This window comes from Pleurodeles waltl, chromosome 9, assembly GCF_031143425.1.
Source record: "Pleurodeles waltl isolate 20211129_DDA chromosome 9, aPleWal1.hap1.20221129, whole genome shotgun sequence".
Classification (NCBI taxonomy): domain Eukaryota; kingdom Metazoa; phylum Chordata; class Amphibia; order Caudata; family Salamandridae; genus Pleurodeles; species Pleurodeles waltl.
The window spans coordinates 416,223,333-417,376,765 of record NC_090448.1 but is presented as its reverse complement, the minus strand read 5'-3'; the positions used below and the strand labels follow the sequence as shown (position 1 = coordinate 417,376,765).

Below are 1,153,433 nucleotides of genomic sequence, written 5' to 3'. Positions count from 1 at the left end.
CGAACATAAGCAATACCCTGATCAACATAACACTTCACAATTAATCCAGAAAACATTTCGGCGAACCATGACCTTTCGGTCATGAATAACCACACCAGTTTATTCAAAGTTAATGAATTTATTTCCCTATATTAACAAAGCTAGCACGATATAAATGTGTCTCAACACCAAATGATATATGTAAATGAACATTAATAGCTGTCCATAACGGCGAAACAGATGCAATCTATGCAGCATTTGAATAACAGTGCATTCGATAATAGCAACGCAAACCACTAAAACTATAATCTGTAATGGGCTAATTGCATACATTAGTCAGCATAACAAGGTCTCAAATTGCATCGTGCATCAAATGAATCCTCATCTAACCTCAAATTAGCATCTGCATGTGGGTCTTCATGCAAAAACAATTTAGCAACATTAATTTGGAAAACTCCTAACTAGGGCTCTTATCAAAAATCAGCAGTTGGTTACCTAAAAAGAAACACAATGCAATTGTATATTTTCCTTTCATATTTACCAAATTCAATCAGCATTCAAGGAAGTCTTCGTCTCACAGGTACCGGTTTTCGATCAGCATGGACGGGGGCAAAGGGGCAGGGTGGACGGGGCAATTGCCTCACAGCGGCAAGATAAAAGGACAAAACTACTACTTCATGCAAAGGGGCAAATGAAAGTTAAAGTCTCTAGGGCGAGAATTACTTAAAGTCTCTAGAAGATGGCAAAATGACGAGGTCTGCAAGATGGGCCATAATGGCCGCAATGTCCTGCAAATGGCGGGTAATGGCCAATGTCCAATGGAAAATGTCTATAATGGCTGCAATGGCTAAAATGTCCGGGTAATGGCCGCTTTCTTCTTGTGCACCGGGTTTAAATAAACAACAGTTCAAATCCAGTAGGGTCTTCCATTGGAGGGTTCATAGGTTGGCTTCAAATTGTCCAATCAAAAACAACAGTTCACAAGCTTCTACCTAAGCATACATTATCCTTGGAGTCAGGAACGTAAGTTGCAACATATTTTACCAATTAACTCACTTTCAGAGCTTCCATTGTCCGCACCTGCAGATTGACCTTGGAGCAAAGAAGAAGATGCCAGGCTGGCACGAAACCTTAAAGATAAGCATGTGAACCGATCTCACTGGAAAAGTACAGCTTCAAGCAAGAATACACGTTTATTAGCACATTGGAAAAATACGAGCATCTAAACCGTGAGACAAGGCAACTAGGCCGAAGCCTCCACTAAAGTTATGCTAAGCTAAAACATTTCAAACAAGCAAATCATAGCACACGTTTACGGTTATGTCGGATTAATACAATTCTAATACATCACGTTATATAAAGCACACTTAAAAATGTTGGCGAACTACTCTGAGGGCACATTTGTCCCCGTACAATCTTTATTAGTTCGGTTAAAGTCACACTTGATTATTGCAGCACTACGTTTATGCGCTAATAAATGTAAAACCTTCATTTCTGCGTCATCAGCTGAAAGGGACAGCGGAGGTGGATATGGATACATGAGAGAGCCTAAACTAACACAGACTGGCCGGTGGGATGAAAGGCCTTATAGGAGTGCCGAAGAAGATACAACTCGGTGTTTATAGGAATTAGGTTCGTGGGTTTTGTATAGCACTTGTCATTATAATCATCAAAATCTGAGCACCAATCTTTCAAAAGTAACAATGGTCTTAGCTTTTGCCAGGTTAAGTAACTGGTTATGTGTCTCTGTTACTAATCACTGTTTATGGGCTTGCAGCATTGCCAAGTTTTCATTTAAAAAAGTGTCAATGGCCATTAATAACCAGCACTCATTGTCAAAATGTTAGTAATGTCACTTTCTGTGTTGTCATTGGAGTTATAGGGTGTGTGATTTTACTACCTCTACCCTTAAGATTTTGTTGAAATGATTTTAATGAAAAACATCTTGCCAAGTTTTAGTTTCTCAGGGCGACAGAGTAAAGTACTATGTTGCACTGAGGGATTATCCGCTTGCTGAACTTAGAGATGTCCACCGTCTCAGCGGTTATCTCTTGAATTGGCAGGATCCCCTGTCACAGAGGTTCCTGTCAATGCATTGAAAATTTCACGGATGGCTCCGTCAACATGATGGAGCTCTATGCCAAACCCTCAATATTTTTTATTATGTTCAATAACAACATTTCAAAGCAAGATTTGTTTTTTAATAAAAAAACAATGACCTCACTCACTATGGGAGATATCCACCTATGTCGACATGTTGGTATCTATGTTGCCCACCTCACGACCATCACTATCACTCGTTTGTGGGCTTGCCTTTCAAAAATCCTTTGATGACATTGGTGAATGCTTTACGTTTGTCCCTCCTTGAGGATGTTTTGGTAACGCATTGGGGCCGACCCTGTTACATGGATAATTGCACGTTTGCCAATATGTTTGACTGCGGGCAAACTACATTTTCTTTTTGTCTCTCTCCTTCGCGCTCACACTCATGGAGGCCGTGTCGCTTTGAATTGACTTGCTTATGTCAACTGTTTTACTCTACATTTTCAATTTATTCAATTTATGTGGCAAGAAAAGTCCAGTTAGGGATTTACAACGCTAATAGCTCTAAGTCGAGCAAACGCGAAACCCATTGCATTGCAAATGCAAATGCTTGTTTGTAAATCCCCAACACTGCTGGCTAAATCTATATAGAGATATAAAATCAGGGACGAAAAAGTACCTGAAGGCATTTTAAAATACTCCTTGCTTAAAAAAAAACACTTGGTGCTGTATCCAGACTTTGGACAATGCATGGTTTGTCATTCTTTTCAAGATTGAAAAAGAAAGGATGCAAGAATTAAAAAAGCTATTGATCATCAACCCATAATCTAGTGGGGGACATAGTGAGAGTGCAAGAGAAGAGATTGCTGTGGATAGTCTAATCTTGCTTACTTAATGATTCACATCTGATGTTGATCCATTTTAATGATTTTTTAAAAATCCATTTTAATAGTACTCATTCGGATGCAAAAGTAATAAGCATTGGCAAAGCTAAAAGGTCGGGCCTTTTATAGGTCTCGCCTCTAGACAGCTTTACTTATCTGTTGTTGAAGGCATCTTGTAAGACTATTAATACAATGGACTTAAGGTCAACCCCTTGCTCTTGATCGAATTATCAAATTACTTTTTCTGTATCTCTGCTTCCTATTTGATGGCTTTCCTCCCTATCCTTTGTCCCTCCCTCAGAGAATTTATTCTGTACCATTTTTGATTGGATGACTTGTGTCCTTCCACTGCTTACATTCAGAGAGCTGCTTTTTAGGTTGTGTCTGCAGACAGCTCTTTTTGTATCGAAGACCTATTCTCCCTAATGCATCGATACATATAATAATGAGCTTTGGGTCAACCTTTTGCTCTTTTGGATTGAATTGCTTTCTTGCCTTTCTCACTTACCTCCATCATATTTTCTTATTCATATTTTTAATTTAAGCAAATGATAAGTTCAGAAATGATTATATACTATACACAAATCTATTTGGTGAACAATGGCAGAGTGGTCACAACAGAGGAATAACAAAATTATCCATTCAAAATTTTGCCTAGACACAAAAGAGGAGTTAGGGCATAAAGTTGTGAGTTCTGTATAGTTTTTTCATAAAGGCTGTAAAACATTTTTTGACAGGACCCAAAAGTTTCATAAAATTATTATGAAGGCCCACTCCTTTGGCAAAAAATTCCTCAACTTCGTTATGTTCTTCATCGTTGAAGCCCTTGACCCCTGAATGGAGTTTCATCTAGCGGAAGTTAGGCAAGTAGTAAGCTGGAAAACCATATAGTTATTATAATGATTCGAAAAAATAGTTTCAGGGTCTTCATCCAAAGGTATTGACTGTCATCATCGTGAAGTCAATATTGTGATAGGCCACCTCCACCCAGAATCTATTATTCACAGGCAGTCCCTTACTATATTTAACCATGCGTCAATGATTAGCTTACATTTGAAACAAATATTACTGTAGTCAGGTGTGATTTTATGAAGCTGCTCAGGATGTAGTATAATTAGTAAAGAGAAAATCATCGAATTCATTGAAAATTTTAGCTAATAGGAAAATGGTGCATTTCCATTCAGGTTCAGATAATTCAAAATTCAACTCTGCCTGCGAGGGGTTTTTGAATCTATTAGGAGCGTTGATACAGAATAACTTACTTTGTACCCCAGAAAAACACCTTTCTATGGAAAGTGTCGGAATAACATATTAAACAAACATGAACACAAATTTTTTAGAAGCTGTAATTTGCTGAGTTGAAAATACTTAAACAATCTTGAAAATTAGAGTCATAGCTCCAGACATTTGTGAAAGCAAGAAAGCCCTCTGTAGTAAAGTCCCCTCTTTCTGGCATGGTAACCCCCACTTTTTGCCTGATGTCAGTGTGCTTAGGCCATTTTCACTGGGATCCTGCAAATCAGGACCCCAGTGATTGTGTTCTTTCCTTCAGATTCGGTTGTTTTGGTACTTCATACACCCCACAATTGGTGTACCCCTGTAAGTCTCTGGTACATGGTATTTAGCTTACCAGAGCCTTGTTACACCAGGGGTCCCCAATGGACTGCAGCATGTATTATGCCACCCATGGGAGCCTATGCAAACTGTGTCTGGGGGCCTGCCATTTGCAGCCTTTGTGAAAAGGTGCATGCACCCTTTCACTACTAGTCACTACACCAGGTCACTGTAAGTCTCCACTATGATAGGCCCTTTCAGTCAAAAGGGCAAGGTGCAGGTCCCTGTGTGTGTGGCCACCCCTGCATGAGCAGAGGTTCCCCTAAGAACCCAAGTTCTAATTCCCTGGACTTTGTAAGTGAGGGGAAGCCATTTTGTCGATGTACTGGCCACTAGTCACTACCTGTGGTCCAGCTACATAATGGTAACTCCGAACCTGGGCATGTTTGGTATTAAACATGTCAGAATCATACCCGAATACTGATTCCAGTATTGGTGGCATGATTTAATGCACTCAGGGGGTTCCGTAGAGGATCCCCAGTTCTGCTTGTACCAGTCTTCCATGGTCTGTGGGCATCCCGTGCTGCTGCAACCCCCTAGACATGATTTTACCCTCCTGCTGCTTTACCGGTTTAAGCAGGGGACAGCAGAATAAATGATTTACTTTTGGAGAGGGGTACAACCTCCTCTCCTTTGGGAATAGGTGTTACAAAGCTGGGAAGGTGTAGCCTCCCTACGCCACCGGCCTGCTTTGAAGGGCACATTTGGTGCCCTCCTTGCAAAATCTGGTTTGCACCAGTCCAGGGACCACTGGTCCCTCTCTTGTACAAAACACACAAAGGAAAGGTCAGTGACCGCTCCCCTTTCCAGCTCCACCCCTAGGGTGGTGCCCAGATTTCTTCCAGGTGGCCACTTGGTTCTGCCATCTTGGAAACAAGAGGTGCAGAGGCCTCTGGGAGCATCTGACTGGGTAGGCCAGGTAGCTGGCATCACTGACCCCTCTGATAGGTGGACACCCCAGTGAATGACCAAGCCGTTTTTGGGCTATTTAGGGACTTCCTTGAGGGTGGGTCCCCATATTCACCATGCAAGACTCCACCAGGACTTCTTCTGCTCCTGGCCTCTGGAACAGCTGCTGGGCTACACAGGAACCGAATAAGACTGTACCGCCTGAGAAGACTTATCCTTGCAACATTGTTTCTGCGGCTCCTGTCAGCATTCTGCAACATTTCTCCAGCTGTGGATCCTCTGGGATTGGCAAGACTTCAGCTGCACCAAAAAGTAGGAAGGAATCTCTCTTGGAGTGAAGGAGTCACTCCTCTTCATCTGCAGGCACCTAAGGAAATGACGTCCAGCTGGTGGGATCGTCTGTCCTTCAGATGTGTGAAGATTCTCCAACACAGGTGGTGGCTCTGAGGGATCCCCTGGGTCCTGTCTTCCTTCTTTCCAGTGTGGGAGACAGTCAGCCCTTGTCTCTGCCACTGGGACAGAATCCCTATGCACCATGACTGTTGCACCAATCAAGGATAGTTGACTCCTGCTCCAAGGGATCTTCAGACTCCAAGTAGCCACGGCCCCCAGCACTCCACCTCTGCAAGGACAGTCTTCTCTCTGATACTCCAGCGATGTGGGACTCCTCTTCAGGTGGGCTGACTGTGCCTCACTGCGACTTACTGTGCCTGCTGCCAGTGGGTTGCTTGTAGGGGCTCCAACTGCTTCTGTTGGCTTTCTTGCATCCTGAGGGTCAACCTGGACTCCCCTCCACGGTCAACTCCCCAAGACCTTGCTGGTCCTCCACAGCTCTGCAAAACCTCGTAAAGCTCCTTTTGCATTCACCTGTGCTTTTTTGTGGTCCTCCTGAACACTGACCCATCTGCAATCCGCCGACCGTCAAGGGACAGCTCTTAGGTGACTTCAGGGACTCATCTGCAGCTCCTGGACCCTGCAGCTGGACTTCATCCATCACCATTTATCCGGATCTTCAGCTACAGAAGGGTGGGCAGTGACTTCTGCCCTACCTGGACACTCCTGCATGGATCTGGACTCTGCCCCCTTCTTTTGCAGGTCCTCCACACCCGGAATCCTCCCTTGAGTTCCACCAGTCCAGTCCTGCATCTGCATTCTCCAACTGCGATGTCCCCATGTTAGCCTATGGGAAAACCAGCTACCTTACCTCTCTGCAATCGGCCACTGGGGATCTCTTAGGTACTTACCTTTTGGAGTTCCACTCTCCCCCAGCCCTTGTCTAACTACTCCATACATTCTGGTGGGGGATACCCTTTGGCATTCCATTTTTGTACTATATGGTATGGCCACCCCTATAGGGCCCTTGCTAATTTATGCTTTTCCTGAGTACTTACCTGTGTATATTTTGTGTGTACATACCTCCAGAGTGAGGTATTCCAAGGGTAGTTGTAGGAGGCTGGACTGGCTTGTAGTGAGTACCAAGGGGTACTTGCACCTTGCACCAGGCCCAGTTATCCCTTATTAGTGTTTAGGGTGTCTAGCAGCTTAGGCTGATAGATAATGGTATCTTAGCAGAGCAGCTTAGGCTGAACTAGGAGACGTGTGAAGCTACTACAGTACCACTTGGTGTCATATGCACAATATCATAAGAAAACACAATACACAGTTATACTAAAAATAAAGGTACTTTATTTTTATGACAATATGCCAAAGTATCTTAGAGTGTACCCTCAGTGAGAGGATATGAAATATACACAAGATATATATACACAATAGCAAAAATATGCAGTATAGTCTTAGAAAACAGTGCAAACAATGTATAGTTACAATAGGATGCAATGGGGAAACATAGGGATAGGGGCAACACAAACCATATACTCCAAAAGTGGAATGCGAACCACGAATGGACCCCAAACCTATGTGACCTTGTAGAGGGTCGCTGGGACTATTAGAAAATAGTGAGAGTTAGAAAAATAACCCTCCCCAAGACCCTGAAAAGTGAGTGCAAAGTGCACTAAAGTTCCCCTAAGGACAAAGAAGTCGTGTTAGAGGAATAATGCAGGAAAGACACAAACCAACAATACAACAACTGTGGATTTCCAATCTAGGGTACCTGTGGAACAAGGGGACCAAGTCCAAAAGTCACAAGCAAGTCGGAGATGGGCAGATGCCCAGGAAATGCCAGCTGCAGGTGCAAAGAAGCTTCTACTGGACAGAAGAAGCTGAGGTTTCTGCAGGAACGAAAAGGGCTAGAGACTTCCCCTTTGGTAGACGGATCCCTCTTGCTGTGGAGAGTCGTGCAGAAGTGTTTTCCCGCCGAAAGAACGCCAACAAGCCTTGCTAGCTACAAATCATGCGGTTAGCGTTTTGCTGTGGCCCTGGAGGAACCAGGTGGTCGCAAATTGGACCAGGAGAGAGAGGGGACGTCGAGCAAGACAAGGAGCCCTCTCAGCAGCAGTTAGCACCCGGAGAAGTGCCAGAAACAGGCACTACGAGGATGCATGAAACAGTGCTCACCCGAAGTTACACAAAGGAGTCCCACGTCGCCGGAGACCAACTTAGAAAGTCGTGCAATGCAGGTTAGAGTGCCGTGGACCCAGGCTTGGCTGTGCACAAAGGATTTCCGCCGGAAGTGCACAGGGGCCGGAGTAGCTGCAAAAGTCACGGTTCCCAGCAATGCAGTCTAGCGAGGTGAGGCAAGGACTTACCTCCACCAAACTTGGACTGAAGAGTCACTGGACTGTGGGAGTCACTTGGACAGAGTTGCTGGATTCGAGGGACCTCGCTCGTCGTGCTGATAGGAGACCCAAGGGACCGGTAATGCAGCTTTTTGGTGCCTGCGGTTGCAGGGGGAAGATTCCGTCGACCCACGGGAGATTTCTTCGGAGCTTCTAGTGCAGAGAGGAGGCAGACTACGCCCACAGCATGCACCACCAGGAAAACAGTCGAGAAGGCGGCAGGATCAGCGTTACAGAGTTGCAGTAGTCGTCTTAGCTACTATGTTGCAGTTTTGCAGGCTTCCAGCGCGGTCAGCAGTCGATTCCTTGGCAGAAGGTGAAGAGAGAGATGCAGAGGAACTCGGCTGAGCTCTTGCATTCGTTATCTAAAGTTTCCCCAGAGACAGAGACCCTAAATAGCCAGAAAAGAGGGTTTGGCTACCTAGGAGAGAGGATAGGCTAGCAACACCTGAAGGAGCCTATCACAAGGAGTCTCTGACGTCACCTGGTGGCACTGGCCACTCAGAGCAGTCCAGTGTGCCAGCAGCACCTCTGTTTCCAAGATGGCAGAGGTCTGGAGAACACTGGAGGAGCTCTGGACACCTCCCAGGGGAGGTGCAGGTCAGGGGAGTGGTCACTCCCCTTTCCTTTGTCCAGTTTCGCGCCAGAGCAGGGCTAAGGGGTCCCCTGAACCGGTGTAGACTGGCTTATGCAGAATTGGGCACATCTGTGCCCAACAAAGCATTTCCAGAGGCTGGGGGAGGCTACTCCTCCCCTGCCTTCACACCATTTTCCAAAGAGAGAGGGTGTCACACCCTCTCTCAGAGGAAGTTCTTTGTTCTGCCATCCTGGGCCAGGCCTGGCTGGACCCCAGGAGGGCAGATGCCTGTCTGAGGGGTTGGCAGCAGCAGCAGCTGCAGTGAAACCCCAGGAAGGGCAGTTTGACAGTACCAGTGTCTGTGCTACAGACCACTGGGATCATGGGATTGTGCCAACTATGCCAGGATGGCATAGAGGGGGCAATTCCATGATCATAGACATGTTACATGGCCATATTCGGAGTTACCATTGTGAAGCTACATATAGGTAGTGACCTATATGTAGTGCACGCGTGTAATGGTGTCCCCGCACTCACAAAGTTCAGGGAATTGGCTCTGAACAATGTGGGGGCACCTTGGCTAGTGCCAGGGTGCCCTCACACTAAGTAACTTTGGACCTAACCTTTACCAGGTAAAGGTTAGACATATAGGTGACTTATAAGTTACTTAAGTGCAGTGTAAAATGGCTGTGAAATAACGTGGATGTTATTTTACTCAGGCTGCAGTGGCAGGCCCGTGTAAGAATTGTCAGAGCTCCCTATGGGTGGCAAAAGAAATGCTGCAGCCCATAGGGATCTCCTGGAACCCCAATACCCTGGGTACCTCAGTACCATATACTAGGGACTTATAAGGGTGTTCCAGTAAGCCAATGTAAATTGGTAAAATGGTCACTAGCCTGTTAGTGACAATTTGGAAAGAAATGAGAGAGCATAACCACTGAGGTTCTGATTAGCAGAGCCTCAGTGAGACAGTTTGGGCCTGATTCTGACCCTGGCGGCCGGTGACCGCCAGGGTCACCGGCCACGGGAGCACCGCCGACAGGCTGGCGGTGCTCCGAAGGGCATTCTGACCGCGGCGGTTCAGCCGCGGTCAGAAAGGGTAAACCGGCGGTCACCCGCCGGTTTACCGCTGCCCTTCTGAATCCTCCATGGCGGCGGAGCGCGCTCCGCCGCCATGGGGATTCAGACACCCCCTACCGCCATCCTGTTCATGGCGGGAAACCCGCCATGAACAGGATGGCGGTAGGGGGTGCCACGGGGCCCCTGGGGGCCCCTGCAGTGCCCATGCCAATGGCATGGGCACTGCAGGGGCCCCCGTAAGAGGGCCCCGCAAAGTATTTCAGTGTCTGCTATGCAGACACTGAAATACGCGACGGGTGCCACTGCACCCTTCGCACCTTCCCACTACGCCGGCTCAATTCTGAGCCGGCGTCCTCGTGGGAAGGTTGATTTGCCCTGGGCTGGCGGGCGGCCTTTTGGCGGCCGCCCGCCAGCCCAGGGCAAATCTCAGAATCACCGCAGCGGTCTTTCGACCGCGGTGCGGTGTTCTGACGGGGTTACTTTGGCGGGCGGCCTCCGCCGCCCGCCAAAGTAAGAATAACCCCCTTAGTCACTACACAGGTAACACATTCAGGCACACTTATGAGCACTGGGGCCCTGGGTTACCAGGGTCCCAGTGACACATTCAACTAAAACAACATATATACAGTGAAAAATGGGGGTAACATGCCAGGCAAGATGGTACTTTCCTACACAACCCCCCCCCAAACAAAGGACAATAAGACTAGCCATGACCTGATGAGTCTTCATTGTCTAAGTGGAAATATCTGGAGAGTCCATCTGCATTGGAGTGGCTACTCCCAGGTCTATGTTCCACTGTATAGTCCATTCCCTGTAGGGATATGGACCACCTCAACAATTTAGGATTTTCACCTTTCATTTGTTTTAGCCAAAGTAGAGGTTTGTGGTCTGTCTGAACAATGAAGTGAGTGCCAAACAGGTATGGCCTCAACTTCTTCAGAGCCCAGACCACAGCAAAGGCCTCCCTCTCAATGGCAGACCAACGCTTTTCTCTAGGGGTCAACCTCCTACTAATAAAAGCAACAGGTTGATCCTGGCCCTCAGAATTAAGTTGTGATAGGACTGCCCCTACTCCTAATTCAGATGCATCAGTCTGGACATAGAATTTTTTAGAGTAACAAGGGCTTTTCAGGACAGGTGCAGAGCACATGGCCTGCTTCAGCTCCTCAAAAGCTTTCTGACAGTTTGCTGTCCATAATACCTTTTTAGGCATTTTCTTGGATGTGAGGTCATTAAGAGGGGCTGCAATGGAGCCATAGTTCTTAATGAACCTCCTGTAATACCCTGTGAGGCCTAGGAAGGCTCTCACCTGAGTCTGAGTGGTAGGGGGAATCCAATCAATAATTGTTTGGATTTTCCCCTGTAGTGGTGCAATCTGTTCCCCACCAACAAGGTGTCCCAGATAAACCACCTAACCCTGCCCTATCTGGCACTTTGAAGCCTTGATAGTGAGGCCTGCCTTTTGCAGGGCCACCAAAACTTTCCATAGGTGGACCAGGTGATCATCCCAGCTGGAGCTAAAGACAGCTATATCGTCCAAATATGCTGCACTGAAAGCTTCCAGCCCTTGCAGGACTGTGTTCACCAACCTCTGAAAAGTGGCAGGTGCATTTTTCAAACCAAAAGGCATTACAGTAAACTGGTAATGTCCTCCAATGGTTGAAAATGCAGTCTTAGGTTTAGCATCTTCTGACAATTTGATCTGCCAATACCCTGCAGTCAAATCAAAAGTGCTTAGATACTTGGCAGATGCCAGTGTATCTATGAGCTCATCTGCCCTGGGTATAGGGTGAGCATCAGTTTTGGTTACCAAGTTGAGACCTCTATAGTCTACACAAAACCGCATTTCCTTCTTTCCATCTTTGGAATGGGGTTTTGGTACAAGTACCACAGGAGAAGCCCATGGACTTTCAGAGTGCTCAACCACTCCTAGTTCTAACATTTTCTGGACCTCTTGCTTTATGCAGTCCCTGACATGGTCAGGCTGCCTATAGATCTTACTTTTGACAGGTAAACTGTCTCCAGTATCTATAGTGTGCTCACACCAAGAAGTGGTACCTGGCACAGTAGAGAAGAGTTCAGAGAATTGATCTAGGAGATTTATGCAATGGTCTTTCTGCTCAGCAGTAAGACAATCAGCCAAAACTACACCTTCCACAAGAGCATCTTATTCTGTGGAAGAGAAGAGATCAGGTAGAGGATCACTGTCTTCTTCCTGTCCCTCATCAGTTGCCATGAGCAGGGTGAGATCAGCCCTGTCAAAGTAGGGTTTCAGGCGGTTGACATGGAGCACCCTAAGGGGACTCCTGGCAGTGCCTAAGTCAACTAAATAGGTGACTTCTCCCTTCTTTTCAACAATTGTGTGGGGTCCACTCCATTTATCTTGGAGTGCTCTTGGGGCCACAGGCTCTAAGACCCACACTTTCTGCCCTGGTTGGTACTGAACCAAAACAGCCTTCTGGTCATGCCATTGCTTCTGGAGCTCTTGGCTGGCCTGAAGGTTTTTGCTGGCCTTTTTTATGTACTCAGCCATCCTTGATCTGAGGCCAAGTACATAATCCACAATATCCTGCTTAGGAGCTTTTAAAGGTTGTTCCCAACCCTCCTTTACAAGTGTGAGTGGACCCCTAACAGGGTGTCCAAAAAGAAGTTCAAAGGGGCTGAAGCCCACTCCTTTCTGGGGTACCTCCCTGTAGGCAAAAAGGAGGCATGGTAGAAGGATATCCCATCTCCTGCAGAGTTTTTCAGGGAGACCCATAATCATGCCTTTGAGAGTTTTATTAAATCTCTCCACCAGTCCATTTGTTTGTGGATGATAGGGTGTTGTGGACTTGTAAGTTACACCACACTCCTTCCACATGGCCTTTAAGTATGCAGACATGAAATTGCTTCCCCTGTCTGATACTACTTCCTTTGGGAAGCCCACCCTAGACAATATTCCCAGGAGGGCCTTTGCCACTGCAGGTGCTGTAGTGGTCCTTAAAGGAATTGCTTCAGGGGATCTTGTGGCATGGTCCACTACCACCAAGATAAACCTATTGCCTGAAGCAGTAGGAGGGTCAAGGGGGCCAACTATGTCAACCCCTACTCTTTCAAAGGGTACCCCAACCACAGGCAGTGGAATAAGGGGTGCCTTTGGAGTTCCACCTGTCTTGCCACTGGCTTGACAGGTTTCACAGGACTTACAAAATTCCTTTGTGTCCTCAGACATTCTAGGCCAATGAAACAGGGGAACAAGCCTGTCCCAAGTTTTCATTTGTCCTAGATGCCCAGCTAGGGGAATGTCATGTGCCAGGGTTAGGAGGAACTTTCTGTACTCCTGAGGAATCACTAATCTCCTGGCAGCTCCAGGTTTAGGATCCCTATGCTCAGTGTACAAGAGGTTGTCCTCCCAGTAAACTCTGTGAGAGTCACTGACATCCCCATTAGCCTGTTTGACAGCTTGCTGTCTGAGACCCTCTAATGTGAGACAGGTTTGCTGTGCCACACTCAGCTCCTCTCTGGCAGGCCCCCCTTCACCCAAAAGCTCAGCAGTGTCTGCTTCCAGCTCCTCTGGTGTAGGTTCTGCACAGGGAGGGAATTCTTCTTCTTCAGAAGTTGAATCCACTGTAGAGGGAGGGATAGTAGGAAGTGGTTTGCTTCTACTAGCCCTAGCTTTAGGGAGCACTTGGTCCATTGTTCCAGGATCCAAGCTTCCCTGTCCTTTTTGCTTTTTGGCCTGAGCCCTTGTCAAAGCAAAAATATGCCCTGGGATGCCCAGCATTGCTGCATGGGCCTCCAACTCCACATCTGACCAAGCTGATGTCTCCAAATCATTCCCTAATAGACAGTCTACAGGTAAATCTGAAGCTACCACAACTTTCTTTGGACCAGTAACCCCCCCCCAGTTGAGATTAACAACAGCCATGGGGTGGCTAAGTGTGTTGTTGTGAGCATCGGTTACTTGGTACTGGTGACCAAGTAGGTGTTGTTCAGGGTGGACCAGTTTCTCTATGACCATAGTCACACTGGCACCAGTGTCCCTGTAGGCCTGAACCTCAACACCATTTATTAGGGGTAGCTGCTTGTACTTATCCATATTAAGGGGACAAGCAACTAAGGTGGCTAAATCAATAGCCCCCTCAGAGACTAACACAGCCTCTGTGGCCTCCCTAACAAGGCAAACCCCAACTAAGTTACCAATAGTGAGCCCAGCTACTCCCTTGGATTGGCTATTAGTAGGTTTGCTCCCACCACCACTGCTATTAGTAGGGACACTAGGGGTAGCAGTAGGGGTTGTAGTGGTAGGAGCATTGGTGCTTTTCTTTGGACAACTGGGATCTGTTGTCCAATGGCCTTTTATTTTACATAAATAGCACCATGGTTTCTTTTCCTTGTTCTGATTAAAAGAGGATTTGGGCCCACCAACCCCACCAGAGTGTTTTTGTGGGCCTGATGAAGACTCATTTTTAGATTTGTCCCCACCCTTGTCAGAAGACTTACCATCCTTCTTTTTGTTGCCATCTTTGTCACCCCCTGTATGAACTTTTCTGTTCACCCTTGTTCTGACCCATTTGTCTGCCTTCTTTCCCAATTCTTGGGGAGAGGTCAGATCAGAGTCCACCAAGTACTGGTGCAACAAATCAGACACACAATTATTAAGAATATGCTCTCTCAGGATCAAGTTATACAGGCTGTCATAATCAGTAACTTTACTGCCATGTAACCACCCCTCCAAGGCCTTCACTGAATGGTCAATGAAATCAACCCAGTCTTGTGAAGACTCCTTTTTGGTCTCTCTGAACTTTATCCTGTATTGTTCAGTGGTTAAGCCATAACCATCCAGGAGTGCATTCTTAAGAACTTGGAAATTATTAGCATCATTTTCTTTCACAGTAAGGAGCCTATCCCTACCTTTTCCACTAAATGATAGCCATAGGATAGGAGCCCGCTGCCTTTAAGGGACATCCTGTACAACACAGGCCCTCTCAAGTGCAGCAAACCACTTGTTAATGTCATCCCCCTCCTTATAAGGGGGAACTATCTTGTGCAGATTCCTGGAATCATGCTCTTTTGCAGGATGACTATGGGGAATACTGCTGCTGCCACCATGGGTTTCTAAACCCAACTTCTGTCTTTCCTTCTCTAGTTCAAAAGACTGTCTATCCAAATCCAGCTGTTGCTTCTTAAGCTTCAGTCTGGTTTGTTCCACCCTCAACTTATTGAGTTCCCTCTCTAACATTCTGTCATCAGGGTTGGTGGGAGGGACATTCCTAGATACAGAGGTATGATGGGAATGAACAGAAGGAGACCTGTCCCTTACAGAAGCCACCCTAACAGCTTGGCTAACAGAAACATTACTACCAGTATGGTGAGAATAAATGCTTTTGCTATGATGTGAGACAACACTATTTGTATGGTGTGGCTCGTCATCATTACCAACTATGCTAGACTGTCTAGTAATGGGCAGGCTAGGAAGTTTCTTTCCTGAATCTTTTCCTGGGGGAGTCCCTGAATCAGATTGGGAACTATTAGGTACTTTTTCAACAGATGGGGCACCTATAGCCTTATCTTGTTCTCTAAGCATGTTAAGTAATAGTTCCAAGGAAGGATTCTTTCCTACACTCAAACCTCTCTCTATGCAGAGACTCCTTGCTCCTTTCCAGCTAAGGTGATCATATGCAAGTTTGGACAGATCAACATTTTGGCCTGTGCCAGACATTTTTAGAGAGAGTTAAAGTGATAGAAAAAGAGAAAAAAGTTTTCAGAACTTTTTAGAAAGACAGAAAAAAAACTTTTTAAACTTTTAAGAACTTTTTGAAAGTTTAGAAGTACTTTTCAGCACTTAGAAAAGAGTGAAAAGAGGAAATGCAAAACTTTTTGGCTATGTGTATATACACTGACCTTGTTTTGTATATTTTTCTCTTATGAAAAGTACAATGACAAGAGTGGTAAGTAGTCTCAAAGCACTTATCCCACCGCTGCACAACCAATGTAGGAGGCTGGACTGGCTTGTAGTGAGTACCAAGGGGTACTTGCACCTTGCACCAGGCCCAGTTATCCCTTATTAGTGTATAGGGTGTCTAGCAGCTTAGGCTGATAGATAATGGTAGCTTAGCAGAGCAGCTTAGGCTGAACTAGGAGACGTGTGAAGCTACTACAGTACCACTTAGTGTCATATGCACAATATCATAAGAAAACACAATACACAGTTATACTAAAAATAAAGGTACTTTATTTTTATGACAATATGCCAAAGTATCTTAGAGTGTACCCTCAGTGAGAGGATAGGAAATATACACAAGATATATATACACAATAGCAAAAATATGCAGTATAGTCTTAGAAAACAGTGCAAACAATGTATAGTTACAATAGGATGCAATGGGGAAACATAGGGATAGGGGCAACACAAACCATATACTCCAAAAGTGGAATGCGAACCACGAATGGACCCCAAACCTATGTGACCTTGTAGAGGGTCGCTGGGACTATTAGAAAATAGTGAGAGTTAGAAAAATAACCCTCCCCAAGACCCTGAAATGTGAGTGCAAAGTGCACTAAAGTTCCCCTAAGGACAAAGAAGTCGTGTTAGAGGAATAATGCAGGAAAGACACAAACCAACAATACAACAACTGTGGATTTCCAATCTAGGGTACCTGTGGAACAAGGGGACCAAGTCCAAAAGTCACAAGCAAGTCGGAGATGGGCAGATGCCCAGGAAATGCCAGCTGTGGGTGCAAAAAAGCTTCTACTGGACAGAAGAAGCTGAGGTTTCTGCAGGAACGAAAAAGGCTAGAGACTTCCCCTTTGGTGGACGGATCTCTCTCGCCGTGGAAAGTTGTGCAGAAGTGTTTTCCTGCCGAAAGAACGCCAACAAGCCTTGCTAGCTGCAAATCGTGCGGTTAGCGTTTTTGGACGCTGCTGTGGCCCTGGAGGGACCAGGAGGTCGCAAATTGGACCAGGAGAGAGAGGGGATGTGGAGCAAGACAAGGAGCCCTCTCAGCAGCAGGTAGCACCCGTAGAAGTGCCAGAAACAGGCACTACAAAGATGTGCTAAACAGTGCTCACCCGAAGTTACACAAAGGAGTCCCACGTCGCCGGAGACCAACTTAGAAAGTCGTGCAATGCAGGTTAGAGTGCCCTGGACCCAGGCTTGGCTGTGCACAAAGGATTTCCGCCGGAAGTGCACAGGGGCCGGAGTAGCTGCAAAAGTCACGGTTCCCAGCAATGCAGTCTAGCGAGGTGAGGCAAGGACTTACCTCCACCAAACTTGGACTGAAGAGTCACTGGACTGTGGGAGTCACTTGGACAGAGTTGCTGGATTCGAGGGACCTCGCTCGTCGTGCTGAGAGGAGACCCAAGGGACCGGTAATGCAGCTTTTTGGTGCCTGCGGTTGCAGGGGGAAGATTCCGTCGACCCACGGGAGATTTCTTCGGAGCTTCTAGTGCAGAGAGGAGGCAGACTACCCCCACAGCATGCACCACCAGGAAAACAGTCGAGAAGGCGGCAGGATCAGCGTTACAGAGTTGCAGTAGTCGTCTTAGCTACTATGTTGCAGTTTTGCAGGCTTCCAGCGCGGTCAGCAGTCGATTCCTTGGCAGAAGGTGAAGAGAGAGATGCAGAGGAACTCGGCTGAGCTCTTGCATTCGTTATCTAAAGTTTCCCCAGAGACAGAGACCCTAAATAGCCAGAAAAGAGGGTTTGGCTACCTAGGAGAGAGGATAGGCTAGCAACACCTGAAGGAGCCTATCACAAGGAGTCTCTGACGTCACCTGGTGGCACTGGCCACTCAGAGCAGTCCAGTGTGCCAGCAGCACCTCTGTTTCCAAGATGGCAGAGGTCTGGAGCACACTGGAGGAGCTCTGGACACCTCCCAGGGGAGGTGCAGGTCAGGGGAGTGGTCACTCCCCTTTCCTTTGTCCAGTTTCGCGCCAGAGCAGGGCTAAGGGGTCCCCTGAACCGGTGTAGACTGGCTTATGCAGAATTGGGCACATCTGTGCCCAACAAAGCATTTCCAGAGGCTGGGGGAGGCTACTCCTCCCCTGCCTTCACACCATTTTCCAAAGGGAGAGGGTGTCACACCCTCTCTCAGAGGAAGTTCTTTGTTCTGCCATCCTGTCTGAGGGGTTGGCAGCAGCAGCAGCTGCAGTGAAACCCCAGGAAGGGCAGTTTGGCAGTACCAGGGTCTGTGCTATAGACCACTGGGATCATGGGATTGTGCCAACTATGCCAGGATGGCATAGAGGGGGCAATTCCATGATCATAGACATGTTACATGGCCATATTCGGAGTTACCATTGTGAAGCTACATATAGGTAGTGACCTATATGTAGTGCACGCGTGTAATGGTGTCCCCGCACTCACAAAGTTCAGGGAATTGGCTCTGAACAATGTGTGGGCACCTTGGCTAGTGCCAGGGTGCCCTCACACTAAGTAACTTTGCACCTAACCTTTACCAGGTAAAGGTTAGACATATAGGTGACTTATAAGTTACTTAAGTGCATTGTAAAATGGCTGTGAAATAACGTGGACGTTATTTCACTCAGGCTGCAGTGGCAGGCCTGTGTAAGAATTGTCAGAGCTCCCTATGGGTGGCAAAAGAAATGCTGCAGCCCATAGGGATCTCCTGGAACCCCAATACCCTGGGTACCTCAGTACCATATACTAGGGACTTATAAGGGTGTTCCAGTAAGCCAATGTAAATTGGTAAAATGGTCACTAGCCTGTTAGTGACAATTTGGAAAGAAATGAGAGAGCATAACCACTGAGGTTCTGATTAGTAGAGCCTCAGTGAGACAGTTAGTCACTACACAGGTAACACATTCAGGCACACTTATGAGCACTGGGGCCCTGGGTTACCAGGGTCCCAGTGACACATACAACTAAAACAACATATATACAGTGAAAAATGGGGGTAACATGCCAGGCAAGATGGTACTTTCCTACAGTAGTCTAGTTTAGTGTGCCTATAATAAAGTACCTTTATTTTTGCAACATTGTGTTGTTCCTTTCAGGTGTGATAACTGGGTGACTATTGTGGTATTGCAGCTGCTTCACATGCCTTCTAGATAAGTCTTGGCTGCTCACCACAGCTACCTCTGGAGAGCCCTGGCTATCTAGACACTGTAACACCAACTAATTGAGCCTTACCTGGACCCAGTATAAGGTGAAACCCCATAGTTGTCCACCACACACTGGGCCAGCTTCCTACACTCTTTATTCAGCATTTGATCCAGCTCCCATAATGTCTTAGTGCCCTGTTCTGATACTTCCAAAGGTTTTTTCAGAGGGCCACACACTCAGTTACACCTGTATTTGTATTTTTTTTGTCCACTGATTATAGCCAGCACAAAGAACATGCTGGACCTTAAATCTCACATTGTTGGAGAATTTGGGGGCCAGATGTATCAAGCTCCCGGTTTGCATTTCTTAAATAGCGAATTTAAAAAAATCGCTATTTAATAAATGCAAAGTGGAATGTATGAAATTTGCGAGTCGGTAATAGCGATTTCTTAAAATTCGCAATCGATATTACCAAATCGCAATTAGGTAATGGGACTCCATTCGTACCTTTGGGCCTGTAGGTGAATTGTTTTGCATTTCCCAATTTGCAAATTCCAGTTAGAACTTCACAATTTAGGTAATGCAAACCCCAGGGTGCTGGGGGCCTAAGGCCCCCTCTGATGCACCCCAAAAAGAATTTGCGGACATATGCATTTATAATGCATTTTTAAAAAATTGCACATGCTTACCACCAAATTGGATTTGGTGGTAATTGCATTTCCTAAATGCCCAATTCGCATTAAGGAAATGCTTGATACATGTGCTTTGGAAATCACAAATAGGAATTCCCAGTTTGCGATTTCCTATTTAGAGAAGCGCAATTCTATAAATGGGGTCGCAATTTTAAGGAATCGCTATTTTTGTAATTCCTTAAAATTGCACAGCGAATGCCTTTCATACATCTTGAAAGGCATTTTTGCATTTGCAAACGGACGAATTTTCCAATGCACCGTTTGCGTATGCAAAATTGCTTAATAAATCTGGCCCTTGGTGCTTTGGAATTTGCGAGCAAAGCTAGTCAGCCAATGCTCCTGTGTCAAGTTGGCAGAAAAGAACGGGCTCCTGGCTAAGGGAGAAATCACATGCTGAAGGAAGAAAGCGAAAGCTGTTATGTAGTAAGGTCCCATTACTGATCGGGTTCATTCACTGTACGTACTGGAGCAGAGAATGTCCTTCTTCTCACTCCCCTGCTCATATAAATGATGAAATTAAGCTACTTGATTTTTTGCAAAAGGAGGGCTTTAGGACACAACGAAGACACTGAAAAAGAAAGGCACACTGTGCAAGGATAACCATTTTAACGAGCTAAATCCTACCAACTAAGGAAAGGGAAATGTGGCACTGTTTCGTAAAGTCCTGCTTTATATATATTTTTTTTACTCAGATCTCTTTATTGAAATTTCAAAGCAATGCAGCAAAATGCGACTGATCCACTACAAACATTGCAGGACGATGGGAAATCAATTGTCACATTGTAGGTGGATCGATCGCTTAGACTCAAACCAGCTGGGATCACAAAGAGCCGGTGGCAATTTGACATAGTTCAAGATCGTCTAGAGTGCAATGGGTCGCAATACAAGGAAGAGAAAAGAAGTAATGCAACCAAAACATAAGGTACCAATAACATGCCAAGACTATCCGTGTGCAGGATAAATTCTGACTTGGTGTTATGGTAGTGTGTAACGGTTGGGTTCCTTGTAGCAAGGTATTAGTAAACCAGGCAGAGAGGCAAAGCTCCAGAGGGGAGCCCAACCTAAGAGCGGTAGTGCTCTTAGTTTCAGCAGGGTGAACAAGTGAATTCTACACGGGTGAGATAGTGAATCAGCGGATGTCACACAGGTTGGAACCTGGCCTCTGTTCTAGTTAAGTTGTGGGAAAGCTGTTCCATCGTCATCACATGCCACTGGTAAGAGAACCACTGGGCCACGAAGGAAGGGGGTTGTCTGTTTTCATGTCAAGGCCACAAGTTGCTGTGCTGCCTGGAACATGAAACTAATAAGTGTCCAGTCAGCATTGGTCATCGCTTTGAAGGGCCAAAGGTCGGACACCAATGACAACCGTAATGGAGGAGGCAGAGGGGGAACCCCACAGTGGCTTAATGTGACCCAAGACCTACTTCCAGTAGGTGGTAATGAGGCTGCAGGATACGTGGTAGAAATCCCCTGATGCCAACCCGCATCGTCAGCAAAGGGAGGATGTATAACGGGATATGGTGGAGGGGCAGGCCTGTGTATAATACTACTGAAACATAAGCTTATATGCAGCTTCCTTGAGGGATATCCTGCGGTATGTTTTAGATACGTCCTCCACAGTTTTTCTCATGGTTTGGGTGATAGGCCCTCCGTGGTAGTGGTGTGCCATGCAGATATGAGTGGATCGAGTGGGTGTAGAGTGTTGGTGCCAGGGGCGGCTCCTCCATATGGGTGGAGGAGCATCACCCCTCCCCCCAGCCCTTTTCCAAAAAAACAATCATAAACTATGTTTATGATCGTTTTTTTGGGGGTAAATGGGCTGGGCCACGGGGGTGACAAGCAGTGTCTACGGCCAAACACACATGAACACATGGCTCTCTCCAGCCCTGCAACACAGTTGCTGGTCTGGAGAGGGCCTGCACAGGCTCCCAGTCTGCCTGGGAGCACCCTGACTGGGCGCTCCCAGCCAATCCTGACGCTGCTTGTTTCCTGCGTGCAGCAAGACTGGAGGAGGCAGAGGAGCGGCGCGGCACGGGACTGCAGGTAAGTGTTTTTTTAATTATTATTATTAATTTAATTTAATTCTTCTCCCCCTTCCCCCTGCATGCGCCTCCCCGCCCCTTTTAGTCAGCGAGAGCCACGACTGGTTGGAGCATGTGGTTTGTGTTGGAGATGAGCCTCCATGAACAGTCCTATGCCTGTATCGGTTTCTCAAAGGGTGTGTAGGGTCGAACAACCTCAGGGTACACAGAGGGTTGTAGCGCCCACTGCTTCAGCTGGTCCATATTGTAGCCTGCTGCCTCTGAAATGGTGTAGTCCTCCCAGCACTGCTCAAGCTCAAGAGACTTTATGGAGACCCAAGTGAAGAGATCACTCAGTGTTTTACAGTCACCCTCACTTCAGCTGCAGAAGGAGTGAGATTATATCACAGATGTAAAGTCAGGATTGAGGGCAATAGGCGTAGTGGGAGAGGGCAAGATAGTGAGCCCCCTCCTAATGGCCAGTTTATCCCATATGCCAGGTAACATCTTGGTAGTGGTAGTGATGAAGGCCCTGGGCGTCGGAGGTGTTTTAGCAACCAGGCTAAGTCCCACAAGAGTCTACAAGCTACTGCCCTGTCCATGTGGAACCATTGCTTCTCGCTCTCTCGTACTACCCATTCAGAAATGTATCACAGAAGAGCAGCCCAATAATACTCAATGAGATTGGGGCAATCAGAACCCCCTTGTCCTGGGGTTGCATTGTTAGAGCATTAGACATCCTAGATTGCTTTCCGTTCCAAATGAAAGAGTGAATTTTGTGTTGTAAGCGGATGATATTGTCCTGTGGGATCGGAATGGGTAGACTGTGGAATAAGTAAAGGGCCCATGGGAGCACATTCATTTTTATGACATTGACCTGGAGGCCAAGTTCAGGTATGGGAGGTCAGAGAGGGTGCCTCCAGTCCCCTGTGGTCCTGCACCTCCACAGACTGTGAGAGCAGAAGACAGGGCAGTTCCAGCAGTGGAATACAGGTGTACCAAGCTATTGAGGGGCTCTACAGGGAGCCTGGGCAGGAGGGAGCTGGAGAACTGCCCTTCCCCATGTTCCGAGATGTTCAATGAGGTTCTGCTAGGTCTCCTGGGACGATGCCTTGGTCTATTGTTTGTCCGGATGATGGGATTTCACTGCGATCCAGTCGGGTCTCAGCTCATCTCTGTGAGGTCCACGGGAAGGGGAAGCAACACTGTTCTGGGGGTCAGCTGCAAGCCCCAGCAACTGTTTCACCTCAGCAAAAGGAGCGCAGAGAGCCCTGATTGCCCACCCAGGTGAAAAGTAACTCAAAGAAGTGCCCCCATTGATATTGAATTTTCATCTCCTGCAGCTTGTCAGTAACTGCCTTGAAATCTTGCCGTCGGAGCAGGGTAACAGAGGAGACGTCCTGGTAGAGTCAAATCATGTGACCTCGGAACACCAGAGTTGTCTTGTAGGATAGCTTCTTTCTCTGTGAAGAAATGTACTTGTGTCAAAATGTCTGGGACCCAGTCTGGGTGCCCATGGGCAGAAGCCACTCTGTGAGCTCTATCTAGGACCGGTAGGAGGGCATCTCCATCTCCCCTAATCGTCTAGAGGAGTTCCACAGTAGATGTCATGATGTCTCTGCCCTTCACACCTCTAGGCATCCCCCTTATGTGTATGTTGTTCTGGCGGCACCTGTATTCAAGGTCCTCCTGTTTAGTTTGCTATTCAATTTAATGTTCTTCAAGTGCTTCTTTGCGCCACCACAACATCTCCTGATTCTCAGACGAGGAATCTACTGTTCACTCCAGGTCATCTACATGTCCCTCTATCTCAAAGACACCTGTTTTAATGTCCTGGATGCAGGTTTTGAAGTCTGCCTTAAGTGATCAGATTTTGAAGAGGATCTCCTGCAAGAAGTGATCCATGCAGTCCTAGGAGATAGGCACCGTATTTGGGTTTCCCACTGCTGGTTCTAGAGGGGAATCCATCTTGTTAGAGTCTGCAGGGACAGCTTGCTCTATAGGGAGGTAAATGAAGTGTTGATAGTAGGTTTAGAGCATGGCATGACAGCCAAGAGCACTAGGCCAGGTAAGAGGAAGTCAGGCCCGCAAAGTGCTGCTCCCCCACCTCACTACCGGGCAGACTGTCCGCTCTCCAGACGGGTGAAATGTTAGTCACCTCAGTGGAGCCCAGGTGGAGCAGCGGGCCAGAAGAGGGTGTGTGAGTCACAGCTAGGATGACTCTCCCACCATTGTGCACCCAGGGTGTGAGAGGGGAGAGACCTGGGGCTGGATATTGCACAGTGGAGACGGAGCTTGGCATGGTTACCAGGTTATTCAATGCAGTGTGTTAAGGCAATGGCATGGCACCCTCTCCCGGGTGGACGAGTTCACTGACTCCCAGAAGCAAGGGTTTAGAGGTCTGTGCTCTGTGTCTGCGTGTCCTTGAAGTAAACGTGGAGCGCCAGGCTCTTACCAGCTCTCCACGTCGCACTACAGCTACCTTCAGGTATTGGGAGGCAGGGTGAAGAAACCTACTTAGGTCTCCACAGGTATCTAATTGCAGGGGAGTCTGGCTCAGGAGTCAAATGGGGTGTCCCGCCCTCAATGCTTAGCAGACACAAGGAGAGTCACAATAGGCTGCAGCGCCTACAAACTATAGCAGGTCCTACCTAGGCTTGGGCGGAGTCCATGGAGTCCGACTCTGCGGAATTCCACGGAGTTGGAAAAAAACTCTGTGGAATTCCACAGAGGTGGAGTTCTGTGACCTGCGGAGTCCTGACCCGACCTTGCTAAGCGCTTCCAAGATTGGGCGCATTCAAGAAAGGACCATGCCAGTGAAAGCCAGTGCCCAAGAGGCCTGAATTGACAGCTTCAGTAGCCTAAGGCCTTGGAGTGAATTTAGGCCAGGGCTCTAGGCAGAGAAAGCTGCAGTTTCAGTCCTTTGAGCACCAATGTGCACAAACAACGAAAAAGAGATGGGGACTTACCTGGGTTTTCCAGGGGGTCCTCCTCTCCTCGTCATCTAATGGCGATGAGTCTGCAGTGGCTGCCTCCCTCTGGCCTATGCTCCAGTGCGCGCTGCAGTCCAGTTATGGGCTGCGCAGCTAGCAGAGTTTTTGGACTAACTGGGGTTTTGTGCTATATATGTGCTGTAGATGGCATTGGGAAACCTATGAGGGCCCGGAGAGCAAGTGAGACACAGCCTACACCATTCCCGGCTAAGCCACACCCCTATTTGTATTTTTATCTAGCAGAGCATAGTTCAACTGGTACATAAACAATGCCTTGCCCTGCTTCTTATTTGAAGGCTTTTCTTCCTCATATTTAGATGTTGTGCCTTTCTTCTTCTTTGTTATGTTCTTATTGTATGACTTGGGTTCTTCTTCTACTTTCATTCATAGAACTCGTTTTTACTTTTTTTATTTTTCTTTTAGAACTCCGTGGAAGCTTTTCGCCCCTGTGCTTTCCGTATTGCTTATCCCTTACCATTAAACCTATTCCACTGCTCACCCCATTTGCTTTTTTTAAGTTTTACTCCCACTCCTCTGTAGCGCCTCCTCACCTCCCACTCCAGTCTCCCTCCAAACTACTCTTCGTTGCTCCCCCACCCATTACAGTCACTTTCTTTTTTTAATATTTTATTTTTACTGTTTTTTTGGTGGACCTACAGCTGCTATTTGCTTCCTGCCACTCCTTTCATCGCACGAACATTCTCACACATTTTATTAAATGTATTTTCTTTTACCACTCAAAGATAGACATCTGCTATTTTGGAACAGTAAATACAATAAAGAAAATGGCAGCCGCATCATGCCTTAGGTGTGTTTGTGTCTGGTGACCCCTTATCACCCTGGACCACTGTAGCATCATGATCCATATGTGTGCATGGACAATGAAGCTTTTTTCCCTTTTACTGACACAGTTTTACTTGTGCATTACAGCATCTGCAAAAAAATAATTAGCAAAACCAAGAGGACCACATTGCTTTTACAAAGCAAAACTGAATCACTGTTCTGTGGCCCGCAACATGCTTCCTCTTATTTCTTTTACAAACACACACCCACACACCCACTGACATCTCCACAAAACAGTGTCAAATACACAATGCTTTTACATACTCAAATATAAAAGAAGGTGGTGGTGGTGGTAGTAGGAGTGGTAGGAGTGAAAGTAATGATGATAGTTATAGCTGTGGTCGCGATGGCGGCAGTAGTAGTGATTCTGGCGTCTATAGTGGTGCTGGCGGTGATAATTTATAACAGTGGTAATGATGGAGTTAGTAGTGGTAGTGATAGTGGTATTATTGGCAATAGGTTATGGTGGTTATGGTAATGGCAGTGGTGATTACGTGACTTGGTGGTGTTATAGATGGCGGTAATGTTAATGGAGGTAATGGTGTGGATGGAAGAGATAATTGAGGTGCTAGTGGCAATGGTGTTTGGTGGTAATGGTGGTAGTGTTGCTAACAGTGGTGTTGGTAATGGTGGTAAGGGTTATGATGGTGATGGTAATGGTTTAATGATGGCGATGGTAATGGTGCTGTTGGTAATGGTGCTGGTGCCAATGGTATTGATGGTAAGGGTGGTGGTGGTGACATTCTGTGCTAGGACAATTGACCTTGGTGCAGTCTTAGACTAATGTAAACAAGGATTTAGACTTAATGGGGCATACGTGCAAAGTCATTTCACGATCGCAAAACATGTGAATCACAAATTCATAGGATTTGCAATTGCAGAAAGGCTTTTTTCTATTTATTGGATCCATTTTGGGAGTCAGAAAACTCCTTTCTGATTTTCAAAATGGGATTTGCGATCCATTCTGGATCACAATTAGGAGGGGTCATAAAAGGGGCACCTCTTTCCAATTACGAGCCACAATTTTATTTACCAGTGGTTTGTGACTGCAATTCAACTTGCAAACCATTGATCAATTACTGACACCTCGGCAGAGGTGATAACTCAGTTACAAAGGGAATGATGTTCTCCAGTATATCTTTCCGTTTGTAAATCCTCTAGGCATTCTCGGGGGGGGGGGGGGGGTAGGCAGTGCTCCAGAGAGCCACTTCCTGCCTTCCTTGATGTTTTTCCAAACAGGAATCTAAAGCAGTAACTGTTTCTTTAAGGAACCAAGGTTTGCTTGGTAATCGCTGCTCCTGGTTGGAAATGGTGTTTATGAAAACTTTATTCGAGTGAGAAGGGACATGATGGAGTGATACTATACGTGGAATAGCCATATTCCAAGATTGACAGTCTAGTTCTGTCATGATGCTTCGCAGGTGAGACAGCATTGATCAGTGTAGTCACTGAAAGAGTCTCAGGCTATACCATCACACATCAGAAGCAAATACATTTAATCTGATAATCACCATATTCATCGGCCACGAGGCACTTATTTTTTAGTTTACATCAGGCTGGTGAGAAAGCTTAACCTGTTTCTAGGCCGGACCTAACAATGCCATGCCTCTGAAGAAGCATTTTGCTGCACTTAAGCATGCTTACTAAAGTGTACAGCAACCCGTAGCATAAACTAGACAACATTGGCATAATAAATGTAAATTGTAATTGTGCACTGAACGATTGTTTGCAGCCTGGCAGTATGCCACACACTGAAATAATTAATGCTAGCAAAGTGTCTGAATTCAGTTAGAGTGTTTGTGCTGGGAATTCTCTCTTTTTCAAGTTTTTTTGAAGAGATGTATGATGTTGTCAAGCGGAGTTATTTGGAAGAAACCCATTTTGTTTAAATTTGTTAGCTTCGAACGTCGTGACCAGCGGCGGCCGCTGCATAACTCAAGGGGAGGGACAGGAGGAGAGGGGGTGTTGGGTCGGAGACAAATAAAAAACATTTTTTTTAAATCACTTATCTTCCCTTCATCCATGCTGCCTTCTGCTGCCTCACGCTGCTCTTCTTCTTGTGTCCCAGCATTCACTGCTGGGACACCAGCACAGGCTCCCCAGCTATCCTGGCACTGCTTACATGCAAAACCCTGCATGAAAGCAGCGCCGGGATTGGTCTGAGCGGGAATGACTGCTGCTCAGACACAGACCTGGGGTCTGTGCAGTTACTCAAGCCCAGCTGTTAAACATAGCCGGGCTGGAGAAACCTAAGTGCGCATGTGTGTTTGGCCGGCCTCAGACAGCCGGCCAAACACACATGTGCACTGAGGTGCGCTCTTCCCTCCTCTCCACTCCCACTTCCTGAGGCCCAGTCCTGTCCCTGCCTGCGCTGCTGGAGTAACCAGAGTAATTTTGGTAATTCAGTGCTTCTCTTTGCTGTGGAATTACTGATTATTACACAATTACTCCTGCTTGTGTAATGAGGGGAAAAAATCCTACTGTGAGAACACATTTTGCAAGCAACAGTGGCTGCTCGCTGATCATGTTCTGCTGTAGTTAGCACTACTTCAAGTGCAAAAAAGGCATCCTTGTGGTCATTTTGGACACAAGGGTGCCTTTGTGTGCTAAGAAAATACATTTAAATGCCGGGAGTATGTTGGGGAAAAATCCTACTGCAAGAGAGCATTTATAGAACATGAGTGACCCCTCACTAATCCTGTTCTGCTGCATTTAGCGCTATTTCTTAGTGCATAAATGCATGCTTGTGTCCATTTTGGGTAGAAAACATATAGCACTAAATGAGAATTAGTATTCTTGTCTAATTTGTTGCAATCTTGCATAATTCCTAGGTGATTCTCTGTGATTACACTACATGGAATTACACAAGTTTCACTCACACCTAATTTTAATACCTTTAGACACTACGGGGGTCATTTTGACCTCGGCGGTCTTTTGCCAAGACCGCCGAGGGACCGCCGTGCTGAAGACCGCCAGTGGTGGCGGTTTTCCGCTCGGCGTATTATGACTGCTGGCAGCCCTCTGTCCTTTTTCGGACGGAGAGCCGCCAGCAGCCATACTGGCGGGCGGTGGGGAAGTGGAGGTTGCTCCACCTCCACCGCCACGTCAACAGAACACCGCCCACCGAATCACGTCCTGTGATTCGGTGTGGCGGTGTTCTGTTGACGGTGTGGTGGCAGCGGAGCAGCCCCCATGGTTCCCGTCCCCTCCCGGAGGATCAACGGACCAGTTAAGTTAGGGGAGGGGTGTGGGGGGGGTGTTGTGTGTTGTATGCGTGCATGGGGGTGTGCGTGTGTGTATGTAGAGGGGGTGTGTGAGTGCGTGTATGCATGCGGGGTGTTGTGTGTTTGGAAATGAGTGCGTGTCTGTCTGTATGTATGTCTGTATGGATGTGTGCGTGTATGCCTGAATGTGGGTGTGTGCGTATGACTGTGTGTGACTTGTGGCATGTATGTTGATGTGTGCGCGGGTATGTGTGTTGATGGTGCCTGCGTGCGTGTTGGGTGTGTATGTGTAAGGTAATGTTGGGGGTCGGGGTGGGGAGGGTGGTCCTGCCACCTTTGTGGGTGGCAGGGGTGGTGGGGGGTGTAGGGGAAGGACTCGGGGTGGGGGAGACCCCTATCAGTGCCAGGGAAGGAGTTCCCTGGCACTGATAGTGCTTACTGCCATGGATTTCATGGTGGTTTCAAACCCCATGAAATCCATGGCGTTCAGCCAGGTCATGATACCGCCAGCGGTATATTGACGGCCGCCGGGCTGGAGACCAAAGTCTCCAGCCCAGCGGTCATCTCCGCCCTGGCGGTCGGAACGGAGAAGTGGCAGATGACCATGGCGGTAACCGCCATGGTCATAATTCCAAAATTTTTACCCGCCAGCCTATTGGCGGTAAGACCGCCGCTTCTCCCCCGACCGCCAGGGTCGTAATGACCCCCTATATAATTATTTGATTGTTACCCATCAAGACGAACGGCTTTTAGACCAACCTCCACCAGTGACTGGTGTGAACATTTGTCTGTGTGCTTTGACAGTTTGAGCATTAATGCACTCATTGTAAAAAAATCCTCCTCAGCAGTTTGACACATCCAAAACTGAGTTGATTGAGCTCAGCCAAGTGGCTCTGTGTTACTTGGGCTGGTAAAGCAATTTTTCCTCTCCCTCTCTCTTTCCGCTGTACAAAATCCACCCATTCTCAGCCTTCAAAACAAAGAAGGTGGGGCAAAGAAAAATGAGGTCACTGGCTATTGCGCCACAATCGTGAGAACTATGGCCCTTATGACATTGGCGGTAAATCCCGCTTACCGCCATGCCGACTGCTGTCAACAGAAAGCCGCGGCGGCGGATAACCGCCAACCATATTAGGACACACACATACCAATCCGTCACTATACAGACACACACAAGTCCGCCAGCCCAAAGGTCAGTGATAAACTGGCGGTAGCAAAACCCACACTGTTACGCCAACAGATCTACGCCCACAGCATTATGACCCTAGAATCACCGCGGTGGACATTCAATGGTCGGCAAACCATCGGCGGTACATACCGCTGTGCTCAAAATACACACACTCAAACAAAACCACAGTACATTGGACAATTCAAACTACACACACCTGTCACACATACACACACCTCACCCACACACACACACCACTATAAAACACACACACACATTACCCACAACCCTTTACAACTACAAATCATTGGCAACAGAAAGAGAGCAAGAGCACACACACAACCAGAGCCACATAACATCATCACCTATACACCATCCACGCACCTTACATCACACATCACAACACATCACCCCACACACCCTCACCCACACCACTCACACTACACCCATGGCACCACAACAACACCTCAGGTTCTCAGAGGAGGAGCTAAGGGTCATGGTGGAGGAAATCATCCGGGTAGAGCCACAGCTATTTGGATCACAGGTGCAGCAGACATCCATTGCTAGGAAGATGGAGCTATGGCGGAGAATCATGGACAGGGTCAACGCCGTGGGACAGCACCCAAGAACAAGGGACGACATCAGGAAGAGGTGAAATGAACTACGGGGGAAGGTGCGTTCCACAGCAGCAAGACACCAACTAGCTGTACAGAGGACTGGCGGTGGACCCCCACCTCCTCCCCCACAACTAACAACATGGGAGGAGCAAGTCTTGGCAATCATGCATCCTGAGGGCCTGGCAGGAGTAGGAGGATGACTGGACTCTGGTAAGTCAAATCTCTATTACTATCACCCCCCACCTGCATGCCATCACAAACCCCCACCCTTACGCCCACTCCCATCACTTCACCACCTCCCACATACCCCACCATCACAAACCACACATCCCAATACCAAGCCCTGCATGTAACCCCAATGCATAGACACCCCTCACAGACCTGCATGGACACCTATCACCACTGCATGCACACTGGAGAGAATCACCTAGCCCACCAACTAGTAACTCACACAAAGGCAAATCTGCAAGGGTAACAACAACCATAGAGGCCAACCCAGACATGCACATGATGTCACACGCAGAAACAATAACACTGCATTTACATCCCCACAGGTCCCCCAGCCAATGTCACCGGAGAAGAGGTGCCAGCAACGTCCAGTCCCCCCACAGAAGAGGCCCACAGTGATGACAGCAGCTCTGCTCGCCTGCTCTGGATGACCAACCTGGCCCATCAGGGATCTCTGGACAGTTGGTTACCCAGGCACACTCTCACACCACCACAGAGCCTCCCCCCTCAGGAAACACCACCACAGCACCCACCCAGCGGGCCCATACCTCTGTCCCCAGGACACGTCAATCAGCAGTGTGTCCACCACTACAGGGACCCCAGGCCACCCCATACACACAGGACGATCAGGGACCTGGGGTCAGTGGCAGTGGGCAAACGGTTCATGGGTCAGAGGCACAGGACAACAGGGAAGCTGGGAGGACTGCTATGCGACAGGGGGAGGACCGGCCCAGGGAACCGACTCTCCAGGAGGTACTCACCACGATCTTGGGAGCATACAAACATTCCCAGGATACGCTGGGCCAGATACTGAACAAGTTGCAGGAGAACATACGGTTGAGATCAGGGAGGACTTGAAGGACATCAACACCACCCTGGCTCCATTGCAAGGGTGCTGGCAGACATGGCCAACACTATGAGGGAGGCAGTGGCACACCACCGGGCCCCTGACACTAGCCAAACCGATGAACAGCCCTCCACCTCCGCTGCCGCTAGTGGACAGGAGGCCCCACCACAGGACCAACAGGCCACCAGCACCCCTCCCCCTGCAGAAGGAGAACTATCCCGCAAACGTTCCCTGCGATCCAGGTAGAAGCCAGAGACATTTGTCAAGACCCCCGCCAGGAAATAAGACTTTCCTGATTGTCACCCTTGTGTCCCACTCTGTCACCCTGTCCACCTTAAACTGCCATTGCTCCCCTTCCTATGCCCCCTTGGACAATGCACCTGTGATACAAATAGACTGGACTCTAACCTGGACCTTCCTCTATCATCACCCAGCCCATTGCTCATCCCCCTCTACTTCTTAGCACTTAAATAAACACCCTTTGAAAAAATACAAGTATGGAGTATGCCAAATGATTTAAGTATGTATTCGTTTAACAAGGTTTAAACATTGAAAATCAAGGGGGTCATTCCGACTCCCGCCGGCCGCGGTAACCGCGGTGCCGGCGGGAGCCGCCAGAATACCGCTGCGCGGTCAGAAGACTGCCGCGGTTATTCTGTGTTTCCCGCTGGGCTGGCGGGCGACCGCCAGAAGGCCGCCCGCCAGCCCAGCGGGAAACCCCTTCCCACGAGGAAGCCGGCTCCGAATGGAGCCGGCGGAGTGGGAAGTGTGCGACGGGTGCAGTAGCACCCGTCGCGAATTTCAGTGTCTGCTATGCAGACACTGAAATTCTCAGTGGGGCCCTCTTACGGGGGCCCCTGCAGTGCCCATGCCATTGGCATGGGCACTGCAGGGGCCCCCAGGGGCCCCACGGCACCCCTCACCGCCATCCTGTTCCTGGCGGTCAAAACCGCCAGGAACAGGATGGCGGTGAGGGGGTCGGAATCCCCCATGGCGGCGCAGCAAGCTGCGCCGCCATGGGGGATTCCTCAGGGCAGCGGAAAACCGGCAGGAGACCGCCGGTTTTCCGTGTCTGACCGCGGCCAAACCGCCGCGGTCAGAATGCCCTTAGGAGCACCGCCAGCCTGTTGGCGGTGCTCCCGCCGACCCCGGCCCTGGCGGTCAAGGACCGCCAGGGTCGGAATGAGGCCCCAAGTGTACAGTAATGTATACATGGGAATATCTGCAAATAGAGATGCCAAAGGGTACAGTGAGTGGCCTTAGAAGTGGGAAAATCAGCCTTCCAGTTAGAACGTCAAACACAAAACAGTCATTTAAATGTGAAGTTACACTGTCTTACCCGTGTGTCATTGGCAGTATTGTTGAACTATTGCACTTCTGTTGTCCTCATCCTCATCCTCTGCCTCCTCATCTTCACTGTCCACAGAGTCAACTGCTGCCACACGGCCATCTCCAGCCTCATCCTCCTGCAGAAAAGGCACCTGGTGACGTAAGGCAAGGTTGTGCAACATACAGCATGCCAAGATGATCTGGCAGACCGTCTTGGGTGAGTAGTAGAGGGATCCACCAGTTAGATAGAGGCAACAAAACCTGGCCTTCAGGAGGCCAAAGCTCCTCTCTATAATTCTTCTTGTTCACCCATGTGCCTCATTGTAAAGGTCCTCTGCCCTTGTCGTGGGATTCCTCACAGGGGTGAGAGGTTGGGGTAACCAGAGTCACCTACAAATATCTAGGGACAACTGTTAGCCACACACCAACCCTTAGGGCCCACACCATACCCATACACCAACCTATACTGGGTGAGAACCAGGGCTCACCTATTAGCCACACCCTGTGCCTCTGGAGTTGAGCCATCACATATGGGATGCTGCTATTCCCCAGGATAAAGGAATCGTGCACAGACCCAGGATATTTTGCATTGACGTGGGAGATGTACTGGTCCGCCAGGCACACCATCTGCACATTCATGGAGTGAAAGCTCTTTCGATTTCTGAACACCTGTTCATTACCCCGAGGGGGCGAGGGGTGCAAAAGCAATATGTATATCATCAATTGCCCCAATAATGTTGGAGATATGTCCCAATGCATAGAAACCAGCTTTCACTGTGGCCAAATCCTCTACCTGGGGGAAAACAATGTAGCTGTGCATGTGTTTAATCAGGGCAGACAACACTCTGGTCAGCACTATTGAGAACATTGGCTGAGACTTTCCAGCTGCCAAGCCCACTGTCACTTGGAGGGGTCCGGGGTGTATATGTTATGTTACTGCATCTGGTTGTGTGTGTGGTGTTGGTGGTGGGGGTGTTGCGTGTTGCGTGTGTGTGTCACTCTCTTTTTCCTCCCCCCCTCCCCTGTGTGCTAGGCAGCAGTACTCACTGTGGTCGTCTTCGCCGGCGTTGGTGTTCGTAATGGAGCAGAAGGTAGAAGAGCATGGGGAAGACATGCAGCTCGGGCTCCATGGCTGCATGGCTCTTCCCTGAGTCTCCAGAGGTGAGTTGTTTCCCTTCTGTGCAGTGTTTCTGTCAAGCTTTTGATGTCATTGGTACTGCCCCGGAAAAGGTGGCGGATAGGTGTGTCATATTACTGTGGGCAGTACATTGTCTTCCGCCTGGCTGTTGGCGGTTACCGCTGTGGTGCCTGTTGGTTTCGCCCTGGCGGTCGGTGTGTTAAAGTGGCTGTCTGTCTGAGCGGTTTCCGCCGTGGTCATAATTTCATGTTTCTTACCACCGGCCTGTTGGTGTTATTACCACCGCTTTATCACCGACCGCCAGGATTCTAATGAGGGCCTATATTTCCATAATTCCATAATACTGCTGGCAGAGGTGCAATGATTCTTTGTCTTTCTACCTGGTAGCTTTTCAGTGCATAGAGAAAATGTATAAAAACATGAAAAATACCAAAGCTGAAAATTACCTTAACAAATCATCTAATGGTTCATCATTTCCAAGGGTGCTCCGGATGCATCAATCCACTACAGCCTTCTGAAAATATAATAACCCCATTAAAGTTGCTTTCTGCTACGTTTGGGTAATTTAAGGAATTGCTTCATTCTGAACTCAGAGCCACAGCACAAGAAATGCATGTGGTATATGTTGTACCAGTGGCATTAATAGCCATCAAAGTATTGTACTATTGTAAAATACAAACACAAAAGTACCAGTTGTCAGACAAGTACAGTCATCAGAGGTACAGTGTTCCCAGTTCTATAATGTTCCATAAATGCTGCATTTCACTGCAACACTATGCCTCAGTATTACATCAAAGAACTGTGCTTCTCTGAATACCTGCCAAGATGAAACACACAATGATTAAGTCAGAGAATGGGTTTAATTAAGCAGAGGTTTGTGTGGCATACAGTGTCAGCTGGTGACCTTTGAAAGTGGTGGGGCGTGATCCTTGGCTCGAATTCCAAAGAGCTTTTCCTTGAAGGATTTTCTCACACTTTCTTGCACTAAGTTTACTGTTGGACCTGGCCCTTTTTGCCTGGTTATTCCCAAACTTTTTTCTGACCTGTTTTTGTTGGCTTTTGGATTTTTATGCACTTTATGACTGCTAACCAGTGCTAAAGTGCATATGCTCTTTGTCCAAAATATATTGGTGATTTGTTTCTCCGTGACAGGCATATTTGATTTACTAGTACGTCCCTAGTATAGTGCACTGTGTGTGTCCAGGGCCTGTAAATCAAATGCTACTAGTGGGCATGCAGCACTGGTTGTGCCACCCACATGAGTAGCCCTGTAAACACGTCTCAGAACAGCCACTGCAGTGTCTGAGTGGGCAGTTTTAAATTGCCATTTTTCCCTGGCAAACGCACCCACTTGCCAGGCCCAAGCCTTCCCTTTGACTACATATAAGTCACCCCTAAGGTAGGCCCAAGCAACCCCCATGGGCAGCGTGCAGTGTATTTAAAAGGTAGGACATGTACTGGTGTGTATTACATGTCCTGATAGGGGGGTACTGCTAAAATGATTTCTCAGTATTGCATGGACTATCGCTCCTATAGAGTAAAATGGGGATTGCCTTGAAATATCTTTTAAGTGTAATTTCCCATTGGGAGCCGAAAAAAAAATGCGGTTTGGGGTCCCTGAACTCACAATTTAAAAATATATCTTTTGGTGAAGATGGTTTTTAAATTGTAGTTTTGAAAATGCCACTTTTAGAAAGTGGACATTTGTTTGCCGAACCATCTTGTCCCTCTGGCTGTCTGTGGCTTTTACATTTGGGCCAGGATGGCAGTTGAGCTGTTTGTGATTTCACTCTAGGCAGTCACACAAAGGGAGCTGAGGTGTGCCCTGCATATTGTGATGGGTCTTCCTGGGGAAGAGTGGTGGGAGGAACTGACACTTGCATCTGAATAGGGGTGTGCCTGTCCTTAGACAAAGGAGTCTGCAAGCCCCTGGAGTGTGTGGGGCCAGGGTTGGAGAGGCAAGGTTTTATGCACAATGAAGATTTTCTTTGACGTTTGCCTACTTCAAAGGCAGAAATGAGTATAAGTATTGGACCACAACTTTAGAACACTTCTGGACTGAGGACATTCTGCCAGGAAGAAGAGCTGGATGCTGTAGGATGGATTGCGCTCTGCCTTTTGCTTTGCTGTGCTTGCCTGCTGCTTGCTGCTTCTGTCCCAGTGGGAAAAGACTGAACTTTGCTTTCTACATCCTGCTTTCCAAGGTTCTCCAATGGCTTGCGCTAAGTTTGCCTCCTGTTACGAAGTCTCTTGAACATCAAAGATGTCATCTACCAGTGCCTGGGCTCTTCTGCTGAGAGTCCTGACTTGCCAAGTGGTGCTAAATCCAGTCCCTGTGCCCTTGGAAGTGGAAAAAGGTGTCCTGAGGAAGAAAATCCATGAATCACAGCGCTGCGGCTGTAAATAGATGCAATGCTTCTCTTGCGTTTGAAGAAATCGACTCAGTGGTTGTCTTGTGGTGAAAGAATGTATGCAGCACCTGTTGGACCGACCCAGTGCCTGTTTCACTGCAGCTCCATCACTGCAGCCTGTCTGGATTTTCCACGCATTGTTCCTGGGCATCACTTTGTCATTGACCCTGCACCGCAGTGAGGAACCAAGGCTGCATGACTGGGAACTGACGCATCATCCCTCCTGTGAGTAGAGAACCTGCATCTCCTCCCCTGCCAGTAAGGAACCGACACATCACCTCTAATGTGCAGTAAGGAACCAATGCATCACTTTGCTTTTCCGGCGCCTCACCTTCCCTGCGGCCCACATCATCTTTGTTTTTGATGCATCCCAGGTACCGTGCGTCAAAAGGATACAACCATTGATTCCTATGAATTAAGACTCATTTAAACCTTTAAAAAGTGATATCTATACTTGTGTATGTTGAATTCTTGTTCTTTTGGTCTTGTTTTACTCTGATAAATATTGGCTATGTTTCCAAACTGGTGTGGAGTACTTTTGTGGTGTTTTTACTGTGTTATTGTATGTGTATAAATACTTTACACATTGCCTCTGAAGTAAGCCTGGCTGTTTGAGCTAAGCTACCAAGGGGGTGAGCATGGGTTATCTGATGAGAGTGAGGGTCCCTAAATGGACAAGTTGCAAACTACTGCCAACTAGATACCCCATTTTTGACATTTACAGTCTCCCTCTGACTCACTCAGTCTCACTTGCTCTCACTAATTTACACAGTCTCACTCATTCTACTCTAGCCCACTCTGTCTCACTCAGTCCCACTCATTCTGAATTACTCAGTCCCACTATTACTCAGTCTCACACAGAGTAACACTCAGTTACACTCCCTGACATTCTCTCTCACTCACTCACATTCATTCTCATACATAGTTATCCTTACTGTCACTCATTCTCGCTCATTCTGACTCACCTCTTCACCGGCTCTCTCTCACTTTAACTCACACAGCATAGTCACACAGACATGCTCACGGTGCTTGGGTTCCACCAGCTCTGAACAGTATCTCTGATGGCTGGTGCAGGCACCTTCATGCACCTGTGTCAGCAATCAAACAATGTAATTAGCTGTCTCAGTTTGCTGCTGGACCTGAAGCGGGTTGCATTTTATTTTTATCATATCAAGAGTGAATAATTATTCACTCCTGATACAATAAAAATGGACCACAAAACAAGGAGGGTGTAATGTAGTTGTGGAGCCCATAAAGGAAAGCCGCCACTGGTCCAGGAACACCTAACCATCAAACCAATCCATCCCCTCAATCATCTGTCATTTCACGTATCCATCCCCCTTTCATCCATCCATTCAATCATCCATCCTTTTGCTCATCCATCCACCCTTTTGCTCCATCTATCCATCCTTTCACTCCATCCATCCATCATCCTTCCTTTGGCTCACCCATCTGTCCACCATTTCACTTAGTCATCCATCCATACACCCAGCCATTCACCCTTCATCCCATCCCTCTATCCATTCATATATCCTTCCATTTACCTTTTCACTCAGCTGTCGATCTTTTCACTAACTGATCCATCTATCCATCTATTCATCCATCCATCCATCCGTCAATTCACCCTTTCACTCATCTATCTACAGTGGCGGCTGGCAATTTTAGGATGGAGGGGGCATGCGGGAAGCACACTCACACTTTCACACATGCATGCACGCACGCACATCCATTAAAAACACTCAACATTCAAACATACATGCATGCACCAAACATTCATTTAAAAAGATCACACACTCACACACACACACACTTACCTTCAGCCTCAGAGGACCCAGGAGGGTTGGGACTGCTGCCTTCACAGCCAGTGAGGGAAGGCAGCAGTCTCCACTTTGTCACAGAGTGGGATGGGGTCAGTGAGACTGCTGACCCCACCCCACTCTGTGACGAGGTGTCACTGATTGACACTCGCCCTGGGCGCTTAAGGGCTTAAACCTGAAGTGCCCAGGTCGAAGTCAATGGGTGACACTTCCCTTGTCACCCGGGGGAGGGCCTCAAGGCACCTTTGCTGAGCCGGGGAGGTCAGGCCCACAGAAGCTGTGACTTCTTCAGCCCAGCAAAGTTCAGCTCAGGCAGCCAGGAGTCTGCGCAAATCGCGCATGTCTGCTCCTGGTTGCCTGACCTGAACATGAAGAGTGTCTTTCAAGCTGACCTTTGTTCAGCCTGACAGACGCTCACTCTGGTGGGGGGCGTGACCCCTCCGCCCTAAAGGACGGGCCGCGCCTGTCTATCTATCCATCCTTTAATCCAGACATTCATATATGCTGCCTTTCACTCATCTATTTATTGTTTTACTCATCCATTTTTACAGACATCCTTTCACTCATCCATCCTTCCAGTCATCCAGCCATACTGTCACTCCATCCATCCATCCACTCATCCATCCATTTACCCTTCCACTCATCCAGACATCCATTCACTCTTTCACTCACTCTACCATCCATCCATCCTTTCTCTCATCATCCATCAACCCATCCCATCCCTTCCATCTATCCATCCATCCATCCACCCTCCCTTTCACTTATACACCCCTGCCTTTCACTTTTCCATTCTTACGTCCATCCTTTCACTCATCCAGCCATCCATCCATCCATCCATCCATCCACCCATTCTTCCTTTCACTCACTCACCCTCCCAAGTTAATTGTGAGTCTTAGTTTGCTGAGCTGCAGACAGAAGAGGCTCATCAAGAACCCCATACCACTGCAGCAGCTAAAGTGGGCAGAGGGGGGGTAACATTGTCCCTGATGCAGGCAGAAGCTTAACTGCACACACACCTCTTAGTCCACTTGTGTAATTGTTGTCTGTATCTGGTCACTTTCCTCTCTTGGGCCCCTACGGTGGAGATAAGGAGCACTCTGTTGTGCTCAGCTCCATTATGTTTTTCCAAAGCAAAACCAAATGCAGCTCTAAACACGTGTTACTGCAAGGAGAGCAGCCCCCTGCACCCCTCCTACAGCCTGCCCCTCTGTGATGACAACAAATTGTTGCCACCCACGCCCTCCTTGTCTCATCGACCCCCAGCCATTGAAGTGGATGGAGGTTCGTACGTCCTCGGGCCACTGTTTATGCACCCCAAGAGCAACCTTATAACTTGCTTTCTAATTCAGCACGCCCTCTATATTAATGTCACTGCTAATTCTTGTAACTGCAAGTCCAAGAAAACCTCACTCAGCTGGCACTTGCGCAGTAGGACATCTGCAAAGTTCACTATAGTTCCCCCAAGAGATTCAGCACACTGTCTCAGAGTAGTGATTTATTTTCATCTGCTCTGTGTTTATTTCCCTGTTCTTGCCTCTCCCAGAGGGTTTCAGGCCAATACCCATTTTGCCCATGAACACCAGTCCTCCTTAGTGGCATATGGCATCTCATGCTTTCTCCCTTGATTTGCCAGATTGTGTCTTGTTAACAGGCCACCACAAAAAGGTACACACAAGAAAATTATCATTACGTCAAATTTTTTGCTTACCTTTTGCCATGAGAGATCATTATTTTGGCAGCTTTCATTTTGATTTTCTGTTGGTGCATTAGTCCTTGGTTAGCACACAGTTTTGGTCATGAATCTATTTAGGAGCTACTGCTCCTTAACTAAACTATGAAAATGAGTTTTTCAAGTACACACATCTTACTTTGCTTTGTGTCTTATACAGCAGTTTATGAGTATGATTCACGAAGAGAGGTGTAACCATATAGACAAAGTTCAGCAACACTGCCTGAATGTACTTCCAGATTTTTTTCAACTTTTTCTAGAGGTGTAATTAATTGCCTGGACACTTGCTATGTGCAGGTGTTCAGGTGTACTATTGCACCTGTCATGTGCATCCGAAGCTAGCCTGGCTGATGAAGGGTGAAACCCTGAAACCGGTCCCAGGATGCTTGTTTCCGGTCCAGTGGGGACCTGGCTTGGCAGTTCAGGCTAGACTGTTCCCATGAGGAACAGAGTCAAGAGTGATTTGCATATGGCTGGGTCCAAGCTGGGGTGGCATGGCGAGCAAAAGAACGATGGATTAAACCCAGATCTGTGACTGGGGGTGAGTGTTTGCATTGTTCAGCACTCCCTCCATCATCCTTTTGTGTTGCTAAAGTTGCCCTAAGTGGGAAGGGTATGCCCAGACGTGGGTCCCTTGCTTACTGTGCCACTGGATTCAAGCTAGCCTGGCTGATGAAGGGTGAAACTCTGAAACCGGTCCCAGGATGCTTGTTTCCGGTTCAGTGAAGACCTGTCTTGGCAGTTTGGGCTGGACTGTTCCCATGAGCAACAGAGTCAAGACTGATTTGCATATGGCTGGGTCCAAGCTGGGGTGGCATGGCGAGCAAAAGAACGATGGATTAAACCCAGATCTGTGACTGGGGGTGAGTGTTTGCATTGTTCAGCACTCCCTCCATCATCCTTTTGTGTTGCTAAAGTTGCCCTAAGTGGGAAGGGTATGCCCAGACGTGGGTCCCTTGCTTACTGTGCCACTGGATTCAAGCTAGCCTGGCTGATGAAGGGTGAAACTCTGAAACCGGTCCCAGGATGCTTGTTTCCGGTTCAGTGAAGACCTGTCTTGGCAGTTTGGGCTGGACTGTTCCCATGAGCAACAGAGTCAAGACTGATTTGCATATGGCTGGGTCCAGGCTGGGGTGGCATGGTGACAGCGGCTTGAGAACCTCACGGGTGAGTAGCACGCTCTATAATTTTTTTTGATTGATTGATTGATGTGACTTTGTTTTTGCTGCCTGCGCTGTGTGGAGCAATATTTAGATTACAATTCTGCACAGTGGGAAGGTCAGCTATATATGCAAAAACACTTTTCTTTCTTTCCTTTTTTCTTACAAAGGCAAAATATTTTTCCCATGGAGAAACACATCCTCTACACCCCAAGGAAATCTGGGGGTGATCCATTCTCCTTTTCGTCCTGAAAGTGAAGGGGCAGGATTTCAGTTAGCTTTTCGTAGGCATTCAATAAATTGCAATGCAAACCACTCCTTGTTCCTATCACTTCCCACCCTTTGCATTGGGATTTAACATATCAGATTTCTCCTGCCCTTGTGATGGAAAAATCTGCAGTAGTTGATCCTTTATATCTTTCAGGAATGCCCTTGTGAATTCCGGACAGACATAAATGAGGACTTCTGCTACTGTAAATGTAAAACTCCTTTGTGAGGTGTTTAATTACAAAAGTGTTGTCTTTGAAGCATAGATGAGCATCAGGGAACTTCCACTGGGTGTTTGTGAAAGCACATGCCTTATATTGAAAGTGCACATATGTTGGCAATTTCGATTTAGTAGAGCTGTACAAACAGAGGTCACCTACAATATTTGCACATCTGTATTTATGGTGTCAGAAGTTACACGGATGCAATTTCCAATAATAATTGCGCACTAGGGGGGTCATTACAACCCTGGCGGAAGGCGGAGAACCGGCGGTAAGACCGCCAACAGGCTGGCGGTCTTACTCTGTGGAATTATGACCATGGCGGTTACCGCCATGGTCATCTGCCGGTTCTCCGTTCCGCCTGCCGGGCTGGAGACCTGGGTCTCCAGCCCGGCGGCCGTCACTATACCACCGGCGGTATTTGGACCTGGCTTACCGCCATGGATTTCCAGCGGTTTGAACCGCCATGAAATCCATGGCGGTAAGCACTATCAGTGCTAGGGAATTCCTTCCCTGGCACTGATAGGGGTCTCCCCAACCCTCCAACCCCACCCAAACTCCCTCCCCTACCCCCCCACAACCCCTGCCACCCCCCAAAGGTGATCCCCGATCCCCAACATCACTTCACCCATACCCACACGACACGCACGCAGGCACCACCTACATACTTACACGCACACACGCCGACATACATGCCTACATCCACACACACAGTCATACACGCACACCCACATTCAAACATACACGCACACATCCATACAGACATACACGCACTCATTCCCATACACACAACACCCCCGCAGGCATACACGCACTCACACATCCCCTCTGCATACACACACGCACACCCCCATGCACCCACACAACACACAACACCCCCGCACCGCCCTCCCCTCACAGGCGATCGACTTACCTGGTCCGACGATCCTCCGGGAGGGGACGGGAGCCATGGGGGCAGCTCCGCCGACACCACACCGCCAACAGAACACCGCCACGGCGAATCACAGGATGTGATTAGCTGGGCGGTGTTCTGTTGGCGTGGCGGTGGAGGTGGAGCAACCTCCACTTCCCCGCCTCCCGCCAGTATGGCTGTTGGCGGCTCTCCGTCCGTAAAAGGACGGAGAGCTGCCAACGGTCATAATAGGCCGAGCGGCAAACTGCCACCAATGGTGGTCTTCCGCACGGCGGTCCCTCAGCGGTCTTGGAAAAAGACCGCCGAGGTCAAAACGACCCCCTATGTCTCAGTTGGTAATTTTCTTCACTATCAACTTACTACACGAACTGACAAAATAGTCACACTCTTAATTGTAATAACATGTATTTATTTTAAGACACACTTTGGTCAGTGTTGCTTCTGGGACATGCAGAGTAATACTTCGATATAGTACGGCAAATATTTTAAATCCATTTTGAAAATGTAAGTGTGTTCAATGTGTCTGTAGGCCAAGCTAATGATATTGCACATGTGGAAAATTGCTGTCTTGGACATAGCATAAACTGAGTAATGCAAAATGCACCTTTCACATAATAATTTCCAAATTGCAAACAGTGCACTAGAAGTGAGCTCGTCTTGCTGCAATTCTGTGACATTTTGACCATATGCATTCCATCGAATCAGTAATACTGCAATAAGCAACATTCAGAGATCGGAAGTACAGCAGGAAAAAGCAGATAACATGTCCCAACATACAATAAGCTAAAAGTCTTTTGAATGTCCGCATCTCAAAAGTAAAAGCAGCACATTGCTGTTCGTTTAAAGTACAGATCAAAAGCTCTAAATATGGTATGACTCAGTAAGTATGTTGGAAACAAAGCTGTTTTTGTTACTAGATCCAGAGCTGCTAATTGGTGGAATAACTCGCAGTAAAATGAGCCATAACCCACACTACTTCTGTATGCTGAGCACAATTTCCTCTTTGCAGTTACCACAAGTGTTTTGCTGGTTGCAATGGAGCACAGTTTTTATAAGGCACAAATCCTCTGAAACAGCAAAATGTAAACAGTTTCGGCGCTAAACATATTGCGCACAGACCGTGGTACCTTATAGAGTTTGGGGCCCTGGGCAATAAATATTTTGGGGGGGCCTGTTTGGAGCAACTTTTTGTTTTATGAGTCTTTTTTGCTAATTCAAGCCTCATGTTGCCTAACAATATTGAATAATTGAGGTTAAAATACAGAAATGAGTTAGATAGAAATTTTACTTTCCCAGGGGGTCTTCGGAAGGTGGAGGACCTGAGTAATTGCCCATCTTACCCATGTCCGAAAAGGTCTGTGTACAGATATATGTATGCATACGGAAATCCAGTTTCTCTACAGATTTACTGTTTGCAGAGCTTTATAATAGGTATCGAAATGCAAGAAGGAAGATAAATGGTATCACATCAGTTTAGTACATTGGACTTCCTGCACGTTATGTTACAGAGTACAATGTTTATGGGTTTGTAGTTCCATAATTGTTTAATGGAAACTGGACATATTTAAAAAAGAGAGATATAGCATCAAAATAGTTTTAAACTTTTAGACACCAAACAAATTAAATCTATTTTTGTTTGTTTAGATCCTACTAAACATTTACTCACATCACACTGCGTGATTGAGGGAAGCATGCCTCGTTTCTACTCCCCACGCTGCTGCTATATTTACATTTAAATTATATATAAACGTTATTTTGGGTACCAAGAACAAGTGTCGTGATTTGCATGTATGTTGGACCTTAATTATACTATGTCTCTGTTCACTCTCTCTTACACCAGATGATGTTACCAATGGAAAGATTCTCCATGTTAAAAGAAACACATATCAGTTGCTCTGATCTGTCCTGACCCTTGAAAGCCTATCTTTGAACAAACAGCAAATGCTCATGGCAAAAAACACACCTCAGGAACTTTTTATTGACAATTTTCCAGTTACCTTTAAAGTTTATGAGATGTGCTGCAGCAACTCATGCACCCCTACTTACTTCACCACTGATTTGTACCTTTCCAAGTTTAAATATAAAAGAAGAGAAGCTACTACGACCCCTTACACAGCAGGAAACTATTCTTGAATCTGCACACAATGGCAAGGAGCAGCAGATAGAGTGGTGCTGATTGTCCGCTGTCCTCAGAGAGACCCGCCACATCCAGCAGGTCCCTAACTCTGCTTTCCACTGCCCGTCCCCTGAGGGTGTAACTCCACCCTAATGCCATAGCCCAGTGGTCTTCAAACTTTTTAATGCCGCACCCCACCAAGTGAAAAAACGAAAAATCATTGGAACCCCCCTCCGAATTTTTCATCATTATTATATTAAATTGGCAACGCTTAACTGTGGACAGACTTATTTACACATTGCAATTAAGTTCTGATACTGTTTTAAAATGCAATCAAATATGTGATGCCAAACATACTATTCTGGTCAGGCAAGCATTACTAACATGTAAAAGTATCCACAGTGTGATTATTTGAGATGGGGTGGGGGTTTTGAAGAGTATTTGGAATCCCTTCCCTCTTGATTCATACTCCCAGCTTGGATATAAATGATAAAAAATGCTATTGATGGCCCATTCCAGGGTGGATTACTGCTGCACTTTTTTTCAGCTTAAAACAAAGACTTGTTAAAAGCATATTGCTTCTTTTGGCCAGAGTGTGGCACCCCCCTGGGATCACCTGAGTCCCCCCCGTAGGAGGGCCCACCCCCCAGCTTAAAGATACCTGCCATAGCCCCTTTGCTTTAGTGAGTCAATCAAGTAATCAGTGTTTGTAAAGCGCAGCTACTCACCTGTTAGGATCTCAAGGTGCTGGGGATGGGGGGAGTGTAGCGTGTACCAGTGAGGAGGATTAAAAAAGCTGTGTCTCCAGTTCCTTCGTGAAGCTGGGGAGGGAGGTGGTTTGTCTGATGTGGATGGGTAGGACGTTCCAGGCGGTGGCTGCGCGGTAGGCGGAGCGTCCTCCTGTTCTGGTTTTCCTGATTGTCTGCAGAGTTCCAGAATCTCACACCAATAACCCCATTCCATTGCCTGCTCCAGACCTGCAACTACAAATTGCACCAGGTGAGTAGTGATCAGGGGCTTGGAAGGAGCGGGTACCCATCCTGAGAAGTACTTAAGAGGCACTTTTGCCTTCTCTGTTGCTGGTGCAGCACAATGTCTCTCATAGCTGTGAATTCCTGAGGCTGGGAAACAATCAAGTTGTGCAGGCACACAGATGTGGAGACTTTGCATTGGTGAGGTGAGCAATGTTACAAAACTTCACTCGGCTTTGCTAATGTAAAGTTTCCAAATTAGTTACACTTTGCGGTTAGAGGTTTAATTTGCGCTTGCTTCTCGCAGGCTGAATCAGTGATGTTCCTTTGCCCATTATGACCCTGGGTGGAGATCAGGAGGGCCAAAGTTGAAACGTTTTATATATGGTGTCATGGTTTTTCCTTTAAATCCAGGTGGGGCGGAACAAAAACTTAAAATGTGCAAGACAATGTAGCCTGCTAGGCCCACAAAAGGCCTCGTGGGCCTTTGTGGGTCCCTATGCCCCAGCCCCTATGCTGGCACCATTATACCAATACAAGGGGCCCAGCTAACTCGAAGAAGGGTAAAATTATTGGGGATTACGTATGAAACTGTAGGATCCCCGAGAAATGAGAAATTACCAGTTTAATTTGTTGTTTCAGGTAAAATTCCCCCAAAGTTTCACCTTTGGCTGTTTTCTGCAGCCAGAGTCTTGGGGTGAAATGTACTGGGTCTGTGAATTTACCACTGAACTTGTAACTCCTGATGGGGCAGTTAACTCTGTTACTAGGCCCATCGGAAATTCTAGTAAACGCCCAACGTAGGTTGCCTAGGGCCAGATGTATCAAAGGGTTTTTCCCATTCTGTGTCAATGGGAAAATGTGTCCGTACATATGGCCCCTAATTCCTTACAACATTGGCAGAACGCAAAATGAGGGGGCCCACATGCAAAATGTGACGTGGGCCCCTAAGGCTCCCAATTCTCACATATATTCAATGGCCTTGTGCTGAGTACCCACCTCAAGGGCTGGGGTCACTGAAGGGATGTGCCCCTGCAACACAGCGGTGGTGGGGGCCTGCTTTATGCCTACGCTTTGCAAGTTTGAAAAATACAGAGGTCCTGTGTGCTCACCAGCTTTTTTCTTGTGCCTGGTTTATATTTCAGCCTCTAATTTCTCTTGTGGAACAGGATATGCTAACATGCAGAGAGTCTTTCGCCTCTGAATGGCTATTAGTGGTCGTTCCATGAATCCTCCGAGCCAGCACTGTATCGTTTCGTTATCCAAGGGAGGCTGAGGAGGTGACTGTATACATTCCCAGGTTAAATATTCAACTATTGTTTATAAGAAGACGTGTGATTCACACATGCCTCGCTCTGTTTTATGTACCATCACTTCACACTATCTCCATGTTCCTAGGTTGAGCACATCCCCTGGGGATAACTGGTCTCGTCTGTGCCAAGTTTTACATTTCTCCTTTCTTGGATTTTGAATAAATAGTGTTATTCAGAATTATGTTTTAAAAAGACTCTTGTCCACCCCTGAAAAGTACATGGAGGGGCCACTTTCCCTATTAGCTCAGGAGCTCCCAGGCCAGGGCACTATGCTGATGGGGCCCCCCTAGAACTCGAAGCACCCCCTTAAGCACCGCGGGTTCTGCGGTGGCCTATGTTACACCACTGCAACCCTTACACTTCATTTAATGAATTAACATGTTTCATTAACGTGGTCTCCTACGACATTTGTTGGCATTTGATTAGAAGGCCCTCTTTATGGAAAAGTTGGTAACTTGCTGTTGTTTGGTAATCTTGGACACCACAAAGTAACCAAGATCCAACAGATTTACAGGGAGAGCTGAGCCAATGGGCTGGCTCTGAACTTTGAGCCCGTGCACGACCGAGCATCGAAAATGATAGCAATGCAATCACACAAAAAAACACGTAATATGATAAAACTGCTTCAAAAATCAAGAAAGTGTATTTTCTTAACAGGTGAAGCTTTGTCATTAATAAATCACGTTACAGCACTGCACTGAGAAGTACTTAATATAAGTGGTAGGCCCACATTTAAGAGGGCCTATCGCCTCCTAGCGTCATTTTTTTCATGCTAATATGTCCCAACGAAGCCAAATTTGCCAGATTTACAAAGTGGCGCAATGCATGCATTGAGCCACTTTCTAACCCCTGGCGCCACAATATGCCGGCGCCAGGCAAAATGTATGGAAGATGGCATTCCCCCATTAGGGGGGCAAAAAAATTACGCCATTTTTTGCGGCATTTTTAATGACTGCTCAGAGCAGGCGTTAAAAGGGGACACACCATTATTAATAATGGTTCCCTATGTACTGTTCAAGGTTAGCATCAAACCTTTTGACGCTAGTGCCCCCTACCCTGCCCCATGGTGCACTGTATTTTAAATACAGCGCATATGTCAACACCAGAGCAGTACGCGCTCTATTGGCGACAAAAATGCAAAAACCCAGCACTTTCAAAACAACATCATTTATACATTGTGCTGATGTGTTGTGGTTTAACCTTTTGCATTGCAGAGTTCAATGCTGAAAACTTATTTTTAATATGCTTACAAATACTGTTCCTTTGCAATGTATTGCTGCAGGTTTTCAGAGTGTGTTAGGGTGTGGCCCCTTTCCAGGGCCTTCCAGAGACTTTCCCTGCAACATGCCTGGGCGTTGTTCTGGGCTGGGCAAGACTCTATAAAAGAGAGCCAGCCCAACTCCCAGTGCTCACTATTCAGAGGTCCCGGTGCAGAGCAGCAGCTTCTTCCTGAGATCCTGTCCCGGCGGCCTATTTGGATCTTCCAGTCTTCTGCCCTTCATCCTTCATTGGTGATCATTGTTCCAGGCGGTAAGACGGTGGTTGGACTGTTCCGAAACCGTTATTGAGAATTTTCATATTCTTGGTTTAATTCTTAAATGAGTAACAGATTACTTGCGCGCTACCATTTCTTGACATTTATATGGTAGTTTACAAATAGGCAAGACACGCGATTTGTTTCATAAAGGTTTGACTTTGTTATTCATTACGTGCTACCATTTCTTAACATTGCCATGGTGGCTTAAGAATCGGGAAGACGCGCAATTCGTTTTATGGTGTTTAAACATTGTTGTCCATTGCGCGCTACTATTTCTTGAAATTTACATGATGTTTTACGAATTGGCAAGACGAGCAACTCGTTTCATGAGGATTTAACTTTGTTGTTCATTGCACGCTACCATTTCTTGACATTTACATGGTGGCTTAAGAATTGGCAAAAGAAGCGCAATTCGTTTCATTGTACTTTGATCTTGTTATTTATTGTGAGCTGTTATTTCTTGACATTTACATCGTGTTTTACGAATCGGCAAGGCGCGCGATTCGATTAATGATGATTTGACTGATATTCATTGTGTGCTACCATTTCTTGGTATTTTACATGGTGACACTTGAATCGGCAAGACACACGATTCTCTCCTCGAGTTTATTTCATGTTGTTTATTGTATGCCACTATTCTATGATATTTATTATGTAATATTCGAGTTGACAAGTTATGTGATTTGTTTCCTGAATCCATATTGTGTTATTCATGGTGCACAATTGTTTTATGGTGTTTACTATATATACATATATATATATCTGCAATATGCGCAATTTGTGTTGAAACATTTTAAGAGTACACAGAAGGCCAGAGTTTCTAGATGCAATATTGTATGGTCCTAGTATACATTCACACAACAGGATTTATATGACTGGTTTAAAATTTAGTCAGAATGTTTTTTCTGATTCTCATATAAAGGAAAGTACTTGAATAAGACAGTTTTCATTTAATTCATCTTGATTCCCTTACAGGTATCCAGCCATCTTGAAACTTAGTCATTTTAAACTTAACTCTTAGATTTTTCATGTTTTCAGAGTGACTAGGCTTAGAATCATAGTCTAGTATTGATTTCAGGAGATATAATTTTCATATTGTGTGTTCTAACCTTTTTCTTACTACAGGTCTCCTTGATAGCTGTTCCCTTCCTAATCCCCTCCTCCCCTCTTGAACTCTCTCAGTCTCTGTGATTTATCTATCAGAGTCTTGGAGCTGTTCAGTGGTGGACGTGTTGGGAACGTGCACAGACCCCGAGGATCTGGTGACTCTGACAGCATATATGGTGGTAGTAGGGGGGCAATAAGGGGCACAAGAAAAGTGGTGCTGCACTGGGTACAGCACCACTTTTCTTAAATATGCCCCATAGTTTTTAAAAATGAGCCGTTAGAGCACTAAGAAGCTAGAGAGTTGTCATGTAAACCCTGTATTTTGCCCAGATTATTATAGAACAACATTACAATTTAGGAAATCAATCAGAAATTATTTATGTACAATTAGTATTCTGAATCCACATAGTTAAAAGGGCTTTCATGCATGATAATGAAGAAAAAAGAGTTTTGATGCAATAAAATATTTGCTTAAGATCTCTCAACTCAAGAGGGCAAGTTATGAATTATCAAAGTTTTCTAGTTTCAGCCAGCAAATTGGTATCTATTGTCTTTTCTTATACCAAGCCTTTATTTTTACCTCTGTGCATTTTCAGTAGGTTTTATATGGGGGAACTCGACCCGCAGGTATTGCAGCACTTTACATGAGCGTTAGTTACATTACACAATGACACATTAATTGTTTATAGGCAGGGGAGATTGAGTGATTTGCCCAGAAACACAGGTTGGTGAGCTAACGTTGAGACTCGAACCTGGTCAGCAGCTCTTGCCGTAACGCCACACCCTGGGCAGACGGAGGCAGAAAGGCAGAAGCCACATGAATGCTCGGCTCTTTATGGGCTTGAGGTTCCAACAGCACCTTGAGCTGAGCCAGAGCCAGGCTTCAGGCTTGAGCCTGTCTTGAGCTTTCAGTAGCTTGCCCACCTCTAAGAAAGCTCTCTGCTGTTGTTTTTCCCTGTGGGCTCTTGTTTAAAAGTCAGGAGACACCAGAGTGAAGCTCTGATGTTGAGGGAGCTCCCAAAGTGTACTGAAGTAGACGGTGACCACCATCTCATCTACCTAGCTTATAAGAGACTGACAGTGGGGGGAGCAGAATCCACAGTGGAGGGGGGGGTGCCTTCATCAGGGGTGTGATGCAGGCCCCTGCAGCCGTTGACACATTGTGGCCGCCAACATTACAGGGGGCTTCCAGCCCTTCAGGGTGCCCCCAGTCAGCCAAGGGCCAATGTATATCTATCTGTAAGATACAGGAGACTTTCTCACAGTGTTCATCCAATCCTTAGCTTCTCTGCAGGGCACATAGATCAATGGTCAGCTGTTTCAATTGCAACTGTGATGCTATGCTAATGTGTATGAAGGAGGCACAAAATTCTCAAAATATTGCCAGGGGAAGAGATAAAGAAAAAGCAGTGCTTACAGGTGAGTGGGTGTTTTGTGTGGGGGGAGTAGAGGGGGAGGTGATTCAAGGAAGTATATGCAGGATTGAGTGAACAGAGGATGCTAAAGAGGAAAGAGATGAGGTGTGAGATATGAAGATGGGATTTGCAGAAAGTTTTCAGAAGAAAAAGGCAAAGGTGTCTAGCCGAGGGACTGTAGAAAAGAGTGGTATGAAACAGGTAACTGGGATTGAGACACCCCGAAGACCACTATACCTTCCACTGACTATAGTAATCTTTCCTTCAGTCTGCTTAAAATTTTGAAATTACTTTGTAACTGTTTATGAGTTTAGATATATGTGTGTGTGTGTGTATATATGTAACACACATGCACACAATTTTTATGATTGCCCATTGCAGAAGTCGCCACCGATTTTATCTTTGGCTCCTTCAATTCGCCCACCTAAAAATCACTTCTAGAGGCCCCACTGCATCCCCTGTGCCAGTTCTAAGCGGTCTGAGCAGGAGCTGCTGTGATACATGAGCAGGTCATGAGCTGATCATGCTGAGGCCTGCACCTCCAGGACTGGAGGGTCACCACTCCCAAAATGTAAACATTGCTGATGACCTGATTGGCCAAATCATGGCCATATATTCTGCCCCCCTTCACTGTGCCCCATGTAGTACTGTAATACTACTGGTCTCTACAGTGGGATGCTCTACATTTTTTTTTATAATTAAAGGTGGGTCAGGACACCAGTGTAGCTGAGAAGAATGAATGATCCAGGACTTAAATCTTGATGCATTGCCATTCTTACTGACCCAGATAGGAACCAAGTTCAGCAAAGACTCAATATGTCTGTGTGAGTCACTGGACTCTAAGGAGGAGCAACCAATCCCCTATGAAGGACGGAGCCCAACTAAATGGATGGACCTATGTGGGTCATCCTGATAGCGCATGCCCTGGAGATGCAAGATCACTCTGAGCTGACAGAGAAGCAAGAGCTACAGCAAAAAATAATCCGAGCCCAGGGGAAGCTCATCGCCTTCAAGGGTGACCCTGTTTTATCACTGATGCTTCCTATGAGGAGTCAGTATCTTTCCCTACAAGTGCCACATGAGGCCGTTCAGTTTCCTCGATTTCATCCCTCTATATCCATTGATATTACCAGAAGATGTCTCTGTGATTCCAGAAGCTATTGGAGCCCAAGCAGTTGTGAAGATATAGGCCCTCATCTCTGCCGTCCGCCAAACTCTTGCCACCCCCTGACCGCCAGTGCGATAAGATCACATCCGGCCGTATTAAGAGTGCACTGCAGAGCGGCGGGCGGAAACAGCGTTTCTGCCCACCGGCTTTGCAGTGAACAGGGCCTTAACAGTGACGCTGGCTTGTAATCGAGCCGGCGGTAATGTGGCGGTGCGGCAGGTGCAGCAGCACCTGCCGCGCTTTCCACTGCCCGTAATTCGGGTACTGGAAAGCACAACAGGGCTGTCCATGGGGGCCCCTGCACTGCCCATGCCAAGTGCAAGGGCAGTGAAAGGGCCCCCGGCACCCCTGGCACCCCCCTTCCGCCAGCCTTTGCATGGCGGGGTGACTGCTATGCAAAGGCTGGCGGAAAGGGGACTCGTAATCCCTAGGGCAGTGCTGCCCTGGTGGATTGAGACTGCTGAGACCGCCAGGCTGGCAGCAACCTGGTGGCATCCTGGCGGTGTTGACAGTCCGACCATGGCGGCTCTGCCACGTCGTAATGTTGGGGCTGGACCGCTGCTTTGGCTGCGGTCCGACCTCCACTGCAGCCCTGGCGGTCTCATGACTACCAGGGTAGTAATGAGGCCCATAGTCATTTAAACACCCAGTCAAGAGCTTGGTGCTAACTTCGGCCCTAATTACAACACTGATTTCCACCAATTTGTTCTTTTCCCTGGACTTGATACATTTTAGCAGCGGAAAAATGTGAGGGGGTGATAAGAATCAAACAACTTGCAGTTCTGAGACCTTTGCAGACTTTTGGTTACACAGGGATCACAATTTAGCCATTAACTTGTAGAGAAGGCCATGGTTGCCAGCTTTGTCTTTGCACCACTGGTGACTGTTGTTGTTGCCCGCGACACGAAATGCCTCACCATTGGAAATTCTTAAATGCGTTAGATAGGTTTCGAGATCCAGGCCCTTGAGCTGATCATCACTGAGAGGGTTGTACTAGCACTCTGACAACCGATCTTCTCCACTGGGTAATCCAGTGGATACCTGAATGTTGGAATTAAAGTGAACTGTGACCCTCCCACCCCAACCAAGGGACAGTGGAGACAGGAGACTGGTTTCTTCATATTAACTCACAAATAGATACCAAAAAGAAGTTGTTTCGTTTTCCATCTTGGCACAGGTACTTTTTCTTCGGCTGGTGGATCTGGAGATTGTCTGCAATTATGGTTTATTGCAGGTGTACCAACACCAAATCACTCCATACCACAACTTCATCAAAAACGTGTTATAAACCCATCAAAATCAAATCTCAGCACAGCTGAAAACCCCAAACCGTTACATTAACCTTCAAAGTATATCTCTGAAACTACTACTACATTTCAGTCCTGTAGCTTTGGAACAGTTTGTTAGTTTTCACTTTAGCTGTGCTGTAGAGTCTTATAAGAGACTCACAAACATATTCCATTGACGAACCCATAAGCTGCAATGTTAGCTCTAATAATAACCCTTATTGGTTAGTAGCTGTACTCTTGTTTGGGAGCTTAAATCTCTGGTTTAGAACGTGCCAGAGACTTGTAGTTTTTGTTTGATATCCTAACATTTTGTGTAGTATTTCATGGTTAACTATTAAGCTATTTCCAATTTCAAAAGCAAGGAACTGACTTACATTGACCCAGTTTACTGTTACAACTGTGTACACTGTATTTTGGGCCTGTAGTTATGACTTTTGATAATTATAGGATCTGCTGAAATCTGATTCCTTGGGGATTCGAATGTAACATATGTTATTTTCTATTGTGAACTCACCCCTGCAAAACGGCACATAACCTGTGGGCTTTATTGCTTACTACACCGAAAAGTGCATGCCTCCGTATTTTAGGGTCATTTTTCCCTCTCTATGTTTTTGCAGGTTTCACCTGCTGACGTTTACCTGGAAACATTGCAGGGCAGTGGTGTTAGCCGCAAAATTAGGAATTCTGGTATGTGCAGTAACAGGTGTTACTGCACATACTGAAATGTCACAGATTGCTTGTAATGAGAACCTGAGTGTCCAATGTCACACCCTACTCTGAGTCATTCTTGGCAGCTCTACATCTCAAAACTAAGAGAGTTAAATGCTATAGTGGCATATGTGGGCATCCAATTAGAGTGGGTCAGTATGGGCCCACGGTCATAAATGGTGAACTACTTCAAATTGTTACAAACGAGACCCAGTAACCGCCAGTAAGACACCAAGAAGAAAACTGACATATATGGTTTGTTTTGGAACTGTCCATTGGGCTTATATTCTTTGTAGAAAACCCATCTTTTCTGTGGGGTCACCCTGGGTAGTTTGCTTTTGCTGGACCCTTTAGATTTTGATGGCTGTAAAACTCTGTGTACATTTACCCTCTAACTAGTTGCAAAGTGCCTGGGGTCCCTCTTTAAACATGGATGAATTGGCATATTTGTAACTGGTAAATTTAATTTACCTCTAAGTCACTAGGATATTGTTCAGGGTGTACCTAGGCCTGTAATTAATTTACCACTAGTAGACTGCAACCCTTATTGTGCCATTCACTAAAGTGGCAATGTATACATGGATTCAAGCCTACCATTGAAGCCTGTCTGTTGCAGTGTAAAAACTACTGTGCAACCTATCAAAATAAATTATTTTAATAGGTAAAACCCATCCTTTTAAATATGAATAGTATGACACCCGAATGTAGGTGTTGTGGCTCACAAAGAAGAGCGCAGTTTTTAATAGTAAGACATAGAAATGTAAAGTTAACATGTCTTTACAGTGGCTTGCAATTTAGAAAGGCTGGTTGGTCATTAGGGCAACATGGGATGCAATATTATATACTAACACTGTAGCTCCAGAAAAGAAATAGCTAGAAAAATAGTTAAAAACCATTTTTTAATAGCTATTTAAAATCCAATTCAATAGTGAATTCAGATTTTTTATAAATATTAAGGAAAAGTAACTTTTCGAAAGATACCGTTCCCTGCCTTACGTTCCTGGAGGGTAATTTGTATTTGCTCTCTAACTTCTCCCAGCCAGGGATTAGTATTTGAATGGGTATGAAAAAGGTATTAATTGCCTCATAGTAGCTACACAATATGCCACAATGATTGACGGGTCAAGCTGGATGGATAGAGATGACTCCCCTGAACCTCACAGAATATGCAGGGTGGGGGCTGTAGATATCCGTTTTGACATTACAGTGCTTACCTGCTTGACAGGTATGCTTGGGTTTACATATTACACTTGGGGTGCACTTGAATGGAAGGCAACGCAATGCCAAGACAATTCTTGTGTATTCAATGTCTGGTTGCTAGGGAACCCTACTCTGTTCTGCCAGACGTCTGTCTCCAGGTTTATTGTGGGGACAGTGGTTGCTTCAAACTGGATTATAGAGTTAGATGCGAGAGGGCAGTAGGATGACCATAGTAAACTCCCCAGACACACCCACAGCCCTCAGAGCCCAAGCTTAGTGTGGCCAAAGACTTTTAGTATCTTGATGAGGTGGTTGAATTGTTGTGAAAAATAATGTGAAGTTACATGTTCCCTCAAATTGAAGAGTAAATGTGATCATGTGTAACCTTAAAAACCCTACACGGTCATGTTATGCAGCATTTGTAGAGTGTGCACCCAACAGTAGAGTGGCAATGTAGAACTCTCCCTATGTGGATCGATCCCAGGCAGACCGGTATGTTTGGTTGTAGAGGTGTGTGTGGATGTCGTACCACCTAAGTGGGAACTTTGATTAGCCGATTAAAGTGTTAAATAGTAGTATGGTCTGTTGCAACAAACTTGTGGGATTATTAGTGTGTATATGCAGCTCTTTCATTTCAGGAGCAGTGTACAGGTGGACAAGTATCTTTGATTGGAGAGACATTGTTGTGGTATGGGAAAGGTTGGGTGAGGTATGTGAGGTTGGGACATGTGGTGTGATTATTTTGCAGGCAAATCCGAAGCTGCTGGTGAAAATGCTTATAGAGATATGTAAGATAATTAGACTGCATTTCGTGCAGTCATTATTGTACATATCTGACAGGGCAATAGTAGCATGATGGAAACGCTATTCCATCCTTATTCTCATGATGTTGGGATCTCAGGGAGCAAAATTGGCACCACTAAAATATGTCGGAGGGATCGAGCCAATGATATCCACAGACACCAGCATTAGATGGATCTGTTAGATTCCCTATTCCCAGAAGCAGTGAGCCTGCAACCCAGTGACTTAACAGGCACCTTAATAAAGGGTCCACTATGGGTCCACCCAGAAGTATGAAGGCCCAGCCCTTGGGAAACTAGAGACATCTTAGAAATGGGCTACTGAACCAGGGAACCCAGCAGTGGGCTGAGATTCGGAAAACCTGTCAAATATTAATTAGGTTGCAGAAAAATAGATGAGACAAGAAGGAGAAGTTAAAAGAAAGGATGAGATAGGATGAAACGATGAGTGGTTCCAGCCCTAGTTAGTCCTAAAAGTCTGAAACAATCATGATACCACAGGAAGATGCCCTTAACTTCTTCATCCTTTACCTTGATGCTAGGAATGGAAGTTATGGGAGATGAGGTTAGCTCATTTGGCATTAGAGTAATACCATAGATATGAGAAACAAGTAATGTACGTAAATGTTTGCTTATCGAAAATATCACGTTTGAGAGGAGCCTCAGAGGAATCCTGATTTACGACTGAAGAGTAACAGTAATCAAAGGAAATGGAAATGTGCAAAGGTTGCACGAAGGAATCTTAATGTTAATAGCTTGTGTATAATGTGCTGCTTGTGAAATATGATGCATGTAAATAGTCAAGTGGGTTCAAGCACCCTTCATCGTGCATGTCGGTAACCTAAAGTGAGATAAAGAAACAGAAGTAAGGGGTTAATACGATTCCCAAAGGAGTGTATTCTACCTCTACAGGTGCAGATCTCTCACTTATGTGTGTTTATCTTGATTAATATTAACTACAGATACTGACCGATGACTCACAATTCAGGTGTGTGATATGGCATACCAATTTCAAGCCCACGTGTGACTCCAGTAGCTAAGGCATAAAACTGGAGGCACTATTGCTAAAACAGGTCCATTAAAATTACCAGACGGATTAAACTCTGTGGAGGCCCCCAGGCATGGAAAGTTTGGGGCTGAGGCCCCACCTTGCAAATTATGTCCCAATGTTTGCAGTAGTCTGTAAAATGTAGTGACTCTAACCTGCAGAAACAAAGCTTTCGGTGAGTTAGTGTGTCACAAGTTCCCGCTTACTCCGGACCCTAGTAGAATAGTCGCTTTTAGAACACAGACAAGTATATATACCCTACATCTCATCTGCATTAATAAGTTAGCTTTTCTGAATTATAATGAAGTTTGATTAACTTCACAGTCTAATTTCTACCAAAACAGAACAAATCTATCTTGCTCCCGCACTATTACTCATTTTTGGCTGAGACTTTAGAATTCTATCATTTTCTTGAACAAAGTGTAAATGTTGTTTGTCATTGCTCTTCTGTAGACCCAGAATGTTGGCGCCCGAAATTGTTGGTTGATAAAATTAAAAACGTATTGGGACATAATTTGCAAGGGGGGGCCTCAGCCCCAAACTTTAACTCACCGAAAGCTTTGTTTCTGCAGGTTAGAGTCACTACATTTTACAGACTACTGCAAACAATGTCCTAATATGTAAGGCAGAGAGGGAATGATTTCCAACCCAAAATGGCGGTTTTTTAAATATCTAATTGTGATTCCAACTATAAATCTAATCACTTAACAATACATTTTAATTCAAGTTTACTCATTTTTGTCATTAAATTGATATAAAATGATAAAATACAAAATAATTTATTTACAAATTCTTTATTGTTAATAATATTAGGTTACTTTCACTATTTTGACACTTGTTAATAATTTACTTTAACACTGGAGGTGCTACTATTCAATATGTAAAAAATTAAGATTGATTGCATCACAACCTACACATTCACATTTCCCGCTTTAAAACAGAACCAAAATGGCAGTTGTTTACGGTACTCTGTAAAATGTGGTGACTGTACTGGAGGTTTCCTGTGCATGCGCTCTAATGAATTAAGTAGTGTGCACGTCGGCCGCTAAATGGAAAAGACCATCACTACTGTACATTACACGTAGGTAGTTTGCACCAAAAGTTTTTAAAACTGACACCTGACAGAACTTGAGCTTTTAGGAGAAAAACTGTTAGGTGAATCTGATGTTTATGGTTTATGCAGGGCCGGCTTTAGGACTGGTGGAGCCCTGTGCGACAGTTTATTGTGGCACCCCCCCACCCCATGACCTCCTCCTCGGTTTCACTCACTACCACCAGCAAATGTGCCCCTCATCTCTCCATCGCTCCCCTTTTACATACATTCATGTGTTTTAAAGCACTTGTAAAGACTGGCTTTACTAATCCACTCAGCTAGCTACATTAAATAAAGGGGCATATTTAAGAGACCCTAGCGTCATTCTAACGCCACATTAGCGTCATTTTTTTTACGCTAATGTGGGGTTATAAGGCCAAAAGCGCTGTGCCATATTTACAAAGAAGTGCAATGCATGCATTGTGCCACTTTGTATCCCTTTGCGCGACATTATGCCTGTGCCAGGTATAATGTATGCAAAGGTGGCATTCCCCCATTTGGGGGGGGGGGGGGCAAAAAAAATTGCGCAAAGAAATCTGGCAGATTTCTTTGCGTAATATTTTCCTGCCACTTTTAGCAGGCGTTAAAAGGAGGAGTCTGTTGGTTATAATGGGCCTCTGGGTGCTTTTCAGGATTAGCATCAATTTTTTTTATGCTGATCCTGCAAAGCGCCGGACTGGCGTAAAAAATTCTGACACTAGTCCCCTAACTACTGCCATGTTGCGCCGTATTTTAAATACAGCGCACACATGGTTGCATTAGGGGAGCGCTAAGGGGTGCAAGGAAAGTGGTGCAGCACTGTGTGCAGTGTCACCTTTTTGAAATATGCCCTTTAGGGGCATATTCAAGAGCCCTTAGTGCCATTCTGACGCCACATTAGTGCAATCGTTTTTAAGCCAATGTGGCATTAGGAGGCAAAAAACGCTGCTCCATATTTACAAAGTGGTGCAATGCATGCATTGCACCACTTTGTAACACTTTGCACGACATTATGCCTGCGCCACGCATAATGTACGCAAAGGGGGCATCCCCCCATAAGGGGGGGCAAATAAATGGCGCAAAGAAATCTGACAGATTTCTTTGCATCATTTTTTTCCAGCACTTTTAACGCCTGCTCAGAGCAGGCATTTAAATGAAGCTTCCATTGGTTACAATGGGCCTCTGGGTGCTTTGCAGGATTAGCATCAACATTTTTGATGCTAATCCTTCAAAGTGCTGGACTAGCATATAAAATTCTGAAGCTAGTCCTCTAACTAACGCCATGGTGCACCATATTTTAAATATGACACACACATGGTGATGTTAGGGGGGTGCTAAGGGGTGCAAGAAAAGTGGTGGAGCACTGTGTGCAGCACCACTTTTTTCAAATATGCCCCATAGGGCAGCTCTTAATTTGTAAATAAAAAAGGTGCCGGTGCCCAAAGCCCTCCTCTTAAAGACGCGGCTGCTGCAATTGAATGTGCGTAATACAGAGGCAGCGTAATCCTGAAGCCATCTGGGGCCTCTTCAATCCACTTGCAGGCACTCCCTTCCCCTTCAGCTCACTCTTATGGATTTCTGCTTTTTTTCCCATTGTGACGCTTTTTCATTTTTTTCTTCCTCCGTCTTTCCTAGATGTGTCTTTTTTCCCGCAGTAAATGCTTAAGGCTGAAAATCAAGCGCATGCCTTCAAAAATAAGTGCTGGTGCTCCGCACCAGAAACAACAAGCACAAATTAAGCACTGCCATAGTGGTATATTTAAGAGCCCCTAGTGCTATTCTATCGCCACGTTATTGTCATTGTTTTACACTAATGTGGCATTAGAACTCCAAAAACGCTGTGCCATATTTACAAAGTGGCGCAATGCATGCATTGCGCCACTTTATAACCCTTTACGCTATATTATGCCTGCACCAGGCATAATGTATGCAAATGGGGCATCCCCCGTTAGGGGGGCCAAAAAAATGACGCAAAGACAGCTGCCAGATTTCTTTGCATCATTTTTTTCGGGACTTTTAACGCCTGCTTGCAGTAGGCATTAAAGGGAGGCTTTCATTGGTTACAATGAGCCTCTTGGTGCTTTGCAAGATTAGCGTCAACATTTTTGCCGCTAATCATGCAAAGTGCCGGAATAGCGGAAAAAATTCTGATGCTAGTCCCCAAACTACCACCATGGTGCACCATATTTTAAATACGAGACACACACATGGTGGCATTAGGGGGCGCTAAGAGGTGCAAGAAAAGTGGCACTGCACTGTATGCAGCCCCCCCTTTTCTTAAATGTGCCCCATTTTTCTGGTTTTTGCAGTAGGCATATTAACCCTCTATGCAGGAACATTAATCACAAGAGGAATCTTGACATTTTAATTGTTTCTTGAAGAATAAACGCACAAGGAACTTTTCAGCAGGTGCTTTTAAATCGCAAGTTTCGTAAGCAATTGCAAAACACAGCGCCCCACTGAGTTAGCACCCGGTGGGGTCGCATCGATAGCACTGCCGAAAAGCTGGCCGTGGGTTTATGTACTTTAAGTTGTTAATGGGTACATTACATTAATACGGTATTTTTCCTATAGAGCCTTTAAAGTTTTTGTTTTTTTGAGTTGATTCATTTTTTTCTATCTTTTGGAAACAATTTAAGAAAGCTTGATTGTAATTTTCTTTCAAGATTAAATCAATATTATTTTGATCTGTTGTCTCTGGGCCCCTAAAAGGAGTGGGGCCCATAGGCCGGTTCCTACTTTGCCTATTTGGTAAGCCAGAGTTGTGCCTGGAGGTGACGGAGTCCTGTTCAGGAATCTGTAACGGGTTTACTCTGCCAGTGTTCTTTTATTTACAAGAAATCATTCCCGGTGAGCTGAAGTAGGAGTCTCAAAGGGAGAGGCCCAAGCAGATAGTGGCAGGGCAGCACCACATTGAGACTAAGGCCCTCATTACGAGTTGAACATCGAATTCCTATATATGTAGTTGCAGGAGTTACCTCAAGAATCAGAATGACAACTGTTCACATCCCCGGTACATTTCGTCAGGTCAAACCTTCCAATATTTATCAGGGTTAAAATGCCCAGTAAATACGAGAATATGCTGATTTAGATTTTGGTGCAGTAGGCACCAACTTCCATATATTATTCCTCATTATCCAGGAAAAAAACTTAATTGGGTGATAACACACCCAATAAATTCCTACTCAGTGAAGTCGGATTTTATCAGGTTCAATGAATATTGTATCAATTACTGGTCAACTCCTAATAAAGGTCTGAGTCAAGTCTATGACAGTTGTTCTTAGTTCCACTCGACTACTGAGTTGCATAAATGTAGGGCTGTGGTAGGCTGTAGGAATGATAAAAGACAGTGGAATGTGGAGCACAGAAAGAGTGAATAAGGAGATGTGATTTGGATTGGTGGTAAGGATCTGCACAGCAACTACATTCTTGGGTGCCTCTTTGCAGAAGAGTGTGCTTTACCTGGGGTGGCGGTGTTTCTCTCCATGGTTACTGGAAGGAATCTTATTGTTATGCAGACAAAGAGGTGTAGGTGTCACCCAAAAATATGTGATAGCTGCAAGCTGTGGTGATTTTAGTTCTGGAGTGACATTCATGGTGGCACAGAGAGGGCCAAAAGGTTGCCCACATTGCTCCAAAACAATATACCCGATCCACAATGATTTTTCTGTGTGTAGGTGCGGTTTATATTTGTAGTACTTCTGCTTTACTACTGAATTCTAGGAGTAAACCAGGGTTACTCTGAGTACCCTTGGCTTCACTTCTGAAGTTGGCGTGGCTGACTCGTGAAATCCAGGATTAGGTCAGAAGTGCTATAAGAGAAAGTCACACAAAATGTGTGTGAACCACACCCTATCTGTTTTATTGACACAGGGGGCTCTGCAAAATACTACCCAGTAGAAAACGTTTTTTGCTCTACAACCTTTTTTGTGTGTTCGTCAGTGAGTATTATCAGTTACTTTTTCCATTGTGTTTGTTCATTCGAAGGTTGTAGTGTGCGGTGTTGTTTGTACAATGTGTCATAGATTGTTGGTTAGCTGATTTAGGGAGAACATTCTACAGGTGCAAGTGGGTGGGGTGGCATGTGGGTGGATAGCAGATGGTGAAAGATGTTCAGCTGTGCAGTTGCTGTTGCATCAGCCTTTGAATAAAGGATTTACTATACTTTGTCCAGGAGTCGACGTGCCTCCTTCTGTGGGACCCTAAAGCTGGTCCTCTTTTATGCTTTTTGTGTACATAAAGGGGCATTGTTTCTCACTTGCAAAATTGAAAGGAAAGAACAGGATGCACGCAAAATGGAGTTATGCAGAAAGAGATTCTAAATGTTATCACAGTATCTCCTTCCCTCTCATTTATTGGTTGTTGAAACTATATATAAAAACATCCATTAAATAAGATTGCATTTTAAAACAATGTAGACGTATTAAGTAATTAAGGGCCAGAAGTACTAAGAACTGAACTGCAAAAAGTGGTTGCAAATTGTGCACCAACCTTTTGCGAATAAATTCTGATTTTACTAACAGATCTATGTACAATTAGGTCGGTTTCAAGAACAAGATTCAAAGTGGATCGCAATTCGATTTACAACATTACAATTCATAAAGTAGATTGCATTATGTGACTAATTCTGATTGGATGCCATCACAGGGATTATGGACAGCTTGGGACAGAAGACAACAGTTCCTGTAGTTCATACTGTTAAAGGAAACAAGCTTGTGTTAAAAAAATATATTTTTTAAATGTTTGGAACAGTGCAAACTCCCAAACCAACTTTTGTTTATCTCCACAAATGGGAAGGAGTCTCAAAGGACTTCTTTCTCTTGGCAAATGGGTTACCATCTCTCCTGAGGAGTGGGTCACGTATCAATGGTTTGTGCAATAATTTTCACTCACAAAGCATTGATACGTAGCATTTCTAATCGCAGTTAGAAAGGACACCCTGAACATGCCCTTTTCACAATACGATTTGGTATTCAATTCTAGACAAATTTTCCAATTCGGAAAGCACTAATCGAATCACAAAATGGGTTTAGTACATGCTATGAAACCATTTAGTGGCCAACTCCTGTGAATTAGTGAATCACAGAGTTTGCAACTACTATATGGCCAGGTGCCGCGAGGCATTCTGCAAATCTCACTCCACCCAAAACCACCCTGCTTCAACTTACATTGCCATGCACAGAGCCACAACTCCTTGGGTTTAGGGGTCGTAAACCCCCCTGCTGTATTTTTATTTTACAAAAACACATAAATCAATCCACAAACTGTCCCCAATAACCCCCATCATATTGACATAGTCCCCATCATATCTACATAGAATTTACAACTTTTCAGATGCCTAGCCTTAACAGAGTGCATTAATGCATCTGATTTTCCTATCACTAACTAAATCAGTTTGTTCCTGCGTTTCCAAATGTCGGTGATTGCGGATGAGATCATGACTGATTGCTAAGACACCCAGTACCTGTCCCTCCCCAGGGGTAGTATCTCCATAGGGGATCATCCTACCCCTTCTCAAACCCACTTGTGGGTACACCCTGTAGAGGGGGCCTGCCAGGATACCTACCTCAGGTGCCCCTCCACCCTCAGACTCCACCCCCCCAAGGGCCGGTATTAGCTTCATGACCTTTGTACATACCCAGGTTGTTGGCCCTAGGGGCCAGATGCCAGCGACCGCTCGCAACTCCCCGCACCCTGGGATGTCATCCTTGCTTCCAAGCCAGCACCACTTGGAGAGTCCAATTACCGTGCGGTCCTGCTCAGATGAGAAAAGGTACCTACTTCTCCCCTCAATCATAATCTCACTCCACCACAAACCAGCATAGTAGACTGACTATCTGGCCTCCCCCTCCTACAATCATTCTCCTACCATGGATGATGGACTAACCAAGCCATAAAGTTTTCCAACTACATGCCATTTCCCACCGAGAAAAATGCACTACATCCTGGAGGAAGAATCCCTCCCCGTGAATGCAGCTCTGTGGAATGACAGCTAACCTTGGTGGTCTAATCAATTTGGTCAAATTGTTATTAATTCTCTTCACCAAGTCATTGAGACCCTTAACTGACAGGCTTCTCCTCCAGTGCAATGGGAGGATCATGTTTGACCAGGCGAGCACCACCTGTGGAAATTTCTTGATCAACCAACCAAATTCAGAGACCACCAACTCAAACAGCTGCCACCAACCCAGGGGCAGCAAGTCATTACCCCAAAGATGCAAAATGATGACACCCGGTGGTGGCCACCCTAGAGGAAGCATTGAGTCCAGCACCACTCTTAGGTGAGTAAGGTGCATCCTGCCCCGACCGAAAAAAGAAAAGTGGTATCCAGCCTATGATGCACGTGAGGCAAAGGCACTCCTTACAAACAGGTCACCTGCCTGTCGGACATAAGAGTGGCGATGACCCACACTTCAGTGATCCCTGCAGCTCCTGCATGAATGTAAACCCTCGGGACCTCCAAATGACTGTCACGGCCACCTAGAGAGAAGATGGATAAAGACACAGGGTGTCAGAAACAGATACTCACAGCATATGCAATCTCACATACCTCTTGTAGCAATCAGATGACCACCTACCAATCATCCTAACCTCTGCACCCGAAAACCCCATTGCCATGGCTGCCCTGATCCTAAAGGAGTGAGTACCAAATTTAGAGGCGTCAAAACCCTCCACGGATAGCGCACACTTGAGTACTTGTAAAAACTGGTATCTAGTCAGCGGCATGCCGTCAGCTCACACTAAGACCGTACCCCTTGACCCCAGGGGGTGCTGAGTTAAAAAGACCCCCGATATATACACTGGAGAACACATATTACCAGGAGCTCTTCGCAAAAGTATGTGATCACCCCTCCCTTACTGGACCAACTTAGAATGAGGGATGTTGATCGCTTAGGACCTGCCCCTTCCAGCCAATGAATATCTGCCAACTGCAGCCCCCCTGCTATGTCCTTCTTGTTTCTCACCCCCAATTCACCCAGTCTGAGGGCCCCATAAAACACCAGGGTGAAGTCCACCCTAAATAGGATGACCTCCCAAGGGGAAGTACAGATAAGCCCCAAAGCCCCCAAGATGGATCTCAGCTTCACTGCATCAATGGGGCACCTAGAATCTGGTTTGGTCCCCTGGAGCTGCTGCCAACCCTTAAGGGGCCTCTTCACCAGGAAGGATTTCATTCCATCAGGCACCCCCCTCAGTTGGGCATGGAAAGAAATGACGGCAGTGTTGCAGCTAGCACATGCAACACACCTCCCTTCCTCCCTCAGATCCTCCAAAAATGCCAAGACCGATGATGCGTCAGACGAAGAAGACAACCCTACACAACTAAGGATATTTGTATAGGCTGTGAAAACCCCCTTAAAAGCCCTCCTTGTTCTGGGTGCTAGACTGGCTGCCACGAGGTCTGGTAGTCCTGACACCAATCTGTGGCACCAATCTACCACAACTGTTTCTGAAAGGGCATTGGGAACTCCTCTGCTTCCAGGTGGTGTACCCTGAAAACCTGCATTTTAAAACGGGACAGGGCATCAGCAGGGTTATTCAGGACACCAGACACATGCTCTGCTCTAAAAATCACATTCTACCTCAGACACAGCAGCACAATTTCTTTCAGTAGTCTCAGAATCATCTTGCACCTAGCAGCATGTTGATTTATGCATTACACCACTGACATATTAGCAGACCAGAAAATCACAGACTGATTGCAAAATCTCTCAGGCCAGATTGACAATGCTACAAGAATCAGGAATAATTCCAGAAAACCAATATTAGTTACTAGCACCCATTCAGTAGGCCACTACTGGGCATACCAGGCTGTACCAAATGTAGCGCCAAAACCCTAATTGCCTGCCGCATCAGTAAAAAGGCCCAGTTCTTCGTTGGATCTGGGTGATCTGGGCCACACGACTATCCCATTAAAGTCACGCAGGAAGGACTGCCAAATCCTCATATCCTGCCTGACCTCACTGGAGAGCTTGGTGTGGTGAAATCTCACCTTCAGCACTGACATGGCCTGAGAAATGGACCAAGAAAAGGGCAACCTCATGGGGATGATTCGCAGAGCAAAATTGAGCTACCCAACTAAACATTGCAAATGATGGAAAGTGATCATCTTTGCCCTCAAACATGCCTGTAAAGCTTGAGAGAAAGCAACTACCTTGTCTTTCAGAAGCCTGAACACCCCTGCCACAGAATCTAATTCAATCCCCAAGAATTCTATCATGTTTTAGGGACCCACGGTCTTGCCCTGCGCAAGTGGGACCCCAAATTCACCCATAACACTCTGAAAGACTCCTAATGCACCTGAACATTGACCAGACTCACAGGGACCAAGAAAGAGGAAATCACCCAAGTAGTGGAGTACCCCTTGATGTTGTGATTTGTGTCTGAAAACCCACTCTAAGAAAGTGCTAAGTTTCTCAAACTAGAAACAAGACACTGAACAGCTCATTGACATGCATTCATCAAAGTAGTACTTCCCTTCCCACTGGAAACCCAAGAGATGGAAGTAATCCGGGTGGACTGGTAGCAGTCTAAAGGCAGATTCAATGTCTGATCTTGCAATCAGAACTCCAGGCCCCAGCTCCTGCAGGATCTGAATTTCCTGATCCAAAGACGCATACCTGACCGAACACAGAGCCCCATCAATAGCTTTGTTCACAGATGGCCCTTTGGTGGTGGCAGGTTATAAATTAGTCTGAACTTACCTGGCTCTTTCTTAGGGATCACCCCTAGTGGTGAACAGACAAAATCCTGCATGAGAACTCCATCAAAGGGACCCGTTACCTGCCCCAGCTTCAGCTCCTTGAGGATCTTAGCCCTAGCCACTTCGGGGTTGGACCTCACAGACATATGATTCTTATGATGGGGCGAGCCTATGTAGCCTTGAGCCGGGATCCTAAAACCATCTCTAAATCCTTGTACAGCAGCTGTGTGGCTGCATGACTGGTGTAGGAATTAAGCCAATGGACCATAGCCAACAAAAAAATAGGGGATAAGGCCTTACCATAAACCAAAACATCATTTCTAGTGCATGCTGGATCATCAATCCTGTTTCTTGCTACCCTTATCCTGTGACTTCTTGAAGCACTTAAATTCAGGGTGGGAGGCCTGGCCACAGAAAGACTAGCAGTGTTGAAACCCAGGGGCCAGGAGCACATGTGCCGGATGAAGTCCCAGCAGGCTCATCTCTTAGTCGAACTCCCCCCTGCAGTTCCAGAAACGGATGATCTCCAACCCCATGTGATTGATTCATGTACTGCAGCTATGTGATTATATGATCTGGTCCTATCCTAGAGTAGTTTTATTGGCCTTGATCCTTCTAAACTCCCTATCATAATCCTTCCATGCAGTACCACCATACTCCTCATGTGCACCCACAATCCTGTTCTGACAACAGGCTAACTGGGCTCTCAAATTGTTAAAACGCTCAGCTAGAATGGCGTGCCAGGTCGAGAAACGCCCTCCCCCAGTTCGATAGTGACTCCTCAACCTTCTTCTTTTGAGGCCACACTCCTTTGAATGAGCGTACTCTTTACATCGCTTAACCTCATCTTTATCTGATTGGTCAACAAACAGATCAAAGATATCAATGTAAGCCCCCTGCCAAATCTTTTCTTCCACTTCAATCAGCATTTGCAGGCCCAACTGCTCACTCTCAGAGCAAATATCACTAAGGTTCATAAGTGCGAAAAGTGACCAGTACCTGAATTTGTGGTTCCCTGGGTAGAAGACGACATCACTGTAGTGCTCACTGCTGCTGGCGCTTTGCCCGATTGCTGGGCAGATACCACTGTCACAGGGGCGACCTAACTTACCGCTGGGCAGGACAATGAGGGAGGATCATCCTTCTGTGCCCCCTCCCCACACTCCGTCTCAAACCTGTTTCCCTGACACCCCTGGCCAGCCTGCGCGGTGCTTAGATGCGAGACCAGGCACCACGCCCTCTCCATAACGTTCTCCTCCTTTGTCCCTGCTAAAGGGCCCCCCACCAGTGAGGTGGACAGCATACCCAAGTCCGAAAGCCATGGTAATTTGGATGCCAAGTGACTTACCACATCCTGCTGCATGACACCCCCACCGGGGTTAGCCCCTGCAGTTGAGCCCAACCCACCAACGACCATCACCATCCCTGCTACGCTCTCGGTTGGGGCCTGCACTGTGACCTGGTCATCCGGTACTGGTGCAACATTAGTGGGCGTAGCCTGAGCTAACACAGGCACCAGTTGGACCGATGCTTGAAATGGGGGGCCGGAGGCAGTGTCAGATTCACCGGAGTCACTCCCACACCACCAGCAACCTGCACCGGGATGGCCTGTAAGGCCTCAGCCTGACCCCCCCCCACCCTTCTTCTGCCATGAACCCTCTTCGGAACCGGGGGAATTCCTCCCTAAGAGGTACCCAAACACCTGTGCCTGGCTGCACCTGGTAACGCATCTGAGACTAAAGGTTGAGACCTTAACGTCGTGATGGCCCGATCCATAGCGTCCATCCTAAGCATCATCGCTTCTAGCAGTGCCTCCGTGCGTAACTGTTTCACACCCCTATGCTTGTTCAATACCATGGTGCAAGGAACCAAGAAAAACAACCACACAATACCAGAACATGCTGCCCAGCCCCACTGAGGACCAAACACAGCCACAGGAAACACACCCCATTGTCTTGGAGAAGGCAAGTAGCACCAAAGCTCAGTGTAAACAAAGAAAAGACACAAAACAGGGGAGGAGGAACACCACTCTTCCTGGCAACACACACCAAAAAAGGTACAAAGAGTACAACTAACTACAGCCCCCTTGAAATCCCACTGCAAAACAAACTAGTATGGCACAGTTAACAGCTAACCCCTTGCTAATAAGCTCAAAATGGACTCAAAACCAATTGGCCCAACAAATTCCTATTAAATATGTCCAGCTGTCCACTATTATGGTCAAACTAGGCCCCTCACCTGCAACGCTAGGGCCCCCACCGGAAGAACTCATGTCAGGTAAGCAATGCTCTAACCTGAGAGGCTCCCAATGAGGTGCGCTGGGCTTCTTGTGCACTTCTGCTGCCCATGGAATCATGTCACTGAGCGTTTCTTCTGCCGGTCCCAACAGCTACAGGGAGACAAAAGGAACAGAACAAAGGCCGCAATCCGCAGTGACCCATTAGGCAGTGAAGTGCATTTTTTTAAGCTGTAAGTTGTTGTTCAATAACTAACTATAGACAGCCTTGAGCCTATTTTTAAAATACCTGTTTCCCTGATGCTTTCTATTCGGGTTCTGTATTAATTTGTTTTGATGATGAACACTTGGTTCTGCCTCTGCAGTACCTTTTTATCTGTAAATTATAACATTACACAATTCTATGGCTATGAAAATAATGCAAAAAACGTTCTGGTCAATGGCTTTTAAAAGAAACTAAAATATAACAAAATATTTTAAACATATTGTATTGTATTGTAATTGTATTGTAATAGTATTTATATGACGCTTACTTCCACTGACGAGGCGTCGAAGCGCTTTTCGGTGAGTAGCACGCTACTCCGGAACCCAAAAGGAATTAGTGATAGATTACAGTTTTAGTAGTATTATGAGTTAATTTGAGCCGCGGATGTGTGAGTTTGTTAGTTGGATTGACTGGAGTAATGGAGGGGTGGAGGAGGGAAGAATCCAGAAGTGTTAATTGGGAGTTTATAGTAATAGGATTTAGGCTTGGGATGAGTAAAGGGGGATGGAGGAGAAAAGAGTCTGTGGAAAGGGTTAGGGAGATCATAGTAGCAAGTGAGGTTTGGATGAGTTAGATGGGGATGAGGAGGGAAGAGCTTTGGCAGGGTTATTTAGGAGATTAAAGTAGTAGAATGGGTTTGGAATGAGTCAGAGTGGGAATGGAGGATAGATTCATAGAGACATGACATATGGTGATGGGTAGACAAAGTGTAATATAAAATGAGAGCAGGGATTCATAAGTATCAAATATAACAACTTATCTAGGAGCTATACAATGACCTATGAACATGTTAAGCATATAATAATATATATATATATATATTTATATATATATATATATATATATATATATATATATATATATATATATACATACATATATATATATATATATATATATATATACACACACATACACACATGAATACACTCACATATGCACACATATATGTACATACATATACATATTTAAACCATGAGTAAATATACATTAGTTAAACAGGTTTAAAGAGTATGTGTGTAGTTTAGTGTTATGACATAGTAGCAATACATATTTTCTAAAGAACTATATATAACTAGAATATTCACATAATCAGATAATCCAGTTTGGATAGTACAAGCGAGATAGTAGCTTGCACCTTGTGTGGAAATCATCAGAAGATGTGTCGTAGAGTCTTCAAGGTGATGAAGCTTGTTTGTGCTAATTTGTCCACTTGGGCATTCATTGTTAACTTGGGGTCCATGGTGATTCCAAGGTTTTTAACTTCCTTGGATAATTGAGGAGATGGTCTGAGATCGTCAGGCCAGGTGCACAGTGGGTCATAATTTTTCCAGTCACCACATATGAGTATTTCTGTTTTGGAGGCATTTAGTTTGAGATGGCTCCAAGTCATCCACTGATCAACGGCTCAGAGGCAACTGAAGATTAGTGAGTTTTCAATGTTTTTGGGGCATTCTAATTTAAGTAGTATTTGTGTGTCACCTGCATAGTTGTAGCATGTGAGATGAAAATCATTGATCAGTTCTGGTAATGATATCATGTAGATGTTGAAAAGCAAAGGTGAGATGATTGATCCTTGGGGTACCCCTGCTTTTGTGAGGTAGGGTTTGGACGAGAAGGGGGGAGAATAGACAATATTAGTTATTTTTTGAAGGTAGGATGTAATCCAGTCGAGATCAGTACCTTCTATGCCGGCATCGTGGAGTCTTTGAATTAGGGTGCATGGTCAACCGTATCAAAGGCAGCCGAGAGGTCCCTGAGAAGTAGTGCAGCAACTCCATTGCGGTTGACTGTGTTTTTAAGATCATCCCAGATTGCTATGAGTGCCGATTCAGTGCCTCTTCCTGGGTGGAATCCAGTTTGGAAGTCTGAAAGTATAGAATTGTCTTCAGTGAATTGTGACGTCTGGGTGAATGCTGCTCTTTCTATCAGTTTGCCCAGGAAAGGTCCATTTGTGATTGGTCTGTAGTTGTTGGGGTCTTGCGGGTCTAAGTTTGTTTTATTTAATAACGGTCTTATGATTGCCTTTTTCAGGTATACAGGAAAGGTTTCTGTAGTTAAAGAGTTGTTGATGATTCTTCTTAAAGGTGTGGCAGCAGAAGTAGATAAAAGATTGTTCTTGAAGATGTGTGGTGGGCAAGGGTCAGAAGGGCAACCGGAAGGTCTGCTTGCTTTGACCAAATCCATAAATTCACCTTGTGATATTTGTTTGAAGGACTGTAGAGCCTGGGTTGGTTTATTCAACCAGACCGAAAAGAACCTGTCAGCTCTCAAGGACGCCACCCGCCAACACCACCAACACCTCCGCGCCGCACGAAAAACCGCCTACCGGAACAGACTTGACAACAACGCACACAACAGCAAGGAACTTTTTGGCATCGTCAAAGAGCTCTCCAACCCAGACGCAGAAAAAAACTCCATCCCTCCATCACAGGACCTCTGCGACTCCCTCGCGACCTTTTTCCACCAGAAGATCACCGACATATACAACAGCTTCCCGACCACCGACACGAACCCCCACCCGGAACCCACCAACGAGATCACCACCATCCTCACCTGGAGCCCAACCACCACCGAGGAGATCACCCGCACCATGAATTCGATCCACTCCGGTTCCCCATCAGACCCCTGCCCGCACCACATCTACAACAAGGCCGACGACATCATCGCACCGCACCTTCGAGACGTCATCAACGCCTCCCTCACCGCCGCCACCTTCCCGGAGAGCTGGAAACACGCAGAGCTCAACGCCCTCCTAAAGAAGCCCACAGCAGACCCCACCGATCTCAAAAACTTTCGGCCCATCTCTCTCCTGCCGTTCCCCGCCAAAGTGATTGAGAAAATTGTCAACTCTCAGCTCACCAACGCCCTGTAAACCAACGACTCCCTCGACCCCACACAGTTCGGTTTCAGAGCCAACCACAGCACCGAAACCGCCCTCATCGCAGCCACGGATGACATCAGGACCCTGACCGACAAGGGTGAGACCGTGGCCCTCATACTTCTGGACCTATCTGCGGCCTTCGACACGGTCTGCCACCGCACCCTGATACGACGTCTCAGCAACGCCGGCATCAGAAACAAGGCCCTCGAATGGATCGTCTCCTTCCTCTCCGGCAGGACCCAGAGAGTCCGCCTCCCCCCCTTCAGATCAACAGCCACGGAAATCATCTGCGGCGTACCCCAAGGATCCTCCCTCAGCCCCACTCTCTTCAACGTCTACATGACCCCCCTGGCGAACATCGCACGCAACCACGGACTCGACCTGATATCATACGCCGATGACACCCAGCTCATCCTATCCCTCACTAACAACCCCACCGCAGGCAGAACCAGATTACACGAAGGAATGAAGGAAGTGGCGAACTGGATGACAGACAGCCGTCTAAAACTGAACGCAGACAAGACGGAGGTCCTCATCCTCGGCCCCACTCCCACCGCATGGGACGACTCCTGGTGGCCCCCCGCCCTAGGCAGCACTCCCCAACCCACCGACCACGCCCGCAACCTCGGCTTCATCCTGGACTCATCCCTCACCATGTCCAGGCAGGTGAACGAAGTGACCTCGGCATGCTTCAATACCCTCCGCATGCTTCGCAAAATCTTCCGCTGGATCCCCACCGAGACCAGGAAGACGGTCACCCACGCCCTCGTAACCAGTCGCCTGGACTACGGGAACACCCTGTACGCCGGCATCACCACCAAGCTGATGAGGAAACTCCAACGTATCCAGAACGCCGCCGCGAGACTCATCCTGGACATCCCTCGCCACCATCACATCTCCGGACACCTGAAAAAACTCCACTGGCTCCCCGTCAACAAGAGGATCACCTTCCGACTTCTGACCCACGCACACAAAGCCCTTCACAACCTCGGACCCAAACTGATCAACAGCCGCATCTCCTTCTACACCCCTTCGCGCACTCTACGTTCCGCCAGTCAGGCCCTGGCAGCTGTACCCCGCATCCGCAAAGCCACCGCCGGAGGAAGATCTTTCTCTTTCTTGGCAGCGAAGACCTGGAACTCGCTACCCAGCCACCTTCGCGCCATACCTGACCACCTCCCCTTCAGAAGGCAGCTCAAGACCTGGCTCTTTGAGCACTGACCCCCCCACCCCTCCCCCAGCGCCTTGAGACCCTTTATGGGTGAGTAGCGCGCTTTATAAATTTGATTGATTGATTGATTCTTAGAGGGTATTTTAGGAAAGGGGAAGTATTTTAGGAAGTAGGAGTCCAATGTGTCTGCCTTGGTTGTGTAATGAGTTGCCAGTTTGTTTGTGAAATCTTGAGTAGTAGGATGACTTCCTTCCATGCATGTAGGTTTTCAAAATTCATTGAGAATTTTATAACATTGTTTGATTGCAGATTTAGCATTTTGAATTCTGTCTGAGTAGTACCTTTTTTTTAGCTTTTTTGATTGATGATTTGTATATTCTGTTAAGTTTGTGTAGCTGCAATTTGTCTTGACTGTTTTTTGTTTTGAGCCAGGTTCGCTGCGACTTTCTGATTTGTTACTTTATCTTTTTAAGTTCTGTTTTCTCCAAGGTGTTGGTTTTCTTTGTCCTGTTTAGTTTAGTATCTGTCAACTAAAACACCACCACTGTGTGACTGCAGCAGAGTGATCACCCACTCTGCTACAGACCCATTTCTCTCATTGACTCTGTGTCAAAGTCATGTGGCTAGCAATATGTGCAGGTTAATCACCTGGACAGAGGAGACTAAGACATTATCTGACCTGCAGTATGAGTTTAGGTGTGGAAGGGGTAACCTTGATCATTGCCTGAACTCAGAGTTGATAATTGGGAAATATACAGCTGCTAAATGGGGCTCGCTACACCCTGCCTTTATGGACCTCATGTCAGCTATGACAGGGTCAACAGGAATAAGTTGTGGCCTGTTCCCATCAATATGGGTATTGATAGAGAAATAGGTAGGGCCTCATTTACGGGAAATGGTGCATTTTTGTCCTCTCCCCCTGTTCTGGCACACAAATTGCTGCCTAGCTCCAACGCAGGCACCCTTGCACCATGGTGAAAGGATGCCTGCATTGTGGGGATGATTGTTTCTGTGCAGGAAGGGACACCTTCCTGCAAAAACAAAATCACAAAAGGTGTTTTCCTTTTTCTATGTGTGCTGCTTTCTGCAGTACACATAGAAAGAGGAACAAACAGGGAGAAATAAAGATATTTCTCCCTGTTGCATCACTCTTACACCACCCCTAAGGTGGCATTGGAATCTGATGCATTCCCAGACTTGTAAATCTGGTAATGCGTCAGATTCCTGCTGGTTCCATGGGTGTTGCGTGGGAACACCACATGCAACACCAATTGAACGCCCCTTTCGTGCAGGGTTATAAATGAAAGGGGTCCATATGTGCAAGTCCATGAAAAGCCACACAAGGTGGCTTTGCATGGTCTTGTAAATATGGGCTGGCACACTGCGCCACTGTAGAATAAAGAAATTATGCTCCAGTGGTGGAGTGTGCTGCTAGGGCCTTGTATATGAGGCCCTTAATTTCTTACATGAGTTACATAGGGATTTGCCAAAATACAGTTAGATATGACCAGAGTCATAATAATGTTCAGAGTCCAGCAGGGGTAAGACAGGGCTGTATTTTGGCTTCCCTGTTGTTTATACTTAACATCAATAACTTGGGCCCAACTCTGTGTGATGCCTGTAAGGATATCCCTCTTGCAGGTCAATATCCCATTCCAGCCCTTTTATACACTGATGATGTTGTATTGGTAGCAAGAGCCTCAGTGGTCTTAAAGCATCTCCTAAAGGCTTTTGTTAGGTTTATGAATGGTCTGGACTTGAGCAGTTGAGTACTAATCTCATATAATGGTTTCGGGTTCTAGAGGAAAGGGTCCCAGGAATTGCAGAGTAGAGGGCAATGATAATGCTAGAGTTTAGGCATTGTCATACCTCTGTGTATTATTTGGCAAAAATGGATCCTGGACCCCCCTGGTTAGAGCTAAACAAAATTCTATGGCTGGAGTGGTTGCTTCTGTCTTTGAGTCTGCTTCTCGGCTGAGAGCACAGCCAGTTCAGGCCTTACTAAAAATCTATCAATCTAAATGTATCTCCATGGTGCTATGGAAGTGATATTTAGGGGTATAGAGAGGACAGAACTACAGACAGTTGAAAACAGATTAATGAGGTGCTTACTCTCTTTACTTGAATCCACGCCCTCTTATATCTGACGTGAAGAATTAGGGTTCGGATATATTTAAGATCTTCTGCACTTGGGCCCTGCTCAGATGGATCTCGATATGGTTGAACAGTGAGTTGAGTCTGAACCAGGCAGTACTGACTGATTGTATGAAATTAGAGAAGGTCAGTAGCATTCCTTGCCTCAGCTACATTAAATCCTCACTTGTCAACATAGGTCACCCTGAACTCCATAGCTCGCCTGAACGGATTGTTCGTGGGGACTTGTGGGTTGAGACAATTTTTAGCTGTCACATAGGCCACCAGAGAGAGGCGGGATTGAGTAAACCTACTGCTCTTGCATATGTCATTTTGAGGACATGTTTGACTACTGATCCTTATCTCACAGTTGTCTCTAACCCACACCACCGGCTTCTTTTAACAAGATTTAGACTTAACCTTTTACATTGGCACCTAGCAGAGCCCACGGCTGGAATCAAGTTGACAAGCTAAGCCTCTGAAGGTGTGAGTTTTTCTCTGACCAAGACGCTTTGCACCTTGTCCTGTTCTGCGATCATTTTGGTTCACTTCAAACAGTATATAATTCCATTGTTAAGAGGGCCTCAGTTTACCTAAATAAGACCTGCATTAATCTTTCTGCAATTGCTACCAAATGAATTTGTACGTTTCAACGTGGCCAGTTTTTGGTAGGAGCAGTGAGACTTAGATGGCGTGGACGACCTATGTACACCATTGACAGGAACTTCTCTGTTACACTAGGGGGCATATTTATACTCCGTTTGCGCCGAATTAGCGTCGTTTTTTTCGACGCAAATTCGGCGCAAAACTAACGCCATATTTATACTTTGGCGTTAGACGCGTCTAGCGCCAAAGTATGGGCAAATAGCGTCATTTTTTTGCGTGAACGCCTTCCTTGCGTTAATGAGATGCAAGGAAGGCGTTCCCGTCTAAAAAAATGACGGCGACGCAAATGCGTCGTATTTATACTCCCGGGCAAAAATCACGCCCGGGAGTGGTCGGGTCAAAAAACCCCGCATTTGCGCCACTTTTTAACGCCTGGGTCAGGGTAGGCGTTAAGGGGCCTGTGGGCTCAAAATGAGCCCACAGGTGCCCTCCCCTGCCCCCAGGGGCCCCCCCTGCCACCCTTGCCCACCCCAGGAGGACACCCAAGGATGGAGGGACCCATCCCAGGGACATTCAGGTAAGTTCAGGTAAGTATAAAAAAAATTTTTTTTTTTTTTTTGGGTGGCATAGGGGGGCCTTATTTGTGCCCCCCTACATGCCACTATGCCCAATGACCATGCCCAGGGGACATAAGTCCCCTGGGCATGGCCATTGGGCAAGGGGGCATGACTCCTGTCTTTACTAAGACAGGAGTCATGTAAATGGCGTCTGGGCGTCGTTTAAAATGGCGCAAATCGGGTTAAGACGATTTTTTAGCGTCAACCTGACTTGCGCCATTTTTAAGACGCCCTAACGCCATTTTTCCCTACGCCGGCGCTGCCTGGTGTACGTGGTTTTTTTCCACGCACACCAGGCAGCGCCGGTCTGCTTGCGCCGGCTAACGCCATTCAATAAATACGGCGCCCGTATGGTGCTTCAGAATGGCGTTAGCCGGCGCAAAAATGTATAAATACGGCCCTAGGTGCTTGTTTTATGGTTTCATATTTTACAACATTTTATTGCTATGTATTTGTTTGCATTAATGGGGTAGTGCTTTTTTAATCAATATATCATCAACGGATCGGAGGAAATACTGTGTTATTGTATTTTGAATGATTTTAATTATTTGTATCTTTTATGGTTTTAAAATAACCGAATGAAGACATTTTGACTGGCTGAGTGCAGCAGTAACTTTAGTGCAGAAGAACTGCTCCTTTTTCCTTTGTATAATCTGACAAAGCGATCATTTCTTCGCTCTGTTTAGAATAAATGCTACACTAGGTCTATCAACAGTTTTCTGAATGCGGAGGTATGAAGAACAAACAGAGTTCATAAGGAACTGGCACAACGTGTGTTATTCCAAGATGGTGCCCTTCACCCTTAAAATAAATTGGCACAAGCCTCCATTGTTAACAACATGCTGAGACCTGCTTAGCACAAAATAAGGGATTTAAAAGAGAGAGACAACCCTGATCCATATAAGCCCTCAGCTTAAGGATACTTTGCGGTTATACAAACTACAGCCTCTAGGAATGCGCTGTAAATCATACCTAGACGGTCTAAGGTGAAATGTGGTCATGTACACGAGAGTTCAACTTTACAAGCAAGTTCTGTAAAAGCATAATAGGAATAGAAACATAAAATATTGTAAACCACATCCTGACGCGTTTGTCAAGATAGAGCCACTCTACTCGGTCGAGGAAATGTTTTATTTTTGCTAAATGTTTATTTTATTGTGATCAGTCGCCTGTGAGCATCAGGATGCTACAATGACCCTTTGATGAAAAAACAAACAGATCACATACAACATCAGCATAGAGATAAAACATGTGAATAAAAGCTACATTTAAAATCCTAAATGGTCACATTTAGCTTATTCCCTAAGTTCGGGCTCGCCTACAGCTTGGAAATATGTTCCAGTCTATGGTACATTCTTGCATGGCTCTAGGATCCATTCCTGGAATATTCAATCGGAATACGAGCCAAAGAAGAACTACAGAAACTTAATTAAGGCATCCTCATCCGATGTACCTCGTTGGAAACTTTAAAACACTTTTCTATCTTAACTCCAGTACAGAAACAGATCTCAAGCACGTTCTTGGGGTTTGTTAAAGTGAATACTTGGACCTCCATTACAAACGTTGTCCTTGGCCTTGTTACTGTACATTTACGGTAGTTATGTGACTACGTATGATGCACCAGCTGAGTCAAGGCGCTATGATTGCCAGACACTAAAGGAGGTCTTCGCCTACTTGCCCACCCCCCATTCTCCATAATACGAAGATTGCATTGCATTTCTATACCTGTGAAATGTCCATGAAATGATTCAGTACAGAATGCCTGCCCTATTCTGAGAGACTGTTATAATAAGACAAGTCGGATTCCCAGAGTTGAGGTATACCAACACCGGAATCATTCTTCACCCCTGATAATGATGTGACATGGGCACTTACTTTCAGAAAACAGCAACTATAGTGTGTGGAGCTTCCCTAGGGCAGCCTTGAAAGTCCCTAATAGGGTTTTTAAATTGTGTTATGTTTTTGCCACAGAGAGGCAGGAATCAGTGCTTCATTTGGTTAAAAACTGTGGGTTTCAGAGAAGATGGACACGCCAGTTCTTCCCCTGGGCCTTTTTGGACAGATAGTGCAGGCTAGTGTTGTGTAATAATTGGCAGGGAGTGCGAGTGGGAGGGGTCTATCTGAGGTTTAAGGTGAAAGCACAGGCCACGGCTTGCTCCATCTTACCTTCACCAACCTACTTGGTGGATATTCACAAGTCAGGTATAGTAGTTGTAATTGTAATATTATTTATATAGTGCTTACTACCCCTGACGAGGCGTCAAAGCGCTTTTCGGTGAGTAGCACGCTACTCCGGAACCCAACATGAATTAGTGATGGATTAGTATCGGGAAATGAGAGTACAGTTTTAGTATTATTATTGAGTTAATTTGAGCCGTGGATATGAGAGTTTGTTAGTTAGATTGACAGGAGTAATGGAGGGGTGGAGGAGGAAAGAAATCCAGAAGTGTTAATTGGGAGTATATCCTTCATTTACTCATCCCAGGGGCTTGGGATGAGTAAAGGGGGATGGAGGAGGGAAGATTCTGTGGAAGGGTTAGGGAGATCATAGTAGCAGGGTGAGATAAATGAGGGCAAATTTAGTAGGGTTGTTTGGGAGGTCGTGGTAGTAGAGTGAGGTTTTGTGAGTTAGATGTGGAAGCGGAGGGAAGAGCTTAAGCAGAGTTATTTAGGAGATGAAAGTAGTAGAATGGATTTGGTATGAGTCAGAGTGGGGATGGAGGGTAGATTGATAGAGACATGACATATGATGGTGGGTAGATAAGTGTGATGAGATGAGAGCAGGGATTCATAGATATCTAGTATAACAACCCACCCAGGAGCCATGCAATGACCCACGAACATGCCAAGCACAGAAACATACACATATGTATACATATATATATATGGAAAATGTCACTTACCCAGTGTACATCTGTTTGTGGCATGTTGCGCTGCAGACCCACATGCTGTGCACTGCTCCCGCCTTCCAGCGCTGGGCCCGGAGTGCCACAAGCTGCCCCCCCCTCGAAGAAGTCCCCCCAAGCCAGTAGGTAGGCCGGAGAAACTTCAGCGGATAAGAAGAGGTATGTGAGGTAGGTAGTTGGTGTAGCTGGGCCAGTACTTAGGTCAGCTTAACTTCAGGGCATTGCACTTAGTAGGTTCAGGTCATATGGCAGGTAACAGAGACGCAGTGCGGGGGCCCTGCATACACTGCATGAGCAAGGGAGGAATGATCTGCTGGTGCCAGGGTGGGTGTTTTGGAGTAAGTTGGAGGCCGAGGCATGAATTGGAGGTGAGCTGCAGTGGGGGTGGCAGCAGCAGTCAGTGGTGCTGGGACAATTTTTAGAGTGGGGGTGATACCCCTAATGTTATAACTTCGAAATCATAGGGACTGTGAAAAATCCAAGCATCACACAAAAAACAAACGTAAGAAATGTGCCATGTCCATTCAGCAGGAGAGTGGTTAGGGCGTGGTATGTAGCCGATGGTGAATTTTGGAGCACTGGTGTGGAGCATAATGTCATTTACAGCACATTTTCTGCTGAAATGGCTCTAAATTTGCATAGACATACAGCTTTACTAGTAAAACTACATTGCCCAAAAACGTTAATGTGTGTAAATCAGGTTTTGGTGAATAGTTATCATTTGTGCATCACCAAGTAAAGTCTCTTGGTTTGTCTTGATCCTATTAAAATCTTTGTTGCCATCACACTTCAGAATTACAAAAAGGTGCTTCAATTGTGCTTTGCTGATGGGCGATAGAATTTGAACTATGTGTATAGTTCATTTCCCAATATTTAAATGTTGCTGTATGTTAGAAAAAAATGACATGCTACAGTCTTTTGTTTGTTTCCTGTACCCCAGCAATATTGCCAACTAGGTGACTTTTACAAAATCCTCTCACTCTGCAGTCAGAGAAATAAATGTAGACTCCACTTTCCAAACAAGCAACAACTTGTCAGAAGACATAGCCTGATATTTGACATTTGTCTTTGAAGAGCAGCAAATGAGACAAGATAAAAGCAATATTTAAAAGCATCTTTATTGCTCATTAACCTTCTGAACGCCAGCATGATTATTTCTGGGGTTGCTGCAGCACCATCAGCACCCCTGATTCCAGCACCTATGGCAGCAGTGTTAGCCGGTGAGGCTGGCAGGATGAGGAAAGGAAAAGGGGGCTGACAAACATCACAATATATATATCTTCAAGGTAACTGGATGTAGAGTTATGAACAATAAATCTAAACTTACCAATGTATACAGCCTTCAATTACATTTTGCTTGTCAATATTTTAGCTGAAATATTCTTGTAGCACATCATTTCTGTAATCAATATTCTGATATTCAACATAGAGCAGAAGTCTACAAAAGTCATTATTGGCCCTCCGCCTCTCCATTGTCTCCAGTGGAGTTCCCAACATTCGAATAAGCCTCAGAGACATCACAGGCAGCATCCCATAATGAGTCTTATGATTAGCCACGACCAGGCCTATCTTGGTAGTTTTTGGGCTATAGCCCTCTTCCTGGCCACAAGTGAGCCTTCCTCTTCAAAGACACTGGCAAACTCTCCTCACCGACCCACACCTTTAGAGCAGCCTTGTGATACAGTGAGAATCATACAAAAATATAAACATTTATTCGGCTCACAACCATCTCTCCTTTGGGCCCCAAAGTGTCTCTGTTGGGCAAGCGGACTGTCATTGTTGCTAAATGAATAGCATGTTGGACCATCTGATTGAATGGCGTAGCACAAAATGATGCCCTTTCAGCAACATTTGGTATGTTGCCACTTCAAAAATATACAAACTGGGATGGAACAAAAGTATCAAATGCTCCAATGCAATCAATGAAAATTTGCCCTTTTTAATAGGCATCTGATGAAATGTCCATTTAGTAGGCATAATCTTGAGTAATGTCGGTAATTTTGTATTGCTCTTATTAAGCAAAATTCCCGAAATTATGTTATTACACTACATCACATTATTATACACAGTTTACTGCAAAATTTAGTACGAGCACACAGGAACAAAGTGGATGACCAGTGCACAAGCTGCTCTTGTTTGTGGCAATGTATCAAATTCTGATATTGCATCTTGCTTATTTTGTATATATAATTTTTTAATTTCATGTAATTATGCCAAAGCAAGTTACGTGAATTTCGCACATCTCTACCCTTTAACCCTACTTTGGTAGCAAAAGACAGCCATAACTGAGTTGCAATTGACTACTTGTACCCCAAGGCCCCGGTACCAGGGGGTCTGCTGCACCAATGTTAGCTTTGCCCCTATTTACAAATGGGTTTACCTGAGCGGGCCCACCTGAGGTGTGAGATCGAGGGAAGGTTAGCCCCAAGAGGCTGCTGGACCTAGGTTACACAGACGATTTGATTCCCTAGAGAAGGCTAAACATAGAACATCCTTGTCCCACAGTCTGGCCACGAGGAGCGGAATTCACATGCTTTTGCTCTACTATAAATAGAGCACACAATATGAAGATAATCTTGTATTTTTAATCCACTCCTTAAATCTGCTGCTGCAAAAGTGACCTTATGGTCTTTGAGGTCAGTAGAGAAATGATTTTCCAGCCTCTTCAAACGGCTAAAGACAATTTCCTCCCATCCATTTTTTGTGATTGATATTTTTCAAGGACAAGTGATGTTGGCAGATTGGATCACACTGTCAGTCTTTGCCCTTTATTCAGAGCTGCATAGTAAAATAACATGGAATTTTACTGTTGCCTTATGGTAAATCCACCGCAGTTCCCTGCAATTACAAGTTAAACCCCAAGGAATGGAGTTTACCACATGCAATTATCACCCTCTCTAAGCAGGTGCTAAATATATGCAGGAGCCTCTTGGTAGGTAGGAGTAAGGGGAAGATGTGGTGGTAGTACGGGAGGATAGAGGAATGAGTTTTTCGGTACCTGGGAGCGCTGTATGCTCCTCACTGCCTGAAAAATACTAGAAAATAAGCCTTGGATACTGTTGCAGCCAAAGCCTCATGCGATTTTTCAGTGTGCAGTTACTGCATGGTACCATCGGGTCTGGTTCTCCCACAGCTGAAAAAACTAGGGCCCGTATTTATACTTTTTTTAGCGCCGCATTTGCGCCGCTTTTTGACGCAAAACGGCAAAACGGCGCAAACCTACAAAATACAATGGCATTTTGCAAGTTTGCGCCGTTTTTGCGTCAGAAAACGACGCAAATGCGGCGCAAAAAAAGTATAAATACGGGCCTAGTCAAACCTGAAATCAGCAGGAATGTAATTCCATGATGTAATTCTGTTCCACCAAACTCGCCTTCGTGGGCAAGCACAGTGGGACCTTAATACTCTTCTGTGCAAATTATCCTCCATTTAAAGAGATTATGAATATGATTATGAACATGGATATAAATATGATGACGGATATTTGCATAGTCACACTAAATGGAAATAAATGCCCTCATTCTGCAACAGTACTCACCATATAAAACAAACATCCACTCAATACAGCACAGATATGCCACATAGCTGGATATTACAGCACATTCAAAAGCATCAAATCTGAGGAAACAACACTCAGTGCTCAGCTGAATAAACAGAGCCTGGGACATATATCTCACACTGCTCAGAGATACCATATTGTTAAATTACATCAAGCTCCCAACAACACCCTACTATCCACAGTGACATTGCCACGCCACTACAAGAAGTAACAAACCAAACTTCAAAGTCAACAAACTCCCCACAGTCAGTCCAGTGAAGGGACCATGTAAATCACGTACATACTACTTACTGTCTGGGAAATTGCTACACCAGCCTACTTCGGTGGCAAATACCCGAATTGGTAAAGGCCTTGAGCCACACACATCAAACAAAGCTACTCATTAAAATACACATACAACTGTATCATGCGGATGGGAAACAGCGGATGAATCACACTTATGATACTTAAAATCAGAGAAAACAACAAGAAATCAGACTGTTGTCTGAGACGGAATCCGTGGTGTGAATGACAGTACGGTGGGGTGATTAAATGGCTGGACGTGTGCTATGTGAATGTCTCTAAGGTAACGTAAGTAATGTATCATAACTTGGCTGAACTTAAACTTCTGAGTCTGTGTCTCTTTTTCTATGATACTAAATTATCACCATTGTTATGGTGCCCTTCTACAGAAGCATGCTACTTCCCTGAAGCTGTAGAAGGAATTGTCTGGTCCCGCCATCTCTTACATCCTCTCCTACTGAGATACTCATAGCCAGGGTCTCTAGAATAATGCAGCAGGGGCAGTCCTTAATTTGTGATGGTGTTTTCTAGAGCTCAGTACCTATTTCTCAATACCAGCACTTATTTCTGACAATCTACCACCTGGTGGGACTTTCCATCCATTTTTTAGTTGAGCACATCAGCAACAGTGTGCAATAATTCAATACATATTCAAGCAAATATAATACCAGCTCGTCCAGGCTATATACTCAACTTTGGGTGACATGGAAATATCCAAATTGTGACATTTGTTGGAGTGTGATAGTTGGTAGGATCATTTGCATGATATTTGGCAGTGATTGCTTGGTCAGTTGGTGGTGCAAGCTGAGGAGGCCTACCGTGGAACACCTTGGACACAGGCACTTATTTTTTACACATTAAGCATTGAGCAGGGGAGTACTAAAGAAGGTGGCAGGGTTGACTAAATTATGTGGCGAAATTTGGTTCATTTTAAGCAGTATTCACTATTTTTGTAATTTTACATGGGTTAATAGCGTTTGGGAAAAGATTTCACCTAAATAGGTTCAGTTTAAAACACCTACCTACAGCAATCAGTAACTGAAGGTTGTCCTGCCTCAGTGCAAAAAAGGCATGCAACTCCGCTGCAACGTGTGTGGTAGCGTTTTTAATAGCTTGTGATCCTTTTGCACTAGAAACAATTTTTTTTGTTAAAACCTGCAAATTATGCCGAAGATTTATGGATCATGTGGCAAGTGTCTGCTCACTTCTGCAGCATAAGCAAAAATTCTATTAGTCTGTTTGTGCAACACTGTTTCAAAATGCACAAGTGCAAGGGATGCCTGAACTGTATGCTGAGAAACTGAGACCAGACAACTGTAAATAGTTATATCAAGATCATAAGTCCAGGGTACCACAGGCGATCCGGGATCTACCCACTATTTTCACAGGGTGGAAGCCTTCTACCCTCCCAAGTGGTTGGGCTCCATAGCAATATGCTAACTTGTTCTGGTGTAATTTTCAGATACTGGGACACTTTCAGTTTGCCTATAAGTTGTCTGCTTTTGTTCCGAGAAGCACAGTGCAGGCAGGGAGGGGGGCTTATCAGATTCCAGCTGGGCCCATAAGTAAGGCCGTCAGGCCTCTTGTGGAGTATGCTGGCTGGGAGTTATCAGGAGATTCCCACCTAAATGCAATGGAGGGGAAGCAAAGGCACACAGCTTATCACTTGAAAGGTGCTTACGAGAGACATTCTTTGGACTTTCCTTAGTCCCTGTATATAGAAAATATGCATGTACTGTAAGAATGTCTGATGTGTTAGTCTATCCCAGTATTTACTCAAATGACAATTTAAATACCATTATTTTGTTTTATTTCTTTTATAGTGCTATAGCGCTACTCATCCCAATGCAGGGTGTTAGAGTGCCTTACATCACAAGTACAGATTATACATTGACAAAAAAATGTGTGTAAATCAATGTCTAGGATGTGTTACATAAGACAGTGAGGGTTATGAGGTGTAGGAGCCACATGTCCTTCATAGCTCACTGTGCTTTATTAGAAGGATTAAAATGTATGAACTGCAAGTCATACATGCATTGGCAAAGCCAATAGGTTTTGCCTTTGTTTTTTCTTTCTATCTAACTGGATTATAAATATAAGAAAAATGTTATAATAATGTTTGTTTTAAATGAACCATTATTAATTGTTTATGTTGTTGTTTAGTAATTCAACATACATCGCAACATAAACAACTATTAATGGTTTATCAAATGTAAACAAACATTATTATAAAATGTGTCTAATATTTATAATCCAGTTGGATAGTAAAATAGAATGCTAAAAAAAAGTGAAATCTGGTGGCTTTGCCAGTGCTTCTTCTGCCATTGGGTACCACCAGTTGTTTGCTGGTGGCAATTATGCAGTGTATTAAGATGATGTGGTACTGTATTAAGGCATCTTGAGATCAATGGGAATAGAAGAAACACAGGTAATGCGGGTTTACTATTAGTGGGCGCCCCAGAGTAAATACAAACAATTCTTTGCAGTTAATTTTACCTGTGTGAAAATACAATTTAGACAGTATGTTATGTATTCATATCAGCGGTGTAGTGTTATTTATTAACACTGTTCAGTGTAGAGGAGGGCCCATGATCAACGAGTGGCAAAACCTTGAGTGGGTCATACTACCTCAACAACCATCAACAAGGGGGATAAAATAATATACATCTATATATAGTTTATGGCACACTATTATTTAAAGAACATTACAAACAGGCACTTAAGCCGACTAAAAGCGCAATCTCACCGCATAGGCCCATTGTGTGAAACCGTGATGAGCCAGCCTGTGATCCAGGCCCAGAAGATGCACCTCTTCTATGCTAAAAGATTGGAGATTGGTCATTACTCTGCAATAATAAATGCCAGAATCTGAGTTTTATTGGACCATTTGTATTTCACATACATGAGATATACATATGGAGATTTTTTGAACCATGGAGTGCAAGAAGGAGGTAAGAGTCGGTGCGATGCCTTGTTTGAGTCTTTATTTGCCTCCCTCCAAAACTCTACACAATGGTAATAAATGGTACATTGCACACTGCACGTGTGGTTATGCTAGACTTTTTTCATGTGCAAACACTTAACCAAAGCAAACATACAAGAGGCCATTTTTCAGTGAAAATAAAGGTGACCTAATCAACCATAATATTTGGAGCAAATGTAATAATCACAGACTCGGACAAAGACCAAAACTCTGGCCTCTATCACAGCATGCACATATTCTAGACGTGGATTATTACTGCTGCACAACATAGGCCTATGCAATTTGATTGTTCTGTGAGTTTGCTTAAATACGTTTTAACAAATGCACATCAAGGAACAACAAAACATACACCACACCTGCAAGCGCAGATGTAGCACAACCTTTAAGTTAAGGAAAATGTTGAGAAGTCCATTCTAAAGCAAATAACTATTAACAGGTATCCACATCTTCAAACACATTGTTACAGTAGAGTGGCCATGCAATTTAATGTGTGGGTTCACACTGACCGGTGTGGCTACTAGTTTGCAAACCTATTTGTTGGGGCCCTACCCAGCATATGAAAAAAATGCAGCAGACCCCTCTCACGCGGAATCGGGTGCACGTTGTTTTTTAAAAGTATAGGTCAGACCTAAAATCCGAGTTTAAACTAACCATTATCACGCTGTAGAATTATGACATGTTCACCCCAACAGCAGTGAAGAAAGAAGACAGAGAAGACGGCATGCGGTGAAGAAGAAAAAAGACGGCAGAGAAGAAAGAAGACAGAGAAGATGGCATGCAGCGAAAAAGAAAGAAAAAGGGCAGCGAAGAAAGAAGACAGCATGCAGCAAAGAAGAAAGAAGCACAGCATCAAAGAAAGAAGACAGGGAAGATGGCAGTGAAGAAGAAAAGAGAAGGGGCAGCGAAGAAAGAAGACAGAGAAGGTGACATGCAGCAAAGAAGCAAGAAGACGGCAGCAAGGAATGAAGACAGAGAAGACAGCATGCTGCGAAGAAGGAAGAAGAAGGACAGCAAATAAAGAAGACAGAGAAGACGGCAAGCGACAAAGAAGAAAGAAGATGTCAGTGACATAGGAAGATGTCAGTGAAGAAAGAAGCCTGCATGCAGAAAGAGAAAAAAGGAGTACCTTCAGCGCTGTAGCTAGAGGAAGGACACTGCCAGTGTCCATTGGCAAGTGACAGGAAGGAGTACTTGGTCCCGAGGGAATACAATGGCATATACAGCAAAGAAGACAGCAGGAAGTGAAGCAGACGATGTGCTGGCCAATCAGAAGCACGTAAATTAGAGAGCATTTGGACCAAGCTGACGGTAAGTTCAGATAAGTAAGGGGCGGTTTCTAAGCCCCTTTTTATGTTTTTTTCTCATCAAAAAAAGATTTCACAAGCACAGCGTGCAAGTGCACACGTATAAGCAAAACCTAAAAGGAGCTGTGTATAAAAAGTAGTAACCGATTTACCCTCTTATAAAATAATAATCTCTCATCTGCGATTTACATAATGTGCTTTACAGGAGACATATTAACCCTCTATGCTATTTTGATTCAAAACTGGGACTCGACAAAACATAGATCTCTCCAGCAAATACGTTAACTTCCAGAGTTATGTCACCGTTATTATTACTCCCTGAGATTTAGTTGGCGCACAAAGATGTCTGCAGCAGGTGCCTTAACCTCAGAGGATATTTTAAAATGCAGAATTTGCAACCAGTTAAGCAGAACAGATTTACTGCCACATTTCTCATTTTTGCCAATTTCTTTGTGGCGGAGTTTTAAGTATAATAAATGTATAAGGTGAGGCCCAGATCTTGCATAGGGGTTGTGTCACTTTTTTGGCACTACCCTGACGCAAAATCTCATTTGTTAAATATTATAATCTGCTCAAATCTACTCATGATACACCTGCTCAACATATGTGTGAGGTTTTAAGCTTAAAATCTGATATCACTTCTTGTGATGTAACTTTCTGTGAAGTTATTGGTTGTGATGCCACTTCCTGTGATGCCACATGCGATGTCAAGCGTTGCGCTGTCACGCTCTGTGAAGTCACTTGCATGCTGTCTCACTTGGTTAGTTCTCCCAATTATTTTTCAGGACTTGTCCTCTGGTTGTAACATGCTAGCAAAATAATGTTTTAAGTTTCTTATGCTACAATAGAATTATCAACAAAGGCCACCCTTGAGTTTTCGGATTATCCCACACTTGGATTGCATAAAATGCTGGGAAATCTGGATATTTCTTCTAACTAAACAGATCAGTCTGGGTTTCCTTCGCATTTGCCTTAGTAAATGACAAGGGAGTGACTCTGCTGCAGCTGTCTCTATTGAAAATTGTCTTTTGGAAGCATATATATAAATAGGGAAGCCTAAGATCATGAATGATAATTCCTATTCGTTCGAACTCTATGTGCAATAAAATCGTGTTTACCAGACAGTAATCACTTTGGGAAGCCAGTGCTGAGATGCAACAGGGACCGCTAAGGCCCCATAACAGAATCCTATTGGCCTGTGCCAATTCACTAGGTTCAGGTGCAGGTAGTTGAATGGCTCATCTCACAATTAGAATATTTACTGATGACTTCCATATGAAGACTTTTGTGCTTGGAGATCAGTAGCGGTTGCTTAAATACAAAAGTTGTGGGGTGGCCACCCTTGCGCACATACTCACTTTCACCCATCCACAAACCCACACAGGTGCACATACTCATAAACACCAGTTTACAAGTGCACACACTCATACACGCTCATTAATAAACACACACACACACACACACACACAGCCATTTACAAGCATACATGCACAAATACACACCCACATGCACCGAAAAATTCAATGAAACACTTGCATGTGGATGCTGAGAGGGAGAGTCATGATGGTTCTTGAGGGAGGGAGCTGTAAGCGTGAGGGCAGGCAACCTTTACAAGAAGAGGCCCTCACCTCCTCTCACTGGCTAACCTTGTCAAGCATCAGCCAGTGAGAGGAGCACCTTTCCTATTCCTAACGTGTCACAGGTTGGGGTGAGATCAGTAAAACTTGCTAATACCATCCTGCTCCATCCCGAGTTGGGAAATTTTGGTGTGAGGCTTCTCGTAATGACAGTCAGCCCTGGGTACTTCACAGATGAAACCTGCAGCGTCCAAGGCTGACTCTATCACTGACACTCCCCTTCATCATCATTGAGAGGATCTCACGGGGCTTCGCCTGGCTGATGATGTCACTGCCCTCAGTGGTGTGTGTTCTTCAGCCTGGCAAACTCTGGCTGTCTGGCACCTCTGAACCAACTGTCTGCCGACCTCTAACATGATGAGTGTCTCCCTGGCTGACCTTTGCTTAGCCTGACAGACACTCAATATGCACTGGAAAATGGGGGCAGGACAGAGCCCCAATGCTCATCATGATGGGTTGCCACTGGCATGCATGTACTAACTAGCTTTTGCATTTTATTAATGTGGTGTAGTTGCTTCATATGTATCTACTTTTTATCTGATAGAGTCAAAACTCATTGTGAAACACTGGCAAAGGAAAGTCACGATGGAGATGCTCTGAGTATCAAATGAGCGAGTGGAACAAATACAGGATTTCTTACAAAAAATAGCCCAAGATTAAGAGCAATGAAAACAAAAGACAATTAACATTGATTTCTATTTTCATTTTTAAGATGTAATAGCCATCACTGTACCCTTAATCTCCAAATTCGAAACACGGACCACCAACAGGGCACTTTCAAACTAGCCAGTGGATTCTAAATGTTAACAGTCCGCTTACTTCCTGTATTTTCCTAGACAAGTAAATCTAGTTTGGCTTAAGATACGGGCAGCGGAATGTATGGAAAAAATCCCTGTCTGTCACATAGAGTAAACTGGAATGTAAACAGCATTCCCTACCTGTGACATCACAAATGACCAATGGGCTGTAAGATACTCTATTTGTGACTTCACGGAGACACAGTGAATAACAATCTACGTAAGATGTGAGCTGTTCTTCTAAACAAAATGTTAGAGCTTTACAGAGATCTTTGAACCTAACTCAGTGAACTTTATACTCGCGCAGACTATAGAAGGTGCGTCGCAACAGACAGATAACACTGTTTGTATTCCCCTGCCTATTTGTGATGTCACAGATAGGACTGTTAATCATAGATGTCACTGACTCTTTATGATGTCACAAACAGTGATTGGTATTCATAGAAGAAACTGCCTCTTTTTGATGTCACTGACGGGGATTATTATAGGCAGCAAACTTCTCTGCTACCCCTCATGTTTTCCAACATATTAGGCTTTCTCAAGGTCTGCTGGTAAATGGGAAGATATTTTTTATAGTAATTAGTACCACTGTTGTAATGTTGTAGGGAATCACACTTATTATTGTAATGATTACTTTCAGTTCGATAGGTAACTCACAGCTCATCTATAGGAGAAATCCTGTGCATATTTGACAAGTCCCAAATCGACTTTGCAATTTACTTTGCAATGTAAGTGTTACACAAGTATTTCTAATGAATTCACCTTTTTTGTTGCAGCATTCAAGAGCCTAGAATTATTTCGGATTCTTATTTCAGGGCACCTTGGTACACAAATATACGTCAGGTTATAACCAATCTGTGGGAAATCTCATTGCAGGTTTTGGCACTTGTAAATAAAAAGGAATATTATTGAAAATGTTAGGCACATAGGATGTGCAGTAAGTATCTAGGAAGTGGCTGATCGGATGCTGAGTTTTTAAGTAAATTCAAAGTTCATCCAGGTACACATGAATTAACTTTCTGTCCCAGGTCTGGGTCAAAAACATGACTGCTAAGGAGCAGACAGCTATAGGTTTCTAAAAAGTTCTGCAGAGGTGAAAACAGCTTTTTCAGATTTTTCCAACTTTAGTCGTGATTGGCAAGTAGATAATGTGAGTAGGTCTTCCCAGGCCTAAATCTGTTTTTTGACCACCTGATTTGTCACTAACCAAGCGATGATGCACCCCATTAGAAACTGCATTATTTTATATGTTTCCAAATTCAGCCAGTATCCTAAACGAGCATTTCAAAAAGCTGTTTAATCACTACAGCGGGAAACAAAGTTTGTATTCCGCAACTGTGATGTAATACTGCTCACTCCAAGTCTCATTCAGTCCACGTTTATTTTTTTTTAAAGATCTACAATTTGAAACCTCTGCTCACAATAGTGGAAGGGGTTAGAGCCCAAGTAAAACATGCAATTATAAATGGGTAACAGTGAATAAAGGATTACTTAGTCACTCTAAGGGCAACTTGAACTTCACTCTCATTGTCTTTTTCATGACAGTCAGAACAAGGCCTGAATGAGAATTAAATTACACCTGTGAAATTTGTTTAATTTGGGGAATTTCATGTTATGCTTCTTACACGAAATCCCTGAAATTATGCCATTATACCACTCAGTGTAACTACATGCAAATCACAGTAAATGCACCTTTTGTTATGACAGAGCGCATCCCCGGTTGGGGAGGCGTGGCATTTTTAGGACCCGGGGCCACTGCGGCCCCGGTCCTGTATGCCGATCCAGTGTTGCTGGCCAGGGGACTTCTGCCGTCTCGCCTCACGAGAGCGGGGGGAGAGGAAGCAGATGACGAAATAATTCTGGGGGGTGCACGGGGGGCGCGTCACTTCCAGCCGGTGCCGCATCCCTGGGGGGCTATTTAAGTACCCTTCCCCCCGAGTAGGCTTCATCCTTTCTGGTGGATGAGGTGTGGGGGCTGGGGTGCAGACTGTTGTGTGCCCCCCAGAACTTCGTGGGGTTCATCCTGCTAGCACGTGGGATTTCTGGTGGCGGCCGCACTTGGATTCTCCTGATCTTGGCGCCCCTGTCGCCACGCTCACCTGTCTGCCTGCAACTAATGCTGCGAGCCTGGGTTGAGGCAAAAAAAAAAACAACCCCCACATCTATTTGGTCCCGTCCCTCACAGGCATACTGGTGTGAGGGTTAATTTAATTATCCCCACACTTGCCGCTAGCCTGCCTTTCAGGACCTGACGGGGCAGCGCAGGTCATTCACTCGAATCGCGACCATTGTTGGCCCTGGCCCGTGCCCAGGAACGCATGCTGGAAATTGATAAGTTTGGGAATTTGGGGAGTGGGGTCGAAGCTTTACTGCGATAATGTGGGTATGAGTGTTTACGTTTGGGCCGGCTTTTGGTACAATGCCCTCCGTCATAGTACATTGGAATACAGTATACGTTCAAACACAGTGCTTGGCCTAGTGGTTAGCTGCTTGGTTGAACATTGCTTTCACTTTGCTTATGTCTAGGGCTCAAACCTAACCTGGTGACAAACTTTTTTTTTTTAATCGTTTTTGAAGTTGTTTACTGCTTATTGTTTATTGGAGTGTGTTTCAGTCTGGTCATGGCTTCAGGCAAAGGTAGGGTAGGAAAGAGGAAGGTTAAGGATCCCAAATTATCGCACTTATTGAGGATAGTCCTGGCAAAGTTAGGGGATGGTGGGGCCAACAGTGAGGATTCAGAATCTAACAACGAGGAGGCTGAGGTGACTGGGGACCGTCCTAGGCACTCCCATGTCCCCCCTGCTCCATCTTCCCCCCAGTCAATCGCAGGGCTAAGAAGCAGGCCTCAGCTACCTCTATGGTAGGGCCGGGGGCTTGGCACAGCAGCCCACTGTAGGTCCCTCTGAAGCGGTGCCACCTGTGTCAGCACCCGTAGCTGCGCTTGCGCCGTCTCCGTCATCGGGACACTGGGAGGGGGCTTCTTCTCAGTTCACCAGTCACCCCTCACTATACCTTAGTGGCATCTCAGTCAGAGGTGAGGGTTACACTGACAGCAGATGCCCTGGGTCTCACAACGATATTGGGATATATCCGGAAGGCGATAGCAGTGTTGGCAGCAAAACACTCCTGGGGTTGGTTCTGGGTCGCTTCCTTCTCCTCAGCCTGGACTCGCCACGCTCCCAGTTCAGTGGCCCCATCCAGCTCAGGGTCAATTGCAAGTGCCCCTGACGCAGCCAGTTGTTCCAGCTGTCACTCAAAGTCATGGTTTAACACCCCTTCCCTTAATGGTTACTTCTCAGACGCAGGTGCAAGATGCAACAGCGCAAGTGTTAATGTCAGCTACCCAGTTACTGTCTTCGATAGAGGGCCTTTCCGCCCTGGTACTACCTACCACCACTCTGGGCCCCTGCAGATAAAAGTGCAGAATGCACTGGCAGATCTCAAGTGGCAGATCAATGCCGTGACGGTGTTGCGTCTTCCCGGGGCGATGGGCGAGGGTAAGAAGGATAAGAGCCAGAGTGGCACTCCACCTATGGGTCTGAAGTCCCCCGCTGCATCGGAAGCTGCAACAAGTAAGGCCACTGAAACCACTGCAAGCGCGATAAGGAGTGCGTTTTTGTCAGGAGCCAGGGGCAAGATACATTATTATCACTGCCGGGGAAATTGGCGTCCCATGTCCCTTCAGATGTAAAAGACAGGATCCAGAAGGGGGAATTTGTGGATATTTTTTCACTCATTTGGGCAAAGAGGAGGGAAGTGGACCAGAAGGATAAGGAGAGTAAGGGTTCATCATTGAATGACAAAAAACCTAAGGTGGAAGAAAGTATTACAAATTGGCTGTTTGGTTTTAATGTGTACATGACAGTTATGCTGGAAAAGAAACCGGAATTGGCACCATCAATCATATGTTACTCCAATAAGATATTGAAAGCGCATCACCTTTATGGGGGTAATGCTTGGTTGGAGAATGATAGGGACTTCAGATGGGTGAAAGTTGAGGACGCAGACATAGGCTGGGACCAGACTGAAGTGAATATTTGGTTAGAATATGTGAACAACAAGATAACAGGGAAACAGCCTTTTTGGCACCAACAGTCAGGCAACACAAAAGGCTCCTGCTGGGCATTCAGCAGGAAGGTGTGCTCTCGCCCAGTGGGGTCTTGCAAGTTTAAGCATAACTGATCCTTCTGCAGGCATGCATCCTACCCAGAGTTCAAATGTAATAGGAAGCCTAAAGAGAAGGGTAAAGAACGGAGTAAGCCTTTAAATTGAAGATGCGTTGCCCACACCAGTACTGATTTCAGGAATCCTTCCATGGTTACAGACATACCCTCAAAAAGACGTAGCAGAGTTATTGTTCAAAGGTTTTTCTTCTGGTTTCAGGATCCCGGCCCTTGGGGTAGCCTCCATCCTGCATTGCAGTAATTTATTGACAGCCCGGAGGCATCCGGAGGTAGTGGCTAAGAAAGTAGAGAGGTCGTTGGGAAGAATAGCGGGTCCCTTCCATTCCCCCCACCGGGCGAATATGTGTGCTCCCCCTTGGGAGTAGTCCACAAGAAGGAGTTGGGACAGTTCAGGTTGATCCATAACCTCTCGGCCCCCGTGGTTCTTCGGTCAATTAAGCCATTGTTTGGTTTGTTATGCAACAGTTGACCATGCTCTGGAGAGGTTGCACAGACTTGGCCGGGGGGCCCTCTTAGCAAAAACAGACATAGAATCTGCTTTCTGGCTTTTGCCTGTGCACCCTGATGATTATCATTTACTGGGCTTCCAATTTGCAGAGGTCATATTATTAAGATAAGTGTATGCCTATAGGATGTAGCATGTCCTGTACCTATTTTGAGCAGTTCAGCTCCATGCTTCAGTGGATTTTCACTATGCGCACAGGGCATAAAGACATCATTCATTACCTTGATGATTTTTTGGACTTGGGTCTTTCTGGTTCTGGGAGGTGCCAGTGGGCCTTACTATCATTGACAACTATGTTTGAGGAATTTGGTGTTCCCATTGCCCCCAAAAAAACTGCGGGCCCCGCGACCTGCCTGACCTTTCTCGGCATCGAGATAGACACAGTAGCTGGCGAGTGTCACCTCCCACTAGATAAGATAAAGGCATTTAGACAATCGATTAACACAGTTTTAACTCAGAAAACAGTCACATTGCACCAGCTTCAGGTTTCGGTGGGCCAGCTCAATTTTGCCTTGAGAATTATCCCCATGGCACACCCTTTCTCGCGGTCCATTGCTAGGGCAATGTCCGATCTGAAGGAGAAACATCAACACACAAGGCTTTCCTCTGAGGTAAAGGACGATCTACACATCTGGGCATCCTTTCTGGCACATTTTAATGGCGCGGTCTTATGGCCTACCTGCCTTGTATCCAGTGCAACTTTGGGTCTGTTCACCGACGCTGCTGGAAGCATGGGGTTTGGGGCGATATTGGACCCCGGCTGGTGCAAGGGGTGGATTGGCCTACTGAGTGGCATGCCCTGGGCATTACAAAGAATGTGGCCTTTTTGGAGTTGTTCCCCATTGTAGTGACGGTCACAGTATAGGCCCTTGTTTTCAAAGACAGATCAGTAATCTTCTGGTCTGACAACATGGCAGTAGTCAAGGATAGGCACTTTTTGTAGGTTGGTCCTTAGATTGTTGAAACATTTGGTTTTGTTGCGTTTGAAGTTCAACATTACAATCCAGGCCAGACATGTCCCGGCGTTCATAACAATGCAGCTGATAGTTTGTCTCGCTCATTGATGCAGGAGTTTTGGAGGTACCATCAGCAAGCAGCAGAGAAGATGACGGAGTTTCCAGCATATCTGCAGCAGATTGGAGTCCCACCCTCTCAGAATTAGTAGCAGCATCTTTAGCGAGTCGCATTAGGAGGGCATATGAAAAGTCATTTCATGAGTATAGAGCATTCTTGTGCACTATTCATGTGCCTAGCTGGTTTTCAACTGAGGCCATTTGTCACTTCTTAGGTAACCTTAGGGAGTTAGGCAAACCGGTTTCCTGTGCAAAGGCTCACCTGGCTGCTATCCGTTTTTTTGCAAAATTACAGGGCAGAGGGGCACAATTAGACTCTTTTGTCATTAAAAGAGCAGTGGCTGTTTGAGCCCGCCCGGAGGGCCCTCAGAAAGACAGTAGACACCCCCTTTCGCTCCCCGTTTTAGGTACCCTCTTGTCCTGCCCTGATAAAGTCTGCACTTCTTCTTTTGAAGTGACATTATTCGCAGCAGCATTCACTAAAGCCTTGTATGGTGCATTCCGGGTGGGCGAGTTAGTGGGTTCATCCAAGAGCGATTTCTCCGGGGGTCTGCAGTTGGCTGATGTATGCATTGGTTCAGGGTAGCTAACGATTTGGTTGCGTAGGTCCAAAACCGATCAGGAGGGCAAAGGGTCAGCCATTAAGCTAAGGGCCGCTCCAGGTTTCCCCTTACGTCCACTTGATCACTTGGAGTCATATATGGCAGTCCGCCCAGCCACTGGTCCCCATCTTTATTCAGTCACAAGGGCGGAGAATGCCTGTCTCTGTATCAATTTTCAGCAGTAATGACTGCTGCTTTAGAGTCAGCTGGGGTGGACCCGGCGGGCTATGCACCGCATTTCTTTCGCATAGGAGCAGCCACCGTGGCGGCACAGGCTGGTATGTTCTTGGTGGAAGTAAAAACGATTGACTGATGGTCCTCTGGTTGCTTTAGGCGCTACATTCAGCCAGATTTGCAATAATGCATATTACATTAATTGTGCTTATGTCTCATGCCTTTATGACACACTCACGCTGTTTTCTTCTGTTTCAGTAGCATGGCGCCACATGTGGTGTGGGTGGTCGGGCACTCCTGTATCTGGCCGGCAGCCTTCAGGTTGCAACTGCTCTGTAGACCTAAGCCGGAGTCACTTTGCGATGTGTTCCTGTGATGTGTGGGATCGGCGGTCTGAGAATTACTCAGCTACAACAACTCGTAAGAATGGCGAGAGGGTGAGAGGGACTCCAGTTCCCAGACCTCATCGTGTTACAATTTGGAGGAAATGACCTGGTCCGACTTGGGCGTAAGACAGTTAGGGAAGCAATCTTAGCAGAAATACCTCAGCTGTCCAAAGAATTTCCAGACACCACCATCGCATGGTCGCACATGGTACCCCGGCATAACAGTGGACACAAGATAAAATCTAGGACACTGAATGTGTCTGTGAGGCATCTGAACTTTGAACTGGCAAGGTTGTGCCTGGGACACTTGTGGAAAATCCCACATAAACTTCTCTAAGGCACAGACATGTTCCACAAGTATGAGGTGCATTCATCGGACGTGGGCACCGATCGATTCATCGAGGACATATGGGCCTTTGCTCACTGTTTGTTCAGGGGTGGGGAGGGCGCAGGACCTCTGGGCCTCTGGTCGCCCTTGTGGTGTGACATGAGATACTAAATGCATCCTAAGCAACTGAGGGGTACCCAAGACAGGGTACTCTGGATAATCACAAAAGAAGGATCCTGCAGTCCTGAACCAACTGTTGGATGTACACACCAGCTTGGGGGCTAGGGTGCCCAGATCGCTGGGTTGGGCATGGGGCTCCCGCTCTTGACCACCCCTTTGCACCCCACAGCGGATTGGTGTTTGGGGGGGAGGTGGAACCTGGAACACGAGGACAAGGTACGGTGAGGTGTTGGAACCACCCCTCCAGGGATACAGGTGAGGTACGGTTCACCTGTGTGGTCCAACAGTGGTTCGTAAAGTGGCCGGATCCTTGGTTGGGTGTCAAGAATTGATTCATAATGTTGATTTACAGGTTATGTGTTGTGTTTTTTATCAGTTATGATATGATTTAATTAATCCTGTACCGTGTGTATTAAACGAGTGTCATCTGTTAATAAATTCTCCCAATTCCAAAGACAATCAGACTTTGTCGGTTTACGTCTGGCGGGTGTTGGGGCAGGGGCCTACTGGGAGCATCCGGGTCCTAAAGTAATTTATAGGGTTCCAAAAAGTAAATCCCAACAAACTAAACATCCCACAAAAGTGGTTCCTCCCTCCCCTTCACCTCACCCAAGTAGGAACATGTGACAACTCTGTAAGCACAATCCTTCCAAAGGTTCACAAGAGATTCTAGTCAAAGTTCATTGGTACCGCTGCACAGATCAGTAGCTGACCACCCAGCCCTTCAAAGACTGTAACTTTTCAAGGGTAAAATCACTCCCTGTAGACCTCTCTATGTATCCCACCAAATTAGCCCCCACAGGATCTCAGCTCATGTCTTCACCCCAGGCTCTCCACGCTACCCAGATCTTTTGAAATGTTTTAGGACAGCCCTAGGTTTTATAAATGTGTCCTTCCGCTCTCATACACCAATCCATGTTGGGCTCCCATTTCTCTACTCCTGGTGCCCCTGCACTGTTCCATTTTTGGATCACATCCTGTCTAGCCACTGTTAAGGCCACATCACAGAAAAGGTACATGTTTGGCAAATTAGTGCTCATCCCAGGTGCCTAACATGATGAGTTTCTGTGTGAAGTCTAATGTAGTGTCACTAATGCCGGATGCCCTATTAGCCACGCTTGCCCAGAAGGACCTCAGCATAGGACACTTCCATATTGTGTGAACTAGTAACTGTGTAATTTGAGGTAAACATTTACAGCAAATTCATGCCAACAACAGAATGCTAGTGGATGCTGTTTGTGATGCTTATATGCACTATTTTTAGAATGACGTGCGTCCTCATGTTAAAAATTAACGCAAGAATGCATTTCACACTAAGCATAGCACTAAATTACAGATTTGCATTTCACTTATTTATGCATAATTTCACACAATTTTGATGATATCCCACATAAATATGCTGATATTTCACATAAATATGTACAAGCAGATCATGTGAATTTAGAACACCCCTACTCAGAACCTGTTGGTGAATAATATGCCTGTTACTTGTAATTACCTACATATCATTCTATAAATCAGTAATTATTTGCAGGATCAATGCAAAAAGTGCATTTGTTTTAAAAACCTACTTAAGAGCAGGGTTCGTGGGTGAGTGAATAAACGTGTGGGCAAGTTCAAGATTTCAAGTTACATGTGTTGCTAACCAGTTTACAGCAAAGTTTAGTGTTAGGTGGACAAAACTACTATCTTGCAGGGGGCTCGATACATTTAGCAGAGTCCCACATTTATCAGTCGAAGACCTACTTTACTTATGATCCAAATTGCATTGATGCACAAATAACACCACTGTTTTCCAGATCTTATAAGACTTTAAATTACACTCTTTTTTCTTAGCAGGTGCGCAGCTTCATACATTAGCTGAGTAGTGACACTGGCTGAATTTTAGACCTTAACTGAACAGTATACATTTTTAGGAGAAATTACAAAGATTAAAGGGACATTATAGTTAGGTGAAAATATCAGTTAAAACATGCCATTTAAATTAACCAAACCACTGAAATTCACTAGTTATAGATATCTCATGTAACTGTAACTCGTGCCCTAACGCAGCTATAAATCACGCCCCCACCATGCACAGAGTTGTTATCAGTGATGCCATTTCAGTTGTTTCAGTGATGTTATTAATGTTAATGTTATTAATGATGTCATAGATGTCACAAGTGATGTAATATGGGAGGTTATTAGCAGTGCATGGTGCGAGTGTGAGTTACAGTTACTTTAGAGAATGAGCCTATGGGTGTCCAACCCTCAGCTGTGGAGGAAGGCAGTACGCTGCCTGGAGTGGGGAACGGAGCCTAGTTGTGCACAGTCTTCTGTGTAGGGTTGAGCACAGGGTATGGCCTGCAGTTAGGTGCTGGCCCTAGACCTGAGGGCACACACATCTGACTATGTTGTGTGACAACATAAAGGGTGTCTTTTTGAAGTTCAGCAGACCTACTGGTTTGTCAAAGGGTCCGAGCACCAAAATAAAAACAAAACAGTGGGCCTATTGGTTTTATCACGGGGTCAGCAGATCTACTTGATTTGTCCAAAAAGGTCACCAATAACTATAATCGAATGTATATTTTATAGATTCACAAATTGAAATATTTAATAATAGTGATTGTCACAAAATAATTTAAATAAAGCATTTTTTAAAAATTAGGTATGTCTTTGAGTCTTTTTTTATCAATTTTCAGACCCCAAAGTACAGCCATAGAACCTATCACAAGAGGTCTCTGCCTTCTAGCTGAGGACATACAGCTTCACTTTGGCGTGATTGAAAAAAATGGTAATCTCTCCTGAGGTTATAGATTCAATGACCCTGGAGATTTCATGTTTTTTTTATAATGTTGGTGGGGGGCTGCTACACTCCCTGCAGCCCTCCACAACATTAAAGAAATGCTTGTTGGTGCCCCTGCAACTCCTATGGACACCCCCATCATCCAAAAAATATTCCTTAAAAGCCCTGCCAAGGCATTATGCCAAAGCTCCTTGCCTGGTGCAGTGAATAATATATAAGTGGCTTCTGCTGCTCATTTATTATTCTTTGTTTTTGTTTTTTTTCTTTAGGTGTTCCTGTCCCTTCCAGGACATCCAGATTGTATACCATTATTTTACCTTGGATGCCCTGTTGCCCACCCAGGGCACACACACATTGGACCTGCCAGCTTCCCAGCCAGACCCATCCTAGGTGAGAGTGGAAGTTGGCTCTAATGGTTTGCTCTCAACCGATGGGAGCAGCATTTTCCTCTGCTCACGTTGGTCTGGAGAAAAGCTGTGATCTCCGCCAGGAAAGTTCAGTCAGAAAATTATATTACTTTCCATATCTACATGCTACCGGACAGGGAACAAGTTAGTCTCCCGGGGGATGGGGTCCCTGGGACACTGCACACTTCAGGTCCCAGGGGATGTGGTCCTGTGACTCAGGGAGGGGGACTGAAGCATACCTTCCCCCCTAAAATTAGTAAGTTGGTCCCAAGGAATAGGGTCTCCGGGGCACCTAAAGGCTCACAGAGGGGAGGCACATGCTCCCTCCTGCACATGTGAAAATAGCCCTGGGAGATGGGGTCCCCTCCCCTAAACATAAAAACTTGTCCCAAAAAATGGGGCCACTAGAGCCTTATAGAGGCTTAGGGAGGGGACTGCACATCCCCCTCCCCAAAAACATGATATGCACTGACCCCTCCCCAGTCACTTGCCCACTGCATAGGGCTTAAAATATAGAAGATGAAAGGGTGGGAACCAGAAATTTTTTTTTAGTGCTACCACAGACACCTCAAGGATTAGCATTAGTACTAAAAATATATTACGTTTTTGGCCTCAGAGCATTTTTCTGGGACCACACCACCAAGCCTCAGGTGGCAAGCTATCCCTACCACGCTCATCTAAATGTTTTTTAATACTTTTTGTAGGACATGGGACTGAGTCCCTTAAAATGACTGCCTCCACATCTTTGTTGATGTGGTGCCAGACAATCGGATCTTACCATTAGATCCGTTGGGTCCGTAGATCCTTTGCAATCTGATATGTACATACATGTTGAATTTTAATTTCTCAAAATCTACTGAACGGTTTTACACCAAATCATATAATGCATGCTTTCGGAGCCACAATCTAGCTTTCTGGCAAATTTGGTGTAATTCTGTATAGTCGTTTTTTTTGTGGTACTGCGGTTCAATTTTCCTTTGGATTCATCAAACTGTGCCAGAGTTACAATCAAACAAAAATGTTTTTGTTGGTAATGGGGTCCTAAGTATAACTACTTGCTGTTGGACTGCAGATTGTTCTTGTCGCGGGGGCTCACTCTGGGGAATCCTCCACTTTCTCTTTCTTCTCAGTAACAGCATTTTCCTACAGACCTTCTTTCCAGCGGCGACCCCCTCAGTAGGGCAGAGTAACGTCACCCCTCTGCTGCCAGTGCAGCCAAAGTGAAAAATAAAATGGTAATAAAAATTGTTACCACTTTCTTTTTCACTGCTCCCAGCCTGAGCAGTGTTTGGGGCAGGGGCACTGCTGTTGACTGGCAGCAGGGGAGTGGTGCTCACTCCACCAGTTTACACTGTGCATGCCAGTTTGGCCGACTGTCTTGCGACGGCCAGCCTGACAAGCGCAGTGTAAACCTCTCCACCCAGCTGGGTGGAGAGAAGGCACAGGCCCCCTTTGACTGCTGGAGCGTCGAGGCAGCCCACTTCAGCCAGTCCTGGTGCTGGTTTCATGTTGCTCATCTGCAGTATGAGAGAATTGTTGGGATTTGGAGAGGGGAGTTGGCTGAGGCTCCATGAGGTACTGTCGCGCTGACTGCAGTGAAGACAAGGAGCGTGAGTGAGTACATTTTTCTTTATATTTTTATCTTTTTGGCCTACTGACAGGCACTATAAGAACTTGCATTGCCTTCAGACTTAATTCCAGAGCTCTCAGTTACGGCCCATATAATACCGAGCCATGATTAAGAGCTTTGGAATGTGAGCCTAAAGGCATTGTGAATTATTACAGTGCCTTGCACTGGATTAGCAGTCGGCTCACGATGCTCCACTTTTAAGGGTCACCGCCCACAACTGCTCCTTTCAACAGTACTTCTAGTAAGATTGTAGTAGGGTTTCCATGTTGTGTTCCTGACTTGACAATGGTGGTTGCTGCCTAAATGCACTGTACTTTGAACTCCCCTGTTCACTGTTGTGGACAGCTTGGCTACTGTCAGTGAGAAATCTCTTGAACACTTGTCTGTGGATGCCATTTCATATTATACTAGGTTTATTTACTAGAGTGATTTGGTCTGGGTTGTTTGCTTTCAGTGGGGGGTTTAACCTCACACCTAGCTACTCAGGTACATGTCATTGTTCTAATAAAATTGTCACAGGCAGGATGGTGAGCTGCAATTCCCCTAACAGGGTTTTGAAGGACAAATAGCAGAAGAAGTGTTGTGCACCTCTCATCTGCCAGATACACAAAACCAATCTGTGCCCACCTCTGGGGAAGAATTGAGCTGTAACGTGCTTGACTATCCTTATATTTTAACCTGGCTTCTTTCTCTCTCCTTCCTTTGACAGGAGCCTGGTTCACTCAACGACATTCAGTGTTTGGACCTTTCGCCAATCAACATCTCTTGTTTGGTTGGTTCCATTTCAGCATCACTGCAGTCTTGCACACGCACACACACACACACACACAAACGTGTACAAACACACATACACACACACTTTCTCTCTATCCTTACTTTACCACACATCTACAGAGCACAAATTCAAGCTATCCATACCCTACATAGATGTATAGATGCAGCAAAGGACTCGATTAATAGGGATTGGCAGAACCCTTTGTTTAGCAGGAGGGGCTGGAAGGGCTGGTAGGACAAAGGTAGGAAAACGCCTGTCTCCAGTAATATGATTATCTGCTGCCACCCCTGCCAGTAGTTCCCAGTCCTGTTAGAGATCAGTAGTAAGTCCCAACTAAAAAAGGAGTGGCTTTGGTGTGACCCTTCAGGGACGAGTGTCGAGATCTGGATTTCAGCCCATTGTCACAGGCTCTCAGTAAACGCACAATTCCCATGTGTTTCGAGGCAAAATTCTTAAAAAGGTTCAGAAAGTTGCTTCGTGGAACTTAGGGGTGTTCTATTAGAAAAGTTATTTTTGGTGAAGGTGGGGTTTGGATGGATTGTGAGGGATGACGGTTTACTGAAGTGGGTGTCTAGGACAGATACTTTTATTGAAGGATTGTGTCTGGTAGTTGGCGTTGTGTGGAGTAGTGTAAGGCTACGTGGCTGGTTTTACTTTTGTGGACTAAATTATAGTTGGGGCTCATTGGGAGGCTATGTTGGGTGACCCCTTTGGTTGCAGAGCAGTTGTTAAGGATGGGCGTTTGGCGATGGTAATTTCTGAATTAGAATGAGCTAAATGGAGGTTGTTGGTCCATTTTGCAAGATGTAGCAGGTTGAGGTTTGTGTGAGCTGTGCTAGAGGTGCTTGTGGAAGACTGAACGTGGGGAGTGTGGTGTTGTGGGTTTTTTCCACAAAGTTATATAAAAGCAATTCTGTTCACTGCATGTTATAATAAGTATTGTATTATACGTCCAGAGGGTCATGGTTTGTTAGGAAAAGCAACATTCATTGTAGTTAGTGCTTTGATTTGCCCTCACAACATACCATAGTGCCAGATCGGTTGGTTGCTTGTCACTTCTTCAGCATTTTTACCATTATGAGAAACCCCTCGGGATATTCCAGGCTGAAGGCCAGGATGATATTGCCTGCAAATGCTTAAGTGTTATTGCCCGCACCTGCAGGCAATAACAGCTATTTATCCCCCTGCCATAATTATGGGCCTGAGCCGCAGGTAGTTACTGCCTTACAGTTAAGGCAATTAAGCTTTTAGCACCACCCTACACAAAAACAGCATTGAGGGAGCTGTGCAGCATGAATGCAGGTTCCAAAGTCAGCACGATTCCTACTGATCTGTTGGCCAGCTAACAAGCCCTGATTGTCAACACATTGTCAACATGTGATACAAATTTGAGAAACCTGTCAGCCAAATTTTTGGAATACATCTTACTGTCAAAGTTCAAGAGGCAAGTGCCTGGAATAAGGGAGTTATGTGGAGACGGAGACGGGGGTTTGTTTCTATGGATGGCCTCCACAGAATATGTATTAGAAAGCTGGTAAGGTTATTAAAGACCAGTCTATAGGGTGTCTGGATCACCAATGGGGAAGGTGTGGCAGTAGTGAGGTTTCATAAGCAGTACACTTCCCTTAGGTAGGTTCCTGGCAACTTTACATGTTGCATTGGCTCCTTCACTATTCCTTCAATTCGTTTACTCATATTGTACCCTCACTTTTGTTGTTTTCTTTCCCTTCTCGATTCCCTCAGTTTCCTGACCATTTTGCATGAATGCTGATTTGTCTCTGGGATATGATTTAGTTTTGTTTGCTGACTGTTTGTCTTAACGTTGATTTACCCTTGGATTATAATTTGGTATTGTTTACTGAACTCTGATTTGCCTCTGGATTATTTTGGGATTGGTTACTATTGCAGTTCTCCCACTTCCTACCTGATTTCCATGTTTGCTTTCGACACAGAATTCCACTGTTGATGTTACTTTCTTCCTCTTACTTTGGCTTAGTGTTAGAAATGGGGTCTCTAGTTGGCAGAGGTAAACACCCTTATCCAAGTAGGGACCACAATCCTAGTCAGGGTAAATCAAAACACCATCCAAATTATCCTTTGCCCACCCTCTGGTAGCTTGGTACTGAGCAGTCAGGCTTAATTTACAAGGCAAAGTGTGAAGTATTTGTGCAGCACTTATACTATAACGCAGTGAAAACACCACAAAAAGACACCAGACAGGTTTACAAAAATAGAGGATATTTTTCTGAATAAAATACTGTTGGAATTAGGAAAGTCAATGTACACAAGCAAAGTTATGAATTTTTAAAGATTAAATCCAAATGTAGCACCTAGAAACACAATAGCTCTGACTGGGGCCATCACGGCATCTTTGACGGAGTTGTTTCCAACAATTCGACATCAGCGGGTGCCGGTCACAGAGTTACACGGACCCCCAGGTACAGTATCTTTTGAAAGCTAAGAACAAGGACGTCGCATGGAGTTGGAAAGAGGCTTTGCTGGAGTAGGTGCGGCGTCAGTCCCTTACAGCTTCCGAGGAAAGAGACGTCAGTTCTGCACTGCGCAGCAGGTGGAGGTGAGCAGTCGGTTCCATCCGGATGCAGGGGGAGATGCTGCGGCATTGTCTGCAATGTGTCGATTCCTTATGACCCGGCAGGTTGCTGGTTCCGGTCCACCAAGACATGATGTGTCGACTTCACAGTTTCGCGATGACCCTGAGTGGCGTCAGTAGAGTCGCGGCAACATAGGACTTGTGCTGCAGGCCGCAGTCATTGCGTGCAGTGAGGTCCACAGAGAGGGAGCAGGCTGCGGCATCGCTAGTGTCGCTGAAGTTGCTCTGGAGTCGCTGAAGTTGGGTACTAGCAAAAAGCTAGTAGTTGAAGTCTTTGCTGTCCCTGAGACTTCAGAACAGGAGGCAAGCTCAATCCAAGCCCTTGGAGAGCACTTTTGCAGGAAGGCAGAGTCCTTCCAGTACAGTCAGAGGCCAGCAGGGCAGTAGTCCTTCTCAGCAAAGCAGTCCAGAGAGTCCTTTGGGCAGCTAGGCAGGTCTTCTGACAGAGTGTAGGTCCAGAAGTGTCTGAGCTGGTGTGGTCAGAGACCCAGTTTATATTCCCAAAACTGCCTTTGAAGTGGGGGAGACTTAAAAGAGTGGTTTTGAAGTACACAAGTTCCCCTTTCAGCCCAGTCCTGTCTGCTAGTGTCCCAGTGGGGGGTTATCAGTCCTTTGTGTGTGGGCAGGCCACTGGCCTTTGAAATGTAAGTGCCAGGCCCTCCACCCTTCCAGCCCAGGAAGACCCATTCAGTATGCAGATGAATGCAGATGTGACTGAGTGTCCTGTGTTTGTGGTTGTCTGGGTGAAATGCACAAGGGAGCAGTCAACCAGATGTTGATTGGAGACAGTCTGTAAGGCACAGATGGTTGTAAGTGCAGAGAAATGATCACTTTCTGAAAGTGGCATTTCTAAAATAGTAATATAAAATCCAGACTCTCCAATAGGCAGGATTTGCTATACCATTCTGGCCATACTAAATATGACCTGGTTACCCCTTTCAGATCAGAATCTACCACTTAAAAAGTAAATGAAGGCAGGCCTAATGCTAGTCTATGAAAGAAGCAGGGCTCACAAGAGTGTAAAACGAATTTAGGAATTTTTCACTACCAGGACATATAAAAAACATATGTACATGTCCTGCCTTTTACCTACATAGCGCCTTGCCCTATGGGTTACCTAGGGCCTACCTTAGGGGTGACTTGTATGCAGAAAAATTGGATTTTAAGGCTTGGTGAAAAGTTTTACGTGTAAAGTCAGAGTGGCAGTGAAAGTGCACACACGGGCCTTGCAATGGCAGGACTGATACATGGTAAAGGGGCTACTTATATGGGGGACACAGTCAATGTTGCATGCTCACTAGCATTTAATTTACAGGCCCTGGGCACATGTAGTGCACTTTACTAGGGACTTATAAGTAAATCAAGTATGCCAATTGGGGATGAACCAATGTTACCATGTTTAAGGGAGAGAGCATATGCACTTTAGCACTGGTCAGCAGTGGCAAAGTGTGCAGAGTCTTCCTCTAATTTGTAAATGTCTGAAGTGACTCTCACACTGTTCTGTATGTTTTGATAGAAGCATATTCATAAATAGTACTATGTCACGATGTATGATGTAATAACACTTGCAAACCTTTTGCATGCAATAAGCTTCCCTATCAATGACACCACAGAATCAAGATGGAATGTACACTTTGTTCATTTCCTGTTATCACGAAGAGTTAGGGTGGAAAGCAACTGGTTTCATAAGTCTGTGACACTGCTGTCAAAGTTCAAATTTTAGGTTTTGCCTGCACAGCTCTTCGCTGTGGCGAATTTTTTTGTAGGTAAAAAAAAAATGAAAAGGGGATTACATCCCACCCACAGGCTTCTTTAGTCACTCTCCTTTACTTGCTTCTCATTGGTCAGCAAGAATCCTCACATCATCAGGTTGTACTTGTGGAGAAGTGTGGCACAATGGTTAGAGCAGGAGACCCTGATACAGAGATCTGGCCCAAGACCAGCGCTCAATTCCCACCTCTGGTGGATCTTGGGCTCAATTCCCTTGGACCAGATAATTCTCCCCTTGGTGCCGAATCTAATTGATGGGTCCCACTCTGTAACTTTGGGCAATATCTAGCTCAATCTCGACTTAGTAACTCTGGACAATAGCTTGCTCAATTTTGACTTGGCCCTCACAGTGCTTGGATGCCTGGCTTCACCCTGGGGCTGTCCAGGAGTGGGTGCCTCACAGGGGAAGGCCAGGAGGGGTTCCACAGTGGTATGTGTACAGTGTCTTGAGACCCTAACAGGTGAGTAGTGTGCTATACAAGTGTGAAGTTTACAGTTTCACTTTCACTCTGTGGTTGTACTCTAGCGCTTGGACGAAGTCCTCTTTCTGATTGGCGATCGTGTCTGACAGCCAGTGTCCTTCCACTGGCCGCATGCTTCTGAGGCACTTCTTTTTTCACTTTCTTCGCAGCTGTTCCTTCGCCTGCAACGTTGTTACTGCCTTCCTCGGCTCCCTTGTGCTACTCTACCCACGCCAGCCCCTCGTTTCACTTTCATCCCAGCTGTCCCTGCATCTCCTTGTGCTGGTTTACCCACCCCACCCCTCATTTCACTTACTTCACAGCCGTCTGTGCGTCTCCATGTGATGATTTACCCACCCCCGCTCACCTAATGATTTGCCCTGGCAGTTTGTGTTTTTTCCCAGCTCCGTTGTGCGCGCGGCACCGAGGCAAGGTCACCGTGCAACCGTGTGCTTTGTGTGGCACTGGCCTGCGGGTGGTGGTGCTCCCAGGCTTGGCAGCGACCTCGCGGGTTAGGCAGACACCTCAGCCTGCAGTCAGGCCAATACAAGTCACTTTTCTTCCCGTGGCCCCCAGAACGGACACAAAACATCTCTGGTTAAATAGGTGAGTCCAAGCAGTGCATTGAAGAAAGTGTGGGAAGTGTCACTGCGTGAGGTGCGGGAAGGGTCCATTTAAAGACGTCGCTTAAAAAGCAACTGCTAAATAAGATTATGGCGCACACACTTCAAAGAGAAAGACAAATGCAACTTAATTAATCAGCGCAACTGCAATCTTTACGAACACTCGACTTTTTAAGCACAAAATATTGTTTTAATCGCTTCTGATAAAAGTACAGAAAGAACGTTATAGTTTTCATCTATTCGCTATTCTGCTTGACACGGGCTGTTAATTCGAGTAGGAATGCTTTCGAGAGTTCTGGCTGGCTGCAGAGCTGACCACTTCTTCAGCCGTTTCTCTGAACCTTCAATTACCGTTTTTAATAAATCTACTGTGTGGAGCCACAACCAGCCACAGCGATGCATTCCGCCTCAGCCTCTGCTTAACCCAGCCGCTTGATTGGTTACCTCCTCAAGCTCACTGGGTCTTCGGTCAAGTGTGCAGTAGGCAAATCCATTTGCACTCTCTCATGTTCCCTACACTTGAAATGTTACCCGCGCTGGGGTTATTGTTGATTTTTAAACTGTCAGTAGAATGACTCATCCTGGTAAAGCGTCCCACCAGGGGTGCCCCTTGGATCCTACAGTCTATCCGACTGCAGTGTTTTAAAATCCGCACTTTCACCTTCTGGCGAGTCGGTCCTACATATGCCAAACCGCACAGGAGGAGACTTACTACACAGCAACAAGTGGCCTGGATGGGGGCAGGCTCACATCGCCCTCCAGCTCCCCCCCCCCCCCCCCCCCCCACACACACACACGAGTTAACAATTATTGCATACTGCTTCATTATAACTTTAATGGGGGAAAACTGCAGGGAACATTGACATTTTCAGAAACTAGAATTTAACAACTCGCCGTCATCTTGGTTTGCAGTAATGCATCATTTTACGTTATGTCCTCTGCAACATGTATAAAAAGCATTGACAAAGACAATAGATTTCGCATAGGCAAAACCTATTGGCTTTGCTATTTTTTTTTTGTTTACATCAGAGTCGCTTAAAGTGATATGTAAACAAAATTCCAGTTTGGGACTTCACAAATAACAGGACGGTGATGTAAACAGTTGCACCAAAATCCAATTTTGAAACCTGTCACTTTAATTTAAAGAAAATGGTGGGGCGATGTAAGGGACTCACGTGGTGACCAATTCATTAAAACAAACCCCCTTAATACTCGCCTGTTTTCCGTACATTTGTTGCTGTCTCTGGCTAGCCAGTCCTTGGTTCGTCTAAATAAAAGCTATCACTAGCATGCAATGCAACTCACTTGCGCTAATTGTGTTGACTTTGGACGGAGCAAAGCCCGATTTCTCCTCCAGAGAGATTAGAACCATTAACTCGTTCACAGATATTTGCAACAGGTACATTAACCTGGCAAGCAACGGTATCTCAGCTAATGGACGGGTTATTAGGATAACGAGGCCAAGGGTGCTCTGTGTCTACAAGTCTCTTCCAATAGGCCCACTGTTTCCTAGTGAGATAAAGTGTCGGCCTAATGGAGAATTATTGGCAGGTGCTGAAGTCGGCCCCTCTCGTGACGTCCCACAGCCCCAGGCGCTGGCCAGCAGACAGCCCTCTCAGGGTGGTCTCGCTGATTTAGCTGTCAGGTGCTTTCGTCTCACCAGCAGTTCCCAACATGTTTGGTCTGAGGAGCGTGTGGGCGTAGAGTTGGGGATCCCGCCATTTCTTGGGACTCTCTTTAAACCGAGAGAGGCCGAGCCAGCGGTCTCTGGGAAAGGAAGACTCGTCTGGAGGGTGGAGCGTGCATTTTTGCTTAATGGACCTCAAAGCGGAAAGAGTGGGAGTACGTTGATGCATCCCGCAGAGGACAGGCAGCTCCAGTCTGTCAAAATTAGAGCAATTTCCAGCTCTTCAGTTACAAGTGACAAGGCCTTTCCTGCCATATATGATTTTTTTTTTAACCAATGTGTAGAGTGCTTAGCTTGTGATAAAATGTGTTCAGGGGACAACGGTTTTGTCTGTGGAAGCCAACGCTGCTTCTTGCCATAAATGCCGATACACCAAGGCTGCCCAACCCTGGCTGCACCTCGTACCTCCTCCAGAGTTGGATTGACGACAATAATACTCCGGGAACCCATACATTGGGGATCAATGTGTGGCAGAGGAAAGGGGGTGGAGTCAAGAGAGCCAGTGCTTGCAAGGCAGAGTGTGGCAGTCAACGTCAACATATATTAAAAATATTCTTCTGCAAAGAAATTGGCAATAAGGATACATGTGACAGAAATCTGATCTAGCTTACCCGATTGGTCACAAAGAGGCTACGTTTTAAAAAATGTTACAGGGTGAAAGAAAACACCTATGCAGAGATCTTTTTGTGCCCAGCAATTTGGAAGGGATTATAACAGGGCAGCACATTCCCTCTGAATCGGAGATATCTCAGTTTCTCCTTCGAACTGGTCTACCAGTAGCAACTACCACTCCCCTTCCGCGAGACCTCAGGTTGCCTCCCCTATTCCACTCATGACTCGCACTTTACTATCTGCAAGAATAATTCAGCTCTCCCGGTTCAGCTAGGCACATGTTCGCTCTCCCCTTCGCTAAGCACTGCGTCCGCCCCAGTGCGAGCCAAGAAGGCCTGATAAGGGCCCCAGATATCTTTAGTATGCCTGCACATGGGCAATAATTCTCGATAAACATCGGATTGTGAGTTTCAGTAGGTTATGTCTAGCTGCCATTCCTTCATTGTCGAAGTGGTCCCTGTGCCCATCTTAGTGCTACACAGGGCCAGCTTTAGGGCAGTACGAGCGGTGTAGCCGCACCGGGTGCGGCCCTCAGGGGGCACTGTGTTTAGCAATGACCTACGAAACTTGCGATTTAAAAGCATCTGCTGAAAAGTTTCTTGTGTGCAATATCACAAAATAAAATGATGGACTGTGTAGAAACTTTTCAAACTCTCACCCCCAGTCACAGAGCTGGGGTTAATCCATTGTTATTTTGCTTGCACATCACCCCAATTCGGACCCAGCTATATGCAAATTAGTCTTGACACTGCAGCCAATGGGAGCAGTCCAGCCCGAACTGCCAAGGCAGGTCCTCCCTGGACAGGATTCAAGCATCCTGGGACCGGTTTCAGGGTATCACCCTTCATCAGCCAGGCTAGCTTGAATCCAGTGGCGCAGCAAGCAAGGGACCCGTTGGCAAATGCGGGCAATTCTAGGGGCTTGAGTAGATCTTCCCTAAGCAAGACATGCATGGTGTAGCGGGCTCTAAAGTGGTGGAACTGAGCCAGTATAGTGGGTTCAGTGCTGTGCTCGCTACCGTGGTCCCATTTACCCATTGCACCATGCAGGTAAAAGTCTCCCATTGTAGTTAGCCCCACCCCCAGCAGTGCGCTCACAGCACCTTTTTCCTGCCCCAGAGGAAGCCAAGTGCAACACCATAGTGGGACATGTGGTGAATAAAGGAGGGAGCCGGCCTGCTGCTCCAGCACCCAATGCCAGGAGTAGACCGTTGTTTTTGGTGGGCCAAGCATATTGTACCACCAATTAGTCTTCATGAACAGCATCTGGGGAAGTGACAGCGGGTAAGCAGTGTTCCACTCATAGATGCAGTAGGCTCACAGGACCATGGAGCTGGTAGTGGGCATACATGCTCTGCGTTGCTTGGTAGTAAGCCTTCAGTTCAGGGGCATTTAGTCCTACATTTCATAGGGCAAGATAAGTGTATCACAGTTCACCCGAGGCTGTTTTTCAGCCCAGACTAGTCAGGTCAAAATAGTGCGCAAGTTGAGAAACACCTCCAGCAGTATCCAGATCAGGATGTTCACAAAAAGGAACAAAAAAACCTGGTAAAATCACCATTTTCATAATTGCTATACAGCCAGTAAGAGGTAGTGCAAGCTACTGCTTCCGAGAGTTTCTGCACCACCTTTCCGTATTTTTCCAGTATGACCACCATCGGGTCGGTATGAACCTGTATTCCCAAATAGCGGACGGGGTCTGTGGTCCTGTGAAGCAGGTATTCTAATTGTACCTGTGTTGTTGCCACTGTAAGCGGAAATATTCAGAACTTATCCCACTTTATATGCAAACCTGAGTGTCCACCGAACAGCACTACCTCTTGGAGAACAGGTGACACGTTACTCTCTGGATTGTGCACATATAATTGCATATCATCTATATAGGGTGAGATAATTAGGATATAGTGTGGGAATCGTAATCCCCTGTGAGCATGCTATTCTTGGAAGGCACAAGCCAGTGTTTCTGCCAACAGTGGGTACAGCAACGGAGACAGGGGGCAACCCTGCCTAGTCCCCTTGGTAATATCGATAGGGTCTGTGACTTTGCTATTAATCCATATACGTACCGTCAGGCTTGTGTAGAGTATTTGGACTAGACGCAAAAATACTTCACCCGCTCCGATACGTCTCAATACCGTAACCATAAAGCTCTATTCTACTGAATCAAACAATTTTTCAGTGTCAAGGAATAGGACTGCAGCCTTCACCTCTGGATCTCCCCACGTAATCGCACCAATAAGGGTCAGAAGATTATATGATAATGTTCTACCTGGAATAAACCCAGCTTGCTCTGGGTCCACCACCCTCGGGAACATTGGTGCCAATTGATTGGCCAGTTTTTTTGCATATATTTTTGTGTCCACATTCAGTAGTGACAGTGGCCTGTAGGATGCACAGCTGTCAGATGGCTTACCGGGCTTTAGTAGGGTGATCAACAGTGCTTCACGCAGCCATTCTCTACTATCTCTCCATAGAGAGTTATTAGGCAGGGAACCTCCTGATAGGCCTTATAAAAGGCTACTGTTATCCAATAAGTTCCTGGTCCCTTACCTCCAGTGTCTATCAGAGCTGCTGAACCTCGGCTGGGTGCAGTGGGGCCATAAGACATTCTCTGTGTTCCACCGAGAGCCACTTCATGACAATATGTGCAAAGTAGTCCACAGTTGCTCCTTCCTCTTGTGTAGGTCTCGATGTTTCTTAGTCTGTAAAGTACTGATGGAACCGTTCAGAGATTTGATTGATTGAACACAATGGTGTCCCCAGTTTCTCTTTCAGTGTTAAGATTGTGTCATCCTCAAGTCTGGGATGAAAAAGTGACACCAGCATGGCTCTTGGTCTTGCCCCATAACACTCCAGCCATCACATACTTCCCCAGGTGATTAAGTCCACTCTGTGCAGTATCATGGTATTCTTTTAGCTTGGCTTGTATGTCCCCTAATAGGATTTGCTCAGCTGATTCCGTATGCCCCTGTTTCAAGTCTCTAAGATGAACCTCCAGCTTAGCCAACCTGACACGTAGGGACCGGAGCACACCAGCATGTTTGGAGATAGTGACCCCCCTTAATATAGACCTTAATGGTCACCCAGATCATAGCAAATTTTGATACAGAGCCAATATTGTGGCAGAAAATATCCTCTGCCACCCGTTCCTCCTTAAACACTGCTTCTAGAAGGGATTATGGTGGGTACCGCCATGTGAATGTGGATGGCCATGGGCTACACCGTTCCAGTTCCAGTAGAACTGGTGAATGATTTGAGTATGTCCACGACTAGGGTTCACAGCAATTCACTGAAGTTGCGGGACATCAACCAAAAGTCAGTTTGTGTGTGAATATCATGTACCGTGGAGTAATGTGTATGTCCCTCCCCCATGAGGTACTCATAACGCCAGACATCTAATAATCCTCGCTGCGCTGCAATTTCTTGGAGGGCCTGGGTCACTGCCGAGGGACACCGGGGTGGACCCTTAGAGTGATCGCGATCGGGATTCAATACACAGTTGAAGTCTTCACCCTAGATCTGCAGAAGTTCCCCCGTTCCATTAAAGTGGTGCTCAGCATTTGATAGAATTGTAGATCATCATACTTAGGGCCATTATTGCAGTCTGGTCGTCTTTTGTGCAGCACACTACTCCCTATCTGCCACCCTGATTAGTGCATACCTCCTGTATTTTTATGCCCGAGCCCCGTCGGACCCAAATTAGCACACCTCTAGCATGTGTGGTAAAGCCAGCAGATCAGCAAACACCCTGCATTCGCTGCTGTTCCAGCATGTTGCTTCTCCGTACAAGGTGTGTCTCCTGCAGCACAGCCACATCAATATTCTGTTGCTGTAAGTATGCCACAACCTTGCACACTTTCCTACAGTCGTTTAGGCCTCAGACGTTCCTTGTAAGAAGCCTAATCAGTGAAGGGGTTGCTGTGCCCGTGTTACCCCACCCGCGTCATCTGCCATTGTCCCACATCTCAATCGATCTCTTCATAGCATCAAGTGAAACTGTAGCAGCCTGTGACCAGTGCCATTGCACAGTAAACAGCTGATCTAAACAAAAGCCTCCCTCTCACACACTGTGAGGCCCTGCAACATACACAGTGAGAAATCTGCCCTCCCTAGCCCTCACATTACCCAACCTGCAAAAACCAAAACATAGCAATGTGGCACACACACGGGGGTAGAAGTTTTTGCGCCAGTAGTCCCCCAGCTCTGATAAAGTGCAAGGGCCATGTGAAAGCCATAATTTGTAGTATATAACATTTTCATAACATTTGTTCCACAGATATTACCTCTGCCGTCCGCACTGCCCCAACCAGCATGACTGCCCACATATGTTGAGACTGTATTCAAGAATGTCAAAGGAAATTGAGCAACCAAATGAACATTGTTTAAAAAAAAAAGAAGTTTTTATTGATTTTCAAAAAGTAAAACTACAAAACATCCCTGTGTCCCATACACATCTGGATCGACAGCATAAATTCTCACATATTCTACATTATGGTAAGTAGCAGCCGTAACGCGAAATGTGCAATGTATTACGGAGAATTATACATAACATCAAACACTGCATCCCGTTCCCTATCATTTCCTCTTGTACATCTGTGGTATGGGTAATCCAATATTGACCCGAAGTTATATTAAGGGCACATATGGAAGAGAATAAACAACAGTTCTTGATCAAAATGCATCAATGTAAATCAGAGTCTAGAATAGGTAAGTTAATAGCTGGGCAGTTTTCCTTACGCCTTATATCAGAAAACAAAGGGTTCCATGCCCGAAGGTCTTTGTCTAGTTTTTCATCTGTGCGCACACGTTTCATTTGTAGTTCCTTTGCCCCTCCCCATTCACAATCAACTCTAAGCCACATTGTATCTTTAGGGGGCTTCGAAGAGAGTCAACAGATGGCCAAACGGCGCTTCGCTAGGGTAAGACAGAGGAGTAAGAATTTTCTACTGAGTGACCTCTTGGCCGGATTAGGCAAAATACCTAATATGACTTGTTTGATGGACAACGGGGATGTGCCAACCAGGGGCCCTGATAATGTCTTCCAATACTCGCTTACAATATGGAAGCAGCTTCTCGCAGTCCCATATCATATGCACAAGGGTAGCCCTTGTGGCGTCACAATGGGGGCAGGCATCCGGGCGTGTATTATAGATGGCATGTAATTCTAACAGAGTGAGGTAAGTTTGGCGTAAAAAATTATACCGTGTTCATTTAAAACTGGTATTAGAGCTGGCCAGTCTCACCCCAGGGAAAATCTTTTCCCAATCTGCCTCTGACCAAGAGTTGCGGACCACCTCCTCCCAGCGGGTCTAGTCCCGTAATGGGGCTCTGGGCAGATCATACTGTAGTGCTCGGTATATTTGGGACACCAGGCGTCATCCCTCCAGTCCCCTGAGGAGTGTGAAGAGTGTAGCAGAGGATGGGGGGACTCCGGAAACGTGGGCCATATCTCCCTGGCTTTCACTGTACTGGAGGAATTGCCCTGGTCTTAAGTGAAAGATGTCAACAGCTTCTGTCATGGAAAGAAAATTGCCTCCCGGGTGCAGATCCTCTAGGGTGGTGCAGCCTCCCCCCTTCCATTGGTGGACCAATATAGACTCTTCAATTTTGTGTAATGGTTGTAGGGACCACAGAGGCATGTCAGGGGCATAAGGTGCTCGGCGGATTACCCTTATAACTGCGTTTTCCCAAACATGGGCTACATGTCGGCTCATATAAGGGACCTCCGGAGGTATTCTGGTTCCCCTCATTAAGAGAGATGGTAACTCCTCTGGTGCACAGGAGGCCTCCAGCAACCGTTTCTCCCAAGAGGTATCCGGCGAGAACCAACACATTGCATGTCGCAAAAGTTCTGCTATGTAGTTTAATTCAATATTCAGGACTTTCAATCCCCCTTCTCCCACATACGTTGCAAGGTGGAAAGTCAGACTTTTTTATGTTTATGTGCCCATAGCAGGCCAACTATGATAGTGTAGATTTTCTGAAAATATGTTCTGGGGATCATGTAGAAAGACCATTGGAAGCTAAAAACGCATTGAGGGAGTAATATCATTTTTGTTATAGCGATTCTTCCCATAAGTGACAGAGGAAGGTTCCCCCAGAATTTTGTCGAAGACTGGAGACCTCCTATGACTCTTCCTATATTGAGGCCATGATGAATGTTTGTGCCGTGGGTGCCAAACGGATCCCCAGATATCTCACGTTTGTGATCTCCCATGGTATTGCTAGTCGTGGGAGGGTGTCGAGTGGCCTGCCCAACAGTGACCCCATGGGGAACAATTTCGATTTGGAGGGGTGAAACATTATCATACTCCTGCAGTAATACCATAAGGTGTGGTATCGAAACTGATGGATCCCGCAGATATATCAAGGTATCATCAGTGTATAGGGAAGCTATGTGGACGGTCTCTCCGGTCGAAATGCCTCATGGACTCAGCGTCTGGGGGAGGCGTGCTGCCAATGGCTCCATAGCCAGCGCAAAGAGTAATGGGGATAGATGGCATCCCAGCCTAGTTCCCCTTCCAAGAGTGAAGAATGATGAGACAGTCATCCCCGTCTTCACCCTAGCCCACAGGTCTGGATATAGGAGCTGTATCCAATGTATATAGGCTGTTCCGAAACCAGACTTACGCAACACCTGCCACAAATATTGCCAATGTAAAGAATCAAATGCCTGTGCAATATCCAGAAAGGCCAATGCCATCTCGTCTGGGGAAGATTGTGGAATGATATACATGGGACAGCAGCATAAATTAAGAAAGGTGCTGCACTTGGGGATGAACCACAATTGGTCCGAGTGCACCAGGGAGAAGACATAGGTTAGAAGGCGGCGGGCCAGAACACCACTTAACACTTTGATGTCGAAATTCAGTAGTGAGATTGGACAGTATGCCGATGGCACAGAGGGGTCTTTATTTGGTTTTGGAATCATGATTATAATTGCCTCTCACATTGTAGGAGGAAGCCGACCGAGAATCAGGGATTCCTCAAAAACTTCAAGGAGTCTCTCTGCCAAAATATTGGCATATTTATGATAGAACTCTGCTGGGAATCCGTCATTGCCCGGTGTCTTCGAGGTTTTAAGTAAGAAGATTACTGAAGCCAACCCCTCCCTGGTAAGAGGGTGATCAAGGGTCTTGCGGGCTTCAGATGACAGCACTGGGACAGTCACCCGTGTTAGATACGCATCAATATCACTTACACATATTGAGGGCATAACAGGTGCTAAGGTCTAAATGGAATATGTCATTATTAGCTTCTTGGGAGTAGACTGTCTGACCTCTGGTGTCAGTAATGGAGGATAGCAGTGTAGAGATTTCCTGTCTTGCCAAACGGGCCAACATCGCTCCGGTCTTGTCGCCCTCAGCATGGAGGCGCTGGCAGTGGGCTGTGTATAAATATTTTTCAAGCAGTATCCATGCGTCTAGCAATTGCTTACAGGTTTCAGTCCAGTCTCCTAGATGGTCGTGTCTTGTCAGGAGTTCCTTTTCTATTCTCCTTAGGGTGTTTTCAAGCGTGCGTATATTCTTCTCTAATTGTTGTCGAATACCGTGAGATGTCTTAATACAGACACCCCGAAGGACCGATTAACTTTCATCCCATTCAGTGGCTCTACTACCTGAGGTGCCCCAATTTTCCCAAAAATAGCAGGTCAGGGATTGCGTGTTCGTTTGTTCAAAGGGAGGGTCCGCCAAGGCCTCTGCATGCATGCACCACATCGGTATACATGAGCGTCTGTAGTGGTGCTCAAGGTCCATGAGGACCAGAGAGTGGCCGGACAAGAATTTTGGAAGATATACTATATTGACTACTACAGGAGTCAGACTCTCCGAAGTGAAGAATTAGTCCAGGCGACTGTGGGTGCCTGCAGCAGGAGTGTAACAAAAAAACTGAACTATGGTGGGGTTGTGAATTCTCCACACATAACAGAGCCCCAACTCATTTAACAGGGAGCAGAGGTCAGCGGTCATTTGTGGTTTAGTGTGAAGCCTGGGCGGCGCTCGTCTCGATCCCCATTAAGGAAACTATTACAATTTCCCCCTAAGATTATGTCAGCATTGAGGAAAGGAGTGGCTGCCTGTGCTACAGACGTGTAAAAGGTGAGACAGTCCAAGTTAGGAGCATACACATGAATAAAAAAAATTCCTGGCCATTGAGCAGACCGTACACAATTACAAAACAACCTTTGGATCTATAACATACTTTCGGTGTGCAAAGGGAACACCTGGGGCTATCCAGATCAATACACCCCTAGCAAATCCAGAATAGGATGTAGCGTATAGTTGTCCCCTCCATCTTTTATTGAGGGACCGGATACGTGTCTCCTGAAAAAACGCTATGGAAGACCTATAACATTGTAAATAGGCATAAATCCGCCTGCGTTTCTCCAATTGAGCAACTCCCCTAACATTCCATGTTATGAATTTAGAGTGGAGGGCTATATCATGTGAAAAAAATGTGTATATATCTCCTGTTTGAAGACTCTACTCTTCCCATTGCCCTACGGGTGGAGTAAGTGAAAGCTAGATGTGGGGGAACCCGTTTAAAATGAACACTGTTGGCCACTCAACCTGAGGCTGCGATATCACTGTTCATCATCAGCTGTCCTTTACCAGTTGTCTAAACATCCCCTTCTATCAACTTATGTTTCATTAGTAGCAAGCAGCAACAATTGAGCAATCTCCAAAACCTGTACCAGTACAGCAAGTGGGGGCAGAGGGGTTGAGATATCTGACAGGGTGTCTCAAGGAGTAGAACCCCATCAGTCAGTTCAGTAGGAGAGTGCTTCATTCATCCAGTACTGTGGGAGCTGCCACCTCTGAGTCCAAAGATATAGGGGAGCATCATCTCATCCCTCCCACCATGCAATGCTTGAGGAATTGGTGCAGCTGCTTCGGATCTCCATAGATCATTGCTTTTCCATCTACCATTACACGCAAGCATGCAGGATAGAGCATACTGTATTCCAGCCGTTGTTCCTGCAGCTTATGCTTGGCTAGGATGATTTGTTTTCAAGACTCCCTAACTTGCTGTGTGGAGTCGGGGTACAGTGCTAGTTCCATACCCTCAATGAGCAGTACATGGAGTTCTCCCAACTTGTGTAGTGCAGCATCTAAATCCCTGTGGTTTAGGAGGCGTGCTATGATGGGGTGAGGTTTCGTTCCAGGCACTGGTCATGGGGCCAAAGACCGATGGGCACATTCAACCACGAAAATGCCAGAAAAGTCTCTTACTCCTGTAAATCTGTAAGGAGTCACTCCACAAACCTTTCTATGTTCCCAATGTTTGTGGACTCCGCAAATCCCACAGTCTGTGATGACATCTAGCTTCAAGGTCCTCTGTCTTTCACTGCAGAGCAGGTACCACCTTTTCTATTCGTTTCTTTGTTGCTGATGCAATAACCTGCACATCCTCTGCCTCTGAAACCCGCCGTTCTACCATGTCTAGGTGCTCAGTGTGCTTGTCAAGACTCTCTGATATACGGTCCATTTAGAAGGTCAGGGCATGTATCGTTCTGTCTATTTTAGTGGCACTGTGCTGCATTGCTGCAAGGATCTGTTGCAGTTTCGAGTGTTCACCTCTGGCTCTGCTTTGTCCCTCCAGATTCTGCTGTGGGTTTATCCTCACGGGATTTGGGTATCTTACACAAATCAAACTGCAGTTTAGGTTGTGATTTGTTGGTTTTACCCACGGTGCAGGAAAGCCCTCACAGCCTCACTCCAGGTCACTGGAAATCACAGATGTTGCAAATGAAAATGTGTGCAGCTCTGTGCCTGAGGACAGGGCATCCCAAGTATACCTGCATAGCAGGACCAGAGGGGGAGCAGTAGGCCCACTCTGTAGTCGGAGTATGCAGTCTCACAGCGTGGTAGGGCAAGCACTCTCTCACTGGGGTATCTTGCACAGCCTCCTACATCTCCCACATAGGGTTCATGTCACACGGCCTTTGTTCATCCCACCACGATTCAAAAGTTAGGGGAGTCAGGATGTTTTACCACCAGTTGTTTGCTCCTCCCTCCACCCACTGGATATATGTTTTTAGGATTGATGAGTCCCCCATGCGATCTTGTTTGTTTCACACTGATCGCTGGCCTCATATTTGTAAAGTTAGTATTTAGGCATCAGAGAGAGGCTCAAATTGCTTTATGCCCTTATTTGTGCATGCAGGACCCCATGAAGGCTATCTAGTCCGTCGCTCCAGGCTAATATTCAGGCAAAGTTCCTCAGGGACAAGTGCTGTAAGCAGTCTCCAACATTGTAGTGTGCCTACCACCGTCAGCTGCAGTCTTTTGTAAGTAAGTAAGTAAAGTTTTTATAGAGTGTGCGAGCGTGCTAGAGCTGGGCTGACAAAAGGAGGCCTACTTAATGCTAGAGACAAAGAGCCATCTCTTCAAGATTTCCTGAAAAGGGACCTATTTGTTTGAGATCCCAATGAGAGAAGCATAGATTTCCAGAGCTTGCAGGCTAAATAGGAGAAGCTTCTGCCACCCCACTTAGCCTTCGGTTTTGGGAATCCTTTTTAATTTAGCTGCAGCTGATCTTAGGACACGCTGGGGGGAGGGGGAGACATGCCATGAAAAGGTCTCCTGAAAGTAGAGAGGGCAAATCTCATATAGTGCTTTGTGTACTAAACGCAAGGCCTTAAATTTTACCCTTTCTCCAACAGGCAGCCACTAAGGGTCTTGGATGTTTTTTGAATTGGAGCTAAATTTGGGATTCTTTAAGAGCAAGTAGGCTGTCACATTCTGCAGGTATTGTAGCTTTTATTGAAGACGATTGTCAATTTCCAAATAAAGCGCATTACAATAATCTATCTTGGATAGAACCAAGGCAACCACTACCAATTTTTGCATGTCAGATGGAATAAATGGAACAATCTTTTTAAGTACCTTCAATAGATAGATGGAAACGTGAAGATGTAATATGATTAATCTGTTCAGAAAAGCAGAGTTGACCATCAAACATGACCCCAGGAATTTTCACTTTACTAACATGAGATTGAAGTAGACCTCGATTAAAAGGCCACCAAGAATCATAACAAAATGAGATGCAATTCCCAAAGAGTATCACCTCTGGGTTCTCTGTGTTTAACTTAAGGCAGTTTTCTTGCATACAGATTGCAATATTTGCAAGGTAATTGTTAAATTCTTTGGCAACAACGTCAACACCAGAAGTAATGGATCTGACAATCTGCGTATTGTCGGCGTAGGATATTGCAGCAAAACCATAAGATTGAATATGATTTACCAAGGAGGTGATGTAGATGTTAACCTTTTGGATGCCCCGGGCGAGCTGGTCTCGTCCAGGCACACGGTTGCCGTGTGCCTGGGACGGGACCAGCTCACCCTGCACCTGGCCCACAGCCCCCAGTCGGGGATGGAATGGTAATTGCTTCCCCTTCCACCCCTGACACTCCCCTACCCCCCAGTGACGTCTGATGACATCAGCACACAAATCACTCATCAGAGGTCATCTCGGATCGCGCTATCCCGGGAGAGAAATGCTTTTGCATTTCTCTTCCGACTGGGAGGTGGTGCGGGAGAGACAAAAGGAAAGGAAAGACTTTTCCTTTCAAGTCTCTCACAGCATTTCTGCTGTAGGCAGCAGAAATGCCCACTAGACACCAGGGGTAATATTTGTTGTACATTTCAATAAGGGGAGCGGCCCCTTGGGCAATGGCTGCTCCCCAGGGGGACAAATGATTTTTAGGCCATTTCTGCCCCCGAGGGGATTCCCTAGGTGTCTAGTTTTAAAAAATCCACAGGTTTGGTAGGTTTCCCTAGGTGCCGGCTGAGCTAGAGGCCAAAATCCACAGCTAGGCACTTTGCAAAAAACTGCTCTGTTTTCTTTGAGAAAATGCGATGTGCCCACGTTGTGTTTTGGGGCATTTCCTGTCACAGGCACTAGGCCTACCCGCACAAGTGAGGTACCATTTTTATCAGGAGACTACGGGGAACGCTGGGTGAAAGTAAATTTGTGGGTCCTCTCAAATTCCAGAACTTTCTGTCACCGAAGTGTATGTAAAAAGTGTTTTTTTGGTCAAATTTTGAGGTTTGCAAAAGATTCTGGGTAACAGAACCTGGTGAGAGCCCCACAAGTCACCCCATCTTGGATTCCCCTAGGTGTCTAGTTTTAAAAAATGCACAGGTATGTTAGGTTTCCCTAGGTGCCGGCTGAGCTGGAGGCCAAAATCCACAGCTAGGCACTTTGCAAAAAAAAGATCTGTTTTCTTTGGGAAAATATGATGTGTCCACGTTGTGTTTTGGGGCATCTCCTGTCGCGGGCGCTAGGCCTACCCACACAAGTGAGGTACCATTTTTATTGGGAGACTTGGGGGAATGCTGAGTGGAAGGAAATTTGTGGCTCCTCTCAGATTCCAGAACTTTCTGTCACCGAAATTAGAGGAAAAAGTGGGTTTTTGTTGGCCAAATTCTGAGGTTTGCAAGGGATTCTAGGTAACAGAACCTGGTGAGAGCCCCACAAGTAACCCAATCTTGGATTCCCCTAAGTATCTAGTTTTTAAAAATGCATAGGTTTGGTAGGTTTCCCTAGGTGCCGGCTGTGCTAGAGGCCAAAATCCACAGCTAGGCACTTTGCAACAAACAGCTCTGTTTTTGGGGAAAATGTGATGTGTCCCCGTTGTGTTTTGGGGCATTTCCTGTTGGGTGCCCTAGTCCTACACACACATGTGAGGTACCATTTTTATTGGGAGACTTGGGGGAACGCTGGGTGGAAGGAAATTTGTGGCTCCTCTCAGATTCCAGAACTTTTTGTCACCGAAATGTGAGGAAAAAGTGTTTTTTTTGCCAAATGTTGAGGTTTGCAAAGGATTCTGGGTAACAGAACCTGGTGAGAGCCCCACAAGTCACCCCATCTTGGATCCCCCTAGGTGTCTAGTTTTAAAAAATGCACAGGTTTGTTAGGTTTCCCTAGGTGCCAGCTGAGCTGGAGGCCAAAATCCACAGCTAGGCACTTTGCAAAAAACAGCTCTGTTTTCTTTGGGAAAATATGATGTGTCCACGTTGTGTTTTGGGGCATCTCCTGTCGCGGGCGCTAGGCCTACCCACACAAGTGAGGTACCATTTTTATTGGGAGACTTGGGGGAATGCTGAGTGGAAGGACATTTGTGGCTCCTCTCAGATTCCAGAACTTTCTGTCACCGAAATTAGAGGAAAAAGTGTTTTTTTGTGGCCAAATTCTGAGGTTTGCAAGGGATTCTAGGTAACAGAACCTGATGAGAGCCCCACAAGTAACCCCATCTTGGATTCCCCTTCGTATCTAGTTTTAAAAAATGAAATAGGTTTGGTAGGTTTCCCTAGGTGCCGGCTGAGCTAGAGGCCAAAATCCACAGCTAGGCACTTTGCAAAAAACAGCTCTGTTTTGGGGGGAAAATGTGATGTGTCCCCATTGTGTTTTGGGGCATTTCCTGTTGGGTGCCCTAGTCCTACCCACACAAGTGAGGTACCATTTTTATTGGGAGACTTGGGGGAACGCTGGGTGGAAGGAAATTTGTGGCTCCTCTCAGATTCCAGAACTTTTTGTCACCGAAATATGAGGAAAAAGTGGTTTTTTGGCCAAATTTTGAGGTGTGCAAAGGATTCTGGGTAACAGAACCTGGTGAGAGCCCCACAAGTCACCCCATCTTGGATTCCCCTAGGTGTCTAGTTTTAAAAAATGCACAGGTTTGTTAGGTTTCCCTAGGTGCCGGCTGAGCTGGAGGCCAAAATCCACAGCTAGGCACTTTGCAAAAAAAAGATCTGTTTTCTTTGGGAAAATATGATGTGTCCACGTTGTGTTTTGGGGCATCTCCTGTCGCGGGCGCTAGGCCTACCCACACAAGTGAGGTACCATTTTTATTGGGAGACTTGGGGGAATGCTGAGTGGAAGGAAATTTGTGGCTCCTCTCAGATTCCAGAACTTTCTGTCACCGAAATTAGAGGAAAAAGTGGGTTTTTGTTGGCCAAATTCTGAGGTTTGCAAGGGATTCTAGGTAACAGAACCTGGTGAGAGCCCCACAAGTAACCCAATCTTGGATTCCCCTAAGTATCTAGTTTTTAAAAATGCATAGGTTTGGTAGGTTTCCCTAGGTGCCGGCTGTGCTAGAGGCCAAAATCCACAGCTAGGCACTTTGCAACAAACAGCTCTGTTTTTTGGGGAAAATGTGATGTGTCCCCGTTGTGTTTTGGGGCATTTCCTGTTGGGTGCCCTAGTCCTACACACACATGTGAGGTACCATTTTTATTGGGAGACTTGGGGGAACGCTGGGTGGAAGGAAATTTGTGGCTCCTCTCAGATTCCAGAACTTTTTGTCACCGAAATGTGAGGAAAAAGTGTTTTTTTTGCCAAATGTTGAGGTTTGCAAAGGATTCTGGGTAACAGAACCTGGTGAGAGCCCCACAAGTCACCCCATCTTGGATCCCCCTAGGTGTCTAGTTTTAAAAAATGCACAGGTTTGTTAGGTTTCCCTAGGTGCCAGCTGAGCTGGAGGCCAAAATCCACAGCTAGGCACTTTGCAAAAAACAGCTCTGTTTTCTTTGGGAAAATATGATGTGTCCACGTTGTGTTTTGGGGCATCTCCTGTCGCGGGCGCTAGGCCTACCCACACAAGTGAGGTACCATTTTTATTGGGAGACTTGGGGGAATGCTGAGTGGAAGGACATTTGTGGCTCCTCTCAGATTCCAGAACTTTCTGTCACCGAAATTAGAGGAAAAAGTGTTTTTTTGTGGCCAAATTCTGAGGTTTGCAAGGGATTCTAGGTAACAGAACCTGATGAGAGCCCCACAAGTAACCCCATCTTGGATTCCCCTTCGTATCTAGTTTTTAAAAATGAAATAGGTTTGGTAGGTTTCCCTAGGTGCCCGCTGAGCTAGAGGCCAAAATCCACAGCTAGGCACTTTGCAAAAAACAGCTCTGTTTTGGGGGGAAAATGTGATGTGTCCCCATTGTGTTTTGGGGCATTTCCTGTTGGGTGCCCTAGTCCTACCCACACAAGTGAGGTACCATTTTTATTGGGAGACTTGGGGGAACGCTGGGTGGAAGGAAATTTGTGGCTCCTCTCAGATTCCAGAACTTTTTGTCACCGAAATATGAGGAAAAAGTGGTTTTTTGGCCAAATTTTGAGGTGTGCAAAGGATTCTGGGTAACAGAACCTGGTGAGAGCCCCACAAGTCACCCCATCTTGGATTCCCCTATGTGTCTAGTTAAAAAAAATGCGTAGGATTGGTAGGTTTCCCTAGGTGCCGGCTGAACCAGAGGCTAAAATCCACAGCTAGGCACTTTGCAAAAAACACGTCAGATTTCAATGTAAAAATTTGATGTGTCCATGTTGCGTTTCCTGTCACGAGCATTAGTTCTACCCATGCAAGTGAGGTACCATTTTTATCGGGAGACTTGGGGGAACACAGAATAGCAAAAACAAGTGTTATTGCCCCTTGCATTTCTCTACATTTTGCTCCTTCCAAATGTAAGACAGTGTGTAAAAAAAAAGTCTATTTGAGAAATGGCCTGTCATTCAAATGCTAGTATGGGTTCAAATAACCACTGCTTCTCAACACCTTATTGTGTGCCCATTTTGGAAATACAAAGGTTTTCTTGATACCTATTTCTCACTCTTTATATTTCAGTAAATGAATTGCTGTATACCCAGTATAGAATAAAAACCCATTGCAAGGTCCAGTTCATTTATTGGCTCTGGGTACCTAGGGTTCTTGATGAACCTACAAGCCCTATATATCCTTGCAACCAGAAGAGTCCAGCAGACGTAATGGTATATTGATTTAAAAGATCTGACATCGCAGGAAAAAGTTACAGAGTAAAACGTGGGGAAAAATGGCTGTTTTTTTCACTTCAATTTCAATGTTTTTTCATTTCAGCTGTTATTTTCTGTAGGAAACCCTTGTAGGATCTACACAAATGACCCCTTGCTGAATTCAGAATTTTGTTTACTTTTCAGAAATGTTTAGCTTTCGGGGAACCAGCATTGGTTTCGTACCCATTTCTGTCACTAACTGGAAGGAGACTGAAAGCACCAAAAATTGTAAAAATGGGGTATGTCCCATTAAAATGCCAAAATTGTGGTGAAAAATTGGGTTTTCTGATTCAAGTCTGCCTGTTCCTGAAAGCTGGGAAGATGGTGATTTTAGCAACATAAACCCTTTGTTGATGCCATTTTTGGCGAAAAAAACACAAGCCTTCATCTGCAGCCCTTTTTTCCTTTTTTATTTTAAAAAAAAAAGGAATTTTCGCTGTATTTTGGCTAATTTCTTGGTCTCTTTCAGGGGAACCCACAAACTATGCATACCTCTAGAATCCCTAGGATGTTGGTAAACAAGACGCAAATTTGGCATGGGTAGTTTATGTGGACAAAAAGTTATGAGGGCCTATGCGCAAACTGCCCCAAATAGCCAAAAAAAGGCCTGGCACCTGAGGAGGTAAAGGCCTGGCAGTGAACGGGTTAAATAGCATTAGGGATAGTGATGATCCCTGAGGCACCCCACAAGGAAGGGAGAAGGAATTAGAGGTGTACCCACCAATTGCCTCTGTCTGTTCTTTGTTCGATAGGAAAGAGCTGAGGATGGTCAGAGCTGCACCCCTGATCCCAACCCTTTCTAGCCGTATGATATATACTAAATGGTTCACGTATCAAACTCGGCTGAGCGGTCCAGCAGGATCAGTGCAGCCCTCCCTCCCTTGTCCATCTGTCTTCCAATCGCCTCTCTAGTGATTACTAAGGCTGATTCTATACAGTGCCGTGGCCTAAAGCCATGCTGCGATGAACCCATTATTAGTGACCAAAAAGACCCTCAGGTCTTCATTTATAGCTTTTTCTAAATATTTTGCAGGGAGCGGTAAATGGGAAACGGGCCTGTTGTTTTTAACCTCCACAGGATCCTGTGAAGGTTTTTTTTAAGAACAGGACGCACCAAAGCCTTTTATCATGCTACTTGAAAAAGCCCTGAAGTCAGCATGTTATTTAAGAGTTTAACAAGATGGTCTGCAATTGTACTAGGGACCAATTGCTAGACATATGGAGGGCACGGGTCCACAGAGGAAACAGATTTAGTAGTCCTTGGGGCCCTTGTACCTCCACGTTCATTGTCTGTCGGTGCTGTAGGCCCCCCCACCAGCTTCTGGAAGGTGATCACAGGCCATGCCTTCCTCATGTAGTGGGAGCAGAACCGATCCACAGATTCAGCAACCAAACTGTTGTCGTCAAGGTGACTCGATTTGCCCTGGGGTCCCACGCTGTGCTGCAGCTGCCTAACACAGCTCAGTGAGGCACCTCCACAGCCAGATGACATAAGCTGGGCAGCACTCAATAGTGCTGGCCGCACTCTGAGAGGTGCCACACCAGCTCAAACTGCATATCTGTTCATGCTGCAGCTGCATAGATTACAATCATGGCTATTACATCGGCTACAGGTGGGGCTCCAACTGCTCACAAGGCATTGTTCTCAAGGCTCTGGTGCACCTGGGCTGCAGCATACCTCCTTTGGCCCTGGGCCATTCTGGACACTGCCCACTCTGCCGTGCGGTGCTCCTCCCTGAAGAGCTCTAGTACCATTGCAACAGCGAGTATTATGCTGCTATCAGGCATATCAGGTACACAGCACACAGGTATCTTTAGTTGCCCCACAACGATTTTGAGCACCAGGATATTGAAGGATAAAGTTATGGCCGAAGGAGCTGCCCAAGATGGTGGCCATCTTTAGGACTGGCAAGCTCTGCCCCCCATAAGTCTGATGTTTAATTCAATTTGGGAGGGTTTGTCCAGTCACAGTTTTGACCTATAAAGTAGTATGGAGGGTTATTGTGCCTGCGGTAATTGTAATTGTATTTATATAGCGCTTACTACCCCTGACAAATCGTCAAAGTGCTTTTCTGCGAGTAGCACGCTACTCTGCAACCCAAAAGGATTAGTGGTGGATTAGTATAGGGAAATATGAGTACAGTATTAGTATGTGTTAATTTGAGCAGAGGATTTGTGAGTTTGTTAGTAGGTTTGAATAGAATAATGGAGGTATAGAGGAGGGAAGAATCCAGAAGTGTTAATTGGGAGTTTATAGTAATAGGATGAGCCTTTGGATAAGTAAAGGAGAGATGGAGGAGGGAAGAATCTGTACAAAGGGGTTAGGGAGATCATAGTAGTAGAAGGGCTTTTGGCTAAGTTAAAGATGAGATAAAAGAGAAAGAATTTAGTATGGTTGTTTCGGAGATCATAGTAGTAAACTAAGGTTTGGGTCAGCCAGGAGCGGTAGAGGAGGGAAGAGGTTAGACAGGGTTATTTTGAAATTCATAGTAGAAGAATTGGTTTGGGATGAGTCAGAGAGTGGGGATTGAGGATATATTGATAGAGGTATAGGGTGATGGGGAGACAGAGTACAGCTTAGGAGGGAGTTATTTTTTTCCTCTTGTGCAGTAGGACTAAAGTAATAAATGAATAGCCACTTAAGTATAGAGTACGGGAATATATGTGTAAGGAATATAATAATGGATGTAATATTTAGAGATTTAAAGTTTTGTTGTATAAACTCAGACTGCCGAGAATTGCAATATTTGAACTTAATTTATTTGTGTACTTTTATAACATTATTTTACCTTTACTCAATTTTTCAATAGCGAAATGCTTGCCGATAAAAGAGTTAAGAGAACATTTGCTCTTTGTGATAGATAAAATGAAAGTAAGTATCTAATCTAACAACTTATATAGGAACTATTCAATGACCTATGAACATGTTAAGCATAGAATAATATACACATATGTATGTGTATACATACACACTATACATACTTATATATAAATATATGCACACAAATAAACATACATATACATGCATACACACACATATACATTTAACCGTGATTAAATATACATTTGTTAAACAGGTTTGGAGCATGTATATATTTTATTATTATGAAATAGTAACTATAGCTATTTCTTAAAGAAACACATATCTAGATATACACACATAATCAGATTATAAATGTTTACCAACACAGGCATATGCAGTCCATTGCTGCTTGGACATGGTGGTTATGAAGGAAAAAGCAAACTCTCAAGTAGTTTTCTGAAGACACAATAGTTATCCGTGGATCTTATATTTTGGGGTAACGAATTCCATATTTGGCCACTTGAACAGAGAAGGACGTACCACCTATTGCCTTTTACTTGTATGGTGGTGTTTTAAGGTGGGGTGCCAATCTTGAGCGGAGGTTTCTTTGTTGAATGTATTTGGTGATTTTATTCCTGTTGAAAAGTGGTCCTATTCCATGTATTGCTTTGTGGCTGATTCTAAGCATCTTGGAGGTGGATCTTCTGGCAACCGGTAACCAATGCAATGCCTTCAAAGCAGGTGAGATGTGGGCTTGAGGCTTTACATGTAGTAGTAGACTGGCAGCCAAATTCTGAATGCGTTATAGTTTTTTCATAGTATTTAGAGATGATCCACAATAGAGACCATTGGTGTAATCTGGTTTAGATAGTGCAAGAGAGATAGTAGCCTGGATCTTGGGTGGAAATCCAAGGTGGGGAAGATGTGTCGCAGAGTTTTAAGGTGATAAAGCTACATTGTGCTAATTCGTCCACTTGGGCATTCATTGTTAAGTTGGAGGCCATGGTAATTCTAAGGTTTTTAATCAGGCCAGGTGTACAGTGGGTCATATTTTTTCCATTCGCCACATGTGAGTATTTCTGTTTTGGAAACAATCAGTTTGAGATGACACCAAGTCATCCACTGATCAACGACTCTGAGGAAACTGAAGATTTGTGAGTTTCCAATGTCTTTGGGGCATTCCAATGTTAGGAGTATGTGTGTGTCATCTGCATAGTTGTAGCACGTGAGCTGAAATTCATTGATCAATTCTGGTAAATACTTTCTTTTTAAAAAAAAACATTTTATTGGTTTTAGTACATATATCAGTACAAACATTGTAACTTGCCTAACCCTCCCCTCAAGCAGAGTGGTAGAATTCAATGTTCGGTAGGTATGATAGTTTCAACATACATCGCTCTTTTCTATCTTTTGGACTTTGTATTAATTGGGCACCGGTTTGCTTTTATCTTTTACATTTGTCCTCTGGTTCTTCATTATCTTGGAGAACAGGCAAGTGTTGCGTTGTAATATAGTGGCTTGTTGTTCGCTTATCAGTATGTGCACTTCTACCTGAGGGGATCTACCTCCCTCCTCCCTCCCACTCTTTCAAACTGGCGGTCTTGTACTAGGCTAATATAGTGTGTTAGTTAATGAGTGTGTGAGCTAGGTCCCTCGTGGGGGGTTGGTAGGTGTATTTTTCCTGTAAAGTGTGACTTAGGCACGTCCAGATGTGTGTTTCATTCTAGTCTATGGGTGATGTGATGTTTTGGGGGATGTCTGTGTCCATTCGCCGAGGGCCTCTTTTAGAGGTCGGGTGGTCTGTCTTTCTTTTATTAGCTGCTCCCATTCATCCACTAGGGTGCTCCAAGTTTCCGCTCTGGCAATTGGGCCCTGGCCCCTCCGAGCTTCTCTATGCCTAATCGTTTCCTCAGCTTTGGACCACTTAAGAACCTCCCTCGCCCATATTTGTGATCTAGGCCCTGATAATGCTTTCCATGTGATTGCTATCTCTCTTTTGGCTGTTACAAGTGCCAGATCCTGGAATTGAATAGTGTATTTATGCTGGGGTTGACGTCTATAGTTTCCTAGAAGGCAGTAGCCGGGGTCATCTGGTACGTTACGCCCTATGTGGTCAGATAGCAATCGTATTATTTTGTGCCAGTAGGCACAGGCAGTTGGGCAAATCCAGAACATATGTATGAATTCTGCCCCTTCCTCTTTGCATCTGGGGCAGCAAGCATCCAAGGCTCCGTAATGTCTCTTTATTCCTCCTGGTGTGAGATATGCTCGATGTAAGACGTATGTGTTTATCAATTTTAAGCGGGCAGTTCTGGAAGCTCTCGTGGTCCAGGCTAGGATTTGTTCCCATGTGTTGTCTTCTAATGTTTCTCCTAGGTCTACCTCCCATTTTAATTTAAGATCCGATAGTGGTCTGGTCTCGCTTGCGTGAATTTTCCTGTAGAGAGTTGTGACTGCTCTAGTTGTTCCTGTCGTACTAACTAGGTATTGCACTACTTTGAGTGTGGGGGGTTCGATGTTTCCCATACGCCAGTGTTTTCTGATTGTGTTTGTGATTGCTCTATGTACTAAGAAACCTCCTGATGGCAGTCGGTATTTATCACGAAAGTCTGTGAATGATAATAAGGAGTCTGCCTCATATAGTTTGCCTAGTGTAGTGGTTCCCGCGTCCCCCCATCCTCTGATTGCTGCCCAATTTCCAGTATGTGGGAATGTTAATAAACAACGTAACGGTATTTCTGGTGAGTAGGGTCTGGGGCATTGCGCTTTGCGCAGATATCTTCTCCAGCATCTATGGATGACGTCTAGGGCTCGAAAACCACCAGGCCCTGGGCCAGTGAGGTTCAATATAACCCCTGTCAGAGCGTTTAATTCAGGAGTAAAAGGTAGGATTTCACTTTCAGGTGTCGTACGGGCAGCCACCCACCTAGCTAGCCACTGAAGCTGGCCAGCCAGGTAATAGTCTTCAAAGTCTGGGACAGCCAGTCCCCCCTCCTTGGTTGTCCTGCGCATTACTGCTAACAAAGGTCTGCGTCTACCCGCTCCTCATATGAATTCCGTGAGAATAGAGTTCAGGGCATTGAAAAAACTGCTAGGGATCCACACTGGGAGGGTGATGAAGAAGTAAAGCAGCCTAGGAAGGGTTGTCATCTTTAATAAGGCTATTCTGCCTGCTACCGAAATAGGTAGTGTTGCCCAGAATCCCATGGACCCTTTGATACTCCTTAATGCTCGCTCAATGTTACCCTCATAGAGGTTCGGTGGATTGTGATAAATATGAGCCCCTAAATATTTGAGGCTCCCTGGTTCCCATTGTAATTCTCCCATGTCCGGGGGAGGATGTCTTCCCTCTTTAAATGGGAAGAGGCTGGATTTCGCCCAGTTCACCTTGAGGCTTGAAAGGTCTCCAAAATGTTTCAGTAATGAATGGGCTCCTTGCAGATCTTCCTCCGTGTCTCTGAGGAAGAATAGAAGGTCGTCTGCTTACAGTGCAATGTGATGGGGGTGAACTGCTATGGAGGTGCCTCTATAGTTTCTGCCCTCCCTTGCGGTGCAGGCCAGCGGTTCCATCGCCAGTGCGAATAGCAAGGGCGAGAGGGGACAGCCCTGTCTGGTACCTCTCACCACTACATAACTATCAGATATGGTGGTACCCATGCGTACTCTAGCTCTCGGGTTGAGATACAAGAGTTTCGTCCATTCAATAAATCGGGTGCCCAGTCCTAGTCTACTAAGGACTTCATAGAGATATTGCCATTCCAAGCTGTCAAATGCTTTTTCAAAGTCGATGGCTAGCACTGCTGCCTTGTCTTTATCAAAGCTATAGCTATTCATTAGACCTATAAGGCGGCGTATATTGTGTGCTGTTTGACACCCTGGTATAAAGCCAGCTTGGTCAGAATGTATGATTTGAGGCATATGGTGCATGAGTCGTGTTGCTAGTATTTTACTTAGTATCTTATAGTCTGTGATTAACATTGACAGCGGTCTGTAAGAAGTGACTTCTGTGGCGTCCTTCCCTGGTTTCAGTAATGGTATAATCAGTGCTTCTTGTGCAGAAGATGGGAAAGATTGGGTTTCAGCTGCTAAGTTATATACTGTTACCAACTTGGGTCCCAGATTGGAAAAAAAAGTTGAATAAAATTCTATTGGTAGCCAACTGGGCCTGGCGTTTTATTTCGCGCCATAGAGGTTACTGCAGCCTTCACTTCTGCCAGTGTAATTGGTGCTCCCAGGTCCCTCGCGTCTAATGCGGACAATCTGGGGAGTGGCAGACGGAAAAAGAAACTCTGAATTTCTGATATTGAAGGGCGTGCTTTGCTGGAGTATGGGTCTGCTTAGAATTTCCCAAATTCTTCGTTAATGGCTCTTTGTGAGGTCTCCCGTGATCCCCCAGGTAGGGCGAGTTCTACTATTACTTATCAGGGGTTTGCAAGCCATGCCAGGAGCGTACTTGCCCGGTCTCCCTCTGCGTGTGTTCTAGGTAGGTAAGCTTTGTAGTCATAGCAGCATAATCGATCGATTGCCGCCATTGTTTTTTCCCATTCTGCAGCGAGGGAGTCTCTCTTGTCTGGGGTTCTGGGGCATTGTCGCTCTAATTCCCTTTGATTACGCTCTGCTTTTTCTACATCTTGCAGTAGGGTTCGTCTCACTCCAGAGGCCACAGAGAGACATTTCCCTCTGAGAACCACCTTGAATGCGTCCCACTCGATTAGCTTGGAGGAGGCTGAGTCCTCAATTGTATCAAAATACACATCGATCACTTCACCTATGGCATGTTTAAATGCTTCATCCTCTTGCATGAGAGGCTGCAGTCGCCAGGTGGGTATGGGTGCATTTGTCTGGAACCAATTCAGGGCAGCCATGAGTGGGTTATGATCAGATATTGTTCGAGCTAGATACTTGCTTGTCTGCACTGCCCTGTACATGTCTGGCGAGGTTAAGAAGGTGTCCAGCCTGACGTGTAGGTCATGCATATGTGAGTAATATGAATATTCTCAATCTTGGGTGTTTTGTGCTTGCCAAATGTCTATCAGGCCCCAGTTAGTTTGCCAAGCCCGGTATGCGCTTGCAGTTCGTATTGTTGGTGATGTGGGGAGTGGGGTGTGTGATCTGTCTAGTGCCGTGTCGGCAATACAATTGAAGTCTCCTCCCATTATTATCGCACCCGAAAGATATACTGCTAATCTTGTGGATAAGGTAGTCAGGAACTCTCCCTGGTTGGGGCCATAGATGCTTTCTAGTGTTACCTTCTTGCCATCTATTTTTCCTGTAATTATCGTGTATCTCCCCAGTGGGTCGTTAAGCGCTGTCAGATGTTGATATGGGATCCCTGCTTTTATCCATATCAGTGTGCCTCTAGCAAACGCCAAATAGGTTGTGCAAAAAACTCTACCTCTCCAACTTTTCTGGAGTGCCCAGCCCTCTGTTGCATCTAAGTGTGTCTCCTGGAGCATTGCTATATGGTTTCCCCTTCTAATGAGATATGCAAATACTTGGTGGCGCTTGGCCATAGATCTTATCCCCCTAACGTTCCATGTTAAACATTTTAGGTCTCTTACCCCAGCCATTTGTCATGAAGTTGTGTCCGTCTAGCTCATTATTTTGTTCCATGCCCAGCCCGTTCCTCATAAACTGCAATTTTTTTAAATAACAAAAATCCCAACTCCCCTTCCCCAGAGCAAAGGACATAGTGACTTCGCCCAAACTTTCACTCATCAACAAAATTGGAACAAACTTTCTAGGTCTTGTTGTGGTCGTCACAGTCAATATGGGGGTGCTGCGTCACTCTTCAGGTGAGCGGGAGCCCCGGGAATCCAGGCTCGTCTTGACCACACTAATCTTTGATGACGAGGGAAACGTTCCTGGATGTTGTCTCCAATGTATTGTTAGATTCATGATCGTAGGTGTGGTTCTCTGTTCCAACTGGGGCTTTTTGTTGCACGGTTTGTCGTGCGGTTGAGCTTTCACAGTTTGTCGAATATTGTTTAGATGATCTCGTCTGCAGTGCCCGGGGTGATCACAGGCAGTAATATGCTCGATTGCGTGGAAGTTGCTGTCCCATTGTCAGAGTCCGAGTGTTCATCTTCTTTCTGTGGGCTCCAGGGCAGGGGGGTTCCTGGGCCCGCAGTCGCCCCACCGATTCTAGCTGCTGCTTCCATTGCCTGTCTCCTTTCATTGAGCACTTCGTCCATGGTGAGGGGATCACTTCTGTAGGTCGACTGATGTCTAGTTGGTCTTGGTCGTCGTCTTCTCCCTCTGTGCTGCGAGCTAGCATTCGTTTCGGATCCTGGTCTGGACTCTAACCATGCCCAGGTTTCTTCTGGCGTTGAAAAGAATTCTGTGCCGGATGGAGTGACCACTCTGAGTCTGGCAGGGAACTGCATTGAATAAGGGATCTCTAGTTCGCGCAGTTTGCGTTTCACTGCATGGTAGTTCGCTCTGCGTCTTTGTACTTCCCTGGAGAAGTCGGGGAAGATGGAGACCCTGCTGTTTCCTACAGTTAATTCACCTTTCTGTCATGCCTGTCTCAGTATGTGATCTCTATCTCTGAAAAGGAGCAGTCTCGCAATCAGCGGTCTTGGGAGGGCAGCCGGGGGGGGGAGCTGTCTGCCAGGCACTCTGTTTGATCTTACCAGGGCAAAAAATGTGGATAGGCCTTCCGGGGCTACCTCTGTTCTTAGCCAGTTTTCCAGAAAATCCACCATGTGTGCCCCTTCACTTTTTTCTGGGATCCCTATGATCCTAATGTTATTGTGCCTTGCCCTGTTTTCTGCGTCTTCCGCTCTGTTTTCAAATGACTTAAGGCGATTATCAACTTCATTGAGTCTATTACTCAATAGTGTTAGTGTTGGGAATACTTCTGCTATTTCCCTTTCAGCCATGGACACCCTCTCAGCTAGTTTTTTGTGGTCATCTCTCAGAAGTCCCAAGTCTATGCTCAGCGTATCTATTTTGACTTCTAGCGCTGTTCGGGATGCCGCTATTGCTTGTAGTACATTTTGTAGAGTTGGCTCATCGGAGGCTTCTCGCTGTGGACTTTGTGTTGCAGGACTCGCTCCCTCTGATCGTGTTCTGGAATGTAGAGGGGCTCCCATGTCGAGGTCCCTTTTTTTTGTGGTCTTCCCCATCTGTATGGTGTGTGAACCTGAGGTCCCACTGATTCGGAGTAGTCGCATCAGGTGGAGCGAGGAGGGATTCCCTTATTTTTCTCAATTCTCCAGCTGTTTATGGGGTTCCTCTGTGACCTCAGTTTTCCTTTCAGATCTCGTATGCTGATCTTGTTTTTTCCCCTCTCTTTCACTCTCGTGGGGTGTCCTTTATGTGGATAGTATGGCCCATCTGTCTCTGGGCATTGCACTCCGGGTTTGCTTCGTTTGATGCCAGTGTTTGGTGGCAGTTTCCGTTTTGAGTCTCAGCTTTTTGTTCTTTACTTTATTCTTTGTTCTTCTTCTTTTATCTATTCTCTGGATATTTGTCAGAGGGAATAGTCTATTTATGGGGCCTTGCATCCGTATCGGTGCAATATATATATAGGGGATTCTCAGCGCTTGTCTTGCGTGTGCTATATGGGGTCTCAGACTCGATCTATCTCATTCCACAGCACCTCCAACTTCTGGGGGCTCCACGCCGTTTCTCAAGTGTTGCCTTCTCCAACTGGTTCTTGAGGCCGCTCACTCACGTGTCCGTTAGTGGTCCTGGGCCAAGTCCAGTGCTCTATTGTCTCCGGGCGCCGTCGATCGCCCCGGAGTCACCGGCTCTCCTCCGCTCAGGCCGTCCCAGAACCCACGCTTCCGGGCCGCTGCGCCTTCCATCGCCGAGCATCAGCGCCGGGAGTTCCCATCTCTGTTTCGGTAGGTTGATATCCTCTGGTTAGGAGCGCTAAGCGCCCGGGACCCCCACAGCCCCCTTGGTAAGTATTTTTCTTTCCCAGGGTAGCACTCGCGCATCCTGCGGCCCTCCTCGTCGCTCCCTGCGGTTACCGTTTATTTTGCTGGTGTCTTTGCTCCCGGGGACCCACCTTCTGTGCCAGGCAGCCGACCGGACCTCGATCGCTGTCCTCCGAGTCAAACAGTGCGCCGTCGTCGGGTCTCCTTCACTGCCGCTTCTCAGCGGCGTCTCCAGGTGGGGAGAGCCGCGCCCAGGCGCCCAGCGCTGGCTTCAAGGGCCGCGGGCGGCCGCCATCTTGTGAGCGTCGTCGGATTTCTTGTAAAGAATACTTTCTGGGTCAATTCTGTTCTAAAAATGGCTGCTGACGCAAGCTCTCCGCTTCCGGCGGGGGCAATCACTCGCTGCACCCCAAAATGCTGTTTCAGGATGGGTTATTACGGTGTGGTTATGGCCGCGGGTCCTGGAGCTCCCGATTTCTGCAGCCTACGCCATGCTGGTCTTGGCCACGCCCCCCAATTCTGGTAATTACTTCATGTAGATGTTGAAAAGCATAGGTGTGATGATTGATCTTTGAGGGACCCCTGCTTTTGTGAAGTAGGGTTTGTATGAGAAAGGAGAAGAATAGATGACATTTGTTCTGTTTTGAAGGTAGGATGTGATCCAGTCGAGAGCAGTGCCTTTTATGCTGGCTTTGTGGAGTCTTTGAATTAGGGCGTCATGGTCAACAGTGTCAAAGGCAGCTGAGTGGTCCAAGAGAAGTAGTGCAGCACTCCATTGCAGTGGACTGTGTTTTTAAGATCGTCCCAGATTGTGATGAGTGCAGATTTAGCACCTCTTCCTGGGCGGAATCGAGTTTAGTAGTCTGAAAGTATGGTGTTATCATCAATAAATTGTGACATCTGGGTGAATGCTGCTCTTTCTATCAGTTTGAACAGGAAAGGTCCATTTGTAATTGATCTGTAGTTGTTGAGGTCATGTGTGTCCAGGTTTGTTTTCTTTAATAATGGGTGTATGTATGCCTTTCTTTAATAATGGGTGTATGCATGCCTTTTTAAGGTCTTCAGGAAAGGTTCCCGTATTTGAAAAATTATTGATAATTCTTCTTACTGGTGTTGAAGCAGAAGTAGATAAAAGAATGTTCTTGAAGATGTGTGCTGGACAAGGGTGGGTATGGCAGCTAGAAGGCCTACCTGCTTTGACCAAATCCATAAATTCCCTTTGTGATATTTGTTTGAAGGAGTGCAGAGGCTGAGTTGGCTTACTTTTGGAAGGGCTTTTAGGAAACGGGTTGGTGCTGGTAGTTTTCCTTTGTTTTAAATAGGAGTTCAATGTGTCTGCTTTGGTTGTGTAATGATTTTCCAGTTTGTTTGTGAATTCTTGAGTAATGGGATAAGTTTCTTCCATGCATTTAGGTTTTTGAAATTTGTTGAGAATTTTATAAAATTCTTTATTTGTAGATTTAGCATTTTGAATTCTGCCTGAATAGTACCTTTTTTTAGCTTTTTTGATTGATGATTTGTATATTCTGTTAAGCTTATGTAGGTGAAATTTGCCTTGAATGTTGTTTGTTTTGAGCCAGATTTGTTGCAGCCTTCTGACTTATTGTTTTATCTTTTTTAGTTCTGTATTTCTCCAAGGTGTTGGTTGTTCTTTTGTCCTCTTTAGTTTTTTTTTAGTTGCATTAGGATATTGAAAGCTTCCTGTAGCCACTCATAGTTTTTTAACAGAATTTATTGTGTCTAGATCTGCGTTGGCTGTTAGTTGTGTTTCTTATTATTCAAAATTGAGCTTGTTCTGTGGTCGATAGATGTATGTATGTAAGGTGGTCATGGGTGTGTTGATTTGTGGTGTTTTATATTGGAAAGTTATCAATTGGTGGTCTGACCATGTGACTGGTGTGTTGCTTTGAACGGTAGCTATTTCTGGGTCTGTAAAGACGACATCTAGGATGTGTCCAGCGATGTGTGTGGAAATGTTTTCTGTTTTGCGGAGATTTATTGCTTGTTTGAATATAATAGCTAGTCCACCTCCTCTTTTGCCTATACTGTTTTGTGTGATGGTTTGATAGCCTGGAGGAATGGCTTCATGCAACACTGAGGCCATGTCATCTCCCAACCATGATTCTGTTGTGAATAGTAAGTCAGGTTGTGTGTCAGTAAGCAGATCGTAAATGTGGTGCTTGTTTTCTTAGAGTGATCGATCATCAATGATCAGGCAGATTAGAAATTGTGTTTTGGTGGTGATGTCATTTTGTTTTGCAGAAAGGTGAGCAGTATAGTTTGAGCTTGTAGCTGGTGTGTTATTAGTTGTGCTAACTGTATGAGGGTCACAATAGTGTTTTTCTATATTGTGTTCTTCGTTCAGCAGGCTTAGGAGGCATACTGTTGGGTCTGTGTGTGTTGGTGGTGGACTTGGTGGCTGATAGTGATAAGATGAGTGTAGTTCTTTTTGTAGAGTAGCCTTGTTGTGTACTAAACAGGGGGATGCAAAGTTGTTGAGTGGCATGTTGTTTGTTTTGTTTGTGTCTGTTTAGGTTGAAAGGACTATGGGTTGGGGTTTGGAGGAGCATGTGGATCATGATCTAAGGCTCTCAATTGTGCAATGGATGAGGGGCAGGTGAATGAATGTTGTTATATTGGGGTGTATGTGGTAGATGTTAGTGAAGAGTGAGAATTTTGGAGTAAAGATTGGTCAGGATTTATATTATTTCTGTAGTCATGATGGCGGGAATGGGTGTGATGGGAAGTATTATGAAGGTTTGTGTTATTTTGATGTGTTGATGTGTGTGGATTGTTTTGTTTTTGTGAAGTAGTGAGAGGAGACACTGATGTAGTGGTTTTCTGTGAAGGATTTGTATGTGTGCTACTACTGGTGAGTGGTTTTTGAATAGTACAGGGGGTGATGATGTGTTTTGGAGAAGAGTGTATGAGGTGTGTAAGAGGGGATGGACAAAAGTTAAGAGTGTTTGTGTTAGACTTGATCAATGGAAGAGGTAATATGTGTGGTGGAGTACAATGTAAGGATTGTATGGTTGTGTATAATTGGTAAAATGATGAAAAGGTTGTTTGTGGATGGTGTGATGGAAGGATGGGTATAGGTCTTGTAATGATAAAAAGGGGTCTGGTAGGAGCAAATAGAGGACAATGCTGGTGTTTTGTATGAACAGGGAGTGTGTGTCTGGGATGGATGAAAGTTATGTATAATGTGGGTTTGTGTTGTGTGGGCGATGTGTGGATGTGTTAGTTGTAACCGACAGAGTTGTGTTTGGTGTGAGCATGAAGGTGTCGTAATGTTGTAGTTGTTGTGGGTATGTGTATAGTAGTCGTATGAGGGTTTTTGTGGTTGTTTTTGAGACACTGAAATGTGAATAAGGTTTGTTTGTGGTGCATGAGTCTGATGTCTCTACTGATATTTTGTTCGGATGTTGGAGGATGTGTAGGGAATAAGGTCCTTTCTGGTAAATGGAAGATTAGGCAGCATCTCTGGCCTTAGACCTAAACAGGCCCAAACAGGCAACTGCCCTTGTCCTCTCCACCCTTAACCTCGATGCCTGGGCTGAGACGCCCTGTGGCCTAGGCTTAAATAGTCCTATTGGCCAATGGAACTCTAATACTAACCAATCAGATTTATAACCCTAGAGCCAATGGGAGACCTGCCCCTATTAACTAATTACAACCCTAGACCTGACAACCAATCACAACAGTAACCGTAAAAAATCTTAGTCCAATAGGAGCCCTAGTACCAAGCACAACCCTAGCCTTGACAGCCAATCATGACAGTAATCCTAAAAACTTTAGACCAATAGGAACCCTAGCCCTAATACCAATCAGAACACAAACTCTAACCCTTAAGCCAATAGAGATATTAGTCCCAGCAATCAATCACAACATAAGCAACAACCAATAGAAACTTTTATAAGGGACAAGTTACCTTAGGCCCAAGCCCCTGTAGAAGGGAGGAGTGAGGTGCTCCTCTATTCAGAATCTCCTTGGATGCAAATAGGCAGAATCTACACTTCCAAGCTAGCAGTGTTACTTTTCAGGTAAGGAACAGATTTGAAACCACTGAAATACTGTTTGTCACATGCTCAAAATATATGGCTTTTTCAAGGCAAAAAGAAGTGGTGCATGCACTTTCCAAACACAGTTTAGCAGTTAACACAAATACCACGAACAACAGGATCAGAAATCCATAGTCCTGTGAAATAACAACTGGTGCTCTGCACTGGAAACCTCTGGCTTACATTAAACACTGGGTACTACTCTTTAGTCCTCTGTAGCTGTGTCACCATTCCCTCATTGAGAACTCCACGATACAAACTCAGAAAATAAGAAGACAAGAGAAAACATGCAGATCTTCCCTCACTCTCTTTTGCAATGCCCCAGACTGAAGTCAGGACCTTACAAATCTCACAGAGCTGATATCACCTAAGCATCTTTTATACCATGAATCCAGGAAGAGAGATATCCTTCTCCATTATGATGTCCCATAGAGCTTATTCTACATGATAGCTGTTCACCAGCAGCACAAGAAATGCCACTGTCTTTTGCAGATAGCAGCTCATTTCCCCTAGTTTGAGTGGCTATTCAAACATCAGTTGATTCTCAGCCCTTCTTGTGTTCTGCTAGCACTCCACTATTTCTGCAGCCGGATTCTGAAGCCGATGGCAACCAAGTCTAATTCTGAGAATTATTGCTTGGTTGCTTATACCCTTTTCACCTACTTATTTTCTTACTTTCTTTTTGAAGTAGCATCTAGCACCTCAAGTCTGACCTAACTGTCCTTTACTTTAGAAAGGAGTGCCTCCAATTTGTTATTAATTGCTATTATCTTGGAGTCAACTTAGTCAGTTTATGTTTCCTTGTAGAGGCTACATCTGTACCATCCAAGCCTTATATAGGGTACTTTCATAGGTTAGAAATCCTAGCCACAACCACAGTCTCCATCTTACCACTATTCTTCTCCATCTCAAACAATACCTCTAGGATGGAATTGTCCTGGTTGCCACCAATCTGTTTGTAGGTCTTAAGGTTTTAGCTGTGTGTTGTTAAGACTTTAAAATATACACATATATCAGTTGTTATGCAGCCCCTTCCTCTTCAGTAGATGGCTTTATTGTCTACCTCATTCCCCACTTCTTATAGAATAGCTTTCCTCACAAATGTGGGTAGCTCCTTTTTCGGGAGCATTTCTTCCTTACCATATTCTGATAAGATGACTTGTGTCCTTTCTCCACTTACATTACAGGAACTATTTTTTTCTGATAGCCCTCCACGGAAGTGCGTGTTTTTTTGCTCTCTCTCCCAAGTTCTGATTCCCTATTCACACCCACGCATACTCTCTATGTTGCTCTGTTGTCCATTCTTCAGCCATCTATACCTGCCTGCCTTTTTTTTTATAACACTGGTCCCTCTATTGCTTCCCTGCGTTTTCCTGCTCACCGCCCTTCACATGTTGGAAGCATTTCATTGTTACTGAGCTGCTCCTTTCTGTAAAAGAGCTTTTGCATATGTTTTATTTTTTATTTGTATTTACTAATTGCAGATGGGAATCCACCATTCTGGAATGTTAAATTTAAAACAGAAAATGGTAGTGGTATTATAATACAAGCATGCACATGTGTCAACAAGCTGGGGCCACTGTAACGAGATGCACATGTGCATCATCACACTTGTATTTGTTTAGGTTTCGCCAGTAAAGCGCTGTGCTTGTAAAATGTCTTGTACATTAAAAAAAAATCTTAAAGTGGGCATACAGTCTGCCCATTACTTACCATTTGTTGGCCATTTTGTCACTCATTTCCTTGCTTTCCACTGACGATTTCCTCTTGGTTTCTGATCTCTCTTTGTGTGTTTTTTTTTTCGGGAGCATGGACCAAGTACCTCTTCCTTTTGTAGTATTCATCCACTGTTACTTTTGTTACTGAAGCTACTTTTCTGTGAGTTCTTGTTTTTTTCATAATAATACTAAATGCCCCTGAGATATTTCTTTACAAACTTACCCTTGTTTAATCAGCTTCACGAGGCTTGCTATACTGTGACCCCGCACTGCTCTCTCAGAACAGTATATCACTCACATGCCCACATTTCGCTCATTATTTCTACAGACTTTTAAGCCACTATTTGCACTCAGAGTACATTTTAGCCGTTTATAATTTTGGCAGAATAGTTTCTACATTGAGACACTATGTGCTCCATTATCCGAGCTTCTCCCTTGCCCGGACTGACAGCCTGCTCTTAGTCGAAGTGCTGCTCCTTTTGCCATGGGGAGGGGCAGCGCCCAACAGGGATTGGCATGCTGGCAGAACTAAAGAAATCCTGCCACAGCCCGATGCTGCTAAAAAGATGACAGATCCTGTTAGGTGACAGTCTCTGCCCTAGTCTTGCCAGCACATCTAAGGTGCAGGGACCCTGGAATATCGAGGAAGTCTAGATTTGGCTTTAGGCTGAACTACCGCCCCTCAGAAGACCACAAATCACCCAGATTGTGTCTGACAATGGCCTGAAGGGCTCAAATCGCCCAGATTATGTCTGACAACGGCCTGAAGTGCTCAAATAAACTTCGAGACAGGACCTCAGCAAGGGGAGGGGGGCAGATGGTTTCAGTTAAACCAAAAGCTGCCTCCAGTACTATTCTTTCCAGAATAAAAATGTGTCTGCCAAAGAGGACCTGAAAATAAATCCTTGTCCCAAATCAGCAACATTGCAGCCTCAATATGTTCTCGTTAGATTCAGAAAAGAAGTCGAGACATGAAGTGGTCAATCACAGCCAGGCACCCACTGTCCTCTCTCATTTATGAGACTGCCCACACAATATGGTAAAGCTTTGGAGTAGCACTGCAGCCCACATGCTCCTTTGACTTCTGGCATCCCGGCAGCCAGGTACACAGCTAAGGGAAGGTTAATGCATCCTTTGCAGAGATCTGAGGAAAGTCAGCAGGTTTAATTTATGTCTGCTCTGCCTTTCGTGCCTGATGCTGACAAAAGGTGAATTATTGAATAAACGCCTGCTGTTCACAGCGCTTTCTGTGTTATGTCTGTAGATTTACTGACGTAATTTTGAGCCTCATTTACGATGCCAGTGATGCAGGGTGGTGCACTGCGCCACCAGGAAAGGGCAGCCATCACCGTATCTACAGGATACAGCGCATTTCTGTCTTCGCACCCTGCACTCGCACACAAATTGCTGCCTAGCACCAAGGCAGGCATCCTTTCACCGTGGTGCAAAGATGCCGCCGTTGCAGGGATGATTGTTTTCATGCAGGAAGGGATACCTTCTTGCACAAAAACAACCAGAACAGGTGTTTTCCTCTTTCTATGTGTGCTGCAGTATGCAGCACACATAGAAAGTGTAAAACACAGGGAGAAATACAGATCTGTCTTCCCTTTGCGTCATTCTTACACCACCCCTGAGATGGTGTAGGAATCTTACGCATTCCCAGTCTTGTAAATCTGGGAATGCGTCAGATTCCTCCGGGTTCCATAGGTGTTGCATGGGAACACCCCAAGCAACACCTATGGAACGCCCCTTCACGCAGTGTTATGCGTGAAAGGGGTCTATATTTACAAGGCCATGAAAATGCACGTAGCGTTGTAAATATGGGCTGGCACACTGCACCACTAGAACATTAAAAAATTATGCTCCGGTGGGCAGTGTGCCGCTAGGGCCTCGTAAATGAGGCCATTTGATTGTCAGGCCCCATGCCTCCAGAGAAGCTGTTGCCCCTGAACACACGATTCACTTTTAAAATCTAAAAAAAAAAACTAAAAACTGTTATTTACTCCCTTTACTCAAAGAGAGGAGCATTGTGGGACAAAATTAGCTTGTAGCCAGAGAGCACTAAACTGTCAATTCATGATATTTTTCCTTGTATTTCCCTCTGGGAACCAAATAAAGTTACTGTGGTTTCAATAGCCATTTTTACACCCATGAGTTCTAATCCCGGTTTACAAACTTGACCCATTGGTGTTGATCCTGAAAGGATGACTAGTTCTCACTCTGCCATAGTTCATATACCGTATAAAATGTGAAGCTTTTATAAATGGGCCATACTCGACATTAAGCAAAATTCAAGGACTGACATTTAAATTCAATATAATAACGACCTTGGAAAGTCTCATACAAAATATTAATTCTTGGCCACGGCACAAACACACACCCGTTCTGAGATTCCCTCTGGACGGCACGTGAGAAAAACATACTCTAAAGCAGAATCCAGCCAAGTCCAGGGGTCTTGGAGGAATTCTAATAGTATTTACATTTATCCTAAAACTAACGGCGGCTGACTATTTGCCAATGTTAACCACTTTTATTTTATTTGTAAGTATGTCACATAGAAAGTAGACAATAAAGAATGGAAAAAAAACACCCCGCCTTCGGTGTGAGCTGTGAATATCGAGCCCCTTAATATCGACAGGACAGAATAGTGTCACAATATCGAGGGACAAAATATCGAAAAGTAAGTTTCTATATATTTTCTATTCCTAAGGCCACATATTTACCTTGGTGATATACATCTTCAAGGTACGTAGATGTGGTTAAGAATGTCCAAAGGCTCTCCCCAACATGGGGTGAGCTATTATTATGAAGGGCACAGCGGGACCGGATAGTGGGTTAAGATGATAGGCCAGTTGACAATGGCCCTCGATTGCGCGTGACCCAGCACCTCCCTCGAGTGGGCCTAGCATCCTGAGGAGATCTCACGGCTGGTGGTGGTGGTGAGGCGCGGCCGGCCTCAGGCCAATTCAATTAAAAGGTGTGACGAGGTAGAGCTCGAACTCTTTCTTCCTGCCCTGCTCTCCATGACCACCCCTACCAGCCACCATGAGACCCACAACCACCAGAAGCTGCTGTGGACTGGGGGAATCTTCATTTTCATGCCACTCCGTCTGCCTCCTTACTAGGCTGCAGGGACCACCGTTTGTTTACATTGCCATTCCTGAAATTGTTTTGTGACATTTTGGAAAGTATACATACTCAGTGCAAAGTTGGTGGGGGGGGTGTATTTATATTTGTTCTTCCTTTTCTAACCACTGCAGGTGAGATCTGGTATGGGCGTGGACGGAGAAGGCTCGGTTCTCGATGCACGGCAAGGATGTGCTTCTGGGAGCTGCTCCTAACTACTTGGAGGAGCCATGCGCTGGTCTCCAGGCGGGTGATGGTGGGTCAGGCCTAAGCATTGGGCCTCTGCTGTGTGGTGGGGGGTGAGGGTGGGGCTAAGTGGTATTGCTTGGTTGACATTCTGGTAGTTCCTTCTCTCGATTGGGTGACCTCTGCCATGAGGACCAAGTAGAGGGCGGGTACCATTTTCTGTTTGTCATGTATATCTCTTTAAGCCAAGGAAAAATGTTCTATGGTCGGGCACGTCCAAGTGTCACTGCATGTGCAAATGTACTCTCTGTGTCAGATTCTAGGTTTCCATGCACCATGACGGACATGACTGGTCAATGTAGGGCAGGTCCCTTCTGAATGACCACAGGGGACCCTTTCTACCGATGATGTTGTTCGGGCTAAGACTCTGAAACATATTCATATGGGGTAGCCATGAAAATGTCCTAGATACACTTCACCTGCTGACAGGACGAGATGCATGCTGAAGTGCCTGCTGGCAGGATAATGTGCGTTCTGAAGAGGAAGAGCGGTTTGACATCATAAGTGTAGTAGCTTTATGCTACCATCTTTATTGACTTCCCTCTGGTTGAGCTCTATTCAAAGGTACTCTGAAGCAGATTAGTCATCTTCACTTCGGCATTTCCTAGGGACTGAGTGGATTATCAGTTCCGATGAGTCTATATTGTTGGGTCAATGCGCAGGATACTTATTTTCACTCATATTATCAGGTTCTACCAGCTTAGCTTTACAATATCTCAATTGTTACCACAACTTTGACCATCTAGGCGGTATTTTCGAGCAGTGCGGGTGGCAGAGTGCTACTCCTTAAGGAGTGGTATGTATGGCCTAGCCAGCTGTGTGTGTAAGGAGTTGGGCTTGGCTTACACGGAGAGCAAGTGCTGGTTCAGCAGTCTACCATTTCTGCTTCAGAAAGAACTGGGTGTTTTAACCTTCTCGCTGGGGTATGGGGTAACATGAGGGGAATCAACCCCGTTTTCCACATAAACTGCTGATAAAGAGGGGCCATGTTTACAAGCAACTTGAGCTTTCTTCTAGACATTTTGCTAGATGCAGTTAGTTGTGTGGTAAATGTGATTTTAGACTCAGGGTTTGCGTCATGTTGTCATTAACCACTTATCAATAAGGCACTTAGGGGTGGAGAGGATTTCTTTCTCACCTTTTTGCCAGGGGTATTCCTGTGAGAATCTTGCTATAGGAGTTTTGTGGCAGGCAACCACCACCTCATTTGGCTATGTTCATCAGGTGGCTGGAGTGAAGACCCTACTTTTTGCTTGGATTTCACTGATGAGACTAGACTGGATATCTACTTCTGAGGCTAGAGGGTTTTGGTCATCTCTTTTTCTAATTCAGAGGGCTCTGAGGTACTGTTCTACTTCATTTTATTATTGGACCGAAAGGACCGTACTGTGTCAGATCAAAAATGTATAGCATACACTGAAGTTATCTTGTTCCTTCCTCAACTGTTTGAACTAGGTGGCATTGGCTTCATTCGGGATGCATTCTTGGCCACTCAGGTTTACGAAGTGCAAAGGTCAGTTTGGATCTCAGCATGCTTTAAAGTTTGGAAATTACAGCTTGTCTCCAGATGCACTTGGCTGGTGTGAGGTTACTTCACCCTGAGTAGGCTGAGCCAACTGAACAAGAGTGAGTAGGGGGCTTCGGCTCTCTGCGTTCATTATGCTGAATGTTAAAGTAATTTCCTGGTGAGTTGGGCTGAGACGTGACTTCAGCGAGCAGGCCCGAAAGCTAACTTCAGGATTAAATGGTTTGGCCATGAAGGTCTTTCACATAGAGAGCCGGTCATTGAAACAGTTCTTTTCCAAAGGGATTTTACACCTCAGGTTATTGTTATCCCTCATGGGGGGAGGTAATGATCTTGCTGAATATGGTCAAAGGATCCAGTAAACTGCTAAATGGCTAGGTTAGCTGTGTGTTTTCTAATGCAGTCTTGATTGCTACATATCTCTTGGACAGAGTGGCATGGAAGTTTCCCCTGATGGAAGTACACTTTTCTTCACTGTTGTCATTCTCCTCTTAAGTGACAGTGCAGCTCGGGGGAGGCGAGATGGTAGGTGAACCATGCTGGCCTGTGGCAGGGTGAATTCATAGATGGTGGGAACACTTCAGATACCCTTGGCATCTCAAAGTGATTAAGACACAGAGAACACCAGTGTCACTTGGACCTCAAAGGTGGTGCTTGCAGGAATCTGTAAAGAAGCTGCAGTTTTTTGGAGGGTTGGGTCAATCGCTTTTGCAGCCCTTACCTTCCTTTCCATGTATGCGCAGTTGCACTAAGGGACAGTTGTCCTATGTGGTGGTAGGAGGATGCGGTATGTGCCAGGTGACTGAGACATGGCCCAGTTGTCGAGGCTAGCTCTCCAGAGGTTGTCGGGAATACACCAGGTAAGGTTGCTCTGGGGTGAATGGGCCTCCGGCACAAGTGAAGAGAGCAGGGATTCACATGAGTGATTGTCCTTTTCTGCTCTATGATAGGGCTCTTAGTGGGCCCAGGAACGTCAGAGGTGCCAGGGGGACTAGGTTGAAGGGCAAGCCATGAGTGCACAAAAATGAATTTTTATGAACAGGAAGGTATTGGGGTTGTAGGTGACTCCTTGCCTAGTGAACTATGTATGCAGGAAATTAATTATGTTACAAGCTTGTAAATGTGAGTGATGTGTACTAATGTGCAATCTTGCAAGTTATGATTATGTAATAAGTAACGGGCTGAGGTTTGATATCTCCTAATAAACAGCAGAACTTGGTCTCAGGCTGCCATTTAAATGATTTTGAAGGCTTTTTGGGTGCAAGGTTGAGTCAGAGGTCATCGACATGACCCCTCCATTTGTCCAAAGGCTCTCCCCAAAAAGAAGCGAGCCAACACTATGGAGGGCAGAGCAGAACCAGACGGTGAGGCAAGAAGGTGGGCCAATGGACCACGGCCCTACATTGGGCATGGCCCGTCACTTTCCCTCAAGCGGGCTTAGTGCCTTGAGGAGATCTCACGGCAGCTAGTGGTGGTGGGACAAGGCCGGCCTCAGGCCAATGCAATTAAAAGATGCGGTGGGGTAGGGCTCGAACTCTTTGTTCCTGCCCTCCTCTGCATTACCACTGCCACCAGCCACTATGAGACCTGCAGCAACCAGAAGCTGTTGTGGGAATCTTCGTTTTTCCCACCCACCCATCCCTTAGTTCAGTAGAGTTGGTTGGGTTTAGATTTGTTATGCAAGATTGTTCTCATATTGTTAGTTCCCAACTGCTAAAATGCTGTGCCATATTTACTGTTGTCTCTAATTGTGTTTTCTGTTGTTGCAGGAAAAATGCTATGTTATGTTATGCCTTTTGTTGTATTGGGGCGTGGTGAATTTGTGGTTGGTGGGGACACTTCAGGCCCTCTTGGCACCTAATAGTAATTAAGGCACAGAGAACACCAGTGGCACTTGGACCTCTTAGGGGGTGCTTGTAGCAATCTACAAAGAAGCTACAGTTTTTTGGAAGGTTAGGTCAGTCCCTTTCGCGACCCTTACCCTCATTTCAAGCATGCACATTTGCACTAAGGGTCAGAGGCCCTTTGGGGTGGTTGGAGGATATGGTCTACAACAGGGGACCAAGAATTGGCCAGGTTGCCTAGGCTAGGGTGTCGGGGTTACCCCAGATGGGGTTGCTCTGGAGTGAAGGGGCCTCCAGCACAAGTAAAGAGAAGAGAGCAGGGATTCGCGTAAGAACAATTGTCCTTTTCTGCTCTGGAATAGGGTCCTTAGTGGGTCCAGAAACATCAGAGGTACCTGGCGGACCAGGTCGAAGAGCAAACTATGAGTTCACAAAAAAGATTTTTTTAGAACAGGGAGGTATTGGTGACTAGATGTCTAGTGAACTATGTATGCAGGAAATTAATTATGTTACAAACTTTGTAAATCGGAGTGATGTGTACTGCTATGCAGTTTTGCAAGTGTTGAATATGTGACTAAATATGGCCTGAGGTTTGATATCTCCTACCAAACAACAAAACTGGGTCTCATGCTGTCATTTAAATGGATTTGAAATTTTTTGGGGTGAAAGGTTGAGTAAGAGGTCATCGGCATGTCCCCGTCCATATAGTAAATCCTTACTTCCCTCTGTGTACTTATCTCTTGATATTTTGTCCCTTGATATTGTTCTAACTGTATTCTGTTCTGTTGATATTCTGGCTCGATGTCCCCCTACTAAAATCCTAGCCTTCAAAGGCAAAGCTATGTTTTACATTCAGAGCCATATTTACCAATAATTCACGCAACGTAGCAGGCCCATTGCTGCGCTGCGTGAATGGGAATGGGCAAGAATGCGCTGTAGTTAACACTGTATGGTGCATTCCTGTTATTTCTCAGTGCTGGCATACGTTTGGCTGCCTAGCACCAAAGCAAGCACCCCTGAGCCATGGTGCAAGGGTGCCTGAATTGTTGGCAGGATTGTTTTTGTCCAGGAAGGGATACCTTCCTACACAAAAACAATCCTCACAGGCATTTTCCTCTTTCTATGTGTGCTGCAGAATGCAGAACACACAGAAAGCAGAAAAAACAAGGAGAAATAAATATGTTTCCCCTGTGATGCCTCCCTGGGGAGGAGTAGGATTTTGTTGTATTCCCAGGTCTGCCACTAATAGTAATTTTGGGAAGGTGCCAAAATACATGGGAAGAATGAACACCCACACTCCACTCATGTAATGCCTCACTGATGAAGAGTAACACAAGGGAACAATTTGTGCTGCTTTGCGTTACTCTAGATTTATCATGCAAGATGTCCATGTGTGGCTTGATGAATCTCACTTAGGTTTTGCGTTGTCCTTGCACCCCCTTGGGTGGCACAATGGCTTCGCAAAACCTTCATAAATCTGGCCCTCAATCCCATGGAGGGCTGCAGGTTGCAGCCACAATTTCTATGAACTGTGGGTGCCCAGATGTGCCATCCTTGTGCACGTTAACAGCCAGTCCTGGTTATTCCTGAAGGCAGAGGGAAGGAAATAGATGAAACAAAGAAAGGACGAGGCTTGTGAGAGAAATACACATGATCACAATTGTTGGTAACACCTGTGTGAATTCAAGCTTTAAGAGTGGACGAAGAAGGGAGGAAGAAAAGAAAGAAAATATAGGGAAAGGAAGGAAGAAAGGAAGGGATGATAAGAAGGAAAGATAGGAAGGAAAGGAAAAGAAGGAAGAAAAGATAGGGAAGAAAAGATAGGGAAGAAAAGGAAGGAAAGATACTTAAGCACAGTAGCACACCATCCAGCATGTTATCCGGACATTTGTCAGAAGAAAAACACGTTGATAATTTGAGAAAGTTAATGGAATTATGCATGTTCCTGCTATCTTTAGGAACAAGTCCCCCTCCCCCTCCCGGAGTCATGCAGCAGTTAAGAAAATGTGTCTTATCTCTGCATGTGTTTCAGATGTTGATTTGCGGTGGAAACGTGCATTCCTGCCCCGAGCCGAGTCCGATGAAGATGGATCGAGATATTTAGTGACCACAGCCGCAATTTACATCCCAGACAAGACAGCCCGGGTATTCACGTGAACGTAAGCGAGGGATGAAATAACATTACAGAAATAAAAAAATAGGTATTCATTAGAAAACATCCAAAACGTTTAGCAAATGTGGTGCCACTTTTTATTGCTTTTTCCCAAGTCCTCTCTGCCTCTCTGAGTAATGACTCTGCGGGGCATTGTGACACCTAAACTGCTGGATCAAGGGTTGTGACATCACGCAGACCGGTGACAATACAGGGATGACCACCACACTGGAGCTTAATTGGTGCCGGTGGTTGCAGGTGGTGGGCACTCGTTTCAGAAAATGAGGACTTATTTTTCTTCATCAGGCTTTGACCTGGAGATGTAGAAAGAAAGACAAAAAAGGAAAAAGGGGGAAGGGAAAGATGGGTAAACGGGGACTCAGGGAGAAAGAAGAACGTAAATGAACCTGCAAGAGTGAGATAAAGAGACAGAAAATGTAGGGTGATGGAAGAAAGAGGCATGAGGTGAAATCAGGACCAAGGGGTCTTGCATGTGGCAACCCTGGCATTTGGCAGCACAAGCAATTGCATGTGAAGAAAAAAATGTTGGGCATGTGCACTTATGTTTTTACAAATTAAGCTTTTTACTCATTTTAAGTCTTTAACAGCCTTCTATGTGTTCATAAATCAGAGGAAGAACAAGGAAAAGACACTAGAAATCTGGACTGAACACTTGCAATCCTGTTTACTTTCTTTCCTGTTGCTTTCCTGACCTCTTAGACCAGGATTAGCAAGAGCATTGCCACGGGCACCGCACCGAGGGAAGAGCCAGTCTCTACAAGCTGTTAGCCCTGTCTACCCCAATTGATGTCCATGTAGACATTGATGCATGCATATGTGAGTTTATTCATATATGCAAGAGCCACTTCTAATAACATGGCCATAGTGGCACCGGCACATTTCAAGAGCCAATCTGGGATACACCGAGTTGACATACCCAAATTACCTAGGTGTGCACAGCAGGGGGTGGGGGTGCAGCATTGTTAGTTTGTCACTACATCAAGTGGAGTTGTCACCTGGAATGCAGGAGTGAAAGCTGTGTGCACTTAAATTCTGGCTGCTTTTTATTAGGGGCGAGCGCAAAGCGCTCCGTCCCCTGTAGTAATCTCTCTTTGGGCTTCCAACCACGCCCATATCACGTCAGCCACTTTCATTGGTTTGCGGGCTTGCCTTTTAAAATCCGGTTGCTTTCATTTGTGAAAGGCATGCATACGTCATGCCTTTTCTGGTGTTTAGCCGACCTACACAGCACCGGTAAATTACTAAAAACATACGAGGCTCGATGTTTTCAGCATGGTTTCCGGACTAATTTATCTGTTTATTTTCCACGCAGCGCAATTGCACTGGGGTTTACATCGCACGATCGCGCTTGGTTTTTCCGTTTTCAATTTCAGCACGATATCACTGCTTTTTTACATTGTGCAACCGTGCTGCATTTTTTTTTTCTTTTAAGTTGTGTGGCAGGAAAAGTCTGGTTAGGAGTTCACAACGCTAATAGTTCTAACTCAAGCAAATGCGAGACCGGTTGCATTGAAAATGCTTGTTTCTCAAGTGGGGTAAAGAGAGCCTATGTTATCTTGATTGCATTAAGGGCGATGGCAGATTTGCAAATAATTTTTGCAATCTGTGCAAAGGTCTGTGGGAAACTTGGCAATAGTTCCAAAGTTTTCACTTTACCTATTCCATGTTGAAAATCGTTGTTTCTGTGACATTTTATAATACCCGTTTCTATATTTATTTCCACCAATAAAATGCTTCTTTTTAAGTCAAAACTACATACAAATTGGTGGTTAATTCAGCTGCAAACATTTGCCATTGTGCATGAAAAAGCTTGGTACAAGTTAAATGCCACAACAAAAAAAAATCCGGGTACATTTTCCAGCTTGGACGTGATCAATTAAAGTAAAAAGAATCTTACTAAAATTAAATATTAAACTGCAATGTGGAAAAATACTTGTCTGAGATGAAGCGAAACCGGGAAAGTTCCCGGAGTTTGCAAAGTAATAAAAATCGGAAACTTCATAAAACTTCACTGGTTGAAAAAATGTCTTATCCCTGCAAAATATTTAACATACATTTTTCTTCCAGTCTGAAAACAGCGTAGAGTAGCCTATCGCCCTTTTCCCCGTTTTGTTCTTTTGAAGAGCTCCCTGACATCATTTCACATCTGTGAATTAGTGCAAAATGATGCTTTCCACAGACAGTTTGATGGGTGGTTGAGTCACTCTGTCTGTTCTGATCTTTCCACACTCTGGTTAAAATTCCAGATTCCTTGGCTTCATTTGTGTCACTTTTGAAGTACTTCTGAAATCTACAAATTCTGCTGCACATGATGGATGGTTTCTTAGATACCAGCACCGAGATGCAAGATATGGAGTGTGTAGGCCTCACAGAGCCAGCGGTGCACTGGGAGCTGAAAACAGCCCTGGATGATGTGTTCACACCAGTACCACATTGTAATGAGTGAGTATTACGAATGTGCCTGGCTGTCTCTAGAGGATTTGTAGGGGTATATTACATTTGTATCTTCAAATATTCGTGTGTGTTCCCTCAGGGATGTTTGTCAGAAACATAGGTTTCATCTGCGTTTAGTTTACCAACTCCTTGCTGCTTTTCCCTTGTTCCTTGTTTACCATTTCCTCCTGTTCTGTAGGTAAGATTTTTTTTTACTAATTTATCATTTTATCATCACTATTTCACGTTTTTAAAGAAAATATAATTATTTATATCAATCAATCAACCAAATAACATCATTCGTTTTTGTGCTAACAAACAAAAAAAGTACATTAACAGCATAAAGTAAATAGATCCATATCATAACTGATTAAAAATGAGAGGAAAAGGAGATATGCCGATTGGAAGGGAGAGATCTTCCTACTTCCCTCCTTATAACATGCTGCAACAGGTTTATATATATATATATATATATATATATATATATATATATATATATATATCTCGCACAAATGATATACGTTAAAAAATCTACATACCAAATTCATACCATTCAGTTAGAATTAGACTTCCCACGCCCTTACAAATACATAAAGCTAACGCAGCAGCACATATATGAACATAGTGCAGATGTTGTAAAAAAAGCTAGGACTGGCCTTGATTTCCTAAAATAATGCTCCGTCATCAGGGGTTTGATAAACCTTCTTCTCAGAACTAAGTAAAACTCAGACAGAAGAATAAATAGTGCTTTGGGCCAATATCCCATCACAGGGGCAACGTACCTGGCCAATCGTTCAAAGTGGATAACATTCAATCTGAAGCGAGCAATCAAAAATCAACAATAGCTATTTGTTGTCTACAACAGATAAGGCTGTATCCCAACACGTTCAGAAGTCCCCAAATGGGAGAAAACGCACTGCTTCGTGCTTTCCCTCTTGCGCCTATCTTCTTCAAGAGTGACAACGCAAAGGAGTTTTAGCTCTCTCTCTTCTCGGGATCATTAAGGAGATCAAGTCTACTCTTTCTGTCGTCCATCTCTTTAACGTTCTGCAACCATGGGATTTTGTATACAATTTCAAGCATTAAACAACCCTGTACAATTAATCTATAGGCTTCCTCTTGTTTCCAGTTCCAGATTTTATGCCAGAAAATGAGAGGGCTTAATTGAATAAAACCTTTTACAAAACTCAGTCCCAACTCTTGATGGATGACATAAGAAGAGCTAGATTGTGGCGTTGTGAGTAAATGTCTTATAAACTTATTTTCCAGGCCTGCAAGGAACTGGTCTTTACATAGCTCTACACACATGCCACATAAGTCATCATACTAACACACTTGGGCTTGTACATCTAAAGCATTTCCTTTATTGGTATTTCCCTAGTTTATTGGCAAAATCAAAAAACAGCTACAAGTCACTCCTCAAAATGGATTAGCCTTGCCTTTTCAACGTTTTTCCAATTGTCCCTGGAGTCTAATTGTACCCCCAGATACACATATGAGGAAACCGTACCTAATGACACACCATTCAATACCATGTAGCAATATTTACTCATAGCTGACCTCCCCAAAAAAACATGATGTAGGACTTTTATAGGTTCATCTTGAGATCTAAATTGTCCACAAAACTACTGAAGCTATTCAAAACCTGTTGAAGGGCATTGAAAATATGAGCCATCAGCATACATGAGTACAAGAACAGGGCACTGTCCTAACTGAGACATATCTTTACACATGCCCAATCATGCCCAATAACTTGTTTTCTAACCCATTTATGTAGAATGTGAATAGAAAAGGGGCCAAGGTGCAGCCCTGCCTGACCCTCCCATTGATACTATAGGCTTCAGTACACTGTCTGTTTCTCCAATACGTCACCCTGGCAGTCACGCCTAAGTAAATCTCTTTCAACAGGTTGACTATGGTTCACCCTCACAGTTTACTTTTAACTACTCATGGAGGCATGTTCAAATATTTATCAGTAACTTAGCGTCACGTAATAATGATAAATTAGCAAAATTACTCTGATTTCTCCAGCATAGTTAAAATTACTCCTAGGCCTACTGGTGACATATACATAGAAACCAAAATGTCAGCACGGCATCCATGCAATCTGGCAAAAATTTTACTGCAGCTCCAGAACTGATCAGAAAACAATGAGCCCCAGTATGTGTAAGAGGTTGTCACGTAGGCTCTCATTATCCTAATGAGACTTCTGGATTTCGAGTGACAGAATCGCCTGCGGTGTGGGAGACTGAGTCTGACCCACTGCCGGTGACACCTGTCGCTCCAATCTGGGTTTTGCTCCGGCTAAATAACAGTGCCTCATCTCTACCCAAGGGCAGGGATGATTGGGCAGCTGAGCGCATGACATAAATGGTTTCTCAGGGAAGTCGTGGTCACTCAGGTCTCATCCGTTTCTCTCAGTTACATTATTCTCATATACACAATGACAAAAAGAGGCAGTATATGTTTCAATAAGACTTTAATGAAGCAACTGCATCTTATGTAGCAAAGCGTGTGCTGCAACAACCAGGACGATACAGCATGTTAAGATTAAAATTGTGACAAGGAGAGTAAAACATAGAAGTAACGCTACGATGTTGTCACTAGAATCAATAGACTAATTCTTTCCTAGTCTATAATGGAGCACAGCGTGTTAAGCTCTAATTCTGCCCTTCAGGTTCTCCTGGGAAGACATCATCCCTCTTACCCGAGCAAAGGCCTGAAGTCTGCAAAGGCAGCTGTAGTGAAGCATTCAGCAATCAGCATACAGTTGTGGTTCTCTGGCTGGACTCTCCCTCTAAAGTGTAAGGGACAGGGAAGTGTTTTTATAATAAAACAGCTGATGTTCTGAGAAACTGTCCCTACATAAGGATGTGTATTTTCTATGAATGTCAGAGACAAAACGTTATACCACGTTCACCAGCAGCCTATCTTTCTGCAGCCTAGGAGGAAGCACAGAGAGAGCAAGAATGTCTTATTTGAGAACAGAGTGCTGGCCTAGGCAAAACAGTTAGATAGAAGGAAATAAAACAAGACCGTAAAAGTGGTTACTGTAACAATAATAAAGCAAAGCCGAATAAAATATATCTAGGTGAAAGTGCACAGCGGCAGGCTTAGTATGCTAAAATAACGTGCATGGAGCTATAGCTAAAATGGCTAAACAACATCCTCCCCTTGTCGGTTGAAGGTGGTTCAAAGCCTAAATGTACATAAAAACTACTAAAACTTAACCTAAGATATATATGTAAAAAATTTCAATAATGACAAGTTTAAAGGACACATGAGCGTATAAAAGGACAATTTAAAACTGTTAACATGCGGCATAAAAAGACCGAATTTCAAGAGTCAAAGTTATTTTTAAAATTCCCAATTGATTCCTGGACAATGGAGGACAGGAAATCTTCCACTTCTGCAGGTGTTAAAGTTGGAAAGGCATCGCCGAGAAGGACCAAGGAGCATCTGTGTTCCATAGACTGAGCCTCAGTCAAGGCGGCATTCCGTAGTGTGCCCAGTGATGATTTGAGAGCCACATCCTCCAGGAAGGGCTACTCTTAAGTAGCTTCCTATAGCAAATGCACCCTCAACACTCATTTCTGGTAATGAGCCCTCAGCGAGAATATCAATAGATCAGCGTCCAATGGAAGCAATCGCTGCTTTGAAAGACAGACTTCTAGTGCATGTTCGAAAGAGCACTAGAGACACCGAAACACGGGATGCACACAATGTAAAACTGGTCTGAATGACAGAGACCAGTCACACTCCAATTGCTCCAGGAGTGTTGCTCCAAAATACTGCATCATGCGTTCACTACACAGCTGCGCTAATGGGAGCACTTTCATTCCTCCTTGTTGCGGCGGGACAGCCATTGCGCATAACAAAATAGCGACAGCAAAACGCCAGCTATTATAGCCAAAGTTATTGAAATCCCCTGAAAATACTGGAGAAAATTGAGTGAATAGCTGATGGTATTAAACCGAATGTGGAGGAGAAGGTGTGAATGAAACCAGAACCAATAGCCTTAAAGAAATTTGCGATTCCAGTAGTACTGGACGCGTTAAATATCCATCCCACGAGTTCACCAAAGTGTCTTGGAAAGGTGGTACTTAAAAGGGACTGTATCTCTGCTGACGACCTTGCCACCTGAAGTGCGTAGGTCTCGCGTGCAGATGTAAGAGCCACATGTTTTTGAAACAATAAAGCCTTGAGTCTGCTAAGCTTGTCAAAATTCACATTAGAAGTAGCAATATTGTTTTAGTTGGAGGAAAAAGTACGTTCCAGTAGCATGTAACAATCTTAAAGACCAAAACAACATAAACTATTCTGGCTCGCATCCCACAACAGTCTTCACCATTGAGGAGGACATAGCTGCCATTTGAAAGTATCTGGAACGTTGGTCTTATTAAGGGTACTGGAACTCCCTTCTGATAACAAGCCAAGTTCGCTGCAGACGCGTTACACGCCCCATGCAAGGACAGCGGTTTACAAACCATCGAATGACTGACAGAAGTCTCTCATTTAACACTGCTAAGAAAGACTTCTTTCATGCCACTGAGACATTTGTACAAGAAGGGTAGCTCTCACACCTCATGGATGTAACTATCTCCCAGCCTCTCATATCTGCCTACGGAATGTGTTTTAAACAGGAGGTGAATTGTAGTGTGGAATTAGGCAGATTAATGACCCAGGGTATTAACCACTCAGCAGATGGTATTTCAGCCACAGTAAAAGGCAACTTTTCGAATTTCTCGATGTTCAGCATGACATAAGTCGCTTCTTTCTTAGCCATTAGTTGTTGTTGTTGCGTTAAATTAAAAGAAGAAAATATTTACCTTGCGCTGACATGTTGCCAGGGAACGCGACTCTCCTTCAGTGTTTGAAGTGTCCAACCCAGCTGCGTAAAGGACCTTAGCTGACTCTGTCCATGGTATAAAGAAGATATATCTCTTTGTATAATGTCTATAGCAGAAGATACTATGGTGGTCATTACAAACCCTGGCCGACGGTGTTAAAGCGGCGGTGCTTGTGGCGGGAGTGTCCTTGGCAGTGGTGCCTGTGGCGGAGGTGTCCTGTTCAGCGGTGCCTGTGGCGGCGGTGTCCTTGGCAGCGGTGCTTGTTGCGGCGGGGTCCTTGGCAGCGACTCAGCTGCTGGCGGTCCTGTCTGGAAAAGTGGGGCTGGTGCTGGCGGTGCTGTGTGGCCCAGCGGGGCTTGTACTGGCGGTGGCCTCCTGGTCAGCGGGGATGATGGCGGTGGCCTCCTGGCCAGCGGGGATGATGGCAGTGGCCTCCTAGGCAGCGGGGAGGATGGCGGTGGCCTCCTGGGCAGCAGCGGGGATGATGGCGGTGGTCTCCTGGGCAGCAGCGGGGATGATGGCGGTCTTCTCCGCCGTGCTGCTCTTCCCAGACTTGCCAGGTTTCTTGTGCCCCTTCCCCACCTTGGAAGGTGTCGCAGCTGACTCCACACTCCCACCTGTACCCCTGGGAACGGCTTTGGTGGCTGGAGGCTTCCCCCTCTCCCGCCAGGCACTGGCCAACTTTTGATGCTTGACAGGTGGGGGACTGTCCTTGCTGTGGCTCCTTGCCACACTGGCTGCCCTGCTGCCTGGTGCACTCCAGAATCCTGTGACTACTGGCACACTGGTCCGGGAGATGTTGTGGCTGAGGTGCTAGGTTGGGACCTAGAGAGTCGGGCCCTAGGAGACTGACGGGGTGGGGGAGGTGAGGGAAAGAGGTCAAGGGTGGACAGGAAAAGTTTCTTGGGAACACTGGGACGGGTAGCTGGAGGGGGTTTGGGAGTGGAGGAAGAGGTTGTGGTTGTAGGAGGTGTACGTTTAGTGACTTTGGGTGAAGGTGCATGCGCTGGAGGCTGTCTTGAGGTGGATGGCTGTTGGGTGGGTGCGTGTATCTTGGGAGGTGGCCTCACAGACACACTGGGAGAGGATACAGGGGACGTGTGAATGGTAGTGGGGGTGGTGACTGCACGTGAGCGGGGTGTGGTGGTGTGTGTGCTGGTGATGGAAGTAGTGGCTGTAGATGTAGTGCATGCAGGTGTGAGTGGAGACGAGACTGAGAGGGAGGAGGGAGACGAGGAGGAGGGGGACACAGTGGAGGCAGTGGATGTTGGTGTGTCTGCATGTGTGTGACGCTTGCGTGAGTGCCTGTGGGATGTGTGGTGCTTATGTTTGCCAGAGCTTCCCTTGTGTGTTGAGGTGTGTGCATGCTGGTCTGATGGTGTGCTTGGGATAGGCTGAGGTACAGGGGATTGGATCTGGGTGGAGGAAGTTGGAGGGGGGGGGCTAGAGACAGGGACAATAGCTGCCATCAGTGCTGAGGCCAGAGTCTGAAAAGCTTGCTGAAAGGCTGCCTGACCAGAACGAGTCTGTATCACTGGTGTCAGCTCCTGTCCCCAACGTGGAGCTCCCCTCGCCCTCCGTCCCACTGGTGAATTCCGAGTCCGTAGTCTTGCCCTCCAGGGCCATGTGGGATGCAGCTCCCTCCTGCTCCGGTGCCTGCCTGATGATGCTAATGCACACAAGAACAGGAAGACCACAAAAAGGGGGTGACGACAGAAGAAAGACATGTTGAGTGCATGCATTACTGCTACCGTTGGCGGACACGACAGACACAAAAGCCCCCTGCACTACGCCGCGCACTTGGGGTCCACTGTTCAATCCCTGGGACATGGCCTACAAGGCTATGGCCGACATCTGCACACATGGATGTCACAGGAGCCTGACTAGGTGTAGCTGGCACTGTACACAGGTGGGGTGGGATGACACAGGGTCTGCCAGAAGAAGGGGACCTACCTAGCACACTCGCCCTGGCCTAGAGAAACCCACAGCCCACCTCCCCCACCCAGACACCTCCACTGCGCGCTGAATCGCCTGAATGAGAGTGTACTCACCCCCTTGTGGCTGCTGTGATGCCCTCAAGCGCCCATCCAACTCCGGGTACGCCACCGCCAGGATCCTGAACATCAGGGGGGTCATGGTGCGACGGGCACCCCTCCCACATTGGGAGGCCATCCCCAGCTGGGCCTCTGCCGTCTTCTTGCTCCAGCGTCGAATGTCCTCCCATCTCTTACGGCAGTGGGTGCTCCGTCTGAGATAGAACCCCAGGGTCCGGGCGTCCTTGGCGATGGCACGCCAGATGTCCTTCTTCTGGTGGGCGCTGACCTACATGAATTGTACAGGGGAAAAAGAAAAGTTATTACCAACTGCACCGTCACAGTCATTGGCCTCCATCCCTACCCTTGCCATGTGGCACATGCACTCACCGTCGTTTCATGCACGCCTCAATCTCCCCCGCACTCATCTTTCATCCACCCCACTCCACACAGGCATTGCCCATACAGCATGCTTCCAGTGTACTTACCTGTTTGTCTGGAGGACCGTAGAGTAACATGTGCTGGGGGAGGACCCCATCCACGAGTTTCTCCAGCTCCTCTGTGCTGAAGGGAGGGGCCCTTTCCCCAGACGCACAAGCATTGTCTCTTCCAGACTGAGGTCACAGCAGCACTTGCAGTGTAGGTCCTCTCCTGTCGAAGATCAGGTATCGAGTGACTGAACAGATAGAAAATGGCGGTCACGTCCGCGGCAGTGCGTACCGTCACCGCCGGGGTACATCATCATTGGCTCCTGGGAACCATAGGGTCCAATGTTAACCAATGCAGAATTGCACTGCGGTCTTCGACCGCATACCGCAACGGTGTACAACGCCAGCGCAGTTACCTCACATCCCATTGTCCCACTTTACAGGTCAGGCAACCGCCATTTCAGGGGCCCATATGGCTTAATTTTTAACTGCGTCACACATACCTAGGCCTTGCCTCAACACTCATACATGCAAATTTCGGATTATGAATCGTGTTCTGTGTAAGCTGTGGGTACGTACCTCTGAGTTGGTTGACTCTGTGCTCGCTGTTGTCCTTCATAGGCACCATCCGCTGGGACATGTGAGGAGATGGCAGCATCCTCCGGTGTACAGACCGCTGGTGGACCTGTCGACAATGGAGGAAAGACGTGATCATCACCTACAGGCTTGATCGTGCCACAATCCTGGAACTGTGTGCCCAGTTGGAGCCAGACCTGATGTCAGCTATCCGCCATCCCACAGGAATCCCCCCTCTAGTGCAGGTCCTGTCAGTACTCCATTTCCTGGCAAGTGGGTCATTTCAAACAACAGTGGCCATAGCATCAGGGATGTCCCAGCCTATGTTTTCCAATGTGTTGTCCAGAGTGTTGTCTGCCCTGCTGAAACACATGCGGAGCTACATCGTTTTCCCTCAGGTGGAGGATTTGCCTACAGTGAAAGGTGATTTCTATGCCCTGGGACATATCCCCAACATCATAGGTGCCATTGATGGGACACATGTGGCTTTGGTACCCCCCGCAGGAGTGAACAGGTGTACAGAAACCGGAAGAGTTATCATTCAATGAATGTGCAGATGGTGTGTTTGGCCGACCAGTACATCTCCCATGTGAATGCCAAATTCCCTGGCTCAGTGCATGATGCTTACATCCTGCGGAATAGCAGCATCCCTTATGTGATGGGCCAACTCCAGAGGCACTGTGTGTGGCTATTAGGTGAGCAACTGGAAGCAAGTCAGTGGGAATGGTTGTCTGGGTCTGGGGATATCCCTACAGGTTAGTGTGTGTCTAACAGTTGTCTCTCGCCATTTGCAGGTGACTCTGGTTACCCCAACCTGTCATGGCTACTGACCCCAGTGAGGAATCCCAGGACAAGGGCAGAGGAACGCTACAATGAGGCCCATGGGCGAACTCAGAAGATTATAGAGCGGACCTGCGGCCTCCTGAAGGCCAGGTTCAGGTGCCTCCATATGAAAGGTGGATCCCTATTCTACTCACCAAAGAAGGTGTGCCATATCATCGTGGCCTGCTGTATGCTTCACAACTTAGCATTGCGACGACAGGTGCCTTTTCTGCAGGAGGATGGTCCAGATGGAGGTGTTGTGGCAGCTGTGGAGCCTGTGGACAGTGAAGACGAGGAAGCAGAAGAAGAGGACATCAACAACAGGAACTCTGTGATCCTGCAATACTTCCAGTGAGACACAGGTAAGAATACAAACCTGCCTACTACATGTACTTTAACACTACTACCTCTCTACTGTCTGTCCTTTTCACCCAGTGTATGGTCACCGTGTTGTCACTTTCCCTTATGATTTTACAGATGTGGGTCCCACTGTGTGACATCTGCTTTGTTTCCTCATGGACTAGAGCTGTGTGACATAGGTATGTTGACATTACAATTGAAAGAGAATTTTGTCAGTGTAATTGCTAATACACTAAATCACAGACAGACTCCAGATTGTTTTGTGCTTTATGGGTGTTTATTTAAGTGCTCAATATTGGAGGGTGCTGTAAAATTGTGAGGGGTGATGGTGGAGGAATGTTCATGGCAGAGTCCAGTCCATTAGTCTCACAGGTGCATTGCCCAAATGGGCATAGGAAGTGGAGCTAGGGTAGTATGAGGATGGACAGGGTGACAAGGTGGGACAAAAGGATGACATTCAGGGCGGTCTCATTTCTTGGCGGGGGTCTTGGCATCATTCTCTGTCTTTGTCCTCGATCTGAGGGACCGTTTGCGGGGTGGTTCTCCCTCTGCAGGGGGTGGGGTGCTGGTGTAGTGGTCCTGTGGCGGTGCCTCCTATCCACTGGCGCCGGCGGAGATGGTGGGCAGTTCATCGTCCAGGCTAGTGTCAGGGGCCCCTTGTTGTGCCACAGTGTCCCTCCTGGTGTTGAGGACTTCCTTCGGCACCCCTACGATGGTGCCCAGGGTGGAATTGATGGATCTGAGTTCCTCCCTGAAGCCCAAATACTGTTCCTCCTGCAGCCGCTGGGTCTCCTGAAACTTGGCCAGTACCGTTGCAATCGTCTCCTGGGAATGGTGGTATGCTCCCATGATGTTGGAGAGGGCCTTGTGGAGAGTGGGTTCCCTGGGCCTGTCCTCCCCCTCTTGCACAGCAGCCCTCCCAGGTCCCCCGTGTTCCTGGGCCTCTGTCCCCTGGACCGTGTGCCCACTGCCACTGCCCCCAGGTCCCTGTTGTTGTTGGGGTGGTGGGTTAGCCTGGGTTCCCTGTAGTGTTGGACACACTGCTGATTGACGTGTCCTGGGGACAGAAGTATGGGCCCGCTGGGTGGGTGCTGTGCTGGTGTTTCCAGAGGGGGGAAGCTCTGTGGTGGCCTGTGACTGTGTCAGGGGAACCAACTGTCCCGAGGTCCCAGATGGGCCGGGCTGGTCATCTAGATCCAGTTGGACAGAGCTGCTATCATCACTGTGGGCCTCTTCTGTTTGTGGTGTGGACATGTGTGGACCCTCCTGTCCGGTGACGTAGGGTTGGGGTCCTGCAGGGGTATAAAAGGATGTTTATTGCATCTGTGTGTGCCATGGTGTGCAATGGGTGGGTGACCGTGTACCCCAGTGCTTGCATTCCTGTGTGGGACCTTGCGTGATGGTGGTTTAGGGGGGTGTATGGGTATTTGCAGTGGCCATGCTTTGGTGATGGGTGTCCATGCTTTGTTGTTGCATGCAGGGCTTGATGTTGGGATGTGTGGTTTGTGATATTGGGATATTTGTGAGGAGTTGGAGTGATGGGGTGAGGGTGAGGGTGGGGGTATGTGATAGCACGCAGGTAGGGTGGTGGATGTAATAGTTAAGATTTGACTTACCAGAGTCCATTCCTCCATCTACTCTTGCGAGGCCCTCAGGATGCAGAATCGCCAAGACTTGCTCCTCCCATGTTGTTAGTTGCGGGGGAGGAGGTGGGGGTCCGCCGCCAGTCTGCTGAACCGCAAGGTGGTGTCTTGAAACCACGGAACGCACCTTCCCCCGTAGGTCATTCCACCTCTTCCTGATGTCATCCCTATTTCTTGGGTGCTGTCCCACTGCGTTGACCCTGTCCACTATTCTTCGCCATAGCTCCATCTTCTTAGCTATGGAGGTGTGCTGCACTTGTGATCCGAATAGCTGTGGCTCTACCTGGACGATTTCCTCCACCATGACCCCGAGCTCCTCCTCAGAGAACCTGGGGTGTCTTTGCCGTGCCATGGGGTGGTGGTGTGTTGTGTGAGGTGCGTGGAAGTTATGTGGGTGATGGTATTGTGTGCCTGTGGATGCTTGGTAGTAGTTTGTAGTGTCTCTCTCTGGCCTTCTTTCAGAATTTTGGTCGTAGGGGTTTGTGGGTGATGTGGGTGTGTGTTTTATATTGTAATGGGTGTGTGTGTGGGTGGTGTGTGTATGTGTATCAGGTGTGTGTATTTTGATTTGTCTAATGTGGCTGTGTTTTGTAAGAGTGTGTGTATTTTGAGCGCGGCGGTGTGTACCGCCAATGGAATACCGCGGTTGAAAGACCGCCGCGTGGATTCGTGGGTCGTGATAGTGTGGGCGTATTTCTGCTGGCGTGACGGTGGAGGTTTTGCTATCGCCAGTTTTTCACTGACCTTTGGTGTGGCGGACTTGTGTGGGTGTCTCAATTTTGGCGGATTACGAGAAGTGGGTCATAATGACCGTGGTGGAATTCCGCTGCCGCAGCGGTGTGTTGCCGGTCTTCTGCACGGCAGTAAGCGGCTTTTACCACCAATGTTGTAATGAGGGCCTATGTTATTTAAGGAGTATATCTGGTCGGACAGGGTATAAATTCCATTATCTACAACAGCTAATGCCTTTTTTTATTTTCCTGTTTGATTTGCCTTAACCGGGCAGCAGCTTCTTGTTGTGAAAGTTTCCAAATTTCATTATATACTTCATATAAGAAACGCTTTCTGCGTTGTTTTCTGGGGCCTAACAGGAAATCCTGTAGAACGGTGTTATCAGACAGGAGACTGAGGTGTTCTCTAACCGCATCTAATGAGGAAGTTCTTAACAATTGCTGGCATAATTTCCCTACACTGTATGTTGTTACTACACCCGCATGTTTGGACGATATATAGCGAGGGTCTGGCCTACTAGTTCTAAAACCCCCAGAGGAGTTAATAAAACGTTTATGACACCCATTGGTATCTATTGGCCACAATAACCACCCGCCAGGACGTGTCAGTGAAACATTAAATTTACCATTCTGGACCCATTCATCGAGCTGATCTTCAGTTGCATTTATATATTTTTGCCATTAATAACATTTTTCAGGGGCAGGTATACTTGGCGTGATCATTTCCTTAATCTTTGCTAAGCCTAAACAACTCGTTTGTTGTACAGTTTCATTTAAAACTATCATTTGACCAGGTATCAGGCATGCTCTAAATAAAGCTTTGTTCCCCCGTATTTGCCAATGTCTAGTTCCCCACATACTTTTTAAGTCAATCGACTTCAGCCAATATTCCCAGCCTTCTATAGTCAACCGGGAAACAAAGGAATCCGAATATGTAGATTTCATATTTGTCAACAATATACGCACGTAGGTGGCAATTTAAAATAATACGACTCAGCATTTTTAACATCGTGCCCAGAAAAATATGTCAACTTTTCAGCATACGTTTTAGAACTCCCTTGTGGGGGAGTTGGACAATGTTCTCATTGTGTATAATTAACAATAGTCTTTGGTGTGCTTGCTCTGTGGATGAAATGGTGCCCATAATAATTATAGCAAAACATATCACCATAATTCTCTTTAGATTGATAAACATAATCATTTTCAAATAAAGTATAATACTGCAATTCAGTCATCACAGAATCAACTGTTTTCACATCCCAATCATCAGAAACAACTCCGGGTATTATTATATCGTTCATTGAAAGTTTAAACACATATGGTATTTGAATGACCTCCGTAGGGCTGTATATATCGAAAGTTAGTTTATCCCAAACAATCCCATTAGGAATTGGTATAGCGGAAATGTTCACAAAGGACAAGTCTCTGCTGACCTTGTGAGAAGAATAATGTGGTTTTAGGACCTCATCCACTAGTTCAACTGTTGATTTTTCAGGAAGAATATGACCATGTATTAATAAAAAGAAAGTGATGACAAACCCAATCTAAAGCAGGCAGGCTAGTTCAGTCAAAGAAAGCCACAGATAATTCCATGGAGAATGAAATTGGTTACTTTAAGCCAATTATCAGCTTACGTGTTTTTGACAGTTCTGGAGTTGAAGAGGCGAAAGAGTCTGAGATGTCATGGTTGATGTCGGCAAAATATTCAGAAGCAGTTCGTGCAAAAACTGAGCCCTGTTAGTTGGGGGAGTTGGTGTTTCCCGCGGTGGCACAGAATAAATAGCACCATCCGTCTGTGTCGAAGTTGTATCAAATTGATCAATTATTTCTGTATTATGTGTTGTTAGTGGAACCTATGCAAGATCATTTTCCACCCTCCCCATGCTCAGAGAGGTGTTGGTGTTGCTGGTTACAACTTGTAGAAGAACTTCTTGACCAGTAGTGAGAGGGATTTGGGAGCTACTGGCTGTTCCTTTTGGTTGGCTGTGCAGGATCGGCCACATGGTGTAGTTTGACATTGTCAGTGGAGACGTTTTTTTTGGCACCTTCCAGCAGTGGTAGATTGACAGTTCTGGTACCGTGTATTCCAAAGACTGGGACTGGTGCACGATAAGAAGGATCAAATTCCTTTTTCACAGCAACCTTTTCACGTACTAGATCCACCACTCTAGGAATCCGGACGGTAGGCGATACAGGTACATCCTTAATTCCTATGGAGGCAGCACTGGCAGAAGAGTTGTCATCACAGAACTGTTGTAATTCCTGTAAGACAGTGACACATTCATTTATGTCAAAGGGTTTTTCTGCTGCTTCCATGCCAGGACCATCAAGATCTGGAACATACATTCAAGTTCCGAACAGGCACTCATATGAAGTACGACTCCCCCAGGGACCTTATAGGCAGATTGTTAAGTGCTCTCTGGACTCCATACAGGTGATTATCCAACTACTACCCGTATCTAAAACTCTGGCTGTTAAGGATTGCTTTAAATCACGGTTTAATCACTCCACAACACTATTTCCCCTGGGATGAAATGGAGACGAGTACTGGAGTTGGACCCCCAATTAAGCCATGGCATCCCTGGATACCCTTGAGGTGAAAGCAGGGCCCTGGTCCGAGTTGAAAGCCGCAACTGCATATGTACCAATAAAGACTCGCAAATCTTTAATAACAGTCCGAGCGTCAGCCGAGCATTGTGGCCACACCCATAGAAATCTGGAGCAGGAGTTAACAGCGACTAGGATTTATTTGTATGCACTGTCCGGTGTTAGGGGACTGCAATGGTCCAAGTACACACATTGTAAACATTTGTTGGAAATTAGGAGGGGTGTCTGCGGTGGGCGTTTGGCAGTGGAAACTTTAATTTGTTGGCAGATGTCACAACAAAGGACATACTGCTTGGCCTCTTTATACAGGCCTGGCCACCAATATCGGGCTTGTACCAATGATATTGTAGTCCCCACACCAGCATGGGCAGATGCTACCCCTTCATGCGCTGCTTTAATCAACTGTGGTCTTATAACCTTGTTGGGAATATCTTGCACCCCTACTCCTGGTAACTTAACCTCAGCATTCACACAGCTGCCAATTGGTAGGAATATTTAGCAGGAAATGCTTTAGGATAGGGGTGTACCATCGGCCGTAGCTTATATGGGCAGCCCATATGTCTTCATCTGTTCGCACTTAAGCAAGTTACTGCAGCAACAGCGGCCATAGCTACTGCTGACTTTGTGGTTTCATCAGCCAGTGTATTCCCAGCAACGTGTATTCCCACGCGCTGGTGTCCAAGTGTATGCACAACATGAACATTTGGTAGCGTTTCCTTCAGATCCGCTACTTTCCCCCACAGAAGTCTGTGCCTAATGGTGTTGCCTTTAGAATCTCTGAACCCATTCTGGTGCCAGTAATGCAGGTATTCATTGAAGGACTGGACACAATAGTACAAATCACAAACAATCAGTGTGTGCTGTGCAGGATCCATATGTACCAGTGCCATCTCCAAAGCTATCAGCTCTGTTGGTTGCGCTGTGCAATCCCCTAGAGTTTGTGTAAATGTATGTAGGGACAAAATTTATTGTCCTTCATGTAGCCGCTTATGACTTCGCAAGCAGCGGAGTATTGATGCTTTGTGCAAGTTGCAGATTGTGCAGACCCATTGGTGTACATGACTCTATGATATTATTCAATAGGCAATGTGTATGCTGGAACTGGGTATTCTAGTTCATATTGCAGAAATTCTTTAGTTTGTAATTCTGGGTCAAAAATGTAGTCTACATCAGTGGCTGTCAAAGACGTGGCCCATTGTATCCAATGTGGATGTAATGCTTTAGCGTTAGGAACTCTGGCTTTTGTGAGAGCCTCTAGGGCTGGAGTTGGAGAGATGACAATAATGCATTTGCCCTGGGATAGATGTCTTTCTTTAATGATGGCCATCTGAACAGCAGTGAGAATTTTCTCAGTGGGAGCAAAACTTTGTTTCGCTGCTGAGTACAAGTGTGATTTGTAAGCAATCGGGACAGTTTCACCCTCATTAATGGTTACATAGGTGAAACCAATGGCACCAGCAATTACTCTGATAACCAAATGTGTTTTGTTGTCCCTTGTGTGTAGATGTTGTGCTGCAAGCATGTCTGTCTGCAGGTCTCTGAGAATGCATGTATGTTCAAATGTCCAAATTTACTTGAAAAGTCTGGATGTATTAAGTCATATAAGGGTTTTATGCATGAAGTATAATCTGGAATGTAAGTTCTGACAAAATTTAGGAAACCCAATAGAGATTGGAGTTTTTTAATCATATTTGGAGGTTGTAATTGTGAGCATTTTTCGAAGAATTTTGGTTCTTTCCTTCACTTCATATCCCAGAAACAGGGCACTGAGGAAGGATATTTATGTTTTTTTTAAGTTGAATTTGTAGCCAAATTCAGCAAATCCCACAACAATGTGGGATACCCATCTTAAATGTTGTAGTAATTCTTCATCCATAAGATAGATATCATCTACGTAGGACAATGCTTCAGGATCAATGTTGTGCAAAATTACAGTCACATGAGCTGCGAACAGTCCTGGGCTGTTCTTGTACCCCTGGGGTAAACAACAGATTTTACAGAGCCTAGTGCACTTAAACTTGTTAAGTCTCCACTCTCAGGCACTATATTCTGGCAGAAGAAGCCATTGTACATGTCCATTGTTGTTTTGCATTTTTTGCGCACTATGTTGTTCATCAGTGCTGTACTATGTGAGTTTTGTATAACATATGTGCGTGTATGACTGTTTAAGTGTCTGTAGTCTAAGACTATTCTATATGAATGGTCTGGTTTAGCTACTGGGAATCAAGGATTATTCACTGGAAAGACACAGGGTTCAATTACGCTCTGGTACTCTAGTTGTGTCAGGATTGCTCTCACAGGTGCTTTTGCATCATGTTTTATTGGATACTGAGGTTGATAGGTATTATGTTGTAGGGGGATTCTTTATCCCTTCCTACATTGTTGCAATATAACGTGGGTGTCTGTGCCAATGCCCAATCAATGGCGTAGGATTCAGCAAGTTCCTCCGAAACAAGGGGAGAGAAGGATGGTTTAATTACATCTTCCCCATATGGGCAGGTACAGACAAATTCAGGTGGCCAATCTTTTTTGGCCAACAAAACATCATATATATTTACCATGCGTTCCCAAAAGATTGCGTCTATTGTGCGTTCAATGTCTCCTTCTAATTGTAGCATTACTTTATACACCCTATCAGGTGTGGAGACACGCACGTCTGCAGTTTCTACTTGTAAACAGTCATTATTTGCTTTCACCTCCAGATGCTCTAGAAGACCCCGGCAAACTATTGTGACCTCTGCCGCGCTGTCTGGCAGCATTAATGCCCACTTCCTGTTCTTCAAGAGGACCCTCTTTTTGAGTGGCATGTTGAACTGCAACTGCTGCCACCTTTTTCTTTTGAAATTGGGGCTTTTGCTGGGGAGTTTTCTCTTCCTTTTTAACAAAAACCTCTGATGAGCGTTGTGATTCCTGTCTCGGTTTCACATACTCTGTTCTTCGCTGTGATCGCCCACTTCTCTCGCTGAGTTTTTCCGATGAGTCCTGAAAGGAACGAGATTGGTGTGTATCAGTATATTGATATCTATCAGGTGTTTTTTTCTTATCTCTATTTCAGAGATTATATCTATTCTGTGGGGTCTCCACAAGCTGAGATTCTCCTCTTTCTTTTTTAGGCGTTTGTTGTTTTTTATCCCAGTGTTTCTTGTTATCCTCAGGAGCTTGCTTGGAACATTTCTTATTTGATTTTCCCTGAAACTGTGGTTTAGTTAGTCTGGCCCCTAGACTATCTTGACCGATACTTGAATAGGTCTCTGCGATAATCTTTGGCAGCTCGCATTCTTGATCCTGTTGAGGAACATCCTGGAGCTGCATGCGCACTGCTAGTGCGACTGCTTCCCCTTTAAGATTACTTAAAATAATTGAGGATACTGTGGCAAAATTGCCTATTGATTGCATCCCCAAATCTAGGGCTGGGGCAGCCTTGTATTCATCTTGAATTTGTTTAAACACTTCTGCCAAGTTGGCAAGTGTTGGTGTACAGTGTGCAATAGTGTAGAGCGGGGCAAACACCTTGCCTCATGTGTTACAGTTATCAACTGTAGGGATCATCCCAAGTGACAAGCACATCGTTAAAATTCTATGTTTATCTTGAGGTCCTATGGGGAAATCCTGCTTCCAGTGCATTAATTTTCTGAACTAACCAAAACAGAATTTCCTTTTGTTGGCGGGTACTTTACGCATGATCGAATGTGCAGTTGCAGGGTTTATACCTGGCGTCACTGCATGTGGTTGCGCTGGAGCAGCAAATGCTGGGTTTGCATTCTATGTTTGCATTACAAACTGTACTAATTGTCTATATATTGCCGTCAGCTCAGTATATAAGCGACGGACCTCAGCTATTGCTAAGTTTGCTGCTGCAGGGTGAGGTGTATAAGTGGCCAATAAAGGCCAGGTAGGACCATCGTCATTTAGAGGACCTAACCTAACTAGTAAAATCGTGTGGGGTAGGGCGCCATCAAGCCAATTATTATGTTCTTGATAAGATAATGGTGTTTCTAAATATGCATATTCTCTGTATTGTCCAGGTACATTTGCAAGTGTATAGTGATAAAATGAATTTGTGTTCCCATCAACTGCTGGAAATGTGACCCACGAATAAAAAAGTTCTGTTCTATAAGGTGGACGGGCCTCCACCACAAATGTGACTGGACCCCCCTGGGCCGTTAGGCTATTTGCCAGTAAATGTGCAGTCAGGGGTTGTCTCATATTGACTGCAATTGCTACATGTTGCTGATTCGCCATAGTAGATAATACATTTGTTCAGAGAAGGCACACCAAATGGGGATTTTCCTTTTAAAGTTCAAGCTTGAACAACCTCCAGCATCAGATAGGGTATCCTACTTAGCTGAGGAAGAAATCCTCAATACCACGGATGTCTCCGTATATAGTACTGAGGTGTCTTTGTATATAATGAGACAGAGATACTCAGGAGAACCCGAAAACTAGAGCCTGACCAAACGTTGGCGCGCCATGTCGCGTATGCTCTCATTATCCTAATGAGACTACTGTATTTCGAGTGACAGAATCGCCTGCGGTGTGGGAGACTGAGTCTGACCCACTGCCGGTGACACCTGTCGCTCCAATCCGGGTTTTGCTCCGGCTAACTAGCAGTGCCTCATCTCTACCCAAGGCCAGGGACGATTGGGCAGCCGAGCGCATGACATAAATGTCTTCCCAGGGAAGCCATGGTCACTCAGGTCTCATCCGTTTCTCTCAGTTACATTAGTCTCATATGTATAATGACAAACAGAGGCAGTATATGTTTCAATAAGATTTTAATGAAGCAACTGCATCTTAGATAGCAAAGCGTGTGCTGCAACAAACAGGACAATACAGCATGTTAAGATTAAAACTGATAAGGAGAGTAAAGCATAGAAATAAGGCTACTATGTTGTCACTAGAATCAATAGACTAATTCCTACCTAGGCTATAAAAGAGCACAGAGTGTTAAGCTCTTATTCTGGCCTTCAGGTTTCCCTGGGAAGACATCATCCCTCGTACCTGAACAAAGGCCTGAAGTCTGCAAAGGCAGCTGTAGCGAAGCATTCCGCAATTAGCAAACAGTTGTGGTTCTCTGGCTGGCATCTCGCTCTAATGTGTAAGGGACAGGGAAGTATTTTTATAATAAAACAGATGATGTTCTGAGAAACTGTCCCTACGTAAGGAGATGTATTTTCTATGAATGTCAGAGACAAAACGTTGTACCATGTTCACCAGCAACGTATCTTTCTGCAGCCTTGGAAGAAGCACGGAGCGAGCAAGTATGTCTTGTTTGAGAACAGAGTGCTGGCCTAGGCAAAATAGTTAGATAGAAGAAAATAAAACAAGACCGTAAAAGTGGCTACTGCAACAATAATAAAACGAGGCAGAATAAAATATATCTAGGTTAAAGTGCAACAGCGGCAGGCCTAGTATGCTAACATAACATGCATGGAGCTATAACTAAAATGGCTACACACAAAGTAAGAGTAGAGTTTTGCGTGCAGTTCAAAGAGCTGAATGGGTCAGGATTACTCCTTAGCAAAATTGTAATTGTGTCAGAGTAATTTGCATAAATGTCTTTATTCCGCATGACAAAAGTTACTCAAAATAACATCTTGGTCCACTGTTTGTCCACATGTGGGGTCCCTAGAATTGTTTTCCATGACTTACTGGCCGAGAATTGGGTACTCGATCTATCAGTTAATGCGGCTTTGTATAAATGAGATATCAAGTGCCTTGCCACCTCAAGCTGCAGCAGTGCCCGGAATACTAGGGAGGACGACGAGGCAGTTGGGTTGGCCGGCCATATCTCTTTTAGCTATGTTGGGTATACTAGCATACACAGAAACCTGACCCTGTCCCAGGGCAAATGTCTCTTGCGTAGTCTCAAAGGAGAGAAATTCATCTGTGGGGTAAAGGTCCCCTAGTGTCTCGCGCACTCCCTCCCTCCAAACCGTTGTCCACTGTCATGGGCAGTGTGTGAAAAACCTGTAACTCCCAGAAAGTAAACTCCCTGGCAAACAGGGCTTTCCCTGGAATCACTTTTACAGTCCTCTCCCACAGTGTTGCTGTGTGTATGATTAGATATAAGGCCCTTTCTGTGGCTCTGCCGCCAGAGTGTAAAAGGAGTGGCAACTCCGTGACTAACTCTTTGTCTGCCAGTAGTGCCTTCTCCCATTTCTTCCCCTCCACTTGCCTATGCTCTGCATGTTGTATTTGGGAAACAAGGTAATTTATTTCAATTTTTTATGGAACTGACAGTCTCCCCTCCAGTGTCAGCAAGTGTAAATGTTCCAGAGCCACCTTGCATCTCCCACCCCTCCAGAGCAATGTGTGAGCAGTGAGTGTAATCATCTAACCACTGCTCCTGGTAGAGTATTGAACGCGTGTTGGAAGGTGTAGCGACAGCGGGAGAGGAGCACCATCTTCGCAACTGCCACTAATCCAATCAGGGAAAGCTGGAATGTGTTCCAGAATTGCACTGATATTTGGAGACCCTCAGTCATATTTTCTACATTATATTGCATTCGATGTTGAGCGGTAGATGCTATGATTACTCCCAAGTATCTCAACTTATCTGTTTCACATCGTAGCCGGAGTTGTAGTAGTGTTCAGGTTTTGGAGCAGCTTGGGCAATGACTCCCCGTATAATCTCATGTAAAACTGAGTATCGTCCACGTATAGGGACACCAGGTGGGTCGCGTCATCCACCACAATCCTCCATCTCTACATCCGCTGTCGAAGCTGTGTCTCCGGATGCTCCATTGCTAACACAAAGAGCAATGGGGATAGTGGACAGCCTATCCATGTCCCCCTATCCAATGGGATTGGGTCCGAACACCTTCGGCCAAGTATGACTCTGATCATGGGTTCAGTATAGAGGAGCCAAATCCTGGCTTGGAAGTGAGGCCCAAGTCCCAGTACCTCCAAAACGCTCTGATTGTACTGTCAGTCACCCATATCGAAGGCCTTGGATATATCAGCAGACACCACAACTAAGTTGTCCTGTGACTCCGCTGTGTCATGGATCACATGCATGAGGAGCCACCGATTCATTGTTGTATTCCTACTGGGTATGAACACACATTGGTCTGCATGTACCTATCCTGTCATCACTGATCATAGACAGAGCACTAGCAGCTTACATAAGATCTTAACATCTGTACTGATCATCGTAAGTGGTCTTTAGGAGGATGGATCTGAGGAATATGCACCTGGTTTTAGGACCATCGTTATGCACACTTCTCTCATGGACGGAGGCGATATTCCACACTCCCCAGCTTGGAGATAGACCACCCGCAAGCATTGGGTAACATCTGCTGCGTATATTCGGTAAAATTCTGTCTCTCCCAGGAAGCTTCCCTCCTGGCAGGTTATTGAGTGCCGACTAGATCTCCTCTAGCGTAAGGTCCATCTCCAGTTCCTGTGTCGCCTCCTCTCCAGTCTCAGAACATCCAGGCCCGCAAGGAATTCTGTTACCCTTGCACTATGTTGTGTAGGTGGGCTAGTATATACCTGTTGCAAGTGGTCTCTGAGTGTAATCAGCAAGTCTGCTTATGTGTATGCATTTCCCCCTGAGGAGACCTGAGGTGCATAATGGTGTGGCATGGTAATTCTCTACTCGGAATCCAAGCAGGTAGATGTCCCAAGCTGTCCCCTTCCTGATGCAATATCTGTCAATATGACTTCCATGTATAGTTCTCAAGCCTGTCCCTCACCTCTATTACCTGTCTCTCTACGGTGGTCTTGTCGCCTCCCCCTGTGTCTCCTGTGGGCTATTCTCTGTAGGAATGGTAGTGCTTCCTCCTTGTGTGAGAGTTCTGTCTGAAGGGTTTTACGAACTCCGCATGTGAGGTTTATACATCGCCCTCTCAGGACTGCCTTCATGGCCTCACACTTCGTGGCTCGACTACATGTGCCCTGCCAGTTTTCTGCAAAGTAAGTCTGGAGAGCCTCAGCTAGAGTTTCCTGACCATGAAGGTCTTGCAGTATGTCAGTGGGAAAGCGCCAGGAAGTAAGTCACATAGTGTCAATTCCCCATTCAAATGAGATGACCACTGGCGCATGGTCTGACAAATAACAGGAGAAGTGCTCCCACCATTTATCCCTGGGGCCAGCTCATCTGATATCAGTATTCTATCTAATCCGTTAAATGTACTGTGTATGGGCAAATGGCATGTATATTCTTGTTGCATTGGGTGTTTTTCCCTTCACACCTTACGTAATTGCGCAGTCATATGTAGTTTAGTGTTTTGTTTACGTGGATAGCGGTCTAACTCCCCATCTATAATATAATTAAAGTCCCCAGCCCAGATGAACTTGATATCCACCACTGGGGCTACTACGTCTAGCAGTGCATCATAAAATTGACAATAATCAGTATTCGGCCCACATGATTTCAGGAAGGCCACCTCCAACCCATCTAATCTTACCTATAGGAACAAGTATCTACCTTCCACGTCTGCTTCGATATATGTTAATGCAAACTATTCCTGGGGCAAACCAGATTGCCACCTCCAGTGAATAAGAGGAGTAATTAGCATAATACACCTGTCCTGGCCATTTCTTAGTCAATTTGGCAGCTTCTTGGTCTGTGAGGAGGGTCTCCTGTTAAGAAGCTATGTCCACCCCTCGTCTTTTCAGCAGGCATAGCATTCTATATCATTTTTGATAGGACCCCAGTCCTCGCACATTCCAGGTAAGGAGTTTCAGTTTACGCATCGTAATCATGTTAACAATTGCAGTGGAAGCCCTGAAAGGGCCCTTTCCCTATTGTATCCGCAGTGTTTCCTGAACATCAACCTAGAAAACATTTCAACACACAATTCCCATTCACCCTCTCACCCCGGACAAGGAACAATTAAACAGAACCATGTTCTCGCCCATGATTCCTGATGTGCCGGGACGTGCATCATCATCCCCCCAACCCTAGTGCTCATAGGTGGAATAACCTGCTCAACCTACTGCCAAAAGGTCCCCACCTCCCAACTCTCCCATTGCTGTCTCAGCATTCAGTGCATTGTCAACGTAGGATGTGGATTGTACTCTGCAAGGGCAAATGGATACTATCAGGAGACATGACCCTCCATTTTACTTTAGCGCTACCTCTCGTCCCAGTGCACAACAGAAGCTCGAAGATTGTCAACAGCCCAACACAAGTGTGAAACTCCCAGTATTCCACTCCCCCCCTCCCCCCCAGGTGGGGACCCTGTACAAACCGACTTTCACATTCAAATTCATGAAATGCTGTGTCATGTTCAAACATACCATCTTTCACGTCTAAGATCCCCCCTGGATATTGAGGCTTGAAGAACTCATAGTGCATTGTGTTATCTCTCCCAGCACTCTACTCTCTGGAATCCGCACCCAGCCTCAAACCTCATCCAGACATACATCTACTTTCATGGTTGTGCAGGCAACCCTGTCCTCCCTATATTACTTAACTTCCCTTCTAATGGCTCAGTTTGTCATAGGACCTTTTTTATCCTCTTGTGTGTCCAAGACTAGGGTTGTATGCCAACCCCCAGACTGGGGTGCTGGAGCACCCACATGTTCAGCCTCAGTGTCTGAATTTGCATCTCCCCGATCTGAAGGGGGTGTTATGAATCCAGTATCTTCAGTGGAGATCTGTCCAGGATTGTCTACAGGGTTCCGTGATGGTCTGTAGTAGTCATTGTACCATCATTGCAAATCAATACTCATCCGGACCCCCTCCAAGTAGGCGGGGAGCATTTAGCAGAGCAATGATGCTGGGAGCCCCTCCATCTGCTGTGTGTGCATTGCGATGTCCTTTGTTCTCGTGGGCACCCCAAGAGAGCTCTGTCATGATGAGCCAAAACTATACCTCTTCCGGCTGTTTGAAATAGTGCGACTTGCTGTCATGTCTGACCTTCAATTTAGCTGGATAGAGGAGCATATACCTGATGTGCATGGCTCTGAGTGTGTTTTAACTTCAAGGAAACTTTTGTGGTGATCTTGCACTCTGCAAGTGTATTCTGGGTATGTCGCAATATTCCGGCCTTCATATTTCAAATTAGAGTGCTATCTCACTACCCTAAGTATTGCGTCTCTGTAGTTTAAAATCTGGGCCATAAAAGCTTGAGGTGGAACACCGCAGGAGGCTTTGTGGGCCAGTGCCCTGAAGTTGTGGTGGAACAGATCTTACCCCTTTTTTACATGTAGAAGACAAAGAAAAGCAGGATTTGGTTCAATACATTTTATTGACTCAACTGTGTTCTATGTAATGAGGCATGAATTACAACTATTAAGACAATAAAACACAACACTATTATCATTGTGACGAAGAATGAGAAACAGATGAAAAGTACCAACATTATGTCACGCTTGTGAATCTTTAATCCCTACCTGCACTACTAAAAATCTACATGAGAGGAAAAGTAGTGTTAGCCCTAATCTGGCCATACTTGGTCTCTGCAGAGAGTACCCACCCTCATATCTGGGTAATGAGCAGGGGGTTGCCTATCGGTCTGCAGACAGTCCTTCCCGGTGTTCGAGCAACAAGGCCAAGCCTTAGCAGCAATGCGATGACATGGTACAGCATAAGATGGCTGGCTGGAATTTTCCTCTCTAATCTGATTATTGGCAGTCTATTGTTTTATTATAACAAGTGTTACTATTCTGAGAACTGCCCTGATGTGATAAATGTATTTTCTGTGTAGAGTAGACATTGTACTGTTTGGACCGGCAATGCGCAGTAGATTATCATGTACAGCTTTGTTCAGCCTTGGGCTGATCTCAAGATGAAATATTGTGCAAAAGAACTAGTAATAAATTCTGCATGGAAGGGTAGCTGATAAAAATAATAAAACAGCACTGCTAAAATTAGCTAAAATAAATGTACCCACACAGAGCGCTAAAAGAACCCCATGACACCCGATTCCCGGCTTTGAACCAAAACAATAGTTTCCACCTAATGGCACGAATGGCATCCCAGCAGCGGCCCGGCATTGCCGAACCCCAGCAGTGGCCCGGTGAGGTAGGCTATACATGCAGCTCCCCTGATTTGGGGGGAGCCTTCGCCATTGTATGAGGTTAGTGAGCCCTAATGGTGTCTTTAGCTGAACCCATTGTCTGTTCTCATATTGCTACTTTGTTTGCCTACTTCGGTGGCTCTTTGTATGTATAGCCAGTAACTAGCCTACTTTCTTATCCACTGGCTCTTGCCTCCTTCCTCTTCTAAGAGATTTATGTGTGGTAAAATGATATTTGTTAGTGGTGTGGGGGGCACTTCTGCCTAGTGGTGCCAGGAAGCATGTTGCTGCTCGATGTCTTCTGCTTGGGAGTAATGCAAAGTTTGCATCATGTCAAATTTACCTCCCTTTGGCCTCTTTGCTTCACGGACCACTGTCCCAGAAGGACGTCTACATCTTGCTTCCTTTGCTAAGGACCTCTGCACTTTTCCTCTGCGATTTGCTTCATGTTGCTGTTGGCATGTGGACTGTGATTTCTTTTCCCATTGATGGCTAAGGCTGATGGCTCTTTACGTTTGAACTGTGAACTTGGTGTCCCTTCTATCTTTGTTAAACTCCTCATTTCGAATGTAATGAGGCTGCAGCTGTATTATTTGGATTCATTATTATTAAAATAATGTATACCACTCTTCCTTGTCATCTATTTAAATTCGTTCTTGTTTTCTTTTTTCATAAGCTTTAGTGTTTGTCATGATTTTAAAAACCAAAATGTAGTATCTCATTCATTTGTGTAAAGCACTTTGGTGAAAAACACTTTAGAAAAGCACTTGTATACAGACAATTACTCAAAAACATTATTGTACAAAGAGGGTTAACATGAGTCTGAATTTGGTGTGGCCTGGAGAAATTCAAGCAGTTCACAAGAATAATGTCGGATGCACAGGTCTAGGTTGTGAAGGGTGTGGAGTGGACAAAAATACAGGAATACAGGAAGACCTAGAAGTATACAAAATGTTAAATTCGGTCTGTGCTTCTGCTGGGAAGATCAAGACTTTGAGGAAAGATACTTAGGTTGGTGCAGTGAATTCACACAAACCTTCCTGGGGATACTCTGCAAATCAGTCAATGTATATCAAGCAATACACTTCATCTCCAGTTGCCAAGCTTCTGCCATGTTTGTAGCAGGCACAATACATTTTAAGGGGCATTTGTGTTTTTGCACTTGTGATTCAAGCCTAAATTCATGAAATGTCAGCCTCTAACATGGGAAATTTAATGCATTACGACTTTGGAATCAAAAGCTGCTGAACTGTCAGTTCCCAGATGCACACAGAACAGCTGTAATTTCACCATGGAGCCTGTGCTGTTTTCCATGAGCGTAAATGCCAGGGAGGAGGAGAAAACGGTGAGATTACAAATGTAACGATGACCCAATCCACAAAGTAGCACCCTCTGGGTACTCACACATTTTTCAGCCGTTTACACCATTAATTGAACTTCCAAACTTGCAACTACTGCAAGGAACCGCAGGTAATGCATTAGAAGTGTGGGAGTGTTCCATGCAACACAGAGTTTTGCAGAGCGGTTATTCTGAAATATGATTCTTTACAATGAAAAAATATTTAGTACGTTAGCAAAAATGAGGATGAATAGTCTCTTGGATATTTACCTTAAATTTACATCAGTGGAGATAACCCGTAAATCCATGAGTATAGAGTTAAGACTGGCAGATAAAGGCCAAGGAAACACCACTTTTCTTGCGCCCCCCCCTCCTTACGCCACCATGTTTTTAACATACGGCACACCATGGCGGTAGTTAGAGGACTAGCATCAGAATTTTTAACACTAGTCCGGAGCTTTGCAGGATTAGTGTCAAAAATGTTGACGCTAATCCTGCAAAGCTCATTGAGGCCCATTGTAATTAATGGTATGTGTCCTTTTAATGCCTGCTCTGAGCAGGACTTATAAATACCCCAAAAAATTATGCAAAGAAATCTCTTAGATTTTTTTGCACCATTTTTCCGGCCCCCCATAACGGGGAACGCCCCTTTTGCATAGATTATGCCTGGCACAGGCATAAGGTAGCACAAAGGGTTACAAAGTGGTGCAATGCATGCATTGCAGCACATTGTAAATTTGAAACAGGGTTTTTGGCCTTGTTGGGCCACATAAGGGTTAAAAAAAATGACACTAATGTAGCGCAAAGAGGCCCTATGGGCTCTTAAATATGCCCCTAAATGTATTGGCTAAAAGAGACCAGTCAAAAAAAGCCAATGTTTGAAAGAGGTGCACACAGCATCCACATTGTGTATGTTGTTAGTAATGGGCAGGGCCACAGGATTTATGCAATTGTGTGGCCGCTGCATTTTTTGCATAGTTATGGACCTGCTGCATTTGCTCGCTATTCCATCATCTGCTGCATAATCTGCAGATTTAAACCAAAAACTGTTTCCAGCTTAAACAGTTCGTAAAGTGCTAAAATCGCAGCAATTCGTGTTGCTAAGCATTGGAAGGTCCCTTGCAAATATTGAATGGTCACCTTTCCTTTGCTTATTGCTATGTTTGGGCATTAACAAGTGTAATAAAATGACAAAATAATTAAATTGGGCAACATTATGTCGCATAATGTGCCTTTTCATGCACTACTGCATAATTTGGCCCTCTCCTGCCACATAATTCCATGGCACTGACTATACCTGTGGGTTCTGTGTATGCCAAAAAAGAGAAAATCGAAGAAAATCTAGGCATACGAGCGTATGCAGCCACATATTTTATGAATCAGCCTCGTTCATTAAAATGAATATAAAATCACAACAGTCAGAGCAATTTTAAAACCAGTTTCTTTTCTGTGGGACAACTTCCTTGAAGGCAGGAAGACTCATCAAATTGCTAACAGAAGATTTCATGGAAATACACTCTCCAAGCACCGCTCTCTGTGCTCTGATTGGGCAGTTCAGATAGAATTCTTGCCTTCCCCTCCAAACTAGAGGAATAGTACGACCCAGAACGTTATACTGTAGATTACGACCAGTCCACAACAACATTGTAAACAGCTGCTTTGGTCTTCTCTTACCCTCATTAGAAGAGTCAAGTCCCTTCCTGTCCCACGGAGAGGATTTATGAGTGTTTTTTATGAGTCTTAATGTACGAAACATGTTGGTTAGTTAAGTTATATTCCCCTATGGCAATGATGTTGCATCATAATAAGGCCATGAATGCCGTGAGAATAAGACGTTGAGTGTGCCCTTGTAAAAAGGGAGGCCAGAATTTCGTTCTTGCCCCATCCAAAGCTACCAAGCTTCTCATGTCCCCACTTTTCCAGTCTGCATTTTTCTTGAAATTGTGGGACTTGTAGTCCTGATTTTTTAATGGAATTAACAAGACTACATCTCCCCATCGTGCAAGGACCAGGGAAACTTCACAGGGCTGTCCATCCCCTCCAGGGACAACGAGGAATTTGGTACTAAAGAGAGATATGCCCCTAGGTACAGTTGAGAAATATATGAGCTTTCTTGCAAAGATCTTTGCCAAGCGCTATCAAACCTTGATGAACTGATTATTGTTACCCTAACGTCATTCTGTTATCCATTAACTCATCCATTCATGACCATACCTTAGTGACCACAGTTGCAGCACCACTCAGTTCTTGGCCAAGAGTGGACCTATGGAATGAAGGAAGGGAGCAGTATACACAAACTTCTCTGGCACCTATCAACATGTATAGCACTATGGTAGATTCTTGACTGGTGACAACAGGTGTGTAGCAAAGGTACCACAGGCTCGCATGCACAGAAGAACAAAGGGCCTTCCAATTCATGGTTGGTTCGTAAAAGAAAGCCATAGATGGAGTACAGAGGGTCCCACACGCTCCTGCACCCCTGTGCCAGGCATCTGGGTTTTATTGATAGCTACTACCCTGGCTACTAATAGTGAAGTCATTAACATTTCTGTATGTTAAGTGTTCGTGCATGAGGCACTGATCAGTGAAGAAACAAAGCAAAGGATTTTCAGGAAAGGAGAGTTTTGAAACTGGCAGAGTGTAAAGATTTGTGGTGTAGTAATAGTGAAGTAGATTGTTAATGAAAGCTGATGTGCTGCCAGAAGTAGACATATAATTGTAAAGTACCACTGGTCTTTAACCTGCAGCCACTACAGGTCCTCTAGAAAGCCACTACTGACTTTGTCTCGTCCTTACATTAGAGCGAAAAGGCACAAATATTTGGGGACCAGGACTTATTTTCCATCATCAGATTTTGTCTCAAATGAAAAGAGAGAGAGAGAAAGGAGGCAGAGAAAGAGAGGAAAACATTGACAAACGAAAAAAGTGGAGATGAGGAAGAACCTCCAAGAGTAAGATTAAGAGACAAAATGTGTCTGATGGTGCAAGAGGCATCGGGTGGACTCAAGAATATGCAACCTTTGGGCCCCGGCTCATATTTAAAAATAAATAAATTAAACTATGGATTACATAACATATTACCATTTTCTTGTATCAGAAAAGAATCAATAGTTGGATTCTGGATGAATGAAAGCATAATCTTAAAATAAGGAGGAGAAATAAATCCCCCCAATGTAAGGTATGTGAAAGGAACACTGTATATGTTAAGTAAAAGGTGTGGGGTGTGCATCCCACACCAATATTTTTCTCTGCTGTTGTATGAGAAGATTCATATCAATCGGTCATTTCAGGTCCTTCAGGGGAATAATTTGTCAGTGGAAGTTCTTGATCCCCACCAAATCTGAGATCTAATTAGCCATTACAAGAATCCTCATAGATACAATTCTTTACCCCTAGATTTAGCGCGTACCATTAACAAGTCCCAGAACCAAAGTGATTTCTTTCTATGTAGTACAAGGCCTTTAGACATAATATTGGCCACTAGAAGTGTTTTGTGAACATCACTATTATCTGTGGTTCACTTTGTACTATCTTGGGTAGAGGGAACAGAACTTTTTCATCACATATTTCTACAGAATATCCACTTCATTTTTGTGAAGTACGAAAAATGTCTTGACCTGGATTTTCTGACCTCTCTTCAATTCAGTTAATAGAGGTAGGATCAGTGATAGAGTTACTCAGGTATGTATTACGGTATACACATTAATCTCATTCATTTCGCAATGAATCCATTAGACATTTTATGTTGTTCCATCCAGCATGCCATTGTCATCCACGTTTCCTGCTAATCATAACATGCCCATGTTCTCAATGCAAGTCTTCACTCAATACATAGCATGCTATAAGGGTTACATGCCTGCTAGGAATGCAATTGGAATTACATGTCTTTTAGATGTGCCACTGTTTAATGAATGCCTAGAAGGCACTGGTCATTACATTTTATGCAAATGTAGCATTGGTCATTACATTTTCTTCTGTTGCACTATAAACAGTTAGGTGCCCTTAAGGCCTGATTTTGATTCTTATAAGTCTTTCTGGTATAATATTAGGCATTACTTGCCCACTGAGCTGTCGCTGGCTGTAACACGTCCTTCAACCATGTAATTTGTCCAAGATTTTCAACACATTGCTGTGTATCGCTGTAACACGAGATGGATTACAGAATGTGTTTAATCCACTTTAGCTGGTTGTTCTCTGGAAAGATAGCTACTGTGTGACCATTACCAAAAATAATGTGGTGTGTTGCAGGCAGCCTAGCTCAAAAATTGCCCTTTTCACTGAGCATTTGCAATATGATGCAGACATGATGGAACATCAAAAAATCAATGACACAGAATATCGAGGACAAAATATAAAAAATAAAATATCACCAGGTAAGTAAGTCTTGATTGTCTATAGCTAACTCCACATCTATGTACCTTGGTGATAGATGTAGTTTAGAGGTATGTAGATGTGGATCTATAAATAGTGAATCTATACTTCTGTCTATGTACTCACCCCTTAATATTTTGTCCCTCAAAATTCTATCCTCGATATTCTTGTACCATTATTATTTTACCATGATACTCCGAGGGTCGATATTCTGCAGTACAGTCCTTGGCCTCGGTTGTAATTAAGCCTCAGTCTTCTCCACGTAGGATACCCGCATTTACTGACACACCTTTTAAAACACAAAGTACAGCCTTTGCCAAGTGTGATCTGACGTTGTACAAGGTGGGAACCTTGCTCTTTGTAAACCATATCTGAAGGGCCAACAACGCGTGATGTTCTATTGTGAGGGTCGATAACAGGTTAAACACCTACCTCTGCAGCCAGTACCACAGCAGGCACCACGGCAGGGAAGAGACTACTCTTATGGAATTATTTGAGCAGCAAAAGTCCATTGTGCAGCTACAGAGAATGACAAGGCTTAGGCCGTCTCTCACTAACACCCACCAATAGTGTTTAGCGTTTCTTATACTGGGTGTTTTTAAAATGCCGCGTTAGGTTATATGAGCAAAATAAGGCCTTGACGTCGAACTAAGAGCACAGTTCCTGTTTAAGGAATTCCAAGTTGTGCAAGGATTATGGCACCCTGCAGTTTTCATCTCGCTGGAAGGTCAAACATTCCGATATTTCTTCGACAAAAGAAACAGAAAAAGGCAAACCATGTGGAATTCGGTGTTTAAAATATTGTTCCCATATGTGATGACTCGTTTATAAATGAAAACGGGACTACGGGGTATTTATCACACCCAATAAATACCCGAATCCAGGGTAATGGCATTTATTGAGTGCTATAGGTATCTAGCCCTTTGCTGACCTATTCAGAATCAGTGTAAGTGTAAGTGTAAGTAATTTTTTATTCGCATAGTTAATTACAACCAGTGCAAACAACCAAAATATAAAAGAATGAAACACGTAATAGAACCGCGATTAAAAAAGAGAACACATGCTTAAATATCTATTCAGAATCAGTGCGTAAGGCTTTAAACCTGGAAATTGCCTGTCCGTGGTGCATGGTTGAGAGTTTTATCTGGGAAAAATATGCAAAATTTGGTGCTTTAAATGACGATTCTGCAGTAATGCCTCATTCTCATCTTGGACTAGGAGGTATTAACTGCTAATAGCAAATATCTCTTTTAATTATGGTATTTACCACAACATAAATCACCTCAGGGTGTAGGCACCATGGGTGAAGCAGGTGCAGCGCACCGGGGCCCAGAACCCCTGGGGGCTCAACGAACCTTGATAATTAATGTATTGTACTACCCCAGCACCAGTCAAAAGGGCCATGCAACGCTACTGAAACACTTTAATGTTTTCCAACCTACACAGAATGGGGACCTCTGAAATTAACCCTGGCGGTGGCTTGTCTGGGATGCAGGGTTGGAGTTTGAAAGACAGCTAACCAGGAGGAACAAATTAATTGCTGCCTAATTCCACGAAGTTCTTTCACACACTCTAAAACTCTGACAACATTCCTCTTCTTCTGTTTGTCAGCTGATAGAATTTCGCAGAAAGAGAGGCGGTCGCTCTTTCGGCCGGGTCTGGTATTTTAAAGAAAAATTAGTTTGTCTCAATAGCGTTATTGAATTAATGAGTCAATGCCACTTTGGCACTTTTGTTTGCATTTGCAATATTGCCAATGAATGTTCCAGCCACTCAATTCAGCTGCAGAAAGCTGTCTGGGTTGAACAAAGGCTGATGTCTCGCTTCCAGTGCCCTGGACAGCAAAGAGGGAACAGCAGTGTAATCCAATGGGGGTTGGACTGACAATGCATTTCATGAAGAACAATGTCAGGTTCAGCAGGTCTCGGCCAATCCTCATTCAGAAGCAAACTCTGTCCCCACCCAGTTTTGTGGCCCCATCTTCTACCAGTATATACTTATTTTAAATAACTTGATTTTCTGTTTAAAAAAAGGAAAATGCAATTGAAGGTCGTCTCTTACCGCAACACAAAGGAGTACTGGCAAAATCAATAGGCCTGACCTTGACATACTGATGAAACAATTCATATATTTTTTTCACATTTTTTTATTCACAAGTAAGTACCACTAAAAGTGTGGCCACTTAAATGTGGCCGTTATATGCTTCCATTAAGTGTTTACCATTAAATAACATTCAATGATGTGTCTATTTTATTAGTCCTTTAAAACAAAAACGCAGTTGTCTCATGCATTTTTCAATTATTTGTGAAGAAGACAAGAACAAATCAACAGTTAGCCAAGGACTCAAATCACAGGCAGCTACAATGTTACAATGTCACCTACATAGTTTATAAATATATGAAGTAGGCGGAAATTAAATTGCAATCTAACGGGACACTAGAAGAGGAAAAAAAACGACTCCCATTTAAATTTAGTAGAAAAATAACTAAAATGAAAAGGCAAACTTTGAACCAAGTTTATCACTGAAGAGAAATGATCTTTTTGGGTGGATATGAACAAAGCACACAGGGTTTGTGCGCTCACTGAAAGTAAAGGGAGCCAATGGGTAAGGTGGCGTGACTCATTGCCCAATGCTAAATATTGTGGAGGAAAGAAGCAAACTATGAATGACAATTTAACAGATGCATGGATCACAGCTGCTGAAGAAAAACTTCTCGGTCTATGTAACAGTATGGAAATGCAGCTAACGCTATCACAAACGCCAGAACTAAAAATAGATGCATTTCATTTTTAAGAAAGACATGTGGGTAGTGGAGAACGACTGCTACATTTTACCACAGATAGAGAGGGTTTTTGCAGCTTTGGGAGAAGGACTATGTTTCACAGGTGCCTTTGTTAGACTTCACCAAGAACTATGACACAGAGTTTACTTATTTCAATCTACCAACTTTATTTCAGTATGCATCAGACAGTGAAAGGACACTATCTAGCATTGCGCCAATCCCTGAAACGAAAACACAGAACAAAGTATATCTCCTAATTATTAATGCCCTGTATCAGCCTGGTATACTCCACACCACAGCGACAGGGTATCAGTAGTTTGAGTGGGGCGTAGGGCAAAAGTAACTGGGGATTATAGGTTGAATGAGAAGTGTGGATCATGAATATGGTCGTAGACATTTTATGAAATATAAAGCACAATTGCTCACAAGATCCCAGAGGTGCATGATCACATCTCTCACCCTGCAAACTCCACTTCCATTGCTAACATCCTTCTGAAAGACTTCAATGCTTTCTTTTGGAAAACTATGTAAACATCCACGCACCAATGAAAACACGCTGGTGCAAGACAAACACTTCAGAATCCCGACACCATAAAGACCTCGCAGACAATAAACACTCCATCTCATTCACAGGCAGGAAAGCAAATGGAAGAAAAACAGAATTATCAGTGTGTTGATGATAGTAAAGTCTCTGTGCGCAACATGCAGATGGCTCTTACATCAGCAAAGCACTATCCCAACACCATCAGTGAAGCCACCAATAGAAGCAGAACACTCTTCAAGATAATCAAGCGCTGCCTGAACCCCTGGCACCTGAACTACATATCCCACACTACACAGAGAAGTGCCGTGCAGTTGACCTCTTCTTAAGTAAAAAAATAACAATTATCTGATAGCACATCAACAATATTAAGCCAGCTTATCCTCTTAAGCCCACCCCCACTTTGGTAGAATCCCACAGTGGTAATTCTTCAAAGCTCCATCTCTCACAGAACTCTCTGTAGGGTAATTGTTTCTATGCTGACTAGGCTGAATTTAGGCATCCAGTGGACCTTAGAACTGTAGTCATGGGTCCTTGATGTGGTGTATACCATTCTGCATAACAGACAAAGAAGGGACTGGGTCTGATTAAGTTCTGAGTGTGCTTGAATAGGCAGTCAATTGTTAAGGTAAAAACAATTGTACTCTCTCATCCCCTCCTAGAGGCAGAAGAACAAAAAATATATTAGTTGTTAAGAAGTTGTGATAGGTTGTAATGCAGGGGTACTGCACCAGCAGTGGAGAGGCCTGACAGACTACAAATTCCAGATGCTGACTGTACTCAACCTCCTCGAAACCACTTCCCTTCGAGAAAATGTTTTACCCTTGTCCATCATTAAAGCTCACTCTGGGGGACCTTTCTTACTTGAATCATCATTGTCAATGCCTCCCCCTCTTAAGGCATCTTCTCAGAAGCACTCAAGACATGCCAGAGCCCCCAATTCAAAGGAAGTCTGCACTAGACCCTGACAACGTCATCACTACCAAACTATCACTCAGGCACTCTTCAACAGCAAGAGCATTGAAAAAGCATTCCACACTCAACTTTAAGATCATAACAAAGATAATCATCTCCTGCATGACTGGCTTCAAATCATGCTGCAGCCTGCAGACTGCTACATTATATATTAGAGACTATGCCCTCCTGACCACAGATTAAGATGACCCCGGCTTCCTAATATTGCTGGACCTCTCAGCTGCCATCAGCACAGGCAAATAGCCATCCCTCATCCATACGCTGGAATCTCAAATGGGATGCACTGGCAATGTTGCTCACTTTTTCTCCTTCTACCCTTCCAATCAACACTTGTTTGTTCACATGGACACTTATAGGTCCCAAAAGGTCCTTATCACCTACGAGTCTTCCGGGGTTCCGTGCAGTCTCTCGTCATCTTCAGTCTCTGTGTCTTGCTGCTTGGTGCTCTACTCACATATAATAGCATCTATATTCATTGATATGCAGATGATACACAACTCATCTTGAATGTATTCTCTGCATCAGGCATCAAATGCATAAACAGTGGCTGTACATCATCGAGATCTGGATGTTCAGCACCTGCCTGAAGCTCCACCCAGCCGAGACAGATTTCTGTTTTTTGCGTAGAACATCAAACACAAAGCAGTGAAAACCTGTCTCAATTAGCACGAACCGTGGAAGCTTTGAGCCCCAACTTTAAGTGAAAGCCAAGTCACCTGGATTCATCCTGGACACCAACCTCAACCTCAAGAAACCCACTGTCAAAAAAACCAAAAGCGGCCTGGTACCAGCTCTTGCTTTTTCTTTTTGCCTAAGCCTTTAAGAAGTGTAAAAAAGAAAACAATCCAACTAGCATTTTCCATCTATGCACCCAGGATCTGGAATAATATCTCTGTATCCATAAAGACAGCTCCAACATCGCTCCTGTTTAGGAAAGAGATGAGACACCTCTTTAAAAACACTACATCACAAACCAGTGACAATGTAATAACCAGCTTCCGCTCCTATCAATCGTTGACAGCACACCTCTCTTTGATGTGATACATAGTCCCTCTGCCTTATTGGATAGGTTTAAGCCATTATTATGGCAGTTAAATTGTTGCTATTTAGTAACTGTCAACCAAGTAACATTTACACATAGAGAACAATGTAAATTAATCCATTTCAAGATGGCACTCATGACAGTATGACTGAGCAGTTCCTCTGTGCATTTTGCCTGTCCTCTGTGTTATGCGCCATACCACTATTTGCATCACATTGATGGCATGGTTCTCTGACCCGTGATCAAGGAGACTGCCACTGAAACGTGTTGGGACTTGCTTGCGAGAAATTATTAAACTAACAGTGCTTACCAGCCCCCTGAGTGTACCCGGTGGCCTGTGGAACCTGTTGTGAGTAAACACATTTGGAGTACCTAGCTGTGCATGGTGAAGGTGCAAGTTACAGTTACCTTAGGGCGCGAATTATAGTTACTTGGGCTAACCATAACTATAACTGCTAAATTGATCTGTTTTTGTGTGAGTAAATTCAGAACCTAACTATAATGTCATTGTAACTTTTGTTTTTTACAGTGAATTTCTATGATTTTTTTAGCACGCACAGATGTAATGTAACTAGCGCCGCGTACAGCCTTTGGCCGTGCAAGGTGGGAGTTGGTGGCAGGGCCTGGCCTAGGACCAGGTCCAGTGGCAAACCATTCTACATGCTCCCAAACCCAAGATGCATACAGCCAAATGCCCTGTGCAGCATGAGGTTTAATGCAGTGGTTGTTTTTTTTTCAATTTGTTTCGATCTGCGGATCCACCAGTAGATCTGCGGGTCCACAGTTCCAGTGAAAAAAAATAACTGGGGAATTTTCTACCCACTATGGCCCTCATTCTAAGTCTGGTGGGCGGCGGAGGCCGCCCGCCAGACTTCCCCCCTCCAAAATACCGCTCCGCGGTCCAGAGACCGCGGAGGGTATTCCAAGTTTTCCCCTGGGCTGGCGGGCGGCCGCCGAAAGGCCGCCCGCCAGCCCAGGGGAAAACAACCTTCCCACGATGAAGCCGGCTCGTAATCGAGCTGGCGGAGTGGGAAGGTGCGACGGGTGCTACTGCACCCGTCGCGTATTTCACTGTCTGCTATGCAGACAGTGAAATTCTAGTGGGGCCCTCTTACGGGGGCCCCTGCAGTGCCCATGCCATTGGCATGGGCACTGCAGGGGCCCCCAGGGGCCCCGCGACACCCCCTACCGCCATCCTGTTCCTGGCGGGTGAACCGCCAGGAACAGGATGGCGGTAGGGGGTGTCAGAATCCCCAAGGCGGCGCAGCAAGCTGCGCCGCCTTGGAGGATTCCAACGGGCAGCGGAAAACCGGCGGGAGACCGCCGGTTTTCCTGCACTGACCGCGGCCAAAGCGCCACGGTCAGAATGCCCTGCGGGGCACCGCCGGGCTGTCGGCGGTGCTCCCGCCAACCGCGAGCCTGGCGGTCACAGACCGCCAGGCTCGTAATGAGGGCCTATGTGTCCAATGGGGGTCAGGATACCTGTATCCTGACCCTTTATGTGTTTTTGCACTCTTCTTTTCCCACCCTCGCCTGATGCGACACACACAATGGTAGCCTCAACTTTTCAGTCAGGTTGTGGCCAGCCAATCAGTGCCTTGCTCTCCCCTGGGATCCATGGATCCGGACCTGGATCCACTGGTCCAGATCTGCATACCTATATATCTATATTTTTAAACTGCAATATCTCAGAAACTACTGAACAGAGTTACACCAAATTACAAAAGGCATGCTTTCTGGACCAAGAGCTAGCTTTCTGCCAAATTTCGTGTAATTCCATTCAGTGGTTCAGTCTGTAGTCATCTTCAAAGATTTCAAAACTCCCCTTGAGGTAGAATGGGAAAAAAGTGTTTTGGGACCCACCCTTTTCCTCGGCTCCCATTACACGGATCACCCCAAAACTTTGAAGACAGCAGCTGAAATGACCAAAGCATAAGCTTTGAGAAAATTTGTGAAGATTCATGAAACTGCACCAAAGTTACTGGCAAAACAAAAAACGTTCTGTCTAAGGAAAAAAGGCTTTTGTCATTTTACAGCTCGGCAAAGATGACACTATGTCAATCCTATGCTTAAAGATTTTGCTGTACAAATGGCAAAAGACTTTGTCACTATCTAGCTCGGCGAGGATAGCACTGTGCTAATCCTATGCTTAAAGACTTTGCTAGATAAGCAGACATTTGAGGTGAGCAAATCTAGAGTGTCGCTGGTGTTGCAGGGTGCTCCTTACTAGAGCAGCTCTCCACCTAAAATTTGGAACTTCCCAGAGTTCTCCTTTGTTTTTTGCATAATTTATGCGTCGCTCTATCCCTGAAAGGGTTTTGGTTTGACTTATACTGGGTGCTCCCTTGTGTCTGGACAAAGCTATACCCCTCTGAAGAGCTCTAATGAGAGCGAAACACGTGTCAGGGGTTGCTTTACTCATTCCAGGTTGGCTTGGATGGTATTTGACCAGTCCAAAGCTGTAATACTGTGCCTGGAGTGGTAAATGGCTTTTATCATTTTACAGCTCGGCAAGGATGACACTATGTCAATCCTATGCTTAAAGATTTTGCTGTACAAATGGCAAAAGACTTTGTCACTATCTAGCTCGGCGAGGATAGCACTGTGCTAATCCTATGCTTAAAGACTTTGCTAGATAAGCAGACATTTGAGGTGAGCAAATCTAGAGTGTCGCTGGTGTTGCAGGGTGCTCCTTACTAGAGCAGCTCTCCACCTAAAATTGGGAACTTCCCAGAGTTCTCCTTTGTTTTTTGCATATATATATATATATATATATATATATATATACCCTCCAAGCACCAGGGCCATGTTGCCCTCCCAAAGATCTTTGTGGTGGTGCATGTCCAGGCAAGGCGTCCCGCTACAATCTTGCAATCACAAACTGGGTGACTGTAATGCTCAGCTTCTCAGTAAATGGCGTGCACTCTGGTCAAATGTACTTACAAGACACCTCTTTATTATAATTAAATAGCAACTGGTCGCGGGTGAAATAAATACAAACACCTAAAGTTTTTAAAGAAATACCAAGTGTCAGTAACAATGATGGACAGCACTATCTCCACACACAGGCTGGAACTGCGGCGGACATCTTGAAATTGCAAAGTCCTGCATTCCCCCATGCAATGTAATTCAATTAAAGTTACAAGTTACATCGTACCGGTTCATATCGTGCCAATAGTATTACTGAAACTAGTAATGATTATGACAGTGAGAAATCCAATTTGTTATGTAATGAAAACATTCTACCTCCCATCAACATGAATTCTCTTCCTTTAAAAAAATATATATACACATAAATATAAACACAAGACTAATATGGGCAGTCATGTTAATTATTACAGCTCCATTTAAATCATTCAAGTTAGGCTAGAGCAGTGGCGACCATCGTAGAAGGTCGAGTTTACCCGCCATGTGTAGTTTTTTCCTAAAAGTTTTTACTGCAAATATTACATTATTATCAAGAATGTTATCAAAGATGTCACAGGTGCCATCATTTGTGGGGTAATTAGCAGTTCATGGTGAGGGCAAAAGTTATAGTTACCTTAGGGCATGAGTTATAGTTATTTGAGGTAACTCTAATTATAATTGCTGAATTTCTATGTTTTTGTATGCCTGAAATGGGAGCCTAGCTATAACGTCCCTCTAACCTTTGTTTTTTTCAGTGCTTTTCTATGTTTAAAAAAAATCTATGTCATAATTATTATGTCCCTGTAATCTTTGTTTTTTCTGTGATATTTCTATGTTTTTTTAGCATATAGTCGGTTTCCTTACTATATGTTAATCCAACCTTTGCCGTGCACAGATTTTGGCCGTGCGCGGCGGTGGTTTGCCACAGCACCTGGCCTCTGGCCAGGCCTTGATGCCAACCCCCTATATGCACCCAAACTTGTACCATGCACGGCCTTCACCCGTGTGCATGGAAGGTTGCCTGCAAGACCTGGCTTGCAGCCAGACCCTGCAACCAACTCCCCTTAACCACTGAACACTATGGCATACACGGGCCGTTGGCTGTGCAAAATGGGAGTTTGTTGTGGCCTCTCTGAGTGTGAGAATAGATGTGAGAGGGTGTATCTGTGGGTGAGAGAGGCTGTCAGATTGTCTGTCTGGGTGTGAGAGTGCTTGCATCAGTGTTTTAGTGGGTGCAATAGTGTGTGTGAGGGTCTGTGAGTGGGTTCATGAGGTTCTGAGTGGGTCTGTGAGTGGGTGCGTGAGTGTCTGAGTGGGTCTGTAAGTGGGTGCGTGAGTGTCTGAGTGGGTGCATGAGTGTCTAAGTGGGTGTGTGAGTGGGTGCGTAAGTGACTCAGTGGGTGTATGAGTGGGAGAAAGAGATTGAAAGAGAGAGAGAAAGAGAGTGAGACGGAAACAGAGACTTTTTTAGGCTTTGATGTATGATATAATTAAAATGACATATTTTTGTTTAATTTAAAAATGAAAATGTATTTTTTTATTTTTAAGAAACAAAATCACCTTTCATTTTTACTCAAACTTTTGTAATTAAAAAAAAAAAAAAGGGAGAGAGAAACGAGTCCAGCTGGACTCAAACCCTCAGTGCTCAGCGTGAAAGTTCTTCACTTTCATGCTAAACTATCTTTATTTTTATTTTTCAGCCCTATTTTTTCTGCCCTTTAAGGAATATCTGGGACTGTGGAGTGGGCTCTCAAGGGCTTCACCGCAGTCCCAAAATGTGTTTGTATTCTTATTTTAAATAAATTATTTTAAAACAAGCCCTTTACAGGCTATCTGGGAACACAGGGAGCCCTCAAGGGCTCCCCCGCGGTTCGTACTTTTTTATTTATTTATTATTTCATTTTTTTAATAAAAAGCCCTTAAGGATTCCCTCCTGGTGCCAATGCTTCAGCAAGCAGACAGTAGCTCTGTGCTTGCTGAAGCATTTCATCTCTGTCCCCTGCATGTGTATAGGGGAGAGAGATGAAACTTTGGATTTTGACAGCAAAACTTGCTTTATAGGTCCTGCTGTCAGACCCAGAAGTGTGCGCTATGGCTTGGCTTGGCTGCTGAGCTGCAGCCAAACCACAGCAAACAGCTACATCCCGGGGATGGCACCCCTGGGACACAACAGGAGCCAGCACTGAGGGGTGGTGGTCCATAGGGCTATCTGTGGCTTCATGAGGGGGGGCAGCACGGCCTCCCTCCAGCATGAAGATAGACCCGGGAGTGGTGGTCTCTGGAGCTAATGGGGGTCTGAAACAGACACCCTTTCCATTGTTTTCTCTTTACTCCAGGTAGTAGTGGTTCCCGGGGCAGGGCCACGGGCCCCCCGCATATATCTATATAGAAGCCCTGGGGGTGGGTGTCCCCGGGGCACCGGGTTCCCATAGGGACCCCCTGTTTTTTTTTTTACAAGATTTGCCCCGGGGGCTGGTGGTCCCCGAGGCTCATGGGGGTCCGAAACAGACCCCCTTTCCATTGTTTTCAATTTGCCCAGGGGTGGTGGTCCCTGGAGTGCGGGGGGCCATGCCCCCCCACTTATATCTATATAGAAGACCCATGAGGTGGTGGTCACCGGGCCACGTGATGACTGCAGGCCCCCACCCCCCGCATGCATAAAAAGGAAAGCCCTGGGGAGGTGGTGGTCCCCAGGGCAGCGGGGGGCTGCGGGCCCCCCTGCATTTTTATAAAAGAAAGCCCTGCAGAGGTGGCAGTCCCCAGGGCAGTGGGGGGGGGGGAGTGCGGGCCCCCGAATATTAATAAAAAAAAACCCTGGGGAGGTGGTGGACCCCAGAACAGAGGGATGCCATGGGCCCCCGCTTTTTAAAAAATGAGAGCTCCGAGAAGATGGTGGTTCCCGGAGCTGTTGGGGGGCCAGAAGATCCCCCCACACTAAATGTTTAATGCCCCTGGGACCTAGCCCACCCGGGGGCTTATAAAAAAACAAGCGGAGAAGTCCCCACTTGTTTTTTTTTTTTTATGTTCCTGCAAATTCGTGAATATCGTGAACTCGCAGCAAAAAAAAAAAAAAAAAATTTTTTGATCTGGGGGTGTCCCTCTGGGACCCCCCAAACCAGTGCTAAGGGGTCAGGGTGTCTCTACCCTGGACCCTTTTATTTTTACATTTTTTTCTGGGACTCTGCTGAAGCCGAGTCCCAAGATGGCTGCTAACATTTCCTGGTTTGAAGTGTAGGCAGCCAATCACAGCTGTGCATTTCCCTGCACAAGCTCATCTTTGTTCATGAATTCTTCGTAGCCAGAGACATACACATTTAAATTTTCCTAAGTTTCTCAAAAACTACTGAACAAATTCACACCAAATAAGTGAAAGTGTAATCTGCGTACTGACAGCTAGCTTTCTGCCAAGTTTTGTTAAATGTTGTCCAGTGGTTCAGCCTGTAGTTGTGTCTAAACAATCCTATGGAAATTAACATGGGAAACGCAACCTTTTATGAGCCCCCTTTTTCTCAGCCCCCGCTTGAAAGATCACCCTAAAACTTTCCATGTGCAACAAGAATCACTGTGACACTATTTTTGGAATTCACTTGCACAAAACCATAGAAATTCAGCATTTATAGTTAGAGTTATTTCAAGTAACTATAAGTTGCGGCCTACAGTAACTAGAACTCCAACACCTGCCATGCACAGTTTTTTCTTTAATATTTTGACTTCTAATGTTTTGATATTTTTAGTGACGTTATAAAAGTTGTCATGAGTGCTGTAACATATGTTGTAATTAGCAGTGCATGCGGCTGCTAGTTATATTTACTTGAAATAACTCTGACTAAAACTGCTGAATTTCTGTGTTTTTTTGTGAGTAAATTCAGATCCTAACTATAATGTCCCTGTAACCTTTGTTTTTTTAAGTGAATTTTTAAGGTTTTTCTAATTCTATTTCCTAAATATAATGTCCATGCAACCTTTGTTTTTTCAGTGAATTTCTATGTTTTTTTAACGTAAAGTATTTTTCATTACTACACGTTAATCCAACCACTTCTATACAGGGTCTTCAGCTGTGCGCGGCTGAGGTTGCCTGCAGGGCCTGGGCTGCGGCCAATCCCTGCGGCCAACCACCCTAACCAACCAACCCCGCGCTGCTCACAGCCTTTGGCCATGCTAAGCAGGAGTTGGCCGCAGGGCCTGTCTCTCTGGGTGTGAGAATTGCTGTGAAAGTGTGTCTGTGGCTGTTAGAGTTACTGTGAGAGTGTCTGTCTGGGGTGAGAGGGTCTATGTGGGTGTGAGAGTGAGAGTGTCTGATAGCGCTCCAATAGATGAAAGATGCATTTACCTCCTCGAAGGATTTCAGATTGTTTTTCAAAATGGAAACACTGAGTAAGCACACTTGCTTAGCCTTCCCCAAGCCCTGGAGTTAGGATCATTTGCCCTTTTCAGAAGTGGAGCTTTAACTGGGGCACCTATTACGTTTATATTTGTAAGTGCTCCCTATTGAGGTTTAATTTCTGTGAAATAAGCATCATGGCCTCACCTGCTCGTTTATCCAATAATCCACAGTTTTGAACAAAATACCCTCCCAACTGCAGCACTTTCTACTGGTTAGGTAGTAAGTGCTACCTTGTTGGGTTAATGGTCATTGTGGGAGAGGGAGGGCCACTCAGCCCACGTTTCCTGGCCAATTACAGCCCTAAGGACCCCATACCCTGGGGCCCAGCCTCACCAATAATAATAACAATACTTTTACCTGATTCCTGTTTTACTTTCAGGGTGACCCTCCTCTTACCTTGTGTCCTCTGCATGCCTTCTATTTCTGAGTATCGCCTCCTCTTAGTCTCATATTTATCTGCCTTACTCATTCTTATTGTAATTCTGGGACTGGCTGATACCTCATTTCACAGATCACAACCTCTCCTCTTTAAAACTATCACTGTGACTTAAAATGACCCAATCTCCGTCCGCCTATCTATTTCATCTGAAAATACATTGCTCCCACGAATGAACACACATAAATGGTATTATATAATCTATGGCAAAGTAACTGGCGGCACTAACCTTGGATGCCATACTACTCGACATAAAGGCCCTGATTTCAACCCTGGTGGTAAATCCCGCTTACCGCTGTGCTGGCGCCGCCGAGATACCGTGGCTGCGGTGGTAATCTGCCACGGGTATTATAACCCACACAGAGAATACCGCCACTATACAGACACCCACACAAGTCCACCACACCAAAGGTCAGTGATAAACTGGCGATAGTAAAACCCACACCATCACGCCAACAGGAATGCGACCACAGTATCACGACCCACGAATCAACACAGCAGTCTTTCAACCGCGGTAAACCATTGGCGGTACACACCGCTGCGCTCAAAATACACACTCACTGACAATACTACACCACATTGGACAATTCAAAATACACACACCTGACACACATACACACACCCCACCTACACACTCACAACACAATAAAACACACATCCACATTTCCCACAGCCCTTTCAACAAAAAAAAAGAGACCAAGCACAAAGAGACAAGCAAAGAGCACACACCCAACAGAGGCACAGAACATCATCACTCATACACCATCCACGCACATTACGGTATACATCCCAACACATCACCACACACATCACCTCACACATATCACTCACAGCACATCCATGGCACCTCAAAGACACCCCAGGTTTTCTGAGGAGGAGCTAAGGGTCATGGTGGAGGAACTCATCCGGGTAGAGCCACAGTTATTCGGATCACAGGTGCAGCAGACGTCCATTGCAAGGAAGATGAGCTATGGTGGAGAATCGTGGACAGGGTCAACACCGTGGGACTGCATCCAAGAACCAGGGATGACATCAGGAAGAGGTGGACCGACCTACGGGGAAGGTGCATTCTGTGGTTTCAAGACACCAGATTGCTGTACAGAGGACTGGCGGTGGACCCCCACCTCCTCCCCCACAACTAACAAAATGGGAAGAGCAAGTCTTGGCGATCATGCATCCTGAGGGCCTCGCAGGTGTAGCAGGAGGGCTGGACTCTGGTAAGGCAAATCTTTACTACTATATCCCCCACCCTACCTGCATGCCATCACATATCCCCACCCGTACCCTCACTCCCATCATTCCATCACCTCCCACATACCCCCACCATCACAACCCACACATCCCAATACCAAGCCCTGCATGCAACACCAATGCATGGACACCCATCACCACAGCATGCCCAGTAGAGAGACTCACCCAGCCCACACAATCAGCAATCACACAAGACCAATGCGACAGGGAAACCACTATTATATAACGGAAACACACCCGTTGCACAAGTTGGCACACACAGATACAATAACAATGCATAGGCATCCCAACAGGACCCCTACCCAACGTCACCGCAGAGGAGGTGCCAGCTACATCCAGTCCCCCCACAGAAGAGGCCCACAGTGATGACAGCAGCTCTGCACGCCTGGATCATTATGACTAACCTGGCCCATCAGGGACATCTGGACAGTCGGTTACCCTGCCACGGTCCCAACCCGCCACAGAGCCTCCCCCTCAGGAAACACCACCACAGCACCCACCCAGCGGGCCCATGCCACTGTCCCCAGGACACGTCAATCAGCACTGTGTCCACCACTACAGGGACCCCAAGCAACTCCACAAACACAGGACGATCAGGGACCTGGGGTCAGTGGCAGTGGGCACACGGTTCAGGGGACAGAGGCACAGGACAACATGGAAGCTGGGAGGACTGTTGTGCGACAGGGGGAGGGCAGGTCAAGGGAACCGACTCTTCACAAGGCACTCTCAAACATCATGGGAGAATACCGCCATTCCCAGGAGACCATGGGCACGGTACTGGACAATTTGCAGGAAACCCAGTGGCTGCAGGAGGGACAGTACTTGGGGATCATGGAGGACCTCACAAATATCTACACCATCCTGGTCACCATAGCAGGGGTGCTGGCAGACATGGGCAAGACCATGAGGGAGGCAGTGGCACAACAAAGGGCCCCTGACACTAGCCAAACCGATGAGCAGCCTTCCACCTCTGCCGGCGCTAGTGGACAGGAGGCCCCGCCACAGGACCAACAGGCCACCAGCACCCCTCCCCCTGCAGAAGGAGAACCACCCGCAAACGGTCCCTGCGATCCAGGCAGAAGACAGAGAACATTGCCAAGACCCCCGCCAGGAAATAGGACTCTCCTGATTATCACGCTTCTGTCCCACTCTGTCACCCTGTCCACCTTCAACTGCCATTACTCCCCTTCCTGTGCCCCCTTGGACAATGCACCTGTGATACCAAGAGACTGGACTCTACCATGGACCTTCCTCCACCATCACCCCAGCTCCTTGCACGTACCCCCATACTATTTAGCACAAAAAATAAACACCATTGAAATATAAACCATACTGGAGTCAGTGTAATGATTTAAAAGATGTATTCTTACAACATTCTCAAAGCATTGCAACGTCCATGTTCATTGAATAATAGCAATGTATGACAGTTGGTGGGCAGCAGTACACATAGCAGAAGCCAGAATGGGGTACACAGATCTGAAAAAAGGAAACCCAAAGGGAACAGTCAGTGGCCATACACAGAGGGTAAGAGGCTGCCATGTACAATGTCCTAAAGTATACTGAAATGTGAAGAGGAGTTACAGTCTCTTACCTGTGTATCACTGGAAGTACTGCTGGATAATGTTTGTTCTGTTGTCCATATCTTCTTCATCTGCCTCCTCTTCCTCACTGTCCACAGGCTCCACAGCTGCCACAAGACCATCACCAGGCTCATCCTCCAGCAGGAAAGGCACCTGGCGTCTCAATGCCAGGTTGTGCAACATACAGCATACCACGATGATCTGGGACACCTTCTTGGGTGAGTAGTACAGGGATCCACCTGTCAGGTGGAGGCACCGGAACCTGGCCTTCAGGAGGCCCAAGGTCCTTTCAATAATCCTCCTTGTTCGCCCATGTGCCTCATTGTAACGTTCCTCTGCCCTTGTCCTGGGATTCCTCACTGGGGTCAGTAGCCATGACAGGTTGGGATAACCATAGTCACCTGTAAATATCGAGGGACAATTGTGAAACACACACTAACCCTTAGGCACAACCCCATAGCCAGACACCTACATATCCTGTTTAGGGACCTTGGGCTCACCTATTACCCAAACCGGTGCCTCTGGAGTTGGCCCATCACATAAGGGATGCTGGTATTCCTCAAGATATAGGCGTCATGCACAGAGCCAGGATATTTGGCATTCACATGGGAGATGTACTGGTCCGTCAAACACACCATTTGCACATTCATCGAATGATAGCTTTTTCTATTCCTGTACAGCCGTTCATTTCTGCAGGGGGACAAATGCCACATGTGTACCATCAATGGCACCAGTGATGTTGGGGATATGTCCCAGGACATAGAAGTCAGCTTTCACTGTGGCCAAATCCTCCACCTGGGGGAACATGATGTAGCTGCGCATGTGTTTCAGCAGGGCAGACAACACTCTGGTCAACACGTTAGAGAACATTGGCTGAGACATCCCTGATGCCAGGGCCACTGTAGTTTGAAGGAGACACTTGCCAGGAAATGGAGCACTGACAGGACCTGCACTAGAGGGGGATTCTAGTGGGGTGGCAGATAGCTGACATAAGGCCTGGCTCCAATTGGGCACACAGTTCTTGGATTGTGGCATGATCAAGTCTGTATGTGATTATAATGTGTCTGTCCTCCATTGTCGACAGGTCCACCAGGGGTCTGTACACCGGAGGATGCCGTCATCTCATATGCTGCCTCAGCGGTCATAGCCTATGGAGTAAAACGGTGAGCAGAAGGTAATTTACCACATAGATGGCACAACAGTGTTTGCATTAATGTCACAGAAGCAGTGTGTGTAATCTAGAGTAAGCATATGTACCGATATGTGCTGTGACGCAGTTAGGTGCCATGCCATGTGCCCCCCTGAAATGGCGTCTGCCTGACCTGTGAGGAGGGACAAGGGGAAATGAGGTAACTGCGCTGGCGTTGTGCAGCATTGCAGTAGGCGGTCGAAGACCACTGGGCAACTCCGCATTAGTTATCATTGGGTCCTATGGGTTCCAGGAGCCAATGGCGACATACGCCGACGGTGACGGTATGCACCGTTGCGGACGTCACCGCGATTTTCTACCTATTCACTCACTTGCTACCTGACCATCAGCAGAAGAGGACCTGCACTGCAAGTACTGCTGTGACCTGAGTCTGGAAACGACAATGGCTAGAGTGTCTGGGAAAAGGGCAGAGGAGTTGGAGAAACTGGTGGATGGGGTCCTCCCCCAGTACACGTTACTCTACGGTCCTCCAGATAAACACGTGAGTACCATGTGAGCATGATGTGTGGGCAATGCCTGTTTGGAGTGGTGTGGATGTAAGCCACATGTTGGGGGGTGCTAAGGTGTCCTGGCCTGAATGCTGCATGAGAGGTGGTCAGTTTATGTGTGTCAGGGTATGGGAGGGAACTGGTGGGCAATTAGTATGACGGTCCGGACGGGTAAGTAAGTACATTTTCCGCTGTCTTATCCCTCTAGGTCAGCGCCCACCAGAAGGGGGGTATTTGGCATGCCATCGCCAAGGAGGTGTGTACCCTGGGGGTCTTTCACAGGCAGACAACACATTGCCGAAAGAGATGGGAGGACCTGCGCCGCTGGACCAAGAAGACGGTGGGGGCCCAGCTGGGGCTGGCCTCCCAACATGGAAGGGGTCCCCGTCGCACCATGACCCCCCCTGATGTTCCGCATCCTGGCGGTGGCATATACGGTGTTGGATGGGCACTTAAGGGCATCACAGCAGCCACGAGGGGGTGAGTACAGATTCTGAATCCTGACTTTGCGTGCTTTAGGAGGTAGCTGGGTGGGGGGTGTGGGCTGTGGTTGGCCCTAGGCCAGGGCGGTCATGCCAGGGTAGGTCCCTTATTTGCAGGCACTGAAGCACCCCTACACCAATGGTACAAGTGCCAACTACTACTGGGCAGGGTCCTGCGGGTGTCAGGTGTGCACGTGCTGGTGTTAGGCATTATACCCAATGGGCTGGTGACTACCTTAGTGAGTGGTTGGGCATGGCCTAGTGCATAGGGCAGCTCAGTGTGTGTTGTGTACGCCAACGGTAGTGGTGTTGCTGGCACTGACCATGTGTATCCTCTGTTTACCCTACCTTCTTGTTTTGTCACCCTGTCCTTGTGTGCATTAGCATCATCTGGCGGAGGAGCAGAGGCACTGGCGACGGAGGGAGCTGCATCCCACATGGCCCATGAGGGTGAATCCACTGAAGGTGAAGGCACCAGTGGGACGGAGGGCAAGGGGAGCTCCAAGACGGGGACAGGAGGGGATACCAGTGACAGCGACTCCTTCTCCGATGGAAGCTCCTTGGCAGTGGCGGACACCTCTGTGCCCACCCCAACAAAAGGTGCAGACGCCATCCCCCTACCAGCACCACCCTCTCAGCAGCCCCTCAGCATTTTTCCTGTGCCCGCTCACCCAGGAATGTGGGCATCTAAATCGCCCCAGGCACCTCAGTCCCTGCCCCAGTCAGCCCTGCTGCCCTCAGTGAGGAGGCTATTGACCTCCTGAGATCCCTCACTGTTGGGCAGTCAACCATTCTGAATGCCATCCAGGGTGTCGAGAGGCATTTGCAACAAACAAATGCATACCTGGAGGGCATTCATTCTGGCGTGGCGGCCCAACAGAGAGCATTTCAGGCTCTGGTCTCAGCACTGATGGCAGCCATTGTCCCTTGTTTAGCCTCCCCCCTCCAACTTCCACTACCCAGACCCAATCCCCTCTACCTCAGCTTATCCCAAGTACACCTTCAAACCAGCATGCACACACATCAACACACAAAAGTGGCTCAGGAAAACATAAGCACCACATATCATCACACAGGCACTCACACACGCACCATATCCATGCACACATACCAACATCCACTTCCTCCACTGTGTCCCCCTCCTCCTCTTCATCCACCTCCCTCCCAGTAGTGTCTCCACTCATACCGATGCTAAGGACCACCCGATTCCGCCACCTGCCAAGGTTAAGAAGGGCCCGGCATGCAGCAGGGAAAAGACGCACCACTCACCCAGCAAGGCCTCAGCCAAAACCAAAGAGGACAGTGCCAAGGTCCCAGCAGCGACTACCAAGGTGGGGAAGGGACATAAAAGCAAGGGAAAGTCACCTCAGGGCACGGAGCCTCCTTGTGAGGGACTGATGACCACCATTTCTCCTGACAGCCCAGCGACCTGTACCATGGTAAGCACTGCCGCAACGACCGCCATCTGCCCCACCATCTGCACCGCCATCTGCACGCCCCCTGCACCGCCAACTGCACTGCCACCTGCACCGCCGCTGCCACAACGACAGTCACCAGCATCCTCACCAGTGGTCAGCCGTCCAAGGCTGCTGGAGATGGCCTCGTGTCTCCCTTCACTACTACAGACAACTGCACCACGGGCAGCACCGGCAGCATGTCCGCCGCAGCCACCGCCACTTGCACCGCCATATGCACCGCCACATGCCCAGCCGGTGCCACTACATCGGACATCAGCAGCATCCTCAGTGGGCAGCAATCCGAGGCTGCAGGAGACGTCCTGGACCCTACACGCACCACATGAGCCACCACCACCAGCACTGGCACTACCAGCAGTTTGCAGCCTAAGTCGTCTCAAATGGAGTGTGTCTCTGCCTCCATGGAGTATCATGCTACCTGTTACCTGCACATCTCGTGCCTCAGACACCCAGGTGAGGGAATGGGAACTGCCCCACCCCAGGTGCAGCATCACTGGGCACAAGGCCACCTCCAGAACCAGTGGAGAGATGCATCCACTAACCAAATCCTTGGCAGGATGAAGCACACTGGGCACAAGTCCCCCTCCAGAACCACTAGAGAGATGCATCCACTAACCCAATCCTTGGCAGGATGAAGCACACTGGGCACAAGGCCCCCTCCAGAACCAGTGGAGAGATGCATCCACTTGAGAGTCTGTAGCCTTACACTCCCCAGGACCAAGCAGTGGGCAAACCACCCACTTGAGAGACTTGTGAGACTGTGGCTTTGCATTCCCCAGAACCAAGCAGTGGGCAAACCACCCACTTGATAGACTTGAGAGACTGTGGCTTTGCACTCCCCAGGACTAAGCAGTGGGCAACCCACCCACTTGAGAGACTGTGGCGTTGCACTCCCCAGGACCAAGCAGTGGGCAAACCACCCACTTGAGACTTGTGAGACTGTGGCTTTGCACTACCCAGGTCCAAACAGTGGGCAAATCACCCACTATAGAGACTTGTGAGACTGTGGCTTTGCACTCCTCAGGATATCCCTGTGGGCATGTTGCCCCCTCGAGGAGCAGTGGCGTAGTACCATCTTCCGGCTGAGGTGCCCCCCCATTCCCCCTGAGGTGCCTGTGTGTTTAGACCTGATGCCCCTGCAGTGTTCTCTCCGTTTTGAGGCAGGAGTCAAGTGTGGGCTTGGCCCATGATGTTTTGTCCCACTGGTCCACGGACATTTACAAGGGACAGTGTACGGACTTCTGTACATAATGTAAATATTTGTATATACTGATTTTTTGGAATTAATTTGCTATATCTGAATGTTCCAAAATATCACTGATTGAAATCAATTCCAATTGTCCTTGCGTTCTTCCAGGGGGTAACGGGTGTATGTGTTAGTGTGTATGGTGTTGTGGGTGAGAGTGGGGGCTGGGGGCGTTGCGTGTTGTGTGTCACTCTCTTTTTCCTCCCCCCCTCCCCTGTGTGCTAGGTGCAGTACTCACCATCTCCGCCTTCTTTCTATTTCCTGGTGTATTAGTAAATACACCAACATGGGGAAGACCTGCAGCTTGGGCTCCATGGCGTCCTGGTTCTTTGTTGAGTGTTGAAAGGTGAGTGGTTCCCCTTCAGTGTACTGTTTCCGCCGTGCTTTTGATGTCGTTGGTACCGCCCTGGAAAAGGTGGCGGATTGGCCTGTCATAATACAGTGGGCGGTACAATGTCTTCGGCCTGTATGTTGGCGGTGAACGCCGCAGTGTTTGTTGCTACCGCCCTGGCGGTCGGAGTATATAAGTGGCTGTCTATGTTGGCGGTTTCCGCCGTGGTCGTGATCCCATTTTTTTTACCGCCGGCCTGTTGGCAGTGTTACCGCCGCTTTAACACCGACCGCCAGGGTTGTAATGAGGGCCAAAGTGCCTAAATGCCTCATCAGGGTGGCAAGCGATATATAAATACATTTGCAATAAAAAAAAAGTGGATCCCGGCTGAACACCTCACACCTAACATCACGGGACCTCTAGAGAACCTTGGTGTGCTTTGTGAATGGATACTCTGAGGCCCCACATATAAGGAAACCACGATGGCGCGTGCGTGCCACAAGGAGATTGTAAAAAAAATTGAATGATTAAATAATAAATAAGCTTAGGGGACCAGAGTTTTTTTTCATGAGCTCTGTCCCAGTGCAGACGAATAAAGCTGCTGCTGAACAACAGTGCAGCCTTGCCCTGAGTTCCGCTCGTGCCTTTATTTTTCCACCACACTGTACTCTCTGACTCTTTTTCACTTGAAGATTCTTTTTACTTCTGCTTTTCGCTCTCTTGCTCAGTCTCAGACTCGGCTGATGGAATATAAGACCCTGTCCCCAAAACGGGAAGACAGTGACTACCGCCTGCCACCACCGGTACAAATTAAGCAATGGCTCGTAGAGCCTACCAGCCTCTTTCTGAGGTAGGCCTTGTTCGAAAGTCGACGTGCCACTTCAGGAGTTCCTTTCTGTACCCTGCGTGCCTCAGGAGGTGTTCATGGCAACCACGCTCTCCATCCCGCCAGTGCTGCTTCCTCCGCGAGGCTTTCGCGTGAAAGGGACCCGCTGCTGGGCTGCGCACAAAGCCCCTTTGTTGCCCCAAGAATGGACACCGTTCCCGGGAGCTCTTTGGCTTCGAGTAACCGTATCCCTGAGAAATGGGCGCACGCGGACTCCCGTTACTGGTCCATGTTTTCATTGACTATCCTATAGCGCTATTAGTGCTATTTTACGGCGCTTTTAGCAAGCCTACGCACTGCTGTTAAGTTGAAAACTGCCCTGATAGAGGCACAAAAAAGCTTAATAGGCCCTTTCCATCTCCACCGGCCAATCTCATCAAACATTATCTTCTCAGTCCTTTCTACAAATTGTTACCCCTCCCCTCTCCACCCCCAACACACACAGCACCTGTAACTCCAAACCCTCCTCTGCCGCCTCGCCATTGGCTGGGAAGAAGCCCCCACTTCAGACCAGGGCGCCGCCCCTATTGGCCAGAAGTTGCAGAGCCCTGTTTGGAAACTTTCTCCTGCCTCTGGTGCCAGAGTAGGAGGTCGAGAGGAGAGAGAACGGGATTCCTTGGCAGAGGAGGCAAATTACCCCTGGTCCCCCAGAGCTCATCCCTACTACAAACCCTGCGCTGGGACAAGGAAAGGCGCGCGTCTGCACCGCGTCCAGCTGGGCTTTCTCTTTGATCTATCACCGCTGCTTTCTAGCAGTGCAGAGATGGGCACCGGGCTCCTGGCGCCCACGCTGATGCTGGCACTGGCGGTGTTCGTGACAATGGCAGGGTCACTACGGGGAGACCTGGGGGAGGATGTCCCTGCAGCCCCGACCCCACTGGCAGCGAGGGAGCGTCCACAGGCAGCCGTCCGGGACCCGCGCGGCAAAGTGAGAACCCAGGGTAAAGCTGTAGACCGAGTAAAGAAGTCACAACCGAGCAAGAAAGCTAAGGCGCCGAAGCCGGAGTGAGTGTGTTATCTTCTTATGTCAATTACGTTTATGGATTTTTAGATATGGCTGTCAATTAATTAAGTTATTAAGTAATCTGATTATTATTATTATTATTAGTAGTAGAAGTAGTAATAAAGTCTAGCCTTTAGTGTATCTTTCAAGTCAAGTTATTTTGTATGTGCATTTATTTTAATTTATGCAGCACCACACGTAGCGTCCCTTTGGACCTTTTTCAAGAATGTAAAAAATGCAAAACGTTATGTCGTTTAGTTACTGATTTATTTGGGGAGTTTTGTAAAGCTCCGTCCAGTCGTCTTTTTCCCATGTTGTAGACTTGAAATTTCTGCACAGGGCTGCAAAGTGTTTTCAAGCTGCCTCTAAGCACTTTCTGCTTGTGATGAGGTATGGTCCTGAGGTGATTGCACATTGTCTTATAGTGGGGCACAAGGAGCGCAGAGCCATATTTAGTAAATATGGCCTGCTGCTGCGCTATTCCACTGCCCTGATGGAAAATCAGGTTGTCTAGCACCGTGGTGCAAAGGTGTGTGTGGTGTCTAGCATAGGTTTTGCACTGAAGGATACCTTTCTACTACAAAATCCTGCGCTCACTCTTATTTACATTTCACACATTGGATCTGTGCTGTACAGTGCACCCTCACAAGTGACAAGTCGCGTGATGGAATGACTGAATGAAATGTTTGGAGAAACTAATACACGTCTTCTATTTAAATCCTGTCTCAAAAAAGGTGTTATTTTTGACACTGAGCCAGTGTGACAGTCTTTACAGGTGTGGCTTTGCATCAAAACCCTTGAGTGCCCAAGTGCCACCCATGGAATGCCCTCGTGACACAGTACAGCGCAAACAAGTGCAAAGTGCTATCTGTACTACTTTAAGGGCAACTTTCCAATCCAAACATTTTTGCACTGGAAAGTGTATACTTTATATAGACTCTGTACCACTTTTCATCAAAGTCTGAATACATTTACCCAAATGAGACCTAATTATAGCGTCCTACAAGCATCCTCTAGCTTTTGTAAATTGTTTTATTTCATTAGTCCTGCTCTCCAGATGTGTACTGTCCAAAATATTGAAAATGTAGTTATGGTATTTTGAGTGATAGTTGTATATCACACTGACAAGGATAGCATTTAATCTTTAGCCAAATATTCAGCTACAAGGAGTGTGCAGTATTGGCATTTTCCCTGTTTAATGTAGCTAATAAAAAAAACAAAATTTAATGCATGTTGAAAAGTCCGCACGTAGTAATAGCGCAAATCATAATAAGGCATGTTTTAAAAAAGGAATTATATTAACTTTTACTGTTCTACCTTTATAAATGTTACAGCTCATAGAATGTCTCGAATGCTGAACACAAATGTAGGCATTTTCAGAACAAAACTTCAGGTGTTAGGCTCTGTAGCTGTTATGGCGACACTTCATACAACCAGTTCGCAAATTGATCATTATATTAGTTTTGCATTGTCAATGCTTCTAAAGTGAGTAGAGGAATTAAAGCATAGTAACAGTGTGACTTGAGAAGAGTCGAAGTGAGGTACTGAGTAATGCATTGGCCTTTGCTAGGCCAGGAAGAGAAGTAGGTAACTATGTCGTATGAGGTGGATGTGTGTAAATTTTGGCTATAGTCAGGACCACTGGAATTATATTCTACATAATGCATCTGCAGTATTTTTTGCAGATTTCAACAACAAATGTTTCTAACTCAAATGGATCAAAAGTTACAAAAAACGTGGCAACACTTTTTGCAGGGCAGTGGAAGGCACTTTGCAAAGGTTGACTGTTCACCTTTCAGTGGCATATTGCTGTTTTTGATGGTCTAACTAGTACTAATAAGGTGGAACCTTTTTTCAGACAGTGTTAACATGTGAAAATGACACAATAATGGACTGATACTATCACAAAATGTGCTGCATTATGCCTCATAATTGCCATTTTCTTGCCATTTAATTGCATAAACCTACTGCATAATTTGATCCTTCCTTGCAGCATAATTTCAGTGACCCTGGCTATAGATATGTCAAGGGGCAGATGACGTAGCCAGTCATGCGCCCAGAGCATGGGATTCAAAGAGGACATTATAGCGTAAGTTATGGCAGCCTACATAGTAATAGTGCATGGAAAAGCAATGCATACAACAATAGTGAATTGAGTAATAGTGCCAAGAATAGTAGTGTATATGCATTGCATGGAATAATGATACACAGAATTATGGTACATGGAATTACAGTTTCTAGAATAATATAGATCACAATAAGGGCACATAAACGAATGATGTGCAGGACGTTATTGTACACCATTTTCCAGCATTGGAACCTTTGTGGTGTGGAATCCGGGTACAAGGATAGAAGTATTACATTGTAGCACACCTCCATTTTTTGCATGAGTGTACTATATAATGAAACTCATTGAATAGTCAGGTACTCCTTTCCCATATAACACCTGTTGTGTACTCTGCTGGTCTAGTGCTACCTTACAAGAATCGAAATAAGAAAAGCAAAATTCAGAGTCAGTGTGGAGGGTGCAGGTGTAAAAAGAGACTTCACTGAATCATAGGTTGATTTTTAGAGAAAATAACCCACAGTAGAGTTTTTTCCAATGTTATACCCGCTGTACTACACTGTCAAAAATCCCTGCAGGGATTTGCTGGCTCTGTGCATTAGCGTGGCTTAGGAGGTGACCAACTCCATTGTTAAAACACTATGGGCCTGATTACAACTTTGGAGGAGGTGTTAATCCATCCCAAAAGTGACGGTAAAGTGACGGATATACCACCAGCCGTATTACGAGTCCATTATATCCTATGGAACTCGTAATACGGCTGGTGGTATATCCGTCACTTTTGGGACGGATTAACACCTCCTCCAAAGTTGTAATCAGGCCCTATGTCAGGAAGGGGAGAGATGGTCTCCATGTAACTGCAAATAACCCGCCTTGTCCTCTTTTTCAAATGCAGAACTCTGGGCACTGACCTCTAGGCCTCTAGGTCACTGCTTGAGCCTATAAATCTCACCAAGCTCTCTCGAGGACAAAAATCACTTACAGCGCCCTGAGCATTTTTCCATTGTAAAGGCATCCATAGTAAAGGCATGTGTGGAAATGGCATGCATGGTTGTCACATGCCACCCCCACCCTAAAAACATAAGGACCCCGACCCCCCACCCTTAAAAAAATACCCCCACTTACCCTGAGCCCTAAAAACCTGATCTCCCCTCCCACCCTAAATACAAAATTACCCCGACCGCCCACCCCTAAAAACACGCCTGCCTAAATACAAAATGACCCCGAACCCCACCCCTAAAAACCCGCCCCCCACTTGCCCTAAAAACATAATTACCCCACCCCCAAATACAAAATCACCCTGACCCCCACCCCACCCCTAAAAGCCCAACCCCCTCCTGCCTTAAATACAAAATTACCCAACCCCTGCCCCTAAAAACCCGACTCCCCCACCCTTCAAAATTACCCGACCCCCCAAAAACTAAATAACCCCGACCCGCCACTCCCCACCTAAAAACCATAGTACCGACCCCCCCACCCCGCCACTTAAAAAAATAAAATAACCTATCCAGCCCAACCCCTTCACCCGCCTCGCCCCACCCCTAAAAACTACCCCCAATCCTGCCCCAGCCCCATTTACCTGACCGTGTCATCTCCTGATGAATTTTCCTTTTTCTCTACCTTAACCACGCATGTGCGTAGTTCAGAACATCGGTGGTTACGGCAGAGAAAAAGGCCTGCGTTGTTCAGGCAATCGTCGTTCCACTTGCGTGAACAACGCAGCCATGGTTCCAGACGCGTTGTTCAGGATCTTTCCCAGCATTAAAGGTTGGTCTTGTTTCAAGGCAATGGTTTTTTAAGTGTGCCATTGGAAAACTGGGAATGTATCTGTGCATGTCTCCAGAAAGTTGGGATTTAGCTGATAACCAGCACGTTACAAAGAGGTTAGGGTGTGCCAGCCATATTTATCCCAAGTCTAAACACTAAAGATGAGTAAATACTTGGAAACACGTGTGTGACTTTTTTTTAGGGAAATTACTTACTATTGGGCCGAGCCAGGTTCTGGGTGCTCCCTGTTTTTGACAGATAAGGGATACCAAGGGACTGGCTAATAGCATGATTTGTCAGGATCACCCAGTATTTGGATCCTCGATAAAAAGACCTTTAGATTAGGATATTTTGCCCCTCTAGTGTTTTTGTCCTGATAGTCAGATGCAGAAGCCTGCGTGCTTGCGGTAGGGATGTGGAGCGATACAGTGTTCTCAAACTTATCATTTCCATGCCTGAGTAGCTCACCCAAATCCAGAGTTTTTCTTTGAATTCTGGGACTTGTAGTCCTATTTTATAATTAGTCAAACATGATAAATTCTATGTAAAACGTTCAACTAAAAATCCTAGAGCGGACAAGCCACTCATGCATGGAGCGCAGTGACTTTAAAGCTCCCATACAGTACTTCTGTGTGGAAGTTGTATGAGACAAGTTACACTGGTGATGATCGGGTGATAATGAGACAGTAGTTTGCGAGAAAGGGACAAACAGATTTCAGAACATTGTGCTCTTGTTGGTATGCTTTGGTGGTGCAGTAGACGTGCCTATTACGGATGGCTACTTTTTATTTTTCACGTTGGTAGTCATAAACTGTGGCTCTATGTTAAACTAGTTAATGGTTTACTTTCCTTGTTGCCTGCAGCATTAATAACTTGTCTTTCTAGATGTGCACTTCTTAGCGCTGTAGGTAGACAGCGGTACTGTTACAGATTCTAATGGCAACGAATGTATTGACCTCAGAAGGTGGAAGGCCTGGCTTAGCCCAGCTGGGATTCGAACCTGGGACTAGCAGGTCGAGTACAGAGTTAGTGTCAGGGTTGAACACTTTCATCTGTACGACCGATTGTAAAACAGCTGGGTGCACCCTATGAACGTCAATTCAACAAAATGCCAGGAGTAGTGGAAGTGACATCACATGCCCTTTGACCTTCAGTTTCACTCACTCACATATACTTACACATAAACACATCGACACATACTCTCTCTCTCTCTCATGTAAACACACAATCACACTTAAGCAAGCACACAACATTCACTTAAAACCATTTATTTGCTTACCTTAGCAGCCAGGGAAGGTTATATCCCAGCTAATTGTATTCCATTTTTAATTACACTAATAGTAAAACATGAAACATTATTCACTATTATTGTAATAAAAAGTGGACATCGGTTAGGGATCCACTCTCTTTGTTTTCTCTCTTTTTTTAATTCGCTAATAGTGAATAATGAAATATTATTCACTATTAGCGAATTAAAAAAAGAGAAAAAAACAAAGATAGTGGAAGCCTAACTGACGGAAATACGAGCAGCCACTGTGTTCCTGGCAGTGGCAGCTGGTAATTTTAGGAGGGGGGGGTGTGGGGGGACACACAGGCATACTCATACTCATTCATTCATACACGCGCTCACACACACATCCATTCACAACATTCATTATCAAATATTTAAACATACATGCATGCATGCACCAAACATTCATTTAAAAAACACACACACACCCTTTACCTTCAGCTCAGCCTCGGAGGGAGACTGAAGGGTTGGGACTGCTGCCTTCCATCACTATCAGCCAATGAGGGAAGGAAGCAGTCCCAACTCGTCACAGTATGGGATGGGGTCAGAGAGACTGCTGATCCCACCCCACTCTGTGACAAGGTGTCGCTGATTGACACTCGGCCCTGGGCGCTTCAGGGCTTAAAATTGAAGCACCCTGGTCCAAGAAATCTGTGACGTTCCCCCTTGTCATGAGGGGGAGGACCTTGAGGCACCTTTGCTAGGTTGAAGAGTTTACACCTACAGGGCTGCGACTTCTTCAGCCCAGCAAAGTACAGCTCAGGAAGCCGGAGCCTGCTGCAAATAGCGCATGTCTAGCTCCTGGCTGCCCAACCTGAAAATGAACAGTGTCTGTCAGGCTGACCTTTGCTCATCCTGACAGGCACTCTTCCTGAGGGGCAAAAGGTGGGGGGGGGGGGGGGGGGGGCGTGGCCCTCGCAGCCCCAAAGGACCGGCAGTGGTTCCTTCCTAGAACTGATTTTGCCACTTCTGAGGCACAGGGCTTAAAGACAGAGCTAGGAGTGCAAGGAGCAAGCAAGGGGTCGTAGTAGCGACCGCTGGTGACCCCTAAATGATGTCCATGGTGCGCCCCCCCTGCAGTCAGTTCTAAATGATATATGTGCTTGCAATTATAAAAACCCGGGCAAAATTTCATTCAGGACTGCATAACCTGTGTAAATTTCGGTGTTTCACATCATAAACGCTAGAGGAATACCCAGATCACACCATTATGCCATGTCACATAATTGCAATTTCATTTTGGTAAACATCTTATCGTCGAGAACGGAAACAACAGTGGGCAGGTCTTGTTCATGCCACGTGCGATTTTTTGCTATTTTTTATTGTGCAATGGGTGTCAGCACGCTAGCACGCGTCACGCAATAAACAGTACAAAATGTCACACCAGCGCTTAACATAATACATTCGTGTTTTTTTCGGGCATATTGCGTAATTTCTGTAACCGAATTACACTAATTTCACCTAGGCCTAGTATAGTAATGCAGAATTACATTTTTTGGCAGTTCATATATCTGAGCAAAAGTTTTACCCCACTACTATCAGTTTAACATCTGAATATAGCTATTGAAAGAAGAACAATTAACCTTTGGAAAGGGCCTGCCAGTGTGCAGCACCGTATTTGCCCCTTTTCTTTAGTAATATTTGATCCATTTGAGCAAGAAACTTTTTGTTTTATCTACGATTTATGCAGAGCATAGTGGATTAAATTGCAAGTGTGGCAAATCCATAATTATGCCAAAAATGCCACAGCTGCAGAATAACATAATTCCTATGACCTTGCTTGACAGATATCAATTTAGAACCCAGCTGGATGCTATCGGCCTCACCCCCATTAACATATATCACAACCATTTTCAACTATGCGATATGCGAAAGTGCTGTGTCCGTTTAATTAGTGAAGCGATTCGAAGTGACGCGCTGTACAAAGCAGCTAGACAACAGTTCTGCAGTGGGGTGGGAGGAGGGGTGGCGACTCATGCTTGGGGAGAGGGTGGGCGGGGTAATTTAAGCCAATACAGCTGTGAACAGGCCTAGAGCCTGCTGGGTGACGGGGTGTCAAGAGGTTGTTTCGAATGTCAGAGGTCAAACCGAGGCTCAAGTGCGTCACCCTGCACTTCCCAATGGATTGGTCTGTTCGGTGAGGTTTGTGGGTGCGGGTGTTGAAAACGAACCCAAGTCCTGGTGAGATGTTACATTATTCATACGTATTTAAATCACAAGCATTCTGGCATTGCTATGGCACGGCATACACGCAGTAGCAGACATCTGAGAAAGCTGGGGGTCTTAAATCAACTGATAATTCACCAATATGTAGGTTTATCTTTCACACTCTCTGGTAGAATTTTTTGATATTTTGTCATTTTAAAACAGAACCTTATGTGCAAAGATTCACCCCGATAGTTCTGGTTTAAACCCTTATTACAGCAACCAGTAACTGAAATATGACTGACTGTACCACGTGAAAAGGAACTGATCAGAAAAAAATAAGACTTAGGAATATATTTATAACGTTGAACCGAGCAAAGTCTAATATTCCATCTCAAATCATTCATCCGATATTGCTCACCACCAACACTCCCTCACATATCCATTTCCTTTTCAGCCTATTTACACCCCCACGGTAATATAGTTGCTACACGTTCTTGGCATCTTTACTGGAACTATGAAAATGGACAAACCTGGTCAGTAAAACCCAGGAATTTCCAATGCCACACGACGCTGACGTTTAGTTGTACATCACTTTTTATATCACCATTAATTGTAGCAGCAGTGTTTGGGCACCTCCTGTTTACCACACACTATTCTAAACACCTAGTGTTTAATTTGATAAAAAAAAATAAGGGTAAAGGTTTTGATAGGATCTCCCGTTGGTGCTATCGAATTATAGTCTTGCCTAATACCAATGTTGCCTAGTCTTGAATCTATCTCATACTTCTTTCTTCGAAAACCCTAACTTCCTGTCTCTTTATCTCACTCTTGCAGATTTTTTTCATCCGTGCTCTTGGCCCTGTCACTATTTTCCTACCTATATTTCCTCTTTCTTTTGACTTTTTCCTCTCCTTCTCTTGCTTTGGGTCAACGTTTAATGATGAAAATAAGTCCTGTCCCACAGAAATGAATATCTCTGCCAGTCCCCTGCCACCACCAACACAAATTAAGCAAGGTCAGTATCTTGTCGAGGTCCACTTCACACTTAAACATGTCGACCATGCAGATACCAAGGTGACCGTACATCATCCTTAGTATGCATCAATCAAAAAGTCACCAGTGCTCATACATGATGTTGACCCACGGGTTCTCAATATGTCTACTACCAATTATTGCAAGCACTAACCTTAACAGGACCAACTAAATGCTGTCTTTAAATAAGAGATCTTAATGCACCTCCTGCCAAGTCACGTGAAGATTATAAAACTCTGTGTGAACATGATTAATTGTCCCAGTCCTTAAGAATGTCAACACTCTGTGAGTACAATCCAATTTAAAAACCCTCATTCCAATCCTTGTGGTTACTTAAGGGTATGAATAAAATTCAGACAGCATGAACCTAGCCACAAAATAATGGAGCACCGTGCAAGAGAGGTTTACTATGAAGGGGGGTGGGGGAGGGACTTCATGCACTAAACAAACCACAACCAAAATGGAACAATATTTAATGAACACAAAGGCAAACCATGTGCTTATACTATGATTAGTAATTAGACCCATCATGTCCTGGAAAAGCCTTTTCCAGGTCCTGCTAAGCTCCTCCTCTGGTGTCATTAAAGAACAGAAGACAGTTGGCATGTTAACGTTAAGATCAGAGGCCTAGCGGATGTGTACCACACATCCAACCTCTCTATCTGTCCATGCCAACAAAACTTCTCTATAACACAATGTTTCGACTGCTATGAAGGTGCCCTTCATGCCTTAAAATTAGGATTTCACGTTGTAATGAATATGGTGGTACCAAACATCTACCCTTCTCCTTAACCCAAGGTGCAATTAGCAGGTCTTTTTGATGAAAGGAAAGTCATCACTGCTTGGATCTGCATTGGATCTGCAGTTTCTTTCTACTCACAATTTCCTCCATAACTTTCAGCAACCCTTCTTTTGCACTATATGAGACCAAAGATTCCTCCCTGCTCAAAGTCGTCTTAACAGCAACAGTATCTCTAGCAATCCACTCCTCCAGCACAGGATCTTTCACAGTATGTCATAATTTTTTTTCCCAGTGCACACTCAGTCATAATATTGAACTCTAGTAGGTCTCTGAGCCAGTCTATTACGCAGAGCTCATCCTGCATCCTTCATCATCAAGTGCACTAAAGGTTTATGATCTACTCTAACAGTGCATGAAATACCCCCTTGTAGGCCGTTAGCCATCCTGACCCTAAATAACAAGCCATTGCCTCTCTATCTATCGCAGAAACTCTTTTCCCTAAATGCTGTAAGCTATGGAAGCAAATGCTATAACTACCATTTTGCTCATTGAAACTGATATAAAACTGCTCCATAGATCCTTATCATTTCATCCACTTAAAGAAAGTCATACATCTCAGAGCAATCGTATCTGATGACACCATACAAGCCACAGTTTGGTCAACTGGTTAAAGTGACTTAAGAAGTCTCAAAGCTGTGTAAACTCTGCCCACTTTTATAAAAATGTCCAAGTGACAAAAGACTCTTGAAATCACGTATCATCCTTTGAAGTAGGAATAGTGCAGACTCTAAGCCAGATAGCACACACTCACCAGAGGGTTCAAAAAGATTTCCGTAAGGATGTTCAATGTTAAAAATCAAGTTTAAACTGACCCAGTAGTTGGGAGATGAGAGATTAAAGTTAGTATATCAATTGTGCAACTAAAAGTGGAAAGCTACCTTGCAGCGTTAGCCTTAATATGTCTAACAAAACAGATGCTTGTCTTTCGAGCCTTAAAGGTCCACACATATTTTGACTCTCATCTGCTCCACATGCCAGGACAATTTGACCTAACAGTTTATGTGATGCAATTGCGAACCACACCATGAGAAAATAGTATGTTTAACTCAGGCTTTAGATGCTCGTGCAGGTCTCTGAAATTCTTGTATATACCTAAAAATTGCTGACCAATTCATTTCCCAAACAGCTCCCTGAATATCTGTGGTCACAATTTTCTGCATTGACAACTGTATTTGGCTTCCTCTTCCTCACTCAAAATCTGTTCGCCTACAACCATACTTCAAACCCATTGTAAAGCACGTTTGTGTCTTGAAATCATTATATATGTTCCCTTCTGAACAACTTAGACCTTTTTTGAGCTCATCTATCACGAAAACCTAGCTTAATCTCTAAGGACAATAAAATGTGGATGGCAAATTCAGCTGAAATTACTGAGTTTTTGTCAGAAATTCCCAAGGCATTAACTTGTTTTGAATAACATTCCCAGACATTAGAACACGCCTTCTCACACCTGAGGGCATTTTTGCCATAATTAATCAATAATCATTTACAAAACTACAGCTCTTCAGAACTAATAAATTGTGATTCCCACAGCAGCTTAGGTAGCACGAGACTAATTCCAGACTCTAGGGACCTGATTATGAGTTGACGTGTTATTTATGGTCCATTATAATTAACAATACCATGGGGTATGTTATTTATTGGGTGCAATAAATAACACCTATTATAAGTTTATGGAGAATAAAGTGGATTTTGGTGTTTAATTCACCAAAATCCACATGATACCGGTAAGTGAGTATGTTTCTTCTGTTAAACCTGCCAAAAGTTAACAAATGTTGGGTTATTTAAAGCATCTGATAATTACTGAATTTGTTAAAAGAAGCCAAACTCATAATTCTGTCCTGTGCATATACAGGGGTTTACTCACGGGATGGAATTTAATGAGCCACTCACGATGAGGCCCTTGGACAATGAGCTCCAAAGGCACCATACCCGCACACACTTTGTTGTTGGGCATTCTGTAGCATTGCGTGTGCCTGCCAGCACTCAACCACGGTAGGGCAGCATCCTGTCTTCCCAACATGCTACATATTTCTACCTGCCAATGTCTCTTCATTACAGAGGATCTTCTGCCCAACATCCATCATACCCAAACTGGAGCTCCCTTCTGCTCCGCTCTTTCTGTCTGCCATTAATACTGCTGCCTGGTCCATGGGAAGCAAATCTTCCCTCACAAATAAGATGTTTCTGGGCAGATCTGCAGCCAAGCTGGATTGTCCACCAACCTTCCCTAACCTTATGAGCATCTGTGAATGGCGATCTATCGCTGCACAAGCGTCTCATGGCTACCCCACTTGTTCCAAAAATACTAAAATTCCTCAACTTCCCTGCTTAACACCATAGGTGTGCCCCTTCCTCCCCAGTAGCCTCTTCATGATATACCAAGAGGTCATTGTATTGTGGGGTGACATTTTTTACAAGATCAGCAGGAACTGGAATAGCTAAACTTTTATCCAACTGGCATTTTGCTTTTTTTCTAAAAAAAAAATAATATCATAAAGAAAATATTTTTGGGAGAGCCTCAGATATTAGTCCCTCTAATGTACCCTCAGATGTTCAAACCTTTGTCCTATATACACCCTCCTGGAGCACTTCCTTAGACATCAATAATACCAGCTTTCAGGACGTTGGACAGCTCCTTTGCTATCCATAGTGCTGAACAGGAATTCTTTCCTCTAACTGGTGCTCTGCCAAAATGACCCATGTAACTGTAACCTGAAATGGTCCGTGAATAGTAAAATAGGGTACTAACACTTGGGGCCTTATAATGAGTTGTCTGGTTCTAGATGTGGGTACTGGAGTTCCAGAATTTTTGAATGTGGTTGGTATCCCTGCACAAATGACCTCAGTCAGTAACCCCCATAGCTTTCCTAGCAAGTCCAGGCCTGATGACTCTAGGTGGGCACAGAGTTTGTTGACCCAATAATTCCAGGCCCATAAACACTGGGAAAACTAGCAGCTGCCCAGAAATGTAACTCAGCCACTAGTTCCTGTCTCAACAACTTAAAATGGGGCTTAAATCTATATTTTGTGTTACATCTCTTGAAAGGCTGGGTCTAAAAGCTTGAAACTAGTGTGGGACATAGCTATTTTGCAGAACATGAAAGAGGTGAAATATACCAGATTTTTAATTTCATCTGGCGAGCGAAATTGAGCTGCAAAACCCACCATAGTCGCCCAGCAGGTCCCAATTGATGCTTTTCACAGTTTTGGAAATTTTCTCTGGTTCTCTCTGGCAAATCAATGTCCAGTGAGGACCACAAGAACTGTGTGAATCACCCATGAACCGGGCAGTTCAAATGGTTTGAGTGCTTTTCGCTGGATCTCATTTCACTGGTGAAAACCACATAAACCACAAAAAGAGTTGATAAAATGTCTTGGTTCATGGACCTTTTTTGTTTTTTGTCGTAGGTGAGAGAGATTTTTGAAGAATTTCTTTGGAATTTGTTTCAGCGTTATGCAGAAAAAATGCATGGCAGTAGTTGAGACTAGCACAATTGTCATCTCGTTTTTTATCAAATTGGTAATCAAATAGTTTTTTAAAGAGCTACTCCTTTGTATACAGTAACGCAGACAGGCCTTTAGTAATTATGCATGCAATATTGGTGTTATGCTGTTTCTGACTCGACTATCACACCAACTCCACAAATGATGCACTTATTGTTCTTTTAACCTTCCCAGAAGAATCAAGAAGGCATTTGAGGCCAACCTTTCCCTTTTTAATCAAGTACACATCATCCTTGTCAGTAGGCTATGCCTGCAATCTCAACTCTGATATGGCTAGGAGGGCCTTACTAATATTATTATTATTATGTGTATTTGTAAGGCGCAGTATCACCCTCAAGACATTCTGGCATTAAGCAGGTGTGTGTCAAGCCCTGCCTATGGTAGGTTGGTTAATTGAAACACAAGGTCTTCTGCTTGTTGTCTAATTCAACAAGCGAGGAGGAGGCTCTGATATGGAGTTGGAGGCCGTTCCACTCTTTATGAATGATGTAAGAGGATGCCCATCCTCCTTATCAGGTTCTGTGTATGTGTGCGATATGTGTGAGTAGGAGTCCTGTGAAGTGGAGGTGTGTGGTATCCTACAACTCCAGGATCGTATAATTAAGTGGCTAGCACAACAGCTTTTTGGTTGTTTGAGGACAATTGGTAATAACCAAATATATTTAGACCTCTGTTTGCGATTGAGGGGCTGATGTACTTTATTATTTCCAAAAAGGCACTAAAATGCCTCCCATAGTATTGTTTATCCATTTCAAGGAGTCTTACAGTGGCCTAACAAAAGTTGTATTGACACCAATGCAAGCAAAAACATAGACACAATCCCCAATTCGATATTAAAAATCAGTTATAATTGCAGTGCAATAGACTCTTCACATCACTGGGCCCTATTGCTACTGCATATCCTGTACTACTGACAGCTATGCAACTGCATTCTTACATTTTTATACTTTCATTCAGCACTGAAGGCACAAAATGACTTTTTCGAAGTCTGGGATGTTAGGTTTTTCAGGAGGACATTTGTCTAAAACCAAGTAAAATTCAATGGGCTTTAGTGCCTAGTGTTAGAAATGTTGTCCTATGGTATGGGGGTTTGAAAGGTGTGGCTCTTGAATATCAAGCCCATGATTTTGTGGGACACTAATATCGAGGACAAAATATCAAGGGAAAAAATATCGAAAGCTAAGTATGTATAGATTTCGATGCCTAACTCCAGATCTATGTACCTTGACAATACAAATATTGTCAAGGTACATAGATGTGGATTGAGAATATTAATCCTACACATCCTAATATGCATTTTCGTTTTGATATTTTGTCCCTCAATATTTTGCCACAATATTAGTGTGCCACAATATTCTTTCACTTGATATTCAAAAGTACAAACTTTTTTTAAAGATATGTCTTAGCTTGCCGAAGTCTAGCCCTGATCTTCTTTCCTCTTAACTATTGCTAGCTTCTCCATCCAACTAGCATTAATTTGTGCTGGAGCACACAGAGAAGCGGCCTCTATTTGTTCTAAATTACTCTGCTATTGAGTGCACTTAAACCATACTCAGTTTGTGTAATACAACAGCTTCCAAGAAAACAACAGTTTTTGTTTAGGTCTGTGTTTTGGCTGCACACATCAGCACATTAGACCCAGGCCTATTGACTTTGTTATTATTATTAGTATACTCTGTTTTCTTGCTTTGTCTTTTATGATCATGTTAGAAATGATCGAATAAAGATTGATTGATTGGCTTTGCCAATGCTTGTTTTCAAAAGAAGAATTACTTCAATGGAAACCTTGTTGAAATAATTACAATGCTACATCATGTGACCAACCCTTTGGGCCCATTTTTACTTAAAGTCGGACAGAGCAGCGTGAAAATACTCACAGCTGCTTTCCGGGAAACTAAGCAGCACGGCATTTAATGCGTCATATGCCCACGATGTCATTGGTTGTGTTTGTGTTAAAAATATAATGTAAGCGCTATGCTATAACATAGGTAACTGGGATTATGCGATTCTATGGCTGCAGCATTATTGTCCTAATTCTAGACTTTCTGCATTTGCCACATAATCATCATCTGCTGCATAATTTGCAGCTGTTAACAGAAAAAATGTTTCTAGCTCACACGGTTCACAAGTTACTAAAAACGAAACAATATGTGTTCCTGCGCAGTAGAAGGCCCTGCAGGAATGTTGGGTCGCCTTTCAGTAGTTTATTGCTGCTTGCGCATTACCGTGGTATTAGTGAGGTGAATTATTTGTAAAGACAGCGTTAACATGGGTCACCTCTGCCACATAATTTGGTCCTCTTCTGCATAATTCCAGCGGCCCTGACTATAAAATCGCACCTTCAAGCAAACGTGAGAGACCGGTACCTAGCATTAAATTTGTACTCGAGGCACAGCCTCATGCACATTTCTGTGCACAGACAACCGGCCAAGGGTATGCAATGGTATATGTGTATTATTAGGTAAATTATGATGAGGTAGACATAGGATTGCATGATTTTCGCCTTGTCTACTGTTTGCTTATGTTTTCCTTTTACAGTACAATCCCATGCAGTCACTGCACTACTTGATGCAATGCTTTGCCGTCTATGTGCTTGTGGCATTTTTCAGCACAAGAGTTTTTTTTAGCATGCAAAGGTTGACCAATGCTGCTGTACGGGCATTTCATCTTTTTATGCCAAGCAATTGAACATGTTAAAGTTTCGTTAATCTGGGCTTTGATGTCACAAATTTAAAAAACTTTTTAAAGTGGTTAACAAGCTATGGCTATTCTCAAATAAAATATTTTTCAGCATTAGGTCTCGCCTACTACACAGCGCGCGCTCTACGTGTTGCGAGACATATTGTGGGCTTACCAGGGACTTACAGGGACTTGGAGCCCATCGGTTACTTACCATTGGTCGGAGTTCCTGTTACTTTCACTTGCCTGCTTCTTATTCATGTCCCAGTTGTGAATCTTGTGTTTGTCCCCAATGGCCTAACGAAACTGGAGGGGGCACCCCTGCAAATGACACTGGGGCCCCACCCCTCCTGACTCACTCGGCTCAGGTACTGTGCTGAGGGGGGCCCCCGGAGCTCGGGACGCACCGAAACGGTGGTGGTTGCTGGGGCCTTTGTTACACCAGTGATTGTCCCTCACATGGAGCATTGCTTCTTTACCATCACCTTTGATTGGCAGGCTTCTATGCTTCCACTGCATGTTTTTCCAGCACTGCATTTTATTTTTCAGTTTATTTCATCTACCTCCCTTGTGTATTTTTCACCACCTGTACCCCGTGTTGCTCATTCTCCGTGTGGTTCCCCCCGCCCCTGTTGTGTTGGACTCGCCCTTGAATCCTAACCCCCATTGCTCTCTTGCCCACGTTCTCCTCGGCCACCTGCTCCACAGTGCTCTCTCTCGCATTGCTTCTCTTCCCCAAATCTGCTCTCTATATTGCTTCTGCCTACCTGGCCCTTCTCTCTCGGCTGTTGCTTCTCCTCCCCAGCCCAGCAGGCCCCCTGTGCCTGCTCACCTGTGCGCTCTGTAGTGTTTAAGCCCTGAAAAGGGCTTAAACACCAATTTCCAGTCGCGCGACGATGTTCTAAATAACTGCACGACTCGTTGTGCTGGTGTTCCGGCGGCGGGGCTGGATTCGGCCTTTTAGGACTGGAGCCCGTCTGACACGGGTCCCCGTCTCTAGTTGCAGGTCCAGAATCCCTCCAGGCCACGCCTTCCCTTTATTATATAGCTCCAGGCCGGATGCCACGGAGCAAACCATTAACAGCAAATATGACAGTGAAATCCCTCGGAAACATCCGGGGATTTCACTAGGGGATTATACAATCAGGAGGCACCCCTCTGCCGTGCTAACATGTCGACTGGCCAGTTATGTCACTGGCCAGCGACATTACATTCCTCCACAAAATGCAAAACAACAACAAACAACACCAAACCGGAATGATTAATCAATAATCGCACAAGTGATCTCGAAGACGTGTAGAAGGGCATGGATTGTCCCGCAAGGCATACCGAGCCGACCCAGTTCGTTGAGACACCACTTCAGTGGACGGATTACCAGTCAATTGTTCATTCGGGACAGGCCCTGCACCACCCACAGAGGAACTTCCAGGACCACGCTGTGAACCACCATCTTCAGGCCCTTCAAACACCGGACTATTCTCCTCGACATCACTGACATCTTCGTCTCCAGTACCTCCCACATCATGAAATTTCTTGAAGAACGATACATTGCGGGTCACCGTATCCGTACCGCGCTGGGCAACCACAGCAGATCCCTTCCGCTGAACAATTCTCCACGGTACTGTAGAAAAAGGCGTACGAAACTTACTCCCCGGGAGAGTTTGCTTGAGTAATACGTAATTACCAACCTTTATGTCAGACACGGTGGCTCGCCGAGTACGGCTGGCCCGTAAGTTCGAACTCCGTCGCTTCTCCTGAACCAACTCTCGGGTCATTTCTGGAGGAACCCACGAAGAATGATGAGGAATAGCATCAATAGACACCCTCCCAAAAGCAACATGGCCCGGAGCTAAACTGGTAGTGGAATGAGGCGTTTGTCTATAATTCCGCAAGAACGAAAAGACAGTATACTCAATAGACTGGCCACCGGCCACCTCAATTCTTATCACTTTGTTCAAAGTCCACATAAATCGTTCTACCTCCCCGTTTGCTTGAGGCCATCGCGGGGTGATACGGTGATGACAGGTGCCAGTAATCTTCAGATACTCAGCAAGTTCCTTGCTCTGGAAAGGCGGCCCGTTATCAGTCTTGATCTCAGCGATCAGACCATGAGTAGCCATCGTTTTCTCTAACCCAGAAATCACCACCTCAGCAGTGAGGGCAGGAATAATCTCAACCTCGGGATATTTTGAGAAATCGTCAATGATGACCATGGTGTGACGGCCATCAGGTAAACTGCCAAAATCAAGACTGGCGGATACCCACGGACCAGTTGGGGTCGGTTCAGTCTCAACAGGAACAGGCCTGCTCGAATCACCAGTGGCCTGACACCAACGGCATGACCTCACCAAGCGCTCAACCTTTTCATCCATGAGGGGAAACCAGATCTTTGATCGGAGGCAGCTCTTCGTTTTGGCCATCCCTTGGTGTCCATTGTGCGCCAACTCAACTGCTTTGTTGGTGAGAGAAGACGGGATAACCAAGCGATTTCCCTGTAACAGACACCCTTGAGAGTCAGTAGTAAGTTCACTCCTCACGCTATAAAGACTTCCAACGATGCGTTGAGACTCACTGTTCAACAACGGCAATTGTCCTTTAATACGATGCCACTGATTGCTCTGTATGGCTGCAATGATTTTCTGAAGAGACTCATCCGACTTAGTTGCTTGTATGATCTCCCCCATAGTCATTAGCAATGGCCGGGACCGATCTGTCACATATCTAACATATTCTTCCGTCTCTTTCGCTTCTTCAACCTCTGTCTCGGAGGCACTTCTGGGATGTCTCGACAGATAGTCAGCCGGGTTTTCGGATCCCGGGCGATATTCTAATTGACACCGATAGTCTTGCAACTGTAGCATCCATTTCTCAATTCTTGGCGGAGGCTTGGATGCGGTGCCGTTGAACAGAGGAAGCAACGGCTTATGGTCAGTGGTCACAACAAAAGGGCGGCCATACACGTAAATATGGAAGTGCTTGCAGCCCCAATGAACCGCAATAGCCTTCTTTTCAATTTGCGAATAACGCTGTTCCGTGTCAGTGAGCGAGCAGCTAGCATAAGCAACAGGAGCCCACATGCCTTCTCTTTGTTCCTGCAGCAGCACAGCACCTAAACCCTTAGGCCCCGCATCCACAGCAACCTTAGTACTCCTCTTGGGATCAAAATATTTCATGACAGTCTCGCTGGACAAAGCTTCTTTGATTTTGTTAAACGCTGTTTGTTCTGTAGACTCCCATTTCCACGACTCATAGGCTTTGAGAAGATTCCCTAGAGGCTGGGTTAGATTGGACAAATCCTTTATAAATCGACCACAGTAATTTACCATCCCCAAGAAACTTCTGACCTCCGTGACTGTGGTGGGCGGGGGTGCATCTTTGATGTCGTTTACCTTTGCAGGATCCGGAGCAACCCTATTTTCCGAGAACGTGTAACCAAAAAATGGTATTCTGTCCTTTAGGAATTCACACTTTTGTCGATGCAAGGTGAGACCAGAGTCCTGAATTCGTTGCAGGACCTTTTGGAGCTGGGCATTGTGTTCGGCAATGGTAGGGGCATGAACAAGGATATCGTCACTGACATTTATTGTCCAGGGCAAACCTACCAACAGCTCTTGGATAACGTTTTGGAATACTTCCGCAGCACTGGATACCCCAAAACTCAACCGCTTGTACCTCCGAAGCCCTACATGGGTGGAGAAGGTCGTTATGTAACGCAACTCCGGTGCCAACACCAACTGGTGGTATCCAGACCTGAGATCAAGCTTTGAGAACCACCTCGAATCACTGAGCTCTCCCAAAATGTCATCAATCGTAGGGGTCAGATGTCTTTCTCTTTTGATGGCCGCATTTGGGAGTCACATGTCCACACAGATTCTCACCTTGCCTGGCTGTTTGGGTTTCCGAGCCACTACAATGGGAGATACCCAGGGGGTGGGCCGGATACTTTTTCAATAATCCCAGCTTTCTCCAAATTATTTAGTTCTTTCTCCACCTGAGGTCGGAGGTGGAAGGCTACTCGCCTATGGCGAAGAGCCACCGGTTGTATTGTTTGATCAATGTGGAGCTTGATCTCTCTTCCTCGGAGACACCCGATGCCATTAAAGATTCCGTCATACCGGGCTACCAACTCCGTCACCGACTCTTCATGGATGCTGAGCGCAAACTTCACTATTTGTAACTCTTCGGCCGCCTGACAACCTAATAACATGCCAGTCCCTCCCTCCGTCACGTAAACTTTCGCCGATATGGTATGTAGCTCATGGGTGATTGTGGTCTGGAACATCCCCTTCAAGGAAAGGGGAGTGCTTTGTCCATAGGCATATACCTTGACATTAGTCTTTGTTAGTGTTGGAGTCGGGGACATCTGTGAATGTTCTTCCGCTGCCAGTAAGTTTATGGAGGCTCCCATGTCGACTACAGCCACCACTTCATGGCGGCCCATGAATATCTGGCACCTAGGAAGCTGCGCTTGTCGATGGCTGGTAGGTGTGGCCGCGAATAATGAGTGGACAACATGAATAACCGCTTCGTCATCATCCATGTCGCTTCCTCGCTCTGATTTTTCAGGAGGTGCATCTTCGCGCACGACGTTGACTGCTGCCCCTCGGGTGCCTTTGGACCGGCAGACCTTTGCGAAATGATTCAACTTCCCGCAGCTAGAGCATACTTTTCCCCTTGACGGACACTCGGAAGCTCGGTGTGGCACTCCTCCACAGTATCCACACTGTCTGGGACGTGGAATACTCACTTTTTGTGGTGTTTTCTTCTGGGGTGCCATGACTGCATTGGTGACCTCTTCTTTTATGGGACGTTGCAATGCCACCTCCATATGGGAGGCCCTGGCTTTTGAGAGCTCCTTTGTTCAGCCTAGCTGTAGAATGTCCGGTAGTGATTTCCCGGATTCCTCTAGGATGCGTTCCCTGAGGGTGAGGGAAGCGCATCCTTGTATTAACTGTCCTCGGACTTCTTCAGTCTCATCATTAAACCTACACGTGCCCGCTAATTCTCTTAGCCGTAGGTGAAAAGCATCTAGCGATTCGTCCATCTGTTGCCTCGCTTGTCTAAATATAAACCTCTCGTAATCAGTATTAACCATTGGCTCAAAATGGCGGTTGAGGGCACCTATAAGTGTCGTATGAGTCTTGGGCGCGTCTTCCACCAGGTTTTTTGATATTTTATATATGTCCTTTCCACCTATGTGGATGAGCATGGCACGTTTTTGGTCATTAGCTACCTTCGTAGCCTCAAAAAATAGCAACAATCTTTCTACCCATTCTCTCCATTTGGGCGCTTGCGTAGAGGGAGCCCCTTCTACTACAAAGGGTTCTACTGGAGGTATTGCAGACATTGTGGCTGGGGTGATGTTAGATGGGTTGCTTGCCACTGTGTCTGTGATGAAAGACACCACCTACTGCTCAGTTCTTGATTACTAGCTATGAGGAGGAACACTTGTACTCACTGTGTCCTTTGGTGTTCTGGGTTGGGTTTGTATTCTCTTCTTCTGATGCCACGCATGCCAGGAAAAATTTCTTTATTGGCGCTCTGATTATTATTGGTATTATTCTTTTTTTTTTTTCCGAGGTGCCTCTCGCCGTTTTTTTTCGTTTTGCTTTGTTATGTTTTTTCTGTTGCTCCCTTATAAAATGCCCCTTGCTGCACGAGCACCGCGATGTGAAATGCGGCCGCAGTGGGGCTTAGAAGTATTGGCGTGGATCCGCCTACCTCGTTGCCACTTTGTAGTGTTTAAGCCCTGAAAAGGGCTTAAACACCAATTTCCAGTCGCGCGACGATGTTATAAATAACTGCGCGACTCGTTGTGCTGGTGTTTCGGCGGCTTGGCTGGATTCAGTTATGTCACTGGCCAGCGACATTACACGCTCCTCCCCGATCTGCTCCACGTTGCTCTCTCTCCTTTCCCCAAACCTCATCCTCCCTCTTGCATCTGCTCCCCCCTTATTGCTTCGACCTTGCCCTTTAAAAAAAAAAAAAAAAAATCCTTTCATGTGTTTTTTTTTACAATTATTTTTAGTTACGTTCCAACTCGGATCCCTAACTAAAAGAAAAAAAAGCGACAGCTTCATTTTGTAGGCGCGTGCGTACATTTGCCTACACAATTGTCTTATCCTAGGCTTTTTTTTATTCTTAGCAGTGCATCGCAGCTTTGGGGAAGCGCTAATGAAGAGTAAGAATTATTGGGTTTGGCGATTCCTGTTTAATATAAAGCTTCCAATCAAACTTCTACTGTTTATATAAAGTACTACACTTACCTACTTTCAAGGTATTCAATATACTCATCTTGGAAGGATACAAGGGAGGGTCTGTTTTGCCATGATTCAAACTTGCAAGTTACATGTCACTCAGTGTTTCAGCAGTGAGTAATCAACTCCGTTGGCTGTCAATATCCAGTTTAGACTCTCATGATGAGAATGTTAACAAGTCACTTTTCTTTAAAAAATTATAATTATGGCACACCACAAACAGCATTGCCCATAGGCACTTAAACTGAAGGTGTTATCACCAACTCACTGGTATTCATTTTATCAACATTGAAAAGGTGAACGACTGACACAGACCTCCAAGGCAGAAACCTGTGACCTGTAGGTCTCTGTGCAGGGGCTCAGACTACCTAATTATTTTAATAAACTTTCGATTTTGAACACATTTTACTTAAAAAAAAAAAAAGCATGAATGGAGTTTAACTTAAGTGTGATGCTGAAACACCTTGCTACCTTGCATTATAAATGTAAAAAAATCAAAATGAAATACAATCTGGTGCAGAGCCAAGTTCTAATTCCTGCCTACCTCCAAACCTTGTACAGTTACACACAAAGAGAATTCTGGGAGTTTATCAGCCCCATACAATCTCCCTCAAGAAACAATACCACAACGTGTATGGGGAATGCTAAGAATGGGCTACTCTGGCCTGATCCACAGGTAAGTAGGTCACAGACTTGGTGATCTGATTATTGGCATAAAATGTGGTAGTGACGGCTGAGTGTTCAGAGAAGGGTTGGGGAGTTCCCCTTACCGACCAGCTGGTCTCACACACATTATAGTGTCATGCTTCTTCATTTGACCACCTACCCCCACCCAGGTAAGAAGATACCAGTTATCTCGAACAGGAAGGCCCAGTGTGCATTTCATTATGTTCAAGATTGCCTCACATTGTTTTTAATCTTACCAACAAACACGGTTATTAAATGATTAAATTATACAGGTGATTTATGAGGTAATTTTAGCATGTATTCCCCTTCAACTGGATCCCCACTTTATCCAGAAAGATACATTTCAGCACTCCCTCAGAGTTCTTTTAACAACGAGGTTGAGTCTGCCCAGGTAGGTGGTCAAATGATGAAGCATGACACTATAATGTGTGTGAGACCAGCTAGTCCGTAAGGGGAACTCCCCCACCCTTCACTACCACATTCCATGCCAACAATTAGATCACCAAGTTGGCCAGAGTAGCCCGTTCTTAGCATTCCCCATACACGTTGTGGTATTGTTTACCTCCAAACCTGAACAATGCACTTAACTTCACAGAGCCAAAGTTCTCATATTTGTGAACATTGGGGGCCTCCTAGTATTAGGCTAAATGCCTTCAGAATGCTAGGTAAATATAGAACATTTATAGTGAATGGCATTTACATGTTGATTGCTGTTAGCACCGTCCAAGTGCTGGCAGGGAGGAAATAATGACTGATGGAAATATACATCACCAAATTGTGATTAGAGCATGTCACTCTTGCCCAGCATTGATAGCCATGCCTCCAACCATGCCTTTTGGAACTAGTGGCATTGTGTTTTACATCCCCAGTGGGTGTATCCGATTGTTCCAGCATATGTCCTTCTTTAAAGGGTGCTAAACCTTTGTGGCAAAATCCAAAAAAGGAAGACACACTCTTTGCAAACTCAGGCTGGTGAATCTCTATTGAGGAGAATGAGAACAATTACAAAATAATGTTTCCATGAAAACCCAATGATTACTGTGGAAACATATATTGAATGCGGTTGGAGGAGCAAACTTGCTTGTCTTCACATCCTCAGTTCAGGGAGTGAAGACAGTTAAGACTTAATTTAGAATTGTAAAGTTAATATTAACTTTGTACATGCAGGGAGATATCGCCAATACCAGGATGGAGATCCCACAGAGGAAAAATATAGGGAAAAATAATAAAGTTAAATTCTTTAAAAAAATATTCTAATGTAAAATAAAAATTAATATATATGTAAGTACATATTATTAACCTAGAGCTAATAAAATAAAATGTTACAACAGATTAACTCAAAGTAAATGTTTATTAATGAAGTTATAAATATATATGTACATATTTAATATACAAATTGTATTTTTTATCAAAATTATAAACACACACTAGTATTTTTATAGTGTCAGTACTAATTAAAATAACCTTTCTTTTAAAACAATAAATAAAAGTGCAATTTAATTATTTTAAAAAATACATTAACTATTCATTTTTTAAATTATAAAACTATGACATATTTAATGTAATGTAACTTTTTATCACTGAAACAATTTCATATATAGTTAATTTAAAAGTCAAAATAATTTATTTTATCTCCTACGGGCAGGGGGAGTAGATTCAGGAGACAGGGGGTTGTTTGGGGTGTAAGAACCCCCCCCAATAAATGCATTCTTGACTTTGTAATTGGGTCTGGGGGCGTGCGTTGGGTCTGCTATCTCTGTATTGGTGATTCTTATTGTGGCGCAAAAATGAAAGACAAAACAGTGACTTTTGATGTAAATGAGAGCGAGAGAAGGGGGAGAGAGAGTTTGAGAGAGAGAAACAGAGATACCCATCTGTTACCTGAATTTCAAAATGTGAAACCAAATAACATGGAATCAATACCTGCTTCCCTGCTTGTTCAAATTGTGTGATCCTAGGCAAATATTTAATTTCACAGAATTCTCCTTTGCGTTATTATTAAAATCATATATGAATGCACACTAGAGCTCATGATGTGCGCTGTAAGAGCACCTCTTATGTGTGATTTAATAGACTATAATGTTGCTCTATCTTTAATAAGAATCTAAGCCACATTTAGGGCGTGCATGACTGGTGATACCTCTTAGTTCACTAATGGCATCATTGTTTGGGGATGAGCCATGAATGTTTCTAAAAACTATCACTTTCAATAAATATTTGTCTATGTATTGATATAACCTGATATGTAGTGCTATAATCTGATGTACCAAGGTGATTCACTATTTGCTTGCTCGCACTCGTCTATTTGTGGCTCAGGCATTTTGTAGTACTATTTTAGTAACAATAAACATCCTACAAAATGTAGTTTGTGAATTGGGCCCAAGGAACTGTAAGAACAAAAAAGTTAAGAAAAAAAGGAAATGGGACAATGGGGAAAACTAAGTTTATAGTCTGTTTCCTGTGTCTACTACAAAAGAAGTCAAGAGAAGAAAAGGGAAATAGATACGAGGGAGTGGGGACCAGGGGAAGAAGAGCGGGAAATAAAGGAGAGCGGGCCTCACCATCCTTTGTGGGGGATGGGGACAAGCAGGAAGTATGAAAGGGATGAAATGGTGAGGGAAGGAGTCTTCCCACGAGAAAAAAAAAGAGGCAGGAAGCAAAACGGAGGTACAGGAACAGGGTTTAAGGAGGGGAGGAGCCTCATCTTAAAAACAACCCAGGGGGAGAGGAAAGGAAAATAAAAAAGGGGTATAGGCTGGCACACATATTAAATAAAGAGTGAGAAAAGGCGCAGTTCATTGTGGGGAAACTAATCAGCATCAAATAATTTATCACCAATAATGGAAGAGGCACATGGCAGGAATGGTTGCTATCCCCCCTGTTTTACGCCATTCCTATAGAACACTTGGCAGTATGGCTTTCAATTTATGCCCAATTAACAGGATTTGAATGGGGTCTGGGACTCTCGGATAGAATTGCTTTGTACTCCGATGATGTGCTCATCTTTCTTACTGATCCTGACACCTCAGGCCCGAGAGCACTTCAAATTCTTCAAATATTTGGTAAGGCATCATGTCTCGCCATCAATTTAGATAAATCAGTGACTCCCTCAATGCATACCCCAGCACAGGCCCTGGAATGGGTGAAAGGTGTACTAATAGCCTCCAACTACGTTAAAAACATGGGGGTACATATCAACATCGACGAAGACACTGCCTGAACACTGAACATCCCACCATCATTGGACGGGCTATTGGTAAACATTACAGCCTGGTCCACACACCCATTAAACCTCATGAGGCGCTCAGCTATTTTCAAAATGGTCTCACTTCCCTGCCTTGTATACCTCATACAGAACTACCTGTTCATACTCCTTGCATCCTTCTTTCAGAGTCCACTCTATGCTCCGTAGTGTCTCTGGAACCATGGCCACACCCGGATAGCTCTTCTTACCTGTTTTAAATCCACTTATGATGGGGCATCACAATAGCAAATGTCAAGGCCTATCGCACTGCATCTCAAGGGATGGTCATTAATGAATGGCTGCACAACACCCAAGGTGACCCTGCCTATGCACTGGAGAAGTGAATGTTCCAAGGGGTGACCATACATCAAAAGCTGTATGATAGAACTACCCTGCAAATGCTTCCCCGAGTAACACTAGTAGCGATCCAGGCATGGAAAAACGCCCTGATACTCATAGGATGGGAGGGGAGACTCAAGGGATAGACGCTACTATGGGAGGCATCCGTTCTAGGTCAGGTGGCAACTTTGGAGGGATCTCATTAGCCAATGGGAGCTCATCGGTATCTCCATACTAGAGGATATGATGAAAGGTACCACATTAAAACATATCAAACACTACAAACAGAATACATCCTAAAGTCAATCGCAGTCAAATCTAGCGCTACCTGCAACTACACCATACATTACAGAGCTAGAGAAACTCACAGAATACAATCCCCTGGAGGCCAAACTGCTAATGGGGGAATTGAGGGCCACAAAATATCACAGATTTACCACTCACTGGTGCACCACACCCCAGACATTTCCAGCCTTGAAAGATCAGGGAAATAGACTAGGCAGAGGCTCAAACATCCCAAGGCAGGTAGCGATGGCTGCGCAACTTCACCTTATTTAGTTAAATAACCTGCATAGAGCATACCTTTCGAGATACAGACTTCACCAAATGGGATTGATAGCCTTCCCTCTTTGCTTGTGATGCAGCATACAGGATGAGGACTTCCTCCACACCACCTGGGGATGCCCGAAATTATGCTCATGCTGGAAACAGGTGTTATCCTGCCTAGAACATATCTTAGATCATCCCTTTCCCTTTGACCCCAAGCTGACGCTTCTTCACATCGCCATTGAACTGGTTCTCAGTCGCTACGGATTGATACTGCTTTGGTTGGGGCTTGTGGGGGCTAAAAGGGACATAGTATGGCAACGAAAGTGGACACTTTTCTGTCGATTGCGAAATGGAAAAGGGGAATGGATTGGTGTATGACTAGGGAACCATTGATCTACGAGGCTCGAGGATGTCCTCAAAAACTCAGTAAAATATGGAGTGCATGGGCGACCGACTTACAGAGACGTCACCATCAACAGAACTAATCTATTTGGGTCACTGCTCAATAACAAAATCCGGACATGCAATGGACCAGGGCTGTGTACATTCACTAATGTACATATTTAAATGTATTGTTGGGGTTCAGGGGTACAGGATCCAAGGCACGCAGCACCATTGTTGTACAGTTATATTGTCATAGGTCTGCTGCAAAAATGAAAAAACTGTGTTAGAAAAAAAACTATCACCAATAATGGCTTGAGGTGGACAGAGGAAAGGGGACTGATAGAGGTGAAGTCTTTTGAGAAGAAGAATAGGAGGAGGGAAGAAAGGGGAGAACAGGAAACAGTTTTAAGGAAAGGTCACTCCTAAAAGGGCATGATGAGGGTCAAAAAGGAAAAGAGGGTACCCATGGTAGGACCATCACATAAAGAGGCAAGCATTGGCTTTGCCAATAGGTCACACCTATTCAAGAGCTACTGGCTTTGCAAGTGGATTTTCGCCATGCTGATTACCAGCGTGGCTGCTGGTCAGGCATAGCTAAAAGTTAGTGGCACAGAGGAGAGTGGCGTGGAGTGTCAGAGTGGAATGGTGAAGAGTGGAATAGAGTGTTGCAGAGTGGAGTGGTAGAAAGTATCGCGTATTGAAGTAGCATAGTGTGGTGTTGTGTAGAGTGGCATACTCTTGAGTGGCATTGAGTAGGGTCGGCTAGTATAGAGTGCATTGGCGTAGAGTGTTGCAGAGTAAAGCGGCATTGAGTGCAGTGGCATTAAATTGAGGGGTGTACAATGCAGCATTGTGGAATGCAGTGGCATAGATTAGAGTGGTGCATAGCAGAGTGGAGTGGTGCAGAGTTGAGGGGTGCAGAGTGGAGTGGCGCAGAGTAGAGTGGCACAGAGCAGAGTAGAGTGCAGTGGCATAGAGTAGAGTGGCATAGAGTGGTGTGGACTGGCGTAGAGTTGAGTGATGCAGAGGGCAGTGGCGCAGAGTAGAGTCGAGTGGCATACAGTGCAGTGGTGTAGAGTGCAGAGTAGAGCTGAGTGGCATAGAGTGCACTGGCCTAGAGTGGTGCAGTGTGGAGTATAGTGCCACAGACTGCAGTGGTGTAGAGTGGAGTAGTGCAGAGTAGAGTGATGTAGAGTTCAGTAGCAGAGAGTGCAATGTTGCAGAGTACAGTGTCAGAGTGCAGTGGTGTAGAGTAGAGTGGCATAGAGTACAGTGATGCAGAGTAGATTGCAGTGGCATAGAGTGAAGTGGTTAAGAGGAAAGTGGTGTAGAGTGAAGTGGAATAAAGTGAAGTGGCGAAGAGTGGAGTAGAGTGCAGTGCTGTAGAGTAGATTGTTTCAAAGTAGAGTGACGTGGTGTAGAGTGGAGTAGTGCAGGGTAGAATGCAGTTGCGTAGAATGGCATATACTGTAATGGTGTAGACTTAAGTGGTGTAGAGTGCAATGGCATAGAGTACAGTGGTGCAGAGAAGATTAGAGTGGAGTACAGTGGATTGTCATAGAGTGCAGGGGCATAGAAATGAGTGTTACAGAGTAAACATGCATTAGCATTGAGTGTATTGGCATCGAGTGCAGTGACACAGAGTGCAGTTTTGCAGAGTTGCGTAGCGTACAGACGTGTAGATTGGAGTTGTGCAGAGCCAGTTGGTGTGGCTCAGAGTGGAGTGTTGTAGAGTGCAGTAGCGAAGAGTGCGGTGGTGTAGAGTAGAGAGGTGAAGAGTGCAGTGGTATAGAGTGGTACAGGGTAGAGTAGAGAAGCGTAGCGTAAAGTGGCATAGCGTGCAGTGGCATAGAGTGGAATGTTGCAGAGTGCAATGGCATGGAATAGTGTAAAGTGGAGTGGTGCAGAGTAGAGTGGAGTGGCGTAGAGTGGAGCATTCATGGTTTGGTAGCACACTGCCATTACAGACAACACATTTTCAATTGGAATCACTACTTAATTTGCACAGACATACAGTTTTACTAATAAAACAATACAGTGCGCAGACAAATATGTGTGGAAATTGCATCACCTAGTTTAATGATCCGTTTTGATCATATTAAATTATTTATTTCCAACACACTTCAGAAATAACAAAAAATGTGCTTCAATAGTGCGTTCATAATTCTGATATATTCTTAAATACTTACACAGTTCATCTAAATGTTGTTGGGTGCTATATAAACCTGTTGCCTACCCCAGTATTTAGCAAGATTGTCAAATAAATCCATTCATTTTGAAGCCAGAGAAATAAAAGTAAACAAGCGCCCTTGGAAGACAGAGCCTGACATTTGACCTCGGTCTTTGAATGCACAGCAAATGAGGTAAGATAAGTGTTGGACTTTTGCTTATGCAGGGTCATCCCCAGTCTTTTTGCCTCCTGCCTCCTATTTTTTTCTGACCTGTCGCTGTTGGCTTTTGAACTCTGAGCACTTTCCCACTGCTAACCAGTGCTAAAGTGCATATGCTCTCTGTGTGAAATTGTATGTGATTGGTTTATCCATGATTGGCATATTTGATTTACTAGTAAGTCCCTAGTAAGGTGCACTAGAGGTGCCAGGGCCTGTAAATCAAATGCTACTAGTGGGCCTGCAGCACTGGTTGTGCCACCCACATAAGTAGCTCTGTAATCATGTCTTAGACCTGCCACTGCAGTGTCTGTGTGTGTATTTTTACACTGTAAATTCGACTTGGCAAGTGTACCCACTTGCCAGGCCTAAACCTTCCCTTTTCTTACATGTAAGGCACCCCTAAGGTAGGCCCTAGGTAGCCCCAAGGGCAGGGTGCAGTGTATGGATAAGGTAGGACATATAGTAATGTGGTTTATATGTCCTGACAGTGAAATACTGCTAAATTCGTTTTTCACTGTTGCAAGGACTGTCTCTCTCATAGGATAATATGGGGGCTACCTTTAAATATGATTAAAGCGTAGATTCCCCTAGAGAGTAGATGGACATGTGGAGTTTGGGGTCCCTGAACTCACAATTTAAAAATACATCTTTTAGTAAAGTTGATTTTAAGATTGTGCGTTTGAAAATGCCACTTTTAGAAAGTGAGCATTTTCTTGCTTAAACCATTCTGTGACTCTGCCTTGTTTGTGGATTCCCTGTCTCGGTCAGTTTGACAGTTGGGTTGTTTTTCACCTCACACCAGACAGTGACACAAAGGGAGCTGGGGTGTAACCTGAATTTCCTGATTAGCCATCTCTGCTAGGAGGGAGGGGTGGAGTGGTCACTCTCATCTGAAAGGACTGTGCCTGCCTCTAACAATGCCGGCTCCAACCCCCTGGTGTGTGTCTGAGGCCTTGCCTGGGCAAGGCAGGATTTCACAAGTAGGTGTGAGTCCCCTTTGAAGAAAGGTGACTTCAAAGACTAAAATGGGTATAAGAAGGGCACCCAAATCTACAGACTTCAGAAACACTTCTGGAATCAAGAGGAACCTCTGCCTGGAGAAGAGCTGTTAGCTGAGGAGGAAGTGCTGCCCTGCCTGTGACTGTGCTTTGTGGAGCTTTCCTGCAGTGCTGCTTCTGCCAGAGTAAGAGGGCAAAGACTGGACTTTGTGTGCCTTCCATCTTGAGAAGAAATCTCCAAGGGCTTGATCTAGAGCTTGCCTCCTGTTGTTTGAAGTCTCAGGGACAGCAAAGACTTCTCTCTGCCAGCACCTGGAGCCTCTGGAGAGACTCCTACTCTGCCCTGTGGTGCCCATCCAGTTCCTGGGACCCTGAAAGGAGAAGCTGGCAGCCTAAAGACAAGAAAATCCACGCACAGAGCGCCGTGCGGGGAAAAGATCGACGCGAATCCGATCGGCGGCTGAAAAACGACGCGCCGCCAGCTCCGCGGCTGAGAAACGACGCTCGCAGGAAACGCGACCGAAGAATCGACGCACGGAGCAGGAGAAACGACGAGCAGCATCGCTGACGGAGGCTGGGAGATCGCAACCTGCGCGGCTGGATCGTCAACTCATCGTGCGGCTGGATTTTTGACTCGAGTACCGCCGTGCGGAGTTATTTTCGACGCACGCCCGCCCGTGCGGGGTTATTTTTGACGCACACCAGGTACATTTTCACTCTAGCAGCGCTAGTGTGTTTTTAAAACTACTTAAAGACTCTTTTTGATTTTTAATTAATAACTTGACTTGTGTATGGTGGATTTTTGTCGTTTTGGTCTTGTTTTGTTTAGATAAATATTTCCTATTTTTCTAAACCTGTGTTGTGTCATTTTGTAGTGTTTTCATTGAGTTACTGTGTGTGTTGGTACAAATACTTTACACCTAGCACTCTGAGGTTAAGCCTACTGCTCTGCCAAGCTACCAAGGGGGTAAGCAGGGGTTAGCTGAGGGTGATTCTCTTTTACCCTGACTAGAGTGAGGGTCTTTGCTTGAACAGGGGGTAACCTGACTGTCAACCAAGGACCCCATTTCTAACATTGGTGATCAGCGGTCGGGATTTGGACTTGTATTTGTGCTTGACATACAGTGATTAAGTGTACACTACTGTTTTGATCTCAGACCACTACGTGACCACATACTACTTGTTTGGTGATCTTTTGCTTTTTCTCTTAAGGACTCCTTTTTGTTCTACTTCCATGATTTTGCTGATCCCTTGACTGATTCTTTTTACTTCATTGGGAACTTATTTTCTGCCTTTGGAACTTTGCACTTGTGACCATCATGTCTCAATCTGGAGATGCAACAGCTGGAGCTGTGTTTGAAATGGAGAAACTGAAGGAGTACTCAGTTGCTCAATTGAAACAGTTCCTTAAAGATCTTGACTGTCCCACTAAGAGCTCCACCAGGGAGGGGGAGCTGCAAAAGGCACAGAGGGCCGGGGTGACAATCAAGAAGGCTGGAGGGCACACAGAGGAGGAGAATGTGGGTGGGGAAGTGCAGAGGATACACAGTGGTGTAGTGGAGGTACCTGTTACGCCTGGGGGGAGGGTCCCCAGGAGGGGTAGCAGGGTGTCGTCTAAGGGTCTGACTCCTAAAGATGTGCAGGACAGACAGGCAGAAAGGGTTCGCCGGTTGGAGGCAGAAAAGTTGAGGATGCAAAGGGAGTATGACAAGTGGGAAAGGGACTTCGAGATACAAAGGATGATTTATGCTTACAAGCTTAAATTGAAACCGCTGGAAGTCATGAGGGCTGAATCCAGCTGGAATGGTGCAGCAACAATTTTATATCTAGTGCTGCTGAAGAAATGCACATGCCCAGAGATGTGGTGCCCTACTTGAAGGAGGGAGTTAACACACACCAGGAGGTTCAGGGGTATGAGGTAGCTCCAGTGATGCACAGGGTCCCTGAGGTGGATTGGGGAACTGGCATGGGGAGTCATATTCCTACTGGTGGGAAGGACACTCTACTGACTCTAGGTGAGAGTGACAGGGAGAGGGGTTCCCCCCAGGTAGAAGTCCTGGTTATGGAGTGTGAAGACATCCCAGAAGAGTGTGGGTTGAGTGTCAGGGACAGTCAGGTACTGTCTCACCAGTCTCAGAAGGGTGATGTGGGGTGCTTTTCCAAAGCAGAGTCACTGGATGGTTGGGTGAAGGGTACTTTGGTTAATTCATGTAAGGGGCTGAGTGATGTAATTGCTGGAGAGCATATGTCTAGTCCTTATTTTCCAGAGCTACGCCAACACCAGGTGGAGTGTGAGTTCTCTGACCCCAGGGAGCTTACAATGGAGGCAGACCTCTTGGTGAGTACCAGAGAGTCTGAAGAGGCATTTGGGGGTGCTCCTGAGAGGAGTGGTCTAGGTATTTCCCAACCAGGTGAGGTAGGGAAGGATTGTAGTGTCCCAGGTAGGTCCCAGTGTAGTGGGATGGGTGAGGGACCCCATGTCCAGTCTCTGAGGAGAGGGAATGGGGATGGGCTGAGGTCCAAGGTGCCCGAGATCCGGTCCCAGGTCCTGGAGGGTTCCATGAGGGAACACCAGGAGGGGAGCCTAGCCTGTACCATAGGGCCATCTGTTGAGGGAGACCCCACAGTGTCAGGAGAACTTGGGGGGGCGGCTGTAGCCACCGTCCCACCAGTTCTGGTGTCTGGCAGTACCATTCCTAGTGAGGGGGTGCAGAAGTCCAGACAGAGGGTTGAGAGGGGGTTGCGGACCCCAGTGGAGAACCTGGAGGGTCAGGGGTCAGCTCTGAGAGCCAAGCCCCCCAGGAATGACCTTGGTAAGACCATTTCGGGGTTGGGGGGAATCCAGACTCTGTCAGATGGGCAGAGGTCAGGAGACCTGCGCCAGCCAGACTCTTGTGTGGCCCTTGGGGACAGTCTGTCCCTTGAGGGGGGTAAGTGTGCCCCCCTGGAAGTCCTGGTGTGCCAGGCAGTGGTTCAACCGCAGGGTGGTGACCCTGGGTTGGATGACCAGGTTCAGAGGGTAAACTCTGACCTGGTGGGGGGTAGGTATGCCCCCCAGGAAGTCCTGGGTTGCCAGGCAGTGGTCCAGTCTGTGGGTACAGACCCTGGACTGGAGGATCAGGTGCAGGGGGTAAACCCTGACCTGAAGGGGTGGGCGGTTTGCCCAATCACCCCCCCTGGTGTGACTTCAAGGGGTACTCTCCCTGAGGGGGGGGGGGTGCAGAACCCTGAGAGTAGGGACAGGGGAGAAAGAGCCTCACCCCTGGCCCCAGTGCAATCTAAGGGTACAGACCCTGGATTGGAAGGCCAGGTTCATGGTGTCATCCCTGACCTGGTGGAAGAGAGAGTGGTCAAAGGGTGCCAGGCACCTGGGGCTACCGCCCCCCACTCTCCACAGTCACAGTGGTTAGAGAGGCCTGAGGTCAGGCTCTCATCCCTGACAGTTGTCAGGGGTCACCGTGGCTTGCTGTCCTGGTGGACAGAGTTGCCCGTGGGGGGGGGACGAGAGTCACACCCCGGGGGTGGGGTGGGCAACACCACTGTGTTGGCCCTGGTGGTACTATCTGCCCATTGCAATTCATCTGTGAGCAAAGTAAAGTTAGGTGCTGCACAGATGGTGTCGGTAGATGTGGAGAAGGGTTCCCCATGGGTTAGCTTAGTGGGCCCTGAGAGTATGGACAGAGGGATCCAACTGGAGTCAGGAAGGTGTAGAACTGGAACATGCCCCCTGCTGTTGTGGGCCTGGGTCCTTGTTCTATCGCCCCAATCAGGGAAGTACATCAAGGTATTGATTGTTCTCCCCTGGCTTTAGGCTGGTAGGGGGTCGTGTTGGACTTTTGCTTATGCAGGGTCATCCCCAGTCTTTTTGCCTCCTGCCTCCTATTTTTTTCTGACCTGTCGCTGTTGGCTTTTGAACTCTGAGCACTTTCCCACTGCTAACCAGTGCTAAAGTGCATATGCTCTCTGTGTGAAATTGTATGTGATTGGTTTATCCATGATTGGCATATTTGATTTACTAGTAAGTCCCTAGTAAGGTGCACTAGAGGTGCCAGGGCCTGTAAATCAAATGCTACTAGTGGGCCTGCAGCACTGGTTGTGCCACCCACATAAGTAGCTCTGTAATCATGTCTCAGACCTGCCACTGCAGTGTCTGTGTGTGTATTTTTACACTGTAAATTCGACTTGGCAAGTGTACCCACTTGCCAGGCCTAAACCTTCCCTTTTCTTACATGTAAGGCACCCCTAAGGTAGGCCCTAGGTAGCCCCAAGGGCAGGGTGCAGTGTATGGATAAGGTAGGACATATAGTAATGTGGTTTATATGTCCTGACAGTGAAATACTGCTAAATTCGTTTTTCACTGTTGCAAGGACTGTCTCTCTCATAGGATAATATGGGGGCTACCTTTAAATATGATTAAAGCGTAGATTCCCCTAGAGAGTAGATGGACATGTGGAGTTTGGGGTCCCTGAACTCACAATTTAAAAATACATCTTTTAGTAAAGTTGATTTTAAGATTGTGCGTTTGAAAATGCCACTTTTAGAAAGTGAGCATTTTCTTGCTTAAACCATTCTGTGACTCTGCCTTGTTTGTGGATTCCCTGTCTGGGTCAGTTTGACAGTTGGGTTGTTTTTCACCTCACACCAGACAGTGACACAAAGGGAGCTGGGGTGTAACCTGCATTTCCTGATTAGCCATCTCTGCTAGGAGGGAGGGGTGGAGTGGTCACTCTCATCTGAAAGGACTGTGCCTGCCTCTAACAATGCCGGCTCCAACCCCCTGGTGTGTGTCTGAGGCCTTGCCTGGGCAAGGCAGGATTTCACAAGTAGGTGTGAGTCCCCTTTGAAGAAAGGTGACTTCAAAGACTAAAATGGGTATAAGAAGGGCACCCAAATCTACAGACTTCAGAAACACTTCTGAAATCAAGAGGAACCTCTGCCTGGAGAAGAGCTGTTAGCTGAGGAGGAAGTGCTGCCCTGCCTGTGACTGTGCTTTGTGGAGCTTTCCTGCAGTGCTGCTTCTGCCAGAGTAAGAGGGCAAAGACTGGACTTTGTGTGCCTTCCATCTTGAGAAGAAATCTCCAAGGGCGTGATCTAGAGCTTGCCTCCTGTTGTTTGAAGTCTCAGGGACAGCAAAGACTTCTCTCTGCCAGCACCTGGAGCCTCTGGAGAGACTCCTACTCTGCCCTGTGGTGCCCATCCAGTTCCTGGGACCCTGAAAGGAGAAGCTGGCAGCCTAAAGACAAAGAATCCACGCACAGAGCGCCGTGCGGGGAAAAGATCGACGCGAATCCGATCGGCGGCTGAAAAACGACGCGCCGCCAGCTCCGCGGCTGAGAAACGACGCTCGCAGGAAACGCGACCGAAGAATCGACGCACGGAGCAGGAGAAACGACGCGCAGCATCGCTGACGGAGGCTGGGAGATCGCAACCTGCGCGGCTGGATCGTCAACTCATCGTGCGGCTGGATTTTTGACTCGAGTACCGCCGTGCGGAGTTATTTTCGACGCACGCCCGCCCGTGCGGGGTTATTTTTGACGCACACCAGGTACATTTTCACTCTAGCAGCGCTAGTGTGTTTTTAAAACTACTTAAAGACTCTTTTTGATTTTTAATTAATAACTTGACTTGTGTATGGTGGATTTTTGTCGTTTTGGTCTTGTTTTGTTTAGATAAATATTTCCTATTTTTCTAAACCTGTGTTGTGTCATTTTGTAGTGTTTTCATTGAGTTACTGTGTGTGTTGGTACAAATACTTTACACCTAGCACTCTGAGGTTAAGCCTACTGCTCTGCCAAGCTACCAAGGGGGTAAGCAGGGGTTAGCTGAGGGTGATTCTCTTTTACCCTGACTAGAGTGAGGGTCTTTGCTTGAACAGGGGGTAACCTGACTGTCAACCAAGGACCCCATTTCTAACAATAAGAACAAGATTTCAAGGACTATTAACAAAAAGTGAGTTTGTGGAAGAATACAGAAACCATGGTTTAGGCAATGGGGGGGGACAAACTTAACCTGGAGGGCCTAAAGCAAATAAAGCCAGCAAACGGAAAGCCAAAAAGTGTGAGTTACAAACCACAAAGTCAATGGTAATCAGTGAGTGGAATACATTCCTACTTCAACTTTCTGAAAGTCCCCAAGATATCTTTAGCAAACCAGAGAGCTGCATTGTCTGGTAGAATGCGACCGAAACAAGGGATGAAATTGAGGTAAAAACAAACAAGACTTTTCAACAAGAGGGGCGTTCAGCAGGTTTCTTTTGCAAGTCTGGTGAATGCCTTTCTAGGTAATACATTTGTCAAAAGAGGGTCAAAGAAAGGGGCTACCAGAATCAGTTTAGTCAGGTGTTTCTTTTCTGTGAATACATACAAATTCTCCTGGAGATAACTTAAAAATGCAGCATTTTCCCAGAACTGCTCCTGAAAGAAAACAAAGTAACCTCCTCCAATAAAATTAGAAGGGATCACTGGGACACATAGTTGAAATATCATGCATAATTCCAGCAACTAATGTCCTTTAGACTCAATATTAGGCCTCTGTGAAATATAAATTGCACTGGTGTAATTTATTTTCTTTCAGGAACACTTGTAGGGTAAAATTCCAGGAATTATACTATTACTCCACTTTCTGTAATGACATACCTTTTGTAGTAAAATTTACATCCAATGTGCAACTATGCGGTAAAAGTTTGCCACAAACCTGTGGAAACAAAAGCATGCAAGCAGCTTTTGTCTATAGTTATTTTGTTAACATGCATCCTCACACCAAAAATTGATTTGAGGACACATTTCTCACTAAAATATAGCTCACAATGACAGATTTGCATTTTGAGTAATAACAGGTAATTTTACAAATTACACACCCCGCTACTTTATGTAGAGTGCTACGGCTTGCAACGTAAACCCCTTTTTTATAGCTTTTATATAGTATGATGAACTCGACCCAAAGGCATTGGCGCACTCTCCGTGAGCACCAGTTATATTCCACAAAATCGCTTTCATTTTTTGAATTTTTTTAGAGAGGTGACGTTAAGTGATGTGTCCAGAATCACAGGGTATCCTCATTTACAAATTTGTCCGCCCTGGATATGAGGTCACATCCTTTTTTCACTAGAAGCCCTTGATTGTGCTGGGGTTCTGTAAGCCCTGGCTTAGGGCACAGAAAGTGGCCTAACCATGTTTTTCCTGTGCTGATTTATTAAGTTGCACATCACTTGGGCCGGCATTATGAGTCTGGCAGGCTTAGGACCGCCAGACTCACGTTGGCGGTCAGACCGCCGCCAACGTGGGGTCTGGCCTCCACATTATGACCGTGGCAAGCAGCACTGCCCTGGGGATTACGAGCCCCCCTGTCCTCCGATTTTCACATGGAGGTTGTACTGCCATATAAAAGCTGGCAGAGGCGGGGTGCCATGGACAGTGCAGGGGCATCCATGGACAGTCCCATCGCGCTATTCACTCTCTGCTTAGCAGACAGTGAAAAGAGCGACGGTTGCTGTTGCACCTAACACACCGTAATTTTGCCACCGGCTCGATCACGAGCAGGCATCAATGTTGTGGGCTGTTTCCAGCTGGCCCAGTAGGAAACTTGTAACAGGGCTTGCGGGAGGGCTGCCACATAGGCGGTCACCCGACTGCGGGAGTTTGGGAGGTGGCCTTTTCTGCTTGCCAAACTCATAATGAGGGGCTTGGTTTTACCTTCCGGCTCCATAGATCTTTTAAATTGCAACTCCATCTTCTCAGCCCTCTCTCCAGTAACTCATGATTTTGGATGAAAATGAATCCGACAGGCCTGCAGGCTTGAGCATGCTTGAGGAGCGTAGCTTGGCCAGTGTGATTGGGGGTGTATGAGCTTTAGATTTCCCAACAATTGCGCTAGTCCTTCTTGTTAAAATACATTATATGAGAAGCAGAACATGAGGGGGACTTAAGAGCCGGTGTAAAGAGAGGGGAGTGAAGATTGTTAGGGGTACTTAACATGCAATATTTTCTAACTAATCAACATTTTTTAAGGCCTTCAAAACAGAGAGAAGAGAGAGTGTGTGTGTTTTTGTCAGTGTGGGCAAGTAAAAATCACAGGTGAAATCCAATAGACAACTACTATTACCGGACTGAAAGCACTTGTATCCAACTATTTAGTCCAGAATGCATTTTTTAGGGTGGTGTAACAACCAAAACACCCCCTCTTGGGCTACGCCCCTAATGCTTGCAGGTGCATTAACTGAATTTGATGCGGGCTGCCACTGGAACAAGGATGGGCAAGGCTTACAATTCCATAAGAGAAGGTAAGGCAGATGCCTTAGGGCGCCACTCAGATGCAGTGCCAAATGATTGCAAAAGGCCTGAAAAAACATGAAAACAATTCCTATTAGGCAGGCTTGTACTCTGGCTTTTCCTCAGCATCCTTGCGGTGTTCCTCTGCACATGGGGTTAGGGAAAGAGAGGGTGAAAAGGTCAATTTAAAGTCCCTGCCATTCCCAGTAAGAATGATTACATTATTGATATTTCTAGGAACTGATGGAAAGACGTCTTCTAGGTATTTACAGCGGCAGGAGGCCTTTCGGATCTGTTGCCTGAGGCCTATTTCAATGCAATCGTCTTACATTGCTGGGGGTAGTGTCCGCTTAGTTTACCAGGCAGAGGCACGAAGCCCATCCATATGCTCGCAAGGGATCAGCCTAGGAGCGACTCTATTTCTCTTTTTATGGGATGTCTTCTTTTAACGTCCCAAAACTCTTCATTAAGTTCAGTGCCGGATGAATTAGTGGACAACGGGCTTGTTGAAATGGTCTGTGGGGGTGCAGGATATTTAGGGTGCAGAACTCACACCAGGTCATGAGGGACACTTTCTCCAGTCCTGAACTTTTCACATACAACTCACTGATTTCAAGTGTGTTAGTCTAACTAGCTCAGTTGAAAATAACACGACTGCAACACCCAGAATGTATTATACTGGAAACAGGGTCGACAATGATCTAGAACAGTGGTTTTCAAACGTTGTAATGCCGCACCCCCTCCGGTGGAAAAAAAAATCACCCCCCCTCAGACTTTTTCACAATAATTCTATTAAGTTGGCAATGTTTAAATATCTCTACGCTTATTTAAACATTTCAGTTAAGTTCTCTGACTTTAAAAAAAAAGTGCAGTAAATTCTGCTGCTTAAAACAAAGCACTGTTATCTGCATAATGCTTCTTTCGGCTAGAGCCTGCGCACTCCCTCCCCCGGGAACACTTGAGGCTCCCCCAAGAGGGTCCCGCCCCCAATTTGAAGACCCCTGATCTAGAGGGAGGTAGTCACCCCAAGACTGTCAGGCTTTCCCTGGCAATACTGACTCTTCCCCACCCTACTAGCCTATCAAGGACACTTTTCTACTTAGAAACCATAATATAGAGCACATTTGAATATCTAAAAAAATGAAAGTAGCTAAAACTGAGTTAAGATTACTAAAGATTCTTATTAACTACCAAATGCAAATAATTTACCTCTAATTTCATAACAGCTGTTAAGTATTGTGGTGCAGAACAAGTAAAAAATACATATACATTAATAAACCAAGATTCATGTTGAGCATTCTGCAAGTGAAAGACTACTTTTTATGTGACATAACTTTGTGTTTACTTTGCTTTCACTGTTTTGATTCTGGTACAAAATGTTTTCCAGACATTGTTTGCTGCTGTGGGGAAATATTACTCCTGAGTGATGTGGCAGGAATCTTATTTAACAATTCACGGGTTACCCTTTGAAACTGTCTTTAAATCATATACCTTTGTAGTAAAGGTTTTTGAAAAAAATGTTGTAAAATGCAAGCTTGTCTTCATTTTACCCATGACGTCCTGAATTATACTCTACTAAAACCATGCCAGCGAAGGTCAGAAATGCTCAGAGGTGAAGTAGAACTGATCATTTTTGTCTAGTTCTGCTTTTTATTTGCAGTCCAGCCCTCCTGCCAGAGCACCTTCCTCACCTCCCAGTGCTTAATGCAATAAGCATCACTGGCTACTGAAACAATACTAGCACATGCCTTACAATGCCCTTTCCGAAATAACTAAAGAAATACATATAAAGTTACTAGAATCCTCTAAAACCTCCTGCTGATGTTAAACTGTTCAATAATTTAATAAACTTAAAATGTATTCTTCCAGGTCCAGATCAGACATCTGTTGTCAGGCAAACTTGGTTTTACTTGATTGAATGCACCAGCCCTTTTTGGGGAGGCAGACCGAAGCTGCTGCTTTCATCCACTGAGTGAGCAACACACATTTAACTTCTAGTCAAATCTCCACCATATTATTTTATTTTTGATATTTGTATAGCCTGGCCGTAACCCCACAGCGCATTGCAGAGCTCTAGATATCAACGTGGTATGTAGCCAATGTGTAAGTCATGCTAAATTTGCACAGGTGCACCAGCACTCATATTTTGTGACTTTAGCACAAGAGAGAGACACAGAAAAGTGAGAAAAAAAGGAAGAAGAGGAAAACAGTAACAAAAGGAGAAAGCAGAATTGAACAAGCTTTGGCAAGTCAGTCGATCCAACTTTACCAGCGCATGTATTGGTTTTGCCAATTTTTGTGCAAAGCAAGCACTTGCAAAGCCAATACTTTCAGGCGGCCATCTTGGAATTTAGTGTTTTATATTGATTAATATAGCTATACAACTTCAAGATGGCCACCACATTAGGTTTACTTGCAATGTGATGCGAGGTGCGGCCTCTTGGAATGGTACTAACATTAGAGAATACAAAAAGTAAAATGTCATGTTGCTTTATGTTGCATTTTGATGCAACTTAGCTCCATCTTCGATTTTTGTTTTTCTGCTAATGTTTATTATATAATTACTATTCCATTTTTTCTATTGTTTATTATATAATTCAGAACTGTAGTATAATGGGAAAAGAATCTGCAGGAAAGAGATAAAGCGACATAAAGTGTAGAGTCTTATGAGAAAGAGGGGGCTGGTGGAATCAAAAGCATAGAACATTGGTTTGCAGCAACCCTGTCCTGCTGCAGGACCAGCAATTAACAGGGGCAATGGCAAAGGAGCTGCGCCCCCCTGGCTCAGAGCCAGCAGCTGAAAAATAAAACAATATTATGCTATTGTTTTACTTTTCAGCTGTTGGCTCAGCCAGCAGGCGCAGGGAGGGACCGGGCTGATCCATGGGAGGTGGGAAGAGGGGGTGTGGAGTCAGTGCACTAAGTACATCTCAGTTTGGCCAGCCATCTCAGGCCGGCCAAACTGACATGCGCACTCAGGTATCTCCAACTCGGCTGTGTTGCACAGCCGGGTTGGAGAAACTGCACAAACTCCTATGCAGTGTCTGAGCCGAAGAACAAGCCACTCAAAGCAATCCTGGTGATGCTCTCATGCTAGGCATAGCATGAGAGCAGTGCCAGGGTTGCATAGGGACCCCGTGCTTGTGTCCCAGGGACTTCTGGGACACCAGGAAAGAAGAGGAGCAACAAGGCAGGCGGTGGAAAGGTACGTTTTTTAACAATTATTATTTTTTTATTTGCCCCCTCCCCCCACCACCTGCCCGCCCCTTCCCTTGAGATTTGCAGCGGCCATCGCTGCCTCCTAACAAGTATTTTCAGCCCCCTCACTTACTTTTTTGGCAAATTAAGCACTGCATGAAAAGGTACACATATGTGTGTATGTTTATCATGGGAACTAAGGACAGAAAATGCAGACATATGTAGAAGGGATCAGAAGCGCAGTATCTTAGCTGAGGCATGGCTAAGAAGGGAATTATACAGTCTAGAATGGTAGGAAGACTGTGAATAGCTGTGTTTTGATACCGTTCCTAAGTAGCACAAAATAAGGGACACCTTCTAGATGTAATTGGAGGTTGTCCCAGAGTCTTAGTCCATATGCAGGGAAAGACTTATACTGTGTGTGATCTTTGTGAGCCTCTGGGGGTTCCAGCAAGGCAGGTGATGTTCTTCTAATGCAGCGGCCACCAGTGTAGCTGTTGACTGTAGGTGCAAGACAATGAGGTGTGCTCAAGAGGACTAGCGCCTCCCTTCGAACATAGGGCAATAGATGCACATGGCGAACCCACACGACAGGCAATGCCCAAAATCCCAGAAAACAATATCACAGCAGCCTTGCTTCTCCGCAGTAACCCCATAGCTTTACTGATTTCCTATTGTATATTGACCCTCACAGTTTATTTATTTTAAAGATCTGTCCACATGTTTCCACTAAAAGTCGTGCTTGTTACATTCTGTCACCTAGTGTGTCCATTAAAATCTTGTGGTCACTCCAAAATGCTCTGGACTTATCTTGAAATAAGCAGACACCCTATTCCTTTATTTTTGTATGCCTACACAGATTATAGCCCGCCAAGTTTGCCAGGCCCATGCATGATCAGCAGCTCCAGTCCATGTTTTTTCTTTGAATACTGGGATTGGTAGTCTTGTTCATTCCAATATAAAACAGGACTACAAATCCCATAATTCAAAGAAAAAAAACCTGGATTGGAGTAACACATCAAGCATGGACCTGGGAAACTTGGCAGCTATGAAGTTATGGCGCTCAGACCATCTCATGAAGCTCACAGTTATGTGCTGAACTTCGGACTCCAACGCTTTCAAGGTGCTCCTTCGAAAAGCACCAGAGCCACACAAAAAATCACCCACGCGCCCAGAGGCGGTTTAGTTTGCATTATGTGCTACAAGAGAACTCCGCTCATGCTCTTTCAGCACTTTTTCGTTAATGAAAATGGGGAACCTGTTGCAGGGTACACTTCAGTATTACTTAACATGCCCTGTACTCGCCTTAGCCTCTGTTTGGTTATTGACCTATACAAATAACTAATTCAGGCCATCATAATTTTACTCAAAGTTCAAAAGAATTATTATGTCTTAATACAAAAGAGCTTTCCATTATGCATAGACCGGAACTATTGGCATTAACAAGGCTTGCTTTCCAAGTGGTTTATGATACAAAGCCAGATATTCACCTGTCCCACTGTGCTCCGCTTTCATCCTGGACGCCGTCACTGTACGAGGAGGCATCTCTGCGTCCAATCAAACGACTCCTTTTATCTTGCCGCCGCAACTGGGGCCCTTTGTACTGCAATGGATGTTAACTCGGAAGCCATAACTCACTGTGAGTGGGAACACATGGGGCCGGGCCTCTGCGAACCTGAGGTGATGAGAAAGGCCTCAGCAGCTCCCATTCAAAGCTTGGAGGCCAGGGCCTTATGCCTGAGGGCCAGAATTCCTCCAGTCTGCGCTTTTCGAGGAGGTGTTACAGCTTTTATTGCCGACTGCATAGTCACGCTTAGAATATTAGCTGTGAATGCGTGTTGCAAAGTGAATGTCTCAGGCAATACAGGGCTTTTTCATGAACGTCAATTCACCAAAATGCCAGGGGTAGCCAGTGCTTGAAATGGAAAAATTAAAATGCAGATATTCTGTGCCAGAGTACCTGCTTGTTTCTGAGAAGAGCCGGTACTCTCCAATTAAAAGTATTACGTTCTTCATGAGATGTGCCGGTACTCTCCCTCTCAAAATAAAAAAGTGCTGATAATACCGGACGGCACCGGCCCATTTAAAGCACTGGAGGTAGCGGAAGTGACATCACACGCTCTTTTAATTTAAACACACACTCACCCTCAAGCACACACACAACATACATTTAAAAGCATTTTTTTACTTACCTCAGCTGCCAGGGAGGGCTATAGTCCAGCTAATTGTATTTTTATTACACCTATAGAGAATATTTAAATATTACCTACTACTAGTGTAATAACAAAATGAGAGAAAACAATGAGAAAATATCTTCACCGGTGAGCATGCACTGCCATTGTGTTCCTGGCACTAATTTAGCCACCTCTGAAGCTAGGGGTTGCAAAGAAAGTGCCAGGGGTCACAAGGGGAAAGCCAGGGGTTGCAGCTGCGACCCCTGACAACCCCTACGTCCATGGGCTCTTTCTGAGTCACTTGTTGGTTTAGCATCAAGTCAGTATTTGGTTTTTACTTATGTAACACTCAGGGCAGGGCACAAGTCCTAAAAAGCAGATGTTGGGGACTAACCAGGTTAGGCAGTATGCAAGTGACATCACAGCGCAACATCACGGTGCGTCATCAAGTGACCACAGGAAGTGGTGTTACAACTCATGGCCTCACAGGAAGGAACATCACAAGTAACATCAGATCTTAACACCTCACAAATGTTTTGTAGGTCCATCATGAGTACATCTGAGAGCATTACGATATTTAACAAATTAGATTTTGCGTCGGAGTTGTATTAAAAATATGACGCAACCCTAACGCGAAATGCAGGCCTCAAACTATTAATTCATTTTTTCAAAACTCTGCCACAAAGAAATTGGAAACAAGGAGGAACGTGAGTATTCTGCTCAATTGGTTGCAAAGTCTGCATTTTAGAGTATCCTATGGGGTTATGGCACCTGCTGAAGTGATCTTTGTGTGCCCAGTAAATCCTAGGGAACAGTAATGAAGGTAAGATAACTTTGGAAAGTAACACATTTGCTGAAAGATCTATTTGTTTCTAGTCCCAGTTTTGAATCAAAGTAGCATAGTGGGTTAATGTGTCTCTCAAAGCTCATCACAACATGCAGATGACAATTTGTTTTATTTTATGTAGCTAGCTGAGTTGGTTACTGCTTTTAACACAGATTTCCTTTTATTATTTGCAGTTTATAAATTGTATTCCTTTTAATATAGAGTAGCGAGCAATAAAGGACATGCGACTCCTACACTTTGTAACCCGCACTGTCTTATGTAATACATCCTGTACAGTGATAAACACATTTCTGTGATTTATTGTCACTGTATAATGTGTACTTTTGATGTAAAGCACCCTGACATCTTGCATTCCGTTGAGTAGCGCTATAAAAGAAATAAAACAAAATAGCATTTAAATTGTTATTTGTGTAAATACGGGTACAGACCAACAGATCTGACATTCATACACTGTATTCATATATGATATGCAGGGATTGAACAAAGTAAAAAGCATGCCTCGCTTACGCTGTGTGCCTTTATTTCCCCTCCACTGCATTTGCATGTAGGTGTGAGGCTCAGATAGCTCATAGCCAGGGTTGTGGAGCAAAAGAAGGCTTGATGGCCCCTTAAATTCGGACTTTTTTTGTGGGCCCAGCTGGAGTATGAAATATGAAAGCCCCTTTGCCGCCTTCACATTGCTACTCGGAACGAACAACATGTAGGCGCTGCTGAATGTGTCCTGTGTCTGCTACACCAGGGCAAGTTCAGCATAATTCCTTAGAGCCCACATCTTGCAGGGTGAACAGCATCAACCCTGTGAAAATAGTGGGTGAACATGGTCTACCCGGGTGTATCCCAGACTTGTGCCCTGACTCAGGGCTTAATTTGTGCTGGTGGTTGTAGGTGGTGGGCAGAAGCTCTCATTTGTGGGACCAGGGCATACTTTTTTCGTTCTGCTTTGACCCAGAGCAAAAGGCAGAAAAGGGAGAAAAGGGGAGGAAGAGAAAAAATGGAAAAGAATGAAAGGGGATATATAGAAATGTAAAGAAACTGTACGAATGAAAGAGGCATGAAGTATTGGATGATGGAGGGAATGCATGTGGTGAAAACAAAACAAGGAAGTCTTGGAATTTGGCAGTGGGCCTCTAGACATGTTTTTAATTAAACACCTCTAACAATGTCTCTTACTATAACAATGTATAATTCATAAAAAATCACAAGTATACAAATCAAACGTCTGAAAACCCCTTCTAAAAGATTTTTTATTTCATATACAGTAAATTATGGTATTATGCTAATTCATCTCTTCTGTAGTTCTAAGAAAATAATTCAGTTCTGCGGTACCAACAAACATATACTTTAACAATGAATAGCAAGGACATGAATGCGCTTGCGATGGTCTGTGTTTGTATTCCCCCTTTGCAACCTGCACATATTCTAGACATTCTTAGAGGCGTTCTGCACAGTGATAGATGATCTTCACTTGTCCAACCTGGAACAATTTTTCTTAAACTCTGGGTCGATTTTGACACCCGTGTCCTAATTTGTGTTACTTCAGACAGGGGCTTCAGCTCGTGTACGGTATCACAGAAGATCGACATAGGGACACCCATAGCAATTAGCTGGGTATATGTCACTCACAGTGAAGAGAGTCACTTGTTGAAGTGGACTGACCGGGGGCATACCTAGGTCAGTAAGACTGGGGGCGTGTGAGTCTCAGATTTTCCCAACAATCATCCTGGCATATAATGTAAAAATACATTATAAAGGGGCAGGGCGGATGAGAGGGGCTTAAGGGGCAGTGGAAAAGTTGAGGAATGCAGATTGGTAGGGATACTAAGTGAGGGAACACACAGTATTAATATTTTTTAAACTTATCAACATTTTTTAAGACTTTCAAAACAAAGATAGAGGGAGAGAATGTGTCTGTGTTTTTGCCTGTCTGTGAAAATGTGTGGTGAACTCCAACAGACCCTCCTATACCCGACTGAAAGCACCTGCACCTAACTGTTTACCAGAAAATAGATTTAATAGGGGGCATAACACCCTAAACACCCCCGCCTCCCCTGAAGCTACGCCCCTGGGATTGACCCATAGCTCAATGCTATGTACTGTGATGGCTGAAGCAAAATGTGAATGACACTTGAACATACCAATGGATGAAGAGAGGTGATGGAAAGCCCTTTGTATGTCTGTATACATTTTTATGAATATTTTGAAAACAAGGAAGTTGTCAAAGCAACAAAAGTTCTCTTTAGGCTGCACCTAAAAAGATAGTGATCTGGGAAACGTCTTAAATTAACTTCTCTGGATTAAAAGGCCCGATAATTTTTTGAAAGCTTGACACCAAATTTGTTTGCAAGATTGGTGCATCATTGCAGATGGGAACTGATAATTGTGTCAGGTGTTCATAGATAATGATGTAAGGCAGGAGCCACCTAGCTCTATAAGAGAGCAGTGAAAGCCTCTAGAGTTTAATGGCCTTCATTAAAAGTTTGGCGGGCGGAAAATGCCACCCGCCAAACTCCCGCATTCGGAAGACCTCCAGTGCGGTCTCCTTCTCGTGGACCCTATTATGAGTTTCTCACTGGGTCAGCGGGTGGAAACAGAGCTTCGTAATTGAGCTAGCGGCAATGTTGCAGTGCTTCATGTGCAGCAGCACCCATTGCGTTTTTCCCTGTCTGCTAAGCAGACGGTGAAAGGCGCAACGGGCTGGCCATTGGGGCTCCTGCACTGCCCATGTCAAGTGCTTGGGCAGTGCAGGGGACCCCATGGGGGCCCTGGCACCCCATCTCCTCCAGCTATGCACCACCATTTTAAAGCTGGCAGAGAGGGAACTAGTAATCCGCAGGGCAGTGCTGCCCTGGTGGATTAAGTCCGCCGGCACTGCCATGCCATTGGCTGGCGAAAATGTGGCAGTCTGGTTGGAGTGCCACCGCGAGTCTGGCGGTACTAGGGCTGCCAGACTAGTAATGAAGGCCTAAATGTTTCTACAGATGAAGCATATTGGGGCCAGGGTTCGAGGTTTAGGGCACAGTTTTGACATGGACAGGCGCAGACTGGTTTGCCTCCGGTGTGCCTCTATCTTTTTTTAATAATCCTGGCACAGTCTGGACAATGACGCACTTCCAAAAACTAGTAGGTGGGCTGTTGATACCCAGAAGATGGTGCGAGCAAAAACAAATGCAGTTGAGACTGGTGAAAAGGGCAATTCTTACAGTCACCACTGCCAGTAAGCTAAGATCGTAGACTTCCTCACAGTAAAACAAAATGGTACTACAGACAAGCAGATAAAACTTTGATTGACCAGGAAGTTAAAAAACACTACAAAACAGGAAACGCACTACTCTATCTTACCTCCTAAAGTAATGATGTATACAAAAAAAGTTCTGGATGGAGTGCTTGAATTCATCTCAGCCACTGGTAATTAATCAGGCTGCATCCCTGTCCATCAGTCTATTGCGCACCTCAGTTTGAACCCAGCTATATTCAATCAGTTTTGACCCTGCTCCAATAGGAACAGACCTCCCCAAACTTCCAGGCCGGGACCTCCCTGAATCAGAACACAAGCAACCCATGACCGTTTTACCCTTATTATGGTTCAGTAGACAAGTACAGCTTGGTTCCAGTGGCACAGTGTGAACTGGAGCCACATCTGGGCACTCACAGCTATTGCCAGCGGATAGACGTATGCCATGGATTCCTCTAATCTCCTTATGTGTGTTTGATGTACCACTCTAAAGTAATTGGGGAAGAAGAGTGTTGAGGAGTGTAAATTCAGGCTAGCAATGCAGCTTAATATAGGAAATATGTAATAAAAGTAATTAAGCATGTTAGTTAGTATTGACTAGAAGAGAAGTTTTCCATTTATCATTTATGGGATCAGGCTGCATAAATTTGCAGTTGCTCAGGGCACAGATCACATGAATAAAATTGTATGGTATGGTGATACAAATGTTTTTATACCAGTGGTACGTGCAAAATTGCATTGCATTGGTACAAAGTTTATGCAGACAGGTTCATGATATCACTCTTAACATCCCAACAAATATTGCAGCAACTTGCAACTTGTTAAGAATACAACCTAACTTGACAGTGAACACCAATACCTGGAGAAAGCACCAAATCAATATGCAGTACATGATAAATCAACTCAAACCCTGCCCCTCAGGGATGTGCTAAAGCACAAGAGCTGAACATATTAAATCATATGGATGAAGTTGTTGTCACCTCCACTTCTTAGGTAGCTTGTGTGATTGGACGAAGTTGTATGGCTCCTCAGTTTTGATTTGGATATTGTGATTGGCTGTATTTTGCCTACATAACGGGATGATCCAAAATGTAAAATCTTGTTTACATGCTACAGATTAAAATGAACAGTTGCTAGGTTTGGACATTACAACTTTGAATATTTAGGTAACGGTGGAGCAACGGACCACTATCCATCGATGGGTGGGTTATGTAGAGAGCCACCCGGGCTCTACTATACTTTGTTGCCCGCTCCGTGACGACATACGGTGGCCGGAGTGCGGTCTATACAATAAACCAGTGCGAGACCCTCGCGGGCTTTGACACGTGTTAAGCAAACACAGCCTGTGTCGCTGTTTTACTTTGCATGAACGCTAGCGCAGGCATCTCTAAGTAGTGCATCAGCAGCGCGCTTCGCCTCTCGTCAGGTTAGGAGACAATTTAAAATTGTGTAGAGGCGGCCAGGGTCAGACTGTGATATAAAATAGGCCTGGCCACTAAAATGAAATTGCCCCCCGTTAGCAAACCAGTTAGCTATAAAAGTTGCCCACTTTGGGAAATCGGGCCAGTTTTGAACTGTTCAAGACATGCTTCTGCATATTTTGCAAGGTATGTAAGTCTGCATGCATTTGTACTTGCAGGCAATGTTTTTCCGCAATATAGGGGCAATCAACTGTAAAAACACACCCATTTGGCCAAAAAACAGACCCACAAACTACGTAAATACTTGCCCACACACTAATCTGCCAGGGCAGCCCACCGGGTACTGCCTGATTGCCCTATAGACCAGTCCGACCCTGGAGGCGGCTTTTCAGAAACAGTAGTAGCAGCTGTAGTACATTTATTTACACATTAATAAAATTACATACACCTGTGCAATAAAAGACATATGCATCATGGCCATCAGAAACATTTTTTACAGCAACACTGGAAATTTCAATTCTCTTTGGTAAAAACCAGGAGATGTAACATTTTATTTACAAACGATTAAGAACATCTCAATCCCAGTTGCATTTCAGAGCATATACAACTAAAGCATTAGTGTTCGTCCTTCTGCTCAGGTGTGTGGGGAATAAAGGTTCGCCATCCATCGCTGCCTGCTCGACTGACACCTATTAAGCGACTCCACTATCGTCCTCCTTGCTGGTTGCTTATGATCGTGAATGATCCACTTTGCACCTTTGTACAGTGTATATGTACCCCTTTGAGGGGAGAGAAATTTCTACCACGCAAAACATATGTGATATTCCCCAAATGTACTTGTTCTATGCGAAATGCAGTATATTATTTCTCTGTGTGATGGTTTTAGGCACTTTGGCCCATATTTATACTTTTTTAGAGCCGCATTTGCGTAATTATTTGACGCAAAAAGCGGCGCAAATTTACAAAATACAACTGTATTTTGTAAGTTTGCTGCGCTTTTGCGTCAAAAAATGTCGCAAATGCAGCGTTAACAAAGTATAAATATGGGCCTTTGTGTATAAAACTCTTTTGGGAGAAGCACACAACAGTTTCACAATTCATTTACAGGGGAGCACAATTGGTCAGCAATGTGGGTCTTTCAATTCTCCAGTCATTTTTAGATATGAAATTTAAAAGGGAGGCAAAAATCACATCTTTAGACTCTTTTATATTGTTCATCTAATCCTATCCTCCCTCTTTTTGCTTATTTTGTTATCAACACGTTATCTATTATTTATTATGAAATTCGAAGATACCCCAAATAGTTAAATAAACGAATCTGTAAATACCCCGGAGAAAAGTACAAACAGATTTCAGTTTTTTTCTTTATCGCTAGGAACATGTTTTATTCCCTCACCAGGAAAAGGCCTGTAAGCACTCCCTTGAACTTTTTGTTCTTTATGTCCTTCAAAATGTCTTTGATGATAACTCTGCTGCTTTGATTACTTCTTTCTCCTTGCATATGTGAGCTTGGTTGATAACCCCCTCACATGACATTCAGTGTCAGAGCATACAACCTAAAACCACAGCAACTTTTCTGATAGAAAGTCCCCTAACTAGGTTTGTGGCGTGGTGTCTCCTGGCAGATACATCATTGTTATTTCATTTCAGCCTGGTCTTTATTTTTCGTCACCTTGCAGCTGATATGCTGATATTTTTTTCAGTGACAAAACCTTTGACTCAAGCTTTATTGCCACAAAAAGTCGAAAGTAGAAGTAGACAAGTCGTCCTGAATTGTAAATAGAGGTTTGCAACCTTTTCCGAATCACAAACAGAGGAGGAGGTGAAAGAGCCTCCCTTAGAGTCTCAGTGAAATGTATCAATGGTTTGGGACCTCGATTGTATTTGCAAAACATTGAAAAGTTACCACATCTCAAGTTGGGATAGTAGCCGTTTGAAAAGGGGTAGCTATCCCAGACCTGCCAACCTGAAAATAAAAATCCCCGTGTGGAGAAGGGGGCATGGCTATGGAGTGGGTGGGGCTTTCCACTATGCCTTGCCCCCATTGACCTCCGTCCCCTTCCTATGAAAAACAAAAGATTAAGGTTGCTGGGGTGCAGTTGAGGTCCTGGGGTGTTTTCACACCTCTTAAGGTACATGGCTGTTTATAGCCTTCAAAGAGGAGCTGGAAATCCACACTTTTAAGTGGTTTCGTGCTCCTCCTGCTTGCCACTGTGTGATTTCACCTCTTCACCAAGGTGACTGCGTGAAGACTGTTGAAATCGGGTGACACCCGGTGGCACCGTGTGAGTTGACAGGTCTGCTATCCCCTCGGGACAGCTTTGGCTTTGAGAATCATGTTGGGTGGCTTCACGGGGAGCAAAAAATGGTCCTAGGGACCACAATGAGCTACTCTTCAATGTGTTCCCAAACAAAAGTCCTTTTTTTTTTTATAAAGAAGTATTTATCTCTGGAGATGGGCTGCTTTAACATAAATGTTTCTGTTTTGGGAAAGCAAATACATGAGTGGTGGTCTGTAGACCCTTGCAGGCCACCACTCAGTTATTCGCAGGCATTTATGAGGTGTTATAAAATGTGACCTGCATAATTAATATTCATTAGGCAGGTCGTTTTACAACCTCCTATGAAAGGGCAATTTATTAGTACATAGATCACATGCCAATTGCAACCCTGTTTGCAACCACTTGGTGTGGAATTGGGATTTATGTTTTTTGTGAAAGGGGCTAGTACATAAGGACCCTTCTTTGAAATGCAACTGTACCTGATTAGTATTTGTCTCCTTCCTACCAACCTTTAAGTATCTATCCATTGCATAGCAAAGGAAATTCTATTTTTTCAGGCAATAAAACGTTAATTACTTTTAATATGAATGCTCCTATGTAGGTGTGGTTGGCTGTGCTCATTCAAATTTCTTTGGATTCCAACTCCAATCCCAAGCAATTCTTATTCTATAGAATGCATTTTCCGGAATCTCCTTTTTCAAACAATTATTTTAGTTGAAAGAGCCCTTTAGACCCTGATAGTGTCCTGCAAACCCACCAGGTCAGCAGGTGCCCTGGTGTTGGATGGCCCACCATTTTAAGGGACCTATACCTGGCTTTTGGAATCTTACCATGTCTATCCATTTGACCAGTGGCCTCCTTGGTCCTTTCTCAGAAAGACTGGTGCAAACACCAGACACATTTGAGACAGTCCCTCAACCGCCAAACCAGTGATTCAGGCGCCACCCACCTGGTGACTTCTCAGAAACATTGGTATACGTCTGAGGCACGTATCCAAGTTAATGGATCTTCCAGTGCCTTCTCAAAAACAGGAGTGGAAATCTCTAGTGGGAATAGTTTCCTCATGACCCAAGACAACTTAGTAAAAACCTGAAAAAAAGAATAAAGATCATTGTGTGACCATTCACTTCCAGAAACATGTTAACTGTTATCCCGGGAACCTAGACATCACACATGCTGGACCGTGACAGTGTTATAAAGTGAAGCTTGCACTGTCACACAGTACTTGAAGTGCGGCTTGTGCATCAAAACCCAGGAAGTAGCACTGACCCTTGTATAATATATTAAAATGGAAATGTGGAGTTGGTGTCCATGGGGTGTTGCAAGACCATGAGGAGTTTGCCAGCAGTGGTGCATTGACTGCCCATAGATTGGTTGGCTTGGCCGCAGGACAGCTGTGTGCAGTTAGGTCAATCAGGGGAGTGGTTGGGTGAAGAGCCTGGCTGAAGTGCAGGGCCCACGGGCAAGCCAACACCAATATCAGTGACATCATGAATAACATAATTTAACAAGTTAGGAGAGATGAAATATAATAGGTCATGAGCAATGCATGGCAGGAGCAAGAGTAATAGTCATGGCTATTGGAATTATGCAGCAGGAACACCAAATTATGTGGCAGGGTTGACTAAATTATGCAGCAAGAAAAGGCAAATTATGCAGCATAATGTGGCACATTATGTTGTAGTATTATTTCATTATTTACACATGGTAATACTGTCTGGACAAAGAATGCAGCTCAGTAGTACAAGTTTAATAATCAAATACAGAAATAAGCAACTGAAGGATGACCAGCTGACCTTTTTAACGGGCCTTCCACTGCAAATTAACATGTCGCTAGTTTTTAATAATCCATTTGAGCTAGAAACAGTTTTTTTGTTCAAATCTGCAGATTGTGCTGCAGATGATGGATTAAGTGGCAAATGTGGCAAATCCATAATTATATGAGAAAAGCAGTGGCTTCAGAATTGCATAATTCTAATGGCCCTGGTTATAGTTAGCTTAGTAAATAATTATAACTGTTGAGTTCCACTGTTTTTTGCCTTTGAACAATCGTTTTTATAGTATTACGAGGCCCAACTATAATACTATAATGTCACTTAAACCTTTGTTTTTTCTGTGAATTTCTAGGGTTTTATTTTAATGTAAACTAAAATATTAGTAACTTACCTAATTGTAATGTTACTTTAACCTTTTCCACCAGTCACTTGTAGGTACTCATAGTTCAGAACTAGTTTCCATAGGAAAAGTTTTGTTTGCTTTGCTAATAACTATGGCGCCATTTGATGAATCTTCACAAATTTTCAAAACTAGTTTGCCATTCCCTTCAGCTACTGTCTGGAAAGTTTCAGGGTGATTTGTGAAGCGAGGGCTGAGAAAAATCAGAGGTCCCAAAACACTTTTTCTCGTGCAGTTTTCCATAGGGATTTTAGAATTGACTATAGCCAAACCACTGGATAGAATTACACGAAATTTGGCAGAAAGTTAGATCTTGGTTCAGAAAGATATTTTTTTTGTAATTTGGTGTAAATCTAGTCTGTAGTTTTGTAGTTATTAAACAAAAAAGATTTATGTATCTCTAGAGACACGGATCCACCTTGGATCCACTGCGGCAGATCTGCAGATCCACACGTACCTCGCCATACCCCACATATTACATCAGTCATGACACCTTTTATGACATAATTGATAATACCACTACGACATTTGCAATAAAATTATTGAAGAGAAAGGCAGGATGCAAGGTTATACTTACCTTAGCGCACAAGTTATAGTTTTTTGAGATAAGTATAACTATAACTGCTGAATTTCTGTGTGTGTAAAATCTGAACCTAGCTATAACGTCCTTGTAACCTTTGTTTTTTTTGTGAATAGATAGATAGAATGATAGATAGATAGATGGATAGATTGAACTAGACCTGACAGCCTTAGGCTTGTCTTCCCCCAATGTTTTGCTTGCCTCTCTCCATTTTTTAGATCTTGTTTTTGAAGGTTTTAGGACTCTGCACACTTTACCACTGCTGATCAGTGCGAAAGCGCTGGTGCTCTCTCCCCTAAACATGGTAACATTGGCTCCTACCCACTTGGCATCCTTAATTTTCCCATAAGTCCCTAGTAACATGAGCTATATGTGCCCAGGACCTGTAACTTAAATGGTAAAAGTGGACCTGCAACATTGTGCCACCCACATAAGTAGCCCCTTAGCCATGTCTCGCCTGCTATTGTAAGGTTTATGTGTGCAGTTTCGCTGCAACTTCAACTTGGCATTTAAAATTACTTACCGAGCCTTAAACACCCCTTTTGTTACATATATGTCATCCCTAAGGTAGGCCATAGGTAGCCCACAGGTCAGGGGGCTATTTAAATAAAAGGCAGGTCGTGTACTTGTACGTTTTACATATCCTGGTAACGAAAAATACCCAAAGTCATTTTTCACTATTGGGAAGCCTGCTCCTCTCATAAGCCAGCATTGGGAATTTCCTTATATACTTTTAAGTGGTAACCTCTGATCTGAAAGGAGCAGCACTGTCATGTTTGGAATCCTTGGAATGGTAGCGAGAAATCCTGATTTCTGATGGAGTTGGTTTTAACTATTTTAAAAATTGCACTTTTAGAAAGTAGGCATTTCTCTGCACTTATTGCTCTCTGCACCTTACAGCCTGTCTCCAATCCACATCTGGACAAGCTCCCCTTGTGCATTCCACCCAGACAGTCATAAACACTGGACACTCAGCTGCATAGTCATACATACGCATACTGATGGGGCTTCCTGGCAGGAATGGTGGAGGGGCTGTCACTTACATTTCAAAGGTTAGTGGCCAGACCCCACACAAAGGACTGATAACCCCCACTGATCTCCTGGCAGAGAGGACTGGGTTGAAAGGGGAACAAGTGCACTTTAAAACCACTCTTTGAAGTTTCCCCACTTTAAAGGCACATTGGTTATATATACTGGGTCTGTGACCCTCTCAAATTAGACACTTCTCAACCTATAACTAGACGATCAGGCTGCGGAAAGTATTCATCTGGACTGTTTTTTCCGGAAGGACTGCTCCCCTGCTTGCTGCCCTGCTGCTCCCTGGCTCTGCTGGGAGGACTTTGCCTTCCCTCACAAGTGATGGCCAAGGGCTTGGACTGAGCTTGCCTCTTGTTAAGAAGTCTCAGGGCCATCAAAGACTTCACCAGAGAGAGAAAATCCACTGCGCTGGAAAAAATGATGCAACACCTACAAAATCGACGCAACACACGCAGAATCGACACAGCATCTGTCTCGCGGCTGAAAATTGCTGCACCGCCTACTGAATCGATGCAGTGCCTTTCTCTTTTTCGCAGCATGTTTTGGATTTTCCACGCATCGTCCCTAAGTGTCAAAATATCCATGCACCGCAGTAAGGAGCCAAGACTGTGCATCTGAAAATCGATGCATCACTTTCCCTGTGAGGAAAGAATCGACACATCACCTCCGCTGCACCAGAAAAATCAACATTGTTTTACTTTGCAACGCATCACCCCCTCTGTGACCCTCTTTGTTGTTATTTTTGATGTAAAGTACTTTGTGCTAAAAGATACATCACTTGATTCCTATGGACTAAGACTTACTTAAACCTCTAAAAATTGATATCTTGACTTGTGCATGTTGTATTCTTGTTGTTTTGGTCTTATTTAGACAAATAATATATATTCCTAAACTGGTATGGAGTACTTTTTGTGGTGTTTTCACTGTTACTGTATGAGTTATTGCAAAAATACTTTACACATTGTCTTCTAAGTTAAGCCTGCTCGATCTGTGCCAATCCATCCGAGGGTGAGCACAGGATAACTTAGGCTGTGTTGTGACGTACCCTGACTCAGATTGTGACCCCTACTTGGACAGAACACATACCTCTGCCAACTCAAGATCCAATTTCAAACAGCTAGATAGATAAATGACTTGCAACCATAGCCAGGATATGAATATTTGTCTATTAAAAGTGACATTTTCCTGCATATTGCTACCTTTCCCCTTCCAGAAGGTTCAAGTTTCAATCTTCTAATAGAGATCTAGTGTCACCTTTCTGGCGGCACCCTTGGCCCACATTGCTGTGTGTGCATATATCTTCAGAGGGTGGCAGGAATATGCACAGTACAAGAGACGTATGACTGCTAGGAGGGGCCAGATTATTACATTTTTGCATGTCACTAGATAATAAATATTGCAATATAACCAGCATTTAAAACGAAACAACTTGGAAGGACAACATACAAAAATACCACTGCATATCACTTTAGGTAACATAGTACTAACTTTGGCAAGACTTGTCTGTCTTGGCATGCCAATAAAGCAGGTTTTCATTGTTTTGCATTTTATTGAAAAGCTACACTCTCCTACCATAGGGCAAGCAGCCCACTATTCATAAAACCTAAGCCCTTCCAATCTGACTTTTTGATATTGTCCCAGAAATCCCAGAGTAGAACACTTAGGTTTCGGCAGTTCTGCATTCCGAGACCTGTGATGGCCCTGCTCAAAACTGAGCCCCAGACCTCTGTTCGAAAAGAGCACAGGGGGCTCACCGGAGAGGCAAACTGTATAGCCCAGATTACACAGCACTGAAAGCACCGTCCAATCAACACTACGCTAGGTGAGCTCTAGGGCCAAGACTTGACAACTTATGTAGGACTCTTCCTCTTACTCCAGGGTATGTCCTAACAGAAGTCAGATCACCCAGAGAAATGTGCATCTAAACATAATTTCAGTCCAAACCCCTCTTCATTTGTGGGCACGCATGCAAATGTCTCCAGCTTTGGCCCCTGCCAAAATGATAAATTGCTGCTTTGGGTGATTCCTTTCTCCTCATACAATGACATTTTTTAGGCCATTTGTTGAAATATAGGACCACATTGTGGCCATGTTTGGAGGTACCATAAGAAAGTCACCTACAGTGACCTTGATATAGCACCAGCCCTGAACGTATCATCTGTGGAGAGACTGTAAAGAAGGTCTGAATTCAGACACTTTGACAAAAGAGGCATTACCTGTCGTTTCTTCCTACCTGCCACCCAGATCACTTCTGCTACCCAAGATGGGCTATTGTACAGATGGACCATAGAGCTTTTTTCAAAATTTCTTTATTTATGATTTTTCAGAAGAACATATACAACCAAACTTACTGAGGTACAATCTGCAATTACCAAGGGTAGGTCGCTCCCCCTGCCGCTGCAGCTCCTCCAGCTCCTCCAGGTTCCCGAGTTCCTGAGACCCACCTCACAGTAAGTACTCCCCACCTCCCAGCCCCTCGCCCTGCCCCGAGCTACTCACCCTCTCTCCTGCTCCTGCTTCTTTTCCTCCTCTCTGTCTCTTCCTCCTCGCTCCTCCTCTGCAATCTTCTTCTGTACTCTTCTTCTCCCCGTCTTCTCTCTTCTTCTGTGTGCTCCTCAGCCTCTCCTGTCGCCTCTCTTCTTCCTCATCTTGCTCTGTGGTCTTCTGCCTTCTGCTCTTCGTCTTCTGTATCTTCTTTGTTGATCTTCTGTTCGTCTGCTCTTCTGCTTCTTCGTCCCCTGCATCTTCCTCTGTGTTCTTCTGTTCTTCTGTGTTCTTCTCTTCTGTTCTTCTGTGTTCTTCGGTTCTTCTGTGTTCTTCTCTTCTGTTCTTCTGTGTTCTTCCGGTCTTCTGTGTTCTTCTCTTCTGTTCTTCTGTGTTCTTCCGGTCTTCTGTGGTCTTCGCTTCTTCTGTTCTTCGGGTCCTCTCCGACACCTGTCTCTTCCCGCCCCTGTCTCTGCCCTCCTGCTCATGCCTCACCCCCCTCTATCTCTCCACCTATCTCTCACTATCTCCCACATCTACCCTTTCGCTACCTGCCTCCCTCACTCCTCTACCTATCTCTCCAACTAACTCCCTCACTCACCCCCTCCTCCTATCTACCTATTTTTCTATCTCTCCACCTATCTCTCCATCTATCTATTTCCCTATCTCTCCCCCTGTCCCGACACCCCCTCTGTTACCTATCTCCCTATCCTCTCACTCTACCTCTCACCCTCACCCACCTCTACCACCCCCCCTCCCCTATCTTTTCAACCCTACTCCTATCTATCTCCCTATTCTCCTAAAACTCTAACACTCACCCCCCCCTCCACCCTTAAACCCCCCTCCCCCAGCTCTTCTCACTCTACCTGTCCCCCCCTCCCTCGCGCTTTCCCGCCGCGACCTCCTGCACGCCCCCGCCCCCCAGCTCCCTTTCGCCCCCAGCTGACCCCTCCCCCCCTCCTCCCTCTTATGGCGGCCGCTGCGCGACAGTGGTAGTGACCCTTGACCCAAGGGTAGGTCGCTCCCCCTGCCGCTCCTCCAGCTCCTCCAGGTTCCTGAGTTCCTGAGACCCACCTCACAGTAAGTACCCCCCACCTCCCAGCCCCTCGCCCTGCTCCGCGCTACTCACCCTCTCTCCTGCTCCTGCTTCTTTTCCTCCTCTCTGTCTCTTCCTCCTCGCTCCTCCTCTGCAATCTTCTTCTGTACTCTTCTTCTCCCCGTCTTCTCTCTTCTTCTGTGTGCTCCTCAGCCTCTCCTGTCGCCTCTCTTCTTCCTCATCTTGCTCTGTGGTCTTCTGCCTTCTGCTCTTCGTCTTCTGTATCTTCTTTGTTGATCTTCTGTTCGTCTGCTCTTCTGCTTCTTCGTCCCCTGCATCTTCCTCTGTGTTCTTCTGTTCTTCTGTGTTCTTCTCTTCTGTTCTTCTGTGTTCTTCCGGTCTTCTGTGTTCTTCTCTTCTGTTCTTCCGGTCTTCTGTGTTCTTCGCTTCTTCTGTTCTTCGGTCCTCTCCGACTCCTGTCTCTTCCCGTCCCTGTCTCTGCCCTCCTGCTCCTGCCTCACCCCCTCTATCTCTCCACCTATCTCTCACTATCACCCACATCTACCCTTTCGCTACCTGCCTCCCTCACTCCTCTACCTATCTCTCCACCTAACTCCCTCACTCACCCCCTCCTCCTATCTACCTATTTTTCTATCTCTCCACCTATCTCTCCATCTATCTATTTCCCTATCTCTCCCCCCGTCCCGACACCCCCTCTGTTACCTATCTCCCTATCCTCTCACTCTACCTCTCACCCTCACCCACCTCTACCACCCCCCCTCCCCTATCTTTTCAACCCTACTCCTATCTATCTCCCTATTCTCCTAAAACTCTAACACTCACCCCCCCTCCACCCTTAAACCCCCCTCCCTCAGCTCTTCTCACTCTACCTGTCCCCCCCCTCCCTCGCGCTTTCCCGCCGCGACCTCCTGCACGCCCCCGCCCCCCAGCTCCCATTCGCCCCCAGCTGACCCATCCCCCCCCTCCTCCCTCTTATGGCGGCCGCTGCGCGATTGCACAGCGGGCGCTCCGCTGGCGCGCCAGATGCAAGCCCGTCTGCGCCCGTCCGCGCCTGGCCCGCGCCCAGCGCCACGACCCCTGGTCCCCAGCCCTCCCCTACCCCGCTGACCCGCTACGACCCCACCATCCTCCACGCCCTCAACCCCGGGCACTCCAACACCTGCTTCCAAGCCCACCCCAAACGCACCCATGGACCCTTCGCCTGTAACTCCTACAAACGCATCTTCCACCACGCAACTACCACGACCACCAGCCCACGTGCCATCAACCACCTCAAGTGCATCCTGGTCAACGCTCGCTCTGTCCACAAGCACGGCGTTGAACTCTGGGACCTCCTGGACTCCACAGCTCCGGACGTCGCCTTCATCACGGAAACCTGGATGAACGCCTCATCAGCTCCAGACATCGCCACTGCCATCCCCGAAGGCTACAAGATCTCCAGAAAAGACCGCACCAACCAAGTAGGAGGAGGTATCGCCATCGTCTTCAAAGACTCCATCAGCGTCACCACCTCCACCGAAGACACCCCTCTCGCCGCTGAACATCTGCATTTTCAAATTCGCACCGACCCCAGGACCACCCTCAGAGGATCCCTCGTCTACCGCCCCCCCGGACCGCGCGCCCCTTTCAGCGACGCCATCGCCGACTTCATCTCCCCGCACGCCCTCGCCTTGCCGGACTACATCCTCCTAGGCGACCTCAACTTCCATCTGGAACAGAACAACGACCCCAACACCACCGCCCTGCTCGACAACCTCGCCAACCTCGGCCTCAAGCAACTGGTGAACACCGCCACCCACATCGCCGGACACACGCTCGACCCTATCTTCTCCGCCAGCAAACACATCTTCTTCAGCCACACCTCCGCTCTACACTGGACCGACCACAGCTGTGTCCACTTCACATTCCGACGCGAGACCCACCACCTCTGCACTCAACCCATCCCTCGTCGACAGTGGAACAAGATCCCCGAAGAGCAACTCTTCTCCGCACTCGCGCCCAACCAACCCACCCTCACCACCGACCCCAACGACGCAGCCCTCAGCCTCACAAACTGGATCTCCAACTGCGCAGACAACCTTGCTCCCCTCAAAGGCCAACACCAAAAAACCTCTCTGGTTCTCTGACACCCTCAAAGAATCAAAGAAAACTTGTCGCACCCTCGAGAAGGCCTGGCGCAAGGACCACACCGCTGACAACATGACCGCCCTCAAGAACGCTACCCGCGGATACCACCACCTGATCCGCGCTGCCAAAAGGAACTTTTTCACCGACAGACTGGACAAAAACAGCCACAACAGCAGAGAACTTTTCAGCATCGTCAAGGAGTTCTCCAACCCCAACGCCAACGCCGTCACGCCCTCACAGGATTTGTGCGAATCCCTCGCCACCTTCTTCCATCGCAAGATCAGCGACCTCCACGACAGCTTCGGACACCAGACCCAACCAAACATCACCGAACCCGCACCCCCGGCCTTCACCCTCAACAACTGGACCCACATCAACACTGAAGAAACCAAATCCATCATGAACTCTATCCACTCCGGCGCCCCTTCGGACCCCTGCCCTCACTTCATCTTTAATAAAGCCGACGACATCATCGCCCGCACCTCCAGGCCGTCATCAACTCTTCTTTTTCTTCTGCTACCTTCCCCGAATGCTGGAAACACGCCGAAGTCAACGCCCTCCTAAAGAAACCTACGGCTGACCCGAGTGACCTGAAAAACTTCCGCCCCATCTCTCTCCTGCCTTTCCCAGCCAAGGTAATAGAGAAGACCGTCAACAAACAGCTGACCACCTTCCTGGAAAACAACAACCTGCTCGACCCTTCACAAACCGGATTCCGAACCAACCACAGCACGGAAACCGCCCTCATCTCAGTCACAGACGACATCAGAACCCTGATGGACAACAGTGAAACAGTCGCCCTCATCCTCCTCGACCTCTCGGCTGCCTTCGACACCGTCTGTCACCGCACCCTAATCACCCGCCTCCGCTCCACCGGGATCCAAGGCCAGGCCCTGGACTGGATCGCCTCCTTCCTCTCAAACCGTTCCCAAAGAGTTTACCTCCCACTGTTTCGCTCAGACCCCACCGAGATCATCTGCGGCATACCTAAAGGCTCATCGCTCAGCCCGACACTCTTCAATGTCTACATGAGCCCCCTCGCCAACATCGTATGCAAGCACGACATCATCATCACCTCCTACACCGACGACACCCAACTTATACTCTCCCTCACCAAGGACCCCGCCAGCGCCAAGACCAACCTACAAGAGGGGATGAAGGACGTCGCAGATTGGATGAGGCTCAGCCGCCTAAAGCTGAACTCTGACAAAACGGAAGTCCTCATCCTCGGCAACACCCCGTCCGCCTGGGACGACTCCTGGTGGCCCACGGCCCTCGGCACCGCACCGACCCCCACAGACCACGCCCGCAACCTCGGCTTCCTCTTGGACCCCCTTCTCACCATGACCAAGCAAGTCAACGCCGTATCCTCCGCCTGCTTCCTCACCCTCCGCATGCTCCGCAAGATCTTCCGCTGGATCCCCGCCGACACTAGAAAAACCGTGACCCACGCCCTCGTCACGAGCCGCCTGGACTACGGCAACACCCTCTACGCTGGGACCACCGCCAAACTCCAAAATCGCCTGCAACGCATTCAAAACGCCTCGGCCCGCCTCATCCTCGATGTGCCCCGCAACAGCCACATCTCCGCACACCTGAGACACCTGCATTGGCTCCCAGTCAGCAAAAGGATCACCTTTTGACTTCTCACCCACGCACACAAAGCCCTCCACAACAACGGACCGGAATACCTCAACCGACGCCTCAGCTTCTACGTCCCCACCCGCCTCCTCCGTTCCTCTGGCCTCGCGCTCGCTGCCGTCCCTCGCATCCGCCGCTCCACGGCGGGTGGGAGGTCTTTCTCCTTCCTGGCAGCCAAGACCTGGAACTCCCTCCCCACCAGCCTCAGGACCACCCAGGACCACTCCGCATTCCGGAGACTCCTAAAAACCTGGCTTTTCGAGCAGCAGTAACCCCCCCTTTCCCCTAGTGCCTTGAGACCCGCACGGGTGAGTAGCGCGCTTTATAAATGTTAATGATTTGATTTGATTTGATTTGACCAGAGATGTTTATCACCACACTATAGATTTAAATAAATGCATCTGTGAATACATCATGCTGCACATGGGCCAGATATCAGGCCATTATCCTAAGAGTGACAGCGCCATACTTCTAAATGAAACTTGAATGTCGTAGACAAAGAGACATATGGTTTGTAGAAAGCGACAATTTACATGGGTAGAGCAGGTGCTCCCTTATTTGAGGTGATGCTAGTATTTCTGCTCAGTGATTTGACCCTACCGGGCTTCTCACCCCGTTATCAGTGGTGTGTCAGAAGCTGCATTGGTAGCGTGTGGAGGGGGCAGGTTTCTGATGTGTAGGTATGATTGCAGGGGGCACCATATGTCTCAGGGTTGGGAATGTGGTGGCATTAGGTTCCAATATGCATCTAATTAGTCTTGCCAATATGTTGCATCATGGTGCCAGGTGATAACTGTGGGGACAGGGCGCTGTCCCCAGTGCATAGCCACTCTCCGCTCAGCTAGCCACAGTAACCTGGCTATGAGACATCTACTGTTGACTGGTATCTCCTTCACATAGCCCAACAGAGCCACCAATAGCTTTGGTCGGGGAGGTGTCCCATTATTACTTGCATGCTTCGAAAACCCTCCTCCCAAAATGATATTATTTGTGGACAGTATCAAGCCAGATACAGGAAAGAAGCTTGCGCATGTCTGCACCTGATGCAGTTTGCATCTGAAACCTGCCCTATTTTAAATAATTGTAAGGAGTGTCATAGAGGCGATGACGAAAGTATAAATGAATGAGGTGGAGTCTATAGTTAGGGGAAAGGTATTCCAGTTGACTGCAACAATAACCCCATTGTGCGTCAGGGAATGTAGTTGAGAGATCCTTATCCCATTTCGCATGGGCCCAAGGCGTAGAGAGTGGAACACGGCTTTGGTTTATGTGTATAGTCATGTAATCAAATGCCGGGGAGAAAGGATTGTGAGAATGTGTTCTAAGGGCGGCAATGAGTGTGGTGCTGATAGAAAGGTGGGGTGTAGGGAGCGGCATGATGCCCACAGTTGATAATACCAAAGTGTGTCTAACAGGGTATTAAGCTCCCTTTCCACCTTGGGTAGTGTGCTGAGGAATTGGTTGGCATGGTACAAACCCGCAAAGTGAAGAATGTTGTATTTATGTGCTTGTGCTCTGGCACCGGGTTCCTGAAGAGACGGAATTATTGGGTTATTGAGAAGGGGGATGGATGGCGCATAAAATATAAGCAGACCTGCCCATCTCTGCAACCCACCCATGCCCAGTGAGCACTTGTGACTGTGTCGATGTCGGCTTCAGGTGCCTTAAAAGAAAGAAAGAGCACCGTTGTAAGAGGACATGGTGAAGCTCTGTGCGCCTTGATGGCAATGTGGGGATGAAATGGGATAGGGTGCACCCAGAAGTGTAGGTATTGGGCTTGCGCACAGTATGCATATAGGGTCATGTCTGGTGCTCCCAGTCCTCCCTTAGCCAACGGTAAAGTGAGAAGTTCCCATGGTACCCGAGGCTGCCTACCCGCCCAAACCAGGGTGATCAGATTAGACTTTAAGCATTTGAGAAAGTGGCGTTCAGGGGATAGGAATGTTGAGGAAAAGGTAAAGAAATTTAGGGAGGATCACCATCTTCACTATGGAGATACAACCTGTGAGGGAGAGAGGCAAGGAAGTCCACAGTGGTATCCTATCCTCTAGCCAGGTCATTGCCCTGCCGTAGTTCGCTTGCCACAGACTGGCAACATTGCGACTGAGCCAAATACTGAGGTAATGGACTGATACTTCAGTACATTGAAGGGGAAACTCAGGGAGGGGATTGGCTGGGTGCCGTCAGTGAGGAGAAACAGCACAGATTTTTCCCAGTTTACCTGAATGCCTGAATGGCAACCAAACTGTATTATCTCTTGTAGCAGAGGAGTTACATTTTCTTCTGGGTTGCAGGTATAGAGCACAATATCGTTGGTGTACATTGAGACCACAAGGGCTCTGGAGGTGAGGCCTATGCTTCTATGAGCATGATGTTGCCGGAGGCATGGCGCCAGAGGTTCCATTGCGATGGCAAAAAGGAGGGGTTACAACAGACATCCCTTTCTAGTTCCCTGAGTGATCAGGAAGGTATCCGAGATGAGTCAATTTGTTCATGTTCTCGCAATAGGCGTATCTGTTTCATGAATAGTGAATTAAGGCCTATGCGGGCCAGAAGGGGGAAGAGGTATGACCATTCTAGTGTGTCAAATGCCTTAGTGACATCCAATGAGGCCGCTGTTGCCGGAATGTGGGGAGCAAGATGGTGCATAACTGAAAAAACTGTGCAGACATTATGAGAAGTGGAGTGTCCAGGTATGAAACCTGCCTGGTCAGGCCGTATTATTTTGGATAGGAGTGGTAGTAATAGATTAGCTAGCACCTTAGCGTAATTTTTACTGTCAATCTTAATAAGGGAGAATGGTTGGTAAGAATCACAGTGTGTCGCTGGTTTGCCTTGCTGTGGCAAGGTGACTATGATGGCCTCCCATAAGGAAGCAGGGAGGCCGCCCGCATCGAGGGAGTTCTGGTACAAGGCCAGGAGGTGCGAAGCCAGAAGGGAGGTGTATTCTTTATGAAATTAGGTTGCAACACCATCCTCGCCCGGCCTTGTCACAGGGGAGGTCTGTAATTACCTGTGTAATCTCCTCAATCATGATAGGGACATCGAGGTAATCTGGATGGGCACCGTCTAGCCACACTAGTTGCATTGTGTCAAAATATTCTGCGAGTTCTGGACCATCAAGCACAGTGGTCCCTTGGTATAACTGAGCATAAAATGAGGAAGCCGCACATATTATTTCTTATATGGTGAATACTAAATTATCGTCCAAATGAAATAATTCCGCGAAATATGGGAAGGCATGGTTAGGGCACAGTAATCTCGCTAGCGTTCTGCCTGGGTGGTCATCCTCGCCATACCTACACGCTTGTGCGTCCTTGTATAGGTAATGTGTCTTCCGGATAGCCTTCTCCTGAAATTCTTTTAATTTAGAGTTAATGTCGGCCAGAAAATTGGGACTTTTTAAGTGGAAATAGCTAGTATCGAAGGATCGGATCTCTTGTTCAAGGTTGGCTAGCGACCGATGGATGGATTTCAAGACCCCGGCCTGCTTGGCTATGCAGGCGCCTCTCATAACAACCTTAAAAGCTTCCCAAAGTGTGGATGGTGACTGAACAGAGTTTGTATTGTGGGCGAAGAACTTGATTTCTTTGCAAATCTCCTCTCGGAATGCCACCGGGCTGCTTCGGGAGCCACTGTTGTGTGTGGGGCATCCAATCGTCTCTTGCGGGTCCTTCCCATTACGTGCCGTCTGCCCGCCGCTCCCTATCCCTATCTAGAAACAGTTTCAGAAGGCCTCGTAAGAAAGGGGAGAGTCTCCCCTTTCTTATGAGGCCTTCTGAAACGGTTTCCTGGCCCCCGATCGCAGCACAGCTGCGATCGGGGGCCAGGAAACCCCACTAGACACCAGGGATTTCACTTTTGGGGGGCAGCCCCCCCCCGGAAAACGGGCCGCCCACCCCCCGGATAATTTTCCTAAAAAAATAAAAAGGTAGGTGCCCCCTGGGGAGGGGGGGGGGGGGCGCGATCGCGCCCCCCCCCCCCCAGGGGATTTTTTTTAAAAAAAAATAAATAAAAAAAAAAATGAAATGACAGGGGGTCGCCCGTGGGCAGGGTGACCCCCTGTGGGGGCAATTTTTTTTTTAGATGTTGTAGGGTTTCCCTGGGGGCCATTTTGGCCCCCAAGGAAACCATACAACAACTAAAAAAAAATATATGTATATATCTATATATATATATCTATGTAGATAGATATATCTAGGTACATGGATATATCTATAGATATATCTATGTAGATATATATTTATATATATATATATATATAGGTAGATCTGTATCAAAGAGATTTATAAAGCGCGCTACTCACCTGTGAGGGTCTCAAGGCGCTGGGGGGGGGACGGGGGGGAGGGAAAGGGGCTAGGAGGTTCACTGTTCAAAAAGCCAGGTTTTGAGGCCCTTCCTGAAAAGAAGTAGGTTTTGGGTCTTGCGAATGTGGGTTGTGAGTGCGTTCCATGTTTTGGGTGCAATGTAGGAGAAGGATCTGCCCCGGTGGTGGTGTGTTTGATGCGGGGGTCAGAGGCGAGAGAGAGGTCAGCTGAACAGACGTTTCGTGTGGGGGTGTGGAAGGTGACTCTCGTTGAGGTAGGCAGGGCCTGTGTTGTGGAGTGATTTGTGTGTGAGGATGAGGATCTTGAAGGTGATCCTTTTGTCAATGGGGAGCCAGTGGAGGGATTTGAGGTGTGGAGAGATGTGTTCGTGTCGGTGGAGGTCGAGGATGAGTCGTGCTGCTGAGTTCTGGATGCGTGTAGTTTGCACTTGAGTTTTAGAGTGGTGCCGGCGTAGAGGGCGTTTCTGTAATCAAGCCTGCTGCTGATGAGTGCGTGAGTGACAGTTTTTATGGTCTCTGTGGGGATCCATTTTAATGTTTTTCAGTATACGGAGTTTGTTGAAGCATGAGGAGGTAAGAGCGTTGATTTGTTGGGTCATAGAGAGGGAGGAGTCTAGGATGATGCTGAGGTTGCGTGCGTAGTTGGCGGGGGTGGGTGCAGGGCCTAGCGTGGTGGGCCACCATGGGGGGTCCCAGGTTTTTTTGGTGAGGGCCAAAGAGGATTATTTCGGTTTTGCTTGAGTTGAGTTTCAGGTGGTTGGCTGTCATATATACATCACTTTTGTCAATATGTGTGTGGTTTCCCTGGGGGGAAAAGGGTCCGACTTGTCTAGTGGCAGTTTTAGTGCCATAAAGAAGCGCAGAAGGTTTATATGCCTACTGCAAAGAGCACATCTGTATTTTATGTAAATAGCTGAGTACATTAGTAAAGTCTATGGAGAGATGAAGGGCACTTTTGCTGGGTGGTAATGAGGGAATCCGAGGAGGAGGGAGTGGGAGCACCAATAATGATTGTTGGACTGGGCGCAGGAGGTGCTAAAGACTGTGACGAATGGTATGTGACAAGGTGTTTTTTGAGTGTCTTGAAAGTACGTGCTGATTGAGGGAAGAAGCGCAGGTAAGGTGGCCTCTACTGTTGCACGTATCTCACACACACCATCGATTTTGTGACTGTCTACGTAGGCTAGTGTTTTAGAGCAACAGTTTAGCCAATAGCAGAGATGGCATCTTGATGGATGACTGCTGCCTGCACTCGGGTTATAGAGGACCGCTCTGACATAGGATCAGAGACTGAGACATCAGATACTGAGGCAGCATCTGAGGGATAGGACAATGGCGCAGACTCTGGGAGTGATTTTTCAGTCAGAGGAGTCCCATTCGAAAACTCCTCTTCCAGTACATTATGAGGGAGGTGATGAGGACAGTCCTGCTGTCCCTTCGCAAGCTGTTCGTGCAACTGGGTAATAGTGGGTTAGGCCAACCCAGAGAGCAGGTGAATGCGGCGGCAAGCAGAGAGAGAGTGCTCTCTTGGGAGCTCACCAATTTAGTTCAGCCCCAAATTCCACCACCCAAATCATATTGTGGAGACATCAAAATTGTCTATGGCAAAACAAACTGGTTTTGTAAGGCAGGCACCTGTGTTTTTGGTCCTGGATTCGGCGGCCATATAGAGAAACACACTAAACCCAAACATTTCTGGAAACTAGACATTCGGGGGAGTCCACAGAGGTGTGACTTGTGTGGATTCCCCAAAGTTTTCTTACCCAGAATACCCTGCAAAGCTGAAATGTTGAGAAAAAACTCTATTTTTCTCGCATTTCTGTCACACAAACTACAGGAATATGCTGGGATCCACAACATTCCTACCACCCAGTGACTCCTCACCTGTCCTGATAAAAACACTACCCCACTTGAGTGCCTACACCTAGTGCCTGTGTCAGGAATGGATCACCCCAGTGTCAACAGCTGCCTCACGTAAGGACCAACATTGACCGCTGTGTGATCTATTCCTGTCGCAGGCACCAGGCCTAACCACACAAGTGAGGTATCATATTTATCGGGAGACTTGGGGGAACGCTGGGTGGAAGGAAATTTGTGGCTCCCCTCAGATTCCAGAACTTTCTGTCACCGAAATGTGTGGAAAACGTGGTATTTTAGCCACATTTTGAGGTTTGCAAAGGATTCTGGGTAACAGAACCTGGTCCGAGCCCCACAAGTCACCTCATCTTGGATTCCCCTGGGTTTCTAGTTTACAAAAATGTGCTGGTTTGCTAGGTTTCCCCAGGTGCCGGCTGAGCTAGAGGCCAAAATCCACAGGTAGGCACTGTTTTCTATGAAAAAATGTGATGTGTCCACGTTCTGTTTTGGGGCATTTCCTGTCGCGGGCGCTAGGCCTACCCACACAAGTGAGGTATCATTTTTATCGGGAGACTTAGGGGAACGCCGGGTGGAAGGAAATTTGTGGCTCCTCTCAGATTCCAGAACTTTCTGTCACCGAAATGTGAGGAAAACTTGTTTTTTTAGCCACTTTTTTAGGTTTGCAAAGGATTGTGGGTAACAGAACCTGGTCCGAGCCCCGCGAGTCACCCCTCCTTGTATTGCCCTAGGTCTCTAGTTTTCAGAAATGCACAGGTTTGGTAGGTTTCCCTAGGTGCCGGCTGAGCTAGAGGCCAAAATCTACAGGTAGGCACTTCTCAAAAAACACCTCTGTTTTCTACCAAAAATTTTGATGTGTCCACGTTGCGCTTTGGGGCGTTTCCTGTCGCGGGCGCTAGGCCTACCCACACAAGTGAGGTATCATTTTTATCGGGAGACTTGGGGGAACGCCGGGTGGAAGGAAATTTGTGGCTCCTCTCAGATTCCAGAACTTTCTGTCACCGAAATCTGAGGAAAACTTGTTTTTTTAGCCACTTTTTGAGGTTTGCAAAGGATTCTGGGTAACAGAACCTGGTCCGAGCCCCGCGAGTCACCCCTCCTTGTATTGCCCTAGGTCTCTAGTTTTCAGAAATGCACAGGTTTGGTAGGTTTCCCTAGGTGCCGGCTGAGCTAGAGGCCAAAATCTACAGGTAGGCACTTCTCAAAAAACACCTCTGTTTTCTTCCAAAAATTTTGATGTGTCCACGTTGCGCTTTGGGGCGTTTCCTGTCGCGGGCGCTAGGCCTACCCACACAAGTGAGGTATCATTTTTATCGGGAGACTTGGGGGAACGCCGGGTGGAAGGAAATTTGTGGCTCCTCTCAGATTCCAGAACTTTCTGTCACCGAAATCTGAGGAAAACTTGTTTTTTTAGCCACTTTTTGAGGTTTGCAAAGGATTCTGGGTAACAGAACCTGGTCCGAGCCCCGCGAGTCACCCCTCCTTGTATTGCCCTAGGTCTCTAGTTTTCAGAAATGCACAGGTTTGGTAGGTTTCCCTAGGTGCCGGCTGAGCTAGAGGCCAAAATCTACAGGTAGGCACTTCTCAAAAAACACCTCTGTTTTCTTCCAAAAATTTTGATGTGTCCACGTTGCGCTTTGGGGCGTTTCCTGTCGCGGGCGCTAGGCCTACCCACACAAGTGAGGTATCATTTTTATCGGGAGACTTGGGGGAACGCCGGGTGGAAGGAAATTTGTGGCTCCTCTCAGATTCCAGAACTTTCTGTCACCGAAATCTGAGGAAAACTTGTTTTTTTAGCCACTTTTTGAGGTTTGCAAAGGATTCTGGGTAACAGAACCTGGTCCGAGCCCCGCGAGTCACCCCTCCTTGGATTGCCCTAGGTCTCTAGTTTTCAGAAATGCACAGGTTTGGTAGGTTTCCCTAGGTGCCGGCTGAGCTAGAGGCCAAAATCTACAGGTAGGCACTTCTCAAAAAACACCTCTGTTTTCTTCCAAAAATTTTGATGTGTCCACGTTGCGCTTTGGGGCGTTTCCTGTCGCGGGCGCTAGGCCTACCCACACAAGTGAGGTATCATTTTTATCGGGAGACTTGGGGGAACGCCGGGTGGAAGGAAATTTGTGGCTCCTCTCAGATTCCAGAACTTTCTGTCACCGAAATCTGAGGAAAACTTGTTTTTTTAGCCACTTTTTGAGGTTTGCAAAGGATTCTGGGTAACAGAACCTGGTCCGAGCCCCGCGAGTCACCCCTCCTTGGATTGCCCTAGGTCTCTAGTTTTCAGAAATGCACAGGTTTGGTAGGTTTCCCTAGGTGCCGGCTGAGCTAGAGGCCAAAATCTACAGGTAGGCACTTCTCAAAAAACACCTCTGTTTTCTTCCAAAAATTTTGATGTGTCCACGTTGCGCTTTGGGGCGTTTCCTGTCGCGGGCGCTAGGCCTACCCACACAAGTGAGGTATCATTTTTATCGGGAGACTTGGGGGAACGCCGGGTGGAAGGAAATTTGTGGCTCCTCTCAGATTCCAGAACTTTCTGTCACCGAAATGTGAGGAAAACTTGTTTTTTTAGCCACTTTTTGAGGTTTGCAAAGGATTCTGGGTAACAGAACCTGGTCCGAGCCCCGCAAGTCACCCCTCCTTGGATTCCCCTAGGTCTCTAGTTTTCAGAAATGCACAGGTTTGGTAGGTTTCCCTATGTGCCGGCTGAGCTAGAGGCCAAAATCTACAGGTAGGCACTTTGGAAAAAACAGCTGTGTTTTCTATAAAAAAAATAGGATGTGTCCATGTTGTGTTTTGGGGCATTTCCTGTCGCGGGCACTAGGCCTACCCACACAAGTGAGGTATCATTTTTATCGGGAGACTTGGGGGAACACAGAATAGCAAAACAAGTGTTATTGCCCCTTATCTTTCTCTACATTTTTTCCTTCCAAATATAAGAGAGTGTGTAAAAAAGACGTCTATTTGAGAAATGCCCTGCAATTCACATGCTAGTATGGGCACCTCGGAATTCAGCGATGTGCAAATAACCACTGCTCCTCAAAACCTTATCTTGATCCCATTTTGGAAATGCAAAGGTTTTCTTGATACCTCTTTTTCACTCTTCATATTTCAGCAAATGAATTGCTGTATACCCAGTATAGAATGAAAACCAACTGCAGGGTGCAGCTTATTTATTGGCTCTGGGCACCTAGGGTTCTTGATGAACCTAAAAGCCCTTTATATCCCCGCAACCAGAAGAGTCCAGCAGACAAAACGGTATATTGCTTTCAGAAATCTGACATCGCAGGAAAAAGTTACAGAGTAAAACATAAAGAAAAATGGCTGTTGTTTTCAGCTCAATTTCAATATTTTTTTATTTCAGCTGTTATTTTCTGTAGGAAAACCTTGTAGGATCTACACAAATGACCCCTTGCTGAATTCAGAATTTTGTCTAGTTTTCAGAAATGTTTAGCATTCCGGGATCCAGCATTGGTTTCACACCCATTCCTGTCACTAACTGGAAGGAGGCTGAAAGCACCAAATATAGTAGAAATGGGGTATGTCCCAGTAAAATGCCAAATTTGTGTTGAAAAATTCGGTTTTCTGATTCAAGTCTGCCCGTTCCTGAAAGGTGGGAAGATAGTGATTTCAGCACCAGAAACCCTTGGTTGATGGCATTTTCAGGGAAAAAACCACAAGCCTTCTTCGGCAGCCCTTTTTTCCCATTTTTTGGGAAAAAACAAAATGTTCACTGTATTTTGGCTATTTTCTTGGTCTCCTCCAGGGGAAACCACCAACTCTGGGTACCATTAGAATCCCTAGGATGTTGGAAAAAAAGGACGCAAATTTGGCATGGTTAGCTTATGTGGACAAAAAGTTATGAAGCCCTAAGCGCGAACTACCCCAAATAGCCAAAAAAGGGCTCAGCACTGGGGGGGGAAAGGCCCAGCAGCTAAGGGGTTAATTAGTGCCAGGTGTTTGTTGGTGAATTTCTATTTCTAAACAGTTTTATTTATGGAACAAAGTTTACTGTCTACACTATATTTTGAGTAGACCAAATCAGCAAGTACTTAAAAATCAATATATTTTACGCTAAGAGTAGAACTAGCAATTCTAGGCTATCTATGCCCCATGCGATAACTTGAAATGGTCCAAAATGGCCCCCTGGTATAAGTCTGATGGTTAGAAAGGTAATGCTGGCACTGGCATTCAACAGCAGAGACAAGAGCTGTGGCGCCTGGCACTTTCAGCAGTGCCTTTCTTTCCATACTCCTGCTTCCTCTTTTCCATCTCTCCTGTCTATCGACCCAGTGTGAGGTGACCCTTACCTTGGAATAAAGTGTTCTATAACTAACCAACATAATAAAAAATCAGGAATGAGAACACTATTTACCGAGTGATATTTTCCTACTGTCAACTCGTTTTTCTCTGTATCATAATGTACAACTGCATTCTGGAAAAACATCCCAGCAAAACTCTTCTTTAGAAGGGTTAAATATACTATAAAATATATAATTTCAGCTGCAGCCTGTCCACTGGCCTGGCATTTTTTCATTCAGTAGTTCTCTTTTAAAGTCAACAGTGTTAAAAAAAAAAGAGCTGTCTAGTGCAGGCACACATTACGAATTAATCAAATGTGCCAAAGCAGATGGATAGGAAAATACCAGTGAGCTGCAGGTATCAGAGCCTGGGTCTTTCTTGCAGACCACAAGGTGCAAATCCTCAGAAGAGATAACCGGCAATACACACCTGTCCTTGAACAATACATTGAAATGGAAGAGCAAGCGCTTTGATGCCTTTGGATTTAAGCGCTATAGGAGTAACAAAAGATAATGTACACTACTACATTGTAAAGTGTTCTAACCAGACGGCTATTGCGCTGTTGAGGCAGATCTAAATATGCTTTTAGGAACGTCCAGTTTGCTTGCGGGAACTGGAATGCGTCCCTTTTCCTTAAATCACTGGGCTCAGAAATGTAGTACCAGCCTGCGAAGGGGGAAACTCAACACACCGACATTAGAACCGATTAGCAAGTAATCTGAGTAAATCTGTAAACGAGGCGGTGTTAATTGTGAGCATTCTGTATAGGTCTTGTTAATGGACATCAACCCTGAAGGGCTCCCGATGGTTCAAACACATGGCAGAGGGCCACACAAGACCGAGTGTCCAGGGAAGAAAGGGTGGGAGATTCCATCGTAGGCCTGAGTCCTTCTTAGAGATAGCTTACATCAACATTTTATGGACGAGCGCAAGTGTGCTTTGTGTAATGACCATCTGAAAAGCAGATGTTCTGCAGCTCTTATTAGGAACGGGGAGGAGCATGAACAGAGAGGTAGGACTGCAGATGCCATGCACGGCAACCTCGGGGAAAGTGGACAGGAGAGACTGACATCAGCGAGTGTGTAAATTACAGGTTCTGATACATTAATCCATGTAGGTGACGGGTCCTATAGAAAATCCATTTACTGGCCTTGTCTTTCGAAATCTGCTTCGATTTTTCGGCGATTGGGTTTTTCCTTAACAAAAACATTTCGGGCAAATTAGGGAAACCATGAATGACCTCCTTGATTTAAGGTTGCTAAGTAGCTAAGTCTGTGGAGTGCCTGCTGCACAGGCAGTGATCAATCACTGAAATAAGTGTGGAGTCCGTAAGTTAGTTGCTGATGCTGCTGAATACCGCAGTTGCCCAATAGCAAGTTTCCTTGGTCTTAACTCAACCTCATGCCTTCAGTGGTGCTGGAACAATTTTCAGAGTGGTGGTGCTGCCATCAGTGTTATATCAATGAAGTCAAGGGATCGTGAAAAAAATAAGCCTCACTCAAAAAACAAGTGTAGCAAATGTGCCGCGGCCATTCAGTAGGAGAGTGGTAATAGTGTGACATGTAACCCGGTGGTGCATTTTGGAGCTCTAGTGTGCAGCATATGTCATTTACTGAGAACACATAAGTTTGCATAGACATGCAGCTTTACCTGTAAAACTACATACCGCACAAACAATAATGTGCGGAAATTCGGATTCGGCCAATACTTATCTTTTACACATCACCAAGTCAAGTGTCTTGAATTGTTTCGATCCTATTATAATCTTTGATTCCATTACACTTCAGCATTACAAAAATATTTTATTTGTTTGTTCTTTCCTAATCTATTTTGGGAGACGTATAATTAATTTACAGGTATTTATGTTATTGTGTTACACAAATACTGACAGACTACAGCCTTTCTTTTCACTTCCTGCACCCAAGCAAGTTTGTCATCTAGGTTACTTTAGCAAAATGATCTCACTTGCAGTCAGAGAGTTAAGTAAGCACCAGTTTCCTAATAGCCAATAGCCAGGAATTTGTCTGAAGACATAGCCTGACATTTGACCTATGTTTTTGAATTCACAACAAATGCCACAAGATAAACACAAATGTAAAGGCATTTCTATTGATCATTCACCTTCTGAACTTCAGCATGGGTATTTTTGTGGGTGCTCCAACACCCCTACTGCCAGCTCCTATAAGTGCCTCTGACTTCTACCTCAGGTCGCACTTCCAGACTCTTCATCACATTATTCCAAATTATTTTACACCCCTGCTTTCTGCCATTGTCACCACTTTCCTATCTTTTTCTTTCCCCAGTCTCACCCTTTCTTCCTTTCTCGCTTAGGACTTAGGTCAAAGTCTGAGGATGAATATTCAGTCTCAGCCCCCAAAAATGAATGCCAGTGTCCAACACCTCTAACCAACAATGACCACCACCAGCAAACACCAACATAAATTAAACACTGGTGCTTCCACCTATCTCAGTCAATCATCTCCAGCAGTGATGCATTGTATAGGAGGACCCCTACAGTTGGTCCTTACATAAGATCCCCCATTAGATTCGTAGGTGAAATTGAAGGGACAGGCATGGTGGGAAGGTGAGGTTTTAAGACCAGTCTTGCCATTCCTAGGTGACAAAAGATGTCTGCAGCTACTTGCCAAATTCTGGAGAGGTTTCGAAATATGGAACTGATTTCAGGATTACAGAACCTCTTCGCACTTGCTGGAAACCTACTCTACATAGTGGTTTCAAATTCAAATCGTGCTCACCATGTGATACTAGTTTTGACTACTTCACCCTGTGAAGTGTTCCAATATCTTGTGACAATTCCAGTGACTGGTCTGTTGTCAGATCTGCAGGAAAAGAATTTAAGGCTAAATTTATGCCTTTGAGTGCATGTACGACCATTCACCAAAATGTCAGGAGTAGCAGAAGGGACATTGTGTGCCATTTAACCTTTACTTTTACTCACACATGCCTGCTCACACATATACACACACATTCACAGATTATCAAGCCGTGGATCTTCTTAAAGGTGATCTCTGCCTCATTTTTTCTCTGAAGTTAAGGGATGAAGAGAAGCTGTCTTTCCTCTTGATACCATTAACAAATGGCAAGCTCCATCTCAACTGCTTTGGGAGGAGTTTTTGTCCAGTACATAAAGACTGAACTGTGGAACCAGGAGTAAAATTTTCTCACAAGATATCAGCCAAATAATATATGTTAATTTATTTAATTTTCACAATTATGCGTATTACGTGGGGAAAACATTTGACTATTGTTTCCTGTATTTCTTCAGTAGTTTAGTCTCCTGCATCGTTGAACAATAGGTGTTGGGGGGAGATTAACAGTCTATTGAGCAGGGTCATAGCTGAACTGGAACAGGGTTCTATACCACTGGCATCTTCCACAGTCCCAATTCCCCGTGAGCCACCTGGAATAATGAGCATTGGCACAGCCAATACATCTGGATTTAATGTTTTCAAGCATGTAGTGTTAGCACTTTACCATGAGGCACACAGTAGGGAGCCAACAGGAGTGGAAAGAGAGGGCTATATTTGTATAGTAATCCCTTATGCAATTGAATGGAAGCACTCAAGTGGAGGCGGAAGGACACACCCAAACAGCCAATATCATTAGGTGGATGACTGCTCCCGGGCTGACCCAAGACGTGATTGACAAAGTCTCAAGTCATAGGCTGAAAAAGACTGGTCGAAAAAAGCCAATGCCTGAAGGAGGTGGACTGAAATCCCACTCCCTGTATGATGTTAGCAATGTATCCATTTGCAGGTGCTTTGTCAAAACCCAGAGCTAAACATGTACATCTGTGTGCATTGCGTGTGTGGCAAATTAACATAATAATTCAGAAACTAAGACCTAATTGTGCATTTGTGTGGACATGCGGCAGCTGAATTTAGCAATTCAGAAACAAGGAGTCTTCCCAATGACATATTTCAAGCCTCTAGGCGACAGCTTCTACCCAAAAGGGCTCCATCAGGGCAACAGTCCTGCTTTGTAATGGCAATTCTGTCTCACCATGGGTTGTACTAACATAATGGCCTAAATATGTGAATCTCATCAGCTGAGGAAAAGCTCCAGCAGGACAGCGGTTAAACATATGAATCTAGCTGTGCAGTCAATGAAAACGTGAAAAATGCCTTAGGAAGAAAAAGTACAATGATTGCTAAGGTTGCAAAGGTATTGATACTTTGATAGTTAAAAATGGCGCACAATGCTAAATGCACAATGCAAAATTGATGTTCTGAATTGTGTTAGCTTCATTTCAAGCATGTGTTTGTGTTAATGGAGAATGCGAATAAGGGTATTATGCAAACCACGAAGATCATACTCCTCTGGGTAGATACCGTAATGTTTCAATTACAGCAAGGAGAACCTAGTATTTAGCATCTGGCATCAGTATCACAAAAAGCCAAGGTATGCCAAGCTCCCTCGGAGGCAGGCCCCTAGCCCAACGCTGAGAAGTGTGAATTCAGCGAACACCACAGCACCAAGATATAGAGAAATGTATTCTTGGCAGATGGAATCTGTTCAGAACCTGAAAAGTAATTATCTTTTTTATGTATTTTTATGTAAAGTGCCGAGCCCTGCAAAGGCAGCAAACAACACAATAGCAACTCCGAGAGAAAAAGAAGACATATAATATATCTTTTTACATCCTTTCAGAAATCTGTAACACTGACGCTTTTGAAATTAAACACGAGGTATTCCAGGTATTAGGGGCATTGTAGAAGCAGCGCTTAAGTTGTGCCAGTGCTTGCAGGCAGTGGGCACTGGCACTCATGTTTGGAAATCGTTTTCAGCATCAGACTTTGACCTTGAGCAAAACAGAGAGAAGGGTTGAGAAAGGATAAAGAAAAAGATAGAACAAAGCGCAGAGGGAGAACATGGGGATGAAAAAGAACCTGCAAGAGTGACACCAAGTCAAGGGAAGTGTAGAATGGTGGAATAAACAAGCCTGAGGTGGAAACAAGACTAGGCATTTGACGGTGCAGGCGGTGGGCTCCCAAGAAAAAATGGTGCCCTGCACTTTTTCCAATTAAATACAGAAGAAGGGAAACGTTTGTCCCCCACTCTCACATCTGTACACCAGATAAAGTCAAAGAATGAAATGCTCTGGCTAGTCATTCTAATAGTTCCTTCGAGATATATACAGGATCTTGCAAACACCAACACTATATCGCTCATGAACTGACTACACAGAGGTGGCTACTTGAGTGATAAAAAGTATATTCAAAGGGACATTGGAAGGGCGGAGCACGCTGTCTATTTTGACCAGCTATTATGTGCAGAGCGTATGTTTGATGTCAACCTGGTGATCCTAGATCAAATGCGGGAAGCGTAAATACCGAGAAAGATTGACCAATGAAGAACGTGTCCTGAGGAGGCCATTGTGGACACCCTCAGAGCCGGACAGGGAAGCCTGACAGTAGTGAGAGCTGAGATTTAGAGCCAACCTATGCTTCTAGATCAATGACTGTATCATAGTCAGGGCCAATGAAATTAAGCGATTTTGAGGCCACAGTGATTTCCACATGATTATGTATTTGCTGCATTTGCCACATAATCCATCATCTGATCACCTCACCAAGGTGCAACAGGGTCATCTAGGTGCAGACCCCAACGGCGGCTATAAGGTACTGATGGGATGCAGCTCCCACATTGAGTCTCTGTTGTTGCGTATTGCAGAGGGCATGAGCACCATCTGTACTCTATCCATAGATGAAACACATAACACACAAACCCTAAGTATACCATATGCAACCACCCTGTAAATTTATCTGCATTAATTCTTCTATGAGGATAAGATAATCTACGGTTGTCCAAACTCCTGGTCCTCAGTCTGATGTAATTCTTGTCTGATGGTAGCTTGGTTGTCTGCGTCAAATATCCACAGGTCCAGAAAGGAGTGTCCACGCTGACACCATCCGCCTGCAATTTTAAATCATCCAGTACTGATATTACCACCGACGGATTTCCCCAGCCAAGTCAACACTCTGCCTATTCGTCGTCCATTTTGTTACTGGAATCCTGAAGGTGGCACCAGGCAAAGGTATGCTTAAAACCTCTGGTGAATAAAGATTTTAATTAATTTATTTGTTTATTAAGTAGTTTATAGAGTACTGAGTATCACCTTTTGGTCACATCAGAGCACTGTTATGTTAGAAGATGTACATCGAGTGTTTGGGGAAGTTAGAGTCCTTTGGATGAAGGGTAGACCAAAATCCAACATCCTTCAATTACATTACTTTAGCATCACAGCCTGCTGCGGGAGTACGGGAATTATGCGATATTGTAGCCGCAGCATTTTCTCCCCTAGTTATAGATTAGCTGCATTTGCCACATAATCCGTCACCTGCTGTATAATTTACGGATTTTCAAAAACAAATGTTTCTCGCTCAAACAGGTCAAAAGCTACTAACAACTCGGTGACACTTGCAGCGGAAGGCCATATGCAGAGGTCGACCTTTTCTCTTGCTTATTACTGTATTTGAGTATATAACTTATACTAATGAGGTGAAAGCTTTGCCCAGTGTTAAACTTTGGGAAAATGAAAAAAAGAAAGTAAAACTAACATGAAGTGTGCCATGTTACGCCATATAATTTCCTTTTCTTGCTTCATAGTTTAGTCAACCCTACCGCATAGGATGATCCACACCTGCCACATCATTACTGTGACCGTGGATACAAGCCCGAACCACAATTATATCTCAGGAGAGCACAATACCTTTCCTTGGCTCACAAGTGTTCTGGTTTACATTTCAAAACCCTCACCCCCACACTCAAAAACCTATCGGGCAAGGAGCCACGAGCACATTTCTGAGGCCGATATCGACATGAAGGATGTTTTTTCCTCGTCCTGTGATCGACCCTGGATTTCCCCATCGCTTACTGATATGAAGGACGGTGTGAATAGACCTCTCCCTCCTGAGGGACAGGTTGGCACAGGCCTTCCATGCATTCCTTGGCACAGAGACATATGCACCTGTGGATCCGCCCTCGTTGTGCACGGAGCTGCCAGGGGCCCCTGGAGTGCAGCTGAAGTAGCCATGCATTAAAACTGAAAGATATCTGTATGTTCTTGGTTTGTGTGCAGTTCATCAGAGACTGAGCAACTTGAATAGCGGTTTTAAATATCAGTTTTTTTGTGAACATCGTGATTAGGGACTGTTAAACATTGTGCCAGGTAAATTGTAAGTATTCCCTTGTAGTACACCATGCAAGGAAGTGACACAAGGAATCTCAGCCCATAAAATAATTTTGGGAAGGGTGGACAGCTCTGGAATATTTTAAAGGCAATGGGCCTGATTCACAAAATGCCTCCGCAGTTGTGGCAGAGGCCCCGCGGTTGTGGTAAGAGTCCCGCACTCATGGTGGGACCTCTGCAATGGGAAACTGCAGTACGGAGGTCCCACCCCAAGTGTGGGACACCCGCCACGACTTCAGGGCCTACTCGCGACTACGGAGGCCCTTTGTGAATCAGGCCCAATGTATCCAAATGGTACATTCTCCACACATCTATCTAGAGAAATTGGAGGAAACGCTGTTTCTATTGAAGGTGGTTAAAATATTGAGGCAGACGTCTGGAGGGGCTAAAGGGGGTCCCCTGGGCCCCTCAGACATCTCCCTACAGTAGACTCACTGCACCCATCTGCAGGAAGATCTGTCAGCTCTTCAAAATGAAGGGGGCTTGCACCTTGTACTGCGAAACATGGAGCAGCTTTGAAGCAATGGCTTTGCCTCAGAATGCCAGAATGCCCCAGAATGCTCTGCCCCACAGCAGGAGCAAGTTCGCTTCTTCCCAAACGCAGTGCATTCATCATAATAGGGTGCTCTATCCATGTCTGCGCCAGGGGCACCTTTTGAAATGTCAGCTGCTATGCAAACAGGGGCAAGGACATAGAAAGGGCCCTGGAGTTCTAGTATTTTCAATTGTTTCAATTAGCGAAAAGCACCACATTAGTAAGGGTTATAGTCATGGACGTTCATAAGGTGTGGTCAGAAGTAACAGCTGCTTTTGCTACCCTGCCTCTCAAAGATCACTGACCGTAGGAACAGACACAGAAATTATACTTGGTTCTAATAGCCCTGTTTACTTTCTGTAGGTTTCACTCTCATCTTTCTCTGTAGCTGAGAGATTGTTCAGTAGGTACTACTACTCCCGTCCCTCGTTGCCTTTTTCGTACTCCATTGGAGTATAACCTTTTACCGCCGCTGCTGGGAACTACGTTTCCCAGCAGCCTTGGAGCGACGCCGGGTCACGTGACCCTTGCTGATGCCGTACTTCCGGTCTCCACATCGGACCGTGAATCCAGCTCGGGCCAGCGGCGGTGAACGTGCCCGTCTCGCGCCGAGCATTCCACAGGCTTGTATAAAAAGACCGCCCCTACCCTTGCTCACTCCGTCAAGCGGTCCACAGAGAGGACAGAGTAGGTGCACAGTGAGCACCCCCTTTGGAGTTGTGAGTCGACACTTGGCGATCATCACGGCACAGATAAGATCTCCCCTGTCTTTTCCCTTGTTTATTTCCCTGATGTGACTACAACTATTTCAATTTTTGCCTGTATTACCGCCCTTATTGTTCACCATTAGTTCAGAGTACTTGCAACTTTTCCTGGTACATTGTACAGCCTCTGGGCACATATTCTGTGTCTTTTGACCTCTTCCCATTCACAGCGCACTCACCATTAGGCGCAGTTTCGGCCGGGCACCGGCCCGGTTTCTTAGTTAACCCTATATTTGATTAAACCGTCTTTTCAATTGGTGTTTATTGTTTGTATCCTTATCCTTAGTGTGTGACTTTAAGGGGACACTCCCTCTCCTGGTTATCTGAGGCTAGTAGCCTTCAGGGATAGGGTAAGATTAGTTCCCTCCTATGCATTTTTAGATGTGTTTTTTACACGTGTGCTTTGCATTAATTCTTGTTATGTCACGTGTGTGCGTGGTTTGCTGTGTTGTGTTACACAATCCAACCATCTGTATATGTGTTTGTCTTCCCTTAGGCCTCCACAAGGTATTCTCCTGCTTAAGGTAGGCCCATTATCACTGTTCCTTTACTCTCCATTCCTTTGGAATAGGCTCTCATATACTAGTTTGAGACGTAGTGATCCTAGGCCCTGGCGAATGCCCTGAGACCTTCCTTGGCTCATTTTCAAGGGCAGAAAAATGTTAGTAATCGACTTTTAGATAGGTGACCCAGTGAGTCCTTGTTCTCACGGAGGTGTCCCAATTTTTTGTTTTTAATCACACCAACAGACACCATTATTAAATGTGTACTTTCACACCGGTGGCTGTTTGGGTGTTTAAAATTATACCCTAGGTTAGCTGGATCCTATATCTTTCCAGATCAGAACAAATTTTCGCACTCCCCTCTGTTCTTTTAACAGAGAGGTTGAGTCCGCCCAGGTGGCACTGTCCTACCTGGGTGGGGCTAGGTGGTCAAATAATGAAGCATGACACTATATAGTGTGTGCCACCTAGTCTGTAAAGGAGACTCCCCCCCCTACCATCGACATCCATTTCCTCACAGCATCCACCAATCCTAATATGGACTGAGAGCGGCAGGGGTTTAAATACTTCCCCTGTTAGCAGCCCCCCCCTGTGATAAGTGAGCCCCGTACTCCTTTGTGTGATTTTGAGAGAAAGGGTCAACCCTGGAGTTAGGCCTGGGAACATTTCTAGAGGTTTACATTACTTTTGCCAAAACATTTCCCAAATTTACACAGTTGAGCAAAGTGGTATAGTTATGCCAGATTAACAGAAAAAAGTTTGCATGTGAACAACATGAGCAACCACAGCGCAAGAGGGTGTTGTTTGGTGCACTTGTGTATTTTGTACCTTTTCATCATTAATTGCACTGTTGTGTCTAAAATGGATGCGAGAATGCTTTTCATGCTAAAATATAGCCCTAAATGCTAGTTTTGCATTTTGCATATTTTTTGAAGAGTTTCTCATAATTATATGAAAGCAAAATCCACAAATTCCGCATAACCCTACCTAGGATGTCATTAGGTGTCGTGGAGAGTGAGATGCTGCTTCCACTGTTCATGCAATATTGTTGACTTACATGCTTGCAAAAGTGCAGCTCAGGAAGTCACAGTGTCTGTGGCAATGTCTGGTCATCTAGTAATCCTGTGTGGATGGGTTTTTGTGCTACTAGTGATGCATGACAAACTCTTGCGGACTGACACCAGAAAACACAGGGTCTATGCAGAAGTTATGTTCTTAAATGAGATTGGACTCAGATTTCTACAAAGCATCTAATCTAGGTATGTCCACTGTTTGAGGATTGGAGAGGAAGACAGGGGCACAATGCCAAATCGTTTCAGATAACTTCTGTTTATATAAATTACTCCCATTAAGATGCATCATCTGTACATTTATCCCATGTGGAACTCCTGACCTTTTGGCAGGGATAGTACACTCAAGGCATAGACATTCTTAGTCTAGTCTAATTTTGCAGCTTTAACGGAGTCGCCATTTTAAAACTGACTTCTGGTGAGCACTTCTAAGCACTTCTAAACGAAGTTACTATTCGTCCAAATTAAGGCCCATATATACTCCCACATTTTCTAATAGACACAGAATGGGTAAAACCCTTTGATACATCAGTCCTTAAGTCTTTCATGTTTACAGCATGCTAAAGATTGATTAAAATGTGACAGCAGAGTTCAGTAAATGTTGGATTCATGCTGTTGCAAATGCTTCTAATACCTATTACTGGAAAGCATTTGCTGCTCAGACCTGCCATCTGGAATTTTGAAAAGTATTTCTGTTGCCTTGGTGTTTCATTCTACGCGGGTGCATGTGTTCGTCCATTTCTGCGAAATATAACGTTTTCATTTTACATTCACAAGTTTATTGGGTCTCAAATGGCAAATTTCAACATTTACTAAATTCATTAATGACAAATGCTGTAGTATACAAAAATGCATGTTTGGTGTCTAATTCATTTTCAGGTTGCAGGTGGCACAAAATAAAAATTTAAACAATTGAGAAAGGTGATGCTGTTTTATGGAAGTTGATGTTTTTGACTTAGTGTTTTCTTGGGAGAGCAGTTTTGAGAAAATACTGCAGTTTTGCAGAAATGTAACATTGGAAGAGCACATATATAAAACAATGTTTTCCAAAAAAGATGCACAAAAGCATTGTTTTTTTAACGAAATGTGTAAAATTATTTAACAACAAACTGAAACAATCGAGGAGTATGAATTTTGTTTCCTGGACATTGCCCCCACATAGGGCAATACTTTTCATTGTAATTTCCAAAACTTAATTAGATTTCCCTTTTGAAATGCATTGCTTATGTTTAAAAAACAAGCAATTTCACCCAATTTTTACTGAAGAAATTCAGAACTTCAATTTCAAGCAGAATGTTCCAACACACCTCTAATTATTATTTCTATTTTGGGGTAAAAGGCTTTTACCCTGTTTTGGTCCCTGGAAAATGCAGAGTTTCAATGTCTGAGGCATTTTTTTCAACAACCAGGTTCAAATGTTTGTTAAACATGCACAGAGTTCCAGAGTAGTCCATAGTATCATGCAACCTAACCACAGAGCAATTTAAGGAAATGTCATAGGATTGCACAACAAAACCCAATGAGAGGAAATCAGACTGATCTGCTTACTTTGAATTTTACGCAAATATATTTCAAATCAACCCTCCTGCAGTTGAGGTTCCCTGTGGTACAGCCCAATGCTGGACTAGTTAATGCTGGGCCTGAGACATGGTAGTACACAACTTCATCTCTCCCTACAGCCTACTGGGATGAATTTTCCTAAATGCATTTCACTTCCTCTTACACCAGCCATACCCCATTTGCATTGTGGTACTGTATATCAGTTTCATCCACAGTTGAACCCCTCTTGAGACTGAGATTGTTAATTTGCAGTCTTCCAGAGTTCCTCATTTTTTTCGCCTTGAGGTGAGTGTCCTGGTTGGTTGACAGATCTACATTTAGGGCCTGATCTGACAGTAGACTTATTCTTTTAGTTAATACTAAGTTTTTATGAGAAACCTGCAGTCCACAACACCACACTTCCACCCCTGAAAGGCATCCTAAACCCTGCTGCTCACATAATAAGGGGCTAGAAAGCCTACATCGCCTTCAAGACGAGCTGCATCATCTACAAGGTCCCCACCAATTACACCCCTATAAATATGGTCGAGCACCACCCATGGAGTCAAGTAACCACCAAATTGGAGATGAAGAAGAGGACGAAGGAAAAGAAGAGAAGTCAGACCTTTTCTGTCAATTCCATCAGGATGTGTCAATCTTCAGGCACTTCTGAGAGAAATGAAATATACACGTCTTCAAGGAGCTCTACACGATAACAACCAACACACTACTTGTATGTTTAAAAACAATTTTGCAGCATACCCATGGGTTCTGGCCAGTAGTTCGACACTCCTCAGCATCCGAGTCCTATGTTCCGACTATATAAATACCATATAAACATAGGACATTACGTTTGATTCAAGACTTATTTACATAATACTTTTAAATTATACCAGTCTTTTTTTAAATTTACAGAAACAGAGAGGTGAGCTCTTTGTGTCAGTTTGACTCTCACTTCCCAATTTCTCTTGGATAGAAAGTAATTTAATACTCGAGGCCATGTAAAGCAGACATTAGTTTGAAAAACCCGTATATTTTTTTTATAGTTCGTGGCCACAGTTTCACGGCACAGTAAACAATGGGTGTTAGTAATAGCATTACTAAACTCAATGGCGATCGTGTTATTGACCACAGGAGGCAAAAAAGGCTGAGCCCATCAGCCAGGGTCTGAACATGTCCTCTGCAGATCGCTCGCGGACCTCTGCAGCAGGTTCCTTGACACATCGAGCTATCTATCGTCTAGCCCGCAGGTAACGAGCACCGGGGAAAAGAAGGCAGAGGTTGCTGTACAATAACAGTAACTCGGAGCAGACGCTGTTGGAAACGGCTGTGGCCCACGTTTGGGCAAAGTGCACCCCTGTCTCCAAGGGATGAGGCCCGGGAGAGTGAAGATCTGAAGAAGCCGCCCGCTCCCAATCCTGCTTCTGATTACCTGCGCCTCTCAGCGGAAATAGTTCATTCTGTTTTACAGCAGGTCAGAGCTGGAGAGCAGGGGCGTCGCCATCTGTAGGCAGTATGTCGGACAGCACGCATTGAAGCACTATGCTCATTTTGTTGAACTTTACCACTCCCAGGCTTTCTGTATTTTTCTGTGTTTCCCTTCCCCCCGTTTTCTGTTGCCCTTGTTGGGCATATGCCTTATCTTGTCGCAGTGTGGCCCAATCATCCGGACATGCTGGAAATATTTTCTGATCAAAATCATTCTGGTTACTCGTGCAGCCAGTGTTTCAAATTCATTCGGATTTAAGACCCGAGAGTAAATAAAGAAGGACATTTAAACTGGTCCCTGTCAGGCCCTAGCATGATGTCCTTAACTTTACAGGCAAAAAACCCTGATCGGGTGAACAATGACTTTAAAAGCTGTTAAGGTAATCCATGCCAGTTTTATAGTTTCCATTTGACATGTTTTACTCAAACTTGCATTCCCAGAGAGAGTTTGCTGTTTCAACGATGTTGTGTTTTGTAGGTTTTGTCCGTGCATCTTATGAGCCTTGTATAATGCTTAATTTGAGTGGTTTCTAGGTATCTTTGCGAGTTCAGGTTGTGGGTGGGTGTTTATGAAGGGCTCATATTGAAAGCTTCGCGTTGAGGCTGAAAGCAGTGCAAGTTTATCACATTGCCTCTGAGTAGATAATCTAGGGATTCAGAATACATGTTCATCCAATCCTTGGCCTCTCTGCAGATCACACAGAGCAGAGGTTCATGTGCGCCAAGTGGAAATGTAGTTCTTTGCAGTTTGCAAAAGCATGTGAAGATGATACACAGCTGTTGAAATATTGACAGTACGAAAGAAAAAGGAAATGCAGGTCTTCTAGGTGAGTGGTAGCATTGCGTGTGTAGGGAGTGGTGAAGTGAAGGAGATGTCGGGTAGTTCATGCAAGAGAGTGAAAATAGGTTTCAAAAGATTAAAGCAAGGCGGTGTGAGATACAAATGAAAGATTTCAGAAAGATCTTGGTGTTTTGGTGTTGCACAGGTCTTGGGGTTAAAATACCTCATGGAGAGTGGCGTCGCAGTCACAATGTTTAAGGATGAGGGCAATGATAGGAGGAGTTGGGCCCCATGGGGAGGCCTCCCGGCCAAGGAACAATGGGCCATCTCCACTACGAAACATTAGAGATTTTGTCAGCTGGAACCCTGGACCAGAGCTAATCCTCTAACATATCATGTGCATCAAATGCTTCAGTCCCTTCGGGGAAGCTAACAAATTGCAAGTTGTTCCTCTGCAAATGATTCTCAGCATCATTAGCCCATTTCTCCAGGGATGCTGCCACCAAGAGCATTTTACAGACTTGTCTTCCACCGTAGAGACCTGTCCTGCCACATTGAAGAGATTCTGATGCAGTAGGGAGACATTCACCCGTACTTCACTGATTTAGGCCTCCCCTCTTGCTCTGGACTTCTGAATTGCCTTAAGGATTACATCCGAGCTGCCTGTGCAGAGGAGTCAGTTACTGAAGGAAGTGCTTCAGCTGCACCACGTGTGGCAGTGGTAGGTCTGGATGGAGAGGGGTGGTGTGTGCAGTGCAGGCTGCAACACTTCCAGGGTTGGTGTCTGCCCACTGGCCTTCAGAAGTATGTCCTTCTGTGCCTCAGAGATTCACACCCATATCCAGCCCATCATCTGCGGTGTGTTGAACAAGGGGTGGAGAGCAGACATAAGTGACCTTTGCAGTCAAGTGGTCCATTTGCCCCACCCAGGCAGCACGAGCAGCCACCATGGCTGCACGAACACCCAGATACCAGCCTAGCACCACCAGAGGAGGCTGTAGGGGGGCAACCCAGGAGCAGCAAGCTGTGTACAGCAAGCAGGGTCCAATCTGTGTTATGTGGTAAAACATTATGCTCCCTTACAGGATGAAGCCATACTTAGGACCGGGAGAGCCGTAGCTGGTAACATGCAGCATGTAGGTGGGGTTCCCTACAGAGTGAGTCTATGGGTGATGTTGGGGGGTCAGAGTCCTCCCTCAATCCCCAGGAAGCATCACAGGGGGCAGGCATGCCTCTTTCCGGCCCCAGGATCACCAATGCTGCCGGCGATCTGTTGGGTTCACAAGAGTAAGTCCCCATGTGCCTCAAAAGAGCACACTGCCTATCAGGTTCAGTGATTGTGAAAGGGCAGAGGAGAGGCGTGTCGCCCCTGGTCTCGGAAATGCCAGTGGAGAGGAGCCGTCTCACCCAGAACTATGGTACCGCCAGGGGTGCCTCAAGGAGGCAGAGAGGAATGCAAATGTTTGGCTCTCCCCCACCCGACAATATAAACCTCTGACCTCCAGATGGTCATAGCATTAACAGGGCCCACCCAGGCCTCAGGGTGATGGAGTGTGCTGGTGTTCATGTCATTGTTACGTGGCTGCCTTCAATATCGTCCCAAATAGGCCAAGTCCATGGCTGCCAGGTCCCTAAGTGAGGACGGGCCGGCATGCGCCAGTCAGCGGTCTACAGCCAGGGCTCGCCACCGCCTGTAGTCAGCCCATCCTCCCTCGGCCATCCCAGAGGGCAGGGGAAGAAAGAGAACAGCTCATACTGGCCAGGGAGCAGAGAGGCACCACTGCGATAGTCCCGGATCACGTCGGCCATCTTGGATGCAAGGAGTAGTGAGCTTCAGCCCGGCTAAGGAGCATGCTCTGGAGCAGGTGCGCAGTTGATACAGGCTTTCCCCAGCACCTGGTTTCCCCACATCCCAAAGGAGGGTCATCCGTTGTCGCTGTCAGGTGAGTATGGCCTGAGATCAGTGCAGGACTGTGGGAGCCGTGGGAGCGGTGTTAAAGTACTGCTGTCATCTTGCCTGGCAAGCCACGCCCCCTACTTGTTCCTTCTTATCTTTCTGTGTCTGACTCACTCTTTCCATTTGACCCTGTATCTTTTCTTTTCTGCAATTTTCACAATTTCTCTTTCTCTGTCTCCTTCACTATATTTGGCTCATTTAGCAACCCATGGCCCAACCTCAGCTGTGTTCCCGTATTTATTACTTACTTTTTAGGTTTTTGTAAGCAGGAAAGCAGACAAAAAGGAGATAATAAAGAGCTATTCAGCATTTTTAGTAGGATCTAGCTTACAAGTCCATCGGCTTCAGTGGCATGCCTCTTGCCGCCAATGGTGATACAGCAGGGGGTTCACAATGCAACTGTTTTCCAACATTCTTCCATACGAGCAGGCTGTAGCACCTCGGGATAACACAAACCGATGATGCCACCCTGCAGAATGTTAGGATGGGCCTGTAAATCTTTTATATCTAACCGATATTCATTGGCCTTGTGTTGAATGGGCCACCTCCTTCAAAGTTGGGGCACCAACGCACCCTAGAGTTTGCAGGAACCTCTGTTATGTCCCTACTAGGGATAAGCCCCCATTTCCACTCAACATGTGGTTCCACTTTTATGCTCTATCCACATCTCATGCTTTGATGGTTGCTTATGCAAAAAGAACAATGTGATGGATGGAATATGTGAGTTAATCTCAGCCACTGGCAATTGCTTGGGCAACATCCCAATCCATCATTTTTCAAGAATTCCATCCATTGCTTTTTTGTATACTTTAATTTGTTGCATCAAGTAGGACAGGTATGTCCAGACATGGGTCCCGTGCACACAGTGCCACTGGAACCAAGCTGTATCTGGCTGATGAGCCCATAACTAGGGCAAACCTGGTCCTGGGTTGCTTGTGTTCCGGTTAGGGAGGACCTGGCTTGGCCGTTCGGGCTGGACTGTTTCAAATGGGGCCGGGTCAAGACTAATTTGCATATAGCTGGTTCCAAAGTGAGGTGACATGGTGTGCAAAATAATGATGGATTGAGATGTGACCCTGAGTAATTGCCAGCAGCTGAGATTAATTCAAGCATTTCATCCATCACTTTTTTGTATGCTTTAGTGTGATGGTTGCTTAGGCAGGAATATTTAGGCTCTAGCGGGGCTCACACTCCTTTGTCAGTGGTACTCATGCTGTCCTGCTTTTTACAAAGTCAATTAAAAGGACCCCTGACTTCTTCAATCTTTAGGGGTATCAGGGAATGAGTGTAGCCCTGAGTGGTCAGGCAGCTGGCTTTGCCACTGCAGTTGTAGGAGATGCTGGTGTAGTGTAGAAGCCCCAGTTATTTGTCAGCATGACTCTGATTCTCATCTTTGCAGAGGTCTTGGGTCTCTACTGCCTTATTGTGACTTTGATCCCTTCAGCTAAATAAGAGAGAAACCAAGAGTTTGAAAAAAAAACAGACCACAGAGTATGACACACACTGTTCAGCAAAACAGGAGCTCCTGGTTTTAATTCCAATGTGCACAGTTGTCTTAGTTTGGTAGTTAATCTCTTGTAAATGTGCAATGTATGTTAGTGGCCATGTTTGTGTGCAGCTATTAAATTGGGTAGAGTCCCTAGGCTAGCGTTTGGCATGGGGCTGCTTATCCAAGTGTACATTTTCAAACCATTTTTGCAGTTGAAGTACTTTATGTATGGATAGAAAATAGACCGTAACGTTTCCCTCCATGTGATGTTTTATTTGTAAAGACCATTTTGTCATATTTGAAAATAAGCTTCAATTGTGTTTCTCAAATTAGCCCAACTCCTCTTTCTTTTCAGTTCTCCAGGCTTCATATATACTACTTTAAATCTCGCCTAACTATAGCTACACTGTCGAGTTTCACAGTGAAAGTATTGAGAATTCCTTTGATGTAACAATTTGAGTCTGAGGACTGCTGCAGTGTCCTGATAATCGGTGTGAGTTCTGTTTTTGTGTTTTAATGCAAGGATCAAATGATTCTAAGCTGCCCGTCCGTGTTACTAATGAAGACCTGGAGAAGTAAGTTTTAAAACTAATAAAAGTTGACCTAAATGGTGCAATATTTATGATGGTACACCCAGTTTTGGGTTTGAGAAACATTTTCAAATAAACTAGTAAATTATGTGGATCCGAAGCACTATCTATATTCTTGATTTCCTTTTTAGGCCAAACATAGGCGTACAACCTCTTGTATACCTTTAAGCATACTTCTTCTTTGGGCTTCCAGCTATTTCCGTTCTTAGTTTTAGTGTCATTTAAAAATCCTTACTTGCTAGTGGTCTTTCATGCCTCTTTGTCCCTCCTTCTTCTGTGTGGGAGCAGGGACCAACTACTGTATAATTACGCTTTGTCCTGTTTATCTGGTCTGTAGAGAGCTTTTTTTTACTTTGTTTCCTGTTCCTGCCCAGGGAACCATCCCTTTTCATTTGCAGAGCATTCTTCCTCTGAGATTAGCTGTAAACATGGCTGTAGATCAGGCTGTTATCTTGGTCACATTTGGTCTTTGTGGAATGTCTGCACCCTCTCTCAGCTGCCTGGTTCCCACCCTTTCTTGGCTTGGATTTTCTTTACCAAGTGTGCTTGCCTGTGTGCTGAAAGGGCCAGTGCCAGGAACCCCACACTCCCTGTCTGCCAGAGCACCTCAGTTCTTGCAGTCAGTACACTCTGCTGCTTTAGTACTGGGACCTCGGGCGCAGCTCCATCAGTGCACGCAGTTCACACACTCCAAGCCCTAAACCGGGCCAATGCCAGGAACCCCATATGCGCTGTCTGCTAGAGCACCTCAGTTCTTGTAGTCAGTACACTCTGCTGCTCCAGTACTGGGACCTCAGACGCAGCTCCATCAGTGCACCACAGTTCACACACTCCAAGCCCTCTGCCATGCCAGTGTCAGGAACCCCACACGCACTGTCTGCCAGAGTACCTCAGTTTTTGCAGTCAGTACACTTTGCTGCTTCAATACTGGGACCTCAGGCGCAGCTCTATCAGTGCACCTCAGTTCACACACTCCAATCCCCTCAGCCGTGCCCGTGCAACCCCACACATGCTGTATGCTAGAGCACCTAATTTCTTACCGTCAATACACACTGATGTTCCAGTACTAGGACCTTAGGTGCAACTCCAGTGGTGCTCCTCAGTTCACACACTCCAAGCCCCTCAGCAATGCCAGAACCCCCCCACACGCTCTCTGTCAGAGCACCTCCGTTCTTAGTTAGTACACGCTGCTGTTCCAGTACTGGGACCTCGGGCGCAGCTCCATCAGTGCACCTCGGTTCACACACTCCAAGCCCCTCAGCCCTGCCCGTGCCAGAACCCCACATACGCTATCTGCCAGGCACCTCAGTTTTTGCAATCAGTACACGCTGCTATTCCAGTTCTAGGACCTCAGGCGCAGCTCCATCAGTGCACCTCAGACCTACCCGGCGAGGTCACTTCCTTTCCTATACCGGGACCCCCTCACAAACAGTTCCATTGCAGCAGCTCAATTCTAATATTCAGTCCCACTGCCAAGCCAATACTGGGCTCAAAAGAGCAAAAATAGCTCAGCCAGTGAACCTCAAGTCTAATATCCAAAGCAACTGTTGATGGGAATCACCACAGCTCTGCCAGAATCCATCAATTCTGACATTCAGTGCACATTTCTTCTCAGTACTAAGGCTCACACACATGCCCTTCAGGGCTCCTCACTTCTGTGGTTTAGAGGCAATGCCACTCCCACACTGGGCTCCACTCGCAGTTTCACCAGGGCACCTCCAGGTTTTCACTCAGCAACACTGGCACGCCAATACTAGGTTCCACATATCGCTCCTTTAACATGTCTCACCTCTGACCTTGTGTGCCTGTTACAATTCCAGTACTGCAGCCCACATACAACTCTGACAGTGCACCTCAACCCTAACCTGCAGCGCCCTATTATCCTATTATTACACTACCAAAAATTACACAGCGCTCCGTTTCTTGTTCCTCACCCACTGCCTTTCTGTTATTCCAGCTCTGTGCTGGGACACAACTCTGTCTATATCCCCAATCCTGGTCTGAAGGGCCCCAATATTGCTGTATTGGGGTTCACATACAAATTTGCTAATGCACATCCTGCTGTTCTGTAGTGCCCCCTGCTGTTCCACACTCTGACTTAAGTTTGATGACGTGGGGGAGCAAATTAAATCTATTCTTAGCTGCCATTTTTATTTGGGAGGGCCTGTTTTACCTACCTCACTCCGTTCTTTCCTTTACTTTGTTTACTCTCAATGTTTTCCTTCTCCCCCACTTTTCTCTTTCCAGTTCTTAAAATCCACAGGTTAACAGTTTTGCTCCTTCTTTCATATGTTTATTTCTGTTCCTCTCCCTTTTTGTTATTTCCCTCTTCCTCTTGCTACCTCCTCTTTCAAACTCGTAAAAACCTGGTTATTTCTTTCCTTGTTTCATTCCTCTCTTTTTTCTTCATTATGTGTTCATTCTTTCACTATTTTAGGTCAAGGGTGCAAGCGCTATGACATGTTGTAATCTATCTGTGGGCTTTTAACCACCCCCACTGCACGCCCATCACTAGTTCTCATTCATGGGCTTGCTTTTCAAAAATCCTTTGTTATCATTGGTAAATGCTTTACGTTTGTCCCTCCTTTGGGCAGTTTTGTTACCGCCTCGGCCATCGACCCTGTTACATGGATAATTGCACGTTTGCCAATACGTTTGGCTGAGAGTAAACTTCATTTTCCCTTTGTGTCTCTCCTTCAGGCTCACACTCATGGCGGCTGTGACGCTTTGAATTGGCTTGCTTATGTCAACTGTTTTACTTTTCATTTTTTAATTTATGTGGCAAGAAAAGTCCAGTTAGGAATTTACAATGCTAATAGCTCTAATTCGAGCAAACGCGAGACCCATTGCATTCCAAATGCTTGTTCACTTTTACTGTGGCCCAAACGCGCATTTGCTGTTAATAATACTCATTTTCCCAGGAAACAGGCATTACAACACGGTCATTACCAAGCATGACAGTTACCACAAAGCCATTACCATGCATATGCCTTTACCACGCATGCTTTTGCAATGAATTTTGTTCTAAAGGCATGAATGGTAAAGGCATATGCGTGGTAAAGGTTTTAAAGGTAAGTACTACTTTTTTAATTTTGCAAAGGCATGAATGACAAAGGTATATGCGTGGTAAAGGTTTAACAGGTAAATACAGGTAAGTATTAAGGGCCACATTTGAGAAAAGTGGCGCTGCACCCAGTGCAGCGCCACTTTTCTTGTGCCTTTTAGCACCCCCTAACGCCACCATGTGTGCACCGTATCTAAGATACGGCGCACCATGCCGGTAGTTAGGGAACTAGCATCAAAATGTTTGATGCTAGTTTTGAGCTTTGCAGGATTAGCATCAACTATTTTATGCTAATCCTGCAAAGCCCATTGAGGCCCATTATGAATAATGGTGTGCCTCCTTTTAACGCCTGATCTGAGCAGGTGTTAAAAGTGTAGAAAAAAATTATGCAAACAAATCTCTTCGATTTCTTTGTGACACTTTTTCAGCCCCCCTAACGGAGGAACTCCCCCTTTTGCAGACATTATGCATGGCGCATGCATGATGTAGTGCAAAGGGTTACAATGTGGGGCAATACATGCATTGTGCCACTTTGTAAATCTGTTGCAATGCTTTTGCCCATCGAACGCCACATTAGTGTCAAAACAATGGTGCTAATGTGTCATTAGGGTTTTAAGGACTTAGGGTGGGTATATATATATATATATATATATATATATGGGGTTTTAGGGGTTAGGGTGAGTATGTTTTTTGGGGGGTTAAGAAGCTGTTAGAGTTTAGGGTGGGAATGAGATTGAGGATGTTAAGGTTTTTTTTAGGGTTTAGGATTGGTATGGGATTTAAGGTGTTAAAAACATTTTTAGGTTCTAGGGTGGGCATGGGTTGTTGGATGATGAGGGCATTTTTAGGTTTTAATGTGGTTATGGGTTTTTAGGTGGTAAGGGCATTTTTAGGTTTTAGGGTGGGTATTGGTTTTTGGGTGCTAAGGGGTGTTTAAGGGTTAGGGTGGGTATGGGTGTTTTAGGGTGGTAAGGGTATTTTTAGTTTAGGGTTGCAGGGCAAGGTATATATATATATATATACATATATATATATATATATATATATATATATATATATATATATATATATATATATATATATATATATATATATGAATTATACTTATCATTTTACTTTTTATTTTTTACCACACATACACCTTTACAAATCATGCCTTTACAACAAAATGTTCTGGATAAAGGCAAGAGTGGTAAAGGGATATGCATGGTAAAAACTTAAATTGTAAATGCATGCGTAGTAATGACGCATACGTTGTAGTGACCGCGTTGTTAAAGCATGTGTGGTATTGGATGTGTTGTTCCATCATACAACCATTTTTCACAACTTTGGTGGTACATTCCCATCATGCACTGCTGAGACTTTGTCTCCTCCTTCTTTCCATCACCCTCACCAAGTACGTTGCACGCAGCACACCAAAATGGAGCTGTGTGCGGCTAAAAGCTGAAACCGCAGAGTGAGCTGACTCAGAAACCAGTCTTCGCTAAAGTGGACACGTGTAGGATCCTGTGAGGCTGTGGCGCTGAAAAATACAAACAAGAGGAGCAAGCGTGGTTCTACGGCAGTTCGTATTTATAGTGCAGTGGCCCCTGAACTGAGCCTGATTTCCGAGCTGTCGGGCCCAAGAGCATTTTTTGGATGTTGTCTTGGAGCTATTCCTAATGTCAGCCGAAGGTCTGCTATAGACGAATAGGAGTCCTTTCAGCCGGTGAGGCTCAGGAGCTCCTGGATAATTGTGGTACGGGGGAAACCTTTTGGATGTTATGACTAAGCATGATTGGAGAATTGTGGCCTCAAAGGGAAACTTTTATTACTTTTGCTGTTTTCTTAGACTTTGTTCACCACTCAAGCAGCCTTTAATTTTGATAGATGCCGTTGTGGGGTTTGGCTGTTTGGGTTAGCTGGACTCATGAGGGGTCCAATTTGTGTAGAGATTCACCTAGTAAGCTAAAGTCTAAATCCCTGTCTGAGTCCCAAAACAGGAAATGATCAGCAATTTCAGGGAAAATAATATACGAGAAAGGGTCTATGAAGAGAGTTTCACTTTTGTGCTTCAATACTTAGGTGCACCCAATGGAAAGTCCTATAAGAGTTATGAAGGCAGGTTCTGATTCCTTCAATTTAAGGGGTATATTGGCAGCCGTAACCTAATTTGCTCTTGAGGTGGGGTTGAATGAGGGCCCTTCCTTGTTACAGCACAGGAAGCAATAATCCTTTACTATCTGTGGTGGCCAGGGAACCTCGCCCTTGGTATTACAATCTCAGTCACAGGAGCCTGAGGAGGGTGCTGTGGTAAGTCCAGGTTATAACCACCCAATGTTCAACCCTTCACAACAGAGACAAGAAATGGGTATGGCCCACAATAAGGGGGAAGAGGGTATGAAGAAGCCCAATAATGAGGACGACACCCAGCAAACATCTCTTAGCCAAAAGCCAAGTCAGCTAGTTAGGCTCGAGTCCGGGGATGAATCTGAAAATTGAAACTACAGTCATCAATAAAAAGGATCCTCTTCTTGTGGCATTGGAGCCTCTGTCTTCTCTCTCTTTGGTAAAGCCACTATCCAAGATGGACCGTCAACCTACAACATCCCCTTCCAACGATCTCTCTTTCATCAACTGGTTTGGATTGTCTGAGCAGAAATTAAGGATCTTAAAAGCTCACAGTTTTTGGCTATTTCATCATTACAGGAGATGATGACCAAAATAGATGATAAGACAACTCTCTTTTCAGAGCGGCTTGGACAAGTTGAGCAAAGGGTCTCGGATCTAGAGGATAAAAGGAATAAGCGACTGAAATCAGCAGAGGTTGTAGAAAAGGAACTGTCCTCTCTTAGAGTGAGGCTGGATGAATTAGAGAATCATTCAAAATGGTCAAATCTAAGATTTGTTGGTATCCTAGAGGTAAAGAGGCCCAGGTGGGATGAGTTGACACTCTAGGAGAGCCTTGGATTAAAAAGCACGTTATTACTGACTCTCCAGTGGATTTGTCTACTATACAGGCTCATTAGGTCCTGTTTCATGCACCCCCAAACTCAAAGCAGCCATGGACTATATTTGTCCAGATCTTATCAGAAGCAATTCAATGGATGGTGCTGGTATTGGAGGATGGTGTCAAGCTTCAGATTTTTTCAGATATGTCCACAGCAGCAGCTCGTTGTTGGAGAGAATTTAACAACATGTTTTGTTTGTTTAAAGCAGCTGGGGAGCAAGCTGCATGGCATGAGCAATCCAAGTTGAAAGTCCTTTTCAAAGGTTGCTTTTGGGTATTCTCCTTCAGTCCTGAGGCAAAAGATTTGTTAAACCAGATCCAAAATGGACGAGACCCCAGGGAGTTTTGATATATTCTGTTGACAAATTCTGTTCTATGTTGATAATGCTACTAGCATTACAATCCACATATTGTGACAATTCTATTCGGTAGCTGAGCTGTGTGTGGAGGGGGAAGGAAGTGAAGGGGAGGTTTAGCATAGTCTGGGCACTATTCCAGGGCACCTCTATAGTTTTTCCAGATGACATTATTCTATATTTGGATGCAGATGAAGCCAACATCCAAAGAACACTTGAAAGGTTAAATGATTTTACATTATTCGGGGGCTATAAGATCAATCATAATAAATCAGAAATTCTGCTGTTTAATGTCATGGATCTTCCTATTGCAATTAGGGATCAGTGATAGCCTACTCGCCCTATTAGGTTTCTCTGGGTTTTCATCACTGCCAACATTCTCAATCTGTATGAGATAAATATCATGTAACATTGCGCAAAGTTAAGAGAATGTTGGAGTTGTGGAGCTTTTTACCATTGTCTATCATAGACTGAGTTGCTTAATTAAAATGTCGAATCAACCTCTTTTCTCATTTTAGTTTTGTAATGTATCAGACTTAACAAAAATTATTTTAAGGAAGTGGATAGCCTAATTAGAGATTTATATGAAAACAACAGCGCCTACGCATCAACTTGTCGGCTATCCGATTAGCCAAGGATCAGGGCGGGTTGTGTCTACCTGATTTTTATCAGTATTATCAGCCAGCCTTCATTGTCTAACATGCAAGATTATTTGGCGACCCAAATGCCCCAAGAAAACTAGGTATGAATTGTTAAAAGCAATAATTTTGCTTGAAAATGAACCAGGGGTAAAATACAATTTTTTTGACGGTCATCCCTTTTTTTCTTTACAGGATTGTAATAGTCTGGATTTGCGTATCTTTGAATCCACAACTGCATTTTGGAATAGATTGGAGTTTAGAATGTTATATGCACTATAAATGGTAGCTGGAAGGCGTGGCAGCAGTTAAGTCTGCAAGCATTTGAAAATGAATCCCTATTGTTGAGGTTTGCTCAAATCTCCACGTTTCGCTGAATGTTAATCCTGATTAAGGACCATTCACAGTGATTTTTTTTAAATTAGCCTATACGTATAATATCATTAGAGTCTGGAGTTGGTATAGAGTGCTGCATCAGAAAATTCAGCAGAGGTTTGTTTCTTAGTGCTAAAAGGCGTCTTACAATGCACAGAGAAACTTACTCCTTAAATTAGGCTATGTTAAGAATGTTCTATCAGCAGTCTTCCTAATCCATTGTCAGGGCTATCAAACGCATTATATAAATGCAAATGCCAAACATGAAAAATATGCATCTGTATTTACTTAGGTATGGTGCCTTTTTGAGGGATCTAAAACCTGCAGGACATGAATGTGACTTCCAGCAGGGACATCTCAGTCGCTCATCCTTCTGGCCTTCTTAAAAAAGGTATAACTATGGGACATTTACAGTGCTACTATACTGTTTAAACTGCTGTAGCAAGCACTTATATAGTTGTTACATTAAAGAAAACATGATTCAAGAATAGTTAGGTTTGCAGTGCATGATATACTACAACACTCACAAAAAGAAAGTCAAAAAAATACTGAACTTCGTCAGTTGTGTATATATATATATATATATATATATATATATATATATATATATATATATATGGATTTAGAGATATATATATATATATATATTTATATATATATATATTATTTTTACGTTTTACTGCAGGTATGGGTTTTTTATTTATATATATAAATAATTACCCTTCCTGAATAATGCATAGAGTTGTGTGGTGGAGTTATGGTGGTCATTCGAAATTAAGGATTCTGTATATCATTGTGTTTTATTCAAAAGCACATTAACTAGTGCATTTTAAAACTTTGACGAGCAAATGTTTTAAGTGTTGAAGTCTTCAAAACTGCAGCCTTAAAATTCTATTCAAATCTTTCCTTTAAGTCAATAATAGTGACAACGTAGAAATATGGGGTGCACTGTATAAAGTTGTCCTGTTTGAATATGTGGCCTTCTCCATGTTTGTTGAGTAGAAATCATGTACAAGCACTATCAATGCCAATTCACAAAAAAACAGTAACTATGCACCTTTAAAAATATGTCTACCTCTGGGTCACGATGTTCCACTTTTTTGCAGTTCCCAGACATTCCCAGCAGCACGTCTGGAAAGCTGTGCCAGATGCATGTTTCCAGGAGTACTATTTGAAATATCATTTGACATATTCCCTGGGCCACAATTCTGCATGGTGAAGAATTATTTAAAGTAAGAATGGAATCTGCTGTGAAAATGCGAATTGTTTTCTACACCAGGGGCGAGAGAACAGTAAAGAGCGTTTTTCCCAGTGGAGAAAGCCCCTTGTCTACACCTCACCAAATCTGAGGTTAATTGTTGCCCTTCCCATCCTGGAAGGAGAGTTATTCTGGCTCTTAGCTAGAATAAATCTCAGACCATATCCACAGTGGGAAAAGGTCTGCTTTTAGGTTGGGAATGCCCCCCACAAATATGAGTTTTTGTGTAGTCTCAAACTTTCAATGTTAACCTCGCCTTGTTCTACACACTTCCCAACCATCTACATGGGATTTACTACTGCAGATTATCCACACTTATGGGAGAGAAATCTGCAGTAGTAATGGTTCTGATCTAAATAGGGGTTAATGGGGAGTTGAGTACCTTTTAAAACTTGAGGTGGACTACTGGTCAAGAGACAGCCATCTCAGATTGGGACTGAGCAAATTGTTTATTTGAGAGGTAGAGATACTTGAAGGTTGCCACAATCTATTGTGTACTAGAAGACATTGTATTAGGCATCATGGTCTAAGAACTGAGGTTTCTGGTTGACTTGCTTCTCAATTAGTTTTCCTAGGTATCAGTTTGCATGGATGATGGTCTGCAAGAGCATCACAGATGACTTGGAGCACTGGAATGTTGGTGGAGTTATACTACGAGTTGTGGAATTCTCAGAGGATCTCCCAAAATGTATTATGCTTCAGACCTCTTGGAGTCTCTGTTTTTTTTTTTATGGCTATTTTGAGGATCTTTTTATAACATAGGAAGTGGAGCTTGTCGTTGCATCCATTTGACGTCTTCCGCTGACTACCAAGGGTCTATTTTCTGTCTTCAACTTATTCATTTATATGTGAATTTATGTAGCATAGACCATACTCTGAAGGGGTAGACGAGTAAACAACAATAACAAGACAACACAAGAGAAACTATACAAACCATCATAAGAAGTAGTAGCTAGAGGGACCCAATTGTCAACAAGTTTGAAACAAATATCTATTTACAAAGGCTGAAACTGTTCCATGAGATAAGACTAGTCAGACTCTGATAGTTGAAAGGTGAGGGGAAAACCAACGGTATCAAAAGTCTGCATCATAGAGTTACGTGCCTGAATTTAGAGGGAGCAATAATGTTTACATACAAGGACCTTATGATCATTTTGGAATGCTCTAAAATCCAAGTTTTACTTGATGGTGGGGGTATACTGCTTCAGACTCTAGGTACACTTATGTAGAAGGACATGCCTGAGGATTTTTGATTTCTTGAAGCAGGGCATGATGAACAGTAAGTTGTCAGAGCTGTGTAGGAAGTGAAGACATTTGTTTCAGCCAGTTCATGAGGAAATCCAGTGTAAATATCTTAGGTTTCTTTGGAGCCAGAGCGTCTTCCATCCATTGTTTGAACATGTGGAAGCCGTGAGTGGTATGAACCTGTTGAATCCTTCAGATAGCCTTCACATCTGGTATGTAATTAGGATGGCAAGGATGCAACAAGATGTTAGGGTTGTTCTAATGACTGTTGAAGGTCTTGTTGCTCGTTCCTATTTTAAAAGTGGAATTGCTGGGCAGGTTAATGCTGAAAGAAAGAAATTATTGGTGGTTCCTTCATATAACAGGAAGATTCACAGTCACTGTGATGGATCTGGTGCATCATTTGTGAGAAAACAAGGAAGACTTTGAGAGTCTATTAGTTTGACAGGAGGGAACTTGTTTGAGTGAGGTTTGGAAGGTCACATTAAATAGTAGGTGGTTGTTACTTTTAGTCATGTCAAAGGATGTGTCAATGAATGCTGATTTGTTGGGTGGATGCCTGTCTATCTGTAGGAATGGGCAAAAGAAGGAAAGGGTATGCAGCGAGTAGATGAGGAGAGATTTGTATGCAGTTGCAGCAACCTCTTGAAATCCATTCAATATGGTGTCTAAATTAAAGAAGCACTTTGATGCGAAAGTAATGGCACAGGCCACTAGACAAATTCTGGTAAGTTGGCATTTTATGTTGACTATGTAGGAACCAAATCTTACAGAGTTTGGCTTGGCAATGGCTCTGGGATGCTGTGCACAAAATGATTGTTCTTTCAGTGCACAAACAATACACAAATCATGGATACATTTGAAGTGCTTTTTCCCTCAAATGGCAATTTTTACCATTTGTACATGCAAATGGACTGAGAACATCATATGTTCAAGCAAACCTTTGGTGAAATTTGATGACGTTTTCCGAAATGTCTTCTTTAAAACCGCTGGGTGTATTAGTGCTAAAAAAGCACGTAAATCCCAAAATTTAAGCTATAAAATCTATGGGTGTATGGCAGAGGATAAGGAGAAACAATTGTTTAATGAGGGGGAGGCGGGACTAGAATAAAGATTACTTTGCTCAGTTTCTCCTGTTAATGGCTTCTTCCTTTTCCACTGTGCACAGGCCTATGTGAAAAATATGTAAGAGATAGATCTAGACAGATCAGTGAGAGAGAGACGAGACAGAGACCCAGAGAGCGAGAAAGCGTGAACAAATCCATACTGCTTAAAGTAAGGAAAATCTTAAAATGTTAGTTGTGGCACTAAAGGACCCTATTTGGAATTTTGCTTATTTGTATACCTCTTTAAACCACTATAATGCCCTCTCATTGCACTGAAGGATGTGGACACTGAAAAGAGAACCAAGGAGAGAGGATGGCACAAGACTGAGGTAGGGCATGAGGATAGGGGATTGGGGAAAGCACATGTCCTCCCAAAACCTTGGTGTTTCACTGTGTAGCCCTACAGTACTTTGCAAGCAGCTATCCAGAGGTATACGGGCAAATGTTAGGGAGAGAAAGAAAGACCTGAATTAATGATAGTAGGTGAGGACAGGAAGTAGATTTTAGGGTGAATGGCAGTTTTTAGTGAGAGGAATGGGTATGTCAGAGATTTAGAAATAAGTGGCACTATTCAAGTGACACTAGGGCAGGTCACAGAGAGCATCTGGAAGGCAGGGTGTCCACCACGTCACTGTCTCAAGAAAGACCTCTCATGTTCCCCGTATAATAGGTACATTTAGCTGCAGAGATAGCGGGATCGAGATGTGATTATGCGAGGACAGAGGTCAATAGTGCTACAGGTATCATTTCTTTAACAATAGATTAAGTGAGTTGGTGTAGAAAAGCTAGGTTAGCAGGAGTGGCAGTGCTTAAATTGACAACACTCCATGCATGTCTTTTCTTTCTTAGAGTAATTACTTCCTGCTCTGAAGAGCTAGCACTGTACCTCAAACAATCTCATGCTATGATTACTCTTGTTTGTCCAAAACCTTTTTTTCAATTGTTCTGAATTAGCTCCATCATTCCTGTAAAAAGCAAGTCTCATACAGTCACCATTCTTTCTGGAAGCATGCTATGTTTCAACTGAACATTCCTCCAAAAAGTCTTATTTCATACTCCCTTTGGCTTACACAAGAAATAGATGGGAATGTACTCACCATGTTATCTGTAAAATCATTCCACAAGCTTAAGTTGTAGCAAAGTTACTACTGCCAAACATTAGTAAACAAATGGTATTATATAGAATAACCTGCTCCGCCTCGTGTTAATGGATCTGGCTATGAGTTCAGTGCGGCCAATGTTAATTCACTGACGTGTCGTAAGTGTTGAAGTGATATCAAGCACCTATGACCTCCAATGGCATTATAGGGTGATCTTGTGTCGCTTGTGTAGCTCTTCAGCTGCCTCTTATTAACTGCCAGTAGCTAGATGTAGGGAAAAGAGTGTAAAATAAAGAAAATAAAACTGAGCTTTTAGAGTTGTGTCTACTTTCTGATTGTGCCACTACCTTCTCGAATTCTGAGATGAGAGGTGGCAAGGGGTGTGCAGGAGGTTTCAAATAGCCATCTAGAGGTAGCAGCTGCTGTCTTTGGTAACCCAAAACCGACTCCCATGCGTGATGTGGAGTTACCAGTTTCTGTCCTTCATGCACATTATCACTGCAAATCCTTCCAAACATGATTTGCATTTCAGTCTCTGAGTAGCTAAGCATTTCAAAACCAAAAATATTTGACAGGAGTTGGGCCATGACCTACCACGGAATACAGATGCGACATTCTATGCCTTATAGAGCTTGGAAATGAGGCATCCCATGCTTCTGGCAGCAAGAGTTGTTTCCAATGCCTACATTGTTTTAATAAAAATAACATTAAAGTGTTGTGTACAGGTCAATGCAGACATGAACATTAGAAGGTAATATCTGCCCCAGATTGTCCAATAAACGATAACATTCCCATTACACTTGGTCTACTTGTCATTGTGCATTAAAAAATACATTTACCATTCACTGTGTTAAAAATCCTTGAGACAGAGCGCAATACCCTTTAAATGATATTTAAAGTTTATTTTGGTGAGAACAAATGTATACATTGCCCTAGAACAGTGATGGGAGCCCCACAAAATTAAAATTCATCGATTGTGCTCTGACTATTTAGTGTTAGACTCAAATTTTAGGGGGGTGGCTATTTGCACCCCTGGTCAGGGGCGTAGCGTGGTCTGGAAGATTGGGGGTTTTAATCTTCGGATTTTCCAACAATCATGCGGGCATATCATGGTAATATGCATTACATAAGAAGCATCTTGTGAGGTATGCTTAAGAGGTGGTGGATAAGTAGAGAAGTGTGGATTGTCAGGGGTACTTAAAAAACAGTATTTTGTAAAATACCTGTCATTTACTAAGAACGTCAAAACAAAGAGAGAGAGAGAATGGGTGAGTGTTTGTCTGATGGTGCATGTAAACACTCTTTGTGAAATCCGGCAGGCACCTCAACAAATCCGACTCAAAACACCTGTACCCAAAAATGCATTCATTAGGTGGCGCAACATCCCAAACACACCCCTCAATCTACACCCCCTAATTGCAGTGCCAAGCAATTCAAATATTTATTGATTCTGGTCTAGAATGCAGGGATGAGATAACTAATTAAGGGCCAGATGTAGCAAAGGGTTTTTCCCATTCTGTGTCAATGGGAAAATGTGTTCCTACATATGGCCCTAAATGTGTGATGACAACTTGTATTTTCAGATGTAAAATAGCCCCTACTGTATTGCAGTGGAGGTGGAAGGAAATAGAAACACGGTGAAATTACAAGAATCTTATGGACTCATCTAAAATGCAATTGAATCTAAATCAAGCCAGTGACTGAAGGTACCTCAGCCAAAGTAGGAAATGGCTGAAGCAGGCTGAAACAAAGCCGTTTAGGATATGCATAGAAATTATATGTTTGGCATGAAGGGCACAAACACCATCAAAGCATAAATAGATCTGATCATTGGTAATAATTGGAAATTGACATATGCTATACACAGAATGGGCACATATACAAAACACCAGGAGGAGAAGCTATAGTGGGGGAATTAATCTTTAAGATGCCATTACAGAACTTTAAATAGGCATATTCCTCAAGGCCACTCATTTAATAATCCTAGAGTCTCGATTCATCAGTTAATTATTTGTTGCTGTGTTGAAACATAACACCTTCATATTTAACGCTAGGGGGAGCATTAAGTAAGCCATATGGAAACAACTAAGGGGGTTATTCTAACTTTGGAGGAGTGTTAATCCGTCCCAAAAGTGACGGTAAAGTGACGGATATACCACCAGCCGTATTACGAGTTCCATAGGATATAATGGACTCGTAATACGGCTGGTGGTAAATCCGTCACTTTACCGTCACTTTTGGGACAGATTAACACCTCCTCCAAAGTTAGAATAACCCCCTAAGTTTCTTCTACTACCCTACGCTTCTTTTCTTTTTATCTCAATCTTGCAATTATTTTTCATTGTTGCTTTCTCTCTTTGCCATAGCTTACTCTCTTTCCTTTCCTTTTCCTTTCCTCTTTCTTTCTCCCTTTGCTGCATCTGTTGCGTGGCTCTTGCTAACAGTCTGATGCTGAAAAATAGGTTCTGCACCCCCAAAAATGAGTTCTCATGCTTACCATTATTTACAAGCCAACAGCAAGATGGGACAAGCAATTGCTTTTTTAATAGTTGTATTTATTTGTTTTAAACTATTGGATTGAACAGGATTCATATCACCAATTTTATAATGAAAGCTTCACTTATATTTCATATAGCCCTTCGATCATTCTGCGATAATCCTAACCAAACAGAAACAGCAAACTATATCGAATGACAAAATCTATTCTTCTGGTTTCTAATCCCTTTATCCTACACATCCCACCCAATGGAATCCCTGAGATCACAATCAATCCAAAGTTTGCTGGAGAACCACATACAGGATCTTGGTGCCATATCATCGCATACAGTCGACACTTTGCCTCAGTATTCATGCCAGGCAAAAATCTTTCTCTTTTAATTCCGATTTCGGATTTAGAGGCTATCCACATACCATCCTGTATTAAGGAATCACTTTGTCTCAGATTTTGCGGCCTCCGGCATCCTTCTACACTTCCATTCCCACTTGGGGCTACGTTTATAATGGAAAAATCAGATCTTCACTTCCAAGAATCCGTAGTGCTGTTTGCTGAAAAGCCTGTGCTGGATGTTTAGGTCTCTTTTTGGCTGGTTCTATTTTTGGTCATTAGCTGTGGGCCAAGAAGAACATTAGTGGGATCCTTAATACAATAATTGAAGTCAAAGAACTGTGCCATAAATGTGACTTGTTAATCCATTGTGAGAACGTGTTTAAATATTGTCTACTCAACAATGAGGCAGTCGCCAGCTGTCTACGTTCAGCCTGTGTCGGATGCGGGTCCATACTTCTACAAGGCGGTGAGGAGACTCGTCCTTGTGGATAATTCTGAAACAGCGAAACAGTGGTCAAAAATGAAAATGCAAAATAACAACAGACACAGTGCTCGAAACTGAGCACTGGAAGAAGGAAAATGGAAATGTTCTCCTGCTGTGTTACTTGCATCACAGAACTAACATTACCTATAAAGGTGAAGTAGGAGCTAAGAGCAGCCCTTGAAAATGTTTTCATAGCAGCATCATATTGTGCTGCATGAGTGATGTGAGTATGTCCGACCCTCTCCAGGAGGGTTTGGGGGTAAATGATATACATGCCTACTAGAAAAGTGTGTGTTTCCCTCAGGATTCTTCTCCAGGCTCTGTATCTAATGATCCCTCCCTCCTTCAATTTACCTACAAAAGAACCCTCAGGCCTTCAGCCTGCCCATGGTTTTCCTTGTGTCGCGTACGGCCAACATTGATGCCCTTACACAGAAATGAGGCTCAGCTAGGGTGGCTGCCTCGCAGGTTTTGTGAGAGCAGTTATGGTGTGGCCTTTCTGATCCCTGGTTGTGTCAGAGACCCCTGTCAGGGTTCCATCGTCCATGTGTGAGTAGCTCATTCGGTCCAATTCTTTACTCCACATTCTGAGACTGGTCTGGATGGGCTTAGCACACGTGGGACGAGGAAATGTGAGAGGTTTGTGCCTATACGTTTCAATGTTATATTCAAATGTGTGTAGTCCTTGTTTGGGTCAGAAAGAACACCTGCCCTTTGAAGATATGTTGTGGAAAACACATTGTCATGTTGCTATATCATAATCCTAGGTTCCCACTTTAACATAGTTTCACACACTTTGCTACAGGGGCGAGACCTTTACTGTGAATGCAAAACATTGTGGTTAGTTAATGGTTCATGTTGCAGATCACCCAACTTCTAACAAAAATTCATAATGTGCAAGTAGAGGGCTGGGCCTAGAGCGGTGGGGCCGTGCAGTGTGAAGGGCTAATTGTTGAGCTCAGTCTAATGCACTTCCACCCATCCCCAGGCCCTCCACTAAAAATCAAACAAAGAAAACAAAAACAAAAGCTCTAAGTCTGCGACTGATCTCCTGAGGACATTCAAACCCCTTAATGGACATCAGTTGTGCATGGTCTCAAAATACGAACTGGAAACCCCCTCTAAGAAGTGTTTTCTAGCCCATCTTTTGTGCTGCAATGTGATGTTTGCTCTTTAACAGGAAACTGTGTGTATGAGGCCAATATCGTGTGACACACATTGGCACCGTGTGAGTTGGCAGGCCTGATGCTGTGTAAAATGTTTGACAATCCTTGGGAAGCCTGACTTGAAAATTGTACTGGATGAGCAATTGTAATTCAAAAACAGTTACATTACGATGCATGTGTGGATGACAGGTGTGGTGAAAAATATGTTTTTTTCTCTCAGATCGTAGCTTTCGCAGTCTGCCCTCGTCTGCAGATGACAGCAAGTTAATGTGGGTGGAAGAATTTCCTCAGCCTCAGAGCAGACTAAGTGTAGGGGTGGGTCGGGACTTTATGATGGCCCATACAGTTCTTACTAGTTCTTGAAGCTGGAAAGGTTTGTTTCAACTGCTTGGAAGGAATGGCGCAAGGATTTTAGGCGAAGACAAATTTTGACCTACTGGAGTAATTTGTTGCAACCCCTAGGTGGCGCTCTAATGGCTAACATTGCTCTGCTTCCTAACACCTGGCATATGAGCTTACTACACCCCATGCTGTTATTCATTATGGTCCTCCTACTTGTACTCTAACAGATTTTTCTCAAGGAACATGCCTCTCATATGTACTGTCCACATGTTTTACTGTAAGCACCACTGCAGTAGTAACCAGATGATCTGGAGCAGAAAATTTAGATCTTTAGCACTGGCCGACTGGGTGCAAAAAGCAGCCATGGAAATTGTGCTCATCAGAGACCTGTAATGTATGAACTATAGCAAGTAAGTCTAACTGTCCCCAGGAGGACTGGGGCAATTTGTTTTTATGTGTCAATAAGATAACTGGATGTGTTCTAGCATGGATTTTTACAAGATGTGTTAGCTAATGATCCCTTTATCCATCTTCCCCAAATACAGGCCTCTGGTTCTCAGTGTGCTGTGGGTTTTCCTTTGTCTTATATGGCCAGTCCAGCCCTATCAGTCGCATTACTAAAAATGTAGATGTGGTGAATCTGTTATTTTTGCAGTCAGGCAGGAGTGGAACGCCGACATCTATAGCCCCTGCAGTGAAAGCCCCCCCCCCCCTAATCCTTAAGGAGCTCCTGAGCCCTTCAAGGTGCCCTTATACAGCCCAAGGCCAATGAATGCTTGTGAGATAGGAGAGACTCGGTCCCCTCTTCACAACAGCTCCAGAGGGTCGAGAAGAGTGGCTCAATGCACCAAGTACTGACTGCTTCAGTTTGATTGCTGGCCTTCCGCTGACCGTGCTGCGATTGAGGTGCTACTTTTATTTTTTCTTCTTCGGTGTCATCCTTGTGGAACCCATTTGTAGCTATGTTTTACTACGCCACATGCACTTTAAAGGAACCCTTTTCTCCTTTGAAATTGATTTTTATTGTGACAACAGATATTATTTGATTTTATTCTGACAACAGATGTCTGCTTTCAAATGTATTTTCATTAAGACATGGACATGGGTGCAATTGCGTCCTTTCTGTGATAGGATTTTTTGTAAAATGGCATATTTTTCTTTTCTTTTTCATGCATGCGGGGATTCACTGATTTGCCCAAAATCACAGGTGTGCCCAGATCTAACAAGCATTGGCCTTTGAGACTTTTGGCTCTGCCACTGCCTTTTGTTCATGCTGTACAGCATGGGCATTGCAGACTTTTGCAATGATTTATAGCTGGCACTGTGGCTGCTGTGCAGTATGAGTAAAAATAATAGTTTCAAAAAGGACTATGATGCTTCCAGTACTAATGCACTTAGAAAAGCACATTAGCCCTGGCTGCATCATGGCACTTTTTTAAATCAGTTTTAGCCACACTGCCAAGCATCCGTGCTGCTGTACAGTTTGACTACAAAACATTGCTAAAGCCAATAGTGCTCATAGGTGAGACCTATTTGCTTTGCCTGTGCTTCTTAATTTACTGTTCAAGCATGGCTAATGGCCATATTAAAATGGTAAATTAAATGAACCGGAGCACAAAACAAAAAAAGCAAGCTGCTTGAAACCAGTATGCAGTTGCTAGGCCCTTGCAGGAAACAAACATGGCATCGGAAGAGTGGGGCGATGAGCAACAAATGAGGAAGCAAAATGTGCAGCTGTCAGGCCCTCGTGGCTGTAATCAATATAAAAATATAATGAAGCAGTGGTTGGGGAGGGCAAGGCTGCAATGGATAAGCATTGGGTAGGTGAAGATTTTTGTGAATGAATGGGAGAGAAAGGAAAGTGATTGAACACACACAGAACAAAAAAAATAGTCTCCTTTTCGAGATGTGGTTGCAAGGCTTCCAATCAGACCTGATGTAAAGAAGGCATTTTCTGGGCATGGGATAGGCACAAGGATATTGAAGAATGTCTTGAATAATAAGGAAGGAACTGAGAAATACAAGAAATCCACCTAATTATGAGGAAGGGGCTGACCCAAAGTCCCTGCTGCACATTGTACCATAGACATTAGGTCTTTGACAACACACAGCTAAAGCAAAATGTAGGTGAGACCTAAAAACAACCAATTTGTCTGTACTCTGACAATCCATTTCAAAGAAATGAGAAGAAGAGAGAAGGGTAGAAGCTGTCACGCACCAGAGAGGCGCTGCAGAACCCAACAGAGCTCTAGCCATCGTTGTAAGAAGCTGAGGTTTGGGTGGTTGTCCCTGTGGTGTGGGTAGGAGCTGTGAAGTCCATGATAAGTACCAGAGGTGCTGTTTTCTTACCACCCTCTAAAAAAAGTACTAGTGCATCCCTCACCCATGTCTGGGGAGGGGGGAATGGAGATCAAATAGCTGCGATGTCATTATGTATTTGGACAATTATCTTAAAAAATCAAAGTTCCACATTAATAGCTGACCACTCACTGTGTGTCGTTCCACACTGGCCACATTTGAGTGGCTTCTCACTGCCTTTTACTTCCCGTGTCCACTTGTCCAAAGGAAAGGGTACCTAAAAAATCCTGAGTGAGTGCTTGTGTGTGTTAGCGTGCACAGCAGTGCTCCCAGAAATATATAGGCAGTCTCTAGCAGAATCTAAAACACATTTATAGCACTGTCCTTATTGAATGCAGTGCTTTAGGTTGGAATGCAGTGGCTAGGAATGCTTTGCTTTGCTCTGCTGCAGCAAACCGAGGTGAACAGGCAGGGCGGTGTGTACATGGTTGAGAGCTAAACTCTATTCATGCGTTTATGGATCTCCTTTCAAGTGGCAACAATATGGGATTGATGATTAAAAGGGGAAATTAGTTGCACGCCTAATCCAAGAGCAATTGAATTTCATTTTAGCTGCACACTGCTAAGGTAAACGGGCAAAACTGTCCAACTATATAATCATATGCACATCACAGTGCCATTGTCTCCTGGGACCGGATTGCATAAATGGCTGGGCCGTGATAATTTGTGTAGCGATTCTATGTAGCATTCTATGTGCTGTTTGCGTTTCGTTATCCAGGGGTGCTAAGTGGTGTTATGATTAAAATAAAACGTTTACATTCAGTTTACTTAGAATTAGTACAAACTTTGATTTTCACTGTCATGCTACAGCCAGGACCTCCTGACGTTCAGGAAACACCTCAAGACGTGGCTCTTCGACCAGTAGCACCCCCCTCCCCAGCGCCTTGAGACCCTAATGGGTGAGTAGTGCGCTTTATAAATGGACTGATTGATTGATTGATTGAGTCAATGCTCAATTTGAGCTTCTGGCTATAGTTGAGGCTCACTGATACTTATTTTTAGGGACCAGCACTTATTTTTCCTCATCAGAATTTCACCCAGAGCAACAGGGAGAAGAACACACAAAGAAAGATTTTGGACCTGTCGGGATCACCTGACCAGAAAAAGACCAAGTACACAATCTTCTTTGTGAGGCACAATGATCCTCATTAATGGATTTATGCAGTACTTAATATGTAAAAGAAAAAAAAAGGGTCACGGTGGGCGCTATCAAAGATTTGGGGTGCTGAACCCTGAGGATACGTAGGCTTGATTCCCCCTCATGCTTTCTATTTCCACCATCAGACACTCCCTACCTCCTTATTTCACTCCTCAGGTTCTTTTTTCATCCATGCTTTCACCCTTTGTCAGTGTTCTCAGTTTTTTTCCTTCTTCTTTTTCCCTTATGTATTTTTATGTCTCTTGCTCTGGATCAAAGTGTGTTGAGATAAGTGTCGGTCCCCTGTAATGAATGCCAGTGGGCCCCACTTGCAACTACCGCCTCAATTTAAGCACTGGATATATGGTAACCCTGATTACAGAGTAAAAAAATCAGAAAGGCCCACTAACTCTGCTTCACAGAATTCCTATACCTTGTGGTTGGGCTGCAGAATTACCAAACCAGTGTTTCTGAATCTTTCATAGTGAGGGTCGAAATATCATGTTTGCAGTCACTACATAAGAAAAAATATGCACATACACAAATTATCGACATGAGCATCACAAAACCAAATACAAAATATCTGAATTGAACTTTGTTCTAGAACTTGAACTGCTTTAAACAAAATTCCACGAGACAAACACACCTAGATGGCTTTACACTTGCACACAAAAAAATATATTTTATATTGCTCAGACTACCTGCAGGGATGGAACGGTCCTGGACAGCCATCCCCCAGACGATATGGCATTTACCCCTTACCACACTCGACCCTGTGGAATTCCAAGGCCTTTGATAAACACTGGTTGGAATGGAATTAAAGACGTGTAGGCACTTATTGCCCCATAGTACCTGTGTGCCTCTGAGAGGTACTACAACTCGTCCATTAAAAGTATTGACCACCCACTGAGAAGTGCAGGTACTCTCCCTTTAAAACTAAAAAGGTTTAGGCATGAATGTCAATTCACGAAAATGCCAGGGTTAGCAGAAGTGACATCATATGCCCTTTGAGCATCATTTTCATTCACTTGCTCGTACATACACACACATTTACACTTATGCACACATTTACACCTTACACACACATTCACACTTACACACACTCTCTCTCTCTTAGTCCACTGCATGCACGCACACACCATACATTCAAAAGTGTTTTTTTTCACTTACCTCAACTAGAAGAGACCGTCATATTCCACCTAATTGTACATCATGTTTTATTAAACTAATAGTCAATAATGTAACATTATTCACTATTGGTGTAAAACAAAATGAGAAAAATCAAAGTGGGGCCCCAGCCGACAGCTGTATGGACTATGGACAAGCTGCCCATGTTTTCCTGGCACTGAATGTGCCACCTCTGCAGCCAGATGTCGCAAAACCAGTGCCAGTGGTCACAAGGGGCAAGCCAGGGGTCGCAGATGCAACTCCTGGCTACCCCTAAATGACGTCCATGAGTTTAGGTACTCAGTGCCAGCGAGGACCTGCTCATTTAAAGCACTGTAATTGCAAGAGGGTAAAGGTCAAGTGCGTACCGCCATACCTTTTACTACCCTATATCTTACCTACATAAAAATCCTGGGCCAAACAATGCGGTCTCCTTCACAAGTAGGCAGTACTATTATAGCTACCTGCAACAACAAACCCAATCTCTTCCACCCCGAGCAAGGTATATCACTACACCCCCACATTCTACCCCGTGTCATTGCATTGTTAAGCTCAGAATTCAGGATCAAGGGAAGTGATATGGTGTTGGGCCTACAGAACCTAGGGGTCATAGCATGTTATGAGTTGTGCTTTTCTGGCACTGCAGTGTGACAAGGTGGTGCACCAGTTGTGTGTCCTAGAGGTCTGCGCATAAGAAACCAGCTTCCAGAATTTACAGGCTGTGTTTTCTTACAATAGTTATACACGTGGACATCAGGAAGTGCTTCTAGGTAATGAAGCTGAAAGGTGACAGAAACGGTGGTGTAAATTCCACGTAACCAGTTAAAAGATTGTTTCTGACAGACAACACTGTGGTATGTAGTATACTGAGTATGTATCTGTGGGGCCATAGACTATTTGCTCTGTATGGTCAGAAGAACCATGAAAATAATTTGGGGACTTCTGCTGGAGGATGCCTAAGCTGGCCGAATATATGACCTTGAGCTCTACTAAATAACTTAATTAAGAAATATTACTGTCGCCTCACCACTCCTGGTCCTTCTGTATGCCTGCGTCCACTGAAGATCATGGGGGTAAGATCTGGGCTACTAGGTATCATCGAATTAAACAAAGGGCATTTTAATAGTTATCTAATAGTACAAGTTGAAACCGTTTCACACTAGGTAAAGGATTTAGAAACCAGTTCCAACATACATTTTAGCCTCAACAAGGATTTTGCCGAAAGAAAGTAGAAAACCTAAATAATTGAGATGAATTTCGCCTGTAGAATGAGCCTGACACCTTTGCCTCAGACGCCGAGATGAAGCTGGAACCCCAACAAAATACGTTGCGTGTCACGTCCCCAATTCCCTTCAACTAAAGAGACACTCTCGGATGATGTTTGACGCCCCAGGCCTTCTGTGTAACTGGAGTGCAGAGTGAGGTCATCTCTGAGGTGGGGTGGAGGGTTAGCAGGGCAGGGGGTCGGTCGCGCTGTCAGCATCCAGTCTCTACCCATTAGTAACTCCTGAGGTATTCTCAGAAAACGCATTAATCTTGCCGCGCTCCTGTGGTATTGTCGCCTTGGACGCTGCAGGATTTCCATTGTAGCTGGAATACCATAAACAGTTCACTTATTAAGAGGGTTTCACTGGCCCCTCGGCGCTCGGCGTGGCTCTGACAGCTGCTAAAAGCACTATGGTCAGACGGGAACAGGATACCGATGTTGCGTGTTTACAGTTTGTCTTAAGCGTCGTTCTTTGACATGCTTCAAATCCCAAATTGCAAGTTTTTCGGGCGGCCATAAGTTGTTTTGCCTTGTTGAAAAAAGTTAATGCGATCTCTTTTTTCAATTGAGACTAGGGGTTTGAGCTACGCGAGAAATTATTTTTAAACTTTTTAAAAATATATATTCAACGCAAATATCTGAGGAGATATTAGAAAATAGTATTTCTAATAAAAAAGAATAATCTATTTTCTAATGATTTCCGGTTCAGAAAGTCTTTGTAATTAACGGTTTCATGTGTTCTTGAAAGATACAAGTCACAAGAACGTGTTAACTTCAGTGAGGAAGAAAATTTGCACGACAGCATCTACTTTTAACAGTTTCTTTTAGGCAGATAAATAAATTATATGATTATTCGCACAGAACCGCAGCCCCATTATAAGTACTGGCATCTTTAGAGAGATTTTGGCAAGTACCTATCACTGACATATGACGTATTTCATAATGAAACATCATGAATCATTCGACAGTGAAAAACAGGGATACACATTTCACGTGTTCAACATAATTCAGTTTCCAACTCTGCCAGTTGAAAATGGTGGCTGGGAGTGGTGGAGGAAGTCGGAGAGGTGGGGGCGTTCCTTTGCTGAATTCCAATAGCAGTGTACTGGAAAAAGAGTAAAGACCCAGTAACGTTCTTATCAGCTAATGGCTCTGCACTGTCAAAGTTCATATAAAAGGAGATTAAAACGGGGCTTGGTTTTCCACTTGTCTATAAATATTTTGGTGACAGCTACTGCTGCTTTCTGGGAGATGCTTTTAGATTTTTCCTAGAGAGCACCTGAGCTGTCTTTTCAAGATCTTTTATTTTCTAACAGTGGGCTGGGAGGAAGCTCATTGGCAGACAGCAGCAGCTCCTCCTAGGGCTATGTTTGTTAGTGTTTTATTGTAAAAGGGGTGGGACCATAGGGAGTGACAGGGACGGAGATGGAGTGCACAGCACTCCCTGCAGTGCAGGATGTATGTTTGGCCGGCCGTCTCGGGCCGGTCAAACACACATGGGTACTGGGCTCTCTCCAACTCACTACTGTGTTGCTGGGTCGGAGACAGCAGGCAGAGGCTTCCACTCTGATCGGGGCACCAAACCAGGGTGCTCCGGCCAATCCTAGTGCTGCTTTCATGCTGCCAGGCCGCAAGGCAGGCTGGTAACATGTGCCTGCTGTGAGGACCGAGGAGCAGCACAGCGGAGGTGGGGAGGAAGGTACGTTTTTTTTTTGTCCTCCCCTTTTAGAAATGGAGTCTCTAGTTGGCAGTCGGTGTCCAAGTAGGGACCCTCTAGCAAGGCTAAGGGAGATACCCAGATCAGATAACCCTGCTCACACCCTTGGTAGCTTGGCACAAGCAGTCAGGCTTATCTCAGAAGCAACGTGTAAAGCATTTGCACATAACACACAGTAATACAGTGAAAATACTAACACCAGTTTGAGAAAAATAGCCAATATTTATCTGTGTAAAACAAGACCAAAGTGAGAAAAATCCAACATACAGTAATAAAGATATGAATTTAGCAGGAGTTACTTAAAAATACAGTTCCTTGAAGTTAATACCTCCGTCTGGGGTTATCAAGGTGTTGTGAACAACAAATCCAGCAGTTCAGGCTGGCCGTTGCATCGCGGGCCAGCTACGGTTTCGGGAAGACCCGCAAAGAGTACCTTGGAAATGAAGGGCGCCGTGATGAGATCCGGAGTGTGACGTCACTGGCGTTCATTCCGGAGGCCGGTGCGGGTCCCTTGAATTCACACGCATTGCAGATGGAACTCCGGGCTTATGACGAAGTCAGGAGCGCAGGCGTGGATGGCGTCAGGGCTGCTGTGCGAAGCAGGACGATGCGACATACGATGCCCACAGGTCATGGTGCAGGCAGAGGCTTGGTGACGGCATCCAGCAGCGTCAGTGAGACCAGGGCTGCGGTGTGAAGCAGGGCAGTGTGATGTGCTGTGTCTTCAGGTCACGGTGCAAGCAGAGTGGTCGTTGTTGCTGGTGCACTGTCATCGACATACCTGAGGTGGCGGCACGGGGTGGGTTCTGTGCGGCGCCTATATGTCTCGGTGCAGACAAGGGCGTCTGTTGACGACATTGGAGTCAGTGGCATCAGTGGACCGGGGCTGTGGTGCGAGATGGGACGATGCTTTGTGTACCTCACAAGCAGTGTCCACAGGCCACGGTGCAGGCAGCGTTGCCTGTGTCAGTGTGGAGCATCGTTGTCGTGAATGCCAAGGCTGTGGTGTGAGGAAGGTGATGGGGAGTGCAGGGCCCACAGGTCGCAAGCAGCGGCTCAATGACAGCATCAGGTTGCATCGTCGGTGAGACCAGGGTTGCGGTGCGACGTGGGGGCACCGTCATTGATGGCATCCCAGTGGTTTTTCTTCTGTTGAAGCACAAAACACACAGTTCCCAGTGCTGTAGGCAGATAAAGCTGGAGTCTTTGATATCACGGAGACTTCCAACAGGAAGCAAGCTCTACTTTAAGCCCTTAGAGAAACTTCACAAGCAGGATTCATAGCAAAGTCCAGTCTTGGCCCTCTTTAAGGCAGAAGCAACAACTGCAGACCAACCCAGCAAAGCACACACAGCAAGGAGGCAGTACTCCTCTTCCAGCTCTTCAGCTCTTCTCCTTGGCAGAGATTCCTCTTGATCCAGAGGTGTTCTAATAGTCTGGGGTTTTGGGTCCACTACATATACCCCTTTCTGCCTTTAAAGAAGGAAAACTTCAAAGGAAAGTCTCTGTTCTTGACAAGATCCTGCCTAGCACAGGCCTGGCGTCAGTCACACTCCAGGGGGTTGGAGACTGCATTGTGTGAGGACAGGCACAGCCCTTTCAGGTGTAAGTGTCAACTCCTCCCTCCCCACTGTAGTCTCATCAGGATAATCAGGCTACACCCCAGCTCCCTTTGTGTCACTGCCTAGAGGGAATTCACAACAGCCCATCTGTCAGTTTGACCCAGACGTGGAATACACAAGCAGGCAGAGGCACAGAATGGTTGAGCAAGAAAATGCCCACTTTCTAAAAGTGGCATTTTCAAACAAACTAAAAACAAACTTTACCCACAGATGTATTTTTAAATTGTGAGTTCACAGACCTCAAACTCCAAACTTCTATCTGCTCTCAAAGGAAAACTGTACTTTAAGGATACTAAAAGGCAGCCTCCATGTTAACCTGCTAGAGAGCTAGGCCTTGCAACAGTAAAAAGCAAATTTGCCAGTATTTCACCGTAGGGACATGTAAAACACATCAGTACATGTCCCATCTTTAACATACACTGCATCCTGCCTTTGGGGCTACATAGGGCCTACCTTAGGGGTGCCTTACATGTGCAAACAGGGAAGATTTGGGCCTGGCAAGTGGGTACACTTGCTGGGTCAAATTGGCAGTTTAAAACTTCACACACAGACATTGCAGTGGCAGGTCTGAGACATGTTCACAGGACTACTCATGTGGGTGGCACAATCAGTGCTGCAGGCCCATTAGTAACATTTGATTTACAGTCCATGGGCACCTCTAGTACACGTTACTAGGGACGTACTAGTAAATCAAACATGCCAATCATGGATAAACCTATCACCAATACAATTTACATAGGGAGAACGTGCACTTTAGCACTGATCAGCAGTGATAAAGTGTGCAGAGACAATAAACCAGCAAAAACAGATCAGAAAAAATAGGAGGCAGAAGGCATTGGGGATAACCCTGCAAAAAGGGCCATTCCCAACATCCCCTCATCCATGTGCCATGCTGCCTCACCCATTTCTTCCTGTGAGCTGCGATTGGTGTATGGGGTGTTACACCCCCTAATAAAAGTATTTTCTGAAGAATAGTTTGGTACAGTTCCTTTCAGTCAGGTATGGTGAGGAGTCTGTCAGATTTTACCTGGCATTTATGCATTCACACAGTGACGAAAACACACACTCTCTTGTCTCTGTTTTGAAAGCCGAAAATGTTTTAATTATTTTACAGAATATTGTGTTTCTCTCACTTTGCACTCCTACCAATTCGCATACCTCTCCCTTTCCCCTGCATCGTAAGTCCCTTTCATGTGCCCTGCTTGTCATATAATGTATTTTAACATTAAATGCTAGCATGATGATTGGGAAATCTAAAGCTCACAACCCCGTAGTCTTACAGACCAAGCTATGCCCCTGCTCATTGGTTGGTTTGGTTGTCACTTCTATTACCTTGTTTTTGGCTAGCTGCTATACGCTTCCTTCCTCATTGTGTGTTTGTCCTTCCCCTGGAGCATGGACACATTGCTTGTGTCCTTTCACTGGTCACATAGTTAGGCTGTACTTTTTATTTGTGATTAAGTACTCTGCAAGAGTGCTATTTTGAGCTGTCTCCCACCATTGTTTGTGTTGTCCCACGACTCGTCCTTCCTTCCTTCTTCTGAATTGCTTCTTGCCACCCTATGTTGTTCCCCATTCCAGTCTGTTGTTGTTGCCTCCATTCTCCTACTCCATAACAAAGAAAAACAAGCATTGGCACAACTAATAGGTCTCACCATTGGCAACTATTGGCTTTGCCAATGGATTTTAGTGATGCTGTGCAGCATGGCTAGACATGGAACCAAAAAAATGGTGTTTTTGACACAGCTGCAGCTGCTGTGTCATTTTGTAGGCATGTACACCACACACACATGAACCTACAAAATGCCCTGGGCTTTTTTCTCATTTTGTTTACTGATCAAAGTTGGATTGGTAAATAGAAAAAAAACACTACAGGGCAAGAGAGATCAATGTGAAGAGTGGGGGAACAGAAGCACATGGGTGAGGGAAAGTGCAACATGGAACAGGGAAAAGCAAATGTGTGGGAAACCAATGTGTGGGGAGAAGCACAAAAGTACAAGCACAACATGGAGAGGGGTGAGAAAGAAGCAAATGCATAAGAGCAATATAGGTGCTTGGGGGGTGAATAGAAGACCGCCGGAAAACATTAGCACTCTCATGGAGTACTAAACTAAAAATAAAAGAGGAGTGTCTGAAAAGTAAGCAGTGAAAAGACCAAGCAATGATGCCATGCTCCAGGGAAGGTACAAACACTAGAAGCGTAAGGAAAGCACACAAAACCAGACTTTGAAGAAGGATTGACAGTGGTTGCATAGGTAGCTTTTTTAAAAGCATGCCACTTAATGTGATGAACACTACATTTTCTTAGTGTCACTGCACAGCAATTGAAATGTACAAGGCAATGAAATATGAAGTTTATACAAATATGAATCTGCACAACAACCATGCGCCCTGGAGTTTTCGGCAATATCCAACCATAGAGTTCCTTCTCAACATTCACATATTGCTTGCCATAGATTAGGCATACAGGCTGATACATAGCTATAGAAGACATGTAAATGTTTCTTGATCTTTAATATGACTTAGGTTTACTAGATACTTAGACTCATGGTTTCAGGTAAGAACAAGTTACTCAAGAGTAAAGTAACACAAACATTGGTCACACATTTCCATGAAAACAACAATCATTTTAAGAGATAAAAATGAAGAGATTCTACAGGAATTGAGAGCCATGTTTGATGAAAGGGTGGTGTTTACGGTAGGTAGGTTAGGGTGGTGGTGGTTGGGAGGGTAGTGGTGTTGTGGTGATGGGGTAGTGGTGGTACTGAGGGTGGTGTTCATGAGGTGGTGGTGGTAATGCAGATAAGAGTGGTGGTGAGGGTGGTGGTGGAGAGGGGATGGTGAGGATGGCAGTGAGGGTGATGATGCTGGAAGTAGGGTGAAGGTAGGACGGTGGTGGTATGGTGAAGGTAGTGGTAGTGAGGATGGTGGTGGTGTTTAGCATGGTGGTGGCAGAGTTGTGGTTGGGATGGTGATTAAGGTGGTCTTGGTGGTTAGGGTAATGATGATTAGGGTGATGGTGGAGGTGAGGGCCGGTTAGAGTAGGACGGTGGTGGTTATGGTAGACTGATGGTTAGGGTACGATGATGGTAGTTAGGGTTGGATGGTGGTGGTTGAGATAGGGTGGTGGTAATAGCTTGAGTGGTGGTTGTGGATAGGGTGGAGGTGGTTAGTTTGGTAGTAAGTTGATGGGGCTGGTGGTGCTGAGGATGGTGATGGCGATTAGAGAAGTAGGTTGGGTTTTGATGATAGTGGTTAGTAGAGGTGGACAAGTCAACAAATTAACAGGGAGGGCAGAGCCGAGCCACAGGTCTGGCTTGGCTCTTACACCTCATGCACAAGCCAAGTCCTGAAAATATTTGTTATGGAAATCATACACCAAATATTACATGAAATTTGGTAAATTATTTTCAAAATGAAAAGGGTGTATTTCTTTACCAAGTGAAAGCTTTAACATTAATATGTCACATTATAGCACTGCACCGACAAGTCCTTATTAAAAATGATAGTTTTTAAACATGAACCATTAGTGAACTAAGAAGGCAAAACAGTTGTCATGGAACCACTGTACATAGCCCAGACTATTACAGAGCAACGTTATTGTCTAATAAATCAAACCTCAATAGGTTTTTGCATAACTGGTATTCTGAACTCAAATATTTGAAAGTGCTGTCATACCTGATGAAGAAAAAAGGGTAAAATATACATGCCTAAGAGCACACACTTTGACTGGCAAAACTGCATTTTGTTCCCAGGTTTTCTGCTTTCACATTGTACAAATCAACCACTAACTAGGCTTCTTTTTGTTTTCTTTTATGTCAATGCTTTGTTTGTACCTCTTTGTTCATTTTTCTGCAGGTTTTATATGGCACAAAATAAACCTGAAGGTATTGAAGTGTTTTACATGAGCACCAGTTACACTACACTACAGAAGTTACAGAAGTATCACATTCAGTTTTTATAGGCACAGGGAGATTGAGTGATTTTTGCCTAGAATCACAGGATATTGAGCCGATCCCGGACCTTGAACCTGTTTCCCCTATATCCAAAGTGAATATTGAAGAGATTACCTTAAGATCAATTAAATGTAATTGTTGATTATCTTATAAATTAGAAAAGCTGTGGAAATTCCCTCTGATTAAGTTGATTAAATTAAATGTTTCTGAGGGCTGTTATAATCTTACTCCAGAAGAATGGGAAAATGTACTTTCAGAAGACTTTAATTTTCTTTCAACATGAACACCTAGTCCAAACAAAATCTTTGTACCTGTAAACTTTTGGCATAGGAGTTTCCAAAATTTTAAACACATTTATAGACGGAAAATGCGAAAGTCTCTTAAATATAAAAATATTAGCACTATCAATAATGAAACACAACAATGTAAAAAATGACTTACATTTAACATTGTGTGAAATGAAAGTTAAACAACAACAGCACTTATGGACGGAATTACATTAATCAATAATAAAAAAACCTCTAAAAAGTTCTGGTCACTAATAGTATGTGGTCGGGATAATAAGTATAAATCAGCAGACTATCATATTAATCACAATAAATGGAATACCTACCTTACTGAGCTATATGGCTCTGGTGATTGATAATCAGTAAAGGTAGATTTTAAGTGCTTTTGTGTTAAAAGTGAAATGTCCACAATGAAGGTTAGCATTGTCATTTCAAAACTCAAAACTTCTTGGGCCCCAGGACCCAATGGGATTTCTAAGGCCATAAAAAAGAAAAATGTAGCAAACGTGGTCTATAATTGTAACGTCTGCTTTTAATTCTTTTTTTAGCTCTGACATAATTTCTTTACCATAGAAAGGCTCTATGTCACAACCCTTCTATGAACATAGCCCAAAGACAGAACCCAGTGGTTAATATATGATTGTTTTACTTGATGCTGATGGCAAACTTTTTAGCAAATTATTAGTAATGAAGTTGGTGGATTGAGCAAAACGCCCTTTGATCATTTACCCTCACCAAACTTATTTTGAGTCAGGTTGTTCAACAATGGACTATTTTGTTACTTTAAACTGTCTGGTGAAAAATACTTTTTCTTCTAAAAATATACAGTTATTTGCTTGTTTTTCTAGACTATTCAAATGCATTTGATAAGGTTGATCGAAACACATTGGGGTCAAAATTGGCGGTTTGGGGGATGGACAATATTCTTCTAAACTTAATTATTTAGCTACATTCGGATACTGGGGTCCAGGTTAAATTAAGTGATAAAAGCAGTTTGATGCCACTGTTTAAAATCTGAACTTGCAGAGTTTCACTCTTTGGAATTCCATGGAGTTACATAAAAACTCTGCAAGATTCCTGAGTGGATGAAAATCAGTACATTGTGCTGCCCACGCTGATTTTTAGCACCGTGAGTTTGTATTGCTCTCAGACATCAGCGCAAATGGTCCTACATGCCGCACCAGAAGATGCTACTCCTTGAGCTGGTTTTGCTGCCACTTGAGTAGATTGTCTACTCAAGCTGCAGCTTTTCTAACAGTAGTGACAGTCCGTAACTGCCCAGATTGAGAAAATTGCACCGGGGTCCCTTCTAGTACCCATAAATCACACAAGGGGATGCAATTCTCGCTCGTGCTTGCCAATTTACGATGGCGAGCTGCGAGTGGAAAAAAACTCCTCCGAGCGGCGGAGTTCAGAATTTGGCCAGAACTCCATGTTACATGTATGACACGATGTGGCCAAAACTCCACTAACTCTGCCAGTGGAGCGGAATTTTTCTCCCATCCGTATTAAAGTCAAAATTGGTATAAAACAGGGATGTATATTAGCCACTTTGTTGTTTTCTTTATATCTTGCTGATCCTTTTTGCACGTTAAATAATATGTGGGGGACAGTCCAAAATTGAGGCATTGTACCACACCGTATTTGGCCTATGCAGACAATCTTGTGTTGTTATCTAAAACCAAAATAGTGCTTCACCGTCAGTTTCTTTTAAGTGCATGATGGATCTATGAAAATTGATAATGTTAATAGTTATGCTTACTCGGGAATAATTAAACAGGACACTGTACACTGATCTCAGCAGATCGTGAATTTGACGAATAAATGTAACAAAAGAACTAAAGTAATTAAACATTTTGCTTTAAGATACTGAGGTGGTGCTATTGCTTCCATCATTAGGGCTATTACATCAAAATAATTTCCACAATGATGCATGGTTCTATTGTAATAAGCTCTATTCTTTTAACGAAACTAGATATTATTTTGTACAGTTGTGTGAGGAAGTCATTTAGTCTCAGACATTCTATGCCTCACGCTAAACTGAGATTGGAATTAGGGTTTACTGTGTATTCTGACTCAGAATTACATTAACATGTTTAAGTACATCTGTGATTGTGTGTATGCTAAAGAGAATTCTGTAAAACACATGATCAAGTCCAAAATGTCTCCCACCAGTTGATGCAATTATATGTTTTCGATTCGCAAGGCATCTGCTTTGTTGACAAATTATAATCTCCTTTCCCTAACTGTTCTTGCTGATATGAAGAGGCTACTGAGTAAAAAGGTAATTAAGCAGGTGATTCTTTTTTCTCAATTTGAAGCCGATATGGAAAAATGTTTCGCATTAAAATAGTTGCTATGTTCTAGATTCCTATAAACATACAGGACATGATTATTTAGGTTTATCAATTGACCATTTTATGATTAAAACATTATTTAAGGTTTTGTCTTTATATATTTCACTCGTCCAATTTGAGGGTGTATGGAACAAAATAATGAAACTGTTTCTGGTATGTTGTCTGTGTCACCCACGGAAGGAAGCAATTAAACATGTTCTCTGCATTTGTCCTAAATTATTTGATATACAGAAAATTCAGGCTAAAAACAATTAATGATGCTACTAGATTTCGATTACGGGGATGTCGGGAAAAGCAATTGAGTGTATGATGAAATTCATGTCTATTAAGAATGAATGTTTTAAATATGTACCGATCTATATTTATCTTTTGCAATTTTTAAATGAGGATTTTCTATAATTGGTTATGTACTGTATTTTTCATTTTTATTGTAGATGATTTTTAAGAAATCTAAACAATAACATACTATATTAGTAGCAGTTCTGGCTGTAACATTCCATCCTGGGTAGAGTGACAGACAGAAGCCACTTGAAACCTCAGGTGGTTATGGACTCGAGGTTCCAACAGGACCTCAAGCTGAGCCTGAGCCAGGCTTCAGGCTGGAGCCTGGGTGAGGTTTCAATGGCTTGCGCACTCTAGTGGTTAGCATGGTGGCAGTTAGAGTGGGATGGTGGTTAAGGTGCAATGAAAGTGGTAGTGGGATGTTGGTAGTGGTTAGAGTTTGTGATGAGGGTAGGTAGTGGTGGTAGTGCAGAGGTGATGGTGGTAGTGTGATTGTAGGATGTTACTGGTATTTTAAATGGTGGTGTTGTGAGTGGTGGTGGTAGTGAGGGTGGTGGAGCTGGTGGTGGTGAGGATTGTGGTTGTGGTAGGGCGGTGGTCTGGGTTGTGGTAGTTACGATGGTGGTGGTGATGGGGCTGGTGTTGAGGTTGGTGAGGGTGGTGGTGTTGAAGTAGGGTGATGGTGGTAGGGTGAATGTAGGATGTTCGCTGTGGTTTAAATAGTGGTGGTGATGGTGGTTATGGAGGTGATGGTGGTGGTGATGTTGTTGGTGGTAATTAGTGCAGTTGTGGTTAGGGTGGTGACCATGGTCTAGGGGGGATGATGGTGAGGGGTGGCGAAGTTGGTGGTTAGGGTGGTGGTTATGCTAGGGTGGTGGTTAAGGTAGGAAAGTGGTCATTAGGGTAGGGTGGTGGTGATTGGGATATGATGTGGTGGTATTTGAGTGGTGGTGGTTAGGGTGGTTGTGGTTACAGTGGTAGTGGTTAAGGTGGATGTAGTTAGGGTAGTGGTGTTGGTACTGGTTAGGGTAGTGATGATTGAGTCGTAGTAGGTCGGTGTAGTAGAGTGGTAGGTTAGTGGGAATGGCGGTGGTGGTAAGGTTGTGGTGCTAGTTATGGTGGTGGTTAGGGTGGTGTTTAGAGTGGTGTTTCAGGTGGGGTGTTGGTGATTAAGCTGATGGGTAGTGGTGTTTAGGGTGAGGGGTCTATTGATGGTTAGGGTGGTGCTAGTGGTTAGAGTGATTGTGGTTAGGGTGGCAGTGGTTGGGATCAGGCGATGATGGGTGTTAAGGTGGTAATAGTTAGGATAAGGTGGTAGTGGTTAGAAGGGTCTTTAGTAGTGCTCGGTAGGGTAAGGGCTGGTGGTTAGGGTAGGGTGGTGGTGAGGATGGTGGTGGTTAGGGTGGTGAAGGTAGTGTAGTGGTGGTGGTTGGAGTGGTGAAGGTGGTAGTAGTTAGGGTGGTGGTTATGGTGGTGATTAGGGTGCTGGATAGGGGGGTGTATGACACAACCACACAACCACACATGCCAGAGCCATGCATGCCTTAACAACACAGTCAGAACCACAACCATGTCTTTACCATGCATGCTTTTACCACGCATGCCTTTGTAATGAATTTCATTGTCAAAGCATGCTTAGTAAAGGAGTACGTGGTAACGGCAAGCATGGTTGTATTATACAATCCCCCCTCTGAACAAAAAAAGCTACCCTGACCCCCCACCCACCCTGATGCTTAAAATTACCCCACCCCTAAACCTCCCACAAAACCCGACCCAAGCTCTTCCCAGACGTGAGTCCTAAAGCCCTACCTATGCAAAAAAAAACTACCCCGTCCCCCCACCCTAAGCCCTAAATCCACCCCACCTCACCCCAAAAAACTACCCCAAACCTGCCCCAGCCCCACATCCTCACAGTGTCCTCTCCTGATCCTTTCTGCTCCACCCATTCGCACCACTAGACTGGTCTCTGCCTTAACCAGGCATACGCGTGGCTTAGGCACAGGCGTGGTTAAGGCAGACATGCAGCAAGTCGTGGTTAAGGCAATAGTTATTTCGCTTGCGTGCTAAACCTGCAGTGTTTAGGCTGTTCCCCTGTATAAGTAGGATGTGATGCTTATGGTAAGGTGGTGGTGGCTAGGGTCTGGTTGTTGTAATTAGGGTAGAGTGGTAGTGGTTAGGGTGGAGTGGATGAGGTAAAGGTGGTAGTGTGGTTACGGTGGTGGGGGAGTGTGGTAGTAGGGTTGTGGTAGTAGGGTGGCGGTTTTAGGTTTAGGGTGGTGGTGATAAATTGCTGGGGTGATAGAGATAGGGTGTTGATAGGCTGGTTAGGGTTTTGGTGTTTAAGGTGGTCGTGGTGATGATTATGATGGTGGTGTGGTGAGGAGGGTAGTGGTTGTGGTTAGGGTGTAGGAAGGATGGTGGTGGTCAGGTGGTTGTTGTGATGGTGGGGATGGTGATGGTGTCAGTGAGATTTGTGGGGTGGGTGGTGGAGGTTAGGGTGGTGAAGATAGGGTAGTGGTTATTGTTGAGGTGGTGAAGGTGCTAGGGTTTATGGTGGTGGTTAGCTGATGGATAGGGTAGGATGGTGGTACTTAGGGTTAGGTGGTGATGGTAGGGTTGTGGTGGTTAGGGCAGGGTGGTGTGGTTAGGGTGGCAGTAGGTAGGGTGGTGGTGGGATAGTGGTATTAGGGTTAGGGTGGTGATGGTACAGTGGTGGGTGAGGGGGATAGGGTGATGGTAGGCTGATTAGGGTTGTGGTGTTTTGGGTGCTGTTGATTGTTAAGGTGGTATTTGGGATGGTGGTAGGGTGTGGGGTGATGGCAGTGGTGAGGGTGGTGGTGGTTAGTGTAGTGGTGCCTAAGGTGGTGGTTTTTGTGGTGTTAGGATAGTGGTTTGGGTGGTGGTGTTTAGCGTAAGGTGGTGATGGTTAGGGTTGGGTGATAGTGGATGTATGGTGGTGGTAGGGTGTGGTAGGTTGGTGTGGGGTGGTGGTGGTTAAAGTGTTGGTAACGTTGGATGTTAGAGTGGTGATGGTTAGGGTGGTGGTGGTTAGGATGGCAGTGGGTATGGTATGGTGGTGGTTAGAGTGATGTGGTTTGGGTGGTGAGAAAGCTTTGAGAATGATTGAGAGACAAAGAACAGTTAAGGTGATGTTACTTGGGAGTGAGCGGAGGTCCAGAAGGGAGCTGAGTATGTGATTTGGGATAGTAAATAAGAGCCCAAGGGAAGATTAAGAGGCAAAGATTGAATGCAAGGATGTCAGGTGTGCAAAGCAAAAAGGGACAGGAGAAACGCCAGAGGAGCCTCAGGTAGATTTAAGGGCGAATATGGTATATAAGAGGCAAAACAGGAAAATGTAAAGAGGGACAGGAAATGTTTAAGAGAGGCGGGATATGTTAGTTTGTTATTCGTTGGTAGACTGTTTATGGCATTTTAGTCTGTACCGCAAGGAGTCGAAGGATATTGTGATTGGTACGTCCAGCTTGCTCCCAATAAACTGCATTTTACAGCTAAAGAGCGCCTGTGATTGCATTCTACTTCAAAAGTACATTTTGGCTTTCATTCTGCTTAGGAAAGATTTACTGTAGGTATGTTCATGCAGGAAATCATTTGATGATACTGTTCTATTTGAAGTTGAAAGCATTAACATCTAATGGCAGATACATTAAGTAGTTCCTTCAAACCCCAGTTCCTTCTGCCTGCCTTGCTTTCAACACCTGGCTTCTTCACATGTGTGAGATTTTCCACATAGGATATGTCATTTGACTCCTATCTTATGTGAATGAAGACAAATGTAATGTTTTGAATACGGTAAGGGAAATCCCGTATCCCAGGTTTAAGGCACATTAGTGGTTTATAACCTAGGATTAGTGTTAGGGGATCTCAAGGATTACAGTGAGCAGTACAATGCAATGCAATTACAATTAGGATTAGAGCCTGGGTTTTACAATATAAGGGAGAAAATAAAATTATGGATGTTTAAATGTGTTTATTAATTTCTCACTAAATGATTCCTAAAATTTTGCATTTCCCATTAAAGGTCTATAGATACTCACTAAAAGACTTAGGCCCTCATTATGACATTGGCGGTAAATTCCACTTACCGCCATGCTGACTGCCGCCAGCATAATGCCACCGCTGTGGATAACCACCAACCATATTATGACACACACATACCAATCTGTCACCATACAGCCACACACATAAGTCCCCCAACCCAAAGGTCAGTGATAAACTGGTGGTATCCAAACCTACACCGTTACGCCAACAGAACAACACCCATCACATTATGACCCACGAATCACTGAGGTGGACATTAAATGGCAGTAAACCATTGGCAGTACATACCGATGTGCTTAAAATACACACACTCAAACAAAACTACACAACATTGGACAATTCAAACTACACACACCTGTCACCCATACACACACCACACCCACACATCCACACCACTATAAAACACCCACCCACATTACCCACATCCCTTTGCAACTAGAAATAATTGCCACCAGAGAGAGATACAGCAAGAGTAAACACACAACCAGAGCCACATAATACCATCACCTATACACCATCCACACACCTTACATCACACACCCCAACACATCACCCCACACACCCTCACCCACACCACTCACACTACACCCATGGCACCACAACGACACCCCAGGTTCTCAGAGGAGGAGCTAAGGGTCATGGTGGAGGAAATCATCCGGATAGAGCCACAGCTATTTGGATCACAGGTGCAGCAGACATCCATTGCTAGGAAGATGGAGCTAAGGCGGAGAGTCGTGGACAGGGTCAATGCTGTGGGACAGCATCCCAAAACAAGGGATGACATCAGGAAGAGGTGGAACGACCTACGGGGGAAGGTGCGTTCCGTGGCAGCAAGACACCAACTAGCTGTACAGAGGACTGGCAGTGGATCCCCACCTCCTCCCCCACAACTAATAACATGGGAGGAGCAAGTCTTAGCAATCATGCATCCTGAGGGCCTGGCAGGAGTAGGAGGAGGACTGGACTCTGGTAAGTCAAATCTCTATTACTATCACACCCCCCTACCTGCATGCCATCACAAACCCTCACCCTTACCCTCACTCCCATCACTTCACCACCTCCCACATACCCCACCATCACAACCCACTGATCCCAATACCAAGCCCTGCATGCAACAACATTGCATGGACACCCCTCACAGACCTGCATGGACACCTATCACCACTGCATGCACACTGGAGAGAATCACCTAGCCCACCAAAGAGCAACTCAAACAAAGGCAAATCTGCCAGGGCAACAACAACCATAGAGGGCAACACACCCATGCACAATATGTCACATGCAGAAACAATAACACTACATTCACATCCCCACAGGTACCCCAGACAATGTCACCGGAGAAGTGGTGCCAGCAACATCCAGTCCCCCAGCAGAAGAGGCCCACAGTGATGACAGCAGCTCTGGTCACCTGGATCTGGATGACCAACATGGCCCATCAGGGTTATCCAGACAGTCGGTTACCCAGGCACTGTCACACACCACCACATAGCCTCCCCCCTCAGGAAACACAACCACAGCACCCACCCAGTGGGCCCATACCTCTGTCCCCAGAACACATCAATCAGCAGTGAGTCCACCACTACAGTGACCCCAGGCCACCCCACAAACACAGGACGATCAGGGACCTGGGGTCAGTGGCAGTGGGCACACGGTTCAGGGGACAGAGGCACAGGACAACAGGGAAGCTGGGAGGACTGCTGTGTTACAGGGGGGGGGACAGGCCCAGGGAACCGACTCTCCAGGAGGCACTCACCGTGATCCTGGGAGCATACCAACATTCCCAGGATACGCTGGGCCAGATACTGGACAAGTTGCAGGAGAACATGCGCCTGCAGGAGGGACAGTACCTGGGGATCAGGGAGGACTTGAAGGACATCAACACCACCTTGGTCTCCATTGCAGGGGTGCTGGCTGACATGGCCAACACTGTAAGGGAGGAAGTGGCACACCACCAGACCCCTGACACTAGCCAAACCGATGAACAGCCCTCCACCTCCGCTGCCGCTAGTGGACAAGAGGCCCTGCCCCAGGACCAACAGGCCACCAGCACCCCTCCCCCTGCAGAAGGAGAACCACCCAGCAAATGTTTCCTGCGATCCAGGCAGAAGCCAGAGACTACTGCCAAGACCCCCGCCAGGAAATAAGACTCTCCTAATTGTCACCCTTGTGTCCCACTCTGTCACCCTGTCTACCTTGAACTGTCATTGCTCCCCTTCCTCTGCCCCCTTGGACAATGCACCTGTGATACAAATAGACTGGACTCTATCCTGGACTTTCCTCCATCATCAACCCAGCCCATTCCACTACCCTCTCTACTTCTTAGCATTTAAATAAACACCCTTTGAAAAAATACAAGTATGGAGTATGTCAAATGATTTAAGTATGTATTTGTTTAACAAGGTTTAAACATTGCAATTCAACTGTACAGTAATGTATACATAGGAAAGACCTGTAGTTGGCTGCAGTCAACACACCAGGAGCGATAGTGGGGCACAATAATCTGCAAATAGTGATGCCAAAGAGTACTGTGGGTGGCCATAGAAGTGGGAAAAACAGCCTGCCAGTGACAATGTCAAACACAAAACTGTCAATTAAATCTGAATTTACACTGTCTTACCTGTGTGTCATTGGAAGTATTGACGAATTATTGCACTTCTGTTGTCCTCATCCTCATCCTCTGCCTCCTCATCTTCACTGGCTACAGGGTTCACTGCTGCCACATGGCCATCTCCAGCCTCCTCCTCCTGCATAAAAGGCACCTGGCGACGCAAGGCAAGGTTGTGCAACACACAGCATGCCACGATGATCTGGCAGACCTTCTTGGGTGAGCAGCACAGGGATCCATCGGTTAGATGGAGGCAACAAAACCTGGCCTTCAGGAGGCCAATGGTTCTTCTTGTTCGCCCATGTGCCTCATTGTAACGTTTCTCTGCCCTTGTCCTGGGATTCCTCACAGGGTTCAGTAGCCAGGGGAGGTTGGGGTAACCAGAGTCACCTGCAAATATTGAGGGACAACTGTTAGCCACAAATTAAGCCTTAGGGCCCACACCATATCCATACACCAACATATACTGGGTGGGAACCAGGGCTCACCTATTAGCCACACCCTGTGCTTTGGGAGTTGAGCCTTCACATTTGGGATGCTGCTATTCCTCAGGATAAAGGCATCATGCACAGACCCAGAATACTTGGCATTGACGTGGGAGATGTACTGGGCCGCCAGGCACACCATCTGAACATTCATGGAGTGAAAGCTCTTTTGATTTCTGAACACCTGTTCATTTCACCGGGGGGGCACAAATGCAATATGTGTTCCATCAATAGCCCCAATAATGTTGGAGATATGTCCCACTGCATAAAAATCAGCTTTCACTGTGGCCAAATCCTCCCCCTGAGGGAAAATGATGTAGCTGCACATGTGTTTAATCAGGGCAGACAACACTCTGGTCAGCACTATTGAGAACATTGGCTGAGACACTCCTGCTGCCTAGCCCAGTGTCACTTGGAAGGAGCCATATGCCAGGAAATGGAGCACTGATAGCACTTGCACAAGAGGGGGGATCCCAGTGGGGTGACGGATAACAGAGATTAGGTCAGGCTCCAATTGGGCACACAGCTCTGTGATTGTGGCCCTGCCCAGTTTTTAGGTGAGGATAATGTGCCTGTCCTCCATTGTTGCCAAGACCACCAGGGGTCTGTACACGGGGGGATGTCTCCATCTCCTATTCATCCGCAGCAGTTGAAAACTATGGGGTAAAATGGTGAGCAGCTGGCCATTATCTCTTAATTCCAACCACTACAGTTCAATGCATGTTGTGATTGTAACAGTATTTTGTTGGAGATGTCCAAATGGTGCATTTGTGTACTGTGACACAGTTAGGATCAATGGCCTGCCCCCCACCCCCACTGAAATGGCATCCGCCTGTCCTGTATGGAAGGACAGGTGGAAATGAGGTAATTCTGCTGACGTTGTGTGCCGCTGCGGGAGGCGGTCGAAAACCGCCGTGCAACTCCTCATTGGCTAACATTGGGCCCTATGGGATACAGTAGCCAGTGGTGATGTACGCCAGCGGTGACGGTATGCACCGCTGCGGACGTCACTGCCATTTTCTATCTGTTCACTCACTTGCTACCTGACCTTCAACAGGGGTCTATGGCAGGCAGAGCACCCACTGTCGGAAACAGTGGGAGGACCTGAGACGCTGGGCACAGAAGACCATGGAGGCCCAGCTGGGGATGGCCTCCCAACGAGGAAGGGGTGCCTGTCGAACCCTGACCCCCCTGCTGGCCTGCCTACTGGTGATGGCCTATCCGGTACGTGGGTGCTTGGGGGCATCACAGCAGCCACAAGGGGGTGAGTACAGTGCCCTACATTAAAACTTACGCCTGGTGGTGTTGTATCCGGGTGGGGGATGTGGGCCCTGTGGGTACCCTTAGGCCAGGCCTGGCATTGCAGAGTAGGTCCCATCTTGTGCAGGATTCTGATGTGAAAGTCCTCTAACCAAGTTAGTAGGCATCCACTACTGGGCAGGGGTTTTTGGGTCTCAGGTATGCTGCAATTGGTGTTAGGCGTCCCTATACATGGCCTGGTGACTAGCATTGTGACTGGTAGTGCATTGCCTAGTTTGTAGTGATGTTTGTTCCCTGTGTGTGAGTGTGTTGTGTACGCCAACGTTGGTGTTGTTTGTGCCATTGACCAAGTGTATCCTTTGTGTCTCCCCCCTTTTTGTTTTGTCACCCTGCCCTTATGTGCATTAGCATCATCTTGCGGAGGAGCAGAGGCACCAGCAACTGAGGGAGCTGCATCCCACAGGACCCAGGAGGCCGAATCCACCAACTGTGAGGGCACTAGTGGATCTGAGGGCGAGGGGAGCACCACGGCAGAGACAGGAAGGGACAGTTCGGACACGGATACCTCCTCCAATGGGAGCTCCCTGGTGGTGGCAGATACTTCTGTGCCAACCCAAGCTACAGGTGCAGCCCAAATGCAACAGACAAATGCATTCCTGGAGGGCATTCACACTGGCATGGCGGCCCAACATAGATCTATCCAAGCTCTGGCCTCCTCTCTGATGGCAGTCATTGTCCCTGTTTCCAGCCTCCGCCCTCCAACTTCCTCTACCCAATCCCATTCTCCTCAACCCCAACCTATCCCAAGCACACAGTCAGACCAGCATGCACCCAGGTCAACACACAAGAGTGGACATGGCAAACACAAGCACCACACTTCATTCCACATGTACTCACACACCATCCAGAATCAGACATACCAACATCCACTGCCTCCACTGTGGCACCCTCCTCCTCGTTGTCCACCTCCCTCCCAGTTTCGTCTCCACTCACACCTGCATGCACTACATCCTCATCCACTACCCCCATCACCAGCGCACCTAGCAGCACACGCCCCTCACTGGCAGTCACCACCCCCACTTCCATGCACACGTCCCCTGTGTCCTCTCCCTCTGTGTCTGTGCCCCCTCCTCCCAAAGTACACAAACGCAAGCACTCAGACGCCCAACAGCCATCCACCTCACAACAGCTCAGTCGGAGCCTCCACCACCAACCATGGTGATGCAGCCATCCGAGGCTGCAGGGGAAGGGCTGGAGCCTCCCCCAACCACCGCCAATTCCGCCACCTGCACCCCCACCAGCACCACTGCCAGCAGCAGCAGCCCCAGTGGGCAGCCGTCCGAGGCTGCAGGGGAAGGGCTGGAGCCTCCACCCACCACTGCCAGCTCCACCAGCAACACCACCACTACCAACACTAGGGAGCTGTCACCGCTGATGGACAGTATGTAGCCCTGCGGCCATGGGCTGTTGTGCGGCCTGGCCCCAGCAAATCATGTGGGTCTGACAACCGAGCTGAGAGACTGTGCCCTTGCACTCCCCAAGATCTGCATCACTGGGCACAATGCCCCCTCCAGGACTAGTGGAGAAGCCCTCCACTCACCCCATTTTCCCCAGGATGAAGCTCTCTGGGCACAATGCCCCCCCAACAACCAGCGGAGAAGCCATCCACTCACCACATCCTCCCCAGGATGAAGCTCACTGGGCACAATGCCCCCTCCAGAACCAGTGGAGAAGCCATCCATTCACCCCATCCTCCCCAGGATGAAGCTCAGTGGGCACAATGCCCCCTCCAGAACCAGTGGAGAAGCCATCCACTCACCCCATCCTCCCCAGGATGAAGCTGACTTGGCACAATGCCCCCTCTAGCACCAGTGGAGAAGCCATCCACTCACCCCATCCTCCTCAGGATGAAGCTCACTGGGCACAATGCCCCCCTCCAGAACCAGTGGAGAAGCCATCCACTCACTGCAGAACCAGTGGAGAAGCCAGCCACTCACCCCATCCTCCCCGGGATGAAGCTCACTGGGCACAATGCCCCCTCCAGAACCAGTGAGCAAGTCACCCACTTGAGAGACTGTGGCCTTGCACTCCCCAGGACCAAGCACAGGGCATGTTGCCTTCTCCAGAGACAGTGGGCAAGTCACCCACTTGAGAGACTGTGGCCTTGCACTCCCCAGGACAAAGAGCAATGGGCATGTTGCCCCCTCCAGAGCATGTGGGCAAGTCACCCACTTGAGAGACTGGCCTTACACTCCCCAAAACCAAGCACAGGGCATGTTGCCCCCTCCAGAGCCAGTGGGCACGTCACCCACTTGAGAGACTGTGGCCTTGCACTCCCCAGGACAGAGTGATGGGCATGTTGCCCCTTCCAGGACCAGTGGCGTTGTACCATCTTCCGGCTGAGGTGCCCCCCCCATTCCCTGTTCCTCTGAGGTGCCTGGGTATTTTCGACCTGATGCCCCTGCAGTGTTCTCTCCGTGTTGTTGCAGGAGTGAGGTGCGGCCTTTAACTATGTGATGTGGCCCTTTGGCCCACGGACATTGAGGACTGCGCAATGTCCCTACATTTGTAAATATGTATATACTTGTTGATTTGGATGCATGTATTGCTACTATATTTATCTTATTACACTCACTTTAATCAATTCATTTTATCCTTGCATTATTCTTGAGGGGAATGGGGGGAATAAGTGATGTTACTGCATCTGCTTGTGTGTATGGTGTTGAGGATGGGGGTGTTGCGTGTGTGTGTCAATGTCTTTTTCCTCCTCCCTCCCCTGTGTGCTAGGCGGCAGTACTCATCGTGGTCGTCTTCACCGGCTTTGATGTTCGTAGTGGAGCAAAAAGTAGAAGATCATGGGGCCACATGCAACTCGGGCTCCATGGCGGCGTGGTTCTTCCTTGAGTGCCCAGAGGTGAGTCGTTTTCCTTCTGAGATCTGGTTCCGCCAGGCTTTTGATGTCATTGGTACTGCCCCGGAAAAGGTGACGGATTTGTGTCTCATAATACAGTGAGTGGAACATTGTCTTCCGCCTGGCTGTAGACGGTTACCTCTGTGGTGCCTGTTGATTTCGCCCTGGCGGTCAGTGTGTTAAAGTGGCTGTCTGTCTGAGCGGTTTCCGCCGTGGTCATAATTTCATATTTATTACCACTGGCCTCTCGGCGGTATTACCGCCGCTTTATCACCAACCGCCAGGGTTGTAATGAGGGCCTTACTCTTTAAAGTTTTTCACTATTATTTTTGTACTTTTATTTTCTAACTTTCAACCTAGATTTATGAATACCATCTATATTAGTAAACCCTCTTGATTCTCATTTTTTCATTCCAAACTATATAGAGTGCTTTGTTTCTTTCCAGGGAAAGTAGGGATGCTAGTTATTTTTCCATCATACCGGGTAAAGCTGGAGTCGAGGTAGTCCCGTAATGCTAGGCTAAAGTTGATCCAATTTTATATTTTGTATAGGGCATACCCCTCAATCGTCCAAAATTTTCTCTACGGCAGCACAGTTGCTCCAGGTGCAAATGACTTGGAGCAGGCCCGAGATGCAATCTGTGGGTCTGCCCTCAGCCCCATACTACTGGACCACAGTTATCTCCTGCATTGAACGGATCACAGGGATGAGGGGTATATCCACTTGGGTGGGGGTAGCCCTAGGCATTTACACACAACCACGGAATGGTAAAACAAAGACACAGTTTCTAGGTCTGGCCCTCATTATAGCTAAAAGGACAATCACAGTGCGCTGGAAGCCTCCGACTCCGCCTAGATAGGAATACTGGCAGAGTATATTGACCTGTGGGCGCAGGCAGTGGCTTTAAATCATGAGGAGGCTAGGGGGATGCTTTGTCGCCAGATGACTAGATCAATAACTTATTCAGTTTGCTGAGGCCCCACCTGATTCCTCCTCTGAGTCGGTGGCAGTGCAGCGTTCGTCCTCTCTATGGTTAGGAATGGCTTCCCCTCCTACACCTCCTGGGCAGCACACACACTTCACCTCGCATAGTCATACATCCCCAGATAGAGGCAAGTCTATCCCACCTGCAGCCCATGTGCCTCCAGCGTCTCCTTGATTTAGTGGCCTACGCCTTTCCTTTATTCACTTCTCTGTCCCCTACCTGACTCCTCCTTGTTAGGCTTCTCTATATAACATCTGAGTGGAATTGAGGTGAAATGTTATTAGTGGTACTTGGGGAAAAGGGCGGCATTGATAGAAGAGATACAATTACTGTATGGAGGACATGTCTGCAACTATGTAATTTATGATTATACCTAAGCTGAATACATGTTTAATAAAACCCAGTAAATAAACAAGTTTAAAAAATAAAAAGCTGGAGACCAAGTAAAAATGTGATGGAAAATGTACACAGCTCCCTACCCTAGGGGTCTCTCTATGAAACTGACAAGTGCCCCTATGCAAGAATGTTCCACAGGACACTGAGCAGGATCAAACAGCTTTTATCAGCAGGAAGTGCTACATTCGGCAATAGATTCACTGGAGGAATTTCCTCCACAAAAAAAGGCTTTCTTGGTGGTAGAAATTCATTGATTAATTATCCTTGTTATTTAGCACTTTCACCACCAATCAGAGGAGAAAGACTACCCACTCAACTCAAAATAATGCCTTTGGCTCATTAAAAAGGAAATCCTTTTACCTTTTTCTCTCTCCACTAAATCTCAGATCAGAGAGCATTTTAATATTAAAACCATCTGAGAATTTCTCACGTTTGCCTGGCAATACTTTGATTGAAACCATATCCTGCCCTCCCTCTTCTTCCTTGCCCGGCCTGCATAACCTTAAAAACAAATACCTGATCTCAAAGTAAAGCAGCATAAAAAAAATCCTCACTACCGCTTGATGCCACATACATTCCTAAAAACTGGTCATAAAATGCAAAAACTTCAGCAAGTGTGGTAAATCTCTGCAGAGTCTATAGCTATGTTTGAACCTGCCTGTAGAAAGTATGTTAAAAGAGGGCTACAGTCAAACTCAAACGCAGTATCAGTCCGAGTTTATCTGGCACTTAAAAAGTACTTACAGAGTCCGGTTTTTTTTTTGCTGCAAAATGTGGAAGTCACTTTCTTTTTTACAACCAGCGTTTTCTCAATTTTTTCGATTCCGTTAAAAAACACGCAGAATTGATTCACAGTTTGCGAAATTTCACTACTGGTTGAGCAATTTGTGGTGGTTTTCTTGTTTTACATTAGGCAGAGGAGGAAGAAAAGCCCCCAAAATCGTGATGTTCCTTAAAAATCAGAGTTCCATTGGTGAAAAAGTGGCACATCCCCTCCAGTAAGCATCATTTCTCATCAGATGGAATCTGTGTCTTTTGCCTGAATGCTTCCTCTACCTTTATTTTTTTTGTAAACATATTTTATTATGGTTTCATTCAATTATTTGGCAGATAGTTAAAATACCATACAGTACAACGTATAACAATCTAGTTATTTAATGCCTAACTTCTACTGGATCTTTAGAACCCTATTCTTAAGAATCCTGATATCGCAGTTATTCCCTTAACATCCCTTCCGTCACCCACCCCTGCAGCTCCTCCCCCCTAGGTGAGCCCTATGATGTGCTGTAATAACCTCAGTGCAACTGGATGTGCCGTGGTCAGATGTGGCCCTATTCTCGTCATGTTTAGTAGTATGCAACTCACCTATTTTGCCTACCTCCCCGACTCAATAATCATAAGGAAACCGCTAGTAGTCAGAACTTAATTATGTCTTTATCGCCTATTAATCAATAATTCGGTCAGGAGGTCGGTCCAGCCTGGATTTCGTCTCCGAAGGCTTCAATCACTATCTCCCAGCCCTGAGCCACTTCTGGAGGTCTTATTCCTCTCTTGGCCTCCCGATAGAGAAAATTTCCCTCGCAAGTAGCCCATTTAGTCAACTCTCTTTTCCATTGGGATATTCTTGGCCCTGCTGGGTTCTTCCAGGACATTGTGATTTCTCTTTTTGCCAGTGCATAGGCCAGGTCCTGAAACTTGTTAGTAACCTTATGTTTGGCTGTGTTCAGAAACCATCCCAACAGGCAGTGACCCACTGTGCAGGGAATGTCCCTTCCTATGGCTCGTGCCACAATCCGGCTCACCTCAGCCCAGTATACCTCCAACCTGGAACAGTCCCGGAACATATGCTTAAATTCCACCCCCACCAGACCACATCTTGGGCAACCCACACTTTCCGTTCCAAAGTACTTATTGATCCGTCCAGGGGTAAGGTATGCCTGATGAAGTACATAAAAGTTTATAAGCTTAAATCTGGCATTACGTGTAATTTTAGGGAATCTCTCCAGAATGAGCTCCCAATCTTCATCAGTAATATCAGCGCCCAGATCTCTCTCCCAAGCCAGTTTAAGTTGGGTCAGAGGGGAGGTCTTGTTGATGTTTCCTATACCTTTACTAGGCATTTAAAAAAATGACAAAGTCAATATGGAGCTACACAAGTGTAAAAAGCGAGAGCTGTGGTAAGTGAAGACAAAGGATACATGCCTCTGGCCTTAGTTATGCTGACTTGGAAGAAGTTCCTGTGTCGCACGTGAAACAAGTGGATAACTAGACCGAGAGTAAAGGGGCAGCACGTGGTGCCCCGCGCCAAGCTACACATAACATCAGGATGACGTTTCCGCAGTATAATGGCCTGCAGGACGGTCAAACATCAAATGGATATAGTTGTTTATGAATGTATGCTGCACGTCCATCACTTCTGTGCAAACATTTAACAGGAGACGTTTCAGGATTACCTCAAGAAGTGGGACTATTTCATCAAAATGCTGGGGGTACTGGAAGTGACATCACACGTCCTTTAACTTCCACTTTCACTCGTACACACATACTTATATATACACACAAATTCACACTTCCAAACCCTCTCACATAAGCACACACTCACCCGCAAGAACTCACACAACATACATTTAAAAGCATTCTTTACTTAACTCAGCTGCCATGGAAGGGCTGAGAAATGTACTCCATTTTTATTACACCAATAGTGATTAATATACTATTAGTCACTATTAGTGTAATAAAAAAATAACAGAAAACAAAGAGAGTGGAGCCTTAACCGAAGTCCAAGCTGCAACAGTGTTCCAGGCACTGAGTTTGCGGCCTCTGGGGCCATGGGTCGCTAAGGCAGTGCCAGAGGTAGCAGAGGGCTATGACCCCTGGTGACGCCTAAATGACGTCCACGGCCACCAGCGCTCTAGAACCAGAACGCAATTTTGCCTGAGCATCGAAATCCCCCCATATTTCCTGCTGCTCGATAAGTCTGGGAAGAACTAGGAGGGTATTAGGAGGCAGGAGGGGAGAGGGATAGGTCAAATTCAAGAATGGAAAACTGGAGTAACTCTTAACTTATGCCAAGATAGATAGTAAAAATATCTGTGTTCCCAGATAATGAAGTAATTGCCAACAGAACGAACAAAGAGTTCTAGAATGTCACTTCATAGCAGGAACAAACACCGTCTCATTTTCCATGAATTCCACCCTAGTAATAGTTACTTTTTAATGTATTGAGTGGCTCTCTGCTACTATGTTGTGAGACTCTGAGCCACCTGCGTCCACAACCACCTTACACGCTACCACACACCTCACAGCCCGCATGTTTTTCTCGCATAGGTGACCTCATGTTGTTGGTGTCACCTCTGCATTTTCAGTTCCCTTCTATAATGACGACTTCCATTTCTTAAAAAAATACAAGCATTGCCAAAGTTGAAAACTATGGCCTAGGCAAGGTTGCACGATAGTTGATTTGTTTTAATTGCAAAACATGCTACAAATTTTTTTTAAAGTTCCTAAACGTGACTACTATGTGCATGCAACAAACAAAATGTGTTGCACATAATTGTAAATCAAAGCACTTGGCTTCCAACTATGCCGATGTACTTAGAAAAGCTAACAACTCTTTTTAGTTTTGTTACACATAACAGGAAACTATGATGCTTAATGGTAAAAAGAAGAGGTACTATTTGCTTCGAAATAGTGTACCTAAAGACATATTTAAACAAAGAAGACAACAAAATAAAAGCGCATGACAAATACAGAGTCAAACACATTGGTAAAGTTAGTATTAGTCCACCAGTCTTGCGCTCTGAGTGAAGGTATTTTGCTTGATCAAATGCAGTAATGGGCTGACCCAAAGCCCAATGCTGCGGTGGCTGGATGCAAAAGGGGAATTATATATATATCATATGCCATCGTCTTCTATGGTACAACGACTACCGAGACGGGGAGATAGGGTACTAACACTGAGAAGAAAGGAGTCGAGGTCCAATTTGAAACTTAAAACGAAGCACCCAGGAGGTTTGAACTTTGACAAAGAACTGTATGTACACATTTAACGGGAAATGGAAATCAAGGGACAAGGGCCTAGCACTGCAGTTGTATTAAAAAATTTAAGAGTTTAAAAATGTAAGAGCAAATGGAAATAGAAGACAATGGCAATTTGAATTAAGGAAATATGTTTTCAAACCCACTTAGGTTTTCACGTTATACTCCAACTAGATACATCTCATTGAGAGTTAAAAACATGACCCCAAATGTAATTATGTTAAAATCTCGAATTGTCCGAAATTTGATGGTTTTGAAAACAGCGACAGAACGGTGCAGAAATGGAAAACTTATTTTTAGTTTTGAAAACAATGGGGGTGATTCTAACATTGGCGGGCGGGATGTTCCCCCGTCAAAATACCGCTCCGCGGTCACAAGACCGCTGAGGGTATTTTGAGATTTGCCCTGGGCTGGCGGGCGGCCGCCAAAAGGCCGCCCGCCAGCCCAGGGCAAATCTACCTTCCCACGAGGAGCCGGCGTAGTGGGAAGGTGCGACGGGTGCGACAGGTGCGACGGGTGCAGTTGCACCCGTCGCGTATTTCAGTGTCTGCTTTGCAGACACTGAAATACTTTGCGGGCCCTCTTACGGGGGCCCCTCGGCACCCCCTACCGCCATCCTGTTCCTGGCGGGAGACCCGCCAGGAACAGGATGGCGGTAGGGGGTGTCTGAATCCCCATGGCGGCGGAGCGCGCTCCGCCGCCATGGAGGATTCAACAGGGCAGCGGTAAACCGGCGGGAGACTGACGGTTTACCCCTTCTGGCCGCGGCTGAACCGCCGCGGTCAGAATGCCCTTGGGAGCACCGCCAGCCTGTTGGCGGTGCTCCCGTGGTCGGTGACCCTGGCGGTCACTGGCCGCCAGGGTCAGAATGACCCCCAATGTGTGTTATTTTATTATTTTCATGCATGTATGGACCTAAACTACGAGATCCAGAATGCTTTGGGTCACGAAAAGGTATTTATTGATGACATGAAAATAGGACGAACAGTCGTGAACAAGAATGTTGTGTTGAAATGTGTTGATTATTTATAATGGAATAAACAGAGGGCCTGCTACGGAGTGTTTCCCTTTCATTTGGACTGATCGATTTTTGTTTCGACGGAGTATCAAAAGCAACCCTTTTTGTTGTATCACTGCAGCTGGCCTTTTAAAAATATTTTAGTCGAAACCTGTGTGTGTTTTTTTCCCGTGGTGGTTCATTCCCATCAGTGAATTTCCTATTGACTTTTCATGTATGCTTACAGCGCATTATACTTCCCTATATGAATTTTCTCATTCTTTTCTCCCTGCTTGGATTTTCTCTGTGTTTTCTTGATCTGCCTTTGATCCATTGTTCTTTGTCAATGTATGACAAAGCCGACAGGCATTGCTTTCATGAGCGAACACATTTAAATGGGAAACAGCCATTACTACGCAGCTGTTTCTTTGAATTGCCTTTACCGCGTATCCGTCTTTGGAACGAATAGCCTTTACAACGCATACCATTACAATGATTGTAATGGTAAAGACTATGCGTTGTAATGGCGGTGAATGCTTTCGGTGTTGTTAGAGGTAATGTAAAGATCATTCCACTTCCTCAGAACAAGCAGCAACGCGATTTAGGAGTAAGGTAAGGGGGATTGGGTCTGGGGGTGGGCTAGTACTGTTTTAGGGAGGGAGTGGGGGGCGGGGGTTAGGTTTTAAGGTGGGGATAGGTTTTTGGGATTAGGGCAGGGAATTGGGGAGTACAGTTTTAAGAAGGGGCAGGAGGAGGTGTTAGGTTTTAGGGTGGGGGTAAGGGAAGGGGGATTGGGTCTGGGGGTGGGGGCTACTCTTTTAGGGAGGGGACAGGGGGTGGTGGGTTAAATTTTAGGGCGAAGGTAGGTTTTTAGGATTAGGGCAGGGGATTGGGGGTGTGGTACTGTTTTAGGGAGGGATGAGGGTATAAGGTTAGGTTCTAAGGTGGGGGGTGGTTTTCGGGCTTAGGGGGATTGGTCCTAGGGGGTTACTGTTTTAGGGAGGGGGTAGGGGGGTTATGTTTTAGGGCAGGCTGTTTTCAGGTTAAGTGCAGAGGGGGATTGGGCTTGGGGGTTCTGTTTTAGGGAGGGGGCGGGGTGGAGGGTTAGGTTATAGGGCGGGGTAGGTTTTTGGGATTAGGGCTGGGAGATTGGGTCTGGGGTGGGAGTACAGTTTTAGGGAGGGGCGGGGTGGAGGGTTAGGTTTTAGGGTGGTGGTAGTTTCAGGCTTGGGGGTATTGGGCTGGGGGTACTGTTTTAGGGAGGGGCGGGGTTATGTTTTAGGGTGGGGGTGGTTTTCAGGTTAAGTGCACAGGGGTATTTGGGGTTGGGGTGACTCTTTTAGGGAGGAGGTGGGTGTTAGGTTTTAAGGCAGGGATAGGTTTTCAGGATTAGGGCGGGGATTGGGGTTTGGGGGTATTGTTTTAGGGAGGGTGGGGAGTTAGGTTTTACGGTGGGTGGTGGTTTTTATGCTTGGTGGAGTATTGGGCCGGGGACCTTTACCACGCATATGCCTTTAAAGCACATGCTTTTACAAGATAATTTGTTGTAAAGGCATTCGTGGTAAGGCATATACGTAGTAATGGCATTCTTGTTGTAACTCACTCGTGGTAATGAGGTGCATTGCAACGGAATGCGTGGTTCCAACATACAACCCATTTAAACACATGCATGCACATGTTTTCATGCGTTAGCTCATTAAGGCCAGACCTATAGGCCTGCTGCTGCATTGGTCCGCGATGTACCACCATCACCTACTGGATTGGCTGCTGTTGCTGTGAGTTCCATGAAGGTGCTAAGTCCATCTACCCTAACTGAGGGACCAGCTAAATAGGATATCGAAGAGGGTAATTCTGCCACCTTACCTGATTATCATTCACACTGTCAAAAACGACTTAGTGACTTTGGATAGCTGGAACTTGAGAGAACCTTTGTTGACAGAACTATCTTTGTTAGCACCCTGGCTGACTGTTGTAGACCTGGCATGGTCACACATTATACAAAGGGAAATTTTAGGGCAGAACAACTGTATTAACCAGGTTCATGCCTATGTTGGTAACAACTGAACACTGTTAATGGGCCTCAGATGGTTGTTTGAAAGGACATCCACTTGTCTCTGCTGGTGAAGAATGATGCACTTGTGGCATTTGCCAAGAACCATTTTGCTAATAGGGGGAGGCTGCATTAGTAAGTAGGCCACAGTCAACCTGTGGTACGAAAGACTCGTTATTGGAATGGTTCACAGCAGATCACATCTGAAATTCCTTCCTGTTGCAGGGTTTCAGATTCACTATCAGCATGGATTGGGAGCAACATTTCAAAGGATCCTACTGAGTCCCTGTGCTCGCCAGACCTGTCTTTCAATTGCCATCCTAACTGGATGAGTCCTCAGACACCCGAAGGACCATTCATATTGCTATGCGGAATGTTGAGATGCAGAGGCATCCACATGTTTTGGGATGGGACTGCATAGCTCCCAATTTGTTTTCCAGTTTTGGATTCTCCTGCTGAGACTGGAATGTCAGGCTGAGAACAGTGGTTGGATTGTAGGACAACAGGTAAAACAGCATTTTGCCTGCCGGAGTACTCTACATACACTATATATACACTAACACAAAAGGCCTATTCACACCCAAGGGGGTAGCTTGGTCAGTAAGTTTGGGGGAGAGGAGGGTGTAAGCTTCAGATTTCCCAACAATCACTCTGGAACATCTTATTAAAATACATTATGAGAAGCAGGACACAAGGTGGGCTTAAGAGGCAGTGGAAAGAGAGGATGAGTGCAGATTGTTAGGAGACTTGAAGCACAGTGGCTTTTAAATTAACCAGGTTTTAAAGCACAGAGGAGAGAGAGAGAGTGTGTGTGAATGTGTATTTTGTCTGCGTGTGCTTGTAAAGATTAAGGGTGAAATCCGACAGACACCTCATCATACTCGACTGAAAGAACCTGTACCCAACTATTTACTGCAGAATACACATTTTTTAGGGGGGGGTGGAACACCACAAACACCCACCCACTCCACCCCCCCCAAAAAAAACACACCTCTGTTTACACCCCTTTGTTGTAATTTAGTGACAAAGCTACTTCCTTACCCAGGGTTATGGCAGAGCTGGTTCTGCGTACTGTACTCCTTTTCCCCAACACTGCATTACAAGTTGAAACAAACGTGTTAGAAAAACATTTTTGTGCCATACTGCTGAAATATGAGCACTAAACGTGCTTTTCAATAAAATTTCCCCAAAGCATGAAGATTAAGCTGAATAGGACAGGAAATACATGTTGTGGAATCATCGGTTAGCATCTTCTTTTTGGGAACTACCATCCGGACTGACGTGAGGGGAAATACTTTTCATAAGAGGGGGCCATTACAAGGAAATTCACTTCAGCAAGCTTTGGGCAAGGCAATAGGCCTGGCTTACAATTTTGTTCCTGACCAAAATAATAAGTAAAATGGCTGTTTTAGTGGAAATTCGCCAAAATGTGTTTGATTTCTGCATACATGAGATAAACCATTTAATGTCTAGTAGTCTGATGTACTTCTGAGTTGTAAAATAGTCCCTTATGCATTTAAATGCCAGAACTCCATAGAAGGAAGAAAGATACACTAAAAAGCTGATAGCATGAGGTGAAAAAGAAACACCCCTCTGGGCAGAACAAAAAACGACTTTATGTATATTTTAAAGAATTTGTAACAATAGGTCAAGTAGACACCTGCACTGTCAAACCAGACCTAAAAAAGGTGGCATTTGGATTTCTAGTGGCAATCACTATAAGCCAGGTTGGAGGGCTCTATTATGAACCGAAATCTGACAGCGGCATGGACTAAAGGCCTTAGAATTTGCCAGAGTAGGTCATCTGCCAAAAAAACAAAAAAAACTCCACGGGTGCTCCCAAGAAAAATATGGCAAAGTCAACTAAAGGGTGAATCTGTCATTCTCTCTTGGGCAGGATGCCAGGAGTAGTGTTGAGATGTTTCCTTCTAAGAACCCCCTGAGACCTCCACACTCAGCCACTGGGGGCTCGTCCTAGGGCCCGACCCTCACGTGTGTCAGTTGTTTCTGGCAAGTGTGGCTCAACCACTTTGCAGCGGGAGTACTTCACGTGCTGTATGTGAAGACACTATCACTAAACTCACCCTAAACCTGTGAGGGCATAACAGACAGAAAGCGAAACAACCTTTAAAATGACACAGAGGCAGGCCATACCATTTATTAAGCAGTGGTAGGATTACAGCCAATATGCAATGTAACATCAGCCAGCCATGTGAGTCAGGACAAAATGGCGACGACTCTCCTACTCCCTTCATTTTAAGTGCCAATGGCATCATTCTACTTATAATACGGCAGATAAGAAATACGACACTTTTAAGCGGATTAGCCAAGTCCGTCAACCTCTAAATAAGACACACATCTACAAGGCTGCGAATGCGTGTAAATTGAAAGACAAATGATGGTGTGCCACATTTTACTGCACATTATTACCAAACACTTACATCACATCTAGGTCATATGCACATATTCTCACGAGGAGAAACACCTATATATTTAACTTTTTCAATTATGAATAAGAACGCCATTTCATTTCCACTCATTTTTGCTGGGAGTAGAACAAGGCTGAAAGAAATGCAACGCAGCATTTTACTATGTTTGTCTCTAGCAGTGTAGTTATTTCGGATTTATGTGCATTTCTTGTCAGTAACTCTTTTTAATACGTTCATAAATATGTCTCTCCTTGGTAAGCTTTAAATATCTGCAGCCATTGGTTATTATTGAGGAATGTGCAACACAGGGGTCCTCTCATCTTAGAGGGAGCAGCCATGGGGCATAAATCTGGGGCATTACAAACGTAAAGCTTGAACAACAGCAGAGATTTTTTTTTTTTTTTACCATAAGCTGCCCATCTTGTGCCCAGACACCTCAAAGTACTCCTTCAAGACTGCATTTTCCATGGCAGAGTTACACCCTCCTTGCTTGTGAATCGATTCTCCTGCTGCTAAACTCTCCAGGGTCCTCACTAGATTTGACTGTGCCAGAGTTATGTTTGGTAAACTGTGCTTAAATTACATTGGGGACCCTCTTCACCGCTTGACGCTCCTCCAAAACTGGCGTGCTGCATATATGTGAGGGTGCGTGGCTCCTGCAGATAAGGGGTCACGACCCCTGGGAAGTAATTTCTACCAGCTAAAAGGCAGTGTTCTTTGAAAAAGTACCTCGATGAAAGGCATGCTTCTGAAATGAGACGGTTGCACTGCTTAATTCTTACAAAAATAAACAAAAAACCCAAGTGCAAGGCCCCAACTTTTTGTTAAGAATCCTTCTCCGAATGCCAGGACTACCGAAAAGTAAGACTGCCTAGCCTTCAGTCTCACGCATACCTCTGTCTTCCACTGCCATACACTTCCTGCCTCTTTATGTCAGGCCAGGACTGGCCCTGCTTTTCACCGGGCGTTTTCCCGTGTTGGCTGGCAGGGAAGGGCCCGATTTCAATGCTGTTGGCTCAGTTTTATTGCTGGGGACTGGCTCAGCTGTGATTCCTACCTGCAGCACTTATTAACAGGGCCACTGGAATAAAGAGATTAGGCGGCTGCAGCGAATTTCGCATAATTATAGTTTTGGCGCATTTCCCACTTAGTCCATCATCTGTAGCATAATCTGCAGATTTAAACAAAAAAAATGTTTCTAGCTCAAACAGTTTAAAAGTTACTAAAAATACGACTGCACTTTTTGCGGCACAATGGAAGGCCCTTTGTAACGCTGTACTGGTCACATTTCTGTTGCTTACAGCTATATTTTGGTTTTAAATTTGTACTAATGAGGTGCAAACAATGCCCAGAGATTTTTACCCAGGTTAACAAGCATTTGCAATACATTGAGTGTCACGTTTGATCGATTTAGAGCTATTAGCATTGTTAATTCCTACCTGGACTTTTCTTGCTACTTAAATTGGAAATTAAAAGTAAAACAGGTGACATAAGCGAGCCGATTAAAAGCGCCATGGCTGCCATAAGCACGAAGTAGAGACACACATAAGAAAAAGAAGTTTACTCGCAGTCAAACATATCAGCAATCGTGCAATTACCCATGTAACAGGGACAGTCTGCAAGGCGGTAACAAAACCTCCCCAAGGAGGGACCAATGTAAAGCATTTACCAATGATAGCAAAGGATATTTGAAAGGCAAGCCCACAAACGAGTGAAAGTGAGGGGCATGCAGTGGGCGTGGTCAAAAGCCCACAATACTTACACCAGGTCATAGTGCTTGCTTGCTTGAACTAAAAATGAGGTAATATTGAAGTAATACTATTACAAAATGTGCTGCATTATGCAACATAATTTCCTTTTTGAATTATTTATTCAGCCCTGCTGCATGAATTGACCCTCTCCTGCCCCATAATTCCAGCGGCCCTCCCTATAAATAAACAATGCTAAACAAGTGTGTTTAAAGAGTTATATTTTCCTGAAGTGCCCTGGAGCACCTCTGACATTGAAGGCTCTAGGGGGAGGGAGTGTGAAATCTTCTGTTGCTATGCTGAGAGAGTCCAGTACATATATGATAACCACTCTTCGAAACTCAAAAAGGGTATTTCTTAATAATGTGATCTTTGCAACGCATTTCAGATAATTTGTTCTCTCTACCCAGCCTCTGTTGTTACTATAGGTGGAGTAAAACAATATTCTTTTGCTTTTGTGCAGGGAACTACCTTGATGGACTCTAAGCAGTGCTTTAAATTGGGAGAAAAAAGTGTAGGTTCTCACCAAATTGAGGCATGACCCCGGAGGCGGGGCGAGGAGGTGGATTTAGAGGTGCGGCCAAGGTGGCCGGGCTACTGGCAAACATTACCTGGGAATCTCTGCGGTATCTAACTGGCGGTGCATAGTGTTGTAGTTCACTGTCATTCAGAGACAGCACATTTTTCATTGTCATGATGAATACATTTGCACAGACAGGTAGTTATATTGACAAAAACTATGCAGAGCATCAAGTATAATGTGTGGAATTGGGTTCCAGCCAGTGGAGTAGTCAGTGTTTCATGGGCCTGAATGCAAGGAAGGAATTGGGCCACTGAGCCCTGTTTGATCTGGTAAATGCAGCAATAATCTTCGTTCAGTGGGCACCAGGTCTCTGTACCACTGCACCTGCTGCACCAATTGAAGGTAGGCCCTTTGCTCCATAGAATAGTTATCTTTGGTGCGTCACGCAGTAAAGTATCATGCTTTGTTTTGATCCTGTTACATTGTTCCATGACACCTCAGACTTACAAAGAACTGCTTAATTTGTCCTTTTATATTTCCAATTTCTAAATATGTGTACAGTTCATTATCAGGTGTTTATGTTTGCAAACTTTCAAAAATCCACTCCCTCTGGTTAAAAAAGAAGTGCTGGTTCGCACTACCATTGAGGACCGGCGAAATTATAACACTGACGTTAAGTAGTCTCTTGTCTGATGATGAAAGAAAACAAGGCACTGTGAAAAAAGAATTGCCAAGGATCACGCAATGTGGTCAAGTAGAAGCCAGGATTGATGCAGTTTTTGTGCAATTCAGCCTGTGCATGATTATCTCATTCTCTATAGATCAAAGCCTAATGCTTTGTGTTTGCATTTTGTGAGGTACTACATCAGTGCAGTGTTACATACTTCCAGGCTATGCATGTTTCATAAGGATTGTGGTAACAGTGATGGCGATGCTTTGCTGCAAAGGCCAAAATGAAAACCAGAGCACCCACCTCTGGACAATGCTTTGAAACCATATGCTTCACGCACCTAAGTCTTTATTCATCGTCATCCACTCTTGAAATAATTCATCTACCAACTCTTCCATCCATCTATTCATTCTTTGAGCCAGGCGGCCATGTCTCTAATTTCCTTCAATGATTGGACAAGGTTTAATAACAAAAACGTTATTGGGATATGCACAATATATATATATATATATATACATATATATATATATATCTTCTCACTAAGCGACCGATGCAGTGGTCAGGCTCACTCGCTGGACTCGCTCTACATGCACTGTGGCGGCTGGTGTGACACAATTTGCCAGGGCCTCTTTTGGTTGCCAGTCTAGTCTTGCTTTATGTCATTACCGCAGGTTCACTTTCATCCCAGGTAAACATGCAGTCTTGTGCAAGGCGCTATGCATCACTGCACCGACATATTTTTTCATGCTCATAAGTTACACCTCGTTATTTGATCAGCTGCCTCCACAAAGGCACATTTCAATTTTCTGTTTGTTAAGCTCATTGCCTTTGTCTCCACTCATCTCTCACTCGGCACCACCTTCCATGTATTAAATGAAGGCCTGCCCCTTCCAGAAGACAAGCATAAATTATGGCCACCAGGCGGTAGGTAGTGGTGTAGCCAATTAACAGTAACATTTCAGAAAATTATCCTTTCCACAATTCTATTTTGTCTGAAATGCTGAAAATCCATGCACCATTTGTGGCTGGATGTACCCACCTAATATGCTCATGTTCGTTTCCTTCTTACCTTCTGTAGTTTTGAGTCAATAAAAACATTCTGTAATTAGTGAGATATGAAGCTACATATATTAAATATGTTAAAAAAACAATACATGCCCTAACATTCCTCATTTGACTGGTTTAGCCTGCGGCTCGTAACTTTAATGCGTAGCTCTTCTGCGTTTTTGAACTCCAGCTTGTGTTTTGTAAGTCACGACCGAAAATTTTATTTTCTTTATTTTGTTTTTACACAAACCCAACTATGTCTAACACAAAATTTATGTTCACACCCAGAAAAAAATCTGTCCAGCTGCTGTGCTGGAATTTCGTCCCACCTGGACCAAGCTGCAGCAGAATCGGGATGTTTACCTTTTGTGCTTGCTTTGTTAAAAATAAAAAGGGCCACATTCTTACTTGTCTTGGTGGGTGTGAAGTGAGCTAGAAACAAGATTGCTCACTTGTTACAACTTGTACAGGCTGTACTTTGTGGCAAGGGCAGTAGTGGAGGCTGGATGGAGGATTTAAATGGCGCAGGGGCATTTAAGGTAGCCTGTTCATGTGTGACTGAAGTTGGCATGTACTATGTCTGAGGAGTGGATTCAGCGGGCTGGTGCTTGGAGTACCACAGTCAAACACAGCTGTCAGCTTTTGTGGTCTCTTCTCCAGGAGCATTGCCCAATCTCTAGCAATCTACTGCTATAAAACGTATGAGGGGGAGGGGGGCACCTAAAGTTACATTTGGGTTGGTCAGCTCACTTCACAGACGTCCAAAGGTCCAGGCCTGTGCGAAATTTTAGTTAAACCAGTATAATCTCAAACATTCCCAAATTTTGCGTTATGCCAAATAAGTGAAAATTTCGTCATTTGCATGCCCTGAATTTTTGTGTGATTTTTGCTCCGGGGGTACTGATTTGAATAGGGAATGTCCCACAAAGTGATATTTTCTCCCCGAATTAGGTATTTTCTCTTTGTACAAGTTTCCTCTCGGTATCTCGCGACGTTTTGTGGGAGGCTTACCGTTTCAGAGAAAAAAGGTGGTTCAGATCCAAGCAAAATGTATTTCCCGTACTGTGGGTAAGTTAGTGAATTGTATGCACATTTCGTTAAAGAAACTACAAGTTTCCCATATCCCTGCAAAGGACTTTTGGAGGAACTTAAAATGGGTGTACACTAGGAGGTCTGCAGGTTCTTAAATTGGGATGAACCATATTTACCTGTTTCCTACACAACAATTACAGAGTTGCATAACTTTTGAAGATTTGGAAGATTTATAATACAACTTCCCAAAGTTTGCAAAAGGAAATATTTTCAGCTACACATCTAGTCCTCTAAGTCTCTTTGACTGTCAGAACCGAAGTTATACTCTGTGCTAGTTCAGCTTAAATATCCAACCATTTCAGGTTTTGATACGTTGTATTGAATTAACTGGAAAAATGCAGCCAGACATCATAATTTAGCTTTAAGGTTCTTCACAGCTTCTTCAGATGACTGAGAAGTTGCCAATGGAACAGTCTGAGAGCCAGTCTTCTTAGTCATCTTGGAGCTAAGATTCCAAGATAACTCAATGTCACTAAGGACGCTGACCTCCAGTCTGAGAACCAAATGCATTCTGGGAGTTGTTGTCTGAAAACATTGATTAGTAAAAGTAAAACCCCAGGACTAGAGAATAATGTCCTTGAATACATAGGATAATTTTGTGACCTTAATTCTATCTCATTTTAGTTGCAGCACTCTCGGAGTGCGCTTGGCTCAGACTTAAACCCACCAGGTGCCTGATTCTCTCAGGCCATCTGTTGATATTCTTACCATGAACGTCTCCTACTTCCAGAGCAATGAGAATTGGCGAAGCCAACAGGTCTATTTTTGGTTTCCAGCCTTTCGGCCTTATCATTGCTTGTTTGGTTTGTCATTTTTTGCATTAAACTTTATTGCTAGGGGAGCTGCAATGCCCTCTCTAATATGAAAAAAGACATTGGCTTAAAGCAAAGATATTTTTAGCCTTAAAAAGCTCATATTGCCATAAGAGTTCCTAAAAATGAAGGCGCCTACTTATTTTGTTTACCAATGTGCTCTTTCTGAAACATCAGAATGCCATCACTCACAGTGAAGCTAGCCTGTGGCTGAAGTGGGCTAACCTTTGGCCCCATGTTGTGTGCTGTAGTGGGTGGAAGAAAACGGGGAATTGCACAATAATCGACCAATGGGTCAAGAGGGGTTGCTGAAAACCCCTAAATTAAAAGTATATCAAAAGTATGATTACTTTATAGTAAAATCAAAAGGTTTGCAATAACACCAGAGCTAAAACATGGTATATGTCAGTGTATGGTCAATGGAAAAGACCTGTTTAATTCAAAGTGATTAATTTGGGAAATAAACACTTGCAGGAGCCCAAAGTTTGTGTTACAAGTCAGCTGCCCGAGTCAGCTGCCCGTGGAGATGAATGCCAGGTTTGTTGAAAAGCAAAGCTGCTTAAATTTCATCTCGTGGCTCTTTCTTCCTACACTTTCTGTCCCTTTACCTCAGTCTGCCCAGTTCTTTTTCATCCCTGCTCATTTTGGCACTGTTTTGCAATCTTTCTCTTGACTCCTCTTTCTCCCTTTTCTATTCTTCTCTCTTTTTGCTCTGGGCCAAAGTTTGATGACGAAAAGAATCCCTGGTGTCCAGAGATGAGTGCAGGTGCCCGCCACCTGCATGAATACGCTAATGGTTATACTTGCATATTATCTTGCGTGCTAGCTCATATCCAACAGACATGATGGATTTGTGCAGGTCTGCCTTGTCCTCCTCTGGTGACACATGTCTGTGCTTTATGAATGTCTCTGACCTTTGCAGTGTCCTTGAGAGAGCGACAACTCACTCCAACCCCCTGCAACAAGCAACTGATCTCCTCTCTCTGATAGGGCACATCTGTTTAGCTTATGTTAACATCTTAAGTTATGATATAAACTATTTTGTAACTATCTCCAAAGACCATCGCGGTGACTACTTCCCTGGAATTCAGCAAATAAATTATAGGCCAGAATTGATAGAAATAAGTATACCTGTGTGATGTTGTGAATGTTTTCTGCAAAACCTGTAAAGTACTTTCTCAAAACGTTAAGCCTTTGTAAATTTTACAAAAATTACAAAATTCAAACTTCAGATTCTTTTCTTCACAAAAGTAGTTTTTTTGGAAAGAAATCTCATGAAAAATCCACTTTTGATGCCTCATTATGGGTGCTCCTGTAATTCTGAGGTATCTGCTAATATTAACTACAGTGCCCTCTGGTCAGAATATATATTTTTTTAAATACGTTTTTTGAGAAAAATCCATACACAAACTTATTTTGATGTACAGCCACAAGGAAATATTTGTGAACCATGCCCAGTGGTTCGACCTTTCTGAAGTCCAAAGTTTGTAAACATTACAAAAATGAAAGTTCTGCTCACCCATTGAAATGGCTCGGGTCACTTTCTTATTTATGTTATAGTGACTGTTGGGGTTGAGGGGTCACCCCATGTTTTGTATTTTGGTTTCAAGCAGTGATTAAGCGAGTCAAACATACTTTCAGATCAAATTGGATAAGGTATAAAACCCTACAGTTTTAATCAGTGCCAAATATATATATTAAAAGCGTGCATTGAGCACAAGTTATGTTGATATTTGTATTTCAAAGTTCCTGTATTTAAATCAAAGGAAGGATTAATGAAACTCACAGCGGCATGGTTTCAGAAACTAATCTGGCTTCCTGCTTGAAACAAAGGGGTTCAGTTTCAGATTGAAATAAAGTAACCAAGTGCAAGGCGCTTATTAACCTTGTGACCAACAAACTAACAGTTTTGTTTTGAAAAAGTGAAAAAAGAGAGATTTTCCCTTCTAGAGATCCAAGAATGTTCTTTGAAAGAGGCAAGAGCTTTGAAGTTACTATTCGATAAAGATCGGTGCTATAAAGCATCTAATTAAATACACTTAGGGGATAGATTGGAATAGTCCTAGATGGCAGAGTAGGGGTTCGGATGATAAAGAAAGTGCTTTGCAGGTAGATTTATGCTCGACTTTTCTTGAATTTTCACCTGATCAGGGGTGTCTGTTAAATGAGTTTTGGGGTTCAGTAAAGGTATTGCTACGTTCGGAGTAAAGTTTAAGCGTTTCAGGAGTACAAATAGACTTTCCGTGGTACTTCTGGGAATCTACAGCAGTGGCAGATTCTCAATATTTCGCACATGGGTCACCATTACCACACATGGAATGTAACATGTACCCTATGTAGGAATGAGACGCTATAGAGCATTTGCATTCTTAAAATATTGTTGTTCCTCCAAGAGGGTATACTTTTTGTGTAGACAGCTTTCTTCCCCTGCACATCTGTCAATTTTGCGAGTGTTCCACCAGTGATAACTCCTTTATTTGAAACTGTTGTAACTCATGTATTTGAAACTAGTACATCTGAAAGTTTTTTTCAGGGAAGGAAACTACCTGGAAACGTTTAGTGAATACCTACAAACGTATACGTTTGTACGTTTTTGCCAACTTTTGCTGGCCCACCCACCAAGAAGTACCTACAAACATGCCTCAGCAACTCGATTTGGTCACAGGATATTTCCACAACACTGGCGAAATTTCCATATCAGCCAGTCCTTAATTTGTGCCTGTAGATACAGGTAGAGCACACCAGCACTAATTACTTTGGTAAGGGAACTTAAGGGCATATTTACAAGCCCATAGCGCAAATGGAGCTGCCACTGGACCATCCCTTTTTGTGACGCTACAGTGGCGCTGTGCACTGCGCCATATTTGCAAGGCGGCGTTAAGCCACTTTTTGTGACTTAACGCCGCCTTGTAAATATGGGCCCCTTCGACGCAGTTTGCTGAGTCAAAGGGGCGTGCAATGGGTGTTGCTGTGGGCATTCCATAGTAACACCCATTGCTTTTGACGCTGCCCCAAATTTGCATGGCATCGTAAATCTGAGGCAGCGCCAAAAACTAACGCCACCCCTGGGGTGGCGTTAGCATGGCGCACCAAAGAGAAATACTTTTATTTGTCCTCGTTTTTGCTTTATTTGCAATCTGCAGCACACAAAGAAAGAACAAAAGGCCATTAATGATTGTATATGTGCAGGAAGGAATCCCTTCCTACACATAAACAATCATTCAGTAATGATGATTTGCTACTTCTATGTGTGCTGCACTCTGCAGCACACATAGAGGTGGCAAATCGCTATTATATATTGTTTATGTGCAGGACGGGACAGCCTCCTGCACATAAACAATAATTCCATTCAACGCAGACACCCTTGCACTATGGTGCAAGGATGCCTGGGTTGGGGCTGGTAGCTAAATTTAGGGCCAACACTAGTGGAAACAAAGGGGTGCGCTGTATGTTGTAAATACAGCGCATTCCTATGTTTCAGATCTGACATAGTGCGGCTCTGCCAATTTTGGCGCAGTGCCCTTGTAAATCTAGCCCTTTGTTTTTAACATCAGACTTTGAACTGGAGCATGCAATAGGGAAAGGCAGGTGTGCGCACTGAATATCAAAGATGAAATTTTAAGGTACAAGAATATCACAGACAAAATATTAAATCCAAAATATCAAAACACATGTAAGTGTAGATTTTCTATGCCTAACTCCACATATATATTAGGGGTGGGCGGTGAAATCCGCTCCGCTCGCGGTGTTTGCAGAGTTTTCACACTCTGCGCTCCACTTACAGCAAGGAGTTCTGAAAAAACTCTGCATAGCGGAGTTCTTCCTCACTCGTGCTCGCTAACGTTAAGTGTGTGAGCATGAACAAGGAAAATCTTACTCCAGACCATCTCTCGGCAAGATTTCTCAACGCAGGTGGTCACAGATGGTTGCCACCGCTCGCGTTGAGAAATCTTCTGTTCACTTTGAGGAAGCTGAAGCGCGAGTAGAAAATCTACTCAAGCGGAGAAAAAAAGCATTGCTCTCTTGCGCTGTATGTGGTGCCATTCGTACTGATTTTACTGTGCAGGACAAACAACCGGCGCTAAAAATCAGCACAAACGGCGCAACCTAACACACTCTGCTGCTTTGTGGAACTCTGCGTAGCGCAACAGAGTTTTTTGGTCACTTCGCGGAGTTCCGATATGCGGAACTCCGCGAACTCCACCTAGGCCTAATATATATACCTTGACGTCATAGATATCGACAAGCCATGTAGGTGTGGATTCAAGAATCGTAAATATATACTTGATCTACATGCTGGTATATTTTGGTCTTTGATATTTTGTCCACTAAATTCTTGTAGCACAATACTCGTATCCTTGATATTCAGCAGCACATTCAGAAAGGCAAAAAAGGGAGAAAGGGAGAAGAGAAAGAGAGGAAAAAAGTACCAAAGATAGAAAACAGGGATGAATTTGAACCTCCAAGCATGAGGTAAAGAGAGAGGAAATGTAGGGTGGTGGTAGAAGAGGCGTGAGGTGGAATAAAGACTAGGCAGGCTTGATAGTTGACAACCTTGCATGGGCTGATAGTAGTTATAGTTAGGACCTAGTGTCTATTGAAAATGCGTTTTGTTAGGAACTAGTTTCTATTGCAAAAGCGTTTTTTGACTTGCCAATATTTTTGACGCCAGTTGAATCTTTGCGAAATTTTTACATTTTCAAAACTAATGCAACAGTCCGTTCAGATGCTGTCTTGAAAGTTTCAAGGTGATCCATCAAGCAGGGGCCAAGAAAAAGGGGTGTGTCCCAAAACGCATTTTCCACATGCATTATTCCACAGGGATTTTGAACACAACTACAGTCAGAACTGCTGGACAGAATTACACCAAATTTGGCAGAAAGGTAGCTCTCGGTCCAGAAAGAGCCCTTTTTTGTTATTTGGTGTAAATCCATCCAGTAGTTTTTGAGATAATAAAGAAAATTCTAATTTGTATATATAGGGACGCAAACGCTCTATGAAGCCTCACGATCTCGTGCTGAGATCTGATTGGCTGCTAACACTCCAACACAGAAGTGTTGGCAGCTATCTTGGGACTCAACTATAGGTGAGTCTAAGAAAAAAGGAGTAAAAATAAGAAAAGGGGCCAGGGTAGGGACACCCTGACTTCGTAGCTGTAATGCTGGGATCCCAGAGGGACCTGGCGAGGGCAACATATATTTTTTTAATTGCCGCAAATTAGGACGGGGTCGTGAATATGCGGCAAAATACAAAAAAAAAACAGGCCCGGTCTCCTGCGCTTGTTTTAATAAAGGCCCTAGGTGGGCCAGGACCTGGGGGCAAATAAAAAATAAAGGAGGGGGACACAAGGGGCCTCCCTCCTGGGCTTATTTATGCCTGGGGCTCATATTTATTAGTACATGGGGGGAGCATGTGACCCCCTTGTGAGAGCAAACACTCCGCTCTCAGCAAGTGAGTTATCAAATAACTCTCACTTGCTGGGAGCGGAGGTTTCCTCTGTTTCCCTGCCTGCAGACATGTGAAATGATTGCTCTCATAGACAGGGAGCTGCCTGTTTAGTAGATCCCTGTCTGTGACAGCAATGCCAGCTCCCGCAGGAGGTGGGGAGCCGGCTGGGCCCGCGGTGGCCTTCAGGCTCCCTCAGTGGTTCCATTGCACATTGGGTGCCATGGAGGACACCCAGGAGAGATGGCCGGGCCCCAGAAAATGGGGTCTCCTGGACCAAGACTGGCCCAGAGTAAGGGGGCCACGTGCCCCCCAATAAAAAAATATGTTAAGGCCGGGCCCTAGGGGATGGGGTCCCAGGGGCTGAAATCCACCAGGGGAGGAGGCAACGCTGCCCCTCCCCCCCCCCCCCAAAAAAAAAATTTTATAAGGCCAGGCCCCAGGGGATGCGGTCTCCGGGGCTGACATCGCCTGGGGGAGGGGGGCTACGCGTCCCCTTCCCCAACGTGGTAGCACTTATTAACTGACTAGTAGAAAGTGTTTCAGTTGGATAGACATTTTGTGCAAAACTGCGGACTCTTGTTGGATAAACGAGCAGGTAAGTTTCCATTCTGGCCATGATACCCATTTCACAGAAGTTAAACCGCAATAGGAAGCACTTACAAATTTAAACATAGCAGGTGCCCTACTTGAAGCTCCACTTCTGGAAAGGACAAATGATCCTAACTCCTGGGCTTGGCGAAGGCATAGCAAGTGTTTACACCACGATTCCATATTGAAAAACGATCTGAAATCCTTTGTGGAGGTGAATGTATCTTTCATCTATTGGAGCGCAATCATAAACTCTCAATCCCACTCTCACACCAACATTGACCCTCTCGCACCCATCCACACACCCAGACACTCTTACAGCCACTTTCACACCCAGAGACACCCTCTCACACCTATTCTCACAGCCACAGAGACAGCCCTGCGGCCAACTCCTGTTGCGCACGGCCAAAGGCCATGCACTGCATGGGGTTGGGTGTTTAGGGAGGTAGGCTGCAGGACCTGGCCTTTCACTGGGTGCAGTGCCACTTTTCTTAAATCTGCCCCTAAATTTGTAAGCGAATACCTATTTTGAAAACAAATCGCCGGATGCCGAAGTTCTGCACGCTCACAACTTTGTTGTTTAAACTGAACAGCGCTGCTACATGTGGTAAATCTAGCAGAGAGATGGTTTCCTCTTTCATTTTGGTTTGCCCGTTTGGGAGAGATTGGTGGATAGCATTATTTTAAGGAGACCAAAACACATATATTGCACTTTTGTTAACACTGAAGATGATTTGACCTCAATCCCGATCTCTTGACTTCCTGTTTGAACTTAGGTCAATGCTCACACATAGGACTTCAATTAGTTACCACTGACTGATTTCTCCTTGTTAAATCCATCCTCCTTGGATTACTATTTTTTTTTTTTTTACAAATTAAGCACTAACTAACTCCGGGGTGTGGAATAATAACTAAATATTACTATTACCATTGATATTATTTTGATTATTATAAGTACGAGTAGCAGTCATTCTGGTAGTATTAGCAGTAGAGATGCGGTATTTATACTGATTATGTTGATTGGTAACTCAGCAACACTTCTTTTCAGCGTTAAAGCATTAATTAACCAAACAGGACCTCAGGTACCCACATATATTTCTGCAATGGATTCATTCACCCACTGAGTTATTGTTCCTGTGGAATGTGTGTACGTAAGTCCCCCTCACTGACGCTGGCTCGGCATCAACGATGCTTCTGTCTGGGTGATGGTCTGTGCCCTATCATAATAAATGTTTGGTTTCATTGTGGGACCAGGCCAACCTCGGAGGACTGAGTATGGCGGGCGTGGGAACGTCTGCTGCGCCTGCGCCACTCTTGCGCGGCCTGAACATTAGTGAGTGAGGAGTTTGGGTTACAGTCAGTGCTTTAAATGGGCCGGTACTGCCCGGTACCGAGTACCAGCACTTTTTAATTTTGAAATAGGGAGTACCCGCACTTCTTAAGAAAAAGGTAATACTTTTAGTTGAAGAGTACCGGCCCTTCTCAGAAACAGGCAGGTACTCTGGTACCCGCACTTCTATTTTTCCCATTTCAAGCACTGGTTACAGTAGTCAGGTCAAAGAAAGCGCATGGATTTGCTAGTTGACGGTGTTCAGTCGGAGGGTCGGAGTTGCCACTAGTGCTGCTGGTATGGCAGCACGAGCCCTGGTCTGAAAGGGGTCCACTGCACCTCAATTGTGGCTGTCGTGCGCCAGGGCCATAGCCAGGTTGCCAATAAAGGAAAATGTTCGCTCACCGCAGGCATTTTCTTCCACCAAGCCACCAACTGGGGCACACAGTAAGACTATCACATCCCTGGCCGGGTTGCCACTGACCTGCCGCGTCATTTATAGCTTCGCCCATAAAAAGAGCACTGGGCACATGCAAGTATCCCCTACTTGCTTTTAGGCCGGGGGCACTACTGCTCCGTTTGGCCGCTAGTGTGCGAGAGATCGAGCAGTCGAGCCGGTGTGTCATGGGCCCTAGTGCAAGCAAGAAAATGGGCGTTCTGGCTTCTGTTTCACTTGCAAAACATAGCAATAAAAAAGTTTTGTGGGCCCTTCAATCCTCTGGGCCACGGTGCCGGTGCACCTCAGGCACCAATGGAAGCCATGAGCAATAGGAGTGTCTGTGGCGAAGTGTGAGAAGTGACTGACTTTTGCCAGTGGCTGGATGTTCCGATGCACAGGCCCGACGCAGATTCGCACGGCGTGTCTGTGGGCCTGCCGCCTTGAGGTCAGGCCAGGGCGAACCGAGTGGTGATGGGAGTGCGTGTTTGTACAGACTAATGGAAGCCAAATAAGGGCAGCGAGAGGGGGAGGATAAAAGAAAACAAAGCTCAGAAAAATAACAAGTAAACGGGACCTGCTGTCGCCAACAATGACAGTCCCGTGAGAAAAGCCACTCGGATGCCACCAGGCCGTCTCAGGGGCACAGGGGCTTTGATAGGTTCACCCCAGCCTTTGAGTACCTTTACCAGTGTTGCTTAATGAAACACAAAACTAAATGCAAGACCATCCAACACATCAGAATTTACTGTGGACAGGTTATCACAAATTAATATTTAAATCCTGTTGCAAAGCTTCTTGCTAATTTCTTCTCCTATATGATAGCATACCTTCATTTTAATCCAGCTAGCCATCTACCCCTTCCAACACCTACCATCGCAACAACATCCGTGATCAATAAACCAAAAGTCTGGTTCCTTTAGGAAACATAGAAGAAGGACTACAGGTTTATATCAACTGAGGGGCACCAGCATAGAAACCGAGAACTTCTAAGGAGGCACTAAGAAATAAAATTGAAAGCAACTTTTAAACCCAGTCTCCTGGGAGTTCATTAAATTGTGTTCTTATAAGAGCTGCGAACGCCTCCTACCATTCAGCACATACACACTGCCATCAGGACAATATTGGGATCAGTAGGTTTCCTTCTTTTACAATATAAATATATTGATGGGTCATTTTAATCTAACAGTGAATGGCCCTAAGTGATTCACTCGGGAAGTCAATTAAAGGAAGTGATATATAAAAGTGAGCTATGTTATATAAGTGGTAGTGACTACTTGTATACGGTGTAGAAAATACAGAGACCGAATATGTCGACTTTAAAGGGCTTCATTGAATATGGCTGCTCTCAGTTTGGAGAGCAGAGAGGAGAAATACTGCTGTGGAATTCAGCCAAAGTGATTGGCTGTGGTTGATCCTTTTGCAAGCATTCTACTCTTCACCTTTTGTGATTGTATTAATTTGTCGTGACAATTTTCCCCAGCTTAGAGGGCAGTTGGTTATTCCAAAATTTCACTTCTGCCCACTGTGCCTATCATTGTTGGTTTTACTTTGCCTGTTTATGTTGTAGTGCTGTTGATTTCTTGAGTCTTACACCTTTTCTGGTGATGCAGTTTAAACAACAAAAAGGATTGGATTTTCCTTTGTTTGATTTATTTTTCTAAAATGAACAGAGATTAGTTGAAAGGAGATTTTTATGACATGTTATTTTTTGTGAAATGTAGCTCAGGAAAGATTACTTTTTCTGCATGTTTCTACACATTTTGATCTACACCATTTTTTAATCTGACTTCCATTTAACTGACTCCAATATGGTTTTGTAACACACTACAGATTGCACTTTTGTTTTTCATGTCTGTAATCTAAGTATCTCTTTCATGTTGGGAGAGCAATACACCAATAATTTAAGTGGTTTGTGGGAAGGGTATTGGTGAGACTGTGTACTATATGGAATAAATACCCATTTCCACATGTGAAAAGAATAATCAGGGGTCCATGCATTATAAAGGAAGTCAGCTTTTGGCCTTTTTTTCCTCTATATGTTTACAAAACTTTTTGAGTGCTTCAAATGTCCTTAGAATTTACAGCAAGGTGTACTTTATCTCACCTATAATCCAAAGATTGCTCAGTTACATTCTCAACAGAGACACCTTACATTGGATTCAAGTGCAATATTTCTACACAAATACCAATCTCTGGAACATACCTTCTTCATAATGCCTAAGTTAAACAAAAATGCAAAGAAAAACAAAGAAAAAATGTATTTTTCATATTACACATATTTCACATATTTCAGAGTGGATTTTTCCATCTCATGCATAATGAAGCCAATTTATGCTTCCATTAGCTTTACAGAATATAGGATGCACACACAAACAAGTTCTTAGCCCTTTGAAATTAATTTGTGCCTAAACTAAGTGGCATCAAGGCGCTATACAGCGCCTGCTTCAAATATTGAGAATCTGTCAAATAGCCAAGAATTCAATTTTCTTGAAAGGTTAAGACCGGAACAAGATGTCGGACAAGGGTGCAAACTGAGCCCAAGAGCGCTCAACATCTTAATTAAATACTACTAGTAACACTACAGGAATCCCAGGACTATTGTCTGATGATGAATGCTGCAGCAAGGAACTATCTACTTTAGGTTGATAATCAGGTTATCATAGCTCCTGTCATTTAAATACTCCTGATGTACTATTACTGCACACCATACACCACACATTTAAACGTCAGAAAGCAATACCAAGTCAGGTCCAAAGTACGCCTAGAATCTGGAACTACCTTAAGATATTTCTGAGTGCCACATAAATTGAGCACTATAGAAACTATAGTAATTTGCGTCACAGAGTAAGGACATATGCACATTTGGCAAAGGCAATCCAACAAGGACATGTGCATACTTTGCCATTGTAATATGTAAGTGCTCTCTTTCATTTCATGCCAAGTAAAAGTAGCGTTTAGCAACACACTTCTCCCTATCTTACTGCATGGGTGACGCCTGGGGCTTAAAAGCCAATAGTGTGCAAGCAGAATGTGCAAGACCCCTACATGAAAAAATATTACATTTGCTATGTCTGCACAGAAACTGCCCAAACCATGCCCACTGAATAGACCCCAGCAATGTATTTATGCAACAAAATCTCAAGAAATGTCCAAATGTTACATTTTGTGATATACTTTTTTTTGCAGTGCAGGTTTTTGCTGTAGTGTTGTACACAAAGTAATTTATCTCTCTGAGAGGTATAGATGCTAGCTCTGGTGGTCTCAAATGTGAAGGTGACGACGCCACAGAGGGGGATCCCTTGTAGATTCATCTCGGTTGTAGTGATACACTCAAACTAACCTAGGACTTTGTGAAATGTGCTGCCACATGTAGGATGCTTTCAGTAGAGCTGGTGTGATCCCAGAGTAACTGCAGAGCAGAGTGTTGACTGTGTGTAGGTGCAAAGGATTAAGGCTTGGACTATCATTCTGAAGTCAGTTTCCAAGAGACAGGGTTTCACTTTCTTCAGAAGTGAGAGTTAACATCATACTGTCTTAGCTTTCTTGGCAGTGTATTATCTTAAGGAGAGGTCTGTATCAAGGGTAACACCAAGTGATTTTATGTTTGGTCCCAGCTAGGGGATAACATTTTCATGTCAAGTTTTGACAAACTACAGGAGTTCCCATTAGAGATCTGTTGGACCTGAAATCTTTGGCATGGTTTTCCCCCAACATTTTGCCTTCCAGTTTCCTGTTTTTGTGGACTTCATTTTTGTTGGCTTTAGGAGTCTGTGCCTTTACCTCTGCTAACCAGTACTAAAGTGCATGTGCTTTCTCCTTTAAACATAGTACCTTGGCTCACACCCAGTTGGCATATTTAATTTATTTGTATGTCCCTGGTAAAGTGGTACCACATGTACCCAGGGCCTGTAAATTAATTGCTATTGGTGGGCCTGCAGCACTCATTGTGCCAACCAGTGAAGTAGCCCTTTAAACGTGTCTCAGGCTTACCATTAAAGTCTCTGGCAAAATAAACCTTCTGCTGGGCCTAAGCCTTCCTTTTTAAATACAGATAAGTCACCCATGGGGTAGGCCCTAACAGCTATAGGACAAGGTGCAGCACATTTAAATGTTTCAATATGTTTTTCAATACTGCGAGGCCTACCTTTCTCACATGATAATATTGGGGTAAGGTATTACATTTAATATGTGATAACTTTAAATTAGGAATAGACATTAACATTAAGTTTGTTGTCCAATAAATTGTCATTTTAAATGCTCTTTTATGGTAAGTTCAGATTTTAAGTGTAAATTCTGCAGATGGCACTTTATGAAAGTTGGTTTTTTCTTGTCGTAACCATTTGGTGCCTGCCTCCTGGGTTACATGACTAGGTGTAGCCAGAAGTTGATCATTGTGAATTGCTCAGAGACAGTGAGACTGAGCGTGATAGGTGTTGGCAGGATGGGCTCTCACTGACATGATGAGGAGGAGCTGTCACCTACCACACGTGAACATCACAAAGGCTCTCCCTCAGCACACTCAGAAGGAGTCTGACACAAGTCTTTTGTGACCCCAGATAAGGTGGGGCCAGGGCATGGAGGCAAGAAATTCCAGACACCTCTGGGGTTGTCACCTCCAGAACCTTCCCCACTTCAAAGTGGGCACCAGGTGTGAGTAATGGACCCTCAGATCCAATTCTTCCGGTCACCTCTGAACCTTTTGAACACTTAGAAAGGACTGCTGTGCTGCTCTGCAAGCAGGACTTCTACTCTTTTGGCCTTCTGGCTGTTACACTGCTACCCTGCTGCCTGAGTGAAGTACTGGACCTGCATCTTGAATCCAGGACCAACAGAGCAACCTTAAGGTCTAGTTGACTGGCCTCCTGATCAGAGCCTAATGGACAGAAAAGGCTTCAACCATATTGAACCCAGAACCTGGACTCTGCTGTGAGTCCTACCCCCCAAAGTGGTGCCATCCCTGTCCTGGACCCTTGGAGGTGGGCCTGAAGGTGCTCTGCCAGCCAAGCTGTGGTCCTGTGAAGCAGAACTGATGCAGTGTGACATATCTCCTTGCAACCGTATCAGAACCACCGCAGCACAACACATCACTAACGCCAGTTTCCATGTCACAGCACCATGGCTCCTCAGAACATCCGCTGTGTGACACATCATCGACACAAGACCTAGCAACTCTCTGCAAACCAGGAATTAAGGTTCTTTTGTTCAGTGGGCCTCACTTGGCCCCTGTATCGAGCCCACGCTCCATCACGGTGGGCTCGAACATGTGATTTTGTCCCGGTCCAGCACGATGAGATAACCTCAGTTGACCCTTTGTGCTTTTAAGTAGTATCTTCACTCAAATCTTTAAAATTGCATGTCTCTGATTCTACTGATTAGATTTTTGTTATTTTGGTCTCTAATAGTTAATTAAATTTTATTCTATTGTTATACATTGGTGCAGGATTTTTCTTGTGTTGCATTTTCACTTTATTACTGTTTGAAATGCTGCATAAATACTTTACACAATGCCTATAAGTTAAGCCTGGCTTCTTTGTGCCACAATACCAGAGGGTTGAGCACAAGTTAATTTGGGGTTTGTTTGCGTCTCACCCCAACAAAGATTGTGGTTGCTGCTTGAGTAGGGTTTCAACCCTTGAACCAATAACCCAGTCGCCAACAAGATCCTCTGGTAATGTTTTCTTTTGTCTTGTCTTTAGCTGACCAAAGTAAACCCATATACCTTGCTTGAGTTTGCAAGCCAACGGGATCCGTTTCTCTAGTGGTGTTGAACTTACTAGAAGAACTGCCCAGAGCTAAGAAAAGAATGACAGAACACATAGGCAAGAAAATGCACATCACCTCATCCAACATTACTACTGGAGACCACAATTAGTATCGCTAAGGCGAATAAGGAAAACTGACACCACCTACAAGAACTCAGCTAGGCATATCACAACTCCAGAGGAACCATGATGTCTCCCATATCAGGCCAACAATCCATCATTCAGAGTGTGCCTTACTCCTAGATGTTTCATAGTTCCAATGCAAATCCTCAGCCATCAACACACGAGGGCATAGAGCTTTGCTTCTCTAAAGTCCAACATATCACTTGTTACACTTTGTTGAGAACAATTAGACTACATTACGGACTCCTATAGAATGTCTCACTTTCATCCTCATTGAGGAATGGAGAAAATATGTGCACTGAGAAATAATCACACACCACATTAAACATGTATGTAAAACCACACAGAATTCCCGGTTCTATGGGTTTCAACCCATACATTTAACACATGTTCTGAGAAGGTTGCAATGTATGCTTCTGCCGTGGGGAGATGGAGATTGAAGAGGTCTTTGTAAAGAAGAGGCAGTGCAGGTATGTTCTGGCAGAAAAAAACACTAAGAATGAGGCTTGTCTGCTACTGCAGCCAAAATCTTACTCAATTTACCCAGTAAATTACGATCTGTAAAAAATTAGGTCTGGCATTCTAAATCCCTGGAAAACCGGGTGCAGGAAGACCAGTCTACACTGAATCAGGTGGTGCGGGATTCCATCCCATAATTCAACTCTGTCTGACTCGTAATCAGGGCCTATGTAACTTCAAACACTGTTTTTTATGAGCACTATGGAATTACTCTCATCAATTGCTCCTCTCCAATCACGTTTTAGGTCTCAGAGACATATGTTTGCTCAGGTTTGCTGTTACCCTTTTGAAAGCTCAACTTTTTTGTATCTTTCTTTGAGTCGAAGGAAGAGAAAACATACCCCTTACTTACTCTCCTTTGAAAGGCATACATGATTAATCATAGTTCCCAAACCTGGAGAGATGGTTCAGGCTCCAGCATGATGAAGGATGTTTTAATTTAAGGCCCGGGTTTTTGAAAGTGCCCAGTGGCATCACCAAGGTGGAGCCAACTTAGGCTCGTTCTCCATCTTTATTCCCCTTAGCACCCCAGACAAACATCCGATCTCTCTCTCTCTCTCTCTAGCAAGAACATTAATCACAAGAGGCAGCTTGAACTTTTAATTGCTTCCTGAAGGCTGGACTCTTTTTCAGCAGGTGCTATTAAATTGCAAGTTTTGTAAGTTATTGCTAACCACAACCCCCTCCCCCGAGGTCAGCACATGGTACAGCCGCACCGCTCGCACCGCCCTAAAGCCAACCCTGGTCACACAAAGAGTAGCAAATGAACCATGCCTATCAGTAGGAGAGTGGTAAGGGTAAGTAGCTGCAGGTGTATTTCAGAGCACATGTTCACAGATGTATTACTGAAGCATGGTGTGGCAGCACACTGTCATTTATAAAGCCAGCACATTTTTCATCGAAATGTCCACTAAATTTGCACAAACATGCTCTAATAGGGTTCAAAAGATAATGGGGGTGATTCTGACCCTGGCGGTCATGGACCGCCAGGGCCGGGGTTGGAGGAAGCACCGCCAACAGGCTGGCGGTGGTTCCGTGGGCATTCTGACCGCGGCGGTACAGCCGCGGTCAGAAACGGGAAACCGGCGGTGTCCCGCCGGTTTCCCGCTGCCCCAGGGAATCCTCCATGGCGGCGCTGCTTGCAGCGCCGCCATGGGGATTCCGACCCCCTTACCGCCATCCTGTTCCTGGCGGTTTTCACCGTCAGGAACAGGATGGCGGTAACGGGTGTTGTGGGGCCCCTGGGGGCCCCTGCAGTGCACATGCCAATGGCATGGGCACTGCAGGGGCCCCCTAACAGGGCCCCACATTGATTTTCAGTGTCTGCCTAGCAGACACGGAAAATCGCGACGGGTGCAACTGCACCCGTCGCACACCAGCAACTCCGCCGGCTCCATTCGGAGCCGGCTTCCTCGTTGCTGGTGCTTTCCCGCTAGGCGGGCGGCCTTTTGGCGGTCGCCCGCCCGCCCAGCGGGAAAGTCAGAATTACCGCGACGGTCATTTGACCGCGCTGCGGTATTCTGGCGGGGGAACTTTGGCGGGCAGCCTCCGCCGCCCGCCGAAGTTAGAATGACCCCCAATGTGTTGGACTTGGTTTTCGACTAATATTTGTCATTTGCACATCACAAAGTAAAGTTCCTTACTTTGTTCTAATCCTATTAAAAACTTTATTTCCATCCCACTTCAGGATTACAAAAAAAGTGAGCTTCATTTGTATTTTCCTAACTGATGATATTCTTTGAAATATTTTTTCACTTCATTTACGCACTTAAACTGTGTTGTATGCTAAAAAATTGGCATCCATCCGCCCATACTTTCACAATCCCTGTACCAAAGCAAGATTGTCATATAGTTCTGTTCACAAATGCCTATCAATTTGCAGTCTGAGAAAGAATAGATAATAAATATCCATGTTAACAATAACCAGCATTTTGTCACAATTCATTTGACCTCTATCTTTGAAGGCACAGGAATGACACAAGATCAAAATGCATCTTTGTTGGGAATTCAACTTTTGAACCTCAGCATGATTATTTTGGAGGTGCTGCAACACCTTAGCATCCTGACTTCCAGCGCCTTAAGCTCTAAAGCGCCACTTCGCCAAAAATAAAAAAGAGAGCTATGCATCATGTGGATAGGAACAGGGAATTCATCATCATAGGATGTGGTCCCAAGCTGAATTTTAACATAGAACCATGGAACACGTAGTTGAACACTCCACTTCACTCCTTGGGGCATCTTGGCACAAAGCAACAGGTGTTTATTGTTACCTTACTCAAGGGTACTCATTTCATCAATCTCCGAAAGATGAACGCCTGAGTAGACTTACCAGGGCAAGAGATCAAACACAAGTTGCTGCAATGGTTGCTTCAGTTCACAGACAGTGAGAAAACAAACCACAAAAGAGTATCCTAGGTGTGTACCCAAGAATACCCTTAAAGCCCATTCAGTAGAAGAGTGATAAGCGTGTAGTATGGAGTCACTGCTGTATTTTGGAGCACACAGTCGGAAATATGCTACTGATGCACGCTGGCATTTAAAGGCAGCACATTGTTCATTGAAATGGCAAATTAAGGGAAGTGGAAGCATGAAAAATCGACCCTTCCTCATTCTCTTTTTGTTGCTGGAATTCTGTTGAACTGGCAGTGTGCCCAAAATCATTGTAAATGCTTTTAAGGGTCCACACAGGAGATACCTTTGTAAAATCTCTGAATATGTTCCCTTTGCATAGTCATGTTAAAAAGTGAGGACCCTATTAAAAACAAATTAATAAATCTTGCAGATGCGGATTTGCTAACTTTTGGAATTCATTCTGGTGTGGGTTACATTGGGATTCAATGGGAAATCATGAGTTTTCTGATTTGGCAATTCATTCCCTCTGTACAGAATGTTAGGTAGCAGAACGCTCATTACAGAGGGAATGGATTCCTCTGTGCAAATTCACTTTTTGCGTTATGTCTTTTTCTCTGGGGGCGGATATGTTTCCCCCTGGAGTAACCCTTTCTGTTACAGCCCACCAAATTTGTGGGTGATCAAGTTTTCCTCGAATCCTCTGCTAGAGTAAATCACGGGTGAGCATTTTTGTGTGGTTACATACAACAGTATTTTGACCACTTGGGGCACAGGGCACGGGGGTAGAAGGAGAGGACCTGGAGAGTTTGCAGATGTTCTTTGGTGCAGGTGACCAAAGCTGTGAAATACCATCAACCACTATTTGAAATTCGAACAGAGCTATATCTGAGGCTCCTGAATACTGAATTACAGAGACTTGCTTTCTAACAAACTTTTATAACTACAAGAGGCCACAATCACAGAATATCGGCCACAGGCACCCACGCCACCCGATTAGACTCTTTCTTCCCCACATCAATTTTTCTGCGGATTGTACATTTTTGCTATACTATGCTAGCACTCGAATCTTGACGATTTTAGGGTCCCCAGGCAAAAAATATTTTTAGCGGCCTTCGTTTGGGACAGCTTTGAATTTTATTGTTATTTTTGCTAAGGCAAGCCCTATGTTGCCTGACAGTATTGAATTATACATTAAAAGTTGAGATGCAAAAAATACACCAACGTGCGCTAGAGAGAAAGTTCACTTTCTCAGGTTCCCCCTTGGAAGGTGGGGGCCCTAGGCAATTGCCCACTTTTCCCATGCCTCAGAATGTCTCTCGTCAAGTAACTACCAGATTACACTGCAAAATAAATACATTAATAATTTTCATAATAATTATTTGTATATTAATAGTTGTATATTTCATAAATAATCTGTATTAGTTATTTGTATATTGTATTCTCCTTCAAAAGGTGATGTCTCTCCAATCCGAAATTGTTCAAAGACTGTGATGAAATCACAATCGCTCAGCTGACCCTACCAGGGCATTCAAGATCCAGATTGGCATTGGACGTGCTCCAACTGCATCTTGCTTCATTAAACAAAAACTACACTTTGTGAAAACAGTTGTTAAATCTAATGTATTTACATGTGTGGCCATAGCTTGAACTTTAAGGGTATTCTTAGAGAGTTAACGCTGTGAAGGTGCGCCTTCGCATGGTGGCGTGTCTTGTTTGGCATTGATTTCAATGACCAGAATGCACTTTGTTTTCTGGCAACTATGTCATTTACATGTCACTTTTGCGTTTGTGTGGGATGAGCCTGTTAAAGATGGCATACATTTTTATTAACTCCCAAAGACTAAGCTGAAACAATTTAAAAAAGGCGTATATCTATTAGCTGAAGCTGCCTTTTCAGATCTGGCGTTAGCCAAGACCTTTTGATTCTACAATTATGAATAGAAGCAGCCTTCTTGGTCCATTGCTCTGCTGTTGAGCCATTCACATTTTTCTGCCACTCTGTACAGCACACATTATGGGGCAATGGGCCAGACCACTTCAGCTATTGGATAACTTCCTATGGGTAAAACCATGCTGCTCTTTCACAAGAAGCACATCCACACATAAAGTAGCTCCCTGGTTGCCAGTGGCTACTTTTTTGATGTGTGCTTTTGAGATTATATAAATATGTTAGCTTTTCAGTGTTTTTTTATACATTGGCGGGGGCAAGTAGCTCCTCAATGATGAAATGCAATGATGAAATAAAATAAACATTGGCAAAGCCAAAAGGCAGTCCTTCAACACTAGACTAATTGGATTTGACAATGCTTATGAACTGGCTAGGGGTTACAGCCTAAGCCTGTGATAGAAGCAGCCGCAATGTTGTGGGAAAAAGGTAAGTAATCCCTTTAGAGAAATTTGCCTTTAGTGATGGGAGCACCAAGTCTCTGCTTTTATTCACAAAAAAGTAATTAGATTTTTAAAATAGAGCTTGAATTGTGTGTGATCAGAACCCCCCACAAACTCCTAATTGTGAAGAAAGTGGTAGTCACGGTAAATCAAACACTGTCTGTGCTCTCGGCTGAGTAGCCGGTAAACTTGTGAAGACAGAGTTGTGAGTGAAAGGTCTCCGAGTCTTCATAGATATAGGCAGGAGCAGCTTCTTCAGAGGTACTGAGTGCGAGTAGAGCCATCAGTTTCTGAGCCCCAGGTGCATGAAGTCACTTCAGGTGTAAATGACTGCTGCATTACGTCGAAAAAATTTGCTTGTGGTCTATCATGTAAAGATAATGTAGCTGTAATCACAGACGGAAAAACATAGTTTGCAAACATGTGGACTCCAAAACGGACCACCAAAATATCACATAAATGTCCCCTCACAAATATTTTGACATGTACATAAACCCACTATTAAGCACTATGACCAAGAAAAAGCTAGGGGTTGATACGTAATTGTAAATAAATCGAGTCCTGAAATATGTGAAAACTGGGGGATGGAGTTCGGCAGATGTGGGGCATCCTCCTAAATGGGGCAGATGTCCCATACACCCTGATTAGAGTTGTTTGATGTCTATAGATCCTAAAGAGGGTGGACAGATGTCCTGTTTCCACTCAGTGGTAAATCAGGATCTGAGTATGTCTGGATTTATGAATTAAATACAGATCAATTTATCTGCAGTGTGGTAGTCGAGGTTTTCATCAGTCTATATTTTGGAAATGTTTTTGCAAAATATTTTTGGGGCACCCTGCCATTTCATCATTATGGTATCTTTTGTAATAGTGAGAGGTACTAGTTGTTGCATTCGTAAACCTACCATTAGTTGTTTCTAATATGAATTATTTAGGACACAGGTGTAACAATAGACAAGAATACCAATAAATGGTCACGTTGATAAAATTCATGTTAAAAGGCCTTTTTAGAATGTTCATAAATTCAAACATTCCTTCATTCTTTGCTTGCAGTTTGTTTTGTCTGATCCTCGGACATTCATAAGACAACACAGAAGGTCTTAGTGTGTCTTAATTTAAATTTGATAAATATTAAAAAACAAGAACCTAGTCCGGGCATCAGACAACTTTTGAAAAATAAGCCACAATTTACAGTGATTGGAGGGAGTATACTTTGAGATTGTTATATTTTGCACAACCTCTTGGAGCCACCCCATACTTCCAAATACATGCCTGGGGCTGCTGGAGAAAAGAGAACTACAAATCTTGCATCCAACGAACCTATTTCATACCAGTTTATTTGCTTTCTTACCAGTTTGTCTTTTTCTCAAAAAGCATGTGAAAGTGATCAACAGCCAAAAGGCTGTGATAAGGATGCAAATATGCCTCCTAGTAGCAGCCTTCTATGTGCTGTCATTGAGTAAATAAAAGGCACTGATTGAATTTGTTTTTAAAGGGTAATAGTTTAGTGTTCCATCCTTTGCATTTAATTCTGTTAGATGCACCGTCCCCCTTTCAATCTTTCACTTACTTTTGGTTGAACCCTCAGTATGTATCTTTATCTGAGAGTGCATTAAAAAAATAAGCTGCAATAACAATCACTTATTTAACAATTTGCTTCCCTCAGAGTTAATAAAGAGAGTTTTAGTACTTTTGAAATATTTCTTTTAGAGAATCAATATACTGTAGGTTTATTAATCAAAATGTCAAGTTACAGAAACACACATGAAGAGTGCCCTGAATCTGTACCTACTCTGTTCGTCCCTGTCACCCAAATGCAGTGCATCCGTATGATACTGTTTCTTGGTCTGGGAAAGTTAGAAAAGAACCTTCAGTCTGTTACATTAACCAAGATTCTCATGGTTATCTGCCTCGTGTACTTACAGCTATCATGCTATTCTGAAACAATTTATCAACTCTGTCTAAGCCCTAATACAATCTCTACAGCGGAATGAATAACTCTTTTGTATCTAGTAGCTTGGCCGCTGGACAGTTCCCATGACACTTTCTACACTCAATCCTATTTGCCTAAAAATAGTTAACTCAATATGGTGTCTCTAATGTCTCACCCCAATCTCTCTCTATATCGTTCAGAAAATGCTCTCTAGTTACCCATAGCTCTCACCTCCAACAACAGCAGCGGCAAGAGATAGTGGCTTAAGGTAAAAGGCACATTGGTCGCCTGTCAGTTTCTCTCAATTGATCTAATCGAAAGTCTCTCTGATCTGCCCTCTGAAGAAGATCTGTCCCATTCTCTTTCCCTAGGACACCTTTTGTAATTATATCAATTGATACAATTGCTAGTAATGATCTGAAATTCTTGAAATGTTGCAACAGTAGACAATGCATTGTCTCGTTAGATTGCAAGGATTAGATACTTGAACTTACTTTTCCATCCATATTTCAATTCTGTAAGAACAATGTTACCTACATAACACCCACTGTTTTCACATCATTCATGCAATGTTAATATTTCAGTTTTAAGAAAATGTTATTTTCTGAATACACGTCAGCACATTCCAAAGCAGTTTAGTAGGTGGGTAAGAGTGTAACTAAAACGGGTTCCATTGTTTTAAGGAAAGTTGTATCTTTTCACAAGTCAAGAAGAGGTTATAGAAGAAGCAGTTTTAAAAAATTGTGCCAGCCTAGCAAGTTTTGCAAGTCATACAGCATGGGTTAGGCAACGTTCAGAGCAGCTTTTAAGCATTTAGGCAACAACAGTTTTGGGCCTAGCAATTCATCCTCATGCTAGTGATCAGTATTATGATTCTGAGTTTTCTAATTTTCTGTTGGGGGTCTTATCAATTCCCAAAACCATTACAAATGTAATAAAAATACACAAAGGATCTTTTGTTAACTTAGCCATATAAAAAGGTGTTTTTAAATGTGTTAGGTAGCTTACCATTTCTTTAAAAAAGTTTAAACTTCAGTGAGTTCTAAGCTTAGTTCTTCCTTGAGTTGTGAAAGAAATAAATATGATTGTCTATAAATGAATATGGCATTGGAATTTTTTTTGTGTGTGCTGTGTGTGTGTGTGCATGAGTATGTGCATGCATACATACCAGAATGATGGAGATGTTATATGATGTGCTTGGACATTTTCGTTGAGGGCAGCAAAAAAGTAACTCTTCCCTGGGCCTGCTCTACTGACACTAAGAACTTAACACCTAATTTAGATGTAGGTAGGAGGCCTGTGTCTCCTTAGGGAGATGGAGTAAATTACTCTGCTGACCTGATGGAGGTGCCACCCACCAAATTGAGAAATTGAAAAATCACAGCCTTGCAAATGGCCATTTCTTAAAACATTGGCATGAACTGCTGTCACAGCAGTTCCTGTCAATGCTTTTTGGAGTTTAATACACAGCTCTATCAACATGACAGAGCCTTGAACCACACTGGTTTCTCTTTTATTTTTAAAAAGAAAATCCCAGAGCAGGGTTTTTTTTTAGAAGAAAATAAATGCTCCTCTTTCTATGGGAGTCCTCTTCCATGGCAAAGGGGAGCATTTAGAAGTTTTCACTTCTCCATAGTGTCAGGGTTTTCCTGGCAGTGATGGGCATTGAAACTGAACTCTAGTTCTGCCCATCTAAATCAAGTGGGCAGAATTAGAGGTCTTACTTTATGAGGCCGTTGGAGGAGTTTATTCACAGCAGGGATGTAGTGTTTAAATCTATGATCTGCCTGCATCTAAATCGGACTGGTGGACCACTATCTATATAATAAATATATATAAATCAGGCCCTCAGTTCTTAGGCTAGCATGAGGTCAATTAGCCCTTCACCCTGCACCCAAGCCTTCTGTTTCCAGTCTTTATCTACAAAGCTTTATTGTAAGGCAGGTCTTTGTCAAAGCATTACAAAGAATCAATGCACATGGGGATAAAGTGATGTACCAGAACCACACAGCGTGGTCAACTGGGTAAAGGAAGGAAGGCCCCAGCCCTTTGTTGCCTCAATGTAATAGCAGAATCAAAATACATTAATTGTAATCCTGGGAATCTAACACATTCAAATAAAATGGGGAAAGCCCTCTTTCCCTACTAAGTAAAATAGTGCATAAAAGGTTGGCATGTGGACACCAGAGTTCACAGTGATAATCACAAATATTTATCATTAATACCAAGTTAACATTTTTTAATGAGAAAGTGTATTTTTTCTTTTTGTGCATACATTCACATCAACTTGCTTCCAGTATCATACACGTTTACTGTTTTAAGAGACAATCAGCACTTGTTTCTTCCCATACATTTTAACAGGTTTGTGGGTTTTTAGTTTTAGGCTCTCATTATGAACTTGGCGGTCGAGACCGCCATGCCGGTGGCGGCGGAATTTAACGCCACCGGCATGGCGCCACATAATGAAGGCAGTGGGGACCTCCACAGGCAGCCTTCCACCACCGCCAGTCTACCGCCAACCGGCAGCCTGGCGATGGCGAAATTCTTCATCCGACTTCAGATAAAGAACTTTTGTTCCGCCAGCTATTGGAAAGGCTGGTGGAAGGGGTGCTTTGGGGCCCCCCTGGGGGCCCCTGCACTGCCCATGCACTTGGCATGGGCAGTTCAGGGGCCCCCATGCAGTGCCCCATTGTGCAGGTCACTGCCCAATTTACTGGCAGTGATCTGTGTGATGGGTGCTGCTGCACCCGCCGCACATCGCCAGTGACGATGGCTCCATGTGGAGGAGTCGGCAATGTCCCGACCCCCTTAGTGTCTTAGTGTTAGTTTCTACCTCTAAATGAATATTAGTGTGAATATTATTGATTATCACCATGGTCTATGGTACACACTTCTCATGGTTTAAACACTGGTCAGCTGGATACTGGATAAGCCTGGACTGGAAAAGAGGTATGTGAATTCCAGTTTCACCTGGAACCATTGCAAAGCTGACATACTTTGTATTTTGCAATAATGTTCGAGACTGGTTGGGTAAATATATAATCTCAAAATCTACTTTGCACAATACTTTTTCTGGATCTTTGCAGAATGTTTGATGCCTTTGCAACATGTTTGGGGGCTTGGATGTTTTATCAAATCTTTAGGAAGTTTTCAGAGGAAAGTGATAAGAACTTTTTACTCTTATTTGTTGAATCTAAGATACCTTAAATCCACATGAGATATATTAGAGATTAGACTGCTCTGTGCTTACATTTTTTGCTTATTCTTTCAATGAGGTTTCTAATAAAAGTGTCACATTCACAGCCTTGTCATTAGCAAGGGGTGAATGCATTCAAGTCTGTCAGTGCTATTAGCCTCATGGATTGAGTGTTTCTGCAACTGTACTAGCACTGTAGAAGCAGAACTTGGCACCATTGTGTGACACAAGATTCTTCAAGTTGAAAGGATGAAAAGATGTGTTAGCTCAAATTGGGCGCTGGAGAAAAATCTTTGTACAGCTCATAAAAACATTGTGTCTGGTTCTTTTGTCACTGTCCAGGGAACTGAGAGGGACACACAATGGCATAAATGCTGTTTACGGGAAACATCTCTGGTCCAGGCTTGTAACACTGGAGAACATAATCAGGGCTCAAGTGGTCCAGGACCCTATCGGTCTCAGACCCGGTAGTAATTTAAAACAGACATTGAAATGTGTCCCTAGAGGACTGGAGTAAGGCAGATTGAAGTGGAGCAGATTCAAATGAGACAGATTGTTTTGGATAGGAGTGGAGCGGATTGTTTTGGATTAAAGTGGTGCAGATTGGAGTGAGGTGAACTGGAGTGGGACAGATTGTTTTGGATTGGAGTGGGGCAGGTTGTTTTGGATTGCCGTGGGACAGATTAGAGTGGGGCAGATTGTTTTGGATTGGAGTGCAGCAGATTGCAGTGGGGCAGATTGTTTTGGATTCGAGTGGGGCAGATTGGTGTGGGGTAAATAGGAGTGAGTGGGTTGGTTTGGATTGGGGTGGATTGGTGTGGTGTGGGGTGGATTGGGGTAGATTGTAGTGGGGTGAATTGGGATGTACTGCACGATTATGTGTAAAAGCATCATTTCAGAAATCACACATAATAAAGAAACAATGTCTCTTTGCAATATTTCAAACAAGATAATTGTCATCTTTTTAGAACAGCACCCACAAGCAAAAAACAAAACAAAACATGAGTGCAAAGTGAGAAAAGATGACTTCACAAAATAAAAGTTAGGTATAAAAAATAAAACTTTGCAATGTTGTTTGTCCTGCTGGACATGTTTTGCCAGCCACAGGACTTTTCTGTTTCCAGGGCACTAGAAGTTAAAAAGAACAGAATAGTACCTCAATCTCATCGGGAGCAGCGAACCAGCACTGATTAAATTGAATAAATCAGTGCTTGATCCCTGCTCCATACAGAGGAACGGCAATGATGCTTGGCCTGCTTTGACGAATTACGAGGCTGTAGTGTTCCATGCATGTCAACAAATGGTAAGTGACAGGCGAGCTACAAGCCCTTTACTGTACACAACAGAGTCTTGAAAGCGAGACGCATCTGCTAGCACATGCACTTGCAGGATCGACCCTAACAAATCTGCACTCTATTGGAACATGGTCGTTCAGAGACATCTCCTGGTGATTGTCAGAACTATGAATATCAATAGAATAAAATAACGTTTAAAATAGGAAAGAAGAAAGAACATCATATTTTGGAGCAAAAATCTAACGTCAAAAGTCAATTTGTAGGGATTTTATTTCAGTAAACTCAGGCACAGAAACGTCTCAGGCTACTTCACTTATTTTTATGGTAATTAACATCTGCCAATGGTAATTGCGAAGACTTTTAACTGACATTTTTTTAAACGTCATCCCCAAAATGACCCTAAATGCTAGGACATTTGCGAGGCGTTTCCAAGAATTTGATGACTTGTGTAGAATCGAAGTCCCACCATTTTGCATATCTCTGATCATAATGGGGTAACTTGTGAATCCGGATTAAGATGTGATTCTGGAATAAGGTATGAATTAGAAGTAAATTGCTTCTAAGATCTGAAAGGAAATAAAATATATGCATTGAGCACAACTAAAATTGGTTACTTATCTCTATTTTGCTGAATCATCCCATACGTGGTGGAGTTGTTTTACTCCAAATTTTCCACCTGGATGAAGGATTATTAAGTAGAACGAGACTGAGCTCTGCAGTCATTTGGAGTAAAACACAGTTAAAGGTTTGCACATCGTCAATTCATTATTGTACACAGTTCAACAAAAAGTACTAGTCCAATTTTACTCCATGTTAAACAGGACTTTCATATTTTTCTAAATTATTTAAATACATGTGTTGCCTTATCCCAGTCTCCTTCAACTCAAACTCATGACAGGGCTGGACTGGAAAACCAAATCAGTTGTGTTAAAAAAAAAAAAATCAAACCAGCACCACACAGCAGGAGATCCTGACTACAACTGAGCCACTGGGTCATTGTGGGGGCCATCTTGCTCTGAAAGCATCATCCTATCCTGCAGCTTGCTAGGACAAATCCAGAATAGAAGAATGGCCAATCTGACCTTGGTTCATGACTATTTCTGGAGGTGCTATGGTCAGACTGGTCTATGGAGAAAGATGATGATTTTTCAGAGAGGCCATTGCAGCGGGGGATGCACTTAAGTATGTATTAGTATTTGTTGGAAATTGCCCTTTTTGCAGGGTCATTCCTACACCTTTTGCCTCCTTCCTCTTATTTTTTTTCTGATCTGTTTTTGTTGGATTTAGGACTCTGGGCACTTTACCACTGCTAACCAGTGCTAAAGTGCATATGCTCTCTGTGTAAATTGTATTTTTGACTGATTTATCAATGATTGGCATATTTGATTTACTAGAAAGCCCCTAGTAAAGTGTACTAGAGGTTCACAGGGCCTATAAATCAAATGCTACTGGTGGGCCTGCAGCACTGATTGTGCCATCCACGTAAGTAGCCCTGTGAACATGGCTCAGACTTGCCACTGCAGTGTCTGTGTGTGGAGTTTTAAACTTCCGATTCGACCTGGCAAGTGTACCCACTTGCCAGGCCCAAACCTTTCCTTTTACCACATGTAAAACACCCCTGAGGTAGGCCCCAGGTAGCCTCATAGGAAGGGTGCAATGTATGTTGAAGGTGGAACATGTACTGATGTGGTGTACATGTCCCAACAGTGAAATACTTCTAAATTCGGTTTTCCCTGTTGCAAGGCCAAAATCTCTCATAAATTAACCCAGGGGCTGCCTTTAAAATAACTTTAAAGTGCAGATTCCCTTTGAGAGCAGATTGAAATATGGAGTTAGGGGTCTCTGAACTCACAATTTAAAAATACATCTTTCAGTAAAGTTGTTTTTGAGGTTGTTAATTTGAAAATGCCACTTTTAGAAAGTGGGCATTTTCGTGCTAAAACCATTCTGTGACTCTGTCTGTGGATTCCCTGTCTGGGTCAGTTTGACAGTTTGGCTGTTTGTTCATTCCCTCTAGACAGTGGCACAAAGGGTGCTATGTTGTAGCGTGCATATCCTGATGAGCCATCTGGGCTAGAGTGTAGGGAGGAACTGTCACTTACACTTGAAAGGGTTGTGCCTCCCCTCACACAATGCAGTCTCTGACCCCCTCGAGTGTGTCTGGAGCCAGGCCTGGGCAAGGCAGGATCTTGTCAACAACAGAGACTTTCCTTTGAAGTTTGCTTACTTCAAAGGCAGAACTGGGTATAAGTAGTGGACCCAAAACCCCAGACTTTTAGAATCTTTCTGGAATCAAGAGTAACCTCTGCCCAGGAAAAGAGCTGGAGAGCTGAAGGAAGAGTACTGTCCCTTTGCTTGTTTCTTTGCTGGACTGGCCTACAGTTGCTGTTTGTGCCTGAAAAGAGTGCAAAGGGTGAACTTTGCTGTCTGTGTTGCTTGAGAAAGCGCTCCAAGGGCTTGGAGTAGAGCTTGCCTCCAGTTGGAAGTCTCAGGGACACCAAAGACTTCAGTTTCCTCGACCTGCAGCACTGGGAACTGTGTGTTTTGTGCTGTTCAAGAGGAGAAACCACAGCGGCGCTTCCAACAAAACCGCTGCCCTGCACTTTGACCTGCCAACACCGCACTGCCCCGCTTCGCATCACGGCCTTGGTCTCACCGTCGCCGTCATCAGATGACTTCATGGAGCCGCTGCTCGCACCGCAACCTGTGGGTCCCGCACTCCGGCATTGCTTGCTCACACCGCCGCCTGGGCCTCCTCGACTCCACCGCTCCTGCTGACACTGATGCCGCTGCCTACACCGCGGCCTGTGGACACTGTTCATGAGGTACAAGAAGCACTGTCCCATCCCCCACGGCAGCACCGGTCCACTGACGCTAGCACCATTGGTTCCAGTGTTATCACCATGCATCCCTACCTGCACCGTGGCCTGTGAACTCTGCTCGTGAGGGTCACAAAGCACCGTCCCGTCCTGCACCTCTGACTTGGGCCAACCGACGACAGTGCTTCAGCTATGACGACGACGGTGCCTGCACTGTAACCTTGTGGCACTGCATGTTGCACCGCCCTGCTTCACACCGCAGCCCTGGTCTCACCGACGCCGCTGGATGCCGTCACGAGCCGCTGCCTGCACCGTGACCTGTGGGCACCCCACGTCGCATCGTCCTGCTTCGCAACGCAGCACCGATGCCATCCACGTCAGCGCTCCTGACTTTATCAGCCCGGAGTTCGATCTGCAACACGTGTGACTCCAAGGGCCCAATGACTCCCGCACCGACTCCAGTACCGACAACGCAACAACAGCGACGCCTCTCTCCGGAGCTCACCGCGAGGATCGCTACACCCTGCAATTCCAAAGGTACCGTTTGCAGGTCTGCCCGACACTGTAGCTGGCCTATGACGCCGCGGCTGGCCTGAAATGTTGGTTTTGTTGATCATGACTCTGTGATACCAACTTCAAGGAACTGTATTTTTGAGTAAATCTTGCAGAATTCATATTTTTATTATTGTATGTTGGATTTTTATCATATTTGGTCTTGTTTTATGTAGATAAATATTGGCTATTTTTCTAAAACTGGTGTGGTGTCCTTTTATAGTGTTTTCATATATTACTGTGCTTTATGTGCAAATGCTTTACAAATTGCTTCTGAGATAAGCCTGACTGATTGTGCCAAGCTACCAAGGGGTGAGCAGGGGTTAACGGAGCGGGTATCTCCCTTATCCTGACTAGAGTGAGGGTCCCTACTTGGACAGGGTGCAAACCGACTGCCAAAGAGACCCCATTTCTAACAGTATTTATATAGCACAAAACTAGTTGTGAAGTGCCAGAGCACTGTTAAGGCCGGACTGGCCGGACTGGCATCAGGCGTTTCCCCGTAAGCCTGGAAGGGTGGGGGGCCACTTTTGCTACTGGGTCAATCAATCAATCAATCAGGGAATTTGTAAAGCGCACTACTCACCCGTGAGGGTCTCAAGGTGCTGAGGAGGGGATGGGGGAGGAGTTGGGGGGTGCTGCTACTGTTTGAACAGCCAGGTCTTGAGAAGTTTCCTGAAGGTAAGGAGTTCTTTGGTCTGGCACAGGTGGGTGGGAAGAGTGTTCCACGTTTTGATGATCTACCACCGATTGTAGTTCTGTGGATGCGTGGGACGGTTGCGAGGGCGAGGTCGGCAGAGCGGAGATGCCAGGTCGGGGTGTAGAAAGAGAGTCGTCTGTTGAGGTATTCTGGTCCGGTGTTGTGCAGTGCTTTGTGAGCGTGGGTGAGGAGTTTTAAGGTGATTTTCTTGTTGACTGGCAGCCAGTGCAGGTTTTTCAGGTGGTCTGTGATGTTGCAGTGGCGGGGATGTCCAAGATGAGGCGTGCAGAGTTTTTCTTGATGCGTTGCAGTTTCTTCTGGAGTTTGGCCGTGGTTCCTGCGTAGAGGGCATTGCCGTAGTCCAGTTTGCTGCTTACGAGGGCTTGGGTGACTGTTCTTCTGGTTTCGGTGGGTATCCATTTGTAGATCTTTCTGAGCATGCGGAGGGTGTTAAAGCAGGAAGAGGAGATGGCGTTAATTTGCTGGGTCATGGATAGTGAGGGGTCCAGGATGAATCCTAGGTTGCGTGCGTGGTCGGTGGGAGTAGGAGCGGTTCCGAGAGTGGCAGGAGTCACCCCATGTGAAAGGGGTGGAGCCGAAGATGAGGACTTCCGTCTTGTCTGAATTTAGTTTGAGGCAGCTGCTCTTAATCCATTCGGTGATGGTCTTCATTCCTTCGTGGAGGTAGGTCTTGGCGGAGTCCTTGGTGAGGGAGAGGATCAGCTGGGTGTCGTCGGCGTATGAGATGATGTTGAGGTTGTGGGATCATTAGCGAGCGGGCCAAGTAGACGTTGAAGAGGGTTGGGCGGAGGGACTAGCCCTGCGGTACGCCGCAGATGATTTCGGTGGCCTCCAAGCAGAATGGGGGGAGGCGGGCTCTCTGGGTTCTGCCGGTGAGAAAGGAGGTGACCCAGTCCAGGGCTCTGTTGTGGATTCCAGCATTGCTGAGGCATGAGTGTAGGGTGTGGTGGCAGACGGTGTCCAACGCAGCAGAAAGGTCCAGGAGGATGAGGGCTGCGGTTTCACCGCTGTCCAGTATGGTTCTGATATCACCGGTGGCTGCGATGAGGGCGGTTTTGGTGCTGTGGTTGCTGTGGAATCTGGATTGGGAAGGGTCAAGGGTATGGTTCTCCTCTAGGAAGTGGGTTAGTTGTCTGCTGACGTCCTTCTCAATGACTTTTGCCGGTAAGGGGAGCAGGGAGATAGGCTGGAAGTTCTTGAGGTCCTTTGGGTCCGTCTTCAGTTTTTTGAGGAGGGCGTTGATCTATGGGTGGAGGCATTTTAGGAGTGCAGCTGTTTTAAAAGCACTTCAGAGTTCATTGTATATACAACAGGTTTCAGGCAACAACAAAAGTGCCAATATAATTCTGGTGATTAATGCACCTGTTAGACAGCTAGAGTTTTGTCTAGTGGCAGTTTTGACTCATCTAAGGTAGCATAGAGGGTTATTATACCTGCTGGAAAGAACGCGTACTATGCAGACCACCGAACAGTATTTTATGTGCCATGCTCAGTGGGATACTGCTTGTGTCAGAGATCTTTTTGTTACTGTGCAGTTTATAAGTTACAATCATAAGCTAGCACAATGAGCTATGAACTCCCATCAAAGAGCTGCATGCAAACTGCATGGTACCTGTTAGAAAGTTATATTTTCCCAGACTTTGATTATCCTAATTTACCAAAAAGGATTTATTTGGGTAGAAACAAATTGTTTTTAATAAAAGCAACCCCAACCACTGTCTTACACCCTGAATCCTGAGAGAGGGGCTATGGAGAGATAAGAGAATGATGGTGATGGACTCATTAAAGGGCCCCAATAAAGATTGTTGTAACCTGATGCACTGTAAGGCCTTAATTTACTATGCTTTAAAAACGAATGCAATTGAATATATAATTAAAAATATATTGTAGAATGAACCGTTTTCGACATTTTTTCCCAAATTTTCTTAGGGGTGCAGGAGAACACCCCAAGCCGCATTGTAGCGCTCAGGCTCACTCGCTAGGCACCCTACGGGCGCTGGTCTGACAAGATTTGCCATGGCCGCTTCGCGTTCCCAGTCCAACCCTAAGCACTGTAGGTGACATGAGGGGTTGGCAGACCACCGTACATTGTCTACAGCAAGTGGGGTTTACGTGAATACATTTTACACACAATCGGGCACAGGGAGATTAAGGGATTTGCCCAGAACAACACAATATTGAATCTGGCGCCAGGGCGACAATTCAGAGCGGAGTCCCCGGGTTCCTAATGCGGCAGCTAGAACTGTGCATTCAGACGTCATTGTGAACGTCTTTGCTTTGGATTGAGGGGAAGGCAACTGACTAGGAACAAGCCAACCAGTGTCCGTCTGTACCCCACGCCTCAATGCAGTCAGCACACCTCTCTGGTATGAGCATTTCATTCTTTTGAGATGCTGGCTTTCCACATACTTTCCATTGAGGAAATCACGTATGCGACCCTAATTTACCTCCATTAGTATTCAAGCGCACCCCTTTGCCCCAAATCTTCACTCTATCCTTGTTATTGGGATCGAATGTGGGTTCATATCAGACTTTGTTGGCTTGTTAGTTATTCCTTCTCTATCCTGAGTGGACTTTGTTCTCAACATACCTCCTGAAGAAAGCACGACCTTGGGGAAAGTGCATTTTTTCCTACTCGGCATTTGCATACGGTTCAGCACAATTATGAAAATAAAACGCCTGGGGAGACATCTGCAAGAAAAGTGTTTGAGAGGTACGACCTCGTGTACAACAGCAATACAAGATATCTGCTTCATTTATTTTCCTTACTGTTTTAAAAGTGATGCAAGGAAGGTTGCTCGTGCACCGTATGCTGCCAAGGCACATGTCCAATTTCACAGTTTTCACAAGGGATTTCATGTGGGTGAAAATTGCACCAAAAGCGTAAATGGGAAAAATAAAAAAAATGCACACAATAGGCAAATCCCAGTAACTGGGATTTACACACGATTGCACTTGTGTAATCACAATCTAATGCAGACTTGATATCGATTTCCTTCGCTGTAGTGTGCGCTCTATTCGGTGATCCTCCAAGGCAGATAAGTTTCCTCCACGTGCCTCTTCGAGAGTGTCCTTCACTCTCGGTTTGTAGAGCGCTCCAAACCACATCTATCATACATGAAAGATGTATCCTGCCTTTGATCTTTCCCTGTGCCAAAGCCGATCCGTTCTTCTCTGCCTCTCAGACTACATCTGACAATGGTGGTTCTGAATACCGAGCCTGTAGCGTCATTACTTCGTATTCACTTTGAATTTTCAAGTAACAGTTTTGTTTTCTTGCTGATCTGTGACAGGTTGTCGCAGGAGAATTGGTTCAGAAGGGCCCACATTGTGATGGGCCGTGGGTAGCAATCAAAAATTTCGGAGAAATTTCTTCAAGCCCTTTCTAAAGACCTCTAAAATGGGACTAATTCTGCTACTCGTCCGCCTGTGAACCCTTCTCACACTGCATAACCGCAGGTATCGCGAGACTATGCAGGGGATCATCTGAAGGCAGTTAAACTTGACATCTTTTAATTTGTAGGTGATCCCATGTTTGCTTAACTTTTTTCCACTCGAAACCTACATTTGCTATATTTTCCTGCAATTTGAACTCAAAAATGGTTTTGAAGCTTGCAAACACTGTGAGGACAATTTCACAGAATTTGCAGAGAAGTAAAATCTTTGAACCATTGCACACCTCTAGTGTTAGTCATCTAGTCACTCGCTTCAGATATAATTAGTTGGTTAAAATCCCTCCCTAATTTCAGTCTCTGCACGACGTGTAAGAGTTTCACATTTCATACAATAGAACACAGCAGCAATATTCCATGTTTGCAAAAAATCTAACATTTGAACAAGGCATTCAATGTTACAAGCGCGCCAACAGTTTTCGATACGTTTCACAGCACTCTTCCTTTCTCGAGCTTTCCCGAAACTTCAGTTCTTGTTCCACTGCACCTTCCCGCCTTTCATCCATCATCTAACACTCGCAAGTGCTAACGTCCGCCTGTCTTCGGGGCGCCCGCCACAGAGAAAGGACTGACGTCCACAGGCTGCTGTCGGCTTCAGGCCAGAGTGTAGGCAAGAAAGTGCGGGCCAACCCATCAGAGAAGAGCCTCGTGCCTTAGAGAATCTCATCCCATTGGGCACTGGCCCAAGAGAGCCATTCGAGTGATAACAGCTGTCTCCTTGTTCCTCTTTAAAGTGGAAAATGGCCCCCATCGGAGTGGCACTCGATAAGACTGGAGTCCGGGATAATCCATTCTGTCCCAGGCGGAAGGCGCCAACACTTTAAAGTGCACAGCATCAGGCCAAGAGGGCCCGGATACCAAGGGTCTTGTCACTCACTGCCTTTAGGCTTTTCGCTCACTAGCTATGATTACAAAGTTGTTTGTTTCTAAGCACATCCCATTGTGAGAGATAACGGAACCGAGGTACACATCATTCAAGTGACTTGCCCAAGATCACACAATTTTCATGCAGTTGAACTTGACTCGCTTAATTTACAACATTGCGGAGGTGCACCAGTCACATGCCTAATCATTGGCCTTGCCCACACCCTGTGCTGCAACATTGGTGGACACTATAGACATCAAACTTCTTTCTAGGTGTCCAGAACTCTCAGATGGGTGTGTGGAATATCTCTTGACCCACGGTAGGTCTCCAAATCTTTTGTCCTTTCTGTACTCTTGTTCTAGATGGGGGAGGAGAAAGGGGGTTCTGTTTTTCCATAGCGTGTGTAATTCCTGCATGAACTCTGGGTTTTACATGCATGTAAGGGGGTTCCCTGCCTTATAATCATTATATTTTGCCAGGAGATCTTCATATGCACTATCTGTCATGAGAATAAATTATCTTGTGTACCTTTCCTTCATTAATGTCTATTGTTACAAGAGATTTCTGCTTGAAACGGCTCTACGTCGAGAGAAAACTATGTGGTATGCCTGACACAGCCCAGTAGCACTGAGTAATATGCTTTGCCAGGAACGCCGTAGTTGCAGGTCTTGGCAAATGAAGTTGAGCGCCGCAAATTAAGTCCGGCCCGAAATCTTTTGCAGGTTTTGTGGCGGCCTATCTTAAACTATGCTATACAATTTTAAAATAATGACTTGCACATTCACAGTTTTCATTCACAGGCTGGGACCTCATAGCACTAATAATGACTTGCATATTCACAGTGTTTTCATTCACAGGCTTGGACCTCATAGCACTATAAATAGACGTCATTTTCCCCAATGCATGAACCCCAGTTCAGTTCTTTGACCCCATAGTTACACACAGACACATCTGTACTGAGTGCACTAACCAATGAGCTTTCATATTGACAAAGTGTGCATTTCTCACCAATTATATTAACGCACATTATTTTTCATTTAAAGTGTGTGTGTTATATTTTATAGGCGATAGGCCAACAAAAAAGTTGCTGAATATTTTGTCCCTTAACCATATGTGCGACCCTGCCCCTGCACTCACTGGCACTGCCCCATTGCACTCCGATTGAAAGGTCCCATGCTATTTTTTTCACACTTCTACCACTGGAGCTGTAAAACTTTGTTGTAATGTTGCACCTGCGTTTGCTGAGAAAGTAGCGAAACATTTTAGTTTAATCGCACTAAATGAGGTTGTGAAAAAACAACATTGTATTTTAATGTTAAATCAAATGTTTACCACAATTTTGTACAAGTTCAAGAGCTAGTCCGAATGGGAAATGTCAATACAGATGGGTTTTGTCTAGGTTTCAACATCAACATACACACGTCATTAAACTTTGCTGTTGTAATCTTTCACAGTTAATGTAGATTTTTCTAGTAATCCATGAAGGAAAGTCATAATTTAATTAAAGGCATGGAGGCGATTATTATGCTTTCAATTCTTGCTTTAATTTCAAGAGCAGCAGTCAAGATATTAAGAAAAACTACAAATCCCATCAGGCATGGGAAACACAGTCAATGGGGTAAAAACGTAGTACATATAATCAGCCAATCTTAACCTAGCAACACATATAATACCCAGCTTGACTGGGAACAGCCCTCTTTTCTTGTCCAAGAAGTTAATAAGTATTGAATAACGGAATAAGAGAAAACACAATAGCAAGAGCCATAATAAGGGAAAAAAGTTATTGGCAAAAAGTTCATAAATCTGGGACCCAGGTAAACAGATGAGGTTGAAGGAGGTACAAGATCACCTCAGAAGTCTGAGATTGAAGAAGACATCCGGGAAGAACCAGGAGGAGATGGTATCACCTTATGAGAAAGATGGCAGAGGTGTGAAGCCACATCCAGGGAGAGAAAGAAACATGAAGTTAACAGCGTTGAGGAGGGATAATATTAGTCTCCATGTCTTTAAGAAAATAAAGACTTTTCATCATAAGTTACTAGTAAAATCTACGTTTTATTGAAAGACTGGAGCCTATTTTACTTGGTCAAAGCAAGTTAATGTCAATGGAGTAAACCCTATGAACAGGTTTGCAAAATAACATTTTGAGCACATTACCATTAGTCCAATTAACTGATCTGAGAATTTGCTCGAGACAAGAGTCAGCCCAAAAACCGCCTGTTTGGGAATTGTATCTGAAAACTTTGTTTCCTTTCCCACAGAAACCTCGACCTCTCTGGGGATAGAATTGAGGTCTGTAGACTTCATAGGAGGAAGTGAAGAAGCCGTTGGAACCTTAGTTGTTGTAGTTGTGGCTGTCTCTTCTTCCCCCTTGCATACCTAAGGTAACTGCTGAATCATGACCAATGAAATGGGTTTCTGAAGCTTACCGGTGCAACCCTGTTCTTTTGCCCAGCCTTCCAGCATTCTGTTGAGTCAGAAAATATCTGAACATTCCAATCAAGCTCATCCTGAATAGCTGTTGCAATACCTTTGAAAGACTTCAAAAAGAAAGACCACATCCTGAGATCCTCCTTCACTCCTGTTGACAATCGTACGTGGTGGTGCAGTTGAGAGCTCCTTGCAAGCGTTAAGCCCAACCATCTACAGAAGGTCTTACTTGTCATGACTGCCCTACAAGCAAAATTGAGATGACCCAGCAGAACCTGTACCTCCTTCACTCTCTCCTTTTCTTTGGCCAGCATTGCTGCCACCAGTTCTAGCAATGCCTTCTTCTTGTCTATTGGTGGACTTGCCTCCATATGTTCTGTGTTCAATTCTATGCCTAGGAATGACAGACCCATACTGGGGCCCTCTGTCTTTTTTGGTGCTAGCGGGACCCCTGGAACATCCATAAGCTCCTGGAACCTTGCCAGTGAACAGCCACTGTATAAATGAACTGAAGCATTCAGAGAGTGCACAGGATACTGAACATCTCATTGTAATGCCTTGCCACATACTAAGCACCGTCAAATTGTTTACCTAACATTTTGAAGTCATCTGGGTACACAGGAAGCAACCTAAAAGTTGACTTTACATCACTCTTGGCCATCAATGCCCCTTGCCCTGCCTCTATCACCAATGCCATAGCCACGTTCACAGAGGAATAAGATACGGACACCAGATTCTGAGGAATAAAGTCATTCACTGACCAACCCTCTGGCCATGACAAATGTTGAAAGAGTCAAAACTGTCCTTTCTCTTTCTTTGGTACGACACCTATGGGTAACACAATCAGATTCTCCATCAGACAATCATCAAAAGGGCCTGACATTCTCTCTTTCACAATTTCCTTGTCAAGTTTCTATTGCACTACCTCTGTATGGCACTACGCAGATTATCCGCCCACCTGTGGACCCAGGGACCCGTTTATACTAAACCAAAACCCCACTTGAAACCTTCCTTTATCACCCCTGCTTCTGCTGGCCCAGTCATAAAACTGCAGCCAATATTCCAGTCTGTGCAATTTAGCCAAGGTATGAGCCCTTTCCTGCAGTTCCTTGTGCCCCCCTAACCCCTCTACTCGAGAATTGTTGTGGGTGCTACTCTGACCCTGATCCCCCTGTGCAGGGCTACCACTATCCCTCAGGCTGCCCCTAAAATCCCCCTGCCTGCCCAGAACAGTGAATGAGGGTGTGCCTGCCTGCACACTGGGAGCAGTCATGTTGGAATTTACTATGTTCACAAGTGCACAGAGCCTTGTTGAAATATCAGCATGCCCTTTGGATCCCTCTTGACTTCCTGTCCCACCCCTCCTCGGGTGGAGCACCCCTGGAAGGGCTTGTAAACCACTGGCAGGTCACGACCTGTAAAAACTATCTTCCCGAGCCTAGCCAGGCCCAGTCAGTATCCAGTTCCCCCCATTTTTGCTTCAGTATTTCAAGCCATTCTTGCCCTGAACTTCTCATCATATTGAGCCCAAGCATACTTCCCAAACATCAACTGGGCTTTGCGTATCACGTCCATGTATTTGAATAGCATTATGCTACGTTCTAGAAAGTTCTCACAATAAATGCTGGTGTGAATTTAAAAAAGCCCCTGTCCAGTTCTCAATAGTCAGGGGAACCTTTGGCCTTTTGGCCAGTTCATATTCTTCATCCTTTGACTCCCTCCTTCGATCTGACTTCCCTATGGAGTAGTTTAAGCATCTCAACGGATTCCCCTTTCCATATCTTTTCTTTAGTTCCCAACATAAAGTGCACCCCCAGTGGTTTCATCATGCCCATGTTGAGCAGAGGTTTTATTTTCAGCTCTATTTCCTCATCACCAACCATCAACTTTTTATGGCTAGGAGGCTCTGTGTACAACTCAGGAGCCTCAAGTGACCCAGATGGCCTAATTTATATGCCCCATCCCCTACATTGCACTGCAGTATGCTGCAGGGGCACTTGGGCACGCTCTTGAAAGCCCGCCCGCGTGAGAGCAGAGTGGCCTCTCCTTACCTGCAAACTCTCAGTGCACAACTTGTTTGGCGGGGAGCAAGCCACAATCACTGCCTCCAACTGCTCTGAGGCCCGACACAGGAGCCTCACTTCCCTCTCCTCGTGTGCGACCTCTTTCACAAGGTCCAGATGCACACCTTCGTGCAACAAGTGCATGGCTGTCGTGATTTTCTCGGCGTTGGACGCCATCTGAGAGAAACCTAAAACCACAAAAGGCAACTATACAAACCGCTAATAAAACAAGCATATGCAATGCAATGGGTCTCAAATTTGCTTGAATTAGAGCTATTAGGGTTGTAAACTCCTAACGGGACTTTTGTTGCCATATAAACTGAAAATAAAAAGTAAAACAGTTTCACATAAGCGAGCCTACGGCCGCCGTGAGCACGAAACAGACACAAAGGGAAACAGAAGAAATAAAAAGTAAAACAGTTTCACATAAGTGAGCCGACGGCCGCCATGAGCGTGAAGAAGACACACAAAGGGAAACAGAAGTTTACTTCTGGTGAAACATATCGGTAAAAGTGCAACTATCCATGTAACCGGCAAAAGTGCAACTATCCATGTAACAGGGTCTATATTCATGCAAAGCGCTTGACTGCTGCCCAGCAAGATCATGCTGCCTACAAAATAAAGAGGAAAAAGTAGTCCAGAAACCATACAGAAAACATGGAGCCTCGTATGTTTTCAGTAGTTATCCGGTGCGCTTGAGGAGGGCTAAATACCAGAAAAGGCATAACCTATGTATGCCTTTCACGAATGAAATCAAGCGAATTTTAAAAGGCAAGCCCCCGAACCAATCAAACTGGTGGGTGTGACAAGGGCATGGTTAAAAGCCCACAGAGAGATTACACCAGGGACATAGCGCTTTGTGCGCTCAACCTTAAAAATGAAAAGCAGCTAAACTAATTAAACTAATGGGTACCCAGCCACCAGGTCACCACACTTAAAATGGTGTTGGAGGAGCCCAACACAGCCCAAATATGTTACACTTGGGCTAAATTGGGCTACTCTGTAATCCAGCTGCCTTAACTTTATTTTTAAAGGGGCAGTCATAACTGACTGCACCTAATTTCCCAAAACCCTCCCTTGGGGAGCGGGGGGCTGACCTCACTAAGTTAATCTGCCCTCCCAAGACCCCATTTTGGATGAATCAGCAAACTACCAAAATATCCCAGTAATAGAAATAAACAAAGGACATTCTATGTGCTGTCGATTTGAAAGGGGTGGCTGGCGGTTGAAAGTGTGCAGAACACTCAACCTATTAGAAATGATCGATTTTGGTTAGTTTTGCCCTAAGTTGTGATGCAATACCAGCTGCATACATGACACATTATAATATATATATTGAATAGGACCTCAACAAAAAATGTACGCACCTTGGACTGACAAATTCGGAGGGGGTAACATAAATTTGTGGGACACAGAAGTTGATGCACTGAAGTACACCAATCAATATATATGCAAATCAAGATTAATTAAGTGTTCTGTCTCTCTACATTCTCACATGAATTACTCACTAACATAGAATCTCATTATTTTCCTCATACAATATGCCAATGTCCTAGAACACGAAGTAAAAAAATATTGGTTACCTCATGACATACTCAATAAACGTGTCATGTTACACATGAATGTCTTGTAACTATTACTCGGGTTAGGGTGCATTTATTATGGTCTAAATAAAAGCAGATCTTATTATCCTAATTGTGTATTGATCTGATGTTAGGTGTGATGGGCTGGTCCCTCTTCTTTTTTCTCTCTCATACAATTTTACGTTGATCATTATCTCAGTTTGTTTTGTAAACTTAATAACATTTTTGACCTAATAAAACATTTCAATGTAAAAAAGACAAGGGGAGCCTGATAGAAGTTATTGCAGTCTGACATCAAAATCAGTCCAATATGAGATATTCGATCGGGAAAGTCTTTTAAACAATGTATAGTCTATTTAGGTTACATTTTGCTTAGTTTTAATCTAACCCCATTTCATCAATAGTTGAATGGCAATCCTATTCTGTATGAAAACTCCCAATTTTCGGCCAAATGGGATTAAAAGTGGTGCTGTTTTATTGCTCTCAAAATTGCCTGGTGCAGTTAAACACAGGCGCAGTTTCACCTCCCAAAAGAAGGTGTGGACGTCATTTAGGGGATGCCATGGGTCGCAGCTGCGGCCGCTGGCTTGCCCTTTGCTACTCCTGGCACTGCCTTTGCGACCCCTGGCCTCAGAAGTGACAAAGTCAGTGGCAGGAACACAGCGGCAGCTCGTCCTTATGGACATCAGTTGGGGCTTCAATCTGTTTGTTTTCTGTCCATGTCCATTTTTAATACCTTAATAATGAATAATAATAACAATATTATAATAAAGAACCAACAGCATTATTATTATTATTATTATTATTATTATTATTAATAATAATAATAACGCCTTAGCTGCTGGGCCTTCATTCCCTCCCCCCGACCTCCCCTATGTTTGAGCCCTTTTTTGGTTATTTGAGGTAATTCGCGCTAAGGCTTTCATAACCTTTTGTCCACATAAGCTATCCATGCCAAATTTGCGTCCTTTTTTTTCAACATCCTAGGGATTCTAAAGGTACCCACAGTTTGTGGTTTCCTCTGGATGAGACAAAGAAATTAGCCAAAATACAGCTAAAATTTTGTTTTTTTTCAGAAAAATGGGAATAAAAGGGCTGTAGAAGAAAGCATGTGTTTTTTTCCTGAAAATGGCATCAACAAAGGGTTTTTGGTGCTAAAATCACCATCTTCCCAGCTTTCAGGAACAGGCAGATATGAATCAGAAAACCAAATTTTTCAACCCAATTTTCTTCATTTTACTGGGACATACCCCATTTTTACTATCTGTTGTGCTTTTAGCCTCCTTCCAGTTAGTGACAGAAATGGGTTTTAAAACAATGCTGGATCCAGGAAAGCTAAACATTTCTGAAAAGTAGATAGAATTCTGAATTCAGCAAGGGATCCTACAATGTTTTCTTACAGAACATAACAGCTGAAATAAAAAAAGAAATATTGAAATTGAGGTAAAAAACAGCCATTTTTCTCCATGTTTTACTCTGTAACTTTTTCCTCCTGTGATGTCATATTTTCAAAAGTAATATACTGTTACCTCTGCTGGACTCTTCTGGTTGTAGTGATATATAGGGCTTGTACGTTCATCAAGAACCCCAGGTCCCCAGAGCCAATAAAGGAGCTGCACCTTGCAATGGGTTTTCATTGTAAACCGGGTGTACAGCAATTTATTTAGTGAAATATAAAGAGTGGAAATAGGAATCAAGGAAACCATTGTATTTCCAAAATGGGAGCAAGATAAGGTATTGAAAAGCAGTGGTTATTTTCACATCTCTAAATTCCGGGGTGCCCATACTAGCATGTGAATTACAGGGCATTTCTCAAATAGACGTCTTTTTTACACACTGTCTTACATTTGGAAGGAAAAAATGTAGAGAAAGACAAGGAGTAATAACACTTGTTTTTCTGTTTTGTGTTCCCCCAAGTCTTCTGATACAAAATGGTACCTCACTTGCGTGGGTAGGCCTAATGCCCGCAACAGGAAACGTAACATGGACACATCACATTTTTACATTGAAATCTGAAGTGATTTTTGGAAAGTGCCTAGCTGTGGATTTTGGCTTTTAGCTCAGGCGGCACCTAGGGAAATCTACCTGTGCATGTTCGAAAACAAGACACCTGGAGGAACCAGGATGGGGTGACTTGTGGGGCTCTCACCAGGTTCTGTTACCCAGAATCCTTTGCAAAACTAAAAATTTGGCCAAAAAAAACCACTTTTCCCTTTGATTTCGGTGCTGCAAAGTTCTGGAATCTGAGGGGAGCTGCAAACTACCTTCCACCCAGCATTCCCCCAAGTCTCCTGATAAAAATGGTACCTCACTTGTTTGGGTAAGCCTAGTCCCCGCAGCAGGAAATGCCCCAAAACACAACGTGGAGACATCACATTTTTTCAAAGATGACAGACGTGTTTTCTGCAAAGTGCATAGTTGTGGATTTTGGCCTCTAGCTAAGCCAGCACCTAGGGAAACCTATATATTTTTGGAAACTAGATACCTAGGGGAAATCAGAATGGAGTTACTTGGGGGGCTCTCACCAGGTGCTGTTACCCAGAATCCTTTGCAAACCTCAAAATTGAGCAAAAAAACACTTTTTCCTCACATTTCGGTGATGGAAAGTTCTGGAATCTGAGTGAAGCTGCAATCTTCCTTCCACAGAGCGTTCTCCCAAGTCTCCCGATAACAATGGAACCTCACTTGTGTGGGTAGGCATAGTGCCCGCAACAGGAAACGCCCCAAAATGCAACATGGACACATCAAATTTTTACATTGAAAACTGACGTGTTTTTCGGAAAGTGCCTATGGATTGTGGTCTCTAGCTCAGCTGGTACCTAAGAAAACCTACCAAACCTGTGCATTTTTTAAAACTAGACACCAGGATGGTGTAACTTGTGGCGCTCTCACCAGGTTCTGTTACCCAGAATCCTTTGCAAACCTCAATAAACCTAAAAAAAACACTTTTTCCTCAAATTAAGGTGATAGAAAGTTCTGGAATCTTCGAAGACCCACAATTTTCCTTCCACCCAGCATTCGCCCAAGTCTCCCGATAAAAATGGTACCTCACTTGTGTGGGTAAGCCTAGTTCCCACCACAGGAACAGATCACACAATGGTCAATGTAGGTCCTTAAATGAGGGAAACTGTTGACCCTGGGGTGATCCATTCCGGGCGCAGGTACTAGGTACAAGCACTCAAGTGGGGTAGCGTTTTTATCAGGACATGTGGGGAAACACTGGGTGGTAGGAATTTTGTTAATCCCAGCATATTCCTGTAGTTTGTGTGACAGAAATGCAAGAAAAGATTGACTTTTTATTCAACATTTCACCTTTTCAGGGTATTCTGGGTAAGAAAACATTGGGGAATCCACACAAGTCACACCTCTGTGGACTCCCCCGGATGTATAGTTTCCAGAAATGTCTGGGTTTGGTAGGTTTCCCTATATGGCCGCCGAGCCCAGGACCAAAAACACAGGAGCCTGCCTTACAAAACCAGGATGTTTTGTGATAGATAATTTTGATGCCTCCACAATACCATTTGGGCGGTGGAATTTGGGGCTGAACTAAATTGGGGAGCTCCCAAGAGAGCACTCTCTCTGTGCTTGCCACCGCATGCATCTGCTCTCTAGGTTGGGCTAACCCGCTATTGTCCAGCTGCAGAGATTGTGCTTGTGAAGGGACAGCAGAACTGTCCTCATCACCTCCCTCATAATCAATGGAAGAGGAGTTATCAAATGGGACTCTTCCAACTGAAAAATCACTCCCGGAGTCTGCGCCATTGTCCTATCCTTCAGATGCTGCCTTAGTATCTGCTGTCTCAGTCTCTGATCCAACGTCAGAGCTGTCCTCTATAACCCGAGTGAGGGCTTGAGCAGCAGTCATCCAACAAGATGCCATCTCTGCTTTCGGCTAAACTTTTGCTCTAAAACACTAGCCTACGTAGACAGTCACAAAATTGCTGGTAGGTGTGTGTGTGATACATGCAACAGTAAAGGTCACTTTACCTTTGCTTCTTCCCTCAATCAGCACATTCTTTCAAGACACTAAAAAAAAGATACGCTATTACTTCACCTTGTCACACACCAATTGTCACAGTCTTTAGCGCCTCTAGCGCCCAGTCCAACAATCATTATTGGTGCTTCTACTCCCATGACCTCCTCCTCGGAGTCCCTCACTACCACCCAGCAAAAGTGCCCTTCATCTCTCCATAGTCCCCCGCACATACATTTAATTTGTATTATAGCGCAGGTAATGGCTGACTTTACTAATCTACTCAGCTAATTACATAAAATACAGATTTGATCTTTGCAGTAGGCATATAAACCTTCTGCACTACTTTACGGCATCAAAACTGCCACTAGACGAAAGTCAGATCCTTTTGTAGCAGAATAATAATCACAAGACTTACTTGACTTTTTTATTGCTGCCTAAAAACTACAGTTGAAACGAGTCAGTTGAAGTATGTGCATTGTTTTGAAGACGCAAGCTGCAACGTTCAAGAGAACTGGTGGCGAATATATATGTGTGTGTATATATATATATATACATATATATATATATACACACATATACATATATATTATAGAGAGATCATCTTTATATGTGGGTGTGGTTTTCCTGATGGCAGCCCCCGGGGAAATGTATATATGTAGATATCTAGACATCTATACATATATACATATCTATATATATATCTATATATATCTATATAGATAATCTATATATAGATCTATATATTTTTTTAATAGCTGCATGATTTCCTTGGGGGGCATCAAAAAAATTATTGCCCTGCTCATGGGCGACCCCCTGTCAATTTTTATTTTTTATTTTTAAACCCCCGGGGTGGGAGCGCCCCCAGCGGTAAACCTCCCTTTAAAAAAAAAAATGTGCCCGGGGGGGGGGGGGGGGGGGGGGGGTGATGTGGTGGAGAGGGGGGGAGTTGATGCCTATTTGCCGAGGGGGCAGACCCCGCCTAGTGAAATCCCTGGTGTCTAGTAGGGATTTCCTGGACAGGAAACCCGTTTAGGAAGGCCTCGTTTGAAAGGGGAGAGTCTCCCCTTTCAAACGAGGCCTTCACGAATGTCTGGAAGGCCACAGCCACTACCTGCTCCGGTGGAGAACACAGATAGTGACGTTGTCACAAAGCTGTGGGGTGGGGGGAGACACGGAAGATCTTCTGTGTCTCCCGAGGTATTTTTTAACTCCCTCCCTGGTGTTGGCCACTGGTCATGACCTGCACCAACGCCTGCACTGAAGTGGTTAATAATCATAATAAGAATAAGAAGAATATATTATTCACTACTAGTGTAATAAAAATGTAGTACAGTTAGCTGGAATATGCCCTTCCATGACAGCTGAGGTAAGTAAAAAATTATTTTAAATGTATGTTGTGTGTTTGCTTACTGGTGAGAGTGTGCTTATGTGAGGGAGAAGGTATGTAAGTGTGGCTTTGTGTGTACATATAAGTATATGTGTGTGTGAGTGAAAGGGGAGGTCAAAGCATGTGTGGTGTCACTTTTGCTACTGCTAGCATTTCTATGAATTGACGTCCATGATTAAGTAGGTGGTGTATGTGCCCAGTAAATGGCCCGTAATGGAGGAAATTTGTAATTGACGGATACAGTAATTCCTGCCACCCATATGTTATTCCCATTCCACACCATTCATTTTAATTACAGGAAAAAGGGTTAGTGCTTAATTTGTGCTGGTATTTGCTGGTGTTATGCACTGGGACTTATTTGTTAACACTGGGACATAATTATGACAGTCCACCACATGATAACGTTGTCTGTCCTTTTCTTTAAGAAAGCACATCTGCAATTGTCACATGTGAAGGAGGGTGATGGATAGTAGCTAAGGTGCAGGCATTTGACAGACGAGGAATTCTTTATAGAGTAAGTGCTGAAGATGGAGCTATACCCCCGAAGAACAGTAATTACAGGTGCCAACTTGCCCCATGCCCGCCATTACTGTGCAACTCATAATGAAACCCATAGTCCCAACAGGGTCTGACATATGACGAACTCTGGCCCAACCCAGCCCAATCTTAAAGGAGACCAGTCAGTTTCTGGCTGTTGGTATGCAGTTTATAGGTCTGAAGTGATGGTCAGCAGGGCTGGCAGTTGTATCAAGAAATCGTTGTTTTGAACCGCTACAATTTCAACTTTTCTAAGAGATTACCAACTAACTCTTTCCTTCTTTCGTTTTAGTCCAAACCAGTGCGGAGAGCAGTGCTGTCCTGGGTGGAGTGTTGCCCCCAAAAGTGGGAAATGTACCAAAGGTAAATAATATTGTTCTGTCTTTTGAATAGTACTTAAAGCTGTTGTTTAGGCTATTTTGAAGGCCGCACATTTTTGTGAAACTGTAGCACAGCTAGAATATATTATTTGTCAGACAACATATTCTTTGCTGTAGGGGGAACTATGATTCAAATTTGGTTCTGCTGGTTTTAGACCTAGGCCCTCATTACTAGTCTGGCTGTCACTAGACTTCCAGACTTGCAGATGGCGGTCGGACTGCTACCAAACCGTGGTCCGAGCACCATATTACAACTCTGGCAGCCGGGCTGTAAGCGCACCATCAACCCTGCCAGGATCAGGCATCCCAGCAGTCTGGAGGTAGGTGGCGGTCCTAATCCGCAGCGCTGCCCTGGCGATTATGACCTCACTCTCTGCCAGCCATTTTTTGGCGGTAGCACTGCCATGAAAAGGCTGGCGGAGAACAGGTGCAGGGGGCCCCAGGTGGGCCCTTGCACTGCCCATTCACTTGGCACATGCAGTGTGGGGTTCCCCCCGGCCACCACCCTTGCAATGTTCACTATCTGCTCCGTAGAAAGTGAACATTGCAAGCATTCTGGTGCACCCAGCAGCCAAGAGCATTGCCGCCGGTACAATTACAAGCCAGAGACAATGCTGTAGGCTGTTTCCTGCTAGGCCAGGGGGCAGAAACTCAGGTTACTGCCCGCTGACCTAGCGAGAAACTCTTAATGGGCCCGGCGGGGATGTAGCCCGTATGGCAGCAACCTCCTCGTCGGAAGTTCATCGCTGAAAGGGAGAGAGAATAAGAAGCAGCTTTATTTGCCCTGCACCCAAGTGTGAAAATGACACTTTTTTCAGGTTAGTGCAGTGAATGGCAGTGGATAACCTGCAAATTCCTACACTTTAAGCATGCATGTCAGAATATGTTGCTAGACCTGCATCAAAAATGTAATTCTAGGCTCAGGTAGCCCAAGGACCTGTTTCTAAGTTGAAGAGTAAAAAAAAAAACATTTTCAAAGCCATTTGCAGGCAGCTATAATATTACAATGTCACCTAAATACTTTATAACAGCGGTTTCCCTACTTGTGGTCCGAGGACACAATGGGGGTCTGCGAAGCCTCCTCAGGGGGAAGGCGACCGCTTAGAAAATGAAATAATATTAACAGATTAGGTCCCCAGCTTTCAGTAATGACTCATTGGAGGGTCCTTGGATTCCAATGATGATTCAGTGGGTGTCCCCGGATTCCAGTACTGATAAAGTGGGGGTCCACAGAAGTCCGAAGGTTGGGAACCACTGCTTTATAACATAAACTTTAAAAAGGATAGTAGGGAAAATAAATTGCTGGTATTTAAATTTAATGTAACAATTAAATAACATTATAATATCATACTTCAAACCAGCTTTGAAATTTGAGAGAAAAAAAGCTATTTTTAGGGTGAGGTGATCAATGTGCACATGATTCATGCAGGCACTCTAAGCAAAGGTAGACAATGGGTACTGTGTACTGGCCAACTATGTCTTGCTGTATGCTGTGAAGGGCTAAAGAAAACTGTGAGTATCAATTTAACAGACCGATTGATGACGCTTGTTGACCAAAAGCACTTCTTTAAACATATACAATGTGTGAGTTTTTTGGGAGAAATATTAGCTTGTCAAGATAGCAGAATTGTCTCAAAGACCAAATCTTTGAAAACAAAAGGCAGCTCCTTTATTTATCGCTATCTCAGGGTTTTAGACATATTAGATGCCAGGAATAAACAGGGCAGGCTGTAAATGGATTTTACAGTACTAGTGGAGGCCACTGAAAAGTGCAATCAAAGGGGCTTATTTAGATTTTGGAAACAGGATACTCCATTTGAAGGTGATGAATATTCCAGTCTTCTGTATAACAAGTGCCAGAAGCTATAATGCACAGGGCATTCAACACATTTGTTATGCTGTACTCCGTCCAGCAAAGGAAAGCCCTGAATAATAACATTAAAATCATCCTCATTCAGTGGTCAATGCCTTAGGTACAGGACTGCAGTCACACATCAAATGATTGCCTGCAAATGAAAGTCTTGTTTGTACATCACAGGCCTCAAACTGACGGTAAGAAATCCTTTGGTGCACGGATTTAGCCGCACTAAGAGGACCTTTTGCAAGCATGGGGGCATATTTACAGGAACTTGGCCACTTCTCTTGTGCCCTACATACCGGCACCTAACGACACCGTGGTTGTGCCATATTTACAATATGGTGCACTATGGCGGTCGTTAGCACAATAGCATCAAAATCTGTTGATACTAGTTATTTCCCATTTAATGGCAGCGTCATGGTAAAACCATACATTGCAGGTTTGCTGTAATACAATTTAAGGTTTGTAATATGTCTGCAAATTCTCAGCAAATCCTTGCTGGATTTATTTTGAGTTCCATTATAATCTCAATAGCATGCAAACTGGGGTTTCCTTCAAATCAAAACTAAGAATTGTGTAGAAAAATAGCAAATTGGGCAATCTTCCCCTATCACAGATTGACAGGAAAAACAGGAGGCACTCAAGCAGACAAAACTGTCAGAAAGAGGCAAAACATTATCAAATTTGTGAATATCTTGCAGATTCTACTTATTATGTTTCATTCCGATTATAAAAACTAATAATGATACAGTAATGAAACACCAGATAATTTCTGCATCTGGGTGATTGGTGCTACTGTTTGCGGTAATACTAGATCCTTTTACCAGGCTTCTAAATGACTGTCATAATTCTAACGTTAATAAAGGTCACACCAATCCTGTCAAACTAAAAAAGAATCACTGTGTGAGGACAAGTTTGTGACTCTCTAAGAAGGAGAGTTCCTATTTTGAAAAAGTGAAAAGTACTGATTTCCTTGTTATTGTGTACTGTTAGTGTGTTATATGGGGCTAATATGTTCTCTTCTGGCCAACCCTACCCACTTTGAGCATTTTCAAGGGGACAAAATTCTTCGGCCACCCTCTGCTTGGGCTTTGAAGGCTGAGGACATTTTTAGGGAGTCTACTACAGTAGCTACATTGTCCTTCCACATCTAACACTAAAATTCAATGTGAGGCAGTCACTGTACTTAGAGACAGAAGTCTGGTAGAACAAAAGCAGGGATTTTTCAGGAACCAGACAGTAGATACTCAAGAACTGTCTTGGAAGTCTCTTTTCTTCCTTTCGAGTATGCCTCAAGTATTATATGTAAACCCCAGCAGAGCCGTGAAGCAGGATTTAACTCTCGAGCAGGATTTGACACAGTAATGTAAAAAAGGAAGCCCTCAACCCCACCCTGCATACTCTATGAGCTTCTAGAGAAGTCATCTCTGCCCATTAAGGGTGACCTGTCAATCACAGTGACCTATTGTGTTGCTCCTGGGAGGACATTCACACCTCATTAATACCTGTTCAAGTGGTAATCACTGGCTTGGAGAATTTGGAGGGCAAATGCACATTAGCCTCTAGGAACTTCCGGTAGGAAAAAGGTAACTTAACAAAAGTTACTTTTCCATACTATTTATTAAACATCCAACTTCACCAGTGAATTGGGTAATCAATACATATTAAAATAGTTGTTAATTGCTTTTCTAGCTAATTCCATTCAAGAGGTACAGTATTGGGTTTTTAATCTATACTCTGTTTTTCTACATAGGGCAGCTAGGCCTGCCACAGTGAAAAATAGCTTTTTGGTGCTGAATCACTGTAACAACATGTTAACATTAAATTTCTATATTTCCTACATTTAAATTCCATGTACTCTGCCTTGAGGGCTACAATGACCACAAAAGGAGTAATTTAATAACATTTAGAAAGGAGGTTTCGACCTGTCAAAAAGGTTTATTTTGACAGTTTGAATTGCAGCTTTTAAATAGGGGTGGGTGATAAATTCTGCTTCACTGGCGGAGTTCGCAGAGCTTTGCCCACTCCGCACTCCGTACAGAGAGTGGAGTTCTGAAAAACTCCATGGAGCAGTGTGGAAAGTAGTTTTTCCTCTCTCGCATCCTGCCTTCCTTAGGTTGGCGAGCGGGAGCAAAAAAAAAACCATAATAGACCACGTCCCGGTGAGATTTTTCAACATCGGCGGTTGCAGCAGGTCGTAACTACTTGCGTTGTGAAACATGCCACCTGCGTTGAGGAAGTTGCTGCTTGAGTAGAAAATCTACTTGAGCAGCAGAAAGTAGCAGCTCCCTCTTGCACTGCGTGTTGTGCAGCTCGCACTGATTTTATAGCCAATGACAAACTCCCCAGTGCTAAAATCAGGGTGAGCAGCGCAACTTACAGCACTTCGCAGCTCGTGGAACTCTGCGGAGTGCAGCTAACTTTTTTTGGCACTTTGCAGACTTCCGCATAGCAGAACTCTGCAAACTGCACCCAGGTTTACTTTTCAACAGCTACAGTCAGACCACACAGTAGGCCTGAAGCCAGAGTTTTACACTGTCACTGTAGTGAATAGCATAATAGGTGCTGCAGTCTTCTGCCCTCTACAACATGCAGCATGGGGCAATGGGTGATCCATACTCACCCATTTGTTAACTTCGCTTGAATGACAGTATTCTGCCCCTTTTTTTTACAATTTTGGGAGTGCCCCATTCAAATACAGTGATGTGCTAAGACTGACTCTGTAGCCTGATAGTACCCGCTGTGCCCAGTGCCAATCAAGCTGGGAATAATAGTTTCATTTTCTCAGTTGTAGAGCACTCACAGACAGAAGAAAGGAGTACAGTGCATAAATTGTCACCTTTCCCAGAAAAAAATGGCAACTATTTGTTCACTTTTTGTTCACTTTTTATGGCAGTAAAAAATGGCCACGTGGCAACCCTTGGAGTGCACAGCCTTTAGGGCTAGAGCAGAGAGAGACACTTGTGCAAAATGTATTGTTGTAAAATTCAAATGTGTAATACCCAGTTTTTGAACAATGCTCTTTTTCTACCTTGCTAGGTTCAAGCCCCTTAAATGCAAAGTGCTGCGTGTTAAGGGGCCATATTTACAAGGTGGTGTTAAGCCACAAAAAGTGGCTTAACGCTGCCTTGTAAATACGGCACAGTGTTCGGCACCACAGGAGCATCACAAACAGTGACTCTCCAGTGGCACTAGGGTCTGATACCTTGTAAATATGCTCCCAAGTGATGATGACTTGTTTCCTGACTTTCTAGTTAATCCCTTAGTACAGACCCAAAGATCATCGACCCCTGAATTAGAGCAAACAAAATCAAAAGCAAAAAAGAAAGGCAAACAATTGAAACCTATATATAGAGGCGCCCTGTTTACAAGTGGTGTAGAACAGAGCAAAATTCCATTGTGGTATTTAACTCCACCCAAACATAAGTGGCCCATTGCTCCCCGCACCCGGATTTATTGTGTGATGGAACTCTAAAAGCAATTTTACCACCTGGAAAATCTGGCCAATAAAATCGCCTTTGAAGTAAACTGTAAGGGAGCCCGGCCTCATTCCCATGCCTCCACCTTACCCCATTGCGAAACACAGTGGAAGCATGACCTCTTCCAAACAGTGTCCTGTCCTTCGTTCTCCCACCACCTCCATTACTTGCCCACCTGATCAGGACAGTTGGAGAATTACAGTCTTTATTCTGAAGGAAAAGGAATATTTTGCAGACTTCTACATGGGAAAAACCAATCTTCAAGTTATTCTCCGTTTCATTGGGATTAAGTTGTAACTGCACAATACTAACAGGATGTCATGTACAGGTGCCAAGTTACTACCCCGTGCGTATGGTGCAACTTGTAATTAGTTATAAAAATAAAAATATTTACTAAGGTAGGTACGCTAAGAATAGTTTTAGGATATTTAACAAATGGGAGGGGAGCTTCTCTTTAGTTTAGTCAAAAAGAAACATTGTTCAATTTAAGCCATACACCCCTTAAGGGACTTTTCTACTCCTGACTCAATGATTAAAGTCTTCATATTACAACAAGTTACAAAATTGAGCCTGGTAAGCAATTTCTTAGCATTAAGAAGAATGTTTCCTCATTGTCCTTTTTTTCTATTCTTGCAGCGATCTGTACACCCAAGTGCAAAAATAAGGGACTATGCAAGGCACCACAGTTCTGCGTTTGTAAACCGGGGTTTGAAGGCCAACGATGTGAGCACAGGACAGACTCTGTGCCTCAAAACATGGAGTCCCCATCGATTGTCAGGACACTTGTCATGCCACCTCTCCTAGCCCCTTCGTCTGCAGGGATGACCGAAGAGACCATCAGCAACTCCCTGAATGTGATCCCCATACAGGCAGTGAGCTCCACAGACTCTACTCTGTCCTGCCGCCATTGTTTAAAGAACACAACACCAAACACCATATTTACAAATCCTGGTGGACTCACTACTGGACTTGTAACTGTGAAACCTACACTACAGCAGAAAGAGACTGACGGGTCCGATGAGAAGAGCAACAGCTCGACGAAGTTCTTGGAACCAAACAAGAAACAAACTTCTGTCCGCTGGCAGCCACTGACGTAAGTACACTTTTAATGCCCCTCTGTGGGAAAGAAGTAAATACAGGGCTGAAAGCTTTTCTTAGGAGCCTGCCACCTGATCTGTCGATAGAAGCTGCTGCCGAATACCTGGCTGCATAATCTTGTTCCCACCTCACCCCTCTTTCTTCCACCATTCTGCTCTTCTTGTTTCTCTTGCAGGTTCTTCGTCCATTTCTGGTTTCTCATTTTATCACTGTTTTCCTATTTTTCTATAACTTCTGTTTTTCCCTTTTGTACCTTCCTCTCTCTTGCTCTGGGTCAAAGTCTGGTGATAACGAAATAAGACCTGGCACCCAATAAAGAGTGCCAGTGTCCAGCGCCCGCAAACACCGGCACAAATTAAGCACTGTCACCCACCACAATATTCTCTGATCATTTAGATTACCTCTTTGTATTCCTTTTGAATTTAACTTTAGTTCCGTCTCGTCAGTCTTTAGTACAGCGGTGTTTTTTACCACAAAGGAAAGGAAAATTATTGTAGTTGTTTGGGAGTAGGGCAAGGATATGGCTTTGTTTATTGCCAGTAGTATGCAATCTACAAACACGGTTTGTTGGCTCAAATGTTATGTTATTGTATTGTGGTATCCAAGGAAGTAGTCAGAAAATTTAAATGTCACCCACTTGATCTATATCTCTGATCACACAAAGCACACAAACCCGACCCTGCTTAGGAGAGTTACCTTTGACCAGGGTTGGATTGGGATGAAAACTAGGCCCAGGCACCCTAAAGAAAAGTGGCCCACAATTGCGGATTATGCCTTTTCACATAACACTGCTTCAGTGTTTGAAGTAGTATTAAAATAAGGAGGGGAGTTCTCTAAAAGAGACATGTTCAAAGCTGAAACAGAATGATCTGTTTAGCTGTCAAGATCTATGAGTATAACATTTGTTTTCTAAGCTTCACTGAGATTTATAAAAAGCAAACATTGCCAGCACTCCTTGTTCATGGGTTAGTTCACACTAGTGAACCACAGCTGAATATCATTGAGGTCACTTCTGTTCAGGTCCACTGCTCAAACTACATACATTAATGTGCCTGTAGCCGGCCCAAGTTAGCTTTTTGTATCAATGTGCCGGCCCAGCAAGGGGCTGGGATTGATGACTCCTGTCCTGTTGGTGAAGGGGAAGTATCAAGGCCTCCAGAAAAGCCTCTTAGACCTCCACTGGGCCGCTAGTAGCATCTGAACAGGCAGAGATCGATTTCAAATCGTCCACCACTCTACCCTAAAAAGCGGCCCACAGCTGAATCTAAAACATTGGTCCATCGGCCATTGCCCGAGTGCCCGCCTTACCAATCCGACCCTGCCTTTGGCCATTCATCCATCTATACACCCTTTCACATAAACATCCATCTCTTCACACATCCACATCAATTCTTCCATTCATTCACCCTTTGACCTCTTAATACTTTCACTCATTCATCCATCCTTTCACTCTTTCCTCCATTCATTATTTCACTATTCCATCTTGCCTTTCACCTTTTCTTCCTTGTTTTACTTGCTTTCACCCTTCCTTTGCTGGTTCTTTTTTTCCTCTAATCATCTTTTGTCTGTCATCCTTACTTTTTATTTACATTTCTCTCATGTTCCATTTTTCTATCTGTCATTGTCTCTTTGTTTTCTTTTTTTCACCATTTCCTTTCTCATTCTGTATTTCCTTCTCCTGTACATATTTGCCCACCTAACGCACCCCTCTACCCTTGTATTTACTGACAGTATTATTATTGAGCACTTTTTATCTGCAGAAAGAAGAAGGCTATAAACAACTAATTAATCTTCAGTGGGATACTGTCCATCACCCCACGGAGCCCACTAGAAGCCCCTGCTTACGGGTGGTGGGGGTGTTTCCCTAGGCTGCTGGTGATATTTATGCACCTAGGCGTTTGCCTCTTTATATAGCTCCTCAGTGACAGATCACTGCGCAGCCATGACTCCTGCAGCAGCATGGCTCTTATGACAATGGTTTAATCATAATTCCAGGTGGTTGAGTTAACTTTTCACACATCTTTCCTCCCGTGAATGCATTTTTGTCCCATGGGAGATCTATTCAAGCACAAAATGTCTCAACCGAACTTTGATACTGGGGTTGGCAATAGCCCTGTTTCCTCCTAATATCACACGTACAATTTCATATACAGTTTATTTACCATAATACACATAGGGCCTGATTACAACTTTGGAGGAGGGTGTTAATCCGTCCCAAATGTGACGGATATCCTGCCCACCGTATTACGAGTTCCATAGGATATAATGGACTCATAATACAACGAGTGGTATATCTGTCACATTTGGGACGGATTAACACCCTCCTCCAAAGTTGTAATCAGGCCCATAATGTTCATCAAACTTAGAAGTGTTAAGCTATAAAAACATTACACTTTCACTCACCTTTATTTTGAATATGTGTTATGTGTGTCTGCATCCCCACCCAAATGCTGTATGAAGAAAACACCTGAAGAGTGGCTGTGCCCTTGAACTATAGTTATGTATTAATGAATGAATTTATTTATTTATGCATTTCCATATAGCGTGACATGACCGTAGGGCTACAAAATACTGTACATAGGAGAGTTTTCACAAATTCTTGCCAATAGTTACTATGTTCGCGTAAGGGAGAGTTTTTGTGAGATTTTACATAGTTTTAATTTTTATTTGGGACAAACGAAAAGAGGGGATAACTCTGATGAAGGTATGCGAAATGTACATACAAACATTCGTAAGGAGTCATTTATATACACAAACATTCACACAGGAGCACAAAATATTTCACACCGAGACAGCTTACACTATGCTTTTATTTGCTTAGTTGTTGGATTCTAGAAAATGCCATAAAACAAAAGTCAGGATTTGTAGTAGCCTTGCTGGGTCATGATTGTGCACTTTAACACAATAATAAACAACGAAGATGGAGTGCACTCCTTTAATAGCTATGTAATAGTTCTATTGAGAAGTGGCACTAGAATAACAGGTTCTTCATATTAGGCTTACACGGTTCATATGGCGAATATACCTGATATGTGGAAGTGAGTTTCAATTTCTAAGTGCAGTTCCTCACAAAGATTGTTTAGCAGGCAGTCTGTGCTCGTATAAGATGGCCCTAGATAATTCGAAAGAATGGAGCTGCAATCAGTGCAATTGGACGCCCCAGATCTCAGATGAGGTTAGGGCTCTTGGTATGCGTTCATCTTTGGTATGTAAAAAGCAAATAAAGGGTATGACCACAACCAGGGATACGCTAATTTGTGCTTTAATAAATGCCCGCTTTTTAATTAAGCATAAAATGGAAATCGTAGATTTAATTAGGCAGCACAAACTTGATTGCCTCTTTATTACGGTAACCTGGGCAAAAAATGACTCTAATTCATAGAGGCTACACCATTGGGATATGCATACTACAGATTGGATAGAACTGCTGGTAGAGGAGGAGAATTAGCAGTTATTTGCAGGTCACATTTTACATGTCAATGGAATGGGATTATCCCCTTTTCCTAGACGTGCGAAGGAATGTGTTTTAAAATATGTCAAAACAATTCCTTACTATTTGAAGGACTTCTAGTTTATCGGCCACCTGGCCCCTATTTTAACTTTTTGCAGCATTGGCCAAATTTACGAGAACCTCTAACTATGTCAACTAAAGCTATTATACTAGGGGATTTTAATCCACATTTTGACGACACTCAGAACCCACACATTGAGGAATTTTTAAGCTCCATGGCAGCTTTAGACTGGGAACTGAAATTCACATCAGCTACCCATGTAGCTGGCCATCAGCTAGATGGGATTTTTACTCAGATCAGTTGCTTTTGACTAACTCCTCGCTTAGCTGGACAGATCATTTTTTTCTAACCTTTAGATTTATTGAGGTTCATCTGTTCCAGCAACCCAGCTCTAAAGGGAAGCTGGTCAGACACTGGAACCGTATCAAGAAGCAACAGTTAAGACCTGCTTTGGAGGCAGGTTGGGCAGTTACAAAAAATCTGTCTCTGTCAGCATTAGACAGTTTTAATCAGGGAATTTCTATTGCCATTAATCAACTGGCCCCACTTAAGTCCTCTGTTTCGCGAGAAACAAAAAAACACAGTCACCCCTGGTTCACTAAGGACCTTAAGGCACTTCAAAGAAAATATCGCCAACAAGAACGGCAATGGAAGTTAAACCCTAACTTAGCTGAGAAAGACAAACTAAGAGACGTTCTTAAAAACTATAAAGAGGCGAGCACTAAAGCTAAATTTGAAGTATTTTACTAAAAAAATGAAGGAGGCACCCAATGCCCCAGAGAACTTTTCAAGGTAGTTAGTACCTTGACAACTCCTACTCCTCCCCCGGAGTTGGAAAATTCTCAAGAGTTTTGCAACAAGGTGGCTACTTTCTTTGAAAATAATGTTCTACAAATATACTCTAGCTTTAATCACTCTGAAGAGTTGGATGGTCTATCTGAGACTGTCAACAGCATTCTAGATATAGAGCGCCCTCTGTTAACTAATTTTCTACCACTACCCCCGAGAGAATTAAAAAGCTAATGTTAGAAATTAAATCATGTTCTCCTAACGATCCTTGTCCTCCTCATATCTTACAACAGTCCTCGGATCCCATTTCAAAAAGCTCTTGCCCTGATTTTTTGTGAGGTTCTAGCCTCTGGAGCCTACCCTTCATCTTGGAGGGACACAATTGCGATCCCTTTGAAAAAGAAACTTGATGGAGTAAGACAAGATCTGAGCAATTTACGGCCCATTTCTTTACTCCCTTTTCAGGCCAAGATCTTCGAGAAACATATCAACAAGGAACTAGCCATTTCCTAATTGCCTCAGGAGGACTAGATTTCTCCCAACATGGTTTTAGGCAGGCACATAGTACTGAATCAGCACTCATTGCCACCTCGGATATGATTCGTAGAATGGTGTATGAGGGACAAGGAGCCATATTAGTTCTGTTGGACTTATCTGCGGCATTCAATACTATCTTGCCTCAGATTATGATATCCCACCTACATCAAGCAGGGATTAGGGACATTGCTTTGAAGAATTTGGAATCTTTTTTGAAAGATAGATCGATCACGGTGAGCTGCGGCGACTTCAAGTCGCCAGCATTTCACTTACCATGTGGTGTCCCCCAGGGCTCCTCACTTAGCCCCACGTCATTCAATTTGTATGTTGCACCTTTAGCCAGACTAATTCGTACTTTTGGCTTTATGCCTACTTCCTATGCTGCTGACACACAATTGATTATCCCAGTTTCTACGAACTGGAAGGAAGTGGCAGACCGCTTTAATAAATGTATGCGAGAAGTCAATAGGTGGATGGGCCTAACCTGGCTTAAATTAAATGGCGACAAAACCGATATCTTGTGCTTCGGCTCTGTGGAACTCACGCTGGTGGCCGGTAGAGTATGGGGTACCCCCGACTCCTATCGTCGCCACTAGAAATTTGGGTGTCATTTTTGACAACTGTCTCTCTTTCAAGTCGCATGTTAACCATGTCATTAAAACCTGCTTCTGGACTTTGAAGATGTTGAAAAAGATTCTCCCTTACTTACAAAGGAAGTGGAGAGTCACAGTTATTCTAGCAATGGTAATGTCTAAATTGGATTATTGTAATGCCTGGATGCTTAATCTGGATAAGGCATCACTTAAGAAGCTTCAGTTAATTCAAAATACAGCTGCCCGTTTTATACCAAATCTTCCTCACTCGGCTTCGCCCAGTGGCAGTCTGAAACAATTGCATTGTCTTCCGGTGCCTAAACGCATTAGGTTTAAAACGTTATGCTTGACCTACAAGGCTGTGCATGGAAGTGGATCTGAATATTTATCCTCTAGGCTACACTGGTATAGACCCAGTCGGCAACTCAGATCCATGGGAGCCTCTCGATTCAGGTCCCTCGCACCTATAAGGCTAGATGGGGGGACAAGGCATTTACGGTAACTGCTGCCAAATGCTGGAACTCACTCCCTCTGTTTATACGGGAGGAACAAAATGTCTTGGCCTTCAGGAGGTTGGTCAAAACTTGGCTCTTCCCACGTTAATCCGGTCTTTTAATTTCTCCTCGCTTTCAGTCATTTACTCCTCCCTTTTGAGCGCTTCAATGCTTCGGCCGGAATGCGCTTTATAAATACCAAATAAATAAATAAAATACTGTTTTACTTCTGTAATATTTCTGAGATATTTATGGCAGTGAAGCAATCTTTGTGAAATATGTTGATCAGAATAAATCACTACGGTAGTGTACAGAAGGGGTTGAATTACTTGTTATAACAATGCAATTTAAAATAGACTGGTCTTCGATGAATCAGTTTAGAGGAGTTTTCTGCTCTTTGTGTTGTTCTTGTGGGTTTAAAAATATACTACCTCTTCCATGAAACAAGTAGCGAATACACACAGCTTCCTGTACACATCCATCCAGGTTAGGAGCAAAGTTTTAGCCACAGGATGGAGCATGGACATTACATTACTAGTGCAAGAGAGCGTCATGGGGGTAGATGGGGAATCCTAGTCCAATCATGTGTTGACTGATTCCAAGCTTATTAGCCTTAAAGTTTCAATAGGAACAAATTACAGCAAGGACCCTGCAAAGAAGCAAAGATTTTTCATTGAAGGACAAAACGATCACTAACATTGGCCACATCAACTAAGTCATAACAGAACAATGCATTATCCTGATAAAGGAAGGTCTTGACAACATTCTGCAAACTGATGATGGCCAGCCATCATTATGAATTTGTTCATGGATTATAGCACTGGATAAGAATACCCTTGGACCTTAGGGCCTATGATAACGCTACACTGCTGGCTCCGTGTGTATAAGAATATCCCATAACATTAAGCTACAGCACCATCACATCACATATCACATCCCATATCACATATCACACTTCACACATCACACCACAATCACATTCACATAACAATTCACATTCACATCACCATCCACATTCACATTCACATCACCATCCACATTCACCTCACCATTCATTTTCACATTACCATCCACATTCACAAACACATTCACATCACCATCCACATTCACAAACACATTCACATCACCATCCACATTGACATTCACATCAACATCCACATTCACATCACCACCCACATTCCCATCACCATCCACATTCACATCACCATCCACATTCACATCACCATCCACATTCACATTCACATCAACATCCACATTCCCATCACCACCCACATTCACACATCACATTATGATTCACATTCATATCACCATCCACAAGTACATCACCATTCATATTTCCATTTACATTGACATCACCATCCACATTCACATTACCATCAACATTTACATTCACATCATCACCCACATTCACATCACCATTTACATTCACATTCATATCACCATCCACATTCACATCACCATCCACATTCACATCACCATCCACATCACTATCCACATTTGCATTCACATCACCATCCACATTCAAATCACCATCCACATCACTTTAACCATCCACATCATCATCCACATTCACATTAACATCAACAACCACATTCATATCACCATTCGCTTCCACATTTCTATTCACACTCATCTCCTATGGCCCTAGTACTCATTTAAAAGAAATGTATACTTATAGCACTAGTCTACTATACTAAGCCCATCTTCAACATTTCAAAGCTACAGTATGGTATAGGCTAAGCTATGTCAGGAGTATTCCTGGGTTGAGTATGCAGAGTTATGCTATGCGGAACTCCACAAAGTGGTGAAAAAACGTTGCTACGCTACTAGGAGTTCTGCGGGCAGCAGAGGTTGGGTAAGTCATGCTGTTCACAGTGGCTTTCAGTGCAGGAGTTTCTCTAGAGAGCGCTAACTTCTTTCTGCTGCCAGAGTAGATTTTCTACTCGAGCAGCAGCTTTCTCAGCACAAGCAGCAGCTTTCTCATCGCGAGTGGTCGCGGCCTACCGCTCACGTTCAGAAATCTAGCTGGTGCTTGCCAACTTAGGAATTTCTCTTGCTTGCCAACTTAACATTGGCAAGCACAAGTGAGAGAAAAATCTCCGCTCCACGTCACTTTGTGGAGTTTCTCGGAACACCGAGCAGGGCGCGAAGTGGGAAAACTCTGAGAACCCCACTGGTGGAGCGGAATTCTTTGCCCACCCCTAGTCAGCAGCCAGCAATCCTCTTATAATTTTCTGCCGGAGACCTTGAATACCTTGCAAGGATATAATGTTCGGGCCCCAAATGGACAGAATTTAATTTTCACAGTTGTGTTTGGTGTTATTAAAGATACACAGGTAGGTGCCATCTGTATGATCTTGGCTAAAAATATGCAAGCTTTGGAAAAAGGTTCTGCACCTGTGAGAGAGAAGCATTCTCAATGGAGACAATGAGGTCAGAAGCGATTCTTTGCTTCATAAACTGCAAATTTTGTACTAATTAGCGATAATGCAGGTTTTGACCATTGACATTTGCTTTCTTTTACTGTGGTTGTTTCAGGAAGAAGGAATATTCATCTCTTGGCCAGTTAGGAAATGTTGCTGAAATTGGATTGCATCCTAATGCACCAAGACCACCTCCGAGGCCGTTTTTTATTAGCTTCCATAAAACTAGTACTTACTGAAAAGTACACCTACAGTTGTGGCAGCATTGTGCTGATGTCCTTGCGTCTCTCATCCGACCTTGGGTTTCATATTCAAAACCTGGGACAATTCAGTTACGTTTCAGGCAAATGATGGAATATCTATGGCTGTCAAGCCGAAAATCTACACACGATTACAGATGGATAGCGGTTAATAAAAGTGTTGGTTACCATCAACAGGCTCCGTGTGACATCCAATAAACAATGAAAATAAAGATTGAGCTACTTTTGATGTCATTGGAAGCCGCGAGGTGGTAAACTCTACTTTTTGATACCTAACCCATCCACAATTGTATTTTGGGTGTGGCCACACAAACCCCCTTCCCATGTTCAAACCTGATGAGTAAAGGAGTCATGGGAAGCAATGGACAACACAGGCTCTCCTCCTTCTGTCCCCTTCACCATGCTGTACCTTTACAATTACTTTCACCTAGTTTCCTACCCTCCAAACCCACCACCCTCTCGCCATCTCTCCCCTCTGCCCCCCAACCGTAGATAAAAATAACAGGCATCCTGCCACACCCTTAAACCACACTCACTTGTGCCCTCTGCTGTCCCACCTAAATACAAAAAAGAGTGCTATGCTCCCACTTTCCCCCATTACCCTCGACAACAGGGGCACAACCCGACCCAGAATTCGGGGGGGGGGGTGTTAACACTTAGAATAATGGGGGTGGAGCCATCTTCAGAGCTGAATCAAAGTCACTTGTGGGGGTTCATACAATCCTCCATACAATACCTGATATGGTGTCTTAATATTACCATTGCTATGTGGCTAATAATCTTTTTTAAGTATACTGGGCAGTAAGGTTGGTCTTGGCATAACAAGATTTAACATCTCTTAGACTGGGCGGGATTTCTCTCAGAGAATTTTAGAAGAATGAATAACATATGTTGCTTTGTTGTATTACATATGAAGCAGTCATTAGACTTTGTAAGGTGCACATTTCCAGGTTCTAGATACTGGGTCAAACAGCAGCTAATGATGCGTTCTGTAATACATTTTACAATTCTTTTAGTCTTAACATAATTGTCTTAAAAATAATGCTTATAAGATATAGGTGGCCACCACTAAATTAAGTTTTGCAAAACAGTCCTTGGTTAAATAAAATTTTGTACTTATTGTTATGTTGATACTATATTTACATGCGCATACTACCAACACCTTTGCAGGACAGATGTTGGTACATGAAACAACTGTCTTGCAGTCAGGAGGGAGAGTCCGGGATCGATAACACATAGACTGTTGAATCTGTATTTCCATGGTTTAAAATGTTACCCCTGAGTTTTAGCTGCCATTGAATATTCTTTACTATGAAATGCTTAGGCACTCCCAGGGCATGAAATGGACCTCACATTTGGAAAGATCCTGACTGTAGAAAAACAGAGACAGTAACTGATCATTAAGTACAATTATCCAAAGTGCCACAGAATCAGTGCCACAGAATCAATGCCAAAACTTGCAACATACTCATAAACACTGAATATCAAAGAGTAATACAATTGACGAAACTATTTGGCAACATTGCTTAAACTCATCTTTAACTCTGCAGCTTTTTTTCAGATTACATAATACAAGTATGTAGCAAACGTGATGGGGTCAAATCAGAAATGGAATTGAAAAATGTTCTGGGTGATCAGGAGTAGGTTGCAGACATGCAGATATACTATGTTCTACTATGTGGCATCAGACAGAGAAGTGGGAAAAATATAGAGCAGTGGTTCCCAACATTTTGACTTCTGTGGACCCCCACTTCATCATTACTGGAGCCTGGGGAACCCCACTGAATCTTTATTGGAATCCGGGGACCACCCCACTATTTCATTAATGAAAGTTGGGGACCTAATTTGTTCATAATATTTAATTTTCTAAGCAGTTGCGGACCCCCTGAGGAGGCTTCGCGGACCCCCAGGGGTCCCCAGACAACAGGTTGGGAACCACTGATATAGAGGGCTAGCATCCTAATCCCAACTCCATATACATTTCAGAGGTAGAGCACTGGCACTTCTGAGCAGGACCCAAGTAATTCAAGACAGTAAATACTTGCACTTCATGAACTGCCCTATTTGTTGGCTCAACTCACAGTCATCTCTCACCCTGGTATTTCTTTTTCTGCATCACCGTTTCCTGTCAGTGGCTCACTTCTACCTTTCTTTCACACCTCCTTGTTTCATGTTACCCCACCCCTTTGCTGGTTCTCTCTTCTGTTCTCATCTGTCTCCATTCTTTTATGTCTTTCTCTGTTTATCATTCGATGTCAACCTCTCATCAATTTCCTTCTGTCTCTCTTCATCAACCTGTATAGGTCTTGTCTATTTTTTTATTTTTTTGTTTTTTTCCAACTCTATGCCTCTATATTTGGCTATACCCCATCTCTTTTCTCTTCCTCCTCCTATTGTTGTCTATCTCATTTCTTTTCTCAGACTATTCAGAGGCTTTAGTGTGCTATAAAAACCTGCATAACCTGCAAAATGCCTTCAATGTGTACATTGCAGTCTGAATGTGTAGTACAGAAAGCTGCAAGTTCAGGACATCTGGTCTTGCAGCTTATTGTTATTGCCCAAGCCTGGGCTGTCAAATCCAGCAAAGCCAGGCCATCGATTAACATATCAGCCACTATTGCTTACATTTTATACCTTAAGCACGCGAGCAGTGAATATGAGAGTGCTGTGATAGCCATAAGTAATTAATAACAGGGTTAAACGTTTTGATAATAAAGCTTACATTTCAAAATCACACAAGAATTGTGTCATAAAATGTGTTATTTGTTCTTCATGATTCATGGCTTAAGTGAATGAATGTCACTAAGCCAATAAGATGTCTAAAGTCTTGAATGGTATAGTTCAACATGCAATACTATTCAGGACGTCTACATATTGTTGGTTTGTTACAAAATAGTCATACGGGGCAGACCATTAGTCCACCACACTGAAGCAGACAGGTAAAAATACATGTGCCTTCAGCAGGAATCAGGATGCTACTACAGCTGGTCCCACAATACCCAAACAGAGAGGACAAAAGTCATGGTCATATAGAAGGTGTACTTTGTATGTGTTCTCAAACTGAAAGCAATGCTCTGTGGTTTAAGGCCATGTAGTATGGAGGTGCCACAGGGATCTCTGCGGATTCCTGGGCTCCCTGGGGGCACTCTTCGGAGCCACGCGAGAGACGCTCTCTAACAAGACTGACTTTCCCTCCTTGGAAACTTTAATTAAACATATTAATACATGATGTGCTCCATGAAATACTGAAATATATCCTCTTGTGTTTCTTCTAATTACCGCATTTCACTTCTGTGTAGTCCCCATATATCCTGGTGCAAGTATTGACTCTTGATTGTACTGGGACATGGCATTTTTCACTCTTGGTTAGACTCAACGGACACCTGATTCTTAGGGTTTTAGTATCTCCACTTCATGTTCAGCCCCACAGGCTCAGATAAGAAGTGTCTCTTGATTGGGCCCTGCCATTACTAACTCTGGGTGGATCCCATAAACCCATGTGTGAATGGGGAGCATCTCTTCTCTTCGTGCACCATGTAACAATGATGTCTGTTGATTTTCCTAGAGTCACACCCTTCCTTTTCCTTGCCCCCAACCCCACACCTACTCACTAAGCACAGCAGAGATAACTCACTGAAACACTGTTATAAATTTCACACACAACACTAAAATACTTTCAGTATAGTACACAATAAAGAACATACTGCTTACCAGCATTGCATAACAAACTGAGTGTATGCCTAACTGACCACCCAGAAAATACTTTCAGGCTTTATTAGTGATAGGAAATTGCTATACAAATGCTTCAATGAAATAGGACAATCCACAAAGCCGTTACCAAAACCAGCTCGGTAGGTTTGATTTATTAACCAATGAACATGCAATGGGCATTACCTAAAGGAACTAGTAGGAAATCCACTTCATTAGCTATCAAGCACATAGAAACGGAGCCTAATCAAATGTACATTTATTATAATGAGTATACGTAAAATGTAAAACCATTCTAACCAATGTACATTTAAACCAAGAAAGTAAATTTTTCTTAAATAATGTTCATCTGCGCTAAAGAATTCAGATGGCTGAATCTACATTCACAGACACAAATGTACAATTATGTAGTAGCTGCACAACACTACATTAACAGGGTTTGACTAAACAATTACAAACCGAACTGACCATGAAATTATCTGTGTTCATTCATGAAAAACATAAAATAGCATCTGTTAAACTGATGGTCCTCCCGCTCTATTTAGAGTCAGGCGGCCTGTCATGTTTCCGGTGGTGGTGCCATCTCTAGCTCTTCTGGTGGAAACCTTACATTGACAGTCTGACCGACATGGGGCCTTTAATGTAAGTACATCAGAACATCCGCCCGATTTAGAGTGGACGGTTTGAGGTACTTTGGGTGCAATAAGGCCATAGCACATCACTTAAAATACTTTTCAGTAAACTCGTTATCATTCCACAGAAAACTCATGAGTAATTCCATATGGTCACCAGTACTGACAGTGCATGACATGAATTCATGCATTAATTAGGAGAAGCATTTTTTCTACTAAAAAATCACACCTCAACTCATGTTTCAGTACTCATTAAACTTTTCTTTTTTTGTATTGTGGCCTGTACCCAGTGTAAACCACTGCAACACTTCCTGACACCTTGTTTCTATTGTAAACAAACATATACAGCTCTGTAATTGCTATTATATAGTGCTTACCATCCCTGACAAGGTGTTAGAGTGCTTTATGTTGAGTAGCACACTACGATGGGAAAGAAGGTTTAACGTTTAGTTTAATGGAATATTGGGTATTAGGTTCATGCTTCTGAATTCAGAGACCCAATTACATGCATGTATTTCTATTTCATTGTTGTAAATTAAATACTAACGATTGCAAGGGCTTTGTAGTATCACGTACGTGATTGAATAGATGATTAGTGGCTAGAAGGGACTAGGTATTATCAGGTATTATCAGGAGGAGGGCTGTAATCTATGGAATGGGGTGTAGTCCGTTAGCAGAGATACTAGTGCTCGGTACGGTAGATGTTGCCACATTACAGCACTGTAATTATCAAGTGGCCTCCCAGCAAATCAGTGAAACCCATTTCATTACTCTTGCAAGGATGGAATATTGGGACACCCTTCAAATAATTCAGAAGGCACAATATTGCCCATTATGCCCATATTCACAAACATGTATGCACATGTTCATTGATAGAAAGGCTGATAGAAAGTCTTAAAAATCCGTAAACCAGAAGCCACATTTCCTTTGTTTTGTTTTTATGTATATTGTGCTGCACCATATGAATGGCCTCACATCACTGAAAAAGTTAAACAAACTGCTATGAATTACATAATTATATTGTAATGTTATACATCTTTTTTGTTACATTTTATTGAGAAGGTACAGTTCTTCTTTACGGTGGGAAACTTGCATGCTTTGAGTTTTATTGTTGTGCGACATTACAACATTTGCTGGTGAATAGGGCTAAGATGTGATAACAGCGCTTGCATAGCTGCTGATTTCACAACTAACATTTGCCTTCTTTTGGTGTTTTTATAATGCAGATGTCAAGATTAGGCAGGCAGATCAGGGGCTGCCGAGGGACAGAGATCCCTAAAGAGACAAAGAAGGCTTGATGAGCTGTAAACAAACAGCCCTTAGAGCACAGGTCAGAGCAGCGCAAAAGCATGATGCTGCTTGGCATCCTGGCTCCGATGGAGGGAGGGCTAAAGCCCTCTCAGCCCAATGGGTGTTGCGCACCTACTCAACAATACCCTCGTTTCTACTGCCAGTTACAAAATCAAAATAAAAACTGGATGCAGTGCCACTCTCTACCACCTTCCGGGCCTTCCTGCCCCTTCTCTCCCAAAGCTATGCTCTCATATCTCAATCCAAGAGCTATTGGTTGGGTCCAGCAGGGAAATAATGTGTGATGTTCTTAGCAGTTTTAAAACTCCTGCTCTTCAAAAGAAGGTCAGCCGCCAGCATTGATTTTAGAAGCTAGCCAGCCATGGGTGACCACAATCTTCTTGAGTTTTTAGCAGTGCAGCTTTGGCTGCAGTGGTGACTAGCTTCATCTCTAGACACCATGAGTGTATGCCTGTTACTCTTAGGAGTACTGGTCTGTCTTTTTGACTACAGATACCTGAACTTCATTGTTCCCTTGAGGTGGCCCTTAGCCAGTCGGTAGTGATGGCCCTGTAGCACGGCACATGACACAGGCTGTGGCCTCTGCTTTCACCATGTCAACCACTGCTGGGAGCCATACTTTTCCTCAATCTAGGTCTTTGTTTTCAACATGTCCTTTGGGCCTTTATGTGTCAGTTGAGTAGTGCCCCTGGTTCAGATCAAGAGATCTAGTTTGGCCGACTGCTGTTTAACTGTGGTTACAGCCAATGCTTGGAACACCCTTCCTTTGAGTTTATGAGCTGAAAGGTTTCTAACTAAATTCCCAAAATTGCTAAAAACCTCTCTATTTATTGTCACTAAGTAAGGTCTTTTAGATGTTTTTCATTTTTCAGATTAACACAGGGAAACCTCTCTTGGAGGTATTTACACGGCTTATATATTTAATCTCAGGTAATCATCAATTAATTAATTAGCTGGGCATGGATGCTGGCTTGACCATGGCTGTATCTCTGAGGACCATATATTTATTGGTCTCCATAATTTCCTGTTGAATATTCAGTAGGGCAGGTAATTCTTTCTTCACCTTCTGGGTGCAATGCCTTTGTTCTACTACAAGAGTTCCTCGTTGGTTTTTCAGGATATGGCATGCTAATGATCCCTTCTGTGTAGGTGATGACTCTGAGCAATGCAGCATCTGCCACCATCCTCACATGCTCCTCTTGTTCTTGCTTTATTGGTAGACCGTCAAGAGAGTGGTGTGGTGAGTCGTCCACTCCTAGTCAATGTTTCTGTAAGACTGTTTCTTTTGCACTTGAAGAATCCCTTTCTCAGTCCTGTTGGAGAGGAGAACAGATCCTTTGAAGCGGAGTGATCTGTTGCAGCCTCAAAGAGGTCACCACACAAGTAATTGTGGAAGGGGCGGCATACCTACTGAATTACTTTTACATGTGTTTCTTCTATCTGTGAATAGCACGGCTTGGTTGGGTGACGGCATAACTCGTATAGGTGACATGGTATATTTACCATTTCTGTCCCTCTAAAAGTAGAAGAGACCCTAATCCTCATGATCTAATATCCACCTTACTCTTATTGGCCTGGGCAAGGTCAAAGTACGCAATCACTGTCATTCAGAAAGGTGTTTTGGGTGCCTTTGAATTTTGTCTCATTACAGAGTTCCTCATCCCATCACTGTATTTTTATGAAGTCCAATATTGGCTTTGTTACAGTGGTGAGGTTTGGGGTAAAAAGTTTACAAGTCTTTACACATAATGAGAGGGGCTCAGTGATCTTGATGTCATGTACGTTCTTATGTGCTGCATTTACACCTGCTGCTTAGAATACATACCTAAATAATGTCAGTTAGTTCTTATGGAATTTAATCTCAGACTTTTCAAGCATGATCCTGCACTCTTGTAAGCTTTGGATGGTGGATGTAAGCTATGGAGTGTGGTGTTTCGAGGGTTCTCCGTGATGCAGACTTCGAGACAAGCCTGCATCAGAATGTTTTAGTGGAATGTTGCTTACAGTGTTCTCTCCCTTGGCAGTTGCTTGCTGACCTCGGGAGAGAGAGCACCGCGATTGAGTTCCTCGCTTAATAAAACCTCTTTCCTGTTCTTGTGTTGGATTCTGTCTAATTACTACATTTTGGCGACGATTTGGGCAGCAAGCAGAGGTGATTTACAGCAACTCATTGTGGATGCTCAGGACCCACGTACCTTGAAGCCGCAGTCTTCACTCCGTTGGAGGTTTCTACTACTTCTTCAAGAAGATTTCGGTTTCCCGCATGCATTCCCGGATACTGACTGGTAATCGTTTTTTTTTGGTCGCAAGCTGTTTCACATATGCGCCGTTAACGTTGCCTAGCAACGTGGGCACGCTGCACGCGTATCTTTCCAAAACGCATGCGGTTTCGCATACGCACTGGTTACGTTGCTTAGCAACCCAGGCAAGCCGTACGCATGCTAACAACGTTTCCTTTTCGGCAGACATTTTATTGTGCTGCGGAGACAAGCCTGTGCGTCTATCCAGCATACGTTCTGGACGTCGTGAGCAACTAGAATGCACACCGCTCTAGGAAACGCTTGTGGATGAGAATTTACATAGTGATTACATCGTTGCCAAGCAACTGGGCACACATCACACTGCTCCGGCCATCTTCTTGCCTTGGGATGAATCCCATTATTCCGGGTGCACGATAAGTGTAAATGGACTCATTTGAACAAGTGAACAATGGCAAATCTGAGCAGTGATACACTTTAAACCTGACCTTCAACGGTGATAGGTACACCTGTTCTACCTAGTTCTTCATGCTTTCCTGTTCTGATTTCGCTTTCTGTGCTGATCTATATATATGTATATATTTTTAAAGTGAAGATACCTACTATTTTAAAAGAAATTTTATTTTACTTAAGGAGATCCCTACAGCTAAGACGCTATGGAGAATCCAGCTGCAGCAGTCAATTCTCCTCCTTTATTTTTGATGCATCCTGGTGGTCCACCAATAGAATGGGAGGAGTGGATAGAAATATTTGATAATTATCTGGAAGCGCTGGATGGGTCGGGGTTTTCTTCTAATAGAAAAAAGGCCATTTTGCTTAGTTTTTTGGGCAATGAAGGTCATCGAGTATTTAAATACCTACTCAAAGCAGGTGATCAATCAGGGCAATCTATAGATGATGTGTTTATTGAAGCTAGGTGTAGGTTAGAGTCGAGGTTTGCCAAAACTGAAAATGTAGTCATGCGGAGATTTAAGTTTTACACTCAGTCGCAAAAGGAAGGTGAATCCGTAGACAAGTTTGTTACTCGCCTGAGGGAGTTGTCTATTAAGTGCAAATTTGGGTCTATGACAAAAGAATTAATTAGGGACCAGCTCATAGTACAATGCAGAAGTAGGAAAATGCAGGAAAGATTGTGGGCTGCAAAGGATCCTAAGTTGAAGGATGCCATTGAGATTGCAAAAGTTGGTTTAAGAGTCTGACTCATGTATGAAACTGATGGAAAGGAGGGAGGTCAAACATTCAGATGAAGTAACATGTATTGAGGGTGACGTTGCTGTCACTTCTAGAACGTCGGGGAGTAAGTTAAATAAAGGGGTCTCGGGTGTTGGTACATTTGGTAATAAAATGTGTTCTAAGTGTGGTAGTAAATACCACTCTTCCGATTGTAAAAATTGCTTTGCCATTGGGAAAGAGTGTAGACGATGTGGACGTAAGGGACACTTTTCCAGGGTCTGCAAGGGAAAGGAAACAGCCAAAGCAAGAGTAGCTGTGGTTGTTGATGAGGCAGATAACTCTTACATGAGCGATAATGTTGAGAGAGTACTATGTGTATCTGAGTCTGATATCGGTCAGATCTGGGTTAGGAAAATGCAGAGACCAAAAGCTAAGTTCATCATTAAGAATGTGCCTTTTGAATTAATGGTGGATTCAGGTTCCTTATACACAATTATCCCTAAAAGTTTATTCCTCCTCAAGTGGCCTTCGACTAAATTATTACCTAAAGATATCAACCCGGGGGGTTATCAAGGAGAACAAATTGATATTGTTGGCTACATGCTGACAGAGATAGTTTTCAAAGGGAGGACTGTGATGGGGAAAGTATATGTAGCTGAGTCAGGCCCCCCTATTTTAGGTTGGCAACATCAATTTGATCCTTGCATTACAATTAATCCGTGTGCTCCAAGTCAAGTTATGGTCATTGATGATGCCTCATTAGAGGATATCTTGTGTGGAGCAAAGGATGTAGTTAGAGAAGAAATGGGGGTACTGAAAGATTATCTACATGAGATCAAATTGAAGCACTGAGCCATTCCTGTGCAACACAAAGTCAGGAAGGTGCCAGTGTTGGTCAGGGGTGAGGTAAAAGTACTTTTAAATGAAATGTTAGAGAGTGGGGTCATTGAACCAGTAGGGGCCTCAGAATGGTTGTCGCCCATTGTTATCTCGAAAAAAAAGACAGAAAGTTAAGGTTTTGCATGGATTTGAGGGGGTTTGAATCATAACATAGTGACAGACAATTTTCCTTTGCCTAATATCAGTGAGTTGGTTTTGTTGTGCAAAGGGGCCAAATACTTCTCTAAGTTAGATCTTAAACATGCTTATCATCAGATAAGACTCCATCCAGCATCCAAAGCTCTTACAGCTTTTATTACCATGGAAGAGACATTTCAATTTACCCGGATGCCCTTTGGGTTAGCATCGGCTGCAAGCGTTTTTCAGAGAATGATGAGCAACATTTTCAAGGGTCTGGAGAATGTTATGTTCTTCCAGGATGATATCCTTGTTTTTGGTGATTCCATTGCAAATCATAATGTCACTTTGAAAATGCCATTGGACAGACTGTCGGAGAATGGCTTGACATTGCGGAAGGAAAAATGTCTTGGGTCACTCCCTATCTGAACAGGGGGTCAAGCCAAAGAAAAATCTTTTGGATGCAATTAGGTCTGCACCTGCTCCTAAGGATAAAGAACAGCTGAGATCTTTCTTGGGTCTAATAGAATACTACTCCAAATTTGTGAAAAACTTTGCAAGCAAAACTGAAAATTTGAAAGTTCTATTACGCAAGGGAGTGAACTTCGTGTGGGACGTGGCGCAGCAGCAATCCTTTCATCAAATCAAAGAGGCTGTGTGTGATGCTGACATTTTGACACCCTTTGATACTAGGAAGAATACCATCATAACGGTTGATGCCAGCGCCACGGGAATAGGCGCTGTTATGTCTCAAATGCATGGTTATATTGAAAAGACAATTGCTTTTGCTTCATGGACTTTGACGGCTACTGAGAGACACTATGCGGTCATTGAACGGGAGGCATTCGCTGCAGCGTGGGGTGTAGAGTACATTTGCACGTACATTTGGGGTTGTAATATCATTCTACGCACGGATCACAGACCTCTGTTGAAAATGTTGTTGCCTGGTGGTACTGGCAAAGGATCTGCAAGATTAGCCAGACTAGCCTCACGTTTGCAAGAATACAACAATAAAATTGAATTTATTCCTGGTTGGAGAAATGTACAGGCCGATTGCCTGTCATGATTAGCCCTTGATTGGCGTGTGGTGGATGAGCACAATGTTCTTGAAAGCGAACAGGAAGGTGCTGTTGCATCTGTGTGTGAAGTTACTCATTGGAGTGGGGAAATTGTGAGTGAGCGTGAGTGGAATTCAGCAATGGAAGGCGACAACGTGCTGAAGAATGTTATAGACCTTATTAGAAAAGGAGGTAGGAGAGACAGCACTCTTCCTGTGTTGGTGAGGCCCTATGGTAAAATATTAGAAGAACTCTCAGAAGTGCATGGCCGAATGGTTCTATGTGGTGATAAGATTGTCCAATCGGTGGGCGTAAGGAAAAAATAGTTTGACATTGCCCATGAAGGGCATTTGGAACAGACACTTACAAAAAAAAACTCAGGATGGAGTTTTGGTGGCCAGGCATGGACAGCAATATCGTAAATTGGGTTGAAAGTGTACTGAGTGTATACAGAGTGAAAAACGTCTGAAAGTTGGAGCACAGTCACAGGGTGGAAGTATCAGTTATCCGTGTAAGCCATGGCACAGCGTTTGTTTGGACTTTATTGGACCTCTGTCTGTGATAGGAAGGGGCAAGAATTTTGCGCTGGTTATGGTGGATGTTTATTCGGATGGTTGATTGTCAAATTTATGGCTGAAGTTACTACGTTGGCAACTATTGGTGTGTTACAGGAGATTTTTACTGATGAAGGTTTTCCGGAAGTGTTGATCACTGATAATGGCACACAATTAACATCTAGAGAAATGAAAGAATATCTAGAGTCATGTGGAGTAAGACATGCGCGTACTGCTTTGTACAATCCTCGTGCGAATGGTATTGTGGAACGTGCGAATCGTATGATCAAGGGAGGATTACAGTTAGCTATGATTAACAATTTAGATGTGGGGTGTGTAATTTCAGAACTTGTTTGGGCGTATCGCACCACAGAGCATGTGTGAACTGGCAAGATACCGTTTGAGGTCATGAGGGGCAGGAAACCTATTGGTAGGATTAAACCATCATGGATGCAAAAGTTGGCTTTGGGGTGTAATGTTCTCCAAGGAAAATTCATGGACAAGTTTGTGTGTGGAGACAAAACTGAACGAAAGGATGTAATCATTCATGTATTATTAACAGAGAGAGATGTGTTATAATGTGTCTCGAGGGTCCTCCGTGATGCAGACCTCCAGACAAGCCTGCATCAGAATGTTTTAGTGGAATGTTGCTTATGGTGCTCTCTCCCTTGGCAGTTGCTTGCTGACCTCGGGAGAGAGAGAGCACCGCGATTGAGTTCCTCGCTTAATAAAACCTCTTTCCTGTTCCCATGTTGGATTCTGTCTAATTACTACAAGTGTCCTAATTTTTAGGATCAGCCTGTGAGATCCACCAGAAATACCAAGCTCTTGGCGGTGGGAGCTTTTGCCTTCATAATGGACGGGGTTATGTTAATTCGATCCATCTATAGATTCCGTCTTTCCATCTAGAAACATTCAGTGCTCAGTTGAAGTGAGGTAGAAAGGGCGCATGTTGGACAAGAACTCTTGCTAGCACATTGCTACACCCACTCCTTAATCATTCTCAGTGTTCACAGTGGCTGTGTGGCATGACCACCAGCCACCATAATCTCCGGCTTAAGAGTGGAGCGTTCTGCCTGTTAAGAAGATGGCAGCAGGACTATCCTATGCCCAGAGGGCTCTCACATACAAATTGAACTTCAGACTTCAGGTTGAGCTCAGGAAGACCCCTTTTATTAGTCCGATACCCACAAATAGGCATAAATGGTGTGGCAGTTTAATGAGCAGCAGAGGCTTACTCCTTGACCCTTTGGCTCCATGTACAAGAGACAGGGTGAGGATATCATAAACCCATCTAACCATGAGAGGGACCCGGAGATTATATGGTCCGGTGTACAGTCTCCCTACTCATAATGCAAATCAAAAAGGTACACTGTTCCACAGAAATAGATAAGGATCCACTAGGCACTTTGCAAAACAGAAGCAAGAGCCCTCACATATCCATTGGATGTCATGCTTCATCATAGGACATGCTCCTTGTCAGATTGGCACTGCAATATCGGACGGGCCTCTCAAGGGTGCTCTTTGACAGAGATCTTGACTGGTAGTACGTGTTGTAATATAGAGGAAGTGGGAATAAATTTAAACCTACAGTCAGAGAGGAGCTGGAGAAAGAATAATTAAAATTGGCTCGAGAACCTCAAAAAACTAAATTTTATTGATCATGGAGGGTCTTGGTCAAGGTTAAAAAACACTAGGGAGTGGGATGGAGGTAATGTTCCACCATTCAACCAATACACACAAGGGTGAAAGAGGAGACTTCCCTCAATTACTAGCAAAAGTCTACATGTTTCATGCCTAAGAAGTCCCTACGGATCAAATGGTGTTTCGTCAGGACCAAAACCAAAAGAACATCTCCTACGCTGCACTACATACCAAAATGTGTAGGGGAATTGTGAAAACAATATGTCAACTTACTCAAAGAGCTACACAGATAGCAATCTAGGTAGTTGTGTGCCTGTGGAGGAAAACAACATGAAAAAAAAAAACAATAGTATGTTAAGATCAAATACATATATACAATTGGACACACGAAAAAGTGTCATGACACTCAGTGATGACATGCTGTCATGCTTGGTGTAAAGACAAACTCTAGGCAACAACCGCTTACCATTCTCTATTGGGGACGGTGCTCCTTGGGAAAATGCACACCATAGGACAATCATCGCCTCTATATAGATACAAGAAGTGCAATAATGTCACTGCTGTGAGACTAAGTAGTAGGGATATTCCTGCATGTCTAGGTAAGTGATGCTTAAAAAATGCCCACACTAGGAAAGGAGTGGAAATCTCCTAATGTACATATCGAGGGATAAGGGGAGCTATATACCCTGGACAGTAAATACATATATAGCTTCCAGGTAAATTCCAAAGGAGACCAAGAGTCATCTCTTAACCCAATCTAGTCACTGTTGTAAAAGTCTGAACTGGTAAAGTGAGAAAGTATCTGTCAAAAAGTAAAAACAAGCATAGTACTCAATAATATTGTTATCCTAGGTATGTAAACAATGTCCCTGTAGATGAGGATAAGGTAAAGGACCACCCTCTAACTCCTGCATGTATCTAGCGATAGAATCACAGCGGCGATCTTAGTGATATGATTGCAATGAGCAAAACAAAACTTTTAGCGGGCAAAAGTACTTACAATTTAGAGTGAGAGTCCAGGACAGGTGACCTACCTGCAGGCAGCACTTCCTGAAATTAGCGAGGTGGATGCGGCCGGAGGGTCAAATAGTGTGGTCCACGTCCGTAGCTCCAATCAAAGGTGGAGCTGGCATCATGTGGACGTCGTCGTAGCAAAGCCCCACCCTTGGGTCATAAAAATAAATGAGGGACCAATACCTCGTCTCTCGTATTAGTTGGAAAACATAGAAAAAGGACTTTGCATTCCTGTGGAAATGCAGAAAAACAACTACGCCCTGTTCTTGCATCTAAAATGGACAAAAAGGAAGGACCAATAAGCGTCTAGAGATTCAGACGAAAAAATACTTCTTTAAAACATGTACTATTATACACAAAAGATTCAGTTTGGAGATAGTAAACAAAAACATAGTAGAAAATTAACATAACATGTTTATGTTGGTCCAGACAAATGGGAGTATGGAAAGAGTGGGAGAATCAAAGAAAAAAACATGTAGGAATGTGACAAATGGGTTTTATCAATATATATACTAACTCCACGAGAGTTATAAAGGCAGAGACAATTTGTCATCATAGATATCATGTCTGCCTAATACGGACACCAGAAAAAGTGTCACCATGGATGAAAATTGGTGTCACATGTGTAAAGTAAGAGCATTTCTTAAGGATCATATTGGTGGGATAGTTAAGTCTGCTAGAGCATCCACGTGTAGTACAGATTACATAAACATCATTGCAAGATGTTTTGTAATACAGTATCAAAGCCTAAGTACTGGAGTGGATGTTGAAACCATCAAGTGCTGGGACGGAAACTCATCCATGGAATATCATTGTTAAGTCTGTGTATGTGAGTCCCAAGTCTAAACACCCAGCGTTGTTCTCTTTCCAGTAGAGATTTAGAACCATTTAGTAAATGATTAGGTGTATCAAGAACTACCCACCACATATCATTCAGAGTGTGATTTTGTCAAGGTAATGGACACTTAATTTGGTAGTCGAACATCCACATCTAATGTTGCTGCGGTGTTCATTGATCCTAACCTTCACTGGTCGAGTGGTCATTCCAATGTAATGTAAATGGCAGGGGCATGTAATCATGTAGATGCAATTATGGGTATTACAATTAGTGTGTTTAAAGAGGCGCCGTCTGTCTATGGGTTCCAAATCAAGGAAATCAACCAGTTTGGTCAATGCACATACATTGCAACCACCACATGGATAATGACCTGATACTAGTGGGAGTTGCCACAACGTCTTCTGACTTGATTCTGTGTGGACAGTCATTGGATGGGTATGCACTACCAAATCTTTGATATTTCTTGTTCTTTTGAAGGCAAACAAAGGTTTTGGTATTGTTTATGAGTTTTTTTTATTGTATTTGACAAAGGAGTGTATGTTGAAATGCAAGTTAGTCGAGAGTCTGAAGCCTTGGGTTCGGTTGGAAACAGAGCCTCTCTGTGGTTGTTGCGTGCCCGTTTACGAGCTGCATTGATTATCTGGCGGGGATAGCGTCTCTTTTGTAATTTTAATGAGAGGTCATCAGCTTGTGATTCAAAGGTGGAAATGTTCCTGCAAACCGTAAACCCCTCTCCTCCCTAAATCTTTTTTGTCTTGTGTGGTATCACCACTAGGTGAGTCTCATCTCTTCCTTCTTACCAGTGCCTTGGGGCTACCCATGCTAACGGCTTAGGTTCTACTTTTCTTTTTCTATTGTCACATGCCACACAACTCTCATGTTTCTGAAATACTTAACTTACCAGTAGTCATGTTGTGGTTTTAACATTAGTAGACTGTCATGATCCAATAGAGTGTAGAATGTTTAGAATGTATTATGACTGTCAGTGGTACTATAGCTGGCAGAGAAGGAGCTCCTGCGTGTCAGTCCTCTGCTGCCATGTAGCTCGTAGGAAATAAACTTACCTCTTGTTAGAAAGTTATCTGATTCTGGTTACTACAAAATTGTTGGCAACATGTGGCGCTACACTGTGGGATCCATAATGCGTCTGGTCACCAGTTTCCATCCTGCAGCCCATCTTGCTCCTTGCTCAAACATATATGTATCTTCTTTACAGCAATACAAACTGGTTCTTTTCTCAAAGTAAGGCTTTCTTGGGGTCCCGCTTTACAGTTCTTTTAACAAGAGTATAATGTTTATTTATCTTTTTGATTTTTAATATGCAGACAGTTGCACCACCACCTTCATTTTTGGACACACCAGGTGAACCACCGGTCAGGTTGGGGGAGGCATGTGATGCTTCTGAAACATATTTGGGTGCTACTGGAGCACCAAGATTCAGAGATGAAAGAAAAAATATCTACTGTTGCATTCTTTGGGTTTTGAGGGTAGCTCTGTTTTCAAACATCTACCACAGTTGGTGCGAGAAGAAGCAGAAGATTTTGATAAACAAACCTAGTTTGGTGGTTTTAAGGCATACATTTTTTAAACGTAAACAAGGTTCTGAGGAGGATGTTGAAGTCTATATTTCTGTATTGCATAGATTAATATCTAAATGTCAGCTTGACAATTTCACAGACCAACTCATTAGAGATCAATATGTCTGTCATTGCACGGACAAACAAATTCGACAGAAACTATTGGGCATGGGTAAACCATCTCTGGATGAAGCCATCAGGGTAGCAAAAAACAATGAGATTTTGCAGACTGCTGTAAAGCAACTGGAGGCAAACAGGTTGAATCAGTGAGTGTGGTAAGAGTTTCAATTTGCAAATCACAGTAAGAAAATGGATGTATCTACAAGTAAGAGAAAGCACAGTTCATTGTCAGGAAGCATGAATATATGTTTCCGGTGTGGCAATCCACCACATGTCAGGGGGAGTAGGTGTCCAGAGACCAATGTTACATGTAACTTCTGCAAAAAAGTTGATCATTTTGCAAACGTTTGTTAAAAAAAAAGAACAAAAATTGAGCTTTTGCATATGTGGTTGATTCAGATGTCGAGCCTGAACATGAGGTATGTAAAATGTTAGATCAAATTCTTGCAGGAGATGATGAATTCAAGAGCAATGAACCCAAGGTGGGTGATCCTTCCCTGTGTGTTGATCCCATATTTAAGATTACAGTAGGGGATACGGTTTAGAAACTACTAGTGGATTCAGGGGCTAAGATCACCATGATTACTCAACCATTGTTTATGGATACTTGGGGTGGTAGACCTCTGATGCCTCTGATCATTCTCCCACTTCAAATGAAGGGCGCAAGATTGAGCTTGTGGGATATACTGAAGATATAATGGAATTTAAAAGGAAGAGGATCAGCGGAAAAGTGTCTGTCGCAGTTAAGAGTCTTAATATTCTTGGTTAGTTTCATCAAGGATTGTTTGGGATGAAATTGAAGCAAGGAACCAAAGAACAAGTCCTTGTTGTGGAATGCGATGAAGTGGCCATAGAATGGAGCAAGAAGTTTCCCTCTGTGTTCAGTTAAGTGTTGGGCAGAACTAAAGGATTCAATCACAGAATCAAGTTAAAGGAAAAGGCTAGCCCTGTAAAGCACAAGCTCAGAGGGGAACCCTTCAGCGTCAGGGAAGATCTAAAAAAACTCACAGTGTTGTGTGAGAAGGGTATTAGTGAACCAGCTGAAGCTTCACTATGGTTATCCCCTTTAGTTGTAGCACACAAGAGGTGTGGTCAGTTGAGAGTATGTGTGGATCTTAGGTATCTCAATAAGGAGATATGGGTTGATTCTCATCCATTGCCTAATATTAATTATTTGTTTGCTTGCATGGCTGCAGCCACTGTGTTTTCAAAACTTTATATGGCTTCTGCCTATCATCAGGTTGGAATTACATCCCAATTCAAGGCACCTCACTGCTTCTGTTTCACCTATTGGTACTTTCCATTATTGTGAGATGCCGTTTGGCTTGACCTCAACATGCTATGTATTCTAGAGGGTGATGTACAACTCGCTGAAGGGAGCAGAGGGGGTCTTAGTCTTCCAGGACGATGTTTTAATATTTGATAAAAACGTGGTCACCCAAAATGACATTCTGCAAAGAGTGTTGGAAGTTTTTGATGAGCATGGGGTGGTGTTAAAAAGAGAAAAGTGCATGTTTTCATGCAGAGAAGTAGAATATTTATGGACACATTGGGCCCCATTACAACCTTGGCGGGTGGCGGCCACCGCCCGCCAAGGTGTAACCGATGTGCCCATTTTGACATCCCCGCTGGGCCCCCGCCGGCCCTGCAGGGATGTCGGCCGCAACATGGGAGCCAGCTCCTAATGGAGCCGGCGGTGTTGCAGCCGTGCGATGGGTGCAGTTGCACCCGTCGTGCTTTTCACTGTCTGCTGTGCAGACAGTGAAAAGCAGTGTGGGGCTGTGCCTGGGGGCCCCTGCACTGCCCATGCCAAGTGTATGGGCAGTGCAGGGGCCCCCAGGGGCCCCGTGACTCCCCTTCCCGCCAGCATTTCCATGGTGGTTCCTACCGCCATGGATAGGCTGGCGGGAAGGGGACTCTTATCCCCTGGGCAGTGGTGCAAGCAGCGCTTTCCTGGTGGATTAAAACCGTCGGGACGACCGAGGCAGGAAACCGCCAGTCTCGGCGGTGCGACCGCGACGTTTCCGCCGTGGTCGTAATTGGCAAAAATGTACCGCCAGCCTGTTGGTGGTACAATCGCCGAAACAGCCCTGGCAGTCTTTGACCGCCAGCGTTGTAATGAGGCCCATTATCTCTAAGGATGGACTGAGACCCAGACCTGGGTTAGTGGAGTCCATTGCAGATACACCTCTTAAATCTGACAAGGTGGAAGTCAAAGCTATTTCTGGAATGTGCAAGTTGTATTCTCTTTGTATTCTCAATTTTGCATCTAGTTAGGCCCATTAGTAACTTACTAAAAAAAGGGGGTCAAGTTTGAGTGGTGTTCTGAATGTTCTACAGCTTTCCAGCAAATTAAATTGGTGTGGAGCCGAAGTAAAGCCCTTAAACCATTTGATCAGAGTCTGCTGTGTTGCATCACTGTAGGTGCTAGCAAGGTAGGTTTGGGTGCTATTCTCACACAAAAAAGATGGTGAAACTGAAAACACTATAGCTTTTGCATCTAGAGAGCTCCTTGAGGCAGAGCTGCAATACTCAGTAATAGAAAGAAAACTGTTGACCTGCTGGTGGGCTATGGAGGAATTTTGCACATATAAGTGGGGAAGACAGTTCAAATTACAGACTGACTACAAGTCCTTAATATACATTCTGGGTAGGGGTGGAAGTAAGTGTTGTACACCAAGAATTTTGAGGCTATCGACTAAGCTGATACAGTATCAATTTGATGTGGTCCACTTCCCGGGTGGTAAGAACAGTAGGGATGATTTCCTTTCACAATTTCAGAGCAAAAGAGATGATGACAGTGATGTGAGACTGGCCGATTTCATTTGATGGATGAAGGCTTTGAACACTGTTTGGTGGCTTCTGTGGAAATACCTGAATTGAAGGTTTGTTCAAGGGAGAATTAACAAAAAAGGTGAAGAATTTAATTCTCCCACAACAGGTCACAGAGCTGGTTAAAAGTGGTTGTCCTAGGGAGAAAGTTTTGTCTTCTTTGTTGCAATCATACCGTAAGGTGTGTAATGAAGTTTTGGTTGAGGATGGTCTTATTCTAGGATCTGACAAGTTAATTGCTCCACATTCCATTAGACATGATATAATTAGAAAAGCCCATGAGGGACACCCAGGCTCATCTATTACCAAACAACGCATTGTGAATTAGTTTGAGGGTCCAGGATGGGCACTGAAGTGAATCAAATGGTGTGGTGTGTTGTGTGCAAGTCGGCTGACAAGGGTTTGAAGCTTGCTACACTGCCCCTCAAGCGGATTAAGGCGGTCATTCTGACCGCGGCGGGCGGCGGTAGCCGCCCGCCATGCGGTCACCGCCATTTGGCCGTTCCGCGGTCAAAAGACCGCAGAGGCCATTCTGGCTTTCCCGCTGGGCCGGCGGGCGCCCGCCAAAGGAGCGCCCGCCGGCCCAGCGGGAAAGGCCCTGCAACACAAAGGCCGGCTCCGAATGGAGCCGGCGGTGTTGCAGGGGTGCGACGGGTGCAGTTGCACCCGTCGCGATTTTCACTGTCTGTTATGCAGACGGTGAAAATCATGCTGGGGCCCCACGACACCCGTTCCCGCCATCCTGTTCCTGGCGGTCAAAACCACCAGAAACAGGCTGGCGGGAAGGGGGTCGGAATCCCCATGGCAGCGCCGCCATGGAGGTTCAGCCCTGCCAGGGGTATTCCGGCGGGAAACCGCCGGATCCCCTTTTCTGACCGCGGCTTTACCGCCGCGGTCAGAATGGGCACTGAAGCACCGCCAGCCTGTTGGCGGTGCTTCCGTTGCTCGCGGCAGGGTCAGAATGATGCCCTAAGTGTCCTTTAGGGCCATGGATCAAACTTGTTATTGACATCATGGGACCATATGATTCTTTGGCGAGTGGTGCCAAATTCATAATTGTGCTTGTGGAATGTGCATCAAAATGGCCTGCAATCAAGATGGTTAAAGAACCTACTACGGGCACCATTGTTGATGTTCTTAGAGGGATTTTTCTGAGAGAAGGATTTCCTGAGTATCTTGTTTCAGATGATAGCAAGCAGTTTATCAGTAAAGAAATAGAAGTATTCCCAGAGTCATTTGGAGTCAGCAACGTGAGACGCTCTCTTTACCATCCTCAAACCAATGGCCTTGTGGAGAGGATGAACAGAGTTGTGGGTGACTGTATCAAGTGGGTCAAAAATGCTAACAATGATGTGGTGAAATCTGTGCATGGCATGTTATGTTTCTATATAACTACACCACTCTCTATTACTAAAGTCTCACCTTTTGAACTACTGAGGGGTAGAAAGGCCAATACCAGTTTCCGTCCAGTATGGGTTAGAAAGCAGCTGAAGAGTGAGTCTGATGTGGAACAGCTGATGGCTTTAGTGAAGAGGAATGTGTGTCACACTCAAGAAAAACAGAAAAACTGGTATGATAAAAAAGTGTGAAACTAGTCACTGTAAAGGTTGGTGATTTGGTTTGAATCAAGTCATCAGTGCATGCAGTGCCGGCTTTAGGACTGGGGGCGCCCTGTGCGACAGCTCATTGTGGTGCTCTCCGCCCCATGACCTCCTCCTCGGTTTCACTCACTACCACCTGCAAATGTGCCCCTCATCTCTCCATCGCTCCCCTTCTACAGAGATTCATGTGTTTTAAAGCACTTGTTAAGTCTGGCTTTATTAATCCACTCAGCTGACCATTTAAAATATAGGCGCATATTTAAGAGCCCCCTAACCCAATTCAATGCATGTGTTGCGCCACTTTGTAACCCTTTGCGCCACATTATGCCTGCGCCAGGCATAATGTATGCAAAGGGGGCATCCCCCCATTAGGGGGTCCAAAAAAATGGCGCAAAGAAATCTGACTTATTTCTTTGCATCATTTTCTTCCGGCACTTTTACCGGCTGCTCGGAGCAGGCATTAAAAGGAAGCTTCCATTGGTTACAATGGGCCTCTGGGTGCTTTGCAAGATTAGTGTCAATATTTTCGATGCTAAACTTGCAAAGCGCCGAACTAGCATAAAAAAGTCTGAAGCTAGTCCTCTAACAACCGCCATGGTGCGCCGTATTTTAAATATGACGCACACATGGTAGAGTTAGGGGGCGGTAAAGGGTGCAAGAAACTTTTCTTAAATATGCCCCATAGTTCTGTTTTTTGCAGCAGGCACATTAACCCTCTATGCTACTTTATGTTGAGTCAAAGCTGCCACTAGGCAAAACTGATCTCTCTAGCAGAAACATTAATCACAAGAGGTATCTTGACATTTTAATTGTTTCTTGAAGGCTAAACGCACAAGGAACTTTTCAGCAGATGCTTTTAAATCGCAAGTTTTGTAAGTAATTGCTAAACACAGTGCCCCCCTGAGGTCAGCACCTGGTGCAGTCGCACTGCACCGCTCGCACCACCCAAAAGCCGGCCCTGCGTGCATGTGCAGAAAGGTAAACGTAAATTCAGTAGCCCAGTTAAAGTGGAAAGGATTTATGGGAATGCCATTAAAGTTAGTAGTGAGCACTGGTGGAATCTAGCTAAAATTGTGAAAGTGAAAAACGTGACTGGTGAATGTGAAGCTGTCCATACAAGATACTTGTTCCTTCTGACAACTGTGTACAGGGAAGAGAAAGTGTTAAGTCCAGTGGAACTCAAGCTGACTCTGGCAAATCCCAGGTTACGCCTATTCGTTTGAGCTCTAGAACAATAGTTAAACCTTACAGGTTTTGTATATAGAATATATTTATGTTCTTTGGTGTGGGTGTATGTGTGAGTATTATTATTGTTTGGATTTTTCTTTGTGTTGTTAGATTATTATCTGTGTTGTTTTGGGAAGAAGGGTGAATGTATAATGCTTAGCTTACCAGTAGTCTTGTTGTGATTTTAACAATAGTACAATGGTGTGATGCAGTAGAGGGTACAATGTTTAGAGTGTATTATGACTGACAGTTGAACTGTGGCTGGCACCGGAGGAGCTCCTGCGTGTCCATCACTTGTTACAATGTAGCTTGTTGGAAATAATCTTACCTCTTGTTAACCAGTTACCTGACTCTGGTGACTACAGGATCCTTCCCCTGCCCCCATTATTGCTCTTCCACCAGTCCCAGGCTTATCACAGACATGGGTCTCTATTCTATTCTATTTTACTGTTCTATTTTGTGCGCTGATTTTGGCACGGTTTGCTAAATACTTTTCCAGAGTGCGCCCCTCTCATGTCCCAAAATGGCAGCAGGCAGAACGCCCCGTTTTGAGCTGTACTGGAACCATTTGTTCAGTAAACGCTGTTCAGGCAAATGATATCCAGTGAACCTTGAACTGCTCACATGTGCTCACTGCCACCTTCAGGTTCCAGAACATATAAATCTACATGAGCTGTTTGAAAGAAACATTAAACACGTTTCAAAAATAGCTCAACCTGACACTTAAGGAACAAAACACAAGGCCAGGAAGTGCAGTTTAATTTGATACAATTTATTTGAGTACTCCGAGAAGGAGATATATATCAAAAGCTTTAAATAAAGTGGTAAATGCAGGTCACTTAATCCTCTGGTGGGAAAAATAGCCTTTCGGACCATGTTTGGTTTCAAATCCAGAGTGGCTTGTTGATAATAATCTATCAAAGACCCAGCAGGTCGGTATGCTTGTTCTTTTAAAGTCTCACATTTGTTAAAGCGTCTGAGACTTTTTGTTTCAAGTTGTAGCTCATAACCGTAAACATAACACAAAGCAGGATGGACAACTTTTAGCTGTGACAGCAGTATCTTGAAAAGAAAAAGAAAAAAATATATCAAAATGCAGTAAAGCGTTCATTCCAGGGAAAGGAACTCCTTGAAGTGTTCTATATAAATTCACCAACTGAAAGCAAAAAGTACCTGCGTAAAGAAAAATAGAGCTATACACTGTAAGGTTTTTCATCCCTAAGATTTGCTCATAAATATGCGAAAATAAAATAAAATACGCAAAAGCATTTTTCTTTTTTTTTAAATGGGTGGGGGAGCAGAAACAATGGGGTCAGAAGCACCAAAAAGGAGAGTGTGGGTGTGGCGGGAGCAACGTGGGATGTGGAAGCAACACGATGTTAGAGGGAGCACCATAGGGAGTGCGAGGGCAAGGAGACGCAACATGGCAGAGAGAAGCAATAGGGAGGAGCACATGGGTGACAGCAAGAGGGAGAGGGTCCAGGAGAAGCACACGGGTGACAGAGAGCAAAAAGGAGTGCAGAGAGAGAGATGTGCACAACATAAAAGAAAAAAGCAGTGATTGCAAAGCAAGCAGTGGAAGCAGAGATGCTAGCCAATCAAAAAAGATGGTAAAGAGGCAATGTTCCATGGAGGGACACATACAAGATTGATAAGTTGGGACAAGGATAAGAAGAAGAAGGAAAAATAGAAGTGACATAAAAGTCAACCAATAGTAAGCAATAGATGGGCTCCAAGCCCCTGTATGTTCTGGGTAAGCCACGATAAGTCTTGCAACAAATAACGCATGATCTGTCTAGTAGATTTGACCGAATAAGTAGTACCTGAAAACAGAGAAGTTAAAGGACACAAGTAATGGGTCCATGCTCTAGGGGAGGGACAAACTCAAGAAGAGGAAGTAAAGCCCATACACTAATACATAGTAAACAAGCAAATAAGACAATGAAGCCAACCAATAGTAAGTAATGAGGGGGCTCTAAGGCCACTGTAAGGTAACAAAATGTCTTGCAACAGATAGGGCATGCACTGTCTGAGGCAAGACCCAAAACAAATTGTGATCACTATAGGTGTGTACTTGAGTTCGGAGAGGGGACATCCCAGCAGTGACAGATGGAGTGCATGTTTTCAAACAGCCCCTCTGTTCTTCATTGCAAGAAGACCAGCCTGATTTTGAAGAAGGGGCAGCCACTTCAGTACATGCAGGCAGTGTGTGACTGTACCCAGCAGCAGGTGGAGATGTCTTTCTCTGGTACCCCGTCTCCCTCCCAAAAGGCACTCTACAGGAGTGCTCTATTAGCGTCTCGGTTCCCTGTGACACACAATAACTGCACCTCTGAAAGCCTGCAGCCACATAGTTTGGTAAAGAGGCAAAGATGTTTTCTTATTTGCATGAATGTATGCCCCTTGCAAGTGACGAATCACCCCTTTGACACAGATCTGTGGTTCACACAATCGCAAATACAGAAGGGGCAATGCAGGTCTCTGCAGCTACATCTGTAATAAGGAAGTGCTACTCTCCCTTTAAGCATTCATCAGAACAAAAATCAAGTAACAAATTGGTGGGTCTAAATAATTGAAGAGAATATGTGTTGGAGAAACTTGATATAAAAGGGAGGGAAAAACACACATTTCTCTAAAAGGATGAGCCAAGAGGTTTCACTGGTCAGTGGTCAAAAACATGGTTAAACCATTGTTGAACACATAAAAACCATTGATAGCTCAGGTTTTTTTGATGTACATAAAAAAAAGATTTCAGCCACTCGCTCCCTTTATGTGAACTTTCATCCACACATATTTGACACCAGGAAAAACAAAAAGGAAGGTGTTCATAACTTCAAAACAGTGTGAACATAATCTAGCCAGCAAAGTTGTTTGATACTACAAAAATATTACAGCCTAAATAATTTTACAAACATTTCAATCTGGAAATTACTGATAGATGTAAAGCTCAGTTGCACAATTGTTAGACCTGTCAAACCTAGGGTGGTCTTCCCCCCAAACTTTTTGCCTTCCTCCTCCATTTTTCTGATCTCGTTTTTATTGGAACTAGGAATCTGCTGACTTTACCCCTGCTGGCCAGTGCTAAAGTGCTTGTGCTTTTTCATCTAAACATGGTAATATTGACTTATCCCCAATTGGCATACCTAATTCATCTATAAGTTCCTAGTAAAGTGCACTACACATGCCCAGGGCCTGTAAATGAAATTATACTAGTGAGCCTGCAGCATGGATTGTGCCACCCAATTAAGTAGCCCTTTAAACATGTCTCAGGCCTGACATTGCAGAGCCTGTGTGTGCAGTTTTAAACTGCCATTTCACCTGGCAAAATACACCTGTTGCCAGGCCCAACCCTTCCTTTTTCATACATATATGTCACCCCTAGTGTAGGCCCTGGACAGCCCAGAGGGCAGGATGCAATCTATTAAAAAAGCAGGACATGTACTTTTAAGTTTTAATGTGCTGGTAGTGAAAGCCTCCTATATTCGTTCTTCACTCCTGCAAGGCCTCTCTCTCATGTAGGATAACATTGGAGTTGCCTTATTATGCTTTATAAGTGTAATTTCCAATTCAGAACACATACCTCCTTCAAGGTTGATGTGTGTGGAATCACAATTTGAAGTCATAAATTATGGTGAAGTCAGAATTTACATTGCAATTCTGAAAGTGCCTCTTTAGAAAGTTTACATTTTTTCGCCTTGGCCATTTGTGCCTGCAGCCTGTCTCTGGTTATATGACTGGGTTTGGTAGACAGTTTGGCTTTCTGTATTCCCCCTAGATAGTCACACAAAATGGGAGCTTAGGTGTGTCTCAGTGTGTCATCATTGGCAGGATGGGAGGGAGGGACTGGATCCAACCTCACTTACACCTTAATAGACTGTGTCCTGTCCCCACACAGAGGGCTGCAAACCCTCTGTAGTTAGTCTGTGTAAGAAATTACACAACGCCGTAGGTATTTCTTTGAGTATTTATTCCTGCAGAACATCTTAACAACCATCTGCTTCAGTCTCCCCGCTCCCAACCACTAACTATCCACGCCTTGAATCCTGCATTCCCCACATTCCAGAGATGACATCAAACTAAGCAGAATACTATACATCTTCCTTTTTACCAAAATAACAAAATACCCTGCCATTCTTCATCGTAACATTTCAAATGGGGTGAAGCCCTTAACTGAATAGGTGAAATTCTATATGTAGGTAAAGCAGATCTTAAGCCTTTTTTTTCCATGGTAGTGCACTTTTAATGGCTAATCAAATTGATTATTTGATCACTCTGTTGAACCGTTCTACTTGGCCATTAGCTTGAGGATTATAATTAGACACTCTCTTGTGGCTGACTCCACATCTTTTAAAAAATGCTTCAATTTCTTTACTTACAAATTGAGGTCTGTTATAGGATACCAATTCCTCTGGTATACCTTCTCAACAAAAACATCATCCAGGAATTCTATCATTTGAGTAGAAGTAATTTTTTCTACTATTTTCAACTCTGGCCATTTTGTACAATGACAATGGTATACATTTCCTTATTTACTAGCTTACTAAATGGGCGTACATGTAAATTCACAATTTCCTCCAAAATCCCTGAGCATTTTCGATAGGAATTACATCAACAATTAGTGCTTTAGCTGACTTATCACTGCTGGCACAAGGTGAGCATTCTCTTACCCAATTGTCAACCATACAATCAAGTCCAGGCAACCAATAGTTCACTCATATTCTCCTCTTCATGGCAGACATACCAATAAGGCTTCATGCACTAACTTAAAAAGAGTTTTTCTTGAGTTTTGTCACCCTTAACAATTATACCATTAGAAAACATAAGATCCTCCCTTACTTTGTAAAAATGAAGCCACCTCTCTGCTCAATTTCTTCTCTTCTGGCCACTCATTAGTTATGTACTTTTGAATATCCGTCATTACATAATCCTTAAGCATGATTTCATTCCATTCTGTCTCAGATATATTTTTGGACAAATTTCCATCTACACTACCCTCATTGATGTCTTCCGTGGTATAAGCTACATCACATTCATCTTCCTCATCAAATTCCTCTTCCTCCTGATTCGGAAACATAGACACACAATCAGTGTGCACATTGGCTCGACCTGGAACATACTCCACTGCACACTGGTATTCTTGCAATTTTGCAGCTAGTCTTGCCAGTCGAGCTGTCAACATTCTACCACCACCAGCAGCCAACATATTTACCAAGGGTTTGTGGTCAGTTCTTAGAACAAATTTTGTTCCCATAATAATTGCCGGAAGTGTTGTGCTGCCCAAGTACAGGCTAACAGTTCTTTTTTTTTATTGTCAAATAACTACATTCACAATTTCTTAATGATCTGGAGGCATAAGAAACAACCCATTCCAGATGTTTATCTTTCTGCATCAAGACAGCATCCAAACGTACAATACTTGCATCCACCGACACAATGTACTCTTTCCCAACCACAAATTATTTAAAAAAATTGTGCTCTTACATCTTCCTTTTTCAATAGTTTAAACGCTTCTGTTTATTCAGCACTCCACTCATATTTTTCATTTTTCTTTAATAATTGTCTAAGTGGGTACACTTTGGTAGCATCATTTTGAATACATTTTCCATAAGATTCTGTCAAGCCGAAGAATGACAACAATTGTTCTTTTGAAACAGGTGCAAGATCTTTTAAAATGCTTTCGACATGGTCACACTTTGGTTTAATACCCTCTTTAATACCCTCTTTCGAAATTTCATGCCCCAAATATTCACTTTGTTTTGCCTGAATTAAAATTTTGAAAACTTCAATGTCAGATCCTTGTCTCGCAGACTTTTCAACACTATTTGCAAGATTTTATCATGTCCTTTTTGGGTCTTTGCAAAATTCAAGATGTCATCTTGGAAAGCAATAGCTCCTTCTACGCCTTCCAACACATTTTTCATCAATCAGTGAAATACCCAAGCTGCACTTGCCAGACCAAAAGGTATGTGTAAGTATTGAAACATATCTTTAGGTGTCACAAATACTGTGAGACGTCTAAATTCTTCATGCTATTCTACTTGGCTTCTTGCCAAGTCAATTGTAGAAAAAACGGTTGCACCTGATAATGTTGCAATTATCTTGTGAATATTAGGAAGGGGATGTTTATCTACCCAAACCTCCTTGTTAAGGCTACGCCAATTGGAGTTCACCAGATTCCTTTAGTGACAAGACTATAGGTGACATCCACGAGGAAGACTATATAGGTTCTATAATTTTGTTTTCGATTAATTCATTCAACATGCTCTTAAGTTTGTCCCTATATGCTAATAGCACATTTCTAACCTTGTGCCTGACAGATATACCTCCCTCATTTAATATGATATTATGCTTGAAATTAGAATATTTTCCTAACTTATCTTGGAACAAATCTGGAAATGAAAGCTGTATATAGGAAACAAATTCACTGTCACCAGATTTGATCACATATACAGGTAGGGAAGCATTAGGATCTCGTCTTATGACCATCTCTTGTTGGTGAGGCCATCCTAAAATTGCATTACCTTCAGTTGCCACGTATACTTTCCCTCTTGTTCTTCTCCCTTCAAACTCCAGATCAGCCCAAAAATAAACTTGTTAATCAATCATGCACAGGAATCTACCAACATAGTTAACGGTTTTCCTTCAATCCTTAGAGTACATCATACTCATTTTAATTTTCACCTGTAATACAGTTAAAAATGTTGAGATGCCCCGGATTTACCCACTCCAAAATGTATTTTCTCTTTATATCTAACACATATTTTGTCCCACAAAGGACAGCCCTTGAAATTAGGCATCTGGAGCATAGTCCCACATCTGTAACAACTGTATTTCTCTATCCATTGTTTTTGTTTCCTGTGTCTTATTCATAGACGATATTTGATTTTTCACAATGCTAACGTCAGAGTTGGAATCCAACTGTTTAACATTTTGACTTTGTATCTCAGTCACACATTTTTCTGATTGCTCAATGCCCTTGGCAATATTTATGGCAGCATTTAAAGACACTTCAGTACCTGCCCATAGCCTTTCCTGTATTTTCTTTCTCTCAGTTTTCATCATTATTTCGTTTCTTAAAACTTGTTCAGACTTTATTGTTTCAAATTCACAAGACCCTGCTAAAGTGCATAACACAGCTAAGTACTCAATCGATTCATCCTCTTTTTGAGCTCAGGAATAAAACGTAAACCTTTCCGTTACTGTATTGATTTTCCTTACAAACTGAATACTCACTTTCTTGATGGCTTGATCAAACACATTCATATCTGCAGCAAAGGGGCAGATTTTTAAATTATTTCAACCCTGTTCCTCCTAAAAAGTATCTTAATAAGGAAAGTTTCCTTTGTGCTGAGCAATCTTCACCTTCAAGTACTTCAACGTAAGCCAAAAACATAGGGTACCATAATTCCCACTGCATTTTAGGTTCACCTTTAAATTGTAGGAAATGGGGTAGAGTGCTATATTAGCCATTGTAAAGAAACTAATATAGACAAATAGGAAGACAAATAAGGCTTAGAATAACTTGAATTAAAAGTACCCAAGTGTTCAATAAATAACACAGGATTGCTTGAATTATCTAAGTACAATTGCCTTATAAATGCTATGACTAATATACATTAGGTGCAATGTACAAAGGAAAACTTGTAGATGACATATGAGTTTAAAATACACACAGGAGTTCCCAAAACTAAGTTGTAGAAGAGAAATTGTGAGGATGAGCAAGGAAACTATAAATCTACCACAGTAGAAGCTGTGTGAATCAGCGACAATAAGAACACTGATCCGCTTTTCACTTTGGAACTGATCCGCTTTTAACTTTGGGCTGTGCGAATCAGTGTAGATTACAGCATTATACAATTTCAGACTGCATTTCAGCGAGGAAAATGAATTGACTGAAATGGAAGCTGTGCAAATCAGTAACAATGAGAGCACTGATCTGCTTTTGGGCTGTGTGAATCAGTGTATCTTAATAGCATTGTGCAACACTGTGGCTCTCATGAGGGCAAACCGCCTAATTTAAAGCTGTGCAGATCAGTGCTAAAGGGAGATGTACTGCACACTTTGCTGCCACGTGGAATTAGAATTATACTCAAAAGATGACCGCTGCTTTACCATGAGGCAATAATCAAGATGAATTCAAAGCTAAGCAGATCAGCGCTAATAAGAGGTGCACCATACACTTTGCTACCAAGCGGAATAACGATAATGTCCTCAAGAGGGGCGCTGCTTTTCTGAGGCAATAGTCATGTTCAAAGTTGCATCAATGCTGCCAGAGCATTCTAGTTTTCCTCACAGAAATGTCAAAATGCAGGCGGTCCCTCACTTCTGTGATCTGACCCACTACCAGTTTGCACACTTAGGCCCATATTTATACATTTTAGCGCCGCATATGCATAATTTTTTAACGCAAAAGTGGCGCAAACTTGCAAAATACAATTGTATTTTGTACGTTTTTGCATCAAAAAGTGGCGCAAATGCGGCCCTAAAAAAGTAAAAATATGGGCCTTAGAGTTAAAAGATATGCGGACACCAAACAGGAAATGAATCAGAGGCTGATAAAACACTGTTAGAATTAGGAAGTGAAAAATACTGGATGACGTAAACTGGAATAACAATGAAAATAGGTGAACACTGCTCTACTGTTCATCCTTGTCACCAATTTGTATAAGAAAGTACACAATGCAGTAGGTATTTCTTTGAGTATTAATTTCCGTATAGCAGCTCAAAAACCACCAGCTCCCAAACGTGAACCGTCAACCCCTCAAATCCTGCACTCCCCACATTCCAGAGATGACATCACACTGAGCAGAATACTACAGTCTGGAGCCAGGGCAGGGACAGCAGGAAATTTGTGCTCTTAAAGGCATGTCTTTAGAAGTCTCCCCCACTTCAAAGGCACCACTGAGTACATCAGGACACCACTGGTCCGGCGCAGTCAGATATCCCTGGTTGGCACTTTATGCTTTTAGGCATTAATCAACAGTTTATTCTGTAACAATGAGAGTCTCCGGTTCTACTGATTGGATTTTTGTCATTTTGGTCTTGTCTTATTTATTATATTTTGCTCTATTTTTCTAATCTGATGTGGGATCTTTTTGTGTGGTGTTTTTACTATTTTACTGTTTGAAGTGTAGCACAATTACTTTACACTTTGCCTCTAAGTTAAGCCTGACTGTTCTGGGCCAAACTACCAGGTGGTTGAGCGCAGGATAATTTGGGATTTGTTTGTGCCTTACCCTGACAAGGATTCTGATGCTGCTTGACCAGGGCTCATACCCCAGTTAACCAACAATCCAATTTCTTACAACAATGCCAAATACCTGAACATGGATGCTGAAATGGAGGCACTGAGAGATGAAACATAACAAGGTGTTGTGTTTTTGTTGACGTTTTGGAGTACGCTGAGCCTTTAATTTGGAGCGCTAGATGAAGAAACAACAAAATTTGATCCGAAGAAATGAGGGAGGCAGGGAAAATGTACATGAAGGTGCTATTATCTGACATCCTGGTATGACAGTCCTTGCAAATATAGCATTTGTGTTAGATTCTTAACAGTTCTACCATAAGATCTCACAATCAAAAGAATATGAAGAAAATTTGCTTTTTGTGTGAAAACATTTTAGATAAAGTCTTTGTTTTCAACATTGATCAATCAGCAATACAGGATAAAATCTCATTGGCATTTTACTTTTCCAAACATAGAAACTTTTACTAGATATTTCCATTTCCATTGCCATCAAGAACTCCCATGTCACTGAGAACACTGCCATATATTACTCCATGCTTGAGATGTAGGAAAACTAAGATGAGTGCAAATGACATCTGCCATTTTTGCAGATGTCCTGTTACTGCCCATCTGGAAACGAGGTCCTTAATCAAGGCTATAGTCTGTATTGTAGTATAATGCCCAGGACTCTGTCAAATAAAAGGTGTTGTGATAGTTGAATGTTTCAGGATCAACTTTAGGAAAATGTTATTTGTAGGGTTAGGGAGGCTGATAATTAAATGGCCCATAAGTTGATTATTCCTTGTTTCCTGCCAAGTCAATACCTTTCCCATTCCCAAATTACTTGTAGGCCGTTTTAACAACGGGCCTCTTAAATGCTGTTATTTGTGATAACTCCTATTACCGTACATGCAGGGATTATAAGTATGGGTGTTCCTGTCGAAATGTACAATGTAAAAATGCATAGCAATTACCAGAATATGTGGATTTTAGTGCACTAAAATCTGCATATTGTCCCCTAAAAACTTGCAATAAATGCACCCGATATATTCGGACCCTGTGGTGTCGGATTGTATCACATGCGTTAAATAGCGCACCGGACTCCTGTCCACTCTAAATGAGATCCAAGACAGTCATCCATGAATGCACTAGAGTTTTTTTAGATTATCATTAGGTCAGGGGAATATGTATTTTATGGACATTTTCTAATTGTTGATGTCTGGATACTGAGAGTTGGACAGTGACTACAAATGGCCAGCAGATGGCGCGCCAACACAGACAATCTTCATGTTTCTGTGAGATCTGGCTAGGAAGAATGCTGCAAAACAGAGAGGGGTGTAGTTCTTATAGTACTCCGGGCCACTGCGAACCGCAATGCTGGCCAGCACGATTTCTCTAAAATTGATTTGAGCTTTGAAGTTATGAGGAATGTAATATTTCTCAAGGTCTTACTGGCTATTGAAGTTTACATTCAAGCATTTCAAAGATTTGCGTTTTATTCGCTTGCAGCAGAGTGGAATTAGTTCGTTTTTTTAGTTATTATTCTTTCTTTAAATGTCGGATCAGGAGCTCATCTACTGCATCAACTCTAAAGGACAAGGGCGTACAGACACTATTAAGAAGACAGGAGAGGAAGTTGTAGGCACTTAGTAGAACTTGGGAGCCATCTAGAAAATTCAGGGCATATTTACAAGTCCCTTGCGCCTCCATTCGCCACACTAGAGTAATTTTCTTTATGCTAATTTGGCATTATGGAGGCATTTTCCCCGCGCCATATTTACAAAGTGGCACTATGCATACATCGCACCACTTTGTAAACTCTTGTGCCACATTATGCCTGCGCCAGACATAATGTATGCAAAGGGGGCGTTCCCACGCAGGGAGGCCCAAAAGAATGGCGCAGTGGAATATACAAGATTTCACAGCGCTATTTTTGCTCAGGGCAGGTGTCATAATGATGCACCCAAAATCTCCTAGGTGCCTCCCTGTGCTTTGCTGAACTATCGTCTAAATTTTTGGCGCTAGTACAGCAAAGTGTCACAATAGCGGCAAATATTTTCACGCTATTGTGGTATTGTGTGCCACGGTGCATCATATTGTAAATACGGAGCACACATGGTGCCGTTAGGGGGATGCAAGAAAAGTGGCACATCAATGCTTATGCACCACTTTCTTGTAAATATACCCCCTCATTTGGAAACAGATAATCAGTATGTGAGATTTTAGACGACAGCTTATTGGAAACGAACAAAGACTGATGTTCTTCTCAGAATCAGGGACGTAGCTAGCATTGGCGCAGCAGGTGAAGTGGCAGCAAGACTCAGAGCCTTGAGGGACTCATTGACCTCTAATAATTGCTATATTGTTCTGCCCAACTGCAATCACAGAGTCCATTTTGCCTGCTTTCACCAGGGCCTGTAGTATCCTTGCTACACTACTGCCCAGAGTCACACAGTAGGACATCCACATACAGGATCCACATACATAAATGGTGGCTACACTGTATAAATGTGAATATTATAAAATATTTTTTAATCAATCAAACAGAATTTATACAGTGTACTAATCACCCGTGACAGTATCCAGGCACTAGGTCCCGGCTGCTTCTGTGCTTCAGTCAAAGAGCCAGGTCTTGAGTTCCTTGCTGAATTCATGGAGGGAGGGAGATGTCCTGAGGTGGATAGGGAGGCTGTTCCAGGATTTCACTGCAAGGTAGAAGAAGGAGGACCTCCATTGATGCTGTGTGGGGTGTGGACGAGTGAGAGAGAGGTGGAGCACAGGTGTATGGTGGGTAGTTGTAAGCTCAGGCGGTGGTTGAAGTAAGCTGGTCCTTGGTTGTGAAGGGCTTTGTAGGCACGTGTCAGAATCTTGAATTGGCATCTTTTGTGTACACAAAACCAGTGAAGTTCCCTCAGGTGATGTGGATCCGTCTGGGGAGGCCCAGGATTAGTCTGGCCGCTGAGTTCTGGATGATTTAAAGTCTCTTCATTAGGTGTGTAGAGATTCCGGCATACATGGAATTGCCCTAGTCCAGGCAGCTGATGATAAGGGCTTGTGTAATGGTTCATCTGGTGAGACTGGGAGCCATTTTAATATCTTACGGAGTACACAAAGGGTGAGGAAGCAGACAAAGGGGACCGCATTGGTCTGTTTTTTCATAGCAAGTTTGTTGTACATGATGACGTTGCGGTTTCAGCTTGGTCCGTGAGGGTGGGTGCCAGGTCGCCCGGCCCAACAGGAGTCGTCCCACGGTGAGGTGGTTCTTCTAAAGATCAGAACTTCTGTTTTGTCTGTGTTGAGTTGGAGGCAGTTTTCATGCATCCAGTTGGTGACACTGGTCAAGCAGAGGTGCAAGTTGGCCTTTGCAGTGGAGGGGTCCTTGGATAGCAAAGAGGATGAGCTGGGTGTCATCCGCATAGGAGATGATGTTCAGTCCATGGTTTCTGACGATGTTGGCCAAGGGCAAAAAGGAAAAAAATACAGGAAGGGACAAATTTAATCCTAAATTATAAGAACAGTCCTTAATTCTGTTACTCCTGAGTTTATTTCTTTCTCACATTTAGTTAAATTTTTTTTTTTAATATAGCAAAAAGGATCTATGGTTGTATAATACAAAACTTAATACACATCACATAAATAAGTATAAACAAAACGTTACTCACAATACTCACAAAATAGACCACATATAAGATTCAACAGTATAGAAAATTCAACAGTATAAAAACCCCACCAAAGGTGGTGCTCTACGTATTTGGATAGTGGTCACTATTGCGTAACTCCCCATGTGATCCACTTCTATTTGCTAAGGAAATGGGCTTTTTCTGCACTTAATTATCAACGTGTTGTGTATTTCTTTCACACAAGCGTGATATAGTGCATCTTAAGTCTTTGCAATATAGACCATTATTTAGCAAGCCCAATACACTTGCAATACAAAGAAGTCAACGCGTTTCGGCCTACTGATTTAGGGCCTCATCAGGACTGGAGAAGGGCAATAATAATTCTTAATTGTAGGAGAAAAACGGGGGAATAAAATGCTGTATATCGTCCTCAAGTTACTCAAACGGTGAGCCACGCTGCTTATGTTTGTTTAAGCGAAGTGAAACAGCGAGGCTCATACCGGCTACCGAGTCCGGCGTGTCCTAGTGTCACTTTCTCTTCGGCAAGTCTGCCTCGGAGCGCGTCTTCCGTGTGGGAGTCGTTGCTAAGAGATGTTGGCCAAGGGGTCATGTAAGTAATGAAAAGGGTGGAGCTGAGGGAGGAGTCTTGGGGGACGCTGCGCATGGAGTTCTTGGGCTCCAATGTGAAAGGAGGGAGTAGGACTCTCTGAGTTCTTCTAGAGAGAAAGGATGCATTCCATTTGAGGGCATCGTCCTGGATGCCGACCTGGTGAAGTCTCTTAATCAGGGTGTGGTAGGAGGGAGTGTTAATTGCCTCCAAGAGGGCAAGGAGGATCAGAGCGGCCGACTCTCCTTGGACCAGGAGAGCTCTGACGTCTCCTGTAGAAGCGATCAGGGTAGTTTTGGTGCTGTGGTTGGAGTGGAACTGGATTAAGTTGCGTCCAGAAGATTGTTGTTCTCTAGGTTTTCCTGGAGTTGTTGATTGATCACTTTTCCGAGAACTTTGGCAGGAAAGGGGAGTAGGGATATTGAGCAGTAGTTTTTGAGATCGCTGGGGTTGGCAGAAGGTTTTTTGAGGAGGGATTTGATGAGGTGATGGATGTGTTGAAGATGTCAGTGAGCTTGCTGCTGATGGTGCTGTTGCTGAGGTTGAACTTGTGATTTGGACATGGGTGCGTGGGTGATCCAGAGTGGACAGAGTGCAAAATGTCAGTGGTGTTGTGTGTGGTGAGCTAGTTTCAGATGGTGATCTTACTATTGGCTGGGTGACTATGAGGTCTAGGGGGCCGACGGTGTCTGCGGTGGTGGCTTGGTCCGTGAAGTTTCTCTCCAGTTGTTTGCAGTTGTGTTTCAAGGTTCTCAGTTCCAGGGTGTATCAGCTGGCTTGTTAAGAGGGCTTGTTGGGTTTGGAGGGTTTGCTGTGGGAGATTTTGTCGGCACTGTTTGAGATCTAGGTAGTAAAGTTTTTGACACCTTTTTCACTGTCCAAGGAGGAGTCAGGGGTGGAGGAGTTGATTGTGCCAATCCATTGGCTCTTGGATAGTTTATTCTAGCTGTGGTGGGAGATGCTGATCGGTCTGGTGGCATGACTGGGGGCTTTTGTGTATGTAAAATGGATGATAGCATGCTCTGTCCAGGTGAGCTCGGTGGCATGGCTCTATTCGACTCTGTTGCTGGTGGTGAAGATGGGATCAGGTGTGTGCCCTGCGATGTGCATGGGGTCAGTGACTATCTGACTGAGGACAAAGATGTTCATGCTGTCCAGAAGGTTGGCAATGCTGGCGTCGTTGGGGTCCTTGAGGTGGAGGTTGAGGTCTCTGGGGAAGATATAGGGTTTGGCATCAAATGCTTGGGCGGCGATGAATTCGGGGATGGTGTCACTGAAACTGGGGGGGAGGGGCCTGGACATCTGTAGGCAAGGGTCCCTTTGATGATGGTTTTGCCATCTACTCTGAGCTGGAAGTTGAGGTGATCCATGATCAATGTGTGGTCTGGTCGTCCATCACTGTGGTGCAGTGGATGGATTACTTGTGAATGATCGCAAATCAACCTCCATGTTTTTTGATGCGGTTGCAGTGTGTGATTTTGTAGCCCAGGGGCGTGGCTATGTGATGTTGGGTGCGGAGATGGAGTTGAGACAGTTCTCAGTGAGGAATACGATGTCAGGGAGGTAATGGTGTCCCATATCTTGATCTCGTGCTTGCAGAAAGATCGGGTGTTAAGCAGGAGCCAGTGGAAGTGGTGAGACATAGTCATTGCCAGAGCGGTGATGTCAGTGGGCTGGACTGGTGTGTTGGTGTTGCAGCAGAAATGGCAAAGGTGGCAGGTGAAAGGACCTGCTGTAGTGTGAGGAGAGGTGCAACAGCAGTTCTTGTTTTGGGGTCTGAAGTTCAGGGCAGTAAGTTCAGCTCTGGAGCAGTACTGGAAGGAGGGAGAGCAGGGTTCCTGGCGCTGGGTGCAGTCCACACACGGATGGGAGCAGGCGCACTTGCCTTTGGCACTCCTTCAGTGTGATGACATGCCCACACTGCGGCCTCCTTTAAGTAAGTCCTTGGAGGGTCTCTGGGGAGTCAGGGGGCGAGAAGCGGGAAGAAGGGAAGTGGGAAAGCAGCAGGAAACAGCAAAACAGCAAAGAATGAAGTAGCTCAAAAACGCCACCAACTCAACTAAATAAACACCACTAAAATAAATAACTAAACTAAATAAGTGCAAAACAGGAGAGGACTAACCAAACTAAACAAAACTGCCCTGAACAGTAACACTGTCCCCAACCACAAGAAGCGCCCAACAAACAGCTTGGGACAAGGAACAACCCTTAGACGTAGAGTCACAGGAGAGGAGGCAAGACCAGGGCCACAAGGGCATATTGGCCGAGCAGCAAGGGAGCTGCTGTGGTGACCTGCTCCTATTTCTCTGTACTGAACACACATAATTTTGTTAAAGTCAGTAGGAAAAGTTTCAAAGTTAGCTGATTCCCCACATGGGGTCGTGCAAGGCTTAGTTAGATGCTTACTTTAGGAGAATACATGTTTTTGTCTTTAGTTCCTACACAGTCTGAAAGTGAATTCCAGGATAGTTGTGAGATCTTGCAGCCGCCATGGAGGCCCATCAGCCTCCATTGCTGAAGGTTCCATGCTTGTGAAACTCCAAGTCAGAAATGGGCTCTGTTGTGAGAGGAGGCAAGGTCATTTTCTTGTATGGCCTCTCATGACGAGGCATGGGCACCATAGCTTCTTCTTGACTCACAGGCGGGTGCAATAAACTTCTGCATTACCATAACTGACGAAGGTCATTCCTTTGTGGTGCAGCTTTCACTCACACTAACAAGTGTGAGTATGTATGGAGTGTACATGGAGATTAGGGGGCAGATTTATCAGCACTTTTCACCACTACAAAGTGATGTCATAGAGAGTTGATATTTAGTTCCCAGCGCAAAACTTTCTTTTCCACTGTAAAGTAGCCCTTAAAGTAACACAAAAGCAAGTTTTGTTCTGCCTTGCATCGAAGGGGCATGCCATAGGTGGCACCTGGGCATTCAAACAGTAATACCCCTAGTTTTTGAAGCATCGCCCAATCTACTAAAATTGCTAGATAAAGCTTTCGCCGAAAGATACACCTCCTTGAGGCAAGCACAAATTAGGAGAAACGTTTTTTCCTCCAAACTTTTCAAACTTTGCTAGTGTGTTGCACTATATAGCACAAATCCAAAGTAGGAAAAGTTTTAAGGTATGTGTGAGCGCAGTATTTTGTAGTAAAAGCATGCCCTTCCAGTTCATAAAGTATACTCGACATCAAGCACAGAACTTTGCACTGGGGTACGAATGTGTGGGTGTGGCACTAGGCAATCTGTTTGAGCGTTACCACTGGGAAAGAGAAGAGCAGCACTGTATATTAATAGATAGGGCTCTGCTCTGCTTGCTCACACTGGCACAATACAGCACAGTAACTTTGGTTGTTGCACTGCCTTCTGATATCTTTTAACAAATCTGCCCCAGGGTCTTGAGTGGGGTGTGTTTTCAGGAGATCACAGCGCAGGGTTAGGCTGTGTTCATGACTTCCACCTCAGGTGTGCCCAGGAAGAATGTGCATTGGGTCTCTGTAGAGAATGACGTGAAGAAACAGATTATGCTGTAAGTGTATTCGGTAAAGGCAAGGCAGCTTGCAGATTCACTACAGCTGGACAGGCCTTTATAGCCTTGGTAACGCTACCCCAGAGTAGGAGTTGGAGAGAATACCTCCTTTTGGTAAAATGGTTAACAGGAAGGGACCTCAGCTGCAGTGAAGGCCCCCCCAGCAATCCAGAGGCTAGAGAGTAGGGCACAAAGATCTGAGCCAGTAGCAGGAAGATTCACTCATGCACAGAAATTGGGAAAAGGTTGAAGGAATCAAGACCCAAAGACATCTGTGCAGAAAGTAAGTGGGTTATGCACTTTGGGTCACCACTGATAGAGCTTCCAACCTCTGTGGGGGACACATAGTAAGAGGGGGACCGCAGCATTGTAAGCTCAGGGTTTCTTGGCATTGGACTGAAATCACAACCGGATTTTAGGCTAGCCCTTACAGGATGTAGAAAAGATATACTCCAGACTGCGTCAAGGATTGCAACACTCCTTAGTGCTGACTCTCTAAAGTCCCAGGGAAGTTGTAGTTCACTTGTGGAGTACTTATTAGGGCAGGCTTCAAGTGTCCCAATTCCAGGGCAAAAGAAACTAAGGATCTGATTATCAGTATGGCAGGCAGGGTGCTAACCAGTCAGTCAGACCATCAGTCCACATGCTCCATTTTGAGTCAGCTGAACCGTCAAGTTTAGATGTCACTGCCTCCAATGTTTCCTTACACCAATGGCCTGACGGAGTAGGAGACGTCCGTGTGAAATATCTGGCATGTGCCCTATTAAGAGCAGATAATTTGTTTTTTGTTTTGAGACTGCAAGGGTGAATCTGGTCAACCCGAACAGCCATAAAAATGCTAATGATGCCACACCTTAGGAGATATAACTCCTAGGGTATCATGATTAATAATATTTTGTTTTTCAAAACCAAACTCCCACTTTGGAAGTTTATTTCTGAAAAACAAAAAAAGTTTGGTGTGCAGCTGTCTGAAACATGGCTTCCACTCACCTTACTTTCCGTGCCTTCATAGGAGCCGCCATTGTGATAGCTCCTGTGAAAGGACAGAGATCTTCACAGGGCAGAAAGTGGTCTAAGCATATTGCAAGCAGAAGTCATCAGGGTGGTGCAAGTGATGTCCTCCATCACCATGATGGACTCATAACCCTAAATTAGGGCCTTGGATTTACAAAGGTATCTCATATGAGAGTGAGTGCAATGCTTCGGTGGGACTGAGCTTAGATTTGAGCTATATGCTCTCCATTATAAGTGAGCGATATATGTGTTGACCTGGCTATTCTGAATAGCCAAGGAAGTCTATATAGTTTGAGTTAATTTTGCTTTGCTGAGTCAGGGGGCTTGGATTAAGTGTCCATAGACTTCAGTTCCCGCATTATGAGTCATTACTAGATCTGTGTGTGATACATGTGTTTAGGATTTCTGGACCCTGATAGTGAGCTGGAGACACTAGATGTTACATGTATGACAATACCAAGAAAGATTGCAGACCCCGAAAATACTTAAACTTACAATGACGTGTCCTCATAAGGACCCACATGGAGGCACCCAAGTAGACGCTGGTCAGGGAAAACACAAGCACATGAACCAGGAACGCACAAGAGGATGCAGTGGATGTCACTGGACAGCTACCCAAGGACTGGAAATCCAGGTAGGGGAGGCTGAAGCACCACACCAACAGGAACATCCTAGGAAGTGGGTGGTATGTTGTGGCACCCAGGCCATGAAAGAAGATTAAGAGTAGGCCAGGGGCCACCTCCATTCAGGAGAAAAGAAATAGGAAATAGAAACCAGCATTGGGGGATTTAGGGTAGAATATGCACAAAAGGGTGTCTTGACATCACACAGAGGAAACTCAGCGGATGAAATGGCACAAGTGCAAGCAGACAACACACAGGTGATGACATACAGAAAAACAGGAAGTAACTTGTGAAGAACACAACAATGGAGATAAGATTATATACTTGAAATGAGACAGTTGAAAATGACAATTGGCATAAGATCTCGAGAATTAAATAAAGCGAGGAAGAAACAAAATATGGCTATGAAAATAGCAGTAAAACACAAATAGTGCCCTATTAAATTCATTTTGAATAGCTTCTATTGCCACTAAGGGGGACTGTGCCTGACACTAGAACACTGACACTAGTACACTTGAAATGGCAATGGCACAATGGTGGCAACATTGACAAAGAGAAGTAGTACTGGGAAACTGACACAGAAATATTACTGGGAAAGTGCACTGAGAGTAAGATAGTGACAGGAGGCAACGCTAGTCACACTGACTCTGGGTACCCCCATTGGCACAAGAACACTGACAAATGGATGATACGATGCTGAGCTCGGACCCTGGCGCTAGGAAAGTGATATCAGGGCATGAACAGGGTGACACGAACACCTGGGGTACCTATACTGACTAGGAGAAAGAGACAGCAGCAAGGATTTACTGACACTAGTAGACTCATGCTAAGGCACAGACACTGGGCAACACCTCCTATATAGGGAAACTGACACTAGAATACTGATTTCTGGATGTTGTCGTCAGGGCACTGCCACAGGGACACGAACATGGCAACACAAAGGCACTGAGATACAGACACAGGAGGACACAAACACTGACGGATGGACGTTGACACTTCTATAGAAACTGATCCAGGGACCTTTAAACGGGGTGGTGAGTATGGGAGATTGGTGTAGAGGACACAGACGTGAGGACACTGATGCCGTCACTGGGCACCGGTACATGTACATGGACACTGCTGTATAGACAAGTAGATACTGACACATGGACGTTGACAGTGAGGCATTAGCACTTGCATGGGCACCAGAACTGGGACACCCACACATGGGGACACAGACTCTGACACAAGGATACTCACTGTGGGACATGCATGCAGGGAGACGCCGATAAGGGGACACTACTGCTGTGGTGGCCGTAACACGGATATGTGAACACTGATGTTAGCTCACTAACATAGGGGAATTGACTGTGAGACATACACTTCCGCTTCCAACCAGTTTAAGTGAAGTCGAATAAAGCATCAATGCGATGGCAATAGGGTCGCCTTTGGATCCTCTGAACTGTGGATTATTTTAGCAGCTTAGTGTATCTATTAGAAAGCAATCTTTAAACAATTGAAACTAAAATAAATTTTCACTTTGTTAAACAAAAATGTTACATTTGGATTGCCACCTCGTCGACAATCAGGGATGGACTGGAAACTAAAATCAGCCCTGATAAAAATATCAGCCCCACACTGAGGAGGCCATGACTAAACTATGACTAGAATGGTAGAATAGTTGGTTCCTGCAAGCCCATCCTGATCTGAAAGCAGCCCTAGGCTGCCAACCACCGGGGAGATGCCAGAGTTGCCGAATGGCCAGTCCGGCCCTGTCAACAACAATTATCCACACTATATACCACTGGGCTTTGTGTGCAATGTCTTTGGTCCATCTTCCTCCATGTGGGTGTAGAATTAGTACTCCGACCCAATGACTTAACAACTGTTAGATGTTCTTTCAGAGCACGTTACTGGGGGCTGCATGCACCCCGAGTAGTGCTGCACGCAATCAAAAGAAAGGACGCAGCGAAACCACTGAGTTCACCAACAAAGACTTTGCTAAAAGCAGTAATAATTTCTTCAACATGCATTGACTAACAGTTATGAGAACCACATGGCTGAGTAATGCTACAGCAAACCACATAATTGTTAAAATACTCCCTAGGTGACGACTGCCAATAAAGATTACATCCATGCGGTGGAATTACGTAAAACCTTGAATCCACAGTCCAAAAATCTAAAATGGCAATCAAACAATAGCTAATAATGAGCATATAGTGGTCTATCCAGTTATTCGGTGAAAATGTTTTTGGTCCAACTCATATTATTAAAGTGCCCCTTTCTTATTGAAAAGCCACACCCATTCACCAGCATTACAACAAATGTAACCGTTGTTGAAGCATTCTACACTGTGGGTGAACTGACTCCATATTATAACAAAGACAGCTGAGCTGTTGCAGGCCCAGGATTTTAAACTCCCAAAAGACCTAGCCTTTAGCAGAGAAGTGTGGATCTGCGCTGATGTCATGTGTTGGTCAACCTTTCCGACTATCACAAGTGCCAGGCGCCTAGTCGTCCACCATTGACTTAACACAATGGAAAAATGACTATTGACGATTCCACTTAGACCAATTTCCTCTTCATTTTTTGGCAGAAATCAAGCCTTATTCGCTTTTTCCTGAAAGTTGATTTAAGAAAACTATGCACAAAACAAATAGTGGTTTATAATAGGTTTCTGAATGTACAATTATTGTAATATTTCATGAAGGTCAACACTTTGGATGAATCCCCTTCAAATAGCGAAAGTGTTGCCGTGATAAAGCACCAGTCAACCTACAGCCAGAATCACTATTCACTGGTTTCTAATTTGCGACCAGTTTTTGTGCCCATTGCAGTATTTAGCAAACCAACCTATATACTAATAGGTCAGTTAGCAACATACCAAATCGTAGTGCACCGCAATGAATATTTATTACTAATGAGCTAGGTCGCATATTTCGACCCACTACAATTTGCAACCATCACAGGTATGGTGGCCTGCTGTGGTCAGCACACAACTGTGTCTGTGGTTCCTTTCAAAACAAGCATTTCCAATGTAATGGGTCTCGCTTTTGCTTGAGTTAGAGCTATTAGCTTTGTAAATTCCTTACTCTGACTTATTTCCACATAAATTGAAAATTTTAAAAAAAATAGTTGACATAACTGAGCCAATTCAAAGCGGCATGGCCGCCATAAGCATGAGCACGAAGGAGAGACACAAAAGGAAAAAGTTTGCTCGCAGTCAAACATATTGGCAAAAGTGCAATTATCCAAGTAACAGGGTAGATTCCCAAAGCGGTAACCAAACCGCCCCAATGAGGGACAAACATAAAACATTTACCAATGTCATCAAAGGATTTTTGAAAGGCAAGCCCACTAACAAGTGAAAGTGATGTGCATGAGATGGGAGTGGTTAAAAGTCCACATAGATACCAAAATGCCAAAAAAGCATTGCTTGCGCACTGCTATGCTCGGCCTAAAAAGCTATCATTTTTTTTAAGTGCAGCCTGTTTTCTACAAAGGAAAACAAGATAAATAACAAAAAAACTCGAACAAACATTTTTAAGAGTTGGCAGTGGTCCACTGACTAGCGTTAGAAATGGTTTTGTTAACATTCAGAGGGTCCCATTGGGACCCTTTCCCGTTTGCGAATGGGATACCACTACCTTTGTTTAGTTGGTAATATATTAATGTTTTGTGACCACATTTTGTTCTCAAAACATTAATACATCTCATTACAAATGGGTATTTGAAGGGGCACCCTAAACATGCCCCTTCCAAAAACCGATTTGGTACGTAGTCGCAAACCAACATTGCAATTTGAGTTTGCCACATGCTAGAAGGCCTTTTTGCGATCAAAAACCACCCAATTTTGGGAATCAAGGAAGCCTTCGAATATCAGGCCCCTAGTAAATAGAAAGTATTTAACTAAAGTGAAAACATTTGGAATAGTCCACACAAGATAAATCCATCTACGTGAGATTGAACCCATTTTTGGTATATTTATCTTTTTTTTTTTTTTTTTTAAATATGTTTTTATTATTATATCGCTCAACAAATAAACATAAAAGAAAAATACAGGTGATTATGATACAATGCAAAGGGTGACACACTCTGCTCAACCCCTGTCAGCCACATTTACCATTCCCGGGCAGATGCACACACCAGCGCCACTGCACGCAAGCTCAGGAGCACCATCATGGGTGCGCGCCAGGCCGAAGTGACAGAGCCCGGGCAAAGTATTAGTCTAATCAACCTTGTGAAATTAAGAATCTACGAACAGGGGGGTGTAAAGAAGAGCCCAGTGCAAAGGTCGGGGGGGCCAGCTAGCGTGCGCGAGGGAGGGGAGAGGGACAGGCGAGGGGAAGCATAGAGACAATAGGCCATAGACCCCCGTCCCCTCTCCACCGACCGACTCCCAGGGCGTCAACCGCGCCGCCCGGCATGCCGACCTGGGGCAAACAGAGAACCCCAAGGGGAGCCAGTCCACAGGCAGCCAGGGGTAAGGGGGGGGAATCCTCGGGCAGGCAAGCAAGGGCAAGGTCGCAGGCCCTTCTGGAGGGCAGGCAAACCCAGCGCCCGTGCTCACGTCAAGCTGGTATGTTACCAGTGCTATCCCTGCGTGTCCCTTTTTTGTTGTTGTTGTTGTTGTTCTGTGTTGTTATATGTTTATTTGCCGGTAGTGTGACTGGGCATCCGCATGTGTCCATGTGATCTTGTGTGCGTTGGAGTGCGTCCTTGTAGTGTTTGTAGTGGTATTTGGTTATGTTGACGCATTTGTTATCACTTACGCTCGGGAGTTGTCGTTTAGTGAAATATTCATGGCGGTCGCTCGTCGTCTTTGCTTTCTATGGCTGTTACAAAGGAGTTCCAGGTGTTTAAGCCCTTAACCGGGATCCCTTTTGCCAATAGAAGCTGCAGCGTCTCCGCCTCGGCCTTGGCCCAGCGCAGCAGCTCAGCTCGCCACAGATCAATCCCTGGAGCTACCGGGGCTTTCCAGTGCATGGCTATGAGGTGCCTGTACATCACCAGCGCCAAGGCTATGCATCTGATTGATTGCTTCCGGTTTTTAGGACAGGGGCCTATTCCTAATAAGCATAATTCAGGTGTAGGGGGGAGCGTAATGGCCGTCCATTCTGTCAGTTCGAATTGGGGGGCCGTCCCAGGTCATGTGGAAAAAGTTGGCATCAGGAATAGAGCATCTGGGGCACATCTGCGTCGATTGAGGGAACATGCGTGTGATGCGGTGAGGTGATAGGTATGTTTGGTGCAAGTAATTAAACTGGGTATAGCGGAAACGCGCAACACTTCTTTTATCATTTTCATAGCCTGACTCCATGCAGGCTGTGATAGGGGTTCTGTCAGCACGCTATCCCATCTGTTTTTTGCTTGTTCTTGTCTGTGTTCTAGGTGGGAGGTAAGGATCTTGTATGTTCTGGATACGTTTAGTGGGGTAGCTATGCTGCCTAGCAAGTCATGAAGCGTGGGAGAGACGTTGGGTTCTAAGTTGCCGCAATTCCAGCAAGAGCGTAATACCTGTCGCACTGCTCCGAATGCTATGAAACTACCTTACCCCAAATTATATTTGTCGGAGAGAACGTTGAATGTTAGGAGGTGCCCTTCATTGTATATGTCGCCGATTGTGCGTATGCCCTTATCGTACCACCAACTAGGCCCACTTTGGAAGCTATATTGGCGAGTTTCGAGTTGGCCAGAAGTGGAATCTTGGGGGAGTACAGTGGCTTTTGGTCGCCGGTTAGGGCGTAACGGCCCCATATCCAGTGCACGGTTTTCAGTAATATATTTCATGGATGTTTGGGGTACTCGCGATTCATGAGGTATTGTAGTACTCCCAAGTTTCCCAAAGTTGAAAGGATCAATTGTGATTCCGCACTATCGGGGCATCCAAGCCAGGTAGATATCCATTGCAGGTGGGCGGCTGCATAATATAGTTCGATTCTGGGTGCTCCTAGTCCACCCATAGCTAGTGGTTGGTATATTTTAGTTAGTGCCACGCGCCGCCGGCCATTGCCCCATATTAGAGCTGTTAAAAGGCTATTTAGGGGTTTAAAGAAGGAGGCTGGTAAAGCCAGTGGGAGGGCCATAAAAAAATATAGCAGACGGGGAAGAATTATCATCTTTGCTATGGCCACTCTACCCAGAGGCGAGAGTGGGAGCGAGCCCCAGAAGGGCAGGGAGCCTCTAATGGATCTGATCGCTTGCCCAAGGTTGCCATCCCTGAGATCGCGTGTGTCGTGGTGTATATTTATGCCCAAATATTTAAAAGTGGTGTGGCACCACTTCAGATCGCACGGGTTGGAAAGCATCCTGTGTGCCTCAGGGACTGGGCGCATGGGAAATATGCACGATTTTGCCCAGTTCACCTTCAATCTGGCTAGTGAGCCAAATTTACGCAGTAGTTTCAATAAGTCGGGCAGAGATTCATTGTGATTACGGAGAAAAATTAGAGCATCGTCTGCGTATAAGGACACAATACGATATGTGTGATCATCGCGGACGCCCCATGACGGGGCGACCTCCCGCAGACTGCCAGTGGTTCGATGGAAAGAGCGAACAAAAGAGGGGATAATGGACATCCTTGTCTGGTGCCTCTTTCTATATTGAATGATTGAGAAATCGTGTCACCAGTTTTAACCCTCGCAGATGGGTTAGTGTAAAGCACCTTTACCCAATCAATGTATGCCCATCCGAAGCCCATGCAACAGAGTGTTTCCATCAGAAAGGGCCACCCTAGGGTGTCAAATGCTTTTTCTATGGCTTAGGACACTGCTACACGGTGGTGGTCGCCCTCTGGAGAGTTTGCCATTACGCGCAATAAGTTCCGGATGTTACTGAAGGTGCTACGACCCGGTATAAAGCCGGACTGGTCTTCGTGAACCAAGTCTGTCATATATGGGAGTAACCGATTGGCTAATAGTTTACCAAGTAATTTAAAGTCTGTATTCAATAACGAAAGCGGCCTGTATGAGCGTACGTCTAATGGGTCTCGACCCGTTTTAGGCAGTACCGCTATCAATGCCTCCCGGCAAGTGTCAGGCAGTTGACCACGTTTCAAGGCTTCAGATAGCATTGCAAGATATGGGGTTAATATTTGAGTCGAGAACGTGCTATAATATTCCATGGGTAGACCATCGCTGCCGAGTGCCTTGCCTTGTGATAATTGTTGTAGAGCCCGTTGTATTTCTGTAATATCTATCGGCCTATCTAGGTCCGCTGCTTGCGTGGCAGTCAGGCAGTTTAAAGTAATATCGTTGAAAAACTCATTCACTAGAGCTGTGGAGGGTGGAGGGTGAGCTTTGTATAGTGTGCTATAATACTCCCTAAAGGCACTGTTGATATCTGCTTGGGTGTTTACTATTAATCCTGTGTCAAGGCGGATGGCCCCTATAGGAGAGTTCCGGTGCTCGGAGCGTGAGAGCCATGACAATAGTTTCCCTGATCTATCCCCTTCCGCATGCGCACAGGCCATGTAGTGACGATAATCAAAAAGCCTTAGCCGCTTATCTACTTCGTACCACTGCGCACGCATTCCAGTAAGCTCAGCCTGGGTGACTGTGCCACAAGCGAATTTACTTTCGGAGGAATGGACTTCCTTCTCTAGATTGCGAAGCTCACGTACTAGTGTTTGACGTACTCCAACTGTCGTTGAGATGCAAGCTCCTCTAATGACTGCCTTGTGAGCGTCCCATTCGTTTGCTCTGGAGCTTGTTGACCCGTCATTTTGAGTGAAATAAGAAGAGATGTGTGTGGCTAATTCTTTTCTAAATGGCAGGTCCTGTTGTAACTGAGTTTGCAGGCGCCAAGTTGGGATACAAGCACGTGGCCTACCCCATCTGATGTGGGCAATAAGTGGGGAATGATCAGAGATTACCCTGCCAGTATATTCGGCACCCATAATTCTGTGTGTAAGGTCCTGTGTGGTGAGAATGAGATCTAAGCAGGTGTGAAGAAGATGTACCGGGGAATAATAGGAGTATTCCCGGTCTTGTGGGTGTAGATGTCTCCAGGAGTCTATCAGGCGGCGATCCGACATCCACAGCCGCAGTGTCTGTGAGTTTTTAGTTATTGGGGTGGCCGCTATGGGGGTGTGTGATCTGTCCATGTCTATTTGTGGAACGCAGTTCATGTCCCCGCCCCAGATGCATGTTGAGAGTAGGTCATTTGATATGTGAGAGATCGTTCTTTGTAAAAAGTCGCCCTGTCCAGCATTCTGGACAAATAGTCCATTAATCACCAACCTCTCCCCGTCCAAGTGGCCTACTAGTTGTATGCACCTGCCATCCCTGTCAGTTTTGCTGCATTGTACCACATAGGGGACCCCTGGGGCTATCCAAATCAAGACCCCCCTGGCGAAAGATGAGATTCCAGAACCATAGACTTGGCCCGCCCAGCACTTTGCTAGCCGTGGGATATCTTCAGAGGGGATATGTGTTTCTTGAAGAATGGCTATGTGGATATGATGTCTTTTTAAGTGTGCGTGTATCCTATTGCGCTTTTTTATTCCCGCCATGCCCTTTACGTTCCAAGTCATTATATTATATATTGGTTCCTTATTCATTATGCTGAATTAAGTTCTAACATGCCAGAGTTGTGATCCCTGGATCCCATCCCCAGTGTTGTCTGCTAATCACCGTCAGTCTTACGCGCGCGCCCCCCGTCCATATCCCCCGTCCACCCCGCACCCGCCCGCCCGCCCGCCCGCCATCACGGCTCCGAAAAGGGAGAATAGTGCAAAGATGGGATAGAAAAAGAGGGGGGAAAAAAGATAACACAAAAAAGGATATTTCGGGAAAGACTCGATTTTAAACAAAGTGGCACAACCGGTGCCCAAACAGCAGTCCGAAAGGTTAAGTTCCATACGGGTATAGTTAGGTTGGTGGGGAGCGTGGGTTGGTTGAGGTCAGACATCCAGAGGCCCACCTCCATGATAGTTCTTTCCCTGTGTGCACCAAGTTGTGGTCGCATCCTCCAGCGGCGGCCCGACGAGGAACTGATGGGGTGGGAGTCAGTCTGGCCCGTCTCGGGGCAGTCGCGTATCGCCATGCGCGGTTACAGGGAAAGAGGGGCCCAGCCTCCCCTCGCATAGCATCCGGAGAGAGCGTGACACAGGCGCGCCCCAGGGCCCTAGAGTTCGTCTGCTGAGCGTGGGGTGAGGTCGGGCCAACCAGAAAAGAGGAGAGGGATGAGCTGGATTCCCCTCCAGGAGAGCCGCTGTCAGTGATGTCCGCTTCGCTCCTGGTGTCGGTTTGGGATCGGGTGAATGTGCTAGTTTCCCTTAAGCTTTGCGCTTGATCGGCTTCCATTTGTGTTTTTGTTGGGCGCGATGTTGTTTTGGCTTTCTTTTTTCCTTCTGGCACTGGGGGTGATCCATTCTTCGGTTGCTACTTTTACTTTGGGTGAGCTGACCAGACCCTTAGCGTGGATCCATGTCCATTCGTCCTCCGGGTGGGGAACATGAGTGTTTTCTCGTCGATGATTAGACACAGGCGGGCTGGGAACATAAGAGAGTAGATGATATTGTGTTCCCGCAGAAGTTGTTTTATCTTGACGGATGCTGCTCTTTTACATTGCACTTCCATCATGTAGTCCGGATAAGAAGATACAGTGCTCTTTTCCAAGCTGATTGGGTTAGAGGTTCTGAAATGTTGGAGGACTGAGTCTCTCTCTCTGTGATTACGAAACCGGGCTATCAGAGGGCATGATGGTGCTCCGGGTCGTGGGGGCCTGCCCGGGATTCTATGGGCTCTTTCTATTACTGGGGCTTTAGCAGCGCCTTGTATGTTCATTATATCTTTCAGCCAGTTCTCTATGAAATCTTCTGCTTTAGGTTATTCCAAGCGTTCCGGGATGCCAATAAATCTGATGTTGTTGCGTCTTGAGCGACCTTCCGCTTTCTCGGTCCTTCGTTGCAACTGCGCTAGTTCCGTTTCCATTTGTTGGATTTTGTTTTTCATGTCTGCTACCTCTGGTTGGACAGTTTTTAGCGATAATTCTGTGTTTTGCACTCTATCTGTTAATTTGCGGTGGTCAGCGCGAAGCAGCGAGACTTCCAAAGCCGCAGCGTCGATTTTCCCTTCCAGTGGGGTCTTGGTCTCCATTATTGCTTGCATGATTTTGTCGAACTGGAGAGAGTGTGTGCGTAGAGTTTCGCTCAGTTGGAGCAGCGTTGCAGATTGCGTATCAGAGTGCCCAGCAGCAGGAGGGGGATCCCCATCCGTGGGGGCCCCCGGTTTGGGGTGTTTCGGTTTGACCATAGCGCCCTCCGCGCAGCGGGGGAGGGACGGGCTGGACGAGGTCCCCAGCGGACCCAGGAGGGTCAGGCCAGGCAACTCACCTGCAGCGAGTGGATGGTTCTGAGGTGGGCCGGATGGTGCTACTGTGGTAAGACTCACTGAATGGCAGCCCGGAGTTTGGCTTTTGAGTGACGCCACAAGCTGTTTGAGTCTTTATTGTTGGTGTGGGCCCAACTTTTCACCATCACCTACTCATTCCCCAGTGTCCTCGCTGGTACTGCCCCGGAAGCCGTGGTTTCCTCTTATTGTGGATTGAAAGTTTTTATCTTGCACCAATGTTGTCCTTGCTCTATCTCCATGGGGCTTTGTTAGTATAATAGTCTTTCTTCTTGAGATTTTTTATTTAATTTTTTTTTTTTTTTACTTTTCCTTAAGTTACTCCAGAATGTTGTGTGCTTCACGTAGGGCTGCACTCACGGTCACCGCCGCAGTGCCAGAACGTCGTTTCTTGGCAATCTTCCACAACATGGCCGTGGACAGGCCTGTATGTGTTTCTGGCGTGGGGGGGGCGGCCGCTACTAGCAGGCCGCTGCTTCTAGCCCAGGTCCCGGCACGTGTCGTGCCTCGTTTTGCAGCAGGCCCAGGGAGAGAGTTCAGACCGTCTTGAGTCTGATGGGGCGCTCTGGCGGGCCCCCGGACACCCAGAGTCCAGGGCCCCCGCAGGTAAGCACGCATGGCCCCAGCCCCAGGAGGAGGGTGGGCAACCCTGGCTGGCCAGAGCACCCGGGCCAGGTCCTCACGCGGCCGGAGCCCACCCCCACAGGGGCTCAGGACCCGCGCGCCGCCCCGCGCGGGGAGAGACAACCCGGCGGGCCGCCCAGGGCGCAGCCTCCCGACCGGGGGCAGCTCCCGCCTGCCACGCGCGCTCCGATCTGTGGGCCGCCCAGCCGGGGCGCGGCCAGGCCGGAGGACGCGGCACACGAGAGTCGCGTATACGGAGGTGACTCGCTGCTCCTCCAGGAATTAATGGGCGTCAGAGCCCCAGCGTCTTCAGGAAAATCGTGGGGAGGGTCGAGGGGGCCTCCCTGCTGTTGTTTTCCTCCGGAGCCCACCTCAACCAGGGCAGCCGGACCTCAGGGCCGGGGCCTCGTCCGCACCCTACGCCGCGCCCCACGGCCGGGCCGCCGTGGGACCAGTACACGCGTATTTAGTAAGTGCTGGGCTTCTCCCAGGTAGGGGGGAGAAGCCTCCTGGTCGTAGGGTGCATCAGGGGCCAGGGTAATTGTATAAAAGGTGGGCCTTGAGCGGAGCTCTTGTTCAAGCGTCCGCTCCGGCCGCCATCTTGGCCACGCCCCTTTATCTTCATATTTTTCTCCAACATTTATTTACTTTATTTATTTCGGATTTGTGTAAAGAACAATGTGTTGCTTTTCTTCAATTTCCACGTGCTAAGGGAGACACATGGGGACACACATAACACTTAAGAATTCATTTTGAGAGGCTATTTAATTTAAATTCAGATTCTAATGAATTTGTCTATTCTATGAGCACAATATTACCTTAGTAAGGGGAGTGGGGGATTGAGCGGACTTTGTATGGGTGAATTTTAAGGGAAACAGGATTTTCTCCACTATACATAAAGGCAAATAGGATGCAATTTCATAAAACCTTACTAACATAATAACAATTTTGCACAACACAATGTGCAATTCCATGTTTAAATATACAGGTTTCCTAGTTTGCTGTCCTTTCCACCATGTCCTGTAGCTTAAAAGACTGTAATTTATCTATGTCTATGGCTACTGTGTTGCTGGACTGAAGAGATCCCACTGCGCATGTATGCTTGGCCGGCCCGTTGACGGCCTTGTAACCCCCGTGGCCCCGCCCCTTTAAAAGAAAAGGATAATAAACAAAGGTTATTATCCTTTTCTTTCAAAGGATTTGCAGCTGTCGCTGCTGGCGGGGAGGGGTGACGCTCCTTCGCCCTAATGGAGGAGCCTCCTGTGCTTAACCCTAATTGTTTTTGCTTGGAGGTGCTTCGAATTCTGCTTCAACATGAGTGCTTACCTTTCTGATTTAGAGTTGGGTGGCCAGGGTACTGGGTTGCAACTTCGACTGAGAACCCGGTACACAAAACTCTTTCTCTGCTGGGAGGGAGAGAGGTAAAAACTAAAATGACCCCTACACCCGAGGAGGGCACTCAGAGTATGGGGGTGTCACATGAGAAGATTTACATTGGGTACATCACATTGAGAAATGGTGTGATCACCCAGTGCAGAAAACCGACCTGGTGACATTACAGAAATACACCATGTTGAGTTAATTGGCAGCCTGACTGCTTTTAGTACGAATTAAGGTTATATAAAACTAACCCTGCAACACATGACGTCATACAGGAAGCCTCCTTTGTTACCTCAAATAGTGGCCTCTTTCAATTTACACAAGAGACAGAGACCATCATAAATGTGTTTCTAGATATGAATACTTACATTGCATCTAAATTCACTGCTATCTAGATTAAGGAGAATATCAACTTAACAGGAAATTCTGACAAAAAAGCGATCTTGGTTGCTATCCTTCCTGAATGAATCTCATCTTATTACCCCCCATACATTATGTAAAAAGGTGGACTTTCAGTGGAACAGAAGACAACGCATCTACTGTCTGATGATGCCCTACTATTATACAGAGGAAATGTACAACCTCGAAAATTCTAGACCTTACAACTCTCCAGCGGATGTACTATCAGTTAAAAGCACTAACTATTGAAGCTGACACTAGCCTGTACCACCGACATGCTTAAGGACAGAGGCAAGCTTGCAGCATCAACCATGGGCACCCCTTTAGCCCTCATGTACAACTACCAGCACTTCCATTAGAATCCAGAGTATCAATGCTTACTCTACCAATCGTACCGACAGCAGGCATGCAACAAAATGGACAAGGTCTTTACACCGCTTTGGCCTACACTAGCAGTATGAAAGCAGTTTAGAAATGCTTACTACAACGTAATACAATATGAGCATGCATATCAATGAAATATATCAGTTTTGACAGTACAAATAGTTTTTTTGCCAGAAGGGTGAGGTGTATTCTGCAGAGATGTTACTTCCACAGAAGCCAGCCTCAAAGGGCCTTCTACTAAGGGAAGGTTTTCTGGTTGCCTAGTTATTTTTGTGTTGCAGCAATACTGCAGTTCTTTGGAAAAATAGAGCTTACTATGAGCGGCAATCCTTTACTACTGCACATCTATTATCAAAGAGAGAGTTTATGAGAAATGGCTAAATTGCTGTAGGTTTGGAAGTGCAGGGCTATGCCTTTATTCAGAAGCCTGAGGGGCATGTTTGTTGGACCATCAGGATGCACCAATCCCTGGGCTTTCGGACAGCATATGAGCTTGTAGCTGCTGTGAAGAACTATGAGTCAAACATGTGAACCCCTGTGGAGTCTTTGCCAGGGATTGGGAGGAGTCTTTCCACAGTAGACAGGTCTAGTTCACTATAATGCACAACTTTCTTTAACCAACTCTTCCAATTCAGAAGTAGGAGTTTGGATGTTCAGACATTGGTAGGTTGTCACTACACACAATCCCATGTGTGTCTGATAGCTATATGGACACAGTGCATGAATTAATGTGTTTGTGTCAAGAATGAACATTTTATTGTGTGTTTATTTTGGATCTCCAGCCTGCTCTGCTGTTGCAGCTGCAGTTACATGCACATCTGAGCTCCGGGATAAGTTCCATGTGCAATGGGTTAACAAGGCATGCCCAGTTCATTTTTGTTATACTAAAGTCATGGTATTCAAAATGTGGATTCAGACTTGTCAGGGCATCCAGTTTCTCTGTTACATCTTGTTCAGCATCTTGTTCAGCTTGAGTGGAGGCACTTAATACACAGCCTTCAGGTGAAAAGCTGGAGACTGCTCAGGCTCTCGGTGGCCATCAACCAAGGAAGAGGTCACAGTCAATTCCCCTCTCCGTAACTCCCCCGCACACACACAAAGTCATCATTGCCTAGAAAAAACGTGTCCACTCATTTATATCAATTTGCCTGCTCTGGTTGCCTATCTATGTTATATTAATCTTTGCTTATGTGCATTATTACACCTAGAAAATCCAACATCCTGGTACAAGACAGAATAAAAGACCTAAAAGTCAATAATACAAGCCTTGAGTTGGAACTTTAGTAGCAAAGTAACAGCAATAGTTTTAATTGTACCCACTGCCCATTCAGAGTAACCTGGCAGGTAACAAAACTACCCCTGCTGAACGTTCTCAAGGACGAAAGAAGATGAGGGCACTTAACAGAGCCCCTCGTCCTGCACGTTATGAAGTTGAAGAGCACCGAAAGGATTACAGCAATGCCCAAAGGGCAGACATCGTTTCACTCTACTTTTCACTAGCTCTCCCATTCTGAAGATACATTTCTTTCTTCCTATGCTCTCATCTCCTTCTTGTGTTCTTGTGTTCTTTTTCTCTGTTTTCCACTTTTTATTTAATCTCACCCTCTTTCTCTATTTTGTTCTCTCTGTTTCTTTATATATCCCTCTGTCTGTATCTCTCTTTCTTACCCTCTGGCTTTCTGTGTAACCATCTGGATTTTTCATTTCTGCCTGCGTCACAAAATGTGTATTTCTGTACAACTTCACCACGTTCTGTGTTTCTGTTATACCTCTCTCCTTCTCTACATTTCTTTCCCCATTCCCCCCAATATGTGTCTATTTCTACAACTCTCACATTTTTCTGTGCATGTCTGTCCCATTTGCTTCATTTCTCCCTCTCTGCTGCCTCACTCAGTTTCTGTTTCTCCCCAGTACTTTGTTCCTTTGGTTATTTGTCCCCTACCTCACCTCACTTTGTCTCATCCGTTTCTCATTCTACTTTTGAAGCATAGTAGATCCTAAGCCCAGGTAGCCATCCATTGACTCTGCATCGTCAGAAGCACGAGGATCCTAACGGCCTGGCTGCACATGTGGAAATTCGAAGGAGGAACATGGAGTGAACATATGCATATCTGTGAAACAGACACGTGGCATGTGTGATACCCTCAGCCACTTCCGGCTCTTCAGCCAAATGCACATAAATGCTTAGATTGTATCCTCGAACACATGAAAGAAAATGAGAAACAAAGTGGGCAAAAATGCAAAGAGCTTTTGGCTGAAATATTTGGAATTTCAGACGGTGTCACACATGACATAGGTGACTTATCCGTTATGATGTGTGTTAAGTTGTCATATAAATAAGAATATTGTTTGGCAATTCCTAAATTTGGCACTGCTCTCAGTATCTCTCTAGTGTGTAACATAGGGCCATATGCATGAACACCATTTCCCATAGACACAGAAGGGTAAACCCCCTGTGATACATCTGGACCATAATCTTTTTCAGGCTCTTAAACTGCCATTATTTTGCAGTAAGGTTACCAGATAGCCCGTTGTCCCCACCTTATTCCGCTACATCCTTTACTCCTACGAACCACTGTCATTTGTAATTGTAGCTATATGTTTATAGGGATGCCATCTCAGGATTCATTCTATTGTTGTGAAAATTCATGTCTGAAAAGGATATTCCTGATAGTGCTTAATGGGTGCTGGTGTTTGCCGGTGAGCAACACCTCCACTTATTTATAAAATGTCACTTAATTAAGACAGTGCAATACATGGTGGCACTGTCTATCATTTTCTAACAACAGCAAAGTGTTTCACAGCCTCATATATCTAAAACATCAACATGAACTAGCATGTATGGTTTATCCTTATAGCTCGAGATGACCTTGAATAGTCAAACATGTCACATCTGTATCAGTGTGATCGTTAGTAGGTAGCACTGGTACTGGCATTTGGCAGATCTAGCAGTAGCAGTGGGTGGCCCCGGTGGCCTCTTGAGAAACAAGTTGGGCCCTAGCACTTAAGTTTTACAAATTAATCACTCGTCCTGTTTGCACTGAGCAAACTAGTAACCTTAATGTGCAGCCACAAAGCACCTTCCAGAGCACTCCAGTTACATCACAGGATCTCATCTGTAAGAAAAATAAAAATTGTAGATGTTCCCATGACTAACAGAAAGGGAACCCGTTAAGTGTGAGGAATTGTCCCTTTTTTATTTAAAAAAACAAAGTGAACAGCAGGGCTGTTGTAAGCATCCAGCAATTTAGGGATGCTGCCAAGCGTTGCCAATCTTTCCTGCTTGGGATGAAAAAAAGTGGGGAGGGGGATCACTAAAAGGGTTGAAGCCTATGTAATAAACAACGTGACTTAAACATATAAACTACTTTTCTCTGACTCCCATAGTGTGCCACCCCAGAGACGTTTAAGACATGGGCAAAGTGGGCAATTGTCCAGGGTCCCCACCTTCGAAGAGGCCCCTGGGAAGGTGAACTATATCTCTATTTTACTATTGTCTATTCTATTTCTCTATCTAAAACTCTCTACCTCTCTGCTAACCTCTACCTCATCTCTATCTACCGAGTGTCACCTCAGGGATATTTGGGTCCCAAGCAAGACATAAATCAACTTTTTTTGTGTGACTTATTAAAGTGTAACATATAATGCAGTATTATTTGGCACCATATGTTCCTGACTTAGCCGGCAATGGGTAATACAATTCACTTTTGTTAGGAAAGAAGCCCCTAAAATATGTCTTTCCCAGGGCCCTTTCAATTGGTAAGATGACACTATGCCACCCAATCAGTATTTTGGTTCCTCTCCAAGCTTTCTGTTATTGCAACCAGATATATAACACAACTGGCATACACCTGAACCCACCAGGATTATTGGCTTTGTCAGTGGATGTTAGCTCTTTTAGATAAACAAGTAATAACAATAATTTTCTAATTAAAAAAAATAATACTAAAATGTTTCAATTCAGAAATGTTGGGACTGTAAATTAAACATTACTGATGCCTCTGAGAGGGGTAGTGGTCTTAACAGTGTCTAAATCACCCAATTGCATTCACTCTGTTAGACATGTGAGCCCTTTTTTTCCTCCATGTCTTGTTCAGCTGCATATCTCACACCTCATCTCTTTCCTCTTCAGCGCCCTCTTTTTCACACTGTCCCGAATGCACTCCTTGCCATGTCCTTCAGTTCACCACTCTACAAACGTAATGCACACCTACTCACCTGTAGGTACTATATTTCCTTTTACCTTATCAATAGTTTGACAGCTGTGTACCTCCTTCACACTCATTTGCACAGAAACACTACTGCAACTGAAAAACATGACCATTGCTCTGTGCGCTCTGCAGAGAAGCCAAGAATTGGATGACCATGAATTCTAAACACAGTCTTGGCCCCCTAGAAGCACTGTGAGAAACTCACACTGCTTACAGCCTCACCTCCAGAGTGCCCAATCCTGATCATTATAAACATCTGGAGGCAACTCGGTACAAAATATGCACTGTATTAGAGTAATATGCTACACGAAAAATAGACAGAAACACAAAATCCTGGAAACAGCTTACACTATTAGGAAATGCAAGATTAAGTAAAACATTGGAAATATAAACAGGAACTAAATTGCTGACATGGATTAGCTGAATGCCTTTTCCATTCACTGTAGGCAAATCGATCCATTTTTTTGTCAATAAAGTTAAGGACCTAAATACAGGGCATGACAGGGATACGTTAAACAAGGAGGAGCCCAGGCCACATAAAGCCATGGTGATATCAGAGCCGAGGCTGTGCAAAATGAGGTCCTGTTGCACACTCACAGGCTGGGCCGTGGAGCTCGGCTGCCTTCATGGCTGTGATAAACAGTTCTTTCAGCCTTGCAAGCAGATTTAATTGAATCTCACTTTCTCAGACCAGCTCTGTTCAGCGCGATCACTAAATGCACGGGGTTCGAGAGTAAGGGTAGCAATTAGCAAGCCAATGCCCCAGGTTTGGAGATGTGACCCTTGGTGACCCCCAAAAGGTGTGTAATAATTTCACATGCAAGGTATTCCTAAACTATTTTTACACAGGCCAGATCAAAAAAACACTGACACGTTCATGCTTCAATTTTTAGGGAAGAGCACGCAGAGTGCGTTGTCCCTGGTGTAATCTCTCTGTGGGCTTTTAACCATGCCAATGTTACGCCCATCAGTTTGGTTGGTTCATGGCCTTGCCTTTTACATTTTCTTGATGTAATTAGTGAAAGGCATACATATGTCATGCCTTTTCTGGGCTTTATCTCGCTTCAAGCGCACCGGCCAACTACTGAAAACATATGAGGCTCCATGTTTTCGGTATGGTTTCTGGACTACCTTTTCTCGATCTCGCTGGGCAGTAGTCAAGCGCATTGCATGACATCGACCCTGTTACATGGATATTTGCACTTTTGCCGGTTACAAGGATAACTGCACTTTTGCCGGTTAAATGAATAATTGCACTTTTGCCGATATGGTTCACTCCGAGCAAACATCTGTTTCCTTTGGTGTGTCTGCTTTGCGCTCATGGCAGCCGTTGGCTCGCTTATGTGAAACAGTTTTACTTTTCATTTTCAGTTTACTTGGCAAGAAAAGTCCGGTTAGGAGTTTACAACGCTAATAACTTTAACTCGAGCAAATGTGAGACCCATTGCATTGGAAATGCTTGTTCAACCTGTCATCGCTAGTCACAACAAGGGAACCAGACTTTATCAGATCTAAAGTAACTTACAGACATCTTTAGCTCAAATTCCAGAGGTCTCCAAACTATGGGGGTGATTCTGACCGCGGCGGATGGCGGTCGCCGCCCGCCAAGCGGTTCCCGCCGAAAGACCGCTCCGCGGTCAAAAGACCGCGGCGGTCATTCTGGCTTTCCCACTGGGCCGGCGGGCGACCGCCGAAAGTCCGCCCGCCAGCCCAGCGGGAAACACCCTTCCCACGAGGACGCCGGCTCAGAATGGAGCCGGCGGAGTGGGAAGGTGCGACGGGTGCAGTTGCACCCGTCGCGAATTTCAGTGTCTGCAAAGCAGACACTGAAATTCTTCGTGGGGCCCTCTTACGGGGGCCCCTGCAGTGCCCATGCCATTGGCATGGGCACTGCAGGGGCCCCCAGGGGCCCTGCGGCACCCCCTACCGCCATCCTGTTCCTGGCGGGAGAACCGCCAGGAACCGGATGGCGGTAGGGGGTGTCAGAATCCCCATGGCGGCGGAGCGCGCTCCGCCGCCATGGAGGATTCTCAAGGGCAGCGGGAAGTCGGCGGTACACCGCCGACTTTCCGTTTCTGGGCGCGGCTGAACCGCCGCGGTCAGAATGCCCAGCGGTGCACCGCCAGCCTGTTGGCGGTGCTACCGCCGACCTCCGCCATGGCGGTAATTACCGCTAGGGTCAGAATGACCCCCTATATGACATGCATTCTTCCCATCTATAAGTTAAGGGTTTACAATCCATCATAATTTGGTTGCACAGTCTAAAAACATAATTTATTTCTGAGACCTCCACTTTGAAGTGAAAGACCTTCAGTCAGCTGAAGTTGTATGTCGAGGACAAAAATATCAACCTGCCAAAATATTGGGACCAAAATATTGACTACTATATATTGTGAAGGTAAATCTAAATTCAGTATTTTTAACTCCATATCTACATACCTTGAAGACACATATATAATTAAGGAACATGCATCTTGCTTTGTGTGTTGCATAGTTGTAGTTGCCTGCATATATTTACCTTTGCAATATGGTAGTATTCGAATTTGTGGCCACAATCCTTTCACAGAACAACATTTAATTCTCAATATTTCGGAAGAAAAACGACAACAGATGTTGACACCATTGAACTTACCAGTCCTGAATTTGTTAAAGTGCATATTATATGGACAAAGTGCAATTGAAAAATTATTTTTTCCTGATCCAAAGTGTCAAAATCGTGGTGGTGACTTCATGTGCCAATTTTTTTCTCAAATCAAAATGGTAAAAGTGACATGCCCGGGGCCCCAATACCTCTTCAATCTATTTATACATGCTATACATGCCAATCATCTTTTTTTGCCTGCCATCATTTGGCTCATCATTTTCCATTATGTAGCCTCTGTAGTTTTCAATTCAGTTATCCATCTGTGTTTTTAAATATACAGCATGTGGCAGTTTTATCATGGACCGGGCCTATTAGCCCACCCAAGACTGAAACTGAAGTGGTTTTTCAGGAAAAAACACTAAAATCTCATTAAAATTAAAATTATGTAAATTTATCTCATTCATATTAATTATAAATAGTTTCAAAACTAACCAGATTTTACTGGTCAGTGGGTTGACAACGGTTGTTCTAGATCAGTGTTTCTCAAACTGTAGGTTGGGTCAGAGGCCAATTTCTGTTGGGCTGTGAAAGTCCAAGCAGTAAATAAAGATGCCTTAAAATCTGTATTTATCTTGCCTTATTTATTGCACTTCAAGGACATGGGATTTGGTGTTTACAAATTTCAGTCACTTTTCAGTCAGAGAAAGAAAAGTAAAGTGGATTATGCAGCAGTCTTGCTGGGATACAGGAAGTGTAAAAGCAAAGACTGTAGGATGTAATTTTTTGTAACACACAACTAAAAGTAAATACCATAAGTGAACTGTACACATTCATCAGTTAGAGAGCAAAAATGAAGCACAATTGTTTTGTAGTTCTGAAAAGTGATGGAAACAAAGATTGTACTAGGATCAAACAAATCAAGTATTTGCTTGGAGACGCAAACATTATAAATATTCACTGAACCCCAATGTCTACATAATATCATTTGTGTGCAATATAGTTGTATCTGTAAAACTGAATATCTATCCTGCTATGGCAATGACCTGTCCCTCTTGAACTGTATCTTCTCATATTGGAAGTTTAATTTGCTTTGTGTGTACCAACCAGACACAAACAGTAGTAGTGCCCATATGTTGCTGTGGAATAATCCAGTTGCTTGCTTAACCCTTTCAGAATCTACACATTTTTACTGTATTACCTTTATGTATTGCAATAATATAACTTGAGACTTTAAACTCAAGGTTAGTATTAGGTTCGTTTAGCAATTATACAGAATTATATATAGGTTTCCAATGAGTTTTAACCGGCGATAGTCTTCACAAGTGGTCTGTGCAGAGCCCTCCCTGTACACCCTGTGCCATGAAATCTGTACATACACAATAGTTGGTTTTTTAGACTATATTATTATTTATTATATTCTATTAATCTACAAGTTCTGTATTAGAATGAATGTTAAGACTTAAAAAACCCTCAGCAATAATTATGTAAATTGGGGGCAATGCTTAAATAAGTCCCTACCACACATCCCTATTCTCAGAGTCCATAACAACCCAGTTAAAACCAGCTGTCTATCATTATGGTTAGATTAGTTTAGCATAATATGCAAAGTCATGCAATGCCTCGTTGCAATCTTATTCTACCTTATTATGCCTCCTGGCCTGAAGTCAGAACTCCATATTCATCATATCAAAATTGACAAAGTGCTAAAATAGTTCTGTCTTTGCTACTATTTTGGTTAATTGTTGCAAAGGAGATTTGAAATTATTCTCAAAAGTTAAGTGTTGTCCATCTAGTTTAGAGTGTCTTCTTAGAGGTCCTCTTGTGTATACAGCTCTCTGAGTTTAAAGAGATCAGACTCCTGAAGATCTACAAAGACATCTTGGTACTTTGTCTGTATAAATAAGACATATTTTCCACAAACAAAAAATAACAAGCGGAAAAAAAACATAGTTAAGCAGACAGCATGATATTTGAGACAGTAGAAAGTTAAAAATGTATGGAAACATTGGAAGGCATTCATACCTGGGTGTTGTAAGTACACCAGTTGGAAACTGGAAAGCATATTACCCCGTTGAATGAAACAGCCTCATTGTTGATCTACAGATAATCATGATTTTATTTTACCTATAGTGGTTAAACACTTGATCCTTTACTGATCACATTTGTTGTTGGGGTTAATTTATTACTAACGTTTACCACTGTGAGTGGTAAAGAGAAAGCAGGCCTTGCATTAAATGGACTAGAAAATATAAGTGTATGATTTGTACATTCCACGTGTAACTTTTCTCCCCAGGTATTTTTTTTAGATTGGGCCAGGACAGGTTGATCCCAAGTTACTGCTGGAGCAATCCAGTTAACTGTGGTTTTTACAATTTATGATTGTGATCACAATTATTTTGTAAATCATATCTGGTATTGAAAGCATACCACAAGTGACCAATTTAAGTCTTTGTGTTTTTCGTATTATCAAAATTCATTAAGACTGTCTTAACAACTTGAAATTCCTGTGTATCCAGACACAGAAGTTCCATGTTTAATGGTAGATGGTAAGTCCCAGACTTACAAAATCGTTGCAGTACGTACCTCTCGTCAAAGCGGAAGACCTATCTTTCTTACCTGTTAATCTGGTGGACTGAAGACTGTCTCCACAATGTATTGTTTGGGATTTATTATTTATTGACAGATCTTCAAATGGACTGTCGCCCAGAAAAGCTTAGATTAATATGGCACCTAGGAAATTATATATACAATTTGGGTTGATATTATAAAGCTTTAGTTGTGGTATTATTTTGATGGGTGTAACAATGGTAGCAAAATAACATGAAATTTCATCCACTCTACGAGAACACAGAAATGTTTTATGCATATTAGCACAAGTAAACTGTTAAGGTAGGAGCACTGACTTCATTTACTGGATGCAGTGAGTAAGAGATTTCTGTAATGGTAGCATTGACGTGTGAAAGAATTGAATATGAGTGGAAAAAGCATTCCAGAGAAGTAGGCCCAAGGTGAAGGAGGTGAAATTTAGATCAGTGTAGATTGTGGTTAGAGATAGAGCATTTTATGACTCGATGGACAGATAAGAAGCAGTGGTGCTGTTTATATCCTTAAAGACCAGGGTCAGTAATTAGTATTTCACTCTTTTGTTGAATGAACACCAGGCAGACTTAAGTTGGGGAACGGTGATGAAGGGTTAGTATGTTAATAGCGTAATTAATGATCTTATCAAGGGAAGCAAAAGCATATTGAGGTAGACCTACTAAGATGCTGTTACTATAGTCTTGGAGAATATTGGAAATGGGTAGACAGGTTAGGAATTGGAAGAGGAATACAGGTGCGCAATGGGCTTTTTAACACCCAAAATGATTGATTTTTTAAGTAATCTGGAAAGGAGCCAGAGAGAAGGGAAATGTTAATGATGAATGAGAGGCACATTAAGCTTGTAGTTGATACTGCAAGTAGATGGATATATTGTAGGTTGAAAGGATTCTACAAAGAGGGTTTGACTATTTTAAGTATTAGCATTACATCCAAGGGAAAATTTGAACCAAATAAATCCAGGTGGGTAGCTACAGTTGTGCAATGGAGAAGTAAATAAAAGAGAAGGAGGGAGAGTAATTGAAAATGTGAGTGTGATATGAAAACAGATTTTATTAGAGAACTGAGGGGCAAAGACATTGGCAGAGAGGTATGATAGGGTGGTGCATGAAGCTTTGGGAAGGAGGAATTTTAGGGTGCTTGAAAGTGCTGTGTGAGAAGAAGGTGGGAGATAATGTGGTTCTGGTATTAGTTTGACTTCAATCAATTACTTTTTTCAGTCATAGCAACCAAAAAAGTACATAACAGCAACAGTAATAATCATACTTCATCATTAACTAAAAAAAAACATAAAACATGTTAATGAAAAGAGATTAAACAGTATGATAATTCTTAATTGCAGCTACAAGTAAAACAATGTCTATAAAAAGATCAAGTCATATCCAAGATCAACTAAAGTTTGTTGTGCTAAGACTAGCCATTTCGTGGTTGACTCAGTGTCTTTGCACAAAATACGGTGGAACCACTTTCACAAATTTATTTTACACATTCAAATTTTGCATACCACTCTCATTTACATTTTGCCCCGATCTAGGAAAAGATACTCTTATTACCAGCATAGATGCACATTCCCTAAAATGGTAAAGTAACAAATAACTAAAGTGTGAAGTACCTATTTCATTTTAACATACGTATTACCTAAAATTCAGGAACAAACAGAATTTGAGATGCATATAATAAGGCAACCAATAATTAAAAGTCCCCAAGGTACATAATACTTTCACAAGATTGTTTGTAGCTAGATGTTCACTGCAGCAGCTCGAAGTGACCATGTACATTTTAGATACCTAAAAAAAGAAAAAACAATTGGTTCGGATATGTCATTTGTTTGTATACGTAAGGCTACTGCACAATGTTTAATCCCTAAATTACGACATAACAGAAGGATCCATTTTGACCTTGGGAACTTGTATCTTTGGGATATCAATAAAAAATGCACCTCAGTTTCCCAAATGTTGAGGCAAAATAGACAACGCTCTGAGTCTGCATCATTATGCTTCCACTTTGAAGTGAAGGACCTAAGTGGCAATGTGCCAATATGGAAAAGAATATACAGGGAATTAGCTTTTGCAGGAATTATTCTATTGCAGTATAAATCAAAATGTGGGGTACATTTATGTCTTAAACATTTGTCCACAAGCCCTTTAGACCTCGTATCATGCCATATCTTCTGCATGACAAGTTCCCAGTATGTTTCCTTTATATTACTGGCTGAATTTTTGTCCATCTTAATTGGAATCACCCACATGGCCACCATTTTTAGCTGGGTACATAAAGATTTCATGGCTCTTAACCACGGTGTGTTACAGGATTTATTGGGAGCAATTTCTTCCTGCAAAGCTTTGTTGTAAGGAACAAACTTCCGGGTTGTCCAAATTCTGGCCAAATAGGTCAGGATTTTGAGGCAAGCAATATAGGTAATTCCCTTAAGAATCAAATCCCATCGTACATTTTTTAGAGGTGTACTAGAATGGACATTTAATAATGTTCTTACGAATTTATGCCCCATACAGTGCCCCACCTAAGCCCACAGCTCTATGTACTTCAACAGCTGGAGAGACAGCTCGACTATCCGATGTTTTGTGTTTCCTGAGAATTGCCAGTGATCTATGAGATCAGAGGGAGTTTCTCATTTGGGGTTGCATGTCCCAAGTGAATTTCTCTGTGATCCTAATGCCCAAATAATCAAAGCTCCTGACTTGTTCTAACTTTGATCTATCCACTTTCAAGATGTTTCTAAATAAGTAGTGGGGATTATGGCCATGAGCTTTGATTTTCCTGCATTAACCTCCATGCCCCTGTGTTCTCTAAAATCGACAAAGTGGTTAAGAAGATGCTGGAGGCCCATCGGTGTATGAGACAGTAACAAGATATTATCGACGAAGAGCAATACAGGGACATGAGCACCAGCTATCTTGGGGGTGTCATGCCGGCAGCTGTTCAACACTTCCACCACTCCATTCATAAACAAAGAAAAGAGTGTGGGAGCCAAGGCACATCCCTGTCTCACTCCTTAATCAGGGGGGATCTGGGAGATTAACCCCCTTAGTCATTCCACTTCACCTGGGCATAATTATCTGTATGTAGCCTGACCAATAGATGAAGAAGATTCTGGGGCAACCCCATCTGATCCATTACTTCCCAGAGGGTATGTCTGGGCACCAGATCAAATGCAGCCCTCATATCCATAAAGGCTGCATAAAGATGACCTTTCTTAATGGTGGCATACTTCCAGCAGAGGGTCATGAAGTGTAATACCTGATTTATTGTCCTGAGAGTTTGACTTGACTATGCAGAGGTTAATATGTAGTTTATTCAAGAAATCTTTATATATGTCTAGGTTTTCTATGTGGAATTTATGACATTCACCTACACAGGCTTGCATCTGTGGTTTTTAAGACGTAGGTGGATAGAGTGAGCTAGTACTGATGTCAGGGGGTAAATGTGTGCTGTTGAATTGTCCAAATGTGGTAAGATCTGTTATAGATATAAAAAAAATTAGATTTGATTCCGTAGTCAGATATGGTGTTGTGCTCTAATTTCCTTCTGCAGAATGAGATAGTGGGCATGGATGGAGACAATGGATGCTGACTGACACATTGATGAAATGGAAAGCAGTAGATTAATGATATGACTGGGTATGTGAAGAAGAGATGGATAAGGTCCATAGATTTACAACAGGTGTGGGGTGGAGATGTATATATTTGAAAGGAAATGAAACAATCTTTTTGATTTAAAGCTTTTGAGTTAATACATTTTACTAAACTATTGGTCAGGTATTCTTTGCTTAAAACTTTGGCATCCAGACTTTTTAAAGTGAGATTTAGTTTGGTTTAAATGATTCTGAGAAAATGATCTAAGTGGATCATTGCCATAGGGGAGTCAACTTATATCAGCAGTATTTTACAGTTTTTTTTAGCGTATATATGACTGCAAGGAACCAAAAATCCATTGGTGAAGTTGTAAAAATGTCACTACTTGGTTCTTCTTATAAGTGAAGATTTATGCAAACTGAGGTGCATATTTACAAATGATGCAATGATGCAGTGTGGCGTTACAAACCAGCTTGCTACGCCGTGCTGGTCTTCAGGAAAGTACAGGGATGTGTGGTATTTAGAGCAGTATGATGCATCCCTGTACTTCCCTCTATGCTGGCGCACAATTGGATGCATAGTGCCAACGAGGGCACCCTCACACCATGGTGCAAGGGTGCTTGCGTTGCAGGGTTGATTGTTTATGTGCCGGAAGGGACATCTTTCTGCGCATAAAGAATAATTAATGGTGTTTTTCTCCTTCTATTTGTGCTGTAGAATGCAGAACACATACAAAGAGCAAAAAACGAGGAGAAATAAAGTTATTTTACCTTGTTGCACCACGTTTATGCCACCCCTAGGGTGGCTGAGGAATGTGACACATTCCCAGCCTTGTGATCTGGGAATGTGTCAGATTCCACGGGTGTTGCACTGGAACACCCACAGCAACACCCATGGAACGCCCTTTTCCAGCAGAGTTATGCGTGAAAGAGGGCCATATTTACAAGGCCATGAAAAGCCACGCAAGGTGGCTTTACATCGCCTTGTAAATATGTGCGGGCACACTGCGCTGCCGGAGCATCAGAAAAGTGATGGTCCGGCAGTGTTATTATGCAGCAGGGGCATTGTAAATATACCTCAGAACACTTAATTGAGAATTCAAATGCAAAATTATTTTTTTCACTCTGCTTAAAAGAATGGTTTATAGGGAGGGTCTTTAGCGACCAAAACCTGCATTATTTGTTTGCTCGTTTCTTTAAAATTGACTGAAGTTCTAAAATATTGAAAGTTTAAAAAAACAAAATCTGTGGCATCTTGTTTTGAACACCTCAAATAGCATTTCAGAATATGTGATTGGTCTAATGGAAAGGGGGTTCTGTGCTTGGTACGTCTAGTTCATGGGTGCCTAGTCAATAAAAAAATAAATACACAAGCCCAAAATAATTCATAGGAGACCATGCTGCAAAACATTGTGGATGTTGAATACAAAGGATGCATTGCATGGATTCTATCCCATGCCTCTTTCATCCACCACTCTACACTGGCTATCTGTTTATCTCGCTCTTGCTAGTTCCTTTTCATGTCTGATTTCTTCCTTTCTACTGTTTTCCTATCTTTCTATTGCTCCTTCATTCTCTGTTTCTCCCTTTCAATCTCTTGCTCTGGGTCAAAGTCTGATGGTGATAAATGGTGTCCAAAAATGAGTGTTGTGCCCAACACTGCTAACCACTTGCACAAATTAAGCACTGGTCCTTGTGTAGTGAGTGTAAAATAACAACTAGAGTGCAACAAATGTATTTTGTGTCCCTCAATATAAAATTCTTGCCACCAAGTGCCACCAAGTGTCGTTTTTGCATGTGGCAAAGGTTAAAAATAAAGGAAAAAGGGTGACAGATGTCATGAAGAGAGCACATGACTACGCCTATGATCCCTATGCTAAGCACAACAGGTGGCAAAAGCTTTGTACGTTGGGTGAAGGATGACTAGTCTACATGAAATGACAGGTGTCAGTATCTGGTCAGTGGGTGCAGAGGGAAGCCAATAGTAAGATAATGCGCCCGAATAAATTTTTTGTAACAAGAGCATATTCTTGTGTAATTCTGCATTATAGAGTTGGCATAAAGTACACAGTTTTTTGTGCCCTACAGCACTTCCTTATCAATCGAGACTCTCGCACCAGCATCTTGCATAGTGAGATATACCCTCTTATCCAATTTCTATGCAAGATACCGGTAAGGGTATTTCTTATGGCACAGCCAATTTTGATGAATTCCCACAGAACTTTTGTGTACTACATGATTTAAAAAATTGCCAATCTCTTTTGAAATTAACGTGTTGTTTTGTTTGATGTTTTTGTACAGTGCTCATGATGGGGCAGATATCATTAGACCTTTTTAATGTGGAGATGAAGCATGATGCGTAGTGTTGGAAATACCCCAACAGTGCACCTGGCATATGTTCCAATTTAATCATCAAGTCTGACCTTGACAAATCCGAGGATTAGTGTAATCCTATGGGGTGTTCATCGGATAAGGTGGATCACTTAAAAAGATAATTTTGCATCTAGAGCCCCCTCCACCATGAAGGATAGGCAAGCGTCAAGGGTGGCTCCCAAGCAGTGTACTTGATTGTTACGGCAGCACAGCAGCATAAGAAACTCATGTTGGGAGGTTACTTTTCAATGAGTGCATCACACCTCCAGCCAGGATCAACAGAAATATTTCAGGTGATTCTAAGATGCAGAGTTTGTAATGGAGAACAGTATAAGAGATGCATGGACCATTCTCACATTTCAAACTAAAGAATCTCTACCCACTGATAGTTACAGTAAGAACACAGCATACAAAGTGTTGGGGTTTAGAGGGCACCATTGAGAACGGTAGTGTCGCCAGATTAGCAGGTTATAAGGTCACATATTTTTTCTGAGGAGAAGAGTGGGTATGTTGTTGAGAGATTTCTTTTCTGACGTAAATGTAGCTGGTAAAATGTGGGTCATGGTTTCAGATTGTTCCAGTCGAGAGCGAAGTACCCAAGAAGAAGATGGATTTGGCGGCAAATATCCTTTCAGTGAAGTATTCAGTGAGTTCTTCAGTGAATAATGAGTCATTTTCCAAGTAGTTGTAGGTGGTCTGTTTGTTAAGAGTATAAGCAGAGGTCATTGGAGAGCTGTCAAAGGGGATTTGGGGAGTATAAGTGTTGAGCTCTGGATAGTGTTTTGCTTAGAAGGTTGTCTCTAAAGATCATGTCATGGGCTCGTGAATCTTAACCTGAAATTAATATTTCAATGAGGCCTTGAAAAGTCAAAACTTTTCACTTTATAGTATGCAAATGTCCAAAGCAGTGTCACAGCCTAAATTTATTAACTTGCTACACACTGTCAGCCTTTGTCCAGCTTGTTTAGCCAGTTTGTGCTAGATCTTCGTTTCTAGGGAATTTCAATTAGAGGGTTTTCTCATAATAAACTTTAGTTCTACTCATCCTGGAGGTCATTCGTTGATGCTCATCTAAGCGCTTTAAACGTTGAGTATTGGCATTAGGTTCTTGCCCTGTAACGTTGATGGTCTGGGAACTTTGGCACCACATAAAGACCCCCAAGATGTTAGTTCTTCTTTGAAATGCCTGGCTTATATATACACAAGTTCTGTGTCCCTTCAGTGACGATGGCACTACAGCCACAGAAAAGAAGCTGCACACCTGAGACCTCGTCTGAATGTCCACTATGTTGTGAGCAATGCTGCATCCAGTATATACTGTAACTGAAGTGTTTAGTATTTGCTAGATGTGGCATTATTTCCCCAATACGAGTTATGTAGGTCAAAATGGGGAGTAATGCATCAATGCTGCACAGTTTCCGTATTTAGTGCTGCAAAACTGTTGTGTATTGCACCAATGTTACCAGATATTCACATGACGAAATTTCTGCAGGTGGGAGAATTGCAGTCAGGGGCATAGCTTCGGGGAAGGGGGGTGTTTGGGGTGTTACACCCTCCTAAAAATGTATTTTGTAATAGTTGGGTACAAGTGGTTTCTGTCGGGTATTGTGAGGCTTTCGACATATTTCACCTGTAATTTTTACATACACACAGACAAAAACACGCATGCACACTCTCTCTTGTCTCAGTTTCAGAGGTCTTAATAATGTTGGTTAATTTAAAAATGTTATGTTTTAAGTACTCCTCACAATACACATTCTGCCCCATAATCCCCATCCCCCATGCCCTGCTTCTCATATTGTAATAGTATTTATATAGCGCTTACTACCCCTGACGAGGCCTAAAGTATTGTAACAAGATATGCCAGCGTGATTGTTGGGAAATCTGATTTACAACCCCCCCCCATCCCTCCCAACCAATCTTACTGTCCAAGCTATGCCTCTGATTACAGTGTGCCAAATTTAAAAAATGTATGCATAATTTATAATTCTAACGAGGGCACAACCTGGTTTGCACTTGCTTCAGAACTACGAAGACATTCTGAATGAAACTCCATTGTTACGCTCCAAAAATATTACTAATTTTATTGACCATATGTTATTTGTAATGGAGCTAATAGCTCAATTGGAAACCGTCCTTCAACAAACAGGAAGTTCAACACCTGGTCTGACAAAGATCTCCAGATGTTTTAAATATGAACCAGATGGATCAACATCTTTGGAGACTCTCTCATTCCAATGTCTATAAACTAGAAAATAAAACCAAAGAAACCAAAGAAATTATGTCATGAAGTATTTTTCTTTCCAAGCCCTCTCAAAATATGCTCGTCCTACTACAAGCGTCAAACAAGTTCCAGGAACTGCTTTAAACAGCTGACTCTAAAAGTTCATGTTGCGTTAATATTAATTTCTTTGTTTAGATTAGTCTCATTTATTAATTAAATTGATCCAGATCAACTATGCCTCAATCTTCCATGGGTATCTCCTATGACAGCATGTTTTCGTGCAATCACAATGTATGTATTTCTTTTTAGATTTGATGTGTTTTAGTGCTGGCACTTTTCATGGCTAACATATTGTGTCCTTCACATATTATAAACAACTTTGGTTCAGCTTTCTGCATTCATTGGCTTCATTGGCTTCTTTGGCTCAGGAACGTCCAGCCACAGTATGAGACATTGTCTTCCTATTGAGTGATTTGGTGTACCCATCTGCTACTATCAGAAAGTGGAAGTGACTACTTTACATCTGAAAAGTAGACTTTGCCGTCAAACATGTAATTCTTTATCTCAGCAACATAAACAATCCTTTTCAAAATATTTTTTTTATTGTGATGAGCATTTTTTTTAAATGTCGACTGCATACATCAAAATCACTGGCTGTGCCAATGCTTGTTTCTATTGCATGCTCAATGCGATGATAACGATGTTACTGGCACGAGTTTAAAATGATCAACTTCCTCTTAAGATCCTCCAACATTTGTGCTTTCGAACAACATTGGGTGTTTGCGTAGACCTGGCTCAATTTGTGGAGATGACAGGTAATCTGAAACAATCCACGTTTTTGATGGCTTGCTGAGTGACCTCATTAACCGAGAAGAAAGATCTAAACCATTCTTTTCAAACTGTGACAAAATCTTTATCTGATCTTATGGCATTCCTAGGCAGTAACAGCAGCAGAGACGGCTGTGTGGTCTCAACCCACCTGAATGCTTCAGAGGATTTTAAAATTTTGGAAAGTGGTGATTTAGTGGAGAAGCTTTCATTGGCCAAGTGTCACAACCACTGCTAACTAAATGCCCAGTTAACAAAAATAACTAGCTTTACATATAGCACTTCATGCCATGCTTCTGACAGATCTAAGCACTGTAAAAAATAAAAGCTGCTGGTATGTATTTTAATGGTACTCAATTTACTGATCTCAGAAGGGTGAGCGGGCCATGTCTAGATTCAGTCTTGTAACTGGCAGATCGCCGAAGATCTCAGTGGCGAGTGTTTAAATCACTCAATCATTCCGCCTGCTTTCTTGGGGACACATGTTATAAGTGTCACACTCTGCATCCGCTCTGCCCAAGTTGACCCATTTGCCTAGTGTGATCTCATTTCCACCCTTTTCTTTGCCAATGTACTTCCTCTCGAGACCCTCACCCTGCCTCAAGTGGGACTGTGACATGTTTGCAGGTGGCAGATACCCATGCCTAGGTTTTGAGGGTAAGAACCATTGAAAATCTGTCAAAGTATTGCAAGAATAAGATTTGGTCCGTGGTGGATGTCAAATAAGTTCAGGTAGTGAACAAACTACTAGGACTTTTTTTTTTGCCCAAAGAGGATGTATGCATGGTGATGCAGCTCTGAGTTTTTTTCGATACGGAACCACCTCAAAGCACTTAATGCGTTGCCACTGGAATTATGGTGGAATAAAGGACCAATTCTGCAGAAGGGTTGACTAAATTATATGGTTTAAAAATTATGTGGCATAATGTTGTGGATTCTGTGGCAGTTTTAATTTACTTTTTTGTCATTTTGACAAACATTAATACTGTGAGTACAGGTTTCGCCTCATTAGTACTAGTTTAACATCTGAAGGCAGAAATGATCATCTTAAATGTGGCCTGTTAAGCTCTACAAAGAGTCTTCCGCGCTGCAGCACTATGTGTTACTCTTCTCAGTAACTTTATCTATTTAAGCCAGAATCTATTTTTTGTTGAAATCTATAAATATTGCAGAAGATGGCATTTAAAGCGGCCAGTGCGGTAAACCCATAATTATGCAAAAAAAAAATCACAGCTGTAGAATCGCATAATTCCAGAGTGTTGGCCAATCCTAATTCCCACTCTTCCTTAACTTTTATTAACCCCAGTGGTATCTATCAGAAGAGAACCGTGGCCACCATTCAGATCCAAATTCATTGGGTCTCTGGTTAAATTAGACCCCATTTTTACATAGAAATGTATTTATATATTTGGTTCTGATCTCTATATTCTCAGTCTCCAAATGGCCTTCCATTCACTGTCTTCAAGCGCTATGGTGCAGCCAATTGATCTTTTTTTATTTCAGAATGTCTTCAGCCTGAACATTTCCCTGGTCCCTGTGAAATGCTTCTCTGGACTTGTGTGCTTTTTAGCCTATATGAGAAGGCTTTCATAACATGTTTAAACAGCTAACCACACAGCACTATAGGTTTTCACTGTTGGTTTGCTAATTGAACCAGACGTTCTTGAAGCTTAAGTACTTCAAATGGTTCAAAACAAATCAGTTCTGCCCATTAACTTCAAAAACAGAATTGGTACATTTCTTCATCTGAGCTAACTAGCTGCATGCACTTATTGTACATAAACCTTATAGTTTCTAGGTCTGGACAAAATTTGAATTATGCAAACAAAATCTGTGAAATCTCCAAATTTCACTTTACACAAATTTTCTGAAATTTCTCATTACTCAATTTTGCATACTTTTGGCCCATGGGAAACTGGCTGATGCACAAAATGTCTCACTGAGAGACATTTTTCTTGCAAACTAACCTGCTGTCAATATTTTTATGTAAATAGTGCATTCATGTAAAAGTCAAGTGAGGCACCAGAAAAACCATATTTCATTCTAAAAGCAAAAAATATACTCCATTTTGCATAATCCTAGATGCACAATTGTTCACTAAGTTTATGAGAATATTTTATACTGTTGTTTATTTCCAATTGAAAAGTACCTGATCCCTTCTTCCCCTGGCCCGAATAGTCTATCTTTATATACATTCCCTGAGACACACCCTTATCAGTGTCAAGTCGTACACAGTGCCTTATACATGCCGGTGTTTGCAGGGGCTCAGCACTGGAGCTTTTTTATGTAACACCGGCACACTTTTATGACATTTTACCACATGGGGGCGCTGCCCATCTATTTTTAAGCAGAGAACATTCGGAGGATGTTTGATGATTCAACATATAGTAAAAAAATATGTAATAATAATACCAGCGCCCTTCGGCGGTTCTGACAACTTTGGGTGACCCGAAATATTCCAAAATGTTACATTTGTAAGAGTGCGATGGGTAGCAGATAGTGTCAGTACTGGTATCTGCCAGCGCTGGCAGGGACAGTGGATGGTGCAAGCTGTGTGGCCTTCTGAGGTATATATTGGGTCCAGGCTTTTTTTTTTACACATCAATAAGCACTGGTCATACTTTCCTCCTGGTCACATGCCCTTTTTTCTATGGAACCCTGATCAAGTTTGAGGGATTGCCCACCAACCCAGAAATCCACACCTGAGAAAATCACATCATAGAATCCAGGGAAAGTCCTCCTGGACTTCCAATCAGACCTTTGCTTGTAGTGGCCTGAAAAACGTGCGTTCGTGGGGCTTGATTCCAGGTCAGGCGGAGCAAAATTAAAGCTCGCTTGAATGCATTAATTTCACTGCATCGGATTATTTCTGGTTAGGCTCCATCTTGATTTACCGGGTCTGGAAGAACCCGAAAACGATTTCTGCGGCTGTAAACATCGAGTAAGACTGTGGCTGCAGTTGCAACCAAGTCTCTTGACACTTACTTTCTAGCAGAATGAAGCATAACAAGGCTTACCCTTTCCTCCCCTACTTCCAGCCCCACCCAACACACCGCCCCCACACCTGCTCAGCGCAGGTTGTAAATATATGTGGTAAAACGAGTGTTTTAAATGGGCCGGTACTGTCCGGTACTGAGTACTGTAGTGTTCTTTCTCCAGTTTCCTCTGCTTTTCCACTGGCGGTGCACAAAGAACACTGGTGCATAACTAAAAAGAGGAAACAGAAAGTGCACAACACTCCACGCAACACCCCTCTAGCCAGCATGGCCGGAATACCGCCCCTAGAGCCCTTCCAAGTCACAGGTGCCCCCCCCACCCAAGCAGCAAAATGGAATGTCTGGGTGGAGTGCCTAGAAACGTACTTTGAAGCTCCGGGCATACAAGCAGAGAGGAAAAGACCACTCCTTCTCCATATAGGGGGAGCAGACATACACAAAATTTTCAAGACCGTCACTGAGGCCAGACCTCGCACATACGACACTCTAAAAGCGGCAATCACTGCGCATTTCGAACCATATGCAAACGCAGACTATGAAAGATTCCTCCTGCGCCAGGCTCGACAGATAACTGATGAGTCGGTTGATGTGTTCTACACCAGACTCAAAGAACTAGCGAGCACCTGCACACTGCCCGATGAAGACGACGAGGTCAGAGCACAGTTCATCCAAGGGTGCTCGTCATCAAAACTCAGAGAACGCATACTACAACAGCCAAATATGACAATGAAGGACATACTAACGCTAGGGCGGTCACAAGAGCTTGCGCGGGCTCGCGCAGCACATATGGAACAACCCTCGACAGCCCAACCGAAGGCCGAAACAGCAAATGCAGTAACAAAGGAGTCCATGCGACGCAAAGAAACGTACAAAGGCAAACCCAAATGCAGAATGTGCAAATGGTGCGGAGGACCAGCTCCACACCCAACAACCTGCCCAGCGTGGGGAAAAATGTGCAGTGCTTGCGGAAAAATGAACCACTTCGCGAAAGTGTGCAGGTCAACTCCAAAACAATCTACTGCAGCCCCCAAGACAACGGTCAAAATGGTAAGCACCACCTGGGACCCCGATTCAGAGAGAGACACCGACAACGAATCTCTCGTGGTGCACATTATACACACCATAAAAGGCCGGCGACTTCCCACTTGCAAAGTTAAAATCCAAGGCACACAAGTATCAGCGTTGGTAGACACCGGAGCATCAATAAACTTAATGGCCACAAATGTGCACGACACCCTACCTAAACCACGGCCACCACTAAGACCCACACACGTCCAAGTGTTCGCTTTCGGGCACAGCCAACCCTTAAAAATAGCAGGGATTTTCACCACCGAGGTCAGCCATGACGACACCACAAAACCCACAAAAATATATGTATCAAAGGACGGGACAGGATTCCTACTAGGCTGCCAAACGGCCCAGGACCTCGAACTGGTACACTTTGCTTTCAGCATACACGCACAGGCGTTAACCCAGCTCACACAAGAGTTCAAGGCCCTTTTTGACGGTATTGGGTGCCTCAGAGAGCCCCCCCTACGGCTCCACATAGACGAGTCGGTCACCCCAACAGCGCTTAGAAACCGCCGAGTCGTTTTCCACCTCCGCCCCAAAGTGGAACAAGAGCTCCACATGCTGGAGCAAGCAGGGATCATCGAAAGTGTCACAGGGCCCACACCGTGGGTATCCCCGATCGTAGTCGCAAAGAAGCCCAAACAACCCGACGCTGTCAGAATTTGTGTGGACATGCGAATACCAAATCTTGCAATAAAGAGAGAGCGCCACCTTACCCCCACAATCGACGATATCCTGAGCGAATTGACAGGGTCTTGTTGGTTTTCGAAGATGGATCTCCGATCAGGGTACCACCAGATCATGCTACACCCCGAATCGAGGCCCATCACCACCTTCTCCACACACAACGGCCTATGGCGCTACAAAAGACGGAATTTTGACATATCCAGTGCCGCGGAAATCTTCCAGCAGGTAATCAAGGATGTCCTACATGGCCTCCCAGGAGTACTGAACGTCAGCGACGACATTTTAGTTCATGCCCCGACTATCGAAGTACACATGAAACGACTACGGGCTGTTTTCACGAAACTTCAAACAAAAGGTTTGACGCTCCACAGAGACAAATGTGATTTCCTCAGGGAAGAAATCTCCTTTTTCGGATACCGATTCTCAAAACAAGGAGTCGGACCTGATCCACAGAAGGTCAAAGACATCCAGGACGCCCCAGCACCAACAACAGTCACAGGAATAAGAAGTTTCCTGGGAATGGTCACATATTGCGGAAGATTCATGAAGAATTTGGCCGACATCACGGGGCCTCTAAGAAAACTCACACAATCCGCCCAACCGTGGGTATGGGAGAACGAGCAAGAGACCGCATTCCAGGCCACCAAAGATGCACTCTCAGCAGACACCACCCTAGCATTATTCGACCCCCGACGACAATCACAGCTTGTAGTGGACGCAAGCCCCACGGGGCTAGGGGCAGTACTGGGACAGAAACAAGACTGTGGCGGATGGGCCCCTATCGCTTTTGCAAGCCTTACGCTCACACCCACGGAGCAAAGGTACTCCCAAATCGAAAGAGAAGCCATCGCCATCCACTGGGGATGCCGACATTTCCACCTGTACCTTTATGGAAATTCATTCTCAGTAGTGACAGACCACAAACCACTACTTCCGTTGTGCAAAGGGTCATTATCCAAACCACCCCCAAGAATTGAAAAGTGGATCCTGCAATTACAAGAATATGACTTCACGCTCACATATCAGCCCGGCACAAAGAACCCAGCGGATTTCCTGTCCAGGCACGCACGCCCAGCCACTTCAAAGGAAATCGAGGAAGCCAAAGACACAGAAGAATACGTGAGACTGATAGTAGAAAGAGCACGGCCAGCACCCATACCACTCAAGGAAGTAGTGGAGGCAACCAAACAGGACGAGTGTCTGCAACTAGCCATAGCGGCAACCCGCACAGGAGAATGGAGACCCCTCCAAAGGCCGGACTCATTCCGCACGCAGCAAGCCCAAGCTTGCCTGCACGCACTATTCAACGTGCGCCAAGAACTGTCAGTAAGCAAAGAAGGCTGCCTACTCAGGGGACTCCGTCTAGTTATACCAACCAGCCTCACTGACAGAGTAGTGTCTTTGGCACACGACGCACACCAAGGGGTTGTCAAATCCAAAACCCGCATCAGGAACAAAGTCTGGTTCCCAGGCCTGGACAAACTAGTGGAAGACACGATCCAAAGGTGCATGGCCTGCCAAGCCAGTGGCAACCCCGACCCCCCCGCACCCATCATAACGGAACAAGACCCGACGGCGCCATGGCAAAGAGTGAGCGCCGATTTTGGCCATCTACCAGACGGGTCGCACATGCTCATTATGATAGACGATTTCTCACGGTATCCAGAGGTTGAAGTGGTAAAATCAACATCAGCACAAGCAGTCATTCCCAAAGTGGAGAAGCTCATGGCCACTCACGGATTCTTCGGCGAAATCCGCACAGACAATGGACCCCCGTTCAACAGCCGCGAGTGGGAACAGTTCCTAGAGTCCACGAACACGAAACACAGAGGCATCACCCCACGGTGGCCACAAGCAAACGGCGAGGTGGAGAGGTTCGTGAGAACCCTAAATAAAGTCATCCGTATAGCGGTGGCGGAAGCTAGAGACATAGAGAGAGCAATCTATGTGTTCCTAAGGGAGTACAGAGTAACACCACATGCCACCACAGGAGTCACGCCCAGCCGACTCTGTTTCGGCAGAACAGTAGTAGACGACATCGCGCACCACCCATCCTGGGCAGTAAGCACACCGACACCCAGCAAATCAGCAACCAGAATGAGTGCCACAAATAGGTACGCCTCCCGGAAAAGAGGGGCCAAGCATACAAGGATGCAAGTGGGAGACACGGTGCTAGTGAAAGACCGCCACCCAGGTAGCAAATTCCGACTACCTTTCGAATTCAAACCATGGACGGTGATCACCGTAAAAGGCACAATGGTGACGGCCCAGAGGGGCCAAGAAAAAGTAACCAGGAATGTGGCCTTTTTCAAGCGGCTAACCCCACAAACACCCAGCAGAGAGGGCAGGAACTACATGGAGACAAGAGCCGAGTCAGACACAGAACCAAACGACTGGAGTCTCACACTAGATGAACTGGGACACAGTCAAGAGCAACCAAGAGACTGACCACCCACGGGACAAAGGCAGGCACAGGCGACAGAGGCAGAAACGTCTGGACCAAACAGAGGAGGAGCACAAACATCAGGGCGGTCGGGCGCAGAGAGATACTCCCTACGGCACAACCCTGGGCCTTCACAGCGGTATGCGGACTTTGCATGCGACTGATCCCTCCAGCATGCTGCTCCAACCCGAGCCGCACGCATTTATCGTTGGTGTGAACATTGAGCTGTTCCAGCTAACCAAGTTAGTTTTGTTTGATATTTTAGTCTCCAGCTTTTCCCCTGTTGGGGAGGGATGTAGTGTTGACAGCGGATGCGGTCAACACCAAAGGAAGGAAGCAGGAGACGGGGGTCTGGAGCCCGACCCCTCCGAAACAGGTGCAAGGTGGTTTGCACCATTGGCGGGAGGGGGAGGGCATAAAAGAGGGGTGGGAAGAGCGGGAAGTGGAGTAACGGACGAAGTGTTGGGGACAGTAATAAACGGAGTTAAAGCGCACACGGCTCAGTGTGTTTATTCAGTGGCCGCGTGCTAGCTAATCCGCGCGACGCTACAAGTACCGGCACTTTTTTATTTTGAGAGGGAGAGTCCCGGCACATCTCAAGAAAAACGTAATACTTTTAATTGGAGAGTACCGGCACTTCTCAGAAACAAGCAGGTACTCTGGCACAGAGTACCTGCACTTTATTTTTTCCATTACAAGCACTGGGTAAAACTGAATGCATTTGGGGACTCTGTTTGGTGTTAATGCCCCATAAGTCTGCCCATGCAGTAATTCCGCATTTCAAGGGGTTTTAGTCATAAATGCATGATTTCGGGGTGGTTTTAAAACATGGGTGTTAGACCTGACAGCCTTAGGGTAGTCACCCCTAACTTTTTGCCTGCCTCCCTCCATTTTTTGGACACTGTTTTTGCTGGTTTATAGACTCTGCGCACTTTACCTCTGCTAACCAGGGCTAAAGTGCATATGCTCTCTCCCCTAAAACATGGTAACCTGGAATCATACCTGATTGGACTATTAGTTTACCTATAAGTCCCTAGTAAGGTGCACTCTATGTGCATAGGGCTGGTAAATTAAATGCTACTAGTGGGCCAGCAGCACTGGTTGTGCCACCCACTTAAGTAGCCCCTTCTCCTTGTCTCAGGCTTGCCATTGCAAGGCCTGTGTGTGCAGTTTCACTGCCACATCGACTTGGCATTTAAAAGTTCTTGCCAAGCCTAGAACTCCCCTTTTTCTACATATAGGACACCCTTAATGTGTGCCCTAGGTAACCCCTAGGGCAGGGTGCTGTGTAGGTAAAAGGCAGGACATGTACCTGTGTAGTTATATGTCCTGGTAGTGTAAAACTCCTAAATTCGTTTTCACACTACTGTGAGGCCTGCTCCCTTCATAGGCTAACATTGGGGCTGCCCTCATACACTGTTGAAGTGGCAGCTGCTGATCTGAAAGGAGCAGGAAGGTCATATTTAGTATGGCCAGAATGGTAATACAAAGTCCTACTGACTGGTGAAGTTGGATTTAATATTACTATTCTAGAAATGCCACTTTTAGAAAGTGAGCATTTCTTTGCACTTAAATCCTTCTGTGCCTTACAATCCACGTCTGGCTGGGCTTGGTTGACAGCTCCTTGTGCATTCACTCAGACACACCCCAAACACAGGGTACTCAGCCTCACTTGCATACATCTGCATTTTGAATGGGTCTTCCTGGGCTGGGAGGGTGGAGGGCCTGCTCTCACACAAAGGACTGCCACACCCCCTACTGGGACCCTGGCAGACAGGATTGAACTGAAAGGGGACCTGGTGCACTTCTTAGCCACTCTTTGAAGTCTCCCCCACTTCAAAGGCACATTTGGGTATAAAACAGGGCCTCTGCCCTACCTCATCAGACACTTGCTGGAGAAGAAACCTGAACCAGAACCTACATTCTGCCAAGAAGAACTGCCTGGCTGCTCAAAGGACTCACCTGCCTGCTTTCTACAAAGGACTGCTGCCTTGCTGTTGCCCTGCTGCCTTGCTGAACTCTTGTCTGGCTGTGAAAGTGCTCTCCAAGGGCTTGGATAGAGCTTGCCTCCTGTTCCTTGAAGTCTCAGGACCAAAACGACTTCCCTCTTTTACTTGGACGCTCCGTGCGCCGAAAATTTCGACGCACAGCTTGTTTCGCGGCGAGAAAAACGCCGCACTCTGACGCTGATCGACGCGACGCTCTAGGGACGATCGAAGATCCGACGCACGGCCTCGCAAGGACAACGCCGCCCGACCTCTAGATGAGAAATCGACGCGACGCCTGCCGTGAGATCGTAATTTCAACGCGCAGCCCCGCAGATCGAAGTCTAGAGGAGAAATCGACGCGACGCCTGCCGTGAGATCGTAATTTCGACGCGCAGCCCCGCAGACTGACGCGCAGCCGGAGAACAAGCAGGAAAATCCACGCACAGACCCGGGACATCTGGTAATCCCCGCGATCCACAGAAAGACACTGTCCGCGCACCGGAAAACGACGCCGACTTCCCCGCGTGGAAAATAACGACGCAAGTCTGTGTGTGCTGGGGAGAAATCGACGCACACACCCTTTTTCCACGCACCTCTTCGCTTGTGGCCCTCTGAGGAGATTTTTCCACTCCCAACCAGGTACTTGTGCTTGAAAGAGACTTTGTTTATATTCTAAAGATTTAAGACACTTTATATCACCTTCCTGTGATATTTCTACAATTTTCCATTGCAACTTTATTCTTTTTGACCTACAATTATCCTGATAAATATTATATATTTTTCTAAACACTGTGTGGTGTATTTTTGTGGTGCTATATGGTGGTATTGTATGATTTATTGCACAAATACTTTACACATTGCCTTCTGAGTTAAGCCTGACTGCTCGTGCCAAGCTACCAGAGGGTGGGCACAGGATAATCTTGGATAGTGTGTGACTTACCCTGACTAGAGTGAGGGCTTTTGCTTGGACAGAGGGTAACCTGACTGCCAACCAAAAACCCCATTTCTAACAATGGGAAATGTAAAACTGCATTTGATTTTACCATGTGGTGAAATCACTCCAGTACTGCACAACTCCTAATTAGGGCCTTGGTATAATGTTTAAGATGGCGGTACGCCTTCCAATTGACAAAATAACCATGGCTGCCCACAAGAACATGTCCAAAACCTTGGGAAAACATTGGCCACAGCACACAGAGAGTAATGTCCAACAGTAAGGCAGAAAAAGATATTCCTGGTGTGGTTCCGAGAGTTGAGGGAAGTATAAAGTTGAAACGAGTCTCAAATCCTGTTTGCAGATGGTGTCTTTATTCGCTGCAGGTGCGTGTGTAAAAGGCTTGCGTGAATCACTCGATCTCGCGTTTACCGGACAGCTCACCACTACGCTACTACTCTGTCATTTTATAGGCTCATCAGGGCCTTCTCATATCTTCGATTTCACGCAAGCCTTTTACACACGCACCTGCAGCTGCCTGGCGCAGCCATACCTATTTCAGTTCTTTACCATTTACTCAGCCTTGATAAAGTCACTTGTGTGACGAAACACGTGTTGGCTGTATCTCCATGATGACTCAATGCTTTCTAAGCACCTACGAATAAAGACACCATCTGCAAACAGGAATATCTTTTTCTGCCTTACTGTTGGACATTACTCTCTGAGTGCTGTGGCCAATGTTTTCCCATTTTTGCTCTAGGGTACTCCTAGTACCCGTTTTGGTGCCTACCGGGCAGTAAGGCACCGGGCCATTTTGCACCGGACTTTACTCTCACTTATCTATTCTGTTTAAACCACATGTCTACTGTCTAGAAGAGCGGCACCTCTCACCTTTACTGCCCCATTTCTCTGTCCAAAACCTTGTCTGCATAGTCACAAATGAAGGTAAGTTGGATGCACCATTTGCTCGGTATGCTTTATACAGTGCCTGGAAGCACTGGCTTTAAGAGCTTTATCTGTGACAGGTTAAGTTGTTGCAGGTAAAATATGTAAAAAAACAAGAAACATAAGGTTGGATTATAACAAGAATATATTTTATGGTGGAATTCCAAAAAGTTCCTGTGTTCTCATCATGTTAACTAGTGTCTTACATTAGTTGAGGTGCCTATCTGTGAAAGTAATGTTTCGGCTTTTTCAGCCTGCAAGAACTTCAGTCGGTCTTACAACGAAAATCTGGAGGACCCCTGGACAAGATGGCGCTCCTGCTCACCAAACACTTGGAATCACAGCAAGGCAAGCTGCCACTCTCCGGTGTGAAGGAGAAAAGCCGCAGCAGGAAGACAGTTCGAACCCCCAGAGGGGAATACACGATTGAGGAGGACCACTCACTTCCTGGCAAGTACTTTTATTAGTTTTTTCCCAGACACATGTGCGGTGCCTCTTCCTATAAAAAGCTGGCCTAGGCGAAATTTGTGTAATTTTCTCTAAGTAAATTGAATGCAATGCCCCCCACAAATCTGTGAAATTACACGTTACTATGCTAAATGCTGGTTTTGGCATATCACACTATTTTTTTGTAGAAAATATGTCCTCCCTTTCATTTTTGTGTTTTTATGTGATAAAAAACACAAAATTGCATGTGATGCGAATTACAGCAGCTTGCCTTCAGTTTGTTAGTGGTCTCTCAATGTTCCGCGATGGGACACTTACCTAAATAAAGACTCAATCCCAGGCATTTCTTTATAACAATTGTAATGGGAAATACTGAAAATTACGCAAGACTATATAGGCGTAAATTAAATATTGTTTGCATCTAATAGAAAAGAAGGACCCTCGAAACAACCACGATCGCTGGGGTAGAAGGAGCACATATGCAGTTTGCTAGGAAACGTGTTCTCTTATGCACCAGCACCTGTGATAGTTTTAAGGTTATTTCTAATTGTGTTCCTTCAAAGAGGAAGACACAGAAATATAACAAATCTGGTGTCCACCGTCAAATTAGATCATCATTCCCTCAGGAACGTTTTGGAGTCAAAGCACATCCTATCTGGGTCAAGCACTGCTTTTTACGGTTTTGCTTTAATGTGGAATTGAGGATAAAACTATTGTTGAGGGAGAGAAAGAGAGGCATTGGGCACACAGAGTGGGGAGGGCAGGCAGAGGGAGGGAAGAGAGGTGAGGAGACCTTGATGAGCGTAGACAAGAGATTGAAGAGAAGCGAATGGGAAGAAGTGGTGTTGTTGGGTCAGGGTTGTCCCCTCTGGTTTTCCTCGTCCTCCTTGGTGTGCCCCTCACAGCAGTGGTACTTGCTAAAATCACCTTAAGTGTGTTCTCTAATAGTTTTATGTATTGCCTCTACTGCCGTAATTCTACTTTCAGTCAGGTCCAGTGCTTTAAATGGGCCGGTACCATCCGGTACTGAGTACTGGCACTTTTTTTATTTTGAGCGGGAGAGTACCTGCACTTTTCCAGAAAAACCTAATGCTTTCATTTGGAGAGTACCAGCACTTCTCAGAAACAAGCAGGTACTCTGGTACAGAGTACCTGCACTTCTATTTTTCCATTTCAAGCACTGGTCAGGCCTGATTTAGAAATGAGACCTAGAAAGGCGAAACCTTTGGAACAGTAAATGGCTATTATTTCTCTGCCAACAATAATTAATCTTGAGGCAGACGGGTCCAAAGCATCCATAAATTGAGGTTTCTTGACCACCAGAGTGGGGCAGTAAAGAGTTCCGTATTACAGCTGGGAACTACGTTATTGCTATGGGGGCTTGGAGGGGAGTGGGGCAGAAGCTCCACCAGCAGGAGCATATCTTGCCTTTATTATACGGATACGCCTCACACATTCCTGCCTGTCAGTAATTCTCGCATGATGGATCTTCTGAAATATCACCAGAGCTTCAATCTGTACAACTCCGCTGCATTGTTTTTGCCCCAAAACCAGACTTTTTTTTTACTTGCCCCATTAATCTTATCCGCCCTACTTCCCGATTCTTCCACATTCTTTGAGAGGGATCTTTTGACTACAACTGGGCACAGATCTTAGAGAAGACTAAGGGCCTTTCCGTTTTACCCCGGTGTATTTTCGCTACAATTGGAAATCGTGACATTGCCTGTGTTAATATCTCTTAAACATAGCACTGTGGGCTCTAAAAGTTGTCCTATTATGAACGGCGTCTGTAGTCTAAAAAACACAAATCCGGAAATCAGAGGAAGTATCATGATGGGCTGCACACTCAGCTCATAGAAGCACGCCTATTTTATGTGCTTGCAGTGCCTAAACTGAATTACTTTAACCCAATATTTCTTTGAGTTAGTGCTTTATGTTCAGGTTGTACAGCTTGAAAACAGTGAGCATGGTGTGCCTCCTTCTTTTTCTGAGCGGTGTTGGGTTATACCAAGTGGCATAAACAGGCGTTAGGCTCTGTGGTGCACCAGAAAAACCTATCATGAGATGAGCCCTGGTCTGGCTGGTGTTTTCAAGTAGGGTTAGTACTCCAATACACCCCAAGTCGAACAAATGTCATTCTTCATCGAGGGAATGCTAAGCCAATGGCGACTATTATGGTGGCTTTGTTTTCTGTTTTAGTTCTCAAGTTTACTGTTGCGCTCCGATGATGAGTGGGCCAGAGTTTAACAACTCTCTGCAACGCCCTGCTTGATCATGCATCAGAATTCTTAGATGTGGGGAGTTTACTGCACCCAATAATTCTGAGGTACATTAAAGTCTGTATTCTTTGCAAAATGTTGGCTGGCCAAACATGCTTCAATCGAACAGGGGAAAATATGCACTATTTAGAGAGAAGTGGTTGTGGTGTGGAAAACACCAAAATCTGTATTTTTTTCATGAAAAACTCAAAATACATTCAATTCATCACACCCAGTAAATTCTGAACACTTGTCTACCGGTGTAATTAAAAGCACCTTCTCAGTGGGGCACTCCTAATGAGGGTCTAAGTCATTGTTTATTTTGTAGAAGAATAAGTGTCAGTGTCCGAAGGTCATGCCTCTTTAATCAACTACCAGACACTCCCTGTCCCTTTGTTTCAATTTTGCAGGCTCATAGTTCCTTTCTTTGTGATGTTTTTCTTTCCGCCCTTCTCTTTCTCCTTCTTTCCCCTGTATGTGTTTTTCTCTTTCTTGGTCTCAGGAAATGTCTGATAATAAAAAACAGGTGCCAATCCCCAAAAATGATTGCCAGTGGGTCCCACCAGCAACCACTGGCTCAAATTAAGCAGTTGAATAAGTGTTTCATTCCAAAAGGATTAGGGCCAGATGTAGCAAAGGGTTTTACCCATTCTGTGTCTATGAGAAAATTCGTTAGTGCAAATGGCCCTAAGTTCGGTCAAGAAGACCTCAGTAACATTCTTTCTAGAAGTTCGCTTTGTACCTCTACAGTCCCCCCTCCCAAAGGATTTCTCAAGCAATGTATTTATTGTTTTTTACGGGCACACTTGTTGCTTTTTGACCACTTCGGAGGACTTGGTATTCTGTTTTTGCAAGCTGAGAATAGTGATGCTGCTGCTAAGGGCAGCCATTCTTCTGATCTCAGAAAACATTGAGCCACTACCATTGTTTTTAGACAATTCACTTAGAAGCGCAGCAAACTTACGGGAGGTGTGAGACAGTTCAAGGAGTTCCTGAGTCTCCAGGTAAAATTAAATTTGGTCATTTGAGAGCTCCCCTTCCTTAGCACCAATGCTATCTGTTGCAATATGGCATGCTCTTGTGGGCTCTTGTGATGACACCATAAAGACACCCACAGTTGTCTTAATTTAGGACATGCGCTGAGAAGAAAGCTGCACTAACAACTCAGAACCAATTTAGGTAACTACAATTAGGAGTCAGCACTGCACACTTTATGTGTTTGACCTGCTATCCTTGTGAGTGTAAGTGATGCTTCCCATGGACTCATTTAGAGGTCACCAGGGCCGAGGCGACTACCTCTGACTTGCCTCCTGCGACCTCTGGCATTGTTCTTGTGACCCCTGGCATCGGAGGTGTAAACGCAGTGTCAGAATCAGAAGTCTTACAATGTTCTTATGAGCCTTGTTTTCTTTCTGTGCTTCTTTGCTAAATGGTGTGCACGAGAAGGCATGAAATGTCCCACCAGCAGCCAATCTAAGCAAAGTAACAAACTTTCAAAACAACTATATTGTTTTGAAAATGGACCGGAGGAGTTTCTGTGACTCCTGCAGCCAATGAGCATGTGAAGGGGGCAATAAATAAGAAATATAGCAGAGAGGTAGGGGGTAGAGAGGAAAGACGACGAGGGAAAATGAGGGAGACAAAAACCGAACTGTGAACAGGAAGAGGACACTAGAAAGAGACAGGTGTGTGTGTGTTCGAGAGAGAGAGCGAGAGAGAGAAAGAGATTAAATAGATATCAGAGAGAGGTGTCAGGTGTGAGAGAAATATAGACAGATGTGAAAGAGTGGCACAAGTGAGAGTGGTAGGTGATAAAGACAGGTGACAAAGAGACAGCCACAAGTCAGAGAGAGAGGAAGACTGGTGAGACGGGATGACAGCATGAGAGATATGATGTAAAAAGAGACAGATGAGAAAGAGATGACGAAGAGAGACAGGAAGACAGAGTTGTGAGACAGGGCGTGTTAAAGAGAGAGGTTAGAAAGACGGCTGAGAGAAGACGGGAAGTGGACAGAGGAAAAAAGTTACAGCTGAAAGAAGGAAGACAGTTGAGAAAGTGGTGATAAAATGACAGATATGAAAGGGAAACAGAGAGGTTATATAGTTTAGAGAGATGGTAAGTGGTGATGAGAAGACACATATAGGTTATGAAAATAGCTGAGGAGGAGGAGGGGAGTTGAGCGACATGGAAGTGATATTGACATTGAAAGAGACATGTACGAAAGAGACAGACAGGTTTATAAGAGAGATGGGAGACGGGAAAGAGATGAAAAAGAGACAGAACAGGTAAGAAATTCAAGTGAGAGAAGGGAAGATGTACTATATTACAAAGAGATGAGTGAGAAAGTCAGGTGAGAGAGATAAAACAGACAAAATTGAGAAACAGACATAGGAAGGGAGGGTGACAGCAGGTCAAAGGTCAAGTGACATCACTTACTCTAATGTTATTGGGGTTCACAATTTCATGTGATGTCACTTCCTCTACCACTGGCATTTCCGTGAATTGACTTCCATGATGGCTCCCTGACTAATCATGGGAGATGTTGAGAAGCTGTTGAATACAAACAATGTAAAGCAGACCTACTGTTGTAATGAATTGTTGTCCCTAGTGTACTGACTGGACAGGATCATGTCAGTTATAATATTTAATATGTAACTCCATAAAATGCAGCCGATGATTAAGGGCCAGATGTACGAAAAAAGCAGTTTGTGATTTCCTAATGGCAAATTTCTGTGATTTGCTATCAGGAAACCGCGAACTGCGATGTACTGCTATGTGTTTAACACTCTTCACGGTTCCCAAATGGATCGCAAGGTACCTGTCTCATCAATTTTCATGAGACAAGTCACAATTTTCAACCCATTGGGAATAGTCTGCACTCACAGGGATGTGGCCTGCTGGGGTCAGCAGACCACATGTCTGTGATTACTTTTTAAGTAAAGCAATTTTTTTGTAATGCAGCCTGTTTTCCTTAAAGTAAAATGGAATGCATTTACAAAAACAAAAGTAAAAGTTTTATTTTAATTTTCTAAGAGCAGGCAGTGGTCCACCCAAAATCACAAAGGAGAAGGTTTGCGAATGGGTTTCCACTTCCATCACGGAGTCAGTAAAAGATTAATGTTTTGTCACTGCATTCCGGTTACAAAACATTCATACATGGCCTTGCGACTCTCTATTAGGAAGGGACACCCTTAACACATCCCTTCCTAATATCAACTCGCAAACCGTATTTTTGTGATTCAGTAATGGTTTACTGAATCACAAAATAGGGATGGCACATACAAAAAGCCTATTTAGTGGTTGCAAACGGCCCAATTTGTCGTTTGCAAATGCTAAATCCTTTTGTACATCTGGCCCCAATAGTTTTATTTTTTCGTACTGCAGTCCCGGGGTGGCTACTATGTATTTAATACATTTATTGAATTGTTTTCTTGTTTATGAGGTGAATAGAGAAAAGGATATATATTTTTTAAAAACTTTTATTTCATTGGCATTTCATCTGGAATTCAAGCAGGTGTAACATAGCGCTTATTATGCTGTACATCATACTACATAACAGTCGTATATATGATACCCATACACTGCATAGGCAAATCGTACTTTCACCGTAGCATATTAGTACCTTTTAATCGTTAAAGTTATCACCCCATTGTTGATGTGATTATCATAGCAAGGTGTTCTATGTTTCTTAGTAGCCCTCGTCGGTAGTGGGGGGTAGTAGGCGGGAATGTTCGTATCTCTGTAATCTATTGGTTGATGCCTGCAAAAGAGCATTTATATGTATTCTAGAGATTTCCCAACCCAGTGGAGGCCTGCAATGCGCATCAGGCGAGATATCCAGGAATGAAGCCAAGAATATAACCGAACTAGAAGAAACAAAACAAACAATCTGCCCATGATCCCTACACGTGCATACTCAGGTTGTGCAGCGACACTAAACCTAAACATCAGCGTTCAAAGACTGTCCTGTACTCAATGCATGGGCTGGCTGTGCAGGGGGGGCTGATCCACCCACCCATATGCCCCATCTCTGGGACTCTTGGGGACAACACAGATCTACCTCCCTTACATTCCCTCCTATAGACTCGACATTGAGCTTTCGGTATCACTCTCATGGTCAGATTCCAGTCCCATGGCACCATTCTCCCAGCTGTCCATCACCTCTGACCACAGTGGAGCCAGTGGCCTACGCCTCAGCCCTCTGCTCTCCTCTCTATTCAAGGCACTCATCTCTGCTCTTTCCCACCTTGTGACATCCTGTGTCCAAATCTGAAGGTTAGGACCTTCATCATTTTTCCATGTCATGGATATTCGGCGCCTGGCCAACACCAGAGCCATATCCACAAATCTATTGCCCACTGTCTTGGGGTGTGGTCGATTGAAGAGCCCCAGGAGGCATACTTCCATTGTGGGTTCTAGTCGTCTATGTAGTGTATTGTTAATTTTATGAATAACCTCCCTCCAAAATTGTTGCAGTTGTGGACATTCCCATGTCATGTGCCCAAATCCTGCATCTAATAAACGGCACCGTGGGTATCCCATCCCAGCCCCCTTGTATATGAGCATCAGTCGCCTTGGGGTTAAGTAGGTCCTATGAGTGTAGCTGTATTGTATATAGTTCAGTCTGGTGTTTCGGGATACCAAGGGAGCATACGAAATAATTCTCTCCCACTTTCCATCTGAAAGGCGCCTGCCTAGGTCCGTCTCCCACTTAGTCCGCAGAGCACCCATCGGGCTCTGTACCAAAGCCAGCAGCGACCTGTATAACCAGGAGACCAAATGTGAGCCCCCCCCAATAGAGAGCATAGTCTGTAATATCCTGTGTGTGGGAGGTTCACCCTCTACCCCTTTCCAGAGGGCTCGGATAGTTCCTCTTATCGCCTCATGGGTGAAGAACTGTCCACTAGGCAGGCCACTCTGTTCCACAAGGTCATCAAACGGTATCAGTGATCCCTGACTGTATAGTGCACCCAATGTGTTCAAGTCTGCGGCCATCCAGCAGTGTAATTGACGCTGTGTAAAGCTAGAGAGGGTGTCTCTACAAGGCATTCCCATAAGTGGGATAGCTGGTGCGTAAGGCACTGCTGTGTGTGTTCTTCTCAGGACTCTCCGCCAGTTGGCAAGCGCCGTCTTCAGCAACACTCCCCTCTGAATGCCACATACGGTAGGTAAGAGCAATTAGAGAAAAGGATATTTCACGCCTTGCAAGTGAGTCATGGCTGTGAGGGGTGTGGAACAGGTGGTGGTGGGTGGTTATTGTAGAACAAAATAAGCAAAAATTTGAATAAAAAGTGAAGTGTTTGTGATGCAGCACATGCATTCAGGATATATCCTGAGTAGTCAACAGCACAGTGTCATTCGACAAATGCAGGAATTAGGAAATAACATTAATGAACAAAATACTTCCATTATTTTCTATGCAATTTGGTGCTTATGTTCCCCTGATCGAAAAAAGTGAGCATTTTAAACTTTGACTTTATTCCACTCTAGTTCGGTCACGAAAGAGAGTGAAAGTGGAAAGTCATAAATACATTGTTTTTCTTCTTTTCTAATGTAGACACATATTTTGAAATGTGTGATTGAAGTAACGACTACTCGCAAGCCAAGAAGGTACAATCCTTTATTTAGAAGTAAGGACGGAAGAACAGGTCCATTAAGGGACAGGCTCTGGCTCAACTGACTTCAGGAGACTGCACGACATAGAACGTGGAATCTCCCCAAGTCAGCATCACGAGCATTCTAGGAATGAAAATAGAACACTACACATCCCCCTTCTTTTTCTTATAACAAGAAAATATGGAACAAGAAAAAAAAACAATTAACAGAACAATAGATAAAAAAAAAACGTAAACATGAAAATCAGAAACGTCAGTTAAGTATCCTAACACGTAATCCTTTAACCAACCAGGAGGTATCACTTTCCTTTTCCTTTCCACAGGCTCACACTGTTGCACACAACCAGATAAACTTCCACTCCCAATTTCCGACTCGGCAACCGAATTCCTTATCACATCTTCCTCCTCGCACAAAACACGATCACCAAGAACGTGTGGAGGCGCTTTCTTATTAAACACATTGTGACTCATAACTTCATCTTCCAACCATTCAGCCTTTCCACCCTCCTTATCGTTAGTGTGAACTCCACCACATCCCAATTCCTGTCCGTTCCTAAGTAAGACAATACGTTTAAGATTCCACACCTTACCATCACTTAGTTTTACAGTGTTATGAGCACGCTCGCACTGCCCTGCTCGCGCCGCTCTGCACGCGCTCACCAACGGCCGGGCAGGGCACGAAGAACCAAATAAAAACAAACAGGAAGGATATATTTTTTTTTTTAAATAAAAAATGTTCTTATAAAAATATAACAAGTATAATTACTTCCACGATCCAGGTCGACAGCCCCCAAGGCAGCAGCAAAGTATAGACAAGGCGGTGGTGAAGCGTCCAAATGATGAAAACGGTGACAAAGATGTTGCCGGTTAGATAAAGCTGGATCCTCGTCGCCAAATTGAAGTAACGACTACTCGCAAGCTAAGAAGGTACAATCCTTTATTTAGAAGTAAGGGCGGAAGAACAGGTCCGTTAAGGGACAGGCTCTGGCTCAACTGACTTCAGGAGACTGCACGACATAGAACGTGGAATCTCCCCAAGTCAGCATCACGAACATTCTAGGAATGAAAATAGAACACTACAGTGATCCTCATCAGTAGTGCAAATTAAGCATATTACAGCTTAATACTGAATAGTTTAACAGTCAAATGAACCAGGAGTTGCAAACCAGGCAAGAACCATTCTAACTTATGGTGCCATCGTTGGGAGAAGGGTGTTCTCAAAAGTCAAGCTCTTAATTGCTTATTTTGGAGAGTGTAGCCATAGCTATGAATCAAGAAAGAAATACAGCTCTTCACCAACCGATGGTGCAGAACCCTTCAGAATCTGCTCATTTTACTTGACAGTACATTTAAAATAAATACTCCCTGGTGAACATTAGATCCTATCTTTAACAGCCTGAATGTGGTGTAGGAGACGACCAGCCTCGCATTACTTCTCGCCAGAAGTATCATAACATTATTTTTCTTCAATCAGTGTAATGCGCCTGTGTTATACTGCTTGAAAGTGAATCCAGTTGACGTCACTAGTGCGCTATTAGCACTGACTGGTTTCACTATGATCAGTGCTTGTAGAACATATCTGAGCTCCCCAAGCCCTGATCCAAGCTTTGGAGATACAGCTGGAAAGATGTCAATATCATCTCCCTCATTCATGCTTTTGTGATCCACTCTTACACATGAGATAATATTGGTCTCAGTCTTCTTGCCTTTCTTCAAAAACAGGGGCAAGTTCCTCACTGTGATATAAACCCAGAAGTGCCATACACCTAATCTTGGATTGCTGAAAGTCAGAAGTGAGGCGGAAATCAAGTCAGTTGGTGTGATGTCCATCCCGCCTAAACAGGACGTCTGGAGTGCCTGTCTGAAAAACATCAAGCTTTATGGCTTTACAGCGTGTTGGGTGGGTGGATGAATCCAGTCCTTGACAGTGGAGGTAAGCCCCACCCATTGTCGTAACTTATCATTGAGGTTGATAGCCATATTAACACTGCAGTTTGCCTGCAACTGAATTCACAGGTTCCAACTTCTCTTCACCTTTTGTGCCCTGCACTTTGCGAAGACTGACAGGAGTCCAGCATGACCTGGAAAATCTGCCTGCCAGTGGCAAGAATATGGTCTAGGGCCAAACATTCAAGCCCTTGGGCCCCCATGGGCTCCTTGTTCTGGCCTTCAGCAGGGGCGCTGTGGCTCTTCAGGGTCCCATGCATGCTAAACTACCTCATAATTTTGTCTATCCAAAGATATGATGCCTTGGCTTCCTGATTACTTCACTAAAGGTGATCGCCCAGGGGCCTGAAGTAACAGTACACCTACTGCAAAAACACCCTACAGGCTTCACACATACCATAGAGACGGCAGCATTCAGCAGTTCTCTGAAAACAGTGATAGATGATGACTGCTGATGCTAGTGCCCATGAGTCAGGCACCCAACAGAAGGGACTTGATAATAGCTTTTGCTTCAATAACAATGAAGGAATCAGACTGTCTGTACTTAAATATTTGCAAAAGAAAATCCTTGTAGTATACTGAGCCTCAGTTCACTTCAGAACTTTTGAATAGATTATTACAAGTAAGGTGAAATTAGATCACTAACTTCTGGTCCATTTATGTACTCCGGAAAGTCATGGTTGACTACTCCCAAGACCGTTAGAGAACTAACTTATTTGCATGAGTACAATTTTCTGATGGAATTTGTGCAAGGTAGACAGAATTGAACATTTGCAAGATAGAGATCATTGTTGTGAAGATTGGTTGTCAAGAGTGAGAGTGGATGATAATGTTGGCAAATTAAAACCGCCACAGGAGGAAGAAGAAGACTGGGTATCGTCAGTATAGGATGTGAAAGGAAGGGAAGACATGAGTGGGCACAAAAAACTTGGAATGGATGAGCAATATAAAACAGTATGAAATTTTGTGGTAAACTGGATCCCTCTTTCCAAGTAATAGACAAAAAAAGCAGTGTAAGGGGCCAAGATGGCGGCAGATGCAGTCGCATAAACATGGGCTCTGTCCCAGTGCCAACTGCATCCTGACAATATCGGACTGTAAGCCCCCTCTTTCCTGCTGGTATTGAGGTGGTGACGGCACCCACATTCACCTCTTGCATCAGTTGTGGATTGGGGTGACTGTGGTGCGGTGTTGCAGCGAGAGCCGTGCTTGAAGGGCACCCAGTGACTGTGAGGCTGACCCAGCTGCGGCGATCGAGTGGAGGCTCCTTTGGAGGCACTGCGGTGTTCGGCAGGCCCCAGGACCCGGCAAGGTATTGCACATTTTGACACATAGGTAGCTGGAGGTGCTAACTGGTTGACGGACACTGATGCAGCCAGGGCGGCACAAGGTAAATTGGCCCATCCCCTACTGGCATTGCTCCGAGGCCTCCCTGCCTGCTGAAGCCAGCTAGGGGGGGACAGCACCTACAGCAATTTGCACCGAGCCCTGTTGGGTTCTCACAGGGGCTTCATTACCACCATTGACTTAGCTTGGGATAGCCTACACGGAGGAGGGAATTGTCATGTGTTCCAGCTGCGAGGGAAGCGCTACTGCAGCTGGGTCGAAGAGGAGCTTGCTGGCCCCTCTATCCAGTGTGCTCATGGTGGAAATCGACTGAGATGGGCCCACATGGAGGGAGTGCCCACATGATTAAGAGAGGCAACAGGAGTGCCACACCAGTGTCACTGCTCTCCTGTGTTATTTTAGGGTATGGGGGCCCAGGACGACAAGTTTGGTAGGACTACTGGCCTGCTGGTTGCATCCTCAACTGGCAATGCTGCAAAGCTTCCCTGTTTACTGACGCCAGCTGGGATGGGCCTGCAGCAGTGGCAATGTGCTGTGAGTCCTGCTGGGGGCTCACAGGGGCTTAATTAACAACATTGACTTAGCTTGGGACGGAGAGGAGTGGCTGACTCCTCTATCCAGTGTGGTCATTGGGGAGACCGACTAAGATGGGCCCACAGGACGGAGTGCCCCGTGAGTAAGAGCGGGGAAACAGGAATGCCCTACTGGTGTCACTGCTCTCCTGTGTTATTTTACTGGTGTGGAGGCCCTGGGGGAACAGGCTTGGGAGGCCTTCTGACCCCCGGGGATCTGCAAGAGTGCCCTTGTGGGCCCAGACTGAGACTTTGGACAGAGCGGGAGCAGTCCAGCCGGACAATGGAGTCTACGTAGTGGCCATAATGAGGGTCCACCTTTACTTTGCACACCTTCCTTCCCCAGCATTTACCTTCCGCGTTGCGGGCAGGCTAGAACCCCTGCAGGACCTGGCAGGGTCACCAGTGACAAAGGAACTGGGGATGTAGGAGGACGCAGGAGACTGTGACGGGATTCGTAGATCATACCCAGATATTGAGAAGTGGATGGCACTCCCTGCCCATTATGGAGTGCTGACAGGCCTTGCAACCTGCAGGTTCCTGTTTAAGCTACGGGTGCCCAGAGGCAAAGGTGCAGTGGCACGATCCTTAGACACAGTCACAAACATTGAGCAGTAATAGACTTGCAAGTGAGTACTGGGAAGTAGCTGTCGTGGGAACTCCAGATCGACTCATGGAAGGCTCTGGCACTGTCCTTCTTGGGGGCCACAAATGAGACACTGTTGGTCATGTTATGGGGGGAGGGGGAGTTTGTGCATTTGCAACTTTTACCTGCTTCTTGGACTCCCTGCCACTTCTGGACTGTGAGCATAGTGCCTGAATGAGATTTGTAACCCTCGGGAGCTTCTACCGTGTGATAGGACATTAACAGGGCTGGTGCACTGGACACTGTGAGACAGTCATGGACTGCGATCATGTCAACAGGAGTAAAAGAGGGCACTTGAGCAGGATGGACTTCTTGGCACTTGGTAGTCATTTGGAGGACCATGATGGTATGGCAGAAGTGCTCTAAAGCAGGTGAGATCCTTCAGGCCTCCTCCCTCGACTGAGGTGTGCTTTTCCCAGTTGGGGCCCCCTTAGTGTGGAGCATGGAGTACAGGATACCAATGCAAAATTTATGGAACTACTCACCGCTGTGCAAAATCTGAAGACGCCATTGGAGTCTAAACTGGATATATTGATTATTGATATGGGGCACATGTGGGATGAACACAACAAACAAAATTTGAAAGTATCCGCATAGGAGACTATCATTTCGGAACTGCAGTTTGCAGTGTTGACAATGTGGATGTAGAATATGGTGCTCCAACAAGAAAAGGAACTACTGTGGCAGAGAGCGGATGATGCAGAGGGTCGATCACACTGCAACAACATCTGAATGGTGGGATTACCCTGCAGGTGGAGGGTCCAAGTTTGAATCCCTACATAGAACACTGGCTGGCACAAATGGTATGGGGAAAGCTTCAACCTTTTTACCTGTGGAACAGGGACACCATGTGTCGCCCCACCCCCCACGGGCATTCCCGCGCCCAGTTGTAGCCACCTCTTCAATTATCGTGACAGGGACAACATGGCAGGTGGAAAACCAGACAGTCATGATCTTCACAGATTACACGACAGATATGCAGAAACGAGGGCCTTGTATTACACAGCAAATCGGAAACTTAGACAAGTGAGTCTTAATTATGCCTTTTTGTTCCTGGACAAACTCAAGGTCCTGGAGGGCAACAGTGCATTTATCTTCCAGTTGGCCCAGGAGGCCTGGGAGTGGCTAGGATCCAGGGGAGAACACCCACCCACAGACTCTCTGGAGACTGACGAGGGATAGAAATCAGTGCAGAACAGATACCCGAAGATCACAAGCCATCCAACTGAGAAGCAAGTGCAACATGAGCTTGCATGGATGTTGGTGGAATGGGAGAAGACTGTCTCCCCTAGTTTGGGCGCCAGCAGCCTGGGCAGAGCTTTGACACCCTTGGTGTGTGGCTCTATCCTAGATGAGATAACGGAGTCCCTTTTGGGGTCTCCCTAGGTCACCCCTGATGACAGCTGAACGTCTGCAAAGCCTTCAGACTTTGTGGTATTGTGGGACATGTACAGCTGTTGATTATGTTTTCCTAAATGGTAACACTGGGGTTTGTTTTAGTGGCGGGGGTTGGGTGAGGAAGGCCTTAGATGTGATGTTGTGCCAGGTAACTCACTGACCATTCTAAATGTCTTAACTGTTGCCATGCATTACCCCACACTATCCACAGGACTATCTTTTTTGTTTGTTATATTTTGCAAAATCTGTGGCCAGCCACCACATAGTTGCATGGTGGCCTGGGGAGGGGAGTTTAGAAGAACTGCTTTATTTTCTAACATGTGTGTGTGGATGACAAGGATAGCCCACTCACCCCTACACCTTGGAGATGACTGGGGATGCAGGCACATAGACTCTACAGGACCTCATTAAACTTCAATATGCTCACGTGGAACGTGAGAGGCATGGGTTCATTTGTCAAGCTCCATAGGGTCTATACCTACTTGCAGAGATGGCAGGTACATTTGCATGTCTACAAGAGACACACCTCACAACAGCAGAACCTATCAAATTGCGTAGACACTGGAGGGGCAGTGCTTTTGGCATGTTCATTTAGGACTGTGTCAGGGGAGTAGAGGTGTGGGTGGCCCCAGGGGTTACATTCACAGTCTCTTATACCACAATAGATCCCAAGGGTCGTTCTTTGTTAGTGGGAGGAATGTTTGATGGGCTGCCATTGACACCAGTGGGGGTATATGCTCATAATGTAGGGCAGGAGGCCTTTTATGTGGCCCTACTGGCAGACCCAGAAGGCCCCACAAGGTGGTGCAGAGATGTCCATGAGGTCATGGACATAATGCCTGATCGGTCCACTCCTCTGCTCCTGGGAGTGCAGGCACATACCATGCAGTTAGGGGGAACTCTGGAGATTGCTGCACCCCACAGACAGGAAATACTCACATTACTCACTGGTGCACATGCTGCATTCCAGTTTGGACTTGGTCTTTGCTACCCTGATCTCACTGTACATACATTCAGGATATTTGGGTTGCACCATATCGGATCATAACCTCTTACTGATATTGCTCAAGTGGGGTGGGCTCATTGGCACCTGCCTTCATTAGCACTTTAGAATGCAGGATATACCACCCAGGTAGGTAAAGGCATAGAGTGCTAGTTCCAAGAAAATGAAGGGACTGAATTGGGAGCACAAACTGAATGGGACGCATTTAAGGTTGTCCTGAGCGGGTTATGTTTAAAAAGGGTGTATGCGGATTTTGAAGGGCCTGACAGCAGACATGCTGGCTGCAGACAACCTCATCAAGATACTTCAAAGAAATAGTGTGGGGAACCAGGCTACTCACCAAGCGTTGACAGATTTTCAGAAGGAATACCGGATGCTAATAGGCAGACTGTCTCATTTTGACCACAAGTCCTACCTACAGCGGCAACGCGAATAGGGGGATAAGGCTGGCCGAATACTGGTTTGACTTCTCCAAGGGGGATCCCCGAGTTGCCTGATTGTGGCTCTCCGCCTGAGTTTGGGATAGGTAGTGTCACAGACTGAAATCAATGCAGCTTTGATGTTTATTATAGAGGACTATATAGGGAGATTGCAGAGGTGACAAAAGACATGGTTACCGTGTACCTGGCTGGATTACACATCCCATATATCAGTCCCATACAGAGGCAAGAGTTAGATAGCTTACTGACCTTGGAACAAGTAAAATGGGCGATCACACAAATAGCACCGGGGAAGGTGCCAGGCTCTGATGGGTCTCACATCGAGTTTCACGCCTTTTAGCAGGCTTTAGTGTCATCCAAATTACTAAACGTTTATTAGGAGGCGGTGACCTGGGCGCATTCTCTACCTTCCATGAAGAAGGTGGTGATAGTGGTACGGCCCAAATCTGCTGTGTCCCCTTGACCGGCACATCCTATCGTCCCTTATCATTGCTAAATTTAGACTAGAAGTTACTCAGTAAGATCTTGGACAATGAATTGCCGGAAGAGGTGGGAATGTTGGTGCATCCTGACCAGGATGTTTTTATACCAGGGAGAATCACATTTCTCAGTTTCAGGCTAATGTTCCACACCATAGACTGGGCGAGGTGCATGGTGACGGAAGGATAGGTGACATCCCTAGAAGTCAAAAAGGCATTCAATACCATTGGATGGCCTTATCTAATGGTGATTTTGCAGCGAATGAGAATTGGCCCGCACTTTCTCAAATGGGTGGTGTTGCTATATGCTAGTCCCGTTGCTCAGGTGTGTACATGGGAAGTAATATCTGATCCTTTCTGCATAGTCAGGGGGACAAGACAAAGGTGCCCCTTGTGTCGTTGTTGTTCACTCTGGTAATGGAACCACTGGCGTGTTAGTTGCGAGGTCAGGTGCCACAGTGGTGCCTAGAGGTGCTGGTGCAGCCATAGATCATTTCCCTTTATGCCTATGACACACTTGTGTACCTGAAAGGCTACCAGGAGTTATATCTGTGCTAGAGGACTTTGGAAGTATATCGGGACTCTGTATTAATTGGAATAAATCCTACTTGTCCCCTCTGGCCCCGATGACAGACCCACAGAAGGAAGCCTTACCGGATGTTGGGCTTCCCTGGCAATTTTGCTCTATAAAATATCTGGGAGTTAAAGTGTATCATGAAGAGGCTAGGCTGCCTTTGTTCAATGGGAACCTGGGTAAAATGATATTGTCCATTTCCCTGTGCTCCGCTTTTGGACCAGCTTGCTGCTGTCATCTTTGGGCAGGATTGTCGTTTCTAAAATGCTAGTGCTGCCCAGGCTGCTGTATTTCTTTGTGGCCCTCTCGCCGGTCCTGAGCAAGTCCTTCTTTAAGGAACTGCAGGGTCTATTGACGTGTGAAATGGGGTAATGGTAGCTCTTAGCAAGCTTTATGGCTTTTGGAGGAGGCTGATATAGGTGCTCTGAATTATGAGGCTGTATTACGCAGCAGGCCAGCTGCAATTGTCGATGTGGTGGCTGGCTCGTGCTCTGCAGCTAGAATACTCAAGTGTACTACATGAACTGGGTGGGCAGCCTTTGTTACAGAGGCTGCTAGATCCCACTCCCACCAGAGCCAGAGATGATGTATTGCTGCAAGTGGCAAGACACGCAAAGACACACATGGAGGCTCTATGCCTGCAGGTGTGCGCGGTTCACACCCTATGCCTCTAGTCTCCCACTGTGGGCAATGCTGGAATGTGCAGACTTGAGGGTGACATACAGAACTCTGGACTGGGAGGAGGTGGGGATTTGTACGTGGGAAAACGTGATGTCTGACAAAGGTCTCTGAGTTTGAGCAGTTGGCATTAGAATATGATCTAGGCCCAGAACAGTTCCTGATCTGGTCTGCCCTCAGGGTGTAATGAGGAAGAAGTGGGTTTCCAATAGGGAGCCCCTATCACTGGGAGCCCCACTGGCTGCAGTACTGAACAGGGGAGATTACTCGAAGGTCATCACTTACCTGTATGCCACACTGTGGCAGCATTATGCCAGGGAGACCGTATCAGTAAGGGATTGCTGGAGGGCGACTTTTAAAGTGAACATTCTAGACAAGGTGTGGTCTTGTTGCCTTCAATCGGTTAGGCAGGTGACGTGAAATTCACGGTTCCAACTTATCCAGTTTCAATACCTGCATCTTGCGTACCTGACCTCGAAGAGGGTTGGGCTGATATACCCAGGGGCGTTTAGTGAGTGCCCTGGGTGTGGGGCAGGGGAGGCTGATTTTATACATATTGTGTGGTCATGCACAGTGATATCTTCCTTCTGACAGCAAGTCAGTCAACTTGTTTCCCCTGTACCCACTTTGATGCCTCCTCGATACAGAATACATTACTAAAAAAACAAAGGGCGTGGTGAAGTTCCAGAATTTGGCGTTGATTCTAGCGAAGCATTGTATAACAATGGCATGGAAATCATTTACTGTGCCCCAATCATTAGGTGGTGTGTTGAAATGTGCAAGTGGGCCGTGGCTGAACTGACAGTACACAGGAGGCTGTACACCAGGGGGCGCTGGAAGTTCCATTATATTGCTGGGATACCTACCAGGGGTGGCTCCTCCACTAGGGCGGAGGAGCGTCACCCCACCGCCAGCAGCAGGAGCTGCAAAACTTTTATAGAAACAACATAATAAACTCAGTTTATTATGTTGTTTCTGTAAAAGTGGGCAGGCCACTAGCATGACTTGGACGGAGGGGGAGTGCTCAGCACTCCCACTCAGTGCGCAAGCATGTTTGGCCGGCTGTCTGGGGCCACCCAAACACACATGCGCACAGGGCTCTCTCCAGCCCAGCAACATAATTGCTGGGCTGGAGAGAGCCTGCACAGGCTCGGAGTCTGCCTGGGAGTGCCCGAGCTGGGTGCTCCCAGCCAATCCTGATGCTGCTTTGAGCCTGTGCCTGCCTGCAGCCTATGACAGAGGAGCATAGAGGTGCGGCGCAGGTAAAAAGGTAAGTTACATTTTTTTTTTTTTTGCCACATCCACCCTCCCCGCCAGACACTGCCCGCCCCTTTTCCCTCCTGCGAGCCGCGACTGATACCTACATGGAAAAGTTTGAGACCCACTTGGATGAACATCCTCGGTGACGCTGCAATGGCGCTGGATAGGACAGTGGGTAGGACTTGGGAGACATTTATCATACCGGACCATTTATTGTATGGAGAGATGTGTGGAGGGGCGGCTTTGATGATCAGGGCCTATAGGGGGGTGCCATACTTAGATTGGCGGATGGGGAGATATTCTTATATGAGATTGGGACATCAGGGTGGAATCAGGGCTGCATGGGGGTTCTGAACTGGAGTAGAAGGGCAGAACACAGACATGATTGATTATGTTTGTTGAACTTGTTTGATGTTTATTGCACTGTGCATATAGAGATATTAAGCTTTAACTGACCTCCTTCTTCCAATCCGGAGCATTATTGTTATGTGATTTTGTTCTATATATGAAGCTAAATAAACACATTTTAAAAAACAGAAAGCAGTATAAGGTAGCTTGAAAACACAGGGACAAGGCTACCTGATTACATAAACATCAAAAGCTCGAATGACAATCCTTCTTGTATATACTTTTCCCCTCATCATCTTGTCACATCTTCAGCATACCCTGCCTTCAACTATTTCCACCCCTCCTCCAGCTCATTAATTACACAATATGTTTTATATTTAGAACCATCTCATAACACCTCACTCAATCCACACCACTCTCTTTAGATCCACGCACACCAAAATATTCCTCTGCACCATTATTGGGTTCCATACTCACCTCACCTGTTTCCACCCCATTTCTTTTTCATCCATGTTATTGTTGTTGTATTGTTTACACTTTGGTTGTTTTTCTTGAAACCATAGTTTCATGGTTTGTACATCAACCACCTTTTCAACAGAGTATTCCACCCTCTCCCTGACCTGATTGGACTGACACCAGTGGTAGTACACTCTACTGTGCGGTACAATCAATTAATTTAATTTAATTCACTATCGCTAGCATTTGTCAAAATGAACCTTTTTGAAACCCTTGCTTTATTCTGTTGGCAACACTAATTGATCTGGGATTATATCACTTTGATCAGATGAAGATTCCCCCTCCATTTTCTGAATGGAATTTTTCCATTTGAAAAACATGTACTCAGTCACTTTTTTATTAGTAATTCAGATTACAAACTCTTGCCACTCATGTCTCTATTATGAGCATCTTGTAAAATTGCAACCCCTCTGAAAACTACTGTTTGCACAGGTACTAGGATTATGAGCTTGTCGGTAAAATGTGACTGTCAGATTTTTCCTCTGCTAAATTTCTGCAGGTCAAACAGATCTGAGACTGGGGGTGAGTGTTTGAAAAGTTTCAGCACTCCGTCCATCATACTTTTGTGTTTCTACAGTTGCCCTAAGTAGGAAGTGTATGCCCACACGTGGGCCCTGTGCTCACTGTGCCATTTGATTCAAGCAAGCTTAGCTAATGAAGGGTGATACCCTGAGACCAGTCCCAGGAAGCATGTTTCTGGTCCAGGGAGCACCTGGCCTAGCAGTTCGGGCTGGACTGTTCCCATGGGGCACAGGGTCAAGGCTGATTTGCATATGGCTGGGTCCAAACTGGGGTGGCATGATGAACAAAAGAACGATGGTTTAAACCCAGATCTGTGACTGGAGATGAGTGTTTGAAAAGTTTTAGCACTCCGTCCATCATCCTTTTGTGTTGCTTCAGAAATCATGTGACATACCTGCTTCCAAAAAGAAGAGACCTTTGGACACCAAAAAAATGAAGAAAATCCTTATTAGTAGAATTGCAGATACAGCAATTGTTATTGTTCAATATTTTCATTTTGAATAAAGAACTAGTTAGAAACAATCTATTACTAAAGAAAAACATAGTTTGAATGGTGCTGGCAGAGCGAGAAGTATGATGTAATTTAGACCATACTTTGTTCGATAATGAGGTATGGAATGTGGAATGTAAATCCTGTTCCTAAAATAATTCAATTTTAGTTTTAGCTCTATCGGAGTACAGATTAGAAAGCTGTTTGTATAAGAAAGAGGCTTTGACTTTGGTGGAAAAATCTAGGGGCACTGCCTCAACTTTGAAGTTACATCCTGAGTCTCTGCAATATTAAAATCCATATCTGAAACCCTAGACTCAAGGGAAGACCATTTGTCTTCTAGCCTTTGGAGGATGGTATCAGTTTCCATCATGAAGGGTTTTAGCATCTTGAGTTTGTCGATTACGTCTTCCATGGTAATTGGGAGGGGAGATTTCCTTGGAGAAGCTGGACCTTTCTTAAGCCACTTGTTACCACCACCAGGATTCTCCTTGCCTGTAACGGAGGTGGTGTTGGTGAGAGAACCATTCTTCAAGGGAGGACTTCCTCCCTGAGCCATATTGGAGATATATTAGGTGGTAGGAAGAGAAGCACAACAGTCAATGAGATATGAAAAAGAGAAATTCTCTGCCAAAGTCTGGTCTGGCGGACCCCAACTGCGGAACACAAGTCAATTATAATGGAGAAGAGAACACAAAGGCTGGTTGATGTGACATAGGCCAACTTATTTATTGTAAAGTGTCTAAATATTGAAGACAGGGGGTAAAAATACTCAGAAGAAACTGTTGCATTTTAGGAGATGTGGCTATAGATAAAGCAGGCGGTACATAGGTATGCATTTTGATGAAAAGGGCTGCCTCGCAAAGAGCAAGCGCAGCACTCAAATTCCTCTCAGAGGTGAGAAGGTGATTTGCTACGAGTGAGAGCAGGAGAGAAAGAGAAATGAAGAAGGGTGCTCAAATTCCCGAAATAAACTCATTGCCGGAGTCCGCTGCACCCAAGCAGCTTCCTGCAACCACATAGAGTGGCCAACTGTGTCTGCAGTCAAGAAAATATGCAGAAATCTGCATAGGATAGCGTGCGCACTATCAGGTGGCAGCCATATCATGAGCATCTGAGCTGCGTGCCCCCTAGCTTCTTTAAACAGTCTTGCTCTCACTTTTTTTCATGAACAAGTCCAGATCAGGAAGATTTATGAGGTCTGGGCATAGCAGGTGCCAGAAATGAGAGCCTAACATCTGGGTCAACCTCTCTCCATGCTTTTTGCAGTTGAAACTGGCTTGTAAAAGGTTTGTTTTGCTCAATCTCAGATTATGTCTCAATTCTTCTCATATGGCAAGTATCACAACACATTGAAGGTACATTTTCGTTAAATTCACAATATTTTTTGTCTAAGTGTTCATTCAGCATGTATCCTCCTTTCCTCTGATAAATGGTTTGTAGGCAATTTGAATTGTCATGTATATCCTTTGCTCATACTCAAACAAAATAAATAAAAAAACAAGCACTGGCAAACCCAACAAGTCTCGCTTTTGGGTTCTGTGGCTTTGCCAGTGGTTTTTAGCGATGCTGTACACCATGGGTACTCACAAACTTTTTCTCGGGGGCCAAAATTGCAGTATGGTTTGCGGCCGAGGGCCGCACTGAAGTGACAGCGGGGGGCGGGGCTTAGAGGGGGCGGGGCTTAGAGGGGGAACAACCACCCCACCCCCTTTTTCAAAACAATGCCCCTACCCCAGTAACACACACAGCGCGCACACATACAGCGCCATCTGCTCTCACCCCTACCCCAGTAACACACACAGCGCGCACACACACAGCGCCATCTGCTCTCACCCCTACCCCAGTAACACACACAGCGCCATCTGCTCTCACCCCTACCCCAGTAACACACACTGCGCCATCTACACACAGCGCCATCTGCTCCCACCCCTACCCCAGTAACACACACAGCGCCATCTGCTCTCACCCCTACCCCAGTAACACACACTGCGCCATCTGCACACAGCGCCATCTGCTCCCACCCCTACCCCAGTAACACACACAGCGCCATCTGCACACAGCGCCATCTGCTCTCACCCCTACCCCAGTAACACACACTGCGCCATCTGCACACAGCGCCATCTGCTCCCACCCCTACCCCAGTAACACACACAGCGCCATCTGCACACAGCGCCATCTGCTCTCACCCCTACCCCAGTAACACACACTGCGCCATCTGCACATACGCCATCTGCTCCCACCCCTACCCCAGTAACACACACAGCGCCATCTGCACACAGCGCCATCTGCTCTCACCCCTACCCCAGTAACACACACTGCGCCATCTGCACACAGCGCCATCTGCTCCCACCCCTACCCCAGTAACACACACAGCGCCATCTGCTCTCACCCCTACCCCAGTAACACACACAGCGCCATCTGCTCTCACCCTTACCCCAGTAACACACACAGCGCGCACACACACAGCGCCATCTGCTCTCACCCCTACCCCAGTAACACACACACACAGCGCACACACACAGCGCAATCTGCACTCACGCCTATCCCAGTAACACACACTACATTAAAAACAAATAAATAAATAACCAAAGAGCCTTACCTGACTCAAAGCACTGTAAAGATGCCACAAATGTGGAACAGCAGGCAGGCAGGCGGGCAGCAGACGTGGAGCCGGTGAAAGGAAGCAGACGACCAAAGCCCCATAAAAGTTAGCTGCAAGCGCTGACTTTTATGGGGCTTTGGCTTCCAGGATCGTCAGGGCAACGCCATAAACAATGGCCGCCGTATGTAAACATAGAGGAGGGCCGCGGGAGCATACTCCCGCGGCCCTCTTCTATGTTTACATACTGCTGCCATTATGATGTGGCGTTTGGTGTGCGTCTCGCGGGCCGCCAAGCTAGGTCCGTGGGGCCGCTGGCGGCCCGCGGGCCGTACTTTGAGTACCGTTGCTGTACACCATCCTGGATGCTGTTTAGCATGGCTAAAGAGGGCTAACACAAGCCAGTGACATATGCAAGCACCTGCAAAATGATGCTGGCATATTTTTTCTTTTATCTACCAATCCAAATTGGATAATTAAATACAAGGAAAATGTGTATTTTTTCAAAGCCTACAGGGAAGTAATAGAGGGCAAGGGTCAGAAGCAACATGAGAGTAGGGGTTGGAAGGTGCAAGCAACATGGGAACAGGGGCGGAAGCAAAACAGTGGGCTCAGTTGGTGGGAGCAATACGGAGAGCATTAGTGGGGGACAGCAAGTGACAAGGAGACAGCAATGTGGAGCTGTGAGGGAATAGCAATTAAATAATTTGAATTCCCCTTGGCTAAATATGAATACCTTAAGTGCAAGCCATGCAATAACTTTACAACACAACCCTCAAATACACATAATAATATTATATTTATTAAACATAAGTGATGAAATATCACACACACATACACTACATATACACTGCATAAATAGGACCTACAAACCAACCTCATGTCAGTATATCATGTTAAAATAAAACATTGGCCTTTTCTACCTAACATCGTCAGAAATCAGATCCATTTATATTTATGAAAATTGCTCAAATCCAATGTGGTGAGAAATATGCCTATTTTATTCATTTATGCATTTTGGTGGATAAAATTATAGAAACCACCTTCTTCAGGACAATTAACATGCATATAATTTCATGATCAAAATTCTTAATTAGAATTCTTGGACATTATAAAGGCAAAAATCTGCTTAGATAAATATTTAATTGCTTTTTTTGTCTGCTTAGAAAAAACCTCCTGGCAAAAGATACTTTCAGAAGGGGACACACACAATCCTCAAATAGAGCAACTCAGGTCATAAATAGGGTAAGGCATGATTACAGGTCTAGCTGCCAGTGTCAAAGTGCACCCGGTCAATCCGGTATAATTTATTTCTACCAATGCATAGCCAATAGCCTTCTTCACAAATCCCTTATTCAATGTAGATTTGGTTATGCAAAAAGTCTAAATTGCTCAGTGATTTGCAAATATATCATAGGTTCACGTTACCGGGAAGATCTCCTCTTGCTGAGAAACCTGCATCAATCATGATCTGGTAGTCTAATCATGCCTTCCCCTATTTGTGACTTGAGAGTTGCTCTATTTAAGGATTGTGTCTGAGGCCAATGGGCAAGAAGCACACAGGCAAGAGAGAGCAACACGGTGTGCAGTGGGGGGTGAAACAAATGAGGGAAACAGTTGGAAAGCACATGCACTCTGGTGGAGTGCTTAACCAAAAAGAAAAAAGTAGTGGCTGAAAAGTAAGAGGTGGAATTACAGAAGTAATGAGGCCATGCCCCAAGGCAGGGACCAACACAAGAAGAGGGAGGAAGGCCCACACAAGCTCATTAATAAGAAGCAAGCAAATGAGAGTAACAATAAAGCCAACCAATGTTACCTAACGGGCTGACTCTAAGCCCACTGTAAGCCTTTTTTCAAACAGACAGCTTGTGCTGTCTGATTGGTGAGACCTAAAAATCAGCATGCCCTCTAGAGTGTTGCAGATCTATATATTTTTAAAAGATAAGATTAGTACATCTTCACCAAGGCAGTGAGGTCAATCATATATAGTATATGCCATCTTTTCCTGACAAGACCCCAGTGCTTAATTTGTACCCTTAGCTGGAGGTGGTCGTTACTGAGACTCATTTGTAATTACCAGAGTTCGACTCTGAGCCAGAAAGACAAAGACAGAGTACATCAAAAGAAGGAGAAAGAGCAAGATAGGGAAACAGTCAGTAAGGGAGAAAGCAAGGATGAAAAAGAACTTTCATGGCTGAAACTAAGGTTAGGGTGGAGGGAGAAATGGGTACGAGGTGGAATCAACATTAAGGGCCTGATTACAAGTTTCACACTACTGGCTAGGTGGCAAATCTGCATGCAAAATGTGCACTACCATGAGGTAACACTGCACCAATACAGTGCAAATATGAATTGAACCCTATGAAATGAGAATTACCATGTGGAACTGTACTTACTGGTCATAGAATTACAAGGAGTTCCCAGATCCATGGGGTTTAATGCATGCATTAACCACATGCTCTTTATGCATTATTACCAAGCGTAATTGCTGTGTGGTAAAATTGGATCCGGTGTTTGTTTCAACACGCTGGAAAATGCGTGAACAAACATCGACCCACCTAAGGTCAGGCAGAGCAGAATTCCCTACAGTAAGTCACTCTGTCTGACTCATAATCAAAGTCTAAAAGGACTGTGTTTGGCAAACATGGCATTGGCAGTGCTGGAAGAAGGCTCCTAAGAAAGCTCCTCTTTTTTTAAATCATGCTACACATTTTATGACTAAGGCTAGCAAACTGCAAGTGTTTTTGTATTGCAACTTGGTGAATTCTGTTTAGAACAGCACAATATTTTAAAATGTATGCACAAAAACATAGCATCTGTGAAAAGTGGGGTTGTGAGACAAAACCCTCAATGAAACAATCATTTAGAAGAATACATTTTCAAAAAAGTGTTTTTATGGGAAAATACTGTCAGAAAAATAATTTGCTGAAAACTTCTTCTACAAGTGAAGTTAGTTGGGTGTCTTTGCAAACTTTGAAAGCTCAAGTCTTCTGATTCAAAAATTCACCCAACAGCCTGCTGGATTGAGCATGGTGAATAGTGAATAAGGTCGTCTACTTGTAACTCTATACTCGATGGAAGCACTCACCACAAAGGGGAGTTCACACTAAAACTGATTTCACTGCCTAATACAGACCGTTCTAAGACAGTAAGGGCCTTCTTTCTTCAATACCAGCCTCTATTCTCAGCACATTTTCTAAAACACTTACTTTTGTGCAACCTCACCCGTGTAGTGACATGGCTGAGCATTCTCTGCCATACACACACGACTTGTAAATACTTCCCCTGTTGGTTACAGGCCACTGAGGCCCTCTTTTCCCATACTCTAACTCGCTTTAAAGTCTCGTGCATAAGCGCAGCAAAGAAATCACAATAGGAGCACAACTCTGGTCCTCACGCACATCACCTAAACACTACGCGTTTAGGCCACCAGACGAACACACCTTCTGCGAACAATAGCAGCCCCAGGACTAATGTGCTACCCATCTGCTAATGCACTTTAGCTGCTCGTCAGGAATTTGATGCACTATGTAAACATAGCTACAACACAAAACTGTAATTTTTTCTCTGTCAAAATCTGTCAGATCCTAACTAGAAGGTGTCCTTCTCCTGTTGTGATATCTGTGGATGCCAGTGCACAGAGTACCGCCCCCCAAACTGAACGAAAGTATACTGATTTAAAAAGATTACTAGTTGACTTGAAAACTTTGAGAGTCACTAGGGACCCGCATTACGGAGCCATTTGCACATATCCACTGAACTTGCAAGTTCTATGTAAGTTGACTTACAAGTGCAGATTCAAAAGTACATAGTTATACTCGTGTATGATGTAATATTAGGCAATATGTGAATTGCGTCAATCTTAAGCCTTGGAAAGTTTGATAACACCCACAAACTTGTGAATTGGCGGGCATTGGCGGGCATTCGCAAACATTTTCTAAGGCCATTCTCTCACTGGAAATGAAGATTTACTCCTGCCAAGCAGAGAAGTAAATACTTTGCAGGTTTGGAAATGGCAGAGACAGGGCTTTAACACGGATATTGAAATGGGTCTCTATCGTGCTCTATACTCATGCCCTTAACTGTATTGGCGAATAACACTGATCAATTTCTGAACAATTAGCCCATATTAGTAATTTACTTCTTGGCATTATTTCACATGTTTATTTTATCATGCACCAAAATGATGGTCGGGTGGCATACTATAGAGATCACAGAAATGTAGTTTACTTGATTAAGCCATGCAGTAATGACATAGGCCACACCCCTTTTAGAGACCCGCCCCTACTTTTTTTTTAATCTCACTTAAAGCCCAGGGCAGGGAATAATTGCAAAATTGGTAGGGATGTAATTGAAGGGGTTTCTTCAGCGAAGACAATATTTTTTCGGTAGAGAAACATGCAGTTGCACAACTACAAAGCCATTTTTGCATGCACAATTGTACAGCATGTAAATTAAAGCAGGTGGGTCTGTCTTTGTATAGATGTAGGTGGGAATAAACAATTGTTTTTCAGAATTACTCACGAAAACCTGACTGTCATAGGTTTCCAGCAGCACTCTTCGAATGACTTGTGAATTGCAAAGCTGTGTATAGCAGCACCCTTAGAAAAATTAAACCATCAGTAAAACGTACAATTGTTTGAATAAAAAATCAGGCCCTAACAGTCAAATCCTGAGTTTTCATTTAACCAGCTAGAGCCTTCTGGTTATTGTAGTTTTGACTCCCTGCACTGGGACCAAAAGAACTAAAATACCAATTTAAAATATTTGTAAAATGAAAGCTCATGTCTGGAAACATCGGTTAAGGTTTACCAAGATCTGACAAATGCAAACTTGTGCTGGGCCATACTTACTATGAGTCAGTGTTTAATAATCGCATCAGCCCCACCTGCAAAAAAAAAGTAATGTCATGTTAGCATGGGTGTGCCTAGGTGGTGTGCTACAGTGCGTAGGTAGGATGCAGTCCCTTTCATGGTATTTGTGGTTGGGGAAAACTTAGAGTACAATTGTCTACACTCAGAAAATTACTCGTGTCAATCAAGTAATATATGTGTTATTTTGCTGAAATTACACATGAGGAAATTGTGGTGTTTCTTTTGCTTATTGTGTGAACCAAGATACGCTGTTTTGGTTGATTGGACTTTAAATGGAATCCTACCGTTTTTAGGCTAGTCCCACCCAGTGCTTTAAAGTGAAATATAGAAGTGTAGGTACTCTCTATTTAGAGTTCCTGTATACTCCTGAGAAGAGCCGGTACTCATCCACTGTAATGGATTGCAACAGTGCTGAGAAGGTACTCTCCACTTCAAATTAGAGAAGTGCAGGTACTCAGTTCCGGACAGTACCTGCCCATTTAAAGCACTGGCCCCACCTGTTATGCCGCTTTGCATGAATTATCTGGTGTTTAGCGGTACACAATCCAAAGAGATTTGTGGCGGAGCGTGGTCAACTTTATGTGCAGAAAATCTTTTAAAGAGCTAAGATGATCTATGCGGACATTTGTGCCACTTTGCTTGAAGCACATCCACACTAAAAGTGTTATTAAACTGAATCATGGAGTTGTCAGCAGTGATGGGTTGTTGCTTGGTAGCCCTATGTTTAGACATCTATATTATGCCTTGAAGTAGGTGCGTGGTATGTACATGGGACTAGGTGTAGGAAGGTTACTCTTTTTGGTATGGCTACCCCCACTTTTTGCTTGTTTATCAGTGGGTTTGACTGTCTTCACTGGGATCCTGCTAACCAGGACCCCAGGGATTATGATCTCTCCTCCAAATTTGGTTGCTTTGGTATCCTTTACACCCCCACAGTTGGCACACTGGTGTTCCCTCTAAGTCCCTAGTATACAGTACTTAGGTATCTAGGGCATTGGTACACCAGGGGTCCCACATGGGCTGCACCATGTATTATGCCACTCATGGGAGCCCATACAAACTATGGCTGCAGGTCTGCCATTGGAACCTGTGTGAAAAGGTGAATGCACCTTTTTACTGCTGGTCACCTCACCAGGTCACTGTAAGTCACCCCTATGGTGGGCCATCCTAGCCCAGAGGGTAAGGTGCAAGTGCCTGTATGTGAAGGCACCCCTGCATGAGAAGAGGTGCCTCTACGAACTCCAGTTCCAATGCACTGGACTTCGTAAGTGCAGGGAAGCCATCTTACCCGTATACTAGCCACCTGTGGTCCAGCTACATAATGGTAACCCCGAACCGAGGCATGTTTGGTATCAATAATGTCAGACTCATACCCTAAAACTAATGCCAGTATTGGTGGCATGATTCTGTGCACTCTGGGGGCTCGTTAGAGGACCCCCAGTATTGCTCCTGCCAGTCTTCCAGGGTTCGTGGGCAGCCCACGCTACTGCAGTCCCTCAGACAGGTTTCTGCCCTCCTGCTGCTTGACCAGTACAGGGAGGGGAAGGCAGAACAAAGGATTTCCTGTGGGAGAGGGAGGCAACACCCTCTGCCTTTGAAATAGCTGTTACACAGCTGGGGTGGGGTAGCCTCCCCATGTGACAGGTTTGCTTTGAAGGACACATTTGTGCCCTCCTTCCATAATCTGGTTTGTACCAGTCCAGGGACCCCAGTCCCTGCTCTGGCATGAAAGCACACAAAGGAAAGGGGAGTGACCACTCCCCTGTCCATCGCCACCTCAGGGGTGGTGTCCAGAGCTGCTCCAGGTGGCCACTTGATCTTGCCATCTTGAAAACAAGATGTGCAGAGCCCCTTGGGAGCATTTGGTTGGTCAGGACAAGTGACTGACGTCAGTGACCCCCTCTGATAGGTCACCCTGCAGGGTCACCAATCCCCCTGGTAGGACGATTTAGGGACTCCCTTGTGGGTGGATCTCCAGATTCGGCATGCAAGACTCTACCAGGACTCCTCTGCATTAGACCTCTTCTGCTCCTGGCCACCAGAACCGCAACTGGACTCTTCAGGAACCAAAGAAGCCTGCAACTCCCAAAATGGCCTCGCCTTGCAACATTGTTTCTCTGGCTCCTTCCGGCAGCTGCAACATTTCCACGGCTGTGCATCCTCTGGGGTTGGCAAGGCTTCAGCTGCACCAAAGAAGCAAGAAGGGATCTCCCATGGAGTGAAGGAGTCACTCCCCTGTATCCGCAGGCACCTAAGGCAACGACGACTGGCTGCTGGGATCTTCTGCCATCCAGCTCCAGGAAGAATCTCCAACACAGGTGGTGGGTCTGAGTAGTCCCCTTGGTTCTCTCTACCTGCTGTCCAACTTGGGAGACTGTGAGCCCTTACCTCTCCTTGCAGGGAAGTACCTCTGTGGACTGCGACTCTTGCAGCTTCCAAAGCTTGTTGACTCCTGCTCCAAGGGATCTTAAGGCTTCAAGTAGCCCTGGGCTCCAGCACTTCCTCGTTGCAAGGACAGTCTCTCCTCTGCTGTTGCAGTGACGTGGGACTCCTCTCCAGGTTTGCTGATTGGGCTTCACTGCAACTTACTGTGCCCGCTACCAGTGGGTTGGCTGTGGGGGCTGCAACTGCTTCTGCTGGCTCTCCTGATAGCTAAGGTTCCGCCCAGACTCCCCTCCAAGGGTTGAGTCCCCTGGACCTTTCTGGCCCTCGTCAGCTCTGCAGCTCTTCTTTTGCTCCAGCTTGCATTTGCCAAGGCTTGTTGGTTGTCCTCCTGACCACTGACTGACTGGGACCCGGGGACCAATGTAGAACATCTCTGCATGGCTCCAAGGACTTCTCTGCCACTCCTGGGCTTCACGGCTGATCTTTATCTTCCCCCGTCGACCTGGTTCTTCATCCACTGAAGGGTGGGTAGTGGCACCTGCCCCGTCTGGACACCCCTGTGCGGACTGGACTCTGTCTCTTTCTTTTTCATGTCCTCTTATTTGGGAATCTACCGGTGAATTCCACCGGAGTGGTCCTGGCCTTGAAGTCATCCTCTTTCTAAGTCGTCTTGTTAGTCCTTGGGATGACCAGGTACTTATCTCTGCTGTCCTGGTCGCTGGGGGTCACTTAGGTGCTCAGCTCTTGGGGTCCTGAGTTCTCCCAGCTCCCCTCTAAATACTCTATGTCTCTGGGTGGGGGCTTCGCTTTGCATTCCACTATTTTATTTTAGTATATGGCTTGGCTCCCCTATAGGGCCCTCTCTATTTTTCACTAACTTTTGCCAATGCTAGTTGTTTCTATGTGCTAATTCCTGATAATATATATAGTGTGTGCTTACCTCCAGTTCGGGGACTTCCTATAAGTAATCCAGTTTAGTGCTATTATAATAAAGTACCTTTATTTTTGTAACACTGTGTGGTTCCTTTCAGGTGAGATAAGTTTTGGCTGCTCACCACAGCTACCCCTAGAGAGCCTGGCTTCCTAGACACTGTCTTCATTCACTAGTAGGGGTTGTCTGGACCTGGTATAAGATGTAAACACCATAGGTGTCCACTATACACCAGGCCAGCTTCCAAAACTAGGGTGTCTTCCTTTCCGAGGGCAGAATAACAGTAGGTTCACGTTTTGAGGTCCTGCAAAGTACCAGACATGATACCTAAGTGTGGTGAGGCTTCACCCCGGACACAACTGGGGGACGAGGCGGGGAGGTTGGCCGACAGGGCCCAAACAACCTATGGGGGCCAGCGGCAATAAATACACGGCACACTTATTTGCTATGAGGGCGACGATGAGCCTCGAGCGGCTAACCCCCCTTTATTTAAACTCTCGGGCTGAGCCCGGCCCTGGGGGTACGTGCAAGCACATCACTACACTAAGTAGAACTTTACATACAATGGACTGTTTTCATGTTTTACATGGCCTGCTGTCTTGGTTTACTTATCAGTCAGGGACCGTCAAGGCACCTGTCCAAAACATGCAAATTACTTTCATCTTACATTTACTGTTTTAAGTATGTATTGATAAGGCAAAAATACCATCTTTTCGTGATTTTGCTAATTTTTGTTCCGGCCAGAACATTAAAATACTGGTCATGCCTTTAATAAACACGGCCAGGAGCAAACCTACGCAGTAGACTAGGAACAAAGCGGACATTGACAAGGTGGGTGCCAGTCAACATAGGTGCAGTGCTTTAAATGGGCCGGTACTGTACGGAATAGAGTACCGGCACTTTTTTATTTTGAGAGGGAGAGTTCCTACAAATACTTTTAATTAGAGAGTACCGGCACTTCTAAGAAAACTTCTACTTTTCCGTTTCAAGCACTGTAAACGTTCTCGAATGGTGAAACGTGAGTCGCCCCGCGTTCACGACTGTAAGAGGCTCCGCTTTGATTGATAGCCGGGTCCATATCTCGGGGGAAAGCCACTAAGGGACGGGAACGGATTTCCAAGGCGCGGCTTCCACGCCCTCGGTGTGAAGTATTGAGGGATGTTATGCTTTTGATTCCGAGCTCAGCGAAGCACTGCCTGTCAGACGCAACGTCTGAAAGCTGCTAAGTCTCGAGAGCAGGGCCTGCCATCTTGGGTCGGTTCCAGATTAGACCCAGGCCGATAACCTTATCACAGGCCCAGTTCTCAGAACAGAGCGGTTTGTGTTATGACTTTCTCTTTAGCTGCGCCACAGATCCTGTCATTGTTCCTTCTTGCAGACGGGCTACTCGCCAGAGCCCCACAACTGCTCTCTCGGAATATTTTGTTATTAAACCAGATATTATTTTTCCGCATTACATCAGCTTTTACTGACATATTCCTTTAATTCCATGCTGACATGTTGTTAATGGATTGGAACAAGCTGATGTGATTAGACGGACTGCAGTGCCAAGCGCAGAGGAGCCCAATTTCAGTGCCTGGTCTGGTGAGTCGGGTGCGGCACTGCTGGGAAGCTGGGTGTCAGTGCCTGGCTTAAACGGGCTGGAAGGGGCACTTCGATTGTACCCAGTGCTTAATTTGTGCTTGTTGTTTCCGGTGCTGAACACCGGCACTTATTTGTGAGGGCCGTGGCTTATTCTTAGGCCTCAAGCATTTGCTGCGAGCAAAAGACACATATGAGAAGGAAAAACTGAAAAGCGTCATAAAGGGAGAAAGTAGAAAGTTGCAGGATGAGCTGAAGGGGAAGGGGTGTCCGTAAATGGATTGAAGAGGCCAGATGGCTTAATGATCACGCTGCCTCAGTATTCAGTGCTGGCAGATTTAATTACAGCTGCCTCGTGTTTAAGAGAAGGGCTTTAAGCACCGGCACCTCTTTATTTACAAATTAAGCGCTGATTGTACCCAACTGCAAATTAACTGTAGTTTCCAAATGCCTCTCTTCTCAAAGAACAGTCCCTTTTGTAGGTATTTGGAAAAAGAAACACTACTTCCTCTGTATGTTTACAAACAAAAGCGTGTTCTGTAACGCATACAGTTTCTCAGACCCAACTACTTATAGCATTATTTAAAAAAGCACCTGCAGAAATAGATGGGATCTGGAAATCACAGAAGGAGAGGGGTCTACGTCAAGCCTCTAGTGTTTAATTTGAACCAGTAGTTGTCTGTTATGGATACTGGTACTCATTTTTTGGTCTCGCCTACAGACAGTATTAGTTGGCTGAAAGACCTGTTTTATTCAGTACCCATACATACATTGGGTTTGGATAAGCCTGTTGCTTCTCATTGTTGGCTTCTTTGTCATTCTCACGTCATACATGGCAACATTTTAGAAGAGAAAAGTGGGAGATTTCTAGAAAAGACAAATCTGGAGAATGTATTTCCCCCATTGACTTCTATTGGGGCCTGAATTAGGTTACTGTTTGTAAGAGTTTGGGCCCTAGGCCTGCATGCAGGCATAAAGACGACACAGACACATAGTTATAGTAAATGCAACTGGCTGAGGGAACGCACACCCGGCCCCTTTTATTGGCAGGGTCACCTGACTGGTGATACCTGTGAGGGATGGGGTGTGTGGTGAGTATGACCGGCCAGCCCTAGGGGAGGGACTGGTATCACAGTACTGTGCAAGCACCTGAACATGTCCAGCAGGACACTAAACTCTTATGTATGGGATGGGCAAGTCTTCTGCTGCAGGGTGGGATATTAGGTACGCAACTGAACGTTTAGTTTTGCTACCTGTCAGGATCATGGAGAAAGCACTATGGCAGGCGGAAAGAGCATGATGCCTTCAGGAGAAGGTTATGGGCATTGCATACTCCGAGTTATACAAGACCAGGCTCTGTCAGCTGAAGCCTGCAGAGGAACTGGGTTTTTACATGCAGGAATCAGGAGGTGGGGGACTTGGATGAAATCTGTAGTCTCCCGCCTGAATCGGGAGAGTTGGCATGTATGTCATTTGCTAGCTTTTTTTCCGATGACCTGCTTTACTCTTCTTGTGTTTATCTCTACTTTGGAGCATAGGTTCATTATCATCCTGTTGACTGGATAACTTGCATCCTTTAACTACTTACATTTAAGGAACTATTTTTTTCTTTTGTTTTAAGCACATCATGGTTACATGTTGAACAAGTACAGTAGAGCAGCTATAGTGCAAGACTCTTTTACAAACCCAGAACAAGTACAGTTAGCAGTGGCGGAGTCTTACTTACACATACAGGACAGGTGCGGTACTAGCAAAAGCAGTACAAGTTTCTATTAGGCATTGAACAGGCACAGCAAGGCAGAAGATGTGTAAACTTCACTCACGTGCGCAACTGATAAAGTATTGATAGTAGCTACAAAAGCTTTCTCACGCATGTTCAGGTGTGCACATGCATACTCACGCTTACTGACACAACTGGTGTGGGACAGGCAACAAGAGTGATAGAGGGTGTGCGGATGGATTCTGAGGGTGAGACTAAAAGCCCACCAGGGTGCTGGAGTAAGTGTTCAATTATCAGTGGTCTGAAACATATACCAAGCATAAGCAATGGCAATAGGTGTCTCCTTTTGGCTTTGCTAATGCTTTTCAGTAACAGAAAACCCAGCATGGCACATCATGTCATATTCAGGAGCCATCTCAAGAATAATTAAATAAAGCACATTTAACTTGCGGCCTAAGGTAACTATAACTCGCACCCTTGCTATGCACAATTTTGTTATCAATAATATTACAAACATTGCAGTGATATCAAAGATGCCATATAAGATCATATCAATGACATAATATGTGGAGTAATTAGCTGTGCATGGTTAAGGAGCGAGTTATAGTTACCATAGGACACGACTTATAGTAGCTTGAAATAACTCTAACTATAACTGCTGAATTTCTATGGTTTTGATGATTAAACTTAGAACCTTACAATAAAGTCCCTGTAACCTTTAGTTTTTGCAGTGAATTTTTATGTTTTTTTAATGTAAAGTAATTTTAATTACTATATGATATTCCAACCCCTGCCGTGCATGAGTGTCTGAGTGGGTGTGTGAGGTGGCGCCAGAGCCTTGGAGTGCATGTACAGTGACTGAATTAGTGTATGAATGAGTCTGTGGTTTTTATTTCAAATGTTTCCATAAGAAAGAGGATTGTGTGTATCAGGAACTAAGATATGCCTGTGTGCTAGGTTTGGTAGAATAGACGAGCTATCTGTAAAGGTTTAACATAGTGTGAAGGAAGCTGGTAGTATGTTCTTTAGCACCCTCAGATTGTGGTTATTTTTGAGCAAAATTGATCTATGCTGCCCGTAAAGTGTATGCTGTAGGCTCAACATTGCTTGTTTGCAACATCTAAGTGAGATGCATCTGTGATGGCAGTAGTAATTGTTGATTTTCTCCTGAGCTATTTTTTACTTACTGCCATGCCTCTAATGTCATCCTGATTTATAGAGTATTGTGTGTGAAAGTGAAGTTTGGATGCTCCCATCAGTGTTGCCATCAGTGATGTCATTAATGATGTCATTTTAGATGTCATAAGTTATGTCTTAGAACATGTCATGAGTGATGTCATATGTGAGGTCATAAGTAGTGCATAGTGGGGTGCATTTTATACTTATTGCTGCTAATTATAACTGCTGTATTTCCGTATTTTTTTTTAGTTCAAAACGTTAACGCTGTTAGTGAGAAATTCACCTAACTATAATGTCACTTTAACCGTTGGTTGTCTCAGTGAATTTCTAAGATTTTTTATACACATAAAACAATATTTTTATTACACCTAACTGTAACAAAACTTTCAACTTTCAGTGAATTTCGAGTTTTTTTTAAAGTAAATTAATTTGTTATTTAATACTAATCTATACTAGAGCAGAGAATAAAACATGGTTGGATATTTATTCTTTATTTTTTATGAAGTGATGGCTCTTGCGAGGTGCTCATGGGATTTGGATGCTCAATCCCTGCATGGAAGCCGAGGGGGCTGTATTTCCTGTTCAGCTTTCATGAGCCACTGGCAAGATCATACACTTAAAATTCAGTTAATTACAGTGTTTTACTATAATTCTGCGCAAAATATAACATTACACATATTGTTTAAGGTAGAAAAATGAATTGTGTACTGTTCTGTAGAAGATATAAAGGAAGTCATTTTTTACGGTCTGCCCAGGACAAGCTTGTCCAAAAGCCAAAGTGCCCCCCTATGCAGTAGTTTTTTTTTCAGTTTTCGTAAGATTTTCTCCTTTTAGTTTTTAACGGAGATGCTCTTGGTGTTTGTTTAACATTTCAAGTTCTATATTTTTATTGTACCCCTTAAAAAAATGTAAAATACCAAAAAGAATAAAAAATGTTTGAAAACACACAAAAAATTATAGTTGTTGAAAGCTGTTAACAAAAACAGCTTTTTCTGAGCTATCTATCTACTTTTATGATCTATGCTGTTAGCACTATGTTTCTTTTTTTCCCTTCTTAAAATCATGAAGGGTGTGTATATAACAGTGTATCCATAGACTGGCCTCTCCTCTCGTACCTCTCTCTAGGTGACGGGTGTGCATAGTAGGGTGTGTGGAGAGAGACTTGCCTCTCCATTAATACCTCTCTCTTTGATGATGAGTGTGCATAGTAGTGAGTAGCCAGGGACTTCCCTTCCTCTAAGACCTCTTTCTGAGATGATGGGTGTGCGTAGTAGGATGTGGGAACAGATACTGGCCTCCTTGCTGAGACATCTCTCTCAGTAGGTAGGTGTGCGTAGTAGTGAGTGAAGAGGGACTACCCTTTCCTCTTAGACCTCTCTCTGAGATGACAGGTGTGCATATTATAGTGTGTACATTAACTGGTCTCCCCTGTCAGACCTGTCTTTCAAATGATGGGTATGCGTAGTAGGGTGGTCTCTCCACTGAGACCTCTGTCTCAGATGGCAGATGTGCATAGTTGGGAGTGTGGAGGGACTGGCCTCTCCTTTCACACGGCTCTCAGATGACAGCCCTGCGTAGTAGTAAGTGTGGAGGGACTAGTCCTGCCTGTTAGATCTTTCTCTCTCAGATGACGGGTGTGCATATTAGGGAGGCCTCCCCTTTAAGACCACTCTTTCAGATGACAGGTGTGGATGGTAAGGTGTGTGGAGAGAGACTGGTCTCTCCGCTGAAACCTCTCTCTCACATATGATGGGTATGTGTAGTAAGGGGTGTGGATGGACTAGCCTTTCCGCTGAGACTCCTCTCTTCAATGATGGGTGAGCAAATTAGTTAAAAACAATATACATTTAAAATGTTCACAGAAGCTATCCCTTAGACACCTTCTCTCTAACTCTAGGGGGACAGCATGCCCTTCTGCTGCCCCCTTATATAGCGTTTTTACTTCATTTCCATAACACCCCCATTTTTTCACAGTAAACGGTAATGGCCGCCTTTTCATTTCTAACATTCCAACAACCAGTCAATCAAAGCACTTGCTGTCGCTGGACTTGTGGGAGTCTCTTGCACCCGCAAGAGTGTGAGGGCTCACGGGAAAAATGGGCCTCTCAACAAATCACAGGGCTCCTTTTTTCATTTTGCGCTTTCACAACACCAGTGACAATCTGAACCGGCTCACCTTAAACGACTGTGTTTCTAGCAAATATTTTAGGCATAGGATTAGCACAGTGTCATCCACATCGAGCTAGACAGTGACAAGTTCTTGTGCAATTTTACAGCAAAGTGTTTAAGCATAGGATTAGCTAGTGCCCTCCATGCCAAGCTGAAAATGACAATATCCTTTTGTCCACTCCAGGCACAGTATTACAGGTTTGGATTGATAAAGTACCATCCAAGCCAACCTGGAATGAATAAAAGCAGCACACGGCATGTGTTTTGCTCTGATTATGAGCTCTTCAGATATATAGTATAGCTTTGGCAAACACATGGGAGCACCCAGCATATGTTAAAACAATACCCTTTCAGGCTTAGGGTGCCGAAGAAAGTATACAAAAAAGGAATCAAGGAACTCTGAGTAGTTTTCCACCTAAACTTGGTGGTTGGTGTAACCGTGTAGCCAGTCTAGGCGGCATTGGGTGTCATGTATAGCTGATGTAGAGTATAGAGGTGTGAGAAGTGTGAGGTGTAGTTGGTGAAGGGGAAGTATCGGTTTAGGTGGTAAGAATTGATGTAGCATACATTGTTGTACTGTAATTGTATTTATATAGAGCTTATTACCACAATATATGTGTTGTAGGGTGATTATGGTATATGTGTTGGAGGTTTCATGTGTACGCAGTGTAGGGTTCTACGTTTATTGAGTGTAGTATGGTGAAATGTAGAGTATATGATGTGATGCATTCGCATAGAGGGTGCAGGATGTATGTGTTATAGGGTGTTATGGTTATGCTTCCCTGAGTTTTTTTATGAATCCAAGATTCATATAGAATTTTATGAAAGCTGTTTGCCCCAAATCAGCTCCTAGTGCTGCCCTGACCCCGTAACAAGCATAACATTTATTTTTCTTTTACAAAGCCTGAAAAAAGGCTCTGTGTGCAGAGAGCACAGGTGTATAGCATTACTAATTTATTTCTGTTTGACTCCATGCCTGCGGTTTGGGCCTGGCGCGGTATGCTTTGAAGTGCCAGCTTGTTTTCCAGTATGTTTGTGTTTAAGACCACTTTGGCTCAGTCCTTAATTATGAGGTAGGAGCCTGAGGCAAACCCCTGCCACACGTCTGCCACAGGTTCTCCTTCCAGTTAGTTATTCTTGGCCTCCTGGGCGCTCTTTCAGTCAGCAAGTGACCAGTCGAAGCATATTTATGTTCCAGACTGGTTTCCTCTCTCTTTTTTATTCAGACATCTTAGTCACCCAGTGAGTGACCTACTCCTCTCCAAGAACACCACAAAGGCGTCACGTCTGTACTTATCATACTGCCATAGTGCAAGCCAGTGGTGCCCCTGCATAGGCTTCTCTCCAACCCGTGGCCAGGGGAGCCATTGCGGGCACTCCAGCCCACCAGAGTCAAGTGACGCGGTCCAGTCCCTGTAAACATCAGAGCCATGAAGAAATTCCCGCTTTCTGAGTCCTGAAGATACGCTTGCCAGTAAACTTCTAATGTTAGGTCTTCCGTGCAGAGACATCACTGCAACAGGAACACAAAATTGCTGACAAAGTCCGAAATTAAAACCACATTTTTTGGCAGGGGCTACAAGTTGTGGGCACCAGTACTTTTAGATGGTGGGTACCGGGGTATGTTTTCGGAATTGAAGTTTATTTTCCATCATTAGACTTGCCCAAGAGCTAGAGCGTGAAGGGCTAAAAGTGGATCAGAGAAAAGTGGGAAACCACTGACATAGGGCACTGAAGGGGCAAAAAGGATATGCTAGATGGAGATAAAGAGACAGAAGGTGTAAGGTAGTGGAAGAAAGAGTCATGAGGTAAAATCAAGACCAGTTAGCTTTGAAAATTCAGCAATCCACCAATTAGCAGTGCCAATGGCAACACCTGAGAAAAATGTGGGCCGCTGTACTGGGTAGTTTTCCACCCAGGGGATCCAAATGATGTCAAACAGAGAACAAAAATGAAGCAACAAGTGCAAAGGTCGAGTTCTCTATGATGTCACTTGGAAACAAAACAACTCTATTGTCGTCTACAATTTTGTGCTCTGTATGTTTCCCTCTCTTCCCCCATTTCTAAGTGGAATCCTGAGGTTTCAATGACATGTGGAGATGGACATGGAGGTGAATTAGTAATTTCTGGTCTGCTTTAACGGCTAATTCCTCATTCCTCCCCACAGTTTCTCAGACTTTTTTCGGTTGTTTTAGAATATCTAAAAGCTCTGGGGAAAACAAGTCCTCATTATTTCCATGGGCCCCATGCATACATGCCAACAGACCCGAGTTAGGCCGGATACTCCTGGCTTTTGAGACAAAAAATAGATTTATTTAGCTATCCCATGCTTAAAATTGACACTGCTACAATGTAAGTTAAAGGAGAAAATACATTTCTACGATGTTTTTTTCTCACGATTTCCACACTTTTACCTTTTAAAATGTTAGCAGTATGATGATTTCTCCTTTTATTGGTGCCACCCGAAATGACAGGCTTCTTGCAATCAGCATGTCTTTTGGTCTAGCTGCTTATAAAAATGAATGAATTTGAACATGAAATCTGATGGCTTTTAATAGACCTGGGGTTTCAAACACAAAAAAAGAGAAATGTGGCAGTTGAAATGATTTCTCAGCTGTAAAAGGGCGGTCGAAATTAAATTATTTCCATACAATTGCAATAAACATGTGAATTCACAAGCGACATGGTCTGCTAAAAGAGACTGTGGATTGTATGAAAACCCTCCTAAGTCCCTAGAAGACGTCATTATGCAGTACAATGCCTTCATTGTCATAATTGAGCTGTAAATTGCACACTCCCTGTTGTAGGAACACATCCATATTCAAAAGGCCTGTTTCTGAAGAGGTTACCAAGGGGCGGGCCACATTCGCTTCCACTCTGAGGTCAGTGCCAGTCCCAATGTGACCCTTTGCAAGTTTTTGGAAGAAATCCCATTAGTAACAGTGACTAAGAATAGGCACACCTCCAGTTCCTAAAAATACCACTGTTCTTGGTAAAGAGCATTACTCCTTTGACTGTAGTGCTGCTTCAAGACGCCTAGAGCAAAAGTACTGTAAACCATTTTTTCAGTTCTCCTTCATTCGACTGTATATAGGGTCAGGTCTGGTGCAATCATTTCCAGAGCCTCTCGCAAATTGACAGTTTGCCATTTGGTTACTCTGCCTTCCTTAGCTGTAGGAGCATTTCGGGTCCATTTGTTGTAATCTAATAGCCATTTGTGGTGGTTCCCTGATGTAGCTGCTTGCCTAGGCCTTAATGTAGCACTGACTGTGTATCGGCTGGTTATCTCTCCTAGGTTTCAAAATATACCCACATTTAAACTGGATGTCTGTCCTGCCACCAGAAAAGAGTAATACTGTGAACATTGAATGAATAAGAGATGCTTACGGTTAAGGAGGGTCAAATCTGGGTAGGCCAAGCTAGAATTTTTAATTTTTTTATTGATCTTTATAATCATGGTACGGTACTCTTGACGGGTGCAAATATAAGCTTGTCAATGTTTCCCAGTGAATCCTGTATAAGATATCAGCTTAATGTATCATCACAGCAGTCCTCACATACCAGTGATTGAGTCGTCAACATGATAAACATATAACTAATTATTCAAAACCTAATGCAACTTGGAGTCTGCTTAAAGTGGGGACTTGTGGAAGTGTATAGCTTGAGCTGGGTGCGAAGGGACTGACGCCAGAATGGCCCGCCTGCCAGAGGTAGCAGTGAGCAGTGGGGTGTGATAGATCGGTGCCAGCATCGATCACATAGAAGCATCGATGATGATGTGGCCTGGGGAGCAAGTCCCGAGTTGTAGCGTATGTGTAGGGCAGATGTTTTCAAACTTTTTAGCATAATTTTGGTCAATTGATGCGGACCCCGATATATCCCTGAAGTTGTCCTGCAGACGAATATGATCTGGGAGAGCAACCTCTACATCGTGCAAATAGACGTTGTAGGAAGTTGGCTCTGTATGTGCTATTTCAAAGTAAGGAATAGCATGCACAGAGTCCAAGGGTTCCCCTTAGAGGTAAAATAGTGGTAAAAATAGATAATACTAATGCTCTATTTTGTGGTAGTGTGGTCGAGCAGTAGGCTTATCCAAGGAGTAGTGTTAAGCATTTGTTGTACATACACATAGACAATAAATGAGGTACACACACTCAGAGACAAATCCAGCCAATAGGTTTTTGTATAGAAAAATATCTTTTCTTAGTTTATTTTAAGAACCACAGGTTCAAATTCTACATGTAATATCTCATTCGAAAGGTATTGCAGGTAAGTACTTTAGGAACTTTAAATCATAAAAATTGCATGTATACTTTTCAAGTTATTGACAAATAGCTGTTTTAAAAGTGGACACAGTGCAATTTTCACAGTTCCTAGGGGAGGTAAGTATTTGTTAGATTAACCAGGTAAGTAGGACACTTACAGGGCTTAGTTCTTGGTCCAAAGTAGCCCACCGTTGGGGGTTCAGAGCAACCCCAAAGTCACCACACCAGCAGCTCAGGGCCGGTCAGGTGCAGAGTTCAAAGTGGTGCCCAAAACACATAGGCTAGAATGGAGAGAAGGGGGTGCCCCGGTTCCGGTCTGCTTGCAGGTAAGTACCCGCGTCTTCGGAGGGCAGACCAGGGGGGTTTTGTAGGGCACCGGGGGGGACACAAGCCCACACAGAAATTTCACCCTCAGCAGCGCGGGGGCGGCCGGGTGCAGTGTAGAAACAAGCGTCGGGTTCGCAATGTTAGTCGATGAGAGATCTCGGGATCTCTTCAGCGCTGCAGGCAGGCAAGGGGGGGATTCCTCGGGGAAACCTCCACTTGGGCAAGGGAGAGGGACTCCTGGGGGTCACTTCTCCAGTGAAAGTCCGGTCCTTCAGGTCCTGGGGGCTGCGGGTGCAGGGTCTCTCCCAGGCGTCGGGACTTTGGATTCAAAGAGTCGCGGTCAGGGGAAGCCTCGGGATTCCCTCTGCAGGCGGCGCTGTGGGGGCTCAGGGGGGACAGGTTTTGGTACTCACAGCAACGAAAGAGGATGAGACTAACCTTTCCCAAGAGAGTCTTCATTTTCTAAGTGGAAGAACCTGGAAAGGCCATCTGCATTGGCATGGGCAGTCCCAGGTCTGTGTTCCACTATAAAGTCCATTCCCTGTAGGGAGATGGACCACCTCAACAGTTTAGGATTTTCACCTTTCATTTGCATCAGCCATTTGAGAGGTCTGTGGTCAGTTTGAACTAGGAAGTGAGTCCCAAAGAGGTATGGTCTCAGCTTCTTCAGGGACCAAACCACAGCAAAGGCCTCCCTCTCAATGGCACTCCAACGCTGCTCCCTGGGGAGTAACCTCCTGCTAATGAAAGCAACAGGCTGGTCAAGGCCATCATCATTTGTTTGGGACAAAACTGCCCCTATCCCATGTTCAGAGGCATCAGTCTGCACAATGAACTGCTTAGAATAATCTGGAGCTTTTAGAACTGGTGCTGAGCACATTGCCTGTTTCAGGGTGTCAAAGGCCTGTTGGCATTCCACAGTCCAGTTCACTTTCTTGGGCATTTTCTTGGAGGTGAGTTCAGTGAGGGCTGTCACAATGGATCCATATCCCTTCACAAACCTCCTGTAATACCCAGTCAAGCCAAGGAATGCCCTGACTTGAGTCTGGGTTTTTGGAGCTACCCAGTCCAGAATAGTCTGGATCTTGGGTTGGAGTGGCTGAACTTGGCCTCCACCTACAAGGTGGCCCAAGTAAACCACAGTTCCCTGCCCTATCTGGCATTTGGATGCCTTGATAGAGAGGCCTGCAGATTGCAGAGCCTTCAAAACCTTCTTCAGGTGGACCAGGTGATCCTGCCAGGTGGAGCTAAAGACAGCAATATCATCAAGATAAGCTGTGCTAAAGGACTCCAAGCCAGCAAGGACTTGATTCACCAACCTTTGGAAGGTGGCAGGGGCATTCTTTAAACCAAAGGGCATAACAGTAAACTGATAATGCCCATCAGGTGTGGAGAATGCTGTTTTCTCTTTTGCTCCAGGTGCCATTTTTATTTGCCAGTACCCTGCTGTCAAGTCAAAGGGACTTAAGAATTTGGCAGCACCTAATTTATCTATGAGCTCATCAGCTCTAGGAATTGGATGAGCATCTGTCTTGGTGACAGAATTGAGCCCCCTGTAGTCCACACAAAACCTCATCTCTTTCTTTCCATCTTTGGTGTGAGGTTTGGGGACTAAGACCACTGGGCTAGCCCAGGGGCTGTCAGAGCGCTCAATTACTCCCAATTCCAGCATCTTGTGGACTTCCACCTTGATGCTTTCCTTAACATGGTCAGACTGTCTAAAGATTTTGTTTTTGACAGGCATGCTGTCTCCTGTGTCCACATCATGGGTACACAGGTGTGTCTGACCAGGGGTTAAGGAGAAGAGTTCAGGAAACTGTTGTAGGACTCTCCTACAATCAGCTTGCTGTTGGCCAGAGAGGGTGTCTGAGTAGATCACTCCATCTACTGTGCCATCTTTTGGGTCTGATGACAGAAGATCAGGGAGAGGTTCACTCTCTGCCTCCTGATCCTCATCTGTTACCATCAACAGATTCACATCAGCCCTGTCATGGAAGAGCTTAAGGCGGTTCACATGGATCACCCTCTTGGGGCTCCTGCTTGTGCCCAGGTCCACCAGGTAGGTGACCTGACTCTTCCTTTCTAGCACTGGGTAAGGGCCACTCCATTTGTCCTGGAGTGCCCTGGGAGCCACAGGCTCCAGAACCCAGACTTTCTGCCCTGGTTGGAACTCAACCAGTGCAGCCTTTTGGTCATACCAAAACTTCTGGAGCTGTTGGCTGGCCTCAAGGTTTTTGGTTGCCTTTTCCATGTACTCTGCCATTCTAGAGCGAAGGCCAAGTACATAGTCCACTATGTCCTGTTTAGGCTCATGGAGAGGTCTCTCCCAGCCTTCTTTAACAAGAGCAAGTGGTCCCCTTACAGGATGACCAAACAGAAGTTCAAAGGGTGAGAATCCTACTCCCTTCTGTGGCACCTCTCTGTAAGCGAAAAGCAGACATGGCAAGAGGACATCCCATCTCCTTTTGAGCTTTTCTGGGAGCCCCATGATCATGCCCTTTAATGTCTTGTTGAATCTCTCAACTAAGCCATTAGTTTGTGGATGGTAAGGTGTAGTGAATTTATAAGTCACTCCACACTCATTCCACATATGTTTCAGGTATGCTGACATGAAGTTGGTACCTCTGTCAGACACCACCTCCTTAGGGAAACCCACTCTGGTAAAGATACCAATGAGGGCCTTGGCTACTGCAGGGGCAGTAGTCGACCTAAGGGGAATAGCTTCAGGATACCTGGTAGCATGATCCACTACTACCAGGATATACATATTTCCTGAGGCTGTGGGAGGTTCTAGTGGACCAACTATGTCCACACCCACTCTTTCAAAGGGAACCCCCACCACTGGAAGTGGAATGAGGGGGGCCTTTGGATGCCCACCTGTCTTACCACTGGCTTGACAGGTGGGGCAGGAGAGGCAAAACTCCTTAACCATGTTGGACATATTGGGCCAGTAGAAGTGGTTGACTAGCCTCTCCCACGTCTTGGTTTGTCCCAAATGTCCAGCAAGGGGAATGTCATGGGCCAATGTTAGGATGAACTCTCTGAACAGCTGAGGCACTACCACTCTCCTAGTGGCTCCAGGTTTGGGGTCTCTGGCCTCAGTGTACAGGAGTCCATCTTCCCAATAGACCCTATGTGTTCCATTTTTCTTGCCCTTGGACTCTTCAGCAGCTTGCTGCCTAAGGCCTTCAAGAGAAGGACAGGTTTCTTGTCCCTTACACAGCTCCTCCCTTGAGGGTCCCCCTGGGCCTAAGAGCTCAACCTGATAAGGTTCAAGCTCCAAAGGCTCAGTTCCCTCAGAGGGCAGAACTTCTTCCTGAGAAGAGAGGTTCCCTTTCTTTTGCTGTGTTGCAGCTGGTTTCCCAACTGACTTTCCTGTTCTCTTGGTAGGCTGGGCCATTCTTCCAGACTCCAGCTCTACTTGTTCACCCTGTGCCTTGCATTGTGCTCTTGTTTTCACACACACCAGTTCAGGGATACCCAGCATTGCTGCATGGGTTTTTAGTTCTACCTCAGCCCATGCTGAGGACTCCAGGTCATTTCCAAGCAGACAGTCCACTGGGATATTTGAGGAGACCACCACCTGTTTCAGGCCATTGACCCCTCCCCATTCTAAAGTAACCATTGCCATGGGATGTACTTTTCTCTGATTGTCAGCGTTGGTGACTGTGTAAGTTTTTCCAGTCAGGTATTGGCCAGGGGAAACCAGTTTCTCTGTCACCATGGTGACACTGGCACCTGTATCCCTCAGGCCCTCTATTCTAGTCCCATTAATTAAGAGTTGCTGTCTGTATTTTTGCATGTTAGGCGGCCAGACAGCTAGTGTGGCTAAATCCACCCCACCCTCAGAAACTAGAGTAGCTTCAGTGTGGACCCTGATTTGCTCTGGGCACACTGTTGATCCCACTTGGAGACTAGCCATACCAGTGTTACCTGGATGGTAGTTTGGAGTGGAACCTTTCTTGGGACAGGCCTTGTCTCCAGTTTGGTGTCCATGCTGTTTACAGCTATGACACCAGGCCTTTTTGGGATCAAAGTTTTTACCCTTGTACCCATTGTTTTGTGAAGAGGCTCTGGGCCCACCCTCCTGTGCAGGTTTTTGGGGGCCTGTAGAAGACTCTTTACTATTTTTAGTTTTGGTTGTCTCATCACCCTTCCCCTGGGGAGTCTTTGTGACCCCTTTCTTTTGGTCACCCCCTGTTGAAGTCTTGGACACCCTTGTCTTGACCCAATGGTCCGCCTTCTTTCCCAATTCTTGGGGAGAAATTGGTCCTAGGTCTACCAGATGCTGATGCAGTTTATCATTGAAACAATTACTTAACAGGTGTTCTTTCACAAATAAATTGTACAGCCCATCATAATTACTTACACCACTGCCTTGAATCCAACCATCTAGTGTTTTCACTGAGTAGTCTACAAAGTCAACCCAGGTCTGGCTCGAGGATTTTTGAGCCCCCCTGAATCTAATCCTATACTCCTCAGTGGAGAATCCAAAGCCCTCAATCAGGGTACCCTTCATGAGGTCATAAGATTCTGCATCTTGTCCAGAGAGTGTGAGGAGTCTATCCCTACACTTTCCTGTGAACATTTCCCAAAGGAGAGCACCCCAGTGAGATTTGTTCACTTTTCTGGTTACACAAGCCCTCTCAAAAGCTGTGAACCATTTGGTGATGTCATCACCATCTTCATATTTAGTTACAATCCCTTTAGGGATTTTCAACATGTCAGGAGAATCTCTGACCCTATTTATGTTGCTGCCACCATTGATGGGTCCTAGGCCCATCTCTTGTCTTTCCCTCTCTATGGCTAGGATCTGTCTTTCCAAAGCCAATCTTTTGGCCATCCTGGCTAACTGGATGTCCTCTTCACTGGGGCTATCCTCAGTGATTTCAGAGGTGTTGGTCTCTCCTGTGAGGGAACCAGCATCTCTGACTATTATTTTTGGAGTCAGGGTTTGAGGGACCCTGTTCTCCCTAGATAGGATTGGTAGGGGGGAATTGTCCTCCAAGTCACTATCCTCTTCCTCTGAGTTGCCACCCTCAGAGGGGTTGGCCTTTTCAAACTCTGCCAAAAGCTCCTGGAGCTGTATTTTGGTAGGTTTGGGGCCCATTGTTATTTTCTTTATTTTACAGAGTGACCTTAGCTCCCTCATCTTAAGATGGAGGTAAGGTGTGGTGTCGAGTTCCACCACAGTCACATCTGTGCTAGACATTTTGCTTCTAAAAGTTGGAATACTTTTTAAGAATCTACAACTGGTTCTAGAATCTAATTCAAACTTTTACAAACTTTTAAACTCTAAAAGAAATGCTAAACAGGATCTAACACAAGGCCCTAGCAGGTCTTTTAAGAATTTAGAAACTTTTCAAATTGCAAAAATCAATTTCTAATGATAATTTTGGAATTTGTCGTGTGATCAGGTATTGGCTGAGTAGTCCAGCAAATGCAAAGTCTTGTACCCCACCGCTGATCCACCAATGTAGGAAGTTGGCTCTGTATGTGCTATTTCAAAGTAAGGAATAGCATGCACAGAGTCCAAGGGTTCCCCTTAGAGGTAAAATAGTGGTAAAAATAGATAATACTAATGCTCTATTTTGTGGTAGTGTGGTCGAGCAGTAGGCTTATCCAAGGAGTAGTGTTAAGCATTTGTTGTACATACACATAGACAATAAATGAGGTACACACACTCAGAGACAAATCCAGCCAATAGGTTTTTGTATAGAAAAATATCTTTTCTTAGTTTATTTTAAGAACCACAGGTTCAAATTCTACATGTAATATCTCATTCGAAAGGTATTGCAGGTAAGTACTTTAGGAACTTTAAATCATAAAAATTGCATGTATACTTTTCAAGTTATTGACAAATAGCTGTTTTAAAAGTGGACACAGTGCAATTTTCACAGTTCCTAGGGGAGGTAAGTATTTGTTAGATTAACCAGGTAAGTAGGACACTTACAGGGCTTAGTTCTTGGTCCAAAGTAGCCCACCGTTGGGGGTTCAGAGCAACCCCAAAGTCACCACACCAGCAGCTCAGGGCCGGTCAGGTGCAGAGTTCAAAGTGGTGCCCAAAACACATAGGCTAGAATGGAGAGAAGGGGGTGCCCCGGTTCCGGTCTGCTTGCAGGTAAGTACCCGCGTCTTCGGAGGGCAGACCAGGGGCGTTTTGTAGGGCACCGGGGGGGACACAAGCCCACACAGAAATTTCACCCTCAGCAGCGCGGGGGCGGCCGGGTGCAGTGTAGAAACAAGCGTCGGGTTCGCAATGTTAGTCGATGAGAGATCTCGGGATCTCTTCAGCGCTGCAGGCAGGCAAGGGGGGGATTCCTCGGGGAAACCTCCACTTGGGCAAGGGAGAGGGACTCCTGGGGGTCACTTCTCCAGTGAAAGTCCGGTCCTTCAGGTCCTGGGGGCTGCGGGTGCAGGGTCTCTCCCAGGCGTCGGGACTTTGGATTCAAAGAGTCGCGGTCAGGGGAAGCCTCGGGATTCCCTCTGCAGGCGGCGCTGTGGGGGCTCAGGGGGGACAGGTTTTGGTACTCACAGTATCAGAGTAGTCCTGGGGTCCCTCCTGAGGTGTTGGATCTCCACCAGCCGAGTCGGGGTCGCCGGGTGCAGTGTTGCAAGTCTCACGCTTCTTGCGGGGAGCTTGCAGGGTTCTTTCAGGGCTGCTGGAAACAAAGTTGCAGCCTTTCTTGGAGCAGGTCCGCTGTCCTCGGGAGTTTCTTGTCTTTTCGAAGCAGGGGCAGTCCTCAGAGGATGTCGAGGTCGCTGGTTCCTTTGGAAGGCGTCGCTGGAGCAGGATCTTTGGAAGGCAGGAGACAGGCCGGTGAGTTTCTGGAGCCAAGGCAGTTGTCGTCTTCTGGTCTTCCTCTGCAGGGGTTTTCAGCTAGGCAGTCCTTCTTCTTGTAGTTTGCAGGAATCTAATTTTCTAGGGTTCAGGGTAGCCCTTAAATACTAAATTTAAGGGCGTGTTTAGGTCTGGGGGGTTAGTAGCCAATGGCTACTAGCCCTGAGGGTGGGTACACCCTCTTTGTGCCTCCTCCCAAGGGGAGGGGGTCACAATCCTAACCCTATTGGGGGAATCCTCCATCTGCAAGATGGAGGATTTCTAAAAGTTAGAGTCACTTCAGCTCAGGACACCTTAGGGGCTGTCCTGACTGGCCAGTGACTCCTCCTTGTTGCTTTCTTTGTTCCCTCCAGCCTTGCCGCCAAAAGTGGGGGCCGTGGCCGGAGGGGGCGGGCAACTCCACTAAGCTGGAGTGCCCTGCTGGGCTGTGACAAAGGGGTGAGCCTTTGAGGCTCACCGCCAGGTGTTACAGCTCCTGCCTGGGGGAGGTGTTAGCATCTCCACCCAGTGCAGGCTTTGTTACTGGCCTCAGAGTGACAAAGGCACTCTCCCCATGGGGCCAGCAACATGTCTCTAGTGTGGCAGGCTGCTGGAACTAGTCAGCCTACACAGACAGTCGGTTAAGTTTCAGGGGGCACCTCTAAGGTGCCCTCTGTGGTGTATTTTACAATAAAATGTACACTGGCATCAGTGTGCATTTATTGTGCTGAGAAGTTTGATACCAAACTTCCCAGTTTTCAGTGTAGCCATTATGGTGCTGTGGAGTTCGTGTTTGACAGACTCCCAGACCATATACTCTTATGGCTACCCTGCACTTACAATGTCTAAGGTTTTGTTTAGACACTGTAGGGGTACCATGCTCATGCACTGGTACCCTCACCTATGGTATAGTGCACCCTGCCTTAGGGCTGTAAGGCCTGCTAGAGGGGTGTCTTACCTATACTGCATAGGCAGTGAGAGGCTGGCATGGCACCCTGAGGGGAGTGCCATGTCGACTTACTCGTTTTGTCCTCACTAGCACACACAAGCTGGCAAGCAGTGTGTCTGTGCTGAGTGAGAGGTCTCCAGGGTGGCATAAGACATGCTGCAGCCCTTAGAGACCTTCCTTGGCATCAGGGCCCTTGGTACTAGAAGTACTAGTTACAAGGGACTTATCTGGATGCCAGGGTCTGCCAATTGTGGATACAAAAGTACAGGTTAGGGAAAGAACACTGGTGCTGGGGCCTGGTTAGCAGGCCTCAGCACACTTTCAATTGTAAACATAGCATCAGCAAAGGCAAAAAGTCAGGGGGCAACCATGCCAAGGAGGCATTTCCTTACAGACGTCATCTGCATAAAGCGATATGACGTGATGGACACCCAGCTCTGGTATGCCCCAAGCTGGCACCCACTGGTGAAGGTGGTGGGCCAGCAGTTCCATAGAAAGGGCAAAGAAGAGCAGGGAGAGTGGGCACCCTTGCCTGGTGCCTCTTTGAATGACAGAGCTGTCAGAGATCAGCTGGCCAGTCTTGACTCGCAGCAACAGGTTGTCATACATTATGTGAACCCATGTCAAGAAACCTGAACCAAACCTCATGACATCAAGGGAGAGAAGAAGAATGTCCAAGCTCAGGGTATTGCACTCCTTTTTGATGTCCAACAATACAGCCACCTGTCCAAAGGCATTGGCAAGAGTGCCATGCATGAGACGTAAGAGATGAAGAATGTTGGTGAAGATGCTGCACCCTGGTATGAATTCTGACTAGTCGACATGGACAAGAGCTTCAATTATTGGGAGGAGGTGGTTTCCCAGCACTCTGCCAGGATCTTGCAGTTGAGATTCAGCAAGGATAAGGGATGATAAGAGTGGAGATCAAGTGGGTGCCAGCCTGGTTCAGGAAGGACCATGATCAGGGCCTCTCGGAGCAAGACCGGAAGGTATCCCAATGTTTTGACCTCAGTGAATATTTCCAGAAAGTGTTGAGAGGTCTGAATGGAAAAACTGTAATATTCAATTGTCAGCCTGTCGGTGCCCAGGGTCTTATTGCAGGCAATTTGGGAGATATCAGCTTGTATTTTGTCCAGTGGCAGGGGTTTGTCCAACTCGGCCAGTTGCGTTGGGTTCAGTTGCCCAGCAGCAGGTTGCGGAAGAAGCCAGGTGCACGCTCTGGTGTTGGGGGTGCCATCACTGCATACGGTCCCCAGTAGTATTCACGAAAGTTAGCCTTAATGGCTGGTTGCGAGGAGATGATTGTACCAATATTGAGGCGGAGCGCTCCAATCGGCCACCTTCATTGATCATCCGTCATGACCCATGTCAATAACTTCTCCGAATGATCGCCCTCTGCATGTTGCAGAGCTGTGCAGCATTTGTAGTCATGTTTGTACAGAAGAGGTTCAGCTTTGGCTCGCTGCTTGCACAGCTGCTAGAGTTGGTCATTCATCTCAGTGTGATTGCAACATTTAAGACATGCATACACATGGCATCGTGTAGCAGGGGTAGCCATGTCATGCACATTCCACATAAGGATGTGATACTGTGGGGTGTGAGAGTCAGCCTTGGGCTCCAGCTCGTCGGTTATCTGTGGGGCATGGCGAAGGATGTGATGGCCCCCTCACCCCACAACAGTGCCACCCCAGCACTATAAAGACCATCCAGAGCCAGGAAGGGTGTCCCCTTGGAACACCCATGTGCATCGCAGTTCCTCTAGTAGACTCCAATAAAACCAGGCTGCATACATGAACAGCAGCTAGGGGCAACAGCTGCATCCTTCCTAAGATAGGGGCCACAGGTTTTCCTGTCCAAAAATCCCCATCTGTGAAATAGAAACAGTAACAGTATTGAAAAATATGCAAACAAGTGCTCATTGAAGCGGGTGTGGGGCATGAGGTGGCAGCAATAGCTGGTGTCTGTTTTCCAGTCCCATTTCAAAGGACACAGCCACCAGCCTCACACCAGCAGCTGGAGCTTACGAGCCACAGTAGGGGCGGCGTGCGTCATTCCGTCAGGGGGACAAGGAAGCCACATGTGAAATGGTGCTCATATTAGGTCGTCGGCTGAAAGTGGTGTGAATTTTGGATCCAGGGTGTCACTTGTGCCAGAGGACATGGAGGCACCAGTGTCCAAGCCGGAGTCCAAGATCAGCTTAGTTCGCAGGGTTATGAAGGGATTTGAGCTGTGCAGGGTGGGCGCCTCCATGGTGTGAGCCTGCTTTTTGGCAAAAGGGTCCTGAGAGTGTCTTGTTCGGGTCACTCTCCGCCTTCTGCATTTGGGTCCTGGTATCACTCAGTCCCTTCTGTCTGATCAGTCCCTGCTGTGCCTGCAAGGCCTTTTGCATGGATCCACGTCTATACATCCTCAGGTGAGGAGAAGATGTGGGAGGAGTCGCCGTCTATTTCCTTAAGCTTTACGGGAATAGCAAGACGTTTGCAGTTGCGTCTCATGCATGTGTTGTATCACCTTCTGGTAGAAGCCCTGGAGATGCTGTACCTCGATTGTGAAATCTGGATATGCTGGGATGTCTGTGTTCTCAAAGTGTCGGGAGGCCTTTGTGCGAAAGTGCTGTAAGATCAAGTCTCAGTCCCAGTAATTAAGCAAACAGTCAATGAGTGGACGAGGCGAGGCGCGGCTCTGGGATGGCAGCCTAGGATGCTGTTCACCTGCTTCACCAAGAACAATTTAGGGACCTTGTTCTTCAGCACAGTGGTCTTCAGCCAGTTCTCTAAAAAGAACTTGGTACTGAGATGCTAGGCCCATTCTGGGAAGTCCAGGAAGTTGATGTTGTTGTGCTGTGAGCACCCCTCGGCATTCTCCGCACGGCGATGCAAGGAGGTCTGTTCTACCTACATGGTGAGCTTCTTGCCCTGTAGTTCTTTCACAGTGGGGCTCATGCAGGTCACTACATATTCTGTTACATCTACTCTGTCCACCAGCTTCAGATGATCACCTCTCAACAGGTTCACATCCAAGGAGAGTGCATCGATCTTCGCCTCAAGTGACTTTTAGTGTCCATAATGGCATGGAGAACCTTGTCAAACTGTGTGGAGGGTGTGTCACGGGTCGATTCCAGGTGGTGCAGGACCCCCAGTGTGTGGTTGGCAGAAGCTGAGGTCATCCCAGATGTGTTGGAATCATGGATTAAGTTCTTGGCAGTCCTGGTTTTCCCCATCATGTTATGGCGAGGGTGGAAGGCATACGTAAGGTTAAGTTAATTGTGTGTGTGTCAGGGTGGTCCACAATTAGAATCCACCTACTGTGCATGGTGAACAACAAGAAGGCGAAGCTGGTGGTCCAGGTCTGTGGGGAGAATCCTGCCTGTAATTGGCAGTCCTTGTGTGCAGCCTGGGACTGAGGGCTCCTAGCCTGGGATTCCTGTGCCTCAGACGAGGCAATGCATTTTAATTCATGTGTTCCGGGAGATGTTGTCATCTGCTGTGTGAGTTGGATGAAGGGCTTACTCAAGGGTGCCATGCAGCTGCATGGAGAAGCACAAGAGTGAAGGATGGCACAGCATTCAGTTAAAAGGGGGAATCCTCCCAGCACAGTGATTCAGGCACTGTATCACACATCTGGCAAGCCCCCCGCAGAAGGGGGGACTGCCAGGTCTGGTGGCCTGGGTCTATGGGGGGAATCTGGCAGGAGAGTGGCAGACCTTTTGTGCAGCCGGAACTGAGGGCTCCTAGCCTGGGATTCCTGTGCCTCAGATGAGGCAATGTGATTCAATTCTTGTGTCCCAGGAGACGTCATCATTAGCGGTGTGAGTAGGATGAACGGTTTAGTCAGGGTGCCATGCAGCGGCGTAGAGAAGCGTCACAGTGTAGTATGGCACAGCATTCATTAAAAAGGGAGCATTCTCCCAGCACTGCAATTCAGGTACAGTATCTCATATCCCGCAAGGGAGGAACACCAGTGGTAGTACAGAAGGGAAGTTCAGTTTGCTTTATAAGGGGCAAGGAGTCAGTTGGCATGCTTTACAAGTGCCCCAAGACATTATGGCCCTCATTTTGAGACTGGCGGTAAAAAACGCCTACCGCCGCGCCGACAGCCGCCAAAAGACCGTCACTGCAGCTACCAGCCGTCCTCCGTATTATGACTACAGCCGGATTTCTGCCAAAAGAATGAAGGAAATCCAGCTGTGGCCATGCCGGCGGATGGCGGTAAGGAGACGCTGCTGCCAGCAGCAGCGCCACGCCAGTAGACGGCCTGGCGGTGTTCTGCTGGTGGGTGCTGCTAGTGACAGCAGCGCCCTGTCTCCTGCCAGAGGACCCCCTGAATACAGGTAAGTCGGGTCTCCGACAGGGGAGGGGGTGTTGTGTGTGTGTGGGGGTGTGTGAATGTTTGTGTGTGTGTGGATGCGGGGGTGTTTTGTGTGTTGAATGCATGTGTGCATGTATGGAGGTGTGAGTGCGTGTATGTTGTGTTATGTGAATCCGTGTCTGCGTGTATGTATGAAAGTGTGTGCGGATGTGTGTGTGAATGGATGTATGCATGCGTGGATGCATGTGGGAATGGGTGTGTGTATGCATGTGTGTGTGTGTGAAGGAGGGGCGTGAATGTAGGGGGCGAAGGGTGGCTTTGGAGAGATGGGGTGGTTAACTGGAGGGGGAGACCCCTATCTGTGACAGGGAAGGAATTCCCTGTTACTGATAGTGCCTCCCGCCATGGTTTGTGGCATTAAGAAAACCACGGAAACCATGGTGGTAGGCCGGGTCATAATCACACAGGAGGAACAGTGATGGCCGCCGGGCTGGAGATGGATATCTCCAGCCCAGCGGCTGGTACCGCAAGCCTGTTGGCAGTACTTACCGCCATATTATCGCTGACTGCCGGGGTTGTAATAAGCCCCTATATGTCACGATGTCAAGGAGTGCATGGGGGCAAAGCACCACTGCTTGTAGCAAGGCTCAGTGTAGGGTGATGTCCAGCACACGGACTGGTGTGAGCCACCGGGCCCAAAGTCCCCTCAAGGGCGATGCAGTACTCCCCCTCAGGTACATGGAGTTATAGCATAGACCCCAGTTAGCCATGCAGCCTCCCAAGTCACCGGTGATGACACTGACACAGTCACATGCCAGGTTGCAGGACCCAAATGATTCTGCAGCAAACTGCCTGTGGGTTCAAGTCAGAGCCAGTGACCTGAAGGCCACCTGCATGGTATGGGAGTATAGCAAAGGGAAGTAGGAGGCCAACTGCCTGCAGGGGCCCACATCATGCAGCAGTAGAGCACAGGGGTGATCAGGTACCACAAATCATCAGGAAGTGCCTGTAGGGGGTAGCCACGTGCCCTCACATCCCCCCAGAAGTATCTGAAGGACTGTCAACGATGGCTGGTCAGCAGGGTCATAGTGACTCAGGCGGCATCCCCCACACTGTCCATCCATGTGGTGCAAGTGTGCAGCTTCCCCTGCTGAAACGCCCCAGTAGTCTTTGGGGCCCACGTTGTGCGGAGGCAAATCAGGTGGGGCGCCCAGGGGCTGCAAACAGTTGTGAGCGCTTGCTGCTAGGGGGAGTAGGTGCGCGCATACTCACACCCCGCTCTGGGGCAGCTAAATGGCTACCTGCGATATCAGCTTGGGGGGCCCAGCGCTCCAGGCGATGTACTTCACGTAGGTGAGTGCAAGTCTTATCCTTTCTGCCTTCTTGTTGCTCACTCCAAGAGGAAGTCGGCGTGCAGCTCCCTCTGTGCACAAGAGGATACGGCGGCTTAGTCACCACAGCCAAGTAGCAACCACCTGGGGCACGCCATGAGTGTTCGTGGCCTCACCACGAGCGGTGTGGGGGCCACGGTGAATCACAGGCATGCTCGCTCAAGTGAGAGGTGTGCGGGTTCCAGGGTCATCAATCCTCGATCCCTCAGGTGGGTGCATCGTAGTTGGGGGTCTGTCAGTGATTGCTTGGTTGGGCTGGATATGGGCAAGGCATGACATCCCTCAGGTAGGACTCTGAAGGGATGGCCGGCCCATAGAAGTGAGATGGGCTCTGTTCAGGCACCCATGCAGCCTGGTGGCACCCCAGGCTGCAAACTGTGATGTTTTTGCAAAGTGGTCCAAGCATTCCCAAGACTTCTTTTAGGGGCCTTGCAGCATGGCGAGGCCCCAGCAGCTGCAAGCACCCTCCTGCAAGCTGACCCAGCAGCTGACAGGATGGGTATGATTTCAGTAGGCTGTCGCATGGGCCCGGCACAGAGCTCTGTTAAGATGCATCTGTGTGGCTGCCAACTTAGCCACGCCCCAGACCAAGCTAGACTAATGTCATGGTTGCTGGAATAACAATAGACCAAAACAGAGATTCATTTGTGATGGTGGTTGCAGTTGGTGGGTACTGGTGCTCATTTTTAGGACCAGGACTTATTTTTCATCAGCAAGGAAGGAAGTGGAAGGTGGTTGAATAAAGAGGCATGAGGTAGCGTCAAGACTAACTAGCTTTAATATATGGTAAAACCCGAATAAGAAACTTCTCAAGCCCTCTACTTTTGTTAAAGATTGAGCTCTGGAAAACAGTAGGATAGACCGGAGAAGGATTGAACAAGGCCAAAGGCCGGTCAAAGAGTTTAAATGGCGAACTTTGACTTCCAAAGAGTCAACTCTTGTATGTGTCTTCCTTTGGGACTATTCCACATTTGCAACCATCTCAAAAAGGTCCCGCTTCTTCACTTCTAGATCTTACACTGCTGATAGGATTGTCTCAGTTTTCGCAATGAGATTTTTGTGAAGTTGAATATAAACCTGATCAGCGCCCACTTTCCAGTGAAAGCTCCTCCTGATCCACCTCTGTCTGCTGTCTCAATAGCAGACCCTTGTTTGCCTCTGTGATATCGTCTCTCAAGGCTTAAAGAAGAATATATAACCTTTGTTCTTCCTTTCCACCATGATAGCCAACCAACTCCTCACTCAACGAAGTTTTGCAAATACAGTAACTACCACCACTACCACCAGCTGCACCAGATAAGGTGAACAGGCTGTACACAGACTCTTAGAGGATCCAATCGATAGTGATTCCAGAATAAACAGGAGACACAAATTTTGTATACATCCCACACCAAGGCCGGTAATTGTATGTCCGTAGCATGTGTTACTCAGATACACATGCTTTGCATACTCCTGCCATCTAGTGTTGGAGTCGGACAGCTGCAAGTTGTTTTTCTTCAAAGAAAACTTTAGAGTTACAAGATGCACTATTACTTCTCCCTTAGTTAGAAGTTGTCATCGGGGCAGGGGATGATTCAATGTTAGATTTTTATTTTCCGCCATTTGGTTTGGACGTGGGGCTCTGACTTTCAATGCATTCTCCATGCTTCCACATGGGCCCAAATGGTGCAATTTGATTCCGATCTTCATGAAAACCATTTACTATCTGTGTTCCTCTTGGCGACAACCTCTGGAGACTGACTTATCCATTGACCCCTGATGTTAGGGCCTTGGACCCTCTTTGGGGCTGTTCACCCCTCGCCTTTGGCTATTTCACCACAATGAATGCATTCATGTTGATGCAGCGGATGCCAAACCAATATCGTTCCAAGTAGTACACTAAATATCCATGTTCGGAAAACCAAGAGGTTTGTAACCTCTAGCTCTCCCTTGGCCACCACAACACCACCACATGCCAGGCCAGTCTCCCCTTCCACTCCAATAAAACCCTCCTGCATCAATGAAAAAGAAGGTGCATTGGTCAGAAGATGCAGTGGCAAGTCTCTAATGACATCTCTGACATCTTTAGAAAACCAGTCCTACTTAAAGTCACTGAGGGTGAGGACACCAGCCCTTCAGGCATCTCGCCCCATCAACTGTCGTCCTGTTCAGAGATGGTCTTTTCCTTTCAGTCAGACCAGGAAGAAGAGGACCAAGAAGTTCAGTCCCCTCAACAACTTCTGGCCCTCGAATGAAGACATCCATAAGGGTTTTAAGTATACTCAGCACCAATACGCACACCAAGCTTCCTAGGAGGCCTTATGCACAATCTATGGGACCTCTGCCACCGTGAGGCTCTGGTTAGCACTGACCAAAAGCTTCAGAGCTGACTTCACTCCTGGCATTGACCCTGTTTGGCCAAGCAGCCCTAAGATCCCTAATAAACCTTGAGGTACTATGAGACTGAAGCTACCTTTTATCTGGCTCCAAGGACAACCTTGATCCAAAGGCCTCCTTTGAGTCCGAATCCACTATCAGCATTGAGGATTCCGTAGAGGTGGGGCTCTGACAACTGATAGCAAACTTTCCGACAAAGACTGCAAGGCAAAATTTATTTTTCATCTAGCCCTAAACAGGGAAGATCTCAATAAAGCTCCCTCCAATACCTTTAGCGGTTTTGCTTCAGAAGAGGAAGCTAACCTTGAGGACCGATTGGCTTTAGAGATTCCTTTAATTCCCAAGCCTAAAAACTGCAAGTGCAGGGACACCAGCCATCTCCTCTAAGTTCCACTTCCTCCTCCTCCTTCCTCCAGCACCATCACCTCCACCCTCTCCCGCACCACCATCGCCTCCTGCATTACCATCTCCATTGTCCCTACAATCACCAGATGGATACCCTCACTTTGCTTATGGGGAAGGCCCTTTGGCCTTGTCCACCCTTATGAGGCACCTTTTGAATCAGCTCCCACAGATGACTGGTCAGATAATGGTGATACTCCGGGGAATCCTGACTTGGATCATTTTCTTGTAATGGCATTGCCCCAAGACCACACCATGGCCTACTACAAGATGATCCAGTGGGAGGCCACCTTTCAGAAAGTGGACACACATGTCCTCAGTGAAAAAGACAGTTTCCTCATTGAGACAATGTCCAAGATGGAGAGAACTGTACAGTTCCTCCCTATCTTAAAGGGAATGGCAAAATCAGCTCCTAATACCTTTAAGGAGCCCATCAAGGCCAGGGTTGTAATACCACAGGATGGAAGAAAAAGTAATTCCCAATGACCAGGCCTACGTCTATGGTCATGCCCCAGTAGACTCCCTGATCATATATACAGGACTCAGGTGACTTCTGCTAAGGCCACAGGTGGTGCTCCCCTTCCTGATAAAGAAAGGAAAAGGTTGAATGCTGCCATTAAGAGGGTGACAGAATGTGCCTTTTCCCACTGGAGGGTAGCTAACTCCGTTCACCTTCTCTGCCGCTGTGACAGCAGATGGGATGAGATACAAAAGTTAGTCAAGCATCTCCAAAAACAAGTTCAAAAGGAGGGGAGAGGAGATAGTTGCAGAGGGGAAAACTGTCTCTGATGTCATCTGCCATGTCCTTGACGCTGCGGACACTGCACCCCGGGAGATCAATACCAGTATCATCATCAGACAGCATTCCCTACTCCATATCTTCAAGCCGTGGGTCCACTAACATCTGCTCTACCTGCTCCTGGATGGGGAATGTTATAATTTGGGGTACTTGTTGAGGAGGGGGAATCCTACATAACTAGACACTGTTTCTGTCAGGGTGAAGTCACAAGTCAACCCAAATTAACTGTGCTGAACCCTTTGATAGCTTGGCACAAAGCGGCCTGGCTTAACAGAGGCAATGTGTAAACTATTAATACATCACTTCAAACAGTAATAAAGTGAAAATGCAACACAAGAAAAATCCCACACCAACTGAGAAAAATAGAGTAAAATGTAATAAATTATTTGACACTAAAACAATAAAAATCCAATCTGTAGAACAGGAAACATTCAATGTTAAAGATGTAAGTGAAAATAGTGGCTAAAAGCACACAGTGACAACTATGGTTATCTGGTTGCACCAGACAAAGTCAAAAGTTCAGGCCAACCATGATGGAGTGCGGGCTGGATACAAGGTTAGGCCCACTGAACAAAGTATCTTAAATCCTGATTGTGGAGTGTTGTGAGACCCGGTGTCAAGTCCTGCAGGCTCATTAGTAACATTTATTTTACAGGCCCTGTATACTTGTAGTACCACTTTACTAGGGACTTAGAATTAAATTAAGTAAGCCAAATGAGTGCAAGCCAGAAGCAGGAGCAGGCATACCATCATCAGACGGCACAAGGGTACACTAAAGGCTACTATTAAAAAGGGCAGCGGCAAACGACCAACTCACACTTTTACAAGAAGAGGCACAAGTGCTCTTCCAAAAAGGGGCCATAGATCCATTGCCCTCCCACCAGCAGAGCAAGGGTAATTAAGCTCCCTATGCCCTCATTTCCAAGACAACTGGCTCCCTAGGGCCCATCTTGGAACTCAGGTCCCTAAATTGAATAATCTTCTCAGAGCACTTCCATGTGGTAAAGCTGCAAATGTCATCTCTTTGCTTCGACAAGGCAATTACATGACGGCAGTACACCTCAAAGATGCCTACTTACACCTCCCCATCCATCCCACCCACCAGCTGTACCTCTGCTTTTTTGGAGTGGCCACCAGTATCAATTCAAGATACTCCCCTTCAGCGTCACCACTGCTCCAAGTGTCTTTACAAAGTGCCTAGTAGTAGTAGCTGTGCACCTAAGGAGAGGTGGAATCCAAATTTTCCCCTGCTTTGACGATTTGCTGTTCAAGAGCGTGGGCAAGCACCAGTGGCTAACAGATACCCTGGGTCCCTTCTCACTCTGACATAGCCTAGGATTTATGATAAATACCAGCAATTCCCATCTTCACCCCTTCAAGTCCTGCCCTTTGTAGGGGAAGCACCAAACTCAGATACAGGCAAGGCCTACACTGTCCCACAGAGGGTCTCACATTCCAACAGCTCGGACATCTTTGTTAGCCAAATCATCAATTCTCAGCCAGAACTTTTATTTACCTACTGGGCATGATGTCTTCCTGCATTGCCATTGTACCCCAGACCCGGCTGCAGACGCATGTCTCAATGGTCACAAGATGAAGATAATGGTAAGATCTAGTGTTGGTAAATGCCAGCTCCCATCACACTCTGCAGTGGTGGAACAGCAACATTCTGTTGGAGGGCATGCCCTTCCTAGACCACATGCCACAAGTCACCATCAACATGAACCCCTCTCGAGCCAACTGGGGCGCACACCTAGACCATAAGACCATATAAATTGAGTGGGCACCTCATCACCAGGGACACAACATCAGTTACCTCGAGCTCCTTACCATACATCTTGCCCTCAAAGTCTACCTTCTCCTCATTCAGAGCAAGGGAGCAATATTCAAAACAGACAATGTGACAGCCACGTACTGCATTCAAAAAAGGGTGGTATTCGCTCTCCCTCTCACTACTAGCACCAAGGAAATGGCATTGGGCTCTCCATCACCCCATTCATCTCATGGTGGAGTACCTTCTTGGGTGGACAGAAACCTGTCTGCTCTGCTCAGCAGTATACATCAACAAACCCACAAGTGAGAATGCATTTACTTTTACCATTGGGGAATGCCAAATATAGACCCCCATCAGAAATAAGCATTTTTGTTTTCTTTTTGCAAATGCTTTTCAGTATAGGTAAAATACACTGACAAAGCCAAAAAGGTCGACTAATGCTGTTGAAAGGCAAGACCTATTGGCTTTGCCAATAGTTGTTCTTAAAGAGCATATACTGTAATGCAAGTCACATATAGGTATGCCTCATTAGAGAGGCAAAGTGATTTGCTTAAATGGGGAAACCCGATTCATGCTTAGGTCTTTGGTTGCTGAAGTCTTCACCTTAATCAGGAGGTCAACTGTCCCTGTTGCCACACTCTATTCGTGCTGTTTTGCCTAGTGCAGGCAAAAGGATAATCAAATTGTCCAGTGTGTCTGGCAGTGTGGAAGTAACCAGGCTTCTTCCGGGCACATTAATCTACAGGATGCTGCCTCTCTAGCCTCAATACTTAACCTTTTAAAGTTTTTTTTTTAAAGAAAATATATTTCATGTTTTTGTTAGATTCATATCTCTGTCTTGGACACACAACTTTCTGTCATAAGCAAGTACATGTCCTTGTAGGTGTATTAGAAACATTGGGATTTGTAAAGAAAATTCTGATCCGTCCTCTCAACACTTTTATTAACCAAAACAATGCACAGAGGTATTATAAAGTTTCCATTTGGTCCATGTAAGCACCCATTAACATGGTAAATTCACAATGCTCTTGCTCACTCCATCATTTTGAGGTGACTGCAAAGTTAAAGACCCATCACATAATGGTTGTGTTTGCCTCACTCTTACGTCCGAGACATTTTAATGCATGGTCAAACTTGCCCATTCATTAAAACTTCCCAAAGTATACCTTGCAAAGTAATCTGTCTTTCTCACTTCCGTTTCTTTCTCTGTCTCAATCTCTCTTCCTTTCTCTGTTTACCTCTGTCTCTGATTTTGTCTCCTACTGCACCATTCTTGACCTTTTGTATGTAAATAATCTTCTCTCTTCACCTAGCTCTTGCTTTGCAGTCCCTCTCGCTCTACCTACCCTGACCGCTCTTTACTTCTCTTTCTCCCTCAGTCTCTCTATCTCTCTCTCTCGCTTTCTTTTTGCTGCATCTGTTTACCTCCCTCTAACTTACTTTTCACATCACCATCCTCAGTTACTGTTGCCTTCCTTTCTTCCCTCTCTTTCTTACTCACATTTTTCTACCTCATTGTTGTCTCCATACCTCTATCATATTGTATCTTATCTCTCTCTACCTCACTAATCACTATATACCACCCTCCTATCTAGTTCACGTGATTATTTATCCCTCTCTATGACTACGTCACCAATTTCTATCAGCCTTTACCTCGTTCTCTGCCTCACCTAGATTTCTGCCTCATGCCTCTATCCTTTCTTCAACTCACCTTGGCACATCATCACCCCTCTTACTTTTCCTATCTCGACTTCTCATGTACATACCCCAGCTCTCTACCTACCTCTAATTTGTTTACATTGCCTTTATCTACCTTACTCCTCAATTATACCTCTCTCTATCCTGCCCCTCTATGCCTTTCTCTCACGATTCCACCTCTCTCTGTCTCTCTCTACCCACCTCTCCATCTCCACTCTACCTTATCCCTCTCTCTTCCTTATCCCTCTCTTTTCACCTCATTGCTCTGTTACCATCACACTTCATTGTCTTTTTCATCTGCTAAGTTCACATCAATCTTAACCTCATCTCTTTTTACCTCACATCCCCCTTATCTCACATCTTTGGCTCCCTCCATCTCTCTATATCTCACCTCTCACTATATTTCTCTCACTCCTCCTTTACCTCTACCTCACCGCTCTCAACCTCAACTCTCTGTTAGCCTCCTCTCTTTCTACCACGCATCTCCCTATCTATCACTAGCCTTTCAATTTACTTTACCTTAAATCCAACATTCACTACCTCACCTCTATCAACTTCAGCATACTCATTTTATACCACCGCACAAACACCATCACCAAATCTTCACAAAAGGACAGGAACAATATCTTAGAAGCATCCTGGTTTTCTGATCACCTGCACCACCAGTCTTAACACCACAACAATCTCCCCGATGCATCTCCAACTTCAACAACTGGATCACTGCCTGCGCAGATACCCTGGCTCCTTTCAAAGCTAACAAAGCCACAAGAACCAGACTGCAAGCAAGCTGTTACAGGAAGGAGCTCAGGCTCACTGAACACCACTGCAAGTAAAATGAGCACAGACGAAGACAAGGTCAGAATGGCACCCATAAGAGAACCTACAAATCCATCCTCAGATGCTACTATCAGAAAATCAGAGTCAACAAACACTTTGTGCTCACCAACCACATCAAAAGCAGCACGAACAGTGCCAAGGAAATCTCTGCCACAGTAAAAGACTTCATCTTTCCAGCAGCAAGCTTGACCAGTGTAACCCCCTCTGAGAGCCTCCACTACCTCCTAAACCACAAACAAGCACTCTTCAAACTCCTCAAGTACATACACGAAGCCTTACACATAATTGGGCCCAGGTACCTCAACAACTACATAAACTTCCACAAACCTACCAGACACCTCTTTTCAGCTGGTCTTCTCGCAACCCCTCCACACACATAAACAGAACCAAATCCGCAGGTTGTTCCTTCTCCTACCTTGCTACTGAAGAGTGGAACAACTGGCTCCTGAGCAGTAGAGCCTTCTCCTCTGTTACTGAATTTAATTCTGCAAGAAACTGAAGACCGGGCTCTTCATTAATCCTGAACCTGGCTCATGGCTTATAGCTGAAGCTTCAGTGCCAGGTTACCCTCACGGGTGAGTTGTATGCCATACAAACACAAACACAAATATATCACAACACAACATCACAATTTGTACCTTCTCTATTTGAACTCATCCTCTCTAGCTCACATCTCTCCATCACTCTTTCTACATCTTTTTACCTCTGTCTCTACACCCACCACTCACTCTCTCTCTCTCTCTTTACGTCATACTTTCTGTACCTCTGCCTCAACCCTATTTCTGTTTCTCTACTTCACCTCTTTTCCCTGTCCTCTCATCTCTCTTCCTACCATTCACCCCTCTGGCTATACCTTTCTCTTTGCCTCACTATTCTATTTACCCAGCTTTTCTTGCTATACTTTTTTGCCTCTCCTTCCTGTTCTCCACTCTCTGCCTACCTGGCATCTCTCAATGCTTCTGCTGCTATGGCACCTCTATACATGCCCATCTGCGCTTCTCTCTACCTCTACCTCTAGCTCTCTATATCGTACTCCTCTTTCTACCTTACCTTTCTCTCCACCTTGCCCGGTACACGATCTCTGACTGTCTTTCTAGATTTTCTACTCCGAGTCTGTCTCACCCTAAACCTTTGCCTATCTTTCTACCTCTTTCTCTTCTGACCTGTTTCTGCGTTTAAATGTCTATTTCTTGTCACCTCACATTTTTTTCTTTACATTATAACTATTTCAACCTCACCTATCTCTCTACCTCATTTCTGTCTCTACCTCCATTCTGCTTCACATTTCACCCGATGGAATGACGAAACTCCTCAGGGCAGTGCTTTAATTTTCACGGTTGCATTGGAATGCCCGTCGGGAAGGGGAATTTATTTGCAATTGCCAATATCCAGCATTTTAAGCTACAATTTCAAGTGTTAAGTGCATTCCATACATTTTGATTTCATGGTATATGCATTTAGTCGCCTAAGCCATCACTCATATATTTCGTACAGTGGGAGAAACAGGCAGGTTAGGCGCTGTATTCCATGTTATTAATAATGTAAATAAAATCTAAGTGTAAACAGTGATTTTATTGATGCTTATTCGAGTTGTTCGAGTTTTCTCGTGATATAATTGGCTGGTGGACTCTGGGCTGTTTAAAGTATGAGTCCCTATTGTTTGGTATCATGAAGGCTTGATTTAGATTATGTATAAGAAATTCAAAGTTGTTCTGAATCACTGGCCCCAAAATGCGTCTTGTCCAGGCCCTAGGGATCCTTAAGATGGCACTGTTACGTCTATTGTGAATTAAGTAGAATACTTAACTCGTGGACCAGAGGGAGGCCTATCAGCTCTCTCTCAAAAATGTTTAAATAGCACCACATGGCACAGGGACACTGAACATAAACAACCCACCTTATCCTCCGCGGGGGTGGGGGAAATTATGGAATTGTTTGGAAACAAATGGTCCAAACAGCGCCATCTGTACTGATGCAACGGCTGAGATGTTTCTGGGATGAATCATCACGGCTCTTCTATTCCCAGAGGCAGCCCCTCGTTTGCAGTCCATCGGGAAATGCCAGATTGCCCGAACTGCCACTTTGGCCCCGATTACAATCACTTATATTTTGCACTTCGATTTATCACCAGCTAAACGGTGAAGTTAAAAGAGAGAGCAAAGCGGGCACTATAATGAGTTTAAAATACCTTACTTCTGATGTTTTCCTGAATGCTAAACAGTGTGGTAAAGCCCACACTATTGTGCTAGGAAGTTTTACAGCCGGTTCATGCAAAGGGACAATGGATGACCAGAGACTTCGGGACTCGTACAGGGTCCCTAGTAATGGCGATGGGGTAAAGTAGGAAGGAGCGGGCACCACTGGGATTACATGGTAAACGGTAACTCCACCGGCCCAGAGTCTGTTTTTTTTATTTGCACACTTAACTTACTCAAAGCAGACTGATCTAACTGAAATACTTGGCGAATACATGCAGGAATGCAACAAAACACGCATCACGTTCCCCCCGAAAAAAAAACGTTTAATAGAAGTAAGTCATTGATGCCTGTAGAGTCAGTAGTTCCTAAGGGGGTCCTACTGGGCTATTTGCAGGATCCCTTTGATGGGAGTCTGATATGGATTCTAAAAATGTGGTAAAATGACTTGAATATTCGCCCATACCCGAAGATTTTAAAAAAAAATGTCAAGCTCCCTGAAACTATGTGATTCTGGGACTGTGGCGTTTTCTGCATAGTTATGGATTTGTCACGTTTGACACCTACTCCATCATCTGTTGCACAATGTGTACATTTTAACACACAAAAAACGATTTCTAGCTCATATGGATCAAAAGTTACTAAAAGCAGGGCGACGGGTGCTGTGCAGTGCCCTTCAAGCAAGGGTTGACTGGTCATGTTTCAGTTTCTTATTGTGGTATTTTGTGTTAAACTGGTGCTACTGAGATGAAACCTTTGCCAATACGTGTAAAATGAATAGTGATGTAGTTCTATCACAAAAGGTACCGCAGTAGGCTCCGTAATTTACCTTTTCCTGCACATAGTCAACTCTTGCCTCATACTTTCGTCCTCCCGCGACCCTGAGCAATGTTAATGAGACATAAGCTTATGAGAATGAGGTTAGCATCACCGCGGGAGTATCGAACATTATTGAACTGGTCCTGCGAGTTTGGTGATTCTTTGAAGTTCTGAGCTGTAAGAAAACTGTAATCTGGGCGGTTTAGGGAAATGGGGGAGAAACATTTGTGGAGCAGCCTAAGGACCACGACAATTTTGTGAAACTTGTGTATGAGCAAAAACTATTTTCAACCCGCGCTGTCAGGAGGGGAGCTGAGGTGAAGCAATCCCAGCTGCGCAATATGAATTCGACACACGCCCAGGCGCGCGGGAGCTCCATAGCAGTAGAAACAATTGATTGGATGCGCGGGTATAACCGACAACACGTGTTGCTCAGGACCCCCTGTGACGGGAAGTTTGCTATACCTCATCTCTATTCCGAGAGGTAGGTTCTACAAGGGGGCAGCTTGTGCAGGACCCCAAGGGAGCCTCCTGGCCCACCCAAGGCCCATTCACGACTGGAATAGAGCAGAACATCTGTTTTTAATGATGTTTTACGCGTGCCTGTGGTACCCTCCACCACATAACCAGAAACGAAGCAACGACTTGGGGTACGATACGTTCCTATGTGGATAGCTGTGAAGTCTTCCCAGATGCAAGCTGATGGTTTCACATCACTCACACCCACCAAGAAACAGCTGGGTATCCCTCTACGCTCCTACTACAATAAAAGACAGAAAAAGCAGGCTCCCTTTAGAAGGTAAAACTCAAAAACATGCAAATCCTATAAATAATCTGAGAAGAATTTTGATTTTCGGAGAAAAGTAAATAAAAACGTGTACACAATTGGAATGCATATCTTAAATGTGTATAATTCTATGTTCTTTCTACTGCGAGGCAGTTCGAGTGAAATAAAGAACGTTTAATGGGTCATTATACTCGGTTCACTTGATATACATGTGTATGTACATGGGTACATGTGCCAGTATTGTGCTTCCTGCTAGGATCGTTTCTAACGTGAAGGATACTAGTTTCAATTACAGCATGTGCATTTCTGCATTTCATTCCTCTGAGACTGATAAAATAAGAATTACTGAGCCGACTCATATGGATATGTGTTATTTACACTGATACAAAATCACAGTATATGCTTTAGCAAGTGCTACTCAAAACGCAATTTATTATAGAGCTCATATAAAGTTTTATTATTCACACCACAAAATACCCGGGTCTAGCGCTGAAAACAGGTTAGGTACCTAGAATGTCAGAGGTGTGTTTCTTTTTTAGAACAAAATCCCTCACCCACCAGAGATGGCACGCTTCATTATAGGGATTCTCCCCACACCCTGACAACTAGTCACGGTGCAGGCTACAACTCCCTCTCTAAATGGAAGGAGCTCTTCAGATGTTTTCGGGCATTGCATGTCTGCCCCTTGGAGTTAGTTTTAATTAGGCCTGGGAGGATTTCACGGAGTTCGACTCCGTGGAATTCCACGGAGTTGATTAAAAACTCCATGAAATTCCACGGAGGTGGAGTTCCGTGACCAGCGAAGTCCTGAACACACCCTAGAGTGCTCCCCGGACAGCCCAGAGGAAAGGTTATAATTTATTTAAAAAGTAGGACATGTACTTTTAAGTTTCACATGTCCTGGTAGTGAAAAACTCCTAAATTCATTTTCACTACTGCAAGGCCTATCTCCCATAGAACAACATTGGAGTTGCCTTATTACATTATAAGTGCAATTCTCAAGTGGGAAGAGATATTTGATCATGTTTGGTGACTATGGAAACCTAATTTAAAATCCTTATTTATGATGAATTTGGATTTTCAATTACAATTCTGAAAATGCTACTTTTAGAAAGTTGGCATTTTCTTGCCTTAGCCATTTGGTGCCTGCATCCTGTCTCTGGTCAAATGACTTTGTATAGTTGACAGTTGGGCTTTGTGCATTCCACCTAGAAAGCCTCCCACAATAGAAGCTTAGGTGTAACTAGATGGGCTATCACTAGCAGAATGAGAAAGAGGAGCTGGGCCTAGCCTCACGTACACTTGGGTACGCTGTGTCCTGACTTAATACAAAGGGCTGCATGCACCCTGTAGTTAGTCTGGAGCCAGGGCCAGGAAGGCAAGGTTGGCCTGCTGCTGTCTTGCGTGTGAAAGAAGAACCGGACCTGCAACTTCATCTTAAACACAGGACCGCAGAGTGACTCAAAGGATTAGTCTACTGACCTGATCTGAGCCTCATGGATATAAAAGGCTCTTCAATAGTTCCTGGGGCCATCTTGAGTGAGTTCCATACCCCCAAGTGCTGCCTGTCAGGGCTTCGACCCTTGGTGTGGCTCTCAAGCTCTTGAAAGCAAGCTTTTGGCCTCTTTGCGCCCCCAAATGGGCCAGTTTACAGCAGAACTGCCATCCTCCTGACTCTTCACACAGCAGAGTCTACAACCCATAGAGAACCACCAAAACAAAGTTACAGTCCGCACGCCCTTGACCGACTGCAGCCAGCGACGCTCTTCTTTCTCCCAGAGACTCTCCCCAACACGTACAGGACTCTTGGCACAAACCTTTAGAAGGTACACCTTCAACTGGATTAATCTAGGACTGCATCCGACGCGTGCTCTGTTAGAGTTGGCCTGAAACTTTTTCTTTGACCCGGTCCAGCGTGACCAGATAGGCCTGTTTGGCAATTTCTGCTTTTTAGTGCTATTTTGCAGTTTATTAGTTAAAAATGCATAATTCTGGTTCTACTGATCAGAATTTTTTCGTTTTTATCTTGTTTTATTGATGAAATTAAGATATATTTTACTATCCAGGTGAGGGATCTTTTTGTGTGCCGTTTTCACTGTTTTACTGTTTGACGTGTTGCACAAATACTTACCTTCACCAAAGGGTGAGCACAGGTTAATTCGGGGCTTGCTTGTGCCTTGCCCCAACTTGGATTATGGTTGCTACTTGACCAGGGCTCACACCCCAGTTAACCAGTAACTCCTTCTCCAACATTTTTGCTCCACTGTTGCCCCGCTGTAATCTCTATATGCATGCGGAGGTGTACAAAGTAGCTTACTAATATACTTTACTGAGCAGGAGACCTTTAAGAAACAAATAAAAACAGCAAAGTTGTTGCTATCTTATATGACCACAACCGTAAGCCGGCTGCATCCTGTCATTACTGATGAGCCTGATATTGCCCATTCTTAATGTCGAAAGTCCTTTGGCTGAAATTTCAGGAACAGGGAGCAGCTTATCAGGTAGTAAAGTGGGTTTCGCCACTGTCACTCAGTGCTGGCAAGCCTCACTGGTAGTACAAAAATCAATAACCTGCAGCTGGAAGCCCTACTGCAACAGCTCTTAACCTGTGGTCCAAGGACCCCTGAGGGTCCGCAAAGCCTACTCAGGAGATCCGTGACTGTATTACCAAATTAGCTAATGTTAAAACTAATACATTAAAATAAGTAAAGTATATACAAATAAAGAAGCAACACAAAAATGTGAAAAGTTTTCTATACTTGGCTGAGAATTAAAGAAAATATTTCAGTATTTGAACATGTCTTTAGAGTGTACTTTTAAAAATAATTGTGTATTTTTTTGAAGTTAAATATGGAAGTTACTTTAGCCAGCTGTCCCCAGCTTCTAATAATGACTTAGTGGAGGTCCTGAGATTTCAGTACTGATTCATTGGAGGTTCACACAAATCAAAAGTTTAAGAACTGCTGCCCTACCTGATTAGGACAGATATGATGCAAAATTATGCCGTTAACCTTTACAGTTCACTCATTCCTCGTGCAATAGTGCCATTTTTGTGAGATGATAATAAACTCTGAGGTGCAGTAGATTACAAACGTCGCTATACCTTTAGTTTTTTTAATTAGAAACATATGCATGGAAAACATTTCTACATAATTGTGCTCTATGCTCTTGTATACTGTGCTGTTCAGTCTCTTCAGTTTTTGAAATCCATTATTCACAGGGATAACGTAATTTCCCCAGTTTGCGGAAAATAAGCCATTTATAGGCATGACAATGACATAATTCGTATGAAATTTGGGTTTTGAAACCACCCTATAAGGGCATTGTAAAGCAAAACCTACAGATATAGGGGCATATTTACAAGGATGTGGCTTAGGGCAGCACAGCAAGTGACCTTGCTGCACTGCCCTGCGCCACAGGGAAAGGGCAGAAATGCATCACAAATTGCTGCCCAGAGCCAATGTAGGCACCCTTGCACCATGGTGCAAGGGTGTCTGTGTTGTTAGCAGGATTGTTTTTGTGCAGGAAGGGACACCTTCCGGCCCAAAAACAATCCAGAGAGGCATTTTCCTCTTTCCATGTGTGCTGCAGAATGCAGCACACATGGAAAGAGGAAACAATGAGGAGAAAGAAAGATATTTCTCCTTGTTGCGTCTTCCCTGGGACGGCAACAGCTTTAATGCATTCCCAGGTTTACAGGTTCTTGTAAATCTGGGAATGCGTCAAAACCCATGGGTGTTGGGTGGCAACACCCACTGCATCTCCCATGGTATTCCTCCCTGACGCAGTGTAAGGCAACGCAGCAACTTGCAATGCGTTGCCTTACACCATATCTACAAGGACATAAAAAACCAAGCAAAGTGGCTTTGTGTGGCCCTGTAGACATGGGTCTGCACTATGTGCCGCCTGTGCATCACAAAAAGTGATGCACTGGAGGCGCATGGGGTTTGTAAATATGCCCCAGAGATATTTTGTATTCATGGTTAGCTATGGTATTCTGGCTACCCTGATTTGCTTTTGTTCATACACTGTTAAATTGGATAATGCACTCCGTTTGTCCAGAATAAAAAACGTGTTTGAGCTTATTTGAAAGTTCTTTGTGTGCATAAAGGTATCGCCCTCTGACCCTGGGCGTAACTCGAACTTGCAAAACAGCACTGCCTTCAGCGGGGGAGCAGCGTCTGCACTACTGGACGCCTCCTCCTGAGGTTTATAACACAATTCCCAATTGTTGACTAAAAATGTCATTAGATTAAATGAGTTGTACTCCATCAGTGTTGGTCTGTTGACTCGAATTTTATCATGCAATAGAAAGCATCAATCATGTTCATGTATAACCATATGAGACCTACTTGGGAAGATCGTTATCATGTGTATATGTACATATTTAATAAACCGAATGCATTGCGGGCTGTTGCCCTTCGTCAGGGGATAAGTAATCCTCTGTGTTCACCATGTGCTCTAAGCTATCCATTCCCAAGTAAATCTCATAGGCCCTCATTACAACGATGGCGGTACAAACGCCTACCACCGCAGCAATGGCCGCCAAAAGACCATTGCCGCGGCTACCAGCTGCCTGCCATATTATGACCACAGCCAGATTTCCATCACAAGAAGGGTGTAAATCCGGCTGTGGCCATACTGGCAGATGGTGGTAAAGTGGCGGTGCTACCACCAGCAGCGCCACACCAGTAGACCGCTGCCAGCCGTATTATGAGAAATAATACGACTTGGCGGTGTTCTGCTGGCAGGTGCTGCTGGCGGTAGCAGTGCCAGTCCTGTCCCCTGCCGGAAGACCCCCTGCATTCAGGTAAGTCGGGTTTCCGACAGGGGAGGAGGATGGGGGTGTTTGTGTGTGTGTGGGGGTGTGTGTGCATGGATGTGTGAGTACGTGCATGAATGGGGGTGTGTGTTTAGTGTTGTGTGCGTGCGTCTAAGTAGGTGTGTGAGTGCGTGAATGAAGGTGTGTGAGTGTGTGAATGGAACTGTGTGAGTGCGTGTATGTATGAAAATGTGAATGCGTGTCTGCCTGTATGTTTCGATGTGTGTGCGGATGTGTGCGTGGATGTCTTCATGTTTGCTTGTATGTATGTGTGGATGAGTGTGTGTAGGCGTGTGGGTGTGTGTAGGGGGGCGTGGATCTAGGGGGTGTTGGGGGGAGCCTGGGGAGTGGAGGGGTGAGTGGGGGACTCCTATCAGTGACAGGGAAGGAATTCCCTGTCACTGATAGGGCCTACCGCCATGGTTTTTGTGGCGTTACGAACGCCACAGAAACAATGGCGGTAGGCAGGGTCGTAATACCGGCGGCGGCACAATAGCGGCCACAGGGTGGCTGCTACCGCAATGGCAGTCTGAGTGGTGCATTGGCGGGTTGGCTTCAGCCAACCCGCCACTGTCATAATGTGGTAATTAACACCGACCGCCGGGTTCATAATGACTCCCATAATGTTATACATGAAGATGATCGATGTTTTCTATTGGATAATAAAAATTCGAGTCAACTGATCAACACTGATGGAGTACAACTGATTTAATTTAAAGTAATTTTGAGTCAACAAGTGGGTACTATGTTGTAAGCCTCAGGAGGAGGCTTCCAGTAGTGCAGAGAGGGGTCACTGCTCCCACATGGGTGGCAGTGCTGCTTTGCTACTCTGATTTACTTCTCATATACTTCAGACATGCTCTGTAGCCAGCATACCCCTGTCTGTTATATTTCGAGCATGACCCTGTCTAGTAGGACTATACATAGGTTCCATGCTGCTAGTACCCATTGGGCACGTCCTTGGCTGCAACAAAGCTCTCTGCCAAGTGCCCCTGCTTGCAGAACAAACTGGGCACTTGACGTGGCCAGCGGTGGAATCTATTCGATCTACCAACCCTAAAGAGAGGTAAACTACATTTCTTAGATATAACAAAATTGGACAGATGTCAGTGTCTGATGTACAGTAGTTCTCCCTAAAGACTTTGTTGATTTTTGTCCACCCTCTCCCCATGCTTTTTTGTGGCTCTCCCAGATTGAGAATCATGGTCCTGGGCTGAGGGAAAACTGGGAATACTCACTAGGGAAGGCAAGATGCTGGCATGTGGAACAAGCTGAAGATTTCTTTAACATTCAACACTAATGCAAGCCAAATAAATGTGTATCCCTTAATATACAAAGCCATGGTAATACCAGTAGCTCCTCTCATCTAGACATGAATAGGTAGTGCTGATGTTCTTTAGGAACAACTTGGTCTGACACAAAACTTCATGGAGAGTTCTTTTCTGAGTGCTGTACACCCATTCACTACTATAATCCAAATCAGAGATGCTATAGGCGCTATATGGTATACAAATGTAGTCTGTTAAACGAATAAAGCTGACAAATTACACAAATATAAAAAGAAATGTCCAAAGAGTTTTTTGAAATAAGGGCTCTGGAGGTAGGAAGAGTAGGGATTAACATGGTACAAATTGGGATGTAATTCTGGAATGTCTAAGTAGCAGACATCTTGGAGTAGACAAGTGCCTAGAATCAGCAGGTCATTGGCTCAAATTCTCCACAGTGCTGACTGACACTTTGAATAATTGTGATGAAACCTAACATTACTAGGTTTCTTTGTGTTCGACATTTAATTAAAAAACAGAACATAAAAGCCAGCATATGAATGAAGGGTCAGCTAAACAAGTCAGAGATGGTTCTTTCCCTTGGGCAAAGAGCAAATTCATGATGTTTCTGTGGAGAGGCTGCAGGGCCAGCAGCATCCCTAAAAGGTTGACATCAATTTTTCCTTACTCTCCTACTATCTCTGACATCTTCTTTCTGTCTCTCTGACATACCCTGTACAGGAGGGCCATGGGGCGGGCAGGGGCTACTGGGCCTTGATGTTCCATGGTTCACCCTATTTAGCGAACTTGGTCAAGTACAAGGTATTCAGCACTTGATTCTCAGTGGTAGCATTTGTGAGCATCACAGGCTTCTCAGGGTGATAGTGAGGCAGTGCTCCAGTTCAGCAATTGGTGATCACAAGAAGTATAATAACTGAATGTCCATCTCAGTGCTTGGCATTCAAGAAAGAGAAGTTGTGTAACGCACATATGAAGGAAATACTACACACAAACAGAAGTAAAGCACAGTTTAATGTCCTGGGCACTCATGGGCAGGTCTCTGCCCTTATGTCCTATTTCTCTCTGGTCCCCCTACCCCCCTTTGCTATCAAGGCCGTTTCCATGTGGGATCAGGGAAATAGCATGATTATGTCTCAGGTGCAGATATCCTCACTTTGAGGTATTTGCACTCGCCCAGCCTCTCACAGTTCAGTAATTTTAGTTCCCATACAGTTCAGTTGCTCAGTTGTTACCACCCATGGTAAAATTCCTTTCTGACATTTGCCCAGCATCATCTCAGCATGCCCACTCCTTCCCACATCTGAGGGGAAGGGATGTGCACATTGGCCTAAGGTGCCCAACCAGCAAATGCAGCTTCAGCGATCCTGCTTTTGTACGTCTCCATTGGTTGCTGGAAGCATTAGAGTAAGCAGGGATAATGATCCCTGTGGAAGGCTTGGTCTGAGTGCAGAACATTTACATGCTGTGCAGGCAGTTGTCTTGAATCAGTGCTGTCACACACAGACCAATCACCTTTATGCAGTGTGGTCATGCATTGGCTGACTTCCTTCTGATGGTGCGGCCAATAACTGGCTCGTCTCCTTCTTGACATATGTGCCACATAGGCCAATCTGAGCAATAAGGCCACACACAGAGCAGTCTTCTGCTTGACAATAATACCATGTACAGGGTGATCTATTCTGGGCAATACAGTCATGCCATGCACAGGCCAGTTGTTTATCTGGGCAATTCAGTCACAACCTGGCTGATCTTCATATGGGCATTAAGAGCACACATAGGCCAATTCAGACTAAGATCACAGCTCTTACAGAAAGTGATCACACTCAGATGATGTCCCTCACCTCTGGGAGACTCTCAGGCATACTCCAGCCTGGTTGCACAGCATCCCTCTCAGTACTCTGTGGAGCACTCACTTCCTTGGTATTAAAGGCCTCTGAACAGGAACAACAAATGGCATCATACTTTTAAAAGAGCTGTGTATCCACTGTCTGCACTTTCAGAACCAGTTTGGGGTGGTTATCTTTATGTGTCCTTTATAGGCAGTTCTCCAGACATAGCCTTTGCATTGAATGATGCTTCTCACAGCAGGGTTGTATCCAGCCAGGTGCATCCAAAACAGAGGCACAAAGAGGTATGGGGTTTCTCACCTGGCCGTCAACAGCCAACAAGAAGTTTAATCAGGGAAAGGCAAAATGCTGTGCCTCGTCTAAGGTGTCTCCATAACCTTGCTCAACAGGTTCTGCAGTTCCACCCTTCACCCCTACCATCTACCAAATGGCACTTCAGGACGACTAATCAGCAGCTCCTTGCTTAGCAAAAAGGCATCATTGAAATTCTAACGCAGACACCCACACTTCAGTTTCCAGGAATCCTCCCTCGAGCTTTAAGGATGTCAGCAATACACTACTGCTGTTTGGGAAAACATTCTTATCTCCTTTTTTTGCAAAAAGACAGGTCAAGGATACCCAAAATGGATCACACAAGCTTCCATGACTCTAGCGTACACACACACATCATGCATGTACCACACAGGCTTCATACATAAAGGTGCACAACATCCACTTGGGATGGGTAAGTGCACAGACGTAAAACTTTGAATGAGTGCTCCAGTACGCCTCCACAATAGTGACAGAGAGAAAAAGGTTGGGTAACAGCTTTGGATTCAGAAATCATGGTACACTGCCACCACTGCTCTGTGTGTCAAACCTACACAAGGATATTAGCCCACTGAGGGCACAGAACAGAACAGGTCCAGGACCGTACTCATGACAAGTGACAGGCCTAGGCCTCTTCACATAGGCTACATTGGCATGACGCTAAAGTTGAAAATCAAGGTCATGATACCAGGGACACGCGGTTGGGCACTTAGGACAGGGGAACACCACTATACACCGTGCAGTGGGCATGCCTGTCCCAACACTCCCCTGTTCTGCTTCTCTGTTTCCCTCCCACTTTCTCACACACTGCTTCCCTTCTCTCACATCTCTCTCTCACCATTTCTCTCTCACCTACTCCCCATCCTGAGATAGTCCCTTTTGGCCCCACCAGTTTTCACATCAACCAGTTGTCACTAGAGAATAGGTATTCTGGGGTCAACAGCTTCAGCTAGTATTTCTAACTGTTGTTGATAGATTTGTGAAGATTTCACCGCAGGACTTATACCAATGCATTCTGTATGTAGGTATTTGTCCGGTAGTGATATTTCCGTCACTCCCATTCTCCTTGATTCCATCCCCCCATTTCGTTGCATTGTCTTTTTTGCCCACTTCCGTGGTTACTTTGGAACAGTGTCTCTCTCTTCTTTCTGTGGTGGTAGGATCGCAACACTGATCTGATCATCTTCTTCTTCTGTCTGCCTTTTTTTTAACAGGGGTATCCCTGTACCCTGTACCAGAGCCCAATATCTATATTTTATTGGTAGGTTACCCCTGTACCCATGCCTACCTGCTCTGCCACAGCAAACAGTCTGACACCAGTTACTGGTGCATAGTTTGTGTTGTCATAGTAACACAGGTGTTGAAATGACTGGCAGTAAACTATGCGGCAGGAATGCAGCAAACCCTTGTGCAACATATTTCCTGCTTCATATACATGCACAAAACATTGCAAAACAATGTTGCCTTAAACTATGACGGCTGAAGGTGACACCCATAACATAGACCAATTGCAAGATATGCTATAAAATTCCTTCAGAGATAGATATTATCAAACTCTGCTATGGATAGTACAGCAGAGCTCAAATAGCTCTCAGGGTTTTACCTCAAGACTGAGTAACTCATCCTAATTTCTCCTTTGTGTTCTGGTACTTATTGTTTTAATTGGGGTGCAGCTAGTGGACTGCAAGACGCGGAATTCTAATTAAAAAACTGGATAATCTAATCATCCCTGAGATTGAACTATTTGAGTTATTTCTCATTCCCTCATGCACTTTTCCTAGTTCTGGCAGTATGGGTCAATAAAAGTATGTGTTACTGTGATCAAAGTTGGCTTTTTCCAGAAGGGATTGACTACCCTTACTGTCTGACAGAAAAACAGGAGTACAACTCTGGATCTGCTCTAGAAGGAGCAGAAGGAAAGGAACTAACATCTGTTACCAGAGATAGCATCAGTGCGAAGCCACATGACACCACCTAAAGGATCACAGAAGCACTTCCATGAAAATGATTCTGACTCCATTCTGGCACCTGTGGAGTATTCTAAGGTGATAAATCTGAGGTGAGATATAATATCCACCAGAAAGTGTGTTACCAAAGGTAAGTAACTTGTACTTCAGAAGTTTAAGTACCACTCCTGTGAATGAACCTGAACTAATTATCTATGTGACATTGGCACTGCCTAATGGTAGTTCCTGAAAGATAGTCATAGGGCATGACTCCCTAGAGGATCCATATTTATTGCTCATAGTTGCTGTTAATATCTCCTTCTCAGTGGTGAGGGAAAACGACTTCCAGTGAGACCAGCCCATGTCCTGGGAGTTGAATACAGAGGCAGTTCCCTAGGGAAAAGATCACATTTAATGCCCTCATATATATTCCTCTCATCTTAATGGTGCAATAGATGGCAAGCTCATAGCTGAAGGCATGGGAGGCAGTCAATGTAGGTGTTGTGTGTAGATGGGTGCACTCATGTCACGGGGGACACATTCAGGATGTATCCCTCTCCTCTTGTAGTCTTCAATGTGAGAGGTTTTGTGTGGTGTTCCACAAGGTTCGTCCCTCTTTCCCATCTCGTATAACATTTATATATGACCTCTGTTGGACCTCACCCAATCATACAGATGAAGGGCTATGTCCTGCATGGATAATACACATGTTATTATAAAACTGGACAAGTTTCCTAAGCTGTCTTAAAAATTAAAAAAGATAAAAAAATCTTCCCAATTTTCAGTTTTGAAAATATGAAATTCATGATTGCAACTGATATGGGTGCCACATATTTACATCCTCTGTGTTCCCTAGGTGCACTCTCCTTTATGGCACAAGTTCAAACCATTTTGTTAATGTTTTAATCTGTGTGCTGTCAGGAATTGTGCAATGTCACGTATTGCACTTCTCATTACAACTGTTGCAGGTGCTAGCTGTGAGCCACATTGGCCAGCTACCTGGCTCACCTTACTGCGACCCGTAGGTTCTCTCTCTATTCACAAAAAAACTGAAGACCATCTTCTTCTAATCCTGTTTAATGTTAAATTTGTTAGTCTGCCCATAAAACTCTACAACTATCGACTACATGGTTGCTTGGCTATGCTTGACTCATGTTCAGGGTACCAAGGTCAAGTCACCTTTGACTTGGTGGGATCTAGAAGAGATTTATGGAACACACCCATAAAAACCGAGACCAACCTGGCCAGGGCTCTCTTATGGGCATGGTGGTGAATTTTCAGGGGCGCAGCTTCAGTGGGGGTGTGTGGGGTGGTACACCTCCTTAATAAATGAATTTTCTGATTAATATTTGGGTACACATGCTTTCAGTCTGGTCTGGGGAGATGTCACCCGGATTTGTCCAGGATTTTTTTACATTAATTCAGACAAAAACGCACACACACTGTTGCCCTCAGTATTTAAAGTTGTCAAATGTATTGGCAATTTTAAGGAATATTGGGGGTCATTACGACCCTGGCAGAAGGCGGAGAAGCGGCGGTAAGACCGCCAACAGGCTGGTGGTCTTTTTTTTGGAATTATGACCATGGCGTTTACCGCCATGGTCATCCGCCGCTTCTGCGTTCCGCCCGCTGGGCTGGAGACCAGGGTCTCCAGCCCGGCGATGGTTATTATAACGCTGGCGGTATTTTGACCCGGCTGACCGCCATGGATTTCATGCGGTTTGGAAATCCATGGCGGTAAGCACTATCAGTGCCAGGGAATTCCTTCCCTGGCACTGATAAGGGTCTCCCCCCCCCCCCACCCCGACCCCCAACATAACATCACTCATACACACACGACACGCACGCAGGCACCACCAACACACATACACGCACACACACCGACATACATGCCAACATCCACACACACAGTCAGACATGCACACCCACATTCAAACATACACGCACACAACAATATAGACATACCTACAGTCATACACGCACTCATTCCCAACCTCACAACACCACCGCACGCATACACGCACTCACACACCCCCACTACATACACACACGCACACCCCCATGCACCCACACAACATACAACACTCCCCCGCCCCCCTCCCCTAACGGACGATCGACTTACCTGGTCCGTCGATCCTCCGGGAGGGGACAGGATCCATGGAGGCTGCTCCGCCGACCCCACACCGTCAACAGAACACCACCACGCCGAATCACAGGATGTGATTCGCTGGGCGGTGTTCTGTTGACGGGGCGGTGGAGGTGGAGCAACCTCCACTTCCCCGCCGCCCGCCAGTATGGCTGTTGGCGGCTCTCCATCCAAAAAAGAACGGAGAGCTGCCAACGGTCATAATACGCTGAGCGGCAAACCGCCACCACTGGCGGACTTCCGCACGGTGGTCCCTCGGCGGTCTTGGAAAAAGACCGCCGAGGTCAAAATGATCCCCATTGTGTTTTCCCTCTCTCAGTACCCCTACCAATCCACATTCCTCTCTCTTCCCACTTCCCCTAGGCCCCTCCCATGCACCCTGCCTGTCGTATAATGTATTTTTACATTATGTGCCAGCCTAATTGTTGGAAAATCTGAAGCTCACACCCCTCCAGTCTTACTGACCAAGCTACGCCCCTGTGAATTCTTTAAAACCTCTGCTCTAAGTCACCACTTCATGTGCACCCATAAACATCTTGCAAACGAATGAATGAATAAATAAATAAATTAATGGTTAATGGTGAACTTGTATCAACCAGGTGGGATTCTCAGTGCGAATATTGTAATTAGTGCCTCCACCTGTCGGAAGCCTTTGATGTTTGAATTTTGAAAGAACACTCTAAAGCGAAACACAGTCAACATTCAAAATGGGTATGTCAAAACAGGAAATGACAGCAATGCTGTGCTCATGAATAAAGGGTATCATATAAATCAAACATTTAATGTAAGTTAACAGTGTCTGTAAAAACACAAGCAATAGCATAGATTCTTTAGGTACAAAACTATAAACTTAACTTGAAGGTGGAAAACAAATATTTGCAGATAATGACTTTTAAATAGCAGTATCAAAGCTCTACAGCATTCTATGAACAGAAATACATATCAGAATGTCTGCACATGCGATTCAGAATATGGGCATACAGCCCTAGAAATATAAACAACTGAATAATCCAGAATTCGGATTAAAGGGGCAGATATTGCTGCATCTTGTTTAACTCAATTATTGTGCCTTTGAAATAAGCTCTTAAGCAATCAACTAAATCTCTCTGTTCCAAATCCATGCTTTTATGGCCACGCAAAAGATAATCAGTCTTTCAAAACGCTTGTGTATGGCACTTATCTAGGATGATCTGGTACTGGCTAGCAAAAATAATTACAAAGCCAAGTTTGTGCCTCAAATAACGCTTGTGAATTTACTCCATGGCAGCATGGCATTTAAGTAACTGCATTTCTTCCTTGCCTTTGTTAGTCAACATTTCAGTGGCAAAGTATGTTTTGAAATTATTATCTTTAACTTCTGTTGAAACGGAAAGGCTTGATGTTCATCATTTTGTTTAGCCTACATCTTTAGAACTGTGGCTGGTTAACAGCTGTTGCTTATGTTATCAAGGGAAACACATGATAACCACAGACAGCTCTTACATTCTATTCGGCCATTTTTTATCTCTGCTTTCACCTTCAAGTTCTGTTAGTCTTTCAGTTAATGGTCCCCTTCCTGACGAGGCAGACATTCAATCAATCAATCAATCATTTCATTTGTAAAGCGCACTATGTAGCCGTCAGGGTTTCGAGGCGATGGGGGGGGTGAGCTGTTAGCGGTCGAAGAGCCAGGTCTTGAGGAGTCTCCTGAAGGTGAGGAGGTCCTGGGTCTGGCGTAGAGAGGTGGGGAGAGAGTTCCAGGTCTTGGCGGCGAGGAAGGAGAAGGATCTGCCGCCGGAGGTCTTGCGCTGGATCCTGGGGACGATGGCGAGGGCGAGATTGGCAGAGCGGAGTTGACGAGTGGGGGCGTAAAAGTTGAGTCTGGAGTTGAGGTAGGTAGGTCCGGTGTTGTGTAGAGCCTTGTGAGCGTGGGTGAGGAGTTTAAAGGTGATCCTCTTGTCCACGGGGAGCCAGTGGAGGCCCTTCAGGTGAGGGGAGATGTGACATCGGCGGGGTATGTCGAGGATCAGGCGGGCGGATGCATTTTGGATACGCTGGAGTCGTTTGATGTCTTTTGTTGGGATGCCTGTGTAGAGTGCGTTGCCGTAGTCAAGTCTGCTACTGACGAGGGCTTGGGTCACCGTCTTTCTGGTTCCTGTTGGGATCCACTTGAAAATTCTGCGTAGCATTCGAAGGGTGTTGAAGCAGGAAGAGGAGACGGCGCTGACCTGTTTGGACATGGTGAGGGCGGAGTCCAGGATGAAGCCGAGGTTTCTTGCGTGGCTGGCTGGGGTGGGTGGGGGTCCGAAGTCGGTGGGCCACCAGGAGTCGTTCCAGGCCGAAGGGGTGCGCCCGAGGATGAGGACTTCCGTCTTGTCGGAGTTGAGCTTCAGGCGGCTGTCGTTCATCCACTCGGCGATGGCTTTTAGTCCCTCGTGGAGGTTGGTTTTGGCGGTGAGTGGGTCTTTGGTCAGGGAGAGGACGAGCTGGGTGTCGTCGGCGTAGGAGATGATGCTGAGGTGATGTTGGCGGGCCAGTTTAGCGAGGGGGGCCATGTAGACGTTGAACAACGTAGGGCTGAGCGAGGAGCCTTGGGGGACGCCGCAGATGAGGTTGGTGGCTTTGGAGCGGAAAGGGGAGAGTCGGACTCTCTGGGTTCTGTCGGAGAGGAAGGATGAGATCCAGTTGAGGGCTTTATCTTGGATGCCGGCTTCATGGAGGCGGGTCAGTAGGGTGCGGTGGCAGACTGTGTCAAAAGCGGCTGATAGGTCGAGGAGGATGAGGGCCGAGGTTTCGCCGTTGTCCATTTGAGTTCTGATGTCATCTGTGGCGGCGAGGAGTGCAGTCTCGGTGCTGTGGTTTCGTCTGAAACCGGATTGAGAGGGGTCTAGGATGGAGTTGTCTTCGAGGAAGTGGGCGAGCTGTGTGTTGACGATCTTCTCGATGACTTTTGCTGGAAAAGGGAGGAGAGAGATCGGTCGGAAGTTTTTGAGGTCGTTGGGGTCAGCCTTGGGTTTCTTGAGGAGGGGTTGGATTTCTGCGTGTTTCCAGCTGTCTGGGAAGGTGGCGGAGTCGAAGGAGAGGTTGATGATCTTGCGGAGTTTGGGGGCGATGATGGCGTTGGCTTTGTTGAACACGTGATGTGGGCATGGGTCCGTGGGAGAGCCTGAGTGGATGGTGTTCATGGTTGTTATTGTTTCGGTGTCATCCACGTGGGTCCAGGCGGTGAGGCGGCAGGCGTCTGTGGAGATGTCAGGGGTGGGGTCTGGCGGCAGAGTGGCGTTGAAGCTGTCGTGGATGGTAGTGATTTTCTGGTGGAAGAAGGTGGAGAGGTCATCACAGAGTTTCTGGGAGGGCAGGATGTCGTTGGAGTTGGCGTTGGGGTTTGAGAGTTCCTTCACGATGCCGAAGAGTTCTTTGCAGTCGTGGGCGTTGTTGTTGATGCATTCAGTGAAGTGGGCGCGCTTGGCGACTCGAATCCGTTGGTGGTGTTCACGGTTGGCGTCTTTGAGGGAGGCGAGGTTGTCGGGTGTGCGCTCTAAGATCCACTTCTTCTTGAGCTTCTGGCAGAGGCTTTTGGAGGCGGTCAGTTCGTCTGTGAACCAGGCTGGTTTTTTCTTTCCTTGGTTGGCGGTGGGTTTCTTGAGTGGGGCTAAGGTGTTGGCGCAGTCGAGGATCCATTGATGGAGGTTGATGGCGGCAGAGCTCGGGTCGGTTCAGTCGGGTGGTGGGTTTTTGACGAGGGTGCTGGTTAGTTGGTCTTGGGTGATTTTTCCCCAACGGCGGTGAGGAGGTAGAGGGATGCGGTGGTGTTCAGTGATTTTCGTATAGGAAAAGTGGACGCAGTGATGGTCGGTCCAGTGGAGTTCGGAGGTGTGGCTGAAAGATATGTGGTTGCTTGAGGTGAAGAGGGGGTCAAGAGTGTGTCCGGCGATGTGGGTGGGAGTGTTGACCAGTTGACGGAGTCCGAGGTTGAGGAGGTTTGAGGTCAGTGATGCGGTGTTGACGTCGTTGTTATTTTCCAGATGGTAGTTTAGATCTCCCAGGAGGATGTAGGATTGCCCTTCCTTATAAATCTTTAGTTAAAAACATATTGCCTTTGTTTTTTAATATCTTTTCTTGACTTCCCTTATTAAAGTGAAATCAATTCACTATAGTCTTCTCGGCTCTCAGAAGCTCTCAAGGATCATCTACTTCTCTCAGCTCTTAGCTCTCTAAGCGACTATCAACAACTCAGGTCACCTCTCAGCTAACAATTCCACTTGCCTTTTTCACACACAAAAAATATTGTATTCAGTCACACACTCAACAGTGCATATGCAACATCCAGTTTACAAAATATCTGTCTTGAAGCTGTTAATGGAATTGTCCGAACCATTTGAACTATAGTCACAGTTTAAAAACATTTTTTTTATTGATTTTTGTCATTGCAAGACAGAACAATACTTAGTAACATATTGAGCCCTTCAAGGGTTCCATAGAACGTCATCATTATCAATAACTCATGAGGAAGAATTTACTTATGACAATTCAAACTAACATTAACCAACACTGGTCATGACAGTGAAACCAGTTCCACTCCACCACAGTCTCTCCATAACGAGTAGATCTACCCACTCCTGCCCTCTCCCATCCACCCATATGAATCCATCCTAAAAATGTTCCAAATGTGTACATTTCTCCTCTTGTGTGTGTTTGGACAAGTAGCCAGACACTAGGGCGGTGGGAAGTGCATGTGTCAGAGGAACATGATGATAGTCTGCAGCACAAAGTTAATGGTTGTGTTGTCAGAACGTGTGGTAAATTAATCTGCAAGGGCATCTTTGAGTGTTTGCAACTCTAGTAACAGGTTGTCCCATGAGGCTGATATAGGGGTCCTACGCAAGCCATGCACCCCCTCTCGTCGAAGCGCTACTGCTTCGACCTTGCCTCACATATGCATTGCAACTCACCAGTGCCGAAGTCCCGGCAGTGTAACCACTTTCCAGTGCAAGGCCACGGATCAGCGAGCAAAAGTAACACTAAATCTATGAAATGATGAATTACCCTTTGGGTTTTCTTCTGCCTAAACAGTCCTAATATGGCCCCTTCACTGTTTGTAGTGCTTCTATTACCTCTCTCTATAAGGTCTCAATAGCTGAGCAGCTCCAGAACATATGTATCATGTCAGCGTTTGGCGTTTGACACCCAGGCCATAGGGAGGCGGAGCCAAACAGTTTGTGTAAGCTTGCTGGGGTAAGGTACGCCCTATCAAGAATATTGTGTTGGATATATAGAAACTTGGCATCACGGGACAACTTCTGCAGGTAGCACAGTGCTCTATCCCATTCTTTGGGCAACAGGAGGTGGCTGAAATCTCTCTCCCAATGCCACCTTGTTGGTAGTAAGGGGACTCAGGCAGTATGACCCAGTGCTTTAGCAAGTCATGTAATAAGTCTGTGACCGCTCCCCATGGCATGGAGTGAGTGTACTAAGGCATGCTGGTTAGGCTCCATGTCGACTATGTGCCACTGGCGACCCAACTTGGCTACTAATGCACCATGTGACTGACAGCAGTCCCAGCTCGTCTGTCAGCCTTCCGTCCAACCATCAAGCAGGACATCGCAGCTGTGCTGCTAAATAAGCCCTTTATCCAAGGGAAGTTGGAGTTTGCATAATGTGACTCATAGCCTTGGTGAGGTTCCCATAAATGAGGTTGCACACATCATGAAAAATGCAGATTCCTGAATAACAGAATGCTAGAAGTTTCCATTGTAGGTGGTGCATGTCGAATATCAGGTGTTGTGGTGGGCAGTGCGCATGAAGTGGGAATATACAAGATTTAGTCCAGTTAACTTCTAACCCTGAGGCCAGTTGGAGCTCTGATAGAATCTCTGCTATTTCCATAATGCCATCTCTGATGTCTTGTACATAAATGAGTACATCATCCTCGTACAATGAGACAATATGTATCTCCTCATTCAGAGGGACACCGCGTCTCTGACCCCTCTGATGAAGCTGTTGTGCTAACGGCTCCATTGCTAGGACAAAGAGTAACAGGGATAAAGGACACCCCTGGCTTTTCCTTCTGCTCACTGGGAATGGAGGGGTGATGCATTGACCGTGCTTTGGGTTCTGCTTAAAATAATTTGATGAGGCTGAGAAGGGTGCCTGAGATGTCCAGAGTAATCAGAACAGAGAATAGATAGCCCCAGTCAAGAGTGTCAAACACTTTTTCTAGATCTATTACTAAGCAGGCTGCATAGGGCCACTGGGCTTGGGCCAACTCTATTAATATGTGTAGCGTTTGAATGTTTAGGGTGGTGGATTTGCCTGGGATAAACCCATTTTGATCTGGGTGGACCAGCCGGGTCATATATTCTAGCACACGACCTGTGACTATTTTTCTAATTAACTTAGAATCTGTCCCTAGCATTGATAACCAAAGGTACAAGGACAGTTTCAAGGGGCCCCTATCACGCTTGGGGAGGGACACTAGTAATGATCCATGGAGGGACAGCGGGAGTTGGCCCGCCTTTAGTTCTCAGAGTTTAAGGGCAAGCAGGGGCTCATAAGCTTTGTAGAATTCGGCTGGTAGTCTGTCGAGGCCTGGGGTTTTGGGCATGGCCGCTCCTCCAATGGCCCGCATATTTCTTGAATCGTAATGAGGCATTTATTTCCTCCTGGGCCAAAGGATCTAGAGCAGGCATCACAAGTCCATTTAGGAACTCTCAAATGTGCGTTTGGTGGTCTATGGAGGGAAGATCATTCAGTGCCTGATAGTGTGTGGTGAACGCTGCGTGTATCTCAGCCTGACTAGTGAGAACTTGCATCAGGGATATTCTGAGCATGGTGATCGGGGTATGAGACAGAGCACCTTTCTGGAACCAGGCCAATAGTCGACCTGATTTATCATCTTTTGCGTCCATTTTCACCTGATATGTGCGGAAGTCGAGGTAGCACAGTTGCTCTATTAGTTGTGCATGTCATTCTAAAACCATAGTCAGTGCGTGGTGTTCTTTTGGGCTTTCCCTGGCCGCCTCCTCTAGGGTGCCAAAAGAAGCCTCAATTTGCATTAAATCATTGTGCAGGCGTGTCCGTGCACCTACCATCATGCTAATGCAATGGCTCCTTACCACTACCTTTAGTGCCTTTAGTGAGCCCCAATTCTCTGTAAAGTAGTGGGTGAGAACCTCATGGGCCTCCTCCATGAAGGCTGGGTCCTCAAGCATAGTACATTTCAATCTCCATGTTGGGACTGACCGTCATGGTGCCCCCCCACTCTAAGTGCAATTGAAGTGGGTTATGATCGGAGGTCTTCCCTAAATATTCTGCATTCATAACTAATATTTAAAGGGTGGAACGGCAGAGATTGCGGTCCACTGGTGCATGTAACTCTTGCGCAGATAAATAAAAGGAGTAGTCTCTAGCCCCTTGGTAAAGCACTCACCAACTATCCTGCAGGGACCAATGTTTTAGCCATTGCAAAAGGCAAGTGGCAGCTGGCACTATTGGGGATGTAGGTAGGGGGGGACACAATCTATCTATGTAGGGATCTAGGACACAGTTAAAATCACCCCGCTATAACCTAGGGGAGATGCACATCCCAAGTGAGCACAGTTGATAAGCACACCAAGAAGCTGGATTCCAACGTGTTCGGTTCATAAATGTTCCCAAGCAACAGAGGTCTGCTGTCAAGTTGACCCTCCACCAAAACATATTGTCCTTCTGGGTCTATTTCTTCTGTTAAGCATCTGAATGGAATCCCGGTTCTAATCCATATAAGTGTTCCTCATGCAAACCCCGAGTATGTGGTGCTATAATGCTGGCTCCACCAGCATTTCTGAAGTAAGACTTTCTCTCCCTTTACAATATGTGTCTCCTGGAGGAGCCTGATCTAAGTGCCTCTTTTTCTATTATAGTGCTCTATAGCATGCCATTTTCATACTCTCCATGGATGTTCCATGTTATGGCGGAAACATCCCTAAATATCGGCACTGCTCCACCCAGTCCCAGGCATCTGTTGGCTTGGTGAAAAATAGCTGGAGTGGTTGACCATCACTTTCAGTTTAGCAGGGAACAACAAGCATTGGAGGCCTGCTTGGCGGAGCTTCTTTTTAACTCCAAGGCATGAGGCCCGTCTGCATTGTACTGCTACAGTATAGTCTGGGAAAAGGCAAACGTGCATTCTCATGCTGTATCAGACCTGATGACCACAGAGCCCATAGTATGGTTTCCTTGTCTCTGTAATTCATCAGTCATGCCACTACTGGACGAGGGGATGACCCCACCCGAAGCCTACGTGCAGGAACTCAGTGGGCAGGTTCCACTAGGAAATACAGAGACAATTGAGTGGTTTCTCAAAGAATTGCACCTGGTCCAAACCCTCTGCTTCTTCGGGGAACCAAACTATTTGGATGCTACTGTGGCTACAACACCCCTCTGAATCCTCCGCCCTACTTTCAAGTTCTTGGATCTTGGCTGTGAGGGATCAGACGGCATGCTCCAAGTCCAAATGATGGGGATGGAGTTCAATGAGTGTGGTTTCTGTAATGGTGACTCGAGAGGTAAGTTTGTGGTGGTTGTCCCACCTCAACTGCCACTGCATTGACCCTGCCACATAGCTCTTGTTTGGTCTCCGCTATTGCCTCCCATATTTTGTCATGTTCCGGACTGTGTTGGCAGTAGGAGTAGTCGCTGGCATAATGTAGGGTCAGTGGGGGTCAAGGACTCCGCCATTCAACAGACCGTTAGTTGAGGGACCACGTTTCCTTATCTCGGCATGAGTATTTCGCAGTCACTGGGCCTAGGAAGTAGCTGTGGTGCGCACTCAGGGCCAAGCAGTTGTGGATGCGGTCAGTTGTAGCCAGTCCCCACAAACTAATCCAGACACACAAGTCCCCTGGTCCTCACGATGAAGTCTGGGTGTCAGGGCAGCACAGCCTGTCTGGACAGATTAGTGAGCCTCTAGGGGGCTAGGGACGGGGTTAGGGATCCCTCCTTGTGTCCCTGTTCAGATCGCTGTGGCTAGTGATGAAGATGGTTGTACTCAGGAAGCTGGGAGGGTAGCGCTTACAGGCTGCAGACTGCACCCCCTCTTTGTGAATGGGATAGAGGGGATTCCCCTCTGCAGTGGTGACCTCTAATGTTAAGTAATGTCAAGCAGGCTATGAGAAGACAGGGGATAAGGCTCCCTTTAAGCCCTATATGTTCCCCTCTAAATCTTATTTTCCACACGTGCAGGTGGTAATGGATCAGAGACTCATTAGGTCATCATGTTTTGTTGCTCTCAGATCCGGGTCTGGGGAAAGGCCCTGCTATTTGCTGCCTTTTGTACTCATTCCAAAGCTTAGTTCAAGGGCGTGCAGCGGTACTCACTGTGGCAGAGTTCTCATGTGCCTCCAGCTGAATATAACTCAGGTGTACTGCTCCTGACTCCGGACCCCCATGGTCGGCATCCGGCGGTTATGCAACTGTGCGTTCCCACTTACCGTACCAGCCATTGCCAACAGGGGACCACCCACACCTCGCCCCCAGCCCATGTACTAGTGCGGTAGTCGTCCGGTGCTGCTACAGGTAACAAGCCTATCCTCTCCTCCACAGGCCATGTTGGAGCCACATGGGCACATTCACATGCTGATCCAAAAACACTGTCCAGCGGTTTGACTTCCAATAAACAGTTTAATGGGCGCCACTCAGCCACACTGCTTCATTTCTGTCCAGGCCGGTGCCTGGAGAGACTGGTTGGTTGCGGGTGTTGACTGATCGTGGGTCAGCAATGGTAGCTGTCTTAAAATGTGACCGCCATCTTGCAGCCATTGGCCAGGCGCAACTATAGTCACAGTTATGGTGGAATTATAACCTTCCAATCCAATTTCCTATACTTAGTCAAACTCACAAGGATCCTACATATTGAATGTGCATAATGCATAGTGCACTTTAGTAACCATGCAATGCACTAGGTTTTTTGCAAAATGAAAAATGTCCCCTTGGTAATGCCTGCTTCAGGTACGTTTTTGGTGCAAAGTCTGGTTTGGCTATCTTAGTAGATCAGGGTTTGTGTCAAATCCTATGGGTGTTTGCAATCATCCACCATGCCTTTGATCCAAAATAATGCAAAGTGACACAAAGAAATGCAAGTTACTTCATGCGCTAAGTAAAGGAAAACTTCTCAGTACAAAATGCTTTTTTGCACTGGAAAGTAAGTACCAATGCATCTCACTGAGTCACTCTGTAACTTTGCAAAGCATTAGTAAATCTGTATCACAAAGTAGTGGTCCCACAGCAATAACCCCTTTGACAACTCCAACACGTTTGAAAAAACATGTCCACTACACTTTTTTTAAAGCAGTTAGCCCTTTTCTAAGCACTTTCATTTTTATAGCTATTAGAACTGAAACACAGTGATAGAATGCACTTTTTCCATTACCTGGCGTTCAAAGGAGTAGTGCTGTTGATGTTCAAGGCTACTGGAGCCCAACACAGACTGCCGCATTTCAGCCTTGGAACTCCAGTTCCATAGTTTGCATCTTATAGAAATGAGGTCCTTTCACCTCAAGCTAGAGCAAACTCGCCTCCAGGATAGCACTTCTCAAAAGTAGTTCTCAGGTATACTGAGGGAGACACAAGGCTGTGCACAAGAAGAAGGACAATGGACAGCACAGCTCACCAGAGCTCTGAGCAATGTTGCTCCTTTTACCAAACCTCACTAAATGACTAAAGTTTGTTCTTTTTTAATGCAAAGCTCATATTCACTAGGAAGCTGGGCTATGGGTTGTTAGTGGTGCTTCACTGAGGCCTCACTTCCAAGACCCCCTGTGATTAACCTTCCTTCAAGCCTCCTCCAAAAAGTATTTCTAGCAAAGTTTCAGAAGGATTTATGGTCATATTAATGCTCAAGAAGGATGCTAGCTGCCCTAGAGCACAAGCTGTGGAGCTCAGAAATCTCCCTGAGTCCACTACTGTTGCCTCCCTAGCACTGGTCAAAGAGAAATTCTTGGGACATTGACCTGAAATGCCATCCCATATTTATACTAAGAAGGAACCTGGATTTGTTCAACTGGTTCATACATGAAACCTGCCTGTGCACACTTCTGTGGAAGAATGGAGGATGTCGAGGCAGAGATTGATCTTACATTTAAAAGGGGATTCTGTCTCACAACTTACCATCACAACAGCTTGGCCCACTTCAATTGCCTTTGGCAAGGATCTAGGGGCTACATCCAATCTACATCACCTATCCAGAAGGCCCTCGCTAACCTCCAGTTTGTGAACCACTTACATTGAACATTCACCATGCATTTCTCTGTTACTCCAGACACTTACATTTTGTTGCTGTTTGGCAAACCTTAAAGAAAAAATTAAAACTAGTGTACCAGCCGCTTCAGCTGCTGTCTGTAGGGTTGCAGGGTGATCTGGCAAGTGGGGGCCGAGAAAAAGAGGGGGTCCCAAAACACATTTTCCCCATGAAGTATCCTCTAGGGATTTTAGACATGACTACAGCTTGAATCGCTGAATGGAATTAAACCAAATTTGGCAAAAAGCTAGATCTTGGTCCACAAAGAGTGCTTTTTGTAATTTGATGTAAATCGTGGATCCTCTGCGCATCTGGGTGGATTTGCAGATCCACGTGCCAACAGCATTGTTGTGATTGGCTGCCCACAAGCTTAGAGGACAGTTTATGCTGCCATTTTGTTCATGGGGACTTGGGGCCATATGTACGAACACTTTTTCCCATAGACACAGAATGGATAAAAACCTTTGCTACATCTGGCCCTTGGTTCCAAGAGGAGAAACTAAAATTTTAAACTGATACAAGAGGTCAGGATAGAGGTACCCTGATGGAGGGGTCTGTGAGAATCAGGGTAGAAGTACCCTGATGGGCTGATGGAGGGGTCTGTGAGGGACCCTCTCATGAGTAAGAAACTTGTCAAATAATGTTTTTTTTAGCACACAAGGATATGCGGATCCATCCAGATCCTCCTGGATCTTTGCAGATTCAGGTGGATTAAGGTGGATCCAAAGATCCAGACCCCAATTTAAAAAAAACACATACACCCACTCACAGACCCACACACCTACTTACACACTCACACACTCAAACACCCGTTTACACACCCACACAACCATTTCACACACTCACTCACAGACCCAAAATAACACTCACACAACCACTTACACACCCACACAACCACTCACACACCTACTCACAGACCCACAGAACCACTCACACACCCACGCAGCACCCACACACTCACTCAGACCCTCACACAACCACTTACACACCCAACCATTCACACATCCACTCACACACACTCACAGAATCACACAGCACTCACACACTCACTCACACAACCACTTACACAACCACTCATACACCCATACAGCCATTCACAGACTTATAAAATCACTCACACAGCCCCTCACACACACACTTACACACTCGCGCATCCACACACACAGGTTACAGGGCTATTATAGTTAGGAAGTAGCATTAAAAACATAGAAATTCACTGAAAAAAGCAAAGGTTACGGAGACGTTATGGTTTTTATATATATATATAAATATATATTTGTAGAAAGCTGGCTCTTTGTGTGGTATATCAATAATTAGGTACACCTTGTAAAGTGTCCAGGGGTTCCCCAATGAGTGGACAGGGCTTGCTATGCAATCCCAAAGTGCTCTATGTGGGGGTAGTGTGGTCGAGGAGCCTTAGGCTTAACACGGAGGAGTGCAAGACACCCACAAATACACACAATGGTCAGTAAATGAGACACACAACTCAAAAAGGAGATACACACCAATTTATAAAAATAGCAAGTATCTTTATATATGTTTAGGCATCAGAAAAAAATCACTGTTCAGGTAGGTATGTTTTTAAATAGGAATTCTTTTCACTTTAAAAAGTGGACACAGTGCAGTTTCTGCAATGTTATTTTACGGGAGGAAGAACATGTTCTGCAAACAGATAATGTACAGGAACTCACAAGACCAATCTCTAGGAGTTAAGGTCAGTGGTGGGCAAGGTCCAAGCAGCACCAGCAGTACACCACCGGCGGTACAGGGGTGGCCGGGTGCAGGGTGCAAAACAGCATAGGGTGCTCAATGTGCTTCAATGGAGACCGGTCAGTGTGAAGAGAGGCTGCAGGCTCTGGCCAGGAAGCCAGTAATGCTGAACCAACAGCGGGGCTCAGGTCTCACGATACTCAGCCACAGGTCGGCACCTTTGGTTCTCTACTCCACAGCTCAGGGGCGATGGGTGCAGAGGTGTCTCCAGGTGTCGGGTTTTCCTTACCGGAGCGGTTGCGGTAGAGGGGGACTACGTGCAGAGGCTGCAAGCTTCGTTGAGAAGTCCAGAAGCAGGGGGAGCCATGATGGACTCAGACTCTGGAGGGCTGGGGAACCTTGTTAGCACCGGTGGTCCACTTCAACTCAGGTCAAAGACAGCGGGTGTAATGGTGACTTCAGGTGTCAGGTTTTGGAGGTCCCAAAGGCTTCAGAGTCCCTTCTTTGGAGTTTGCTGGGAAAGAGGTCCGCTATTTACAGGAAGTCTTGAGTCTTTTTTTAATGCAAGCAGTCCACCCACGTTTCTGGAGACACAGCTGCAGGTCGAGTCGACTTTGGTGCAGATTTCGATGAGGGTTGCAGACAGGCTGTTGGGGTTGGTACCAGGTCACCTGCTTCTTTCCCCCTCTTCTGCTTTAGTGGCGCTTTAGGTCCTCAGGCTTGTTAGTTTGGCAGAATCTGCTTCTCTGGTGCCAGGAACTCCCCTGAATACTGAATTTAGGAGTGTTTCAAGGAGTGTAGGGTAGTAGTCAATGGGCTACTTACCCTTGGGGTCACTGCATCCCCTATATGACCACTTCCAGTGGGAAGTGGGCATAACCCTGTCCCAAAGATCCTAAATCTGCCAACACCAAGATGGCAAATTCTGAAATGTAGTGTCCACATCAGACAGTTCACCTTTGGGGTGGGACTGACCTGAGAGGTGAACACACCTCTCTGACTTCAAAGTTTTCTGCCTGCCCATGTGCCAAATGGGCCCTGGTGCAGGGGGTTAGGTATTTCCCTTGTGAGGGAAGCCAGATCTGCATACCAAGGGCAGTGGGCTTCTCTGAAGCTCCCCACCTTGGAATGTAGATCTGCAGGTGATCCTGTTGGTTAGGGGTGTGTACACTCCTCCCAGACCAGGCTTAATGTATGACCGCCCAAGAGAAAATGCTCTTACCTTAGGGGGTCAGACTCCTGTCTGGTGGTGGCAGGCTGCCTCAAACTAATCAGTGAGCACACCAGAGGCTGGTAGGTGTTCAGGGGGCACCTCTAGAATGCCCTCTAGATGCATGTATTGATAAATCCATCACTGGAATCAGTGTGGGCTTATCAATATGAGATGTTTGATACCAAAGATCCCTATCTTTGGAGAAGCCATCATGTGGCTGGGGAACTCGTTTTGACTAGTGTCCAGCACATGCATTTAAAATGGCTTCACTGTCCACTTACTATGTCTAAGAATCAACAAAGACATAGAAGGGGCATATCTGCTCTTGCAGTTATGTCCTCACATGTAATATAATGAAACCTGCCTTAGGGATGTCAGGCCTGCTGTAGGGTGACTTACATATTTCATGCAGTGTTAGGGGACATGGCACACATCTACAAAATTGACCCAGGACTGACTCTTGGTTTTCTGAGTCTCCCTGAACCTGATCCTGTATTCTTCAGTGGTGAGTCCAAAGCCCTCAAGTAGGGTGTCCTTCATGAGGTCATATGACTCAGCATCTGCCTCATTCAATGTTTATCCCTGCATTTACCAGAGAACAGTTCCAAACAGAGAGAGCCCCAATACTTCTAGCTGATCTTCCTGGCTCTACAGGCTCTCTCAAATGCTGTGAACTTTTTGGTGATATCATCACCCTCTGAGTATTTTGGGACAATCCCTTTGGGGATTTTAAGGTCAACAGTTTCCCACATTTATGATTTTGCTACCACCAAAGATGGGTCCTAGGCCCATCTCAGCCCTTTCTTTTTCTATAACTAAGAGTTTAGCCTCTAATGTTATCCTCTTGGCTAATTTCTGAAGATATGCATCTTCAGAATCTATTTCTTCTGAGAGACTACTAGAAGTGTTCTCAGTGGAGGAGTTGTCTGAGGGGTTAGGGGTGGAGTCATCATCGACCTTTTCCACCTCTGTGTTATCTGTTTCTTCCCCAGTGGGGGGATTTTTTCTTGCCAAGCCCTTGTCATTTTTTGCCAGCAAATGCTGCAGATGAGATTCTCTGAGTTTAGGACCCATGGCAGGTTTCCATGTTTTACATAGTTCCTTGAGTTGGTGTACTCTAAGGTGTTGATAGGGTGCCAGGTTTAGTTCCTGGGATGACCCTTGCTTAGATGTGGTGTTTAACCTACTTAAGAACTTTTTAAAGGTCTTACAAAAAATGCTAATTACTTTTCTAAAAAGACCTAGTTTACTTTGCTATTCTAAATTCTAAACAGTTTTGCAAAGGGGACTTGACCAAGGCCCTACAGCTATTTGAAAACAATTTAGAAAAAGTCAACAATTGGAAAAAACTTTTTACTTTTTACTAGAGACAATTTTTGGATTCCTCTGTGGAATCACTTATCAACCAAGTGGTACAGTAGATGCTAAGTCTTGTATCCAAACTGCTGCACCACCAATGTAGGAAGCTGGCTCTTTTTTGGTATATCAATATCTAGATATACCACATAAAAGCCTCATACATATATTCACTGACAAAATCAAAGGTTGCAGGGACCCTATAGTTAGGTTGACATGCATGGCTGGGGCGAGGGTTATATCCCTGTAACCTTTGTTTTTTTTTTGTGAAAATATCTATGAATATTTTCTTGGAAAAAAACAAAGGTTGCAGGGATGTTATACTTAGGTTGACGTTTTAACCATGCAAAACAATAGAAATTCAGCAGTTATAGTTATACTTATACTTATGTCAAGAAACAATAACTTGTTGCACAAAGTTACTTTTTGGCACCGCCAGTAGGTAATATATATATATCAAACAAATGCTGCAGAAACAAGCTGCCACATCAGGAGTGGAGTGTGTGAACAGGTGAGGCTCCCAAATCCAGATATATGAAAAAACACCTTCCAACAGATGAACATGCGCACTCAAGGATCCTTCAATTAAGTTTATTACAAAAAATCCACCCCCTACGATGGGTTTCGGCACTAAGCCTAGTTCATGCACTATAACTCGTGCCCTAAGGTAACTATAACTTTTTTCCTCGCCATGCACAGTTTTTTCGTCAAACATTTTCCTGCAGATATTACAGTGATATTATGAATGATGTTATCAAGATGTCATGAGTACCGGAATTTGTGGGGTAATTAGCAGTGCATGACGAGGACACGAGTTACAGTTATCTTAGGGCTCAAGTTAGACTTACTTGAGATAACTATAACTGGTGAATTTCTATGGTTTTGTACGTTTAATATGTGAGCCTAACTAAACCCTCCCTGTACCCTTTGGTTTTTTAAGTGAATTTCTATATTTTTTAATAAAATCTATTTCCTAACTACAACATTCCTGTAAGCTTTGTTTTTTTTAGTAATTTTCATTACTACACGTTAATCCAATCACTGCTGCACACAGCCAACTGTTTGCCACAGGGCCTGGCCTGTGGCCAGGCCTTGAGGCCAATCTCCTATAAGCCCCCAACCTTGCACTGTGCACAGCCTTCGCTGTGCGTGACAGGGGTTGCTCACAAGGCCTAGCCTGTAGCCAGACCCTGCGCCCAACCCCCCTAGCCACCCAACCTTGCACTGCCTGTCTCTCTGGGTGTGAGAATAGGTGTAAGAGGGTGTATCTCAGGATGAGAGTAGCTGTGAGAGTCTCTGCCTGGATGGAGAGTGCATGCATCGGCATCTTGGGTGAGTCAGTGTCTGTCAGTGGTTCTGTGAGTGGGTGTGTGAGAGTCTGAGTGGGTGTATGACTGGGTGTGTGAGTGTCTGAGTGGGTGCATGAGGGTCTCAGTGGGGCTGTGAGTGGGTACAGGAGGTTTAGAGTGGGTCTGTGAGTGGGTGAGTGAGTGTCTGAGTGGGTCTGGGAGTGGTTGCATAAGGATCTAAGTGGGTATGTGAGTGGGAGAAAGAGAGTGAAAGATAGAGAGAGAAAGTGAGTGAGAGTGAAAGAGTGAGAGAGAGAAGGATTTTTAGCCTTTGATTGATGTTATATTTAGAATGAAATATTTCTGCACAAATTGAAAATACAAATATATTTTTCTATTAAAAAGAGTAATATCACCTTTAAATGTGAGCCCTTAAACATTTTCACTTGAAAAACAAATAAAGGAGGGAACTGACCTGCGATAAACCTGGACTCGAACCCTCAGCTCTCAGTGTAAAGGTCTGTGACCTTCAACTTTTAGCTATTCAAATTTGTTTTTGTGCTAATTTTTTCTTGCCCTTTATAGGCTATCTGGGACAGTGGGGGAGCTTCATGGCCTCCCCCGCAGTCCCACACCATTTTTTAAAAATATATATTTTTTGCTCTTTACAGGCTATCGGGACCACGGAGTGGGAGCCTCAAGGCCTCCCCCGCGTTCCCATTGCTCCAGCAAGCAGGCAGCTGCTTTTAACAGCAGCTCTCTGGTTGCTGGCACAATGTTTTCATCTGTCTTATCTGCATGCCTATTTGCATGCAGGGAAGACAGATAAAAACTCCACTTTCTGACAGTGGGAGCTGTTTGACAGGTCCCGCTGTCAGAAAGAGGAGTGTTTGCTGTGACTTGGCTGCAGCTGTCAAAGCTGCACTCAGGCCACAGCAAAGAGCTATGTCTCGAGGGTGGGCATCCCGGGACACAACAGGACTGGTCCTGAGGGGTGGCAGTCCCCACTGCCATCAGTGGCTCCTCGAGTAGGGCTGTGCAGCCCCACTCCAACAAGAGTCCCGGTGAGGTGGTGATCCTTGGGGCTAACGGGGTCTGAAACAGACCCCCTTTGCTTATTTTTAACATAGCCCCTGGGAGTTGGTGATCCCCACATTAATTCTGATTAAAGACCTGGGGAGGTGGCGGTCCCCAGGCTGTGAGAGGGCAACGCTGCTTCCTCAGCATATCAATAAGTTGAAGCACCGGGGCGGTGGTGGTCCCTGGGGCTGTGGGGGAGGCCAACAGGCCTCCCCCACTGAATAAAAACATTTTGCCCTGGGGAGATGGTGGTCACCGAGGCGAAGGGCGGTGGTCAGCCCTTCTGCATATATTTTCAGCATTACCCTTGGGAGGTGGCAGTCCCCGGGGCTACTGGAGGAGCTGGGAGGCCCCCTGTTATTTCGAAACAATGACCCCAGGACTTGGCCCTCCGGGGGGATTCAAAAAGCACCAAGCGCGGATCCACCGCGACGCCAGCAGACAAAAAAATGCTTTTTAGCCCTGGGGTGGGGTCAGGGTGTCTGGGCCCTGGCTTCTTTTTATTTTAATATTTTTTACATTTTGTCTGGGACTCGACTCAAACCAAGACCCAACATGACTGCCAACACTTCCTTGTTGAAGTGTTGGCAGCCAATCGGATCTCAGCACGAGTTAGCGAGGGATGGTGAATCATTCGAGTCCCTATATATACAAATTTGGATTTCTGTGAAAATAGCCCCGGGGAGGTGGTGGTTCCCAGGGCTTGGGGGGACCGGGCACCCCGTACCATATCAGTTAAAAGCCCCGGGGAGGTGGCGGTCATTGGGGTTCTGAGGAGCTGGGCAGCCCCCTCACATTAGAATACATTATACCCCCAGGGCTTGGCCCATCCGGGGGCATCAAAATAAGGACGTGAGGGAGCCCGTGCTTCATTTTCTTTTTTTAATGTTCACCAGATCTATGCATCTGCCATGAATCGAGGAAAAACTTTTTTTTTTAAAGCTTTTTAGTTCTGGGACCCCATCACCAGAGCTAAGGGGTCAGGGTGTCACTACCCTGACCCCTTTTAATTTTTATATACTTTTTTGTGGGACTTGGCTTAAACCAAGTCCCAAAATGTCTGCCAACACTTCCTGGTTGAAGTGTTGGCAGCCAAATAGAGCTGTGTCATTATTCGCGAAGTCATTGCGGCTAGAGATATACAAATTTGTATTTTCTTTAATATCTCCAAAGCTACTGACTGGATTTACATAACCAAAAGCACAGTCCGCATACCAAAAGCTAGCTTTCTGCCAAATTTGGTGTAATTCCGTACAGCGGTTCGGGGTGTAGTCGTGTCTAAGGGTCCTATAGGAATTAACATGGGAAACAGAACTTTTTTGATCGCCCCCCTTTTCTGAGCCCCTGCTTGACAGATCAAACTTTCCATGCGCAACAAGAATCACTGGCACACTTTTTTGGGGAAAATTTCGTGAATATTTGTCAAACAGTGACAAAGATATAAGCAAGCCAAAAAAAGGTTTTTCTATGGAAACATGGTCTTAACTATAACTACCTACTGGCGACCACCAGTAGGTAATATATATTTTTATGTATACAGTGAAAGAGAGAGAGAAAGAGAATGTCATGCTGATGGTATATTTTTGTTTGGATAAAAATGAACCACTGGTTGAATATTGATTTATTCTGTACTATTAATGACACATAGAATTCTGAGTCTCTAACTCCATACCACATTCCTGGGTAAGCCTTAGATCGTTCCACTTCAACACCCTGGGAGTGAAGTGCTACGGGAGTGTTATTAGTACTCAGCTTTGGGTTCAGTAGTAGGTCAGCTCCTGGAACATCATTGGTAATAGACACAATAGGTTCTCTGGACCTCCTAACTAATTCTCACTGGACAAATATAGAAAAATGTACCAAATCAAGCTGGATGCTGACAACCAGAGTCTGGACCTGTTGAATTTATTGGGATGTGTCTCAATACGGACATAAATGTCCAGAAGCCAAACCTGTTTCTGCTTCAGAATTTTGTTAAATAAAAACAGAAGAAATATTTGTTTAGAGTCAGCACAATCAGTTTTACACTAGGGACAAGTGATAGTCCAGCACAGCTGCATGCAAGCAGCCATCTTGCAATATTAATGGAGATGGCAAATGATCCTGACAGAATGCCTTCTTTACTAAATAAGTGGGGGTATTATAGCAACCCTCAAAACATCAACCATCTGCAAATGTTCAATATTTATAATAATTCTGATTTGAATTCTAAATAATTTCTTTAAAGGGACATACAGGTGTGCAGTAATGGTTGTATGGAATGGCAAGAACATGCTAGATAATATTGATTATTTATCGTGCACACACCACAGATTGAATTGTCTCTGCCTGCTTGAATTATAAGTGTTTCTAGTACACTTTGCCATATTGGTATGCATTACAGTGGCACTCAGGCTATTGACCACAGAATTCCAAAAGGCTGAGTCAGCCCTCCTAGGCATCATACCTATGATTAGGGGTGGGCAGAACTTGCAAAATTCAACTCAATCGCAGTCCATGTAGTTACATAAAAAGTCTGCTAGATTCTGCAAAGTTCCGGGTCGTGCTGGTCACGCTTTGGTTTTGAATTGGGAGCACGTTTTGTGCTGACAGATCAGCACAAACATCACCACATAGTGTGACAGAGGGCTTAGCTACTTGAGCAGATTTTGCTGCTGCTTAAGTAGATTTTCTACTCGAGCGGCAGCCTACTGACTGCAAATGGTCGCGACCACATACAACAGCCCAGAAAACTCTCACTGAATGTCCTCCTAGCAACTGAAAATTGTGCTAGGGGATGCCAGAAAATTGTGCTAGGGGATGCCAAATCTTGTTGATGCTTGTCAACTTACCGTTCTGGAACTCTGTGTCATAAGAGTGATGCAGAGTTGCCAAAATTCTACCAATTCTGCCACTGGTATGGAATATTTCACCCACCCCTACCTATTATGTGCAGGAATGTATTAATATATTTGTTGGTTTAGTGCAGACCATGCAGTTTCAAGTATTGGGATATCGTAGTGTCCTTATGGTTGTTGCAAACATCATTTTTAATGATATGGGCATTCTGGAGTAATATTTTGCCTAAAACAGAACCGAGAGTATCTAGTATCTTACCTGAATTTAAAAGCCATACACCATCTGTGGAGCAAAATGAGACACCTTGCTTAAGCACAAAATCAACAAATTGACTAATGGATATGTCTGGTTGGCAAATACTATCTGTTTGAAATGCTGGACAGGGTTCTACGTATTTGAAATATTTAGGGAACCCTAGTTATGTCTGATCAGGGCTGTTGCATTTGACATCAATTGATGAAATCAAATGAATAAGGAATCTTAACTTTATAGGAATTTTCTTCTGGCTTAGTGGTATGAGAATTGATATTGGTTCCATCCTTGCACTGTTTAATGTTCTTTATTGTTACGCGTCAGCCAGTTGAATCACAGGACTTCATGATTAGTTACTCAGGATACTTTGGATACTTGCATTTACAAGTTTTTTGGCCATGTTTTGTTTTTCCTCTTGTGGTCGGCATATTTTTTGTGCAGTTCTTTCACATGTTGTGGACATGGGTTGTGTTGTTCAGTGTTAATGAATTAGCATTTTCTCATTTAGGTGCCATGCCACTTCCATGCCTCCGGGAAGTCTGGTGGCTTTTGGGCCATTAAGGGCGAATTAAGCAATGACGTGGCTGGGGAAGGGGAAAAGGATGCTAATTAAGCTGGCACACGTCAAGACAAATGTGGATCGGACAATTCTGTGTGTTCCCAACAAACGTGGACCTGACAAATGCCCTTACTAGATAAGATGAGACTACAAAATAGTCTCCATAAAAACAACGGAATATATTAGTGGATACTGATAAATCTTTTCGTCCTAAAGTCCTTTTTGGACTATATGTTGTTTTTTAATTGGATTTCACAGGGGAGGTGCTGCTCTAGATTAATTTCCTTGCATTACTTGTTTCCTACACCCTCCTTGCCTCTCTGTGGTTTTAGGGTTACATCCCTTTACCTCGTCATTTGACATTCTCTACCTTTATCATAGTTATCTATTCCCATTCTGCCCTCCCCCTCCCCCAGCTTCTTAGAGTTTTCATTCCCTTTTTCTCACCCTTCATTCACCTCTTCTTCCTCCTATGATATCTCCCTAACACTATCTTTTCCATACCTCCTTATCTGTGTCCCTTACTTGTCTACTGCCCTGTACCTAACCTCCTACCTTTGACCTTCAATGAACCTGGTGCATATAGAAGACAGGCTGCTACGACCCTAGGATAGTACCATGAACAATAATCCTTCTACCAATTTAAGCATTGACAAGACCTATGTTAATGCAGCAGCACACCATACCAAGAAGACGGTCATAGGCCTTCAACCCAAATTAGGGATCTCCAGCCGACCTAACTGCACAATGATCTCGAAATAACAATTTAATATAATAACTCGCATTTTTACTCAACTCTAGAAGTGCCCACTGACACATTGCACCTAAAGACTTGCAACTTGCCTAATGAAATATTTGTCTCTACACATATCCCTGCCGGATTTCACAGACATAGTAAAGTATGTCTAGCCTGCATTTTTCTTCAACCCACAAGATGGAAGACAGCTAATTTAATCCTTATGAGGATCCTCCCTGTATGAATTTATATTTTATGTTTCTCATGGTATTTGGCTTCTTTAGCACCACAAGCACCAAATCCCACAGAACTTTCTTGGAATCGTTTTGCTGTATTTATTAGCTTCAGCCTTGTGTCCAGCAAGTCACACACAAAAAGTTAAAAAGAGGTATAAAAATACAGTCTGTTCTCGTGGCACCCCAGCTGATGCCGCTCTAACAGATGCTTCACAACGCCCATTGCCTCCAGCACTTCCTTTCTAGCCCTGGTCAGGATTCCCATGCTAAACATCAAGTGCACCGAGAGGTTATCACTACAAGAGGGGAAACGTTTAGAAAAACAGGTGTGGACCGGCAGGGAAATCCCTCCTGGCATTTGTGTTGCAGCCCTATTAGTCACTGGAAGCCAAAAAACACATTTTTCAATTCCCAGCCATCTTCACCTCTTCCTTGGGTCCAGCCTTCAAGTTTGGAGCCAGGGCTTTATCATTTATTTAACAGCCAAGATTTTCTGCTGTTGTCTGTTTAAAGTGTTGAGAGAAATGTAGTCAGCACCACACGAGGTAATGTGAGATACATTCTCTAGCTTGTGTACGAGAGGAGTGAATACAGTAGGGGACAATAGATTTTTCTCCTTTCTTTACAACATAACAATACATAAGAATAGTGGTGCTTCAAAACACGATAGTTCAGAACAGATGTTCTACTGGAGAGTCTGGCATAAAGAACCCAAATGTATGTTTTCTTTCGTCATCAGTGCTTAAATTGTAAAAACAAACAAAAAAATAATTTCTGTCGTCCAAAAACGAGGGAACTTTTTCAAGAGCCCCCAGTCAGACAAGGGCTAGTGGGCTCATATCCGTATAAACCATTTTACCACTGGCATCCTTGAGTTTAACCTTACTACTGAGCCCAAAACTGAGCACCGATTAAGCTCCTTTTGCACTTCAGTAGTCCACGGCTCATTCAGGAAGGTGGTGTGGAGTAAGATCCCAGCACACCAACTAACACATGTAAATAATTTAATTTTCAATCACTATGGAGTCTTTTGATAAAGAAAAAGTACTTTACTTTAATTCACACACGTCATAATACTATACCTAAATGTTTAAAAAGCAACAAATTAGAGTGGGTATTACCATTGCCCTTCAGTCAATTGGTGTAGGGGGTACCCTTCTCTCCTCCCTTAGGACATTCTTGTACAAAGCTCTTGGTGCCAGGATTTCCCCCCATTTGTAGTATCTGGGGTTCCCTTTAGGGAGTCTTTTAGAGGGAAATTGTACTTTTTGAGCTTTTTATCAGTTCTCCTCCATCTAGTGGTTCTGTTCTTGCTCTTCCCCTGCTCCAGGCTTCCTCGTAACAAAAAAGTACCTTTTTGGTTGTCACTTTGTCTCTGACACAGTCCGCGTCTGTCTCACTCAAGGTGTTTTGTGGACCACACTGCTCACAGGGTGTGCGCCACAAGGCTCCTGACCTCCATTGAGCAATGGTCTCGGTCTGACCCAACCAGGTCATATGCAGTCAGAATCTGCAGCACCACACAGATATGAGATGAGCAGAGCCGCAGTCATAGAGAGGGCGAGTCTATCCTGCAGCTTAGGAATTTTTCTCAGACTGAGACATAAACCCACCATCCAAACTGCTAGGTACCTATCCCAGGTGAGTACTTAGTTCCTGGTGTTGGCCTCTCTGTCACAGCAACACTGCCTCAGCACTTCTTTTTTGAAGGCAGCAGACTGTGTAGAACACTTGTAGTACACTTGTAGTACCTTGTGGCTTCATGGTGCTTGGAAACTTAGGGTAACTTGGAGAAGGCTTAATTTCACAGGCACTCTCCATCCATGAAGATTGCAGTCATATCACTCCACGTTGGATGTTTGGAACCTCGGGATTTTTCTTCCACATAGTGGTGAAAATCCTTCCCCAGTGCACAACAGACATCTTCTCCTCCTCCTGCCTTGGCTCCTTTACGTGTCCTGATTTCTTTTAAGAAGCATCTACATGATGCAAGAACACCTCTAATGTCCGTCCTGAGCAGTTGATCAGCTCTTTCCTTCAATTTAGAGTCTAGGCAGCCTCTCCTGGCTGTTTAAAGAACAGTTTCCAGGTTTCTGGTTCCAAACTTGTCAAGGGGTGTTAGAGGTGTATAACCCTGGAACATAAAGAGTTTCTCATCATCACTGAATTCATAATTGGGTTCAGAAATGTCGGCACACAGGCAAGAAATTTTAATTTTTGCCCCATCTTTATACGAAAGTTGCAGATGGTGTTTGTGTATTCTAACACTCTGCTCTGAGACCGGTTCTGGGCAGTTCTTCCCATTTGTTTAGTCTACTCAAACTGATCCAGCAAATTTTGCCTTAAGGGGTGAGCAGGTTGGTGTAGTGAAGCTGGTAGTCTTCTTTCAGTAGAAAACCAAAATAAGGGCACAAAGGCGAGGGAGGCTCCACTCAACTACTTGGTACTCTATCGGGGGTAGCCCTTCCAGAGAACAGTGAGCTGAGGAAAGAGCAGAGGAAATCTCTCTAGCTTCAAGGGGTCCCTGTCTCCTTTTCTTAACAGACTTAAGTCTGCCCACTACAAAGGATCATTGACATTTTTGGGGGAGCCCTGTATTTCAAACCTTCTGACTGGGCTCTCTCTCTAACCATCCGTCTGAGGTACCCTTAGAATATAAGAAATATAAAATGTATCCCAGTGTGACTATGTCCACCAGTATCACACACACACTCTGTCACACATGCATTCTTTGCACACACTATACAGTACATGCAAACACTAAGCAGTACACGCATGTAACATCCATGTCCCCGATGGATAGAGGAAGGGCCTGGTTGCAGGTGACAGGCAGATCAATGTAAAAATATTAAAAAATCCAGTTGCCCACTCTCCCTAGAAGGTGATAGGAAAAAGGCCAGCCCTGCTACTGAAATCAGGTGGCTGTGACCAGTTTGAGTCTTTTACAGCCCAGTGAGCTGACAGTAGTTTTACTCATCCAAAGAAGGGTGCAATAGATGTGCATCTCTGACCACTGAGCCCCAGCTCTGGATCTCGGTCCCTATCACAAAAAGCTTCCTCTAGAATACATGCATGGTTGTCATGTGTACTAAAATAGGTTTCAAAACGCTACATCTTGCTATTGTGAAGTCAATGCAGAGGCTCACACTCTCCAGAGCCATGCAGAGTACCTTTCTCTGTCTCAACATAGAAGCATTTCATAATGCGACAAAATGCCATGTTTGCTGAAAATCAAGGCTACCTCACCTAGATTCCATCCCATTCCATCGTCCTGGTCACTCTTCCAGTTTCTTTTTCAACTGTTTTTTGTCTTTTTCTGTTTTCCTATTCTTCTCTTCCTCCTTCTGTCTCCTTTTTCTGTTTCTCTCTCTTCCTCTAGGTCAAACTCTAATGATGAAAAATAGTTCTTAGTCCCCAAATATCTGTGTTGGTGCACAATTCTTACAACTACCTGCTTAGTATGGACACTGGGTTGCTGCTACAAACCCTTGCTTACCGTGCAGTGCCACTGAACCTTCCCTTGCTACCCCTGACGTCAGGAGTCAAGAAGAAAGAAACCGCAACAAAAAATTAACATGGCTTCGGAAATCCTATTTACTTTCTGCACTTTCCAATCTCTGCCCTTCCACTGAATATTTAGCAACAAATAGGAGACTTTTGAGGGTCCACGGTGGCAAAAAGCAGTCTCTTGTATTTTTCCGAGTGAATCAACATCCATGCTCACAAGGACTTGCCTTTCATGGCTTGAAAACCAGAGTTATTTTGTGTGATCTGGGCAACTGGGGGTTCCCAGCTAGTGCCTTTTGGGCGGCACATTTCTGGATGTATCCAATGTGGAGAGTTTTAAAATGTATTTTCAAGTCCAACAGAAGCTTGTGGATTTCTTTCAGGGATCGTTTTGCATCATTACTTTACTGGAGATTTAAGGACAGTCTGGCTGCATGGTTCAAAACGGTGCAGGGAAATTGGTAGAGTTCCCAACATGGCTAATATCTCAAGAATGCCAGTAATGTTAGGTAGAGTGATAGTTACACGTGATGCGTTCTACAATGATAAGAATGTGGAGATGATGGAGGGACTTCATTAGGAAATTAGGGGTGGGATGAGCTTGCGGAATTACACTCCATGGAATTCCACGTGTTATCTAAAAACTCTGTGAAATTCCCCGGGGTTCCACGACTGGCAGAATGCCAGCCGATCCTCCTAGAGCCAAACCAACTGAATTTAGAGTCAGCTCTATAGCAGTCCACAGAGAGCTAATCCACTCACTAAACAGCCCCCACAACGCCCATCTCCGGCCTGATAGGCCACAATTCTTGTCACTTGTAGGGCATGCTCAGTCCCATTAACCTAGCAGAAGTCACGCCCACAGCATCTCTACTCACCGAAAGAACGCTCAACAGTCTTCGTAGGAAAGAACACCTTTCGTTCACGCTCCAAGTAATAATAACATTGGTAAGCGCTCAACTCACACAAAAACCGCCCGTCTCACCCTGCCCCCTAAAATCAATTTAACGTAGTGCACTAGTATAAAGAAATACTACCCAACGTAAAACTATGCCCACCGGTAGACACGTTATTGGAAGATACCCCTTGACGTCACATAACATCAAGCAACAAGCTTGAACGTGATTGGGTACTACTCAGTATTTCCATATACCTTACAGCTATTTAACCCGTGTAGACAGCAGCAAACCAGCTCACCACGAGCAATTACACAACATAGTCAAGCTGACAAGTCTGTATTCAAACCAAGCTTCCTAATGCAGAAATCTGCCAACCGCCAATTTGTCCACATCTCTTGTTGACAATCCGTTAACGGGGAGGCGATAACCAAAGTATACATATAAGTGTTCAGGTCTGTGGGACATTTTTCCCCCTTTAGTATCCTGCGATACCACAAGGTATATATCCTTGTAATTGCGTTGTAATATGTTTGTCTTAATAAATTATCTGATATGCTTATATAAATTAATCATGAACTGATTCTTGCTTTGCTTGCACAGATAAAGATTTTGGGCCATATGTACGAACACATTTTCCCATAGACACAGAATGGGTAAAACCCTTTGATACATCTGGGCCTTTGTTCTTTTTGGTAACAGTGGAGTGTTTGGAAGAATTAGTGATCTCACAGTCCCTAAAAACTTTATAATCGCCTTTAAACCATGTTATTCGCATTCTAGCCAGCAAAGGTGGAATAGAAATACACGACCTTGGAATGGCATAAGAAAATAAAAATTGGGATGAAGCATCAGGCTTGGTTGTTGAGGTACACTCCAGATCGTGCTGCTACAAATAGGGTATTATTTAACATCATACCATCCCACGGTGCAAGCCAAACTGAACACATATTTCTCAACAGCAACCTCAGCATTCCTCCCCATCTTCTAATCAACCTACCCAACTGTGGTCTGACTACCCCCTCTAACCCAAGTCAGCCTCTTCATACCCAAGCTGGTGCTGCTCCTGGGCTGCAAGGCAGCCACCATCTTGGGGTTGTGGGTCTCCCTTGTGGTAATATCCTTAAGGTGACCACCAGTCCAGAATATTCTTGGGCAGTCCATTACATAACATGGAAACCCGCTGCCTTGTTGCTGATCCTATAACGTATGTCTTGTGTCCAGTAAGTACGGCGAGAAGGGCCTGAGCTGTGTCACCCAAGTGCTCGAACCCAATGAATTAGTAGCGGTGCAAAATGTCTTGCCATGAGCGATTGATTAGAGAAATCCTTGTCATAAGATTGGTTCAAAAGCTCTTATCATTGGCTGATTGGCTACATGTATTTAGTGGTCCACCGTTGGACTTTGGATTGGTTGGGATGATCTTGTAAATGTCGTTAACAGTTGTGCTAAGCTAGGAAACTGCTCCCAGGCTGGGATTGGCTGCAGCAAAACTAGCTAGTTTTCATTAGTTGTGGGTGAGCAGCATGCTAGTGAACTCTGATCCACCGCAGATCTTTTTGCCGTGCTCTGCTTGGAGCACAGAGTGCCAAAACTCCGTAAACTCTGCCAGCAGAACGAAGTTCACAGCCCACCCCTATAAATTAGGCCAAAAGGAATCAGGCAAGCTGGTATGTGCAGAAATCTTGTTTGTGATGTTGCAGTATGCAGAGTTGCTCTATGAATATTGGTGCGCCAAAATTCTGACGGACACAGTGGTGCAGAAATTCTGGGTAAACCATGTTTTGCAGAAATCCGTTGCAAATCATTACATGTAGAAAGCTGGTAAAATTATGGTTTGCGGAAAGCCTGGCTAATTCATGATGTGGCAAACCTTGTAAATAGAGTGTGCCGCTAAATCTTGTCATGCAGGAATCCTGGATAAATCATGCAACTCAGAGTCAATCCATTCTGTTTATCATGACAGGAAGAGACCTTCATCCAGACTTCACATGAAAAAAATCTGCATAGGTCATTTTATGTTAAATTCTAGGGTAAATCACCTTATTTGAAAAGTCAGCTTAAGTCAAAGCATGCAGAAAACCTACAGTAAAGAAAATTGGTGCATAAAAATCCTTGTAACTCGTGCTATACATAAGTCTTGACTAAATCGTGGTATGAAATTCTGGCATTTACATAGATTTCAGAGATCCTAATTGAGTAATTGTGTATAAAACTTCTGGTCAAGTAATGATCTGCATATATTGTAGCTAAACCATTGTACAAAAATATCATGGCTAGAATATCGTATGTAAAAATCGGGTTACCCTCATGATAGCCATGATGTGCAAACATCACGTGAATGGAAATCTTAGCTCATCATGGACTGCTGAAAGCCATATGAAGTAACGGTACACCCCATTTTCTTTAAGTTATGGTAAGAAGAAATCCTACTCGATCAGTTGTTTACAGAATTCCTGGCCCCATTTGCGGCGCGCAAAAAACCTTCATAGAAGACCTAGAATGCAGAATTCCTAATTTAACGGTTGTATCCAAAAACACTGGCTAAATCATCGTACTAAAAAATTCAAGGTAATTCTTGCTATATCACAGCATACATAATTCTTAGTTAACCCGTGGCATTTAGAAATGCTACAGAAATCATGTATTGCAGAATTCCGTGCTATATTTTGATATTTTTACACCCTATTAAATACACAGCTTGGTGAATTCCTGGCTAAGTCTTAGTGCGAAGAATTTAAAGGTTATAGCGGAAGTCTAAATTTATTTTGTTTGGAACACTGTTTACAGCTCACTATTGTCAGACCTAATATTAATGTATATGACCTCACCCCGCACAACATGCTTCATTCAGCCCTCCAACAAATTGAGTAACATAAAAAGCTCCACTGGGAGTGAAGCACTCTATAGATTATGGGTGTGTACCCATCTGGTTTGGCTAAACTGAAAAGGCGTCAATGTGTAGGACTAAATTAAGTGCGATGAGGTAGCTGCGGCTGGCGTCAGCAAGGGCAAAGATGATCTCACTCTATCAGCTATGACATCATCAACCTCAAAGGTCATGACCCCTTGTGCTAGGATAGAGTAAGGAATGATTTGCAACTTTTGGAATACATCAAGATGTTGCTTGCAATGGTGTGTGTATCTCCTGTGATTTTAGGGAATGTGTCGAGCCTTTGATTTAACGGGTTTTTGGAACCACATCACATTTCGCTCCCCTTCTGAATGGAAACTAGATGACTAGCTGGACCAGTGTATTTGTTATAGAGAGTAGAATTTGTGCTGATGAATGTCATAATTTTCCCGGCGTGTATAAGTCAATCAATGAAGGCATTCCTCACAATGTGAGACATCTCGTATGGATCTAATAGGTGGCATCAGTTCTGAAACATCACCGGAGGTGGATGAATATTAAGTCAAAAACAGCGTGAGGTAAAAGTACAGGGAGTGCAGAATTATTAGGCAAATGAGTATTTTGACCACATCATCCTCTTTATGCATGTTGTCTTACTCCAAGCTGTATAGGCTCGAAAGCCTACTACCAATTAAGCATATTAGGTGATGTGCATCTCTGTAATGAGAAGGGGTGTGGTCTAATGACATCAACACACTATATCAGGTGTGCATAATTATTAGGCAACTTCCTTTCCTTTGGCAAAATGGGTCAAAAGAAGGACTTGACAGGCTCAGAAAAGTCAAAAATAGTGAGATATCTTGCAGAGGGATGCAGCACTCTTAAAATTGCAAAGCTTCTGAAGCGTGATCATCGAACAATCAAGCGTTTCATTCAAAATAGTCAACAGGGTCGCAAGAAGCGTGTGGAAAAACCAAGGCGCAAAATAACTGCCCATGAACTGAGAAAAGTCAAGCGTGCAGCTGCCACGATGCCACTTGCCACCAGTTTGGCCATATTTCAGAGCTGCAACATCACTGGAGTGCCCAAAAGCACAAGCTGTGCAATACTCAGAGACATGGCCAAGGTGAGAAAGGCTGAAAGACGACCACCACTGAACAAGACACACAAGCTGAAACGTCAAGACTGGGCCAAGAAATATCTCAAGACTGATTTTTCTAAGGTTTTATGGACTGATGAAATGAGAGTGAGTCTTGATGGGCCAGATGGATGGGCCCGTGGCTGGATTGGTAAAGGGCAGAGAGCTCCAGTCCGACTCAGACGCCAGCAAGGTGGAGGTGGAGTACTGGTTTGGGCTGGTATCATCAAAGATGAGCTTGTGGGGCCTTTTCGGGTTGAGGATGGAGTCAAGCTCAACTCCCAGTCCTACTGCCAGTTCCTGGAAGACACCTTCTTCAAGCAGTGGTACAGGAAGAAGTCTGCATCCTTCAAGAAAAACATGATTTTCATGCAGGACAATGCTCCATCACACGCGTCCAAGTACTCCACAGCGTGGCTGGCAAGAAAGGGTATAAAAGAAGGAAATCTAATGACATGGCCTCCTTGTTCACCTGATCTGAACCCCATTGAGAACCTGTGGTCCATCATCAAATGTGAGATTTACAAGGAGGGAAAACAGTACACCTCTCTGAACAGTGTCTGGGAGGCTGTGGTTGCTGCTGCACGCAATGTTGATGGTGAACAGATCAAAACACTGACAGAATCCATGGATGGCAGGCTTTTGAGTGTCCTTGCAAAGAAAGGTGGCTATATTGGTCACTGATTTGTTTGTGTTTTGTTTTTGAATGTCAGAAATGTATATTTGTGAATGTTGAGATGTTATATTGGTTTCACTGGTAATAATAAATAATTGAAATGGGTATATATTTTTTTTTGTTAAGTTGCCTAATAATTATGCACAGTAATAGTCACCTGCACACACAGATATCCCCCTAACATAGCTAAAACTAAAAACAAACTAAAAACTACTTCCAAAAATATTCAGCTTTGATATTAATTAGTTTTTTGGGTTCATTGTGAACATGGTTGTTGTTCAATAATAAAATTAATCCTCAAAAATACAACTTGCCTAATAATTCTGCACTCCCTGTATTTGAGGGAGCCTCAAAAACATATTTTTTGATAAATGGTGCACATGCAGAGGTGTAACACAGGCACTGCAGCCAGTGTTTAATTTGTAAATAAAACGCCCAAAGCCCTCCACTTAAACACGCAGCTGCTGCAATTAAATGTGGGAGTACGGAATACTGAGGCAGCATAATCCTGAAGCAATCTCTGGACTTTTCAATCCTTTTAAAGCCACTCCCTGCCCCTTCAGCTCACTCTTGCAGCTTTCTGCGAATATACTCGGAACAACGCATGCTGGAACAATGCATGCCTGAACAACGAGGTCGGAACAAGGACCTTGTTGTTACCACCAATGCCTTTACCACGAATGCCTTAACAATGATTTTTTGTTGTAAAGGCATTCCTGGTAAAGGCATTAGTTAACGGCATGCATGGTTCCAGCATGTGCCCCCCCTAACCCCCCACCCCTAAAAATTACTGCGACCCCCACGCCTAAAACCACCCCAACCCTCCACCCCTAAAATTACTGCAACCCCTCACCCCGCCCCAAACCCTAAAACCACCCCAACCCCCAACCCTAAAAACCTAAAGCACTCCAACCCCCCACCTCTAAAACCTAAGCCACCCCACCCCCAAATACTAAAAATACCCCGACCCGCCACCCCGCCCCTAAAACAAAAAATACCCCGACCCCCCACCCCACAAACCTAAACCACCCCAACACCCACCCCCAAATACTAAAAATACCCTGAACCCACACCCAGCCCCTAAAACTAAAAATGCCCTGACCCCCCTCCCCTGCCCCTAAACCACCCTGACCCCACCCCTAAAACTAAAAATACCTCAACCCCGCCACTAAAACTAAAAATACCCCTCCCCCAAACCTAAACCGCCCGAACCCCCTTCTCCCACCCCTAAACCGCCCCTAAAACTAAAAATAACACGACCCCCTCCCCTAAACCACCCTGACCCCCAAAACTAAAAATACCCCGACCCCCCACCCCGCCCCTAAAACCTAAACTACCCCAACCCCCACTCATAAAAAGTAAAAATACCCCGACCCCCAACCCCGCCCCTAAAACCTAAACTACCCCAACCCCCAACTCCCAAAAAGTAAAAATACCCCGACCCCCCCCAGCCCTGCCCCTTAAACCTATACTACCCCAACTCCCACTCCCAAAAGGTAAAAATACCCCGACCCCGCTCCTAAAAGCTAAGCTACCCCAACCCCCCACTCCCAAAAAGTAAAAATACCCCAGACCTCCCACCCCGCCCCTAAAACTAAAAATACCCCGATCCCCACCCCTAAAACTAAAAATGCCCCGACCTCCCCTCCCCGCCCCTAAACCTAAACCACCCCAACCCCCACCCCCAAAAACTAAAAATACCCCAACCCCCCACCCTCACCCCTAAAACTAAAAATGCCCTGACCCCCCAACTCGCCCCTAAAACTAAAAATCCCCGACCCACATCCCCTGCCCCTAAACCACCCCCACCCCCTAAAACTAAAAATACCCTGACCCCCACTTACCTCCTCCTTGATCGCTTCATCCTCCTCAGCCGACTCCCTTCTTCTGTGCCTTAACCACGCATGTGCGTGGTTCAGCACATGCGTGGTTAAGGCCCTGAACAAGGAAGTCGTGGTTAACGAAAGCATTGTTCCGCTTTTGTTTTCCACGACTACGTTGTTCAGGAGTCATTGTTGAGGATGCTTCCCGCTTTCTGCTTTCTGCCATTGTGAGGCTTTTTCGTTTTTCTCTTCCTCCGTCTTTCCCAAATGTGTCTTTTGGTCGCCTTAAGCGCTGGCCCTCAAAAATAAGTGCTGGTGCTCTGCACCGGAAACAGCAAGCACAAATTAAGCACTGACTGCAGCCCTTGGGGCGCTATGGGCCAACCTTTTTAGGGGTATTGCAAGCCTACAGAAGGCCCCAATTCAGCCCTAGGCTAATGAATAACTGTGAGATATGGGAGTCTCAGGGGGTACTCATCACTTTCTGCAGGAGAGCGCCATCACTTTACGTTTCGCCTCCGCGCACATGCAGGCACCATAAAGGGCGACCACTGAATGTAGGTGTGCCACTTCAACATTGCCAAAAAAACCACCACTGCAGAGCAGAAAAATGCCTTTTACGGGGCTATTGGGCATTGTTTCCACTCTGATCTATTAACAAACTTCTCGGTACTGCCAGGAAATTTAGTGGTTATGCCAAAGATGACCAGTTAATGCTGTGAATCTCCCGGTAATTTTCAGAGATGTGTCTGGCAGCTTTTCCTGCTAGAGAAAGGTTGTGCAATTACAAGCAGAAACACTGTTTACGTTAGTCATTCCTGCATTACCAGCCAAAAATCTAGATACAGCGGAAAGGCTGCCAGTAACAGTATTTCCAACTCAACTCAATGCGCTGTATTAGCAGGTTCACTGCTTAATCAGCATTATAGCCAGCCCACACCCTACTCTCACTAAATTGTTGCTGTGATTTACTGTATGGGCACATTTTAAACTGTTGCAGCCTGCTTTTAGAATCATTACATTGGATTCCAGAAATGGGTGTGGATTGCTGCCACACAAACAGGCAAAGTAAAAGTCTGTCGTGTTGATTGCACTTTGCTTCTGTGTTTTGAGCTGCCAGCAAGATGGCAACATGTAAATGCATTCAACGGCCTCGTTTTCAAAGATACAGAGAAACACTGACACTAGCATTTCAATGCTCTAGGGTGGTGGTTGGAGTCTGGTCTCTTTTACCACATTCCACCCTTGTGCCCTCTCTTGGGTAGTGTGGTCCAAAACTAGGCAAGTCCACTGAATGTCAACCATGTCAGTTTTGTCTTTGTCAACATTAGAGCTGCACTCTGATGTCATGGGGACACCAAAGTGTACACTATTCTGACTGATAATGGCTACCTCTCACTGTTAACCGAGGGCATGTGGTGACTGACGATAGTGCCAGTGAGATTCTAACTCCGGGGCAGAGGCTTTTGGATCTGTGCACTGTGAGGAAATTGTGTATGGGCTCTCCTCTGTATCAGATCATTTATTCCACATAATAGGGTCCTTTCCCTTCGGCCTGTCTGGGACATGGATGTAGGATATATGCTATAAGCATTGCTGACGGGTGGTTTCTGATCGGCTGGTGAGTGTTGGGATCCATTGGCCCCATCTATGTGACCTGCAGATGATGGTGAGCTGGTTGAGCTGGTGATGCCAATCTCAGGGATTCCAGCCTTTAAGTTCACTCCCTGTTGACCATCCTAGAATTGGTCTACCTGGTTGGTGTATGACTTATCCAGCTCCCATTGTTTGTAAAAGTGTAGGTTCTCCTGCTTGGGTGAACTTGATCATCCCTCACATTCCGTGTGGCGACTGTCTCCCTTGGCAAAACTAGACACAAGCCTATAGTCCGAGGCAATACACATCAAAGACTCTGGACTTGGTAGTCCTTGAAATCTAGCCAGTTTAAGGGACAAAATGTTCTTCTACGAATGAATCGGTACACAAACTTACAAATATTGCAGACTTTCTGTTTTGCTCCCAGATCCCACCTTGACTTCCAGAGGCATATGTATACAAGATCCCTCAGCCAATATTGAGCTCACTCTTCGGCTATCACAGGGACACTGAAGCTCCCTGTGTAACATTCTCTCTTCAGCCTTGAATTAAGTGTGAAAAGCCTGTGAAGTCACTTTTCTCCAGCGGCATGTGAAAAGAAGCAAGATCTACCTACTTGGCAAGAAGCAGGTTTCATCTACTAAGAAGAGAAATGCTGGACATGGGCAATATGGGCAAGGTCAAGATGATGCAAAGAACCTTTTCGAGGTCAGATGCATTGCTGAGTTTATTCTTTTGCTTGTTCCTGTGGTGGGCAGGGGAGGAGAATTCCAGAAACTATGCAAATTGTTATCAAATTCACAACATTTCACCCAGTGGAACAAATTCACAAAAAAAGTAGCCAGTTCAATTTTTGTGTGAAATAGTTTCATTGGCGGATTGCGCAGAGTTTGCTTTTTGGCAAAATATTTTGCCCATCCCCCTGCTGATTGTCCCAGAAGCAACCACTGGTATTCCTCCTCATCTGATTGGCAGCCAAGTGACACCACAGACACTTGCATCTGTTAATACATTAAACACACAAAAAACAGAATGGAATCTGAGGGTGTATATACACCAAAAGGGCAAACTGCCTCTGTCAACAATTCACAGAGACCTCCTGGATGACATCTTCAGTACGAGTCGAACCGTCAGGATAACAGTTTCTGAATTCATGAGGTGGTTCCTGAGATTTCAAGATTATTGTAGGCAAACCAATATAACAAACATATTTGATGCGTCTCAGCGCTTAATTTGTGACGGTAAGTTGCAGTTGTTGGCTCTGGCACTCATTTTGGGGAGCAGGACTTTTTTTTTAATATCTTTTGACACAGATCAAGAGAAAGAAAAGTAGAGAAGGAAGGAGGAAAAACATATAGGGAAACGCTGACAAAGGAATAAAGCACGAATAAAAAGGAATAAAAAGGAACTTGCAAGAGTGAGATTAAAAGGCAGGGAGTGGAGGGAAAAAGGGACATGAGGTGGAATGACGACGAAACAGCCTTGGTGTTTGGGCGCACCGCTACCTGGCATCTGAGAGCGACGCTAGTGGGCACCTATGAAATACTATTGGCTTGAGCTGATTTGTTTTAAAATATATTAAGAATTTCACCGCCGGGACCGTTACCCTCCCAGAGCACCCGTAACCATGTCTGCCTCATTCTTTTCCAGACGCAATCAGTCGCCTTGGGTGTAGTGTGGAAATCGCTTCGAGTAATGGAAGGGATTTGTAATGTTAACAAAACAATTCTCAGTAAATTGGACTCGTTTAGATGCCACGGATTTCAAGCAACAACATACCAGGAAGGGGCCGGGAATGATTGATTGCAGGCTGCTTGCTTTGTTTGGGTCCAATTGCTAATGAAAATATAGTGAATGGCACCAGCCAGACATAGCCCTGCAGCGTCGAGCCCACCGAGAGGACAACTGTCCCGACTGCCACTGCGCTAATATTAGCAACATGGCCGCCTTCTGTCGCTCATGTATTTTCTCTGGCAAGCCATCCTCTGTGCGAGGACGTCGTATACTTTAAGCCTTTCTCCCTCCGCTGAACAAGGAGTCCCTCATGGGATAGGTGATATGGGGCCCGTGCTGCATTTGCAAACAATTACGTGTGTGGGGTGGGGGGGGGGGGGGGTGTTGGGGTCAACGTTTGTTTTCGGAGTCTGCCACCAGCCCCGCTGAATGCCGAAGTTTCCAACCTCAGTTTTGCCTAATCTGGAGACCACCTTATGACTCTTTCTTTCACCACCCTGTACTTACCGCCTCTAATCGCGCTCTTGTAGACCGTTTTTGCATGACTCCATAGGTCATTAGTTAATGTCATATTGTGATAAACATAGGCGCGATATCAGCTCAAGGCAGAAAAATAGACCACAGGCCTCTCATAAACTCTCATAGGGTGCTGTCAGGACTGCTGACCCTTCAATAGCCACTCAAGGCCAAAAAGACAGGCTGTAGTATTCCCAGAAGAGAGCAGAGCAGTCAAGACGTCTATTAGGGATATTAGCCGATGTCATATTCTGATAGCTATATGCAAGCACTACCCCAGTCTTAAGAATAGTTTATGAATTTATAAAGATATTTACAAAAACAATAGTATTGGTGAATGACAAGGATTTTTTTTATTGAGGGGCTCTGAGCGACATCAAATAGAAAACAGGAGCGAAGCTCGAAGTATCTACAATGTCACTAAGAACTCCACCGTGAAAAATAATCCCATTATTCACTTTTAACCCTTCTACACATTTTTCTCTACATTTGTGATATGATGGCCCCCCAAATCACCTTCCATTTGCTTACATCTGCTATCCAGGGGCAGAGGAGTAATGGGGGTGCCATAGATAACATGGCCTGTCCTCCCTGTCCAACATGCAAAAAAAAAATAATAATACCTGCCCTCCCGCCACCTACAGCACCACCCTCTGAGCCATTCCTCCCTCTCCCCTCCCAAGCTGTGCTCTGTTCTCTCCAGCACAGCACTGGCAAGCTTTCCAAGAGCCCTGTCAGAGCAGGATGTAATTCCTTTATGATGTAGCAACCAGACTTATAGCCCGGTAGTCACAATATAGGCCCTCAATGGGTGCGATAAAAAAGCACATAGAATGATAGGTGGGTTATTGTAAATAACAATAACAGGGAATCTTTATTACACAGAGGGGTTCTGAGTGACGAGCTTTTAACAAGAGCTTTTTAACCATCTATGACGTTATGTTTGGCCACCAAAATCATCTACCCCAAGTTTCGAATGACGCACAGGGCCAGATGAGTAACTGGGGTGCCACACATAACATGGCCTCTCCTTCCTGTTAAATACGTAAAAGAAAAAAGAGTACCTGGCCTCTTGCCACTCCTCCCACCACTCTGTGCCATCGCATCCCTGCTGCTTCCAAAGCCGGGCTCTGCACCAGCACTGCTCAGGCCTGCTCTCAGAGACCCCAGCCAGAGCATCCTTGTATTCCCTGTACTCATTGCAATGTCATAGCAATGAGTTACTGCACTTAGAATCCAGTTATTCACACCTATGGATCTCTATGAGACCCATACATAACAATAATCATCATTACTGTTTTATATAGAACGTCAAACTACATGTCTGCTATGTCTAAGAGCTGTAAATCACAGGTAATACTACGATTTTGGAGAAACTTTCCTCACAAGCCTGTTAGATTGATTTTTCTATCAAATGAATTGCCTGTCCAGGACATCAAGTCAGTCCATGGGAATACCCTTTATGTAGGACAAATGCCAAGAGTCTTTTTTTTCGCAGGATCACTTAAGTACCTGGCTCCACTTTTAATTGGCTAACTTCCTCAACCCACCGTTTTGCGTGACTTCCTTCCCTACCCACTTTTTTTCTCATTTGTGGGGGCACACACCCCAATCTTTTCTCTCCTCTTCAGCTCTTCTCTTTGTATACCTGTAGGTTCCTTGCCCATCTCTTATGCATGTTTATTTTTTATCCCTGCCCTGTAAATCTGCCTATACCTTATAACTCCCATCTTAAGTAGAACCTAGTGTCTATACCCATACCTATAGCATGGTACCTATGCCAGACTTAGAGCCTAGTACTTCTACTCTTACTATACCTTTGAATCTCTTTCTACATATATCAACATTTCTTTATGCATTCATTATGCATCCAATCATGCCTATACCCATGTGCCTCTAACCACATACATTCTATTTCCACTACCACTTCTTATACCTTAATAAGTACCCCTTGCTAACAGTACCTCTGCGTCCGCCCTAGTATCTCTAACCCTGCCTACCACCGCTCCCCCGGCAGTACCTCTCCCCCTACCTCTGTTACCCCTACCCTTAACTACACCATATGTCTTCCTCCTCCCTCAACATTAATGCTGCGCTTTTCTGCTTCTTACCTATTTTCTTGTGCCGTGTTCCTGCTGTCTCACCATAATACTGTTTTTCATTTGCCAGTTTTCCTCAACTGTTCCAAGCAAACGCTTTTCCTCATTTTGAAAATTCACCAAAATGGCGTTTCAGCAGCTTGGAGTCGTCAACCAGTGTGCGCGGTTTGTTTTTTGTCTTTAAAATGAAGCCGAGGTGTTGTGAAGGCCTCGGGACAAGCTGGAGGGATTCATTCTCCAATTCTGGGGGCGCTCGCGCGTCTCTCGCTGATTTCCCAATGCTACATATTTTGTCGCACATTCAACCCAAGCCTATTGGCTTTTTCAACGCTTGTTGATTATCTCATGAGGCTTTAATTTAAAGAAAACAATAACAATGTCCAGTGCCCAAAAAATGAAAGTAAAATTAAGCGTAAAATACCCAAATCTAAACACCGATTTCTTAACTGACACATAACAAACCATGCGTCACGGGATCTCATTGTGTTGTCTACTGCTCATTGTACGCTCTTGTTGAAGTACAGCAAGACATGCGTTTTAATGAAAGGCACAGGCGCGCACTTCCCACAGGACGTTTGCTTTCAAGGGTGGGTTCATTGCAGGAACTGGAACGTGTCCTTCTGGGTTATCGGGACAGATCTGTGCTCCAGAGAGCTAAGCAAGAACAGAAAAATGTAATCGCCTTAATAGAGGACAGAGAGAAGATGGTGCCAAATCTTTAAACAAAGCTGCAATGTTAAAAAAGTAACAGGCCCCATGGTTTTTCTGGCTATGTGTCTTGGTGGAGTGGTACCAGGGAGATAATTTAAAGGATATGTCGGATTTTTTTGTTTTTTAGTCCATATTCGAGAGCTATGTTGTAATTATTTCTCACGAGTGGGAGTATTCGGAAGGCTAGTTCAATTTTGGAATGACCTACAAAAATATGTATTTCACCATCACAAAGAATGAGACTGAGCGCAGGCCAATCCATGTGCATTTTTTTAAAACCATGAGCGCCAAGCAGAGGCCAATACAATTTTTTATTTCCTGAAACATGGACGCAAAAAAAGGCAAACCACTTTTTTCGTATCCACAATGGTGGCCAGCGGTTCACCGTTCTTGCACAGAGGGTGTTAAAACCTCCTAAATTTAGCGAAATTCTGCAAACAATTTTAATTCCACTCAGGATAAGAAATTTAGATAAGCTGGAGGAATGTTGTGCGACTGAAATGTCTCTATGGGCGAACGCAGAGTATTTCTCTTTTCGATAGAATGTTTTACACATCTTGGACAGGAACATCAGCATGCTGCAGTCTCCAAAGGGCAATTGCCCCACCATGAGAACAAGCATTGGCAAAGCCAGTAGGTCGTCAGTTAGCCACCAGCCTTTTCGCTTTGTCAGTGCTAGTTTTGTCTTGCCATGCTTTTGGAGAAGATTCCAGGCCCTCAACAATCTAAAAACAATGTCTAAAACCAAGAATATTTTTGGGCTCAAAATGCACACATTGCCTTAGTAGTCCCTGGCACTAAAGGGTACTACTATGAGAATTGACATGCCTCTTTGTGAAATGGCAGAATGCCATTATTCACAATAATGTTTGCCAGCGGCTGAAGTGGGCTGACTTATTGCCCAATAGTAAAGGACGTAGTGGGCAGAAGAAAAACAAGAATGGCACAATAGCAGCCCAATCAGAGAGAGCTTGCTGAAAGCCTCTATAACTAATTTATACCTAAACTTTTAGTAATATCAAAAGGTCTTTGATATTGCCAGACCTAACAAGCAAAGGCAAAGCCAGTAGGTCTTTCCTATGCAAGAGCTATTGGCTTTGCCCGTGTGTTTCAGTCATGTTGTAAACCAGAGCGGTTGCTGTTCAGCAATGCTAGCATAGAGGAGAGTGACGTGGAGAGGAGTAGAGTGTTGTAAAGTGGAGTGGTATAGAGTGTTGTGGAGTGGGATAGAATGTTGAGACAGAGTGGAGTAGAGTAGAGTGGAATCTTGTGGAGGGGTGTAGAGTGACATTGAGTGGTGTGAAGTTCAAAGTGGCATTGAGTGGCATAGAGTGGACTGGAATGGCGTAGAGTGGCATAGAGTGGAGTGGCGTGGATTGTGGTGGAGGGAGTAGAGTGGAGGGGCATAAGGTAGACTAGAGTGTCGAAGAGTGGAGTGAAGTAGAGTGGAGTGTGTTAGAGTGGAGTGGCATAGAGTGGCACAGAGTGCAATGGCATAGAGTGTCATAGAGGAGAGTGGAGTGGCAATGAGCTATGGCATGTTGTGGAAGGAGTAGAGTGTCATAAAGTGGAAGAAAGTGGAGGGTCATAGAGTAGAGGGGTGTAGAGTGGAGGAGAGTGTTGTGAAGTGGCATAGACTGTCTTAGAGTAGGGTGTCATACAGTGGAGTAGAGTGTTGAATATTATAGTGGAGTAGAGAGGAATGGCATAGAGTGGAGTAAAGTAGCATGGAGTAGTGTAGATGGAGTTGCCTAGAGTGGAGTAGAATGTTGTTCAGTAGAGTGGTGTAGATTGGAGTAGACTGTCATAGAGTGAAGTCGTATAGTGTGGAGTACAGTGTGGTAGAGTGGAGTGGCATAAAGTGGCGTGCAGTGTAATTTAGTAGAGTGTTGTTGAGTGGATTGTTGTCAAGCGGGGTGTCATCGAGTGGAGTGCAGCTGAATGAAGTGTCATTGATTGAAGTGTTGTCACAAGGAGTGTCGTAGAGTGTTGTGGAGTGGCATAAAGTGGACTAGAGTGTCATACAGTGGAATGGCATCGAGTTTCATAGCATGGAGTGGCATAGGTGGTGTAGGGTGGCAGGGTGGAGTAGTGTGTCAGAGTAGAGTGGAGCAAAGTGGCATGGAGTGACAAAGGGAGTTGTGAAGTAGAGTGTTGTAGTTGCATAGAGTGGAGTACAGTATTGTACAGTAGAGCAGCATAGAGTGGATAAGAATTTCATAAACTTGAGAGGCGAAGAGTAGAGTAGAGTGTCATCGAGTGGAGTGGCATAAAGTGGTGTAGAGTGGAGTAAAGTGTTGTAGAGGGGAGTGGAGTAGAGTGGAGTGGCATAGCGCAGTGTGGAGTAAAGTGTCATTAAATAAAGTGGAGTGTTGTAGAGTGGATTGGAGTGGCACAGCGTGTTGTGTCATAGACTGTCATGTTATAGAGTGGAGTGGCATACAGTGACGTGTTATACACTGGAGTAGTGTAAAGCAGAGGGGCATAGAGTAGAGAGATATGGAGTGGAGGGGCATAGAGTGGAGGAGCGTGTCATAGAGTGGCATAGAGTGGAGTTGCATAGAGTGGAGTGACGTAGAATGGAGTGGGGTGTCAAGAAATAGAGTGGTATAGATTGGCGTGTCATAGTGTAGAGTGTAGTGGGGTATTGTAGAGTGGACTGTCGTACAGTGTGTTAGAGTGCAGGGGTGTAGAGTGGAGTGGTGTAAAGTGGAGTGGAATGTCATAGAGTGGAGTAGAGTGGAGTGTCATAGAATGAGTGGAGTGGCGTATTGAAGAGAGGCGTGGAGTAGAATGGGGTAGAATGGAGTGGAATGACGTGGAGTAGAGTATCTGAGAGTTGAGTGTTTTAGAGTACAATGGCGTGTTATAGGGTGGTGTGGGGTGTTGTGGAGTGGCTTGCAGTAGAGTGTTGTGGAGTGGAGGGGCATAGAGTGGAGTAGAGTGTTGTAGAGTGGAGTGGCAAAGGGTGGAGTAGAGCAGCAGTTTGTAACCTTTTGAGTTCTAAGGACCCCCACTCAGTCACTACTGGAAGCTGGGGATCCCCAGGCAATTCGTACATTTTGAGCCTTGCTACGCAAAACATACACAAACCAGCACATACCAAACAAATACTCAAATTAAAAATTATTTTATTATTTCGTAACTGGAAAAATATACAAAAATCTAAATTTTATTTGTAATGGGAAGGTTGGTGCTTGGAGTCCGCAGACCACAAGTTAAAAAATACTGCCCCTGTGTGTTTATCTTCCCCCTCCGGGCTCTATGGTGTGCTCTCTCTCTTGCCCAAGTGCTTCTCCCCAGCCCACTACTGTTGCTCTCTTTACTTTACCTCCCCAGCTCCATATTGCTGTTTTCCCCTATTTCTTGTTTCCCTCTCTACACCATCCATGTTGTTTCCCCCCCACCAATGCCCTTTGTGTTGCTTCACACCCACCCCCTTTACTTTCCCTCTCCCTTATCACTTCTGTGCTACCACCCCATGTGATCCAATGTGTTCTGTCTTGCCATATGCTTACCACATCTGGGCCCCAAGTGCTTCTCCCTCCATCTTGTTTCTTCCTCCTATCCTCCTTGATCCCTTCCTCCCCCATCCGTATTGCTTCTGTGCACCCACTACACTCCATGTTGCTTTCTCTCACTATTATGTTGCTTCCCACCACCTGTGCCCCACATGTGGCTTTTTCCACCCTCCTGTTTCTTCTCCTTACCCCCCACTCTCCATGATTCCATCCTCCATGAGCTTCTTATTATTGTCTCTTACCAGTTGTTTTCGCTTTACATTTGATTCCCCGAAAAGCTGAGGATATCATGTTCAGCTTCACCAGGGACCAAATGACTTCAACTAATTTTGAATCAACTTTTCTGGGGAACAAATACAGCATCTCCACATCTAAGGGCACAGGACCTATAATCACAGCCTGAGGTGTCATAGTGGGGGGGGGGGCAGGGTAGTCAGGACCTCTGCTTTCTTTCACTGAAGTGCATACATTAGAATCGCTAATTACAAATGGTACACATGTGAACTTCAGTAAGTGCAAACTGAGAAGAGGCCATGGATTGAATGCAAATGTAATCTGAATACAATTATGATCCACTGACTCTCAAGCCTTTATGTGGATAAAATATGCAAAGCATTTACAATAATATATTGCTAAAACCATTGGCAAAGCCAGTAGATCAGAAGGCGAGACCTATTGGCTTTGCCAGTGCTTTTTACTTATTCAGGGCAAGATGCCACCTGAAGACGGTGAGGGTCACTGCAGCACTCCATATGAATTTTCAAAGTTTCTTTCGGCTGGCTGAGGCCCGGAGCTGCCCGTGTGTGTGTGCAGTTCAGTCTCAAAACAACATATATGTGGCATAGCTCTTCGCATGTGGGCAAGGCGGAATGACCAGTTATGGGGAGGGGAACACAACAGATCTGCCCCTTTAACATCTCAGTGTGAATAACATCAGCAGTGAATATGAGCTGAGGCATGATAATAATTTAGAGTCGATCACACTGCAGCATACACATAGAGCTGAATGGTGATTGAATGATTTTTTTAATCCTGCCACAACTGCACTGTCATTCACATTTCTTGTGTAACATGACTGCCCAGGGGCATTTCTGTATCCAGCCAATCCCAAGTCTTTCAGTGCTTGGAGATGTGTTGGGCTAGGCACTGTTAAGACTTGCAGACCCCCTGAGAATGTCTCATGGACTCTGGGAGAGCCGCAGACCACAGGGTGAAAAATACTGGAGTGGATTGTTGTAGAGTTAAGTATGCATGGTGTAGTAGCACACTGCTATTACAAACAACACATTTTCAACTGAAATCGCCATTACATTTGCAGAGACATATTGTTTTTCTGATAAGAGGATACAGCTCACAAACTATAACGTGGAAATGCCATCACCTAGTGTATTGATCTTAATAAAATATTTGTTTCCATCACACTTCAGAATTATAAAAGGTTGTGTTTCATTTGTGATTTCCTAATTCTGATATATTCTGAAATATCTAGACAGTTTCTTTACACACATTTAAATGTTGTGTGCTAGAAAAAAAGCCTTTGCTTTCACAGCACGATTGTCACATAAATCCTTTCACTTTCGAGTCAGAGAAAGAAAAGTAAACACCAAGCATCGTAGGAAGACAGAGCCTGACATTTTGACCTCTGTGAGTGAACAGCAAATGTGGAAGAATATAGTAAATAGGCCATGCTCCCCAGTAGGAACACATTCAAGCTGGAAATCCTAAAACATAGGGTGTACACTAGGATTACCATAATAAATCCCCTACACACAACCCTAGCCATCTGAGTCCATGTTTAGTGTGTCTCAAGACTTTTGTCATCTTGAAAATGCCCAAAGTGCGCTGGGTTGGCCCTCGGAGCTTTCACCCAAAAGTGATTCTAGTCCACCATCTGATGCTAGGCATTAATGTGGCACTCACTTCAGAACACTCCTGCACCTGAGGAACATCAGAAGATGACAGAACCTTCTGTCTGTGACCTGAGAACAGACCGAAGGTACTTGACCTGATCTCTCCTATACCCAGGACAAAGAAGTGGACTCCAAGGGCCATAAAGCTGACCACCTATTAAAGCTACAGGGTCACAACAAGCTCCAAGAGGCATTTTCCTGCAAATGCCCAGCTGATCATGGGCCACTAGACCTGGAATGGACCCTGCTGTTAGGACTCTGACACCCTGAAAGTCTCTAAGGGCCTCCCCTGAGGTCCTGGGTGGGCTTTAGAAGTGCACTCCTGTTGTGGATTGGGACTTTAAGTATAAAGGTCAGAAAATAAAATCTTTGACCTGGCTGGTATATACGACACGATCAATTGCGATCAGAGTCAAATTCCTACATAAAAGTTTAAAAAATCATATCTCAGGTTTCCCTTATTAGATTGCTTTATGATTTTTATGTCATTTTGTTTATTAAAATGCACTGCTCTCAATTTAGTTTGAGATTTTTACAGTTTAGCATTTCGATTTTATGGTATGGTACTGCATAAATTCTTTACACATTGCCCTCAGTTAAGCCTGTCTGCTCTGTGCCATAGCTACCAGGGAGGGTAGAGCTCGGGTTAATTTGGTGTCTTTGAGGGTTCACCCTGACAAGAATTGTGATAATCCTTTGAGATGCGTAGTCGCCCACCCACAGCAGTGTGAGTTTGCGGCTGCTCCGGGGCCAGTGCGTTCATTATAAGAGTGTGCATTGCCCCTGTTTGCAGCCGGCACACCTGTTACATACAAGCTGCACTGTGTGCACAAACAGGGACATCGGGCCAATTCCATAATTCCACACAATTCCAAGGTTGGTCCATGTTGTCTCAAGCAGAGATTCTTCCTGCATGTATCAAAATGCACTCTACGCTGCCCTACTGGGTCATAACCAATGAAGCTGATTAGCTTCTCCTAAGTCGAATGTTGATGCCCTTATTTTTCTTCAGGCAGCATATCTGTGCAATTATTTTATTTATTTTCTATATTTGTGGTTTTAAAGGGGTATTCAAAGTTTCCATAATTTTCTTTTGTGTAATTTCGGCATAATTGTGTGAAATTGCACGTAATTGTGCAACATTCAAATCTGCCATTTAGCACTATATTTTTGGCTTAGGTATTTCACTGTAAAAAGTAGTACAACAAACAAAAGCATCTCAAACAACAGCAGCTCGTATTCTGTTGTTTTCAATACATTTTTGCAGCAAATGAGGGGTTCACCTTACATTTTTGCAGCAAATGGCATGTCATTAAGTGACTCTACATAATGGCATATTTCAGGAATGTCGCATACCAAGCATAATGGAAAACTACCAAACTTGTGTAAATGTCCTTTTTCATATATTCCTACAAACGTGTCTACTCTGCATGCCTTGTGTGGGGACTTCCTGAATCCATCCATCTTTGGAAAGAGGTAGAGCACATGAATGAGAAGGTCATATTCTGCTATACCAATGGATCAGACTTTCTTATTCATCTTAACATTTTAAATATTTTCTAGAATTTCTGAACTTTCACTAATACCGAAATATTTTTTGGGGTTATCACTGAAAGCGTTTTTTTCAAACTTGGTCACATTTTGTCACAACCATTTTAAAGTCAATGTGATCCCATAATATCACTGAGAAGTTTTCTGATAAGGCACAATGCTGGGGGCTGTTTGCATTGTACATTTCACTGGGACCACATCACCACAGAATGACAGTGAACTGAAATAGCAAATCCCTTTGGGTTTTTGTGACCATAGAAGGAGCAGGGCCCAAAGGTCATGTACCTTTATCAGCTAATGGAATTCTGTGGGGATTTGAAACATGGTCCTTCTAAATGCACAGTTGAGTGTATTTTATTCCATATAATACTTGGATGATCTAGCATAGATAGTTCTATTGAGGGGTCCTGTGTAAAAGTTGAGTATCTCATTGAGGATCAGATGTGCTAAAGGACTTTGCTGCCACAACTGCTGTGATTTCATAAATCACCATGTTTGCAACCTAAAAATGACAATTTTGAATGTACCAGCCCCCTCTGCAATTCAGAAATGCTTTTCTGAACACTAAATTTGTTTTGTTAATTACAAATAGTAGAGATTGCGATCCCTTGAAAAGTTACAAATTCCTCAAAGAAGGTGGTAACAGATTCGCAAAGGACAATATGTACATGTCAGACACATTAGTCCATAGATTGCTTTTTAAAAAGAAAGGGAGGTCATCTAAGGTTAACGCCGTTACTCCCACTCACTATTGGTGAACTGCCTTTCCCTACATCAGCCCTTAATCTTAGTTTTTTTACACCCTAGAAATTACAGTATTGTTTTTCAGCATCGAGTCCCAGAATGAAAAGTCTAAAAAATGAAAGTGGATTCACAACTAACGAATGGCCTCGGATGGATCCACTTTAAAAATGTCGGAAGTATATTCATACGTGATCCGGAAACAGCCAAGAGTGTTGCAATGGGAGAACGCTATAATGTATTGTCAGTGCTGACGTAGCCTATCTATGCCCTGGCTTGTTCATCTGGAAATGTTGGCTGGGCAGCTGGGAAGTGTTTCCAGACTGTGATACAGTTCAACATGTCAGAAACCAAGCTAAGACCCCGGACAGGTGTGTGCACAACATGGCCAGTTTAGGTGGCCCCTGTGATTTGTACGAAAGGGTCGGGAGGCGGGGTAGTAATCTAGCTGGGGTCTGGCCAGTGAGGCAAGGAGCAGTCAGATCAGAGTGCCATAGCAGGCTGTGTCTGTGACTTCATGTAGACGGGAGGAGGCGACCAATTAAATCTCAGCAGCGGCGGTGTAGCAAGCCTGTGGCTATGTGAAATTACTACTCACTTGCAATGAGAGGTACGAGCGTGCGGTGGCACACTTTTCATATTAAAGGCATTTTCCGATTATTAGACTGCTCCAGTCATTAAATAAAAGACGCCAATTTCTGGGAGTGTTAGCTTTGCAAGAGAACAGTTATTATAGGCCTTGGCACTTTCTACCTGTTCAGTAAACTTCGCATTATGCACCTCTATATATATTGTTGCATATTTTGGTACGCTAGTAGTTAGTAATATGTCACGGATATGTAGTAATTTAAGAAAACGTGTGTACTATATACAAAGGCATTAATAAATAGAACATTCAGCATTAAGGTCATGAAAACTCCGTTTCGGTGAAATAACTCCCATAAGATTAACACCCCAAGTGCTGTAACTTATTCAAAATCCCAGAGATCTCAAGTGGTAAAAGGTCAAGCACGAGTACAGGTTATCGACTCGAGTTGTTTTGTTTTGCATCCTGGGAGTTGTAGTCTAGCATCTGGATCAGGGGAAAAAAAAAAAAACCTAAATGAACCACATTCAAAGAATAACACCAGGCCTGGACGAGCTGCTCGAACCTGGCTTGAAGCTACCCTAACTCATAACGAGGGCACTACTGTTAACTCCTGAAAAAGAAAAGAAGTACAGCTGTTTGCAAAGAAGAACCTAGGTTGGTGGGAATTACAGTTCTGCTAATTCGGGAGTCTGCTGGCAACCACAACCACACTTACCATAAACGGAACACTTTTTAAGTGCAAGCCTACTATATCTCAGGGGTAGATAGCCCTACCCAAAATCCTTTTGGAAATTTCCCCTCCAACCTCAAGATGCAGCCTGAAACCTTGAACTGGCAGACCATTGCATGCCTCTTTTAGCGGAGAACCAAACAATACATTCCTAGTGTACCCTATTAGATCCTCCTTTTTTTGCACAGTTTTTCATTGCGCAATCCTGACCCAAAGTTATTGGAGCCCTTTCGATGAGCACCAGTTACTCATTACACAAGGACATATTCATTTTTGTAGGCATGGGGAGATTAAATGATTTGACCAGAGACACAGGATGTTGAGTCAACACCAACCTCGAACCTGGGGCCTCATTTACAAGGTTTTGGTGCAGGGCTGTGCCGCAAGGATACTTGCTGTGCTGCCCGAGTCAAGAGGAAAGGGCAGGAAGCACCCTATCTATAAGATACAGCACATTCCTGTCCTTCTCCCCTGCTGACGGACAGTGGACTGCCATGTGCCAACGCAGGCACCCTTGCACTATGGTGCAAGGATGTCTATGTTGTAGGAGTGATTGTCTTTGTACAGGAAGGGACATCTTCCTGCACAAAAATAGTAAATGAAGGCTTTTTCCTCTTTCTATGTGTGCTACAGAATGCAGCACACATAGAAGGAGGTAAAAATGGGGAGAAATAATTGTATTTCTCCTCAGTGCGCTTCCCTTTCGCCTCTCCTGGGGAGGCGTAGGCTTTTGAAGCATTCCCAAGGTTTACGAAATCTTGTACATATGGGAATGTATCAAATGCCATGGATGTTACATGGCAACACCCACCGTAACACCCATGGTACACTTCCCTATTGCAGCGTGAAGCAATGCAGTGACTTGCACTGCATTGCCTCACTCCATATCTACAAGGCCATGAAAAGCCACGCAGGGTGGCTTTACGTGGCCTCGTAGATATGGCTCTGGAGTGTGTGTCGCCGGTCCATCATAAAAGTGATGTTCCAGCGGTGCAAAGGGGCTTGTAAATAAGTCCCCTGGTTCCCCCATTATAAAGTCTGTAGCTCTGGCCATAGTGCCACATCCTCTCTTTTAGGACCTAAAGCAGAGGTCCTGGTACTACTCATAAGACCACCCATATATTAACAAATGCATTTGGAATGTCAGGCCCGTCAACAAAATCCAACAACAACTGTAATCCATGCCGACATATGCAAAAACATGCACATGACATCTCAGCCTCTGGCTGCAGTATTGGATGTTGAGGGGTGGGATTGAATACTTGCAGTGTGTGTCAAGTGTTGCAGTCCACATACTTTCATGCACATGCATGCCTAATATGCAAGACAGACCAAACTCTTTAATGTCCAAAAATTGACCCTGGGTGCTCCATAAAAAGTATAGAGCAACAGTTCTATGGGTCTCATTTCTGACAGGTCTATTCCATATGTAAGAACCTCTAAAAACACAAGTATGGGCATAGATCTATCAACAGAGACCTTTCTGTGAGCAAGTTCTATATCATGTTAATTTGTCGACTCGAGAAACACCGTAGAGCAGTGGTCTTCAAACTTTTTAATGCTGCGCCCCCCAGTTGAAAAATACAAATCAGTGGCCCCCCCCTCAGAATTTTTCACAATTATTTTAGAAAGATGGCAATGTTTAAATATGTCTAAACCTATTTAAACATTGCAGTTAAGTACTGTTACCTTTTTAAAACTGCAATAACATGCTTCTGCTTAAAACAAAGGCATGTTATCTGTATAATATTTCTTTTGGCCAGAGTTTGGCGCCCCCCTGGGATCACTTGAGGCCCCTCTAGGGGTGCCCGCCCCCTAGTTTGAAGACCTCTGCCCTAGAGAACAGTTCTCTTTACCCAAACGACCGGCCAAGGATATGCTGTACACTATGTGCAATTTTAACAAAAATGACGTGTTACAGGTGGAAAAAATGCAGAAACTCCTTTGAATCAATATACCTATTTTCATTCGGTGCTAGTGTTCCATGCAAAGCCAGGTCACACTACACTAAATATCGGCCCTTGTTCCCTGCAGTTGCCATACATCTAGAAAATTAACACATTCTGGGCATTTTGGTTCTGATTCACTTCGATAGAAGCCAGTGGATTAACGCATGGTTATTGAAAGCAGGAATTAGGCTGAAGAAGTCTGCTTTTGAAAATTAGAGCAGTTGGATCATTCTTTCTATACCCCTTGCCAAACATGGAGTGTATCATGTTCAGGGCTACTAGAATTATGCAATTCTTCGGATGTGGCGTTTTCCGCATAACTATTTTCTGGATGGCCACATACTCCATCATTTGCTGCATAATTTGCAGATTTAAAGAAAAAAGTTATTTCTAGCTCAAATGGATCAAAAGTTACTAAAGCACAGTGACGTGCTGCCGTGCAGTGGAAGGCCTGTCGTAATGGTTAACTGGTCAACTTTCAGTTCTTTATTGCTGTATTTGGGTGTTTTGCTGGTACCAATGAGGTGAAACCTTCGCCTAGACAGCGTGAACATGTGTACACATTACTAAATAATGAACTAATACTATTATGAAATGTGCTATTTTGTGGCACATAATTTGCCTTTTCCTGGCACACAATTTACTCCGGTTATGTTATATTCGTATTTATGTATCTCCCTGTAGGCCCAGGAAGTCACTGGAACATTCCAGCTTTCATCTACATTTTCGAAAGTGTGTTGGCTGCAGTGAGACCTAGATGGGGAAAGTTGAGTGTGGTGTCTGCAGTTGGTAGACCTGGTAGAAGTGCTGCGTGAGCTTTGTGGCACCTGAGGGTAGGTGTTGCTGAGTAGCGTCAGGATAGACACAGGTGTGCATGTGAGACACCATCTTTGTGCAGTGAGTGTTGTTTAAATGTTATTGTTGATAATTGTGTGGAGACCGTTCTCCTGAGGAAAGCTGTATTGTACGCCACATGAGTGCTGTCCAGTAACCGAAGTTAGTGAAATATTTGGCGTGATACAAATATCCAAGTTCAAGCGCTTGGACTCCATTGACGTCACCCTGGCCTGTAGCGTCTTCTTCCCCTCCCTGGCTGTTCCGCGCTATGTAGTGTTCCTTGGTTGAATGAGTGACTACAAAAACGCAGTAAATGAAATAATGAAACTGAAATCAGCGAGGAAGCTCATAAAATCGGTCAGGCTGGGTATTGCAAGTCCCACCTCTGCTTTGCTGCCCCCACCCCTGTTTGGTCCATTGCGCTCGCGCTGCAGTCCCCCTCCCCAGAAGAGTTAACTTCCCCTGGTAATGGATGGAGTCCCTCATAAACATTGCTGTTGGAGGGTTGCCCAGAGCACGCTCTCTCTACTGCTTTCAATTAGCTCCACGGGCACTTGCTTCCAAGCCAGCTTTGTAACTTTTTTTTCTGTTTAGAGGGAGTGCTCGCATTACCCCGTTACAGCCCGTCTGTCGATTTCCAGCCCTCTAGTTTCTGTCAAAAGCTTTGGGACTTGCAGGCTTTTCAGTCATAAGCCGGTCGAGGGGGGAAAAGGGTTTTTGGGGTGGGGGGACGTGCGCGACCGGACGAGACGCCATGGACGCGGCACTTACTGTCGCTTTTCTCTCCTTCTGCCTCTTGACGGTTCTCCCACCAGCCGCCAACCAGAGCCAGGGCGAGAGGGTGAAGGTGATGTTCACGCCCATGATCTGCAAGGTGCACTGCCAGGGGGGCCGGTGTGCCAACCACTGCGAGAGGGGCAACATGACCACCGTGTACAGCGGCGAGGGCACAGGCCAAGGCAGCGCGGGATTTCGAGTCTGTAAGTACACTACACCTTTTTTACTCATCAGGTTTTGGCCAATGCTTAATTTGTTTAAAAAAAAAAAAAAGAGAGTGCAGGTGCCCTCCGGGGCTGCCAGACGCCAGGGTTGTCGAATTCCCGGACTGCCTAGTCTTGAGTCCACCTCAGATGCCTCTGCCTTCCACCACCCACCAGCTCCCGCCTCTGCATCTCACTCTTGCAACTATTTTTCATCATCGTTTTCTCCCTTTGCCACTCTTTTCCTATCTTTCTATTATTCAACCTCCTTTCTTTCTTTTCTGACATTCTCTCTCTTGTTTAGGGTCAAATTCTGATGAAAGGCGATGATGGATAATAAGTACCGGTCCCCAAAACATAAGTGTGGCTAACCATTGCTGGTAGCATGTACAATTACCAGGTAACGTCTGCCCTAAGGCATTCTGGGAGTTGTAGCCTTGGTTCCCATCAAAATTCAGAGGATCTGGATAAAGTACCAGATTACAATGGCTGGCAAGAGGAAACTCCCAAACTGCATCAGTGTATCCTGCTGGTATGTATGTCTGTGGTCCTCAGGCAGTCAGCATTTGGACCAAGAGGCTGTGAGGATATCCTGCTATCCCCCGTGGATCATGAAACATATATCATAACTGTTCTGTAATTTAAAAAAAGAGGACGTTTGAGGCCAACTTCTATATAAACATTTCTGTAACTTTAAAAAAGAGGACATTTGAGGCAAACATCTGTATTAACTTTTAAGTAACTAAAATAAAAGAGGATCTTTGAGGCAAAAATCTATATTTATTTTTTCTGTAACTTAAATGGAAGTGGACCTTCGAATCATCTGGTAACACTATTGGCTGCTGAGCCACTTCTGGGCTGGAGGGCATGTATGTGAATGAGTGGGCAAGTGTCCGAATGATAGATACTATTTTAATGTAGAGCTTGACAGGAGCAGAGGAATGTGGTTTATCGTTTTTCACTGCAGAACACTAATCATGTTTAACATAATGAACAAAACCCCAGAGAGAGAGAGAGAGAGTTTAAATGCTATGTCGAGTAAAAAAATATAAAACAATGCAATGCAGAGTAGAACAAGGAACATTCCCTGTTTCCTATTGCTCCAATATTAAGGGTTCATATGCTCTCCGTTGCCCTTTGTTAGGGTTTTCACCCCACAGCCAAGACAGAGGCAGAAGCTGTGGCTATGCAAATTCTCAACATTAAACTGTCATTTTTACCTCAGTGATTCCAACCAATACACAGAAAAATAACTGATTTTTTACCAAGCTTCATAGCCATGAAGTGACGATTTGAAGACACCTTCACTTTAAAGGCTTCTTTGTTACCAAGGGGTTTCTATACCTGATCTAAGTACACTGGCCTGCTAGGAAACATCCATACCATTCCAGTAAAATCATATTAATGTTTCTTCAACTGTACATTTTTTCTTGCAAGCTTATGGTCTCTACTTTTAAGTGGTAAAATGTGTTTTACTCTTTTTACTTTTGTTGCATATCTTTGCAGTAGAAAATAATTTAAAAAATTAACTGTCGCGCCACAGCACCTTTTGTGCAGTTGGAGAATGGTGTTATGAGTCATCAGAAGTATCCGCAGCAGGGGCCCATCGTTAAGGACAGAGGGGTCCTGCCCTTCCATCTTTTTCCGACACAGGAAATGTGGCTGTCAGACTAACCAAAGATCAGCTTGACAGGCGCTCTTTATGTTTGGGCCAGGCATTCAGGTGCTGTAGGTGAGCTAAATGTGCAGGTTTCCTGCTGTTGGAGCTGAAATTTGCAGGGCTGAAGCCGGTGTACATGATCTCTCCAGCTGGCAAAGACTTCTGTGAGCCGCCCCTCCTCATGCCAAGTGCACATGCCTCTGATAGACTAGGGCCTGGGAGCTTCAGTTTTAAGGCCTAAAGTGCTATGGGGCAGTGCCACAGAGTGAGATGGGGTAAGCAAGTTTCACTGTGCCCATCACAGTCTGTGATGAGGTAAGGAAGGTCTTGCATTGGCTGACTTTTGACAAGGTCAGTCAGTGAGAGGAGACAACAGGATCTTTCTAACATCCCTTCCTTTAGGAAACAACAGAGGCTTCCTTTCTGCTTCCCGCGATGCTGCACTGTAAGATTTTTGTAATGTTGGGGCGTGTGTGCATGTGTATGTATGAATGTTTGTGTGGTTATACATGCATGCTTTGGATGGGTGTGTGTGTGTGTATGTGCTAAGTGTGAGTATGTGTGTGAAAGAATGTGCATGTGTGTGGGTGTGTCCTCCCACCCCTGCTGCACATTACAGGTTGCCATTGGGTATCCGAGGGGCAAGTCCCGAATTCCGAAGCTGGATTTGCACCTTATAAAATGATTATAGTGCTTGTTGTGTGAGTCACTTCAGAAGGTCACAATCTTCAAAGCCTGAGGAGGAACTCAGTTCAAAATCCTGAGGGCTAGTTTAGAAATACTTTCATGAGCTTCATTTAGTTCTCAGCTGGCTTTTCCTGGTCGACAGTACCGCACCGATGGCCAACATCACTGTGGATTATCAAAATGAACCAGCAGTGAAAGATTTAAACACACTCCTTCTTGCAGGTACTTTGTATTGTAACCCCTATGTCATCACCTCTGCATGGGATGCTAGAAACCTAATGGTGCCATCAGGGGCAGGATAAAGTTAACCCGTTCTCAACCTGTGGAAACATCAACTGGTTCACTACCTTCACGAGACCCCTTCCCAATCTGACGTAGTACTTCTTGAATTAAAGGCTGTATCATCGATGGGAACCACTGAGTGGGATAAACATATAATGTTAGTTAGTGCGAACGTGACCAAAGAGGTAAACTTGTGCTTTACAAATACATATGTTAATATTGTGCTGTGTTATGTTGTATTAAACTATACTGTGTCAGAAGTATGCATTGATATAAGGTGTGAAGTGACAGCCAGTGCTCGGAAGGAAGCAGACACATATTGCTTGTGTGCGAAGGTGAACTTAGGTTTATTTACAAAATCAAACAAGCATTGCTGAAGCCAATAGGTTTGGTGGTGGAGGGTGGAATAATAGTTAATTTCTAAAATATTTTCACTGCAAGCATATGACACACAATTAAAAAGAAGAAAAAATAGAAAATATGCCACCACCTAAATGTGTGAATCACAAGTAGGCCTGGGCTATGCAGAACTCTGCAAAGTGCAGATAAAACTCCACCGTGCTGTACGCAGTTCCGCGAGCATCGGAGTTATGGTAAGTTGAACTGATTTTCAGCGCCAGTAGTTTCTCCCATGCTGTAAAATCAGCGCTGACTGCATCAGACAGAGATTTTCTACTCGAGCGGCAGCTTCCTCAATGCAAGAGGCAACTTTCTCAACATGATCGGTAACGACCTGCCATGACTGCTTGCGTTCAGAATTCTCGCTAGCCAACTTACTGATTTCTCTCACTCATGCTCTCCAACTTCACCTTGGCGAGCCGCGTGAGAGAAATAACTTCGCTCTGCGTCACAGTTTTTCAGAATTCCACGCTCAGCGCTGAGAGGGGAAAACTTCGCGAACCTTGCTGATGGAGTGGAATACTTCACCCACCCCTAGTCACAAGCTTGCCATAAAAAAAAATCACACTGATACAAAATTAACCATAGCATATACTCTTAATGGCAGACACTCATCATGCCGGTGTACTTAAAACAGGTAGTTTAGTTTTAATGTGCATAACAGGGCACTATTGTTCTTATTGACACAAAGGGAAGGTTTTTGAATTACTGTAGCCTGAAGACCTAGTTTAAAAAAACAAGGATGCCAAAAAAAATAAAGATTGGAAAGAAAAAAGCATTGACAAAGTAAAGTTTTGGCCCACTAACCCTGGTTCAGAAGGGCACTTCGTTGTAAGTGAAGATGCACATGTGATCTGGTAAAATGCCACCACTCACACTGCAAAAGGTCCAATAGCTGAAGTGAGCTGAGGCATTGCCCCAGCCTTTGGCACATGGTATATGCCTTGGTGAGCGGAACCAAACCTCAATGACAGATTAACTGATCAGTGGATAAAGATAGCTGACTCACCATTCTCATTTTATGCATCTATGTATGTACCTTTTATTATTATTATTTTTTTTTTTAATATATGCACTGGAGAGACAGCTTAAGCTTAAGGCCAGGCATAAAAAATGTATGTGGTCAGCCACTGAAAGACATAAGCCTGTAATTAAAATCTTCAGGAATTTGACTTCATCTTCTTATTAACAGGGTCACATTTTACTAGTATTTAACTTACAGGTTCTTATACTGCAGCCATAAGTTGTGTAGTGCAGTGGTTCCCAACCTGTGGTCTGGGGACACGTGGGGGGGCGCGAACCCTCCTCACGGGGTCCGCAACTGCTTGGAAAATTAAATATTATTAACAGATCAATAAAGTGTATATATGAAGTGGCTGAATGTACAATTGAAAAATTAAAAACGTACTGTAAATGTCAAGGAATTTGAAATTGAAGGCTAAAAATTAAATAGTATCCTCAGACTGATTCATGGGAGCAGTGCAGGTGCATCAAACAAAATATAGAAAACCTCCAAACTTCCCAATAAAATTACATTTTGTATTCATATTTGTTTGCAAATTAAATAAATGTGTTATCACTTGTATATTTGAATGCTTGCTTCTGTATCTTTTGTGTATTGTTTTGCATTTCAGATCATCAACAATGTTTAGGCTGGGATCCCTGCCGTCCAGTAATGACTCAGTGAGGGGTCCCCAGATTCCAATAATGATTCAGTGGGGGTCCCTGGGTACCAGTAATGATAAAGTGGGGGTCCACAGAACTCAAAAGGTTGGGAACCACTGGTGTAGTGGATGGGTTGATGCACAACGAGGTGATGAAATTTCTGATGAATTGCTCTTCGTTGTAATGACCCTGTTCATCAAACTGGAAGGATTAAGAGGAGTTGTCACGATAAAACTGTTCATCTGAAGTGCTGATGGCTCCTGGTCTTTTCTGGGAATCTCCACGCCTCATGAATAATTTATTTTGGCTCTAGAATGTCCATTTCTGAAGTGATGAGACCCGTGGATGCCATATTGAAATCAGGTTTTAAATCCCATCACTTCCAGAAGATGTTCAACAGCGAGGTAAGACTAGGCACCACAGGCGTCAATCACAGATAGCAACTGCTACCCTTGCTTGTTTTTTGGTACCCCTGATATTGACCTTGCCAACCCTGTTTTGAGTGGTCATGAAGACAACATCAGCACAGAGAGTAAATGGGTTTTAAGTGAACTGTTTACTTTCCGTAGTTTTCATGGCATACACGTCCATTTGCCCCTCAGCAGCAAAGAGCACTCTGTTTGGGGTCTATGGGCTGGATGGCATGTTGTGATATTGTGGGGGTAAAAGAGTGCCTTATATCCCTAATGCTACTTCTGGCATTTTCATAAATCTTTGTCGAAGCTAGATGAATGCCTTGTAAACTACCTGTATAGAGAAGAGGCTGCCAAAGTGCCTGTACATTATGCCTGGGCGGAATTCGCAGAGTTCTGATAAACTCAGCCGCGCTATGCAGAGTACTGAAAAGCAGCGGAGTTTGGATGAGTTATGCTGTTGGCACTGATTTTCAGCACAGGAGTTTCTCCCATGCTGTAAAATCAGTAGGGACGACATAATGTGGAGCGCTAGAGAGCGCTAACTTTTTTCTGCCGCTCAAGTAAATTTTCTACTCGAGCGGCTGCTTCCTCAATGCGAGCGGCAGCTTTCTCATCATAAGGGGTTACGGCCTACCACGACTGCTCGCGTTCAGAAATCTCACTCGTGCGCGCCAAGTTAGCGAGTTCTATTGCTCATGCTCCCTAGCTTAACGTTGATGGGCGCGAGTGAGAGAAAAAACTCTGCTCTGCATCACTTCGCAGAGTTTTTTGGAACTCCGTGCAGACTGGGGGAAACTCTGCGAACGCTGCCAGCAAAGCAGAATTCTTTGCCCATCACTACTGTAAATGCAACAGTGGTTGCCACCTTGCTGGGGGAAGAAATGGTTTATTCTCATCTCGTCTGGAGCAGCTAAATCCCTTGTCACCTATTCCTATTCATTTCCTACTCCAACACTCATACCCTGCCCCATCTCTCCTCTTTTTAACATGCTGCGTTAACCTGAATTTCTTTTTTTCAAGGTATTAGTTCTTTTCCTCTATCTTTTACCTGGAAAGTTGTGAGAATCTTATCATCTTTAATGGCGACTGGATTTATTACACATTTGAAGCAATGTTTCTGTGTAAAAAACACATAAAGACGGGGACGCAGTGTTTTGATAATTTTACGCTGACTGAGAAGCCAAGCTAAATATCAAGTCTGCCCCTGTTGAATCCACAGCATGTCTGCTATGTCTGTGCATGCACTTCATGTCTTTTAACTCACACTTACAGATTCCTACTCGTTTTAGCTTTCTCACTGTTTTCCTATATGTATCTTCCTCTATTTTCTGCCTCTCTCCCACTCTCAAAGTCCAATGATGAAAAAGAAGAGAGAGTCCCCAAAACTGAGTGTAGGTGCTCATCACTAATTCAAGTTAAGCACAGGTTAACAGGTTTCTGTTGAAAGAGGCTTAGCTTTCATAAATGGAATAGGTAGAGTGGCACCTGGGACCAGGGGAGTGATGGGTCATTGCTCCATTTCAAGGGTCCAGCGGTAGGTGAGGAAGGGGAAGCCATTCAAAGAAATGTTGGTGTGCAAAACTGACACAGTGTAGTTTGACAAACCACAGATGAAATGGGACCAACCGTTGCCAATGGTGCATAAAATGTTGGAAGCAAGGGCAAAGCCAGATGTGCTTGGGGTGCATCTGGGAAGAAATGGTTTAACAACATCGGGGAGAAGGTAGCTGTTGAACAGGATGAAATGGGACCCGACTGTCGTAGCCAGGATGATAAGATCCAAGAATATCTTATGATCAGAAATAATACCTTGGTTCCAATGAAGGGGGCTGAAAGACACAGCATGGTTGAGAAATATAAGAAGAAGCTCAACATAGTGATGGGCAAGTTCTGCAGGAGCATGGGTTGGGATTCCATTAGGCATGGGTTCATTAACTTCCTGGTTCTGGGCTCCTGCGTGGAAGACAATGTTCCTCTTTAGGGGTAGGAATAGACATGTAGTTGCTAAACATTTCTGATGCTCTGGAACTCGTGCGATGGGCTGAGCAGGGTGATGCTGTCAAAATTGATGGCACCTCTGGCAGTGTGTAAGAAGCAGCAGTATTAATAGTTATCAAGAGCATCTAAAGGCAGCTGGAGGCCAAAAGGAAAGAAAAATTGCCACACCAGTGTTCTTGGGATGCCTAGTGGCAGGGTCACTGGTGGTGGTGGTGGGGGTTGGGACGGGTCAACAGAGGACACAAACGGGACAGTCACAAAGCAGACACAGCACTTGCAGCCCGCACACGACCTGGATGACCTATGATGTCAGATATTGTGAGCAGAGAAAGCCTAGAAGCTGCTGTGCTTACGAAAGGGAACTTCACATCCACTGTACAGAAAAATATAGGAGGGACAATTTGAGTTCCACCCCTATGGGAAACAATGATTTACAGCAACTATTAAAGACTTATGGCTTTGTGCTGATGATTTATATTTCTTATCAGTGATTTATGTTTTATGCATTGATTTATGACTAAATCAGTAACTTATGGCTATGAGTGAACTAATAAACCTCAACTTGCTATCCGCAACCAACAGGAGTGGTTGGTTGGTGGGTTGTTGGTCAGGTAGCACATTTGAGCAGGTTAAGTCCCAGTCCCCAAAACTGAGTGTAAGTGCTCATCACAGACACAGGTTGAACACAGGTTAACAGATTTAATAGATGGTTAACTATAGTTAATGTAGTAGGTAGAGTGGCACCAGGGACCAGGGCTGTAATAGGCCCACTGCTCCCCAATAATAGCTGCATTGTGTTCCCAAATCAGGAGATGGGAATCATTTTCTTGTTTATGTTAGGGCCCATGGGACCCTTGCTACGTCACTATTAATTAGCATTCATACCCTGTGTGCTGAATTTATTCAAGTATACACATTTTCTTCATGCAGTGGAACACCTCATTATGACAACAAAGTGCAGCATAAAAATGGTTTGTGTTGTGGTTTGTACTAGATCACTTGGCTGGAATGCGGTGACAATCACTTTGAGGTCACAGCATACCAGGCAGTGTAAAGCTTCTCTGGGAGATTTGAAAGTGGTCAGTTACGATCGTTTCGTTGGCTGATGAGGTTGGATAAACATGCTATGAACCTAATGAAGGTTTATGAAGAATCTTTGAAGTGATATGCATATTTTTAACACTGGTGATGAGGGAGAAACTGTCGCCAACCTCCTGGATGAATCGGAACCTACGCAACCCATATTAAGCGTCTTTTGAAGTGAAATTGTAGACACCCAGGTGAGAGGGGATCTGCCAAGAGAGAGTGGAACCGCTGGGTTTGTTTTTGCTGACCTGAGGTGTGGGCTGAGCTTTGGCACATTTTGCGACCAGTTGAAGTCAGTGAACCGAGCCGAGGTGTGAGCGGAACCTTGGAGTGTGTGGGATCGGTTGAAGGCACTGAGTCGGAAGAGAGGTGTGCTCTTGTTGCTGTCTGTGAGCAAAATTATGACATCGTGAGCATGTGATGTTCCGTCCAGCTTGATTGACCTCGTGAGCATGTGACGTTCCATCCAGCGTGATTGGATAAAGCTGGGGAACGTGAGTACTGGAGAGCAAGCAGTTTTGTTGCAACAACGTTTCTTCTTGCGTACAAGGAAAAACTTGATTGTAAATGCCTACGTCCATTTTTGATGAATCCTTCTCACGGGGGTCACCCGGCAACAAGCGGTGATCCGCACACCATTAATATTTAATTATTTATTGACATGTGGATCACTCAGCAACAAACAGTGATCCGTACACCTTTGAGATTAATCGGTAATCCACACACCATTGATATTAATTATTTGCCGACAATAAATAAGGCAGAATTTCATTTTTTTCTATAAATATATTTAAAAAAAGTTATTTGCTGGTCTTCATTTCAGTGATCAGCACACTGTAGTCCTTTAAAACAACTGATAAGTAGGTTTTTAGCCCAAAGTACTTCTAGTGTTCCTAACAATTCAAATATTCAGACATTATGGCAGGGACTAATATGTCTGAACCTCCTTATTTCCTTTCAGGTAAGGGCAATCCAATGAACCAGACAATGTTTTTGACATGTATGTAATGATGTTGGAGAACCATTTTGGTGCACAGATTAATGTGGTACTGGGAAGGCATACATTTGTCACAAGAGTGCAAGGGAAACGGGAGAAAATTATCACGTATGTTACAGCCTTGAAAACATTAGCTCATACACGCGAATTTGAACAACTGTCAGAGATCAGATTGTCAGGTGCACGAACAATGTAAAAGTACAAGAAAAATTATTAGCAAAAAATCCCACTTTGAAAGAGATGATAGCTATATTTGAAGGTATGGAGAATACTAGTATGTGAAATGCATGATGAAAAAGAAAAAGGCAACATGCTTGGGGATGAGTGTGAACGAAGTAAGAGGAGTTGGTAGAAATGCAGTGAAGGAAGTAGACAAACATGAGAGTATGAAGAGTAAGGAGGGAGATAAAAAGTTTGAGAAGAGGACATTTTCTCAAAAGGATACTCTAATATCAACAAAAAGTGGAGGCGTGAGATGTTTTAGATGTGGGAGTTCAGGATATCTTTCCAATAGTCCTGGATGTTTCGCAAGGTTAGCAGTCTGCAAGAGATGTGGTAAGAAAGAGCAGTATGTAGATGGAATAAACAACAGGTGGTGAGTTGTACTGAAGGAGAAGAAACATTTGAAGTAACATTCATTTTCAGTCTAAAGGATGATGGATGTGTGGATGCAGATCCAATAGAAATGCCAGAATCTGAAATTGTGGTGGAAGGAAATAAAGTTGTTGTACTTGCTGATTCAGGATCATCATACACGATGACTGACGACAAGAACTGGAACTCAATATTTGGGAATGGAGAAATTGAATTACTACCCTCAGATGTAAATCCTGTTGGGTATGGAGGCAAGAAAATAGATGTTTTGGGTTATTCTGTGATGAGAATTCAATTTGATTAGTATGAAACAACTGGGAAAGTGTATGTAGCAAAAAAGGGTGATAACCTTTTAGGTTGAAGACGTCAAGGGGACATGGGAATAATATTAAATCCAAATTCCAAACAGAAACTGTTAACAATGGCAAATGATGGATTCTCAGATGAGATAGTTTCTAGGTTTCCTAAAATATTTGGAAATTATTTAGGATTACTAAAGAATTTTGAACATAGAATTGTTCTCAAGAATGGTACAATACAATGCATGTCTAAAATAAGGAAATTTCCTCATATGAAGCTAGGAACACTCAAACAAGCATTAAAAAAATTAAAGGAGAGAGGAGTAATTGAAAAAACTGAGTGCTCAGAATGGTTGGCCCTCATAGTTCTAGCACCAAAGCATGACGGTAAAGAGATTCGTATGTGTGTTTACTTGAGAGGATTAAATAAACACATCTGGAATGATTGTCAACCATTACCGAATTCTTCTGAAACTCTGGCTTTAATCAAAGATGCTAAATTATTCAATATGATGGATTTCTCCTCTGCTTAACACCAGGTTATGCTCCACCCTGAATCTAGGCTGTTGACATAATTTGTAACCCCTTTAGGAGCATTTAGATTCATCCGGATGCCTTTTGGACTGGCTTCTGCAGCGGCATGCTTTCAGAGGGTCATGAAGAAAGTGTTAGAAGGGTTGGACAAAGTTTTGTTTTTCTTTTTCCAGGATGATATTTTAGTCTATGGATGAAACCAATGTGATAATGGTGAAATATTGTGGAAGGTGTTGGGGCAATTACAGAATGCAGGCTTGGTGATACAAAAGGAAAAGTGTAAGTTCAGAGTATCCACTGTAACGTATCTGGGGCACACCATCTCAGGTGAAGGCATAAGTCTAAAAATTGATTTGGCAAACAGTATTGTGGAAGCTCCCAAACCAGTAAAACAAGGCCAGGTATGATCATTTCTTGGTTTGGCAGAATTTTGTTTAAAATGTATCCAACATTTTGCTAGTGTTTCTCAACCATTGAGGTTGCAGCTAAAGAAGGATGCCCAATTTAATGGACTGAAGAATGTGATCAATCTTTCAACAGTTTTAAATGTAGCATTGGTAGATTACGAACTTTGGGATATTTTGATGCTCACAGGAAAACTGTTTTATTGACCAATGCCAGTCTGAAAGGTTTGGGTACCGTTTTAGCTCAAATGGTGAATGATGAAATTAAGGTGATAGCTTTTGCTTCTCTCTTGTTAAATGGTGCTGAAGAGCGTTATTTGGTTATTGAACGAGAGGCCTTAGCTGTATATTGGACAACTATCCACTTTAAATTTTTTATGGGGAATACCATTTGTGGTCAGATCGGGTAATCGAACACTTACTCTTATGTACTTATGTAAGGATTTGAAGAATGTATCCCCAAGGATCAGGAGGTGGTCAGATGGAATGACCAGTTATAATTTTACAGTTGAGTATATACCTGGAGCAGGGAATGCAATGGCAGATTGTCTCTCTAGACTGCCGATCAACCAGAGTGTGCATCTGTATGAAGAAGAAGCTGTAGATTGGGTATGTAAGTCAGTCCTGACGGAAAGTGAGTGGGATAATGCTATTTAAAACAACTTAGAATTATCTACATTAAAGGAACTGATTGTAAATGGTTGGCCGAACAAGAAAGATATACCAACTAATGTGGAAGGATTTCTTTGTGTAAAAGACAAACTTAGCATTGGTGATGGAAAAGTATTAAGGGGGAATGGGTGGTATCTCCTGATGCTTTGAGACAGAAGTTAATTAACTTGGCTCATGAAGGACATTTACGGAGGAAGTTGACCAAGGCTTGTTTGCATGAATGGAACTGGTGGCCAAGGTTAGAACAAGAGGTTGAAGTGGTGGTAAAGGATTGTTGGCATTGTGCCAATAATGACAAAACAAAGAAAACTCACACAGTTCCTCTGTCACTTGTTGAGGTGCCAGTGGAGCCTTGGAATAAGCTAGGTCTATATATAGCAGAGCCATTTGATCTTATAGCCAATGATGAACAATATGTTATGCTGCTGGTAGACTATGGCCCGTATTTATACTTTTTTAGCGCCGCATTTGCGCCGCTTTTTGACGCTAAAGCAACCCAAACTTACAAAATCCAATTGGATTTTGTTAGTTTGCGCCGCTTTTGCGTCAAAAAGCGGCGCAAACGCGGCGCTAAAAAAGTATAAATACGGGCCTATACGTCTAAGTTGGTGATCACGAAGTGTGTGGCCACGGTAAACACTCAAATCGTAATCATTTTTTTAAAAGAAGAATTTTCTAGGGAGGGTGTTCCGAAAACGTTTATAGCTGATAATGGGGTACAGTATATATCCCAGGAAATGAAAAATTTTCCTAAATAATTGTCAATAACTCATTTCAAGACAGCCCTCTATGCTCTTCAAGTCAATGGTTTAGCAGCGAGTATGAATAAGATAATAAAAACTTGTGCACAGTGTGCATTCTTCAATAAGACATCCTTGAAAGAAATGTTGAGAGAAACCTGGTGGGCACACTGTGTCTGTCACTCCTATCTGTGCAACATCTACATCCCCATTTGTTTCACTTAAAGGCAGGAAACCACAATGTAAACTCAATCCTGTGTGGTTAAAAATAAGTGAGGAACAAAATGTGGACTTTCCAAATGATGAGCTTGTTGTGCATAGGAGGGAACATCAAAATAAATATAAAAATCACTATGATGCTAAGAATTGTGCACATGAATCAAAGTTTCAGGTCGGTGGCAGAGTTTTAGTGAAAATACTTAATATAACAAGAAAGGGGCGTTCAAAATTAATGGTCCTTTTCCTCTTAAAAGGAAGGTCGCAATTTCAGGCTCAGGGAATGTCTGGAGTATATCTAGATTAACAAAACTAAATAAGGTTGGCTCAGAAACTATGCTAACAGAGAGCCATGGGGTGGAGGATTTGAATGATGATAAAAGAGTTTTTGTTAAGAAGAGAGAGATATAAACCTACTTGGCACAAGGACTACATAATGGGGAAAGTTACATGGTACAGACCTAGTTAAGTCATGAAATTGAAGAATTTGTTTAAATAAGGGAACCTTCTACTGTCATACATAAAGTGAGGGTATGTATATAATATGTTCCATGTTCTTTTTGTACCCATATGATTTCCATGATGTAATTAGAAGCTTTTTATTTTAATATTGATTTTTAACTATTGTATTCTGATATGATATTATGAGGGAGTGAGATGTTTTTGTGGTTTGCACTAGATCACTTGGCTGGAATGTGCAGTGTCTTCTGGGGGAGATTTGAATGTGGTCAGTTACGATCAGTCCGCTGTCTGAGGAGGTTGGATACACATGCAACGAACGTAATAAAGGTCTATGAATAACCTTTAAAGTGATAAGCGTATTCTTAACAGTTTCCTTTCAAAGTTAGCCAAGAGGGCACATTGTATGCTACATGTTGTACATTGCAACATAGGTCTGCCTTTGGGGTTCCAGCTGAAATGCATCCTGGAAGAGCTTGTTATGAGGTTGTCAGGGCATCACCAGTTCTTAAGTTGAGCCTGTGGTTTCTGGAGCTCAGTGCCTGCACTTAATTGTCAGCGCCTGTACTTACAAAGGTCTGCCACATAGGCAAAGCTTGTTTAAATTGGAGATGACTACACAAACGGTTGTTTATTAATTCAATGTACAAGCCATTCATATAGCTTTAGTGGCAAGGACCAGTCTAAATTGTCACACTTGTAGGAGTGTGATGGTTAGTAGTTGTGATGGCACTGTTATTAGCAGCGCTGGCAGGGGAAATGGGTTGTGCAAGCTGCAGTGGCCTCCTGACAGGGGCCCTGCCCCTTATTTTATTTTTTCAAATTAACAACTGGGCGTCGCCATACATGCCTTTTCATTGCGTCACCAGAGGGTTCTTTCCTAGCATCCACTGAAGGATTTGGCATTATCTCATCCCACCTCAGTTCAGCTATCTGTCTCAGCCAATGTGCGAGCTATCCAAGCTATCCTTAATCTAGTATTTGAATAAGACTTTGATGTCTCAAAGTACAGAGAGGAGCGCAGGGAAAGACTTGTAGACGTCAAGATTGGTGTCAGATTCTGGAGTAGTAAATATTTTATTCCCTTGGACAATTGAGCAATGTGCATCACATTGGCACTCATAAAGTTCTGCCTTCTTTTCCTACCAGAAAACATTGAGCAGGAATAGTTTTCCACAAAAAATAGGACTTTGCTAGATTTAATTTCAGCGAAAAAATACTTCAAGGAGGGTTACTAGTAATTTTCTAATTACAAACCAGCAAAATTATAATCTACTTAGAGTTTTCTTCAACATTGCTAATTTTTGCACATTATTAGTGTCTGTTTTTTAATGGCAATTAGAAAAATACTTCTTGAAATTTGCAACACTTCCCATATAATTTGCTGACGTGCGTCAAAGTGTAGCTCACAGCCCGACAGCCCTGGGTCACAGTACGCTGCCAGTTATCCATATGTTAATAGTAACAATCTTTATCTTTCCTTAGATTGAACATCACTACCTTGTTGATAGGAAATGGGGTCATGTTCCAAATAAATGAGGGGAACCTGTTAGATCTCAAGCAGATATGGCAGAGTTCCAGGAGAGACACATAGACAAAGAGAGGGGCCAGGCGTCTTTATAAGGGCCCTGGTTTTTAGAGCTTGTTTAGTCGGTTCAGAAGTTGGGGCTGGGGTCAGAAAGAGTGTTTTATTTATACATGGTCTTATACACTAAATCGTATATCATTCTCATCTTTTGTTTGCACTGTGTGCCTTAGATGTGAGCCCCCGTGAAGGAAGCTCCCCCCTTACTCGCGATTGTTCACAATCCATCAGCGCTTCATCCTTGGCAGGCGGGTGGGAGAGCCCTCCGAGGCCTGGGCTCGTGGATCTCTTGGTTTTCGCCGATGAACAGATGTTTGCAGCTGATGCCTGAAACCGCAGCGTCGTAAGATGTTATGTTTCTGGCTTATCTGCTCGCACAAGGTTTGGTCCGGCATGAGTCGCGCTTTCCGGCTCCGTCCATCTGTTTCGCACGAGGATTGTAGAAAGCGGGGATGAATGGAATTAGTGCATGGATGTCCAGTGTGGGTCCAAGGGGACGTATCATTCCAGAAGTTCACAATATACTACTCTACTCTACTAAATAGAACTCATTTACACAGTGGTTGTCCTGAAAATCTGGCATGCGTCTGGCACAACAATGGACAACCCCCATGAAGCGAGTACTTTCTCCAGGTGAAAGGGCGATAGTTTTCACTTGCAATCAAGAGGCAAGGAATAGGCTACCAGGGGTTTACAAAGCTGACTTCTGACGACACTGCAGACAATGGAGGCAGCAACAGCAATGTGAACATCACATTGAGTTCGAGAGATAGCAAGGTGTAGTGTGCGTGTTGGTGCGGGATTGTTCAGTGAGTGTGTGTGCGTCTGTATGTAAGAGAGAGACTGGACATGATTCGCTCAATGACACAATTTTAAAGAAACGAGGTGTGAACTAACCAGCAACATATAGAATTATAGATGGGTGATAGGAGTTTCCCATTGGGGTTCTGAGTGACATTAAACAGAGAACGAGAAGAAACCTCAAGTAGTCTATGATGTCACTGAGAACCTCATGTTGAAAAAATTTCCCTTCAGTCTCAGTTACCCACACACAATTTAATGTTCTATATGGGTCCCCTGTCCCTCCAGTACCATGGTTGTGAATAGAGAGTGACCACTGATATATCACAGTAGTAGAAATTGAAGTAAATAACACCATTAAGAAACGTTTCTTCGCCGAGAGTAGTACATGGGTATGTGACCTAAGGTGAGATTTGTAGAACTTAGAGCCTTCACAATTTTGTTTGTTTTGTTTGTCAAAGCTAACTTTGATTCTACCCCAATCCAGGACCATCTACAGCATCAGTCCCAGCTTAGGTTAGTGCAAACTGTGCCACTGCACCAGGCGCTATGCTTATGGGTAACGTCATTTGCACTCTGACGGAAGGGGAGGGTAGCGCAGACAGCTTAGGTGTGGCAGGTGAGACAAGGATAGCCTGCAGAGATCTTTTTGTCCCCAGCTATTTTCATGACATAATAATAACAGCAAAAGAGCTCTGGTGATTACTAAACTAATTTCAGAAATTCCGACATAAAGCGTAAAGTGAAATTACCAAAATTACATGATAAACTGGTGTAATAGATATTTCACCTCAGCCAACTTAAAATAATAAAGAATAAGAAAAAAACAATAAGGTTCTAAATTTATGCCTTGGAGTTTGCATGCAGCTCTTAGATGCCGCTCCATAGCTCCCTGTGCTACGTTAGAAGAAAAGTAACTTATGAATTGTAAGCAACAAAAGGATCTCTGTGACAAAAGAAGTAACCAACTCAGCTATCTACATAAGATACAAATCTGTGATCGAAGCCACATTGCATAATTACATATCTTGCAAATGCAGAGGAACAAAGCAAATGACCAGAACGCGAACAGTTGCTGTTTGTGAGCTTGTGTTTATTGCACAATATTTTTAGTGCAAAATGTGCCCTCATGTGCATTTTGACTGCAAAGATGCACTTTGTGCTAAAATATAGAGTCAAACGTTGGTTTTCTATTTCATGTAATGACCTGTCAATTTGTGTAACTTTCATATCATTTCAAGTAATCACACAAATACAAATCACACAGATTTGACATATTCCTAATTTTAAGGCTGCTAAGAAGGGTTCCTTTATGTAGTAATATATTCTTATAAGTATGGACAACCCTAATCACTGTGTTACAATTTAAATCCTCAGTTTGTATTTCTCCAGAACAAACACTCTTAACATTGAATGTCTACCAATATAGGTAATGTGTGATTCCTAGACTTTGTATCTCTCTGTGTCTTATGTAACATTAGCTCTATATTGATTTATACACTTAAACTGTTCTGACTCTGTTCATTGGGATGAGTAGCACAAAAAATAAAATAAAAGTGAGAGTGGGCAAAGGAGAGATGAGGGGCACTGTTGGAGAATGATAGTGAGGCAGTTTGTGAAATGGAAGGTGGGACGCGTAGGTATCAATTACAATTGTTGTACCAGGTACCACCAATGCTAAAGCCGGCCCTGTACAGTATACTGACCGGATGACAAATATGCTCCTCTGAAATAATACATAACACTCTAAGTCACCTCCCAGCCAACACTGCACGGCATGCCTGATGTAAAAAGGTATAGGGGATCTTAGCAAGGAACCAAACTCTCTACTATCTGACACATGTACTTAAGCGAGGCACTGCACATACTAATCCTACCAGATGGTGTGCTACATGAATAGTCAACCATCTCTTACACACTCCAAACAACACTAACCACTATGACATACATTCAAACAAACAAGTACACAAAAGAATCATATTAACTGCATCCACGATACTGATGACCCACTCAAAACTGATGAAATCTTTGTGACTATGGCAAGAAAGTCCCTGTATCTATTTAGTGCAGTAACGCCATCGTAGTGGCACTATGGTGCTAAAGAATCTCTGTAACGTAACATAATGTAATATAACGTAACGTAGCAAAATGTATCGGAACACAGGGTAACATAACATAACATGGGTCAGAGCACAGGAAGCCCTCAAATTCATTTGTGCCGTCGAAGGCACTCATCTGCAAAGCATCAAATGCAGTCGCCTTCTTACCGAGCTTAAAGTGTAAGAACTGCCATGAAAGACTCCATACATCACAAGCAGGCAGTAGTTCAGACCTTCGCTTTTCTTTATCAATCTTTTTTAAGATGTAAGAAAATACCTCTTTCCAAATAGGTTTCTGACGTAGTAGCTTTGCAAGTCCATGGTAAGGAGCTGACATCATCAGTTGCCAAAAAACACACATTCTTATGCATTTGAAAATCAACCATACCTGCCTCACCTCAGAGTACTCTTATGACAATGATGTTGTAACGTCCTCCCCTGCCCGAGTACCCACCAATATATATGCCACACACGGTATTGCACATCTTTGTCAGTGTGTAACTGCAAACACAACATACTAAACCACAGTCATTGTCCCTGTGTTTAACAGAGCTTTGTTTCTCACCTGTGCACGGCACCTATATTTAACTAGACTACACTATGCCACAATATGCAACAGAGTGTTTTAATAAAATCTAGATTTTTAAATTGTATTTCACTGCATTATTCATCAGAATGTCCATAATGGGTTCAATTTTTTCGCAGGTAAATAGATATCAATCAATATCATCACTTGTGGGCGTGGAGTCATCAAAGGTTACTTAAAATAGTTCACAAAGATTTGCTGCAGCATCAATGTAGCCTGAAATCGACAAAAGACCTACTTTTCATGTATAATTTAGAAACCCAATGTACAGTAACAATCAGCAGTGCATGAAAATGCTAGGCTTAGCTTCAGCACATTTCCATGGTATTTTTATAACCCTTGCAATCTTCATGAACTTTAATATCTTGTAAGTTTTTAAAAAGTGGGAAAACCAACAAACGTAGATGTTTTTTCAGAAGGCAGCCCTCTCACAAAAAATGTAAATTTAAGACACTAGATGGCATTTACATTTCCTGTGGCAATGTCAAGAGATGTTGATATCACTCAGGAGTGTGACTTACTATTAATTCACTTTATGTGGCATTGCCTTGAACCTGCACACATTGACCCTGTAAATATAGATTGCCATGAGCGGCTATAAATGCAGTAAAGGTAAGGGTGGAAAACCCTAAAGGGTGCTGCAAGCTGATGAAGAGTGGCCTGACCAAAGGTTCCGCTGGCCTTTACCATTCCTTCCTGGATCCTTTCAGAGAAGGAGAGTTCTGTTGAGTTTGTAACGGTCTTGAAGCTCGCGAAACACCATGCGGGCATCGGATCTTACCCAAGGAGACTCATTGCTCAATGTGTGCCAGGGCTTGCAGGTGGCGGGTGCCAGCACTCATTTAGGGAACCAGGATGTATTTTGCATTAAAAGGCTTTGGTTGAGAGCAAAGACAGTACGGCAGAAGAGGGAGAAACAAGGAGGAAGATAAGAAAACAATGATAAGGGGAGAAAGAAAGGATGTAAAAGAGCTTGCCACATTTAAATAAAGAGTCAGGGCGTTTAGGGTGGTGGGAGAAAGTGAAATGAGTTCGAACCAAGACTAAGCAGTCGTGGTATAGAGCAGCCCCGGCATTGGGCAGCACTGGTGCCCGGCTCCTAAAAAACTTTGATCCTCTGTCTTTTTTTTGTACTAATTAAGCACTACGGAAGCTTACAGAAATATGTATTAGTATCAATATGTTACAGTATTATGTCATCTGCAGCCTCAAGATATTTTCCAAATTCTCAAAGTTACAATTTATTGGTCCCATCTTTGAGTCCAGAACGACTTCCAAGGTACTGAATTAATCTCAAGGAAGTAGAAATTGATTCAGTATGGTCTTCATTAAGACTATGGGTAGCAGGCGGAATTGCTTTGAGGATCTGCTGGGAGGAGTGGCCATCGTGTCTTTGGAAAGCAGAGAGGGTTTGGAAGACATATGTGCGAACATTGTTTTAAGAGAGAACACACGTGATTGCGCCAAGATATTTCCGAGCTGGCTTCACTCACACCATAAAACTGTATTCCTTATAGACTTTCTGCTGTCGTTTTAGGAGCATCCCATGTGTGTTATGAAGGTATACCTTACCTCTTCCTCAATAAAACAGACAAGGCTTTGCCAGTCTGTTAGACAGATACATTTTTATGTTCTAAATTTATGACTGTTGAACTTGCTTGACTTGGGGAATAAAAAAGCTTCATGGCTAAAACAGCATTACTCCGGGGCCCAGTGAAATATTCAAGAATACACTCATTGTAGTGTGTTTATATGTTGGGGTAGTTATTGCTGTATGTCAGCTGAAGCCCGGGGTACTGAAAACATGAGATTTTTTTAAATTCTATTATATACAGATCATCCAACCCCGGAATGTGGATTTGACCTCTTAACCTCAAGTATCAGCAACAAGGAAACATACATTGGAAACTTGTTTGACATCTTTTATCCCAGAAAGTTCAAAAACAAAACCGCATGCTACTTCCTAATCCTAGTTCAACTCACATACTAATTCGAAGCCTACCTACACAATCTGTGTAAAACATGCATCATATCCCTTTTACCTCGTTACATCTCTCTTCACATAACTAACTCAAGACTTAACATATTATTTTATATACCGCTCTACAACAAATCATGCACAATGCAGGTGCATGAATGCTATTAGTAGCCTTGCGATGGGGCATATTTACCTAACCCGTCATTCAATTTATGGGCCCTGTATAAGGCATTTATGTACACCATGTACTGTGCATAATCCCCAATCCTCTATACTTAAAACAAACTGTATGATGACAAATACCTTTAAATTCCTAATATTTCGCTATGCTTTTACCATAGATTGAACCATACCTAAAAACAGAAAAGTACCGTCCAGGAAACCATGCCTTCTCTGCGATTTCTTCGTTTCTCTGGCGAGCTTACCATATCCAAATCCATCTAACTCAAAACCTCCTGCATTTGGGGGACAATGAAAGCTTACTCTTCTAAACAGGCCAAACTCACTGATTTCTATAAGAAGCATGCTCGTCCCGAAACACTGCAACTACTGGGAAAGGCCTATCCCCTTTGCAACTGATGCCATTACCATAGCAAAAGAATTGGCACCTGTAATTCTGTGCCCCGTGGCTATAATTTCTAAGCCTATGCATATGAAATACACATTGAGGCCTGAGTTAAATTTTTATTACAGTGGTGAAATCTCATAAAATTCTGTAATTTAGCTTTACGAGAATTGTTCAAAATTTGTTGTCACTTCAATTTTTGTTATTTGTTGTCATGCAATTTCACTTTCTGCCAATAGGAGAATGGTTCTAGCAGAAAATGTCTTTCAGAAACAGTAAAACGAGGAAGAGAGATTTTTTTTTCTCCTCAAACGAGTCTCCTGTTGGTGTCTCACTTCACTTTTGTATCTGAGTTAAGTCAAGTACATTTTGCACAATTTGTGTCATTTTGCATAATCTTTTACTGCAAAAATTAACACATATTGCGCAAAAATGTATTTTAGCACTAAGTTTATCCCTTATATTGTGAATCGAAAAAAGGTGTCCTCAGCGAGTCTCTTATTTCGGTCATCCTTGCATCTTGGTAAGAGCACAGTCTTTCATCGTCAGTCATTTTATGGAGGCTTCCCTGGTGTCCACAGAGTTTTACCTGATGGGATAGACTGTCAAAAGTTTTGTTCACCAGTAGACCTCAGTCTCCATTTCTTCCAGCGTCCGGGCCTTTTGATCTGTCTAAGGTAGAGTTTGGAATAAGATTCCAGCCTTGCCCACCATAAGCTTGGTAGATCAAACTCTGCAAATGGTAAAATCGGATTTTGCTACATGTAGCACATAGGTGGAGCCAGTAATAAAAGTGATGTTTTGAATATACAGGAGCAGGGACAGGGTTTCCCACTGAGACCATGATCATTTTTATTGGTGTTAGAACGATTAGTAATTGCAGCCAGCAAACAGCAGCAGTGAAAGGCATCTCTGCAACAGTCAAAGATCTGAAACGCATGTCAGATGCCTATGGCATCCTTCTAACTATAGCAAATCTGCATACTTCATTCCTGCCCATGATACTTAATAACCAGGCGCATCTTGGTGTTCTCTTAGTGTTCTCAGGGTGCACAGTCAGTTGGAAAACAGTGATGCCTTCCCAATGACAAATTCCACTGGTACTTAAAGTATATTCTGATTACAAAATTAACCCTTTTGAAATGGTAAAATAATTCCACCTACACCCAAACCACGACCCTAGATTCATCCAAAGTACACATTGACTGGGACAACAAATGAGTGTATTGACATCAGGCTCCCTGATTTTTTACTATCTAGAGAAATTATTTGATCACAAAGATTTCTTTGCCATTTCTACAGCATTCTACTGGAAGAATTGGTCTCCAAAGCAACTGAAATTTAGCTGAGGGAGAAATAGCAAATCAGACTTCTGAAGGACTACTTGGAAGAAGACCAGTCACCGCTTCTGGATTCTCAGGATAGAGGATTACACAAAGCTTGCTTCAAACTCAGTTTATTTAGGATGTTACATGCCTGACACTGTCCACCTCACAAACTCCACAGAGTTAATATGAGCAAGAGCACCCAAAGCTGGTGATGCGGTTTGACAGGTAGCTCCATAGCTCACATATTATGGTCATGCCTGGGATAGTGCTCTTGTTGGAGTGCTGTAAGCCCCTGAGAAATGACATGTGGTCTGTTCATCGTACCATCTGTGCCTCTGCCAATTCTACAGAAAACAAGGACCCCCTTCGCCCCCCAACGCTGTGCCCACACAAGGATTGGACCAACGCAATGGCCTTAATAGTCTTGTATGGAAAAGTAATCCACAGTCTATGTGATCAAACCCAAATCATTGGTAGTATATGGAGACCCAATCATCATACTGAGATAGGTGACTGAGCTGTTTAAACCTCTCACTTTTTGTTAAATTGAATGGGAGAATAATGTGGGTCAAACTATTGGTGTCCCTCCCACTAGGCCCAAAAATGGCTTACTTCTTGCTCCCAATACATTGATCTGTGTGCTGTGGCCTGAAGTGAGCTTTCCCCACCTTCTCTTCTTGTATGTGATTTACTTAGAGAATGCGTCTTCCTAGCCCCCTTTTATTAAGAAACAGTGCTGCATCGGTTGACAGGAAAACACCACTGCATCCACGGTTATAGCCAATAATTTGACTTTGTACATGACTATGAGATTATCTAAGTCACTGGAACGCTACTTCTTTGATATATTTCTCTTCCTTTGTTCTTTTTATAATAAAATTTGATTACACTTGTGCAATTGTAGACTATGTCATTGTAGTCACTGCACATAGACATTGTTAAATGCGTTATTAGAAGTGATACTGTGTTTAAAAACGATTTTTTTGGTCTTGTTTGATTCTTTATTTGGAATAAAATAAAAATAAGGAGTTAAAAAAAATCTCATAAATGAATTGTCCACAGAAAATAATAATTGTATTGGGGCTATAGGGAAACATCCTGTGATTCTGGGCAAAGCATCTAACCTGTGTTTACAAAAATAAATATGTGTAATTTAATCTGGTGCTCTTGTAAAGACCCCTTGTGACCTTAAGATGGCTGCCTTTTATAACATTAAGATGGCCGCCTCGTTTCTTCTTCATTTATACAGATTATGTCAGCCTGAGCCCAGATTCACTGTGCCATCGGCGTCATTCACCATTCACCATTCACCCGCTCTACCTCAATGGCACTCTCCTTGTTCTGTAGCTGTGACTCTGCTGCCAGGATCTGTGTACACCTGTAGCGGTAATGCGCTCCTGCTAGACTCTTGTGTACAGATCACTGTACCTGGTGAGCAGCTACTGTGATGCAGTGCCCATGTCCTACGGCCGGGTGCTTAAGTATGAATCACAGTACTTTTCTGGTGGCTCTTTTTCCCCTCACCCAGCGGCTCCTTTGATACTGCCACACTGGGGCGAAATGGCCGGCCTGGTGACAATTGTCCTTGTCTTTCCTGCTGCTGCCAGAAGCTCCTATTTTTGTCTTTGTTTCTGACCCCTGACATGGCTCTTCTACTATTACTACAACCACCAACATTATTCAAGCATCATCATCACCAGTACCATTAACATTAAGCTATTACCAGTACCGTAATTATCATTGCCACAACCATTACCATTCCCACTATGACCAATACTACCAGTGTTACGAACACCACCATTACCACTACTCCACCATCCTTCCCAACCACACTTACTAGCACCAACACTACCACCACCACTGCACCTCCACCATTATCATCACCTCATCCTTTACAGTATTTACCACCGTCTTTACCAATATCAACACCAATACCACTATTACCTCCATATTACCATTAAAATCACCCTTACCACCACCATTGCGACACCACCATTTTCAATGAAACCATTATCACCACCATATTTAACACAAAGTAAATAAGCCTGGCTTTAGTTGGCTAAAACTTGCACATATTGGCATGATCGATTGTTTGCTTTTGAAGGCCGGCCTATTGGATTCACTAATGTTTGTTTTCTTAAATTCCAAAGAAATTGCAGATCATTTCTTTGCTATTTTCTGGTGAAAGTAAGGGAGTCTGGAGGTGTTTGAAAGAGATGTTGGGCCATCTGAGAGGGATGCTTCTCTGGTTACTGAGCACCTTTTGGTGGCAGAAACGTCTGAGTAAGATAAGCAGGATGGCTCAGTGAGTTAGCCCTCGCCACTGATAAGTGCAGTTGTTCACAGGTTCTCATTCCCATTGCTTAATTTGTGCAGGTGGTGTTCAGCAGCATTTAATTATAGGGACACATCTTATTTTTCGTTATCACAATATGCCAAAGAAGGGGGGAGAAAGGCAGAAAAGGCGGGAGGAAATAAAGACAGGACACAAAGGGGAGAAAACAGGGATGAAAAAGAAACACTAACAGTGTGAGGAAGAAACAGGACGCACTGGGTGGTAGAAGGTAGCAGTGTAATTAGGCAGACTTGATATTCAACTACTCCATCATTCGTCTCCTAAGAAAAACTTTGGGCTCCTGGGCTTATTGTATTTAATTATCTTTACAAATTAAGCAGTGCCTAAGTTGTACTTGTTTCCGGTGCGGAGCACTGGCACTTATTTTTGAGGGCCGGCACTTCTTTTTCAGCCTCAAGCATTTACTGCGAGCGAAAGACACACATGGGAAAGACGGAGGAAGCGAGAAACGAAAAAGTGTTTAACAAAAGCAGAAAGCAGAAATCTGCAAGAGTGAGCTGAAAGGGCGGGGAGTGGCTGTAAATGGATTGAAGGGGCCCGAGATGGCTTCAGGATTACGCTACCTCGGTATTCCGTGATCTCACATTTAATTGCAGCAGCCGCGTGTTTAAGAGGAGGGCTTTGGGCACCGGCACGTTTTTATTTACAAATTAAGCACTGAGCTGCGAATTGGAGCAACTCTGGCTCCTCCTCTAATCGTTCCGACTATGGTAAACTGTGTATTGTAAATTATGCAGCAGTAACACCTCTTATTCAAAGCGCTTAGAAATGGCAGAAGTGCGTCGTGAGGCACTATATGAATATGTAATTTTTTTTTTTAATATCGCTGGTCGGTCCTGTGGCTATAAAACATTGACTGTTCAATGTATTTTATGACATCTATAAAAGAATACATCGAATTGCAATACAATCTACGCGTTGTATACATCAGTGCGCAGCACTTCATAAATAATGCCGAACCTGTAATTCTCAGCACATGGCCCTTCCCGCACTCTTAGGTTGTTTCCTAGAAACAGGAAGATACAGTTGCATGCTTAGCATTACCTCAGCCTGAGAGGCGTGGCGCGCGTGGTTTGTGTAACTCACACTGACGGACACGCTTGCGCTAATGGGCTGTAACAGCTGTAAAATATCCAGTAATAACTAACACACGCAATCGTCTCTGTGGTAATTGTTAAATCCTGACGACCTCACATTGAGCTCAAACCCACTGGGAAAGCCCGTACTAGTGTTACAAGTGGTGCCCACCAAGCCCCCACCAAAATAAACATTGTGTAGCGTTTACCTCATCCGATTACCACTACCGACCCTGCCCTCTGAATGAACGTCAGTTTCGGTAAATAATCGTGATTAGGGATCTACGGAGTGACGTTTATGGCATCTGAATATTACGTAATCGGAGGAAACGTCCATTATTTCGTCTTTCAAGCACCAATATTCTCCTTGCTTGGATATTTAAGATTTTCTGGATTGATGTCTCTTGCTGCACGCAATCATAATTCTAACAAGCATTTGCAATGGGTCTCTCGTTTGCTCGATTTAGAGCTATTAGCGTTGTAAGTGCCTAACTGGACTTTTCTTGCCACATAAATTGAAAATGAAAAGCAAAACAGTTGACATAAACAAGCCAAGCCAAAGTGCCACAGCCTCCATGAGCACGATGGAGAGACACAAAAGGAAAAAGTTAACTTGCAGTCAAACGTGTCCGCAGTCGTTCAATTATTCATAATAAATCCGCCCCAAGGATGGACTAACATAAAGCATTTATCAATGATAATAAAAGATTTTTGAAGGCAGCCCCATGAACAAGTGATAGTGATGGGTGTGCGGTGGGTGTAGGTAAAAGCCTACAGATAGATCACAACACATCAGAGCGCTTCTGCATTTGACCTAAAGAGGTTGTACCAGGGTCAATATACCTAAGGTACCTGGAATTATGTGGCAGGGGAGGACCAAAATATGCGACAGGATTGGAGAAATAAGGCAACAAGAAAAGGCAAATTACTAAGCATAATGCAGCACATTTTGTGATAGGATTACTTTTTTATTTTGTACATTTTACACATGGTAACACTTTCTGTGCAAAGAGTTAATCGCCGTAGGACTAGTTTAACAACCAACTGCACCAATAAGCAACTGAAAGATGAGCAGTCAACCTTCGTGAAGACCATTCTACAGTGCAGGAACATATGTCATCGTATTTAGTAACTTTTGATCTGTTTGAGCATGAAGCATTTTATTTGTTAAAATCTTCAAATTATGCACCCGGTGATGGGCTATGTGGCAAATCCATAAATACGCAGAAAATGCTGCGGCCGCAGAATCTCATAATTTCAGTGGCCCTGAATATATCATAATTGCCCTTTTTACTTGATCTTTGGTTAAAAAAATCAATTTTGTGCCTGCATATTTATTTGTTGTTAAGCACCAGTTCCTCACTTCACCCCATGTGAAAAATGCCATTACTCTTGCATAATTTGCCTAACTCAAGCCATTTCGTGTTACGCAGATTATGCAGTCAGAAATATTGTCAATGTGAAATTTCACACAATTTGTGACACAGAGGAGAGGTTCGAGCAGAAAATGTCTTCGAGGCAACAGATTTAAGCAGAATTTCTGCTTCAAGAGGCATTTACTCTGCAAACCAGTCTCCTTGCTCCTACATCGAGTGGCTGTTGGAAGCAGAGTCTTCTCTCGCATTTCATTTTCACTTGAGATACACCAGAGTGCATTTTATGTAATTTACAAGCAAATTCACATACTTCTTCTGATACTTTGAGTAATTCTGGGAAAAATTAGCAATTTCACACATTATTAGTAGTCACGATGCACTTTTTCAAAGTGCCTTGTTATCTTTTCTGTGAGCGTTCACAGCTGGGAACTTATCCTTATTCTGCATTTTCTCTGTCACTCCTCAATTATTTTAGGTAAAAGTAGGGCCCATGAGATACCCCTCATCCAGGTTAACAAAGCTCACCCAATGGCATGCTGCTGCAGTATGAAGAATAGTTGAGTTCTGTTGTGGTGTCTGGTCATTGACAGATGCATGGTCCAAAACAACATTAAACGTTTGTCATCCATGGCAGACAATTTAGTTATGTATTTAATCTGTTATAACACTTCAATCTAGTGTATAATGTAGAAGAAGCCACAAGTTGACCATAAACATAATGTAGGGTGAGGACATCAGTCTTACTGATGACTTGGTTTCTAACTTACGGTCAGTGTCTGCTTCTGGGGGCTGGTACTGTTAAGTGACTTATCTCTGAGAGGGTGTTGTCCGTCAGCATCATACAAAGGTTTGTAATGTCACTGTGGAATGGACATGTTCTGTCTTTCAGTTGAGCTATTTGGGAAATGCCTCCTTGAAGGGAGCCATTCCGGAGTCTGGATGTTAGGTGAGTCTCTCATCTGGGTAGCGAAGTGATAGGTAGCTAGGTCCTTCTATTGTCAAACTGTGTGATCAAGGCCTTCTTCAAGATGGTCCTTTCCCGGTGTTACTTGGTGTCTGGAAGTCAGGCACGGTTCTTGTGTAGCTTACCAAGTAGATCTAGATGTGACTGCCTTGCACTTCAAGGGTTATGTGACTGTGGTTTGGTTCCTCACTGTTTTCTGGTGAATTTTACCCAGAATGTTGAAATGAAGCTGAGACTGCTGTGGGGGTGAAATAGGCAGTCACCGCCTGTACTCCAAGCTTCTTTTCTGTATGTATGATTCAAAGGATTTTGAATTTGATTCTGTATTTGGCTGTAAGCTAGAGAATGTGGTCAAATTTTCTGACCTTATAGGTTAGCCCTGCTGTTTGTTTTTAGATTCTTTAATGCTTACATATTTTGTTTTTTAGTGTCTACCTTGTAGACAAATGGTCACTAGTTGAGCACTGGTGTTCAAGTAAGTTTCACTTAGTGATTTGACTTGAATATTATCGCTTGGCCTTATTCTTTATAAAAGGATGTGACTCAGGGTTGAAGTGTAGGTTTTAGTGCTGGTGAGGATGCATCTAGAATTTGTGATTATTCTCACTAGCTAACTCATTAATATGTTGAATGTAATGGTGAACAGCAGAAAAATATCCAATAAATGGGTTAATGGACATTTTTTCTGCTTCACACCATTAAGAAAAAGTGGAGAAGAAGAAAAAAAGAAGGGAAGCGGTGAGGAAGAGAATTCGGATAGGGCTGCTGACTTTGGACCTGGGAAACTAACCTCAAATCCTGGTCTCAGCTCAACATCCTGTGATTCTGGGCAATGCACCTAATCTCCCGGTGGACTCTGTGGGATTGTAGGCAAATTGATTTTTCTAAGGCACAAAATATATTCTTAGTGGAGAAAAAAAAGAAAGAATAAAATGTGAATGCAGCAATATGTATCATGAAAATTGCTCACGGCCAAGCTATAAGGTTCCACTATCTTTTTTGGGTCCAATATTTAGAATATTGTGTCTCTGTGTATGTTCGTCCCTCAAATTGTATGATATTCATCAGAATATGTGATGTCCATCACTTTATTATGACCCAGTGTACACCCTGGTGTTTGAATGCTGCATCTACCTTTACACCCTTCTATTGGAATACTGATTTGCAGCATTACAAACTTTGCAACCCAGAAACACTAAATAATGATATGTTTCAGAGTTCGTCCATCTAATAAATAATGTGCCTTAGAAAAGTGCCATCGCGCAGTCTCCATCCCCCAGGGCAGAGGCAGAATAAAGTGTACACAGTTGCATCACCTGAGATCATTGAAGAATTACACTGGAGGTCCAGGAGCAGTGGTCAGAATGATTACTAAAATATGGATTTTAACTTCGATTTGGACAGAAAAAAGGACTGGAGTCCAAAGCAAGGGAGAGGAAATGGCCTATCCACATGTTGCTGCAGTGCACATCTGGAATGGTAGTCAGGTGGGGATAGACCGGGAATCAAGCAGTTGTGGAAGAGAGCAGATGGTCACAGACTGCTGAATGGAGAATGAGGAGCCAGCTCCTTCCAGGCTGGGGCCCGCCTGGTGAGAATACCCTGGTTGACCGTCATTAATCAGGAGTTTGCAGAACCTTCTGAATTACAAGTTGTGTGATAATTATTACACCTCCAATGTTTTTCTTTAATATATTCAGGCAGGCCAAGCCATGCGCAGGCAAACCAATTGCAAGTCAGTGTCTTAAATACCAATTCCTCTTGTTATGCCTCATGTCTAGGCATACATTCAGGAACGGGGGTATTTACCTCAACCTGGGGTAATGGTATTTACCATGTTCCTCTTTATCAGTTCATGGGTAAAACTGGATTCCTGCACAGGAGTTTGCAGAGAGATAAAAAGTATGAAATGTGTGCTTATTATCATCAAACTCCCAGACCCAGATGATTAATCCTCCCGCTAATGCGATGTGTGCTTTAGCTCCTGTAATCCCACATATTGCTATTAGGAGTATGGTGGCAAACACTGCACCATTTTATCATTTCCCCAGGTAAATATTAGCAGGTCAAACATGCCCATATTTACCAAAGCAAAAGACCCAGACAGTTCTATGACAAACAGATGTTGGTGCTGTAAGCAGACAGATCTTCATGGTATGCTCCATTGTTGTGAGTGAAACTCGTAATTGGAGTAATTTATATTACCCGTAAATAACAATCTTCAGAGTACTGTTATTTATCCGATGTGATAAATAATGATCCCAATGCTGTGGCTCTCGCAATGAGGGCCTCACAATTTCCCCCTCAAAGATTCCTGCAGGTCAAACCTGCCAACATTTATCAGGGCAAAAGGCATGGAAAAAAGGCAAAGCATTCAGAATTTGATGTTTTGAAAAACATATGCTGCATTTTACGTTTAATTTTCATATTTAACACTACCACTAATAGGATAGATTTACCACACCTGATAAAATCCTCACACTAGGGTAATGGAATTTACCAGCTCTGGTAAATACTAAATCCTGTTGTGAACAACTTCTGAAAATGGCCTAAGTGTTGTAAGTACTCCACCCTGTGTGGCACAGATTGTAACCAGGGTACAAGAGGATAGAGATTAGAAATGGAAGACCAATCATCTGGTACATAGTTGCATATGCAGATATTTTTGCCAGTGATGCAGTGACAAGCTTACCCTTCCATCAGGTTTAGTTTCTTTTTCTGAGGTCCAGAAAATCTATACTGACATCTATACTACATCTGGGTGCTACACATTTTGAAATATTCAGAAATGTAACTTCCCTCCTCTGAGTATTGCTGCCAAAATCAAATGCACTATATACAATCAGCTGCCAATGATCATGGGCGTGGTAATGTGTGATTGTGTTTTGCGTTCACTCTTTGTCACTGTTTTCCATCTTTCTTTAACTCCTTCAGTGTCAAAGGGAGAAAGCAGGGATGAATGCGATCCTGCAAGAGTAAGGTAAACATAAAAAGTAAGTGTAATGTGGTAGAAGAAAGAGGCATGAGGTGGAACAAGATTAGGCAGCCTTGCTATTCAACCACCCCATTATTCCGCAGATCTTGGGCCCCTGCACTTGTTTGCCAAATTAAGCACAGGCTAAATTCTTAGGTACGTAATCATCCAATATATAGCTGCTTTAGCTCAGCACCCATAGCTAGTCCTTCCATTGTGTTGTGAAAAACAGAATTTCTAGATTCAACATTTCCAAACTCTTCTCTGCATACCTTATCTTGATTAGATGAAGATGCTGCTTCTCCAGCAATAGTGTGTGGTTTGTCACACAGTATCCTGCACATGATAGAGGCCACCTAGTGAAGGTAAGGATAAATTCATTACTTCTAGAGTGATTGGAAGCATAATTGGAGTCCTGCCTTGGTGCCCTTCCTTGATGAAGTTGTCGTGCCCGATCCATCTCTGGTACACATGGTTCTTACTTAATGAGTCTAGTGCTGAACCAGGAAAATCCTATGGATTATCATGAGAAATTGACCATGGCATATTTTCATCTCTTACCCAGACCTCCCAGAAGAGGTGAGCAAAGGGGTAATTTATTATTAGAGTGAAAAGCAAGACTGCTGTATTTATTTATCGCAGCTAATACAACTAGTTGGCACCAGTTGCTGGACCTGCTGTTTTTTTATTTCCTTGCAAGATGCTGTTTTTAACCTTTGAAACATGGTCTTGTTCTTTGAGGGTCGAGCTGTAGTTTGATAACCTTGCCCCCTCAAACAAATTTTGACATCCCTGTAACTCCCCCACCTTCAGGAACCAGAGACAGGACGCTATTTGGGGATAATATGTAATAATCAGAGGAAACTGGCCGAGCTGCAGTACATGTGTCATTAATTCATTCAGTCTGTTCATCTGTAAGAAGTTGTATCCCGTTGGGATGGCTGTGGAGTGCATGGATCAATGAGGCAACTTCAAGAATAGGCAATTTCTTTACATTGAGGGCACGAGAACCATTCAGCATAAAAATCGGATGCAAATTGTGCACGCTCTAATATGCATTTGCACGGGGGACCAAATTAGCACATGAACAATTTGACACCCAAACAAGCAAAAAATTGATTCGATAGCACATGTTGCTCCGAATTCCAAGGCATGTAAATAGAGAATGTGTGCTATTTGCATCTATGATTCATGCCAGGTTTCACCTGCTACAAATGAAGGCAGCACCCAGACTGTCATACCACTTTCGGAGAAACGGGGTTACCAGGCCCTTTATTATCGGGACGCACGTGATTCATTCAACTGAACAGTTTTAGTTATTGACTACATCAAGCATCAAAATGATGTGACTGGCAGGCTAATAATTATTCGTGCATACTTTCTTGCTTCTCATGTATTTTATTAATATTGGAAAATATATATTTAACTAATTGTAAATTAATTATAGCAGCATTGAATGTGTCAGCGTCTAGAGATTAGATCATTGCACGCTTGACATTTTATGTGATGATGAGGGCTGTGTGAAATTATATTCTTGAAGGCAATGTCTCCTGTATCCTTATTCTCCCAATATGCGGTTGTTGTAATATTCCACACAGAGAAGAAGTGCTCTAGAAACGCACTGTAAATAAATAATAAATAACTAAATACCAGTGACGTCCTTGTCCATGCCTAGTACGCGGTCTTGGAAGAGTGAGATTTTATAGTGTGACCCATATAGGATGTTATGTGTTTCTACTTGAGGACCACTCATTCTAGTTGGTTCAAAAGCGGCATTTTGCACACCCATTCAGAGATAAAAAAGGATGTAATATTGAGTGGCTTGGTCCTATTAGTACACACTTTCGTCATTTAACCTGGCATTGATTAAATTTCAGATCACTGGCTCACTAGGAGTGATCAAACTGCAGGGGGATTAATCAAGCCTGTTTTTTTTCCTCTTTGGAATTTTAGGTGATGAAAGATTTTTTCAATTTACATTGGGAGGCAGAACCATAGTTTGATGGGCTGTACCAAAAAATAGATCTCCCAAGGTCAGAAAAAGAAAAGATGATCTACATGCAAAATATGGAAATCTGGACACTCACTAACAACCTTACCATGGGAGCCTTGAGCTTCCCGAGTGAAAGATTCTCTTCAAGAGAGAGGCAGCATGGTTAGACTGAGTGGGATCTGGAAAAGACTTCTCGGTCTGCATCATGGTCTCATCTAAGAATGTTTTTTCCTTTATATTGAAGCCACATAAATTACTATTGACGAAGATATGATTATCTTTAGGGTTAATTCCATGCAGTGCGATAAAATGTCAGCATGCAAACAACTCTGTGTGCATGCTAAAATAAGCACTGGTCAGAAATAATAAACCACATGCAAATGGAGAAATAAGTGTTAGCACGACGGTATGTTGTAACCCCAAAGCCACAGCATCAGCAGCACAGGGCCGGTCAGGTGCAGAGGTCAAAGGAGGGCCCAAAACACCTAGGTGCCTATGAAGAACAGAGGTGCTCAGGTCCTAGTCTGCTTACAGGTAACAGCGGCACAGGGGTGGCCGGATGCAGTAGGCAAAGTAGGCGTCAGGTTTGCTATAGAAAGCAATGGAGGGACCCGGGGGTCACTTAGGCGATGCAGGCAGGGCACAAAGGGGTTTCTCGGGCCAGCCAACGACTGGGCTAGGATGAGGGCCGCCTGCTGGTCACTCCTGCACTGGTAGATGGTTCCTCTCAGTCCTGGGGGCTTCGGGTGCAGTGCTTGGTCCAGGCATCAGGTTCCTTTGTTACCAGGCAGTCGCGGCCAGGGGGAGCCTCTGGATCCTCTCTGCAGGCATCACTGTCAGGGTGCAGGGGGGTCGACTCAGGGTGTCCACATCGTTGGAGTTACCTGGGAGTCCTCGCTGCGGTGTTGGTTGTCCTGGATTCGAGCCGGAGGCATCGGGTTCAGAGTGTGAAGACTCACGCTTCTGGCGGAAAGTGAGAGTCTCTTTGAACTTGTTTCAAAGTTGCAAAGTTGTTTCAGTTTTTGAACCGTGCTGCTGTTCTCGGGAGTTTCTTGGTCCTTTAGGTGCAGGGCAGTCCTCTGAGTGCTCAGAGATCGCTGGTCCCGCTAGATGAGTCGCTGTGCAGGTTCTTTGAGTCTGGAGACAGGCTGGTAGGGCTGGGGCCAAGTCAGTTGGTGTCTCCGTCGTCTCTGCAGGGCTTTCAGGTCAGCAGTCCTTCTTCTTTCTTCAGGTTGCAGGAATCTGATTTCTTGGGTTCAGGGTCGCCCCTACATACTAAATTTAGGGGTGTGTTTAGGTCTGGGGGGCAGTAGCCAATGGTTACTGTCCTTGAGGGTGGCTACACCCTCTTTGTGCCTCCTCCCTTAGGGGAGGGGGGCACATCCCTATTCCTATTGGGGGAATCCTCCAAACTCAAGATGGAAGATTTCTGAGGCAGGGGTCACCTCAGCTCAGGGCACCTTAGGGGCTGTCCTGACTGGTAGGTGACTCCTCCTTGTTTTTCTCATTATCTCCTTCGGACTTGCCACCAAAAGTGGGGGCTGTGTCCGGAGGGGTGGGCATCTCCACTAGCTGGGATGTCCTGGGGTGCTGTAACAACAGGCAGGAGCCTTTGAGGCTCACCGCCAGGTGTTACAGTTCCTGCAGGGGGAGGTGAGAAGAACCTCCACCCAGTGCAGGCTTTGTTCCTGGCCACAGAGTGACAAAGGCACTCACCCCATGTGGCCAGAAACTCGTATGGTTGTGGCAGGCTGGCTGAAACTGGTCAGCCTAGCATTAGGAGTCGGACTGGTATTCAGGGGGCATCTCCAAGATGCCCTCTGGGTGTATTTTACAATAAATTCCACACTGGCATCAGTGTGCATTTATTGTGCTGAGAAGTTTGATACCAAACTTCCCAGATTCCAGTGTAGCCATTATGGAACTGTGGAGTTTGTAATTGACAGTCTCCCAGACCATATACTCTTTATGGCTACCCTGCACTTACAATGTCTAAGGTTTGGCTTAGACACTGTAGGGGCATAGTGCTCATGCAACTATGCCCTCACCTGTGGTATAATGCACCCTGCCTTAGGGTTGTAAGGCCTGATAGAGGGGTCTCTTACCTATGCCACAGGCAGTGAGTTGTGGGCATTTCACTCTGAGGGGAGTGCCATGTTGACTTAGACTTTTTCTTCCCACCAGCACACACAAGCTGTGAGGCAGTGTGCATGTGCTGAGTTAGGGGTCCCCAGGGTGGCATAATACATGATGCAACCCTTAGAGACCTTCCCTGGCCACAGGTCCCTTGGTACCAGGGTTACAAGGGACTTATCTGTGTGCCAGGGCTGTGCCAATTGTGGGAACAAAGGTACAGTTTAGGGAAAGAACACTGGCGCTGGGGACTGGTTAGCAGGGTCCCAGCACACGTTCAATCATAACTGGCATCAACAAAAGGCAAAAAGGTTAGGGGGTAACCATGCCAAGGAAGGCATTTCCTTACAGTTTGCAGCTGTCGCTGCTGGCGGAGGAGGGCGATCCTCATCCGCCCTAATGGAGGAGCCACCCCTGTGTATTAGACCTGCCTGTACTTTGAAATCATAGTGTAAAGGAAAACTTCTCACATGTTAAAAAAAAGCCATATTGTGTTTGTTAATTTGTAACTCTGCTTCGCATAGAAATAAAATACATGTGGTTAGGAAACAAGATGGTAATCAGACGTTAACCAATTTAAAATGGAGGCCTATATTAGCTATGGTCAACCTAATAATGAATAATACACAATTAATTCATTTAAGTGAGTACCTGTTAATGTCAGTATAACACAAAAATACTTAATAGAAAAAAAATCTTCGTAGGTAATAAAATCTGATGGCCACACAAATCACCCTATTCGGCCCAAACTTCTTTTGTTTCCAAATTCGATTTGGATAACATTCATTGCATACCATGTGGATGTTTGCTTGTCCAACTTTGCAAAGCTAAGACACGGAAAATATCACAAATTCAGAGAGTGTGCTCTTCGGGACAGAGGAAGACCTGTGCAATTACTGTGTTATGTCCAAGGACAAACTCTGAAACTTGGAATGATGTGTGGTATTGGTACTTACTGCAGTCACAACTTGGACTCTGATTCGCCACGTCCAAAAATAAGAGATGTGGCTTCTGACACAATATGTGGCGTGTGACACCATCTCTCCCTCCCTGTCTCCTATAGTTTCAAGCACAGACGACTCAAAGCAAGGCCACACAGATGTGTCCTATTATAATAGTTGTACACCAGAGTATCATGGACAATAGTTTCGTCAGATATAAATATCATGCCCTAAAAGTAGTATGAAACAATGTGTCCCATTGGCTGTACATTTCCTATTGTGAACTCCAGCGGGACTGCCTTTTTGTAAACAATACTTACGACACAATACCTATGTAAGACGATTTTCTGACCATAAAATTCCAGGACTTTATGTTCAAATGCTATCTCTATTAAAATGATGAATCAAAAATCCTTATTCTAACAAACGTTTTGTCGCTAGAGTGCTTCTATTCCCCGTATGTGATTTGTTTTTAACAACACCACACCCCTGCAAATGCTTTCTCTTACCTCTCTCCCTCCACTACAAGGACCGTTCTGTGGGTTCTTTAATAGGAGTTGAAGACTCCACCACCCGTCCACACACACAATAAAAGAGAGAAAACAGCAACATCCTTGAGAGTAAACAGACGCCAGGCCCATCTGGATCTGAAGTAGGAAAATATCATGCATTCCCTTCCTTCTCTCTCATGGTCCGCGAAGTTACAGCAGCAGATCCTGGACCCAGTTCAAACACAGTTTAAAAACACGCTTTTCAAAGGAAGTCCATAAGCTCAGGAACAACAGGAGACGCCTACCCAGCTTCACTGAACTGCTTGAGTGAGTGCCATTAAGTGGCGTCAGGAGTTTCAATTTATGTTAGGATGAGTATATGGGCATCGCATAGGAGTAGCTAGGAGTAGCAGTTGCAACCTCTGGCTTGCCGTTTGGAACAATCACTCATTTGCATATAAAAAAGTGCGGTGGCACAAAGAGTTTTTATTATTAGCCCACCTCTGCAGTTGCCAAATACCAAGGCTGCCTAGTCTAGATTTAATCTCATGCCACTTTCTTCCAACACCCTACACTCCCGGTCTCGTATATACTTCTTGTGGGGGGTTATCACTGCTTTCTTACTTAGTTACTTTTTCATTATCTTTCTCTTCCTCCTCCTTTCACCCTTTTCTTAGTGGCATAGCTTACAGTGGTGCAGCAGGTGCAGTGCACTGGGCCCAAGAGGCCTGAAGCGCCCGCTGAATCCTAGTTATTGCTATATTTTACAATTCAAACAGCATCCAGGGGGCCCATTTCCTTCCTTGAACTAGGACCCACAGTACAATAGCTACATTACTGTCTTTTCTTAGTGTCATCTTGAATATTTCTGGAGTCCTCAGCAAGACATATTTTGGGGGCACCAATTCAGGTCAACTTTGATCATTATTACCCAATTTCTCCTAATTTAAGCCTGCATGATACCAAACAAAGTTCCAGAGATGGGGGCCTCTCAAAACAAGTTGAAATAAGCCTTTCATGTAATAATGAATTAAACAGTATTTTGTGTCTCCTGCTAATAAGGTAAATCCAATAAAAATGTTTATTAAAAATATGTTTTGTTTGGGGCTGAAAATCCTTAAGATGACCCTGGACAATGAGAGTGTTATAGGAGGCAGAGAGGTTGACAGACAGAGGTGAAAGAGAGAACCATCTTTTCGATGGTTTGTATTGGAAGATGGGGGCCGTCGGCAATAGCCCACTCTGCCATGCCTTCAAACTTCTCTGCTTTTTCAGCAGAGACACTCAGAGCTGTACATTCGCACAAGCAAGGCAATATCCCAGACTTCTGTTATTGCTAAGGGCTGGGGCATCTCCTTTCACGTTGGTGACCATAACACAGTAGTGTCCTACACATAATCTGGGGTGCTGGTGCAATAACAATTTCAAAATCATTTTTAGGTCAGTGCATTCTTCGTAAAATGGAGGCTGTGCCCAGAATTCCTTTCTAGAAAACATGAAGGGTCTGATTTACAGAAAAAAGAAAAAGTTCGGTTAGAGGTTTACATGTCTGCCTGCCGGTGGTGTTATTTTTTTCTCAATTTCCAAACATTCCCAGATGTACACAATGAAAATGGTGCCAGGTACTGATTGCAGTTGTAATACCAGGACTGTAATGGAACATGTCCTGCAGTCTTCTACTTCCCTTGTGTGGAAATCTATATAGTGCAGATTTCTGCATCGGGAGAGTAATTAAGCCCCATGTGCCAATGCATGTTTTTTTTCTCTGCTTAGAAAACAATTTTTACCCCTGGAGAAATTCCTTCCCCTCTACCCGAACCAAAGGCGAGGATGATCCATTCCCCTCCCTCTCCTGGAAGGGGATAATAAACCCAGGCCTTGGCAGGAGTAACTTTTCAACCATTTATAGTTTGGGAAGGGGTCGGATTGGAGTTTGTGAATGTCCATTTTGTGTATCACTGTGGCCATTCACAAACTTACAAGACAAACCATGCTTCAATCCCCAACTTCCCACAATGTATGAGGGATTTACTACTGCCTATATCACCCCACTCATGGTGGAGAAACCAGCAGTAGTAAAATCATTAACACCTGCCAGGAATCATTTGGTGAATTGCTCGCAGGCATAAATGAGGTATTTTTGCCCATAAACATTCATTTAGGGCTCAACGTGCCTTTTTTTAATAGATCCTGAAATGTTTGGCTTGGTAATGGACCAGCTTTATCAACATGTTTCTTCTATATCAATCAGATCATTGCTGAAACTGTCACTAATGCAGGGCTTGCTCCAAACTTCGCTGATTACCTAATCCTTCAAGGCTTTGCACAACAGTGTGCTTGCTGCAATTCTTTTCTGAACTCTGCATTAAGATCTTAAAGCCATTGCGGGCTGACAACCTCCCGTAGCACGCAGAGTCTTGATGATGCCACCAGATGCCCATTGCAATGAGTCACCTTTCAGGTAACAGGCACTAGTGAGGAGTTCAGGCCACGGTTTCCACACAATCCAAGCCTGATATTGCATGCTTCTCTTATCCCTTCTCCAATTAATCAGACCATTGCTTTCCCAGCAGTGGGCACGCCCATCTGTTATTGCTTGGACTAGGCATGCCTTCCCATATCAACTTCTCCTCACAAACCCCACTCCATCTCCCCAAAACAGTCAAAATTGGCAACAATATCTTCTCAATCCATTCCACGTATCTGAACAACCTGAAGCGAAGGACTCGCCGTGCCAACATCCGACTTTTACCCAATACTGTCATCCAGTCATTGAACTCACTTACACTCCCCACTCGCTCTATCATGAAGTCTATCCTCCACAGTCAGAAAAAACCTAAGCTAAAACTGACTACACCATAACCTGTTAACACTTGCTTCTAGACAGACACACATTTGTTTCCTAATCTAAAGAGGACCTATAGACACCACTGTGCCATGGAATCTTGGTCCACATACTTATTTTTCCCTTTTCTAATGTTCCACTCGTCGGTAATTGTAAAATATTATTGTAAAATGGCACAGCGGCAAAGAGACAGGATTTGCCATATACCACAGGAACCTTTTCTGATTGTGGAAGTTTACTATTGAAAGCATGTGGGTTAAAATAAACCATAACTAGAGTTCATTAGGACTTGCGCTTACATGCTGTTTGCCAAGCAAAAACTATTCAGGGACATGTGCCCCTTTATTCTATGCGCAGCACTGGTGTCTCCTATGATGATAATCTGTCTATTTGGAGAACACCCAGACATTTCTTCCCATGGGGCCCTTTTCATCTATTGCTAGGGTCCATAAAGTCGTCAATATGAACAGTCCATGTCATATGTGTGTGTACTATCTTTTAGACAGTTCTCTCTCTACCCAATTTTTCATACCATACCTACTCTTCTGAAGGGCAGTAATTATATTAGAGCTCTCTTTGATCAACGTTGATGAATGCAATGATCCAACAATATGGCGGAAACATGTTTATCAACTAAGATGTCTGGGATCAATGCTTCCCTTGCAAGTTAATTGTAGTTTTTGACCTTACCATGGATAGTGATATAGAGAATAAACTGCTTTTACACTGCCCTCAGGAAATATTAACCCTACCACCTCGCCATTTCTAAACATCTCTCTTCAGACGCCAATCTACAGGCTTGATCCACAATGGTAACCTACACTTCTGAATAATTTACCCTTTTGAGTAAGTTTACTGCTTTCGGCTATTCACAAAATCACTTAGTAAGTCACTTCTAAATAGAAAAGAGAAGTCCAGCACCACACATAGCCAGCTACTGGAACTGACTGTAACACCCTCCAAGAGAAAACAATGACGATACAAAATTCAAATTAAACCACCCTATAGGAATTAATATTACATTAAATTATTTAAAATAGTTACCAATTTAAATACATCTAATTTAATGGTAAAAAAACTAAAAGAATATTACATGATTATTATTTAATTATAACAAATTTACCCTAGTTTGATTTTGAAAATTAATGTAACAATATTTTGTATTAAAATACATCTACATTAATTTTAATTAATTCTATACATCACTGTTAATGATTACTAATGCACAGTAATCTTTTCCTTTTTGTGTGAAATGTATTTTTTTATTTTATTTTTTTATTGTTTAAATATTTTTTTCAAAATTAAATTAATGGTGCTGTAGCATCGTTTTATTTTGTTCTACAATTTAAAATAAATATATAAAATGAATTTACATTAGTATTTACTATACAAATATGTTATTAAAATATTTTAAAATATGTATTTTTCCCAGCACGTAACCAGCTGGAGTTCTTCACCCAGACTGAAGAGTCTCCCTTGAAAAGGTGTTTACACTGATTTTTCAAAGCTATAGTAGGCATTCACATGGTGGAAATGTAAGTTGACCAGGAAGAAATGGTTTACACTGGACTGATCATCCAACTGCATATATCAGGTAAAAAAAAGCACAAGAGAAATTCTACTGGTTTGGTAAAACGACTAACTGAAACCATTAGGTGCCATGCCAGTGACCAGTTCCAAGAAACAACTAGCCCCCCCGGAATGTTCTCCATAGCATATCTACAGATTTCAAGCCCCAATATGAGAACAAATTAATCCCATTAAAAATGGTCAAATCGAATATCCACCAAGGTGTAGGAAGGAATGAACTAGAAAAAATATTCTGACCTGTTGCCAGCACACACTCCTTGTCCACCTCAGGCCAGTTAGGAGCTTTTGTGGGGCCAAGAGCTGAAACCTGTTGTGGTGCCTTGACCGAAACCTCCTGAAATCAATCTTGGCTTCCCAGCTTGACCAAACCGTGTAACTCTCTGCAATTACTTTTCTTCAGTGTGCCTCCTTTTCTGAGATCATCACATTTGAGAGCACCTTAAAAAAGTTATGTTCAAGATGCACTACTAAAACCTCGCTTGTACAGGGTATAATTGACCGCAATGTTGCTCCATCTATAACAATGGTCACTAATAAAAGCGTTGTTAGTGTTGAAAGGGTGTGGTTCTCTATCAATTCTAATACAGGCCACTCGGGGAGTGATAAAATCGAAAGTGCAAAAGTGAAACAAGCCTAAATTTAAAAAATTCACTTAATTTTTTTTTAATGTGTACCTCAGGCTAAGTGGCAGTCAGTGCCAAATGCAGATCGGGAGGTTCAGGCTGAGGTAAAAGCTGGTTCGGAACCCTATCATAGGATTAAAAACAGACAGGGCTACAGCGGAGAATTATGGATCTGTCACTACCACTGCTTTATTGACACTGGCAGCAAGGTGGGAGAATCTTGGGTATGGTATGTGCTGGCACAAGGTCTATGCACACTCACACCGAGTAAGCTGTAAATACTGCTTGTATGACTCACAGCTTGAGCACATCATGTATCATTGTGTGGCCTAGGATTACGGTGACCTTTGCAGTGAAACAGGCAGTGCCTGCAGCTTGATGCCTGTAGATGCCTTGTCCATAGAATGGGGCTCCTTCAAGGACTCTCCTGACGGTACTGGGCCACTCCATATAGCAAATGTGAGAACTTTGTGCAAAGGATCATCTGCTACCTGTGAGTATTGCTTGAGAGGGCGTGGATATGGCTGGAGTGATGATATGCTGCTCTTTAGATACTCAGGCCCCGATTTGGAGTTTGGCGGTCGGGCCTCCAGACCTACAATACTGTGGTCAGGAGGATGTCCCAAAACTGGCAGCCTCCCCGCCTCCGTATTACAACACTACCCCCAGGCTGGCAGTAGTGTCTGCGGTAGTGTTACTGCGGCGGCATGCTATAGCCCAGAAAGTGAGCCTGAAGCACATGCTGCCACAGTGCAGTGCCAGATGCACCTCGGGTGCACTGTTGCCATGCACAATGCTGTGCATGGCAACAGTGTGCACCAACAGTGAAGGCATAGGCGGGCACAACATGTGCCCCCAGTAACACTGCTTAATAGGCAAAATCTCCCTGGGGCCATTTTGGAGTCCCTTCCCTGCCTTTCTGCCGAGCTTTTCATGGCAGGATCCCCACCATGGAAAGCTCGGCAGAAAGGCAGGTCGTGATCAGAAAGGCGGTGCAGGCATCGGCACCGCTGTGATTAACCATGGCTTTCCCTGCCATCGCCGGATCCTTGATCCTGGCGGTTGCGGAGGTTTTGCGGCGGTCCAACCGCCAACCCTGTAGTGTGGCAGTTGTACGGCCGAGGAGGCAGCGGTTGGACCACCACTGCAGGTATGGTGGTCCCAGGACTGCCGTACTCGAAATCAAGGCCTCAGTATACATCTTTTCTAAATTGTACAATTAGAGACTATGGGAACAAAAGTGCAGGTGCAACATTGGCTAGTCAGTATTTATAGTAACTACTGCAATTGAAAATGAGTCTTTTTTTACATGATAATGATGCTTGTTTGAGAGCTTGAGCTTTGGAATGATGGCCAGGTCTTTGGGTTCAGCTGGCTGAAGTAACTCAATTAATTTACAGTTGCCAAGTCACACGTGATTTATAATAGCTGGGAGAGATCAACTCCCATGACCATGAAATAGGATCGTGCTGGCTTTATCTAATAAGCAGATGTCAGTCCACATGTTTGATTGCTTTTTCAACTCCAAATCTAAATGAAGGCAGGCTTTTTGTTCGGCTTTGAGTTAATGAAAAGTGGCACCAGGTAATTCCGTTTTGTTCGACCTTGAATTGATGAAAAGTGGCGCTAGGTAATGCATCCCATTGATTGGGCTATTACATATAATAAGTACATTGTTATTACTTCAATTAGGTAAACTATTTGAGGATCCTACACTAACCAGTCCCTCCAGGATATCGCAATTTGCAAAAATATCACAAAATCAGCTTTTTTGTAAAAATCGAGCGAGTACTGCAAAAGTGCCTGCAAAGTTTGTGTTAAAAATGGGGTTGACCCTCTCTTTACTGGCTCTGCGCTGCCACTGAGCCAGTAAAGGGAGGGTGGGCAACAGCCTATCAGGCAGCATAGGTATTTACTCCCTCTGTTGCCTGCCTTTCAAATGCACAGAGCTCCTTCCTGTGCAATTAGCCTGCAGTCTGCCTCATGCGTTTCAGTGTGCCCATTGCAGCCACTGCAGCCTGTTTAAAGGCACTCCTGAAAGCACTCCTCTCCCTTGTCTCCCTGTTTCCCATTAACCCCTACCCCCATGTCCCCTCTGTATTGCATTTTCTTATGTGCCCCATCCTTTTATATCTTCTCCCCGCACCTCCGCACCAACCCTAGCCCATTCTGCCCTGCACACGGCAAGGAATGCGTGTTGTCTTATGACAGAAAGAGCAGGTTTCATTTTGTAATCTGCTCTCTTTGGATCAGTCATCCTCCAATGTGAGGCAGTGTGCTGCTGGAGACTCTGCAAGGTTACAACTTTTGACATAGTACAGTAACCAGTAGTAACAGAGCACAGACCCTGCAATATTTTTGTGGCAGGCACATTTTTTGCCCACCGTTAAAATAGTGCGAACTTTGAGGTTTTGGGTCGCATATGTTGTTTTTTTTCGCCTCAAAATTTGCTACAAAATCCTGGGGGCTCTGACTAACTACCTTATACTAACTATATATTACACAGTTGCAAATAACTTTGGTGCCATTTGAAAACTCTGTACAAAACGTTCTACAAAATTGTTTATCCACTTTGTCTCCCTTATCCAAATGTGTGTGCTGATCTATCAAGCCAGGGGCAAGAAAAGCGCGAGAGTCCCAAACCATTGATTTCCCATGTTAATTTCCATAGGAAAATTTGCTCTCCAATACAGACAAAATGGTGGGATGAGGCTACACCAAATTTGACAAAAAGTTAAAACTTTACTCAGAAAGTGTGATTTCTGTCATTTAGTGTAAGTTTGTTCAACTGTTTTTGTGAAATTAACACATAAATATGTGTTCTGATGAGCATGATGGGGTTAAAAAGTAGATATATCTGGGCGATTGGTCCAGTGCGAATCTCGCAGTACCAAAAATTGAAAAGTTAGGGTTTCCTGTTTGGCTAAGGGAGCTTGTTCTCCATTCAGCCATTTGAGTACAAGTCCCATTGTACCAAGCAATCTGATTGGTGAGCCGAAATTCTGAAGAAAATGTTGTGGCTGCCATTACTGCACTCTGGGACTTGGTCCTCATGGCCTGAAAAGGTTTTTAGAAAGTAGTGGAACAGGATAGGGACCCCTTGATTTCCAGGTACTTGTCGGGAATGCAGGGGGGTCCCCTCATGACCCCAGAGGTTAAAATAAAAAAAAACGAATTGGGCTGGGGGTACCCCTGTACTCTTCTGGGGCCAGGAGCAGGCCTCCTATGATGTACAGCAGTAATCCAGTGGGACCCACTGCACAAGCTCAGAGACGTTTTAAGGCATGGGAAAACTGGGCTCTGGACCAGGGACCCAGCCTTTCAGGTTCCCCCAATACAGCCAGTTTTGTTGTACAGAGAGCCTTGACCTAATAACCGTGAATATTCCTTTAATTTATTTTTATGTGGGTGATGTGTGAGAGTCTATAAGAGACGTTTTTCAGTGAAATGGTATGTTTATGTTTCATGCATCATCCATTTAAAAAAAAGATTTTTTTAGGAAAACACACGACCTCGCATATGAGAAATGCGAGTGTGCCACAGAGATTATTTGCAATATTATTAGTGAGCTGCTGCTCTGTTACAATATTGAAAACACACTTCACAATGCCTGAACATGCTGAATTTGGGCACGTGTGCCTGTGCACTGCTAGTGACCTAGCAAAAGAGGGCATGAAAGAGCTGAAACTGGATCATAAATTCAAAGCTGTTCCAAATAGGGGCCCCAAAATATGTTTGTCTGAGGACCCCCAAAATCCTTAAGCTGTCCATGAACAAGCTTTCACCCTATAGTGCAGCAGAAACATGCATGCTTCCTTAGAAACACCATTTTTAACAGTTTTTTTGTGAATTGATGGTGTTTTTCTATCATATTCTACATTCTGGATGTGTAACTTGTTCTTCAGGTGGGCAGACCGTCTGTGGGTAACGCATGACCACAGCAGTACAGGGTAGGACAAAAGGCCTCATATCCGAATAGATCGTGTGCCCAACTCTATGAAATCATCCAACCTGACACCATCTACACACAAGGTCTCCTTTTGAACAGAAGACACTATATGCATAGGTTTATGTTGAAAAGGTTTTGTGTTGTTTTTCACACTTTTATGTTTGAGTTTTTTGTATATATATATATATACCTATATATATATATATATAGATATATATCTATATATATATATATATATATTTTTTTTTTTTAAATAATTTATAACTACTTTTATTTTACTTATTTATCTTTTTAAATGTTATAAGATTTTTTTATTTTATTTTGTTTATCAAGTCTTTGTTTTCTTTATAGAGATGGTCTTCCATGGTCTCTGAAAATATCATTTTCCCCAGAGTTCACTACTTTGAGGCAGTGCCTGCAGTACTTTGCTGCATCTCCTCATCACTTTCCTCCTGTTATGCAGCACTTCCTGTGGGCAAGTCTGTTGTCCCTCTGCTGCTCCACTCTTCAGGATCTCAGTATAAGTTATGCTGTTGATGTGCACAGCCCTCAGATACTTCCACATTCCATTGTGTCCTATGGGATATTGTTGTGCCCATCCGCTATGCAGCACCTGGTTGCACAAAGTACCCGTACCCTCCCACGCACATGTTTCTTTTGCCAGCTTGAACACCATTGATTCTTTCCCTAGTCTTGGTTGTTGTGGTGCTGCAGGAGTGGATAAATAACAAAAATGTTGTCAACTTCTGATGCTGCACCTGTGTTAGGCATGGTTGATGGTGTACTTGGTATCTCTTTGTTTCCAGTTTTGTCTGCGCCCATGACAGAGTGTGATTACATTTACACCAAACTGCCTCTCACAAGCACCCGTCTGGTAATTATGGTCAGCCAAATCATTTAAGGCTGTTTCTAAGGACTATGGGATGGGTGTAGTTTTTGAGTAGTGGTCCATGAGTGGCAAATCACATGGCTGCTTCATTTTTGTGTCCCCTAATTCCACAGTACTCCCATTGCTCCCATGGACCCTTTATTTTCTAAGTCCCACTGGAGTACCTCAGAACCTGGAATTTAAACAAAATGTGTGTTTAGTATAAAGGGTTAATTTTATCTTATGTTTAAGCCCAGAGGTTTTCTCACAGACAGAAGTAATCAAGATATCTTGCAATTTTCAGTAAGAGTTCTGTGGTTTTAGAACGTGATGAACTGCAGTGCCTGAAAAAGGTACTGCAGTGCCTATAAAAGCACAGGTTGTAGTGACTGCATTGATACATTCTCATACAGTTCCCGTACTTTTACCCTCACTAGAGACTTGCACTTTGGTGTGTGAACATCTTGTGTAAATCTCCGAGCTACTTTTTGGAAACTTCCGTCTGTTTTTGAGGCATTTACGAAAAAAGAAACATGCCATCTGGAGGAGCACAGGCACCACAGCAAAAGCCTCAGGAGGACCATGCCAGAATCCATCTTATAACAACTTGTTTTCCTCTTACGGCTGGGGAGAAGAAAATGTTCACAAAAGTGGTCTCTTGAAACTTGTGCCAAAAAGAGTTTAGCCAGGGTACAGACAAAAAAATAATCATACAAACCATCAAGCATATGAATATCAGGCTAAAAATATTCAAACAAAACATCAAGCAGAAGAACATCAGGCAAAAAATACTCACACAAAATATCAAGCGTAAGAACATCAGGAAAAAAATAATCATACATCACATCAAGCAGAAGAACATCAGGCAAAAATAATCATACATAACATCAAGCAATAGAAAGCATCTGAACGCTTGACACAGCAACCGATACAACGCAGTGAACAGAAGACTTGAGGTGCAACAGCCCCTTTCCATTAAATATTAAACAGTTTGTGTAAACTATAGGATAAAGAGGCCACAGCTAGACATCATGTAATGGGAGACAAACCTGGATGCTTACTGACATGGTTGTGGTACATAGAAGAGGGACACGGCCCTACTGCAGCGCTACAGACTGATCATGCAATGGTGGTAACACAGGAATATATTAACAAAACCATGGCAAATTGTTACTCAGCTTTGTATGTGGTGGGCCCAGCTGTGGCGGTTCTCTGTTCAAGATGACCTAACTACAGTGGTAATTTGGCTCTGAAGAACTAGAACTAACCAATGGTATTGAAGAAATCAGTGGTGCAATAAAGGGACTGGCAAATGGGAAAACACCACATGGGGATGAGCTCCCGGATGACTTTTACACTATGTATAGTACAACCATTGCTCCCAAATTGCAGAAAATGTTGACCCAAGAGATTAGGACATTGCCACAGATGACCAGAGAGTCCGGTATTGTAGTAGTACCTAAACCCAGATAGGAACCACTAAAGATTAAGTGGTACTTGATTACAAAGTATTGGCCAAGGTACTGGCCAACAGGTTAGCACCATTAATGGCGAGCCTCTTTCACATCAGTTAGACAGGTTGGATACCTGATAGGTGCACAGCTATGAATACTAGATGCTTTCTCTATGTTCTGAGGGTCTGCCCACGCATAAATATGTGATAAGCTGTAATGTTCATTGACATGGAGAAGGCGTTTCACTCATTAAACTGGAAGTTTTTATTCTGGGTATTGGCAAGTGTGGATTTCAGGGCAAAAATACTGCAATGGATGCAATTACTGTACAGCGAACCAATGGCCAGGGTGAGAATGGGTTGGGTGGTGTCAGAGCAGTGGGGGGTGGCAAGGGGCACGTGCCAGGGCTGCTCACACTCCTCTTCTGTTTATGCTGGCTGTGAAGTCCCTAGCAGTGCGAGCCAGACAAAACACTGACAGCTGGGAAGTGGCAGTTGGCCAGGGAGTGCACATCATCCCATTATATGCAAATTATATTATGCTCTAGTTGAGAGGTGCACCTAATGATATTGATAAAGTCTTGCAGCTACTGAGTAAATTTGGGTGACTCTCTGGGTTGAAATTAATCCCAGATAATACTGGCTTAAACCTGCTGCAGGAACCAAGCAGGTCCTCTCCTGAACCTCATGCACTCCCAGGCCTTTGATTTGAGGGGGTGACTTTTAGGTATCTTGAGGTGCACATATACAGAACCGACGATGATTTCATAGAAGGAAACATACAAAGGGTGTTGACTGTGATCTCAGGATCCACAGGTTTTTGGAAGAAACTCCCCGTGGATAGTGCCAACCAAAATGGCTATCTTACAAAAAATGTTGTATTTATTTGCAGCAATGCCAGTTAAGTTACCAAAGACCCTATTGGAAAAATCAATGGAATACTGGCTGATCTGATATGGGATGGACAACAACATGATGTGCCTTAATGAAAATCTCAGCTCCCCACAGTGGATGGAGGGTTTGGAGTACCAGATGTAGAGCTGTATTACACTGCAGTGCAATTACAGTGGGTGCCTGATGGGTATCAGGTACTGCAAATGCGGAACTGAAATATACGATGTATGGGTGTGACGCTTGAGGCAGAGCATATCTGAGAAAAGTAATAAACACACTAAATAAATGGCACTAATATATTTAGCAAGATACAGCATGACCAGGTTGTTGACTTTTACTGAAACTAAAATACTGTGTGTCCCACAGTTGCTTAAGTGGGCGCTGCCAACCTTTTTACACTCACACCAGCACAGTGGATGCTAGTGCATGGGAAAAATAGCTATCCAGATGCTTGGTAATTTGATGGACAGTGGTAAATGTTATACCTTTCAAACTTTGGGAGAAGCCACTGGTATAGGACTGGGACACTTTCTATCATTTAATGTAATACAGGAGATGGTGCAGAATGATTAGAGCTCTAGGACTGATCTACTGACAGCGCATGTGGAGCTGGAACCTGTCCTCACTCTGGGTACACAAGGTAGGACAGAGACCTAGATCTGTAGAGGATTAATGGAAATACCAAAAACACACCTAGTGGCACTTCGCGTGGTCTGGGAAGAAATTATAGTGAAGAGTTATCAGATGGAGAATGGAAGATGAAAGTCGCATACCCAAATGAGGTTGTGTGAAAGGCTCGATTTAAGTTACTATATGTTAGAAATGGGGTCTTTGGTTGGCTGTCAGGTTACCCTCTATCCAAGCAAGGACCCTCACTTTAGTCAGGGTAAGTCACACACAATCCAAATTATCCTGTGCCCACCCTTTGGTAACCAGGCTTAACTTAGAAGGCAATGTGTAAAGTATTTGTTTAATACATCATACAATAACACCATATAGCACCACAAAAATACACCACACAGTGTTTAGAAAAATATATAATATTTATCTGGATAAATGCACGTCAAAACGATTAAAATGCAGTAAGTATATGTTGAGATATCACTGAAAAGTGATATAAAGGGCCTCATTATGACCCTGGCGGTAGAGAACCGCCAGGGCCAACGGGGGCGGGAGCACCGCCGACAGGCCGGCGGTGCTCCCTTGGGCATTCTGACCGCGGCGCTTTGGCCGCGGTCAGAACGGGAAAACCGGCGGTCTCCCGCCGGTTTTCCACTGCCCGTAAGAATCCTCCAAGGCGGCGCAGCTCGCTGCGCCGCCGAGGGGATTCTGACAATCCCTACCGCCAGTAGGGATTGTCGTGGGGCCCCTGGGGACCCCTGCAGTGCCCATGCCAGTGGCATGGGCACTGCAGGGGCCCCCGTAAGAGGGCCCCGCTAGTATTTCACTGTCTGCATAGCAGACAGTGAAATACGCGACGGGTGCAGTAGCACCCGTCGCACCTTCCCACTCCGCCGGCTCGATTACGAGCCGGCATCCTCGTGGGAAGGGAGTTTTTCCCTGGGCTGGCGGGCGGTCTTTTGGAGACCGCCCGCCAGCCCAGGGAGAAACTCATAATACCCTCCGCGGTCTTCTGACCGCGGAGCGGTATTATGGAGGGTGGCATTCTGGCGGGCGGCCTCCGCCGCCCGCCAGGGTCATAATGAGGCCCAAAGTGTCTTAAGTCTTTTTAAAGCAAACAAAGTCTCTTTCAAGCAAAAAGTACCTGGTTCACGTGAAAAATCTCTGCAAAGAACCATAGAGGAGGAGATGCGTGGAAACAAAGGGGTGTGCATCGATTTCTCAGGCCACACACGGTGATGCGTTGATTAGTTTTCACGCAGGGAAACGTGTGCGTTGATTTCCGGCACTCGATTGTGGATCCTCTTCGGGTTGCGGCGTTTTCAGATGCCCCTGGGACTATGCGTAGATTTCCAGTGCTGCTATGATGACGTCACAGGAGCTGCGTCGATCTGGTAGGCATTGCGTAAAATTTTCTACTGCACGGCAGGTGCTGCGTCGATTCCTCTCTGGAACACGGGCTGTGTCGTTCCGGCTCAGCTGTGAGTTGATCCAGTGAGGCCGTGCGTCAAAATTTCCGGTCGCTACACTGGCGCTGCATCGATCTTCTTGTTGCAGAGTCGGGTGGCGTTGTTCCGGTTCGGCGTGTGGTGACATTTTCACTGTGGTTGAGGCTGTGCGTCATTTCTGGAAGGCTGTGCACCGAATTTCGCTGCACAAGGAGTCCTTCTTGCAGAGATGAAGTCTTTTTAGTCCTGAGACTTCAGGGAACAGGATGCAAGCTCTATCCAAGCCCTTGGAGAGCACTTCTTCACCACAGCCAGAGAGCAGCAAGGCGGCAGGGCAACAACAAGGCAGCAGTCCTTCACAGAAAGCAGACAGGTGAGTCCTTTGAGCAGCCAGGCAGGTCTTCTTGGCAGGATGCAAGCTCTGGTTCAGGTTCTCTTCTCCAGGAAGTGTCTGTGAGGTAGAGTGCCTACCCCAAGAAGTGTCAGAGTTGGTAGGGGCAGAAGCCCTGTTTAAATACCCAAATGTGCCTTTGAAGTGAGAGAGACTTCAAAGAAAGGCTAAGAAGTGCACAAGGTCCCCTTTCAGGTCAATCCTGTCTGCCACGGCCCCACCCCAGTAGGGGGGGTAGCAGTCCTTTGTGTTAGGGCAGGCTACTGTCCTTTGACATGCAAGTGTCAGGCCCTCCACCCTCCCAGCCCAGGAAGACCCATTCAAAATGCAGATGTATGCAAGTGAGGCTGAGTATCCTGTGTTTGGGGTGTGTCTGAGTGAATGCACAAGGGAGCTGTCAACTAGGCCCAGCCAGACATGGATTGTAAAGCACAGAAAGATTTAAGTGCAGAGAAATGCTCACTTTCTAAAAGTGGCATTTCTAAAATAGTAATATTAAATCCAACTTCACCAGTCAGCAGGATTTTGTATTACCATTCTGCCCATACTAAATGTGACCTTCCTACTCCTTTCAGATCAGCAGCTACCACTCAAAAAATGTATGAGGGCAGCCCCAATGTTAGCCTATGAAGGGAGCAGGCCTCACAACAGTGTAAAAACGAATTTAGGGGTTTTACACTCCCAGGACATGTAAACTACATAGGTACATGTCCTGCCTTTTGCCTACACAGCACCCTGCTGTAGGGTGACTTGTATCTAGAAAAAGGGGAGTTTAGGCTTGGCAAGTACTTTTAAATGCCAAGTCGAATTGGCAGTGAAACTGCACACACAGGCCTTGCAATGGCAGGCCTGAGACAAGGTTAAGGAGCTTCTTAAGTGGGTGGCACAACCAGTGCTGCAGACACACTAGTTGCATTTAATCAACAGGCCCTGAGCACATATAGTGCACTCTACCAGGGACTTATAAGTAAATTAAACAGTCCAGCTGGGTATGATCCAGTGTTACCATGTTTTAATGAGAAAGCATATGCACTTTAGCACTGATTAGCAGTGGTAGAGTGTGCAGAGTCCTAAAGCCAGTAAAAATGAGATCAGAAAAAGAGAAGGAGGAAGGCAAAAGGTCTGGGGATGACCCTGCAGAAAGGCCATTTCCAACACTGTAGTTTCATATCCTGAATAGTATGTATCTGACACTGGCTAGGCTCTATGGGATTCTTAGGGATTGCTCCAATACATGTCCCAGATGTAAGGTAAATGGTGCAGAACGTCTGTACATTTTCTGGTCATGCTTTCACCTCAGATTGTATTGGACCAATACTTTTTGATCATACACATGAGATCACTGAACGGAACTGTAGATGGTCCCTAAAATATCAGTGTTGGGCCTTCTGCCTAGGTAAAAAAGACTGATGACATCATGCAGGCTGGTTGATCTGGCCCTACTGTTGGCAGTTTGGTGGAAGGGTGCTGTTGCTCCTCCAATCACAAGATCGTTATCTGAACTCCTTATGTGGGTGACAGTGGAAATAACTTGAGGGACCTACCATCCACTGATGCCAAAACTAGGCAACAATGGGACAAACGGGATGGATACTTAATTAAGATATAGGAATAGGATGATCCCAGACCGCTGTAAGGTGATGGATTGTAATGACGATTATGATTTGTAGAAATATTGGTCCTCCCTTATGGGAAGAGGTCTGGCAATGACAAGGAGATGAGCCTCATTCAGAAGAAATGTGCCGCCATTTTATGTTGAAAAACTACAATGGACATAACTGCATGTTTATAGGTTGTACTGAAGTGTGTGGCAGTCCAGTACTGTAGTGATACTCCTGTCTGTACACAAGCGGTGAGCTATATTATCAACAGTGCAGCTGCTAGACCTTTATCACAAATTGAAATCTCCTAGAGTGACTACCAGGTTTCTAGATCTAGCTCTGGTGATGGCCAAGCGGGTCCTAGCAATGCACTGGAGACCTGTGGGAGGACCCCCGCTGGAGGTGGAAGATTGATGTACAATCATTGGCAATTGCTGAAGAGGTGGCGTTGAGGGGAGACGAGGAGAGCACGAAAGACATTTAGCAAAATGGTTAGGCAGCGGTTCTGCATCTTTTGTAGAAAGAAAGGACAGCTAACTGTAAAATGGCTACTAGAATGAGACAGAATAAGTGTCAAAACCATGATTTGGTAGCTGGGAGGGGAGCTAACATACCTGATCACAAAACCTGAGTCTAACTCACATTCAAGGTAGTGAATACATATATGAGATCCCTGTGGAAACAAACAAATGCCCAGAAATAGTTCAAAGTTTAAATTTAAAATTGTGTGCACTGTTTAATGCTGCTACCCACTTTAAGATATGATGCTATACTGCATTTATGATGCACTACATATAGGTTCACCTATGATGTGATAAAGGCTTGAACACATACAAGAAAACTATTCAAAAATGCAAATATGTTGAAATGCAGAAAAAAGTTTAAAAAATAATTGTCACTGTTGAACAAAATAATAATACAAATATGCAAAAAGAAGAAAAAAACGATTTACAAAGGTTAGCTATAAAGGTTGGACTGAGCATCAAAGTCTGTAAGAGCGATCAGATAATTAAAAAAGTAACAAAGTGAAGCTCTGCTCATACCAAGGGCGGCAATGGCATCCACTGGCGGTCACTGGTCCATAAAATAAAGGCCGCGGCAAGAATACTCCACTACCCATCCAATTAATATATTCGAATGGCCACTACTGCAATTCAGAACTTCTTGTAAATGTCCTCTGTGGAATTCAAAATTGTTCAGACTACGGCATCAAACTGCGACATAATTCAGTATCACATCCGAAACTGGGCGCTGTGCGACCCCTAAGATTCAAGGGTCGTGATTGTAGTATAAAACTCCACCCCGAATTCAGAACCAGCAGTCCGCGCAGCCTCCCGGTATGGTTACAAATAAAGATGCCGCTCCGAAGAATTCAACCTGTTGAACAATTGCTAGGTCGAGATAAGAAATGACAACAGAAGTCACTTGGCTATGAACCGTTTCCGCCAGTCAAAAATATTTGCAATGCGAATCAGCTAACCAATTGCCTCAATAATACCTACTATACACAAATACATGAAATATAATGAAAATCTGAAATGAAGGCTGTGCATTTCATCCAATATAAGGAAATATCCAGAAGCATTTGGGGGCCCAGAGCTAAACCTCATCAACATTTAAAATCTAGAAGGAAGGAGGTTATTCGCTTTGGCACGAAGGCTCTCCCTTTGGCTTGCATCAAGATCATTCTGTTTACCTCATATTTTTGTCAGTAGCTGATAGAAATTGGAACAAAGTTTCTTTGGAAAGCAGGGAAGAATGTTAACATCTGCTTGTACAAAGACATGCCAATGTTCTTGAGTAACTAATTTCCTGAGCTAACATAGATGATTGCCCTGTTCCTGAAGGATACTGTCAAGATTAGAGAACATGACAGGATGTGCATGTCAACCCCCATTTAAGAGCCAAAATGGCCTCATCTTTAATGAAAACCTAAATTTCACTGGGGCCAAATGTGAGGATGGCCTCGAGCCACTTCCACCTGCACAAGTGATATCCACGACACAAGAAGAACAAGGGATAGTTGCAGCCTGAAATGAATCAGGGCACAAGAAAATAAGACCAAACTGTGATAACCAGCAGTGATGATGAATGCTGGGAACTAAACACATTCATAGCAAGAAGTCATGGTTGATTGACACAGGGCCACTTTGTATGTCTCTGCTTCTCAGATGGCCAGTGCTTAACTTGAGCAGGTGGTTGTTGGTTGATGGAATCTGGGACTTATATTCAGGGCCACTGAAATTATGCAATTGGGCAGGTGTGGCAATTTTTGCATACTTGCAGATTTGCCACATAATCCATCATTTGCCACTCAATCTGCAGATTTGAACAAAAAAACCTTGTTTCTTGCCCAAACTGTTCAAAGTTACCAAAATGTAGCAACATGTTACTGTGTGGTGGAAGGCCCTTTGCAAAGCTGGACAGGTTACCTTTCTGTTGCTGACTGCTATATTAGGGTGTAAAACTGATAACAATGAGGTGCAACCAATGCCCAAACAGTAATACCAATTTTAAAAATGATGAAATAATGAACTAATACTATTACAATATGTGCTGCGTAATGCTGCATAATTTGCCCTTTTCTTGCTGCATAATTTACTCAATCCTGCTGCATAATGTGGTCCTCTTCTGCCGCATAATTCCAATGTCCCATCTTATAATTCAATCATTGACCTTTGACCTGGAGCAAGAGGGAGAAATTCAGGAAAGGGAGAAAGAAGAAGGAAGACAAAGATAGGAAAACAGTTACAAACGGAGAAGCAGGCATGAAAAAGAAGCTGGAAGAGTGTGATATAAAAACAGGAAGTGTGGGTGGTGTAGTGTGGGTGGAAGAAAGAGGCATTAGGTGTAATGAAGAGTAGGCAGCCTTGGCATTCGTTGACTCTAGCATTCGGCAGCATCAGTGGTAGACGCCTAAGGAAAACCTACCCCACCTTCAATACTTATTTTTCATAAATTAAGCATTGCACTAAGGGTTTTAGGACCCCATTGCTTGGTGGTCATTTTCTTCCTACCACTTTTCACCATCAGCTTTGAGTTTTTTAACTGCAGGGCTAGGGACACTGGGTTGCAAAATGTTTCTGTGCACCTGTTGAATCAGACTGTAAGAACTGGAGCTCATCCGTCATAATTTATTGTGATTTTATTATTTCCTAGCGCAAGTATCTCTTTAATCTTCATTGATTTCCTCTTACTGCTTCCATTTTCATGTTCCTAGCCATTGCATGCACTTTCGTAACACACGAGCCTCATCTATGTAGAGGTAGGTCGCAAACAGTGGCTGCAAATAGCACACTGAGCTTTGGCGACTAGCTTTCATAAGGAAATTCGTAGTGCAGTAGAGGGCAAAGTAGTACATGTGGGAAAGTGCAGGGTCAGGGATAGAGGTAAATTTACCGACAAGAGAGCTTTCGAGAGAAGAGAAAATGACCTCGGTGTGTGATGTGTACAGGAAAGCAACAGAGGTGCTAGGTAGAGATACATATGATTGGGAGAATGAAATGGGGTGTGGGAAAGGGAGATGATTGAGGAGTGCAGTCAGGGAAGAGCCATTGTCAAGGATAACAAAATAAAGTTAAACATTTAAAGCACCCACCCGAAATCCTGCACAAAATTGGTTGTCAAAGCCCTACCAAACATGGTCCTGCACAGAGGTCTGTTACATCCTTAGGCATCTTGGACTCATTTTATCCATCATTAAATCCACTTTCACTCACATGTTGATAAAAGTATGACCAGAATATATTTAGCCTACCACATCATAGTAGATGATGCTACCAAAAGCAAACTGTAAAAAAAGGATTCAAATGAAGAGGAGAACCCAGTGACCGGACACCGACCCTGCCAGCAACCAACAACAATACATGGGATTGAAAAGTAGTTGTTGCCGAAACAGATGATGAAGCTGATATGGTTCTCATTTCGTTCATGTACAAATATGCAGCAAACAGAATAATACAGTCCAGATGTAAGATACACATGTGGGCTTGCCATCACTGCCCACAATGGGTGTAGCTATGGGACCAACGCCATTGGTGCCATCCATAGTAGTAGCCTGAGCCAAAGCAACCAAATGCAGTATGGGTCAACATTGACATGAGGCTGCTGAACACCATCACATGATTTATTAATTAGGTTTAAATCATCAGCCGATGCTTGATAAACCTAGTTGGTATATTACAAAGTTCTAAACCCCTTTCAATCTCAGACAATACAAAAGACTGGGTCTAGAGGAATGGTCCAGAGTGGAAATACAAATGCTATAAGAAATGGTCTAAATGGAGTAATAAGTGTAAGGGACAACCTAAGTTTTTTTGGGACAGGCCTCACAGAGCACCAACGAGGGCTGGTAGCAAACAATAGTCTGAGGCAAGTTTCAACCTACATTGTGAAAAGTAGAAAAATCACATGAATTATTTTGGCTATGTTTTCTCTGACCAAGTCATCATAAAAAACTCACCTCAACAGCACAATGTCACGTCTGCTAAAACAATCTGGAAGTGGTCCACAAAGCATAAGAAAACTTTCTGAGACTCCATATCAATGATTATGTGGGACACCACCATGAAATACTTTGATCTAAGAACCAACACAAGGTTGGTAGTTGAGGTCAAAGAGTAGCGTGAGGTGCGGTGTTGCTGCAACATCACCATCAAACATGTGGTACTCAATTCCATTTTCTGGAAGGGCTATCACTTACACTGAAAAGTAGAACGCTCAAACTCAGAAGCTAGCATTGGCCATCAAATGGGGTTGCTTCAATTTTTATCTTTACCCATATAGACACAAGTTCAGAGTGATTCCTAATCATAAAACCTTAATGCTGCTATTTCAAAGCATCGTTCAGCATCCACCTCTGAGGATAGAAAAATGGATTTTCCAGTTCCAAAACCATGACTTCAGCATAACTAACAGACCTGGATCAGATAACTGTCCCAGACCTGTCGCTCATCCATGTTAAAAAGAACTAGCAAGTCAGAAAAGACAAGCTAGAGTGAAGTGTGTGTAGGAAGTTAATTATGCATGAGACTAGCCATCCATGTGGAAAGTTCAGAATTCCTTAAGAAGATGCCCCTTGGATCGTGACTGTTGTCAAAGACCCATTGATAGCGGCAATGCTTGGTCAAAAGAATGTCACATGCAACATATCAATGTTATGAGGCAGTTACAGCTGCAATGCACTATTGTCAGATAGGTCCATGGAGGGTTTCAACTTCAGACATCTGGCAGAAACTACAAGGCGGCACTACCTGAAGTTCTGATATGATACATCTGAAATGTCACTAGCCCAGGTAGAGAGCATCCCCTGAAGGGGCATTTGTGACTTCAGCCTAACACATCCCAAAGACTGAAGGAATGTGCGTAGTAGTCAATGAGCATTTTGAGTTTGAATTGATTACATGCCCGACCACTAAGCATGGGAAGGATACAGTAAGCTTTTTAGCTCGTACTTATATGACAGGTTTGTCATAGTAGAATCAATGAAAAGGGATTTGGAGCCCACAGACCCAGTGATAGTTACCCAGATCACATGTGTCACTTCTTTGCAGTCAATATGGGATCACCACAACTCCTTGCTGTCCCCTCACATTATATTATCTTCATAATCATAGAAGACTAATGCTGAAAAACAACCACTATGTACGTTTTCAAAAGCATGTGACCTTTTTTACATCACCAACAGAAACGTGTTTAAGTTTCCTATTTGAAAGGCCATGGGGCGTATGAGCTTTAAGGATTGATTTAAATCCTGTCTTAGCCTGCTTGAAGTAATTTACTGCTGCGGTTTGGGCCTGGGAAAACAGTTCAAACAAGTAAGAAGTCAGGAGCGCAGCTCCTTAAATTGTGGTCCAGTATCTAAGGAGACCCCGCAGGGAATTTCAAAGGACCAATCAGCATTCCTCAACAAAGAGCTGCTGCCAGCTTCATGAAACGCACTTAACCCGAAGCGGAATTACCTGCTGCCAAATTGGCTGAAGCCGCACACCAGGGATGAACATTCCCAAATGTGTGTTTTAACTCTCATCCAAATCAAAACTCTGCTCAAGTTGATATATGGATGTCAGCTACCGGCCAAATGAACCCAGGTAATCCGGTGAAGCGCATTCTTGATATTCCCAAATTGTCTTCCCTTTTTAAATGTCACCCTGTAGAGTTAATTGGTATTTTAGAGTGGTGCTTCAAAATGTCCTCCATTTGCTCCGTATGCCTCCTCACAAGATTCTGTTTACTTTTCTCATGGCCTCATCTGCATGTCCAGAAACGCAAACAGCTGATTGGTTCCACATGAAGCTCTATTTAAGAGGTTGGTCTATCCCCTAAGCCCGCCTTCCTCTTTGACTCATTTTGACTGTTTGCCTAGCCCAGCTCCCAGCCCAGTAGCCATATGGTTGTCTTTACCCTCTTACACTGCCAATCTTACATCTGCTACACATAGCCTTACCCACAGTTTCTCTCCAACAATCATTTCAGTTGGCTCCCTTGTTCACTGTGTCTGTAGGCGAGTCTAGGCTTGGATTTACATGGTGTCTGAACCTGTGCCAATTAGAATGCGCTGTTGTGTAGTGTGAGGAAGGGCACACGTCAGCTGACAGCATGCCAGTCTTCTCAAGCAGGCGGCTTTCACAGGTTCTTAATCTGCACCCAAACTCCCAGAGGTGGCTCCATTCTGTCATGGGTCCTGCAAACTATATTTAATTCAATACCTGTATTTTTTCCACCTGTACATAGAATTTACCAGACAGGTGTTCAAGGTTGGCTCATAAGAGCTGTAACCACTATAATTAAGTAAATGGTTTCCATTAGTTTGTGATAATCCCCAGGAAGTGGCACAGCTCTGGCCATTGGAATCACAGTCCAATGTTTGGCAACTGCCCTGTCCACCATGTTTCTCTTGCAGATATCGTAGGATTTCTCAGAGGGAGTACAGATTTTGGGTATGTCCTCCAGGCTTGGAAGAACAAACAAGCATCCATCTCATCTTGGATTGCAACCCTTCAAGCGCTGTCAGCTATACAATCACGAGTAGAAAGATTGTACACTACTGTTCTTGCAAAACGTCAGACGCAGTATATGTTTTCCTCACATGATATTAGACGACCAGTCAAATGCTAAAATAGTGGAGTGGTGCAGCTTCGAGTGGCACACGTGACGAACAGATACAAACATTTTAAAAAAATAGCTTTCTGAAAAATGGAAGAGTCTTCAGATTGGGGAGGGAAGGGGTGCCCATCGCCCGAGGCCTCCTGCTGTCAGAAATAAATATGAATCTTATGGACGTGCCACTTACTAAAATATTTTCTCCTGTTAAATGCCTTTCATAGGAATTAAAGCAGCCAGGCTTTACCCAGAATGGGAAAAGAGGCAAGGAGCCTTGCTCACAAAAGCCAAGTGAAAAAGCAATATAATTTTGCTCTGGCAAAAAAAAACTTAAAAAACAGCAGTTTACCCAGATGAGGATGGGAATGTTGACTATGTAAAGTATTGGTTGATGATGATGGCGTCTATGGCTTGCATTCACATTGACTCAGCATTAACAAGGAGAATATTATAGGTAGCAGAAATAATATTCTGTGTCCACATATACTTCTTAATCATTGCTATTGTTTTGCTTGGAGATGTTACGATGATTATTATTAGTAACATTATTTTTGTTATAATGTATATATACACCATGTTATAACAGTTATCAATATTAGTTATTGTAGTGTTATTATTTGAATTGTTATGAAAAATATGATGATGATCATCATTGTTATTATTATCAGCAGTGTATATAGAGCAAATACTTCGAAAATGTCTCTTGGAGCATTAATAGTAGCTGATGTTGTAGAAGGTCTGCTTTTACGCTGCAAAGATCGGAGCAATACATAGGACCTCCTGGCTGGCTGTGCTTGCTAGGGTTGTCTTACACGAAGAGGAGTAGATAGCTTGAGAAGTAGATGATCTGAATTTAGCTTGAAATGAACAGGTGGATCTAAGGGCCTCGGAGGACAAGTATGTGCTGACCTCTCCAGAAAGGTGCAGGCACGAGTGTCACTGAGTCTGCTTTTATTAAAGGTTCAGAAACACTAGAACGGGGAAGGATGCATGATGGGACCTGTTATGACATTTGGAGACACGGCCATATTGCGATCCAAAAGCAGCTCTCTCTCTTCACTCTTGGGGTCTCTCTCTCTCTCTCCACCTTCAACCCCGTCTGCTGCTGTGCCTACTTCTGTACACCCCAGGAAACTGGAGAGAAAGGATAGAGGCAGTGGCGTAAGGAAACTTGATCCCTCCTCCTGCAAAGACCCTTGGGGTCCTCCTCCCGTACTTTGTCAGGAGCCTGCTGCCTGTGCACAGTGTACTGTGCTGAGTGCCTCACCCCCACACGGCTGGGGCTGCAGGGGCCTTTGTTAAGCCACTGGATAGAGTCAGCAGCCCTTGACCTTCAAAAACCAGCCTCCAATGGCTTTAGCTTCCCGGTGAAATGCCAAGGGAATAAATGGCATCTCCGCCCGTCATGGAGAGCTGGACAGCAAAAGTAGCAATCCCAGCCTGCCCACAGTACCATAAGCAATACTGACCTGCATGAACAGCTTCAAATATTGAAACGTATAAATTCACATGTTTATTTAAGCGTAGCACTTCAGAAATGATCCAACAGGGTGTGTCACTGTGTCAGTCCGAAGAAGTTTTGCACTGCTTCTCTCAATAGTCAGTTCACATGGTGGACCAGTTTGGTGTCCCTGGATAAGGTAGTTCCCTGGGATGCTGAGAGTGTTGGACAGCAAAGATGCAGGGTTTGTACTCCATGCAGATGGGGTAGATGGAACAGTGGTTATTGATGCATTCTGAGCCCTAAACCTACAAAAGTATATTTCAGCAGAAGCATTAAGGGGGCCAAGGGAATAGTGTAACAGGCAAGTGATGAAGAACCCTATCTGCGGGAAGAGAAAAGGTAGCAGACTCAAATAGTTATTGCGATCTGAGGCAAAAGGCTGTAAGATGTTATAGAGGTCAAAGTCCAAATAAGTTATATACTAATTAACATTTCAGAAGCTGAGGCCTTTCCCAGATGAGGGTTGTGGATCCCCCACAGAGCTCTACCCAGCACATATGAACAATAGATTACCTTTCTCGCAGTCTTTCTCAATGGTAGGCAAACGATGCAGGTTGGAAATGGAGGGCAGCCTACTTGTATAAAAGGACTAGATATTGAAACAGGAGTGACTACACCTCCAGTGGGCTTTATTGGGTTATGTCCTGTGCATCACAATAATACCACACACGTTCATATGCATTGAATATGTGTGAAACAAGAATGAGGACAGAGACATTTTGCCAGAACTAGCAGTACCCCCATGTCAAAATCAGTTAATTTGCCAGCAGCTAAGGTGAGTGAAGGTCTCTTTTCGAGCACTGACAGACAACCAACCATCCCCAGGGCTCTGCCTCTCAGTGGCTGAGGTTGCTGCACTGCCCACGTTTCTTAGGCTTAAAACTAATGTCATAGAATGTACATACTAACAATAAGTGGGCATCACTAGCCTTTGGTGACTTCAGTTGGCTGCTACGAAGTCATTGATATGTGAAAATGATGCGTGGGAATGTGAGATAGTATTTATTCATTTACTGCAATTACAAAATGTGAATACTTGATAAAATGAACAAGAAGATAATTAGGGATCAAACTATACCAGCCTTCCTATTTACTGAAGTGAAGCGAATATTAATCTATTTACCAAACAATCTAAAGTCGCTAGTTGAGGCAGTACTATGTGAATTATCATTAAATTGCATATTGATGTTTGAGGAAAATTTGTGTGGTTCCAAACTAAAATTAAACCTGAGGTTTAAGTGATTGTTCATTCAGAGTTTAAGACAATTGCTGATGTGATTTTCTTAGTGCCAGAGTTTGCTGAGTGGTGTGGCTGATATTGATTCATTAAGAAGGAATTGATTAATTATCTATAGCTTTTTATTTCTGAGGTCTACACCTGTAAGATGTGTGTAACCGAAGGAATATGTCAGTTGTCAAACCCAGTAAGATATCTGTTAGTAGCTACCTCCTTCAAGTAAATGTCCAGCCATACGCTATGACAGAGGATCGATTAGGAGTGTGTGAAAGTAGAAGGCTGTCGGAGGTAGAAATGTACACAAGATACTAAGTACACTTTGAAAATGATTAGCAGCCATGCCAGATTGCATTCTCGGACTAATTTAACTGTCTATCAAACCTACAGCTTTCTATAAATATATTTTATGAAAATTGTGCTGGGACATGCGTGGCGCACCTAATTTGTTAAGGTTGTCTTGCTAGGTTAGGTGTGAGTTTGGAATATTGAAACAAGAATATCGACGGATCACAAATTTTGTTACTAGAATAAGGAGGAACAAAATATCGAGAGGTAATTCCACATTTACATACCATAGTGATGTGACACACGAAGAACAGCCACGGCCACGAAGTGTTTCGGCAAGAGAAATATATTTATTCACACTAGGCAGGCAGCACCAACCCGACCGGTTTCGGAAATCAAAGCCTCCTTCCTCTGCAAGGTACATAAATGTGCAATTCAAAAGAGTAAATCAATTCATCCCTCTGTGGACTTACCTGTTTAATATTTTGTCCCTTTACATTATGGTCACCATATGGTGACCCGTCGATATTTTGGCTTCAGTATTCTCTTCTACAATCCTAGTACAAGCCGGCTTAGCAAACTATAAAAAGTATTTTAATATTTCAAGATAGTCCCTTCAGAAATGCCACTAAACTCTATACGTTTCTAGTCAGTTCATTAAAGAAATGTGTCCTAAAACTATATTGTCTTTCCAGTTTTTCAATTATTTTTCTGAAGGTGAATATCCCTTGTGCACTCTCAAATTCTCTGCAAGAGGAGCAACTTCCTTGTTGAGCTCGGTCGCACAGTAAGTGTTTGAATGCACCTTTGTGTGTTTTTGTGTGGATGCATGTATACTTATGAGAAAGTGTGTTGATGTATGTGCGTGCATATCTGTGTGTATGCTTGTTTGTGTGTGCGCCTGTATATGTGTGTGTGTGCGTGTATTTTCTGGACAGCAGATGATGTAAGGAGTGATGAAGGAGTTAAAACAGCAGAGAGACAAGAATCCCTCACTGACTAATTTTTTCTAGCCATTTCCTTAGGGATACTACATCCAATATCATTACCAAGTCGTAATAGTGGATATGTTGAGTCTATTTGGATTTTGGAAAAAGGACAAAGAGTATGACCAAATAATAATTGTAAAATCAGAAATTACCTTTAAACCATGAAAAATCTGGGAGCCACAGTGTAGGTTTCAGTCCTCCACGGTGCACTACTCCACAGCCAATAGACTCAGCGTAAATTGTGCAGCGAAGGAGCACCTAACTGTGCTAGAGCAAGGTTGGAGGGTGTCTGCTTTGGTCTTCACTGTTTAATCTGACTGTATATACAGTGTTTTAGTCCTCTTAGCTTTTGATTCATGATTCCGAAATACTGCAAAATGATGGTGTTGTCATGGCCACAGCTATGGCAAAGTGATCTACTGACTAGCCATCAAAGCCTTCCCAGCATGGGGGCAACACATTCCACATACAAGTATCAGGTGTGGCCCACATGTCAGGTATGCGTGGTGTTGTATATGATTTTCCTCATGGCTTTTATACTAACCCCATGTAGTGCTTTCCTTCCTCCAACTCACATGGCAAAAATTGTGATTCTAACACGACAGCAAGGAACGAACAAGACACCTCCCATATCCACACTGAATGGCCAGTTTCAGCAAACTCCTGATCTTTACTAAAGTTACATGAAAAGAAGATGGTGAAGTGTGGATCATTTCTGGCTTACTACAGAAAGGGCTTGACTCCTCATTCTTCCAAATTCTAACTCACCATTTGAAAAGACAAAGGCTCTGGAGACATAACTGGATTCCACTAAAGTTTTTTTGTGTATAACAGCGAGTTTCTGATTATTGGTGAATATATATTTGTTTAAAGTCATTAGAGTAAGTTGCCTAGGGAAAATAACTCTTTGATTCCCTGTCAATTAGCATTTTACAGCTACAAATTATCATTTGTTAAGGCAACAGAGGAGAGGTGCCATGAAGAAAAAGGTTACAGGCATCACAAGGGGAGGGCAACTTCCGTATTTACCCATGTTTAGCTGTTTCGCTCGTCCCTGGACGTCAATAAAATATTTGGTACCATTTGCCAAGCACTATTACGTTTGGGGGACCACGAGCTGCAAGGCCAACCTTTTATTATATAAAAAGCAGCAACACCCAGTGATTGCATAAGGATCCAATAACACTGTGAATAAACAAAAAAGCACACACAAAAACTACTATAAACATTCTAGTCATTGGGATCAGAATGTAATAAACAAAGATTGACAAAGTTTATTGCGGTTGGATTATTGAGTTAAGTGTTAAACTTGAATTTTAGGTTTGTTGACTTGTCATTTGTTATATAGCTCTATAGAGACCCTTCTAGTTTTTTCTAAGGAGCACAGCACCCGAGATGGTAAATGCCGTAGTTGCTTAATGCCAAGGATATTTATTCATGCCTCTTTCTACCACTATCCCACACTCTTTCTTTTTATCTGTCTTGCAGGTTATTTTTCGTCTCGAATGTCGTCATTTTGGCACTGTTTTACTATATTTTTCTTCTTCCTTTTTCCCTTTTCTGTCTTTATATTTTTTCCTCTGGGTTAAAGTATGATGATGAAAAATATGTCCCAGTCCCAAAAAATGAGTGCGCACCACCTGCAACTGCTGGCAAAAATTAAGCACAAAGGGCCAGATATATCAACCCTTTTTGCATTCGCAAACGGTGCGAATGCCCGTTTGCAAATGCAAAAGTGCCTTTCAGTATGTATGAAAGGCATTGGCAATGCAATTTTAAGGATTCACTAAAATAGCGAATCCTTAAAATTGCGAGCCCGTTTAGAGAATTGCAAATTGCGATTCTCTTAATAAGAAATCGCAAATAAGGAATCCTTATTTGCGATTTCTTAAGCACATGTATGAAGCTTTTCCTTAATGCGAATTGGGCATTAAGGAGTCGCTATTACCACCAAATATAATTTGGTGGTAATCATGTGCGAATTTTAAAAATGCAATAAAAAAGCATTTTTAAAATTGAAATGTAACGCACACATGCCCCTTTGGCATGGATGCGCCTTACATGTCTTAAAATATTTTTTTGGGGTGCAGCAGAGGGGGCCTTAGGCCCCCAGCACCCTGGGTTTGCATTTCCCAAATTGCGAATTCCAGTTAGGAATTTGCAATTTGGGAAATGCCCAAAATTTGCAAATATACAGGCCCAAAGGTGCGAATGGGGTCTGTATCACAATTTGCGATTCGGTAATAGCATTTGTGATTTTTAAGAAATCGCTATTACCGAATCGCAAATATGATACATACCATTTTGCGACTCAGAAATAGCGATTTCTTAAAAATCGCTTTTACCGAATCGCAAAAGGGTTAGATGATACATATGGCCATAAGTTTCATTCCCAATAGAGCAGCTTCCAAATTGAGCATGTGATCTGTGATGTGTTGTTTTGAACTCTTCCCAGCTATTAGGCAGAAAGGTTATGAATTAACTTCCTTATTGGACTTCCAAAGAGGGGAGTCCACAAACCACTAGTTGTCCTGCACGCAGGGAGCATGGGAAGAAAGTTTAAAGGTGCAAGCAGCTCTTATCTAACATCAGTTTCCGGTAGAGTTGAGGCTATGAGACATTTTGCTTAGCTTTCTGAACTTTACTGACAAAGAAGCTATAATGTTTAATCTCTGCCACTGCAGTGCACCGGATAGGCCGACACCTAGAAGAAGTTAGGCTTGAGAATAGACACCAAATAAATATTGTCCCTCATTCAATTTGCATCTGTCCTCATCACAATGCAAATCGAGGTAAGAATGGGGAATGCTGTCTTGTGTCTCCTAATCAATAGGAATGGTTTAAAGCTAGTCCTGTTGGCTCAACCTGTACATGTGGTTTGTGGTAGTTATCTGTATGCGGGCACCACATGCATTTTTGATGGGTTTGGAGAGGGGAACAGTACACCCAAACCATTGTGGTGCGGAGACCCCCTTCTTCAGCAATTTCCTGATTGCTACTTCCCAGATGCTTGGGTAATTCACTATTATCTTTGCCATTTTTTTTTAATCAAACATTTTTGATTGATTTTCCAAAATCAAACACAGTGCCGACATTGTATGAACAGATAAAGAAAAAGGTATCAATCGTAGTTAGTCGGTAATGTTAAATGTAAAAGGGATTAGCAATAAAGAAAAGGGTAAACTCCCCATCTTCACCCTCCTTCCTTACCCCTACCAGGGTCAGTAGTCGCATCTCATGCACCTATGACTATATAAAAAAACATTGCGTTTAGCATAGTAACATTGAAATAGAGGGAAACGGCAATTCAGAAGCATATCTTCATTTTATCATTGCTATTGTAACATTAGCTCAGATGAAGAAATTCTTACAGAAGATTCAGGACTCTAAATCGAGAAAGGGAGATGCTCTGTGGCTGGCCCTCCACCAGATAGTTTAGCAGGCGTTTCCCCATAAGGAAAGTGGTCGCTATTTAAATTCATGATGAGCCTGCTCTTTAATCTCTTCATCGCCACAATGGCCCAAAGGCAAGAATGCCGCTGGGTGATATCTGGAGGTTCATTTTTAGTTTGAGCGTAAGCGTAGACCTCTTGTACGCTTTTAAGTATACTTCTTCTGTAGGCTTCCAGCTACTTCATTTGTTAATGTAAGTGTCATTTAAAAATCCTTGCTTGCTAGTGGTCAGTCATGCTTCTTTGTCCCTCCTTCTTCTGCATGGGAGTAGGAACCAACTGCTGTATAATTACGCTTTGTCTTTATTTATTTGGTCTGTAGGGAACTTTTTTTACTTCCTTTCCTGCTCGTGTCCAGGGAAGCTTTTCTATTCATTTCCAGAGCATTCTTGCTCTGAGTTTAGGTAAGCTGTAAACTAGGCTATAAATCAGGCTGTTATCTTGGTCACATTTGGTCGTTGTGGGCTCTCTGCTCCGTTTCTCAGCTGCCTGGCTACTGCCCTTCCTTGGTTTGGATTTTCTTTACTGAGTGTGCCTGCCTGCGATCCCAGTGCTCATAGCAAGGGTGGAGGATCACTTGTTTACTTAATTGCTTGTTTAGTTAATGCTTCTTACGGTGTTGTTGTTCCACAGTTGATGCCTTTCATTCTGCTCCACCCCTGTGTTTCTCTGGAGGGCTGTGCAAAGCCATAATTTGTGCAGTTCTGGCTCTCTGCTCCACCACTACATGGATGCTGTTTATACTTAGTTATTGCTAGAAATGTGTGTTTTTGAAATGAGTACAACAGGGTGGGACTCTGCCGTCCCTGTTCATAGAGTTGTCCTTGCATGCAGGTCTTTGATCTGGTCCATAACTCGTATTCGGCTATTGGACTCGATTGTCGCCTGTCCACCTGTGTGCCTGTCAGGTCGCTGTCTCTTAGGGCCCCCAGGGGCTGCCAGAGGTCAGAGGTTTCTCTGAATCCAGTCTTCTGACCAGGCTGTGAGGCTATGGATTGGGCCTCGGGCCCCCCCCCCCCTTGGTAGTGTCAGCACTGCACAGATACCGAGCCCAGTCTCCAGGGAGGAGAGGGAATGGAGAAGGTGAACAGGCGCTTCAGCTGCTTGCCTCCTCCCTCCCCTCCCAGCATGCTATACCTACATCAAGGGCCAGATGTTCGGCCCCGGGGGCAGGTCTTTAACGCCCCATGGTTCATCACGCCATTTGAAACATGTTGTTGCTGCATCAAGCACATTGTATCCAGACGGCTGGTGCCACCTCCATATCCTCTGTGCTGGCTTTGTTTGTTATGATTAGGGGTAGAGGGCGAGCTCCACTCCACTGGCGCAGCTAACTGAGTTTTTGGCACTCTGCGCTCCGCTTGGAGTGTGGAGTTTGCCCCAAAACTCTGCTAGCACCAACAGCGGTGCGGAACTCACTGTAGCTCAGTTGTGGGCCACACAGCACAAGCGCAGACTGTCTGCACTTGCGCTGTGCAGACCATAACTGGGCTGCAGTGTGCACTCACCCGAAGTCGATGGAGCTGCTCCTTGGCAGCTCTGAAATGGATTCCAGATACAAGGGGCAGAGGGAGGCAGAGATCCAGGCCACGGCGCTGGCAAAGAGGACCCCCTGGGAGACCCTAGGTAGGCTCTCATTTTTTGTTATGTGCAAATGAGTGCATAAGAGGCCTGCCCCCTGTGCAGTGCACACAGGGCAGGCCAGTGCATAAGAGGCCTGAAACAGTAGCTTTCACTGCCTACAGCCCTCTCCTGAATACGCCCGATCTCAGAAGCTCTAAGCAGGGTCGGGCTAGCACATCCAAGATCGGTCGCATTCGGGAGAGGGTGCCACTCCGCAGCACACGGAACTCCACGGATTTCCACAGAGTTTTTTATCAACTCCGCGGAATCCCGCTGAGTGGAACTCTGTGAACTGTACCCAGGCTTAGTTATGATTGGTGCTCAGCTGCCTCTTCCAGATTAGCACTCACACCTCCTGCACTTGTAGTGAACACAGGGCATTACCTGGTGCCAGATGCTGCCCATGAGTTCTGGCTGTACTAAACGCTAGACTCTAGTTTGTCATCACAGTTCACCTCGCGCTCCTTACCGTTCACTCCCAATGAACGGGGCTCTGCTCTTGAACGAGCTCATTTTTTCAGTTTACTATTTATCTTTGCCTCCTGCTGCCTACAAATAATTCTCCATCTCATTCCATATTCTGGAGCGTTCCTTTGCCCTTCAAACATCCTTTATTTCTCTCTATACACATTTCGACCAGTCAATGTCCTTCCTTAGATATTCATGTATTCAATGTGTTCAATGTGAAAGTAATACACTGGCGCCAGGAGCCTGCCGGCTTCTTCATCCAGAACCTGTTTAATTGTAGTTGAAGCTGATTGTCCATTGAACACTTTACTCTCATGTTCCTACTGTAAGTCTTGAACACCAAAACCTCCTCCCACCACTACAGGGATAGTGGTGCAAAGATCATTATCTGAAATCTCTGTTGACTCGAAAAATATACCTTCAAGTACCAGCAATGGCAGGGAAACTTTCAATCTTCTGAATTAAATCAAATGAGTTTTTTTGCATGTTCAGAAAATGTTCCATCGGTTCATAAAGCAGGAATGGGCAGGGGTGGGATTCTTAATTTAAGGGTCAATGGTATATCCAAATAAAGTACCTATATCACATATTTATTCAGCTTCAAAATGCCTTGGAAGTTAATGAATTTGGTTTTAAACATGAAGGAGTATTCCAGGACACTGTAATATTCTTGTGTACACTAAATAAAGTATTTCACTTTATGTGTGCATATTACTTTCAGATGGGCTCTAAATTGCCTTGATTGGTAAATTAGAAAGTTTACACTTCTTTTCAGTGCTTTAAATGTAAATATATAGAAGAGTTGGTACCCACTATGTTAGCAAATTAAATCTCTGATTGAATATGCACTACAGAGTGCAAATCATGGGATTCCAGAGGGTGGTTCCTTCGAAAGGTCTATAGGCTGGTAAAGAACCTGTCATGTGACAGTCAACCCTAGCATCCATAGAACGTGGTCATCTGAGTGGCCTGTCTCTGCCAACCTCCTGAAGAGTACGAATTGCTGGTGAAACCTGTGATATCACCATAGGCCATTTTGCATTGGTAGGGCCATGGGCGACTCCTCCGGACAATGCGGAGTGCAATGAGATATTTGACAACATAATAGGTTCAGAATGTCAGAAATGTTGGTGGTTATGGAGCGGGAGCCAGTGCTGATCAGGATAACATGCATAGCTAGGGTTTGTTTTCACTGTTGAAAATTGGATTGGCAATAAAGTAGCCCAAATCCCCCTCCTACGTTTTTAAGCAACAGTGTCTCTCCTTGCCAGTTTCTACAAATTGCTTATTTATCAGATGAAAGCTCCAAAATCCACACTCTGTAATTCAACACAAGACATACAATACAAGACTCTCTACGTTAGCTAGCTAGCAGCTCTGATGGTGGGGTGGTGTAAGTGGTATTCTATTGGAATTAGCATGGCAGATTTAAATTAGGATGCTAAGTGGCAAAGTGTTCATTTTTTGCTGCAGATAGAGGAAAAAAGTAAATGGAAGTGCTGGGCCACTGGAATGATATGGCAGAAAAAGATGAAATTATGAGGCAGGGTTGACCAATTTATGTGGCAAGGAAAGTCCTGTTACACATTTACAATGTCAATAGCTCTAACTCAAGAAAATAAAATGCTAGACCTATTGCACTGCAAATGCTTTTCCTCTATGCAGCAGCTCTAGTGACCTTTGATGTGCCTAGGCAGTTCCATATTATAATTTTGTCCTGCTTGGTTTGGTAGTGCAAGTCATGAATCCCTGCTTCTAAAAGTACATATGAAATTGTTTCAGGTAAGGGGTAACCAAGCATTTTACGAATTCACACATACACCTTCCTCCAAAAACCTCGTATCTTGGGACAGGACTGCCAAATATGTAGTAAATTGCCTCTTGCCCCACATTCTCTCCAACAGAATTGGCTGACTTGTGGGTAGTATTTGTGCAGTTTAAAAGGGTGCATATACTAGTCATAGAGAAACTCTTAGTGAGCTTCCTTGGAGGGCAGTCTGTAACCAGTGAGAAGTAATTGGCAGAGCGTGGAAATTGCCCCTCTAGTCCCAGTCGTGAGTTTACCAAATTGTTCCATTGGGGTTAGTTCCCATGCTGCACCTGTCCTTTTAGTAGAATGTGCAACCCAGTTTTGTAGATGAGCATATCTCAATCTCTCTGTCTCATTAAATTCTGGGTTTACGTGGGTGGAGGTGTATGGGGAGAGGCACTGGGTTAGATTACGTTTCCTATTAGCTTTGGCAGTCACTGTCAACAGAGTGTTTGTGGAGGTGCTAGGATAGAGATTGGGTGACCTGGCATGTCTGGGCTTCCAAACCAGATCCCACATGTACGGGCCTGTAACAGGCCTGTCCATATGAACCCAGGCCTTATCTGTGGCCTGGAGCAAGTATATCAGTCTTGTTATTATGTTCATTTTGAAGGCTGTTTATATGGCGCAGCCAGGACACTGGGAGAAAATCCCATTTTTGTAGATTGTCTTTAATTTCGTACATTAGGGGATGAGGTTTATCTTATAAAGATCCAAGAGGGATGCAATATTTTAACCCCCAAATTGGTAACATAGGCTGAAGCCCGTTTAAATGGTAAGCGATGTTGGAGTAGAGTAACCTCCTCTAGAGTCAGAGTTAGATTTAGTATTTCAGATTTGTTTGTGTTAACTTTAAATCCTGACACCTGGTAGAACCACTCAAGATGAATCTTTCAAGATGAAGTTGGAGTATAGCTAATTTTGCTTTTTGTGCCTTTCTACCAGGTGAAATACCTTCCTGATATTGTCATGAGTCCAAAAATGTGTAATAAAGCCAGACTGATTGGGTTGTATAAGTCCCGGAAAGATATTTTCCAAACGGATCACCAGGATTTTAGTAAAGAGCTTAACATCAACATTTAATAGTGTTATGGTTCGATAAGAAGCCCATCTCTCAGGATCTATCCCTTGTTTATAGATCAGGGGAATTATAGATTCACTCATTGTCGGCGTGGCCAATTTAGTAATTAGGAAAGAACTGTATAGCATTGTTAAGTGAGGACTCATTATCACCCCAATGGCTTTATAAAAGTTTCCTGTGTACCTGTCGGTTCCAGGGGTCTTGTCTAGATTCAGAGATTCGATAGCCATCTGGAGCACCTTTTCCACAGCAGGCTCATCCAAAGAGGATTGTTGTGCAGAGGAAATTTGTTGGAGCCCACAGGCGGTCAGATATTAATTCTGCTTGTCTGTATTAGGTTGCTGTCTTGTATATAACTGAGTATCATAAGAGTGGAAGACCAAGAGATTGTCTTCCTCTTTTATAAACCTAGTGCCGTCATCCAAAGTTATTGTGTTCACATAGTGCGTTTTGTATTTTGTGCGAAGCAGACAAGCCAAGTGTAGGCCTATCTTTTTGCCCTAAATGTAATGTGGATATTTCACCTTTTTGAAATCTGAGGTGCGTATCATTCCCCGACTGACATGAGCTGCTAGGCTTTTTAAATGTGGGCGCTGTCTTATAGTCCTTCTCCAAGGCTTTAACCTTCCTTTCAAGATTGTCTCTGTGCTGTTGGCCTATTCCAGTAGATCTTTCTTGAGCCATACCTTCAACAGCCTGAAAGATTTTCTGAATAGCTATTTTAGCCCCCGGATTCATGAGTTCTCTATCAGTTATGTCATAGCGCACTTGTTCAGTAAAGCATTCACATAATAGTTACAAATATCTTCAGTTCGCTCTTTGGGACATGGTAGTTAGGATCTGTGTCTATGGGTCTGAAGACTGAACCACCGGTATGGTACTTCCTAGCTGGCAAGATATCTCAGCAATTTGAATGCTCACCAATGAGATTTGTTGGTCATGAGCGGGTTGAAGGTTATAATCTTGGCAAGGTTGACTTGCTGTTTGTTCCCTTTGAGGCGTATAAAACGTGGCAATTGGAACTTGACAATTCTAGTTGTAAAGTAAAAAGTGAAGCAATATATAAACATCAGACTGTTACTATTGTTTCGTAAGCACTTCAGTAGTGCCTCTCAGAGACTCAAAGCTACCTGTGTAGGTTTAAATCACTTGAGGGCAAGCGGGGACCACAGCAGATCTCCCCTGCCCGCACTTCAGTTATCCTTCACTGTGCAGTAACTGGATGTTTACCAGTCTTTTGGCAGACCGAGCACAGGCGCTACGCAGAACCAGAAGGACTACGGCAAGAAAGGACGGAGGAGGTCAGAAGAATGTACTGCATCACTCTGTCACTGAGTTTGACCACATACGTGTTCAGCTTCTTGTGGTGTTTCTTTCCTCTGCAGGAACGTGGTTTGAGAGAAACCAAGATCAATTATGTTATAGGGTGAGAAGAATGCCTGTCAATTGGCCATTTTGTCCTCCTCACAGCTCTGTACCTTCGACCTCTACTTGCTACCACCCTAGCAACATAATTCATTCTGAATTCACATGCATGAGCATAGTCTATGTGAAATGGCAACAGTCAACGTATCCTAACCTTGCTTGGGGTTGCAATCAATTTTGTCTCAGCCTTCACCTACTCTGATTATCGGTTGAGACTGCATTCATGTGCTGCGTTTTGGAAACCTTTCAGCGTGGCCCCAGATTACCTTTCAAATGTCAACCACAAGCCTGGTGGGCACAAGTTAGAGCCAACATCCATCTGGAGATTGAGTCTAAGATGTTTTTGGAGCTCTGTCTTCGATCACTTGGAGAGTGGAAAAAAAGAGGGATCAAATCAACAGATGCGGATTCAAGATGCTGAGGAGCATGCAGGATTGCCACACAGGTTCAATCTGGTTGTTCTCATTGTCACTGTGCTTAGATTCCTTTGCAACGCACACACTTTTCCATTTTCTGTGCGCGATAGTGTGTTTACTGCTTATCCTTCAGCATCAGCATCTGAAAGCCAATTGTGCGATATATTCCACCTGTGTCCCTTATGTGGCCTCGGCTTCGGATTCCAAAATTGGAATTTGACATTTGCATAGCCTTTTTTGGGAGCGTTCTGTAATCACTCCAGTGTCCTATCATCCATAGTGTTTGGGATACTTCCTCACAGAGCAGTAAATTGAACCTACTGGCTGATACTTATGTGCAATTAAGGGCAGTGATGCTCTTCAATTCCTCAAAGGGTGCATATTCACCATTTCCTTGGCTTGTAAAAGTAGTGCTCTTTGCCACCCACTACTTCTAGTAACATATGACAACAACTAGATCTTGTCTGATAAATGCACCGAGCACAATCATTGTCCTGGGTTCTGGACAGTGTATTTGGTGCAGTGAAGGTAAGTTGCTCCAGGTTGATGTCTCACTCTGGCTACATGTCAATGTTGTGGTGAAGTGGAAGAAAGTCCTCAGAGTCTGCACAGCTCACTTACATGGTAGTGAATGGTCAGGAGAGTGATGAGTTAAAAAAACAAAAACAAACGAACATGGCCAAATTGACAATTATGTTTCTAGTACGTTGTACTTTGGAGTTCACACAGGAGCTCATTGGTCACGTTTACGATTTTTCGTGGGAAAATATTATTGAACTTAATGTTCCATTTAAAGGCAGCGTGGCCACTAGATTTGCTTTCAGGAGCAAGAAATCTGAGCCCATTACCCTGTTCCAACCTCGCTACACTGGCTTCCCTTGAAACTAGAGCACAATTCAATAGGGCCAGCATCACTCACAAATACTCAAAATGACCACTTCCTACCATGTGTCAGAGAAATTGAAAATATCAGGCACCAGAGCTGCTTGGGTTATACACAGCCCTTTCTCTTTCAGCCTTCCACATTCAAACAAGAACGATGTATGAAGCAATCTTTCTCTGACTTTGTAACTCACTCACTCCAGGTGTTTTACCACCCCTTGTCTCGTAACGTTTAAAAAAGATTTTAAAATCCTCCTATTCCAGAGGGATTTTAACGATGACAAATGGTCTGTTTGTAACTCTGAAGAATATGAGCAATTTCTGCTTTTTGTTTTCACCCTGTAAATACCCAATGTATTGATTGCAGTTGCTCTTTCCTTGCAGTTATCTCTCCTTATGAGCTTTGCCGAGCATGAATTGTAACCTGTCCTTGTCCCACTTACTCTCACTCTGGATGTGATTGGTTTACTTATTTGTATCATTGTCTTGTATAACGTTCTCCTGATGTGTTGTAAAGCTATCTAACATTCGACAGACATCCTCATAAATAAACATATAATGAAATTAATAAATAAAGTGTTGTTTTAGGTCCCCTATGTAACAAATTAGCAGGACGGAAGCCCTGTGACATACAGTCAGCGATATTAAAATTTGATGCATCCTAAGTGGTGTAGCGGAGGAAAGCCACACCAGTTAGGACGGACCTAACATTTCAACTTTGACCTGTTGTGATGCACTAGAATGATTCATTTGGAGTCCTAGAACAAACTCAGAGCTACTAAATGTCTTGTAGGCAGTGCAGCACAGGAGCATAGCTCCTTGGTTCGCTGCCACCCCATGCTTCCCTGAAGCATGTTCTCCCAGCACTTTAGGTGCACTTTGAAGACCTCCGCAGGGTAAATACATTCAAGACTACCTCAGGGCTTCCTTTCAGAGGTCAATATGTTGAGTACCCTGGCAGAGGCACTGACAGCGCATCCCTTGTTACTCCTGTGCCTCTGCAGATGCATACTAGCGTTCCTTTGAAGGGAGTTCACGGACCTCTATGTCACTGTGTACAGTTCACCCTACCCCCCCTCAAGGCTTCTTTGCTAGTTCACCTGTCTATAATATGAGTAGAGGTGCAGGGGCAAAGGCATTCCCTCATTTGCATAGTGCTTTATCTATATGCATACAATTTTACATCATACATCTTACATCATGCTGGTGCTTACTCTGTTCCTGTGCCATGGGTGTTAGAGAAGAGGTTGCACAAATGTTTATGCCCCATTCTGTAGTTTGAAAGTGCCCCAAGAGATCAAACCTGGACCGAAAGGCCTATTCCTCTCCTCGGACACTTTTACCAATATGGCTCCATCCATGAATGCCACTTTTGCTCCTCTGTCCTGCAATTGTTCAGCGGAATGACTTGGTGTAGTGGTGGTGACAAGAGTATTGTGTTGGGGGAAAGTTACTGTGTACAGAAGCGTATATGTTTAAATGTACTGCATAGTCTTCTCATCTGAAAATACTACAATGAAAATACTCAGTTACGATTTGCAAAGACAGAATAATTGAATAATTTGCCTTCCAAAACATTTAATACGGTTTTTGGTGTTCAGATCCATTTCACCTGAACTTGTTACTAGTGTCTCCTCACCAACCTGTAAAAGGATTGAAGAAATGGAGAACAAAGGAGAAAAAGTATTGTTATGAATGGCATGTTACCATGGCAGCGATGATCTCCCCACAGCGAATAACAAACCTATTTTTGATTCTGAAGAGGTCGAGGGACCATAGAGCAAGTTTGACTGTAGTAACTATGTTGTATTTACTTCTAGAGAGCATTTCAGTACACCTTCACCTGACGTAATGGCCCGACTCCACCAGTGTTGTGCTCGTAGATTCTCCTGAGGCACGGTTGTTTCATAGACCAGCAGCACCTACATCCTGCATCAATTTTTACTTTAATTCTTTTGATTCATTTTAAAAAAACATGTCAGAGGGCAAAAACAGGCAAGAGCAAATGGATATAACATCATATATTTCCAAGTTTATCAGAAGTCAGTGCGAGGTCAGGGACCAAAACATAATTTGGAGCCCTCTGGATTGCTTTTCTGCTTTGACTAGGTGCAATAAGCTGCGACTGTTTATAAGTATGATATTATATTATATTATATTATATACATGTCTGTGTGTGTGTGTCCATATAAATTCAGTCACCAGTGGGTAGTCATAGTTAGGACCATGTTTCCATAGGAAATGGATCTTTTGGTTTGATAATAACTCAAACACCATTTGACTAATCTACACAAAACTTTGCAAAAAAAATGTCATCTACCTCAACTTCTTGCTAGAAAGTTTTGTGGTAATCCATCAGGTAGAGGACAAGAAAAAGGGGGAGTGGATCCCGAGGACCATATTCCCCATGCAATTTCCATATGAACGTTAGATACAGTTACAGCCAAAACAGCTGAACTGAATTACACAATATTTGGCAGAAGGAAAAGTTACAGCAGCAAATAACAATTGAAATAACATATAAGTAGCAGGGTAGAACTGCCCTATCCTGCTGGGTCATGTCGGGGTCCTAGAGGGGCCCTTCAGGGCCAATTTGTTTAAAAAAATGTTTTTGGGTGGGGATGGGGTGTTCCTGGATACATTGTGAGCCCCATTGCAGCCCATATAGAGAATCATGGCATATCCCTGGGGCAAAAACATGTTTTATAAAGGGGGTTGGCCTGTGCCCTCATCATGCACAGTGTTGTTATCAATGATGTAATTTCTGATGTCATTAGGGATGGTACCAATGCTGTTATTGAACATGTCATGTAATATGTGTTGCAGGATTTTGCCATCCTGACACTAAATGTCACTCAGAAGGGCCCTTTATGAACCTGCCTCTACATAATTATAGGTCAATATACACATCAACACTTATCATAATTAGCTTTGCTTCACCTTTTAGCCCAGGTTTCTCTTCCACTTCTCTGATGAATTATGGTACTTGTAGTACTTGCTGTCTTCAGACCATTCCCAGCTCACATCCTGGTGTTGGTTTCCTATTAACTAGATTTGTTCCTGGATCCTACGGGTATTCTGACTCCTTTAAATTTGCATTCTGGATCCTTCTCTATATTTGTGCCAATCCATTCTCCGTTCCAGGGTCCCAGTTCAGCCTTCCATCCATTGGTGGTTCCCTGATTTCTTGCACCTGGTTAAGTACTTGAACCTGGCTTTCTCCCAGCGCCTGTGTGCTCCCTCCCGGAGCCTCCAGCTATTTCAGCATTGTGAGCACAGAGTGCAGTGGCTTGCAACTGTCTTCTGTTGAGTCTCCCTGTGCTCTGCTGTGTTCCTGCTGCTGTTATTACAGGCGTGTTCTTTGATTCTGTTTTCTTTATTCCCTGAAGACATTTTCCTGTGTTTGGCTATTTTGTAGTATCTGTTTCTGTCCCTTTTTCCTGCATCTCTATTCCTGGGTTAGCCACTGATCATAGTCTCTCGGCTGCACTCTTCTTGATCTGCCCTGTTTTATGTAGACTCCTTGCCTTGTGTTCTGTGTTCCTGTTTGTTCTACCTTTTCTTGTTTGAACGTAAATCTTTCTAGGCTTTGTTTTCAGCTCTGCATATTCCAGTGCTGTTCCTGACCCTGATTCCAGTCCTACTTTTCCCTAGGCCCAGTTTCGGTGCTGGTGTTCCTTGTTCCATTCCTTGTTGATCTGTCCTATGGTTATGTTATATATCTATTTGTCTTAAGTTCCAAGGGCGCCGGTTAGACTCCAAGGTTTGTCCTTTTGGCATAGAAGATAACCCCGCACTCCTTCCCTATAGGACCTCTGGGTGTCTCCTTGAACTCTATGAGATTAATCTGCTCCTGGCTGTTGTGTAAGATCTTTTTACTTCGAAGAGAGATCATTTCCAAGGAGCATAGTTTGTCTATTGGTTCCCTGCTTTACTAACTTGATGTTAAAATTTCTACTTCTGCCCTACTTCCCATCCAGTCTTCAGGTATTGTTTATATTCCACTCCAGTTATCCAGTCTAGTCCCAGTCTCACCCTGATAGTCCCCTGGCAGATCACCCTGCTAGATTGCTAACAATGTGAGGGTACAAACAGTGCATGGCGAGGATGTGAGTCATAGTTACTTAAGGGCACAAGTTATAGTTACTTGAAATAACTATAACTGGTGAATTTGAGTGGTTTATGTTAGTTTAAAAATGTGTGTTTTAACAGACATTTTTACCTAACTATAACGACCCTTTAACCTTTATTGTTTTAAGTGAAATATATATGTGTGTGTGTGTGTGTGTGTGTGTGTGTGTGTAAATACATGTTGCTGGAGGACAGCCAGCTGTGGAAAGTGTGGGGGCACTATATCCCCCTTGTGACAGGCCTGCCTATTACATCTGTTTCACTCATGCTTTAAAACACCATTCAAACCAAAGTATTTTGTAATTTATTATGATCCAACCCTCTCCATGGTTTCTCTCTCTGATAGATATTATTATAGGGATCAAGAAGACCAAATTACTTTTCAGCACCTATCTATTTTCCCTATAATCCAGTAGGATAAATGTACCTATTATGAGAAACATATTTTGCAGATAACTTTTCTCCACAAAATTACACCTCATGCAAAATAGTCGTACAAGGCTGTGGGCTGATTTTGGGAGAACACGTATTGTTCATGTAGAAAATACCTCTCAGCAAGAAATTTCAATTTGAAAAAGTCTTCTGCTTTAAAAAATCAAGTAAAATTATGTGTTATACTAAATGGGGTAAAATCGCGTAAATCAAAATTTAGTAATTACTCGAGATGATACCAGCATAACACATTTTTGACAAGGACATGTTGATAAAACCTTCAGCAATTCAGCACAGCCAACAATTAAACTTACATCAATAACTCAAACTATTTCACTTAATTCATTCTGTTATTCTATGTGCATTAAACCCTAATGGGTTTAATTTTTCTTGAAGAGCTCCCCAGCTAAATGTTAGTCACTATATTTTAATCCCTCCATATAAACTGTCCCTCCACCACACCATGCTGCAACCGAGAGGGCACAGAACTCTATAAATGTATTCTTCTAGCACAGCACCATTGCCATTTCAGTCACAGTAAGTCCCAGCACAGTATTAACCTTCAGCAGACCTTTCTCTGAGGAACTCAAAAATTCTTTGGGTATAGCTCAATTGATTATGGCAGTCAGTAATCTTAGAATCCCATCATCACTCCACCCCACCGTCTTATGTGATCACTGTATCTCTGCCGGGGGTGGAACAGACCATCAATTATATGGTGTATCCTCTGTAACATGCTCTTAATGAAACCTTTACCTTATAATGGATCATCGGGAGACTTCAGATTCATCTTGTGGGTGACTTCAGAGCACTCCAACACTAATCTCAGTGTTATCACTGTTTGTCGTTGTTTGTGACTGCCACTACTCTCATATGATTTGTTGTCCTTTTATCCTGTCGAGACTCCACTCCACTCTGAGCCGACGAGTCCCAGTCATGCTGCACGTCTCTATAGTCCTGCCAGCTGAGCAACACAATGATAAGCTATGTATAGAATTACATCAGCGGCTAATCACTGCAGCTTTCCAGATGCTCAGCATCCCCTCTGCTTTCACTTTCTAACCTTAGACAGCCTCAGCATCTGACGTCTCCATCACAACCCAGGTCCGGAGCTTTAACCACAGCACAGTGGGATCCTACATTATTTCTTAATACTAATATCCCTAGTGATCTAAAAGCCCCATTCTGGTCATTAAGGATGTTTTGCACTCCTGAGGCTACACCCCTTTAATGTTCACCAATCACAGCATGGAGGTCCTAAACAACTGAATTACCAAATAAGCTCATGCAGTAACCCATTTACTGGATTTCATTTACACAATGTCTGCCCCAAAGATAGATGGACTCTGTGAAATAGAAAATATCTCACACCAGAGAGAACTTCAATGCATACTGTGGACTCACACATAGATGGAGAAAGAAATATTGTTCAGCCATGAACTGATCAAAGAGAACAGAAAGACTTGTAATAATTCCCTAAATAGAACTATATGGCTTTGCCCCACAAACCAGACATCAAAGTACCATGGCAAGATAGGGTGCCAGTATGTTGAGTCTTTAACACTGGGCTACCAAGAATCATGTCAAAAATAAAAATATTGGTGATCAATAGAATCAACAAGGGTAAGGAAATACAGGTAAATATAGATTTGCTGTACTTAACACACATATATGTAACTTGATGATACAAATAACTTCAAGGTACGCAGATGTGGACTTAGGGACAGTATTTGTATAAACTTTCCTCCTTGATATTTTGGTTGTCCAAATTTTTGCCATGATAGTGTGGTAGCAAGATGTTAAAAACTCAATATTCCAACATAAATCAACCATAATGTGGGGCTAGGGAGAGAGCATAATTCCAATGTGCTATTTAACTCTTATCTGTGATTAAATTGTTATGCTTTTTGTACAGTTATAATACTGCCTTGACAATATATTTATTGTCAGCTATTCACATTTTATTTGTACCTGAGGAAGCTACTTCAAATCACCCTTCAAGTGTAAGCCTTGACTTCTCGTCATCAGTTTAATTTACAACCGGCGGCTTATTCAGAGGAGCATGAACTTCTAGATCCTTCTCAATTTGGGTTCAGAAGTAATCATCAGATTGAAACCGCTTTAGTTTCAGCTGTGGGCAATATCCGTCCTGTGGTTGATGCAGGGCAGGCTTATACCATCTCTCCTGTCTGGCTGGTGGATCAGCTGTGAATACTGGGGCTTTCTGGGTCAGCATTAGATCTGTTAAACTCGTTTTGAAGGACAGATCCCAGGCAATTGTCATGAACCAATTTAGTTCTGATCCCATCTCTTTGCCATGTGGCATCCCACAGGGATCTTCTTTAAACCTAAACTTTTGTAATCTTTATGTTTCCCCTCTGGCCAATTTGTTACAGTCTTTTGGACTACAGGCCTTATCCGATGTGGATGACACACAATTTATCATGTCCATAACCAAATAGGTAGAAACCAATGCTGCTATCTTCAAGAATTGTATGCAGGCAGTTGCATCTTGGATGGGTCATAAGTATCTTAGACTAAATGTGGATAAGACTGAGGTTCTGTTTTTTTGTAATCAACCCTCTGTTTGGAATAGCTCTTGGTGGCCAGACACTTTAGGGGTATTGCCTAAACTGGTTGATTCCACTAACAATATTGGAGTACTTATAGATACCAAGTTATTGTTTGATGTTCAGGTCACCCCCCCCCCCCCCTGTTTTTTTGGTTATAAAGATATTGAGAAAGGTGTTCCCCTTTTTTCGGCTGAAATCACTGAAGCAGGTTGTTCTTGCCTTAATATCTTCTACGCTAGACTACTGCAATGCTCTTTATTTGGGGATCAATAAAACCACAACTTCTAAACTACAGCTAGTGGAGAATGCAGCCACCAGATTGATACTTGACATTCCTAAACATGTGAAAGCCTTGGTTGGGATCTCCAATTTGCACTGGCTACCTGTGAACAAAAGCATTTCCTTTAAGGCTTTATGCATTGTTCATAGGGCGGTGCAAGATATCGGGCCTAGAGCATTGACAAGGATGTTCCAGAGATGTATCCCCACTCGACTTAGCCGGTCTGCTAATCACAATCTTGAAGTTATTTCCAAATTTAGGAAGACCAGGTGGAGTGGAAGGTCTCTTTCTGTGGCTGCAGCTAAACTGTGGAATTCTCTTCCACAAGCTATTAGTGATCTACAGGAACACAATAGTTTCCAGGAAGCATTGAAAACATGTACTACACCTTGTGATTGCTTGCTTTTTTTGTTTTGGTATGAGTTTCTTTCCTTCCTTGGGGCTCCCCCTCTCTTAGCGCCTTGATGCCTCTCGGTAACTGTGCGGTTTATACATTTTTCTCATTAATTTCATCAATACATCCGGTGAGTTAAGCCTAAAAAAGGTCATTGGCATTCCGTGAGCTTGCAGCTTTTTTGCCTTAACAGATTTTGAGAGACAATTAATAATTTTTCTTACAGGCAAAAGTGGAAATAAGATTTAAAATTTTAATGAACAGTGCACAGCAAACAATAACTCCAATATATGTTAATGGTGCAAATTAAAAATCTATTTTACCCAATTTTTGAGGAAGGTGAGTGAAAAGCTGTGATCACTGAGGAGTTAAGGCCAACATGTAGCAAGGGGCAGGTTGAATAGGTGCTACCACAAGCAGAGCTGGTAGTGAAGATATTTGAAATAACAGACTTGAAATTGATATTGTTCGAGCACACACTATCCCCTTCAACTGTGTTGCCTGTTTTGACCACTAGTTACATCCATGATACAACTACAGTCTTTGCATCCCTAGAGAATGCCAAGCTTGCACATGGGAAGCTCGCATTAGAATTGATGAGAACTGCAGAGGATGAAGGGTTTCAGATGGAGACAATCAACTACAAGATTTTGGCTAGTGAGGGAGGAAACAAGGCAAATGGAAAGGAATATGGAGTCATGTTGTAGTAGCTGTCCAGCTGTTGCAAGTTACAACAATACTCTAAGTTCTGGCACACATGATGCTGATCATTCCAATCACAGCCTAAAGTCCAGATTCTTGGCTTTGACTAAGCTTGCAACAGTGTTGGATTCTTGAAGTTCCAGGGACAAGTCGTCCAGTGGCATAGCAAGTGTACTGTGTGTTCTGATACACAAGGAAAAAGGAACTATTGCTGCTCCTATTGCTGCTCCAGTTTTAGTGAAAGACAGTAATAACCGGGGAGCAGCGAGGACTCATATCCAACAGTTTGGTGCCACTGGACATGCTGCACTAATGAATGCCATGCCCCTGCAGCAGCAACTGGGAAATCCCCTGACATAGGGTGATAAATCATGAAGACTTCAAGCTAAAGAGGGAAGAAGAAAGTCACCATTGAAGATCTTGCGCTGTAGACAGAGGTAGGCAATTATGAATAATGACTTGGGGCCTGATTTGGAACTCAAAGTACAGTAATTACTGTAAAACACTATGTCGCCCTAATAGAGTAACTAAACTCTGAATTTAGAGATGGTTACTCGCCCAGCAAACAATTGTAACATGAAATCTCTGAAATCACTCAAGATTAGACCAGCATAAATTACATTTTGTCCACACCTAGTTGTAGTGTTTTATTCCTGACCAAAAAAAAGTGTTTTTTATTCTCACATCTGACCTTTTAATGCAAGGGCAGTGAAAGGTGTTGCCAATGAGTGCCTGTATTATAGAAATTCATTTCCTTACATTCCATAATATTTAAGTTATAAAAATGCTCACCGCCCCTCGAATAAACTGCGAAGGAACAGTAAATCTTGCGTCGAAATCATGAGGTGTAGAAATATGACTGAACTCATACCGTTCTGAGTGATTAGAGCTGATGATAGTCTCTTACGTCAATGATTTGTGATTTGTCGTTGCAATTTTGCACATAATTATGATGCATTGGCGCGGGTTCTGCATAAATACAGTTAAGTAACTTAAGTATTCCACGTAAAGAAACCCCTCCGAGAGGTTCCCCAGCTGCACACAGCTGTTGACAAAGCAGCGAGTTCCCCCGCTCTGCTCCTCCGGGGCTACAATGAAGTAATTAAACAGAGACAGCGGATGCGCCAGCCGTTCGCTGGAGGCTCGTAAAACGCTAACAGAATGCCCAGCCTGGGAACACAGCTTTTAGGAAGAACAAGAGAAAGCACCCATTCTACATAGCGATAATTCAGAAAACAAGCAATGGCAAAGCCAGAAGTTCTTGGTTTTAATGGGCTAGGGTATACAGAGATAGAGAATTAGAGTGGGGCACACAGGAAGGAGGAGACAGAAAGGGCTACCAGCAAGCCTTTTAAATAGGGTTCAGATGTACGGATCATCGGGCTTTTTTCAACAGGAAAAATGCTATTTACCATGTTTCAAAGGCAAAATGCGACTCAGTAACTTGTTACAGAATCGCATTTTGCTTTTGCATTTCGGTATTAGGAAGGAGCGTGTTAAGGGCGTCCCTTCCTAATACCAAATCGCACTATGTATGAGTGCGATCAGAATGCAGTAGCGAAACATTCATTCTTTACCATTTCGTGAAGGAGGTGGCAACCATTCGCAAACAGGAAGGAGTCCCCAAGGGACCCCTTCCCCTTTGTAAATGGGGGCATCAACATTTTCTAAGAGCTGTCAGTGGTCCCAGTGGTTCATTTTTCTTCTTGTAATGTATTCACTTTTAAGGAAAACGGGCTGCATTACAAAAAAAAGCTTTATTTAAAAAGCAATCACAGATATGGTGGTCTGTTGACCCCAACAGGCCACCATCCCTGTGATTGTGGCCATTCTCAAATAGGTTGCAAATTGCAACCTGCCTCATGAATATTAATGAGTCATGTCCCTTGCAACCCATTTGGGAATCACAGACAGTGTCTGAGACACTGTAGTACATCACAGTTTGCAATTTCCTAATAGTGAATCACATAAATTCACTATTAGGAAATCAGAAACCACTTTTTGGGTCGAGCGCGCAAGCACTTTGACCTGTTGTAAGCATTGTGGGCTTTTAACCACACCCACCGCACACCCATCACTTTCACTCGTTCATGGGCTTGCCTTTCAAAAATCCTTTATCATTGGTAAATGCTTTACGTTTGTCTCTCCTTGGGGCAGTTTTGTTAATACCTTGCTGACTTCCCCTGTCACATGGATAATTGCACAATTGCTGATACATTTGACTGCGAGCAAACTTCTTTTTCTTTTTGTGTCTCTCCTGGCTCATGGCAGCCATGGTGCTTTGAATCGGCTCGCTTATGTCAACTGTTTTGCCTTTTATTTTCAATTTAAGTGGCAAGAAAAGTTCAGCTAGGAATTTACAATGCTAATAGCTCTAACTCGAGCAAATACAAGACCCATTGCATTGCAAATGCTTGTTTAATACATCTGGCCCATAGTGTATAATTCTTGTTCACAAAATTACGACTCAAGACCTTAGTAGTATTGATTTCACTAATCCAACTACTGCGTTTTCTGGACACTTTCTTTTCCAGCTCTCTCACGTGACTAATGTTCCACAGCCTATGGCAAGCCGGTGTGTCTGTGTAGACACACCGGATTTTGATCTGTGAGGCACCAAACTAGTTTAAGTTGTAGCTTAATTTGTTTTCCCTTAAAGACTGATATTTAAAGCCTGGTAGTTTGTTGGCTTCGGCTGTTTCGCAGCACGGCTTCCTATGCCTGTCTGCACATAACCCATGAGACAGATTTGCTGTCAGTCACAAACAAACCACATAAGTATGTTTTGGAAATATGTCAAGTCTTATGGCCATAGATGCCTCTACTTGCATGTGATACATGTTAGCCATAGAGGGGTTGACAACTGCATCACCCAGGGAAAGCCAGCTGAGTCCTGCTCGATCACAGTGCTAGCCATTTGCATCTTCCTTGCCCGCTCCTACACTACAAGGTCAAAATGATAAGGGCTCCATAAGCACTACCCTGAGAGTTTGGGAGTTGACAATAAAAATGGATTAAATAACAACATATTGATGTATTATGAAGTATTTCCCAGGATTGCGATTACTCGCTGACATATAGGTGTGGTGGAAGTATGGGGCATAAAGCGGAGTATCGCCCTTAGCATACCTTAGCCATTCCTAGATATTTGTACGAAGAGATTTATTCAACCTTCAACCTAAGTGAATGATTTATTTTACCTAATGTAAAACATTTTTTTTCCACATTGATTGTTAGATTGTTGGCCTCACAGTACTTATTGAATGCAAAGAGTTTCCTTTGCATTCCTACTTGGGTCAAAACCAAAATAACCAAGTTACCTGCATAAAATAAGAATGGTATGTGTCTCCCTCCCCCATCTTTGGAGAGTACATGCTTTGTAGAATCTGGGGGAGATCGGCAAGATACAGTGTGAACAAGGTTGGTGCTAGCACATACCATTGTCTTAAGCTGTTCTTTATTGAATTTTTTCGAACTAGTGCACCATTTTTATTTAATTCTATCATTGTCCACTTCCCGTGGTGTAATTTCATCAGCATCACTAAAAGATTTCTTGGTATAGTCACACATTTTAATTTATCCCTAAGGATTACACGGTTAACTCAATCGAAGGCGTAACAGAAATCTACAAACACCAGTACAGGCTGCCTCGAGGTTCCATAGCTTTCTGTCCTATGACCCACGGACTATAACAACGATCAATTGTCAAGTGCTCCTCTTTAAACACTCCTTGCATCACTAGCACAAGATCATCACAATCTATCCAGTCTTTAATAGATTGCATTAATTTACTTGCATTAAGGCCTTTGACACCCTTGATGCACCACCGCAAATGTGCATGTTTTTTCCTAATAGAGATTACTATCACGGATACATTAGTGTTAGAACTATTTTTAGAAAGTTAAAGTGTTTGAAGTGTGGTGTGATGGGACTAGTTGTAGATCTGCCTAGGGTCAGGCAGCTTAGCCAAGTAGGTGAGTTGTGCTTAAAACTTGTGTCCATTAATTCAACAGTCAACAGCTCTAAAGTGCTCACCTGGCGTTCTAAGGAATTAGTTTTTGTGAATGACAGTAGGGAGTCCTGCAGGGATAACAGATAGTGCATTTTGACTTGTCCGCTAAACTTAATCTCTATTGCAATTGTATGGGAAGTAGCAACCCTTCATGCATTTTGTCCAATCATAACTGTCTTTTCTATATGTCCCCAGTTGGGAGATAAAGCGATGAAGCCATTTTCTTTGTGTCCTATTTTGTGCTGCCGCAGCTGCTGTGAATGGTTCCCTGTGCATGGTAGGGCTCCGGAGTTCCTTACCTTCTTGGAGGCCCTTTCCCCAGTTGTTAATATTGTCTTGCTCTGTGTCACCCAATGCTCATGTTGCAAAGGCTTCTGGGTGTGCTGAGTGCAGACTGGCTTCCGTGGGATCTGCAGGGACTAGCCATTTACTCTGCTGTCACAACCACTAGGCAAGGTTCAGGGCTAGGCTGCGTCCTGATGTTACTGTGAGTGAGGTGAGCGGAGATTCAGCTCTCTCCGGTTGAGAGCTGATAGTACAAGTGTTTCTGGCCTGAGTGTCCAGGCTGTCCATCCCAACAGTTGGTTACCTGAAATTTCCATCTGGTGAGGGTACTAGATGGATATTCATTTAACTACATAATCTCACTTGGAATGCTCTTATAGTTTGCCACATTTAGATGATATGTCTTGGAAAATACTTTCACTGGCTGCCTTTAGATGTATTCCTGCCAGGATAACGGTTTACCTAGATCATGCCAATCCACTTGCAGTTGCTGCAAACCTGAAATGTCACCATATGATTTGAATTTCTGTGTATCTGTATTCTAAGCAGTGAAGTTATGCATGTTTACGTCTCCATTGCTTTTCTCCAGCCTGCATGCTGCTTGTGGCTGAGTTTCACTGTTCTCTGCCTACAACCATTCCTATGTGACTCAGTGTATACATACATACATTTATTTTATATTTTTTATCCCAACTCCTCACAATCCACTTTTCATTTTAAATATTTCCTCCTATTCAGTTATTTCACTAAGGTTTATCCCACAGTTTGAAACAAATCCTTTCAAAGTTCTTTGCCAGGCTGCTCTCCACACACAGTATTTGTGTACTGATCCCTCTCACAGCAGGATAGCCTCCATCCAGGAGCACCCAATACAGAAGCACAGAGAGGCATGAGATATCAGCACATCCCTGTCATTGCCCTAACAAAAATGAGATAAAGAAATACGAAATGGTGGCCCCAGCAAAAGGAAGCCCTTTACCTTGCACAAACAGACTCTGCACTACCACCCATCACCCCTACCATCTAACAAAGGGCAGTGCCTCAGGAAGTCCAATCAGCAGCTCTTTGCTAACGATGGCTGCTGTGATGTTTTAGGGAGCCCCTCATCTCAGTGTTTTGATCTCCATCCACAGGAATGGAGGGCAATACTTTTCCACTGTCGAGGGAATCTGCCCTCGCCCTCCATCCTGTGGCATTTCAAACAAGAGACATTCTAAATGGACCCCACATAATTAATACTGTGAGAAAAACCTTGACGATGAACATTAGGAGACATTCACTCCAGTATTTGCAGACTTTCCTTTCAGTGTTTGCAACTTGCGATTACTTTACACTTCCAACCCCTGCGCTGATAAGCTTTCCTGGTTGAAATGTTGATCCAGTGGCAACTTAGCAGTCGACACACTGTTCACCTTACTCTAGCATCTATTAAAGTGCCTAAAACAGCACTATATTCACATGCAAATAATGTTGTTTCTTTCTAGGTGTTGCATCATCAATTTGCATTGTGTTTCAAAAAACATTCTCTATATTCCTAAAATCACACATGAAAACTGATCTTCACTTAAAAAACACTGGTGGTCACCTCCCCTTTTTCCTTTCAAATGGCTTTCTCCATCCTTTCCATCCGCTGCACACCTCTACAACCTTCTCTAGGTCACATGCATGGTTGCCTTAATTTACATAAATATACCTCTGCAGGTTTCCCACAACTCTATTTCCAAGATCAAAACCTCTCCTTTTTTGGATCACTGCCTAATAGCCTCTAGCTTGTCTATTAACTCCACCAAACTTTTGCAAGAATTTACATAAACCCCTTTCTTCAATAATAATCACACTTAATTCCTATTATTTTAATGTACCACGATGAAACTGAAGAAAATTCATGGAATGATTTGCTTGAATGTGCAAGACCAATCCCAATAACAAACAATAACTGATAAGACTGGCCTATTTCTACCCTTGGAATCCAGTACAGCATGTTGCTCAGTATAAAGCACTTTAACACCTCATTTGTGTTAGTAGGCACTATATAAATGTAATAGTTTTAAAGTAGTTCCACATGCAGTGCCGTGCAATCACTACAGTAGAAGGAAAATTATAGATCCAAAACAGCCAGTAGCATTAGATGAGATGGAGGAGATGGCGCTTAAGTGCCAGAGTTGCTAACTTTTTACCTGCAGAACCAGGTCTGAGCCCCAGTTTTGGCTCAACCTTCTGGAATTCTGTGAATCACTTAATCTCCATATACATAAAAAACAAAATCTAAAGTGTAATCTGGTGCTCACGTAAAGTCCTCTAATGCCCTTGGGCCAATATTTATATATGGTCACTTAAACAACCAAAGGTTAGAGAGACTTTACAGTTAGGTTCTGAATTTACTCGCACAAAACCAGAAAAATTCAGCAGATACAGTTACAGTTATTTCAAGTAACTATAGCTCGCAGCCTAAGGCAACTATAACTCATGCCCCCACCATGCACAGTTTTTCCTCAAACATGTTACTGCAAGTATTACAGCGACATTGTAAATGATGTCATCAAAGATGACATGAGTGTTCCAATATGTGGGGTAATTAACAGTGCATGGTGAGGGCGCAAGTCATAGTTACCTTAGGCAGCGAGTTATAGTTACTTGAAATAACTCTAACTATAACTGGTGAATTTCTTTGGTTTTGTGTGAGTAAATTCAGAACCTAATTATAACGTCCCTGTAACCTTTGTTTTTTTAGGTGAATTTCTACGTTTTTTAAATTCTATTTCCTAACTATAACGTCCCTGTAGCCTTTGGTTTTCTTTAGGGAATTTCTATGTTTTTTTAACATAAATCAATTTTCATTACTATACGTTAATCCAACCACTGCCTCGCAAGACCTTTCATCATGCACAGTGGGGGTTGGCCTCAGGGCCTGGCCTGCCGCAAGCCCTTGGGCCAAACCCCTCACCAGCCAACCCCACAGTGTGCAGGGCCTTTTGCCATGTGCAGCGAGATTTGACCTCAGGCCCTGACTCTCTGGGTGTGAGAATGGATGTGAGAGGGTGTCTCTGGGTGTGAGTGGCTGTGAGAGTATCTGTCTGGGTTTGAGAGTGGGTGTGAGAGGGTCTATGTGGGTGTCAGAGTGGGTGTAAGAAGGGGCACTTTATACTGGTTAGTTAGTAAGTGCTACCTCATTGGGTGAATGGCCAGTGTGGGGGAGGTGGGCCACGCACCCCTCTTTCCCGACTGATTTTGGTCCTGGATACCCCATTCCCCAGGGCCCAATACAATTGAGAGGGAGAGGTACGGCCCCCCTCCCTGGGCCTATCTTGGCCCCAATGACCCCATCCCCTGGGGCCTGGTCTTCATTAAATGGAGGAGGGGGCAACGCAGCCCCCTACCCTGGCCATTTTCAGCCCCAGGGACCGCTTCCCTGGGGCGCGGCCATATAAAATATTTTTATTTTGGGGAGGGGGGCCACAATCCAAACCGGCTCCCCGTCTCCTGCAGGAGCCGGCATTGCTGTCACAGAGCTGGAGCTGCTAAACATGCATCTCTCTGTCTGTGAGACCATTTGTTTGCTCTGTTTCCCTGCCCGCATCTCTGCAGGCAGGGACACAAAGGAAGCCTCTGCTCCCAGCAAGCGAGAGCTTCTTTGACAGCTCTCACTTGCTTGAACCGGAGTGTTTGCTCTGATTTGACGGGGCTGTGGGCCCTTCACGAAATAGCAGGAGACAGCATGGGGGGTGGCAGTCCCCAGGGCCATTATTGGCTCCACAAAGGTGGGCGTATGACCCCCCCTCCAAAGTTTAACAGCCCTAGGGAGGTGGTGCTCCCCGGGGCAGGGTGTACACAACAGACCCCCTTCTTTATTTAAATTCATCCCTGAGGAGGTGGTGGTCCTTGGGCTGCAGGGGAAGCTGCGCAGCCCTTCTGCATACATTTTTTGTTTAGCCCAAGGAGGGCCCCCTTAATTTACACGAATAGTCCCGGCGAGGTGGCAGTCTCTGGGGCTGTGGGTTGGGGGGACCACATTCTATATAATTGACGTCCCCGGTAGGTGGCAGTCTCCAGGGCAGCTGGGGAGCCATGCCCCCACATTCATTATTTGTTTAGTCTCCGGGAGGTGGCGGTCCCCAGGGCTGCGGGGAAGCTGCGCAGCCCCGCATTCATTATTTCTATAGCCCCACGGAGGTGGTGGTCCCTGGGGCATAAATAAGCCCTAGGAGGGGACCACCTGTGTCCCCCTACTTTATTTTTCATATACCCCCAGGACCCAGCCCACCCGGGGGCTTTCTTAAAACAAGTGCGGGACCCCGCTCTTGTTTTTGTTTTTTTAATTCTGCTGTGGATTTGTGACACCATCGCGAATGCACTTCAATTATGTTTTTTTTTAAAGTGCTTTTTTGCCCTGGGAGGATAGCCCTCTGGGTCCCCAGCACCAGAGGAAAAGGGTCAGGGTGTCCCTATGCTGGTCCCTTTTCTTTTTTTTTGCTTTTTTTTAGGGACTTGGCTGAAGAGAAGTCCCAAGATTGCTGCCAACATTTCCTTATTGAAGTGTTGGCAGCCATTCAGATCTCAGCATGAGATCGGAAGGGTTTGCAGAGCCATCACATCCCTATGTATAGAAATGTTAATTGTATTTAATATCTTGAAAACTACGAAGCAGATTTACACCAAATAACAACAAGCATTTGCAATGTAATGTGTGTCATTGTAAACTCATAAGTGGACGATTCTTGCCACATAAACTGAAAATGAAAAGTAAAACAGTTTCACATAAGTAAGCCGATTGCTGCCATGAGCACAAAGCAGACACACAAAAGGAAACAAAAGTGAAATGTATCGGCAAAAGTGCAATTATCCATGTAACAGGCAAAAGTGCTAATATCCATGTAACCAGCAAAAGTGCAATTATCCATGTTATGCAAAGTGCTTGATTACTGCCCAGCGAGATTGCGCTGTGTAGGTAATAAAGAGAAAAAGTAGTCCAGAAACCATACGGAATACATGGAGCCTCGTAAGTTTTCAGTAGTTGGTCGGTGCGCTCGAGGAGGGCTAAACACCGGAAAAGGCATGACGTATGAATGCCTTTCACTAATGAAATTAGGTGAATTTTAAAAGGCAAGCCCACAGACCAACCAAACTGAGGGGCCTGACATGGGCGTGGTTAAAAGCCCACAGAGAGATTACACCAAGGACAGAGCACTTTACGCGCTTGACCCTAAAAAGGGCTCTTTTTAGACCAATAGCTGGCTTTCTGCCTAAGTTGGTGTAAATCTGTTCAGTGGTTCAGCAGCTATTTCTGTTCAAATTCCTATGGGAATTAGCCTGGAGAAAGCACGTTTTGGGACCCCTCTTTTTCTCGGCTCCGTTTGATGGATCACCCTGAAACTTTCCAGACAGCAGCTGAAGTGAGCGGCGCCAAAGACATAGGCAAGTGGAAAAACGTTTTTTGTATAGAAACTGTGTCCTAACTATAACTATTTAATGGCAACTGCCACTAGTTAACACACACACACACACACACATATATATATATATATATATATATATATATATATATATATATATACATACACACATATATAAATATATATATGTATATATATCGGTTTTTGTACAATTTGTGTGTTTTTTATATATATATATAAATATATATATAAATATATATATATATAAACCGCTGCCCACCAGTCTTCTAATATATTACAGAGTCTTTATTCGTTATAGCAAACACTAACCCGCTTTCATTTTCCATTATATACATCCGTCCTGCCCATTAAGAGACATTCTGGGGCCTATAATCCATAAATTAACATTTGACAAAAAAAGTGTTTTGGGCGACACATCGAGGCAATAAAGTAAACTTATAGAATCTGACTAAATGGATCATATCTTAACATGAGCTTCAAAGTACAGGTAGCAGTCCAACAACATTCATCTTTTTATAAACAAAACATGATACCTCTTTTTTTAGCGTGATTTCTGTATACTGGTTATGTAATCATATATTGCTGGCTGGATGCCAATTTCTACCATGAGCTGCTGTATTCCTATCATCTACTAGAGTACACAGTTAGAAGCTACTTTACAATATCAAGCAATACAAAGGCAACAAAGATCTCCATACCATAAATGAGCCCCGTATACGTTGGGCAACGCTATGTCCAATTGGTACACTGCTATATACATCAGTGGCAAGTTTGGGAGGACCTGATATGGACCTCCCATACATTTATGGTGACAGAGTCCACCTCTACAGGTGCACATATAGGGGGTCATTCTAACCCTGGCGGTCCAAGACCGCCAGGGCTAAAATGACGGGGGCACTGCCAACAGGCTGGCGGTGCCCCGCTGGGCATTCTGACCGCAGCGGTTCGGCCGCGGTCAGAAGTGGAAAACCGGCGGTCTGCCGCCGGTTTTCCACTGCCCAAATGAATCCTCCATGGCGGCGGGATTCTGACACCCCATACCGCCATCCTGTTCCTGGCGGTTCTCCCGCCAGGAACAGGATGGCGGTATGGGGTGTCGCAGGGCCCCTGGGGACTGGGCACTGCAGGGGCCCCCGTAAGAGGGCCCCAAAAAGAATTTCAGTGTCTGCTTTGCAGACACTGAAATTCGCGACGGGTGCAACTGCACCCGTCGCACCTTCCCACTCCGCCGGCTCAATTCTGAGCCGGCATCCTCGTGGGAAGGGTGTTTTGCACTGGGCTGGGGGGCGGCCTTTTGGCCCGCCAGCCCAGTGCAAAACCCAAAATACCCTCAGCGGTCTTTCGACCGCGGAGCGGTATTTTGGAGGGGGAACTCTGGCGGGCGGCCTCCGCCGCCCGCCAGGGTGAGAATCACCCCCATAGTTCCTTGTCAGCATTAAGGCCTTCAGGAACCTTAGTTCGCAACCTTATAATATATCTGCTCTCCAACCTGCAAACATCTAGTGTCCTGTCACCTCTCTCGAACTCTGTGGTATGTGTGCTATTCCATAATAGTTTATTGTCCTCCAATCTTCATTATGTGTGAAAGTATAGTGCTTCACAATTGGATAGCTCATAGCCTTATGCTCTACTGCATGTATATAGTGTAGTATTCTTTTCTTTAAAAGACATGTAATACTTCCAATGTATGTGAGACCACATACTCATTCAATGACGTAGACCACAAAGTTGGTATTGCAGGTAATTTTATGTTCAATTGGTATTTGAATGCCTTTCGGGCCACTAATAGTTTTCATGTTTTCCCCAGTTATGCATGCTTTGCAGGTGTGACATTTTACAAAGTTTTGTTTTGTATCTCCAACCAATTAGCAGGTTGCTTATCTACAAAATGACTCGTTACCAACTTGTCTTTTAATGAGGGAGCTTTCTTTTATGTGATCTGTGGTCTGGGTCCCTCAGCCTTGGACATATCTTTATCACTAAGTAAGATGTGCCAGTGTCTTTGAAAAATTCTTCTGATGTCATCATTCTCTTTACTGTAAGCTGTAATCATCCTCACAGTTTCAGTTCCATACATGAATGATGGTGGTTTTGTCATCAAGATTTCTATGCATGCTTTGCTCTTAGATCTTTTTGCTCCTTGTTCAATGAAAGATGATGGATAGCCTCTCCTATAAAATCTCTTTACTTCAGTGAATTGAGTTTCCAAATCTTTTGCCATGGAACAGTTCCTTTTTGTGCGAATAAACTCTCCATGTTGAATGCATTTTTACCAATGCCTTGGAATGGAAGCTTGATCCATGTAGAAAACTATTTGTGGCAGTCGTTTTCCTGCACATAGTTGTTTCCAATTTGTTGTTCTATACAAAAACTCAAATGTCCAGAAAATCTATTTGTTGATTGTTTATATTGTATGTAAATTTTAAGCCACATTTATTTTTGGTAATTTCTTGAATGTATTCCACAAATTGTCGTTTGGTACCATTCCAGACTATAGCTAAGTCATCAATGTACATTAGCCAAATAACAATTTTTGACAAATGATATTCGTATTTCTCATGCCATGTGATCTCCCTCTCTCACTAGCCCATGGTTAAATTTGCATAACTGGTGGAGAAAGAAATTCCCTTTGCTGTCCCGCGGTTCTGCTGGTACACTTCATGATTAAAGGGAAACATTTTGTTACATAGGCATATCTCAAACATTTCCAATAACATCTCTGAGTGTCTAGCATCTTTTAAGTTTCTCTGTTTCAGAAAGTAATTCACTGCATTTAGGCTAATGTCATGCCTGATGGAGGTGTACAGTCCCTGATGGTCAAAGCATTATCATCACACACCAATGACTTGGGGAATTTTTTGAGAATCATGTCTGACATTGAATAGCAACAGTTAATGTTAATAACCATTGACGTGGTGTCACTGTACACCTCCACCAGGCATAACAACATTGCCCTAAACGCGGTGAATAACTATAACAGGTGAATTTCTATTGTTTTATACATTTAAAATATGAGCCTGACTATAACGTCCCTGTAATCTTTAGTTTGTTTAAGTGAAAAAAAAAAAATATATATATATATATATATATATATTATGTGTATATTATGTGTGTATATATATATATATATATATATATATATATATATATATATATATATATATATCATACTCACATACTCCTGGTCTGAACCAAAGCATGATTGACAAAGTCTCAAGCCAATGGCTGAAGGAAGCTTGTTGAAGAACGTTAGTGGTTGAAGGTGCAGACCCAAAGTTCCTTCTATGTATTTAATAAGCAACAGAGTTTTTTAAGAACGGAGCTGGCACAACCTAGACATAAAAAGCAAGCAAATCCTTCTTCCTTTTGCTCTGAGGAGGAGCAGGACTCCCATGGACTCTAACCCAAGCAATGAACCCCCTTCACATCTGGGCAATAAAAGATTATAGATAGTAAAGATAGTAGTATAAGATCACTATAATTGGGGTCGTGTGACCCAACCTCTCCTCTTTCCCCTCCCCAAAGTCCCAGTGCCACTGCATTTGCTTCACTAATGAGGACACTGGAGGGAAGGTGTGCTGAAAATATACAACAGTCATGTCACTGGCCACATACTGGAAATGTATTGTGATTTCTGGACTGCTCAGTTTCTTCCTGGTCATTGTTTGCATATCTATACAGAGGTAGCTGAGTGGTAGGAATATCATTGGAAATGTCCTAAAAAGTTTGTGATATCATAAAAGCAGTTTGCCATTTGAATATTAGACAATGCAACAGCCTTACTAGAAATTCAGAGCAGCCGTAAATCAGAGGGACGGCTCCTCCATTAGGACGGAGGAGCGTCACCCCCCACCCCCCGCCAGCAGCAGCAGCTGCAAAACCTTTCAAAGAAGAGGATAATAAACTATGTTTATTATCCCTTTCCTTTAAAGGGGCAGGGCCACTGGGGTGAAGTGCACTGAGGTATGTTTGGCCGGCGGATCAGGCCGGCCAAACATACATGTGCAGTAGGCTCTCTCCAGCGTTGCCGAGCTGGAGAGAGCCTGCACAGGCTCCCAATCTGCCTGGGAGTGTTTTTTTTTCCAATTTGTATTCCCCCCCCCACGCGTGCCGCCCACACCTTCTGTTCCATGCGAACCGTCACTGGTGAATCATCTCCTACATTCCATTCTATTTCTATAAATTGCTTGGACACTAACTGATGGTATCAGGTTTCGATTTTAAAAACAATATTAACTGGCTCCTCCCCATTTGTTTTGCAGTTCTCTGTCCCTCGCTGTGCAAGAACGGTGGTGTCTGCATCAAGAAGGACCAGTGCCTTTGTCCCCCTACCTTCACAGGGAAATTCTGCCAAATTCCTGTGTCATCGTCAGAGGGCAGCAGGACCGGAAGGGCACCCGTGCTGAGAACATCAGCCTCTGATCTGGAACAATCAATGACAAAGACTGTTTACACGCTCCCCCTCTCGAATCACCAGCCGGAACACACTGGTAAGAACCCTCTTGCAAAAAAAGCAATAGGGGGCTCAAAACATCTACTGTTCAGGGGGAACTTCTGTATGGTCCCAGTAGCACAGTAAGGATGCCAAGGGTCCTGGTGCAAGCAAAGTAAGTGGTCGCTTCGACTGAAGTGGAGGTAGTAAAATACAGCAAATTCAAGGACTTTGACCCTCGTTGTCACTGCACCTGCAGCACAAATAGTAGCTAAGCAGCTTTATGGTCCTATCATCTTCCTAGGGTGTTCAATGCCACGCCACGCTTTCCAATATATACATCGTCTACTGCACATAACATACCAGAGTGATGGAAAATTTGAAACTTTGATATGCTATTAACCCATTAAGACTATCAGCTGACTGCATGCTACTAAATCAACATTTTTCATTGAAAGCAAATGTAACAACCTAATGCTTTCTGGAAGTTGTAGTCTTGTCTATTGAACAGTTGCCCTAAGGTTCCAAATCATATGATATGTAAAAGCAGAACGAAGCACTGGAATATGGGGGAATCAGCTAACTCTGACATATGTGGCACCGTTTGTTACTTATTTTTCCTTGTTTGAGTACACTTATTTTTGCTGCTTTTTGGTGTTTTTTCCTAGACTTTTATATCATTCTCTGCTGGGCGCAAAGGAAAACATTTTTATCTTGATTAGAAATAATGGAAAAAGTACATGGATCAGAGGGCAGAACAAAGTATTAGTCCTTTTCTCTAGGCCTTTGGGTAGTCAAATGAAAGGATCTGGCGTGGTATTGTTGTTTATGACGGTTGCCTCAGGGATTTTAGTAAGAACCTCCCTATGTGCACTTAGACAGTCCAAATGCAGTTACATTCAGCAGTCAAGGCATATTCCAGGAGGTGACTGTATGATGTGGAACTTGAATAGAGCTTGATATAATAATAAACCAGAGTAGACTCAATTTCTTCTCAAAGCTGAAGTGTGTGAAATTATTGACCGGCCAAACATACATGAGCAGTGTGCTGTCTGCTGCCCAGAAACACAGTTTCTGGGCTGCTGAGAGCCTGCACAAGCTCCCAGTCTGCCTGGGAGTGCCGTGGCTGGGCGCTTCCAGCCAATCCTGATGCTGCTTTCTGCAGCGTCAGATTTGGCCGCAGGGCAGGCTGGGAGCCTGTGCCTGTATGCACCCAGCCAGGAGGAAAGAGGAGCGAAGGACGGCGTGGAAAGGGTAAGTGATGTTTTTAAAAAATTCATTTATTTTAAAGTTTATTACCGCCCTCACCCACCCCTCCCCTGCGCGTTGCCCCGCCCCTTCCACAACCCACGAGCCGCTCTTGAATGTTATCCTATGGGCTTGAAACACCACATTATCAGTAATCAATGGAATCGTTTTGTCTCTTTTTTTCTGTGGACCATACTTCCCAATGGTTTGCGGTGTAATCCAGATTGTTGATATGCATACTATTCATCTTGGTGTTCCAGCAGGCCTGGGTTTAAGAAGGGTAAAGCTTAGTAGGTTTAACCACAGGTGGCTGAGAATGTGCCAAAATTTTTTAGAGTCACAAAACCACATTTCCACTGGGCTTCCAAGCCAACATAAGTGAAGATTCCACAGACAAAAACAGGTGAAGTAGAAAACCTTAGCCCAGCTTCATGGAGGGCGACGGTTCCCGACTATGGGGGTGAAGGTTAAACTCACCTCCTTCACCAAGTTTCGATGTCTGAGGTAATTAAATGTCTCTATTCCATCCCTCTAATTTTTCTAATATTTATACCTCAAGTAATGGAATTTCTAGTGCATATCCTACTCCATCTTAGACTCTCATCTTTGCTCTCGCTAGTCTGGCATTATTCTTCGGGAGCTGTGACTTCAAGTTCTGGACACCATATATGGACAAGGCATTACTAATAATTTGCGCACAGGTAACCACATTCTTGTGTTAATTACATTTCCAGCTGCACCCAAAAAAAAATTCTGTTTCATGAGGCTGTCTTACTAATCGGAACATTTGAAGTAAATGTATGTGTTGTCCTCAGGATCCCTTTCAAATGTGATTGCCACCATTATCTACCACTTTCATACACAAATTGTCCAAATGTTTCCACCACACATACATGACTTTCAGACTGTCGAGCTTGCATCTAAATTGCTCACTCTCTGAACACTGAGTTTTAGTGAATCCCCCGCATGTGTTTCACTCCTTCCAGATTGTTGTCAGGGGTGTGGGTTGGTCATTATGATGGGTCTGGGTGTGCTTAAGATTTTCCAACAATCACCTGGGACATTTTGTTAAAACACATTATATGAGAAGAGGGGCAGTTGAAAGAGAGAGGAATGTGGTTTGTTAGGGGAACTTAGAAAGCAATATTTTTCAAACTATTCAACATTTCAAGGCCTTCAAAACATAGAGGAGAGAGAATGTGTGTTTTTTTTTAGTGTGGGCATGTAAAAATGGCAGGTAAAATCCGACAAACACTTCACATTACCCGACTGAAAGCACCTGTACCCAACTACTTAGTACAGAATACATTTTATAGGGGGATGTTACACCCAAACAGCCCCCCGGGAGTTGCACCCCTGATTGTTGCCTTTGTTGAAGATTCAGTTATTAACTCAAAAGATTCAGATTCCATGATATGTCTGTCAGGACAGGAGAAGAACTGAAAATGGACCTCGTTTTCAGTTCTGTTCTCGTTTTGATCATCATGGCAATGAATAAGACAAGGCCTAGCATAAATATTAGTTTCCTCTTCATTCCCAGAGTGAAGTGAGTTCACCAGCTCCCTAAGTCTTCGGTGTGTAAACCACTGCTAATTCTGCTGACAACCCTTTAAATCACACTGAAGTGACTGAGTTGACCACTTAAGTCTTATAAAGTTTGTTTGATGTGTTGTCTTTGGAAAAGTCTTGCACAACTCCAGGATCACTTCAAAGCACTCTGGAGAACACAAGGGGAGCAATACAGTGGGGATGAGAGTAAACATTCTAGACTGAATCCAGTCTATAAACTTCATCAAATAGGTGAAGCTTCAGAAATTTACAATACTTCCGTAGTCTATATCAAAACCAATGGCCAAGGAGATCAACAAGGAGGACCCTCGCAAATGTAAGGATATTGCTCAATGATTCTGATGACTTCAAGGACGCATCAGTAGTCACTTTTTGGAAGCCAACAACAGGGAACTGGTTAGGTCACAATGAAACACCAATTTCAATAGGTTGTTGGGAGAAGTGTGGAGGGCTTTTGTGGACTAAACAGAGGATTGCAACTAGAGGAGGGAGAGGTGTTATCAGTATTACCCAGCCAAAGATGAGGAGTGCAGCAAATGTTTGCACTATTTGGATTTTTTGTAAATTGTTGGTACAAACACCTTTGTTGGCAACACTGAAATAGAATGAGATACGCCATTGTAAGCCTGGCAGCTATATGATGTTGCTCCTGCAGGACACTGACAATGCTTTGGATGAAACAAAGATGAAGGACTATATTTTTGTTAGATTGCGTAATTGTGGAATAAATAACAAATAGCTGTTAGATTTCTAAGTTAAGCATAGGAGTTACCGTAAGCTGGTAGGGAGAAAGATGGTAGTACATGAGAGTTTGCAATTGCTGATATTGAGATGTATGCTTTTCCTCCAATAAGGTAAAGCAAATTTTGGTTCATTCACTGACGTACATTTTACGGGATGTCTTTGACAGCATTGTTGTTGAAACGTTTATTGAGAATCCTTGTATAGATATTTTTCTGCCATCAGCGGTCATAGGGTATCCTTTATTATAGTTGTGGATGATGCTCAGTTTGGGAACTGTAGAGACATTAAAATAAGCTGAAAATGGGGAAAGGGACCTTGTGCAAAGCCACAGGGCATCACATTGACTATTGAGAGAAATGGGCATGTTTCACAATTTTGGGGGGGATTGGATAAGAGTGGCTATAACCATGGCAGAGTGGTCCTCTCAATTCCACAGCAGGCCTCCATCTAGGAGACGAAGATGCTGTGGTCCATGGTGTTGAAAGCTTCAGATATGTCATGCAGGATCAAGACACATAGGGGGTTATTACAACTTTGGAGGAGATGTTAATCCGTCCCAAAAGTGATGGTAAAGTGACGGATATACCACCAGCCGTATTACGAGTCCATTATATCCTATGGAACTCGTAATAGGGCTGGTGGTATATCCGTCACTTTACCGTCACTTTTGGGACGGATTACCACCTCCTCCAAAGTTGTAATAACCCCCAAAGTCTGGTGGGCAGCATTTCTATGAGTTTATTAGGGTGGTTTCACTAGTTTAGGAGGGTCTTACGCTAGACTGAAAATCACTGAGAAGATGATCTGTGTCAAGGTGGGGCGAGAGATGTGAAATGAAGTTTGAAAATCTTTGGGACTGATGCTAAGGTGGACATTGTTCCATAGTTTTCCAGGATGCTGCATTGCTAATGGAGTTTTTAACAGTGAGGTTACATTTTGAGGGAGCACCCCTGAAGTTAAAGAAGCATTGATGTGTCTCAAATAATGGTTTTTGCATTGTACTTCCTACAGAGAGGTGGAAATTTAAATTGATTGACTACTTCCTGGTGCTGTCTTCTGAGACTGGCGTGATCTTATTCAGTGTGTGCAATTCATTATGGGAATATAATGCTACAAACATTCACTTTTCCAGTTTCTAAGCAATCTCAGTTTTAATATATATGAAGTATAAGGCATATAGGGAAGAAATAGTGTCCTCTAATACACAAATTGTCAAGTGGGCAAACTGGGATTACAATCCAGGTCCTTGATCCCAGTATCATCAATTTTCTACTAGACTCAGTTGTGACAATGCAGTAGCATAGACTCCTAAACCATCAGGAAGCTTACACCAATGTCAATGATTGAGAGAGGCAGACATCCTAGTCAGAAACAAGCAGCCCCTCATCACATTTTGCAGGAGATATAACATTTTGCATTATTGCACTGCATCTCCCCCTTAACTATTCAGTACTCTTCATCTCATCCATCCCCTTTCTTTTTTCTTGACCAAGAAGTGGTCAGTCACGTAGTCAAAATAGCCAGTTTGCATGGCTTTGTGTTGCTTAGTAAATACTAAGCAAGGCAGAGCATAGCGCTCACTTGCATTACTTTGAGTCGGGTAACTGTTACATGGGTGGAGCACATTCACCCTTGTATTATGGGGCAAATCCAAATTTACACAGAATTGTAAACCTGGGTTTGCACTGAAATTGTGCTCCTTGCTGACAGAGGTGTAACAAGAAGAAATATTTTTATTTGTCCTTGTTCTTCCTCTCTTTATGCATTCTGGATCACACATAGAACAAGCATTTACAATGCACTGGGTCTCGCATTTCCTTGAGTTAGAGCTATTGGCGTTGTGAATTCATAACTGGACTTTTCCTGCCACATAAATTGAAAATGAAGTGTAAAACATTAGTTGACATTAGCGAGCTGATTCAAAGTGTCATGGCCTCCATGAGCATGAGTGGGAAGGAGAGACACAAAACGGAAAAGAAGCTCGCTCACAGTCAAACGTATCAGCAATCGTGCAATTATATATGTAACAGGGTCAGTCTGTAAGGCGGTAACAAAACCTCTCCAAGGTTGGACAAATGTAAAGCATTTACCAATGATAACAAGTGATTGTTGAAAGGCAAGCCCAAGAACAAGTGAAAGTGCTGGGCGTGAGCGTGGTTAAAAAAGCCCACAATTCTTACGACAGGTCAAAATGCTTGCGCGCTCAACCTAAAAAGGAAATTGCCTCTTAGGTTTGCTTTTTTGCAGAAAGGTACCCTTTGCAGCTTGACATAAGGGTGCCTGCATTAGTGCTAGGCAGCACGCAGTGTGTCAGCACTAGGAGAGAGCAGAAATGTACCATATTTTTGTAGATATTGCACATTTCTGCTCATGCAAGTCAACAAGTTGCCATGCTGTGTCGTGTTGTATAAAATACTAGTACATCTGCACCTTCGTTCTAATCCTAGTGTTGACTAGTGACTGAAAATTTTGTAATTTAGGATATATTACTTAACATCCCTATGCCTTAAGTTATGGTCGCAGAATATTGAGGAAATTATATCTAGAGATAATTATAGACTTAATATTCTTAACTTCACATCTACGTACGTTGACGATATACATATTGCACAAGTATGAAGATGTGTGTTGCGAATGGTAAACCTATTATACTTGCCAATTCATACCTCCTGGATATTTTGGATGTCGATATTTTGGCAAAGGCCTGCTGTCACAATATTTAACACTAGATAATTTGACATAGAACCTACCTAAAATTGTTAAAATGTTAAACGTGTCTGTGTAGTACAAATAGGCTAATCATCACTCGAATTTAAAACGCTTCATAATTCCCTGGCTGTTAGGCAATATAAATGACAATACATACGTATACCTTATTTTCACTTGTCAATCTCTAACGTTAAGGCGTAGGCAACCGTGATATTAAGTTTGACGCTTTAAAACACCTAAGTAAACGAACCGCAGCTTAATGGTTCATAAACCTTCCACTGCAGAGAAAATGAGAAAAACGTCGATGTTACTACTTTAAAAAGCTTGCGAACACCTGTGTCCAGTCTTCAAAGTTGAAGCCGGTCACTTTTTGCCGCACAAATGTTGCTTTTTAAAGGCTTTTGGTCTTACTTCAAGAAACCCTGGGGGCTGACCGTTAAATCCCTGATGGTTCGCAACGTTACGTTTGAGAAATAAAATGCTGTTGTTCTGACTGAAGTTAGGGATGAGCCGCCCCGTGGTGGTTTGGGCGCGGAAGGTCAGCTGCAGATGTACCGCGCGCTGCTCCCAAGGCCAGCTGTGCGTCGCGTGCGCCAACCGACCAGCTGCACGGGGCAGGCGAAAGGCTGGGCCTTTCTCTGCCGCTAACCTGATCTGTTTTACGGAGCCAACTGCACGCCCAGGAAAACAGTTCATTAAAATGTGATTTCTTCGCTAGCCCCGCATAACAGAGAGGGTGAGTGGTGCCACGACAGTCGTCAATAGTCATTTTGCTAAAACATACTGAATGTTAAAGTATAGTTTTGCAAATGTGAACATTCAGAAAATCTGACATGCATAGGGCCAGCCTAGACGTATAGTGGAGACGTTTTTAGCAGGTGAATGCATGGAAAATGCATTATGACACAGGTCCCATAGTGGGTGGCAGAAGTGGAAAGAGAACAAGCATTGGTGAAGACAGCAAGTGCCCATATGAGAGCCATTGCCTTCTGCAGTGTTTTGGAGCCATGCTGTACAGAAGCGTGACTGCTTTGCAGGGTACCTAAAAGTAATTTTGAAAAGCACTGTGATGTAGCCAGGGCTGATGTGTTTGTTTTTTCAAGCGCCCTGGCATGGCTTCTTCATAGTTCGTTTAATGTTACTACATGACTGAAAGGTAATTGACAAAGCTTACAACTCTTGTGTGAGCGAGACCTATTGCCTTTGTGTCAGTCTAGGAGTTGAGTGGCTCTCGAACTGTTCCCTGCACAAAGCCCGATCCCCCACTTAAAGGCCCTACGCCCTCAGAAGCAGCACTGGTACTTAGGTTACACACAATATATACGATTGAGAATCACTGATTGTAAATGTTCTGCTGCTTGAAACACAAAAAGAACAGGGATGATTGTGATGTTCCAGCCAAAACGGTAACTCTTTAAAACATTGTTCACGGATCCTGAGTTGAAAATTAGATATCTTACGACAGCACTGAATACAAATTGTAGATCTTTAAGAGACAGGGAATAAGATTTTTCCTCAGTGGAATTAATTATCTTGTTATTCAGTCAAGAGTTATATCATTGAGTGAGGAAAATGTTACAATCAGCATCTGTTTGTGACACATAGTGCTGTAGATTCACATGTTATGCATACTCCTGAATCTTATGTTGGTCTTGGGCGTCTGCAAGTTGTTTCTGTTTGTAGAAATCTTTTCAAGTCAAGAGGTACTGTGACTCCATCTGTTACAGGTAATGCACTTGAGCATCAGCTCCATTGTTAGATTCGTTTTTGTGCACAGAAGTTGAGGGCTATCTGGAGCATGAAGATACAGAAAAGATGACCATGCATAGGAAAGATTAAAGATGAAATTTAAGAACATTTGCAACATCTGAAGGCATCCGGAAAGGGGGTGGGTGCATGTGAATCTACAGCATTACATGCCACAAGCAGATGCTTAAAGTACAAGTAACATTTTCTGTTTGTGGCATTTGTAGGTGTAGATACACATATTGTGCATAGTCTGTAAAGAATGCAAAGAGAACAGATGGACGGAATGCTGAACAATGCAAACATTCACCCCAGTCACAAAGATCTGGGTTTACTCCATCGTTTTTTTTTATCACCACGCCACCCTAGTTTGGACCCAGCAATATGCAAATCAGTCTTGACCCTGTTCCTCATGGGAACAGTTCAGCCCAAACTGCCAAGCCAGGTCCTCCCTGGACCGGAAACAAGCGTCCTAGGACCGGTTTCAGAGTATCATCCTTCATCCAGCTAGACTAGCTTGAATCCAGTGGCATAGTGAGCATGGGACCCACTTCTGGGCATACCTTCCCACTTGGGGAGACAAATGCCAAATGAACAGATGATGAACAGAATGCTGAACAATGCAAACATTCACCCCCAATCACAAAGATCTGGGTTTAATCCATCATTTTTTTGCTCATCACGCACCCCAGTTTAGACTGTAGAGAAGTCCTCCCACAAGTGGTGGCTAGCTTGAGGATGCTGCAGAAGTTTGGAAAAGTGTGAAAAGGACTGCCTGACCAACACTGGCTTGTTGGCGTGCTAAAGCATCCACACAGTAATGTGTCCTAAACATGTGGGTAAGTGACCAGTTATTTGCTTTATAAATGTCAATGTTAGGAATATTACTCAAGAATGAAATAAAAGCTAATTTTTCTGTGGTTTTGGAGCAACAGGCAAACAGTGTTTGGTTTTATCATAACAGGTCTGTATGCATTTCACCAGCAAGTGTGCAATTCCTGTTTTACACAGTTTACACAGTTGCTGTGTCTTACTGAAGTACTTTGTTCTGTCAATGTAATACATGAGCGTTCTCTTGACATGTAATGTGTAAAGAGCTTGTTCTGTTACTGATTCTGGATGTGGGAACAACACTGGCAGCTCAAATTTTTGATTAAGCTAGAAACTAGGGACCACCTCAGGTAGGAATTTACAGTTTATCCCGAGGAGCACCCTATCATGGTGTACTTGGAAGAAAGTTTCTTTCAGGGTAACTGCCTGCTTCCCACTAATATGCAGAGGGAATTGATGGCTAGCAGTAAAGCCACTTTCCAGGAAAGGAACTGAAAAGGACAAGATTATAGTGGTACAAAAGGAGGGCATATTAATCTAGTCAAAATAATGTTCAGGTTCCACACAAGAGCAGGTGACACCTGGGTAGGATCATTTTTTTGAGCCCCTTCCATGAAGGCTTTCACAACAGGCACCCTGAAAAATGAAGTGTGCTCTCTGTTTTGGAGGTAGGCAGCAGCCAACGGAAGACTGATAGAAGTATAAGCAAATTGTGACTTTTGCAAATGCAGCAAGTAACAATACCTTGGACTGTTCAAGCATCAATGCTTTTTGGGCGGCAGTAGTGTACAAACCATTTCTACATGGCTGCATAGCTCACTCTGGTAGTAGTCCTGCAGACCTCTTTAAAAATGGTCATGCATTCTGCAGGCAGATTAAGGTACTAACATTATAGGACTTCAAGAGCTAAATCGCAAGATAGAGCTGCTTGGGGTAGGGGTTTCTGAGAGTGCCTTGATTTATCGAAGAGAAGAACTGGCCTGTTAGGCAGCTTATTGTGCGGCACTAGTGAGGGGTGAAAAAGTATGGTGAACCAGGGCTGTCACGCCCACATTGGGTCAACTTAAATGAGGGTGAGGGATGCAGTCTGCACACCACAAATGGAAGAAGTGGGAGAGGTGGAAAAGCATAGGCAGCTATCCCATAACAGTTCATCCATAGTGGATTGCCCATTGGCTATGGGAGTGGAAACCTAGAGGCAAAGATTGGGCATTTCGCGTTTTGGGTGGTGGCAAACAGGTCTATGTGGGGGAACCCCGAATGACAGAAGTACTGGGGTAGGACTTGGGGGTGGAGTTTTTAATCGTTGACTTGCTGATGTATCGTGCTTGCAGATCTGCAAAATTAATGTCCACCTTGGGGATGTATTGTATGAGGAGATGGACCTTGTGATGAATCGCCGATTGTCAAATACCCTGGGCTGGGGCTGAAAACTGAAAGGAATGTGTACTGCCCTGTTTCTGGGGACAGTTGTGTTGTCTGTCTAGACAAGAGTTACATTGTGTTGAATGAGGGGGAGGAAGGCCCTGAACACTAAATGGATCGCCAACAATTCCAGGTAGTTGATGTGGAGATTCTGTTGATCAGGTGTCTACACACCCTGTGCGGTCAGGTCTTGAAAGTGTGTCCCCCAAACAGTCAGTGAGGCATCCGTGGTGATGGTCACTTGGGGAATTTGGTCTTGGAAGTGCGGTCCCTGCAACAGGTTTGTGGCACTCCACCAAAGCACAGAGTGATGAGTACAGCCCCAAATCAACATTAGATCCTTTAAATGACCCTCTGCTTGTGATATTGGGCTGCTAGGAACTCCTGCAATGGATGCATTTGTACCCTGGAGTGTAGGACTGTGGCAGTAGAAGAGGCCATCATGCCTAGAAGATGCATGATCTTTCGGGCCATTACCTGGCTCTTGGGATGGAAAAGAGGCAGTGTTGTTTGGAATGCTTGCACCCTTGCTTGCTGAGGAATGCCTTCCCAAATCGGAAATCAAGTATGGCTCTGAGTAAAAGCTTTAATTATATGGGCAGGAGATGGGATTTGGTTGCGTTAATGGTGAAGCCTAGGCTTTGCAAGAGATATTTGGTGGCTTTGGTGTGTGCTAGGCATTGCTGCTGCGTGGCGCTATTGATCAGCCAGCCATCCAGAAAAGGGAAGACGTGGACGCTGCTCCTTCTGATGTGAGCTGCTACCACTGCAAGACACTTTATAAGCAACCTGGGAGCTGCGGTTACCTCAAAGGACAGCACTTTGAATTAATAATGCTGACCACTTACTACAAATTGGTTGAAACATCGATGGGCAGGGTGCATGGGTATGTGCAGATAGGCATCTTTCAGGTCAAGGGTGGTCATGAAGATGTAATGACATCTTGGAGTGTCACCATGTGAAAGTGCTCCAATAGGATGTACTTGTTGAGGGGCCTGAGGTCAAGGATGGGCCTTAGGGCCCCATCCCTTCTTGGGAATCAGAAAGTATAAAGAACACACTCCTTTGCTGCAGTGCTGCTGCAGCACAGGTTCTATAGCCCCTTTGTTGAGTAGTATGTGCATCTTCTCTTGAAGCAGTCACTGATGTTCCAGGGACAGCCTGTGTGTGCAGGGAAGGAATGTTTGGTTGTTTGTGAGCATTCTTGGCAGTACCCCTCTGCTATAATATCTAGACCCTACTAATTCTAGATGATCTCTGCTCAGTGGTGTAGAAACCCCTGTAATCTTCAGCTGATAGGTGTGAGATGGTCAGCCATACGGGTAAGGGAATCACTGCTTGAAAGGCTGTTGTCCTTTCCCATGTCTCAGTTATTTTTGCCCCTCTAACCCTCCCCTGTGTTAACACTGAGTGAGAGGTTGCTTTTGCTGCTGTCTGTAGAAGGATGTCCAGGCATCTGGGGGTAGGACATTCCCCCCTGCCCCACCCCACGATATGCTGTGCGGTGAAAGCTACTGCAGGCAGCTGATGTTTAGAGGGCACCCATGACCTTGGCTGTCTCTGTGTCCTTTTTAACTTTCTTCAACATCTTATCAACTTGGATTCCAAAGAGCTGTTCAACATTGAAAGGCAAATTGAGAAGGTGTTGTTGGACTACAAGTTTGAATCCAGACATGCACACACACTGGTGTTAACACTTTATGCAGCTTTATCAGGCTGTGCACAAAGCACACCTAGTGTTGATGTTCTAAATGCTTTTGGTTTCTGCCACCAACTCCTGGCCATGTTTTTATATTGACCTGGAAGATGCTGGATCAGATTTTGCATTTCATCTCAGTGGGAGTGGGCATATTGAGAGAACAGGCCCACTGAGTTGGTGATCCACTAATGTGTGACAGACTGGCCGGCGTCATACTTGCCGGCTGTGTCAATCTTTATGCTCTCTTGGTCTGGAGTGGGAGCAGCACCTGTACTCTGAGAATTAGAACGCTTGTGTGCTGTGTGTACTACTAGTGAGCCAGATGGAAGCTAGTCTCTGATGTAAGGGAGGGTCAGAGGGAAAGCCTTATGTTTTTTTATCTACTCTGGGGGTGACACCACGTCTTCACTGGCTTCTCAAAAATCTTGTGCACGGGTCAAAGCATACCCTTCAGCATTAGCAGTTACTGTAGTGACCTATCTGTAGAGGATAGAGTCTCCATAAGGAAGTCTTCCTCTTCAGGTTGCTAGTGCATTTCCACCTTGAGAAAGGTGGATGCACACTGAATAACTTCATGAAATAAAGTGGTAACATCCTGGGGTGAAGGCTTATCTGGATGAAGATCCAAGTCCTTATCAGCTGGGAGCTCAACATTGTTGACATCTCAGTGGTCCTCATATGGTGTGTATCATAAGGCATGTCATGTGGGTCATAGGGAGACCTTGGACTCCCCTCACCCCAAGAAGGAAAAGATCCCTGTAGTGGGTGTGGTATAGGGTCCAGGGGCAGAAATCAAGCAGTGGGCATAATGGGGAGTGATACAGAAGAAAGAGCAGGAGGAGGAGGATTAGGTAAGGAACACAATGGAGGAAGTAGAGAGGTGCGCTTGTAGTGGCACAGATGCTTTCCGGGCGTCGGTTCGCAGGGCGGGTTTAGTGCCTCTTCAAAAGTAAAATTCCTCTTAGGAGGAATAGGCTCTTTGGGCTTGCCTGGAAGCTTTGCTAGGATCAGACTGGTGCCAGGTTGAATGTGAGTACTCCTGTGCCTGGCATCGAGCTCCTCGTGGAGGCACTGGAGGATCGGCTGTTCAAAGTCCTCAGAGGCGACAGAGTAGGCAGATCGTGGACGGCATTGAGAGCTGATGGTTTTTGCAGCCCATGCTTCATAGAACTAGATTTCCGATCCAAAGCCTTCTGCTTCGAGGTAGGTTTCAAGTCTTTTTTTTAGAGCTGGAGTCAATGCAGCAGTTGAGCTGGACAGGGGAGCCTTAGAGGTGGACTACACAGTTGAAGTGTATGCGTGCACTGAGTTACTCAGTGCCAACCATAGCAGTGGCCTCATGAGTGCCTTGAGAGCTTGAGGCTTTAGCCTCCACGGGAGGTAAGTGAGGGAGGGGAGCTGTCTGCTGCATGGTAGTACTCACTGTAACCACTTTTTCTTGGCATTGCTCTGGCAGGGGCTCATCCTCCATGCCGATCTGGAACTCTTGGTCAACGACAGCTCTCCTACCTCTCCTACCTTGTCACTTGTGGCCTTCTGCTGCTAGTTACCCTCCATGTCTCGGTCCCTGAGAGGTTGGGGTGCCATCCTGCTGACAATGCCTCAATGAGGCTGAGGTGATCTGGTAGTCTTGATGGGTCTGAAGGGCCTGTTAATTATGGAAAGCAAGACAGACTGTGCAGGACTCCCTTCAATGGTCAGGACACAAGCAGAGGTTACAGGCTAGATGGAGATCTGTCCTTCGATACTTTGATTGATACTTGCGGCAAAAATGGAATGAAGTCCTTTCCATCATGATGACATTCTCATGCATCGAAAATGGTGTTGGAGACCCGAGGGACAAGGGCCCTGAGCAGGACTTCTAAAGTGTCTGATGTGTAGAAACTGAGTTGAGAGGGGTACACAATAAGAAAAAACAGATGAGAAATTACTGACAAACCTCAAGTGTGGCTCAGGAAAATGTATTCCAGCACCCATGTTTTGCCCTGTCCCAGAATGTGCTCTGTGGATGCTTCTTGTGTGACAGCATGCAGGTACAATCTCCAGGGGCCTCCTGGAGTATGAAAACATATCTATTTTCCAAAGGCAGAACCTGAAGACAAGAAGCGTGTGGATAATGAAGAGGGGAATGGGGCATTCTTGCCCCATCCATAACAAGAGGTACAAGTGATTTTGATCTCTTTTCCTTCTGCAGCTGTTCTAGCTTTTGCAATCATTATTGCAAACCCTGTTAAAATAATGTTCACTATCACCAACCTTACTTAAAATGCCCTGGTCTAAATGTAAGATACAAGAGGTGGCAGAAAGCGTTACACCTTGATTCAGCTACTCCACAACACTGTATAATGTGGCCACCAGGTGTTACCTGAGCAAATGCGTTGAGGGGGCTACACTCTCAAGATTACAGAGTGGGTCCCTCTAATCCTGGACCACTCTAAGGATGTCCCTAGGAGTATTAGATCCACTTTTGGGAGTTCAGCCCCACAAACTGAGCAAAAGGGAAAGACATTTTGGGAAACCCCTAGGCAAAAGAAAAAGTTCAGGGATGAACCAACTGTAAATATTGTCAGGAACTTTCTTTCTTATAGAGACTCTCAAGTGGCTGGGAACATAGATTAGAATGGAACTAGGAAGGTTTCTCTGTTGAGACGTAGTAGGTCATTTGGGTTCACTGGAGAAGAAAGGTGTCTTTTACAAGGCAATTTAAATTTTTTCCGATCTAGAGCATTAATAGCATTTCTAGAAAAGTAATTAATAGCAGAAGAGTCAATCAGAAATAACAAGTGGAAACACTGCTTTTGCCCATTTCCCCAAATTTCTTCAGACATGTCCTGATTTTGACAGGAATGACTGGTAGTAAAGTTCCTATCAGCCCACCCGATCCTATCACATTAGCTGGGAAGATCTTGCTAGGCATTGAGAGGCAGAAGGCAGTGAAGTTTGACACTTTAGAATTATTTGCCTCACTATTACCACACCATTCTGTTACTTAGGAGAATGCCTAATGCTATGTAAGGCTGTTGTAGTTTGACTCTTGCTCCAGGTCAGACTGCTGGTTTAAGGATGACAGTACTTATGTTTGTAGACAACTATGCCAATCCTACAACAAGTCACAACTGTCATCCCAAGCCTCCCGGCTCACAAGCAACACCTCACCAAAAGCCCAAACACTAAAAGGTGATTTGTGGCAGCCTTTACACCTGGACTCAAGAGTGTGACATCTCAGGAAGTGTTGTGGTTAAATGGAGATTTCCCCTTTCTCACATGAACAACATGTCTCAATCAAACACAGGCAATGAAAAAGATGCAGTAAGGTTTCAATAGGTTTTATTTAACAAAACTGCAATCTACGATAAGTTGCATGGGCTGCAATGATTAGGATAATTAATAATGCAAGCAACAGAATGGTGAAGACGAGAGTCATTAATACAAAGACCATCACCATCTTGCAATGACATGAAGTATGAAATATGTCCTAATACCCTAATATGATATACCTAATCTTTAACCTAAAAGAGAGCTAGGTGTGTTAAACCTAATCTGCCAATGCCAAATCCATAAGAACAGCCCCCTATCCCTCGTTACCTTGGAATGTGGTCTCTAGCTCAGACTCCGTAGGGACATGAAGACTGGGTCAGCGTCAAGGCATTGTGCAGCATCGACAGCAGCGATGGCATCTGGTCAGAATCCCTCTGACAGTCTGTCTAAGTGAGGTACATTTATACAGATCTGCTTGGACCCCTGACGTAGGTCTGTTCCCAAACAGTAGATAACAAGACATACTTGGGACGGCAATTTATGTAAACAATTCCCGCGAAGGTGTGAAGAGGGAAAGTACCTAATGTGAACACCTACAGTTTGCTTATCTTTGTTGCTTGATATTGACACCTTAGCGTGGTGGCACTGATAACGTGAAACTAAAACATTGGCATCAGTCAGCCATCTTAAAAGATATCATTAAATAAATGTGCTAAAACAGAGCAAGCTAAGTAGGGGGAAAGTCACTAGGTGATGAGGGCACGAGTCTGCAAGCCAAAGGCTAAGCTAACTCTTGTTTCCCATTAAAACAAGATAAGATTCACTACAAGACTTAGGTGGCTATTGCTATCAATTTGAGTTTGTGAAACACATGAAGTTAAAACAGTCTGGGAAGATTCTTTGTCCAATCAGATGAAAAAGAAAATTTGCTGATGGAACAAAATAGTGGCAAGACTTTGTGAAACTGTGTCTAGTACATCAATTCCATTAAGATCTTCATATTCAAGAGACAAAATTTGAGTCGCTTATTTGATTACTTAAAACGTACAATTGATTGGTGGTTGCTCCAATGATGTCTGTACTGTATTGTCCTTTATTTAAGTCTTCATTTGGTACGCTGGCTGCTTCATCTTATCTGACCTCATACATTCAGGTAACAGAAACGTAGATACGGATCACAGTTTGTCCAGGGTCCCAATCTCTGGAACTCTCCTAACTTGAGAGCAGGACTAGATTTAATATCTTCCATTCTAGAAAACTCTGGTAGGATTCTTCAATCAATACTAAACCAAAAACTTGGTGGCAGCAAGTGAAGAATATGTCACATTCCGTTGGACTCCATCTGACCAATATCTTGAATTTTCCATCCGAGCTGTATAGAACTCTGAAGTAACTATTAGGTGTCAAGTAGCACTTTATAAAACCCCATAAATAAATAGGTAAATAACCAAAGTGTGCTAAATTATCTAGGGTGGGCAGGAATGGGGGTAGAAGTGGTAACGTCAATCAGAAAGTCGAGGGAGTGCAGTCATTGGAGAAGGTCTTCTTGGAACAGGTGACCATAAGCTTCTTCCCCAAGGTGATGCGAAAGTCAATAGCTTAGATGTAGGCGGTGCTAGACCGAGCCAGAGACACTGATTTTGATTATGTGCTTCCTGTCCGAAGCATATAAAAATTTGGAACTCTGAATATTTTGCAGTGAATTGTAGGAAGATACCTGCATGATTTGTCTTCCTACCTGGATTTTAGTATCTCACTACCTGGACAGAAAGTTTAGGATGTTCTTATAGAGCCGGATCTGCTGCTGCTAGTCAACTGGATCGAAATGAACAACGCATTTATATTAGCATATAGATATAACTTTTTCCTCTTGCCAGGGATTCTGGAATTTAGCATCAAGATAGGGACATATTATGTAGTAGGTTTGACTGAAATATGCAGCAGGAAGAGAGACAAATATATATCCTGGTCTGGGGCCGTTTATAGGGGAGCAGAGATAAATCTGCACAGGTTCGTGGGAAAGAAAATTGTAACTTAACCTAGTAGGGGAAAATTTGCTTCGACCCAGACTACACTGTTCTCGTTTGTTCTCATTTTGACTCAGGGCAAAATTTGAAGATACTTTTGCATAAATGTATAAACATTAACATTACGGCTCCAGATTACCTCGATTGGAATACCCTGTGGTGTCATTGTCACTGCATGTTTTCCACACTATTTGCAATTAGGTATCACCAGCCCTTTAGTGGCAAAAGCCATTCCATGATACCATTTTCCATGTTTTGGCGCATGAATACTGCATCACTAAGCAGTGTGACTGTACCACTCTAAATCAGCTGAAGGGCAAATAGGGTGCATTCGGAACAGTGATGATTGTGCCATGAATACATCTTCCAGCTGCAATCTACATGACACCGCTAGTGATGTTTGCACACCGCAGGGATTCCCAGGGAGTATGATAATGCACACTTGGGGGTAGTGCATTCAAGAGTGAACAATAAGAGGCTTCCATATTGCACCATGAAGGCATATATTGTATGCTTATAAAAGAGCCTACCGAAAAGCCTGCACATAATGGGTTTCAGCTGTTCATCCTTCTGAAGTCGATACATTATCTCTGAGTTGAGTAATCTTTTCATATAATATTCTAGCATAAAGAGAGAATTCAGTTTGTGCTGTTGTGAGCAGCCACCATTATGTTATATACTGTTGCAAGCTTGTGGTGAAAATTCACCCAAATGTATTACTGAATAATATGTGCAGTCAGGCTGCAAAGCAAGACATGAAGAATTTGGAAAATCTCATATTTTTGTGGGTTTTGTATTTTCGGAATATTTTATTTTAGAAAAATATATACATTTTTTTCAGGGGTGCTCTTTTGTTTTGTGATGCTACGCTCCCAAATGTACACTTTACGTGTCACTGGCCAGTTAGTTTTCAGCCTAGGCTCAGCAGCAGTTACAACAGGTGCATGGAGCATGAAGGACAAGTGCAACCCAAGATGGCTGTCTTTCACAACCAAGCCCTGGATGGGAGGGCGCATTTTTTTACTTGTAGGAGGGCCCAATGTACCCTTGCTACGTCACTGCCAAAAGTAGTAGAGTTACTAAAAATTACAAAAGTAAATTTACAAGCAGGGTCGCCTTTAGAGCGGTGCGAGTGGTGTGGCCGCACCGGGTGCTGACCTCAGAGGGGTGCTGTGTTTAGCAGTGACTTACGAAACCTGCGATTTAAGAGCACCAGCTGAAAAGTTCCTTGTGCGTTAAAATGTCAAGATACTTGTGACTAATGTTCCTGCTAGGGAGAGAGAAGGGAGTTTTGCCTAAGGGCAGCTTTGACTCGCCATAAAGTAGCGTAGAGGGTTAATGTGCCTGCTGCAAAGAACAGAACTATATGTTCTGTGCATAGCTGAGTGGATTAGTACAGCCAGCCTTTTCTAGCGCTTCAAAACCAAGTAATGCACGTGACAGAGGGGCTGTGGACAGATTACGGGCGCGTTTTCAGGGTGGTAAGAGTGAATCCGAGGAGGTGGTCACGGGGTCGAGGGCACCAAAAAAGACTGTCGCACAGGGCGCCACCAGCGATAAAGCCGGCCCTGTTTGCAAGTGTATATTTACTCAAAATGTATTTAACTTGTGTTACTTCTATTTCAGGAGCCGCCTCAATAGTCAAAGTCCATGTCCAGCATCCACCAGAGGCCTCCGTGAGGATTCACCAGGTGGAACGCGTGGCCGAACACGAGGAGCAATCCAGCCCCGGAAGAGAGATGTCACGAAATGCCCTGACCGCCAGCAGGAGAACACTCTACAGCGTCCAGGCCCAAAGCAGCCCCAACAACAATGGATACACAGAATCCTCTGGTTTCGGCTACTGCTTTCGTCAGCTGAACAATGGGCAGGTACATTCATTTCTCTCTGACCATACATGGACCCCTTTATCCGTTACCCCTCCGTCCCTTAGAGGCCTCTGTCATGTTTGCTTCCACAGAGCTCATCCCTGTCATTATTACTTTCGAAGAGAGATGCCGTCTCCCGCGAACTTGCTGTGCTCATCTGGTCCTTTTGTTAGAGTTTTTAACTTATGCATTAAGCACCATGTGACTAGGAGAGAGGCGCCATTATTCACACGGCGTGGACTGAATGAATGAATAAATCACGAATGGTGTGAGGAAAGTTGCCGTTGGTGGTCTGTGGGGTGACGTAGTGACGGTGGACCTAAGGTAGTGGGTTGGACTGCAATACCCCCTCAGCCTTGAAGGGGTTGAGGAGAGTGAGCATTAAGAAGACTTTTTAAATTTTCTGATTATATTATATCATTTTATGTGTGTCCAATAACTGACGTCAAATGTCAGGCATCATCTTCTGACATATTGCCGCTTATTCTTTTAACCTGGAAATTATGTGGTTTTCCTTTCTTTGACTGCAAATTGAGAGAATTGTGTAATGTGATCCTACTTACAATCTTGCTTCACGTAAAGGAGTGTGAAAGTAGAATGCATCATTGTGGGTAAATTGTTCTCTAAAACAGCAACATTAAAATCCTTGTAAATGAACTTTGCAGCAACCTCAAGGAAAGACAAATAAAGCAAATTGCTTTTTTTAATTTTGAAATGTGAGGGAGCCAAAGAGAGATCGAAACAAACCAAGACACCTATGCGATGCAGAAACGGTAAATATGAGTGAAAACCAGATTTTTACACATAGTTCTGTTTCTATTCATTATAAGTTCACCAGTAAAACTACATGCATGATGCAGTTATACTGAATCAATGACAAGGTAAAGCCACATCACAACCAGCAACAAACATTGACAAAACCAATAGGTCTGGCAGTGGCAAGCCAATGCGCTTTTTAGTTTTTTGTTAATTGCAAGTCTATCTCACAAAAATAAAAAAAAACACAAAAAAATTATAGCACCACTTACACAGAGCCACTATCTGTTTGCAACAAATAATTAAATATTGAAAAATATTTAGTGATGTGGCTATTTTACTAGTTTTATTTTTACCTAAAGAGCCTTTTAGTTGCACAATGCATCTTGCTATTATTATTTGAAAAGGAGAAAGATTGAATCAAAACTTAACCAACAATCAAATTGCTGGCAGCTACAATGTTACAATGTCACTTAAACACTTATAAAAGCAACTATAAAAAGATGGAAAATAAATAACCATCTAAATTGGCACCTATAGGTCAAGCAAAATAAATAATAACAAAGATTTACAGTTAGGTAAAAAAATAGTATAAAAAGAGTCACTTTGATCTGACATTGTCACTGAAGAGAAAGCAACTATTTTCGGGTGGATGTGAACAGTGTGCACAGTCTTTATGAAGTCATTCAAAGTTAAGGGAGCCAATGGGTGACATCTCCTTTTCAGTCATACTAAGTACACCTTCTTCCTCAAACACAAGCTGATCAAATACAGCAGCTAGTCCCCTCCCCGACCATAAAAGCCATTGAGTGCCAAGTCCTGCTCTTTCATGCAGTATGTGAAGATAAATCAAAAAGCAATCCTTAAAGTCTGTCCTAAATAATACCCCATCAAAATTATATTTATTGCTGTGCTTTTACAAACAAATTGGGAGAGTGGGCACTGCCGCTTACTGCAAAGGGGGTGGGGGACATTTGTGGGGAAGCAGTACACAGGGAGAGAGCGAGTAAACATAGACACTCATATGAAGTGCTGAATGAAAAAGAAAAAATAGGTCTCTGAATGTGTGCAGTGGAAGGATACAAGTCATTCAAACAAAAGGATTGTAAAAACGCTATTCTCAAGGGTAAGGACAAACACATGAAGAGGAAGGAACATCATTGAATAAACAAATGAGAGTAACTAAAAATCCAATCTGATACTTTGGCGAAAGGAATGGCGGCAAACCCCTACGGCTAAGCAGCCTTTACAGAGGTGGAGAGCTACCTGTATGGGAGGAAGTACAGGAGGGGTGGCGCTCCACACAAACTGACGATTTCAGAATAACTCAACTTCTACATTGAGCGGGATGTGGAGTAGTGAGGGACAAAGCAGCAAAGGAGAAAACTTTACTAAAGAAGCTGTTCGCAAAGAGTGTACTCCCAAAAGATATCACATTGGCAATGTCAGACACTGGCCTCAAACCGAAACATAGTTAGTGGATAGGAGAGTGACTTAGGCAGAGAGATACCTTAAGACCCATGAAGTAATATCTGGAGTAGAGCTGCTACATCTTTCATTTGCACAACACATAAAAAGAATGCCTATCAGCTCCTCACTAGGTGGTACCTCTCCCCGATGTGATTCCACGCAGTGTTCAGCAGCCCTGAGACTTGTTGGAAGAGCTGCTGTAAGAGTGGCACCTTTTTCACATGTGGTGGTCTTGCACATTCAAGCCTATTGGCCCACCTTCACTTATCACATTAGGGCAATGCTAGGAATTACTCTCCAACTACATCTCTTAAAGCTGCCACTAGGAGATGCTGAAGAGACCAGCCTCTACCTGTTGACTACCCATGAGGCAAATTTACTATCCACCTGCTGGTGGCAGCCTGAATGGCTGTCATACAATTTTGGAATCAGCAAATTTGAGGCCACCTGGCCCCTGTTTCTAATTTACATTAAATGTGATATACAATTGGCAACAAACCCTGGTCAAGTACTGGAACTAGTTCACTAAGTTGGTCTCCATATAATGGATTCTGACTCATGACCTCCGAGATGGACAGTTCTCCTTGGTAACTATCGTACACTTTACTCCGGCAATTTCTCTTTGTATGGTTGGAGGCCTAAAGTACAAATAAACTAATGGAAATATCAAGTAACGACATTTGTTGCACATTGTTATTGTATTATAGATAAAATCATAAAGTGATTAAAAACAATTCAATCTGAAATTGTTTGTATGCGAGACCAAAAATCATGCTCCATTAAAGAAGCAAATAGGGCTGTGTAAAATTTAAATTACGATGTTCTTATCTCGCATAATTTCGGTAATTTCATGTTACTGTTTTTGTCCCCAATCCAGCTATTAAACTATGTTGTGTAATTACATGACCGTCGCAGCAAACATTTAGATCGAGTGCACAGGAATAATACAAATTACCAGAATGGCACTTGTGTTTTTTTGTTCTGGTTTTTCAAGATAGATGTTAGGGTGCATTTCATGCTAAAGTATGGCACAAAATACTGGTTTTGTATTTCATATAATTATGCATTATTTTGTGTAGTTTTTCTGCAATTTTGCATCTTTTCACAAAAGTAAATCATACAAATTTCGCACACCCCTAAAAATATGTGCAAACGCACAGTGACATAGCAAGGGTGCTCCTGTCTCTGAGTGTGATGTGGAGTCTGAGTGCCCTGAGACCTGCTAACCAGACCTCAGTGCCAGTGTTCTAACCCCTTACAAAGCGTATGTCGAAGTGGCTATCCCCCAATTGGCAAGTACTGACTTATTTATTTGTCCCTAGTACATGGCACCCAGGGTACCAATGGCATGTAAGGCAGAGTGTCCACCCAGGGCCGCAACAGTGATCATGTGACAAAGCACAAAATGGCTCCCAGCCTACCACTGCAGACTGGAAGAGCAGTGGTCATACTGCAAGCTCGACTTTGCCATTACAACTAATAGCAAGGCCACCATGCTCCTTAACAATATATGTAATTCTCTTCTAAGGAAGCTCTATAGAGCCCTAAGGCAGGGAGCTGTATATTATTAAGTACGACATGTATGTTTACACGTGTCTTAGCAGCAATACTCATAATGTTGTTCTGCTGGGAAAAAGTTAGTAGCCAAGTTGGCTAATACAGGGTTACGGCTGATCTTGCAGCCTGGCTAAATTCTGAATGGGACTACCTAGCTGGGTACTGTAAGGTATCAAATTAATCATGGTATTAAACCTGATTTGATGCCCAAGCTGAATTTAAAGTCACTATCAAAGTAAAGCAGCTTTTAGAATTGTGCCACTCTGTGACCCCCTTTGTCCAGTGGCCTCACACAGTCACTGTCCACCAGACAAAATTCAACCCGCCTGGAGAGTCGTGTGATTGACTCCCAGGCTTCGGAATAATAGCAGCCTGCTGCAGGGTGAGGTGTCATCTCCCCTTTGCAGGAATCCACTCAGTGTTTTAGCCCAAAAGGTGAGCTTCGGAGGCGAAGCTGTTTTTGGTGGGCAAAGGCGATTATACTCTTGAGTGGCTGCCTTTTGTTTAGGTAGACTGGCTGGAGACAGAGGCACAGATGGGAGACAAGTGCCCAAACTGGTTTTCCTGTGGGCATGTAGCCCACATCTAGGGTAGGCTACTAAGCGCTTAGCAGCCAAGGAAGGGTGCAGACACTTGGAAGTGGGCAGAATAGTAAACTCTTGGAGTGTTAGGTGCCACACATTGCCAGGAAGTCATCATCAAGAGAGAGGGGACCTTTTAGCCCACTGACTAGCGACCGCGTTGTCTCCTCAGGGCACTTTCCCAGGATAATTATGGCACCCCTGACACCCCGAACATCAACTCATATCGGAACTGGAACAAGAACTGAAGAAGGACTGCCCTGCTGACCCCTGAACCACACAAAGTGAGGCTGCACCATCTGCTGGACTGCACCTGCTGCACCTTGGACTAATGAAGAGAGGACTGTGCCTCTGGCTCCTGGCCCGCGGAAATGTCATGTACCACACTAAGGTTTAGTTGGCTGACCCCCTGGAACCAGCTTCAGGGACAAAAAGAGCTAAAGTCGTCCAAACTGACCAATCAGTAGCCACTTCTGAAGACTCCCCACTGACTGCTGCTGGGCACCCCAACAGACTAATCCTTGATGGCTAAAAGTTACACTCAAGTCAGAAGGACCCAAGGGTGTTGTCAGAGTCCAAATTGGTCACCCCAGAGGGACACTACTTTTATCAAAGGATTTTGCTGTGACTGCTGTATGCAGCAGCTGACATTCTACTTTCTCAAAGAGGACTTTGTGGGACCCCAACCTCTGTGGTCAAAGTAACATCACATGACGCTTTAACCAAGTAACCACCACAAAGGTACCTTAATCGACTGCACAGCATTCAATGCAACTTTGTGAATCTTTTAATTCTGCATCCCCAGCATCAAGAACACTCCACTTAAGTCTATAGCGGTCATTTCCTATGGGCTGGTACTGACCTAGACTCTAGTGACCAAGTAACTGTTACTGGCACTCTGATCTTTCATTGTGTCAGATTTGGTCATCCAGGCTGGGCCAGAGTATCAGAACCAACTATTTCAAATGTTTAAAGCTTGCAAACTCTAAATTGACCAATGATTGTCAGAGGTTGAGTACCAATTTATAAAAATATAATCTACTTTTTTAAACTGGTATTTTGTGTTGCATGGCGTTCTTATTTCATTGTTTGATTCTGTTGAATGTTTTACACATAGTACCTTTGTGCAAGCCTTGCTGCTCAAAAGCATAGTTACCCAGGGTTGAGCTTAAAGATGCTCAAACAAGCCTGACTGGACTTAAGACAGTTTTTGTATGAGTATTCCGCAGTAAAGGATGTACAGCCATACCATATAATACGTCCAACTCCTCACAGTGTGTAAAGAGTTCCTATTGTGAGTAGTAAAAGGCAGCATTGTTGTGATACAGTAGGCCCCTCACATTCCAGAGTCCCTAAACTACTGCCGCAGCACTTACAGCTAACCCCGAAAAAGCATGCAATAAATGTGCACTGTGCTTTATTTTCACCCAAGGGAACAATTTAATGGTGAGAGATTAATATTAGCAGAAGAGTTTAACCTCACAATTTGTCAGAATTACAGAGGAAACATGCTATTGTTGATTCACAGGATCAGTATGGTGAGATTTTGGTTTGTAAATATGATTTGCTTTTTCCTTGTGAGTAAACATGCTAAGTAGGGCTTATTCATGGGATTCTTGGATTGGTTCACCCGCTAACAGTGGGGAACATATATAAAGCAGAAGTTTGAGATTTTGAGCTGATTACAAACCTTTCACTGTTAGTTCCCATCATAATTTAAGGATCCGGTGTACAAGAGGTTTCCCTAATGGCTAAACCATAGGTTTTGCGAATGCAAAAACCCAGATCAGAATGTACGAAAGTGAAACTATGAGTCACAAATGTCCACATTGTGGTTCCCTGTGAAACATTTGGAAAATAGGGTATTAAAGGTCTGTTTTTTTAGAGGAAATACACCAATTGTTTACAAGTGCTACTCTCACAAACCACCAAAGGAGTAGGTAGTTGCTCGGTGGAATATTTAAATGTGTGGCAGATTCCACTGAATAAATGGCAGCTGTGAGCTTTATCGGAAGTAGCTAAAAACCGATAACCATTTTTTCAAAGTGAAAATCATTTTGCAACAGAATACGTTTTGAAATAATTTTGGGTTATTATGGTAATGGAAATATAAGCAAAATTGACAGCTCTTTAAAAGGCATAGTATGATTTCTCATGCTAAATACTTTAATGGACTATGTTAAATAAGCCATTAAAACAATAATCAAAATGGCATTAATAAGAATAAGAATTGTAAAACAATAGTAAAGACCATGTTTAATAAATATATTAAAATAGCCTAAGGATAGTGTACATTGTGGGATGGAGTTGAAAAATACTAGTTTGAGGGGCTGTGGTGTGGGTTTGTGGAAGGTGGGGGCTGTAAAAGGGGGCTCCGTATGATGTTTTCAGGACCTGAGGAGATCTAATCAGAGCCAGGGAGTGTCCTTTTCACAAGAAATGGTTCCAAGAACTATGAATTTTTTTTTTTTTTTGAAGTTGTGGTCTTTTATGTTTAAGATTAAAACATATTCAAAATTAATTGAGGTAATGGTTTCCTTATTTTGTTGATGTGGTAATGGTTTTCCATATTTTAGCATTCTTCACTTTCACAAAGCTCCAGGTTGTTTCTAAGGGGGAAACATTATATTTCCTTCAATATTCTGCTCTTGAATGCTGCACATTGACTCAGTGTACTGCAAATGTATTTACGGAATACCTAATTATTTTTGGACCCATGGCTTTTTTTTCTTTTTTTTTTGAGAAATTGTGTAGTCTTCACAGCAGGTGCATTCGTCCACTGAACTACTCAAATATCAATTGGCAGTTGCTGGTTATGAGGCTGTGCATTCACAGACAGAGGTCAAATGTCAGGCTCTGTCTTTGGAGGGAGCTTGGTGTTTACTTTTCTTTTCTTACTTCAAAGTGGGAGGATTTATGTGACAGTCTTTCTGGCTACTGGGGTTGTGAAAGAAAAGGCTTTTTTTCCCAGCAAACAACAAAATGCAAATGTATGTAAATGAAATGTGAAGATATGCTAGAATATATCCAAATTAGGAAAACACAAAAGAAGCATATTTTTGTAATTCTAAAGAGTGGTAGGCACAAATATTTTAATATGATCAAAACAAATGAGTATACTAGGTGTTGCGATTTCCACACATTATCATTTGTGTGCTGAATAATTTTATCAATAAAACTGTATGTCTGTATGGTCAATTCAATGGAAAATGTGTTGTTTGTAATGGCAGTGCGCTACCACACCATGCATACTCCCCACTATGCCACTCCACTCTGCACCACTCCACTCTACAACACTCTATTTCACTCTATGCCACACCACACCCCCACTCGACCCTGCTCCATGCCACTCTACTCCACTCTATGCCACACCACTCCACTCTACACTACACTCCACTTGATACCACTTCACTCTATAGCAGTTTTCTCCACTCTGTGCTACGTCACTGCACGCTACTCAACTCCACCCACTCCAATCTACGCCACTCCACTCTAGAATACTTTATTCCACTCGAGTCTATTCTACGCTACTCCACTCTACACCACTCTACTCCACACCCCTCCACTCTGTGCAACTCCACTCTACTCTTCTCTATGTCACTCTACTCCACCCCATGCTGCTCCACTCTACAACACTCTACTCCACTCTTTGCCACTCCACTTTAAACACTCTACTCCATTCCATTAGCATTGTATGACATTCTATGCCACTCCATGCCACTTTACTCCACTCTACTCTATAACACACTACTTCACTCTACTCCACTCAACTCCATGTCACTTCACTCTACAGCACTCTATGCCACTCCTATATATCACTCTCCACTCTCCACTCTACTTCACTCTACACCACTCCACTCATTCTCCACACATTCTATGCCACTGCACTCTATGACACTACTCCACCCTATTGCCACTCCAGTCTACTCCATTCTATGCTATGATTCTCGACTCTACCACTCTACGAGACTCCTCTCCACTATATGCCACAGCACTCTACTTCACTCTACGACACTCCACAACACTCTACAACACTCGATGCCACTCTTCTTTTCTACTCTCTAATACACTCTATGCCACTCCTCTCTGCACCACTATACTCTACTCTATGCCCATCCACTCTAAGCCCTTCCACTCTACTACAGTCTATAACATTCTACTTCATCCATGACTCTCCACAACACTCTATGTCACTTCACTCTAAGCCACTCCACTCTACACCATTCCACGCCACTCCACTTCGCACTACGTCACACCACATCAATCTACACCACTCCATAACACTCTACACTAATCCACAGCACACTACCCTTCTCCATTCTACTCCACTCCAGTGTAGGACACTCCACTCCACACCACTCTCCTGTGCACCACTAAATGTTAGCCATGGTGAACAGTTGCCACGCTGGTGTACAAAATGATTAAAACACATTTGCAAAGCCAAAAGCTTTTGCATAGGTGAGGCCTATTGATTTTGCTGATGCTTGTTTTAGATGGTCAGTGCCCTTGCCATAAGTAACGTGTTTTAGGATGCACTATGTACCAAGTCCTGTTCACAAACCAGTACCAGCTAACTGCAGACCATTGGTTTGCCAAAAGAGTTCAGACATGTGCTCCACATGAACATTTGTGAGAGACATTTCTAAACAGGAATATTTGGCAGATACGGTGGGAAAGATGGATAATTTAGAACAGCGGTTCTGACCCGAGGGCCTGAGAAACAGCGCATCCTTTGCAGTGTCCATCACAATCCTCATAACTTCACCAAAGGACGTGTAAAGCACAATGCAATCCCCTCTCCACACATGGGGAATAACAGAGTTTCTACCAGATCTGGCAAGTGGTGAATTATTCTGAACTCGCTCCCCCTATTTTTAAGAACCAGGCCCAGCAATGTTAAAAGGGCAGGTCATCACACATGCCTGGGAGTAGCTATTAGTACACCAGACACCAGTGGCTCTAGGGCCCAGAGGTGTCAGGGCTTCAATTTACATCAATTATGACAGTCGTTTTATGAAGAATCTATGGGAGGCGGAGGTGGGCATGGTGCCACTTGCTTGCGTTAGGGCACATCACACACTTGCTTCTCCACTGTAAACAGGCTTGCCACCCTACCCAACCTGTTTTTCAGTTTTCTGCCTCAACTCAGGCCAGCACCCAGTTGATTTCCAGAGGTTTGCAGTGTGAAGTTCCAAAGGTCCGTTTTAAGGAATTCTCAAGCCCTAAAACATCAATGCTTAATTTGTAAAAAAAAATAATAATAATTGCACAGGGTCGTAGTTTTTCTTAGTACCCTGCAGCTCTTGCTCCCAAATGTAGGTGCAAGCAAATAGAAAGTCTACCTAGTCTTGATCCCACCCCATGGCATTTCTTGTCTCCTTATCTCACTCTTGGTTCTTTTTAATCCCTGCCTTGTCGTAGTTTCCATTATTTCTCTTCCCCCCTCTTTCTGCCGTTTCTGCCTTTCTCTCCTGATAAGCTCCTTATTCCTCTCCCTGTCATTGAAATCACTGCAGGCCATATGCTGCCTGCCAACTTAAATGGGTGTCAGAAGGGAGGCCTTCGAGGAAAGAGCACACTCCCCCTCCCACTATCCTATTGCCTTTTGTCCTGAAAAACCATGTCTGACCCTCTTTGTTTGCGTCATTGTGTTCCCGCTATCTTTTTAAGTTGAGCATAGCAGTGTGCAAGCGCTACTTGTACAACATTTTGGTATGTATCTGGGCTTTTAACCACACCCACCTCACCCCCATCACTATCACTCGTTCATGGGCTTGCCCTTCAGGAATCCTTTATTTTTGTTGATAAATGCTTTTTCGTTTATCCCTCCTTGGGGCAGTCTAGTTACCGCCTTGGACATTGCCCCTATTACATGGCTAATTGCACTTTTGCCGATACGTTTGACTGCCAGCGAACTTCTTTTTCCTTTTGTGTGCTCCTTCACGCTGATGACGTGACACTTTGAATCGGCTCGCTTATGCGAAACTGTTACTTTTCATTTTCAATTTATGTGGCAAGAAAAGTCTGGTTAGGAGTTTACAATGCTAATAGCTCTAACTCGAGCAAATGCAAGACCCATTGCATGGCAAATGCTTGTTCTCTCTAGGATTTAGTACCAGAGGTATTTTCTAATAAGATTGTGAATTGAAATACCAAAGAGTAGGGACACTTACCTCACATAGAATCTGGGAGTTTGACTCTGCTGCTATACCAAGACTGGCCTTGCACTAAGTTAAAATTTCCAGCACCACGTTTTCCTTTTTGGCATGCCGGTAAAGATGGACCATTTGGAGGGCTGGATTTAAAGGATCACAGTTTAGAGATTAATTTCTGGATGGAAAGATTTGAGAGGTTTGCACCCAAAGAGGGACATGGAAAATTTGAGGAAAAGTATGTAAATTACATGTAATTTCATAAATGGCATATCTGCCGGTTAGTGCTTTATTTGAGAGCAAATTGTGTTTCTGTGTCAATTTTTGACATGAGGACGCATTTCGCGTTAACAAAAATAGCACGAAAAACACTCTAGGGAAGGCAACAGCAGCTTGCGTCATTCCCGTGTGCCTGCAAAAAAATTCTGCAGTGAACTGCACAAAATTGCTTGACGTATCACAATGTTGTAATTTCAGGTGTTTTGCACAGCAAGCATAACGCAAAATTCCAGAAACGGTGTGAATTACACTGCAATAATTAACTTTTCACCTGACCATATTGAGGTGTTTGAACATCTGAAGGGGTAGCTTGGATGTTTGCATCTAAAGAAGGCCATTTTGAAGCATTGTACCTAAAACCAGAGAGAAGGGAGGTTTGTATCAAACACGAACGTTAGGCATTAACGCCTTGAAACATTTGGAGGTATCTCACCAGAACATTGGCTACTAAATACTGTGGGACCAAAATATCGAGGCCTAAATATCGAGGACCAAAATATTGTGAAGGTAATTATATATCGGTTAATATATGTTTGGCATTTATAATTTCACATATATGTACCTTGATGACACATAAGTAGTCAAGGTAGATATATGTGGAGTAAAGAATAGTACATTTATACTAATCTAAATGTACCTACCTTTCTCAATATTTTGGTACTCGATATTTAGGCCTCTATACTTTGACCCCACATTTTAGCATTATTCTGACATACAACCCATTTGGGAACTGTACCCCTAAATTTGAAACAGTAATAGCTTAGCACCTTCTAAAAAACACAGCCTGTTACAGGCATTCATCTTAGGAAGGATATTGAAACGCTGTAGTAGCTGCTGGATTTGTGTTTTTTAAATTTAACTTTGTATGTCTAAAATCCTAGCACACAGCAGAGTGATGCTTGCTGTAAGCCTGGAATATCCCCTGTGGAGAGGCAGAATTATTTATTGATTCTCTTCTGGAAGGACACTGACAGCTTGAAAAACAGACGTGTGCCAATATTTTGTTTTCACAGCAATACTGTTTTCATTCAATTTTTCTTCCGTTGATTCGTTTACCATGCCTCCAAGCAGGTGGTCTCCATGCATTCCCCCGGAGGCTGCAATACCATACATGCCGGGCGCCGTGACAGAGGATAGGACTTTGTAATAAATGGTCTCTTGCACAACAAGGGGCTGCGGGAGATCACGATGAAGGTCTTGAGGGATCCGGATGGCTATCATTATGAGCAGTGGTAAAACTGTACTTTTTAGTTCAACTTCTATGGCCCTGGAAAAGCCGCAGGTTGTGACATTGGTTTCAGAGGGAAAGAAAGTAAAAAGGCTGTTAGGGCCTCACTTTATGTCCTTTTATGTAGTTTGTACCTAAATGGGGATTACAATTGATTAATACCACACTTTCCCTGTCACAAATTTTACCAGAAAAATCTGGCAGAATTATAGTTGAAAATGTAGATTTTCCACAGCCAGGTGGGCAGAAAATCTGGACTTTAATAAAAACAGGGATGCTAATTTTATGCATGTTTCTTTATTGCTACTACTCACAGTGACACCTAAAAAAGAATATCAAAACATAGAACGCTAGAATCTTCAACACCATAAACCCGGAGAACCCTCAATCCTCAGCCTTCTTTTGCAGCTTCTTCAACAAAATATTATCAAATGCATAAAGTCTCTAGCAGTTGAAACCAAAAGAGGATATAACTGCTAATTTCTTGAGCAATCCAACGAAGACTGCCACAACTTTTCTTGAAAAAACCCTTCTGTTCATCCTTAAACCTAACCTCGTGCTGTATGGCAAACAGAAAAAAATATTAAAGAATGGTGAGTTAAAGGGAGGTATAATCGTGTCTTTAATAAAATAAAGATTTTATGCCTACCTGGCTGTGGAAAATCTACATTTTATGGCAAGACCCAGAGGCTAAGATTGTGCAAGTTTAAAGCTTGTCCAATAACCGATTTGCCACATTTTCCACAGGTCTAAAATAAAATCTCTGTAATGTCACATCATTTGACCAATCATCACAACGAAGAATATTGTGTAAAGATTCACCTACAGGGAAGTTTTAGAAGTAGCTGCTCCTCTCACAGAGTGTGCCCCAGACATGCTTATATCCACACCTGCTCTATTCATGATCTCTTTCACCCATCTTACAAGAGTTGGAGATGATACTTCCTTAAAGGGTTTCTTAAATGAAATACGTAACTGATTCACTCCACTCAGTCTCCCAAGAGCCGTTCTCCTTTCATACTCCTTGACACACGTAACCACACACAATATCTCTTTCTCCTCAAAACATGGATAAAATATTGAAAAATAATTTGTTTTTGTCCTTCTTGAAAGATAGAAACATATACCTTCTGGTGAGTACATACTACTTGTTACATCCAGAGCTCTCACATCTGAGAACCTTCTAAATGAAAACAAGCATAATAAAATTGTCAACTTCATGGTTAAATCTCTCAAAGACAACCATTCATTAGAACCCCAACTAATAAAAAAAATCAAAACCTTAGATACATCCCGTACAGAATTATATCTAGACACTGGTGGCTTGGCTAATCTTATATTCCTCATCAACCTGCGTACCACTATGTCTTGACACACAGCTCACCAATTGACGTCCAGCAGCAATAGCTGATCTGTAAAAATCATTATCATTAACATTTATAAAGCGCGCTACTCACCCGTGCGGGTCTCAAGGCGCTAGGGGAAAGGGGGGGTTACTGCTGCTCGAAAAGCCAGGTTTTTAGGAGTCTCCGGAATGCGGAGTGGTCCTGGGTGGTCCTGAGGCCGGTGGGGAGGGAGTTCCAGGTCTTGGCTGCCAGGAAGGAGAAAGACCTCCCACCCGCCGTGGAGCGGCGGATGCGAGGGACGGCAGCGAGCGCGAGGCCAGAGGAACGGAGGAGGCGGGTGGGGACGTAGAAGCTGAGGCGTCGGTTGAGGTATTCCGGTCCCTTGTTGTGGAGGGCTTTGTGTGCGTGGGTGAGAAGTCGAAATATGATCCTTTTGCTGACTGGGAGCCAATGCAGGTGTCTCAGGTGTGCGGAGATGTGGCTGTTGCGGGGTACGTCGAGGATGAGGCGGACCGAGGCGTTTTGAATGCGTTGCAGGCGATTTTGGAGTTTGGTGGTGGTCCCAGCGTAGAGGGTGTTGCCGTAGTGCAGGCGGCTCGTGACGAGGGCGTGGGTCACGGTTTTTCTAGTGTCGGAGGGGATCCAGCGGAAGATCTTGCGGAGCATGCGGAGGGTGAGGAAGGAGGCGGAGGACACGGCGTTGACTTGCTTGGTCATGGTGAGAAGGGGGTCCAAGATGAAGCCGAGTTTGCGGGCGTGGTCTGTGGGGGTCGGTGCGGTGCCAAGGGCCGTGGGCCACCAGGAGTCGTCCCAGGCAGACGGGGTGTTGCCGAGGATGAGGACTTCAGTTTTGTCAGAGTTCAGCTTTAGGCGGCTGAGCCTCATCCAATCTGCGACGTCCTTCATACCCTCTTGTAGGTTGGTCTTGGCGTTGGCGGGGTCCTTGGTGAGGGAGAGTATAAGTTGGGTATCGTCGGCGTAGGAGGTGATGATAATGTCGTGCTTGCGTACGATGTTGGCGAGGGGGCTCATGTAGACATTGAAGAGTGTCGGGCTGAGCAATGAGCCTTGAGGTACGCCGCAGATGATCTCGGTGGGGTCTGAGCGAAACGGTGGGAGGTAAACTCTTTGGGAACAGTTTGAGAGGAAGGAGGCGATCCAGTCCAGGGCCTGGCCTTGGATCCCGGTGGAGCGGAGGCGGGTGATTAGGGTGCGGTGACAGACGGTGTCGAAGGCCACCGAGAGGTCGAGGAGGATGAGGGCGACTGTTTCACCATTGTCCATCAGGGTTCTGATGTCGTCTGTGAAAGAGATGAGGGCGGTTTCCGTGCTGTGGTTGGTTCGGAATCCGGTTTGTGAAGGGTCGAGCAGGTTGTTATTTTCCAGGAAGGTGGTCAGCTGTTTGTTGACGGTCTTCTCTATTACCTTGGCTGGGAAAGGCAGGAGAGAGATGGGGCGGAAGTTTTTCAGATCGCTCGGGTCAGCCGTGGGTTTCTTTGGGAGGGCGTTGACTTCGCCGTGTTTCCAGCATTCGGGGAAGGGTGCAGAAGAAAAAGAAGAGTTGATGACGGCCTGGAGGTGCGGGGCGATGATGTCGTCGGCTTTATTAAAGATGAAGTGAGGGCAGGGGTCCGAGGGGGCGCCGGAGTGGATAGAGTTCATGATGGATTTGGTTTCTTCAGTGTTGATGTGTGTCCAGTTGTTGAGAGTGAAGGCCGGGGGTGCGGGTTCGGTGATGTTAGGTTGGGCCTGGTGTCCGAAGCTGTCGTGGAGGTTGCTGATCTTGCGGTGGAAGAAGGTGGCGAGGGATTCGCACAAATCCTGTGAGGGTGTGACGGCGTTTGCGTTGGCGTTGGGGTTGGAGAACTCCTTGACGATGCTGAAAAGTTCTCTGCTGTTGTGGCTGTTTTTGTCCAGTCTGTCGGTGAAAAAGTTCCTTTTGGCAGCGCAGATCAGGTGGTGGTGTTCGCGGGTAGCGTTCTTGAGGGCGGTCATGTTGTCAGCGGTGTGGTCCTTGCGCCAGGCATTCTCGAGGGTGCGACAAGTTTTCTTTGATTCTTTGAGGGTGTCAGAGAACCAGAGAGGTTTTTTGGTGTTGGTCTGTCGATGCGTGCGTTTGAGGGGAGCAAGGTTGTCTGCGCAGTTGGAGATCCAGTTTGTGAGGCTGGGGGCTGCGTCGTTGGGGTCGGTGGTGAGGGTGGGTTGGTTGGCGGCGAGTGCGGAGAGGACTGTCTATAAGCCAATCCAGCCTTAAACTTTTCCATCAGAAAATTTATCACCTCCACTCAAGATACTGAAACGGGATCACAACCTTTCTCTATGCACTAGCAAACCCATTTCTGCCATGCCAATCTATAAATCTTTCTTGTATCTGGAGCCCTGGATTCTTTAATAAGATTTGAAGCCTGTTCTGAAAGACCTGGCACTTCCCATATTCTCCTGAAATTCTCCTTGCACTAGCTTCAACTGTCCTGATGTTATTAACTTGTGAACTTCCCCTATTGGACCCACTAATTGTTCTGGAAACCAGGGTAACCGATTTGGAAAATCCACTGACAGTTCAAGAAGAATAGGATACAACACCTGAGCTCTCCAAAGTGGAGTTAATCACACAATTGTCTCCTTCCACCTCCGGACTAATAATGTCATGCGAGCAATCATTGAAAATGGTGGAAACGTATATGGTGTGAGACCCCTCTAATCCTGCTTAAAGCCATCTATCCCTGCTGATTCCTGATCCGGACGTCAATTGAAAAACTTGCTCACCTGAACATTTATCCTGTTGACGAAGAGATCCACCCCAAAGGGTCCCCAAACCTTTTGAACCAGTAAGAAAACCTGTTTGCCTCGTTGGAATCCCTGAAATTCAGAGAATACCAGTCTGCTTTCACATTCCTTACCCCCGGTATATGTTCTGCCTGAACTAAAAGACCTCTCTTCAGACAATATCCCCAAAATATCTTTGCTACCTCTGTTCTGAAAGACAAAAACACGATCTTGAAACACTCTCTTAATATCTCTCTGAGATATCTGGATAGAAGAATAAGCCCCTACAAACTTTGACATGGTCTTCACAAATTCATCCCCAAAAAGCAATCCATTCCATCTTTAGACTACTTAACAAGGACCACTTCATCTCTCCCTGAGTCCCCAGACTCAAACTGAGAAGAACAGCTTAATTCAACCTTGGCACTACCCGAGGATTCATCACAATGGACCAACTTATGTTTACGGCCCATCTTTTTGATCTTTGATCCTTTATCTGGGCCTTTATATTGCCCACCTTGTGAGTCCTTAACACTGTCATGTGTTGTGTAAACACAACTACCCTGATCTGCTGTTGCAGATTTCTGTGTTTTTTAAATCAAAACACCTACTCTTTCTAGACACCTTCCCATGTTTAGTATATTGTCCGGACTCTCTTGCCGACCAAACTTTTTTCTTCTCAGAGGAAATTTTGTAACCTGACGTGATTGCTTCAAATTTTTTCTCCATTTGTTTGTTCAAATCTGAATAATTTTTCTCCAATGTAATCTTAAATTTATCATCCAATAAAATCTTCTCAGAATGAGACGTATTCTCACTCATCATTTCACAAACCAAAATATTTAACTAAATTTATAAAACTAAACTCCAATTAAAACCAACTATATATCCTGTCAGAAATAAACTCTGCTGTTCCTACCAACAACTACCAGTTTCATCAAAAGGTAACAAACATCTCTTTCCCCTTGACCGTAAAACTTCCCAAAACATCAAAATTGCCACCACTATCGAACTTTAACCTAATAGAATAAACCTAGTCCCTTCTCTAATGTGATTACCCACAAAACCCTGCTGAGGAAGAACCTTCCATTGCTAGTAAGATTATATTTTATTCTTTAAATATAACGCTGAACAATGCCAGATTGTCTGTAAAATAGTGAGCCTTGCATCCAGCGACTCACATTGTGTGGTTATTTTCCAAAATTGTGTGTTCTGCACGCACCATTGCACAATGTGACTTAAACTTCTCTTATAAGCCTTGCACAAAATACACACCTCGAGGCTCACACACAACCCAAGACGACTCAATCTGCCTAATGAGCTCCGCGCATCTGACGCTGTGCGAGCTCTTTAGATCTAAATGATCACAAACTCAACAAGCATTTGCAATGCAATGGGTCTTGCGTTTGCTCATGTTAGAGCTGATAGTGTTGTAAACTCCTAACCCGACTTTTCACCCATCGGCAAAAGTGTATTTATGTACGTAACCCGAAAAAGTGCAATTAATTGTGTAAAGCGCTCGACTTCTGCCAACCGAGATCGCGCTGGGAAAATAGAGAAAAAGTAGTCCACGAGCCGGACAGAAAACAGCGAGCCTCGCATGTTTTCTGTACTTGGTCGATGCGCTCGAGGAGGGATATCCACCGGAAAAGGCATGACATGTGCATGCCTTCCACTAATGAAATCAAGCAGATTCTAACAGGCAAGCCCACAAGCCAATGACAGACACTGACGTGACGTGGACAGGGCTCCGAGCCCTTTTTACTAACTAAAGTGTCTCGCTTAGCGAAACGCATGCGCAAGCACATGCGACGCAGGCTCGACCCTAAAAATTAGCCCTGTGCTTGAGAAAATAGTGTGTGCTCAATAACTGTCTCAAGGATAAACTTGACGGTAATAAAACTAGCCTATTATGCTGTCAACTGACACACGCGAGAGTACTTAATACCAAATTCAATTTAAAACATGTTCAAAAAGAAGCTATTTTATTAGACAAATTAAAACAGTTGAATAACATAGATTATACTTTCTAACTAGTGAAAACTTAGACCATAGACTATTTTAAAGTATATAAATCATCCATTTTGAAAAAAAATAACATAGTTTAAACATAACACACTTTAAGAATTCCACAAAACAGACAAAAACATACACACCTCTCTCTAAATACTTAACTGCTGGAGCAGCAGCAAAAAAGAAGGCTGGGGATCGTGGGTTCTCTGGGTTTATGGGGTTGAAGATTCTAGTGTTCTGATATTCTTTCAAGGTGCTGTTGTGAGTAGCAGCAGTAAAGAAATATACATAATATTAGCCTTTGGGTCTTGTCATAAAATACCCCATACTATATTCTGAGTTTTGAAGCTTGAAACAGAGAAATCAAGCACTATGATGCCATCCCTCACTCTATGTTCCTCAACTTAGAAAGAGGAGAGAAATCACACCTGGTAAATACCACACCCCACAGTACCAGTATTTACCGCACCATATAACAGAACATTCATAATTAAGACCTAAGGCTCTGATTATGAGTGTAGATGCCATGTAGCTCATCTGATAAATAACAATACGACAGGGTTCATTATTTATCATGGAAGAATAACTCCTATTACAAGCTTTTGGTGAATAAGATGCAGCTTTTTGGGTTTAACACTCTAAAATCTACATAGTACTGTAAATACCAAAAGCATTTCTCTGTTAAATGTTGACAGGTTTGACCTGCCGAAAGTTAACGAAGCTTGCGGTATTTTACACAACTGGTAATGATCTCATGTGTTAAATACCTTTTACCTCGTAATTTTGATCTGTGCGTAAACATGGGTTTATGCAGGGGTTGTTGTTTATGTTTACGCATGGGTCAGTATTAACCAACCCACTCGTAATCAGATCCTAAGTGTCAAGAGGCACAAACCTCACTAAAGAGCTATCCAGTGGTCAACAATTCTATTCCTGCCAACAGGTTCCTGAGCATGACCTCAAAGCAGTAGTCATGGGGGACTTCGAGTCTTTAAAAATGTTTTGGTTGTGGACAAGTCAGTTTTACTTTAAAGAAGGTGAAGCAAAGCAGAAGACCTTCTGAAAATTGGATTCAAACCTGAACCAGAAGAGATGAAGTTTGATTGCCTAATGTACAGCAAATTAAGGATTCAAGTGTGTATCCAACACTGTAGCATCTCTAAATGTTCTGTGCTGTGATGAGTATTATTTTTGATAGATGATTGTTTTTTTCAAATTGGTTAAAAAATTCCTCTAAACGCTTAAAAATGTCCAGAAACACACAGGCCCCCTGGATAAGTGGCCTGGTTTTGCACACATTAAAAACTGACACCACAGTGTACGGAATTTATTGTGTGGGTAATTATCGCCTTTTAGAAGCTTGCCCTTAAAATGGGGCATATCATTTGTATTTTGGTACTTACTGCATCAAAATAAGTATGTCCTATGATTTATGGACTTTTTTCTCCATAAAGAACAGCACATTTGACCTGCCGAAATGTATTTTGGTTGCAGTTTTTAACATACCCAGAATGTAACGTGAGTGATAAAATCTGCAAAAGTCCTCATTTTGTTATGATAGGTAACCTTATTGGACCACTCATAACGAGGAAAAAACACTGTCAGGGCTGAACACACAAATGCTGGGAACTTGCAGTTTAAAATAGCATGCAAAAGACAAGGGGGACAAGCAGCAGCTGCTCATGTTTTAGCTGTTTGAATTATTCTCATGTGCTCACTATATCATTTTGTCACTAACTGCATGAAATTTCGCAATGCTGTTTGATTGCATAATTTAGGGAATTTTGTATAAAAAGTGTAACGTGAAATTCCAGTAAATATGTGAATTACGCAGCAGAACTAAAATTTCACCCAGGTCTACTGGTGTGTTTGAACCTCTAAAGGGTAGTTTCGATTTTTGCATCTAGGTGAAAATATTTTCTGGTACCGCACCTAAAGCCAGAGAGGTGAGATCTTTGCACCAAACACAAAAATTTGACACATTTGGGTGTGTTCCATCGCAATATTGACTACAAACTATTATGGGGTCAAAATATCAAGGCCTAAATATTGACTAAAATATTGTGAAAGTAAGTATATACAGGTAAATATAGATTTACTATTCTTAATTCCACATATATGTACTGTTAGAAATGGGGTATCTAAGTTGGCAGTGGTCTGCACACTGTCAAAGTAGGGACACTCACTCTATACAGGGTAACTGAGTCACACAGCTAAGATAACCCCTACTCACCCCCTTGGTAGCTTAACTCAAGCAGTTAGGCTTATCTCAGAGGCAATGTGTAAAGTATTTGTACACACACACACAGTAACACAGTGAAAACACTGCAAAAGTACTCCACACCAGTTTAGAAAAATAGCCATTATTTATCTGAGTAAAACAAGACCAAAACAAAAAAGATCCATCATACACTAGTAAAGATGTGAACTTTCAAAGATTAAATGTAATATAGCACTTAGAAGCACAATAGTTCCAACTGGGGCTATCAAAATGGCTTGACAGAGTCGCTACCAAATGTCCGGCACCACCTGTGAAGGAGTGCGGCCAGCCACAGAGTCATATACACCCCAGTTACATTACCTTGGAAAAAGATGAGGAAACAACGACATTGCACAGGGCATAGAGGTGAGGCGTTGCTGGAGCCAGTGCAGCTTCGGTTCCTTACTGCCACCGGGGGGGTGAGGCATTGGTTCTTTACTGCTAGGCAGGAGAGGTGAGGAGTCAGTTCCTTATGGTTGCAGAGGAGTTGATGCGGCATTGGCAGTGAGGCGTTGTTTCCTTCGAAAAGGCAGAGTTGATGATTCCATAAGGTCAAAGCGCAAGGCGTCGGCTTTGCGGTGTTGCGATCACTCCATGAGACCACAGGTGCTGTGGCGGAGTCGGATGTCACGGACATCAGTGACACAACACTCTGGACTCATGCTGTGATGGGACTTTGGAGGCGCTGCAATGGCATTGAGCCTGCATTGTAGGTCGCTGTCATTGCACTCAGCTGCAGGAGGTCAGAAAGCAGTGTCAGTTCTGAAGTAATTCTGGAAGACAATGCACTAGTTTCTTCCTTACTGCACCATAACTCACTCCCAAGGGCCCAGGAACTGGATTTGGCACCACTTGGCAAGTCAGGATTCTCAGCAAGAGTGCTTAGGCAATGGCAGATGAAGTCTTTTGATGTCCCTGAGACTTCTTAACAGGGCGCAAGCTGAGTCCATGCCCTTGAAGAACCTTTGAAGCATGGTGTAGAAAGCCAAGTCCAGTCCTTTCACTCCCAGGACAGACGCAGCAAGCTACGGGCCAGCACAACAAAGCAACAGGCAGAATAGCAGTCCCTCCATCAGCATCTAGCTCTTCTTCCTAACAGAATTTCCTCAGTCCAGAAAGATAATCTCTATGTGGTGTTAGAGGTCCAGTACTCATACCCATTTCTGTCTTTGAAGTAGGCAAACTTCAAAGAGAAGTCTTTGTAGTGCACATGACCCTGCCTTTCCCTCCCCTGGCCCCAGACACACTCCAGGAGGTTGGAGACTGCCTTGAGTGAGGACAGGCACTGCCCTATTCAGGTGCAAGTGTCAGCTCCTCCCACCACTCTAGTTTAAGATGAAGCATCAGCCTGGGGATGGGCCATCAGGATATGCAGGGCACACCTCGGCTCCCTTTGTGTGACTGTCTAGACTGGATGCACAAACAGCCCAACTGTCATCCTGACCCAGACATGTAATCAGCAGACAGACAGAGGCACAGAATGGTTAAGCAAGAAAATGCCACTTTCTAAAAGTGGCATTTTCAAACTTACAATTCTAAAACCAACTTCACCAAAAGATGCATTTTTAACTTGTGAGTCCAGAGACCCCAAACTCTGTATCTGCTCCCAATATGCAATTACACATAAAAGAGATTTAAAGGCAATCCCCATGTTACCCTATGGGAGAGATAGGAGTCACAATAGTGAAAAACTGGTTTAGCTGTATTTCACTATGAGGACATGTAAAGCACACCACTACATGTCCTACCTTTTAAATACATTGCACCCTGTCCATGGGGCTGACTTGGACCTAGATTAAGGGTGACTTCTGTGTAGTAAAAGGGCAAAACGGCAGTTTAAAACTGCATACACAGATACTACTAGGGCAGGTCTAAGACATGTTTACAGGGCTACTCATGTGGGTGGCACAGTCAGTGCAGCAGGCGCACCAGTAGTATTTAATTAATTTACATGCCCTGGGCACATCTGGTGCACTGTACTAGGGACTTACTAGTAAATCAAATACACCAATCATGGAGAACATAATCACCAATACAATTTACGCAGGGAGCACTTGCACTTTAGCACTGGTCAGCAGTGGTATAGTGCCCTGAGTCCTAAAGCCAGCAAAAACTAAACTTAGCACACAGTCAAAAACAGGAGGTCAGACACAAACAGTTTGGGGATCACCCTGAAAAAAAGGGCCATTTCCAATATGTACCTTAATGATACACATGTTTTCAAGGTACATAGATGTGGGATTGATTAAGAATGGTACATCTACACTGATCTAGTTATTTTGGTCCTCAATATTTAAACCCAAGCATTTCAGCCCCACAATTATTTGGCCATTCATTTAACATAATGTCCATTTGGGAACTGCTCCCCTAAATTTGGAACAACAGGAACATAGCACATATGCATTGCAGAGGTATGGTAGGTGCTGAATCTGATATTTTATTAATTTTACTTGTCATGAAATAAAACCTAGCACACAGCAGAGAGATGCTTATGGACGGTCTGGAATGGCCCCTGTTGAGATGGAGAAGTATTTAATCTCCAGAGGAAGGACACTGAAATCTTGAAAAGCAGACCTGTGCCAATACTTTGTTTTCACTCCAGTGCTGTTTTCATTAAACCTTTCTCTGCTGTTGATTTGTTTACCATGCTTCCCAACAGGTTGTCTCTGTGTATTTTCCTGGAGGATGAAATACCGTACAACACAAGCTAGGCTCCGTGATAGATCTATGACGTTATAATAAATGGTCTCTAACGTGGGCACGGCTCATCTGTTAGGGCGGAGGAGCATCTCCCCCCCCCCCCACACCAGCAGCAGCAGCTGCAAACCTTTCACTACAAAAGATAATAAACAATGTTTATTATCGTTTTGTAGTAAAAAGAGGCGAGGCCGCGGGCTGTGTCCCCCTCAGTGCTCATGTATGTTTGGCTGATCATCTAATCCAGCCAAACACACATGCGCACTGTGCTCTCTCCAGCCCTGCACTGTTGCTGGGCTGGAGAGAGCAGACACAGGCTCCCAGTCTGCCTGAAAGCGCCCAGGCTGGGCGCTTCCAACCAGTCCTAATGCAGCTCAGAGCAGCATCAGGATTGGCTGCAGGGCAGGCTGGGAGCCTGTGCCTTCAGTCTGCAGCAGAGGAGCGGCGCGGTGGTGACGGCGGTGATGGTGATGATGCAGGTGTTTTTTATTTTATTTTTGTATTAATTTCCCCTCCCCTCACACACGCTGCCCGCCCCCGCAAAGCACCGCGAGCCACTCCTGCTCTTACATGACATGGCACATGGGGCTGCAGAAGCTCAAGATGCAAGTCTCGAGGGACTAGAAAGACTGTCATATACTGAGGAGTGGTAAAACCGTATCTTTGAATTTAACTTCTAAGGCACAGGAAAACAGCCAGGGCAAGTGTGAGTCGGTGATGGAGAGAAAAAAGTTTAAAAAAGCTATAAATGCCTTATTTTGTGTCCCTTTCTAATCCTGATTTAGGTTCACGTCGTAGTTTGCGCCAAAACTGGAGTACAATAGGTGTAGTAATATCATTCTTTCCTCCTTCACAGGTTTCGCCAGATAAATCGTGGGAGAATTTGTGAGGTGAAAATACCGCAAATTCTGAGTTTTGAAGCTAGAAGCAGGACAACACATGAACTATTATGATGTAATCTCTCACTCCATGCTACTGAACTCAGAATAAGTAGCAATGCCACACCTTGTAAATACCGCTCTTCGCAGTATTAGTTACCACTACCAATAACTGGCACTCATAATAAAGGTCTAAGCATGGAGAGGCATAAACCCCTCTGAAAGGCTGTCCATTGGTGGACATTCCTGTTTCTGCAAGCATGATTAAGATTTCAAAGAACCATTCAAGGGGATAACTGAGTCTTTGTGAAGTTTTGGTTGGCAGCAAGCCAGCTGTATGGGGAAGGTTGTAGTCTGGAATTTCATGGGAGGAATATCGAGGGGTCACGATATTTTTACCAAAATATCAAAAATTAAATTATCACGGAGGTAAGGATGATATATATATCGGCTACGTGTAGTTGTAGAGTTAGGGATAGAACATCTATACACACCTGTCGATATTTTGCTCCTTGATATGCTGCTCCTGCTATTGTAATCATTAAATATGCCTTCCGCGATGTCCCAGATCCACAACACAGGGAAGAATATGCTTTGCTTTAAAAAAACTGATGTAAAGCTAAAACCAAATATAAAGTGAGCGCGAGCCCAAGCCAGCAAGAGGAAGACGAGATGAACCTTGAAATCCCTAATTTGCAGCAATTAATAGGTTTCAATGGTTTATCTGACACTGTGGTATTTCTGATTGTTCTGTGCTGTGTATTTGTGACTGCTAATCGGACTTTTCAAAGAGGTTAGAAAGCCCTGTAAACTCGTCAAAATATTTCCCCAAATACAAGGGTCATCATTATGACCCTGGTTGACTGGTTTAATGAACGGTCACTAACACACATAACAAAAATTGACATCCGGGTGTACAGAATTTGTTGTGTGCGATAAATATTGCCTATTATGAGTTTAGCCCTTAAAATCGGGCATATCATTTGGATTTTGGTACTTACCTCATACAAATCAGTATTTTCTGGGAGTTACTGAGCATTTTTTCCTTTTAAATAGCAGGTTTGACTTTATGAAATTTATGCAAGGATGCACTTTTTGTCATAACCAGTATGTAATGGTTGTTATAAAATCCTCAAAATTCATAATTTCGATATGTGCTGTAACCACATATTTCTGATGTCCTTGGACCACTCATAATGTGTGCCAAAGACTGTCAGGGCTGAAGTGACCTCCAATGAGAATTTTCTGGTGGGTTTGTGAGCTCGTGCTGCTGTGTGTGCATGAAGAAAGTGTTGTCCATTAGGACATCAGGTCTTTGAGGTTTCTTCTAAGTGGATTCAAGTATCTTTTCCGCATTTGCATACATGGATTATATTGATTTATCATTATGGTATGTAGAAGTAGTGTTGAACTCTGTGCTTATCTATATTCTTACCTTGATGATGTAGAGGTAGTCAATATTCTGTGGTCAATATTTTTGTCGGCCGATATAAAGAAAGTTGATATTTTGATGAACCACCTGTGGGTGGCTTGTTGGAGTAGAGTGCGAATGACCACAGTTGTGCTATTATTCCTATGTACTCTTCTTCCTACCTTGGTCTCAATCAGATGGGGTAAGAAGAACAAGTGTTTGAAAGTGCTCGGTTCACATTAACCAGCTGCTGTGTCTTATATTTCCTTCAAGTTGCTTATGGAATGAATCTTTAAGTGGCTGCCGAACCATCAATTTACATCCTATGCTGGATACAGCAGTCAAGACAGAAGCTCTTTATAATCTAAAGTGGAGTCAGTGTCCTGAAGTATTGTGGTTTGCAAGCCATTTTAGGGCTTGCACAACCGAAACAAATGTAAGCTGCAGTGTTCCGAGCCCAACACTAGGAGTACTCTAGCCCGGTTGGGCCTTGTTCAGGATCTACCAGGCCCATTGGGATTATGAGTTGTGCGGTAAATCCGCTGCCCAGGACAGGTTCCACAGGGACTCTGGCTGCTGTAAACATCTCAGATTCCAAATGGAAATGCAGTCAATAGTGTTTTAGTAAAAACAGTTCTGTCTGTGAGGGGGTCATAGACAAGCATCTTCTGTAATTTGTACGCCTGTTGACTGAGGTTCAGAGTTAAGGGAGACTTAAATCTCTCCCTTGGCCTCTCCCATTAGCAACTGGACATTTGCATTCCCAGGCACTTCCTCGGCACTCGCTCACTCGCTTTTTTGTTTTCTTTGCAGTGTGCTTCCCCTCTACCTGGTCTCAGGACCCAGGAGATCTGCTGCCGAAGTTCAGGGATCGCTTGGGGGGTCCATGACTGCTTGCCCTGCGATGGGTATCAAGGTAAGCGCCGCCGTCCACCAATTGCTAGCCTTATTGTGTATCACTTTCAACATGTTGACTTTCTTTTATAATGCCAACGAGCCGAAGCACAGGAACATCAGAGTGTTTAAAATAATACATGGAAATATAGGCATTTATTAACAAGTGCAACCTGGTTTATACAGAAATAAACAATTGCCAGGGTTAACCAAAAAACAAACATTTACTTGGTTTCATAGGGCTGGGCGGGGTGTTTCAATAGGCCGGTGTTCAACTATTCTTGGTGCAGTAGGTGCAGTGGCATCATGGCCTATGGTTCTCATAGGCCCGCTGAACTCCAATTATGTCACTATCCAATCGGGGACAGAGCACCCATTTTTCTTGAGTTGAGGTCCACGACCCCTTCTTATGCCACTGTTATAGATACTTCGATTGTGCTTCTAGGATAGGTTTCAATGTGGTCATATGCATTTATTTGACTCTTTCATTTATTTTCTTAAATCAGTTTCTACTCCTATTTTTGCAAGCTTAAGAAAATATGCCAATGCCTCACAAAGCATGGATTTGGGTCCCTCAGCGAGGACACATCGTTTCTTAAGTAGCTCATACCGAACTATAGTCATGCTGCCTCATTCTGGGAGCCAAACACTGACTGGAAATACACAAGCATTGGCAAAGCCAATTGGCCTTGCCTTTTGGCTTTGCCAATGTACATCTATTAGCTACGTTCACTGGCGATGCTGAACAGCATTAGTTAAAAAAAATGCCTGATGTGTATGCACTAATGTAGGCATGCAATGTATCTGTCATAAAGCAATGGCAGTCATTACATGATGACATGTACACATGCATGCATCACCAGGCGTGCACGTGTACGAACCTCATGACACAACGGCCATTTGTTTTTTTATTTTTATTTACAGTTGCATGATTGAGGGTGGAAGCAGTACACAAGGGAGAGAGCAAGAAACCACAGGCACTTCTATGAACTGCTGAACAAAATAAAAACATTATCCGTCGTCGAATTAGAACACAGTGGAACAAACAAAGAAAAGAGGAAAGCTATTGAATATGAAGCAGGCAAATGAAATAGATAAGAAAGTCATTCAATCAAAAGCAGGGGCCTCACCCAAAGTGCTCTAAGACCCTCATTAGCAGTCGGGGGGAGAAGAATTACAGCATGGAATTACCATCCGCCTGTGAGCGGGTAGCTTTTCCTATGCCTATTTTTAGGGCGAGGGTGGTAATTCTACACAGTTAAATCATATGAGGCTTGGACTCGAGAAGGCAAACATTATATGCTCCCACTGTCAGGAAGTCCCTTCTTCTTCCCTCCTTATACCCCACAGCCCTCTCCCTTTACCCCGCCTCACCCAGAGACCCGGGAAAAGCGTTTATTAGCTGCTTAGAGCAGGGTATACATGTGTGTGTTAAACCGGAGGGAACAGAGAATTTAAAGTAGTTTACAATAGGAAAAACATTGTCCCTCATGGTTGTTCCCCATTTCATTGGTTTTGACTTGTAATTGCAGGGAGCTGGAGTGGATCTACTACACAGTAACAGTAAATAGGGTTGCTATTTACCGTGCCCCCAGTACTATGAAACCCAGAAGAGGGCCTTTATGTATATATTTTAGTGTATAATTAAAAATAAGCGTTCAACAGCAGGTAGCTAAAGCGACAGCAGGTGTCTAAAGCGGTCTCAAGGTGAGCCATGATAAGGAAAAACAGAACACCAACAGGCCAGGGAGGAAATCAAAGAGGGTGTAGATTTGATGAAGCTTTAAAAAAGTTTTCAACATGTAATTTCTTCCAAATTATTTTCAGTGGTGTACCATGGACAATAGGATATCACGACTAGGACATTTCACTGCATTATGTGTGCTGCCCTCGGTCATTCTGAGTTACATCCCAGCTTCACTATCCTCCATCCATGAACCCCTGGTTTTAAGGGTTATATCTGGGCACCACTGTAAAATAAATGTGGCATGTCATGGCGTTTGGGCTCAGAGGCTGTCAGAACAATTTATTGTGATAAAATCGCAAGCATTGCTATCGGGAATATGTGTAAACTGCTAACCTCTGCATAGCTACACAATGATTAATCCACCGAAGGAGACGGGCAGTGTCAGAAGGGCCACTTGTTGGAGGTAGTTGCCTCTGGGTCCAGGCTATGGTAAGTATGGTGAAATGGTGGGTGTGCAGATGGAAGAAAAAGGGCTTAAGCAGTGGTGGTATTTTGAAGGGTAAGGGTGTGTGTGTGCTCAGGCATTGTAGCGTCTTCCCCAGCCTGAATACCTGTAAATGACGAAGCCACACACGGAGCTGTAAACCACATGCCTTGATTCCTCTTTATTCGTCTGTGTGGACCTGTGATTTCTAACATTCTAAATCAAGATTTCCTTACATTTTATTCTAACGATTACTTCACACTGATACAGAAGTCCTGTGGGAGTCAGAAAGGTTCCATTCTAAACCATTCATGATGCTACATCTCCCCCTCTGTTAAATGAAAATTTAAATTTTTATATAATCATTAGGCATATATGTATATTTACTTACAAAAACAATGGTTACAGGGACGTTATAGTTAGCTTCTGAATTTACTTGTACAAAGCCTTAGCAAGTCAGCAGTTATAGTTGTAGGTATTTCAAGTAACTATAACTGGTACACTAAGGTAACTATAACTCGCGCCTCTGACATGCACATTTTATTAATGAATAATTTTACAACAAATGTTACAATTATATTATTAATTATGTTATAAAATATGTCATGATTGCAGTAATACCTGGGGTAATTAGCAGTGCATGGTGAGGGCGCAAGTTTTAGTTACTATAGGGCACAAGTACAATGTACAAAGTACAATGTGTAACTTTATTTTGGGTGGCAGCCCGGTACCTTTTTGTATGATCTTGGTCGTAGCTTCTTGACTGATGATGTGTAGACTTCTTAGCAAAACTTTCTTTCCATTCACAAGCTTCACTCCGGCTGAAGCTTCACTTTGACTCCACATACCCCAACTGTTCGACTCAGCAGTTCGACAAAGGCACACATGGCACACAAGAGCAGTTTGCTTGAACCACAGCAAACTCTCCAGGAGAGCACTTTCTTCGAGTTACTTATCCCCTATCTCATCACTAGTTGTATTGTCATTCCCAGCCTGGGTATCAGGCAATGACTAGGCCACACATGAAGCTGTAAATTACATGTCTTTATTCCTCTGCCTCTACCTGTGAACTCCAATATTCTAACCCAAGCTTTTATTACATTCTGTTCTAGCGATTACTTTACACTGATACAGAGTCCGCTGGGAGTCAGAACGGTTTCATTCTAAGCCATGTAAGACACTACATCCATGAAGGGTGGGCATACAAGGAGAGCATGGCTATGCTTCGGTTGGATATTTGAGGGATGGGAATATGTGTGGGAGCAAGCTGGGGCCTGATCGAATGCTGATTGTCCATGATCTTCATTCACTGATCCAGCCTACTGTTGCACTTATCAGAAGAAGGGGAAGTGGGTGGAAGCAGTAAGGGCACAGGTGGCAAGCTTTAGAAGTATAGGCTGTTGCTGAAAAATCATAAAAGGAATCAGCTGAGTGATTTGCATCTGATGACAGTGTAGGTTTGTGGGAATGTGTATGATCTACATGGTTGAAAAAGGTGTGAGACGTCATACCTGTCATTGACATAGGGGATGATAGGCAGACAGAAGCATAATGGCTCAGCTCCCTGTAAGTGTGACACTAGTTATCACAAGCAGGAGTCTGAAGGTATATAGGTCCATGGCAGTAGTAGCATGACTTAAGCATGATGAGGTGATTTGTAGTTCAGTTCACACATTGTGTTGTTGCCTCTGGGTTTGCCACAGTGCCACGGTGATTGGTTCTACCACTATTAGGTGACAATAAACAAAGAAAGATATTAAGGTTTAAGACTTTAAAGCTGATATTGTGCTTCAGAGACTGCAGTTTGTTTGACATTCCACTCTGTACATGAGTGTTATTTAAGATAATAATAAAAAATATATATCCAGTGAGACGATATATTTAACTGATATTTAGAAAGCAATATTTAGGTCAGACAATATATCTGACTACAATATTCTGACATACAACCCCTGGGTTCTGATCAAAGTATCCTCCGGTGTGTGTTTTACCTGTCTTACCTGCATCTGCGTACTCCCTCTTCCTCCCCTTAACTTAATCCTGCTAAAGAGCTGTTGAACAGACTTACACCATCTGCCACACTTGGAATGTTTCACATCCACTCATTTTGTTAATGGGCTACAAATGGTGAAAACATTTTAGACAATGTGGTGCCCACATCATGGGCAGAAAAGGAAGGAAGATCACTCCAGGATGTGCCAAACATTGATGGGTCTCCCTAGGATGATAAACAAGAAACTTGGGACCACATGATCACCCTTGTAGAAGTCAAGGCCCGAACCATCAACTGGTTGCTTCACTGAAGCCATTATCATCCCCAGACCTTTTAGCCCAGGCAAGTGGATGCACAGCATGAAGAGGAGTGGAGGAATCCCAACCATAAGGCTAAATACTCCTAAGCATTATTAAGTGTGCACATTTACCTTGGGTAGTGCTACCTACTCCATTACATTCCCAACCCTGCCCAATACATGACGCTCAGCTAGGTACTAGCCACAGGGTCCCAGGCCCTCGGTGTGGTTACAAATGTATGTAACCTTTAAGATTCGCAACCCGCGAGTCCCTCAAACCAGCTTAGATGTTCCTGCTACCACCTTGCTGCTCCTAATGCATGATCAACAGGGAAAGTGACAATATACCCCTGATATGCTGATACGGAGGTTAGAGGTGCCACAGTCAGTAAGAGATGAAGAGAAGCATCTGTAGTGTTCTATTCCTCATATAAGAAGTTATAAGTAACTGGGGTCTGGTCTATGTTTTCAAGAATGATTAAAAAAGTGCCATATGCGCGACCTTGTTATCAATTTTGGCTGCAATGACATATATACCATTTGGGTTAATTTGCCGTGTAGCTAGAGAAGTGGGTGAGGCATCCCCTCTATATCCGTGACTGCCCACTTGTGAATAAAGACCAGAGCATGGTGCCCAACCAGCAGATTATAAGTATATATGTTGGAAACTGTATGGTGAAAATAATTAAGTTGGGTTCTTGGACCTTAAGAACCGGATGAAGGCTTAATAGAGATGTGCAAAAGTAAAGGAAATAATATTACATGAAACCATACACCCATTACGAAAAATTGTGAATACATTTTGCCAAATATGTCTTGGAGTAACTGTTGGTGTGTCTATCCTTTTATTTCTTTGAATAATTTATTTATAAGCTGACACATAGGGTAACCATCAATTACCCTTAGAGGACGACACGAAACTTTGGACTTAGATAGGAGTGAGATACCATCCTAATAGTAAACATCAATAGGATCAAATCAATAAACAACAGTTTCAATATTGTCAGTAATTTTTAAACACACCATGATCTGTGTGGCCATAAATCACCAGACCAGTTTATTAAAGTTCAAACATGTATTGCCCTTTAGATTAACAGTGCTAATCATGTCAATCAAACACAAGGCCAAATGATACAGATACAAGAATAACACAAGCTGACCAAATCTTCCAAAGAAACTTAACCTAGACAGAATATTTATCATTAAACATTTAAGAATCACCATGCAGAATAACAACAATAACAGATGAATAATATACACAGAATACATCTAGTTATCGCAGATTAATTGTATTACAATCAATTTATATGGGACAGTCAAATTTAGAATTTGGCATTCTTAACTACTACTCTAATTCGTTAACCATAATTATACATGTTGTTTATGGTGTTTACCATAACATCTGCACGTTTTTATTTAATAACACACTACTTCAAACAACCTTTTATTATATTTTATTTCACACTATATTTATGTCACACTTTTTATTAATAATGTTTGCACTCCAACAATCCCTCCTCTGTCGACTATATGTGTTGTCACAAAATATACTTAATAATACTTGTGAGACAGTTCAAAGTTTAGTTTGACTAGAATATCTACTGTTTCTCAATTTTCTCCAGTTTTCAGTGTTTCTCAAATCATGAAAGTATCTGCTTCTCATTTGTTTCTAGTTTAATTTCTTCCCTCCTCTGTTCATTTTTCACCCTTTGTCTTTTTATCAATATATATAATTTTCAAAATCCAATTATACAGATGACACATATAACTGCAATCAATAATGGTTTCAATATTTTTCCCACAATACCCTGATCAAGATTACCCAGCCAATTGTTCACTTCAGTAACACTTTTGCCAATATTTTCCCATATCTCTGGTTCTTCAGATCTTTTAAGTTTGAATTTGAACCTGTCAGGTTCGTAATACAATTTCTAATTCCTTTGCTATTGTCAGGTGTGTATGTCCAACAATGTTTTGCTTTCAGCATCCGGCAGAATCCCCCTTCCTTTGCTAAAGGTATATCTAATGCAAGTCTGTTCTGGAGAACCATAGAATGGACTGCAGCCATTTCAATATTGATTAAAGTAACAGCTCCAGAAAGATCAGTCAACATGTTATCCACAGTAGAAGACAACTTTCTAATTTTCAAAGCATTCAGAACAACTCCTGCAGAAGGAATAATTACTCCAATTATATTCCCAATTATTTCAGAATAAGTTGCTTGTTTTGATCTTGGCCTTTGCAATTCATTTATGTCATGTATGTCATCTATATTGTCAGTCTGGTAAATCTTTGGGAATACAACTCCCAAATAACATGTCCTATACCATCCCCTTGGGAGACGATAATAAGCATTCTTTCCACAGATGTAATGTACTCCAGGAATTGCAAGATCTTGTCCATTTAACATAAAGTCCCATGTATCCTTAAAAAGAAATACATGTCTGCACTCACTTGTTCCCACAAACTTAGTATCAGTTCTGGATTGAGGTCTACAGATACAAAGCTTTCATACATGTTGAAAATCTAAAGCAAGCTTTCTTTGTGTTTTAGTCTCACTAAATGCGTAATCATTTCTAAATGTCGTCTTCACTAACCCTTTCTCTATTTTCTCCTTCAATGCTTTTCTTCTGTCATCAGTTTGACCCAGAAAAGATTTTTCTACTGGTGGAAGCAAGCATGTCAAATTATTGTGGTGAGCATAAGCAGTAACAATGTTAGTGTAGGCTCAAAGCATCCTCCCACAATATTAATATTTCTCTCTTTAGCTATGTTACTCAAGTGTTGGTTAATCGGAACAAAAGAAAATACAACGTTGAAATTAGAGTAGAAATATTGTATGTACTCATGGGTATAAAGCTTTGCTAGTAAATGACTGCAGCTAATTCCATACTTTAACGGCAAGCTATGATAAGTAATTCCTTCCTGCACTAATGAAGGAATCTGCGTGCAAACCTAACATTCTCTCACATTCATCATCTCAACATATTCATACAGCAAGGGATAGAAAACATTAGAAGAAAGATCTCCTTGTGAGTTGTCTAAGTGTAAATATTTCTCATTCCTGCTAAACTTATCTAACTTCGAAAGTGTAGTAGTTTCTGAAGAAGGTGTATAATTAGTTTCAGCTTATACTAACAATCACTAACAAACTTACTAGCACACATACAATTCCCAAACCAAAACACATACATTTGAACATCTATTGTTTTTTACGAGATTGTTATTGTTATCAATGACCTGTAAATAATCAGAAAGTAGAAGAAAAAGAAAAATATTTAACTATGCAGCCAAAATCAAAAACAAAAATCATCTTCAGTCTTCTTTGCAGTTATTTACAGCAGCATTCAGACTTTCCCAGAACTCTGTCAAAAATCGGTTTAGCAGCCTGTCAAAATTCTGTTTTCAAAAGTCTCTTTCTGTAGATCATATTCTATTGGAGAGTGATTATCACTTGCAGCATATAATGTCTCTCTTGTTCAATTAGCAATGTAGTTTCAAATTTCAATTCAAAAGCAATTTCAGGTTCCAAAATATTGAGCTGGAAATACATGATCAAAACAAAAAGACAAAAATTCACATTGCCACTCATCTGTCACAAAATACGCCCATCCAGGAGCTGAGTATCTTCGGCTTGCAACTCTTTTTCTCTTTGATCTCCGATTTGCACTCAGATCTTCATCTGTATCTGCTCTTGTTGTTGTATCTGCCTCTTCATTTATAGTTGAAAGTACACCTGGAACCTTTTCATATGTTTGCAGTTTGGGCCACTTGTCGTCCTTCACAGCTTCCTTTAACAGTGTTGTTTGCAAAACTGGACTTATAACTCTTCTTGATTCTGCAGGATTTATACTTTGGCTTAATGTACCTGCAACTTTAACTAATTCAGGAGGAGTCACATCTGCATGACTTTGATTCAACTCAGCACCCTCCTCAGCTGATTCAGGAAATGTGATTTGTTTCAACTGAACTTCCCAATTGTCTGCTTCTGGGAGAGTACTCCTCTGACTTGACTCTCCTGCTATGGTTACTGATGCTTGAGCAATTTCAGGAATCTCTATTTCATCTCTCAGAGGTGTACCTGGGTCTTCACCAGTTTGCACGTGTAGTTGTTGGTGCTCTGAACAACTCTTCATCTTCCAAAATATATGGCACTTTTCGAGTGTGGCTGGCATGAATCCATTCAGGGATTCCAGCACACTTCACAGCAGATGTTGTAGCAAGTATGACCTGATAGTGCCCCTTCCTCCTAGGTTCCAGACAAGTTTTTCTCATGTGCTTCTTGACAACCACCCAATCACGAGCTCGCAGACTGTGACACTGGTCTTGGGATGGCAGCACTGCTGTAGCTTTCACCTGGTGAGAGAAAGAGCGAACCACATCAGCTAGACTCTTGCAGTAATCCAGCATCATATCGTCTTCACAAAAGCATTTGCAGGAACAGCTGGCAATCTCATTGCTCTGCCCATGAGGATTTCATGGGGAGAAAGTCCAGTCTTTCTGTCTGGTGTGTTTCTCATACTCATCAGAACCAAAGGCAAAGCATCGGGCCACCTCAGATTTGTAGACACACACATTTTTGCAAGTTGTACCTTCATAGTGCCATTCACTGCTCTACTAATCCAGAAGCTACAGGGCGATAGCTACAATGCAACTTCTGCTCAATGACACTGCTTAATGTTTAAGGCTGAACATAGTAATTTTATCACTGCTTTATTGAAGTGACTTCCTCTATCTGATTCTAAAGAGACTCCAGAAACGCAAAGCGAGGAATTAACTCTCTAAGTAAAAGCTTTGCTACTGTGAGGCTATCATTTCTACAGGTGGGATAAGCTTCAATCCAGTGACTAAAAATAAAGACAATCACCAACACGTGCCTCAAGCCACCACACACACAGGCATCTCATAAAATCCATTTGCACTCTGTTGAATGGACCTCCTGCTCTTCGAATGTGACTCAAATTGACAATTGTTCTTTTCCCCACATTCAGTTGTTGGCATGTAACTCATCTGTGACAAATTGCTTCAGCAACTTGTCTAAACTTTGGATTGAACCAGGATTGTTAAAAGGGTGACTCATTGCATCTCTGTCAATGTGTGCTTGACCATGATAGTATCTTGCCATTTGTGTCAGTAGACAGTTTGACAAAACCACTTGCCCTTCATTTGAAACCCAGATTTCATCAGTCTCTTTGAAAATGTTATTCAATTTGAGAATTTCAATTTTATCCAACCTTTCTTTTCATCTTCAGAGACATTTTCTTGCAAACGTTTGATCTCCTCCCATGTATCAATCACTGTTAACATGTAACTTAGGTTTAGTTCATCCACATTTAGTTCTTTCCATTCCTCATTAAAAGAGATGCAGTTCATCTCAAAACCTTGCGACTTGATCCACATAAGCATTTCCCATTGAAACAAAATCATTTGATTTATGGTGTGTACTGCATTTAAGCACAGCAATCCTCTGAGGTAACTGTAGGGATTGTAATAAATCATGAATTCTATCACCATTTCTAATTGGTGAGCCAGAAGAGGTAATGAAACCTCTTTGTGACCATAACTGCCCAAAGTTGTGCACTACAACAAATCCATACTGACTGCCTGTGAAAATTGTAACGTTAAGCTGTGCAGAAATACAGTGTGCTCTAATAAGAGCCACTAATTCAGCCACTTGTGCACAAAATTCTCTTTGAAGCCTTGAAGCTTCAAGTATACCAGAGATTTTGCACACAACAGATCCAGATTTAAATGTCCCCCACATTATCTCTTAGACAGGAACCATCAACAGAAACAATTTGATCATTTTCCTCTTACTAGGAATCCTGAATATCAAATTTAGGTTTTTGCACAATTCAGTAATCTCCAGAGAGTCATGTTTAACTTCTTTCAGTTTTTCAGTTTCAACATTGTCTACTGGGAGCAAGGTTGCTGGGTTAAGTACTATATACCTCTTCAGGGTATCATTTGGAGAGCCTAAAATCAAAAGCTCATACTTTGTGAGTTTTGCATTTATCAAATATTTGGTCTTTGTTCAGGTGAGCAAAACCTCAACAGAGTGCGGGACATGGACAGTTAAAGGTTGTCCCATCACAATACTCTCACACTGAGTGAGTGGCAAACCAACTGCTGCCACAGTCCGGAAACAGCAAAGAAAAAGCTGCTGTGACTGGGTCCAAAGTAGCAGAAAAATATGCTACAGCACGATTTACACCACCATGTACCTGTACAAGAACTGAAAGAGCACAAAAATCACGTTCGTGACAAAACAACATAAATGATTTCATGTTATCAGGCATTCCCAAAGCTGGCGCTCTGCACAAACTCTCTCTCAGCTCAGTAAAAGCTTTCATACAAGCTTCATCAAAGGGCACAGGGTCAGAAATATCTTTGTGGATCAATCTCTGCAATGGCTTTGAAATAACAGAAAAAATGGGAACGCATTGGCGACAGTAACTCACCATTCGCAGAAACATCCTGACATCTCTTTGTGTAACTGGAGGATTAATTTGTAAAATAGCTGTAACTCTTTCTCTGGACACTTTCCTTGCACCTTTTTCTCTTTGGTGTCCAAAGTATTTCATTTCTTTCTGACAGTACTGTAATTTCACTGGGGACACTTTGGCCTGATTACGAGTTTGGTGGACGGTTTAGGCCGTCTGCCAGACAGACGTCTGACGGGGAGGTTGCCGTCGTAGTGGCTACCTCCCTGCTGGGCCCATTAAGAGTTTCCCGCTAAGTCGGCGGGCGGAAACCTGAGTTTCTGCCCTCAGGCCTAGCAGGAAACACCCTACAGCATTGTCTTCGGCACCAGCACCCTCGCAATGTTCACATTCTGTAAAATGTGAACATTGCGAGGGTGCTGGCCAAGGGGACCCACTGCACAGTCCATGTCCCCATGAAATTGCTAGCAGAGAACCATGTCATAATCCCCATGGCAGCGCTGCTCTGGTGGATTAGGACTGCCACAACTGCCAGATCGCCGGGATCTTTAATCCTGGCGGTGCTGGTGATCCGACAGCAGCACGACCTCTGTTGCCATAATGTGGTGCTCGGACTATCGCATTGGCAGTGGCCCGACCGCCACTGTGAGTATGACTGTCAAGTGATGACCACCTTTATGTCAGATTTAACCCAAATGATTCAATAAGGCAATAGTATCTTGCCTGCATGCTTCCTTCATCTTGGAAGCAACCAAAAAATCATCAATGTATTGAGATAATGCTGATTGGAAAGGCATTTGCAATGATTTCCAATTCTTTTTCATCACTTGAGTAAGTATGGACGGAGACTCTGAAAAGCCTTGTGGGATTCTACTCCAGGAATACACATGATTATAGAACTTGAAACAGAAAAAAAACTGACTATCCTCATGAAGAGGCACTGAGAAAAATGCTTGTGAAAAGTCCACCACAGTGAACCATTCTGCATCACATGTGAGCTGAAACAAAATCACTGCTGGATTTAGTACCACTGGACAACATTTGACCACTATGTCAATAATGTTCCTCAAATCTTGAAAAATTCTAAATTTCCCATTTGGATTTTCATAAACCCATAATAAGAGAGTTACATGGGCTGCTCAGCACTTCTTTCAGAACTCCCTGCTTCACAAAATCTGTGATTACAGGAGTAACTCCTTCAATTACATCTGGTGCCATATGAAACTGCGGAGTTTGCGTAAAAAACTGCGTTAGGCTTACTGTGACCTCCACTAGGTCAAGTCCTTTGTTCAGACCAATGTGTTTCCCAGAAAGATCCCAAACTTTTAATGTAACTGTACTCTTTATATCAGTTAGCAGGTCTTGTACTGTAAATGCAGGATAGAAACTAATCAGTGGAAATTCTCCATTAACTGAATCACATTCAATTGGCATAGATGAATCATCATCATCATCACTATTTGTCTGAATAGCAATTCCATCATTTGTACAGGTAATCAAACACTTTGTTTTGCACAACAGATCTCTTCCCAGTAAGGAAACTGCACTTGAGTCACACACTACAAATTTGTGCAAACCTTCAAAATTGCCAATTACAACAGGAACCAGTTTAGTAATCAGGTTTGTCAGGAATTGATTTGCAATTCCTATAATCTGTACTGTTTTCCCAGAATGTGGCGCATTAGGAATTTCTGCAGTTCTCACTGAAGAGTGTGCAACTCATGTATCAATTATGAATGAACCCTGATGACCCATTGCTTTTCCATTTACATAAGGACTCTGTTGATCCACTTCTAATGAAGTTTCTAACACACATTCTTCTTCATCCGAACTATCACTAATAAATTCATCATTCAATTCATCCTCACTGTGAAGTGTGAACTGCTGTACTGTTTGATTGTTTAGAATTAACTTTTAACCTATGTTCTGCTTAGGAAGCATCACCTGCTGCTGTGCCATTGGAGCTTGAGGTATCTGCAATTGTTGCTCTGGTATAATTTGTATTTGGGAATGCACCTGCTGTGACTTTGGCACCTAAAAACGTGGCACCCGTATCTGTTGCATCAGTTGGGGACTTTGCATTAGCTGAGGAATCTGCATTTGATTACTATTATTATGGACATTTAAATTAGGACTCCTTATTTTCGGTCCTCTCAAATTTGGAAAAAGGTGTTTTTCATTCATCTGCGTAACAATACCTTCCTGTACCATCATTGGGCACTCCCGTTTTACAATGCATGAGGCCCCCACAAGCATGACAAGGTAACATCTTTTACATTGTCTCCAAATCACTTGGATTCACACCAGTATTCAAATTGACAGCGACACATCTTCCATTTCCGCCATGACCTGTACCTCTTGCCTGGTTCTCAAACACATACATGTTTTCTTGCTGCTGTGGAAAAACTCCCTGCACTCCTTCCTTGCATTCCTGCCTGTGCTGCCATAATCTGCATTACTATTGCCTTCTCTTTCATCTTCTTCTATTTTATTTCAATGTCATCTCTGCAATATTTAGCAAACTATAATATTTCATCAACCAGTTTTGCTTGACAGCAAATCAGATGACTCTTAATCATCTGGCTAATTTCAGATCTCAACCCTTTTACAAATCTGAACACAAAATGAATCAAATTTTGGGGCTCAATTGTTTCTGTACCACTGTAATATTTAAATGCTTGCAACAATCTCTCATAATACGCATGTATTGACTCCTTTGCCTACTGTACTTTCCTAACGATCCTGTGCCAATGTATACTTTTAGGTGAAATACTCATTTTCAATAATCCAATCACTTTGTAATAGTATTTCATTACATCAGAAGATGGATACCTGTATGTGGATCTTGCTGGAGGCTCTCTTGTTGGCCAGTCAACGTGCCTTTTGGATTCAACCCATAAACCAGCTGGAACCACTATTTCTAAAATAGTATGCAAATCCTCCAACAGGCATTTTGCTAGCTTCACAAACATTGAGTTGTCATTTGTAAATGACAAAATATCACTCCTGCTCCAAGGGATATGTACATAATTCCCTCCAGGAATTTCTCTTATTGGTAATATATTTACTGGATTATCAGTTTGCTGCACATTAGCATTTAAATTGACAGACTTCTTTCTCTTCTGATCTCTTTTCTTTACCCATCTGCCTTCCCATTTATCTAGTGATCCCCATGTTTGACCATTCTGAATTAATTCCTTAATATGCATTTTCATTCCCAGTATTCTCATGTTCTCAATATCTTTTGAATCAAATTCTAACCTATAACTTTGTTTTAGTGGCTTTGATTTCTCAATTCCCACTACATATTTCTCTACAAGTTTTGCTAATTTCTGGTGTACTAATCCTGCTGTCTTTAAAACAATTTTACACATGAAGCGTAACTCATCTTCAGTATATGAGTCAATTCTATTTAACTCAAGTGTTCATTCAATCATTTAATTTAATTCTAATTTAAATCTTGCCCTAATTTAAGTCTTGCCAGGTTCAATTAATCTCCCCTTCTGCATTTGTTTTAACTCCACTTATTTTTTCCAGCTAGTCTGTTAACTGCTGAGCTGTCAAACCTTTTAATGAGACATTTTTTTTTTACATTGGGCTCACTTGGTGGAATAATACATGGAGTCTTCGGAGTCATCAAAAACAAATTTGAATTCAAATCTGACTTTCCCAAATTCTGTGAAGTCCTAGAATAGTTCAAGTCAATCAGTAGACCTGTCTTGTCTAAAGTCTGATTCATTGAAGACATGACTCCTGCAGTAACATCGAGTGTCTCCATTTCTGCATTTGAATTAAAAAGATTCTGTACATTATTCTCATTATTTCCCTGGGCAAACAATGGTGCAACAGGACCAATAGTAACAGGTACTGTTAATGCTTGCGGACTTGATTGAACATTTTGATTTCTCAAGTAAATTACTCCCAAACTCTGACCTGACAACATTGAAAAACTCAACTGTGATATTGTTACAGGTGTGTACCTCAGTATTGTCTGTACTTGCACTAGAGCCACTCAACTAGGTATAGTCTCCACCTGAACCATTATTGGTTTCTGGTGAAACTATTATGAATGTACCACTGGTACTGTCATGCTCGGTGCAGAACTTAGAGAATTAATTGTAGGATAGACTACAGGTAGCTCAACCTGAGTCATAGGTATGTGACTAACTGAAATAGTAGGAACATTAGTTGCAACCTGTACTTGACTTTGTGTTACTACAACTGGTACTGGAGTACTTGGACCAGTTCTAGTACCTGGATTTCTCTCTTGTGCTCCATATGGTGGAGGATGACTTCTTAGTAACTGCATTATAAATTCATCATCACCTGAGTCATCATCGTAAGTCAACGATTTCCTAGCCTCATCTGACTTTGGCTCATCTTCTTCAGAAGACTCCTTAATCTTTTACTTTGTTTTTGTCTAACACTGCTCTCTTTTTCTTGTAGAATTGCAGGAAACATTTTAATTCCCTGTAAAGTTTCAGTTCTCCATAATTTTTGCCCGTTGTCTCACCTTGCCTCTAATAATGTGTTCTCATCTTTTCTCATTCTCCTCTCAAATTTTAATTTCTCTTGTTGTCTGGCCACCAATTCACAAATGGCTAACGCTTCAAATTGTGCTGGTCTCAAAGGAGGTTTTAATTCATGTAGCACTCTTCTCAAATGTTCTAAAATTCCCATGTTAAACGTTCCATAGGCGGAAAACAATAAGCTCCCTTCGTTCTCGGTAATTTTGCACCACTGTTTCAACCAAATATATGCTGCAGTACCTTTCTCTTCAATTACGATATATGCAGGTGTACCTTCTGGTGGGGCAATTCCTCCTTCTCTAACTGGAATGAAAGCATCTCACTTAAGCGCACCATTTAACGCTTTGACATTTTTCATTTTTACTTTATTCGGGCTTAAAACTACAATTTAAATTCAAAACAGACAGTAATTCAATCACAAAATCCTTTTTGCTTGCTTTTCTCAACCAATAACGCTTCACGGTTTGTCTACCAATCCATTCGCGACTCCAGCTCACCAACCGACCTATCCCAGCATGAACCTAGTGACGTCACACTCCCACGCACAGTGGCTGACAAAGTCTTGCAGACTCTTCTTCCAAAACTCAATTCACACAAAACTAAATGCAAATATTGTGAGCACCAAAGAAAAATCAACACACCAACTTGTCTGCTTATTTCAGGTAGGGAATACAATCACTTTGGAAGCATCACAAATATTTTGATCGCAGCCTTTAGCTCTGAAAACTACTCATTCGATCTTTGCTTTCTCTGATTTGCAAGTTAAATTCGACCAGCAAATTTCACCCTTGACTAGTACTATATCCTCTTTGTGTACTCAAGAATTACCAATATCTGTCAACCTACCACTCCTTTTAACACACGTGCTAGTAATACCAGTTGTCAACCACGCCCGATTGACCAAACAAACAGACAAGCTACAACAACAACTAAATGTGTTAGAGACACTTGTTTAATACTCAATACTTCGGAGTCTTAGAACACACAGGGACTGTATACCAACAACCACTTGGGCAATTTTGTAGCACAAAGCGCCACACCCAATTGAAGTACAACGACTTCCCTGCATACACCCTTTAGAGTACGCACATTCCTTAACAAACTACATTGGAGTACGCAAACACCTTAATTCTCTCAAACATCACAATTCACCTGCAATTAGCACTGCAAGAGCAAAACCTACCCAAATGCAAATAAAACTAGAAACATCTTCAAACAAGCAATGGCAAAACTAAATTTCAAAATGTCATAAAGCACTAGTAAAACTAAAGCTTCCAAATCTTTCTAAATGACATATAACTAATAAAAACAGGATGTTTCCCTCCTAATGAGACAGAACCATCATATGATACCCTCCTATTGAGATGTATCCATCCTTTGCTGCTACTAAATTTGTGGGTGTGTCCAGCCATATATATTTTGTTTGATAATTTATTTATAAGGTGACACGTATAGGGTAACCATCAATTACCCTTAGATGTTGACACAAATATTTGGACTCAGGAGTGAGATACCAACCTGACAGTCAACATCAATAAGATCAAATCACTAATCATCACTTTCAATATTTGAGTCAGTAATTCATACACCCCATGACCTATGTGGCCATAAATCACCACATCAGTTTAATAAAGTTCAAACATTTATTGCCCTTTAGATTAACAATGCCAAGATCATGTAAATCAAAGGCAAGACCAAATGATAAAAATAGAAGAATAACACACGCTGACCAAATCTTCTAAAGAATCTTAACCTAGACAGAATATTTACCGTTAAACATTCAAGAACCACCATGCAGAATAAAAACAATAACAGATGACCAATATACACATAATTCATCTAGTTATCACAGATGAATTGTTTTACAATCAATTTAAATGGAACAGTTGAATTTGGAATTTGGCTTCCTTAATTATTAGTCTAATTTGATAAGCATGTGTGGGCTGCAAGCAAAAAGAAAAGAAGGCAAAAATTAATTCAGAATACATATGACCATGGTGCTAACCAAAAATAGCAGTTGGGTTTTCTAGAGAGAGGAAACATACGAATTTGAAAGAAAGATAAAAGCAGCACATTTGGTTATACCTCTTCTAAATGGATCAGTAAACAGCAACGTCTTCATTATTTTGAGCATCTGGTCTTCTTCACTGGACAATGGCATAATAGGGAACAGTTCAATATAGTTTGGCCTTAATGCATCTGAACTATTTGAATCATAGACAGAGAGCTAAAAAACAGGAACACATCATTTCACTAGCTGAGAAAAGGAAAATCTGCCCTTAGTTCACTTCTCTTTTGCTATAATAAATCCTTAGAAAGCAAATAGCTAAGCTTCTATTGGTCAAACTAAGGGGTGGTTTAGGTCAGAACCAATTAGCTTTTCTCTACATTTCAGAAGTCACTTTTCTTCATTTTCTGTATTCATGATTGGCTCATCTTCTCTCACTGCAGTCAACAGTTTCTGCAGTAGAATACAATTGTTGCAGGTTATACATGAGCACTGAAGACTATTGTTCCTGGACACACATTATCTCATCCCAGGAAGACAGACAAATGTTACAAGGTAAGAACATAACTTTTCCACTGTGTGCAAGTCACACAGGATGCTTAGAGAAACATTATTTGCAGAGTTAACACTTTAAAAACATTACCTCTGGAAAATTACTAAAACGTGAGGCCTTTTTTAAAACCAATGCTAAAACATAAAGAATAAAACATTTCATAATATTGAAACTATTTATCCTTTTAGTACATATTATTATTCATGTTTCAATACATTTCATTATGAATAAACAAAATACATTTTCATTAGACAGTTATTTTCATAATTATACATGTTGTTTATGGTGTCCACCACAACAGCTACACGTTTGTATTTATTAACACACTATTTCAAACAACGTTTTATTATTTGTTATTTCACACTATATTTATGTCACAATTTTTATTAATAATGTTTGCAATCCAACATATCTCCGGTGAAAATTGAACACAAGGGCTTTAAACGCATTCAAAAGTTACTCATGACACTTCCTAGGGACTCTTTCAAGGAGTTTCCCTCAGCATGTTCTGCTTGAACGACTCTTCTTAAACCAGACTGTCAGTGAAAACAGTGTGTGAAATTTCACACACACATCATTTCTGGTTTTTTTTTTATGTAAAGCAAAACTGTGCGAATTGCTCAAATTACGTAGTTGGCACAGAAATTTAACACGAGTCAAACAATAATCTTTAAAATGTATGCCTACCAAGGCACACTGTAAACCAGGACATGAGGCCACTCCTGTTCAGCTTAGCATCAATAGTGACAAAGTGCCCAAGGGGTTGCTGTCCTCAGGAAGGGCTGCACCGTGAAACAGGAAGTGTTGTGGCTCTGCGACGTGGTTACCTGTGTGTATTCCATACAACTTGTGGGTTCTAGATTCCCAGTTGCTGTCTGGCAGTGCTTTTCACCAGTGGCCGCCACCTGATGTGAGTTTTGTACAATAAACTACTTGTTCTGCTGGTTCCTTTCTACATTGAACCTAGCTCTGTTCTTTGAAGCCCCTGAAGCACAACATTTAACAACATAATAAGTCCTTAAGGCATAACCTGTTGCATATAGCCCAGGTGCTTTTAAACAGCACCTAACCCATGTTTAATTGTATGTGCTTTGGAACAGAGACAGACCCCGGCTAGCATGCTGAGCACCGCGCAGCTTAGCAACCGGACTGTTTACTGAACATAAATCATGCCAGCCTCCAGGTGGCCCCTCGGGAGAGAAGGAGACTCCATCTTTCCTGATTCTGGTTCTCGACTTGCCTAAAAGATGAACAAGTAGCTACATGAATGGCTTCCCTCTGAAAGCCCCAGAGGCCTGCACTGCTCAGGTGTAACATACAGCTATAGTAGGGTAAACGCCTCAAAACCATGCCTCATTAACATGTGAAAATGCTGCATACGCCACCCATAACACTGTTTGATTTATAAAAATTAAATGCTATGGTCCATGGTATTTCAAAGGTGTCCACTGCAGCCGGCACCACCCACAGTTCCTTCCACTGCTGCCAAGTGTCAGAGCCAGCATTACCTACATGGTAGTTTTACAGACCTGCCAACTCACACTATGCCACTGTGTGTCACATTGTTTTGGCTCTCTTCACATGGTCACCCGATGAGTAGCTAAAATCACAGTGTGGCAGGCACGAGGAGGTGGAAATCACTGAACAGAGTGGGTTTCCCTCTACTCTTTGGAGGCTGTAAGCAGCGAAGTCCATTACAAGGTGTAAAAACATCCAAGGGCATTGGCTGCAGCCCCAGTAACCTTTGTTTTTTTTGTTTTACTTGAAGGGGGAGGAGGTTGATGGGGGCGTGGAACGGGGCAGGCAGACCTCAGCATAAAGCCCCCTTTCCCCTAAACAGCATGCCCTCATCTCACACAGTGAAATGTATGTTTTTTTAAAGTGTATTAAATAGTTACACACACCACAAATGACGTCTGCTAAAAATTAGACCCATAGCACCACCAAATGTTGTACTTTCGTAAATATGTGCCAGTGCTGTGAATTTGGTGCTAGCGAACACTAGCACTAATTAAGCACGTTCCTTAACATATGAAAAAGCTATGTGCCTTGTGTTCTTAAGGTATGTGAGAACTATATCTATCTTGCTACATTAGTCTTTGAGAACTCTGAACACATTTCCTGTTTAACAAGTATGGACACAGCATGTATAAATAGCCTCTGCAACACCATGGCTGTATGAGACATAACATGCAGCTAAAGTGTTTGCCACAGCAAATTCCATATGCTTTCCTTTTTACTGGCATCTTCCCTCAATATATTTTGCAGGGTTTTTCCTGTTACAAACTCAGTTACACACACAAACACTGCTACAAACACAAACTGGCTTTAGGAGTGTTAAAGCAGAAATTGCGGCTATATTTTAATTACGCCTAACTAGAAAGCGGATTTCATGCAAGAGGTCGATGAACAGACACCAGTCTGCTGAAAGAAAACATCAGAGACATCAAATCAAATATCAAAAATTCTGTACACATTGTTATTAAATCAAGTAGATACCACACACCATGCACAATATGATCATGAATAACCATACCAGTTTATTAAGAAGTTAATAAGTTTAGTTCCCTGTATTAACAATGCTACGGTCATTAAAATTATTCTCAAAGACAATTGATACATGTAAAGCAACAATCTAAGCTGATTTAGTTGACGAGTAAACCGAAGCTTGATTAATGCTGTGACAATTATTATTACAATAGAGAAAACACAAGTCAATAACAATAGAATCTGAGCAAGAGAAATTGAATACATTAGAATCAACAAATACAATAATCAATAACCATTCATGAGCATGAGAGAAAATACCTCACCAACCACCAATTAGCATTAGCATGTTGGACTTCATGCAAAAGATTTAGTAATACAAATTTAGAAAAACAACTAACTATGGTGCTAATAAAATAAGCAGCAGTTCTGGTACCTGTAAAACAAAAAACAAAGTAAAAGACATTTCTCATATATTACCTATCCTAAGGAGACAGCAAAAGATTCTGCTTAATCAAGAGGACAGCAGCGTCTGCATCAAGACAGAAACAGGGTGAGGGAAACGGTTTAGAAGTTTGGACAATAAGTTTTGCTAAACCATTAAAGCATTCGTTCAGTATTGAACAGACATAATAAACGTAGAAAATAATAAAACATCAGAATGCCACTAGACTGTCTGGCAAAGCATGAAGTGAAGTCTATGGAATCCAGGATAAAAAAGAGCACACATCAATGGTGACTGAACATTAAATTAAATCTGCTGAACTCCTGTGATTGGTTAAAACAAAAGGTGAGAAGACTATATCCAATGAGACAGTTATTAGATTTCACAATTATATAAATGTTAGCATCAACTACATCCATTGGTTATACACTTCTGACGAAACATGTAATAATACAAAATGTATCTTGCACACTTCCTTCTCCGGCTGGATCTGTGGACCCATTGTTCGACTCCTTCCGAATACGCTGTTGCTGGACAATGATAACAAGGATATAGAAACATTTCTTCTGTAGCGTTTCCCTCAGAAAGAACACACGAGTTAGAAACATACCTACAGGCAATATGCGAAAGCAATGAATGGAGTCTGTTTAAGCAACGGATGCGAGAATACACGAATGTGTCTTTTACAAGAACATCAAGAAATGAGATAAACATGTACGGTGGCCTTGTCTGCTTGAGGCCCAGCAGAGAACAAGAAAATGCCTGTATTATTTCAGAAATTATATTCTACAAAGAACAGTTTAACTCTTAACATCACATTTAGTTTTCCACAGTTAGCTTTCATGTAGGCCTCATGTTAGGTGGTGGCCAATTTAAGAAAGCACATTCTACATAATACATCAAATTTAGCAAGTAATTCTCTATACATTGAATTATACGCATAACTACGTATAAGGAAAATATTACTACAAAATCTATGCGCTCACAGGAGCGCGTCCACATTCACTCTTTCAGAAGAGGTGTCACTGATCGCTAAATGCCATTTGAAACACTGCTATGAACAACACAATTCACCAATGAGATTTGTGTAGTACAGTTGCACAGGTTTGTGGAAAGTTGTAAGAAATGGGCCCTTTATGACACCTTCCACTGAATACTGCTAGTGCTAACCTGGCAGACAACAGTTCACCAAGGACTATAATACGCTTGACCCTGTCACGTTTCCCAGGTCCATGTGTGATGTGCTGCACCAGTACAGGATTTTTCTTTGGAATATGGGACTTGTAGTCTTGTTTATTAAAGTATAAAATAGAACTGCAAGCCTCAGAATTCAAAGAAAAGAAATCCAGGACTGGACTAGCACATCATGGATTAACCTGGGAAACCTGTCAACTATGGACACTACTTTGAGAATCCATGGACATATTGATAGGCTCACGTGGTAAATGGGTTCAGGAACTTAACAACACAAGCACGTAGATGACGGTGGGTGGGAACACTCTTGCAAAGTTTCTAAGGGCCTACTCTCATAGGTAAGTGTAAGATTGTGTGACTGGACCCCACTCTGGTCTCTCTAGGGTTAACCATAACCAGCAAAATTACACTAACCACCTGACCCATCCAACAAAGTAAGGAACAGTAGAAATGTTGAGTGTTGCACCACACCAGAACTTTATAACACATCCCAAAAACCATTATTGGACTGCGTTTTCAGCCACAAAATCACTACCTGCTTGAAAGTACAATGTAAATCATTACTTCGTGTGAACGACCACTCTCCTGCCTGTTTGTTTTGTAAGGACTTGTTTCTGTGTATGGTAACATAACAGACTGCAGCCAAGGCTGACATTCCAAGTACAGCTCAAAAAGATCATGTTTGTAAAACAATGTTTTTATTTAGAAACACAGCACGAGATTTAGTCTTGTCTGGAGCCTACTAAACAGCAATGCGGTGTTTCAAGAAAATCAGAGCTAACATAAAACCCACTGAAGGCCGCATTGGCTCTTTCGTCTGTCAAGCACAGCAGGTGTGTTGCTATCAATGGTGCAGAAGGTGCAGTGGCACTGGGTCCCAGAGCCCTGAGAGGTCCATGGAACCCTTATAATTGCTGTGTTTTACTGTGCCGACAACAGTCACGTGGGCCGTCTTCTTTGCTTGCACCAGGTCCCACGGCATCCTTGGTACACTACTGAAGCACAGACAGAGCCTTACTGAAAGGTCCCATGTGATCCTGATTTGGTTGGTAATAAAGGGGTTAATGAATCAATCGCAGAAACTGCTCTGTGACGTAACGCAACTTAAGGGATCCTACCCTCCGCTGGCTGCAGTCAGCAGCTCTCAAGCTACCTGGGGGAGAGGGGGGGAAGCTCGGGGGGCACCCTGCACCGCGGTGGCTGCGGGTACTAATGTTACGCCACTGTTACTGCGTAGATCTGTGTTTGACCAGGAGACGCCAGTGCTAAAAGCAGGGGAGCATCATAGTGAAATAACGAGGGAATCTGCACCGGCTCTGCCCATTCACCCAGTAATCCCTCATTGTCCCATTTAGAAACCCCGTTAACTCCGCCCCGTGTAGTTACTATCCCCCAGTAATCAGCACCTCCCGGGTGTGGAGTTAGGAGGGGGTTTATAATGGGGAAGCCGGAGTGCAACCTATAGTGCTAGCTCCTAGACTCCCAGCACCTAGACTGCGGTGCTGGGAATAGAGACTGCGGTGCTGGGAATAGAGACTGAGGTACTAGGAATAGGGAATAGAGGCTGCGGTGCTGTGAATAGAAACTGCGGTGCTGGGAATAGAGACTGCGGTGCTGGGAACAGAGACTGCGTGCTGGGGACAGAGACTGCGTGCTGGGAACAGAGACTGCGGTGCTGGGAACAGAGACTGCGGTGCTGGGAACAGAGACTGCGTGCTGGGAATAGAGACTGCGGAGCTGAATAGAGACTGCGGGGCTGGGAATAGAGACTGCGGTGCTGGGGATAGAGATTGCGGTGCTGGGAATAGAGACTGCAGTACTGGGAACAGAGATTGCGGTGCTGGGAATAACGACTGCGGTGCTAGGAATAGAAACTACGGCGCTACGAATAGAGACCGTGGTGCTGGGAATAGAGAGCTTGGTACTACGAATAGAGACGGCGGTCCTAGGAATAGAGACCGCGGTGCTACGAATAGAGACCGCAGTGCTGGGAATCGAGACCGCGGTGGTGGGAATAGAGGCTGCAGTGTTGGGATCAGAGACTGCAATGGTCGGAATAGAGACGACGGTGCTGGAGTTATAGATTGCAGGGCTAGGATTAGAGTCTGCAGTGATGGGAAGAGTCCTTGACGCTTAGAGATTCACCGGAAGTGTGTGTCCACAGTTACTAGCCTGAACCTTTTCAAATTACAAACCAGCCTGTTTATGTAAAAAACATCATTGACTTTAAACATTCAGGGGAGTTTTATGACCTGTTTCCCAGAACTGTACACATTTTGCTGAGCTAAACCCGTGGGCTGTGGCCTGGCAAAAAAGCTCAAGCTGGCTCAGTGCGCTGTAGGGAGAATTCTTTAGTAAACACTACATCGCCCATATATCATCCTATATGTCTCTATGCAGAGTGGTAATTTGTTATAACGAATTGAATAGATACAAATGTAATGCATAGTCATATAAAACACTTGAAGAAAAGAGTGCTGATACTGGCCCTGTAGTATTAGGGAGGGGAATTCTCCAGAGTTCCAGGTGGTCCTCAGTGCCTCATACTTCCGGGTAGTAAGTTCATAATATTGCAAAATATAGAGTGAAGGAGAATCCACCTAGAGCTTTAGGTGTAGAGTAATTGAGGGTGTGTGTGTGTTGCAGAAAATGTGCAGTTGTGTGTACATGCACTTCTTAACTTGAGCAGGTGGTTGCCACCGCGGTCATTTTTGGGGCCCGGCACTTATTTGTCCTCAACTGACGTTTCCCAAGAGCAAGAGAGGAGAAAACACACAAGTGGAAAGACGGAGGAAAAGAAAGACTTCCAACCATCTCAAAAGGAGAAAGCAGGAACACACACAGTGAGCTAAAGGGGCAGTGAGTGTCTGGTGGTGAATTAAAGAGGCATGAGGTGGATTCAAGGCTGTGTGGACACTCATAGCACTGGCTGAGGGTATTATTATTTTATTACAAGTGAAGCAGTGTCTGTATGTGGATGTACGTATGGTTATGTGTGTGAATTATGGTTATAGCAACCACTTTTCTTCAGGTCCTTACAGTTATTGTTTCCAGCCCAGAATCTTTGTATTATAATCTAAAACATTCTGGGTGTTGTAGTTTTGTTTTGCTCCCTACAAACTAGTAAGATCAATACTCTTGAAATCATTGATTTGTAGGTGAAAATTTCAGACCTGGAGAGATGTTGTAATGATATGGAGGGAAGTGGTCACCTCAAAATATAGGCACAGAGCTGAGCACAATTGTCGCTAACAATTGACCAAATGTGACCAAAGTTCTGGGAGGGAGCAGGGTGACTGTGTATAGTTTCTGCAGAAATCCATAATGCTGACGTGAATATTTTGACCGAAACAGCTGCTGGTGTTGATTAGAGGATATATGGAACAGAGATTAGGGTCTTGACCCTGAGTCTATGCTCACCTGAAAGTTTGCAAACTAACCCAGGGTACTGGTGTGAAAGTGTTCTCTGAGAGAATATCTAAAAGCGGCTGCCACTGGGCTGGAACAGATTAAATGTGATCTGTGGCAATAGTTGTATCATGTTTGAATACATAAATCAAGTCCCGGCTTTTTACCCAGCCGCACCTTTCCAGCAGGGACTGTGTGCTCAGCTGTAGACCCAGCGATTGTTTTACTCTAGTACAAACGTGTAAAATTCCTTGTTATTGCGTAATTTTTATTTATCACCTCCTTATGCTTGATTCACAAGTTTAGTTAATTGGAGCGGAAAACATTTAATGAGCACTGTGACACAAACTCCCAGATCTACTAACACTTCGTGCTGGGTTTGCTTCAAAAGAGTGATGCAAACCTAATGCAAATTGTTAGGGTTGGATTTCCGATCCAGTGCCAATCAGGATTTGTGTTTGACAGTACCACAAAGTAAGGCAAAGTTGGGCTATGCACTACTTTGTATCAGAGATGCATTCATGGGTGGTACATGGGTATTCCCATGCAACCACACATGGGTTTTGATGGAGATTCCTGTCTACTAACATTCATAGAGAGGAAATTGCACCAAAATCTTACGCCTCTTCGAGGCAGGCATAATGAAAAGTGAGAACATTTCTCCTGGGTTTTCCAGCTTTGCATGAGTGTTGCAATGCACAGCACACAAGTGGAAACAGTCTTGAAGGATAGTTTTTGTACAAGAAAGGTCTCCTTATTGTCTTTAGAGAACGCACACGCACTTGCGCTATGTGTTTTGGCGCATGGACGTCAAAGGTGTACCAGCGCAGGGGGAGAGGAAAATACACATATCTTAGTAGATATGGAACATCATTTCTCTTTCCCCTTGATGCAAGACAGAGCAGAAACTTTATGTCAAATATCTGTGAGTCTGGGCCTTAATGTCCCCTGACTTTAGAAACTGTATTTTACATACATTCAGCAGGTATATCATATGACGTTTGTACCAAAACATACTCACACTGACTCTCAAATATAATTCACATAATACAAGTAATGGAAGTTAAAATTACACATACTATATGCGAAAAATACTCTGTTTTCCTCTCTTCTACTAAGCAGGTGAATGGAAAAAGCACTTGAAAAGAAAGGTTTAAAGTCAAGAACAGGACTGTTTGAATTGGTCACTCTCGCCATGAGGCCACTTGGCATCTGTGGAAAGTCAACGTTTTACTTCATTTTTTGTGCTCAGTATAAACCGTTATACATTACTTGATGTATCAGTTTGAGCGCTTTGAAACAGCCTTTTAAATGTTCTATGAGGCAAGGTGCTTAAAATGTTAACCGAGTCATTTCCCACAACAATCTTATTCGCTTTGACTCAGATACCACTTTCAGTTGTACATATCATAAAGCAAGCGTAAGTGCAGCCCAAAGCTCTAACCTTGTGACTTATTGGCATCAACATTGTCATAGTCACGCTCCAGCTGCAGCACATAAATCGCATACTTAAAAAGAGAAACGTGATTAGCTAAACCCAATAAATGCCAGCATTGACCATCCTCAGTCAAAATTTTATACACTGATACCGGCATGGGAATAACAGGACATAGCAATTTACTAGTTTGCAACTTAGGTGTCCTGTTCACAGGCGAAACTTTTAGACGCCCAGTAGAAAAATCATTTATGTTTCCTGCTAAATGAAAGTCGCTAGAAAGAGTTCGCAATAATGTGGGCACATCAGTTAAAGATATGCAGGTAATCATAAAGTAACCGCTTTCATCACAGAGATCCTTGTGAGATAGGTGGGGATAACAAATTATGGTTGGTGCTCCCCTTCTGGGGGAGGCAGTCAAGGCTCCACCAACCTGACGGGCCCTGCGGATTACCCTCCAAACCTAGATTAGCAGCTTGATGAGTTCGCACCCCAAACAGAACATCTTTACACACCATGCATTATCCTGGAATACTTTATTGTCAGGATGCAGGAAAGCAAAGGATGCTGTTTTTACCCTTTTTTGCTCTCATAAAAAGATCCTACATGGATACTAGATTTTCGGACTCAAACCCTCCTCATAGATGACACTTGGTGGCCCACAACCCCCCACCCCCTGACTATGCATCCAACTTTAGGATCATTCTGGACACCCACCTCACCATGAGAAAACAAATCAACGCTGTTTCTGTCACCTGTTTAGCGTCCTCCGCATGCTGTGAAGGATTTTCCATTGGATACCCCTCTCCACCAGGAAGATGGTCACCCAGGCCCTTATCGCCAGCCGCCTGGACTATGGCAACTCCCTCTATGTCAGGACCACCAATCGGCTCATAGGACGCCTCCAGATCATCCAAAACACTGCCGCCAGAATCGTCCTCTACCTTCCCAGAAGAACCAGCATCACTCCCTACCCCATGGCCCTCCACTGGCTCCATGTACGACAAGATGCCTTTTTAAGCTCCTCATGCACACGTACTGAGCCCTCCACAACACAGGATCCGCCTACATCAACCATCACCTCTGCTTCCACCAGTCAATCAGAGATCTCCGCTCGGCCTCCCTCACCCACGTTTCCTGCATCTGACGTGAATGCCTTGGAGGACTCTCTTTCTCCCACCTCGCCTCCAAATCCTGAAACGACCTTCCCCCTACCTCCGGACAGCCCCCTCCCTAAAGGATTTCAAGCAGTAGCTCAAGACCTGACTTTTCGACCATCACCGCCAGAGAATCCGGCCCCACAGCACCAAACCAGCACCTGGAGACCCCCCGGGTTGAGAAGCCCACGCTCTACAAGAATTCCCTGATTGATTGATTGATTGATTGACTGATTTTGGGATATCTCTATGTTGGAAGGTACAGTGGTGGTAACACCCTAAGTCATATATTATCTAACCCCTGGCACTCTTATTAGATCAAACCCCAGTGCTGATACACCTCCTTTCTACTGTAGCCCAGACATCCCATCATGTGCGGTGCACATCAAGGCATTATGGAGTTGTGTGAGGGTCAAGTTATCATGCTTTATTTGTGCCTCATCGCAAGGGTGAAAAGCATAGGAATTGAACCTCGCCTTTTATGTCATGGTCTTCGTATTTCAGAGAAAATGAAAGCTTGCTTAAGGTCATAAATCTACATAAGGGCATTACTCGTACACCTGCTACCCCTTACTTTCAATATGTCACGTTTGTGTTTGATAATTTCTCGTGTCTGTATTAAGATATGATAGATATGTAGTAGATTTGAGCTTCATGTTACATTCTATATCATTTGTCAGCATCACTTCTATTATTTTCCTTTTGTCATTGAATAATGATCAAGACTAATTGGACCCTCTGTTTAGAGGCACATTGACTGAATACATGTTGGACAGGATTGAGACCCAGAGTGTTTATCAATGGCTATTTCAGACATCACATTTTTGCCTTTCTAATTTAAATACCCTCAGCATGACATCTATGCTCTCACAGAATTCCCATAGCTCCTGGTGCCATAGAACAAAAGCTGCACATCTCTGATGAGACCCAACAAGGCTAAAACCAATCTGGGTTTGCCAGGGGTGTAGCTTGGTCAGGAAGATTGGGGGGGGCATTGCAAAGAGAGCAGGGGCTTCAGATTTTCTGACATATAATAATAAATACATTATACAACAAGCAGGGTGAATGATAGATGCCTAAGGAGCAGTGGAAAGGGGAAAGAGTGTTGATTGGTAGGAGTACCAAGAGAGAAAACACACTATTCTGTCAAATTACCGATATCTTTGAGGACTTTCAAATAGAGAGGGAGAGAGTGTGTGTGCATTTTTGTCTGGGTGTATGTACAAATTCCTGGTAAAATCCGACTGACATCTCACAATACCTGCCTGAAAGCACCTGTACCCAACTATTTATTAGAAAATATATTTATTAGGGGGGTGTAACATCCCAACCCTCCCCCACCACGCCCATGGGTTTAATTGTATTTTTGTGCATAAGGAACATGGCCAGTGTTAGAAACTGGGTCTCTACTTGGCAGAGGTATGTGCCCTGTCCAAGTAGGCACCACAGCTCTAGTCAGGGCAGGTCAATAACACATCATAAATTAGCCTGTGCGAACCCTGTGGTAGCCTGGCACAGATCAGGCAGTCCTAACTTAGGAGGCAATGTGGAAAGTACTTGTGCCACACACACAATAATCATGTGAGGTACACCACAGAAAAAGACTTCACACAGGTATATAGAAAAATAAAGATTGTTTGTCTGGTTACTTTAAATTCAATATGATACAGAAATACTTAACTGTGTAGGCTAAAGGAAGTAAGATCAATGTGCAAGAAAAGAGTAGTAGGGCAAAACAATGGTGCCAAAGACTCATCTGCATGAGTGTCCAATGTCTGTGGTCGTGCTCCTACCAGGAGTGAGATATGGCTATGCAGGGCCAGGGCCGCCCGGGTTGAAGTTGATGAGGTGTGAGTGGCGAAGCTGTGCTCACCCTGTGGTAGCTTTGCGCAGAGCAGGCAAGCCTAACTTAGGAGGCAATGTGTAAAGTACTTGGGCCACGCACACAATAATCATGTGAGGTACATCATAGAAAAAGTGTTCACACGGGTATATAGAAAAATAAAGATTGTTTATCTGGTTACTTTTAAATTCAATACAATACAGAAATACTTAACTTTGTAGGCTAAAGGAAGCAAGATCAATGTGCAAGAAAAGAGGATTTGGGCAAAACGATGGTGCCAGAGACTCATCTGCATGAGTGTCCAATGTCCGTGGTTGTGCTCCTACCAGAAGTCTGATGCGGCTATGCGGGGCCTGAGCCGCCAAGATTAAAGTTGATGAGCTGCGAGTGTCGAAGCTGTGCAGAAGCAGCTCGGGTGAAGTTGGAGAGGTGCGAGCAGCAAAGCGAGGCAAGAAGCCACTCGGGTGAAGGTTGAAGCATTGCGATGAGAGCGGCAAGGCCGGAGAAGGGGCCGCTCAGGTGAAGCTGAAGAGGTGCGAGCAGAGCAGCAGGTCAGGAGCCGCTCTGGTGAAAGTCTAAGAGTTGTGAACAGTGAAGCTCGACAGGAGCCTCTCGAGTGAAAGTCGAAGAGTTGAAGCAGCGAAGCTTGGCAGAAGCTGCTCAAGTGAAAGTCGAAAAGTTGAAGCAGCGAAGTTTGGAAGAAGCTGCTCAAGTGAAAGTCGAAAAGTTGCGAGCAGTGAAGTTTGGCAGAAGTCGTTTGAGTGAGGTTGTTGTGATGCCAGCAGCACAGCAGGTCAGAAGCTGCTCGGGTGTGGTTGATGCATTGTGAGCGGTAAAGCAGGGCAGAAGCCGCTCAGGATAAGTTGATGTGATGCGAGCTGCAAAGCAGGTTGGAAGCCACTCGGGTGAGGATGTTGCACTGCAAGGGGCAAAGCAGGTTGGAAGCCGCTCGGGTGAAGTTGTTGCAATTGGAGCAGCAAAGCAGGTCAGAAGTCGCTCAGGTGAGGTTGATGTGATGAGAGTGCCAAAGCAATGCAGAAGCCGCTCGGGTGAAGTCAAAGGGTTGCGATGCGAGCGGTGAAGGAAAGTAGGTCCACTTGGAGTCACACTGTGCTTGGAGATCAAGTCTTGGGTTACTGGGCAGAGATCAATAGCCAGCACGGTGGCACAACAAAGCAAGGCAGCAGTTCCTGAGAGCAGTCAGTCTGGGCAGATTGGCAATACTTACACACAGCAGTCTTTACTCCAACAGCGTGTCTTGATTCCAGAAGTGTACTGTCTTGAGTGGGGCATAGGCCCAATATATATATATCAAAAAGTGACTTTGATGTGTGGGCTGACTAAAAAGAGTTCTTGTGAAGTGTACAGGGCCCCCTTTCAGGTTAGCCATCGCTCCAGACTATCAGTGGGAGGTAATCAGCCCCTTTGGGTGGACTCTAGACACTACCCCTCTGAGGTGTATGTGCGAGCCCTTCCCAACGTCCTCCCCAGGAAGACCCATCAGTATGCAGATGCATGCAGATGCAGTTGAGTATCCTGTGTTGTGGGTGACTGAAGAGAATGCACAAGTGGAGCTGTCACGTAACCCATGCCAGACGTGTATTGGAGCTAGGCTGTAGGCCCACAGGGCAGTGAGTGCAGAGAAATGCCTACTTTCTAAAAGTGGAATTTCTAAAATAGTAATAATAAATCCAACCTTACCAGGAGAGAGATTTTATTAATATCATTCCAATGGTATCTAACACGAGGCAGCTACTCCTTTCAGAGCAGGAATTACAGCTTGTAATTACCAATGCTGGCATATGAGAGGGGCAGGCCTCACTGTAATGAAAAACTACTTTGGGAAGTTTTTCATTATCAGAACATGATAACTTAAAAGTATATGTCCTGCCTTTTGCTTACACGGCACCCTGCCCTATGGGCTACCTAGGGCCTAACTTAGGGGTGACTTAAATGTAAGAAAAGGGGCGATTAAGGCTTGACAGAGGTTTTAAATGCCAAGTCAGGGTGGCAGTTAGACTGCACACACAGGCCTACTTAAGTGGGTGGCACAATCAGTCCTGCAGGCCCACTGGTGGCATTTAATTTACATGCCATGAGTATATGGTGTACCACTCTACAAGGGACTTATAGGTAAGTTAAATATGCCGATTGTGGATACACCAATGTTATGGATACACCAATGTTACCATGTTTTAGGGTAGAAGCACATGCACTTTAGCACTGATCAGTAGTGGTATAGTGCTCAGAGACTGAAGGCCAACAAAAAGAAACAGTAACAAAACAGGAGGTAAAGACAAAGAGTCTGGGGATAGACCACCCTAAGAATGCCAGGTCTAACAGCCAGGCAGTTGGATGGACTGTCACTTTTGGTGCAGGCCAAGAAAGATTTGCATATGGTTTGCTAAGTCAATGGTGGCATAGTGAGAAAGAAAATGATGGACTGGAATGTAGTTGAGAGTAATTACTAGTGACTGAAGGCAATTCAAGAGTTACATCCTTCATCTGTTTGATATTTTGACAGTATTGTTTGAAACAGTTCATAGAATATCCACTGTTCCATGGAAAGCCAGTGAAGGGTTCAGAGGGCCAGTTTAACATGGGCACAGTTCCTTAGTTCCATTAACAGTTTTATGGACCACGTGCAGATTTTCTTATTTGTTCTTATGACATTCCTATGTACTAGCAATGCAATGCTCCCATTTTATTAGGTGTGGCACAAAAGTGCTTTGACCTGTTATTAGTATTGTGGGCTTTTAACCACGCCCACCTCACGCCCATCACTTTCACTCGTTCGTGGGCTTGCCTTTAAAAAATCTCTTGATGTCATTGGTAAATGCTTTATGATTGTCACACCTTGAGGTTGCTTTGTTACCGCCTTGAAGAGTGACCCTGTTACATGGATAATTACATGACTGCCAATGTACTTTACTGTGAGCAAACTCCTATTTTCTTCTTTTGTCTCTGTTGTGCTCTTGCTCATGGTGGCCATAGCGCTTTAAAGTTTCATGCAGTGTGAACTCGATCGGTGGGCAAGTCGACCCACCCACCCTCTCAAAAACAGAGCATACACAGGTCAACATTCAGGCCAAAATGCTTTGTCCTTTAACAATATTTTTCTCCTCTTCATCACCGGTGTCTGAAATCTGTGTAATTTCATACTTGATTTTAAGGTTGCATACTCCCTGTGGGATGCTGTTTTTTTATCGTGCCACATGATTCCTTTTTGGATTAGAATCAACCCAGAGGCAACAGGGCAGCTGCATCAACCATTACGCTGCAACACGTTGCATGCAAAATACCAATATTATGCTGTATTTCTGTGGGTTGAGTCCCCGAAATGAGCTCGTTTGTCCTCCACCTTCTCAGTGTAGCATCGTATGGACCTGTAACTGCAAATATAAGGTGTGGACAACATTTCATAAAGGCATAATGGGTTAACCTATTGGTAGAGTTCATGCATTTTACCAGTGATATGCAGGTTAACCTGCTTTTTGTTATTTATTTTTGTTTCCTGCCTATTCATTTAGCATTAACCGTGTCGTTATGTATACAACAAATAACAGCACATGGAAGTATCAATTAGGCTGGAAGATGATGATATGAATGCTTATTTTTTGTTAGAAGTAGGCATGTTTGCAATGTTTTAATTTGATGCATCTAATAGGAAGCATGTTACACGTGGTTAGAATAATTAGAGTTTACTATTAACTCATTCTTCAGTAAGCCAGCAAAACAGAAGTACATATGATTTTAGAAACATTTTCCCTTCGTGGTAGCTGTTCAAATGTGTGTCGATGGTGTGTGCTCGAATGTCATTACTGTCTCGTGGCTGCTCGGTGGCCTCTGAAAGCAGTTACTCAGTGCAATTCAGTACGATTGCTGTCAGAAACTGACAGTCCCACTGGACAGCGTGGGCAGAAATGCCAGTAACTGAATGAGCTTCAACACTATCCCTCCATGCACTTTGTGGGAGGCCTACCACACCATACTTTTACTCTCACTGGCTGCGTGTGCATTTGCTGATTACAAACTCTGGGGCAGAGTTGACCAGTTTATGTGGCAAGAAAAGTCCAGTTAATAATTTATAACACCAATAGCTCTATCTCTACAAATCCGAGACCCATTACATTTCAAATGCTTGTTTACCACTATGGTTCTTATAAGTGAGCAATAGGAGTAATTTCCTTGACTGGATTAAGAACACAGCCGCCAGACTTTTCCTCAATCTGCCTCCGCCACCACTCACTCACATAATCTTCATTGACTACTTGTCCCTAGGTGTTTGCTCTACGAGCTTCTTATGCATACTTACGAAGCACATCACAACATTGGCCAATACTACCTTAGAAGTTGCACACACGTCTCTGGTGCTTTAAGACTACTTTGCTCTACATTTCACTCGCTCGCTTGCCAGCCTCTCACCTCGCAGGCTTGTGCAAGAGGGCGCTACTTTTCCTAAATGGCTCCCAATACTTGGGACTAGCTTCCCCTCTAGATTCATTCCGCTGGATCCCTTTCAGAATTTTGGACGGAACTTAAACCTGGATTTTTTAACCAGTTTAGTTTCGAATGGTAAATGGTCATTTTTCACACCAGGATACCATTGCGGGTTAAAAACACAACAACATAGCATAGCATAGCATAACATAACATAACATAACATAACATAACATAACATAACATAACATAACACATAACATAACATAGCATAACATAACACAACAACATAATATAGCATAGCATAACACAACATAACATAACATAGCATAACATAACATAGCATAGCATAACAACATAATATAGCATAGCATAACATAGCATAACATAACATAACAAACAGAATTTCAAACCAACACTCTTTAAACTGAAAATGGATTGATGGATCGAACAACCCCTCAAGCTGTAAACTTTTGTTAGTTCGTGCTCATAGGAGGTGGGCAGACGGAAGGGATGTGCTCAGTTGAACAATGTGAGAAGGGGATGTGGTTTAGTTATGAAATCAAAATACGGTGATGTTTGCTAAAATAATACAAAAGCTAACATGCATCATAACATTGTCGATTTTCTTTGTATTTATGTTGTAAATGTAAGGCCTGTCATCATTTCTCTTCTACAAATCCCTCCCCCTGTTGTCAAGGGAGCCAATCTGTAAACAGGAACACAGAAGGCAAAGGCCAGTTTGTGTTCTGGAGATGATGTATTGCACAGGAGGGAGCAGTGGCGTCTTCCAGAGACGCCCCCAGCATCCTGTTGAGTGGGGCTTGCCAGGTGAACATCTGCCCAACTTTATACTTTCCAGAGACCTACCAGCAGGAAATAGACCCTCATGCTCTTCCTGAGTGGGGTGAAGAACAGTCCTTCTGCCAACGCACAATGACAAGAACTATATATAAAGTGCTTAGCTCTCTCCCTTTTTATATTTTTTTGTCTCGTACTTGAGTGATTCAGAAACTTGTGAAAATAAAAGCTCTGGGAAAAGCTCAGTCTTTCGTGTATCCGAAGACCATGTGAGGCAGGAAAGCAAGCTTCCTCTCTCCCAACCAGCCAATGTATTTTAATGGCACTCTGAATGGAGAGTGCAGGGGTCTCAGATTTAACTACCCTTCAGTCATGGCCAGTCTGGATAAGTCATCAACATGGTGAATGATATGGCTACTTGGGATGAAGAATTCTGCTGAATGATATTGACATACCAACAGTTATCACCAGCCATCATAGGGCTATCATTCGGGTCACCAGTGTTTAAGCTATGGGTGAGAGAGGCCTCAGTCTTGATATGAGCTATGGCGGAATTTCTGCAAAGTAAAACAAATCTAAGTCTTTAGAAGTAAATTGGTTTATATAGGGACAAACATCAAGACCTTCCTCAGAGAAAATTGCAACTGGATCATGAACAGCAACAAAATAACCACTACATTTATGAATAAGGCAAATTAAGAATAAAACAATGTAAAATTGTAAACACATCAATGTATTGACTGTGGTTCTCAAAAGGACAATTAGGGCGTACAGTCAGGGCCGGCTTTAGCTCTGGTGGCGTTGTGTGCAACAGTCCTTTTTGACGCCGCACCACCCCATAACCACCTCCTTGGATTCACTCACTACCACCCAGCAAATGTGCTCCTCATCTCTCCATAGCCCCCTTTTTGCATACATTAATTTGTTTTAAAGTGCTTGTAAAGACTGGCTTTTCGAATCCTCTCAGCTATCAACATAAAATATAGTTCTGTTCTTTGCAGCAGGCACATTAACCCTCTACGCTACTTTCTGGCAAGTCAAAGCTGCCACTAGTCAAAACTTCCATCTCTCTCCCTGGTAGGAACATTAATCGCAAGATGTATCTTGACATTGTAATTGTTTCCTGAATGCTGGACGCACAAGGAACTTCTCAGCAGGTGCTTTTTAATCACTAGTTTCGTAAGTCATTGTTAAATACAGCGCCCCCCTGAGGTCAGCGCTCCCCTTCCATCCAGGTCAGCACCCAGTGCGGCCGCACCTCTCGAACCACCCTAAAGCCGGCCCTTCGTACAGTGCATTATTTATATCCCCTGAAACAAAACAATGCGTCCTCCACTTTAAAAGACATTAGTTTTGGGAAAATTCAGTCATTTTGAACCACAATTTGACTCACCAAAAGTAGCCAATTTTCCTGTTCAGAATAGCTGATGAATAAATAATCAGATCTTTAGGGCTGGGTCTGTAACTTCTTCCCTGATGCCCTAAATATCCCTGAACATTCGGTGAAGGCTCCCTGCACACCAGACCGTGAGTACAATTACGGAAGAGGACCTTACCCTCACTCCCAGTCAGGTCCACTGCAAAAGGTCCACTCACCACTCCTCTTCCTGTTTTTTTTCCTGACAGATGCAGTTGCCCCTGTCCTTGTGGTTTCCATCCTTTATGAATCTAATGAACAAGGTTCTGCAGCAGTCAGGCTTCTGCTCTTCAGGACCTGGATCATTTTTATCATTTGAGCCAGGAAGAGGCTTGCTTCCGTGGCCCTCATCGCAGACTTTCCATATACAGAGATTAAAAGCAAAGCTAAAGGCTTCTCAGCCACTTTCCAGTTCGAAAGCTGACTGGAACAGAGGACAAGAGAGGATGACATTGCAAAAGGATTCCTAGCTGGATAGGAATTCCTCAAAAATGTAGGTTTCTTTTTATTTCGGTCCCAGTAAGCTCTCTGACTGGAAAGTTTGCTGAGCATTGTTTGAAGAGGTCCTCAGATATGGTTGGCAACACCCACTAAACAATGAGGCTGCAGTTCTTTCACTATCCCCACTTAGGTCTTACCACACTTTGACACAGGTCTTGCCTCAGCTAGGCCCTTTGAGGTAAAAATAATGATGAAGAAATCAAAAGTAGTGAATCAAAGCCACACTGAGATTTCTTCTCCTCCCTGTCCACGCTCCCCAAAGCTTGGCCACTGTGGCTGCGGGAGGATGAAAGAAAAACCACAGCACTCTCATGAAGATCTGCACCTACGCCATGCCATGGGAGGCTATCACATATCATTGTGAGCCCCTTAATTCAAAGTAGACAAGTGTCATGGTTTCCCCATGAACAGGCAGCAGTAACATGAGGAAGTGCCAATGAATACAATTACCTGTGTGCAGAAGGGGCGAGTAATGGGGTTAAGCTATCAGCACAGCCGGATCTGCTTAAAGGCTTCGGGTCAGATGTAGTAAAGCGTTTGCGAGTCGCAAACGTCGAAATATGCCGTTTGCGAGTCGCAAAAGCCTCACCGGAATGCAGAAATGCATTTTGCGAGTCGGATCCGACTCGCAAAATGCATTTCCGACTTCAAGGTGTTCCCTTCCTATTTGCGACTCGCAATGCTATGCGATTCCATTTGCGACCGCGAAAGCAGTCGCAAATGGAATCGCAGTTACCATCCACTTGAAGTGGATGGTAACCCAGTCGCAAACGGGAAGGGGTCCCCATGGGACCCCTTCCCCTTTGTGACTGGACATAAAAATATTTTTTCAGAGCAGGCAGTGGTCCAAGGGACCACTACCTGCCCTGAAAAAATCCGTCAACAAAAGGTTTCGTTTTTTTTTTCAAAGTGCAGCTCGTTTTCCTTTAAGTAAACGGGCTACACTTTGAAAGAAAATAACTGCTTTATTTAAAAGCAGTCACAGACATGGTGGTCTGCTGTCTCCAGCAGACCACCATCCCGTGAGTGCCCTGACTCGCTATGGGGTCGCAAATTGCGACCCACCTCATTAATATTAATGAGGTGGGTCTTTGCGACCCCATAGCGAGTCGCAGAAGGTGTCTGAGACACCTTTCTGCATTGCAAATTTGAAGTAATCAAAGAGGCCGGTAAGCGCAAGTCTTCTTTATTTTACAACGGTAAAATAACTCCAATCAACAGTCTCCAAGCGCCCCCAAATCGCCGCTCCGTCCAACCGTCCTCACCGTCGTCCCTCTCCTCGGCGTTTCCCTCGCGCCGCCGTCCAAACGCCTAGCAACCCCTTCACCTTCGGGGTTCTAGTCGCGAGGCCGTGCGCGAGGGTACGCACGTAAATACAACATTGAGTTTTTTTTTTTATTTTTTTTATATTAACAAACCTCCCCCTAAAACAAAAACAAAAGAACTAAGACATTAAAAACACATTAACATTGATTGAGTTTGCAGAAAAATCATGCAGTATGCAGAGTTATAACACGTTCTGTCAATGACACAGTTTCCAAGGTAACTTACGTACTCTAACACTCCTGCGTAACACAGGACCCTCATCTCCACTCTTATTCACGTCCGATCTTAACATTGACTCACGCTTGGTGACAGCCTGAGGATCCCAGTTCCTTTTCAGTTTTACCACCTTGGATTTGTTCCACCACTTGTTGCCTTGGACCCTCACTGCATTGCCCAAAACACGTTCAACACACACCGGTTCGGAAAATTTTGCTTTACCTTTCTTGACAAACGTTGGCAGTTTTATCACTACCCAATCACCTTCCACCAACAATGACTCTTTAGCCCCTTTCTTATTGTCAAAATATCTCTTTTGTGTAAACTGCTTGTCTTCCACATTGGCCTTGATAACATCAGCACGCTCTCCAACTAGCATTTGTTCAAAAAACTTAGACATCCACCCAGGTTTGATTTGGGTATTGGGCTTTCTCCCTTTCAAAGCTTCAAAAGGAGATACCCCAGTGGTAGAATGAGGAGTTGTTCTATAAAACCAAAGCATAGCTTGTACAGATGCCAACACATCACACCCATTCTTCAGAGCCCACCTGATACAGTCCCCCACCACACGATTGAATCTCTCCACCAAACCGTTTGTTTGAGGTTGATAGAGGGAACATCTCAGGTGTTTGACTGAACCTTGGTTCAGAAATGCTTTAAACTCATCAGACACGAACTGAACACCATTGTCCGAAATAATTTCTTCTGGAAAGCCCTCATTCATAAACACTTCTCTTAAAAAGGCGACTAAAGATCTAGCATTAGGCTCCTGTACAAATTTGACAAAAGGCCACTTCGAGAAATAATCCACTATTACATATGCATACCGTAGTCTGGTATTAAGTAAGTGAAAGGGTCCCACCATATCCACCCCCAACTTCCGCCACGGACCTCCAGGACACGGAATAGGCATAAGGGGTGGCGTGGCAGTTTTCAGACTCTTGTCAGAATTTGAACATATCGCACAATTTTTTACCAAATGCTCAATTTCACTGTCCATACGTGGCCACCAAAAGTTGTCACGTATTCGTCTTTTGGTCATAGTGGTGCCCAAATGACCATCATGCGCCTTCTTCACTATTAAACTCCTCAATTCCTCCGGAGGAATGAGTTTATCATTTCTCAAGAGAATGCCCTCCTCAATTGTAAGTTCATCTGAAATTTTCCAGAATGGCTGGCTCGCCAACGTCAAGTCTTTCTCATAAGGCCATCCTTCAGCAATGAGCCTCATTACAGCACACAACTCATTATCTCCAGCCAACTTTTCCTTCCACTCTGTCTCAGAGCAAACACAGACTTGGTCAACCTCAACCGTTGCAATCATACAACATTCATCGTCCACCATCTCATCCGTCGTTGAGCTCAACTGCCTGGGAAATCTCGACAAATAGTCTGCTCTTATATTCCTTCCGCCAGGAATATGCATGACCTCAAAATCATATTGCATGAGCCTAGCTACTAATCTAGCAATTCTAGGTGTGCCTGTCTTATCATTAGTTCCTTTTAAAATTGAAACCAAAGGCTTGTGATCCGTCTTTAATTCAAAATGCCTCCCCCACACATAGCTTCTGAATTTTTCGATGGCCCAGACACAGGCCAGCAACTCCTTTTCAATTACGGAGTAATGCACCTCTGGCGCCCTTAAAACTCTGGACGCGAAACCAATGGTGTTTTCATCACCCCCAACAGTTTGAGTCAACACAGCCCCCAATCCAATATTGCTGGCATCAACTGTTAGGCAACATTGAAACCTTTGGTCATACGGTTTTAACACTTTGGCTTGAGTTAAGTGGACTTTGATATCTTCAAACGCTCGTTCACACTCAGCACTCCACTCAAAACTGGTCTTATCCTTCAATAGATTTGACAAGACTCTAACCCGACTAGCATACTCCGGTATGAACCGGGAGTAAAACTCACACATGCCTAAAAACGCTTTCACCCCAGCTTTGTCAGTAGGCGGAGGTGCTGCCTTAATAGCATCAATTAGACCAGGTTTCGGGCTAACACCCTCCTGACTAATCACATGACCCAAATATTCCACAGAGGATTTCATGAATTGGCACTTTTCCCTTCTAAGAACAATGCCATGATCCTTGAATTTCTGCAACACCTGTCTGAGGGTATTGTTATGTGTCTGTAGATCAGGGGCGTGAATTAAGACATCGTCCTGAAACACCATTACATTGGAAATACCTTTCAACAATGTGCACATAATCCTTTGAAACACTGAGGCTGCAGAAGCCAACCCGAAAGGCATGCGGCAAAACTGGAAAACACCACAAGGCGATACAAATGCTGTCAAATACCTGGAATCGGGATCCAGCTCCACCTGATGATATGCACTGGCCAAATCTAACTTCGTAAACACCTTTGCGCCTTTAATGGTAGACAACATTTCCGTTATATTAGGTAAGGGATGAGAGTCCACCCATATCTCCCTGTTTAACGCTCTCAGGTCCACACAAATCCTCAACTCTCCATTCTTTTTCTTAGCTACGACCAGTGGAGAAAGCCACAAAGAGGATTCAATGGGTTCTATGATCCCCTTGTTCTGTAAACTTTCTAATTCTCTTTCCAGATCTTCTCTCACACTGAAAGGCACCAACCTAATCTTATGCTTGACAGGGGTAGCATGCAATTTTACTTTTATCTTATGTTTAAAACCTTTCAGCTTTCCCAATTCTCCTGAAAAAACTTTGGGAAACTCGTTGAGTAGACCTTCAATCACATCCGTTTCTCTAATCACTGCAACCTGTTCCAATGTACCTGGTCGCAACACCATACCAAACAAACCCTGATGGAACCAACCTAAGATGTTCAAACCTTTAGCCGCTACATAAATTTTCCCATGTATACGTCTCCCCCTAAACTCAAGTATATCCTCAAAAAAAACCTTGAAGCTCAATCTTCCTCCCTTCATAAGACACTGGAGCCCTGTCTGGTGGCTCCAGAGCGCGATCTTTCCAATTCTGGTTGAACAAGTCGAGAGTAATCATGGTGATCCTAGCCCCTGAGTCCACCAGCAAACGCAAGGACTTGTTTCCAACTCTAACACACACATACGGATCCACACAGTTATCGGGATCCCCAGACTTAACCACACCACTATCAACAACTAAAACCATATCCTGAACCTCTCCCATGAGTTGTTCAACTGCTTCTTCATTCTCATCCATCACTGTCACAACAGATTCACGTTTGCCACCTTGACACACTTTAGCAAAATGCCCAACCTTGCCACAATTCCTGCATTGGATATTCCAAGCAGGACAAGCCTTAAACCCTTTTTGATGAGGCATATTTCCACATCTAAAGCAAACATTTTTTTGTTTGAAAAAAACATTAGAATTAGCAAACTTAATGTTCTTCTGACCACTTGTTTTAACTACTGGTTTTTTATCTTCTCTGTTGGTGACGGCGTTGACCCTGGTAGCTGCTGTCTGTTCAATTTCTCTGGACGACTTGATCGCCGATTCGATGCTCTTTGCAATTTTTATGGTTTCAGTCAATGTTGGATTGTCCAATGATAACAATTTCTGTCTGATAGACTTGTCTGTCCCTTGGCAAATAAATTGGTCTCTGATGAGTTGATCACCCAGCGCTTCAAACTGACATTCCGCAGCCAGAAGACGCAACGCCGAAATGTAAGTGTCAACATCTTCGCCAGAACGTTGTTCTCTCTTAAAAAACTTGTGCCTGGCCACCACCAAGCTAGGAGGAGCATCAAACCTGACGCTCATTTTCTTCACAGCTATTTGGTACTCATCCATTTCACCATCGGCCAATTGCAAGTCCGGTAGGTACTTAAAAATAGCCCTCCCTTCAAAACCAATGGAATGCAGGAAAAGACATTTTTTGCGTTCAGGCCTGTACCGTGATGCCCCTATCGCCCCTAAGTACGTCTCGAAGGCATCGTACCACTGCTTCCATACTATATGTGGTTCGCCAGGGCTCTCTAGAAATGGTGGTGGAGGGAGAACAGATTGCATGTTGGACCCCAAAAATAAATTGCTAAAGAAATATTCCTTGAAACAGGAACAAAAATTGTGACCCCCTTTTCTTGTAAACGTTTTTGTATGTTGAATATAAATAAATAATCCAACCAGCCCTTATTGCTTCCTAGCTAGTTGAATCATGAATAAATAACTCCTCAAATACCTTCTAAATGACCATTATGTGTATACCGAGAGTATAGGTGCTCCTTTCCTTTTTAACTTTTTAGCAAACTTGTTTCTGAATGTACAATGGAGGCGTTGCAGACCCAGATCCTTCTTCATCAAAGGTTCGTCTTCAATTGTGTAACCTCTCCACATCAAGACACAAAAAGGCCATTTCTATATCTGGTTGGCGTAACACAGGAAGAAGAAACTCCTCCCACGGGGTGGAGTAAGCCAGATCCAAAATAAGCCTGCTGTCTTCGTGTATATCCTCCACGATCGTGCTGGCACACGAATAAGGCGTTGGGGGCAAAGTTGAAAATAGCTGTTAAACAGCTGATGCGTGGGCTCGCTGTGCCTGGAGACCGAACCACCTCGTCGCCAAAATGAAGTAATCAAAGAGGCCGGTAAGCGCAAGTCTTCTTTATTTTACAACGGTAAAATAACTCCAATCAACAGTCTCCAAGCGCCCCCAAATCGCCGCTCCGTCCAACCGTCCTCACCGTCGTCCCTCTCCTCGGCGTTTCCCTCGCGCCGCCGTCCAAACGCCTAGCAACCCCTTCACCTTCGGGGTTCTAGTCGCGAGGCCGTGCGCGAGGGTACGCACGTAAATACAACAAAATTGCGAGTTGCAATTTGCGATTCGCTCGGACTCACAAATTGCAAGTCGCAGTTCGCTGTGTTCCTACATCTGGCCCTTAATTAGGAAACTTGTTAAAGTCACCTTAGAAGCAGGCATAACGAAAATCAATTAATTTGAATAATAATTTATTTAATTGATTACTTCATATACTGTATTATTATAAGCTGCCAGTTTCCTAGCTGGAGTTATTTTTTAGCAAACCGCACAACTTAAAAAGCTGGCGGCTAGCTATAGCCACTCATTTATGACACAATATCTAAGCTTTACATTTTTAACTTTAAGTGTGCGGACAACTTGCCTTTCGGATTGGAAAACTAAGCAACTGTTCCTAAAGTTGCACTGCACAGTTACAACTGACTCACATAATTTTAAATCTGGCATTTTGAAAACAAAACGGGTTTGTGCTCACTTTTGATGTACTGGACTTAGTCCACCCATGTACATGGATGTCATTTAGTGGTCACCAGAGGTAGAAGCTGCAGATCCTCGCTTGCTTCTTGCAACTCCTGGCACTGCGTTTGCGACCCTCTGCCTCAGAGCTGGTAACATCAATGCCAAGGACACAGAGGCATCTCACCCGTTAAAGGTGTTGTGGCTACACCCTCCTTTTTGGACCATTTTATTATGCCTCCCTCCACTTTTCTGACACTGTTTTTCTGGTTTTAGGACTCTGCACACCATACCATTGCTAACCAGTGCTAACGTGCATATGCTCTCTCACTTAAACATGGTAACATTGGTTCATCCCCAGTTGAGATATTCAATTTACTTATAAGTCCCCACTAAAATGCACTACATGTGCCCAGGGCCTGTACATTAAATGCTGCTGGTGGGCCTGCAGCAATGATTGTGCCACCAACATAAGTAGTCCCTTAACCATGTCTCAGGCCTGCCAATGCAAGGTCTGTGTGTGCAGTTTCACTGCCACTTCAACTTGCCATCTAAAAGTACTTGCTAAGCCCTAATCACCCCTTTTTCTACATATAAGTCACCCTAAGGTAGGCCCTAGGTAACCCATAGGGCAGGGTGCTATGTAGGTAAAAGGCAGGACATGTACATATGTGTTTTATATGTCCTGGTAGTGAAAAACTTCTAAATTTGTTTTCCACTACTGTGAGGCCTGGTCCTTTCATAGACTAGCATTAGACATGCCCTCATATACTTTTTAAGTGATAGATTCTGATCTGAAAGGGGTAACCAGGTCATGTTTTGCATGGCAAGAATGGTAATAGAAAACCCTGCTTGTTGGTGATGTTTGGTTTTATATTACTATTTTAGAAATGCCACTTTTAGAAAGTAAGCATTTCTCTGTACTTAAAACCATCTGTACATTACAGCCTGTCTCCAATCAATGTCTGGTCTGTGCTGGTTGACTGCTCCTTTGTGAATTTCCCCCAGACAACCACAAACACAGGACCCTCAGTCACATCTGCATTCATCTGCGTACTGAATGGGTCTTCCTGGTCTGGAAGATTGGAGGGCCTGAAATTTATATTTCAAAGGCCAATGGCCTGCCCTCACGCAAAGGACTGATAACCCCCATCCAGGACCCCGGCAGCGTGGTCTTGGCTGAAAGGGCACTTCAGAACCACTCTTTGAAGTCTCCCCACTTCAAAGGCATTTTTGGGTATGTAAGCTGGGTCTCTGACCCCAACAACTTGGACACTTCTGGACCATTACCTGAACTCTGTCAGAAGACCTGCCTGGGTGCCCAAAGGACTCCCTGGACTGCTTTGCTGAGAAGAACTGCTGCCCTGCTGTCCTGTTGGATCTGACTGGGCTGGAAGGACTCTACCTTCCCCCAAAAGTGCTCACCAGGGGCTTGGATTGAGCTTGCCTCCTGTTCTGAAGTCTCAGGGACAGCAAAGACTTCAACTACTAGCTTTTTGCTAATACCCAACTCTAGAGACTCCGGAATGACTTCAGCGACACCAGGGATGCCGCAGCCTTTTACTGCTCCATGGACCTCGCTGCACGCACGGATCGTGGCCTGCAACACAAGTCTGAAGTTACTGCGACTCTGCTGACATCACTCAGGGTCATCGCAACACTGGGAAGTCAACATATCATGTCCTGACGGACCGGAACCAGCGGCCCCACCAGGTCACAAGGAATCGCGGACACCCCCTCATTATCTCCCACTGCACCTGGACAGAACAACACCTCACCTCCACCTGCTGCGCACCCTGGAACTGATGCCTCTTTCCTCAGAAGGGACTGACGTTGCACCGACTCCCACAACGCTTCTTTCTGACTACTTGCAACTTCCTTGTTCTTCGTTTTCAAAAGTACTGTACCTTAGGGTCCGTGTGACTCTGACCGGTGGGAACAACTCTGTCAATGATGCCGTGATAGCCCCAGTCGGAGCTACTGTGTTTATAGGCAATTTTGTTGGATTTAATATTAAAAAATTCACAACTTTGATTGTGTACATTGGATTTTCCTTGTTTCAACAGTATTTTATTGAGATAAATATTCTTTATTTTTTTCTAGACGTATGTGGTGTCTTTTTGTGGTGTTTTCACTGTGTTATGGTATAAGTTCTGCACAAATACTTTACACATTGCCTTTTATGTTAAGCCTGACTGCTCAGTGCCAAGCTACCGGGGGGGGGGCACAGGATCATTTGGATTGTGCTGTGACTTACCCTGACTATGATTGTGGTCCCTACTTGGACAGGAGTGTATACCTCTGCCAACTAGAGACACCATTTCTAACACACAGGAATTGGAACGGGAACTTCTCTGGCAGCTCTGGTAAGTAAAATAAAATGCTTTTAAATATATGTTGTGTGCATGCAGGTGAGAGTGTGTCCGTGTGAGAGAGAGCATGTGTATGTGTGCTTTTATGTGTGAGCAGGTGTGTGTGTGTTGAAAAGTGAGTGAGAGGAAGTGAAAGGCAGAGAGATTGAGGGTCAGATTTATCAAGGCTTTGTGCCAGTGCAACACAAAGTCATGCTAACTGGTGCAAAGTATCAGTAAGTATGAGCGAGCCATTGAGAATAGAATAGGTGAGGGACAGAGGGGCTGGAAGAAAGCAAGAGTAGATGGGTAAGAATAAATAAATATGAGTGTGATGAAGTGTTAGAGAGTGTGAGGGAGAATGAGTGAGGGTGAGTGGCAGAAAGCGAGCATAAGTGTGAATTGATGAGTGTGTGTGTAAGTCAGTGTGAATGAATGGGTGTGATTGCGAATGGGTGAATATACGTTGGCATGCGTGAGAATGTGATGTTATGCTTATGAGTGTGTCATCAACCCTGAAATATTGAAGTTAATTCCTGCCTCTGGCACTCATGGTAAAATTCTGGTACTGGCACACTGGAGGCAGTTTTTAATATGACACGCACTGGTGACATGACAAAATGCTTGTGAATGAGAGCACACAATAGGTTATATGTAGCATGTGAGGACACCCTGGGACAAATGCTGGTACTGGCATGGTGTTTGTATTTCTTTACATAGGAGCACCTGTGGAAAACTGCTGGTGCTGAAATGCTGGAGGAAATTCTTCGCACCGCTGGCACAATTTTAGAGCTGGCCATTTGAGAGTAATTTTTGCATAAGGGAGGACAACTGTGGTATATGGGATGGGAACAAGCATGACAAAATGCTGGCCCTGGCAATCTAGAGCTAGGGTTTGACTTAATGGTCACCCATAGTTTATGGATGGCACTAATGTCAAAAGTGTGGTGCTAGCATAGCATATTGTAAGCATTTTTTGTACTAAAGGGGCACCCATGGCATTTGAGGAGCACTCATTACAAGATCCTGGCACAAAGGAGGTCATTTCTGATGCCCCAGGCACGTTTTGGAAAACCCTTGGGGAGCGTTGGGTTAAAATTGCTTGCCGCACCATGGAGAACTTGAATATTTAATAGTGCTTTTTCAGAGCCTGAGACTTTTTAGCAAATGTATGTGAAGACTGCTTTAAAATGCATTGTCATCACATTTTTAAAAATGGTATTGAGGATGCGATTCAAGCCTTGCAAATGATCTTCATTCAAATATATTAGCAGTGATGAATGATTTAGGCCAGTAATATAGTTCATATTCCAATATATGGTCTACAACAATTATCACATGTGGGCATAACTACTTTTGTTTTATGTTAATCAGTTTTTTTTTCTCTACCTATGATTTATCAACACATTTCTCATTTTAGTGTACACTAGGGCAGTGTTTCTCAGCCTTTTGAATCCTGTGGACCCCCATTTAATCATTACTGGAACCCAGGGACCCCCAACGAATCACTTTTGAAATCTGGGGACCCTCACTGAGTCATTACTTGAAGCAGAAGACCCTAGTATTTAATCATTTTTAGAATCACAAATATAAACAAATCTAAATTTTAATGGAAAGGTTGGACCTTTTCTACATTTAATTGAGGCCCCAGTTGTTCCTACTACATTCTGTTTGAGGTACTTGCACTGATTCCACAAATCAAAATGACACCAACTTCATTTTTAGCCTCCAATTTTAAATTCCTTCACATGTATAGAAAATGTTAAAATGTTCACATTTACATGTCTTTATTAATTTGTTAAAATTATTTAGTTTTCTAAGCAGTTGTGGATCTTCTTAATAGGCTTCGTTGCCCCCCAGGGGTCTCCAGGCCACAGGTTGGGAAACACTGCACTAGCGGAACTATTAAATCATGACAGTTTCCGCTTTAAATAATTTAGGTTCCCAGGGCTGCGCTATGTTTTGTGGCACTATATCCACTCAGTGGCTGCTGGCGACTGCGGAAAGTGGTGGTGGTTGGCTGGGGGGGGGGGGGGGTTACAAATAGGTCCATGCACACGCAAACTCACATTAACTCATTTGCCAACCTGCATTACATTAATTACCGTTTTAAAGTTAAAATGATTAACTTTAAAATGGTGATGTAACGCATGTGGCGATTTATTGCAAATTAGAAGCTTAAAAAAAAGAAAAAGCTTGAATCGGACAAGGGTCCAAAAAGTTATGCAACACTTTCAAAAACCAATCGACTACCCTGAGGAACAGTCCAACTTCATCCCTCAAAAAGGAGTTGACACATTCACACAGAAGCTGCCTTGCCAAGGGCCATTCTTGCCAGAAACTAATATTTACTGTGCTTCCCTCTGCTGGAGATATGATTTGTTTGTTTTGATTTTCTTGTGTATCTGTCCTCGAGTTACCTAGTTTCACCACATTTAGTATCTCTCTGTGTCAACTGGGCCCAACTCCCCGGCTGCATTTTCGAACTCTGCCCTGAAATACCGCCCAACTAGATCAAACCACACCCACCGTTTGCAATGAGATTTGGATGGTTATACCCTGATTATGGTAAAGAGTATTACGGTAAAGAGTACTATCATGATTAAGATTAATAGTAATGACGATGATTAAGCTACACACTCCTCAGTGGTGGTCTGGTTATCTACCTCAGAAGAAGGAAGGTATCTGCAGCCTGGCACCAGCCGACTGCCCAAAATTCCTGATGCAAGCGCGTTAGCCAACTGAGCTATCCATATGCACAAAATGCACCCTGCAGCCGGCTTAAAGCCATGACAGTATAATCAAATGTGAACAAAAACAACTTGGGACGCTGGTTATTTAAGTGGCAGGGCACAGTTCACTTTGCGTTTTGAGTCACGGTAAGCTAATGCGTACTAAAATTGGACACTCAAACAGTCCACAGCCCTCTCAGATCCATGCAGCTCCAGCTGAGCATTTTTTAAACTCTTCTCTGCCCCCTCCTTAAATACCTCCTTCTACCTCACCCCCGACACACACACGGCACCCATCATCTCTGGAAGGCCCTTGTAACACTGCAAGATTGTGTCACCTCTTTAATGTCCCTTTATTTCTTTGCAGTCAGTCCACACATCTCTGACAAGTCCCCGCATATCTTTCAAACGCCTACACACCCTGATGACATAGCATCTCTTTGAAGTGATGTCCCTGCATCTCTGTCAAGTCCCTGCACTTCTATCGAGCCTCTGGACTCCTAAATGACCCTGCATTTCTCTGAGTTCACTGCGCTCCCTGATGAACACGTATCTTTCGAAGTCGTTGCATCTCTGTCATGTCTCTGGAACCCCCGTTTATCACTCATCTCTTTGGAATCCACGCACTCTCCGATGACACCGGCGCTCACTACGGTCCACACATCTCTGCCAAATCCCTGCTGTAATCTCAAGTCCCTGCACCCCATAGTGACACTGCGTCTCTCGAAAGTCCCTGCGTCTCCCTAGGGCCCTGGCATCTCTCTGATGTCGCCGCATCTTTCCGAAATCCCTGCATCTATGCCAATTCCCTGCAGATCTCTCATGTCCCTGCACACCCTGGATAACTTCACATCTCGCTTAGGTTCCTACGTCTCTGTCGAGTCCCTGCACACCGCTGATGACCCCTCATCTCTCCGAGGACCCTGCATCCCTGTCAGGTGCTTGCATCGCTCTCAAATTCCTGCACAGCCGTAATGGCCCCACATCCCTCGGGTGTCACTGCATGTGCTCAAATCCCTATATTTCTTCAAAGTCTCTGCTTCTATTTAACCTACAATACACCTCTCTCAAGTCCATGCTTCTGTCTCACACCTAGCACAAAGACATAAAATACATTTAAAAAAGGAAACAAAAGTGACTTACCTTTGCTGCATGTCCTCAGCCAACTCCCATAGCCAATCCTGGCTCTGCTCTCATGCTGATAACAAGCACGAGAGAAGCTCCAGGATTGGATGTATCTACTTTACATAAACACATAAGTTTTCATGTAACACTAAGAGAGATGAGTAATGTTCCTCTAGCATAACAAGCAAGCATCCTACACAAGAGGTATACAAACGAGGCATTTGTCTATGTGGTACTACATCAGTCATATGCATTCATTATTAAACTTCAACAGTGTCAATTATTGCCATGTAATTAGGGTTAAGGTCATCTGACATTGCTTCTCAGCAAGATTGAGGGCCCAAGGCTCTATGATGTCACTTCCTGGGATGTCATTAAGGTCAGGTGTATGTGATGTCAATTCCGCCACCACTGGCATTTGGTGAATGCCCATGTAAATTTATGAACCGCTTCTTAAGTGGTAGTCTGAGACACTTATTACCTCAGAATGATGCGCTCTTGCTCACTTAGTGTGGCATGCTTTATCACTGGGTACCCTATCTAGCACTTAAAAGCATCCTTATCTGATGCAGCATATTGTGTAAATACCTGTTAGATGTACTGCACAGTAAGGGTAGAATATATAGAATATCTAGGATGCAGATGTGTGTTTAAAGAGAAAACATGGGGGTTTACAATTGTGTAGGCCACTCAATGGTATACATTTAAGGCATGCTTCTTCACTCACAAGGTTTAAAACAGGCAGGTCTCTAGCTCAGGCCATGAAGGTCTTTCAAATGAACATACGTCAGCGCCAGGTGCGGATGTAGTGCTTTCATTAGGAATGGTTTCACACACAAAATTGATACGGTGGTCAGTTTGCCAGCTGGAATGGAATGTCACAACTGTTCCCAGAAAACAGAGGTAGCTGTAAATATTCACAGTTATACTGTCCGATTTAGCTGCTAAAGGTAGTGGTTGAATATCAGGCCAACTTGCAGTACTAATCAATTGGAGAACTATTAGAGTAAAAAAACCTATCAATAACCTCATAGGGTTATTTTTTGTTTTTAACGTCAGACCTAATGTGTACTTTAACTGTATGCAGTGTGAATCGGGTTGCCACACAACTATAATGTGTACGTTTCATTAGATATGATCCAGAACACATTGACATGCTAATGGATTTAGATACTTAAAGTCTATAATCCTGCCCTGACAACATTTGTATGCTAAACCGGGGTGAGAGAGATCTGGTGCTAAGATCCTGCTATCAATGCTATTGTGTTAGCATGATCAATGTGAGAAACACACTTATCCTCTGTGGGTATGGCCTGGCAGAAGACATTCTCCAGGAATTTGGCACCTATAGTGATCATGATTTCTTCTCCACAAGCTCTCTTCCAAGTTCCAATGGATTCTTTGGATTCAAAAGTCAAAAACACTATCCAGATGTTCAGAGCATTGACAGCTGACCTCTGTGAGCCGGCCCTTGAGTTCCTATGGGAATTTAGAAGCAAAGCAATTATGTTTCTATATCAGGCTGTGCTTGACCACGCAGTGACGGGGGATGTGAGGTGTCCTGTTGATAGTGGATGCATAGCATGTTCCACAGTTTCTATTTATTGGCAGTTGGGCAGGTAATTCCATGCATTTGCAATGTCGAATTGTTAAGAAGAGTTTGAAATGAGTGCACTGATTCTTTTCTAAAATAAGAAAAGGCACACAGTGAATATTCAGGTGATCATTAAAAATGTTGTGAAGTAGTAGCCCCTAATTATTTAAACATACAATTTAGAAGATATCGACAATGGTTAAGAAGGATGCGCTAGACACTCTATGCCGTTTTTAGGTTAGTCATGTCAAACTTAAGGCCTAATTTAGAGTGTGGAGCGCAGTTTTACTTCTTCAGGGTGATAGAGTGATTATTCTGTTGCCTTGACGGAGTACCTGTGCTTGTTATTTCTAGATGTCAATTGGCCCTGCAGACATCTCTAGTTATTGGCAGAAGCCACCACCACACCAGTTCCTGTCAGTGTGTTAAATGTTTGACAGGGGCTTTGTTAAACATCATGGTAGGCCGTCAAACTTTTAGCATGTTTTTGCTTTTTTAACAACAAAATGTAAAAACGGGATTTTATTTACAAAAAAGCAAAAATTAATGTCTCCTATGGTGTAGGGTCATAATGCTTTTTTACTGTCCTTCACTTACAGGTTTACTTGGTGTGTACCAATAGCAAAAAAACAACAAAAATATATATAACACTGATCACTCTAAATCAGCCGAACAGCGTTATATGTAAATCTCCAATGGTGTGGAGTATGTCATTGACGGACCTGGAGTAGTACCCATCACTGACATATTTAAGGTCAGCTTGCCTGTAAGTCGGGTGGACCATGAGACGGATAACCGTCTCTGCCAGACTCTAAATTAAGCCGTTAGGGATTTTAGTCCTAGCTTTGTTTCCATGAAGCAAAGTGGTACTTAACTGTCTGATTTGTAAATCACAACATACATCACTGGTGATATCCATTGATTTGTTGATGTGTAAAGCAATAAGCTGTTATGAAATGTACATGGAGTATGAGGTTATGTTTGGTTGTTTGTCAACACCTGAGGACTAGGTTTAAAATGGACAGCTCAAGGCTTTTTGTAAAGTGAAGGTGATCCGTAAAATACGTTTTTTTGATCCCCAGCAAGCACTACAAGTGCTTAATATGTCACCTGATTCAACTCAGTATAATTACTGAAGGTGTGGGGTAGTAGGAACTGAAGGTAGGACTAGGTCAGTCTTTATTCAGTGCCCGGTATTAGTGAGGTCGTTTTAGATCCTAAGGCAGGGAAGTCATGGTTGGAAAATGTCCAAGCAAGGGGGTGCTGTGTTGTCCTACAGGGGGAGGGGGGATTTCCCTTACGGACTAGGTGGTCTCACACACATAATAGTGTCTTGCTTCATCATATGACCACCTAGCCCCACCCAAGTAAGATGGTACTACTTGGGCGGACTCAACCTCTTGGTTAAAAGAACCCGAGGGAGTGCTGAAATTAAACTGACTGGATAGTTACATAGATCCAGAAGGGGTGAATAATAAAATTACCAAGCATGTCACCAGTAGCTACTGCTAGTTTTAATGAAGGTGCGTGCTGGTAAGACTAAAAACAAGGGGGAGAGGCTGGTTAGACAGTAATATCTCTTGGAGTCTAAAAAGAAAAACGGATGACCAACATGTTTCTGCCCTCACTAGGTGCTGGTAGGTCAGGGGCATTCATCAGGGTCGGAGCACACGCAGTAAGTGGGGTGCTCAAGGTGAATAATGTATGGCCTACCTGAACGGGTAGTTCACGGTGGGGTAGGTCTGTGATAAATATTAAATAAATAAACCACAATTTATTCAGAATATATTCAGAGTGAAAAAAACCGTGGCAAACCACTGCAAAGCACACAGCAATAGGTGAAAAAATGTAAAAGGCACTCACACACGCATGCAAATGTGACTTACCCCAGGGTAGGGGGCGGTTTGCCTCTGGTCTGGCTAGTGCCGGGGTGGGGTTTTCCCTTGTAGTCACACTCTGAGGAGATTAAGGGTTTAGCAGGGAAAAGAAAAGGGGGGGCGAAAAAGAATGAGGGCGGACAGAGCCTAAAGGAAGGAGGGAGACCAAGGCAGGGAAGGAGAGAGAGACAAGGGGACCAAGCTTAGAAATGAGGGAAGAAAAAAAGGAAAGAAGAAAACAGAAGAAAGCAGAAAACAGAAGAAAGCAGAAAACAGAAGAAAGAAGAAAGAAAGAAGAGAGAAGAGAGAAGAGAGAAGAGAGGAGAGAGGAGAAAGGAAAAAAGGAAAAAATGTGGAAGCCAGGCCAAAGGGGAGCTAAAGGCTACAGAGGGGAGGAGAAACAGAGATTAAAAGAAGAATCCAAAGGGCCAAAGAGGCCCACACTTACCACTCCAAAGGGAATACCATGGGGGGTACCTACATGCCGGAGCCAGGCCGCTCTGGTACTAGCTGGAGGGCTGGTCTGATATTTATGTCGACCAACAGCCAATCAGCAAGAGGCTGGGGAGGCTGGGGGCGGAATCCCATGAAAAGATTGTCAGGTGTGTCGGGCGTCTTAACTTGGAAACTCCCGACTCATGGAGAGTATTGTTGCCACGCCCAGAATCCGGCCGCGCCCCCTCGGGGGCTGCGCCGGTACGGAAGCCTGGAATGCTCCCAGGTCCTGGTGGAGCGCAGCAGTCCGTGGTCAACCCGCGGGACCTCGGTAGGACAGAGGCCCGCAGGGTGGATCGCGCTTGAAAGTGATGTCATGCAACAGGGCGCTGACTCCACGGCGCGACTGGCGAGCGCGGAGAGCGTCCTGCAGTGATGCGTCGCGGGAAGCGCGGCGCGTCATGCGAGCCCACGGGACTATGGGAAATTGAGTCCCGTGGAACGAGCCTAGTCGTCCGGCTAGGACGACTAGGTGAAGGTGAAGCGGGGGGGGGGAGAGAAGGGAAAAAAAAAGAAAGGAACGGGGGAAAAAAGGGGAGGCAAGCAGAAAAAGAAAGGAAAAAAGAGGAGAAGGGAGAAGAGAAGAGAGAGGAGAGAAGAGAGAGAAGGCCCAGACAGGCCGACTCAGGAAGAAGGGAGACCAAATACTAAGAATGCGTAGAGAGAGAGGAGGAAAGAAAAGAAGGAAAGAAAAAAGGAAACAAAAGGGAGCTAAAAAGAAGGGGCAAGGCGGGGGGAGCAGGGAACAGGGAGAAAGCAAGAAGAGAAGAGAAACGAGGGGAAAAGAGACGGGACAAAAAGCAAGAGAAAAGATACGACGGAACGGAGATAAGGACACAGCCAAAGTAGAAACCAATAGGAAAAAAAGGGAAAAAAAGACAGAGAGGCATAAGAAAAGAGCAACAAGGTGGGGAAAAAAAGAAAAAGGGGGATGGTGGGGGGGAAAATGAGGAAACGAAAGGATGTGAGAGGGGGAGCGACAGTAGCTATGATGGCAGGGGTCGGGGAAAATACTCTGGTTGGTAGGAATGCTACCCAGGTCAAAAATAGCAACAGGGGGGAAGGGTAGTGAATCCCACAGTGGGGCATTATAGGGCCCTAGGGGGGATCTCATATGGGGAAGGAGTCATAATGGTATCTGGTCATCATCCTAAAGCTGACCACTGGATATTGTCGTTCAATCCTCTAGTGTCCGTTTGCAGCCTCCATATCCACCTCTGTTCATATAGTAGGAGTTTTTGTTTGGTATTGATTGTTGTCGATTTTAATTGGTCCAACACCACCCATTGCATGTGATCAGGATGGTGATTGCTGGAGATATAGTGCTCGGTGAGTCTTGTGGCGTCTCTTTTGCAACGGATGGTACTCCTATGTTCGCAGATGCGTGTCCCCACTCTTCTTGTCGTCATCCCAATGTATCTCTTGTCACAGGGGCATGTGATCATATACACCACGTTTTTGCTGTTGCAGTTTGTTAATTGTCTAAGTTCCCAGGGCGTCTTTAGTCCCAAATCAAGTGTAAGGGTTTTCTTGGTGAATGCGCAGACACTGCAGCTGCCGCATGGAAAGTGTCCTTTGGGGGGAGGAATCAACTCACTCACACTGTTGAGGCCTGCAAGATGTGTTTTAAGACAAAACACCAGCTGTTGTTTTTGACACACCAAATGCAATACTTATGACCTCACAATATTTATTCCAATAAGTAACAACACCTAAACGCAAAACCTAATCCAAAACAACACAAATTAATAAATAGTACTACATTTACAGTCATCCCTTTCAAAGTAGTAAGGATAATGTGATATGTAATTTCATCTGTTATATTATTTGAAACTTTTTAAACTGCATATGTCACATTAAGGGAGAGGTCATTTGCATTTTTTGTATGAGTCATGTTTTGCATGGTTGTTCTCTGAGTTATGGATTGTGATCCAAACCATAACTAGTACATTTTAGTGTTTTATTTGATTCAATTAGTAACTATAACTGCACTTTTATTGTGTTTTTTAAGTTCATTTCGGATTTTTTCAACACACAATGAGGTGTTATAACCACTTTTTTCCTTTTAAACGTTTTTTCAGGGATCTATCTATCGATCTATCTATCTATACATCATCTGTCTCTCTCTCTCTCTCTCTCTCTCTCTCTCTCTCTATATATATATATATATATATATATATATATATATATATATATTTCGGTTCAGCAAGTACAGTAAACTGCTGGCTCATAATTTAAACATTGCGTAATTTGGGAGCTATGAGAGCCAGGCCATATGTTTTGTTTACAAGCACAGAGCTAGTCTAGACATCCCTGTCTGCCCAGATATCAATGCCTCTGCGAACAGCTGTACAAAAATAGACTGAGTCCTGCTGATACATGAAGCATATCAGCAAGGAAGGACCGGAGGGAATAAATAATACGGCTCTAATCGTGCATTGATTTAAAGGGCAGTTCCTATAAACTCTCAGGCACTTAGTTCAGTCAGGAATTAAGTTCTATAAACAGCTGAGAACACCCACGACTCTAGTTAAAGCTCTGCCTCTCCAGCACTGGGTGCCAGCGCGGAAGCAGACTACACACTCCCTGCCCCCCCCACCTCCCCTCTCAAAACAATCTGGGCCCTCACTTATCTTGTAAGCTGCTATTGCTATCCAGCTAGGCGCTTATCTCAACTATACAAGAATATACAAGAAAATCGCAAAAACGACAAATGTCACCCTTAAGTGCCAAATTTACCACCTCATTTGCCTTTTCCAACATATAACAGAATATTTTGTGGCCAGATGAGAAAATTTTTGGGAACTAATGAAAATTAGACCTAAAATGTATATTTAAGGGAGAACATTATGTGCTAGTTCGAAGAAAATAAATATTTTTGGGGGACGGTAAGGAACAGTTTGAAGCGTTGGGCAAGCCGATCTTTAACTGACATACAACTTAAAATATCGGTATTATCTTTTAAAGCCAGCATAGATAAAGGCAATCGTTCAGGAGATTGTTTTGTGAAAAGATCAATTTTTGCTCATAAGTTCTTCCTTGAGAGTAGCCGTACAATCGTCCTCCACACAGCACATGTGCAAGAGGGCAGCCCCAGAACATTCACCCACACCCAGTGCGTTAAATGGAAACAGAGAAAAGCAGGTAGTCACTATTTGAGAAGTGCTGGCACTCTACCATGAAATGTATTGCAGCAGTTCTGATAAGTGCAGGTACTTCCCTTTCAAATTAAATAAGTGCAGGTACTCAGTGCAGGACAGTACCTGCCCACTTGAAGCACTGCCCACCCCGGCAGACCAAGAACAGCATAGGCAGCAGAACAAGAGGCCTTACTAACAGTCAGCTAGTGTGCAAGCTTCCCTCCTGCGTAAAGAGTGGGGGCACTGCTTGAGGCAGCAGTGAGAGCTTTCTAATGGGCACAGTGTGGCTAGGACGCCATAGGCGAGCAAATAAAATGGCATCTTTAACTGCTTTAGTAAAACACACCACTGTCCAGGTTGAATGGAATCATTAGGGGTCTTCCCCCCCCCCCCCTTGCCACTGCACCTGCTGCACCAATGGTAGCTACACCCCTGAGTATACGTACAGAAACAGGAGACCATACTTCACATACGTGTCAAATTGGCACAACAGGAAGGAAAACTTCCCGCGCACACTGCATAGATTCAATCTTCATTTGGACCCTGGCACACACAGCAGAAGTGTCTCATATTTTTAGCAAGCACAAATTCAAGGGTCCCTCTGTTGACTGTAGCTGTGCAACGCACACGGATACCCACACGCACACAGTGCAGTACAGACAGAAGCAATGGGAGATTTCCTCATATGCATCCTATCATAGGCAGCAGTAGTATAAGCTTTTGTGACTCACAAGGCACAGGTATGTGACAAGTCAGCATGTCACTTATTACAAGGCTGACACAAAAAGACAAGGAATGCAAGTGCAAGATTCTGTAGCTGCAGGTGGCCTTCTGCACCGGGCGTATTTTGTGGCAGGTGCAGCTGGTTTAACTGGGACGGTGGGACATGACAGACAACCAAAAACAAGGTCCTATAGCCAGTGGTGGACATTTTTCACTAGATAAGAAAGATATCCAGCGAGGAAAAGAGCGGTAATTGTTGATCCTGGGGAATCACTTACCCAAGATGTAAATGATGATGAACGGAATTTAGTACGTATGCCAATTTCGACTCTGATGTAAATCTTAATCTGATTATGGACTGTTCCCTGGATTCCTGCATTGCTTAATCTTTGGGCCAATAGTTGGTGGGTCACAGTGCCAAGGCTGATGAAAGTTCAAGTAGGAGCAGAAAGTAGGGTGGCTACTCCATTAGAATCAACAGTGCTCTTGAGGTCGAGTCATTATGATCATTGTAGATTATGTGCCTCTCGAGGACAGAGTCCTGTTTATCATTCTGAGAGGATATTATTTCGTTTAAGAAAAGTAGAGATCTGAGAGAGAGAAATCTTTTCAATAAGCTTACGTAGAAATCCTCTGTTGGGTATTTGCCTGTTTGCTGGAGGATCTGGTCACGTCCTTGCTCCTTTGAGATGGATTTGATGTAAGATGCTTTCAGGTTGCTGAGGAGCTCTCTAGATGATAGGGAAGAATTAATGATTGCTCTGGCTGAGGTGGCAGAACAGGATGCTATGAGATTGTTTTTGACTGTGTTTGTTGGCATCGCTCAGCTGGTGAGCCCGTGCTGTTGATTGTTTTTGTTTAGGTCATTGGGTTCTTTTATCAATAGAAGCTGAAATAGCATGGTTCAGATTGTGTGTTAGTGCTAGAAGCAAGAGGTGAGATTGGGAATAGGAATGGTCACTGGGTTCTTTGAAGAGAATGTGTAATTCAAAAATATTACCTTTAGCAATGAATTGTTCTGCCAAGGATCATTCTGCAGAATTACTGAATGTGATTGGTGCAGTTTGAATTGCAGTCCAGTTTAAGGAACTTAGCAAAGATTTTGAAGAATATTTTAGTTGGACAAAAGAGCTCCTGGCTTTCTTGGTGGCCGCTTTGTGTATTTTGTGCTGTTCTGCTTCAAGGTTAGCGTGTATCCGTCTCATTCCCGTTAATATCCAAATTGAAGAACACCAGCCTGGTGAATCTGCATTTTGAATAAATAAAAAACAGTAGGAAAATTATTTTGACAAAAATCCAACAAATGTCGTAAAAAACTATACCAAACCAAGGATGGTCTGGTATATAAAATGAAGCTTCTTAAAAGTTCTGAAATATTAGGAAATGTAAGAGCAATTGTTTTGAAATTAGATTAAAAACAGTAATGAAAGGGAAATGGCTCCCATAATTCTTTTTTCGATTTCTACTAGTACCCAGTAAGGGAGTCAATGTAATGGGTTGGTAGGGATAATCGATGCATGTAAGCTTGTATGTATGTATGTGGAATTTCTATGGCACCAATGTAGCCAAATGACAGCTGAGCACTATACCAGGTCAAAGACAAGCATAAAGTCAACAAGTGATAGGAGAGGTAGCTGGTTTTTGTACTGTTTGTACATTGTGATACAGTGTGCTTTGAAGAGGTGCACCTTCAGTTCTTCCCTTAATTGGAGCAGCATTTGGCAGTCCTGATGGATACAGGGATGTTGTTCCAGATCCCAGGTGTATAGATGGAAAAGGCCTCCTGCCTTGTTTTTTATTTTTCATGTTTCTTAAAATTTGCAGACCTATGGCATCCTGGCTTTGGGTGTGCTGAGAACCACCAGAGATGATGAACTTGTCTGTAAGATAAGTAAGGGTACTGGTCATGATGGATTTATTACCCACAACCCAAGACAACATCAGGCTAGAGAACATGAAGTGTACAAAAGAAAAAACAAGACTGCATGACATTTCCATTTATGCGCCCAGGATCTGGAACAACATCCCTGTACCAAAAAGGAACACTCCAACTCTGCTCCAATTTCTAAAAGAGTTGAAGACCCACCACTTTGAAGAACACTACATCATAATGCACTAACTGTCCATAATCCAGCTTCCTCTACTTTTACCCATTCACTTTATTCTTATCTTTGACCGTGCACAAAGCTCCACTGCCTACATATGTATTTACACACAGCATATAATATCCGTGAAATATATTTGACAGGGTGCTTCCGAAGGAGGCAATAGGTGCTACGACATTCGGAAATACACAGCAACACATTCTTGTGTTTTTGTAAAGTGGGGTCACAATGCATTACTTTTTTCTTTCTATGTTTCTATGTTTCTTTCTTTTTTCAAATATTTATTCATTTATATATTTCTTCTTGAGAGTTTTATATAGTACTCACAAGTTCCATGAGCATCAGAGCAATACACAAAAGTGGCGATGGCAAGGTACATTTATTGTAAAAATTGGAGTGCACATGAGTAGAGATCAGAAGCACCCTGCCAACCTATATATTCATATTCATAACTGGACAGTACAAAAGCTTGGACAACCAGCTAGTCATTGGCACTCCTGAGCATGGAATTGATATGCTTCTGGAGACTGAGTTGAGAATGAAGAGTAAAACCTATTGACTTAGCACTCTCAAGCACCCTTGCCTTTGCAATTTGTTGTAGATGTGTCACTGGTTATATGTTTATCTTCCCTCACTGGACATCACAGTGTGAGTTTAATCCCTTTTCTTCTGGAGAAGAAGATAGTGAACAATATTGCAGTCAATATCTGGTTTGTTAACCTTTAGTTATCACTGGAACGCGTACTACACATATACAGTTCACTCATGAGCTTCAGCCCACAAGACATGAAAAACTGGTGTTTTCATTTTGGCTTTATAAGAGACCAATGGGAAACCTTTAATGAACACAAGAAATGAAAACAAACGTGTTCACATTGAGATCAGGAAGGAGAAATAAAATGAAAAGTGGTGAAAATTTACCCAGTTCTTTCTCTAACTCTCCCTTTGTGAGCTCAAAGCTCAAATCGCTTACAAGGTCTTTCATTTAAACCCAACTTCCCACAGATTTCTATCATTGTCACTTTCTCTGTGGTTGGATGGGTGACTGTGTGAAATCCCTGGAAATTATTGACACTTTTTAGAGTTAAGCAAGAGTATAGAGTTACACATAGTTGTGTGCCATTGTGGTGGGTAACACTAACCTATGATATCATAGAGCTTGCATAGTTGTTTTTTAGAGCTGCTGATATTGCTTAGCTATCAATCTCCTGGAACAAAATAAATATATTTTTAGAACTGAAGCCATTCTTCCTGGAGAAAGTAGACTATGGGGTTGCATATATGGTCTGTCTAAAAAGGTAAACGGCAACTGCTGTCACTCTCTTTGTAGTTAGCCAGGGACTAGAGGAATGAGCCCATAACCAACAAACCCCGTTGCCATTGACCATCACATGGAAGCGAAGACTATTAAGATAGGGTCAAACTTAAATGTTGTCAAAGACAGCTGCTACAGATTGTATCTTAGACAATGCTACCCTTGACTTGCAGACATTTAAGGCTGTGTAGCAAATACATTTGTTGCAACTTGAAAATGGCCATGGGTATGGAAATCGATGGGTTTGAGGATACGTTGATGTGAATAATGTTGAAGAGGTTCCAGCATACACTATAACTGTGCCGGGCACTATTGCCTTGTCTACCAGTGCCAAATGGTGTGATCGCTTGAAGGATGGAAGTGTTGGTTGGATGATGTAAAGACCAATAAACAGAATTTTGTATGCAGACACTAGTCCTTAATGGGATGAGTAGTCACCATTTGGCAGACTTTAACTGTGATATTAATTGAGCGAGTGAGGGAGAACCTTGTTCTCTCTGGATCAGTGTGGGCAATTGATGCAAGCTGCATCTTGGACAAGAGGGTTGTAGGTATACATTGGTTCATGGCATTGTTCTGTGGATTCCAATGGTAGAACACACTGTAAGCTTGACCATATTTCCCCTGCTAGCTGTTTAATTTGCCTATGTATATAGTGTCTCATCAGTCAAGACTATCCTTTGAAATATAGGCTTTCCAGTAGATTGTATTATAGAATGTTGGCTACATGTGTAACAAAGTTACTCAACTTTAGTTAAACCATAAGGTTAATTTTATTGCCAACATATGAGAAACAAGAGAAAGTTGAAAATCAAGAAAGCATGTAAATGCCAAGTGGTTCACTCCTTTATATTCACATACTGGCTACTTCTGTCAGTATAAAGTCTATTTTCTAGTCTTTCCTACTCACTGTTTCTTTCTCTCTCTATTGAGAAACTTAGAGGAAAACAAATAAATGTCCTCATCCTCACCATTGCTAATGCAGGCAGTGGTCTATTGTCATGTGGTTCCTATTTTGGTAATAAGACGGTGTGTTTTGGGGTGGCAGCACCACCAAGTGTGGGTGATTGAGTCAGTCCCACACCACCTGGGTCAGCCTAACTTCTGGCTAGCCTGCAGTGCCTCACCCAACCATAGAAAGAAAAGGAAATCTGTGGTGACTGAAGCCTGACATTGACTCCTCAGGAAAGTTGGGCGAAGAGATCATACCCCTTTCTCTTCACTCAGTTACTCAGAAACTCACACATATCAAGGCAAAATATGAGATGCAAAATGGATTTCAATCCATTTATTAAAACAATTGCATTCTATTATAAAAACCATAAGCTGCGATAATTAGGCAGATGAAACATAAAACAGTGATTATCATTACAATTAGTATGAAGAGATAAACAACCCCACCATCTCTGTTTGATCCTAAAAGCCTAAAGATTCCTACCTACACCCTTTATCTAAAATGTGAGAGCATAGCAGTAGTACCCCTCTGCCTATCGCAGTCTAAGAGAGGGACCCTAACCCCAAACCTGAAGAGGCTGGAAAGGGTCAGTCTGTTGTCTGGATGGCAATCCTCTTGGGAAGCTGAAGTCAGTGCCAGGATCAGCTAAGCTATCAATGGAATGATGTGCATCACAGGATGGTCATTATTGGAATGCCCTCTGCCCCCTTTAGGCCTATGTGGTGTTATGTAATAAATCCTTCAGTCTTCTAAGAACAGGCCTGACATACTAATGTGTCTAGGAATTGGGGTCTGACTCCTGAGCTCCTGGAGTAGCTATACGAGTTAGAATATTGTGTACTGAACATGAAAGCCTTGAACAGGGCACAAAGTGTACATAGGTCTGATAAAATGTGCAGTGCAAACAACTGTATCTTCCCAGAATGAAGCAACTTATTAAAATATAAAAACTGCAAGCTAAAGGCTGGCTCTGCTACAAAAATATGAAATGAAGAAAAATGTGTCTCTGTGTAAAGGCACAGGCTACGGGTCTATGCTAAAATAAGGGCTTAATCAAAAATTTGGGTGTCCAACCCAGGCACTAAGGAGAACCCACAACACTATCAGCCCAATAAATAAGAAAAATGAGTCTAATCTTTTGATGAACATTAAGATAGCGAGAGCCAATGGTAGAGTAAGATGGTGACACTGGAATGGGATGTTTCAATTTTTAGTATACAGTATAGCTCATGTTGGCATTCATAATGTTTTGGCCGTCTATACGTTCAGGCTCCAATTTAACTAAAAAGTCCAAATACAATTAGGAAGATAGAAGCACTAATATTTATTAAACTAGAGTTATAAATAATATGTATTTTCTAGTCTAGTTTTGCTTTGTTGAATTGTCAATTTTAGCCATAGTTTTATAACTCTGCTATCACACCACCGCATTAAGATTAGGAATGTTTTAAAAGTCTTAATGGTCCTGAAGAAAATATTATTAAATTTACTGTATTACTAAATGTTACTAACGATACTACACAAATCACCATTAGGTTGGTCATTATGAACACTGGTGCTCCGGACCACCATGCCGGCGGTGGCGGAAATTACCGCCACCGGCATGGCGGTCCGGACTGCCATATAATGTTTATGCGTGACCGCCACAGACGGAACTATGCCACCACCAGGCTACCGTCGCCGGGAAGCCTGATGATGGCGGAGTTCCCTATCCAACAGGGCAGTGCTGCCCACCGGATAAAGAACCTGTGTCCACCAGCCTTTCCCTGGCAGTGTTTCCTGCCAGGAAAAGGCTGGTGGAATGGGGGGCCCTGCACTGTACATGCACTTGGCATGGGCAGTGCAGGGGTCCCCGCGCACAGCCCCGTCGTGCATGTCACTGCCCGATTTACAGGCGGTAATATGCGCGACGGGTGCTGCTGCACCCGCCACACTACAACATTGACAACAGCTCTATGTGGAGCCGTCGGCAATGTCCTGGCCCAGCGGAATATTCTTTATTGGCCTGGCGGGGTCCTCAACGGGCTGGCGGGCTGTGTTTAGACCGCCAGCATGAACACTGCGGGAAATCCCGCCATGTTCATAATGAGGGTCCATATCTTTTTTTTATTTACTTTTTATAAATTCATAAGTTTTGCATGTTTTATTTTTAAGTTCAGTGTATAACATATTAAATAATAGCACAAAAACGAAATTTGCGTAAGCAAATGTCATTAATAGGGTGTGACATTACAGCTGCCAAGTGTTTTTGCAATGCATTTTTTGCAGTTTTAAGATGCCCTATGTATAGGGTGGTGCAACAGCTTTACAAAGGTAGCTGTGTTTATATTTCCAAAAAAGGAAGAAGCAGGTTAAAATGATCCCCTACACCCAATGAACTTTGAACTGATGAGAATTTACAGAGTGTGCCTGTGTGTATCTAATTACCCCCTTTTCAACATTGATGACTAACTCCTGTAGAATTTGACAAGCAATCTATCAAAATGGCAAGATGTCTTCCATGTAAACTGAAGCATGATAATGAAATAAAACATTTTATTTTTATAGGAAATATCGCAGTAGGAAGAAGTGATCTGCAGTGCCCAAAGGGCTATGAACAAATAAATGGATCTTGTGTAGGTGAGTTGTGTATTTAAAAACATTTGTTTAACTACCACCTTCATGTATATACAATGATTGTTTTGCTTTTGGTCATAGCTAACTTGATAACGTTTTATTGAATTTAGCTAGACACATGGATATTAGGAGCAATATATTTTTTTTTAAAAAGAAAGCTTTAAGGCCTGCCGCTCATGTGCATGTGGCAAAACCTGTTGGGGGCACCTTTTTTGTTTGGAAAAAAAAAGGCAAGAATTCAGGCCCATTACCCATGACATGCAACGGGACCTGCTGTGAGCAACATTTTCTTAAAACAGGGAAGAATATGGGTCCGCTGCAAGTGGCAATGCAGTGGGACCTGCTTGGGGGATTTTTTTTTTTTTTAAAGGAAAACATTAGGCCTATTTACCATGCCCATGCAAATGCAAAAGCCCCCTCCTCCCATGGGGGGAAATATATATTTTTTTTAAAAGCAATTGGGTTCGCCATCCAACCCTTACCCCACACTCACCCAAGGCTCTGCACCCCACTATCACACCATCAAAGACGCTCCAACGTACTCCACCCAACGTACTCCAGCTCACCATCACCCCACCATACGCACTCAACCACATCATCACCCGCACCCAAGGCACTCTACCCCACCATCACTCCACTCCCGCTCAAAGCACTGAACCCCATCATCACCACACCCGAGGCACTCACCCCTACTCCTAACCAATCCATTCCACACCACCATTACCCCACCCAAGGTACTCCATCTCACCATTACTCCATCCAAGGTACTCCATACCAGCATCATTCCAAAATCCCACCCAAAGCACTCCACCCCACCATCACTCCACCCACAGCACTCCACCCTATCATCACCCCACGAGATCAAAGGCACACTACCCCACCATCACACCACCTCCACCCAATGCACTCCAGCCCACCATCACCCCATCCAAGGCACTCTATCACACCATCACCCCACTGCCACCCAATGCACTTCACCCATCATCACCCCACCCCCAGCAAAGTTACTCTACCCCTACCCAAGACACTCCATCCCACCATCACTCAACCTCTGTCCAAAGCACTCTACCCCACCATTAATCCACCCCCACACAAGGCACCCCACCCCACCATTTTCCCACCAAAGCTACTCAACCACCATCACTCCACCCCACTACCACCCCACCCCACCCAGGAAACAGTGCCCCTCTTACCCCACAACCCCTCAAACATAATAAAGTGCCTAAGATTATGCCTCTTTTGACATGGTCACTCCCCACTTCTTGCCTGGTTTCTGGTGTAATTTTGACTGAAAGTGCACTGGGTTGCTTCTGATCGGGTCCCCAGTGCAAGATCTCTTTCCCCAAGGCTGTACAGTCATTTTTCCCAATTGGCAAAACTTTTAACACCCACTGTAAATCCCTAGTAAATGGTACCCCAGGCACCAAGGACCTGGGGTACTAAAGGGGGCCCTTAAGGGCTGCAGCAGTAATTGTGCCACCCTAAAGAACGCCTCACCAAGGACATGACAGTCTGCATGTCTTGGTGCAGACAAAAGTGAAAACACAACACAGCACACAGCCTGTGTGCCATGCCTCCTAATACTGCATGCAATATATGTCCCCACCCCACTATTGGTGGCAAAACAGGTGGGAAAATTAGGCAGATTAAGAGTTTTGCCCATTTTATGCCAGTCCTGCCCCCAAGGTGGACGACCTGAAATGGACACCACTTTTTAAATTCCTCCATCTTTGGAAAGAATTAGGCCACTAGTGTTAGGGTTATGCCCATTTCCCAGAAGAAGTGGTCATAAAAAGGGTGTAGTCATCTTTAAGGTGGGCAACCCATTGGCTGCCACTTGGCACTTCCTGTAACACCCCTAAATTGAGTATTAATGTGGAACCCCTGAACCCTAGAACTCAGATCCTGATGACCTAGGAAGAAAAAGACAGAGAAAAGATGCACCAGCAAAAAAGAAGAAGAAGGAGCAGCTGACCTGGTACCATTCCCACCAGCCTATCTGCACTCCTCAACAGACTCTGCACTAAAAGACACCTCGTCCTGCAGCTAAACCTCCAGAATCATGGGAGGACTGCCTGCTTTTGAAAAAAACTCAAGACTCCAGTGAGCCGTGGACCTGCTCTCCAACCATCTCCCAGGAAAGGATTCTGAAGTCCCCCAGCTGTCCAGAGACGAGTCCATTGAGGTTTCACCTCTCTTGGACTCCCTGAAGTCGCCTGCCGCCTCTGCACACAGCCCCCTCTCCTGCAGCTACTACAGTGAGAGAACCCAACATCTAAAGCAATCACTATACCCGTTGCCACTGGCCCGAGTTGAAGTGGTCCCTTGGTGTCAATGACGTCCTTCAGCTCCCTTGATCACGAGTCCACTGTGGTTTCACCCCTGCTGGACTCCATGATGACGCCTGCAGCCCCAGACCACTGGACCCCCTAACTGCAAGTGCTCCAGGACAAGTAAATCTGATGCCAAAAGAAACCCTTGCATCTGTCGCCCCTGGGCCTTGGTGAAGGGGACCAAAGGAACACCTACTTCCCTGAGCACCCCACATTTGTGACTGCCCCTCCCCCCCCGTCCGAGCCTGCAGCCTAAACCCATGGAGACCAATCCTCATTGAAATACATTAGGCACTCGACACATACTGCACCTCTGCATCCTGGAGTCTCAGTGTTGCCAGGAGTGACCTGTTGGTGTGGTCCTGACCCTTGCCCAGCACTCACCTTAAATCAAGATGATTGGTCCTGTGAGTCATCAATAAGTGCTTGTTTGCTGACTGTGTTTTCCTCTCATAGGTTAACATTGAAGAATTCTAAAACTGCACTGTGTTGATTTTTTAAACTAAAACGTGTTTATCCCTGAAAATGTACTTACCTTATAACAAAGTTCTTGGCTTTAAAGTATATATTAAAAGAAGAGTTATTTTTCTAAATTGGTCTCGCATTTATTCTTTGAGTGTGTGTCTCATTTATTGTCTCTGTGAGTAGAACAAATGCTTAGCACTACTCTCTGATAGGCCTAACTGATTGCCTACACTACCACAAAATAAAGCATTAGTCCTATCTACTTTTGCCTCTGCAAACCAGTCGGGGGTCCACTGGATTCTCTGCATGGTGTACTTCTTTTAAGGGCACCATATAGAAAACCGGCTTTCTACAAAGTGGAAATGTCAGACAATAAAAATTACATAACAAGTTTCATGGCTTTCATGTTCCATGTTTGGTTGGCCTCACAAAAGCATGTTGTCTGTATTTGGTCTTAATAGTATGATAAATGAAATTACTGAAATACAGTAACTTTTGGGTCCATGATCCCCTCTGGATCATGGACCCAATAGTTGTGTCCTTGTCTTCTAGGCACTACTTTTTATTTGGGTTTTAGCACTTAACTAGAGTGTGTTCCTTGTTTATGTATAGCCCTTTTCCCCACTTTTTGTTGTCACTTACCCTCACTTGATCTCCATCTGTTGATGCCCATGTTGTTCCTTATCCTCAGTAGATCCCTCCCATCATCCGTTGTCTTGGTGCTTGCAGAAGCCCTTCCATCCCTGCCCCAAACGCCTACCACCCTCTGTTGGCATGTTGACCTCGACTCCCCATCCTTTACCTGCCGACCTGCTCTTCCTTCGTAATAAACAAAAATCGCTATGACCCGACCAGTGCTTACTGCAGCAAAATGCTTTTTTGTAATACAGGCCACGCTGCACAACACCGTCTGGAATGGTATCTGCTTGGGAAAGGACCAGTGAGTTTGCATCCTGAGCTGCATTCTTGTAATTTAATGATAGTGTGACCAGACGTTCCGGATTTCCCAGGACAGTCTTGTTTTTTTGTGAATTGTCCCAGCGTCCCGAAGGTTTTAATTAAAACTGACAAATGTCCAGGTTTTGAGGAGAGGGGCGGGTAGCGTGGACATTAAATGCAAATTGTTTTGTTTTAATTTTAAAGACTCTCCTGCTATGCTGCAATGTCACTGAAGCAGCACAGCAGGATGTAAAGCAGGGCACATCAGAATCAGAGAAGACCCTCAGTTGACGCCCAAGCTTGTGAGCTATTTCTGTAGGTTCAACACAACATCTGGGAATAAAGGAGAGGGTTTATTTAATGAAAACACTGTTTACAGTATTTTCATTTGGATTGTGGGACTTAGGCACAACTTTAAAGCTAGCTCGCTTTCTAAAAGAGACCCCCTTTTATTTTTGGCTCCATGTTGTACGAAAGGAAAATATATATTTTTATGAATCTTTGCACATCTCTCCATGGTATAGGTCGTAGGAACATCTGTACTCTTAGCAAGTCTTAGTTTTATAATTTGCTTTTGCACTTTCAGCTTTGTTTTTTACTTTTTATAGGTGCAGGACTACAGGTCCCAGAATGCCAACAAGCTCAAAGATCTGCTCATAAGGCAACTTGGGACCTTTATGATGCATTCCTTTAGTAGGTAAAAGCTTAACAAAATAGTCTGCCTCATAGTTTTATGGCACATGCCAGTGTAGTCCTTCCGTGGCAGTAAATGAATGCTTTATAGTTAGGGTGACCTACCTTCCTGGATGTGCTACGGCAGGCGTGTTTTCTCGCAAAATTTCTCTGCAGGTTTCAGCGCATGTCCTAGTTTTCGGAGAGGGTAGACAGTACAAAAATAGTAAAGTGTTCATGTATTTTGGTGCAGAATTAGTTATTAAAATGATAAGAGAGGGGGGACAGGGAGATTATTGGTCCAGTGTACAGCCTCCCGAATATAACCTATAACAATTATAAAGTACACTGTTCCAAAAGTATTAAAGTCAGACACAAGTAAAACACAGGGGAACTTGGTAGCTAGGAGCAGAAGAGCCCTCACACACCCAATAGGATGTCAAGCTTCGTCACTGGGCAAGCTCCTCGTCAGACCGTCACTGCAATGTCTGACGGGCCACCTCTTTAAGAAAAGAAGGTGGCTCTTAGCCAGAGATCTATTACCCAATGATAGTTAAGCCTAGGATGAACACAAACTATAGGTATATACAGGAGAAAAGAAAGTGGAAAGTAAAATTGTCTCTAAACCGTAACCATCACATTTAATAATTGAGAATATGGTTTAGACCAAGATTAAAAACTGATATGGGGAGTGCTTACGGACATAATAGCCAACCGCACTCTCATTCCATGTGGGTAAAGGAAAATGGACACTATCCAAATTCCTATAGTGCTAGGTCGACATGTTTCGCATCTGAGTGGTCACACAGGATCCAGTGACCCTTCTTCGGGACAACATATGTTCTCCTGATAGTATTACCTAGACCCAAATAAGATACAATTAAGCAGATATTTTCCGGTCACTTACTCATACCAACTGCGCGTCAACGCCAGTCTAGTCGGCAAGTCGCCCTGTCAAATATAAAGGCAATAATACACATTCTATAAACAAGTTGTGCATAACAAGGTGATTTAAATCATATGTGATAAGCACTTTAAAACTATTGTGCTCGTAAATAACCCACGTGAAAGCAGTCAAGGGAATCATAGGCTTACCATCCCAAATTAAGACAAACGCTTCAAAGGAATGCACGTGCCCAGAAACAGGTATGCAGTACTGAATGAAATAATATACAACAGACAATTGTTTGTTAAGCATAGAAGTGTTGGACAAGTAGTCATATCATGTTGATAATCATGATCCACACATATCCAAGATTCCAACTATAATACCCACGATATAGTCACGTAGGAAAAGATAATATGTTGAGTCCAAAAAATAGCAACAGTCTAAGAAATTGACGTATCAGTACCAAAAGGAGAACACAGGAGTTGAGTATAAAGAAAAAAGGAGAGTGTCAGTTTGTTGTTCAATACAGGGGAATCACCCTAACGCCAACAAAATAAGTTTAGCTGGTTGGAAACCACACCCTTAAATACCTCAACATTGCTAATGAAGTGTCGCTAAAATAATTGGTACACAGAACAAGGAAACAAATTCAGAAGCATACGGTTACTTACTAGCGTTGCTCCTGATTCTGACCTGGGACCTACCCGGGGGCACGTTCCTGCATACAGCAGTGGAACGCGACCGCTGCATTTTTAATGAGGAGAACCTTGAATGATCGCAGAACCCGGAAGTTATTCCGGTGTTCCTATTGGTCACGCATAGTCATGTGACCGAGGGTATAATAGAAATGGAAAAGGCGTGCTCGTAGCAGGAGAGATATCACTGAGCACAAAAGCAACTGACCCTAAAAAAAGGAAATATAATGGTTGTTTACACTATACAACAAGGAGCTTAAAAGGGCAATATGTGAAAACTAAATACAGTAGATGTCAAGACAGATGCAATTCAAAGCAAACACAGCCAAAATTAGTAAATATACAAGGGAGACTTTCCCCAAGAGGTAACAGTATGTGTTCAGTAGAATGTCATGGTAAGTTTGTCTAATCAAAATGCTATGTTGCTCCAAGGAATATCATCGTTGCGACCACAAATGTGCGTCTTCAGTCTAAAGACCCAGTGTTGTTCGATCCTAAAGAGGGACCTGGAGTCATGGTTTAAGCATTTCGGTGCTTGCAGCACCACCCACCATAGGTCATCAGTGCCATGTTGTGTTTCCAAATAATGTACACTTAATTTGGTGGTTGTGCAGGCACAGCCAATATTGCTGCGGTGTTCGTTAATCCTATTTTTAATTGGTCTGGTGGTCATACCGACTTACCGCAGATCACACGGGCAAGTGATCATATAGATGCAATTACGTGTGTTGCAGTTGGTATGCCTATTGAGGTGCCAGGTACCTATTGGATCCAGATCCAATTTCTCTAAACGTTTAGTTAAAGGGCAAACGTTACATGTGCCACATGGAAAATGGCCAAGGACAGGAGGAAGGTTCCATAGGGTAGTCTGTATAGGCAGATCGTGGCTTCTGCGTGGGCGGGTATGTACCACCAAATTCCTGATATTTGCAGTCCTCTTAAATGCAAACATAGTTAATTGTTATAGAATTAGTTATTATACATATCAGAAAACAATTTAGTCAGCACAATAGCAGCGGCTTACCTTGGTTACAGGGGGCTGGAGGGGTGGCTCGCAGGGGCTAAAGAAATTTTAATTAAAAAACTAAATAAATAAACTTACCTCCGTGCCACTTCTCGCCACACCGCTCCTCTCTTCCGTCCTGCAGGCAGGCACAGGCTCCTAGCCTGCCCTGCGCCAATCCTGACGCTGCTTAGAGCAGCGTCAGGATTGGCTGGAACCGCCCAGCCTGGGCACTCCTAGGCAGACTGGGAGCCTGTGCAGGCTCTCTCCACCACGGCAACCGTGTTGCCGTGCTGGAGACAGCCTTCTGCACATGTATGTTTAGTCAGCCCGCAACATGTTGCCGCGCTGTAGACAGCCTTCTGCACATGTAAGTTTAGCTGTTCATGTAAGTTTAGCTGGCCCGCAACAGCCCGCCATACATACATGCGCAGTGAGATGAGGGCACAGTGTACTCCCCTCACTGCTCGTCACCCCATGGCCCCGCCCCTTTCACAAGAAAGGGACAATGAACGTATATTATTGTCTCTTCCTTGTGAAAGGTTTGCAGCTTCTGCTGCTGGCGGGGGGTGACACTGACAGATAATACTGTGTGTAAAATGTGCATGTAATTCCCTGTAGTACCTATTGTCTGTCTTTCCTATGATTGTCTGTGCTGTCAAGTCTTTCTGTGGCTTTTAGTCAATGCAAAAAAAGGTAGTCCTACTTCTGTGTTAGTGGACTATTACGGTTTACAAAATCTGGTCACATTATTTAATGGGTGGTTATAATGCACTGTTCTCAGAAACGTGTACGCTCAGAGGGTTCAAAAATAGGTTGGGATGTTTATCCATCTATTACAAAAATATGATTCCAGTCTGTATTAGCATGAAAATACTCCTAAAATGCATACATCACATCCGCAAGCCGCGCAATGTCTCATTTTCAGCGCTCTACTTGGGCTGATAATGTTTCTTTAAAGGCTTTCAGCCTACCTGTACTCTAGACACAGCTGCTGATTTTTACCCTATTGAAAGTGACGCAATCCTAGTGATATTGACGTTGTCATCTGGGGTTCTTTTCTAAGCCGTGTCTACGGAGCAGGATGTCTCTATAAAATGTACATCACCCTAGATCGCCGTTAAAAAAATACTTCGAAGTCGAGGATAAAGCTGGAGACCATGTATAACCAGTGAGCAGAGATCATACATGAAATAGGCAGACTGGAAGGGTTGTGCCTTTAATGCCAGTTACTACTTCGTGCGTCGTGTAATTATGCAGTGTGTAAATGCAAAAGTAATGTTTGTGTTTGCACACCCTAGACTTAAAGCTGCAGCACACATTGCAAACATAGCAAACCAGAGGGGGTAATAAACAAAAACCCTCGCACCTGACTAAACAATAAATATTGAGGTGAAATTATTGAACTGGGTGCCAGTCTTGAATAGATGCATTGTTGATGCTTTCTGCAACGACAAAATGTTAGATGAAAATGTTATTATCGAATTGGAGGTGAAATACACTGCCATTACTTATTAGCAGTATCCTTTCAGAAAGCTGGAAATCTTTAATTTTTGTCTTCCATGGATTTTGTTTGTAAGTGTTTGTGTTGTATTTCAAGCGCCGGAACATTTGAAATAGCACTGCCGATTGTAACCACTATTAGAGCAAACATTGATAAAGCCTATAGGTCTTTACTATGTGAGATTTAATGGCGTTGTCAATGTTTTTAGTCATGTTGTAAGCAGTGCGGCTGCTTGTGGAGCATGGCTGAAAGCTAGAAAAAAATCACTCTGACATCAGAGTTGACCACTTCCTAACGCTTGTTTTACATTCAATCATACTGCACAGTAGCCACTCTGCTGTACAACATATCTAAAAGAACATTGATATAGTCAAATGGATATATTATTCGGCTTTTTCAATGTTTTAAAGCTATGTTGTCCAGCAGCACAGATGCTGCACAGCGTGGTTGAAATTGTAAAAAAGGAAGTGATGCCGCCAGCATTGACCCATCATAGCATTTTTTTAAATTTACTTTTAATCATGCTGCTGTGACACATTTCTAACAAAAAATAGACAAAACCAACAGATCTTGCTTAGGCAATCCTGGCTTGACAGCACAACGGTCTGCAATACCTATTGCTACCAATAATCTAAAATACACTGAGATGGCTTTAGCTCCACCCTGAGAAGTATTACGCGCTCACCTGATTCTACTGGCTGTGTGGGGTATTTTTTCCACCTCATATGGAGTGTGTGCATTGCAGAGTGTAAGGGACTATTTTACATCTCAAAAAGACATAAAATTATCACACATTAAATTTGCTTTCTTATAGATACGTTGTACACAGAAAGCAATCATTCTTTGTTTTGGGTTTAACCAAAGCAGGCTTTTTATTGTTTTCTTATGTGCCTTTCATTCCCTTTCCCAGGCTTCCTTGTAGGCCAATGTATTCTAGGAATGTGTTTACAAACTGTATCTAGCTGTATCATAGCTACAATGTTAGTCCATCACTGTGCCAAGTGCGCATGAATTCAAGTTATCATTTCCAGAAATAACAATCTGTGCCTTTTCCTGTTGCCTTTTGGCTCTAAATCCCGAATAAAGAATGATTTATATGCAGAAAACATAATGATTACACTAGACTTGCATTATAAGATTGACAAGCTGAAACCATTTATGTTATATTTTAAACTTTGATACTTTTCAGTTATCTCAAATGATATTTTATCCTGATTTACAAAGACCAGTAAACAATGTGTTAGTTTATCCTGGTTTACAGATACCAATAAACATTGTGATTTTAAGAAGCTCCAAAACGTTTTAATAAAATACATAATTTTCCTTCTGACATGGATGTAAACACCATTAATTGGATACTCATATCTTGTTCTACTGATATCAGAGCTAATTCTTTAAAAAGGGCGAGTAATCCTTATCACCCTTCAACCAGGTACACTGAAATCTGACATGATAAACTATTCGACTCTTAATTCCATACAAGTCCCAGCAGTGCACCTACATTTTGAAGAAATAGAACATGTCTCAATTAGAACGGCTTAAAAAAGGTTCCCCCTTTTGCTAAAAAATATATATTACTAGTGAATTTAATGTATTCTTTCACAAGAGGCTGGTGTAAGTTCTCCGTGACCCATCTCTTATAAACCATGGAACCGATATTATCCTTTGTGTCATTTTGTATATTTCTTTCGAGTAACGTATAGGAGGAAGGATGACTTGAGAAGATCTACAACAAAACTAGGACAAGCCAAAAAGGAGGGCTGTGCTGGGTCAAGAAGTAGGCCACTTTATACCTCTCTTGTAATTTCTGTTCCACCTGCTGGCTTCAACGGAGCATCCTCAGCAGAGCAGCCAGTTATTCTGACACCGCAGGTTTAGTATTGTTCTTCTAACCTACCCATCTCCTCATCCAAACCAATTCAAGAGCTTTGAAGGGAGCGGACGAGTATGAGTTAATATTAATGTCTGAGCTAGTTTAGGATACCCATGACTAGTTACAGTTCAAGGCAGAACTGGTCATAACTTGCTCTTCATATTTCTCAGGACTTGCTTCTTCTCTGTAATACTTCGACCCCACTTGCATGAATGACTACTAAATCCATCCATCTGGTGCCTAAAATCAAAGCTCACAGGTATGGAGACGTTCAATTTCACCGATCAGCTGAACTTCGTGCAAGGGATTTCCATCTCTTTGTTTGGTCTGATGCAATAGAACTCGTACCCCTTTGTAATAGGACATCCTAGTTCCCTTCCTCTCGTCAAAGTTTGAAAAAGGATGGTGGCCACAAAAGTTATGTTTTAGTTCCTACCGTCATGAAGAACACCATTTTTTTTTACATGCTAACATGTTTTATTGTAACCACGTTGCTTAAGGTAAAATTGCCAAATCTTGTTGAAAACCCTTATATTTAATCGAGAGCTCTCAGTAGAAATCTCAATTCATCATTGGAGTGGTCCCAATTGTGCTGTTTTTCCAAATCCTGTTACTTTCTTCGAACGCTATGCATGTGTTCACCCGAGTTACTCATGCACAGTACCACCAAACAGCAATGCCTAGCTGTGGCTGCTGCAAAGCACAAAAGGTAAACAGCGTGATTTATTTGAATACTTTTCGAGCCTAGTTATAACCCCACCTGATGTCCTGATGAGAATTATGACTTGCTGTGGGTGTTTCTGCTTCATCGCTATACTTTCTATTGTTACTTCTCATTCTATGGCTAGTGAGAACAGGCTCAGTTTTCAGGCACATCCCAAAGTGCTTGTGGTTTGTAGTTCTACCCTTAGCCGTAGGTCTGTGCTTTTCAAAGGCTCAAACACTGAAGGCCGAGGGATCTCCCTCTGTATTTTGTCATTTCAATCCTTCTGGGTGCATCATATTTGAACTAGTTCCCTGTGGTGTTCTGGTTAGATGGTGGTGGGTACCATTACTTCAATCTTCGTTGTCTTTTTTTGTAAGGTAAGCCTGGGCATGGGACTGAGTATTTTGAATTAGTTTTTTGGATTCCACCGAAGCCAGGACAGTGTATTACAGCGGATTGTACGTATTAAGAATTCAGAAAATTCAGAAACAACTTTGCCCCCTGGTAATGCACTCTCTTCAGCCTTTCAATGAGTTTCTCTGTGAGGATAATGAGATTACATTACAAAATTCAAATATGGCATCCCAAGTGTTGTTGTGATCTGAACAGCAACGAGAATGTTTCAGAGCATGGACAGACAGCAGGAATTTGAACCCCTTGATTTTTGCTTGCAAGGTGAGATCTGCTTGAAGTGTAATATCCATATTGTTTACTTTTCGCAATGCAGCCTATGGATGTTACCATATTTATGGGCTATTCATGCTGAAGACGTTGTTATTTGCCAATGTTTGTCTGGCATCTAGTTGGATGTAACTATGCACATTACTCATGTACATGTTTAAGAGCATTTATTACTACTTTCATATCTGTTTAATGTTGAAAAAAGGATGAGATAAACGGTTCTTGAGACACTCAGCGAAGCAGCCTATTTTAGGTTGATTCCATAGGCACAGTCTGTACATCTTGGGCTTGTTTCGTGGGGAAAGAGAGTGTTATTGATAGGACATCACTGCAGAGTCTTTTATCCCATCGAGCAATACACAAGATCGTTGGTAATCATATAATTCACTTCATCTTTGGGTAATTTGTGATTCAATGAGAATCAAATTATTTCATAGTTTGAGGTTTATGATTGATCAGTGAAGTGCACGTGGTTGGAGTTTCATTTTTGTGATTTAAGCCCAACAAGAAGAAAAGACCTGCCCCAGGCAATAAATCTTACTCTGGAATTTTTTGGTTCAGTTTCTACTATGGAACTTGGGCAGTGCAATAAGGCTTTGGAAGTATCGCCAACCAGCCATTCGCACAACCGCTTGTGTGTTCATATTCAAATGGAAGTCAACGTCCTCCTATTTGAGAGACACCTTGGTAAATTTGGGGATCGTTTCTCGCATCTCCTGTGTTGATTTCACTTATTTCACCTTTCTTCCTTAACATTATACATAGCCAGCTCACCTCGGGACCTTCTAAAACTGTTTCACCAGCTCAGACTGCAGGTTCAAACTACACTTTAGAGGGGGATCCTATGTGTTTAAATGAAGCTTGTTAACCAGAAACTACTTCCTACTCTCTTGTAGGGCCCTGCAATCTCTTTGAGCCAAGTACTCACTATATAAAAACTGCAAAAATAAATAAATAAAATTAACGTAAACATACATTACACTGTTACTCTAAAACGTGCACTGATTCTAACAGAACCCTGTTGCTGAACATAACCATAATCATTTCCCTGAACCAAACCAAACATTAACCCTGGCAATATCCCAAATCATGACCCATCCAAATACTGTGTCCGTATCATGACACAGTCACTGATTTAGACGTTGGTGAATGGCTTATTCCGTCGCTAACGTGATGGAGTGATCTGCTTCATTGACTGGGCATTGTATTCCCTCGCACTTGTAATAACCAAACCGGGTACTCATCACGTTTGTGCGGAATACCTGTCCACCAGATTCTAAATCAGGCCCTTTGACTTTGACTACAACTACTATACCTTTGATTGCAACCACAGCTCTGTCTCTAAAACTCAAGATAACCGTACATTTGAATCTATCCTATGTTTTTTTCTGCTAATTGTGATTAAAGGTACTTCATATCTACTTGTTTTTCAATGAGATTGGTTTGCAGTAAAATATTTTCATTAAAATGTACTTCTATGAAAGTCATTACATGAGATCACTGGATAATACTACCCCACTATATGCCCAACTCTTACCATCGCTCTTGTACTCCTAACCCAGTGGCGTAATTAGGTCCTCCTCACCACTGGGCAACATAATGCACCTTAATCAAAGGGATTTGTTTATCTAGTATATACTTGGAGCTCAGGGGCAGCTCACCGCATTCTGAAGGAGGTACACACCACTAATATGCAGCAGTAACTAACTCTGCAGTACCGTGTCGCATGTGCCGCCTTGACACATTGTGTTCCTTTGCACATTTTGTATATTACAGCTTAGGCTTGCACGTGACTATCCCTTGCATTACAACTATCCTGAACACAATTTACTCTGAAGCAATCTCTAGTGCCTAATGCAAATTTCCAGACCCAGTCTCTGGATGCTAATGATATGCATTCTAGAACACACACTCGCAAGTAAAAGTGCTATCCAAGAAGGTGGGACAAGTCCCAAATAATACGGTTTAAGTGGTAGAATCTTTGGGTGGTATCCAAGGATGCACCAGTGAACCCACTTCACTGCATATCATTTTCCATGTCCACGGATTAGAGCAATATTTGGAAAAAGTTCCCATAACTTTCTCACTGATCATCTGATGAAACTGTGACAGGTCTCTGATTTCTATCCGTTCTCAAGCTCCGAATACCGCCCACCTCTTGCCTAAGCCCACCTTATCTTAATGTCTGAGGAACCAGCTCCAGCTCTCCCGTCCTACTTATCTCCTAGACATTCCTTGGCTTCTTATCTAAGTATTCTCCTGCTTTACCCCGATTTGGGTAGTTTTTGACAGATTGGAACAAATGGGCTGTCCTCAGGGAGCTGATGTGGGCCTGGTTTCTGTATATGCTTGATCGTATAACACCTGCATGAGTTCAGGGGGTCTAGTCTGATGTCATGACCCCACCACCCCACCCCACAACTACTTAATAGAGTTTGACAAATGGACCTATGTTTCCACCAACAGATTAATAAGTGTGTCTGTAACGCTAATGCAGGTGCTTGGAGAAGAAGTAGACCAATCTTATCAGCTACAAGAAGTTTCTGCTATTAAGAGGTCCTACCTTCTGAGTGATGGGGTTAACAAAGGAAAGGCCTGTGGTTTATCAGTAACAACTGACTGAGAGAAGGTACACAATGCCCACTTTACCTCCAGGGGATGCATTTTAGGGTGAAATGGAACGTCACAGTTTCCGCGACACAATTTTCTTTTCTCTTTTTAGCCGGCCACCTGTATGGATTTGATAAAGGCAGGGTTGACAATTCACCAAATTGCTAGAGGTAGCAAAAGTGACATCAGGTACCCATTGACCCCATAGGTTACATTACAGGGTTGGCCGCAGTCTACTACTTAGGGACCCAATAACCTCTGGTTTGCTGCTGCAGGTTTAGGGGATGTGCAAAGAATGACTCCTACAGAAAGTAAACAGTTCACTTAAAGCCCTGCTGCAGCCTTCATGAGCCCTCAGATCAACGGTAGCAAGGGCAGTACCAGGGTTACTAAATGCAAAAGGGAGTAGCAGCTACTGCCCATCATTGATGTCCGTGGGTGCACGTCAATCAGCAGATCTTACAGTGGGTGGAACAGTAAGCATGGGTTGGCCCAAGCTCCTGCGCCAGAGGACAGGAGTTCACATCACTTCAATAATATATTTCTGAAGTACTTTCCCCAGTTGACACCCTATGGCCATTATTTAAGGGTGGTGCTTCAAAGACATCTTCTATAGTTATGTAATGTTGCTGAGGGGTTCCGGGGACTTAGGTTAATGAGCCCAGGACGCTGAGGTGTTTCTGGGACTTAGACCCTCGGAGCAAGCAATGACTTCAGAATTCTGGGACCGCCTCTTGTTGTTTTTTAACACTGGAACAGGAGGTGTCCTCTTACATTTGATGGTGTTTCTGGAGAAAGTAGTGAACTCAAAATACTGAGACTGCTTCTTGTATTCTTTTACCATTGGAACAGTAAGTGACCTCTTACATTTGAAGGTGCTTCAGGCCTTTATTCCCTTAGAGCAAGTAGTGACCTTAAAATACTGAAACTGCTTCTGTGTTTTCCATTTGGAAGGTGAAGGGACCTCAGACCAACCGAGACTTTTCTGGGCCTTTTACCAATGGTACGGAAAGTGACTGCAGCTTTCTAAAACAGTTTCCTCTTTTTCTTCATCCCTTTCTTTCAGATATCGATGAGTGCCAGGAGCCAGGGCTGTGTCAGAACGGAGACTGCACCAACACAAGAGGAAGCTACAGCTGCCTGTGCAAGGCGGGGTACCTGCTGGACTCCTCCCGGAGCAGCTGCATATGTGAGTACCTCCCACGGGCATTTGAGGGCGAAGGAAGAATCAAATTATAAACAATTAACATTGCAGAAAGACTTCCACCTTTCAAATAGCTGCACAGCCTGGCCCTGCCACATCTGCATATTCATTTTAAAAGAGCAAACGCTGTATTTTGCCACATTCAAGTGCATTCAGGGTTCCAGAAGTTTCCATACACCCAAAATGTATAAATCTGAACCATGAATGCCTAGTTACTTGAACTGATGGGCAGTATGAACTGTGGTCTAGTCAGTCAAATGCTCCTGGGCTGCATTTATAATTTGGAGTGAACCATGACCTCCTTAATGGTGATCCAAATCACGGTGCATCCAGAATATAGGTTGACTATATGTAATTTTGCTACCAAATCCTGTTAGTCACAGATCATTCCATCCAAACCCCAAATTTGACAATACCAGAACCAAAGTGATGCAAATAACCTGCCATTGTCACCACACTAATTCAAGGTTGAGATTTATTTTGAAATACAAGAAAACAGCAACAGTAGTTTGCACAAGTACAAACATTACAACAAGCTGAACTATTGAGTCAGGTGTGTAGGAAGAATACCAACAGAGAAGCAACGCAGTGATTGAAATTCTGTAAACACAGTAGCAGCTGGGCTGAAGCTGGGGTGTCCAGTGTAGGTCGAGGACGGCTGGGTTTTCGAATAACTACTGACTATGGTAAATTAATTCTATTTAGATTTATTACTGATAAATATAACATGGTTATATGCCAAAAATATGGTATGGATCTGCCCCTTTTGTAACTATGTCGAATGACCTTGAAGGTAAAACTTCAGACCAGGTTCATGAAGCCTTTTTAACACTTAGGAAAAAGGCAAACTAGTCAGGCCTCGTACCATACATTTACCAGTATGTAGAGAATTTGGAGAGCAGATCTTCAGTGACTGAGAAACCAATGTGATCTAATATCTCTTTGGTAGACTCTCTGGGCTTAGAGGTTCTTATGCCAGTTTTCTGCAGGTAGGTAGCATTTTCACAAGAAAAACATCATTTCAGCTCTCACCCCTTGTTGGCAGTGTTAGCTTGGTGGGCATTCACACTGATGGAACTTATAGGTTGTTCAGCCCTCATGGCCTTTACTTGGTGCCTCCACAGCAAACTTCAGACACACTGCTGTGCATTGTATTCTATGGATCAGTGAAGGATTTCGGATGTTAGCACTGTCTATTTAGTGTTTGGCAGATTGTATATTCCAGGACAACTGTGGTGGATGCCCCGTCCTCTGTACTACAACTCAGTGCATCATAGCCTATATTCTCCACCTTTTGACAGATTATCCCGTCCACCCACTGATAAATAAGGCCCATAGTACTTCCACAAGCTTAACATACTAACAAGGTATTAGATTTTGTCCTAACAACAGCTACACTGTTCGATCCCTTTAGCCACCGAAAGTGTGGGAGTCTCAGCTTTTAAAATCCACAAGGAGTCAGGGTACCGGCATTTGGCACAGAAGATGCGAGAGTCTTAGTATTCAAAGGGAGTGCCTGCCAAATGCACCCTTTAAGAGCACTGCAGCATTTGTATGCTTGGAATACCAAGCATGAAATTACAGATAACAAGGGTGTCAGTAATTCTGGTCATGCGGTATGACAATGGGATTACAGTCATATACAATAGGCCTTTATCGAATGGTGAATAACCTACGGAAATCACAGGTTGGAATTTAGTTTTTCCTGTGACATATTCCTTCAGGTGTTACTGGGAGGATTTGCCAAGTAAGATAATGCAGGAGTACCAAATGCAATATTCATTTAGGTTTCAGTATTAGGAGAAACTCCTGCTTCCGCCCAAATCAGAATTAAGACCCAACTTGTAATGTGACCTAAATATTTCTCCACATAGTACTTGACTAGTACAGTTCGTTGTTCTACAATAAGGATTTTAATTCAAAGTGGCAAATGTTTTTTCAAGTCTAATGAGGTTGAACTAAAGCCTAAGATTCAAAGCAGAACATGAAAGAATGCCCTTTTCCCTCCTTTCCCAAAAGTACACTTAGTACTTTACTATGACGCCCTTTAGGACAAATGTCTTGGTACCTCCATTTTAGAGCAGCGACATAACCCAGGGGAGGAAAAGCTTCCCTCACGCGACCTCTCTGGAATGTCATGGAAGGCCACAGACCGCCCAAGTCGTGGCGCGCGCTGTGGAGAGGTCAAGGCCTCACTTCTCCGTGCTGTGCTCTTACTGTTCAGGATTCACGGTGATTTCCAGGCAAGTTCTAACATGATTTAAAATGTCAGCGGTAATAGGTATTTAACGAAACAAATTTGGCATTTGTTTGTATTTTTGAATTTTTTTATTCAATACATTTCTGTGCGTGACCTGTCAAAATCTGTCTAGGAAAAACCACAAGAGTGTGATTAATTATCTCATAACTTAAAATCGTGGCCCTGACATTTGCATAGGCACCTGAATTGAACTCTTTACTCTGAATCAGAGCCTGAGTTGTGATAAAGTTTGCGACATAAATAGAGCGGTATCATGCTACAATCATGGCTGACATACTTGGTCAGACTGTGCAGGTAGACTATGTGGGCAGAAATACACAGTGTGACAGATGCTTTGGACATGTTGTTGGCAGGGATGAACAGTAACCTAGAACAGAGGTGTCCAACGTAGGTCCAGGAGGCAGTGTTCCGTGACACATTTTTAAAACATCCTTGTGAGATGAATTTGCATTTAGTGTCTCTAAGGCTGTCTGTCATTGGAAGCAGCCGGTTTGATTGCAATATGTGTAGTAATTGCTCTTTCCATACATATTGCAATGATGAGATTTTTGCTAAGTAGCAGCAAGTCAAACCTGCCATAATTTATGTCGGAAAAATGGACAGTAATGACCGGAGCATGCAGATTTTGGGGCCAGATGTACAACAGTCTACTTTTCACTGTTCGCAATGGGGTCGCAAATGACCTACCTCATGAATATTCATGAGGTAGGGCTTAATTTGTGACCCCATTTGGAATGGCCGCCCTCACAGGGATGGTGGCCTGCTGGAGACAGCAGACCACGAGGTCTGTGACTGCTTTTAAATAAAGCAGTTTTTATTTTATTTTAAATGCAGCCCGTTTTCCTTAAAGGAAAACAAGATGCATTTAAAAATTTTTTTTTACAAAAAGTTATCTTTTCATTTTTTCAGAGCAGGCAGTGGTCCGTAGGACCACTGCCTGCTCTGAAAAAATATTTTTGCTGCCATTCACAATCTGGGACCCCTTCCTGTTTGCGAATGGCTTAGCACCAGTTTGAAACTGGTGTGAACTGCGCTTGATTTGTGACTGCATTCAGGGTCACAAAACAGTGCTACATAGTGCTGCGACTCGCAATTAGGAAGGGAACTCCCCTTCCTAATTGCGACTCGCAAACCTATTTTGCGATTCAGTAAATAGATTACTGAATTGCAAAATAGGGTCTGTACAAACCAAAAAAAAATGTTCCTATCGGAAACGGTCTGAATATGCGAATCAGGACGTTGGTGACAGGAAAAATGGTACGTACATGTGTCCCTGGGTGCGGTAAGCAGCAAAATCTGCATTTTGTTCCCAAAACTCATAACCGGCAGGTGTTTATCGCACCAGATAAATTCCTACTCAGTGAAGTCGGATTTTTACAAGTGCCATAAGAAGGATACCAATGGCTGGGCCCCATTTAATGAGGGCCTAAGAAGCAACCAATTACATAGTGAATGGTTGGCCTCAAAATCTGGTGGCATGGATCCAGGGGTGTAACTTCGGGGGCGGGAATGTTTGAAGTGTTATATCCCCCTAATAAATGTATTTTCTTATAAATAGTTGGGTACAGGTTCTTTTAGTCAGGTATGCAGAATGCAGCACACATAGAAAAAGTAAAAATGAGGAGAAATAAAAGTATTTCTCCTTGTTGCACCACTCTAACGCCACCCCTGGGGGCGATGTCATTTTTTGGCGCTGCCTCACGTTTACGATTTCTCGTAAATCAGGGGCAGTGTCAAAAGCAATGAGTGTTGTGTGGAAATGCCCACATCAACATCCATTGCATGTCCCTGTGCCACAGAAAACTGCGATGGGGGCCCATTTACAATGCTGCTTTAAATCATGGAAAGTGGCTTAGCACCACCTTGTAAATTTGGAAAAGGGCACAGCACCACCAGAGCATCGCTGATGGTGACAACAAACTTTCTAAATTCTCAGAAAGACGACATTGATGTTTATTAGTGAAATTATTTCAAAACTAGAACTTAACCTTGAATAGAATGTAGGATGGTAACATTTCGCACCTTACAGTATGCCAAAAGTTTGAATAGGTACAGTTTTTCAAATTTAGTCACAGGTGTTTCTTCGTAACCTTTTTGGATTATAACTTTACCAAAACAAAGAAGCCTTTTGAAAATGTGTGCACCCACACCTATGGCAACAACGTTTTTTTGTTATACCACTTTCTAAGAACAATGATGGGTTGGTGATGTGCCCATATACCCTACCATATTGTGATACTTTTGGTTTCACAACTTTGGCAAGCTGAATGACATTTGGTACACTTACCATACATGAAACAGAATGACCTTAAACTACATTGAAAGACATTTTGTGTAACTGAGTAATATGTTTATGGTATTACTGTGTTGTTATATGTTTTCATTTAGTTATGTAAGGCCACTTCACGGACTCTGCACAGAATAAAATCATTTTGATTCAATATGATGAGTAACCAAGTGATTTGAGTCTATCTGTCAAAGTGACGGTTCACTTTCTCCACCTCAGTACCTTCTCATAAAAATGCATTGAAAGCACCTGGTGTTGTCAGTGAACTGAGTTGACTTGTTTCTAAAACTCACCCAGAAGTTTCACCTTATCAAATCGCTCATCATCGCAAGGGGGGAGGTAATTCCCCGCGCCTATACTCCATAGGAGAGTGTTCTGACCGTCGAGGACACAATAGACTGCATACAAGCTAACTCACCAGTTCGGCCTTGCTGCTCTTAAGGATACTAGGCCCAGTGTCTTCCTGGGTAAAGGTGCTTTCCCAGGTGAGTCTCAGGTGAGCGCTCCCATCTCAGGATTCCGCTGCAGGCCATCAGGAGAAGTGAACACAGGCAAGGGACTCTCCATCTCCTCTTGACTACTATCACTAACTCTTGGCCGGGCCCAACAGCCCGTCTGCCCCTGAATTCCATTCCAGTATTCAGTCACCCAGGTTTCAAAAATCACTTAACCTTTTAACATGAACAGCCAAGTTTGGCCCCTCCCTTTATGCTTTGTTTCCTTATCCAATATATTTGGGATAAAGTCACCTGTTATACATTATATGGATATTGGTAGTCACTTATACCCCATTTCCCTGAACCTTACCATTTTTGTTCCCTTCATCCTTCCCTGTATTAAACCATTGACCCTGCATATTTACTTGCCCCCTTTCTGTTTCATATGCCTCCAGACATTTTTGTTTTTGTATTGTTTTCCCTCAATATTTTTACCTGATGTTTTTGTGATATAGTCTTAAATCTAAGATAAAGTAACATCATCATCCCAATAGAGAACTGTGTCTACTGTAAGGTTCACGTTTTATTATGTTTTGTGCACAAGCGCTTTGACCTGTTGTAAGTACTTTGGGCTTTTAACCATGCGCCTATCACTTTGACTCGTTCCTGGGCTTGCCTTTTGAAAATCACTTGTTGTCATTGGTTTGTCCCTCCTTGGGGAGGTTTTGTTACCGCCTTGCACACCGACCTTGCTTCATGCATTATTGCATGATTGCTGATATGTTTGACTGCGAGCGGAATTCCTTTTCCTTTTGTGTCTCTCCTTCGATCTCATGCTTATAGCGCCCATGGCACTTTGAATTGGCTCGCTTATGTAAACTATGTTTTACTTTTCATTTTCAATTTAAGTGGAAAGAATAATCCAGTTAGGAATGTACAGTGCTAACAGCTCTATCTTGAGCAAACGTGAGAATCATTGCATTGTAAATGCTTGTTTTGCTTAAGTTACTGACAGAAACTCGAAGCAATGGCAACCAGTAAACTGCACATGCAATTGCCCTTTATGAGTCCCATTCTTCAGGTTTATAGCTTTCTGAACTTCCAATCCTATCAAAGGCCAAATGCTTCACATATTTCTATAAGAGCAAGAATACAACCATCTATTATTCCCAAGGTCATAACAGATTAACACTGCAATCTGACAAGATTCAGTTTTTAAAATGTGCTATAAGCCCCTTGGCTGCTGGACCATACCCCCTACCTCTACCTCCCCCCCCCCCACCAGTGCTGAGCCTTTTTTGAATATTTAGGGTAGTTCGCGCTTAGGCCTTCATACCTTTTGTCCACATAATCTCTCCACGCCAAATTTGAGTCCTTTTTTTCCAACATCCTTGGGATTCTAAAGGTACCCAGAGTTTGTGGGTTCCCTGGAGGAGACCAAGAAATTAGCCAAAATACAGCAAAAATTTTGTTTCTTTCAGAAAAAATGTGAAAACACAATTTTGGCATTTTACTGGGACATACCCCATTTTTACTATTTTTTGTGCTTTTAGACTCCTTCCAGTTAGTGACAGAAATGAGTGTGAAACTAATGCTGGATCCTGGACAGCTAAACATTTCTGAAAAGTAGACAAAATTCTGAATTTAACAAGGGGTCATTTGTGTAGATCCTTCACGGTTTTCCTACAGAAAGTAACATGTAAAATTTTAAAAAATATTGAAATTGAGGTGAAAAAAAAGCCATTTCTGCCCACGTTTTCTTCTATAACTTTTTCCATCTATGGCAGATTTTTTAAAGCAATATACCGTTACGTCTGCTGGACTCTTCTGGTTGTGGGGATATTTAGGGCTTGTAGGTTCATCAAGGACCCTAGGTACCCAGAGACAAAAAATGAGCTACACCAATGGGTTTTCATTGTATACCGGTATATTGCAATTTATTTGGTAAAATATAATGAGTCAAAAATGAGTATCAAGGAAACTTTTGAATTTCAAAAATTGGCAGAAGATAAGGTGTTGAGAAGCAATGATTATTGGCACATCTCTGAATTTGGGGGTCCCCATACTGGCATGTGAAGTACAGGGCATTTCTCAAATACACTTCTTTATTACACACTGTCTTGGATTTGGAAGGAGAAAATGCAGAGATAGACAATGGGTAGTAACATTTGTTCTTCTATTCTGTGTCCTCCCATGTATCCCGATAAAAAATGGTACCTCAATTGTGTGGGTAGGCCTAGTGCTCACGAGAGGAAATGCCCCAAAACACAATGTGGACGCATCACATTTTCCCAAAGAAAACTGACCTGTTTTTTGCAAAGTGCCTAGCTGTGGTTGGCCTCTAGTTCAGCCGGCACCTCGGCAAACCTAGCAAACCTAAACAAATAATTAAGGGGGTCATTCTGACCCTGGCGGCCGGTGACCGCCAGGGTCACCGACCACGGGAGCACCGCCAACAGGCTGACGGTGCTCCCTCGAGCATTCTGACCGCGGCGGTTCAGCCGAGGTCAGAAACGGAAAGTCGGCGGTCTCCCGCCGACTTTCCGCTGCTCGGGAGAATCCTCCACCGCCGCCATGGGGATTCTGACACCCCCTACCGCCATCCAGGATGGCGGTAGGGGGTGTCGCGGGGCCCCCGTAAGAGGGCCCCGCAAAGTATTTCAGTGTCTGCCAAGCAGACACTGAAATACGCGACGGGTGCAACTGCACCCGTCGCACCTTCCCACTACGCCGGCTCCATTCGGAGCCGGCGTCCTCGTGGGAAGGTAGATTTGCCCTGGGCTGGCGGGCGGCCTTTTGACGGCCGCCCGCCAGCCCAGGGCATTTCTCAAAATACCCTCAGCGGTCTTGTGACCGCGGAGCGGTATTTTGTCGGGGGAACATTGGCGGGCGGACTCCGCCGCCCACCAATGTTAGAATGACCCCCATAATGAGCCACCTAGAGGAATTCAGAATGAGGTGACTTGTGGGGCTCTCACCAGGTTCTGTTACCAAGAACCCTTTGCAAACCTCAACATTTGACAGAAAAAACACGTTTTCCTCACTTTTTGGTGATAGAAAGTTCAGAATCTCAGAGGAGCCACACATTTCCTTCCACCCAGCATTCCCACAAGTCTCCCGATAAAAATGGTGCTTCACTTGTGTGGGTAGGCCTAGTGCCCATGACAGGAAATGCTCCAAAACAAAACATGGACACTTCACATTTTCCCAAAGAAAACTGACCTGATTTTTGCAAAGTGCCTAGCTGTGTGTTTTGGCTTCTAGTTCAATTGGCACATAGGCAAACCTACCACACCTGTGCATTTTCTAAAACTAGACACCTAGGGGAATTCGGGATGGGGTGACTTGTGGGGCTCTCACCAGGATCTGTTACCCAGAATCCTTTGGAAACCTCAAAATGTGACCAAAAAACACTTTTCCCTCACATTTCGGTGATGGAAAATTCTGGAATCTGAGGGGAGCCACAAACTTCCTCCCACCCAGCATTCCCCAAAGTCTCCCGATAAAAATAGTTCCTCACTTGTGTGGGTAGGCCTAGTGCCCAAGACAGCAAATGCCCCCAAACGCAACATGAACACATTACATTTTTACATTGAAAACTGATGTGTTTTTTGGAAAGTGCCTAGCTGTGGATTTTGGCCTCTAGCTCAGCAGGCACTTAGGGAAACCTACCAAACCCACACATTTTTCAAAACTAGACACCTAGGAGAACCCAAGATGGGGTGACTTGTGGGGCTCTCACAAGGTTATGTTACCCAGAACTCTTTGCAGACCTCAAAATCTGGCAAAAAAACACTTTTTCCTCACATTTCAGTGATGAAAAGGTCTGGAATCTGAGGGAAGCCACAAATGTCCTTCCACCCAGCATACCCCAAAGTCTCTCGATAAAAATGTTACCTCACTTGTGTGGGTAGGCTGGTTCCCTGCGACAGGAATGGATCACACAAGAGTCAATGGTAGTCCTTGCATGAGGGCTACTGTTAACTCTGAAGTGATACATTCCTAACGCTGGCACTAGGCACAGGCAGACAAGTGGGGTTGTGTTTTTATCAGGACAAGTGGAGAAACACTGCGTGGTAGGAATTTTTGTGGATCCCTGCACATTCCTGTAGTTTCTGTGATGAAAAAGCAATGAAAAATAGTGTTTTTAATCAACGTTTCTCTAACAAGCACTTCATAATTCAGTCATGCTTTTAACATTTTGCCTCACAGGATACTCCGTGACAATGTGGCATATGTTATGTCTACTAGTATGTGCAGTATGGGGACTATAATGTACATTAATTGAACAGAACACCTACCATGTTCTGACGGTGGATATAGGTGTGAAGCAGGCCATAAGGAAGTCCATGATTTCTTGAAGTAGATGAAGTAAAATTCTGTGGCTGCTTGCCTAATGAAGCAGTGGCCCATGGACAGCCACTAAAAGTATCCATGCACAGCCACAGAAAGGTTTACTCAATAGCAGCTCCACCTCGGTCGATTTCCCAGAACTTTACTTTAGTATGATACAACGTAAAGCAAGTAGGGACACAGAGGCCTGGTTCAGATGGGCACTGGGGACAGTAATACCAACTCTCCTGCTGCTTTCAATGCTTTGAGCACACTTTACATCGACTACATGGACAATCCTTTTTGGGTGTTTTAAAAATGCGATCAGCAAAGTGTCGCTCCTGCAGCCTTGCCATATCCTCCAGAACATATGAGGTGGAGGCTGCTGCTGCTTCTGTAACAGCAGTGAGGCTTTCATTTGCAGACAACTGGAAGGCAAGGAAAGTCATGAGTCTTCCTGTGGTTGTCTGACAATAAACAACATGCACATTGTATGTTGCCATCTAGATCAGGTGGGTAAACAGTTTCTTGTACCAAGTGCAAGTTTTACGACACGCGTTGTATGGTTGAAGAACCTGGTCATTCTTGACCACTCCGCCCACCTACTTATTGTAATCAAGTATACAGATGGGCTTGTGGACTTCGGGCATTTGACCCCAAACCATGATGGGGAAGTGCTCTCATCATGAATTGTAGTGAGCATGTATACATCACGCCTATGCAAGAACTTGACTGCGAGCAGTTCATTGGAATGCAATGCAGTATTCTGGGAAAGCTCCTGCAGGAATGTTTTGCAGTTACAACAAACTGTACCTCAGGCCACAGTGCCAGCTTTGTAGAGCTCACTGAACAGCTCTACTCCTGTATAAAAATTGTCCACATAAAGGTTATAACCTTTGTGAAGGAGTGGCTGGACAAGTTCCCATACAATTCTACCTGTGACCCCTAATGCAGGAGGGCAACCTACAGGGTTTAGGGTAGAGTCCTTCCCTGTATACACTCTCAAGCTGTACACATAACCAGTAGAGCTCTCACACAGAATGTACAGATTTATGCAATAGCGATCTCTTTTGCTCGCAATGTACTGTCTGAACAGCAGCCGTCCTTTGTATAGGATCAAAGACTCATCAACTTCTATATTCTTTCCAGGAATATAGATCTCTGGAAACCTGGCAGGCAAATGTTCCATGACAGGCCGAATTTTGAACATCCTATCATGGCCTGTATGGTCCTGGGGCAATGCAGCAGAATTGTCATTGAAATGCAGCATGTGCTGCAGTAGCAAAAAACAATCTCTGCTCATGTATGGTGCGAAGATGGGGGTTACCCAAACCGTGGAAGTCGTGCAGTAGGACTGCAAGATGGGTTTCTGCACTAACTCCATTTTGAGCGTAAGGCCCAAAAATATCTTCGACTCCTCCAGCGAAGTGGGAGTCCACTAGCGTGCCCTAGAATGGGGCCCTAGAGTGCCTCCATGCTCCCTCAGAAATTGGTCGGCACGCAAATTTGTTTGCTGCTCAATTTCCTGAAGGAAGTCAACATCCAAAAATAGATGGACGTAGTCGACTGGCAAAAAGTTGGCCGTATCGATTTTACATCCAGCATCACCAGTAAAAGGTGGAATTTGGGGCTGAACTAAATCGGGGGCTGCCAAGAGAGCACTCTGTTTGTGCATGCACTTGCTCTGTGGGTTGGGCTAACCCGATGTTGTCCCGCTCCACAGACTGTGCTTGTGAAGGGACAGCACTACTGTCATCATCGTCTCCCTCAGAATCACAGGAAGAGGTGTCATCAGATGGGACTCTGCTGACTGAAAAATCACTCCCAGATTCTGCCTCATTGTCCTCTCCCTCTGATCCTACCTCAGAGCTAGCCTCCATAACCTGAGTTAGGGCTCGAACAGCAGTCATCCAATAAGATGCCATCTCTGCTACTGGTTAAACTGTCCCTCTAAAATACTAGCCTACGTAGAAGGCAGATAGTCACAAAATTGCTCATGGGTGTGTGTGTGATGTGTCCAGTAGTAAATGTTGTCATCTTACCTTCGCTTCTTCTCTGATTCAGCAGATTCTCTGAAGACACTGAAAAAAACAAAAAAGGCACACTATTACTTCTCCTCACCACATGCCCATCATCATAGCCTTTAGAAATGGTGGCACCTAGTGCGACAGTCATTTTTGGTGCTCTGCCTCCCATGAGCTCCTCTTCTAATGCCCTCAGTACTACCCAGCAAAAGTGCCCCTCATATCTCTATAGCCCACTCCACATACATTTCATTTGTTTTAAAGCGCAGGTAACATCTGGCTTTTCTAATCCACTCAGCTAAATACATGTATATCCTTTGCAGCAGGCATATAAACCATCTGTGCTGCTTTATGGCGTCAAAACTGCCACTAGACAAAAGACAGAACTATTTCTCTCAATCTATATATATACACATATGTATATATATATCACCTTTAAAAATGTGTGGTTTCCCTGGGAACAACACATGTAAATATATTATATATATATACTTTTCTATAGAGAGATGTGTCTCTCGTTAAATATATATATCCATATATATATCCATATATATATATATATATATATATATATATATATATATATATATATATAGATAGAGAGAGAGAGAGAGAGAGAGAGGGAGAGAGAGAGACTGACTCTCTACATCACTTCTCTATTTGTTTTATACATGTGTGTTTCCTTCCCTGGGGCCGATTGAGACCCCATGGCAAAGCACACATGTATAAAAAAAAATGTCCCATAGGGGGCCAGCCCAAGGGCTGACCCCAACATTTCCTTTTTTTATTTTTAAAATATTTCCTGGGGGGCTCGATTGCACCCCCAGGGAAACTATCTGGTAGAAATTTCCACCCAGGGGTCGGCCTGTGTAAGAAGGGCCGACCCCACCATTTCTTTTTTTTAAACCACATTTATTTCATAATCTGGGGGTGCAATTGCCCCCCAGATGAATTCCAACATATTTTTGTTCAATTTTGTGCACCCCCGGGGGCTGACCCACCCCCTCAAGCCAGATCCGTGGCATGGTCAGGAAACGGTGCCAGGAAGGCATTGATGGAAAGGGGAGACTCTCTGCTTTCCATCGATGCCTCCCTGGCATCTAAGGAGGCAGTTTTGGCCTCACAGAGGGGTGGGTGGGAGAGTCAGGGGAAGACGTGGAAGTTGTTCTGTGTCTCCCGGGTAAAAAATAAAATAAAATACCATTGCACCAGAGGATTTCTAAAACCTCTCCCTGGCATAGGCCACTGGTCTTGACCCGCACCAGGGAGGGTGTGCGGGCGTCGGGCGGTGGCCGACACCCTCCCCAATGGGGTTAAAGGGGCCATCCAGTGTAGAGAATAAACTGTTTTTTTTACCCAGTCCTGCATCTTCCCTAATCAACAACAATTGGCATTCTAGAATGTTGCTTTGTTTCATGATGTCAGCAGGGGGTTTAAGATTAACATGTATTGTGACATCATTCACTCGATTGCCCCTTAAACTGGCTATCTCTTACTCGTCCCATTGGACTGCCTTTCTGGATGACCAGTCAGAGCACAAATACTATAAATAAGCTCACTGACCACACACCCTTCTTTAGAGCTAAAGCTATCAGTGGTTCCTGGTCATCTAATAAAGCTTGCATTGCATTGCCTCCATAAGAGAATCTAGGATTACTAAAATTGTTGTAACATTGTCTTGTCGCGTAGCCTGGTCAACAAGGAAGAGACTCAACTGGATGGCTAGGACACAAATATCTTTCTGAGAAGGGCATTACTATTGGCGACCCACTCTGGACTGGGAAACCAAGCAGAGGCTTGTCACAATTTAATGGCATGCTCGTCTGGACTGAGAAGTGATGGAAGTCAGTCTAATGTACTGAAGTGGCATGCCAGTGTTGCAATTACTTTACTGTACCTGTAGGGCAAGTCCAATATGGCGTACAACCTCTTTGACATTATGCTCAAACTAAGCTTGGTTTTAAGGAATCAAAGATCGTATCAGGCATCACATTGGGTTTAAGCATGGCCAGTAAAAGGAGAACAAACTGCCTGTCACTTATATGTCTGTGTGACCTTATAGGAAATTATGAAACCGCCTCATCAGTGAGAAGGAGCTCCACGGAGGTACTCCACTGTGGATATGTGGGATGCCTTTTCTACAACTGAGGAGAGTTATTGATGGATTATTGCTGGGCAATATCTGGTTCATTATAGCATCAGACAGCAGCAGACAGAAACGTACCCTATCCTGGTTCCTCGACTGATTTATAATAGGGAAAAAAAGAACACGTATCCGTGTGCATAGAAAAACAGCACTTGAAAAGCTACTCATATTTGACATAAATCAACTTATCAACTCCATCTATGTATACTTTTTTAATTCTGTGTATTTAAAACAAATGGCAAAGTACAAAAATAGCGGTGCTTATATAGCACTGTTGGAACGTGATTTCTAAACAACGAAGGGCTCCACATGGCAAGGAAAAAGAGAGAAGGATAGGGTAGTGCCTGCATTAATAGTGGGCAATACGATGAGGGATGCTGGCAATCAGTAGTGCAAGTGCAAAAAAGTGCAAAAAAGTATGGGGATTGTGATTTGAAATGCAAAGCCCTGGGGACGAAGGTGATGACACCAGGGGGCTGAGTCATCTTGGGTGGTGTGGATAGAAAAAGCCATGCACCTTAATACGTATTCACCAACTGACAGATGTAGAGAAAAAACATTAAGGTGTCCCACATGACATAGGCCTTCTGGCAACTTTCAATGATTTTGCCTGTAAAACAAGCAGTCACAGTTTTTGTAATCCACAAACTGGATTGTTGGAAGAACTCAAATGTGAGTCAACTAGTGTAGGAGATGACAGATATGACCTTTTAAACACAGATGGTTGTATGAATATGCTGATGAGCAAACATTTATACCCATCTCTGGAATAACAAGGCTTGATAACAAGCCATATTGCTTCCCACACTGAGAGATTCCAGAGGCCTGGGTCCTAGGATAAGAACCCTCTACTGCCCCACTCCTCCTGTGCGGTCTGCAGCAGAAGCAGTGTTTGAAAAGGCACGATCTTCTGTGCTGTTCCTCCATTTCTTGGCTGAGCACAGGCTTTTCCAGTAATTCACAAGCTGCACATGCTGGAGTCTGCTGTCACTGGGGAACACGTTTTCTTTTCTGAGGAAGTATAGGAAAGAGTTTGAATTAAGAAAAATGTATGGGAATGCTCATGCCAGTAGTTCCCACCTAGCTGGACCTCAGGTCACAGAAAACGTTTAATGCAGAATTAAAATTATCCCGGAAGCTGGAGTCCACTTTTGGGTCAAAGAGCGCCCAGGAAGTTATCTCAGTGGATGTGGCATAGACGATGCACTTATTGAGGATTAAATCTTTGGAAGCAAAACAGTCCAATGACAAATAAGGTTTTGCATATTTTATCTCAGAAATGAACACGGCACAGGGTGCACTTTGTTCAAAAGACATAATACAAAGCCAGGCAATGTTCAATACACGCAGTTCAATATCAGAATACCTGAAAACCAAGTTTGTAGAGTTTGTCAATCAATGTGAAGAAAATCAGAACTTTGCAAGTACTAGGGAAATGTTTTACACATGATAGCTCTAGTGAAATACTTTGTACATGCTGTTCAGGAAGGTAATTGTGAGCTGCACATGAAGACTGTTGAGTCACTCATTACTGTGTTTTGCGAATTTGATTGCATTAACTACCTCAGATATGGGTCTTGATATTTGGGAAGAATGAAGAAGCAAGAGGTGGAAAAATGATACCTGTATACTGTAGAAAATTAATCCAAAGACATTTTGTGGTGAAAGACAGAGAGGAAACGTTCAATGCTGTGGCTCCAGATATGAACTTGGAACAGATGATCCAGAGTTCACAGAAACGTTTCAAGGAACTTGGTCAGACACGTAAAAGTGAATATGTTGCTCAATGGCAGCTAGTGCACCATGAAGCCCTTTCTATTTGCAATGTTTTCGAAGAGATGACAAATTCAAAATTAATGGATCATTGTGAAACTGTTCTTCACCAGAAATGTCTGGGAAAGAGAGGGGAAAGTTTTAATAAACATGTTGACAGCCTTCTTTATTTGACGCAGCAGCAAAGAAACCCTTTTGAAATGACTGAGCCTGTGCGACTACACAACTTTGTGGCCAAACAATATGTGCATAAAGATATAAAGACACATCTAAAAGTCGTCCTGGAACATAGATCGAAACAATACACAGAACTGAATCAGTAGAGATTTGTTTTGAAAGAGAAAAACCTGTTTGAAATAATAACTGAAGCTAAACTTCCAGGCTTTAATTGCCATAGTAAGAGTTTCGTGCAACCAGCCACAAAAAAACAGGTTACAAAAAAATCTTCTTTCGCAAGCACATAGAGATGGGTGTAGCAAAAGGAAGGGGTGGATTTATCAAGGACATTCTGTTGCATGATCTTCTTCCAACAAACACATTATTTGATGGAGATGCTGCAACGAAACCAGTGAAGCACAAATTCGTACAAGAGCTCAGAAAAAAACAAACCTGAAGAATTTCAATTCAAAAAGGTGTCCTCATTGAAAACTGCTGTTGTTGTGGACTATATGTCACAATTGTGAATGGTCAAGATTTCCTCCTTGCAAAACTTCAGAGAGGTCGTTCAGACTGTTCTACAGATACCAAAGTTAGTGTGCACCTTACAAGAACTGCACATTGTCTTTGACAGTTACCTTAAACTATCTGTCAAAGAATGTGAGAGAATCAGACAAATGTCTACAAATGGAACAATTGACCTTGCCTGCATCAACAATTTGACACTTCTACCTGTGCAGCTTGATGAATTCTGGTCATCAACATCGAACAAGATGAACTTGGAGATGTTAACTCACCAAAACATTGCCAATGCTTTAGTGAGCACTGAATTTCCAATTATTGCAAGTGGAATGATTGTTAATGAGGAGTTGGTGCCTGCAGAGATATGTCAAAAGGTAAAAAATACCTTGTGCGTATGTAGAAAACAAGTTCTGATTGTCACACATTTGATGATCTTCTGTACAGTGAGATCAAGAGACAGTCCCTCTAAGTGACCTTACACCTATATCATATTCTGTGTATGGACACATTAAAAGAGAGTTCTACTTGATCAGAAGATGTGTAAATGTTTTGGATCATGCATATGTAGAGAAAGATCTGTGTGAATTTGGTTGGCAAGATATTGATGAGGTGCTAAAACCTACAAAATGTCTATACCCTCTACCCACAGAACTTACACATGAATGTACTTGCAAAATGTGCTACAAAAAGATGTCCCTGTTGATATGCTCTTCTCAAATGGTCAACATTCTGCAAATATACTACAAGCGATTTCCGAAACAAAACAAATATATGTCTCTTCTTCCTCTATTACAGCAGCCATTTTGGAAAATGGCTGAAGGTTTGCTCTGAGAAGTAAATTTCTGTCTTGATAAGACTACCTGACCTTCATAACCTATATTCTGACACTAAAATTAAGTATATAGATCTCATGGTTCCTGAAATATTACATCATCACTGCAAAACATCTGTCATTTTAAATAATGTTGTCCAGAAAAATTCTGCCCATATCACCAATGTCTACCCAAGCTAAATTAATTCTCTAGTGATTCAAAAGCACAAATCAAAAATGAAGATCTCTGGATTTTTTTTTTACAGAGATATATCAGAGGGCCGCCATTAGAATAACTGAAGCAGCTATTTAAAGCAACAAAAAAGTAATGTCTTCTGCTACATTTTAATAGCTGACAATGACATGCAGAGAGAATGTTTATTTTGTACACTCCTTAGATTGAGAAAAGCTAAAATTGTTCTGCATGTCTTTACTCATTCCGAGCTACTGCAGCTTTTCTTTTTTTAAACCTGACTTGTACTGAACTGTTTGTAATATCTGTTTGCAATAAATATCTAGCAGCTTTTTGATGTGTTTATTTTGCACTAGAGGACTGACTTTTTTAAAACAAGCTTACTGTTTCAGATGACAGTGCACCAAGCTTTTAATTGGCTTTTGGGAACAATGAAGGTGTGACCATGTATTATGTGAGATTTATTAACCATGCTGTACATAAGGATATTGCAAGTCACCTCAGAGTTCCATAACCTGATAAAATATCTCGGCCTTCGGCCTCATTCCTCTAAATGGTTATGGAACTCCTCAGTGACTTGCAATTTCCTTATAAAGTACAGTGGGGGTACTTTATCCCTTATATCTCAATGATATAGTGGTGAGCAATTTTGTGGAAGGAATAGTTGTGTAGGTTGATATTATAAACCTTGATATAGAGTCATGCAACCAGTATGTAGTACGTCCACCAGGCTGTTTTGGCTGCATCACTGTAGTCATTACAGTATTTCCGCTGAGGATGATTTAGGGCTTTAGCCTCAGCTATTTGAAGTTTTATTTAGCCACATTTTCTTACATTGTAGGAATTAATGCTTATACAGTTCAGCTATGAATAGGACAAATGGACGAGTCATTGCAGGGCCAAACTATGCAACAGGGTTGAATAAATGACAATACACGCAAGGGTAAACTATACAGCATAATGCAGCACATTTTGTGGCAGTATTAGTTCATTATTTGTCTTTTTAACACACATAGCTACTGTTTCAGCAAAAGATTCCCTTTATTTCTAACATCTGGAGACAGACGTGGATATACAGTCAGCCATTTTTTAACGGTATACATGTTTATACACTCTAAATAGCGCAGCCCTGACAACCCACCTTTTTTTGGTCTATGCCCCTCATCCTTCAAATTGTGGACAACTTTCTTAATTCATAGCAATAAGCAGGGTTCTTTATTTAAGGATTCTAAGCCTCATAGGCTTTCACCTAGCGATGTGCTTCATAAACAAAGACTGGGTATCATTGTCAAACTAAATTAGTTCTTCACAACCTTAGAGTTTGAACAAATGTATTAAAAACAAGAGGAAAGTAATCTGTGCGTCGGCAGATTGAGTATCAACGAGTCCCCTTGTTGTTATGAGCAAATAATGCTAAAAATCCCCTGGTTAAGGAAGACCTATATAGTTTTTTGCATGCATACACCAATCAGAGACATGTTACTGAAACAGATACAAGAAATTTAAGCTACTAGACATTAAACATAGTAAATGTGAATCCTTGCTTAGTACTGCCAAGCATGAGAATGAGGCTAAACATGTCAGATGTTTGGGGGCGAGGTGGCCAAGATGGCGATCAGAGCGGAGGCTTGAAATTCGGCTCTGCTCCAGGCCCTAAAATCATCCTGAACATATCACACCACCTGGACCTTTAAACCGACTGAAATGGGAGCCCCCAACACCAGTTAGCACCCGATCGCCTCTGGCACAGGCGCAATATAATAGGCCTGCACCGCGAGCGGAAGAGGGTCGTTGCGGCCTGCTTCAGGAGCGCGATCATGGTATTGGATCGGGAGCCACACCGGGTGCCCCCGTTGCTGGACCTCTCAGCGGGGACCGGGAAGCAGGAGGGTCTTGCCTGCCAAAACCACAGACCTGTGCACCAGCTATCACTCAGGGCGGTTCTCCCTTGACAAATGTGCAGTAGACGGGCCCGCAGACCGCAGCGCCATGGTGTGGCAACAGACCCGCTGGGGCCCAGATAGGGGTGAGCTGAAGAGAACCTGAGGTGTGTGGGAAGGGGCAGCCGAAGAAGGCAATAGGGACAGTTGCCCACGAGCAAGCACGACGTGCTCCGAGAGTGCACATCCACTGCGACGCAGGAGGAAGATCCGAAGGCCCGACTGACCCGCCCCCTCCCCTCTGCCCGCTTTCACCAGCTGAGGCACGCCACCCTGGAACAGCGAGACGGGCACAGAGAAGCAGTGAGGGGGTGGAGGCTCTGGACGCGGAGTGCAGAGCAGTGTATCCCCTCCACCCAACACATTCATCACACTGCCGGCTGGAGAGGCCACAAAACAAATGAGATGGAGTGCGACACCAGCATACACTGAACAAAAGTAAGGAGGACACAAAGGGATGGGTGAGGGGCGGCCAATGATACCGGCACGAGGGTGTGGGGGCTACATCATTATATAGCAAAGATCTGGGGAGGATATCCCCTAAACCCTGATATCCACTATGAGAAGCCCCGGTTAGCCTGCCCCTCATCCCCTATGTAACGTGTGGAGCACAATAAGAGTGCCATAGTGGGCGGAATCGGGCTGAAAGTTCCCTGGCACATGCAAACCACAGGGAAGTACCTGTCAGTATATCTTGTACCCCAGCAGGGACCACTACGGACCCTTGGGTCTCCCTTGCTCCACTATGGTTTCAATAAACAGGACAAATGAGACCGCTGTTTGGTGCTGATGAGTCAACCACTATAACGATAGCACTAACGCTGGAACGGGGCCGCACTAAGCAGGACAGACTGATGATGGGTGTGCCCGGCACACAGGGCTATGGAGTAACTGGGGAACATAGGCGCTCATCGCCTGAACCCTTGGAGGTGACTCTAGCGGTGCACTCTCAAAGGTTTGATGAGGTCTAAATGCTGTACTAGATATTAAAACAACACTGAAACCCAAGATTGACGCACTGCAAATAGATATGGGCCACATGCGGGAAGACCACAAGAAACGGAAGGAATGAGTTCCTTCAGTTTGAAGCTACGGAGTCTACAATCGCTTCCCTTAGACCAGTAGTCTCAGATTACTCAAACGAACCACCAGAGACCACAATATTAAATATGCATTGCAGCTCCCTACTATGCTACAAATCCTACACAATGGTGTCACCGCATTCTGCAACACCCCGGAGGAGACATGGGTATGGATGGAAAACAGAGGCATATCTAACGGGACAGCAGAGACACCAGCTTGGGTGCCAAGTGGCCTGAGGGGTGGGAACCAGGGCCCATACCGACAACAGACACAGGCAGGCCTGTCCAGGGAGCAGGTGGCCAAGGAGAGGGCCCAGGTGGTGGCAGAGGTGGAGAAGTGGGCATTGCCCCTGCCCCAGCCTCCGTCCATCCAGGAGCACATAGAGGATGACAACTTAGGGGCCGATAAAGCCCTCACAGATGCACTGCTGGGCGGTGGCCCTCGAGTGACCCCACAAACAGCGGACAAGATGATATAATAGCTGCCTGAATTAGAGACAAAAAAACGCATTCAGGGGAGCTCCACCTAATTATGCACGTGATCAGAGGTGGGGTTTATGTCTGCATTATAAGGGCTGGGTATTGCAGTACATGATTTAGTGGATATTCACATAGCCTCCTGGCCTTGTTTCCCCCACATACACGAAAGGTGTATCCAAAGTTGATCAGTTGTGAGCTGTGTTACTTGCGTGCATCATAGTGCTATTGGCCTGGGATGGGGAGTTTACTGCTATACCTAGAATGATGCAGCTGGAATTGTTCTAATTGTTCAAGGTATTTACAGTTGTCTGTACATATATGAGTGTGTGATTGAAGAGGAAAAGACCAGAGATGGGTGGGGGGTAGGGGGGTGTAGGGAAACGTTTCTGCATAGTCCTAATGATAAATCATTGGATACCTGTAGAACTAAGATATGCAAACATTTCAATACTCTTTTTTGACATGGAGCATCAAGGATTTGTGGGGTTTGTTAAGAGATACTGGGTGTATCAATTCTTGCATAGATGTAAAAATACATGTGGCACTGTTGCAGGAGACCCACCTCACTGCCCCGGACCTGGAGAAGGTACGCAAAGGCTGACGGGGCACACTGGTAGGAACCACGTACTCCAGATACGCTAGAGGGGCTCTTATTTGGGTAGCACCAGGGGTGCCCCCTAGAAGTTCTACACACTTGGACTGACCCTGAGGGAAGATATGCAATACTGGGAGGTAATTTAGATGGTGCACCGATCTCAATAGTTTCCCTTTATGCCCCCCCCAATTTATGCCCCCAACTCCAACCAGGCCACATGTTTGCAAACACTCACCCCAGCGCTCTTATGTAATATATTGGCGCCATGCTACTGGAGAGGGGATTACAACTGTGTCCTCGATACAGACCTAGATCAGTCGCGCCCACCATTATCCGGGGCCCAGTCCACAACTACCACACAACACCTACGATGATGGGTGACACATAACCAGCTTTCGGATGCATGGAGGGGTCTATATCCCACTACCCGTGGATATTCCTATTACTCTGGGCTGCACGACATACATACTAGAATAGACCTCTTTTATCGTAGCTCGGAGGCACTAACAAAGATTGGCAACACAGAATACCTCGGTCTCACACTATCAGACCACTCTCCCTTGCGACTCTGGCTGACGTGGAACTGAAGCGCTTGTGCATACCCACGTGGAGACTTTCTACGCCAGCTCTGCAAGATAGAGCATTCAGAGACTCCATTAGGGAAGACATTGTAACCTATTTTGAGACAAACGCGGGCTCGGCTACCGATGCAGGGATTGAGTGTGATGCATACAAGGTAATACTTAGGAGCCATGAGATTAAAATGGCTTATGGCACCAGGTTAACATTACGCAGAGAACTTCAAGTGCTGGTGCCTGAAATGAAGCACTACGAACAACTCTTCCCAACAGACGAGTCGGACGTAGCCAACCTAGCAAAAGCTTGCATTACGAATAAGGAGGCTCTAGATAGGCTCAGTACCTTTGAATACAAGGAATACCAAGCACTGAAACACTCGGAGTGTGATAAAGCTGGCAAACTGTCAGCTTGGCTCCTGAGATCTGATGCTGCCCGTGTCCCAATCACTGTTATCCAAGATGGGGTTTGATAGCTACTCAACCCACTGAAGTCTATTAAGTCTACCTTCCGCTTGTATTATTCCAAATTATACTCCACCCCGGAGAAGGCTGAGGGTGACCACATCGGGTCATTCTTGAACAGCACTAGCATATCATGCCTGGCACCAGAAGCCCGAGATGCCCTGGAAACGCCTTTGCAGGTTTCAGAAATAGAAGAGGCAATCAAACACCTGGAACTGATGGGTTGCCTATCGAATTCTATGCTGCATATCAGACGTTATTGTGTCCCCAACTACTGGCAACATACAACACCCCATATATCAAGGGGATCCTGCCTGCATCCTTGCGCAATGCTATGTTGGTAGTGATATCCAAGCCGGGTAGGATCCCATTACTGATGGGGTACTACCGCCCTCTCTCCCTGCTCAATACAGATTATAAAATACTCTACAAAGTATTGACAAATAGATTGACACCCATAATTAGAGGAATGATTCATCCTGACCAGAATGGATTTATTCTGAGCAGGAACACATTTATGAATCTTTGTCGCTTGTTCCTGCTTATGAGCTGGGTGAAAACTCAGGGGGATAAGGCTTGGGTTGCGTCACTTGATATAGAAAAAGTATTTAACACACTGGGATAGGAGTATCTGATGACGGTATTAAAGAAAATGGGCATTGGCCCCTGCTTCCTTAAATGGATTACCCTTCTTCATAATACCCCACTGGCGCGAGTGAAGGCAGGCACCCTGACATCAGACCGTTCACCAATGAACGCAGGACCCGTCAGGGATGCCCCCTGCTGCTGCTGATTTTTGCACTGGCGATGGAACCTCTGACAAACACCCTCCTGGTGCGTGCCTCTGAATGGGGCCTACGGGTTGGAGATAGCTGGCATATTATATCATTATATGTTGATGTTGTTCTCGTATATTTCTGCAACGAGGTTAGGGTATTGAACCAACTGATGGCTCTCCTACACCACTTTGGCAGGGGATCTGCACTATGGGTAAACTGGGAGAAATCCTGCTTGTTCCCCTAGCGCCTCTATCCGAAGAGCAATGGGAACGATTACCACCCACTCCTCTGATGTGGGCCTCCGATACCATTAAGTACTTGGGGATTAGAGTATATCTTAGTACACAAAGGGAGAGTATAAGGGAGCGGGAAAAGACACCCATCATACTCGACTCCCCAAACACAATACTAAGTCACAAAAGAGAGTACGGGGTTTTTTGGAATTACAAATGGGTTGAAAGTGTGCTAGTTGCGTCACTATACCAATCCTAAATCTCAACTAGAGATAAAACGAGGGGTGGTTTGAGGTCTGTGGAGGGGGATTTCCTTCCCTTCCCACGTTTTTTCCTACTGCGATTTAACCTGCAGCGCGCTATTAGCATCTGCAACAGGGATCCAACGCCCTGATGAATGCCCAGAGACCCTCCATAGCTCAAGCACAAGGGCAGAAACATGTCGGCTAGATAGGTGACCTTGTGAGTCATTGTTCTCACACTGGTCTCCCACTTCTTTTAATCACACCACACAGAACCTTCTATTAAAACTCACCCTGGTATCTGAGTAGGTGTTTTTATTCCCATAGTATAGCTGGATCCCTACTTTCCAGAAATCAAACTAATTTACGCACTCCCTCCTGTTCCTTTAACAGCGAGGTTGAGTCCGCCCAGGTGGTATTGTCCTACCTGGGTGGGGCTAGGTGGTCATATGATGAAGCATGACACTATATAGTGTGTGAGACCACCTAGTCCGTAAAGGAAATCCCCCTCCACAGACCTCAAACCACCCCTCGTTTTATCTTTAGTTGAGATTTAGGATTGGTATAGTGACGCAACTAGCACACTTTCAACCCATTTGTAATTCCAAAAAACCCCGTACTCTCTTTTGTGACTTAGATTAGAGTATATCACTCGGAAAGGGACCTTTTAGATGCAACTATCAGCAGTGCTTTAACAGACATGAGGTCTTCACTGTAGTTTTGGATGTCCCTCTGTAGGAAAGTACCATTTTGCCTGGCATGTTACCCCCATAGTTCACTGTATTTATGTTGTTTTAGCCCTTGTGTCACTGGGATCCTGCCAGGCAGGACCCCAGTGCTCATAGTATGTGCCCTGTATGTGTTCCCTGTGTGGTGCCTAACTGTATCACTGAGGCTCTGCTAACCAGAACCTCAGTGTTTATGCTCTCTCTGCTTTCCAAATTTGTCACTGCAGGCTAGTGACTAAATTTACCAATTCTCATTGGCACACTGGTACACCCATATATTTCCCTTGTATATGGTACTGAGGTACCCAGGGTATTGGGGTTCCAGTAGATCCCTATGGGCTGCAGCATTTCTTTTGCCACCCATAGGGAGCTCTGACAATTCTTACACAGGCCTGCCACTGCAGCCTGCGTGAAATAACGTCCACATTATTTCACAGCCATTTTCACTTTACATAAGTAACTTATAAGTCACCTATATGTATAACTATCACTTGGTGAAGGTTGGGTGCCAAGTTACCAGCCAAGGTGACCCCACATAGTTCAGGACAAATTCCCCGGACTTTGTGAGTGCGGGGACACCATTACACGCATGCACTATACATAGGTCACTACCTATATATAGCGTCACAATGGTAACTCCGAACATGGCCATGTAACATGTCTAAGATCATGGAATTGTCACCCCAATACCATTCTGGTATTGGGAGGACAATTCCATGATCCCCTGGGTCTCTAGCACAGAACCCGGGTACTGCCAAACTGCCTTTCCGGGGTTTCCACTGCAGCTGCTGCTGCTGCCAACCCCTCAGACAGGTTTCTGCCCTCCTGGGGTCCAGGCAGCTCTGGCCCAGGAAGGCAGAACAAAGGATTTCCTCTGAGAGACAGTGTTACACCCTGTCCCTTTGGAAATAGGTGTAAAGGGCTGGGGAGGAGTAGCCTCCCCCAGCCTCTGGAAATGCTTTGATGGGCACAGATGGTGCCCATCTCTGCATAAGCCAGTCTACACCGGTTCAGGGATCCCCCAGCCCTGCTCTGGCGCGAAACTGGACAAAGGAAAGGGGAGTGACCACTCCCCTGACCAGTACCTCCCAGGGGAGGTGCCCAGAGCTCCTTCAGTGTGTCCCAAACCTCTTCCATCTTGGAAACAAAGGTGTTGGGGGCACACTGGACTGCTCTGAGTGGCCAGTGCCAGCAGGTGACGTCAGAGACCCCCTCTGATAGGCTCTTACCTTTCTTGGTAGCCAATCCTCCTTTCTTGGTAGCCAAATCTCCTTTTCTGGCTATTTAGGGTCTCTGCTTTGGGGAATTCTTCAGATAACGAATGCAAGAGCTCACCAGAGTTCCTCTGCATCTCCCTCTTCGACTTCTACCAAGGATCGACCGCTGACTGCTCCAGGACGCCTGCAAAACCGTAACAAAGTAGCAAGACGACTACCAGCAACATTGTAGCGCCTCATCCTGCTGGCTTTCTTGACTGTTTCCTGGTGGTGCATGCTCTGGGGGTCGCCTGCCTTCACCCTGCACCAGAAGCCAAGAAGAAATCTCCTGTGGGTCGACGGAATCTTCCCCCTGCTAACGCAGGCAGCAAAAGACTGCATCACAGGTCCTCTGGGTCCCCTCTCATCCTGACGAGTGTGGTCCCTGAAACACAGGAACTCTATCCAAGTGACTCCCACAGTCCAGTGATCCTTCAGTCCAAGTTTGGTGGAGGTAAGTCCTTACCCCCCACGCTAGACTGCAAACCTTTGTACTGCATTTTTTGCAGCTGCTCCGGCTTCTGTGCACTCCTACAGGATTTCCTTTGTGCACAGCCTAGCCTGGGTCCCCAGCACTCTGTCCTGCAGTGCTCAACCCGCTGAGTTGGCCTCAGGACGTCGTGGGACCCTCTTTTGTAACTCTGCGTGGACTCTGGTTCACAAATCTTCCAAGTGGGTGTTCAGGTACTTCTGAGGGTGCTGCCTGCTTCTGTGAGGGCTCTTTGAGTTGCTGAGCACCCCCTCTGTCTCCTCCTCCAAGGGGCAACATCCTGGTCCTTCCTGGTCCTCAGCAGCACCCAAAAACCTCTACCGCAACCCTTGCAGCTAGCAAGGCTTGTTTGTGGCATTTCTGCATGGGAACACTTCTGAAACCTTCATCGCAATGTGGGACATCTTCCTTCCAAAGGAGAAGTTCCTAATCCTCTTTGTTATTGCAGAAATCCAAGCTTCTTCCATCTGGAGGCAGCTTCCTTGCACCTTCATCCGGGGTTTTCTGGGCTCCTGCCCCCCGGACACTGTCGCGACTATTGGACTTAGTCACCTTGCTTTGCAGGTCCTCAGGTCCAGGAATCCATTTTCAGTGGACTGCTGGTGTTTGTCGTTCTTGCAGAATCCCCCTATCACGACTATTGTGCTCTTTTGGGGTAGTAGGTGTACTTTACTCCTACTTTTCAGGGTCTTCTGTTTTCTTACAGTCCCAGCGACCCTCTACAAGCTCCCATAGGTCTGGGGTCCATTCGTGATTCGCATTCCACTTTTGGAGTATATGGTTTGTGTTGCCCCTAGACCCATGCTTGCCTATTGCAACCTATTGTAATTCTACACTGTTTGCATTACTTTTCTGACTCTTATCTATTTGTGGTTTGTGTACATATAACTTGTGTATATTACCTACCTTCTTACTGAGGGTACTCACTGAGATACTTGTGGCATATTGTCATAAAAATAAAGTACCTTTATTTTTAGTAACTCTGTGTATTGTGTTTTCTTATGATATTGTGCATATGATATAAGTGGTATAGTAGGAGCTTTGCATGTCTCCTAGTTCAGCCTAAGCTGCTTTGCCATAGCTACCTTCTATCAGTCTAAGCTGCTAGAAACACCTCTATTCTACTAATAAGGGATAACTGGACCTGGCACAAGGTGTAAGTACCTTTGGTACCCACTACAAGCCAGGCCATCCTCCTACACCCTCCCCCACTCTCCAATGGGCAGAATCGCCATTTCCAAAATACTAGTGCTTCCTAGGTTATTATATTTTTTCTTAGCCATCCCGGCCTTGCTCCCACACAAAATGTTCACTGAAATGCGCTCTATGCTGATAACAATGATATGGGGTAAGAGAAGGAGACTGGTGGCACTGAACACATTTTATACAGCATTGACAAGGGGGGATTAGGTGCACCAAATTATGAGCACTATTACTCTGCTGCCCAACTTCAATGGCCTATGCACTGACTGGTATTATATAACCAGAACGAATTGGGGGATGGGAGATAGCTAACGGGACTGCCCCTCCCACTCGGGTATTGATGTGGATACTAAAAACTGGCCCAGACGCATCAGGGGAAGATGCCAATATTTTAATGAGAGTTGCCAAGAAATGCTGGAATGCACATACACACACCAAACACCACTGATTCCCATATGCACCTGGGCTGCCCCTGTGGGTTCTACCAGGATGTGCGGACATGCATTGTGGACCGGACGCAGCAACCTGGGAGAGAGCAGGCATAACAGAATGGGAAAACCTCTTCACAGATCAAGTATCGGCCACATTTGATAGTTTGGTGGACGACTACGGCATACCTCTGGGCACTTTCCTGACATATGCCTCAATTACATTATTCCTTAAGCACTACTCGGACAAAACACAAGGGGAACCGACACCGTCTGCACTACCACAGGTACTGTTGACTCTGGGGGGTACACGCCGAGCTGTCATTAACTATATAGTGCTCTACGTTTGGACAAGGAACAATCCCTTCAGGAGCGCAGACCTTACTGGGACTCCGCCCTCCATATAACGCTCACAGATAAGCAGTGGTTGCAGTGCCTTTCAGTACCAAAGATCATATCCACAAATGCCAGGCTTAAATATACACAATTCAATTACCTCCATCATACTTTCTTCACTCCCAAAAGACTGGTGAGTATATACCCCGGAACGGAGGATATATGCCCGAGGTGGCAATCAAATTAAGTTGATTTTTTACACATGGTATGGACATGCGCCCATGTGGTCATGTACTAAGAGTCCATAACCGGGATTTTAAATGCAATAATAGGAGAGCAGCTACATAGGGAAGGGGCACATTAAATAATAGGGATTACGACCCTCACGGCATAACGCAAACCTATTAACAAATTCATAGATCTGGTGTTGAACCTGGCAAACCACCAACTATGTGCTGGAAATCAAACTCAGTCCCACCTATTACACTGTGGCTATATGACCTGCGGACAGGTATACTCGCAGAACAACAGGTGGCACACAGAGCTAGCACACGCAGCAATCCCCCAACCAGGCTACCGGACTGGCAGAGACTTTTGTAGGAGGTCGAAAGGCATTCGGCCACGCAGGTGACCCGGGCAGGCGCATCACACAGGACACCCAACACAACATGAGGCAACCCCCTATTTCGACGCCCCCATGCCACAGAATTATCCATAAATTATTGTTTACTCGCAACCCCTGACACACACACTCCATAGCTTAAGGTTGTAAATGTTTTGATGTACAGGTTTTTAAGGATACTGCACATATATAGGTAAGATTGCAGGAACCAGCTCCACAGCAAGCACTAATTCGATGGGAAGTTACGTCATACGTGCTATAAGTGTGATGTATATCACTAACCTGCCGATCAACAACAACGTGACTGTAAATCATCCTGACATGTATGTATCTGCAGTAACTGCAACAAATATTATTTCCTGTATTGTGCACCATTCTTGTTTCTTAAAACAATAAAGACTTATTAAAAAAAAAAAGCATGTCAGATGTGGCACAGCTTGCCAAAACTATAGTTAACACGGGCAAACAAAATGACACGAGCGTTTGTAGTAGCAATAACGCACAATTTCTTAGCATGCCTCGGCAGATGTCTTGAAATCCTCATAGTAACTTTGGATGGTCTTTTTCGGCAAGCAGCATACTCATAGCAGTTGTAGATAGATGTCCATTCATGCATATTCATTGCATTGAATGGTATGTTCAGTGGACTTATGCAAAGCCACTGTTTAATTGCATAAAAAACTAAGAGGCATATTTATACTCCGTTTGCCCCGAATTTGCGTCCGCAAACCTAACATCATATTTATACTTTGACGCCCGACCCAGCGAACGTCAAAATTCAGCAGTGTGAGTCATTTTCTGGATGCGTGAAACCGACTTGCGTTAATGACTTGCCAGGTAGGCGTTTCCGTCCAAAAAGTGACTTTAAGGCATGTGCGCCTTATTTATACTCCTGCATCATTTTGACGCACAGGAGGGGGCAGGCCTTAAAAAATGGCACCCAGCCTGAATTGCGCCGTTTTTTTACGCCAGGCGTTAAGGGACCTGTGGGCTCATTTCCATGGTCTCCGACCATGGAAGCAGTCCACAGGTGCCCTTCCCTGCCCCCAGGGACACCCCCTGCCACCCTCACCCACTCCTGGAGGACACCCATGGATGGGGGGACCCATCCCAGATAAGTACAGGTAAGTAGAGGTAAGTATTTTTTTATTCTTTTTTTTAAGTGGAATATGGGGGCCTAACTTGGGCCCCCCTACATGCCACTGTGCCCAGTGACCATGACCAGGGGACAAAAGACTCCTTTCCTAAGACAGGAGTCATTTCAATGGGGGTTGGGCGTCAGAAAATGGCGCAAGTCCGGTTAGAGCCATGATTTTTTACTCTAACCTGGCTTGCACCATTTTTTGACGCACAACCACCATTCTTCCCTACGCCTGCGTTGCCCGGTTAGAGTCATCTTTTTACTCTAACCAGGCCGCAGCGCTGGCTAACGTCAATCCATAAATAAGGCGCCCGCCTGGCGCGTTGGAATGGTGTTAGCCGGCGGTACATTCTTTTACGCAAACCAGCGCTGGCGCTGGTTTGCCTCAAAAAGTATAAATATGGGCCTAAGGCCCATATTTATACTTTTTTTTGCTCCGCATTTGAGTCATTTGTTGATACAAAAGCGGAGAAAACTTACAAAATACAATTATATTTTGTAAGTTTGCACTGTTTTTGCGTCAACAAATGACGCAAATGCAGCGCAAAAAAAAGTATAAATATGGGCCTAAGTGCAGGGGCACAAAGGTTTTTTTTAGTAGCCCGACGGTGCTGAGAAATGCGGAGGCTGTTAATACGAAGTTTGACTTGTGTTGATGCCACCATATTCCTCTTTGTTTCATCGACCTCCAGTTCCTGTCTCTTTACCTCACTCTACTGTGAAAAAGTAGTCCCGATTCCCCAATATTACTGCTGGTGCTTACCACCTGCAACCATCAGTATAAATTAAGCCCCATACACAGGCTTTTGGAAAACTTGCCTGCTGCTGATTTACTGAAAGATGTATCTGCCTAGGTCTCGTATATGCTCCCTTAATGATCATATCCTTTCGCTGATCCTGATCAACATGTTGTCTAAACTAAGAGAGTTATTTCCAAAAAATAACTTTCGCTTGTAAGTATGAGCAGCTAGTTTTCTCTGCGGTGTTGTTTCAGTACAAATGAGACCTTTCCATCTTTATGTTATTTAATAAAAATAGACCTTGGTTCTTGAGGCAGCTGATTTTTAAGAGATTGGGAATCGGGTTTGACATTTAGGAATAACATCACGCAGTGGAAAGTTACTAGATGTAAAGTATGTGCTTGTCCCCTTGTTAAACTTATATTCTGTTTGATACAAATGTTGCCAGCAGGAATTGTTGCATTCCATTTGATATGGGTGCTATTATATGGTCAGAAAATTTATGGATTTTATTTTTTCGCACCCGTGAACTTTAACCATCTGGCGTCATGTTACTATGCAGAGCCAGCACTATGATTGATATATCATAAAAGTTGTGTGTTTTCCCTAAGCCCAGTGACACTAGGGCACATACAAAAATCCTGTCCTATTTTAATATTCGATCTTCATCCTCATGCAGCCCAACACGTGATCTCAGAAGCCAAAGGTCCATGCTATAGGATCTTGCGAGAAGGTGGATGCTCTCTCCCGATCCTGAGGAACATCACCAAGCAGATCTGCTGCTGCAGCCGCGTTGGGAAAGCCTGGGGCAAGAGCTGTGAGCGGTGTCCGGCCCACGGATCAGGTAAAGTTACATCATCTTTCTATTGTTGTGATAGGTTTTTGGAGTGTGCTCCACTTGCTTTAGACAGAGTGAAAGAGCGAGTGTGGGGGGTCAAGATAACTTACACATGCAGCATCCTAGAGCATTGACATGCAAAACAGGAGTATTACCAGTGGCATAAAGAAGCTTGAGGGTCCCCACTGCAAAGTACCTTTAGTGAGTCCCCATGGACCCAGTCAGGGGCCTGCCGCATGTGCACAGTGCACTGTGCTGAGGGCCCCCCTGCAGCTTGGGGGCCACCCATGCCATGGGGGCTTCAGGGGCCTTTCTTATCCCACCGGGTATTATAGCACCAGCATCAGCTATTATGCCTCGTATGGACTTTCCCTCCCCAATGCACAGGAGTGACCAACAACTGGTTAGCTAAAACACTTTGCAGAAGCCCGTCACCAAAAAGCTCTAATGCAAACCCTTTTCTGTCGCAACAAGAGTCTATTATTTAAACTGAAAATGCACCACAACGGTTTGTTTGTCTCTTTCAATGGTCCACATGCATACCTTCTGCAAGAGGTGGCGGTCAAGATGCGTAGCATGTCACAGATTTTACTTTCGAAGATGCTCAGTAACTGCACGCATTATAGTATCAAGTACTCATATGTAATCACAATTGTCAAACAAAAACAATATTATAGGCTGTATCAGGATTAGTCATTGGGGAATAAGCCATAGTTTGGGCCAAATTCCAAAAGCGTGATAGGGAGCGGACCAAAAACTAGCGAGCAAAGAAAGTCTCAGCACTAACTGAAGGATTTACACCCTCCCTCCCACCACTGGGATGGCAACTGGAAACTAGAGGAATCCATAGGGCAGTTGACTATATTTGTAGGTCCGTTAGATGGCGACTCTGGGAAAATATACAATTGTCTGTGGTGGGGGACATGAGGTGGCTCTTATAGCCTGTGGGGCATTGGGGAAAGGGGGGGAGGGGTCATGTTGCAGTGTATATCGGTAGAAATGTAAATGATGGGGTGATGTGCCTTCAGTGTGGCCTGTTATCTTCTTTTAGTGTTCAGTGAAGTCATAGATTATTGCATCCCAATATATTGCTTGGTGTTGTTTACACAAGCCTCTCTTTTCTTCCCTCTATAAGGCCACACTCTCTGCCTGTGCCCAACTCATGACCTCTACCCCCTAGTGTGTGATTGTGAGGGAAACAGTAAACTTCCGTCTCATCACAATCACCTGTTTGGCTAGTATTAGAATTAAGTCAGTGAATTTAGTGGTGCCTTTTTTGTGTTTGGCGTTGGGTAATAGGCCTAATAAGCAGTGTGCCTCTGTGGAGAAATCAGGTATCTCTGTTGTGCTTTCAGTGTCAGCTAGCACCATCTTCAAAACAGACTCGTGAGGACACAACACATCCAGAAGATGTGTACCATAGCTGCCACAGAGAACTTGCATCTAAGACAGGGATCAATTAGCTCAGGAAATATTAGATGCCATGTGTGAGGAGATAAGTGAGCTTTGAGGAGTTTGGATATTTTTAAAACAATTGTTTTTGTATACTTTTCAGAGGTATTCCTGGAGCCTTTGCCAATTGCGGGTCGCTGAAGGTCTGCCCTAGTGTCGCCTCCCACGTAATTCTGATGTGCTGTAAGACTCCAAAATGGGCTAGCTGACACAATCTGTATACCCACATGGTTAATAGCTGGCCATGACCAATTGTGTTTAGTGTATGTAGGATTGTGTTAGTGTCTGGTTCAGAATCCCAGACTCCCCAATGTATGGTTAGCACTCTTTTAATGAAGTAAGAAATTACACCACTGTAGTCCAGTCCAATCACACACATCCTCAAAACTAGGAAGGGCTCCCTCAGAAAACAAGTTTCCAACTGTGATGATTCCTGCTGCCCCCCATACCATTAGCTGTCCAGTCCAACTTACTGAGATCGCTCTAAGTGACAATACCGGGGATTATGGCTTCACAACAGTTATGTGAAGAAAACTATATTTTAGGCAAGTGTGGGCAGTACTAAAGAGCAGCGATTGAGGATTAGATTAGGGGTACCTGATAACTATGCTCCATACATATTTCTGTAAAATAACTGAGCGCAGGAGAGACCTGGATCCATTGGGTGATGCCCAGCCAGCCAACACATAGAACATTGAAGTTGTGCTGCAAGTAATATTGAGACAATGTCGGGGCACTCATGCCACCTCTGAGTGTTGGCAAGAGGAACTAAGTGTCTACCCTTTCCCCAATATAAGGTCTATCAATATGGTGTCTAGTTCTCAGAATGGTTTGAGGGGATAAGCAGTGAGAGGCTGGAAAACAAATAAAGGAGCATCACCATTCTTGACAGTGTGATCTTACCATCAGCAGCGGGAGGGAGGTTCAAGAGGACTTTGAGAGAAGAGATCTAATAACCCTTCTGAGGTTCCCCTCCAGGGGATGCAGCTGTTCATGATATAGCTATATTCTCAGATATGCAAAGATCTTTGGAATCCATGCCAGGGGTCCCATGCCCAGATGTATTGCCCCCTTTGGGAGGCTTCTACATAGGGAGAACATAAGTGATTCAACAGAATTAATCCTAAATCCTGAAAGGACCCCAAAGTCATGGAGGGCTACATCCAGAGTACCAAAACTGTTATAGATATCATAAACATAGAGGAGCATGTCATCCATGTATAGAAAAATGTCATGAATGTTTAATCCATTGGGAAAACACCAATCTGGGCCCTGCATCCTGATCTTGATTGTGATGGGTTTGTTGGCTATGACAAATAGTGACAGCTCTGTCTTCAGCCCCGATCACTGGGAAGGAGTCAAACATTTGCTGACCATTCTTGATTATTGCTGTGGGGTTGGAGTGCAGTAGCCACATCCATCGCTTGATCGGCAGGTCAAAACCAAAGAGGTGCAGAACATGAAACATGTATTCCCAGCAAAGTGTATTCATCACTTGAGCCAGGTTCAGAGAGATATATATCGAATGGGGCCAAATTCGAACAGATGTGTTCTCTGTGGGAATAAACCCATTCTGATTTATGTCTGTCAAGTCTGGCATGAGAGGTAGGAGCCAATCAGCGCTAATCTGACTCAAATGTCTGTATTCCTAAAGCAAGAGAGATATTGGCCTATATGACAAAAGTGCCTCTGAGTCTCAGCCCGGCTTTGATAAGGGGTCAGTTAGTGCCTCTGTGATAGACAATGGGAGGCTGCACAGACCCTTAGCAGTGTAATATGTGTTTTAGTTTGGGGAATAGATGGGATTCATGTGTAGCAATAAATTGTATGGGCCGGCCATCAGACCCTGGAGGTTCAGCTCCTTGGTAGGCAACATTTTGGATTCAAGATTTCTAATTCTGAACATGGTTGCTCAAGGGTGTCTCTGCACATGTTAGGTATCGGAAGAATGGTTGACCCTTCTAGGAACCTTCTGTATTGACCTTTCAAAGAGATTCCTCTGTTCTCATAGAGAGGAGCATAGTATACACAGAAAGCAGACTTGGAGGTGGGCAAGTGTGAGAAATTAGGTTGGTGGTTGACTAGAGTGTGAACCCTGGTCAAGAAACAGCCACAGTCCCTTGCAGGGTGAAACACAAAAAGTCACAAAATTAACCTGTGGTTGATACTGGGTAGCTTGGCACAAAAAGCAGTCATGTTTAACTTAGTTGCAATATTTAAAGCATTTATACAGCACATAAACAGCAATGAAGTGAAAACACAACACAAGAAAAATCTTAAACCACTTTAGGAACATAGAGTAAATTTTAATGAATTATTTGACACCAAAATTACAAAAATCCAATCGGTAGAACCAGAGTTATGAGTTTTTAAAGTTTGAGGTTCATAAAAACACATAAAAGATAAAAGTGCCAAACGCGGACACCTGGTTACCTTTAGTACCACAACCAAGGATCCAGGAGTGTATGGAGACTTCTTGGGGGTTCAAGATTCACTCAGGCTGCGTCCAGATGCTGGTTCAGGATGGTGGGAGCCTGTTACATCCCTGTAACTCTGAACAGGAGGCCAGCAACTAGTCCTTGGAGTCACTCCTGGTAGTCCAGGGTGCAGGTGTAGTTGTATTGCTTACAGCATGGTTGGCCTCTCAGGGGTCAAGGCAGGCTTCAGGTAGCAAAGCAGTCCTTCCAGGTACAGCAGCCATTTGGCAGAGTGCACAGCAGGTCACAGCAACAAGCATCCTTAGAAAGTACTTCTGCAAGTCCAGTAGTGAAATGAAGAGTGGGTCTGAGAGCCTTATGTTTATACCCTGGTGCCCTGCTACCATAAGGTAGGAGAGGTTTCTGGAAAGGCTCTTTGAAGTTCTGGGAGTTTCCTGCATCCCCCGCTCTGGATCCAAGCTGGCTTCACTGACAATACAGGGTTGTTTAGCCTTTTGTGAAGAGGAAGGATGCAGCCTATTCTGGGGCGAGTGGGGATATGTTCAGCTCTCCCCGCACCCCCATCCTGCCAGTAGATGGGCCATTTAGGCTGTGCTAATTCCACTATTGTGTGACTGTTTGGGAGGAATTGGCAAAGTCATAACTGTCAATTACACCCAGTCATGTTACCCAAGACCGACTGCAATCACAAAGGGCTATGGACAGCAAAAGGTAAACTTTCTAAAAGTGGCATTTTCAAAATGTTAATGATAATTTTGACTTTACCATTAAACAGGGTTTATCATTGCAAGTTAATAGGTACCAAACATGAGAAATCTACTTCCTCCCAGTTAGGAATTACAGCTTATTGAATGTAATAAGAAATCCCCAACGTTAACCTATGGGAGGTATAGGCTTCACAGTACTGAAAAATGACATATGGGCTGCGTAGGGCCTACCTTAGGGGTTTCTTATATGCAATAAAAGGGAAGCTTAAGGCTTTGCATGGGAGTTTAAATGCCACGTCGACATGGCAGTGTGACACTGCATTTAGGTTTTAAGGGCAGACCCTGGATATGTTTAGGAGGTCTACTTAAGTGGGTGGCACAATGAGTGCTTCAGGCCTACAGTTGCAAAAAGAACAGATGATGTGGTGTGTAATTCACATGTGATTGATTTTTATTTGCTGGCTTTATTTGTTTTAGACTACCCATATTGAGTTTATCCCTTCCCTTCCTATTTACTCTATTCTTCCACCAGTACTGGATTTCTGTAAACAGGCCTTTAAATCTTGTTCTTATCTTGTTACATTTGCTGTGTAGTCAAAGAGAGAGGTCAAATGTTAGGGTCTGTCTTCCTGGGAGCCTGGTGCTTACTTTTCTTTCTCTGACTTCAAAGTGGGAGGATTTATGTGATAATCATATTTCAGAATATATCAGAATTAGGACAGCACAGATGAAGAACAATTTTTTGTTATTCTGAAGTGTGGTTGAAACAAATATTTTATTACGATCAAAACAAGTCAATACACTAGGTGATGATATTTCCATACATTATAATTTGTGCACTGTATACCTTTATCAGTAAAACTGTATGTCTGTGGAAATGTAATGGTCATTTCAATTGAAAATGTGTTGTCCGTAATGACAGTACACTACCACACCATGCATACTCCATTTTACACTCCTACACTCTACTCTGCACTGTTCAACACTTAGCCACTCCACACTGCATCACTGCACTATACTCTGCACCACACCACTCTATGCCTATGCATTCTACCCCCACACTACTCTACTATGCACCTCCGCCTCTTCACCATTGCATTCTACATTACTCAACTCTGTGCCACTCCACACTATACCAATCTACTCTGTAACACTGCACTCTTGGAGTGCACTTTTGCCACTGCACTCTGTAATACTCTGTATCTCTGCACTGTGTGCCAGTGCGCTTTGTGCCAACCCACTCTATGGCATTCTTATCTACTCTGCACTGCTGCACTCTATCCCCTCTACTCCTCTGTACTTTACAGTTCACCACTCCACTCTACTCTGAAACAATCTACTCTCTACCACTGTACTCGTTGCCATGGCACTCTGTGCAACAGCTCTTTACTCTGCACCTCTCTACTCTAACCACTGCACTCTACACCATTGTGCACTCTACACTACTTTACTCAAAACCGATGCATTCTACACCATTGCACTCTATGCTAATCTAGTCTGAACCACTGCATTGTGTGCTAGTATATTCTACTCTGCAACGTTCTGTGCCACTGCACTCTAAGACAACTGCACTCAACGCCATTGTACAACTCCACATAGATGCACTCTGCACCACTCTACTCTACACCACTGCACTCTGACACTCTACTCTGCAACACTTCACTCTCTACCACTGAACTCTATGCCCCTCTTCTCTGCACCACTGCACTCTATGCAACTGCATCTCTGCCACCTCACTCTACTCTGCACCATTCTACTCTATGCCACTCTACTGCACTCTACTGCACTCTACAGCAGTGCACTTTAATGTCAGAGCACTCTACATCACTACACTCTAAGCCAATCCACTCTATGCCACTCTAATCTACTGTGCACCATGGCACTCTGACACTACACTCTATGCCTTTCTACTCTACTCTACCCCATTCTACTATGTACCACTGCAGTCTTAACCACTGCACTCTACACCACTTCAGTCTAGGCCACTCCACTCTACTCTGCATGACTCCTCTCTTCTCCACTCCGCTGTGGTCTGAAACAATGTACTCTATGACACTGCACTCTATGCACTCTACTCCACTGTGCACAACCGCACTCTATGCCACTGCACTTTATGCTGCACCACTCTACTCTATGCCAATGGACTATACTGCCAATGCACCTACACCACTTTACTCAAAACCAATTTACTATAAGCCACTGTACTCTAAACTGACTACTCTGCACCAGTGCACTTGACACCAATATACTCTACTGTAACACTCTATTCCACTGCATGCTACATCAGTGCACCCTATGCCACTCTATACCATTGTGCTCTGTGTCTCTGCACTTTACACCACTTTACTCTGGACTACTGCCATCTATACCACTGTACTCTGCACCACTTTATGACACTACACTCTTTGATACTGCACTCTATGACACTTTACTCTGCCTAGACTGCATTCTTCACCACTGAACTCAATGGAATTCCACTTTGCACCACTACACTCTATGACAATACACTCTATGCCACTGCACTCTACTCTGCACCACTCAGCTCTACACCACTGTACTGCACTCTACACCAATGCACTCAACACCACTACACTCTGCATCACTCCACTCTACGCCACTCTAATCTATTCTGCACCACTGTACTCCACGCTAATGGACTCTACACCACACTACTCAATGTCACTGCACTCTTCTCCACTCTACTCGCCACCTCTGCATTCTACCCTGCACCACTCCACTCTATCCTGCGCCACTCTACTTTACACCACTTCACTCTACTCTGAAACCATCTACTCATTGTCACTGCACTCTGCAGCACTGCACTCTACTCCACTTTGCGCCACTCTGCTCTACACCATTGAACTCTATGTCACTGCAATTTACTCTGCGCCACTGCAATCTATGCCACTCTACTCCATGCCACTCTGCTCTACAGCACTCTAGGCAATGCATTCTACACCACTTTACTCAAAACCACTCAAAACCACTGTATGCCAATCTACTCTGCACCAATGTAGTTTATGCCACTTCACTCCAGGCCAATTTACGACACTCCACTCTATAACACTACACTCTATGATGCTGTACTCCATTAAACTATATTCCACTCTATGCCACTCCATTCTGCAAGACTCTACTCCAATCTATGCCATTCTGCATCACTACTCCACTCTATGATGCTCTACGCAACTTAATTTGTCACTCCAGACCACCTTATTCCATTCTCTATTCTATGACACACTACTCAACTCTACTTGACTCCACTACTCCTCTCTATGCCTTTCCACTCTATGACATTTTATGCCACTTGACTCTACAACACTCTGCTCCACTCTATACCATCCCACACTACTCCACTCCACTCTATGACAATCTACTCCTCTCTATGCCACTCCAGTCTACAACACTCTATGCAACACCCTCTATGCCTCTCCACTCTGTTCCACACCACTCCAGTCTATGCCACTCCACTCTACGATACTCTACTCCACTCTGACACTCTATTCACTCTATGTCAGTCAACTCTACTCCCCTTTATGCTCTTGCACTCTACGGCATTCTACTCCCTCTATGACACTCCACAACATTCAACACCATTCCACTCTGTGCCACTGCATGACACTCTACTTTATTCAACTCTACTCTATGCCACTCTGTGCCACTGCACGACTCTCTACGCTACTCCATAACTCTCCGCTCCACTTTGTGACACTCCACTACAAGTCACTCCCCTTCACTCCACTAATATTTAGACTTGCTGAACGGCACCCACGCTTGGTGTACAACATGGCTAAAATATATTTGCAAAGTCAATAACTCTTGCATAGGCGAGACCTATTGGTTTTGCCAGTTCTTATGTGGAAACTTTAAGCTACAGCCCTGAAACGGTTCTCACAGAGGAGTTTGTGCAGTTTACCAGAAATGGGGGAGCTTCATGGCTACTCATTCCCAGGAGCCATGAGTGTGCTCATGGGTCGCAGGCCTATTGGAATTATTTGGAAAACTAGATGATTTATCCATCATGTAAAAGTTTAGTTGTGTGGCACATTGTCCAAGTAAAGGCAAATATGGACCATTTTATAAACACTGATCATTTAAATTCGTTCACGTTTTAATATGCATAGGTGTTGATACTAAACCGATCTTAGTGCTTTACAGAATGCACATCTGCTTGTCACATATGTAATTTAGGCACAGAAATTATATTTATCTAATGCTCTTCAAAGAATCATATACCTTCTGCAGGAACAAAAGCCCTTGCACTGTGCAGTAAACCGATCCATCTTGCCCCATTTTTTACTTTTTGGCCAACCTTGTGCTCTTCCTCCAGTGGACTCAACATCTTTGAGCACTATGGAGGTATCTCAGCTGGGCAGCCAGAGTCTACCTTTACTAGTAATTGTAAATAGCACCCACCCTCACACCGCTTCATTGGGGCACTGGCAGTTAGTGGCAGCTGAATGTATAGGCTGGAGCACATGGCATAACACCACTCCTTCTAGGAGAGGGTCTACTTATGCCTCCTTGCATGATCTGTTCAGTTACCGATAACGGTGGTCTTTCACGTCTCCCATGATTGTGTGCTGTGTGGCTGTGGATCTTGTGCAGTCTGAATGGTGACTAGTGTGAAGACAGTTTGCATGCCAAACAGGATAGTGATTTTATGTGGCAGGCTTGAGGGCCTCCTGGCTTCCTTGTCCTTAGAGAAACACATGTGGTGTTTGACTCATTGATGTCCTAGAGGTTCCACCAGCATCTAGTTCCTGGGCTGCTATGTGCATTCTCCCCAGAGATCTGCTCTGCAAAAGCACCATGGTGAAACTGGTCTACAGTTTGTGCAGTTCGGGTCTCTAATCTACTGCTAATGTTGATAACCAGTAGCAACAGTTAAATGAAGGACAATGTACCAGGACATGCTGGAGGCGAAGAATGATTATGCTTGTTCAATCTGCCCTAGGTATACCTGAGTATCTAGTGGGGGGTTGGGAGCAAGTAACAACATTGGCTCAAACCTACTGACTACCTTCCTTTCACTACAGATGACTGAAGAAACTATGATAAATGACAGAGATGCCTTAGCCCTTTAGATAATTTGGATCAATTCAGTTGCCAGCTTGTAACTGATACCCACTTGTAGTAGTATGGACCTCTCAGTCATCTGTGGACAGGATGTTAATGATTGGTGCACATCCCATACCTGTTCAACATGCAGAACATTTGTTCCCTAATCTAGACTTTTTAAAGTGCTAGAATAACTTTTGGATCTATTATTTCTGCCCAGAAGGTGCTAGCATTTTCTGATTTTCTGAGGGTTATCTTTGATTTTGCTAAATTGTGTAATTTGTTTGGTGACATTTCGTGTAATGTCACAAAATTAGGCTTTTAGCATAAACGTTTGTCAGCAAAAATCCTTGAGAAATCGATCAATTGGCAATTCACCCACCACCTAGTACACCACAACCTTCTGGACTCCTCCCAATCTGGATTTCAAGACAACCACAGGACAGAGACAGTATTGATTGCAGCCATCAACGACATCAGGGTCCTCCTGGACCACAGCAAAACAGCAGCCCTCATCCTCCAGGGCCTGTCAGCAGCTTTCAACACCATCTCACATCACATACGTATCAACAGACTCCACCACATCGTGACCAAGTTACATGGCCTTAATTGGTTTGCATTATTCCTCTCCGGAGAAACCCACAGGGACCGTTCCTCACCATTGACATTGGAGCTCAAGAATATCTGCAAAGTTCCCCAAGGTTCTCTCCTCAGCCCCACCCTCTTCAATACGTACATGACTCCCCTGGCATACATTACCAGATCACATGGACTCAACATCATCTCCTATGCCGACGACACCCATCTCATCATCTCACTGACTGAAAAGTGCACCACCACCAGAGCCAACTTCTAAACTTGCATGTTGAATGTCACAGAATGGATGTAAAGCAACTGTCTCAAACTCAACGTGAACAAGACAGAAGTCCTCATCTTTAGGAGCAACACCTCACCCTTGAACGACACATGGTGGCCTGCGGAACTCAGTCTACCCCAGCCCCGAAGGATCATGCACGCACCCTCTGCATCATCACAGACCGCAAGAGTTTGAGGAATAAGCAGGTCAACACAGTCTCATCCGACTCATTCTATATCCTCTGCCTGCTCCGCAAGATCTTCAGGTGGCTCCTAGTCAACACCAGAAAGTCTGTCCCACAGGCCCTCATCACCAGCAGACTGGACTATGGAAACACACTCAATGTAGGAATCATCACGCGCCTCGTGAAGAGACTTCAGGCAATACAAAACACAGTGGCAAGACTCAGCCTCAACCTCTCCAGAAGTACCCACATCATACCACACCTCCGGAAACCACGCTTGCTCCCGATACAGAAGAAGTGCCAGTTCAAGATGCTAATGTACGCTTTCAAAGCCCTACTCAACAAAGAACCAGCATCCCTCAACAAACGCCTGACCTTCCTCCAGCCGACCAGACACTTCTGATCTGCCTCCCTCTTCCTCACCGACAACCCCCGGCTTCGTTGAACGAACAGCAGAGGATGCTTTTTTCCACACCTGGTGACCAGGACATGGATCAACATTTCCCTGCACCTCAGAACTGCCCCATCACTCCAGTAATTCAGGTGAGACCCAATACCTGGATGTTCGATTGAAAACCACCACGCAGAAGCCAACTTCACCAGTGAGACCCTCACGGATGATTTGCTGCTCTATATAAATGATTGGTTGTCTGGTTATTATTTCCCATGGCTTTTTTTCATGCAAGAGCATAATCTATTTTTAAAAAAAAGTGACTTGGGATTTTGGCAGAGAGTTTTTGGGCGAGACATTGTCTACGAGAACCAGGCTCGTATAAGCGAAAATTATGCAAAATTGTATATTGCAAATTTTCAAGATATTTCACAAATTTCACACAACATGAAATTTGTGAAATTAGTAAAAGGCTTACTGGACATTGATTTTCTTGTGGGTGGTTACTGTGGAATACTGAGTACCAAACTTGCAACCATTTTGGCTAGTAAGCCATTTCTGTTTGGCCACGCAGTCTGAAGAGAATTGGATACACAAAGTCAGTGGTGGCCATCAAACTGGAGTATAATTCGTTTGCATAAAATATATAAATATTTTCCTAATCAAAACAGAAACTTGCATGTCGGAGCTAGTTTGCCTAAATCACGTTCAGACTTTCTTTCCACTGTCACAGAACAATTATTTGCAGATTCTAGTGCGATGGCGAGTTTATGTCTCAGTGTAAGTCTCAGTGTAATGATGCTGTACTCTAGGCACCCTTTCAGCTTCAGTAAAGTGATTTCTCTGACGCATTAACAAGGCACTGTGGCTTTGTTAATAGAAACAGCAAATGTAATGTATTGGCTTTTGTATCTTGAAACAATAAATGAGACCCTGTTGTGTCTTTAAACGGTATATGTAGCTGAAACAAAATAGGTCACTGACTTTGCATCTTGAAATATTAATCGTTGTCTTTTTGTACCTTGAAACAATGTATCCGGTTGGCGCGTTTCGCTCCAAAGAGAATATTTAGGTATTTACTTTAGATGCGTTTCTTTATTTGGGCGTTAAAAGTGTCCTTAGCTTCTTCCCATGGAAAGTTCATCACGATTATTAAACGTCTGTCAACTGTGGTTTTAAACGTATCCATGGAAATCAGTGTAGATGTTTATCTGCAAAGTTAAAAGTTGCTAGAATTGTTAATTGTCCATTTCATCACAAGAATTACCCTCTCTTCACAGGAGTGATAGTTGAATAATTTTAAGTGTCTCAGCAGTTGGTATAGTATGATTAATCAAGAAAAAAGTCCTCGCCAATTTACAGAAATGTAAAAAAAAACATACAATCTGCTTGGCTAAGCACTCTAGCTGCTGCACTGGGTCACTGCGGCTTCACCATTTTAATGTACGTGAAATGACAAAGGGGGTCATTCTGACCCTGACGGGCGGCGGAGGCCGCCCGCCAGAGTTCCCCCCTCCAGAACACCGCTCCGCGGTCATAAGACCGCTGCGGTGATTCTGGCTTTTGCACTGGGCTGGCGGGCGGCCGCCAAAAGGCCGCCCGCCAGCCCAGTGCAAAAGGGCCTTCCCACGAGGACGCCGGCTCAGAATTGAGCCGGCGGAGTGGGAAGGTGCGACGGGTGCAGTGGCACCCGTCGCGTATTTCAGTGTCTGCAATGCAGACACTGAAATACAATGTGGGGCCCTCTTACGGGGGCCCCTGCAGTGCCCATGCCATTGGCATGGGCACTGCAGGGGCCCCCAGGGGCCCCGCGGCACCCCCTACCGCCATCCTGTTCCTGGCGGGAGACCCGCCAGGAACAGGATGGCGGTAGGGGGTGTCAGAATCCCCATGGCGGCGGAGCGCGCTCCGCCGCCATGGAGGATTCACATGGGCAGCGGAAAACCGGCGGGAGACCGCCGGTTTTCCGCATCTGACCGTGGCCGAACAGCCGCGGTCAGAATGCCCTGCGGGGCACCGCCGGCCTGTCGGCCGTGCTCCCGGGTCAGAATCACCCCCAAAATTCCAAAGGAGACAACCCATTGACTTTTTAGTGTCTTTCATCATTCACTGTTGATACATAGCTGGCCACCTGTAAGTCAAATATAGATAAACAACCGACCATCTCATAGTCTTTGGACCCATGCAAGGGATATAAAATGAGAACCAGTTTTCAAGATTGTCTCTTTCCACTGAAGATACATTAAAGTTTTCTTCTCAGGAGGAAATTAAAGTCTGGAACAGTTGACAACCTTTTCGTCCATAAGGGCAGAAAAAAAGAGCATCCTTTGTAAGCCTTAAATGTTTCTGTGCTAAATACATTGGATATTAATGGTGAATCTTAATACATCGGAGGATGCAAAAAGAGGGCCTTTCTTCCAAGTGCTTAATTTGTGAATAAAAACCAGGCGGTGCCCAAAGCTCTCCTCTGGAACACGCGGCCACTGTATTTAAATGTGCGAGCACTGAATGCTGAGGCAGCGTAATCCTAAAGCCATCTCGAGCCTCTTTTATCCATTTACAGCCACTCCGTGCCTATTCAGCTCACTCTTGCAGCTTACTCCGTTTTTGACTTGTTTCCATCTTTCTTTCTCCCATCTATCCCATATGTGTCTTTCGCTCGCAGTAATTGCCTGATGCAGAAAAATAAGTGCTGGCCCTTAAAAATAAGTGCCAGTGCCTTGCACTGGCAACCACCCACTCAAATTAAGCACTGCTTTCTTTGGCTCTTCTGTTTTTCACGTGGATATAAAAGAGAGACCAATTAGCATTCTTTCATACTTTCTATGGTGAGAAAGCAAGAACCATTTTCATTATTTTATCATTCCACAGTAAACAATTAGGTCCAAAATTCAGCTATTTCTCTCCTGAAAGACACAAAAGAATCTTCCTTCCCTTCCAAGCAGAAGGATGGATGGCCATTTCATGGATTTAGAACTGCCTGTGAGAGATCCAGAGGGTACCATTTTCAAGACAGGCAGTTGTCATCCCTTCAAGGGACATTAACTAAAAACTATCTGTCTACTGGTCATTTCTCCAGGGAAGGTGTAACAATAATCAATCGTTTTGCCTTTACTAGTTAGAAGAACTAAAAACCAGTTGCCAGTCTTTCTTTTTCTGACAGTCCGACCATTACTTGCCCCCATGAACTAAGTGAAAATGGGATGGCATAATTGTGCTACGCAGAGACCAGAGCATATTTCTATTGCTTTTACTGCATGTATAGAGCATCTTAGAATAGTTAAAGGTCCCAAGGTGCTTGCCACCTAATACACTCTGACATCTGGAGAGCTGCAAAAAAGTTTGATGATGAAGAGGAAAATAAAGCATCCCAAAAGCAGAAGGCTTTGAGCTGACTGGTACAGGTTTCTAGCAAGCAGTCGCTCTTACTTAAATGGAGGGGAAATTTCAGGCTGCTGCAGCCATGACTTAGCTATCCTGCTTTGCTCATTTTTTTAAAGAGGGCAGATCGATGATTTGGTCACAGCTAACAAGAATGCAAGGGGGGTGTAATGCAGTACATCAGTCTCCAGAGAAGGTTGATGTAGAGTCATCTATGACCTTAAAATGTCGAGTAAGAGATTTTGAACACAATACTTCGAGCATTAGCCAGTGCAACAAACTTTTGACAAAAGAGACATATTTCACAGGCCTGTGTACACTCCTGTAATCTCTGCTAAATGCGTTCCGAAGATAACACTAGCAGGGAAAGTGGCATATCATGTGTTGCAGGAGAGTAGGTGTGTATTTATAGTGGCACTCAGGACCAATGCTTTACACCTGTCAGTAAAAAGGGGCGTGCATGGTGGAGATATATTGGGAAAGGCAACGTTTAACACTTGCTCTAACTTGAGGGGCTCAGCTCACTTCAGCCTTTGAAATGACCCCAGGATTTTTCACTTTATTTGCAATTTGGAGCACTTGAACGAATTATGGGTTCGGATGGAGTTTAAGATGGTGTTCTGGTAAGAAGTTTACTTTGAGGCCAAACTGATAAGCACTGCTTTATTTCCTTAGAGCTTAAGCTGATTGGAAGATATCCAGTCCTGGACTGCAGTCCTCAAAGTCATTGAAATAGTCAATATTTTAGCGTAAATAAAAATATAACTCATCAGCAATGATACAAAGGGGGTTTCACATGGTACCTTAAAGCTCTGTCAGATGGACCAATTGCCTTGCTTCTATTGACTCGACCGCCTTGATTGAATTTTTTGATATGTTTATCCCTTTTCCCTTTCTAATCCTCGCTTCAAGAACCTGTCTTTTGTAGTTTTACCTTTCAGCAAAACGTCACCTCATTTTGCATGGTGTGTTATTTAATGGGCCTATCAAATATACATTCAAATGTATTGATCAATAGCATAAAGCTCCAAGATACAGTTTATTCAAGGCAAATATAATCAAAATGGAGCCTGAGGGTATGGAGAAGAATGATTCTGAAGACCACTGCGTGTGAGTTTCAAAACTAAGTATTCACAGAATGGCAGCATATGAAGGATCACAGCTGAGGTGAACCATGAATAACATGGCCAAACAAAGTCCCACCCTGAAGCTATTTTGAGATGGGAAATTTAGTTCATGGAGGGACTTCAAGGCGGGAAGTGAAGCATCCTACGCCCTTTTGTGTTAAAAGATGACTACAATTCCAGTGACCACACAGTCTTCAGAAGCAGCTGCAAGGAGCAGTGCCCTCCCAGGGGACAGGCAGGGACATCAAAAGAGGGTAGATTTATGGACTGACCCTAGCCTTGCGACCGCAACTCCCCAAGTTCCTACTAACACAATCTTGCCAACCCGCACAGATTGTAGCCAGGAGCCTAAGAGACATTCAACAGAAAGACATTTATCAGGAGAGATCTGTACAGAGAAAAATAAGCTTCAATGGATAAAAAATCATGTAGCACATTGTGTTTTTGGAAATAATTCTGCTATATCAATCTAGAGCTTAAAGGCATGTCGACGGATAATCCATTGATCAAGAAAATGGGTGTGGAAAAGAGGGAGGTGTCCACGCTTTGCCAAGAAAATTATGGTTTACTTGAATGCACATGCACCTGGAAAAATAAAAGTTGGAAAATATACAGTGGGAAGGAACCTGATGTGTACAAGAGATGGCAAAGAATTTACTTTGAGCGTACTTTGAATTTCTTAGGAACATTCAAAAAGTCAGTGATCACTAATCTATCCTTCTGTCCACACCTGCATTGGCGCCTCCTTATTTCTGAACTCTTTTAAAGGTTTTCTGAACTACCATTAAGGTGCCTGGCATGGAGCACCCCCCAGCACTCCCTTACATAGAAAATCAGTGGCAGGTCTAATGAGGTCAAAGGCTGCCCAATTGCCAGAGATAAAGAGTTTGGCCAGGTCTTTTCCCTACCAGTGCCGTGGGCCTGGGATGCACTTTAAGTTCACATCCTTCTCTGCCAATCTCTTTTACGGGCCCGATCATGACTGACTCGTATTTTGTGGGTACACATTTTTCACATGGGGTTTGCTAAGTAGTGGTTGTGTAACTTGTGCCCACTTCCAGTTTGTAAAAGCAATTAAGATTGACTAAGATGTTAATTACCCAGAATTTCTGACTGGTGCAAATAATTACTTGTTACAGTGTTTGCACCCTCTATTTGCGTCATGTTTTTACTGCTGCAAGAATCTAAGAAATGTGGCACAACAGAGTGTACAGAACTATCAAGTTTTAAATATAATTCTTCAAAAATATAAAAATATAGTAGCCCTTGCCATGCACATTTTTCTCATCAATAATTTCATTGTAAATGTTGCAGTGACATTATCAATGATTTCATAGAAGATATAGGTCCTCATTACAACCCTTGCGGATGGCGGTAAAATGGAGAAAAGTACTGCCAATAGGCTGGCGGTACTTTTCCCCATAATATGACATTGGCGGTTTGGCTAAAGCCAAACCGCCAATGCACCACACCATCTCACACGGCGGTAATGACTGCCGGGCTGGAGACTGCAGTCTCCAGCCAGGCGGCCATCACTAGCCCGCCAGCAGGATTATGACCCTGCCCACCACCATGGCTTTTGTGGCTTCCTTACCGCACGAAAACCATGGTGGTAGGCACTATCAGTGACAGGGAATTCCTTCCCTGTCACTCATAGGGGTCTTCCCTGCCCTCCTCCCCCTCTCCTGGTCCCACCCCCAGCCACCCCCCACTCCAGACCCCCCCACAACATACATGCACCTTCACGCACAATCTAAAACACGCATATACAAACTCATACTCACAATCATCCACGCATGCATACATACATTCACACACAGATCCACACAAACTGACATACATACATGCCCACAGGCATGCACACAACACAGCATACACACACTCACACATCCATACACGCACACATGGACAACAGGCATCTCACACCCACATACACGCACAGACATACACACACAACCCCCCACACACAACACCCCCAACCCCCTCACCTGGGTCAGAGCATCCGACTTACCTGAGTGCAGGGGGTCCTCTGAGAGGAGACAGGACAGGGCGCTGCTGCCAGCAGCAGAATCCGCCAGCAGAACACCGCCAGGCCGTATCATGTGTCATGATATGGTCTTCGGCGGTCTACTGGCAGGGCACTGCTGCTGGCAGCAGCGCCACCTTACCGCCATCCGCCACTATGGCCGCAGCTGGATTTCCGACATCCTTCTGGTGGAATTTCGGCTACGGTCATAATTTGGCCGACGGCTGGTAACCGCGGTGTCGGTCTTTTTTGACAGTCTTTTGGGGGCCGTTGCAGCGGCGGTAGGCGGTATATACGGCCAATGTTGTAATGAGGGCCTTAATGAGTGATGTAATGTGTGGGGTAAGTAGCAGTGCATGGGAGGTCGCAAGGTATAGTTACTATAGGGCATGAGTCATATTTACTTAAGATAACTATAAATGGTGAATTTCTTTGGTTTTTAGAGTTTAAAATATTATGTTGTTAATTAATATTTCACCTAACTATAATGTTACTTTAACCTCTGCTTTTTTCAGTGAATGTCTAGTTTTTTTTAACATAAAGTAATCATTTATCACAATACATAGATCTAATCCCCTGCTGCTCACAGGCTGTGGCCAGGCCCTACGGCCAACACTCTGCATGCAGCCAACCCGTCCTGGCCTGCCATTCCCCGAGCCCAATGTCCCCATCCCCCAGGGTCTTAAGAATTTTAAAGGGGAGGAGGGGCCACGTGACCCCCATGAGCCTTATTAGGCCCTAGGGTCCACATCCCCCAGGGCCTTATGTATGCTAAAGCAGAGGGAGCCATATAGCCTCCTCTCTGACCTTTATTAGGCCCTGGAGACCCCCATGCCCAGGGATGATTCTTTTTTTTTTAAAGGAGAGGAGGGCTGCATGCCCGCCCCCTCCTCAAGCCTCTTCAGGCCCCTCTGCCCGTGCCTTATTAGGCCTTCGGGACCCCATCCCTCAGGGCCCTTTTTTTGTTAAATGGGGGTTGTGTGACCCCCCTTCCCAAATCACTTTAGGCCCCACAGGTCTCATCCCCAAGGGCTGTTTTTTTTATTTTTAAGGGGAGAAGGTCTACGTGGCCTCCCTCCTTGAGCCTATTATGGCCCTGGGATCCATCACCCAGGCCTGTTTGTACATATATAGTAAAAGAAGAGGGGTGCTGCGCAGTCCCCTCCTGAGCCTATTATGGCCCTAGAGACTCCACCTGGCTGCCCAGCCCCCTCCCTAGGCTGGTGATAGCCCCGGGGTTCCCAACCCCATGGGCACACATTATTTTGAGGTAGGTGCCCTGGTGCCCACCCAGGGCACACACAAAGCACATGTTGGGGCCACTGGGGAATACCCAGGCCCCCTGGCCCCAGCCAACTCCCCTATGCTGGGAACGCTGGCACTCCTGCCCGCAGGGAGAAGCTGTTTATGCTGCTCCTTCTGGACAGTAGCAATATCTCGATCTGTTTCCCTGCCTGATAAAGTGTGTGCAGTCTTCTTTGCCTGTGGTGCTGTTGCCTTTGTCTACCTGGGATGTGTGTTTGAGAGTCAGAATGTTCCCTAGGGGAGAATGGCGAGGTGAGCCATTGCGTTTAATGTGAGATGCGCTGTTCTGCTTGACATTCCATCTCCCCGTCGCCCTCCTTATTCCTTGGAGAAGACTGGCAGGCTGGGGGTATGAAACTTGCTCTTATCTGTATTTAGCTGCACTAACTGCTAGGAGGGGCCCTCCCCCCTTTGTGTTCGGCGATGGTCAGTGCCTCGTGGTCTGGAGTTAATCAAAATTCCTCTCTGGGGCAATAGCCTGGTCTGGTAGCAAGAACCTGTGCTGAAGAACAGTAACTCATCATTGCATGCCTTGCTCAGACAGTGAGCATGACACACATGTGCCTCATGATTCAAGAGGCACCCAGGATTCAAAAGTAACAGACCCTCTGATTGGATCAGCAGCCTGTCAACCAGAGGTTATAAAAGTCTGGCCTGAGTGTTCAATGATTGTTCAAGACTAGTCTTTGGTTCTAACAATCATCTACAGAAGCCAGCTGTGGGTCCGTGGTGTAAAAGCAAGGAAACGTGCTCACCGCATCTGAACGTGCAAGATTTCTCTGTTATGGATGGATTCTGCTGTGAAGGAGCAAAGGCATCAGTTAACAGTCTGAATGCAGAGGACCAGCTGTGGTGTGAGGCATGTCACCAGGGTGGTGTCGTTGCTAAGGATGGGAAGGCACTTCTGTTCTTTGGCTGGTGGGTTCTAGAGCTGGTCTGGAATGTCTGACTTCACGTCATATGCTGAAACTACACCATTGCAATACAAGGATTGGTATCATGGCTCTAGCAAATGAGAGCAACCCTGTGCAACATGGTAGGTAATATGCAATGCTAATTGCGTGTCTACATGCTAACTGTGTTTTTATAGTGTTTGGTGTCTAGGTGCTATAATACAGTTTGGCGTAAGACCTCTGGTTCAGAGGGTTGTGGAGATATCTGGTTTCACTGTTTATCCTAGTTTTATGTGTAGTATATTTCTCTTGTGTGTATTGAAGTACTTGTCTTTTTTAAAAGTAAAGCACTGGCTGGAAATTGATCTTATTAGCTGGTAATACAGCGTGCACTGTGATCTGAATGTCTAAATCCACATTACCTCCTTGAGTGAGCCTTGGACTGCTCTGTCTCACTACCCTGAGAGAGTCAAGTGCTGGAGAGAAGTCCTTGATTATCCAGTTTTGGGGCCACTAGAAATGAGGCCCCAGGACACCAGCAGGGAACACTGCAGTTGATGCGATTGGAGCGTAGTAACCCCTGAGTGCCCTTGTGCCCAGAAAACCAGGTCTAACAGTAAGCCTAGCCAACCTGTAAATTTATTTTAAACTAGACTCCCGAGGATATCTTGGGTGGGCTGACTTAACTGCCTCTCACCACATTTTATTACCCAGAATCCTTTGCAAACCTCAAACTTTGACGAAAATAAATTCCTCTCATTTCTGTGATGAAAAGTTCTGGAATCTGTACAGAATCACACAGTTCCTTTCACCTAGCTTCTCCTAAGTTTCCCAATAAAAATGGTACCTCGCTTGAGTGGTTAGGACTAGTGCCCATGATAGGAAACAGGCCAAAATGCAACATGGATGAAGCAAAATTTTCTGCCAAATACGGACTCTCTTTTTCTGATGTAGGTAGTTCTAGATTTTGTACCCTAGCTCAGCCGGCACCTAGGGAAATCTAGCCAACGTGTGCATTTTAGAAAACCAGACACCTAGGGGAATTCAGGATGTTGTGACTTGTGTGAATCCCAGTAAGTTTTTTAGCCTGTATGCCCTGCAAACCTCTCACTTTGCCTGAAGTCACACATTTTCCTTAGATTTCTGTGATGGAAGCTTCCAGAATCCACAAGAACCCACAAAACTCCTACCACCCAGCACTACCCCACCTGAGCCGATGAAACTGCGTATGTGTCTGGGCCTTGTGCCATGACAGGAACAGATCAAACCAGGGGCAATGGGAGCCTTTGCATGGAGACTCCTATTAACCAAGGTTGGATCGATCCATTCCTGTCACTGGTGCTAAGCTCAGCCACACAAGTGGGGCAGAGCTTTTATCAGCACAGGTGTGGCAATACTGGGTGGTAGGAATTTTGTGGAATTCTGCAGATTCCAAAACTTTCCATCACAGAAACATAGGGAAAATGCATGACCTCAGGAAAAGTCAGTGGTTTGCAAGGAATTATGGGTATGAAAATGGAATAGGGTGCATGCCAAGCACACCACCAAGTACCCCCCAGATGTCTGGTTTCAGAAGTGTCTGGGTCTGGTAGGTTGTTCTAAGTGGCAGCCTACCCAAGCTCAAAAAGTGCAGCTGTTCACCATTGTAAGTGGGACAATACTGGAGGTTAGCCAAGCTCTCCTGGCTCATATGTAAAATCAACACCGAAAAGAGTGAAATGTTCTCTTGCTTGTCATTGGGATGAAATGCTTTAGTCTGCAGGGAGAGCAGAAAGAGTGTTGCCCCCCTTCAGTTGGGGTGGGTGCTGACCATGGCTTTGATAGGCCTCATCCCTGTTTTTTAAAATTCTCTAGCATCTAGTGGGCTGTCTGCCCCCCGCCCCCGGGAGGGGATCGGGGGTAATTACTCCCATATGCCCCTCAGTGGGGTCAGAAGGACTTTGTCCCCATTTATTTGGGGTGGGGGAACGGCCATGCCCCATCCCTCTTTTTCCTAAAACATTCTTCCCTGGTGTCTAGTGGGCCCACCAGGGGGGCAGATCAGGGGAAATAATTCCCATTTGTCCCACCCAGGGTGCAGAAAGACTGTGCCCATTTTTTTGGGGGGGATGGGGCCATTGCCATGGCTCCCACCCCTGCACTAACAAAATAAAATAGTTCCTGGTGTCTAGTGGTCTTTCTGACCCCCCCAGGGAAGACTCTTTCCATTTGGTTATGGGGTCAGGTTGGGGTATTGGCATGCCCATTTTGGGCAGCCCCCACCCCTACGTTAAAAAAAACAACAACTCCCTGGTCCCTAGTGGGCTTTTTGCCTGCCCCTGGTGGGGTCAGATTGGGGGCTATTGCCCCTAGGGGTGGAAGAAAGACTTTAATCCACATTTATTGTGGGTGGGTCATGGGCCAGGCCCATCCCTCTTTTATAAAAAAAATATATATATATATATATGTATATATATCCAAGGTGTCTAGTGGGCTTTCTGCCCCCCCCCGGGGAAGGCTATTTCCATTTGTTTATGGGGTCAGGTCGGGTTATTGGCATGCCCATATTGGGCAGCCCCCATCCCTATGTATAAAAAAAAATCCCTTTTGCCTAGTGAGCTTTCTGCCCCCTACGGGGGGGGAAGCAGATCAGGGGCTATTGCCCCATCTGCCCCCCAGGGGGGTCAGAGAGACTGAATATGGCAAACAAATTAAGGGGGGAGGCAAAAGCCCCAGCCCAAAGGGCCAATCCACCCTCCCTGATGTCTATTCCTGCGTGAGGATCTCCCTCCAGCGACGATCTCCAAGCAGGGATCTACTAGTGCAGATTCTCCCCTTTCCAATGATCCTTCTCCGTTCTGCCTAGGTACTTGGGGAAATTAGATATCCCCTGAGCACCTAGGCAGTGAAAGTTAAATGAGCCAATCGGTTCCTTTCACTTTCGTTTTCAGTGAAATGGCGTTAATTTACTGAAAACCCAAAATAACCTCAGGAGCTGGGGAAGCTGTTCCCGAGCTCCTGAGTCTGTTTTTGGCAGAAGGAAATCCCTCTGGTGCCCATACCAGAGGGATTTCCTGTACCATGTGCGTGGATGGCTGGGAGCCGTCCTACGCACACGAGCACTGGTGAGACGGACAGCTCCTAACTGTCCAGCACACACAAGTGGTTAAGGATTAATGTGGTCCCTCTAGGTGTAGGTGACAGGAGTCACCTTCCTTATTTGGGGGTCACTGGACCCTATTGCCACCATCCATCCCCACCAGACTTTGTGGAAATTAGGTGACGAGTACCACAACATAATCTTAGAAGGTGGATATTTGACAGGCTGCTGGCAGTTCAGAGATTGGGATACTGCCACCTGTGTGCCAATATTTCTGCCTCCATCACTTCCTGGTACTTGGTTGCCGGGAGGAGGAATGTGGTATCTTGGTAGCGTGAGGCTGCTTCCTCCCTCAAGCAAGACTGACACATAGGCCTTGGGCCTTGATTTAGAGGGTGGTGATAGTGAAAAGTTGCCTGCTTCCAGAAGGGAGGAAAATCAGCACCCACTGGAGAAATTTCCTCTGTGTGGTAAATGATATCTCGTTTCTGAATTCTCCTCCAGATTTAGCACTACCTCCAGAAGTAACAGGATTGTCCATTACCATCCAACTCTAAATCAAGCCGTTGGTTCTATGGGCTTCCAAGGCTTAACGGTTTCCCAAATTCCTTTACCTATGTCTCTCCACAAAACATGTAATTATCCCCCACCACCTCCCAGGAACTGAAACAGTATACAGGAGTGCTGCCGTATGTTATCAACAAATGATGTTTCTTCATAGTAGTTTTAGTTCCAAGCTTGGGGTGTCTAGAGTGCTTTCATGTGCAAGGTGAGCCCATGGCTTATCTAGGAAAGAACACACAGACACACAGCTAATCAAGTCTATTGCACTCAAAGAATAATAATTTAAAGGTACCAAACAGGAGTATAAGACATATCAGCAATATTGTTGGAGGAGATGGGGATTGTTATGTACAGTGGACACTCTTTCTGTGTCAGCTTCATACCATTATTTCAGTGTTTTAAGACGGGGTGTACAGCAATCAATAATGTTGTAGTAGAAGACAATGGAGTTCTGGGTCACTGCAAAATCTGTTCAAAATTAAGGGGATAATTAAGCATATGGCATGCTATACTCCATTCTACTGATACACCCTTCTACCTAGCAGACTACAGTCTACCAATTGTTAGAGTTTTCCACCTGGCAGTCAGGTATCTCTGTGTCTTCAGAGTGCCTCAGATGGCAGCTCCTCCTTAGGCATGGTAGCTATATTGTCCATTTCACTCACACACCAAAGTTGTTTGTTTTTTGAAAGCAAACTCCAAAAGTGGAAAATTATCTTTGAAAAATAAAAAATAAATGTTCCTGATGTGCTGGGAACTTAGTGTGTGAGGTCATTTATCCTATTTCCTGTTCTGGACGTCAGACTTTTCTAGGTAGGTCCAGTGGAAACAAGCATTTGCAATGCAATAGTTCTCACATTTAATTGAGTTGAAGCTCTTGGCATTGTAAATGCATAACTGGACTTTCTTGCCACATTAATTGGTCAACCCTGTTGCATATTTTGGTCCTTTCTGTCACATAATTCCAGTGGCCCTGCAAATAACTAAAGGGTTAGTAGGTCTACTGGAATATTTTTTCAAACAAGGCCATTAAAACACAAACTACTCCCAGGTGCAAAACATATTTACTTGGCAGTTGGTACAGGCAACATTGCCTGCAGGCCCTTTTCTGCAGTCTAAGGGAGTCGAACAAAACACCTTTGACTTTTCACACACTTGAGGAGACTATTCTCACAGGATATTAATGATTCACAGTCAGTCTTGAACAGAAATATTAGTTAGAAAATATTGACTATTGTGCAGCATAATCAACTGTAAGCGCTCCTTGAGGTTAGTTTTATTAATACAGCTCAAGTTTCACAGACTCAAACATGTGTAGCTCATCTGGCAGGTTTTTGCTTTGTATTCGCAGCTTGTATCATGTTATAAAAATAAAACTACAAGTCCTAAAATGAAAGGCAGAAACATAAACTAAATGAGTGAATCACTTATCAAGCTAGGGAGCTGGGCAACTCTATGAATACTACTCCAAGGGCTGGCTTCCAGCTTGTATCACGTTATAAAAATAAACACACCAGGTCCCAGAATACAAAGCTGAAACAAGCGTAATGAGCTAATCATATTTTGAACGAGGGTGTTGGACAACTCTATGAATACTACTTCAAGGGCTGGCTTCCAACTTTACGATATTACAGTTGGAATGCCCTCTTGAATAGTAGTGTATCACACAAAGGTGGCTAGAGACATTTGAAAGTGGTGAGGCGTAAAAGTCTGGGTATGCCTCTTATGTAGTAAGTTAAGCGAGCAAGCTTAATGGACAAATGTGGGGTCCTGGGTGGGTCTTCCTCCTAAGAAAAGATTGAAAAAAGATTGGCAAATGTTGCATTTGAAAGGAAATCAATTTAGAGAGAAAGCAAGGTTTATAAAGCAGTGGGAATGTATAGTTTTAAATATTAAACACATTAAAAAGTGCCCCATATCTTACTGCATTAATATGTCCACACTTTACTTTAATGTGCAAATTGTATACGCTGCAACAATTTCAGGCCCTTTAAAGTGGTGCTTACCCAGTGCATGCGGCATCAACTTTGAAAGACAGTGGTCTAACCAGGCATCAGGAAGAACCCACAGCCGCTGGCTGCAATCCGTCATTCAGAAATATGTGCAGACAAGTGTTTACGTTAGATGAAAAAAGTGGGGGCTTTCTCAAAGGGAACATGACAAATAAATTTCTGTTATTGCCATAGTGTGCCACCTGGCATGTATTTTGGTTTCTGTCTGAAATGTTATCAACAACTGACATACACCTAAAACCTGTCAATACTGTTGGCTTTGTCAAAGGTTGTTAGCTATTTAAGAAAAGTAAGTAACAACGATTAGTTATAAATAGTTAACACTGGAAATGTTTCAATTATGAGACTGTAAATTAAATATTATTTAGGCCTGTGGAAGGAGTAGGGCCTTCAGTTATGTGTGCTTTATGTTCGATACGTAAGCCCTCTTGCCTCTTCCGCACCCTGTTTTCACTCTCCCCTGAATGCACCTCCTTGCAACTCCCTCATGCTACCACCCCAAACATACACTGCACTCATTCAGATTTAAGCACTTTATTTCCTTTTGCTTTTGCCTTCTAAATCTGTTGACCTCTGTGCACCCCCTTCACACACATTTACACTGAATTTCAATTGTAACTGGAATAAATGAACATTGTTCTGTGTGCTCTGCAGAGAGACCAACCCACAGTCAGGCACTTTGCTTTGCCTTCTGCTTCAGCACCAGCGCTCTCAATCAAAGCCCCTCGTAAACACCTGGCACCACTCAAAGTATACTCTGTGCAAGAGTAAAAAAATGCATGAAAAGAAATATAGAAACAAAGCATGATGAAACAGCGAACTCCGTTGGTGAACGCAAAATTAAGTAAAACGTGAAATAAGTGAGGAACTAAATCACTTTTTAACATTCATTGTTTGAACAGCAACCCATGTTTTTGGCAGTAATGCCAAGGGCATGAGGATAGGGCCAGTTTTAATGCCATACAGCAGATAACTGCCTTTACTGTAAGCTCATATTTCTGCCTCTGCTCTTGACTCCGATATTTGGATCAATTTCTTAAGGGAACAAGAACCCTGCTCATTTTTTTTAACAATTTCGTGGGGGAACCAATACAGCAGCTCCACTTCTAAAGGAGCCAATGATCTGCAGCCAGGGCCTGCGGTGTCACAATGGAGAGGCTAGTGTGGCAAGGGGTCTCAGAATAATAAACATAACACATAATTTGCATTACACAACCATTTCTGAAGCCAAGGCACCAATTTACAGGTGCTTGCATCCACTACTACTGCATGACGAATGGGTAAAAGAAGGGATCTATGCCTGTGAATGACAGATGATTGCCCTCGCACAGAGATGAAGACTCCAACGCCCTAAACCATGACTCTGAAAGCCTCACTGGCCTAGAGTGGATACTGCCATAGACCACAATGAAAATGAAGCGTTTTAAAGCAGTAAACCCTGCGTCATGTGTTGTAGTGCAGAAAGATTATTTACTGCCTGGCTCCGTCTACTGCTTCAGAGTGAGGCGGGGCTGGCAGCCTGGGAAAGACAGCCCAGACTTAAATGCATTGATCTGTTTAGAATTACGATTGTTAGGATCGTATCTTGGCACAAATACATCTATTTAATATTTTTTGCTATAAATGTGTAGAACTTTCAGACGGGTGCAGTCCCTGAGCCCTAAAGGAGAACCTGCCCCTGGTATCACAGTAAAAACATGGCATAACCAGATTTCCAGTGCCTTACCTAACTTTTTTCACCATGGACTGCAGCTATAGCTCATGAGCTGTGGTTGGCTGCCTGCACAGGGTTTGGAAGCAGCCAAAATGCAGACATTTCAAAGGTATTTATTAAGGAGTTCTGTAAAGTTGTAAGATTGCTCATAAACAAATATCTCATTATTCCTGGAGGCCCAGAAAACCAAACATCTTCAAAGCAGAAAATAACTTTAAAGTGCTATGCAGGTACACAGCTCTGCATATAAATGCTTAATCACTAAATACTAAGGCAACATAATTTTAAAGCCATATCGGTCCTATATATTCCATGTACAGACACTCCCAGCCCTTCAGCTCACTGTTACAGCTGTTATTTTCCCATTTGTGACATTTCTTCTGTTTAGAGTGCATTTAATGTAAAAATGTAAATACACCTCTGGCGATTTATTTGCTTTTTGGAGAGACAACGTACTTGTGTCTAGTGGAAGGTTGGAATCATCAGGAGGTAGCCCACAGGGTTAATATGCCTGCTGCAAAGAATGTGTACTAAGCAGGTCAGAGTGCATATAATGTAAAAATTTCAAAATAACTCTGGTAATTAATGTTCTTTCTGGAAGGAGAACATACTTTTGTTTAGTGGAAGCTTAAACTCATTATAAGGTAGCGCAGAGGGTTAATATGCTTACTGCAAACACATCACAGAGTGCATTTAATGTAAAAATGTCAAAATAACTCTGGTGAATGAAGTTTTTTCTGGAGAGAGAACGTACTTTTGTCTAGTGGAACCTTGGATTCATCATAAGGTAGTGCAAAGAGTTACTGTGCCTGCTGTAAATGTGTACTAGGCAAATCACAAAGTGCATGTAATGGAAAAATGTCAAAATAACTCTGGAAATGTATGTTGTTTATGGAGAGAAAATATAATTATGTCTAGTGGAAGCTTGGACTCATGATAAGGTGGCGCAGAGGGTTAATATGCCTGCTGCAAAGAATGTGTACTAGGCAGATAAACGTCTCGTGATTTATGTTGTTTCTGAAGAGAGTACATAGTTTTACCATAGTTTTAGCTACTTGAAGTGTGAACTCATCATAGGTAGTGCAGATGGTTAATGTGCCTCCTGCAAAGAACGTGTACTAGTCATCTCTCAGAGTGCATCTAATGTAAAAATGTTAAAATAATTCTGGTGATTAATGTTCTTTCCACAGAGAGAACTCCTTTTGTCTAGTGGAAGCTTGAACTCATTATAAGGTAGCACACAGAGTTAATGTGCCTACCTCAAAGAACGTGTACTAGGCAAATCACAAAGTGCATGTTGTGTAAAAATATCAAAATAACTCTGGCGATTAATGTTGTTTCTGGAGGGAGAACGTAGTATTAACATAGTTTTGTCTACTGGAAGCTTAGACTCATCATAGGTAATGCAGAGGGTTAATTTGCCTGCTGCAAAGAACGTGTACTTGGCAGATCACAGAGTGCATCTAATGCAGCAAAGAATGTGTACTAAGCAGATCAGATTGCATATAATCTAAAAATGTCAGAACAACTGCTAAGTAACGCATTTTCTGGAGAGAGAACACACTTTTGACTAGTGAAAGATTGGATTCATCATATGGTAGCACAGAGGATTAATGTGCCTGCTGTAAAGAACGTGTACTAGGCAAATCACAAAGTACATATAAGGTTAAATATGTCAAAATAACTCTGGCGATGTACGTTCTTTCTGGAGAGAGAATGTACTTTTTCTCTTAGACGCTTGAACTCATCACAAGGTAGTACGCAGGGTTAATATGGCTGCTGCATACAACTGTACTCAGTGCATATCATTTCAAATTGTCAAATTAACTCTGGTGATTAATGTTCTTTCTGGGGAGAGAACGTACTTAGAGGAGAGCCAAAAGAAATGTCTCTCATTAGGTAACAGTGTGAACAATGTGACCAGCACACTTTCTGTACTGTTTGCGCAGGGAGCGCCACTGCCGCACGAAGGGGAAAGACAAAAGAAAAAAATAATTCACCCACACTGAAGCATATCGGCAACCATGCAATAATCCATGTAACAGGGTCAGTCTGCAAGGCGGTAAAAAACTGCACCACAGCAGGATAAACATAAAGCATTTACCAATGACATCACGACATTTTTGAAAGGTAAGTCCACAAACGAGTGAAAGTGAAGGGTGTGAAATGGGCGTGGTTAAAAACCCACAGAATACTTACAGCAGGTCTAAAAGCGCTTGCACGCTTGACCTAAAAACAATGTCAAGCCATCTGCCTCAATAGAGCCAGCAGTATCTAAATAAAGCAGACAACAACAAGTATTGCAAAACGGGTATTCTAACAAACAAGTCAGCCCTAAGTGCCCGGCAAATGAATAGAGGCCAGATTCAGAAAGTTGTTTTACCCACTTAGGTGCAAAACAAATTCAGACTGTAAATGCAAAATCCTAATTCCAATTTGTAGAACCAGTATTTGCAGATTTTTTTTCATGTTTGCAAAATGCATTTTTGGACATTGAAAATCCGGCAGCATGATGGATTTTTTATTACCAAATGCAGATGCAGAAGGAATGTAGGCGATTCTGAGCTTGCAGCTGTAGGTGAACACTCATAAACTAACAAATTGGTCAGATTCTGTCATCCATTTCAGGGACTTTCCCACCCTGAAAATGCAATGAAATTTGTTATTGTCGATGGTACAGTTATATGCCTTTCCTGAGAGGGGATATGAGGTGGTTAGTATCACCATGTTCTGTGGGGGTATAGTGGAAAGGGGTTCTGCACAAGAGGAATAATCCAATACAGAGGGTAAAAAGTTAAATGTTCAAATACACATTTAAGTATAATATGTGCATGCAAACATATTTGTTACCTAGTGTAAAATCTGTATGCACAAATGTGATGGTAACATGTATTTACAAATGTAACACCATTCCTCAACAAATATTGAAAATTAGCCTTGCCTTGCACCCCAATCAAACATGGAGGTGCACCCTCCCCATTCATCTTGGAATCAGTCTTACTCCTGTCTTTAGTGGGAGAAAATGTCAGTTTACTTCCGCAACGGGAAATAAATGCATGGGATACCTGAATATTCAAAAGCTTTCAGGTTTGTAGTTTATTCACACTTGCACATTGCTTCTCCCAGAAGGTCCCTATTGCATTCCCTTTCTTTTGTATTTTCTAAATCAGAAAAATCAACATACTGATTGTATTGCATTGGTATTTGTACATCGCTTTCCATACACTTTTCATTCTGCAAAAGTATCTGCCAATTCTGATTCCGCGGACCAAAATGCTGTCTTTATTGAAGATGTTTACATTATATCCACAAAGAGAGGTTTTACCCATCTAATTTCATCTTTGGTGTGCAAAAGCATACATGATTCTTTTTCTTTTTTAACACATGTTCCTTCAAACATAGGAATAATCATAAGGAAACACATTTTTACTTTTTATATCATCCCCTAGTGAACTACACAAGTGCAGGGGGACATAGTTACTTCCTTAACTGGCCCTTTATTGACATTTGGGTAAATCTCTTATAAACATTATGGGCCTTATTACGAGTTTGGTGGAAGGTTTTGGCTGTCTGCCGAACTTCCAACAGGAAGGTTGCCATCATAGTGGCTGCCTCCCCACCGGGCCCATTAAGAGTTTCTCTCTAGAATAGTGGGCTGAAGCCTGAGTTTCTGCCCGCTGGCTTAGTGGGAAACACCCTACAGCATTGTCTCCATCTCGTAATCGACGGCAATGCTGTTGGATGCATGGTTCACCAGCACCCTCCCAATGTTCATAGTCTGGGAAGCAGACTGTAAACATTGCTATGGCGCTGGCCAGGGAGACCCCTGCACTGCCCATGCAAAGTGCATGGGCAGTGCAGGGGCCCTGGGATCCCCTGCACCCGTTCTCCACCAGCCTTTTCATGGCGGTGTTACCACCATGAAACCGCTGGCGGAGAATGAGGCTGTAATCCCCAGGGCAGTGCTGCTTGCAGTGCTGCCCTGACGGATTAGGATCGCCGCAACCAACAGACCGCCGGCGGTCCAACTGCAGCACGATCTTGGTGGTCATAATGTGACGCTCAGACTGCTACCGCGAGACTGGCGGTCAAGTGAACCCCAGACTCATAATGACCCCCTACAGGTAGGGTGACCAGACGTCCCGGATTTGCCCAGACAGTCCTGATTTTTGAAGGACTGTACCGGTGTCCCAACACATTCTCTTAAAACCAAAAAATGTCCTATTTTTAAGGGAGGGTCTGTGAACCTGCACATTAATCACAGTTTTGTGCAGGCTCACATTTCAACCGGCCCTCTCAGAAACCGGGGGACAGAATTTAACTGGTTGAAGCTCTCCTGCTTTGCTGCCTCACCTCATTCAAGCAGCACAGCAGGATTTAATGAGGTGTAAATCAGTGCCAGCATGCGTCAAGGTCGGGCCAACCAACCTGACCCAGGAGCTCAACATAGAAAGGGGAGGGAATGTAAAAGAAATTATATATGTATATATATATATGTATATATATATATATCATTGTCAACTCCTGCTCCGTAAGGGGCCACAGACCCTGCAGGGCGGCCTGGGTTACTGGGGCGAAGCATCCCACAGAAAATATCTCCAAAAAACGAAAAGCCCAGGCACCAGTCCATGTTAAAATCCAAGCATTTAATAGCATTTCTGAGCAGCAAGACAAAAAATCCTGACGCGATTCGGCAACAGCATGCCTTGTTCACAGGTAAGTAAGAACAGGTGTGAGTGAGCCGAAACGCGTCAGGATTTTTTGTCTTGCTGCTCAGAAATGCTATTAAATGCTTGGATTTTAACATGGACTGGTGCCTGGGCTTTTCGTTTTTTGGAGATATTTTCTGTGGGATGCTTCGCCCCAGTAACCCAGGCCGCAGGAGTTGACAATGATAGTTTTATGGAAGGGGCCCGACCCGCTCTCCTTCATGCAAACAAGGCATTTATCCGAGAAATATATTGTGATGGAGGTGAGCAAGGGATAGGAGGGAGACAGTGTGCCTCTCCTCTTACTTTTCATGTATTCCTTGTATAGCTGTTATCATGCTGGGCAGCAACTGTAAAAGCAAGTGGACTATCAAGTAATGGATACCTAATGCACACAAGAACATTTATATGGTGAACTGAGGTGCCTGTGACGCTATTGCAGCTATATGGAAATTAAGCACTCCAGTTCAGGAAGTTATTTAAATGGAACTGTGCATTATGGGAGTTGGAGTTTGGTTATTGAAGTCACATGACTGTGTATTTAAAAAGCACTGGCTCACTCACACCTGCTCTTACTTACCTGTGAACAAGGCATGCTGTTGCCGAAACACTTCAGGATTTTTTGTCTTGCTGCTCAGAAATGCTATTAAATGCTTGGATTTTAACATGGACTGGTGCCTGGGCTTTTCGTTTTTTGGAGATATATATATATATATATATATATATATATATATATATATATATATATATATATATGTGTGTATGTATATATATATGTGTATATATATATATATAGATATATATATATATATATATTTATATATATAAAATGGATTGTGACCTTATAGGTCATATAGTCCTATTTCTGTGTCTTTGTCTGTGCCTGTACCAGTTTTTCTTGCTGAAAATCTGGTCACCCTAATTATGTGACGTCAATGACCATTTTCTTAGATAACGTTTAAAAATTGGTGTTTTTCTTTTGATGAAAATATCAAAGTCTACCTTTCAGGGTTAAACCTTCAAATGTCATACTTACACCACTGTACATTATATAATCTGTTGAATTCAATGTTCCGTAAGCACTTTATCCACATTTGATTTAAGGAAATTGACAGATAACTGGTAAATCACGTGAAATACGACCAACTGTATACCCTAAGAGACTCTTTGCTGGATTTAGAGTTTGGCGGATGGGCTGTTCTGTCACCAATGTGATGAGTATCTCTTTCTGTCCTTTTACAAGTGCCATTAGATATAATACACTTTAAATAATAGGGACGGGAAATCTGTAATTTTAGTGATGGAGCATCAAAGCCTAAATCAGGCACTTTAGGTCCTTACCCATAGTGGCAGATGTTTTCCATTAATTGTTTCATACTGTCATTTTACAGATGACTTCAAAGAAATCTGCCCTGCCGGCCCTGGTTACCACTATTCTGCTGCTGACCTGAAGTTCAATACACGTTTCCTTGGTCATGATCCTCCAAGGGTCCCCATCCATCGTCCAGTGGCTCCCCGTCCTCCCACGCAAGCACCACCTGCCAAGGATGTCACAGGTAAAAACATAATGGACAAGTCTCAGTAGGCCTTGAAATCACAATTGGCATAATCAAGCCAGTTCTTGGGTTTTTGCTAGTGGGACCATTAGTTAATTGTTTTAAATTTGGGGAAAATAAACTTTTATAAATGTAAAAAAAGTTTGGCGATAGGAGGAAAAAGGAAAAGTTCAAATATAAAGGTGTCAGGATTTGTTGCTAATTTAGTGAAATGTTGGAAATGTTTTCCTCGACAAAGTTTGTGATTGTTTTTAAAACCTTGCAATATTTTTCAATTTCATGACACTTGCAATGTTTATATATTTTTTTAAACGGTCATACTAAATCCTTTAAAACTCGTTTTTGGGAAATTATGCCTCAAAACCCTAGTTTTAGTGGGAGAGTTATCTGTAAAATATTTATTTTGTAGGACAAATGCTCGCATGAAAATTTTTCCATGCATTTTAAACACAGGAGATATAGGCCCTCATTACGACTTCGGTGGTCTTTGCTAAGGACCGCTGAAGCCGCGAGTGCCACAATACCGCCAGTGCTGGCGGCATGCGTGGTGCCCTATTATGACTTTTCCGCTGGGCCAGTGGACGGAAACAGCGTTTCCGCCTGGTGGCCCAGCGGAAAAGTCACATCAACATTGAAGCCGGCTCATAATCGAGCCGGCGGCAAAGTTGATGTGCAGCGGGTGCAGCAGCACCCGTCGCACATTTCACTGCCCGTAATTCGGCCAGTGAAATGCACAATGCGGCTGTGGCTGGGGGCCCCTGCACTGCCCATGCTAAAGCATGGGCAGTGCAGGGGCCCCTAGGGGTACCCAAACTTCCCCTTCACACCAGCCTTTCCATGGCGCTGTTTACTGCCCTGGACAGGCTGGCGGATGGGGACTCATAGGGGTCATTACGACCCCGGCGGTCCTGGATGGCCACGCCGGCGGTGGCGGTAGTACCGCCAATAGGTTGGCGGTGTCTACCCGGCGTATTATGACCGTGGCGGTACTGCCAGCCTACCGCCATGTGGTCGTAATCCACCAGGGTAGTGCTGCAAGCTGCCCTGGGGATTATGAGTCCCCATCTGCCAGCCTGTCTGTGGCAGTAAACACCGCCATGGAAAGGCTGGCAGTAAGGGGGGACTCGGGGTGCCCCTGGGGGGCCCTGCACTGCCCATGCACTGGGCATGGGCAGTGCAGGGGCCCCCAGGCACAGCCCCATTGCGCATTTCACTGCCCGAATTACGGGTAGTGAAATGCGAGACAGGTGCTGCTGCACCCACTGCACATCAACACTGCCGCAGGCTCTATTACGAGCCGGCTTCAATGATGATGATGTGACTTTTACGCGGGGCCAGCCAGCTACTGAAGCAAAAGCTTAAGCAAATAGGAAGGTAAAAAAGATTTAATTGTCCAGATGTAACCAGGTGTAACTGGCAGAACTTCACAACAGAAGAAAGGTGCACAGAGAAATTCAATGATATTAATACCAAGATTCCTAGCCAAAGAAGAAAATGAAATGGAAGTTGCAGAGAAGTAAATATGAGAAGGATTAGTTATGGCTGTAGAGATAAGAGAAAATAGAATCCTGTTTTTCTTAGACATCTAGTTTCCGATAGCAGATCGTGAAAACATCGCCTGGCCATGGAGGGATTCAGTGAAGGAAGAAAATGAGAAATAAACTGGAGAATCATTGGCATAGAAGTAAGAATTAAAACCAAACACGAGGATGCTAACAGAATGGTATATTATGAAAAGATCTGCGAGTTAGGAACTGAGACTTGGTGACCATCCTAAAGAGCAAGATAAGGAGAGGATGGACCCCTTGCCAAAAACAAACAGAGAAGAAATGACACAAAAGATAGGGCCCAAAAGACAGGGCGAAACCAGTTAAGAACAGTGCCAGGGATTCCAAGTTTAGATAAGGAATGTGTAGGAAAAGAGTGGGCCACAGTGTTCCAAGCAGAGATCTAGGAGAATGAGGATAGGGGATTGTTTGTTGGAATGACCATTAAGTGTTGTTGAGTAGTGTAAACTCAGAAGTGTGACAGGGCAGAACCGGTGACAGAAGTTCATTAGATAGAAGAAAAGAAAAGAAATGAGAGAATATAATATATTCTAATATGCTAGCAAGAAAAGGAAGCAGAGACATAGTAAAGAAACTAGAGACAGATCATTACTGTCCAAAGAAAGCTTTTCAGGTATTGGTAGAATAGCAGCTGACTTAAAGACGAGGAAAGGGTGCCTGTGGCAGGAGATGAGTTAAAGACAGAAACCAGGTGAGGCAGGGGAGAGAGAAGATTGCTTTCACCAGGGCCTTTCATAGTGGGTCAATAGGAAATGCAGTGGATCGTGCCCTAAATAGATAAGAGTGAACATCCAGTTGAGAGACTAGATAGAACTCTTACAGCCCAGAAGACAGAGGAGGAGGAGAAAGTTCAGGAAAGAAGAAACACATTCAGGAGACAAAGAAGGAGACATTGTCAGAGAGGAAAGGAAAATAGCAGGGATACTTGATGTGAAATACGAGGCCAGCTGATCAGCATTTTGAGAAGAGAGAGAAAACGAGTCCGGAGAAGGAAGGGGGCAGCACTTGGTTAAGCAACAAGGGGCATTGGATTGTGCAGTGAATTTCAAAATATAACAGAGCATGAAGAGACTCGTTGCCTAAAGTTCCACCACTGACATATGCATTATGGGTGGTGAGATGTACACATGGAGGTTGGAGCTAATGATCTGTCTGAGTCTTCCTGTGAGATCCTTCCGTGAAGACCCCTTCAATCAATATAACTCTTTCTCTGCCAAATCGCCTACTGTCCTCTCTTCCTTACCATATCTGAATATCACTTGTTTATCAAAGCGAAATACCGCAGGGCATTATATTTGCTCCCACTAATGTGCTACAACTGGTTTGCTTCTTTGTTAAACAGGCTGTTCATCTGTCATGCTGTATTGTAATGCATGTTTGCCTAGATCATACCAGCCCTGGAATCAGACTGCTGAAGGATGGACCACATTAAATAGAGTTTAATTACACTATCATTGAAAATATTTTGAAGACATACTACTGTGGGGTCTCGGTAAATATTATTTTACAAATACACACTGCTCTGTTTTTAGAATTACTGAACAGCCTTTAACCAACACTGATGAGACCTTATAGGCCAAATCTTTAGCAAAATTAGAAATTGTGTCTTATAATAGTACTATACTTTTTACAGTAAAGAAAGTGATATGGACGTCGAACCTGTGTTCTATGTGACAAGATAAAACAAAAATTAATATGTTAGCCTCGGAACTAGAGACTATGTAGCTGCCAAAGTTAGGCATTTGTTCACACCAGTTCTTGTATACACTTTAACCAAAATCTATTCTAAGTGTTCTTATTTTAAATCTAGCGTTCCAATACTTACATTCTTAGCAGTGTGCAAAGGGGAGTATAAGCAAATCTTTAAAAAAAACTGACAATATTCTAAAAAGTCCTTATTGTTAAAAGAAAAATGAGGGAGGGTCCAGTATCTATCTATCTATCTATCTATCTATCTATCTATCTATCTATCTATCTATCTATCTATCTATCTATCTATCTATCTATCTATCTATCTATCTATCTATCTATCCCATTCTTCTTAGAAGACTTGCTTATTTGCCTCTTGTAGAAATGTCACTTTACTTTCTTGCAGTGCATGAAGATAGAAGACCAGGGAGACCTGTGGTCCCAGAGGAGAGAAGGCCAATAAGGCCAGCTGCTCCAGTTTTCACTGAGGACAGGACAAGGGATGCTGCAGAGGACTTGCGGCCAGTGAGGCCACCCATCACTGAGGACAGACGCCCTGTGCGGCCAGCTGTCCCTGAGGAGAGACGGCCTGTAAGACCTGGTGTGCCTGAGGAGAGGAGACCCCTATTCCCAGCTGTGCTGTCCCCAACGGCCCGTTCCCCATTGATTACACCTGCACCAGGTAAGACTGATAGAACGTACATTTAGAATAAATGAAATGGGAGGGGCTTAATCCAGTATGTTTTATAAATATATGTGTCAACTGACACTTGTAACAGAGGAGGTGAAGAGATGTCTGATTGTATCATTCTGCATATTTTTTTCTGTTCTAAAAAAACAGTGATATTTAAACTTCAGATGATAAACGTGTATTTAAGAGAGTGATGGAAATCGTTTGAATACCTGAAATTGTTTTATCCGATAATTGGATTAATTTTGAATCTGCATAGATTAGATTTCCATTATTGGATATAGTTTTTTGCAAGGGTTTTCTTGAGATATATTGGAAGATTTTTATAATTCGTCCATTTTAAGAGGGCATATCAGTGTTTCTTCCCTCACCGTCAGGAAAATGTTTTCTGTAATATATTTAGGTGTGAATCACTTGTCCAGGTGGCTTATTAGAGGGAATTGTCTTTTTTATATTGGTTATAGAAGCTAATCTATCAGATTTTGGTCCTGGACTTAACAAAAGGACATTGGTCTCATCACCAGCATTCTGGACCTTTTCACATACTATGGCTTCCATCTGGCAGGGTGAATCAGGCATTTTTAAAGGACACTTAAATCTATTACGGGGTCCTATCCCATTAGTGGTATTTAGACAGAATATCGGATACAGAAATATCATGGGCAAAAATATTGTGTCAAGAATATTGAGGACACAAATAGCATGAAGGTGAGTTTCTTTAGGTAAGCAAAGTTTTACTATATATAACTACACATATAGGTACCTTGACAGTAGATATATATATATATATCCTTAAGTTATGTAGATGTGGAATTAAGAATAGTGCATTTATACTAACCTATTTGCACTTACCTTTTTAATATTTTGGTCCTTGATTTTGTGACAAATTATTATGTGCACACAATATTTCTGTTTCCAATATTCTGTCAGTGATCCGATTAGTGATTTCAACATTATTTTATATACTTTTACTTTGATGTCCTTTGAGCCACTGCCATCCAGGGGCACTGCCATGCCCCTCAGCGTATTTGCCTTCCCTTTTACTTGTATTTTCCCAAGACAGTTACCACTACCTTGATTGCCATTGCATGATGTACCATTACCTTGAACGGTCAAAAGGAAGATAAAGCTTAGGGCAAGGATTGGGCTAAGGATAATGGTTAGGAACTAGTGACCAGATATAAACCATGATCAGGTGATGGGAATGAGAAAGAGGCAATGCACTGGTTAAAAATAGATTGATGCTGTAGCTGATGTTGAGCTGTTTCTGCCCGTGTTGAGGATAGTGACTTAATGTACAAGAAGGATTGACAAAGGATCAGCAATGCCAAACTTGTGCCACAGAAAACAGTTTTTGTTATTGCTGGTATTTCAAATAAAGAGAACAAATTCCTTCACTTGTGAAGAGAGCTCACCCCAACCGATAATCTCGCTTTTCCTGCTTGCATTCACTCCATGATCAGCCCATATTCTACAGCTCTGCTCCGACCTTTTTGCAGGAATCCATGGCTACGTATCTAGGTTCACACTACATAATGCGTAGATGTATGCAGAGCTGTGCTCCGTAAGCTAGAGATAATAACTCATCCTGTCTAACAAATGTTCTATCTAATTTACATGTGAATCAGGGTATTTTCCACCAGTCTTGTTTTCCATACCCCACTTTAAAAGGTGAAAGAGCTCTTTATAATCTGGATTACACTTGAGTTCCACAGTCCTATGGATTACGCAGTTACTCAGCTTTACAAATATTCTCTTTGTTACTTGTGGTCTATGTAAACTGTGAAAGAAGATTTTGGAATCCTCTCTTGCCCATTGAGTTTTCTGCTGTATGTTTGATAGACATTCTTTGTTTTCAGGGACTTCCCTTTTCCTGTAGCAGTTACACTCATGCAATTAAGTCCAAGGCTGCTAACCCCATCACAAAGCTACCCCTTTGTCCAAGCATCAGTGAAAAAACAGCAGTGTCTACATCTAATTTGGCTTGCTTAATTCCTGGGAAGCTTAAGGGTTGTACCAATGGAATGCCTTTTTGCGCCCACTATCATTCCTAACATTTGGCTGGCACGGCCATCTTCACATCAAAGCCCATTCTTCTCTGTCAACCCAAATCTATAACCCTCTTCTTTGGGAAACTCCACATCAGTTGCCTTTGAGTGGGATACACAAATCAACTGTTGTCTTCAAGACATTGACAATGTTAACCTCTAACCATGTAGTATATTCCCAATAAACATATCAACTGTTAGGTAACCCCACACAGTTCCAGCATCTTGCAAACACCCTTGCAATAGTATCATTTCAACCATTCTGACTTTGCCATGCATGTTATCTTTCCTCCTCTACTTATACTGCGTCGCTCATCATTTAATCCATGGCATCCACTACTTGCTTCGTTCCCACCTTACACTCACATATCACTACTAGCCCACCTAGTTTTAGTCTTTTTAGCCACATATACCAACTGAAAGACACAATCCTGATCGGATAACCATCTGGCAATTCTCAGTGTGGCTAAACCTGACCACCTGGTAGTGAAAAGGTGCACCGACAACTTGATGTACTTCCTTAAGGTTTATGGCATACTTCACAGTTATAAGCTAAGATACAACAATGCCCAAGTCACAACTCACATATCCTATTGTATTAGTGAATTCCGTTAAGCCTCCCTAATGCCGTGATAGAAAAAGAGATAATATCTACCCCTGCTGTTCCTGCCTAACTCTGCGCCTAAACCATGTGGACTGACATCCCTAATAACTATAATTCAGATCTTTACATTGGAAAGCATGTAAAATAGGGACTTCCACCATACACTTAAGCAAATTGTCAAATGCCTTTTGACAGTCATCACTCACTTCAGAAGACAAGTACCATTGTTTAATCAGGTGCCTTAAAGGGCAGATTTAGTCATCAGCAATAGCAACAAAATTGAAATAATAATGCAAACGACCAGTGAGTGGTTCTAGTTGGTATTTATCTTTGGCATGCAAGAGCTCCATAAGTGACAATTTTAATGCATCTTTTTATTGACATTTTATTCATGAACAAACAAAGGGAGCCCACCCACATTACATTATATAAAGCATTATAAGCTTCCGGACAGGACATGGTTCGTTAGATGGAGAGATTGGTCCACGTAAATGACATTCTTAGCATGCATTTCTTCTTCAGATAATGTATGCTCAAACTAAGTGATTCTCCTAAACTTTAATTAGCTTAAATTCATAATTGTCTCTCTTTATGGCGGGTCACCTCCAAACAAACTTTCAATTGCTACCATGAGCACTCTGGAATGGTGTTTCTTCACCACAAACCAGGATGTGATCTTGTAAACAACTCACGTGCACCATCCCAATTAAGGTCACATGCATGGACTTGAAACATTGATAAGGCCAACCCAAAGGCCTTTCAGTTGAACTGATATGCCGGAAGTGGAAAAAAACGGACATAAGGAGACACAGGGATATTTAAATCACAATCTAATGACATGTCAAGGAATGATCCAAGATCAAAACTGCTGCCAGCATCTTTTTTCTAATCATAAGAGGAAATTAATCTATTCAGATAGTACGATTTAAAACATGTAATTCCCCACACATTTAGGTAAGGCATTTGGTTTTAGTGCCCCAATTATTCAGTTTACTTTTTTTCTTCATTCTTTAGCCTTTACAATACAAAATACTTTACTTTTGAAATATACATAAACAAATATAATTACCCATCAAAAAACAATGTTGATAAATGCTTCAGGCGTGCAACACATTAAGAGGTGGCCATTCAACAGGTGACTGCTATCAACGAAGAGTGGGTTTTCAATGTTTCCCATATACAAGCCTGGATCACTCACAGTACCAATCCAATTCAACCCCTTCTTTGTACACCTTGACAGATCATGTAGTCTTTCTTCCTTAAAAGTGTTATAAAAATCTGAATCCCTTGACAGGTCCCTTATAACTTTCAAGATCTGTGAACATATAGTCCTACAGTCAAGGTTTCTGCTTTCCAATCTTTTCTGTGGTGGTAATATGCTTATCGCTGGTTGATTGTTTCCTTTCTTCTTTGTTGAACTGTACTTTTATAAGTAAGGCTTGGTAAAGTTTCTTGATTTGTGTTGCCTTTAAACAGAAAATGTGTTGAGTTTCACATTAATATTTTCATGTATGTTATATTGTCTCCTTAAAACTGTGGATAGCACAATATGTTGATCCTGCTATATCCACTACTCCTCAATTGGTAAGGTAAGCATTCTTAGAGAAGTGTACATTTGCTATTCTAACTCTTTGTTAGTTGTAGTTGACGTTGTGGAGTAGTTATAAATGCAGGTCAATATTAAAATGTTGTTGTGGTAACTCCCCTCCCATAGAACACAGAACACTGAAACTACCATGTTATGCAACTTATAGAACAACTTACTATTCACTGGCATGCGCAGGCAGGCTTTGTTCCTGCACAAACATGGTACTATGTTGGAAGTGATAAACTATTATTTGTGTGCTCAATCTGCACCTCTGCTTTTTTTTACCCAGAGAGGTCTTTCCTGGCTTACTCTGAAGAATAAGAAGCAACATTTTAAATAGTAGGGTTGTAGATAGGACTGGGTAAAATATGCATAATTTCCTTTGAGGAAATTACACTGTATACCCAACAAAGTATGTAAAATTACATGTTATTGCACAAAATGATAGTTTCTCGTTAGCGTGAATTGTACCCTTGAGTGGACCCATTTCGCACTAAAAAAAGTGCAAATTGCAGTCAACGCAAACAACAGTTACTCACTTTCTGTTCATTTGCATTGTTCCAAAGCTTCCTCAATAGTATTTTAAAGCAAACGAAATTCGAGGTCATACTTGTACAATTATATTATTACTCTAAACTAAGAAGGAAAACCTTTTCATTTGATGCAGTCTAAGAGAAAAATAATCTTACAAAACACATCCACTTGCAGGCAGACTTCATACTATTTGTAAAAAGTAATTTATTTTTGTGCAATTTATAGATGCTCATCTGACAGGCAACACAATGTTACCCATAGGGGTTTAATTGTCCACCGAGGAACCAGAAACCTTGAGTTCTATTCCTAACTTCCCCGCTTAAACAAATTGTGTGATTTTGGGATACTTCCCTGTGTTACCTCATGTGCCAAATTTTAAGCGCCTAGAAGGAGGATAGCCCTGTTACTATGTGCCCTATGAGCAAGCCCTACCTATTAGACAATCTTTATTTGTTCTATAAATATTATGACTAATGCTTCACTTGCGAAACTGGTGTATGGAATAGGATTTAGACAGTATTTTAGGAATGCCTTCTGTACATTTTTAGCAGTATTGGAACTATTCACCAACACTCTGCCAAGAACCCCTTAAAAAGTTTACGATGTGACTAAAGTTGTCATCTGGCTTTCAGCACCAGTGAATTGTGGCGTCCAGGTTTTACTGCTAGAGTTGGAATGATTCCCAAGGAGTCGGCCCTTTGCTGTACAGGACAGAGATATCCACTCATGCAACTAACGCTAAAGAAGGCCATACAGGGAAAACACATTACATAGACTGCACCAAATAAATTGAACCACACACCCCTTAACCACCACAACACTTGGACGTGTATAGCTTATCTAATTTGAAAACATGGCTCAGAAAATAATAAACAGCAATGAAAAATTCAACATTGTTAGTCAAAACTTTCTGAGCTCCATTTCTGTAAACTAAACGATTAGTCAAATATCAATGCTAATTTCTACATGCAAACGTCATGTACATACTGTAGGTTCCAATAAAACATTAGTCAAAAGAAAGAACAGATTTAATTGATACAATAAAGAGTTCATTGCAGTCGTTCAAACGCATACCACAGCATCAAAGCCATGTACTCTGCATGTACTTATCTCAGACAACAGAATCCACAACCCACCGCGACATAGCTCAACGTCTATGGACAACCACATGATACATTCCAAACGCCCAAACCTAAAAGATCAACCATGAACACATACATAACACACACAGACTAAGAAGGATGTGTTATTACACTTAACATGCAGCAACATATCACCTTAGCCAATATGATGCTTCCAAACTGTGGGTTCGATTTAGAGTTTGGCGGACACAGTCCTCCGTCTCAACTCAATAGAGTACCCTGCCCGCCAAACCTTCAATCCACCTGCCACAATTAAAGACAGGTGAACCTATGATGTTATATGGGGCTTCGATGGAGCCGCAGTTGGTTCTGTCAATGGAACACTTCCTTCAACAACCCAACAGAAACAGGGCCATCGGAGGAAGTCATTACACCACCCGCCCTATTTAGGGTGGATGGTGTAATGTATTTTTTCCTCTCTATCAAAGTCTGGTGTTGAGGGACAGAAAAATACTTTAATGATCCCTAATCTCTGGGAGAAAACTCCCAGAGTATGGGGGTCATTAGTTTTTGTTTTTAAAAACAAATTCCCGCTTTTGTTGTTTCTTTTTGAAAAAAAAAAATATGTGAAATGTGTGGTGGACGGCCGTTAAACACCACAGTGGCCATCCACCAAATCTTTTCCACAATGAAAGGGACCCACCATGACAGCTGATTCTTTGAAAGTACATAGATGCCTGCTGGGCCAGTAGTCATTTCTAAATTTAGCCATCAGAATGACAAAAATAATGTGCTCCTCCACCCTAGTGGAAAACTACTGTGCACCAATCCGTAAAGCAGGCACAAACCAAAGTATCTTGCCAGACCATGGAACAGCCATCAGCCTTGACTGACTCAACTAAACACAAATGACACACGTCAACGTTGCAATCACCTTGTGCCTAAGTAATACTCAAAAGAGTACCAAACCCCCGCAGCTCCTTGAGACCCTTACAGGTGAGTAGTTGTGCTTTATAAAAGCTAACTGAATGCCCTAAAATAGTCTTCACATTTAGAAAGACCCTCACAAAGCACATTCAGTGCATAGCCCTCAATCCAGCATTCTTCACACTAGAAAATACTTAAAGTTTACATCACACCACATACAATAAATTGTCAGTTAAGAAGTCCATAACATGCACAAATTTACTTTTCAGCTTGAGGGTGGAAAGGAAGACTGCTATATAAAAGCTAATAGCATAACATAATGAGCAGCCAAGAGGCCTGATGTATGAAGCCCATGGGCAGAAAAGCAATTACTTTGTTTGCACATTGATTGCTTTGCAATCTACTGTTGATTTTGTGCAGCAACAGATGTACTAATCCTTCACAAGGCAAAATGGTAGGGCTTTGCAAAACCCTGCCACAGGAGGCAGGATTAAATTTGTGAATCACATGTGAAAGAGGTAGGAACGCAGTGAAGCAAGCCTGCAGGGGAGAGTAGACATTATCCCTGCATTTCAGATCTCAAAACGCCAGATATTAATTTTTGTTTCTGGCTGCAATCCTTATCTCTTAAAGAGACAAGTTTTGCAATCAGACACAAGCATTGGCGAAGCCAGGTCTTGCTTGGGCAAGAATGCTGCATTCAGTTTTTACATTTTATTTCTTCTTTGCAAACATATGTAATATGCAAAGGAGATTTCCAATCATAAATAATACAAAAAAAGAAAGAGGTGGCAAAGCAGCTCATGCACAGCATCCCTGGCACTAAAGTACACTGCTTGTAAGCAGTATTGCACTTGTCAGGCAAAATGCAGTCAGTCAAAGTGCAAAATAGCCAATGGATGAAGTGGGCTGTCCCACTGCCCCATGTAGTATGCTGTGGTGTGTGGAAGCAGAATGTGAATGACACTTGAACAGATCAATTGAGGAAGAGAGCTGACCGAAAGCCCTTGTATGTATGTATATTTTTTAATTACATTTTGGGGGAAACATGATGCTGGTGAGGCCAGTTCTAAAAAATATTGGCATATTAAAGGCACTGCAAGGAGCATAAAGCAATTCCATTCACGTGACCCCTACTCCCTCCACCTTCAAAATGTCTGTTGCCTAAAGGATCTGTCCCTCGCAGACTGCTTCCTCTATGCACATTTATACCATCCCTTCCCCATTGCTGGAATACAGTAAGTAGTGTATGACCACAGTTGCAATTGCAAACCACAATTAGGAAGGAGGAATTCCCATTTAACACCACCGTTTGTTAGCTATTCCTAGTAATGTGTTACAAAGTTAGCGCCCACTGCGACTTGCAAATACACGTGCGAATCACAGAGCACCCTTGAAACATTGTGACTTTGGATTCTGCAGTCGCAAAGTATGTGATTTGGGAAATGTAAGGATTTGCGCCACAAACTCCATCAGCTCCTAGATGAGGCTGATAGTCCTCGTACAGCGTCTCCTTCCAGGATTGTGTAATAGGAGAAAGAGCGGGGGTGGTGCCTGGGATGGAGTCACCCAGGGTAATGATGTCACGCTGCCTGGTCCAGTCCACCCGTGTATCTTATCTCCTTGCATCTTTAATGCCCGTGTGTCTTGGGTTTCCTCGCGCAGGAAGGCGCGCAAACTGTCACTCGGGGCGGCCTGCGGGCTCGGAGACGAGTCTACGCGTGGAGTAGAGGAAAGTGATGTGTGGCTAGTGAGGGCACAGGCCAGGGCACAGGTGAGATGCCTTTTGTGTGTCCTGTGGACCGCCACTGTCCAGTAACCCCACATTGTCCTTATCTCCTGCTGTGTTTCAGAGACCAACGTCTGCGAGCTGAACCCCCAGATCTGCGGACCGGGCCGGTGCGTGGCCCGCCAGGGGAGTTACACCTGCGTCTGCAACAACGGATTCTGGCTGAGCACCCAGGGCACTCACTGCATCGGTAAGACAGACATTTTCTACAGGGCTTTGTTTCAGGCCTGTGGCAGCGCCTCCCTTTCCACCCAACACACTACTGGGAGGTTAGTACGGAGCTATAATAACTGGTCACCTCCCGGGAAGAAACATGCGCGGTCATCTTAGCTGGTAGGCTAGCAGGGCTGGGAAAGAGTCACTGGCATGTCAAACAGGCCACCGTGTTGCTGCCTGTCCTATACTAGGCCTTGCAGCCTTCACAACTCTGTGGCTTCTCAGTCAGGCTCTTACTGGCTCTTAAAGAGGCAGCCCCCACCCTAACTTTAAAGTCTGCAGCCCGGAACATTTTTTGTTCCTGGCTCGCTGAGGTGAGGAAGACATATTCAGTGCCTAATGGTAGAAAGCAGACATAGAAAGAATATCTTTAGGGGCAACAACTACAAACTGGGAAAATGGTCAGAATAAAGAGCGATGACATCTTGAAACAAGCATTGGCAAAGCCAATAGGTCTTGCTTATGCATGAGTTACTGGCTTTGCTCATTTCTTTTAGCTGTGTAGCTTTGTTTTTAAACAAAGACAATATCCGTCTTTTACAATTGCTTAGTGTGAACATAGCACTGCAGGATTTTGGATTGTTATTGAAGATGCTGAAATTATTCTAAGCACTATTGTTTGTAGCTCGCAGCATGACTGTAACAAAAAAGTGATTCATTGACTCTACCAGGCATTTATTGTGCTATCAAAGGCGACATCAAACAACATATGTTACTATCTTTAAAACTGTCCCAATGGCTTTGGCTCAGAGGAGGAAGCAGGGAGATGCGATTAGGGGCAGAGCAGCAGACCTTGGAACTGGGGTTTTAGGTTCAAGTCACGGAGTTGGCTGTAAATCCTATGATTCTGGGCACATCACTTAATCTCCTCGTGCATGAAACATGAATGTGATTTTGTGATAAAACACACCAAACAGCTCTTAAAATGATTGAAATCCATCCCAACAGTGTGCACAGGAGAGCAGCACAAGCAACATGGTACGTGAGGGTCAGATGTTTTATGCTTGTTGGAGGCTTCTAATGTCATGTCAAAGGTGACGTGTGCCCACCAGTTTGGTGGCTTCAGGCTGTACTGGGGGTTAGGTGGAGCAACTAACATGCCAGAACGGGTGAGGATATTTCAAGCATATACTCTTACAGGGTGGTGTTTAACTTTACCACATTGTGCTTGCACTATATATATATATTAATATATTCTTTAGACACAAAATGGGGGTCAAGGCGATTCGTGCCGCACTCTTATGTTGATTGTATATATAAATACTAATGTACTCGGTGCTCGGGTCTGAAGGACCAACCCCCTAGGCCTCAAAAAGACCAGAAAACTGTTTTGAAAATTGAAATAGAGGATCCAGCACTCAATTATATTTGGAAAATAAGTAAAGACTTTATCTTCCCACACTCATAATGTAAATCATAGATCATATAGTTCCATAGTCAGATCTTGTTAAAATGATCGTGTTTTATTTATTCATATCAGAAGACGAACATTCATAGCCTCGTGGAAATTTGAAGATTCATAACCAACGCGTTTTGTCCAAACGGATTTCTTCAGGTCTCGCGGTTCAGCCACCACCTCCTATGCGGTCGTACCAGAGTGCCCCTTAGTGTCCAATTGCGTGTTGCTTTTGGGCCGAACGTCTTGGCTACTGCAGCCCTGATCCTCGGGCTCCTGTCTCTGTTACCAGCGAATCGACCAATGTTTTTTAATCAGTTTCTTCAACAGATTCGAATTTGGGAAAAATGTAAATACACAGGTTAAGCGAGGTTCCATATTCTTCTGTGTGGTTGATAGGAGAGCCTCTCTCTTGTGGTTATGCGCTCGCTTCCGAGCCATCTTAATAATCTTACGTATGGACGAGGTAGGCGCGGAACATGTTGACTATTTCAGTGGCATAGGGAATAGAGTTTCTTAACCACATGTATGCGAGGAAAAGGGTCAATATTCCCCTAGACTCGCATTCTTGTTTTTAATCTTGACTAACTCCCTTAAATTTCAATTAAAGGAATTCACTTTAAGGGAGCTGAGTCAATTTTAACTATATTTTTCTCTCCACCTTTCCGAGCTGTTGGTTTGCACAGTAGTCTGGTTCAGTGACCCCAATGTGGGTCCCGTCGGACATTGCAGCACCAGTCTGGCGTGGAGCAAGACCTATGATGAATATTGAGGGCTTTTGCTTCAAAAGGGAACCACACTTATTGCTGGTGTCATTCTTTTTGGAACAGTGTACCTTTTCTGATTTGATAGACATGATATAGGAGGCTGTACACTGGACCATTTAACCTCCTTGTCCCCTTTTTTGTGAAGTAAATATGGTGCAACCATGGTGTTGCTAGGTGGGGCAAGGGTGAGGCAAGAGTAGTGGCGCATCAGGACCGATGCACCACTTTCTCATAAGTATGATCTTTTGTCTGTTAAAATGAGCAGCAACGTAGAATCACAATGTAAATATTAAAATGCTAGGCTCCATGGTCAGATAAACTGGTGTGTGATGTGTATTAATTGACCCATGTTGCAATATTAAAACATGAATGATCAATGTCATAATTATAATACATTTAACAGACAGTGCCGACATTTTAACTGGTGAAATGTTGAGCTGTTCATCTGCCAGTATGACCACCAGACTGTTAATAAAAAGTTAAGAAAGATAGAGAGCCCATGTGAAGTGCACACAGACATGCGATGTCACAAAAGACTAAATGCAGATGATGATCCACCCAAAAAATAACCCTCCCAAGTTCTGCTAGAACCACATGCCATGATAGCTCAATGCGCTCTGGGCAGCAAAACCACAGACCTAGCAACGGCATCAGCTGAACAAGTACAAAAAACATTCCCGACAGTTTGCTGTCACAATAGTAAGCCTCCCAACACGCTAGTTATCGGGTAAGGTAAGGTACGTGATTCTATTGCAGATTGATAGTATTCATTAAACATTTCATCACATATTAAATGTTTAACCATGTAAATGGCAAATAAGTAAAAGCTGTTTAGATTAATGTACAGTAGGCATGCGCCCACCTTATTTTGTGTAATCACGCCAGTGGAGGCACCGGAAGTGCCTCAGCCTTTAAGTGCTTTTACGAGGGTGAATATAGCGGGGTCCCTGGTTCCTGCATGGCGCCCACTTTTGAACTTCTCTTACATGCACCAATATTGAATTAGGTTCAGCATGCCAGAATTTTGCGTTTTTTTGATCGGTGTTGCTCCATGTCCCTATACATATATCTATATGTACGGTGCATGCATGTTAACACTTCTGTGGGAGGGGATTTCTTCTGCAGTGAGTTAACAACCCCACTGTCCCCAAGTGTGGTGGGCATCTTCCTTTCCCCTCCAAACTACCCGAGTTCCTCTTTCCGTATCCCCTCCTTAGCCTGTATCAGAGGTGGAAATTGAGACACATTGAATCAGTGCCCAGTTTTTTCTTTTAACTTTCAAACATGCAGAACTAGACACAGTTATTGCGCTTTTGTTTGTTGTATACTCAGTGGCCGAGCACGAACCTAGCCGGCATGTGCATCATGCCTTCGAGGCGCTAGAAATGCACTGGCCTATTCTGCATAAAGTTGTTTGACACATTAATTGCAAACCAGCCCAGAAGTAGCGCTTTACCCGACCACTAGATATATCAAACATGTTTTTATTGTGAACACTAAGTTGAGTGCCAAGAATCACAGGACAGTGAGCTGACTTGTAGACTCTAACCTGGTTCCCCGGCTCCAAAGTAGGAAGCTTTGGCCCTAATGCCACGTCCTCTCCCCTGTAATTTTAGCGCAGATATTTCACGCTGATAAGCAAATAGATAAGACGCTTAGGACCCATTGCCAGGGAGGAGTGTTGCATTAATGTATATTTTTCTTGTTCGTTTCAATACTGTAACTAGAGCTCGGTCCAAAACAACATTGTGCCTTTAAGAAAGAAAGGCACACGAGATGCTTATGAATGTAATCCATGGTTCCTTATGGCTATAGTGACCGTAATTTTAAAGTAAAAAAGCGGGACAGCTCATAAAAATAGAAAAAACATAATACAATGTTACTTCTTTCAAGTGCACGGAATGACAGCGCTCATCAGAATAAAATTAGAGCAGAGGCACTAAGAACATAAATAAAATGCAATTTTTAAAGAGAGTATTATGCATGTTAATTAAATTGCTTTCTTATAAAAGCTGCTAACTATCCCTGCTATGGAAAACATAAAAAGGCAGCCCCACTGTTTTCAGATCACCCTGTCTAAAAACCGGGACCTGAGCTGAATTTCCGGAAATCAGCTGGTGAAAAACAGGGACTGTCCGAGCAAATCCGGAGCGCCTGGTCACCATACTTATGGCACGCACTCTGTATGGGGGCGCTTCAGTGCTTCGCAACACTACACTACTAACATATGAGCGCTAAACACTACATTTAAATCATTTACTCAACTGTTTACCACGGAGCGTCAAGCGCTGTATCTCGCATCATGAAATATTAAGCGGAGGCTCGGATCACCACCTGAATCCTTAATTAGGACGGCTGCTGCTCTCGCAGTTGCATTGGCCCACATTGATTGCATATCTCGGAGGTGTAAACTCGTTCGCAGTGACCACCTGAGCCTGAAAAGTGACCGCATTTTTAGCATTAGCGTGCAAAATTACAAAGGCAAACAACAAGGAAGCCGGGAGCAAAAGTACTGATAATTCTGAGGAACGAGTGCAGGATTAAATCCCATGTTCCGAAACGCTAGCAGGGCTGAATGCTTAAACAAGGCAATACTTCCAGTTTTAGGCCTCCCTGAACCCCGTGAACCCTGCTCACCTGATAACCACGGAAGAGAGACTAGAACACAAAAAAACTCAAAGCAGGCTGGTGAGACGTGCACTCGCAGGGACAGTTCAAAGATGTAAAAAAGTAGCCCCTAGAAGAAAAGAAACGCTTGCACTCATGTAATTGGGCTGTGCTCCATGGGAGGGTTAAGCAGAAAAAAAAGTGACACCATCAAGCACAGACCATATAGAAGCAGGCAAATGAGAGTGACAAAGCCGCCAACCAATGGTAAGAAATGGGCAGACTGTATGCCTACTGTAAGAAAGCACAACGAGACATAAAGACAATAGAGGTATTAGAATTGTTCTGAACTAAAAAAATGCGAAGTGAACTGCAATTAAGTCCAAACAATTGGTAAAAGCAGTCAAGAATTTTTTAGCAATCCATCAGTTGCAACAGAAGTAGGGTTGCACCACTACTTGAGAGACTGAAGGGTAGAGGTGTCCAGAGTGATTTTCTGATCCCTGTCTCCTCTCTTCTGACACCATTGCCTTCTAGGAACTCTTGCATCAGGTATATAAGCAGTCTGGCATGGGAACAAGACAATTTAAGAGGTCATGCTGCCCCAGAAGGGATGACACTTTCTTGACTGATGGAACTGCTGTTAAATTAGAGAAGGAACGTTCATAAGGGATGATAGTCTTTCCTTTGCAACAGGGTCTCTTTCCAGTAGTGTGCTAATTGTCACTTCTAAATACCTTGCGTTCTGATCTGGTTGGAGAATGAATTTGGGTTAATTGATTTGAAGATCCAATTCATGGAGTCGTGATGGAATATTAATTATGTCCTGACTCAGTTTGAATGTGGTGTTTGGTTTAAAAAAAACAGACATCAAAATAAGGGTAGATGAACATTTCCCTATTCCTCAGAATGTCCACTACCACTGGCATGCACTTTGAGACCATTTTCATTAGTGGCTTCATGCCAAAGGACAGCATTTGAAATTGGTACTGAACATATGCCATAGGGGAATTTTGATGAGTATTGAAGACTGGGATATGAAAGCAGGCAAGGTGTAAGACTATTGATGCAAACCAATCTCCTTTGTGAAGAAGGGGGACATATGGTGTACAGCTGGCAAACAAAACATGTCCCTCTTCCCTCATTTGTTTGCATGCATGAGAGCCAGTAAAAGGCTTAATTCCAGTTTCTGACTTCTATTCCGAACCAACTAGTAACAAGAATAAATTCCCTTCATTGTCCAAGACGTGGGTACTTTTTCAATTGCTCTTTAGTTGTCTTTACGCATAGAGTCAGCTGTTTTAAGTGAATTTTCAGTGGTATGGAAAGCTATGAAGAACTAAATCTGTGGTAACATTCCCTCCCACCAGGGCGCTGACCAATGGTGGCAGAGAGAAGCAGTCATTGCTTTCCATGGCAGCTTATAGAGAATCCAGGTTCTTTTAAGACATCTGTTGAAAATCCTTTTTTTTATAGTAGGTGCTCTTTCCACTGAAGGTGTTGCTGTCTCTTTTAAAAGGTGACACGGTAATGCAGTTAACCTTTCCCATAACCTTCAAACTGAACTTTCAGGAACAGTTTTTTTTTTTTGAATCTCACTGTTTTGTCTGTCTCAGTTCTCATTTGTTGGAGCTTGTAATCTGCTTGTGCGCCAACTGGAGAGTTTCTAATAAAAGGCATGTCCAATTTTTATGTTGAGCTTCAGGAAACAGAGTGGCGAGTTGAAGCCAAGAACTGAATCGACACTTCATGACTTGCTGCCAAATTGGCTGACTCTTCGGCCACACTGATCGTTGACATGCATACAAATATATTAAGGCAGGTTCTGTCTTCTTTTTAAGTGAACTCCTTGTTTCCTATGTCTTTGTCCTTGTGAGCTCTGGTTCTCTGGGTCAAGGCTAGTAAACCAGGCTCTCCAGGAACCCTGGTTGTATCTTTCAGTTCCCGTTCGCTGTCCCTCCGCAGGCTTCTTAGAAGGTTCCTCATCAGTACTGAGGGGTTAGGGAGTGACAACTGGGTCAGGGTTCACCGCCACACCACTCACCACTGTAGGTAGGAAGAAGGAAAATAATAGAGGACAGTGGCTTTGCTTAGTTTATGTCTGTCCGCACCACATCTACTGCACCGTGTGCGAAATTTGTGCAATTTGCTTTTGTGTATTCATCCAAAATTATGAAAAACATTTAGCAATATTTTGGACATGAGGATGCATTTTATTGCAAAAAAACAACTGCTGTGAGAAAGAGCTACTCACGTTCTTCTCGTTCACCTTTTCCCTTACTCCAGGGGTAAAGTATAATGAATGAGGCACAGTTATACCATGTGGTGTAATGGCATAATTTCGGATTTCTTTCTAAAAAGTGTAACACGAAATTACACGGTTTTTACACTAGTGTAACAGATTGTGTGCTCTTTCTCCTGCATCAGAAAGAGCACCCCCCCTTTCTAATGACACAAGGGGAGATACACCCTAATACTCAGAGGGCTGAGAGTGAGGGTTGTGGGTATAAGGCTGTGCACCTCCCATACCCAGTTTGCACTGTGCATATGGGGCTGGGCCTCAGAATATGGAACTTTCCTTGTCACGTGACGTAATGCCTGTGCCTATGAGATGAGATAGTGCCTCGTTTTATGATCTTGTATGAGATTTTCCACGTAAAGTGACACTTAATGCCACTTCTGCTATAATTGACATTGTGGTGAAAAGGCTTCTGTGGGGTTAAGAATAAAAATACTACAGGGAATTACCAAGGAAAAGTTGAAGTTAGTCTTAATGTATTTTTATGGGCACAAGCACTAGAGTGGTTACGAAGCTGTACTAACAGATGAAGCTTTGCTGGGCATATCAGATTGCAATGGTCATATTTCAGCAGTACCTGGGCATGTAGGGCTGTGTTTACGCTTATAAGTGACTGAACACATGTGGCTTACAGGGGCATCTGGGGCTGTGTCTGAGATCATTGCACTTTATCTCAGTTTAACATAGCTGTTTCTGGGCATAAAAAGCACTACTTGACCTATAATTGTGGGTGCACATCCCATTGTGGCTGTGCATCTGGCACATCGTGGCTGCACCGCTGAGGTATTGGTAGCAAGTAGAAAACCTGCAAAAATAATGTTTTGGACAGAAGGCATAGTCATAAAAGCAAAATTTGAAACTATTGTGCCAAGAAAGAACTAATACATACATCATTATTACAGTACTTTAAAACACTGAAACTCTTCCCCAAGAAGTACCCTCTAAGAGTCAACCAAAATTAGGAGTGGGCAATAAATTCCGCTCTGCGGGCAGAGTTGAAGGAATTGTGGCCACTGCTCTGGCAAAATTCTTCTGGTGAGCAAGAATTCACATCCCTTAGTGTGATATTTTGTCGCTGGAGGGCACGTGGCACGATTTTCTCCCCGCAAATAGTCACAGGCAGTTGAGACCATTCACAGTGAGAAAACTGCTGATCTACTAGAAAATCTACTAATGTGGCAGCAAAATCAAGTCAAGCAGCAGTGTCCATGTGGTGCTGTTTGTGCTGATTTTTTTGCACGGAATAAGCTCCCAGCACTATAAATCAGAGTGAGCAGTGTGGCATGCCAATTTCCGCCCCTTCACAAAACTTTGCAGAATCCTGCAGAGTTTTCATGTAACTCCACGGCATGAAACGCCACAAGTTCTGCCCACCCCTAACCAAAATCACCTTCCTGAACAGCAAACAGGAACTTCAGTTCACGCAAAATTGAAAACCATAAGTCTGCACCAACCCCTTTCTGTACCGTAGGATGGAAAAAGATGACTGCCTGAAAAAACAATTGTGAAATACAAGATGAGAGAGGTCAACACTATGCAGTTTTATGTTGATTAAAATGGACTTAAAGACAAAGGAAAAAATAATGGGAGAAGACATACATAATGCTTAATTTAAAAAAAGGCGTTGTGGTCCAAAACATTTCTTCAGTGCCTGTGTCCAGTACTGGCAAATGCTGAGATTTTCGAGAAAAAGGAAACCTGATCTTCATTCCACTTCATTCCTCTTTCTCCCATCACCCAATACTTCTTTCTCCATTTGTCACTATTGCAGGTTCTTTTTCATTATTACGTTTTCCACCTGCTGCCTTTCTCCACCTTACTCTGCTTTAAAGTCTGATAATAAAAAATAAGTCGGTGCCCACCACCTTCAAGCACAGGCAGAAATTAAGGACTGGACGTGGGGAGAGCGGATATAAGTATTAAATATTTACAATTGAATAAAATCATATGATAAGAAATGTGAAATCTATTATACATAAGGTCCCCTGTATTCACTTTTTACTGATTTTTGCAGATAAATACAGACAGAAAATCATTTATTTTACTGTATGTATTTATTTCAAATAAGGAAAAGTCATAAAATAGGTCTTCTTTTGTATAATTCTCAGTTCCATAAGTCATGAGTGCCAGGCCAGTAGCTGTGCTGCTTGACAGGCACAGGAGTTAAAAATACAGAAAATCGATTTCCTATTGAAGCTCAAATAACAGCAGAAGTGCCACTGTTTAAGCTGATTTACAATTAATATGCTTTCAGATTACTCTATTGTACTCTATATATTAGTAGAACCTGCTGGCCTATTCAAATGTGAGTATAACGTTAACAGTTGAATAAATGTGGAATTAACCCATCGGTGCTTCATTTTTACACTAAACACAAGTTAAGTATGGATAAATGTAGATTACATGAGCAAAAAAATATTTATAAATAAATAGAGGTGGAAGTTTAAAAAAAAATACCCTAAACCCGTAAAGTTGGCTATTTCCATTCTGTTTATTAGGCTTGTTTATAAATGAAGAATTATCAGCTGGGGTGTTGGGACATACAACTGGTGTATTTTTGCAGTATTCTAGGTAATAAGTGGATTTATGTATAAGTGCCTTTGTTCTCTTTTGAAACATTGCTGGTATTTCATTAATCTTAAACATATTGTAGTTTCTTCTGAATGCCGTCACTTCCTCTGATGATACCATGGTCAAAGGTCACAGACAAGCCCAGTATCAGTCATTTTCGGGAGCATTTGTCAATGCAAATATGTGAACGATTGTTTAATAGGATAGCGCTCCATGCTTTCACTTGTAAACGAGCACAATATAGAACAGCCCAAACATAAATAATGTAATTTACTGTAATGACCTGTGTAGCCATTTTTGTGATATTTTCGGGTAGAAAACGACACTTAATTCCGCTTCTGCCATCATTGGTATTGTGGTGAAGTGGAACCAGTGGGCTTTAAAATATAAATACCACAAAGCGTTACCAAGGCAGAGCTGAAGTTATTCTACATTTATTGTATATGGGCCTAGGAACTGGAGGTAGAGGAGGCACTGAAGGCTTGAGCCTGTCTCCAGCCATATGCCTGTCTCTGGCTCAGCTTTTAGGTTTTCTGTGTGGAGTCAAAAGTGAGTTGAGAACCATTAGGGACTCCCTCCTATACATCCCTCTGCACACTATCAGTTAATTCTCCAAAACTCCTCCAAGAACAGCAGAGGAAGGGCCGGTCAGTGCTGCTAGCTATTTCGAATTGCAAAAAGACTTGAACACTCGCAAGGCCCCCTCTCAGCTTCTCTCTGAGGGGCTTGGAGAATGATTTGATAGGGTGCACAGGAGGAGTGCAGAAAGAAAGAACTTAGGGCCAGATGTAGCAAACACTTTGCGACTCGCAAACGGCGAAAATCGCTGTTTGCGAGTCGCAAATGCGTGTTTGCTATGTAGAAATGCATTTTGCGAGTCGGAACCAACTCGCAAAATGCATTTCCGAGTCGCAAATAGGAAGGGGTGTTCCCTTCCTATTTGCGAGTCGCAGTGGTATGCAATTGTACGCGGTCGCAAATGGAGTCGCAGTTACCATCCACTTGAAGTGGATGGTAACCCACTCGCAAACGGGAAGGGGTCCCCATGGGACCCCTTCCCCTTTGTGACTGGACCCAAAAATATTTTTTCAGAGCAGGCAGTGGTCCAAGGGACCACTGCCTGCCCTGAAAAAATCAGAAACAAAAGATTTTGGTTTTTTTTTCTAAGTGCAGCTTGTTTTCCTTTAAGAAAAACGGGCTACACTTAGAAAAAAAAAACTGCTTTATTTAAAAGCAGTCACAGACATGGAGGTCTGCTGTTCCCAGCAGGCCTCCATCCCCGTGAGTGCCCAGAGTCGCTATGGGGGAGCAAATTGCGACCCACCTCATGAATATTAATGAGGTGGGTCTTTGCGACCCCATAGCGTCTCGCAGAAGGTGTCTGAGACACCTTTCTGCATACCAAATTGCGACTTGCAATTTGAGAGTCGCAGGGACTCGCAAATTGAAAGTCGCAATTTGGTATATTGCTACATCTGGCCCTAAGGGCCTGATTTAGAGTTTGACGGAGGGGTTACTCCATCACAACGGTGACGGATATCCCGTCTCATGAAATATAAATCCCATAGGATAAAATGGGATTTATATTTTGGAAGACAGGATATCTGTCACCGTTGTGATGGAGCAACCCCTTTGCCAAACTCTAAATCATGCTCTTAGACCAAGTGGGCTCAGAAGTTTATAGGAGGGAGGGAAAACAGGATGAGAAACACGTGAAAGAAAGGGATACAATAAGAGGATAAGAGAGAGGTAGTACACATGTATGAATGTATATGGTGTTTCTATAGCACCAACCTAGGCAAAAGGGGCAACAGAGTGCTGTACCAGGTCAAAGGCAAGCTTAAAGTCACTGAGTAACGGGAGAGGAAACTGGGTTGTGGACGGTTAATGTATTGTGATGTAGTGTTATCTAAAGAGGTTTGGCTTCAACTCTTTCCTAAATTGGGACAGAGTTAGGGCAGTCCTGATGGATACAGGAATGCTGTTCCGATCCTGGGTACATAGATTGCGTCCTCCAGGCTTTAAAACTGTGACCCTTATAATATACATTAATTTCTGCTAAAAGCGCATTACCATACTGAGCTATTGTGGCACAAAATAATCACTGAAAAAAACACATACAGTGCAAACACATTTAAGCACTGTTTTTCATAATACCTGTTGGTGTAAAAAAGTTAGTCATTTGGCAAGAGAAATAAAAAAAAATCCTTTTGCATGCTGAACTTAGCCAAGCAAGCAATGTTTATAGGGGTAGTACTATGGCGAATAAAAACAGAAAAAAACAAAAGTAGGTATAAATGTTTTAAAATGTAATGATTAAGAGTAAGAATAAAAGGCCATGACTATTGATTGTAAGAGGGCAAGATGTAAAAACTATCAGTGACAAAAATCACTTTTAATGTAGAATCCTTCAGCTACCCAGGCACTATAACTACAGATAACACATATCTTATTGGAACTGCAGGAGAATAAAAGTATGAATAAATTATTCAAGATTCCAACTTGCAAGTTACAAGCTATAATTTGGTTAAGAACCAACACAACTATAAAGTCTTGCGAAGTAGACCCCTCTTAAACTACTATGGTAGGCATGCCTTGTTTCCATGTATCTGATTGATTGAGGAAGAATTGTGTCAATCTGAGTGAGCTACTAACTTTTTGGGGGTATTTTATCCAGTGCATGCCAAATCTCACTATTTCCTCATTCCTTTTTTGTTCAGATGTTGATGAGTGCCGACAGAGCCCGCGTCCCTGCCTCAACGGGCGTTGCGAGAACACAGTGGGCAGTTACCGCTGCGCGTGTGCACCGGGATTCAGGGCAAATGCCCAGGGAACAGAGTGTTCCGGTAAGTATCCAGATATACCAGGACAAATAATCCACATGTGGCAAAGTACATTGTGGAATTTATGTTGCAAAACCTCGGGCCATAAGAGGATTCATTGAAGTGTTGTAGTGTGGTGAAGAGCAACACCATTGCTGTATGAATTTCATAAGTTCCGGAATCTGCAAACTGCAAATAGATTTGTATCGAACTGAAACAATGTTCGAAATCGGTAAGCATTTCGCCACAAATTCAGGATGTGTACAAAATATTTTTCCCAATTTTATTGCAGGAGATGCTGAGTCTTGACGTTTGCGGAGTGTGTGGGCTGCCATGAATAGTATTGGCCTTGTAGCACTGTCAGTGGCCCAGCGTGTTATCTGTGCTGTTCTTAAGCTTGCCATGGCAGACCAGTCTGGCAGTTTGTGTAATGATATATGTGTACGGTGTTCTAATGAATGTGTAATGTGATTTATTTGGTATGAGAGTCATCGATGGGTGGATGTCTAAAGGATTATTCAAAATCTTGTGATATAATTAGAAAATGATTTTGGTTTCAGATAAAATATGACTGTATGGCATATCTAACTACTTATCTGGATCTTGGTTGCTAGTTTTGCAGGTTGTCAGACATAGTCTGAGACTAATAATGCTATCTGGATGAGATGACAAAACTGCATTAGTGACAAACAAGTACATGGAATGTCTGTGCTGTTTTGGATGTATGTGAGGAGTTCTGCATGTTTTCTTGTGAGGGCTTATGTCATGTGTCCTGATCATTAGTACTTTTAAAAGTCTAATTTTACCCATCTGTGTGGCTTTTCTGAGCTATGTTGGGTGTATAGAATTTGTCCTATTTAATGTTTTCTGTTGGATGTTTCTGTGTGTCTGATATTGGTTCATAATGTTAGAGGTCTTTTGATAAACAACTAAATGAGTCATTTAAACCCTGGGTGATGGCCCATCAGGTCATTGGAGGCCCTAGCACCTGTCCACCTGGTGGAGGACTTCCTACCTTATTTAGAGATCCTCTCCTACCAGGCAGTGACCTCTGTGACCAAAGTGCTTCTGCCACATTCGATGAAGCACTTTCATTACTGCTCAGTGGTGAGCAGGCTGCCATGTTGTTTTAGCCCACTCAGCATTTTAGTATGCTTTTCAGAAAGAAAAAGCAGGGGTTTGTTTCTGAGGAGCATAATAACAATGGCCCTGACACACAAGGAGTTTTCTCCATGTGTCTCCAGGACTCCTTTTTTGTTATCTCTGCCAGGCCCACCATGCTTCTTATAGAAAAAATCAGTTCTGGTCACTGCTTCACCCTCAATAGTTTCGACCACCACCAATATGACCCATCATGTAGCTGACGGGCCACTGAATCAACAGTTCCAAGAGGGGAAGCCAGTTGAGGATCTGTTGTTGGTTCCTCCACCCCTAAATGGGGTTGATGAACCATGATTTTGGCGGGATTACCCCTCCAATTAACAATAAATGACCACCAAATTGTGTCACAGCTATGTTAGATGTGTGAGGATTCAATCTAATCAACTTCGGAAACTCCACAGAAAGCACTCGCTGTGGAGAAGGAACACATTGGTTGGTTGACACTTTCTTCAAGTGAACAGTAAGAAAGTCTTCCTCCTTAAATTGACTTGTGTCTTGTGTGTCAGCGTTCACGCAAGACAACATAACATTTGACAGTGTAGACTGTATTTGCCTATGTTATCTGGTTTGGGTAGGCAGATTTTAGGGTCTGGCCCACACTAAATTACCAAATGCTCGCTCTCTGATAAATGCCAAGCTAAAGAATATCATTTGCAGTGTGACAGAAAAGGATAACTGCTGGAAATCGTTGCTTCTCCCCTCCACCAAGTCTGCGGTTCTCCAGCCTCATTTAGGGGTCTCCGACCATAGAGCTTTAGCTGGCTGTGCTATGAAAAAAACTTTCACTATCAGCCCAGAGTGCTGCTGCCAACAATGTTTCAGAAAACCACACCTATTTAGGGCAGACTTTCTGATACATAATTGTTCTGCTTGGGAATATCATGCAAAGTTTATTAAACCGAGGAAGGAAGAATCATCACTTTGAGGGTTTGCTTCTAAAATAAAAAAAATGTTACCAGGTTCAGACAAATGGCATGGTGCCCTGCTAACATGCTCACTGAGAGCTCTTTCAGTAAAACGATTCCCAAAATTGAACTAGGACTGGGAAGATCAATACCTTCTTTTTTCCGAGTAACGTTTGTGAGTTTGTATTTATGAAGTAATTCAGATAAACTGAGATTTCAAAACATGTCTCATAATGTCCTACTGCTGTCCTCCTTTTCTCAGTGCCCCCTCCGTGCACATCCAGCTGTGTTGTAGGACTATCACCTGGCTGTAATTATACAGGATGGACAGGGTGCTGCTATGGAGAGCTCATGTTGCTGCACTCCCACTGCACTAGTGTGGCCCCCTGGAGTTCTCCGAACAGTGATGGACTCAGGACAGGGGGAGAGAAAGCGAAGAATGAGGCGCAAACACACATGCATACACACTTTGCACACTGTTAACACTTTCCACTTCACACATACCTATTCACACAAACGAGCACACAAAAACACTCAACATAAAGCCCCACCTATTAGAAACCCACAGAAATATATATTCAAGAACCACTACAATTAACAAACATGCATAAGCACTGTAAATATGGACTAGTCAAACAAACACACACAACACTCATGCACAGATAATTAATGGGCTTAAAATGTCTGTAAACTGCTCAGTGATGCTTTCCTACACAGGGGACTACCAGTCCCAAACATTTTTGAGACAAGGAGAGGCCGGAAGGAGGCAGCCCTGGTATCCTGCTGCACTATAACGAGTTTTACATCAACACACTGGGTGGTATGTGCATGAGCCACACCCGGGAAAAGCCAGAGCCAAAGGCGGACCTGTCTTTGCCCGTCAGCGACCAAAGGAAACCGGGCCAGGCCCCCCTCATGGTTCTGCACCCCTGGGCCATGTGATAAACTGTGTCTCCATCACACGAGGTGCAAGTTAAGATCTTTTTCCCTGCTGGGGGTACACATAAAGTGCTTTCCTTCGCCTTGTTTTACTGTGGCTAGTGCAGTAACAGCATTTTAGGATTTGTACCCACTTAGTTTATGGTTTCTGACTGGCTAAAAATGAAAGTGAGGAAAAGCTACAACACGGACAAACGCAAGTTGGGGCATTCAACTAAACAAAAGCCAAAGATTCCACTCTGTAAGGATTTATTGAAGGCGTAGGGGCAGTTATTGATAAAGAAATACTGTTTGTGGAGTAATGATTGCCACTTGTTGCTTATATACTTGATCCGTCACTACATACTACGCCTGCAAATGTATCCGCTTCAACCGGAGGGGCCCAGAGCAGTAGAGATGAAGGTATTTTAATTAAAATTCAAATCCCCCAGTTTGTCTCCTGCCAGTGACATTGATTTTGTCTCTGACAGACACCTCACCTCCTGTCAACAAAAAAAACGCAGGGGAAACAGGAAAGACCAAAAGATACTGTGGCAGATCCATCGATGCTGCAACCCTGTGACCCTCCCCATTCTCCCAACATCCCCCTAATGAATTATGATGCCAACGATATCCTTACTCTGACACATTCAAATCTGTTTTATCCGCTAGCCTTCTCCCAGTGCTTGCTCATTTGTCAGCCATTGAAAGTAAGATTTCTGAGCTCATGGGGCCTGGAACTGCATTATGCAGTAGGGAAAACACCTCTGTTACCATGGCTACACAGACTACAACTTCTTTGGGCAAGCACAAGTCCCCTTTGCATCTCTGTACCGTTTTTTTCATCAAATACAACCTGAAATCTTACCCGAGGTGCCAACAACTCACATCCATTCTGAGCCTCATCATCAATCCCATCTTTTGGCCTACCATTGAAATATACCAGCTTTGGACTGCATAATGGGCAGCATCTCTGTGTGGCATCTAACACCAGCTGCTTGTCCTATATTGTCGTTTTAGTCAGTGTCGCTAGACTCCAACCCCATGTGACTGAGAGTACTGATCAGTTAATGAACAAGGTTACCCATTGGCTACATTGCCATGCTCATCGTATCATGTATTATTGTCAACTTTGCTAACCCCTTTGTTGTAGGAGTATTAACACAATCATCCTACTTGGGCCTCGCCTGGCAAAGTGCAGTGAAGATATTGCCATTAGGTTACTTTTACAGTGACATGGGAATGAGATGCAGGATCCCGAGGGAGCCATTTGCTCATGAGCCGTCACAGGGTGTATCTTATTTTTGTGTCCAATAGCAACTGTTTTACTGTCCTGTCTGGGGAGTGTAGTAATGATCAACATAAATTCCACTATGCCTGCTGTAAATAACATGATTATGGAGGTAGGCCACTTCCCCACTACTAAGCCCCACCGATATAACCCACCCTTGATAAAAGGTTAACGTTGTTGAGTTGGAACATAGCTGGGCTTGCCACTAAAGTTGAAATGAAGGACTGGGTGGATTTTATCTCTTCTTACGACATAGTTATACTACATGAGTTCTGGGCCCTTAGGGACATATTCTGCAATGAGAGTTCATCTGTTTTTTTGTCCGAGTCTCACTTTCTGGGATGGGAAGGGCACGCGCTGGGCTAGCTGTTTGGTTTAACACTACCCGTGACTGTATTATATTGTGCATTCCCATCGATAACAGGCTGATTCAGGTGTTTCAAGTCACATGGTCTAAAATCTATAGTTTGCCCTTATTCATTTTTATAATGACAATTTTTCTACTAAAGATAATCCTAATTTTGTATTCCTTTTTGATTTTATTGATGACCTTGAACACAGTCCTTAGCAATTCGGAAACTGGTATGAATATTATCCTTACAGGGGATTTTAATGCAAAACGTGGACACAATTTGGCTGATTTAGAAGACAATATATGGTAAAATATATTTAAACCCGACTCTTTGAGTGTCGCTGCTGGCATTAGGGACTGTAGAGGGTCGACATTACAATCCTATCTGCTTCCGTGCGATCTTTGCAACATGCTTGAACAAGCTGCAAAACAGTGCTTATCAATTCCCGCTTTCAGTAGGGGGTGGACATGTCAATAATCAATTACATATTTTCCAATACGAATTTTCCCAAGTGTATTGCGGATGGGGCAATTCGTCTGAGCATTTATTGTGACCATGATCCACTTATAATTATTTTAGAATGCCGGGAGAATTGCTCTCTAGGCTTTGCTATAGGCAGAGTGAACGACTGGCCCAGGGGAGATGGCCTAAGGCTAGTTTGGAGGACTGTCAACCTGAAAGATGTCCAGGGTAGGCTTCGTGAAGATCATCTGGGTAGGCTTTAAGACTGTGTTAATACGGCCTTAGGTTCAGCCTGTAGTGTTGACAACTTTGTTGCGCTTGGACAGATTATTAAATCTTACTTCCTAAAGCCTATAACAGGTAAAATACGGCTGATCGTTCTTGGTTTCATAAGGCATGTAGGGAGGCCAATAGATGTCTGCATAGGCCCTTAAGAGTTACCCCAAGGGACTCAATGGCTTTTGCCAACTGCAGGAGGCCATACAAACTGGCTATTAAATGGATGAAGGCCGACTATAGGGAGAAAGTATGGATCACCCTCGTTACCTCATGTAGGACAGGAAATACTGGACTGCTTTGGCACAATGCCAATGATAACAGATGTTCTAAACCCAACCAGAATCTGATGTGCACCAACATCAGTATAGACGCATGGGTGGGCTACTTTAGGCAAATATAGCACAAGTCTGATGCAGTGGTGCCAACCTTTCCCCTGGGTATTGAACTTTAGATGAAGTGGCTGAAGACATTTGTGAAAGTCCTATGCACAGAGCCACCGGGCCTGATGGGATGCCCATGGAATTACACAAGCTGGAGATGAATTTGTTGGCACCTATCCCTACAAATTAATCTGAATCAGCCTATATGACCAGTCTCCCTGAGTTGTGGCACGTGGCCATAATTGTCCTCATTCTCAAAAAAGGGAACCAGGCTTCCTCTTGTTATAAGCTATTTCCATATTGGATTCTTTTTGTGAAAGTGATCGGCAGTGTTATCCACATTAGAATTATTGTTGTTGGTCACTGATAAATAATTTATGTCCAATACGGCTCTATAGCTAGTTTGGGCACACATGAAAAGTGTCTCAATTTGTATCTACTAATTAGCAAATACACAGTAGATAAATGCGTCCCAGTCTACTTAGTTTTCATGGATCTTGCCTGCGCTTTCCATAGCGTGTTTATATCTAAATTATGGGACATGCTAGAATCCATGGGGGATAGAATGTGCACTAGTGTATTTTTTTACATGCCCTCCGTTTAGACCTTAAAGAATCCATGCAGTTTGGGCACAATGGTAAATGCACATAGAGTATTGGTCTTCAGTTACTTTTAGATTCCTTTGTTAGCTTTATAGGTGGTCTAGGCCTGGTTACGAACTTAGCCAAAACTTTAGTTATGGCTTGTGGCCCCACAAACCGGAAGTCGGGGAACTTCAACTGCAAGAACTAATGAATTTCGATATCTGGGAGTCAAATTTGATTCCCAGGGGACTGAGCCCCCTGCACGAAACAGAGAAGGTTAAAGTTTTGTAACTCGACTTGCTACTAATTTGGCCTGGCCTTCATAATTGGAAACAGGCCTATTTCCTCCCTTACTGAAATTTACAAAAGAAAGTGCACACCCGCCTTAACATATGGCTCTGGATTGTGTGGTTACAGTGTCTCCAATTGTCTGCAGGAAAAGAAAAATAGAGCATGTAGGCACAATCTCAGTGGTTCACCAAGGTCACTGACGTATGCTGTCCATGAAGAACTGAGGGCCTCATTACGAGTCTGTCAGTCTTCAGGTTGCCATACTCGCTGTAGCAGTCGGACTGCCATACTCCTTACTGTCTGACCACAAAAATACGACCCTGGTGGTCAGTCCATCAGGAGACTGCTGCCAGGAATATGGTTCCCGTCTGAGTCACGGTAAGCCACGGCGGCGCTGAGTTCAGAGCCGCCATGCTGATCACGAGTCCTCTTTCTGCCAGCCTTTTCATGGTGGGTACCCTGCCATTAAAACCCTGGCAGAAAGCCAGTCCTGGGGGCCGCCCTGCCCAGCGCCCTCGGAATGCACACGGTCTGCTACAGTAGACAGTGTGTATTCTGAGGGTGCTGGGAGTACCCTCTGGGCGACGGCATTGGCTTCAGCTCCATGAGAAGCCGAGGCCCATGCCGCCACACGGTGTCCACTGGGCTGACCAGTGGAAACTCACATTTCTGAAGATTCTGCTGGTCAGCCCAGTGGAAACCTTGTAATAGACCTGGGGGGAGCCCGCCATCTCCATAGCGGTCTACTCTCCAAGGGTCTGGCAGCCCGGCAGTCAGCCCGCCAACCTCGTAATGAGGCCCTTAGACTGCCTTATGTGGGCGACAAATAAGCTTGGCCCCCTTAATATTATGGTGCTTTTTTTGGAGAAATCCTGAGCCTACTTTGAATAGGGAGGTTAGCATGAATTTTCTCAAATGTGATAAGGGTCATAACATCCCCTGGCTACAGTACATCAAGGATAGCTGCATCAAGTTAGATAGACCTGATATTTTTCTAGGCCTTTCAATCTATCCACAAGGAAAAAAGCTGGGTTAAGTCTTGCTTTAGGGAACACAGTAGAGGGGAAAAGAGCTGTCCAATCTGAAGGAGCCTGCCAATAGAGAGTATTTGCTGGTTCAATCAACACTTGGGATTCAACCGTGTTTGAAGATTGTGCCCAATGCCTGGGTAAGGATGTTACTGACTAGATTTAAGTTTGGTTAGATTAGAAGCCAGCTCTCATTTCCCTTGAGTCAGTCTGATCCCAAAACTATTCTCGTCTGCTCCTTTGATGAACAATCCCTGCAAAGACTGGGGCACTTTGTATTTTTTTATAGGTTTTATGGTAGTTCTACCACAAGGCTTTTTATCTTGCTTCTTAGAGGTGTCCCAGTAACCAGATATATCCCAGCACATTTATCTGAAGATGCTTCTTACTCCCACAGGATGTGCAGACGTTGTCACTTTTCTTAAATCTGTCCTAAGGCACAGGCAAACTATATTGTTTTATCCTGCTATTTATCTATTTTCATATCAATTTTGTTTCTATTATCATTTTTAAATGGGCTGGCTACTGAAATGTTTTATCTTCTTTAGTGCGATGCTGTGTATTTAGTGGCCCCTAATATCCCTGTAAACATAGCAGAGCAGTTTGAGGTTTTTGTTGTCAGGCAAATGTTGAGCGAGGCCCCTTAATGTATGTTGTATTTATTATTCTTTTTTGCACATGACATTGCACTATGTGATGTTAGCTTATTTGCTGCGCTGTTGTTGTAAATGTGTTAACATGAGGTATTTATTGTACTTGTACGTTTTTTTTTTAACCAAAGAAAGTAAATGAACTGAACTGAATTGAACCGATTCTTGTATTTCTTTAAACAGTCTTTTGGAAATGTACCTGTGCTCCTTACTTCCCTTTGTAATTGTTTCTCTCGTTTTACACATACAATAAACATAACAGGACCAGTTGTGTTTTAAAACGACACATTTTTGTTAATTAATTTATTCTTTCATTTTCAAAAAGAATCCCCTCAGCCCAGCCCTACATCCCTTCGTTGGTATCTTTCACCTGTTCTGGGTCCAAGTGCATGAGGTTTAGGCTCACCTTAAAACAACAGAAGGCGATGAGTGCAATATTAGCAAAAGTCTTCGCCAAAGGCAATCATCCAGGGTTCCATTCCAGTCTATCTTTTGTTTGCCGTCTGCACCACTCCGGATGGGGAGCTAAAATATGCAAATGAGTCTCAGGCCTGATCCAATAGCAATAGTTCAGCTTGAACTGTCATACTACATCTGCTCTGAACAGGAACATGAGCAACATCAGACAGGTTATCAGCCAAGTTGAGCCTCATTAGTCATGTGCAGCGTGAGTCTTTTGGCACAGCGAGCACACAAGTAATATCAGGGGATACCTGTCACACTTAGGGCATTACATTAAACAAAGGTATTGGGTGGAATTTTTGCAAAAGTCTCAGGGCCTCATTATGAGTTTGGCGGGCGTCGGAGGTTACAAGACCGCCACTCCGGTCTTCCGCCCCCTGGCCCTATTATGAGTTTCTCACTGGGCTGACCCAGCAGGAAACTACCCACAACATTGACGCCGGCTCTTAAACAAGCTGGTGGCAATGTTGCTGTGCTTCAGGTGCAACAGCACCCGTCGTTCTTTTCACTGCCTGTAATTCAGGCAGTGATAAGCACTACGGGGCTGTTCATGGGGGCCCCTGTACTGCCGCCAGCACCCCATCTCCGCCAGCCTTAGCATGGTGATGGAACCGCCATGCAAAAGCTGGCAGACACGGGTGTTGTAAGTTAAGAGCACCAGCACCGCTAGGCCTCCAGCCGGTGAAAAAGTGGCAGTGCCTGCAATCGGAACGTGACGCTTTAACATTGGTCATAATGTGAAGGCCGGACCGCCACCATGAGTCTGGGGGTCCTAGGACTGCCAGACTTGTAATCAGGGCCTCAGTCACTGGTCATCCGATGAGGCTGGATTGTAGACCGTGTCTGGCTTCGCACTGTCAAAACCACCTGTCTACTCTACTACCTGAGAAAGCAATCGGACCGTGGAGCTTTCACCGCAGTCGTAATGTGGAGGCAGGAACGCCACTGCGAGTCTGGCTTTCCTAGGACTGCCAGACTCGCAATCAGGGCCTTAGTCACTGGTAATCAGATGAGGCTGGATTCTGGACTGTGTCTATTCTATTACCTGAGAGAGCAATGTCTAGATGTATGACTGAAACCCTTTCACGATTCAGAGTAAGTCCCGAAGTGACCAAACCAAGGAATGCCAGAATGCTAGGAAAAAAGAAAGTACATAAAGGGGGCTAGATTAAAAATTAAGAATTGCTACTGCTGAACATTTATAGATACATAGATTGGCACTGCAGACAGTTTGCCTTTAAACACATAGATCTTTGAGAAAGCACTGTTTAATGTAACCCAGCTTGCACTCAGATCATGGCTGTGACAGAACATACTAATCTAAACACACAAAAAGCACCTTGCATTCCTAAGGCCGTTGCAAATCTCAATGCAAACATTGTGAACAGTTACGAGCCACAATGGAAAGGATGAGGCAACTGGATGTTGTCCCTTCTCTTATGACCTGCAAGGCAAGGCATCAGCGCTCAGTGCTTAATTTGTAAAAATATTACTGCCAGGGCCAAATAGGTTAAATATGACTTACTGTTCTGTTGCTGCAGATCATCCTTTGTATCCACCTAGTCAAAGAATAATCCACCAAAAATATTTTCTAAAAACTCCTCAAAAATAAAACCAATCCAATAACCATCCATCGAAGCAATCTAAAGTATCAGAAACCATTAAAATCCTGAAAACGTGTTTAAAAACAGAAACAATGCTGGAAAACTGAAAAAAGGATATCAAAGTAAAAAGTATTCATTTATTATAAATGAAAAGAGATTTCATTCACAAAAATTGATAAACTCTTAATAGAAAAATGAATCAACATGAATAATATATATAGTATGAAAAAACAAATACAACTAAGAACTATGAAAAACAATTTATCAATTTAAATAATTACTATTCAATAAATTATTATCAATTAATAATTGGTATTCAATTATTATTTAATTAACTTCTCACCACATATTCCTACAAACCTAGTAGCCTGCACATAAAATATATTTAAAAAATAAGTATTTCATAATTTACATATTTAATATCAACTAAATATTTAATTAACAATTTATAATTAATTGTTATTTAACTATTACTTAATTTACTTACCAGCTCTAGACCCTGCCAAGCCCAGCAGCCCACAACTAAACTATAAGTAAAATACATAATTATTCCATAATTTACATATTTCTATTTCAATTAAATAATAATTTAAATGGCACTAATAAATGGGTAATTATACCAGAATAAACTGCCCACTTTATACCCTACATAATAAAAAATCAATTAAATGATGAAAATACAATTAATGGTTAATTATTAATTATTAATGATTAACTTTCCACCCTAGAACTATACAAACCTAGCAACCTGCAACTAAAATATAAGCAAAATAAATGAGCATTCTAATAAATTACATAATTAAAAACAATTAAATAGTTAATTAACAATTAATAACTAATGGTTAAAGAATTAATACTTAATAATTTCCCACCTTATACCCCTACAAATCTAACAGCCTGCAAACAACATATAACGAGAATAAATCAGTATTATACAATTTACATAACTAATATCAATCATGTCAATAAATGTAGTGTAGTAGATAATTCATAATTATTACCTAATTAGCTTCCCACCCTTTCCCCCAACAAACCCAGCAACCAACTACAACACTATAAACTACTATTAATATTTAAATTAATAAAATGTAAATCACTTAAAATTACAAACAATATTTTTAAAAAGTATTAACATTTACATAAACAATAGTAACATAAAATTAATATATCAACTAAAACACTAAAATAATAAAAACGATACAGCATTTTTACCAACTATATTACTTAAAATAATACTAAAAACGAAATTACTTATTTCAAAAAACAATATTCTCGTCAGTGATATTTGTGCATCGCAATATTTGTGTGTCACAATATTTGATTTCCAATATTTATGTCTCTCGATTTTCTAAATTTGACAGTTTGTCTAAATACCAACTAATTTATCTTAAACAGCCAACAACCATTGAAAAAAAGACAATAGGCCTGGCTGATTTTAATTACATGTCTGTTGTATTTGATATAAATGGATGCAAAAAAACAAAATGTTTCAGACAGGCACCAAAATAGCAATTGGGAGGCACACTGTGGAAAACACAGAAATTTAGTTTACATATTTAAGCCGGGCCCTTAATTACACAGCCCATGGCCCTTTTAGAGACCTCTACATTTTCATCCCTCTTAAATGCCCTGAAGGTCGCTGTGATCGACTCGTCCTGCTCGTGCAAGGCTGTCCCAATCAATACCAGTTGCAGCAGTGTTTAATAAGCAAAAAACATGAAAGTGTCAAAACAGACCACACAGTGATTACTGTGTCTTGGAAGGGAGTGTCTCAGCTTAGACGTGTCTCACACGTTTTGGTGATTCAAAATGAAAATATGGCATAGTGGATGGTAGAAACATGTAATTTTAAACTAAACATCATGTTTGCTACTCATGTGTGAGGATTTCTGCATTGTTCCACCACTCACATTTCAGCCATCTTCCTGGTCATCTTACCCTGGGTGGAAGTCAATGAACTGAGAGACACGTACTCCAGCTGTGAACTGTTAGAGGTTTGGGACCTTTTTATGGGGCACCTCTGACGCAAACCTGCTGTTCACACGGTATCACCATGAGTCACATGATATCAGATACTGGATAGTGGAGAACTTCAGATGGACACCCGGTAAATACAGGAAATCCCCATGCTAGAGTGGGTTTCTGGCTTGCCGTGGAGGGAATTAAATTTGCTCTAGGACATGAGAGACTGCATCATAATCTGTTTTCCTTCTGGCCTAAAGACAGCTTTTGCTGTCTTATTGCCCCATGTAGTCACAAAAAATCCTATATTCAAATATATATATACATATATAGATACATTGAGGGGCTTTATGTTAACCATCCTCTCTTCATTGGTCTATGCAACTGTTATTTACTGTTTGCATCTGCCCCATCACACAGCAGGGGGCAGTTGGTCAGCCCAATTTAGCCACTGCCTCTTTTGCACTGTAAGTAACAGCTTGTTTCCTGATCAGATGTACACATCTACCTCATAAGAAGTGACTTCAATGCTTAGGCCGGTAGGACAGTACTTAACTTTGCCAATAATTTTTATTTCACTTCTTTATCCTTTTTTAAGTCATCATTGTGTGTTAAACTATGTCTTCGGGGTACACTAATTCCAAACCCACAGTATACCTTTTCTTTGTTCCAATAATAAGCCTATTCCCTGACACATATGTTAAAACTAAAAATAGATTATGTAACTGATTTAAGTGCACTTGCATGCTATTATTATTATTATTATATTCAATAGTTGTTTCGTAATTTAAATATTTTATTGCAAACAAGAGACTGCCATGTTTAAGAATGGGCATGTATTTTTTGTACTTTTCATATTTTTTAAATTAAAAATAAAGTTGTACCAGCTTGCCAAGACCTGCGGTATTGGTTTGCCAGTGCTTGCTTTTTGTGTTTTGGAGAGAGTAAGGTTAGCTGTTCCTGCACTGCTAGCACTAAGGTCCACCCCTTTCCTTGGCCCCACCACACCTGATATTTTTAAGGTAAAAAAGACGTTATTTCTGCTTTGTCGTTTTTAAAATTCCATTAGAAGTTAATGTGGAATTTAATTTCTCTCAGTTTTCTTCTCTGTATCCCTCTTACGCATTTTCAAATATTATCTTTGTTAAGACAGGATGTGATTCAGAAGGACGATTATTGCAGTCTTCATCTGTACAAAAACTACATCATATCGACTTACGCAATGAACACACCTGTAAACCCCTAAGCCTTTGATGAGTTTGCTTAATATAACTTTTGTGATCTGGGTCCTGTCTTTCCATTTCAGATATTGACGAGTGTACTGGATCTCAACCTCCATGCGGTAACGGCCGATGTGAAAATACCGCAGGTAGCTTCCGCTGCCTCTGCCCAGTGGGATTTGTTTTAAACCCTCAAGGCACCAGCTGCATAGGTAATGTACTCCCATATACTTCATTTGCCACACACAGTACAGCTCCCTGTTGGAGGACTCACAAATCTTTTTAGGGCGTCAGTGTATAGAAGCAATTTTAAGCTTTTATCACAGTGAAACCACAACTTCCGTTTTGGGTGAAAAGTACCGAAAGCAAGATTATAGTTTGGGTGCAAGTTGCACATTTGGTCCCAAGGTTTCTGTAGTTGACACCTGCCAAGAACTGCAGCAGATAATAACCTGCATGAACCATTTTCCTGTATCAGAATGTGAAATAATATGCACTAGTGACAATTTTTTTTCCCTTTACAAGGTGCCAAAATTGTAATTGGTTAAGAATTGTGAATCTGTTAATTTGCCCACCTTGCACTAAAGCATATTAGCAACATGCACAATTTGCACTCCCAACATTTGGTTCCCTCATAATATGCCCTCACAGTCAAGCTATAGTCATTTCTGATCAGGCAAGATAGACCAGAGCATAATAAAATGATGCAGAACATATTTGACTGAAGATGTAGTTGGAGTGCTTGGACCTAGAAGTTCATGTAAGTATATGCTAAAGGGAAACCAACGTATTAGCCAGAAGTTGAGGATGGTGTCAATGTAAATGCAAAGGAGATTGGTTCCACCATGTAACAGTGCTGTTTGGTCGTCCAAGTTCATGAGGCCACTTTTTGACCACAGATACTTGCTGGCAGTGGTCGTAACGCTTGCTTGGTCAGGTTCAACTTGCCTTGCGGTGTGCATATTCAGGCTTGAAATTTTGCATGGGAGGTCTTTAGCCTGGAGATGTCATAGCCTGGTAAGAATGTCATGCAGTCGTCAAATTGTTGAATGCTCAAGTACTTGTCTGCTAATTGGACTTCCAAGCACTCTATATAAAGATTGAAAATCACTGGCCAGAAGATGGAGCCATACAGGCCTCACTTGATACAATGTTGCTATGTCCAATCCTGATCTCTTTTGCTAACTAATCAGCAGTCTCTTGCTGAATCTTTCACAAGTAGTGTCTCACAACCTGGAAATGATATGTCATTGGTCACTGAGCGATATGAAATCTACCTGAAGTCACTCTATGCCAAACCCATAAGGACAGTGTTCATGATGGGCCAAAGGGAAGTTACCTCTGCAGTTTGTTTTGGGAGGATAGTAACAGGGACACAGGGTCTCAATTTTTCTCAGTGGCCTAAACACTATTTTCCCTAACACCTGTTCATTCTAGAAACAGGATAGCCTATGCATTCATGCACTCATTTTATTCAAACTTGGATTTCTATATTGTATGTGTATTTTATTGCCCCATCTTCCTTCCTTTTCACTTTTATTTACTTCTCACTGTCCAGTGCTTAATTTGAGCTGGTGGTTGCCAGTGGGGGGTCACTGGCACATATTTTTGTGGACCAGCACTTATTTAGCTGCATTAGGCTGTTACTAAGAGCAAGAGATGAAAAATAAAAAGTGGAAAGATGGAGGAAGATAGAAACATAAAAATTACAGAAGCGAGATAAAGGTGAATGGTGTGTCAGTTAGTGAATGAAAGATGAATGAGTAGGATTTAGGACTACACAACCTTGGAATTCCATGTGCACACATTTTAATTACACCAGCCAGAGCGGGACTTCGGGCACCTGCACTGGGTCATTCACAAATTAAGCACTGTCATGTGCTAAATTCTAATTGTTGCCCTTCATCATGTAAACTGCTGACTGGCCACAAATGGTCTGCCATAAGATCCCCATAATAGATATGTTATTGGTTTGTATGTCACTAAACAGAGGTCAAGAACTCTGACAACACAGATATTGACTCCATTATATCACCTACCAATATACTGAAGGTAACAATTCAGAGGCGAGTACAAATTTAATGTTCTTAAACCCACATCTACTCACCTCAACAGTATCTTGGTAATCAATATTGTGGAGTTAGAATAAGGGTAGGTTGAACATTAAACTTCAGTATTATGGTGGAACAATATTTATAGATATATCAAGAGATATCATCCTGCAAGACATCTTTACTTCAGCCCAACCCAACATTTAGGTATCGCAAGGGCTGGAAGAGAAAGGAATAATTTAGAAACCTTGTTCATGTTTTGTATTTTTATTTTTTAATTTGATAGCATGCATTAACTGCCAGACAACCATCCTGCTTGTAGGCAAGTGGCAGTGAAGGAAATCCCATTGGAATAGAACCTCTGCCATTCACCTCTACTCGCAGAAAGTGAATCACAAAGCTAAATTTCTCACCAAAAGGGTACTCTAAAATATGTATGAAAATTTTCACTGAGGATGTCACTAGTTTGATGCAGCTCAAATATGATTAGGTCCAGTGGAACCTGTTGGGCTAGTGATTCACGTATGCTTGAAAAAGTCTGTCACTGTCAGCTACTGAGATATTCCTGTGTGTGGTTAAAATACTTTGCTCTAATGTACCAGTCCACAATTATTATGTGAAAATACAATAAATATTCTGATATAGAGACATTTGACATGCATAAAGCTAAGTAAAAATTAAAATCTACAGTACAGTTTGTCTATATTTAGACATTTAAAAAATAAAGAACTAAGGGCCTGATTTAGATGTTGGCGGAGTGGACTACTCCATCACAAACATGACGGATAACCCGTCCGCCGTATTATGATCCTATTCTATCCCATAGGGATCGTAATACGGTGGACAGGATATCAGTCATGTTTATGACAGAGTATTCCTTCCGTCATCTAAATCAGGCTCCAAGGGCCTCACTACGACTTTGGCAGTCGGCATACTCCGACCGCCAAAGCAGCGGGGTGGAAGCAGCTTTCATACCGACCGCCTCCCCCCCGGTTGTATTATGATGTTCCTGCCAGTCAGACCAATGGGAACAGTACTACGATATTGGCCTCGACTCGCTTAAGGGAGGCGGAGCCAATACCATTGCACACCAACGCCCTCGGAATGTGCACTGTCTGCAGACAGTGGGCATTCTGAAGGTGCTGGGCAGGATAGTCCTGCACTGCCCGTGCCATGGAGGGCAGTGCAGGGGTCTCCCTGTGGCCCCCTGCACTGTGTTATCACCAGCCTTTCCATGGCAGGATCTCCACCATGGAAAGGCTGGCAGACACAAGAGTTGTGATCAGCATGGAGGAGCTGAGTTCAGTGCTGCTGTGACTAACTATGAGTCCGCCCGCCGTCAGCCTGTCGGGAACCTTGTTCCCAGCAGTGACGGTGGTCCCATGGCAGTCTGACTGACAGGGTCGTAATGTGGTGGTCAGACTGCCTGGAGTGCAGCGGTCCGACCGTCACCGCAGGGCTGGCGGTCTCAAGACCGCCAACCTAGTAATGAGGGCCTAAGTTATTGTTTTGGTACATTTTTGTTTTTTAACAAATGTTACCAGCAGTTCAACTTTACATTTTTGTTTTGAGAAAAAAATTAATGAGTTTATGTAACAAAACAGGTTGACTAAATGCCTCAAAACGTCTGTGTCAAAATTATTTGGCACAGATCATGACACAAGGTCTGCAGAATTAAGGATCCTTTCCCATGACACCAGAAAAAATATACCAAATTAAATAGTTAATAGTGTCTAATGGGAAAAAATGGAGGAGGACCATCTTTGTCCTAGGAGTCCATCTCTGGTGCTGTCAAATGCAGGGGCCTTCTAGTCTTGAATCTACCACCTAACTTGTTCTTTCACTGCTCTATACTTCCTATCTCTTTATCACAATCTTGCAGGTGGTTCTTTTTGGTCCCTGTTCTCACTTTGTCACTGTTTTCCTATCTTCCTCTTTCCTTCTCGTTTTTTCTTCCTTTGTCTCTCTTGCTTTAGGTCAAAGTCTGATGATGGAAATCCCAGTCCCCATAAATGACTAACCATGCCTATCACCTACAACAGTGGTTCCCAAACTTTTTTGATCCCCGGCTCCTTTGACCTATTGGCTGTGTTGGCCACGGCTCCCCGTTATGTTACTTTTTTTGGCGGGTGGGGGAACGTAATCCCAGCCTGTACCTGTACCTACACTATTTACCATTTGTCTTCTTTATTCTCTCCTTCACGTTGCTGAAAACCATTTATTGGAAACTATTTTTGTTATAGGGATATTATTAATGGTACTTTGGCGCCCTCCGCTGGTCAGAATAATTAATGCAGGGTGTTTTTTTCCAATACCACGAGGAAAAGCTACCGATTCAAAGCACCTCCGAGTGGTTTCCAGACTGTGTGCGGCGCCCCTGGCTAGTTTTGACGGCGCACCAGGGAGCCGCGGCGCACAGTTTGGGAACCACTGACCTACAACCACTGGCATAAATGAATCACTGGGTACTTGTAAAGGAGTACTCTAAACATGTGTCATCGGAGACATTGCACTTCCACTGTTCCAGTAGAGCTGAGAGGTGAAGTGTTCCAGGAAGAAGAGTAAAACATACCAGAAGCACAAACTAAATAACTGTATTCTCTGGCCTCCCACGTTGGTAACACTGAAAGCACAGTATAAGGTCCTGTTACTCAATGCTCAAGATTCAAAAAGGTTGAAAAGGGATAAAGTTTAATTAGGTTTTTCCTCTTTGACACAGCATTCTACACATAAATCTAAATATGTTCAGATAGACATGCTTGCGACTACATTTGACCTCTAACCTACAGTTCTCTTTGTATTGCAAAGACAATGAAAATTGTCTTCAGTTTTCTTGAGGGATCTTCTTTTTGAACTCAACCTCCTTTTGTTTCTTCATCAGATGTAGATGAGTGCCGTCAGTCTTCCCGCCGTTCTTGTCTCAACGGCCGGTGTGAAAACACAGTTGGAAGTTTCTTGTGTGTTTGTTCAGCAGGATTTAAGTCAAATACTCAGGGAACTGAATGCCATGGTAAGTAGAGTGTGACTGTTCACCAATGAATATATGTAATCTCTAATTAATGCAAAGTATGCAACCAAAATATTGGTTACAAAATGTCTCATCATAATATCATGGTTAAAATATTGTGACCACAAAGCTGTTGATCAAAATATCGAAGGCAAGTATGTACTTTTTAAGTGTCTTACTATAATATCAAAGTGCAAAGTGTTGTTTAATTTAATATTATTTTTATTATGTTTTGTTCTTTTTGTTTTAAATGCTATTTTTAAACATATTTTTCCAAATAAAAATATAAAATATTTTTTTTTAGGTCATTTAGATTTGTTGGTTGATTAAATGGATAATGTTTACATTTATATGCTAATTATTAATTAGTTTATTTTTTCTAATTATACCTTTTATTTATTACTCATTTATTTACGTTTTAGGTACACTGTTAAATATGTATTCAATTTTAACTTTGGGTTGTTTAGTTTAGTGCGGTATTTGATTCGTAGTCTTCTTTTAGTTAGATTTTAAAATAATGCTACTTGATTAATGTGACAACTATGTTTTATATTTTAAATGGTAATTTATGTCTGTTGTTTAAATATTCTTAGTTACAAAATATATTTTAGTTATGGAGTGTGGGATTTTTACGGTATCGGGTGGGTAATGATTTTTTAAATATATATTAGTTAGCGGTAATTGATTTGCGTTCTTTTTTTTAAAATGGTTTATTTGTAAGTTCTGTGTTTTTTATGCATCTTTCAAGTAACAGAACGTGTATTATATTAAGCTGTGATAACAGACGAAAAGTCATCTGACCCCCTTGTACCTGTATTATCTAGATGGAGACAATAAAAAAAAGGAAGCATGGCTTTCGCAACAGTGCACTAACAACAAAGACACATTGCTCGCAACACTTGTGTAGCCCCATTATATCCCGATTACTTCAGTCTCCAGTGACGATAAGAGGCGATAAGAGATATGCTATTAAACAACCCCAAATGTCTTCGGGCCTAGGGGGCTCACGCAGTTCTTCCCCATTAAGTTCAAGTTGGGATCTGCAGTATGCCATGTCTGATAGTCTCTTCTTGGTGGGTTTAATCCTACTACCGCAGTGAAGAGCCACCCTTCTCTTTGCCAGCAACGGGGCCACTGACACATACCTCCGATCAGCTGGCTGGTAATCTTTGACCAACCCCAGTAGGCAAACAGCAGGATCACAGGTTTTTAGCTGCTCACTATGTCAGTTTAAGTCGCAGTAACTTGAGTCCAGTATTGCATGACAGAGGTGCATTGCCAGGCCAGGTGTAGGAAGTCCGTCTCTGTTGCCACACATTGTACACAGTTTGAGTCCTCCCATGCCCCACAGTTGCAAAGTTGACAGGAGTGTAATATGTTAGGTGCAAACGTTTAAAATTAATTGATCTCAAGTTGCAGTTAGAGGTGAATGTGTGTGTAATTGCACACAGCAGAACTGCCTCCTCTATGGGATGGGTAAGTATTGCATTCCAGCTCTCTAGGGCCTTAGCAGTGATCAGCTATTTAACTTCCAGCATTGCATTAAAGAGTTAAGTAATTAAGGGCCAGATGTACGCAGCTTTTTTCGTGTTTCAAACGGCCCGATTTGCAGAATCGGCCAGTTTGCGACAATAATTTTTTTTTTCGTATGTACAAACCCTATTTTGCAATTCAGTAATCTAATTGCCGAGTATCAAAATAGGTTTGCGAGTCGCAGTTAGGAAGGGGGGTTCCCTTCCTAATTGCGATTCGCAGTGCGATGCATGATTGTTTTGTGACCGTGAATGCGGTCACAAAACAGTCACAGTTAGCACCAATTTCAAATTGGTGCTAACCCATTCGCAAACAAGAACCTTCCCCTTTGTAAATGGTAGCGAAAATATTTTTTCAGAGCAGGCAGTGGTCCCGCAGACCACTGCCTGCTCTGAAAAAATGAAAAAAAATCTTTAAATTTTTGTTTTTGAAATCCATCACGTTTTCCTTTAAGTTAAACAGGCTGCATTTAAAAAACAGGCTGCATTAAAAAAAAACTGCTTTATTTAAAAGAAGTCACAGACATGGTGGTCAGCTGTCCCAAGTAGGCCACCATCCCTGGGACTGCAGCCATTCCCAATAGGGTCGGAAATTGCGACCTATCTCATGAATATTTATGAGGTAGGTCCTTTGCAACCCCATTGGGAATCACAACCAGTGTGAGATACACTGTTGTACATATGATTTTGCGACTCACAATTAGCGCCTCGCAAATGAGTCGCAAATTGCGAGCAGCAAAACTCTGGGTCGTACATCTAGCCCTAAGTGTCTTTGCGTGTGGCTTGTGAAGATAATCTGTAATGCATTTAAAGAAGGAGGTGCCTTTGGGAAGTGGGGGTATAGGGCGTACGCAGCCGCTCAGAACTGATAATATATGAAAGCCAATAATGCAGTGTGGTTTTGAGCGCTTGTGAGTTCCTTGAGATAAGCATCCCCCACAGTTTTTAGGCTGACACAGGTAAGTATTTGGAGCGTTTTACCTTCCTGGGTTACCAAAATTGCAGGGTGGGTACTAATGGTAATGCTAGTGTGTATAATGGAAGTTTCCCCGCTAGTCCTTCGAGTCTCTGACAAGCTGTGGAAGTGATATGTACTGTGTTAATCTCAGTGCGTGGGTTCCCCTTTTGGCTGTGTGTTAGCAGAAAGCTTCACGGGATGAGCATCATCCTGCTCCACTGCAATGTGTGACATATAGTCATGTGCTATGTACCAAAAATGGGCAAAATGTGTCTGGGTGTAGAGATAATACAGGTAAAAGTTAGGGGCATTGAAACTCCCCCCCGGCCCCCCCACTATCGTACGGCATGGTAAGTATGTCCCAACTAATTCTTGGATGTTTACCAGCCCAGACCATCATGATCAAGAGTGTCTGCAATTTTCAGAAGAAATACGCTGGCAGGACAATGGATATGTTTACAAACAGGTATAGGAATTTAGGTAACATCACCATTTTAAGGACTGCTATTCTATCCGCCAGTAACAACAGCAGCCTCTTCCATCTAGACACTTGATCCTCCAGAATTGAGATGGTTCTGCCATAGTTAGATCTGACCACCTGTTTGGGGTCTTTATGTATCCACACTACAAAATGTTTAACAGGATCTGTGACTTACATTAGTGGAAATTCAAGCAAGCACTGGTGAGTGTCAGATGTGAGAGGAAATATAACAGATTTTGACCAGTTAATACATAATTCAGAGTAGTACGCAAATTTAATGTATTCTCGGATCACGAGGGATAGGTGCACAAGGGGATCAGATATGTAGCACTATATCATCTGCATAGAGAGAGATACTCAGAGGCCACAACCCAAACTGCAAGGCAGATACTGCATATTGTTGTTGGATAACACAAGCCAGGAGTTCCAATTTTAAAGCAAACAGCAAAGGTGCCAGGGGTCAGCCCTGTTGCGTGCCGCTGCCTATGGGAAAACCGCCAGATGTATGTCCATTGACATTCACCCGGGCTACCAGATCTGTATATAAAAGGCATATCCAGCAGAGGAATGCTCCCGGCATGCCCATACAGGCCACAGAATAGCCCATGCTATAAAACATGCTATAGAATTTAAGGCCTTAGTGGTGTCTAATAAGATTGCCTCTGCCTGTAGGGGAGGGTCCTGCTGGTGCAATAAGGCAAATTTAGTATGCAGGTTGTGTGCAGTGGATCTGGATGGCATAAAGCCAGACTGGCCTGGTAGAACCAGCTTAGGGAGCAGTGGTTGAAGCCGCGTTGCCAGGATTTTAGCCAGAATTTTCATATGAATATTTATTAAAGATAGAGGCCAGTAGGGCTCAAAGTTCTGGTGTTTTATCCGGTTTCACCGGTGTCACTATTAAGGCCTCCTGCAAAGAGGGGGGTAGTAGCTGTTTCTGATAGGCCTCTCCATGCATTGCATGATGATGGTGTGCAAAAAGCTCACCAAACTCCTTATACAACTTTCCTGTCAGGCCTTTTAGCCCTGGTGCTTTGCCATTCAGAAGTGCCCATTTCGCTTCTCTAACATCTTCAACTGTGATGCATTGCATGAGATATTACCGCTGGCCGGGGACAACCACACCAGTGCTACAACCTCTAGGTACAGGTGCTGTAAAGGCCGGTGTAGAAGTGCTTAAATATGGTGTGGATAGCGGGAGGGTCATAGTGCACATTTGCACCTGCATCAGCTATCTTAGCTATATGTTCTGCATCCCTTGGTGCTCTCAGTTTTCCAGTGAGGCTACGTACAGGCCACCAACCCCATCCCCTCCGTATGCACATGCCACATGCCGCTTGGACAGAAACTGTGACTCTGGTGCCGCAAGGTCATTGAATTCTGTCAGGTGCTCACAGATAGCCCCAGGGTAGCCTGACTGGGCCAACCTTGTATTCGCGCTCAAGGGAGTGCAGTTTGGTTTCTGTTTTGTGTAATTGAGAACATATCGTTTTTAACAAACCCACTTGAGTGCTCATACAGATACCGCTAATAGTAACCTTGAATGACTCCCAGATGGTATCTTTCCCCGCAACAGACCCAACATTTTTATCAAAGTACTCAATAATTGCCACACGAATTCTTCTTTGAACACAGCATCAAGCAGTACCATTGTATGAAACCTCCATGTACATGGGGCAGGAATGATGGTAGGCAGTGCTATACGCAACAATACTGGTGAGTGGTCTGAAAGTGGTTTGGCATGTGTTTAATCTCTTCTACCCACGGGCAGATCTCTTTAGATATCAACCAACAATCCATCTGGACCACATCCCTATGCACTGATGACACAAATGTGCCCTTCCTTTGCAGAGGGTGGCATACCCACCAGGTTTCAACTAGGACATACTCCTCCAGCCCCTCTCATATGATATTTTCAGATTGTTTGCCATGCCAGTCCATCACGGCAGATCTGTCTAATGTCGGATCTAAGTACTTGTTCAAATGTCCACCCCATAATATAGTGGACGGTGGCAGTGTGTGTATGTTTTCTTGTGGAATTGAAGAAGTCAGGATTGTCATATAAGGGTTGTATGTATTAACCAGTGTGATGTGAGTGCCATAGAGAACCCCCTGTGCAATTGCCAACCAACTCTGGTCGTCCACCAAGGAGTGTGTAATTGTGAAGGGGACCCAGTGTTTTACTAATAGTAAGACCCCTCTAGCATAAGAGGAGTAAGACAGTGCTAGACAGTATGCTGTCCATCAATAGCCCACTGTCATGCCTCTGGAGAGCGACAGATGCGTCTCCTGCAGAAGCGCAATCTGAATGTCATGGCGGACTAAGAGATTGAGGACTAAACGAGTTTTGCTGGGATTATTTAGCTCTCATATATTCCAGGTTACCTGGATTTACTTTGCCCACTGATTTGGCCATTGTAAAACTTTATGCATAATATGTATATGCAGGGTCTGCTGGGCAATCGTGTGCTGTATAGGTTGACAGGTAGTATGGGTGACTTGTACACTCTAGCTGTTTACCACCCCCCTCCCTTCAGCAATCGTAACCTGCTAACGATATTCACAAACACTAGAATATGAAAATAAAATAATTGAATAATCAAAATGAACATGACTAGTGCAGTTCTACTTGTCAAACCCATGTGGGATGCTCCCCATTGAGGTGACTCCAGGCTCCAGTTCCCCTCCAGATGAACGGAGGTGGTCGGTCTGGTCTGGAGCATGCCATCACGCAAACCCAATCAAGTAGGGCAGCTGAACTACCACCCGCACAGAGGGCGCATGTGTCTTCTCCTCCGCTTCTATAGTGCAATCCATTTATTATCAGAGCACTTCAAGTGCAGTCATCGTATGAAGTTTCGTTTTCGTCAGTGCCATCCGTGAGCTGATCATGTTTCTGTGAGGAAAGTGACTTGATGTAATCCTTGACTGTCTTGGGAGTTGTAAAAATTATTTGCTTTCTCTTGTAATCAATATGAAGTTGCGCCAGATAGAGCATGGCGCAAGGAATGTTCCCATTTTGAAACTGTTTCTTAACAGGCATGAACTCCTGGCGTGCCGCTTGGACCGCCACCATGAAGTCTCTATAAAATGCCAGGCCTCAAAAAATCATAAAAATGTTGCTGGACCTGCAGTACTGTACATGACCCAGAAACGGGTCTCAAATTGTGTGATCCTAGGCAAATAGTTTACAGAGTTGCCTTTTTCTTCATTCTTACATATGATTGCACCATCAAACATGTGAGCTCAGCATTTCTACAATACAAAAACACATATTTTTTAATTAAGTAGACTAATGACCCTTGACTCGCTTTTAGTTTACTAACAGCATTGCCATCAGGACAGGAGTATTTCTCAGATTGTTTAAGCACTCACTTTTAATAAACATATTACTAAAAAATGATGTGGTGGCATATTGTCATCTACCCACTGTAATTTTCCAAGAAATTACAAAAAACCTTTCCACTAATTTGCAGCTTTACTGATAAAACTATATAGTGTATTAACAATCTGTGAAAATTAGGTTTCAGAAAACATATCCATGGCTCATCAGCACATAAAGTATTCTGATTTGTTTTCATCCAATTAAAATATTTTTTCATCACACAGAAATACAAAATAGGCTTTCACAACTACTGACGTATATTTTGAAATGTTTGTACAGTTGACTTAGTCATTTAAATGTTGTGCCTTAGGAGCAACCTGACACCCTATATCATTTTATTTTACACACTACACAGCAGGTCACACAATTCTCCTTACAAGGTCCTGAAACTGTACAGTCGGAAGAAAAATTAATTGTAAGACAAATTGACTTCTGACCTCTGTCTGTGAGCACAGAGAAAATGTGACCTACAAGAACAAGATTTAAAGGAGTCTTTTATTGCTCCTCTACTTTCTGACTGAACAGAACACCTGTTCTTTACGGAACTCACCAGAAGGGGCGAGTAAGTCCTAAAAATAGCTCGACCTGATCAAATATGACTTGCCATAAGGATTAGATTTTTCCAGCCCTGAATGTGGCCTGACTTCCCTGCTGATGTCTTGTTTATCATGTGCCACCTTAAGCCCCTCATTTCTGTTGCGATAATTTAAGATTTTTGCTGTAATTGAGTATGAAGGCACACCAAGCGGTGGCCGTGTCATGACCGAGCGATGCACTCTTTCTGGAATCAGTAGGTGAGACAGATTTTCAGCACCAAACACTGCGGTCAACATAATTTCCACATAGGTTTCGATCTTTTCAATGTTGATGGACTCATGGGCTCCACTGATTAGCAGGTTGTTTCGACCTGAGTGTGCCTCCAGGTCCTTGATTTTTTGCTTGGATAACCATCAAAACATTTTCCAAATTGAGGCATTTCGTAGTGGCGGATTGCAGGTCATCTTCGGTTGTTGAGATGCTCTGGTCCTCCGCTGTGATTCCCACTGGTTGTTTATCCAGCTTGTTGGATATGTGATCCATGTGTAGGTTTAGGCTATTGATTTTCCCATCAATAGATTTTAAGCTGTTTTGCATCACCAGCAGTGTAGAGTCCAATGTAGTCACACTCTTGGAGCCCGAGGCCTTGTCATGATCCGATGTGGCATCTTGTGCCAGTTTAGTGGAATGTTTAGTCTCAAAGTTAAGGCCTGTCTGACTTCTGTCCACCTTCCCTAACTTTTCAGCAATGTGCAGCTTCTATGGCCCCCCAACGATTACTGATACAGTTAGCACACCTGAGCTGCAAGAGTGCACCACTGCAAGGCCACTGAGCTAGGGCCCTATTGCATCACAAATGTCTTTGAAGACGACCACTTGGCTCAGTCCCCTCCCCCGCATGCACAGATGTTGAGGTCACTAGTTGACTTCTAAGCACATTTTCATTCATGTCCAATCCGTCTCAGCAGCAAAGCATAAACAACTGTTCCACTCAGTTTTCACATGGGGTGACAGGTACTCCCTTTAACCACTATAAATTGTCTCTAGGCTCATGAAGTCAGGCCCATCAGCAAAGTTCCACCTGCGTAGTCTAGATGTGGGTAATTAGGTCAAGCTTGCCCACTGTGGCTTCAATAGGCACTGTGTCACCAGGTGCATCTAAATTGCCCCACTGGGCCCCTGCGCCCACAGCAGTGTTCGTCCTAGAGAGTTACAGGCCACTCAATCAGGCCTTCGGGCCGACATCTAGTAAGCACCATATGCTGGTTAAAAGTCTGTGAGCCTGCCCGCTGCCTAGTCATGGGCGTCCTGGAAAGCCGATCCAGAGCCAGTCCTCAGTGGTCTATAAGAGAGGCGTGGCTCCCCACAGGGGATCTGGAGGAATGCTGGGGACCGCTGCCTCCAGTAAGTGCAGCAGCCTGTTTGTTTGTGCCCCATGTGTACTCCACTGCAATATGTGCACCAGTTGAAAGCTTGACGCTCTTCACCAACAGGCGGCCCATTTGTGCCGGGGCCAGGCCTCAGGGACATAGAAACTGTCTAATTGTCCCCTCGCCTCAGGACCTCGCGGGCGTGCAGTGAAATGCTGAGTTCATACTTTATGTTTGTCCCAGGGCTCCTGATCGACTGAAGGTGTGTAGCACTCCCCTATGTCAATAGAGCTGAAGACGGCCTTAAGATGGTCCCCTTCCGTGTAGTCTCTTTGTGTGTGTGAAGAACGATCATCCCACAGCTCAGCCTGGGCCAATCTCCATGTGGCCCATGCACTGCTCCGTCCTTCACCAGTCAGCATACAGATTCTCCCCCAGTGCCCTGGCAGCAACCAAGCAGGCTCCACGTACTCACAGAGCTGCTGTGCCTCTGAGAATTCCAGGTCGCAATACTGTCAGTGCTTGTTTGGTGCCAAGTTGCCATGCGGCGCAGCCTCCTCGCGGCCCACGTGGGCAGCGCATGCAGGCCGTTATGTCCACCCTGATGTACTGCAGGGCCTCAATATGGGGTTGTTATGTTCCATCCCTCTGCACAAGTACTTTAGGCTAGATAATTATCTGATTTTGCACCAGACTGTCAGAGCTACATTAAGGTGCAGCACTCTTGCCATGGGCTCTCTTGCACCCCCTGTCAGTTACATGTTTAAATATAAATTTTTGCTGGACAATATTCATTCAAATATAAATCTGGCCTGTGCGGCTTATTGGGTGATTGGGAGGGATTTTTAAAATGAAAATATTTATAAGTTTAGGTTACCTGATTAAAGTATTAATTTTGCAATTATTTCATTATATTTGAATTACTATTTACATTTTTAAGTATTTCTTAACACAATTTGTACAACATATGTTTTAGAGATTGTGGGGTGTAATATAGGTTTAGGTGATCTTTTTTCTTTTTTTTAAATATTTTGCAATTGTAGAATATATATGTGTATGTATATATATATATATAAACATATATATTTATATATATATATATATATATATATATATATATAAGATTTCTTCAAATTTAAAACAATAACATTTATTCTATGTTATAGAGAGAGTTTTGTAGGTGTGTGTTTGTTTTTAGTTGAAATATTTAAAATAGTTTTAAGTCACATTTTGGTTACATTAAATATTTGACATTGTTTTACAATTTAGAAGTTATTTCCATTGTTATAATATTTTATATTTTTTAATGGCCAATCACATCATATGGATTCAGTGGTTGTGACTCCCAAACATGCACACTTTTTTCATTGTTTGCTACACTAGAGCTAGAATAGTAAGGTGACCTCTCCAGTGTATGTACTTTGTCAAAAGTGTTCTGGTTTCATGTTAGGACACTAAATGTAACTCTTAGCAAATTATGTACTTTCCCCAGTGTTTCTTAAATTGTAATTGCAATATTAAATATGCCTCCCCCAATGTATGCACTTTCCCCAATGTTTGTTGGACTTGGTTTAGATTTGTAAACCTCTCTAACCACTCACTCCCCAATAAATGCATTCTTCTCTCCCCATTGTATTCACTTTCATCAATGTCTGCTTAACTGGAACTATGAGACTTAGGGCCTCATTATGAGTGTGGCGGTCGGTAGACTGCCACACTTGCGGTGGCGGTGGGACTGACGCAGTCGCAGTGGCGGTGGGACCGCTGTGCTCCTGGTGGTCCCACTGCTACATTACAGCTTTGCGTGCAGCACCTCCTAGAGACTGCTGTCACTGCCAGGAACATTGTTCCCGACCGGCTGACGGCGGTCTGAGTTGTGCTCAGCCACTGCGGCACTGAACTCAGCACTGCCATACTGACTACAACTCAGCTTTCCGCCAGCCATTCCATGGCAGTCACCCCACCCAAGGGAAGGCTGGCAGAAATCCAGTGCCGAGAGCCACAAGGGGGCCGCTGCACTGCCATGGCATGGGCAATGCACAGTGCATGGGCCACCTGCCCAGCACCATCGGAATGCGCCTTTTGTTTTGCAGACAGTGCACATTCGGATGCCGCTGTTCTGCTATGGGTTTGGCCTCGGCTGCCTTAGGGAGCTGAGACCAATACCATAGCACTGTTCCCGCCGGTCAGCTCAGCTGGAATGTCGCTTTACAATGTTCCCTTTGGTCAGCTCGGCGGGAACATTGTAATACAAAAGGGGGGATGCCATCAACATGGAGGTGGCATTCTTACTGTGGCATTGGCGGTCTCGTGGTGGGACCGCCAATGACATAATCAGGCCCTTAATCTGCCATGTATCCATTTTCTCCAATGTTAGTTGCACTGGAATTACAATAGTAACTCTCACCCTCCCATGTATGCACTTTATTCACTGTTTTTTAATTCGGAGATAGAATATTAAATGTGACCTTCGCAATGTATGTGTTTTCCCCAATTTTTAATGGGTTGTACTTACAGTGATACATTTACATCTTGCAATGTTTACACTTTCCCCACTGTTTTTTAGACTGGAGTTAGAATAATATATTTTACTGTTCCCAATGTTTGCTTTCCCTAAGGTTTGTAATATTTGAGTAGACAAAGTAAATCTCAGTCCCTCAATGTTTACACTTTCCCCAATGTTTATTAGACTGGAGATAGAATGGTAAATCTGACCCAACTCCTGTAATGTCTGTATGTTTACTAACATTTGTTGGGCTGAAGATGGAATGCTATATTTTACCTCTTGTGCTATTATTATTTGTTATTTTTTACACTATTTAGATTGGAGTTAGCTATTATTATTATTTAATTCTGTTTCTTTTATTAAATTCTTCTAGGGTTTTTTATTTAAAAGAATATATGTTTAAAATAATTGCATTTCTGCTATAATTGGATTTCATATTTAAAATGTGTTTTATGTATTGAAATATTTGCTTATTATTTTATAAATATGAGCTTAAGAAATATATTTATAAACTATTTTAAATGTATACTAGCTAGAACATGTTTACAATTTATGTATAGGCATTGTCATTAATATTTGTTAAATTGATTGTAAATGTACAAATATTAATTTGAATTACATTTGTAAACGTTTTCTAAATTGGATGAATTTTGCATTGACAATACATTCTCCACAAACTAATTTCAGCTCCTAAAACAGATAAACATCTTTGGATTCTTCAGTGTAAGGACTGTGGCTAAGCCTTTCTGATTGTGAAATGTTCAGGACCATTGTTCCTCTTATGGCTTTCTTCCCCTTTACCACTTCCCGAGTAGGCTGCAGGCTAAGGTGCTGCATAGGATATAATGGGTCGCTGTGACTCAAACACGCCCCACTCTAGTTGCAGCCTCCTGGGATGTGGGATTCGGTTGAACATTTTTGCCCTGGGTGATTTCAAGCACAGCATGTAGTTAATTGGCTGAGGTTTAGATTTGATTTATTGGATTGCTCTGTATTGTTCTACTTAATGTTCACTGTACCAAAAAAGAGAAAGTGCCTGAATCCCAAGAGAAAAAAGGTGTCTCTATTTATAACCTGTCTCGCTCATATCTTTACAATAGAAGAAGTCCCTAGTTCACAGAGTAGACGTGAATTAGTTTACGCCATGGTAATCTCAATTACTGTTCCATTCATCTCAACCGACTTCAGACATGCCTTGTTTCACAGTCAATCACAGCAAGGATGCCAGGCCAAATAAGAAAGAGAAGTGGATTACTGACAAACACTCAATCTTTAGCTAAGATCTGTCCCACGGGCACCCCTTTATAGTAATGCATATGCAGCTTGACCAGTGATGCTTAATACACAATAGATGACAAGTATCTTCTCTAGGTGACAAGACATTGATGAAAAAGTAGTGAGAGAAGACAAAAGCACATCTTTCATTGCTCGTACCTGAAACGACCCCAGCTCTTGGCCTTCAGACAAGAACATTTGTTTACTAAAATTGTACAACCCCGTACATTGAGGACAGCCAGTGACTTCGCTGTGGTTCAGGGGTGAGTCAGTTCCTGTCCTTAGCGTCAGCAGGTCAGCACCGCCCTTTGTGATGGGCTGCTGCCAGTGAGGATCGTGCCTTGGCAGTAGATGCAAATGGAGATAAAATGTCCACCCTCAGTCCACTCCTCCAGTGTGAATGAGAACCAGAAATGTTTTCATGCTTACTGGCCTTGTAAAGCTGAGGGCCACTGCAACGCACTAGCCCCTAAAGCTGGGATCTCCGCCCAGTTCTCACGGATCCAGAGGCTTGGAATTTTGGACGGGGCAAAGATCAAATTGAATTGGTTCAAAAAAGATACTTGTAATTTTATAACAACCTTCTTAATATGTTCTGATCCCTTCCACTTTGCACATAGCACGGTCATGGTAATGCATTTTGCTGGTCCAAGTGTGCTTGTTTCAGTATAACTGTAAGAAATAGGGCCCATTCACCCTGGCAGCTTCAAGCTCTGATCTACAATCCTTGAAACTCGCTAGCATTTCCTCCAGTTTCCTTGTGATAGATTAAGTTAATCAGAGTTAGTTGCAATCCCAAAAGTGGCGCAAACTTACAAAATACAATTGTATTTTGTAAGTTTGCACCGATTTTGCGTCAAAAAACGACGCAAATACCGCGCTAAAAAAAATATAAATATGGGCCTATGTGAGTTCCTAAAAATGGCTAGTGGGATGGATAGATAGATGGTCTAAATGAAATGAGGTGCTGTTAGGTTGTAGGAATATAGTTCAAGGAAGCAGAGGTTGTGATCTATGAAGTGAGGTGTGGCCATACTGTAATAGAGAGTGAGGCTGACAGTCATGCAATAGAGCAGGCTACACTCAGAAGTAGGCATTCAGAGGATGGAGGAGAAGCTCATTCAACTGAAGGAAGGGGAGAGAACAATCAATAGTTCTAAGGCAAGTTCAATCTTTCCTGCAGGGTTTTAGGAATACAGAGGAAGTGTTTTTTAAGATAGCATGCAAGGTGACGATGCAAAATTATAGAAAGAAACATCATGATTTGCAAGTGAGATAGCTTACGCCACTGTAGCATTGCACGGTGCTCACATCCCCCATGTGAGGTAGCCCAATCCAAATGAACCACTCAATCAGGTGTTACTTGTATTGCACAGCTTGTCGCCTGTGTGGGTATCCAGGCGCTTGCTGCAGGTGTTTATTCGAAAAGCCAGGTTTTCAGTCAAATGACTAGCACATTACACTGAGTTATGTAAAATATTGTAGACAAATGTTTGCCCGCAACGAAAACTTAAATGTAAGCATGGAGAAAGCACAAACTTTAACATGTATGGAAAATAATAAAAATGTAATGTGTTACTTAATAAATAAGATGTAAAGTTGTGTATAGTCATCGAAATGCCCTAAAAGAAAGGCACACAAAGAAGGTACTTGGCATGCATTAAAAAAATCGCCTCTGTCAAGTAAAGGGAAATATGTTATTCGACACATCACAAATCGGGGCTAAAAAGATTTATGTGCCCTTCACTTAATCGCTGAAAAAGCACAGAATACCAAGTAGCACAGCTAATGGAAACGTTCCTCCATCTTCAATTCCGTTAAAAAGTTTCAGATAATAGTTATATGGGGTTCATAATGTGAAAATAGATATAGAATATTGTCTAGACTTATGGCATGCACTGAACAAACAGAATATTTCCAGTGTGGGAACATGCTTTACAAAAGAATGCAATTTGCTGCCTTTGGCCATATTCCGTGAGTCAGATTTATGACATTTACATACATTTGCAGTTGAATTGATTGGGCAGGTTTGCTCGTTCGTGTCCTTGTAGTGTAATTGCACACTTACTGCAAGGATGCTTTATTGGTCTGTTGTTATTTACACTACAAAAGAAACATTGAATCACAGTACACACGGTACAAGTCACGGAGGAAGGCTGTCTCTATTCCAGCAAAAAACCTTTACTTGAAATCTGCATTCACTCTTCTCCCAGGATGAGAAGAGGGGTGGCATAGAGTCTCAAAGGCAGACAGTGGGCTGCAGAGAGCCATCATGGAGAGAGATGTCACGGAGGGACTTTAAAGGCGGGAGGGAAAGATGAGGGAGGCGGGAGGCTGGGAGAAAGAGTTTGAGTGTCATCACAAGTATGTGAGGGGCAGAGGGCTTACTGGGAAAAGAGACTTCAGGAAGCCCTCACAGGGTCAAAAGACAAAATATTACACAGACTTTTTCTCCTTCTTGGACATCTATTGCACAATCTGTGTAAATGCAAAGGCACTGGCTGGAATCTCGGCATCAATAAACCATTTGATGGCTTTTTGTCAACACAATCTCTACATGAGCACATCTGAACATCCCTCACACACATATTTTACAATACCCACCTCTTTCCACTTAAAATCACACATTATTCACCACATTTAACTTCCACTTTTAAATTGAAGTTTACCGACTGAAGCAGAGGTCTTTGCACTCCTCACCCCCTTAAGGCTGTGCCTTCCACAAGGTGGACAGAGACACGGCTTCAGGTCGCTCCCTTTGCTTCCTAGCTTCCACAATGTCCTGTGACATCAAAGATACCGACCCTAAACGACCATGACCCCACCCATTTTTTGTGATTGTTGCTTCTACCTATATTAATTACCTCAATTCAATGAAACAAAGAAAGAGAAAACTTGAAGATATGTTGCATAAGCACCAACACAAGGTAGATAAAGTGCCTTACAAATCAAACACAAAGGCCTATTAAACATCCCACCATTACTACGTAATAACGATTATGCTAAACCTGACTGCTATCTTAAATTGACTTAGGATAGTGCCAACTATGACTGGAGAGTGTACAAATCATTACTTTGGCAACTAATGTGCAATGTTTACACAATTTAGCCATGTTTAGTACTTTCACAATTGTCTCTTGTGCTGTTCACGCATGAGTGATGAAGATACACTGCCTGTGGTCAATCTAGCCAAGGCAGAGGATAAAATAGTAGAAAATCCTGTTAGACAAATCACTACCCCCTTCCTCCAAGGTTAGCGTACAAGGGTCCAGGTGATGATTTGTGAATTCCAATAGTCTTACTGTTTTGTGTAAACATGTCCCTCCCAAACCACTCCTTAATTGTCTATAAACCACATCCATTTTTTCATAATTACTCCCCATTTTCCCATTACTCCCCTTGGACCCGCCACATTTACTACAAAATTGGATACCTGAGCGTGTGGCGATGTCCACGCAACAAAGATTGGAGAGACTGACATGGAGAGCTTCAGCCATATACTTTTGAATTGTGATTTGTAATACAGGAGTAGTGCTACTAGAGTATTACTTTATGTACTGCAAAATGGTGGTTTTGAATCAAGAGTTAACACCATTGAGTCCTAATTGAATTATGTCCTCTGTCTACAAGAAAAACAGTCAGTAGAGAAAAAGGTATGAATGCAAACAAAATACTGAAGAGCTCCCATTTTCCTCCTGTAGATATAGATGAATGCCGCCAAAGCCCACGCCCCTGCGGGTCTGGGCGCTGCGAAAACACAGCAGGCAGCTTCCGGTGCGTGTGCCCCGCTGGGTTTAGACTCAACATTCAAGAAGCAGAGTGTGTTGGTAAGAAGCATAGTATGGTTTTTTACCCATGGGATATTGAAAATTGTTTTTAACATCTGAAATAGGCTAACTCTAAAAGTGTGCATGTGTGTTAATTAAGCAAAAATAATTAACTCTGGGACCACTGGGTGTGTGGGTTCTCATTGTCCTTGTACATGGGACAATATGAGTTTGACTTTAAAGGGTTTAGCAAGTGTTTTACAGACTTTCTAACAATATGTCTCCTGCCTCCAAAGGTCCACCCATTGATTTATATAGAAAAACACTAGACTGCTCTTCATATGTGACCTTGTATTGTACTATATAGGTGCCATCATAGAAGGAGTACTCCCAACGCAGCACCCAGTTCTCCCAAGTCAATCAACTATAAAACTCATTATTAACTTACACCAAGCTCACCTCCCCTATCCAGAGGTTATTTTATTTTAAACATATAACAGGTTATTTACTGCATCATTTTCTAGGTTTGTAACTAGGATGGTCATGCTCTCCATGTCTTCACAGGCCATGTTTGTATTAACAGGATTTTCAACTACAAGTAATTGCTATGTGGTGTGTAAATGTTCAATGGAAGCAAACCATGGCTACAGTTCCCAGAATGCATTAGTATCTCACAGTAAAGCCCAGAATGACTGTGTGTGACGACACAGAGCGAGGTAGTAAACCTACTTGTGACCTCCTGCAGTTCCCTTCCTTGTGCAAACAACGTTTAAGTAGAGTTTGGTTTTCAGAAAATTGCTAAATGTCTTTTTTATCGTGTAATTCAGTTAATCTTTCAGCTTTTTCCTCTTGCCTATAAATTTGAATTATTTTAACATCATTATTGTGTGGCTCGTCATTAAATTCAATTTGTGAAGTTCTAAAAACCCAAAGAGAAGTCATTAACAAATATTTCAGAATCGTGGCATGTGGAATAAATGTAGAAACATCTTGATATATACAGTGTGTAAAATGGGTTGTTCTACAACTTTGTGGCCTGTGTGTTAAAGGATTTTTCTGCTGGTTCTTGTCCTTTTGAGGTTTGGTTGCAAAAGCAACATTTTGCCATTATTATTAGAGTGAAGACTTTAGAGAGGAGGGTTTGTTTTCAATCTCTTTTGAGATTGCCTACTGTTTTCCTTTATAAAGCTTTAGATTCATAGTGAGGGTCTTAAAATTGCAGATGGCCCTCAAAGATAGCCCTTGCCGTTGCTTAAGATCTGGGGAGGTAAGTGAGGTCAGGCTGTATGACAAATTAAGTAATTTATTGTTATTGTGAAATACTGAGATGATGTAGCCTGGTATGGGCTTTGTAATAATGTGTATAGGTAAATCATAAAAGGTGAAGAAGAACCACTACATGAAAAGCAGGCTCATATTCAAAGTTCTCTAACATAGACCGGAAAACTCTATCTGTAAATATGGATACTATTGTTCATAGTTTGTCAGGGACGTGTGACAGCAGGGACAAAAGGAGAAAAATACTTGTAAGAGAGCTGGCTATGATCACACAGTGTGTCAGAGGAGAGTGGGGGCTCTAGTGAGCAAGGCCTGCATAAGATAACAAAGGAATAAAGAACAAAGAAATTCGAACTTTTAAAGAACAATTACTAAAGGGTCAATTCAGCATAGAGAGTAGATAACATAAAGGGTATGCAAGATATAGACAGATTCATTGGAATTTTGCAGCAGTGCAGGACCAAAATATGAAGCCGGGTTCACTAAAGTTCCAAAAGGCATTTTCACAGCATAATGTGGGACATTTTGTGACAGTACTATTTTGTTATTCTGGCGCACATGACTGTATTTTGGGCAAACGGTTTTATCTCATTAGCACCATTGTAACACCTAAGAACAGCAAGGGGCAGCTGAAAGGTAGGCGGTTAAAACTGGCTAAGAGTTTACCACTGTGAGGCATCATGCATGGTACTCTTTTGAAAACTTAGTATGCATTTGAATATCTTATTGTTGAAATCTTCCAGTTTGCAGCACATAGTGAATTCTGTTGCAAGTATGGCAAATCCATATTTGGCTCAGTAAATTCCTCACCCATAATTGCTGTTACCCTGACACCAAAAGGTCTACAGGTAGGACATACATGAAAAGATCTGCGGACCTGATACCCTTAGTGATGCTATAAAAAGTAACATAAATACAATGAGCACAATGGGCAAGAAACACCACCTATTTTGAGAGGAGTGCCCATGAATCCTAGTGCTCACATATGTAAGTGCAAGGCAGTAACGGCAAGTGTTTATGCTGGTGGTTGCAAGTGCTAAGCAAAGGCATCCTTTTGTGGGCTCAGGGACTTGGTTTTCTTCATTAAACTTTGAACAGCTAGAATGAGATGCAAAAAAGGGGGAACGATGGAGGAAGATAAGGATACAGAAACAGTAACAAAAGGTGAAAAGGATGAAACAGAACCTTCATGTGTGGGATGACGAGACAGGAAGTGTAGTGGTGATTGCAGGAACTGGCTCTTTATATAGTGGACCAAAACGAAACAAGGTACACAGTACAAGGAGTCCAAGCAATTCCCAGAGGTATAACAGAGGCACAAATTGCATCCAAAATGCCTTCTTTTTGGGTAGTGTCGTCAAACATTTAGCCATATCCGAGGGTACTGCTAGTACAGTAAGTGAGACACACACTCAATAAAGAAATTTGAAACCAATTAATAAAAATAACACATACTTTTATTTAAACTTTGATACCAAGATCACTGGAGTCCGGTGAGTACTTTTCGAGTTCTGAATTTTTAGAGTTTGCAAAAGTTTCAGATGCAGTAATGTTATCCTATGAAGGAAGAACACGCACTGTATACAGGTATAGTACAGCGACTTATAGGGCCAATCTCCTGGACTTGCAGTAAGTATGGGGCAAGGTCCAAGGCCACACCAACAGGTTATCTCAGGTGGCACAGGGATGGCAGGGTGTAGTGGTACAGTTCAGCGTCAGGTGCCCCGTGTAGGTCTATGGGGATCAGTCCGGTCACATAGTTGCTGAAGGGGCGGACTGAAAGTCCGATCCAGGCAAACCACTAAGGGGGTTCAAGTCTTGCAGTGCTCAGGACGTTGGGACTTCAGTGGTACCGTTCTCCATGGTCGGATGCAGAGGTGGTTTGGACTGTAGAGTTTACCATCACCACAGGCAGTCGCTGTGAGGGGGCCCACAGCAACAGGCTGCAGGCGTACACTGAGGAACCAGTCCAGCAGACCCAACAGGTGGGTTCAGCTCTCACAAACCCGGGGGATGTAGGGACAACAGTGGTCCTCTTCTCCTGGGCCCGTGGCATCCGGGTGCACAGGTGCATTGGACCGTTTGGTCTCCGTCATTAGAGGCGGTCGCGGTGAAAGGGGGTCTGCAGTATCAGTCTGCAGACTCCATCAGGAAGTCCACAGAGGGCAAGCTTGGGTGGGCTTTGTCTTTGGGGGACCTAGGGACCACGCTGACACCGTTGGCCAACTTCAGCTTGGGCTAGGCAGCTCAGATGCAGTGGTGATGTCCAGATGTGGTTTTTGGCAGTCCCTGTCCTCACAGTTCTTTCTTGGGTGCCTGCAGATGCAGGGAAGCAGCTACTCTACTCCTAGGGAGCTCTTCTTGGTGATTTGCAAAGCACTGGCAGGTCTCCAAGTGCTTTGGAGGCTGCAGTAGCAGGACAGGTCAATTGCTCCTCGATGGTTGGGTGCAGCGGGCAAGCTAGCAGGGCTGGCACCAAGCCCATTGTGCTCTACGGTTCTTGGGTTCAGCTGGCTTCTTGTCCACTCCTCCCTTTGTGTCCGTTTTCGTTTCATTTTTTCAGAGCAGGGAGTGGTCCATAGGAAAAATGTTTTTAGTGCCATTCACAAAGGGGAATGGGTTCCATGGGGACCCCTTCTCATTTGCGAATGGGTTAGTACCAGTTTGAAACTGGTGCTAACTGCGATTGTTTTGCGACCGCATTTGTGCTCACAAAACAATCATACATGGGATTGCGACTCGCAATTAGGAAGGGAACACCCCTTCCTAATTGCGACACACAAACCCTTTTTGCGTTTCGGTAAATAGTTTACAGAATCTCAAAAATGGGTCTGCACATCCCAAAGTGCATTTTGCGCATCACAAACGGCCTGATTCGCCGTTTGTGACGTGCAAAATGCTACGTACATGTAGCCCTGGGTGTCTTGTTTGGGGGAAGGAACACTGCGGACCTGGTTAACAGGAATCCAGTACACATCAGTCAAAGTTGCTTCAAAAAACAGGGAAAAAGTATGTGTGTGGGTTGCGGGGTTGGTACTGCAAACAGAACCCAGCTTCCTACATTGATAACAAGAGACATGATGAGGAGTCAACACTAGAAAGCCCCGAAATTCGGATGTTCTAGCGTTCGGCAGTGCCTGTTACAGGCTCCATAAGTGAACTTGGGCTCCCTGCATATGTTTTTTTATTTTTTAACACAAATTAATCATTACAGTACTCTCATCACATATCTGTAGCCCTAGATAAAGGTTCAGTATCATCGTCAAACTTGAATGCTAACAGGTCTGATGTACAGCTGGTTGGTGATGGAAAATATTCTGATTTTCTGGGGAAAATTCCTAATGCAGAGGAGAATGCACTGGTAGGATTTCTTCTAACACCAAAATAGTAACGAGAAAGAAGTTTTGACAGTGGATTCTCCAATTCATTTGGCACTTTCTCTAGAAAATCACAGGATTTCTTATCACCACCCAACTGTAAATCAGACCCAGACACTGCGTGTACTTGACAGTTAGAGTTCATTTAGTTGTTTAAGATTCATTTGTACACAGAGATCATTACCGGGGCAACTCAGAAAGAATAAAACGTGCAAAGAAACAGGGTTGATGTAGGGGTTGATGGTTACAGTAGGTCAAGTGACATTTGCTCACCTTCACGCACAATGGAGCCATATAGGCCCTTTTTCCGACCCTGGCGGTCATAGACCGCCAGGGCCGCGGGTGACGGAAGCACCGCCAACAGGCTGGCGGTGCTTCCTTGCCCATTCTGACCGCGGCGGTAAAGCCGCGGTCAGAAAAACGGGTCCGGCGGTTTCCCGCCGGATTTCCCCCGGCTGGGCGAATCCGCCATTGACGGCGCTGCAAGCAGCGCCGCCATGGGGATTCTGACCCCCTTCCCGCCAGCCTGTTTCTGGCGGTTTTTACCGCCAGGAACAGGATGGCGGGAACGGGTGTCCTGGGGCCCCTGGGGGGCCCTAGGGGCCCCTGCAATGCCCATGCCAATGGCATGGGCAGTGCAGGGGCCCCCTAACAGGGCCCCAGCCTGCTTTTCACTGTCTGCCTAGCAGACAGTGAAAAGCGCGACGGGTGCAACTGCACCCGTCGCACACCTACAACACCGCCGGCTCCGAATGGAGCTGGCTTCAGTGTTGCAGGCCTCTCTCCCGCTGGGCCGGCTGGCGCTACCTTAGGTAGCGCCTGCCGGCCCAGCGGGAAAGTTGGAATGGCCCCAGCGGTCTTTTGACCGCAGGTGGCCAAATGGCGGTTCCCTCCAGGCGGGTTGCAACCGCCGCCCGCCGGGGTCAGAATGACCCCCATAGTGTCCTCTGCTGCTTGTGCTCTAGACATCCATCTGAGCCGCTATTTAAAGTCCCCGTTAATTCCATGGAGTGACACTGGAACCACGATTAATGATTCTGGATGCTATTTCGCTGGGAGTTAACACAGAACACGAGTTAAACTCTCCAGAATGGAAATTACATGGTCCTTTTGTACAGGTTTTTCCCAATTTTGGGGATCTTAATACTCAAATTTACCACTAATATTTACCACTTGCTCTGTGCAGATGGTAAATATATGCAGGAGGGCGCAGGTGGAGGTACTCTTGGGGTAGTGGAGAAGGCGGTTTGGGGATGGGGTTATTGAAGCGTTTCTGGGGAGCCCTGTCTGCTCCCCATATTGTGCTGGAGGGGGCAGCCATGGGATGTGCTGAGTCTGTGCCCGCCAGACCTGTCAACCTCGACTCAAAAATGCAGGTGAAGTCAGGCATTTAAGAGGGTGATCCCATCAATGTGAAAAGAGTACAAACACTTTTTTGAGGGTGATATAGGTTTGAAAAACGTGTGAACCCATTAAATTCGGAGGAGACCTTTTGTTTGTCAAGTAGGTAAATAAAAGTAACAAGAAGGTGGCATCAGCTAAATGTGGGCGAGTTGACGGTTGTGGGTCATGTCTCTCTCTCAACTATGGCACTTCCAGGTGCAACCCTGCACACAGTAAAACCGAGTATAAAAACACCGAACCTGCTCTGCTTGGAGGAGGCAGTGAAATTGCTAGACAACCATTTTGATGGCAAAAGTCTTTACTTCCAGGGGGTCTCTGGCAGTATAAAATTACTGGTCTTCTCAAAGGAAAATATATTCTTCCTGTACCGAAAATAAAGCTCTACAATTTTTCAAAACAGAAGTTGTGAACTAGTTAAATAAGGGAAGCTGCCTCACAAACGGGTCTCTTTTCTGACTGTCAGACATAGAATGAATTTAACCCTCTCACTTGGAAGATGCCTTTCTTGCTGGAATTTAGAAATGGCACCCAGGAAGATGTGTGCCCTCCAGGCCCCTTCGACCATACATTCCACACACTGAGTTATTTCCTCTTGACCATGTGAGTTATACATATTTGTCTTGGTTCAAAAGTTTGTGATGATACATTTAGCAACTGCTTTACATGCTCCATGTTGCAATTCCTGTAAAGCTTTAAACAGGTCTAATCTTTTAAAATGCAATAAAATATGGGGCATATTTATACTCCGTTTGCACCGGAATTGCGTCGTTTTTTTTGACGCAATTTCGACGCAAAACTAACTCCATATTTATACTTTGGCGTTAGACGCGTCTAGCGCCAAAGTCCATGGAGTTAGTCTCATTTTTTGCGCCGTTTTTTAGCGCCTGCAAAAGGCAGGCGTTAAGGGACCTGTGGGCTCTGAAGGAGCCCAGAGGTGCCCTCCCATGCCCCCAGGGACACCCCCTGTCACCCTTGCCCACCCCAGGAGGACACCCAAGGCTGGAGGGACCCATCCCAGGGACATTAAGGTAAGTTCAGGTAAGTATTTTTTTTTTTTTTTTTTGTGGCATAGGGGGGCCTGATTTGTGCCCCCCTACATGCCACTATGCCCAATGACCATGCCCAGGGGACATAAGTCCCCTGGGCATGGCCATTGGGCAAGGGGGCATGACTCCTGTCTTTGCTAAGACAGGAGTCATTTCTATGGGGGTTGGGAGTCGTAAAAAACGGCGAAAATCGGGTTGAGGCGAAAAAATTGCCTCAACCTGACTTGTCCCATTTCTTGACGCCCAAGCTCCATTTTCCCCTACGCCGGCGCAGCCTGGTGTACGTCGTTTTTTTTAACGCACACCAGACGGCGCCGGTGGCTAACGCCGGCTAACGCCGGCTAACGTCATTCAATAAATACGGCGCCCGCATGGCGCTTCAGAATGGCGTTAGCCGGCGCTAATTTTTTTGACGCAAAACTACGTTGGCGCAGTTTTGCGTCAAAAAGTATAAATATGGGCCTATGTTTTTTAAAAAACACAAATGCCAGGATACCTGATTCAGGCGGGGGACTCTCAATTTTTCATTTTAGCAGTCTCCCGCCTAAAGTTGCCTTTGCTTCAATGTACTTCAGTGGGTCAAATAAAGTCCCACGATCTTTTTCAGAATCTCCCTGTTTAGTGTTTTAAATGTTTCCATATATGCCTTCAGCGTCTCATACGTACCGGCGGCTCCACGTACGTTGAGAGCGGGCGCCTCGAAGGAGCACATGCTCACTGTACACTTGGGGCACTCCTGGAATATGACCATAGGAACATAAAACCTCGGCAATGCAGCATTGCAATCTTTGAAAGAAAAAACGCAAGACTTTGCACAATAATTAACGACGTTGAACAGCAGATTACGCCCCCCTCAACCGCCGACTGCCCATTTTCTAACAGAGCACGGAAACCTACTGAAATCGAAGTACCACCACGGGACAACAAGTGCGCAAATCAAAATTATATTCACACAACCAGTGTCATTCACAATTTTGGACCAGTTTCTCGCAGATTAAAAACGTAAATGGAGCAAGAGCGCCCTCGTGTGGATATATAGAAATTCTATCTTTCCTACAGAAGCTTTCAGCCAGCCCTCTTCATCCAGGTTGGTCTGATAGTGTGCCATTCACATTTTTCTGTGTTGCAAACAGCATGGGCTATTGGGTCAGCCCACTTTAATAACTGCTAACTTTACTGTTTGTGACTACATTCTGTTGTTTCATAAGGAACATATCCACACACAAAGTAATTTCTTTCAGTGCCAGGCACTACTGAAACGTTCTTTTTTGTGCCCATACATTACTTTGGCTTCTAGTCAATGTTTTTGTAATATTGGCTATGGCTCAGCAGCTCCACTAACAATAAATTGTTGCAAAAACAATGACAAAACTAAACAGTCCTTGACAAAGCCAAAAAGCAGGCAGCCAGAGCCAGATCCATTGCTATGTCAATTATGTGGAAACAGCCATGGCCTAAGCCCTACCTCTTTCCTCCAAAAACTAAGCATGTAAATGACTCACAAAAATAATAAGCCATGTTATTTGAGCTTTGGGCGAAACTAATGAACAAGGAATTGTTTTGTTGGTTTTATATTGGTCAGTTTACACAGTCTATGGACAAACGTACACAGATTTGGCCAATATCCTTTGGATGCACACTCCGCCAGTGGGGGTTCTTCTTTTTCCATATGTTCTATAGCAGGATTGTGCCATGTGTTCAGGTTAGCCAAGGACAGCAACATTTCTACTGAATGCACATTATAATTGAAATGTAGATAGGTAATGGGCTTATGACTTTACCACAAATGTCATTACAACGCACGTCTTTACCACATGTCCATTACCATGCAATGCCTTTACCATGCATTGCCTTTACCGCGCATATCTTTACCATGTATGCCTTTACAATAAAATTGTAAGCATATATCAAGTAAGTAAAACCTCTATTTTTAATATATTTATATATGTGTGTGTTTGTATCCATTCCCTGATTGACTGCTAACCCCCAAACTCATCCACCCCTAAACCCTAAAAACACCCTTACCACCCAAATACCCTTACCCACTCTCAACCCTAAAACACTCTGACATCCAAGTGCCCTTACTAACCCCTAAACCCTAAAAATACCCTTATCACCCAAATACCCTTATCCTAAACCCACCCTTACAATGAAAATACCTTTACTCACCATAAAACACCCTTACCACCCTAGTACCCTTACCCTCCCCAAAACCCTAAAAATACCTTTAAAACTCAAATGCCCTTATCCACCCTAAACCAGAAAATGCCCCTCCCACCCAAATACACTTACCCACCCTAAACCCTAAAACACCCTTCCCACCCAAATACCTTTACCCACCCTAAACCCTAAAAACTCTCTTACAACCCAAATCCCTTACCCACCCTAAACATACCTTACAACCCAAATGCCCTTACCTATCCTAAACCCTAAAAATACCCTTACCACCCAAATGCCCTTACCCACCCTAAACCCTAAAAACACCCTTACCACCCAAATGCCTTTACCCACCCTAAACCCTAAAAATACTTATACCACACAAATGCTCTTACCCAACTTAAATCCTACAAATACCTATACTGCCCAAATGTCATTACCCACACTAAACCATAAAAATACGTGTACCACGCAAATGCCATCTTAACTCTAAAAAATACCTATACCACCCAAATACCCTCACCCACCCTAAACCCTAAAAATACCTATACTCTGCTAATGCCCTTACCCACCCTAAAATACCTATACCACCCAACTACTCTTACCCACCCTAAGCCCTAAAAATACCTGTACCACCCAAATACTCTTACCCACCCCAATCCATGAAAACACTGTTACCACCTAAATGCCCTTGCCCACCCTAAATCCTAAAAACACACTACCCAAACACTGTTGCTTACCCTGAATCCTAAAAATATCCATACTGTCCAACTACCCTTACCCACCCTAATCCCTAAAAATATATTTGCCACTCAAATACCCTTCCCCGCCCTAAACCCTAAAAACATCATTACCCACATACATAGATACTTGCAATTTCGTTGTAAAGGTATGCATGGTAAAAACATATGTGTGGTAAAGTTGTGAATTATATGTATTACCTAAATCCAACTTTGTACCCATCCCACTTTATTGCATGAGAAGAATAAATGTTACCAGTTCATAGTTCCTTGTTGACCCTCGAATATGACCAGCAGTGGCACAATAGTACCTGATGAAGAGCAGGTTTGAAAGAAAAGTGCCAAGTATGAGTGTAGGTACTGCAGTCTGCTTTGTTTATGATTCTCCTCCGAACAAAAGTCCTCCATCAGTCCAGAATCTGCCTACCTATTCTTACCTTACCAAATGACCAGAGGTTTTAAATTCGCAAGCACCCCTTTCATTGGGGAGTTGCAGGAGTAGGCGCAGAACTCTCACAAGATAACCCCAAAAATCCATATTTTTGGAAATTAAGCTTTAGCGTTCAAAGTCATTGGTGCTGTAGGCAAGTACCACCTTATACCTAAATTCAGCATTTCTGACTACCCTGGGATAGCTTCCTTTATCTAAGTCATTTAGCTAACCCCAAAAGCACTAATCTCATATCAAAATACCCCGTGTAAAGGCTCCTCTGTGATGCGACTTTGCTGCTCCCCCAGCAGTGTACATGATTTTTTGAGAAACGCTGTGCTAGGTGAACCTTTTTCATAATAGGTGACTACTCTGTTCATATCAAGGCAATGGTACCATTAGTGTTTGGTGGCTTCTGATCCTTAGTTAAGAGGGACACACTTTTTCAACTGCAGGTTAGGCAAGCTCCTTATGGGTCCTCTGTGGTCATTCTCTGCAACCTCTCATGCCCTGGACCCCTCTGAGTGTAAGAAGTGCATGCGTAACATGATTGTTATGCACATGTGGCAACCAGGAACTGCAGTATATGGGCCTTCCTTGTGTATAGCTACAAGAGTAGGGTTACCATGGTTACACAGTGATTGGCTTGAGGTTGGCTGTTTCAGCGTTCCGTGCAATGCTCAGTCCTCTCACCTTTCCTCCACGGGACGTTGTAGCCATATTGTTTCATGTCTAGTTTGGGTGAGCATACTCTCAATGAGCTGCTAGGTGCTCTTTTTTGGTTGCCGCACTGATTTGAACAAGCGCAAGAAAGGCAATCGTTGACTTGCAAGGGGCCACTCTTGACAAAGAAGAGGCCAGGAGCATTTTCCGTCCTCTCACCCAACACAGGTTTGTGCTTTCTGCTGATTCCCTGTTTCTGTATCCACCTCAAGAGATGACGCCACAGCTTCTAATGGGTTGAACCTTGTATTCAGAGTGAATACATATTCACTCTGAACATTATGGGATGCCACGACTATGGATTCTGAGACAAAGTGCATCTTAAGGGATGACTGCTTATCAAATGAGACGACTGTACAACAAGCAAGATGCATTTGAATTTAGTTGAGCCCCCCTGTGCTTGTAAGTGCTACACAAACCATGAGTGGCTGACTGGCCTGGAACCAGCAGTTCTTAATTATGTGACCCGGAATATCAGTTCTTTGTACGTCATTGAAGCTCATTTATCAAGCACAGAGGAAGGGACTGGTCTGCAGCAAAGACTCCAAAGCTACTCTCTTCAGCTGTTGAGAGCAGATTTTACGAATGAGGAAGAACGTCTGCTTGACTTTCTCAGGCCACACTCTGAAATTCATGTTGGTTTGTCACACTGACGGATCTTCTAATTTTTACATGCAATTTAAACTGATCCAGGAAGAGGTTGTATTGTATTTTTAATTTATCTTTATTTTGAATAATGACCTTCTTTGTAAATAGTGTCACGTTTTATATTGTGTAGTCCAGTCACGGCTCGCTGCGCTCACAAGGGGCGGGGCAGGTGTGGCGCACGGGGTTGTTGGGTGAGAGGGGCACACATTTACTTAAACATAAAAATTTACCTGTTCTGCCACTGCACCACTCCTCTTTCCCATGTCACTGCGGGCAGGCGCAGGCTCACAGCCTACCCTGCTGCCAATCCTGACTCTGCTCAGAGCAGCGTTAGGACTGGCTGGGAGCGCCCAGGCAGGGCGCTCCCTGGCAGACTGGGAGCCTGTGCCTGCTCTCTCCAGCCCAGCAACACAGTTTTATTAATAACAAAAAAGCCCCTGATTTCTGATTTTCTTCTGAATATATTATGACCAGGCATTAAAAAAACTCTTTCCTAGGCCCCTATTATGTGTGCCTTGTGATAGGGTGACGTTTTTACCAGGTGCAGATTTTTTTTATTTTCCTTATGTTCCTAATACTTCCCATAAAATGTGGGAATTACATGCAGTGGTTGGTGCTTACCACACCAAAGTCCACATGTGCTGATACTTACCAAGCATTTTTCCCTCTGTAGTTTTGGCAGGTTTCACCTGCCGAAATTTACCTCTGAGATATTGCATGGGTGTGGTTATTACCACACAAAATGTGATTACGATCCCTTTGAAATCGGGGTTTTCATAATTTAAAAGTATAGTCATAACTGGTGCCAAGGAGGCAGTGTATAGGGCTTAGAGGGAGCTCACGAGTGATCTCTTGAATTGCAGAACAGCTCTTGTGAGAGTATTGGTGTCTCTCACGATGGCTAAATAAAAGGAGTCTGACCTCTCTGCACAGGTCACACAGTTATCCCGACACCAAGGTACCTGCATAATAAATTAAATATAACGGAGGAGGCATGTTGCTGCGAACACCTCATCCACTTTGTGAATTTTGTTGTCATGTAGAAATTATGGCTTACCTGTAAGGTTTTCTGCTGTGAACCAAGTTTCATTTTGAAATTATTCAAATTAGCAAACCAGGCAAAGTTTACAGGTGAAAATTCTTCAACAAAAAATGTTAGTAAAATAATTGTCCAACTTTTTTGGGAAAATATTTCTCCCACCAAGTCTGAATTGTTGCTGTTTTCTTTTAACTCAAAAATGTCCTTTGTTGATTTTTTTGTTCCACAAGCGATGCAGAGGAACTTTGCTCACCCCTGGTTATAAGCTAAATAAATAAAATAAGTGCAATGAGATTAACACTGGGCTTCACTTTTAGCAGAACCAGAAATGTAAGGCTGGCATCGAGCATGAACACAAGTAAAGGAAGGGACTGGCCCAGAAGTTTATAAACCAAAAAGGCATTCCAGATATTCTTAGGAGTCGAAAGGTGGTGGTTCTGAATACCGAGGCTGCTTAGTTTTGATTCTACCTTATGATCTTTTTTTCCAACCCCCCTACAATTCCATTCTCTTTAGTCCCTATTTCTGTTTTTTTGTCCCTGATTCCTCTTTTTGTCACTGTATTTTGGTCTACTTCCCCTTCTTTCTCTCTTTTCTGCCTTTTTCGCTCTAGCGCTGGGTCAAAGTCTGATGATAATAAATAAATCCCAGTGCCCAAAACTGAGTGGCGCTGTCCATCAACGGCAACCACTGGTACAAATTAAGCACTAATGTTAGGATTGCTAGTAAGAACTTGCTACTTTAACACTGATCTGCCAGTAGCGTGCTCCTTCATAACTCGGTGACTTGTCAGTGACATGTGACCGCTTTTCAATGGATATATTTTGCAGATATCAACGAGTGTGAAAGTCCTGTGACCTGTGGCGGCCAGGAGTGCGTCAATACTGTGGGGTCCTTCCAGTGCCGCTCGTGTAGACCCGGATACAGGCTCCAGAACCGGCGCTGCATAGGTACAAGTGATATGTACACGGCTGCATGACAGAATGTTTTAAGTATTCAGGTGTTTGTGGTGGCCCTTTAACTCTGGAGAATCCAGGACCAATGTCTGGAGAGAGCCCAGAATTGTAGGCCCATTGTAGAAGGAAGTTATTTGTGCAGCTTCAATCACAATATGTTTATGCCTGGGCACATTTTAATTACACCACCGACATTTTAATTGTGTTGGCGCAATTCACGAAATGTAAAATTCGGGAAATTTCATGAGATTTTGCTCTATATTTGGCCACAGGAAACTGGTTCACATGGACATGTTCAGTGGTGACATTGGCAAACCACATTTGCACACCCCTGTTTTATTTCACATACTGTTCCTCAGGTTTAGCAAAAAACTTATGCAATGTTATACTTATGGAAACCGTGGCTTCAAATGAGGGGTTCACCTAACGTGCCTTGTTGAAATTGTTTTTAATTGTAATCTTGTTTGGCATTTAAATATTATGCAATTGGCCAGTAGTACAGCTTTGCTGCACATTTGCTATTCCTGGGATGAATTATCGCAGATGAGTGTCTGATTAGGTATTTGAAGACGTGGGGTAAGCAGGATATGGAATGTGCCTTCCTTAGGCGCTTCTGATACGCTTGATTTTTAACAAGAACTGAGACAAATTTAACCAAACTTAGCCTATATCAGGTGCCAAATGAGTGACACTACCCCTGGTTGAAAAGAATTCCCATCATGGAATGGCGCATTAAGACAGTGGTGGTAAGACAGAGTGCATCATCATCATCAGGTACAAAATATAGAGTGAAACTTTGCTTACTCATCAAAACTTCCCCTCACTATATTTGTGTGCCTGATATTCTTGATACAATATTTTGTCCACACAATATTTTTTTCCTGATATTTTGGCTAAACACTGAAAATAAGAAAGTGCAAAAAATGAAAGGTTTATTAACGGTGCTGAGGCAGGGGTGCTCGAGTCAGGGATTAGAGGTGTAATTGGTTGATTTTATTTCTCAAAGGTAGTTGTTGGTAGTTAGTGGTATATATAAGGTGCCCAATCTAGCCTGGGATTCCCCTATTATTGAACTCTTTGTCCTGAAACAAGAGGTTTTGTACTTTTTGTTAGCGGAGTACAGTTTTCATGGTATTGAATTCAGTGTTTCTGACTATGGTCCTCATTTAGAGTTTGGCAGAAGTCTGCCAGGGTGGCAGAAGTCATTACCTCCGCCACCCTGGCAGGCTACCTCCTGCCATGTTTAGAGATTAAAAAATACGGATGAATGACATCCTGTCAGTTATCTTCAAGTTTGTGTGGGTAATTTTCTTTTTTTCTGTTCTGGACTGCTTGCCATTCCCTAGTAGACCAGAACTGAAAAAAGTACATCAGACCAAACTCTGAAATAGAGCATAGTATTTTACACCTACACTGACAGCCTCGTTTTCATCAGGCCACTTGCAGAGCCAGAGGGGACACCACCAGCGAAAACATGATGGTCCGTCTGATTCTAAATAGAGGGGATGGACTGTTGGTTTGGGGGCAGGATACTGCAGCACACATTAGTACCCTTTCCACCAACCTCACTAGGACCTAGGTACCTTTTTAGTAGTTCATATTATTGTTCATGTTATTCAAATGTCTTTCATAATGTAGATAATTCAAAGAAGACAGTGTCTGTATTGTGGAACTAGCATATGTCATAAATCTGAAGTGTGTGGAAATTGGTTCTCCTGCAATACACCACGGGCATCAGTACTCTTTTCTTTTAGCCCAGCCTGCCCTATAGCTTATAACCAACTACTCCATCTTAACCCCACAACCAAATTCATAGGCACCTACTCTTTGCCCACATCCAGGGGCAATCGTTGGGCATGTTTAACCAACATATTTATCAACAGCCATCTTCTTCTCTAGCCCTTTGTGCATCAGACTATCTTTCTCCACTGCACATTTATTTTCAGTTACTCCTCTTCCCTCGAGGTATGTGATCCCCTACTACTTGCATACATGTTCTTGGACAGCCAGTCCTCATTGTCTACATCAGTGGCATAATGGGCATAATGCTCTCCCTTACGTAATGTTAGACCTCTCTGCCCAAAAATCACACATAACATATATTACAGAGTGGCTGTAGCTACACTGTAGTTATAGTGAGGATTCCCAGAAATAGGAAATCGTCAGATTTTCGCTTTTTTGACGAACCTCCACAAAACATTGCAGACCTATTGTTTTTTCTGCATTGGTGGACAATGCAAAGTGTCACATTGATTCCTCAAGGAAGTGCAAAGAAAAAAGGGGGGTCCCAAAATGCGTTTTTCCAGCAATGCGTTTTCCATAGACTTTGTACTCGGGCATAGCGGGAAAACGGGAGATCAGATTTCAATGGTATGTGTGACGCATACATTTTATGGTGTGTAGATGTTCCTTTTTGGTATTAAAGGTTAGTGGTGATGTATTTTTAAGCCTAGAAGGCATTACAACTTAGAGCTATCGCAGGCCGTGGTATACCATGGTCATTTTGAGGTACTTATCAATGACAAGGCTGTATATGATTGGCTAATGGCTGCCTTTACAAAAGTAAAAGGCAGCCATGTTGTTTTTACCAAACTTTGGCTCTGTTCTAGGTTAGGGCTTAGATAAAGGTAAATAGTCGTTTTTTTATTTTTCCCTACCTATTACCATTGTATTACAGTGGTCATAGATAGGGAACATTATTTGTATGTTTCTGTACATTTTAAAAAAAGAGGTAACGGAGTATAGCAGCACCACATAGGAAACACCACAGAACCTAAAACAATTTGAAAAAAAATATGTAAATTGTTTTTTAAATGCACTGTACTACACTATATTTCACAAATATCATGTACTACAGTATATTTTCAATTTTTGAGTACTGCAATACTACCTACAAAGTACTGCACTACTATTTAAAAAAATGTAAAAAATAAACTGTACTACACTATATTTCACAAATATAGCATACTACTAGATTTCTGTTTTATTTTTACTGTAACTACCACTGTACTTTGTAGGATGGTAGCACGGTACTCCATAACCAGTTTAAAAAATATATTGGAAAATATAAAAGAATTTCCCTAACTATTTCACCTTCAATAAAGTGAAAATAGTGGAACAGTGGAACAACTATAAAAACTACTGCTTACCTATATTTAAGGCTATAACCCAGATTCTCCAGCACTGGATCTTTCATAGATTCACATGCTTGAATCATCCCCGTCGTCGAGGTGGGAGCCTCACGGTAAGTTTAAATACATAAAGCAGTAAGTCAATAAAAGTAAAACAAGTAGGCCCCAATAGGCCTCCTAGAGTATTTTATAGTCTATCCACTTTGTTTTGTGAAAAGACCCAAACTTCAGTATCAACCAATCAGGATTCAGCCCCTCCCAAACACTCGCAACAGAGGCTGAATTCCCCCAGATTTTCTACCGCACGTCGTGTGAAGGGAGTCTCCCTGAGCTCTGCTCAGTTGTTTTTTTTTCCCTTATTTCTGACTGAAGATTGTTTCTCTCAGAAAACTAGCTCTACAGCTTTACCATGTCTGAAAAGGCAAAGAAGGGTCTGTTCAGAGACTGTGACAATTGTGGGAAGAAGAGACTGCATGTTGATGACCCCCACAAGAAGTGTATCTACTGCCTCCATCCAGAGCACAAGGTGAGAGACTGCAAAATCTGTCGCACCTTTAGTCAAAAAACCCTCAAGGACCGTGAGGGTAGACTTCTCTTATGGCTGCAAAAACAGAAAGCCATAGAACATCCTTCCTCAGACGACAGTGAAGCGTCATCACAGGCTTCTCGCCCTCACAAAAGAACAGGTGAGAGAAGTAGAGGGTCTGATGAGCCACCAAGGAAGGTGCCCAAAAAGGCAAAACAAGTCTCTACTGAGACAAAAAAGGATGTTTCCCACTCAGAGACACTAAAGCATTTGCCAAAAAAGGTTCATTCAGAGCCTACTACGCCTTTGCTTCGGAAAGGCACTTCAAAAAAGGCATCCCTGTCTCTGTCACCCCAAAAAGAGCCAGAAAAGGTCTCTTCAGGTAAAAAACAACCGTCGACGACCACCCCGTCGATGACGGTGTCGACGGTAATATCTAATACTGTATCGTCGACGTTCACAACAGCGGTCTCACCGATGATTATGACGTCGTCGCCATTATTGTCGATGACAATAATTACTGCAAAATCTTTTAAGAAAGCTTCGTCGGCAACCACATCGTCGACGGCGGAGGCCTCCTGGGTTCACCAATCTACCAGGGCACTCCCATCTACGAAGCACCTCTCAATGAGGTTTAAAAAGGCACTGCCGACGACGCCACCTACAGACGATCCGTCGACGAAACAACGGTCGACGAAGGAACCATTGTCCATAAAGGGCCCGTCGACGAAGGGCCCGTCGACGAAAGGCCCGTCTACGAAGGACCCGTCAGCAAAGACGCCGTCAGTGATGGAACCGTCGACGAGAGAACCGTCGACGAGAGAACCGTCGACGATCACATCGTCCACAGCACTAACAGTGTATAAGCCATCGACCTACCTGGATACTTCGCCGCACCATTCTTCATATCATCAGGACGACTCCACCAGGTTCTTACCCCTTTCACTTATTACCATGGGGGACAAGGCGTCTAATATCCTGCCAATGCATACCTCACCAAGTAAAGTGTTGCCATACCCACCACAACATCTTTTAGATGATGATGACGATGATGCATACTCTCAAAATGACGGAATGTTTGGGGCAGCTAGTAGCCCGTCCCAACTCAACGTCAAATGCCAAGAGTTTGATGATGAGGAGGAGCAGCATTACCAGCCTAGTTATGCCTCAACATCCTATCCACAGGCAGAACAACAATCGCCCCTCGCCATGCCTAGCACACTAGTAGCAGACCTACAATATATGTTGAATGACTACTATAAAAGGTTTCCACCATCAACTCAGACCACGCCACCTAGACCTGAAAGCTACCAGACACCTCGGCAAACCCACACTACTAATCTTTCGGAAACACCACAGGCTAGCATACCCGTAACTAGCCAAACTCAGGAAGCTCATCCCTCGTCAGACGACGAAAGGGAAGAGGGTGAGCTAAGAGATTCGGCCGCTAGTGAATGGGATGATTATCTCGTCCCCACACCATCTCCACCGCCAGCAGGTCCGGTAGATTCTCCTCCAGAGGACATAGGAGGCTTTCATAATTTAATAGAGAGGGCGGCAAAACGTTTTGGCCTTTCGATTGTTTCTCATGAAACCAAATGTTTTTTGTACAACTTCAAAGAGCCATCAAAGAGATCGGTAAGAGCTATACCCATTGTAGATTTCTTATGGCAGGAGGGTTTGAAGGCAATGAAGAATCCGGCAACAGTGCCTTCACAAATGCCAAGACTGGAGAAAAAGTACAAGGCCCCAGATGATTCTCCGGCCTGCCTAATCTCACAGCCAAAACCTGATTCTGTCAGGCGGCTCAGCGACGTTCCAAAAATCCCTCCGCACCTATAGCGTCTCCCACAGACAAAGAAGGAAGGAGATTAGACAACATCGGCAAAAAATTCTCCTCTGTTGCAGCGGTCACAGTTAAGGCGGCTAACTCCCTCGCCATCTTAGGAAGATACGATCGCCAAATGTGGGCAGACATGTCTGTCTTTTTAGATCTACTGCCAGAAGACGTCAAGGTGGAACCAAAAAAGGTGTTGCAGGAGGGAGAAAGGGTATCCGCAGAGATAATAGACAGCGCAATAGACATTTCTCTCACTGGCTTAAGGCTACTTCATTTAGACCGGAAGTCCAGAGTCGTGTTCTCGACATGCCTTTTGATGGGGAAAGTTTGTTTGGGAAACATGTCGATGACATGTTGCAGGCTATCAAAACGGATACCGATACGGCAAAATCCCTAGGTACCCTGCAATATAAAAAACAACCTTTTCGTGGAGCAAGGGGAAGAGGAAATTACTCCTTTTGAGGTGGATACCAACAATACAGATCCCAATATCAGTCTTCCTCCACAGGATCACGACACCAGTACCACCAACAACAGCAGCACTATAGGTTACCACCGGCCGCAGCTTACAAACATCCAGCTAGCGGAAGAGGACCTGCCCGAGGAAGAGATACGGGCAGAAAACAATGACCCGCCGGTCATCTCAGCACTTCCCCACCCACCAATATCGAGGGTCGGAGGTCGCATCACTTCCTATTTCCCTCAATGGGAGGCTATAACGTCGGACAGATGGGTACTCGATGTAGTGGCCAGAGGTCATACTCTGGAATTCACACAAACACCACCAATTGTTCCTCCATCGGGCCCACCGCCTCCTAGGATGAACCAACTCCTCAAGGAAGTAAGAGTGATGCTGAGAAAAGGAGCGGTAGAACCAGTCCCTTTATCTCAAAAGAACAGAGGATTCTACTCCAGTTTTTTCCTCGTAAAGAAACCCTCAGGAGACTGGCGCCCCATCCTGGACTTGAGAGCACTGAACAAGTTTCTAAAGAAACAGTCGTTCAGGATGGTAACACTTCAAGGTGTCCTGCGTCTTTTAAATGCTGGAGATCTGATGGCATCCCTAGACCTCCAGGATGCTTATTTTCATATCCCCATACATCGCAACCATCGCAAATTCCTAAGGTCCAGAGTGGGGAGTATGCACCTCCAATTCCGAGTTCTCCCATTCGGTCTCAAATCGGCCCCCAGAATCTTCACAAAAATGTTGGCTCCTGTAGCAGCACATCTCCGCCAGTCAGGTATCCAGGTCTTTCCTTACCTGGACGACTGGCTTATAAAGGCACCCTCAAAGTCGCAAGTAATAAGTCATATTTCCTATTGCCTTCGACTGTTACACAGCCTGGGGTTTGTAGTCAACTACCAGAAATCTCAGCTCCACCCCAAACACGTATTAAACTTCTTGGGAGCAATACTAGACACAGTCCGCAACAAAGCGTACCCATCTCACAAGAGGAAACAAAAGTTAACCTCCTTGGCAGACAGGCTCTTCAGAAAAAAGTTTGTTTCAGTCCGCATCTTAAAAATTGCTAGGGATGATCTCATCATGCATTCCGCTAGTCCCAGATTGCAGGCTCCATATGTGACCCCTGCAAGAGCAATTGGACATACAATGGACCCAAATCAACGGTTCCTTCGAAGACAACATCCACATAACGCCTCTAATGAAAAACACCATGAGGTGGTGGGCGACTCTAACCAATTTGTCAAACGGACTGTCATTCCTTCTTCAAACACCCAGTTACATAGTAACAACGGATGCCTCTCTCGAGGGATGTGGTGCACATTGCCAGGACCTGCAAATCAGCGGAACCTGGAATGCGAAAGAGGTTCGGCTCCACATCAATTACCTAGAACTCAAGGCAATACACTTAGCTCTAAAATCTTTCTTGCCAAAGATACAAAATTCAAGCGTCTTAATCAGGACAGACAACACAACCAGCATGTTTTATCTAAACAAGCAAGGAGGTACGAGATCCCTACAACTCTCGCAGCTAGCACAGCAAATATGGACATGGGCCATCAAGCACAATATTTCACTCAAGGCGGAGCATGTGCCAGGGCAAACCAACGTTCTAGCAGACACCCTGAGCAGTACAGTGATTCCTTATCACGAGTGGGAGCTAGACCAAAAAACTCTCAACAGCCTTTTTCTATTATGGGGCAAACCGAACCTGGACCTATTTGCCACTCTCAAAAACAAGAAATGCCAGTTCTATGCAAATTGGCTTCCCCAAAAAGGGTCGTGGGGGAATGCGTTTTCGATGAGATGGTCCGGAGTTTATGCCTACGCTTTTCCTCCGATCCCGCTCATTCCGAGAGTCATCAACAAACTGAAGACAGAGGGGTGTCGCCTTCTGTTCATAGCTCCCAGATGGCCCAGACAAGTCTGGTACACGGAGCTCCTCATGCTCTCCGAACGGCCACATCTACGACTCAGACAGAGTCCGACTCTTTTAACGATGCACCAGGGACAAGTCAGACACCCAGTTCCGTCATCTCTTCATTTGTCGGCTTGGCTCCTGAATACAATGAATACATGAATCTGAACATTTCCCCGGAGTGTAGAGACATCTTGGCAAAAGCTAGAGCTGACACTACCAATAAAACCTATAGACTTAAATGGAAACGTTTTTGTATATGGTGTGCAGCAGAAGATATACATCCTTTGTCCACTCCTCCAGAACAGGTACTTCCATATCTCTTGCTCTTGGCAAAGTCAGGACTTTCATATTCCTCCATTCGGGTACATCTGGCAGCAATCTCCAGATACCGCAGATCACCACACAGAGGGCCTCATTCTGACCCTGGCGGACGGCGGAGGCCGTCCGCCAGATTACCGCCGCTGAATGACCGCACCGCGGTCAAAAGACCGCGGCGGCCATTCAGACATTTCCTCTGGGCCGGCGGGCGCTCTCCAAAAGAGCGCCCGCCGGCCCAGAGGAAATGCCCCTGCAACGAGGACGCCGGCTTAGAATTGAGCCGGCGTAGTTGCAGGGGTGCGACGGGTGCAGTTGCACCCGTCGCGTATTTCAGTGTCTGCTTAGCAGACACTGAAATACTTTTCGGGGCCCTCTTACGGGGGCCCCTGCCGTGCCCATGCCAATGGCATGGGCACGGCAGGGGCCCCCAGGGGCCCCGCGGCACCCCCTACCGCCATCCTGTTCCTGGCGGGCGAACCGCCAGGAACAGGATGGCGGTAGGGGGTGTCAGAATCCCCCATGGCGGCGCAGCAAGCTGCGCCGCCATGGGGGATTCTAAGGGCAGCGGTAAACCGGCGGGAGACCGCCGGTTTGCCTCTTCTGACCGCGGCCGAACCGCCGCGGTCAGAATGCCCTGCGGGGCACCGCCGGCCTGTCGGCGGTGCTCCCGCCGACCCTGGCAGAATGACCCCCAGAGTCTCTTTATGTTCCACAAGAATTGTCAAGCAATTCATGAAGGGCCTTTTTCGGGTCTTCCCGCCAGTTAGAAAACCTCCGCCATTACGGTCCCTGAATGTTGTGTTGATGCAGCTCATGAAAGCTCCTTTTGAGCCAATCCACAAAGCTGATCTAAAATTCATCGCATGGAAAACAGCGTTACTGCTAGCCCTTACTTCAGCCAAAAGAGTCAGCGACATTCAGGCTTTCACTGTCAAACAGCCTTTCCTCCAATTCACAAACTCAGGGGTGATCCTGCGAACAAATCCTAAATTCATCCCGAAAGTTCCCTCAACGTTTCACTTGAATGAACCAGTCATCTTAAAAACCTTTTTTCCAAATCCGCAAACAGTAGCCGAAAAGACATTACATTCCCTTGATATTAAAAGATGTTTAAAGTTTTATCTACAGAAAACGCAAGCCATCCGCCACTCTGATCAATTATTTGTAGCATTTGGCGGAACAAGAAAGGGGCACGCAGTGTCCAAACAGACTATAGCAAGATGGATTGGCCTGGCAATTCAATTCTGCCATTCAAAAGCAGGTAAACCGCTCCACACCAAAGTGAGAGCCCACTCTACGAGATCAGTAGCCACTTCAGTTGCACTCTTTGCAGGGGTGCCACTACATAGCATCTGTAGAGCTGCAACATGGTCCAGCCAGCATACATTTACAAGGCATTACTGTCTTGAGGAAACTAATAACGTCGATACAGCAGTGGGACAGGCAGTGCTGAGGGATCTATTTCGTTAAGGTGAGCCTCTTACACATCCCACCACCACACTCAAGGTATGTTCGATATTGGTTCTTACTCTTGTTAGTATCTAATTTTATATCAGTGTGGTTTACTCTAATAATGTGCTTCAAATTATTCGCTTTGTTATATTGTATTAACTTGTTGTAGACCTCAAAACAATAACAAAACCGATTGTGTCAAAATTTTCTGCCACACAGCTTTTCTATTGCTCTTCTGTTAATTTGGGCATATATATGTATATATGTATATATGTATTTATATATATATGTATACAGATGTATAGCTGGAGGTATAAAGCTGAACTAATGTGAGTCACATCACTTAAAGAATTACTATAAAATTACAGTCAAGGTAATTCACTAATTAAGGGGACATTACTGCTCGCTACTCTGATTCAAGCATGTGAATCTATGAAAGATCCAATGCTGGAGAAGAAAATTAGTTACTTACCTGTAACTGCAGTTCTCCAGTATTGGTATCTTTCATAGATTCACATGCGGCCCACCCTCCTCCCCTCAGAGGCTCCCCTATTATACAGATATTAAACTTCACACTCCTACTAGAAAATCTGAGGGAATTCAGCCTCTGTTGGGAGTGTTTGGGAGGGGCTGAATCCTTATTGGTTGATACTGAAGTTTGGGTCTTTTCACAAAACAAAGTGGATAGACTATAAAATACTCTAGGAGGCCTATTGGGGCCTACTTGTTTTACTTTTATTGACTTACTGCTTTATGTATTTAAACTTACCGTGAGGCTCCCACCTCGACGACGGGGATGATTCTAGCATGTGAATCTATGAAAGATACCAATACTGGAGAGCTGCAGTTACAGGTAAGTAACTGATTTTCATACAGCCTAACATGTGGGGAAAAAGACATGGCGGCACTTTACATTTGTAAAGACAGCCATTTGCCAATGATATGTGATCGGCATGTACTTCGGTATACCACGAAGTTACTGCAGTATAATGCGGCACGATTTATAACTAAGTGTTTTGTGACTTTTAACTTTAACACTACTTAACCAATTTAGAGATACTATCAAAAACTACCCTTTCCAACCCATAATGTATGGTCATGCCAAATTTCTACATCTGTTCAGCCACTTTTACACTAATTCTGTTTAAACTAGGCTCTACCACTACACCACAAGCCATAACACTACACTCTACACTACACTCTTCCCCACTCCTTCCTATGCCACTCAACGCTATTCCACTTGACACTCATCCACTTTGTGCTATTCTACTGGATAAAACTCCACTTTACGGCACACCACTCTACAACATTCTACTCTATGCCACTCCACTGTATACAACTCCACTCTACGCTATTTCACTCTACACCACTCCACTCCATGCCACTTTATTCTACACTGTGCCATGCCAAGCTATTCCACCCTATGACACTCAATACTAAGCCACTCCACTGTACGCCTCTACACTGTATGCTATTCCAATCTACGCCACTCTACTCTACGCTATTCCTGTATCTGCCACTCCACTCTATGTCACACCATTGTGTGCCTCTCCACTCAACACTATTCCACTTTACGCCACTCCACTCTGCACCACAACAGTGTATGCTTTCCCACTCTATGTCCCTCCGCTCTACAGCATTCTGCCATACCCCACTCCAAAACCACTCTACTCTACCCTATTCCACTGTGCACCACTAGAATCTATGCCACTCCACACTCCGCACTCCACCATGCAGCACACCACTCTACACCACTCCACTCTAGCCACTCCACTCAATTCTAAGCCACTCCAAGGTGAGATATTCTAACCTATGCCACTCCACTGTATGGTATGACACTGTATGCTATTCCAAATTATACCACTACACTCCACTCTATGCCTCTCGGCTCTACACCACTTCACTCCAAGCCACTCTATTCAGTGCTTCTCCACTCTATTCCACATGACTCAAAGCTGGTTCACTCGGTGCAACTCCTCTCTAAGGAACTCCATTCTACGCCTCTCCATTCTATTCCACTTGACTTTACCCTATTTCACTCTATGCCACTCTACTCTATCCTACTCCCCACAACACTTTTGCACTATATTCTACCTCTCACCACTCTTTGCCACTCCACTCCATTCTATGCCTCTACACTCCATTCCACTCCAATCCACGCTATTTCACTCTACACCACTCCACTCTACGCCACTTCACTCGACACCACTCCACTCTATGCTACTCCTCTCTCTGCCACTCAAATGTATGCTATTTGACTCAATGCTACTTTATTGAACACCACTCCAATCTGTGCCACTCCACTCTACACCACTCTATGCTATGCCACTCCACTGTACGCAACCACATTGTACACTATTCTACTCTATGCCACTGCCCTCTATACCACTCAACTCTATGCTAGTCCACTCTTTGCCACTCCACTCTATGCCAATCCATTGTATGCCACCCATTGTAAGCTATTCCGCTCTATGTCACTCCACTGTATGCTACTGCACACTATGCAATTCCACTCTACGCTACTCCACTCTATGCCACACCACTGTACACCATGACACGGTATGCTATTCCACTCTATGCCACTCCATTCTACAGTACTCCACTCTACAGCACTCCACTCCACACCACCCCAACATATGCCACTCCCCTCTATGGCACTCCCCTCAATGCCACTTCAGTCTATGCCACTTCACTCTATGCCATTCCACTCTGTGCCACTCCACTCTCAGCTATTCCACTCTGTACCACTCCACTCTATGTCACTCCACTATATGCTTTTCGACTCAGTGCCACTCTGCTCAAAGCTACTGTACTGTACAGCACCCACTGTACACCACTCTCCTCCACACCATTCTATGCCACTCCACTTTATGCTATTCTAGTCTGTGCCACTGCACTCAACGCCACTCAACTCTATGCCACTCCACTTTATGCCACTCCGCTCAACGCCACTCCACTCTACATCACTCAGTTCTATTACACTGCATGCTACACACGTCCACTCTATGCCACTCCACTCTACGCCACAGCACTGTATGCTATTCCACTCTTCACCACTTCACTTTCCAGCATTGCACTCTACATCACACCACCTTACGCCTCTGTACCCTATGCCACTCCACTCTATGTCACTCCACTCTATGCCCCTCAACTCTATGCCATTCTACTCTACACCACTCAACTCTACGCCACACTACTGTATGCTATTCCACTCTACGCCACTCCACTCTGCTCCATGCCATTCCATTCTACACTATTCCACTGTACACCACTCCACTCAACACCACACCACTCTATGCAACTTCACTGTACACCACTCCACTAGATGCTATTCTACTCTACGCCACTCCATTCTGCGCCACTCCACTATACACCAACCCACTGTATACTACTCCACTCTACGACACTCCACTGTATGCCATTCCACTCTATGCCACTTCACTCTATGCCCCTCCATGCTATTCTATTGCACTCTACGATACTCCACTCTATGCCATTCCACTGTACATCACTACAGTGTATGCCACTCCACTCTATATCACTCCATTCTATGCTATTCTACTCTATGCCACTCCACTCAACGCCACTTACCTGTACAACACTCTTCTCTATGCCACTCGACTCTATGCTATTCCACTCTACCCCGCCCGAGTGTGCGCCACTCTATGCCATTCTACTCTATGCTATTCCACTCTTTGCTACTTCACTCCATGCCACTCCACCACATGTCATTCCACTCTACAGCACTCCACTCTACGCCACTCCACTCCACTCTACACTACTCCACTCTTCGCCATTCCACTCTAAACCTCTCCACTCTAGACCACTCTACTCCATGCTACTCCACTCTGTGCCACTACACTCTATGCAACTGCAGTCTATGCCACTCTACTCTATGCCACTGCACTCTATGCCACTCCACTCTACGCAACAACACCGTACCGTAGTCCACTCTATGCCACTCCACTCTACACCACTTCACTGTATGCCACTCCACTCTACACCACTCCACTCTACACAGTTCCACTTTACGACATTTCAATTTACCCCACTTCACTCTAGGCTACTCTACTGTATGCCACTGTACTGTACACCACTCAACTGTACTCCACTGTACTCTACCACATTTCACTCTACACCATTCTACTCTTTGCTAATGTACTCTACCCACTATACTCTACAGCACTTTATTGTATGCCACTCTACTCTACGCCACTCCGAGCCACTGTATAAAAACAAAAACTATTGTGGATTTACTTTGTGATATCTAACAAAATGTATTTAAAAAAAAATGAAGATCAATACAAATTCAATGAAAAAAACAAGGTTAAAGTTCAGTTATAAGTAGGAAAATGTTATTTATTCTTTTTATGCAAACCAAACATAAACTACTCAAACATTAGAAATTCTAAAGTTCAAAGTTATACATTCAATTTCTAAATTTCGCTCCACCTTCAAAATACTATAACCCATACACCTCTGCAGTGTTGTTAACTCACTAATGTGAAAGCACTGCCTAAATTAGAAATTGAAGGTATAACTATAATTTTAAAAATCTTATTGTTTGAGTAGGTTAAATTTGGTTTGTATACAAAGAATAAAGTTATATTAATTTGAAGGTGGTGTGTATGTGCACATTATATTATAAATTTAAGGTATAACTATAAATTTAGCATTTTTAATAATTTGTGTAGTTTAAATTTGTATTCTATGGAATACATACAAATGTGTATATATATATATATATATATATATATATATATATATATATATATAGTGTCAGTTGCCACTAGGTAGTCATAGTTAGGTCTGCTGTTCCACGGGAAAAGTGTTTTTTATGTTGCTAATACCTTTAGCACAGTGTGATGAATCTCCACATAACTTTCCCGAAAGGCATACTTTTTAACTAGTTGCTGCATGGAAAGCTTCAGAGTGATCCATCAAGCGACGGCCGGGAAAATAGGGGGATTTCAAAATACATTTTTCATTGACTTCTTTATGCAGGGCTACAGCAAAAACTGCTGAACAGAATTGTACCAAATTTGGCAGGAAGCTAGAGCTTGATGCTCAGATTTAGATTTTTGTGATTCAGTATTAATCCATCCAAGTAGTTTTCGGGAAATGAAGGTTGAAAAATAATAGTATATCTGGACGGTTGGGTCCACAAGAGTCTCAAGAGGCATGGCAGGGGTGGACGTTTCAGTTTGCTCTGGTAGCTTTAACTGGTGAATTTCTGTGTTTTTTTTTTTTTTGTTCAAAATGTGAATATTAATGTTGTCACTGACAAATTCACCTAACTGCAACATACTTTAACCTTTGATGTTTTCAGTGAATTTCTAAGGTTGAACTTTTTATCACACTTAACTATAATAGTACTTTGATGGTACTTTAACCTTTGTTTTTCTTCAGTATATATATGTCGGTCGTCACTAGGTAGTTATAGTTAGGACCTAGCTTCTATAGAAAAATAGTTTTTTGTTTTGCTAATAACTTTGGTGCTGTTTGATGATCTTCACGCAATTTTCCAAAAAACAACGGACGTCACTTCAGTTGCTGCCTGGAAAGTTTTGGGTTGATCTGTCAAGCGGAGGCCGAAAAAAAGGGGGTGTCCCAAAACACATTTTCACCATTCATTTTTCCATAGGAATTTTGAACAGCGATAGCGCCAAAACCACTGAACGGAATTACACCAAATTTGGCATAAAGGTAGCTCTTGGTCCAGAAAGAGGCCTTCTTGTTATTTGGTCTAAATCCGTACATTAGTTTAAGAGAACTTAAAGGCAATTTAAATTTGTATGTATAGGGACTTGAAGGATTTGCAACCCCTTCCTATCTCGTGCTGAGATCTGATTGGCTGATAACACTTCAACAAGGAAGTGTTACCAGCCATGTTGGGACTCGGCTTCAGCCGAGTCCCACAAAAAAGGTTAAAAATAAAGAAACATGGTCAGGGTAGGGTCAGCCTGACCCCTAAACTCTGTTGGTGAGACCCCAGAGGGACCCCCCCTCCACCCCCCAATGGCTATTAAGCATTTTTTTTATTTATTTTTATTTTCAGCTGGAATTGCGACGGATCCGCCATAAATTAAAGAAAAAAATGAAGTGCTGGCTTCTGCGCTTAGTATTTTTAGTCTTTTTAAAGCCCCCGGGTGGGCCAAGCCCCGGGGGCATTTTTTATTTGTAACGGGTGGCACTTAGCCCCCACTGAAGCTCCAGGAACTTCCACCTCCCAGGATGATGTAGATAATATGTGTGGGGGGCCACTCCTCCCCGGGGATAACTGATTTATTTCTGTGGGAGAGGCCCATTAATGAGGGTGGCTGCATGGCTTCCCCGCAGCCCCCAGGACCAGCACCTCCCCAGGGCTTCAAACAATTAAAATGCATGGGGGGGCACTCGGCCCACCCGCAGTCCCAGGGACCGCCACCTCCCCGGGCATTGAATACATTTGGTGCTGGAGGCCACGTGGCCCCTCCACAGCCATAGGGAACAGCACCTCCCTGGGAGATTAAATACCTTTGGCATGGGGGGTTGTACAGCCCGCCCGCAGCTCCGGGTACCACCACCTCCCCGGGACAAATCCTAAAAAAAAGAAAAGGGGTCTGTTTTGGACCCCCGAAGCCCCAAGGAACGAAAAAACCTCCCCAGGGCTATGCACAATGGAGGGGGGCCGCGCGGACTCTCTCAAGGAGCCACTGATGGCCCTGGGGACCGGCACCCCCATGGCCGGCTCCTGCTGTGTCCCGGGGTGCCCACCCCTGGGACATAACTGTTTACTGTGGCTTGGCTGCAGCTTTGACAGCAAACATAACTCTGCTTTCTGGCAGCTGGACATGTCAAACAGATCTGGCTGTCAGAAAGCGGAGTTTTCATCTGTCTTCCCTTCATGCAGATATGCATGCAGGGAATGAAAGATGAAAACATTTCTTCTGCAAGCAGGGAGCTGCTATTGAAAGCAGCTCCCTGCTTGAGGGAGCAATGCCAGCTCACGCAGGAGGCGGGAGGCGGCTGGGACCGCGAGGAGAGTCCCCCGCGGTCCCTGATAGCCCATAAAGGACGACGATAAAAAATAAAAAAACAATCACATGGGACCACAGGGGAGTCCTTGAAGCTTCCCCGCCCGCTGTCCCAGATAGCCTGTAAAGGGCAAAAACAAATTTAAGAAAAAAACACATAGCTAGCCTAATGGTGAAGGTGCTATACTTTCACCCTGAGAGTTGAGGGTTTGAGTATAGGTGTGTCCCTAGTCATTTCTCTCATTTCATTATTTTTATCTTCAAATGTTTATTGCTGATACTGGAAGAAGATTTTACTATTTTTAATTGACAAATACATTTTTGTTTTCAATTTGTGCAGAAATATCACATTCTGAGTATATCATACACCAATCCCTTAAAGAACTCTCTCTCCCTCTCACTCTCTCTCTCCCCCTCTCTTTCAATCTTTCTCCCACTCACACACCCACTCTGATCCTTACGCACCCACTCAGAGTTCCACTCAGACACACATGCACTCACTTACTGGTGTCCTACGTTAACTATAACGTGCGCCCTTGCAATGCACTGCTAATTACTCCACAAATTACGACACTCATGACATCTTTGATAACATCACTCATAACATCAATGTAAAAGTTGCATTACATTGTTTGACGAAAAACTGTGCATGGCGGGGGCGTGAGTAATAGTTACCCTAGGGCACGAGTTATAATTACTTGAGATAACTCTTAACTATAACTGGTGACTTTCTATGGTTTGGTATGTTTAAAATGTGAGCCTAAATATAACGTCCCTGTAACCTTTGGTTTTTTAAGTGAATTATATACATATGATGACATTCAGCACCAACCCTTCACCGCACTCTTATATGCCATTTGGTCTTCTTTCTACTTCCATGGGCATCAACACTCAAGGCCATGGGTATCCTGGCTTTGCAATTCTGTTCTTTGAATATTTAGCTCTTTTTCTGCTCAAGATCCAATATTTTTGGGATCCTCAGCTTTACCCCAAATGTACGGGCATCCAGTTCAAATCCCCAGACTCCTGGTACATGTGTCACCCACTCTTAGCCCAGTGAAAAAACAGTTTCATTCCTTCATTTTAATACCTGTGTTATATAGGAACCTAACCTTCACCCTCCTGGTACATGGGCCTCTGTTACTCACCTCTACAAGCCCTTGAACTGTTGCCTCCTCCACTCAGATCAGTGTAAATGTTCTGCTTGCACTCCATGGCAAATGACCATGCTTAAAGCTCATGGGTCTCTTTCCTTCATCCTAGATCCAAGGGAACTTAATCCTCATATTCTATATCCTCTGGAAACCATTTCCCCTCTCCAGCTTGATAAGCATTTTTGGTCTTTCTTTGTGTCTCAACTACATTTTCAATTCCTTGACAAAGTTTGTTATCCTTTTCAGATATCAATGAGTGTCAGAACGAGGCGGTTTGTGGCTCCAGTGGGAGATGCATCAACACTGACGGATCTTACCGGTGCGACTGTAAGGCGGGTTACCAGCTCAGCAGTGAGGGAGTAAAGTGTACAGGTCAGTCTGGCATCTCCACTGAAAATACTCATAGTCAGCAACATGAACTAATCTAGCCGGGGCATATTGTGAACAGATGCCCTTCATGTCTGTGCTATGGCAAGCGTTGTTGATTATACCCCTCCTTTGTGCCTAGGCTTTGCTTGACCTCGGACCATGCAATGATGCTTGCAATGATTTTTGTGTTCATATAGTTGGATAAATTAAGTGTCACACACCGAATAGCTCTCATAAAGCAACCCTGATCTAACTTGTATCTGAAGTCAACAGACGGAAAGAATATTGAAGCACAGGGCATCATCCCATGTCTACAGAACACATTTGTAAGAAGACAGCCTATTAGAGCTTCTTGGTAAAATAAGTGATTTGAAGAATGGCTAAAAGTGGAATTTTCAGTAAATTTTATGAGCAATAGACCTTTCTTCACACAAAATCAGAATTAAAAAGAAAGCCAACTAACAGGAAACACAGCTGAGCTGAGCTGATCAGCGTCCAAGCACTGCAAAGTCTAAAAATCTCCAGGCACATGCCTTAGAAGATACTACACTGGTGCAGGTTGGAGCCCCGGACAAGGGTATGGCTATTATTAGTGCAGCAGGTGTAGTATTAGTACAAGGGAAAGCGGTGGAGAATCCCACTGTATACCACTGGAAGCGGGTCCATATTCCTTGTTTGTTTCAGGACCCACGATTCCATTGCTGCGCCACTGTTTGCAGACCGTCAATTATCATCGTCGGGGACTTGGGAAGTGAGTCAATCAGTGTTTACAATTCTGCAATTTCGTATCCAATCCCAAATATTCTAGAAGGAAGAAAGCATAAGGTAAGGTATAGCCTTCCCGTGCTTCCAAGGCCGGGAATGAAACGTGGGGACGCAGCACCTGATGATTGGAACTGCTTTGCGATGAACATCTCTTTCAACTGCTTAATTAATAAGTTATATTTCCTTTGCCCCTTGCAGATATCAACGAGTGCCTGGAGAGTGAATACTGCTTCCCCCAGGGGGAGTGTCTGAATACCGAGGGCTCCTACTCCTGCCTCTGTGCAGAGGGCTATACCACCACCCCAGACGGGACCAACTGCATAGGTGAGCCCTTGCACCACATTGCGTTTGGTTGCAATGTGAAGTGAAATCCTCACAAGGCTAAGGAAATTGTGCCATTGTATCATCCGTAGGTTAGCAGCCTAGTTTCGAAAAAGTAAGTTGTAGCTGGTGAGGTGGAGGTCCTTTCCTGGAAGTTAAATTATGTTTGCTTCCCTTCGTCTCCTTATTTTTGGTCAAATAAAATTCAGCCTCTTACTGTCCCCGTGTCTCAGTGAGGTGTTTACAAATACTAATATGTAAGACTCAAGTCTGAAAAGGGTAATATTTTGCTAGTTACTTAAAGCAGTCTTTTCTGCAAGATACCACAGGCACCAGGCACTGGTTCTTTCAGCATGTAGCCAGTAAGCAAGGCTTTAAAATACAGTAAATATTGGCCCATATTTATACTTTTTTAGCGCCGCAGTTGCATCATTTTTTTATGAAAAAGCGGCGCAAACTTACAAAATACAACTGTATTTTGTAAGTTTGCGCTGCTTTTGTGTCAAAAAGCGGCGGAAATGCGGCGCTAAAAAAGTATAAGAATGGGCCCTTGACTTTACAAGAGTTTGACTCACTGGGAAGCTCTACGAACCAGTTAAGAGGGAGGGACCCTGAATAAAATCAAAGGTATCCCACATTTTATTTTAGAAATAGTGGCACGCTTATCGGATATAAGAAAAGATTAATTGCAAGCTTGAAAACTACTTCAAGCTGGCAAAGAGTGAGGTCCAGTGCTTAATTTGTGCTTGGGGTTTCCAGTGCGGAGCACCGGCACTTATTATTGAGGGCCGGCGTTTATTTTTCTGCCTCAAGCATTTGCCTCGAGCAAAAGACACATATAGGAAAGACGGAGGAAGAGAAAAATGAAAAAGCGTCACAAAAGGAGAATGTAGAAAGGTACTAGAGTGAGTTGAAGGGGCAGGGAGTGGCTTTAATTTAATATGGATTGAAGAGGCCTGAGATGGTTTCAGGATTACGCCGCCTCAGTGTTCCGTGTTCGCACATTTAATTGCAGCAGCTGCGTGTTTAAAAGGGGGGCTTTGGGCACTTGTACGTTTTTATTTACAAATTAAGCACTGGTCAGGTCACCAAAGATCCAAACCGTAGGTGCTGTGACTGGGCTTTCTTTGCCATGTTTGTCTGAGGTCCACCTCAACTGTTACACAATCCATAGTTTGGTTATAAACAGAGCCGCCAGAATTGTGCTGTTATGCAAACTAAATGGCAGGGGGTTGGTTAAATTATGCGGTACGAAATGGCGGATTATGGCAAATAATGTTGTAGTATTTAACTATTTTGACATTTTAACAGATATTAATATTTCCTGGTGAAATATTTCACCTCATTTCTACAGTTAAACCTTTGAAAACAACAATCAACAACTGAAAGGTGACCAGTTAATACTTGCAGAGTCAACCGCTGGACTGCATCACGTGTGACACTTTAATATAGTTTGACTGACTTGAACTATAAACACTTGTTGAAATCTGAAAGTTAAGCATCAGATTGTGGGTAATGTGATCCGTGCAGTAAATCTACGAATTATACAGAAAAGGCCGCTTCCGCAAAATCTCATATTTCTAGTGGACCTGTGTATGGGGTGATAAATTATGAGTTTACATCAGGTGTAAAACAAAATTCATTTGATTCAAAGTGGTCATTTTATTGAAATACAAATATTTATGAAGCTGAAACACTTTAGTAATTTGTTCTTGGTTTTCTTCATGCTGCCATAATTCTAACCCTAGTAAATTCACACTTCTACTTTGTGGAACTCTCCAACACATTGTGCTAAATGTATGAAGTTATTTTGGGTAAACTTGTGGTGTCTAAAGTTGTTTGTATTACTGAACACCTAAATGTCACAGAGGTCAGTTCACAAGAGCATCTCAGAGTACGTAAAAGAGCACTCCTATGTTAATCTTTACTCACTCTTGCATGTCTTTTTGAATCTGTCCCAAAACATATAAAGTGGCAATATATGGTTCATAATCAAACACAGTATTTACAAGTAGAGAGGATTGTGGCCTCTTTGCAACTCAAAATAGATGTTTATTCGCCCCAAGCATTCGCTTGTGCAAGTGAAATGCATTGTAGAATGATATACTTAATAATTGCATGTTACTAGATGAGAGGATTAATAGGGGGAAACCTCAACTTCTGAATATAGGGCATAAAAAATGTGTTTTTCTAGATAAATAGGAAGGTGATTTACAGAGTCCTCTATAATTTTTTTCCTGACTTTTGTATGTTCACTTCTCTGCTTTGGAAGACAAGGACGAGTGCCGGCAAGGAGGAGTCTGTAGGGGAGGTCGCTGCACTAACACAGAAGGATCATTCGACTGTACCTGCCAAACAGGTTTCAAGGCCAGTGAGGACAAAGCTGCCTGCGTGGGTGAGTTCCTTTATGTTTCATCAACCTGTACGTAGGATCTGGTATGTTCTTTCGCGGTGATCTCATTGACATAGGCATTGCTTTACAGTTTCCTTTCAAGCTACAGTTAAAAGAATAGACTGCCAAAGTAGAAAGTGAAAAAGGGAAAATTATTTTACAAAAGCACCATAACATGTAATTTCGAAGCGTGGAAGTGTATTATCATAGTCAAATGAGAAATTTAAATGAAAGGTATAAAGAGAATTCCGATAATTTTAAAGTTCTTTACCGGGGGTGTGGCCCGGCAAGATGGCTGACAGGACGCATTCCTAAACTGCTCCTCACAGACCACACTAACATCCTGAAGAATCCTGCGTGTGCTGCCATGTGGTCAGACTAGTGTTTTGGGACTTACTTGGCAGCGCTTCACCGCACCCCTGGGTTCTATTTGTGGCCTGGCGCAGCCACTCTGAGAGCAGTGGGGGACTTCGGCGCCCGACGGGCCTACTGATCAGCCGCGCCGCGACTGTGCTCACAAGGCGGCTGACACTCTGGAAGTGAGTCGGGCATGCGGCGCAGCCTTCCAGCCACAGTGAGGAGCACTCCTGGTCCGCGTGGTTCAGGGGTTTTGACGTTCTGGAGTTGTGGCCATTCTTAGGGTCCTCCCTTCTCATCTTTCATGAAGGACATGGCCTGGGGCGAAAGAGCCAAGACGCGACTCTTGAGCCAGTGAGTGTCCCCGCCTCATGGTTGCTGTGCTGGGCCTGGGGATTGACGCGTTCTGAGTGGCTTTGGGGCCCTGGTGTTCCTTGCTGGGTCTGCGGGAGCCCATCAGCAGTTCCAACATGAGTCAGGAGACTCCACCAGAGGAAGCAAGTCTGATGTGACCGCGAAGAGCCGGTCTTGTGGAGCAGCAGTGTGGGGGCCTCCTTCTCTCCGTCTCCCCCTTGGCATTGTGGAAGTGGCACAGAGCAAACAGTGCAATTTGTGGGGGCTGGCATTTGGACTTGAGGGGGCTTCTGTGTTGCCCCTGACTGTGGACCACTCTTGGAAATGAGCCTGAGACCCTATAGAGTGATTTACTCCTTGCTACACATTGACTAGATCCGGGTCATTGGCCCATAACTTCTGCAGGCGATTTGGGGATTCCACCTCTTAAAGAGGAGCACATTGAGGTGCTTGGTACACGGCTGGAACAGCCCATAGCTTTGTGCATGGGCTGGTGCAGGGACTGGTGAGGTGAGGGGGTGTCTACCCGTGGGAGTGTCCACACAGGCTGGCCCAGTGGTTGTGGTGCAAGAGTGGTGGGTTGCCTCTTGCTTTCAACATCGGGAAGAGCAGGTGTCCGGTCCACCGCAGGGGAAGACCTTGGAGCAGTATACCACTCAGATGCCCCTCTCACAGCAGTAGACACAACAGAGTGGTGCCTGTGGGGATCCAGCGTTGGACCCAGTGCCTGAGGAGCCCTCTTGGGCAGACATCCTGGCAGCCATTCAGGGGTCCTGCTTGGCCTTAGGAGGTAAAATACAGACTGTGGCACTTGAGGCAAACACCCTCTGTGCAGGCCTATGAAAAGTATCAGACAAGGTTCGGGTAGCTAAGGCGTCTATTTCTGAACTTCAGACAGAGGTGGCTTCGCTCAGAAAGCAAGTGGCTACCATCACGTCCAAAACTGGGGCCCTGGAGGCCCAGGTGAAAAGTGCAGAGGGGCGGTTGTGCTGCAATCAGATCCACCTCCTAGGGTTCCCTGAGCCGGCTGAGAGGGACATAATGGAGAGCGTTGTTCAGGGTTGAATCAGGGACACGATAAAACCTACTGGATTGTCCCCTTTTTTGTCATCAAGAGAGCTCACTGGGCATTGGTGGCCCCTCCGAGGCCAGGGACGATGCCACAGGCCATTATAGCTAATTTCCTGAACTATAAGGACAGGAACTGTATCCTCCTGGTGGCCCAAGAGACTGACAATGCCAATTATGGGAAACATTTCATCTCAGTCTACCTGGACTGCACCCAGAAGGTCCAGGGGAATCGGCAAAGCCTTCATGGAGGTTAAGAGAAAGCTGAAATCCGTAGGCCTCGGGTACATGCTATTATATCCTGAGTGTGTCCTCAGAGGGCAAGTCTCACCTCTTTGACTCACCAAAGGATATTTGGAGATGGTTGGAGATATGGGACAAGGTGCTATGAGATAAAGTGGCCTCCTGAAGAACTGGTCCTGAAGTGACAGAGGGCTGTACAGCTCAGACTGGAGGCTACGTGAGGAGACTGTGCCCTGTGGGGATCGGGACCCTGGCAGCCAGAAGCCCTCAAGCTTTGTCGTCCAGGGTGATGGCACCATGGTGCTGGCTTCCCCGTGGATGTCCTGAGAGTGATGAGGAGGCCTCTGGCCTTGACAATGGCCGTGGAGATGAATAACTCTGCTGTTTGAGGGTGAAGCCAGTATTGTTTCTGTGTTCGCCTTCTCTGGAGGGGCAGAGGTATCCTACCAGGGGAGCACATAAAACTATGCTGGATTGTATCCTAGATTCCACATTGGTGTAGTTTGTCATGTACTATTGTTACAGATTCAAATCATTGGTTGGTGTCCAAAGGAGTCCTTTCCACATGTAGTGGTAGGCCATAATTGTGGGGGATGGAGTAGGCTATGGGTCCTCACAGCATGGACAAATATGAATGAGCAATATGGTTAGTTGTTGTAATGTTCGTCTGGTTTAGGGGGAATTGGGCAAGTTCTGTTGGTCTGCCCTCTTTTTTTCTTGGGGGGCTAAGTATGTTTTGCAGTGCAGGTACTGGCGCAGGGTGCTTTGTTTCCTTTGAAGCAGACCCAGGGTTGTCTGGCTGTATGGGTTAGGGGAAGGTCTGACTCTGGAAAGTGGTCTATGCTTCATGATGGCTGATTATACTAATATTGTCACCTGGAATTTGAACAGATTGAAGGGCTACGCCAAGTGGTACAAGGTTAACTAATTTCTCAAACATAACAAGATCCACATTGCCTGTCTTCATGAAACCCATCTCATGAGCAGTGAGCCTAAGAAATTGGGCAAAAGGTGGAGAGGGCAGCTCTTCTCCGTGACTCACTCCAGGGGAGTGGCTATTTGGCTTGCACCAGAGGTGCTATTTCATCATAAATACAGCGAAGCAGATATTCAGAGGTGTTATGTCCTGCTCCAGGGCACACTAGATGGTAAAGATATCACAATTGTGAACACTTATGCCCCTAATGTGGATGATGGGAAGTTTTACAAGGCAATGTATAACTTGCTCGACTGCAGTCTGGTATCCCCGGTGATTTGGGCTGGCGACTTCAATTGTGTCCTTGATGGTGGTAGTGACCGGCACCCACCAATACAGGGGACGAAACCACAATTGACTAGCTCACTATCCTTGGTTATGCAACATCTGGGGTTACTGGATGGTTGGCGCCCACTTCATCTGCGGTTGCGGGAATACACTTGCCACTCACTGGGACAAAACCCATAGCCACCTGGGCCATCTGCTGGTGGCTGGGGTAGATCCTGCATGGCTGCGGGAGGTCATTTACCTGGAACCGTTACTCTCTGACCATATGCTGGTTCTGCTCCACTTGTAGTGGAGTGAGGATATCCACCTTGCGAAGAGTTGGTGCATGCCTTCCGAACTCCTAACCGATGCAGTCAGTAGAGACTCACTGGCAACCGCACTCACTAATTACTTAGCAAACGATTGGGGCACCACCAGAGCTACTGAGTGGGAAGGTCTCAAAGCGGTTATGATGGGAGCATGCATAGGGACTACCTGGGGGGGCGGCGGAGGCAACAAGAAGCAGACATCAAGATACAGGAACAAGTCCAGTAGGTTCATAGCTTGTATACAAAAACAAGAGCTAGAGCATGGGTACTCACAAACATTTTCCCAGGAGCCAAAAAGTTTGGTCTGTGATGTGTCTGGGGGCCGCATTGATGGCAGTGCAGAGGCGGTTGGCTGGCGTGCCTGGGGGCATTGGTGGCAAGAAAGGTGTAGGAGAAGCAAAAGATATATATTTATTTATATATATATATACACACATATACCTTGTGGCTGAAATGAACAATGGGAAACCAGAAAACCTGGAATTTATCCCGGCTTCCCCACTTTCCCAAATTGTGTGATTCTAGGCAATTGTTTAACTTCACTTTCCCTCCTTTTTCTGCATTATCGCATATAAGACCTTGAAATATATGATTTCATGGTGTGTGCTGCACAAAACCTGCTTCTGTGTTTGATTGAATAAACTATAATGTTGTTCATGTATGATAGGAACCCAGGCCACCCATAAAGTGCACATAACAAGTGACATCCCTCTTTAAATTTACTATTGGTGGTGTTCTCAGGGTAAGGGGAAGAATAAATGTTTGAAAACTATCACTTTTACATGAATACATCTCAATGTACTGATATAACAAATTGTACTAGGGTGAAAAGGCTCTGTATGTTAACTAAATACACTTTTTTAATTTTGAAGTGACTGACATAGTTTTACACTTATGCTGCAAGATGTCTTTAAAAATGAAGGCGTTTCTAAAGTTAAGTGCTGGAGTCCCCAGTCACTTCCGTTCTTTAACACCAAGTAAGTTTAAATAAATGAGTGTGTGTCTATTTAATATTTTTATTGTAAGTGCTGAGTCGAACAAACAGCTGTCCAGTGCTTCTCTTGCCCAGGGGGGCGGCATGTTAAGGTCAGAGGGGCCGCATGAGGCCCGCGGGCCATACTTTGAGTATCCATGAGCTAGAGGCTCCCCCATCATACATCTTTGTGCACCGGACAGGAGCCTGGTGAAGAGTCAGCTGGATGTCCTTCACACCACTAGGGTGCATTTTCGAGTTGTCTACTGTGCCAATGAGGTTTATCGACCAGGTGCAGTTGAAGATTTTCTTGCAAGGTGGACCTACAGCACATATCACTGAAGAGTGTGCAGTAACTAGATGGGGTGATTACGTTGGAGGAGAAGGGAACAACATTGTGTGCTCTCAATAAATCAAAAGCCTCAGTGGGGGATGGTTACCTGGTGGAATTCTTTCAGACCTTCTCTGCGGAGCTGGGGGAAAAGCTGCTGGAGGTTCTCCTGAGGTCCAGAATAAGCGGCTCCTCTCACCCGCCATGCGTGAAGGCATTATCTGCCTCATATTGAAACCTGGAGGGACCCTGCGGACCCGTCATCATATAGGCAACTCACCATGCTCAGTTCAGAAGTTAAAATCATCTTTAAACTGCTGGCTACAAGGTTGGGAGGGGTATTACGGGGACTGATACATGAGGATCAGTGTGGTGTTATGCTGGCCCACAGTACTACCTTTAACATTCATAGGCTGACTCATGTCCTACACAAGACTATGCAAGATGACCAGGATGTGGCACTTCAATAGATTTGGAGAAGGCATTCGATACAGTTGACTGGGGTTATCTGATGGCGGTGCTGTAAGGGATGGGTTCGGGCCCACCTTTCGGAATTGGGTGTAATTACTCTATACTGACCCTATAGTATGCATCAGGGTGAGGGGTGCAAATTCAGAGTCCTGGACTGTCGCAAGGGGTATCTGATAGGGTGGCCCTTTTTCACCACTCGTTTTTGTCCTAGCCATTGTGCCTTTGGCAATACTATTAGCAGGGAGCTGGAACCCTGGGGTATCCGAGTGGTAGGAACCAATCATATAATTTCATCGTATGCAGATGATGTGCTAGTATGTGTTCACTCCCTCGGCGAGACGGTGCCACTCCTAATGAGGCTTATGGCTGAGTTCGGTGAGATCTCCGGCTTGAAGGTCAATGTCAGGAAGACAATATTATTTCCTTTGAGGAGACTGGTGGAGATTACACATGAGCAGCTTCTTGACCTGGGGATCCAATGGGAATCTTCTGCTTCCTAGGCAATATAGTTGCACACATTGAGGCCGCCCTCCAATGGATGAACGTAGACAGGGTCCTGGGGGGCCTCACAGGATCCATTGAGTCCTGGAATATATTTCTCCTATCGGTGTTGGGTAGGGCAGGAGTCGCCAAGATGGTGTTCCTCACACGCTGTCTGTATCTGGTGCAGAATTTACTATTCTCACTTAGTCTGAGAGTATTTAAAAAACTGGATAGTCTGTTGGTCTTTTTGGTGTGGGCTGGCTAGCAGAGCAACCCTGTCGGTTCTTAAAATAGACATGGAAGAAGGTGGGTTGGCCCTTCCTGACATGCAACTCTATTACTTTCAGGGCATCCGCAATATGATGCTCAATGGGTATCAGAGCCCGACAATTTGGAAAAGAGGCTCTTTAATGACATGCTTTGGGGGGGCACGATGGCATGCTTGCTGATGAGAGGCAGCTGCTCTGAGCATTCAATTCCATATCTGGTGACACACAACAGCAATATGGGAAGTGATGGTAAAGAATGTGCTTCGCAGGGCTCCCTTTGACAGGGAACTATGGCCCATATTTATCCTTTTTTTAGCGCCGCATTTGCGCCGCTTTTTGACGCAAAAGCTCCGCAAACTTACAAAATACAATTGTATTTTGTAAGTTTGCGCCGCTTTTGCGTCAGAAAATGACGCAAATGCGTCGCTAAAAAAGTATAAATATGGGCCTATGTCTTTGGGATCTTGCACCATTTTGCATCCTTAATATGGACATGTCAATGGAACAGTGGAGGGAGAGTGGTTGTCCCTTGGACGGTGACCTATATCCAGGTGAGGTCTGTATTACTTTCCCTGACGCGCAGGAAGCATTTCATGTGGGGCCAGAACAATTCCTGCAGTATGCTTGGCTGGAAAACACAGCAAGGGAGGTATGGTACAGCTTTGAAGCAGCACCGCTGCCCTCCCAGGTACTAGGTGGACTGCTTAGATGAGGGGAGGGGAGGAAAGGCACCTGATTACCCTAACCTTACTGATAAAGCGTCGAAGGGTGACATGACAAACCCTTCATACAGAGCGTAGCAGGCACAGGAGCATGAATTGACGGAACCTTTTGTGGATGTAGAGTGGGGCATGCCTGTGCACTGGTGCAGGCCATCTCTTGTAACAACAGGTTTAAATAACTGCACTTTAGTTACCTACACTGCACGTTTGTGACTTGATTTCAGTTGAACAAGATAGATCCCAAAAGGGCAGCGAAGTGTGTGCGAGATGGGGAAATGGGTGCCACTTTCTTATACCTTGCTATGTCCTGCGATGCAGTTCATGGGTTTTTGGAGGGAGGCCATGCCTAAGACTGAGACAGTTATGGGTCTTGATACCCCCCCCTCACGCCTGGGGCCTGTCTGCTAGGTATACTGGTGAGACCTAGGGGGCGGAAGATCCCATACAAGTTTTCCCAGCTTCTCCTCCTCCTGGTTAAGCCAGCGGGTGGCCACAGATGACATTCTGGCTCAAAGATGTGCTTGAATGTGGGTGGCAGAAGAACTACATCTGGGCTTGTCTCAATGGATGAAAAAGTTGTTGAAAATGTGATGTTATGGGGGCTCCTACTGGATAGGCTTAATAGTGGTGAGGATTCAGGCACTGACTCCGACTCAGGGGACGGTGTGATACATTTTATTGCTCCCAGACAGGTACCGAAGTTGGGACAGCCACATGTAGTTATAATTTGTATGCATCAGTATAGGTGCTGTGACGTGGACTATATATTGTACTGTTTATCTCGTTAAGCACCCTCACGCTGCGCTATCTTGCAGTGTTCTGAAGCACCTATAACTGGGGGATGTTGCAATACTTTGATATAGCTCATGCACCAGTAACTGGGGAAATGCACTGCATTTTGTATTGTGTTGTTATGCATGGACTATTAATAAAACAAAGTTTTAAAAAGTTATTTACCACACTGTCCTCTCTAACACAATTTACACTAGCCACTCTCTACTGTTTTATTTATACCTGTTCCTTGCCAAACTCAGTGGATACCTCTTCCAAATCTCAAAGATGGTGACTGCTCCAACACTTTTTCTCCTGCGTTGTTATCCCCCTTACACTCTTCATTGTTTTTTTCATCACAGCCTTTTTGCAATTAACCCTCTCCGCAATGTCTCCTTCACACAGTAGTTGAATCTAGTTTGCATTCATTGTTAGAGGTATTACCTGTTATCTGCCACTGCAACTTAATATGAGCAGCCTCCAACATGGATGTCAATTCAGGGTCACTGGGAGAAGCAGCTGCTAGTGATGGTTTGCTCTTTAGTACCCCTAGCAGTCTCCTTGCTGCCTCTTTCTTCAGGTGTCAAAAGGGAGACATCAGAAACAGAAGGTAAGGAGTGCTGTTAGAGGTTTTTCTACTTTTTGTCCTTTTTCTAACTCCTTATCAACTAATGGTAGACTGATTAGGAGCTAATGATCGAACAAGAAGTCAAGCATGTGATGTCGTTGGGAAGTCATAGTGTACATGATGACACTTTCCCTACCACTGGCATATTGGTGAATTGACATCCATGCTCTACATTCTAGTATTGAGGCATCCTCTTATTGAAGACTACAGAAACTGTGGTAAGCTAAAACCTGGTGAGAAGGTGTCATTATATCCATTTGTGAATATGTAGAGTACTATCATGTCTTCAAAACACTAAAAGAATGCTGAAGATGTACTCACAGGAGGTAAGAACTCCTTTTTTTTAGTGTGGCATGCACCATCAAGTGGCTCTTTAATGTACCAGTGGGAAGAACCTGTTAAGGATCATTCCTTCATTACTGTCCTCTGTGCCTCTCCTGGCCCCTAAGCCTCTAGATTGTTGCAATGCCCAAGTGATATAATCTCTGGAAATAGCTCTAGTATTGTTCCTGTCAAATGTGGATACCTCAGAAAATGCATTCAAAATTACCATTTTTTTTTTTATTGATGCTGCCCTTTTCACATAATTAAGAAACTGATAATCTGCCTTCTGAAACTATCTAGGGAAGATGTTTCAGTGTCTGATCTGTGCACTGTCATTAAGAGCCTTCATCAGGACTATAAATTGAGACAGATCCTGATAGTAAGACACTGTGGAAATCACCACATGTGTGTGAGGTCATTCCACATAAGTGATACAATGATAGCCATATTCTTCTTTTGGGTGTGGGCCTTCACATTAAAGAGACAGTCACTGCATATTGTTCTCAGCCTAGGAAGGCAGAAATAGCTAGGTTCTGCTTCTTCAAACAGAAGAGAGAAATCTGTTCCCTAAAGATGCGCCCTCTGGAGTGGATCTGCTACATCTCTTGCATTTGTTGAGCACGACCAGCCTATTTGGCTCATACTGTCTTCCAAATACCTTCATCTTCTACTGTTAACTCACAGATGTATACGGGGGCGTGGCCACGGAGCTGAACATGGCGCACGCTTAGCTGTTCAGCTCCGGAGGGGCCGACACTAATCTGTAGCCTGGACGCACCAGACCGGGCGGTCCTGCATTTGGAGACGGACACGACGATCGGCGCGGGCGGGACCGCTGGGGCGCGGTCTCGGCCCCGGCGCAGACCTCTGGAAGACTCGGGCTGCCCAGTGCTGGTGGGAGCCCGCGGCCCTGTTGATAACCGGAGGCCGGGAGCGCCGGACCGGGTGGTCTCCCGCTCTGAGGCAGAGGCGGCGACCGGTGTGAGCAGGCGGGACCGCTGGGATGCGGTCGCGGCCCCGGCGCGGGCCCCCGGCGGACTCGGGCTGCCCGGCGCTGGTTGGGACCCGCGATCTTCCCGCCGGACAGAGGCCACGGCCCCGGGTGAGGCCGCGGGCTGCGCCCGGGGCTGGGCGCGGGAGAGAAGCCACCGGGACTAATATCTAATAACCATAACAGCCGGGGAAAATACCTCCCGGTGACGGGCCGGCCTCCCTCTCTGTGGGCGGGGCCTGGTGCCCGCTGGCTGCGGGACCACCTGCGCTGCAGCTGCACGGGCGCGGGGAACCCCCCGGGGCTGCCCAGCGAGGAGACAGCTGTGGGCACACCCCCCCAGGAACACATAACCGGCGTAGCTGTGGCTGCTGCCCGGGGGCCCTCGGACACCAACAACAGAACTCTCTCTATCCCAAGCAGCTCCAATTGAACACTATTCGTCCTTTGGGAGGCAGAGTAGCACAGAGTCTGCCCGCACCAACCAACACCGCCCATCGAGGTTGAAGGTCGGGTGCCCCTTTCGCCAGGTACGGGGCGCCTCCTGGCCGGCAGGGACACCACCGGCTTGGGGGTCTACTGTACCTGCCTTTTAAATACATCACAGCTCAATTCATGAAACCCAGCAACCCCGGATCAGCTCAAATTATTCTCTCATGCAAAGAGTAGATGGGACGTGACCAGAGAGCTGAACACGACACACGCTTAATCGTTTGGTCTTGGAGGGGCCAACAGCAGACCTGGTGCCGGATGCGCCGGACCGAGTGACCCTCCATCGGGGGGTGGACGCGGTGACCCGCACGGACGAGCAGGGCTGCTGGGACGCGGCCGTAGCCCCGGCGCGGACTTTCGGCGGGGCCGGACTGCACAGCGCTGACGGAGACCTACGGCCCTGCCACTTAACGCGCTGGGAGCGGCCGGCGGAGCGCCTGGGGCTCGCCCTGGAGCACCCGGGTCCAGTGACTGAGACAACCGAGGCCTGGATTAGTGGACAAATCAGCAGCGAACAGCATAAGCTCCTGGGCTGCGTGGCGGGCCTGCTGGGATGCCTCTCCCTGCCTGACCAATGCCCCCCAAGGGCAGACATAAGAGCAAAGCCATGGACCACCCGACACCGCCGGGGGACAATGAGTCGACCATACAGAACCAGTCACAAATCAAAGTACAAGACACCCTAGACAAGATACTGGGTGCCATTGAAGACACCAAAACCACATTACAGCGCGACATCAATCAGGTGGCGATAGAGGTGGGCCTCCTGAGAGCTGATCATCATAAATTGCCCGACAGAGTAAAGGAAACGGAAGCAACGCTGGCGGAAGTCGTCCCAAAACAAAAAGATGTGTCAGCAGAGGTGACCTCCTTGGCTGGCAGAGTGGCAAAGCTTGAACAGCGAGCTGAGGACGCAGAGGGTAGAAACAGGAGGAATAATGTGCGCGTGGTGGGCCTCCCCGAGGGGGCCGAGGGGACGAATATGGTGGAATTTCTGGAGAAATGGCTAAGCACGGTCGTCGCACCAGGATGTCTGACCCCCTTCTACTCACTGGAGCGAGCACATCGTGTGCCATCTAGACCACTGGCTCCTGGCAGGCCACTGCGGGCTGTAATTGCTAAACTCCTGCACTACAGAGACAGAGACATCCTCTTACAGAAAGCCAGGGAAACGGGTCTGTTTAAGGTAGCCAATGGCGAAGCGACACTGTTCCCTGACTTCACTTTGGAAGTCCAAAACAAGCGCGCCTTCTTCCTGGCGGTTAAAAGAACCTTGCGAGAAGAGGGGATACAGTACTCGCTGCTCTATCCAGCAAGACTACGAGTGGTTGCGCAGGGAAAGACCACGTTCTTCCAAACCCCAGAGGAGGCATGGGAATGGCTCGAAAGGCATGGGACACAGCCGGCGTGGCCTACACTCGAAAATCACGGGGCGAGCGGGACCCGCCGGGCCCCGAGGGGGAAAAGACCCAGAGATTGCCCACGACTGACGCCAACGCGGTCACTGGCAAGAGAGAGGCTCTGGAGGCGGTGGCCAAGGTGGGTGGAGAGACATCGCCCCGGGAGGGCTCTGAAGAAGAATCGTATGATACGGTGGTGTCCTCACCCGGTGGCTCCGGGGGCTCGACTTACACGCCGAGGGTGACCCCACAAACCGCTGACGAACTCGCATAGTTTGAACCCGCGCTGGCGCCGAAAGACGAGACAAGCTGAGCAGAAAAATGGCCCCTCCGGACCTGGCCGCCCCCCCTGACTTGACTCTCGCCTTCAGATTTGGCCGGCGAGTATTGCATTGATGTGTTTGAATAATTTACAGTGTTGCATAACTTGTTGGGCAGCCTACAGTTTCGGAGGTGCCCTGGGGATGGGGAGTTGGGGTTTGCAGTTATGAGTTACATCGGCTACATGTGTGAAATGGATCGACCACAATGAAGGTACAAGTTTGCGGGGCAATCGGTCAGGGCCCTGGGCGCGCCGAGCCTACACACAACAGGCTTCGAGAATAGGATGGCAGACCACAATATCATAACCTGGAATGTCAGGGGGATGGGTACTCCAGCTAAGAGACATAGAATTCTTTCCTTCCTAAAAAGAAGAGGGGTGCAGATAGCTATGTTACAAGAGACCCACCTGGCACCTGGAGAGGCAGAAAAGCTAAGACGGAGATGGAGGGGACAGGTGTTTGCCACAGAATATTCAGCTTACGCAAGACGCGTTCTGATTTGGATTAGGGCGGGGGTCCCCCTAACGATTGATTCCTCCAACATAGATACAGAGGGAAGGTTTGTCATACTAGAGGGGAAATTACAGGGGCTCCCGTTGATCCTGAGTTGTATATACGCCCCCAATCAGGACCAAATCTCATTCATGACGGGTCTGTCTAGACACCTCACTCGTCAACACATGGGGGAAGTACTAATAGGAGGAGACTTTAACGCAGTGCTCGACATAGACTTGGACAGATCCACCCCCCCACTACAGGGGGCAACATCAACCAAAACAGCACAAAAACTAGTTGAGTGGCTAGACACCTGGGGACTGGTAGATGCTTGGCGGTTACAACACCTGACTATCAGGGACTATTCGTTTTACTCGGGCCTCCACCAGGTACATACTAGAATTGATAGGATGGTTTGCACTGCGGGATTGGCTCGAAATGTGACCCACTCTGAGTACCTTGCTCGCACAATATCGGATCATAATCCTCTATTGCTGACACTGAGGGTATCACAGGACAGACACCCCATACCATCATGGAGAATGTTCCCTGCAGCGCTAGAGGACCAGGCATATAGGGAGGAATTGCGATGTTACCTAACAGAACACATAGAAGCTAACAAGGGATCCACCTCCACCAGAGCCATAGAATGGGAGACACTCAAAGTGGTGACGAGGGGTTACTGTCTTGGACAGTCTGTGAGGGTAAGACGCACACTAGAGAGAGAACTAAATGCACTGGAGAAGGTCATTCACGAGGGGGAGCTGAGACAGGGCCCTGCAGTGCAAGTAGATAAAAAGTACGATCGTGCACATAGAGAGCACTCCCAAGTTGAAGAGCGACTTAGATGCCACAGCATGCAAAGATACCTGACATCCTTACAGTCAGAGGAGGGGAGATCCGGTAAACTCCTGGCACGGCTAGTGCGCCCGAACGGAGACAGTGACCCCATCACAAGTGTATTGGACTGAGGGGGAACACGCAGACTCAGCCTAGAATCCATTAATGACGCATTCAGAGATTATTACACGCACTTGTACAGGAAGCCCACAGACTTGGGGACGGGGATTCTTGACAATTTCCTGACTCGGATTCCCCTGCCGGTACTGAACCTAGAAGACAGGGTCAGCCTAGGAGGGCCAGTGACCACAGATGAGATAACCGAAGCAATTGCGCAGCTGGCCCCTGGGAAGACCCCTGGCACAGACGGTCTTCCTATGGACTTTTATAAAAAGTATAAATCCTTACTAGTCCCTAGATTGATGGAAATGTATATGGAATCGGCACAGAATGGAGAACTCCCATGCACACTACGTGAGGCATTGGTAGTGCCACTCCCCAAAACATATAGCAGGGAGGCATCAGTAACTGACTACCGCACCCTCTATCAATGCTAAATAGCGACTTTAAGATCCTCAGTAACATCTTGGCCAATCGGCTATTGCCCCACATGCCCACTCTGATACACCCTGACCAGAACGGATTCATACCTGGTCGCAGCACCTCTCTGAATCTCAGACGAATTTTCTCTATCTTACATATGCCCAACGAATCGAAACCGCCAACCGGGACCATGCTAGCGGTGGACTTTGAAAAGGCCTTCGACTCGATCAGATGGGACTACTTGAGGGCGGCAATGTTAAAAATGGGCCTGAGGGAGTGCTGGGTCAGATGGGTGGACCTATTATACTCATCCCCACTAGCGAGGGTCAGGACGGGTAGGACAATCTCCGGTGCATATCCAGTACACCGGGGAACTAGACAGGGGTGCCCTCTATCCCCATTGTTGTTCGCCCTGGCGATGGAGCCCCTAGCGGCCTGGGTACGTGGTGACGGAGCGGGCAGAGGGATTCGGTGGGGACCAACTGATCACATTATCTCGCTATATGCAGATGATATTTTGATCTATCTCAGAGATGGGGCGAGCGGTCTCCCCTGGGCACTGGAGGCCCTAGAGGAGTTCGGGGAGGTATCAGGATTACGACTTAACCGTAACAAAACATATGTGTTCCCCTTGACGCCCGGTTACAGATGTCCCGCAGTGTGCCCAACGGACTTGAAATGGGCCCCACGGACCTTCAGATACCTGGGGATTCAGATTTACCATGACCTGGGAGACTTAAGAGAGGGCAACCTTGGTAAAGCGCTCCGATCCCTGAGATCCTCAGTAGGATTTTGGCGCTCTCTGAAACTGCCAGTGATGGCCAGAGTGGCACTATCCAAGATGATCATGCTTCCCCGACTTCTCTACTATTTCGCCAATTTGCCACTATTGATCCCCCAGGCATGGTTCCGCGACCTGAATGCGTTGCTCAGGGAACTAATATGGGACGATGGACGTAGACAAACCACACTCACGACTATCTGTAGACCACCGCACACAGGAGGATTGGGAGCCCCTGACTTTGAGGCATACTACCTGGCATCCCAACTACAGTGGGTATCCGGTTGGCTGGCGGGCCGGGGCCAACTGGATTTATGTACTGCCCAAGGAGTAACGGACACGGCATGGATTGCGGCATGTATGGCAAACAGGAAGATAACCCCCCCCCGGAACAATATAATGATACAAGTTGCGATGGCATGCTGGAAAAGATGTACGAAAAGGGTGGGAGTGGGTCCTCCATATTTCCCAGCTTTACCACTGTCGGTGCTTGCCCTGGAACCTGAGGGGAGGGGACCGGGAAACATGGGACTTGGCCCTTGGTTGACAGCTGGAATAGAAGCAGTGGGCGGGCTCTTCAAGGAGGGTGTGATGAGGGGATTTGCTGAACTAACGGAAGAGGGTGTTCCCAGGGGGCAGTTTCTACTCTATGGGAAGCTAGTACACATTCTTAAAGCTCACTGGGACACAGTGAATGCGGAACCCGCCACCCACGAGGTCCTGCACTTACTGTTGACATAAGGGGAGGAATCACATCTGATCGCCAAAATATATCGGGCCCAAGTTGAGGCAGCCTTAGACCCTTTACAGTCGCTGAGAGGGCGGTGGGAGAACATGATTGGGCGGGAATTATCTGACTCAGAGTGGAATAGAGTACTGGCCTACCCCCGGATGATATCATGTAACACGCGGTTAAGATACATCCAATACAATTATTTACACAGGACGTATCTCACACCCCACAGACTGTTCCGTATATACGGAGGGGCCCCTAGGACTTGCCCGAGATGCGGAGGAGGAGGGGCGGATTTTGACCACATGGTTTGGACATGTCCAGTGATCCAGTCTGGCTGGAGGGAAATATTGCCCATCCTAACTGAACTGTTTGAGTTTGAGTTGAGACCTACCCCTGAATTATGCCTGCTAGGCCTCAGACCAGCTGCGCTCTGCGGAAAAGTGAGGGGACGCTTCCTGGACCTATCCCTGGCCCTTTACAAGAGACTAATCTCGAGGGGCTGGAAGGCCCCAGATCACCCTATACTGACTGACTGGAAAAGGGATATCTCAGCATGGTCTAAAGCTGAACTACAGGTCCTAAAAGCAGAAGAAGCCAGGAATATCCGCCAGGTTCCTATTGTCCCGGGGTGGGAAGATTTAATGACGAACTGGGATAGTATAAATAAGAGGCTGGCAAACCCAGTCGGAGAAACAAGTGAAATCCAACCCACACTGAGGATAGAACCAAATGGGGAAAATACATAAACAGGCACCCAAAACTGGCCCAAATCACAAATAGATCACACCAAGAGTAAGGATGCGAAGACAATTAGCCCTCTGACCCCCACTCTACCAACAGAAGTAGCAAGAAGCGTGAGTGACCTGCCGCCCCCACTGCGCGCCGGTGCGCCCTGGGTTGACCTTTTCTCCCGCCCAAAAATCGATACGTACCTTTAAACACTAACAACTATAAAAGCCACTCACACAAAGCCTTAAAGTTGACCTCTCGGGGTCCTTTTCCCCCTTCCTCCTTTTCCTTCCTCCAATTAGACCAACATTAATGTCACTTGGAGTTGTATACCCTCCACTTCGTGTTTTCCCTTCCTTCCCTCTTCCCTCCCCAACCCCATCACTACCCTTGTCCTCCCACCTTTAACACCCCCACCTCTCTCCCAAGTTACAAGAAAGAAGGGGTTTAAGTTTATTGTTTGATTGTTAATTATACAGAACAGTGAAATGTAAAAAGGAAATACATGTTAACAAGTAAATGAGCACAATTTACTAAATAAGGAACAGAAAGATTAACAACAATAAAAGTAACAAACAATGAGCAAAAAGCAAAGTATTGCATAAAAACGAAATGTGTAACAAATGCGGAAATACAATATGAACAAGCATGTAACTGTATAACAACAAAATGTTAATAAAAATATATTAAAAAAAAAAAACTCACAGATGTGTACCCTTGAAACAACACCCGTTTTCATCTTTTGTCGTTTGCACTCTGTTTTCCCTTCTAATTTCCCTAAAAACTTCTTGTTTGGATGTGTTGTTAAACCTTTTCATAGCCCTTATTTCCTTGCGCACGTTTTTTCCTAGTGGTAGTTTATCTACAATGTGCTTTTACTTCCAGCTTCACTCACTCGATTAAACAATCTCCCCAACCACCTTTTCCCTTTAACTTTCTTCTGGGTTTTTCTTATATCTTCTTTTCCCCCCCGAGTTGCTTGCCCTTTAACCTTCTTTAACCATGTATATATTTATTGCCTCTTCGCCCTCCTAAGTTTTTGATCTCTTATTGCGGACTGGGCGAAATTTAAATTGTCAGTGAAGTTCAGATAATTTCGGGAATTTTGTATTATGCCGGTTACATGAAATTATGCCACTTTGCTCAGTTACGTGCCATTTGCTGTAAAAAATATACAGTGAATGCACAGGAACAACCGAATGCAAGCGGCTGTTGTTCGCAGTGCTTATGATTTTTGCACTATTTGTTTCACACGAAATGAGCCCTAAATTGACAAAAAGTCGCATTTTTCACTGAAATATAGCACAAAACACAGGGTTTTACACACCCTACTCTTGTTCCTTCTCTCTCCCATATGTTTGCTTTTATTTTAATAATCCCTTCTCCCTTTACATATTTTTTCTTATGCATCCGGCTCTCTTCCATGTGTTTGCTACCATAGCTGCATCTCTGTATGGTCTCGTATTCCTTCCTTTCCATCCTATTCGAGAGAGCTTCCTCTCTGTATGTACATCTTCCACTCGCTCTTGTGTTTTACTCATATATCTCTTCTCCACAAGCTTTATGTTTTACACCTCTCTTCGTGTATTTGTTCAGTAATTCACATTTTTCTTTGCATGTGTTTTTTTTTTATATACATTTTCTTCTGCGCATGTTTGTTCTCTTAAACTCCTCATCCTCTAATTGGTGTTCTGTTATACCTCATCTGACTTGCATGCTTTTGTAACCTTATTACTCCTTTTCCTTCCCTTTGTTCTATAATTCTCCTGCTTTCTTCTTTTTTTCTGTCATGCCATCTATCTCTATTAACGCTCTTGCCTTCATACAGTGTGTTTGTCTTTTTAAACTTATTTTTTCTTGAGGTCTTTACAGGCTCCCATCTCTGTTTTTTCAGCTTAGTCTTATCCCTACCATGTGTGGTCTCAAGCCATGCCCCTATGTATTGCTTTTCAATGTCTTCTTTTTCAATTTTTTTCTCCATTCCTTTCTCCAAGCCTTCCTCCTCGATATCCTTCCAAAACTCTTATTGCAAATAGCCTGGGCTGTCTAAATTATACTGTACTTTACTCAGTGTTAATAACTTTGATGAATATACTGACACCACGCCATGGTCTCTTTTTCTAGATGTCGATGAGTGTCTGGATTCCGTTGTTTCTCCTTGTGGGACACAGCGCTGTGAGAATACGCCAGGATCTTACAAGTGTCTCTCACGGTGTGAAACGGGATACCGATTAACTGCATCAGGGGGCTGTGTAGGTAAGCGTGATGGCTGAAATGTAAGGAACGTCTGTGCAATGGTGTGCTTGAGATGTACTTGATTGGGTGCTCCTAGCGCACTGTTGCTCAAGATATGAGAGGACAAGTCATCTGGATTCCCCTCTCAAAGACTGTCCTAGGTAGAGTTCTAGGATGTTTCTTTGGGAGGCCTGAAGTGGTTTCCATGTGATGGTACTGTATATTCCATTGCACATTGTAGGAAAGTCAGGACCCCCCCGGCCCCCCATCACCTTGTAGGAATCAAATGGAAATAGGGCTGACAGCCTTGACACCTTCCAGGAGGAGCTGACACCTGCACTTAATTAAAAGGTAAGCACCAGAAAGTCCAACACCAGGGAGAAATAATACAGGAAGTACAAGAGAAAAACACAGATATCTGGCAAGATCTGAACCCTCTAACGGACAGGGGTAATGGGATACAGTAGGGCACTTAAAAGAACTGACAAGTACAATACTTAAAACGCTCATCATCCATTAAGCAGTCGGACTGCTTGCCTTCCAGATGGCCCAGCAGGCTAGTGACCTATTCAAATGCAGAGGAACCAGAAGGATTACTGGAATGGGAAGAAGCTATCAACTCCTTTGATGGGGAAGCTGAAGTGTAAACACTGAAATGTGAAAGGTGCACATGAGGGAGGAGCCGAGTACAACTTCAGAGTGAAAACTAGAGCTTTTCGGCACACGGATGTCAGGCACTGCAATGTAGTCAGAAGAACGCTTAAATGGCATCACTACCACTGTGGTACAGAAGAGAGCATAGAGGCCGCCGTCTTGGATGATATAAGGTGAACCACGGCTGTTGACACTGGCAGGCTCCATCTTTGCTGGCCCTAGGAGGCTACCACTAGACCAGCTGCCTGAAATGCAGTTGCCCTTGAAACCACCTTGTCTTGCAAACTTATTGACACTCCAACTACAGGACAGTGTCCCATGCACCCTGCATTTAATGTAAGGTACTGTGTGTCCTTCGCAGCTCACATATGTTGAAGTCTTCATAAACCTGAATATCCTTTGAGGAAGTGTCTCTCTGTGGATCTGTGGTTGAGAAGCAGTTCCTGCCTTAGGGCATTAGGGCATTGCCCCACTGATATTTTGGCCTCCCTGACCCCTTATTACATGTGAATAAAATACACTACATACAGTACTCTTTCACTTTGACTAATAACAATTGAATCTTATTTTATTCAGTCAGCTTCACAGCGTGAGTCAGCCTTCAGCCACCTTAGTGGCTCTGAAGGGGGTGGGGCTTCAGTTTGAAAGATACACATACTGGTGCTGGTGAGGCGCAGTGAGTGCACAGCACCTAGGAAACAAAGTGCGCATGTCGGGTTGGACGGCTGCTTTTCTCTGGCCAGCCCAACATGCGCACTAAAGGCTTCCCTCTACTGCACATTAGTGAGCAAGGTTTGCTCAAAGCCGCAGACCCCCGGTCTCCTAATGAGTGGTGAGTTTGCCCACTCAAGCCAATCCTGGCATTGCTTTCATGCTGTGTAACAGCAAGGGAGCAGCATCTGGATTGGCTGAGAGACGTGGTTGCCCATCAAGGTATGTATCTGTTCCTTCCTGGACACACCATGACCTCTCGCATCGAAGCTGAGAAGCTGCAGACCATCGACTCTAAATGAGAGTACTTCCCTGAGTACAACTACTACGAACTGATTGATTGCTACTCAGGTGAGTACAGCTTCTGTAACCGCAGGTGAATTACTAACGTATCTACTCTTATTTAAGCCTGTGACCTGTAGAGCGATCTCTGCAGCCGGTGCATTAACCTACTTGGCTAAGTACTGGGAGTTTAACATACATATTGGTGTAGCCCCATCACATAAATTGTTTTGCTGGACCTATAATGAGTCAACTTGTACAGCGCCTAGTATGCTCAATAGGGTGTCGAGGGACTACGGAGGTTCGGTGTTATTTACGATGCGAAGCTAACCTTGAAGGCCAAACAAGGTCTGAGAGCAAACTGCAGACTGGGTAGGCAGCCTTGGGATATGGGGCTGAATCTGAACTAGGAAGTCATGAGTAAAGCTGGAGACACTCGTGCAACAGACAGTATAAAATGCCCCTTTATACCAGAGTATTTGCAACCCTTGGATTCAAAAAGCAGTGATGTTCACTTATGTCTCATGTTAGGGCTTTGCCTGCTCTGTTAACTGAAAGCTACATCTGAGGTGAACTCGTAAATAAAGCGTTGTTTTTTTGTCCAAAACAAATGTAATAATCTTATTTAACCAGTGGCGTCCTAGTTCATTTTCGTCAGCAAGCAGAGCTTTGAACTGTATTGCTAGAGTTCTGTGATGAATGTTCACAGAGGCCCACCAGGGGGAGACTGCATCGCTTCTGGTGCATATCACGCGTGGTATCTCTTTGTTGTGCATTCCAACGGAGGTTCAAACTCCAGGCCCGTGCACTGCCAAATTTGTGATGGGCAGTAACTTTTTACCCAGTATCCGTAGAAGTAGTCCTGCGCCTTTTTCAGGCCAGAAAATATGCTGCGCAAGTGGTGTAATATAGTGTAACAAAAAAGGATGCCCGTCAGAATGTGGTAACGGAGCTCTCTGTCGTTCCTGTGTTTCACTCATGGACATCGAGCTGGAGGTGCACTTGTGATGTAGGAGCTGCAAGTGTTTGCGTTTCGGCCCTTTATTACCCTTTCTATCCCCTCTAAACCCTTTTCCAAAAATTAAACCGCTGGATGTCTTTCTACCCCACGGACAACCCACTTTTTTTAAACTAGTGCTGCTTAGTTTCGTCTTCATACCCAGTCAGTGTGTATAAGTTCCACGATGCAAATAAAATGTACATGGTTATGTAGTTGAGAGCTCCTAACAGAAGACCCTAGGCTGCATTCTCTCAGCGCGGTGCAAGGCGTGGCCGCGCGATGCTGCAGTTCTCATTCACAACTGGACTGATTCCCTCTACTAAAGTGTGGCTCACAACATTTGGACTAGAAACAGTCAATCATCAGAACACTTTTTCTCGTAACAGGGCCCGAACACGTTTGGCGAGCTCTGTGTTGGTGACCCATTTGAAATAGTATTTCCCTGTATTTTTATTTTTGCCCCCGGCCAACTCCACCCTGCTAAAGATGTGTTCTAGTGAGACCCCCGGTTATAGTGGGGGTGGGTGTAGTGTCCTATGCTGGACACGTTCTAGTGTTCCACCAGCCACTAGGCTGAGGGCTGGATTTACACACACACCCCACACCCATCCAACACAGGCGTCACCAGTCACGTGACCCTGCCAATAAAAAGGTGCATGTGCCCGAGGCCAGTTACCAGAACAGTAACCATTTGACTGCGTCACCTCATTTTAGTAGCATGAGGGCCTAGAGCCCCCAACACTACAGTAGGTGTGCTTAGGGGGATTTCATGTTCACTTACCTACTAGGCAGTATAATGCGATCCATTGAACATTTCACATATCCCTTTGCGGGGAAGAATCGGGCATGAGTGTGCAGCACAGGGTTACAGGGGACTTGAAGACTGTGGCTATCTTTTACTACCCCTTCTGTGGTTGTGAGGCGCATTGTCTTTGCCACGCCACTGACGCAGCACCCAGGGTTCTCCTACTTGTGACTCTTCCACATCGCTATTGGCGGCATCAACCTGGCATCGCTGACGGGTTCAGCCTTGACCATGATATACGACGGACTCTGAGCCTCAGCTCCAATAATCCTCCCATAGAGTCCCCAGCTCCAATAATCCTCCCATAGGGCCTCAGCTCCTATTATCCTCCCATAATAGGGTCCCAGCTCCCATTAACATCCCATAAGGCCCCACCTTCTATTATCCTTCCATAGGGCCCCAGCTCCTATAATTCCCCCAGAGAGCACCAGCACCAATAAAGTATTTTATGAAGTTCTGTGTTTATACTGAATAAGTAGCTACCAACATCATTATCATATGAAATATCTTTATTGGTGTCAAAACTACACTTTCACAATGGCCTTATTAATGTTCTTGCTTTCTCAAATTCGCTTGAAAATACACCATTTGCCCGCTCTTTAGTCAACATTTTTTTCGGGTAGACCCACCCCCCTCCCGATCCCTCCTTATGACAGTCAGGGTCACTCGCTATGCTCACTTGCCACACGTCACTCATCCCAAACTTTTACACCCCATCACTTTCAAATGTCACCAGCCACCGGTGGGCAACAAGAAATTAAACAAATAACATCCAGCATTTAGATCCAACATACATAAAAGGTTTAGGGAGTCAAACTGCACCATTATCATTTTCTATTAAAGGTGGGATTTTATTAGAACAATATATGTATACTAGACAGGAGAAAGTAATAGTAATTGATGTGTAATATTTAGTATGTACAGAATCCTTGCCTGCCTCCTAGGATCCTTTGTAGTGTTCCTTCGGCTGTGTGCTTCCTTGTAAATAGTACTTCACAAAAGGGTGTGGCCCAGTGCGGCAGCTCTTTACCAGAGGTACAGCCCTACAGAGAGACTCATTGGTCACAATGTGCTGAAAATCAGACAAGGAGATGATGCCCTAGTGGAGGAGGGAAACTAAAAGTATTTAATTTAAGGCCTCAGAGGAAAAACTCTTAGGAAAGTATGGGCAATTTAAAACCAATTGGCTCCATAGTGAGTCCGGGGTCACTGACAATGTTTTCACTGATATTGCACTGCTTAGTGAGTCCAGGGGCACTGACTATGTTTTCACTGAAATTCACACTGTTGCTGGGAGAACCTTGAGGAAAATGTCCCCACTGACCGCCTAGGGAACTCATAATATGGTGGACTGAGAGTGGCTAAGATGTGCTGCCTTCTACTCCCTAGCTAAACTCATAATAAGCCCTGACATGATTCCGTTCTTGAAACTAGGTGTAAGTTTATTTTTCAAAGGTTGAATATTGTAATATTCAATGGGAGTCTGGGGGTGTAGTGTTGTAGAGCAGCGAATTGTAGGGCATAGTATTTTGATATAACGTTCTTTGATGAGGAACCGATCTGGAGGCCTATTTGGCCCCAATTTTGCAAAATGCCGCAGACAGCCAATTCTGCCAGTACTCTGCATCCCACACACTCTTCTTCGGATCTGAGCCTACCGAAGATAGTTATGAGGACTCAGAATCTGATGCATCGATTTTCTTTGAACTACACTTGGAGCACCTGTTTAATGTAGCAACACAGCCCCTCAAGGCCGCACTGTAGCTGGGATTCAAGGATAAGAGCTACTTGGCCACAGGTGATCCTTCTGGATTCTAAATTCAAAAGTTATACTGAGCCACAAAATGATGGTGAACAAAGTGATTTTTCAAGTATTTCAGTAAAGGACTGGAAACTGACAACAAAAGAGGGCCAGATTCACAGAGGACGTAAGACTCCTAAAGTTACAAGTGTGGAGACTCCGCACTCATAACTTTACGAGTCATAAGTCGCTTTCTAAATCAGGCACCGAGAGTGTGTGGGGGTTCAAAAATTATCATACCACAAGGCCAAACAAATGTGGTAAGGCAGGTTTTCTGACCAACTAAACTTACCTATCGCAAAGGAGCAATGCAAGTTCTTCCAAGACTGATGCACACACTTAGTCCTTTTGAGAAAACAAGAAAGTGATGGGTGGAATGCTTGATTGAATCTCAACCACTGGGAATTACTTAGGACCGCATCCCAGGCCATTGTGTTTTTTTTGCCTACTACGACCCCTCAGACTGAAACCATACATATGCTAATCAGTCTTGGTCCTGATCTAATAGCCCCAGCTGCCCGTCCAGGTCCCCTCTGAGCGAGCATACAAGCACTCCAGCCCGGTTTTACCCTGCTTCTGCCTCATCAGTAGAGCGCAGCTACAGTGTCTATGGCACACTGAGGACGATACTCACCTCAAGCACTGTGCGCATTTTCTTTTTTTGCTTTCTTCAAGCTTAGGGGCATATTTACAAAAAGTGGCGCATCATATCATGATGCGCCACATTGCTTGCACCCCATTGCGTCCCCCTAAGGCCACCTTGTGTGCACTGTGTTTATGATACTGCGCACCATGGTGCACGTTAGAGAACTAGCGTAAAAAAAATTGACGCTAGTTTGGCGCTTTGAAGGATTAGCTCCCAAAAAATGTATGCTAATCCTGCAAAGTGAAAGGAGGCCCATTGAAAACAATGGGAGCCTCATTTTAACGCCTACCTTAGGCAGGCATTAAAAATGAAACAAAAAATGGTGCAATGGAATCTTATATTCCACTGCGCCATTTTTCTGGGCCTCCTAATGACGGAATGCCCCCCTTGCATACATTATGCCTGGCGCCAGCATAATATGACGCAAGAGTTTACAAAGCGGCGCAAAGCATGTATTGCGCCACTTTGTAAAGATGGTGTGGCGTTTTGCCAACCTAACGCCACATTAGCATCAGAGAAATAGCACTAATGTGGTGCATGGGGCTTCTTAAAACTGGGCCTTAACCTTAAGCAGGTTATCAAACTTGAAGCCAATGGTGGCCCTTGAAGATCTAGAGACTCTACAAGTATATAATTTAACCTGGCTAGTTTAGGAATAGTCTTCATCCTTCCTCCAGAAATCTAGAAGGAGCCCTGGAAATTGTTTGTATCCTTTAGAAGAGACATCCAATTTCCCTTCCAAGTGCTTGTTTAAAAAGACAAAGATTTAGGGCTAGATTTACAAGAAACTGGTGGATTAGTACTGATGCTACAGTTTTCCTGCGTCGCTCCAGCCCACCTAACGACACCATGTGTGTGCATTTATAACACTACGCACCTTAGCGCACGCTAGGCCAGCGTCAGAATTTTTGACACTATTGTGGCGCTTTGCTCCACTAGCGTAAAACATTTTGACGCTAGTGGAGCAAAGTGCAAGGAGGCCCATAGGTTAATATGGGTGCATAATTTTAACACCTGTCTTGAGCAGGCATTAAAAATGATGCCAAAAATGGTGCAGTGAAATCTTGTAGATTTCACTGCCCCATTTTTGAGGGCCTCCTAACATCAGAACGCCCCCCTTGCATACATTATGCCTGACGCAGGCATAATGTGGTGCAAGGGGTCGCAAAGTTGTGCAGTGCATGCATTATGCCACTTTGTAAATATGATGCGGTGAAAACTGCCTTCTTGAGCCACATCAGTGTAAAAAAAAATGATGCTACTGTGGCGCAAGGAGGCACTAGGACATTGCAAATCTGGCCGTTGGTGTCTTATGCTAATTTTGGAATCATCATTGCGTCACCCTACTCGTAATTGAAAGTACTGTGAAAAGAAATAGGACAGAATCTACTGGTGTTCAGTTAGGTTTTCTCCTGCTCAAACTTCCCATCTGACCCCTTTGACCTGCTGGACAAAAAGGAGAGGGAGTGCCGAGGAGTGCGGAATAGGAAGGAGTTTCTTTGATATTAACAAACCTATTCTGTGCACAATGGTGAAAAAGGCGTAGCATTTTGATGACGACTTTGCTAAAGCAGAGGTGTGACAGAAGCACCCATGATGCTATTCGTGGTATCAGGAGTGCAATTTGACACCTCGTTCGAGGCAGTTAGGATACAAGTGTATTTTGTGTTTACATCCGTGTTACCGATCAAAAGCTGTGAGTTAGAGTGTGGTCCTCACTCATAGCTCAGCACCAACCAATGGCAATAAGCTAGAAAGAAACACCGTGTGTGACCTATGGGTCTTGTCAGGGTGGCAATAAAAACGCAGCCATTCCCATGATTGCAATGCCTCTGAGCACTCTAGAATCCTTTATGGCATGTGTGCCCGTCGCAAGTACACTTCAGTGGAGTCAACAACTGGTGAGTCTAAGCACTATTCTTGATGCAGCAAAGAAGGCTGATTGTGTGGCCACATGTTCTCTCTTCCTCCGCGAACTTCTCTATGGAGCGAAAATGTACATAAGGGAGTCCACACTCTGCATACCACAAGTTTGGGTGATGGCTACTATGAAGACACATTTTGCCTCACAGTGAAAACCGACTAGGATTACTAAAACTATGCCAAATGAGACAAGAGTAAGGGGAATCCATTGCCATATTTGATGTGTGACAGACGGCATCTCTGTATGCTCTTCATGAATCAGAAGGTGGAGGTGAAAACTCAAAAAATACAAATGTGCTGCTTCTCCATACAGAGGCAGCTCAATCTCACAAATCAACGTGTTCTCACAAAAGCTTTAGTTAAAAAGCAGCCTGTGGAAAGAGTTGACAAGGTAACAGTCAGGGTATCAGCTTGAGAAATCAATCACATGCTGAAAACACAATCAGAAGTCCAAAGAGATAAGTTCATGCGAACCTTCGCTGGAGACAGTCTGTCTCATACAGTAGTTGTCCTACACATGGTCAGAAGTACTCAGTATATGGACAATCCAATCATTTTAACAAAGGGTTGTGCACATTATGGCAAATACAGATCATTAAACAGTGTGCTATTAATAGATAATACCGTAAGAAAATAAACATGGGACTCATAAATTCAGGGCATCCACGGTGAATGAATCAATCAATAAAAATCTTCATTCGGCTATAAGGCCATAAAAGTACACAGAAAGCAAACAATCCACAATTAATAAATACAACATAACAAATTCAATACTTCGTTCTGTTACACCAAATACAACAATTCACTTTCCAATCCTAGGACTTTCCATATCATCTTAAAACTGGATTTTCCATTCCCAAAAGAAACCCCAGTTAAAAAGCATAACATTTCCTTATCGATACTGCAGCAATTATATAACTAAGTGTGGAAAAGCAAATTTCAGGGGATGGTAGACTTTGTAAATATAATAAACCCTACATGTGCAAATTGAAAATTTAACTTAGTTAAAACCGGGCGTAAAAACTAATCTAGGTGACCAGTATAGTGTGCAAAAGAGCATAACATGCACTGTCGACTGGGCTTTATGCCCATCACCGGGACAAGGTGGCAAAGTATGGTTCCACGTGCAAACAGCAGAAAAAGCCACCAAAAAAAGGAAACGATTCAACCTTAATCTGGAGAAGCAAAATCTATGCTGTGGTTTTGTAATCCATGACAAATAAAGTGCCGTTCACTTGATGATACTAATTTTCATATAACGTATAACTTGTTTTATCCAAAATATTCACTATTCTTAATTTCTCTATATAGCAAGCATATCTCTCTTTCAGCCTTAATCTGGAATCCTGAGTAATCTGCTCGGGTTGTCAAAAAATGGCTACATCCAAGACTATAAAAGGTGGCTTTCACAAAGCAAGCCAATTGACATTATCCGGATTAAAGCAGTCCCTCAACACCTGCCTAGAAAAATGTGCACGGGGGTACGCCATATCTTCAACCAAACACCAAAAGGGTCAATGAATCAGTTCTGAGGGATGTGCCTGTGATCTCTTTTTAGTCCATACAGACTATTGCATCTGAAGTATTGAATCACCATTCTGTGCAAAGAGGAACATCCGGTCATAATTACAATGGCCACCTTACGCATCACAGCTGCAGAAATTGTTTTTCCGTTGTAACAATGAGTGCTCTAATTGGATAAAAAGGCAAAAATCTATATCTCGAGCCAGGAAAATTCCAGCACTCAATAGAAAACAGTGATGTAGATGAGCAGCTGAGGTATTTGTTATCAAAGAAGGAACTGGGACACTTAATTTTGCACTATGGAAGCTTGTTGTGTTCACAAGGAATTTCCCTTGTGCATGAATGTCCTCTTACCACATGGATGGTAATCCTGAGATCACCTGTGAGCTATGATGTGCAGTGGTGATGGAGCTCTGACCCACTCCAAGGTTATGTGAATCGCAGTCTACCGCATATGTGCTGGTGGGTCTGTCATAAGACATTTCTAGAGCCCTGAGGCAAGGAGACAAGGGCTACCACACAATATGTGCTTGTGGGGCCAGCTCCCATCTCACTACTGACCATCAACCGCACCAGGAAATATTAGAATCAGGTGGCAAACATTGCCATTTCATTCTGGCACAGAGGTGATCTAGTGGGCCATTGTAGGTGGTGGAGTTGTTCAAAACACCATTTGATTGCCATTATCCCAACCTGAACCACTGCCTTGATACTTTCAGCATGGTAGCGTGACCTTAGTGGAGGACTGTAGTTGCCTCCATTCCCAAAAGTCTAAATAGAGATTGAGTCATAAAACATCATTGCATTGAAGAATTCAGCTAACTGTTCTGCTGCATAAAATATCTGGGGAAGGTGAAAGGTCACACTTCCTGGATTGTCACACCAAAAATGTAAAACAACAAGAACAAGTGTGCTTATTTATGTGGAACCTAAGATCACCTATCTGGCCATTCTGAGAGAACAACATATCACCTACACAATTGATGGTAGTTTGGAGAATGGTTCTAAATGTTAGACTCCGGTTACATTGACAAAGCTGGAGCTAATTGAAATCGCCATGAGCTATTAAAGAGCATTCACAATACCAGGAACTGAACATACATTATAGGATTTCAGGTTTAGCAGTAATAGCCAAAAAGGAGAAGACCAGGCTATTCATGTAATACAAATGGAGCTGAAAATAAGCAGTTGCCCCCTCTTCTAAGGGTATGATTTTCTGGAGGAACAGGAGAGCTTCAATTTGCACTATTGCTGACTAGCCCTTCAGTGGCATCAGACGAATGAATGATAAAGTTGAGAGATTTTTGTGGACACTCAAAAAGCTCAACAGAAAGGTTGAAGAACAAAGATGTAATCTATTACATGGTCTCTGTCTGTCTCTCTCTCACTCTCTCTCTCTCTCTTTCTCTGTCTCTTGCTCTCTCTCACATACACACATGCACAAACACACAATCATAGGTGGCTTTGTACTATTCATAATCATCCAACAAAAACTGAACCTACAAGAAGTAGAAGCTACTTGAGGGGCCACATTAAGAAGGTAATCACCCATAAAGATGCACGATTATCTGGCACACAGGAGTGTAAGCAAGTGCTGTTTTGAGATAGCTACAGGAGGGATATTTTCTCGATTTTTCTTAGAATAGGCATCTGTTACCAGGGGAATTGGCCTCTTGGAAACCACTGCTAAGGGTTAATACCAGAATTCTAGAGGTCAACTCCAAAATTTAAAAGTAGCCAGAAAGAGACATCCCTGAACCTGATGAACAGAATGCATCTCTGGAGCCTCATGACTGATAGAGATGCAGTGAGTCTCAACAAAGAAAGCAGCAAAGGATAGAGGCAATGACAGTACCTAGCATTCTGAGTAACACCTTGTAAACAATGGCCCCATTCTACCAACAGATTTCCAAGTGAGTGTGGCCTGCACTGGACAAACAACAGATTGTGACTAGTGTAATCAACTCACTGTGGGTTGACTCTAGATCAAATGATGTCTGATAAATTACAAGCATGGTTTCCAGGAGTCTACAAAAAAAACACCTAGATACTTCTCTACTGTGTTTGTATTCTGAGTTTGTTGTGTCTTTCCATATTTAGTTGGTGTTTTGTTTGATACTGAGGTTGTTATCGCTGCAGTGATAAAAGAGATGTGTTCCCTTTCACAAAGGATTGTCCTTAGAGCTGCAACTTCCTAAAGGAAGCACATATTTGCATTAACCCAAGTAATAAAATAGCTTTAATATTTCTACTACCCTTTAGGGTTCACATAAAGATTAGCATCTACAATCAACTAAATAAAAACTGATAAAGGCTGTTGCAGGTTTTACCTCAGTATCATGGTCTCACAAATAATTCTTAGTGGCTTTGTATATGATCTTGTTAATGGATTCCCCCATACCTGGGGAATGGAATCTTATAGAAATCATAAAGGCTCAGATATGGTGGCAGATTGGGGCTAAATCGCTCACAGTAATTTGCCTTGCAAATATAACTCCAGAATCCTTCTGTGGTGGGCATTTTGATGTCTTGGGGCTAGCTGTTACCCCGCTGAGAAGATAAATGTGTAAGATATGAGGGAATGTAAGAAAGTTGGTTATTAGGTGAGGGGGTGGAAGCGCCACTCAAATACAAAACACAAATTTGTCAGGGTGAACCACAAAAGTCACTAAATTAAACTGTGCGTAATCCTCTGGTAGCTTGGCTCAAAAGCGGTCAGGCTTAACTTAGAGGCAATGTGTAAAGTATTTATGCAGCATTCAAACAGTAATAAAGTGAAAACAAAACACAAGAAAAACCCCAAACAAAAAGGTAGAGTCAATTGTAATAAATAAAATAACACCAAAATGACGAAAATCCAATCAATAGAACTAGACAAATGAGTTGTTAAAGTTTTAGGTGAAAATAGCAGCAAGAAGCACATAGCGTCACAGTGGACCAGGGGAAAGTGACAAGTTTAGGCTGATCGCAATGGAGCATGAGTCAGGTACAGGGACCACATTATTCACTCGGAAGAGTTACCTTCTTAATTCCTGCGCCAAGACTGCCATTCACATTGGTGAGGGCAATGTGGAAGAAATTGTTATCATGAGGAGCAGGTCGGTCGTTCTAGATTGTCGTTGCTGTAGCGCAAAGAGCAAGTTGTCATTTGTGATTTGAGTTGGCGGTAGACGCAGACTATTGCAGTTGGAATGAAGAGTAGGTCCGCTGGAGGTTCAAATTGGCGCTCATTGGGCGTAGTAAAGTCTCAGCACGAAGAGGTCACTTTGCACCGCGATAAGTCCAAAACGTCTGTCTTGTTAACATTTCTACAGGACGAGTACTCTCTGATGCCAACCTAGGGTACAGGACAAGGTGGCAATCATGGGGTCAGGACTCCCTCCAGCAGAGGCTAGCAGCAGGGCTCAGGCTGGTCCAGGTAGGCCCAGGCAGGCCCAGTAGGTACTGGTCAGGTGGGCAGTTGCAGGGCAGGCCTCTGGAACCTTGTTGTGACCTAGTAGGTCAAAAAGGATGTCAACCTCTGACTCTTAGAGTCACTTCTGAGAAGCCTGAGTTCAAGGTGAGCAGGTCCAATCTTCCTTCTTCAGGCTGCAGGGCAGTCCTTCTTCTGAATCTTCCTCAGGGTGACAAGTGTTCTGATGAGAGGCTCTGAAGGTTTCACTTTTTATACCTGGTGGCTGCCTTTGTGCAGGGGAATTCCACGACCTACACCCAAAAGTAGTTCTAGTCTGTTTTTCCTCTTTGCCAGGGCTTGGCTCTAAACTGTCTTGCGTGACAAAGGCAAGCTACCCCTTGTGCCAGGTTCCTTTCTGTGTGCTACAGGCAGGATCCTTTGAAGTGTAAGCTGGACAGGGCGCACCTCCTCCCTAGCCATCCTGTCAGGAAGACCCTCTCTCCTCACAGCTAGGAGTCTTTCATCTGGATGTCTGAAAGCAATACACAACCCTCAACAGAAGAGCCATTCACAGCCATGTGACCCAGAACACAGACAGAAAGGCACAGTTGGTTTGGGCAGGAAAATGCCAACTTTCTTAAAGTGATTTTTTTTTAATGTTAACCATCTGATCACTATTAAAGAGTATTTTATATTACAATTCCTTTAAGGGTAAACAGTATTTCTCTAACTGGTCTCAAACTGAAGTTAGCACTTAATAATTGAAAAACAAGTAACCCAGTGTTAGTCTATGGAAGCGGTCACCTGACAGCAGTGCAGTGAAAAAATACTTTAGGAGTTTTTCACCGCCAGGACATGTAAAACCTATGTACACATTTTCTACTTTTTAAATGCCATGCACCCTGCCCAACAAGCCTTTAGAGCCTACCTTAGGGGTGACTTATAAGTTTAAAAAAAGTAAGGTTTAGGCCTGCCAAAAGGTTTATTTTGCCAGTTTGAAATGACAGCTAAGACTGCTCTGCAGGCTGCAGTGAAAGACCTGAGACATGTTTTAAAATGCTACTTTAGAGAATGCAGCAATGAGTGTTGCAGACCACTAGTAGTATTTCATTTACCAATTCTGGGTACATATAGTGCCACTTACTAGGGACATATAGGTAAATTATATGTGGTGAATAGGTTTAGGCTAATTTAACCATGTTTTAATGAAAGAGCACACAAACCTAGTGCACAGAGTCCTAATGGCAACAAAATCAAGTTCAGTAAAACAGGGAAGTGAAGGCAAAGAGTCTGGGGAAACGCCACACCAAGGAAGTCAGATCTAACAGGGAACATATGAGGAATTCAACCTTCTCTTGGTGAAGAATAATTCCAGATTCAATCAGGCTCTGGTGAGTGTCAGGAAGGCAACAATGGTGTTCTTGCTTGGTTGTTACATATATCAGGATTTTACCACTGACCTTCTTAATATGTCATCACCTCCCTGATTGCAACATAAAAACACTGCTGCTAACTATACCCCAAGGTATGGCCTTGTAAGTCACAACCCAGTGGAGCACAAGATAGTATCTTCCACTGTGCAGTGTGCCACTTCCAGACTTGGTTACAAAGATGCAGGCTTCGTCAGTCTTGTGCCATGCTCCCCTAGGCTTTCAAAATATCTCTATAGTGGAATGGGCCCAGTAATACCATTGGCATAGATTCTAGTTCAAGTCTAAGCCAGTTTGGATTTTGTCTATAAACGTTTGTGTTGTTCGCAGGCCTTTATAATAGCCATTGCTCCTGTGTCTATGTGTGTAGATATTTCCAATCTATGGACTTACATGTTCCATGTATGGTGACTTTTTTCATACCATCATCATGATCGGATGTAGATTTCCCATTAAGTTCAGTACTTACTTCAAGGTGGCCCGTCTGCCATTAGGTCTTTTGATGTCTGCCTGGCTCTCTGATTGGCATATGCAGGTGGAATGTGTGTACTTTCACAGACTGGGCATCTTCTATCAGATGCAGGTAGTAGTGCAGGATGATAGTCTTTTAACTTGTCATTTTAGGCTGGCCTTGTCCTCTAGCAATGCACATTTACATTTGTTGTTATTCTTTCTACACTTTCCTGTGGTTCCTTCATGACAACTTTATTTGTAAAGGATGCTTTAAAGTGAGCAGACCACGCCTGGCATAACTCAAATGGACTTCATAGTGCCATACTATGCTAACGTTTGATACTAGATCCTGCTCGGATTTCTTGTCATGGTTTTGATAAGCAGCAGCTGACCAAGGGCATGATTTAGAGTTTGGCAAAGGGGACTCCGTCATAAACATGACGGATATCCTGTCCGCAGTATCACAATTCCCATAGGATATAATGGGATTGTAATTTGGCGGACAGGATATAGAATGTTTCCAATGATTTATGTTGGTGATATCTCATCTACGACAAAATAAACATTTTATAGTCTTCATTCACTGGGAATGCAAAGTGTGTATTTAGAGCTCCTACTGCAGGTTTACACTGGAGACCCCCAGCACAGGAACAAATGTAGGTATAAATTCGAAGAAGTGATCATTTGACTGGGCTTTTTCATTCATGTTTGACAGGATAATGTTCAGCAGTGCCATCCACAGTTTGAACCTGAAAGCATTATGTTTTGGATTGGGAATAGCAACATCATATTCATGCATGCAGAAACATGGTTGCGGGAGCGCCACAGTCCTTATCTGTGTAGTGGCTCCTGATGTTCAGATTCTTTTTTCTTTCTTTTATTTCATCATCCCCCATCACTGGAGAATAGTCCCCCATGGGGAACATTGTGTGGTTCTGTTTTCAACAGGGGTTTTCTGGAATTTCTTCACCAACCTGGGGATATGGACAACAATCTCACTTTATTATGATCTTTCTGAAAAGTTATATCCCTTAATGGCCACAAGATACTGTAACAAACCTCAAAATGTACAGAAGTCTACACTTTCCTCTACCTAGCACTCAGAAGACCCATCTACCATGATTAGAAGAGATTCATTAAGAATAACTGCAACCGCAGGTTGAACTTGAGAGATTTGAATTACAGGGTACATTTCCCACCAATATTGGAGTGTTAACTGTAAGGCTGCCTTTCCTATTTGTCTAACAACTGGGACTCAATTAGTGAATTTGGAGTGAGACTCCGGTATGGTTAGGTTCCAATCTCATACTTAAGAGTCTTTCTGTGATGGAGATCTACAAAGTGCTTACAATCAACTTTGGCCTTCAGTAAATGCTGATGAGTGATACTCTGTATGACATGAAGATTTTGTAGCAGTTAGGTTACGGAAGCCACTCTGGATAAGGCACTTTCTGAGGAATGATGTGCGGATAAAATCAGTAGTAACTGAAAAAAGGGGATCTTCACAGAGAGGGATGCAAAGAGCTGTTACATGAGAATTCAGCTATTGCCAAACAGATATTGTTCCATGGACTGCTTTCAATGTTCAGTTTGATCATCGATCTGCAGATGGTAACTTGTGGACCTGAAGTGATTGGTACCAACCCTTTTCATTAATTCTGTCCAAAAGAGGGGCGTGAACTGTGATCCTATGCCAGTAGAAATGATTTCTGCTAGACCATGAACACAAAAGACAGGTACAGTAAAAATTCTGTTCAGTTCTTCAGTTTAAGCATTTTCTTCAGAGGAATGAACTATCGAATCTTGGTTAAATAGTTTATGGCCACAAATACTGTTGTGTACCTTGGTGATGGTTGTAGTTCCACACAAAAGTCCATCATGTCTCAGGGCAGATTTGAAGTCAGAAGAGGTTGTAACAATTTTGCAGCAGAGCAGTGAAAAGCTTTAGATTTAGCACATATAACAGAGTTCCTAATAAAGTTCCAGATGGTCTTCCAGATTCCAGGCCACCAAAAGTCTTGAACAATGAATTTGATCATCTTTTTATGACCAGGGTGCCCTGGTGCTAAAGAGTCATGCTACCATTTCAGATTCCTAAGTTGCATAATTTTACTGGGAAGGCACAGGGCTCCATCTTGGTATAGCAAACCTTTGTGAGCCTTAATGGCTCTTTTTCAATTCATTGGGGAGCAAGAATGTCATTCTGTACCTGTCTGAGGCAATTCTAGACGTTTATTGTAGGGGAGGCAGAAAGTACTAAAATATATTGGACTTTTTCTCTGGTCTTAAATTCACAGACTTTTTGTCAAGCCAAGGCATCTGCTGGGTCAAAATGCAATGACATAATTGAAGCAGGGTCCATCTGGCAAGAAAATAATGCACACATTTCATGGTAATGAGATATAACAAGTTCTTATGACCAATCCAAACAATAATTGGATTCCGAGCTCTTCCACATGATGTATCCAATGAAAACAGGTGTATTTATCCTTTAGGAGACCTCAGTAGTAGATTGTGTAGTTTTTTTTATCTGTCAATCAGTGTTTGGGGGTTGGATTCCACTAGATGAGGTTCATATGTTTTGGAATCTCTTTGTGATAGTACAGCTCTGAAGGCAAAAGAGGAGGCATTTGACTCCACTAGAAAAGGCAGCAAGTCATTGGGCTGTCTTAAAACTGAAACAGGAGTTAAATGTTATCTTGAATAAGTTAAATGCTTGCTCCTGTTCTTCTCCACACTTGAACTTCACTCCCTTCTGTGTTAAATGAACTAATGGCTGTATAATGGTTAACCAGTACTGTATGAATTGTCTATAGTAGGTAGCAAAACCTATAAACCTCAGAACTTTCTTGATGTTTCACGGAGGAGGCCAATCTAATACTGCTTTTACCATAGCAGAATTCATTCGTATTCCCGGTTCAGAGATCAAAGCCAAGAAAGGCAATGGTAGATGGTAGTTCGAAAGACATTTCTAAGCGTTGGCATATACAGAATGCTTTCTTAATCTTGATAACTTTCATGAACCTAACATTGATGCTCTTTTAAAGAAGATTAGTCTATCAAAATGTCTTCAAGATAGACCACCCTGTACATATCCAAAATGTCTCTGAATATGATGATGGTGAAATGCTGAAGTGCTGCAAGGGCATTATGGAGGCTGAAAAGCATTACAAGACAATCAAAATGTCCATAACTGGTATTGAATGTCAGCTTCCATTCATCCCATTCTTGGATCCATACAGAATTTTAGACTCCTCTAAAATCCAACTCAGATAATACTTGAGATGACTTGGCTAGATACAGCAGTACAGATATGAGAAGTAACAGATATTGAGTTCTTACAGTAATTGCATTCAAATCTAGATATCAACATCAAAGAGAGGGACAGGGAGGATTGAAGGTCCAGTGTATAATCTCCCCAAGTAACGATAGACAAAAATGAATACACTATTCCTGGCAGAAAAGCAGGGAAACGCTATGGTTTAGGAGCAAGAGCCCTCACACATCCATTTGGATGCCATGCTTCATCATTGGGGTGCTCCTCGTCAGACCGGCGCTGCGATGTCTGACGGGCTCCCCGTGAGGGGGCTCTTTGCCGGAGATCTTTTAGAATAACTGCCGTGGTGAACTGGAACCTACAGGCAGGTCGTAATTCAAAAGCAGGAGAGAGATAAAATTGGTTCTATACCAGGCGGGAAATTCTCATTTAATGGGCAGCAAGGGGATAAGACCAAGATTAAAGGCAAATTGAAAGTAATGCTCAAACACTTTCTGGAATGATGGGGGCAAGAAATTATCTCAAAGCCACCTGAATATTGGTCCTCATTTTATCACTTTCAATTTGCTTTTAATCTTGGTCTTATCCGCTTGAAGCCTGACATGCAAATGGATGTGTGAGGGCTCTTGCTCCTAAACCATAGGGTTTCCCTGCTTTTCTGCCAGGAACAGTGTATTCATTTATATCATTCAAATCTAGATAGTCTATACATGGCCGGTATTCAGATTTTGCCTTTGCCACAAAAAAGTTTGGCGCCCATGCTGGAGATGCGACATGTTAAATGAAACATTTATAGGTTTTCCTGAACGTATTGATGTAGAATTTCATCTTCTTCCACCATCAGTTGCTACATCCTCTCATGTGGAATAGGTTTGCCACATAATAAATCAGTTTGATAGTCGTACTCTAGGTGGAAGAGTGTCAACTCTTTTCTCGCTAAACACAACTATGAAATCATGGTATTGTGTGGGAACAACTTCCTCATTCATATGTACTTGTGGGGTGATTTCTAAGGACTTCTGCAATCACAGTAGGTGGAATCAAAAGTGATCTCTAGTATATTCTGTTCTATTTGAGGATTATGTTTACTATGCCAGGTAGTGATGATAGGAAAGGATGGTGCATTGATTAAGGTGAAGTGAATTTCGTCAACATGTGCGATCAACAGTCATCAATAATACAAGTATCTCAAAACGTACTGCTCCCTTAACATCATTCTCTTTCATAGAAATCTGGTGTGCCACTTAAACTTGATTACACCATAAATCAACCAGATTCTCTGGAATCCACCAATGCAAGCACTATCATGGTTCTTTGAGAGGTAGCAATCATTACTTGCAGAAAATAATGTGCTCAATAAGTAAAGGATGCTTCCATAACTCATGAACCACACCATGTCCATTGCTCAGGGATGATATAGGTCATTTCTGTGTAGCTGAGGGCAGGTTCCACCCAATTTCCAGTCTTTGTGGAGTAGAACCACAATCCTATCTTGTTATCTTGTTCCCTTTCTTTAGTTGATAAGGTCTTTTGTAATTCTCCAATTTGCATGGGTTTGTTGGCCTGAGGCATACTACCACAGCCATCTGGGACTTTATTAAACAGGGCCTTCGATGATAAGCATGGTGCTTGGATACCCGCAGTCGTTCCTGGGCATCTATTTGATGCTTAAGGTTGATTAAAGTCACCAAAGTGGTGGTTTGATTTACCCCTTATGACCGGGCATCTTTGACATTGTCTCAGGGAACTTCATAAAAGACCGCAGTGGAAGACTCATCCGTCTATGCCACCTGTGATGCCAGGTGTTAAAAATGTGTGACATAATTCACTAACATTCCTGTTTCCCTGCTTGAGTGTTAGTAGTCCAGAATGGCCTGATAAGGGGAATAAGTTTTGTATCGAAGATGGTGGTGACTTGAGCCCGAATTTAGGTCAAGCTGAACAGATTCGGGCTTTGTTTTACGATAAATGGTGTAGCTCACGTCAAGGTGTCTTTCAAAGGTACGAGAGTACTAACATAATTTTGCTGGTGTTATTATTAAAAACATGAGGTTTTGCTAAAAAGTGCAACTGACACTGGGCTTTAATGTTTTGGGATTTCTGAGGGTCTGCTCTGATTTTCCCTGGTAGGGCTAATGCCAAATTAGGGGTAACAATTGCACTTAGGTACACTCCTGAATTGCTACTCACCTTGTTGTTCATAGGATTATTATGATATGACAAGGTGGTAATATGGCCAGGTCTAGATGTTAATTGGTTCACACAGATCATGAGGAGATGCCTGTACCATCATCTGAATGGGGATTTCTGACAGGTCCATATTTGGCCTGGGAAACTGTCAGGGTTTGATGTTGAGACCTGCTGAAAGTCCCTGCAGTCCAATAGCCACTGCACTGGTGAATAGAAAGTTATGTATCACCAGACACAGCAACCAGGGTAAAAAACTGAAAAGGAGTAAGAAAGAAATCTGTGACTGGAGCGCACTCTTCAAGACTTCATCTTTTTCTAGGGATGGCACCATTATGCCTTGATAGTGATTAATTTTGGGAAGATCAGACCAGCTGTTCCAGCAGTGAATCATGCTATAATGAGCCTGGAGCCAATCAGGAAACCAAAAAAGACCCCAGAATGCTGCTGGACACAAACAGATACAGATTCTACAAGAAACACAGCTCAACAGGACAACAACTAGGATAACAAATTAATGAAGGTTTTATAAAGGAACTGAGGGAACTGGTTGGGGAAAACAACAAGCAGTATGGTATGACAAAACAGGTGAAAACTATAGCGAGAGTTGCAAAAGTCAATGCAAATACTCAACCTGTCGCAAGGCACTATGTTTAGGTCTCAGGAAGCCTAATTAGGGCAGTGCCCACGCTGACCTGGAAATAGCCTTAACCCGGGATGTGAGTAAACGAGTATCCCCAGGAGTTGGCAGTCCAGTGTTCCACCTGTCTAAGTTTCCAAAGGCCTGTTTTCCAGTGCCTCCATTCCCTTCGTGCCTGTCGTCTCACCTGATTCCTCACCCAATTGCACAAACAATGTCAAATCGTTTCAGTGTATAGTTGCCACCTGCCAGGTTGCCTGAAACAGTAACAGGAAAAAAACACAGGGCAATGATCTCTAACATCCTCCAAAGGCCAGTAATGTTCTAAGGCAGAATGATCAGGCTGAAAACATCTTATTTCCCTTCCCATCAATTGCAGTTGACTAACCAGTTCAGTTGACCCAACCAAAGTTTGAGTCTGTCACCCAAGGGACAACCTCAATTTTTCTCAGTAACAAACTTGATGACGTTTTAGTAAACTTCTAAAATCTTTTTTTCAACATTCAGAGTACTGTAGTTCTTACTTGACATGGTGGTTGATGTGTGTAATCTGTTTTAGAGATGCTCCATTGCACAAATCTGCAGTATGTTGGTGTAACCATGCATTCAATCATTTGTCTATTCATTCATTTGCTCATTCATTCATTCATTCACTCGCTAATTCACTTTTTTGTTCATTCGTTCATTCATTTACTGTTATAGGATCTAATAAGACTTCCCTCCTAAGATCACATCTTTACGCAAAACTCCTCTCTTAATGTTTTATGAACCTGTGTAACAGTTTATTAAAGAAGCACATCAGAAACTGTTTGTTGTATCACTGGATTACAGGATACACCACTCCCCACTGCTCTAACACAGTAACACAGTAGACAATTTCATATTCACTGCACACTATCACAGGGTCATCAGTCCCCTCAATCTCTATTACAGGTACATAATAGACACCTCACACACAAAATATGACAGTAGACATCTCTTTCATAAGTTAGGTCAAGAGACTTTTTCATACATATCTTCTCAGTTCCCCCCCTCCATTTCATTTTCACCATGTCACCATGCTTAGCTCTCCCATCTTGTTTACAGACCTCAATGAATGCACAAACCACACTCTGTGTGGTGAGCATGCCGTATGTCAGAACCTGGTTGGCTCCTACCGCTGCTACTGCAACTGGGGCTATGAGATGGCCAGCGATGGACAGCGCTGTGTGGGTACGTCCAGTCCAATAGCCTCCTACTATGTCTTCCTAACCTTCCATGGGCCTGTATCATCTGGGGTCCTTAGCTCATACATGGAATCAATAAAGTTGTGGTTCCTGAATCTCATTGTCTCAGTCAGAATGCTTTAGCATTTCTTGTGAGTTCCTGCTCTTCCTATTCTGTAATTTTATTGTCGAGGCTGTCCTCAGTATGACCAGAAAGCAATTCCATGCATATTTAAAAAAACATCTGTCCCATTTTAGAGGGCTTTTAAATGTGTCCTGTGGATCTTTTAAAATCACTGGTCAGCTAGGATTTATTTTCTTCTCTAGAATCATATAAAGATATCCAATGGCACTTAAATGGTAACAGTGGCCAAGCAGATTTCAGTTGATCAATTACAAATTTAGTGCCGGTGTGTTCCCTCATTGACCTGCTAATCCCAGGACTTGAAATGTTCCAACTATATGGCTGTTTTAATTGGAACTAATGTTTTCTTATACACCTGGTCGCTCCTTTCTCTGTATTTGACAACAGCAGTATAAGTGTTCTGAAGAACACTGATTTTATTGGTAGGAACCAGGGATAATTAGAGAAATGTACATTGGAATAAGACAAAGTGTCAACCAGTTGGCCAACTTAGAAACCATGTTTACACTGGCCAGCTAGTTTTGCACTATTTGGTCCCACAAATTTCAAAGCAAATTTCCTCCACACTTATGTAGTTTGGGCCTTTGTCCAACTGGAGGTTCAAGTCCTAGCAGGTTTTCCTTACCTCTTTCAAATTTAGGCAGTGAAATACAGAATGGTGCATAGGCTACTTGAAATGACACACTTGAGATGAGAGATGCCAGGGAACAACTCATTTGCGAAGTAACACCTGAGTAAAACTAAATGTCTGTAGAAAACTTAATTCAAAACATGCCAAAAAGAGTGCAAATCTTATAAATGTAATTTATGCCAGAGACGAGAAACAAACAAGAAGTAAGCATCTTTGTTTTAATTCATTTTGTTTGTGGATAGGGGCAGCTTCTTTTGAGATTGTCGGTAAGATTGATTCAATTGGATGTCATTCTCAAATTGTTCTGCTTCCATTGTCAGCCTATTCTAGTTCCCTAGCATACTCTCCAGCTTAGGGGCTGATGTGCCTGTAAAATCCCTTTTTAATCACTTCATTTCTGGATAGGTGGCTTTTCAAAAAAGAATCTGTGGCTGTATTGGTCAGCTCACTGAAGGAGACCTAGAACCCTGAGTGAACAGTTGTAGTCCTGAATATCGACCACAAAAATATCGAACTGCCAAATAGCGAGGTCAAAATGTTAATTACAAAATTACTGTGAGTGCTGTATTTATAATTAAAATACTAAAAACTAAAATATCATCCTACAAAAGTGTCTCAAGTTAAAAATAATTTTAACAAAAATATAAAAAACAATAATTTTGAGTTTTAAGATTAATATTAGACTTGACAATAAATATTGAAAACCAAAATATAGTTTAAGAAATTAAAGCAATTTAAAAATATTACATATATTTAATTATAATTAGTTTTAAGGGTTACCCTTTTTACAATACAGAAGATCTCATTTTAAAAGCAAAATGCATTTCACAATAACTTTTGTAATCTAAAAATACAATTAAATATCTTCAAAAGTACATTTTTTTAAATATTTGAAATATAACATAATTTTGAGAAATCTAAGACAATGTAAACATTTTTAAATACATTTTAATTGTCAATGAATTATATTATATACAGAAACACTTATCTTAATGTGGCAATAGGTATGAAAACAAAACTATCTACAAGTAAAGGTAAAAGAGCAATGAAAAGGTCCAAAATAAACATAAAACTATATGTAATAAATAATCAGTTACTAAAATCATGAAAATATATATTAAACAATAACCCTTGCCTGTGGGAATTACCTGTACTATTCTAACTGCAGTCCAACAAATATTGGAGTGAATGTGTATACTTAGAGAATCAGATGTGCTATTTTAACTCCAATACATCTAACCACAGATAAGGTTCATTTAATTAGGAGGGCACTTACTGGTTCTCCAGTCCAACCAAAACTGGGGAAATTGGATCTATTGGGGGCGGGACACATGTGCTATTCTTACCAGTTCAAATAGCCTTGCTGAAAATGCATAAAGTTAGGGGGATTTAATTTACTAGTTTAACTTCAGTATAACTTACACTGGGAAAGTGTATATATTTATGGGGACAGATTTACCGTTCTAATGTTGGGGAGGAGGTTATTGGTATGCAAGGGAGGGCTTCACATTTACTGTTCTAGCTCCAGGACAATTAACTTTGGGAGAAGGGATCAGATTCACAATTCGAATTCCATTTCAACAAAAGGAACAGTAAATCTATTTACGGGTAAGATGTGCTATTATAATGCATGTCCATCTAACATTAAATAAAGTGGATATATGTAGAAAGGTAAAACTTACTATTCTAACTCCAGTCCAAATAACATTGAAGAAAGTGCATAACGTTGGGGCAGGAGGTCAGAATTACTATTTTAACTCCAGTACAACAATGCAGTAAATTGATATATTTTGGGCTGGTGCAAATTTACTTTTCTGTCTCACATTCAACAGACATTGATATAAGTGCATATTTATGTGGAGCATTTTTACCATTCTAAATGTAGTTAAACAAAAATTGGAGTAAGTAAATTTAATTAAGGTGTGCACATTTACTATTCTAACTCTGCCATCCCAAGGGACCTCTACCTGCCACATTTGAAGATATCCGCTGGCCGCTCGGACATCTATCTACATTTGCAGCAACTGCTGCAATGGCGGTTACTGTCAATTTAGAGAAATGTGATGGACAGTACTATCAGGAATGACGTCCGGCCGTTAAACTTTTTTATGCTTTTTTTTTCAAAAAACAAAAAGTTAATGTTCTCCAGACCCAGGAAGTTTCCTTCCAAGGTGTGAGGTTAATGTTGATTTTTTTCCTGACCCTCACAGACAGATTTTTTTCAGGTGGTGATGTACAGGAAAAGGTGCATCACACCGTCCACAAGTAGAGTGGACGGAGTTATGCCCTTCCTCTGATGGCCCCTACTCTTTCGAGCCACCCCAGGTAGTATTCCATCAATGGGGACTCTGAAACGGAATCCTTAAGGTCTGCACATCTCCAAATGAGGCATTCAGACCAGGGGCTTGGCTGGCTGCGACGGGGTGCCCTGTTCTCACTTTAAATAAGGCTCCAGATTTCTAAAAACACTACTTATGTAAGACACATTTTTAAAACTTTACATAAAAAATTCCAAACCAATCCTATTCTTATAGTAAATTTCCAAGTAATTTTAAAATATAAGTCACTTATTAAAAGAAATTACAAATATATCATATAAATGCAATATATTGGAATATTTTATACACATTTGGAAATCAAATAAGTACAATTGAAACAGTGCTACTAATTTTCAAAATGAAAAATATATTTACTATTTAATTTTTATTTATTTATTAGTTTAGTTCGTTTGGAAATATAACTAAATCTAAATGTCAATTATAATCAATATTATCAAATATATTTTGAAATATTTTATTTTAAAAATGGCTTACCATTACTTTATATTTTATTTGCACGCCACTCACTTTATCCCCTAATAAAGCCCGCAATCCCATAAATAAAACAATAATTGAAACATAATACAATAGATACATATACAAATGCAATAATAATAATTAACATGCATAATTAATGAAAACATCCAAAAATAAACAAAATGAGAATATTCTTAATACAACACTAACACGCAATATCCCAATAAAACCCGACAACCAGAAAAATATATACACATCGTTTTTATAGTATATTTTATAGTATATTTTATACTATCAATGACAACATAACTTTAACAAAAAAACCAAATACTATACAAAAAATAATAAATACTACAATATTTTATTAATCACTATTTTAAACTTCGATAATATTTTTTAAAAATGCTTTCCCTCAATATTCCTTACTTCTATATTTTTGTAGTTACAATATTTTGACCTCAAAATTATGCACCATTGGTATTCAGGTTCTGCGCTGTGGTAAATAATCAAGTGATTTTCTACATTCATAGTCTTCCTTTTTCCCATCTTTTCTGCAGATATTGATGAGTGTGTGGAGTACGGGGTCGCCCTCTGTGGTCTGAGGGCTTGTGAAAACACTATAGGATCTTACAATTGTGTAACCAACTGTGATCCTGGCTACCAATTGACCCCTGCTGGGGAATGTGCAGGTATGTGTTTAGTGCCATACTTCTTAACTTCATAATTGTATCACATATCTCCCAATCTCAATGCATCTGCACAACCACCAAGTTCTCTTCAGATTGCCTGTAACCCACAGAAAGCAATGCAATGGCTTAATGCAAAATGGTCCACTTCATAAACATTGCTTCTTCCTTCATGCTGTCAGTAGTGGATAGACGCTTTAGAATGACTCACAACTCTGACAAAGAGCACAGACCAACACTACGACCTTGCCAACTGACATATACTAGTCATCCAATGCACCTACTTCACATATATATTCTGTACACCCTCTGTTAATCAAAAACAGTTTGAGGCCTCAAGCCAATTCCAGGCCACCTTGTTGGAATATTTTAGCTTGATGGTTTTACAGTGTGCGGTCTACGAAGTAAATAAAGGAAAGTTCCCTAGTCCCTGGACAAATGACAGTAGCAGATGCAAGGCAATGACAACCTATAAGGGGTCTGTGAATGGCAACGGAAACAGGATCATCTTCAAATGTGTGCATAAATGAAGCATTCCCTTTAGATCAAGAATAAAGACATTTTAGAGTAGACTCAGAATATCCATAAAATCGTACTCTTGCAGACTCTCTGCCAATAGTCTTTTTTCTTCTCAGGGAAGGTTTTGAGGTGCTGGAGAGGAGAGACTTTATTTGTATTTGGCAATTATTAGCATTTGCTAGCAACCCTTTTTCCAGCCTCAAGTCTTCCTCTTCTGTACGCTGCAGAGGATGTTTTGGCAGTTGGGACTCTTCATATGAAAATATGTGTTGGAGACGGTGGAGCATATTAGCAGATTCAAAGAGTTTACGAGTGGATGGAGCTTGAAATATGTGTCATAAGGGTAGACACTTGTGGTGTCAGGAGTAGTTACATTCCAATTGGAATAAAAACAAAAAGCGCTGGATATAAACCAAATCACCTCACAAAAACAATTTATTTGCGGTCATGCCATCTACTGGATGATATTCCTCCATTTCAATGTCATCTTCAGCATGTTACCTGGAAGAGAAATGACAGTATCAGGAGAAGTCAAAGGGTGACAGTATCAGGAAAAGTCAAAGTGTTCTGGCCCTACAACCCCCAACTCTGTTCCATTCAGGACAATTGGTTACAGCGTTCAGGATCAATGTGATTGCTGCTCCAGCTGTGTGGTGTCTGCCTCCACATATGTGTGAATCACCTTAGGGGAAAATCTTTGAGGCTGCAGTTCCAATGGGCTACCACCACCGGAGGCTACTGGAAACTAGTCCCCATAGTGAGGATACATTGCCAAAGCCTACACTATAGGTCTCCCTGGCACGCTGGAGGTATTCTCTGAGCACAGCATGGACACATTCAGGCTGTTCGAAGACAAACTGCTATGGCAAGAAAAATGGCTTATTTTTGGATGTCAGTACTGCCCAAAGATTTGCCAAGTTGCAGAGTATATGAAGACTACACTATGGGATTTGTCAGTCTTCCACCACCCTATTAATAAGGGCAGAGAAGCACAGAGAAGGGTGGATGGCAATTCTGGCCTCTGTGGTATTTCAGGTCTTTATTGGCAGAAATCAAATTACCATCCTCCTCTAATTAACAGCTATATTCAACCATTTTATTTCCAGCATAGATGAATGTATCCACTTATACATGAGCTTCAGGTGAGTCCTACCTGAATGTGCTATTAGCTATTGCTTCTTATGGATTGTCTGTATGTAAACAAGCATTTTGATTGTCACTCAGATATTGGGGGCAGTGAGGAATTCTGTACTTTAATATCTATGAATATTAAAAAGAAGCAAGTGGAGGGTATGTGGTTTTGTGAGCATAATATTGAATTTGAGAAAAGATTTGTGCAAATGTATGATATTTTTGACTGATCCCTTTAAAGTCATTACTAATATTTGCCTCTACACCTTCAAACTAAACACGTCTTGCTGTATTTCAGACATCAACGAGTGCCAGAACAGATCCATCTGTGGTGAGCACGCCATGTGCCAGAACCTGGTGGGTTCATTCCAGTGTCTATGTGACCAGGGTTACGAAAGAGCGCAAGACGGGCGTCAATGTATAGGTAGGTTGCTTGAAGAAGTTCAGTCAGATGATGATGATTAAAGGGCTACATACATTTGGAAAACACTGATCTTTCTAATGACCTAAGATAGTCAAAAGTAAAAACAGTTAGAGATAGTAAAGCATTTCATTTCTGGGCCAGTAGTGACTTCATACAATGCAAATATAAAAAACAACCAATTCATGGCCGTCATAGCCATCTCTGTTCCATCCAGTCCTTGCAGCTGATTCCGAAACGTCAACTGAGAGGACTACATGGACCACTGTGAAGGTCTACAAGTTCTTATAAGTGTTGAGGGATCAGATGCACCAATGCCACAGGAACTTGGTCTGTCAGCACTGTGAGAATATAGTTTGTGGTGATGTAGAGACTAAAGGGTCAGATTTAAAGTTTATCATTGCAGTTGCTACTATGGCAACGGGGGCTTATCCTACCAGGTGACTACCTCTGCCATACAGCAAGCCCCTTCAGGGCAAAAACTATTGTGGCAATTCCACCAAGAAAGTGTGGCATGGTGGAACTTCTGCCACAATATGTGATTCTTGGAAATGAACCCCAAAAGTGATGTGCACAGCTAGCCACCGCATTGCGGTTGTTCCCAAGAAACTTGGAGTTTTCTCTGAGCACATCTTTGATACTTGTGTGCACATTGTTATGAGAAAAGACTTTCATTTTACCACAATAGTCACTTTATCAGTCATCTCATATCGGGCATCTGATCCGCTAATGTTTCCTCTGTGTCACCAATGCAGGCTGATTGACTCAGTTGTAGAGTCAATTAAACTTGTACCATGGGGTTTGTCAGCTTTCAACCACCCTCTTAGTAGCGCATGGGACAGGGAGGAGGCTAGTGGCACGTCTGCCATTTGTTCACAGAAGTCCCATTGTAGAACTCCTCTAAATGATGGCACTATATGCAGACATTTTATTGTCGAGCTAAGCAGTGCATTTACTAAGAACATTGATTAAATGAGTCTCAAGTGAATCCGATCTGCATGTACCACTAGTTATATTTGTTAGGGGAATATCACAGGAAGATTGTGGGCTTCCAGTCACTCAACTTGTATGACTATTAGAATCAAACAAGGGGCACGTTAAGTGGTTCTCTGAGCATTAGTATTATTTAATCCATTAAAAGACGTGGGCAAGAGTTTGATATTCTTGCCTATCGCTTCGAATGTAATGCCTCTGTACACCTCCACTTATTCAAACTATATGCCTCATCTTCAATTGCAGACATCAACGAGTGCCAGAACAGATCACTCTGCGGTGAGCACTCCATGTGCCAGAATCTAGTGGGCTCTTTTCAGTGTCTGTGTGACCAAGGATACGAGGGGACGCAAGATGGGCGGCAGTGTGTAGGTAGGTTGCTTGGGAGAATCCAGTCAGATGATGCTTCAGTTGCTATATTCATTTGAAAAACTGTGATTTTTTTTGTATTGATCAAAGAGAGTCAAGGGTTCAAATAAACAGTAATAAATACACTGTTTTGATCACACTACTCCCTCCGTACAGCACAAATAAACATGTAAGAAACCACATGCCACAATGTTCAGAAGCATAACTCATTTGAACCCTTAGTACTATAAGCAAACCATTATCTAAAGTAAAGTACTGAATGAGTACCATTGAGTTAGTGAAGCAGGTGTGCTCTGTGCTAATCAATGGTTAAAACATCATTTTGGAGTTTGATTAGTTATGTGTAGTTGTGTGTAGTTGCAAAGTGTTTTATACTTAACGTTTTTTCAATTTTTCTGAAAAACGACTCGAACTCATCTTAATTTGAGTTCAAAATCCCCAAAAGCTGGGGTTTCTTTTCAGTAGGAGAATTCACTCACTCACAAAAAGTGAAAAATGTTTGCAAGAAAAATTCTAGCGCAATGAAGTTGTGAAAAGTTTACATGCCCTGAGGTCATTTTGCCAGATGGCCTACAGTTGTGTACACAGACCAACCCATTTGCTTGTGCACAACAAGGTGACCCCTGCATGTCTCCCTGCCGTGGTCTCGCCCCTTGTTGCATCAGCAAAGGGTATACATAAAGTTATGTCTGAGACGCAAGGCAGTCCTGGGAGCCGTTATTAGGGGGCTCGATGCACGAGGATGTAGAATGCAACAACCTGTAGACAAGATGGGACTGGTCTCAAACACCTTCGACACCATTCATTCTCTGCCCTGCTCATCACGGTCAGCACAACTTAATTGGCCACTGCTGTAAGTTGTCCCTCCCTCCACAGTGATGCAGCAGACCCATGCTCAAGACATACAAGGGCACTGCTGACTAACCACAAAATCTCCACAATCAGCAGTAATAACTCTTAAATTATACATTGACACTACCTTCTAGCCATCTGTGGTACTGCACCTCTTCATGCCAAAAGGCTTTTAGTTACACCTGTTCCCAGATGTTCAGTTTTAGAGTGACAGGCTAGATATTCTAAGACAGTTCCGTGTGAGTACTGCATACTCAAGACACCATCAGCCATGTTGCTCAATGCTGCTGCAATGTTGCAACCATTTGATACTCTGTCTGCTTCCTCCTCCATTGCTGCAGGGTGGCTCGAGATCTACCTCGCAGCAACTAAAGAAAATGACCAAACTGTGAAACTTGCGCTGTGCCTGCACTTTGGTGGTGATAAAGTTCACAAGATTTTCCACACACTGGCGGATACAGGTGTAGATGATGACTATGACGCCATACTCACTGCATTCAATGAGCAGATCAGCTCCCAAGCTAACACACACTATTAACGCTTTATCTTATGTCAAACCAAGCAAGGACTAAAAGAAATATAATCTTTTATGCCCATCTCTGAAGGTTAGCCAACACGTGTGGCTTCACAAACACAGAGAAAGAAATTATAGCGCCGATCATCCAAGTGTCTGCTCGAACCAGCCAAGGAGACGTGGCAAGAAAAGATGCCTCTGCCAGCAGTGCTGGTGCCAGTGAGATCATATGAGCTGTCTAATGCCTGAGCTGCACACATCCAGGCATCCGTAGTCCCTTAAAGCTGAGCCTCCCGATCCTTTGGCAGAAGTGAGTAGAACCGTGAGAAAGCTTTCACAGAAAAAAAACAATGGCAGAGTCTGTAGATACTGTGGGACCCCGGCCCATCAACTCAGCTCATATCCCACCAGAGGAAAGACATGCTGATTGTGTGCCAAACCTAATCACGTTGCCAAAGTATGCTGGTCTTCAAAGGGCTTCAAAATCCCTAAACACCAGCAGAACCACCCATAAGAAAGCTGTGGAGCATCTTGAATCAAAGCCTAAAATCATCCCAAATGTGAGACAGAGAGCAAGTCGGTGAGTGAAGAAGAGCAGATCACCCTCATTATAGCTGTCAGAAACAATGGTAGACTGAAGAAGCACACTCAACCTCACTGCCATCCCAACATTCAGGATTCCAAAGTCAACTGCCTTATTAACAAAGGTGCCAGAGTGTGTGTCATGGCAAGATGTGTCTACGAAATGCTACGCATACAGGTTCACCTGCACAAAAACAGCCACCAATGTCTAAACGTATGGAAGCCAAGAGTCAAAACAAATAGCAGGGCTTTTGACCACAAGATTACATATGATGCCTTTTCCTTCTCTGCTTAGTTCTTCGTAACCACCTAGGTTGAACCACCCTGATCAGCTGTAAAACCACAGAAGCCCAGCGCCTCATCACCTTCGCATTCCAAGTGCGAAAGAACACAATTGACAACATGCTAAAGGAGTTTCCTGGTGTGTTCGATGGTACAGGATGCCTGACAATGAAGAATGTAAAGTTCAACATGAATCAGTCCATGCAGCCATGTCAGAGCACAAGTTAAGAAATAGCTTGGTACTTTAGTGGTGGCAGGCATTATTGAAAAAGTTGAAAGGCCCAGTCCCTTTGTCTCGTCCATTATCATAGCTAAAAAAGCCAAGCAAACAGGGGAATTGAAAATGTGAATAGACAGGAGACCACCCAAGAAAGCAATCAAAAGTTAGTGGCACATAACTCACACTGTAAATGGCATTGTGGCCAAAGTTAACAGAAATAAGTGGTTTTCCAAAACTGATCTGTGATCAAGAGACCACCATCTACCGCTACAAAGATCATCATGCTACACAACTACTTTCTCAACCCGTGTTGGACTCCGATGCTATTGCTGCCTCAACTTTGGGATCTCCATATGGCAGAAGTATTCCAACAATGCATCATGGAGTTGTTGGCTGGAGTACTAAGTGTAGTAAACATCAGTGATGACATTCTTCCCCATGCCACCCCCATATAGGAACATCATTGTTTCCTAAGAGCCCTCCTGACAAGAATCAAGGAGAGTATGTTGACCTTGCATAGAAGCAAGTGTAAGTTTCTCAAACAGATCCTCAACTTCTTCAGATATCGTTTCACCACCACAAGAGTAGCCCCTGACCCGTAAAAGGTACAAGACATAAAGACAGCTGCTGCTCTACTGTCACATATTGTGAATGCTTCATCTCAAACTTGGCCACTCTTACCAAGCAACTGAGGGACCTCATACAAACTGAAACCCCATAGGCATGTACAGATGTCCAGCAAGAAACATTCCCAAACACAAAGGAAGCCCTATAATCTAGCACAATGAGGAGATACTGTGATCCCATTTTGCCCACTGACTTCCTTGTCAATGACAGTACCACTTGATTAGGTGCTGTACTGCTGTGTTTGCAAAAGATGGAACACAGGGCCCCTCGGCATACACCAGGAGAGGTTTAACCAAGACTGAACTAAGATAGTCCCTCATGGAAAAAGACGCAATTACAATCTTGGGGTTTCAAAGCTTCCATGTGTACCTTTATGGCTAGCAATTCAACTGATGACAAACCACTGATTCCTCTGTTTAAAGGGACAGCGGCCAAGCTACCCAAGCCCCTGCGCCACCCGCATTGAAAAGTCTATCTTCCAAGAGCAGCAGTACTTGTTCAAATTGCTGTATCAAACTGATCAAGGAAACCTCATGGACTACATGTCCTCAGCACCCAAGAAAGTTCACAAGTGAAGAAGCAAGTCAAACTGAGGTGACAGAGGAGTATGTCTGACTAGTTAAAGGCAAATCAGAGCCTCCCTGAATAATGACTGAGAATATGGTGGTTGCCTCTCAATCAAACTACTGCTTAGAACTAGTCCTACAATAAGTGGTATCTAATGGATGAAGATCACTTGTAGTTGCCGTCCCGCACTGGAAGTCGTATGCTCAAGCATGGCTTCAAGCACTTCACTAAATATGAAATGAATTGCCCCTCACAGATAACATACTGCACCTGACAACAAAGAGGTTGGTCATATCTAAGGCCATGGCCCCTGGTGTTTTGATCTGGCTCTTTGAGGACAGTAATGGATTGTAAAAACCAAAAGGAGAATGGATTCAATGGTGGTTCCCTGAAAGTGGCCCTCATGTAGAACAAACTGCGGCTTCTTGTCTATTCTGGCGAGTGAGTGAGCTGCCTGACTCTCTGGCCCGATCATTTCAGAAGTCGCCTGATGGCCCAAAGGTCTGCGTTGGCATGGACTTTGCTGATTTGTCTAATGGCAGCATCTGCTAGTCACTGTTGTTGACTTTACCAGATATCAGAAGTGTTGTTGGTGCAATCCACCCCCGCTGAACCTGTTATACCAAAAATAGAGAATATGTTTGGAACACATGGATTTCCCCATGAAATCTACATGGATAGCTGACCTCTGTTTTAAAGTTAGGAGATCAGTTCATACCTCAAACTGATAAACGAAAGACAACATAAAATACTACCATGATTGCTTCAGGCTAACAGACAAGTAAGACTCATTTGTGCGCTAAACATTGTGACCCACATAGCAGAACAGGAGGAAGCTGACCTCAAGTGGGTTCTGTACAGGTTCCTGTGGCAATACCTTACAACCTAGGCATCTGCTGTTTAGTAGGCTACCCTTTGACGCCCCCTTGGGTAATCCTACGAGGATCGCAGATGCTTTTGATGCAGCTGGTGACACGATGAGAAGAAACAAATCAAACCAAAGAGTAGGCTGGAGGCTGGAGGCCAAATGCAAAGACATACGAGTTAGAGACATTGTGCTGGTGAGAGACAAGACAGACAAGTTCAAGCCTCCGTTTGAGCCCATACCGTGGGTAGTAACCTAAGTAAGGGGAAACATGGTGTTGGTAGTCCAAAGAGGCACTGAGATAATTTGCATGAAGCTCCGAGGAAACCCACCAGCGATTGAAATGCAATCCCTGTGGCATCCCAATGCCTCGGCTGAAGGGGGACACCAGGGTCTTCCTAGGGGGTTACGAGACAAACAAACGTTCAACCACCATGCCAGAAGATGTCATACCACAGTCTCCCAAAGATCGTGCATGCAGTTACTCGGAACACAGAACCCACCAAGCCTCAAACCAGGTTTGGCAGTCACCCTATGCGACGAGGCCCAGCCCCCACCCCATTTCAGCTATAACGAGACTTTGTAGTTTAATACCTTTGCATAATACAGAAGCCTGTTTGGTTGCAAGACTCTGATTCGCTAATGTCTACATGGTTTGTGCTATCATGTTTGCTCCAGAAACATGTGTTTGTTTTATTTTAAAGTTTTGGAGGAATTTTGTGAACTCAGACTGATTGCAGTATCTTGTTTTTAGGGCACCTCGGAAACTTAAGATTTCGTATTTCAGACCCACATTCCTTTGCAGTTGATTTAATCTATGGTTCTTGTTAACCCAAAATTAAGTGTGAAGTAATGATGTAGATATTCTGGCACATGAACAAAAATTTTATTCAGGCTCCCAAGAGAGAAGGATTTAATAGTGCACAGTTGATTGAGCCTTTCTGATATTTTGCCTTACTCTCTCTTCTCGGACCTATAATTATTCATCTGTCCTACCCCTTTACTTTACATAAGCATTAGTACAGTGCTCTGAGTGGAATACCAGTAATGGTCGTCTCAATCTCTTAGTTTCCCTTGGAAAAGTCCACCCAGTTCTTGAAGAACATGATAACCTCTATTGCAAGATTTGTCTACAAAGTACAACATGCGGATACTTAATGAGCGAATTAAAACGATTTCTAATGGTGTTTCCATTCTATCCAATTACTTCTAATCTCTATAGAGAAAGGCAGACATTTCCGCATAAACTATTAAGTAAATTAATCTGGTAAAAATAATAATACTATGCATAAGAATCACTAACAAATAATGTAAGTGTAATCAAGCATACATTAAAACCACTACATTTTATTCTAATATAAATATTGATATCGTTGTTCTTGAGTTCCGATATTACTAAACATACATTTGGGTAAGTAACCTATAGTTTGTTAAAAAGATAAAGTTCTATTTAATCGAATATGAAAAAATACGCTGCATCAGCCTCCTTGATGAAGATGCAATTTAATTTGAAAACATCCTTGGCTTTCAGCTTAAAGTTGTTGTGACTGTAAAAACAATCCTGGAACAGTTAATACATCCACAGCTGTCTCGTTTTTTTATGCTTTCTTGCTGTGATGTGCACATGCCCTACGATAACCAATTACTGATTTATATTGTTCGGAAGAGCAAGACTATTTATATTCCTTGTACCCTAGGATGCTATTCACCTTTGTCTGTGTGGTTTTCAATGGGACTCAATTTACAGCACATGAGCAGGCTCTTTCAGTTTGCTCTGTTCACAGTGTCAGCTGTAGAAATCTTACAGAGCATAATTAAAACTATGAGACAGGAATTATCTGGTTTGGCATGTTTTTGGGTGCATGCTGATACTGGGAGGTCGAGATGGGACAGTCCCTTCAAAAGTGAGTATGTGTTGTTTGGGCCATTGGATGATGTTTGAAGTGGTTCACTTTACTGGGCTGGATTCAGAGGTTTTTGTTTCTTTTTACCAAGCTGTGCACATAGTCTTGAAAGTAGTTAGGTTAAATTTGTATATTTCTAAATAGTTTGGACCTGGATCATGATTTTACCTTTGGCATAAAGGTTAATAGCTGGGGAAGCATTATCTTCTGATAGTGTGGTAGCAAGTCAAGTACCCCAGAATTTCTCAGCACTGAGAAGACCGAGTTAGCCTCCTGGTAGGTTTGAAATCAGCCTAAAGTACTTGCTGTGGAAGATTAGGTTTGTGAATGTCTATCCATTTCTAATGCTTTCAAACTATCTACAATTATGGTTTCAGGAAATTGTCCGATGGAGTCTTTGTTGAAATTCTTTCTGTTGATCTTTTGTGAGACACAAAAACACAGTAAACTGCAGATGGAGAACTTGAAGATGTTTTGTTGGAGGGGTCTCTTAGGGACTTAAAAGTGTGTTGGGATTGTTATTTGATGATAAATTCACCTCAATTTTTTGTTTTGTTTGCAGTTTTTGTTTTTCTTTTAAAAAACTCTTTGGGGGATATTTATAAGCCCCTTAGCATCGCTCTTTCACCATGCAACGTGGTGCAAGAGCGACGCAAATGAAAAGTGAGATTTATGAAGCCACATAAGGCCACATTGCGTGGTTGTGTGGCATCATAAATCTCAAGTAATATAACACAGCACAAAGGCTTTTCCATGGGTGTTGCATAGGTGTTCCTACACAACATCCATGGTTTTTTATGCATTTCCAGATTCACAAGAACAGGTAATTCTGGCAATGCTCCAGAAAAATACACCTCCCCAGGAGAGGGGTAACAAGGGAAATATCTTTATTTCTTCTTCTTGTAAATACTGCAGCACACATAGAAAGAAGAAAAAGCCTCTCAGGTTTGTTTTTGTACAGGAAGGTGCCCCTTCCTGCACAAACACAATTCTGCATGCAACGCAGGAACCCTTGCACCATGGTGCCAGGCAGCCCTGTGTGTTCCAGCGCAGGGGAAAGCACAGACATGCACCATATTATACGGTGCATTCCTGACTTTTCCCAGTGACGCAGCTCTGTGCAGCAAGATAATTTGCTGATCTGTACTGCTCCACTCAGTGCTTTAAATGGGCCGGTACTGTCCAGTACTGAGTACCAGCACTTTTTTATTTTGAGAGGGAGAGTACCGGCGTATTTCAAGAAAATCGTAATACTTTTAACTGGAGAGTACCAGCACTTCTCAGAAACAAGCAGGTACTCTGGCACAGAGTAACTGCACTTTAATTTTTCCATTTCAAGCACTGGCTCCACTTGGTCATAAATATGCCCCTTTGTTGTTTTTAGTATAGTCACAATAAGCTGGGAACTTGTTACCTCACTACAGAAAGTCATCAATGAATAGATTTATTAACCAAGTACAATTTGGTTTGCATCCAACCGAGCCCCAAACCATGGAGTTTGGCATTGCTCCTCTCATCTACCTATATTAAGTCAAGGGGTTGATCCTCATTTGTTCTATACATGCCCCTACCATCAATGAATCATTCTAGCACCACATTCCAAATAGTATGATGTTTGCGGGGGCAACTCCTGCTCATATTATTCTGTTTCTCCACTCCACAACTCCACTTCCTGTGGTATGTCAAATCGAGGGAACTGCAAACACAGAAGAGCCGCATCCTGATGAATTGGCGATGCAGCCTAATTACAGGGTCTAAAGCTTGATACCATCAGTGTCACTTTCACTAAGAATAACACCATAATTTCAACACTTGATTGAACTATATCATAATTTATTATAGCTTTTAGTACATCAAATGAGAAGGCTAGTTTGTGTAAATGCTTAATTGATGTATCAAAGAGTTTATATTGCTTAGAAGTCGAGAAGCCGTCATTTGATAGCAGGAATAAAGTGATCAAATAAAAAAGAGAAAAACTGAAAACGAGATAGCCAGATCCAAGGGATGAAGGCAAAAAAGGAAGCAACGGAGAAAATGATTTAGAAATGTGTTAATAGTGTCCCAGTATTTTACAAGGTAGATAGGAAGGAAGCATAATGTTTATTTGCACATAAGATGGCATCCAACCACGAGGCCGAGATGGCGGCCTTGTTGGAGAATGAGAGGCCCGACGAGGGTCGAGGACAAATGAGTGACTCCTCTTCAATCAAGCCAGGAATTCTGAGGGACTACAAATCCTAGACTGCTTTGTAGCCCCAGGAGGCGGCCATCTTGTGAGCACCTGCATCTACTTGACCACACCAACGAGTGCTATATTGCGCGTGGGGGCACTTCGTGGTGCAGGAAGTGCCAGGAACTCTGAGGGACTACATATCCCAGACTGCTTTGTAGCCCCAGGAGGCGGCCATCTTGTGAGCACCTGCATCCACTTGACCACACCAACGAGCGCTATATAGCGCATGGGGGCACTTCGCGGCGCAGGACACGCCAGGAACTCTGAGGGACTACATATCCCAGACTGCTTTGTGGCCCTAGGAGATGGCCATCTTGTGAGCACCTGCATCCACTTGACCACAATAATGAGCGCTGTATAGCGCGTGGGGGCACTTCGCAGCGCGGGACGCGCCAGGAACTCTGAGGGACTACATATCCCAGACTGCTTTGTGGCCCCAGGAGGCGGCCCTCTTGTGAGCACCTGCATCCACTTGACCACACCAGCAGGCGCTATATAGCACGTGGGGGCACTTCACGGCGCGGGACGTGCCAGGAACTCAGAAGGTACTACATATCCCAGACTGCTTTGTGGCCCCAGGAGGTGGCCATCTTGTGAGCACCTGCGTCTACTTGACCACACCAACGAGCGCTATATAGCGCGTGGGGGCACTTCGTGGCGCAGGAAGTGCCAGGAACTCTGAAGGACTACATATCCCAGACTGCTTTGTAGCCCCAGAAGGCAGCCATCTTGTGAGCACCTGCATCCACTTGACCACACCAACGAGCGCTATATAGCAAGTGGGGGCACTTTGCGGTGCAGGACGTGCCAGGAACTCTGAGGGACTACATATCCCAGACTGCTTTGTGGCCCAAGGAGGCAACCATCTTGTGAGCACCTTCATCCACTTCACCACACCAACGGGCACTATATAGCGCGTGGGGGCACTTCGCTGTGCTTGAAGCGCCAGGAACTCAGAAGGGACTACATATCCCAGACTGCTTTGTGGAGCCAGGAGGCGGCCATCTTGTGAGCACCTGCATCCACTTGACCACACCAACGAGCGCTATATAGCGCATGGGGGCACTTCGTGGCACGGGACACGTGCGGGCGAAGCCCGGGCCAAGGGCGGGCCCGTCCACGCCCGTCGTAGCCCGGAGGAGGCTGGGCTGGGCCATCTCCCTAACATTTTTCTTTAAATAGGCACCATTGACTACTGCCACTACTGTATCTTCTTCCAGGTCTATTATTGAGCAGCTATCCATTAACTATAAGCAAATAAGCAAATGGGCAAAAGGAAGGCAATAGAGGGTGGGGCAGGGGTGGTGTCAAAAACCAAGTGGAAAAGACAGAAGCATGTAGTCAACAACTGTGTTATGGACATAATTGACAACCTTCTTGACGAATGTAAAGGAATTGTAAACTCCCCCCAGACAGCAGCCCCACCAGAATCGGGGAGAGTGCTCGCCTGTTAGGAAGGACGCTGGCCATAAGAAAATTGCTGACATATTTGTAAAGCGCGGCCAACAGGCCATAACCTCCACAGGCCATGGGTAGGGTAGGGATGTCATCTGCCATGCCTCCCCAGTATCGGCAGATAAGCCTTCAGCTAACCCCAGCAACCCTATCCAGCGCATTAACCGCTTTAACCCCCTAATAAACATCCTAGACTCTCAGGACGACCCAGATCAATGCACCAGGGTGGGTGGGTTAGTAGATGTAGATGTAAATAAGTACTCAGTCCAGTCACATGCCAAGCATATGCTATGCATACAAGATCTAAAAAGGGAGGTGTCAGAATTAAAGTCTATGGTTAATTCCTTAATTGCAGTATTTAAGCAGATAATTTCTCCAGACGCAACGAGTTCCATAAATCATTATTGCAATCAAACACCATACCACTTAGGTACCGCAATGAAATTGCCCACAACGCAAGCAAATGGTTGTGTTGACCAATTCTTAGCCAATGCCAAGATAAATGAATCAGATCAGCCCACCCCCCCCATTAGTTTAAGCGCAGGGAATGCACCGGATGCCTGCTATCCAATTACAAAACTTACAAGCAATATTGTCCCTAAATACACAGCTAAACCTATCATTGACAAACTCCAATTCACAAGGACTGTTCTAATGGTAAATGCTCCTAAGCTACACCCATTGACACCCAGAGAAGGGGGGCATTCTATTAGAAATAAGGAAATTCATTGGATTCGCCATGTAAGAGGCTGCTACTCTGTAATCCGTGAGGATATAATTGATGCAGTAAGAAGGCCCGACCCTGGCACACATTTTGACATTTTACAGTTGACATTCAGGGATAGGGGTATGCTGGACAACCTGGTGGCCCTAGATGAAAGGACAAGTGCTCCAGAGGAATCCCGTATCCAGTTCAAATATCCTAGTTCACCTGCACATTGTATGGCCCGCCCCATCCACTACCCATCAGGCAAACCATCTGCTCTTAGGGTCGGGGGGGAGGGGTTTCCAAAACCCTCTCCACCCTGGAGACTTTTCTGCAAAACTGTCCCCGACATTACAAAATCATTGTGGCAGGCGACTTTAACGTCACATTTGAAGCTCTCGACTGGGATGATCTTGGGTCTACTCACGAGGAGGACCAGGCATGGTCTATCCCTGCCCTGGATATCCCTCCCATCAAAAGGTGGTCCCAAGTTGCTGTTCAAGTAAAATCATTGACCATGGAATTTGGACCAAATCAGACCATACCAGTAGAATTGACTATTGTCTAGTTGATGTAAGATTATGGCCTTTGGTGATTGGCATGATAGTTGATCAGAAAGTGACCATAATCCTCTCTCAGCCCACTTGTTAGCTTTGAGCAGCCACCTGCCCATAATTAACAACTCAGCTAAAGCACCAAAAGGGATTAGATTGGTCAATGACAAACGCCACCTAAAGTGGAACCAGGTTCTGGCTCGACCAACAGTCATTGACGTTGCCAATGACACCTTAAGGACCGCACAGACAGGCCTCGAAGGGGGGTTCTATATACACTAACGAGGAAGTAAGCATAACTCACATTACATGTTTCAAGGGTATTATGGTCCTCTTCTCGGCTGACGCAGCCCCTGATAGTAAGAGGCTTAAGGGTAGGCATTGTGGTAGCAAGCACTTAATCCAAGCTATCAAATCCAAGGATGTAAAAGCAATTAGCCTAGCCAAAAAGTCTTACAAATCTGCCATTAACAAAGCTAAACATGACCAAGATGAGAAGTGGTGGGTTGCACTTAGTGACGCTGCACAAGAGAGGAACTGCAGTGCATTTTGGACCCTGGCAGCACTCGGCCCTGCAAACAGCAATCTGCACATCACAACTAATATCGCACCTAAGGACTAGGTAGATCACTTTAGTGGGTTATATTCTTACAACCATGATAGTTCTACCGCTCGACGGAAGGACACTTGCTCATCTATCACTCTCACACCTACCCCTCCAGTGTTGCAACTATTTTCCCAGGCGGACATAGCATACTCTTTAGGCTCCCTAAAGCGCAGTAGGGCACCTATTCCTAACCGATATAGCTATCTGGTCATGATATATCACTATCATATCGAATGCAATAGCATCTGGGGCACCAATCCCTGAGTCTTGGAAGGGGGCCATCCTTATCCCCATTTTTAAAAAGGGCTACAGAAGCCTCCCCAGCAATTATAGGTCTATTAGCCTAATAGACTGTGTGCAGAAAGTGTTCTGTCATTGCCTTCTGGGTAAAATTCAAGACTGGATGGAAGAACGCGATATTCTTAGTCCCCTCCATGCAGGTTTTTGCAAAACAAATATCTGCCATTGAGCAAGCTCTTAGGTTCCTGCTCTTATACTAGAAAACTTTTTACTGGCAAAGGGAACCTGTACGTTGCTCTTGTGGACTTGAAATCCGCATTTGATTTAGTACCCTGTAACAAGCTGTGGGAAGTTCTTTCCCTAATGGGAATCCCTGAGCACATGCTTGTTTTACTAACTCGGCTCCACGAGGGTAATTATACATGTGTCAGGTGGGGCAATAGGGGGCAGTTAACTGACAGAATTTAGGTGTCAAGGGGTGTGCGGCAAGGGTGTGTCCTTGCCCCCACCCTGTTCTCCCTGTATATAAATGATATCGTCCCCTCTTTACTTAGATTGGAGGCAGATGCACCATCATTAGGCACACAGAAAATTCTGGTCCTGCTCTTCGCAGACGATACATTAATGATATTCAAGACCCCAAGTGGATTATGTAAACTCCTCGAGTTTTTTGAGGAATTTTGCTCCACAGGGGGACTTGAAATCAATGCCTCTGAAACGAAACTGATGACACTCAATCCACACAGATCATTTTAATAAAGTACTTTAACCTTTCATATACCAAACAATATGCCCGCGATCCGGATATATGAAACCACGGCAGTAAGCTCAGCCCTTTATGGGGCTGAACTCTGGGGCTAAGCCAAAGCCCAAGAAATAAAGATGTCTGAAAATAATTTCCTATGGAATTTAGTGTTCTTCCCGTTGAGTACTCCACTGTTCCTCTCTTTAAAGGCCTAGGCATGAAACGCATTAACCACAAAGCCCGTCTATGCCCCCTCTTGTATTAGCGGCGCCTTTGGACCACCCGGAGCTTGCCTCCTTCATTACAGCCCTGCAGGTCATCCTAGAAGCTGACCATTCCCATAGTATCCCCTGGCTTAGACACATCAAGGGGTTACTTTACTCGCTTGGGCTCAGAGAACTGTGGGATTCCCCAACCACTACTTCATTTACTTCTGAAAGTGATCTTAAAAAACTGTATTGGCACATAGTAGACTCTGAGCACACAAGGGTCGCTCTTCATTCTACACTATCATGTGACTTCACCAACCTAAAAGAGACGTGCAAATATGAGGCTTTCTGGTACATAATCACGGTGCGACGAGAGGGGAAGTTGTACTTTCTGATGGATACAACTACCTGTGGATTCCTCACCTCATGAATACTCCCATGGCGCCAGCATTCTACGGAAATCTTCTTACTAGTCTCTGCACGTCGACGAGGACGTCACTGTCTCGCACGCGACGCCGTCTGACGTCATACAGGCAATAAGAGGTCCTCGACGACGTGCGGACGTCAGTTCCCTTTTTTCCGTGCATTCGAAACGGTTATCTTCGAGGGAGCAACTGTTACTCTTGCGGTTACAGTGTATATCTTGTTGCGTACTCTTTCTCTGTGGAAATAATGTCGCAGAGAAAGTCTGGATTTAAGCCTTGTCGTGAGTGTGGAGGCAAGATGTCGGTGACGGATCCTCATTCCGATTGCCTTTGGTGTTTGAGCTCCGACCACGACGTCTCGACTTGTGATTCGTGTCAGCACATGAATCCGAAGGCCATTAAAGAACGCGAGGCGAAGCTGTTTATGGCCAAGTCAAAGGAGAAGCATCACAAGAAAAAGTCTTCTCCAAGACATCGGCGTCATCGAGACTCCCGGCGCCGTAGAGAATCTCGGCGCCATTCAAGGGAGGCTCGTTCCAGGTCTCCGGATCGGCGCCGGAGGACATGGGAGGTCAGCCCCACGGTGACGCCGCATCCTTCGACGCCGTTGCTCTCTCCGACGTCTCCAACTTCGCCTGGACAGGCGTCGGTGATTGAGGTATTGGAGCCTCAGGTGTTTTCTCCGGCGCAGACGCCGAGGCCGGCGTCGGGGTCGCCTCCGAGTCAGGCACCCCAGTATCCGGCTTTTCCCACCCCTGGAGCCGATAGTTCCGCATTCTTGAATGCGATGTATGCCATCTTCCAACAGATGGCTCCAGGGGGTGCTCCGGCTGGGCCTTTGGCCTTTTCTTTGGGTGATCCTGCGCCTCTTCGGCCGGAACCCTTTATGCCCTTTCTCCCGTTTGGGAACGTGGGCTCGGCGCCAGTGTCGGCGCCGGTGGCCGCTCCGATGGCTTCGGAGGGATTGGCCCCAGGGATTTCCATCCCGTCGACGTCGAGATTTCGGCCTGTGACTCCGGTGGGTCCATCCGTTTCATCTGCTCTTCAGTCGGCGCCGAAGTTACCTGTGGCGCCGGATGCGGCGTCGGTGGCTTCGGAAGATCGGCGCCGATCTCCGACTTCGGCGGAGGTGTTGTCGACTCCGCGGATTGAGCAACGACTGCATTCAAGGAGGCGTGCTCTCCGGGTACTAGAGGAGCAGGAGTACCAACGAGCCCTAGAGGAAGGAGAGCTAGAGGACTCGGGTGATGGGCTGCGTGGATTGGAGTCGGCCAGTGGGCTGGACACTTCCCCTGAGTGGGACCTTTCGTCCCCGGGGGAATATACCGAGGAAGCTGCTTCCTTTCATACAGTGGTACGGAAGGCAGCTAGTTTTTTGGACCTGCCTTTGCCGGTGGTGGAGGCGAAACAAAACATTTTGACAGAGGTGTTGCATCCGGCCTCAGCCGCGGCGGAGCCTCTATTACCTTTTAATGACGCTCTGCTGGATCCGGTTTTAGAGGTGTGGAAGAAGCCGGCATCTTCCCCAGCAGTTCACAGAGCCGTGGCCAGGAGGTATCGGACGGCTCCAACTGATCCTGGTTTCCTATCTAGGCACCCTACGCCGGAGAGCTTGGTTGTGCAGGCCTCCTGTTCGTCCAAATCAGCGCCTGGTTCTTTCCCGACGGTGCCTGGGGACAGAGACTCAAAAAAGCTAGAGGCGCAGTCGAAGAAGATTTTTTCGTCCTGCAGTCTGGCGTTAAAAGCCACTAATGCGACCTGTATCCTGGGGAGGTATATTCATTCTCTGATGGATGACATCTCCTCTTCGTTTACAGAGCTTCCCCAGGGTCTTTTGGATCTTGTCTCTGATGCCCAGGCTGCTGCGACCCAAATTATCCAGACGGGACTGGATACCACCGACTCGGTAGCCAGAGCAATGGGCACAACTGTGGTGGAAAGGAGACAGGCCTGGCTACGTAACTCGGGCTTTTCGGCAGATGTACAGTCCACATTGTTGGATCTCCCGTTTGATGGGGACAAACTGTTTGGGGCTAAGGCTGATTCGGCCTTGGAACGTTTTAAGGAGAGCAGGGCCACGGCTAAGTCGTTGGGACTCCAAGCTCCTTCTTCCACGGCCTCTTCCAGATTCTTCAGGAGGTTTCGTGGATTTGGGCGTGGCTCTTCCTCCTCTTCCTTTCGGGGAAGATATCAGCAACCTGCCTCTTCCCATCCCTATAGATCTTTTAGGGGGAGGGGTAGGGTCCGCACCAGGGGAGCCTCTCAGCAGCACTCTGCCTCTTCCTCATCCTCTGGCGGGGTGCAGCAGGGGAAGCAGCCTTAGGCTTCCACCATTTCCCACTCACTCCTCTCCTGTAGGGGGAAGATTACAGCATTTTCTCACCAAATGGGAGACTGTTACGTCGGACACTTGGGTTCTCAGTGTTGTGGGAAAAGGCTACACCCTTCCCTTTCGGGAGTTTCCGCCCCTCATCCCGCCCCGCCCTTCGTATTGCTCACAAGAACACCTCCTGTTGCTAGAACAGGAGGTAGAAGTCCTCCTTTTAAAGGGCGCGGTGGAGTTGGTCCCGGAGCAGGAAAGGGGTCAAGGAGTTTACTCAAGGTATTTCCTGATTCCCAAGAAGGATGGTCGTTTGAGACCAATTCTGGACCTGAGGATCTTGAATTGGTTCCTCAAGCAGGAAAAGTTCAAGATGCTGACCCTAGCACAGGTGCTTTTGGCGTTGAACATGGAAGACTGGATGGTGTCTGTCGACTTGCAGGATGCTTACTTTCATATCCCGATACTCAAGTCACACAGGAAGTATCTCCGGTTTGTGGTGGGATCGCAACACTACCAGTTTGCGGTCCTTCCGTTTGGTCTTACTTCAGCACCTCGAGTCTTCACGAAGGTGATGTCGGTGGTTGCGGCAGAGCTCAGAAGGAAGGGGATAGCAGTATTCCCTTACTTGGACGATTGGTTGATCAAAGCCAAGTCCCCGGAGCTTGTGTTGCGTCATCTGCTGTCAACAACCCAGTTGTTGTTCGACCTGGGCTTTTCGGTGAACGAGCCCAAATCTCACCTGGAGCCCTCTCAGCGCCTCCTGTTCATAGGGGCAGTACTGGATACGACATTGGGTCGGGCCTTTCCTCCGCCTCAGCGGATTCAAGATATTCAGGATTTGGTTCCAATGTTTCGAAATGGAGCGGTAGTTCCAGTCCTCAAGGTCCTTCGTCTGCTCGGTCTTTTTGCCTCCTGCATTCTGTTGGTCACGCATGCTCGCTGGCACATGAGGGCTCTTCAGTGGTGCCTCCGAAGGCAGTGGTCTCAACACAGAGGGGATCTAGAGGGTACTGTCAAGATCTCCAGAGATGCTGCTGTGGATTTGAAGTGGTGGATTGCAAGCAACAATCTTTCACAAGGAAAACCGTTCCAGCAGTCGCCACCAGTGGCCACAGTCATAACGGATGCTTCCACTCTAGGGTGGGGAGCTCATCTGGGGGATCTGGAGATCAAAGGTCTTTGGTCTCCAGAGGAACAGATTTTTCACATCAATCTGTTAGAGTTACGGGCTGTACGTCTGGCTCTCAAGGCCTTCCTCCCTTCCCTTCGTGGTCAGTCGGTACAGGTCCTAACGGACAATACTACCACGATGTGGTACATAAACAAGCAGGGAGGAGTGGGGTCGTACCTTCTCTGCAGAGAAGCTCTTCGACTATGGTCCTGGGCAAAGGACCATCGGATTTGCTTGATAGCAAACCATCTGGCCGGAGTTTTGAACGTGCGTGCGGACAGTCTCAGTCGCCACTTCTCGGCAGACCACGAGTGGCGTCTCCATCCAGATCAAGTCCGTTTAATCTTCCAGAAGTGGGGGTTTCCTCGGGTAGATCTGTTCGCCACTCGAGAGAACGCGCATTGTCCGTTGTTCTGCAGCCTTCAGTATCCGATGCAGGAAGCATTGGGGGACGCGTTTCAAATGACCTGGTGCGGCCAGTTGCTTTACGCGTTTCCTCCCATACCCTTGATTCCTCGAGTATTGAGGAAGATTCGCCAAGACCGGGCTCTAGTAATCGTAATAGCTCCGGATTGGCCAAGGAGGGTGTGGTACTCCGACCTTCTCCAACTCTCAACGTGCCCGCCGCTCCGTCTCCCTTTCAGGGCAGACCTCCTCTTGCAGTCGCAGGGGCAGGTTCTACACCCCAACCTCCAGAGTCTGCACCTACATGCCTGGAGATTGAACGGGGCAACCTGAGTTCCTTCTCTCTCCCGCCTGAGGTAGTGGATGTTATATTAGCGGCCAGGCGACACTCCACTAAATCTATCTACGCTAATAGGTGGTCTAAATTTGTTGCGTGGTGTGGAGAGAGGCAGATTGATCCTTTACAAGCTCATCTATCGGACGTTTTGTCTTTTGCTCTATCTCTGGCGCAGAAAGGTTGTGCAGTGGCTACCATTAAAGGTTATTTATCGGCCTTGTCAGCCTTCATATGTCTTCCAGACCAACCATCTTTATTTAAATCCCCTATTGTTATCAGATTCTTGAAAGGTCTTCTAAATCAATATCCTCCAAAGCCATTCGTTATGCCGCAATGGGATTTGTCCTTAGTCCTGACTTTCCTTATGGGGTCCCCTTTTGAACCTATGCATTCTTGCCCCTTGAGGTATTTGGTTTTAAAAACAGTCTTCCTGATAGCTATAACATCAGCAAGGAGAGTGAGTGAGTTGCAGGCCTTATCAGTAAAACCCCCTTATACAACTTTTTATGGGGATAAGGTGGTGTTGAGGACCAAGGCTGCTTTCCTCCCGAAGGTTGTTTCACCCTTCCATTTGGCTCAGGCAATTACTTTGTCCACGTTCTATCCTCCGCCTCATCCTTCCAAAGAGGAAGAAAGACTGCACCGTCTGGATCCAAAGAGAGCGTTGAGCTTCTTTATCGATAGAACAAAGGATTTCAGGCTGGAGGATCAGCTGTTTATTGGATACGTGGGCAAGAGGAGAGGAAAGGCAGTCCACAAGAGAACACTATCCAGGTGGGTTGTTCTTTGCATTAAAATATGTTACTCTTTGGCAAAGAAGGATCCTCCTGAGGGCATTAGAGCTCATTCCACCAGAGCTAAGTCGGCCACTTCGGCCTTAGCCAGAGGTGTTCCTGTGGTCGACATCTGCAAGGCCGCAACTTGGTCGTCCCTTCACACTTTTGCAAAACATTACTGTTTAGATTCTGAGGTTAGAAGGGACGGCCATTTTGCACGGTCAGTGCTGCAGGATTTCTTGGTTTGACCATTTAGGCACCCACCGCCGGGCGTGGTACTGCTTTGGGACTCTATTCATGAGGTGAGGAATCCACAGGTAGTTGTATCCATCAGAAGAACGAGTTACTTACCTTCGGTAACGACTTTTCTGGTGGATACATTAGCTACCTGTGGATTCCTCACGGTCCCACCCGCCTCCCCGTTGCCTTTATGGTCTTGCCAAGTAATCCTTGAGTGCGCTCCTCTTGATCTTTGAGGGTGCAATAGATGTATATATATAATATTTATATATATATATGTATATATGTATATATCTTTGTGTATATACTTGGTGTGTGTATATATTTTAAAAGAGAGATTTTATATATATATATATATGTACATAAAGAAGATTTACAGTTATTCATACAATGTGGTGTATTTTTACAATATAATGGATGTTGCTTTGTTCTTTCATTGCATTGCCTGGTTGTTCTCATGCACGTAAAAAATGATTGGTACTGACGTCCGCACGTCGTCGAGGACCTCTTATTGCCTGTATGACGTCAGACGGCGTCGCGTGCGAGACAGTGACGTCCTCGTCGACGTGCAGAGACTAGTAAGAAGATTTCCGTAGAATGCTGGCGCCATGGGAGTATTCATGAGGTGAGGAATCCACAGGTAGCTAATGTATCCACCAGAAAAGTCGTTACCGAAGGTAAGTAACTCGTTCTTCAGTTCTGTATTGGGACCCTGCCATTAAGACTACTCACTAGTCTCTGGTCACATGATGAAACAACAATCTGCCCAGCTTTTAAAGCACCCACTGAAAACCTCCCCCACGTCCTATTTGTCTGCCCTGCATACACTGCTCCACGCAGGAAATGGCTGACCCCAACTTGTAGAATGCTGGGAGTTCGCAAGTCCGACTTAGCTCTTCGAATTCTTAGATCAGACACTCGGCCTATGCTAGTGATTGCTGTTGCCAAATTCCTTGGGGTAAGCTGGATTGTCAGAGGGAAATTGTTACCAATATAATGGTGTTAGCAAGAATGTTAGACTCACCCCAGGAGCGCATTCAATCTTTATTTTTATTCAAACTCTTATTCCTATTTAATTTTATTATTTTATTCATATACATGTATTGTGCATATTTTATACACATATGTTATTAATCCTGTGTAATTATTTATTGTTGCTGTGCTTTTCTGGCTTTTGTAGCCGAAATAAAGTTCTTTGACTGACTGACATAAGCGTTTGTTCATGGAGCATGTGCATTATCTGAGTTGTTTGGGCTTTGTTATAGTGATTTCAGCTTTCTCTATTAGAAGGGTTTGGATATTGATGGCTACTTCAGAGTAAAGGGATTGACTACATTATTGAGGAATTTCTTGAAGAAAAAAATACAATTATGTCAATATTTCCAACAAAGTAAATGCCATTTTTCAGGGTTGACTAGAAAAAGAATATAGTTACACTTCACTAGAAATTGCTGTTATCCATAAAAGTGCATTTCATTTATATGAGCGAATGGAAAGCAAAAAAAGAACTAGATGGCAAGATCTGTATACGTCTTTGTGTTTTTTTTTTCGCCAGATATGAATGAGTGTCAGACCTTGCACGGTGTCTGTGGCATGGCCCAGTGTGAGAACGTGGAGGGCTCCTTTCTTTGTATCTGTCCTAACAGCAACGAGGAGTTTGACCCCATGACTGGGAAGTGCATCAGGCCAACCAGTGTAGGTAATGTAATGCACCTCTTTAATTTTTGTTATCAAAGAACCAATTAAACATTTCAGTATTATAAAGGCTTTGCATAGAACATCTTTTGCTAAAACCTTATATTGTGAGTGATTTGTCGAGAAAAAAAATTGTGATAACGGTGACACCCTTTGTAGGTTTGTGACAATGCAGGCTATGAGTTTATATGATGGCACGAACTTGGGCCAAATGTACGTAGCCATTTTGCAATTGCAAACTTTGAGATTCGAAAATCACAAGGCGTGCAAATGCAAAATGGCTTTTTGGTATGCTTTAAACTCATTTTGCGAGTCTTAAAAGCATTCCAACGTGCAAAGTGGGCTTACCAAGCTCATACCCAGTTGCAGCCAACAAGGAGCATGAGAGGATCAGGCGTGGCCCATCATTTAGGGCGGATGGGCCCACCCCCCCCACCTTTTGCCCCTCATGAAGAGTGCCGGTCAATCTGAACAAAGGTCAAACTGACAGACACTCTTTATGTTCAGCACAGGCAGCCTGGAGAAGACACATGCGATTTGCACAGACTCCTGGCTGCCTGAGCTGAACTGTGCGGGGCTGAAGAGGTCACAGCTCCTGTGGGCGTGACCTCCTCGGTTCAGCAAAAGTGTCTCAAGGACCTCCCGGGGGTGATGAGGGAAGCGTCACCCATTGACTTCAACCTGGGCGCTTCAGGTTTAAGCCCTGATGCGCCCAGGGCGAGTGTCAATCACTAACACCTCGTCACAGAGTGGGATGGGATCAGCAGTCTCACTGACCCCATCCCACTCTGTGACGAAGTTGGGATTGCTGCCTTCCACTATTGGCTGACCTAAGGTAAGGCAGCAGTCCCAACCCTTCTGGGACCTCCGAGGCTGAAGGTAAGTGTGTGTGATCTTTTTATATGAATGTTTGGTGCGGTTGTGCATGCTTGAATGTTGATGAGTGTTGTTAATGGATGTGCGTGCGTGCGTGTGTGTGCGAAAGAATGAGTGTGGGTGTGATTCCTGCTCTCCCTCTGCTGCCACCACTAGAGAAGAGCATTTTCTCCTCCTTGCTATTCAGTATGTACAATGGTTAGTGCCCACTATTGTGGTCGTACACTGTTGATCAGCTACCATTACGTCAAAGGAGGTGGTCAAAAAAGGGGAAGGTGGTCCAGTGGGACACTATTTCCTTCATAGATTTTGTTGGCAGCCTGGTGGGGATTAGGCAGTGGCCTCAGAGGACCACTTGTTGATCCCCATGCTGTTTTCCCAAAAGGTTTTTTTTTTTTTTTTTTTTCTTAAAGCTCCACTGGTTCCGTTAATGATGACAGTCTGCTTTATGAAAAAATAATTCAGTTTTTGGGAGTGCAAATGCTGGAATGGTGGTTAACTGTCCTTTGCAGTCCATCATCCCTATGCCTGCAACCAATCAAACGGTTAACAAATAGCAATCTGCCTAGTTAATATTCATTAGTTGTTCTGCAACCAGAGGTTTTGAGATCGGACATATTAATACTTAGATAGCATCACAAAATTAATGATGGGTCGCAAAAGTTGAGGCACAATTTGTGACCACTTTTTGTGACCATGCTTTTAGTACAAGTGGCCATTATTGTCCCCTCTCAAAAGTTCTCATACTAAGGACCAGCTCTAAGAAGCCCTTAGTGGCACCTTGCACCACGTTGGAGTAATTTTTTTACTCTAAAGTGGCGTTAGCTTGGCAAAAACGCTGCGCCATATTTACAAAGTGGTGCAATGGACCGCAATGGACGCATCACGCCTCTTTGTAAACCCTTGTGCTACATTATGTCTGCGCCAGGCATAATGTATGCAAGCGGGGAGTTCTGGCATTAGGAGGCCCAGGAAAATGGCACAGTGGAATCTACGAGATTCCATTGTGCCATTTCTAGTGTCATTTTTAACTCCTGTCTAAGACAGGTGTTAAAATGAGGCTCCCATGCTTTTCAGTGGGCCTTCTGTCACTTTGCGGGGTTCGCATCAATATTTTTGGCGCTAATCCTGAAAAGCGCCAAACTAGCATCAACATTTATGACGCTAGTTCAATAACGTGCGCCATGGTGCACCGTTCCATAAATACCGCACACACATGGTGGCGTTAGGAGGTCGCAATGGGGCGCGAGAAAAGTGGCGCCTCATCACATGGTGCGCCATATTTCTTAAATTTGCCATTAAGTTCTGCATTTTCAGTTTAGCAGTAGTCTTGAAATGTAGGGCTCTTCCTGCATATTTCTAAAGAGTTATCTAAAAAGATAAGACTCTCTAGGACTCAGTGGAAGCGGACATCAATCCTCATTTTGTTCGCTCTGCTCTCTATCCCCATAGCTACAACTCAGCTTTACAACAATTCAGTGTGAGTCCCTATTTCTATTTTCAGGTACCGCTCTCTCCTGAATTTCTTACTTTGTTTTTCTATAGAACACCAAATGTTTACAACTAACCTGAGGCTCCACATAAATCCACCCAACAATACGTTGTTTTGTGTAGCGCAACAGACCACCAGACATCCTACTTAAGTGTTGCAACAAGAGTACAAACCCGGAGAGCAGAAGAGTTTTCAAAACCTTCCTGAACATTAAAGGTTCCTCAATGTTTTTAAGTTCTTGGAAAGGGCATTCCATGTATAGCATGTTGATAACTCCATAGGTGGATTTGGAATTCCATTATCTTAGGATCCCAGTGTTCTGTTTAAAATACTGGAGACAAAATGTGTCCCAAATACTTCAGTGGATTGCCATGAACTGCTTCATGAGTTAGTGCCACTGTTTTGAATTTAATGTAGGATGGCATGTAAAGTGAGTGAAGTTAACAAATAAAGGGTAAAATGTAAGTTTTTTTAGAAGATTCAAAACTACACTTGCCATTGACTTATGCAGAAACTGGGGGCTGATAGACAAAACAATGTAATTGTTGCAAACCCTCAGATTTGTTAAATCAGACGGTTTACAACCAGTGGCGGCTGGCAGTTTTAGGAGCGAGGAGGGCGTGCGGGAAGCACACTCACACTTTCACACACACACGCACGCGTGCACACACACACATCCATTAACAACACTCATCAACATTTAAACATATATGCATGCACCAAACATTAATTTAAAAAGATCACACACACACACACACACACACACTTACCTTCAGCCTCGGAGGTCCCAGGAGGGTTGGGACTGCTGCCTTCCCTCACTGGCTGACCTTAGGTCAGCCAGTAAGGTAAGGCAGCAGTCCCAACTTCGTCACAGAGTGGGATGGGGTCAGTGAGACTGCTGACCCCACCCCACTCTGTGACAAGATGTCAATGATTAACACTCGCCCTGGGCGCTTCAGGGCTTAAACTTGAAGTACCCAGGTCGAAGTCAATGGGTGACGCTTCCCTCGCCACCCGGGGGAGGGGCTCGAGGCACCTTTGCTGAGCAGAGGAGGTCACGTCTACAGGAGCTGTGACATCTTCAGCCCAGCAAAGTTCAGCTCAGACAGCCAGGAGTCTGCGCACGTCGCGCATGTCTGCTCCTGGCTGCCTGACCTGAACATTAAGAGTGTTTGTCAGGCTGACCTTTGTTCAGCCTGACAGACACTCTTCATGACGGGCAAAAGGTGGGGGGGGTGTGGCCGCTCCGCCCTAAAGGACGGGCCGCGCCTTTTTATAACTGCTAAAAAGCATTTTCATATTTACTAAGCACATTTACAGATTTGGAAAAACGTTTCCTGATTGGTAAAAGGGTTTAGAAATTGATTACTAATATTCGTTTACAAAGAGCGTGTTGTGAGCACAACTTCCAGATTGCGATCCACGCCTTTATGTATCAATGGTTGCTACCCTAATTCTGGTTGCAAACCATTATTCACTTCCCGATTCACAAATCGGTGTGGTAACTGATTATTCACAAAGGGAAAGGGGTGCCCTTTGGACTTCTTTCACTTTGTGAATGATGAAAGAATATTCGGGAAGAGCGCATCATTCTCAATTAAACTTTTTAGAAAAAAATTACTTTTGTTTTACAAAGTCCTGATCCCTTTAAGGAAAATGGGCTGCATTTACAGAAAAACATTTCATTATTTAAACATGACCACAGACATGGTGGTTTGCTTACCCTTGCAGGTTACAATCTCTGAGATTTTGGCCAATAGCATGGGGCACAAATTGTGACATGCTTAATTACTATTAATTCGACAGATCATTCTGCAACCCCTGCAATTCTGTATTTCTATTACATTTTCATTGCATACTTTTGTGAGTTAAATAAGACCTTGGAGATTTTAAATGTCTACCTCATGTAGTTCCACCTATAATCACAATCCACTAGCAGGACACTTATTAGGGCCATTCTCTCTGTTGCTTTATCTTTCTGATGCAGGTTAAACTTTGTTATTCTTATCATTTTCAGGTGAAACTGTGATGTAGAGTTAATCTTGTTAGTGTGATTGTCCATTTCCATCCATGAGTTGAACATGACGCCTACATTTTAACCTTTACTTAGAAAGCAAGTTTTGAATTCCCAACCAAGGAAGAGATGTACTTTGCTCTGTTTTTCTTTAGGCAACGATATGCCCCATTAAATAGGAATGTATTCTTGGCTGATTTATGAGACAGCTACTTCCTGTCAATCCGAAACAGAATTTTGTCAAACACCTCAGTGACACGCTTATGGTTTTCAATCAGGTTTTGCCACAGATGCAGCTCAACATGTGTGTGGCCAGTATGGGTTTGATGGTCTACTTCAAGGTCCCTACAGACCTGATGTAAGGGCTGGTCATATAAATTAAATGAGGGAGGCGATAGGCAAGATGCTGTATTCCTTCAGTAACACGTTTGGACATTGAGGCCCAGCCGCCTGTTGTTTAATTTGTAAAATAATAAGTGTTGGTGCCCAAAGTTTTTCTTAGAAGCCCACAGCTAGTGCTGATGAATATTGCAGTAGCCAGACCAAGGCCACATAGTCTGGACTTTATCCTATGTCTCTTTCTTCCCCTATTACTTCACTCTTGCGTGTTCTTTTTCATCCACGCTTTCACAGTTTTTTACTGTTAATTTGGCTTTTTCCTCTCCCTCCTCCTTTCCTTGGTTTATGCTTTTCTGTCTCTTGCTCTGAGACAAAGTCTGATGAGGAAAAGTAAATTTTATCAAAAATGAATTCCGGTGGATCCCACCTGCATCTCCCAGCTCACATTAAGTACTGCAGCCACCACTTAGGCTTTCTATTTAGAGGGAAAGGATTCAAGCCATTCACTGGCAGCTTATGACACCCCACCACATTTCTAATCCTAGTCAAAAGAGTGGTGAGGTCCGAGGTGCCAAATGCTGCTGACAGGCCTAACAGTATTAGCAGGGCAGAGTCACTAGTATCCATGACATTGAGGATACAAGTTTGCATGCACAGAAAGGTTTTCCATATTTTGAAAGCAGTAAAAAAGTTAGGGCCTCATTACTAGGCTAGCAGCCTCAAGCCCGCCAGCTGGACGGTGGCAGTCAGGACGGCCAGCCTCATGGTGGTGGTCAGGACCGCCGCTGCTGTGGCAGTCCGACCACCACATTAAGACCCTGACAGTCAGACCGCCAGAATTCCACCGTCTTGCTGGGATCTGTGATCCTGACAGGTTGACGACAGGTGCAAATCGGAATCAGCCATAGAGGCGCTGCATGTAGCACCGCCTGGCAGATTACAACCTGGTTCTCCAACAGCCTTTTCATGGCGGTATCACCGCCATGAAAAGGGTGGTGGAGAATAGGTGCGGGGGACGACAGGGGGACTGTTGGTATTGGCAGTACAGGGGGCCCCTGCCCAGCACCCTCACAGTGTTCGCTCTTTGCTGTGCAGACAGTGAACATTTCGTGGGTGTTGGTGCACCCTGCAGGCGACAGCATTGCCGCCAGCTCGATTACAAGCCAGAGACAATGCTGCCACCACTTCCCGGCTAGACTGAAGGGCGGAAACCTCAGTTTACGCTCATCAGCCTAGCGGGAAAGTCTTGGTGGGTCCGGCAGGGAGGTACCCAATGTAGTGGCAACCTCCCCGTCGGAAGTTTGGCTGGCATGTCTTCCTGTCTACTGACCTCATAATGAGGCCCTTAATGGTTGTTAATCAATAAATCATTTATCTGCTCAGAGTTTCATACGTCCTTCAGTATTCAACATCTGTAATATTCCCTGTTTTAATGAAGTACTTAATTGCATCTCAATGGAAACGCTCCTTAATCTCGTGGCCTTCACGTGGCCCTTAGAAGGGAGACTTTGAATAATAGACTTTTTATGGGCAGTGTGCCTCTCAGTGAAAAGTTCACACAAGGTAGTGACAAACCACATTTTTAGCCATTCATGTAATTTCATGTTATTTTAAGTATTTTTTTAAAAACGTTGATACCAAGAATTGTGTGATTTCACTCACCCCTAGCTCTAGGCACTTGAAGAACAAAGCTAGGAAATAACATCATATCTTCCCTATACAACTACAGCTCGTCCTTTACCGCCAGGCCGCCCAGGCCCTCCCATAACCGGCTCCGGAGTAGTGTCCATTGGTGGGCTAAAGGAATGCTTCTACAACTTGGATGATGCGAAGGTCTGCGAGAACATTCTGGCCCGGAACATCAGCTGGGAGCACTGCTGTTGCAGCATCGGAGAGGGTTGGGGCACAAACTGCAAGATTCAACCATGCCCAAAACCAGACACAGGTAGGACAAAACCAAAGTAGGACCAACAACCTATTATCATGGCCAATCTTATCCAGTTGTTCTCCCGGGAGAAAATATTGCCTCAGATAAACTATAGTACTTGCACTGGGAAACCATTTTGCCTTTGCCCCAGAATAGTACATAAGCAGTAAAAATGGAGCCTAACATAGACAATCTTTGGGCCCATTCCTCAGACCTCGTGTTAAACCAGTGCTCACACAAATTTGAGCAAATTGTCTCTACTTTTAATTTTATCCAACTGCACGGGATGCAATAAAACCTCATGTTGGTTACATTCCCTCTGCTCATTATATTTGCCTCAGTCGTAACTGTGGAATTCACCCGCACATCATTTCACGATAACTGTAGTTTGGCACAGAATCTTTAGTGGTATTTCAAACAAGCCCTATGATATTTTTTGTTTTATCTTGTCCACGTTTTTCACCTTTTTAATGTTTCGTCTACAGATAGTTTTAGGTCTACGTTGGAGGTCCTATCGTTAAAATGCATAACAGATACTTAGAGTGGGGTTTGGATCTGTTCCCCTGCCTATGAGTGGATGGTTTTGTTGTCTGTCTCAGTCGCCTGCTCTTCAGTAGTTGGGTTTCTTTCCTAAGGTTGTGTTTGCCCTGCCCAGGAGTATTTCGGTCTCCCAGTTTTCTAATTTGATGGATTTTACCCTGCTCTGAATACGTGATGGGCCTCTTTTTTTTATTTTGTTGAGCACTCATTACACTGTATGTGTTTCCTTGCTCTCTCCCCTTCTTCTTCCTCTGCCTAACGTGCTGGTGGACATACACTTCTCACTCTTCCCTTCCCAACGGTGCATCTCGGCCCTTTCCCGTGTTATCTTATTTTTGTTTACTTATTTATTATGATTGCTCATAGGTGCAGAGTGTTCCCGGGGTGGTTAATTCCTTTTTCACACTTTGTGTGCCCCTCTTTTAATTTAAAAAAAATATATTTTACTTTATGGTTCAAACATGGCCCATCTTTGATGTTACAACAGTAAATAAAAAAGGGCCACCATGCCTCATGACACATGCACACGCACCCATCACAACGAATGAACATGTCAGCATCACAACACATGTACATGCACATTTCACTAGGTGTGTGTGTCGTTATGTATGTGGGCTCATGCATGACAAAGCACAGATGCGCAACAGCTTTTGTTTCGGAATGGGTTTTCAAGGCATTGGCAAATCCAATAGCTCTGCCTTTTAGAGGGCAATCTCGTGGTTTAGCCAATGCTTGTAAAAGGAATGGGACTTATTTACTTGTGGAGGCAGATCTCACTCCACATCCTGTAATCATTGTGAATTCTACAGATGTTTAATTTTTATATGATTTTTTCAGATGACTATCTCTCTCTGTGCCCTGGAGGTCCGGGATACTTGTCAGGCAGCCAAGGATACAAAGGTGAGTCTTCCTGTCAGACACTAGAGAACAGTCTAAATACTCTTATTTAGAAGGTACCCCCAGTGCACTCAAAGTTGCCTTATTTGGTGAGATTTTCACTAGTTCTGTAGTAACACATTTCCACATAAAATGTGCATTTTGAAATCCAGTCCTGACAGTGTATAGTTTATGTAAAATATTTTATGTTCAAATATTAAATAACCAGTTAAATGTGGTTCCCCTTTTTAAGGACTTTAATTCACCAAAATGCCAGGACTCACGGAAGTGATGACATGACCATTTGACCCTCAATGCATCACAGAGTTATACTGCTGTCTCGCCTTTCAACCCTAAACAACATTCTATTAGAGGTCGAAGGGCAAGAGGAAACGTTGGAGTTGACACTACAAATCAATTTGAAGATCCATTCTTACATGTCTTTTCTTGCCACTTCCTTTAGAACCTCTGAGACCATTGTTAGCGCCATCAGTGCCACGTATATCAAAGATTTAGTCATGGGTTGCAGCTGTTACCTGTAATCTGTGTCTATGCTAATTTTAAGCCTCAAAAGCATCAGCACAGCTCAAATCTATTACTCAGATATTTGCCTAACTCCTAGAGTCTGAGCTTTAGTAATGTATCTGCCTTACTGCCATGTGCTACAGGTACAACATTTTGCAATATATGGCTGTGGTCTACTTAAATATCCAAGTGTGTGCCGACCTGCTCTTCTGAGGTGAGCCAATATTTTTAGTTGTATTAGTAAAAGGCTGCCGTTTTGCTCTTAGAAAGTAGTTCCTCATTTTAAACAAGGACACACGTGCCAAATGACTCCATCTCAATGGAAACACAGGCCCTCATTCTGACCTTGGCGGTCTTTTCGCAAGACCGCCGAGTTACCGCCACGGTAAAGACCGCCGACCGCGGCGGTATGCCGCTGCGCGTATTCCGACCGCTGGGAGCGTTCCGCCGGAATACCGCCAGCAGCCACACTGGCGGTCGGCGGGAAAGTGGAGACTGGTCAACCTGCACCGCCACGTCAGCAGAACACCGCCCCCAGAATTACGACCCACATTTCTGTGTGGCGGTCTTCTGTTGGCGGTCTTCTGTTGGCGGTCACGTCCCTATGGCTCCCGTCGCCTCCCGGAGGACCAACGCACAAGGTAAGTTGATCGTCCGTGAGGGGAGGGGGTGGGGGGGTGTTGTGTGATGTGTGCGTGCATGGGGGTGTGCGTGTGAGTGTGTAGAGGGGGTGTGTGAGTGCGTGCATGCGGCCGGGGAGTGCTGCTGTGCCTATGGGCGATGTGTGTAGTTCGGCGGGTGCGCATGTCGGCATGTATGTGTGCGGGTATGTGTCCCCGTTGTGTATGTGTGTGTGTAGGGGGTGTGTATATGTGCATGTTGGGGGTGTGTGCATGTCGGGGTGCGTGTATGTGCATGTCGGGGTGGGGGTGGGGAGGGGGTTCGTACCACCTCTGGGGGGTGGCAGGGGGGTGGAGGGTGTGGGGGGAGGACTCGGGGGGGCAGTGGGGGGTGGGGGAGACCCCTATCAGTGCCAGGGAAGGAATTCCCTGGCCCCGATAGTGCCTACCGCCATGGTTCGCATGGTGGTTCCCGAACGCCAGAAACCGCGGCGGTAAGCAGGGTCATGATACCGTTGGCGGTCTTGGGTCGACCGCCGGACCGGAGTGCGCAGACTCCAGCCCGTCGGTCATGACCGCCGTGGCTGTCGGAGTGGGGAAGTGGCGGTCGGTCGCGGCGGTGACTGCCGCGGTCAGAATGCCATTTTTAATACCGCCGGTCTGTTCGCGGTCCGACCGCTGCCTCTCCGCCGACCGCCAAGGTCAGAATGAGGGCCACAATGTTTTATTCCTGGGCTTTGATTTAACCAGCGGCGGCTCCTCCGTTAGGAGCGTCAATCCCCCACTCCCGCCAGCAGCAGAAGCTGTAAAAGCTTTAACAAACAAAACGATAATAAACCAGGTTTATTATTGTTTTGTTTGTTAAAGGGGTGGGGCCACGGGGGTGACGGAGCAGTGAGGGGAGTGCACTGGGCACTCCCCTCAATGTGCATGTATGATTGGCTGGCCTGCTGGAGAGAGCATGCACAGGCTCCCAGTCTGCCGCATTGGCTGCAAGGCAGGCTGGGAGCCTGTGCCTGCCTGCAGCGACGGGAGAAAGAGGAGCAGTGCAGCAGATCAGGTAAGCTTTTATTTTTTATTACGTTTTTTCCCCTCCCACTTCCCCCAACTCCTGTGCGCCGCACTGCCCCGAACCTTGTGAGCGAAGCGAGCTGCGACTGGATTTAACAGCATTCTGTATTATTCCAGTTGTAGTCTAGTCAACCGACCACCTAAGGCAGAAGTCTTTTGACACACCTATCAACTCAGATAAGACTCTCTGAGATCTCCCAAGTTTGAACACCTTCCAATATACCTGCACACAAACCACTTCTAAACTAAACTTTGAACATGCTCTGAACCAATTTGTCACAATCAAACACTGACAAATGAAGGACACAATTGATTCATGATATTATCAGTTTAACCCAAAAGCACATGCAGTCTAAGAATGCAATATGATAGAGTGGAAATTGTGTTAGCACTATACAAATTCGGACAAAATTACATTATGTAACCTATCAATTAAACCAATAGAATACATCTTTCTTTCCTCTTTAGGTGCACCCTTCTAGAAATCACTGTTCTCTGGTTTGCACAGACTTTTTGGGAACATTTAGAAAGCATCCCTGGGAATACATTCCACCCATTGCTTACAATTGGCTTTGTGTTTTATAATTCACATTTGCTTGCTTTCTATTTCCTGGCTTTATTTGTTTTAGGTTGTCCAGTATGTCTTTGCCCCTCCCGTGGTTCATAGCCTTTTTACTTTATTCTTCCTCAACTGCTTTCTTTCTGTAAATAAGCCTTTACATTTTGTTCTCATCTTGTCACATTTTCTGTGGAGGAAAGCTGTACGATGTTATTTTTCCCAAGCACACACCAAAATTTAAAAGTCTGTAAATAAACTGGCTTAATATTTCAGAATATATCATTACGGAAGTGCTAATGAAGCATATTTTTTTGCAATCCTAAAGTGTTGTGGGAACACATATTTTAATATAATCAAAACAAATCAATACACTAAGTGATACAATTTCCACACATTATCGTTTGCGCACTGTATAGTTTAATCAGTAAAAACTGTATGTCTGTATAAATGTAATTGTCATTTCAATTGAAAATGTGTTGTCTGTAATGTCGGTGCGCCAGCAGGCCCTCTACTTCACAGCACTCTATGACACTTTACTCTTCTCTGTTCTATGCCACTCTGCTCTATGCCACTGCACTCCATTGCACTCTACACCAGTCCACTCCACTCTACTCCACTCTCCGTCACTCTACTCCACTCTATACCACTCTGCTCCTCTCATCACAATTCTGCTTTACTCCCTCTATGACACTCCAATCTACTCCACTCTACACCACTCTACTTCACTCTACTCCCCTCAATGTCACTCTACTTAACTCTGCCCCACTCTATGCCACTGTACTCCACTCTATGCTACTCTACTCTAAGTTGTTTCCAGGTTTGGCTGAGCACTTGCCGAGAGCCCCCAGGGATCACAACACTTGTGTGGCCCCCTGTACTGAGGGTGCTGTAGGGCCCTTGTTACTCCCCTGATCTCTACCTGCTAGATCATTCCAAGGCAATAACTGCCATCTTCGGGGAAAAAGCTTTTTCCATTGAAACCTATACTATGTGAAACTCTTTACCCATCTTTCTCATATAAAAAACTCACTACTGGTCTTCTGAAAGAGCCTAAAACATAGACGTTTCCATCAAGAGATTAAGTAGGGCCAGAGAGAGTACTGATCCTTGTGGTACACCTTGTGGAACTGGTTCAGACTGAGAAAGACAACTGTTGACTTTTATTTGTTGAGAGTGATGTTGTAGATAGGAAACTAACCATCTCAAGCCTCTGCCATTGATACCAGTGTGATTCTTGAGGGTCTTAAAGCTGAATGATTTACTGTGTCAAATGCCGTCCATAATTCGAATAGGATTAGGAGGCAGGAGTCACCTTCATCTAAGGTGCTGAGAATATCTTCTGATATACTCAGCATAGCAGTTTCTGGGCTATAACATTTCCTGAATCCTGATTGTAAGGTGTTGTGGAGGTTGAATTAATCTATGTGTTAATTGAGCTGTAGCAAGATGGACTTCTTGATAGCTTTGCTACAAAAGGAAGGTTGGTGACAGGTCTGAAGTTAATGAGGTTGTTAGGCTCCGCCATTGGTTTTTTGAGGATGATTGTTACTTGGCCTAATTGGAGAGAGTCAGATACATGGCCTGATGCATGAGAGGCGTAGATGATTTTGGGCCTAAAATGAAGAGATGATGTGGTTGAGGTTCTGTACTAGTGCGGAGGGGAGGGGATCAGTAGTATGGGATGTGGGCTTCAAATTCAGAATTATGATGGAGACTTCTTCTTTTGTCATAGGTTTGAAATCTGTCCACTTAGCATTTTTTTCCGATTGAGGAGATCATTATTGTCTCTAGTTTTTTGTGAGCCACTCAGGTTTGTAGTTGAATCTTTGGGGGGATGGTGTTTCAATGGTGATGTGTGTGTCAGTGGAGCAGGTGGGCTGGGATGTCAGACTTTCCTTGTGGATAAGAGATCGGTCAATATTCATAATTTTCTCCAGTACTCCTGAATGTCTTATCGACAAACTATCAATTCCTTTGAGAACAAGCGGGATGGTAAGATGGGGTCAGATCATAGAAGGTTCTGAATTGTTAACCTGGTCTGCATTTCAGGAGTGTACTAGAGGGACAATTTCTAAATTCAAGTACCTTCAGTTATCTAGTTGGGTGAAATCTCGACGAGCAGGAGAAATAGGGAGGAGCTCATGGGAAGGGAAACTAAACCAGATAGCCATTAAAAAAGAAGTTGCTTTTTGGTATCATGCTCTGTTGGAAACAGTAGATGACGTTCCTTCCCTCCCCTTGTTGAAATGGGGGAGGATCTTTCCAACCCTAGAAGTTATAGCTTTGTGGCAGAAGTCTTGTTCAGAACTGAGGTTTACTACTAAACCTGCGGGGTTGAAGAAAAACCATCTGTTTACACTACATAGGGTTTACTGCACACCTGCTAGATTAACAGCTATTGGGAAATTCAAGAAAAACTGTCCGCGGTGTGGGGAAGGCAATGCAGATGATGTTCACATGTTTTGGCAATGTTCAATGTTGATTAAGTATTGGAAGGATATAGGAAGTATTCTGAAGGTAATTTTTGATGTAAACTTAAGAATAAACCTTCTTATGGTGGTGTTTGGGGTTTGTGAACCGGGCATAAATTATCAGAAAATGTCAGTACAACAGGAGCACTTGATGTTTGTACTAATGCTTTTGGCCAGATGGGAAATATGTCGTAAATGGGTGGATCCATTGCCCCCCCTCGCTCAGGATTGGCAATCATCAGTAAATCGATTGTGTAAAATGGAACAATGCGGTCCTCTTACTAGAAGAGATAATTTTTGGGTGGATTGGAAAATGTTTATCAGTAGTTTATAAGTGTGGAGTAGTTTCAGTCATATAATTCTTGTTTTGTGGTTCCTTTTTTTGGTCTCCTCCTCTTGGAATTTAAGTCCAATGATTAGAACTCCCCTCAACGTATTGGGTGCTGCTTTGGTTATGATCAGGTCTTGAAGAAAACAGTAAGACTTGGTCGATGGCAGGCGATTGGGAAAAGTGCAATATGTAGAACAGGTGGGGCGGCCCAGCAGTGCTGCGGACCGCACACCTGGAGTCATACCATAAATACCTCGGCCTTTGCCTTTTTCCTCTTAACCAAAGCGTGGGTGGCGAAATGAGGACAAAAAAAATATATATATATTCATAATTTTCTCATTGAAGAAGTTACCTATTTCTTCACAACATTAATTGAAGGCTATTGTTTTGTGGTGAGAGGTAAGGGTAGTTTGTTGTTTTATTATGTTGAGGAGCTCCATCAATCTGTTCTTTGCATGGTCAAATTGAGGGGGAAAGAAAGTGGCTTTTTCTCCAAAGATATGTTTCTTGTAGGAGAGTCGTTCAGAATTGTGTGGTGAGGGGTGCCCCGACGAGGGATTCTGCCTCCATGATCTTTCAGTTAGTCTTAGTTATCTCCTCTCTTTGTTTAGATCTAAGTTGAACCAGAATCTTGGTTGGGTTTTGCTAGAACTCTTGAGTTTGAGCAGGGTCACTTGGTGAAAAACATCTGTCATCACTGAGCTATAGTGGGCAGTGAGGTCATCAGCGGTGTGTAGGAGAGGTTGTGCATCTTATGTGCTGATCCTGGATTCCTGCTCTGAAAGGGGGATTTGTTTGATCTTCCTTGCTCAGTGCGTGTGTCTGTTGGGTAGGGCTGGGTAGGCTCTGGGGAAAGCCTTCAGATTGAAATGTATCAGGTGGTGATCCGACCAGTCAATGGGCATGATGGAACGATGGGAGACAAGGTCACTACTGGCAATTATCACATCAAAAGTAGAGCCTTTGTTGTGGGTCTGTCCATTGCAGAGTTGCTTGAGGTTATTGATTTCAAGAAGGTTTATTAGAGTATGGACTGTGGCGTCTTCTGTGTCATTCCAGTGCAGGTTGAAGTCACCTAAGAATACATCATTAGTGTCAGGAAGGGAAACCTGAGTTATTAGGTCGGTTAGTTCTTTGGTTAAGAGTATGAGATCACCAGGGGGATGGGGGAGGAGTGGGATAAATGGTGTGGAGTTTGACAAGAGATGTGCCTTTCGTCATGAGTACGGCTCCTAGGTATTCGAAGGTCGAGTAGTTTGTCATCTCTAAGGTGTTAGGTCAGGCTTCATCTTCATGGATGATCACTAGATCGTAGTCATCTACCCAATCGAATGCTGGAGTAGCCAGGTGGTGTGAGCAAGTCAAGTGTAGTGGTTGAGTGTTCATTAAGCCAAGTTTCTGTTAGGAATATAATGTCGATTATTCCAATAATATAGTTCCAGCTAGTTCTGTGGCATGTTTAACTGCTAATCTGTAGTTAAGGAGTAAGCAGGTTAGGAAGCTGGGACTATTGTTTGGAGAGTGTAGTGTCTGGCTAGTGGTATATTGAGCAGGTGGTCTGGGTGACATGTTTGCTCGAGGGATTCTGTTTGTGCCAAAGATTACTGGGATTCTGGATGGAGGCTTGGAGTCTGCTTGTGGAGTGTTAATCTTTGATGTTCCGTACTTCATGGTGTTATGTCTAGTCAGTGTCTAGAAGAGCCAAATTTAGCATGCTTCATAAATAAAAATTAACATAAACATAAAATAACAAGTACAAGATTAGACTGGGTTGTGAAAGGAAAGCCCTGATTAGGAACATGATGCTCTGTGACATATAGTCACGTGTTCAGGAGTATAACACACACCACTCCTGCCCTGTTGGTTCACTGGGTTTCCACTGTCTAACTGGCCCCAATTGGTAGTCTTCTCCTAGGCACCAGAGAGTCTGCATCCTACTGTCTTTAAAACTGTAGACCACAACAATGACATTACTCCAAAGCTACACATGAATTAAAACTGAGTGCAGGTTATGGTTGATCATTTACAGTGTAGAAGTTGAAAAACCCAGAAATGCCTCAACATACTTTGGTATGTGGGGAAATCATCATTTGGTATTTAACCAAAAAAGTAACATACTCTAAACAGATGGCCATCTTGAGGTCAGCCGAGAGGCATTATTGTGAATCTCTTGCTATGTAGTATCCATAAAATCCACTTGCACGAAGGAGCTGACCCACAGGAACCTACATTACAAAAACAGGCAGTTGTGTACTTGTGTACATGTGGGAGTTTGTGGACAAAATTATGTTATTTTTACATCATTTTTACATATTGCTTAGTGTGACCTGGACACTACCTGAGATTATGATTAGTTCTCAATAATGAGTTTGTGATAAAGCAGAGCTCTACAAATGGTGAAAACGTCAGCATCTTTATTAGCCTCACTAAAACAGCAACTTCTCCTGTGTGTACTCTGTCTAAGGACAGCGTAAATAGAATATGGAGCATGGGCTTCCTCTATATCTTATTTTGTGTGCCTCTAGATATAGTAAATGCACATATTCTGAATGGACATAGTAAATAGTCTATAATGTGATATTTGTGATGGAAGGTTCAATTTTCCTGTTGATCTTGCAAACCAATATGATCCATTAAATCTCTTCAGAATATTTGCTAGTTATGCAGGTTGATTATTTACACATCGGCATAGGCTTAGCACTCATCATGTCCATTCCCAGTAAAGATATACTGTGCCAAAAACTATGTGCCAGCCTAGTGCAAATGGTGCTGTGGCGTCTTCAAGCTTGATTTAAACCCAAACCTTGGAAAAATACCTTGATGTGTAGTTCACAATCTGCAGGAGCTCAGATTGACAGTCATTTACTGACAGGCATGACACATCATTGAAAGTTTATGATACATGCTTCCCATCAAGGTGTACGGAAGATGCTTCAAGTGATGTGTTTAACTTTCTACACTTCCTTTGCCATCCTGCTCAAGGTGACAATATTGTCGCCAGTTCTGAGGACAAGTAGTTGGGTGAATTCAGCATATACAGGCTTGTACTGCATGAATAAACTGTATTATGCATCCATCTGTCTTTATCTTCTCGCTTACAGATGCTGATGAGTGTGCTCTTTTTGGCACTCAGGTGTGCAAGGGTGGTGTCTGCTTGAACACAATTCCTGGGTATTCGTGCTATTGCTCCAATGGGTATTATTATGATGTGCATCGTTTGGAGTGCATTGGTAAGTTCTGCGACCAGCTCTTCTGTTCTATTTGTATTTGACATTTTACCCATGCATTTCATCCATACTGGTGCGAGAGGTGCATTATGAAATATGTAGTTATATTCTATAATGCTTTCCTTACAAACGTGCCTCGGAGTAATAGGGTACATACAAAAATCCAGACTTAAGAAATTGTAGCTGCATTGTAATATTGGTTATAATGTGTGTGTGTGTGTGTGTGTGTGTGTGTGTGTATATATATATATATATATTATGATGATGAAATACAAATTTAGCTGTTAAACATTCATGCCGATATTTATGGACTTTATGGCGCAGGGCAGCAAGTCACCTTGCTGTGCTGCCCTGCGTCACAGGGAAAGGGGCAGGAATGTGCCATATTTATTCAATACGGTGCATTCCAGTTTATTCCATTGCACTGGCACCCTTTTGGCTACCTGGCACCAAAGCAGGTACCCTTTCACCATTGTGCAAGGGTGCCTGTGTTGCATGCAGGATTGTTTTTGTCCAGAAAGGGGCACCTCCCTGCACAAAAACAATCCTGAGAGGCGTTTTCCTCTTTCTATGTGTGCTGCAGAATGCAGCGCACATAGAAAGAGTAAAAAATTAGGAGAAATAAAGATATTTCTCCTCGTTATGCCTCCCCTGGGGAGACATATCTTTTTGGCACATTCCCAGGTTTACAAGGTCTTTTAAATCTGGTAATGCTTCAAAAACCATGGGAGTTGCATGGGAACATGCATTCAATGCCCATCTGATGCCTCCCTTCGCGCAGAGTAATGCAATGCAGCGATTTGCACTTCCTTACATTACTCCATATTTTGGAGCCATTCAAAGTCATGCAAAGGGGCTTTGCATGGCTTCAAAATTATGACTTAGCGGTTTGTGCCACACATGTACCACATTGAATGTTGCAAGGCGCAACCCTCTCATAAATATGTCTCTCAATTCTGTTCCAATTTTAGTTATTTATTTTATAATTACTTAGCAGTTGTTTATAGTGATTTTCATCAGGAAAATATCTGGGTGCTTTTCAAATAAGTCAGGAGAGAAAAAAATCATAGACCAGCAAGGGACTACATCGGATGAAGGAGAAGATCATAGAATGGTAAATATCGTAGTTGAGCGACTGCAAGCTTTGAGGAGGTAACAAGGTGTTTCCTATAAGAATGATTAAAATAAGTGATGTTCTGAGTGTTTCCTGAAAGCAAGAATGTGGGGTTTGTTCTGATGACAAGAAGGATCATGCTCGGATTCCAGCATTGGTGAAAAGATGCTTATGGGCAAGAGATGTTCTGAAAAGTTTCTGAGGTCTCTTTACCTCCTTCACCCATGAAATTGAGAGCAGCTTTAGCTAGTGAAGGGGTATTTTGGCTGTATGGATGCAGCAAAATAAGTTGAATTTCATACCTGCTCCTTCTCATTAGCGATCATGAAGTATTACCGTTAGATGATTAAACCTTCTTGTGTCAAGGTTAGGTCTGGCTGCTTAGTGGAGTTCAGCTTTGATCTGAGCATGTGAGATCTTGGCCAGTCCTTGTGGAAAACTATCATCAAACTCCAGTCCAGAGATTAAGGGCCAGATGTATCAAAGGGTTTTTCCAATTCTGTGTCAATGGGAAAATGTGTTCGTACATATGGCCCTAAGAGTCTTTTAACTGCCTTTTTCATGTCGTTTGATGAGAATAGATGTTCGATTATTTAGAGGGCTCGGAAGTTAGCAGACTTAGCCACCCAGCGAATTAGTGGTATGAGAGTGGTGAAGCTGACAGATTTTACTGTGAGAGGAAGTGAGAAGGGAAAGCAATCCGATTTCATCAGGTCACATTGATGTGATTGATATGCTAGCTCATTATGTGCCGCTGCTTTTCTGCTCCCTGGACTGCGTATTGAACCAGTTAAGTTAACAAATAGATGAAGGGGTCCTGATGTCTTACACAAACCCATTAGAGCCAAAATGCTTATACAGACTTGATTGGCCCGAATGCTAAGTCTAGCATCAGGTTGCTGCTGGACACCTTTTAAATATCTTCTTATAAGTTATAATGTGAAAGTGTAAGGTGCTAAAAGTAGAGGAAGACCAACATCTTGGATGGCAACTCTACAAAGATCTCACCATGGGATGCAAGGTCAGACTGTAACTCCATCACATGATGCACAAGTGCATACATTTTATTTAAATCACTACAGGGATCAGGATGGTTGCTGTAGAGCATGTACAATCAAAGAACAATTTCCTGTTCCAATATCCAGGAAACTACATATTAGAAAAGGTCACTGAGCATGCCAGTAGGATCGCCTGCTTTTGGAAGAAGTAAGAGGATTTGTGGGAGAATTACAATGGAACGTAAAATGACCAAAGTTCATTTTAACCACACATCGTCTAGTCCTCCCTTTACCTCGCTTTTCCCTGGCAATCACAAACAAAAGATCTCCAGCAAAGAGCCTCTCTGCGGGGCCCATCAAGCATTGCAATGCTGGCCTGACGAGGAGCAGTGCCTGATGATGAAGCTTGTCACCTATTGGTGTGTGAGGACACCGGCTTCTAATTTACTAATGCGTTTCATGACCTGGTGACTCCCCACCTAATTGGCTGTGTGGTGTCTATAACATCAGAACAGTGTCCTTTGGTAGTTTTACATTATGATACTGGGAGGTTGTACAATGTACCGGACAATATCCCCTGTTTCCCACTCACTGTCCACAAAATAAAATGGAAGACATAATGGTGGGTTCAATGCAGATTAGGGACCATTGTTAGGAAACTATGAAACTATACCATAATGTATACTGTTTATACGCAAAATACCAATTTTATCTTTGTTTCTCAGATAATGATGAGTGTCTGGACGAAGAAGCCTGCGTGGGTGGAGACTGTGTGAACACCATTGGCTCTTACTACTGTAGATGTGAGCCACCACTCATCCTCGATGGGTCAGAAAGGAGGTGTGTAACCAACACCAGCCAAACCCAGGGTAAGGTGACTTTGCACAAACTTAAGCTCTTGCTTTTTGTTTTAGCATGACTGGCTAAAAGTTATTCAGTTGTAACACTTGTCCTACTCAGGTTTGTTAAGCTATGACGGCCAAAGAGAACCAATAAATTCTGAAGCCATGCACATTAGTTGTGTCGGAAGCTCCATGAATAATGTCTGTGTCCTATTAATTCATTCAATGGTTGGAGGTATATCAATGGATACCCTGCCCACCAACCTTGCAATTATCCTACCTCATTTAAAGGTGGAGGAGCTCCAGGGTTTCCATTGGTGGAGATTCAGCTGGCTACATCAGTGGAAACCATTGAGCTGAAGGCCTGTCCAGCACTAGGTGGCCAGGTCACTGACAGTGTGAGCCCCAGCACTATTCAAGGTGAAGTGACCTATGCAAGGCATTGCGGACCCCGCAGGGAACTCAACCATTGGGTGAAAACTCCCAGCTCATCAGCACCATTGCTATTTTGTTTTTCCAAATTAAACACTGGCTTCAGAAAAACAACATGTATGCTGAGTGGAGCCAGAAAAACTGTTTGGCTTACTATTGTGCCTTCAGTGCAACATATGTACCACTGATTGCACTAAAAGGTAGAGAGACCCTTATAAGACAAGTTGGCTGGGTGGTCCTCCGCCAGTAGAGCAGGGGCTAAAGCCACTGACCCGTGTTCTTGAGTAATATCTCTTTTCCTCTCACCAAGACTGTTTGAATACATCTCCTTTATTTTCAATGTACGCACTTAACCACTGTATTACTGGCCCCAGGCACTCTGATGGAACCGCATTCACAGTATTACTCTACCAATATACCTGACCTGGAGCTTTTAAATAATACTAGTCCTCCTGCACTTAAATTAATGCTTTCAACTATAGTCTAACGGGCCTAGGCCCTCACTGGTATAGATCATCATGCAATCAAATGCAAGCTTCTGCCCTTGTTGTCACTGGTTTGATAGGTCTTATGTATTCTCTAATTACCAGATCATACTCTTCAGTGGAGTTGACTGATATGTAATCAATGTTGTTATGCAGCTAGTTGTGCTGCTCACAATCACGGAATACTCTTGAAGGCTATACGCACTTGAATCTGACTTTTATCTCCCACTTCAGTGAGTCTTCCAATTCTCACTAGCTGCGATGGCGGATCACTCATCCTTAATCAGCCTACTCACTGCCTCTGCCTACTCCCCATCAGAACAGCAATGAATCACTTTGAAATATTAAAATACTCTCAGACTCCCAATCAGGGCTTCAAAATGGTTCAGTTGCATGCACAATCCAGGGGTCTAACTCTAGCTGGTGTTGGACAGTGGCAGCTTCGAATACCTCTTATTTCAGAGAAGCCATCTTGTAAACGCTTTGAACCATTTTGCACTTCTATAACAGTATAACAAATGTTATAAATGTAAAAACGTTTGAATGCTCTTAGGTCTTTCAAAGGAAGCAGTCTCAAGTTTGGTATAAAATGTAAAATCATCGAACCAAATCTAAATCAGTGTTCTTTAAGTGACTTTCATTATCCTAATATTTTCTGCATACCCTAAACTATTCCGCTTACCTCCTGAATTTTTATATGTTTGTTTTATAACTAAGCGAAGGACAATTTTGATTTAAGATTCTAGAGCAAAATATATACTATCCCTGACTTCTTTCCAGAATAGGGCAAACTTACAACACAAACTAGAATAAAGCAGTCAGGCTGTTTCACCTTTACCAATGTGGTAATGCAAATTGTACTACGAAATACATGTGTGACTATTAATTGATAAGTATACTTTGCCCAACGCTACTAATTCCCTACTAATAGCATTCATCCTGTCTACTTCTGTACCCACTCCTACTCTTTCTGTCCCTTTTCATTTTAATTACGTTATCATTTTGTAGAACATTTAGGTATATTTCACTAGACTAGGATGGCAAAGATTTTCCCAATACTTCACTGACTCTACATTGTAACTGTTACTCTCTTTATGTAGGTTGCAAGTTTACTTTAGATTGTATTTATGTAAAATATGGCTTGATCAAAATTTTAATAAAAATACAATCATAACATTTTAATTAACATTAACTAGTCTCTAAAATCAGCTTGAGTGCCAGCACATGCCCACATCCCTCCCTCAGCGGAAGATTGGTAGAATGATATGAGTGCTACTCTGACAGTATTTTCTGTCCCATAGATGACAGCCTGGCCTACTGCTGGCAATCAGTTGGTCCAGATTTAGTTTGCTCACGCCCCCTGTTGGACAGGCAGACCACCTACACCGAGTGTTGCTGTCTCTATGGCGAAGCTTGGGGGATGAACTGTGCTCTTTGTCCAACTCGCGATTCAGGTAAGGTTACTGCTGGGGTGACGCAGCTGGGAAGTGTGAAAGGTGGACACAATGGTATATAGTGCCATTTAAGGGGTGTAGCTAGGGATGGAGGGAGGGTGAAAGGCAAAGAAAAAGACGAGTGGTGAGAATGACTGATGCACAGTAGTTCTTCAAAGGGCACAATAATAACGATGCAGAAAAATATCAGACCTTTGTAATTGGTCATGTGTTCTTGACATGTAGTTTATGGTACATCTCACAGATGCACAAGAGGATGCTATGCCTAGTTTACCCATGACAGTTTATCTTTTATTCTAGAAAACACAATCTTCTCATTTGATTTTCAGTTCTTTCGTATTGTTAATTCTAGATAATATATGTTACTGTGAAGATCAATGTTGGTGAGATTCCTTTCTGTCCTTCATAATGGCCACTGAGTAACGCCTGATCTATACATACTGGCCAGGTTTTATCCTGGGTAACAAAACAGATCAGAGACTACCCAGACTTGCTTAATGAAAAGTCCTGACCAATAGATCGGCAGTGTTTGGATGGACCGTGCTAGTTTCTGTAATTATTCATTCAATTAGTGTCTGTTCAACAATTTCCTTATACAGATGAGTTTCTTCAAATTTACGCAGTGAGTGCTACAAAGTAACTTTAAAGATATTTCTCTTACTAAGGAAAATGGTAATTTTGATGGTCTCTAGTAGCAAACGTGTGCTAGTGTTGTTAAGCAAATTTAGTGCTTATTTAAAAAACTTTACATACAAAATAGCACTTGAATTTAAAATTTTGCATTCAGTTTGATGTGGTGAAGGCATGGCTTTGAACATTTTATTTTAGAAATCTTTAAGATTGTTCTTGTTTTAAACACTTGCATAGGTCTTATGAAATTTTAAATTTGCATTTAACTACAAATAAATCTTCAGTAATGCAAGAAACAGATTGCAGAGTCTCTGCTTGCCTCTGTATCCTAGGGCAGATTAGGAGTATCCTCAAATGAGTCAAATTCTCCGATTGTGGGCATCACTCACTCACTCACCCACTCACCCACCCTTGGAAATTGTAAGGTGCAAGAGGTATGGTTCTAGATGTCTGTTCTTTAATATCATTCAATCATAATATTGTAGCAAAACATTGATGATCAACATATTGACAGTGTATGTATATATAGGTATTATAGGCTTACTCTGTTTAACTCCTCATATTTGTACCTTAATAATGTGTATATCTTCAAGATACATAGATGTGGAGTTAAGAATAATAAATCTATACTTACTTGTATATAATTGCCTTATTGAGATTTTAGTCATTGATATTTTTGCTATGATAAATATGGCAAAAGGATATATTATTATATACTACAGGCAGTGTTTCAAAAACTCAATACTCTGACGTAGAGATCAAACTTAATTGAAAGCAGAGCAAACTAATAAATAGCTTCAATTATTATAGCCACACTCTTTCTGGACATCACTTTTCATGAAGTTAACTTTGCATCAGCCATTAACAGAATGTTTTCATGAATTCACAGATGATTTTGAAGCCCTTTGCAACTATCTGAGGCCACCAGCTTATGGACCTGCAGGGCCAAGTGACCCATACGAGTTTCCTGAATATGGTCCACCTTACAATGTGCCTTATGCACCAGATCCATATGCGATACCCCCTCCACTGAGGCCGAGAGATGGCATCAGACCAGGATATGAATCTTACCCACTGGGTGCGGATGATGGCTATGGATCAAGGTCTGGCACATCCTATGGCCGCAGAGATTCTTTATATAGCCGCCCATCCTACGAAGCCTCAGACTTTGATTCTGACTTGCCTTATGTGGAGCCCAGTGAGGAGGATGGACGGGTGCCTTACAGGAGGCAGGAACCTGGATATGATACAAGCAGCCTGACCTTTGGCACGCGTTACCGGCCAAGGAGTGCATCCAGTGATCCTGGGTTTGGTTCAGAAGACACCCGTTCCTCTCAGCCATGGCGCTACCAGACCAGAGATACTGGATCCTTTCCCACATTTCCAGACCGACCAAGAAGCTTAAGTGAAACATATGAAGGTAAGTGAGTGTCTTTGGTAGGCCTAGACGCTGTGACAAATACCTCAGGCCTTATCTCCAGGAAATTTAAGTTCTGTGTGTGGAGCATCGCTATGCCTTAATACATAATATTTGGTTATTTCTGTGTTTCATAACACACTTGCATACCACTGTATGGCCAGTTAGCAATCATAAGGTTGGGAAAAATCTCTCCAACTTACTCGTTATTATTATGTTCGCCGGCTGTGTCACAATATCGCGTTTCAAAATATCGTTCTGCTAAAAAAAATTAACCAAAACATCTATTACCATTATGTTGTTAAGAACATATAGGCACTATGCTTGTATTACTTTTAACTCCACATTTGCATTATTTTGAAAACATAGAGTCAAGATACATGTATGTTAACTTAGGTATAGTAAATCTATACTGTACTATACTATCTGTTTATAATTATCTTGATAATGCTATGGTAATTTATATATTATGGTGACAATATTCTGGTAGGACGATATTTAAACCTCAAAATTGTGAGGAATACCGTTTGATGGGTATGGCCTGGCAGTGGCGTAACAAAGACCCCAGCACCTACCACGGTCCGGGGATGCCCGAGCTCCATGTGGCTGCCTCAGCACAGTGCACTGTGCTCAGGTGGCAGGCCCCTGACTGGGTCCAGGGGATAGGGGCCGACCTACAGGTACTTTGCAGGGGTTAGAGGGCTTACTATTTGTTACGCCACTGTGGTCTGGGGAAGCATGCTGAAGGCAGTGCTAGATTCTTCCAGGGATGGGGTTCCTAAAAATTGGCTACCCGATCTCCTGTTAAGGAGCAAATAAATATATATTTTTTACTGACAATCACAGGCCTTCGTTTAGGTAGCACCAGTATAACTCTTAGATATTGCGACTGGCGGTAACTGCTTGCCCCAAATCACTGATGCTTTTGTTGAGATCTCAGAGGAAATTTGCTCCTGAGTATAGGCTTTATTTTTTTATTAGCTGTTTTGTAAAAATATGCCATCTTTTTGCCCCGATAGCACCCTGACATAGAAAAGGATATGAAATACAGTGGTTCATACCTGATCAAGAGCAATTAGAAAGGCAGTCAATGACCAGTTACAATGTGAGGAGATGTGAGGCCCGCCATAATTTCTTCACAATCCAATATTACATTTTTAGGCAGATACCTACTTCCACTGTTCTGCTGCTTGGGTTACCGGGCCCATCCGATATTTAAATTGTGTGTGTTTCACACGGTAAATTCTGCTGCTGAAATGAGCCGAAATCCCAAAGTGAAACTCTACATAAAAAATGCAGGTATGTGTGCAGAAACACTGAGCCCTGCTTATTCCCCCAAAATATGTCATCTCCGTTATTTCCCCATCCCCAGAACTAATAGGAGATGTACCTATCTTTGTGTGTGGAAAAAACGAGATTACTCCAGGCCACTGGCAACGATGGGCTATGTCGTCAAGGCAAGTGAATATATAGTGTCAAGCTACGAAGATGTGGAGCTAGTCAGGAGCGGCTCATGGTACTTACTAGGGGTGGGGCGGCGTGCAGGGACGGGGGGATTAATAAAAAAATTTTACAAAAATGCATCGTCGCTGCTGCCGCTACCACCGTTCTTCTACTCTGCTGCAGAACCGGCTCCCAGCCTGCCCTGCGGCCAATCCTGAAGCTGCTCAAGGCAGCGTTAGAATTTTCTGGGAGCGCCCAGCCAGGGCTCCCCCAGGCATATGGGGAGCCTGTGCCTGCTCTCTCCAGTGCCAGGCTGGAGAGAGCCCACTGGGAATGTGTGTTTGGCCAGCCAAACATACATGCACGCTGAGGGGAGTGCTCTGTGTACTCCCCTCCATGGCTGTCATCCCCAATGCCCCCCCCAGCCTTTACTACAAAAACAATAATAAATGTAGTTTATTATAGTTTTGTAGTAAAAGGTTTGCTGCTGCTGGCGGGGGGGCGGGTGACGCTCCTCCGCCCTAGCGAAGGAGCATCGCCTGGCGCTAGGAACAGTACATCTGCACTTTGATCCATATACTTCCCAGGAATACACCTGTATTGTATAGCGCTATTGAATATTATGGAGTCAATATTTTTTACTTTATTTTTCCAACATTTCCGCTCTTATGACCCCCATCGTCTTGTCATGTCAAGGATTGTTGGTGAATTCGGAGCGAGGTGACGGATGAAGAGTCTGGTTGGGAATTTAATGTGGCAGAATGGGCTTTACTGCTCCTAGAAGAGCAGGGCCAAGGTTGATGTGTATAATCTGGGCCACTGCCCGTAGAAAGCATTGTGAGCACAAAAAGAAGGCACTGCAATGGGGGCGAAGAGTAAATTCGGACATTTCACCCATCCCCTTTTGTATTTTTCAGGGTATGCAATTGGTGGAATTTTTTGCCGGTATCCATGGCATTTGTGTGGCGTTATATATTTGCACATAATGCGCTCTCAAGGTTTGCTAGTGGGAGCAGTAACTTGGTAAATTTTTAAGAAAAAAGGCAGCCCCTCTCATATTTTGAGTAATTTAATTGAACTAATAAATATCCCAAGTTGAGTAGAGTCATATTGCCTGCTAACTTTCACCTTTGGAATTTCCTTTGGATGACTGAGCTGTAGCAGCACTAGGCATTTGATAGGTATTTTGAGTGCTCCAGAAGGTCTAATGGACTTACCTTTTGAAAACCTTGGTGAAGAAGAAGCTTGGGCAGGATTTTCTGACTGCCCTGGTTGGGCTATCTTTTAGGTTCTAGTCACATTTTGTCTGCTGTAGAAAAAATAAGAGCATTGCGTTTGATTCTGCAAAACAGCTTTGATTGGGCCTAGCCGAAGTATAGCAACACGCTACACCCTTAGAGATATGTGCTGTGGTGCTAAAAACATACCTGTGCAATACCACAGCCAAAAACTATTACCGCCTGGCACTTCAAGTCGTCTGGTTCTGACAAATCTTGTGCTTAGCATTAGGTCAGTCCTGCTTCAGTTATCCCACGGATCGTCGTAAGCATGAGAAATCTACACATGGAAGACTCCATGACATTTCTGCAGACATCATGCAAGTGGAGCATTTTTTCTTATGGTGAAATTAACTACTGCTAAACTAGTTAAGAGCAATACTAACCCAACATTTGTACAAACTAATAGGTGCAAAATTGAAAACAATGAACGTTACATCTGCTGGTCAAAACAAACTAAAATTCTTATTGCTGACACTGCTCAGCACCAGAGCTGTACAATTTAACTGGCCATGTGTTTGTGCATGTAATGGTGGTTACCGGACCATGTGGATTCTCTCAGATGCACACACAGATGTGTGCGCACACACACGCACACACACACACACACATATATATATGTATATATATATTCTCTTTCACATTTACTGGTGGTTCTAATCCTGATGTTGGTGTTTGTCTTCAGGAAGGTACGAGCAGTTTGAGGGACTCCAAGCGGAGGAGTGTGGGATTCTCAATGGTTGTGAGAATGGACGTTGTATCCGAGTCCCTGAGGGCTACACCTGCGACTGCTATGATGGATATCGCCTGGACATGACCCGGATGGCATGTGTGGGTAAGAAGCCAGTCTGGTGTGGACTCAGAATATCTAATATCTGTGCCTTTTCTGCATCGCTGCTCGGTGAAAAACAAGGAATGCTTGGTCTTTTTTAAAGGACACATTTGAACCACCTACATTTGACCCTGTGGTAGATCTGTTGCATCACAATATGAAAGAAACATTTAGAAAATTAACCATAATCACTATAAATGACCACGGCTCCCACTAATATAAACTCTCAATTCCACTGCCTAATTTAGACATGGGCAGAAAATGCAGGACATTCTGAAGAAAACCCCCTACCTTTGTTGCGTCTCAGGCTTATTATTTTTTAAATTTTCTTAAACTACCACTTTGGAAGCATGTAAAAAACAAAAATTAAGCAATTTGCTAAACTTAAGCTAGTACAGTACCAAAACTCCTTTTCATACCAGGCAATGGTGTTGCCTCAACTGAGAAATTTTCCAAAACCTGGTACTTACACCCTGGTGTCCGCCAACTTGAGATTGATCGGAATGCAGCTAATTCCCCACAAGGGTTAATCATTTTGACTGCAGGTCAAGTGGAGCTCTCTCTAGTTTACTGGCATTTGTCTTTTACTGCTGGTTGTTCCTAAAGATGATCAAAATCTTCCCAAACCCAGTGGAACTTAAAGTAAACAAGCAATTGCAAAGCCAATAGGTCTCGCCTTTAGGACATATGGGTTTGCCAATCGTTTTTGGATGTGCTGTACAGTGTCAGGACATTGAGCAGGAGAGATGAGAAAAGCACATGAGGCAGAAAGCAGGAAAACAAAAGCGCTCACATGGAGTGCTTAAGCACAAAGAAAAAAAGTAGTTCCCTAAAACTGAGCAGTACAGGGACACAAGTAAAGAGAGTGTGCTTCAGGTGAGAGACAAACACAAGATGGACAAAGCAAGCCATTCAAAAAGAAGCAATCAAATGAGAGTGACAATAAAGCCAACCCGTGGTAAGCAATGGGAAGGCTTTAAGCCCACTGTAAGTTCTTGGTAGGCTGATAATACGTCTTTTGCAACCAGAAAACTTGTGCTGTCTGGTAGGCTTCTCCTAAAAACAGCTTTGAAGACTGTTTTAATGCCATCTCAGGTTTGCTCCTAAAATACAAATGAGAACAGCACTCTTGTGAAGGGGAAGGGTGTTCCAACAAATGTGGCCAAGGTATTAATTTTACACAGAATTCTTCAAATATATTTCTTACTTAGAGATAGGTTTAAATAAAGTGTTGAAGAGAAATTTGAAACATAAATCCACACTACAATGTTTGGCATAGTGTTGCTACTGAGAAAGCATATTTTCTTAGTAGCAATGCTTCTTATCTGTGCCTAAAAGAGCATTGTGTGCTGTATCCCCAGGAATGGGTTTGTGGCTGGAATGGACTAAAGATGCCTCTACCCATGCAGCCATTAAAGCAGCCATTTGTCTCCAACCTACTGTGGGGGCTCTCTCTGTCCTGCCCAATCTTAATTAAATCCCCCACAGACCTCCATATATGAGAGATTCAAAATGAAGAAGTGAAAAGACTTTCAAAAGTTCTTGTTTGAATCGGATTAGTTAGACCAACTTCAATTCTGCCATTATAAATGAACACTCCTAAACGAAAGAAGAGACGAGGTCCAATAAAAATAAAGAATAATTGACACTGACATCAGTCCTCTCACTATACAGGAAACAAGGACTTGGAGCACCTCACAATTTTGGACTGTGACGAGAAGCTATAGCCCTGTGTTTTGTGTTCACAGCTAGCTTGTGGACTCTTGTTTTTGAATTGTGAACCTGCTTCAATCCCAGACAAGGAAATATATTTTATGTAAAATTATTAGACTAGTGATAATCTTTCCTTCCTAATAGTAAACTCAAATACGTTTGGTAATGTAGGATGACCACTTTACTCCAGGTCATTACGGACAATGTGTCCAGTCCTAAGCCTTTCCCCTGTAAATCAGTGGTTTCAGATGTTTTAGTCTAATTATTTCAATGGAAGCAAAACAAGATTGCAGCACTCGGATTACATTAGGCTATCACACAAACGTCCAGGGCTGGAAACAATGTCCATAATGACCTGGAACCAGGTTGGTACCTTTGTTTAATGAACAGAGTAAGTTATAGACTCCTTTGTTGGGCAGTGCTTTCTTTATGAAAAGTAAATATCACTTGTGATTAGTGACTCCTGTTTCTACAAGAGACACTGTTCATGAATATCCACTGTCCACAGATGAGGCAGGGGTTTTAGAGAGCCTTAGGTCTTCTTTTGTTTACTTACCTTTGAGTTCAGGATGGGGTTAAGATAAGGTTAGAGGGCTTTCCAGTATGACACGAGGGCATTCCATCTTAAAGAGTAAAGTTTTACACTTCCCATGAAAAAGAAAATAGCTTTTGAGGGGCTTTTACATTTGGAAAAACCTCTATTTTATCAGTATATATCCAATAGGGACAATATGTCGCCCATTTTGGTTAGCTTCCTGGACACATTTTCCAACCAAGACAATTCCTGGAGGCTATAGGCCCTTGTCTCCCATAGGGACTGTGGATTAGACAGCTACGAGTCAAGGCAGGTGGATTTACTACTACCAATTAATGTCCTTTCTTAGAAGCTGTACGTTTTGGATAAACGTCATCCAGAAAAACTTCAAAGCATGGATTTTGTGGGTGAATTATGTGGACACATTGTGATCACTCAGTGACTATTGTGTGAGGGTCATATGTCAAAATAGTGAGCCCAATAATATAAACCTGCACAAATTTCATCTTCAGAATCTTTACTTTATTGTCAAGGTAATCCTCCCTAAGGATGTTTATGTTTACTATTCTTAACTCTACATCAAATCAACATCTTATCTTGATGATGTAAATAGATTTGATATTAAGAATACAAAATATGTAGGTCCCAGTGTATACTTACCTTGATAATATGTTAGTAGTTGCATATTGTGGAGTGAATGTAGATCTTTATAAAATGCTCAATATTTTAGTAGAACATCTGTGCTACTGGATCGGAATCAGGAAAGACCATGGTAAAAATAGCCATCATCAATATTCTTGCTATTATCACCCTGAAAGGTTAGGACAAAGCCAACCCCTTCAATTCAAGAAAACATGTTTTTTATTTTAACTGTGACAGAGCTTAATCAACTTTAATTTGCATTGTCTGTCGAAGTTGGTAGACTGTCGAATAAATATAGAATTCTCTTCGATCACAGCCTGAATCTGTGTGTCTGCACAAATCGGTAATTGAGGAAAGTAGGAATTGATACACACTTATAATGACTCAACATATTTGTGTGTCACTTTTTGATAACCTGCCATGACAGTAGGATTACCCAAATGACTAAGGGCCTGATTCACAAAGGTAAACTTACACTTTAATGTACATTTACAACTGTTTGCCATTCACAAAGAGATTTACGTGTAGTAACTTTACGAGTGTGGAGTCTCCGCACATAAAAAGACCTATCTCTTCAAAAACCTTTATGCACTCGTAAAGATACTACTTGTAAATCCCGATGTAAATAGCAAACAATCATTAACTTACACGAAAGTGTATGTTTACCTTTGTGAATCAGGCCCAAGAGTTAGTGGTGCCTTATTATTAGACACTAGTTAGTGCAGAACACAACCCCTTGAGTGTTCAGTTGCTGAAATGGTTCTCTCTCCTCTGCTTGGGCACAATCCTTGTGCTAGGCCATCTGCATTGGTTACCTGTGATCTTTCACATCAGATTCAATCAGTCTGTGCCATTCTTTTAGAGACCGTAAGCCACTGTGTTGCACTGTTTGCATTCTTCAGGCAATCAATCAATCAGGTGTTTTTTGTATAGTACAGCTTGTCACCCGAGTGGGTACCCAGTCACTTGCTGCAGGTGATTATTCAAAAAGCCAGGTTTTCAGTCCCTTTCTGAAGTGGGTCAGTGAGGGTGCAGTGTGGAGGTGAAGTGTGTTCTAATCTTCGACGGCGAGGTGGGAGAAGGAGCGTTCTCCGGCGCGGCAGCAGCATATGCGTGGCATCTTTGCAAGAGTGATGTGTGCCGAGCGGAGGTTCCTAGTAAGTTGGTGGAGGTATAGGCAGTGGTTCAGGTAGGCAGGTCCTTGGTTATGGTCGGCTTTGTAGGCATGTGTCAGGAGCTTGAAGTCCCATCTTTTCTTGATCATGAGCCAATGAAGGTACTTCAGGTGCTGGGTGATGTGGGTTCTCTTGGGCAGGTTGAGGATCAGTCATTACATGACTTTGGTAGTGGTGCCTGCATTGAGTGCGTTGCCGTAGTCCTGTTGACTAGTGATGATGGCCTGCGTCACTGTCTTCCTCATGCTGATGGGAACCCACTTAAAGATCTTGAGGAGCATGTCGAGCATATAGAAGCAGGCTTAGGAAATGGCATTGACCTTGCGTTCCATGGAGAGTTTGCTGTTGAGAATGATGCCAAGATTGCTGGTGTGATCTTTCGGTGTGGGGGTGGGTCCGAGTTCTGCTGGCCACCAGGAGTTGTTCCAGAGGGCTGAGTGTCTGCCAAAGATCAGAAACTCTGTTTTGTCTGTGTTAAGCTTCAGGCAGTTGTCCTTCATCCAGGCGGATATGTTCTTCATAGTGTTGTGGGAGTTGGTCGTCATCTTGGTGGGATCTGTTGAGACCGAGAGGACAAGCTGTGTGTCATCAGCGTAGGAGATGATGTTGATGTTGTGCGCTCTTACAATGTCTGAGATTGGTGTCATGTAGACATTGAAGAGTGTTTGGCTTAGGGAGGACCCTTGGGGGACACTGAGATGCTGTGCTTGACCTGTGAGGTGAAGGGGGGGAGATGGAGTCTCAGGGTGTGTCCAGTGAGGAAGGATGCTATCCATCTGAGCCCATCGTCCGTGAACCCAAACTGGTGTAGTCGGTTGATCAGTGTGTGGTGGGAGATGGTGTTTAAGGTTGGCGGAGAGGTCCAGCAGGATCAGGATGGCTGCTTCTCCTCTGTTGAGTAGGGCACAGATGTAATCTGTTGCAGCGATCAGAGCTGTCTCAGTGCTGTCATTGGCTCAGAAGCCTGATTGAGAGTGGCCTAGCAGGTTGTTTCTCTCCAGGTATCTGGTGAGTTGGAAGTTGATGGCCTTCTCCAGGACTTTGGCAGGAATGGGAGCAGAGAGATTGAGCAGTATTTCTGGAGCTCGCTGATGTCTGCAGAGGGCATCATGAGAATGGGTCTGACTTCTGCATGTTTCCTGGCTTCTGGAAAAGTGGGCGTGGTTCACGAGACATTGAGGATGGTGGTGAGCTGGCAGATGATCTTGTTTCTTCTGAGTGTTGAAGATCCTGTGGGGCCAGGGGACAGTGGGTGCTCCCAAATGGATGGAGCTCATGAGTGTTATCGTGTTTGGAGTGCTGAGTTGTCCCCATGCGATGAGCAGGTGGTCAGAGGTGGAGACTGATGCGATGCTGGAGAGGTTGCAGGGTTGGGGATCGAAGTTACTGTAGATGATATTTATCTTATTATGGAAGTGGTCGGTGAGGGCACTGCAGAGTTCTTGTGAGGGGGGATGGTTGGTGGTGTTCTTGATGTGGTAGGTCAGGGCCTCTTTTTTTTGTTACTTTGAAATGGCGGTGGTAGTCATTGAGGGCGGTTTGAAGGTTACTCGGACGGCGTGGTTCATTCTTAACTGGCATGTTGAATGTCTGGTATCTACAGCTTAACGGATTCACGGACTATGTAACTTATGAGACCAATGCACTTAGAACCAGCTTGCCACACAATATCTTGGTACTTGCTGATTCTCAGGTGAACGTTCTGAAGTGTAGAAGTCAGTGGCAACAGTTTCTGTATGCACATCAAACCTGACACATGCTACTTCCATTTATGCTTCATGTTTGTGTTTTTAAACATTGGTCCCCACTTCTCTTGAGTTTAGTGATGATATGGTGGTAAATGCTTATGTAGTATTAGTGATTAGGAAGATATTTCATTATTACTTTATGCAACCTAGATGGAGCACTGTACCCTGATGACATCAGGTCATCTTTTAAGGATTAACAGGTCAAATAGTATATACTTCATTAAGAAGCTTTGTTGTTTTTACACAGGGATAGCAGGAAATGTAAAGGAAAACAGGTTAAAAGGGTTTCCATTGAAACATGAACATGTCAAGTAGTACAAGACATCGATTGGATCTCAACCATCCAAAAGCTTTCGTCTCAACGCAACCTTCTGTGATTAACCTAAGCAGCAATCTGAAGGGATGTAGTCGGTGACTTCACAGCTGGGTGGTGTGCCATTACAGGCTCTGATGCAGACATAAACTAGTGAATGATAATGAAACTCAATTGAGTTAACTGGTCTATTTACTGCCAATAATACATTATTTCTTGATCTTTACATTGTTTGTCGTTAAAACTCCATTGACTGAGAGGATACCCCGATCGAAGAGTGAGAATAAGATCCTCTCCAGAGCACAGCGGCTCAGTGGTCTATTCCTTGTTATGTTTTGGATTGTAGAAATACAGTCCTGTTTGGTCTCAGACATATAAAATCACTTACAAATCCTAATTCTTCCCCCATTTTGCTTTCCTTTCCAGACATCAATGAATGCGATGAAGCAGAGGATCTGTCCGTCCTCTGTATTAATGGGCAGTGTCGGAACACAGATGGGTCCTACGAGTGTGCTTGTAATCGTGGCTATGTGATGTCCAGGCAGCGGAACTTCTGCATACCTTCTAGGCCATGAGCACGACAGACAGCACGAAAATGCAGGATGGTGTTCACGATCGCCAAAGAATTACCTTGTCTTATAGGTTTTTTATAGGAGAGCCTTATGAGATTACAGGACAAGGATTTTTTTAAACACAGTGTTGTGAGAGTGACAAAGTATTTATTTTTTCTACATACAAGTAAATGTGGCGAGACATGTTCTGCTATGTAGATTGTAAGATGGAGATCAACTTCACACTGATCACTGGAGATAGCAGAGGTCGTACTTCTGTATTTCACTGCTTTCCCAGTTGTGTCCTTCTGTGCTGGGATTGGGGTGGAAAATATGTTTTATTTTCTGTTAAATGAAATCCACACTTTTGTATCCCACACTTTTAACAATTCAAGGTCATAGAACAGGTAGAGCTGTCAGGGCCACCATGGACGAATCAACCAATGCAAACCATGCCTCAACCATTTCAGGGCATATTTCTGCCTACGTATTGAGGACATATTACTGCTCTAGGTTGATGGAAAGAAAATCCCAAAGAAGCTGTGTATAGTGATCTAGTAACAATATTTGGAGTGATTGCCTTCTTTGGCACACCTAATCGTATTCAATCCTAGTGTGTTATTATCAGCTTTGTACTTCACCATAATTTCTATTGTGAGCCACTGTTATGGCAAAGAATTGGAATAATGCCAAAGTGCAGGTATTTACCAATTCCCTTCCGACATAAACTATACCAAATTCAGTTTTCAACAAGAGTACATATTTTAGTTGAAACATAGGAGACCATAGCTTGTAGCTATGTTTCTTTCAGCATGGCATGCCGCCATTTTGAATGACAAGGAAGTGGCAAGCATACAATGCAACCCAAGAGATGTGTGACATCATTAGACTTGACAATCAATTGTACATCTGGAAACAGCATGCCATTTTCAGGTTCAAGAGAATGACTATTAAATAGTAGGTGATAGAATTGCACATATGCCTGTCCCAGCCTTTCAAATGACTGAAATACACGTCATAAATGTTACACTGCAAAGTCTGTAGGTGCCCAATTGTTGCAGGTGTGTATCTGTTCTTCACAGTGTATTGTTATAAAAACACGATTGCCAAAAAAAACAGCACCATACACTGAGGAAAGAAATAGTGACCATGAATGTGTTCTGTATTACGTAATAGGGAGAGAATGTTCTGTGACTATTAAATGCCGTAGTTACCGCTTTGTTTACAAATAATGAAAATCTGAACTGCTAAACTTTGCAAGGTTAATACACGTTCCGAATACAAGAATGTCTAGAGGTCGAACCTTTTTGAAAAGGCACCATTTCAAGATGGCTGTTTTATTCTCTGAAGTAAGCCAAACAATCACAGGGAGCCAATCTATCTGCTTTCCTGAAGATCACTTTACCCTGTTTGCTTCCATACGTAAAGCGGCATGATGCATTTTTTGAGTTTTGGCGCAGAATGTGATGTGTCGCATACCCAAATTCCATAGGGCTGAATCTATATCACTTATCATACACGACATCCTAAGGCTCATTTTAATATTCTTGTATAATGCAACTATACCAAACTATTTTTCATCATGAGGGCAGGTTTAGGTTAAAACATAGAAGGCCGTAGTGATAACAACTTGTTTTTCAGGATAATATCCCACCATCTTGAATGAAGAGAAAGTGAGAAAACATGCACTGTAACCTAGAGAGGTGAGATATCTATAGACACAACAATCATCCGAAGATGTGGAAACAGCACACAGAATGCACTCATAAAATGTTGGTGCAAAATGTGATGTGCCCCAGACCTCAATTCCAGACGGCCATTTCTATATTACTTATATAATACACGTCAGCCGAGTGGGGCATTTGTGCCATCTAGAATGATGTAAAAAATAGTTTGGGAAAAGTCTTCACAGGATTTGTCACCTGGCAGGAATCAAGAAAACACTTCATATGGGTATGCAAGCATTACTGACGAATATGTTTCGCGTTAAATTACCATTTGCACTGCTTTGTCTTGGTTGGGGTCAGTTATTCAAGTACCTAGGGATATTTCTGACTCAAAGGCTGGGGCTTTCCAATCAGTAGCTTAATCCAGTGCTAGCACTTACTTTGTGGTAGCAGTGTTTTATATACTATGTTTCTTAGCAACAGAAAGATTATTCTTCTAAAGCAGCTCTCGGTCTGAAAAAAGTTGAGGAAATGGTATCCTCTGAAATAAACAAAACTCTTCATATATTTTGAACAAGAAGTTAATATTTGAAAGTTGCCAGCAAAGAAATGGCAGGTGTACACAGGTGTACACATGCTGAGGATGATGCTAGGAGGCATCATCATCGTCTTGGGCACCAGCAGCACCTCACACTAAACAAATGATATCTGTAAGTCAGGAAGATGCCAAAATTCAAAGCGGTGTTCAGGAATTGTGTCCATCACATATTCAAAGTTTCTTTGTTGAGGCTGACCATCGCTGGAGCGCTGGAGCATCAATGACCTTAACTCACCTATTCTGAGGCTAAGGCCTGAGTTGTTAACTGGGATGCTGGAAAACACATGTCTTCAGATAGTTGGGTAGGTTTTGCACTTTGGAAATAGAGTGAATCTTTGTAGGCAGATCAATCCTAGGTTGGAGAACATCTGGACACAGCTTTGCAGCAACCGAATGAATTAATAAAGAGGTGAACGAAGTGTGGGTAAGACAGCAGCAATGTGTGGTTTGAATAGTAAAGTCTGCTGGGAGAAGCCAATGGGAACGCTGTCTAAAGAAAGCTGTTGGATGGTCAAGGAAGACCTTTTTGAACTAGGGTGAGGTAGTAAATGATGTATGAACGTTGACTCACAGCCAATGTAGGAATTTCAAGCATTAGGTGAAGTTATAACAGCATAGGGGTCCTAGGATAGGATACCTATTGTGATATTTGTAATGTTTTGATTAGACAAGCATTAGACTGACCATGAGACCAGTGCAGCAGCAATGTGGCCTAACATATCAAGTGAGCATTGCAGATGAGAACACAAACAACTGTCAACGATTTTTATAGGTCAGGAGGGTAGAAATCGTTCCATAAGTAAAGATGAAAGAAATATCAGATGGGACAGTTAAGATAATTTCAGAATCGAAGTTGTGATGACAATCAACTTCATCTCCACGGCTCTTTTTAAAAGTTCAGGTGAAATCTGATTTCTTTGCAAACAGGACCTTACACAGAGGGTCAAGTTACGAGTATTGTCATAACTATCACCACCTCACAGTTTCTTTCCTGATAGGTTCCTGCAGGTCAAACCTATTGAAATGTACTAGAAGAAAAGGCCTGGAAAAAAATCCAAAACATTTATAATTCGATGAGTTAACACTCGATTCTGCATGTTATTCCTCAGTTAAATGTTGAAAAGTCATAATAGGATGTATTTACCACACATGATTAATACTTCACCTTGGAGGAAAGGTATTTACGGCGTGCGGTAAATAAGCCACACTTTTCTGCCCAAGTTGTAATGTAAGTCTTGTAAGGAGGGCCTAAGGTTTTTACGTTTTTACAGAAGATACTAATTGGGGTCATGAGTGAGTGATGGGAACTGTTGTAAGTAAGCCTACTCAGCGTTTTCCAGCTCCAGATGCGCTCAGGGATAGCAAATACGTTTTGTAGAGTGTTATGGCTAACACACTCAAGTGGAGAACAAAAAATGTAATTCAAGATAATTCGTTCTTAAATCTATTGTCTACTAGGTTGATGCCTTCAAAACACCCCTCGTTGCAATAACTGATCAACATTTATACACAGATTTGCAGAAATAGGTACAGAAAATTATGTTCGATATCACTAATCAGCTCAAAAGACTGGTGTCAGAGGGCAAGGATATGTTTGAAGTTTCTGCCATTGATTTTTGCAGTAGATTAGTATTCAAGAATAGAAAAATTATTGCTGCTATGGGTGGGTTCTAAATAGGTGTATTCCTCCATTCCTTCTTTTTCTTCTTGGCGATGAAGATACTGTTTCTTCTTGTTTACATAAGATGAAGCATTAAGAGTTTAAACCCAGGTGTCAGTTTAGGTGGAGCTTTAAGATGGGCAATATAATCAAGAGTGTCACAAATTAGGATCTAAACTTTACCATGGTATTGAGAGTCACGGACTATGAGCCAGCATAGCCAATCAGCATCATCAACACAGAGGTGTCTTTTTTTATGGCAAAAGAGATTATATTATCTAAAACAGATTCGAAACCCAAGATAGAGAGTGTGACATCTGCAAACAGTGGAGCATATTTCTTTCTTCCCGCTCAGTGGGCTACAAGGAACTCTTTTCCCCGAAGACACTGAGGGTATTGAACATAAGAGAACACGATTAGTTTAGGGAATGGGATTGTGAATTCAACGAGCAATGAAGAGTCAATGCCTACAAAAGCTATGGGTCGTATGGGACCATTAACTTGGGGGATTTACCTGCACCCAACTTTAAATGAGCCTTAAGAGTGATCTGTGTGGGAGGGGGCAAGAAGTGGTCAGGTGAAATAGGGGATAGTTATGGTGATAGTCTTTAGATTGTAGTGTATGTTATCAACTCCAATACAACGCTATTGGAACCTAAAACAGATTATGGACCTTCCAATTGCAGTGGGAGAAATATATCACAGACAGACAAGGGATAGATGGAAGCCATTGGCTGATACAAGACATCATGATGCAGTCAAGAATAAGCCCTAATACATGGGCCAGAGATTGTGGTCTAATGCTAGGGTACTAGTGTTTACATTAACGAATAGATAAAGGAGAGAGCCCTAAAATGGACAAGGGATCAGGCCCTAATATGTCAGTAGGGGAGAGTGCACTAGCATACACCAATGGACAATTCCCTGCCACACTGTGTCTTAATATGTGAACATGGGATCATTCCATAATAGGTGGATAGAGGTATGTATCAAGAGTATTGGAAGGGGTATATACCCTGCAATATAGATAGGCCAGTGCGGCTCCATAGGTGGTCAGAGGAGTGAACATGCTGCATTAATCTTCTTAGCTAGCCATTGTTCATAAAGGTGAATGTCAGCAAAGAGAGAATGCCATCAAATAAAGTTCATGATCCCCTAATATGATCACCTCAGGAGCCAAGATGGAGATGGATGCTGAGAACTAGACTGTATTACATATGAAGACCACATACATCAATATAGAGCAGTTAGCGATGTGGTGCATCAGAGACAAAGTAAAAACCAATCTGTGGTAAAAAAAAAATACAATAGAAATTAGAGTGCAGCAAAGGCGCTAGAAAATGACGTACAGTGAAACATTTATTTATGTGCATCCGTCTTTTACTGTTGTACATAAAAGTATATTCCCCACCCACTGATGAGGAGTAAGATTTTCAGAGAAGTGTTTAGGCCTGAGTGAAAAGTGTGGATATTTTGACTCTGAGGGATGGAGTGACTTTGTAGTCTGTTAAGTTAGAGCATATCTTGGATCTGTAAGCGCCATCTAACGTGTAAGAAATGTATGTATGTGTTATTCACATAACAAATCAAATGTTCGTATCCCTCTTTCCTGTCGCTAGACATCATGGCCGACATATTGCTTTGACTATATTTTCTCCCAAACATTTTCACCGACTACTGTAATTAAAAGCAGTAGATTGTATGTGGCACATTTTCACTCAAAAACAGACTTTCAGCTGAAACTTATGTTGCACTGTTGTTACAATTTGCTCTTTGTCCAAATTTCAAAGTGCATTGTATCGAGAAACATACACACTTTGTATATTTCTATGTTCACTGTGAATAGTTTGTGTTTTTGGCTTCATTCTCTCTGAACATCACAAAAAGTCAATGTTTATACCAACTAATTTTGAACAGATTTCAATAAAAAATCTTCTAAATTGATTACAGAACTTTTGCTTCATTCTGGCATTAAATGTGCATGTTAAACTGCCGCGGGGCATTTCTGAAACGGTACCTGCTGTATATTTATTAGTAACAAACTGTTAAAAGCGTAAAAATAATGTTAACGTTTTCTCCAAGTTAGGATCTCTTCAAATGTGATGTCACAAAGCAGAAAAGAACCAAAACTAATCCAGCATTTGAAATGTAAAATTTCTTTAAATCACAAATGTCACAAATGGTGTAAATTGCCTTATGATCTGCAGAGATGTACATTTGGAATAACTTGAGCGCACACAATATCGTCACATATAGGTAACACTGCACTCACCTGTGTGATATCACACCAACAATCGCAAAAAGCGTTCATCAACTTTGGGTGAATATTTTGGCTTTTGTAAAGGGAAAAGCATACCAGTTATTTAGCTTTTCGGTCTACACTGGTGCCTTCTTCAGGCAAGCTGTAGGGCACAGCATCTGAGGTTCCACTGCACCCATTAGTAAGGTGAGCCATGGTGTCAGAAGTAGAGATATTGAACAGAAATACAAAGTAATATTGTAATAGGAAATGGTTTGAACCATACACAGAATGTTATCTGGTTATACTGCCCTTAGGTGACTCTGAGATAACTTTGAAATGTTTATTTTGGTATTAGTGCAAAGTATACACTGTAGTCTTCACCCTTTCAACTGCTGTAATCCCTTCACAGTACCTCCCTTGGTTCCTGGTACCAGTCCATTGATTCTGTCACAGTAAAGAAACGCTATTCCATTTTATATACAGTACACAGGTGGATGATGGCACAAAATAGACAATAGGATGGCGGACACTCTGACCACTTCAATGATGCTGAACTTGTGCAATGATCACTCTTGGGTAAAGTGGTCTAGGGTCATGCTTATGATCACAGTAAGCACTTCAGTTCCGACTAATAAGTACCAGTAACTTTCTTACATATATGCAATCTGAACTGCAAAGGAGTCCCTACAACTGGTGAACAATCATAAACGCAGTGTAAATAATAACTCATTAAAGTTGTTTCTAGCTTCATCTGCCTCTCGTCCATCGAGTAAATATTCATCTAAACGTAATGGTGAGTGTTGTAGAATGTTTGAAAATAAATCATAACAAACTATGAATAAATATGCATAAATAGCAAATATTACTTACCTGCAACTAAACTGACCAGTAACACATCAATACCAATGCCACTGTGATTTTGAATTTTTAAAATTAACAAAGAATGAACATTTAAAATAGCAGGGATTTAAAATACAGTTATTTAATAAACAATTATTTAATATACAATGAGCATCCACATAAATTTCTAAAATGCAATAGTAACTAATAAACAGGTGTGCCCTGTTCTATAAATAAGTGCATCTTAAGAAATGTATTATTATGCTAACACATAGATGTACATACATAAACGATTCAAGCTCATATTTACCAAAGGTTTTTTCTGATACCCACATGACACAAAATGGGACATACAGCAGTGATAGATCAACTTTCATATGCAAAAGCTAATATGTGCCAAGCCCCTTTTAATGCAGGCAAGGTGGGGGGTCTGGGCAGGCCAGTCCAAAAACCTCAGTTTATAATGCAAAGCCAGATCAACAAAAATAGTGTGATCTGTCTTAACCCAAATCCAATTGCCAAAAGTAACAATACCTGTTGTAGGTGAGACACTCTAGTTGGCTGAGGCAAGGCCCTAACCAGGCAGAACCTACAACTCCCGTCAAGGGTGGGTGATTACATTCACTGTATAACCTGCGATCACCCTTGGGTAGCTTGGCACTGAGCAGTCAGGCTTATCACAGAGGCAATGTGTAAAGCACTGGCACAGCCCTCCCACACAACAAATACACCAGGTGCAACAAAAGAGACTTCACACAAGGTGTATGTAAATAAAGTTTGTATTCAACACATTAATTAAAACCACATGAACATCATGTATCTCTGGGCATAAATCACATTTGGAAATGTCACTAGCAGTACTAGGCCCAACCGAGTTAAAATGACATCAGTAAAATGTAAACTTTGAGAAAGATTCTACTTTATCCTCAGCACCCTGATGCAGTGCCAAACGTTGTCAGCATAAGAACCACCCTAGCAATTATATTTATTTCAAATCCACACAAATATAGGGTGAAACCGGGTTCACAATGATAGTAGTATTGTTTACCCATAGGTAATTATAACACTCTTAAATAGCCTGTTGGGCCAGAGGCTGCACAAATAAAACCAATGCCAAACATAAGACACTTTTGGCAAGAATCAACGTGCAGGGCTACACCACCTTGAAGTGTTGTCAATCACAGGCAGTCACTCCCACGCACTCAGTCAGCACCGATACCTGGTGCTACAGATATCAGGCAGGTCCCAATGGCACTTGCTCACACACACACACACACACACACACACACACACAGAACCCTAATGTGCTGCACTGGTATTTGGCAGAAAAGTAGGTTTTGTACTTGCAGACCCCATGGCCCAAAAACCCGCCACCACCCTTCAGCCAACACAGACTAACCCACCCCTCATGGACTGGAGTTGAAGGAACCCTTTCCCTCCCAGACGCTAGGCTGATCCCGGGCGTAGATGCACTTATTCAGGGTCCTCGGGAATAAGGTGGGAGGATAGATAACAGGCGGATTCAGACAGCAGTAAAAAATGAAGGTTTGGCTACCCCTCAGGAAGTTAAGTCAAAGATCGCCTCACCGTGCCATCTGGCACTTGTCTAGTTCTGTGAGGCACAAGGGGGGGCTGTGGGATTACCACATCTTGAGACCTTCTTCTGATTGCTTTCAGAAGTGTCCTGTAGCCCACTCACTATCACTACCCAGGCCATTCAGTCAATACAACGTGGTAACAAGGAGTTGTCAGCGCCCAGTGAAGAGATGGCAGTTGGTCAGCCGCAATGAGGGCACCAAAAGGAGCAATTGAGTGAGAGATGAAGCAGGGGAGCCTCTCAGATGGAGGAGGTTCCCTGTAGAACACATGGTGAACGAGGTTGCTCCCAGGCAATCCATGCACTGTAGGAACACAAATTTGCACCCTGTGCTTCCCTGGAAATGAGGCACAACTTTGGGTGTGCAATGGTAGGAGTCACACCTGACAGTTCTGATCAAATACAGTGCAGAGCAGCAAATTCAGCACCTCCTTGGAAATGAGGCCCAATGTCTGGTGCTGGATGATTTAAGTAGCACCAGAAAATTCTGGTCACACAAACAAAGAGTTACCAATTCTCTACCTCCCTGGAAATGAGGCACAACATCTGGTGTGCGATGACTTGAGTTACACAAGACCATTCCAGTCACACAAATGAAGCTTTACCAATTACGTACCTCCCTGGAAATGAGGCACAACATCTGATGCACGATGACATGAGTCGCACCCGACAATTCCAGTCACACACACAGGCACAAGTTCAGCGGTGCCACACGAGGTAGAATGTGGCACTGCTATGGGTATGTCCCCACCTCCAAGGGTCGCAATCTATGAATCGGACACCGCACACAATGAGCATGCGGTCAGCGTGTCGCACAAGAGAAATGCGGCATGATCGACGAAGCAGGCCACGCGGGGTCTGGCAACTGGTGAGTCTGCTGACTAACAACAAGAAGCTTAAGTGGGTCGAGGCCCCATGATGCAGGGCCACACTCTTTAAATGCGGGCAGTTCCTTTAGGGCTCCACACCAAGCAATATGGTCTCCAGGCACAATACTTGGTTCCACACTCACACTACTGCTACTAGGTGGGTTCCAGCAGACGATGTGGACACTTAAGAAGGCACCACTCTCCAGGTGTCACAGGTAGAAGGTGTAGGTCCATCACTGGAGATCTTTGATGTCCCTGAGACCTCCACCCAAGAACAGAGGGCAAGCCAACAAGCCCTTGAAGAACACACTTCGGGGTACCACACAGCTGCAGACAGTCAGCCACGGCCAGCCACTATTCAGGAAAGGTCCCTTCCAATGGCAGTAATTACTCCTCATGCACAACAGATTCCTCTGACAGTGTGCACCACGAGGTCCAGTATCTCCGGTCCTGCGTCCCCACAAGTGTGTCTCTACTTTGTAGTTATACTGTAGTGTGCCTTTAAAGTTGGGGGAGGTTCAGAGGGTTCCCCTTTGAACCACAGATGTTTCCACTAAATTTCAGTCCTGTCTGCCATGGGACCATGGAATGCAGATCTTAATCTTTCGTGGGGCCATGATCTGGCTCCAAGAGGCCAAGTGTCAAAACTTCTCCCTCCAATCTATCCAGCCAGGCATCAAATGGCAGAGGTCTGTTGTTCCAGTTGTGTGCTGAAGGTTTATACCCGTCGCTGGGGAATACACAGATGTGCTCCCCCAGCATTCAGTGTGGACTAGGATCGAATTCAAAATGCACACAAATGCCCAGATTCTGAAAGGTGTCAGGCACCGCAGTGCAGCAGCCAAAAATGCTGCGTTGCACTGCATGACAAGGAGAGAGCAGGAGATCTTCATATTTACATAGTAATGGCACTCTCCTCCTCTCTTACTAGCGCCCACACTGATTTCAGCTGCCGTGCGTCATGCACACACCTTAGCGCCATACTGCTACGGTGTGTGCAGGAGCCTAGCATAGGTTTTGTACAGGAAGAGTACCCTTTCTGTACAAAATACCATGCCTAGACAAGTGGAAATGCTTTTCCTACTTTGTATGTGTGTTGTACAGTTCTGCACACATGAAAAGTCGGAAAAGCAGGGAGAAATAAAAACATAGCTCCTGCTTTTCAAAGGCGTTAATTTTTACGACCCTAAACCCTTTCTTCTGATTTTTTAAAATAGGGTTTTGCATCAAAAAGCATGGGTGGTAGCACGGGTACGCCCATGTACCACCCATGTATCGCTCCCTTGACGCAAAGTAATGCAAAGCAGCGTTTCGCCCTGCTTTCAGTTACTTTGGCACACAAACCAAAGCAAATACCTATTTGGGTTGGTTTGTGAATGCCAAAAAAAAGTTTATCAGTTTAGCATTACAAAAGCAACACTAAACCAACGATAAACCTTTGAGAATCTGGGCCAAAGCGTTTTGGAGCATAGAAATACCCACTTTCTATAAGTGACATTTCTAAGTTATTATTGACAAAACCACCTTTACCATAGGAAGGGATTCTGAGGAAGAATCCAATGATAGGAAACATTATGAGGCTGCTCCACTGCAATCCACTATTGCAACTAGGAGTAATGGTAACTTCCCACATGTTAACCTATAGGCAGAGCAACTCTCATACACAGTGAAAACACACATGGGTATTCTTCACTCCCTGGGCATATGTGCTCTTGCACACACACAAGACTGCATTGGCAGGTGGAACACATGTTTCAGAATTTGTACTAGAAGGTGCACATCCAATACAAATTCTGTGCTAAACACTGCTGGTTCACCTTCGGGCCGCAGCATGCAGATCATGCTGAACAACCAGTTTTAGTGCGCATGCAGCTGATGACATCTTCAGCAGGTGACTCTTGCTTAATGTGGTGCTGCACTATTTTCTGCCCTTCGCACAAATCAGTGCTGTAACGTTTCATGCATTGCTCCATCGCTTGGAGAGTATTAAATCTTACCCTCTGTTTCCTCTAAAATCTCTCTTCTTTTATGCTCAAAACACGTATTTATTCAACTTTCTAGCCAGCCCAATTCAAAATCTTGCACATTTTATTTTAGCTGTGGTAAAGTTTGTGACACCCCTCCCAACATTTCAGATTTATGCTGACTGTGCATTTTTAATTGTGAGCTGCAACCTTAACCTTAACATAGCTGTTCTGGACCTTCGAGAAAGTGTAGTCAATAAAAAGTGCTAAATTGATGCCTGTATTACAGCAAAAATCACAGAATTAGACCATTACGTTTGTGGCAAAATTTTAGCTTACGAGAACAGGAACAACAGGAACGACCAAACCGCAATTTCATCTCGTTTGTATTTCTAGCGCTATTTTAGTGCTATTCTTTACTGCAAAAAAAATCCTCACATCCAAAATGAACATGAGAATGCGTTTTGTGCTACAATATAGTGCCAAAGGATAGTTTCAGGTTGTGTAATTTCACATAATTGTGGTAGGAATTTCACATAGTTATGCAAACACAAATTACGTGAATTTCACATCACAGAGACCCTAATATCAATGAGCTACAACTTACTGTCAGCTCCCAAGCAACCATTATGATGTCCGTCTTCATCACTTTGAGACATCTTTAGTGGCCGCCTCCACCACAGCTCAGTGGTGACTCATCTCACAGCCTAGATCATAACTCTATTTTACATACCTTTACCACCATTTTCTTTAAATTAGACATACAGCTATACATTTTGTGCCAATAATTACTGCTACTCCTATGTTTAGAAGAAAATGCATTTGTACCACAGTCATGAACCATTTCCTTGACACCGATATCTTAAAGCAACACCTCCCTTAGAAGACACCAAGTCACTCCTTGCATTAAATATCACTAACCTTCCATCGTTCCACATCTGCAGCACATTTTCCCTTCAATGTTAGAGAACTGTAACAAAGTATAAAAAATTGTTCCCGAATATTCTTGTGCTAGATTGATAAACTATCATTGAACAAGGCTAAAACACCTACTCCTGGCTGAAGGGGTTCTCTCCAGTACCAAGGGAGCTTCCCCTTCATATCACCCAGCCACGTGGCAGAGTGATGGCGACTCTATGAGCCACCCTCTATCTTAGCTAACAGCTGAACAACTAAAATTGCCAAATAGTTGTAGTTAATGTTCTTTTGTAATCCGTCACTCTGCACTCACCCAGGAGAGCCTCAGCCAGCCCTGCCTTTGGGCCTAAGGGTTATGCACAACCAAGGTGTTGCAATAAGCATTGATTACGGGTTACCAGAATATCCACCATCAAGCTGCTTTGTATTACTCACAAAGCAATACAGGAACAGGACTGCTTTTCATCAGGTATAAAATCACCAAATACATTCAACAAAGAAACCTCTGATCATGATTGGCACCATGCCTCGAAACACCACCATACAAGAAAAAGGCAATAGGTGGTACATCTTTCTCTGTTCAAGCAGCCAAACTATGGAATTCATTACCCACAAACATAAGATCCATGGATGATTATCCATCTTCAGAAGACTACTCAAGAGTTGGCTGATATATACATAACCACCATACTCAAACAGCAATGGACTCCATATTCCTGTGGATGTAAACCTTTATAATTTGATTATATGTGTACATCTAGACATGTGTATTTCTTTCTACAAATATTTATAATAAATATTAATCTTAAAATGTATATACTCTTTAGGCCTGTTTAACAGATGTATAATTTACTTACGGTTAAATGTATATATGTATGTATGTATGGGTGTGTGTATATACTGTATATATATATATATATATATATATATATATATATATATATATATATATATATATATTATGTTTATGTGTATGTATGTATATATATGTGTGTACATTATTCTATGCTTAACATGTTCATAGGCCATTGCATAGTTTATATATAAATTCACTATTGAAATATTGAGGAAAGAAAAAATAATGTTATAAAAGTACACAAATAAATTAACTTTAAATATTGCAACTCTTGAAAGTCTGTGTTTATATGATACAACTTTAAATTTCAATATATTATATTCTTTACACATTTACTCCCTTACAGTATAATCATGTGTCTATATATGCATTGCTTTAGTCCTACTGCACAAGAGGAGAAAAAAATAATACTGTCTCGAAAGCTTTACTCTGTCTCACCATCACCCTATACCTCTATCCCTCTATCTCCTCTTTTTTGACACATCCCAAACTAGTACTACTATGATCTCCAAAGTAACCTTTCCTGGACTCTTTCCTCCTCTACCCCTCCTGGCTCACCCCAAGCCTCAGTTTATTACTATGATCTCCCAAACAACTCTGCTAAATTCTCCCTCATTTATCTCGCTTTTGACTTCTCCCAACCCCCATTTTACTACAATGATCTCCCTAATTCCTTTCTACAGCTCTTCCCTCCTTCATCTCTCTTTTACTCATACGAAACCTCATTTTACTACTATGACCCCCAGTTAACACTTCTGGATTCTTCCCTCTTCTATCCCTCCATTATTCTATTGAATCCAAGTAAAAGACTCACATGTTCTCGGCTCAAATTAACTCATACCTCCCTATACTAATACTGTACTCGTATTTGCCTATACTAATCCACCACTAATCCTTTTGGGTTCCGGAGTAGCATGCTACATGCTGAAAAGCAATTCAACACCTCATCAGGGGTAGTAAGCTCTATATAATTGCAGTTACAATACAGAAGAATTTATATTTTCCCACCCAGTGAAGATCAATACCTCATTTTTTATCCTTTCTCACAGTTTTTGTATAGATTAATCATCTCCAAGGGCATTAGAATGAGTTACAAGAGAAAGGCAATCCATGACACAAGACATTCAGATTAGAAACAAAAAGCACCATAATAGATTTCTTACCATGCAATGAAGATTAGGAGCTATGACAAGGAACAAGGATGTTTCTGGAACATGAAAAATGTGTGTTCCTTTTTAAAAGAAAGAAGAAATGGGAGATTTTTGAGAGAGTAGGAATAAAAGGCTTCCAAATTCTATTTGCACTGTGGAGAAAGACTGCTTCATGTACTGCACATGCTTGAATGTGGGAGGCTTAAGAAGGATTGATTCTGCATTTCTCGATCCCTATGGGCGCCAGACATTTCAACTTTGAAAGCCAGGGAGGTGTATAGTAGTACAGAGCCTTATGGGTGATAAACATAGACTTATTTTGAGTCTATGGCCCAGATTTAAGAGGGCCTAGCACCTCCTTGCGCCACATTAGCATCATTTCTTTATGCCAATGTGGCCGAACGAGGCCAAAATCACCACGCCAGATTTATAAAGTAGTGCAATGCATGCACTGCGCCACTTTGTAACCCCTTGCGCCACATTGTGCCTGCACCAGGCATAATGTATGCAAGCGGGGCGTGCCCCCGTTTTTGGATGCATTTTTAACATCTGCACAAAGCAGGCGTTAGAGGGAGGCACACCATTATTAATAATGGGCCTCGCTTTTTTACGCTAATCCTGCAATGCTCCAAACTAGCGTAACATTTTTTGACACTAGTTCCCTAACTACTGCCATGATGCGCCGTATCTTAAATATGGCACACCCATGGTGGCATTAGGGGGACAGTAAGGGGCACAAGAAATGTGGTGCTGCCTTGGATGCAGCACCACCTTTCTTAAATCTGCCCCTATATCTTTCCTCAATGGGGAGCTGAAAATGTTGGTACCCAGAAGCTGAGATGATCACAGCTCCAAGGGGAAAGGTCTCCAGTGGCATAACAAAGGCCCCCGCATCTCCTGCTGTGCATCGGCCCCGAGGTCCAGGTGGCCCCATTAGCACAGTACCCTGACCTGAGAGCTCCTCAATAAGTCTGGGGGGCCTTCGTGTACTTAGCAGGGGGCCACCTCAAGTTTCATTACGCCACTGAAGGTCACATGAACTTTTGGATGTCCCCTTAGAATACAGTTTCCACAATCCAATCTGAAAACAAAGCGCCTGGAATATAGATTTTAGGTCTTGATCATGGATGAACCGCTTCATGCCGCAAAGACGTCTGTGTTGATCTGTTGCACTTTTTGCCATATCAGAGATATACTTATATAGCATAAGCCTATTTGAAGATGAGTCAATCCAAACTTGGATGGAAAGACTGGGGCCCATATTTATACTTTTGTAGCACCTTTTTTGATGCAAAAGCGGCACAAACTTACAATATACAATCACATTTTGTGAGTTTGCACCGATTTTGCATTAAAAAAATGACGCAAATGTGGTGCTAATAAAGTATAAATATGGGCCTGGATTTTTTGTGAGAAATTAGTAGGAATTCCTCTTTACTTTGGTTGCTTTTAGCTGGTTGTCTGATGTCCTGTTTTGGATTTTGTTAAAATGATGTCTCACAGGCAGATGTCATTTGGGAAGGAAATCTTCATACAAATATAGGTATTCCAGAGTTTTTAAGGAACACTCCAAGCTGTTCCAGGTACAAGTTGAAAAGGATGGGCAACAAAATTGACCCTCGTGGAACCCCTTGTGGAAGACCCACCATGCTCAATATGGAATTCCCTATTTTTACTGCTCAAGAGTGGGTTGAAAGATACAAGGTCAATTGGTTTAGAACTGTTCCATCAATCACCAGATAAATCTACAAAAAAATTAGCCGGGGTACTGTGGTTAACTGTATTGCATGCCGCTGAGAGATCAAGAAGAATGAGGAGGCAAAGTTACTGGAGTCTAAGAAGCTAAAAGCATCATCAATCACTTGAAGAAGGACAGTGTCAGTTCTGTAACCATGCCTGAACCCAGATTGGGACTCATTCAAGAGATTATTTACTTGGATATGAAGAGAGAGTTGGGAGGCTATGCATATTTTAATCACGTCCACTTGGGAAGGAAGGGAAGAGAGAGGTTGAAACTGTTTAGGTCACTGCTGTCATGGTTGGTTTTCCAGAGGAGAGTACCCTGACCTATTTTCAGACAGTCCGAGAAGGAACCTTGCATAAGTGATGAGTTCACCAAACAGATCCAGTAGGGAAGCATATGTGTTGCAAGGTCCTTGTTGATGGAACCAGGCACAGTAGTGTTAAAAGGAATCAAAGGCTTAAAATTGACAGTAGTTTTCAGAAGCTCAGATTCCTAGATTTCTTCAAAAGTGAGACTGCACCTTCTACATTAACTTGTGAGAGAGCATAAATTGGCTGTGCCATTATGCTTCTTGAAGTGTGAAATAAAGAAGTAATCATTTTCCTTTGTAACATGTGTAAATGTGTTTTCATAAATATGGTGCACTGAAATTCACCCAAGTGCACATATCAATATAACATGTTATGTAAACCACATTTATTCATCGTTTAGCAAGTATGTTTATGTTACAGAATTTTAGATACGTTATTTCCATAATCATTTTATTTTCATTATGAAAAATGTGTTGAAAGTAATTCAAATCAAATGTGCAATCATATCTATGTTACCTTGGCCAGAGTGTATGCTTTGGCCTTCAACGCAAAGCTTGTTTTTCTACATATTTCCTTTAGCTGCAGGTGCGATGGTAGGAGTCTCTGGTTAATAAGGAGCCATTTTAAAAAGGAGATCAGAAGGCCTGAGAAGAAGTACTACCAAGGGGGAGGGAGTATCCTGGGTTGGCAGCTAAAACTCTCCTCTGAAATTCCTGAGCACAGAGTGACCCAAGGTTGAATGAAAACAACTTAAAAGTAGGGATGGGCGGAACGCGGAGAGTTGTACTCTGTGGAGTTACTTAAAAACTCTGCGCAGTTCTGTGGAGTTCTGCCCACCGCAGAGTAAGTAGCTGCTCAGCAGATGAAGCAAGTAGGAAACATGCCTGTTGTTTTTTGCAACAGCTCATTTCTCAGCGCAGTAAGCGATGCATTAAGCCGGTAACTATTACTGAATGTTATAATGCTGACACCTACTGGTTCTTTTCATATTTGGCAATGGTTTAAATCTTCCAAACATGGTCTCCAATCACAGGCTTCAGGCACAAAGAGTTTGCATCAGTCTGGTAATAAATCAGATTACACTTCCAGAGGCTGCGGGCACCTGATCACAGGAACCAGGTCTGACAGTTCTTCTCTTCTCATATATATAAAAATACATTCATACTTGTATTTTGGAGCTTGCCTCTGCGTCCCAAACAGGTGCTCAGCACCCCTGGGGGACACCTGCTGCTTGCCTGCTCCTCCACTGGTCCCACAGGTAAAGTTGAAGCGTGGAAACATTGGGGAAAGCCAGAGATGTTTCCCTCCTCTGAGTCCTTCACAGGTGATCCGCAGTCCCAGAAGACACCGAAAGATGGCCTCCTTTTCCCACCAGCACTGCAAACAGGAATATAGAAGTGCAGCTGTGCACACTTTCCAAAGTCCTGCACAGCGTCAGAGTCTCACTCACTCCCGGGTGCTGCACACAGAGGTATTAGTTGAATGAGGGGGATTTTATATCATGCCTTGGGTGAGGAGGAGTATTTTCTGCATGACACACCGGTAAGGTAGGGCGCACTACTCTTCACTATAATACACATAGATGATGTTCCCTTGCACTTTCTCTTTAAAAGACCCAGCATTTCCTGGGTGGAAGGATGTCACGAGCCCAACAGTGATGTAGATACGGCCCCTTAACTCACCTCTTTCTCTTTCACCCAGCCTCTATATCTAAGTAGTGATCCCTTTTATTGGCTGGTTTCAATGAGAGACTTGAGGGGCGAGACTATTCCTCGGGGTGTGAAACGAGGCTTGGAAAGCATCGGGCTCTGCTGCAGCCCTGATTCTTTCACGGCCACTGGATCAAGTGATGCTGTGACATTTGCAAATACCTTGGCCTTTCGAACGGTGAATCATTTAGTCATCAGAACTGCTAAATGACATTAGGCTACGTTGTGCTATGTTATCTGCTGCAACTGATTTGTATAGGAGAGGGGGTTGCTTCCAGTGCTGCAGCCTGATAGTGTGAGAGGCACAGTTTAACATCTAAAAACTAATTTTTTCCCCCATGTAGTTGGAGGTCATGGCTACACTCTTTCCGGTCGATGTTTTAGTGTGTTTCATTTTTCATTTTTATTGTGAGGCACCATTATGGGTTTAAGCAATTGGTTGGCCTGTTGCTATTTTAATTCATTTTATTTTATTTTGATTTAGTTCATACTATTCTTTCAGTCGGTAATTATTTCTGAGGAGCGCTTCACACTCAGGAGAGGTTGGAGGGAGTACAGGAGTGGTTGGACTCAAGTTTGTGTTTTAGTACATCCAGTGGGAGCAATACCAGCACTCATCTGATGGATTCTGGTGCCGTCACAGTATACGCTCATGTTGTTTCCCGCACAAAAATGTCACACCATTTAGTCCAAACTTTGCCCTTATGCGAACCCGTAGGGGTGAGATGACATCACTCACTAGACTTTTCACTTGCAGACGAGGGGCTCTTTTATGTATTTACATGCATTAAAAGGCAACAATTGCCTGGGGCCTAATTGAGCTAGCCTCGCCTAATCATCTCAAAAGATAGGCTCCTTACTATTCTTCCAGCTTCTGCTACATGCCAGGTTAAGAGAGGTCGCACGTTGGTGGATGAGGGATCCTGTGGCCCTGAGGAGCGGTCTCAGATTTCCCAGATCTGAGTCCCAGTTAAATTTAAGGTTGTGCTTCAATTCTCGTTTGGTGATTTTGTTCTTTTATACTATGGTTTTGAGACTCATGTGTTTAAGTTTGAGTTGGAGTCTGCAATAAAGTCCTTCGAAACTTCGAGTTAAATTATGGGATTGATTGTGTGGCTCATTGATTGGCACTGTAATTAACTTTAAATAATTTGATGTATTTCTCCCCCGATTTCCCAGATCTGAGGCCCAGGAATTGTTTGCTGTGAATCTTCGGGATGAAAGATGAAATATAAGACTGAGTTGAAATTAGGAGTGGGTGCTGGAATAAACTCCTCCACAATGCAGTGGGAAGAGTTCTTGCTGTACTCCAGGTACCAAATGGAGCGCAGAGTGGCAAAAAGTCCACCAGCAGAGCAGTGCTTCCCGCTCACCCCTACTTAAAAGATTGAAAGTGTCAATTAAATGTGCGATTTATAACACTAGTTTCCAGTGGAAAATTTTTGGCTGATGATGTCAGCCCCTTGGAAGATTCAAGATTTAAATGATGTTTTAGTCAGTTACAGAAGCAGGTTCCCTCTGCCTCCTGACTGAAGTGGACCCATGAGAGGTACAGACCTCCCTCACACTCTATTTTTCTAAGGGCATTACACTACTCACATCTCCCAACAGAATCTCTACTGAGGTATATGTGGTGCTGACATTTCTTTCTGGAATCCCTTTAGGGTCTAGAATAGTTAAGATGAAGTATTGGTTCTGCACATGCTGGTTAAATTTAAGGTTGTGCTTTAATTCTCCTTTGGTGATTTTGTTCATTTAATCTATGGTTTTGAGACTTATTTATGTAAGTTTGAGTTTGAGTCTACAATAAAGTCCTTTGAAACTTCAAGTTAAACTCTGGGATTGAATGTGTGGCTCATTGAGTGGCACTGTAATTACATTTAAATAATTTGATGTATGTCTCCCCACCCCTCGGAACTCAGAAACAAACATTCATCAGACCTAAGAATTTAGGAATAGTGTCAAACATCAGTTCAGATGGTTGCGACAAGGATGGTTCTCTTGCCAAAATGAGGAAAACTGGAACTGTAGTCTAGAGTAGTTAGTCCCCAGAGCCCAATCCTTTATGTCCAGAGTTGGAGAATCAGCAAAATCGTAGAGAACTGGAAGAGAGTCACGCTGGCAGTGGAGGCATGAGTATTCATAGAGTTGTGGATCGCAGCAGCTCATATTTAGTGTGCGGTGATTGTGAAGATGGATGGTGTTTTGCGGAGATATTTTGTATGTTGTGTGAGTGTGATAATTTATAAAGAATTTTAAGTTGTTTTCGGGTCCAATGTGGCCTAAGATACTGGGATAGTATTCAAAGGTGCGGAAGACATCATATCAAATTGTCTGCTAAGAGGTTGAGTTCATTGTGAGACATTGTCAACAGAGCAGTTAAGATAGGGGCTTAACCTTGCGTGAGTGTAAGGCGATTGGTATAGTGGATCTTAATGCGCAGAGTGTAGCTGTACTGATCTGGATGTTACCCCACAAGTCAAGGTTTCATGAAACTTTCTTGTGTTTTTAAAATTATTAATTCTTTAGTGGGGCAGACAAAGCTATTATATTGCATTCTATACACGTGTGTGATATTGCAGAGCGAGTGTGCATGCAGATTGTAGGGGAGGAGGGAAAACTGCTGCGGGGAGTGAGATCTATGTCACAGTGTGCCACGCTGGTATAGTTTGATTGGTGCGGTGTTGCACTGTTATTGGTTGACAACGTCATAAGGAGTTGCACTGCGATTGGTGGTTGCTTCGGAACAAGGGATTGTGGATGCATCATTGTTTTGAACTGAAGCTTTGAGAGAACTGTTGAAAAATGTAATGCTTTAAAGATATACAAGACTTACTTAGAAGTGATGTTCATATCCCCAATAGGGTGGGTGAAATGGCACACCCACCAAGGTACCCCAGGTCATTATATGGCAATTAACGTAGGGATTCCCGCATGTGTTTGACTTGCTCAATGGCACAAGATCACAGATAAGGAAGATCCATTAAGATTCCCAGAATATGCCACATTTAATTTGCAGTTTATGGAAAATTTGAGGAGGATGCAGTACAAAACGAAGCCACCTCCTAGATCTGCACAATATGAAGCACCTGATGCTTGGGAACATGTAGTCCATGCCAGAGAAAAGGAGAAATAAAAGGGTAGGGCAAAGAAAACCATACATACTCATGCAGAGGTGAGTTGCTGAGCAGGAGAGGTGGAGAACAGACATGATAGAAGGAGTTAGGCTGTACCCAACCATGACCATTGAAAAGGCTGAGGGAGAAAAGGACCAGAGGAAGACTAGGAAATCAAAACCAAACAAATCACAAGAAATTGAGGGACGATACAGGAGAAGCTAGTGGTAGTGAGTCGGGGATAGTTTTCTGGATGGATTGTTATCAGAACATTCAACCCCATATAATGAGACCAGAAACGAGAGTGGAAATCAGGGTGCTGGTGGTAATGGTCTGATTATCTTCCCCACTGCCCTATCTAAGATAACTCCTAATCCTGTGGGAGCCTTCCCAGCTAACATGCTTGTGAATCAAGACGCGAGGGTTTGAGGGAGTGTGTCCCAGTTGACCCTACTGTGAGCACTGTTGATACTCTTACTGTCCCAGTTATTATTGGCCGGGTGGTTCCTAAGTATAAATCAGGAGGCTCTGGGAAAAATACTTACAATCTGACTGTGCCCAATAATGTTGAAGGACAGAGTGGCGTTCCAAATAGTCAGGATGTTAGGGAGTTTGTTCCCCTGATTCCAACACATACCAGCACTCCATGTGGGGAAAATGCAGATATGACTTTGAAAATGTCAGAATGCACATCAATAGGCACTTATCAGAAAGTGCCTACCCATGCAATTCCTGTATGGGATTCGCCTTTAAATTTTTTAATTTGGGAAATAGCGCCCAAGGAAATGATTCCATATCTAAGAATCCCATAGTTACCTGAACACTCACTCCACAGGAAATAGATGATTGGGTGAAAGCTGTTAATGAAGGTACTCCATCTAAAGAGAGTGTGAGCACAGAGGTGAGTCGGGGAACCATTCCATCAACACCAAAAGAAAGAACTTTGGATGTGGCAAAGCTTAAAATCAAATTGGATACAATGATTATTAGAAATCTTGGGCTGGGACAAAAATAGACTTATTAGGAAGATGAGCTTGCACTTATGTGTAGGAATATCATTAAACGAGTGGGCCAAGTTCACAATAAATTGGCAGAATTGACAGACTTGTCTCAAAAACATGAAATATATCTAAATAAAACTAAGGCTTTGCAGAGGAGCTATCGAGTGTGTTTCAGTGAAAAGGACATTGCTGACGTTAGAACTCCAGGAATGAAAACCCAGATTAAGGAATTAATCTATAATATCAGGAAATGGAATGAATCAGACAACTGGGAGACTAAATGGGCAAAAAAGAAGGAGGTAAAGCGCTGCTAGGTGGAGCAGAGGGGGTGTTACAACCTGGTGTGGGCTACGTACATGTGCCATAAAGCAGAAGTGATCTTACATAATTTACCATTTGATTTACCAAAGTTATGAGAAAAGCCAGTAGAATGGTACAGACAGGTTGAAAGATTTGTAAAAAGTTCACATGGATTGTGGATTGATTTGATTATGTTGCTTTACATCATTGTTCCGAGTGATTTGTGGACGCAGTGTAAGATAGATGTCCATTGGCCTGAGATGGAACCAAATAGAAATCCAATAACAAAGGGTCCTTCTCCAAAAGTAATGAAAACGTATCAGCAGGTCATGACATTACTGAAAGGAAAGGTGCCCCACAAGATGTCAATTGTGTCAAAACTGACAGAACGACTCATGAAGAAAAAGAAGCACTCAACGTTTACTATGAGAGATTGCTACACGCAGTCAAACAGTAGAGTGATAGGGAGATGTTGGAGGCTAAGGATATGGGATATATTGTGTCAAGATTTGTGACAGGATTGAGGCCAGAAATCAGCTTGATGATACAACAACACCTGATTTGTTGGCTGAATAAGCCAATTGAAGAAATTTTGCATGTGATAAGTACTGCCATGATGAGGTAGAGATGAAGCAAAAAAAGCTGAAGGAAAAGTTGATGCTCTCTCAAATGAAAGCAGCTCAAAGAACTAGCCAAATGGCCCCAGCTGTAAACAATGTAAGTACAAATCAAGGTGTATATCAGCAAACACCTAAACCGATGCATAAAAGAGGTCGAGGAGTTCCTATATATCCTAGCACAGTAATGGATATAAATAGTCGGAAAAGGTCAGGTCCTTGTCAAATCTGCAATAAGCTAAGACATTGGAATCAGGAATGTCATTTAAATACAGCTAATCAGATTCAAAACACAGAATTTATATCCTCTCGGCATAATAATCTTAACCAGATGCAAGGTATACAAAGACCAAGGAGTCAAAATGTCAAGGTGCCCCAAGCCCCAGTGATGCAAGTCCCACAACAACAGGTGCCACAGCAGAATACTGCTGAATTTGCATCAGAATATAAATCAGGTGAGAATGAATTTAACTGTGACACAAGACTGTAGTGTAGCCATCTTTAATATAGCTTCATGCACGTTAGTTTAACATACTAGGCCGCTGTACACTTTGCCCTAGATACATTTTATTCAGCCTTGCACTGTTATTTTACAATAACCAGTTTTACGGTCTTGTTTTTATTTCCTTCTATCACACTGTTTAGCTTAGTTCAGCACTGTGTTCTCAAATAATGCATTCTTGCTCGCCCTGTGCTTCAGTCAAGGCTACAGTCTGGTACATTGCCGGTAAACGTGGTAGAGGTTTAGTCTCCAGTATTCCTAGAAAATACACATCCTTACGTAGGGACATTTTCATAGAACATCTGTGTGTTAGTTATAAAAACACTTCCTAGTTCTAGTACAGGTCAGAGGGAGATTCCGGCCAGGAACCTACAACTAGATGCTCACTGCCCATTGCAGATGCTGATGCAGATTACAGGCCTTTGCTCAGGTATGAGGGTTGATGTCCTCCCGGGGGAACCTGAAAGGCAGGCTTAGAGCTTCACATGCTGTGCTCGAAATATAACTTAGAGAGAACATAATCTAGCGGCACTATGATAGCTTTATTCTTGTGCTTCACTCTCATCGTTACTATTTTAATTCTATTGTGTTGTGTAGTTCTGGTTATTGCAGCTCACGCTTTGTCATCTAAAATGCAGTTTTTTTATTAAACCAATCTTTAAAACTTAAACTGCCTCTGTCATTTATATATGAGACCGCACTGTGTATGAGAGAACCAGTTGTGACCTGAGTGACCACTACTTCCCTGGGAAGTGCTAAGATGTCATGCGCTCGGCTGCCCAATTCTCTCCTCCACTTGGGAGAGATGAGGCACTGCTAGTTAGCCGGAGCAAATCCCGGATTTAGAGTGACAAGGGTCCTTCACTGTGGGTCAGACTTAGTCCCCCACACTGCGAACGATCTTGCCGCTCAAAATCCTGTAGTCTCATTAGGATAATGAGAGCCTACGCGACAAGACAATATTCCTTTCCAACAGTTTCTGTTATTTGAATCAAACAAGAGGAATGTCTCCGATCAGTCAGACTGACAGTGCCTGAGAAGGGAGGAAGACTGTGTACTTGGCTGAGCCCTGGAGTTAGACCAGAGTGGACCACCAAAGTGGATGGCTGTCCAGTGTCATTCTTGGTTGACACCAGTAATACCCGTTTTACTCAGAGAACAGTTGAAATTTCAAACCTACCCCTCTCAGGAAAAAGTCCAAGTTGTTGATGTAAAGAATAAACAGATGACTGCTCAAGAAACTTCCCCAGTTACTGTGAAAATAGGGTCCTTTGAGGATAAACATAAGTTCACAATATGGGATTCTAGTCCAGTGAATCTGTTGGGAAGATATTTGCTTTATTCTGTTTCCCAGTAGGAATAGAAATACAAACAAAAGATGAGGATGCTGTCTTTAGGTTAATAAAAACTGAGTCACATTGCACAAAACTGACTTTTCTAACAGTTGATTATTTACCTCTAGATTTGAGAGATACAGTCAAACATGAAGTGTGAGATTTTCTCGGGAAAGGATTTGGGACTCACCAAAGGTATTGAAACTATCTGATTTTCTGTTAAAGCAAATGCTGAGATCACAAGAACACCACAATATTAATTGACTCCTGAAACGATTGCTGAAGTAGCTCCTGTAATCGAGTCAATGATACAACAGGGAAAGCCTTCTTTTCAATACTGTTGCATGAGGACAGACAATTCTGCTTCGCATTTTGCTTGATAAATAGTGTTATGGCATGGTGCCAAGTCCTACAAGGGTATACTGAGAGCCCTTTCGTCAGCCAGGTTTTAAAGAAAAATAAAATCTAAAATCTTTGATTATGTTTTATAATTAAATCATGATCCAGTACATTGATGACCTAATGATGACATCACATTCTCAAGAAGCTTGCAGACAGGATACCATTGTGTTACTAAACCACCTGGCTGAGAATGGATATAAAGTATTCAATATCTTGGACATCTTGTTGGGAAAGGAGTGCGAAAATTGTCACAAGAGAGAATTTCAGCTATACTTAGAATGAGTCTGCCAAACACGCAGAGATAAGTCAGGATGTTTTTGGGAATTATGGGCTACTGTAGATAGTGGATACCCAACATTTCCCTGGTGGCTAAACCTTTGCAGAGGCTGACACGCAATGATGTGTCCGATCCAGTACCATGGGATAACATTTGCCCTGTTGTTTTTCTAGAACTGAGAAAATGTCTCTGTGGTGCCCCGGCTTTAGGGATGTCTGATTATAACTAATTTTTTGCCCTTTTCTCCAGTGAGAGGGAGGGCTTTGCTCTCTCACTGCTAACTCAAATGCATGGAAATGTCAAGAGACCTGTGGCTTATTTTTCAGCCATGTTAGATTCTCTAGCCTCTGCGCTGCCTTAAAGCGATGGCTGTGGTCAGCATCAGCATCAAGAGGTGTGAGAATATAGTTATGGGTCACCCGTTAACTGCATACTTTCCTCACTTTGTTGAGATGCTGTTGACTAGAACTAGGACTCAGCACCTCACAAGCAGCTGCCTCACTAAGTTTGAGCAGGTTATTTTGGCTGCAGAAAGTTTGACTGTTAAATTTTATTATTTAAATCCTTCTACTTTGCTGCCAATCTCAGGTCAAAGCACTGATGATGATTGCGAAAGGGACCATGACTGTCTCAATGTTACTGAACTTTAACATTGGCTTGTGCACCAAGTAGAGACCAGTTATACAAGATGAACCATTACCTGAATCTGATTTTGTTCTTGATATCGATGGTTCATGATTGAGAGACATTAGAGGAAGTCTGAGAGCAGTCTATTCTGTTTGCTCTTGGCGTGGTTTCCCGTGTCTTTTTGCTTCTGACCTCCCATTTTTGATCCTGTGATGAATTTTGTTTTTGTTGGCTTTAGGACTCTGGGCACTTTACCACTGCTGACCAGTGCTAAAGTGCAAGTGCTCCCAGTCTAAATTGTATTGGTGATTGGTTTATCCATGATTGACATATCTGAATTACTAGTAAGTCTAAGTAAAGTGTACTATGTGTGCCAGGCCTGTAAATCAAATGCTACTAGTGCGCCTGCAGCACTTATTGTGCCACCCACATGAGTAGCCCTGTAAAAATGTCTCAAACCTGCCTCTGCAGTGTCTGTGTGTGCAGTGTTAACTGCCATTTCAACCTGGAAAGTTCGACCACTTGCCTGGCCTAAGCCTTCCCTTTTACTACATGTTAGTCACCCCTAAAGTAGGCCCAAGGCAGTCTCATGGGCTTGGTGCAGTGTATCTAAAAGGTAAGACTGGTACTGCTGTGCTTAACATGTCCTGATAGTTAAATACTGCAAAATTCCTTTTCACTATTGCAAGGCCTATCTTGCAATGAGGATTGCCTTCAAATATCTTCTAAATGTAATTTCCCATTAGAGCAGATAGAGGTATGGAGTTTGAGGTATCTGAGCTCATTTAAAAATACATAGTTTGGTGAAGTTGATTTTTGAACTGTGATCATGAGAATGCCACTTTCAGAAACTGGCATTTTCTTGCTTAACCATTCTATGCCTCGGCCTGTCTGCTGGATACACGTCTAGTTCAGGATGACAGTTGGGCTGTTTGTGCATTCACTCTAGTCAGTCACACAAAGGGAGCCGAGGTGTGCCCTGTATATCCTGATGGGTCTTCCTGAGCTAGAGTGGTGGGAGGAGCTGATGCTTGAACTTGAACAAGGCTCTGCCTGTCCTTACACAAAGCACCCTCCAACCCCCTGGAGTGTGTATGGGGCTAGGGCATGGAAAGGCAGAGTCTTGTGCATTACAAAGACTTCTCTTTGAAGTTTGCCTATTTCAAAGACAGGAATGGGTATAAGTACTGGACCTCTGCCACCACATAATTAGAATCCTTCTGGGCTGAGGATATTCTGCCAGGAAGAAGAGCTGGATGCCGTAGGGGGGACTACCACTCTGACTGTTGCTTTGTTGTGCTGGCCTGCTGCTGGCTGCTCCTGTCCTGGTAGTGAAAGGACTGGACTTGGCTTTCTACATCCTGCTTTCAAAGGTTCTCTATGGGCTTAGACTGAGCTTGCCTCCTGTTAAGAAGTCTCAGGGACATCAAAGCCTTCATCTGCCAGTGCCTGGGCTCTTCTGCTGAGAGTCCTGACTTGCCAAGTGGTGCCAACTCCAGTCCCTCGGCCCTTGGAAGTGCAAGCAGGTGATCTGAAGGAGAAAATCCACCTATGAATGTGCAGAATTCATGCAGCGCCTGTTTCACTCCAGTCATATCAACGTAGCGCATCTGGATTTTCCATGCATCGTCCCTGGGTGCCAAATTTTCATCAACCACACACAGCAGTAAGGACCTAGGATGCACGTCTGGAAATCGATGCATCGCCTTTCATGAGAGGAAAGAATCAATGCGTCACCTCCCCTGCCATTAAGGAACTGACACATCATCTCACCTGCGAGGAAAGAATCGAAGCATCACCTCCATTACGCAGTAAGGAACCGATGCATCACTTTGCCCCTCTCCTGTGGTCCGCATCATCTTTGTTTTTGATTCATCACAGGTTCTTTGTGCAAAAGAGATACATCCTCTGATTCCTATGGATTAACACTTGCTTAAACCTTTAAAAAGTGATATCTTGAATTGTGTACATTGGATTTTTGTCGTTTTGGTCTTGTTTCACTCACATAAATATTGGCTATTTTTCTAAACTGGTGTGGAGTCCTTTGTACTGTTTTCACTGTGTTAGTATGTGTGTGGGGGGTGGGGGCTATGTGTTGGGGTGGTGGTGAACAAATGCCCTACACATTGCCTCTGAGATAAGCTTGACTCCTTGAGCCAAGCTTCCATGGGGGTGAGCAGGGGTAATCTTAGCTTTGTGACTCCCTTACCCTGACTAGAGTGAGAGTTGCTGCTTGGACAGGGTGCAAACCACTGCCAATTTGAGACCTAGGCCCGTATTTATACTTTTTTAGCGCCGCATTTGCGTCGTTTTTTGACGCAAAAACAGCGCAAACTTGCAAAATACCATTGTATTTTGTAGGTTTGCGCCGTTTTGCGTCAAAAAGCGGCGCAAATGCGGCGCTAAAAAAAGTATAAATACGGGCCCTAATTTCTAACAGTACTCTTTCTGGAGTTGTTGATGCTTCCTGGCTTCAAGAAATATTTTCTGCCCAAATGGGGGAATTGATTGCTCGTACTAGAGCATGTTTTGTCTTTGATCAATTGAACGTGATAATCTTTATCGATAGTCAGTGAGGCTTTGGTGTTGTTCATGA

At 44.1% G+C, this 1,153,433-nt stretch overlaps 1 protein-coding gene across 4 annotated transcripts; it reads left to right on the top strand.

The window, feature by feature from the left end:
• Positions 1–208,034: 208,034 nt before the first annotated feature.
• On the top strand, positions 208,035–1,130,404 carry LTBP4 (latent transforming growth factor beta binding protein 4). 4 transcript variants are annotated; one of them, XM_069207203.1, is made up of 36 exons: positions 208,035–208,487; positions 406,831–406,901; positions 412,892–413,348; positions 505,984–506,177; positions 638,529–638,696; positions 736,089–736,316; positions 755,141–755,385; positions 781,590–781,692; positions 846,488–846,559; positions 861,993–862,115; positions 893,086–893,250; positions 926,535–926,699; positions 930,363–930,638; positions 939,284–939,409; positions 951,796–951,921; positions 965,534–965,659; positions 970,380–970,508; positions 986,248–986,373; positions 999,986–1,000,105; positions 1,018,179–1,018,304; positions 1,019,265–1,019,390; positions 1,021,660–1,021,782; positions 1,039,800–1,039,931; positions 1,061,724–1,061,849; positions 1,065,971–1,066,102; positions 1,068,048–1,068,173; positions 1,069,410–1,069,535; positions 1,089,927–1,090,070; positions 1,096,517–1,096,732; positions 1,098,092–1,098,154; positions 1,106,809–1,106,937; positions 1,109,772–1,109,915; positions 1,112,107–1,112,259; positions 1,113,779–1,114,309; positions 1,117,712–1,117,861; positions 1,124,411–1,130,404. In XM_069207203.1, exons 1-36 carry the CDS (start codon positions 208,246–208,248, stop codon positions 1,124,557–1,124,559), a joined length of 5,958 nt encoding a protein of 1,985 aa, XP_069063304.1. In that variant the 5' UTR covers positions 208,035–208,245; the 3' UTR covers positions 1,124,560–1,130,404. The 4 variants fall into 4 exon arrangements, with proteins under 4 accessions (XP_069063304.1, XP_069063306.1, XP_069063305.1 ...); XM_069207205.1 differs by lacking the exon at positions 939,284–939,409; XM_069207204.1 differs by lacking the exon at positions 1,061,724–1,061,849.
• Positions 1,130,405–1,153,433: the final 23,029 nt, after the last annotated feature.

Excerpts from the sequence above, each read along its gene's own strand:
- LTBP4 (XM_069207203.1), top strand. The coding sequence starts at position 208,246 with ATGGGCACCGGGCTCCTGGCGCCCACGCTGATGCTGGCACTGGCGGTG. Across the intron at positions 755,386-781,589 it reads GTCAGCTGAACAATGGGCAG|TGTGCTTCCCCTCTACCTGG; the intron begins GTACATTCATTT and ends TTTTCTTTGCAG. Across the intron at positions 1,018,305-1,019,264 it reads TGAGGGAGTAAAGTGTACAG|ATATCAACGAGTGCCTGGAG; the intron begins GTCAGTCTGGCA and ends TGCCCCTTGCAG.